General features: G+C 38.5%; 10 protein-coding genes, 2 long non-coding RNA genes, 1 other non-coding gene and 3 pseudogenes across 25 annotated transcripts; 8 read left to right on the top strand and 8 right to left on the bottom strand.

Annotated features, from left to right (window-relative positions):
* Nucleotides 1-18911: 18911 nt before the first annotated feature.
* On the bottom strand, nt 18912-19822 carry LOC132425563 (small ribosomal subunit protein uS5 pseudogene; annotated as a pseudogene).
* A 27457-nt stretch (nt 19823-47279) lies between these two features.
* Nucleotides 47280-141114, bottom strand: EGF (epidermal growth factor). Its single transcript, XM_060012887.1, has 25 exons — nt 140559-141114; nt 118162-118361; nt 115928-116109; nt 115286-115513; nt 113605-113807; nt 99538-99663; nt 98358-98480; nt 93316-93438; nt 91685-91810; nt 90450-90586; nt 87286-87434; nt 83495-83599; nt 82030-82253; nt 78393-78560; nt 77546-77695; nt 74480-74599; nt 70208-70324; nt 69056-69181; nt 65430-65549; nt 64594-64596; nt 63663-63807; nt 57859-58026; nt 54441-54558; nt 51524-51629; nt 47280-49542 (listed from the first exon to the last, which is right to left on the bottom strand). Exons 1-25 carry the CDS (start codon nt 140683-140685, stop codon nt 49292-49294), a joined length of 3645 nt encoding a protein of 1214 aa, XP_059868870.1. The 5' UTR covers nt 140686-141114; the 3' UTR covers nt 47280-49291.
* LOC132425562 (large ribosomal subunit protein eL30-like) lies at nt 96481-97501 on the top strand (annotated as a pseudogene).
* A 29908-nt stretch (nt 141115-171022) lies between the features above and the next one.
* On the bottom strand, nt 171023-195676 carry LRIT3 (leucine rich repeat, Ig-like and transmembrane domains 3). The gene is made up of 4 exons (XM_060011836.1): nt 195561-195676; nt 192350-192822; nt 173618-173923; nt 171023-172205 (listed from the first exon to the last, which is right to left on the bottom strand). Exons 1-4 carry the CDS (start codon nt 195674-195676, stop codon nt 171082-171084), a joined length of 2019 nt encoding a protein of 672 aa, XP_059867819.1. The 3' UTR covers nt 171023-171081.
* A 5442-nt stretch (nt 195677-201118) lies between these two features.
* Nucleotides 201119-216094, bottom strand: RRH (retinal pigment epithelium-derived rhodopsin homolog). Its single transcript, XM_060011835.1, has 7 exons — nt 215828-216094; nt 210618-210808; nt 208946-209045; nt 208254-208407; nt 207160-207328; nt 202968-203146; nt 201119-201668 (listed from the first exon to the last, which is right to left on the bottom strand). The coding sequence occupies exons 1-7, from the start codon at nt 215931-215933 to the stop codon at nt 201554-201556; spliced, it is 1014 nt and encodes a 337-aa protein (XP_059867818.1). The 5' UTR covers nt 215934-216094; the 3' UTR covers nt 201119-201553.
* An 8853-nt stretch (nt 216095-224947) lies between these two features.
* Nucleotides 224948-232307, bottom strand: GAR1 (GAR1 ribonucleoprotein). Of its 2 annotated transcripts, none has more exons than XM_060011834.1 (7): nt 231926-232053; nt 231504-231717; nt 229848-230002; nt 229319-229378; nt 227882-228020; nt 226281-226352; nt 224948-225921 (listed from the first exon to the last, which is right to left on the bottom strand). In XM_060011834.1, the coding sequence occupies exons 2-7, from the start codon at nt 231703-231705 to the stop codon at nt 225908-225910; spliced, it is 642 nt and encodes a 213-aa protein (XP_059867817.1). In that variant the 5' UTR covers nt 231706-231717; nt 231926-232053; the 3' UTR covers nt 224948-225907. The 2 variants fall into 2 exon arrangements, with proteins under 2 accessions (XP_059867817.1, XP_059867816.1); XM_060011833.1 differs by lacking the exon at nt 231926-232053 and adding an exon at nt 232057-232307 and having other exon boundaries at nt 224952-225921.
* Nucleotides 232308-244204: 11897 nt separating this feature from the next.
* Nucleotides 244205-281128, top strand: CFI (complement factor I). 5 transcript variants are annotated; one of them, XR_009519596.1, is made up of 16 exons: nt 244205-244333; nt 256396-256675; nt 258505-258658; nt 261466-261632; nt 262503-262616; nt 262761-262871; nt 264770-264820; nt 265973-266000; nt 266411-266433; nt 266598-266618; nt 269461-269496; nt 271336-271439; nt 271611-271714; nt 274546-274627; nt 279241-279345; nt 280717-280851. XR_009519596.1 is itself a non-coding variant. In XM_060012882.1 (16 exons), exons 1-16 carry the CDS (start codon nt 244277-244279, stop codon nt 280932-280934), a joined length of 1851 nt encoding a protein of 616 aa, XP_059868865.1. In that variant the 5' UTR covers nt 244205-244276; the 3' UTR covers nt 280935-281128. The 5 variants fall into 5 exon arrangements, 4 of the variants coding, with proteins under 4 accessions (XP_059868865.1, XP_059868866.1, XP_059868868.1 ...); XM_060012882.1 differs by having other exon boundaries at nt 274546-274823; nt 280717-281128; XM_060012883.1 differs by lacking the exon at nt 265973-266000 and having other exon boundaries at nt 266410-266433; nt 274546-274823; nt 280717-281128.
* Nucleotides 281129-285079: 3951 nt separating this feature from the next.
* On the top strand, nt 285080-309412 carry PLA2G12A (phospholipase A2 group XIIA). The gene is made up of 4 exons (XM_060012881.1): nt 285080-285533; nt 302681-302757; nt 303989-304154; nt 306207-309412. The coding sequence occupies exons 1-4, from the start codon at nt 285326-285328 to the stop codon at nt 306323-306325; spliced, it is 570 nt and encodes a 189-aa protein (XP_059868864.1). The 5' UTR covers nt 285080-285325; the 3' UTR covers nt 306326-309412.
* A 3396-nt stretch (nt 309413-312808) lies between these two features.
* CASP6 (caspase 6) lies at nt 312809-329758 on the top strand. Of its 3 annotated transcripts, none has more exons than XM_060012879.1 (8): nt 312823-312891; nt 313228-313392; nt 318939-318978; nt 320810-320956; nt 321395-321471; nt 324733-324908; nt 328057-328216; nt 328844-329758. In XM_060012879.1, the coding sequence occupies exons 3-8, from the start codon at nt 318950-318952 to the stop codon at nt 329080-329082; spliced, it is 828 nt and encodes a 275-aa protein (XP_059868862.1). In that variant the 5' UTR covers nt 312823-312891; nt 313228-313392; nt 318939-318949; the 3' UTR covers nt 329083-329758. The 3 variants fall into 3 exon arrangements, with proteins under 3 accessions (XP_059868860.1, XP_059868862.1, XP_059868861.1); XM_060012878.1 differs by having other exon boundaries at nt 313228-313418; XM_060012877.1 differs by lacking the exon at nt 313228-313392 and having other exon boundaries at nt 312809-312891.
* A 2883-nt stretch (nt 329759-332641) lies between these two features.
* MCUB (mitochondrial calcium uniporter dominant negative subunit beta) lies at nt 332642-423904 on the bottom strand. The gene is given in 9 exon segments (XM_060012880.1): nt 332642-332816; nt 332818-332855; nt 334449-334565; nt 335170-335373; nt 337239-337399; nt 348227-348331; nt 352358-352528; nt 353043-353118; nt 423753-423904. Coding segments are annotated over 9 exon segments (1002 nt in total). The 5' UTR covers nt 423849-423904; the 3' UTR covers nt 332642-332782.
* LOC132426108 (uncharacterized) lies at nt 414444-416312 on the top strand. Its single transcript, XR_009519595.1, has 3 exons — nt 414444-414822; nt 415257-415305; nt 416165-416312. It is a non-coding gene; the product is annotated as an uncharacterized lncRNA (long non-coding RNA).
* A 16172-nt stretch (nt 423905-440076) lies between the features above and the next one.
* LOC132426315 (RNA-binding protein with serine-rich domain 1-like) lies at nt 440077-441164 on the bottom strand (annotated as a pseudogene).
* Nucleotides 441165-441783: 619 nt separating this feature from the next.
* On the bottom strand, nt 441784-535740 carry SEC24B (SEC24 homolog B, COPII coat complex component). Of its 6 annotated transcripts, none has more exons than XM_060012870.2 (24): nt 535606-535740; nt 513955-514698; nt 503846-504019; nt 494825-494929; nt 480415-480495; nt 477056-477267; nt 470500-470684; nt 467705-467807; nt 465093-465219; nt 464284-464393; nt 463086-463198; nt 461491-461609; nt 461073-461128; nt 460629-460835; nt 458627-458750; nt 458061-458219; nt 456951-457124; nt 456207-456317; nt 454251-454426; nt 453511-453648; nt 452170-452274; nt 451294-451386; nt 442928-443031; nt 441784-442685 (listed from the first exon to the last, which is right to left on the bottom strand). In XM_060012870.2, exons 1-24 carry the CDS (start codon nt 535730-535732, stop codon nt 442571-442573), a joined length of 3762 nt encoding a protein of 1253 aa, XP_059868853.1. In that variant the 5' UTR covers nt 535733-535740; the 3' UTR covers nt 441784-442570. The 6 variants fall into 6 exon arrangements, with proteins under 6 accessions (XP_059868853.1, XP_059868855.1, XP_059868859.1 ...); XM_060012872.2 differs by having other exon boundaries at nt 470500-470681; XM_060012876.2 differs by having other exon boundaries at nt 514423-514698.
* TRNAE-UUC (transfer RNA glutamic acid (anticodon UUC)) lies at nt 512354-512426 on the top strand. Its single transcript has one exon. It is a non-coding gene; the product is annotated as a tRNA-Glu (tRNA).
* An 867-nt stretch (nt 535741-536607) lies between the features above and the next one.
* LOC138414087 (uncharacterized) lies at nt 536608-629475 on the top strand. Its single transcript, XR_011246491.1, has 4 exons — nt 536608-536706; nt 569074-569197; nt 581429-581501; nt 628633-629475. It is a non-coding gene; the product is annotated as an uncharacterized lncRNA (long non-coding RNA).
* A 7511-nt stretch (nt 629476-636986) lies between these two features.
* On the top strand, nt 636987-1097680 carry COL25A1 (collagen type XXV alpha 1 chain). Its single transcript, XM_069540662.1, has 37 exons — nt 636987-637283; nt 638361-638430; nt 887664-887708; nt 889738-889745; nt 922285-922302; nt 944745-944771; nt 944913-944939; nt 976318-976389; nt 977134-977241; nt 978794-978829; nt 993910-993936; nt 996562-996606; nt 1017127-1017180; nt 1019133-1019159; nt 1021783-1021827; nt 1029127-1029159; nt 1029590-1029625; nt 1034352-1034396; nt 1047774-1047836; nt 1052087-1052155; nt 1052958-1053002; nt 1054498-1054542; nt 1055555-1055632; nt 1061883-1061906; nt 1062525-1062569; nt 1066761-1066805; nt 1069254-1069334; nt 1070188-1070250; nt 1070880-1070930; nt 1072987-1073013; nt 1080764-1080817; nt 1086272-1086325; nt 1087804-1087830; nt 1088797-1088850; nt 1092096-1092173; nt 1093981-1094019; nt 1097663-1097680. Exons 1-37 carry the CDS (start codon nt 636987-636989, stop codon nt 1097663-1097665), a joined length of 1965 nt encoding a protein of 654 aa, XP_069396763.1. The 3' UTR covers nt 1097666-1097680.
* Nucleotides 1097681-1101567: the final 3887 nt, after the last annotated feature.

Raw genomic sequence — 1101567 nt, 5'->3', positions numbered from 1 at the left:
AACAACTGCGCCATCAGGTAGCTTCTGATAGGAACACAGTCTCCTATAATGCAAGCTTCAGAAATGAATACAGCATGCATTAAAACATACAAGCATTTTATATCACTGTCTAGCCAGCAAAAAGGCTGTGCTTATGTCACTTCAAGACCACGAAATATGTTATAGCAGGCTTCCTAGGAATGAAAAAATAAGAATGGGATCAGAACACAATACCTCAGCAACATGACCACTCTTGGCTGTTGTTTCAAAATGAATGAAATTAGTTGGAGCCATAGTGAGTGTCCTAAATCAATGGTCAGCACAGTTAAAATAACTAAAAGGTCTCCCCACTGGTTGGTCTGTAGCAGATGAATCTCCAGCACTGGTAGGTCTGGGGCAAGGTCTCAGTTATTGCCAAACACCTGTCCTGAGACTAAATGGGGAGGCCCTGCTGAGAAGCAGTGGTGGCCATAGGGACTTCCATTGTGGGGGGAGGGGTGGGCTGCACAGAGGGACCCAACCCCCTCCCCCCAAAACTGGACGCTCACACATGTACAGAATTTCGCACCCGCTCTCCGCCTCAGCCCGTGATGCCTGCAAACTTGTGTCACCATAAAGGACTCTAGGCAAGACAAGAAGCTCTGGATCAGATCAGATCAACTTCACTATCCCATTTTACCCTGTAACCTTTTACATTTTCTTCTACTTTTCATTCCTTTTCATCTATAGACTAGTTGAAAGATGTAACCATTGGTAGTCCACCTTATTTATATATGCGTTATAGAATACATATTTATACAGAAAAGATAACATACATACGCTCTCTCGGAAAACAACTTTGCAGCCTAAGGGTTAAATATGTGGGCAGCCCCCTCCTGACACAGCCCTGCGACCTCACCTGAGATCTCACGGGATTCTGCAATCTTTGGTATTTTCAGCCCCTCAGGGCAAAAACCCTGTGTTACAGTCTGGGGTTTCATACACAGCTTCCTTTTCTATCGACTACACTAATTCCTTTCATACTAGAGGGAAAAACTGCCCCCCTGGGTGTTTCTCTGCTATGTTTTATTTATGAAAACCCCAGTGGGCGTTTCTTAAGGCAGCCAATATCTCTCTACAAAGAGAAGGCAAACAGTGTTAGCTATTCCTGCACCCCGCCCAGCTCATAGCTCTATGTGAGTTACTATAAAATACCAGATCATTTTTGCAAAACGAGCACTTTGTCTCCTAATCAGAAGCAGTTCTGATTTTAACTTCGTTTTAGAATAATCAAATCAATACAACATAAATAAACCTACTGAGCTTCCAAATTGACTTAGGCGGCCATGCCAACTCATTTGTTCATTTCCACGTAACCCGAATTTCCCCCGGACCCACCAGCCTGTAGAGGCAAACTGTTTGCTGGTTTGTAGCTCCCACTGATGCAGGACCTCTGACTTCCTGCCAAGTCCCTTGCATCTAATTCTGGAAATTGCCAAGGGGTGTCTCACAGCCTCTATCAGGCATTTCTGTTATGTGGTCACTCCCACCCCACCTCCCTGCCATCCGTACCCGGCCCAGCTGCTATTTCATCTCTCCACTGGGCCTTGAAATCTCTAGGCCTGGCCAGCTTTAGCAGTTCTCAGCAGGCATCCACCACCCCTCAGAGAGGGAGGGTGCCCTCTGCTTTGCAGTGGGGCAAGAATGCCTCTTTCCCTTGGTTAGATGTGCTGTGTGAGAAAATCGGCCCCCTTCTCTACTTAGGAGCCAGACATGCATCCAGGAACCAAGGGATGGATTGGAGAAACGGCCATCACACTGCATCAGAATGTCCATTTCCTCTCCTGCACGGGGCAAAGCTTGCCCCCAGGTTGAGCTCATTGGACCTCGTTTCTCCTTTTACTTGGATAAGTATTGCCCCTGGAAGGTCCTCAGCCCCACTATAAATGGACTCCTGTGACCACCACATCTGCTCCCCAGACTTGCCCTGATATATCTGAGCTTAGCAGAGGACACAGGTGGAGTTGCTTTTCTAGAAGTGCCCCAGGTCTCCTTCTGAAGCCCCATTATCTGTCCCCACCCCAGGTCCAGACATCTCTGAGACACACTTAAATTCAGTCCAGGCAGCCTGCCACACACATAAATAAATAATGAAATGCAAACATACTTAAAACAAGTGCTTTCTTTTCTAGTGAAAATCAGCTTTTGTATTAAACAGGCAAACTGCAGAAAGTCACAATAATTTCTTAGGTTTTCTCTGTTTATGCCTGACTCGTGGCCTTCCCATGTGCCCGTTTCGTCGGCCTGGAAAGTAGAGGTTAGGACACTCATGTTGAGTTCTCATAGCCCTGTGCTTTTCTACCTCGTGGGGTTTATCACCATGGTAAATAAATAATTAGTTATTTGTGGACTGTTGAAAAATCTGTCTTCAACAGATTAAAGCTTTATAGGACAAAGAGTCAAGTTCTCCTGTCCTCCCTGGCAACTTCACGGCCTGGGAGAGGGCTAAATGTTTGTTGAAAGGATGAAAAAAATATGATGTTAGAGCCTGCTTACATCTTCATTTTTCTTTTTGTCACATAAAAATTGTTTATCAAGAAAAATCCTTATTACATCTGAAAAGCTATTTTAGTTCTTATCAAAATGTCCCACATTTACATATATATGTGTATTTTTAAAAAGAATTTTCCGTTTTTTTCTGTATTTTGAACTGCTCCTTAGAGCTTAATTCTTAAGGAATTTTACTGAGCCTAACCACCCATTAAACTTTTTATTAAGAGAACTTTTAAACATATATAAAACAGAGAGAATAATATAATGAGCTCCCATATTCTCAGCACCTAGATTTTTAACATTTATTAACTTCTGCCACATCTACCATATTTGTTTTAAAGCAAATCCTGGGTGTTATGACATTTCATTCTTAAATATTTCAAGAAGCACTGCTTTTTAAAAAAAGGCATTACTCTTACATAACCAGAGCATTGATATTGTGATACTTAGTAAAATTAATAATAATTTCTTATTACCACCTAATATCCCAGCCTTTTTAAAAATTTCCCTGCCTGCCCAAAATGTCTTTGCTCACAGAGCACCTCCTTGCTTTTTTTTTTCATGCTGAGTGATTTATTAAAGAATCAGGGTCAATGGTCCTAGGAAATTGTTAGAGTTCTGTTTGTTAGCTGCGGTATCATTTAACTTATTCATCTGTCCCTTGTATTGCCTATCATTGAGAAGTCAGATCTTAAAGTCTGATTAGATTCAAGCTATTTTTTGGCAAGTATATTTTAGGTGGTACTGTGTATGTCATATTGCTTCTCAAAGGAGGCATGAAACGCCTGTGTGTCCCACTTTTAGGGAGGCTGAGATTGACAAGGGGCTCAAATGGCAATCCACCCTTGATAATGTCCACTTTCCCCCTTATACTATGGGCTAGTACTTTGACATCTTTCAAATATCCAGTTCCCTCTAAACTTTCACCTAATCCTTTTGGCATCCATTTTGATAACAGTTGCCTGAATCATCTATTCCATTGGGGGATAAAAAAATTGAGATTTTATAATTTTGTTATTTTTTCCACATTTATTAACTAAAATTTTTTTGCTTAAAAAAAATCCCTCCTTAAAATTCAACATCCATTCATGATAAAAACTTTTACTAAAGTGGGTATAGAGGGAACATCTTGACATAACAAAAGCTATTTATGACAAACCCACAGCCAACATAATACTCAACAGTGAAAAGCAAAAAGCCTTCCAACTAAAATCTGGAACAAGACAAGGATGCCCACTCTCACCACTTCTATTCAACAGAGTATTGGAAGTCCTAGCCTCAGCAATCAAAGAAGAAAAAGAAATAAAAGGTATCCAAATTGGAAGGGAAGAGAGCTATCAAGATGGCAGAAGAGTAGGATGTAGAGCTCACCTCCTCTCAGAAACACACCTACACGTGGAACGATTCACACAGAACATCTACTGAACACAGGCAGAAGACCTCAGACTTCCGAAAGGGCAAGAAAACCTCCACATAACCAGGCAGGAAAAAAGAAAAAGGAGAGAAAGGAATCAGGACAGGACCTGTGTCCCAGGGACAGAGCTGTAAAGGAGAAAAGGTTCCTGCACCCTGGAATGTACCCTCACTGGCAGGGAGATCAGCCTGGATGGAAAGGGAGCTTTGGAGCCTTGGAGGAGAACACAGCAAACAGTTTGAGAAAGGCAAAACAGAGTGACCTGCACAGATGGTGGGTACTGCCATCCTGTGCTCCCCAGCCTGAGATGCTTGTCCACCAGTGTGGGCAAGGGCTGGGTGCTGAAGCTTAGGCTTCAGGAGTCAGACCTGGGGGGAGGACCAGGGATGGCTGCACAGAGACAGCCTGAAGGGGCTGGAGTATGGCAACTGAGTGTGTCTGTGGAAGAAGACTGGGCCCGCCAGAGAGGCAAGGTGCCACTGTTGGAGCGCATGCGAGGAGAGGGGTGGGCCCACCATAGGACCTTCCTTCCCCCTGAGCATGCTCTCAGAGAACAGGACACTGCCTACAGGAGCTCCAGGGGCGCACATGAGCTGCTGCTGCCATCCTGGGTTCCAGAGGTAGGCACAGGCCACTGCCTTTGAGAGACTCCTGAGCAGGCACCAGTTGCTGCCCTCACCACCTGAGGAGCATGCACAGGCTGCTGCCACCACCACTGAATGACCCATGAAGAGGCACCAATTGCTGACCCCACCCAGCACAGGCCCCCTGAGCACGTGCAGGCCACCACACCTGCACACTCCCTATCAACAGGATAACAGCCAGCACACACTGAGGAAAGAGGCAGCAAGCTTCCAAACGAAAAGCAGGCTTCTCGCCAAAAGTATTAAACCTACACAAGTTATGGAGGGATGCTCACATATATAGTCTTCCAAGACTACAGTAGATAATTATTTCTCTTAAACTCACAGAGTAAGAGAAATACGAGTAAAATGAAGAAGCAGAGGAGCCACTCCCAGTTAAAAGACCAAGAGAATTCCCCTGAAGGAACAAACAATGAAACAGACCTCTTCAGTCTAATAGACAGAGTTCAAAAAGGAGGTAATGAGGCAAGGAACCAGATGGCAGAGTAGAAGGACGTGCTCTCACTCCGTGCGAGAACACCAGAATCACAACTAGCTGCTGGATAATCATCGACAGGAAGACACTGGAACTCACCAAAAAAGATACCCCACAACCAAAGACAAAGGAGAAGCCACAGTGAGATGGTAGGAGGGGTGTAATCACAGTAAAATCAAATCCCATAACTGGTGGGTGGTTGACTCACAAATTGGAGAACACTTATACCACAGAAGTCCACCCACTGGAGTGAAGGTTCTGAGCCCCAAGTCAGGCTTGCCAACCTGGGGGTCTGGCAACGGGAGGAGGAATTCCTAGAGAATCAGCCTTGAAGCCTAGTGTGAATTGATTGCAGGACGTTGACAGGACTGAGGGAAACAGAGATTCCACTCTTGGAGGGCACACACAAAGTAGTGTGCACGTCAGGACCAAGGAGAAGGAGCAGTGACCCCAGGGGAGACTGAACCAGACCTACCTGCTAGTGTTGGAGGGTCTCCTGCAGAGGCAGGGGTTGGCTCTGTTTCACCGTGGGGACAAGGACACTGGCAGCAGAAGTTCTGGGAACTACTCCTTGGCATGAGCCCTCCCAGAGTCTGTCATTAGCCCCACCAAAGAGCCCAGGTAGGCTCCAGTGTTGGGTTACCTCAGGCCAAACAACCAACAGGGAGGGCACCCAGCCCCACCCATCAACAGTCAAGTGGATTAAAGTTTTACTGAGCTCTGCCCACCAGAGCAACAGTCAGCTCTACCCACAACCGTCCCTCCCATCAAGCCTCTTAGATAGTCCCATCCACCAGAGGGCAGACAGCAGAAGCAAGAAGAACTACAATCCTGCAGCCTGTGGAACAAAAGCCACATTCACAGAAAGATACACAAGATGAAAAGGCAGAGGGCTATATACCAGATGAAGGAACAAGATAAAACCACAGAAAAACAAATAAATGAAGTGGGGATAGGCAACCTTCCAGAAAAAGAATTCAGAATAATGATAGTGAAGATGATCTAGGACCTTGGAAAAAGAATGGAGGCAAAGATCGAGAAGATGCAACAAACGTTTAACAAAGACCTAGAAGAATTAAAGAACAAACAAACAGAGAAGAACAATACAATAACTGAAATGAAAACTACACTAGAAGGAATCAATAGCAGAATAACTGAGGCAGAACAGATAAGTGACCTGGAAGACAGAATGGTGGAATTCACTGCTGTGGAACAGACTAAAGAAAAAAGAATGAAAAGAAATGAAGACAAAAAATAAAAAAAAGAAATGAAGACAGCCTAAGAGACCTCTGGGACAACATTAAATGCAGCAACATTCACATTATAGGGGACCCAGAAGGAGAAGAGAGAGAGAAAGTACCAGAGAAAATATTTGAAGAGATTATAGTTGAAAATGTCCCTAACATGGGAAAAGAAACAGCCACCCAAGTGCAGGAAGCACAGTGAGTCCCATACAGGATAAACCCAATGAGAAACACGCCAAGACACATAGTAATCAAATTGGCAAAAATTAAAGACAATGAAAAATTATTGAAATCAGCAAGGGAAAAACGACAAATAACATACAAGGGAACTCCCATAAGGTTAACAGCTGATTTCTCAGCAGAAACTCTACAAGCCAGAAGAGAGTGGCATGATATACTTAAACTGATGAAAGGGAAGAACATACAACCAAGATTACTCTACCCACCAAGGATCACATTCAGATTCGAATGGAGAAATCAAAAGCTTTACAGACAAGCAAAAGCTAAGAGAATTCAGCACCACCAAACCAGCTCTACAAATGCTAAAGGAACTTCTCTAAGTGGGAAACACAAGAGAAGGAAAGGACCTACAAAAACAAACTCAAAACAATTAAGAAATGGTCATAGGAACATACATATCAATAATTACCTTAAACGTGAATGGATTAAATGCTCCAACCAAAAGACACAGGCTTGCTGAATGGATACAAAAACAAGACCCATATATATGTTGTCTACGAGAGACCCACTTCAGACCTCGGAACACATACAGACTGAAAGTGAGGGGATGGAAAAAGATATTCCATGCCAATGGAAATCAAAAGAAATCTGGAGTAACTATACTCATATCAGATAAAATAGACTTTAAAATAAAGAATGTTACAAGGGACAAGGAAGGACACTACATAATGACCAAGGGATCAATCCAAGAAGAAGATACAACAATTATAAATATACATGCACCCAACAAAGGAGCACCTCAATACATAAGGCAACTGCTAACAGCTATAAAAGAGGAAATCAACAGTAACACAATAATAGTGGGAGACATTAACACCTCACTTACACCAAATGACAGATCATCCAAAATGAAAATAATTAAGGAAACAGAAGCTTTAAATGATACAATAGACCAAATAGATTTAATTGATATTTATAGGACATTCCATCCAAAAACAAAAGATTACACTTTCTTCTCAAGTGCACATGGAACATTCTCCAGGATAGATCACATCTTGGGTCACAAATCAAGCCTCAGTAAATTTAAGAAAATTGAAATCATATCAAGCATCTTTTCTGACCACAATGCTATGAGATTAGAAATCAATTACAGGGGAAAAAATGTAAAAAACACAAACACATGGATGCCAAACAATACATTACTAAATAAACAAAAGATCACTGAAGAAATCAAAGAGGAAATCAAAAAATACTTAGAGACAAATGACACTGAAAACACACGATCCAAAACCTATGGTATGCAGCAAAAGCAGTTCAAAGAGGGAAGTTTATAGCTATACAAGCCTACCTCAAGAAACAAGAAAAATCTCAAGTAAACAATCTAACCTTACACCTAAAAGAACTAGAGAAAGAAGAACAAACAAAACCCAAAGTTAGCAGATGGAAAGAAATTATAAAGATCAGAGCAGAAATAAATGAAATAGAAACAAAGAAAACAATACCAAAGATCAATAAAACTAAAATCTGGTTCTTTGAGAAAATAAACAAAATTGATAAACCATTAGCCAGACTCATCAAGAAAAAGAGGGAGAGGACTCAAATCAATAAAATTATAAACGAAAAAGGAGAAGTTACAACACACACTGCAAAAACACAAAGTATCCTAAAACCTACTACAAGCAACTCTATGTCAATAAAATGGACAACCTGGAAGAAATGAATAAATTCTTAGAAAGGTATAACCTTCCAAGACTGAACCAGGAAGATATAGAAAATATGAACAGATCAATCACAAGTAATGAAATTGAAACTGTGATTAAAAATCTTCCAACAAACAAAAGTCCAGGACCAGATGGCTTCACAGGTGAATTCTATCAAACATTTAGAGAAGAGCTAACACCAATACTTCTCAAACTCTTCCAAAAAATTGCAGCAGAAGGAACACTCCCAAAATCATTCTATGAGCCCACCATCACCCTGATAACAAAACGAGACAAAGATACTACAAAAAAAGAAAATTACAGACCAATATCACTGATGAATATAGATGTAAAAATCCTTGACAAAATACTAGCAAACAGAATCCAACAACACATTAAAAGGATCATACACCACGATCAAGTGGGATTTATCCCAGGGATGCAAGGATTCTTCAATATACGCAAATCAATGTGATACACCATATTAACAAACTGAAGAATAAAAACCATATGATCATGTCAATACGTGTAGAAAAAGATTATGACAAAATTCAACACCCACTAATGATAAAAACTCTCCAGAAAGTGGGCATAGAGGGATAATAATAAAGGCCATATACGACAAACCCACAGCAGACATCATTCTCAATGGTGAAAAACTGAAAGCATTTCCTCTAGCATCAGGAACAAGACAAGGATGTCCACTCTCACCACTATTATTCAACATAGTTTTGGAAGTCCTAGCCATGGCAGAGAAGAAAAAGAAATAAAAGGAATACAAATTGGAAAAGAAGAAGTAAAACTCACTATTTGCAGATGACATGATACAATACATAGAAAATCCTAAAAATGCCACCAGAAAACTACTAGAGCTAATCAGTGAATCTGGTAAAGTTGCAGGATACAAAATTAATGCACAGAAATCTCTTGCATTCCTATACACTAATGATGAAAAATCTGAAAGAGAAATTATGGAAACACTCCCATTTACCATTGCAACAAAAAGAATAAAATACCTAGGAATAAACCTACCTAGGGAGACAAAAGACCTGTATTCAGAAAACTAGAAGACACTGATGAAAGAAATTAAAGATGATGCCAACAGATAGAGAGATATACCATGTTCTTGGATTGGAAGAATCAATATTGTGAAAATGACTATACTACTCAAAGCAATCTACAGATTCAATGCAATCTCTATCAAATTACCAATGGCATTTTTCTTTTCTTTTTTTTTCTTTTTTTTTTTTTTGCGGTACGTGGGCCTGTCACTGTCGTAGCCTCTCCCGTTGCGGAGCACAGGCTCCAGACGCGCAGGCTCAGCGGCCATGTCTCACAGGCCTAGTCACTCCACGGCATGTGGGATCTTCCCGGACCAGGGCATGAACCCGTGTCCCCTGCATCGGCAGGTGGACTGTCAACCACTGCACCACCAGGGAAGCCCATCCCAATGGCATTTTTTACGGAACTAGACAAAATCTTCTTAAAATTTGTATAGAGACACAAAGGACCCCGAATAGCCAAAGCAGTCTTGAGGAAAAAAAACGGAGCTGGAGGAATCAGACTCCCTGACTTCAGACTATACTACAAAGCTATGGTAATCAAGACAATATGGTACTGGCACAAAAACAGAAATATAGATCAATGGAACAAGATAGAAAGCCCAGAGATAAACCCACGAACCTACGGTCAACTAAATCTATGACAAAGGAGGCAAAGATATACAATGGAGAAAAAACAGTCTCTTCAATAAGTGGTGCTGGGAAAACTGAACAGCTACATGTAAAAGAATTAAAGTAGAACACTCCCTAACACCACACACCAAAATAAACTCAAAATGGATTCGAGACCTAAATGTAAGACCGGACACTATAAAATTCTTAGAGGAAAACATAGGAAGAACACTCTTTGACATAAATCACAGCAAGATCTTTTTTGATCCACCTCCTAGAGTAATGGAAATAAAAACAAAAATAAACAAATGGGACCTAATGAAACTTCAAAACTTTTGCACAGCAAAGGAAACCATAAACAAGACGAAAAGGCAACCGTCAGAATGGGAGAAAACATTTGCAAACGAATCAACGGATAAAGGATTAATCTCCAAAATATATAAACAGTTCATGCAGCTCGAGATTAAAGAAACAAACAACCCAATCCAAACATGGGCAGAAGACCTAAATAGACATTTCTCCAAAGAAGACATACAGATGGCCAAGAAGCACGTGAAAAGCTGCTCAGCATCACTAATTATTAGAGAAATGCAAATAAAAACTACAATGAGGTATCACCTCACACCAGTTAGAATGGGCATCATCAGAAAATCTACAAACAACAAATTCTGGAGAGGGTGAAGAGAAAAGGGAACCCTCTTGCACGGTTGGTGGGAATATAAATTGATACAGCCACTATGAAGAACAGTATGGAGGTTCCTTAAAAAACTAAAAATATAATTACCATATGATCCAGCAATCCCATTCCTGGGCATAAGCCCAGGGAAAACGATAATTCAAAAAGACACATGCACCCCAATATTCATTGAAGCACTATTTACAATATCCAGGTCATGGAAGCAACCTAAATGCCCATCAACAGACAAATGGATAAAGAAGATGTGGTACATATATACAATGGAATATTAGCCATAAAAAGGAACAAAATCGTGTCATTTGTTGAGACGTGGATGGATCTAGAGACTGTCATACAGAGTGAAGTCAGAAAGATTAAAACAAATATCGTATATTAATGCATGTATGTGGAACCTAGAAAAATGGTACAGATGAACTGGTTTGCAGGGCAGAAGTTGAGACACAGATGTAGTGAACAAACATATGGACACCAAGGGGGGAAAACCACGGTGGGGTGGGGATGATGGTGTGCTGAATTGGGCGATTGGGATTGACATGTATACACTGATGTGTATAAAACTGATGACTAATAAGAACCTGCAGTATAAACAAACAAAAAAACAACAAATACTAATCTTTCTTTGGGTTATTTGTATGGAAATATGTTAATATAAATGTTTCAGACATTACATGAAATTTCTATAAATCTTATATGTTCTGGTATAATGTTATGAGTCATAATTCTAGTTATTAATTTAAAATGTATATCTCAGAAATAACTAAATTTCCTTGTCAATTGCATTATTATGAACTTTCATCAAATCTTTAACCATGGTCATTTTTAAGTCTTTTGTCATTTACAGACAGTTCTGGGTGTACTCTGATGCTTTTGCAAAAATGTTCCTATAAAAGGATTTCATTGACAAGGAATTCATGGAAAAGACTCTGACAAGTACAGGTTTCTGGTAACTGACTATACTGATGAACTGAATAAGCATTTTCAGAACTCTAATGGAAAACTGATGAATTCATAAAAGTGCTAACGAAAGATCAAGATAAAAAAAATTAATTACATGGGAAAAAAAGGAGGTAGTGAAAATACTGAAGGAATTAAGAAAAGCTATCAATATAAATGTAGATTACTGTAAAAAGGAACTAGACACTGTAAGGAGGAACCAAGAAAAATTAGAAAATTTGTTTGTTGAGACGAAAGCTGAGCTAAAGGCAATGAATAACGCAGATCAACTAAGTGATCTGCAAGATAGAATAATGTAAATCACCCAATGAAAAAAATGAAAGCAATATAAGAGGCCTATGGGATAATATAAAGTGTGCCAATCTACACATAATAAGGATTTCAGAAGGATGAAAAAGAGAAAAGGGGATTGAAAATGTATTTGAAGAAATTATGACTGAAAACTTCCCAAACCTAAAGAAGGAGACAGATATCCAGACACAGGAAGCACAGAGTGTCCCAGACAAGATGAACCCAAACAGACCTGCACCAAGACACATTATAATAAAAATGGCAAGTTAAAGATAAAGAGGGTTCTAAAGGCAGCAGAGAAAAACAAAGAGTTAGTTACAGTGGAACCCCCATAAGGGTATCACCTGATTTGTCTACAGAAAAACTGTGGGCCAGAAGGGAGTAGCAAGATATATTCAAAGTCTTGAAAGGGAAAAGTATGCAACCTAGAATACTCTACACAGCAAGATTATCATTTAGAATAGAAGGAGAGATAAAGAATTTCTCAGACCAGCAAAAACTAAAAAATACAGCAATACTAAACCTATCCTAAAAGAAATATTGAAAGGTCTTCTCTAAATAGAAAAGAAGCAAGAAGATATAGAAAACAGGAAATCACAGTTGGAAAGTAAATCACTTAAATAAGCTAGTATACAGATCAAAAAGAAAAAATCTATTTGTGAAAGTGATGATAACAAAAGGAACAGCAAAAGGATAAACATAAAGATGTAAAAGAGGACATCAAAATCATAAAATGTGGAGGAGGAGAGTAAGAAAATGTAGATTTCTTTTTTTTTAAGAAGGTGTTTGAGCCTATATGAGTATCAGTCTAAAGTAAGCAGATATAGGAAGGAGTTAATATACTTGAAAAACAGGGTAACCACAAATCAAAAACATACAATAGATTCACAAAAACCAAAAAGAAGAGAATATAAGCATAAAAGGAAATCATCAAACTGCACCAAAAAAAAAAAAGAAAAAGAAAGGGACAAAAAAGAAAGAGAATCAACTGGAAAACAAGGTTTAAAATGGCAATAATTACCTTAAATGTCAATGGACTAATGTTCCAGTCAAAATACATAGAGGGGCAGACTGGATTAAAAAAACAAGAGCCTACAATATGCTGCCTACAAGAGACCCACTTTAGGGCAAAGGATACACATAGATTAAAAGTGAGGGGATGGAAAAAGATATTTCATGCAAAGGGAAATAACAAGAAAGCAGGGGTTGCAATATTCATATCAGACAAAATAGACATTAAAACAAAGGCTGTAAAGAAATATGAAGGACACTATAAAATGATAAAAGGATCAATACAAGAAGAGGATTTTACACTCATCAACATATATGCACTTAATATAGGAGCAACCAAATACATAAAACGAATACTAACAGACATAAAAGGAGAAATTGTTGAGAATACAATAATAGTAGGAGACTTTAACAATGCACTCACATTAATGGTCAGATCTTCTAGACCAAAAATCAGTAAGGCAACAGAGATCCTAAATGATACAATAGAAAAGTTAGACTTAATTGATATTTTTGGGACATTACATGTTAAAAAAACGGAATACACATTCTTTTCAAGCACACATGGAACATTCTCTAGGATTGACCACATACTAGGGCACAAAACAAACCTGAACAAATTTAAGAGCATAGAAATTATTTCAAGCATCTTCTCTGACCACAACAGCATGAAACTAGAAATCTACCACAGGAAAAGAAAAGAGAAAAAAACAATTACATGGAGACTAAATAATATGCTACTAAAAAACCAATGGGTCAACAAGGAAATCAAAAAGGAAATTAAAAAAAATACCTTCAGGGCTTCCCTGGTGGCACAGTGGTTAAGAACCAGCCTGCCAATGCAGGAGATATGGATTCAAGCCCTGGTCTGGGAAGATCCCACATGCTGTGGAGCAACTAAGCCTGTGCACCACATCTACTGAGCCTGTGTTCTAGAGCCCGCGAGCCACAACTACCAAGCCCATGAGCCACAACTACTAAAGCCCGAATGCCTAGAGCCTGTGCTCTGCAACAAGAGAAGCCACCGCAATGAGAAGCCCACACACTGCAACAAAGAGTAGCCCTCACTCACCGTGACTAGAGAAAGCCTGCATGCAGCAACAGAGACCAAAAATAAATAAATAAATAAATTTATTTTTAAAAAATACCTTGAGACAAATGACAACTGAAACACATCCATACAAAATCTATGGGATGCAGCAAAAGCAGTTCCTAGAGGGAAGTTCATAGTGCTACAAGCCTTCCTGAGAAAACAAGAAAAAATCATAAAAAACCTAACCTACCACCAATAATAATTAGAAAAAGAACAAACAAAATCTAAAGTCAGCAGAAGGAAGGAAATAATAAAGATCAGAGAGGAAATAAACAAAATAGAGATTTAAAAAACAATAGGAGGAACTTCCCTGGTGGTTCAGTGGTTAAGAATCTGCATACCAATGCAGGGGGCACAGGTTTGATCCCTGGTCCAGGAAGATCCCACATGCAGTGGAGCAACTAAGCCAGTGAGCCACAACTACTGAAGTCTGCGCGCCCTATAACCCGTGTGTCACAACTACTGAGCCCGCACACCACAACTACTGAAGCTTGTGTGCCTAGAGCCCATGCTCTGCAACAAGAGAAGCCACCACAATGAGAAGCCTGCATACCACAACAAAGAGTCCCCGCTCTCTGGAACTAGAGAAAGCCTGCACGCAACAACAAAGACCCAACGCAGCCAAAAAAATTAAATAAAATAAATAAAATTTTTAAAAATCTGTTAAAAAAATAGAAAAAAGTCAATAAAACCAAGAGCTGGTTCTTTCGAAGGGTAAACAAAATTAACAAACCTCGGGCTGGGCTCACCAAGAAGAAAAGAGATAGCACCCAAATAAACAAAATAAGAAATGAAAAAGGAGAAATATCAACCAATACCACAGAAATACAAAAAAGAATACTATGAACAATTATATGCCAATAAATTCGACAACCTAGAAGAAATGGACAACTTTCTAGAAACATACAGTGCACCAAAATGAATCAAGAAGAAAGGGATAACTTGAACAGACAGATCACCAAAAGTGAAATACAATCTGTAATTAAACAAAAACAAAAAAACAAACAACGAAAACAAAAACAAACTCCCTATAAGCAAAAGTCCAGGACCAGCTGGCATCACAAGTGAATTCTACCAAACATACAAAGAAGAGTTTTACCAATCCTTCTCGAACTCTTCCAAAAGATTGAAGAGGAGGGAATACTCCCAAAGATATTCTATGAAGCCACCATCACCCTGATACCAAAACCAGACAAAAATACCAGACAAAACCAGACAAAAATAAAAATAAAATTACAGGCCAGTATCTTTGATGAATATAGATACAAAAATTCTCAACAAAATACTAGCAAACTGAATCCAACAACACATAAGAAAGATCACACACCACAACCATGTGGGATTCATCTCAAGTTCACAAGGATGGTTCAACATATGCAAATCAATCAATGTGATACACCACATCAACAAAAGAAACAACAAAACCACATGATCATCTCAACAGGTGCAGAGAAAGCATTTGAGAAAATTCAACATCCATTCATGATAAAAACTCTTTCCAAAGTGTGTATAGAGGAAACATACCTCAACATAATAAAAGCCATTTATGACAAGCCCACAGCCAATATAACACACAATGATGAAAAGCTGAAAGTGCTAAAATCTGGAACAAGACAAGGATGCCCCCTCTCACCACTTCTCTTCCACATACTATATTTAAAATAGATAACGAACAAGGACCTACTGTATATCACAGGGAACTCTGCTCAATATTCTGTAATAACCTAAATGGGAAAAGAATTTGAAAAAAAATAGATACTTCTATATGTATAACTGAATCACTTTACTGTACTGAAACTAACACAACATTGTTAATCAACTATACAGCCACTATGGAGAACGGTATGGAAGTTCCCTAAAAAAGTAAAAATAGAGTTGCCCTATGATCCAACAATCACACTCCTGGGCATATAACCAGACAAAACTAATTCAAAAAGATACATGCACCCTACATTCATAGCAGCACTATTCACAATAGCCAAGATATGGAAACAATCTAAATGTCTATTGACAGATGAAGGGATAAAGAAGATGTGGTATATATATACAATGGAAAATTACTCAGCCATAAAAAAGAATGAAATAATGCCATTTGCATCTACATGGATGGACCTAGAGATGATCATACCAAGTGAAATAAGTCAGAAAGAGAAAGACAAATACCATATGATATCATTTACATGTGGAATCTAAAATATGACACAAATGAACTTATCTATGAAACAGAATCAGACTCACAGACATAGAGAACAGGATTGTGATTGCCAAGGAGGAGTGGGGTTTAGAGAGGAATGGACTGGGAATTTGGGGTTAGTAGATGCAAACTATTACATATTGAATGGATAAACAACAAGGTCCTACTGTATAGCACAGGGAACTATATTCAATATCCTGGGATAAACCATAATGGAAAAGAACATAAAAAAGAATGTGTATATGTGTATTACTGAGTCACTTTGTTCTACAGCAGAAATTAACATAACGTTGTAAATCAACTATACTTCAATAAAAAATAAATAAAAACAAATCGGAAGGGAAGAGGTAAAATTGTCACTACATGCAGATGACATGACACTATACAGAAAAGCCTAAAGACTACACACAAGAGCTACTAGAACTGATAAATGACTTCAGCAAGGTAGCAGGATACAGGATTAACATACAGAAATCTGTTGCACTTCTTTATGCTAACAATGAAACATCAGAAGGGGAAAGTAAAAACAATCCTTTTTTTTTTTTTTTCAGTGCAGAAGCAAAGGAAAGCTTTATTTTTCGATCAAAGAATGGAGTAGTGCAAGCTTGAGCTCTCGAGGACACGCTCTTCCTGACAGGCCATGGGTGGGGCTTCTTTATAGGATTCTGGTCTGCAGGGAGTGGGTGGAGTCCTTGCAGTCCTGCACATGCATAAAAACAATCCGTTTTAAAATCACATCCCCCCCCCCAAAAAAAACAGAATACATAGGAATAAATCTGACCAAGGAGGTGAAAGACTTACATGCTGAGAACTATTAAACATTGATAAAGGAAATTGGAGATGATTCAAAGAAATGGAAAGATATCCCATGCTCTTGGATTGGAAGAATTAATATTGTTAAAATGGCCATATTACCCAAAGCAATCTACAGATTTAATGTGAGCCCTATTAAATTACCCATGACATTTTTCACAGAAATGGAGCAAATAATCCTAAAATGTATATGAAACCACAAAAGACTCAGAATTGTCAAAGCAATCCTTAGGAAAAAGAACAAAGCTAGAGGCATAACCCTTCCAGACTTCAGACAATACCACAAAGCTACAGTAATAAAGACACATTTGTGTATTGGCACAAAAACAGACATATGGACCAATGGAACAGAGTAAGAGCCCAGAAATAAACCCACACACCTCCAATTAATCTTGGACATAGGAGGCAAGAACATACAATGGAGAAAAGACAGTCTCTTCAGCAAGTGGTGTTGGGAAAGCTGGACAGCCACATGTAAATCAATGGAGTTAGAACACATCCTCACACTCTACACAAAGATAAACACAAAATGTCTTAAAGACTTAAATATAGACATGACACCATAAAACTCCTCGAAGAGAACATAGGCAAAACATTCTCTGACATAAATCATACCAATGTTTTCTTAGGTCAATCTCCAAAGGCAATAGAAATTAAAGCAAAAATAAACAAATTGGGCCTAATCAAACTTATAAGCTTTTGCACAGCAAAGGAAATCATAAACAAAATGAAAAGACAACCTGCAGAATGGGAGAAAATATTTGCAAATGATGCAACTGACAAGAGCTTAATTTCCAAAATATACAAACAGCTCATACAACTCAATAACAAAAAATTAAACAGTCCAGTCGAAAAATGGGTAGAAGACCTGAATAGATATTTCTCCAAAGAAAACATCCAGATGGCCAATGGGCACATGAAAAGATGCTCAACATTGCTAATTATTAGAGAAATGCAAATCAAAACTACAATGAGGTACCAACTCACACCGGTCAGAATGGCCATCATTAAGGGATCTACAAGCAGGAATTAACACAACGTTGTAAAGCAATTATACTCCAATAAAGATGTTAAAAAAAAATCTACAAATAACAAATGCTGGAGAGGATGTGGAGAAAAGGGAACCCTCCTACACTGTTGGTGGGAACGTAGATTGGTGCAGCCACTATGGAAAACAGTACGGAGGCTCCTTAAAAAACTAAAAATGGAGTTGCCATATGATCCTGCAATCCCACTCCTGGGCATGTATCCAAAGAAAATGCTAATTTGAAAAGATGCATACACCACAATGTTTACAGCAGCACTATTTACAATAGTCAAGACATGGAAACAGTTTACATATCCATCAGCAGATGAATGGATGAAGAAGATGTGGTATATAGATACAGATATAGATAAAATGGAATATTACTCAGCCATAAAAAAAGAATGAAATAATGCCATTTGCAGCAACATGGATGGACCTAGAGATTATCATACTATGTGAAGGAAGTCAGGCAGAAAAAGACAAATATCATGATATCACTTACATGTGGAATCTTAAAACTGATGTAAATGAACTTATTTCCAAAATGGAAACAGACTCACAGACATAGAAAACAAACTTATGGTTACCAAAGGGGAAAGTGGTTGAGGGGGGAGGAGGATAAATTAGGAGTTTGGGATTAGCAGATACAAACTACTATATCTAAAATAGATCAACAACAAGGTCCTACTGTATAGCACAGGGAACTATATTCAATAACTTGGAATAAACTATAATGGAAAAGAAAAAATAATCACTCTTCATCAATTCAGGCAATTTGGGCACTCTAAAATACAATTTATGTAGGAAACTATACAGGTAAGGTAGGATAAATTCTTAATTCTTTCCTTAAATGATGATTATCAGAGTATCAGCCTGGAACAGCAGTGACTTCCAAAGGTGACAGATGAGTTTTGAGGTTCTTGTTTCCTTTGGCTCTCTTCTTTTTTTCGTTCTTTATGAACTCATGGATTTTTTTTTTTAAACTAGCTTCATTCACTTTATTTTTCCTATAGAAAACTATGTGGTGGCTACAGCTGGAGCCTGAGTCCTCTGCAGGGAAACTCTGGTGTGGGTCTTTACAAGATGGTCAGTGGATTCCTGATATGGAGACTTGGTGAACACCGTCTCTTTCCAGAGATCAGGAGTGAGATAACTGTAGGTCTTGGAAATGGCATCAAAAGTGGCCTTGGCCAAGTTGCCCAGCGTGGCAGTGCAGCCCCTGGCAGAGGTGTAGCAGTCGTCAATTCCAGCCACCATCAGTGGCTTCTTGGGCACAGGGGCTGAGACGATGCCAGTGCCCCTGGGGGCAGGGATGAGGCGCACCAGCACAGAGCCTCAGCGGCCAGTCACCTTGCAGGGGACGGTACGGGGCTTGCCAATCTTGTTCCCCCGGTAGCCTCGTCGCACGGGGACGATGGAGAGCTTGGCCAGAATGATGGCCCCACTGATAGCAATGGCTACCTCCTTAGAGCACGTCACACCCAAACCAACACGTCCGTTGTAATCCCCGATGGCGACAAATGCCTTGAACCTGGTCCGCTGGCCAGCACGGCTCTGCTTTTGCACAGGCATGATCTTCAAAACCTCCCCCATGACGGATGACCCCAAGAAAAAGTCAGTGATCTCAGATTCCTTGATGGGCAAAGAAAAGAGATAGATCTCCTCCAGAACTTGATCTTCACGTCCCTGACCAGGCGGCCCAGCTTGGTGACGGGGAGCCACTCCTTGTCCCCGGCCTTGCCTCCGCGAGCTCCGCAGCCTCGGCCCCGGCCCCGACCGCGGCCCCGGCCCCGACCGCGACCCCGGCCCCGGCCCCCGCTGCAGAAGCCTGCGCGGAAGCCATCGCGGCCTCCCATTCCAGGGCCCCCGGGGCCTCCCGTAGCACCGGCGGCATCTGCCATTTGGTGCTTTTACGGAAAAAAAGCAATGAACTCATGGATTTTTTATATTTTCCACATGTTTCAACAATTGTAGTCATTATTCTTTTTTGGCTGCTCAACGTATCGCGTCTTTAGGCAGTGGGCACCCTTTAGAACGGCTGCTGTGTCCCTTTGGCGTGTCCTCAGACGTCTTTGGGAGCTTCCTCTCCTTTGGGCAGAACAGGAAGTCCCAAGCTCACCTGAGCTTTTCCTGACCCAGACCCAGAATCAAGCATTTCTCCAAGGAGTCATAGTTTCTTTTAGTGGGGGAAATTTCCCATTTTTTCTACTCTAAAATACTTATATTTCAAGATGAAGCTGAATTTAACTACATGATCAAGTTGAAAATCAACTTATTTCAAAGACTAAAAACCCACTTACGTGCCACTCACGAAAGACATTTTGATGAATATTACCAGGCACACACAAGTAAGATTATCAAAGCACTCTGGGCATTTCCTCACTGGTTCTGCAATATTCCTGTTAAGTTGGTACAAGATAGTTTATCCCCATCTAACAAGGTGAGCTGAATAGAAAAGCAGAAACTTAATTGTACAGAATATTAGAGGCATGTAAACCTTAAGGCATCAGTTATGTTCTCACTATTAACAAAAACCTAGTCAAGACTTTAAAGAGATTGTACAAAGCAGTCCAAAAACTATTACGCAAGTGATACTAACCAGCAGTTATTTAATTAAATGTTCGTTGAGTAACTTAAAAGAAGTGTTTTGATCATAATTTAAAATTTTTATTTCACATAAAAATAGATAACGATTAGCCAGGGATGTAATGTACTGGCTAGAGCAAACACTTATTTGGTCAGTAAATATTTATGTGCCTAGAAACATGAGATACTAACATTTAGTCTTTGGGGCTGTGATGTTTTAAATTAATTTTTAGAGATAGGATACTTTTCCTGTGACTTTAAATCAATCACAATTGCACTATTCCACAACTGTCAAAGGTAGTAGGATTACAGTATCATGATCTCTTCAAAAGACTTAGACATATGAAGAGGAGATTGGCCTAATTTCCCAAGATATCAAATCCCTTGAGGTCCTTGGCATTTGAGAGTCCCTTGTTTTGCACTGTGGTTTGGGTCAGGTTTCAAGTTATAAATCTGGGTTATTCTTATTTTGGTTGCCAACTTGTCATTATCACCCTCCTAACCAGCCCCAGCCACCTCATTGTCAGGCATCTATTGTACCAAAGAGTAAACGTGAGCCAAACGTGTTCCTCCCCGAGGGCTCTCTCTGCAGGAATGGCCCAGGAGACTTCTAATAGGACAGTTTCACTATTGGATTCTGCCTCTTTGTCAGCAAATGCCTTGTCACCAGAGCTGTTACTCTTCACTGTTACTTTTCAGCTTCTTCAGGTCACAGAGCACCATTGTGGAAAGAGCTCTGTTCTAGAAAGCGAGCATCCTAGGTTCCCTTGAAGCCCCTCTGTGAACCACTGTGTGTGATTCTGTGCAAGTCTCTGACCCTCAGTGATCCTCAGGTTCCTCATCTCCAGATGATCTCTGAGGGTCATGCTGACTCCAACTTTTTCCCAATTAAAGTTACACACGTGTCTCCAAATTCCACGCTGGCAAAGAGAAATACGCTCAAGGTTAGATCCAGCCTACTTCATTTGCATCACTGCACTTTGGTTCTCTTTAGCTGGTACAAACTCAATCAATACAATGAAGTGGAGAATTTAGGAAACCAGGTGAAAAAAACCCAAACAAACAGTAACTGAGGACTTAGACACCATCATCAACAACTTGACTGTTTCAAAATAGATGGGTTGACAAATAGGATTGACTGGATTCACCAGAAGATAATCCAATTCCTCATTTAACTTCTTTGCTGGGACACTGTCTCGCTTCAAAGTAACCTGAATGATGTAAGCCTATAATGCCTCCTCCTGGTTATGGTTATGCCCTTGGAGGCCGTGTAGCAAAACAGTAAAGAGCATGTGCTCTGGAGTTAAAGTAGCTAGATATAAATCTTACTCTATCGCTAATTAGCTATGTAACTATAGGCAAGTTACTTAACCTCTCTTTGCCTCAATTTCCTTATCTATCAAACATGGTTAGTAAAAGTACCTCCCTCATAAGTAAATACATTTAAGTTCTTAGATACTGCTTGGTACAGCCTGAGCCCTCAGTAAATATTAGCTAGTATACATCAAACCAAGCTACCATTCCTGACCAAAACAAAGAATTTTGATTTCTTTCAGCATATCACCATCACCCTTCATCACCCACCACCGAAAGCTCATGAGCCACTACATTTTTTTACAGATCACACAGCACCTGTGGGGACACAAGTTTTCAAGGCAGTCCAATAGAGAAACCATAACTTCCAAATATTTCTGGAACACTTTCTTCAAGTGAGTACCTATCCAGTTGCAAATCAATCAAACCCCTGCTGGACCAGGATTGCTCTCCTGAGAGCTGTACAAAAATTCTCTCTCCTGGCAAGGGAAGCAATCCACCTCTTCGGCATTTTTTTCCCTGAAAGGTCGTATCTACTTGTGGTCTTAGACTTACGCTGAAATGTGTAAGTCTCCCTTTGAACAAGATTCTTCAGCCCACGCCTCCTATACCACAGACCTCAGCAGCTCTCACTTCTAATACTCACAACCAAAGACTTGAACAAAGATTGAGCACTTCCTGTCCCCATGATTGCTGCAACCGGTATACTATTTTCATAAGAAAAACTTATAAATGAGTTTCATTAAATGCAAGATTTCCCCTAAATTCCTTCACGTATGCCGAATGTGGGAAGAAAATGAAAGTCACCTTCAGAAAAGTACTTTTTTTCCTTTTCTGCCATGAGGACTAGTCAGAGTAGCTTGAAACCCTAAGAACATGCCTGAAACTTATTTGCTTGTCAATTACAAATAGATTCACGTTTATAGTTCCATAGATCACCAGCAGCTTTCAGAAAAACAATTTCTCAGGTGCTTACATGAAATGATTGAGGCAAAATAGATCTTTCTACCCAAAATGTAAATTAATTCTGACTCACATATTGAAGTGTGTATTTTGGTAAATATATAATATGATACTGTATCCTTCTTAGCTAGCTGTAAGCAGGAGACAGTGGATTAATTCACAAACTTAGAAACCTTTGCCTGGATTACAGCTGAGCAAAAAAAAAAAAAACATGTTTTCTTACCTCAGAAACCAGCAGACAAACATGCTTAGGAGAGGAGTGTCAGGGGAATGCGTTAGGAGGCCTGTGGGGAAAGAGAAGAGAAAAATTACTACCATACACCTTTTTATTAACACTCTATTTAATAAATTTCTCTTGCTTTCCCCCTTCAAATTAAAAGGCTTTTCCAGTTAGAACATTCCGGCCTAACATTAAGGAAAACATTGCCTTTAGCAGAAAGAAAAGAGCTACCGTCAGCTTCACATCAACCGTGAAAGGGAAAATTTTTCCAGTTGTAAAACTACAAACTGCTCTTCAATAATATCATCCATCATGATAGTAACGACAGCCGTGAGGGAGGCTGCTGGCGCCCCACCCACTACCACCTGGAGCGCCCCTCCCCCCAGCTGCTGTGTTAAAGGATGATTAAGGAAAACAATGTCAGTGACACAATGTCATGACGCAGCCAGTCTCCACTTGAAGAACTGAAAATTGGGTCAGAAGCCAGGAAGCTTTCAGAGGATAAAAAATAACGAACAAGGAAGAGACAAATAGAAAACATCTGATTGGCAGGGGCCACGTAGTCAACCTGGTCCGGGGTGAGAACAAGGAAATAAGTAGAGTCCAGAGTTGGCTTGGTGTTAGGGGATTGGCTGGCTGGATACACTGCATTTCCGGTCAAGCGAAGCATTTACAAGGACACACAAGTTATCTAAGTGTCTGTTTGCTGATGCGGCACCCCAGGAAGGGGGCGTTCCATCTCGGGCCTAGAAATTCAATTCAACAGCTGATAACAACTCACTGGAGAACTGCCCACTCTCTCTGCGTGTGTACTGGGGCTGTGGGCTTGGGCACGGACAACGCGGACCGCCATCAGTTACCGACTGATGTTGAACCAAAGGCCCACTCACCCCGCGGCGGGGGGGGGGGCGGGGGGGGTCAGTCCCTCAGTGCAATTCCTGCCCCAGATCTTCCACAGGGAAAAGCTGGTCTCTAGCTTACATCACACCCTTGTTTAGTTTTTCCTCTCTGCCCTATCCCTGATTCCTTTACTCCTCTTCTCCAGAAAGCTTTCTTCCAATAAATAACCTGAACAAGAAACTGCACATCAAGCTCCTTCCAGGGAATCCAACCTAAGAGGGGTGGTATAGCATTTGGTCCCAGGAAGCAACGCTGAGGGTGGAACGCTCTGCATCCCTACCTGGCCAGTTGGAAAGGAGGCTCATGTCACTGGTGGGAGGTGGAGGGCTGCTGGTTCCCAGCTTGGTGATTGCTAAGACCTTTACCTGTGGAGAACCGGGTTGGGATTTGGGTGGAAAGCGGCCCATTAACTGGTTCAATGAGATAGGCATTTAGGGTATGTGGGAAAGAGTAACTGTAAGGCCTGGGAAATTTAAACAAGAGAAAGTGACTGGCAGATCTATTGATTAACAGTTTAAAGCAAAATATGAGAGCAAGAAAAGAAGGAACCTCTGGCAGCTTTTTACAATGACCCTCATCTCCTGCAGCTGGAAGACTTAATGGTAAGAACAGCAGAAGTTGAGAGAGGGTTGGATTCCCAGTAAAGACCAAAGTCAGGGCCTTGATGGGGAAGAAGCGGGAGCCTGAGAATTGGCATGGGGATCTCTGGGTAGATGCACTTGAGAACCTGGACAGATCCCCTCCAGATTCCTATAAACTCCCGGGGCTTGCGGTGGAGGCCCCTCCCCAAACACACACATTCTTACTTGAAAAGGTTTCGCTTTCTCAGCTGCCTCACTGCTTGCCCTTGTCGTGATCTGCCCCCCGTATTCCCTCTTGGCCATCACACCTACAATTAGGGTCAAATCTCAGCATAACCAACCAAGGAACTGCTGGGTTTGCCAGGATAGAGGGGGATTGTCTTCCCAAGCACCACAGGGCCAGGCTAACATGAATCAGTAGGCGCCCATGGTTGCTGGTGGGGCAGGGACGTGGATCAGGGAAGACAGGAGGGTGCGGAACAGGACTCACGCCGTGGAAAGGATTCGTTCAGGGTTCCCACTGCTACTTTCCGTTCATTTGAGAGACATCACTTTATTCCTGGGGTAGCAAACTGTTTGGTCAGCATGATTTTTCTTATACATGTAGTTTGTGATTTGAATGCTTTTATGCAGAGCCCACAACTCCCTAGTCTGTTATATGCGGTAGAATTATGTGGTCGTGTTACTTCCCTGGCCCTTGAAGATATTTGTTAGTTGTCCTGCTCTTCTCTCTGCCCCTTTGCTTTCAAGCATCAATTAAAGTTCTCTTCATTGCTTTTTGAATCCCCTGAAAAGGCTTATTGCCTTTCTTTTAACATCTGTTTATTTACCCATTTAAACCTGGCTGTTTGTCTTATTATATTTAAATTCTATCACAATTTAACTGTAATTAATTCCTTATTTATTCATTCTTATCCAAGCTTCTAATCCTTCAGATTGCCTTCCAAAACATCTATATATTATCTACTGTTCGTGTGTGAACTTGGTTTTCTGTCATTTGTCACGTATGAATTTATAAAATGGTATATATTATAATAAACATGAAAATTTTCACAATCTATTACAGTGGGAAAGATAATTTCCCACTAAAATGTTTGTGTTAATTAACAATTGATCATATGCTATTTACCAGACACCTTGCTTAAATGCATTATATCATAATCCTCACAACAACCCTATGAAGTAGTTAATATTGTCTCTGTTTTACAGATAAGAGAAAACAAGAGGAAAGTTAAACAACATATTCAGTCACACATCTAGTGATTGAAAAAAGCTGGGCTTGAAGTTGATTAACCTGAGATCAGAGCTCCTGCTCTTAATCACCACATTGTTCTAAAATTCCAGTAACTACCTTATAAATATCAACTTATTCTAGAAGAGACTCTTAAATCTCAGTCAGTTATAGCCTTAAAAATTTAACAAAGTTTGGAAAGACATCTATTTCGCAAAATAGTTTGACAGCTTTTGTGTGTTATTTTCCAAAACATGCAAATAGAAAAGAAGGAAAAAATACTTCTAAAATGGTATAAGGGAACAAAGGAAATTCCCAACTCCTTTCTTTTAAGTTCTCTGTCCTTGTTGGCTTACTTACTAATTCTTTTGCCTCAGAAATTCCTCTGCCTCCTTTTTCACAGGGATTAAAACTACAGAATGAAAGGAAAAGAATCTCATGTGTATCTAACACTAGATAAGGTCCAATCATAAGAAAACTTACAATTTCCCATTAAGCCTGCCAGCTTTTAGATGAAGTTTAGCCTGCGACACAGGACCAAGAAAGACTCACCGGCTCCAGCTCACAGCTCCAGCCACCATTGCCTTGTTCCCCTTCCTTCAATCATCCTGGTATGTTCTCAGTTCTTCCAAGGAGCCAGCTGCTCCCCATCCAAGGGCCTCCACGTTCACCTGTTCTTGTGGTCAGAAGTGGTCTACCTCTCTCTTCCTCCTGTCAAACTCTCCCTTCTCCTCCTTCCTGTCTCAGCTTCAGTGTCAGATCCTCAGGGACATCTGTCTGGACCCTGGCAGACCAGGTTAGAGTCTAGCATCTCACACTGTAAGCAGGTTCTGTCCTCATCATCACCATTGTAGTCCCCAGATGGTCTAATACTCTGTGAGGGTGGGTCATTTTATACCCAGCATTCTGTGCAGTCCCTGCAACGTAAGTAGAGTCTCAACATTTTTTGAAGGAACGAAGTGAACATAAAAATAAATGAATAGGGCTTCCCTGGTGGCGCAGTGGTTGAGAGTCCGCCTGCCGATGCGGGGGGACACGGGTTCGTGCCCTGCTCCGGGAGGATCCCACATGCCGCGGAGCGGCTGGGCCCGTGAGCCATGGCCGCTGAGCCTGCGCGTCCGGAGCCTGTGCTCCGCAAGGGGAGAGGCTGCAGCTGTGAGACGCCCGCGTACCGCAAAAAAAAAAAAAAAGAAGTATAAACAAAGTGAGGAGAGAGTGGGCCAGAGCTAGAAAATTCTTGTTAATCATCCCAGGTTACTTTTACTGCTTTCTGTCCCCACTCTCTTGAACCCACTTATTCCTCAGCACCACTTCCCTTCATTTCCCCAAGTAGCTGGGGTTCCATAAGTGAGGCCCATGTGGAGTTGCGATGGCGTGTACCATGCAAGAGCTCACACCATGCCTCCTTGAGCTGTGCACGAGCAGGCAGTGTCAGTCCTGGTTAATTAACCCCCATGACACTTTTCAGGCACCCTCCATTCGTCACTCAGTAATAAGCACAATCCTTGGTTCCTAAATTTTCTCATTATCTGTAATTACTCTTTGAGGCACATGAGATGTTAACAGGAATAAGTACAATTTTCCAGCTTTGCAATGAGAAGCCATACTTACCGACACTGTGATTAGGACGTCACTAAATATAGATGTGGTCATCTTAGGCTGAGTGCCAGTTCAACCAAATGACTGAAAGGCACCTTTTCCAGATGGCTGGGCTGATTGAAATCAGATGATTACATCATGTTTTTTACTGCATATTTGTCCAGGAGTATAAGGGAGTATTGTTATCAGAATGTTATCAAAAAGTGTTGAGGACTCCTGGAGGCACAGGTCTAGTAGTCTGAGTAGCAACAACTGAGAGAAGTGGACTGAGAAAAGAGAAGGAAAGGAAAGCAGATCTCTTATCTCCCCATCCCATGGGGAGTGCCAGGGAAATATCTACGGAGGGTAGATTTGCCCAAGAATCCTACCCTACCCCATTCCCCCATCCCACTCTGCTCCACCGAACCCAGATGACCCTGAGAACGAAGGGTCTCCTCCTGGTTTCCACGGCTGCCACACAATAAACCGATTGGCATCATTTCTCTCTACACCTGCCTCCTGATCTGTTGGGGGATTTCATAAACCTCGCTCTGGCAGTGTCTCCACGTAGCCTACACAAACAACCTACAGAAGTTTCAGCGGAGAAAGATATTTACGTAAACACAGCAAAGCCTCCGAAACTCAAAGAAATTATCTTGCAAAAATGTGCCCTTGATTATAAACGATGTATTCACCAGGATCCACAAATAACAGAAACCGAGCTCACGATGGCTTAGGCGAAAAAGGTACTGAGTAGTCCACAGATGGTAAGGTCAGATCAGTATAGCTGGGGCCAGTCGTTAAAATGGCAGTGATCTTTCTCCGTCTCTGTCCCTCTATGTCTCTCTCTTTCTCTCCCTCCCTCTCTCACTCTCACTCTCACTCCCCAGTGTTGCATTTCTCTTTGTGGGATTCTGTCTCTGGCAGGCTCTCCCCAGGGGGTGGCAAAATGACTCCCAGCTGCACCATCATTATGTCTTATCAGCTTCGCATCTCTGGCAAAAAGAGAGGGAGTAACTCTCTCAAGAGCCCCTGCAGAAATCCCAGGATAGAGTATTATTATCCTGATTGAGATCAAGTGTTCATCTCTGGGGCCAGTCAATGTAAACTTAGGGATGAGAAATGCTGATTGGCCAGGCCTGGATCACATGGCCAGGAGATGAGCTCAGCCTCATCTAAGCTGATAACTGGGAAAGGCTGTTGCCCAAAGAAAGAGCAATAAGGAGAAACGAGCCCCAGGCTGATAATAAGATAGTGCCCATTTCCGAAGGCACAGGGCTTTCTGCTTTCTAGAGGTATCTACTCCCCTGCCTCATTCCCCATTTGGCCTACAGGAATCTTTCCCTTCTTTGGGCTGATTGGTTCTCCTACAACAATAAAAATAATAGTCGCTCACCCTGATATGATACTTACTATATGCTATTTACATGTTTTTATTTATGTATTCCTCACAGCTTCATATGAAGTTGTTACTATTACCACCCACATTTTATAGATGAGGAAACTGAAACACAGAGAAGCAAATAAGTTGGCAGCTTTACACAGCTAGTAAGTGGTGGAACCGAGGGGCAAGTCTAGCAGGCTGGCTCCAATGGGTACTAACGTCTACCTTGCTATTTTGCCTTTATAATAGTTTTCTTTTGTTGCCATTTTATACAATTAGACTGCTTAAAGGGTGGTTTCAAAAGCAAGGATGACGCTGAAATCGTTTTCACTCCAGGTTTACATAGAATTCTAATCTCAGAACTCAATGACTCTGTAGTGGGTAAAGGTAATTGAAATGTCTTAAAGATTTTTACATGTTGAGTTTTTGAGTCGATCCAAAAAAAGAAAAGAAAAGCCTTGGAAATAGAGGAAGTCTCAAAAAAGATCCTCTATAACAGTATTTCTTAAGCTTCACTTATTCACAAATTTTCTATATCCATACAACACCTCAACTATTATTTACTTGGTATTTTTATTGAACTTGATCTTAAATTGACTATTTATTGGCCCTGACTCCAGCCTGAAGTACCTGAAATCATGGAGTTGGTGTTCTAATCGTCTTTTTCCTAAAACATATTAAAAATAAGCACCTGGGAAATCAAACTACAATGAGATAACACTCATGTCACCAGAAAGGGTAAAATTAAAAAGACTGACAATAGGACAACCAAACCACTCATGCATTATTGGTGGAAATATAAAATGGTACAAGCGTTTTGTATTTTTTCTAAAGTATAGAAAAAATCTGTTTCTTATAAAACTAAAAGATACACCTAGCCTATGACCTGGCAGTTAGAATCCTACCTGAGAGAAATAAAAATATATTTACACAAAAAGACTGGCGTAAGAATGCTCATAGAGGCTTTATTCATGATGGTAAACTGGAAACAGAGAACGGATAAACAGAGACAAGAGAACGGATAAACAAACTGCGGTCTATTAACAGAATATTATTCAGCAACATAAGGGAATAAACTACCAATGTACACAGAAAAATGAATGAAGAAAAAAATTAAGCTGAGTGAAAGAAATCTTACACAAAAGAATACATATCATATGATTCCAGTTAATTGAGGTTCTAGAATAGGTAAACTTATCTATGGTGAAAAAAACCAGAACAGTGGTTACCTGGGGATGAGATCGGGACAGAGACGAAGGAGGAACAGGCATAAGGGAGCTTTCTGGGGTGACGGTACTATTCTGTATTTTTACAGGAGTTTGGGCTACATAGGTATATGTATTCATTTTGTCAAACTCAGTAAATTTTACTAATATAGAAAAATAAACTAAATAGATAATCAATAAGGACCTACTGGATAGCACAGGGAACTCTGCTCAATATTCTGTAATAACGTATGTGGGAAAGAATCTGAAAAAGAATAGATATGTGTATATGTATAACTGAATCACTTTGTTGTACCCCTGAAACTAATACAACATTGTAAATCAACTATATCCAAATATAAAATAAAAACATTAAAAAATGCAAAAATCCCCCAAAAAAGAAAAAGAAGCTATAAACAAATATTGAACTCATTAATAACCTGCATGCAGAAGGGTTTTAGGGGAAATGCACCAGTGTCTGCAATGCATTGAAAATAAGATGAATCAATGGCTCCATCAAGGGGTGGCTAGAAGGTTAGATATGTGATGAAGCAAGTACAGTGAAATGTTGATGGAGAATCTAGGTGGTAGGCTTACGGCTGTTCGCTGTAAAATTCTTTCCAATTGGCTGCATTTTGAAAATTTCCATAATTAAATGTTGGATGAAAAGTAAATACCTAACCGTTAAAATAAACTGTTCACTTAGCTACCACTTGAAAGCACTTCATCTCCCTCCAGTGGTACGTGTTCAGAGCCTGCAAACACTGCTGGAGCAGAAACTTGCTTTTTCTTGACATCTAGATTTGCAGGAGAACATTTTTCCAGCTCTGTTTAAGCCTATGAAGCTGACTGAAAAAGTTGTGGTTCAGGTTCATATACATCTCTTCACTTTTCAGGTCACAAATTACACATTTTCTCCTATTTGTCTCAATTCCAAGCTTTCCTGAAACAAAGGAACAACTGACTAAAATTTTGTAAATGAGCTCGATTCTCCTTCAGGAAGGTCATTCTTTAGGAAAAGAGAGGGATTTGGCTTTTGGACGTCTTGGTCACTGAACAAATATGTCTCTAATTTAACAGCATGATGGAAAAAAATGAAAGCTGATCATTATGGAACTTTGTAAGTTTTATAGGTGCCGCCACTTAAACCATTGCCTGAGATACTGTTAAAGTTTCAGTTATAGTATGCAGTTATCAAATATTTGAATCCAATAGCAACCCATATCAGTAGTGATTTGGACTAAAATATATTTGTGTGACAAATAAATGACTGTCATTCACAAGGTTTAAACAATAGTCCTTAATCAAAAGAAATTGAGAACGCTAGAGAAGCAGAGCAAGCAGTATAAAACAAATTAGAATAGAAGATTTGGAGCTAGGCAGAATAAACAAAATGATTATTTTTTAAGCCATGACAATTACTATCTTGATCAAGAGAAGAAAAGCACTAACAACAAATATTCAGCAGTCTGAAAGAGTTTGAATAGCTATTAGCATAGATTAAATTTGTGTAGAAAAAAATAGCACATGGGCTTGTTACTTGCTATGGTATCCAAAAAAATTCAATGCCCATAAAATGCAGAAATTGTTCTAATTAGGCAATGATAATGACTCTGTTTATTAGAATTGTAATTCAAATGCAAGCTTCCATTTTACATAATCTAGCACTAAAATGAATAAATTAATTGCTTTTAGGAAAAAAGAAACCCAGATTGCTATTTGCTTTATATCTGTGTATATGTGTATAAACTAATAGAGGGTAGGAATCAGATCAATGTTTCTTCTTCTTATAATATCTACATGAAAGTTATACTTATTAACTACCTAGATGAGATCTACTCTTAGACAAACTAATGATAACAAGTTTATTTGAAATTTAAAAAAAATGACAGTGATGCAAAAAGAAAAATTATTGAGCAAACATTAAGACTATAAGCCTTCAAAACTGCCTTCTAAGGGAAGAGGCAAACCTCTGTGGCTATAGCCAAATATAAATTACAGATCGCTAAAAAAAAAAAAAAAAAAAAAGGACAAGAGAGGATCCTGCCAAGAAAACCAGAGTAAGGAAACTATGGATTCTGTCTTGATCTCTCCCATTTGGTAAAATGGAAAACTCTTGTTGAAACCGTGTGATGAACAGACGAACATGACTGGGATCATGCATAATGCAGTGGTACAGATGCTGACAGATTCACACAAAGACACTTCCATTTATTTTTCATGGGCTTGAAAACTGATCTCTACAATGGTCCCAGGTGAGTGTATTTTGGGCTTAACAAATCTCCCAGAGTACTTTGATTTTCCTTGCATCCTAAATGAAGCTATCCATCATGGCTATGCCTCTTAATTGGCAAAATCGAAGAGATGGAAAGGAAGCCAAGTTTCTGATTAAATTAATGTGCCCATTTGCTGAATTATAGAAGACCTCTTGCCAACCCCAAATGGATCATGTGGTTTTTCTAGGACTAGTTTTTTTAAAACTGAATGAATGATAGGACCAACTCTGACAAGCCAGGATTGAAATGAACAGCTATAGGGTTTCTTCCTAGGCTCCCCAGGTAGAATCACTTCGTTACTCTCCCCAGTCTCCTGCCAGAGAAATTTCTCATTATCCTGTCTCATTATATCCCCATCAACCCCTCTCCATTGCACACTCACTCAAATACTTCAGTCTCCAGAAACTACCTATGTGCTTAAAACTAAAGAAATATTGAAGCTAATTGGACTAGGTATCACTACGATGGAGTAAGCATCTAGATTAGGGAGTAAAAATAATAAAACGCTGACATGGTTCCCAGTATCCGTAACGTGGGGAAGTTGGCATCCTGCAGCAGGTCTGTGGGTTCTGGTGTCGGGCATAGGTTTTAGCTCTGAACCACAATATTTCCCCTCTAGACATCATTTGCACAGTTTGGAAATCACACTCACAGATCCCTGGAAGGGCCATACAGACCCACCTGGGGAAGTTATTGAAAAGGGGCATTTGACCATTTGTAATTGCAAGTCTGCACCTAGTTCAGGGCCTGGTACAAAGATAAAGAATGCAATGTAAATGGTTCCTTTAAGATATCTGATTGAGAACAAGTCTTTCTTTTCTTCCATCTCACTGAAATGACAGACGAATAGAATCTAAAATATAAAAACCTGGGCTTCCCTGGTGGCACAGTGGTTGAGAGTTCGCCTGCTGATGCAGGGGATGCGGGTTCGTGCCCCGGTCCGGGAGGATCCCACATGCTGCGGGGCGGCTGCGCCCGTGGGCCATGGCCGCTGAGCCTGCGCGTCCGCGTCTGGAACTGGTGCTCCGCAACGGGAGAGGCCACAACAATGAGAGGCCCGCGTACCGAAAAAACAAACAAACAAAAAAACTATTTTAAGAAGATAATTCATAATTTTTTTCTTTTCTGGAATATTTTAACTTAACAGACATAAGCCTCAAACATCAGAAGCAAGTTTAACTTAACTCAATCCTGATTGATTTGCTACTCGCAGTGTGATCTGTGGGCCATCATCATCCACATCAGCCAGGAACTTGTTAAAAATGTACATTCCTTCTCCTAGACCTACTGAACCATTCTTTGCATTTTTGACAAGATCTCTGTGTGATTTTATGGACACAAAAATTTGAGAGACGCTGAGCTGGATGCTGGGGAGGTGGGTACTTCAAATGAAAAGTTGTATGGAACTTGGGCTAGGCTGGTTTCAAGGCACACTGGAGCAGAGGAAAGCCAAAGTTATACAGAAACAGAAATGGCTGGAAGAGGCCATGTTGTCAAGGGAAGAGGAAAAGCAGAGTGGAGAGAAGCAGAGACAAGAGACCCTGGGACAAGGGACTGAGAGAACTATACCAGCTCCTTACGGTCCTGCCCAATCCTCAGACCCAGAGATCTCTCACTTCAAATCTTGGATGGATACCCTATGATCTGTGGCAACTTTACATTTAATACTTCGTTAGGGCAAGTCTGATGCTAATCCCTGATTATCTCTATATGATTTTCCTGTGTGATGTAGTTGCTATCGAAACTAACAAGATTTGGGAAGTTGAGTGCAAAAAGGGAAATAAATCACTTAGTTCTCCACAGGATCTGGGCCACATCTGGAGTGTGGAGCTCAGTTTGGACACCTCATGTCAAAAAGGATCCTGGCACCTTTGGACTTCCCTGGTGGTCCAGTGTCTAAGACTCCATGCTCCCAATGCAGGGGGCCCGGGTTCAATCCCTGGTCAGGGAACTAGATCCCACATGCCACAACTAAGAGTTTGCATGACGCAACTAAAGATCCTGTGTGCCGCAATGAAGATCCCGTGTGCTGCAACTAAGACCCAACGCAGCCAAATACATAAATAAATAAATAAATATTTAGGCAGGGGAAGAAAAGGATACTGAGGGTACTGACACCCTGGAGTCAGACCTCCAAGGAGGCATAGTCTGAACTACGTCTGAGAATATAATCAATAGAGGAACGGGCAACAAAAGCAGGGGTATTTGGCTCCTGGAAAAGAAGATTCTCAAGATACATCTTGAAAAAGGAGACACTATTTTCTAATATTTTAAGGATTAGATAAAGAATTGATCTTTCTAGATGTCAGAGCCAGCCCAGTGGGTGGCTGTGAACAGCTCACTGTAAGGAAAAATTTTCTTACGACTCCGACAGCATTACAAGCTGTCTTTTGAAGTACCAAGCTCCCTGTGACCACAAGTCTTAAGTCGAAAGCTGAAGCCAAAAGACCCTCTTCAGAGACTTGGGAGAGAAAATTCTACTTTGAGCATGGAACTAGAAGACCTTTGAGATATGTTGTATCTCTAAGGTTGTCCAGTTACAGGGCTAGAATTATAAAGGCTCTTTTCCCTCGTTCACTCTTGAGCAGGTAGAGTGACTGCTTTAGTGATCCGAGTGATCATCGAAGTCCAGATTTTTCTATTTGCCTTATTTTCTAAGAACGCTGCTGAGTTTTATGACAGATTTTGAATAACAAGATGGTAACAATTGTGAGGGAATAAAAAGTCATTTGGAGTCCAAGAGAGAAATTGAAAGAAAGCTATGAGTTTGGAATGAGAAAGGAACAGAAGCTGGTTCCAAGAGTTCTAATATGGCAGGGGGTTAAAAGAGCTGTTAGAGGCAGAGGACCTTGAAGCTTCTGCTTTCTTGCATTTGTTATCTTTATTTCCTCTCTATTTTAATTGCTTAAAAAATTATCCGTATCAACTATCTCATGAAGGCAGGAAGTACAGATAATTTCATTATCATTTCCAGCGCAGAGCAAACACAAGCAAGTGATGCTGTATGAATCTGTTGAGTAATTTAGCAAACACAGAAAGTTGCACAAGGATTTGAAAAGCAGAAGTTAAAACTTAAAGTTAATGGGAAAACCTAAACGACCAATTGCTAAAGGTCAGATTTGTTAATAGAAGAATGAAGCAAATCAAAGCAGCAGAATTTGAATGACTCTTCTCATCATACTTATGAACATCATTTTTTACCATCCCCAACCAAGTCATTTCTTATGAGACTCCAAATGCCAATTTTCTATTTTTCTCTATATTGCCTCCTAGTTTGTACACAGCCTTTCTTTCCTCATAACCTCTGTTATCTCATTCCTCTTTTTTATACCTCTATTTGCCCAAAGCGTTCAGTATGTGTGGTAAACAGCATTCTCTGCCTCTCTTCAGACTTCCAACCGTGGAGGAAAATTCCCAGCTCAGAAACGTGTTAATCCGGCATACATGCTCCGTGGCTTCAGGGATCCAGAGTTCAGAAGACCCAACCCAGACAAATGCAAGGAATGTGAATAATTCTGCTTTGGAATCCATGAAGTGCTCAGTAAAATTTAGGGACAATATCTTTTGTGTTCTTTTCACCCTTTTTTTTTCTGGCAACTGTGAAACGTACATTTTTTTCACTTTTATATTATGATATATGGGTAGTTTACGGAGAAATAATAACAACAGAAATACCTATGTACCTACTACTAAGACTTAGAGATAGCACATTACCAGGACCTCAGAAGCCTTGGATGCCCATCACTGAAAGGTATCCTCTCTTAGTGCCAAAGAAAACTATCCTTCAGAATTTTTTGTCAATGATTCCCTTGCTTTTCTTTATAAGTTTACCATGTAAGCCTACATACACAAACAATATACTGTTTAGCTTTACCTGCTTATAACTTTATATAATGGAATTATTTTGTACATCCATTTTTCTTCTTTTCTGTTTAAATATTGTTTTTCAGATTAATCCACTTTCATGTGCGTAGCTATAATTCACTTAACTGCGCTACAGTATTCCATAATAAACCTATACACTGATTTCTTATCATGTTACTGTTGATGGATATTTATACGGGCTCCAGATTTTTTGCCATTGTAAACACTCTTGTATGTGCCTTGAGATATATTATTGGTGTAAGAGTTTCTCTAGGATATATACCTCAGATTAGAATTGCTAGGTTGTAAAATATGAACAATGTTCAAATTTGCTTGGTAATGCCAACATGGTGATACCAATTAACACCCCACCAGCATAGAGTACTGGTTATTCCACTTTTTGCCAAAACTTAGGTCTGACTTTAAAATTTTTGCCAATGAGTGTGAAATGATATCTCATTGCGGTTGGATTTCCCAATTACTAATGTGATTAATCATTTCTTCATGTGTTTTTTTTTTGTTTTTTGTATAAATTTATTTACTTATTTTATTTTTGGCTACATTAGGTCTTTGTTGCTGCCCATGGGCTTTCTCTAGTTGCGGCGAGCCTGGGCTACTCTTCATTGTGGTGCACGGGCTTCTCACTGAAGTGGCTTCTCTTGTTGAGGAGCACGGGTTCTAGGTGTGCAGGCTTTAGTAGTTGTGGCACATGGGCTCAGTAGCTGTGGCTCACGGGCTCTAGAGCACAGGCTCAGTAGTTGCAGCGCACGGGCTTAGTTGCTCCACGGCATGTGGGATCTTCCCAGACCAGGGCTCGAACCTGTGTCCTCTGCTTTGGCAGGCAGATTCTTAACCACTGCATCACCAGGGAAGTCCCTCTTCATGTGGTTTTTGGGGGCATATTTGTGTTCCCTCGTCTGCCTTTCTACTGCATTTTCTTTCTTGTTCCCTTTAGGAAGTATGTATATATTCTAGGTTTATATCATCCTTTGTCAGTTATATCTATTGCAAACTTCTTTTCAAAGTTACATCTTGTATTTTTACTCTCTTTGTGGTGTATTTTGAGGAACAGAAAAGTTCTTAATTTTAATGATAATTTATTGATATTTTCCTTTTTGAGGTCTTAAGAAATTTTCCTTTAACCCAAGGTTATTAAAATATGCTCCTATAAATGTTTCTAAAGGCATTCTAGTTTTGCTTTCCACATTTAAGTTTATATTCTACCTTAGATAGATTTTTTTTGTAAATGTGTAAAGTGGGGATCTGTTTCATTATTTTCTGCACAGTTAACTGATTTTCTCAGGTGTACTTGCTGATACTCCATTCTTATCCCACCGATGTGCATTACCTACTCTATCATCTTTCAAGTTTTCATGTATGGGTATTTTATATTCCATTTGTCCATTGTTGTTATATTTCTACAATGACACTACACTTCTTAGTGGCTATAGGTTTATAATAATTTCTGATACCTGCTAGATCAAGTCCTCCTATTTAATTCTTCTTCATGGGTAACTTTTTTTTGTAAATAAGTTTATTTATATCATATTTTAGATTTCACATGTAAGTGATATCATATGGTATTTCTCTTTCTCTCTTTTGTTTTTGGCGGTACGCGGGCCTCTTACTGTTGTGGCCTCTCCTGTTGCGGAGCACAGGCTCCGGACGTGCAGGCTCAGCGGCCATGGCTCACGAGCCTAGCCGCTCCATGGCATGTGGGATCCTCCCGGACCAGGGCACGAACCTGCGTCCCCTGCATCGGCAGGCGGATTCTCAACCACCACGCCACCAGGGAAGCACTATCTTTCTCTTTCTGACTTACTTCCCTTAATATGATAATCTCTAGGTCTATCCATGTTGCTGCAAATGGCATTATATCATTCTTTTATATGGCTGAATAATATTCCAGTGTGTGTGTGTGTGTGTGTGTGTGTGTGTGTGTGTGTGTGTGTGTATACAACATCTTTATCCATTCATCAGTTGATGTGCGTTTAGGTTGTTCATGGATAACTTTTGACTTTTCATAAACAGCCTATATTCATTTAAATTTACCCACGTATTTTCTCTTTCAGTTGGCCGCCTTTTCTTATATTTTCATGATTCGACCTGATATCATTCCACTTCTGTCTGAAAAATTACTAGTATTTCTATTGGTGCATGTCTTCTTGTGTCCAATTTTCTGTTTTTGTTATCTAAAGTTTTAATTTTGCCTTCATTTTTAACAATATTTTTTGCTGTAGAAATCTAGTTATTTTCTTTCAACACTTTAAATATATTATTCTATTTTCTTCTGCCTTACATCATTTCTGTTATGTCTTTTGAAATTATGTTTCTTATTTCTGAATGCTTTAAAAATGTTATTTTCATTGTATTTAAGCTTTTAAATATTTATCTTGTTTAATTTTGTAGCATTTCTTTAATCTGGTTTATTATTTTTCATCTGTTTTGGAATATTCTCAGACATTATATCTTCAAATATTGCTTTTACTCCCATCCTCTCATTTCAACCCTTCTGGAATTAAATATATATATTTGGTGTGTGTTAGAAGTTTTTTTGTGTGTCTCATGTATTGTGCTTTTTGTATTTTTCATTTTTTCTCTTTCTCTTCATGTTTCAGTATAGATATTTTCTATTGACCTAATTTTCTAGTTCACTAATTCTCTCTTCAGCTGTGTCTAATATGTTAAACCCATTTACTAAGTTCTTTATTTCAGTTATTGTAATTTCCAGTTGATTATTTTTAATAGATTCAAATTCTTGCTGAATTCTTTTTTCTCAGCCTTTATATTCTTCAACATGTAAACCTAAGTTAACTTTAAATCCATGTCTAATAACTTCAGTAATTGAATCTCCTATAAATCTGTTCATTTTGCCTGTAGTTCTTTTTTCCTCTTCTCCTGGCTTTTGGTGAGTCGTTTATCTCCTGGGTTACCTAATAATTTTTTATTAAATGCCAGACATAGCATATACAAAATTGAAGAAATAATCAGAGGTTTTCAATGATGTTATGTTCCTATAGATAGGGCTCACTTTTTGCCTGTAGCAAAATTAAAGTTAAGATCACTTTAATCATATTTGGGAATGAGCTAATTTGAATCTGTGTTTCTTTGTGAGAGCTGGACTGTTTCTAGTTAGCTCTTAATCCCATATGGGAATGAGCTAATTTGAATCTGTGTTTCTTTGTAAGCACTGGACTGTTTCTAGTTAGCTCTTTTGCCTAGGGTGTAGCATTCAAAGATCCTTTATGAAAGCTTGCATTGGTTATCAGGGCCACTCCTCTTTGGCAGGCCCTAAACTCTGATTTTTTTCTCCTAGCCTCATAAAACTGTTGAAAGCTCTGTTAAACCTTTCTTCATTTGACTGCTATTCTCCTCTTATCCTTTAGTCTTCTGTTTAGAAGTTGGCAAATGCCTCAAGAAGAAAAGTGACAATAAATGTCAGTTTCATCTCTTTGCATTTTCCATTCCTTCTCTCCAAGATTTAACTCTTCAAATTCTCACTGCCTTAGTAGCTCTCTGATGCCTTCAAATAGATTGTTGTATTTTATGCAATTTTCTAATTATTCACAGCAGGAAATTTCTGATATGCTAGACTTTTATAACTTTCCATTTAAATTTTAGAATCAGTTTGTCAAGTTTTACTTTAAAAACATGAAATTTTTATTAAAATGTTATTGAATCTAAATATCTGTTTGAGGAGATATATTAAGACCTCCTATCCATGAACATGGTATATCTTCTTTAGGGTATCTTTTGTATCTTTTCATCAAGTTTTAAATTTTCTCCAACAGAGCTTGGACCCTGTTAGATTTATTCATGGTTACTTCATATTTATACTACTATTGTAATTAATATGTATTTTAACTATATTTTCTAATTAGTATTACTGAGGTATAATTTTGTATTACTTCTTGCAATTTAACTGTAGATTCTTTTGTGTTCTCTATGAACAACTATTTTAACTATATTTTCTAATTAGTATTACTGAGGTATAATTTTGTATTACTTCTTGCAATTTAACTGTAGATTCTTTTGTGTTCTCTATGAACAACCGTATCATATTAAAATAATGAGAGTTTAAGTTCCTTGTTTTCAATCTTTACATATTTAAAAAATTTAATCGCATTATTTTTGGAATATTATGGTGCTGTCAAATTACTGTCTACAACATCTAGTGCTATGTTGCGTGGAAGTGATGCTAGTAGGGCATCCTTGGTTTGACTCTGATCTTCAAGATTTCACCATTAAATATAATGTTTGCCATGGGATTTTAGCAGATTTTCCTTCACCAAATTAAGGAACTTCACTTTTCTTTGTATTTTGCTAAGATTGTTGCCATACATGGATGTTAAATTTTATTGAAAACCTTTTCTGCATTTATTATTTTTTTCTCTTTTTATTTGTTACTGTTATACTTATTGGTTTAAATACTTAACCAAATTTTCATTTATTATATAATTGCCATTTGGTCATGATATGCTGTCTTTTAAATAAATTGCTGAATTCTTTTGTTAGTATTTTGTTCAGGCTTTTTACATCTATACCCATAATTGACTTTGGCTTGTAATCATTCTTTCTTGTGCTATACTTATCTACTTTAGAAATAAGTGTTATATTAACACCATAAAATGAGGTAGGGAGTGTTTTCCTTAAAAAAAAAGACTTAATTTTTTTAGAGCAGTTTTAGGTTCACAGCAAAATTGAGAGGAAGGTACAGGGATATCTCATATGCCTCTTGCCCCCACACATGCATAGCCTTCCTCATTATTGATATCCCCCACCAGAATGGTACATTTGTTACAATTGATGAAACTACACTGACACATCATATACACCCAAAGTCCACAGCTTACCTTAAGATTCACTCTTGGTGTTGTACATTCTCTCAGTTTGGAAAAATGTATGACATGTATCCCTCATTAGAGTATCATCAGAATATTTTCACTGCTTTAAAAATCCTCTGTGTTCCACCTATTCATGTCTCTCCCTTAACCCCTGATAGCTCATTTCTTTTTAGTGCTAAATAATATTCCATTATCTGGATTATCACAGTTTATTCATTCACCTATGGAAGGACATCTTGATTGCTTCCAAGTTTTGGCAATTATGAATAAAGTTGTTATAAACACCAATGTGCAGGTTTTCGTGTGGACATAAATTTTCAACTCCTTTAAGTAAAAACCAAAAAGTTGATTGCTGGATCTTATGCTAAGAGTATGTTTAGTTTTATAAGAAGTAGTCAAACTGTCTTCCAAAGTGGCTGTACCATTTTGTATTTCCACTAGCAATGAATTAGAGTTTCTGTTGTTCTAAATTCTTGCCAGCATTTGGTGTTGTCCATGTTCCAGATTCTGGCCATTCTAATAGGTGTGTAGCAGTATCTCATTGTTGTTTTAAAATGTAAATTAAAAATTGTGTGGATCATCTTTTTATATGCTTATTTGCCATCAACATATCTTCTCATTTTCCTTTTTTATTCTATGGAAGTATTTGTGTAATATAAGAATTAGCTATATCTTGAATATTTGGTTGAATTTGACTGTTATGTCAGTTAAGATTAAATCAAGGAAGCAAACAACTAGGTATATGGAATAAAGAAGTTATTATAGAAATTATATCTTACCTAATTGCAGGAGGAGCTGGGAAAGTAAGATCCAGAGAAGGGATTTGGACGGTCAGAGAAGTCACTGATCAGCACTCTTGATGCAATGGAATGCATGGATAAGGTGACATTTACAGAGAAATCTGCGCACCAGGCACTCTTACCTTTCAAGTGGTAGCTGAAGCAGAGCTGGTGGGGAGGTCAATGGAAGATGTCTGCATCTGTGTCTAGTGGTGGAACTGGGATCACTGGTGTGCATCAGGGTCAACAGTCAGGAAAAAGAGATTAACACCAAATAAGGGAGAGAGAGAACAATCTGCAACCTGGCAGCAATCACTATGGGGAAGAGTGAGGACTCACTGGCACCTGTGCATCTGTCTTTCACTGCATCTAACCATGATGACCAACTGTATCACAAAAACATACAAGGGGGCTTCCCTGGTGGCGCAGTGGTTGAGAGTCCGCCTGCCGATGCAGGGGACACGGGTTCGTGCCCCGGTCCGGGAAGAGCCCACATGCCGCAGAGTGGCTGGGCCCGTGAGCCATGGCAACTGAGCCTGCGCGTCTGGAGAGGCCACAAGAGTGAGAGGCCCATGTAACGCAAAAAAAAAAAAAAAAACATACAAGGAGGAAATTCTGGGAAACAGTTCCAGTTTACCCAGTTGATACAATGCAAAGCTACCGAATATGTAATGTTTAGTATTTTCCTTGTGGGAAGAATTTTAAATTTTTAAATTTCTTTAATGGGTTTAAAACTCTTTCTCTGAAAGTTTGGTAAGCTGATTTTTTTTTCCCTAGGCAATTGTCCATTTGGCCTAAATTTAAAATTTTATTGTCAAAGTTATTCATACTATTTTCTTATTTTTTTAAATCATGACCATGTCTATAGTTTTATGCTCTTTTCATCCATAACATTATATAGTTGTTCATTATTTTTTCCCGATCAATTTTGTCATAAATTTGTTAAATTTTTTTCAAACAACTAAGTTTTGGCTTTTTAAATTTTCTTATATTTTTTCTTTATTTCATTAATTTCTGCTCTTTGTGATATCTTTGCTTATACTTTCTTTGGATTTATTCTACTTTTAAAAAATTTCTTCAATTGAGTGCTTCTTAACTCACTGACTTTCAGGCTTTTTTCCTATATAAGATATAAAGGTTTAAAATTCCCTCAAAATGTCAGTTTAGTTATACACCATAAATTGTGGTATACAGAATTTTCACAATTGTTCAGTTCCATTATGATTTCCATTATGGTTTCATCTTTCACCTGTAAGTTATTTAGAAGTGTTTTTGTAATTTCCAAGCACTCTCATTATCACTTATCATTTAACTCTAACTCAAGTTCATTATGGTCAGAGAATATGGTTTATACCACCACATTCCTGTGGTCTTGTGAAACTTGCTGAAGATACATTATGGACTAGCAAATACTAACGTTCATGAATTTCTATGTGTACTATATATACCCAATTGGAAAAATTATAAAGTCTTCTATATCCTTACTAATTTGTCTCCTAAGTTTATTAACTACCAAAAGTAGTATGGTAAAATCTCCTACTGTGATAGTGTTTTCTTCAATACTTCTTGTAAGTTGTCAATTTTTTGCTTTATATATTTGAGGCAGGGTATTAAGTGTACATGATTTTAGAATTATATTTCTGGCAAATTGAACATTTTATCATTATGAAGTAATTTTTATCTCTAGTAATGTATTTTATTATTCATCTTCACTTTCCTTCAGTTTTGGACATAATCTATCTTTAAGAATAAGTAAAATGGAAAGAATATCTGCCCCACTAACTTTATAGTTTGGGTGTGAGAATTAATGAGGTTGAGTAAGATAATGAACACAAAAATCCTTATTAAATTACAAAGCACCATGCTACAGCTGAAACTAATGCAACATTGTAAAGCAATTATACTTAAATAAAAAATAAAAAGACCTAAATCATTAAATAAATGAATGAATAAATAAATAAAATAAAATCACAGTGCAAATATATGATAGAACTCTGGAGAAAAATATTTTAATAACACAGATACAAAGGCTTTTTGACCCCAGTGCAAACTATCATATATACCCACATCTATGGGACTAGGTAGCTTAAATGAGATTTGGGTATAAATGGTTTAAAAGCTCAGTCACAGCCCAGTCATTACCATGGTTTTTATTTTTTATTAATTTACTTGTGTGTGTGTGTGTTTTCAGTTTAATTTAGTTCAAAATATTTTCTAATTTCCCTTGAAACTTCCTGTTTGGGCCATAGGTGATTTATAAGTGTATTGTTCAATTTTAAATATTTAGGGATTTTCCTGGTATTTTTCTACCTTTGATTTCAAGTTTAATTTTTTTATAGTCATAGGACATCCTTTGTATGATATATAGTTGACCCTTGAACAACAGCTTTGAGCTGCACAGGCCCACTTATATGAGGATTTTTTTCCAATAAATGCATACTATATTACCACATCATTCATGGTTGGTTGAATTTACAGATACAGAACTTTTGATACAGAGAAATGACTGTGAAGTTGTATGTGGATTTTTGACTGTGTGAGGGGTCAGTGCCCCTAATCTCCATGTTATTTAACGGTTAACTGTATATTTTTAAAAAATTGTTAAGGAAATTTGTGGCCCAGAATATAGTTTATCTCAATGAATGTTCCATGACCACTTGAAAATAAGGTATATTCTACTGTTATTGGGTAGAGTGTTCTATAAATGTCAGGTTGATCAAGTTGGTTAATAGAGTTGTTCAGGTCTTCTATAGCCTTACTGATTTTCTGTGTACTAATTCTGTCGGTTACTGAGTGAGGAGTCTTGAAGTCTCCAACCATAACTGTGGATTCGTCTATTTCTCCTTTTAATTTCGTTGGGGAAATGGTATTTCTTATCATTGAGGCAACAGGTATAAATACTAAAAGCAGGTAATGATAGTGAAAAATTTGGAAAGTTGCTGTTGACAGAGATCAAGTGGTTCTGGAAGTCTAATTATACATTTTCTTACTGATCATTAGAAGCTACCACCTACATCTTTTGTGTTGCTGTCTCCAGCTCTAACAAATTAATAAGTATTTAAAACTAATATCGACATTCTACAGTGTATTTCTGCTTGGCTTAGAAGCTGCCAACAAATATTAGAGAAATATCTCACTATAATATACAAAGGGTTATTCTTACAACACATGCGATATTTAATTACCAGCTGAGATTTTTCAGTAGAAGCCTTATGATATAGTTTCTCAAGGACCTCTTCTGTTTATAAGCTTCCTGCCTTTAAAACATAGATACAAACAAAAAAATGTTTTTCCCAGTTCTATTAAGGCACAGATAAGCTGCACAGTGTTGTCTCATACTAATATAGTCATGAATTAATATTCTCATTAATTTCTTTATCCAGTGCATAAAACTTGATGAATAAATGACCAACATGTCCCAATGTATATGTCTAAGGTAGTGATTTTAATGTAAAAATGAAATTGAATATTTAGTCTGTCTTGATATTTGTGCATAACGCCTCTTAAAATTTTGACCCAAGGGTTTAGGGTTCTGCTCTTTGCCCCATCTTCATGTGCAAATTGCCTGGATTAGAAGCGGAAAAAACAAGGTCACCATAATGAAAATTAATGCTATTAAAACAGTGGTCTCAGGAAAGGGCAAAATAATAACTATAATAATACCATTTAATTTTATGGTAAGCATTATGCTAAGTACTCTACATGCATTATTTCATGTAAAAATCACAACAGTCCTCTGACAACAGTAGTGTTTTTCTCCCCATTCTACAGATGAGGAAATTGAAGCTGAGAGAGATTAAGTAGTTTGAACAAGGTAACAAAGCTAGTTAAGTGACACAATGGGATTTGAATTCAGTTTTATTGACTTCAGAGACCATCTTCATAACCACTACATTCTGTATTGTCATTAAACGTACCCACACCACCTCCTCTATCTGGAATCGATGCATCTGCACTCTGAGAATGCAGCTGAGAAGATTAAGGAAAAAATAAAAGGATGCAACATGTCAAAAGTTTAAGGGCTGTGACTTCCCTGGTGGCGCAGTGGTTAAGAATCCACCTGCCAATGCAGGGGACACAGGTTCGATCCCTGGCCTGGGAAGATCTCACATGCTAAGGAGCAACTAAGCCCGTGCACCACAACTACTGAGCCCTCGTGCCACAACTACTGAAGCCCACGTGCCCTAGAGCCCGTGCGCCACAACTACTGAAGCCCGCACACCGCAACTACTGAAGCCCGCGTGCCTAGAGCCCGTGCTCTGCAATAAGAGAAGCCACTGCTATGAGAAGCCCGCTCGCCACAACTAGAGAAAGCCCGCACACAGCAACGCAGCCAAAAATAAATAAATCTATATTAAAAAAAAGTTTAAGGGCTAAAACTCAAGTACTTTACACAGGAAATGTACTTAAGTTCTCCTTCAGTACTATACATGTACTCTTACTTTACTTACAGTGCTAACTTGCTTGGTAATCTGAACACCAAGTTTACAAAACAGAAGCAAGCGTTAAGGAGCATCTATGGAAGGTAATTGATAGAGTCATGAGAGCTGACAGCTTAAAAGTTCATAAAAGTAATAAAAAAATAACAGGTTAAAGTATTTGGACTCAAGTTCTAAGGATCTCTGTAAGCGGCAAAGAAGCTCTGACTGTCACAAAACTGTAGCATTATATTATGCCTGGTGTGTAATGAAGTTCTTATGTCATCAAGAAAATGTGTAATTATGTGCAGGGTGTTTCATAGAGTGGTAGAAAGAGTGCTACCTTAAATTGATTTTTTTTAAAAAAGAATATTTGGTTTTTAAAGCAGTAAGGCCTTGATTACCTCAATACCTCAGTGGTAGAAATAAAACCTTAGTTTGTGTTGGTGTTGCTGTTACTTTAAGTTGGTTCATACAAAAGATGCCTCATTTTAGAGCTAAAGAAACCACGGTGCAAGCACCTGCCTCACTGTTCAAATGACTCCCTAAAATTCTGAATAATACAGTTTTACTATACTTTATTATTTTGGCAGGTGAGTGGTACAAATGAAAAATAAGAACCCAAATAACTCAGGCATTAATCTGGGATTGACAACTCTTAGTTTAGAATGCGCTCTGAAGGCTTAATTGTTGAGTCAGGCACATCATAATTTTCCTTCTGACCCACCAGAAATGGAAATTGAACTATGTCAGAGGGTCAAATATTCACTGTACAGGAGAAAAAATAGGAAATGACCAGCAGCTAGGAAATTTTCCTGTTTGGTAATTTATGTGCTTCCTACAGTCTCTGGTTCAGATATGTGAGTGATTAACTAAGGATCCACGTCCATCACATTATTTTCCTACTGAGCTACGTTGTTGTAAGCATATGCTACTAGCGACAGAAACCCTGTCAAGTTCCAAACGGGAAAGAACTCTGCTGCAGGCATGTCTGGAGTGAAACAGCTCAGGAGGAAACAATGCAGAGAGGGTTTCTCATTTAAGGATTTAAAAAAAAGAAGAAAGAAAAAGTAAACAACAACAACAAAATCTTGCCTGTCACAGCTGCTTAAATTACCTCGATATTTTCCCTTTCTCCCAGTCTTTTTGTTGGTTTGTTTGTATGTTTTTAAATAATTTATTTAGTGTTTTTAACACATTTTCAGTGATCACACGATAATCATTTATTCACATGAAGAGGATATCAGTTGGAAATCAAGGTTAATAGGTGGAACTGGAACCATACAGTTTCAAAAGAATAGAGTATGCTAAGCCCTCTATTAGGTGCTAGAAAAGAGGGCAGAACGCTCATGTTATGTAGCAGGTGACATTTAGTCCAATAGGATCACAATCAGGCATTGTGCACAAGGAGACCATGAGATTTAGGAAATAAAAATATTTGATTTGCATTTTTTCCAAACTGAATATCTTAGATGAAAATGCTCTTTTAAAAAAAATAGATTCTTAAAGGAGGATATTTCTGGTAGAGACGTGGGAGCCTCAGCAAAGGAAAATACTCTTTCAGGGTGACTTGCTAAGGACACAAAGTGTGTTTTCTCTCTACTTTGACCAGGGAGACAGTGTTAGATCCTGATCAAGGACACAGGGTCCTAGTTTATGAGGTATCAGATTCACTGCACAGCTTGAAGATAACGGTTCAAAGATAATGCTATGTTATGGGCTATTGTGGTCTCATGTTATCACTGGAATCCTAAACGAGGTGCCAAAATACAAAAATGTAATCTGAACACTTAAAGCTTCCAAAATATTCACTTTTGGAAGAAGAAAAAATATTCACACTTACAAATATAATTTTCCCATCATTGGGAGAATTATGACTACATTTTTCCTGAGGTCAGTTCACTCATTAGAAACAAAAGACAGATCTTCTGATCCTCCAGGTTATCAACTACCAATTAAAGCAAAACTGAATACAGAAAAATCTGAATTAACTCCGCCACAAAATCTCTACCAAAACTTCTAAGAATTATCTACTTGAAATGGGCTTCAACGCCTTTTCATGCTCACTTCTGGTGTAACCAAAGTCCAAGGAGTTCAAGAGAAAGGAAAGAAAAGATAAGCAAAAGGACTAGTTAATGCATAAACTGAATAATCCAAAGCCCCAAACAATCCAGTTACAGTAGTAGGTTGTGTAATTTGTAGTAACAATGCCTTGGCTGCAAGAATGATATTTAATTGGAACACTTTGTGAAAATCTACTTTATAACGTTAGAAAGATTTCAAATATGATTTTTTTTGTAAAGTAACAATAGCAAGCTTAGAAAATCACTTTGCTTCAACTCTAACATCCCCTTAAACTATAATTTATTACTTAACCAGGTGTACGATAAAATGTTTATGCTGATTTTATTTAAATAAGTAGAAGAAATTGATTGCTGTCCAAAATTAAAATAAATCAGGCAATTTGCTTACAATCTCATATGTTGAAAATAAGTAAAAATTCTGTGCAAACATACAAAGGGAGAATTTACCATTTTCATTAGAGAAAAAAATATGTGGGGGAAAGAATAGTAATGTCAGAAACACAGAAGTCTCTTGGGTAATGTTTTAAAAATTAAATGTTTTCATTCAAAGATTTTTAAAGAAAAAATAAGCCATCCAATTTGGAAGAAATCAGGTTCTAAGTTAGTACATTTTTCATTAATTTATCAAAATTCATTCTGCAAAATTACCAGCATGGACCACACCAATTATAAGGTAAATGCCTACCAATGTATTATATCAATAACAATAATTTTAATATTCTAACCATTTCATAAAATTTAGCTAAATGTTCTGTCCAGATAAGAGAAATTACTTTATAACTGACCCAACCTGTATGATTGATTGTTTTAACCCCAAATATCTTCTGGGGCTGCAGGAAAAAAAAAATCTGTCTGTATTGAATATTGAAGACAACACAGTTTACAAAGCACTACTTTCCCCATTTTAGTTTCTAATGAGTTACCCAGTGATTCTCCAGGTCACTTTTACTTGAAAATCTGCAGTGAGACTGCTTGAAGGAAGAAGCAAAAGCACAATACGTATTTGTCTCCGACGCTGAGTAGGTGATTAGTTGTAGAGATTGTAGAATGAACATCTGTATTTTTTCCTCTACTTTTTGAAATGAAGTATGACTATCCATCAATACAGTTTGTTCCTCTTGATCTTACTTTTAATTCCAGCTTTCACTGAGTCAGCTCCATTTGGTGTGGTGGATCCGGAGCTCTTTGTTGCCATAATGGGTAAGCTGCTGGGAGAGAATGGGACTTCTCAACTCCCCCAGCAATGGGCCATGCCCCATAGGAGGGGAGATGAAAGCTACACTTCATTCTCTGGTGACTAGAGCCTTTATCACTGGACGATGAAACACAGCATCCTTGTTCTGTGCCCATATACATCTGGGGCTCCTTTCTCCATGATGTTGGTTGCAATGACCCTATACAAGAGAAAAAAGACATTTCAGTATTCACATCACTCACAATGTCCAGCAGGACAGACCCTAATAGTAGTGGCTGGAGAGTAGACCTGAAATATGAGACACAAGTGAACCCATTTTCAAACCATTCTGGACCCAATTTTTAAAAATTTAAAATAGTTTTGGTTAGTAAGATGATTCAAAGGACTGTGCTACCTGACATTGCTACTTAGCTTTCTCTGTGTACCTCCACTGTCCCCATTTGGCCCATAAATGACTTGAGAACAGAGCTCGGGTTTTAAATGCACTTGCATTCCTATCCCCTAGCATGATACTCTGCACTTAACTTGCACCAGTTGATGTTGGCTGAGGTCAATGAATATGGTTCTGTGGGGGCACCACTAGTATAGCCTGTGGCTTAATGGGTTTTCCAGGGTAGACAAAGAATTGGCTCAGAACCAATCTTGATCTTTTATCTCATTTCCCACTCTACCTCCCCACCTCCAATCTCCACATGCACTTTCACAACAGGCATTTATGAGATGGCTGGACATGACTGGGGATATGATCCCTCATATTGGGAGACAGGTATTATGAGTAGCTCATAGAGAATTGGTCAAAAACTGTTTGCAATAGAATGAGTAAAAAGAGAGAGATTCTAATTTATTCCTGAGTATTCAGCTAACTGAGTCCTTAGTTCTTGTCTGAGTTTAACCATACTCTTTTAATTGTGCTACTGAATATCTTACAAAATTACATTATATATACCTCTAAAGGAGATTATTTTCATAACGAAGAATTATTTGCTTTTAGCTCCTCAAGAAAAAGTACTATGTAAAACAAGATATTCCATTACCTTCAAAAAATGCTACTAATAACAACAAAAAACCACGCAACATTTGAAAATGCTAAATGTTTTCATTATCCCGATTAACAACACTTGTAATGATATATATACATATATATAATATTTATTGTAGTTTTAATATTCAATTCTGAAGTATACCTTAATATCCAGAGCCTTCCTCAAATTAGGAAAGAAAGTTATACTGAATCTGGGTTACGTGGCAACACATGTATGAGGGGGATTTGGAATGAGTTTTTCAAAACAAGAAGCCTATGTTCTCTCTACGAGGAAGTCTGAGGAGAAGAGAATGGTAATAAGCATATTTATGAAGGACAATATTTATGAAGGACATAATTTATGGCATATTTATGAAGGACAAATATCAGAAAGTGTAAGTGGGGCTGAAGCACCTCTCATTAGCAGAGGAACTGGTTTTGTCGGCTGAAAGTTTCTCTGAACCTTTCTGAAGGTTTATGATACAAAAAGCACATTCAACCTCATCCTCTGAGTTAGGAAATACAACTACGCTATCTGAGACCCAAGCCCAAGAAATTTATCTTAATACAACTCTTGACAAAAGTATTATGTCGAATCATACGTAACTCCGTTTCTACTGGAAGCAGATTGAGTTCCAAAACAGCCTGAAAACGTGGGTTGATTTTACAGCCCCTGTCGCAGGGGTCTGGCTGGATTTCACAGACGGCCAGGCATCTGGTTGAGGGGTAGCTCCCAAATCCCTAGGAGAACCCCCAGATCAACTTAAATTCACAAGCATCCTTCCTTCCAAAACATGGAACACGTTTTCTTGGAGCCACTTGCAATTTCACTGGAACCATGCCTACAGCTGCCCGTACAGATCCCGAACCCCAAGAATGACCTCAAAACCCAACCTAAATCAAAATAAGGAGTGACTCGTTGTGTGCTTGCTTAAGGGGACCTAGCAGACTGCTATGTGACCAGAGTTTTGAGTGAACGTGGTAACCTCAGGTAAACAGGAATCTAGTCTAAACATATTTCTCTAAAGTTCTATGGCATTCCAATACAGCCAGCTGCTCACACAACTTATACAATTTCACTATTCACTGTTTCTGTGTGTAGATGAGACTTTTCACATTCAGGGAAACATTCACGATCCAGGGAAAGATAATCGTTCACCAGGCTCCAGGGAAGAAAACTGGCCAACATCTGCCACAAGGCCGTCCTTGAGGGCTACAGGTTGACTCCCATTGCCGAAGTTTTGATGTTCCTTTATAACCACAAACTGCAGCAAATAAAAGGGAGAGAGAGGACATTGTTAAAATCCATAAATTATCTCAACATACGTTAAATAAAATCTATGGCTTCATGTCCACCTTATAGAAGGTAGAAGCCAAAAGAAAGGCCCTGTCAAATTTGTCTCTCTGGCTAATGAAAGATTCAGTTTTCAGTTAGAAAGCTTCTGTTACTCTCTATTAAAGCAACTAGCAGTACCCATACATGAATCCACAAGTGCTCTAAGCATTGCCCACAGGCCAGACAAATAATATCTCGCACATGTATGTGCTCCAACTTTTCAAATATGTGTGTGTGCTTAATTAGGAAAATTCACTTAAACATGCTATCAAGTTCTGAATAATTTGGGCTCATTAGTGGGTAATAAGAACTAATAGTGCAACTACTATTTTGCAGGGATCCATGAAATGTCTTTTCATGCTTGAACAGCTTGGGAACCAGAATTCTAAAAGGCAGGCTCAGAAAACAACATTATTTCTCTTCGGTCAACAAAATGATTATTTTTGTCATTGTTTGTACTGTCCACATTCGATTGGGCACTTGCAATGCAGGCTAACCAGAGTTCACTGGCTCACATTCACACCAGATAGATTAGAGATTAAAGCAGATCAAAGATAAAAGGAGAGAAAAGAAGTGACCCCATGCCCCAGGATGAAGGATGCAGTTTGGGGAAGTCCTTCCTTGCCAATCAGTAACCCAGCAGAGAGACTGCCCCAAGGTTCTGAACCAATGCTCTACTGGTTCAGAAACGTACCGTCCACATAAAGAGCCCATAGCTGAGAAATACAATGAGGAAGAGAGAATAGAAAAAAATCTCCTTGGTCATATTTCTCCTTGAGAAAAGTATAGGAATAAAAATGAGTAGAGTCGATTAAGGAGAGAAATGTTGGTGAGAGAATGGTGGATCCCCTGAACATGTTTTCATTTTCTTATTTTCCACAACACTAATCACCCTTCTCCACCTCTTCCTCACTGATGGTCTCCCAAAGTAACTCATTGCAAAACTAATCCATGACCCACTGTTTATGGGCACAGGCCCATTTTTCTGGCTCAAGTTAAAATCCAGCCCACTGCACTGCCAGTTTTCCAACCACATGCCCCTCTGCCAGAAGAACATAGGTTCCAGGATTCTGGCCTGGGTTGGGGAAGGCAGCTGATGGAACCAAATTTGTTTCTGCTGCTTCTCCTCCTAGCTTGGGTGCTCGGCTCTCTCCCACTCGCACCGATATCTGCAGCAGCAGTTGGTGTCAATGACAGATCTGACGGCTGGGAGACTGAGCCTCTCACCACAGCCCTGCGACAGCATGCTGCTCGTGACAGCAGCAAGTGTTTTTGATTTTTTAAGAAATAAGATACAGATTGTGTTTCTCCTTCTCTCCCATGATTTAAATAAGATGAACTAAACTTGCTACCCAAAACCTGAAGGAAGTACCATACAGGCTGACAATGAGATCTGGAAAATTAAAGAGTCCACAAGTCATGAAGTTTCAAAGAACTGAGGACATTCTATAACTAAGTCCACCCAGAACCACACACTTAGGGACTCTCCAGAGACAGGGGGGATCTTAGAGCTCATGTAATCCAAACGCCTTGGAGTCCTGATGAAGAAACAAGGGTTCAGTGACTTGCTGAAAATTAGCCAACTGGTTAGAAGAGTAAAGCCAGAATTCACATTTCTTATTGTATTTCTGTACTCAAGTTCCACCAAAAAATAAGTATACGCTGAATGCCTACAACAAGCAGAGACAGATGGTCACTTGTTAAGTCAAAAGCATAGCCACAGGAAAGCTGTTCTCTGAAATGCACATGAAGTAGAGGCTGGGGAGTGGGAGAAGTGGTGTGGGAAGGACCCCAAATGATGCCTTTGCCCCTTGACAATCTCTCCCTAACAGCCTTTTCCCTATGTGCCCACAGGTTTCAATTCCCCACGGACCTGCCATATAGTCCAGCCTCTTCCACAACATATACCACAAATGATACCAACAACACACACACACACACACACACACACACACACACACACACACACACACACACACACACACACGGAACCAGTCAGATTATCTCAGACGGGATTCTGAAAATGGAAATTCCAGCAATTTCAAGAGAGCCTGTCCCAAGTCTGCCCTCTAGTGTTCTAAGATCAATTACTGAAGTGGATGATCTATGAAGCATTTTGAACTTCGCAGTTACTATGCTTTTTGGAAAATATACAGGGCTGCCAGATAAAATACAGGATACCCAGTAAAATTTGAATTTAAAATTGAACTTTCAGTATTAGCATGAATTTAACTAGGTGTCCTGTATTTTTATTGGCTAAATCTGGCAACTGTTTTGCTGCTGAAGTTTAAGGACTTAATATGTGTGTGAGAAAAGAAATTTTAACAAAATTAGGAGCATAATCTTGCGTTTTTAAGGCATCCATCTGAAAGGGATCGCCGAAAAATGGGGAAAGACTTTCCACAAACACATAAAAAGCTAAGTTATAGCAAGAAAGTACATGCTAGAAAAAAGATCCCATAAATGTCTCGTGCATTACATTATGGCACTAGTTTAGTTTATCTGATTACTTTAATTTAGGACACAGTTCCCCCACCCTCACTGCCCACCCAGGACCTCCCACTTCTTGTGGTGTTAGGTAACATTAACACCAGCTGGAAGCTATAATAGATTCCAGTCTCTCTGAACTCAGTGAAGAATGAGAAAAAAAAATGAACTGGGATTAACGTAAAGCTTTATTGCTTTACATTTCTTGCTTCATGTATTTAATTTCTTGCTTCATGTACTGTGGTCACATTACCCAAGGCTGGGGGTAAGAGGACATCCCAGCCTCCTCATCTGCATGCATGGTACTGCTCGCATCTCTGCTCGACTCTTCATAAGGATTCTTCGGATTTTTCGATAGCAGCTTCTGAGTCCTGCCATAGAGCCAAAATATCAGCCAATCTCAAAACAAAATAAAACAGTAGCCTACTCAGTGACGGTCAAGGACAACTACTTTTGCTACTGAAATTTTGGTACTTAAAATGCATGGGACAGAAGAAGTATTAAGGAAACTAGGAGCCTAACTTTGGGTTTTAAGGTATCCTTACCTGCATTACTTTCCAGATGATGCTTCACTCTTTCCAAGGTACCGTGACGAGGGGTAGGAGGGCATGGGGTGGGCGGGAAGCCATGCATTCATTCATTCATTTATTCATGGACATATCGATTGAGTACTAACTATCTCCTAGGCCCTGTCCTAGTACCGGAGACATAGGAATGGAAAAAAACACAACAAAATCTCTACCTAAATGGACTTAGAATTTGTGAGGAGGGGGTGCCCACAGAAATAGTACCACAGCAATTGTGTGACACACACTATATTAGCTTCATTTTACAAGTGAAGCCAGTGGGATTGGAAGATAGTAGTGATGAACCCAAGGCACACAGCTACCAAGGGCAGCCCAGGAGCTGGGTCACAGTGCTGTGCCAGCTACATATTGGCACCTGCCGTCTACCTCTACAAGGATTATATCACAAGCTGCAGCAGCTGCTGACCTTCAACACCCACTGAAAGGAGTTCAGTGCGGAGATCAGGAATGAGGCGCCCTGTGCTCTGCGAAAAACTGGCAGAACAGGTCTTCAGATAATTAGATATTCTCAGGAAAAGATTTTATGAGCCCAATTCTTCCATCTCCTTGTATCTAGCAAAGCACTAAAATCCTTCACGTTGACGTCTCCCCCTCATGAGTAGCAGTAACCTTCACGAGACTAGCGGCAACCTTCTGCAAAAAATATGTGCTTGATTGCCTGTACTCCTCCTTCACCAAAGTCACATATATACTGACCTCGCCCCCTACCTCTTTGGAGCAGTTTCTCAGAGCTATCTGAAATGCCATCTTCCGGGCTATAGTCCTCATTTTGCCCCAAATAAACTTAACTCATAACTCTCACGTTGTGCTTTTTTTTTTTTTTTTTCAGTTGACGGATGCAAAGCCTAGGCTCCTTCCAGGTCTATGCAAGGCATGGTGTCATGTCCTGGGGGAGGGGGTGAAAGGGAGGGAGATCTAACATGAAAGTGGGATCCCTGTCCTCAAAGCATAGCCTTGAGAGGGAGAGAGACAGGTACATCACATACTGAGCAGCCATTTAAGGGAAACCAATGAAGGAAAGGTGGTGGGGAGACCACCAGCCAGCCTCAAGATTCCAAAATAGTGCTGCTGTCTCGGGGCAGATGGCATCTTAATTCGCTCTAGGAATGTAACCCTCAGTCAAACAGGCCTGTCTGACCATTGGAGGAAGGGCAATAAGGAAGGTAGGGGCTGCTGTGGAAGCCCCATCCCAGGAGCTGTGAATTCCATGAGACAGATGGAACCCCATCAGGAAATAGTGTGGGTTATTATTTTTAATCAAAAGCATCAAGGAAAAAAATTGAAGCGGTTAATATAAACAGTTCCAAAGTTGCAAGTTATAGTTTGTGACATAATACTTCCTGTTGATTTTTTTACAAAGCGGTTCTTCCAAGAAATAGTTTTATTTTTTTATTTTTATTTTTTAAAGTCTTTCTTATTGAATTTGTTACAATATTGCTTCTGTTTTATGTTTTGGTGTTTTGGCCGCAAGGCATGTGGGATCTTAGCTCCCTGACCAGGGATCAAACCCACATCCCCGTTGGAAGGCAAAGTTGGAAGGCAAAGTCTTAACCACTGGACCGCCAGGGAAGTCCCCAACAAGTTTTATGAAGTAATAATAGTACAATACTTTTAAAATTATTTAGTTCCACAAACAATCTTTTCAGAGATACACAGGACAAATAGTGTCGGACAGTCAATCTAGACAAAACAGGTCAGATTGACACGAAGGGAGGAATAACTGATTTTAACTCTTTACAGAAAATTGCTAAACACACCTAACTGATAAACCCAATGCTAGGTCTGTATTTATTGGTGTATATGAGTGACGTGGCAATATTTAAACTGGCAGTTTTAATTTGAACTTAGCAGCATATTACTTACTATGTCATAGTCCATAGAATAAGAAAAAATACCTAGTAATTACAGTACACTTGGACTTGTTTCTTCCTTCCATTTTTTTCTACATTATTTGCCAATCATCTACTTTCCTTTTGGCATTCTGTCCAATGGGATGAAACGCTGATTATTCAATATTCTTCCTACAAATATCCAAGATATTGATTGAACACCAGGCTAAAAAGTACGATGGTTACTGATGAACCACTGAATTAAAATTTCAAGTTTTTGCCTGAGAATCCTGTGTCTCAAGACAGAAAAGGATTTGGAATGTGTGACTCCTTGGGGAAGATTACGGTTCATGGAAAATCATAGCAATAACAAAAAGCATTTATTAAGTCATATATGCCAGACAAACTACAACAGTGCATAAAATGCTCTTCTGTATTGAGGATAGTGGAGGATGCTGGCTTACTTTTTAAGAAAGTGGAAAATGAGCAAACAGTGTGATGCCCATTTCTTCACCCTAATGTAGTGGGGTTTTTTTTTTAAATAAATGTGTAAATATCATCGTTCCACAGTTCTGAACTTTTAACTTGAAATGACTAAAAACATAAACTCCAAGGACCCGAAACTTCCTTCCAAGTTGGGGAAGATAACTGAGTTTCTTGAACAGAAGTTAATACTTTGTGGGAAATCAACTCAATGGATGGCACCCATGAAAATTATAGTTATACAGGCCGGGGATGGCGTGAGAGGAAGCACATGCTGCTAACAGAAAAAAAAATGGAATATAAAAACGTGTGAGGCGGGCTTCCCTGGTGGCGCACTGGTTGAGCGTCTGCCTGCCGATGCGGGGGACGCGTGTTCGTGCCCCGGTCCAGGAGGATCCCACATGCCGCGGAGCGGCTGGGCGCGTGAGCCATGGACGCTGAGCCTGCGCGTCCGGAGCCTGTGCTCCGCAACGGGAGAGGCCACAACAGTGAGAGGCCCGCGTACCGCAAACAAAACAAAACAAAACAAACAAACAAAAAACGTGTGAGGTTAAGTAACAACCCAGTAAACTACATAGGTTTATGGGCAAAGACTGGAATGGAACAATAAATCCACTGATGTTTTAGAGCAATGAAATCCTGGGCCGTTTTTTGTTTTCTTTTACTGTTATTCCAGTTTTTAAATGAAATAAGTGTGTAGAAGCAGCTCATCTCAAGAAGCCCCTGGGAGGAGCTAGAAGGAGGTTGAAAGTTCCAATGGAAGCAAAGTCACCTGTATTTCTGAGCCCCGCACAGCCCCAGGAGCAGTAGCAGAAGCAGCACCACCACGCAGGCAGCCACCGCGGTGACGCTCCGCTGCCGCCCGTGGCCGGCATGGCGCAGTTCCCACCACTTCAAGTCTCGGTGCTGACATCGCTCTCCGACGTAGCCAACGACACAGCTGTGACAACATACAAACAGAGGTCAGCAGTGAGCCAAGGCCGAAAACGCTTATATTTTTGCACTCAATATCCAGCCGTCTCTCAACCTCTGCATTTCAGCTTCAGCTCTTTGGACATATGGAAAATCCATCAGGGGTCAGTTGAAAGCACTCTAATTTACAAGTTAATGCAACACAGACTTCCCCCATTGGTCTGTTGGCCCTGGGATTAATGGGGGATTATTTGCATACCGCCTCTATAAGGCACTGCAGAACATTGATTAAAGATCAATTTCTGTTAGGCTAAAATCCTGTGAAGCTTCCTCTAGACCAACATAAAGCAACCCTGCCCTAAGTGCCAAGGGAGTTTTCGAACAAATGTTCAGCCAGACTGCAATGAGTATAGGTCAGAGGAAGGAAGAAGAATTCAAAGCAGAGTCTTTCACTTGAGACCAGGTTGTAAAAGAATGTTGAGTAGTCTCTGAACTGGAAGCATAGACTAGTCTGCAGAGGAAACCATTTTTCCTTCTTTTTTAAAATCACAGACTCAAAAGGACTCGGTGGTGACACACAAGCATTCGCCTACTTCTTCAAGGGAGAAGAACTAAGTGGAGGAAAAGAGGCATTCACCAACATCCTGCTGTTTCATTAGTGGAATTGTTACTGGAATTACCAGCGGGCAACGCAGCCTGCGAACCTTTAGATGAAAGTAAATGAAACAATGCTGCCATCTACTGGGAATACATGCTTCCAGAAACTCTCAGGATCTTGGGTAGAATTACATTCTATTATTCTTCGCAAGAGCATAAACTTTAAAAATATTCTGTTAGAAATTTTGTGTTGCTCACTTGTTAGGAATTTATTCACCCTGGCTCTGGATCCACTCTCTGTATGTATATCCATGTCCCCATTTTGTTCCAAAAGGAGGTAAAGGAATGAATACACAGAGGACTGATACCAGTCCCCATGGGGGGAAGAGGCAGCAAGAGAAAAGCATTAGATGAAGCATGCATCATGGCTGAAGGCCCAGAAGGTCTCAAGTCTAGTCCTAGTTCTACCTGAGTTGGTTATAGGAGCTTTGGCGAGTCACTTTCAAAGACAGGAGGGAAAGTAACTAGTGATTGTTATGCACCTTATGTTTCCGATATTGTACTAGACACTTTTATTCATTTTATTTTTGATGGTATATTCCCATTTTATAGATGAGGAAAGTGAGATTCAAAGGAGTTAAGTAATTTTTCACACGGCTCGTGAATGGCAGGTTTGATTCAAATGGTTCTCTGATTTCAAAGTCTGTGTTCTTTCTACTACATTGGGCCACTTCCAAAAAGAGTTTTAAGTTCCAGGCACCTCTGAAAAACTATTCTTCTAGAAGTGATCCTACCAGAGAATGCAGGATCTGAGTGTAGGAAGTATAAAGGACCATCAGGTTATTCCCGGCTTTCCTGTATGCTGTTTTAATTCTAGCTGTCCTTGGTTATAGACGTTTACTATCAACGCCTAGCAGCCACTTTTTTTTTTGCGGTACGCGGGCCTCTCACTGTTGTGGCCTCTCCCGTTGCGGAGCACAGGCTACGGACGTGCAGGCTCAATGGCCATGGCTCACAGACCCAGCCACTCCGCGGCATGTGGGATCCTCCTGGACCGGGGCACGAACCCGCATCCCCTGCATCGGCAGGCGGACTCTCAACCACTGCACCACCAGGGAAGCCCCTAGCAGCCACTTTTAAACTGTTGGGTATTAATAGGCCACACCTCCAATCCTCTCATAGATCTTAGGGTCTCAAGGAATATGCCACGCACGTGACAAGAGAACTGGGAGCCAAGGAGGCTGCAATATCAAAGCCTCTCAGCCTTATAAGGTCCAGAGCAATCAGCCAGCATTTCACAAGGGCAGGCCACACTCCACTAGTTCTTCAGGTTTTGTTTTGGTTTTTTTTTACATCTTTATTGGAGTATAATTGCTTTACAATGGTGTGTTAGTTTCTGCTTTATAACAAAGTGAATCAGTTATACATACACATATGTTCCCATATCTCTTCCCTCTTGCGTCTCCCTCCCTCCCACCCTCCCCTATCCCACCCCTCTAGGTGGTCACAAAGCACGGAGCTGATCTCCCTGTGCTATGCAGCTGCTTCCCACTAGCTAGCTATTTTACATTTGGTAGTGTATATATGTCCATGCCACTCTCTCACTTTGTCCCAGCTTACCCTTCCCCCTCCCCTTGTCCTCAAGTCCATTCTCTACATCTGCGTCTTTATTCCTGTCCTGCCTCTAGGTTCTTCAGAACCTTTTTTTTTTTTTTAGATGCCACATATATACGTCAGCATATGGTATTTGTTTTTCTCTTTCTGACTTACTTCACTCTGTTATGACAGACTTGAGGTCCATCCACTTCACTACAAATAACTCAATTTCGTTTCTTTGTATGGCTAATATTCCATTGTATATATGTGCCACATCTTTATCCATTCATCTGTCGATGGACACTTAGGTTGCTTCCATGTCCTGCCTATTGTAAATTGTGCTGCAATAAACAATGTGGTACATGACTTTTTTGAATTATGGTTTTCTCAGGGTATATGCCCAGTAGTGGGATTGCTGGATCATATGGTAATTCTATTTTTAGTTTTTTAAGGAACCTCCATACTGTTCTCCATAGTGGCTGTATCAATTTACATTCCCACCAACAGTGCAAGAGTGTTCCCTTTTTTCCACATCCTCTTCAGCATTTATTGTTTGTAGATTTTTTGATGATGGCCATTCTGACCAGTGTGAGGTGATACCTCACTGTAGTTTTATTTGCATTTCTCTAATGATTAGTGATGTTGAGCATCCTTTCATGTGTTTGTTGGCAATCTGTATATCTTCTTTGGAGAAATGTCTGTTTAGGTCTTCTGCCCATTCACAACCCTTTTTTCATGAAACATTTCACAGCACTGTTGTTGGGAGAACTTGGGCTGAAGAAGACTTGCCCCATAGGGTGTGGGTTGGTTCAAAGACAAACCAGAATGAATGAGGACCTCTTCTGTGCTCAGGAGGTTTGGGGTCCTCTGAGAATCCCCAGAGTGGGGAATCTGTGAGGAGGACCTTGGGTGTGGAGACTTCCAGTTCCCACATCCTCTGCATCCCCGGGGCAGCCAGCGGGTCTTGCATCTGAGGGGAGCTTTCGTTGCCTCCAAACAAGGAAGGAAGTGCATTCCTTTATTAACGTGCTCACAACGTTAAGAACACTCTGTGTGGAATGATGCCTGTGAAGTGTTTCTAATAAAAGCTGGACTGGGAAGCACTCCTTAGAGATGTGTTATTATGGAATTAAAAAACTACAAGGTGAGGTCATTGGGGCGGGGAAGGAGGGAAGGGTTGGACATCTGATTAAACCACACTTTTATTAAATATAGAATTCAAAAACAAAGTAATGATCCAGATTAATGGGAACTCTGGTGATATTTTTAATGCTGCTTTTGATTAAAGGTCCTTAAATTTAAGTGTTAGATCTCGCTTAATTGTCATTTTGGAGCAACTCGTGTTTGAAACATTATTAGGGGAATATGATATATTCATCAGGATTTAATGACAGAAAGGAAAGCAGTGTGCTAAAGAGTTCACAAATCATTTAATGAATTGCTGCTATGAGGGCCAAATGAAATTAATGTGCTGACTGCAATAGGCAGCACATTATAGGCAGCACAAATAGGCAACCCTGCAGTACCCTTCTTCTTATTATAATGTCCTCTTTTTTTTTAACAGCTTTATTGGAGTATAATTGCTTTGCAATGGTGTGTTAGTTTCTGCTTTATAACAAAGTGAATCAGTTATACATATACATATGTTCCCATATCTCTTCCCTCTTGCGTCTCCCTCCCACCCTCCCTATCCCACCCCTCTAGGTGGTCACAAAGCACCGAGCTGATCTCCCTGTGCTATGCAGCTGCTTCCCACTAGCTATCTACTTTACATTTGGTAGTGTATATATGTCCATGCCACCCTCTCACTTCATCCCAGCTTCCCCTTCCCCTTCCCCATGTCCTCAAGTCCATTCTCTACATCTGCGTCTTTATTCCTGTCCTGCCCCAGGTTCATCAGAACCTTTTTTTTTTTTTTAGATTCCATATGTATGTGTTAGCATACGGTATTTGTTTTTCTCTTTCTGACTTACTTCACTTTGTATGACAGACTCTAGGTCTATAATGTCTTTAATAACCCAAAGTTAAAGTATCAGAGAGAAACACAAACCATTGCTAGGACACTTGTTTTCGTAATTCCATTATCTGTAACAACAAGAAGCCAGGAACAGGTAAAAACAATTTGATTCTTATTATCAAAATCAAGGATGATTATCATTAAGTACTAAATTTATCTTAGGTTAGAAAATCACAGCATGAAATATGACTATGAAAGCAGATTTCTATTAGAACTGAGTCATTTTTGCTAATATTCATGAGCATTTTTCACTGTTTGTGTCAGGCTGATGTGATTTATAATGCAAGGCCATTTACTTTGTCACAGAATATAACTTATTTTTCTTATAATTTAGACTATGTTCCCGCTGATTATTAGCGATAAAATAATCAAAGCCTCTAAGCTCATAGCATCTATTCATGAGGATCGAAGTATTTCATCATTCCTTCACTAGGCACAGAGAAAATTATCAATGAGTCAGGAGTCCAGCCATAGGAGACCTATTCATTTTTCAGTATCTATCAATTCCCTCCGATTGCCTTCAAATTATGAAAGTAATTAAAAGTAAGATTTGATACAAAACTAGATCTTCTGGGTGTGGTTTGTACTAAAAACTGAGGGGCATGGTTTCTGAGTGAGTGCGGTGGGAACACCTCATAGTTCCAGGGCTTCCTTGAACCCTCTCTTCAGGTTGACACTTAGCCCACTGAAACCATCACAGGGACAAAAGCAGAGCAAAGGCAGCCATGGCTGCATCCAGCAGTTGTTACCAAACAACAAAAATGTAAATGCCGGGCTTCCCTGGTGGCGCAGTGGTTGAGAGTCCGCCTGCCGATGCAGGGGACACGGGTTCGTGCCCCGGTCCGGGAGGATCCCACATGCCGCGGAGCGGCTGGGCCCGTGAGCCATGGCCGCTGAGCCTGCGCATCCGGAGCCTGTGCTCCGCGACGGGAGAGGCCCGCGTAACGCAAAAAAAAAAAAAAAAAAAAAAAGTAAATGCCAACTATTAGGAAGTAAAGAGGGAAAAAATATGTTAGTTTTGAGCATTGAAGGCAAGAAGTCCAGTGTGAACATATATAACACTTTTTAAAATTCAGAAACATAGCATTGATGCGCTCCATCTATTTGGCAGAAAATAAATCAAAGTTTTAAGCAATTCTCTCAGTTTAATCCCCAGCCTATACCAGTAGTAACATCAAGTTATTTAAATAAGAGGGAAAATAACCAGTTCCTTACATTTAATATTTACCACTAGCACCGGGTTAGGGGCAGGGGGTGGTGAAATATGCAGGAAAGGTGTAATACACACACAGAATTTATATATGTAAATAAAGGGTTACATATATAAATTATCTATTTTTCCCTATGGAAACGCCTAATTATAGAAAAATCGCAGTATAAGTTTTCTGAATCTGCTAAAAGTTATGGGCTGCGATATCATATCTCTGTGCCATCAGAAAAATAGCTTGACTTACTTGCAGGCGTAGCTGTCGACCGCTTCAAGATACATACACACGCCGCCATGGAGGCAGTACCCATCGTGGGACGGGGGACATTCGGGGTAAATATTTCTCCCAGGAGAGCGGCCATCCTCCCTGGGATGAGAGGGTGGAGTTGAGTCTAGAAGAAGCAAAGGCATTTCTTTTACTTTCTGAAGTGATTGGGGTCTTTCAGATATCGATATCAGGAAGTAGTTTCCGTGAACAATTTGTGAGATAGACCAATAGTTGTGATAGAGAACAACGGTTTCACTTTCTTAACCAGACCTCGTGTCCTTCACCATGGAGCCAGCCATTCTTTCCTTAGGTGCAGCATTATTTGACATAAAGCATGTTGGAAGCTGTAAGAGAATGGTCAATCCCAAGACCATATGAATTCCGAGTGCAGATCTCATTATAAAAGCACATCCATCATCCAAAAACAGCAGTTAGCTTAAGAGCGTCTCACTGAACAACAGTATGTCTTGATGACTTATAAACCACCTACCGCTACACAGTCCACTACCACTAGTTTCCTGGGAGTCTCAAAAATTTCTCCCACACGAGACTTTCTTCTAAAAACTATTTAAGTTGTAGGGGAGCCCTCAAAGACAAGATTAGCAACTTTGACAGAAAGGAAATGTTACCATAACAGAGGGGATGCCAAAGTGGGGAAGTCCGTTTTATTGAATGGTTTGCTGCTCTTGAAAAGGAAAACATTAGGGTGTGTAGCTGACTACATAAATATTAGGAGTCTTTCAGTACCTTTAAGAACAGCAAATTATTTGAGAAAATAATATGCTAAAAAAACAGAGACCCGAGCAAGTGCAGAACCTTCCTTTCTCAGGATGTTTTCTGCTTGCAGAGCTGAGACAGGTAAATAGCTGGCGATGACTTAGCTGACCCTGGCTTCTAGGGTCTATGAAGCCAGCTCCCCTTCTGGGTGCTGATGGTAAGAAGATACTGCTGTTATGGGGGAGGGTTCAGGAAGAAGGAAGCGACAATTATTAACATTTTTGAAGTTCTGATTCAGATCAAGAAATACTGACTTAAAAAAAAATTAAATGCAATTTTATTAAGAATTTCAAATGACATATGTCAAATTTCTAGAATGGAATAGGACCATTTTGAAACTGGAGAGATGGCATAGATGAACACTGATATCCCTTGTAACTCCAACTTTATTTAAAAAAACAATTCCTCTGCAAACCATATTCCCCCTTATATAACAAGACGAAATAGTATCTACCTCTTCACTTTGGCAACAGCTATTTCCTAAAGGAATGGGAAAAAAAAAAATAGTGATTCTGCTACTTCTTTAAGTTCATTAAAAATGGGATTCTATCTTTAGATTAAAATTTTTAAGTTCAGAAAAAGCTTATTTTAAAATCCTTGAAAGTGATTCAAAATGCTAAGAGTCCGGACATCCTCCCCAACCTGTCTAGCCCTGCAGAGCTTTCCCAGCAGCCCCCAAAATCAACACTACAAATCAGGACATTAGCTGCATAGTTAAAGAGAACCACCTGTGTTCCCACCTTTATTGAATTGTGAATAATAAAAAAGGATTTATTCCAGATGCTATTAAATTAAGAAAACTTGGGCCATTTCACATTCTCAACCACAGCATCAATCTAATCAGGAAAGTAAACTCACCAGCCTGATTGAACTGAATGATTTCTAGAAGCTCTAATGGAAATACACTTGGGTACTGATTTTTTCAGAATCGAGTCCCTCCCCTTGGATCTGGACCACCCACCAACCTACGGCAAATCCGTCCAGGTTCAGATGAGTTGCCAGCACATGTGCAGGTGTAGTTTCCCTCCGTATTTGTACAGGCGGCATTTTCCCCACAGGTGTGCACACCCAGTTGGCACTCATCAATATCTGTCAGGAAAGGGGAGTAGGAAAGAGAAAAGTAGGGTGCAGAGGAGACAGAGGGTGGTATAATTGGAAACCCCAATATTCTGGAAAGGGAGCATCTTCAACTTCTGTCATGCCACATGTTCTCAGAGCTCTATACATTTTTAGATTCAAAAATTCTATTATAAATGTTGGAGAGAGAGATGGACTGGGCCCCTTGGCTCCTTGCCCATGCAGGTAAACTCCTGACATGAGGCTGGAAGTTTTCCTACTGCTTGGAAAGAAAGGAAATTTCCCAGCACATGTAGCTCAGTGGGAAAGTTGGAGATGGTAAACTATCTCTAGGTAAACATTTAGTAGTTCAGATCATATCAAATTCAACATTTTTGCCTTTTTTACATAAATATGAACAAAGTCATCACTTTTTTCCCAACTACCCATCTTTTATTTTCTCAGTTACCACCACCCTAACCTTTAGGTCCTTCTTCTCTTCAATTTTCCATTGCTGTAAGAGGAGCAGCCTTACAACATTCCCTGCATCCCATCTCTCCTCCACTTCTCTCCTAAACACCAGTGCCACATTAATCTTCCCGAACCACGTCTCCCGTCACTGCACCACTCGACTCAGATGCTGCCAGTAGTTGTCTGTTTCCTAGAGCTGTGCTGCCTCATATGGTAGCCATCGCCATATGTAGGTACTGAGCACCTGAACTGCAGCTAGTCCACACTGAAATGTACTGTAAGTGTAAAACACACGCCAGATTTTGTGGACGTAGTACCAACTATGAAAGAACATAAAATATATCAGTAATTTTTATATTATAGATAGCTAATGAGAACCAACTGTATAGCACAGGGAACTCTACTCAGTGCTCTGTGGTGACCTAAATAGGAAGGAAATCCAAAAAAGAGGGGATATATGTATACGTATAGCTGACTCACTTTGCTGTACAGCAGAAACTAACACAACACTGTAAAGCAACTATACTCCAATTTTAAAAGAATGATGATACTTTTTTATATTGATTATACATTAAGCTGTTAATATTTGGGATATATATTGAATTAAATAAAATATTATTAAAATTAAGTTCACCTGTTTCTTTTTGCTTTTTGTAATGTAGCTACAAAAAATTTAAAATTATATATGTGACTGACATTATATTTCTACTGGATGGTGCTGGTCTAGAGAAGTAAAACCCCAATGCCTGACTTTCAGATTCTAGTTTTCCACAAATATAACTCAACTTACCTGTTATGGACTGAATTGCATCTCCCCAAAATTCATATGTTGAAGCCCTAACCCCCAGAGTGACTATATTTGGAGACAGGACCTATAAGGAAGCAATCAAGCTTATATGAAGTCATAAGAGTGAGGCCCTAATCCAACGGGATTGATGTCCTTCTAAGAAGAGGAAGAGATACCAGAGGTATCTCTCTCTCCCTCTCTCACTCTCTCCACAAGCCACAGAGGAAAGGGCAGGTGAGTGTGGAGTAAGAAGGGGGCCGTCTGTAAGCCAGGAAGAGTCCTCACCAGGAACCAAATCTGCCAGCACCTTAATTTGGGACTCCTGGCCTCCAGAACTCTAAGAAAATAAATGTCTGTTGTTTAGGCCACCCAGTCTACACAGTACTTTTGATGGTAGCCAGAGCAGATGGAGACATCACCTTGCCAGACCCAGTTTCTGTTCTCCTTCACACAAGTATAGACACACAGTCTATACTTAAGGCTCTAGGCTTTTCTCTACCCCCCACCCAAATAAGACCTGTGATATGTTCATGCCTGCAGTGTTCCCCACTCCTTCACATTTCTGCATAATAAAAATGTACTTATGCCCCCAGTTCCATCCAAAACGAAACTTCCTCCATGAAGTCTTTCCCACTACCTCAAACAGATATGTCTACCGGTTTTGAACTTCCACTTAGTTTTTACTTCTCTTATGATGCATACCTTTCTTCACCCCTTATCACAGTTGCATTTCTTTTAGATCATATTCTCCATGCCTTCCTCATCTCGGCATTCCTCACAGATCCCAGTACTGTGTCTTTGCACTAATAGGGGTCAATTAAATATTTGCCACATTGAATCGCTAACCTGAATAGCCCAAAGGGAGTCTTCTTTTTTTTTAAACTGACATCCTACTGCAATCTCTATGAACCATCACCTTGAGAATGAGAGAGAAGCAAAAATGATGTACTGTTGGCCAAGAAACACAGCTACTCTTAAGAATAACAACAACAGTTTTATATAGCACTTATTGTGTGCCGGGCATGGTTCAAAGCACTGCATCTACTACATCTCTATATCTACTGTATATACATGGGGCTGGGGGGCAGTGCGGAGAACAAGAACAAGCTCAGGGCTTCCATGTGGCCCGAGACGCCACGCCAACCAGGCAGGCTGGGCCATGACACTCTGCTACATGGATTGAGATGCGTGAGTAACAGAGTGAGAATCCAGAGTATAATGAGTTTAAACATCCAAGAAAGTATACCTTCCTTTTTCTTCAAAGTAAATTAAATATAAAGCCTGTTTGTCTAAATTATCTAGGAGCCTGCTTAATTAGAGCAGTGACATTTTCCCAATTGACAGCCAAATATGTGCTGAAAAGAGCCTTTACAGATGTCTGTGGACTCCACAAAACTAATCTGATAAACGTCTGATTTAAACCAACCAGGTCCAGAAAATTGGTAGTTACGACTGATATTTCATCTTTAACCTCAACATGTGTGAGAAAGCAATGCCATTTTAGTTTGTTATCAAGGCATCTGCCCCTCACAGCAAAAAGATTTTTATGTTTTCAGAAGGAAAGGAAAATACTGAAAGAGACATGTTAAAGCCCCATAAAACTTGAGATAACTATTTTACCGGGCCAAGATGGCTTCAGGCAGGTCTTCACTTGTACCGTGATATTGTGTTACACCTGGAATGGTACATGACATCCACTAGGTGAACTCCCAACCCAGCAAGCCACACCCAGACCTTGGCAGAGGATGGTGATTATGAAAGAGTCTTAATCATTCCTTGCTTGATTCTAAATGTCAACGGCTTGAACTTATCAAGAGCCAGCTGTGAGCCCTTTCACAGAACCACGCCTCCTTCCCTTTACACACAGCCGTGACCTCCAACAAACCCACATCAGCCCTGCAGTTCACCACGGTTCAATTGCCAAATTCAGTGACAAAGAAAATGCTGCCCAGTTCCCCCCATGATGGCTCGAGGTGTGGAGTTATCGATGAGGCACTGATGTCACTCAACCCCTGGAGAAAGAATTAGAAAGGCAGAGGGGAAAACAGCCTCTGCAGAGTGTAGAAGCTGACTAGTGCGGTCATGGCCAAAGGGCACGAAATTGACTATTTACCCCAAACTGAAATATGTCAGTTTGAACAGATCACACAACTCCTCTTTTAGTCTTAACATGTGTGTCAGCGCAATTCTCTCCTGTCTTTTCTTGGCCCGCCACACCCAGTGTTTGGTGATTCTCCAAGGCCTGCCTTCACCCTTGGCCCTCTGCACACAGCTCTCTTACCGAGGCAGTGGATCCCATCTCCCTGGTAGCCTTCTGAGCACCGGCAGACATGGCCACCTTCAGTATTGATGCACTTGGAGGAGGTGGGAGGGCAAACTGAGATACCCATCTGACATTCATCTATATCTGTGGGCAAAATGATGAGCTAGTGAAATACATAGGCAATCCTGGTATAAAGGAAAAGAGTAGGAAAGGATAGTATAATCTTACATACAATCATCCAGCCATTTACAGGTACTGCTTGCAAATGTGATGCAAACCCTCCATCTTGGACTTAAAGTTCATTTCTGAATCAATTTTTACAGATTTCTCAGTGTTTCATTAGTGTAAGTAAATCACTTTGTGCCAGAGTTTCAGACCATAAGAACATTTACAATAATGGCCATCAATGTAAAATAGTAACCCATCCAGCAAAACCTATTTAATAAACTAAAACTTATGACCTAAGCCTTTGGGTGGGGGGAAGCTGTGTTTTTATTGGAATTGGGGAGTTTATAAATTTGACTTGAACTCAAATTCATGCTTTTAAAGCTAATTATAAATTCTTCTCCTTGGGGCTTCCCTGGTGGCGCAGTGGTTAAGAATCCGCCTGCCAACGCAGGGGACACAGGTTTGAGCCCTGATTCGGGAAGATCCCACATGCCGTGGAGCAACTAAGCCCATGCGCCACAACTACTGAGCCTGTGCTCTATAGCCCACGAGCCACAACTACTGGGCCCGCGTGCCACAACTACTGAAGCCCACGTGCCTAGAGCCTGTGCTCCGCAGCAAGAGAGGCCACTGTGATGAGAAGCCCGTGCACCGCAATGAAGAGTAGCCCCCGCTCGCAAAGACTAGAGAGTCTGCGTGCAGCAACAAAGACCCAACACAGCCAAAAATAAAGTAAATGAAATAAATATTTTTTAAAAATCAATTATATTAAAAAAATTCTTCTCCTTAATGTCAATTGTCTGTATCATGGAATTTTAATATAACTCAATGTAATATAACAATGTTATGTTTCTTATTTTCTATTCATACACCCATTACCTTTTTAGCTAATATCAAATAATGCATTCAATCCTGAGGGAGATTTTGAATCAGTATGATCTGAGAGAATGTTTCTGATTCACTATTTTCCAGATATTGTGTGTATTTGGATTTTGCTCTTACCAGAACACTGTTTTCCATCTCCAGCAAATCCTTTCAAACACCGACACGTGACATTCTCTCCCTCTGAAACACACCAAGCCTGTGTACTGCATCCCAAGGCACTACAGTCATCATCATCTGCAAACAGCGAGAACCCCACAGGATTATTTCCAGACCTCAGAGAAGAAAATGGACTTCAATGTTTTGCATTCTACCAAAAATTCCAGTACTTCCTTTCTCAAGTTCTCGGGCAGGTTAACCTCCAAATAGAAACACTGTGCTGATCTGTAAGCTATATCTATATTAAAGGATCCACAAACCATATGTTTCTGTTTACATGCTCTCAACAAATCTTTAGTCTTAAAGAATTATGTGGTGTTCAAAGACCCCCGTGTGAACTTATTTATAATTTTTTAAAGCATTTGCAAATTTGAACTATACAATTTCTAGGACTAAATGGACTCAAACTTCAAAAATTGTATTGCTTTATTTGAGAATTCCCAACCGTTGTGACATACAAAAGGGGTCAATATATTCTTATCTCTCAAAGATACGCAACTAATATGTAGCAAGTAGATCTGTGTACCAACATGGCAAAGAGATGTAACCGTAAAAAGATTTATTGTCAATTTACTAAAATTATGTTTGATATATAATAGAATGTATATGTCAAAATGTATGTTTATTATCAAGATTTATGCCGTGACTTGCAAACCTCAAGGCACTTTTTTTTTTTTCAAATTTATTATTTTTGGCTGTGTTGGGTCTTTGTTACTGTGTGCGGGCTTTCTCTAGTTGCAGCAAGCGGGGGCTACTCTTCGTTGCAGCGCGCAGGCTTCTCATTGCGGTGGCTTTTCTTGTTGCAGAGCATGGGCTCTAGGTGCGTGGGCTTCAGTAGTTGTGGCTCATGGCCTCTAGAGCACAGGCTCAGTAGTTGTGGCACACAGGCTTGGCTGCTCTGTGGCATGTGGGATCTTCCCGGACCAGGGCTCGAACCCGTGTCCCCTGCATTGGCAAGCGGATTCTTAACCACTGCGCCACCAGGGAAGCCCCACCTCAAAGCACTTTTACAGAGTCATGAACCATACAAACTAAATGCTGTAAAAGGATCATTTCATTTCGTACTCCAATGAAATGCAAATGCCCCAGAAGACAGAGTTGCCTTTTGAGCCATAAACGTGAGCAAGTTTTTTTTTTTTCCTTTAGCTACTTAGGTATATAATCATTCTCCAAATGCCTCCTCTCTGTTGGAGTTGGGGGTACCTGACATACCACAGTAGGACATAAACTATCTTCTGTCTTTTCACTGGTAAATTTGCTCATCTGAGTATAGAAGAGGTCAAGAAACCCTCCAAAGTTGCCCATAAATTAAAGAAAGTTAAATGATCTAAATAGGAGTCAGGTGCCATGTGAATGCAGACATCAGCTAATGGCGTTTGATTTGCTTAGCTATTTGAGTGAGAAGATTGTTCTTGTGGGAACACGGGCCTTTCATGTTTGCTTGGTCACCTCCTGTCACTCATGACTCTTGGAGATGGATAAGTTCAGACTAAATCAATTATCCATTGGATTCAGCATTTATTTGGAAGACTAGCTCCCAAATCACAAGGCTGTTCAGAGTATATGGTGGACAGTATCAAATTACCCAAGACATTTTAAATCATTTGCGGAATTATCTTAAATTAACATATGATTCAGGATTTATTTGGTAACTTGCAAACCCCGAGGCAGCTTTGCATACTGAAAAGCAATGCATGTGCAGTTGCAGGAGGGATGAGCCACAGCCAAAGCTCCTTCTGCCACAAACTAAGCTCCACAAGGAAGGCACTTATGCTTCACGCGCCTCTTCTCTAAAACGCAGATGACAGTTTCTGTCCAGTCGACTTCACATGGTTGTTGTACGCACTTGAAGAAGAAGTGATTTTTAAAAGAATCTTTTGAGAACTATAAAATATTTTATCTACATATCTAGATAAGAATGATAAAGAAGAAGAGTATTGTGACAGCCTGAATCAGAATTAGCCTTATCACGCTAGAAAAGACTCTGGGGTCTGTTTGTAAAATTAACAAAATTAATTCATTTTGAAGTACCTACTATGTGCCAGAGCCTTATGAGGGCTCAAAATACGGTGGTGGAGAACATAGACAAGGGCTCTGTTTTCTTACATGATTATTTATTGAAGTACAGATGTAATAAGCACAATCAAGAAAAAGTACTGGGTTCCAAGAGAGCTGAAACAACTCTCGCCTCACCTGGTCAGGAGACTAGGAAAGGCTTGCTGCGAAAGAGCATATTAAGCTGAGATCTGAAGGATACACAGGACTTGGGGAGGTGGGGTTAGAAAGAGCACTGTAGGCCGAGAAAACAACACCCGCATGTTATAGGCAAGGCCCGTGTAATGGAAGCAGGCCATAGAAAGCTGGGGATAGAAGGGCACAAATTGAGGCTGGTGAGGTGGGTACAGGCTAGTTTCTCCAGGGCTCAACAGGCTACGTTAAGAATTTTACATTTTATTCATGAATTTAGAAGAATTCGTGATTTTAGTGAATTTGACAATGAAACTTTTTAGGATTGAACCTCTTTGCCATGTTGTACACAGATCTGCTTGCTCCATGTGACTCTGTCTTTGGAGAATAAAAAGATATGGACCTAAAATCTAACATAAAGTTTTCAATTTTTTTTTAGTATAGATACTTGTTTGAAATGAAATTTCACAACAAAATATAAATAAGACCCCTTTGCCTAACACAGGTAGAACTAAAACTTTACAGGCTAAGATAAAATAGAACACAATCCAGGGAGGGAAAGACGAGGTGATCTTCACCAAGACATTTATTCCGCACGAGGCAGAGTACCGTCTCCAGGCATGAAGCCAAACACAGCCTGTTATATATGTATTCCAAATCTTTAGCCATTTTGTCACCCCCCCCATGCCACCCACGTGGCCTAATTTACTGTCTGTCATTCACCTTGGTCTTTGAGTCCCCCAAACATTAGCCTTTCAAAATATCCTCTGTGAACCTCTAGGGATTCCTAGTGACTTTGAAAAGGTTCTCTATACTGCTAATATATATTATGTATATTGTTTCATTCTACCACATTGTCTCCACATCTGACTATGACCTTGGAGGCTGGGGCTATATTTAGCTAAGTATGGTATCACCAGCATTTAGCACGGTGTATGGCAAATAAATAGTCACCAAATGAATAATACTCCTAACATGACCATGTTTCCAGTCATTCTTTTCTTGATATGAATTAATTACTTGGTCATAATTTTCAAAATCTTTGGTCGGGTCACTAACTTCACATATCTTAGTTTTCAAATCTGTAAAATGATTGTGATAAGGGTCAAATTAGAGGATATACTTAAAGGACCTGGTAAACTCTAAAGTTCTGTAAAAATTATTATTACTAAAAATATTCACCTCTTTGTATTTTATCAAAAATCACACTGATAAAATCCTCTAAGAAGGGGTAAGAGGTCCCAGGGCCTCGAAAATTGTAGTTTGCTGACCACAAAAGCTGTGGTTAAGTGCATATAATGTCCTAATGTGGAGTTCTCAAATTTATTTTTAGCCACATAGTGTTAAAATTAAGTCTCACTCCGAAATATAAATAAATAAAATGCTTCAAAGCAGAGCTGCACTGATTGAAAGGCAGAGACTTAGCATGAAGAAGAGGTGGGGTTTGCAGAAGCTTTAGGGCTGAGCTAAGCCCAGTTTGAAAACCACCGGCTTCATGAGTGAACACAGACTCTAAAAGAATTAGGTTCCCTAAAGTCGTTACATACTGAATAAATTATTTAGCATTTTGCTGATAAATGGGCAATATATTATAGAAGAAAAAAAAATCTAACATTTGCTGTTTGTGGACTTTCTGGAGCAGCTGAAGCAACCAGCCTATATTTGCTTATCAGCTACCATCTGCTTTTCACACTGACAGAAGTAAAGCTAAATGGGCCAAACACCAAAAATACTAGGCATGGATGGGGATACACCCAAATCTGTCCTGGCCTATTTTTCACTTTTTTTTCCAAGTTAGATTTCTTCAAAAAAGATTCAGTCCAACAACCCTCAATGAGTAAAGTTCATGTCCAGTCTTATATGGGAGCCATCTTCCTCAGATAAACCATTCAGAAGAGAAGGACCGAAGCTTGAGTCCAAAGTTTGTCTTCGCTAGCTTTGTGTAGATTTAGTCAACATTAAGTTAGAGAGTTCATTCAGAATTTCTAATTAGTAGGATGGAAATTATTGGAACCAAAGCTGTATTGGAGAACTCATTATTCATACCTGACACCATGATTTCAGCCACTAGCATATGCTGAGATTCTGTAATATTATCTTCAAGCTCTCTACTGCTGGGTAGGATGTCCAACGGTATTACTCCATTACTCAGATCTGCTCCACTACCTATTGAAGGCCAACGGATACAATTAATTTACCTTTTGTGATTCAAGAAATGTTTGAGTTAATTTATATTTATGACTGTTTGTGTGAGTTCAGACTCTTTCTTAGAGTCGGAGGATTCAGAAAAACTGCCAGGGTCTCGGTGGCGTAGAAAACCTTCTCTGCTACACTACACCCTCTCAGCTTCACTCCATGCACTTATAATTGAGGGTGGCGAGAGCCAGTAGGGAAGAAAGACAGGACTCTTCTCGGTACTGGCAAAAACAGTCAAAGTAGAATACCAAAATCCTCGTGAACATAATCAGCTCATAATCACTGCTCGCCATTACTGAGGACAAATTAGTGAGATGATCTCCCCAACCTGCCTTTCCTATATACCCCTTCTCCTTTAAGCTGCTTATAACATTTATTTTAGCCTGATTTTGCCAGTATTTAGAAATGTGGAAGGGCATAAACAAGCTATAATTTAACATAGGCATGGGACCCATGCAACTCCCCAGAACATGGAAGAAATGGATCCCCTAAAACACTGTGTATCCTCTAAGTGTGGGCCATGGATCCCTGGGGTCTCACTGCATGGCATCCAGAAGGTCAAAACTATTTTCATAAAACGCAAATAACTATTGTTATTTTCACTGTCAACATTGATGAGCGATGGGGCAAAAGCAGACATGGGTGAAAGTGTGGTGCTTTAGCGTGAATCGTCATGATACTAGTAGCATGTTCTCTACTGCAGTCATGTTCTTCACAGCCACCTACACACACACACACACACACACACACACACTCTCGCACTCCAGTTTCACCTTTAAAAGCCCATGATGGAGCAGCAAAATTACTAGTTTTTAAAAATCTTGACCATAGACTACCTGGCTCTTTAATCTTCTGCGTAATGAAATGGGAAGCAACACATAAAACACTGTGCACGCACTGAAGCTGGAGGAAAGGCACCTGTGAACTCTCAGAGATACAAGCTAAAACTAGGCTCTTTTTTTTTTTCATTGAATATGATTTTTACCTGAAAGAATGTTTGACAAACTATGTCATTAACATTTGGGGATTTGATATTTTCTCAACAATGAATGAAGTGATGCTGTCACTTCAAGGAAAATTAGCTCACGGTGCTTGTTGCCAGTAATAAAATTTAAGCTTTCAAGTGGAAAGTAGAATTCTGGAAAATTTTCCACAAAAAAATTTTAACAAAATCCAGACACTCAAAGACTTTGCTGATGAGTTTGATAATAATAATTAGTTAATATTATTGTAGGTATATTAATGTGATATTCAGCAGACTTGTGTAACTCAGTCAATCAATATTTTTAAATGACCAAGACATGATGCAACAAAATCATGCATGGTGAAAGATCCACTCAAAGTACAAAACAGAACACTGGGTTTTAACATAGCAGAGGACAAAATGTTCATTGATATGGCTTCAGATTCAACATTGCAACTAACTCTGAGAAACTACCACCTGTCTAGTTCTGATATATATAATATCAAAAGAAGATATACAAAAAAGTCCTCTGAAAAGGCTATTAAGCAATCTTCCCTTTTCCTGCTCCATGTGTGTCTGATTTTCTTCATAGGCTTCAAACAAAACAACACACCAACAGCTTTAACAGAGGGGCAGATGGGAGAATCTGGCTGCCTTCTATTAAGTCAGATATTAAAGATATACACGTAAAACAACACCATTCTTCTTACTACATAGTTTTGTTTGGAAAAATAGAGTTATTTCATTTATTTTCATAAAAACATGTTCCCATATAATGGAATATTACTGTAACTTTAATAGAGATACTAAAATTTTTAGTCTTAATTTCTAATACCATAAATCTTGATAAATATAACCCACACAAAGACTCGAGTTTTTCAATCATTTTTAAGAGTGTAAAAAGGCTCCAAAACCAAAAAGATTGAGAACTGTTATCCTAAGGCAACCATTGGTAGAAAGTTCAGAAAATCCAAACTATTCAATTCTGGTCCACGGATAAATTAATCCATTTATTTGCTGTCAATGTCACCTAACATATCATGCCTATTGGATAAATATGAATTTTTAAAAAACATCTAAAATAAAATTTAAGTTCTCTTTGGTATAAGGTATCAAGAGATGAATCCAAATACAACTTACCTGTTTGGATGCACATTCAAGGGAAGTAAATCAGTACTACTGTTTACATGTCATATTAGATCTCTTCCCTCAAAGTCACGTTTAGCTTTTTGTTTTGTTTTGCTGTACGCAGGCCTCTCACTGCTGTGCCCTCTCCCGTTGCGGAGCACAGGCTCCGGACGCGCAGGCTCAGCGGCCATGGCTCCCGGGCCCAACCGCTCCGCGGCATGTGGGATCTTCCCGGACCGGGGCACAAACCCGTGTGCCCTGCATCGGCAGGCGGACTCTCAACCACTGCGCCACCAGAGAAGCCCTACGTTTAGTTTTTAAAAACGTGGATCACAAGCCTTGTCGAGCTGGATTCCCTATACCTGTTTGGTATCCTAAACTTATTTATTACAAAGGACTTTGCTTTTCATATAAAGACAGTCATGTGGCAGGGGGTTTATATATGACTACCTCTAAAATCGAGGCCATAAAACTTCTAAACAAAATGTCTTTGAACCTTCCCTGAATTGGTAAAATACTGGCATTTATTTCCAAGGATGGGCTACTCCACCAAAAATGGGGGCCTGGAGCACTGGAACTTAAGACTTGGAATATGATCTTTTGTTCATTAATTTTACAGCTAGAAGAAGTCAATTGAATTTAGTTTGTAATGAGGAGGCCAAATTCATTGGTGGGGTGGGGTGGAAGACAGCTTGGCATCGCTAAAAGCAAGGGAGCTTTTAAGAATACAAAATATTAAAAATTAGCACAAGCATAAAAATCAATGTAGGACAATATTCCTGAGCTAAAGTAAGACAATTTGGCCACATAGTTTATCATATTACCTGCCAATATCTGATGGCCATTCAGAGCCAGACACATTCTTCCATCTGGAGCTTTCACGAAACCTTCACGACACAAACACTGAGCAGTTCCAAACCTCTCTTCGCAAATATGTTCACAGCCTCCGTTTTGATGCAAGCAGGCATCTGCTCCTAGCAGAGAGGAGGTACATTCACAGATGGGCTTGGAGATGAAAAGGTGTAAAATCAGTGTACAGCTTTGGGAGAAAGAAACTATCTAAATGGAGCTGTTTATATCAAGAGCTATTTCAGAAGAGTTCCTATAAAGAGCCACTGGTTCTAAGATAAGCTCAGAATGTGATTACCTTAGGAGTATTGAGTTTAGCCAGTACCTTTGTTCAAGAAGCTACTTGGGAAGATAGCTATTTCCTGACTTATAATCTAGTCAGACTGACAAAGGGTGATTCAGAAAGAAGAGTTATTGTGGGAAACTAAGTGCCTTTTCCATCTGCTTACCTACTCCTGGCTGAAGCTCACACACTTGCATTCTCAGGAGGTGGGGAAAAGCCCAGTGTAGGCAGAAGCTTCCACTGCGGGTTTCTAAATCGCTCCCCCCACCCATCCCTGCCCCTGCCCTTAGTGCCTTTAACCCAAAAGTCTTTGAAAAGAAGCAAATAAGTAAAAGCTACTCAGGAGAAGAAAAGTTGAGGTTGGAGGGATAAAGCCCAAACTTATTACCAGACTATCTTAGTTTAAACGAAATCCAAATCTCAGGAGATCTTAACATCTACCCAAATTAGTGAGAAGTGCAACACACACCCCCTTCCCTGCTGTCAAACAATTAAAATAGTTGCAGATGCCAGTCAAAGAAAGACTGTGTCCAGTGTACCTGGTTTTGCCAATGGATGAACTACAACCAGTGATGAGGGCTTCAGCATGCTGCCTCGGAGACGTACCCTATTTTTGCCAGTCCTCTTGTTCACCCTTATTACCGATGGCATAGCCCAATCAGAGAACCACAAATGATCCTCAAACACAGCCACAGCAAATGGGTGACCTGGAAGCAGTTGAGATCCATTATAAACATCTTGTCTTTGCCATGAATATTTTTAAAAGGACAAGGCCTGAAACATATACCCAATTCCTACACTAAGTCAATTCTTTAATACAGCTGCTAAGCAATGTATGAGCCACTTCCTTGAGCCACCTACATCAAGGAGAGTCCACATGATGAGGGAACCTCTTCTTAGAATGGGAGCCTGGTGGTATGAAGTCCTAGCAAAGCCCATGGTCATCGAGCATTCAGAGAGTGGGAGAATGTGGGTGACTGACATAATACCACCAATAAGAAGAGGACCAGAGCTTCCCTGGTGGCTCAGTGGTTGAGAGTCCACCTGCCGATGCAGGAGACATGGGTTCGTGCCCCGGTCCGGGAGGGTCCCACATGCCGCGGAGCGGCTGGGCCCAGTGAGCCATGGCTGTGGAGCCTGTGCTCCGCAATGGGAGAGGCCACAACAGTGAGAGGCCCGTGTACCGCAAAAAAAAAAAAAAAAAAAGAAGGCGACCAGGGCAGGAATGTTTCCATGTTCAGTGATTCTATCACTATTTATAGACTAAACAACTTGACTGGGTAAGTTGGGTAAGTTATTTTACCCCTCTTTGTCTTAGGTTCCTTGTCTTTTGAATGGCAGTAATAAGTAGTAGACTAAATTTACAGGTTGCTGTAAATTGAGATTTTTACAACATTTTAAAAAATCTAAGGTAATTGAATAACAGCCTCCTCAAATTCCCATCTCCACCAATACATTTCCTTTCCTATCTCTCCTCTTAACTAAAATTAGTCCATTGACTGTGCTCCTGCCTTCTCTAGGACCTTGTTCTGTCAATTACTCCTTTCATTTACATTAATTCTCTTCTAGTCTCTTCATCTTACCAGCTTCTTTCCCTTAGCTGATTAATATGTTCAGGTCTCTCCTATCTTAATTCCCTCATCCCCTTGACCCCTCTAACTTCTTTCTGTCTCTTTCCTTCCCTTCTCAGACAAGTTTTTTGGAAGTTATTTATTATCTGCTGCTTCCATTTTCATGGCTCCAATCAACCCCTAAGTGGCCTCTTCTGATCCTACCTCAACTAAACCCGCCTCTCCATGCCACTGAAACTGCTCTGATAAGATATTCCAGTATTTAGTAAGCTGGGAAATGTTTTAATATACTATCTCAAGTGGTTAGAGGCCAAAGCTAAGGACCCCTAGGTTTGGAAGCTTTTATCACATCCAGTCACATTCCCCAGGCCAGTCTTTTTGCTAATGAAAAATGGATTTGGTGGATTAGGGTGAATGTCTCCCCCTACTGGCAGCAAACTCAAACGATTTTTCCCGGTGTAATGAATCTCCACCCATCATTATTGACCAGGGCCATTAAGATTCATTTGGGTCTCTAGCCTTTGTCCCAAATTAAAGCCATAAAGGCAGGAAGGGAATTTCCTATATAGTTATTGTTTTGTTTTGTTTGTTGTGATAAAAAAACGCATAATACAAAATTTACCATCTAAGCCTAAGACTTAACCCACAGTTTCAGTAATGTTAAATACATTCACATTGTTGTGCAACCAATTTCCAGAAATTTTTTCATCTTGCAAAACTGAAAATCTATACCCATTAAACAACTTCCTGTTTCCCCCTCCCCCTAGGCCCTGGCAAATACTATACTACTTTCTGTTTCCATAAGTGTGCCTGTTGTAGATACCCTAAGTAAGTAGAATCATACAATATTTGTCTTCTGTGACTGGCATATTTCATTTAGCAAAACGTCCTCAGGGTTCATCTATGTTGTAGTATGTGTCAGAATTAGCTATCGTTTTTCAACACAAACCCCACACTAGATATAATCTTCCTCATTTTTTGTTTACAGGAGAGCCACAGTTGAACTACCAGTAGATGGCACTGTAATGGTGGGAACGGTTATTTAGATGTACACATACCAGATAATTTGTATTTGTATCTAATAGTAAGTTGCATTAGTCACAGATTATAGCAATACAAATTATTTACAAAATATCTCCTATGCTTTTTTTGGTTTAGAATATGATGTCTTTACATTCTAGTTAGGAATTTCCAAATCCCTTTATACCTCCAAATATCAAAGCTATAACTTTACATTTATTTGGGAGATGTATTTTTTAACAATGTACGTCTCCCCTACTGACTCCATAACTTCACAGGAACCATAATTGTTTTACTCTCCACTGTATTTCCACTTCCTATAATGGTACATGGATGATGAAAGTCTACAATTGTACACAAGTTTATAATTTATTGTGAAGTATGTCAATTTTTAAAGAAGCTTGGAAGTATGTAAAATTTTTAATTATATTTATCTTGATCTATTTAATGTATAATACAAACCTAGAAGTTCATTACCAAACAGAAAGGGCAAAATAAATACCTTACAGGGATTATTAGTTTGTTAGCTTCTTCCTAAAAAAGAGAGACCATGTTTTTCATCTTCCCAACCAACCAGTTTCTAAATTCCCAAAGCATCTCTAACATCACCCTGGCTTTCATTTCGACATCCAATCTGTTACCAAATCCTCTTGGTTTTTCATTCACAGTGATTTTTGTAATATTCTAATCCTCCATTCTACTTTTTAAATGGTAATCTTCTAGCTCAGGCCTTTATTAACTGTTGACCGAACAATTATCATAACCTCCTAACTCATTTCCTTCTCTCCACATTCCAATCCAACACTTACACTGTTACCTAAGTGGTTATCCTGATATACCAATATTATCAGATACATTTCCTGCTTAAGAATATGCAATGGCTCCCTAGTACGTTCAGAATTCATTTCAGTTAACATATTCTGGCAGTACTAACCTACAAAGACCAATTTTTGCAGCCTTATCTCAAATGATAGTGTTTTATCACCTTCTATTTACCACATGGCCCAGTTCAAATACTGTCTTTGCAGATTCCCTGAGTCAAAATGAATCTCCTACTGCTATATAATGTCATAACAGTTTGTACTTCTCTTTTAACAGTTAGCATAGGCTACAGTGTTTCAAAACTCTTTATGAAAATACATGACACCCCATGCAAAATCTGAAAATATAATAGGAGGGAAAACTGTATTAACCTTTGCACATGAATGGCTAAAGATGATACTGTCACTTGTGAAAATGACATTTGAGAAAACGTAAGAAATGGTAGTAGCTGAATAAGTTCTTATTCTTAAAGAAGTTTTAAAATGGTTAATATTTTCATTCTGATTTTAAGAAATCTTGGCAAAGAGAAATGATTATGCATCACTATTTTTTATCCAATATTCCAATGTTAATCTTTGTAGCTCATAAATCTCTGGAGAAATCTGTTAGTCTGTTTGTCTGTATTCCTTTCTCACCATATGTTTAAGGGTGTGTGTGGGGGGGGTGGTGAGTGAGTGTATGTGTGTGTGTGTAAACACATTTTGTATTTAACACTCATCAACACTCAATCAAGTTGAAGAAATCACCCATTCCAAAGCCTCACCTACATCGTTCTGGGCAAGTCTTTGGCGTTTTGAACCATCCAGATTGGACATTTCAATCACAGACTGCTTGGCATCGCACCAATACAACTTGTCAGTTAAGTAATCAATTGTTATTCCACTGGGCCAGACCAGATCCGAGCTAGCTATAACCAGTCGGCCAATGCCTTGAAGGGAAGAGCTTTCAATTCGTGGATTAATCCCCATCTCAGTCCAGAATAATCTCCTTTAATCAAGAAAGCATACAACAAATAAAACTTGCAAGGAAAAACACTTCTTTCATTCTTTCATTATTAAAAACATCAATGTAAGTCACTTTAGGATAAACTAAAGTGGTACAGCAAGGAATACAGAAGGAGAAAGCAGAGCACTGAATATTGGACACAATTTTCAAAAGCAAAAAATTACCTTCTCTATGTACAGCAACGTGGACAGAAAATGCTGAATTAAGGCTCAGACGATTGGATAAGAAAGGAATTCTTAGTTTAAACACTTGTAGTGTATTACTAATCACAGGTGTTTGAGTGCATATTCTTAAATCAGCGTTTCATGCTACAAAAGGCAATGGAATCTTGCTAGCCTGTCCCTCTGATATGCATATGTAAAACTTGCTGTATATGTAAAATTACAACGTAAAGGGAAGAGCATATTTATCTATTATCCTGTTTTATACTATGTGCTCAGTTAACTTGGTCCATTTTCAGTTCTGTAAAGCAGGTGCTGAGGCACATTTTTTGAACTCAATATGGTTCAGTATCTTTTCACTGGCTTGTTTAGAGATGGTTACATTCTCATGGTTTGAATCATGTGGCTGGCTCCAAATTAATTATCTATTTCTACCAGTTTATTATTTCCCACAGGCCATCATAAAATTTCCATTATAAATAAAATAGGATGAGCTTTTATCCTTGATTTTTAACTAGGAAGGAATTATTCTCCTTAATTCTCTAACTTAAACCCACATTTGTCACTAATTCACAATTAACAACAGAGAGCCTCCTAATATTTCACGATTTCTCTTTCCTCTTCCCTAAATCTAGGAATGACCTATCACTGGAACTCATGATTTTTCTAAATAGAATTCATAAGCCATGCAATCCAAATATCATCCTCTCTCAAGAAACAATATAGTTTTTAAAGAAAGTACATAGTGTAAAGGGCTTATGCATCGTTGATGAATGAATTACAACCCACTTCCTTTCAAAAAGAAATTGAATTTGCTTAAAATGAAAGGGTATCAAAACAATAAAGTTTTCTGTAGGAAAAACAAATCAAAAGACATTAAAAGGACGAGGAAGTTATGCTAGCCATACCATTTCTGAACATTTGAACAAATCTCATGGATTTTCTTGGTTTCTGATTCCACTGACCACCTGAGGTCTTAAGACAAATTTCGGACACTAGCACATCAAACATAAACTGTCCTATGACCTCCACAGAAAGGGCCTTATTTTCACAAATACTTACTTGGCCATTGGATGAACAGCAAGTCCTCGTGGCTGAGAGATGTCCTCCTTAATGATTATTTCACGATACTTCCCATTTAAATCACTCCCTTCAATGAGAGATTTCCTAAAATGCATGTAATATAAAGGGGCTTGTTATATCAACTTTACTTTTTAAACAAAAATACTTGTTTTCCCTGTTGCTTACTGAAAAGCAAAATAGGCATTCTAAACTCCCCTATCCCAGGTGTGCACATGAACACACACGCATCAGGAGTAACACTTACGCAAAGTCTATTGTTTTTTTTTTTAACACAGTGTTTAAATTAGTTTCCCAATATTTATCCCAAGCAATTAAAACACACCGTGAAAGGGTAAGGTAAGAGGGTTCTGTGTCAGTGGCCTGGCAGGGATAAAGCCAGGAAGTACAAATGCCACCATCCCCTTCTCTTCACAACCTCCCAGCTCCTGGTGGAACCAATAAAAGCCTCCGCCTGGTGTTCACAGATCACAGGCAGGAAGGAGAGTAGACCTCGAAGGTCCACAGAGACAACCAACACAAGGACAGTAGGAGAAGACTTACACTGGCTTTAATTTTCTTCCATCTGATTCTAAGACAAATGGGAGTACTGAAATACTCTTTGCTACCCGTTCCATTAAAAAATAATAATAACTCTTTGGAATCTGGCAGGGGAGAAAATTCTTGCTTTCTAATTTTTCCATTTATTTGTCAAACAAATCTTGATGATCAAATAGACACTTCCTCAGCCCCTAAGGGCTGTGTCAGGGATTGACCTAAGCACTGGATGAGCCCCAGCAGGTTCCCTGAGCAGGCAGGACCACAACAGAGGAGATTAAAAAGAACCTTCCTGGGCTTCCCTGGTGGCGCAGTGGTTGAGAGTCCGCCTACCGTTGCAGGGGACACGGGTTCGTGCCCCGGTCCGGGAAGATCCCACATGCCGCGGAGCGGCTGGGCCCGTGAGCCACGGCCGCTGAGCCTGCGCGTGCGGAGCCTGTGCTCCGCAACGGGAGAGGCCACAGCAGTGAGAGGCCCACGTACCGCAAAAAAATAAATAAATAAAATAACCTCCCTTCCCCACCTCGTGCCATCTGCCCAGAAACACAGAGCAAGACCGGTCCCTCCACCCTGTGCTACAAAACACTCAGGAGACCTTCTGCAGGTGGCTTGTTCAAGCGCCCTTTCTAGACGGGGGGCCGGGGCTTGATCTATTCTTCCTCATGGGCCATATGCAGGAGGGAGACAAAGGTAAAATTGGCTCAGGGCCTGGGCTGGGCCCAATACACTTTGCAAACTAGCAACTCAGGGCAGTGGATAATTTGAAATCATTTATACTCCAGCGCCACTTTTTTTTTTTTTTTTGCAGTACGCGGGCCTCTCACTGTTGTGGCCTCTCCCGTTGCGGAGCACAGGCTCCGGACGCGCAGGCTCAGTGGCCATGGCTCACGGGCCCAGCCGCTCCGCGGCACGTGGGATCTTCCCGGACCGGGGCACGAACCCGTGTCCCCTGCATCGGCAGGCGGACTCTCAACCACTGCGCCACCAGGGAAGCCGCCAGCGCCACTTTTAAAAGATAATTTTATTCCCAGATGAAGTGGAAGGTATTTTTGAACTCAATGTGTCAAATTCACTCAGTCACAACTGTCACTGTGCCTGTTCCCTTGAGGGAAGGAATTCTGAAGCCACTTGCTTGTGACCAGGGGAAATAAAACTGTCAGTTCTGATCTCATTGTTACATCATCTCTAAATTCTTACTGTTCTGAGCAGGAGTAAGGTGATGAGAATTGAGACCGACATAAGCTCCTGACTCTGGAGCTGTCTCGGGCAGGATTGCTGGAATTTACTCTGAAAGCTCCCCAAGGGGGTCACCCAATAACACACTTCTATTTGATTCAGCCACAAAGCACACCTTGAACTCCGGTGTTGGTCATGAGACAGCAAAGACAAGGGCGGACATTTGGGTTCACGTGAGTTCAAGCATAACCCTCAATCTAGTGGAGTATCTCTCTCTTCATATTTGTTATCTAATTGGTCTCAGTGCCACCACTGGGATCCTCTAAACCCACCCTATTTCCAGGGCAAGGGTTGTCCATCCAGAACCCCAGAAGAGTGATTTTTTTACCTCATGGTAGTTTTTGTTACCTCAAAAGGATGAGCAAACAGATACACTGTTTCCCTCTTGATTCTTTTTACTAGGCATTTGACTTTGCGAACCAGGATTCCTTAATACTAAATACTAGCACTGCCAGTGGAATGATCAATCTGCTTCCTTCCTACAGTTAGATGTTAATCTGAATCTGTCTTTTCCTAAGCCAACGTAAACTGTAAGCATCCATTCTGGTTCTTTGACTTGGTTAAGAGTTACTATATAATCTAATATCACAAGCTTGGAATCCCAGTTATTCAAATCCAATTTCTAGCTAATATTAAGGTTTTCAAACTAGAAACCTCTCATTTCCAGACAAATTAAGGGTTTTCTCTTAGCAGCTGCCGAGAACATGAGAAGGGCTCGTTATCACTCAAGTCAGTGAGCTAGAGAATTTAAGGTCTGATCCTTCAGGATACGGTGGTGCCTGTCTATCTCCTGAAGGCATTGCCTCAGCATTAGGTACTATGGTGCTATTAATCAAACACGTGAAATTAGAGGGGCCGTGCAAATGTGGGAAATACGAGGAGACCCGGCATGCTTAGAGGGGCCCAAAGTGCCAGACATCTGCTGTCCTAATCAACGTTTCCTAAAACAGCCATGTACAAACTCTGTTATTATGCGCAGCTAAAATTTTAAATGTCCTTTTAAGTAGGTTCAAAAGCAGAGAAGGCCATTATTAATATTTTTAGCATTGTTATGACTGAAGTTGACTTTCATTTGTTACGTGACACTGGGTCGAGGACATTTAACTGACCCTGGTTGTAGAGGGCAGTACGTACTATGATTATGAAAAACACAAGCTTCGGAAATGGTCATCCTTGAGTTCAAATTCCAGATCCAGTACTTGCTGGCTGCTTGACCTCAGGAGACTTCTCTCTGGTCCTGTTGTTGCCCATCAGAGGGAAACAGGCCATCTCTCCCACCCTGAGAGCCAACATATGGGTTCTAGAAAGACTTGTCATTTAAATGTTGTGCAACCTTGAATAAATCACTTAGCCTTTCTGAGCCTTCGTTTCCCCACCTGTAAAATGAAGGGGAAGTTGATCCCTGAAGCCCCTTCCAGAGCCCCCTCTGGGAGTATCCATCCTTCATTTGGCAATTATTTATGCATGACCTTATGATATTTCTTGTACCGAGATTTAGACCAAGCATTTGTATTAGCTTTCCCTGTGTACATGTGTCTTATCTCCCTGGCTAAACCGTAAGGTGACTGGAAACATGGAGTGCTTCTCAGGCTCCTGTGTATCTCCCATGCTACCTAGGAGAGAGCCTGATCCACAGCAGATGCTCAGAGAATGCTTGTTGATTATATCCAGACAGGTTTTTGTGTTTCCCTGAAACACAAAATACATGAAATGCAAAAGCCTGAAATGCAAAAATACATGCTGTTTTCTTGGTCCTCAAAACTTGCCCTTGCCTACAGACCTTGATGAAAGATACAGTCTTGATTAAAAGGAGGAATGTCCTGTTTGGTGGTGGGGAGGGGGTTGAGGGACTGTGGACAGCACTGGGGGCATCTTTCCTCCGATCCCAGTCAGGTGCCCAGCAATATTTTCCTGTGTTCAAAGTGGAGGATGAAGCCAGCTGTATTACCTATCCAATCACCCCTCTCCCATGTGGCTTAAAACTGAAAGAGGAAACCTACCGTCTGTCTGTCCAGTAGAATTTACGGCCAATCCAGTCTACAGCAAGACCTTCTGGCACACCTACTTCTTCCTCAATAAGCCTTTCTCGCTGGGAACCATCCATATTTGCTCTCTCTATCCACTTTAGGGCTGTATGGGCAAAGTATATCTACAAAAGAGAACACAGGCATTTCAGTTTGATTTGTTTAAAAACTTAATGTGGAATATATACAAATGAGGTTAGTAAATCTTTATATTATACAGTACAATAGTTAAGAGCTGGGCTTTGGAGATAGACACACCTGGAACTGAACTCCACCTCGGTTGCTTCCCAGATATGTGTAAACTTAAGCAAGTTTATCAGTGTCTCAGAGGCTCAGTTTCCTCTTTGGTAAAATGGGGATGATACTATGAAGCGCATTAGTTTTATATATATAAGTTCTTAGCCTTGTGCCTGGCACATATTTCTATTGCTATGGATAATTTGCTTATCTTTGATCATTGGTCAATAACAAAGCCATCATACTTGAACTCTAACGGCTTCTACAGCCTGAAAGGGAACAAAGATGAGCAGTTTAATGGGGGCTGCAAGCTGAGCTTTAACTTCTACTGCTTGATCCACAGGATTCCACTTCGCTGCAAGTCAGGAGACACAGCTGCCCCTCCCAGTTTTGACACTTATTTGTTTGATTGCCTTGGTTAAATCATTTTTATTTATTTATTTATTTTAAAATTGAAGTGTAGTTGATGTACAATATTATATAAGTTAAGGTATATAAGGTATATAATATAATGATTCACAATTTTTAAAGCTTATGTTCCATTTATAGTTATTATAAAATACTGGCTATATTCCCTGTGTTGTACAATATATCCTTGTAGCTTATTTTGTACATAATACTTTGTACCTCTTAATCCCCTCCACCTATATTGCCCCTCCCCACTTCCTTCTCCCTACTGGTAATTACTAGTTTGTTCTCTATATCTGTGAGTCTGCTTCTTTCTTTTTATATTCACTAGTTTGTTGTATTTTTTGGATTACACATATAAGTGATAACATACAGTATTTGTCTTCTTCTGTCTGGCTTATTTCACTGAGTATAATACCCTCCAAGTCTATCCATGTTGCTTCAAGTGGCAAAATTTCACTCTTTTTTATGGCTGAGTAGTATTCCATTGTGTGTATATGTGTGTGTGTGTGTGTGTGTGTGTGTGTGTGTAGGTACCACATCTTCTTTATCCATTCATCTGCTGATGGATACTTAGGTTGCTTCCATATCTTGGAGACTGTAGATAATTCTGCTATGAACATGGGGTGCATGTATCTTTTTGAATTAGTGTTTTTGTTTTTTTCTGATATATACCCAGGAGTGGAACTGCTGGGTTATATTGCTGGGTTTATTTTTAGTTTATTGAGAACCCTCCATACTGTTTTCCACAGTGGTTGCACCAATTTACATTCTCAATAACAGTGTACATGGTTAAGTCATTTAATCTCAATTTTCTCAGCTATAAAAATGACAAAGTCAGACTAGGTATTTGCTAAAGTTCCTTTCATCTCTAACTGCAGATAATTTCATTTTAATTAATAGATTTTGTCCAACAGAACATACCTTGAAGATGCAAAGTTCTTTTTCAGTCTAGTATGCAGACTATCGAACAGGTACAAGAATAAAAAATTGCTATGGGTTAGCTGACAATTTAATGACAGCATATGTGGAATATTAACTGTGAGTACATATATGTACATAAACCTATCATCAATAATGAGAATATTCATAAAATGGTAATTAAATAAAGGATTATCATCTCTCTAGAAAAGGTTCTATTCCATAATACAAAAATGGGCACTTCTTATATTAAAAAATACTCTGCTGGTGCACTGCTTCTCAAATTCACATGTGTACCTGAATCACCTGGGAATCTCGTTAAAATGCAGATTCTGATTCAGTGGTCGCAGTGGAGCCTGAGAATCTGCAGTTCTAACACGCTCCAGGCCATGTTGATGTCACTGGTCTAAGGACCACAGTTTGGGAAGCAAGAAAATGAGAACATTGACCAGAGAAATGAAAAACCATGAATAAGCCACATGACTTAAAGTTCATTTTAGGTTTCCTTATTCACCTAGTTGTAAAAAATACTGACTGTGTGGGAAAAAACTAATTTGGTAATAAATGAATCTTGAACTGATTCTATTAATTTTTTCCTGTTAATAGAATTCTTCTATGGAGTCAAATAGATTCAGTTCACAGAAAAAAAAAAGAATTGTTTGCTAGTATTTAATTACAAAACTTCTATTTGCAAAAGTAGTTATATTCGCCTATCAATCCAGACCAATTAAACACAGAATCAATTTGCTTCACTCTATCTCTTTTGGCCATTTACCAGAATGCTTCAAATCAGGAAGAAACAAAAGCACAAGTTTTAAAATTCTAGGAATTAATGCATCATCTAGTAACAACTAAGTCATTATGGAGGGAGATTAATAACTATGTAACTTCATAATTATTGGCTGATTCATCTCCAGAAGTTACTGTAACATATCATTTCAAGCACATTCTAACCTAGCATAAAGATAACAAGAAATTAAAGACCAAATGGTCAGCTGATTGGGTTGATAATTTAGAAATTCTAATATTTATACCAAAAAAACTTCATGTAAAATTATTATGTAAATAATGTTGTGTTAGACTGCCATTCACACATGAGCTGTAAAACTTATGTTTCTTGGTTTTCATGGTTAGGAGGTCACTGAATTTCCTCCCTTAAGGACATGTATTAAATGCAAATTAGTAATCCATACTTCCTATGCTGCACCTCAACCTCCTATTTCTCCCAAAACACAAATAAATAAAAACCTATTTATGGTGCTCTTCCTGTGTGTATGGCACTGTGCTAGCTTCCTATTCTCATTTCCAAAGAGGAAACTAAACTTCAGATTCTGTTCAAATTATCCCCAATAAAATGGCTGAATCACAGCAAGGAACAGGGTAGGGTTATGATAACAGAAACATCCTTAAAACTTTCTCAAGTGATGTTTTAATATCTACATTTAAATTTTTCTTTGCCTAATTGTTCTGAGCTTAGCAGAGGATTTTCAAGTAACCCAGGTCATCTGTTAGGATAAAATCCTCTACTCTGTCCTTAAAGCACAGCCACATCTCTTCAGGCAGCAAAACCGTACCTTATTTTCCACAGGGTCATGATCTAGGGCAAAAACCATTCCTATCTGCTGGCTGAGCAGGGTTCCATAATCTGTTCCGTCAAAATGCATGTGTCGAATATCTTGAGAATTGGCAAACAGCAAAAACGGTGGTGGTCCTAATAACCAAATTTAAATATGGTTGCATTTAAAATATGCCTTGGAACCCAAAAGGCACTTCTGACCCTTCCCGTTCATTGTACCCTCTTCCTTAATTTCTGCAGTACTTGTTTCTTAATTTCCCACCAGTACGGTGTAGGTTAAGAGAGGCAAGAAGACTTCCTTTTCCATGAGGTGATATACGGCCAGAATTTCATCGCTGGTTTCCTCCCTGTCTAGGTGCCTGCTTTTAAAATGCAAATTACTTATAGAAAGAGACAGTATTAAGTAACAAACATCTTAACTAAATGATGTAAGTCTTATGCTGTGTAATCTCCTTGATTCACACATATTGAAACATTAATATTAGCAGACTGTATTAATTCATGTCCAAAAAATACCCTTCTCTGGTCTGGACAGTTTTAAAATGGAGGTATGATTATGTGAGTTAATAACTAGACCCCTGATAATTTTCAGAGCTCAGATTATGCTATATTAACTAAGGCCCTGAGAAGTTAAGAGTACTGGGGTCTAAGGCAAGCTCTGTAGGCTCATCATTATGTTATCCCAGATTACAGGCATAATGAACCTCAGGAGAGATTAAATCAATTTGGCATAAATCTAGGATTTCCAAGGCTGTTGAAGGACATGAGATGTAATATCAGAAGATGAAAAAATAGTTGAAGCATACAACTTCATATTAAATTTTGTCATGAAAAGGACAGAACTTGTCAAAGTATTATGATTATTACATTCACCAGAGAGATAAAAATCAAATCAATCAACAAATATTTATTAAATGCCCCTTAACTATAAAGTGTTTTAAGACTATTCTGGTTATGACTTTCACATATACTGGAATGCCATACCTGATGTTATAGTAAATCTTTGCTTAACGCTAATTAACTTCAAAATGTTCCTCAAACACAGAATTATTATTTATATAATATTAATTTGTTATTCATATTTATAATGTGATTTGTTTTCCATTTCCAAAAATTAAAAAATCAGACTTTCTATGCAGAAGCCAAGAGCAATTTAACACTTTCTAAATAAAATGTTGTTTTTCACATAATCTTTTTTGCAGAGACACACTTTCAAATGTTCACAGCACTAACCTGAGGCTGTACAGCTCTTTTTGTCCAGTTGTAGGTCATAGCCCGGAATGCAGCCACATTCCCAGGATACTGGGCTAAGAGGGATGCAGAGCTGGCTACATCCACCATTATCGGGAGATGAACAACCTACAAAAAACAATTCCTTGGTAATGATGCTATGGTATTAAAAAAATATCATGTTTTCATCAAAATATTAAGGTGAACCAAATATACATTGCTTTTTAAAACCATTTCCACAATCATTCATACTGTCACAATCAAGCTTATTTTTCAGAGATTGGGAGGAAAATGTCACCATACTCTACTTCCCTATAACCTGACAGCTTCAGTGTTAATCCTTCACATCCCAATGACCCTTGTCTTCTTGTTCTATCACTGAATTTGTGAACAAGCACACTGGCAGCTGGCTGGAATAAAAAGTGCATTTTGCTGAGTTTGGCAGCTGGTCTAATTCTTCCTAGTGATTAACATATTTTTTTCTCTCTCACATTTTTGCTCTCTTGACTTCTTTTGCTCTTTTTATTTAAAAAAATGTCACACATAACTCTTTGCTAATTTTGAGTTATAGCCTTCACTCTATATGCTTAAGTCTCTATGAAGATAAAAGTAGGGAGGTATTCATAGGTGCAAGGAACAGGCTAAGCGCTCCACATCCACCACCTTGTTTAATGCTGGTCACAAATCCAGGAGGCAGGTATCATTAACCTCTGCAGATGAGGAAACTGAGACCAAAAGAGGGCAAGTAACTAGTCCAAAACTACACTGCTAGTAACTGGTAATGCTATCTCAGGGCTGTCTAGCTTCAAAGCTCTTGCTCATAACCACTACACTATGCTATCTAAAAACAAAACACAAAAATCTTATTTAAATCTATATGTTAATCCATTATGTAAATATCTTTCAATGTGTAATGTTGGAAAATCTATTCTCCTTTGTCAGTAGATGGATTTTTAGGTGTCAGTTAGAAAATGAATGTTTTCTTTTTTTTAACATCTTTATTGGGGTATAATTGCTTTACAATGGTGTGTTAGTTTCTGCTTTATAACAAAGTGAATCAGTTATACATATACATATGTTCCCATATCTCTTCCCTCTTGCGTCTCCCTCCCTCCCACCCTCCCTATCCCACCCCTCCAGGCGGTCACAAAGCACCGAGCTGATCTCCCTGTGCTATGCGGCTGCTTCCCACTAGCTATCTACCTTACGTTTGGTAGTGTATATGTGTCCATGCCTCTCTCTCGCTTTGTCACAGCTCACCCATCCCCCTCCTCATATCCTCAAGTCCGTTCTCTAGTAGGTCTGTGTCTTTATTCCTGTCTTACCCCTAGGTTCTTCATGACATTTTTTTTTCTTAAATTCCATATATATGTGTTAGTATACGGTATTTGTCTTTCTCTTTCTGACTTACTTCACTCTGTATGACAGACTCTAGGTCTATCCACCTCATTACAAGTAGCTCAATTTCGTTTCCTTTTATGGCTGAGTAATATTCCATTGTATATATGTGCCACATCTTCTTTATCCATTCATCCGATGATGGGCACTTAGGTTGTTTCCATCTCCGGGCTATTGTAAGTAGAGCTGCAATGAACATTTTGGTACTCAAACAAACGATAGGCAGATAAACTTACCACTACAGGTTTTCCCATCTGTCTCAAGCACTGAGCCTTCAGGACAGAAACATATGGGACCGTCTGATGTCAGAACACAATCATGACTGCATTCAGACACATTGCTTGGGCAGGAAATTAATTCTAATTAATGAAAAATAAGGTCAAGATTAGTGTTAAATCAGATTTGTGGAAATTTGGTAAATTCAGTTGCTAACAAAAAAAATGATATCCTGAAAAGAATAAATTAAATAAAGATTGAACATTTATGAATTGCTGTGGTAATAGAGATATAAAAATAAAGAAAAAGTTTCAATTCTAAAACAAATTAAAGAAGGACTTCTAATTTTGGAAAGTGACTCTAGTTTCCTCAAAGTTTCTTCTCTGACAATTAATACTTTTTATGTTATTAGTCATCAAAATTCCAAAATATTTTAAATGGAACTTGGGCAAATGATTCTCAAGTTCATCTGGAAAACAAATTACATGTGTAAGAAAACTAAAAACATTGTGTAACTATGGTTAGGTGTGAGAAGAGAATGAGAGGCTCTAAACAAATATAAAATGTATCACAAAGATGCAATAATTAAAACAGTGGGTAATGAGTACAGGAATAGACCAAGAGGATAATATCAATAGAACCAGACAGAAAGTTCATTTTATTTTTTTGCAATTTGTAAAATTTATTTTGTCACAATTTCAAATGAAATTAACAGTTTTGCACTTAACTAACAAATTTACTTATCTACCAAACAGTTTCTCAATGGTTTGGTTTGTCAGGAACTTTGTAGATATCTGATAACTCATTTGCTTATGATTCTGGACAGCTATAGATAGAATTCAGATTGCCCCAGTCTAAATGTCAAGGTTTATATCAAGCACAACGTTTTACAGTTTCTTTAACTTTTTAAATTAAGATATTATTTTCAAAGAACAAGGCTCCAGTTTACATCATTACCTTAAAAAAATGAAGATTTATTTCAATGGAAGACAGTTATTGTGAAAGCATTTTTTTCACTTGAAAGTTATTTTATGTAAACTTACGTGGATTTTTTTTGCATCAAAATATTCCCTGATAGTAATAAAGCAGGTATTATTATAAGTTTTTCAGAATATACCTTATAAATGAAATACAGTTATAGGAAAGATTGGAAAGCTCATTTTAGAAAAGACTCAAGTACACATAAGAATACAGTATGTGATAAAGGTATTTTAAATCATTGAGCATGTGTCATCCAGTAAATGGTAGAGAAATAAATGAGTAATGCTTTGAGGCAAAAGCTAAATCCCTACCATATACCACACATCAAAATAAGTTCCAAGTAAATCAAATATTAAAATGTAAAATATATACCATAGAAGTTCTAGCAGTTTTGACAATCAAGTGAGATTATGTGTGTCCTACTTGACACATAATGGACTCTAACATATTAACATCATGCACTTGAGTATATCTGCTCACAGATAAACCACATGATATTAGAAGAAGGGCAAATTCCATAAACAGTCACGAAGGTAGTGGGTAATTTCCAAGAACTTCATTACCATCCATCCATTTTTCTGTGCCTTGTTTCACAAGCACATATAACATCCAGACTAACATATTCTCCATCATCTGTGAAGCAGTACTAGACAATATACATGAGATTTTTTTTTTCTTTTTTGGCCGCACTGCGTGGCTTGTGGAATCTTAGTTCACTGACGAGGGATTGAAACCTGGCCCCTGGCAGTAAGAGTGCCAAGTCCTAACCACTAGACTCCAAGGAATTCCCACATGATTTTAAACATTCGTTTCTACTTAGCTATGTTGGTAGATTCAATAAGAAACCTATAAGAAGGTATCTGAGTATGTAATCCTAAATTTGAATTGAGAATATTCATATAAACTCATAATGTATTTCTCTTTTTAAAAAGTGTTTTCCTAACTCTGATGCCCTAAAACACTCAAAACAATAACTGACTTTGAAGCAGGTTATGTTTTCTAAATACAATTTCTCATAAAAAGGAAGCAGTGGCCTTGAGAGATTGCTGATTCTAGGTCTAGAACATGGAATGTACAAGACAAGCCTGGAAAATATGTCCTACCAGGTAAGAGAAAACTATCAAAGACTACTGGGGTCTGGAACCCATTTGAAGATTCTCCCAGCAGCCAAAGAGGAGACAACTTGCTGATCGGTAAGAATAACAACTGCAATGGGTTGAAACATATAAAAAATGTTAAAAATCCAAGGGTTCATAATAATACTTACAAAAAACAAATCTCCCAAAGTCATTGAAGTCACCATCACTCTGATGCCAAAACCAGACAGAGACATTACAGGCCAATATCTTTAATGAATATAGATGCAAAATGCTCAAGAAAATATTAGCAAGCCAGATGCAAAAGCACATAGAAAGGATCATACATCATGATCACGTTGGATTCATTCCAGGGTCACAAGGATGGTTCAACATATGCAAATCGATCGATATGATACACCACATCAACAAAAGGAAGGACAAAAACTACATGATCATCTCGATAGATGCAGAGAAAGCATTTGATAAAATTCAACATCCATTTATGATAAAAACTCTTTCCAAAGTGGGTACAGAAGGAATATATCTCAATATAATAAAAGCCATTTATGACAAACCCACAGCCAATATAATACTCAATGGTGAAAAGCTGAAAGCCTTCCCATTAAAATCTGGAACAAGACAAGGATGCCTACCTTTCACCACTTCTATCTGACATAATATGGAATTAACAGATGCACACTACCATATATAAAATAAACAACAAGCACAGAGAGTTATATTCAATATCTCAATACCCAACAAACTACAATGGAAAAGAATTTTAAAAAAAGAATATAGATATATACATATATATGTGTATAATTGAATCACTTTGCTGTATACTTGAAACTAATGTGATATTACAAATCAACTATACTTCAATAAAAAATAAAATTAAAAAACCCCATTGGCCACCTTTGGAAGGTGTTAAAGAACCAACCCATTATCCTAAATATAAGTAAACAAGGAGAAAATAGTTCATCACTTATACAGCCTTAACTGTAAGAATTGTATCTTGAAGTCACCAAACAGTTAATGAGAGAACATTCTTTTTATAAAGGTATTACAATTCATGATTAAAAAGAAATATTAGAACTAGATATCATCATTCAAATCCCCTGATGAAATAATGAATCTAGGAAATGAGTGTTAATGGCCACTACAACCATTCCCTGAAAGATGACTGGACTCTTTCTTGCTCCCAGCAGTCTTCGCAGCTGCTCTGGGTTGGGGGCAGTCCTACCCTAAGGCAGAAAAATGGTGGCCGAAAAGAAGACGAAAAAGTTGCTGGGCCTGATGAACTCTACGCTGCAACTCATTATAGAAAGTGGAAAGTAAGTGCTGCAGGTACAAGCAGATTCTGGAAATGTTCAGACAAGGCAAAGAGAAACTGGTCATCCTCACCAACAAATGCCCAGCCTTGTGGAAATCTGAAATAGAGTACTACACCCTGTTGGCCCAAACTGGTGGCCACCACTACAGTGGCAATAATATTGAATTGGGCACAGCATGTGGAAAATACTAGAGTATGTATGTCACTGGCAAAGCCCACTAGGGTCCTCGGGAAAAATAAGATGGAATCTAGGTGATAAGGTCTAACCTCTTCTTTGGGCTTAGTCTCGTTTCAGTTGCATGTAGGGGGCCGTGTGCAGAGGCCTTGCGTCTAACACATGGGATCAGAGTTCCCAGCGCAGAACTGCCGCACCTGTTACTGCAGCTCAGTGGGCTGTATGCAGAAGCACTGTGCTCGACACCTCGATTCAACAGGGCAGCGACAGCCGTGTGCAGAGACCCTGCACCCAGCACTGCGATCTGGAGCCTGAGCAGCGCGCTTGTGTGTGCCCAATGGGAACTCCGCCCCCTCCCAGCTGTGGAGAACCCTATAAAGCAGCCCTGCCCACGGCCTGTCAGGGGAGCGGGTACTATGGAGGTGAGCTCATATCTCTCCAATCTCTGGTCCAGTAATAAAGCTTTCCTTTGTTTCTGAACCAAACTCGGTCTCGTCCTATTGGCACTAGTGATGCCAGGCAGGAGGACCCTTGTGAGGACTGACTGGAAAGGGTCGGTAACATGCACACTGGCTAATATTGACCCAGGTGATTCTGACAGCATTAGAAGAATGCCAGAATGGACTGGTGAAAAGTAAATCGTGCATATTTTTTCTTCAGTAAAACTGTCCAGAATTTGTTTTTTTAAAAAAGAAGAAGACCTTTGGGGAACTTTAGAACGGATGACAGAGGGAGAAACAACCAGATGTTATGTGTCTTCTGATGGAAGTATAAGCATACCAATGAAGTATTATTGTCAAAATTTCAAAGCCTAATCTGATCAAGCCTGCAGATCTAACTACAAGTTTGAGAAGGACAGGGACATCTTAGAAGTGTGTTCAGTAAAATCCAGAGTGTGAGAAACTCTGCAGGAAACAGTTTCTTCAGCAACTACTTGCAAGGGGAAAAAAAGAGGAGAGGGAATCTGTAGGATAAGAGAGAGAGGTATCAGCTAATATCAGCATAACACACGGAGCTTGTTTGGACACCTTTCAACTGTTGAAAACTTTTTAAGATAATTTGAAAACTGACTAGATATTTGATGTTATTAGGGAATTATTGTTAATTTTTTTAGTTGTGATAATGGTATCGTGGTTATACCTGAAAACTGACTGGGTATTAGATATTAGGGAATTCGAGCTAGTTTTTTAGATGTAATAGTGTATCATGATCATGTTTTTTACATGCTTACCTTTCAGAGATATATAATGAAATATAATGAAATATGGATAAATAAACAGTAAAGTATATAAATACATGCTTGTTGGAGGTTTTGATCTAACAGGTCTGGGATAGAGTCTGGTCATTCGCATTTTAAAAAACAAACCAAAATAAAACTCCAAGGTACTCCTGATGCATGCTGTTGATCGAGGACCACCAACCCAGATCACAGCCACCTTAGGAACATCAGTGCAAATGGAGGAAATAATGCAATAAATACTTGTTGTGACTTACGGTGACACCGTTTCCCATCAGGAAGCAGAACAAATCCTACAGGGCATGTGCAATAATAGGATCCAGGGATGTTTTCACACCCAAGAGTACAGCCATGATTCCAAAAGGCACACTCGTTGACATCTACACCATAACAACAGTAAAACAGTCAGATGGGTTTTTTGAAAATAAATTGTAGTATCACTAATAAGTCAGCAAAAAGTATGGTATCTCACACCTCGATCTGCTGTAACTGACCACGGCAAGACTGTTTTTGCTACTCTAACAAAGAGTGAAAGAAATGAGTTCAATTATCATGAAAGCCATGGCTTAAACTGTCACAGTTTATACTTTCAAATACAGATTTTCATATTAAAATTACTCCTGGGATAAAGTAGTACTATTTCCCCTGAAAAGGTATAGGCATTTAAGGCAAGGACCCTAGAAAGTTCTTGACAAGGGCAGGACATCCCCCTGCTTTGCTCTTCACTTTCTCAAGGCTGACAGGAGGCCCTCACCTGAATATGGGAGCATTCCCTAGCTTCCAGATCACTGTTCTATGCTATGGCTCTCGCCCACTGGTCCCATGTAAGCAGGGGACTGCAGTTAACAGGCAGATGCCAGGTTTACCTGAAGTCTCACCCCAACTTATTCCACTCAATGTACGTTGCAGCCATTGGATTCTTTTCATCGGTAACTCACTGGACGTCCCAGGAGAAAGGACATGGCATTTCTCCTTGGGTTAAGTACATCGGGCCTGGAGTCTCACAATAGGATGAGCCCAAGATAACCAGACAAGGTGCAGTTTCTCAAGATTCCTACCAAACAGTTATGGGATGAGATGCGGGAGTCACATACCCTTTGAGGATCTTATGAGAGCTACGGAACTACTCCCCTAAAAAATCTGACAATACTGACATTTTGCACACCGTCAAACCCACAGAACTCCGTAGAGTCCACTCAGAGAATCCCTGCCTTATATCCATCCCTGAGTAGCCTCTGAAAGTATCTGATCTGGGAACACAAGATATAAAGGAGACCTGAAAATGTTACAAGGGCTTAAAATTGGGGAAAAAATAAAATTGCGTTTCTGGGGGAAAAAAGGAGGCAACTTGAAATTGGTTCCACATGGAGGTTCTGGATTGCCCACGGAAGACCAGCCACTGGCCCAGGTGAGCTGTGTTCGCTCACCACACGTTACCTTCACAGTTCTTTCCATCTTGGCTTAAAGCGTATCCCTCTGCACACATGCACACATGGGACTTGGGCTCTTGCCCACACATGCTGCTTCTGCAGTCACCTTTCCTCAGTTTGCAGAGTTTCTGATCTAAAAGAGAAGGCGGTTAATTTGGAGTGGATGTGTGTTTTGACCGGGGCAGTGCATGATCCCCTCACGGCTCCTAAGAACTCTAATCTTCCCGTGACATCAGCAGGGGTGTTGCCTCACAGAGGTGGCACTGCTCTAGGGTCGAACGTTAGCCCAAATCACTCGGCATTCCGAAGCCCATTTATTTCTCTAGTTGTATCTCTCCTACAGTAGCTCTCGGGATAGGATGTACTAATTACCTGGAGATGTCGTTCCTTGGGTTACGAACACTAAGCACAACTTGATAGCTTTTTCTTTTTGACCTGCTTTTATCAAAAGTATTTATTTATTTAAAAAATAAATAAGGCAATAAACAGAAATGCTGAAAATGAAATATCTGTTTAAGAAGCAAAAAAGGCTGCAAAATGAAGAACATCTCTTTTTAAGTATAATATTTATAGGTCAGATCTATATATTTATGTTTTTAGGATCATTATGTAAAGAACAACTTCTTTCAGACAGTATATACCACTGCCATATGTCTTATCCCCAAGTTTCTGAGTTTATTGCTGCCAGCATTCCATGTGTGACAAAATAGCCCAGGGCAAATAGTAAAATCTGCTCAGTAGGTAGGTGCTTGGATGAAATTAGCCAAATAATACATTGAACAACAGATGGCCAACTTGGTACCTTTGGTTTTCAAAGCCAGAGTCAAGGGCTAAACTAGTAACACATATATCCCTGTTCGAATTTTGTTCCTTCTCAGTTTTGCCAATTTTAATAATGACTGTGAAATGCTCTGGAAATACAGAGGTAAGCTTGAATTTGAGGGCAGCTCTCAAGGTGCATGTAGTTATGGAGGCCAGAGCTCTGGCAATAGGTGACGGCAGGGGAAGAGGACCGGGGTCAGGCACCAGGAGACCTGGCATAGCTGAGATCAGTGAAAGCCTGTGAGTAAGGGGAGGAGCCCACTAAAAACACAGCCTTGCCGTGAAAGACACAAGAAACAAGCCAGCGAGAGCCTGAGCACAGTAGTGCACGAGGCTGAGACCGTCCCCCATGCAGGTCTGTTTCTCTGGTCTCTGTCTACTTAGAAAGGTGCCCCTCACTCTGACTCTACCCCTTTCCTTCTACTTCAAGTTACTAAACACTTTTCTTGACCGACAAAGCATCACACATTAGAAACATATTCTTGCCCCCTTGAAAATGTTTCTAATGTACCTTGAGACCACCTGGAGGGCATGTCACCCTCTAGACATTCTGATTTGATACATCAAGGGAAAGGCTCACTTTTACCGGATTCTGGAATGATTCTGACGCTGGAGTCGTTACACCACACTTTGAGAGGCACTGACCTAAAGTACTAATGGAATATCCCACTTTCACCTCAGTTATGTATGCCTCCTTTTAGCTAATCTGTGTTATTTCTTCAGTTATTTTAAACTTGTTTATTCAGATCTCTTGATAGAATTACATGCGCAATTATTTAATACTGTTGGAATATTATCAACTAAGTCAGTTAAGATTTACACTGAATAGTTTTTTTTATAATTAAAAATAATTTTTTTAAAGTTATTTATTTTTGGCTGCGTTGGATCTTCGTCGCTGTGCGCGGGCTCTCTCTAGTTGCGGTGAGCAGGGGTTACTCTTCCCCGCGGCGCGCGGGTCCCTCACTGCGGCGGCCCCTCCCGTTGCGGAGCACGGGTTCTAGGGGCACAGCTTCAGTAGTTGTGGCTCGTGGGCTCTAGAGCGCAGGCTCAGTAGTTGTGGTGCACTGGCCTAGCTGCTCCGTGGCATGTGGGATCTTCCCGGACCAGGGAACGAACCCGTATCCCCTGCATTGGCAGGAAGATTCCTATCCGCTCTGCCACCAGGGAAGCCCTACACTGAATAGTTTTTGGATATTGATTCCAAAAATTTTGTTTCTTGTCCATGGTTTTTAGGCCAATTATGCATGTTTAGTAACATTGTTTTTCTACATGCTTCACATGCTTCCTACATGCTTCCTACATGCTTCACATATCAAAATTTTAATTAAGAAAATTAAAAACAAAATGACCCCAATTTTTAAAGGACTAAAGTCAGAAACTCACAAATGTACTGGAGACAAAATGTACCTAATTCAAATTTCTAAAAAAGAACATGTGATTGTTTTAACTGTATTTTTTATAACGTTTACAAATTAACAACAACAAAAATCCAGAAAGGCCTGATTAATAGCACCTTTTAATAGCCTTTTAATAGCACCAAAGTGCTACTACTTTCTTGAGGTAACCAAAAAGTGAGAGATTATGCTTCCTGTAAATATCCCTTATAAAAATCTTTCCAAACCCAGTATGATAGACGACCACTGCATTAAGAATTGGGGAAACTGAGTTCTGCCTTTTACATAAAATCACCTTATCCCTTTGACTTCAGTTTCCGTGAAATAAAAGTGTTGAAGTAGATATTCTCTGAGATCCCTCACTTAAAAATATATGGTTCTATACAGAATCAAATGTTTGTTGTAAATTCCTCTAAATTTATACCTCTAAAGATTCTCAAACCTTAATACCTGCTTATGATATGTTAATGGAGATTCAAACTGACTTATGGAGAAAACAATTAGTGTCTAGGGTACAGGAGATTGCTCTGTTCTTCATCTAGATCCAATGTTATTTATCTTTTTTTGTACTTTTCTACAACCTCTTACCTGTTCTTCTGTGTGTTCTTATTATCAACATCATCATAATTCTATATATACACGTACATTAATCAGCAAGCTTTTGAGGATAAAGCATGCATCCCATTCACATTCATAGTCCCAATAGCACCTAACCTGGTGCCTTTTACAACACAGGGGTGCTACAAACATCTGGAATACATGCACAAAAACCTGTGATCATGAAACCTGCAACTTAACTCCTTTATTTGGTTTCTCCTTGAATTTCCAGTCAACCTCAGAGTTAGAACTCACACAGATGGTCAGTATTCTTTCCACTATCCCATACTGATGATGGCTTTAATGATACTTATTAACAACATACATTACTATTCAATGATGAACATAGGCAGGAAAGCAATCACTATTCGTCTCTGAATGGCTGTGCTGATGATGTGACCCCAATTCAGACACTAAACACTTAAAAGGTCATTTTAGGAAGAGGCAAAACATAGAGGATTGAGGGCTGTATTTTGTTTAATCTCCTTAATCTGCTGTTCTTTAGCTTCAAATGAGGCTGGAAGCTAGCACTCAGAATGCTGCTGCTGACCTCAGATAACCCCCCTCCCAGAGCCCAGCAGTGGAGCCTAATAACCTTTGAGATCAAATTAAAGCCCCTAAATCATGGAGTTGAATGTCCACCACCAACTGCGCCTTCAATAACTGCCCAACTCACAAGCTCTCAGGAGCTTTGCTATAGCCAAGCAAACGATAGATTTCACCCGGGCGCACTTCTGAAACAACACACGTGGGATTCCTGAGCCTGCTTCTTTCCGCTGACCACACCTTTCTCTCTACCTCAAATTCAGTGTCAGACTCACCTCATCAGCAAAGCCTTTCTAGTCTCTTCCATTTGAACCCATTCACTTGAATCATTCTTTTAACTAAATATTTAGCGCCCCCAATAGTTAAAAATTTGAATAACATTTTATAAAGCATTTACGTTATCACATGTAATTTTTATAACAAGCCCTTGAGCTACGCAGAGTAATTGTTGTCTTCCATTTTACAGATTAGGAAATAGTATCTTAAGGATCACATATAGGTAATAAGGGGTAGGGGTGGGACTCCAGCTCAAGTCTTCAATGACAGACCTCACCTCTTTAAGGTATATAATATGTGTGTTTGTGTATACGTATATACTTATGTATATATATAAAATATAATTATGGGTTTTTATAGAAATATATATATTTATATTATTCATATTATATATTAATATAGACCATTGTATACTGATACATAATAAAGTTAATATATTAACATATTAATACGTTATGCTATATACTTTATGTATAATAAAATATATAAATTATATATACAATATATTTTTCTATAAATGTCTATGATTTTTGTTTCATTTATTTATTGTCTTTTTCATTAGTGAGTTCCCTGAATAAATGACTCCCTCACCTTCCCCAAAAAACTTCCCAAACTGTGTAATATAGAAGTTTATTCTTCTTTGTTAATAGAAAATAAGAAGGAAGAAACGAGAATGGTTATTCTGTGCTATTGGAATTCCTAATTATAGTTTAAAAAAAAAATCACTTAGCCAGAACTTAGCTACTTGGTATCCTTATCCATCTAAACCTAAGAATCAGAAAGTAAAGAAATAGAGACTTCCCTGGTGGTCCAGTGGTTAAGACTTCTCCTTCCAATGCAGGGGGTGTGGGTTTGATCCTGGTCAGGGAGCTAAGATCCCACATGCATCAGTGGCCAAAAAGACAACACATAAAACAGAAGCAATATTGTAACAAATTCGGTAAAGATTTTTAAAAATGGACCACTTAAAAAAAATGTTAAAAACAAAAAGAAAGTAAACAAATCAACAGCCTCTGAGCAGTTAAAAAATAAATGCCTTTTGCTCTCAGATGCACCCCTCAGGCCCACTCAGTCTTTCCTTATTTCAGACCTATTTCTGAGGAGCTTGGCCAGTCCACAGCATGAAGATGCAAACACAAGGTGTGGAGGCCTCCGCTCCCATTGTTACCACCCCCATCTGCAGTGCATTCCCCCCTAGCAGGAGTGGCTACATGATTCCGATGTTCTTTCTTGCTGAGCCCAGACACAGCCTCAGCGCAGCATTCCAGACCACCAAGGGTTAGTTACTGGTCATCTTTCCCACAACTAGAAGCCTTATCTCAGGGCTCCTCCTGGAGAAAGACGGCATAATCTGAGTGTGAAAATGATAATAACTTCAATGAATAAAAACATTTCAAATATTTTTTACATCCTTGAATTTATAAAGATGCTTTTTTTAAAAGAAGGTCACCTCTGGAGGATACACTAACCCTTTATTCTGAAAACAGATAAATTAAGGGAAAGATTAAATCAAGCATTTAATTTACCTTTCCTATAAAAGATGCTCCTCAGGGAAATCATAGAGCTGATGTGGAAAAGTTATTCAACTAATAAGCAATGATAGAATTAGAATGTCATTACTTCAAACCTCTAACGAAAAAATGCCTCTAAGCAATGACAATTAATAACTTGTAAAGCCATTACACAAAAGGCTGATAGGAAACACTATAATGGACAGACCAGGCTGGCAACACCTGAACCACTGATGAATCTTGAACATCACAAAAAGAATGGAGACCCAGCCACTACATGCCCTCTGGTGTGGTCACTAGGAAGCATGCGGTACTACCCGCAGTACCACCTATAAAGTACTCTTGCAAAAAATCTGAATCTGATAAGGCTTCTAGGCTAAAACTACCAGTGTATAGGAAAAACAGAATCATGTTAAATGACACCACGGGGATAGAATCTGAAAAATCCAGAATGTGAGAAATTCTAAGGGACAAATGATCTGGGTTCCTCAACAAATGAATGGCAGGAAAAAGTCTCAAACTAAAGAGTCCAGAGCCAGGCATATGGAAACCAGCAAGAAGCAAGAGACAACAGCAAGAAAGATAGAAAATTGATAAAGAGCCATTCCAAGTATTTAAAAGGCACTTCCCATGGCAGCCATTTGGTGTCAGGGCAAACCTGCGTTAAAAACCCAGTTTTGGGCTTCCCTGGTGGCACAGTGGTTAAGAATCCGCCTGCCAATGCAGGGGACACGGGTTCGAGCCCTGGTCCGGGAAGATCCTACATGCCGTGGAGCAACTAAGCCCATGCACCACAACTACTGAGCCTGAGCTCTAGAGCCTGCAAGCCACAACTACTGAGCCCACGAGCCACAACTACTGAAGCCTGCATGCCTAGAGCCCGTGCTCCACAACAAGAGAAGCCACCACAATGAGAAGCCTGCGCACCGCAACGAAGAGTAGCCCCCGCTCAACGCAACTAGAGAAAGCCCACGTGCAGCAACAGACCTAACGCAGCCAAAAATAATTAATTAATTAATTTTAAAAAAAACCCAGCTTTGCCTCAAATCAGTCCTATTCTTGCCCCAATGACGTGTATCTTTGTAAATGTGACCGTCATCATTGAGAAAATGTCAATAACTAGAAATATGTTAGGAAGTACAGAAATCCATAATTTGCTAAGATTTCTGTAATAAACAACAGAGCTTTGGGTGTTTGAACTGATAATTTAAACTAGATGAAAACAGAATATAAGTGTAGATGAGGATATGGAGAGATTGGAATCCTTGTGCACTGTTGGTGTAAATGTAAACTAGTACAGCCGCTGTGGAAAACAGTATAATGGGCCTTCAAAAAATTAAAAGTAAAATTACCGTATGATCCAACAATTCACTTCTGAGTATATGTTCAAAAGAATTAAAAGCAGCATCTCAAAAAGATATTTGCAGACCCATGTTTGTAGCAGCGTTATTCCCAATAGCTAAAACATGGAAGCAACCCAAGTGTTTATCAAAGGAGAAACAGATAAGCAAAATGTGATATACACATGCAGTGGGTTATTATTCAGCCTTAAAAAGAAAAGGAATTCTGACACATGCTACAAAACAGATGTATCTTGAGGACATTATGCTGAGTGAAATAAACCAGTCACAAAAAGAGGAATATTGTATGATTACACTTATATGAGGTCGTTAGAGTAGTAGTCAAAATCACAGAGACAGAAAGGAGAATGGTGGTTGCCAGGGGCTGAGGACAGGCAGAAGTGGGGAGTTCTCATTTAATGGGTGTAGAGTTTCAGTTTTACAAGATGATAAGATTTATGGAGATTAATGGTGGTGATGGTTGCACAAGAACTGGGAATGTACTTAACGCCACCTAACTGTACACTTAAATATGGCTAAGATGATAAATTTTATGTCATGGGTACTTTACCACAATATTTACATTTTAAGAAAAACTTATGTGAAAATAATATTCATATATCTAGGATGATTCTTTTCTAGAAGTATCAAAAAAACCAAGGTTTTACAGTAGAAACCCCAACAATGACGTAATCAAAGTGAATTAGAGTCCCACCTGGGCAGTTTTAGCTACACTAGTCACTTCCAGAAGCAGGTACATTTCTAGGTGGAGACAGTTCTCCTTCAGGAACTCTCAGAATTAAAGAAATTCAGCAACATTTTTCTGCATGAAATGAATGCGAAGTATTTTAAACAGTGTTGATGACAGATGTGCTTCATTTTCCAAAGAAGACGCTTTTGAAATTCTCTTATGAGCTTAAAACTGGAATCTACATTTTAAAGAATCACAGAAGAAAGCAAAATTGTTTGCACCTTTTACAAAAGAACATCTGCGAGCAGTAAAACTATAGTTGCAAATTCTCTAAATGTTGAGCTTGAAATAATGCCATTAACACTGTATACAAAGAAGTTCCCACACCGGCTCTGAGATTCATACACAGTCTGCCTTTTGTATCCATGAGTTGCACATCTGCATATTCAACCAACCGTGGATCAAAAATATTCTTTAAAACAATTCCAGAAAGTTTCAAAAAACAAAATTTGAATTTGCCTTGTGCCAGAGACTGTTTACATAGTATTTACAATTATTTACATAGTATTTATATTGTTTTAGGTATGATAAGTAATCTAGAGATGATTTAAAGTACAAGGAAGGACGTTAGGTAATATGCAAATACTACACTCTTTTATAAGGGACTAGTGCACCCTCGGATTTTGGTATTGGCCAGAGTCCGAACAAATCCCCGTGGATACTGAGGGACAGCTCTAACAGTATAGGCGTCAGGGCAGCCAGGAGAACACTGTTGCCTAATAAGTTAAATCATGACAACAAAAATGTGAGATCAACTCTGTGTCTCTTTTCAGAGCGCCAGAGGAGGAGTGTGTGCGCGTGTGTGTGTGTGTGTGTGTGTGTGTGTGTATGCTTGTGTGTGTGTGACTGAGAGAGACAAAGAGAGAGACGGAGTTTTCTGAGTTCCTGAAGTGGAAAAAAATTTTAAAAGAGAAAAAAAATAAGGTTTGGGCCCCATAATCTGTGCAAACTGAAGCTTTTAACCACCAGCAGGCCATGGATAGACAAGAATATGCCAAATGACAGCTTATCCCAAAACAATTAAGGCAAACCTAATATAGGAAACTATAGACAATAGTGAGAGGGTAGCTGGGGAGGCAGCATGGCGTCAGTCTGCCTGAGTTCAAATCTCAGGTCTACCCCAGTGTGACCTTGAACAAGCGACTGTGACATCTCTGAACCTCAGCTTTGTAATCTATAAAATGGTACTAATAATCACACTTAATTTGTAGGGTTGTTGTGGAGATTAAATGAGATAATGTAGGAGAAGCCCAGACCAGATCATTCTGCACCCAGTCAACGGTCATGACTATTATTTCTAAGAGCAATACAACCTGTGCCATTTTTCTATTTCCTACGCAGCAGCCCATGTGACTCCCAAATCTATTACTTCTAGCCCAGACCTTTTTCCTGAAACCTAGACCACTTAATGAAAAGAAAGAAGAAAAAGACTGAAGCATAAAAGAGTCTAAAAGACTCTGAAAAAGACTCTCCTTAGAGTTAAGCTGCAAAGATCTGCTGCAGAGAAAACTGATTTAAAACACTTGGATTTATTCATAACTATATAAAAGGGAGCAGGCTCGCTGAACACTGTCTGGCCAAGGGCAGGGGCTTACAACATGGAAGAAAGGCAACACGTATTCAGATATTAAATATCTTTGGAACTTGTTCCTCGTGGTATTATTTAGCAGGGAGAGGGTACCAAAGGGTGTTTTTCTCAGTCTTTTTTTTTCCAACTATGGTTTATTAAATGTCCTCTAGGCACTGGGAGTACAATGGAGAGTTGTATTCTGTGTCCTCATAGGACAAAGGAAGTTGAGGAAGACACACGATTATGGCAAAACATGATAAGTGCCCTGTGACAGGGGAAATCTGCTATTTTCTGCAAATAGCTACTGAGGCTCTGAGGTCAGGGAAAGTGTTCCTGAAAAAAGTGATATTGGAGCTGTTTCTCAGAGGATGAAGAGTAAGCCACTGCCGAGAATTAGAAAGAGTGCTTCCAGGGAGTTCCCTGGTGGCCTTGTGGTTAGGATTCAGGGCTTTCACCGCCATGGCCCAGGTTCAATCCCTGGTCGAGGAACTGAGAGCCGCAAGCCGTGCAGCCAAAAAAAAAAAAAAAGAAAGAAAGAGCGTTCCAGAACATGCCGAAAGGCTGGGGTAGAGAGCAAGCGTGCCTCCCTGGAGGAAATCAAACCTTTGAGGATGGCTGCAGCCCAGACTTTAATGCAGAAAATGGTGAGAGTGGAAGCTGAGGAATGAACGGGGTACCCCGTGAACCAGTTAGATACAAAGACTGGGTTTTATTATTGGCAATTGAGAGTTGACAACTGATTTTAACCCAGGAACGACACGATTGGGTTCTTTGTTTTGAAGGGTTATACTCCCTGCAGCATGGCAAAGGGAGGTGGGGGACACGAATGAAGTGGGCACCAGGGATGGAGAGCTCTGAGAGGGGCCCAAGTGGTTAGATGGTAGGTAGTAGAATTGTCAGGAGCTGGAGACTGATTTCATGGTGTTAGAACGAGAAAGAGGGAGGAAAGGGCAACTCCTAGATTTCTGCCTGTCGAGGTGGAGGTAGAATGCTACTCACCAAAGTAGGGACACTGGAGGGAGAGAAGCTGGGGAGAAGGGAGGGGAAAGTGAGTGGGTCAGTTATTTCCTTTGCTCCTGAAGCACTTGCAAGAAATCCAAGTAGAAATGCTCAGAAGGCAGGTGAACATGTGGGCCTTGAGAAGGAAACTTGTGCTGAGCCTGAATGTGTACATCCGACGTGGCCCCAGCAGGACCCTGATCCTGGAGGAAGCAGACTGCAAGAGAAGGCACCAGAGTGACCACTCTCAGGAAATAGGTCAGAATCATCAGAAAACCAGCCTGATGCTGAAACTGTGGCTCTACTACCTCGACTTGGGCTCATCAATCTGCATCGAACTCCTCTATAACCAGCCAATCCCAATGGACAAGCCGTGGACAAACAAGCACTTGTTTAAACTGACACATTACTCTTCCTGGTGGAGCTCTGTGGCTTTGCCTTTGTAAGCCCCACCCTTGCCCTTGGTCTTCATCAGGGCTGCTCCCTTTTGTATATTATGAATAAATCCCCAATGTTTGAAATCACTTTTTTCTGCAGCTTAGCTCTCACTGTGCCTCAGGTTACCGGCCCCCCTTCATTTGTTTATATCTCAAGAAAGAGGTCTGGACTAAAAATAATATATTCAGGAGTCAAACAGCCTACAGCGTAGGAAATAAAATAGAAAAATGCCACAGGTTATACGGCCCTTAGAGATTAACAGTGCACAGAACCGTCTGAGTGGTTCTGAGAAATCACTTGAGGAAAAATCAACCTGCTTAACTTTATTTAACCCAGTCTGTCTGAATCATCTGACCCTAAAATGTTTCTTCCTTCCAAATAACCCTTACAGAACTAGTGTTTGGAGAACGTTTTGATAAATGATAGTTTAGGCATTTTTCATGAGGTAAGTTTGTTGGTCCTCTTATTTGTATAAATACATATATTTTATAATAAAAATAATATCAACCAAGTTACATGATTTTTCTCAGCTATCTCCTCACTGAAGTAGTCTCACTACTAAATGCCTTGCAAACCAAGGTACTACTACTGTTCACTTTGCCAGAAGAGCTACAATTGTAAGCCTATTCTTCAGCAGGAATTAACCAGCCTCCAGAAAAGTACATCTTTTTTTTTTTTTTTGGCCTGATACGCGGGCCTCTCACCACTGTGGCCTCTCCCATCGCGGAGCACAGGCTCCAGACGCGCAGGCTCAGCGGCCATGGCTCACGGGCCCAGCCGCTCCGCGGCATGTGGGATCTTCCCGGACCGGGGCACGAACCCGCGTCCCCTGCACCGGCAGGCAGACTCTCAACCACTGCGCCACCAGGGAAGCCCAGAAGTACATCTTTAAATGTGAAGGCTATCAGGTACTTTGAGAATCTGATGGAAGTTAGGTACCATCTCCCTAGAGGGACAATTGCATATCTTCATCTAACATATACAATCAAGGGCTTCACAACCCTAAATCTCAGGTGAAGAATTTCTGCTGTACATGGCACTAAAACAATTTAAACCTATTTGATGATAGTCAAAGTAACAGTGCTCTTGAAATCAAAAGTCCTTTGCACTTGGACCTCCTATGAAGCCCATCCTTTGATCAATAACTAAAGCCAGTATCTCCAGTGCCAACTGCCTTCTAGATTCCAGGTTTGCCTGTAGCTCTGCCGCTGGCACCGTCTTTCCAATCAAATTCTATTATTTGCCACATTGTTCTATAGTGCATCATTGTAGATTTTCTCCTGAAATTCATGCTTTCAATATCCTATTTGAACTCCCCATCAAAGAGGCCAAGTAATAGTGAAGGACTCTGAAGAGCTTACCTGTTTATGGTAGAAAGAACACTAAACTGACAGACAGGAATTTTTTCCAGAATCCATCATTTACAAGGTGTGTAATCCTGGAAAAGTCACTCTATTTCTCTAGGCTTCATATTTTTCAATTATGAAATGAGTACAATAATTGAGGACCTTTCTGTCTCACAATGTTGCTGTGACAAACCAATATGACAATGCCCAGGAAAATACTTTGGAAATTATGAGGTTACATATAAATGTAAGAGATAGTGATGATGATATCTCTAACTACTGTGAATGAGACCAATAATTATTTATTCATAGTATTATAGTTGTTGGTTCTAATTTTATTGTGAGTCATCACCACTTGGACAATAAGTTGTATCTGACCTTGAGTCGAAATTTCCCATGTAAGGTAACTGGCAGTATATCAGAGGCACTGCCTTTATGTGTGGAATATGGTCACCATCTATTCTCTAGTCTTGCTACTTCGTTGTTGTTCTTTAATGCTGTGCTCAAGCCACAGTTGAATTGTTTACCACAACTCTTGCTTTTTAAATTCAAATAAGTGAGTTAAAAAAAATAACTTGCCTGAACAAATGCTTCATCTCTAAGAACTTGTCCTTGCAGTTTCTCATCTCTTGCATTGAAAGTATAGTCATTACACAAGTGAAATTATAGTTTCTATCTAAGTTTTTTAAAGAAATAGATTAAAAGCATTTGTACTATTAGTTACCTGCCTGAGGATATAAGAAATAACAATGTCAATTCCCCCTAGCTTCTAACCTCCCTTTGACAGTCTCACGCCTGTTCTCTGTTCAGTCCCTTCAGCTCTCTTCAGGAGCTAAGTCGAGGGCAGGTGCAAACCCATTTATATGCTAATTGTGGGAGGGACTTAACAGTCCCTACCATGTCCCACATTATTACCAAATCCTAGTGGCATCGGACAGGTAGAAAGGAGAGAAAACAAACAATTCCATCTTTATTTTGGAAACTCACAAGGCTAGTTGCAGATGAAATTAAATATATTTTAAAGCCCTCTTGAAATAAAATGTTTACATAAAGGCAGATGTTAGTGTAACATAATTTATGTGGTACATAAGCCATATCAAGACAGCCTACCTAAAAGAATGATTATATGTGAAGGGATTTGTATGCCTGTTAGCATAACTGACGTCATCTTGGGCCCTTACAGTTTCTCCTGTCCTTCTGCTGACCCTACCCAGGACTGTGCTGTGCAGTGAATCACTTCTCTGTCATCAAGGGCTTTGTAGGTAATAATCATAAGGACCAGGTAGCCTCTATACTCTTTTAGTCCCCAAACAATGATGAAAACCTTCCCTGACATATTCCTGGCACCCATGAGTCTAGTGACCCATTCATAAACATTGCTTCCAAGCACGTACCCCCATACCCCAGGTTAACTATAAAATTGTCCCAGTGGCCCCTTGGCAGTGCAGAGTACATCTGTGAATGCTTCCAGATCGTTGTCTGCCCAATTCCAATCCCACCCTGTAAGTTACTCTGTAATAAATCAATCCACTGATTATACGGAGCTGCCTGCCTCATTTTTTGGTCTTACGATGCTTCCTCAGTTCAATGGGCACTTTTCGTTCCCTTCGTCCTTCAACAGAATTCAGAGAAGACTGCATTTGAATGTAGAAATTTGGAACTATGACTAGATTCAGTGAATCCATTTATTTTACTAATTCTTTATAAATAAATAAATAACCACTGAATATAGGGTGGTTTACATCAATCTGTCCATCCATCCGTCAGATATAGTCCCTGCATGCATGGCATTTATAATCAAGTGGGAGAGAAAATCAAAAAGAAAGCAAAGTGGTATGTAATTCCACGTTTGATGAGTTCAGTGAATATCTATCGAGAGAAAGATAGGAGGTGAAGGGGCCTACTTTGCTCGGAGGACCAGAGAAGGCCTACCTGAGGACATGACAGTTAAGCTCAGAACTGGAGAGAAGTCTAGGCAGAGAGAAGAGTGACTGCAAAATCCCGAAGATATGAAGGAGCTTGGTATGTCTGAAGAACTCCAGGAAGACTTGTGTTAGAGTCCAGTGAGGGGAGGAGGAAAAGATGCTGGATCAAATTGGTCAAATACTGATAGGCCTGGTTAAATGTTAAATTTCTATCTAAATGCAAAGGAAAGCTTTTGAAAGATTTTAAGCAGGGGGGGTTAACAGATCAGATTTACTATGTAAAGGCAAGAGGAGAAAACAGAAAGATTAATTAAGCAGCTGCTACAATAGGCCAGACGAGATATGCTGGCTGTTTGGACTATGGTGGTGGCAGCTGGGGGGGGGGGGGGGCGGGGGGGGAGTGGACATTTGAGATGTATTTAGGAGGTAGAATGGAAAGGATTTGGCGGTACATTGGAAATTGAGGGTGAGGCAGTGGGAGAAATCAAGGATGACTCCTATGAGCAAGTAGGCAGTTGGGGACCATGCCAGACTCTGTTTGAGGTCAAAGATGACTCACCAGGTGCCCAAGGATCACCCTCTGCCTTGGGCTGTACGAGCGGATGCACTACTTTAATTCCACCAGGTGGTACAAATGATGGACTGAGGTTAATTTTAACCATATTCTTCCCAGTGTACTTGTTAGCTATCCAAATTGTCTTCTTTTTCCATGTTGAATAGAAAATACGATCACCAAAAAGGGACATCGCAACAATATTGTGCCTAAAAACAACAGGAAAAACACATACAGAATGGCAGAACATTTCTTCTGGGCTTATTAGAGTTTCACTTCATTTCAATTTATCGTCTGAATTTTAATCACCTACGTTTTCAATTGTTTCTCATTTAGGGTTAGAAACAGATATTAAGTTTAAATTTTTCTTTATGTAGCCATAATCTGAATTAATAGGATACGATTTTTAGCTCCAGATCCATTCTCATTCTTTTGCCTCTCAGCACCTAAGTGTGGTGAAAATAAAATAGGGAAGAAAACAGAAACGGGATAAGAGTGGACTTCAGGGCTTCCCTGGTGGAGCAGTGGTTGAGAGTCCGCCTGCCGATGCAGGGGACACGGGTTCGTGCCCCGGTCCGGGAAGATCCCACATGCTGCGGAGGGGCTGGGCCCATGAACCATGGCCGCTGAGCCTGCGCGTCCGGAGCCTGTGCTCCGCAACGGGAGCGGCCACAACAGTGAGAGGCCCGCGTACCGCAAAAAAAAAAAAGAGTGGACTTCAGGTTGTGTCAGTTTTGCACAACTAATTGCTGCCTCTTGCCGCAAGCTAGAGTCAGTTGCTGGCAAGATAGCAAGTCAAATGAAAGACAGATGCTTCACAAAACATATGACATAGTAATTCCAAAATGAATACCTATAACCAGCATGTGAAAATTTATTATATGCCAAATACTCTGTTAATTATTTTTATTTGTGTTTCTTTACTTAATCTTCACAATAATCCCAAGAAATAGGTCCTATTATTATCCCCACTGTATGGCTCTCAGCATAACTGATGCCATCTTGGGCCCGTACAATTCCTCCTATCCTTCCGCTGACCCTACCCAGGACCGTACTGTGCAGTAGATAACTTCTCCGTTGTCAAGGGCTTTGTAAATAATAGATATTGATTAATAATCATTAGGATTGGGTGGCCTCTATGCTCTCTTAGTCCCCATAAAATGATGAAGACCTTCACTGCCATATTTCCAGCACCCACAAGACTTAGGAATAAATCTTGACTGAGGAATGCACTTCCTGTTTCCAAGCACATATCCCCATACCCTAAGTTAACTGTAAAATGTCTCAGTGGCCCCTTGGGAGTGTGGAGTGCAGCTACAAATGCTCTGGATCGCTGCCCACCCAATCCCACCCTCTGAGAAAGTTACCCTATAATATACTGATCCATTGCTTATATGGGGCCGCCTGCCTTGTTGTTCAGTCTCAAAATACCATTTCAGTTCAGTGGGCACTTTTTGTTCCCTCCCTACTCCGACACCCACATTAAAGGAAACAGGATGAGAGAAGTTGTGTAACCTGCCCAAGTCACTCACCTAATAAATAGTAAATCTGGGACTTGAGCTCAAGGTTTTGGACTCCAAAATCTGTACTAAACCACTACACCAGTTTAGCTGACAAAAGTAACATTCATTGATCACACAAACTTCAAATGGCAATTGTGTTATTTTATACCAAAAGCAAAACTTACTGTGTGTGATGCTGGCTAAAATGGACGGAACCTCCATCGTAATCACAGGAACAAATACGAGAATTGCTTCTTTCTCTGTGGTACTGAATCCAAAAGAGCCGTTTCTCAAGCACATCCAAGGACACAGCTGTTATTTTCTCTGATGTCTCTAACAGAAGCTTCACTTCCACACCACCGAGATCCGCTCTGTGAAGGCTGCCCGCCACCTCTGAAGACCAAAACATAAACCTGAGGGCAAACACATCACGTAGACACATAATTGAATGTAAGGTCACTGAAACGGCTGACTTCTCTCAGTTTTTCAGTAATCCCCGGATGTCTGCACAGGACGAGTTTGACTATTTTGAATGAAAATTCAATTCAACAAATATTTATTGCCCTGTTATGGCAATTCCGTGTGATTTCAAGTTAGAAGGAGAATTACGCTTCTCTAGCAGGAAACCATGGTAGTCAAGAGTGCTACTGGTAGAGCAAGCCTGCCTCAGTTCAAACCCAGGCAAACGCCCTATTGAAAATGGTGTTTGTGCATTGCAAAAGAGAGTCTTGGTCTCAATCAGGAGGTCTCTTTAAGTCAAAATGTTATGATTCCATGAATTTCAGATTTTGAAATATATTTCAATGTCCAAAACCAGCAGCATTTACCTTTCTACTGGATCAACTGCTATATTTGCAGGATATTTTAAGGCGCTTAAGAGAACACGGGAATTGTTTCCTTTCATATCTGTTACTGTAATGATTCCTTCCTGTTGATTTGACCAAATAAGTTCTTCATTGATCCAATTTATTGCCATTCCTGAAACATTTTTCTCTATCTCGCATATTTTCTGTAAAATCAAATTTTAAAATTGTTATTAATATTTCCCCATTCACAACAAAATTGTTTTTATTGTTATGTATCAAAGTTTATTCTTTTAAGTTCTTGTCATTTTTGCGCATTCCCAAAATTTAAATGATAAACTAGTCATAGATACCGTGCCATTATTCAGATGCAGCAATATTCATCCTCTCATGTGAATACTTCTGGGCATAGTATTTATATCACAGCTTTGAGATGAAAGTTTATTCTATATTTATTGACATTAGGCAATCAGCCATAAAGTATTAATTATTTCAACTATAGTAACAGTGGAATTTCCATGCTACCTTAAGGTTAGTTTATTCAATTCCATTTGCTAACGGAATTTTCCAGGTTCTCACCTGAACCCAATTCCAAGCTTTGCTAAATTCTGGCAAGATTCCCTTGGAGTTTGTGCATAGGGGCATGAAGTAGATTCATTTCTTCTGGTCCCTCTTCCTCCCTTTATAAAGGGACCTTCCAGGTCCCTCCCTTTCTAAAAGTCCTCAGTGCCTTCAGGCTCTGTCCCCAGGATCTGAATAGCAGGGCTTTTCTTTAATGCTCTCTCATGATAAAAACAACTTAACCAAACCTCAGTTATCTCCTAGTTCCAGCATGTGCAGGTAAACCAGTCCTCTAGGTACGCGGAGGGTGAGAGATTGGAGGAAGCCCTGATGTGTACCATGGCAGACTTCCGTGGTGGAAATATTCCCACAATCACTGATTTTCAACTACCGATGTGAAATCAGCAAACACAGAGTTGGGCAGAAATCAGTCTCAGGAGTCTGTGCTATATCTACATCCCATACAAAGTAATCTAGCCAATCCATTTAACTAATTGCTAATATATTAGTTCACCCTGGTAAATTGTTTGCCTTTTAATGGTTGTCCTTTTTAAACAATGTTTTAACCCAAAGCAGGGACTAATACTAGTGGATTTTAGGCTTCAGGCCAATCCTTTCCTAATGACTTGCCACAAATTCCACAACTATTTAATGTTTTTTTCCTGTTCTCTGACAGGAAACCCTCCAAATTCTTAAACTCAAGATTTTGAAACTAGTCTACAGATGGCTGGAGAGTAATGAGTAGCCATCTTTGTTAAAAGTGAGATTAGTAAGCATTAGAGATGTGATAAAACAGATTAGTGCCTAATTGAAGGCTTTAAGAATAATTAGAGGGAGAAAGTTGTGTTTAAAAAAAAAAAAAAAAACCCCAAAAACAAACAGCGGGCACTTTGTGTTGGGAATAAATGCTTAAGGTTTCTCTGGCCACCCGCTCTCTGTAATCCATCTCCCAGGAGAGACCATTCCTGCTGGGACTCATTTAAGGGTTCTACTAATTAAGAAGAAAGATAAAAGATCTTTTGTATGTGATTGAAGCAAAATATTTTATATCTATCACCTGCTTTATTATTTTTTTCCAGACTGCGAACACCTTGAGGATAAAAAGAAGAAAGATTTTCTTCCTAAATATTAGGTGCAAAAACCCATGACAGAGATTTTAAACAGATGAGACAGGGTTTCTCAACCTCAGCACGACTGACATTGGGGGCCTGGTAATTCTTTGTTGTGAGGGACTGTCCTACATATTGTAGGAAGATTAGCAGCATCCCTGGCCTCTAGCACATCTTCTCTTCTCTCCAGTCCAGTTGTGACAATCAAAAATGTTTCTTGACATTGCCAAATGTCCCCTGAGGGGCAAAATTGCCACCAGCTGAGAACCACTGGAGTAGAAAATAATCATGTAAATAATCTGTTTTAACCATAAAATGGTGATCTGGCTTAATAAACTTACATCTTTTCAAAATTACATTGACATCCTCACTTTCTCCTGTTGGGGACTTCCAAATATCAATGCCACATGTATGGGCTTGTTCAGTAACATGATACCACAGATGCAGATTAAATAAATACCTACATATGCCAGACACGTATTTGCAATATAATGTAATTTTTATTTATCTATATGTTATGAATTTGCTATATCATGTTTGACAGCCTGTTCAAAAATCCCTCAAATGCCATGGGAAATGGTACTTTACCTCTTGGCTTGTCCCATTCAGAAAAACTCTTTGCAAAAGTTGTCTTTCTAGATCGACCCAATAGATTCTTTCTTCATTGTAATGAAAATCCATGATCATGGATATGCCAGCATCTGCCACCAATTGCTCATGATTAGTTCCTTCTAAGTCAATCCTAAAGATCCTGTTTCCATGTGAGAAAATTAAGAAGGGTGCAGGACCTGCATGGGAAGAAAGAAACCAAACAGTATATTTTCAATGATATTTTATCTGATTAAGACAAAATACTTCCCCATGACAAATAGCACAAGCAGAATTAGGTTTTTGTTTTGTTTTGTTTTTAAATTTTTTTGGTTGCGCTGCATGGCACGGCATGTAGGATCTTATTTCCCCAACGAGGTATCGAACCCGTGCCCCCTGCTTTGGAAGTTTGGAGTCTTAACCACTGGACGGCCAGAGGAGTCCCCACAGTTAATTTTTTAAGTCCTGCTTTTATATTTTAAATAAATACCATTGTTTAGATAATAAAGACTTCCTGTAGATGTTCACAATTAATTTTGTAAATCATTTTCTCCACAAATTGATTGTAAGAAGTGAACATTGACAAATTATGAAAAAAGAAATATTTGAAGAGAAAGACACTTTCTAGCTTAATAATGTTTTTATGTTCAAAAAGAAACTACCTACTGTATTCTATTGTAAAGAGGGTCTGTATGAATGTCCAATTTCATTACGTAAATTGGAAATAAAATTTCAGATATTACTGTTTTGGAAATGGATCTCCCTCCTCTAGTCTTACCTTATGAACAGAGCATCCAGGTTACTGACAAAGAAGAACATGGTGAAACCTAGAGGTCTTGAGCGAATAAGGAAAAATTGAAACGCTGTCCACGAAAGCTCTGAAACATTTTGTCCCTGTTAACATTGCCCCATAAAATTTACAGCTCCCAGTTAAATTTGAATTGCATGTATATTGCATGGGACATCCTTTACCCTAAAAAATTATTCAGTTTACCTGAAATTCAAAATTCAAGTAACTGAGTGCCCTAAACTTTTATGTGCCAAATCTGAGTATGGACCTCAGTGGATCTCTTGATTCCTACAAGGCCTTGCCCTGTATCCTAACCCTATGCCTGGGGTCCCGTCCTGTTCCAGGTGATGACCATCTACCCACTCAGACTCCCAAGTACTCAACACCTGCTTGGGAACCTGATACCTCTCTTTGGAAATCTCAGCAGAAATTATTGGCCGTCCACACGGAGCTTGCCTACAATGCTCCAAGACGATGTCAGGGCACCGTGTCATACTCTGCAGCCACGGTTAGCAAGGGTTAGTTTCCTTGGTCTTTCCAGACTGAGGATGAAGAGGCTTCTGCCATTCTGCCTTTAGATAACTATCCCAGTTAACACTGGGGTGAGTGGGGAATTGCAGAAGAATTCTAACACATTCTCACTGCCCTGCTGGGCTGACTCCGTTCTAATATTAAACCTTAATAACTTAATATGACATAATAAATGTGTTTACTGTTCTAAGGATTTCAAATGATGATGAATTAACATCCTCTTACTTGGGGATTATGTTCTAGAGTCAGAAACATTAGCTCCACTTTAGAGAATATATTGGAATAGAGATACAAGAGAAGGGAGAAGTGTAAGATCGTGAGAGTTTTGAAACAGATGCCTTCATAAGTGTCTAAAAGAATTGGCTCAAATCACCCTTCCCATATCTTTTCCACAGCACAAGACCCCTGGCAGAGACGTGTAGGACAGCCCGTTCTCCATTGCCATTCTAGCTGTAGAATCAGAGGTATCACAGGAGAAATGGAAAGGGCATTAAACTGAGAGCCAGGAGGCCTGGTTTCCAGCCCTGGCTCACTAGTTTCTCTGGACATCTCACAAGACCTCCCCAGCCCATATCAGAGGACTACTGGGGAAAGAAAATGAAATTATAGATATGAAACTAGTTCATTATTTGGGAAGCACTACACAGATATGATTTGCCATTACTTATTCCCACAACCGAGATCTCCCTACGTAGGGTTGTACCATTGTTCAGGTTTGAACCCGTGGACTGGAATGTCGCTATAACTCATTTCTCTTATAGCAATGTATCACGGAGAAAAGGAAGGCATAGGAAAAGACACCCTAAATAGACAGCTACTAATCTGTGGGCCACAGATTGGGGTGGGCCTGTGGATTTGTTGCCAGGAGTCCTCTCTTTGAAATGTGTATCATGCATCCTGTGTAAACTGAATAGATGTGTCAATACATGCTATTAATTTTCTAATGCATTGATACATTGAGGAGATCAATAAAACATCTGATTCATTCCAAAGTACTACTAAATAGGATTTCGGGTAAAAAAAGGAGAAATGAAAAGCACTAAACATTTTAGACAGAACACAGCATAATGCTTTGCACATAGTAAGTACTCTAAATTTTTTCCTAAATCAATAAATTAATGAAGAAATAATTGTATTTTTTAATTTGTCTGGGCTTTTTACCAATATGAATGAAGACATAGACCCTAGAAGATCTATCAAATTCATAAAAGCAGAATCTATCCTATGGTGGTTATTTTACTAACAACAACAATAATAATAACAAACTTTCACATCCTGGTCTCATTTATCCTTAATACAACACCACGGGCTAGACAGTCCAGATATTACAGTCAATGAATCAAAGAGAAAAAATAAATCTGAAAAACACTTAGATCCATAAAACACAGACCATAGCATTAACTTCAATAGCTTTTCAAAAAACAAATATTTATGAAAATACTAAGTATGAATAATGAATAAATTTTATCTTCAGATTTTTCTCATCCACGGGTGAATCCTAGCATCCAATGTTTTATCATAGCTCTCAGAACTAGAAGACCCTAGACATTACCTAGTTCAGTGTTTCCCAAAACTGTTTGTTCAAAACAATCACACAGGGCTTCCCTGGTGGCGCAGTGGTTGAGAGTCCGCCTGCCGATGCAGGGGGTTCGTGCCCCGGTCCGGGAAGATCCCACATGCCGCGGAGCGGCTGGGCCCGTGAGCCATGGCCGCTGAGCCTGCGCGTCCGGAGCCTGTGCTCCGCAACAGGAGAGGCCACAGCAGTGAGAGGCCCGCGTACCGCAAAAAAAAAAAAATCACACAGGGTGCTCTGTGCGCGCGCACGCGTGTGTGCGTGTGTGTGCGTGTGTGTGTGTGTGTGTGTGTGTGTGTGTGTGTGTGTGTGTGTGTGTGTGTGTCGTTTGCAGATCCCTTCCCTGGAAATTCCATTTCAGTAAGGCCGGGTTGAGGACTACGAATCTGTTTTCTGAACAGACAATCAAGGTGATTCTCATATCTTGGTGAATTTGGAAATTGTAGATCTAGTTCAGATGAGGAAATTCAGCGACGCTTCCCAGAGTCCCACCTACAGTTGATGGTAGAGCTGGAATTAGAACCCATGTACTATCCTCCCCATGCAATACTCTTTCCTGCATTGCTCTGGGTTATGTGTCAAGACATTACGATCTTCATTTTACTTCTGTAACAGATTTTTATTCCACCTCCCTCAAAACACCATTCCTACATTGTCAGCATCATTTTGTGTAAACCAGGGCCTGGGATGAATATTTGTGAAAATGAATTGTAATATGATTTAAAAGAAAGTTAAAGACTTTGAGAATTAGGCCTGGTGAAATAGTCATTAGACTGTAGGACACTGGAAATGATAAATAAGTTAGTGTTTTTTCAAACCTGTCAAAGATTCTATAAACACTGGTGTGTGGTACAATCTGTGGATTTGTCAGCAGGGTGTGCATGTTTGAACAGCTAAACTTTCCCATGTCAAAACCCGCAGCATTTATTTTGGGTGCAGTTCAGTGAGAAGGAAGTGCATAGAAAATCAAACATCATGTCTAAGGAATACAAACCCAAAGACAGCAAACAGGTCACAGCAAATCAATTGGAACCTCTGACTTCTCAACCTGGGGATTAGTAGGGGATCTTCAGCAATTAGAAAGGAGTCCAGAATGTTTGGAGCACATTGAAGACCTGGGGCCTCCATAGCACAGAGATCAATTATAAAAAGCAATTTTTGATTGAAAGGGGTGGGGATATGGGTGGCAGAAACAGAATATTTCACAACCATCACCCCTTCATCTGCTCTGAGTCTGGAGAAGCAGCCCCACCCAGGTAAATGAGAAGAGAAATTGACTGTCATCTTTGGGCCTTGGGGGCAAAAGCTCGTGGGACCTGGTTTACACGTCAAGGATACTGGCAAGCATGTTAGCAAGACACACCTACACTTAGTCTTCTCAGGCCAACACTGCCACCTGCCCTCACTGCCACAGGTTTCCTGCTCTAAATCTGGAGGCAGACTGAAGAAGGCTCACAGGACAAAAGAGAATGTGGAACTCTGGACTTTCAAGATTCAATGACACTATGAGAAAAGAATGTAGATTTAAACTGACGGGCCTGATGTAAGAAAGCCTGACACCTCCTCACCTGCTCCTACCTAAGCCCCTGATAGGAGTCATTTATTCCTACCTCCCAAGGGGCTGACTTGAATAATATCTGGGTGTTATGAAGTGCAGAAAGTTTTATTTCACTCTAAAAGGCTATCCTCATCTTCTTTTTTTCAATTCCTTTTCCTTTCCCTAAACGGGCACACATTTACTTTTTGAGCAATCACGGCTTTCTTCTCAGCGTACTCATTAGGGTCAAAATTCAGGACAGGTGAGATAGAAGCCAGCTGACTCAGAAATAATACACTGAATACAAACAGCTTATACAACTCAATAACAAAAAAACAACCCAATCAAAAAATGGGCAGAAGATCTAAAGAGACATTTCTCCAAAAAAGACATATAGATGGCCAAAAAGCACATGAAAAATGCTCAACATCGCTAATTATTAGAGAAATGCAAATCAAAACTACAATGAGGTATCACCTCACACCAGTCAGAATGGCCATCATCAAAAAATCTACAAACAATAAATGCTGGAGAGGGTGTGGAGAAAAGGGAACCCTCCTGCACTGTTGGTGGGAGTGTAAATTGATACAGCCACTATGCAGAACAGTATGGAGTGTCCTTAAAAAAACTAAAAACAGAACTACCATACGACCCAGCCATCCCACTACTGGGCATATACCCTGAGAAAACCATAATTCAAAAAGAGTCATGTACCACAATGTTCATTGCAGCTCTATTTACAATAGCCAGGACATGGAAGTAACCTAAGTGTCCACCAACAGATGAATGGATAAAGAAGACGTGGCACATATATACAATAGAATATTACTCAGCCATAAAAAAAGAAGTGAACTTTATTTATCTGTAGTGAGGTGGATGGACCTAGAGTCTGTCATACAAAGTGAAGTAAGTCAGAAAGAGAAAAACAAATACTGTATGCTAACACATGTATATGGAATCTAAAAAAAAACCCCAAAAAGGTTCTGAAGAACCTAGGGGCAGGACAGGAATAAAGACACAGATGTAGAGAATGGATTTGAGGGGAAGGGTAAGCTGGGACAAAGTGAGAGAGTGGCATGGACTTATATACACTACCAAATGTAAAATAGATAGCTAGTGGGAAGCAGCCGCATAGCACAGGGAGATCAGCTCGGTGCTTTGTGACCACCTAGAGGGGTGGGATGGGGAGCGTGGGAGGGAGACGCAAGAGGGAGGAGATATGGGGATATATGTATATGTATAGCTAATTCACTTTGTTATAAAGCAGAAACTAAAAAAAAAAAAAGTCTGCAAATAACAAACTCTGGAGAGGGTATGGAGAAAAGGCAACCCTCCTACACTGGTGGTGGGAATGTAAGTTGGTGCAGCCACTATGGAGAACAGTATGGAGGTTCCTCAGAAAACTAAAAATAGAATTACCATATGATCTAGCAATCCCACTCCTGGGCATATATCCACACAAGTCTATAATTCAAAAAGCTACATGCACCCCTATATTCATAGCAGCACTATTCACAATAACCAAGACATGGAAACAACCTAAATGTCTATCAACAGATAAATGGATAAAGAAGATGTGGTACATATATACAATGGAATATTAGCCATAAAAAAAATGAAATCATGCCATTTGCAGCAAAATGGATGAACCCAGAGATTATCATACTAAGCAAAGTAAGTCTGAAAGAGAAAGACAAATACCATATGACATCACTTATATGTGGAATCTCAAATACTACACAAATGAACATATCTGTGAAACAGAAACAGACTCATATAGAGAACAGGCTTGTGGTTGCCAAGGGGCAGGGGGCCAGGGAGGAGGGAACAATTGGGAGTTTGGGATTAACAGATGCAAACTATTATATATAGGATGGATAAACAACAGGGCCCTACTGTATAGCACAGGGAACTATATTCAATATCCTGTGGTAAACCATAATGGAAAAGAATATGAAAAAATATATATATATGTATAAGTGAATCCCTTTGCTGTACAGCAGAAATTAACACAACATTGTAAATCGACTCTACATCAATAATTTTTTTTAAAATAAGAAATAATACATCTAGAAAGGTGAGCCAGGAGATGTGAACTTAAACTGCTACCAAACCAAAATTGGGTCCTCTTGCCCTGTGCACAGTAAAGCCAATCTACAGACACCAGGTTGTGATTTGAAGGAAAGTGCAGCGTTTATTGTAGGGAGTCATACAAGGAGTCCAGGACAGCTAGTGCTCAGAAACCTTGGACTCCCCCATGGGTTACAGCAAAGCATTCTTAAAGGAAGGTGAGGGAATGGCATCCCAGGCTGTGTGATCAGCTCGCGCACAATTCTCTGATTGGTCAATGGCGAGGTAACAGGGCGGCGTCACAGGGGTTAACGATATTCAACCTTAGGCTCCAACAGGTGTGTGTTGGGGGCAGTGCTGTGTGCTCACGGTCATCAAGTAGTTAATTGCTTCCATTTGGTGGGGGTATTAGCATCTGTAAAACAACTCAGGAAATTGCATCCAATACTGTTATCTAGGTCCTACAAAGAGGAGCTGAAGCGGAGGGGAGGGGGGAGGGGTCTGTCATGGGACGGCCCCATAGGGTCCTACTCAGTTACAAAACCTTAATTCTGTAAGGAAAGCTCTGAAAAATGTGAAGATTGCCACCCTAGTCGCTGAGTGGTGGTAGAAATGAGTCATCTGGAGGAAAAAATAGCCCCTTCCTGACCCTCAGCCACATTCTCATTATCAAGCTAAAGAGAATCCATTACCAGGTGCTCAGGGTAGTACCTGAGGCTAGCAAGTTCTAGAAAATCGTTCTTTTCAACAGAGCCACTCAGAGTCTTTAATGTGCTATTACACACTTTGATTCTCCAAGAAGGTGGGTGGTAAATACCATCAGAATAGTAACAGCCAACATCTTGAGTGTTATCTCTGGGGTAGCACATTAAAGGCATTATTTAATTGGGTAACGTTAGGAGGTAGATGCTCCCGGCATCTTCATTTTACAGAAGAAGAAACTGAAGTTTAGAGCCATTAACTTGCTACAAGTCACATGTCCAATAAATAACCAACTGGGGATTTAAAGCCATGTCTTTCGGATCACAGATTTAGCTTTTAAACATCATGCTTATCCCAGACTGAATTCATCAGGAACTCATTGTTTAGCGTCTTGTAGTTCAGCTCCGTCAAGGAACCCACTTCAGGAAGCTGACCAAAAGGCTGGATTCTCTGCATCCATCCATGTTCCAGGAACTAATTAGAAATTGGGTCTCTTTCAGTGGATTCCTATAATTACATCACCTGGATATTTTTCTATCTAATTCTATAATATGTTGCATTCCATATATAATGTATTCCCTGGGCTCCTTGACTCATGGCCCCCTTTTCTCCATCTTCAAAGCCAGCAGTGTATCATCTTCAAATGTCTCTCCGTTTCCATTGTCTTCCTTCTCCTTTGACATTCTGGCCTCCCTCTCTTAAGGACGCTGGTGAGTACATTTAGGATCCACCTAGATTATCCAGGATAATCACCCCATTTCAAGATCACATTTGTGAAGTCTCTTTTGCCATGTAAGGTCACATTCACAAGGTCCAGGAATAAGACATAGATATATTTGGGGGCCATATTCAGCCTAAAACAGTTAACAATAGTGAACATCTTTTCATGGATTTATTTACTATCTTTATATCCTTTTGTTGAATATATCTGTTTAAATCCTTTGCCCATTTTAAACTAGGTTATTTATTTTCTTATTATTGCATTTGAAAGGTTTCTAAAAAATATATGTTGGATACAAGTCCTTTGTCAGATACCTGTTTTGCAAATGTTTTCTTCCAGCACACAGCTTGTGTTTTCATCCTCTTGACATTGTCTATGGCAGAGCAAAAGTTTCAGTTTTGATGAGGTACCAGTTATAATTTTTTTCCTTTGTATATCATGCTTTTGGTGTCATTTCTAAGAACTCAACTCCAGGACATAAAGATTTCTATGTTTTCTCCTAAAAGCTTTAAACTTTTACATCTTAAATTTAGATCTATAATCTATTTTGAGTTAATCTTTGTATAAGGTGTGTGGTTTAGGTTGAGATTATTTTGCTCGTGGATGTCTAATTGATCCAACATCATACGTTGAAAAGACTATCCTTTCTCTATTGAATTGCTTTTGCACCTTTGTCAAAGATCAAATGACCATATTTATGTAAGTCTATTTCTGGACTTTCTAGTCTGTTCCATTAATTTATGTGTCTATCACTCAGCCTATACCACAGCTCACTATTACTTTTTTTTTTTTTTTTTTGGCCGTGCTGTACATGGGATCTTAGTTCCCCGACCAGCCATCGAACCCGTGCCCTCTGCAGTGAAAGTGTACTGCCAGGGAATTCCTCACTACAACTTTTTAAAAACTCATAATAATGCAGTTTTGCAGAACAGTGAATGCTGTCAAAAGGTTCCTGTGCTGTAGGTAATCCTTCATCTTAAGTAAGCATGTTTATCCCTCAGCTTGTCAGCATAAATTATGCTCAATTTTATTTAAAGATTAATGTTACCATACTAAAATGCATTCTCCAACATTAAAAGTTTTTTCCAGATGTTTCTCACAAACACACACACACACACACACACACACACACGGAAATCACTATCTTGACCTGTCCTCTGAGTTTTGCCTCTGTATTTTCTACTTTCTGCTGGACATTTCCAGTTGCAGATGTCACACAGCCCCAAAGGTCCCTCTGCATGTTAAAAATTGAGTTTATGCAGGGGCTTCCCTGGTGGTGCAGTGGTTGAGAGTCCACCTGCCAATGCAGGGGACGCGGGTTCGTGCCCCGGTCTGGGAGGATCCCACATGCCGCGGAGCGGCTGGGCCCGTGAGCCATGGCCGCTAAGCCTGCGCGTCCGGAGCCTGTGCTCCATAACGGGAGAGGCCACAACAGTGAGAGGCCCGCGTACCGCAAAAAAAAAAAAAAAAAAAATTGAGTTTATGCAACATTCATTTGCATCTATTGAAAAGATTGAATTTAATATAGGAGTTCAAAAATTTGGTTTAAAGTTCAATATGTTTTGATATTTAGTCTTTGATAACTGTCATAGACGAAATAGATATTTCACAATTATATCTATATCAAATACAAGAAATGCTTCATTGGCTATATTTACAAAATCACAGAATATGCTTTTTAATTACATCTATCAATTATTCACAAATTTTATTGAATTAGATTAGCAAAATTCTGCCTTCCTGTATTTTAATCAGTAAATGCAAACTAACCAGGTGTTGCATTTTATATTTTTAGCAAGTGGAATTGAAAGGACAAAAATTCTTAATTTAGAAGTTTTTAAAAACAGTTTGGAAAACTCTGTTTACAGGAATTTTTTTTAAGAATGCAGACATGAGAGTTTTTTTGTTTTTTTTTTTTTTGTTTTTTCAGAGTAAATCAGTAAATTGTACTGTGTACCAGAGGTCAGATAGGTGTCACAGAAGAAAAAAAGAAAGAAAAAGAAAAAGAGGGGTGGGCAGTAACAGGATGGGTGGAGCAGGTTAGAACTGTGGTCAGAGAAGGCCTCATGGGGGAAGTGACCCTAAGAAAAGACAGAAGAGCAGGGTGGGCCAAGTAGATATGTGGGGTAAGAGCCTTCCAACCAGAAAGAAGAGCCAGTGCAAAGGCCCTGAGGTAGATGAGAGAGTTTTTAATAAATGACATACTGACATTGATTCAACAACCAAATCACATGACAATAGAAACATTCCCAACATCATCAGTTTTCAAACCACTCTCTTCATCATAAATTTCCTACAATCAGCAAGTCACTTTCTAACTCGTTGTTAGAATGTCACCTTTAACTGGAAGGGATAAAGTTCTGTTGTTTTAGTTACTTTTTGAGTAGCATACCACTGACACCAATTTATCATCACAGAAAAGGTAAAAAAATTTGAAATACTTGTCCCTTTTTAAAAAGAAAAATATCTAACATTTGATCATTGTCATAAGTGCTTTGCTTCCAGATACTCTGCAGGAAGCATGTGGGACAAATATTTTCATGGTTACTCCCCATTCAACACAAAGTATTACAAAGAATCTAGTTTAGTCTTGCTTTTATAGAAATAATGACATCAGCGATGCCCCACTGCACTTTGTGCAAGTCCAGTTTCAGTGACTGTGCTGCCCTGATTCCCTGTGAAACTGTGGAGACTATACTGTAGGGTCTGCTGTCATCTCACCCAAGAACGCTTTTTGCTGATGTTGCAGTAAATGCAGTGGCTCCATTGCCACTGAGTACATGCGTACTATTTTTTTTCACAATATATTTGTTAATATATAAAGAAGTCATTGACTACTGAGAAAATTTCTTCTCTGATTCATCTTTCTTTTATTGGCTTATAAAAAAGTATCTCAGTTCTTTGTGCATTTCATTGTTGAAACAGAGAGGCAAATACAAGAGCGGCTAAGATCACTGGCACTGGAGACAGAATACCCATGGTGACTCTTTACTGGCTCCACTATTAATTATAATAGCTGTGTGACTTTCAGCTCATTACTTAACCTCTCTGTGCATAGGTTCCTTCATCTTGGAAATGGAAATGATAATAGAACTTCATAGGATTATTATGAAGACTAAATAGATTCATGCCAAGACCTTAGAGTTTTCCCTTACATATAGTGAGTTCTCAATAAATGTTCACTCTTAGTCTCTAGAAAATACCATAAGCTGAGATATAGCAGAAACACCTTTACTCTCACTCAAACTGTATAATTTTTCTAATACTTACTTCTTTAAAATTTCAGTAATGCTTTCTGTGAAGTTTTCAGTAGTATTTGCTGACAGAAGAACACATTTAATCTGTCGCCATGTGGTTTTCCATGTATTACTTTAGGCATGTTTTACCACAGCAGGGAAGAGGAAGGCAAGTATTTCACTAATAGTGTGAGGCTTTACCTTTTTTTTTTTCCCTTTGGCAGTCCAGACTTGTGAGGGGAGTTTATTTTTACATTGATGATTATAACTCCTGTTTCCAGAGACCACATTAGGCCTAATGACTGAAAAACTTAGGCAACAGTCACAAAAGTTTTGTTATTGCATATTTCAACGTATAGAGGCTTTACCATTTTTGCTGTAATGTCAGAAACCTCAAGGGAGCCTTCTAACTTTTTATCAGTAAGCTTACGGTATGTAGTCTTGCATATCATAACTTTGAACACAACTGTGAAAATCATAAAGAGTTAATCTTCACATTCTGGATACTAATTCTTTTGTTTGTTTGTTTTCTTGCGGTACGCAGGCCTCTCACTGTTGTGGCCTCTCCCGTTGCGGAACACAGGCTCCACAGCCATGGCTCACGGGCCCAGCCGCTCCGCGGCACGTGGGATCTTCCCAGACTGGGGCACGAACCCGCGTCCCCTGCATCGGCAGGCAGACTCAACCACTGCGCCACCAGGGAAGCCCTGGATACTTACTCTTAAACATCTTGCTTGTCCTGATGGCTTCATTAGCTATAACATTTTGAGGCAAATTTTCGCTTGTTTCGAGATTTATCACTAATCATAGTAGTAAGCATAAATCCATTTCTCAGGCTTCCTTCTTGTTAATTTCTCCTTTTTGTCAAATCTGACTGTTCTTATCCCTTATGCAGCCAACAAACAGCTCATTCTAAGAATAAGGGGTCAGCGCTGTTCTTTCCTCATTATCTTCTTGGGCTTTGCATTATTAGCATTGTCTGCCATCTTTACCTCCTCTGCAGGAGGGTTTTTAAGTCACTTGTTAGATTTTGTAAGAGTTAGCTTTGATAAAACCAACTAATATGGTCCATAAGGCATCAGGTAAACTGCAGCCCACCCACACCTCGCCCTCTAAGCTGAGAACCTCACTGTCCCTCAGGATACCCTGGGCATCTGGACCAGTGATGTCATCACTGTCAGTCCAAACACATAACTGATGTTCAATAAATATTTGTTGAATTGATTTGAATTAACTCATAGGTATAATTGGTGTATTTATAAAAGGAAATCTCAGTCCTACTTTCAAAGCGCTTTCAACATAGAGAGCTAGTAAGAGACTTTCCCCACACTAACTTAACATTATTAATACTTTTCAATCGAAAGAAGTAATAAAATCATTACATTGGTGGGTTTTCAACATCAATTGTGGGAGGTAACATGTGCTTGGTATATATTGTAAAATGAGTTGAGGGTCCTGAATTCCAGTTCTCTTAGGAACCTGGTGAGTTATTTCATCCCTCTGCATTTCAACCTCTCATCTGTAACATGAGGCAGTTGGGCTAGATGATTTTGAAGGTCCTTTCTAACCTAACATTTATCAATTCCTAACCCGCCTGTCTTATAGAATTCAATAGTTTCCTTGTTTGCCGCATTTTTGAAAGAATCTTGAGCTTGTGGTAAATTCATAAATAGATGTTATTCATCTTAACCCCTATTTTCTGTGAAATGTTTCCATCTCTCTGCTTCTCTAAACTTCAAGTACCAAATCAATAATGTGTCATTATGAGCTCTAATAAAGGAAATAAAACAATAACCTAAAGCAAACAACCTGCCCCAAGTGACACCAAAAGCTCAACTCTCTGAAAGAAGTCTACAAAATTAGTCAATTGATTAAATCTGTAAAAATTTTATTAAATGTACAAAATTTGGTGTTGGTCTCATTTATAACTAACACAATTATCTTCTCCTTTTCCTACCTTTACAATCATGTTCCTCATATTGCAAGGCTAAACAAATATTTGCCTACAGATACTGAATTCTGAATGTTTCTAGACGAACAGACAGAAAGAAAAGAAAATGAAGAAGTATTGGAACTCAGATGTTTCCTGAGTCCAATTCCATTGTTCTTATTATACCACCCTGACCAGTGCTAATTTCTGGGCCCTAGCTGTAGGCATTGCTGTATAAATACAGAGAAAAATACTTCATATAAGTTTCTTGGAATGTTGAAGGCAAATGTGACAAACCCTAAGAATAATTACTTAGAAAAATGAATTAATTGGGGATTTTGTACCATACTTTATCATCAAGGACAGTAACAAATCACAGAGAATACCCTAGATGATTGTTAGGACTTGCCTCATGCCAAGAAACCAACTTCAGATTTCTCTAAGGACTGCTGACAATCTGAAGAAACAGGTATTAGAAAAATTACACAAAGCAAAGGTGTTTCTAATATGTCTTAGCTATGGTATTTGGTAGAGCAATAGCTAATATTTACTGAGAACTCACCGTGTGTCAGGCAAGATCCTAAGCACCTCACACGAATTAATTTATTTAGTCTTCATGACAATCCTGTGAGGTAAGTATTAGCAGCTCATATCAGCCGCATAATTGGACCTTGTCCATTTCAGCCTATCAGAACCTGCCATGCATAGTGCACTGACTAGGCATGAGAGGACTCCTTCATGCAAAGCAAGGCAACGAGCAAGTGCGACACTGGAACTACCACCTGTCCAAAACAGCTCCAGTTTTTCCTGGGACAAGATCAGTCCACTCGTGTAAAGCACCAACCACAATTCACTCTGTCTAAAAATATATCCTCTGTTTGAAAAATGGCATTCTATTCTGTCTACTGGAAGGAATAAAACCCGGTCATTTTATATGCATCAACACAGTGTGCATTAAAGACGGATATCCATGCAGAAGGTGCTTCTATTTAGCTTTCTGTTCCAGAAGATAACACATCAATGTTGAAAGACAGTCTCCAATCAACCTCTCATGAGCATTACTGGGTACTTTTCAAATGCATTAAGATTCACGATGGAAAGTTTTCTTCACATACCTTATTTTTTTCCTCTTACATGAAATTTTTGCCATGACTCATTAGAATAGCCAAGAAATATAAAACTTTCAGAAACTTTTTCAAATGTTTCCCCAAACATAATAAGACTTTTGATCCACTTAGAGCTTTTAAAATTCTCAACAACATTGCCTCAATCTAAAAGATATACATTTCCACACACCGGGTAAATTAACATTAATGATAGTAACATTTGCAATTTCCTTGCAAACCAAGGAAAGATTAAATTCCTGTAGTAAACAGAACAATTGCATGCTTCAGGGGGAAGGAAAAAAAACACCAGAAGATCCCTGGTAGCTTCTACCTCTAGGCATGTTTTGAAACCTCATAAGGGAAGGACCCAAAATGAGAGGATTCGTGTCAACAGCCATATATTATGACAGTGTTGAGTTTGATGGGTCTTCCATCTTTGGTCTGTTTATACAAGGATAGTTCATGGAAGAAGAAAGATCCTTCTTCAAGCTTCTGAAATTTTAACCAGAAAAGCATTAAAGTGAACAAAATAAAATACTATTTCTCAACAGACACACCATGTGCTAAAGAACAAGACAGCTGCCATGAAGTTGTTAGGACTGTCTGTGTATCCTAGCAACAAACTACCCACAAAAAGAACCACCCCATGAATGAAATCCACTTACTACACACAAAGCTAGTCCGTAGCACCCTGATAGGTGTCTCGGAATGGAGGAAGAAGGTAGTGCCTTTCTCTGAAAGGCTTTGTCTATCCTATATTGGAGGGTACTTTGCAATTAAATCAGTGCCCACCATGAATCACTGTCATTCTCACACAAACTCCAGTGTACTAAGTATCCTGGGAAATACTTGGGAAATCCAAACACATTAGCATGGCCAGGCTTGGGAGAATATGAAAATCAAGGTCATAAGTGAAAAGAGATGCACACACCAATTCAAACTTCAGACTTAGAAAGGTCAAGAGGTGATGAGAGCAGAAGTTCCTGCCTTGCATTTGGCTAAAATGACTACAGTTCTTATACATTAACTAATTTCCAGCATCAAAGGAAAATTTTGAATGATGACGTTAAGGAAAAGATCTCCTAAAGAAAGACATACGTGTATTTACATGTATTATTCCACAACCGCCCTCAGAGGTTAGTTACATCCGCCATATAAAATACAATGTGTTTTCAGATATGGCTAGATCTTTCAAGAAGTATAAAGGTCTCCTCTGTTTAATGTAATTTTTTCTTCTTCTACACCTGACAAAAACATTACACATCCTTTCAGGCCTGGATCTCAGTCATCTTCTTGTTGTGGGTCCCAGCAAATGGGACAGCTGGGAACATGACTGGAGTGATGGTATGCAAAGCTAATATTTGTATTAACATTATTGTTAATAAAGAATCCCTACAAAATAAATCTGCATTCCTGGTTCACGTAATATCCAGGTAATACTCCCTTCATGGTGAGTAGTATTAGCGTTCTAGATGAAAGTATTCACCTGTAGGCAAGAAGTAAATAGACACTGGGGACAATTATGTTTCAATGCTCAAGGTTTTCTTTGTTGCTGTTGTTGTTTTTGTTCCTGGTTCTTTCTTAAAGTTAATTCTAACATTAGAAACTATAACACAGTGAAACTAACATTTTGTTCCCCTAGCTCTAGGACTGCTCAAATTTGGAGTTACTACTAAAACTTAACTAAACACTAAACTGCTTTGTGGAATTTGAGAATTTCTTGAAAAATACTGAGAAATTCCTTGAAAGAAAGTACATTGTTTAAAACTGACCTGGACATTCTGAAAAAGTTCTCCAGCTATTGCAGCTAGCTACTGAGTCTTTAATTTTTTTCCTCAGAACAGGTTTGCAAAACTATTTCATTAAAGTAATTGCTGAAATATCTTAGATCAGGCAATTGACACATATTGGAAAGTCACTAGTTTCTTTTCTGATTTTTCTCCACTATAATCAAAGTGACTAAAAGGTTAAGAATGTTGAACAGATTTTAGAAGACGAGTTTCCCAGGTAAGGAATTTTTGTTTCCTTTCATCTGAGGTCTAATGTTTGATTTTTTAAGCGTCTGAATTAAGAGACAATATATAAATTAATCTAAATAAATTAGTACAATAGAATCTACGGGTCAATGATAAAAATAAGAGAGGAGACATCGTAATTGCTTCGTAATCCAAACAATTTGATTCTCCTAACAGCAGACCACTGACTGGGGAATATTCTGCCTCTCTCATCTTCACCCACTGGTGGCTCTCATCCGTCCTCCTCCCATTCCGGCCACATCACTGTGGAGTCACGGTGCTTGTGGAAGACAGTCCCTCCTACCCGCCACTCATTCTACCATTTCACCTGAAACACGGGACTGGCCTTTTGCTCATTTTCCTCAGCGCAAGTGAGATCAATCTTTAACTTTTAATCAGATCTTCTTTAATGACTAGTGATTAATAGAAAAGAAGAACAACCCACCTTACAATGGTTGGCCAAGACCAGACTTATGAAGGCCTCTTTTCAAGGCAGTGCCCCACCTCACTTCTGACCTGTGTCCACCGGGCCAGAGAAACGGCTCCCCTAACCCTGGAACTCCGCAGCCCCTTCCTAGCCTGAGAGTTCAGGAAAAGTCTCCGCTTCACGTGGCATTCCCACCACCTGGTCTTCTCTTCTGTCTCAAACATAACACTCCCCCATGGTGGAAGGACAGGCGAAAAGATTGGTTTCACCTGTGGCCAGAATTTCTCTTCTGAGAAACAACTGTTTTGTTTTTACTAAAACACTCCAGTGTACTATTTAGAAATTTTTTAAGGTTTTTAAATTATTATTTATAAAGAGAGGCCTAGGATATGATCAAGCAAACAGAATTGGAGGAGGAATAAATCTACAGTGGTTGCCTGAAACAGATGAAGGAGGCCGAGAAAAAGAGGACTAGGTGTAGATCAAGGTCACTGAGAAACAGGGGTGGCTAAATGTGGCGAGAAGCTGGCGCTCAAGAGAGGATGGTGGGTAAGGCTTTTCCACACAAAACAATTACTTAACTTTTAAGTACAAGAATGAAAAACATTTTGTTCTAGTTGTTTGATGTGCTGGATCAGGATGTGACCATGACTTTTTTTTTTTTTTTTGCGGTACGCGGGCCTCTCACTGTCGCGGCCTTTCCCGTTGCGGCGCACAGGCTCCGGACGCGCAGGCTCAGCGGCCATGGCTCACGGGCCCAGCTGCTCCGCGGCATGTGGGATCTTCCCGGACCGGGGCACGAACCGTGTCCCCTGCGTCGGCAGGCGGACTCTCAACCACTGCGCCATCAGGGAAGCCCTGACCATAACGTTTTTTTTGCACAAGCCTTCAGTTAATGTTTGTACCCTCACAGCCCAAGGCACTGGCTCTTTTGAGAAGTGAAACAGGGTGGTGTGGGTGTGAGGTAATGGAGTGTGGGAAAGGGACAGCGCCTGAGGGAAGCAAGGCACACAGTAGTCAATAATTCAGTGGAAGGACCAAATGGACACAGAGCCTTTCCTTCCACATCACCGTCCCCGCCCAGCAATCCTCCAGGATAGAGGAGGGAGACAATGAGTTTCTCCAGAACATGAGATGGAGACACAGACCATTTTTATTTAAAAATCCTAAGATACTATGACCCCAGCAGGCCATAGAGCTTTAGAATTTATGAAACTCCAACCCATTCTTAGGGATGTGGTCTGTTCTTCTGGCCCTTATGGCAGAATTTCAGCACAACCCTACTTCAGGAGGGATCCTGGGGCGCTAAGTTAACCAACTGGGGAGATCAATTTTTATTTCTACAATTACATATTCTGAAAAAAGTCATTCACTATAAATAATTCCCCTTTACTTTATAAAAAACTTAGCAACCTTTTTGCTTTTCTTTTCATGCTTAAGTGAAAGGAGCTGAGCTAATAAGGAAGAAGGATGAAGCATTTATTCCATCATTTTACTAGTTCTCTGAAACAGTCTCTCCCAAGCAGGATGTGTAACCACTTCGAGATTGTAAGATGGTTCATTATTGTGTGGAAAGAAAATGTTAGAAATGTTATGTGTTGTATAATGTTCACAGTATCAGTATATATATTATGTAAGTAACTGATAAATAAACATGTGTTTTGGGAACGTATGTCCACATTTTAACTTTTTTTTACAGATGGAATGGAGTTTGGAGACTACTGATGTTTAAAAAAAAAGCCCAACCATTTATTCTATACAAGGAATTATTTCAGATGGATTTTTTATGAAGGCAAATTTGTAGATGATAAAGTAAGATTCTGAATTTACTTAAGACAAATTACTAGTCCCTTTACTTTTGATGGGAAAAAATTATTTGCTCTACTCTGAAATAAGCAAATAAGTCTCACCTTCCAACTTCTAAATTGAATGTCAAATAAAATGGACAACCCCCAACTAGCCCAAAAATGTAAATTCATTTGAAGAACTAATTTATCATTCCTTTATATGCCCTCTACGACTTTACAAATCTTAGGGAAATTGGTTCCAAACATAAGGAAAAATACATAAGAAATTTAAATACTTTCAAGTGGCTTGTTTTTGCTGTTGTTAAAATCACTACTGGTGAGAAATCTAACAAGCAGACTTACTTTGCACTCAGTGGAATTTTTTATCAGTTGATGTCACAGAAAGGCAAATATTGGAGCTGCAGTTCCGCAAGGGCACTCACTCAAACCAGTATGATACAGTTTTGTGTTTTTAATAAACATTTCTTTTGAGCACAGAAATACAAGTTATGTATGTTGAAATTATTTTGACTACAAATTGTAATGTTATAAAACTGTCATTGGGTTTTTCAATGTGGCATTTTTCCATGTGTAAAAGAAATTCAATTATTATAGAAGAAACTAAGCCATATTTAGAAGATATTACCACTATTCCCACCAAGAAAATAATGTTAACAACAATAAAAATACTAATAGCAGCTAAGACTTATTGAGTGCTTATTACATGCCAGGCTCTGTTTTGTGCACTTTACATGTATTAACTGAGTGGCCGTAAACCCAGGCTGCCCATTATGCCTGTTGAAATCACCAAGGGAGAGTAACAGAAAAAGATGCCCAGGTTCCACCTCCAGAAGGGACTCTGACTCACTCACACCGACCAGATGCTAACCCCATTGGTGGTTCTAATGTACAGCCAGCATTGAAAACAACTACTTCAACACAATCCTGACAACAATCCTTGGAGGAGAGGGTAGTTATCTTCACTTGATACTGAGGAAAATGACACACAGTTCACAAGCAGCAGAACTGGGATTCGAACCCAGGCAGGCAGTTTCCAAACTTTAAGCTCTTTACCACTGAGCTCTACTACCCCTCAAAGACCACAAACCACTGAGTATTTAGGTGATGCTTTTATTCACATGGTATGCATAAAAGATCATTCCTGTAATTTCTCTGCAGTTAGACTATTTTGAAAAAGCTTTTGCATAACTCTGGCTGAAAAAACAAACAAGATTTTGATCATGGAGTTCCTCTGGTTTGCACTTGACTGGGAAGCTGACCAAGCCTTAACCGGTGCTGAAATCAGTGATTTCACTGTTTGCTGCTAAAAGTGACCTCCCCAGTTGGCTAACTAGTGCCCCAGGATCCAGCCTGCAGCCAGCTCTCTGAAGCTTGACCTGTACTTCTTCTTCACTCTATTTACCAAGAAAGTTCATATAAATAATGCAGGTACAGATATAAAACAGGAACAGTTCCTTTTCAACTGCTATTTCTCCTCCAGGGCAAATAGGCTTGAAAGTTCAGAAGCCACTGGCCAGCAGTTTTCCTTACTGCTCTCCTTATGTACTGTAGTTCAAACAAAAGCTAACAGAATACACAGTTGATTAAAAAAAAAAAAAAAAAAAAAAAGCAGGAGGTGTAGGGGAGGGAAGAAATGAAGAAAACCCAGTTCTGTGTTGTTATCACTTATTTTCTCTGGCTCACAGTCACATGCAAGACGACATTGCATGAAGTACCTGAATCAGACCACAAAGCATTCTTCCTGCTGGGTCAGGCTGGCTACAGGTGGTCTGTCTCAGTGCCAGGGGCAAGGAGAACTTAATTAGAGGAAAAATAGATGATGGTACCATATCTATCTAGAGAGGAGAAATACTGTCCTCTGAAACGCATGGGGCATAGGGTGTGACCCAGGCAGTTAGTAGCTAACAGGAGACCCGGAGTATAAAGTAGGGGCTTTAAACCTGTGACCTGCGAGGAACAAGGGAGCAAAGAGACAGAGTCACAAAGTGGCATCCAGACATTCCACCCTCCGTGGGGTCTGTGCCATGTCACTGCAGTGTTCAAGTAAGGCATTTTGTGATAGGATTTGATCAAAGAGATTTAGCCAAGATATGGAGCCCAGAGGACGTTTATTGAGCACAATCTGCTAGCCTCCGTGGCAGGTGCATTTCCCGTGTTATCTCATGGAATCCACACAACAATTCTGAAAGGGGGCATTATTATTTTTCAGCAATATTCCACTGTAGATCAAGTATTAAGTAGGTAGCATGGATTTGAAATGAGGTATGTTTGCTTCTAAAACCTCTGTTCCTTCCACTCTGTGACACAGTCCCCCTAACTCATTGTCTCTATCCTGGGCTTCAAGTTTATGTCTTCAACCAGCCTCAGTGAAGACACTTCTGAGCCACTGGTGGGGTGGGGGTGGGGGTGCAAGAAGCCTGAGGTGCAGACTCACTTGCTAGCAGGGATCGGGTTGTTCCCTGGGACTCTAAAGCCATGAGTAAAAGTTCATTTTCGTACTATTTTTGCTGTCTCAGGTTCTGCTTCTTGAGTGGCTCCCACTATCTCCCCTCATCCCATGCAGATGGCAGTGCCTGACTCTGGTCACTTGCCAACTACTTCCACCCCAAAGCGGTCCAGTCCACTCGGCATGACTATGTGTAAAGCTATGTCTCCAACAGCTGTGTCACAGGCTCATGAGGTCATTTTTGTCTTTTGTCATTCCCTTTTCATTGCTATTCTTTAGGGCCTTGATTAGCAGACCAGGGAAACACACTCTATTCATTCAGCAAGAATTTATTGAGCATATACTACGAGCGCAGAAATGTTCTAGGTGCTGGGGACATGGAGATAACTAGAACGCAGTCCTTCCTTCCAGTACCCTAGGGCTCTGCTCACCTGTTCCAGTAAATGCTGCCTGGTGACAGGGCCCCGACTTCCTCACTGGTAACTTCCTTTACGGGATGGCCAGGACAGGAGCCCAACAACAGCTGTTTGCCTCAGAAGTGTTCCCTTTATTCCCACTATTTCGTGCTATATTCCAGAGGCTTCTCTTCTGGAAAATTTACTGTATTCCTTCAATCTACCTCTTTTTGGGAACTAGCCCTCTTCTCAGAAGGGCAAAATGCCAAGAAAGGAATATCAGGGCAGTTCATGGTCTGTAATGGATGGAAATGTCTAACTTGTTTGAGCAGCAGGTTGGGAACCCACCGAAGGATTAAATTAAATGAATCGAGGAGGGGGCAGGGGGAAGAGATATTTTTTCAGGCAAAGTCCTTACTCAGGATTGCTATTTTACATTCAGTAGAATTCCCACTCACTCTTGATTAAAAACCCATTTAATATGGGAGGGGTTGTGGCATATTAGCATTTCTTAGCAGTTCCCAAAATTACAATGCACCTGTTACTAAAAACTGGAGCTGCGTCAGAGCTTCAGAAACAGCAGTGAGGGAGGATGGGAAGAGGTTTAACTTGAAACTTAGCTTAACTTTCACAATGATAGAATCACATTTGTGCCCAATTCCCTTCCCATTTTTCACTGGGTGTTAGCAGCCTCTCAGTTCTTAAACAAATTTATCCGAAGGAAGGTATTTTTTTCTTCATGGATTAAGAAACAGTCTCAAAAAAAAAAAAATCCGTTTCCCCAGTTTCCCGTATAAAGCTAATCAACTAAGTATTTAATCACTCCTCATGTCAGAATCAAGACGGAGGTTTCTGTGAAATGTTCAGCTAGTTAAAAATGAGACCTATTCACTCACACACAGAAGAACAATTTGAGAGCCATGAATTTTTATAGTTAGTAGCAGATTAGCTCTAACAGCCAACATTAGAAAACAAAAAGGAAGCAAATATACACGCCCACAGACAAACCAAAAAAAAAAAAAAAAATGCCCAAGTATACAAAACGGAATGAACAGGTATCTGAGGGCAGTTCCCGGGAAGACGCGAACTCCTTTTGATGGGGTTACTTACCCACACAAGTAGAATTCCCATTTCCCGAGGGAGAGCCTTCAGGACAGCTCCAGCGCTGCAGTGCTGAGAGGCTAACAAAACTAAATTTAAAAACTACCGGCAACAGAATGATAAGGAACAGCAGCATAATCTCGACGGGCTTGAACTCTCAATAGAAAATAAGCTGACTCTGCTTGAGCATAGCCCGAGCAAAGTGGGTATGTCTGACCCCCAGCGTGGCCACCCGGGTTGGCCTGCAGCCCTGGGGCATCTTTTCCTCTGCTGCCCTGTTGCCCTCGACAGCGTCGAAATGCAGCCTGAAGGGAACACTCCAAGGAAAGATTTCTTTATCGAAGTTTTTGGGAAGCCGGTAAGAAATACCTGACACCCTTATGACAAATTTCGCGGAGTTTAACAGCCATGCACTGGAGGCCTGCCGCGGACTTCGCTGTGACAGGCAAAGCGGCAGGGCCAAGGCTAGAGAAAGGGAAAAAAAAAGGAAAGAATTGGTGGAAAGTTCCAACCACGACCCTTCATGAGGCTGAAAGAAGAAATATGGACATAGGATTCCTCCCCAAACACGGTTTCTCTTTTTGAAAAGTAGAGTGACTCCCCTTTCCTTTTTAAAGCTTTTCGGCTCCACCCCTCTCCTTTAGCAACACTTGAGTGAGCCTCTGTTTGCAAATGCGAATGTGGGCAATTCCAGCTACAGGAAAGCATGGACGGTTGCCAAGGAGGAGATAGCTGACTATTCACCATAAACATTCCGGGCAGAACCAGGGGGAGAGCAAGGAAGGGGCCGGGGAGTTGCTCGTGATGTCTTGGAGGTACCTGCTGAATATTGGCTACGTTTGAATATCTGGAAGGATGGAGACCAAGTTAAACCACGTTGTATAAATCAGTGGTGAACAGCACGGCTGGTAATGCAGACTTTAGAGCCATTGATCACTCACCTGAGCGGTATTAAAGAAAAATGACCTTCAGCTCATTATCTGAACGAATGTCAACACCCGTGCACATTCCTGGAGCTTAATCTTTCTCCCTCCTGTATATTTTATAGCGGAATTTGAAAGATTATTCTTTCCAAATCAAAGGGAAATCCCTGATGCCAGATGAATCGCTACAGTATGCACAGACACCTTTTCTTTCAGCAGGACCATAATAAAACATCGTGAGGGGCCAGGAGTGCAGGGAAAGGAGGGGATTGTTATCATAGAGCAGTGTTGGAAAAACTAAGCTAATAGCACAAAATCTGGGAAGCACTGGAAATCCAGCATAGCTGAATGCTGTTCCTTCTCAGATAGTTTAAGCTATCTTTTCACATCTCAGTGATAGAAAATAAAAGCTGCAAGTGTGGAATAGCTGTCTCCTCGACCACTTTCTACTTGGAACAGCGGCAGTTATTTCTTCAGGAGTGCACCCAGGACCCAGAAATATCCAGCTCGGGCAAACCATTTACACCAGATTTGATGAACAATGGAAATTTCTGCCGATTTATTTCATCCTGGAAAACAAGTTTTCATTTAAGTTGCCCAGAGGTAGTGTTCCCAGTGCTAGTCAAAATGTAGATAAAGCGATAGTCACAAAAATAACAGTCACGCTGGTGAACACCCCTTATGGAGAATGGGAACGACTCCAAGCCTTTTACTCATGCTTAATTATGTTCTCGTCATTTTCAAATACTGGGTCACTTTTCTGAAACAGCTAAAGTCAGGATTCCTCTGATTTCTGCCGGCCTCTGCCAGGCAGCTCTGACCCCTTACAGGAGAAACAGACCCTAGGGGGCAGCAGAAGTCACAGGGGGTGGGGGTGGGGTTACATGGAATATTCCATTGCTTTCTGGACTCAGACTCAAGACTCAGAATGAATGTCCTACAAATACCCTGCACGGAGTTACTAACCTTGTTAATGAGCTTCCCCTCCAGCAAATGCATTGCCGGTGTCACAGGTGACAGCAGTAGAAGGAGCTTGCTTAGAGGACAGTCTATGTTAGTGGAGAAGAGAGAGGAGAATAACATGAACACAAATATGAAATAACCCACAAATATATTCTATTTGGATTTTGAACCTCTCATATTATTTTTGTTGTAAAAAATCTTGCTTTCCGAATTACGGGTCACTTGGGCTAATGTGGTCATTAATGTTGAGCATAAGCCCCTTAGGAAATGGTGGAGTCAACACGGGTATGGTAGATGCTGAGACTAGTGACTCATGTTAAAGGTCAATCCCAGCTCATCCAGAGACAACCTAGGGTTGCCCAGATGGCAAATACATAGGACAGGGGCTACCACCTAGAAAGGACATCCAGAGATATTTAATAAGTCCATATTCTTATTTCTAAATAAAACTGGACCTCTCCTGGACAAATGAACATCCTCCTTATTTTAAAGTTGCCTAGAAATCTATTGTAGCTTTATGGATTTGAGCTGCCTAATACCTTTTAGTTTCTGGGATTGAGTCAAATTAACTAATTCATTGATTAATTACAGAGCTCTATGTGATAGGACGCTGTAGGGAATACAAGAAATAGAGGTCATGGTCCCTAAATTCAAGACCTTGTTGAGGTTGATGAACCACCACAACAAAGAAGAGTCTATGAGTATGAACTAATGAATGGCCAGTCACCAAGTATTCTGAGGGTGTCAGGAAGAAGGGGAACTGCACAAACTATGTGGACCAGAGCATGCAGCAAAGCTTTCTGGATTAATTAGGAAGCCTCAGACGGGCATGGAGAAGGAGGAATGCCATGCTGACAACAGGATTTGTGACAGGACAAAGAAAAAATTGCTTATTTATTAGATCTGTAGATCCTGAGGTGATGCAGTTGGATGGGAGGATCTGCTGGTAGGTCCATGAGAGAGTTAGATGTTAATGGCAAGGGGACAGCTCTGAATGCTTTTAAACATGAGTGGACATCAATAGGAGAAGGGAGGCTATTGGGAGATATGTTTATGTGTGCTGGTCATCATTCTACCTCTTCAGATAAAATTTCCCTATTGAAGCACAAAGCACTTAATTTGCCTGGCTGTACACACAGCTGTTATTAATCATCACCACCAGCACCCCATCAACAGATTGCTTCCAATATGTCAGGCATACAGGAAATACAGATGCTTTATTCACATTGCTTCCATTCCTCAACACCATCTTTCAAGGTGGGTATTATTGCCCCATTTCACCAGTGAGGACGTTGAAGACCAGAAAGGCTTAGAAGTTTTTCCAATATTACACACATTTATGGAGAATATGAATTCTGAAGTTATGATTCTCTCCTCATTAGATGGCGTTTTAGATCAGAATAAACAGGCTGGGATATCATCAAAAGAAAGATGTATATGATCACAGGAACCAGAGGTGACAAGGCAGTGCGTTTTGGTAGGAGTGACTATTAAATACCCATCCACAGAAAGAGCACACAGATTACTTCACAGTCCACTTCTATCAATAAGTGTCAATTGTATCGGGACAGCTCCTACAAGATTTGAAAACATTTTCTTGTTCTTCAAAAAGAAAGTTGTTGACATCTGTCTGGCATTCTTAGCGATTCATCCATGGCAGAAATGGAAATAGTATTAAGGAAAAGAAATTAGGATCCCAGGCACAGGAGTTAGCTATCAAGGGCAAATTACAATTTATCAAGATATGCATACCAGATATAAAAATTGTATTGAAGAAGAAGAAGGGCAACTGTGCTCCTTGGTTTTTACCAAAATGAGTTGAAAACTTATATCCACAAAAAACCCTACACACAAATATTTACTGCAGCCTTGTTCATAATTTCCAAATTTTGGAAGATGTCCTTCAATAGGTGAATGGATAAACAAAATGTGGTACATCCATACAATGGAATATCACTCAGGAATAAAACAAAATGAACCATCAAGCCGCTAAAGACATGAGGGAATCATAAACGCATATCACTAAGTGAAAGAAGTCAATTTGAAAGGCTACATGCTGTAGGAATTCAACTATATGACATAACGGAAAAGGCAAAACTATGGAGACAATAAAAATATCAGTGATTGCCAGGGTTTGGGCTGGAGGAGAGATGAATAGGGGGAGCACAAAGGGTTTTTAGGGCAGTGAAACTATTCTGTATGATCTGATAATGGTGGATACAGGCCATTATACATTTATCACAACCCACAGAATGTACAACAACAGGAGTGAACCCTAATGTAAACTATGGACTTTAGTTGATAATAATGCATCAATATTGGCTCATCAATTATAGCAAATGGACCACATTAATGCAAGGTATTAATAATAAGGGAAACTGGAGGGGGGGGAGGGAAGGCAAGATATGGGAATTCTCTGTACTCTGCACAATTTTTTTGTAAACCTAAACCTGCTTTTAAGAAAAATAGTTGTTTTTTTTTTTAAAAAGTAATACTATGCTTGATGCACAGATTAAGTAATACCATGCTTCTAATGAAAGAAATCAGATTTTTAAAAGTACTTAGTATAAAAGAAGGAAAAGAGAAGTCCTACCCATGCTCCATCTTTCAGCTAAGTCCACCCAATCACCTAGAAAGGTTCCTCTGACCAAGAGGAAGAAACAAGTCTTCAGGAACTGGGTATTTATTTTTAAAAGAGCATAATAATCCATAATATATAATTCCTAATTCTGTGAAGCAGCAACAAAATTTAAATTAAAAAAAAAAAAAAAAAGTTCGTTTTAGACTGCAATCCCAGCATGCCTATTGGTTTGCAACCTCAGGAGTTCCCTGGGTGAAAATCGAAACAGGCCTCTGAACACAGAGGGCAGAAGAGAACAAAGAAAGAGGCAGACCACTCCCGATTGGTACGTGGCAGGTTTAATAACTAAGGGAACTCATTTACAAGACTTGACTTCGGCACCCACAAAATGAGTAAATCTTCACGCTAACCCCCTAAAATCTTAAAATTTTCTGTAGAGGCCTTAACTGAGTTCAGTCATGTATTCCATCCAGATGATCTCAACAACACATTGTTCTCTCAAGGCCGAGTCCTTGAAACGGCTCCGGCTATGAGAACGGTGGGCAGAACATACATTCCAAGGGCAGGGGAGGGGAGGGGGTGAAGAGCCTCAGGTCAACTGGTGGTCACGTCCTCTTGATGACCTCCTCCTACAATCCCTCCTTCATTGGTCCGTCAGGTATTTTAACTTCTAAAAATATCAAAAGTTAATGGAAAGAACTCTGAGTTTTCTATCATCTGTTGTCCCTTGGTATCTGCAAGGGACTGGTTCCAGGACCCCCTCAGATACCAAAATCCAAGGATGTTCCAGCCCCTTATATAAAATGGCTTCATATTTGCATATGACGTACACACATCCTCTCCTATACTTTAAATCATATCTAGATTACTTATAATACCTAATGCAATGTAACTGCTATGTAAATAGCTGCCATCACGTGGCAAGTTCAAGTTTGGCTTTTTGGAACTTTCTGGAATTTTTTTCCAAAAATTTTCCATGAACGGTTGGTTGAATATGCAGATGTGGAAGCCAGAGATATGGAGGGTCGACTGTACAATCTTTCCCCTGACCTTCAATTCTGCTGAATCTATAGAAAGCATAGTTCCATTAAGTATAGAACATTTGAAGGCTTGACAAGAGTACTACAGATGCTATAAGTTATATATAATTTCATATAATTAAAACTACTTGCTGGAAACTAATGAAAATGCAAACCATATTTTCAGCTCTTCCTTTGCTTTTATTATATTTATTAAACTGTGAAGTAGTATCTTCTCTCCATTCCTCTACCTTCAGACAGAAATGGTGTGAAAATAATCATGGTTTACAACTTAAAATTGGAAAGATGTATAAAATAGATGGTGGAGAGAAAATATTTGAGTAAATGATATATTTTTAAAGTTTCAAATACCAGACAAACAAAATAAATTAAGTTGCTTTCATTTGGTTTCCCAGCCTGACTTCCAGTTGAGATGCATTCACGTTTTATTTTATTAAAGTAAAATTTATACAAAGTGAACAGATTTTAAGTATAAAATCTGATGAATTTTGGTAAATGTGTATATACATTAAGCCAACACCTCAACCAAGACAAAATGTTTCCATTATTGCTGAAATTTCCCTGTGCTCCCTCCAGTCAACCCCACCCACATCCACAGGCAACCATTGTTCTGAATTCTATCGTCATAGGTTAGTTTTGTCTGTTCTTGAACTTTATAGAAATGCAGTCATGCAGTAGGTTTGCTTTTGTGTCTGACTTCTTTTGTTCACCATAATGCTTTTGCTATTATCCATGTTGTTGTGTGTATCAGTACTTCATTCTTTATTATCTCTGGGAAGTATTCTTTTGTATGAATAGATCAAAATTTGTTTATCCATTCTCCTGTTGATGGACATTTGGATTGTTTCCAGGTTTGGCTCAATGAATGTTTTCATTTCTTTTCAGTTAATACCTAATTACTGGTTCATAGGGTAGGTATATGTTTAACTTCATAAGAAGCGGCCAAATATTTTTCCAAAGCGGCTGCTCCAGTTTATATTCTCACAAGCAATGCATGTGAGTTCCAGTTGTTCCACATCCTCACCTACATTTGGTATTGGCAGTCTCTAATTTTAAACATTTTAGTAGGTGTAACATAATATCACATTGCAATTTTAATTTGCCTTTCCCTGATGAATATTGGTGTTGACCATCTTTTCAGATGTTAATTGATCATTCATGTATCTTCTTTTGTGAGATGTCTATTCACATCTTTTGCCCATTTCTTTATTGCATTTTAAATATTTTTATTGATTTGTAGAAGTTCTTTGCATATATTGTGGATACAAATCTGATCTATGTATTACAAATATGTAAATATGTACATCAGATCTATGCATTACAAATATTTTCTCCCAGTCCATGCCTTATCTATTCATTTTCTTAACAATATCTTTTGATGAGCAAAAAATTTTAGCTTTGATGAAGTCCGATTTATCATTTTTTTCTTTACAGTTATATTGTTGTCTATGTTATCTCTAATAAATTATTGCCCACTCCAAGCTTTCAATATATTCTCTTATTTTTTTCTAGGCACTTTTAGAGTTTAAGCTTTTATGTCGGGGTTTGTGATTCATCTTTATTAATATTTGTATATTATACGAGGTTGGAGTTGAAGTTTATTTTTCTCCACATATATATTCACTGAATACATAGTTAAATTGGGGAAGAACTGACATTTTTACAATATTAAGCCTCCGAATCTGAAATATTCTATATTTCTCCATTTATTTAGGTCTTCTTTAATTTCTCTCATCAATGTTTTTGACTTCACAGTGTAGAGCTTTACCCATCTTTTGTTAAATTTATTTGTATTTTACATTTTTTGAATGCTCTTACAAATGAATAGTCCTCCGATTTTATTTTCTAGCTGTTCATCGCTCTTTTATAGAGATAAAATTGAGTTTTATATATGGACTTTGTATCCTGCAACCTTGCTAAACATTTCCCAAATGAGTATTTTTTTCATTGAGCCTAAAGCCTAATGTTTTGCTTACAATACCAGATGTAAACTTAAAAATATGATACAAAATCATGTTTTTTTTTTCTCAAACATCAGCTATCTTTACTTGCCATCAGTCAGGAGCCATCATCAGGAATAAGATGAAGAAGAAAAGCTTCCATTTAGTCCTTATGAAAAGTAGACATTAACTCCATTTTATGGAAGGTAACTATGAGGTTAGAGAAGTTAAGGATCTTGTCTGATGTGTCAGAGCTATTAAGTGATGGAGATGGACACAAACACCATGTCTGTCTGACTCTAGAGTATGTGCCTAAACCACTACTCTCTAGGGCCTCTTTTTTTTCACTAATAATGTGAAGATGTGTGCCCATCCCCCATGCCAGCTCCTGATACCAGGGCATCAACAGGAAAATATGGGTTACCACAGCCACCTTCTGTTCTCTTTTTGTCAGCTTCCTTGGTGTCTCCTCATGTTTAAAATTCTACCCAATAAGGTCACTCTGGCTGCTGGTGAATGCCATAATTTCTGTTGTTTGGAAAATGAAGTCGCCTTTTTCAGTGATCCATAAAGTTGTTCCTGGAGATAATAAGAAAAAGAGGCAGCCATTAAATTAAATAAATAGATGTCCGGATTTGCACGGAAGTTTGAAGCAGTGCTCCAGACAGGGAAGTGAAATGTGATTATAAGAAAACAACCCCAAGAATGAATGCAAGTGAGTATCTTGTTTGTGGAATAACCAATAAGGTGGTGTTATTCCAATTTCTACACAAAGACTTTAAGTACATTGGAGAAAGAAGAGAGGAAGGAATTTAGCCAATTAAATTAGCTGGGGCAATTAAAACACTGAATCTTGGATCCTGTGACAGCTCACCTGAATTAAATCTATGTCAAGGAAAGGATCCATTCTCTCATAGGTCACCTGTGGTTCCAGTTTCCCTGGGTGCATTCATGTGTTCATTTTAACCCTTTCATGAAATGTATCTGCTAAACCAAGAATAACAAAATTATGCAACTCTGACATTGTGCAGATGAAACCTCTTATGTGCAGTATTTTAAAACTATACATCAGAATCTGACTGTCTTTTTTATTCAAAGGAAATTTATGTTGTTTCCACAGAGTTTGAGAACCAGCTATAATCTTCATTCTTCATTCCCTCAAATGAAGGCGATTACCATGTGTATATACAAGTAAACGTTACAGCCTCAGTTCTCCCATGTGTGCTAAGGCAAAAAGAAGAATCGAGATCATCACACCTGGGTCTTAGGCCACAGCTTGTCCAAAATGTAACTTCCAGCAGGGGATCTACTCTACAGTTATGACCAAAATGAACAGAACTGAAGTTTTTAATAACCTAGCCCATTCACAGTATGACAGACTTTGGCATGATTCCTATTATACTCTTGGTGATGTTGAGAAATGATATGCTTAGTTTCCCCCCAGTTGGTAAATGGTCAGTTTAATATTACACATATGTTGATCTGGTATTAAAATAAGTCTGACCTTTAGGAGCCGCCTTGCATTTGGTGCAACCTTGCTGGCAAGCCACTTGGCAACACATTTCAGAGCTGTAAAAATATTCATAGGCGTTGACCATGTAATCTCACTCCTGGCAATTTCTCCCTGAAGGAATAATCTCTCCACTAAAAAAAAAAGAAGTTATAATCATACAAATAGGTATTGTTAGTCATGATAGCAAAAATTAGAAACAGTTTTCATTTACAACAGAAATAGTTAAGAAATTATTACGAGAATGTGATATAGTCATTAAAAGGGAAGTGTTTACCACAAAATTAATAGAAAAAAGACAAACTCTGATCTATCGTACAATTACAGTATTTATTATTTTGTATAACAGGTAAGAAACACAGAAAAATTGAAAATAGTTTATTTGAATAGGCAGTGACATTATGCGGGTAGAACCCCCCATAATCTTAAAGTTAAGATTGTTGTTTAAAGCTGTAATTTTAAAGGCGACTTAGGTAAAACATCCACTGACTTCAGATGAAGAGCATTATGTTCAGTTCTTTTATAACCTAAAAATCCTGCCCTCAGGTCTGCAGCCTCTGACAGTGCTCTCCTTCTGACCGCCTTGTTTATTAAAAGGAAAACCACACTTAGAATGCAATTCCCTTAGAATGTTTCCCTCCCTCCAGCGGGGCCACACTTAAACTACTCCAAATTCCATCTGGAATTCAACACTTCTTAGGTAAGGATCATATATCTAGTCTTGGTAGTTCATGTCAAGAATGTTTGGGAGTCCAAAACATACGCTCTGTTTAAAAATTGAGATTAAATTAAGATATAGTAATTCTCCAAAGGATGCTTAGTGTAAAATTTCAAATCTCCATATTGCCCATTGTTAGAAAATTAATTTCAATCTATCATATTATATATTTCCAGCTTTGGAAGAGAAACACAAAGCCTCAATGCTACAGTTTTTCTCTGACAATTTTTAATAAACTAGATGTTTACTTGACAAAATTATTGAAACAGGCATATGTGGGTAGAAACGTGAGCCTAATCAGTACTGTTTTATATGATGTTTATATTTCTACCTTACTAACCTAGTTTTCCTTCAGTCTATTTTTTTTTTTTTTTTTTTGCGGTACGCGGGCCTCTCGCTGTTGCGGCCTCTCCCGTTGCGTAGCACAGGCCGCGGACGTGCAGGCTCAGCGGCCATGGCGCACGGGCCCAGCCGCTTCGCGGCATGTGGGATCCTCCCGGACCGGGGCACAAACCCGCGTCCCCTGCATCGGCAGGCGGACTCTCAACCACTGCGCCGCCAGGGAAGCCCCTTCAGTCTATTTTTTGATGTAGATGTACAGATTTACTAAAGCATTTCCTTCAAGATTCCTTCTAAGGGTATTTGGAGTTGGCCCTCCACCGTGTTTCTTCAAGATGAGACATTTCATTACTTCCTATCAAGCTTGTCTGTTTAATAGTGTTAAATGATTCTCTTTTCTTCAAATAAATGTTAAAGTAATAATGTAATGTGGTTATGAATTTTTAAAACAAGTTTCCATGTGGAATGTTTCATGTGTAGCAAGTATTACATATACAGTAATCTTTACCCACATCTGAGTCTTCAATGAGAACAGTTGGTCTCATGATTCACCCTTCTTTGAGAAAAACATAAATACTTAGAATAAGAAGCATAGCCCACAGGAGGGTAGTCAAATATGGATTATTTGGGCCTAGGGATTAAAGGACAAAGGCAGGGCTTTGGGCTGTAAATTGAAGATTTTTTTCATTTGTAGGGAAGAGCATAGTTTTTTATTTCCCACATTTACTGAGAGGAGTACCAAAAGCATAGAATCAAATCAAAAGTTAGGAATCATTCTTAATGGATCAATGATAATTCATGTATGAAAGTGTATAGGGTCTTCTGGATTTGCAATATATTTATAATGGGCTTGGCATTTATCTGAAGGGATTGGTGTAGTTTGAGTTGTTCTTGCAGTAATACAGGAATCAGGTTCTACTTCCTAAGCCAACGGACTCCTTTACTCTGAAGAAAACATCAGTGACATTAATTAAGTCAGGATCACATAACTAAGAAAGCTTGAACTAGGAATAGTATCTGGATGTTATAAATTTCCCATTTCCTTTTATGATTCTAAAATTATTACTGCTTGGTGACTGACTTATTTTTATTTAAAGTTATCTCAGAGGGAGCTACTCCAAGTCTCCTACCAGATTCCTAAGTCATATGACCAGCCATACATCTTGTCAATACAGAGATAGTGCCCGGCACAGAGCAGGCGCTCGGTATATCTTTGTCAAGTGAAGAAATAGATGACTAGCAGGTTAAAAAGTAAAAAGAATAGGAAAACATCTTGCTCTGTGTGTCTTTTTTTGAGCGCCTCAAAAATCTACGCATAGGCAAATAGGTTCCAAAAACCCAATAATAGCAAAATCTTCCATGGGCCTGGTAGTTTTGGCTTTCCCTCATGGAAGTCATTCCCAAAATATAGCATCAATCTAAGGTAAAAACCTGCCCGATCACTTGGAAAATTCTGAGGAACACTTAAGGGGAGCGGAGATGTATCACTTCTACCCTAGAAGGAAATGAGGCCAATGGGAAGGGGGAGCAATGCACCCATGTGAGAAGCCCTGTGACCCCGCGCAACCTCCCAGCTGCCCAGGGAGAAAAGCCAGCGTGTGGATCTCCACCTTAAATGCCACGATGAGAGAGAGAATCTAGCGTGTGGCATCTGAGTCCCATAGCCAGAGACACACCCTGTTTTCTATCACAGCTGTCCATGCTGTTCTTGGAGGGTGACAAGGAGGAGGCTGACAGAGAGCAAAGTCGGAGGGCATAGGGGTGACTTTAGTGCCTGGATTCACTTATTATTTGAACAAGTTGATCTTTGGTAGAATTAATCCAGTTAAAAGCGGAACTTCATTTGATGGCTCTGTTCCTATTTTTCCAGCATGCTGCACAGCTTGGAGCAATTCACACTTATTGACTTTGTACCTAACATTCACCTGGAAGTTACTGATAAAAACAATAAACAAATCAAGAGTCTGAGAGCACCGAGCTCACCAAAAGTCAATAATAGGCCTTTTACTTAGTTTCCTGTAAACATGCTATTTATTCTAAAATGAATAAAGGAAAACATTCAGCACCTAGCAATCTATTTCATGCTTTTTTAATGTTACTGAACACCCAGTTAATCGCATTCCAGAGAAGGGTGATATTTCTGGGGCACAGAAAGAATGGTATTCACAGCTATTTCCCCAATCACACTTACTACCTTGAGTCAAGAACATCCAGTTGATTGCTTAAGGGAATGTATCTCACCTGAAATCCCCTTGGGTTGCATGCATTTGTTTTATGCTGATTATGTTGAGTCAAATTCCATCGGACATTTAGTCCAGCAAGTCTTAACCAAATTCTGTTCTCCTAGTTTAATATCTGGCTTCGGGTAATTCACCTGCATGAAAGTGAGGAAACCTGGGTACCAATAGTGGCTCTGACCTTGGATAAAATGCTTATCCTTCTGGGTACTAGCTTCCTTCTCTGTAAATTAAGAGGGTTGTACCAGACGACTTCTAAGGTGTCTTTTGGCTCAAAGATAGTATGTGCTGTGATTGGCAGTGTAAGGGACTACCAGTTACTACCATTGTTCATCCACTGAAAGGAAGAAATCACAGCATTTCATAAGGATCATGGAGAGCCAACTCCAACATCCTCTGTTACCAAAATAAGGAAAATGAGGCCAATAGAAAAAAAAAGGTGTCCCAGCTAGATAGTGGTAGAACAGGCTGAGACCCAAATCTCTTGAGACGTTGTTGGGTACTTCTTCTATAAGACGCGGCCAAGCACAGTTCTTAAATCTCATACTGAAAGTGGAAGTCTGACATCAGCTAAGGAATGGAATCAAATTCCTCTTCTCTGTTCTCATTGCTCTTTGCTAATATCTCTTCCAGCATTTACCACATTGCACTGTAATTAGTTGGGCGTGGGTGTGAACAACAGACACATACATACGCTTACCCCCAAAGGCACTTATGCACACTTTAGACTGTGAGCTCTTTGAGGACTTTGTCAACTCTAAAGAGTTTTACACATAGTGGGCACCCCATAAGTGTTTGCTGGATATCACTGCATGAAATGCTTCTAGAAGAATGTATGAGAGGCTGGGAGTACCAATATTTACCCCTCCTCTGCTCCATCTTCTACTCCCCGTCCAGATTTTGCTCCAGTAGCTCATAAACACAAACCCCTGACACCTACATGGAGATCACAGTGACAGCCTTATTACTGGAGGCTCAGTAAATCTCAGCATACATGATGTCCTGGTGAAGGTAGATTAGCAAACACCAGTTGCACTCAAGCCAGAAAGAGGCTTTATGCTTCCTCCCTTCTAGCCTTGGGAGCCACCCAGACAAATAACTGGATCCACAAAGAAACTGAGCTTGCAGAAGACCACAAGCTGCCTCAGCAGCCAGCCAGGCACCCACAGAGCAGACAAGGAGACCTGTCTTCTGTCCCAGCCTGGGTCTGAGCATCCCATGAGACCAGACACCATGTAAGACATCTGGTCCCGACCAATCCACGAGGTGTGCTGGGCTGGGGGTTGGAGGCGCTCAGGTTTATAAGGCTGCTGTCTGGGTCCAGGACCAACTGATGCCTGACTTTCACCAGTCATGTTAGCAGCTCCTCTTCCTTTGAAGAAAAGGCTTGAAGAAGGGGGGAGAGAAAAAAATACAAAGAAAACAACAACAACAAAAGAGCTCACCAAAATACCTCCTTGCACAAAAATATCAAGATGGAAAAGTAGATTCTCCCCCCTTGAGAAACCATTATTAAGAAGAAAAAGAATTTAAATCAAATAAAATGTTTAAAATAAAATCCTTTTTCAAAGAATGCTACTTAAATGGCTGTATTGGTTTTACAAAATGAAAGTTATTAAGAATATTTGGCTGATTTATATGAGCCTATTATGAATTTTTAATTAGTTTAAATATATATTATTTTTCCTTTATAGAAGTAACACATGATTATTGTAGAAAACTTGGAAAATAGAAAAAAACAGCAAGAGGGAAAAAATTAATTGCCCAAAGTCCCAACCATCATATAACCATACAACCATCTTATATAAGACAACTTATATAACAAATGCATTCTTTCTGAATATTTTTTACAGAGTTGTAATCATATGATATAAATGTAAATTTTATTTTAAAAATAACGTATGTTTTCTGATGATAAAAGTAGTATGTATTCATTGTAAAAAAATTACTTACAAATACAGAAAATAAAAATCACTCTAAAATCCACAAATAGCATATTACTTTATAAAAAGGAAAATGAAAAATGACCACATCTGCGACTTCCCTGGTGGCACAGTGGATAAGACTCCAAGCTCCCAATGCAGGGGGCCGGGGTTTGATCCCTGGTCAGGGAACTAGATCCTACATGCATGCCACAACTAAAGGCCCACCTGTCACAACTAAGGAGCCCACCTGCCATAACTAATGCCCAACCAACACCCAGCGCAACCAAACAAATATTTTTTTAATGACCACATTTGTGCCAAAGTTTTGCTTTACAAAGCTCTCACAAATATCTCTGATTTTGAATCTGCAATGAAATTGTAGTAGAAAGTTATACTTCTAAGGTAAGCTTCTATAGTTACACTTCTAAGGTAAATTGATAATTTCTAAAGTAAATTCCCTCTCTTGTGGGAAATTATTCTGAAAACTTTTTAGCACATCACTTTTTCAGATTTCTAAAATCCATTGTCTACGTGATGCACCTAGAAGGAAATGAAGATTGTATCCAACCCAATGCCAAGTCCTAGTGATTCCTCTGGGCTGTAATCTAAACTGATTGTATAATCTGAACTGATTATAGCCCAGATACGTGAAGCCTTTAGAACTAAACTTTAGAGACATAACTTTACTTGAATCATGGCTAACCTTTTAGCAAATAATATCAGTTAGGCATCATTAAGAAGCTCTAACCGGGCTTCCGTGGTGGTGCAGTGGTTGAGAGTCCGCCTGCCGATTTAGGGGACGCGGGTTCATGCCCCGGTCCGGGAAGATCCCACATCCCGCGGAGTGGCTGGGCCCGTGAGCCATGGCCGCTGAGACTGCGCGTCCGGAGCCTGTGCAACGCGAGAGGCCACAACAGCGAGAGGCCCGCGTACCGCAAAAAAAAAAAAAAAAAAAGACGCTCTAACCTCAGCTGTGCATTGTGTAATCACCTGGGGAGCTTTTAAAATCCCAAATATGTAGGCCCAGACCAGGGAAATCAAAATCTCTGGGGTCTGGTATCAGTGCATTTAAAAGCAGGTGATTCCAATGTGCATTCAAGGTTGGGAACTCTGCTCTAGGGAAAAAGCATCACACGCCCCGCCCCCCCCAACCTCCAATAGTGCTTAGAATGTATAGAATGTCTTTCACCTCAATGGCAAAACATCTCTGGTACACTCGTCCCCCAGTGTAGATTAGAGATAGCCAGAAACAAAGTGTATTTTTTGTTTTCCAATTATATTCTTTTTTCCTAATTTTTATTATAAATATATTTCAAATATATATATAATCTGATTCTCTTATTGTAACGTTTCAAGAAATATTCTTAAAATTTTCAAAACTAAGTTAATTTTAACTCATTGATAGTTTGTATCATATCTGCTCTCCACTTCACTTCATACATACATTAAAATTGCATATAAGTTAAAAACTTCAAAGTAAAATACAACTGTAATAAGTGCAGGAGAACATTTGGAGAATATATATGCAATTTGGGGATGGGAGGGCCTTTTTAAGCAATATGTAAGTGTGAACATGACTGATTTAACTAAACAACAAACCTCTCTATGAAAAACACCATAAATAAAGCTAAAATACATATAAAAAGCAAGGGAAGAATATTTGTGATATATGTAGCAGAGGTACAATTAATATCCTTAATATTTAAATATTCTTACAAATTAAAAAGGCAAAGACCACCAGTCCACATTAGAAAAATGTGAAAAGTCCAAAAATAGGCTATTCACAAAAGAAACATAAACAACCAAAATATAAAAGCAGATATTCAATCTCAGCAAGGAAAAAATTAATTCAAATTGAAATAATAAAGAAATATTTGACCACTTACAGGACTGTAAGGAGACCTTGATTCTCTTGGTGGGAAAATAACTCCAAAATATCCTTTATCCAGATTCACCAGTTGTTAACATTTTGCTGCATGTGCATCATTAATCTCTTGCTCTCTCGAAATACATATTGAAGAATAGGTTGCATACATCATAATATATCATGCCCCTCCTCTCCTCAGTATTATTACATGTGCATATTTTATTAACCTTTCTAAGGATTTTGTTTACTGCCATTGAGTAAAGAGATAATAATCTAGCTCACACTTATTAAATATATTAGTGGATATCAAAATCATAAAACTATTCTCCAGAAGAATTTCCTTGATCATCATAACACATATTAAACACCTGGAAAATGGACTGATATAGTTGTTTCCTTCTCAGAGTTTGGCTCCTAAAACATGACCACAGTGAAGAAACTTGTAGCCATGCATCAAGAACTTTATTTGAATTCCAAGACAGTACCAGAAGGCCAGTTTATCCAGGAGTAGATTGTCACGCGCGCACATAAGCACAAACACACAGATGCACCCGCATGTTTAAAGAAGCCAAGAAGCTGGGATACACCCCTTGAGCAATGCTTTGAAAACTAAAACCCTAGGTGTCCAATTTTACAAATGTGCAAATTGCTAAAGTGAAATAAGATTCTGCTAAGGGTAAAATGATATCAGGATTGGCAGGGGTGTGTGGGGAGGGAGGTGAAGGACTACTAAGGAAAGAGAATTCGATGAATGTTGAGTTTGTATTTCCCTGGGATAAGGAAACTACTCCATGTGTCCAGAAGAAAGAAAATCAGCTGCTGTGTTTGGACCCTGGCTATAGATATGGTGTGTTTGGACATATGGCAAAGATCATGTTTAAACAAATACCAAAAATGCCTGCCCAAAGCAGTCATATTCTAATAATACACATGAACCATTCGATTCTGTCTAGAGATGCATCTTAATTGCATTAATATCAGAGACAATTTTCTTTTTAAAAAATATTTATTTATTTATTTTGGCTGCGCTGGGTCTTAGTTGTGGCACACAGGATCTTCATTGCGGTATGCAGGATCTTCTAGTTGTGGCATGAGGGCTTCTTAGTTGCGGCATACTTGAGGGCTCTAGTTCCCCATCCAGGGATCGAACCCGGGCCCCCTGCATTGGGAGCACGGAGGAGTCTCACCCACTGGACCACCATGGAAGTCCCATCAGAGTCAATTTTCAATTTTCACTACTTCTCCTTAAATGTTAGTCTTTCCTTAACAAGCTGAGGAACCTGATCTAATCACTTATGTTCATTGAAGTTCTGGTGTTTTTTCCAATGCAGGTTGGACATATGAAAAAGGATGATAATCATAAACTCTGTCAAGCTGAAAAAAATAGTTTCATAACAGATTTCTATCTGTAATTCAGAGGTGGGTCTTTAGTTGGGTTTCTATTTCCTACCTTCATTCTAATCTTTGATCTACTGGCCTGTATTTTTTTTTTCTTTTTTTTACTTTGAAACAATGTCAAACTCACAAAAAGGTTGCAAATGAACTCCAAAATGTGCTTTATCCACATTCACCAGTTGCTGACATTTTGCCACATTTGCATTACCAATCTCTTGTTCTCTCCAAGTACATATTGAAGTTTGGGCTGCATGTATCATAATACATCACACCTCTTTACTCTTCAGTAGTATACATGCATCTTCTAAGAACACAAATATTGACTTTATTCTCTTATAAAATCTCAGTACAGCTATTAAACTCAAAGAATTTAATATTATACTTTTACCTTATCAATCATCCTTATCCCAATTTCATCAATTATCTCAATAATGTCCTTTATACTTTTTTTCTCTTCAGAGTCCAGGATCCAGTCCAGGATAACATATTGCATTTAGTTGTTATTTAGTCTTTGTTCTCATTTAATCTGGAACAATTCTTACTCTATCTTTAATGACATACTTTTAAAGAATACAGGCCAGTTATTTTTGAGAATGTTCCTCAGTTTGGGTTTATCTGCTGTTTTCTCATGATTAGATTCATTCTATTGTATCCCCAGCCAGAACACTAAGTAAGGGATATTGTGTCCTTCTCAGGAAATGACATATTGAGGCAGGTTATGTCTGCTGTCTCCCATCAGTGATGTTCATTTTGCTATCCAGTCAAAGGATTGTTCTGCTCATCCACGGTACAGTAACCATTGTTTCCCACTGCAGCAGTGAGCAATCTGTGGGGAGACATTTAGAGACCATGCAAATATCCTGATCCTTCTCAAATTTTTTACCTGGATTTATCATTTATTGATAATTCTCACCCAAACCAATCTTTAATGATTACAAAATGGTGACTCTTGATTTATCAATCAGCTTTCTGCTATAAGGAAGGGCTTTCATTTCATATCTGTCTACCTGTCTGTCTACCTATCTATCTATATATCTATCTACCTACTTACCTACCTACCTACCATCTACTATATATTATCAGTAATGACTCATGGATTTCTATTTTATTCAGTGAGTTATAAACTATTACTGTCTTTATTTATTTTTGTTTAAATTTTCCCAGATTGAGCCAGAAGGAGAACCTTCAAGCTGGATTCATTGCCCTATCATTTTTTTTTTGAGCACTTCCTTATATTCTGGCACAAGAAAATGTTACCTTCCCTATCACAGTCTTGAAATCAGCTATTTCTCCAAGGAAACTTGGGTTCCTCTTAGTGTGGCATGGTATTTAGAAGGTAAGATTTGGGTGCTAGGTGTGCTCATTACTATTGGAGTGTCATTGCTTCTAGCTGTTCAAAAGGTAGAGCTAAGAGAGGAAAAACATATGTACATAGATAGATGATAAAGATAGATAGACAGATGGACAGAGAGACAGATATGAAATAGTTCATACCTTCAATTCCAAATTCCAATCCACCCCACAAAGTTTTTTCCTTGCCTTTCCCTATCCCATATTTGTATCTTCCTGCACAGTAAAAATCCTGGTTTCCAAGAATATCAATCCATTCACTCATTTATTTATTCCTACAACGCATAAGAAATAATTTTAGAATTGCTACACCTATAATACTACAAAAAACAAATCTAGGAAAAAAAAGGGTTCAAGCTTCATTTGTGGGTTAATTTCTCCCCCTAGACTGACAGTATATAGTAAAGGACTGTATTCAAAAGATATTTGAGGAAAACTTCCACTTCTAGTAAGATAGGATAAACATACTTTTCTTTATTTCTTCTGTTCAGTACAACTAAAAACCCTGGACTTTATATATAAAACAAACATAAGAAGACTGAAAGGTGGAGAGAAGGCAGACCAGCCAGGGACCTCAACATCTGAGGAACGACGTGATGGTGAATTCCCTGGGTTTTCTTTTTGCTTCCTGTATCCCACACTTGGAACTGAAGGAGCTAGCAATCCAGAAATTTCAATAGGCATAGATAAACACAAAACAACAAAAGCCTGTTCTCTCTAGCCAAATCGTAGCCTAGCAAGATGGAAATCTTTTGGACGATAACTAACTGCTCTACTCTAACCAAATATCACAGAAAAACCTGGGTCCCAACCCCACCCCATGCCAGCAAAAGCCAACTGGGGATCCTAGACTTTCACCCTTGCTGGGCTGTCATGAGGTATCCCCACCCTTCCCCAATTACAACTGCATGTAAATCTACAATGATCTCAAAATAAAAATTTTAATTAAAAACAAGAACAAATTATTTGGATTACTTCTTCCTTCTCCCCTTCAATGTGGATAGGTTATAAATTAGAAATGGTTGGGATTTGTTTTTGCTTACATTTAGTTTTATTTTCCCATACTTGAGGATTTCATCTTCATTTTTGAATATGTAGAACATTAATATGCTTCCAAAAGGAAAAAAAAAACTATACAAAAAGGCATAGTCGGGCATCACTGGTGGCTCAGTGGTTGAGAATCCGCCGAGCAATGCAGGGGACACCGGTTCGAGCCCTTGTCCGGGAAGATCCCACGTGCCGCAGAGCAACTAAGCCCGTGAGCCACAACTACTGAGCCTGTGCTCTAGAGCCCACGAGCCACCACTACTAAGCCCGCGAGCCACAACTACTGAAGCCCATGTATCTACAGCCCATGCTCTGCAACAGAAGAAGCCACCGCGGTGAGAAGCCCGTGCACTGCAACAGAGTAGCCCCCGCTCACAGCAACTAAAAAGAAAGCCCACGCACAGCAACGAAGATCCAATGCAGCCATAAATAAATAAATAAATTTATTTATTTATTTATTTAAAAAAAAAAAGGCTTACTCAGAGAAGTGTCCTCTTTCCCCTATTTTCTCCACATTAATCTCCTCTTCCCTCTTGCCTTCCACCTCCACACCCCTTTAGGCAATCTATTTCACTGCTTTCTGGTTAAACCTTCCTATGTTTCCTTTTGCAAGAGTAAGCAGATATATGTATGTATGTTTTATTATTTCCCTTTCTTTCTAACTAGGTGTCTAGCTCCAGAAAAAAAAAAAGTTTACTGGCATTTTTATTGGGATTTTTTTTTAATTGAAGTATAGTTGATTTACAACATTGTGTTAGTTTCAGGTATATAGCAAAGTGATTCAATTATACTTATTTATATTCTTTTCCATTATGGTTTACTATAGCATATTGAATATAATTCCCAGTGCTATACAGTAGGACCTTGTTGTTTATCTATTTTTTATATAGTAGTTTGTATCTGCTAATCTTTATTGGGATATTAAATTTATAAATTAACTTTGAGAGAAATTATATTTTGATGATGTTGGAACAATCTAATCAAGATTAAAGACTGTCTTTCTCTCTGTTTGAATTTAGTTTTATATTTTTCAGGAGTGATTTTTTCCTTATATAGATTTTAAATATTTCACATTTCATTTATTTCTAAGTATTTTCGATTTCTTGCTATTGTAAACAGGGTTTTCTTTTCCAAAATATCTTCTAGTAGTTATTATTTGCTTATATGAAAGTTATTAAGTTTGGTGTATTAATTTTATTAACCTTGCCACCTTGCTGATTTCTTTTATTGAGTTGTTTTTATCACTAATTCTCCAGGTTTTCTAGCATTACTATTATGTCACCCTCAAACAGAGTTAGTTTTAATTATTTTTCTGTTCCAGTTTTTATACCTTTGTTTTCTCTTGTCTAATTGAGTTGGTTAATACCTCCCTTTTTTGGGTTTTTTTGCGCAGGTCTCTCACTGTTGTGACCTCTTCCGTTGCCGAGCGCAGGCTCCAGACGCGCAGGCTCAGCAGCCATGGCTCACAGGCCCAGCCGCTCCGCGGCATGTGGGATCTTCCCGGACCGGGGCACGAACCCGTGTTCCCTGCATCGGCAGGCGGATTCTCAACCACTGCGCCACCAGGGAAGCCCGGTCATGATGTTTTCTTAATGTGGTATTGAAGTCTGTTAACTAAAATTTTATTTTGGATTTTTTGCATCAATATTCATAAATGATATTTATCTGGAATTTTCTCCGTTTTAAACTATATCATATTTAGAAATTAGTGTTATACTCCCTTTGTAAGAAGAATTTGGAAGTTTTCCTTCATTTTCTCTGGAGCAATTTAAGTAGCACTAAGACTATCTGGTCTCTTTTGCAGGATTCCGCTATATCATCTGAGCCTAATGACTTTTGCAGGATAGTTTCTTAATAACTTCCTTTAATTCTGTTATAACTGCACTGCTTATGTTTCTATCAACACTTGGGCCCATTGTGGTAAATTGTATTTTCCTATGCATTTCATCTAGGTTTTCTAATTTCTTCACACACATACAGTTATGCAAAGTAGTCCTTCATGGCTTTTTAAAATTTTCTGTGAGCAATAGTTATTTCTCTCTTGTCATTTCATGCTGTATATTTGTGCCTTTTCCCTTTTTAAAATTAGTTAGTGGTTCATCTTTTTGTTGATTAAAAAAACAGGATTTTGGGCTTCCCTGGTGGCGCAGTGGTTGAGCGTCCACCTGCCAATGCAGGGGACACGGGTTCGTGCCCCGGTCCGGGAAGAACCCACGTGCTGCAGAGCAGCTGGGCCCATGAGCCATGGCTGCTGAGCCTGCACGTCCGGAGCCTGTGCTCCGCAATGGGAGAGGCCACAACAGTGAGAGGCCCGAGTACCGCAAAAAACAAACAAACAAAAAAAAAACAGGATTTTGATTTAATCTCCTGTTTTTCTATTTTCTGCCTCATTAATGTCTAATTCTACCTTCATTATTTACTTCCTTGAGACTTCTTTTTATGTACTTTCTTGTTCTTTTTCTAGGTTTATTTTTTTATTTAGATATTTAATTCACTTATTTTTCTTTCTATTCACTTTCATTTTTATGTACTTGCCACTATGAATTTTCTGCTGATCGCTACTTTAAAAGTATCTCATTGGGCTTCCCTGGTGGCGCAGTGGTTGAGAGTCCGCCTGCCGATGCAAGGGACACGGGTTCGGGCCCCGGTCCGGGAAGATCCCACATGCCGCGGAGCAGCTGGGTCCATGAGCCATGGCCGTTGAGCCTGCGCATCTGGAGCCTGTGCTCCACAACGGGAGAGGCTACAACAGTGAGAGGCCCACATACCGCAAAATAAATAAATAAATAAATAAAAATAAAATAAAAGTATCTCATTAATTTTTATCTACAGATTTTAAAATTATCACTATTTTTCAGAAATTCTGAAATTTATGCTTAGATTTTAGCTTTCACACAAGTGTTAACTAATGAAAGATCTTTTAAAAATTTCTTAGTGGGAGGTTCTACTTGGTGGATTGATGATGGCCATACATTTTTTACATACTTCCACTGAGACGTGGGGTCTGTTTACCTTCCTCCTTGATTCTGGACTGGACTATTACTACTTAGATCAACAGAATATGTTGCTCTGGATGTATCTTATGAGAACTGTCAGTTACTGCTTTGGTCTCTTGAATCCCTGTACCACCACATAGGAGTCTGACGATTCAACTAGAGAGACCATGTGCAGAGCCTTGAAACTACAGAGAAGGGAAGGGAATGCAGTTAAACCCAGCCTTCCATGTCCCAGTTCCTGCCAAGGCACTGGATATGTGGGTAGAGAAGTCATCTTGGAAGTGTATCCTCCAACCAAGTCATCCCAGCTGACACCACAGAATCAGAAATAAACTACCCAGCAGAGCTCTTTCCAAATTCCTCACCCACAAAATCATGTGCAAAATATAATGTTTTAAACCACTACATTTCAAGCCACTAAGTTTACACCTCTTAGGAAAAAGAGAAAATAGCTTTTTATCTCTTATAGCCTCAAAATGCAGCATAAATGTATAGAAAACTTTTGGCTTGCATTTTCTTTCCCTGAATTTTCTGAAAATGCACCTCTGCTGTACCTTGTTTTTTATGTGGCTTTTTAGAAGTCTGATGGCAGCCTGATTTCCTTAACCTTATAACTAATTTGATCTTTTTGCCTGGAGGCCCCGAGGATGTTTTTCTTTGTCTTTAAAGAGTAATAGTTTTAATCTTTCTGTATGTGGTGGCTTGCTTTTTTTTTTTTTTAATTTCCCTTGGTTTTTAAGAAAGGCATGCATTTTGTTTTTGTTTTAAAGGGTCTTTCAAAATGCCTTTAAATCTTTTTCTTCCTACTTAACATTTTACTATCTGGTCTATAATTCTTAAATGCTATCCTTTCACTCCCACATATTACTTATACAGCAGGCAATTATCTTTTCTACTCTATTTTTCTCTTCCTTCTCCTCTCATTTTTTAGTTGCATTCTTTCTACTCTGTCGGTATGTACAATGCTCACATACTATCCTTCCACCCATATACCCACTCTTGTCTCAGTCTTTGTCCTACAATTAAATGTATTAAATGATGAACATCAGTGCATTTGCCTTAATTTCCCCCTTCTTGCTTCTTTCCTTTCTCTTATTGCCGTATCTTTGAAGGGTACCACACTTTTCTGACTCCTTCTCCCCTAGAAGCAATGCTTTTCCAAAGCTTCCAATTCTGGTCCCACTCACTTTCAAGGCCCTTCCCTGTAGCTCATGCTATGAACTACCAAGTCCCAAACCTCAGGTCAGTATATTTGCACTAGTTTGTCTTTTATTTTCTGGGTGTGATTTTTGTCTCGGCTTCACATGTATTCTCAGCTCTCCTCTTTCTTTCTTAAGCCTTCCTTCTCTTACTCTCCATACCCCCAGGCTTGCAGCAATGGCAAGACATCTGTTGGAATTTGATGTTTATTTCTCTTACAAGCAATGTGAGGTTCATGGTATTCTCTATCTCCTACGAATGCTAAAAATGTGGTCATGTGTGGTTTTTTAAATTTTTTTGTTAAACTAATAGGTTCTTTGGGAAGGGACGAAGGCATGAAGATAATAGGATACAGGCGGCCACCATTATCCTCCAGACTTGCTATCTTGCTTTTTTGAGATGTTTTCTCTCAAAATTCTTCTGTACTCTTACCCTTCTTTCTTTGCTCCTAGGAACCACAGAGAATATGATAAGGAATTCAGCATCAATGGAAACCTATGTAACTACAATACTTCAAGAATTTAACTCCTTACTACTGTCACAATGTTAAACACTTGGGAAATTCCTTAAGATAAAAACAACTAGCACACTTAATAAATGGTGTATTAAAATAATGGCAATGATAGGAAAATTGCTACTTTTCTGTAAGGACTTAACTGTGTATATAAATTATATCAAAATAATACATAAAAAACATTGGGGTTTTTCTTCCCTGAATAGTTAAGGAATGAGTCATCAGTGTTATACCCTATAGCAAGGAGAAGAAAAATTATAATGACTCCCCCATTCAACCACTTAGTTGAAATTAATTGTATAAAAAGAGGACAACACAAACTTATCCAATAGTTTATAGCCTAATTTTTCCACTATTTAAACAAATCAAGACTCATATGTTTACATACAAAATCAATTTTATTATAATTAAACAAAAAGAGGCTACTTAATACAAATGTTAGCATTCTCTTTCCACTGAAACGAAAAGATACAATTTTATTAATTTTCATTTCTTTCTGCTATAGTCCAAATGATTGAACTTTTAGTCCACAATGTCCTTCACTGTGTCTTTGCATCATTCCTGACTTCTGGAATATCCATGAACATCCTGAGTGATATTATAATAACATGTCTTACTCCACTGTTTTCTAACTCTGGTTGTTGGCAAAAAAAGAAGTTGTTTGTTTTTAACGTGGAGCCATTCTCCTTCTTTGTAATTGCAGTATTGCTTCTGTATCCATTGCATAGAACAGTGTATCTCAAAGTCATTACATCACCTGCATCATTCCCCTGGGTTGAGTGTCAAATTGTGGTTTCCAAGGCCCCAGGCTGCTGAATTTGAATTTCTACCTGTAGAACCCAGTAGCCTCCATTTTAACAACCTAAGCAGCCGCTCCTAAGCATAGTCCTCCAGGGAAAGAGTTAGTGCCTTGTGCTGCACTAAGCTAGCCTGGTCTCCCCACAGCCTGCTCCAGTCCTTAACCCTTTCTTGCATGATAAAATTTCCAGATGCTTGGTGATCTTAGGTACCTTCCTACGGATAGTCCATAGTTGTTATCAAGGTCCATAAGTATTTAAATTTGGCATCCGAAATTAAACCTGATCCTGTAGAAATGGTCTGTTAATGTAGAATACAGCAGAACTCTTACCTTCCTTGATCTATTACTTATATTGAAGTAACTTAACACTAGCATTTTTAGCAATTACTGTACATAACTCTATTGGTTCATAGAATGATTGTAATCAACTGAAGTCACAGATTTTTTTTTACTTAAACGCCCATATTTATTCTAATCCAAACACAAAATTTTCATTTATCCCTGTTAGCTTTAATATGCCATCTTATTAAGATAATTTTCAAGATTTGGTTCCTTCACCTATCATATAAATATGTTCACTGATGGTTTCATACTGCATGAAATAGTCTCTAATAGAAAGCCACAGGTCTCTGTCCTTTACCCTATTTTTTTTAATATAATTCATTTCTTATATGCAAATTCAAATATCCTCAAATATGTCCTTTACCCTATTCTATCTGGTTTTTATAATTGACTTGGGTGAAGATAAGGAGAGTATCTCTGGGGTACTCTGTACCAAGATGTTCAAAGGCACAGAAATGTCAATTTCCCCTAAAGAAATGAGAGAGGGAGAGTTTTGTTTTGTTTTGTTTTGTTTTTGTGGTACGCGGGCCTCTCACTGTTGTGGCCTCTCCCATTGCGGAGCACAGGCTCCGGACGCGCAGGCGCAGCGGCCATGGCTCATGGGCCCAGGCTCTCCACGGCATGTGGGATCTTCCCAGACCGGGGCACGAACCTGTGTCCCCTGCATCGGCAGGCGGACTCTCAACCACTGTGCCACCAGGGAAGCCCGAGAGTTATTTTATATTTAAAAAAAATTATGCCATAGAATGCAAATTCACATGCTTTTTAATTAAGACAGAATAATTCATAGAAATATCTCTCTTCTGCCAGACACTTAGGACAATTGCCCTGGTCTCTCCAGACATACAGTTTTTTTTTATTTGTTTTGTTCTGTTTTGTTTCAGACATACAGTTTTACTTTCCCCTTCAATTAGGAATATTCCAAGGAAAAGTTTGAGAAGCACCAAAATAAGATACCCTGTTTACTTTCATGTCCTCTGCAGAGTCAAGAAGCCTATGTTCATCCAGTCACTTATAAAAATACTGAATTGAATAGGGTAAGGGCATTCTACTAGAGAATTTTTCATAATATATAAAGCCATTTCTAGACATTATTGAGAGGAGGCAACTTATATTACTCCAACAAGTCAAAACAAACACCAGTAACTAGCTGCTATTCGATTTTCAAGCAGTCCTTTATCTATCAACTTAGTAACCTAAAAATAAACCATTTTAGTTTATCAAACCTTTTCCTAGGCTGACATTTGTTGGCTCCTAATGACCATAACATTCATTTCTGCATGCTCAAAAACAAGCCTTTTAACAACCTACTGTCAAATCTGTAAACATGAATCAAGTTGTCTATAATTTCCAGAATCCACCCTAGTCCCCTCTTTAAAAATAAAGATGAAACTTACCCATCTGTGGTCTTGCAGTATTTCTCCTATTTGTCATGACTTTTCAAATACTTTTCAAAAACAGTCGCTCTGAGATTATGGCTGAAAATTCTGTTACCACCCTGGTACCTAATATATCTGGCCTCATTTTAAATACCTTGGAGTTAGTTCACTAATCCCTTATCTATCTTGGGCTGAAATTCCCACTTCTCATAATTTGTTCTCCATATTCAGCTTAAAAACCCATCTAGAAAAGGGAAGGAAAGAGGGAAAGAAAGGGATGGGAAAGAGAGAAGGAAAAATAGGAGTTAAATGATTCTGCTACTTCTCTGATATACCTTCTGCTATCATCTCTAAGCAGTAGACTTATTATTTCCTTGTTATTTTTGACTAAAAAAAAACAAGCCTTATAGTTCCTTCTGGTCAACTTTATCATTTTTTTTGGCCTTGATTTATTTGGGGACTTAATTTATGACACTTTTATAATAAATTTGCTAATTTCTATGCTCATCCTTGGCCACCCCTCCTTCTTTGTACCTTTTATATATATCATTTGAAATTTGAGATTATTAAATAGCCATTCAACTTTCCTAAGCTTTCTTCCATTTTATTAGAATTATTTCATAATTATTCAGCAGTTTGTGTGTGTGTGTGTGTCTGTGTGTGTGTGTGTGTGTGTTTAAATCTCTCTTGGTTAGCCATAATCCCTTTTTGAGACTCAAGTCCCTGGGTCAAAATTTTTTTTCTTTGAACTTTTTGCAAAAGTTTCCCAAGGCACCTGTCTGACTCTATTTAGGGTTTGCTTTTCTGGCCATTATAAACTATTTGCTTGGAGTTCTCAACATCGTTTATGTCATAGCACATCACTGATGATAGCCTCACATGTGACACACCCTCACCATGTATCCTGAGTTTTACAACCTCAAATGTATTTTGTCTGAAAGTAAAATATTGTAATCATATTTAATTACCACGTATATTGCTATCTATCATTTATGAGTGCTCTTCACAATGCATATGGTGACACTGATAAACAGGCTGTTGCTTATGTGGAATTCCATGCCACTTGCTATAACGTCAACCTTTCTCTCCCACTCAAGGAAGCATACTGTAAGAACATAAGAGCAATGATATCATCAGGATAACCTTGACTACGTTCAAACGTATGTATTTTTAGAAAGTAGATGATTTATAATTTAATTTATCTTACTATGAGTAACAAATTACTTGCAACTCACCTCGTGTGCCAAGTCCAAGTTGAGGATGACAAAGGTGCTTTCTCCTGCTGTTCCTATCCCCTTCACACCACCAATTACCTTTTCCTCACTAGGCAAAATTAAGTCCAGGCTTCACTTGACTTTAATTATGAGAGCAGTCAGTAATTTATCTCATTAGGATGGTCCAGGTCTCCTTTCTTGACAAATAACCTGCCTTCGTACAATTTGGATGTCTTGGCTCAGTAGTCTGTAACATTCTCCCACACTATTTCTAATGTGGTAGTATTTTGGCAGTCTGTTTATATGAGCCTTTTAAATATGGCAATGAAATTCCATGCTGTCTTTAGAGTAAAGAAATGCACATTTTTGTAATCATTAAATTTAAAATAAATTAGCTAACATAAGTTGAAGTTAAACACAAAACTGTCATTAAAAGGTATTTTTCGGGCTTCCCTGGTAGCGCAGTGGTTGAGCGTCCGCCTGCCGATGCAGGGGACACGGGTTCGTGCCCCGGTCCAGGAGGGTCCCACGTGCCGCGGAGCGGCTGGGCCCGTGAGGCATGGCCGCTGAGCCTGCGCGTCCGGAGCCTGTGCTCCGCAACGGGAGAGGCCACAACAGTGAGAGGCCCGCGTACCACAAAAAAATAAAAAAAAAATTTTTTTAAAAAGTATTTTTCAAACAAAAAATCCTAACAATGAATACTGAATTAAAAACTTGTTAGATCATTAGACAATGCACATAGTGATAAAAGCACCAAGGACAAAGAGGCTGGAAAGGAAAGGAAAGGACACAAGAAGGGGAAGTTTGGGAGTTCTGAGCAGGTCATCCCTCCATGCTTGTCTTCTTCTAATATGCAGATTATGGCTAAACTAGAATTCTCTTTTTCTTTTAATTAAAATCCATTTGGAATGAGCAGTTTTTCATTCTCCAGCTGCTTGTGTTATAATTTCCACAATGTGGTACAAACAAATTAAAGCCAATTTGTTTCTTATATAAAATATAGAACTTGCTTCTCAGCATATTTCAGGACTCCTGACACACCTGTATAAATCTGTTCTACACTCCAAAATCTTCAATGTAAAGGGAATATAATCTTTAGTAAATATGGTGAAAAAAAACTTCTTTTAAAAAGCTAAATTTTATTTATGAAGCCCCTTTCCTATCTAATCACGTGACCCACTCCAATTCAATTTTCCTGATGTTTTTAACGTAGAGTTTGACTAAATAAATCCACTGAATTTGCTCTTTCAAAATCCTAAAACATCCTTTTGGGATCTAAAAGACTTTCAAAGTTCTTCCCTCTATCCAGGTAATCAAAATATAACATGGCAAAAGACAAACACTTTAGCTGTGGTCCTTTGGCTACCTGAATATCTTCTGACAAAGCAGAAGGAAAAAAAAGAAGGGGAGGGAGGGAGAGAAGAAAAGAGGGAAGGGGAAAAGAAGAGTACATAACAAAATATGAAAGAGATTGTTCTAAAATGAGCACATTTTTTAAAAAGACCCCATACAGTCTGTTAGCAGGTGTATTAGAATGCAACAGTTACTATCTTCAAAATGGCCTTACTATTCCATGATCCTCTTTTTAAACTTATTTTTGCTAGTACCTATATTTCTAAGGAAAAATGTTTTCTTCCTTGCAATATAAATACCACTATACTGTGTTGCAATGCATAATGGTACCAAGAGCTAGAGCTCTCCCTGTCCTTGGGGTTGCATTTAACCTTAGTGAATGCAAACTTCTGTACTATTCCACCCTCACCTACAAGGCAATGGCAGCAAATGTGCACAGCAAATGCCATAAAGCACTATGAACAAGAGTGAACATCAAGGCTTAGCTCATTATACTACACTTTCTTTACTGCCCAAAAAACTATCTTTTTAAAATTCAGAGTTTACTTTTTATGACTACTTTCACATGAATTTATTTTTAAGAACTAAAACATTATCCTAAAATATATTATTAACTTACTTAGCCTACCTTGAAAATTATTTCTGTGGACATTTTCTCCACAACAAAAATCAAAATTATTTGTCTTTTCAGTTCAGAAGTCTCGTGACTTTTTTAAAGCACACTTAAAAGCACTCCATTTGTGATTTTCATGAAGGATATGAAAGTGTCCAAAAGTCATCCAAACAGAGGGGCAACTATATACCCTTAGATCCTTAATTTTGTGAAAGAAATTTTGTGGAGCTCACATTTGCCTGAGCTGTAAACCTTAGCAACAATACTCTGCTCTAGAACCCTCGCTTTTAAAAGTCATGAGATTCCACACTTGACTTAGAGCAAAGCAGCAATTTTTCTGAATCGTCTCTGGGCCTTCGCGTCCAAAGTTCCCCTACACTTTGAGACCTGGGGGACAGCGTTTCAAATTGGATATAAGTCTCTTTCGCCAAATCATCTTCCCAGAGGGAGTCTGACTTACACTGAAGTTTGCAAACTTTGTACAACAGGAAAAAAATCAATGGCAAGACAACAACACAGGCAGCACCACTCACCACCATAAGGAAAGACCCTTGAGAATCACCTTCTTCTTCAACTCTGTCAGTAGAAAAGGTGATACATTGGTCTTTCTGGGGAGGCATTCCTTTTGGACAGACACATGCTATATATTGCCAACCAGGCAACAAGCCACTTATGGTGACTTGGTTCTTGCTGGAGTCTGCATTAAGCAGTAGCAGGTCCTTCTCACCATACTTGGAATACAACACAGTCACTTCCAAATTCTGCGTGGTGTTAATGGTGTTCCACATCAAGATCACGCTTTCTTCAGTTTCGCTGACTACCTGGAGATTTTCTATTGTGGCATTCGTTTCCATCGGCAGGGCTTGATCCAACAATGCCAACTCTTCTCTTTTACTTGCACTAGCTGGGGGAAGCTTACCGCTACCCATCTCCACCTTGACATTTCTTTTCCCATCTGGGTGGAGTGACTGACGGCTGGCCATGGTAGTGCTTGTAGATATTCTAGTGCTTGGAGTTGTGGCTGAAGAAACAACGGAGGAGAAGAAAGGAGATAAGGAGAAGGAAGCAGTGGAGGGAGGCGATGAAGTAGAAGTAGGAAGAAAAGTGGAAGAAGCTGGGAAGGAAGAAGAGGAGGAATAAGGCCAGGGAGACGATGATGAACCAGGTAGAGTTGCAGATGTTCTAGATCCCAGCTGGACCTCTTGCTCAGGGTGATCCCCAGTTCTTCTTTCAGAAGTTTCTGATGATACGGTGGTCATGACAACACCAACCACTGTCACAGTAACCACAGCTTCTGACATCCCAGCCAAATTTTTGGCCTTACATTTGTAATCCCCAGCATCCATGTAAGAAATGCCTGTCAAGCTTATTATGGACCATCTGACTCCCTCCCCTGGAGATTCCTGAATTACTGGAAGAAAGAAAAATGCATAATCTGTGAGATAAAAGGAAGAAAAGATTCACACAACATGCCAACTCAAAAGGCAACAATTTCTGGTTCTACACGCATACCTCTCACATAAACCAAGAGGGAAATGGCACGCTGCAAGTCTCTGATTGCAGTTGATGGTTCTGTAAATGGTTTATATGGAAGTGTAGGACATTCTGGGTGCCATGAAGTTTCTATGGGAAATAGTATTTTTTTTGGGGGGGGGGGAATAGTATTTTAAAAAGACATGGGGCTGAGAATTAAGAAACTTTGGCCTTAGTAAACTTTTGTTTACTAAGTAGTATGTGATTCTAGACAAGCCAATTAGTGTCTTTAGGCCTCTGTTTACACATTTTTAAAATAAGGGGATAAGACAAAGTGATTTCAAATATCCCTTCCAATTTTAACCCACTGTGATTCTGTAAAATGTTTATCACAAGACCTTACTTAAATATTTCTCAAAATACTTTTTCATTGTAATAAAGTGTTAACTATCCACATAGTCAGAAGGCATAGTGGACCATTTTCTGGCATGGAGGAGTCATAATTTCTATTCTTATCTTTCACAGTATATTTAATTTAGATAAACAAGTAAACAATGAGGTTTTTATTTATGGAATAATACATAGTGTTTGCAAAATTGGAATTTTAATTTCCTAAACACTAAAATCTGAACATATTTCCTTTCTGTCTTGATTTCTGAAGCTTTCTGAAGAATAATAATATGCACAGAGTGGTATTTCAGTAGCTCCAAATTTAACTCACTGCCTTAAACTGTGGGCTTAGGCCTTGACTTTTGTTTTTAATTCTATCAGGTTTCATTATTTCAGCCTCAATTTAAATTTAATTTGGAAGAATTTAAAAAATATATCCCGTTACTCATCAGAATATCACTATTGAAACTAAGGCCAAAGCATTGATTTGGTCATAGCAGGATCTAAAAACCTGTGTAATCAATATTTTTAAAAATTACACTTTTTGCCTCATAATAAAGTTCCTATGTAATTTATTATTTGAATAATCATTCGAAAATAAGAAACTTGTTTGAAATTCCCTTAAGGAAATTGTAATTGTTATACATTTTAAAGTGAGCAGTATCCAAGATGATGGAGGAAAGATAAAGACAAAGGCCTTATCTGCAACCATCCATCCACTGAGTCATGTTGTTTTCCATCTAAGAAAGAAATCAGATTGTCTAATTTCATCTACATAGTTAATCAGACAAACTGAGGAAAATATTAATCAATAAAGTATACTTTTCAAATTTCTTCCATTCAACAATCTTAGCATATTTTATTAGAAATAACCAGCCAATCTCAAATCATACAAAAACATAAGATTAAGTTCAGTCATTTGTAAACTCCTTGTTTCAAAGGCCTGAATTAAGAAGATACCTGTATAATTAACTGGCGAGCTGTCTGGTCTGGTCCAGGTGAGCTGCGGGGTAGGGTAGCCAGTGGTATCACACCGCAGCAGAACATTACTGCCCAGAGCAGATGTGATCTGGGTGGCCGAGGTCATCACTGATGGCTTCAGACACTGCTCCAGCTCAGCCCGCTGAAACGAAATTCCTGTGAGGCGTTCCGGTTCACTACAAACCATCAGTGGGTCGAGAAGTACTACCACAGGGTCAGCAACTTTTGACAATGCCATTATTTTGGAAATGTGACAGTCACAGAACCATGGGTTGTCCTGCAGGCCTAGACCAGAAGGGAGGAAAAGGTTGAGAAAGGTTTTCCTGATGACTTCTGTTTACATCACAGCCTCGTGGGATGGCATTTCTACACTGTGGCCCTAAAAACATAAGTGCTTTGAAGGATCAGAGTCACCTCTCTGTCAGTTTTGCTCTGCACTCCAGCCACCTAAATCAATATATCTTGTCAGTTCAGATCATTAATGATTATAGCTAACAGTTATGGAACATTTACTCTGTACTAGGCTCTGTTCTAAGCACTTAACCTGTATTAACTGATTTAATCCCAACAATTCTATGAAAAGAATATTATTTCCCCATTGTAAAGATGAAGAAGCTGAGACACAGAGAAACCAAATAACTTGACCGAAGTCATTTAGCTAAGCAATGTCAGAGTCGAGATTTGAATCCAAGTACCAAAGAATGACATAAATACAGTGATAGATTTCTAGGGTGCCATGAAAGTGTGTGTGTGTGTGTGTGTGTGTGTATATATATATATATATATATATATATATATATATATATATATATATATATATTTTTTTTTTTTTTTTTTTTTTTTTTTTTTTGCGGTACTCGGGCCTCTCACTGTTGTGGCCTCTCCCATTGCGGAGCACAGGTTCCGGACGCGCAGGCTCAGCGGCCATGGCTCACGGGCCCAGCCGCTCCGCGGCATGTGGGATCCTCCCGGACCGGGGCACGAACCCATGTCCCCTGCATCAGCAGGCGGACTCTCAACCATTGCACCACCAGGGAAGCCCGAAAGTATTTATATTATTATAAGTATTATTATAGGGTGCTGTGAGGCACCTAACTCAGCCTGCAATATGTCATGATTTTGTGTGATTTTAAGGCATACTGAGGTAGTACAAGTTGTTGTAGCAAAAGTATAGAGTGAGATGCAGGCAATGTTAGGAGACAAGATTGGAAAAACTGGTAGAACATGGCTTGGCATGAGTGTTACATGTGGTGGCCACGGAGGTGCACTGCTCAAATCCCCTTTCAAGAGAGGATCAGCAGCAGGGAATACAGTTAGCTGACAGCCTCCAGTTGCAAATGCCTTCAGGATCTGCCTCAGCTTTCAGAACTGTTAGCCGAAGTGTTGTGTCCCTCAAAGAGGCTATCAGTGAAAGCTTAAAGAAAAGTGAGAAAAATGTTATTGGAAACTAGAGGAAAAGGCACCATTGTTATGGAGTAGCAGAAGGTTTAGCAACACTATCACCTGCGGTTAACGTGGGAAGTAGAAAACGTACTCAATGAAATGAATGTTCTGACTAAGGATATTTCTACACAGTGTTGAAACTGCTGCTTGGTGTCTTCTTGCTGCTCATAGTAAAATGTAAAGGAGAGACAACAGCTAAAGGAAGAACTGTTAAATGTAAAGAACTAAAACTTGCTAAGCTCAATTATAAAACTGTTTCTTACACCCAACCTCTCCAAAATTCTCAGATTAAGAAAGGGCTTCAGAATAAAAGTCAAATCCATGTGGGTGGTTCTATACAATTAGTTGCTAAGATCTCAGAAGAATCTAAGATGGTGCTTCAGAGCATTCAGTCAGACAAGAATCTCCCTAAGGATCTTAAGGGTGATGTCCCATACCAGCCTTACATAAAAAGCCCAAGGCTGGAAAAGATTCATCTCAAAAAGATTTCTCGTTGTGCAGTGAATTATATATTGATTTGTAAGGAGAAAAGACAGAACAGCAAGTTTAAAAAAATCTAACCCTGGTGGAAGATTTAACTGTCCATTCATAAATTCTAGATTTCTGTTTATGCCTATTTTTATTATAACAGCACTATGTGAGTGGTTCATATTTCTCTGCCAGTATTGGTAAAGTTTGCTGTTTTTATTATCTTCCATATTAGAAACTTCTTTTCTTTCATGGGTGAATTACTTTGACCTTCCTCCTCTTACACTTAGTTCTGTGAATCTATGAGCAGTTCTCTAATACTGACTTAAATTCTACTCAACCTGCCAACAAACATCAAATTCACTCTGTCATATAATAATTAATATGTGTAGGGACTTTCCTCATGGTGCAGTGGTTAAGACTCTGCCTGCCAATGCAGGGGATACGGGTTTGAGCCCTGGTCTGGGAAGATTCCACATGCCGCAGAGCAACTAAGCCTGTGTGCCACAACTACTGAGCCCATGTGCCGCAACTACTGAAGCCCGCGTACTCTAGGGCCCATGTTCTGCAACAAGAGAAGCCACCGCAATAAGAAGCCCACACACAACAAAGAGTAGCCCCCGCTTGCCACAACTAGAGAAAGCCCGCACACGGCAATGAAGACCCAACACAGCCAAAAAATAAATTAATTAAAAAAAATTTTTAATTGCTTAAAACAAAAATAAATAACATGTGTAGAACGCTTCATACTTTCAAAACACTTTGAGTTGGTACGTCAGATTTTTTCTTTATAAAATAATAACAAAAACAGACTTACAGATATAGAGAACAGACTTGTGGTTGCCAAGGGGTAGGGGAGGTGCGGGGGAACGACTGGGAGTTTGGGATTAGCAGATGTAAACAATTACATATAGGATGGATAAATAAGAAGGTCCTATTGTATAGCACAGGGAACTATATTTAATATCCTGTGATAAACCATATGAAAAAGAATATATATATGTATAACTGAATCACTTTGCTGTACAGCAGAAATTAGACACAACATTGTAAATCAACTATACTTCAATAAAATTAAAAAAAAATAAAATAAAATAATAACAACACAAGATGACAGTTATTGGTTGCTTCCTATGTGGCAAATACTGCACTTATCAAGAATTGTAAAGGGTCGACACTTTACCCTACTTTAGGGTGACCAACTCATCCCAGTTTGCCACTGTTTTATGGATATTGGTAGAAGATACAAGACTCCTAGTCAAAGATGAAGAATAATTTCTTAATCACAGATCTGGAAGGAGACATTATCTTTATTATATTGGGTAGTAAGCATATCTACCCTTTGCTCTGGAGGGAGACATAGCTCTGCTTTCCAAAGTGGTAGCTCTTGAAAAGGCAGTTCAGAACAAAAGGCAGTCGCAGTGTCTACCTCTGTTCACAAGAGAAACGTGAGAGACCATGGAAAAGAGAGAGACCATGCTAAAGCGTTTGTCTATCTCAATCCTCACAATAGCATGAGGTGGATAATATTAGTATCATCCTCATTTTAAAGATGAGAAAATGCTCAGGGAAGTAAAGGAATCTGCCCAAGGTCACACAACTGGATGCAGTCAGGATATGAATCTTGATATCCTGATCTTAAAGCTCTCATTCTCAACAACTGTGTATATGTTTTATACTGACCTTGGGAAGCTCATATCATTCTTCCAATTTCATACCAGACATTAAGGCACAAAGAAAGTACTGCCTTGACTTTGTAAGTAGCTGAGAGTCCTAAGTCCCATGTGTTTGAGCCTCCTAGTCTAATACTTCTTCCACCATAACTCATCTCTTTGTCACCTAAAAACATCTAGAGCATGGGTGGCAGCTGTAAGTGCTGTCATCTACAAATAACAAGTGTTCAAGTAGTGATGTCTGGAGCATAAATGTCTATAAAGGGAAAGATCAAGAGCTATAAAGTTAACATTTTCATTTATGCTTTGAAACTATTATAAAAATGTGTTAATGGTGAAACAAAATTCTTTAAAAAACAAATCCAATTGGTTATATCTAAAAGTTATGTAAACCAGGAGTAAATATTTTAAATCCCTCAAAAATAAAATATTTATTCAAGTTATGAAATATCTAAGGTCAAGGGTACAACTTTTAAAGCCTGAATAATAATAGTAATATGAGGGCTGAACACATTCAAGTGTTTTTTCTTCTGGGGACAAAGTACAAGAACTCTCTGAAGTTAAACTATTACTTGTACTGCATTCCTTCAAGGCAAAGCACCAACCACAATCAGCAATTTGCATTAAGTAATTTATTTTATATAACTATTCTTGGATGGGGCAAAAGAACTTTGCTTTGTCCCTTTTCTAAAAGGGTAAAGTTTTTCATGCATCACAGTAGTTGGATGTGCTATTCTTTATGAAAAGTCAGCGATAAATTCTAGTACAAAAGTTATTCTGCAGACTATAAGTTCTTGAAGGCAAAATCCATGCCTCAGTCAGTTTTGTGGAGGCAGTTACGCTTAACAATTCAAAAGGGAAAGTAAAGTCTTTTCAACAAATGGTGCTAGAACTACTGGACATCTGCTTGGGAACAAATAAACCTCAACTTCTACCCCACACTATACTTGAAAACTATTTTGAGCTTACAGTCATAAGTATAAAAGCTAAGAATATAAAGGTAAAAACTGAATATAAAAGTTAAAACTATAAAGAAAGAATATCTCTGTGACCTGTAGGTAAGTAAATATTTCTTAGATGGGACACAGAAATCACTAACTATAAAAGGAAAAACTGATAAATCGGATGTCATCAAAATTTTAAACTTTCTGAAGGGCAGAGTCAAGATGGCGGTGTGGGAAGACACTGAGTTAGTATCTCCCCACAACTAGGGCACCTGCCAGCCGCTGGTGGGGGACCCTGATGTCCAAGGAAACGGGAGGAACCCCCAAGTGCACCGCTGGGGGTTGGGCCAAATCTCCTGCGGTGGGAGGAGTCTGAATCACTGGACCAACAGAGAACCTCAGATCTGAGGGAATATTCACTGAAGTGAGGTCTCATAGAGGTCTTCATCTCAGCACCAAGACCCAGCTCTACCCAACAGCCTACAAACTCCAGTGTTGGAAGCCTCAGGCCAAACAACTAGTAAGACAGGAACACAAACACACTCATAAACAAACAAAAAAATGAGATGGCAAAAAAATATGACACAGGTGAAGGAGCAAGGTAAAAACCTACAAGACCAAATAAATGAAGAGGAAATAGACAATATACCTGAAAAAGAATTCAGAGTAATGATAGTAAAGATGATCCAGAATCTCAGAAATAGAATGGAGGCATGGATTGAGAAAATACAAGAAATGTTTAACAAAGTTCTAGAAGAACTAAAGAATAAACAAACAGAGATGAACAACACAATAACTGAAATGAAAAATACACTAGGTTGAATCAATAACAGAATAGCTGAGGCAGAAGAATGAATACGTGAGCTGGAAGACAAAATGGTGGAAATAACTGCCCAGGAGCAGAATAAAGAAAAAAGAATGAAAGACATAACTGCCCTGGAGCAGAATAAAGAAAAAAGAATGAAAGAATTAAAGACAATCTCAGAGACCTCTGGGACAACACTAAATGTACCAACATTCGAATTATAGGGGTCCCAGAAGAAGAAGAGAAAAAGAAAGGGTCTGAAAAAATATTTGAATAGATTATAGTGGAAAACTTCCCTAACATGGGAAAGGAAATAGTCACCCAAGTCCAGGAAGCACAGAGAGTCCCATACAGAATAAACCCTAGGAAAAACACACCAAGACACATATTAATCAAACTAACAAAAATTAACTTCAAAGAAAAAATATTAAAAGCAGCAACAGAAAAACAAAAAATAACACACAAAGGAATCTATATAAGGTTATCAGCTGATTTTTCAGCAGAAACTCTGCAGGACAGAAGGGAGTGGCAGGATATACTTAAAGTGATGAAAAGGAAAAACCTACAACCAAGATTACTCTATCCAACAAGGATCTCATTCAGATTCGATGGAGAAATCAAAAACTTTTCAGACAAGCAAAAGCTAAGAGAATTCAGCACCACCAAACCAGCTTTACAACAAATGCTAAAGAAACTTCTCTAGGCGGGAAACACAACAGAAGAGAAAGACCCACAAAAACAAACCCAAAACAATTAAGAAAATGGTAATAGGAACATACATATCAATAAAAACCTTGAATGTAAATGGATTAAATGCCCCCCCCCCAAAAGACACAGACAGGCTGAATGGATACAAAAACAAGACCCATATATATGCTGTCTACAAGAGACCCACTTCAGACCTAGGGATACATACAGACTGAAAGTGAGGGGATGGAAAAAGATATTCCATGCAAATGGAAATCAAAAGAAAGCTGGAGTAGCAATACTCGTATCAGATAAAATAGACTTTAAAATAAAGACTGTTACAAGAGATAAGGAGGGATACTACATAATGATCAAAGGATCAATCCAAGAAGAAGATATAACAATTATAAATGTTTATGCACCCAACATAGGAGCACCTCAATACATAAGGCAAATGTTTACAACCATGAAAGGAGAATCAACAGTAACACAATAATAGTAGGGGACTTTAACACCCCACTTACACCAATGGACAGATAATCCAAACAGAAAATAAATAAGGAAACACAAGCTTTAAATGACACAATAGACCAGATAGACTTACTTGATATTTATAGAACATTCCACCCAAAAGTGGCACAATACACTTTCTTCTCAAGTGCACACAGAACATTCTCCAGAATAGATCACATCTCGGGTCACAAATCAAGCCTTGGAAAATTTAAGAAAATTGAAATCAAACCAAGCACCTTTTCTGACCACATGGCTACGAGATTGGAAATCAATTACAGGAAAAAAAAACTGTAAAAAACACAAATACATGGAGGATAACAGTGTACTACTAAATAGCCAAGAGATCACTGAAGAAATAAAAGAAGAAATTTAAAAATCCATAGAAACAAATGACAACGAAAACACGACGACCCAAAATGCAGCAAAAGCATTTGTAAGAGGGAAGTTTATAGCAATTCAATCTCACCTCAAGAAACAAGAAAAGGGCTTCCCTGGTGGTGCAGTGGTTAAGAATCTGCCTGCCAATGCAGGGGACACAGGTTCGACCCCTGGTCCAGGAAGATCCCACATGCCACAAAGCAACTAAGCCTGTGTGCCACAACTACTGAGCCTGCTCTCTAGAGTCCATGAACCACAACTACTGAACCCCATGTGCCACAACTACTGAAGCCCGTGCACCTAGAGCCCATGCTCCACAACAAGAGAAGCTACCGCAATGAGAAGCCCATGCACCGCAAGAAAGAGTAGCCGCCGCTCGCCACAACTAGAGAAAGCCCGTGCACAGCAACGAAGACCCAATGCAGCCACATATAAATAAATTAAATAAATTAGTTGAAAAAAAAAAGAAACAAGAAAAATCTCAAATAAACAATCTAACCCTACACTTAAAACAACTAGAGAAAGAAGAACAAAGAAAACCCAAAGTTAGAAGGACAGAAATCATAAAGATCAGAGCAGAAATAAATGAAATAGAAACAAAGAAAACAATAGCAAAGATCAATAAAACTAAAAGCTGGTTCTTTGAGAAGATAGACAAAATTGATAAACCCTAAGCCAAACTCAACAAGAAAAAAAGGGAGAGGACACAAATCAATACAATTAGAAATGAAAAAGGAGAAATCACAACTGACACTGCAGAAATACAAAGAATTGTAAGAGACTACTACAAACAACTCTATGCCAATAAAATGGACAACCACAAAGAAATGGACAAATTCTTGGAAAGATACGAGTTTCCAAGACTGAGCCAGGAAAAATTAGAAAATATAAACAGACCTATCACAAGTAATGAAATTGAAACTGTAATTAAAAATCTTCCAACAAACAGAAGTCCAGGACCAGATGGCTTCACAGGTGAATTCTATCAAACATTTAGAGAAGAGCTAACACTGATCCTTCTCAAACTCTTTCAAAAAATTGCAGAGGGAGAAACACTCCCAAATTCATTCTACGAAGTCACCATCACCCTGATACCAAAACCAGAAAAAGATATCACAAAAAAAGAAAATTATAGACCAATATCACCGATGAACATAGATGCAAAAATCCTGAACAAAATACTAGCAACGGAATCCAACAGCACATTACAAGGATCATACAGCATGATCAAGAGGGATTTATCCCAGGGTTGCAAGAATTCTTCAATATATGCAAATCAATCAATGTGATACAGCACATTAACAAATTAAGGAATAAAAACCATTATGATCATCTCAATATATGCAGAAAAGGCTTTTGCCAAATTTAACACCAATTTATGATAAAAACTCTCCAGAAAATGGGCATAGAGGGAACCTTCGGCAACAGAATAAAGACCATATATGACAAACCCACAGCAAACATCATTCTCAATGGTGAAAAACTGAAAGCATTTCCACTAAGATCAGGAATAAGACAAGGATGTCCACTTTTGCCACTCTTATTCAACCTAGTTTTTGAAGTCCTAGTCAAGGCAATCAGAGAAGAAAAAGAAATAAAAGGAATACAAATTGGAAAAGAAGTAAAACTATCACTGTTTGCAGATGACATGATGCTATACATAGAAAATCCTAAAGATGCCACCAGAAAACTACTAGAACTAATCAGTGAATTTGGTAAGGTTGCAGGATACAAAATTAATGCACAGAAATCTCTGGCATTCCTATACATCAACAATGAAAAATCAGAAAGAGAAATTAAGGAAACACTCACATTTACCATTGCAACGAAAAGAATAAGATACCTAGGAATAAACCTGCCTAAGGAGGTGAAAGACTTGTACTCAGAAAACTATAAAAAACTGATGAAATAAATCAAAGATGACATAAACAGATGGAGAGATATACCATGTTCTTGGATTGGAAGAATCAATAATGTGAAAATGACTATACTACCCAAAGCAATCTACAGATTCAACCCAATTCCTATTAAACTACCAATGGCATTCTTCACAGAATTAGAGCAAAAAATTTTTACAATTCGTATGGAAACACAAAAGACCCCGAATAGCCAAAGCAATCTTAAGAAAGAAAAACGGAGTTGGAGGAATAAGGTTCCCTGACTTCAAACAATGCCACAAAGCTACAGTAATCAAGACAGTATGATACTGGCACAAAAACAGAAAGATAGATCAATGGAACAGGATAGAAAGCCCAGAGATAAACCCACACACAAATGGGCACCTAATTTATGACAAAGGAGGCAAGAACATACAATGGAGTAAAGACAGTCTCTTCAATAACTGATGCAGAGAAAACTGGACAGCCACATGTAAAAGATTGAAATTAGAACACTCCCTAACACCATACACAAAAATAAACTCCAAATAGATTAAAGACTTAAATGTAAGACAAGACACTATCAAACTCTTAGAGAAAAACATAGGAAAAACACTCTTTGACATAAACCACAGCAAGATCTTTTTTGACCCACCTCCTAGAGTAACGGAAATAAAAACAAAAATAAACAAATGGGACTTAACAGCAAAGGAAACCATAAACAAGACAAAAAAGACAACGCTCAGAATGGGAGAAAATATTTGCAAATGAAACAAGAGACAAAGGATTAATCTCCAAAATATACAAACAGCTCATGGAGCTCAATATCAAAAAAACAAACAATCCAGTTAAAAAATGGGCAGAAAATCTACAAACAATAAATGCTGGAGAGGGTATGGAGAAAAGGCAACCCTCTTGAACTGTTGGTGGGAATGTAAATTGATACAGCCACTATGGAGAACAGTATGGAGGGTCCTTAAAAAACTAAAAATAGAACTACCATTCAATCCAGCAATCCCACTACTGGGCATATACCCTGAGAAAACCATAATTCAAAAAAAAGTCATGTACCACAATGTTCATTGCTGCTCTATTTACAATAGCCAGGACATGGAAGCAACCTAAGTGTCCATCAACCGATGAATGGATAACGAAGATGTGGCACATATATACAATGGAATATTACTCAGCCATAAAAAGAAACGAAATTGAGTTATTTGTAGTGAGGTGGATGGACCTAGAGTCTGTCATACAGAGTGAAGTAAGTCAGAAAGAGGAAAAAAAAATACTGTATACTAACACATATATATGGAATCTAAAAAAAAAAAAAGGCACTGATGAACCTACTTGCAGGGCAGGAATAAAGATGTAGACATAGAGAATGGACTTGAGGACACAGGGTGGGAGGGGGAAGCTGGGGCGAAGTGAGAGTAGCATCGACATATATACACTACCAAATGTAAAATAGATAGCTAGTGGGAAGCAGCAGCATAGCACAGGGAGATCAGCTCAGTGTTTTGCGATGACCTAGAAGGGTGGGATAGGGAGGATGGGAGGCAGGCTCAGGAGGGAGGGGATACGACGACGTATGTATGCATATGGCTGATTCACTTTGGTGTACAACAGAAACGAATACAGTATTGTGAAGCAATTATACTCCAAAAAAGATCTATTTAAAAAAAAAAGAAACTTAAACTTTCTTACCGAAGACACCATGAAGAAAATGAATAGACAAGTCCCAGACTTGAGAAAATATTCATAATGCATACAACTGATAAAAGACTCATATTCAATAATAAAAAGACAAACAACATTAAAAAATTATAAAGAAATATACCAATGGACAATAAGCAAATATAAACTGTCAATACCATGACTTATCAGGGAAATGCAAATTAAAATGATAATGTGATTCCACTCCCTGACGTATCTACTCCCAAGAATGACTGAATGAGAAAGACTGACATCAAGCGTTGGTAAGGATATGGGGCAAGCAGACTGTGTTAGTGGGAGTGTAAAACAGTATAACCTCTTTGGAATACTGGTAGTTTCTTTTTTTTTTTTATAAATGTCTGTTGTTTATTTTATTTATTTATTTATTTTTGGCTTTGTTGGGTCTTCGTTGCTGAGCGTGGGCTTTCTCTAGTTGCGGCGAGCTGGGACTACTCTTCGTTTTGGTGCGCGGGCTTCTCATTGCAGTGGTTTCTCTTGTTGCGGAGCATGGGCTCTAGGCGCACAGGCTTCAGTAGGTGTGGCACGCAGGCTCAGTAATTGTGGCTCACGGGCCCTAGAGCACAGGATCAGTAGTTGTGGCACACAGGCATAGCTGCTCTGCAGCATGTGAGATCTTCCCGGACCAGGAATGAAACCCATGTCCCCTGCATTGGCAGGTGGATTCTTAACGACTGCGCCACCAGGCAAGTCCGTGGCAGTTTCTTAAAACGTTACATATATAGCCATCCTATGACCTAACAACTTCAATCCTAGGAATTTATCCAAGAGAAATGGGAACATATGCTACAAAAAGCTATGCACAAAAATGTTAATAGCAGCTTAATTCATAATAGCTAAAAACTGGAAACAGCTCATGTGTTCAACAACAGGAGAAAAGATGAACAATTGGTACAATCATACAATTGAATATGACTCAGCAATAAGTAACTACCGATACATGCAACAACATGGATGAATCTCAAAAACATAATGCTGAGTGAAAGAAGCCAGGCACAAGAGTGCCTCCTAAATGATTCCATTTACATGAAATTCTAGGGCAGGCAAAATTAACCTGTGGTAATAGAAGTAAAAATAGTAGTTTCCTGGGGTGGGAGGAAATTGACTGAGAAGGGGCACAAAGGAACTTTCCGGGGTGATGAAAATATTCTGTATATCAAGAGTCCCCGGTCTTCCCTGGTGGCGCAGTGGTTGAGAATCTGCCTGCTAATGCAGGAGACACGGGCTCGAGCCCTGGTCTGGGAGGATCCCACATGCCGCAGAGCAACTAGGCCCGTGAGCCACAACTACTGAGCCTGCGCGTCTGGAGCCTGTGCTCCGCAGCAAGAGAGGCTGCGAGAGTGAGAGGCCCGGGCACCGTGATGAAGAGTGGCCCCCGCTTGCCACAACTAGAGAAAGCCCTCGCACAGAAACGAAGACCCAACACAGCAAAAATAAATGAATGAATTAATAAACTCCTACCCCCAACATCTTCTTTAAAAAAAAAAAAAAAAAAAAGAGTCCCCAACCTCCAGGCCACGGACTGATACCAGTCCGCGGCCTGTTAGGAACTGGGCTGCACAACAGGAGGTGAGCAGTGGGCAAGCGAGCAAAGCTTCATCGGCCGCTCCCCATCCCTCTCCATCGCTCTCATTACCTCCTGAACCATCCCCCACCCCCACCCTACATCCATGGGAAAATTGTCTTCCATGAAACTGGTCCCTGCTGCCAAAAAGACTGGGGACCGCTGCTGTATCTTGATGAGGGTATGCATTTTGTGCAGGTATACGTTTATCATCATTTACCAAATTGTACACTTAAAATCCACTGTATGCAAATGATACTTCAGTTGCTCAATTTAAAAGAAATTTAAGGAATTCTCTGGTGGCCTACTGGTTAGGATTCCAGGCTTTCACTGCTGTGGCCTGGGTTCAACTCCTGGTCAGGGAACTGAGATCCCATAAGCTGCATGGCATGGCAAAAAAATAAAATTAAATTAAATGTTTAAAAAAATTTTTTTTAATAAAAGAGTGATGTCTCTGGAGATGGACTGTGACGTTGAAGCTGACTCTGCCTCTTTACCAGCTGGAAAAAGAAGGTTATGACAATTACAGACCCACTTCATGGGGTTGTCCTAAAGGCTGAGATAATGCCAGGCAGTCCTCAGAAGAGTGTCTGGCAAGAAGTAAGCCTTAACTGTGTGAATTTGTTTCCCCCATGCCTAGGAAAGAGCAGGCACACCAACAGACTGAGAAGTATTCGTCGAACTAAAACAATGCCATTTTACAGAATTCTGTGGGAATACTCAGGGCCACCACTGCCCTTCTGGCAAACCCCTTTCTGAACAGAAGAGCTCTTTTACAATGGAGCAAATTTGGGTACCAGTAAAAAGGACCAAAAAAGCATTTTATACTCTCTGCTACTGCAGGTTTTTTCCTCCAAGATAAACAGTGATAGGCCTTGCAGTTTGCCTGTGTAAATATGTCCTTATTCTTGAAAAAGAGGCCATGGAAATTTACCTGTATTGCAAATCAACAATCTAGTTTCATAGTTAATTTAAATGTTCATTTACAGGACACTAGTTTACATTTTTACAGATACATTAAAGGACAGTTTTATTAGGTTGATATTTTTATTCACACAGAAGACAGAGGAAGTAATTGAAAAGCCTCTCCCTAAATTATTTTTTATTAAATAAATATATGATTTAAAGAGATCAGTAAAATAGGATATATGAGGAACATAACTAGTATTATTACATACCTTGCATTACAAAGGAGTGGGGAAGAGCATGGGTTCTAGAACCAAATGGCTTGTATTCAAACCCCAGCTCCATCACTATGCGGTAAGTGACTTTGGGCAAGTGTTTTAACTTGTGCCTCATTTCTTCATCTATAAAATGGGGATGAAATGGTATTTACCATGGAGTGAGACTAGAGAAGTTATATCCATAAACTTTTTGGCCATGAGTAAGCATTCCATCAATATTAGCTATTACTATTTATTATTACAAATAGAATCTGTTAACAGCAATAAACATAGGGCAATAAAAATGAAATGGAAACAGAATGTATCCCATTATAATAGTACAAAGGTAAATTCTACAGGGTACCTGGAAATATATAATTGCTACAGTTAAACACTGAGTTCTAGAAAATCTAGAGCTGGTTCTTATTACCATATTTTAATGATGAAATTGGAAGACTCAAATACAGTTAAAAATAACAAAAAAGCCAAACTAGAAAAATCTTTCTTCATAAGACACTCACATCTCAGTCACAGCTGCTATGGATTGTTGTTGATCTAAAATCATAGCCTCAGAGACTGTCCACTTTATATTCTAAAGAACTATCACATAAACTCAACATTTTATTACATTCCTATTAGCAAGATGGAATAAATCCTGTCATCTCCATTTTCCAGATGTGAAAACTGAGTTTTCTGTGTGTGATTCACACACATGAACTAGTTTTCTTTTGAGAGGGGCAGCACTTCTCTTCCCCTTTTGTTACCTAGTAGTCATGACTTTGCTAAGGTCAGCTGCCACACATGGCTGGACATGTTTCAGAATATCTTTTGTTATTTATTATCATGATTAAAAAAGTAATGCATGATCATTGCACAACACTTTGAAAATACAGAAAAGCAAAAAGATATCAAAGAGAATAGTTAACCAATTACTGTAACTTTTCAGACTTTTTCTTTGCAAATTTTAAAATAGTGATCATGCTTTATATACAACTACATAAATTTAATGTTACACTAAAAGTATTTTCCCATTAGTTTTTAAAGAATCTGAACCCTTCCTGAACAAAATATTAGCAAACCAAATCCAACAATACATTAAAAGGATCGTACAGCATAATCAAGTGGGATTTATTCCAGGGATGCAAGGATGGTTCAACATCCACAAATTAATCAATGATTACATAACACTGTATCCAACAAAATGAAGGATAAAAGTCACATGATCATCTCAAAAGATGCAGAAAAAACTTTTGACAAAATTCAACATCCATTTATGAAAAAAACTCTCAACAAAATGGGTATAGAGGGAAGGTACCTCAACATAATAAAATCCATATATGACAAACCGGCAGTCAACATCATACCCAAGGATGAAAAGCTGAAATATTTTCCTCTAAGATTAGGAACAATTCAAGGATGCTCACTCTCACCACTTTTGTTCAACACCATATTGGAAGTCCTAGCCACAGCAATTAGGGAAAAAAAAGGAAATAAATAAATAAATAAAAGGCATTCAAATCTAAAAAGGAAGAAGCAAAACTATCACTATTTGCAGATGACATGATACTATATATAGAAAACTCTAAAGAATCACCAAAAAAAGAACAAATAATTCAATAAAGTCACATGACACTAAGTCAATATACAGAAATCTGTGTATTTCTATACACTAATAACAAACTATCAGAAAGAAAAATTAAGAAAACAATCCCACTTACAATTGCATCAAGAAGAATAAAATACCTAGAAATAAACTTAACTGAGAAGGTGAAAGACCTGTACACTGAAAACTGTAAGACACTAAAGAAATAAATTAAGGATGATACAAATAAATAGAAAGATATCCTGTGCTCATGGGTTGGAAGAATTAGTATTATTAAAATGTCTATACTACACAAAGCAATCTATAGATTCAATGCAATCTAATCAAAATTCCAATGGCATAGCTCACAGAACTACAACAAATAATTCTAAAATTTGTATGGAAACACAGAAGATCCCAAATAGCCAGAACAATCTTGAGAAAGAACAAAGCTGGAGGTATTATGATCCCTGATTTCAAACAATACTACAAAGCTACAGTAATCAAAAGAGTATAGTACTAGCACAAAAACAGGCATGAAGATCAATGGAACAGAATTGAGAGCCCAGAAATAAACCCACATACATGTGGACAATTAATTTACAACAAAGGAGTAAAGAACATACAAAGAAGAAAGGACAGTCTTCAATAAATGGAGTTGGGAAGACTGGACAGCCGCATGCAAAAGAATGAAACTACTATCTTACACTGGACACAAAAATTAACTCAAAATGGATTAAAGACTTGAATGTAAGACTTGAAACCATAAAATTCCTAGAAGAAAACATAGGTGGTAACTTCACTGACATTGGTCTAAGTGATGTTTTTGTAGATCTGACTCCAAAGGCAACGGAAACAAACAGAAAAATAAACCAACGGAACTAAACTAAAAAGCTTCTGCACAGCAAAAGAAACCATCATCAAAACGAAAAGGCAACCTACTGAATGGGAGAAGATATTTGTAAATCATACATTCGATAAGGAGTTAATCTCCAAAATACATAAAGAAGTCATACAACTCAACAACAAAAACAAATAAACAACCTGATTAAAAAATGAGCAGAGGATCTGAATAGACATTTTTTCCAAAGAAGACACAGAGATAGCTAACAGGCACATGAAAAGATATTCAGTATCACTAATTATTAGGGAAATGCAAACCAAAACCACAATGAGATACCACCTCACACCTATGAGAACGGCTATTATCGAAAAGACAAGAAGTAACAAATGTTGGAGAGGATGTGGAGAAGGGAACCCTCATACCCTGTTGGTGGGACTGTAAATTGGTACAGCCAACATGGAAAACAGTATGAAGATTCCTCAAAAAATTAAGAACAGAACTAGCATGTGACCCAGCTATTCCACTTCTGGGTATTTATCCAAAGAATGCAAAAACACTAATTCAAAAAGATATATGCACTCTATGTTCACTGCAGCATTATTTACAATGGCCAAGATATGGAAACAACCCAATGTCCAACAATGGATGAATGGATAAAGAAGATGTGGTATATAGACATACAATGGAACACTATTTAGCCATAACAAAGAATGAAATCCTGCCATTTTTGACAACATGGATGGACTTTGATGGTATTATGCTAAGTGAAATAAGCCAGACAGAGAGAAATACTGTATCATTTCATATGTGGAATTAAAAAACAAACAAACAAAATAAAAGAAAAATAAACTCATAGATACTGAGATCATATTAGTGGTTACCAACGGGTGAGGGGAACGGGGGGGTGGGTTGGCAAAATGGATGAAGGGGGTCGATTGTACAGTAATGGATGGTAACTAGACCTGTGGTGGTAATCACTTCATAGAGTATACAGATGTCGAATTATAATGCTGTACACCTGAAACATATAATTTTTTAAAAAGAATCTAAACCCTAAATCATAAAGCTGTTTATCTCCATGGACAATGAAATTTCATAACCCTTTCCCATTTGATCCCTAAGTTCTCATTCAGATTTAACTCACAAGTGAAAAATATTAATGTTCTATAAATTATTTATTTATATTAATATTAGGAACTAATCATTAGAGAGCTATTAATAGCAATTTAGTAATTTGATTTTATTTTCTATATGTCTCCATTGGGTAATTTTATTAGAACCAAGAATTGCATCCAAAGAAACTTTTAAAAATATGTAGAGAAATAAAATCTCAATGTTTAAGAAAATTTCTAACCATTAGTCTTACTCATAAGGATTAAATTAGTGACTAGAATAAAGTAAATATATACTTTAGTATGGGTTTGCATAGTTCCTATTAGAGTATATATTTTAAGGACTCCACAACTATTGTTAAATTAAATTAATTTTTTTCTCTAACCCATCCTACAATACCTCTTTTATTTTCTAATCAAAAATGTTTGAAGGACTAGATAGATAGTGGGAAAAAGATGAAATAGCTGTGTAAGAAAAATTTCTTTGACCTTTTCTCTATCTGGTTCTTATTATTCATATTTTTAGTTTCATAAGTACTAAAATGCATATACATTTCAACAAAAGTAATGCTAAAGCAATTTAAGTGTTGTCACAGTACTTTCTCTTTTTTTCAGTTAGAAAATTTTTTATGGAAGTATAGTTAAGGTACAGTATTATATAAGTTACAGGTGTACAATATAATGATTCAAAATTTTTAAAGGTTATACTCCACTTATGGTTATTATAAAATACGTAGTACTTTTCTTTTTATCAAAAACATCTCAAATTTATCTTGTATTTTATTTATTCTTTATTTCAGCAAATATTTGGCAAGTGATATTGGTAGGAATTTCTGGGACAATTTCTTAACATCTAGTTGCTTCTCATTCCAAAGTCTTATAAGTCATGTCACTGGCCAAACACTCAGAACTTCTTTCATCCTTCTGACAACTATAACCTCTTCTGCAGCTATGATGGACATAACTTGTGAAATAACAACACAGCCTTATTGGGTGAACAAAACTTTAGCAAATCAAACTGCTTGGTCAAAGCCTCAGGCTTGTGTCTCATACAAAAGTGGAAAAGGCCTCACTGCCCACAGATACCGCTGAGAAGGGTCTCAGTTCATTGATTTCAATCGGGCAACCACATTTACTGGGCATTCACCATGTGCAGAGCACCGTGCAAAGCACTGTGGGAAGACACACAAAAAAGAGAGAAGGGTTTGCTAGAAGGACCTTACATGTTAAAATTCAAGGCAAATACCCATAGAACCTAAAAGAAGTTAGGATCAAAATACACAAAACTAATCACAGCTAAACTAAGAGACCAGACCCATTAGGATACCCATTTAGGGCCAGTAAAATAACTGGTGTCTAGACTAGTTCTTTTTAAATTAAGAATATTTGGAAGATACACTTCCTAACTAATTAAACCAATTAAACCACTGCTGCCTCATAAAGATGCAGATGCCCTTCTCCCACTCCTGAAGAGCCTGATGAAGGGTTGAAAAGAGACCAGAGCAAAAGGTTGGTTGTGGCAGCATATGGAGCACTGGTGTGCTCATGAGAATCAGTGCAGGTTGGTAGATTTTGTCACTCTTCTCCAGGTTCTCTAAGAGCAGCATTAGTCTCTTAGTTTATGAGGCCAATTCCTTTCCCTCCCCTAACATACACAAACATACACTGCTGCCCTCACTCCACACACATGGATGCATACACGCACACACAAATACATGCGCGCTCGTGCACAGACACAAACAGAGCCATTACACCTTACACAGGGCAGATGGGTAAACTGACCTAGATCAAATGATAAAGTACTATTCCATCAAAAGTGCAAGTATAGAGTAAAACAACAAATTCAATAGACATGAAAATACTGCACAACTGAAGGTATACAGAGCAAATTATCTGGATCTGAGAAGCCCAGAGGCTGTGAGCTTACCAAGAATAATTCTTCTTGCTGAAAGGTCCAGGCTTCTGGATGATGCTGTAACTAAGTGGGACCAGCTGTCCAGGAAATCTGGCGGCAGTGTGGTTAATCTGTTGCTTGATAAATCCAAGTAGGCAAGGTTCTTCAGATACGTGACCGCCTCGTTTGGCACACTGGTTATCCTGTTATTGTGCAAATCCAGGGTCCTCAGACGAGGCATGTCCCTCAGAGATGTCCAAGGGAAAGCAGCCAGAGAATTTCCATCCAAGCGCAACTCATGCAGCTGCTTTAGGTTGTAAAAGCTGCTGGTGTCAAGGCTGGCCACAGAATTATAGGTCAACCAGAGGTACTGGAGCTCCACCAGGTAGTAGAAGGCCTCGGCGGGGATCCTATGGACAACGGTCTTCTCTATGCGAAGCTTCACAGTGTCCACGGGGAAGTTTGTAGGTACCTCGTTCATATCCAGGTCACTACATAGCACAGACCTAGTGTCACAGAGCAATGGAAGAAAACGTGTGTTCTGAGACTCATTTGAAAAAAATAATACTTACTTGAAACAAGCATTGAATTTTTCATTCCCTACTGGTTTGCACAAAATATCTATTCAGCCTGGCTAAACTGTTCATTAATAATTTGCCAATATCATCACCTTCTTCTAGGTTGAACTATATGAAATGGTCATTTTTGTAGGTTAAAAACAATCAAATATCAGCAATTTCATGTGATTCAACCTGAGCTCTTTAGGTGTCAGGCCTGTACAATACACATCACATCTATCCCTGTATTTAATCATCACAACAGCCTAATGAGTTAAATATTGGGTAATAGGTAAAGGCACCAGCTCTAGAGTCAGGCTGATCTTGGTTTGAATCTAAGCTCTATCACCTCCTTTGTGGCCACGGAAAGCCACTTCATCAATCTCTCATTCTCATTCTCTCACTTCACCAATCTCTCATTTTCCCACATGGCGCTGTTATGATGATTAATTGAAATGGATGGAAAATTTTACACCTTCCTGGCACATCATAAGCACCTAATGGGTATTTGCTATTATTATCTTCAATCTCATTTTTACAGATACAATAAATGAGGCCCATCAACATTAGGTAACTTCCCAGGAACACAGAGCTAGTGGTTACACAACAACCTTTCAGACCCACAACTGTCCAGCTCCAACGTGCACACTCTTAACCTCTTCAGGAAATGGCCCATTTTAAAGGAATCCCCTACTGAAGTTATAAATTGATCCTTTTAAAGAGGAGCACAAGAGAAAGGAAGAAAAAATGGAAGGAAGGTAGGAAGGGAAAGGAAACAGCAAGTGTTCATACTAGATGATTAAAATTGAGCCCTATTTTAACAATGTGACCCGTGCATTGCTTTCAGCCTAAGGAATAAACCAGGAACTGCAAGTTTATTTTTTTTTACCACTCACTAATTTAAGTGACCTTGAGCAAGTCACACTGTGGTCTTGTTTAGTGGCACGTGTAAAACAGGCATAGAAACACAAGCCTGTCCCATGTGTGGGTATAAAGTATGAAAAATCAGAAAATTTAGATTCATTTAAACCTGAAAAAAAAGACCTATTTATCTCCCATTATATATTCAGTCCCACTGGATTGCTGAAAATGAACAATAAAAAGTTTTGCAAAGCATCATCTAAATTATAATACATTACACATATAGTAAATAATAATTATAAAACGGCCATTCAGTAAAACACATCACATTAAATCAGTGAATTTTTAAAGCCAGGCTATAATGTAAAGAGAGGGAAGAGGCATAAGCAACGTACTGGTCACATCATCTCTCTTTAACTTTAGGAGAAGAGCCTATAGCATCATTGGAATTCTCTAGGTACACTTCTCACTCTTCATCTCTATTTTGAATCACAAATTTCAGTGCTACTTTATACCAGAATGATCCAGCTTCTCCTCATTAAGTCAGCGTTCCAGTGTGTTGTAATGGAGGAAAGCCTGGATTGGAAGCTAAAAGACCTAGCGTCTTTGTCAGGCAGTCACTGCAGCAACTCAATGCTGTGAACTCGGACAAGCCATTTAGTCTCTATATGATTTAGTTTATTCATTTAAAAATGACAGTGGTCAAACTAGATTATTTCTGGAGTTCTTGTCAGGCATAACATGCTATGATTTTTATAAAATCCATCAATAATGGGGCCACCATGAAGAAGGAAACATTTCTGTGATTGTTTTCTCAAAGGTAGCCTGATCTGAGTCATTAACTGCAGCATACTTTTGCCAAGTAGGTCTTTAAATTGTTACATTCTTCTCACTGTCTTTAACCACCTAGTGACTATCTCAAAGAGATACCAAGAGTTAGTAAATTTTATACAATAACAAGACAAACTACACAAAAATACGCGTTATTATTATTTGTATAAAGTTGTAAGATATAAATTGAGCGATTCTTTTAACAAATTACTTTAAGAGGCTTACTGTTCAACCGAGTCGCACAAAAAAATCTGCTTTTGTTATTAATATCTTCTCCAAAAAAAATCAAGGTTTACTATGTTTAGCCAACAAGAATTCTGTTTTGCATTTAACTTCTATCTAAAAGGATTCATGCATATTGTAAATAAATACTTTTTCTCACTCCACAAGTAGATATTAAAGCAACACAGAGGTTAAGTAACTTCTGTAAGGTCCCACAGTGTCTGCAACACAAAGTGTTGACCCATTTCTTTCAAACTCCAATACCTTAAAATGAGCAATTCTGATTATGAACCTCTCTAATTTCACTCATGTGATCGTCCTTCCTACTTCCTAAGGTCTATCCAGTTGCCATGAATAATCCTCAAAATGAAATGGAAAACACTGGAAGCAAATGACCTGGGCATGTCACACACCTTCTGATCGGCCCTGCCCTCTTGTGCTTTCTATAATCAGGCTGAACTGGCCACACGCATTTCAGTGGTTTGACCTCCTGCAAGGTTCATTTTGTGAATACAAGTGCAATGAATATTTTATTAACACGGAATGTGTCTGAGAGTCTCAAATAATTTGAGGGGCTTTGAAGGAGTTAAACTGCTCAAAATGAAAACATAAAGGAGCAGGCAACCAGGATTAACACAATTACGTTAAAGCTTATCTAGATTAAATCTTCTCTGATTTCTGATCAACAATTTGCTTTCAAAAACAAGGCCATCTGGTTTGAGTCCTTTTCCTCAGAATCATTAGAACACTTAGTAGCAAGGAGAGAAGCATACCTTGATCTCATGCCGTCATTTCTGCCATGATAATCACAGGTGCACTGTGAAGGACACGAACAGCTCACTCTTTCCAAAAAGCCAAGCGCAATGCACAGACTTGCAAAGAGACGCATGGTTCCTTTTAGACGTTATTTGGACAAAAGGTAAAAACCAAATCCTAAGCATTCAGAAACTGGTGTGCCAAGAATGCAAACGGCCATTTAGTAACAGCAGATTACACAGGATTAGATGAGATCTGTAGTTACTTAACCTTCAAGTGTATCTTGCAGGGGATCAATCAACCTAGCCTTTGAATCTGGTTTCAGCAAAGTAACACATTCTAAGGGAAATGAACATCAAACACGTCAGAAAATTTTCAATAGTTGTCCATATCTAGATTTACAAGAAAATGCCTGTTAAATCCCTTTCCTATAGAAGTAATTGTTACTACACCTTGAAGATACACATAATGCTCAAAATAATTCAATGTCTTAGCAGATGTTAGAAAACACTGTAGATTACTTGAATGTTGTAACACGACAAATTTTACTTTTTAACAGTATGAATAATACTTAGTTTTATAAAATTTAGCTTTAGAGACAGAAGCACATGACATAAAATTGATTTAGAGTAATCAATATTGCCACATACTGGTTAGCCCCCAAAACATACTAAACAAACTCCAGTACCTAGAGTTTTTTAGGCAAAATGCTCCAATCCATCACTGTCGTGGTAGCACTAAGACTGTGGTGGCAGCGCATCGTGCAGTTCTCCCAGGTCATTTCTGTGTAGTGCAGGCTCATCCCAACACATTTCGTTTTTTAGTGACGCCATTATCTTTTTTCAAGAATATATTTTATTCCAAGTTAGTTTCCCAAGTTATGGGCAATCAAACCTTACCTGAAGCTTAACTGTCCTGTTTTTAGCATATATTAGGCTCTACCAGAAAATAAAAATTAAATTAAATATTTTAAAAACTACTTCCATACACATAACATAGAGAATCCACAGGGTCAATCAAGGATTTAGGCAATAAATATATAGGGCACTTAACCTTCTTTTGGGGTGGTTCTTTTCATCCCCTTTAAACCAAAATACTTTTTCAAAAGGAAATTAATTCTATCAATGTAAGAATATTATGGAAAATACTATTTAAAACTAATAGGATACATATAGAAACAATAGTGTCAAAAGAATTTTCTCAAAATAAAATACTGTGGATTTTCAGGATATGCACAATTCATTTCTTCATCTGGTATTTACTGAGCATTTACTCTGTACCAAGCACGGAACTAAGTCCTAGGGGTCCAAAGATAAATAAGACATGATCACTACGTAAAAGGAACTCACATGATAAACAGAGGCACAGAGTACACTTGTGAGGAAGCACAAGAGAACACCAGACCAACAGTATTGGTGGGGAAAGGCTTCCTAGGGAGGGTGTACCTGAGCTGCCCCTATAGGATGCATACTAATGTATTAAGTGGAAAATCAGGAAAGAGGCATTGCAAGCAGAATAACAAAAGGAACAAAGGGATGGAAGCAATAAACTGCATGTGGTCCTTAGAGAAACACAAGCATTTCAGGTTGTTCCAGCATATGACTTGAGGCAGGAGGTTTAAAAAGAGGGGAGGAGATAAAGCTGGAGAGGTGGGCAAAGATGAAGTCATGAAAGAAGGTCTCAGATGCCCTGTCAAGGAGCCTGCACTCAGCCGGTAGGCAACAGGCAGCAGTAAACGTTAAGCCAGGGAGTGGCACAGCACACTACCATTTCAGATAGATTTCTCTGGTATCTGTGTGGAGGAAAGGCTTAACTAGAGCAAAGCAAGGAGGGAGGGAGGCTGTGGTTATAGTCTAGGTGAGCAGCCACAAGCCTGCAACCTGGACTGCCCTGTTGGTCACAGCTAAGATAATGCAACCTCCGGAAATGCCTAGGAGGGGGAAATGCCTGATTAGATGAAGGGATGAAGGAGAAGACGGGATTTAAAAGCAACCCCAAGGTTTCCCAGCATGGAGACACAGTTGATTGGTAGTGTCCCTAAGTGCATGTGCAAGCAGGGGAGGAGAAAGGAATGGCAGAGAGGTGGATAGAGCTCTGATCACCAAATGACCAAAATGGTTTCCGAATTATTAATTTCATGAATGTTATGATCTACATAGACGCAAAATATGTTAAAGAGTATTAAAAAACTGCTTAAAGATAAAACATCAGAAATTAATAACTAAGAAGTTAGAGGGAGATACATAACCAAAGCTGGGTCTTCCCAGTCTTTTCATATACGCAAATTAATTGACTAATGTGGTATTAAAATATAATTACGATGTTGAAGTCCTTTATGCTTGAAGCAAAGTTGCCCCTTGATTATTGCTGGAAATGAGTCCAAGGCTTCGCAAATTGGAACTCTGAAACAATTGCTAAACAATATTACATATATTGCCCCTGCCATATACTGGTTCTGTGGCTTTGGGCTCAGACCCTCATTGTGCTTTCTCTGTAAATGGCTCAGCTACAGAGGATAGGACGAGCAAAGAGCTAGTGGCACAAAGGCACGCAGAGCTCTCTGGGAACACTAAACATTTAATTTGGCCAAGGGGAAAGACAAAAGCCTGAAAAGTCTCTGTGGGACCATGTTGAAGAGGGTCATGAAGGTCCAACTGACAGATTTATACTTACTTGGCAGGTGACTGAAGATTTTTTGAGCTGAAGATTTGGAAGATTGGAACTTTATTTTTAAAAAGTTATTCTAGTTATAAACTTGATGCATTGATTGCAGTGGAGAAAGGCAGAGGATGGGGAAATAAATTAAGAGATTATTAGGGCAGTTTACAATTCCAAATATATAGAGACAGTTGTATATATATAGGACTAATGCCCTTATTTTCCTTTATATGCAGCCAAAGGTGCTAAAGAGACAAATTTTTAAAATAAAAGAAAATAAAGATAAGAAAATACAATATGCAAAGATACACAGCCTCACTAGCAGTTAAGGAAATATGAAATAAAATGAATTTGTTATAATATATAGCTTATAGTTTAAAAAAATTGATACAGCACTATTAGCAGGAATATGATGGGGAGAGTGAACTCATTCACTGACAGTGGCAGTGCAAATAAGTTCAATCCTTCCAGAGAGCAAGGTAGCAACAATAATACTGTTTCTATATTTTTATCTAGTAATTCTAGCCTGAGGAAACACTCAAACAGAATAATCCCACCCTCCAAAAAAAAGTATTTGTACTAAAATATTCCCAGTGGTTCATCCATAAACCTAAGAATTGGAAGCAACTTAAATGTCCACTATTGGTCCACGATTAGTACAGAACAGACTGGGTCAGGTGACCTGGGGATACACTGGGTGGCACCTAGTAGAAGTTCTTAGCTTAAATACTTACTTATGACCTTATTAATGTTACTAGCTATATTACTTATATTCAGCCTATTTTTTTACCATCTTTATTGGAGTATAATTGCTTTACATTGTTGTGCTAGTTTCTGCTGTATAACAAAGTGAATCAGCTATACGTATACTTGTATCCCCATATCCCTTCCCTCTTGCATCTCCCTCCCACCCTCCCTATCCCACCCCTCTAGGTGGTCACAAAGCACCGAGCTGATCTCCCTGTGCTATGAGGCTGCTTCCCACTAGCTATCTACCTTACGTTTGGTAGTGGATATATGTCCATGCCACTCTCTCACTTTGTCCCAGCTTACACTTCCCCCTCCCCATGTCCTCAATTCCATTCTCTACGTCTGCATCTTTATTCCTGTCCTGCCCCTACGTTCTTCACAACCTTATTTTTTTTTTTAGATTCCATATATATGTGTTAGCATATGGTATTTGTTTTTCTCTTTCTGACTTACTTCACTCTGTATGACAGACTCTAGGTCCATCCACCTCACTACAAATAACTCAATTTCGTTTCTTTTTATGGCTGAGTAATATTCCATTGTATATATGTGCCACATCTTCTTTATCCATTCATCTGTCGATGGACACTTAGGTTGCTTCCATGTCCTAGCTATTGTAAATAGTGCTGCAATGAACATTGTGGTACATGACTCTTTTTGAATTATGGTTTTCTCAGTGTATATGCCCAGTAGTGGGATGGCTGGGTCGTATGGTAGTTCTATTTCTAGTTTTTGTTTTGAATTTTATTTTTTTATACAGCAGGTTCTTATTAGTTATCCATTTTATACATATTAGTGTATATATGTCAATCCCAATCTCCCAATTCATCACACTATTTTTAGTTTTTTAAGGAACCTCCATACGGTTCTCCATAGTGGCTGTATCAATTAATATTCCCACCAACAGTGCATGAGGGTTCCCTTTTCTCCACACCCTCTCCAGCATTTATTGTTTGTATATATTTTGATGATGGCCATTCTGACTGGTGCGAGGTGATACCTCATTGTAGTTTTGATTTGCATTTCTCTAATGATTACTGATGTTAAGCATCCTTTCATTATTCAGCCTATTTTATAAGATTATTGTTTCTTGCATTACTAAATGTGTGACTGAACCTCTGATAAAAATAATTATGACTAGACAACTTAAAACAATTGACCAAATATATAGTTCTACAATAAGATCAATGACTGTAATAGTGTAACTCTAGATATGGAAAGAGGCAACAAGAAGGAATCAGTTCCTGGACCATAGCAGACTAGTAAGACAGGCGGTCCAGAGACTTTGGTTACTGCTAACAGGGCCTAGTCCAGTAACAGCACACTGAGTGGCCTATCAACAAAATCCTCGCTTGAACTGGGAATGAGCATTCCTAGCACTGTGGGACAAATTGGTCACGAAATGCCTCTCAAACCTTGGTCAAAATCATGACCAAAAAGGAGGGGATTATAAAATAAAGATATTGCCCACTATCCAGTTCTACAAGAATCAAGTCATTAGGCACTGCAGTCACGGACCTACAATACACCCTGAAAGGAATTCAGGGTAAAGATCAGGATGAGGCACTTTGTTCTCTGGGAAAACTAGCTGAACCAGCCCTCATAGTTAGATATTTTCAGGAGAAAATTTTATAAGCCCAGTTTTTTGCATCTTCCCAAACTTAGAAAAGCACTAAAAACATTAACTAAGATATCTATTCCTTGCTATAGCAGTAACCTTCTACCGAGATGTGTACTTGATTGCACTATATACTGGCCTCCCACCTTACCTCTTTGGAACAGTCCTCAGAGCTTTCTTAAAGACTGTTCTTGGAATATAAGCTTGAGGTTGGGTCAAGTAAAATTTTCCATTTCTTTCTTACACTGACTATTAATTTTTTCATCAATAAAACAAAAGATAGGAAAAAAACACAAACATACAAAAACCCTCACTCTGATTAAACTTAATTCTAGTGCCAAATATATGGAAATAATACACATGAAAACAGTAATTAAAAATGCAGAACACATAATAGTATACACAGATTATAAACTGCTATATAAAATATATATGTGCATTGACTGATGTGATTTAAAAGCAATAGTGCTTAATATTCATTTGATCATTTTTATTAAATAGACTTAATAAATAATTGCATTAAATTTTTTAAATTGTGAAGTGCTAAAAATGTTTTCCATTCTAGCTGGGAACATCCAACAACTCATTTCAGTAATTATTTATTAAAGACTATTACTTATTATTAATAATTTATTCTAATATTAAAATAGCAGTTGTTTCTGATCTAACGGAGGGACCAGGCAAGGTACCAGGTACAGCGTAATACATGCCATGATAGGGAGAAAGAGAAGAGGCCTTAATCTCATGTGCCTCTATTCACCAAAGGAGATAAGCAATAAGTTTACATATAAGGAAACAATGAAACATTCCCTACAGTGGCCAGTGCACCAACAGAAGAACTTATAAACTACACGTGAGAAATCTACAGTCTATTAGGACAATCCTCTATGTCTGCATTTGATTGAAATGGGCTCAGATTTTAAGTGAAATTAAATCATTAAAAAAAAAAGCAAATGTTTTGATAATGTGTGCTTTCCTCTTATTTCAGACTTTTCCAGAAGTCAGTGGGTTTTGGGGTACATCCATTGGTAAGATACTCTCCATGGGCATTGCTTGATGAGTCTGACATTTGAACATGGCAAGCATTGCCCTCCGGAACCTACAATAAAAAAGGGAAAATCTGGCATTACCCATGAGGACCTGGCACTTTTAGAGTACTCTCAAACATGGCTATGATGCCACTACTACCAACTGGCATCTCCAGATAAATTTCTGCTTCCAGCTTTAACATCTGCTGTTGAGACCCTTGGTCAATGTATCAAGCGTATGACACAGTTAAAGACCACTTGTGCACCACTGACTATTAACATTGAAGACACTTAATAAAAACCACTAATTATGTCTAAGAGGGTGCATCTAACGTCATTTGCAAGGAATTATTTACTTGAACTAAGGATGTGTATTTCATGCATTTGTTCTTCTGAGCAAAGGCCAGTTTCAATTAAGAGGAGCTTGAGAATGCCTGACCTTTCCTAAAGAACTACCAAGAGACTCTGAATTTAAAATGTGTTCTTTATGCTTCTTATGCAGTCTGCTTCTTAAAAGTTTTTATGTTTCTTCATATATCTGTGGCTAAAGTTGCTTTCCTAACGTGCATAAATACGTAAGTGTAATAGAAGCAGCACTGGCATTCCAGGATCAAATTACTTCACCTCTACTGAGATTTTTCTGGTCAAATATTTAAGCACAGTAGATTGGTTCATCCCAATCTACTGTAGATTGGTTCATCTACTGTTACATCTTTAAGCAGTAACAGGAAATGAAGCAGTGTAAGCTTCACTGATGAGGCAAGAAAGAAATCCTTGCTCAGAGGCTCAACAAAGGGGGGAAGGGGAAGATTCTCAACTATTCTGAGTGACTACACACTCCTGAAGCCCTTTATGTTAGCACTGAATTTTTCCTTGCATTTGAATGATATGTCTTCCTCCTAGTAAATATACAACTATGCTACCCACTTAGGGAGTCCAACTGGCCTTGCTTTGTCCATTTTCCAGTAATAGAACTACTCTCTTCTTTGCAAAACCAATTCCATGTATTTTAAATGGGGTAACCATGTGATCCAAGCTGAGCTCACCATTGACCATCCAGGGCCACTTCTGCCAGAAAGCCATGTGAGACGAAATTCACATTTGGGGATGCTTAGCTTGTGGAACTTGGGTCTTGAGTTACCCGTGATTATCTCGCCTCTGTGTAGGAAGAGCCTGTCACAGAACTGGAGCCCTAGACATTTAAGGTCCTAAATGCTTCTCAAGTTGCATGAACCAAATAACTTTTACATTCATCTGAAGTGAGTTTCTGTCACTTACCTTCCCAAAAGTTTTAGAACATTATCCATTGCCTTTTTAACATTCTTTCTGTATACTTTTTTTAGTTGAGAACCATTTTAGACATAACTTACTTTTTATTAGCAATCACATAAATACAGGGATTGTAGAATGTAGAAGATTTTGCAAACAGTGGAGCTAGGATGGCCACTGAGGGAGGAATCTTCTTCGGGTCACCAAAAGAAGCCCATAAGCACACGATGGAATAAGGGGACCATGCCACCAGAAACATGAGTATCATTATCACAGACATCTGTAAAAGAAATCAATATTCGCCAAACCCAATATCTAAAATATCAAAATAACTAATATACCTTAAACTGCATGAAAAATTATCTGGATTGGAACTTGAATAAATTTATGTTTTTGAAGACACAGAGGAAAAACTGAATTTTTCCCCTCATACTTTGCTAATGTGCCTGAGGTCATCTATAACAAGAGCTTGTGAAATGGACAGACTGGTGCACCAATGTAAAGAATGCCGGCTTTCTTTTGGTGAGCTGGGGAGAATACAAAAGCTGGCCTGGATGACAGGCAGAAGGACCCACTCCTGGCCCACTTGGAGTAACTGTGCTAGGGACTGCTGGTGTTGTGCTTTCTTTTCCTCACTCTCATCTGCTAATCTAAAAAACAACTTTCTAACTCTCTAAACTCAATGTGAAAAAAAAAAAGTCCTCTATTGAGTTCAGGGAATTCTCATACAGGCCATTTGAGCTTGGTATATAATAAATCACATATAATACGTACAGTGCAGATAATTTTGTAAAGGAGCTATCCTTATATTTTGTTTGAATGAAAAATTATAATTACATTGCTCCCTCCTGATTGCCCACTAAAAAGATAGAAAAGGTTTAAAAAGACATAAACACATAAGGTCTGAGAACCACAGATTAGACAGCTCTGTAAAAGTTAAAATTTAATAATCGTTAGACAAGTGGCATATTACTTATCAGACTTGAGAATGATTTAAAAAAAATTTTTTTTTTAATTTTAAAGAGCCAGGAATGAGGGAAAATCAGGTACAGGTGAATCCACTCCACAGAACTACAGAAAGCCTCAGGAATTGGAGATGACAGTTCTGAATGTGGGGCTGCACTTGGAACCTAAAACACAAAAACTCATTAAAATCTGCAAAAAGAAGCAGTTAGACTTCTGAATCCCCTCTCTGTTCAGCTAGGAAACAGCCCCCTCTCCCCAGAAGAACCCCAAGGGTCAGTGTAAGAGAGGGTAAAGCAGGGAAACTTGAGACTGGGGAACACCGGGCTCAGCTGAGAGCTGGCGTACTGTCCTGAAAAGAGGGGGGCTGCACGCTGTCCCTTCCCTGCACTGAGCCATGAGAATGTGGGTACACAGACTTTTATCTCCTACCCAGAAAGGCGAAAGAATCTTCTCGCCTTGGAAACTGACCAGCCCAGAAGAAAATATCCAGAGGTACAGATCATTAGAAACCCCCCTCTCCAAAGACATATCCCAGTGAAAGAGCACAGCAAGAGCTCACAATCAACTTTTTAGCGCATCACTCTTAAATATGCAGGGACAGTCCCTGATCACCAGACATTGAGGAAACACGCAAACTGACAGGCAGAGACCAAAACAGTGCAGGAACTTGGGGGAAAAAAATATGTGATGAACAGAAGGAAAATGTAAATATATACACAATATCATCACAGAAATGAGAGAAGATACACATGCATTAAACAAGAAGAGGACACTATCAAAAAGAAGTACAGAGTATAAAATAATGCTTCCATCTCATCTACAAAAGTGAAAGCAGAATTTTAAAAATGCAACAGGAAGGTTGAAATGTATGGGCAGCCAGGGTAAGGGTGAGGTAAATAAGGTGAACTGTGCAAGTGCAGGGTCAGGTCCTGTCTTTATTTAATATTTTATATTTTGTTCAATGTGGATTTTCTCCATAAATTTTGATCTTTTAAAATACTGCACTAACTACTTGATTTTTTGATTACTGAGCTTTTTGGCACCTGCTTAAATTTTGCACCCCAGGCTTGAGCCTCACTCTCCTCACCCAATCCCAGTCCTGGACATGGTTGCGGAAATCTCTCAGAAAGTAGAAACAGGGACTTCCCTGGCGGTCCAGTGGTTAAGACTTCGCCTTCTAATGCAGGGGGTGTGGGTTCGATCGCTATTTGGTGAGCTAAGATCCCACAGGCCTCCCGGCCAAAAAAGCAAAACATAAAACAGAAGGAATATTGTAACAAATTCAATAAAGACTTCAAAAATGGTCCACATCAAAAAAAAATTTTTTAAAAAGAAGAAAGTAGAAACAAAAACAAACAAACAGGGGACTTCCCTGGTGGTGCAGTGGTTAAGAATCCGCCTGCCAATGCACAGGACATGGGTTCGAGCCCTGCTCTGGGAAGATCCCACATACTGCAGAGCAACTTAGCCCGTGCACCACAACTACTGAAGCCCGCACACCTAGAGCCCGTGCTCCGCAACAAGAGAAGCCACTGCAATGAGAAGCCCGCACACCACAACAAAGAGTAACCCCTGCTCACCGCAACTAGAGAAAGCCCACGCTTAGCAATGAAGACCCAACACAGCCAAAAATAAATAAATAAAAACAAAACAAAAAACAGAAATAATGCAGGAGAGAATATTTAAGAAAATTAAAAGACTAATCCAGGAGATTAAATACTCAAATAAAAAGAGTTCCAGAAAAAGAGAACAGAGAAAACAAAATGGGAGGTGAAACTCACCAGAGAAATAATACAAGGAAACTCCCAGAAGGGAAGACCTGAGTCTCGACATAGAAAGCATTCACCCAGTACCCAGCACGTGGGTGAATGAAGAGCCACACCAAGGCGTATCGGCGTGACATTTCAGAAAACTGGAGACACAGAGAAAATCACAAGCTTCCAGAGAGAACGCAGATCACCGGAATGCTGTCAGCCTTCTCAATAGTGACACCTGAAGCCGAGAGACTACATAGAGTAATGTCTTCGAAATTCTTTGAAAGTCATTTTTCTACTTAGAACTCCGTACCAAGCAAACAATCGGTCAAACATAATCGTAGAATTAAGACATTTTCAGGCATGCAAAATCTTAAACATTTGACTTCCTTGTGACCTTCTCAAGACTCTATTAGAGAATGTGTTACACCAAATGTGAAGGAGTTAACCAAAAAAAAAAAAGGGAAGACATACAATTCAGAAAACGGGTGATCTGACCTATGAGATAGGTCAAAGGCATTCCCAGCTGGTGACAAAGGAGATGTGGGGATGCTGGCTTCCTAGGTAGTCATCCTAAAGAACAGCCAGTGTAGACTAGGGCAAGAGATCTGGCGGGTGTCAGGAGGGTAGCGCCAAGAAAAGGATAAAGTCGACCTAGTCTCTGATGTATCTGAAAATACTAAGAGGAGACTGAAGCCTCTGGTGGAGAGTTTAGAGATGAATTAGTGACAGGTACACAGAAGAGTCAGCAAACAAAGCTACAGAGAGAGAGAGAGAGAGAGGGAGAGAAGAGAAGGGGAGAGAGATGAACAGAGGAAGAGAAAGAGAAAGGAATGAATTGTTAACTCCAAAGGGGAAAAAGTTGTATAAAAAAAGAAATATAAATCAGAGTCTTACAGAGATTTTCAATAAATAAAATTTAGATAATCACAATAATGTAAAATTGGCTCTTCATCTAACCAAATATTAACATTTTACTGATAAGATGAGAGATAAACGCTGGTGGGGAGGAGTAGGAAAGGTTGGTGGTATAAGAAAAATTTTCTTTGTCTATAGTAGGAAATCAAGAAGTAACAGCAAAGAAAAATACCTAAAACAGGGCTCCCCTGGTGGCGCAGTGGTTAAGAATCCGTCTGCCAATGCAGGGGACACGGGTTCGAGCCCTGGTCCGGGAAGATCCCACATGCCATGGAGCAACTAAGCCCGTGCGCCGCAACTACTGAGCCCGCACGCCTAGAGCTCATGCCTCGCAACAAGAGAAGCCACTGCAATAAGGAGCCCGTGCAACGCAATGAAGAGTAGCCCCTGCTCGCCACAACTAGAGAAAGCCCACGTGCAGCAACAAAGACCCAACGCAGCCAAAAATAAATAAATAAATAAATTTATTTAAAAAATAAAAAAATAACCCAAAACAGCAGATAAGCACATCATTTAGAAATACGGAGGCCAACACCAGAAAAAAGAGCCAGAGAGTGAGAATCGGGAGTTGGGGAGAGGTGACTGCAGGGGCCAAGGAACCATGTCCATGTAAAAGCTTGATTACAAAACCTTTTTAAGGATTTTAATGTCTTACCTTTGTTACATCTACCTGATCTGACCAATCTCTGTTGAGATACTCAGTGCAGTTACTAGTAGCATGATGTTTAATGGATCGAGTGACATGGTAATAGCAGTAAAACATCATTATCAAGGGCACAATAAAATTTATTGCAACAACCATCATGGTGTAAGAAACAAAAGATCTGAAAGTAAGAAAAGGAAATAATTAAATCATGACATTAAATCACTACTTATTTAATATACTAAATAGAGTAAGGGAAACAGGATAATTATCAGAAATAATACTGGCACTGTCCAGCAGTCATTATATTATTAAATAGCTTAGGAAGTGCATTTGACTTTGAGTTCATTTGGACTAGGGGTTGGCAAACTATGACCTGTGGGCCAAATCCAGCCTGTCGCCTGTCTTTGTAAATAAAATTTTATTGGAACCACATTCATCACATACAGTCTAGGGCTGCTATCACAGGCAGAGTTGAATAGTTGCAATGGAGACAGTCTTGCCTATAAAGCCTAAAATATTTATTTTTTGACCTTGCACTAAATCTAAAAAGTTTTAGATTTAGTTTGAGAGTTAGAAATTTTCTATTTGCTTTTCTTCATAATCTTTCATTTCCTTTAATAAACTAAATTACCCCCTTTTCCCTGGTAAATATAGGAAAGCATCACTGATGAGCAAGCAAATCCTTGCAGTGACTGTGCTTTTGCTGCATAATTCTCAGGAGATGCTTTATTACCAGATCATCTAGAAAAGAAAGGCTGGACTTTTGCCAGATCTGCACACTGTCTAGCTCCACTAACACTCCTTTTCCCCGTCAGGTCCTACCTCTAAGGTGCGGACATTGGAAGGATTCTCTGTTTTGCCTTTGCTGCCAGAAGATAGAGGAAGGAACAGAGCAGGGGACAAGGGGAGCTGGATGGCCTTTCCTTGAAAATAAGCATAATTCACTTTTCTCAATTCATCTCTGCTGTAATCATATCATCTATACCAAGGAAGTTCTTTGTCATCTCTGCATGAGAAACATTTGATCTGACCTTAAATTTGAAATGGTGAGAAAATGTCTACACTAGAAGCATTTGATTATAAAGTGTAAACATGTCTCTTACACATCATTTTTCCGCCAGTTTATGGTACAGGTGGCCCCAGTAGGATCTGGGGCATAACTAGCCCACCCAACAATAGGCATCAAAGCCCAAAAGAGGCCATTGAACCAGGCCCCCAGAATCATGCTGATGTAAGTGTTGGTGGTCATTCTTCTTCCTATTAACAAACATATGGAACATCAAAGTCATTTCCCAATGATGTGATTCATATCTTCATTTTGTTTTAACTGATTATTCAAAGTTGTCATCAAATAGATTCTTCACAGAGCACTTTAGTTCACACAAAGCCTATCTACATGAATTCACATTCTGAAAAAAAAAATGACATTTAAGCTGAAACCTGAATGATAAAATGATCAGTCAGAGGATAGAAATGGAGAAACACTAGGGAAATAGCATTTACAAAGACCCCAAAGTGGGAAAGGGTTTGGCTAGTACCCCAAAGTGAGAGGACCCCAGAACACACTGGAAAGGTAGCCCAGGGCCAGAATGCATGGGACCTTGGAGGCTGTGTTATGAAATTTGGGTTTTATTCTAGGTATAATAGAAAATCACTGAAACTTTCAGTCAAGGATTATCAGAGAAATATGACTGACCGTGTTGCAAGCCATACATTTACATTTTGAAGTGAATGTGTATCGAGCAGTACTTAGGCAAAAATGGGTTCACTGAGAAAGCTGAGAAAAGTGCTGTACCTGCACCAGGACAGCAGATGGTCAGGTATCGATCCACAGCCACAACTGTGAGCAATCCAATACTTGCCATTCCAAAAAAGATATTCAATCCAGCATAAATCTGAAGATTAAAATTGGAAAGATTGCACCATTCTACACATCCTCCCAAGAGACATTTACACTTTTATCCCATTGCTAAAATATATTTTAAATACACTGAGAGTTTTTTATTTGACTAATTTTAAAATATATCATCTATTGTCAAATTATAAGTGGTTTAATAAAGGCATTTATAGAAAATGTTTTGAGACTTCATTAATTAAAATAAACTTTTTAAAAAATGTTAAGGCTTAAAGTAAAACTTCTATACATACTCTGTGGAGTCAAAAACAAACCATAAATTAAGTGCAATGCATATAACCAACAAAAGACTGCTACTCAGAAGATAGACAATTCAACAGGCTGAAAAGACAAACAGAAAAATGGGCTATTAACACAAGAGGAAACCTGCATGTTTATGACATAAGATGTACAATCACATTAAGTCTTGAAAGAAATGCAAATTATAAGATACTATTTTATATCCATCAAAATGCTACAAATTCCAAGTCTGACAACCCCAAGTGTTGGAGAAAATGTGGAGTAACAGAAGTTCTAGCAACTGGCACAACCATGTTGGAGAGAAATCTGTCCACATCTGATAAAACTGAAGATAAACATTATCTACAACCAAACCATTCCTTTCCTAGTAATGTATCTAAACTCTCACACATTGCAGAAAAAGACATGTATGAGAACAATTTATTGAAGCCTTGTTTGTGGTTTAAAAAAATTGGAAACAGGGAATTCTCTGGCAGTCCAGTGGTTAGGACTCGGTGCTTTCACTGATGGGCCCTGGGTTCCATCCCTGGTCGGGGAACTAAGATCCCACAAGCCAAGCCACACGGGGCAGCCAAAGAAAAAAAGAAAAAAATTTAAAAAACCCCAAACAACCTGAAGCACATATTGCAAAACATTAAGGTTTGACAAAACTGGTTGGTGCACACATGGGTATTCCCTACTCTCTACTCTTTTCATTTTATTCTCTATAGTTTTAGAGCTTAAAATAGCTAACTGAAAAAAAAAAAATAAATAAATAAATAAATAAATAAAATAGCTAACTGTTTTAAAAAATCAGGCCAAAAGTCATTAATGCAAATTAATATTAATTTATTTTCTTGTCAGTAAAAATCACCGTAGATATATTCACCAGCAATTCTCTTGGAGAACTTTCCATAGAAAAAAATCAGCAACATGTTGTTTAACTACATTACTTAGATATTATGACACAGTCATTATTTTATTGTTTCAAATGAAAGCAGAGTATTTCTTTTTGAATTTGTAATATGCAAGTTTTTATTTGAATATGCAAATGTTCACTTTTCTTCTCTAGTTGACTACTAATTTTGTGTTAGTTTAGTTTTTTCCTTTGAGTTGGGGAAATTTTGAAAATATAATGATGGCGACTGATTTCATTTCTCTTATTAAGGAATATATTTCCCAGTCACTCCTGAAGCCATTTTTATTAAGAGCACCATATCTATTATCCTACATAATCTTATTTGATTGAAACCCTTGGGATTTTTTAAAGACATTTAAATGTACATTTTCTTAATCTACTTTATTTTGCTTTGATTCTAAAGATCTCCAATACCTGACATCCTGCATATCCAAACTTCCAACTTCCATGCAGATCTGAAGCAGCAGACATGGGGTAGCCAATGCTACTGACCCCTATATCAGTAACAGCCAAGTTAATGATAATTGCATTTGTGGGTGTCCGAAGCTCCTTGTACTTAATGAAGATGCCCAGAACTATTATGTTGCTGAGAACACTTATCATACCTGAGAACATAAACAAAAAAATCACACATTTTGTTTAATTTGAATGTGTAAAAGTAGAATCAAATTAAATATTTAAGCTCCTTCAAAAATATAGCAAATCCATTTTGGTTCGTTTATTTGAAGAGCTTCAGCTATTCTTCAAGCTAGTTGTAATATCTTCACAGCCCTTTTGTAAAACAGAAATATAAAAATTAAAGCACAAAGAATCTACAAGTTGCCTAAACCAGCACTAAAGACTGGTGTTAATGTCATCACTATTGATCACTCTGTCCTTGATGTTATTCCCTTGCATGTCATGATACCACCACCACTGATTTTTAGGATATACATATGATCATACAATCTCCTTTGGCAGCTTAATTTTCTCATCCTCCTTCCTGAAGCCTGAGGCTCTCCTTTCTCTATAGTTTCTCAAGCCTCAGCTATCATTCTATCCTAACAGTGCTTCTGTCACTTTCCATCCCTGAAATATGCTCCAGTCCCGCATCCCTTTTCATACAATTCATTGCCATTAAACATTTATTAAGCATCTACAGTATGTAAGATCATATGACTGTTTCAGTATCACTTGAAACTCAACATGTTCAAATCTAAATTCTTTATTACACACACACACACACACACCTATAGAAGAATGCACACTGCAAGGTTTGGCTATCCAGAGAGGAAGTCGGACTGGCTTTCAGGTCCACTGAGAAGCCTCACAGGCCATATCACCCTAGTCAAGTCTCCACAGCCTGGGATCTGACTTCTAGACCTGCAGGTCCAGAAACTCAATGTTGTCGGTGCCCCAGAATTGGGGATTCAGGTAGACTGATGACTGAAATTCTTAATCTGAATGCCAGTGTTTTCATTTACAACAAGAAATATTGTTGAGTGGACTGGATGTGCATGTCAGCCTGTTTAACACTCCCTACATGCAACAAAGGATGCACACATTTCCCATAAGCCAGATGTGGGCCATATTAGGTTCTAACAGCTGAGAGAGGCTAGAGCTATTACCAGATTCCTAGGGGGAAAAGGAGGGGTAAGGAACAAAAAGCATAGAGTGGTGTTCACCATCATGAAGAGAACTCTGGTGATCAGCTCCAGCTATTGCCAGAGAGAGGGAAGGTTTCCAAGCACCAACACCCAAATGTATCAGCTAAGGAAGAACTTCTATTATGTCTTGGCACCTTGGTCAAAACTTCCATTCAAAATCCTGTTATACTAATCTTCTAGATTCCTGTTCTTTCCTCCTGCATGCTGCTGGCACAATAAACTTTCTACAACATAGAATTAACCAAGGCTCTTCTCAAAACCTCCAACACACCCCAACGTCTGCGTGATAAAGTCCACATGTCCCAGCCTGGTATTCCAGGCTCTTTGCCTCAATCTGTTTTTACCCTCTCTAAGCAAATTTTCACACTTGTCAAACAAGCCCTCCATCTAATTATTTATCAAATGCACCAGGCTTGTGGTAAATTTCGACTTTCATTTCTCCCACTTGGAACACCCTACTCCTTTCCTCTACCTTTCCAAATGCTACCCTTCAAAATTCTGTTCAAGGCCAATTCTGCCCCAAAGACTTGTCCTCTGCATAGTATCCTCTCTTCTCTAAATTCTCAAAGTACTTGTTTATATTATACTTTACCTTATGTGATGCTATATTACTTAATTCATATATGCCTAGTCTTCCTGTGTAGATTTTAGGCTTCTAATCATTTCTATGTTGTATATATGATATATAGCAGATTTATTTAATAAACGGACAACTAAAACTCATATTGCTTAAGGTCTATTATTCCTGCAAGCATAATTAAGGCACAATGATATCAAATTTGATGATTCTTTGGCTCAATATTTTTGCATCTAGTATTGTAGCTCCAAAAAGTTTAGTGAATTGAAGAGTCTTTCTGGGCTAGTTACAGATTTGATGATTTTTAAGTCAGATAAAAACACAGTGCAGTAAATTGTTGCCTACCAAATATGCAACCAGAATAAAGTAATTGTGCTTTGGGGGCGGTTTTAGATATAACAGGGAGAATGAGGTAAATTTAGCCCTTTTTCTATTTTCTCTGCAGCTGTCTCAAGCACTCTACTTTATTTCCGATCTGTAGGTGTTTTCTAATGAGTAGACAATAGATCATTTAGTAGTTAGGTCTATGTTCAGTTAATTTCCCCTTGGCTTCTGTGGCTCTCCTCCAATCTCTTTGGCAGATCCTTCTTAATCCACTTCCTGGCCTTTCTTTCTTCATCTCTACCTTATTAAATATATGCATTGTCCAAGTTTCTGTCCTGGACCTTCTTTCTTTTCACGTTCAATATACACTCAGTGATTTCACACAGATCCAAGGCTATATGCTGTTACTTTCCAGATCAGTCTCATAAAATTCAAACTCATGTGCGCAGCTTTTTACGGGACTTCTCTCAAACGGAACCCAGAGATTTTCTCTCTTGACCCAAACATGTTCTTCCCCAGATGTGCTCCCATCTTGATGAATAGCTTCACCATCTATCCAGTGGCCCAAAAGAGAAACCTAGATGTCATCTTTGATGCTCCCTCACCTTCTCCCCCAGTCTCCACATCCAACCATCAATTCTAACTTCTAGCTCTTGAATGTGTCTATCTCCAATGCTACTACTTCCTCCTCAGAGTCTTTTAAATCTTAATCACACAGGGGCCACCTACCTGGTCTCTTAGCTACCACTACAGCACATTTCTAAAATACAAATTGGATCATGTCATTCAGTGATTCCCCTATCACCTTTACGGCTTAGGTCTTTCATTAGCTGGTACACAGCCATCCTCTCAGCCTAGTACCTCTCACGCTTCATCCTACAGGTCACCCGTAATGAATCTATTTCAGATCCTTAATTCACCATGCCCTCTTGCTCCCCAGCATTGGAGCAACTGGAGAAAGGGAGAGTGCTCACGTTGGTAACATTTTTAAGAGCTACAATCTGAGAGAAATGTTAAATTAAAAATTAAATTTAAAATGAAAAATCTAAATAGGCTCTTGGTAAAAGTAACAAATGAAATAAATGCTTTGACTAAATTCTTTTCCTCACGGTTTTGGTTTCGATTTGGACATTTAAGTGAGTTTTGTTAAAGGGAAAGATTGGGGGTCCCAAAGAACAATAAACGTTTGAACAAAAGCATAAAGAAGTTAGATATGCTCCCTTCAGTTCATCTACTAAAAACACAAACAAACAACACGTACTCATAGTATTGATAAAACTGATCCTTGTGATTATACCTGACGGTTCTAGAGTCGAAATACCTGAGTTCAAATCCTGGCATAGCTACTTAGTAGATGTGTGTGTTGGGAAAGTTATTTAGACTCTTTATCTGTAAACAGGGAAAATAAAATTTGCTTACTGAATTAGCATAGGATGAATTATTCTGTACATGTAAATATTTAGAACAGTGCTTGGTATATACCAAGTATTCCAATAATAACATTAGTAGTGGTAGCAGTAGTAGTAGTGGTGGTGGTGGTGGTTGGAGTAGTAGTAGCAGTAGTAATAGTAATTCTAGTAGAAGTCATCATTGTCATCATAGTAAGATTACTATTACTATTACTATTACTGTTACAGGGGTAAGAACCAGCAAGAATATTTTCTTAACAGGAAAATTTCTTTGCATGCTTCTTTTGTAACCAGATCAAAAAAGATAGCTTTTCTTGGTCATCTACCAAAAACTAACTAAACCAAAAGTTTGTATACAAAGTACTTCTATGTAATTGTGATAAGGAGCTTATCTCTTTAAGTAGCATATTGTTTTCTCCTTTCTGTAGCAACATCAAAAAAAAATTCAAAAAGAAAACAGAACTTATCCAGTGCTTATCATACAGAGGTATTCAAATGAAAAAGTTGGCTGAGGAACCACATTTTCTACCACAGAAGTAATACTCTGAATTATGGGGAAACTAAGCAATTATAAAGAATAAACTGGGTACAGTAGGATTTGTTATGTTTTTACTCTACTTTTGAATATATTTGAAAATTTTCATAAGTCAATCCAAAAAATAATAAACAGTTACTTCTAAAACTCATTACTAAGCATAAAGTTGAAAATGAAGTGACTGCTAAGCATAAAATTAATACCACAATTCAACCTATACATAAAAAAAGGTAATCAGAGAACTTCTATTGTCAATTTCCCCATTCCTTTTTTTCAGCCAACAAGTCTTTATCTTAATGCAATATATGCATCAATGAGTGTGTGTATGTGGGAAGAAAGAAACATTTGTCCAACATATACTGTATATATCACTTAGGTATATTTGTGCATTATTTAATTTTACTCTTCAAAACCATTGTGACAGTAGCTTATTCTTATCCCCATTTTACAGATATGAAAATGGAAGAACAAAAAACTTGCTCACTGTTACAAAGATACTAAAAAATGAAAACCAAAGCTCAGTTTTCCAATACAGCATTCGAAAATGAGCTCAATTTACAAACTCTGTCCTCAGTGACAATACACTCTGCTCTCTCTTTTTACGACTTTAATTTTCTTTCCAGGATCTTTCGATCTTAACTAGATTCCACCACCAAGGACAAAATTACAGAAAGTATGTATGAGAATAGTAAATGCTATAAAAATACATCTTTGCCATGGTACACACTATTCCCCAATAAAAACTTAATTTGACAATGTAATAACCAAACATATGGATAATTACTCATTTTATAAAAAACTTTTCTCAGCCCCATTTCACGGCTCTCACTGCCTATCAAAATTCAAAATAACTTGTTATATTAACCACCATTAACAATGTTTCCATTTATTTTCACCTACATTCTCTTTTTGATCTTTACAGCCAGGAAGTAGAGCAAGTATTATCAACCTTATTTATCACATGAGCACCCCAACTGAGAAAGGATAAGTGACTTCTCAAGGTTAGCCAACAATATAGAACTTGAAACATTATCTCTGAACCCATGCTTTTTCTACTACCTTATGCTGAAAACCTCTGCTTTTCTTCACTTATTCAAAAACAAAATAACTATTAATGGAATAAACATCCATACCTGCCGTAATCAAGTAAGCTGCAACAATATTGTGTTCAGTCTGTGAAAAGGTCGAGCCGTCTTCATTCTTAGAGTCTGAACTGTTCCCTAAATTATTCCTTAGCATTTTGGAGGGAAGATATCAAGATAGCCTTCATAATGGGCCTTCAATATCTATGAAATGTTTCAAAAGCCACCTAGGGAAGAATTTTCAGAACCAATCATTTCCACTTAAAGACCTCAAAGAAGGGCCTTTTCATAGAGGCCCTCCCTTAACAAATTTAATTGGGCTAAAGAGGAAAGGATTTTTAATTCCCAGAACAAGGGAAAAGCTTATTAGCAAAATAAAGAGAAATAACAAGCAACACACATTTTAACCAATTAGGGCATCAGCTTTATATCCAAGGAGATTATCAAGTGCACACATCCCATTTAAACAATAAACAAACTCAGAAAATCAGATCAGGACCTGACCTAACTGATTTCTGCGGGAAATCAGTTTCAAAATTAAGAGCCAGACTTACTGCTCTAAAACTATTCAGATTAAGGTCCCTGTTTTCTGTTTGACCCTTTCAAGTTTTCCATTTCAATTCCTTTTGTTTTTTCCATAACAATTTAAATCATTAGAGTTAAGTAAAGAAGTAATCTCCCCCATGCTTCCAAATTTTACTCCCCTAATGGTAATAATATTGTTCGGTGTATATTCTGCTTTTCTTTGCTTGCAGAAACATGTATTTATACAACTGTTTGAGGTTTCTTCCACTATTTTTTTCATTCTTTTCAAAAAATGGGGAGCTATGTATATATAAAATCATTCTGTAATTTGTTTTCCCCGAAAGCCATACCATAAATTCCAGGTCAATAAAGCATGAATATAGCATGATCTACTTTACAATTCACCTCAGTTCATTTACCCTACACTTTGATATGCACAAGTAGTTAATCTGGTAATAATCATAGCATGCACCAGCAAAGTATCTAGATTCAATAATTCATCTTGTAAAGTACTGGGCAATTCTAATATTCTGGATTATATTGTTATAACTGCAAAAGTGGGTAACATAAGTGGGTGACAATCTAATATGAACATTTATTGTTAGAATAATATATCCCTATACCTTTTTTCCTCATATTCTTTATGCCATGTAATATAAAAATCTTATTCTTCTCAATACTGAATTTCTAAAAATCATAACTTTACAGAAATGCTAGATGCACCAAAGTTAACAGTGTAAGCATATAACAGAACCACTAGAGGGCTATATTTACCCACTTAATTTAATTTTATAAATCTTAGAATGGCACAGCAAGAAGGGACTGGATAATCCTTTTGCCTCAATTCTCAGTTATACACATATATAAACTGAAGAAGTTGAAATCAGGTTGGTCGATCTGTCCCAGATCCCATAGCTACTAGTACTCAAATTTTTATAAATGTAATGAAATATTTGTAAGTGTATCTATACTAGGAAAGTGAATCTCTTTAGTATTCCAATATCAAAATATTTTCAAATGACCCTAAAGCAATGAACATAGTACGTAAGATGACCTCTCCCTGTTAAAAATCTATGGGTTGTTAGGTTTTAAGTCTCTTTTCTTTTTTTTTTCTTTTTTTGCATTCACCATTCACTCAAAATTTTTTGAGTTTACTTTGGTTCATACTCCCTTCCTCTTCTGTAATGGATTATGCCTAGTTAGTTTTAGTACCCATTTAAACTTTCCAGAAATAATTTTTTCTATTTATAAGAACTGAAGAGGAGAGATTGGTTCAAGATGGCGGAGTAGAAGGATGTGCGCTCACACCCTCTTGTGAGAGCACTGGAATCACAACTAACTGCTGAACGATCATTGACAGGAAGACACTGGAACTCATCAAAAAAGATACCCCACATCCAAATACAAAGGAGAAGCCGCAGTGAGACGGTAGGAGGGGCACAATCACAATCAAATCAAATCCCATAACTGCTGGGTGGGTGACTCACAAACTGGGGAACACTTATACAACAGAAGTCCACCCACTGGAGTGAAGGTTCAGAGCCCCACGTCAGGCTTCCCAACCTGGGGGTCCGGCAACGGGAGGAGAAATTCCAAGAGAATCATGCTCTGAAGGCTACCAGGATTTGATTGCAGGACTTCGACAGGACTGGGGGAAACAGAGACTCCACTCTTGGAAGGGCACACACAAAACAATGTGCACATCGGGACCCAGGGGAAGGAGCAGTGACCCCAGGGGAGACTGAACCAGACTTACCTGCTAGTGTTGGAGGGTTTCCTGCAGAGGCGGGGGTGGCTGTGGCTCACCGTGGGGACAAGGACACTGGCAGCTGAAGTTCTGGAAGTACTCCTTGGCGTGAGCCCTCCCAGAGTCCGCCATTAGCCCCACCAAAGAGCAGGGTAGGTTCCAGTGCTGGGTCGCCTCAGGCCAAACAACCAACAGGGAGCGAACCCAGCCCCACTCATCAGCAGAGGAGCAGATTAAAGTTTTCCTGAGCTCTGCACACCAGAGCAACACCCAGCTCTACCCACCACCAATCCCTACCATCAGGAAACTTGCACAAGCCTCTTAAGTAGCCTCATCCACCAGAGGGCAGAGAGCAGAAGCAAGAAGAACTACAATCCTGCAGCCTGTGGAAGGAAAACCACATTCACAGAAAGACAGACAAAATGAAAAGGCAGAGGAATTTGTACCAGATGAAGGAACAAGATAAAACCCCAGAAAAACAAATAAATGGAGATAGGCAACCTTCCAGAAAAAGAATTCAGAATAATGATAGTGAAGGTGATCCAGGACCTCAGAAAAAGAATGGAGGCAAAGATCAAGAAGATGGAAGAAATGTTTAACAAAGACCTAGAAGATTTAAAGAACAAACACCTAGAAGAATTAAAGAACAAACAAAGATGAACAATACAAAAACTAAAATGAAAAATACACTAGAAGGAATCAATAGCAGAATAACTGAGTAAAAAAACAACAGATAAGTGACCTGGAAGACAGAATAGTGGAATTCACTGCCACAGAACAGAATAAAGAAAAAGGAATGAGAAGAAATGAAGACAGCCTAAGAGACCTCTGGGACAAGATTAACCACAACAACATTCGCATTATAGGGGTCCCAGAAGAAGGAGAGAGAGAAAGGACCTGAGAAAATATTTGAAGAGATTATAGTTGAAAAATTCCCTAACACAGGAGAGGAAATAGCCACCCAAGTCCAGGAAGTGCAGAGTCCCATACAGGAGAAACACACCAAGACACATAGTAATCAAATTGACAAAAACAAAGAAAAACTACTGAAAGCAACAAGGGAAAAACGACAAACAACATACAAGGGAACTCCCATAAGGTTAACAGCTGATTTCTCAGAGGAAACTCTATAAGCCAGAAGGGAGTGGCATGATATATTTAAAATGATGAAAAGGAAGAACCTACAATCAAGATTACTCTACCCATCAAGGATCTCATTCAGATTCAACAGAGAAATCAAAAGTTTTACAGACAAGCAAAAGCTAAGAGAATTCAGCAGCAACAAAGCAGCTCTACAAATGCTAAAGGAAATTCTCTAAGTGGGAAACACAAGAGAAGAAAAGGACCTACAAAACAAACCCATAACAATTAAGAAAACGGTAATAGGAACATACATATTGATAATTACCTTAAACGTGAATGGATTAAATGCTCCAACCAGAAGACACAGGCTTGCTGAATGGATACAAAAACAAGACCCATATATATGCTGTCTTCAAGAGACCCATTTCAGACCTAGAGACACATACAGACTGAAAGTGAGGCAATGCAAAAAGATACTCCATGCAAATGGAAATCAAAAGAGAGCTGCAGTAGCAATACTCATGTCAGCTAAAATAGACTTTAAAATAAAGAATGTTACAAGAGACAAGGAAGGCCACTGCATAATGATCAAGGGATCAATCCAAGAAGAACATATAACAATTATAAATATATATGCACCCAACGTAGGAGCACCTCAATACATAAGGCAACTGCTAACAGCTATAAAAGAGGAAATTGACAGTAACAAAATAATAGTGGGGGACTTTAACACCTCACTTACACCAACAGACAAATCATCCAAAATGAAAATAAATACGGAAACAGAAGCTTTAAATGACACAACAGACCAGAGAGATTTAATTGATATTTATAGGACATTCCATCTGAAAACAGCAGATTACACTTTCTTCTCAGGTGCACACGGAACATTCTCCAGGAGAGATCACAGCTTGGGTCACAAATCAAGCCTCGGTAAATTTAAGAAAACTGAAATCATATCAAGTATCTTTTCCGACCACAATACTATGAGATTAGAAATCAATAACGGGGGAAAAAATGTAAAAAACACTAACACATGGAGGATAAACAATAGGCTACTAAATAACCAAGAGATCACTGAAGAAATCAAAGAGGAAATCAAAAAACACCAAGACACAGATTACAATGAAAACACGACGATCCAAAACCTATGGGATGCAGCAAAAGCTGTTCTAAGAGGGAAGTTTACAGCAATACAAGCCTACCTCAAGAAACAAGAAAAATCTCAAATAAACAATCTAACCTTATGCCTAAAGGAACTAGAGAAAGAAGAAGAAACAAAACCCAAAGTTAGAAGGAAAGAAATCATAAAGATCAGAGCAGAAATAAATGAAATAGAAACAAAGAAAACAATAGCAAAGATCAATAAAACTAAAAGCTGGTTCTTTTAAGAAGATAAACAAAATTGATAAACCATTAGCCAGACTCATCAAGAAAAAGAGGGAAAGGACTCAAATCAATAAAATTAGAAATGGAAAAGAAGAAGTTATCACAGACACCGCAGAAATACAAAGCATCCTAAGAGACTACTACAAGCAACTCTATGCCAATAAAATGGACAATCTGGAAGAAATGGACAAATTCTTAGAAAGGTATAACCTTCCAAGTCTGAACCAGGAAGAAGTAGAAAATATGAACAGACCAGTAACAAGCACTGAAATTGAAATTGTGATTTAAAATCTTCCAACAAACAAAAGTCCAGGACCAGATAGCTTCACAGGCAAATTCTATCAAACATTTAGAGAAGAGCTAACACCCATCCTTCTCAAACTCTTCCAAAAAATTGCAGAGGACGGAACACTCCCAAACTCATTCTATGAGGCCACCATCTCCCTGATACCAAAACCAGACAAAGATACTACTAAAAAGGAAAATTACAGACCAATTATCACTGATGAACACAGATGCAAAAATCCTCAACAAAATACAAGCAAACAGAATCCAACAACACATTAAAAGGATCACACAGGCTTCCCTGGTGGCGCAGCAGTTGAGAGTCCGCCTGCTGATGCAAGGGACACGGGTTCGTGCCCTGGTCCAGGAAGATCCCACATGCCGTGGAGTGGCTGGGCCCATGAGCCATGGCTGCCGAGCCTGCACATCCGGAGCCTGTGCTCCGCAATGGGAGAGGCCACAACACTGAGAGGCCCATGTACCGCAAAAAAAAAAAAAAAAAAAAAAAAAAAGGATCATACACCATGATCAAGTGGGATTTATCCCACGGATGCAAGGATTCTTCAATATATGCAAATCAATATGGTGTATCAATTATACACCATATTAACAAATTGAAGAAAAACCATATGATCATCTCAATAGATACAGAAAAAGCTTTTGACGAAATTCAACACCCAGTTATGATAAAAACTCTCCAGATAGTGGGCATAGAGGGAACCTACCTCAACATAATAAAAGCCATATACAATAAACCCACAGCAAACATCATTCTCAATGGTGAAAAACTGAAAGCATTTCCTCTAAGATCAGGAACAAGACAAGTATGTCTACTCTCGCCACTATTGTTCAACATAGTTTTGGAAGTCCTAGCCATGGCAATCAGAGAAGAAAAAGAAATAAAAGAAATACAAATTGGAAAAGAAGAAGTGAAACTGTCACTGTTTGCAGATGACATGATACTATACATAGAGAATCCTAAAGATTCCACCAGAAAACTACTAGAGCTAATCAATGCATCTGGTAAAGTTGCAAGATACAAAATTAATACACAGAAATCTCTTGCATTCCTATACACTAATGATGAAAAATCTGAAAGAGAAATTATGGAAACACTCCCATCTACCATTGCAACAAAAAGAATAAAATACCTAGGAATAAACCTACCTAGGGAGACAAAATACCTCTATGCAGAAAACTGTAAGACACTGATGAAAGAAATTAGAGATGATACCAACAGATGGAGAGATATACCATGTTCTTGGATTGGAAGAATCAATACTGTGAAGATGACTATACTACTCAAAGCAATCTACAGATTCAATGCAATCCCTATCAAATTACCAACAGTGTGTTTTTTTACAGAACTAGAACAAAAAAATCTTAAAATTTGTATGGAGACACACAAGACCCCAAATAGCCAAAGCAGTCCTGAGGGAAAAAAACAGAGCTGGAGGAATCAGAGTCCCTGACTTCAGACTGTATTACAAAGCTACAGTAATCAAGACAATATGGTAGGGAAGAGATATGAGAACATATAGATATGTATAACTGAGTCACTTTGTTATAAAGCAGAAACTAACACACCACTGTAAAGCAATTATACCCCAATAAAGATGTTAAAAAAAAAAAAAAAGACAATATGGTACCGGCACAAAAACAGAGATATAGATCAACGGAACAGGACAGAAACCTGAGATAAACCCACACACCTATGGTCAACTAATCTATGACAAAGGAGGCAAGGATATACAATGGAGAAAAGACAGTCTCTTCAATAAGTGTTGCTGGGAAAACTGGACAGCTATGTGTAAAAGAATGAAATTAGAACACTCGCCAACACCATACACAAAAATAAACTCAAAATGGATTAGAGACCTACATGTAAGACCGGACACTACAAAACTCTTAGAGGAAAACATAGGAAGAACACTCCGACATAAATCACAGCAAGATTTTTTTTGATCCACCTCCTAGAGTAATGTAAATAAAAACAAAAATAAACAAATGGGATCTAATGAAACTTAAAGGCTTTTGCAAAGCAAAGGAATCTACAAGCAAGACGAAAAGACAACCCACAGAATGGGAGAAAATATTTGCAAACGAATCAACGGACATTAAAGGATTAATCTCCAAAATATATAAACAGCTCATGCAGCTCAATATTAAAGAAACAAACAACCCAATCCAAAAATGGGCAGAAGACCTAAGTAGACATTTCTCCAAAGAAGACATACAGATGGCCAAGAAGCACATGAAAAGCTGCTCAACATCACTAATTATTAGAGAAATGCAAATCAAAACTACAATGAGGTATCATCTCACACCAGTTAGAATGGGCATCATTAGAAAATCACAGACAACAAATGCTGGAGAGGTGTGGAGAAAAGGGAACCCCCTTTCTCGCACTGTTGGTGGGAATGTAAAATGATACAGCCACTATGAGAACAGTACGGAGGTTCCTTAAAAAATTAAAAATATAATTACCATATGACCCAGCAATCCCACTACTGGACATATACCCAGAGAAAACCGTGATTCAAAAAGACACATGCACCCCAATGTTCACTGCAGCACTATTTACAATAGCCAGGTCATGGAAGCAACCTAAATGCCCATCGACAGACAAATGGATAAAGAAGATGTGGTACATATATACAATGGAATATTACTCAGCCATAAAAAGGAACAAAATTGGGTCATTTGTAAAGACGTGGATGGATCTAGAGACTGTCATACAGAGTGAAGTTAGAAAAATAAATATCGTATATTAACGCATATATGTGGAACCTAGAAAAATGGTACAGATCAACTGGTTTGCAGGGCAGAAATAGAGACACAGATGTAGAGAAAAAACATATGGACACCAAGTGGGGAAAGTGGCAGTGGGGGTGGGGGTGGTGGGATGAATTGGGAGATTGGGATTGACATATATACACTAATATGTATGAAATAGATAACTAATAAGAACCTGCTGTATAAAAAATGAATAAAATTCAGAAATAAAAAAAAAGAACTGAAGAAAAAATAATTCCAAAAATGGCCAGCTATTTGCTGTAGCTACAAGTTTTACAGATTATGAGTGTGGTAGATGCATCCAACGTACTTTTTAATGCTTCCTTCACGAGTGACATGGAAAAGCTATATTGGGATGAGGCTTAGAATACTAAGAAATATAAGCATGTCAAATTTACACAGGTCACGATTCTTCAATTTCATAAACTTTAACTGGCTTGAAGTCAGTCCTCCTATCATAACTCCTCCCAAATTTTCAGGAATGCCAGGAAATATTGCTTGTATTCCACTAAATCTTTTCAGTGCTATGGTAACAAGTACATTTTAGCATGATGCAAGCAGTCAGAATGTTATTTGGTTAACAACTCAAAAGATTTAACATCTGAATAATCATCAAATTTTCTTTTACAGTGGAGCTCAGTGATACCACAGTACCAAATGCATTAATGTTAGGCTCCCTAAACATATGAACTCAATTCAAAACCAAATACCCTGGGAACTTCCCTGGCTGTCCAGGGGGCATGGGTTCAATCCCTGGTCAGGGAACTAAGATCCCACATGCCACGCAGTATGGCCAAAAAAAAAAAAACTAAATGCCCCAAAGGAAACCCAGGAAGAACTACTATAAGGAAGAAAAGAGAAAAATAGAGTTTAAAGATAGCTAATGACCAAAAGATATACCTAAGGTAAAAGGTGAAATCTCAAGTGATTTGTCTACCGACCATCAGCCAGTTTAGACTTTTTAAATGTTAAAAAAAGCGTAGGAATTTGCACTATTATTTGTCCTTGGGACAATACCAAGGACAAATAATTGCTTGCTATGTCTTTTACAGACCAAGAGTAAAAGCCCTGGCCCTAACTCTCACTGAAAGTTTCAACCCAAGTATTCTAAATCAAACAGTCTCTTTTCCCAAGTTTTAAAAGCATAACCGCTTCTTCCTGTGAAAAATTTTCAGCATATTTGTTCATCATATATACTTATGGCTTACATATTTATTCATCCTGCTGCAATTCCATTAATCAAAAAAGTTACGTAAAACCCAAAACACTTATTTAGGCAGTATTAGGTAAAACATGCTAGAAAACTTAAAAGATATGGCAACCCCATTCCTTCTGAGAATGGACACATGTGAGGGGAGAAAATCAGTGGCAGGGAAAATTATCCTATATCACAGTATTCTAACTTGCTATCATGGTTATGTCTTGATACTACAATAGCAGTGAGGACCAAAACCAATTTCATTTGTAATGTCCCTACCCAGGAATCTGAACGTGTAGCAGGCAATCAAATATTTATTTATGGTCAGTAACATCTTAAACCTTGAGTCCCTTAAAAAAAGGAAAATAAAAACATTCAGTAAAACTTTCAACATTCCATCTATGTTGAATGAGAAAAATTAAACATTTCTTAAGAAATGTCATCAACTTCTAGTTCTCAACTTGAACAGAGCTGTTCCATCTTTAACAGATTCATAACCAATACTAAAATTTTCTAATCAATTACTAATTACAACTAGAGAAGCTGCCTTACTAACTTTGATTTATGTACTAACACACAAAAGGGAAAATACAATAAAGTGTGTTGATGTTCTCATATACAAAAGGCAAACATTTTGAAAGGGAGTGTTAATTTATAGAGAATGTTGAAGTACTGCTCTACTAGCCTATTTTTTTAAAAGATCAGTTATATATGCAAACACCTTTTTTTCTATCTTAAATCTACTGGGTTGTCCCTTTTAACTCAAAAATAGCTCTGGTTTAATAAACACAGCTCTAAATAACTTAAAGGAATAGAACACTTTATTTTAAAAATTCAAATACGCTTCAGATGAAAGCTGCCCCTTTACTGAACACCCACAAGTTCCAAGCATTGTACAAAACATTAAAACATTTGTTCATACTCTTTTAGAGCAAAACTGCCTCTTCTGCCACACTCGTTTTTGCATGACGTTGACATTTTAGCTCCACTGTCATAAAATGACCAGCTCTTCAAGATTTGATCATGAAACGAGTTTCTGATCCATAGATGTAGATCATGAGGTTAATGCCGAAGTCAACTGGTGAAGTTTCTCTGTCAACTGTTACACTTAACGTCCTCTTCCTGATTAAGAGAAAATGAAAGTATTAAGGGTACAGAAAAATGAATATTTAATAATACTATTACCCAAAACTCAAGTCTAAAATCAGCACTAGTTCTTGTAAGGTTTAGCAAAAGTATTTTACCAAATTTAACTGTCATTTGTATTATACTTTTTTGTTTTTCAAATTAATAATACAGCAAAGTAAAGTAGAAGTAGGTGAAAAAATTCAAAGGGAAAAGTGATATAAAATGAAACTATCCATTAGGCTAAAGCAAAGAACACCATGGTGTTCTATGTACTTGCTGGCAAACAGAAATAAAAGTTGGTAGACATTATCACTCCTAGAAATTCAGTCATTTAAAGTTTTTTTTCCACTCACCTCTAAAACCACCACCCCCTCTTCCTCCTCTGAAACCTCCACCTCCACTTCCTCTTCCACCTCTAAAACCACCTAAAAATAAAGGAAACATTCATTAACTGTAACTTATCATATTTTGATAAGCCTGTAAATATCAATATAATTCTTGTAATAGTAATGAATATATATTCACATATTTTACCTCACAGAAAATTTTAAGATAAAAATGGAGAAACTGTCCAGCAGCAGGCTAAAATCCTAGGTTACAATTTTTAAACAAGCTTTCTGTTTTAATAAATTAGAAAAGCTTGTTACTTTAAAGGTCAATTTAGCCCTACCATTAAATGCATGAGTACCTCAACTTTTGCTTATTATATATACTTTTTATTTAAATTGTTTTTATCCTAAGAACAAAGGGTAGCAGGTATGGGTGGTTTAGCTCTGGGGATACTACCATAAATACAATGTTTAAGGTCAATGGAGCTGCAAACAGATCAACACTGATGGTCACATGCTGATGAGCCTTGAAATTTAAAATTTTTAAAGCATTTTTTTCTATTATCCATCACGTTTGGCTTCCTATTGCAGGCTCTATTTTTACTCATTTTGGGGGCTAACTTTGTAAAGAATGATGAAATATAAAAAGAGAAATTATAAAATGAGGAAACAAACACATACTTCCAAAATACTGATATAAAAAAATTAAGATTTTAAGAAAATATAGTTGTGAATGCTTTAAAATGTCATATACGAGACTGAATATAGAATGGAAATGAGGGGATCTCCATTCATCAAATTCTTAAAGGGGTACTCCCAAAAATACTTAAAGATATATGTTAATATCTCTTTATAGATTATCTCCAAGCTATTTGGACCCAAAAAAGGTACATTTAAGGAGTGAAGTGATAATTACATTGACAGGCAAAAGTGAGAACAGGATTCTCTCTTTTCTGACCCTGTCCCAGAAGCTGTCCAACCCCGCTGTGCAGCTCCTCTTCCTCATCTCTTTGGCTCTGCCCATCACCCAGTCACCCACCCACCACACCATTTGCAGATCTAAGCACAGCCAATGCTGTATCCCACCTCATCCCCAGCCCTGCTCATTATCCAACTGCCCACAATGATGAATGTACCCAAGCTGTGGGGAAATACATACATCAAAATACTGAAATCAAAGCAATGAACTTATGGTAATAGTCTTTGACATGACATCAGAAGATACGGGTTTTATTTCTGAGCTGCCAATTGTGTGATTAGAGCAAATTAACTTTTGTAAGCCTGCATTTCCTCATCCATAAAAAAAGGGTATCACCCACCTTCACAAGGTTTTGCTAAATATTAAAAGAATATACTTGGATGTTAAAAGAATATATGACCAGCTCTTGGCATATAATCACCACTCAATGATGTTAACTAAAAATTTAAAATTCAATTAAGATAATACTATACTTTACAGAAACTAAGCATTACTACTATGGTAATGTGCCAAGATTGGAAGCAGCTTTATTAAAAAAGACAAATAAGCATAAGGGAGGTCCGCTTCTATACAAAACTAAATTGTGCTATACAAGTTGGCTGCGGCTTTGAAATCTCATTAGAAATCTCCCCCGCAGGTAACTTACCACCCCTCGCACCTCTGCCACCTCCGCCTCTTCCTCCTCCTCGACCGCCCCTGCCACCGCCTCTGGGAGGCCCCTTCTCACCCGGAGGTCGAGGTAGAAACCTCTGCAACGGCAGCAGCTTATATGGGTCTATATAAAACTGGAAGTATAACAGAAATAATTAGTGTGATGTACTTCACACTCATTATGTCCAAAACTGAATTCATTATCTTCCCCTAATTCCCTTCTTCTCCAGTAGTGCCCATTTCAGTGAATGGTGACACCATCCACAAAGCTGTTGCAATCAGACATCTGAAAGGTGGTGATATTTTTTACTTCATCTTCAATAGCTAACCAATTACCAAGACCTATCGATTCTACTTCCTGTATCTCTCATTAAACCATCCACTGTTCTCCATTTCCACTCCTTCAGGACTAAAGCAACAGCATCCAACCTGGCCCCTTCACACACAGTACTGACCTCTTTCCAGGGTGCTCTTTTATTTTTCTAACACTCTCTTTTAAGTATAAATTTAACCATATATACCCTGATAGTTAAAAACAAAATGAAGACTAAAGTCTAAATCCTTTCCCATGACCTGAAGGCCTTAAGTAATCTAGCCCCTGCCTACCTTGCTAGTCATTACTTCACAACTTTCCCCACCCCTCCTAAATGTTCTGTGTCCAAGCTCTACCTCTGCCTTTTTCAGATCCTTAAGGTGGCTTTACTGTCAGACTTGCACACGCTGTTTTCCTTACTTGAAATGCACTTCCTCCTCCTCTGTGACTAGAGCAGTGGTTCCCAAGTGCTAGCCTGACCTTCATCAAAGTCATCCAGAAGTTTCCTTTTAAAAACTGAATCCTCGTCCCTACCTAACACCTACTCAGTCAAACTTCTAGGAATGGGACCTAGAAATACATCTTCTTAAAAGCTCCCCCAGGTAATTCTGACGTGCAACCAGGTTTAGGAGTCACCTGTGGTCAACTTTGAGGTCTCTGCTTCAAACTCACATTCTCAGAAAGCCAATGCACTAAATTTGGTCTCACGACTAACATTCTCATACCAACATGTATTACTCCTTTACAGCATATATCATAATGTTATTGAAATATCTGTGAAATCATTTAATATCTGATTTCTCCCAAATAATATAACCTTTATAACTTAACATTATACTTAGAATGAAAGCTTTTCAATAAGATTTGTACATAAAATAAAAAATGTACTCCAGCAGTTACAGAATTGCTAATATGACAACAGATTACTTTCTGAAAACCTGAATTAAACACATTACTTTTAAAGATTAGTAAGTTCAATGTCTAAAATACAGAACATCTCAGTTTAAGAGCTTCACTAGTGATACACTGGAGAAGTCTCAAGTGCCTTAAGTAAAACTGTCCTAAGGTAGATCATTCGTTTATAAAACCAAGGATCCAGGTATCATAAACTTGACTCACCTTCTGCAGTTTTTTAAAGGAAGATGCCTTCATGTTCTCTGACAATTTAACTGAAAAATACTATTAATTTTATTAAGGAATAAGCAATTAATATCAAAGATAATCTTCTGAATTCACGTGTAATTTTTAAAATAACAAGGTTAGAATATATAGAAATATTTAGGAAAAGTAAGAAATGAGTCTCCAAACAGAAGTGAAATTTTAATTTTTGTTTTAAAACTTCCAATTCCACCATCCTATTGCAGTGGCATCATCACACCCAAAGCAAAGTACCTCAACCCTGTGGCACTGATCCAAGTGGCAATCATTTCTAAAACCTTCCAAAAAGGAAGTCACACTTATAAGGCCTATCTTTTCAATATATGTGAAAATACATCCCCCCTCTTGATTCTCCTTTATGGTCCAATCTTAGCAATACTCCATCCACTTTAATGAAGCAGCAAGTTTAGTTTAATCAATACTTAACCCCAGAAAAAACAAACAGTAACCTTTTAATGAGATAGCTACATCTTCCAATTAAAAAGGATACAAAATCTCTAAGTTGTCCAAATATTTCATCCACCTTTCCAATTTGTTCTTTGTTTTCTAAATAAACTGGAGCATTGAAATAAGGCACCTTATTTTCATCTGTGGTACATTTACAAACTATGTCATCCTCACAGGGGTGCAGGAACTCTCCTAATACTGAAATAGGACATGAAAATGTTAAAATATAAAACAATTTCAAATGATACTGACCAACCTCTTCTGGAAGCTTTCCTCTTGGCCGCCTGGGATTTCACCATATCTGTTCTGAGGCAGAAAAGTCTTCCTGGGTTAGTATACCAACTGCACAAAATACTAGCTATGTGACCTGGGGTACGGGTCTCACCTTCTCTGTGCTTCAGTGTCTTCATCTTTAATGTAGGGCTAACAACAGTACTGACACTTAACGTATAGTATTGTGAAGATCAAGTGCAATAATAAATGTCAAGTGCTTAGAAAATGCCTGGCATACTGAGACCACTCAATCTACAATAACAGTTATTTTACTATAATAACTATTATTATTTGATTAAACAACACTACGCCTCATTCTATTGTCTCTTCCTTCTCCCCATCCCTAAGTCTAAGTCAGTCTTTGTTGTTCTCTGGCCCTTTCTTTTTTTCTCCCCTTTCCTAAGTTCCTACTACCACCTCTTCACCAATGACTCTTCGATCTTTTCCAAAGAAGTCTGGAATCTCAAAATAACTACCTATATATCTCACTCACAGTCACCCCAAACTAAAATACTCAGCATATTCCTGCAAAACCGACTCTCAATTCCTATCACCCAAGCTCAAAACCTGGAGCCTTTTATTCCTAGTATTAGCCAAGTTCTACTGAGTCTGTTTCCACTGAAATCTCTCTCCCATCGAACCCTTCTTTTTTCCCTCACTTTCACCATGCTCTGATGTGTCATGCATGGACCGCTGTGGGGCGAGGACCTTTGACTCTAGCCGTTGACCTCTTCAAACCATTCTGCATACTGATCCATCCTACTCTTTATATTAGACTCTGTTCATCCTTTCTCTTCTCTGATGTAGGCTTCTACCGTCAAATCTCTGTCTCACTTTCCATGACTTCCATCCTACCTCTTTGATAATTACTCCAAAACTCCTCTAATTAGGTCTTTTTCTTGACTCCCCCCAGTAGTTTCCCTTCTGAGCAAGTTTTTTTACTCACTTCACTTAGTTATGAGTAGCAATTAAAAGCATGGGCTTTGGGGTCAGGAAACCTGGCTTTGTATCTCAAATACATCACTTACTGATCACTTCTCACTATGACCCTAGCAAAGAAACTTAACGCTGAATCAGTTTTCTTATCTGTAAAATGGGGACAGTAGGGGTAAACGCACAATATTACGTAGTTGTATCTCCCTTTCAGCCCAAACCCAAATTCCATCTCCACGATGCATTCTAACTGTCCTTCAGCTTTCTTATCTCCCCCTTACTTCTACAGCACGATTATACGTCACTTTACAGCCTCTCCAGAGGCTTGACTCCCCGATCAAGCAGCAACCTCCGTAGGAGAGAGAGCTGCTGGATCTATCTTTCAGCACCTGACTCCCAGTCAAACTTACTAATAACACAAACCCACAACCTCCGTCCCCCGACCCCACTCCACCCTCGCCCCGCGGTGGGCCAAGCTTTGAAGACTACTTACAAACTACTTGCTCTGGAGGTCCGTGGTCCTGGCCTCTGTTAAAAGCTCCGCGGCCGCCCCCTCGTCCAAATCCTCCTCTGCCGCCGCCGCCGCCTCTAAAATTGCCGCCGCCTCCACCTCGGAAGTGGTGGTTGCTGCTGCCGCCGCGACCGAAGCCGCCACCTCGACTAAAGCCTCCGCGACCTCCGCCACGAAAAGACATGCTCGCTCCCACCTGGTTAGAAAAACAGGGCGTGCCTTTCAGTCACTGTGGCCTCTGGGAGCACCACCGAACCCCTCTGAGCCTCAGTCAGAAACCATAAAAGTAGACAACAATAATAATAGCAACCCTGCCACCTCACCCATGGCCAGGCGGCCAGCGACGAGCCCGAAGAGTGAGTGTCCCCTCCCCAAAGCCCTGTGAGCGCTGACCACCCACTCACCAGCCCCGTCACCCCCGGTGAGTACTTCCTCCCCCAGCTGGCAGCAAGGTCTTCAGCCGCATTCCCCTCCTCCCTCCGCTGGGTTCCACCTCCAGCATCCTCAGACCGACCGGCCCCCTCCCGCCACTCACCGGCGCCACGTGCACCTCAGGCCCGGAGGCTCACACTCTCCCGCCCGGTACTTCCGCCGCACAAGAGCCTCTTCGGCCACCGTACCGGCACAAAACGGAGGTGGGGAGGGAACCAAATAGAAACTCGAATAACTGGTTCAGAAAGCCAGCCAGTCACCCGCGGAATCAGGGACGCTGTCACCTGCCCGAAAAAGCCTTCAGCGATGGAAGGGTATCAATAATATCTAACGTCAACCGCTACTTTACGACAGTTAGGTCTATTTGCCTACGGCCAGCGGAGGAAGTGACGTACAATAGCGGCGTCCTTTGCAGCGTGACGTTGCAGGAAGTGCCGCCCCGCGGCGTTGCCCTTGGCAATGGCTGGCGTCAGGGACCGCCCCTCTCCCAGCGGATCGGCTTGTACCTGGTGGCAGCTGAGTGGCCGTGCACCCTGTCCTCTCAGGCTACGCTGCAGTCCCCTCGTTCGTCAATTGGTTGCGGCTCCAGCAACTGTGCTGCCCGTGGCTCTGAGGACGTTTGAGCCGCGCTCTGCCGGGAGGTGGATCTGGCCGCGTCGGAACTTAGTGGAAGGGCTTGTCTGCGTTCTTTCGAGTCGCTTGTTTCTTCCGGATCTTTCCAAGTACGCGAGATTGTGGGCAGTACTGTGCCCATCGTTTTGTACTATGGTTTCACGAAAGGAAGAAAAAAAAGTGTGTGTGTGTGTGTGTGTGTGTGTGTGTGTCCTTTTAAAGAAACTGTTACCTGACAGAAAGCCAGACCATGTTTTTGTCTTTTGTACCAGATAGTTTATTCCTTTGTCAAGTACGTTTTCAGCCCCGCAGGACACTGTCTATACCACAAGCCCCTCTCCCCTTCTGTCTTTAAGTCCTTGATATTTGACTTCAACTTCCGCTAAAACTTCTCTCCCAAAGAAGGCTAGCCACCCTCTATTTGTTAAATTTGGTTGGTCTCTTTTCACTCGAATCTTCTGAGACCTTACCTTGATATAGCGCAGTCAACCGCCTCTTTGAAAGAGGGTGGGGATTGGTACCTTCTTTAGAGGGTTATTTTCATATTGGAAGAACTTCATAAACTTAACTATGGAAATATTAGGAATCACAGTATGTCTTCTACACTAAAGTGTAAGCTTCTTGAAAAAGCATCAGTCATATAGATAAAAAAATTTTGGTAAATGAACTTTTATTCAGATTTGATAAATGTACTTTAAATTCTATACATCATACAGAGGTAGAATTATTCATAACTGCCCTGCTCTATTTTACTCTGTTTACGTTCAATGTTTTATCTCCATTTGGTGTCCCAGTATTATCCTCAACTCAGTGTGATGAAACCATTGAACTTTTATGGGACCTTCAAGATTACGTGGTGCCCCTTTATCTTACGTGTAAGGAACTGACAGAGAAGCGAAGTAACTTCCCTAGCTAGTTAGAGGGACAAAGTGGAACCATGGATTCTCACAGCCCTCAGTCCTTTGCTGTACCACCACCCCCAGTCTCACTCCTTGCTCTCTCCAAATTATTCATCATTCCAATTGCCTGTTTGTCCTCATGGTAGCATCATACTCTTGGTTTCTGCGTCTTTGGACTCAAGCCTTTGAGCACTCTCCATCATCTTTGTCACCATCCCCACCCAACCTTAGTTGCAGTCTCTTTTATCTAAAGCGCTCAATTTCTGTTCATTCCATCTAAAGCTTGTACTGTTGTTACAGGCCTTCTGTTGCCACTACCACACTTTCCTCTGTTATTCCTAACCGAAATCGCCCAGTATAATCTACGGCAACTCAAAAGTTGAGAAATAATTACAGTGAACTATAACTTCCTCACGCTCTAAGCATCTTTGTTGTCTCAAATTAAATGCTTCCAGGCTTTTCTTCCTCCCATCTGTACTGCGTGTGATGACATACTGAACTTATTAAAAGTTTCCTCGTACCATAGCCATCCTCAGGATCCCAAATAGTTCTCCATGTCCTTTAACAACAAGTCTAAAGTAAAATCTCTACATTGACTAGGCCTTCTATATAATTAATTTTTTTTCCTTCCAGTGCTGTACACCATTTCTCTGCCCCATCAGGCCAGCATCATTGCCTTGCTTCTTTTTTCCTGCCATTTGCAATCACTTCCTTCTTGGAAAAGCTCCATTTGCCATCCATTAGACCAGCCTTTTTCTATCTTTTTACCCTGGAAGAACCATTGAAGTAATTTTTATGTCTCAGAAAACCCTGCATAATATAAATATATATGTAATATAAACATATATAAACATATATATGTATATATCCATCCTAGTACATTAACATGATCAGCAGCTTATAGACACGTAGACATGGTAGTCCAATAATAATTGTCAATGCTCTTTTTTCAATTGTAGTAAAATACACATAACATAAACTACATTAATCATTTTGAAGTGTATAGTTCAGTGGTTCACATTGTGTAACTTGGTGCTCCTTTGAGTAGAGAATGGTGTTTTTCTATGAATCTGTTTATTTTTGTCCAACTTACTACCCTACTCTGTGTAGTTTCCCCCCTCTCACAAAGGATCTCAATTCTTTTTTTAAATTTTTTTATCGAAGTAGAGTTTCTGTACAATATTATATAAGTTACAGGTGTACAATATAGTTATTCATAATTTTTAAAGGTTATACTCCATTTATAGTTATTTTAAAATAGGATATCAATTCTGATGCAAATTAAGTGGGAGAGGAAACTTCAATTTTTCATTTAATTTACTAGATTGCAAAAATTGATTTTAATGAATATTAATCACTTTATAGGCCTATATGTGCATAAAAGTGTTATTTTTGAAACTAAAGAAAATAATGTGAAATCTTTGCTTGTCTTTTGCTACGTATATGGTCAATTCTGAGTCGATCTTGAGACTCACATAAACAGATCTCATTTTCAGCTGAAATAAGATTATTTCAGTCACTGTTTTTAAGCTCAAAGAAAAAGCTTGCTCACACAAGTAAGAAGTTGGAAAGTACAGTAAAATGTTTATTTCGTATGAATGGCAGGATACTCTTTCACAAAAATCCAGAACTTGTAGAAAGGCAAATCAGTTAAGTTTCATCTTATGTTTATAATCATAATCTTACAAACTCTCCCTCTTCTCTCAAAGTCAGGTGCACAGGTTGAGGAGCAGATTCAGAGAAAGGAACCCTCATTCAGTCATTTACTTGTGTTAAAGGGAGGGAAAATATGGTTCAGTTTTGTTCTGCAATTCCCTCAGGTGGTTTGGTCTTAACTTGAGACCCTCACTCTAAAGTGCAAGCAACAGTAGAAACATTTCAAGATTTTTTTGGCCGTATGATTTTTCCAGAGTTTCAGTTTCCATTTAAAACCGAGAATCTTGTCACCTGAAACCAAGATATTTTCTCCAGACCCTAGTATTCCCACAGTTCACTTTTCAGCTGAAGCATCCTGTTAAGAACCAAAATCAATATTACTTTCTCTTACTGTATAACAAATTACCCCAAAACTTAATGGCTCAATGTAATAAACATTATCTTGAATAATCTCCGTAAGTCAGAAATTCAGGAGCAGCTTAGCTAGGTGGTCTGGCTCTGGGTCTCATGACGTAGCAGTCATGATGTTGACTGGGGCTGCAGTCATCTGAAGGCACGACTGGGAATGGAGGATCAATCTCTGAGGTGCCCTCAGTTCCTTGCCACGTGGGCTTCTTTACAGAGCACTTAAGCATTCTCATGACATGGCAGCTGTCTTCCCCCAGAACAAATGATCTCTTAAGTCATAAGATTTTATGCATGTGGCAGATTTCTGTGGTCTCTGTCCAGATTTTTACACAGTTTTTTAAATGTTCTCAGGTAAACTGGTCTTTGATAAGGTTAATTATTTTTGTATCATTATCCAGAATTTTTTTCATTTCAGCTCCAAAAGTTTCTACCAGCAACTCTCCTGGAGGAAAGAAAGGTGTTGTGAATTCATTAGGATTTTCTCTTTTAAGAAAGTGAACCATCTCAGGGAACAATGCTCAAATCATTGACAGGGCACCGTCGGTCAGTTGCCAACACATTTCTTCCAAGATGTACCTTTTGTTTCCAGTATGAAGACAAAACAGTAAATGTATCTTGGCCTTTGCTTGTTTTGGGCAGCATTTTATAGCAGAAAAATTTTCTCAAGTTTCACTACAATTTACATCGTATAAGTGCTATCATATGACATTTGTTGTTGAAATCTGTTGATCCATCAATCTGGATAAAAGGTTGTTTTTTGGTTTATTATACAAAATCTCTTTAGCATCATGTGACATGTCATCAATTACATCAACTTATCAAACTTTGAGAGTGAAACCTTTCTAGTTTCTCATATAATGTCTTATCCTGACATTTTGCTCTCTCTAAATTTACATACTAGAATTGTGAGGTTCTTCCCAACTCTGGGTTTTTTTTCCTTTTTTAGTCAAAAAGTTCTGCCACTTGATAACTGCCTTTCTAAAAGGCGACTTTTTTAAAACAAGTTTTTCACTGTGGGATTCCAAAGGCCATTTGAAGTTATTTGCTCTCTTACTGTGATTTGAGTGTAAGTTGTGATTCTTTATTACTATCAGAATTACCTAGGCCTAGAATTCTCTTTCATCTCCCACTTTGTCTTCAAAAATCACCACATTGAACTCTAAGTCATGTTTATAAAACAGGTGTTAATAAAGTGTAAAACAAACTAAAAAAGGAAATCAGAAAAGAAAAATGAAATCGTTATAACAATTCACTATTAACATACAAGCTCTATCCACGCATTACATTTGATTGATACATCTCTTAAGTCTCTTTTATTCTTTATCAGTTTTCTCTCCTTATTTTCTTTCATGGCATCTACTTGTTGTAGAAACTGAGTTTTTTATCTTGTAGAATTTCCCATCTTCTTGGTCATATAAACCATGTTTCTCTGTCCTCTGTGTTTCCTGGAAACTGGTAGTTGCCTGGTAGTGAGATCTGGAGAATCGATTATGTTCAGGTTCAATTTTTTTTTTCCAAGAACACTTCTTACAGCATCACACGAGGAGGCACATGACATCTGGTTGTTTCTCTTTGGGTGTTGTTAAGATTGATCAGTGGGATCAGTATATCACCCTGATCCATCTGTGAGAAAGTTCCCTGCAAGCTTTTCACCTGACGGCTTTAGCAGGTATCAATGATCCTCATCTAGATTCGTCTATTCATGAGGGATTGCAAAATGGTGATATGCTAATTTTATCATTCCTTTAGCAATTATTAGCTGACATAAAGAACTTTTCTTCATTATTTTTTAATATTTATTTTTACTTAAATCCTTTGTTATCATTGTCCTTTTTAATGCTTAAATTGTTTCATCTTTGGCTGTGAGAAACCCTTCAAGTTTGGTCCTATGTCTGTTAATACCACTTACTAGCCTCTGATAGCTTCCTTGCTCTCTGACACCAGATGTCTCTATCTAACATATCTTATACATTTCCTGCCCCAGCCCTTTCTTTAGGGAGCGCTTGTTCCTTTTAGTAGGAAAGGGTATGTAAAGAACACAATCTGGCACTAAGGGGTGGTCATTGCTTCTGGATTATCACGACTTCTATGCCTTATCATTGGACAGAGATAGGAGATATCTTTAGTACATATTTTTAGAAAGAAAGAAAAAAAAACATGGTTTGTACTGATATGTCCAAAGTTAAGGCTAAAGGGTCTTTGCTTCTTTTGAATTTAAACATGTGCCTCTCCTACCCTGAAATTATGACATTAACAATTATTTACTTGAGCCTATATACATATGTATGTGTGTGTGCATAAAAAGTTGTCAAGTGTTAATGTTATTATTAACAGACTGATGAATCCTATTTAAGAGTTTGTTTGTATCAGTTTGCTGATATTTTGTTTAGGATTTTTGCACCTATAGTCATAGATGAGGTTGGTCTTCCTTTTCATTGTGCCGTACATATTGGTTGTGTAGCTTCTGACTACAGAGCACTGTGTGGATGATTGTGTAGGAGAAGGTGGGATGGGATGTGAGGCCTTGGGAGATTGCCTATAACTTGCTTTTTAAGTGCAGAGATACCCTGAACCCCATGAAGTTGTACCTGGAATGGTTCTCTGCTTCTCCTGCCCCAGTGTTCACTCCAGGGGAACTAGGTTAGGACATGCACTGCAGAGAGCCTTTTGTAGGCTTTATCCTGAAGCAAATGCTGAAGTAAGTTTCCTGAAGAATGGGGTACTGGCTCAACTGTTCTGCTCTTTGTTTAATTGATTACCTAGTCTATCACTTCTCACAGATTCCACTGTCTTTATTTACTTTGTGGTCTCCCTTATTCTGGATACAATTATTGTCACTTACATCTGTTTAACATTTCAAAACCTCCTTTAAGTTTTGCAGTTAATCTCTTCCTCTCTGTTTTATGTCTTCCAGTAAATCTTCACTGTTTGTATCCTGTTGATGGACTCCCTCTTCATTTTTCAATGGTGCAGTGGAATTATTTTATATTTATTTTTACTGAGATGTTGGAAGGGAAGAGATGTAAACTGTATAGAATGTCAGTCATTGTGAACCATTTATTACATTTTCTATTTGTTAATTGCTGACAAATTAGGAAAAGTCATTTTCTTATGTTGATTGTGTATCCAGTCGCTTTAATAAACTTTGACTTTAGGTCTAATAGTTTTCAATTAATTTTATCTAAGTAGACAGTCATTTCATCTACAAATAATGGCAATTTTGTCTCTTCTACTCCAATATTTATAATTTTTTTCATGTTTATTCCCTCCAATAACAGCAGTATTGAAATATTGCTTCCTTGCTTTTATTCCCAATTCTAATGGGTTTGGCTCTAGTGTTTCACCAGTGTATATGGTGTTTACTGTTGGTTTCTACCCTTTATCAGGTTAATGATATTTGTTCTTTTCCTAGATTGCTCACTTTTTTTAAAATTAAGAATTGGTGTTAAACTCATATCAAATACCTTTTCCATATCTTGTGATATAATTATACAGACTCTCTTATTTAATCTATTATTTTAATTAAAGATTTTAATATACTGAATTACTCTGATATCCTAATGTTGAACACCCCCGTATTTCTGAAATGGTCCCCACTTGGTCATGGCACGTTATTCTTTTACTATATTGTGGTTTATGGTATATGGTTTGCTAACATTTCATTTAGGGTCCTTGCATGTATATTAATAATTAAGAATAGCTTATAGATTTCTTTCAGAGGCTTGTCTTACCCAGTTTTGGATAAGTATATTAGAGTATTGCTAATAAGTTGGAGAGCTCTTTATCTTTTTTCATGTTCTGGAAAAGTTTAAATAACAAGAATGATCTTTCCTAAAAGAGTTGGTAAAACCTAGTATCTTGGGGGGTTTAAATCTTTAACTTTTCCATGTCTTCTTAGCTATTCATTTATTTGAATTTTCTATCTCTTCCTGAGTCAATTCCAATAATTCCATTTTCCTGGAAATTTTCTTCCAGATCTTCAGATTATTTCATAAATTGCACATGATTTTATCACTTAAGGTTCTAAGTGACAAGCCACCAAACCAACTCTGGCTAACTTTAGTAAAAGAAAATTCACTTGGAAGATAATAGGATGTTTACAGTACTGACAGGTGACTAAGCACCTAGGCTTAAGAACTAAAGATACTTAACTAGGCCAAAAGGAATCAAAAGAAGCTTATCTTATAGCTGAAGCAGTCTAACCAGTATGCTGCTGCTGCTTCTGCTGCCTCAATAAATAATTCACAACTGTTTCTTTGTCCTCTTATCACTTAATTCAAGACTCAAACACCAGAGAGAGGGAGAGAGAGAGACTCTTTGATCAGTCCTTGGGCTATAAAAAGGAATGGAAAGAGGCTGGATATGGATTTCTCAACTTCCATTTGGAAAGCAGGTGCCTGGAATTACTCTCCCACCAAAACAACTCGTAATAGAAGATAATTCCACACAGAAAATTGGGAACCTATTATGAAGGATAATGGATGTTGGCAGCCCCCTAAAAATGTCCACTTAAATAGCTTTCCTCTAAAATTGTTTTACTCTCTCTTTTCAAAAATTATTACTCAAAATGACTCGTGTTGGACTTCCCTGGTGGCGCAGTGGTTGGGAGTCTGCCTGCCGATGCAGGGAACATGGGTTCGTGCCGCGGTCCGGGAAGATCCCACATGCCGCGGAGCAGCTGGGCCCGTGACCCATGGCCGCTGGGCCTGTGCGTCCGGAGCCTGTGCTCCTCAACGGGAGAGGCCACAACAGTGAGAGCCCCGCATACCGCAAAAAAAAAAAAAAAAAAATGACTCGTGTTATTTATCAAGTCTACTACTTTTTTACTTTTTGGTTTATTTACTATTGCTTATGTCTTTATTAGTTCCTTTCTATTATTTTAATTCTTTTTGTTATTTTTTAAATGGTATCCTGAGTTGCATGCTTAGTTCATTTTTTTCAGTGCTTTTTTTGATATAAAATTTTTAACATAACTTGGATATATAAATGTCTTTTTATTTTCTTCTTTCTAAGCTTAGAAATTTCACCCCCTACCTAAGGTTTAATATTTGTTTCAATAAAATTTCTTTTAGAGATAAGAACCTTGATTCTAATTTTAGCAATATTATAAAGTATATCAATAAGAATTTGGTCAGGAAAACCAAAACCACTATAAGAATTTTAAGCAGAAAAGAATATTGGAATATTTGCATTCTTGTGGGATGAACAACAGTATACATTTAGAATTTTTTCATAGGTCTTATGTCCCAACTTCTGCCATAATAAAGTCTGAAGAAACCTGGGTATCATCTGGACTTCTTATAAAGCATTACATTGTTTCACTACATTAATGGCATTACCTTAATCAGAGCAGATAAGCAAGAGGTGGCTAACATACTGAATGCCTTGATTAGACACACATGCTCCAGAGGTGATAAATCCTGGCACATCAGTAAAATTTTAGGAAAACAGGGCTCAGAAACCTTCCAGAACATATTCTCTAAATTAAAAGATAAATTATTTTGTCTTGTACTTCATTTCACAAAGAAGGAAGCACAAAATTTAGTGAGCCTTTTTGGGGATATTCCCTTTGGGGAATATTTGACTTCTGGGCAAATATTTCACACTGAAGAATAGTTCATTGGCTACCAGAGCAGGAAAGAGTTCTGCACTAATCCAGAAGACCCTGCAGTGTTGGAGGTATCAATGGTGGGAGAAAACATTGCGGAGTGTTTGAGGAAGACTCTGGGAGAACTACAATACAGGACCCTAGGGTTCTGGAGCAAGGCCATGCCATCTGTAGCAGAGAATTATATTCTTTTTGAGAAACAACCTAGGTACTACTGAACCCTGGTAAATGTGGAACAACTGAACATGACACTGTGTCACCTTATAGCAGAGATGCCCGTTATGAGCTGGGTCCTAACAGACCCATGAAGTACAAAGCTGAGGAGGCCTAGCAAAAACATAAGATGAAAATGTTACATCTAGAACCAAATACAAACAGCAAAAAAGGGCACAAAGTACATGAGCAGGTGGCCCCAATTCCCCCCTTTCCCCCAAATCCAAACCGTTGCACCTGTGTTCCTCCCTCAGCTCACACCTGTGGCTCTGTGGGGACTCTGGTAATGACCAGCTAAAGGAGGAGGGAGAAGTTTGGGTTTGGTTCACAGATGGGCTCAGTATGTAGGTACAACCTGAAAATAGCAGCTGCATTACAGCCATACTTAGTAATGGTTCTGAAAGGCAGTGGTGAAAGAAAGTCATCCCCGTGGGCAGAGCTTCAGGCGGCACACCTGGCTCTCCACTTTGTGTGGAAAAATAAGTGGCCTAAGGTTAGACTATATACGGAATCACAGTTTCTAGAAGGGGAGAAACGTGGATGTACATATAGGAGTAGGGCTAAAGTGTAAAAATCTTTTTATCACATGTTAACGCCCACCAGAGAACATCCACCAGAGAAAAGTAATAAATAATCAACAAAATAACTCAGCCAATTGATAATCAGCCAATCTCAGTCATCACCCACCTCAGTACCAGCACAATGGGCACAAGAATAGAGTGGCCATGGTGGCAGAGATGGAAGATACCCATGAGGCCAATAGCATGGACCCTGAAGGTTTCTTTAGCTACTGCCATCAACCAATGTCCAATCTGACAGCAACAGAGACCAATGCTGAGCCCCCAAGATGGCACACAGTTCATCAAGGATACCAGCTAGCTACTTGCTGGTAAATTGACACATTCGGTTCTTTCAATCTTAAAAGGGCCAGTGGTACATTCTCACAGGAATAGGCATAAATTGTGGGTAAGGATGTACCTTTTCTGTCTGCAGGGCCTCAGGATCATGAGCTAAAGGATTACAGAGTATTTAATCCTCCAACAGGGGATCCCGTATAACATCCTGCCGGACAACGGAACCCACTTTATAGCAAAGGAGATGTGAGCTTGGGCCTATGACCATGCAATCCACTGGTCATATCACATACTGTACCACTGTGAAGCTGGCAGCCTTATGGAGCATTGGAGTAGCCTGGTGAATGCCAAGCTGAGGTGCTACTTAAAGGCAATACTCTGTGAGGACTGGGTGCTATCCTCCAGGAAGCAGTATATGCATTGTATCCCCAACAGAAGACACAGGCCTGGGAGCCACGGAACAGAAGCAGGAATAACCACACTTACCATCACTTCTGATGACCACCTGGAGGCCGTGTGCTCTTGTCTCCACACTTTGTACTCTGAGGTCTGTTCCTCACAGGAAGCACACTTTTGTCCTTTGGCACAACGGGAATCCCACTGAATTATAAGGTGAACCTTCTGCCTGGTGCACACTGAGCTGCTTGTGTCTGGGGACCAGCAGGAAAGAGGAGGCGTCACCATCTTGACAGGAGTAACTGACCCTGATCCTTCAGAGGAAGTTAGGCTGCTGTTATACAATGAGGGTAGGGAGAAATGTGTATGGAACCATATGAGCTGCTCAGGTGTCTCTTGTGACAGTAAAGGGATAGAAACAGCAACAATGGTCTGAGAAGTGAATGGTAATCAGGGGCTGGATAACTCCTGGAAGAGGTTGTGAGTCATCCCACCAGGTAGGTCACTGAGGTCAGCAGAGGTGGAAACTCAGGGTGAAGGAAATCCAGAATGGATAGGAAGGAGGCAGGGGGTGAGTATCAACTGCAGCCCCAAGGTCAACTGCAAGGGCAGGGGCTACAGTTCCCTCCCCTACCCCTCTCCGCAACCTCCCTCTCCTAAATAATCTCTCAGGAAGAAAGGTCCCCTGCAGTTTTGAAGGGGCCGCCCTTGAAGCCTATATGGAAAGTAGGTCTAAAAGGTGCAAATGGTAGACTCTGAAAGACAGGGAGATGAGTTTCCCAGATCCGCCTTCAAGGAAGGTCTGGCTACCTGGCCGTGAAGTGTGTGGTCAGCTGACACTTCCTTCTGACAGCCACTAACTGTCAGATCCTTCAAGGTCTGCCTCAGCGACAGAGACCTGCCTCACCTAAGGGCAAGCATTTCCGGGGCAACCCTCACCAGGTGACTGAGTAAGGCAGGCAGGATCCAGCCATTTCTGCACGACCCAGGGCCGCTGTGACTGGCCACTCTTGCTCCAGAGGCCCCCGTGAGCTGGGCAAGGCTTTGTCGAACCTGCATTGCGGTCTGATTTCTCTTTCTGCTCATTCCTGCTTCTCCTCCCTTCCTTTCCCAGGAGCTGATTCCTGATAAGTATCTCACGCCCCGAACTCTGTCTCACATCTGCTTCAGGAGAATCCAAACTGTTGACAGCATTTCTGCTTAGAGAAAATGATTTGATCACAGAACAACTTGTGAATGAAAGGAAGCGTTTTGGTGAGGATTTCTAATGTATTCAGCATAACCTTCAATATGATGGACTTTTACTCTTACCATTTCCTAGTTTTTGTCCTTAAAGAAAAATATATAATTCTATTTTACCAAAACATAAGAAATTTCTTCTAGTGATTTCTGTCTTCTCTAGAAAACAGAACGAGGCATTGTTCAGTATCAAGGTGGGGCATCAGTTTCCTCTTCAGGAAACACAGTCCCTCAGCCATTTACTGAAGCCTTTTTTGGTTTCAGTTACGGTAAAACTCTGAAATTTTGCCAAAATCTACATGAGTTCAAAAGTACAAAGCTCTTTAGGAGGCGTGCTCTTTTTAAATATTTTTTCAGAGGTTAAAAATTAAATTTCAAAAGAATATCTGAGGTGCAGACGAGTCCACAGTAGAGATAAAGACCCTGATTGTCTCCAACATGAAGCCTGCTCATGCCGTTCTGTTACTTTTGTGCTTCTGCTTAAGTTTTTGTGAGGTAAGTAATTCAATATCTATGCAAACTATTTTAAGTAGATATTTCAAATACTATAAAAATACAGAAAACATCTTAAGGATACTATTTTGACTTAAGGATCACATAGTTCAGTTGCCAACAATGACAGTACCTAGACAGTAACAAAGATTTTATGTTAACATCTTGATGAAAGAACTTTAAGAAATTGCTTTTTTCATATTGCTATTCTCTGTGCATAGAAATTGAACTGAATGAGAATTTTACTAATATAGATCTATATTTACAGTAATTATTAAATCAGTAAACATTTATCAAGCTCCCTCTATCTATGTGCAAGGTAGAATGCTGGGCAAATTGCAAGACTGATCTCTTCCTTCAGTAACCGTTTGGTACAGTTGTAGAAAGATGATACAAGTATGCCAATGAGGAAATAAGCAAAATTTAAACAATATATGAAAACACAAGAGAAGGAACTTTTAAAAGACATATATTTAATTGCCAAAAAATGGTACAAATGCTATCTGCCAAAGGACATTACGAGAGGAAAAGTCCCTTCCTGCTAGGAGGTCAGGGAAAGTTTATGGGTCAAATAGGATTTGAGCTAGGCCCATAATTCTGGATTAGATTTGATCAGTGGAGAGAAAGAAGAAGTGATTTTTCAGCCTGAAAAAGCAGCAAGTGTTATGGCAGAAAGATAGCACAGCACTGGGCTCTTCCAGATGAATAAACCTGTTTGATCAGAGTAGAGACTTTGTAGGCAACTCAAGGAGATAAAACCAAAATGACAGGTTGTAGGCAGTCTGAAAGCTGATCTATTAAAGTTAGAAATGTTTAAGACATTTTAGATACTTATTGATGATTGCCTGCTTTTGTGATCAAAGAGTTTTGAAACAATTCCAAAATTTGTTTTAATGCCTGTTTATAGCAGCAAATATTTAAAGAAAACTACCTAAGAAATCAGAATTATATACTTTGTTTCTTGTAACTTCTAAAATATATATTCAATGTTTTTAGTACAGAACAAATGGAGGTAAAGTAAATGCTTGTTGATTAAAATCGATTAAATTTTTGTAGTCTATAAATGAACTATCATGTAGCCATTAAAATTGTGCTTTTATATTTATTGAAACAAAAAAGCCCTCACTAAAAATCTTATTTTTGTTAAAGAGAAAAATACACACACACACACACAAATACACACATATAACTGCTTATATAAATGGCAATTTAAAAGTTCATGAAGGATGTATATCAGATAAATAACAGTTGGTATCTCTGAGTAATGGGATTGTTGGTGATTTTTATTTTATGTTTTATGCATTTATGAATTTTCAGAGTTCAGAAATTCTGTTTTATTCATTCTTTATTTTTCTTTTTTAAATACCAAATAAATATGTTACATTATAACAAGAAAAATTTGTTTTTTGAAAAAAAAGATATTTCAGCCACATTTTGGATTCCTGGACAAAAAACAGGGGGAAAAAAAAAAAACCAAACCTGAATATAGTAGTTTTCACTTACACAAAGGAAAAGAGCCTCTTTCTTTTACTGAAAAATCATCCAACAATAAAGTTGTCTTCATTCCTTTAAGAAACAGCATTTTGGAAAGAGTTAATATCATATTTGTGAAAATTCCAGAACTTCTTAGAATATTAGTTTATAAAAGAAAATGGAATGACTTTTTATCCCACCTGCTGAGAAATAACCATTTTAAAATGGAGGTTACCATAGAGACAACATAAATGTGTTCAAAGAAGTTTTAAAATATATCTACATTTTCAACATGAAATAAAATATGTACAGCTAGGAGAAACGTTATTTTTGAAAGCTGGGAGCAGATTTCCTTCTAGAGAATAAAAAGCCCCACTCCCTTTTTATATCAAAACATTCTGATGGACTGATTTGGAGTCCATTTTGATGGACTGATAAGCCACCCATCATATATCAATGATGGGTGGATTATGTCATTGAATCAATGATGTCAATGATGGGGTGGGCTGGCAGTGGGTTAGACTTAAGTTGTTCTGAATAGTGAAATGAGAATTCTGGTTTTACGGAACCTACCCAGACAAAGAGGTAAGGGAACTTAGGAAAGGATGGGAGAGAAACTCAGAGCACAGAGGGAGTGGCTGCTGTATCAATAACCAAAGGATATTAAAGAACAGGGAAGCCAGGTATTTCAGTCAATATGGTTACCTACACTGATAGTACTGTGCTGTGACATAATCCCTGACTGAAACCTTAAATTTTTACTTTACCCTACAAGCATATTGCAAACCTTGGTTTATATGGGTAGTATTTTGGAAGGAAAGAAGTAGGGTGATGTTCAGCAGAGTGACAAAATGCTGGAAAGAGGATATGCACAGGAGGCAACACACAATGCAGAGAGTGATGTCAGCAACCATGGCAGAGTAGGCAAATCCAAACACTTGTCCCTCCACAAAAAAATAGAAAAATCAAGCAAACTTTCAGAACCACCTTCGTCAGAACTCCAGTTATCAGAGGCCTACAGCACCCAAGTGAATGCTGAATGAAGGAAAAAGGCAATTTAAAAATGGTAGGAAAACTGTGGCATTTCTACTTGCCCTTACCCCACCCTGTTCCCAACTCAGTGGCAGTCTTAAAGATGGCAGTCCACATTCCCAGCATGGAACTCTAGTCCCTAGCTCTAAAAGGAGGAGAGCAGACTTTATTTAAAAAGAACTGTGTTTGTTCTAACCTACCCGGGGGCTACTTGAAAGACTGACACGATGTACTTGTCTTTGTTTCATCTAACTTGGAACTCAGAGTGGAAAGGCAGCAGACTGTTTCTCAAAAACATTAGAAAGCAAGCAAAAAAACAACCTACAGCCACCTGGGACAAAAGATTACAGTTGAGACATACAATAGGGTGCCAAAGCTTGGAAGGAAAAAGTTTCAATGGGAAATTAGTGCATTCAAAAGTCCCTGTGTATACTGGGGAATTTAGAAAGCAGCACACATACCCAGGGCAGGATGCAGCTCAGAAAACACCTAAGAAGACTCTAAGCCTATACCTCCAGGCTCAGTCCAAGCATGAAGTAAAAGCTAAGACATAATTGTAAATGTCCTGGCTAAGCATTGAAGGAGTGCCCCAGCACAGAGCCAATTTGCAAACCTGGGGGAGTTTTTTTTGCTGTTGTTCTCAATTTGAGAGGTTCCTTTTTCTTTCCTTCCTTCCTTCCTTCCTTCCTTCCTTCCTTCCTTCCTTTCTTTCTTTCTTTTCTTTCTTCTTTCTCTCTTTTTCCCCCTCTCTCTCCCTTTCCCTTTCTCTTTCTCTCTTTCTGGTTCCTTGTTTTCAAGGAAATCTTTGTCTAAACCCTAGCTGAATGCAAGGTAAAGGAACCAAGACTTCAGGGACCACACAAGACAAAAAAACAAACTTTACAAAAACAGTTTAGAAAAGTTAGTAAACAAACAGCTACAATCTACAGAAAGCAAGGGAAGCAAACCCTGAGGAGAAGAAAGAATTTGATTTCAAGAATTACTACATTATAATATTCAAAATATCCAGTCTTCAACCCAAAATTATGAAGCATGTAATGAAACAAGAAAATATGTCCCATTCACATGAAAAATTAACAGAAATTATTTCTGAGGAAGAACAGACTTTGAACTTACCAGACGAAGACTTTAAGTAAACTATCTTAAATATGTTCAAAGAGCTAAAGGAAACCAGGAGGATGATGCATGAACAAATAGAGAATATCCATGAAGAGACAGAAATCATAAAAGGAATTAGACTGAAAAGTATAACAAAGAACTCACTAAAGGGTTTTAATAGCAGATTTGAGCAGGCAGAAGAGTAAATGAATTTGAAGATTGTTCAATTAAATTATCCAATCTGAAGAACAGAAAGAAAAAAGAATAAGAGCCTAAGAGACCTGTATGTTACCATCAATATATACAAAATAGGAATCTCAGAAGGAGAAGAGAGAAAGGGTCAGAGAATATTTGAAGAAATAATAGCCAAAAACTTCTTAAGTTTGATAACAGATAATGAATCTACAGATTCAGGGTGCTTACTGGTCCCCAAAAAGATAATGCTAAGAAATCCACACCAAGACACAAAATAATGAAGTTATTAAAAGCCGAGAAACAAAACAGAAGATCTTGAAAGCAGCAAGAGAAAAGCAACTCATCATGGACAAAGGATCCTCAATAAGATTAGCAGCATCTTTCTCAGCAATAACTATAAAGGCCAGAAGACAATGGGATGACATTTTTTAAGTGCTGAAAGAAAAGAACTATCAGCCAGGAATTCTCTATCCAGCAAAGCTATCCTTTAAGAATGAAGGAGAAATTAAAACATTCTCAGGTAAACAAAAGCTGATGAAGGTGCCAGTATACCTGCTCTATAAGAAACACACTACAAGAAGAAAAAGGAAAGATGGAAGGAAGGAAGGAAGGAAGAAAGAAAAACACTACAAGAAAGGGAGTCCTTTAGGCTAAAGGAAAGGGCATTAGACAGTAACTTGAAGCCATATGAAGAAATAAAGAATTCCAGTAAAGGTAACTACATAGATAAATACAAAAGCCAATGTAATTTTATTTTTGGCTTGTAACTCCTTTTTATTTCCTACACTGTTTAAAAGACAAATGTATTTAAAACTTATTAATTAACAGGCACACAATGTATAAAGATATAACGTATAACAGTAACAACATAAAAGGGGATGGAACCATACAGGAACAGAGTTTGTATATGCTCTTGAAGCTAGGTTGGTATGAATTCAAACTAGACTGCTATAAATTTAAGATGTTAAGTATAATCCCCATGGTAACCACAAAGAAAATATTTTTTTAAATAATCAAAAAGAAGAGAAAAAAATCAAGATTGTTCACTACAAAAAAACCAACTAAACATGAAAGAAGGCAGTATGGAGGAAGGTATAAGCCATACAGAAAACAAATAGCAAAATGTCAAAAGTGAGGCCTTCTTATCAGTAATTAATTTAAATGTAAAAGGATTAAGTTCTCTAATAAATAGGCATAGATTGGTAGAATTTATTTTTTTTAAAAAAAGATGTAATTATATGCTATCTGTAAGACAAATTTGTGATCCAAAGACACAAGTGGGTTGAAAGTGAAAGGATGCAATGGAATAAAGCTAGAAATCAGTAACAGAAGGGAAACTGGAAAATTCACAAATATGTGGAACATAAACAGCATACTCTTAACCAGTAGTCAAAGAAGAAATAATAAAGGAAATTGGAAAATACTTAGAGATGAGTGAAAACAAAATACAACATTCTAAAACATATGGGATTGGCAAAAGCAGTACTTAGAGGGAAAATTGTAGCAGTAAATACCTACATTACAAAGGAACAAAAATCTCAAATCAATAACCTACCTTTACACCTTAAAGAACTAGAAAAGAAGAGCAAGTTAAATCCAAAGCTAGGAGAAAGAAGGAAGTAATAAATATTTGAATAGAAACAAAAAATTTTTAAAATAGTAAGACAATAAAATCAATTAAACCAAAATTTTGTTCTTTGAAAAGATCAACCAAATTGACAAACCTTAGCTAGACTGACAAAAAACAGAGAAGATTCAAATAAATAAAATCAGAAAGTGGAGACATTATTACTGACCTTACATAAATCAAAAGAATGATAAGAGAATACTGTGAACAATTATATGCCAACAAATTAGATAACCTAGATTAATGGACAAATTACTAGAAACATACAAATTACCAAAACCAACTCAAGAAGAAATAGGAAATCTGAACAGACATGTAACAAGAGATTAAATCAGTGATTTAAAAAGAAAGGAAGAAAGAAAGAAAGGAAGAAAGAAAGAAGGAAGGAAGGAAGGAAGGAAAGAAAGAAAGAAAGAAAGAAAGAAAGGAAAGAAAAGAAAGGAAGGAAGGAAGGAAGGAAAGAAGGAAGGGAGGAAGAAAAGAAAGAAAGAAAAAACTTCTATCAAAGAAATGTCCAAAACCAGATGGCTTCACTGGTGAATTCTACCAAATAACAACACCAAATCTTCTCAAACTCTTTTGCCCACCCCACCCCCCAAAAAAGGAGAAAAAACTTACTTCCTAAATCATTCCATGTGGTCAATGTTACTCTGATACCAAAGTCAAAGATACTACAAGAAAAGGTACAAAGCAGAGATAACGGCTACCTCCTCCCCACCCCCATATAAAAAATTCCAGATATTTCCAGTATTCTTCATTCCTGCATGTAGCTACATATTTTCATCTAGGATAATTTCCCTTCTGCTTGAAGGACTTCTTTTTTTTTTTAACATTTCTTGTAGTGCAGATACACTGGTGATTAGTTCTTTCAACTCTTGTATGTCTAAAAAGGTTGTCATTTTGCCTTAATTTTCAAGTGATATTTTTGCTGGGTATAGAATTATAAGTTGACAGGGGTTTTTTTCTGGTATTTTTTAAATGTTGCTTCACTGTCTTCTCACTTGCATGAGACCTCTGTTGTCACCCTTACCTTTGTGCCTTTGCACATGGGTCTTTTTCTTTGGCTGTTTTAAAGATTTTCTCACTGTTGTTATTTGAGCAATTTGAGATGATGTGCCTTGGTGGAGTTTCTTTCATGTTTCTTCTGCTTGGGATTCATTAAGTTTATTGAATCTGTGGATTTATAATTTTTATCAAATTTGGAAAAGTTTCAGCCATTATTTCTTCGAATAACATTTTTGTTCCCATCTCATTCTCATCTCCTGTGGAACTCCAATTACACATATACTACGTATACTACACCACTTGAACCTGTCCCACAGCTCACTCATACCCTGTTCTTTTTAAAAAAATTCTCATTACTTCCACATTTCATTCTGGATAGTTTCTATTAATAAATCTTTAGGTTTGTTAATCTTCTGCAATGTCCTATCTGTTGTTAGTTCCATCCAGTGTATTTTTATCTCAGATATTGTTATTTTCATCCCTCGAAGTTCAATTTGGATCTCTTATATATTTTTCTTGTCTCTACTTTTTGAACATATGGAATACAGTTATAATAAATATTATAATATACTTGCCTGCAAATTCTGACATCTATATTAAGGATTCTGGGTAAATTTCAATCAATTTAATTTTTCTCCTCACTGTGGGTCATATTTTCCTGTATTTTTGCATGCCTGTATTTTTTATTGGATGCCAGCTATTAGGAATATTATCCTGTTAAATACTGGGTATTTTTGTATTCCTATACATATTCTTGAGCTTTGTTCTGAGATGCAGTTAAGTTACTTGAAAACAGTTTGGTCCTTTCAGGTCTTGCTTTTGAGCATTCATAGGTAGGACCAGAACAATGCTCAGTCTAGGACTATTTGTTCCATACTACTGAGGCAAGATCCTTCTTTGTACTCCTTCCAATGCCCCATGAATAATGAAATTTTCCAGTCTGAATGTTGAGAACAAGCACTACTCATGGCACTGTTTGAGCGTGGGCCCTGTTACCTTGATTTCTATTGGGTGGTTCTTTCCCCAGTCTCTGGTAGTTTCTTCACATTTGGATGCTGATAAATACTCAGCTGAACAATTAAAAGGGGATCGTCTACAGAGCTACAGAGTTCTCTCTCTATGCCACTTACTTGTTTCCAGTACTTTATTCTGTGAAGTATAGCTGCCTTGGTCTCCCAAGACTCTCAGCTTTGTCTCCTCAAGAAGTCCCTTGGGCTCAGCTCAAGTTCCTCCTCTCTGCACCACAGTCTGGGAACTCTCTGAAGGAAATCACATGGAACAGCTGTAGGGCTCACCTACCTCATTTGTTTCTTTAGTCTCAGGGATCTCTACTCTTCATTGCCTGATGTCCAGTGTCTTGAAAATCACTGTCGTCTGTATTTTGTCCATTTCTTGATTGGTTTAGGCTGAATAAGAACTAGGGTAGCTTTGGTACCCTTATAAGTCTATCTTGACTAGAAACAGAAGAATTCTCATTTAATTTTAATAATTTTAATTTAAATATCCACTTTTGGTTAGTGGCTATTTTATTAGATGGCACTATTAACAATTGCTGGGGTTGCTGAGGTTGAGTTTTTAAAATACAAATGTAAACTTCAAATGAGCACTTTTTAAAACTTATTCTTTAACAGACATTGTATTAAAAATGGAAGTTAATTCAGCCAACTTTCAGTTCTACCCTGACATAGGCAGTCTCATATGTATTATGCATTGGAATTGTTCAAATTCGTTTCAAGTATAGTTCATCTTCAAACTCTATGTTCTTACGTTTTCCTGAATTTATAATAGATTCAAAATAAAGTGTTGTCACAGTGATTATAAGAATGAAGAAACAAAAAAAGTTGAGTTTTTCAGTTTTGTCATTCTAATGGCCATTTGGAATTTTTGTTTTCAAAATATAAAGTAAAAACAATGCAGCCTGAAAGGTGTAATATTTTTGTTTGCTGAGTGCAAACAGTAGTTCATACAGGAAATATTTTACCTAATATTAGGTAAAATATCAGATTAGGTAAAGATACTGAAAGATACTATTCAGTATCTTTAAAATGAAATTTATTATTTTTATTAATATATTTAATTATTCTTAAACTGTAATATTATTATTCATTACTGCAACAGGTCTATATATAGGTATAGTTTTTCCTTTTTCATTAAGTATATGAATGTAATTTAAAATATTTGTCTAGTACTTTTTTCCTTATTTGTACCATACTATGAATTTTACTTTTTACTTTTTTATTTTTCACAAGCATGATTTTGTATATATTTATATATGAAATTTCAATAAAAGAAAATATTTGTGTTTAAATTTTTCTCTATAATTTATTATTCATTTCTTTCATGATTTTTACTGAAAATAATTTTGTTCTATAGGGGGGTTGTTTAAAAAGTACCTGTTGTTTAAAAATATACTAGGCTTGGGACTTACCTGGTGGTGCAGTGATTAAGAATCCGCCTGCCAATGCAGGTGACATGGGGGTTTGAGTCCTGCTCTGGGAAGATCCCACGTGCCGCGGAGCAACTAAGCCCACGTGCCACAACTACTGAGCCTGTGCTCTAGAGCCCGTGAGCCACAACTACTGAGCCCACATACCACAACTACTGAAACCCACGCGCCCAGAGCCCATACTCCTAAAATCTTCAGCTCCTAAAATGTAAAATTCTCCTCAGTGTTCTCTTTTTGTTTTCGTTTTTGTTTTTCACCATTCATTCAATGAATACCAGGCCCACCATGCCCCTGAAGAAAGTCTGAGCTAGGAGAAAGGACCTTTCAACTGAAATGAAGGTCAGAGTCTAAATGATGACCCAGAACTGGACATTGTAGTATATGACTGTTATATATGACTGTTCCTGGGACCAAAATTCTTTTAATCTTTCATTTTTGCTCTAATCTAAGAGTGACTGAAAACTTGATGGCACTTGCCCAAGTTTCTTTCTAAAGATCAAGGAAAAACGACACCTCAGAAAGGAATAAATTTGGGGGAAAAAATCAAGTTTTCTCTGCTTGCACCCAATTAGAGTATTGCTCTTTCAGCAGAAAGGCGATACGTAAAAGCCGACAGTCCCAGCTGTCAGGGCACTTAAATTTTGTCAGTGGAAGACACAGGAGCTAAGTAATTACAAAACTGTCAACTCTAATAAGTGCTACAAAAGAGGTACATGGAACCATGAAAAGTATGTAATTACTAGATTTTATTCTAGATCAGTGTGTCAAAAACCAGTGTAGTTAATGGCAAATTTGTCAGACTTCCTGGCTATTTGATAAAGTTTACTGAAAAGCATGTTGGATAGAATGACTTTCACAGCTTCTGCAAATTTGTGTGTGGTTTTTAAATGACTGGTTTTTGTATTCATCATAGCCCTTAAAGATCGTTCAATTTGTTTCTGCCCCAGCTTGCTGTTAACTGCAGCTGGAGGGCACTGAGCAAGATCGGGGCGGGGTGGGGGGGGGGGCGGGGAGGGGGGGTTATGGCTGGAGGCTGAGGAGACTGGACCGAAGGATGCCCATCCTCCAAAGGGGGGTGTCTAGGGGACAGAGAGAGAGCCTTGACTTTCCACAACTGGCTTTTGACCCAGTTGACCTATTCCCAGCCTTCATTGTATTTCCTCTGGATTCCTGCAGGTCTAATTGGCCTCCTGCCTGTTTGTCTGATCTGATCTCCAGAAAGATCTCCCTCAAATGCAAATTTGCTCCATTGTTTAGTCTCTCAGTGGCTCCCTGTTCTTGCTGTTCTTGTTCTCACAGTCCTGCCCGGAGCACCTCCCACCACCCTTGCCAGCTGACTCCTCAGTGCTCTCAGTGCTCATCGCAGACATCAGCTCTTCTTGGAGATGTTCTCAAGCCTCCTAGTCAGGCCATGGGACCACTGTCCTAATGGCATCCCCGGCCCACGTCTACCAGGGAAACTGTCAGTCAGGCTTGCCTGTCTCTCTTCTGGTTGGTGTACTCCTTAGGCAGGGATTTTTATCCCTCTGACCCTAGCCTCAGGCTGTTCCCTGGCACAGAGTGGTGCTTACTAAATCATTTAGTGAATTAATTGATGAATGAGAGAATCGTCTGTTTTCCAAGCTTCAGACACACATTTCCCTTTTCTACAAAATATCTCCAAATGCACATCCTTCAGGCATATCAGAATCAACAGGTCCCAAGCCAAACTCATAATTCTCTACCTTAACTTAATATCTATATCGATTAATGGCATTATACATCCTTACTAGCACTCAGCCTCAAAATCTAGTTCTACTGTCAACCCCTACATGCATTAAATTGTCCAGTCCTCTTGCTTTTGCTTGTTCAAGTGTCTTTCCAAATCATTTTCTTGCTCCACTCCTGCTTCCTCTTCCTCCCCAGTTTCCTAACCAATGACTATCCCAGTTGAAGCACACAAGCCCATCCATCACTTGGGACTGCTCACAATTCCCTAAATACATTGTGCACCATTCCTCCTGTGTTTCGCTAGCACCTACCCTCTGCTAACACCTGACCTTCCTCACCTTGCTCAGATGCCCCATGAGGCTGTTTAAAATGCCCCTGGGGGGAATTCCCTGGCGGTCCAGTGGTTAAGACTCTGTGCTTCCCCTGCAGGGAGCACGGGTTCAATCCCTAGTTGGGATACCCGATCCTGCATGCCACAGGGGGCAGCCAAAAGAAAAAAATGCCCCCGGAAATACTTGTTCTCTCGCACTCTGGATCTCCAAGAATACTGTATCTTATTTGTATGACTGTTATATCACTTACCCCAGTTATTATGCATGTTTCTATCTTATTGTCTAGATATCAAGCCCTTGGAAGACAGAGTCCATGTCATGTTCATCTTAGCAGGATTTTGCACAAAATAGGAGTTTAGCAAATGGTTTTGCATTTATTAATAGAATTAATCAATTTCATTCCTCAATTCATTCCATGAGACTATAATTACCACCAAATTTTCTACTCCTTAACCTAACTGTCGAGATTCATTGATTTCTTCAAAGGCAGAATATTATGTTGGCTTTTGAATAATAACAGCTCCCACTGATTTCATGCCTAGTACCTGCCAACCATTATACACATTTTATTTCTAATGCTTACAATAACCTTGCAAAATAGAAGGATACACTTTACAGATGAGGAAACATGTTTCATGAGGGTAAGTAACTTGCTCAAGGCCATATAAGTGCCCAAGTTGAGACTAGAAGCCAGGGTTGTTTGATTCTAAAAACCACCAGACCACATTACCCTCATCTATACTGTGGGGTATATGAGTCTGTTTTGTTCCTTTCCTTCATGTATTCATCTTTTCTTTTTTAATGTGCCATAATATACCTAAATAATGTCCTGATAACATAGGTTTAGACTATTTTTCTATTTTTAATAAATTCCAGGAAGGGGAAGCTTTTGGTACACAGCATCTGAAGAAGGTTATATCAACATTTATTTCCATGATTTGAGTTTAAAAATTATCTGTCACGCTTCCCTTATCAGCACAGAGAATTATCACTGATGAAACATGTCTCATACTGTATGCATTTCTTTGTGACGGTGATACTGATGACTCTGAATACCCATGTATCACTAGTCATTTGTAGCTCATGTATTCATCTTGAAAAAGATTTTAGTTTGTTGCTAAGCTAATGTTTATTTTGTGCTTTATAGTCCACTTCAACATCAGACACATCTCAAGAGGATCTCGTGGAGAAAAAGTGCTTAACTGAAAAACACACATGTCTCTCCTGCAATAAAGTCTTCTGCCAACCATGGCAGAAATGCATCGACGGGACCTGTGTTTGTAAACTTCCTTATCAGTGCCCAAAGAATGGTACCAGGGTGTGTTCAGTTAATGGGAAAAGCTACCCAACTTACTGTCAGCAAAAGAGTTTTGAATGTCTTCGTCCAGAGGCAAAGTTTGTAAAAACAGGAACATGCACAGGTGAAGGTAGGAAAAGCCTAGTTTATTTTGTAAGAAGAAAATTGTCTACTATATTTTCTATTAGAAAATACTTTTCCTATGAAATGTTATGACGACAACTCAAAATTCTTCTCTGGACCCTCACTAGTAACTGGGGTGATAACTAAAGAAATTAGGGGATCATCAGAATCTAGCCAGCCCTTGAGTCTAGAGCATGAGGCCCTGAGGCTGGTCCTTCCCCTCAGTGCCTATGCCACTCTCTGCTGCCCAGCCCTTCAAAATTATCCCCACTCTCACTTCTGCTTGGCTAAAGGGATTATTCCCAGAGCTGTTGAGTTGGTTCAGAACCCAGTGAAAAGGGCTTTGCGTGAGACTGGTACTCATATGGAACCCCTTTGAACCCCAGCCCCAATCATTTCTTCCAGCATCCATCCCACCAGTCCCTACCCCTTTCCCTAGCCCCAACCCATCAGCCCTGATCCAAGGTTTAGCTCAGGCCATTGCTGGCCTAGGATATACTCCAACCTAGCAAACTTGGCACATCAGATCAGAGAGCTTGTCAAGACTTCATCCAGGTGCCTAATGTAGTGAGGAGGTCTGGGACCCTAATATGTAGATTAGCAGAGTGCTTACGATTTAAGGGTCTCACTGTCAGTCAGATTTAGTTGTAAGCCCCTCCAAGCCCCACCTCAATCACTGCAAACTCTGTGGCCTCTCTGGAATGCAGTTTTCACATCTGTAAAATGTGAGTAACAGTAGTTCCTAACTCATAAGACTCTTGTGAAAATTAAATAACATGACGTATGTAAAGCTCTGTGACTAGTACACAGAGAGCGCTCATGAAATCTTAGCTATGACAGCAAAGCTTAAGCTCGTTGTCTTCTGATATGAATTATCACAGACATTTCATGAATTTACAGAAGAATGCTTAAAACGTTCTTTTTAAAGTTACCATGTTGTGTGCCAGCACACAGTAGCCCAAATATTTTTGTATTGCTGAGTTAAGATGTTAAGATACTGTGGAAGAGGAAGAAGAAAGTTCCGTGATTGAGTCCATCTCTCTTACTTGTTGGAGAGGACGAAAGCAACTGTGGAGATTATTTTGTCAGGGTCAGACTTCTGTTCTCTTGAGGCATGAAATGTCTTAAATATATGAGAATACATAAACCTTTCTTACATTTTCATTATTTGCTTGGCTAACTTTTAAGAGCACAGATTTTGGAGTCAGATCAATATAGCAGGTTCAGATTCCTGGCTTCAGTCCTTGAGCAAGTAACTTAATCTCATGTATAAAAATGGATAAATTTAGATTCCTCACGTGTAAAAATGGGGATAAATATCACCCTAATCTTCATAGGGTTGATATGAGGATTTTATAGTACTTTTTTTTACAACTGGGTAGCACAGCCACTGACACATAATAAGCCCTCATAAAATGATTGCTTACCATTTGTTAAAATCTTCATGGTGGGTCTTCCCTGGTGGCGTAGTGGTTAAGAATCCGCCTGCCAATGCAGGGGACACGGGTTCAACCCCTGGTCCGGGAAGATCCCACATGCTGCGGAGCAACTAAGCCCGCGAGCCACAACTACTGAAGCCCGTGCACCTAGAGCCCGTGCTTTGCAACAAGAGAAGCCACCGCAATGAGAAGCCTGCGCACTGCAACGAAGAGTAGCCCCCGCTCACCACAACTAGAGAAAGCCCGTGCCCAGCAACGAAGACCCAACGCAGCCAAAACAAGAAAAAATCTTCATGGTGTTCAAAGTTAATTAGAAATTATGTATTTTATTACTTTAGAGAATCAAGAGGAGGAAGAATGCCTGAATATTGCTCATTCTTTTTTTTTTTAATTTTAGAAGAATTTAGTGTTTCCTTGGAGAGTGAAAAAGGACATTCAGAAGGAATTGTTGAAGTAAAACTTGTAGACCAAGATCAAAAAATGTTTGTGTGTGGAAAAAGCTGGAGCATTACACAGGCCAACGTGGCCTGCCTTGACCTTGGATTTCCACTGTGAGTGCTTCGTGTCACTGAATTTCCCCAGGGCTGATTTGATTATTCCAACTTTTTTAAAATTTTTGATTACCCTATCTTTCTGTGCCTCAACTTCCTCAACTGTAACCTGAGCATATTAACTGCCTGTCATGAGGATGAAGTTTGTTTATGCTCAACTAGCACTTAGAACACTGCTGAGCACCCAAAGTTTGCTCAGGTATCTGGATGCAATCCTTTGCCCGTCTGTAGACTTGCAAATACATTCATCATCATCTCTATTCACCTATGATTACGTCCACTCCTTCATACCTAATGTTGTTTATATATGCCTTCTCTCTTTTTTTTCTCAACCTTGCAGAGATGTGTCTATTTGATTAGTGTTTTTGATTTTTGTATTTGTAAATTTTCTTTTGTTTCTTTATTTTCATTAACTTTTATCTTTGGCTCTCTCTCTTCTTTTCCCTATTGTATTTTTTCTAATTCTTTTAGTTTTTCTTATTTTCTAATGTAAGCATTTAAGGTACAAATTTCCCTCTAGGTAATGCTTCATCTGCATGCCATAACCCTCTATAAGTGGATATTTTATTTATTGTTCAGTTCAAAATATTTTCTCATTTTCAATATAATTTCTTCTTTGACTCATACATAATTTAGAAGTTTCTTTTTTTACATTCGTAATGAGTATATTAGTTCGCTTTTGGTTAACTTTTTTATATAGATTTACCATTTAAGTTTATTGTGGAGAGAGAATGTCTCCATATGATGACAATTGTTTAAATATTTTTTTGAGACTTGCTTTGTACTGAGTATATTTTAAATGCTTCATGTGCAGGGTTCTGCATAATAGATGTGTTATCCATTAGAAAGCTTGTTGATTGCTTTATTCAAATAGTTTCCCATTTATTTACTTACAAGTTTTCTATGCTTTTATCTTTTAAGTGTGTCCCTTATAAACAACACATATCTAGATTTTTAAAAAAAATACAATATGACAATAACTGTCTGAAGAGTTTAGTCCATTTACATTATTGTGATTATTTACACTGTTGAATTTATTTTTCCTGTCTTGTTTTGGGCTTATTAGTTACCCTGCTTTTTCTGTCCTCTTGTTTCTTCCTTTTTAAATTTCTATTAGGTTAATAAAGCTGTTGTTGTTGTTTCTTAATCTTCTCCTTTTTCTTCTTCTAATTTGTTTGAAAATTATATACATCCTATTTCTATTCCTTTAGCGGTTATCTTTACATTTATACTATGAACCCTTAACTTAGAAAGTCCTTGGCCTCTTCAGGAATAATATCAATACAAAGAATGGCATTACCGTGTCAAGTTTCCAGTATTTTGTTCAATCTTATTTTTATATATTCCTGAAGTTAATTGCTATCATTATATAATAAGCAATTATCATTACTTTTGTTCAGTCAGTGCTTACTCAGATGTACTTCATGTTTACCAACTTCCTGGTTTGTTGTTGCTTCTTTCATCTCACTTCTTTGTTCTGGCTTCAATTTTCTTCTTCCTAAACCACATCTGCTAGTAGTTCATTAGTGAGAGTCTCTTATGATTAAATTGAGCCATAGAGTATTTCTTATTTTCGACAGTTTGTGACCTACAACCTGTGATTCAACCTAATGGAAAACTCTCTCACTCTTTGATCTCCCAATTTTTGTTCTTATATTTTGTATAAGCTCATGAACAGACTTCTCTGATTTTAGCCAGTGGGTATTTCCCTTAATTCCTTAAGAGTTCATTGAGGACATTTATCTAGTCCTTTTAGATATTTATAGGTTGAGAGGTTTTACAGATTATTCACATGTCAGATTGCCCCAAATGGCTCCCATCTGTTCTCATATTTCGATGTGGTTTGGCACAGTTTCATGACGACTATATCTTCATTATGGATCTGAACTTCTTTGTTCCATTTAATTGCTCTCTTTTTCCCTTTCATTGTAATTTATCTGATATTTATATTGCCATTACTGCTTAATTTTTGTTTACATTTGCCTGATGCATCTTTGCTCAACCTTTTATTTTTAACCCATTTTCCCCATTAACTTCTAGAGAAAAGCAGGGAGCAGTTGAATATTCTGGAAGAATAGCTCACTGTAACTCATCATCTCTAGGATATCGGGTCACTGAGGTAGCCTCTTAGCTACACAAATTCTGAACAAACTGAGAAGTCCAAGCAATGGCACATAGATGTCAAAATATCACTTAATACTGTCAAGACTGAATTGAGGATGTAGCTTAGCGTAAAAGCAAAATGGACCTGCTAGAATCAAACTAACTGAACCTCCCTGATCCCAGGCAACAATGGGGCCAACCAGGTAAGACTTACAGCATTCGGCAGGTGAAGAGGACCCAAAAGGAAAAAATGGAAGAGCTGGGCTGACCTTTCCTGGTTTACATTTCCAAAATTCCCTGATAAAATTAATCCACTCCCTTCCTGGAGAGAACAGGAGTTAAGCCGTAGAGAGAGGCCAAGAATGACACATCTCAGGTTGGAAAGAAATCAGCAGTGTGGACGAAGAGGCATTCCTCCTTAACAAGAAACAGAGGAGAGGAAACCAATATTTGTGGGTGCTTGCCATGTTTTGAACTTTGGCCAGTCAGTTTAAACTGATTGTTAATCTTTGCAAAACTCAATGAGGTAGTTATATTCCCTGTTACAGGTGAAGATATTGAAGCTCAGAGAATTTAAGCATATTGCCCAATCTATCACCCTTATGTAGAAAATAAGAGGAAATAGTCCTTTACCTCCTACAGTAAAGTTATAAATACAAAGTACTAATTATTCTACCTTACTGTTTCATTTATTTGATTTGCAGAGGTGCTCTTGATACTCAAAGCAGAGATCGTCATATAAATTCCACTGAATGTCTACACGTGCATTGTCGAGGATTTGAGACCACTTTGGCTGAATGTACTTTTACTAAGGGACTAACGAGCAGTTCCAAGGGTTTGGCTGGTGTGGTGTGTTACACAGGGAGTGAAGGTTAGTGGAGAACTGGCCTGATATTTTCCCTTCCTTTAAAGGTGTTTATTTCACGTCAAGTCTGTAGTAAACAAACAAATGACAGATACCCTCTTGCCAGGGAAACACAATGGCAAAATCATATTTTGGGTTTTAGAGCCGAAATGGGTGCTCTTCCCCTATTTTACCTTTTTTGCCATTCAAATATTACTTCTATCCAGGTTCCTATATGGGAAGTAAAGTTGCTTGACTCCCCTTTGATTCCTTGAATATATGGATTAAAGTTGATGCAGCAAACACAAGTTAATAAAACATTAGAAGAAGCTCAGCATCTCCCTCGAGAGGTCCGGCCGATTACACATGCCTTTAAAATGGTTAAGTGACCACATCTGTGCCTCAGGCAATCCTTGCCACTTTTCTCCTTCATGCTGACCTTGGAATATTTTTGCCATATATACAGTATTAAAGACCAAAGCCTTTTTTGGTGCTAAAAAATAAGTACCATCAAAATGTAAACAGCACTGCCAAGTAAGCCTCAGGATGGGGGTGGGGGATAAAGCAGTAGCGTGAAAGGAGTGGATGAGCACCAGAGTTCGCCAGTGTCAGCAAGGGCTCCTGAGTCCCGAAACCCCTGCCCCATCTCGGCGAGCAGAGACCTCCACAATGAACGCTGGTTTTCAGAGATTATAAAAGGGCATCCACAAGCCAGCTTTGGCGTTTCGTTTCCTTATTAATCATATGTACTATGTCAATGCTACCACCCATACATTTTATATCATTTTTTATTTGTGCCTGGTTTTATCTTCAGGTCCCCATTAATCCAAACATGTGATAAAGATGTCACCCACAACTCCACAGATAAATTTCACAAAGATAATTCCTACTTTACAGTTTCTCCAACAAACAACTCCTTTCAGTGTGTGAATGGGAAACACATTCCTCAGAAGAAGGCCTGTGATGGTGTCAATGATTGTGGAGACCAGAGTGATGAGTTGTGCTGTAAAGGTAGAAATGAATCTAGCCTTTAAACTCTCAAAAGCATTCTTCTGACTAAGAAAGTAGAAGCAACTTTACCATTGAATTAAGATTCCATCTCATTCCATTTTAAGAATGAAAAAACACACCCCTCTTGTATTTATGTTTGCACAGAGTGCCGAGGTGAAAGTTTTTTCTGTAAATCGGGTGTTTGTATTCCAAAGCAGTATAAGTGCAATGGTGAGGTGGACTGCATTACTGGAGAAGATGAAATTGGTTGTGAAGGTAATTTAAAGTTTCATGGTTACTTTTTTTCATTATTTGACCCAGGGGTTTTAGCAGGCTTTGTAATTATTGCCTAGAGCCAATTCATCAATAAGGACTATAAAATGGCTATTTCATTTTTAAAATTTTTATTGAAGTATAGTTAATTTACAATGCTGTGTTAGTTTCAGATGTACAGCACAGTGACATATATATATATATATATATATATATATATATATATATATTCTTTTTCAGATTGTTTTCCTTTATAGGTTATTACAAAATATTGAGTAGATTTCCCTTTGCTATACAGTAGGTCCTTGTTGGTTATCCATTTTATATATAGTAGTGTGTACATGTTAACTCCTAATTTATCTCTCCCCCCTTCTCTTTAAAAATGGCAATTTCTAACTCAACATTCCTTCTGCATTTATTAACTGGAATTCTATAGAGAAGAACTATTTTGTTTTCACGAAATTCAGTTCATCGTAGAAAGGCAGAATGATATAATTCTTTCCCTTTACTTACCAAGTTTCAAAGCAGTGAGTAGGCGCTCTTTGCTTTTTGGTGCTCATTGGAAAACCTCCGAAGGTGGAAAATATTTACTAGGTACCTACTGTGTCCCACACAGACTGACTTCCTGCTCCCATTGATGCCTTCTGGAGGAAACATCTCCCTAAGTTAATATATTCATTCATCTACTCAACGGATATTTATTAAGTTCTTACTATGTGTGCCAGGTCCTGTTCCAGATGCTGGGGTTACAATAGTGAATAATATTTCAAAATCCCTGCCTCCTCATGGATCTTATATTCTAGTGGAGGAAGAGAAACAATAGAGAAATAAGTAAAAATATCTAGTAAAATAATAAGTACTAAGAAAAAAAATAAAGCAAGCAAGGAAGATGTCAAATGTCCCAGGGAGGGGGGTAGCAGTAAGTTCTGAAATTTTAGGTAAGGCGGCTTGGGAAGGCTCGCTCACTATCACTTTTAGGCAAAGCGCCGAAGGAAAAGATGGAGCCAGCCATGCAGACGTCTGCGGAAGAGTATTCTAGGCAGAGGCAACAACCAGTGCAGTGTTCCTAAGACAGGACCATTCCAGTATGTTTGAGAGCCAATCAGCAAGGAGGCTAGTGCGGCGGGTATTCCAGGTGGGGTTAGTGGGTTAGAAGACAAGCAGTGGGAGAGGTTGGAGCGGTGCTTGGGTGGAAGATCAGGGCAGATCCAGTGAGGCCTGTTAGTGAGTGAAATTGGGTCTCTAAGCAGAGGAACGGCATGATCTGACTTACATTTTAAATCATGATTACCCTGGCTGCTGGGTGGGGAATAGGCTGTATGAGGGCGAGGGGCGAAGCGGGGCAACCAGGGAGGAAGCTACTGCAATAATCCAGGGAAGAGATGATAGTGACTAGGATAAGTTGGTAGGAATGGAAATGATGAGAAGCAGTCAGATTCTGGATATGTTTTGAAACTAGAGCCAAAAAGATTTGCTGATAGATTGGATGGGGGTGTGAGAACAAATGAGCAGTCAAGGGCGGCTCCAGGGGCTTTGGCCTGAGAATGGAAAGGATGGAGCTGCTTCTTCAAAGATGGGATGGGAAGGCTGCAGGAGGAGTGTGGGTCCTTGAATCCACCTCACTTACGGAACGAATCCAGGGGTGCACTGGTAAATGTTTAACAGTTGGCTTTGAAGAGGGATGGGGACTCCCTGATTTGTAGCTTTTGCTAACTTCTGGGCTGTAAATTACTCCCACCGTGGGTGATTTCAAGCCATTGACATGATGTCACAGAACACAAACCGGGAAGGGACACAACAGCCTCCTGTGTAGTGGTAAAGTCCGTGTCAGGATACCACTGAATTACTGTTAATGGTTTATTGTAGGTCTTTGTACTCATCTTACCTTTCCTTCTCAACAGCAAACACCTTTAAAACAGGATCAAATTATTTTTATGTTCCAAATGTCCCAGGTAAAGTGCCTTCCATATAAGCATTAAATAAATGTTGAAGATATGTATGGATAAGTTAATTGACATTAATTATGTATAATTGCTTGGTATGCCAAGTATTTGACTTTAATGAAATTTTGTTTAATTTTCCATTGATATCAGTTCTTAAAAGACACACTTTTTAGGATTTCAAATCACGTTAATTTATTTGAAGAGTATAAAGCAGTTGAGCAAAATACTTTAATTTGGTTAAATGTAGTGAAATTCTTAGTGAAGAGAGGAAAGAAAGAAATTTCAAAAAATTTTTCAAGGAGGAGGACAGTGCCCTGACTTTTGCCAGTGCAGCTTGATAGCTTCCCTCACCCTCAGTTTTACTGAGATGTAATTGACATACAACACTGTAGAAGTTTAAGGTGTACAGCATGAGCTTGACTCATATACTGCAAAATTATTACCAAAATAAGTTTAGTTGATATCCATCACCTCATATAGTTACAATTCTTTTTCCTTGTGATGAGAACTTTCAGGATTTACTCAAAGCAACTTTCAAGTATACCATACAGCAGTGTTAACTATCGTCGCCATGCTGGTGACATCACTAGGCCCAGTGCTTATTTACCTTATAACTGCAAGTTTGTACCTTTTGACCACCTTCACCCAGTTCCCCACCTTCACCCAATCCCCTAGCCCCCAACCCCTGCCTCTGGTAGCCACAAATCTGACCTCTTTTTCTATGAGTTTGGATTTTTTAGATGCCATATATAAGTGAAACCATACAGTATACAGCTTCTCTCTCTGAAGCTCTACAGTTTGATTTCACCACTTCAGTATAATAATATTTTGGGTTTCCTCTCTACCTCCTCCTCTTCTTCCCATCTCCCTCCCTCTTCTCCTCCTCAGAATTTGTTAGTTTATCAGAAAAAAAAAAAAAAAAAGAATCCTACTGCAAGGGAATAACTACAACATAAAGCTTACTTTTAGTAGTAATTTCTTGAATCCGTATCAAAAATACATTTTGTCCACTGTCATTGTTACTTCAGTTTATCCATCTTTAGAGTGAGCTGTGCTTTGTATTTCAATAATGATTCTAATTTTTCCCTCTCTGAGAAAGGGCAAGTGAGAGCAGAGATGTGAAATAAATATATTAATATATTCATTGATCTCTCCTTTCAGGGAACAGATCAGAATCACTAAACCAAGGGAGGTTTGGAATATACCTTAATTTCATTTATCCTTTATAAACCCACTTTTTATTAATATAAGCTAAAAAGAGTAAATAAATTTTGTTTAACTATATAATAAGTCTGCTGTTGGGTATGTATTCAAATATATCTAAAATACGAATCTTTTTTTAAAACTGAAGTTAAAATGATTTCCTTGCTGTGGTGAAACTGGTGTGTGTTTAAATGTAAGATGAAACATGTGTTAAGCAGTATTAAAAATCAGAGTATTTGGTTGTGCCCACAAAAAATGGCATAATGTGGTTCCCTTTTATCTTTTTGTAAATATTAAAATTGTTATACTATTACTGAAATATTAATGATTAGTGTATATTTAATTCAAGTGAAAATGATCTCTTTGCTACAGTGAGTTTTTTGTTTTGTTTTTAGGAACTGGACATCCTGAAATTAAAGGTAAATCTATTTTTACAATAGATTTAAATAAATAAATTTTGTAAATTTATATTACAAAATTGAGAAGAAGAATAAGGTGTTCTAGCTTGAAATGGTATGCATTTTTTTCCAAATAAAAATTATCCTTTGCTGTGGTAATTTTTTTGTTTTTGTTCTTTTTTCAGGCGATGTACGTATGGCTCAAGGTAAAAAATTTATTAAATTTTGGGGATATTGCAGAATTGAAACAAAATACAAGCAAGCACTGCTGTTATCTTATATTTTAAGGTAACTATTAACTGAGGATGACATAACCGGTTTTAACATTTGTTTAGGCACAATGGCCTTCCCCCCCACCAACCCGGCAGTGTGGTAAACTTTCATTCCCACGCTCCCCGTTCACAGCCTGCTAGCCAAAAACCACCCAAGGTGCATTCCCTGCACATGTCACCTCTGCCAAATACCCTTCTCTTCCTTTGCTTTTTCCCCAAAACCAAGGCAGCTCCTGAAGAAATTGTCACCAGAGGAAAGATAACATCTTTTTATGACAGGTATTTCCTTATTTACTTTTGTAACAGATATCCCGAAATCTTCCAGCTCTTTAGGGTCATCCCTTTCTTCATTATTCATATAAAATGACTACTAAAAGTTTATCGTCCTCCTTAGGGTTCCTGAGTGACTTTTATATGCTCAAGATCAGCCCTGTTCTAAATGGCAATTTCAACTATTTCTTTGTATTCCCTCCCTCTTGTCATTTTGCCCTCCAAGGCTGCTGTCCTTTTTGTTTTGTTTTGTTTTTGTTTGTTTGTTTCCTCTTCTTTATTCCTTTTCCCCTTCCCTCCTTCTTGTCCTTCCTTCCTTCCTAGTTTCAGACCTCAGGGGCAAAGAGATGACTTAATTATATTCCTTAGCTCATTGCACATGATCATCTCTGTCTTTTTGTTTGTATACATTCTTATCCAGTGTGTACTGTTACCTTGTGAGCATACATCTGTAATTCACATAGTATTGTGTTCTAGATCTTATATTTCCTTTTTATCTTTTCACAAAGCGTTACGTTTTTAAGATCTGTCCATGTTGCGATGTTTCCATCTAATCTGTTGCTTCTAACTGCCACATGATAAAACACTGTGGTGTTCATCTTTCACAAGTGACTCCCTACCTTCTCAGTAATGGACTCTCAGCCCGCACTCACAGTGCAGTGAATATCCTCTCCTTAAGGATGTGTGGGAGGATTTCTTGGAGACGTCTAGCTGGGCCAAGAATTGTTGGGTCTTGGGGTATGCCTCTACTTAATCTGACAACCTAGGACCTGCTCATTCTCTGGCAGAGTGGTCCTCACCTCCACCGACAACACCCAAGGGCTTGCCTCAAACCCACTAACATTTAGTACCATGCAGCTTTCTAATTTTGCTAGTCTCATACTCTCCAGTGATATGGCATTGTTTATTAATTTGAATTTTTGTCATAACCAATGATTTTGGGTTTCTCTTCATATGCATACTAGCTTTTTGAGTTTCCTCTTCCTTTCCTTTCTTCTGTCCTTTTTCCAGTTCACATCTTTGGCCTCCTTTCATATTGGGACTGCAGTCTTCTTTCTTGTTGCATTCTAGATATTAATCCATTTTCAGTTTTAGACATGCAAATACCTTCTTCCATTCTGTCACCCATCTATTAACTTTAGCCAAGATTAAAGATTAAATTTAATCTTTAAATGTTTAAATCTTTATTTAATCAAAGTCATTGATTGTTTTTCTTACGGTCTGTGCTTTTGGAGTTTTATGCTGCTCTTCTAATATCCAGTATATCTCAGCTACACTGGACTTTCCCCATCTTCCTTTGTTGAGCATTTAATATGAAGTCTTCTCTTTGGTTCATGTTGTTGCTTTTGTGAAAGCTCTGAGCAGAAAATAACCTAGATGTGTAGCATAACAGATACATGTGTGTCTCTCCCCAAAAGAAGTTGGGAAATCCAGTGATAAAACACAGGATTGCTGCAGCAAAGTAACATTGCCCCTCTAGGCTGCACCCTCATCCAAGACAGAACAACACGTTGTGAGAATTCACCTTAGATCCTCAGGTCAAAGAACTGATGATCCTGTCCATGACTGAAATGTTCTAGGACAGTAGAGTGAAGATGGAATCATCCCATATAACTTCAAGCAAAGGTCTAAGAGAAAAAAAGGAAGAAGAGAGAATGTGTTTCTGTTTTTCTTTTTGTTTAACTTTTGACTTCTGCATCCCAGATGACTAATAATAACTATGCCTAACACTGAAACCAATTAAACATTGCATAACCCCTGTTAAGAGGTGCCTTAATATATACACAAAATGAGAAGACCCTTTTTAATGTCAGCTCAGGACTATTTTGGTCAGTGTCTATAACTGCTCCCTACCTTATATAAAGACCTTGCAGGGCTTCCCTGGTGGCGCAGTGGTTGAGAATCTGCCTGCTAATGCAGGGGACACGGGTTCGAGCCCTGGTCTGGGAAGATCCCACATGCTGCGGAGCAACTGGGCCCGTGAGCCACAACTACTGAGCCTGCGCGTCTGGAGCCTGTGCTCCGCAACAAGAGAGGCCGCGATAGTGAGAGACCCGCGCACCGCAATGAAGAGTGGCCCCCGCTCGCCGCAACTAGAGAAAGCCCTCGCACAGAAACGAAGACCCAACACAGCCAAAAATAAATAAATTAATTAATTAATTTAAAAAAAAAAAGACCTTGCAAATGCAGAGTTGAAAGAGATGCTTTTCTTCTCTGAACTGGGCACTTCGCCTGCTCTAAATGCAGAACTCTGCAGCACCATGAGTCTCACCATTCACTTGTGCCAACAGACACCTGTAGTTTGTGCCTGAAAATTTTCTTACATCGTTCATCTTGAGCCTTCACAATTACCTAGCTATAGAAAGGAAATAAGATTTTGTACTGTCCTTTTTAAAGGTAGGACAAGGTTTAGACAGATAATTATTAACGAAGTTTAAATGATTTTAATGATTTAATTCTTACTATAAACACGATATTAAACATTGGAACTTTTGTTTGATTCTAGAAGAAACAGAAATGTTGACTGCTGATATGGATGCAGGTAAGTTAGCATTCTTCTTTCTTACTGGTCCTTCACGGGTTAAATTTGCATTTTAATGTCATTTGCGTGTGTGTGAGTATGTACGCATATGTGCAATATAATTGATTCAAGCAACAATTACCTTTGATATCAATTTAAATAGAAAAGAATAACATTACTACTTTCCTTATCATTTTTAAGAAAAACAAGCATAAATGCTTCTTGAGAACTGCTTTTAAAATGGGTTGATTCATATGGCTAGTTTTGAAATGAAAACAACACTCTAGTCCTACAAAAGGTTTTTCTGTTTGTTATGAGATTTGTTAGGTCAGTTTTGTCAAAAACAACCAGATTTCAAGTGTGACCCAGGACATACATTTTGAAATAGAAAAATAATAGATGTGAATTGAATGAACCTGCTCTTTTGCAATATTTTAAACCATGATAACAGGAGGTCTGTGAAGATCTGTATGTTGGCCAGTTCTGCACTGAGGGCCAAATTTAATTAAAGTATTAAGTTTCTGGGAAGACAGTAATTGATAAGAGCTTTTGAGTCAGACTGACTCGTATTAAATCCTGACTCAGTTATCTGTTAGTTGTGTGACCTTAGGTGAGTAACAAGCTCAAATGCAAATTAGGAATGAAGTATCTCCCTATTTTAGGAGGTTTAAAAACTGAAGTTCATGTAAGACTCCCTTCCAATTGCCAGGCCCAAAAACTATCAACAATTTTTTAAAAATCAGGCAATGCGTGAAAGATTTAGATCTCAAAGCTACAGATATTAGTTAGAGGGATTTCCAACAAAGGCCCTTTATTTTCTATTCAAGGTAACATTAATTTTCAGATACTACCCAAGCTGGTTTCATAGTCCTCAAATGATGGGGTCCCTCTTCTTTCAAAGGTCCAAGCAGAAATTTAAAATTTATCATCACACTCTTCCCCCAACACAGTTCTTAGGATGGATGGGACTCCCCCCAAATTCTTTTATCCACATTTGTTCACAACTTCTCTCCCTTGAGGACCTACCTCCTTCTTGTATGTTCAAAGTAATTGAGAATGATATTAATTTTCCTTTCTCATTTGGGATGGCAGAAATTTTTGTGACATGATAAAATAGAGCGAGAGAATAAGAAGAGCATCTTGTACTTTTACTTTCTTCCTTTGTCATGAATTCTCTTGCAAATTCATGTCTTAAGCCTTGGTCTACCATGCCTCCCAGTGACAAACGTGCCTTGTCTGAGTGCTCACAGAGGAAGGAAATATCATCACATGTCAAGTGGCTAAAAACACAACCCCCCTCCCAGCCCACTGATCCTGGATTGTCCAGGGGTTCCTGGCACATTACTTCTCAGGGTTAATATGATGATTAAGTGATATAAACTATATACAAAGTACTTAGCATGGGGCCTGACAGAAAGTACTCAACGTTAACATCATTAATGTTAATATTATTGAAAAGAGTCCCATATAAACAACCTCGAGAAAGTAAAAACTATGAAAGTAAGAAGCTGGAGTTCTGCATGTGACCCCCATCCTGAACTGTCATGGTAGTAATGCCTGGGCATGTGGCTTCTCTTATCTTCCAGAGGCTGGTAAATGTTTAACCCCTCAGGCAGCCTCTTTCTGCCACTAGTCCACCTTGGGCAGAACTTCAGAGAATCAAGCCAATTTTAATATTAAGCCAGAATGTTTAAACAAGGTGACTAGCACAGCTTAGCATCTAAAATAACTTACTAATGAATCTGGCCTGTTTCATATTAGTTGTGACTCTGCTGTTTTTATGGCATAGATAATCAAGAAGTTTGCCCAGAAGGTAATGGTTTCAAAATCGTAATGATGCAATCTCTTCCTTTCTTAAAGAAAGAAAATGGATAAAATCGTTTTTCCCTAAACTGTCCTGTGGAGTTAAAAACAGCATGCACATTCGAAGGAAACGAGTCATAGGAGGAAAGTCAGCAAAAGTGGTAAACCCGCACAAAAAGTTACAATATCACTTCCCAGGAGCAGCCCAAGTTTGAAAAAATAGAGGTGGGGGTGGAATGTGGTAATTACAAGAGACTGAGAGTCTTGCCATGGAAATATCTTCGAGCCACGTGTCTGGGAGGATGGCAGTGACCACACAAATGTCTTTACAGGGAGACCTCCCATGGCAGGTGGCAATTAAGGAAGGTGAGAACATCAACTGTGGAGGAATTTATATCGGTGGCTGTTGGATTCTGACTGCTGCACATTGTGTCAGGTAAAAAAACGTCTCCAGTAGATGTTGGATTTCCTGAAACAATGAAGTTAGGTAATAGAGATTGTGGCAGGTGATAAATAAAAGCATATATAAGAAAAATAATTGACAAGTTCCACTCTATTATCTGCTAAACGCCCTCTGATATTCATGATCGGGATCCCAGAGGCCAATTCCCCAGAACCCACTGTGTTCCCCTCACACCAAACTGTTGATCCCAGCTGGCAAGGGCAGATCAAACCTGTAGGTACCAAGTTATTTCACGTGGCTCATTTGCATGGATCAAGGTCAGCCTGGAGAACAGGTTCAGAATTCTGCCCTCAGTTATGACCTTTAGAATGAATGAAGCACCATTTATTGAGCACCTCTTACAGACCAGATACTATGTCCAGCACTTTCATATATGTTATTTTGTTTTAATATTCTTAACGGTCCTAAGAGGTAAGTATTATTCCTCCCATTTTCTAGATAAGCAGACTGAGACTAGAAGTTACATAACTTGGCTAAAGCAACACTACAAGTCAGTTGCAGAGCCAGGGTAAAATCAAGTTCAACGTATCTGACAGTAACTTAGATGAAGGCCTGCTTAGAAAATCCGCAGGTGACCCGCAGTTGAGAGAGATAAGAAATCTGTTGAATGACACCCATAAAAATCCTCATGGATTGGAGCAATGCACCAACTCTAAGTTCTTCCTTCTGAATGACCCTTTTCTCTTGGCTTCTGTTACACAACACTCTCCTGGTTTTCTACCTACCTCTCTGGTCACACCTTCTCTGCCTTCTTTGCAGCTTCCTCCTCCAGTGACTGAGCATTCTTGCTCCCCTGAAATACCTGAGTTCCTCAAGGTGTATCCTGGCTTCCTCTTCTCTTCTTACTTCTTCTTCCTAAAATTTTCTGTCCTTTAAAATACCACCGTATGCTGACACAACGATATTTCCAGCCTAGACCTCTTCTCCAACCCTGACCCTACAGTACACTGACTATCTTGGCTCTATCAGAAGTAAATCAAATTCAAAAGGTCTAAGACCGAGCTCATGATATGCCCCTTCCCCCAGATACGGCCCTGACCCAGTGTTCCCTATCTCAGCAAATGACAGCACCATTCATCTAGCTACACGGGGCAGAAATCTAAAAATCTTCGCACTTCACTCCCTTAACCCTACCATAGCTCAGCCAGTGTATCACCAACTCCAGATGGCTTCTTTAATTTCCAATTATTTAATTCTCAAAACTTCTTTCCACTATTACCCTGCTCCCACCTCTTTCCTGGATTATACCAACCGATTCTGAATTGGCTTACCCACTGTCACTGCCCAGCACTGCCCCCATCTATCCATTGCCTACTGTGCAGCAAGAGTAGTAGTTCCATACCTGGTTTTGACCACTTCCCACTTAAAATTCGACGGCTTTGCATTCCTCTTGGGATAAAAAAACTAAACAAAATGTTTAACACAGCTCATTAGGCCCCGAGTGATGTGACCCCTATTTACCTTTGCCGATCTCGTCTTGCCCCACAGCGCCACTTCTTGCCCCTATTCCACCTGCTCTGGCCTTCTTTCCATTATTCAAGTGTACCTTGCTCCCTGCTGCAAAGAGACCTTCACATATGGTTTCCCATGCCTGAAAGCATCTTTCCTACCTTGTTTCCCTAGTTAGTGCTACTCGTTATTCAGATCTCAGCTCAATCTTCACTTCCTCAGAGAACCTTCCCCCACTCCCTAAAGTCTAAGCCCTCCTGATATGTTCTCAGAACCCATGTGCTGTGAGTTCCTCTCACTTTTTACAGTAGAATACATATCTTCACTGGTGTGATTATCCACTTAATGCTGCATCCTTTCCTAGACCCTGAGTTCCATGAAAGCAGGAACTATTTGCGATTTGCTCATTTCTGCATCCCAGTGGCTAACACAGTGCCTGGTAATAGTAGGTACACACTAAATATTTGTTAAGTAAATTGAATGGATCAACAGTTAAACATTAAACAATATTCAGGACCTCTGATCCTGAAAAACAACCAAAAGTAATATGAAACACAGCATTCTTGGAACTCTACATTTAAATAAAAGCATCTTGAACACTCATTAGTTCCTAGGACATCACTGTTTAACTGTAAGGTGATTCCCTGAGAAAGTGATGGTAGACACCCAATTTGCTGGAAACCACGAGGTGAAAATTGATATGAAAATAGAGTGAGGCATCGGGACAGGCAATATTTAGCTCATTCACCATCTCAACCAAATTCTAAAACAGCTGCTGTGTTCCAGGTATAATACTCAACACAGGCATCTATCTATAGATGATAAGACCCTATCTTTGACTTCAGGTAGCACAAACAGGAAGAAAGGCTTGTGAGCAAATAAATACAACGCAGAGTTAGGATGAAGTCAGTTTTAAAGGTGAGAATGATGACAGCTGTGGTCTTCACCCTGGGAACCTCTGGGGTTCTGTGCTCTGACTCCCTATTTCCTCAAGCACATTTCTTGCTAGACGCCTTCTGGTCTCTGCTTAAACACCTTCAGTGCCGGTGCTCTTACTTCAGAGGCAGCCAACTCATTCTAATTCTGGCATATCTGGTAGTTAGCAAGATCTTTATGTCCCTAATATTGAGCAGTTAGATGAACTATTCCTCTCTTCATTTACCTGCGGACTTTAATTCTGTCCTAAGCAAATTTAATTGCACTGTTTCATGACAGCAAAGATAAAAAAAAAAAAAAATCCGGGAAAATGAAAAACTTCCTTAAAAAGGGAGAATTTAAAGATGAAGCATCAGAAGTCCAATTTATAGTTGTTTTTTTTCTCACTATATTTATTTCCCTTTTCCTTTCTGTTACAGAATCAGCAGAATTCGTCGTTACCAAATATGGACATCATTTACAGACTTGTTAAGACCTGACTCTCAGATAGCTGTTCAGTTGGTAAATCAAATTATTATCCACGATAAGTACAATGGAGCCACCTACCAAAATGACATAGCTTTGATTGAAATGAAAAAACACCCAAGACGAAAAGAATGTGTGTTGCCTCATTCCGTCCCTGCCTGTGTCCCCTGGTCTCCCTATCTATTTCAACCTAATGATAAATGCATCGTTTCTGGCTGGGGTCGAGAAAAAGGTATGTTTTACAGTTTGTTAATCAGAATCCAGGGGCTGAAAAATGAATAGGAATAGAAATGCATAGGAGCTAATCTCCTAGTGTCCAGAGAGAAACATTGCATCAAATCCAGAAAAGTGAATGTCCAGCCAAGGCCAGCTCATGGGCATAGGACCTGTGTGGTTGCCCATGGGCTCTGGGCACCGAAGAGACTTGTGCTCGGTGTACTGCTCTATTGTCACCATCAAGAAATTCTTAATAAATTTTGCAGGGGCCCCACCTCACATTTTCAATTTTCACTTGGTTCTGCAAATTATGTAATTGATCCTGACCTAGAGTTTCAAAGGATACCTATACTCTGTGATATAGAAAAAAATAGAGTGACGGGGGACATATAGCATGGGCCTTCTGGATTTGTTGGAATGATATGGATGAAAGATAAAAAGGTTTTCAAAGGGATAATCATAGTATAGGCTGAGTCAGTGATCCCACAACCCTTCAGCTCTCTCCGCTGCCCTCCCCTATTCTCCATGCCTCACACCTCCACATCCCACAAAGAGAAAGAGAACATGAAGAATTCATTCTTTGAGCTTCTAAGAAGACTTGAGGTGAAAATTCATATGAATAAGAGATGTAGACCCTTAGGGACAAATTATTAGCAAGACATGCTAAATTGGAGATAGATTAGAATTAATTTAGGCCATGCTTTTCCCTTCTTCTCGAAGTCAGCCTAGAAATTTAGCTTCCTTTAGACCTCTTAAACTCTTTGTAAATAACTTCACTGCATTAGTCTAATAGACTCCTATTCCAACACATTCTTTATAATTGCCATATTGAAAAGTATAAAATACGCATGTAAATGAACCTGGATTTGTGGTATGTTTGAATACCCAAGATTTACAAAATACTAAAACTTTATTAGTAATTAATTCACCCAGAAAGTATTATGTCCTTATATTCGTTCTTTTTTTTTAATTAAATTTTTTATTGGCGTATAGTTGATTTACAATGTTGTGTGAATTTCTGCCATACAGCGAAGTGAATCAGTTATACATATACATATCTCCACTCTTTTTTTAGATTCTATTCCTATATAGGTCATTACAGAGTATTGAATAGAATTCTCTGTGTTATATATTAGGTTCTTGTTAGTTATCTATTTTATATATAATAGACTTTGTATGTCTACTATGTCATATGTCAATCCCAATCTCCCAATTTATCCCCTCCCTCCCCTTTCCCCTTGGTAACCATAAGTTTGTTTTCTACATCTGTGACTCAATTTCTGTTTTGTAAATAGGTTCATTTGTACCATTTTTTTACATTCCACATATAAGCAATATCATGTGATATTTGTCTTTGTCTGACTTACTTCACTCAGTATGACAATCTCTAGGTCCATCCATGTTGCTACAAATGACATTATTTCATTCTTTTTATGGCTGAGAAATATTCCGTTGTATATATGTACCACATCTTCTTTATCCATTCCTCTGTCTATGGACATTTAGGTTGCTTCCATGTCCTGGCTATTGTAAATAATGCTACAATGAACACTGGAGTGCTTGTAAAAATTCGAATTATGGTTTTCTTTCTCCACACCCTCTCCAGCATTTGTTGTTTGTAGATTTTTTGATGATGGCCATTCTGACCGGTGTGAGGTGATACCTCATTGTAGTTTCAATTTGCATTTCTCTAATAATTAGTGATATTGAGCATCTTCTCATGTGCCTCTTGGCTGTTTGTTTTTTTAATATCAACATTTTAATATTTTATGTCATTTTATTTTGGCTGCACCTTGAGGCTTGTGGGATCTTAGTTCCCCAACCAGGGATTGAACCCCGGCCTTTGGCAGTGACAGTGCAGAGTCCTAACCACTGGACAGCCAGGGAATTCCATGTTCTGTTTTTTAAAAACTTTTATTATGTATATTCACATGTACTCACAAAAGTAGAGATAAAAGTAAAATAGACCTACCTTTCCTCACGCAGCCTTCACAGTTATCAACATTCCACCATTCTTGTTTTAGCTCCCTGAATTGATCACAATCACAATCGGATAATTAGGAAAGTTTATTCGTAAAGGAGTTAATAACAAAGATGTAGGTGGGAGGTTGGGGAACCACAAGGGCTATGCAGGAACCCAGGACTAACAGTACCAGAACTGAGACCTTTCCTGGATCTGAAGGTATAAGGTGAAGGAGAAGTTACCAGAAGGAGAGTCTTAGGTAAAGCAGGCTACCTTGAGAGAAGTAATGACCTTGGGTTGAAGGTTATAGCCAGCCCCAATCTCACTATCCTCTCTCCTTCCCTCCTTCCCTTCTGCTGGAGTCCTCTGCTGGAAACCAGAGGTGAAGGCATTCCTATCGAGGCAATCCCTCCAGCTCAGGCTCTCAGGGCAGAGGGCAGGGCATTGACGGGTGGAGAAAGGATCCGAAAGAGAAATCAGGAGCTTTTCAACATATTCCCCCACATGCACTTACTTTTTCCTGGAGCATATCAAATCAAATCCCAGCTATCACGTAATTTTACCCATGAATACTCCAGTATACATCTTTACCAGGTAAGGACTTCAAAAACAAAAACAAAACCACAACACCCTTCATACTCAACAAAATAAAAATGATTCCGTAATATCGTCTAATAACCAGCTGTGTTGAACGTGCCTTAATTATTTACAAAAAATTTTTACAATCAGATTATTTCCATTGGGATTCAAACAGTGTCCACACATTGCATTCAGTGGCTATTTTTCTTAAATCTCTTTTAATCTAGAACAGTTACCTCTTCCTTTCATTTAAAACGTATTTATTTTAAATGGAGCTGGGTCATTCTTATTTTAGAATTTCCACACCTTGAGTCTGGATGATTGTATCCTTGATGTGGCATTTAACATGTGCTTCTATTCCATGTCTTTTCTATAAACTAGTAGAGATATTCTTATGCACTGATTTATTTATTAATCAAATGTGATTCAGCACATTTATTGAGCCCTTTCTGTGAGTGCAAGATAGTAAGGCTAAAGTGCTAAGGTCTCACTGCTGAAAAATATGGACCCAGCCAACAAACAGGAGATGCTGAGGCTACAAAGTGGGATGGCAAAGGCCAGCTCTCAAGGGACTTACAGTACAGAGACGCCATCAGACGTGAATGCCCCCACCAGACAGCAGAACGTGACAGAGGCTTCAAGAAACATACAAAACAGGAGTTCAGGGGAGGAAGCAATCTCCCGATTCTTAAAAATCTCTCACATGTTACAAGAGCTCCCAGTTTTTGAAGGCTTATCCTGAGTTAGGGGAAATAATAAATTGCTAATTTTTGAAAAGCTGTTATCCTGAATAAGGTAGTCATATTAAGACTAACTTGAAGTAGGACTTGAGGGAGAAAAAAACTCTTTCCTGATTTGCTACATACATTGGTGGATTTGTTTCTTCCTCTGCTTCCCAGAAGAGAAGAATATTAGTCCTACAGTTAACTACTACATGCTCAATACACTGCTAGGGTCTGTGGCGGTGTCCTCTCAGGATAAGCAAGAGGTCTCTGTCCCCAGGTAGTTTAGAGATTAATTGAGGAGCCACGTCATTTGGCATAAAATATTTAGTGTATAATAGAATTACTGAGTTCCTGCATTAATTACATAAATATTTATTAAGTAACTGATCTGTGCTAGCATGAGGCTGGGTGCTGGTGCAGCAGTGAATGAATCAGGCCTAGCCCCTGCCCTCTTAGAGCACATAAAAGTTGCTGCAGGCTGGGAGAAAGGAAGAGGGGAGACAGGGCAAAAATTTACTCCTTGTACCTGAGACATCTAGGTTGTTGTCATCTTCCCTGGACTGTCAATCAGCAACAGCACCTGGTCCTTGTCTTTCCTTGGACCAAGTTCAAGTCCCAAATCTGTGACTTAAAAGGAAAGGAAATCCTAAATCCTCTTTCAATCACTTTCAGATCGTTTAGGAGATAGAGTTCCTCACAGAAGCAAAAACACATAGATACTGGTAACTTCATATGTATTTCCTTCATCTTAAATTCTTATATTAAAAAGTTGTTTGCACTCTAACAAGCCCTTTCAAGGAAATAAGGGACTATAAGAAGACAGGAGCTATTTACGTAAGCTGATAACAGATTCCTAGCCATCCCCCAGCCCTGCCACTGGACTCAGTGATCAGAGTGGAATAGTCTATCCTATTCATCTCACAGTACCCAGGCCAGACGTTCAATAATGCCCCTTGACTATTTTTAGAAAGACAATTCTAGAAACTGGGGATACCATCAGTTGTATGACTAAGTTTGCTAATCAATTATCCTCAAAAGTTTACATATGTATTAAAGAAAATATATATTCTTATATGTTCCTAATGGTTTACTAAATTATGAAAGTAAATACTTAGAGCTCTCATTTGTAACTTCAAAATGTCTACTTGTTTTCTCTCTTTGTTTAGATAACCAAAAAGTCTATTCACTTAAGTGGGGTGAAGTTCACCTAATAGCAAACTGCTCTAAGTTCTACCCAGATCGCTACTTTGAAAAAGAAATGGAGTGTGCAGGTAAGCACTGACTGGCTTCTCAGAAATGTCTCTACACTCACTAACCTAACATGTTTTTCCTCCCCACTGAGTCACCCCCTTTATCTGGGCCTCCAACTCTTTCCTTTGGTCTCTGGCTCTTGCATCATCAAACTCTTTCAGCCCCTTTCCCTCAGCTCAAGTTCCACAATCTGATACCAAGAGGAAAAATCTTCCTTAAGCCATTATGCAGCAGTCTAGCAAGGTGATTGAGAGCACAGCCTCTGGAACCAGACTGCCTGGGTTTACATTCCGGTTTTTACCAATTACTACATGTGTGACCTTGAGCAAGTTTCCTCACCTGCAACCTTGGTGATCTTAATAGATGAGGAAAGTGAGATGCAGAGCAGCTATATAAGTTGCCCAAGTCTTACAGACGACAAGTGGTATATTCGGGATCAAAACCCAGACTTCTAAGTAAAAATCCAAATGATCTCATTTCAAATGCGTCCAGTTGGAAGTAAATTCTCCCTCCTCGGAAATCCCTTTATACTTCCCACAATACCTTCCACTCTCTCCTTTAAGATCACAGGGATGCTACTGCTACTACCTAACACAACTACAGCAGTCCCTACTTTTGTTGGTGACCCAAAGGCAGGGTACCAGCCAGAGTAGTGCATTTAGGACACTTTATTGAAACCATTTATAAATAGTGGGTTATAGAAAAAGGCAGAGTTATTGACCTCCTATAACTTCTTGGATACAGTGATTTAAAATCTTAGAAAGTCATAAGAGTGAGAAGAAAGTAAACAGGCCATTTCCTGTGCCCTCCCATCTTGAAATGGAGTTCAGGATTACAGAGGACAAAAGGGGCAATAGCACAGTTAAGAGGACAAGCTCCGAGGTCTGGCTGCCTGGGTTCAAGTCCAGGCTCTGCCACTTATTAGCTGTATGACCTTAGACAAGTTAGTTAACTTCTCTGTGTCTTGTCTCATCTTAAAATAGGGATAATAATGATACTTCTCTCATAGGGTTGTGGTGAGATTTAAAACAATGAATGACTAATACATATTAAGCACTCAATGATCACTAGGTACTTCTATTATTTTCCCACTCAGCCTTTGAAGCTACTTTCAGATTGCTATCTCATCATAGTATATGCTTCCACAAAGTAGAGGAAGGAGGGGGAGCCCTTGCTAAACTTGGAGAATGAGTAGAAGACACAGCATTTCCCAACCTGCATCTCTACAAGTCCGTGGGCCCACTCTGTAAGGGAGCGCACGTGTTATTGCCTGTTAGGCAAGTGTAAGAAAGTCAGTGTCAGTACAGTCATTGGTGGAAGAGGCAGGAAGTCGGCATGGCAGCCTTGACAAATGGAAGTAAATGATTTTCTTTTTCCTTGGTCTTTCTCAGGTACAGATGATGGTTCTATTGATGCCTGTAAAGGGGACTCTGGAGGCCCCTTAGTCTGTAAGGATGCCAACAATGTGACCTATGTTTGGGGTGTTGTGAGTTGGGGTGAGAACTGCGGAAGTTCAGAGTTCCCAGGCGTTTACACAAAAGTGGCCAATTATTTTGACTGGATTAGTCTTCATGTAGGAAGGTCTCGTATTTCTCAGCACAATGTATAAAAAACTGTGCTCTCTTCTTTCTACTCTTTTTCTCTCAGGAGTTACATTTTAATTGAAATGATACTGCATAAGTAGTACTTCTTCAAGGAAAAAAAATAAAGGCAATTTTATTGGACATTTTTTTAAAGGTCTCTACAAAGTTTATGCCTTTTTGGAATTCTGTACAATTCTCAAATAAAAATTCTAGTCAAGCATACATATTTTATTTATTAGAAAATGTGATTGGGCTTCCCTGGTGGCGCAGTGGTTGAGAGTCCGCCTGCCGATGCAGGGGACACGGGTTCGTGCCCTGGTCCGGGAAGATCCCACATGCCGCGGAGTGGCTGGGCCTGTGAGCCATGGCCACTGAGCCTGCGCGTCCGGAGCCTGTGTTCCGCAACAGGAGAGGCCACAACAGTGAGAGGCCCACGTACCGCAAAAAAAAAAAAAAAAAAAACTACAAAACACAGCTTAGGGACTTCCCTGGTGGCACAGTGGTTAAGAATCCGCCTGCCAATGCAGGGGACACGGGTTTGAGCCCTGGCCCAGGAAGATCCCACATGCTGCGGAGCAACTAAGCCTGTGCACCACAACTACTGAGCCTGCGCTCTAAAGCCCGCAAGTCACAACTACTGAAGGCTGCGTGCCTAGAGCCCGTGCTCCGCGACAAGAGAAGCCACCGCAATGAGAAGCCCGCGCACCTCAACGAAGAGTAGACCCTGCTCACCACAGTTAGAGAAAGCCCACGTGCAGCAACTAAGACCCAACACAGCCAAAAATAAATTAATTAATTAATTTAAAAAAAACAGAAAAAACACAGCCTAGTTGCAGCCACCCATAAGTTCCCATTCCAAGGCATTTAATCATTCAGACAAGAATCAGCACAAAACAGCATATTTTGTATTTTCATAATTTGTTTTGATAATTTTGACCATAGTTTCTTTCCCTAGTTCCTCTTTCTATTTTTTCTTCCTGCACTACAATTGTGTTTTCTCCCCAGTACTCCATGGACACGTCTCTTGTGAAGTTCACCAATAACCTACATGTTATTAAATCCAGTGATCAATACCCTGTCCTCACCTTCTTGCACACCCGCTGAAGTGATGGTTCTATCTTTCTTAGACACACTGGAATGTAGCGCTCTCCTGCTGCACTTGCCTGTTCCTTCTTAGTCTCCTTTGCTGCTGCTTAGTTACCTGACCCCCTACGGCTTAGACCCTGTTCGCTCCTCTTTACATGCTCACTTTTTAGAGGATCTTATCTAGTCCCATGGCTTAAAAGCCGTTTCTATGCTGACGACTTCCAAGTTTATTTCCAGCTCTTATCTCACTTCTGAACTACAAATTCAGTGCAAGCTTCTCAAACATGGTATGTCTGAAATTGATTTTCTAAATTTTCCCTGAAATCTGCTTCTTCTGGACTCCTCCCCATTTTAGCTGGTAAGAACTCTCTATCTTTCCAACCGTTTAAGCCAAAACCTCAGTGTTATCCTTGAGTCTTCTTTCCCTTTATACCACATTCAGTCCATCAGTAAATCCTGTTGGATCTACCATGACGTTACATCTAGAACGTGACCACTTTTCACACCTCCACTGCTTCCTCCTTGGGCCAAGCCATAATAATATCTTACCTAGTTTATAATGTCCTAACTGGCTTCCTGACTTCCTCTCCTGTCCATCCACAGTCAAAGTATATATAGACAAACTAGCCATTTGCTAGCAGGCAAGACCTGGAAGCTGTGGGTTTGCAACCAAGTGTCTGTCTCGATAATAACAGGTTTTGCTGAGTAGATGAAAGTGCTCTGTAAAGAAGCCTCAAATGCTATTTGGGAGAAAAGATGGAAGTGGGTCATCTAGGAGTTATGTGATATGGTCAGTCAGGGCTGGCTTCACCAGCAAGCATCCTGTGCCAATGCACAAGGCCCTGAACCTAGAAGGGTTCCAGACTTGCTTTTGTATCTCCCGTTATCACCTTGAAGTTCTTAATAATTTTTGAACAAGGGGCCTTGCATTTTTACTTTGTGCTGAGCCCTGCAGATCACGTAGCTGGTCCTGTGGTCAATGCCACACCCTGGTATCTGACAGCAGGAATTCAGAGGAAAAAGTAAATCTTGGAATCGTTGCAGCAGAACAAATATCTAATGATTGATTATGAAAGAATGTGAAAATAAAACTTAGAATCTTGTTTTCTGGAAAGATGGCAGTGATTTCCATGAAGAACACAGTAGAAAAGGAGATCTGTTTGAGAGAAAAAGAGAAGATCTCTATCAGCCAGAGGAAATGGAGTTTGAGAATTTAATCCCTAAGGAAAGATGCGACAACAAAGACTAAATCTGAATCCTCAGAGCTGAGGCTGTATTTAGGGTAAAGAAATTAGATGAGATCACCAAGGAGTAAATGTATACAATAAAGGTAAAAAGGAGAGATTTGGGGTGTCTATAACAGGGCTGGAACCAGGTAACATTACTATACAGTATTCTGTCTTTTTTTCTGAAGACTTATTCCCATACCAGTGAGTTTCTCTGAAAGAGCCGAGCCTGGTTTAAATGTTCCCCTGGTGCAGCTAGGTGGGACCTCAGAGGTAATCTGGTACAACATCCAAACTTCAGAGATGAGAAACCCAAAGCTCCAGAAAGCTTAAAAAAAAAGAATTCTGTTTCTTTTTCCCAACTGTTGAAATGTGCTGTCCAAAAATTAAAGAAAAAAAAAATCTTTGGCATCTGGTGATGGCAGAAAGAGACCTTGGGAAGTCCCTGGAGGTCCAGTGTTAGGACTCGGCGCTCTCACTGCCAGGGTTCCATCCCTGGTGGGGGAACTAAGATGCCGCAAGCCACCTTGATTTGACTGGATACTGTCACACGACTGCTCTGCGGGCCCCTCAACTCCTTTACTGTAAAAAGGATAATACCTCTCAAGCACATTTCTCCTCTTCCTTCCACTGTAGTTCAAGTTGATCACAGCCCAAGGGTGCCTGGCTGAGCATCTGAGGGCAGACTTAAGGCAGGCCGGTCTCCACTAACCTAGCCTGGGGTTGGGCTCATCTGGCGACCACCTTTTTTGTTTCTAATTCGCCCAAAGTTTGTATTCCTGAAAAGCGGTGTTCTGAGTGTAAGAGATCAAGTCCATGAAGTGCCTGGCACAGACTAAGCTCTAAATAGAGAGATAATTCTTATGAGCTCTGCACTGCACATGTATTATAAACTCATGAAGCTTGTAAGAAACACAAAACGGCAAACTAGAATTTATTGGTAATTCTTATAGAAAGGACACATCTTTTCTCAACACTTGCAATACGGCCCTGGATCTTACTGTAAAATTCTTGGAAACTGCCAGGATACTAAGATAACTATTTATAGCTCTGGTAGAAATTACTGCAATTGTTATTTAAGGATTCTGCGCTGCACTGGGAAAAAATACAGGGAAATGTCACTGGAGCCATCAAGTTACAAAATATCTTGAGTAGGAAAACTGTGCTTTCCTTTTCTTTTTTAAACTGCGTTGAAGTATGGAGGACGGCTTCTTCCTTACCAGGGAAGAAAACTCATGGTTTTATTGTCAAACCATTTTCTTCTTCCAAAATTTCTAAACTAGCATCTAGCTCGTCTTTGTCAGCCAGGCACCACCACGGCCTTGGGTTAACATGTTCCAATCCCGTTCCCCCAACGGCGGCCACCGCGGTTAGAGAGGACCGGGTAAGGACCCGAGGAGGTGAGATGCGCGTTCGGCCCACGTATCCCGCAGAATCACGATTTCAAGCAGCGCTCTCTACAGGGGATTACGGGTAGAGAGGGTGGGGGGTGGCTCATTTCTCTGACGTTGTCTACACCCTGAAAAGCTTGTCGCTCGGGGTGACTGGGCTGCACCCCGACAGGTCAGATGAGGTCACAAGGGTTCGCCACCTGACTGCACCCTACAACTACCCAGGGAGCTTTCAAAAAATACCGATGTCCACTGACACCGGGACGAACTAATCTGCCTGTCTGGAGTACGGGGCCCGGCATAGGTATTTCGTTAGTACCACGAACCCCAAAGGTAGTACTAACGAGGGCCAAGTGAGCCGGCCTCAGGGGCGCGCCGCGACCACCACGTGGGTGGGGAGGACGCACCGGCCGCTCTGGCCCGCCTACCCCGCGCCTCTGACGCACCACGCTTGGCGCAGGCGCACAGGAGCCGCGGCCCGCCCAGGTGGGCGCGTGTGCCGCTCCCTGATCTCTGCCGAGGCACTGTGTTCCAGCGGGAGCTCTTTGCAGGCGGTGAGGGCCCGCCTCCCAGCCGGGCAGGAGGCGTGGGCATGGAGCTGGCCGCCGTCGCCATGCCCCGGGCCCGCGCCGCTGCCTAGGGCGACCCGAGGGACGCTGCCGAGGGCGCGGCTCCGGGGACCCGTGCGGCCTATCACGGCCCGGCGCTGCGCGGATGGCCCTGCTCCTGCGGCCCGTGCTCGCCGTCCTTCTTCTCCTCCTGACCGCCGCTTTCAGGTGCCAGGAGCAGGCCCAGACCACCGACTGGAGAGCCTCCCTGAAGACCATCCGGAACGGCGTTCACAAGATAGACACGTACCTGAACGCCGCCTTGGACCTCCTGGGAGGCGAGGACGGGCTCTGCCAGTATAAGTGCAATGACGGTGAGGGGAACCCCAGGCCCTGCGAGGCCCGTGCTATCAGGGCTTTTGAGGGGGACCGAAGTCGTGGAGGTGTGAGATGCCGGCCAGACCTTGACGGTGTCCTCTGGCCCTGGGAAAACTTAACCATCGCTAGATTCGTGCCATTCTTGTGATTGAGAAACCTGCTGACGAGTTCACGCCGCTATTGTTAGAATGTGAGAGATCGCCTGAGAGCGTACTCTCCGTTCTGTTTTCGTTGCGTCTGATTTTTGTTGTTGTTGTTGAAATTGCATGAAAGTTGCCTAAGAACTTAGTGACACAGCGTCATGGGGATGGAGTGAAACAGACTGATTTTATTTAGCGCCTTTAAATTAGTCAGCTGAACACGCAAAACATACCAGGAATTTTAAAGTCATGCTTTTTTAACTTTTTCAAGAATTGGTTTAAATTTTTTTTTCTGTAAAGCTACAGACAATAAATTGCGACCTTTGTACAGACTTTTGGTGTACTTTACTGTTGAGAAAGAGTTCTGATTAACTCTAATAGGAAATGGTTCAAGCAGTACTTAACAGGAATTTTCTTTCCTTAGATACCAGTGACGCTGCCTCCTCATTGTTGGTTGCTATTAATATTATTCTTTTGATTTACTTTTTCATATTTTTAAACTTTAATTCTGTTTGAATCTGAGAACTTGTTTGGTGGCATTGTTGGTGATTAATAACAGTATTTCAGGCAGAGATCTTTCTTTTGAAGCACTTGACTTTTTTGAATGCTTAGATGTAATAGTTCAGACAAAGTACTTGGGCTTCTTTTTTGAATTTCAAAATGCTAAGAAAGTAATTGGGAGATCATGTTTCCGATAAAAGTGGACAAGGTTTGGGCCTAGTTAATTTAATGCTTGGCAGCCCAAAATAATAGGGAACTAAACGACTTTAGAGGTAAAACTGGACTATACGTGGGTGAATTGAAAAGGGACCTCTGTCATGTGAAAACGTGATGCAACATGTGGTCATAATTTCTAGTTTTCTGTTAATGGAGGTAAAGAATGAACTATATCTTGTATGCTATGAACTGCTAAATTTCATTCCTTCTTAAATGTATGCCTAAATGTTACCGCCAGTGTTCAATCGGGAAGGATGTTTTTGTCCTTGTAGAGCTTGTCAGGAGGAATAAGTGAGCAATTTGAAGATTAAATGGTTGCCTTTCCTGAGGCAGATGGCATAGTTTTACTTAGTCATCCCCATTCATTAAACAAATACCTGAGTGCCTGCTGTGTGTCAGGCATTGTACCAATTGGAGATTTGGCAGTGAACAAAACTGACAGAATTTCTGTCCATGGAGCTTACCTTCTGGTGGGGAGAGACAGTAAACTGAAGAATAAGTAAAACAAGCCAAATTTGCAGTGTGTGTAGATCTGAAGTGGGCCATTGCTTCCAGAACAGTACAGCAGGGGAACCATCAGTGGCGGTGTTGGGAGGCGTTAGTTTACTCTTTTAAATAGGTTGGGGGAAGGCCTCACTGATGAGATAATATTTGAGAAGAAATCTGAAATGGGGAAGGTGGCACTGTGATGATCTAGGGAAAGAACAATCCAGGCAGAGGGAACAGCAGGTGTAAAGGACCAGAGCTGAAATGCCAGTCAAGGATGATTCTGAAGGTTTTGGCCTGAGCCAGAGGAAGGATGTAGTTGCCGTTTACTGAGATAGGAAAGACTTGGAAGGATCAGTCCTCATAAATTTATGATGAGTCAAGCGTTCCAGAGTTTATTTAGTTTAGTTTATTACATTTAAAATATCTCTGAAGTTAAATGGATACTATTCTTATTAAAAATATTATTTTAATCTTTCCTTTTTCTTAATCCTCTTCTCTTCCACAAGCCTCACAAAATTTACCATTTGGAGTTTAGAGCAAGGTCTCCAGCATAAAAAACACAAGTGAACTCGAGAATTTAGGAAACGGTATGCTTCAGTGAAAACCTTTTAGTACTTAGTAAGTACTGTCTGCTCATAGGACTATGGTTCCAAGTCACCGTGTTGATGATTCCAACATAATGAAGATTGATCTTTAATTGCTGTTACTTGAGAAGTCTCCCTGGAACACTATCTCAACCTTTCCTATATTTTGGAATGTTAGTGACCAAATCAGAACCAAACAGAAACAGACAAATCTCAAAATTAAAGGAGCGTGGTGATGAAGGGGTGTTTAATAGTCGCAGTAAAGAGGTCAAGGGAGCCTTAAAAAAAAGACTTAACGGAGGGAGAGGTGTCGGATTAAAGGGCACAGATTTGTTGCATCCATTTATCTTTGCTCTAGTGAAGGACCAGCATTATGGAGACTCGCTCCTTCTGGCCATCTTCCCTAGGGTGGGAACAAGGCTTTATGGAGAGTGAAATAAAGTTACGTAGGGGAGCAAATTTAATGATCACTGTTTTTTTCTTTTAACTTTTTTCTCGCTGACAGCAGAAAAAATTGAGGAAGAAAATTTCCCAATCTCCTTGAAAAATAGAAAACAAAATTGGCTTGTAAAATGTTTTTAGGATTATGAATAAGTATTCAATTCATTCAGTAATTGATATCTTAACAGGATCCCTTTGGCTGTTGTGCTCAGAATAAAAAGGGTCGAGAGAGGTGGGGGAGCAAGAATGGAGGCGGAGTGACAGGTGCAAAAATTCAGACCAAACATGGTGGTAGTTTTGTTCAGGGTGGTAGCAATAAAGGTGGTGAGAAGTGGTTGGATTTGGGGTATATTTTGAAGGAAGAGCCTAAAGCATTTGCTAATGGCTTAGAAGGAGGGTGTGAGTAAACTAAAAAAGGATTCCAAAGTTTTCAGCCTGAATAATTGTAAGGATGGAGTTGCCATTTAACTGAAAGCGGGGGTGGGGTGGGGGTGGTGAACATGGAAAAACTAGTTTTCGGTTCATTAGGAAAAATAACAGCATATTTGTATGCTTTTGAGAATGATTCAGCAGAGAGTAAAAACACTAATGAGGGAGAGAGGAAGGAGAATTATTGGAGTCATGTCCTTAGGTGAGAGGAGTGAGTTCTAGTACATAAATAGATTGGCCAAGAGCAGAGAGGATATGGGCACAGATGCCGGTTAGGTGGGTAGTGTTCAAGTTATCCTCTCATTGCCTTGGTTTTCTCAGTGAAGTAGGGATCGAGGTCATCAGCTGAGTGAGAAGGTGGGAATAGAAGTGTTGGAGATTGAGGAAAATAGGAAAGTGAATGTACTAGAAAAATAAAGTAGCATAAGGGCCTTTGGAGATTAATAATCAGGAATTTAAAGTTTCAAGTGTTTGGGAAAGCAGGTTGGAATTCTGTACGGCTTCATACAAAACACAGTGATAAGATCTCTCTGTGACCCAACAGGCTTCCCCTCATGCTTCTCATCCGTTTCAATGTCTTTCAGGTGAAGGAAATTGGTCTGTTGAAGGTATTTATACCAAATTAAGAAAAATATGTAGAAAAGAGCTATCGTTGTCTCAGTCCAGGAGAATCTGTAGATTTCAGCTGCCCATACAGATGATAAAATATAAAGCATCAAGATAAGAGCAGTCGCGTAGTCAGAAAGTGAAATCGATGAATAGTGTTTCCATGTAGTTGTACGTAGTGGATTTGGTTTTTGTTTTGTTCTGTTTTGTTTGGCAGCGCCCTGTGGCATGTAGGATCTTAGCTCCTGACCAGGGATCAAACCTGCGCCCCCTGCAGTGGAAGGGCAGAGTCTTAACCACTGGACCGCCAGGGAAGTCCCTGGTTTGTTTTTAAAACTCTTATTCCTATCTCATTTTTTTTTTCTTAGCTTTCTGTACAGAAAAGCTAAGAGATTGTAATTTGTAATTTCTGCTTACAAACTCTAGGGGACGGTGACCCCAGCACATCATGGATTTTTGGTTTGACTCTGATGTTGTTTCTTCTGCTGTTGAGTTTTTGCTTGCTTTGTGTATTAGTCTGCCCAGGTTGCTATAATAAAATACCACAGACTGCGTGATGTAAACAACAGGAATTTATTTCTTACAGTTCTGAAGGCTAGAAAATCCAAGATCAAGGTTTAGCCAACACTTTTCTGTGGTGAGAGCTCTCTTCCTGGCTTGCAGACAGCTGCCTTGCATGGTAGGGGCAGCAGGTGAAGGGAAAGTAAGTTCTCTGGTGCGTCTTCTTATAAGGGTACTAATCCCGTCATGAGGGCCCTACCCTCGTGACCTCGTCTAACCCTAATTACCCCCCAAAGGCCCTATCACCAAATACATTGAGAGTTAGGGCTTCAGCATATGATTTTGGCGGGGACAGAGTTCGGTTCATAGCACTTAGTAAAAACTGGCACCAGTAGAAATGCTAAATATTTTTAATGATCAGTGGATTATAACACCTTTTATAACAACACTTAAAATGATATGAATGCAGTTGTAATCATGGTATCCATATCAACTGAACCATTTTTTCTTTTTTTAACTCTTTTATTTATTTTTTAATTTTTATTTTACATTGGAGTATAGTTGATTTACAATGTTGTGTCAGTTTTAGGTGTACAGCAAAGTGATTTCATTATGCATATACATACATCTATTCTTAGATTCTTTCCCCATATAAATTATTACAGAGTATTGAGTGGAGTTCCCTGTGCTATACAGTAGGTCCTTGTTATCTGTTTTATATATAGTAGTGTGTATGTGTTAATCCCAACCTCCTAATTTATCCCTCCCCCACCTTTCCCCTTTGGTAACCATAAGTTTGTTTTCTAAGTCTGTGAATCTGTTTCTGTTTTGTAAATAAATTTATTTGTATCATTTTGTCTGACTTTTGTCACTTAGTATGATAATCGCTAGGTCCATCTATATTGCTGCAAATGGCATTATTTCATTCTTTTTTATGGCTGAGTAATATTCCATTGTACATATGTACCACATCTTCTTTATCCACTCATGTCGATGGTCGTTTAGGTTGCTTCCATGTTTTGGCTATTGTAAATAGTGCTGCAATGAGCATTAGGGTGCATGTATCTTTTCAAAGTATGATTTTCTCCGGATATGTGCCCAGAAGTGGGATTGCTGGATCATATGGTAGATCTATTTTTAGTTTTTTTAAGGAACCTCCATACTGTTCTCCATAGTGGCTGTACTGATTTACATTCCTACTAACAGTGTAGGAGGGTTCCCTTTTTTCCACATCCTCTCCAGCATTTATTGTTTGTAGACTTTTTGATGATCACCATTCTGACCACTGTGAGGTGATACCTCATTGTAGTTTTGATTTGCATTTCTTTAATAATTAGTGATGTTGAGCATCTTTTCATGTGCTTTTTGGAGAAATGTCTATTTAGATATTCTGCCCATTTTTTGATTGGGTTGTTTGTTATTTTTGTATTGAGCTGCATGAGCTGTTTGTATATTTTAGAGATTAATCCCTTGTTGGTCACATCATTTGTAAATACTTTCTCCCATTCTGGGGCTTGTCTTTTCATTTTGTGTATGGTTTCCTTTGCTGTGCAAAAGCTTTTGAGTTTAATTAGGTCCCACTTGTTTATTTTTGTTTTTATTTTCATTATTTTGGGAGGTGGATCCAAAAAGATATTGCTGCAATTTATGTCAAAGAGTGTTCTGCCTATGTTTTCCTCTAAGAGTTTTATAGTATCCAGTCTTACATATAGGTCTGTAATCCATTTTGAGTTTATTTTTGTGTATGGTGTTAGAGAATGTTCTAATCTCATTCTTTTACATGTAGCTGTCCAGTTTTCCCGACACCACTTGTTGAAGAAACTGTCTTTTCTCCACTGTATACCCTTGCCTCCTTTGTCATAGATTAATTGACCATAGGGGCATAGGTTTATTTCTGGGCTTTCTGTCCTGTTACATTGATCTATAAGTCTTTGTGTCAGTACCATAGTGTTTTGAATACTGTAGCTTTAGAGTATAGTCTGAACTCAGGAAGCCTGATTCCTCCAGCTCAGTTTTTCTTTCTCAGTATTGTTTTGGCTGTTGAGAGTCTTTTGTGTTTCCATACAAATTTTAGAATTATTTGTTCTAGTTCCATGAAAAATGCCATTGGTAATTTGATAGGGATTGCATTGAATCTGTAGATTATGTTGGATAGTAGAGTCATTTTGACAATATTGATTCTTCCAATCAAGAACAGGGTATGTTTTTCCATCTGTTTGTGTCATCTTCAATTTCTTTCATCAGCATCTCATAGTTTTCAGAGAATAGATCTTTTGCTTCCTTAGGTAGGTTTATTCCTAGGTAATCTTTTTGTTGCAGTGGTAAATGGGATTGTTTCCTTCATTTCTTTTCCTGATCTTTTGTTAGTGTATAGAAATGCAACAGATTTCTGTGTATTAATTTTGTATCTTTCAATTTTACCAGATTCATTGATGAGCTCTAGTAGTTTTCTGGTGTCATCTTTAGGATTTTCTGTGATGTATAGTATTATGTCATCTGCAAACAGTGACAGTTTAACTTCTTCTTTTCCAATTTGGATTCCTTTTATTTCTTTTTCTTCTCTGATTGCCATGGCTACGACTTCCAAAACTATGTTGAATGAAAGTAGTGAGAGTGGACATCCTTCTCTTGTTCCTGATTATAGAGGAAATACTTTCAGCTTTTCACCATTGAGTATGATGTCAGCTGTGGGTTTGTCATATATGGCCTTTATTATGTTGAGGTATGTTCCCTCTATACCCACTTTCTGGAGAGCTTTTATCACAAATGGGTGTTGGACTTTGTCAAAAGCATCTGCATCTGTTGAGATGATCACATGGTGTTTATTCTTCAGTTTGTTAATGGTGGTGTATCACACTGATTGATTTGCAGAATTAAAAAAATCCTTGCATCCCTGGGATAAATCCCACTTGATTATGGTGTATGAGCCTTCGAATGTATTGTTGGATTTGGTTTGCTAGTATTTTGTTGAGGATTCTTATGTCTATGTTCATCAGTGATATTGGCCTGCAATTTTCTTTTTTTGTGGTATCTTTGTCTGGTTTTGGTATCAAGGTGATGGTGGCCTCATAGAATGAGTTTAGAAGTGTTCCTTCCTCTGCAATTTTGGAAATAGTTGCAGGAGGATAGGTGTTAACTCTTCTCTAAATGTTTGATAGAATTCGCCTGTGAAGCCCTCTGGTCCTGGACTTTTGTTTGTTGGGAGATCTTTAATCACAGTTTCAATTTCAGTGCTTGTGATTGGTCTGTTCATATTTTCTGTTTCTTCCTGGTTCAGTTTTGGGAGATTGTACCTTTCTAAGAATTTGTCCATTTTATTGGCATAAAGTTGCTTGTAGTAGTCTCTTATGATCCTTTGTATTTCTGTGGTGTCAGTTGTAACTTCTCCTTTTTCATTTCTCATTTTATTGATTTGAGCCCTCTCCCTTTTTTTCTTGATGAGTCTGGCTAAAGGTTTATCAATTTTGTTTATCTTCTCAAAGAACCAGCCTTTAGTTTCATTGATCTTTTCTATTGTTTTCTTCATTTCTATTTCATTTATTTCTGCTCTGATCTTTATGATTTCTTTCCTTCTGCTAACTTTGGGTTGTTTGTTCTTCTTTCTCTGGTTGCTTTCGGTGTAAGTTTAGGTGGTTTATTTGTGATTTTTCTTGTTTTCTGAGGTAAGATTGTATTGCTATAAACTTCCCTCTTAGAACTGCTTTTGCTGTGTCCCATAGGTTTTGGATCATATTTTTGTTTTCATTTGTCTGTAGGTATTTTTTTTTATTTTAGTGGTCGTAGTCTCCTTTAGTATAAACCAATAGGTATAACTTCATATAATTATATGAATATAATTTCATAATGTCTGTAAGTAGTTTTTGATTTCCTCTTTGATTTTTTCAGTGATCCATTGGTTGTTTAGTAACATATTGCTTACCCTCCACATGTTTGTGTTTTTTACAGTTTTTTTCTTGTAGTTGATTTCTAATCTCATAGTTTGTCAGAGAAGATGCTTGATACGATTTCAGTTTTCTTAAATTTACCAAGGCTTGCTTTAGGGCCCAGCATGTGATCTATCCTGGAGAAGGTTTCTTGTGTACTTGAAAGGAATGTGTATTCTGCTTTTGGATGGAATGCTCTATAAATATCAATTAAGTCCATCTGGTCTAATGTATCATTGAAGACCTGTGTTTCCTTATTGACTTTCTGTCTGGATGATCTGTCCATTGATGTAAGTGGGGTGTCAAAGTCCCCCACTATTACTGTGTTACTGTTGATTTCTTCTTTTATGGCTGTTAGCATTTCCCTTATATATTGGGGTGCTCCTATGTTGCGTGCATATATATTTATAATTGTTATATCTTCTTCTTGGATTGCTCCCTTGATCATTATGTAGTGTCTTTTGTCTCTTGTAACAGTCTTTAAAGACTGTTTTGTCTGATATGAGTATTGCTACTCCCACTTTCTTTTGATTTCCATTTGCATGGAATACCTTTTTCCATCCCCTCACTTTCAGTGTGTGTGTGTCCCTAGATCTGAAGTGGGCCTCAAGACATGGGTCTTGTTTTTGTATTCATTCAACCAGTCTGTGTCTTTTGACTGGAGCATTTAATCCCTCTACATTTAAGGTAATTATCGATATCTATGTTCTTACTGCCGTTTTGTTAATTGTTTTGGATTTGTTTTTATAGGTCTTTTTTCTTCCCTTCCTTTTTTGTTCTCCTGTCTTGTGACTGGATGACTATCTTTAATGTTGTGTTTGGATTCCTATTTTGTCTATGTGTGTCTATCTATTGTAGATTTTTGGTTTGTGGTTATTATGAGGTTTTGCTGTAGCAGTCTATACATATACAAGATTGTTTTAAGTTGGTCTCTTAATTTCAAATGCACTTCCTGTATCCTGCATTTGTACTCTCCTCACAATTGCTGGTTTTTTTGTTTTTTGTTTTGTTTTTGCGGTACGCGGGCCTCTCACTGTTGTGGCCTCTCCCAGTGCGGAGCACAGGCTCTGGATGTGCAGGCTCAGCGGCCATGGCTCACGGGCCCAGCCGCTCTGCGGCATGTGGGATCTTCCCGGACCAGGGCACGAACCCGTGTCCCCTGCATCAGCAGGTGGACTCTCAACCACTGCGCCACCAGGGAAGCCCAGCTGGGTTTCCTTGTTTGTTTTTTTCTTTTAATTTATTTTTGGTTGTGTTGGGTCTTTGTTGCTGCGCACAGGCTTTATTTAGTTGCAGCGAGTGGTGGCCACTCTTCATTGTATTGTGCGGGATTCTCATCGTGGTGGCTTCTCTTGTCGTGGAGCATGGGCTCTAGGCGTGCGGGCTTCAGTAGTTGTGCCACATGGGCTCAGTAGTTGTGGCTCGGGGGCTCTAGAGCACAGGCTCAGTAGCTGTGGTGCACAGGCTTAGTTGCTCTGCGCCACGTGGGATCTTCCTGGACCAGAGCTTGAACCCATGTCCCCTGCATTGGCAGGTGGATTCTTAACCACTGTGCCACCAGGGAAGCCCCACAATTGCTGGTTTTGATATCATATTTGTGTGTGGATGATTTCCTATCTTTACTGTGTGTTTGCCTTTACTGGTGAGCTTTCCCGCTCATAATTTGCTTGATTCTAGTTGTGGCTTTTTCTTTTCCACCTAGAGAAGTTTCTTTAGCATTTCTTGTAAATCTGGTTTGGTGATGCTGAATTCTCTTAGCTTTTGCTGGTCTGTAAAGCTTTTGATTGCTTCCACGAATCTAAATGAGAGCCTTGCTGGGTAGAGTATTCTTGGTTGTAGGTTTTTCCCTTTCATCACTTTAAATATGTTGTGCCATTCCCTTCTGGCATGCAGAATTTCTGTTGAAAAATCATCTGATAACCTTATGGGGATTTCTTTGTATGTTATTTGTTGCTTTTCCTTGGTTGCTCTTAATATTTTCTCTTTGTCTTTAATTTTTGTCAATTTGATTAATATGTGTCTTGGCGTGTTTCTTCTTGGATTTGTCCTGTATGAGACTCTCTGTGCTTCCTGGACTTGATTGACTATTTCCTTTCCCATGTTAGGGAACTTTTCAACTATAATCTCTTCGAATATTTTCTCATACCCTTTCTTTTTCTCTTCTTCTTCTGGGACCCCTATAATTCGAATGTTGATGCTTTTAATGTTGTCCCAGAGGTCTCTGAGACTGTCGTCATTTCTTTTCATTCTTTTTTCTGTTCCATGGCAGTGATTTCCACCATTCTGTCTTCCAGCTCACTTACCCGTTTTTCTGCTTCATTTGTTCTGCTCTTGATTCCTTATAATGTATTTTTTTAATGGGATTTAAAATAAATCCAAATTCTTTTTTTTTTTAATTTATTTATTTTTGGCTGTGTTGAGTCTTCGTTGCTGTGCGCAGGCTTTCTCCAATTGCAGCGAGTGGGGGCTACTCTTCCTTGTGGTGCGCGGGCTTCTCATTGTGGTGGCTTCTCTTGTTGCAGAACACCGGCTCTAGGCTCACGGGCTCAGTAGTTGTGACTTGCAGGCTCTAGAGCGCAGGCTCAGCAGTTGTGGCGCATGGGCTCAGTTGCTCCACGGCATGTGGGATCTTCCCGGACCAGGGCTTGAACCCGTGTCCCCTGCATTGGCAGGCGGATTCTTAACCACTGCGCCACCAGGGAAGTCCCCTAATGTATTTCTTAGTGCATTTATTGTATTGTTGAACTCTGTTTGTACTTTAATTCTTCTAGTTCTTTGTTAAAAATTTCTTGTATATCCTCGATCTGTGCTTCCATTCTTTTTCTGAGATCTTGGATCATCTTTACTATCATCACTCTGAATTGTTTTTCAGGTAGATTGCTTATCTCTACTTCACGTAGTTGTTTTTCAGGGGTTTTATCTTTTCCTTTGTTTGGAACATACTCCTTTGCTATCTCATTTTGTCTCACTCTCTGTGTTTGAGGTCCCACAGGCTGTAGGATTGTAGTTCCTCTTGCTTCTGTGGGTGAGGGTGGTCTAAGAGGCTTGTGCAGGCTTCCTGGTGGGAGGGACTGGTGCCACTGGTGGGTGGAGCTGGGTGTTGTCCCTCTGGTTGGCAGGGCCATGTCAAGCAGTGTGTTTAGAGGCGGCTGTGGGCTCAAGAAGACTTTAAGTAGCCTGTCTACTGATTGGTGGGGCTGTGTTCCTTCCTTGTTGGCTGTATGGCCTGAGGCTTCCCAGCACGGGGAAGGGTGGGGCCAGGTCTTGGCATCAAAATGATGGTCTCCACGACAGCTCATGCCAACGAGTACTTCCAAATAACTCTGCCGCCAGTGTCCTTGTCCCCACAGTGAGCCATAAGTGCCCCGCATCTCCCCAGGAGACCCTCCAAGATCAGCAGGTAGGTCTGGTCTTATGAAGTGACTGCTTCTTCCCCTGGGTCCCAATGCACCCAAGGCCTTGTGTGTGTCCTCCAAGAGAGGCCTTTCTGTTTTCCCCCGTCCTGTTGATTTTCTGCAGTCAAGCCCCCCTGACCTTCAGAGCACAATGCTCTGGGGGTTCCTCCTCCTGATGCCACACCCCCAGACTGGGGAGCCTGACCCAGGGCTCAGAACTCTCGCTCATGTGGGAGAACCTCTGTGATATAATTATTTTGCAGTTTGTCGGTCACCCACCTGGCAGGTATGGGATTTGATTGTATGGTAAATGCACCCTCCTACCACCTTCTTGTGGTTTCTTTGTCTTTGGGAGTAGAATATCGTTTTTGGTAGGTTCTAGTCCTTTTCAATGGTTGTTCAGCAGTTAGTTGTGATTTTGGTGTTTTCATGAGAGGGGGTGAGCTCAGATCCTTCTGCTCTGCCACCTTGTCCTCACTCCTCTCAACCTACTCCATATCAACTTAATCTTAAATAAACAACCTTCTATGTAAGTTGTTCAGAAATAATTATTTCATAAAGATGAATTTAGAATTTAAAACACTGTAAAAAATTTCAGGAAACTAGTTCAATTTTCTGGGTTTTTTTGGGGGGGTTGTTTTGGTTTATGTTTTGCTGTGGATAAAGAATATTTTAATTTCAGCAAGGAATGCTTCTCATTTTTTCATCTGGTGATTTCCTGTGCACCCACTTTGTGCCAGGCATCTTCTAGGTGAGCAAGACAAAATTGCTGTCTCCATAGAAACTAATTATGTTAATTTGGTTAATAAATGTTAGAAAGAAAAATAAAACCAACCATGGATGTATGGAATGGATATAAAAGTGAAGGGGCACTATTCCAAATAGAGTGAATGAGAAAGGCCTCTCTGAGGAACTGATATTAGTAGGTTCCTTCAAAAGAAACAAAAAAGAAATACATGCTCCTTTTTCCACTTACACTGGGAGCCAGTTTTACCAGCACTTATTTCATGGTGTTATTGTCTAGTATTTCACATACTGTAGATCTAGGTTCTTTATTACTCCATTTTAGCAGCTTCTCTCTTAAGACAGTTTTAAGCACTAGCCCTGTTTGAGATGACTACTACTTCCATCCTTGCTTCCATTTTCATTTTTGCCAGCTGATTTTCTCTGTACTGTTTTCCTCTTTATTCTCTTATAATAAGCATATTTTGTTTTGTTTTCTCTGACTTCATTTGCTTCTAATCATTCTCCCATGCAAAGGTAATTATCTTTTACAAAATGAGGTAATGTCTGTACATACTAATACATATGCACACAGGTGTGTATCACTATCATTGTACACATCAGAATGTTCAGAAATGTTTTTATAGACTCAGAATCGAAGGAAAGTGCATGGGTTTATATAAAACACAAAGGGAAGGGAAAATAGAAGTGCTACTGTTGTATAACATTGAGAGAAATAACTTTCTGGTTAAAAAAAAAGAAAAGCAGACACTTGAGAAGAAGAGATTAGACATCCACATGCCTTTAAAACTCTAGGCCTGTATCAGTTGTCTGAGGGTGGTAATCTTTGATCCTCATGGAAAAGAGATAAGTGCCAGAAATCTGGAGACTGGCAGGGGGAATGTATGGGGTACCCACAAAGTTGCAAACAGGATAAACAGTTTGTTGGTTAGATTTTCAAGTAATATGCCTGATATGTGTTGCTTCAGTCTCCAGACACCTTTTAAGGTGATATGCTTCTAAATTTAAAGCAAAAAGTCCAGTTGTTAACCTCAAAAAATTATGTATAGTAAATACACTATTTTTTCTGTTTCCAGACTTTTTGAACACTCTTTGGCATATTTATTGTACTTTTTTCAGACTATAAATGTGACCCACTGCTTAGTATTTCTTGCTACATGAGTTTCTGAACATTTTAGACGGTTGATTGTTAAAACCCTTGACAAGAGAGAACTTCAAGGAGCTAGAATGGCTTCCCCAAGGATGTAATGCTGATCCAGCCTTCCTCCCTTTCAGTGAAGAGGTTTCTAGCATGGTAGGGTAGATCAGATGCCTAGTCTCTCATGATACTTCCATGCAAAGTGTAGGCTGGATAGAACTTGATTTAGGTGAAATCACAGCTGGCTAAGTGGTCTGCCCAAAGGGTTGGGTTAATGACGTCATGGCTTCTTGTAGAGAGGGCTCATCTCCAGCAGGGTGTTGCAGGTCTCTGTCCTGGTTAAATCAGTGTCTCAAGTTTGTGACTATCTGGGTATAACAAGTAACACTGGGTGAATACCTCTACATTTAAAATCTGCTTAACGGTCCTGAATGATGAACTAAACCTAACAAGATAAGAGTTTTATAGTCTAGTATTTTAGGCTCAAAAATTGAATGGCAGAAGTGCTGAGCCTCAGCAGTAGATGTTAAAAAGTTCATTTTAGAAAAAAACTGTTTTTTTCTACTGTTATTGTGCTGTATTATTTTTTTAAATTTATTTATTTATTTTATTGTTTGCCTGCATTGGGTCTTCATTGCTGCGCATGGGCTTTCTCTAGTTATGGCAAGCGGGGGCTGCTCTTCGCTGCGGCGCGCGGGCTTCTCATTGCGGTGGCTTCTTGTTGCGGAGCATGGGCTCTAGGTGCATGGGCTTCAGTAGTTGTGCCATGCGGGCTCAGTAGTTGTGGCTCACAGGCCCTAGAGTGCAGGCTCAGTAGTTGTGGCACATGGGCTTCGTTGCTCTGCGGCATGTGGGATCTTCCCAGACCAGGCCTCAAACCCGTGTCCCCTGCATTGGCAGTCAGATTCTTAGCCACTGTGCCACCAGGGAAGTCCTGTGCTGTATTTTAGCATGGAGACATAGCTGAAACATATGCTGTCTTAGGTTATATTAGTACAAGTAGTTTATCCAGCTCAAAATAGGCCCATCACTCCTAATGGTGTTCAGTTTGGGGTGCCACATTCTGGATGTGACAGACTAGAAGTGATCAGTCCTTGGAGGCTGATGAACGCTCACCAAACTCAAAAGGGACTGAAGGGTAAACAGCAGTACCAGTTTATTTATAATGAGTATTATAACTGCCGTGAATATTAGGCTTCCAAGTCTTCTGCTCATTCATTCATTCATTTATCAACAAATATTTATTGAGAACCTAACTATATGCCAGACATTGTTCTATGCGTTGGGGGTACAAAACAGACAAAAATTCCTGCCCTCAAAGGGTTTCTATTTTAATATGGGGTGACAGATAATAAACAGAATAGGTTAGTGATATGTTAGAAGGCCATATGTGATGCAAATGGTATGGTCAGAAAAGGCCTTGAACATGAAGAAGTATGTAGATGTCAGGAGGACGAGTATCCACATAGAAAAATAGCAGCTTCAGTGGCACTAAGGCAAGAGCAGAGCTGGAGCGTCTGTGGCCCAGCAAAGAGGTCAGATGTGATGGAATGGAGTGAGGAAGGAAGGCAGAGGAGAGAGAACAGTAAGGAGATGAGGTCAGAGATGCCATTATATAGGGCTTATAGGCACTGAAAGGACTTTTGGCCTTTTTTTTTTTTTTTTTCCGGCTGTGCAGCATGGCATACAGGATCTTAGTTCCCCAACCAGGGTTCGAACCCACGCACCCCTCAGTGGAAGTGCAGAGTCTTAACCACTGGACCACCAGGGAAGTGTCAGCTTTTATTCTGAATAAAATGAGAAGCCATTGGAGGGGTTTTGGCAGAGCAAAGACTTAATCTAACATATATTTTAATAGGATCACTCAGGTTCAGTGTTGAGATTGGACCATAGCTGGAGGTGGTGTTGGGTGGGGAAACCAAAGAGACTAGTTAGGTTATGGCAGTAATCCATGGTGACTTGGAGCAGGATGGTAGCAGTGGAGGTAGTGAGAAGTGGTTAGATTCTGAATATTTTGAAGGTAGAGTCAACAGGATATGCTGTTGAATTGGATGTGGGATATAAGAAAATGAGAGAGTTAAAGATGGCCGAGATTTTTTTCCCCTGAGCACCTGGAAGGATGGATATCTATTACCTGAGAAGAGGGAACTGTGGATGGAGCAGGTTTGGGGGTGAATGGCAGGAGGTACACCTTAAGTTTGAGGTGCCCATTAGATATCTAAGTATTGATAGTTAGAATATCCTCTCTGTAGGCCCTTTAAAGTGGAATGCCAAATCATAAAGAGTTTTCTTAAGAGTGAAGGACTAAAAGCAGGAGTTGAAGGATCACAGTGACTCATCTGAGATAGCCTGAGGCATCTACCTTCATCTTCCAAGGGCCCAGGAACAGCCCTCCTCTTGGACAGTGCTAGAGAAACTTCTGTCATTGGCCTCCTCTTTTCTAGATCCATCATAACGATTCCCTTTTGTACACATTGTTCTTCAGACTGGGTGGAACTTTATATCTCCATGAAGTTATGCTCTCTCTTTTTTTTTTTGCGGTACGCGGGCCTCTCACTGTTGTGGCGTCTCCCGATGCGGAGCACAGGCTCCGGATGCGCAGGCTCAGCGGCCATGGCTCACAGGCCCAGCCGCTCCGCGGCATGTGGGATCTTCCCGGACCGGGGCACGAACCCGTGTCCCCTGCATCGGCAGGCGGACTCTCAACCACTGCGCCACCAGGGAAGCCCTGAAGTTATGCTCTCTTGAGGCTCTACTTGGTCACCTCAGTTGAGCATGTGAGTCTTAGCAGCTCACTTAAACCATTTTTAGTTCATTACTTTGAGTGGATTACTTATTTTGATGGCTGATTACTGGAAGGGTTGCTTTTTTTCTTCCTCACTTTACTTTTGGAGGGCAAACTTCAAGTCTCCTAGTAATAAACGTTAATTGAATGAAAGTTGGTGGAATACTTTGTGTCTCTCCTAAGTATCCAGATGTGGGGTGGTATTTGGAATAACTGGGGATATTTTATTTGTGGAAGGTAAATGGTAGCCCCAGGTGTTTGAAAGGATTATCATGTAAAATAGGGAATTGGGTGGCTTTGTGTTCCCCAGAGGTCAGAGGATTGCTTACAGGTAGAATTTACACGAAAAAGAGAAGAAAGAACTCAACTGTTAATGCCAGTCCACAATGGAGTAGGCTGTTTCTTGACACTATAGGATTGTGGGAAACATTCAAAGACTCTTTGGTATATTGAAGTGATTTCTGTATTACATGAGGAGAGATATTTCTGAAGTATCTTCCAACATTTAAGATTGCTTTGATAATGTCATCTTTCTCCTTGTTACTGAACTATTGGTGCTATTAAGGAGAGTATAACTGGAGTAATAGTTTCCCAAGCTATCTTTGTTTCTTGCCTTTTTCCTTGGATGGCAGAGGAGTATATTTGTGAAATGGTTGGTTGGAGTCTGGGCTAGAATGGTCCTGTAATGTCTTAGAATGATATTAAAGTAATTAAATGATCAGGTGACCTTGTCTTCCTTAGCTTTAGGCTCTAGTTAATGGTTATTGAGGTTTGTGTACAATGGAGCGTTGGCTGAGGATGGGAAGATACAGTTCTTGCCTGTAGGTTTTAACCTAAAAATATTAGCATTAGAATGTACAGGAAAATAGGGTGGATTTTATGTTTCATGTATATGGACCCAGTCTGGCATGTAACCTCTGAAATTGACAGCAGTCCAGAATAAGGATTTACATGTTTGTATGGTGTAGGCTTGCAAATATAATTACATTTTATGAACCAGCATAATATTTTATGAACTGCCATCTATGTGTACATGTACACATTTGTACATATTTTGCTTCAGGAGAAGTAAAAATAATTCGGTAGACAAATTAGCATTTTTAATGCCCATCCGAATAAACACATACTCACTTATGTTAGCATCCAAATAGTAAATGTTTCCAGGGCTAGTCTAGCACACTGTAGACCTTTTTGTGTATGTATTCTCTAGCATACTTGAAAATTAATTATGATACCATTTATATTTTATAGGATCTAAGCCTTTTCCACGTTACGGATATAAAGCCTCCCCGCCGAATGGATGTGGCTCCCCACTGTTTGGTGTTCATGTAAATATTATTTTTTATTTGATAAGTTTTTATGATTGGTAGGCTATCTAATACTCTTGATAAACCATCAGTATGTTTTCAGGCTCAGAAGTAATTTTGTTTTTTGTAATAGTGATCAGGTTTGTTATATTCTTTTATAGCTAAAACACATTTAATAAGTCCTAATGAAGCTAAATGGAGTAAAAGTCATGTTTTATTTTTTAATCTTGTAGATGTTAATACCATTTAAGTGATATTTCCTCACGTCACAGATATGATTGAAAAGTTTAGAGTATAGAAGTCACACTACTTAGGATGAAAAAGGACAGGAAAGCATAATATTTTCTATATTAAAACTAGGCTAAGTGGGATAGCTGTGTGTTTGTTGTAAGGGAGGCTGAATCTGAGCCAGTATTATGGGAGAAAAATGTTTTATGAAAGTGATTCCTGGACACAAGCATTTTGCATATAAAGTTATTTAAAATAGTTAAAGATAATTACAGATTCGAAGGAATAATGTCTTTAGGGAATGGATGAACACTTAAAGATTAAACCATAAAAACCAAAAACAAAGTTTGAGTTGTAGGAGCTTAGAAGTTGTTGGTGACATTTCATATAAAGTACATTTTATCGAAGGAGGAGGTGCAAAATACTTCGGAATATCCAAAAATCATGCTTGCATAGCCCCTGCAAAAGTCTTCTAAAGCTCTTAGCTTTATCTTTCTATTCTTTTTTTTTTTTTTGCGGTACGCGGGCCTCTCACTGTTGTGGCCTCTCCTGTTGTGGAGCACAGGCTCCGGACGCGCAGGCCCAGCGGCCATGGATCACAGGCCCAGCAGCTCCGTGGCATGTGGGATCCTCCTGGACTGGGGCACGAACCCGTGTCCCCTGCATCGGCAGGCAGACTCCCAACCACTGCGCCACCAGGGAAGCCCTCTATTCTTAAAATTATGTTTTGTGTTTTGGACAATTGGAAGTTGCGTTTGCTACCGGCAAATGACTGCGAATTCTCTAACATTGCAAAATAGGGAGCTTTGAGGCATGGCTGAGAGGGAGAGGAAGGAGTAACATGGGTGGGTGCAAGTGAGGGTAATGGAGAGATATCTAACCTGGAAAGCATTTGGAGGCAGAAACGAATTTTGGAAATTATCTATATAGCAGTGTTGTCTTTGATTTGTAAGTTTCTTTGATGCGCTACTTCAGAGAAGGTTTGAATTTCATCAGCAGTCATCCATCCAAATGTCTCTTTCAGCTTAACATTGGCATCCCTTCCTTGACAAAGTGCTGCAACCAACACGACAGGTGCTATGAGACCTGCGGCAAAAGCAAAAACGACTGTGATGAGGAGTTTCAATATTGCCTCTCCAAGATTTGCCGAGATGTGCAGAAAACACTAGGGCTAGCTCAGCATGTGCAGGGTAAGGCTGATTCGGTGGGATGGGGATAAGTGCAGTCTGCAAAGTTTTATTAGATGCTTTTGTGTTAGTATAAGATATACCGATAGAAATCTTTCACTATGTATTATCTTATCTGTGGTGAAACAGCCCCTTCAATTTTCTGAGATGAGAAGTCAGTGATTTTGTCATCTAAAATGGTTTACAATCACAGAAGCAAGAAGTGTTAGGAAACCTTGGGAGGAGGGTGTGTGAGCTAGAGAAGAATTCATCCAAAATCTTGTACCTTGTAATATAGTTCTAATTACCCAGAGCCTGAAGTTTGAAATTCTGGATCCAGTGAAGTTCGGAGTATAGCACATTGGATTTGGAGTAGGAAGTTCTGGAGGATTTGAGTCTTAACTCTGTCTCTTCATATGTATCTGTGTCAGGAGGGTCCTCAAAACCACCACCACCACCACCACCACCACCCGCCCAGGTTCAGTGATTTGCCAAGAGAACTCACAGGGCTCAGCATGTAGTCATACTCACAGTGATGATTATTGCAGTGAAGGGATACAAAGCACAGTCAGCAAAGGTAATAGGCATTTCAGTGTCCTCATTTATAAAATGAGAACGGTAATACCCATCTTGTAGAGTTGTCGTAAGGGTAAAATGAAATATTTGTAGAAATACACATTACTGTACAAATACTAGTAGTTAACAAGATTTCTTTAGTTAACAAGTTCTTTACCAAAGAACGTACCATACACTGAAATCAGAAGAGGAGGGGCAGTAAGAAGGGTCAAGAAAGGAAACTACCATTTTTAAGCACTTTCCATAAGATACTGTGCTAGATACTTGAGACATGTTTTCATTGATGTTCACAGAAACCCAAAGTGCTAGTTGGCATTATGCCCCTTTTTAAAGGAAGGAAACTGAGGTTCAGAAAGAAGTAACTTGTCCCAAGTTGCATACTTCGGACTTTAAAACTTGTGTTCTGTCTATTCCATTATTCCCCAAATAGTCTCATATTATAGGTGTTATTCTGAAATTCTAGTAGTAACTAGGAAGTAATAACAAGGAGGAAATCTCTGCTCCAGGTGAAGCTTGAACTCAAAACCTCTGAATCCCTTTGAACGCTTTTGGCTAAGGTAAACTAGTTGTCCAGGTGAAGCACAGATAGATGTGTGTCCTGTTTTCTGACCTAAGGATATGCTAATGTTGTTAGCAATTTCCTTGCAGTCTCCTATTTAGTAATCATAACCTTTACACTTCTGTGGTTGGTTGTATTCCTTAATGGCACAGCCTTTTGGAAAACTTTGAAAATGCCAAGATTTTGTAATGAAAAGTTTCTTTCTTAACATGAATATTGGAAATTAGAAGTATTTGGATAACTAAAAGCCACTCTGTGCCGTATCTCTGTAAGTATAGTATATTAAGATAATCTTACCTGAGTGTTCCAGGTTTCTTAGAATAAGAAAAGTTAAATCTGTTATCTTTTTTATCGTCTTTCAAAAATATTAAGAAACCCCACCAGAGGAAAAACACCTTAGATTCCTGTTTCTCCCCTCCCAAACCAAATTTGGATATTGGTCAAAGAAAGAGACTGGAGTCCATTTAATACTTGAAGCATCTTAAATTATGTGTGATCGTTAAAAGCTGTTGACTATAATTAAATGTTTTGAGGTTTCTCTATTTTTAACCTTAATTTTTTTCTGCACCTAGAAGTCCTTCCTTAAAGTGCAAACTTAAGAGTGTTATCAGGCATCTCTATTAGTGATATTTTTCATATAAAAGGAAAATTAACAGTGATGAACTGATCAGTGCTATTGAGGGAGACTCACTGTCTAGTACAGAAAGTTGGTTTGAATAGTTGCATGCAAAGAAAAAGTAGTTACAGGTAGAGAGGCTGAAAGGGAAAGTCTTTGTATATATATGTTACCAGTTTGCGAGGGTTGGGAAGACTTTCACCTAAAATAGGTGTAAGTGCCCACTAAGGCTGTGCCTGACATTGTGCTGAAACATGTAATATACGTGAAGAGAGAGTGATGCTTTGCAGTTGCCTAACAGTAACGGCACTTTCTTACTTTGCAGCATGTGAATCCACCGTGGAGCTCTTGTTTGACAGTGTTATACATTTAGGCTGTAAGCCGTACCTGGACAGCCAACGAGCCGCATGTACGTGTCGCTACGAAGAAAAAACTGATCTTTAAAGAAGATGCTGACAGGTGGTGACAGCAGATGAGGACAGAAGAGCATAACCTTTGACGAAGAGCTAATGTTTTCACAGCATAAAGCTGCCTTATTTTTGTGAAAGGATTGTTTTAAGACCTTATTTTGACATTAAAACTTCAAACTAAAGAAACAAATGCAGGTTATCTTCCTGGATGTTGCTGCCTTAGTGTGCCATATTGTCTTGACAATCACAGGAAGAGGTGCATGTTAAGGGAGAATTTTTTAAAAGAAAGAGTCTAGCTCAGTTTTCACAACTATATTTATCAAAAAATAAGGTCAAATGTAAAATTTATTATAAGGTATGTTCAGCAGTATCTTATTTGGAAATATGGGGAAATCTTCACTTAAAAGTATGTTTGTCAGGGCTTCCCTGGTGGCACAGTGGTTGAGAGTCTGCCTGCCGATGCACGGGACACGGGTTCGTGCCCCGGTCCGGGAGGATCCCACGTGCCGCGGAGCGGCTGGGCCCGTGAGCCATGGCCGCTGAGCCTGCGCGTGCGGAGCCTGTGCTCCGCCATGGGAGAGGCCACAACAGTGAGAAAAAAAAAAAAAAAAGTATGTTTGTTTACTGTAAAAATTAAAATATACATTTATGCCGAGAAAGATCTGACTTTATTTTTGCTCTTTTAATTAACACATACAGTTTTTTCCATTACCCATTGAGCATATGAATAAGCCACACTTCTGTGAATGACAGGACTAGTTACAAGGACATGTCTGTTTCTCTCGTAAAATTGGAACCATCTCCTGGACCCCTTAGGAAACAAAACTAGGATATCTAGGTATTAATATGTGCCTAGAAGGTGACTTGAACAAAATTCAGAAGCATAGCCATCCCATTTTATGAACCACTCATGACAAATTTCATTTCATTTTGCTATAAACTTTGCCTAAATTGGAGAAAAGATGGATTTAATGAGACAAATGAAAAGTTGTTTAATATACACATCAGAGCATTATATGCGTTACATGCTTTGGTGTTTACTCCCTAGGACTTAACTCTTGGTAGATTCTGGGATATTTTTAAAAGACTGTAAACCTTTTACTAATATTGGCCTTCATAAAAATTGTTCTTGATATTGTTGGGTTTTTTAAGTCTTTAACTGTGGAGTCAAAAGGGATGGAAAAACAGGATCCAAAGAACTATCTTTTATAGAAAATTACTAACAGATGTTTAAGAGCAAAGCCCAGAACTTCAACTGCCTCTGAAAATGTCTGTGAGGATTGAAAGCTTTTCAACCCCTTGGAAAGCTCAGCTGTGTTCCTCTACCATTCTTTGCTTACCACTGGCTGTCGACTTTCCCTAGCCCAAGATCCCAAGCCATGTATATTTTTGGGGTAACCTCTGGCCAAAGTTATTAAGATGAACTGCTTGGAAAGTCAGAGAAAGACAGCACCAGCAGAAGTGGTTCTTTCTAAATCAATACAGGCAGAATTGGGGTGAATGAGAAATATGTTCTGGAAAAAGGGCCACATTCCTAACTTTGAATATATGTTATTGCTGAGAACCTGATGGCTTTCCAAACTGAGATGGTGGCAGCTATTCTGCTAATAGATGTGTCCTCTATTAGACAAGGCAAGTGTATCCCTCAGGGCTAATTAAGCAGACTGGGCTCCAGGTAACTTTAAACTTGTAATAAATTCATGGATTCTCTTGGCAGCATTGGCTTTCTCAAGAGGACAAAGTCAGAATGTCTTTGTCAAATATTTAATTCATGGTCATAAATTATGTACAAAAATCAGTAGAAGCAGTTTTTATGTTCAAATTTAAAAAACTTATCTAGGAATAATTTTAGATTTACAGAAGAGTTGCAGGGATAGTATAGAGGCTTCTTGTTATACTCCTTACCCCTAATGTTAACATTTTACATAAACACGAAACATTTGTTAAGAAACCAACATTTGTAATTACTATTAACGAAACTCTAGACTTTATTAGGATTACACTAGTTTTTCCACTAATGTCGTTTTTCTTTTCTAGGATCCACTTTAGGATACACCATGTCTAATTAGCCTCTAGTCTGTGACGGTCCCTTGTCTTTCCTTGTTTTTCATAACCTTGACAGTTTTGAGGAGTACTGGTCAGGTGTCTTGTAGAATGTCCCTCAGTTTGGGTTAGTCTTAACGTTTTCCTCATGTTTGGATTAGGGTTATGGATTTTTAGGAAGAAAACCAAGAGGTGAGTGGTTCTCCTTATCAAATCATATCGGTAGTTGACTGCTATCAACTTGATGTTGTGTAAACTCTAGACATTTGGTTAAGGTAGTGTCTGTTAGTTTCCTCCACTGTAAAGCTACTGTTTTTCCCATTCCATGCTTTTGTTCTTTGGAAACCAGTCACCAAGTCCAGTCTGTAGGAGGCGAGGGGTGGGCAAGATTATATTCCGCCTCCTGGGAGGGGGGTGTATCTATTGTAGTACTTGAAATTCTTGTCAACATCCGCCCCTCCCCACACCTGTTTATTATTCAGTTATTTGTGTCAGTATGGATTCGTGCCTACTTCTTTTGTACTGTGGGTAATATTTACAAATTGTTCCAGCTTGGCCTTTGGGAGTTACGTCAGGTTGACTCTGTGTGTCTTTGACCTGCACCATCCTTTTGACTTCTGAGCATCTCCATCCTTTCTGGTAAGAAAGTAGGAAAGTTGCTTCAGGCTCATCTTATATATTCGCAGCTCCAGCCCTAGAATCAGCCTCTTTTCAAAGGTTCCTTTTATTGAAGAATGGTATACAGTGGAACTTAGAAACCAAGATCTGGACACTGGATAGCTTGTTTCTACTGGGATATCACTGCTTCTGGACCCTCCCAGCAAACAGAGCTAGAAAATATGTGTATATTAACCCATGTACATGTACATATCTGTAATTATGTGTATATATATTAAGCTGAAGATAAGTTTGTACTGTCTTCACTTGAATTCTGTACGACAGGGCATATATTTAAGCTTTAAGGATGGTATTTTCCTTATCCACAGAATAAATTAAAAAACAAAATCACCCCCAAAAAACTAGCTTTTAGCAGCTGTTTGCAAGACATATATTGATATTTTAAAATAATAAAACTATATTGCCTTCAAATAATGCCTGTCTTTTTAAAGTCTTTTGACACACCTTTTCGAGGAACAGATATAGCTGTATGCATTTCATAGGTGGAGAAACTGAGGCACAAAGAAGTTGTAAGGAAGACAGAATTGAAATATGAGGGCAAACACATTTTTTGAGCAGGATTTCCTTCAGTGACCCCCTAGACTAGTCTAGACTAGTAGTACTAATTAAAAAGTTGTTTTGTTAGCTTATAACTACTTCCCCCTAAAATGAAAAAGTGATATTTCTGCCAGTACTTATAGAAGTACAAGGTTGGCAGGAGGTCAGAATGGTCATTATTTTATCCTGGTACAAAATAGGAATAACATCTAACAAAATGAAGACAATGGAGTCCTTCTGTATAAACAACTCTTTTTAGTACACTGACTTTAGTAACTTTGGGGAGTAGACTGAAACCTATTAGGTAAGGATCCTTCCACGTAGGTTACATTGCATTGGTCAAAATTCACAGATAACTCCTTGCAGTATATTCAAGTCTTGTATAACACCTGGCTCTAATGATTGAAATAGCCCCTTTAGTTTACTGTTTTTCTCACAGAATTGTGTACAACCAGTATATGAAAAATAGCTAAATTAATAGTTATCAATAGGGCTTCCCTGGTGGCGCAGTGGTTGAGAGTCCGCCTGCCAATGCAGGGGACATGGGCTCATGCCCCGGTCTGGGAAGATCCCACATGCCGCGGAGCCTGCGCGTCCGGAGCCTGTGCTCTGCAACGGGAGGCCGCGTACTGCAAAAAAAAAAAAACAACAAAAAACAATAAAAATAAAACCAGATCAGCAGTGTCATATTTGTGTACAGGTCACCGTGATGTTATGCTTTTTTTTGTCTCGGGCTTATTAGGTTTCCAAAACATCCTTCAGAGTCTCCTTGCTGCCTACCTTACAAATGTCTTTGTTGGCTCTCAAGTTTTCTTAAGTGTAGTAATCAGAATTGTAGAAATTTGGTATTCCTATGATTCATATAGGAAAAAAACAAGGTTTAGTGGGTTAACACTGAAAAAAGAGAAAAGGCCAAAATTTAAGTTTTAGAATTATCTCTGAATTTAACTTTATTCCATATATTTCATTCCTGGGATAGGTAACAGTGGCTAAGAGCTTCAGTTTCAGAAAATCCATAAAAGTGACTTCTAAAAGTCACTAAAAATTAAAGTCACTAAAAGTCACTATAATGGCAAGAATCAAGCCATCCTGTTAACTTTTGGTCTTTAGTATATCTTAATTATTTTAATAATATGGAAATGCTTTGGGTTCTTTTCTTCTTTGAGAAGGAAGAGATTCCTTGGTAGGGTTCTAATTAGTCTAGGTATCAAACGTGAGCCTGCAGCAGAATCACTGGAGGGCTTGTTAAAATGAGCTGCTGGACCCCACCGCCAGCTTCTCATCCAGTAGGTCTGATTGTGTAGGTCCCAAGAGTTTTCATTTCTAGTATGTTCCCAGATGATGTTGATCCTGCTGGTTCAGAGACTACGGTTTGAGAACTGGTGTAGGTAATCTTCAGTAGCTAAAAATAACATGTACTGAAAGCTTATTGTGGGCTGGGTACTGTTCTGGGACTTTGGCAGTTACTATCTCAGCTATTGAGTAAATTTGATCCCCATTTTACAGAGAAGAATTTGAAGCTGGGGGAGGTTAAACTGCCTTAAGTACTTGTCCATGGTCTCATAGCCAATAAAATGGTGGAGTCAGGATTAGAACCTAGGCAGCCCATTTCTCAATCCCAGGCACTTACCCTTTTTACTGGGGGGATAGCTATTGCTTTAAAAAGCTGGAATTTAGCATTTATAATTGTGAAATAAGTACCCTAATGCTTTGTATTTATATCTCTTAAGGTAGACAATATATATAACCACATGCTATAAAAGCAATACAATATTCTGAGATAAGACACTTAGGGGGAAAAAATTAATTCCTTTCATCTGCTCCTTTCAGATAAATGGAAGGTCAGCCAGTTGGAGTTCCACTTCTATATAAGGAGTGTTTTCAGGGCTCAAGCAGAGGAGACCCTGAAAACCAGGCAGAAGGACCGGAAAGCTCTGGTGGTCAGATAACTCATTCAAACTGGGTAAAGTCCAGAGTGCATATGCTGAAACCCTGAAGCTCATTCAATGGATAAATATTTATTGAGCACCTCCTACATACTAAGCAACTGCTTCGTAATGGGGAAACCGTAAGAAGGCCAATTTTACTTTCCATAAGCTTCAGGTGGTGGCAGTAAAAATGTATTGAGCTCTTCACAAGCCAGGCACTGTTCTGAATACAGTGATTTAACTCAGTTGTTACAACCACCATGCGAGGGAGATACCGATCCTCCATGTCTTCACCGCAGAATAAGGAACAAAGCTAGGGACTCCTGAAATATGCCTACAAGGAACTGAACAGTAAGTGGCGTGGAGTAAAATCCTTTGATTTCATAATCTATTCAATGACCAAGCATGGTCCACAAGTACATGTAGGAAAAGTTACCAAGTTAGATTTTATTTTTCCCTCCCCAATAAAGGGGTGATGCTTATAGAAGACGGATCCCTTATACTTACTTTAATGTATTAGAAATGGTGCCTTAACACATTTTTCCCCCAGTCTGATGTCGGTTACTTGTTAAATGGCAAGACCCAGAGAAGTTGGGAGAGAGGAAGCCACCTTTTCTTCCGATTCAGAGTTGTTCGTTGAAGCAAATTTACACACTAGCCAACCACCCGAAGAGGAGCTCAATTAAATGTAACAGACATGCTCTGGGTCGTTAAAAGCCATAGTCTACAGACCCCAGAGTCCGGTCTCCTAATTTCTGCATGATTCCTTCCCCGAATTACCTCTACTTATAAAAGCCACATTTGAGAATCCTGGAGTGGCATCTAGTTTACTTTGGCCCGAATCCGCTATACAAACAAAGAGCGTTTTAAAGTATTGTAAATTCTTACAAATCCTATCAATAACTCGTACTGGAGAAAGGACTACTAGGGAAGCAGGAACACAACCGCCTGCACCTTTGAGGGAGTGAGGAGGAGCAAACGCTTGGGGCGGGGCTTGAGCGTGGTGCTTGCCGCGGGTCATCTGCAGTTGGCTGGAGCCTCCCACCCCAGGGCCGCCGCTCGTGCTCGGGACGGAATCTGACGTCTCCCTAACAGCAGGGTTCGGCTCTCCAAGGCGCCAGGCGGAGGAGACCGGGTCCCCTGCCGTGCCCGGGCGCTCTTGCCTCGGCGAACTCCGCGTGACGGAAAGGGGCCTTAACTCTGCGCGGGGCACTGCCACCACCGACCCCGTCCCACCCTCCGGCAGGCGGCGGGCAGGGAGCGAGGGCGCGGGGGTAGCGGAGGCGGGGGCGGGGTGGAGGAAGGGGCGGGGGCTGCAGCCCGGCTTCAGGAAGCGGAGGCCGCCCGGGCGTCGGTGCTGCGCGCTCTGCCGCGATGAGTTCGGTGTCGGGGCTCCGCGGGGCTCGCGGTGCAGGTAGGCGGCGGGTACCGGGGGGGTGCGGGGGCGGGGACGCGGGCTCCTCCGGTTTTGCTCGGCGGCCAGAAGAAGCTGAGGGTCTTGGAGGGAAGCGCTCAGGTCCGGTGGGCGCAGCTTAGTTTCTGGGCTCAGAAAAACAACTCGGGAACCTAGCCGCCTCCTCCTTGCGGTCCCTGGTGGCGGCGCCGAGCGCTGGGGCGTGCCCTGGCCGCTTTTGTCCTCCGGGCGCTGATCTCTCTCTAGCCGTCGGGGCTATTTAAACTTTAACTGCGCTTGGTCATAAGAAAGTTAACTTTTGGAGGTTGGATCTTGTTTTGTTTTCTCACTTCTCAGTTAAAAGAAGTGGTTGCCTGCAGTAACAATGGAGCGTGACCGGCCCGAGGCAGTGCCCGGGCAGAGAGGCCCCCGGGCTTGCCCGCTCTGAACCTGGAGACGAAATCCAGGCGTCGGCGGCTGCACAGCCGCCATGGCTCTCCTGCCTCCAGGAAACCTGCAGTTGTTCGTGAATTTAAGTTAAAGCCACAGTAACTATTCTCTACAAAATGATCTTCTGCAAAACGCATGCTTTAGAACGTTCTTCCCTGTCACTTATTATTTTACTGATAAGGTTTAGAAATTCTGGCCATAGTAAAAAAAAAAAAAAAAGTTGGGGGTGGTTTGAAGCGCTGGCAGTCAGTCGATGCAGAGCGCCTTTATTTCAGAGCTTTTTATTCTTCGCCGCACAAAACAGGCCTTTTGCCCCAGAGGCAAGTTGTAAAAGTCACCATGGTTGTTCGGGAGGAAGTGGTATTACCCTGATGGACAGTGCGAGGTCCAGTGGCCGTTTCCCTTTTGGAACCAGTGGTGAGGGGTGGGAAGCTGGGGCAGGGGTCCAGGATGCTTGAGGGACCGCTAGTCACCGCATGTCGCCCACCACTCCTTCCTTTTCCTACTTGCTCCCTTTTCAATCCCCACCCTACCCCTTTTCCAGTGTGTTCCAGGCCTGACATGAGTCACTCAAAGTAGGATTAATAAACCAATTGTTGATAGGGAATATGGGTAGATTTTCATAGATACTGCAGTGAATGAAGATGACAACAGTAGATGCTGAAGAAGTTGGGAGAAATGAACAAACACTTAGTTTAGAAAGGTTTTTGGTCTCTTTCTGGTGGGAGCGGTTTTAACATGGTGACAGGGAGTGTAGGGACTTTGGAATCTACAGTCAGAACGGTGTCTTCAGTACCAACTCCAGGGCACTGACCTTGGACAAATCTCTTGCACTTTCTCTGTCTCACAGGGCCTGTGGAGCAGAGTGAGATAAAGTTATCTAAAGTGCCACGCCATCAACAAATGGTAGCTGGGGGCATTGACAGGTTAAGGTGTGGAGGAAAAAGGAATGATTGATTGGTTTTGTAAAAATTAAACTTGTTTAAGGAGCAATGAGGTCGTGGTTGCATTATGGTGGAGAGGAAAATTGCTTAAATCAGAGGCAAGGAGAGGGGAGAAGAGGTCAAGAGTCAGGTTTAGTGGCGGAACCTTTTTTTTTTTTTTTTTGGGAACCATTTTTGATGAAAAGATTGCCGATGAACAGGAATTTGTAAATGTTATATAGGGTATCTCCCTCATTAAGATTTATTTTCTCCATGTCAACAGAGCCAGTTTGTTTGTACTCATGCAGTACGATGATACTTGTTAAAGCACACCCTTCCTGAAAGCTGGTCTGCTGGGTACATGCAGTTTAAAGTGACTGCGACAGAGTCGCATTGTATGTTCTCTGGAAGCAGGGTAAAATTGATCAACTCCAGGAAAAGTGTTGGAACCTCAGTTCTAATGTCTGTCTTCATAGCTTTCTGTTCTGATTCAACAAACTGCTAGAACAGAGTGGCAGCTGGACTTGGTCAGTAATTGGTATTGCAGGATACAGGGTGCCTGTTTATAGCAGAGTGAAGGTTAGAGCCTGTGAGGATCAGAACTGAAGTTTTCACAGCCCAGTGTCTTTCTACAACTATCATGTTAACAGTGACAACAAAAAAAAAAAACTTTAAAAAATGCCTCACTGAGATTGTCCTATCTGTTTACTTTGAAATTGAATGTCATTTTAAACAAATTAATCTTGAGCTACTTAAAACTGGCCATCTTTCCTAAGTCTGTAAGCTGAGGGCAGTATTTGAGATGACCCAAATGCACAGCATAAATTACATCCAGCCCAGGAGAATTGGGAAGCTCCTTCCTCAGACTGTGAAAAAGGAACTTTAAAGACCCAGTCGGGTGTACCTCTCCAGTGCTTTCACCCTCAAGGTCTTGAGTTAGTTTGGTGACCGGCCAGTTGGCACAGCTTCCGCCAGGGACACTTCAAGCTGCCTTAGGCTCACTAGCCAACAAGGTGCAAAAGCTGGGAGAGGTGAACTGCCGGGTCTGCTACTGCTCTGGGCATCACAGAAGAGACTCAGGTGCTCTCCAGCCTGTGCATGTTCTTGGCGGGTGAAGGAGGTGATTGGCTTTCAGATAGGGATTTCATGTGTTTAGTTTGAGTGGTTCTATTTCTTTATTGTATAAGTGGTTTAATGATAAGCACGTGAGGTTATTAAAAGGCTCCTGGAACAAAAGCTTTTGAAAATGGAAGGAGAGAAAACCCTGCACTGCTCTGGTAGGGCAGTGTGGGGAGCAGGAAGGTACCCCGGTAGACAGGGTGTGGAGCTCTTCGGGGGAGAGCAATTGTGGGGCAGGAGGAATCCCAGTTAGAACAGTGTGTGAGTAGGATGTAGCCCAGGAAGAGCAGGGTGTAGAAGTATCCCCAATGGAGCACTGTCAGAAGTGGGAGGTGTCCCAGGGGGAGCAGTGTGTGGACTAGAAAGTATGATGTATCAGTGCGTTGTAGGAAATCTTCTGGGTGGAGGAGTTTATGCGCTCAAAGAGCAGTGTGTTCAGAAGGGCAGCATCCCTGAGTAGCGGGGAGTCTTAGTAGGAAGCATGCCATAGAGCCGTGTGGAGTGGGAAGTATCCCAGGAGAACAGCGTGTGGAGTAGGAAGCATTCTGGGTATGGCTGTTTGTGGAGTGGGAAGCGTAGGATGTACATTCAGTGGAGCCGTGCGTGGGGCAGGAAGTGTCCTAGGTGAGCACTGAGTGCAGGAGGGAAGTGTCCCTGGGCACAGCGCTGTTGAGGAGGGGGTATCCCGGTAAAGAGGTCTCTCTATTAAGGAACTCTGCTCCGGTGGAGCCCCGTCCTAGTAAGCAGTATGTCACAGAGAGCAGTGTGTGGAGTAGGAAAGGTAGGATGTATCCTCGGGCGAGCACTGAGTGGAGCCAGAAGTATCGCCGGTGGAAAGTGTGCGGAGAAGGAAGTATCCTCCGTAGAGCAGTGTGTGGAGTGGGGAGAATTCTGGGTAGAGTGATCTGTAGAGTAAGAAGAGTAGGACGTGTCCCGGGGAGAGCGGTGTGTGGGTGCTTCCAGGTAACCTTGGTAGATCAGTGTGTGAAGTAGGAAGTCTCCAGGATAGAGCATGGTGTGGAATAGGTTGTGTCCTAGGTAGGGCAGTACGTGGAGTCGAAGTATCCGTAGCAGAGCAGTGTGTGGACCACGAAGCATCCCGGTTTATCACTGTGTGCAGTCGGAAGTATTCCGAGTAGAGCAATTTCTGTCTCCCGGGTAGAACAGTGTGTGGCACCGGAAGTAACCCTGGTAGAACGGGGTGTGTAGGAGGAGGTATCCTGGGCATAACTGTGGACTCGGAAGTATCCTCCAGAGAGCCGTATGCTCACTGGGTCAGCATCCCAAGTAGAGGGGTGTCTCATTAGGGAGCATCAGCTGTACAGCAGTGTGTGGGGTAGGACGTGTCCCCAGTAGAGCAGTGTGTGGAGAAGGAAGTGCCCTGGTAGTGGAGTAGGGCTGGAGGTTTCATGGTAGACTGGTGTGTGGTACAGGAAGTATTCTGGGTAGAGGAGTTTGTGGATCCCTGGAGAGCACTGTGCGTGGTAGGAAGTATCCCCAGTGTTGAGTGTGCAGAGCAGCAAGTGTTCTAGTAGAGAAGTGTGTGGAGTAAGTACTGTCCCTGGGAGGACAGCGTGTACAGCAGGAAGTATCCCCAGCATCAGTGTGTGGAGGAGGAAGTGTTCTGGTGGAACAGTGTATGAGCTACCATGTAACCTCAGTAGAGCAGTGGGTGGAGTCGGTGGGATCCCTTTTAGAATACTGTGTGGAGTAGGAAATCCCCCAGTAGAGCAGCTGTACAGTAGGGAAGTCCCCCTGGATAGAGGAGTGCTTGGTAGGAAGTATTCCTAGTAAAGCAGGGTGTGGAATATGAAGTATCCACCTTAGAGCAAGATGTGGGGTCGCACAGAAACTTTGGGAGCGTGGGGAGGATGCACTAGAGGCTGCTTTTGACTCATCTTTGGTGTGAGTAAAAATCACCTTGTTAAAAATGCAGATTGTCACCTTTCCCAGGATTCTGATTCTGTAAGTCGGGGTTAGGATCCAGGAATCTGCATTTTATCACCCAGGCCAGGAACTGATGCAAAAGGTTAAGAAAAACTGATTGGGGCCTATGGCACAGGGGAAGGGGAAGGCCGCTGTGGGGTCTTGGCTGGAATGCTGGGTGCATTACGTGAGGAACAGGCTGAGAGTGACTGGTAAAGGGCCCTGGAGTTGAATTCCCCATCTCACCTCATCCTCCCTCCCTGGGCGGATTTTTGTCAGTGAGGAGACGCGAGGTTAGAACAGTCAGGCGTCAGGGAGAAGACTCCAAGGAGAGAGGGGGACCCCACCCTCTTGACTAGGAGATGATGGGTAGGAGTCTACCCTGAGGGTCTGTTGCGCTTCCTTCAAAGACCTCAACTGAGAGGTGCATCTTGCTCTACTGTTGATATTGTATTACCTTCTCTCCCCTCCCCTCTTAAGCTCTTAAGTTTATCAGGTAAAAACAGATTTATGAGCGTATGGGCCCTTCTTGTAGAAGATGCTTAGACTGACTGTGCTGTCCAATACAGAAGCCACGGGCCACACGTTTAAATGAATTTAATTAACTGAGTTCGTCAGTTACACTAGCCACATTTCAAGTGCTCAAGACCACATGTGGCCAGTGGCTGCCCTATGGGACAGCTCTGGTGTAGGGAATTCTGTCATTGCAGAGAGCTGTGTTGCACAGCACTGTTCCCGGGAGTAGAGAGGGATTCAGTGAGAGGCTGTCTCGGGGGTGGGGAAGTCTGTTCGTGGGTCAGGAGCAGAGGGCAGGGTCGTAAGTGCACATGTGTCATTCAGGAGATCAAAGTCTGAGCCTTTGCCCTTTCCCTTCCTCCACCAAACGTCTACCTCTTCCAGGTGGCAGGGTAATCCAGTATTAACCACGCTCTGTTCCGTTCTCTTGCTTGACTTAATCCCTTCTCTGTTTCAGAGAATATTTGCAAAAACATTTTCTGCAATATCAAGCAATTTCATATTTCATTTGAGCTGCATAATCACAGAGCTACATTTGTTACTTTAGACATATTTTGCAACGAATGTGTTTGAGTAATATTTTCTCCATTAAAAAATTTTTTTAAAATTTTCTCCATTTCTAATCTGTTTTATTTTGCATGTAAGAGTTGGGGGTGAGAAAAAATTGAGCTGTTAATTTATAGTTATTTATTTTTTTAACATCTTTATTGGAGTATAGTTGCTTTACAATGGTGTGTTAGTTTCTGCTCTATAACAAAGTAAATCAGCTATACGTATACATATATCCCCATATCCCCTCCCTCTTGCATCTCCCTCCCTCCCACCCTCCCTATCCCACCCCTCTAGGTGGTCACAAAGCACCGAGCTGATCTCCCTGTGCTATGCAGCTGCTTCTCACTTGCTATCTGTTTTACATTTGGTAGTGTATATAAGTCCATGCCACTCTAATTTGTTTATTATTCATAGCACTTTCCCTTCCTTCTCCCTTACTCCTTCTCACGTACTTTGACCTTTAAACTAACCAAGACAGAAGGGGCTTAAGAGTATAGGAGTCAAGGCAGCTGGGAGTTCCTGATGTGTTTTATGACCGTAAGTCAAAAAGTATATTAACAAAACCCAACTTTTTTTTAATAGGTGAGCAAAACATGACAGAAACAGATGCCTTCCCTACGAGGTAAAAATGTGCTCTTTACCAGTAAAGGTCTTTTCCTTTGATCATGATCAGCCTACAGAAATCAAAGCAAGAAAGGGACCTGGGAGCTAGAAAGCAGAACTGAGAATGTCAGGTTTTAGCATTTGGAGGGTTGGTTTGTAGATGTGCAGGGTAGTATAGGTGTGCTGCCCCTGGCTGTGAAGGGACCTAGACTGAGGTTCAAAATACTGAACAATTGGGATGGCATGGGCCCTGGGGCTAGGCCTGGGCCAGGCCGTTGTCCTTGGTCGCTGACTCCTGGAGACCTGGGGGAAAGACACCCATGCAGAGGGATTGGGGTGGGCGTAGGGGTGCTCAGCATGGCTGCTGTTACCCGTTGGTACAGGAATACTGGGTGGGCCAAAAAGCTTGTTCGCTTTTTTCCGTTCGATGGCTCTAGTAGCACTTAGTTGTCTTTAACTTCATTCAAAACAATTTTGTTAGATTGTATTGTGACAGCCGTCATATCAGCATGCATTTGAAAAAAGACTTATCAAACTTGGTGAATTTTTGTGTAGCCATTTTAATATGGAAGATGGAAGGAAAAAAGCAACATTTCCAACATATTATGCTTTATTGTTTCAAGAAAGGTAAAAATGCAACCGAAACGCAAAAAAAGATTTGTGCAGCCTATGGAGAAGGTGCTGTGACTGATCGAACGTGTCAGAAGTGGTTTGCAAAGTTTCGTGCTGCAGATTGCTCGCTGGACGATGCTCCACGGTCAGGTAGACCAGTTGAAGTTGATAGCGATCAAATCGAGACATTAATTGAGCACAGTCAACGTTCTACCACTCGGGAGATAGCCGACATACTCAGAATACCCAAATCAAGCACTGAAAATCATCTGCACCAGCTTGGTTATGTCAGTCACTTTGATGTTTGGGTTCCACATAAGTCAAGTAAAAAAAACCTTCCTGACCGTATTTCCACATGCGATTCTTTACGTAATGAAAACGTTCCATTTTTAAAACAAATTGTGACGGGCGATGAAAAGTGGATACTGTGCAATAACGTGGAATGGAAGAGATCGTGGGGCAAGCGAAATGAACCACCATCAACCACACTAAAGGCTGGTCTTCATTCCAAAGAAGGTGATGTTGTGTCTGTGGTGGGATCGGGAGGGAGTTCTGTATTATGAGCTCCTTCCGGAAAACCAAACGATTCGTTTCAACAAGTACTGCCCCCAGTTAGACCAACTGAAAACAGCACTCGATGAAAGCGTCCAGAATTAGTCAACAGAAAATGCCTAATCTCCCATCAGGATAACGCAAGACTGCATGTTCCTCTGATGACCAGGCAAATACTGTTACAGCTTGGCTGGGAAGTTCTGATTCATCTGCCGTATTCACCAGACATCGCACCTTCAGATCTCCATTTATTTCAGTCTTTACAAAATTCTCTTAATGGAAAAAAATTTCAGTTCCCCGGTAGACTGTAAAAGGCACCTGGAACAGTTCTTTGCTCAAAAAGATAAAAAGTTTTGAGAAGATGGAATTGAAGTTGCCTGAAAAATGGCAGAAGGTAGTGCAACAAAACGGTAAATATGTTGTTCAATAAAGTTCTTGGTGAAGATGGAAAATGTGTCTGTCTTTTACTTAAATTCCGAAGGAACTTTTTGGTCCACCCAATATTTCAGGACTTTCCTTGCCAGTGTGGCTGGGAGGCTTCCCTGGGGCACACCAGTGGTCTGTCCGCCTAGCAGAGGAGGTGGATGCAGCAGACCTCTATCTACTCTATATGTTGACCTTGGGCTTGGAGGAGCTCGTTATTTAATATGACTTAAGTGATTGTTTTTAAAACTTTTCATTAACAGAGAAGTGTTTGATCCGGCAGAAACGTACAAAATGAACCACAAGAGGAGAGGAATTGCTTTAATCTTCAATCATGAGAGGTTCTTCTGGCACTTAACCCTACCAGACAGGCAGGGCACCAGCGCCGACAGAGACAATCTTAAGCGCAGGTAGTATGGTTTGATCTATATGTCGAGATGGTGAGATATTTAAGTGATAACTACTTATCAAAACTTGTCCACACTGATGAAATAACAGAGCAAGAGTATTTGAGGATGAACCTCATTTGGGCACAGCCTCCCTTAAGAACTTGCCTGAATTTCCCCCCAATCCTGTTCTATTAAATGTTAACACTCTTTGCATTGTTGTAAGTCTGTCTGCATAGTAGATGGCAGCATTGTAACTTAAACCAGTTATCATGAACAAATCCCTTCCTACCGAGGGTTATCAAGGACAATGATCATTGTCATATTTGATTTTTCTTTCTCTCTAAAGAAAAGTCAATTTATATGTCATAAAAATGTGTATAGATTCCTTAAATAATTAGGGGTGTGTGACAGCTCTGAATAGCTCATAAGCTAACATCCAATTTAATTTATCATCTCCAGGTTTTCAGATCTAGGATTTGAAGTGAAATGCTTTGATGATCTTAAAGCAGAAGAACTACTGCTCAGAATTCACGAGGGTAGGTATCAATAGTTTTCTTATTCATATTCCTCTGATGGGATTGAGTAGTTTTCAATTATCCTATGTGTAAAGACAGGTCCAAATAATTAACCGTACTGTGAAAAAGCCTTGTCAATTAATTTAGCATGGGTTATAGGTTCTGGTTGTGCCTCTCTGATTGTGCTACCTACCAGATTTAGAGACCTTTGCAAAGTATTGTGCCTCCAAAGATACAGTCTATTACTCTAGAAATGAATAAAATGATCTTTTCATTTGGCAATTAAAAGCCAAAAATGCAAATACTACAGATGCTGGGTAGTCATTTTTTAATTGACTCCTTCCATACCCAAGTTTTTTACTGGTTTCATAATACTGTTGATTTATATACATTATCTCTTTTTTTTTAACATCTTTATTGGAGTATAATTGCTTTACAATGGTTAGTTTCTGCTTTACAACAAAATGAATCAGTTATATATATACATATGTTCCCATATCTCTTCCCTCTTGCGTCTCCCTCCCTCCTGCCCACCCTCCCTATCCCACCCCTCTAGGGGGTCACAAAGCACCGAGCTGATCTCCCTGTGCTATGCAGCTGCTTCCCACTAGCTATCAACCTTACGTTTGGTAGTGTATATATGTCCATGCCTCTCTCTCGCTTTGTCACAGCTTACCCTTCCCCCTCCCCATATCCTCAAGTCCATTCTCTAGTAGGTCTGTGTCTTTATTCCTGTCTTACCCCTAGGTTCTTCATGACATTTTTTTTTTCCCTTAAATTCCATATATATGTGTTAGCATACGGTATTTGTCTCTTTCTGACTTACTTCACTCTGTATGACAAGACTCTAGGTCTATCCACCTCATTACAAATAGCTCAATTTCATTTCTTTTTATGGCTGAGTAATATTCCATTGTATATATGTGCCACATCTTCTTTATCCATTCATCTGATGATGGACACTTAGGTTGTTTCCATCTCTGGGCTATTGTAAATAGAGCTGCAATGAACATTTTGGTACATGACTCTTTTTGAATTATGGTTTTCTCAGGGTATATGCCCAGTAGTGGGATTGCTGGGTCATATGGTAGTTCTATTTGTAGTTTTTAAAGGAACCTCCATACTGTTCTCCACAGTGGCTGTATCAATTTACATTCCCACCAACAGTGTAGGAGGGTTCCCTTTTCTCCACACCCTCTCCAGCATTTACTGTTTGTAGATTTTTTAATGATGGCCATTCTGACCAGTGTGAGGTGGTACCTCATTGTAGTTTTGACTTGCATTTCTCTAATGATTAATGATGTTGAGCATTCTTTCATGTGTTTGTTGGCAGTCTGTATATCTTCTTTGGAGAAATGTCTATTTAGGTCTTCTGCCCATTTTTGGATTGGGTTGTTTGTTTTTTTGATATTGAACTGCACGAGCTGCTTGTAAATTTTGGAGATTAATCCTTTGTCAGTTGCTTCATTTGCAAATATTTTCTCCCATTCTGAGGGTTGTCTTTTGGTATTGTTTATGGTTTCCTTTGCTGTGCAAAAGCTTTCAAGTTTCATTAGGTCCCATTTGTTTGTTTTTATTTCCATTACTCTAGGAGGTGGGTCAAAAAGGATCCTGCTGTGATTTATGTCATAGAGTGTTCTGCCCATGTTTTCCTCTAAGAGTTTGATAGTTTCTGGCCTTACATTTAGGTCTTTCATCCATTTTGAGCCTATTTTTGTGTATGGTGTTAGGGAGTGATCTAATCTCATACTTTTACATGTACCTGTCCAGTTTTCCCAGCACCACTTATTGAAGAGGCTGTCCTTTCTCCACTGTACATTCCTGCTACATTATCTCTTAATTTCTACATCACTATGCAGTAGTAGGTAAATTCACAACTTACGTTTGTAATAATCACTACATGTCATGGATTTTTAAGTAATTTGTCAAAGGACTATTATAACATTTACATAATTAAACTTTCTTCCGAGCTCTTTTTTTTTAAATTGAGGTATAAGTGACATATAACATTAGTTTCAGGTATACAGCATAGTGATTTGGTATTTGCATACACTGGGAAACGGTCACCACAGGAAGTGTGGTGACCGTCTGTCACCGTACGTACTTACAAAGACTGTCCTTTCTTGTGATGAGGACTTCTGAAGCTCTCCTCTCTCGGCAGCTTTCCAGTATGCGATACCGTATTGTTAACTACAGTCACCATGCTGTCCGTTACGTCCCTGGGACTTATGTATTTGTGGAACTGGAAGTTAGTACCTCTGCCCCCTCCCCCATTTGGCCACACCCACCCCACCCCTGCCTCTGCCCCAGCAGCCACCAGTCTTTTCTCTGCATCTTTGAGGTTGGGCCTGCTTGCTGGCTGGCGTTTTGGATTCCACATATAGCAAGACCATGTCTTTCTCTGCCTTCCCTCACTTAGCATAATGCTCTCAGGATTCAGTCATGTTGTTGCAAATGGCGAGATTTCTTTTCTTAATGGCTGAATGGTAAGCCCCTGTATATACACACGTCTTTTTTATCCATTCATCCACTGTTGGACATTTAGGTTGCTTCCATATCTTGGCTATTGTAATAATTGCTGCAATGAATATGAGGGTTCATATATCTTTTCAAATGAGCATTTTTGTTGTCTTTGGATAAATACCCAGAAGTGGAAGTGCAGGATACAGTAGTTCTATTTTTAATTTTTTGAGGAAGAGTTCTTCTTTAACCTGTAAATAATTTCAACTGGCTGCTTACCAGGTTTTCTACTTTGCTTGCTCCTCAGCTTTGGAGGACATCACTCTCCTGTCTTAATACTCTTTCGGAAGCTCTGAGCGCCGCGGATATATAGTGAAGGTGCTGCACACCTTGGAGGTGCAGCGACACGTAGGGAGGTGTTATGTAGTAGTTTTGGGGTCTTTCCAGAAGGTCTCTGCTGATTCAAAGAAACTTATATTGCCAAAATGACTTGGATCTTTTAAGGGCGTTCCCCACAATAATCCCTTTAGGTTTTCCATGCCATTATTCTGTGTTTTAGGAGAGCTAACAAAATCTGTTCACCTCTATTACTTTGAACTGTAATAATTTGGATTTTTAAAAAATCAGATATAGTATGGTATAAATTATTGCTTGATTAAATTCTAAGTTGTTTCATTACAGACATTTTATATTATAACAAATTTTCCCCCTCCCTCAATTGTATGTATGTAACTTTATTCTAATATTAGTAAATTAAATTTTTAGATGTAGATAATAAGCACCTTATTTTCATTTCTGAGTAACTTTTGGGTGCCTTTTTAGCATCAACCGCTAGCCATGTAGACGCCGATTGCTTTTTGTGTGTTTTCCTGAGTCACGGTGAAGGCAACCACATCTATGCATATGATGCCAAGATTGAAATTCAGACACTGACTGGCTTGTTCAAAGGAGACAAGTGTCAGAGCCTGGTTGGAAAACCCAAGATATTTATCATTCAGGTAAGACTGATTATGTTATAGTCTTAATTATCAAGGCCATGGTTCTGTACATGTGACTAGAAAGAACTAAAGCTGATTTCGGAAGTAACTTTCTCCAGTAAATTGGAAAGGCCCTTTTTGAATCCTAGCCAGAGTCGCAGTTTGAGCTGTTAGTAATTCTTTCTTAACATAAAGATTCTCAGTATCTTTATTACTTGGATTGACATTGGAAATGACTCAAAATAACGAATGTGCTGCTCCCTGGCCCAGCCCAGTGTCAAGGCAGAGCCGCTGGACGAGCACCTGCTGGTGGGCAAGTGCAGTGCAGGGCCACCTGTTAAGACCAGGGTTGGTTTGGGGGCTGGAGAGCGTGCTAGCTGGTGGGAAGAATGTGGGCATAAAGACTTCTAGTCCTAGCTTGCTTCGTCCTTTCACATCTTCGTCCTTTCACATTTTCCCTTAGGCCAAGATGCGGTTACCCACTGCCAAACTGGTATTAGGGATAAAAATATTTGGGGGCTTGAATAACATCATTTGGTACCTCAATAAGGATTCTGAACAAAAAAGGGAATTCCTCACGTTCCAGGGCTGCAATCCTCTATTTCCATGAACGGCATGGGGGACACAGCCACGTTTCACACCCTGCCGTACCTTGAGGAAGGGAGTAGGGGGGCTTAAAAAAAAAAAAAGTCAAGGATGACTCCCTGGTTTCATGTTTGGACAGCTGCACTGGGGTGTCTGTGAGACATGTCATTGGAGATACAGGTCTAGAACTTGAGACAGGCAGCCCGGCTTAGAGAAGTAAGTTTGGGAGTAATGAGGGGATGGGTGGGTGGTACTGGAAGGCATGGGAGTAGATGAGTTTCCCCATGTCAAGTATAGCCTGCAAAACGAGTGTAGAGGGAATTCCATGGCAGTCCAGAGGTTAGGACTTAGTGCTCTCACTGCCAGGGCCCCGAGTTCAATCCCTGGTCGGGGAACTAAGATCCTGCAAGTTGCGGAGCAACTAAGCCTGTGTACCACAACTACTGAGCCTGCGCTCTAGAGCCCGCGAGCCACAACTACTGAGCCCACGCACCACAGCTACTGAAGCTCGCGCGCATAGAGCCTGTGCTCCGTGGCAAGAGAAGCCACCGCAATGAGAAGCCTGCACACGGCAACAAAGAGTAGCCCCTGCTCGGCAAAACTAGAGAGAAAAGCCCGCCTGCGCACAGCAACGAAGACCCGTCGCAGCCAAAATATAAATAAATATTAAAAAAAAAAAGAAATGACAAGTGAGACTGCTCATGAAAAAGGGAGTGGCCAGCACTGTCAGACAGGAGAATTGGAAATAACTCATGGGCCACAAAGGAGGAAAATGTTTTGCCAAGTTATTTCATTTCTCTATGCCTCAGGTTCTTCATCTGTGACACAGGGATAAAATAGCACTGGCTCATGGGGTGGCTGAGAGGATAAAATGATCTGGCCTAACATGAAAAACACTTCGAACAGTGCCTGGCACACGGCAGGCCCCCGGTAAAGTCTGGCTCTTATTCTTGCTGCAGTTGATTTGGCAAGTGATGGCACTGAGTTCCATGTGTTCTACATTCCATTTAGGAAGACAGTTGAAAATAAGGTCTGAAAATAAGCCTGGTAATACTATATAAGATCAAAATCTTCCTGTAAAAAATAGGATATTAGGGATCTTCTATTTATATAACTCTGAAATCCATCCGAACTGTTTCTTTTAAAGCTTCTAATTCTTCAACCATTTCAGAACTGATGAATGCATTTATAATACTACAGCAGAATCTTGTTAAGAGCACTGTATTAAGTTTACCGGGGCTCCTAGAACAAAGTACAGGCATACCTCACTTTATTGCACTTTGAAGATAGTGTTTTTTTTTTTAAACAAATTGAAGGTTTGTGGCAACCCTGTGTTGATGCCATTTTTCCAACTGCATTTGCTCACTTCACTTCTGTGTCATATTTTGGTAATTTTCATATTTCAAGCTTTTTCATTATATTTGTTATGACTGTGATTTTGACATTACTATTGCAAAAGGATTATGACTAGCTGAAGACTCAGGTGATGGTTAGCATTTTTTAGCAATAAAGTATTTTTAATTAAGGTCTGTACTTTTAGACATAATGCTATTGCACACTTAATAGACTACAGTATAGTGTAAACATAACTTTTATATGCACTGGGAAACCAAAAATCCATGTGACTCACTTTATTGCAATACTCAACTGTGTTGCTGCAGTCTGGAACCGAATCTGCAATATCTCTGAGGTCTGCCTGTACACAAACTGGGTAGCTTAGACAAGAGAAATGTATTTTCTTACGGTTCTGGAGGTTAGAAGTCTGAGATCAAGGTGTCAGCAGGGTTGATTTCTTCTGAGGCCTCTCTCCTTGCCTGGGAGGTGGCTTCTGTTCACATGGTCTTTCCTCTGTGCATGTCTGTGTCCTGGTCTCTTTTTATAAGGATGCCAGTCATAGTGGGTTAGGGCCCACCAATAGGACCTGATTTTACCTTAACTATCTCTTTAAAGGCCACATCAGCAAATACAGTCACATTTGAAATACTGGGGGTTATATATTTAAGTCCTTAGTGTATAAATCGGGGAGGGACAAAATGCAGCCCATAATAGTTATTTGAGTAGAAATTAATGTTAGCCCTTGTGTGAGTCAGAATTAGTAAGAATTTGAGCCCTCACTTTAAAGTAGGAGCAAAAGGCAGGAGGCACATTAATAGATGTCCTCCCAGGTCATGTGGTGTCATTTTGACCCTTAACAATTTATGGCGGCCTCTTGGCAAGGAAAACCCAATCTGGGAATACATTACCTGATTATATAGAAACACTTAGGCACATACTATAGCTTTTAAAAGAAAGGGTGACTCTTGGTGCCATGGTGTGGGTAATCCCTAAGAAACTGTAAAACACAGATGCTCTCCCTTTTACAGTGTACCATTCAATCAGCATTAACTATAGGAAAACGTAAGTAGGAAAAACACCTGTCAGCTTTGGCCTGCTCTAAAGCTGAATGCATTGTTTCTGAAGCTCCTGTAAAGTGGCTTCTGTTGATGTTGCAGTGGAGGCGAACTGAAGCACACATTCACTGTGAACGTGAAGCACTGGGAAGAACAGGTAGGTAAAGGAAGGGATTTTCCTGCTTGTCTCGTAGGCATGTCGGGGAAACCAGCACGACGTGCCAGTCATCCCTTTGGACGCAGTGGATCATCAGACCAGCAAGCTGGATGTCAACCTAACCCAGGTGGATGCAGCCTCAGTTTACGCACTTCCTGCTGGAGCAGACTTCCTCATGTGTTACTCTGTGGCAGAAGGTGTGTGGGTGTTTGATACAAATGTATAACTGGCTTTCTTGGCTAAGTTCCTGTAAGTTTCACCTGGGCTTGACTTGGCTGAGGTCCTTCTAATGGGGCATGTGATTTGGTCGTGAAGCTCAGAGGCTTAATGGACTTCTTTGTGCCATGTGATCAGAGTGATATCTAAAAGGATAAAATACCTTACAGAAAAATCCTTCCTGAGAACTATGTTAAAGAAAGCTACAAGGCTAATTATATTGAATATGAGCAGCAGAATATGTCAGTTACTGATGGTGACACTGCTTCTGTGGTAACGCTCACGGAAAACGTTGAAAACTATTCTGATGACAGTTGTTCTCTGCTCTTAATCGCTTGTCTCAGAAATCATTGCCTGGTTACTACTATCTTGGGAATTTTTAGGAAATGGAGAAAATTACATAGCATTAACCCTATTTTTATAGAACTGTATGGAATTAATCGTTTTTCCCACATGAGAATAGTCAACAGAGAAAACTTTTAAAACTGTATCACGGCACATCTTAGTCTTCTCCAAGGAGTTTTAAGAACTCAGACTTTCTAAAGGTGTTTTTCTGTCACAGTAAGTGACCAGAAAACTTCAGTGGCTCTCCTGTCTATCTTTTTTAGGTTATTATTCTCATCGGGAAACTGTGAATGGCTCATGGTACATTCAAGATTTGTGCGAGATGCTGGGAAAATTCGGGTCCTCCTTAGAGTTCACAGAACTCCTCACGCTGGTGAACAGGAAAGTTTCTCAGCGCCGAGTGGGCATCTGCAGAGACCCAAGTGCAATTGGAAAGAAGCAGGTGCCCTGCTTTGCCTCAATGCTAACTAAAAAGCTGCATTTCTTTCCAAAATCTAAATGATTGATAGGTGCTATTTTGTTTTATGTATCTGTATTTTTATATAAAGAAGTATCACTCGGTAATGGTACAGCAATTTTAAATGTCTTAAGCTCTAATGAGAGAACTTTACAAAAAAACAGCTCACATTGGACATGGTGAAGGGGTTTGATATGTGTAGAAATGAAATCCTCAGGGAATTCCTATAAATAAAAATCCACAAGCATTTGTAATACTTGACTTTTGTAGTAAATTGCAAGGTTAGTCAAAATACCTGACTGATTTAACTTGTATTCTGTGACTTTTTATAAAACTTTATAATGTTTTTAAAAGTTTTTGAACCTAATAATTTGTTGTTTTCCTTTAATATCTGAAATTCATCCTTTATTAAATTTTTCAAATTCACATTCTTACTCATTTGTGTAATTTATAGATGCTTGTTTTACTTGGTCATATAAATTAATCTACATATGAATTATCACTTTTTATATAAGACTTTAACTCTCACTTAAAAAAAAAAAGAGTCTTCAAGAACTATTACATGGCATTCTGAGGAAGAAATATAAAAACACAGTTAATTCTTAGTCAGTAGAGGCTACACACTTGCAAAGTTTGATTCTGTCAGTATCTTGCATGTTAGTTACTATACACTGTCCGGCAGTCCCACTCACAGACCATCATCATGTTCATGGAATAATAGATGTTACCTTTTTTTTCTTTTGGCTGTGCCACGTGGCATGCGGCATGCAGGATCTTAGTTCCCCGACCAGCGAATGAACCCGTGCCCCCTGCAGTGGAAGCTCGGAGTCTTAACCACTGGACCGCCAGGGAATTCCCAGATGTTACTTTTAAGATTCAGTTCTTACTAATATGATATGTAAATTTTGAGTAATATGTTTTGTTAATAACCTGCCGGAGGCTGAATATGATTAAAAGTTTGGGCTTTGATAACAAACTTGTGAGTTGCTAGTTCAGAAGCAGTAGTTTGCCTGTGCTGTTTCAGTTGTAGTTCAAAACACGTGCCAACTGTACGCTAAGGTCCGTGGGACATTTATACCTTTTTTTTTGTGGTCATGACAGGGACTTCACTGTCGGTTGAACATTGTACCTTTCCTTTAACCCCCGACCCACAGGTGCTGCCGGCTCTTCTTGCAAGAGCAAATGACTACAGAAGCTCTCCTCAGTTCATCCAACGAACACGGGCCTGGCCCTCTAGGCAAAGAATATACAGCTTTGGTTACCTAAGAGACATTAGCTCATGTTATTAAAAAGCTCAACAAACCCCCCTCACACACACACACATTTTTTTTTCCCTTGAATGTGACCAAAGGTTTATCTGAGTAAAATCCTCTTGTACAGATGACACTGGTACCTACCTATCTGGGCGTCAAAATGCCATCAAGTTTGAGCTGTGGAAGCCATAGGGACACAGCTGAATTTCGTTTATAACAATTGTCTCAGGATAAAACAATCCTTTTGTAATAAAACTAACGTGTAATTTGGATTCCTTTAGTTTTAGTTCCAATCTGTTTAACTTACAGCTTGGAACTTGAGTAGAAATTTCGTACTCTCTGTTAATAACTGATCTATAAAGGTTTAACATAAATGACATGTCTCATCTGAGAAACTACAGTTTAAATAGTAAAAAGGTCAGAGAGGCTTGCCTCTGATCACTGAGCTGTCATCCCCTGGGTACTCAGAAATCAGTTTCACGTGTCATAAAGTAAGTACAATGTGACCTACGTGTAGCTCCTTCTCTGAAGAATTAAACTTTATTTTACTTTGTCAAGTGGGAAGATCCAAGTCAAAGGGAGCTGTCTTTACTAAGAATTAATTCATTTTTCGCATGACAACTTTACTGAAGCCCTAAACACACAGCAGTGTTCTTTGAGAACTGTCTTTCACATTCTAGTTCAGGGGTCAGTAAAATTTTTCTGTAAAGAGCCAGAGAGTAACTATGCTGGGCTTTGCAGGCCTGCTGTCTCTGCTGCAGTCAACCCTGCTGCTATAGTGTGAGAACAGCCACAGTCAGTGCATCAGTGGGCAAAGCTGTGTTCCAATAAAACTTTATATACAAAAACAGGCTCTTGTCTACCCCTTTTCCCCAGGTTTTCCTTTAGACAGTTTGAGAATTCAGAAGCCATCCTTTCTACTTTCCTAGTCTCAGCTTTTCCCCAGCACTATACATGAAATTTCCACAGACCTTAAACCTGTCTCTCTTGGGTACCTCATAGGAGCCAGGTATTCTTGGGATGGATGCATCAGTGAATAAAGCAAACACCACTCCCTGTTCTTTCATTATATTGACAGTCTTGTCTTGCTGGGAATAGAGTTTCTCAAACGCAGAACATGTCCTAAGAATTTGTCATAATACTTAACCTGGTGAAATTCATTATAAAGACATTAGTGCATATTCTTAGCTTGTTAATAAAACACACTAATATACTGCTAATTCAGCATCTCCAGGTTTCAGAGATACTGATACAAACCAGCAGGTGATCACAGTGTGTTGCTCTACTTAAGGTGTAGGAAGTTTGAATCTGATTAGGTTGAAAGATATACCCTGAAAACACTGGTATTTTTTTAAGCAAATCTCTTAATATCAGGGTGTCATCATTACCCTTTCTGTCCCATAGTCAAACATGTAAAAGGTGACATCCTGGATGTTGGATTAAATACCATTAGTTGTACATTTATAAAGATTTATGATCTACTATGAGTAGATGCTTAAATCTTTTCTAGGGATTTCCCTGGTGGCACAGTGGTTGGGAGTCCGCCTGCCAATGCAGGGGACACGGGTTCGATCCCTGGTCCGGGGAAGATCCCACATGCCGCGGAGCAACTAAGCCCGTGCACCACAACTACTGAGCCTGCTGCGCTCTAGAGCCCGTGAGCCACAACTACTGAAGCCTGTGCACTTAGAGCCCATGCTCCGCAACAAGGGAAGCCACCACAATGAGAAGCCCGCGCACCGCAATGAAGAGTAGTCCCCGCTCACCCCAACTAGAGGAAACCCGCGCACAGCAATGAAGACCCAACGCAGCCAAAAATAAATAAATTAATTAATTAAAAAAAATCTTTTCTAGCTGTGTGCACTTGGGCAAATTAACCTCTCTGAACCTGTTTCCTTATTATTAAATTGGGATTAAAAACAGCTACCTCCTAGGATTATAGGATTACAAATAATATATATGTGAAGTGCCCAGAACAGTACGTGACAACAAATGATAAACAGTATCTAAGTAAATATTAGTTACGATGAAACATTTCAAATGACATTTTATAATAATTTTAAGTATATTTAATGATAAAAATCTTGCAACTACTGTGAATTTAAAAAGCAATTAATGACCAGATGATTCTAAATGAAGCCTACGAATCAAAGTGAAGCCAAGAACACTGACCGTTTCACCTCCGCACGGGAATGACACAGGACAGGCTGACAAAGCTTCTTAAATGCTGAACTGTAGTAGCAGCAGCTTTGATTCTGACGGACGCATCCAAGCTCCTTCCAGCAGTAAACCTCAACAAGCCGTGAGAATCCACAAACTGAAAATCTCAAATGAGAACATCAAAGAATACCTGTGTTTTGCAAGCATTTTTTTTTTATTAACAAGAGATTGAAACAGTCAAATTCAAATGAACTATGGGACAAAAGTTCCAGTTGCTAAGTTGCAAAATGAACACATAATGGAAAAATTCACTGACATTTAAAAATGTAAGGTTACTTCTTTTCATCGAATTCCTCTACTTGCATCGCAGATAGAGTGGCGCACCTGTCTCAGGGCTTCAGTAGCCTGTCCATGGGAAGAAGAAGAGGCACTGATCAGAGAAGATCAGGAACGTATCAGATTACTGTTCACAAGTAACGTCTCCTTAGGTCAATATATAGATCTAAACTATGAGTGGAAACTGCCTACAATATTTCAATTTATGTGGATCCTTTTGTAAAAGGTGAGTTTAGAGTTTCTCGTTCATCCTTATAGTTCTTGTAATGCTAGTTTCCCCCTTTACAGTGGTTTTTGCCGTTATAAAAAATCAAACAAAAAAAACCCACTACTCTGACCTATCAGTTTCCCTTTTTTCCCTCAACTTTATTACCTTAAAAAAAAAAAAAAAAAAACTTTACAGTTTGCTACTCTAAATCCTCAATGCCCGGTGCTATAAACTAGTTGAAAGAACATTCCTTAGCTTTCACGGATTGGATCATTTAAATGCAAAAGTATCCACTAAATTAAAAAAAAAAAAAAAGATCATTATATTTTTCCTAAGTAATGATTATATGGAATTTAAACATATTTTTTAAAGGCTCTTTATCTCCAAGTTTTGGACTACAAATTCTTGTTACATCCTTCCTTTTTTTAAATTTCAGGGATGGGTAGTTTAGAAGTTACGGGTAACAAAAGACAGGATGATTACTGGCTATTAAATGATCATGCATTGAGCAGTAGAAGGTATTTCTACCAAAACTTTTTTCTTATAAAATTACTAAGAAAAATTTAAAAAGCTAATGAGCCCACTGGGAGGCCAGAGGTAAAAGCTGCCTAGGAAACAGATTATATGGAAGAGCCCCAGAGCACAGGATCCAAACTGAGCTTCATACCTTGCTTTCCCCACTTTCTAACCGTGTATAACCTCTGTTTTCGCATCTGAAAGAAGGAAATGATGAAAGGAGGAATAGCATATTGATTCTGTTTTTTTTTGTTTGTTTTTTTTTTTGGTTTTTTTTTTGCGGTACGTGGGCCTCTCACTGTTGTGGCCTCTCCCGCTGCGGAGCACAGGCTCCGGACGCGCAGGCCCAGCGGCCATGGCTCACGGGCCCAGCTGCTCTGCGGCATGTGGGATCTTCCCAGACTGGGACACGAACCCGTGTCCCCTGCATCGGCAGGCGGACCCTCAACCACTGCACCACCAGGGAAGCCCTTGATTCTGTTTTTAAGGAGAAGAAACTTGTAAAAACCTTTCGAGAGCTTAATAAAATTGTTTATCAGAGTGCTCATCTTCCTAAAATTCTCCTTTCTTTTAGTTCTTCATAGTTACAGAATCTGCAATTGAGCTTGATATTGGACTTTGTTCTTTAAAAACACATATTCACTTGGAGATAGATTTCTATTGAATACTGTTATTTTACTATCTCAAAGTCACTTAAGACATTTTCCATATACATGTAAAGCTATGCCAATGTAGAATACAGATGACAAGAATAAAACTGTAGGAAATTAGTATCAGGACATGTCAGCTATTTCACTGAACAAAACCACAATGCAGAGAAGCCTGTGCAGGACCAAGATTTAACCCACGAGGATGAGCCACCGATTGTATTTCCCTGACACTGAATTCTGGCTCCCAAACAAGACCAGCTATAAGATGTGGTATTTGCAATAAGGTACCTTAGCAAGATCTTCTTTTAACTTGTTGTACTGCACCACATCAAAATGCTGTTGCTTTGATTTCTTGTGGAAGAAGTGAAGAAACTGCCTACTCTTAACAGCTGAGTAAGTATAATCCTGAAAAAAAAAAAAGACAAAAAACCAGAACCGAACATGCTTTAAATGAACATAATACCTCTGCAAGAAACGTGCCTTAGCAACAACAAAGCAAAGGAAGGCAGATGAGTAAAATACGTGCCGTGGCCATCAGAGCAAGCAGAAGGCAACACAAGTAACACATTTAGTCTCATTTGAGATCAGCTGCTCCTTTCAAAAGCAAGCAAGCTGGGCAGAGAAATCACACATACAGGGAAAGAAAAGAGAAACAGGAAAATGCAGATTTTTGGCAAAATAATCGCGAGATAAGCTAAAGTTACTGGGTGGTTTGCAATACAAATTCAATTTTATTTATAAACAGGATACAGGGTACACAAATTTGATGTGTTTATCTCAACGGAGGAATTTGTTAAGTTGTACTATTTATTTCTCTATAGAGGTTATACACAGTTTCTCTAGGGTATATACAAATCTCCATCCTCTGGCAAACAACAAAATTTAACAGCTGATAAAAACCCAGATAGCAGTAATTCAATAGCTAAAAAGGTTTTATTGCTCATGACTTGGATAAGAAATTTTTTATAAAAGATGTTATAACTTACCATTTTCTTAACAAACTACTCACCTGTCGAGTGACTAAAAAGTATGCAAAAAAGACCATGGAATTTGAAAATGTGATGAAGTATGTAACTGGCTCCATGATATCCCAGGAGTACACCCACCAAGTGAGCCAGGCCATTGCCCCGCCCTGAATGGACAGCAATGCTAATCCAGCCCACAGAAGGCCGTTGGTTTTGACTTCTGAGTGAGCTTCAATTCTCGCTTTCATCTGAGGGGAAAAAAAGCGACTGTTAGTTCAGTTTACAGTGCACCAACTTAAAAAAAAAAAGCAGAAAAGGAAGAAAAGTAAAGTAATGCACATCTGTATTACTTTAAAGAGGTCTGATTTATGAAAAAATAGAATGTATAAAACATATACATTCATGAGTGATCACTTATTTCCAAATCAGTTCATTAATAAACCATTTTTTAAATTATAAAGGCAATACCTGCCCATGGAAAAAAATTTAAATAGTATAGAAGGGTATACAATGAAAAATTCAGAAGTCATCCTCTGAAACCTAACTAAAAATTACATGTCTATTTTCTTTGACTCAGCAATTTCACTTCTGGGAATTCATCCTACAGGTACACTTGCACATGTGATTCATCATAGGTTCATTCTTAAAAGTAAAAGACCATAAATTATCCAATTTTTCATCAAGGTATCATGCAGCTATGGTGAGAAGGCTCTCTATGTACCAATACGGAGATCTTTCCAGGATCTACTGTTAGTGAAAAAAGGTGAGAAAAGTGTATAACAGCATATACTGTTTCCTAGAAAAGGGAACAATAATATATTTGCATTTGTTTGCACATAGATAAAGAAAATCTGAAATGATTCACAGGTTCAGGGATATGGTACTGGGAGGACAGTAGGAGGAAAACTTTCCATTGGCCACCTTTTTAGGTTTTCAAATCTTAACACAAGTAAATATCACCAACTTTTTAAAAAGTAAAGAAAAAATTAAAACGTACCATCCAACAAATAAAAAAGTCCCTTTCTCTGGCATCCCCTAAGTATTCTTAGAGGTAATCACTATCAAAAGTTTCTTTTAGGGACTTCCCTGGAGGTCCAGGGGTAAAGAATTAGCCTTCCAATGCAGGGGATGCAGGTTTGATCCCAGGTCGGGGAATTTAGATCCCACATGTTGTGGGCCAACTAAGCACATGCACCACCAACTACTGAGCCCACCTCAACTAGAGAGCACGCACGCCATAACTACAGAGCCCAAGTGCTCTGAAGCCCACGTGCCTCAATGAAGACCCGACACAGCCCTCCGCAAACAAAGTTTCTCTTAACAACAAGGTCCTACTGTATATAGCACAGGGATCTATATTCAATACCCTGTGATAAACCATAATGGAAAAGAATATAAAAAAGAATGTGTGTATATGTATGTATAACTAAATCACTGCTGTACAGAATTTAACACAACTATACTTTCATAAAACAACAACAAAAAAAGTTTCTTCTACCTCTAGAAACTTTTTATTCTTACACAAAGATACACATACACCTACCCATTTTTAAAAATCACAAGTGGGATCAGAGGTTTAAAAAATGCATTTTTCGCTTAAATTAAAACAGACTCCTGCCCCTCCTCCCCAGAAAAGTTTTTTTTTTTTTTTCCTCCACCACTGATTAACTTCAGATGTTAGGAAGCCACTGCTAACTTTCCAGCTGCAATTCTGCTGAGCAGAGTGGGAGCCGTGGGCCTATTCTCTGAAAAACAAACAGTGGTAGTGCTCCAGCTAGTGCATCCCAGCTCATCTTATACTCAGTTACCAAGATACTATGGCCAATCCATGGAAAGGACGCACGGCACAGAGTTTAAGACAGCAGCCTGGAGTCAGACCACCAGAGTTCAAGTTCTGGCTCTAATACGTATTAGCTTATATACCTTTGCTGCCTTAGTTTCCTCAACTGAAGAAGGAGGACGGTAACAATACCAAACTCAGAGGCTCGTTGTGAGGATTAAAGGAGAAGATAAGCCTATGTAAAGCATTCAGAAAAACACTCAAATGGAGCAATAATACCAATAAATATTGGGTATTATTTACAAACAGACTCAACAGGTGACGCTTCCGAACCTGTTCGAGGGGCTGCAGCTGTCCCTTCAGGTGGTCAATTTTCTCCAGCAGATGGTGCTCTCTCTTTTTCTGAAACTCTTCTAAATGCAAGGCTATGAACAGTCTGTGAACCAAGGATTTCATGTTTTCCATCTCAGTAGTGTGCTCACTACTCAGTTTTTCTGAGAAAAGAAGACACAAGGGAAACATAAGGCAGTTAACACATCTTTTCCTCCAGGGTTTGTAAGTCTAGGGAACCAAATCTGAGTTCCCCCGTCTGGCCACTTGGACGCTCCCCACTCCTCGGGGCGGGGGGGGCATTTGGTACCGGCCTTTATTCCTGTCTCAGGTGATTCCACTCATCTCTCTCTGGAATAATAAATAACCAGACAGTAGGTTTAAAATTCATTATGTTTTTGTCTTTTTTCTTTTGTAATATGACTAGTACTCTTTCTTTTTTAAAAAAAGGAAGAATAATACAGGAAAAGGAAGTATCCATCTACCAGAACCCAGGTGAATACCTCACCTGAGTTTGTAACATTAGTTACAGGTTCACTTTTATACCTGTGTTAACCTAAGATCCTTCTTCACCCTCAACTATCTATCCAAAATCATTTTAGGATCCCCTGGGGAGGGAAACTGGTGTACAAACATGTAAACGAAAGTATAATATACACTTGAAAAGTCATTCAAGTGTAAGTTCTTTTCAACAAGGTATAGATCTGAAGGGAGGTTCATACTGACGAAAGGGAATCGGTTTCTGAGCTTTTAACACAGAGTTCTTTTGATTCTGAATTTCTCTCATACTACCACTTCAGTGGATCTATAGATCTACATAAAACTGTGCTGTAGTGATGCTTTTCTGAGGGTTATAACTGCTCCCCACCACTGTAAGAGAATTTGAGATAGGGGGACAAAGTGAGGGGAGAGAAGACAGACCTTCCTGCCAGACAGCAGAAGCAACTGCAGATACGGGAGATTTATGATCCTAGTGTCAGTATTATCCCAGCGGCTTTCCAGTCTGGGACAGCACTCAACCAGTCTGTTACAGACTGAAGTTAATTTTCCTCTATCTCCACCCACTTCTTCAAGACTTTATTGTGGTCTTTAATCCCTTCCACATTCTAGGCTAAAACTCCACAAAGAGGTAGAAACGAGAAGTTCCCTTTTAGCCTTTTGAGATTTGTAGAACAGTCAGAGCCCTTTTGCTGTGATGGAAAAAATGGACGGATACATAAAAGGTCTACATACAGAAAAACGGCAGAGATGGGGCACGATTTTGTCCAAAGCTGTGCAACGTAACAAAGATAAAGAAAGCCAGACACTAGTTCAAGTGGTAAGGATAGATGCTATTCAGTAACTGTTGTACTAGGGAAGGGGATCTGGCATGAACTGAACTCAGCTTCTATTTGTGCAGAGGTGGAGGGGCGTTTTCAGGGAGCGAGGAGAACATCAAGGGGCTTAAGCAGAGTCAGGGAAGTGGAAATTTACAAAAAGTGGGAATGGAAGTTGCTTAATGTGACCAGGCCATTTGGGTCTGTTAACTGGCGCTTGTCCAGAAGAGGAAGATCAAATAGAACAATGAGGTGCCCTGAAAATGTTTATCTCCACTTATTCCCTCAAATGCTAAATGGGAAGTAGAAGACCTCGCAGCGTGCTCGGAACTCACTGGACATGAAATTTCTATCTCAACATGGATTTTCATTTTTCTCAATTTCTTCCATCCTTCTGTCTTTGGGGTTAAATACTGTCCTGATTTTTAAAAAGAATCAAGAATAGAAGAATGTTCATAATTGTTGAAATGATGGATTTGTTTTAATTTCTCTATACTTAATTTGTGTTTGAAAATTAAAAAAAATATTTTTCCTCAAGGGATCTTCAGAGTAATTGCTGATATCAGTGCTGGAGCACGAGATCAGCCTGGATCGTCTAGTTATACCAGAAAGTAAGAAAATGCTTAAAATAAAAACGGGGGCAAGTCATAAGGACATGGGAGCCAATGATCTTCAAATTGATATGGTTAGCAGGAGCCCCTTAAGCTGGCTCCTGTGTCCTTGTGACTTACTCCCATTTTTTGTTAGTATTTCCTTATTTTTTCTTTTGTTGAAGTATAGTTGACTTACAATATTATATTAGTTTCAGGTGTACAGCATAGTAATTGAGTATTTTTACATATTACACTCCATTAAGTTATTACAAAATAATGGCTATAATTTACTGTGCTGTATAATATCTCCTTGTTGTTATTTTATAGTTTGTATCTCTTAATCCCCTACCCCTATCTTGCCTCTCCCCAGCTGGTAACCACTGGCTTGTTTTCTATACCTCTGAGTCTGTTTCTGTTTTGCTATATACATTCATTTTATTTTTTAGATTCTACATATAAGTGATATCATACAGTATTTGTTTTTGTCTGACTAAGCATAATATTTTCTAGGTCCATCCAGCTTGCTGCAAATGGCAGAATTTCATTCTTTTTTATGGCTGAGTAATATTCGTGTGTGTGTGTGTGTGTGTGTGTGTGTGTGTGTGTGTGTACATACCACATCTTCTTAAGCCAATCGTCTGTTGATGGACACTTGGGTTAACTACTGTAAACAGTGTTGCTATGAACACTGGGGTGCATGTATCTTTTCAAATTAGTGTTCTCATTTTTTTCTATATGCATACCAGGAGTGGAATTGCTGGATCATATGGTAGTCCTATTTCTAGTTTTTCTGAGGAACCTCCACACTGTTTTCCATACTGGCTGCACTGATTTACATTCCCACCAACAGTGTACAAGGGTTTCCTTTTCTCCACATCCTCTCCAACATTTGTTATTTGTAGACGTTTCGATGATAGCCATTCTAACAGTTGTGAGGTGATATCTCATTGTTCTGATTTGCATTTCTCTAATAATTAGCGATGCTGAACATCTTTTCACGGGTCTGTTAGCTATCTGTATGTCTTCTTTGGAAAAATGTCTATTCAGGTCTTCCGCCCAGTTTCCATTTGCATGAAATATCTTTTTCCATCCCTTTGTTTTCAGTTTGTGTATGTCTTTAGCTCTGAAGTGAGTCTCTTGTAGGCAGCATACAGAAGGTTCTTGTTTTTTTATCCAATCAGCTGCCCCTATGTCTTTTGAGTGGAGCATTTAGTCCACTGACATTTAAAGTAATTATTGATAGGTATGTACTTATTGCCATTTTATTAACTTTTTCTAGTTGTTTTCGTAGTTCTTCTCTGTTTTATTTTCTGTATCTAAATCACCTCCCCCTACCTCTCCCCATCTCCTTGGCATCTACTGATGATTCTTGTCTGAATTTGGCTGCAATATAATGATTTTTCAACTACAACAGCCCTCCCACATTTACCAGTCAGAACCTGGCATTCCAACTAAAAACATGAACCTTCCCTTATCTACTGATTTATTTATCTCACCATCTATTTATGAAGGCATAGACTCAGTATTACCTTATCCTAACCCCAATAGTCCACAACCACAGCTTACTGAGAACAGAAACCTCTGGAGCCAATACTGATAGGAACACTAAACTATAATGGTTGAACTGCTGAAGGCTCAGTGCTGACTAGTTTGAGAAATAAAAACAGTCACACATTCATGAGTTTTACCTCCAGGAGTCCCACCAGGTTCTCACAGTGAAGGTCAGAGATCAGAGAAAAATACTTCCCTGCTTCCAGCAGAGAAAGGAGAAAAGTAACCATTTTGAAACAGTCCTGAGCATTACTTTCTCCATGCCAAGGAAATTACAGTTGACCCTCAAACAATATGGGGGATAGGGGCACCAACCCCACATGCCGTCAAAAATCCACGTATAACTTTATAGTTGGCCCTGTGTATCCACGATTCCATGGACTACACCAACTGTGGACCACTTAGTACTGCAGTGTTTATTGAAACAAATGTGCATGTAAAGTGGACCCACGCAGTTCAAACCTATGTTGTTCAAGGGTCAACTGTACTTTACCAGAACCTAGTCTGGCCTGGAGAAAGAGCAATTAGCCAACTCCAGGCCCCTCTAGCCTTCCTGTCTCATATAGGGGAGGGAAAAAATGGCTAAGAAACTCTTCTGAAGGTTACAGCACAGTAATCCTGGCCCAATAAAAACCTTGAGATTTAATCATAAAATTATAGAATGTTTCTTCCCCCCCCCCGCCAACACCTTAACACCACATCAACAGGGCTCTAGCTCTGTGCAAGACAAAGACTCTTTTCAAGAAAGAATTTCTAGGGAAACTCAAATACAACAGGGTAGAGAAACAGGGACACTAGAAAAAACTGAAGCCTCTGATACCTACAGCTATAGCAAACAGTAAACAGCTGAGCTCCTGGTCAGATACACATAAAACCTCACACTAAAGACCTACTTGCTTCAGTTTCTATTTTTAATAATCTCATGTCTAGCTTTCAACAAAAAATTACAAGGCAAGAAAAAAACAATCTAAAGAAACAAAGCAAGCATCAGAATCATAATCTGATACGGCAGAGATTTTGGAATTTTCAGACCAGGAAATTAAGACAAATATGATTGACACGGTAAGGGCTGTGATGGAAAAAGTTGACAACATGCAAGAACAGATGAGTAATGTAAACAGAGAGATGAACATTGTAACAAAGAATCAAAAAGAATTTCCAGAAATCAACAACACTTTAATAGAAAGGAAGAATGCCTTTGACAGACTCACCAGTAAACTAGACACGGAGGGGGAAAGAACCAGTGAGGCTGATCATGGTGATACCCACATCCAAAGACAGAGGAGAAGCTGCAATGAGACGGGAGGAGAGGTGCAATCACAGTAAAATCAAATCCCATAACTGCTGGGTGGGTGACGCACAGACTGGAGAACACTTATGCCACAGAAGTCCACCCAATGGAGTGAAGGTTCTGAGCCCCACGTCAGGCTTCCCAACCTGGGGGTCAGGCAATGGGGGGAGGATTCCTAGAGAATCAGACTTTGAAGGCTAGCAGGATTTGATTGCAGGACTTTGACAGGACTGTGGAAAACAAAGACTCCACTCTTGGAGTCCACGGCTGCAGAACAGAATAAAGAAAAAAGAATGAAAAGAAATGAAGACAGCCTAAGAGAACTCTGGGACAGCACTGAACGCAACAACATTCAAATTATAGAGGTCCCAGAAGGAGAAGAGAGAGAGAAACGACCCGAGAAAATATCTGAAGAGATTATAGTTGAAAACTGCCCTAACATGGGAAAGGAAATAGTCACCCAAGTCCAGGAAGTGCAGAAAGTCCCATACAGGATAAACCCAAGGAGAAACATGCCGAGACACACAGTAATCAAATTGGCAAAAATTAAAGACAAAAAAAAATTCTTGAAAGCAGCAAGGGAAAAAAGACAACATACAAGGGAACTCCTAAAAGGTTAACAGCTGATTTCTCAGCAGAAACTCTACAAGCCAGAAGGGAGTGGCATGACATATTTAAAGTGATGAAAGGGGAGAACCTACAACCAAGATTACTCTACCCGGCAAGGATCTCATTCAGATTCAATGGAGAAATCAAAAGCTTTACAGACAAGCAAAAGCTAAGAGAATTCAGCACCACAAAACCAGCACTACAACAAATGCTAAAGGAATTTCTCTAAGTGGGAAACACAAGAGAAGGACCTACAAGACAAACCCAAAACAATTAAGAAAATGGTCATAGGAACATACATATCAATAATTACCTAAAACATGAATGGATTAAATGCTCCAACCAAAAGACACAGGCTCACTGAATACATACAAAAACAAGACCCATACATAGGCTGTTTACAACAGACCCACTTCAGACCGAGGGACACATACAGACTGAAAGTGAGGGGATGGAAAAAGACATTCCATGCAAATGGAAATCTAAAGAAAGCTGGAGTAGCAATACTCATATCGGATAAAATGGACTTTAAAATAAGGAATGTTACAAGAGACAAAGAAGGCCACTACATAATGATCAAGGGATCAATCCAAGAAGAAGATATAACAATTGTAAATATATATGCACCCAACACAGGAGCACCTCAATACATAAGGTAACTGCTAACAGCTATAAAAGAGGATATCGAAAGTAACACAAAAATAGTGGGGGACTTTAACACCTCACTGACACCAATGGGCAGATCATCCAAACAGAAAATTAATAAGGAAACACAAGCTTTAAATGACACAATAGACCAGATAGATTTAACTGAGATTTATAGGACATTCCATCCAGAAACAGCAGATTACACTTTCTTCTCAAGTGCGCATGGAACATTCTCCAGGATAGATCACACCTTGGGTCACAAATCAAGCCTCAGTAAATTTAAGAAAACTGAAATCGTATAAGGCATCTTTTCTGACCACAACACTATGAGATTAGAAATCAATTACAGGGAAAAAAACATAAAAGCACAAACACATGGAGGCTAAACAATATGTTACTAAATAACCAAGAAATCACTGAATAAATCAAAGAGGAAATCAAAAAATACCTAGAGACAAATGACAATGAAAACATGATGATCCAAAACCTGTGGGATGCAGCAAAAGCAGTACTAAGAGGGAAGTTTATAGCTATAGAAGCCTACCTCAAGAAACAAGAAACATCTCAAATAAACAACCTAACTTTAGACCTAAAGGAACTAGAGAAAGAAGAACAAACAAAACCCAAAGTTAGCAGAAGGAAAGAAATCATAAAGATCAGAGCAGAGATAAATGAAATAGAAACAAAGAAGACAATAGCAAAGATCAGTAAAAGTAAAAGCTGGTTCTTTAAGAAGATAAACAAAATTGATAAACCTTTAGCCAGACTCATCAAGAAAAAGAGGGAGAGGACTCAAATCAATAAAATTAGAAATGAAAAAGAAGTTACAACAGACACCACAGAAATACAAAGAATCCTAAGAGACTACTACAAGGAACTCTATGCCAATAAAATGGACAATCTGGAAGAAATGGACAAATTCTTAGAAAGGTATAACCTTCCAAGAATGAACCAGGAAGAAATAGAAAATAAGAACAGACCAATCACAAGTAATGAAATTGAATCTGTGATTAAAAGTCTTCCAGCAAACAAAAGTCCAGGACCAGATGGCTTCACAGGTGAATTCTATCAAACATTTAGAGAAAAGCTAACACCCATCCTTCTCAAACTCTTCCAAAATATGGCAGAGGGAGGAACACTCCCAAACTCATTCTATGAGACCACCATCACCCTGATACCAAAACCAGACAAAGATACTACAAAAAAAGATAATTACAGACCAATATCACTGATGAATATAGATGCAAAAATCCTCAACAAAATAGTAGCAAACAGAATCCAACAACACATTAAAAGGATCACACACCATGATCAAGTGGGATTTATCCCAGGGATGCAAGGATTCTTCAATATATGCAAATCAATCAATGTGATACACCATATTAACAAATTGAAGAATAAAAACCATATGATCATCTCAACAGATGCAGAAAAAGCTTTCGACACAATTCAACACCCATTTATGATAAAAACTCCTCAGAAAGTGGGCAGACAGGGAACCTACCTCAACATAATAAAGGCCATATATGACAAACCCACAGCAAACATCATTCTCAATGGTGAAAAACTGAAAGCATTTCCTCTAAGATCAGGAACAAGACAAGGATGTCCACTCTCACCACTATTATTCAACATAGTTTTGGAAGTCCTAGCCATGGCAATCAGAGAAGAAAAAGAAATAAAAGGAATACAAATTGGAAGAGAAGAAGTAAAACTGTCACTGTCTGCAGATGACATTGTACTATACGTAGAGAATACTAAAGATGCCACCAGAAAACGACTAGAGCTAATCAATGAATCTGGTAAAGTTGCGGGATATAAAATTAATGCACAGAAATCTCTTGCATTCCTATACACTAATGATGAAAAATCTGAAAGAGAAATTAAGGAAACACTCCCATTTACCGCTGCAACAAAAAGAATAAAATACTTAGGAATAAACCTACCTAGGGAGACAAAAGACCTGTACGCAGAAAACTTTAAGACACTGATGAAAGAAATTAAAGATGATACGAACAGATGGAGAGATATACCATGTTCTTGGATTGGAAGAATCAACATTGTGAAAATGACTGTACTGCCCAAAGCAATCTACAGATTCAATGCAATTCCTATCAAATTACCAATGGCATTTTTTTACAGAACTAGAACAAAAAATCTTAAAATTTCTATGGAGACACAAAAGACCCCGAAAGCCAAAGCAGTCTTGAGGGAAAAAAACGGAGCTGGAGGAATCAGAGTTCCTGACTTCAGTCTATACTACAAAGCTACAGTAATCAAGACAATATGGTACTGGCACAAAAACAGAAATACAGATCAATGGAACAAGATAGAAAGCCCACACATAAACCCACACATCTATGGTCAACTAATCTATGACAAAGGAGGCAAGGATATACAATGGAGAAAAGACAGTCTCTTCAATAAGTCGTGCTGCGAAAACTGGACAGCTACATGTAAAAGAATGAAATTAGAACTCTCCCTAACACCATACGCAAAAATAAACTCAAAATGGATTAGAGACCTACATGTAAGATACGACACTATAAAACTCTCAGAGGAAAACATAGGAAGAACACTCTGACATAAATCACAGCAAGATCTTTTTTGATCCACCTCCTAGAGTAACAGAAATAAAAACAAAAATAAACAAATGGGACCTAATGAAACTTAGAAGCTTTTGCAAAGCAAAGGAAACTACAAACAAGATGAAAAGGCAACCCACAGAATGGGAGAAAATATTTGCAAACGAATCAACAGACAAAGGATTAATCTCCAAAGTATATAAACAGCTCATGCAGCTCATTATTAAAAAAACAAACAACCCAATCCAAAAATGGGCAGAAGACCTAAATAGACATTTCTCCAAAGAAGACATACAGATGGCCAAGAGGCACATGAAAAGCTGCACAACACCACTGATTATTAGAGAAATGCAAATCAAAACTACAGTGAGGTATCACCTCACATCAGTTAGAATGGGCATCTTCAGAAAATCTACAAACAACAAATGCTGGAAAGGGTGTGGAGAAAAGGGAACCCTCTTGCACTGTTGGTGGGAATGTAAATTGATACAGCCACTATGCAGAACAGTACGGTGGTTCCTTAAAAAACTAAAAAGAGAATTACCATATGACCCAGCAATCCCACTACTGGGCATATACCCAGAGAAAACCATAATTCAAAAAGACACATGCACCCCAATGTTCACTATTTACAATAGCCAGGTTATGGAAGCAACCTAAATGCCCATCAACAGACGAATGGATAAAGAAGATGTGGTACATATATACCATAGAATATTACTCACCATAAAAAGGAACGATATTGGGTCATTTGTAGAGATGTGGATGAATCTAGAGACCATCATACAGAGTGAAGTAAGTCAGAAAGAGAAAAACAAATATCGTATATTAATGCATATATGTGGAATCTAGAAAAATGGTACAGATGAACCGGTTTTCAGGGCAGAAATTGAGACACAGATGTAGAGAACGAACGTATGGACACCAAGGGGGGAAGCGGCCGGGCAGGGGATGGTGGTGGTGTGATGAATTGGGAGATTGGGACTGACATATATACACTAATATGTATAAAATGGATAAGTAATAAGAACCTGTTGTATAAAAAAATAAAATAAAATTCAAAAATTAAAAAAAAAGATAAAAATGGAATGTTTTCATTACATTTCAGTAGAGAATCACATGTGGAAATATGGTCAAGAAGGTTTTTTTCGCTTAACTTATGTGGAACCCAAACATCAAAGCGATTAACGTAACCAAGATGGTGCAGATTATTTTAAACACTTGATTTGGATATTTTGAGTATGTCGGCTATCTCCCGAGTGGTATAACGTTGACTGTTCTCAATTATTGCTTCAATTTGATCGCTATCAACTTCAACTGGTCTACCCAACCATGGAGCATTGTCCAGAGAGAAATCTCCAGCACGAAACTTCACAAACCACTTTTCACATGTTTGATCAGTCACAGCACTTCTCCATACACTGCACAAATCTTTTTTTTGCGTTTCAGTTGCGTTTTTACCTTTCTTGAAATAATAAAGCATAATATGCTGAAAATGTTGCTTTTTTCCTTCCATCTTCCATATTAAAATGGCTACACAAAAATTCACCAATTTTCCTTTTTTTTTTTTTTTTTTTTTTTGCGGTACGCGGGCCTCTCACTGTTGTGGCCTCTCCCGTTGCGGAGCACAGGCTCCGGACGCGCAGGCTCAGCGGCCATGGTTCACGGGCCCAGCCGCTCCACGGCATGTGGGATCTTCCCGGACCGGGGCACGAACCCGTGTCCCCTGCATCGGCAGGTGGACTCTCAACCACTGCACCACCAGGGAAGCGCAAATTCACCAATTTTGGTAAGTCTTTTTTTAAATGCATGCTGATATGACAGCTGTCACAATACAATCTAACAAAATTGTTTTGAATGAATGAAAGACAGCTATGTGCTACTAGAGCCATCGAACGGAAGAAACCGAACAAATGTTTTGGCCCAGACAACAGAGAATGTTCCACTCCAGCGCTTGATAGTGGGGGAGGCTGTGGGGAAGGGGTGGAGCTCATGGGAACTCTCTGCTCTCTGCTCCACCACGCTGTGAACCTGAAACTGGCTAGAAAAAAGAAAACCTACTTAAAAAAAAAAAAAAAGTGAAGACCTGTACAACGGTATACACTTGAGTTCCTGATTTTCAGGTCCACTTCTTCTTAACCCAATAATGTCAGATTAAGCATTCAAGATCCTAAAATGAAGCCTTAAAAGTCTAAAAAGAGTATATGAGCCTAAAAGCTCTGACAGATGACTTCTACCAATCATTTCTACCCTTGCTAGAAAAGCTTACACATTGGCTCTCCAAAGCCTTCTTGGTCATTTGGTTAACTAAAACAAATTCTTAGGATAAGGCTGCTCCCTGAAAAAGGCCCACAGCGAAAGGGAAGTGTTAAGATACTTGCATAGCTGTGTTTCTTACCTTTCTTAGGGCACTGTACATAGTATGTGATTTTATTAATGACAAGTCTAAAATCATTCATTAGCAAGATTTCCATCAAGGTTGAAGCTGCAATTTCACTGCCATCTGAAAATGCAAAAATAAGTCCTTGTTTTACAACAGTAAGAACCATGTTTCAACATATGGAAAAACACTTGCTAATCCAGGTCTCTACAATACAGTAGTGGACATCTGTCTGTTCTGGGGTGGGGGGTTTTCCCATACCTGATACTGTTCCCACCGGGAGGGAATCCTCTCTTGCTGCTCTACTGCTCATTACAGTGGACCAAGAAGAGCAGGCAGGCACCCCATCTCCCACTCTGTCGGCGGCGCTGGGACCCAGGCTGACGTCCCTCGTGGGACTGTACCTGCGGACGGTCATGCAAGGCCAGAGCAGTGCAGGTGACGGCGGAGGGGCTGAGGGTGTTGGCAGCAAAGCCCATCAGGCCGTTCCCAGCCTAACCTCTCTACTCACGTCCTTCTTCAGCTCCTACCCTCTTCTTTCTTTTTTTTTTTATTTTTTTAAATTTATTTATTTTTGGCTGTGTTGTGTCTCCGTTGCTGCACGCAGGCTTTCTCTAGTTGCGGCGAGAGGGGGCTACTCTTCGTTGCGGGGCGCAGGCTTCTCATTGTCGTGGCTTCTCTTGTTGTGGAGCACGGGCTCTAGTAGTTGTGGCACGTGGGCTCAGTAGTTGTGGCTCACGGGCTCTAGAGTGCGGGCTCAGTAGTTGTGGCGCACGGGCTTAGTTGCTCCATGTGGGATCTTCCCGGACCGGGGCTCGAACCCACGTTCCCTGCATTGGCAGGCAGATTCCTAACCACTGCGCCGCCAGGGAAACCCTCCTGCCCTCTTCTGGGCCTGGCTTTCTTTCAGTTCCAGTCAGAGAGCCTGCTGACACACACCCCTGCTTAGTCAGAGCCCATTTCGGCGGCTTGCAGCCAACGCGCCTAACTGCTCTGTGGAGGCACGTGGGCAGGAATGTTTGTGGAAGCCCGCCTCTCTCTTACTTTTAGCCGCTAAGGGGGAGTGATGTGCGTTGACTGAAACTTGGTAGCACCGCAACCACCGCCACACAGGGCTCCCTCCCTTTCTAGCTGAGCTAAGACCACAAGAGGCAAAACTGCAAGTGGCTGCGGGTGGCAGGGAGAGCGACAAACATAGCTGAACCGAAGGAGTAAATCTGCACTTGTGCGGTGTATTTCCTAGAGGTGGAGAGATTCTAATAGTGATTTCAAATATCCCAGGAACAGTTCAGAAAAAAAAAAAAAAAATCTCTAGGAGAATGTCAGAGTCAGCGTGCTTCGCACAGCCTCTTATATAGCCTAGCTTTTGCTGTTATATTTTTGAACTTTCATGTAACCCAGGTGTTAAGATTCAAACTCACTGAACAGTAAGCAAAAAACTGGCGCTGGTAGGGGTTTCTATCATTCTTCTTTCGGAACGGTCTACATATAATTACGCGATACAGAGTCCAGGATGTATATTTTCGCCTGGCCTGGCATCGCTTGGCTGCATTCAACCGGATATGCGTGACAACAGTAATACTGCTAGTAAAATCAGGGAGAACCTGCTTGCCTGCCTCCTGTCTGGCTCTCAGCAGTTCTTTTGTTCAGAAGGCAGCAAGTCAAGGCTGCACCTGGGGCTGTTCCTAGAATTTGGCTGTTTGGGTTCCTGTTCATCAGCTGCGGTGAGATCATCTTCCCAGGAATTGCCAAATAACTCAGCCCACACTGTGGGCAAAACTGTGACAAGCTTAGAACACTCTTTTCAAGCCCAAATTAAATGCAGGCAAATTCCACCCACAGAGCCTCTTTTTAAAAAGATCAGCAACACACCAAATCCTTGTATCTGACTTTGCAAGTGTCATTTAAAAATTTACATTTAAATGACTTCACACCTGCTCCTTAAAATATTATTATAAAAAGAAATCAACTGAGTATGATTTCTCAGTTGAAGTACTACATTATCCTTTATGCTATTATAGGAACAGCAAGAGATTGATGTGAAACACTTTTAAGGAGGTAACGATACAGTGATGAATTTTTCACTTATTCTTGGGCAAGTACTGATATGAACCCCAACACAGCGTTTTCACTCAGTCCAAAGAGCCCCTTTACTCTATGATTTCTAGGGGTTTTCTCTGTGTTTTATGTTTCAAAGCTACTCAAATTATTTTTTTAGAAACAAGCAGGGTACACATCAATGTTTTAACCTTATTTCAGGCAAGCACTGTGCTCAGAGCCCTTCTGAGTTCTGGGTTTGCACTTCCCTGCTCTGAGGAAGGCAGGCCCTGACCTGCAGGGAAGGCCCAGGGGTTTCGATGTTCCTGTGACTGGGGGGCGGGAATGTCGGTCCAGTCAGGGATGAAGTATTAGGCCACTGTGGTCACGGTACTAAAACCTTTCTTTGATCCTGGTTTTAGCAAGAAGAAACTCCCCTTCCGGTTAAATCCAAATTCCTTACAATAACCTACAACAAGGCTTTCCCTAACCTGCCCATCCCCTCCTACTTGGACCCAGCTCCCTCCCTTTTCAGTTGAGGGTGGAGTTAGCTCCCACCTCAGGACCTCTGCCTGGAGAGCTCTCTTCCCATCTATATCTTCTCTCATCTCTTCCGGGTCTCCATCTACATCTTCTCTCACCTCTTCCAGGTCTTCACCTAAATGTGACCTGAGTGAGCACCTCCCACCAACACACACAACTCCCACCCCCCATCACTCTGCTTTATTTTTGACTGTAACACTAATTATCTAACATATTATATATTTTATTTCTTTACCTTGTTTCTTTCTCCTCTTAAAATGTAAGCTCCCTAAGAACAGGAGTTTTAATCTCTGTTGTTCTTTGCTCTATCTCTAGCATCTAGAACAGTGCCTGGCATATGTTAGTGTAAAAAAATTAATACACAGAAACCTCAATTAAATAGAGTCCAGAGACCAGAAGGGGGAGCTCTCACACCCTGTGAGGACAGCAGAGCCCAACAGGAAGAAGAAAGACTCCTCTTCTTTCCCAGCAAGGACTCAGCCAATGAAAAGCCATGGACTGTTTGTTTACTATAGCCCTACTCACTTCCTTTTCCTCTATAAAAGCGGTCTCCTCCCCTTGTCCTGCAAGTCCTCACATGTGGCTCACCATGGTTGCAGACCCTGAATTGCAATTCTCTGCTGATCTGCAATAAATCCATCTTTGCTGGAGAAATATCTGGCAGTCTCTTTGTTTCAGGTCAACATTTGTTAGGTGCTCAATATTTGTTGAGTAAATAAATTCTTTAATCTCTATTTTTCCAACTTCCATGTCTACCTCTTAATTGGTTCTGAACTTGGATAGGGAAGAAGAATGTTAATTTCCCTTTCAAAACTGCAATATTAATCATTAACTTTTAAATAAGTTTATTCTAAGTATGTAATACTACAATAAAATAACAGTGCAAATTTATTCACTTATTTATATTTATAGTAGCCTCTGTATATTGGACTGGGGTAAAGAATTCTTTATTCTCTTTTAGGGGCAGGAGGACGTCCTTTTATGTCCTCAGACCATGAAAACATAAAAGCTATATCCTAAATTTTAAATGTCTATGTGATTAACCACCTCTGCTGGTATTAAACTATATATATATATATATATATATATATTTATATACACACACACACACACACACACACACACACACATACTTTCCTGAGAACTAATTCGTCAAAAAACACGCTAGACTATAACTGCTTTATAACAAAGGTTAATGAACTATTTGTGTATTTTAGTTATTCACTGGCTATTTCAATCATTGAGCCTGCATTTCATTTTCTAATTATTCAAATTTCTTACAGAAAATTAGACACTAATGACTGTGTCATTAAAATTTTCTCAGAGAAAAATCTGGGGGCTAAGTTTATGAAATAAGTAACCAAAACATGCATAAACTTATTCCATTTCTTTTTTATTCAATAGGGTTAATTTTTTTTATATTACTGATGTTCAAAAGTGACGGACTCAGTAACTGCCAACCATTTATTATATAATGAATTAAAGAATCAAGTTTCTAGAAAAGTAAAGAACCAAAACAAAGGTTCAGAAGAAGAGAAAAAGACAAAGTTGAAGAAAACATATATATACCTGCTGTGAAGATGGCAGCCGTTCTGATACCTTTATCTTCATTTTGTAGGTCCTGAAGGAATGAACCAACCGTTGATAACATTGGTTTGACTACAAACTGACAGCGCTCTTTTCTGGACGGCAAAGTAAGTGTTACCAAGGGAAGGCCATGTTTATAATTAATTGTGATTTCTGTTAAGAAAAAAAAAGATGGTAATAGAGGATGGATAACATTTCCTTTAAAAATAACTGTTAAAATTATTATTAAAAGATTATTAACTACAAAAATTCTAGAAGGGATGCCTATGGAATTCATAACCCTCTGAATGCCTATAATCATTTACATCACGCCTACAGTGCCTGCATTATACTAGTTTACATATTCCCCCCATTCTATAACATTTTATTAAGCATGTATCACACTTTATTATAATTATCTGCTTAGAGTCTTCCTAGGTAAAAACTTATTGAGGGCAGAAACTGCTTCTAAGTCATCTGTAACTCCTTTGATTGCTGGAGTGGGAGTTTGCCAAAAGACATCAGAGATCTTATGGGAGCAGAAAAGGAAGGAACTGAACTCCGAGGGGGGGGTGGGAAGGGCAATACAAGAAAAGTCTGTTTTGCTCAAAACTCACACTTCTCACTTTATTTGGAAGACTGGAAATAAATTAGCATGGGGAATCAAAGAAGTGATAAGAAAACTTACCGTCAGATGGCCCCACTGTACTATAAAGATTTGACTGATACAATTTCAGATTTCCACACAGTTTCTCACACAAAACCTGTAAGAAAAAAATGATTTTTTTTCTTTTAGGAAAAGTGGGAAAGCTGAAATAAGTGTCTGTACTTGAAGACTGTTTTAACGTTGCATGGCAAGCATGACGAAAACTTCAGCGTCCCACACATACCCAGGTAAGCCCTTAGAGAAGCTCACTAGACCTTTCTGACTGTGTTGTCCCATATGCGAGCCACTAGTCACATGCAGCCATTTAAAGTTAAATCAATTAAAATTAAATAACACTAAAAATTCAGTTTCTCACAGTTAGTCACCTTTGCCACATTTCAACTGCTCTATAGCTCTGGGTCTAGTAGCTACCGTATTGGACAGCACAGAAATAGATCATTTCCATCATCACAGAAAGTTCTACTGGACGGCACTGCTGGGCCTAGAACATCTGAATGGCTACCTTACTATAGGATGTATTTTTAGGGTTTGTATTGGTGGGTTTTTTTTAAATTAATTAATTAATTTTTTTTTTTTGGTTGTGTTGGGTCTTTGTTGCTGTGCACGGGCTTTGTCTAGTTGTGGCGAGCCGGGGCTACTCTTCGTTGCAGTGTGCGGGCTTCTTGTTGCGGAGCACGGGCTCTAGGCGCACAGGCTCAGTAGTTGTGGCTCGCGGGCTCTAGAGCGCAGGCTCAGTAGTTGTGGCGCACGGGCTTTAGTTGCTCCATGGCATGTGGGATCTTCCCGGACCAGGGCTCGAACCCATGTCCCCTGCACTGGCAGGCAGATTCTTAACCACTGCTCCACCAGAGAAGCCCTGTATTAATCATGGCAGTGGTGACAAAGACTCCCTCCTCAACCAAACTTTAGTCAGTGTCCTCTAAGCCTGACTAAGCCCCATCCTTGTGCATGTCCTCCAGGAGGCCAGCTTTAGCAAGAATGTTGTTGAGTTAGTTTAGCCAGAACCCCCCAACCTTCAGTGTCTGATCAAATTCCTCATCCTCCACTATTCCCCAGGTATTATCTGATCACCCTAGTCTGTCTTCAACAAGAATCCTGCTAGGTCAGGTGAGCAAAGAATTACTCCATCCTCTTAGTATTCCCATCCACTGCCCCTCCAACTCTGCTCGTTGGATATAAATCCCCACTGTTCCCAGTTGTGAAAGGGATGAGCCCAATCTCTCTCCCCTATTACAAAACCCCACTGTAGCAGCCCCCCAGAATAAAGTCTACCTTACATTCCTTAACAAGTGTCATGAATAACTTCTTCTTTAACAGTGGTTTGGTGTGTATCCTTCCAAACTTTTTTCCATATACTGCCACCTTTACACGTTGAGTTAAAATTTATGCTAGAGTTTATATAATGCTAAAGACAGTTTATAAGTCAAATTCCTAGATGCCAAAGATGATAATTCCTGCTCATAAAGTACTTACCATTTAATGTGCTGATGAAGTTTCTCTACTACAATTATCATTTTAGAGGCAACCGCTTGACAACCAGGAAATGTTGAAAGAAGGCAGAGTGGCCAGGGAAGAATATTAAAGCTTTCTCAAGCTTTTGCATACCTAAGAATCACCTGGCTACTACAATACTGTCCACTGCTAAATAGACAGGGCTTGTTAAAAACACAGCTTCCTGGACTCCACCTTTACTAGATTTTTGATCTAGTAAGTCTGAGGTAGGGGTATGAGAATTTGCATTTTTAATAAGCCCCAGGGTTATACTGAAGTTACAGGTGTGAAGGTCACCCTTTTGAGTAGCTGGGTTCTAGCAGACCCTCTGAGGCCTTCAGGGCACTATTTCTAATCTTCTGCATAGAATCACTTTGAACTCTAAATTTTAGTGCTGGGACAAGGGTTACTGCCTTCAAATGATACTCAGTATCAGGTCAAAAGGTGACTCAGGCTTCTCTTTTATCACATCTTTTTCCTAAATACAATTCTAATCACTTCACACACTGCTTAAAACCCCAGGGACTTCAACAGTTTATATAAAGTAGAAAGAACAGTGACTCCGGAGTTCTAAACTCAGTTTAGCCACTTAATAGCTGGAGATCACAGATAAGTCACAGGACTGTGCTTTTGTTCTCTGATGGGTTAGGTGGGGATAACAACATCTATCTTGCAGAGCAGATATAAAAATTAAACAAAGCGTCAAGCAAGTATAAGGTAGGGTCTACGCGCCCCACATGAGCAGTATAGGCCACCTCCCCTCCACAGCTCCACCACTTACTGTTCTCTTACGGCAGGAGCTTAGGCCCCAGGCAGACGAGCTGTGTGCCACCGACGTATTAAAGTGTTGCCTTCTTTATCCACTTCTGCCTAACAAACCCTGTCATTCCCTCCAGGCCCAGCTCAAAGGCCATTTCCTAAGTCTTCCTGCAGAGTCATGATGGTTGAGTGCGAAGGGCACAGGCTTTGCTATCAGAACTAAGCTGGAATTCCAGCTTCAAGACATACCAGCTGCCATGATCTTTGACAGGCAGAGGGTTCAGGAAGAAACGGGTTGTGAGAAAAAGAAGGGGACGAGTTTGGCAGAAAGGAAAGGGAAAGGGAAAGGAAAGAATGTTCATTCCACATATAAGTGATATCATACGGTATTTGTCTTTCTCTTTCTGACTTACTTCACTTAGTATTATAATCTCTAGCTGCATCCATTGTTTCTGCAAACGGCATTATTTCATTTTTTATGGCAGAGTAGTATTCCACTGTGCATATGTACCACATCTTCTTTATCCATTCATCTGCTGATGGACATTTAGGTTGTTTTCATGTCTTGGCTATTCTAAATAGTGCTGCTATGAACATAGGGGTGCATGTATCTTTTTTTTTATAGAGTTTATTTTATTTTTACTTGTTGACAGTTTTGCTTTATTTATTTTTTATTTATGGCTGTGTTGGGTCTTCATTTTTGTGCGAGGGCTTTCTCTAGTTGTGGCAAGCGGGGGCTGCTCTTCATCGCGGTGCGTGGGCCTCTATCACGGCCTCTCTTGTTGTGGAGCACAGGCTCCAGATGCGCAGGCTCAGTAATTGTGGCTCATGGTCCCAGTTGCTCTGCGGCATGTGGGATCTTCCCAGACCAGGGCTCGAACCCGTGTCCCCTGCATTGGCAGGCAGATTCTCAACCACTGCGCCACCAGGGAAGCCCCATGTATCTTTTTGAATTATAATTTCATCTGGATATATACGCAGGAGTGGGGTTGCTGGATCATATGGTAATTCTATTTTCAGTTTTCTGAGGAACCTCCATACTGTTCTCCACAGTGGCTTTACCAACTTACATTCCCACCACCAGTGTAGGAGGGCTCCCTTTTCACCACACCCTCTCCAGCATTTGTTATTTGTAGACTTTTTTCTTTTCAGGAAAGGCATTTTATTTTAAATACAGCAGTGCGTACATGTCAATCCCAGACTCTCAATCTATCCCTTCCCCCACCCCTTCCCCTGGTAATGATAAATTTGATAATTCATTCTCTAAGTCTGTAAGTCTGTTTCTGTTTTGTAGATAAGTTCATTTGTATCTTTTCTTTATTAGATTCCACATATAAGCGATATCTTATGATATTTGTCTTTCTCTGTCTGACTTATTCACTTAGTATGATAATCTCCAGGTCCATCCATTTTGCTGCAAATGGCATTATTTCATTCTTTTTAATGGCTGAGTAATATTTCATCATATACATGTACCTACTTATCTGTCAGTGGACATTCAGGTTGCTTCCACGTCTTGGCTGTTGTAAACAGTGGCGATGAACATTGAGGTGCATGTATCCTTCCGAACCATGTTTTCCTCTGGACGTATACCCAAGACTGGGATTGCTGGATCATACGCTGGCTCTATTTTCAGTTTTTTAAGGAACCTCCATACTGTTCTCCATAGTGGCTGTACCAATTTACATTCCTACCAGTGTAGGAGGGTTCCCTTTTCTCCATGCCCTCTCCAGCATTTATTGTTTGCAGCTTTTTTGATGATGGCCATTCTGACTGGTGTGAGGTGATATCTCACTGTAGTTTTGACTTGCATTTCTCTAATAACTAGTGATGTTAAGCATCTTTTCATGTGCCTCTTGGCCATCTGTATATCTTCTTTGGAGAAATGTCTGAGTAATACTCCACTGTATATATGCACCACATCTTTATCCATTCCTCTGTCGATGGACGCTCAGGTTGTTTCCATGTCTTGACTGTTGTTCATAGTGCACAGCACACTTTTTCAAGGTATCACGTTCTAGTCCTGTTCACTGGTCTGAAGCCATTTTGGAACTACTTGTGAGCTGTAGGTAACTGACAGGTATGTCACTTTTGTCCAATCTGGCAGTGATGTAATCGACACCCCACACTAACCCAAACACTGGTTTTATCTCTACCTGCATTCATCTTAACATTCTTTTCTCCACATAAATTTGTGCTGTTTTGATTTTTCCTTTTAACTGGATATTACATCTGCCTGGTTTCCTTCATATCGTAAGAGTAAAATAAATTCTTTGATGCATGTTCATTCTTATAACTGTATGAGAGTCGTATTTTTACCTTTTCCCAAAAATTATCTGTTAATAGTCCAGAACAGAAGACGTAACTAAGAGTTTGACTCTTTTTGGGTAGGACAGACTAAAGTAGCCCATGGCAAGATCAAGCCAAGCTTTCCAGTGATTTGATGACTTAATCTGTGATATCACCAGTATCACAGCAACCTCCCCGGACAGGGACCTTAAGGTGGCACTTTAAGAACCAATGCTGAGCTCTGGCCACAAAAGCCCGGTTGGAGGCAATATAAAATTACTAGCCAGAAAGGGGTGAGTACAGAATGAAAAATAAACTCCTACTTAGAGTCTGTAGTCCAGAATTTTACTATATGAGAAATTAAATGCTAAGAAGGAACCAACAAATTTATTTAGACGATTTCCCTTAATTCCACTTAGGGAAAATAAAAATAAGAGAGTCGTCCAAAACTGACTTTAACACAAATTATATTTAGAGTCTTCAAAGAGATAAAAAGGAGAATTAGCCTCCAGAAAATCAATAAGAAATTATGATACTAAACTGGTAGAAATAAAACAAAAATTAGTAACTTGGATCAACTAATTAGGGATTTCTTAGGCAAAAATGGAGAAAATCTATATACATGTAAAAACCCCAGCTTTAATGAACTAAATAAATTCTAGACTAGATAAAGTCCATAGAAAAGAAAACTAGTGAATTAGACAATATTTCACCCAGGTACAACACAGAAAGATACAGAAACTTTAAACCTTTAAAAAGCAGTCAATCTCATACACTGCTGGCAAGAATGTAAAATGGTACAACCTTTCTGGAAAACCTTTAGCAGTATTCTTAGAAAGTTAAACACACACTTCCATGTGACACAGCAATACCACTCCTAGCTGTTTACCCAAGAGAAATGAAAACTTATCTTCATACAACTGTACAAATGCTATTTCATTTTGTCCCTCTAGAGAGCATACTCTCTGGCTGACTACTGTAGTTCCAGCACCTGGAATAGTATAGTACCTGACATACTACAGGGGCTCAATAAATACATGGTAAATGAATGTATGAATATCTTCAAGGTGCTAAGGGAAAATAACTATCAATCTAAAACATTATATTTAGGAACATTACTTAAGGTTGAAGGAAATGAAGAGATTTTCAGATGTACAGAGATCATAGTTTCTTTCCCACACATCTTTGCTAAGGAACCTCCTAGAGAGAAGGGAACTAAACCCAGATAGAGGAGAACACAGTTACGGGCTGAGTTGTGTCCCCAACTCCCCACCAAATTCATATGTCAGAGTCCTCATCCCCAAGACCTCAGAATGTGACTGTATTTTAAAGAGGTAATTAAGTTAAAATGAGGTCATGAGTGTGGGCGCTAATCCAATGTGCCTGGTGTCCTTATAAAAAGAGGAGATTTGGACACAGACACGTGCGCACACAGAGGAAAACCCTGTGAGGACACAATGAGAAGGCAGCCGTCCACAAGCCAAGGAGAGAGGCCTCAGAAGAAAGCAACCCTGCCAACACCTTTACCTCGGACTTCTGGCTTCCAGAATTGTGAGAAAGTCAATCTGTTGTTTAAGCTACTGAATCTGAGGAACTCTTACTATGGAAGCCCTAGGAAACTAATACGAAGCCAAAGCCGTAAAATATGTTGGTAAATAAACTACTTATTGTAAGAAATTTTAAACCATTTTTTGTGTTAAAACAAGTGGAAAGCTAAACAAGATGTGGCATATGCTCTAGTCAGTGGATTCTTAGAACCTGTGAAGACCCTCGTCACGTTCAGAGGAGGGCAAAGATGGTGAGAAACCTAAGACTTTGTTAGGAAAGTTATAATTGAGTATGTGTATATTAAACACTTAAAGGAAGCCATTCGAAGTACAGTTTCTACAGTGGTAGAAAAGGAAAAAGGATAGAACAAGCTTTTTCAAGGAAAGTAGAAAAAAGAAGCAAAAAACCCTATAGAAATCAGAAAGTTTTTCAAAAAGATGAAAAGAAATGCAATAAAAGCTCATTGTGGAAACTTGGAAAATAGAGAAAATGAGCATCCCCAATTCCACCAACCCCTGACTTATGCCAGCCTTTCCACAGATATAGATATGCTCATGTAATCATAGAGTTGAGAGCTGATCATTAATGTTTTATAAGCATTTTCTTACTTCATTAAAAACTTTCATAAACAAAATAATTTAAACTGCTCCATAGCCACTTATCCTACAGAATTTATTATTTATATACCTATTGTTGGACATTTCCATTTTATATACCATTTCTATGAATTTTTTTCCTGTGTCAGAGAGGAATGCATGCTCATTTTAGAAAAATCTATAAATCACAGACTCACAAAAAGAAAAAAATAAAAGTCATCAATAAGGCCATCATCTGGAATTATCAGTTAACACTGACGTATACCTTCTAGTTTATTTTCTATGTATATTGTATTTCACTTTCACCATTACAACTAAAGTGATTCAAAACATCTTTGCACGTAAATCTGTTTGCATTTTTTAATATAAATTTATTTTTTTATTTTTGGATGCATCGGGTCTTCATTGCTGTGCGCAGGCTTTCTCTAGTTGCAGCGAGAGGGGGCTACTCTTCGTTGCAGCGCGCGGGCTCCTCATTGCGGTGGCTTCTCTTGTTGCAGAGCATGGGCTCTAGGCGCATGGGCTTCAGTAGTTGTGGCACGTGTGCTCAGTAGCTGTGGCTTGTGGACTCTAGAGCGCAGGCTCAGTAGTTGTGGCGCACAGGCTTAGTTGCTCTGTGGCATGTGGGATCTTCCCGGACCAGGGCTCGAACCCGTGTCCCCTGTACTGGCAGGTGGATTCTTAACCACTGCGCCACCAGGGAAGTTCTTTGTTTGCATTTTTTTTTCTTTAGGGTGGATTCCAGAATGACTGGATCATAAAGTAGTAATAGTTTTAGGATCCTGATAATGTATTATCAAACTTTGGGGGGAACATTTTCTTTCTTTCATGTTTTACTCAGTGGAACACCCAAATTATTAATCTGAACCCAAAGAGGCAAATCTTCATAAGATTCAGAATCAAACAATAACAGACCCGGTTGAGCATCCCTGGAGCAACAAACTTCCCCCTGGAGGCTCATCCTCAGACAGGCTTACCAGACATCTTCACTGGGACAGCCCGCAGGTACCTCAAGCTCAGTACCTCCTGAACAAAGCTCTTTCTTGTTCCTCCATGGGCCTGATCTTCTCCTTGATGGACTCACACCACTAATTACTAGTCATTAGATTAGAGGCGCAGATAACTAGAGAGTTATCCTAAGCAACTAATATTCCATAAAATAGCTGGTAGACCAGTAGTTACAACTGAACTGTCACTAGGGCCTACTGGTTCTTTTTTTTTTTTTTTTTTGCGGTACGCGGGCCTCTCACTGTTGTGGCCTCTCCCGTTGCGGAGCACAGGCTCCGGATGTGCAGGCTCAGCGGCCATGGCTCATGGGCCCAGCCACTCCACAGCATGTGGGATCTTCCCGGACCGGGGCACGAACCCGCGTCCCCTGCGTCGGCAGGCGGACTCCCAACCACTGCGCCACCAGGGAAACCCTAGTTCTACTTCTTACAGAGCTCTCAAACCCATCCTCTCGCGTCTGTCCCCACCTCCACTGCTCTAGTTTAGATCCTCATCATCTCACCCAGATCACTGTAACAGTTTCCTAACTGGCCTCTCCCAGCAATCTGTTCCAGATTAAGATCTACTCCAATTTTCTAAAATTACATAAAGTCAAACTATTTCTAGATTTAAAAACCTCTATTTGTTCTCTACTGCAAAGGGAAACAACTCCAAAGAAAGCTTTCCACGAGCTGATTCTTGTCCGCTTATCCCGCCTCCCCTTATCATGACCAGCACCGGCCCCCTCCCAACCCTCTAGTTCAGATATGCAGAGCGTATTGCCCTTTCTCGAATATGGCACACTGTTCATGCTTCCTTGCCTTCACACTTATTCCCATCCCTGCCTGGAAAGCCCTGCCCAGTGTACCCACCCTGTGTGGCCAACTCTTACGCTTAGTGCTCTCATCTTCCCACCATAAAACCTACAGAACTCCATCTGTTCCCACCATTGCTTCCTTCCCTCCTACTGCAGTCAAGTGACCTTCATTTTCAAAGGTCAATCCCTCCTCAGGTGTTCTACATCTTATACTTGGCAAAGCTTTCTCAGAATCCTAACTCCCTCTTAATCACTGCCTCTCACACTCTACAGGTTCAATACAATCAGCAAATATGCTATAATACCTCTCATCCTCCTTGGCCAAACTTTTCATTTTGTCTACACTGGTTCATCTTCAACTCCCATTCACTCTTTAAAAAACTGTTTTTCTTCCAGTTTTATTGAGACTTACAACACCGTACAAGTGTAAGGTTCCCATTCAGTCAAACAAAGTACCAACGGGGGTGGGGCAGGCAAGACAGGGGTAACAACCTATCTTAAGATGTACAAACTATTATGTATAAAATAAATAAGTTACAAAGATGTGTTGTACAGCACAGGGAATATAGCCAATATTTTATAATAACTATAACCAGAGTATAACCTTTAAGAATTTTGAATCACTATGTTGTACACCTGAAACTTATATAATATTGTACAACTATACCTCAATAATAATAAAAAAAAAACCCAACATACTACCAACAGGCTTCTATCTCCAGCCCCTCAACCACGTAGCCAGACCCCTCCTGAGGTCCAGACTAGGACATCCAATACTTGACTAACACCTCCCCTCACATAATCACATACATCTGAAAGTGAATTTATCCAGAACAAAACTCTTGATTTCCCCCTGAAACCCCTTCCTCTGGTTCATCTTTCCCTGTAATAACTGACCCGTCACCTCCCTGGCTGTTGAAGTCAAAGCCAGGAGTCATTCTTGAGTCCATCAATTCCATCCACCCATCCATTCTACCTACATAGTTCATCCATTTCTCTCCATTTTTATTGTTAATGCTCCAGTCCAGGCCACCATTATCTACTGCAGCAGTTTCCAAACTTGTTCATTTGCTTCTACCCTTGCTCTCCTCCATGCTACCCTCCTCAACGCATCAAAAGTGATCTTCTTAAGATGTAAATAGTATCACCACATTCTTCTGCTTAAAATTCTTCAATGGATTCCCCTTCACACTTCAACAGAATAAAAGCTTATCACGGCCAATGAGATGCTACATGACCTAGACACTGCTTGTCTTGCCAATCTCATCTCATTCCCCCCTTCTTCCTTGCTTTCCTTACTCTGATCCTACGGTCATCCCTCGATTCCTAGAACACGACAAGTTTCTCAAATCTCAGGGGGCATAACATGCTGTTCTGTGTTTAGGATACTCTTCTCCCCTGTTTTGTATAACTAAATGTTTTACATGCAGTATCTTACTTAATCTTTATAGAAACTGCATGAGCTACATACTATTACTTCCCATCTTTTTTCCATTCAAATGTATTTAGTGCTCACTTATCACTTGACTGAACACTGATATAATACGAAGTCACTGGAGAACTGGAGTTCGCAAACGAGAGCCTGTGGGGCTAATCCCGCATGCCTCTCCCCCACTTTTTTTTTTTTTTAGCTCAGTTTTAGAACAGTAAAATTGAGCAGAGAGTACAGAGTTCTCATATACTCTTGGCCTTTCATCCAGCACCAGAGTGGTACATCTGTTACAATCCGTGAACCTATATTGAACACCTTTATCACCCAAAGTTCGTAGTTTATATTAGGGTTCACTCTTGGTGCTGTACATTCTATGGGTTTTGACACATCCACCATCGTAGTATCACAGGGAGTAGCTTCACTGCCCTAAAAATCCTCTGCTCTTCCTATTCGTCTCACCCCTTGCTCCTCTCTAACCCCCGGCCACGACAGATCCTTTTACTGTCTCCATAGTTTTGCCTTTTCGAGAATGTCACGTAGTTGGAATCATATAGTATGTAGCCTTTTCAGATTGGCTCCTTCCACTTAGTAATACACATTTAAGATTGTTCCATGTCCTTTCATAGCTTGATGGCTCATTTCTTTGTTCTTTATAATTTTTTATTTAAATATATTTGACATACAACATTCTGTAAATTTAAGTGTGCAGCATGTTGATTGGATGCATTTATACACTGTAATATGATTGCCGCTGTAGCGATAGTTAGTATCTCTATCACATCACATAAGTATCATTTCTTTTTTTGTGGAGGGAATAATTAAGATCTAGTCTCCTAGCAAGTTCAGTGATTATAACACATTATTGTCTATATTGCTCATTTCTTTTTAGTGCTTTAATATTCCTTTGTGTGGATGTGCCACAATTTATCTATTGACTAACAACTTGAATGCTTCCAATTATGAATTTGGCAATTATGAATAAAGCTTCTATAAACATTTGTGTGCAGGTTATTTCCCATCTTTCAATTATCAGAATACTGAACACAGGGAGATTAAGTACTCTGTCTAAAGTCACACAGCTGATCAGTGAGCACACTGTCAAGCTGTTAGGAGCCCCGACTCTTTAAACTGCTTCGCTGTATTGTCACCCTGTGGGAAAAAGGATCCTGGCTCAGGTTATCACACACTGTGCCCACACCTGTGGGGAGCCATGGGCTCTATTTCCAGATGAAGAGTAAAAAAGGGATCCTGGGAAGATAGAAACACCTGTTAAAACCAGCTCCACACTGTTGAAACACATGTAAAGAAGGCTCCCAGGTACAAGTGATCTGAACCAGAAGGATAAAATACTAGGTACTTCTATTACAAACAAATCTTAAGAAACTGCATTCATGCAATGATGTTGAAACCAATTTATTAATTGTAAATAATTTATGTTTCAGTCAGTATACTCTACTATTTCAATATGTTTTGTAACAGACTAGAGTAGGACAAGCAAATTAGTCTAGTATCTTCTCTCTGGGTTGTAATCCTTCTTTAGAATTTTGCTCTCAAAAGCATTTCTTTGTTGAATGAAGAAAGGAGGAAAGAAGGAGCGAAGGGAGGGAGGGAGGGATACACATACATATACACACACATACACACACACACACGAATGTAATTTCAGGGGTTCTGCTGAGGTCAGTCCAGAGAACGAAGGATCACTGGCTTAAATGCCAAGTGGTTAGAGTGATATAAATGTGGCCTTGGGCTTCCCTGGTGGCCCAGTGGTTGAGAGTCCACCTGCCTATGCAGGGGACACGGGTTCGTGCCCCAGTCCGGGAAGATCCCACATGCCGTGGAGTGGCTGTGCCCGTGAGCCATGGCCGCTGAGCCTGCGCGTCTGGAGCCTGTGCTCCGCAACGGGAGAGGCCACAACAGCGAGAGGTCCGCGTACCACAAAAAAAAAAAAAAAAAAATGTGGCCTGGCTGAGAATCTACAGTCAGTAAGTGAAAGTTATTATTGGTTGCTAGCCAAGTGCTATATGCTGTTATTTCTGTTTCTTTTGTTTCAATCATGTTGCATATTAACTACTCTTCTCGGTCTGCTCAGATCAAAAAGAAAAATTTATTTTAACAGTGATGATTCATGTAGTACCTGAAAGAGCCTGGAGTATTAATTAAGACAACTGCCTAGTGTGTGCTACAAAATGCAATTTTTGTTGGGCAGATTTAAAATATAAATCTAGAGACAAGTCAGAAGAGAACATCAAAAGAGGGTTGCTATACAGGAGTTTGATTTTTGTTTTCATCCAGAGAAGCAAAAAGAAATCATGAAAGCTTGGAGCTCAGTGTGAGGTTCTACAAAAAATCATGATGCACCACAGGGTGGAAAACTAATGAACCCAAGGATAAGCTTCAAAGCAAAACAATTATGTAACCAAGCAGTTTATCTGCTTGCTTCAAACATTCCACAGAACTCCACTGTAGGTGGTACATAAAATATGGTTTAAAATGACTGAGTTTCATTCTTTTTTTATGCTTGTATTTTACCCATTTCCTTGTTCAACATTTCTTCTGCATTCTTATTCCTTCCATGTTAAATTTTGCTCACTAGAACTTTGATTAGTGTGTTCACTGAGAGCCTATGTATGAGTAGTAAACCCTCAGTCTATGTTATAAATTCAATTTCTGTCCTTTTCCTATTGAGTTTAATCTGTTTACATTTATTGTAGTTCAGATAAATTTGGATATCTGTCACCTTATTTTGTGCTTTCTGTTTACCCTGATTTTCTTTTGCTTCCTTCTTCTTTCTTATCTCCTAATAATTTAACTGTTTCTTTAGACTCCTTTATCTCTCTTTATTGGTTTGGAAGTATATGGGTTTTGTATTTTTCTTCTATCCTTTTAGTGTTTGCCGTTTATATTCTGAGACATTCTTACTTGGCTTAGTGTGTAATTTCTCTACTCTACGGCTGAACAACAACAGGATCTTAGACAGTATCAATCACAATTAAGAATGGATTATTTTGACCTTATTTTTTTAGAACCCCCAAATTAGCATCTCATGTTGTTTTATATAGTGATTGTTTCTTAGATTCATCTGTAAGTTTTCCAAATATTTTGCTCTCCATTTCTTCTTACATCCTGTTTATTGATGTGTTCGATTTCATGCTTCCTGAGAAGAACTTTCAGTAAGAATCTTTTAATCTCTTAAACTTAATGCTGTTGAAAATCACAGTTTACTGGATATAAAGTTCCAAGTTGTTACTTCCCCTCAGAACTTTGAAGACATTCCTTTGCCTTCTGCCCTCTATTATCACATCTTCTGTAAATTTAAGACTTTCTGAAAGATTTTCTTCCATCTTTCTACTTCTGGGGTTCTACAGTTTCCCCAAAGTGTGTCAGGTACAGATCTAATTTCATTTTCCTGCTTGGGATTCAGTCTATTTAATTTAAAGATTCATTCTGAGAAGGGTCCTCAAGGGGAGAGGAGTGGCCCAAAGTGGGGAGTCTGAATCCAAGCGTGGCTAGAGGGCGTCCACGCAGAGCGGCAGCTGGCAGGCGTGTGTCAGAACCTAAGCATGGCAAGGAGGCTGTCCACATAGCGTAAGGGGGATTAGTGGGGGGGGTAGTAGAACCTGAATGGGAGTGAAGAGGGCATCCACGTGGAAGGTAGGCTCAGAAGCAGGTGTTGGAGCGCAAATCGGATAAGGAAGTCATCTATGCAGGAAAGGACTAGTGGCAGAGATGAGAGGCTGTCACATATCGGAAAACTTACCAAATAAGCAAAAATATCAAGAATAATGGAAGCCAGACTTATTCTGTCAAAGAAGGGAGCTAGCTACACTATGGAAGGTGAGAAAGCTGGAATGAACCCTGTAGTACTGGAATGAAATTGGAAGTATTGGTATGAATTCATGGTTTTTAATATGTAAAAATATAAATAAATAAAACCAACAAAATAAATATAGTACTTCAAAAAAGATTGAATGTATATGTGTATATAAATGAAAAAGATTTAAATTTTATATACTTATATTTTTATATTAAAAAAATATATATATAAATTGTTTGAAGGGGACTGTGAACAGTAACTCCCAATAATGAGCATATGTGACATCCCGTTCTTGGCTTCTAAATACAATTCTTATCCAAAGGGAACCAGAACTCCTTGAAGAAATGGCTAATTCCAGGGCTGGGGCATGGAAAGGACAAGATGAGCTTGGAAAGCAAGGAAGTGCTCAATGAATGATGGGAGACATAGCAAAAGGACACACCAGTCAGCTTGAAGGGAGTCTCAATGATCAAATCTGGAACGATTTGGGCAGTAAAACAAATACTGATAGTAACAGATTATAATCCATTGAAGAAAATAGGAAACCATGAGCCCACTCTGATATAATTAAGTAAATAAATGAATTTAAAGTTTGATAAGGAACAAGACATTTACAAGGTTTTAATGTGCCTCCACACAAAAGCATTAATACCGAAGGGAAAACGGTAACTGCAAAGGGAAGAAGTCTGGTAGACACCACCTCAATCAAGTGATCAAAGTGCACACTATCAGTCATGGGGAAAAGTGACATCATGCAGTGAGAAAGAATACATGCAACACTTCTGTGCTATTCCTGACAAAGATGTATAACCTGAATCAAACCCCAAGGGAACACCAGACAAACCCAAACAGAGACATTCTACAAAGTAACTGTAATCTTCGAAAGAGTCAAAATCCTTGAAAGTCAAGGAAAGAATGTGATACAGTTCCAGATTGGAGATAAGACAACTAAATACAACTGTGATTCTGAACTTTTTGCAATAGAGAACATTATTGGGAAAACTGGCAAAGTTTGCACGCGGTCTAAGAATTAAGATAGTGGTAATGTTAGTTTTCTGATTGTGATGGCCTTTTATGGTTAAGTTGGAGAATGTTCTTGCACTTCAGAGGGAATGGCATCATGTCAACAACTTTTTTCTCAAATTGTTCAGAAACAAAGCATTCATACAACTTTTTTACAAGTTTGCAATTGTTTCAAAATAAAACAGTGCAAAAAACAATAGGTTTAGACAAACACCAAGATTACCATTTATAGAGAGAAGTGACCTATTAACAAGGGGTCAAACATTTTTTGCATGCCACTGGGAAACTATGATTACTTAGGGAATTGGCATCCTTCTGACATATGTCAGTAAAGCTTAAAGGAGAAATTATCATATTTATCCTACAACAACCCTTTCTCAGAAGGATATTATTAAAAGACCATTCTGAAAATCTTACACAAACTCACCACACATGCAGAATTAATTTCAAGACTGACTCAACCCAAACCCAGCTCCTCCTTTCAATTTACATCCTGCTTATGACCCATCTTGAGAAGTCTGTCAGCTATTGTACTAACCCAGTCAGGGGCTCACATTTCCAGGACAGCATCAGTTACTTGTAAAATAAACTGACCTATACAGTCAAATTTGAGTAATACTGCTTCTCTTGGATGTTAACAATCAATTATTTTAGTAGAGAGTATATCACAATAACTCTACTACATGCCATTTCACTAAAAATACATCGGGGAGTGTGACTAAAGGAAAAAATCAGTTTAAAAAAAATTCACTGGGCTTCCCTGGCGGCGCAGTGGTTGAGAGTCCGCCTGCCGATGCAGGGGACAGGGTTCGTGCCCCAGTCCGGGAAGATCCCACGTGCCGTGGAGCGGTTGCGCGCGTGAGCCATGGCTGCTGAGCCTGCGCGTCCGGAGCCTGTGCTCCGCAACGGGAGGCCGCAACAGTGAGAGGCCCGCGTACTGCAAAAAAAAAAAAAAAAAAAATTCACTGTTTTCATCCCTTTAAAGTAGCAATAGCAGCTTCTTGTGCTCCAACCTTTCAGTTCAAAAAAAAAAACATTTACTGTTTTCATCTCTTTAAGGTAGCAACAGAAGTTTTTTTGTGCTCCAACCTTATATTCTAGATGCATTAAGAAAATGTCAACTATCAAGAAGTAGAAAATATGGCCTAAAAAGAAGTCTAGCTCATTTGAAAAGGAAAAAGATGCAGCAGCCTGACTTAGAAGAGGAAACAACTTTTTTTTAAGAGTAACCAACACATTTTATTTATTTATTTATTTTTAACATCTGTATTGGAGCATAATTGCTTTACAATGTTGCATTAGTTGCTGCTGTATAACAAAGTGAATCAGCTATATGTATACGTATATCCCCATTTCGCCTCCCTCTTGCGTCTCTCTCCCACCTTCCCTATCCCACCCTTCTAAGTGGACACAAAGCACTGAGCTGATCTCCCTGTGCTATGCAGCTGCTTCCCATTAGCTATATGTTTTACATTTGGTAGTGTATATATGTCCATGCCACTCTCTCACTTCTTCCCAGCTTACCCTTCCCCCTCCCCATATCCTCAAGTCCATTCTCTACATCTGTGTCTTTATTCCTGTCCTGCCCCTAGGTTCTTCAGAACCATTTTTTTTGTTAGATCCCATATATGTGTTAGCATACGGTATTTGTTTTTCTCTTTCTGACTCCCTTCACTCTGTATGACAGACTCTAGGTCCATCCACCTCACCACAAATAACTCAATTTTGTTTCTTTTTATGGCTGAGTAATATTCCATTGTATATATGTGCCACATCTTCTTTATCCATTCATCTATCGATGGACACTTAGGTTGCTTCCATCTCCTGGCTATTGTAAATAGCGCTGCAATGAACATTGTGGTACATGACTCTTTTTGAATTATGGTTTTTCTCAGGCTATATGCCCAGTAGTGGGATTGCTGGGTCATATGGTAGTTCTATTTTTAGTTTTTTAAGGAACCTCCATACTGTTCTCCATAGTAGCTGTATCAATTTACATTCCCACCAACAGTGCAAGAGGGTTCCCTTTTCTCCACACCCTCTCCAGCATTTATTGTTTGTAGATTTTTTAATGATGGCCATTCTGACCGGTGTGAGGTGATACCACATTGTAGTTTTGATTTGCATTTCTCTAATGATTAGTGATGTTGAGCATCCTTTCATGTGTTTGTTGGCAGGCTGTGTGTCTTCTTTGGAGAAATGTCAATTTAGGTCCTCTGCCCATTTTTGGATTGGGTTGCTTCTTTTTGTTTTTTGATGTTGAGCTGCATGAGCTGCTTGTATATTTGGGGGATTAATCCTTTGTCAGTTGATTCATTTACAAATATTTTATCCCATTCTAAGGGTTGTCTTTTCGTCTTGTTTATGGTTTCCTTTGCTGTGCAAAAGTAAGTTTCATTAGGTCACATTTGTTTATTTTTGTTTTTATTTCCATTACTCTAGGAGGTGGGTCAAAAAGGATCTTGCTGTGATGTATGTCATAGAGTGTTCTGCCTATGTTTTCCTCTAAGAGTTTTATAGTGTCTGACCTTAAATTTAGGTTTTTAATCCATTTTGAGTTTATTTTTGTGTATGGTGTCAGGGAGTGTTCTAATTTCATACTTTTACATGTAGCTGTCCAGTTTTCCCAGCACCACTTATTGGAGAGGCTGCCTTTTCTCCATTGTACATTCTTGCCTCCTTTATCAAAGATAAGGTGACCATATGTGTATGGGTTTATCTCTGGGCTTTCTATCCTGTTCCATTGATGTATATTTTTGTTTTTGTGCCAGTACCATACTGTCTTGATTACTGTAGCTTTGTAGTATAGTCTGAAGTCAGGGAGCCTGATTCCTCCCGCTCTGTTTTTCTTTCTCAAGATTGCTTTGGCTATTCGGGGTCTTTTTTGTTTCCATACAAATTGTGAAATTTTTTGTTCTAGTTCTGTGAAAAACGCCATTGGTCGTTTGATAGGGATTGCATTGAATCTGTAGATTGCTTTGGGTAGTATAGTCATTGTCACAATGTTGATTCTTCAATACGCAAATCAATGTGATATACCATATTAACAAACTGAAGGATAAAAACCATATGATCATCCCAATAGATGCAGAAAAAGCCTTTGACAAAATTCAACACCCGTTTATGATAAAAGGAAACAACTTTTTGACGTGGGGTGAAGAAGAGATACTGATGTATAATGGACAACAGCAGGAACTAGTCTAATTTGCACAATGAATATAAATCAGGGAGTAGCAGTTTATATTTAAATTTCTTAGCTGAAAGGCAACCGTGATACGCTGATACAGAAAAACAAAATCAGAGTACTTCCAAATATAAGCATTTTTAGAAGGACTTTAATTACTACAAAAGCACTCCATGTGACACTAGTCTCAGTATGAGGCTTTCAACAATAATGAGGTGCTACAATTTGCCCTTTCCACAGCCACAAGTGTAAACTCCATTATTATTGCTTCTTTTCAGGGATTGTTCAGTTGTATCCCATAGATATCAGTAGATCACACATATTTGTTTATAGTCACAACTTCATATATTGCAAAAGTACTTGAAGATCTCTCTATGACAAAAGTGATAGTTCCATAATGGGAAACAAATGGGCGCTATATAAAGGGAACATAATCAGGATTTCTTTAGCAAGCACAGAATTCCAGTCTGTTACACACTCTGCTGTGGGGGACGTGGAAGTGACTGCTCCCAGGAGTGACAGAAGCTGTGCAGCAGACCTCTTTGCACCGGAGATCTGCATGTTTAGGAAACTGATAAATGAAATCGCAGTACACAATGTCTGAAAGTATGGAGTCTTCCAGTCAACAGTTAATTCAACAAACATTTACTGAGTATCTGCTATGTGCCGAGTGACCAAACTCCTTCAAACTTCTGCACCAATTCAGCCATCCTTCCCTGCCTTCTTAGTGTTACAGGGATGAAGTCTTTCTGTGTCCCCCTAAAGCTAACACATTTCCCCTGAGCTTGGGATTCCATCCCTTCCTGCTACACTAGAGACCTCACTTTTCCCAATTAGACCATCAGCAGGTAAGCCTGCTCAAGCCTCTCCTACCTTCTGACTGTCTTCCCTCCATCTCCATCCGCCTTTTCCCTTCTTAGCTGAGTGAGTCGAAAAGGTTGGTCACATCTGCTGTCTTACACTTCTTCAGCTTTCACTCATTCTCTACCTACTGCAACCTGGCTTTTGTTTCATCGTTTCACTGAAATTATTACAGAAGGCTACTGCTCTCCTTGTCTCTGAAGCAAATGAAAACCCCTTAGTCACTGACTTCACAGAAGCAATCGTCACTCTTGATAACTCCTTGAAACATTCTCTTTTTTGGCTTCCATGATACCATGTTCCCTTAGATCTCCGGTCACATCCTCTCAGTCAGCCTCCTTTAGAGCATCTTTGTCTTCTCATCCTTTAAATGCTGCTGCTTCCCAGAGTTCCACTATATGCTACCCTCTCTCACCTCACTCTATGAATTCTCTTTGGGGAGTCTCGCCTAGTCACATGGCTTCAACTACAATATTTTCCTGATGATTCAAAGCTATATGTATCCCCAATTCAGAGCCTCTCTTCATGCATTTAATTTGTATACATGATGAAATCTTTTAGGATATCTACCTAGCTCATACAATCTCCCATTTTCTAAAAATTGCCTCTCATTCTACCTAGAGTGTAGCAATGATAGGATGCCCCAAACCAGGTCTGTAATATGTGAGCCCCAGTCCCTTCATCACAATTGAATAGACATCTGCTCCAAGCTGGGCCGATCAGATTCCCATGCCAGGAATCTGACTGAGGCTAAATCTGTGTTCAAACTGGAATTCTCAAACACTGCTGGTGAGTGTGTAAACTACAACTTTGAAAACTGGCAGTATCTCCAAATACATACATACCTAATGACCCAGCAATTCCACTCCTAGATATAAACCAAGAGAAATAATCGCATACGTGCTCAAAAGACAAACCTAAGAACATTCATAGAAGCGCTCTCTGTAATAAGCAAACACTGGAAACTACAGAAATCTCCAACATCAGTACAATGAATAAATGGAGGTATATTCATCAGATGGAATATTATAGCAATGCAACAACATGGATGAATCTCACAAATATTCTAAGCAAAACGGTACAAAAGAGTATATGCTCCAAGATTCCCTTTACATAAATTTCAAAAACAGGGAAAAGTAATCTATGGTGTTAGAAGGCAGGATGGTGGTCATAATTCAGGGTTTATGCAGTGACTCAAAGGGAGCATAAGGGGGCTTCTAGGGTGCTGGTAATATTCTGTTTCTTGATCTGGTTTTAATAGCATAGGTATGTTCACTCTGTGAAAATGCATTTAATTTATGCACGATGCACTTCCTATATGCATGTTATTGTTCAAGATTCTCAGCTAAATCTGAACTGGACTCCTGAACTGAGATTTAAATTCTCCTTTGTGATAAGTCTTTACAGTAACAGATTTAGTACAGGAATAATGAGAGTAAGTATAGTAATGGAGAGAACAAATAAAGTATAATAGAGCCCCAGAGAAAGAAATCATTTAGGAAGAAAAACTTTACATGGGAGGTGCCTTTCAGATAAGGACGTATACCAATTTTTTGCTCCTTATCTAGGCTAATTATTGTCAAGAATTCTCTCAAAGGAAGAGAATCAAGACTTGAGAGGTTTAGCCAGATGGAGCTAATCAAGTCGTCTTCCTGGCTTTGATGCCTGGGTGTCTGAAATGATAGAAGGCTGGGGGCCCCATGGGGTAGCACTGCTGGCAACTCCACTCAAGTCCTGCAAACCAACACATAAGATGCTTTCAATCTATTCCACTGCAGGTGTGTTTAATGACACAGTTACAGTTTCTTTTAAAAATTTCTTGTAAAATATTATGTTCTATTCAAATAAATGCAAAACAAAAGACTTCAACTGAAAGCCAGGATGATTTAAACTTTAACAGGTATTTCTTTGCTTCTGTCATTTCTAATGTTATGAATTTATAATTATATATTTCATTTTGGACTCCTTCCTAAAATACAATGTATGCATTTCTATTTTATGTCTGCCTCTTACAGCTCTGCTTTCTAACCTCACATCTTACTGCCTCCATCGTTAGTTTGGAGTATCAGCCTCAGGGCCTGACATTCACTTGGCCACCACACCCTGACACCTATCAAGATGGTGCTAAAACAGAAACTGGCAATGACAGAAGACTCCAAGGGGATCAAAAATGAAAAGCAACTAAAAATATCATCACTACTTAGTGAGTCACCCCTGAAAATAACTATACAGCAGAACACATCTTACGGCAAGATGCTCTTTTAGGTCTACTGGCATCTAGTAATTTATTTTAGGAAAGAAAGAAAATAGAAAGGAAACCAACACAAAAATCTAATTAAATCTAGAAAAGATGATTATTTTTTAAGGTGGTTCAGTGAAACCATAATATGCAATCCAATGACAGTTAGCCCAACACATAATGGCAGAGTGAATATGAGTTTAGGACCACAGGAGGGACAGAACACTGTCTGTGCCCTCAAGAAACCAGCCCTCTGGCTGTGAAGAAAACATAACCTCAGAAGGAAAAAACAGTGTGTAACTGGTTGCTAAGGGGCATGGGGCAGATTACATGTGCAACAGTCTTTCAGAGGAGAAAAACCATTCATTGAATATGCTAGGCCTAGAAGACAGATATAAGTGTAAAGGAGGAAAGGCCTGGGAGAAGGTACCTAACATGGGAAGCAGGCACTCACACAGTGAGGGAATGGAGAACAGAGAACTGATGGGTTTGATGCAGGAAAAGATGAAATAAAGTATTTAATAAAATAGAACTGAGTTTCCTTTTGATCCGTCATAGGTCAAAACAGCATCGTTTTTAACAATAGAGGTTCACTATTTCAGTATATAAAAGCTCGTTAGACTTCTTACATTTTGAATTTAGCAAGATGCAGTTAAAGTTTATTTAAATGCAATATAAGGTTAAGAGGCTTGTAAAGGAAAGAATGGCAAAAAAGAAAAAAAGAATTATCTCAGAAACTGCTTAACCCATTACGGAGACAGAGTGTAGTGAAGCAGGAAGGTAACGCAGAGGCATCAGCTCACTAAGGCTTTTATCTGATTGGTTCTTTCACTGATTCACTCTAGCTATGTCCTCTTGGGCAAATCCCAAAACTTCTTCCAAGACCTGTTCAAGGGTATAATTAATAAGTTAAATAGAGAAGTGGTTTCAATTTTTTTTTTTTTAAATGTGAAACCCTTGAACGTCCAAATCTATTTCTACCCGGGAGGAATATATAAAATAGACACATGAGAAACTGCTCTGGAAGACCACAGCCCCAGTGACCGGACGACCCTGTGACTCTCCCTAACCCATCCCACCACTTTTGCCTCCCGTAACATGTGGCCCCAGAGATATTTTCCAAGCCCGTAGGCCCCTCTGGAACATAAGTTATAAGTCCCCAGACTACACATTTCCAGAGTCCTTTCTAGTTTAAGATGGGGGGGCTGGGGTGTTGTTCCTCTTATCGAGTGAAATCACAAGTAGTAGTTAGTTGGTAGAGAGGAAAGATGTTAAATAATACAAACATACCTTCAACATTTTAATTTTAACCCAAACCAAATAAGTGTTCAATCATTTGCCAAGATTTTGTTGTAAGGTTAAATTCTTTCCTTTGAGAGGGAATCCATTGATTGTATTCTGCAAAAATCATATCCATAAGATACCATCTGACACCTCCAGTTTCTGCTTCTTTAGAGAAAGACCTTTAAGACCCCTCAGAAGCAATCAGAGTTCAGAGTTTTTCTAGATGTTCATGATTTTTGTTCCTAGGCTTTCACTGTTGGCTTGCCAACGTCTAACTCAACAACAGATCTGAGTAACTCATATTCACAAATTGTCCAAAGCATTTCACTTAATTTTCATAGAGAGAACTCTTATAGTCATACTTCTTTGGTTTATATACATTTAAAGTACATAATTACAATAACAAATACAACTAATAAACATGCTTGGGAACCAACAGTTAATTCTTGGTAAGTCAGCAATTCAATTGACGGGAACAGCCTTAAGAATTAAGCATGCCTGTATGTTTTACAGATGGAAGGAATAAGTATAAGTGGGATTTGGTTAAGAGGAATTTGATTAAATGGATAGTAGAGAGCATTTTTACTGTGCATAAGTCTATCAAAATTAAGCATTTTAGAAGCTGCTGTTTATATGTAATTGTGTGTTAATTATACATTATTTCATTAATTGAATTGCTAAATAGAGTTGGGTTTGCAAGATTCTCTACTTATCAACACCATTAACTTAGTAAGCATTACTGAATACACTTAAAAACAATTACATGTAAAAGTCTTGTGGTAGCCAGCTTCCAAAATGGTCCCCCCAAATCCCTACAACCTAGCATTCACACCCTTGTGTAATGCCCTCCTGCACTGAATTAGGGCTGACCTGAGTGGCCAACACAATACCACAGAAGTGATGGTGTGTGAATTCTGAGGCATAAAAGGCACTGTAGCTTCTGCCTAGTCTCTTGGATCACTCTCTCTGGGGGAAGCCAGCAGCACATGATGAGAATGTCCAAGAAACCCAGCGGAGAGGCCAATGTGAAAAGGAACTGAGGCCTCCAGCCAACAGCCAGACACGTGAGCCTTCAGGTGACGGCAGCTCCAGCAGACCTGCAACCTCACGGGAGACACTGAGCTAGAACTGCCCGTCCAAACTGCTCCTCAATTCCTGCCACACAGAAACCAGGAAAGTTAACAAATTATTTTCATTTTAAGCTACTTAGTTTTGGGGTGAATTGTTATGCAAGTCTATGATAAATCTAAAATTCTCACTGTTTTAGGTCTTTTTAGGTTAAACTTATCTAGTTAAAAAAAGTGAGAATCTATTCATCCTCTAAATTTAGGGGTCAGCAAACTATGGCCCCTGAGCCTTTTTTTTTTTTTTTAAAGGTTGTTTTAAAAAAATGAAAAAGAATGTGCAACAGACGCCATATGTGGCCCACAAAGTCTGAAACGTTTACTATTTGGCCTTGTACCAAAAAAGAGTGCTGACCTCTGCTATAAACTCCAATAATGGAGGGAAGTACTGCTTTGAGTGCATCGTCTGCATCCTAGTGGGCTCTAATAGCACTCATCTAGGCTGATGAAGAGTGGAGGGCTCAGGAGGGGCTTCTTTCCCCAAGGCTGAGATTCAGACACCTTCGAAGAGGCTATTGGCTACGTGAGAAACATGCAGCTGCTGGTGGCACAGAAACTTCCAGGAGAGCACCAGCCAGAGCTGGGCTGTGCAAGGGGCCTGCCGTTTGTCAAGACCAGCTCTCTCAGTGGGAAGAATGCAGCCTCGGATACAGCTGAAGCGGCTGAAGAAACAGCTGGCGGGTGAGGAGACAAAGGCTCCAGGGTGTTGCTTAGATTGGTCTGTGAGGACCCCTGAGCTCTTGCACTAAAGAACGGAAATTCAGACCTGGGAAGAGAAGCACAGTTGACCTCTGAACAACGCATGTGGGTTAGGGGACCCCTCTGCACAGAGGAAAATCCACACATAACTTACAGTCAGCCTTCCACACCATCCTCAGGTCCTCCGCATCCACGGGTTCTACCAATTGCAGGTCATATAGCACTGTAGTACTTACTATTGAAAAGCATCCCATATAATTGGACCCACACAGTTCAAACCCCTGTTGTTCAAGGGTCAGCTGTACTTCCTGCTACTCTCACCTTGTATTGGGCTGTACCCTGCAGATCTACAAGGCTCAGCTTTAAGACCGAAGAAAGAGCCCAGAGTCAGCGACAGAGACATCAATGGTTTAATGGATGGGAGAGCTTACACGTCTGAAGCAAGGTCCTGGAGCAACACCCCACTGTGTGTGGCCTACAGTGGGCAGGACACGGTGGCAGTCTTCACTCCCAGGGAAGGGGAGATTGCCAGTCATAGGGGGAACTGGTGTCAGGTTGGCTCATCGGTTAGCAGGGAAACTAGCAAAGGGGCACGTTCCTCACCACCCCTTTGATAAGAACAATCGCTAGCTGGGGCTGGAGCCAGTATGTAGGAAGGTCAGTCATGTGAGTAGGGTGTAGGTAAAACAGGCACTGGTTGAGCAGGGCCAGTACAGAGAGCAAGAGAACAGCCATCTTGAGTGGCCTGACCATGCACCCTGCAGTGTCTCTCCAGTCCCTCTACTGACAAAGCCTAACACTGCACCGGCTGGCAAAAGGGAAAGGTTTACAGGGTCCAATTCCAATATCACAGAGCAAAGAAGGGGAGATTTGAAGCTGAGGGATAATAAATTGATAACGGACACCACACTTCCTCTTTTTTCTCATCTACTTCATCCTGCTTTTTTTTTTTTTTTTAAGGAAAAGCATGTTAGCATATATTGTGAGGTTCAATATTTCTGTTATTTAGTAAAACAAGCCACAGGCACTCAGCTTCATTCTATTATGTAACTTATTTTCAGAGTTAAAAAGACCTCCAGTGAATTGGAGGAGTTTCACATTCCTATCTAGTTATCCAATGTTGGGGGGAAAAAACAAAAAAGCAAGTGTGATAGCTGAAAAACAAATTCCTAAGTCCCAAAGCATAAGAGATTGGGTAATGCTCATAAACTAGAAATGTGTTCTTCATCATCGAAAGCTACAAGCCAGCTGCCCAACTGTGTGTGGCGGGTGTTAAATACTACACTAAACAGAGCTATAGAGACTGGATAGGTACTCAGTTGTTTCCTGAGCAGAAATTATTTATGCAACTTGCTTCCTCTGAAAGAATATCCTCCATGGCAAACTACCCTAGCTTGGTCACATCGGTGATGTCACTGACCTCACCCGGAGATTGCTATTTAGGCAGAAAAGATGAAGATGAGAGCAAACTATTACATAAAGAATTAAAGGGAATTCTAAACGCTCTGAAATCTGTGAAATGGCAAAGCTCAGGAACTCTTCAAATAACAAGTCAGCTCATATAACATGAGAGTCCAGGGAAGGCAGTTCATATAATTCAAGGGAAAAAGAGGACTTTTGCAGCTAAAAATAACCCTTCAGAAGAATTTTAGAGGATTCTTTTTTAATCCAATAAAAGAAAAAGAAAAAAGAAGCCACGTTTCCCAAATCAAATTTCTAGTAAACCATCTAGCCTGGAGAAATGCTCTAGCTTCAGCTCTTAAAAGTTCTCAAGAGGATGGACTGAATTTTAAGATTTTTTTTTTTTTGATGTGGACCATTTTTAACGTCTTTATTGAACTTGCTACAATATTGCTTCTGTTTTATGTTTTGGTTTTTTGGCCGTGAGGCATATGGGATCTTAGCTCCCTGACCAGGGATAGAACCCGCACCCCCTGCATTGGAAGGCGAAGTCTTTACCACTGGACTGCCAGGGAAGTCCCGAGGATGGACTGAATTTTAACTTAGGGAGATCAAGAAGGAAGCTAGATGTAGGTTTCTCTGAGACCCTACCAGCCAGGACCCACAAAGAACTCTTCTCCATCAACAAGTCCCAAATTGCTGCTCCAAGGCTTCACACTTTGTTGCCCACGGTCTCCTCTGCCTTAAGTGCCCTCCTCTCCTCGCCTCTATCCTTAAAACTCTAGCCAAACAAGGGTACAAGGGTGAAAGCCAGACTGTTTGAATTTGAGTCCTGGTTCTAGCTGCAGGACCTATGCCCAGGGTCCTAGCCTTTCTGGTCCTCACTTTCTTCTCCCTCAAGAAAACCCCAACTAAGCAGAAAGGCTAAGTTTTCTCTCCCACATCAGCCACTGCTGACTCTCCCCATCTCAGTAAAGGCTACCACCATCTACTCAGCTGCTCAAAACCAAGGAGTCCTTCTTCACTGCCCTTTCTTTTCACACATACAATCCCTCAGCAAGTGCTATCCGCTCTACTTCCAAAATGAACTCCAAATTGATCAAACTCTTCCTATTTCCACCGTTGCCAACCTTCTCCAAGCCACCAGCACCTCTCCAGAGTTCCTCTAAGTACCTCTTAACTGGTTTCCCAGCTTCTATTCTTGCCCTCTTCAATCTATCCTCCATACGAGAGCCAAAATGATCTTCTAAAAGCATAAATTAAATCTTGTTACTCCCTTGCTAAAAACTCAGTAGCCCACCAATTGCACTTAGAATAAAATTTGAATTCCTCCACTGTCTGGCCTCTGTCTACCTCTCTGTCCCCCTCTATTTCTCCTCCCTTCGCTATGTCCTCTCTAGGCTACTGGCCTCCTCTCTGTTCCTGAAAGTCATCCATTTCATTCTTGCTACGGGACTTTGCGCTTGCCACTTCCTCTGCCTGGAACACCCTTCCATTCAGTCTGTGTACCACTGACCCCTATCATTCAGCTCTCACTCAAATGCTGCCTCAAGTGGAGCTCCCATCGCCCCGTCCAATGCTGTTCCCGCTGCTGGACTCCCTGTCCCTCACCTCGCCCTGTTTTATCTTCTTCCTAATTCTTATCTTGACCTGCAGTCGAATCAGTTACATGTTCACTTTTCACTCGCCTCTCCCCACTAAAACTTCAAGAGAACAGGGATCTTGACGCGTGTTCTCTTGTCAAGGAGCCATATTCTGGGCTCATGTATCCCAAACCTCATCAAAGGTTATTCACTTCCTAAATTACTTCATGGATTCCATTTGAGGAGGCAAAGCCCGGACCCTTTAATTCCCCCAAATCATGCAGCACCTCACCTTATACTCAAATAATTACTGAGATGAATTTAATTCTTCCTGAGTACCCTTAGGCTTTGTCGGTTACTCTAAATATTTCAATAAAAAGTTCAACTTCTTTTGTCATTCCTTCCAAAATGCTTCCAGATACACGCCAGTAAACATCAGTCATCTTCTACTGGTCACAGAAAAACTTGAAGGATTAAGATCTACTTGGGGATAAGCTTAGTATCTTTTGAGGAAATTTTTTTAAATCTCAAGAAACTAAATTTAGAAATAACGATAATGGTCAGAAGATTAGAACTGAAAGCTGTGGTGCATCTTGAGCTATGTTAATTTTATTAGAAATTAAAAAAAAAAAACTAATCTCCCTAGCAAAGGTGCATAATGGAATCATTTATCCATTACTCTAACATGTAATAGTAGCATTATTTTTCACATATTAATCTCCACGATTCTTTTTTTTTTTTTTTTTTTTTGTGGTACGCGGGTCTCTCACTGTTGTGGCCTCTCCCGTTGCGGAGCACAGGCTCCGGGCGTGCAGGCTCAGCGGCCATGGCTCACGGGCCCAGCCGCTCCGTGGCATGAGGGATCTTCCCGGACCGGGGCACGAACCCGTGTCCCCTGCATCGGCAGGCGGACTCTCAACCACTGCGCCACCAGGGAAGTCCCTCCACGATTCTTCCTTTTCTCATCTCTCCCCTTCAATGTTTAACAAATATCCACAAATAAAAAACTGTTGTGTGATGAAGAAAGAAAAAAAAAAGGAGCCTGTTTTAATCATAATATAATAAAACACAGCAAATACGTCTCAACTTATTCAGTTCAATCCTGCAAGGAAGAATGCTATCCAGGCTTCCTTAAAATAGAATTCTTAGAAACACAAACAATTAACAGCAAATTCCTAACACTTCTGCCAGCTCCCATTTATCTTAAAACCCAGCTTTAACTCCCAAAAGCTGTGGACAACAGCATCCAGCCTTTTAAAATTCTAGCTCTTTCTTTGAGCTAGATTACAAATCTAGCTTAACAAAATGAAACCAAATTAGTCAAAACACTCAGACACCACCTTGAGAGCATAATTAAGTCTAAGCAGCTGAACTGGTAGCTAGGCATTTGTTTGGTAAGTAACATAACATCACTTATGTATTACAGTCATGATTTCTTAAAGAAAATATCAGGTATTAAGATCAAAGTTTGCATTAGTTTTAAAAAAAAAAGAGGTGAGCATTTAATGATAATAGGTAAGTATGGTATAAGCATTTTCCCAGAGAAACTTAGTATCTGCTATACCTTCCTATTTCAGAAGGTATAGTCCCATATATCTCTGCTCCATATATCTTTATCCCAAACTACTGCTCCATATATCTTTATCCCAAACTACTCGAAAATTCTCATACATGGAGGAAAGACTGGATTTCTGAAACAGCCTGGACTGAAACGAGTAACAGCCGGAGCACCAATCCTGATTCTGTGACAAGATGCATGACTGACAAGCCACCTAACTTGAGTTTATTCATCTGAAAGAGATGGAATGGGATGAGGTGATTTCTACATTACCATCATCTTTGAAATTCTGTCCTTGTGAAAACTCATAAATAATTACAACAATTAACACTACAAATAGATGCAGAAAACACAAATGTCAATCAATAAAACCATTACTTCCTAAAAAAAGAGATGTAGTGTTCTCGCAAGGAAACGGGGACGGAGGATGGTGGGGGGGAGTGAAGAACAGATTATGTCGGGCGCCTACTGGCGATCAAATTTCAAAGTTACTCTCATTTTGTCTCTGAAGTAAACTGCAGAAAAATCAGACTGCCGCTAACTGCATGTCTTAGGCTAGTCAGAAATAAATCCTTAGTCATTTGTGAAATCAGGCACAGGGACTGGCACATAGTAAGTACTCAAAAAAAATTGTTAAATGAATAAATTTATTCGTTTAAATTTGGACAAATACATACACGGTTTTACTTCTTACCTCAAGAGCCTAAGTTTTACAAATTAAAATGAAAGAAATTCAAAAATACTTCAAATGCTATACAGAGGAGAGGCAGTTGGGCAGCTGGCCCGTCTAGAATGATTTTCCAATGGCCAGACTCTCTTTAGCCTTTTTAGCTGACCAGGGCTACAGACCTGAGCCAGGCCACCACCTTCTCCTGGAAATGTGAAAACCTGAACAAGCAGGCAGTGACCGAGGTTGTTGGAGCATCATATAGAAGTGCCCTGGAGAGACAGATGATTCCCCGATGCAAAGTTCACGGACTTGCTCTGGTTCCCATCCCTGCAGAAAACAGGTATCCAGCTATTCCTCCTAGAAACTACTAAAATGTTCTTCCAATAGATTTCTTGTCATTTAAGAAAGTCAGAGTAGGATTCTGTTGTGTTCACCAAGTTTAACTGTAATTAATATAGGGAAGGTACAGGACAATACAAATGTGCTGTATTGCTTTAACTGTAACACTACTGTTGAGACAGGAGCTACCAGCTACTGAAAATCTATATAGCAGCACTTTGTCCGTGTTACATGATTTAATCCTCAAGTAAACCCCATGAGGTAGGTGTTCTTCTTCCTGTTTCCCTAAGGGGACTCTACGGGTTAAGTAGCTTGCAGGGCCCAAATCACAGGGTCCAAGTTCACATGCAGGCTGGTCTGACTTCAAAGTCACCAGGCCACATTGCCTTTACTATTATTATTTTTATTTTCAAAACCCCCTGGCTTTCAAAGGACTTTTCCTAAATCTGAGTACTCAGAATTATAATTACTTATCCATGTGGCAGCTGATATGATATCACTTATGTACTAGAGACATGATTCTGAACATTAAATTTTTGAATGTTAAATTTACTAAATCTCTTCTATAAAGCCTTTGTATCTTCTTCAGACTAGTTTCTTTTTCAAAGAAAAAGAAAATTGTGACCAAAACTTTTTTCTTGTAAATTTTCTCTGCTAGAAAAATCTTCAAACTTTATCTATTTTCTGTAAGAAACTTCTAGAAGGAATTTGGAATGGGCGAGGACTGTAAAATTAGGAAGGAAGTGAGGAAGAGAGAAACTAGTGCTAAGAGTAAACAGTGCTGACAAGTCAGTATTGGCAGAGTCTCAGACATCTACACTACAGCTGGGGTGCTGCCTCAGAATGTAGGACACTGGCTAACAAGAACCCTAATCTAGGACACTCATTTGTAATTGAAATAACAACAGAAAAGATTAAAACTCAATCCCTTCTGAGCTGTAACACTGAGGACCAATGCATTATGGAAAGATCACGAAGGAAATGACTAGGGCAGATAACCTAAATGAAGATATTTCTGACTATACCCACTGGAAAAATTGTATTCCATTCAGAATGCCGAGGTGCCTTATCTCATCCTGCATCCTCTTTCCCTTTCAGCCAAAACCATTTAGTGAGCACTTAACTGTATCTGCTATATAACGTACCCTGGAAATATACTAGTAAACAAGATATAATCCCTACCCTGTGAGACAAATGAGTAAATAAACAGTTGTAATGCTGTGTGGTAGATCTATGATGGGCTAGGGTGTTCTGAGCCCATCCACAGAGACACCCGTAGGATTCAATCTTGAAGAAATTAGAGCATATTTTAACAAAATTAAATAATTGGTTTTTTAAATGCCCCAGATGGTCCTTGATTTTAAATCATACTGATGTTTCTATTAAAAATAAAACAGCCTTGAAGTCACACAATTACTTTCCAAAACCCTGAAGATCCTTTAAGATCTTTCCTATAGGTTTTAACTTTTTAGTTTCCATCCATTCAAAACTCTTTGCCAATAAATAATTTGGCTATTTTACATATTTCATCCAAAATTTCAGAAACATTAGCTTTTATATTCCTTATTCCATCTTTTTGTTTAAAATAAACAAACATGTATTATTACATGTTACCACTGGGTGTGGGAAGGGAGAGGGAATGTGGAGAATGGATTCTTTAAGTTGCTTACAATAAGCACATACTCCTTTTGTAACTGACAAACATGTACTTATTAATAATGCCACAAAATCCACACACTGTTTGATGTGCATGTTTTCTACGGATCAACTACAGAGGTGCAAGTACACTAAAGTCATTTCATTGTGATTTAATTATTCTTGGGTAATAACTCTGGTAGTGACATTATAATTTTGTGGCTTGGCATTAAGCAGAAACAAGTATAAAACTGCTCTGTTGGGCTTCCCTGGTGGCGCAGTGGTTGAGAGTCCGCCTGCCGATGCTGGGGACACGGGTTCGTGCCCCGGTCCGGGAAGATCCCACATGCCGCGGAGCGGCTGGGCCCGTGAGCCATGGCCGCTGAGCCTGCGCGTCCGGAGCCTGTGCTCTGCAACGGGAGAGCCCACAACAGTGAGAGGCCCGCGCAAAAAACCCCAAAAAAACTGCTCTATTTTATGTGCTCTGTCCCTTACTTTATTATAGTATATTCTATAAGATCTTGAGGGATAAAATTTGCCTCTGTGTGCAGCTACTATAGAACACTGTGTTCCTTTCTCTCAGGGTATCATAATTCAATACTGCCAACTCAGATTCACATGGTTTTTCTTCTAAGCATTTCGAAGGGTTAGCCAGCCTTCATTCCATCTATGGTGCAACATTTCTGCATGGTATATTAGAAATAACTAGGGTAATCACTAACTTCTCTCAAATGTGTAGGAAAAAGTTGGAGAAGGAGTATACAAACTCCTCCTACGACCCAGACTCTGAGCCTGCAGTTGTAAAATTTAGAACCCAAACCGCTCTTTCTAGTCTCTTAATCTTTTCTCTTCAACCCATTTTTTCTTTCTAACCAATCCACTCTATTAATAGTTATGGAAAATCAAAGAAATAAATTCAACCAAACTGGCGAGGTTTACTATAACTTACAGCTAGAAGATGTCGACACTGTGGCTTCTTGAGCTAATTCTCTAGTTCCTCTGAGCCTCAGTCTCATCACCTGTACATGGGGATCAAGTTGCCTCTTTACCACCCGGAGGTGCTTAACAGCACAGAGGAAGGGGGGTCTGTAAATTTATCAAGCATCATAAAGACAATGTGTTGTTAATATAATAAATGCGCTTTACCTTTTTTTGCTTGTTTAAAAATATTTATTATATCAACCTACAATTCGAAGTATGGTATTCTGTATATATGAAAAGTATCCCATAGTAAGGTAAAAATGTTAAAACCAACTCGAAAAACATATCTAGTACAAACATGGCCATAAATATTCTAATGAACATTGTTATTACAACCAAATACAAGAAATAAACTAAACTCACTATGCCATGCACCCGTTCGAGGGCCTGATTTTTGGTTAATTGCTCTTTATGCTTAATCAACTGCCTATCTCTTTATATCAATAACAAAGAGAAAAAACATACAAATTATTGCCATCAATAGAATCAGCTATGATAAAAACTGAACATTAATGCACGCATGTGGGAGATTACAACATCTGGCATTTGGGAGGCTCTCAACAAACAGGCCTTTCCTTAACCTCATATTCTCGTTACATCTAATAAGTTACTTGAAGTTTCCTCATAAAGAGCTATTTAGGGCACATGTACAATAAATTATAGCAGTGAATGGGACCAACTACAATCCCTCTATGGTATAAGTTTGAATAGTAAGGCTAGAAAAGGAAGAGAATTGTGATGCTAGAACTTGGAATTAGTACTGTCCCGTGATGAACTGTTACCTGCACACAATATGCAATAAAGAAAGAAATCAGTAAGAGAGAAGGGCAGGCCTCACTCCTGTCCTGTCACTGGGGTTGGTGAGCCAGAAGGAGTCGCTGTGAACCTCTGCTGTGGGGTTCCAGAATTTAAATCGACCCTGGTGTTAGAGGTTATCAAGGCATCTGCCTGGCATCTGCAGGGCCTGTGCACAGAAAGTGGAAGAACAGAAGGCTTGGCAGGTAATGCCTCTACCCCTGTCTCAGGGACATCATGTCAGTCCCCAAAGGCCTCAGAAACCATCTGATGAGAAAGGATAAAGTATTTAAAGGCAGAGTTAAGTTAGGCAGACAGGAATGAGCATCCAAACGGTCACTCAGCAGCTATGTGGTCTGGGGACATTAACTTCTCTAAATCTAAAGTGTGCTCACACAACGGGGACCACAGTGCTACCTCTGGGAGTTCGCGTAAGTGTCCAAGTTGAGCAGGTGTGTAAAGTACCTTAACAGTGACTCCAACATTACTATTACTCTACTATTATGATTACTGTAATTTCTACGCAGAAGCAACATGACTCCAAAACACAATTACAGACTAACTCCATGGATAACCTAAAAGCTCTGTTAATTTTTTGAAGAACAGCACAACATAGAAAGAGATTCAATATTCAATAATGGAATGAACCAACTGGGATGGTTGGTATAATATATAAGACACCAGTTTGGGGAGGGTAGTAAGCGCATCCTCTAAGAAGCTTATAGTTGAGTTGACAATTTTCTTTGCTGTATGTAAGTCATAAACAAGAAAGAGCCTATGGAAAAAGACCATTACTTAAAGTACACTTTAGACAATGTAACTATTTAAAGACTAATGAGGGCTTCCCTGGTGACGCAGTGGTTGGGAGTCCGCCTGCCGATGCAGGGGACGCGGGTTCGCGCCCCGGTCCGGGAGGATCCCATATGCCGCGGAGCGGCTGGGCCCGTGAGCCATGGCCGCTGAGCCTGCGCGTCCGGAGCCTGTGCTCCGCAACGGGAGAGGCCCGCATACCGCAAAAAAAAAAAAAAAAAAAAAAAAGACTAATGACGTTTACTAGAAAAATCATACCCTCAGTCAGGTCATATGATATTTGATTTCTAGTACGGTTCCTACTTGACTCTGGCGTAGGTGTTCTGTATCTTTGCTAACCATAATTTGTTATTAGGCTGTTTCCTCACTTGCCATTTGGTTAGGTAAAAATGCAATATATTAATTTAATAAGAAATATAGTAACCAAAAAAGTTAATTATTATATGAGTCTTAGTTTGGGTTTCTCCGAAAGTAGAGCGTAAGACAAGCATGTGGGTGCAGTAATCTATTTTGGAGGTGATCCTATGAAACAAGAGTGAGAGATGGGAGGCATGAGACAGGGAAGGAAGAAAAGCTAAATCTACGAGCATTACCGAGGTCACTGCTAGAGACAACAGGGGACGAACTCTGCCAGTACCCACGAGAAGCATTTTAACTATCTCCCAGGATTGTAGATCTGGAAGACAGGAAGCCAGAGTGTTGACTCAGCCTGGTTGAGGACTGCCCCCTGGGGGAGGGGGAGGGGCACTAACTCCACTGCCCTTCCAGGCTGCGCTTGCAGAAAGACAGGGTGTACATGAGTTTGAGGTGGAACACCCGCAGTGGAAGGTGAGTCTGAATTTGCAAGACACCATCCATCACAGCCACAACCGAAATCAGAGGCCGACAAAGTGGATGTGCGCAAGGACCAGGGGCATCTGCTAGACATAAAATACCAAGAAGCTACATGTGAAAACAAGACTTCCCAGGCTCTTTCAAGGAATAAAGGGAAGGTACTCTTATTTTCACCTTCCCCAAATAGTTTTGAGAGCATCATTACCTAAAGTAGGTTTTAAAAGAGATTAAGTAGGAAAATAAAATCTTTGCATATTTCTTATTGTGGGCTTAAGTATCTAATTAGATTTTATCTCCACAAAGAGGTTAACCGCAATATTATTTACAATAGCAAACCAAAACAAAAAAACCGTGAAGCAACCCAACTATCCAATAATAATGGAAGCGTTAAATAAATTATTAATCTATAAAATACAGTTATTATGCATCCATTAAAACTGTTTTCAAGGGCCTCCCTGGTGGCGCAGTGGTTAAGAATCTGCCTGCCAATGCAGGGGACACGGGTTCGTGCCCTGGTCCGGGAAGATCCCACATGCCGTGGAGCAACTAAGTCCGTGCGCCACAACTACCGAGCCCGTGCTCCTAGAGCCCGAGCTCCGCAACAAGAGAAGCCCCTGCTCACCGCAGCTAGAGAAAGCCCGTGCCCAGCAACGAAGACCCAACACAGCCAAAAATAAATAAAAATAAAATAAATTTATTAAAAAAGGAAAACTGTTTTCAAGAAAGTATTTACCACACGAGGAAAGACTCATGATAATGATATCTGAAAGAAGTTAGATCCAAAACTACATATAATGTTAATGCATTTGTATAAAAGTATGAATAAATTTATTTATAAATAAAACTTTTTGTATTTCAAAACCAGCACTTTCATAACTATACATTTTCACTTCCTTTACACCAAATTTGGACTCTAATGCATCAGCTAACCAACTGTGGTTTGTTGCCCCCACCCCCCGGCAGCCCAAGCACACGTGGAAATGTGTGGGGAGCTTTTCTCAGTTGCCATATCGACTGGCGGGTGTTACAAACACGATAGCTAAACAGAGACGCTAAACATTCTGCAATAAACTAAAGAGAACAAAAACCCGCCTTGCCAAAACACCAACAGTAAAAACCATGAGCTAAGGAATAAACACGTAGAATGATCCTATGCCAGACAACAGCTCAGTTTTGCAAGCATCTGTGCCAGAAGGTTGAAGCGAATTTGGACTACAATTTGCATATATCACTACTATTTTATAAAACTGAGTGGAGATGGGTACCTCAAAATGCTAATACTAGTGTTACAAAGCAGAGAGACTACAACAACATGGTTGGGACAAAGAAGGAACTCAAGAGAGGTGCAAAGGGTGGTGACTTTTTAACATGAAATTGCATATTTAGGTTTCTGCCAACTGAACACGCATATATTCAGTTGCAAATCAAAAGAACAAAATTAAACCCCATGTTCCAAATACAGAAATTCATAATCACAAATTGTGTCCAACAGATGAGGTATTGTTTGCAATTTTATAACATGTTCTTACTTTCTTGGAAGATAACAAATCCACATAAAGCATATTATACACCATTTGTACTTTTGACTTCAGTACATGTTTTTAAGAACATGTTATGTACAAACATGACTGTGTACAGAGAAAGGCTGTAAGGAAAATAGCAAAATATTAGTATGGTTATTCCTTAGTGGTGGAATTATCAGAGGTTTCCATTTTCTTCTTTACTGAAATTTTAAATGAAAAACATAAGTCTGCAACGCCCTCAAGAAAATCCAAAGGTCAGCAAAACAGGCTAAGTTACACATGTTTAAGGTTAGTGTCAAGTCCAAATGAAAGCAAAATAAGCTCGGTGAAAGGAAGGATGACAAGATTCAGAGCTGAGCTACGTCCTCATAGTTGGTTATCTGCTGGGCAGTAAGTGGCTCAGACCATGGACAATACAGCCCCACTGTGTATTCTCTACTAGAGGTAAGGTACTATCAAAACTCACTGGCAAGGGACTTCCCTGGTGGCGCAGTGGTTAAGAATCCACCTGCCAATGCAGGGGACACAGGTTTGAGCCCTGGTCCAGGAAGATCCCACATGCCGCGGAGCAACTAAGCCTGTGTGCCACAACTACTGAGCCTGTGCTCTAGAGCCCGTGAGCCACAACTACTGAGCCCACGTGCCACAACTACTGAAGCCCGCGTGCCTAGAGCCTGTGCTCCGCAACAAGAGAAGCCACCGCAATGAGAAGCCTGCACACCGCAATGAAGTGTAGCCCCAGCTTGCTGCAACTAGATAAAGCCCGCGTGCAGCAACGAAGACCCAACACAGCCAAAAATAAAAATTAATTTAAAAAAAAAACCTCACTGGCAAGTCTTTTAAGATTCATACAAGCAAAAGGTACATTAGTCAGGATAGTACACATAATGAAGACCTAAAGTTTGTTCTATTACTAAGATAAAGCAGTAAAAATAGCACATAAAATTCTCTAGCAGGAGGTAGTTACAATTTAAGCTAAGCTGATTACTGGGAAAGGAAATAATTAGAAAGATAATTTAGAAATATGCTCTAAAGGGGAAAAACAAGTATCAAAATATTCAGTCATTTATTCCTTTATCAAGTGTTTGCTGAGTGAGAACCCCAAAGCACCATGCATCTATCACTCCTCATTTTACTTGTATCCTCTTTGAACTTAAACTTTTGGTCTACGCCCTCTGTTTCATAAGTTTCTACTCACCATGTTGGAGGTACTTCCTTTTCTTGCCTAAGTGGACATGATGGTGCATAAGTGATGACACCTGTTGCTCACTGAGCTTGGGAACTGATATGAATGACAGGTGTCACTAGTCAAGAGTGTCCTCTCCCTCAGCACTACATGTAGTGACCCTTCTCAGATGTGCCCTTGGAAGAAAAAAAGAGTCTTTCACAGGGACTTCCCTGGTGGCAGTGGTTGGGAATCCACCTGCCAAAGCAGGGGACACGGGTTCGAGTCCCGGTCCGGGAAGATCCCACATGCCGCAGAGCAGCTAAGCCCATGCACCACAACCACTGAGCCTGCACTCTAGAGCCCGCGAGCCACGACGACTGAGCCTGCACGCCACAACTACTGAAGCCCGTGTGCCTAGAGCCTGTGCTCCGCAACGAGAAACCACCTTCATCCTTGTGGGCTTGTATCTCTTTTGTATTCCTGTAGTCTTCCTTTCTTAGGGTTTCAGAAGGAAACCATTATGTATTTGTTGAACCTGCCATTTTTTACTGGAAGTCACTCTCAAATCTTCTGTTAGGGACAAATTGTTTGTGTCCCCCCCTCCCGCCCCAAATTCATATGCTGAAGTCCCAACCCCAAATGCAATGATATTAGGAGGTGGGGCCTTTGGGAGGTAATTAGGTTTAGACGGGATCTTAAGGGTGGAGTCGCCATGATGGTACCAGTGCCCTTAGAAGAGTAAGAGACACCAGAGCTCTCTCGCCGCCACGTGAGGACAGCTGTCAGCTACCCAAGAAAAGGGTTCTCACCAGAAGCAAATCTGCCAGCACCTTGATCTTGGACTTCCCAGCCTTCAGGACTGTGAGAAATAATGTCTGTTGCTTAGACCACCCAGTCAGCGGTGCTGTGTTATAACAGCCTGAAATGACTAATATACCATGAGACCAACAAAATTAACGAGAAAAACAAATTAACAAGCAGTCTCTTTTAAATGACAGTCATTTTATTCTAAAATTTTCACATCAAGAGTCTAGTCCAGAAGATGAGGAGAATTCTGCTACAAAATGACCCTTTTCATTTTAATCACTTGATCAATGTAGCGTAATCAGAGGGCTTTATTTTCTTATAGCCTTCGCTAGCAATGGAATTTAAAATGCCCCAGTTTGCCATCTGCTTCATTTTCACCAGCATGAGCAATACCAATAAAAAGGAATAGCCTTCAAACGTCAGCCTTTTTTTTTTAACAGAGGAAAAGAAATACATGCCTAGACTATGGGTTCTATTTGAATCACAGTGAGATTTGGCCCTAATTTCCAGAAATCTTGACTCATATGATATAGAAGCAACTGAATTACTCCTTTTACTTCTCTATTAAGTTTCTATTTAAAAAAAAAAAAAAGAATGTCAGAATTGTGTAAGCATCCTTGGTAGACGGGGAAATAAAACTTCCCTGGATTTCTCAGTGCTCCTGTAAAAAGCCCTAGCCCTTTGAGACACGGAAATGTGTATAATATAATGAATGTTTGCTTTCACATCGCTTATACGCATTTTACTTTTCACATACCCTAAGGATTAGATCTATAGCCATCTGTCTAGTTAATTGCTCTGATCTGAAACGGATGATAAAACTTTCTTATCTCCATAAGAAGCCAAATAGTGACAGTCCAGACTAGGCCCATTGGCTGAGTTCCCAAAGTGCCAGGAAGACTGGAGAACTATCTCCAGATAGCTACGTCTACCTCTCTAGGTATTTACAGGAGCCCGGGCCTTGGAGACATCTCCTGGTCATAAGCACCTTCAGGAATGCTTAACCTGCCCTCACAAAGATGCATGTACATTCTAAAAGGTTAGGGTCAGAACCCAGGTCACTTTCCATCTTATCTCAAAGGAGCAAAGGTTTTCCTCCCTCCTTTTGTGAGGGGAGGGGAAGGACTGTCTCTAAGAGAAGAAAATACACTGTTCTCTGTCTCTCACAGTGGGGTGAAACCTGCCACCTCCATAGAAAAATTCCATGAGCTTTCATGTGTTGCCTGTGGGCCCCGGTATAGGGGCCCAACACTGCGATGGTACTCTGGCTGTATGAATAAAGAACTCTATTCCCTGACCCAGATGCCACATCTTTCTACAGTACACACACACACACACACACACACACACACACACACACACATCAATCACATAACTACACCAGTAGGCTAGCATCTCAAACCCTTCAAAGTTCCTAACAAAACAGTCCAGATTAGCAGACCTAAGAGCAAACAAGCAAGCTAGAAGAGGAACATCCGCTAGGAAGCAAACGAGACTCCCTCAATATATTTTGGATTAAGTCTAACAGGAAAACCCTTTGCAGAGGTGAGATTCATAAAGTATCATAGAATTAAAAGATATAATAAAAACATGTCTCAAAACCCCTCAAGATCCCCCATGGAGGGGCCGTGGGCCTCTCAATTCTAGCCCATCCTAAGTAGACTCTGTTCTCCACGCTGAAGTTCAGGAATCAGGGGTTTTCCCAGCCCCCTCTCAGACCTACTCCGACCACTAGCTAGTAGGGCCCCAGGGATGTCTAAATACCTAATGCCATGTTTTAGTCCCAAAGAGCTGATAGCTTTTAAATCAGTGTGGGCTCCCCCAAGCATCAGACGGATGATTGTGTTGGACTCATCTTTAAAATAGCTTTGAATCTATGAGTCGACCGTTTTACTACAACAGCACCAAAAAAGGAGAAGGAGGAAAATGTAGGCTACTCCTGGTATCCGGATGAGTGGTGGAATTTATTACAGGCATTGAACACTAGTAAGGCAAGGCAAATGCTGCATCTGATTGCTAAGGCTCAGACTCTAGGCCACCTAATTCCATCCCTTCCTTTTCAGACAAGGGCACCAGGGCCCCAAGAGGTAAAAGGACTGCTAAGGTCATACAGGTAGTGGCAGAACTTGAACTAGAACCCAGGACTCTTGAATCACGATAAAGTACTTTCGCTATTTAATCACTAAAACTCCGCATTTCCTATAGCGGAAATGGGTTGTTCATCACAGCCTGGACAATACATCCCTTAAGCCTTTGTCCAGTGAGCAACCTTCTAATTGACTGGCATCTCCAAGGTACCCCAATATAAGGAAAACACTGTCCCGCATCTGACATACAATAGTTCTAACTACCAATTCATGTTCACGTGGTTTTAATAAGAGGTCTAAATTTGGCCAGCACAGCTCAGCTCTCACTGGGGCTGGACCAGTCCAGTGAACCCATAAAACCAAGATTTTTGAATCCAAGAGACCACTCAGAGGATCCAGCAGAGAACATTCTAAGGTAGAGCTGCCTCCAAGGACCTTCTAGACAGCCTTCCCTCAACGCTAATGCAGTATAAAGACCCTAGACACTCTAAACGTGTGCTTTGGGGCTAAAATACTTAACTCCAGAAAAAAGAGTAAAGACTGCAAAGTTGTTTCCAGTAGCTCTGATGTTTTCCATAGCTCCCAAGACTTACTCTGTCATATAAGACATAGAGCCAAAAGAGGTCCAAGAGGATCAGACAACCCCGGGAGAGATGGAAAGGGGTCTTGAATGGAAATGAGGTATTATGAGTTTCACCTGATTTGACATTCAATCCTCAGCAAAGCTCAGCACTTAGTTAAGCCTTCAAATTCCACAGCAAGCCATGATATCCAATTCTGTTCTTGGAACACAGGGCTTAATTGAATATCCAGCATTAAAAGTGCCTTCTACCTTCTCCACTTTCACCTTTTTTCTCCAAATGAAGTGATAGCTGGCTGGTGGTTGTTTTTTTTTTTTTTTTTTAACATATTAAATGTCAAGGACAGTCAATGCCTTTTCATCCCAAAGTTAAAATATAAGCATTCTTCAGAGATGATAAATGTCCACCCTATTTATTCTGACACAACACTTCGCTGATGTAGAATGGCTGACTGACTATATTTTGAACAGCTGAATACAGATTGGTCTATTGAAATACGTTCACAATTTATTTCTTTTGATGCCAATTCAGGGAACAAAACAAAATAAACCATTTGACTGCGGAAAGAAAACTGCATGTATGTATTTTAAAAGTAAAAGGAATTCAGTGAGAGAAGTCTTAGTTTTAAGTTCTTAAACAAATCCTTTTATTTTTTTGAGATTTTTTTGATGTGGACCATTTTTAAAGTCTTTATTGAATTTGTTACAATATTGCTTCTGTTTTATGTTTTGGTTTTTTGGCCACGAGGCATGTGGGATCCTAGCTCCCCGACCAGGGATCGAACCCACACCCCCTGCATTGGAAGGCGAAGTCTTAACCACTGGACCGCCAGGGAAGTCCCTGAACAAATCCTTTTTAATCAGGCCTCACTGGCAATATGAAAAATCAAGGGCCCAGATCAAAAGTAAAAGAGAAGTGATCCAATGTTCCTGAGGTCTAAACTCACTCCAGAAGACCCTCGTTCATAGTTACTGCAGTAGCAGGTCCTCCCCACTGTCCCTCTGTCCCAATTTGGGACACTTCTGGTGGTCGCCCCCTTCCATCCGAACTGCAGGCTGAGCTGCCATGTCTTTGTGAGTTCTCTCCAGGGGCTAGTCAGGGGGCTGCCTTTCCTGCCCTCTTTTTTTCTTTTCTTGTTTTAGTTTTTTGGCCACATTGCACGGCATGTGGGATCTTAGTTCCCTGACCAGAGATCAAACGCGCACCTTCTGCATTGGAAGCACAGAGACTTAACCACTGCCAGGTAAGTCCCTCTCTCCCTCTTTTTAATGCCAGTGTCTAGCCCTGACAATATGCCCCCATGCTGCCCCTCACAGTGCTCCTGGAAACCTGAGGAATCTCATGCAAATAGGTCACCGGGTAGACTGCTGCGACATTCCTGAAGGATACATGCAAACTGGACCCCACTGTAACCCTCACAACAGAACCACACTTTTCAGCACCCTGCAGGGAATCTAAGAAGTGATTTTTAAGGCAGATATCTACTGAGTGCCCGAAATCCATACAGATTGTACACCATGGTAAATGCCCTGTTGTAGAAATTCTCAGAGATCTGCTAAATTTAGAAGTGGCAGCCTGCAAGGCAGCAGGTGTCATTAAATGTAAATGGCAGAAGTAAGGTTACACCTCTTCCCCCAGGCTTTTCTGCTCTGGTGAGAGGAGCAACGCCTGGCCAATTACTGTGTCTGCCAATAAGCTGACAAGTACTTCTGGAGGGCTGACACTACCCCTGGACTGGCTACACGGTCAAAAGGCAGAGAGGCAGCACCAGCGAAATTTGCACAAACTTAAATTCTGCCTCCCTGACTGTACCTCTCTGATAAAATGCGAGGGAGTAATTGAGCTAAATGATCTAGAAAGTATACTTACTGTCATGTACTACTGAAGGTGATGATTACAGAAAAATTCAAAATGGCTAAAACTTCTAATGTGGCATCATTAGCTCACTTTATGACTAGATCCAGGGTAGGAGATATAAGTGCATATTGCACTGACAATCTTATAATCAGGTTCTCTCAATTATAGGGGCTGTTTACAAATAAATCTTTTCCATCATTCTGAATAAGAACATGCACTTTGGCGTTCTACATAAATTCTACTAACAATCGTCATCGCATGCTTTGGATGCTTTATCTGATCAGTATCACATGCAGACACAGAAAGGAATGGGATACACGTACTTCTCAGAAGGCCCAGAAGTGACCTCAAATAATCATTCAGTCTCCATCTTACATATACTTGAAAGGCAACAGGGCTGCACCAGGTGGGTCTTCAAGTTCCAATAGTTGCTTTACCCAACTTTGTGACAAAACTGGAAGTAAAGAGTGTTTGGTATCTTTCCCCAAGTTTGCTTTTCAACAGAAGACTGGACTACACTGTTTCTTTCTTTCTTTCTTTCTCTCCCTCTCTCTCTCTCTCCCCTTCCTCTCTCCCTCCCTTCCCTCCCCCTTCCTTCCTCCCTTCCTTCCTCTCTTTCCTTCTTACTTTCCTCCTTCCTTTCTTTTTCTTTTTTTTGATACAGCTTGTGGGATCTTAGTTCCCCAACCAGGAATAGAACCCAGGCCCTCGGCAATGAAAGCATGGAGTCCTAACCACTGGACCTCCAGGGAATTCCTAGGACTACAGCAGTTCTTAACACTCTAGTGATTCCCTATACATTGTCCCCAGTCTTGAGGGAAAGCTCCTGTTTTTCCTCAATTACGTAGAAAACTATTGATTGACATGAAATAAGATGTGCGTGTTTATACCTGCACACACACACATGCTCTAGCCTTGAAGTGAGTACTGGCACTTTCGGCAGTGAAAGAAACATTAGTCTGCTGCCTGGAAAAATGAAGAAAACACTACACCATGAGTGAAGTCTCCCAAGTAAGTGCCTAAAAAGGACTGAATTTATAACACAGAACATATCTTAATGTTTTTTCCTGGCTCTCTTACTTTTCAATATCTCCACACGTACGTTATTACTTTTAAATTCTTCCCGTGACTGATGGAGAAAAAGCATGAGGGAACTTTCTGGTGTGATGGAAATATTCTACAGCTTTATAGAGGGATAGGTTACACAGGTTTATGTCCTGTCAAAACTCATAAGCTGTGCACACAGGATGTGTGTGTTTCATTGTATGTAAACTTTACCTAAAAAAGAACTATAAGCAGATATTGAACTCTAGGGAGTAGCTTTTCTAAGCAGTGGCACAGAATGCTTATTTGAAAACTTCTATTTTATGCATATTCAAGGCTTGACCAAATTAAATAAATTGAAATAATACAGAAAGGTTCCTCACTGTTAGATATGCACCTTTGGTGTTAGATTGGAATTGTTGGTATCATATATGAACTCATGGTATATGTGTGTATGTGTGTGTGTGTGGTGTTACATAAAATATACATACTGTGTTATACAGGAATAGTATACATATATTTATTTATTTTTCTAACTAGCTTGGTCTTCAACTGGTAGCAACAGCTACAACTGGTAGCCAGGAACACACAAAGCCACCAGATCTTGGTTTTTAAATCACCATTAGGCACTAAAAGAAACCTGGATTCTTTGGAGGAAAAGCTAAGTCCAAGGTTATGGCAGCAAAAACACAAAATGAGCCTAGAACATCTTGTTGCACCACAAAGTAAGGGAGCAATCAGAGAATGTGAGAACTCACTAATTAAACAGAAAAATTCCCCGAGCTAAAGGACGCAGTCTCCAGATTCAAACAGCCTACCGACAGCCAGCACAATAAAGATATTTGCCTCGGGCCCATCTTTACGAAACTTCTGAATGTCAAATTTCTCTGTAGGGCAAAAGCCCCGTAAGCTTCCAGAAATTAAAAAGAAAAAATTGCATACGAAGAACCAAGAAGCAGAGTGGCACTGGATTTAACACTGGAAGCTAAAATATAATGGAGAAATGCCTCCAAAACTCCGAGGAAAATGCTTTTCTTTCCAGAGATCAATACACAGCTAATGCAAGCAAACTACTCAATGTAAAGTCTTTAAAATATTTATCATTCGTGGGGCTTCCCTGGTGGCGCAGTGGTTGAGAGTCCCCCTGCTGATGCAGGGGATGGGGGTTCGTGCCCCGGTCTGGGAAGATGCCACATGCCGTGGAGCGGCTGGGCCCGTGAGCCATGGCCGCTGAGCCTGCGCGTCCGGAGCCTGTGCTCCGCAACGGGAGAGGCCACAGCAGTGAGAGGCCCACGTACTGCAAAAATATATGTATATATATATTTATCATTTGTGTATGTAAACCCCCACGACCCGCACCCCCGCCCCCGCCAAATCCACTGGAAGAGCTGCTCTAGCAAAGTGACTGAATAAACCAAGAAAGCTCTCCAGGGATCAGGAACCAACATGTCAGAAGACGATGGCAAAGGGAGGGATCAGAAGGGGCAGCTGCAGGGAGAAGCCTCCAGAAAGAGCTCCTCGGGAAGATACAACTGAAAGCATTTCTAATGACTTTCAACACGTTGAGAGGAGACTTACCCAACCGAAGGGAGGTCTAAGACTGAATTACTGAGTAGCAGGAAGAAAATTCAGTGCAAGTGTGTGTGCACACCTGGATACAGAACAACAGTTTTTAACTTGGGGCAAGACAAATCTTGGACAGAAAAGGAAAAGGAAGCCCTGAACACTGAGCTGAGATGAAAACTTTACAGAGGGAATTGGAGACAGAAGTATGGGGCCAGAGTGAAGACAGCTGAATCCTCATCTTGCGCAGCAGTCAACAGAAAGTACCTAAAACTGAAATGTCAAAGGACAGCAATCAAAGGACAGCAATATAAGCATATCATTTAGAGCCATGGTGGTAAGTCAAGGATGTCAGCTAAAAAGAGGAAGCGCCTGCTTTTAGGAAATGATGTTTTCACAGCAACTGGTATAACCATGTGACCCCTAATGACTGCACGTATAAATCCAATAAAAATAAACTAAATTTTAAAAACTCAATGGGCTTTTTGCCCTTTACTCTCTTTCACAGCCCTTCCAATAAAAAAGAAGTTCAATTTTAAAATTCCATAAAACAGCTAGATTAGATGGAAACTGCATTAGATGTAGTTTTCACTATTTTAATGAAACGATATTTTAAAAACTGGATTAGAAAGGACGTAAACTATAAGCAAACAAAAGCAAAAGGAAGCCAGGTATAGAGCAACGACAACATCGTAAGCACCTTACTGTTCACAAAATACTTCCAAATGTACCCCTAATTCATAAAAATTCCCAAAGGTGGAGAAACTGGGGATCAGAAGGTTACTAACTTACTGTAAGAATTAAGAGAAAACAGACGTATGATATTACTCTTAGCATAATTCTAACAGCCTTCCAGTAGAAAATTTTTAAAGGATATTCCCTCATAAAATGACAAAAACAAAACTGATAAGAATTTGTTGAAGGGAACTTCTCCCTAGTTAAAAAAAAGAAACACCGTAGGGAGCCTACCACCAGATGAATTGTCAATGGTAATTTTTTTGGATCTGTATCAACTAGAGGGAAGAAACACAAAATGTTCCTAACATTCTTATGATAAAGCAGCTCTGAATACAGGCCGTGTCTAAGAAAGAAATAGTAGCATTCCTACCTGCTCAGGCAGATGGACAAAAGTCAGACAGGGAAGTAACATGTATTGAGCACCTATAAGGTGCCCGGTACTATTCCAGGCCCTGGGGATACAAAAGGGACATGATCCCTGCCCTCATAAAACCTACTGATCAGCAGAATTGAAAGAAAGAAAGACACCATGAGAAATGTGATTACAGTTCAACCAGGAGTTAATCTTAAGCAACACCAGTGAAAAGACAATTCCATAAAAGAAAACCTGTCTACATCTTAGTTTCCATATCCCAGAACAGGAGGTAGTGACTGAAATGAAGGTTATTTGTAGAACTTTGGCCAAGATGCCTAAACCGAAAGGCTCTCTCTATTGCTTTGAACTAAAGCAAGCGGGGTGAAAGCTAACGTGTGGAGCACACATCCATGTCTGCAGAGAGAGGGAAAACACTCAAGCTCCAAGTACTTGGATGTTATTCCTACAGAATAACAAGAACCAAGAAGACAGACTGCAGACAGACCGCCTTGAAAGTTACTCCTACAGGGGAGATAAATGTCAGCGTGTAGATAATGAGTCAGACCAAGGAGTCAAACCCCTCCGCCCTGCCTTCTGACAAACAGGGTTCTCTGGAACAGGGGACCCCAACCCCCGGGCCATGGACTGATACCAGTCCGCAGCCTGTAAGGAACCAGGCCGCAGAGCAGGTGAGCGGCGGGCGAGCGAAGCTTCATCTGCCGCTCTCCATCGCTGCCCGTCGCTCGCCTTACCGCCTGAACACCGCCCCCCCACCCCCCGCCCGTCGAAAAACTGTCTTCCATGAAACCAGTCCCTGGTGCCAAAGAAGTTGGGGACCGCTGCTCTGGTATATCAGCCCTACTCATCCACACAAGGCAGGACTTGTTGGGCCAGGCATGGAATTCACCCTGAAGCAAAAGGAGCGGCTAAAGACCATACACTTTAGGCTCCACCTTCCAAAGAAATTTATGAGAGCAACAGTGGCTGTCATTTGGAGGACTTCTAGAGAACGCCAACACAGCTACACAAAAATAACTTCCAAAAGCACAATATATTCGCTTTAAAGAAGACTGGCACTTAAATCCTGGGAACCTCACTAGTCCGTTAGCCTCTTCGCTACACCTTTCTGCTTTTTTTACCCAGGCACTCTTACTGTCAATCAATGGTTTTCAAAGCACGTTTCAAGAAATCTGCAGAGGTGCCCCACAAACATGGAGGGATGACCAGACAGAAAGACCAGACACATCAGAGTCTGGAACCCCAGCGCCATTCACCACAGGTGTCCATTTCATCTCTTTTATATTTGGGGTTTCAGAAACAGACTCACAGACATTGAGAACAGACTTGAGGTTACCAAGGGGGAGAGAGAGGGGCAGGGATGGATTGGGAGTTTGGGATTAGCAGATGCAAACTATTATACGGAGAATGGATAAACAACAAAGTCCTACTGTATAGCACAGGAAACTATATTCATTATGTGTTAAACCAAAATGGAAAAGAATACGAAAAAGAATGTATATATAGTGACTTCCCTGGTGGCGCAGTGGTTAAGAATCCGCCTGCCAATGCAGGGGACATCGGTTCGAGTCCTGGTCCGGGAAGATCCCACATGCCATGGAGCAACTAAGCCCGTGCACCACAACTACTGAGCCTGAGGTCTAGAGACTGCAAGCCACAGCTACTGAAGCCCACGTACCTAGAGCCTGTGCTCTGCAACAAGAGAAGCCACCACAGTGAGAAGCCCGCCCACTGCAACAAAGAGCAGCCCCTGCTCACCGCAGCTAGAGAGAGCCCGTGCGCAGCAACGAAGACCCAACACAACCAAGAAAAAAAAAAAAGAACGTATATATAACTGAATCACTTGCTGTACAGTAGAAATTAACACAACATTGTAAATGAACTATCCGTCAATAAAATAAATTGAAAAAAATATGTATTGGGGGTTTCATCCAAACACAGTCCTTGAAAAAACAAGATTCCAGTACTTAAATTTGAAACTCTTTTAATTCTAGGTTGTTTATACCTTGTTAGATTCCTAATGGTTTACCAGGTAGTCATAAATAAAATAGGGGAACAAATAAATTGTTAAGAATAAAATACGTCTAAAAACTAACTTTAGGGCTTCCCTGGTGGCGCAGTGGTTGAGAGTCTGCCTGCCGATGCAGGGGACACGGGTTCATGCCCTGGTCTGGGAAGATCCCACATGCCGCGGAGCGGCTGGGCCCGTGAGCCATGGCCGCTGAGCCTGCGCGTCCGGAGCCTGTGCTCCGCAACGGGAGAGGCCACAACAGTGAGAGGCCTGCGTACCGCAAAAAAAAACAAAAAAACAAAAAAACAACTAACTAACTTTAAAAGAAAAATGTTAAAATGCAACTTAAAAAGTCACTTTTTAAAAAGAACAGGGACTTCCCTGGGGATCCAATGGTTAGAATTTGACGCTTTTACTGCCAGGGCCTGGGTTCAATCCCTGGTTGGGGAACTAAGATTCTGCAAGCCACACAGCATGGCCAAAAATAATAATAATAATTTTAAAAAATAAATTGAAAAAAATAAAAAGAACAAATGTAAAAGGGCACTTTTTAAGTTAATCAGAAAGTCAAATGTGAAATGTTAAGAAAGAAAGTATCTGGACCAAGAGGTGCTTCTAGTTTAATGTTTTTCCTGGATTATCTGAACCAGTTCAGAGTATCATCTTTTAGAAAACATAAATTCACTCCAGGATGTCAGGAATTTTATATGAGAACTTGAAATGCAACTGAGAACTGTTACGGTACAGCTGCATTAAGGAATATTATGCAGCCTTTAAAAATTATGTTTAAGAGTTTTACTAATATACTAATAACTGCACAAATCTTATTACAAATTTTATTACTTTGGTGTAATTAGTTTAAAATGAAATTTATCAATATTTTCACTTATATCTCATTTTTAAGATTTTAAATATTCTCCTAGATTTCCTTCTAGTACTTCCAAAGTTTCTCATATTGAGTTTTTCAAATCATATGAAGTCTATCTTGTGAATGTATTAAGTACAAACTTACACTTCTTTATTTCTCCAAATGGATAATCAATTATCCCCAGATCACTGACTGAATAATCTACCCTTCTCTTACTGGTCTGAAATGCCACTTTTATAATATACTAAATTCCCATTAGTATATAGTCTGTTTCTTTACTCATTCTTCTATTCCCTCATCCGTTTAGATATTCCTGAACCGATACTACACTTAACTATGATAGTCTTAGATGACATCTGTTAGGACAAGTCCCTCTCATTTTTCTTTTAAAAAATTTTGACTATTCTATTTTTTTCCAATCGAATTTCAAAATTAGTTTATCAGGTTCCATGAAAATCTTACTGCACTGACATTACAGGTTGATTTATCAATCATTATTTATGACCCCATTCAGTTCCCACAAAATATGGAATTACCAAAAATGACAGACATAATTTAAAACAGGTGTTAAAAAATAAAAGCCAAGGGCTTCCCTGGTGGCGCAGTGGTTGAGAGTCCGCCTGCCGATGCAGGGGACGGGTTCGTGCCCCGGTCCGTGAAGATCCCACATGCCGCGGAGCGGCTGGGCCCGTGAGCCATGGCCGCTGAGCCTGCGCGTCTGGAGCCTGTGCTCCGCAACGGGAGAGGCCGCAACAGTGAGAGGCCCGCGCACCGCAAAAAAAATAAATAAATAAATAAAAAAAGCCAAGAATTGGTGATGTTTGGCCAATGAAATCTATCACAGTGAGGCATAAAACTTGACCCTTGTCTATGATAGGCATGGCAGGAAAAAAGGTCAGACTGACTTACTTCACTCTCATCACCCAACAGAAAAGGAAGCAGTTTGTCAGGAAAGGAATTTTTGCTAGTCCTGAACTAGGAAATGTAACCCTTCCTAAGGGATAAAAATAGCAGACGGAATTCTCAATTTGGGGGTGAGGGTAAAACAAGATTTTCTTTCACTTGGCCATTTCCAGCATCAAATGCTGCTAAAAGCTATGATTTCAGCATCAGAGGCAACTACCAAAAACTCAGCAGAAAACAGAAATGTCAGTTCAGCTGCCACGGAGTAAGACGCAACTGAGTTTACTGACTCAAATGCTGAGTTCATTCTCACTGCAGTCACACCCAATGCTGCTGCCCAAGGAAACAGAACAAGTTACCTGACGGCTTGCGTCACAACAGCAAGACAACAACACACGTCTATCGGCTGCAAAATTTCACCCTCCCTTTGATATGTCACCTGTTAGCATGAATATTTTTAAAGATGAGAAATAGGTGATACATTTTTCAAGATGTAGTCTTACCAGTTCCATCACAATTCTACCTGGCCCTTCAGTTGGGGCATTAAGGTGAAGGTTGTGATTTGGCTTCTATGACCACAAGGTGAAGGTAACGGCTCAACTTAGTTTTGAAAAACCAACTTCTTACATTACAAACAAATGAACCTTTTCAGATCTGTCCCTTAGATACTGGATGTAGCTCTTTAAAGTTTCTGTATTTTAGATCATATTATAGCCATTAACCACTTAGGATTTTGCTTCTAACTATTTCAAACGTATCAACTGAAACAGCTTAGAAGTTTTCATTTCTACTGTGTTCATTTTCCAGTACAACAAAGGCAGCAAAATTACTACTTATAATGTCTGGGAAAAGAAATAAATACTTTTGAATTTAATTCATTTATAAAGCTTCCAGCATAGGCTTATATGTGTTTTTATATGTGCCTAAGTCTTAGAAAAAGATTATGATCTCAATAATGATGCAATACTTAAAACACAGCTTTATAATTTAGTCATAAATTTAGTCACTGTTTCCTACTAAAATCTAGAACTCTATCTTTTAAAGGAATAAGCTGAGTTCCACGAACTTTTGTTTCAAGGTTGTTGTGAAAGTAATTTTCAAAAGTTTTTTGTTCTGTTACAGGAATTTGGTTATTTCGCTGCCCATCTAATTGTCATTTTCAGTCAGACTTCAAATATTTTTGTTTTGACTCAATCTCTGGAAAAAGTTTTTTTGTTTGGGGTTGTTTTTTTTTTTTAACAGCTTTACTGAGGCTTAATTTACATGCCATAAAATCCATTAATTTCAAGTATGAAACAATCAATGATTTGCAGTAAATTTATAGAGTTGTGAAACCATAAGTTTGGTAAACTTCAAGTTGACTATAATACATAAATCTCTTCTACATGGCAGTGGTCAGGGCTTTTGCACTGACTCATAGTTGCCTATGAATGAATTTAAAAGTCAGCTCTCCTTCCTCACATACATTTATGGCCATTTATCAGAAAAGCATCATAAACTGACCTATCCACAATGTCTATGATAAAATGTCCCCACTTCGATGTGTGCCCTTGAGTAATACAAAGCCTGCACAACTCTACATGGGGGTCCTGCTTTTCTTTAAATGTGAGGTTTAATCAGAGTCCCAACAATAAAATACGCTATGGAGGAAAAGCAGAAATTAATCTCCACACCTTGAGTTTCTAATCCAGAATTATACACTTTAAAGTACAAAAGAGAAGTCTCACATACGGTCCCTGATCTCAGAGAACGTCTAGGCTAACTGAATTAACAAGTACAAAACATGGGGAAAATCAACCCAGTGTATAATAGAATCAATGACGACACAAACAGTTGGAATCAAGCATCAGTGGCAATCCACCACCCAGAGCTAAGGCGTGTGAAGAGAACAGAAGGTCGGAGGCGGGACTCCAATGGGCGGGACCTGGATATTCAAAAAGATGGAAGTGGATATGAAAGTCAGGGCACCTTCAAACATCAAGTTGCTTTTTCTTGCTACTTTCTTACCCATTTTGATCATCCAGGAATTAAGAGAATTTCCTCTTTAGGGGTAATCTGGGGTTTGCCCAAGTCTAGGTATTATTTTTGTGCCCCAAAAGGGAGAGGAGAAAACTGGGGCAGTGTAGTTTACTGAAAGTCTATGTGGGATTCATCATCAGAGGACCTGGATTTAAGTTCGGCTCCACCAATGACTGTGTGAATAATTTAATTAACCTTTCTGGGCCTCAGTGTTCCCATTTATAAAAGAGTAATACCTGTATGACAAGGCTGTATAGAAATTACATGAGATCTGAGATCACGTGCACAGAAAATATCTTTTAAACTTTTAGGTAGTAAGTTATTCTTAGTGAGTTATCAAATTTTCATCCATCAACTGTCTTGAAATTCAGATTTCAAGAACTACATTACTATGTATTGTTTCATGAGCACTTAAGAGAATAAGTCAAAAATTTAAGACACTGGACTACTTTCTTTGTGGCGGGGGAGAGGGAGAGAGAGAGCGGGAGAGAGAGGGAGAGAGAGGGAGAGAGAGGGAGAGAGCGGGAGAGAGCGGGAGAGAGCGAGAGCGAGCGAGAGAGAGCAAGGCGGGGGAGAAAGAGATTAATTGAATGACTGATTTTAGGCGACATGAGATGGCTATGTACTAGTTTAACTATAATTTTGCTATAATCTTGCTACAAAATATGATGCTGACCCAAATTGTCTTTCGCAGTTCCTTGCCCAATATTCTTGGACTATCTGAATTCACACATGACACTGACTGACTCTGCAAAGAATTCTATTCTAATCAATTCATGTTAATTAATTTTCCCTTTTGAAAGCCAACTGCTTCTTTGGGAGAAAAAGTTTATTTGGAACTTTATTCAACAATTTATTTACTTATTTAGAAACATTTTAAAAAGGTTTTAGGAAACTTTATACTTATACTTTTACATCATAAACAAATTTCCACATGAAACTGGTACAGCGAGGTCATCTTTGTGGTACACTTTAAAATTTAATCCCATGGCTCTTACAGAACTCAAGTATCCATTTCAGACTATGAAACAATCAAGTTTTAGTGGGGTTGAAAGCTCTTCTTCAAATGACCCTGCATACTCAAAGCCTGAAAAGATATCATTAAAAACTTTTTTTTCAAAGTAGGAGAGAAGTTAAGGCCACTGCAAAGCAGACTGGCCACTATAAAGCAGACTAGCTGTTGGGAGTGGAGGCCTGAGAGGGGCCAGCCGAGTTTGTGCCTTAGTTGCTTCCTTAGGTGACGAGGGAATGGGGGGCAATCTGGGAACCCGTCTCCCAGGACTTCAGTGAGGGGGCTGTGAGATAACACAGGGAGAGAGCTGACGTCAGTGTCCAGCCCTGCTCTGTCTGAGCTAGCATCACGTACAGCATGACTCAAACAAAAGCAGTGCTGACTTCAATTGCCGCTGGTGTCAGAGGGAAAACAATACCTAGAGGCCTGACTTTGAAAAAATGAGCTTCTTCATTAAAAAACGATTTAATAAAGCACCTGAAATCTTAAACTGGACCAGTAAGACTGTGAATTTTGTAATTTCAGTTTTAATGAATGTTAATATTTAAAGGAACAATAAGAAAATAATTTCTGAGTGACTATCTGGCCGGGTCCTTCAACTCAGGGCCAGTACTCCCCTCGAGGTGGCCTTGGGTCCGTCTCACCCCAACTCGCCACCACCAGCCCAGGGTTACTGCACCATCCCTGGCAGTTCCCCTGTACCCACAACTCTGTGAATAGTCCTTTGTGTATAAACTCTCCTCTAATTACCCTTATCTGACTGAGCCATCTGTTGGGACCCTGCATCGTACAATGGCTTCACACTCTAACAGTCCAGAGGAGTTCCCACATCATGACATGCTTTATGCTTTGAGTATTATCTTTGGTTTTCTTTGCTATTTGTTGTTTTTCTGACTATCAGTGATGCTTACTATTTTTCATATGCTTATTAGGCGTTTTAAATTTCCTTTTTCTGAAAATCACTTATGCCCTTTGCCCATTTCTCTATAAAATCTTAGATTTTTTTTAAATAAGTTTGAATGATCTTCAAATATATCTTGTCATTTGGATGAAAGGAATAAACATGTACTTGACTTAGCTTAAGCAAGAATGGGAGTTTAAGGACAGAGGGGTATCTCCCATGGAGCCTAAATGAAGGATTCAGCTGAGTGTTGGGAATGGACTAGAACTAGGGACTGGAGGGTCACATTCAGATTGGGAATCCTCTTGATCCATAGCTCATCTCTCCTTTCCTCTGCATGTCAGCGTCATTCTGCTTTATCACTACAAAATGATTTGCACTGCTTCCTGGTCCACGGGGTAGAAAATGATCATCACCCAACAGCTCCAAGTGTATAACTCCACTATTCAACAGGGCAGCCAGCAGAGATGGCAGTCCTATACCCAATTCCAAGTTCCTCGGTCAGGTGACCAGTTGAATGAAAGTCATGTCCTACTAAGATGGCCAATTCTGTTATAACCGTGTATTTAAGAGCAAAGAAGTTTCCAGAGAAACTTACCAATATTTTTTGGATCTGTCTCTTCAAGCAAGGGAAACAAAAGCAAAAATAAACAAATGGGACCTAATCAAACATAAAAGCTTTTGCACAGCAAAGGAAACCATCAGCAAAATGAAAAGACAACCTACTGAATGGGAGAAGATATGTGAAAATGATATTTCTGATAAGGGGTTAATATGCAAACTATACGAAGAGCTCATACAACTCAATATCAAAAAAACAATCTGATTAAAAAATGGGCAGAAGACCTGAATGGACATTTTTCCAAAGAAGACAAACAAATGGCCAACAGGCACATGAAAAGATGTTCAACATCACTAATCATCAGAGAAATGAAAATCAAAAGCACAATGAGCTATCATCTCACGCCCGTCAGAATGGCTATCATCAAAAAGACAACAAATAATAAATGTTGGCAAGGATATGGCAAAAGGGAAACCCTAGTACACTGTTGGTGGGAATGTAAATTGGTACGGCCACTATGGAAAACAGTATGGAGGGTCTTCAAAAAATTAAAAATAGAACTATCACATGATCCAGCAATTCCAATCCTGGGTATAAATCAGAAGAAAATGAAAACACTAATTTGAAAACATATGCACTCCAATGTTCATGCAGCATTATTTACAATTGCCAAGATATGGAAGCAAACTAAGAGTCCATCAACAGATGAATGGATAAAGAAGATTTGGCACATATATACACAATGGAATATTACTCAGCCATAAAAAAAGAATGAAAAATTTCACTTGCAACAGATGGATGGACCTGGAGGGTATTATGCTTAGTGAAGTTATGTCAGACAGAGAATAACAAATACTGTACTTTTTCACTTATATGTGAAATCTAAAAAATAAAACAAACAAATGAATATAACAAAACTGAAACAGACTTGCAGATACAGAGAACAAAGTAGTGGTTATCAGTGGGGAGAGGGGTTGGGAGAGGGGCAAGATAAGGAAAGGGGATTAAGAGGTATAAACTAGTAGGTCTAAAATAAGATACACGGACTCTCCTGGTGGTGCAGTGGCTAAGAATCCACCTGTCAACGCACGGGACACAGGTTCGAGCCCTGGTCCAGGAAGATCCCACATGCCGTGGAGCAACTAAGCCCGTGCGCCACAACTACTGAGCCTGCCCTCTAGAGCCCGTGAGCCACAGCTACTGAGCCCGTGTGCTACAACTACTGAAGCCCGCACACCCTAGAGCCCGCACGCTGCAACTACTGAAGCCCACTCGCCTAGAGCCCATGCTCTGCAACAAGAGAAGCCACCGCAATGAGAAGCCCATGCACTGCAATGAAGAGTAGTCCCCACTCTCCACAACTAGAGAAAGCCCGCGAGCAGCAACGAAGACCCAATGCAGCCAAAAGTAAAATATAAATAAATTATTTAAAAAATAAAACAAGATACAAAGATGTAAACTACAGAACAGGGAATACATTTTATTATTCCCAATATTTTATAATTACTTTAAATGGAGTATAATCTATAAAAATATCAAATCACTATGTTGTAAACCTGAAACTAATATGAGACTGTAAATCAACTATACCTCAATTAAAAAAAAAAAGCAGTCTATGCATTGGTGGACAGGCAGAATATACCTAGTTTCTTAAACTAAGCTGAACTCTGCCCTCCTATTCTGCCCAACCTTAGGGGTAATTTCCTTGCTCTGAAGCAACCCAGAATGACAAATCGTTCACATAATACCTTCTCAGATGTTTGAAAACAGATTTTGCTTCTTCTTTGTCTTCTTTTTCACCAGATTAAAAATATCCACTCCCTGAAATCCTCAACATCTTAACCACCTTCTGGATGCACTTCCCTCCTACCAGCTTGTCAGCGTCCCTTCTAAAGCACTGCCCCAGTAACAAAACATAAGGCCCCGATGCAGTCTGACAAGCCTGGTGCAATGTAATGGGACTATCGCTCCCGGTGATTAAGACTCTGCACCTCCCTTCAATCAGTTAGGAGCCAAACTAGAGTTCTGGAAATTCAACATTCAGAGGTGGCTTGTGGGTAAACTGAAACTCCCAGATCCCATGCACACGACTAACTACCAAGCAGGATTTACTCATCCTATACCTTTTTCCACCATCAAGAGAGACTCTGCCTTTTTCTAGCGCTGCTAAATTGCTTTTTTCCCTACTATTCTTTTTTTGTTGTTGCTGTTTTTGTTTTGTTTTTGCAGTACGCGGGCCTCTCACTGTTGTGGCCTCTCCCGTTGCGGAGCGCAGGCTCCGGACGCACAGGCTCAGCGGCCATGGCTCACGGGCCCAGCTGCTCCGCGGCGTGTGGGATCTTCCCGGACTGGGGCACGAACCCGTGTCCCCTGCATCGGCAGGCGGATTCTCAACCACTGCGCCACCAGGGAAGCCCTTCCCTACTATTCTTAAAGCAATAGCCCAGATTAATCTGCTGCAGTATGGAATGAGAATAAGAAGTCTCCAGTAAAAGACAATTCCATACGGCCTAGGATGATCTTTTATGTTTGGATACTGCCAGGCCAGGCACAGGCCCAGTTCAAAACATTGTAATATGTTCATTTTGGTGATAATATTTCCAATTATATGTATTTATATATATATTATATATATTACATAATATTATATATACACACACACACAGCCCTTTGGACAACTCTTTCATTGAAGCCTCGTTTAATGTTTCATAGACAATATAGTGTCCAAGTTCAAGAAATACATAGGAACCTATGACAATCTAGCCATTTCATTATATAAAACAATAACTATGTTGAAGTGCATGAAAAGCAATGAGAAAGGAAAACATTTCTAATATTCCAAAGTCAAAGTTACATGTTTAAGACTGATCAATAGTGATATCCAAGCCTGACAAATTAAAATTAAAAAGCCTGTGATTAAAAAGATGTGATTAAGTAAATAATGTGGTGAGGAGACAATATACAAGGTCCTACTAATAAATCTTTCTGAATATGCCCTGAACTATAGTAGATTAGTCTCACTATTGTTATATACTAAGATACATTTTATTCAAAGACTCAGCATCTTTCAACCACCCTAAGCATCTACTTAAGATTTCCCTTTTTTTAGACCATATTTATAACAGGCTAGCCTACGAAATGCCCCAAATTCATATACTAGATATGCATGATCTTTCATAACTTTCACTATTGCTCCTTTATCTACTGATCACCACAATTCCTCTAAAGGAAGTCCTTCCCTAAGACTATATTGTCAGCATCTTCTCTCAAGTATATTTCTTTTCCTCCTTATCAGGTGTCATTGCACAAACTTGAATTCTGGCTTCAAATCCTAATTGGACCATTAGAATTTATTTCTCTCTCTTCCTTAGCTTAGAGTGTACAAGTGAGACTACACCCTTTCCTATTAAGTTACAGCCCCAAGGGCAGCTTATAATGAAGCCAACGAAGTGTCAAATGTTCCTGTTCTAACCTAAATTAAAAATGCTGAATTTCCACCATTTCCTTTTTAAGTTTTCCAGGGAGAAATAGTTTCCCCATAAATATCTACTGCTGAAGAACACATACAAACGAAGCACAGTAGAGCCTTGAAAATTCAGTGCTCACAAAAAGCAAAACTGTCCTGTTTCTAGTCAAGGGGAATGCAGCAGAACATCTAAATGTCCACTAAAATCCTATCTCCCTTCTTCCATGGTTACCAAGTGTTCACTGGAATGTGGCTCCCAGCCAGCACTATATCTCTCAGCCCCCTTGCAGCTCAATATGGCCATCTGACCTGTTCAATGAAATATTCAATGCAACATGAACATAAGCGTTATGTGATATCTCCAGGCCTAGCCCGAAACCCCTCACAAGTCTAAAAAACCCTTCCATGCTCTTTTGAGTTTGGAAGCCACGTGCTGAAGACGACAGAGGAACTGGTCAGCTTAGGGTCCCTGAATGACTGTGGCGCAGACCTACTGCTGACCTAAAAAGCTACCTCAGAACCATTTCCTGAGAGACAGAAAACTGACTTAAAGAATACAGAAGTTCAAGTACTGTTGAGTCTTTTGTTTCAGCAGCACAGCTTATGCTAATCAACAGAGATAATAGAAAATTCATTAAAAAAAAAAAGGTTTGGGGAAAGGAAATGGAGGAAAACCATACATAATGACTGTAACCTCTAATGTTGGATTCACATGAAAGACAAATGGTGCCCGTGGTTAAATAATTCCAAAGAGAAATAACCGACTGGAATAAATGCCTGGGCCAACGCACGGCCTCTTGAAGATTACTCGGCCAAGTCTTCACCTCTTCACCCATCACATCACCTCTCCCACAGGAATGAGAACTCACCACAGGACTCTGCCTCTTCCCAATTTCAGACAGCAGCTCATTATCTCAGTCCCAGCTGTCCATCCTCTTCCTTCTCTCACGTGCCAGCACTGTGGCCTCATGGTTAGATGTAAGCCTAATAGTGGAGAACTGCTGGAACTCCTACACGTCTTCACATCCTTCCTCTTGTTTGTCCAGTGTACCAGTTCCTGTTATTTCAGCTCCACGTACAGTGACCATGACTTCGTGACTGGTCCTTGTTAATGTACTCACTTGCCTCATCCCACTATACATACACCGGAGTACTAAATCTAGATTCATCTTCTAAAATAACATTTCTATGACTACTGCCAAAATCTTGGTATAGAGCCTACAGATCAGGGGTTGGCAAACTACAGCTGGCAAACGGGCTGAATCTGGTCTGTTGCCATTTTTGTAAATAAAGTTTATTGGAACACAGCCATGCCCTGCATGGCAGCTTTTACACTGCAACGGCAATACTGCGGAGTTGTGACAGCTCATAGGCTGCAAAGCCTAAAATGTTGACCATCTGGACCTTTATAGGAAACGCTTACCAACACCTGGTATAGACCAACATCATTTCTCAGAAAGACAACGGCAGCTATCTTCTTATACCTCATTCGTTTAGCACCACTACGAGCACCTGTACTAGCAGAATAAGAAAAACCAAGATATATAAATATATATATATGGCTCCAAAAATTTTAAAGATATGGTACTTACTCTTCAGCAATTACTATGTACAGAGAAAAAGAATATTCATGGCGGAGCAGGCATGCTGGTAAGATACAGACACAAAAAGCCCTGATGTAAGGGAGTGTACAAGTACCAAACGAGTAGTAAAATGAGTCAACTAGGCAGACACAGGAAGGAAGGATGGGGAAAAAAATGGGCAGAGGGCCTGAGTATACATTTTTCCAAAGAAGATACACAAATGGCAATATGTACAGGAAAAGGTGCTCAACATCACAAATCATCAGAGAAATGAAAATCAAAACCACAATGAAGTACCTCCTCATACCTGTTAGAGTGGCTCCATTCAAAAAGACAAGAAATAACAAGCGATGGTGAGGAGGTGGGGAAAAGGGAACCCTTCTGCGCTGCTGGTGGGACTGTAAATTGGTGCAGCCACTATGGAGAACAGTATGGAGGTTCCTCAAACAATTAAAAATAGAACTATCATAGGATCCAGCAATTCCATTTCTGGGAAGTGGAAATGAAAACACTAACTGGAAAAGATATCTGCACCCCCATGTTCACTGAAGCATCGTTTATAATAGCTAAAACATGAAGACAACCTTAGTGTCCATCAATGGATGAATGGATAGAGAAAATATGGTGTACATATACACAATGGAATATTATTCAGCCATAAAAAGAAGGAAATCCTGCCACTTGAGGGGTGGGTGAAATGGAATGGATGAAGCAGGTCAAAAGGTACAAACTTGTAGTTATAAAATAAATAAGTCCTGGGGATGTAATACACAGCATGGGGACTATAGTTAATAATACTGCACTGTATATTTGAAAGTTGCTAAGAGTAAATCCTAAAAATTCTTATCACATGAAAAAAAATTGTAACTATGTATGGTGATGGATGTTAACTGGACTTATTGTGATGATCTTTTCATAACACATACAAATATCAATTATTATACTATACACCTAAAACTAATGTAATGTTATATGTCAATTCTATCTCAATTTCAAAAAAAAAGGAGGAAAGATGATTTCCATCTAGTAATCAAGACAGGTTTTATTTATGAAAATGGTGAAGCCAAGGTCAGACTTTTAACCAGGAATAGAACATCGGCATGGCAGGTGGAGAGAGCACAAGGCAAACTGTTATTTATGCTCTATAAAACATATTCCATCCACGAATTGGTTGTTTTTCAACTTCAAGTTTCAACCATCAGCAACCATGCTTTGGGCTTTTGTAGTACTGCTTTCTGTGAGCCTCCAATAGCATCGGTCTCATAATGCCTCTGGCTTTTCTCCTTTTTTTTCTTTTCCTGCTCTTCTGCTTTAATCCTTCCATTCAGAGACTTCTGGTTGGGCTGCTCTTCCACCGGACAAGATAAGGCACAAGCTAAGCTGCTGTAACAAAGAGACCTAGAAGCACGTGGGACTCAAGAGAGATGTTTGTTTTTCTGGTAGGTAGGCAGTTGAGGGTAAGAGGACACTAATGCCATCCAGGGATGCAGGTCACTTCTATCTAGTTGTCCCACCATCAGCTAGAGGGTTATATGCCTCCACAGGGTCCAGGCTGGCTCACCCCTTCCACATCTTCATTGCAGCCCATGGGAGAGAGTAAAAGGTAGAAGAGAGAAATCAGTTTCCTAATTAAGGATGTGAACAGAAATTACACTTCTATGTCACATGAGATATCCAGAACTTGGTCACACGCTAGCTGCAAAGAAGGCTGAAGAACGTAGTATCTAGGAATGGTCCAATACACTAGAGCTGGAGTGGCAAGATTAGTTATACCTGAGGAAATAGGCTCGGAAGTAAGAGGATCGCTTGTGTTTTTCAACATAATCCATCCCCAGTCTAATTTTTTAATGCAGTGCTCTCCAAACTGTATCCTGTAGACCACTCTCCTGGGAGAAGTTACTAGGAATGCTGTGGAGTAACAGACATCTGTGATCAACCTCCTTCCTGCTCTCAGATCGTCCCAATGCCCATTAGCAAAGGTACGTAGTGAAGGAACACATCTAACTTGGTATGGCTTAACCCAGAATTCTTCAAACTTATAAGAAGAGGGAATTTGTTTTTCTGAAACATCTATTAACATCCTAGGAATCAATATCCTACAGGATATCAGTTTGTGATACAGAGTTTAATTTAATAAACATAATTCCTATAAGGTTTTAATATGGTATCTAAAGCTCTAATACAAGTCAAATCAAGGACCATACTTCCCAGAGAATACTTCCTGCTGCCTCATCAGAGTGCTTACTAGACCCCCAACTCCTTTCAGATTCCACCCTCTGTGCTTATGCCCATTCTTCCTACTCCAAATATGTCTGCTAAACCCTTCCTTACCCTGCTCTCAGAGCTTAGTCAAAATCTTACCTCTTTTCATCTCTTCAATTTCTAATGATGTTTCTTCTCTGAATTCTTTTAGTGTTTGTCTCTGATGTTTGACCCTCATGAGCCAACTGGTGAATGAACACGTATGTATCTCTTTTACGTGTCTTGTCTTCCCCATAACTTTTAAGGATCTTCTCTGCAAGCTTTCAGATCTAGCATGAAGCACCACAACTCCTCCACTGAGCTCTCAGGGCTTAGATAAGAGTCAAAACCCACTTTAGACACAAGGGAAATATGAGCAATTAAAATGCGACAGACCAGGGCTTGGCTCTGGAAGACCAAGTGCATGAGAAGTGGCACCTACATCTCAGAGTAGACGAACCTAACACCAGGATGGGGGAAATAGAAGCCAAACTTTCAGCTAAAACATTCTGAGGAATCAAGCCAGAACCAGCTCTTAGAGCTCATGAGGGTGACGGCAGCACAAGTTCAGGTAGCAGCTGGAACCTCCACTGCCATCCTGTTTACCCCCTCTGTCCCCAAAGTCTAGAAATGCTGGGACAGTGGCATGAATCTTCGGGATTTATCAAAAGTCCCGATTCAAAGACCTCAGATTCTAGGCTGTACAGCAAAAGAGATGAATGGCAACCACTATACAGGTTTACCGATCCAATATGTGAACATTCAACAGTATTCAACACATTTTGCTATGTACCCTGAAGGCACTCCCTTAACCAGCCACCAAGTTCTGGAAGGCCAATGGATGATAATCTTACTCATGGCAATTCCATGCTCTAGAGGAATATGCCCCGCTTCTGCAGTGGTAACGGGGGCCTTGTAATAGGTAAAGGTCTGCATGTTTCTTAATGTCAAAAATTATATTCCTTTTTTTTGGGGGGGGGCGGTTTCCAAAAGGTTAATTTTATATTTTGCCCAGGAAAATATAAAATTGTATCTTACAAATAAAAATTTTTATAATTGATTTTAAAATTACCATTCTAGCTCGTGCACTACAACTGCTGAGCCTGTGCTCTGGCGCCCGCGAGCCACAACTACTGAGCTCACGGGCCACAACTACTGAAGCCCGCGCGCCTAGAGCCCGTGCTCCACAACAAGAGAAGCCACCGCAGTGAGAAGCCCGTGCACTGCAACGAAGAGTAGCCCCCGCTAGCTGCAACTGGAGAAGGCCTGCTCACCCAATGCAGCCATAAGTAAATAAATTAAATTACCATTCTAAATTATTTAAGTTTTCATGACTGAGCTTTTAGTACCAATGATCTAACACTCCGAGAATCCCATTTAGGAAAGTCCTCAGTGGAGAAAAGCGCTGCCTTCCCCACATATAAACAATCATCCTAAATCACCACCACACTTTCAGAACAGCAAAGAAAACACTTAGACGCCAGGTTGTCCTTACAGAATTTATGTTTCACTAAACTATGTTGATTATGTCCTTTAAAAATCCTGATGTGAAAGCATATCTACAACAAAGCAATTAACCAAATATAATTGAAGGCTGCTTTCTTTCACTAGAAAATACAACACATACAAAGATTACTTTGATTTACTTTAAAAAATCTTCAATATTCAAGCCTCATATCACAAAAGGTGGATAATAACGACTTAGGTGCCCCCCCTGGCTAGAGTCAGTGGGGAAGAGGAAATTGAGAAGTTCAGACCTGAAGAGAATACACCATTAATGAGTCTATATGATATTGAGTTCTTTATCATCTATCCCTTCATTCCTCTACCCAACAAGCATTTATTATGCACCTACTGTGACGGGGCAGAAGCCATCAGAGATAAGGAGAAATTTGGGATTGACATGTGTACACTGCTATAGTTAAAATAGATAACCAACAAGGACCTACTGTAGAGCACAGGGAACTCTGCTCAATATTCTGTAATAACCTAAATGGGAAAAGAATTTGAAAAAGAATAGATACATGTATATGCATAACTGAATCACTTTGCTGTACACCTGAGACTAACACAACATTGTTAATCAACTATACGCCAATATAAAATAAAAATTAAAAAACAAACAAAGGGCTGAGAGAATCCAGGTGGGAAAATCATATGAACCCAACTAACTATAATACAGGGTAAGATGAAGTACTGCAGTTACCGTGGGAGTGAAAAGGAAGGTGTAATTAATTCTGCCGGCAGACACCTGCACAAACCACATAAAAACTGGGGTGAGGTGGGGGTGGGTGGGTATTGGAACTCAGCCTTGGGGGATGAGAATTCAGGAAGGTGAAGAGGGAGGGTGATGGGGGCGGGGGCAACGCTGCCCAGGGAACATCATAAACGCCACCAGGGACAAGAGGTATTAGTCCATCATGGCCAGATGGAGGCCTTGCAGGGCATGGAGTGGCAGGTGGGACTGGAGGGATGAAGCCACACGATTTCTGGATCATCTGTTGCTTATGTTTTACAGTTGGCTTACCTTGGTTTGGCTAATAACAAACCCACAAAAGCGTATTTACAAGGTCAAAAGAAACCATACTTTCTCCTGAAAAACGAAAATTGCTTCATGATGCGTTATCTGAAACATTCCCAAAGCAGAGTTGCAGAAATGAGTTCTCAGACTATAAAATGTCACAACATATATCCTCTAGCAAGGGCTTCGACAGCCAATGCTATGCTGATCTGTTTGCACACATTTTCTAAAAAAAATTGTTTTTCAGGTTTGTGGCCACATTACTGTCAGTCTCTCTAATAAAAATGCACACTTGTATTCCAGTTGCATTACTGGCGGAAAAAGCAGTTATTCATCAACAGCTTTTAAAATCCCCTCTTCAAATAGCCCACTCCCCTACTAGGGAAACTTATATACCAAAACAACATATTTAACAAGAGACAGCCACACGTGAACACACACACACACCAACACACATGGTCAGAAAAACAACAAGAATTCATCAAGAAGAATGATAACTTCTTTCCTCCAAACAGGTTCAGGGCATTTATTATTTATTGTTATGCCTAAGAGGTTGAAAATAAGCAAATCTATCTTTTGGTCCCAGAAATGAGATTTGAGCAATGCATTCATTATAAAAACACTCCTACTACAACAAAATAATTGAGAGTTCCCAGTGGAGTTAAATATTTTAGGATTACCACCTGTGTCCACAGCACTTTTATAAACCAAACCGCCTACTCAACCTGGTAGATACCGTAAGACCCGCAGACAGAACCCAGATTCATGGTGTGACCCTTGTCAATCCTGAAGACTTTTTCCTCCCTTAAGTCTGCCACAATAAAACCTTGTGTACCTGTCAGTTTCTTAATATGAGGTTCAATGTTTTATGTTACTTCTTGTTTCTGCTCACAGGCTATAACAATTTCAACTCTAGCTCCATCTCTCGCCTCTCTTTTCACTGCTCCCTATTTCTGGCCCTCAAATCAGAGATATTCTCTTCAATGGACTTTGCTGATAGTGCAGGTTTCACATACCATTTCTCACCAGTATTGTGAATCCTACATTGAGCTCTAATTATCCTCAAAAGAGCTGCCTAACAAAAGCCTGGACTGCATGCCCTCCATTCCTGCAAACTAAGGTTAAAGTGATGTAAAAACAAATAACATCGTTTATGAGTTAATTTACATAGGAAACTCAGAATTAAGAGATTTAACAGGACTTAGTAGTTGACCCAAACTCGATTTTTACCCAGGTGAGGAAAGTGGAGGTGGCAAGGAAATAGGAAGATTTAGAACAGGTGAGGGTGGTAAGAAGAAAAAAGGTGAGAGGAGAGTAACCACCACCTTTAAGAGACAACAATATTTGTGAATTAAATCTCAATTAAAACAAAAAGAGAACCGTACCATCAAAAGTAGATTCTTAGAGCAACTCAATTCAGTGCAGTCAGTATGTGTGGAACACTTTCTGTGAGTGAAGCACTAAGCAGGCTTCCGCCATTAACTACGTAGAACATATTTGTTCAAACGCCAAAGAGCTGACTTTTGAAATTTAATAAAATCTTATTTATGCACCACTTTTTCCCATTAAAAGAGATCACAGAAAAATGAGTGAGGATATGCATGGAGGGAAAAATGAAGGCAGAGAGGATGAAACCATAAGGATGGTAAATACATAAAAGGCATGTCACAAGGTTTTAAACATTTGTTAGAAGATGGGTTGAACATCTGACCATAAGCTTTCTGGCAGCCAGTGCGTAGAGAGAACACCTGTGGCTGTATACCTCACTGCATAATAAACCCCAAATCAGTTCAGGAGAAACCCAACTCTAAGACTAAGACTAGACAGCAGTTTCCTTCATGGGTCCTCGTAAAGAGTACCTCTTAACTGACTACCAGGTTTCACAGGCCTGTTTCTTGAAAGGTATGCCAATGAGGAGAGTTTAGTAAAACATTTGGGTGCGGGATCCCATACCACGCAGTCTAAATACCTAGCTCAAAGAACAGAGCTGGTATTTGTTTTAAAAACCAGGAAAATTAATACTGTGGTAAGTTAAATGGGATCAAAAATTAGATACTTCTAGAATATAGCTAAGATAATGCTATTTTATTATCTATTGGTTTATAGCCTGTACGTTAGGCCAAGATGTCTACTCTATAATGGCTTTAGGGTTCTAATGCTAGATTCTCTTGAATAAGCAACAAGTCACAGTTGAAATCACTGGCCATGACAGAATTAAGAATTAGAGCAAGACAATTCTTAATTCCTAAGAGAATACTATTATGCCATGCTCGCCCCGTGTCAAATAAATTCCAATTTCTTTCTAAAGGGGAAAGTTATTACAATCATTAGTTAAAACTGCCACTTTACTGGCTGCCTAAGGTCATAAAAGGATTTTCAACCATTAAGACAAACATTCTGACACTGACAATATTTTATTATTTTATAATATTTACAACCCGCAGTAAAATAACAAAATGGCAATTTTAGAGATGGAAAGGGCTTTTGAGGCCACTTAGACAAACCTTGTTTTGAAAAGGGAGTAAAACAGGCTCAAAGTAGACTGAATGACTTGGCTAACTTCAGGAGCTAAGTGGCAGGGCCGGGTTAGCCCTCAGATGTCCCAGTTGCCTAACACCAAATGAATTAGCTGCTCATTTCTATTCTGTGAAGTAAATACATCTGGTTTTATAAAGCTATTAGATTAACCAAATTGAGCCTCTGGTTTTCTACCGTAGTTTCATAGGGACCTCATTCAACAAATATTTATCTGCCAAGCCACAAAATGATTTCCCAGCTTAGAGCTCGCTGTAAAACAGAATACTGGTAAATTGCAATAAACAGTAAAGTAAACCAAAAATAAGCAAACGAAAAACCCAGCCCTAATACCTAAGTGCCAGGAAGGTAGTAATGTTTAACATTTAATAGACAAACCGGTCTTAAACTACTTTGAGACCAAAGTATCCATGTCTTTTCTACAATGTAAGTACCATCACCAACATACAAATCAACCACTGTCCTCAGGAGAGAGCTCTGAAATGAGGATTATAGTACACAGCGCACCAGTTACAAACACATGAGGTAGAATCATAGGAACGTGTCAAACGAGGATGACACGTTTATTAAATTCAAAAGATAAAAACAACGAAAACAACTTCTAAATTAACATTTGGTGGTGGCATTATAACATGTATATGCTTTGTTTCTATGAGTTAAAAAAAAAAGCACACTCAATACTTAAACTTCTCTGCAAAGTACACCTGATTTTTTAAAAATTTTAAACATAGCCAATGTAGGGACCCAAACACTGTACTGGCGGCTTGAAATCACATCAGGGAGTCCCTCCAACTAAGTAGCAGAAGAACCAAATTAAGAAAGGCACAATCAGGCAAGAGCTTTCTGTTTAGTGATAATTTATCAGGCACCATGATCACTCAAAGCTGTGTCCTGGAGAACAAGACAGGCCAGCAGGAGCTGTGGATTGCTGGGACAACCACTCAGCCACAGCGCTGCAAAGAAGCAGAGATGCTGAGACTGGAACGTAACCATGGACAACAGGCCATGCCTTGGCCAAAGGTAATATGGCGTGCTCTGGCTCTCTTATGCTTCAGACTTATGTCCTTTAAAAAGCAATTCTGGGCTTCCCTGGTGGCGCAGTGGTTGGGAGTCCACCTGCCGATGCAGGGGACACGGGTTCGAGCCCTGGTCTGGGAAGATCCCACATGCCACGGAGCAACTGGACCCATGAGCCACAACTACTGAGCCTGCGCGTCTGGAGTCTGTGCTCTGAAACAAGAGAGGCCACGATAGTGAGAGGCCCACGCACCGCGATGAAGAGTGGCCCCCGCTCGCCGCAACTAGAGAAAGCCCTCGCACAGAAACGAAGACCCAACCCAGCCAAAAATAATAAATAAATAAAATTTTTTTTAAAAAAGCAATTCTGCTATACTAAACATACTCATGTTGACAAACTTTTTTTCTACCCAAAAAAACACTGGCAATTACTCACCTACCATGTGAAGCATAAAAACTGTCTATTTTTCAAAATCACTAAATGCTCCTCTAAGGCACACTCCTTTCAGAAGAGGCCAAATATAACTGGGAATGCTTACTTGAGATACTATTAATGACAAGTCCTTTCAAGCTAGGATTTCATGAGCTGTCAGGTCACATGTATCACTTCTTTTTTTCCTGCTGCTTTCAAAGGCTCTAGGGATCTGAATGTTTACAGCAAAAACGTATGGAAATAACACCTGTCTTTAGCCACAGGACTTTTCATATCAAATGGAGCAATCACAAAACAGTGAGACCTTAGAATGAAAGATGTCCCTACAACCAGTTAATGTGACTTGCAGAAAATGGTTTAGTAGCCCTACCTAAAACTCCTAGGCAGCCAGGATATTTCTGTCAGTTTCTTTATGGTACAATTTCAAAGAGCATATAAAGAAGCACACTCAAAGTTTCTCTTTATTCTTTGGGGGTCTTTAATCAGACAAGTGAAATGATGGAAACATTTCTATTTCTAAGGTTCAGCAAATTGACTTAATAGCATGGACAGTCAAGACCTAAAACAAAAATCTGCAGATTAGACACAGTCAAACATAAGGCTTCTTAAGATGATTCCCCTATGATTAAGCCTAATAAGCCCCACTGTATCACTTTCGACCTCTTTTAAAAGAGTATCCAGTTCCTGCTGGGGCATGCAATGGCACTACCCTGGATAGCATCAGGTGGGAAACATAAAGAGTTTAGAGTTGATAACCTGAGAAACAGCAGCCAGTCTTAGGATCCATAAACATTCTACTCAAAATGTTAAATAGATTTAACAGAAAAGTGAATCAATCATTTAAGTTTAAATGGTGTACAGTGAAGGGGGTTCCTTGTATCGGGTTGTCTTACTGTTTAGTATATCTTTGACTGTAAAGTGCAACATTTATAATAAAAACACAAATTTCACAAAATGAAAAAAGCCTCTCTCTCCCATTAGTCTATTAAGTCTACCCTTTTACATTTTAAGAAGTTTGCCCCTGTCCTAGTTATAAGGAACAAAATGCCCTTCCTCATTCCCTTTCTAACATTCAGGGAAGGCATTTTAAAAATGCACTTAAACATTTCTCCAACCATTCCAAACTCTGAAGCCCTGAGAGAGCTGGAGGGGGAAAAAAAGAGAAAAATTAAAAGGACGTGAAAGTGACAAGATACTGGTAATGACATCGCTTACTTTCTGCTCTTCTTGCAAAGTGCACGCACAACTGGAAGAAAAAATAAATCTTTTCCCGGTTAACAATCTGAAACTGATTTATGAGGGTGGGGAGGCGGTGCTGGGGACTAAAACGCAAACCACGCTCTCCGCAACCGCGCACACCTGGAAGGCTCTAGTTTAAAGGCTGTCTTTCCTCATCAGGCTCAGAGTTTGGGCTCCTGGGCGCCTGTCAGGCTCCATCACAATCCCAGTTACAATCAGTACTTTCCCCCGTCTTCCTGTGTCTTTTTTAGTGCACATCCACTCTCCTCCCTCCTCCCAAGCGACGGCTCTTCACAGACCACAATACAACTGTGTCAGGCCAACCGTTACCCACCAACACACACTCATGATTCCCCCGACTCTCAAGTCTCGGAACAAAACGCGAATTTTTCTTCCCTCTTTGAAAGGGAGGTGCTCGCGGTTTTCAGGATGGAAATTCCACTCTCCTACGACAGTGCACACTCGGGGCACTCACTCTGCTCGCGCTACCGTTTTCTTAGCCCTTTTCGGTCATTTCGGCACCGACGATCGAGCCGACAGCAAAACGGCTCTGAAAACTTATTCAAGACCGTAGTTTGGACGCGGAGAAACTGCCTGCCGAGGTAACTGTGCTGCGCCCCGGGCCGCAGCCCCATGGTCGCCGCACCCCAACTTAACCGAGGTGATGCGCCGACGCACATCCTTTCCTTCCTGGCCTTTCCTTCCCTCGGCCCCTGGGGGTGACCCCGACTTTGGACCCCGGGGCCCACTTCCGCGGCCCGGGCGACCACCTGTCGGGGTCCTCCCGCGCGCGAAACCGGGGAGCCAGCAAAACGCAGTGAACGTCCCGGCCGCCGGGCTTTCGCTCCCGCGGAAGTTGCCCCACGCAAACTTTTCCAGCCACCTCCCCCCAGCTCCCCCCCGCCGCCGGGCTCGGGCTTAACCTGGGGCATCGGCGGTTGCGGATGCGTTCGGCCTTGGGTTCCTGGGGTCTGCAGCAGACGCGCACGCCAGGGCCAGGGGCCCCTCCGAAGCATCATTCCGCCCGGCGCGGCGCTCCCGCCCCAGTCAGCGGGCCATCCTCCGAGCCGGAAGACTGGGAGAGGGCGTTCCCGGTGGGCGCAGCCTCGCCGGGCCCCCGCCTCCCAGCGAAGCGCAGCGCGGGGCGGGCTAAAGGGAGGGTGTGTCACTCTTCTCTCCTCGTCTTCGCACGCAACTGGGCGCTAGACTGTTTTCTTTCCTCCGACCAAAATTTTAAAACGGAACAGGGAGAGAAAGAGAGCGCGGGGGAACCGCCCTTCGCATCTCGGGTTTCCAGGGGCAGCGCGGACGCTGGGACGGCCTCGCTTCTTCCAGCGGAAGCCCCCTCTGAAATGAACGAGAGCGGGCCCCACGCACCTTGCGGGCTGTTGATTTCAAAATTCGCGAGTAATTCTGGGTACTCAGTGCCCTTGGGGCCGTCTGCTGCCTTCCACCCCGCCGGCAGGGAGGCGCGGGCCTGAGTGGCCATCTGGAGAGAGGCAGGGTCTCTCTGAAAGTTTCCCTCCTGGACTGAGAGGAAAGGAGGGAGACAAGCAGGTCCACCAAGGCGCCACCTCTCAGTTGGCTCAGTGCGGGCTGCGGGCTGCGCTGCTCATTGTTGAGCGCTGTGACGGTCACCCCAGACCTACTTCTGCCAGACGTTTGCGGTGACCCACCCAGAGCTCTTTGGGACGAGCTCTCCCACTGTCGAATTGGCTTCTCCTTTGCAGCACGTTTTTAACTGAAGGAGCTAAGGAACAGGAACTGTCTTCTCGACAGCTGGGAAATCTAATGTTTTGTCTTGGAGACTTTTTGTTTGTGAAAACAAACACAAACCATTTAAGAGCAACCTAGTCCAACTTTCAAAGAGCTTACTTACAACAGAGTTGCTAGATAAAATACAGAATGCCCAGTTAAATTTGATTTTCAGATAAACAAAACATAATATTTTTTAGCATAAGTATGTCCCAAATATTGCATGGGTCACACTTATACTTTTCTATGAAATATTTGGGATATACTTACACTAAATTATTTATTGATTATCTGTAATTAAATTTAGCTGGGCATCCCATATTGTTATTTGCTAAATCTGCAAGAGGCTTGAGTTAATGAGTCAAAGCTAGCAAACAGTGCAACAAGTGGCAAATCTCACCTGATGACGATCTCCTTTCTTTATTGAAAAAAAGATGTAAGTTTCTATGATAGCAAAACCTTTGTCACCACTTAAGGCTGATTCATATGTGTTAATGAGCATCTGTGTTTCAAAATACCGTTGCCCTGCACAGATAGTGACGCATTAAACATTAAGTCCACATGGGAAGTAATTTACCTTACCTGAGTCCTTTCCTTCTATCTGCTAGTGCTCCAAATGAAAGAGATTTGTCTACCGTGAATAAAGCTGCAATAAACATGGGGATGCAGGTATCTTTTTGAGATACTTATTTCATTTCTTTTGGATACATATCTAGTAGTGGGATTGCCGGATCTATATGGTAGTTCTCTTTTAATTTTTTGAGGAACCATTATACTGCTTTCCATAATGGCTGCACCAATTTACATTCCCACCAACAGTGTACAAGAGTTCCCTTTTCTCCTGTAGCCATAATATGGAAACAACCCAAGTGTCCATCAAAGGATGAATGGACAAAGAAAATGATATATAGATGTTGTTCATACATATAATGGGATATTATTCACCGATAAAATAGAAGGAAATCCTGCCATTTTGACAATATAGATAAACGTGAAGGACATTATGCTAAGTGAAATAAGTCAGAAAGACAAATACTATATGATCTCTCTTATATGTGGGAGCTAAAAAAGTCAAATCCATAGAACCAGAGAGTAGAACAGTGGTTTCCAGGGGCAGGAAGGTGGGGAAAATGGGGAGATGCTGGTCAAAAAGTACAAACTTTCAGTTATAAGATGAATCAGTTCTAACAACCTAATGTACAGCATGGTGACTATAGTTAATAGTACTGTATTATACACTTGAAATTTGCCAAGAGAGTAGATCTTAACTGGACTAACCACACCGAAAAAAAAAAAGGTAACTCTATGAGGTGATAGATGTGTTTATCAACTTGATTGTGTTCATTCACAATGTATACATATGTCAAACCATTGCATTGTCCATTTGAATATATACACTTTTTATTTGTCAGTTAATTATACCTCAATAGAGCTGGGAGGGGGTTGAAGAAAGAAGTTTTATTTGGAGAGAAATGGAGAAGAGGAGAAAATGTCCATTTTGAGCACAGAATCTGCTGCTATATCACTCTAATACTCTTTTTCCAACAGGTTTTTTGGGGGCTACATTCCCTTCAATTGCCTTTTCATAGGACAACAATTTTGTAATACTTTCTATGGAGAGAATAGAAAAGATTAATGTCTTCTCTCTAGCATGCTGATTTGTTTTTACATATCATTGAGAGTTTAGAAAAGTGTTTTTAAGCGTTAAAACTCACTATTGGTAATGTCATGTTAATTCTTATGGTTGTTCTTAAATTGGCAAAAGTTCTATCAAGTGTTTCTCATACCTGAGCTGTAACATTTGGAAGAATAGTCCACAAGTAGCTTCTGAGTCATTCATTCCAAGCGTCATTTCTTTTTTGTTGTTTTTTGGGGGGGTTGTTTTTGTTTTTGTGTGTTATTTTTGTTTGCTTTTTGGGCATCATTTCTTTTTACTAGCCACAAACTCTGGTCACTTGGCACTGCAGGGCACATTCATACTGCATTGCAATCTCTGGCCCTGCACTTTTGTCACAGCAGTAAGTGAGAGGAGTATTCTTGGAAGTCATTCCTACATGGGCACGGTTAACAATACTTAATAATACATGGAAATCACTGTGAGCCACATACAGTTATCCCACTAAACCCGAAATACATGTATCTCCAACTCAACTTACTTTTTGTTGGATCTTGAAAATGGCCATGGCCACTCAGCCACCTGACACAAGGGGACATGTGTCAGAGGGGTGGTTGGAGAGGAAAGAGACAGTGAGTGGTCTTAATCGATTCCAGTTAAAATATTTTACTTTTAGAAATATTACAAAAACATCTCACCAAGTGAATGCATTGCTAGGGACCAACGCCTCACCAGGTGCCTTGGGAAAGGCTTGTGCAAGTGAAGACCCCTGAAAGCTTAAGCTAAATCAAATTCGCTGACACCTAAGTCATCAATACATGCTATTACTATTACTCCAAACCATTCCGTAACACTTAGTGCCTGCCTATTTTGTAGAACTTATCACACTTTTTATTTACATTCATATCTGGCTCTCCAGCTCAATTATAAATGCAGGGGCAGGTGCTCTGTCAGAATGCCTGGCACAAGACCTGTTTTAAATTAGAGACTCCGTCAACAATGAATAGATGAAACTATGCCAATAGACAGGAAGAGATATTGCAAGAACAACTCAAAACCAATGCGACCGAAGAAAAGTCCGGGAGCTGTGGCTCCAGATAGGAAGGATAACAATATGCAGAGAAGAAAGAGCCCTGCCAGGGCTGTAGGACAAGGATCAGAGATCTCAGGACTAAAGAGATGGAAAACAGGTGCAGGAAGGGCCTTTAAAACAACCAATGTGGGCTTCCCTGGTGGCGCAGTGTTTGAGAGTCCGCCTGCCAATGCCGGGAACGCAGGTTCGTGCCCCGGTCCGGGAAGATCCCACATGCAGCGGAGCGGCTGGGCCCCTGAGCCATGGCCGCTGGGCCTGCGCGTCCGGAGCCTGTGCTCCGCAACGGGAGAGGCCACAACAGTGAGAGGCCCACGTACCCGCAAAACAAACAAACAAACAAAAGAAACCCAATGTGATTCCATTTATATAAGATGTCCAGAAAGGGCAAATCTATAGAGATGGAAAGTAGATTAGTAGTTGCCTGGGGCTGTAAGTTGGGAGTGAGGCAAACAAGCATGAGGAATCTTTTTTGGGGTGATGGAAATGTCCTAAATTGACTGGATTGTGGAGATTATTGCATGTCTGTAAATTTGCTGAAAATCATTTGTACACTTTGAGTGAAATTTGTGGTATATAAATGACACCAATAAAGTTGTTTATGGTTGGTTTTTTTTTTCTGAAAAGGGAAAGCAGAGATTCAAATGTGAAGAGGTTCTAATACGTAAGTATATTAATGAACTAGCTCGGAGTAACTGTCCTGTCTCACCAAGATTCCCACACATTGTGGTGAAGTGTGTTGTGCACCAAAGTGATCCACATGTGCTGAGCCACCATGTGGACAGGGCAGCCCCAGTAGTCTTTCCATCTGCGGTGTCCAGAGCTCTCTCACTTTGCTGACCCCCCAAATTACTAGAGTGTGGGTCTAGTAAAAAGAAGCGACATGTGAAATGAATGCCAAGAAGCCGGTCTGTGGCATATTCTTCCCAATATTACAGCTCACATATGAAAAACACTTGAAGAATTGACAGGACATTGCCAATAGTGAGTTGTAAAGCTGAGACACTGTTCTAAACTATAATGATATGAAACAAAACAACATGCGAGAGAAAATTCTCTTTTCTATTCTCTTTTCTATTCTCTCTATAGAAAGTATTGCAAAATTGCTGCCCTATGAAAAGGCAGTCAAAGGGAATGTAGCCAAAAAACTGTCGGGGGGAAAAAAGTATGACAGTGATGTGAGCGGCAACTAATTTTTTAAAATGTTTTATTTTGGGGGTTTTGTGCTTTAAAAACTTTTGTTATTTATGACTTATTTCCTCACTCTAAATATTCATTACCATGCCAATTTTGCATTCCTAATTTTTTATTATTTTTCTTAAAGACGGTCTCCCAAATTATATAACCTCAGGCTCCACGAAACTTGGACCTGCCTCTGTGGGTCAGGCATAAGCACTTGGTTTAGTTATTATAAAAACCTTACAGGGTCTTCCCTGGTGGCGCAGTGGTTGAGAATCTGCCTGCTAATGCAGGGGACACGGGTTCGAGCCCTGATCTGGGAGGATCCCACATGCCGCGGAGCAACTAGGCCTGTGAGCCACAAGTACTGAGCCTGCGTGTCTGGAGCCTGTGCTCCGCAACAAGAGAGGCTGCGATAGTGAGAGGCCTGTGCACCGCGATGAAGAGTGGCCCCCGCTTGCCACAAGTAGAGAAAGCCCTCGCACAGAAACGAAGACCCAACACAGCAAAAATAAATAAATTAATTAATAAACTCCTACCCCCAACATCTAAAAAAAAAACAAACCTTACAAATTAATGTTATTAGCTCCCTATCACAGACAAAGAAACTAGTAGGTTAAGTAACTTATCTAAGGTCATATAGTCAGAACTCAAGCCTGGAATTGTATAACTATGGTGCCAAGATTTTTCAACTCCAAGACCCCAAGATAACCTTGACCTTACATTGCCTGTCTCTTCTGACATCGCTTAACCACCTGACCTTTTCATAGCCACAGCTGGGATTAGGGTGCAGTGAAGGGAGGGGAATCAATTGCAGGGTCAAATCCTTTCTTTATTTTCAATGTTGATACTCTGTTCATCATAAATTTTTTGCATTAATTTCGATTTTTAAAAATATTACATTTAAATATTATCTCAATGACTGAGTTTTTTGGTGCCCCTTTAAATTTGGTGCCCAAGGCGAGTACCTCAGTTGCCTCACCCTAGTTTTAGCCTGGCATCAGATCCTTAATGAGGACATGAATATCCAGATTTGTGCTTTAACTTCTAATAAAGGTCGTCCCCAAATTTCCCCATTGACGTTCATACAACTGGCCTTTGCAGGCGTTATTCATTTATGTCCTCAAACTATCATTTGAGAACTCAGTTTTTCACAGATAGGCTGACCAGTAACGGTACTGGACTATCTACCATTAGTATCACTTGCCTACCATTGGCAACGGGGCTAGATTCAGTCAAGGTAGAAGGAAAGTTTATTTACGAAAAAAGTTTTATATTTATGTCACCTGGTCTTACTTGTAAAATCATCTGAATCCAGCAACTTCTCATATATCCTCTGCAGATGCCAGTAGCACTGGGTTGCAGAGGCGGACTGGCTGAGGGGTCCCCTCGAGTATCCTACTTGGAGGTCCCTACGCTGACTGAATTCTAGAGATAACTAGAGAAGAATATTCCTAGGCTTTCATTTTTAACAGAGTCATAAAGAACTTAGTACCCAAATGAAAATACATATTATTTTCAAACTCTGTAGGGAAGATTCATAATATAATGACCGTATGTCAGGCCTCAGAGGAAATCTCAAAAATATTTTTTTAACTTCCTAACATATAAGCTTTATTCATGAAATTAGAAGGTAAAGCATCACTACCATTGGAATTTGAATAACACACTTATTAAAAATACTCATGGATTAAGTAGGAAATAAGTGGAATTTGAGAACTATTTTAAAACTGCATAGCAATGAAAGCACTTAATATCAAAAGGTTCACTACTCAGGAAAATGTATAGACTTAAATGCATTTATTAGAAAACAAGGAAGTCTGAAAGTAAACTACGCTTACAATCTAAGAAGCTATAAAAATAGCAAAACTAAGCCTAAAGGATGTAGTGGGAAGAAAATGATAGTGGTAAAAGCAGAAAATGAATCAGACTTCCTCTACCCTTTTTTCTAAAGCAACGTCTCCCCAAAATAGAGTGAGTCAATAAAACCAAAAGTTGTTTTTTTTTTTTAAAGGCACCAAGACTGACAAAACTGACACAAGAATGATGAAGAAAAAAGAAGGAATACATATACATAACAGAAAGGATAGAAAAACTAACCCCCAGTAATTGCTTATACCAATCAATTTAAAACTATAAAAACCAAACTTGGCTCAACAAAGAGACCTGAAGAGACCAGTAGTCATAGATTGAAACAGTGTTTAATGATCTACCTGGAAAAACGTCCCAAGCCCAGAGTTTACTGGGCCAGTTCAACCAAAACTTCCAAAATAGATAATACTTATCTTATATACCTAAACTTTAGCTAACTGATATGAATTGTTCCAAAGCATCAAAACAGATGGGAAGCTATCCAATTCATTTAACAAAACTAGCATAATGCTGATATCAAAATGAAACAAGTAAACATGATAAAAGCAGGTCACAGACCAATCTTACTTATAAAGGAAATAAAACAGATCTTAAATGAAATGTCAGCAAATGGAACCAGTAGTGTAATAAAAGAATGATCAAGTAAAAATTGATCCAAGCTGCCAGGGTCAATTCCTAAATTTCACATTCTCTTAATCCAAACACGTCCCATCTGAACTGTGCTGGGGGCTGCTTTATTCATGAATTGTTCTCTTCCGCCTCCTACAGTAGGCTGGCTGGCCGTCTCCTGTTCACATCACCCCTCTGTTCAAAGCCCTTTGAAGGCATTACACCTTTCAGAATGAAACCCAAAGGCTTCACCATAGCCCGCGAGGCCCTAAAAGATAAGTCTGGCCGCACTACCTCCTACTCATTGCCTGTAGCCCTCACTCTGCTTTATTTTTCTTCTTAGCATTTCATCATCACCTATATTTATTTTTTATCTGTCTCCCCCAACTAGAATGCAAGCTCTATGATGGAAGGGACCTTGTCTGTTTTGTTCACTGCTCTAAACTCATCACCTAACAGAGCCTGTCACAAAGTAGGTTCTTAAATATTTCATGAATGAATGAAAGGATGAAAAATAAAACAGGACTTGTAAGTTTAAAACATCAACCACTTTAAGAACAACAAAATCACACATACTTCTGGTTATACGTGCACAAGGGTGTGTCAGACATTGTTCAAGGCTCTGATGATAGAGTGATGAATGAAAAAGATGAGTTTCTCGCCCACATAGAACATAGTGGGGAAGTTAACAGAACAAGAAATTAAAGCGGAATAAATGGAAAAAGACCAGGGCCCAAGGTCCCAATTAGCGGGGAGGTCCAGGTAGGCTCGGGGTGAGGGTCAGGCTGACATCAGTGCACATGAATAACGGGAGGAGGAATGGCAGCCAGTCAAATGAAGAGGTGAGGATGTGTTTCTAGCAGAGGCTCCCGCATGTTCAAAGGCCCAGCGGCATAAGAATTCATAAGTCTCTCCTAATAAAGAGATTATCAGGTAGAAAGTTAAAACTTGATATCAAAGAAAACTTAGCATAACAATTTAGGCTCTCTGGTGAGCATCACATTTTGAAGTCTGGTGGTAGACGGACGTAATGGACAAAGACCGCTTGCTTCTGTATATCCAGCAGTACTGGGTGGTCTGAAGCAAATATAAGGGTGCTTAACAAATGAATCCTAGGAAAAAGGGAGTTAAGGTGGCAGTAGCCAGCACTAAAACTTTTGGTCCTTAGTCTCAAGCAGGGAAGAATTTCAGTGAAGGTAGAAACTGGTAGGTATGAGGCAAACTGACACTGGTGATACGAGGGCAGAGAGCAGGCTCAACATGGGCAGAGCATTGCTACTATTACTGTTGTGCTGCGATTCTGCCAAGACATTGACCGACATTTACTGAGTACTTACTGTATGTCAGTTGTTAATGGACAACTTTACACATTTGTTCCATATAATTCTCACAAAACCCTTACCACAGAACTATCATGTCTAGTGACTTCCCTGGTGGTCCAGTGGTTAAGATGCCGAGCTCCCAATGCCGGGGGCTCAGGTTCAATCCCTGGTCAGGGAACTAAGATCCCACATACCACAACTAAACCCGTGCACCACAACGAAGACCCAGCACAGCCTAAATAAATAAACATTTTTTAAAAATTAAAAAAAAAATTATCATCTCTAGTAGGACTGTTAAGGCTCAGAAGAGTTTAGGGACTTGGCCCAGGTCACACAGCTAGCAGAGGGACTAGAGCTCAAATTGTGTTCTGTTTGGCTCTCAAACACTTCTTTCTACTGGAGGTGGTCTAATATAACATGACAGATACAGGGCTAGAATCGAGTTCTTCCTTTTCACTCTCAAATTTGCTCACCTTGCACCTCTCAGATCGTGTACCATTTTCTATTTAGCACGGTACAGGATGTTGGTTGGCATTCTTTACCTAGTGGGAGACAGAAATCATTTTTTGAAGAGTTTGAGTCATGTCATCAGTGACCCCTTCTTTTACTGAGTTACTGTAGTATTTCGTTAATTTTTTTTTTAAGCTGACATTCTTTTCTTGTTTTATTTATTTTTTTATCTATGGCCACATGGTGCAGCTTGTGGGATCTTAGTTCCCCAAGCAGGGATCGAACCCGTGCCCCCTGCAGTGGAAGCACGGACTCCTAACCACTGGACCACCAGGGAATTCCCAGTATTCCATTAATTTTGAATGTAGAAGTATTAAGAGGCCCTCTGGAAAATTCTATAGGTTCCAGATATAGTCCTCCCTACCCCATTATATAGCAGCAAATTAATTCCTATTCACAATCAGGATAAATCCCTTTCCAACTTATTGGCATAAGGAGCCCCAAGCAGTCAGCTGGTAGTCATAACTTCCAATTCAGTAGGAACAATATTGTGTCCCTCAGTGGAAGCATGCTCCTTTGGGGAGTAAGACCCTAAAATTCTGTGAATAGGTTAAGATGGAATGCTGATCCCATCTTGATTTTCAGGACTGGCTATGGGAGAAAAATGCTGGTTTCGGAATCAAAGCATATGTTGCATCCTGTAGGACAGTACATCAAAAGTCACTCTAACTGTGTCTTCACCTTTCTATCAGGCCAGCTGCTTTTGGGGGTGACAGGTCGTGGTAAGACCAGTGAATTCCCACTGCCACACTCCTTTTGCCGTGAAATGAGTTACTTGATCAGAAACAATGTGGAAATCACATGGTAATTCTGTAAGCCCATAGATGGTGGTGTTGGCAGAAATGCTACAGGCAGGGTAGGCAAATCCAGTCCCAGACTGTGTGTCTATTCCACTGAGGTCAAACTGCTCCATGGTGGAAGGGTCCAATGTAATTAACCTGCTATCACGTGGTGCCTTGTTTCCCCAAGGAATAATGTCATATCGAGAAATCAAAGTAGGTCTCAGCTGAGGACAGGTTAGGAATACAGTAGTGCAGCCATTTCAGCCTTGGCGAGGGGATGCCCATAGTATTTAGCCCAAGCATAGCTTCTATCCTTGCAAGTAAAGCAAATCTGTACACAGGCCATTGAGCAAATACTGGGGTGACTAAGGAACAAGGCTGACATTCACAGATGGCTCACCTGAATCAGGTGGACAATTTTCACTGCAGATGCCCTGTGGTGTACGTTCACATGGAATACAAATATCTTCACAGTGTCACTCTGTGAAATCCATCCAAATACCTGTTCTCTAAACCTTTGTCACCAGTTTCCAATCCTGTTCCTTCCAAGTCCCTGGTCATTTAACTAGCCATTAGCTACTTGCCTATGAAGCTGTATAGGCCTATATCTCTTGGGTGCCTCATTGTCTAGACAAATGTATGGCTTGAAGTTCTGCCCACAAAGACTTCCCTTCACCACTAGACTAGTCCTACAGCAGTCCAGTTGGTGTCATAATTTTGTCTTAAAAGCAGGCTCTGTTTTTTTCTTCCTTCTTTAACTGATCATAGGGAAATAGCTCATGAGGCCATGGATGTGAACCGAGGGAAGGTGGCCATGCAGCAGGAGTGGCCGTAAGAATCCGAGCCACCTGCTCATGCAACTTGCTTCAGGACAGCTGAGCCTGGTACCTTATATCCTGTTCACATTTAGTGATAGACTGCTTCTGGGCACGCGCAATCTTATTACTCGCTTGGGGCATCCAACGTCTTGCAGTGCACAGCTCAGTAGCAGTCTAGGAGCTGTTCTCAAAGAGATAAAAGGTTTTTTTTTGCAGAAGATATGGCTGTGCTCCCGAACCATAGAGAGGTCTGTAATTTCCAGTTGAGCCCCGCATGGCATTCGCATTTGCCACAGACACTCCAGTTAGACTTGCTGGGTCAAAAGAGCCCTAGGGGCAGAGCGGTTTGCACCACAGCCTTCCTTTACGTAGAGCCTTCTCTTGCTCTGACTGCACTGCAAATTGGCAGCCTTACCAGTTACTTGGTAAATGGGTCACAGTGGCACATTGAAATGGGGCGTATGTAGCTTCTAAGACCCCAAAAAGTCACCAAGCATTGTACAAGGTGTTGTGGAAGGTGACCTGGGGGGAGTGACTTTTTCATTTTGGAGGCTATCTTGCAACATGGTCCAGACGCCTGAAGCTCCAGAAACCTGAGAGATGGTTACACTCCTGAATTTTCATGGGGTTTATATCCACCTTCTGGCACTATTCCCATTGCATCCATCTGGTTTTCTTTCCATTTCCATCCAGCATGGTATAGTATGTTTCTTCTTTCATCCAAAAGAGACTGTTTCTTTACTTCTGTTTCCAGATCTTCAACTCATTTTATCTCTAACTTAGAATCATTTAAAACTGAATCAACAAACATTTGCTGAATGTCTATTATGTGCCAGGCATGGGGGTGGGAGGCACTTGCCTTAGTTTAAGAGAGAACATAGTTCCTGTGTTAAAGGAGAATGTCAATGATAACGCTGACAAGGGCTATGGCAGAGAAAAGTGGAAGGTGTTATGGAAACACACAGGAGGGGGAGTGGTCAGGAAAGGCTGCCAGAAAGAGGTGATCTTTAGGCTGAGTTCTAAGGATGAGTGGGGTTCAGTCAGTGAAGCCAGGAAGGGATCGAACGGGTTTCCAAGTAAGGGGAGAAGGACATGCAAAGCCTTCTTGACTCTGCAAATAATTACCTATCAGTTTCTGATAATAAGAGATAGTCTAGAGGCACAGTATCTTTCATTCTAGTAAAATCACTCAGGTTTCAATAGGACGCACATATTAATAGGTCTTTCCTATTGTTACTATGCAAGTCATAAAACGTTAAGTCCCAAAAGAGCAGGATTTCAAAGAAACTGGAATATAGAAAAAATTCCATAAAAACTTCATTAAAAATGGGACAGGCTTTCCAAACTAGTACAGTGTTTTACAGCTTTCCCAAGGGTCATTCTGAAATGACTCCATGGTAAGAAAGGCTAATAAGTTTTCCATTAAATTAACTTAACGTGTTTCTATTACGTAGCTATATAAGGACAGGAGCTTGGGGATATGTGAGTTGGGAGACAAGAAGTACTAAAAAGACTCAAGGTAAAATCCCTGACCTAAAGTAAATTTCAATGTAATAAAGAACTAAGAGAAACATATACAAATTGCTTTTTATTTATTTCTAAAGAGAATAGGCTTAACCATGATTTAATATTATAAAGCCATAGCCTATTAACTTTAAAAGAACCTAATAATTATATTTACAAATTACTTAAACTAGCACACATGTACCAGCCACATCATCAATAAAGTGTTACAAGCAAGGTAGAGGGGCTTCCTGGCGGCGCAGTGGATAAGACGCCACGCTCCCAGTGCAAGGGGCCCAGGTACGATCCATTGTCGGGTAACTAGATCCCACATGCATGCCACAACTAAGAGTTTGCATGCCACAACTAAGGAGCCCACGTGCTGCAACTAAGATCCGATGAAGCCAAATAAATAAATAATATATATATTTTTAGAAAGTGAGTGTATAAGCAAGGTAGAAGGGTAGGTTATACATATTTCTGTTTTAACAATGAGAGTATAATCATTTTACGTCTACCAAAAAGTATATTTCAGAATCTAGTTTTAGACAATTATAGTGTAAAAATAGCATATACATCACTACACCCTAATCAAATTATCAACAAATTAATTGGCTATTGAGCTAAAATAATAGGTACCTGAAAAACGAGAATAGTCGCTTGACTAAAACCATGAACATGTCTGAGCAGTGATGATGCACTCATAAAAACTGACTGATCACCAGCTGTAGGGTAGTTTCTGTCCGTTGTCTGACAGACTGTCTGTGGCATAGCACCTGTCGCGGGAGGAGGCCATCAAAAAGACGCGACTGCCAGTTGACCCTGGCACCTGGAGGCTCCCCGCCCGCTCCCCTAGCCTTGGATTCTGTATTCTGCTTGCTTTCCCTGCTCCCAGCAGCTGCTCCAAGGACCCAGTCTTGAAACACAAATACAGCGTTGAGGCTCCCGGGACCGTGTACGTGACTGAAGCCAGTTAAGGTCTCTATATAAACTTCTAAGATTCTGGCAGGTAGGTGTGGAGTCCTACTGGTTTTGTGGCCGCCCGAGACAAGCCTTGTAAGTAAGTTCCCTTGCGTATTAAAACTGCCACCTACCACTCTGGAGTGGCTGCCTCTTTCTTCGGCTGCTCCCTGCCCTCTGCATATGTGGAGGCATGTTTCAGATTTCACCCAAGAAGCTCCCGAGGAGGTGGCAACCGAATTATCTGTATACACGCACTTCAGGGAGTTTTTGCAAAATTACAAACTTGCACAGGAACCAGGTTTCTTAGGAGAACAGTAGAGTGTCAAGTAATCTTTAATAAAACAGTGATTTTCATTTGTGACTACCAATTTAGCAATCTGTAACAACTCATTTAGTGGGTTACTGGTAAGCAATGCTTTTTGGCCCCCAAATTGACATGAAAATCTACAAAACTGTGCACTGTTTACTAATGGGAACTAAAGAAAGGGCTTTCATTTTTGGATCAGCTCATGACCCATGAGAAGGCAATGCGTTAACAGCCTCTGTGTCTCCTAACCGAGGCTAACTTCTCTGCTGCTCATAGGTATTACAAGAAGGCAGGAGGAAGAGGATACCCAATTTTCTGGTTGATGCAGATTCCATCTCTGAGTTTAGAGATAAAAGATGAGTGATTCGGGCTTCCCTGGTGGCGCAGTGGTTGAGAGTCCACCTGCTGATGCAGGGGACACAGGTTCGTGCCCCGGTCCGGGAAGATCCCACATGCCGCGGAGCGGCTGGGCCCGTGAGCCATGGCCGCTGAGCCTGCGCGTCCGGAGCCTGTGCTCCGCAACGGGAGAGGCCACAACAGTGAGAGGCCTGCGTACCGCAAAAAAAAAAAAAAAAGATGAGTGATTCATAAAATATCTACCTACCATTTTTATTTTCCAGGAGGTCTCCGTTTCATGTGCCAAAGAATAAGGTTTTTTTTCTTTAAATCTTGAACTGTCTTCTTTCAGTGATTAGCAATTCCACCTAAATAGTATCTTCAGTGTTGTTTTCAGCTTCGTTAGTTTTCATCTTCTTTTGGCCTTTGAAAGTATTTTTAGGGTCTTCAAAAGTTACTTTGAATAGAGGACGCATAGTTTTCTTAACAACACTTTGCTACTATGTGAATTTTATAGCCTCATGGGTTGACTACAACAGATTCAAGCTCTAAATGGCCTTCAAATAGGTTTTAGCACACAAATATACATTAATGTATAAATAAAGAATAGAATTCTTTTTCCATCAATGCTCTTGATTTGTGCTACGGATATATTCTTTAAGAGCAGTATGTAAACTATAAATCAAATTGTATGTTCCTATTAAACAATGGCTCTAGTAAGGGATTAGGAGATTTTCACATCACCTGGGATACTCTTAAAAAACTGCCGACTTTAATGACAGTTTCAATTAGTTGAAAAGGGGCTCAGAGAACTCCTGGTAAGCATGCCCCTTCCTCTTGTCAACTTCCCGCCTCACAAATAAAAAATGGCCAGAGACTTGCTGCACTGGAGGTGATGAGGACGATTATCCCCGTGAGGATCAATCGCCTCAGGCCGATGTTCTCGTTGATGTCAGTCTTCACATTCTCTAACTGAAGTCTGGCCGTCTTCAGAGGACAAAGCCTTTCAAGGTGGCTGTTTCCGATCTCACACCCGAGGTAGGCATTCCTCTGCTCCTCATTTGTAGACATCCAGATTAAACTGCCCTCAAATCTCAATTCCAAGCATCCCATATCCTGACCACCACTTCCTATCTTTCCAGCTCATTCCCTCTGGTATCCATACCCTAACAGCTCTCTGACCTCAACAGGACCTCCAAACTACTAAGCCCATGACCTTTTTCTATCCATCACTCAGTATGTGCCCCTTTCACTTAAATGACACAGTATCTTCCTTGTATACATCCTCAGTTCCCTTGCTCTTCTGTTCCAACTTAAATCCAACTTTCCACCAGGTGGTGAATGTGGCTAGAAGGAAGAGGCATGCTAACTGGGTTCACTTGAAGTTCATGGCTCACATCGAAAGAAGGGCCCTCGGTGCTGCTTGACCTCTCACTCTCCTAGGTGACTATTTCTTGGAATCTCACACTCTTTCCCCTTTCGCAGCTGATAACTCCAATCGCTTCTTTTATAGGGAAAGTCAGAGTGATCAGAAGCTAACTTCCACATTCACTCACTGCAAAGGTCCTCGCTGGGACTGTTTCTTCCAGACAGCCACATGGCTTTAGGGCTCTGCTCAACTGTCACCTTTTCAGAAGGGCCTTCCCTAGTTACTATCAAAAACAGCATTCTTTTTTTTTTTTTTTTAAGACAATCATGTTTAATTACCTCACAACTGAAGCTGCCTTTGGGGCCAAGGGACAGGAAGGAGGCTGTGAACCCAACACTCGAGCTGCACTCTAATCCTAGGTTTATTCAACACAATTCTTTTCTCTACACAACAAGGTACAAACACAATATTATCTAAAATGCTACAAAGTTACAAAACTCCAAACAGAAAATGTATAGTACTGACTGTACAATAAAAGTCAAAAAAACAATGTACACGTTGCCAAGGTAACCTGCACGACCACCATGTATACCAACACAACGTGGCGGGGGGCGGGGGGGTTCTGTGATGACCCGACAGAGTCGACTCTCAACTTACCAGTTTCAGAGAGAAAGGGAGACATGGTGTGTGTGTGTGTGTGTGTGTGTGTGTGTGTGTGTGTGTGTGTGTGTGTGTGTGTGTGTGTGTGTGTGTGTGTGTGTGTGTGTGTACACGACATGAGTACACGTGAAAAGAACCGTTTTGGGTATTTGGCCCTAGAGGTCAGAAAAGGACTCATGCAGGGGAGCACGGCCAGGCTAACAAGGACGGCAGCTGCGTAAAAGCACACCTTTCCCGTGGGACCCTGCAGGCCAACAGGTTAGGGCACGAGCAGGCCACCAGGTGGGACCCAGGTCATCTGTGGAATAGGAAAACATGCTCCCAGGGTGGGGCTGTACCACCTCCTGGAGCCCCCTGCTCATCCCTGCGGGCTCTGCCACTAAACTGCCTGTCAGGAACTAGAAATGCGGAAGCTTTCTAGCCAGAAGACTGGAGGGCATCTTTATAAGCACGCCCCCAAACCAACAACGCTCCTGCAGCCGGAACTCTGCCGCCAGGGGAAACGTGGCAATTACTGCCTTCACCTTCGAGGCCTGCCCGGGTAAGGGATTTCTTTCCTACCGATCCTCCTTCGTCGAGAAAAGTGACAAAAGTGAGTTGGCGGGAATACAAGTCACAGGGCAGAGCTTCGGTGGCCCTGCGCATCGGGAGGAGTTGAAGCTGGAGCAGCTCCTGGGGCTGCGGCGGCCGGGGGACCTGCGCCGAGGGGGACGCGACCTTCTCCTCCTCTGGGGGCGGGGGGGGCCTGCGCCACATGGGTGGCGGTGGCGGCACTCTCCTTCCTGGGAGGGCTGAATCGCCTGGGGGGTGGCCGAGGCCAGGGGGCCAGCACAGCGGTGGCAGTGATCTGCTGGCCATCGATGTGTCCTCCATCCGCGTGCCTCAGCGCCTTCTCGGCTTCATCTGGATTCTCACACTCCGCATATGCGTAGCCTGTAGACAGATGGGGGTGCATCCTTTCTACAGGCACGTCAATCATTTTAATTTTCCCGTAGGTGGAGAGTATCTCCATGTGATCCTCAGTCACATTTCTGGTGAGCCTTCCAACGTGCACTTTGGCGGGTTTAGGGGAAGGGCTCCGCCGTTTCCTTTCCTTTTCGTCTCTTTTGGGTGGTTTGGATTTGGAGCGGGAACGCCGCCTGCTGTCATGCCTGCGCCGAGAAGGGCTCGGAGAGCCATGGGAGCTGCTGGAACTTCCGGAGCGGCTCGAGGCTGAAGAGGAGCTGCAGCCGCAGCGGGAGCCCGTGCTAAAACCAGCATTCTGGATTCCTTATCTGGCTTTCTTTTTCTCCGTTGCATTCACCACACCCGACATATAAACGTACTGTCTTTCCCCCAGTCCTCCACAAGCTCACTCTGCAGTGTAAGCTCTGTGAAAGCAAGGATTAGTACTTACAAATACCTATTAACTGAGGAACAAACTATCCAAAGACAAAACATTTCATCTTTCTTAAAGCAGAAACACGATACTTTGCATTGTAAAATTACAGTACTCGGTTGCCCTTGGAGTACTGCAGTCGATCCTCGCGTCCCACAAGAGTCCCCTCCCGGATGCAGCACGGTGTGGGGACGGCTGGGAGAAGGTGGTGGGTGTGCAGAGCATCTGACGTCTACTATTGGCTCGGCCGCTAATTAGTAACGTCATCCGGGGTGAGTCATTTAACCTCTCATTTCTAGCAGGGAATGCGAGAGAGTACTTTTATTTTTATCCAAAGAAAAGAGGTCCACCAAACACAAACCGGCAGAAATCACTCACCACGCAAATCGAGAGCCTTTTTCCTTCCAAAGTTTATCAATGGGACTTTTACAGTGTTTATAATAAAATTTTATTTACAAGCTAATGGATCATGAACAGTTTTTATAGTAAATAAGCTGTTAGTAAATGAGTTTTTTTTTCCCATCAGAATAAAATCACTCTCAAAGTTCAAGATGGTAATCTTAAAGTCAATTCAACAGGATAGTCACAACATTATAAAAATTTTCTTGCTGTGTGTGTGCAGGAAAAAATGCCTAATTTAACCAAGAAAAACAAATTAAGGTTATGATTAGTCAATAATCATATGTGTTTTGAAAGCAGTGTTGTTTTAGAATACAAACAGAATAAGTACTTGATAATGTCCACAAATTAATGAAAACATATTCACATATATTACCTAGTGAAATGTGGTATCACTGCGTTTCCCCAAGCAGTAAATTCAATACATCCTATAAGTAAAAATACCACCAACACTCCCCGACCACAAACACACAAACACCAAGCCATATTGTCAAGCAAAATATTTTTAATTAGTAGGCTGATCATAAATAAATCCACATAAAAGATTTAACAGAATTACAAAGAGTTTTGTGTTTCTTTTGTGGACTCAATTCGTAATATGCGTTTGTCAACCTCATTCTCTAACTGCCACCAAAAGAGTTGTCATCCAACAATGCAGCACAGTTTAAGCAATTCATATTCTGTAGTTACATTTTTACATTTTCTTTACAAATGTAACATTTATGTACATTATATATATATTGTTTTCTATAGTTCATGTACTGAAACTCTATTGTTTTTACAGGGAAAATACTGAATTCATTTAATGAATATGAATCATTCCTTGTTAAAAAGTAATTCATATAAACAACACGGTACCACTGCCTTTTGGCATCTCTTGTCAGAGTTCAAGTCCAGAAATGTTATATTAATTATAAGAAAAGGGAATTTATCTAATATTACATTATGACATATCATCCCACATAACTACGTAAGTTTGCCGGCTTGCAATGAACAGAGCACTGTACTGCTGCACTACTGGAAATGTGTGGAAACCAATTCAAAATATACTTCGCGAAACAGCATCATCCTTACCATTAGTTTAGGATGAAGAAAATCTGTCAAGTTATTTCTTCGTCTTTACCTTTTGCCAAAGCCTCAGACCAGGTGCTATGCTACACATTGTCTCTTGTAACAACAAATGCCTACATTTCAACTTTCCTATGTGCTTCTCTGACAGATTACACTTTACCTAGGTTATAGACCATTTTCTTCTTATTCAATTTTATTCCACTTCACTTACAAATCTGCTGCTGAACGTGAAGCAAAAATTCATAGTAAGAGAATGCGGCTTCTGTCCGGTCTTCAATCAAATGTTGAAAAAATTCTGTTTTGGCAGGACTCTCATCTCTGAAGAAGAAAAAGGGGTTTTTATCTATAATGCATACTATTAAAAAGAATACTTATACATCAAAAAAATTACTAATTCATAGGAACTTGAAAATGAATAGGGGATGTTAATCAAGTAATAGCATTCTACCACTAGAATGTATTTTGATATTATTATTTAAAATTTGCTTTTGAAGACAAACAATTTCACAAAGACTGGACAGGATAAGACAATTTCATAATTAAGTTACAGAAGTACTTACTTTACCACGTGAAGAATTGGGTTTAATGGTCTGTTGTCTCTAAGCCAGGTTATAAAGGATCTAGCTCTTTCTGATGAAAGGGTGTCGAGCTCTGGAAGATGTGTCTGGTAAAAAATGTAATTAGGAGATTATTTCCTTTCTCAGAGACTTAGGCAGTGTTAGGACTCAATCATGACTGCCACTATCACCAACCAACTGCCAGCACTCGATCCCCAGCCCAAACAGCAGCAACCAAACACATGCAATTTACACTGTCGATACATCTGGTTATGTTTTTCTAAGTCATCGATACACTTAATGATAAGTATGTGACTGACATTTTACCTGAATGTTATACTTTTTTCCAGACAAGTCAATAAAACATACACAATGATTAGTATTTCACGTATATTGTGTTACGCTTTGTATGTTTCTTCTAAAGGAAGTATTCAAGAGAAGGGGGCTATCACTAAGCTCCAATTTCACTTATAAACAACTATACATTATACCTTATTCTAATAATAGGCATTCTTAGGGAATTTTATGTTTTCTTTAGTCCTTAAAACTTAAGGGCAAGGAATTTTAAAGAATAGTGTGAATGTGTAAATATATTTAAACACTATATGCAAGACTATTTTAGATACCTAAAAAGTCTATTCTTTGCGCATTATTCTCTCTTCAGGTTGTATTCTTTTTAACAGATGCATAGATATTATTTATTTAATGCTACAAGTAAATGTGTACATATAAATACTTCCATGAATATACCTATAGGATATATTCTTAGGAGTAAATAATTTACTGTTTTATACACTGTGTGATTTTAATTTGAACAGATATTGTCAAATGACCCTCCAAAAGACTGTGTAAATGTAGAGTCCAATCAATAGTATTTGACAGGCCGGTTGACCTATTCCCTCTGCATTACTGCCTGTTATCAAATTTAAAAAAATTTTACCAGCTGGCAAAAATCTGATAAATGAAAGAAATGCTACGCTGTTATTTTGTTTTCTTAATTACAAATGAAGCTGAACACTGTTTCATATGGCCACTACTATATCTTCTGCCCATGAATTACCTGTTCAAATCATTCCTCATTTTTCTTTTCTTATTTGAGGGAGTACGGGTGTCCTTTTCTTAAAAATTTGTAAGAGAACTTCATATCCTAGAGAAATAAGCCCCTTTCCAGTCATATGAGTTACCGATAATCTTCTGATTTGGTTGTCTTTATTTATTTTACCAGATAGAAATGTTTTATTTTTATGCTCTCAGATTCTTTAACCTTTTCTACCACTGACTTACAAAGGCCTTCCCCATTTTAATATAATAAATATTATTTTTCTAACATTCCATTTTTTCAGTGATTTGAAATGCAATCTTTACCGCATTCTATTTTTCATGAATTAGATCCACTTCTGTACTCTGTTCTGTCCCACTGACATGTTTATGATGCCAGTATCACAGTGCATAGATACAGCTATAAAATAAAGTTTACTATTTTATTTAGCAGGACCTGTTTTTCACATGATTTCCCCGTTGCTGATAGTATTCTCTCTTTTCAAACTTTTCCTTATTATCCTCATTTGTTGAGTCTTAGAAATGAACTCTGGGATTAATGTGTCAAATTAAAAAAAATAAATCAAACAGCAAATCTGGTAAGAATCACATTGACTTTATATTCATTTAGGAGAAAGGATATATTTACAATAAGGTAGGCCTTTTCCATTAAGTATAGAGAACTGCTTTCAGAATCATATTTCTTTGGTATTAACACACATACAGTAAAGGCCTACTGAAGAAATTATGTTTATTACCAGCAAAATAATTTCAATTAGATAAGTTAAAGCTGTTGGAAAACAGTCTGGCAGTTGCTCAAAAAGTTAAACTTAGAGTTTACCATATGACCCGGCAATTCCACTCCTAGTTACATACCCAACAAAGCTTGAAAACAGATGTTCACACAAACACTTCTACATGAACTGTTCATGGCAGCACTATTCACAACAGCCCCAGAGTAGAAATAACGCAAATGCCCATGAACAGATTACTGGATAAACAGAATGTGGTATATTCATACAATGGACTATTATTTAGTCATAAAAAAGAATGAACTACTGATACATACTACAAGATGGATGAGCCTTGAAAACACTGTGAGAAGTAAAAGAAGTCAAACACAAAAGGCTGCATATTGTGTGATTCCATATACTGTATATGAATTGTCCAGAACAGGCAAATCCGTAGAGATAGAAAGTAAACTAGTGGTTGCCAAGGGAAAATAGAAAGGAAGAACTGGGATTAGGAACCAAGATGGTGGAGTAGAAGGATGTGCTCTCACTCCCTCATGCGAGAACACCACAATCACAACTAGCTGCTGCACAATCATCGACAGGAAGACACTGGAACTCACCAAAAAAGATACCCCACATCCAAAGACAAAGGAGAAGCCACAATGAGATGGTAGGAGGGGTGCAATCACAATAAAATCAAAGCCCATAATTGTTGGGTGGGTGACTCACAGACTGGAGAACACTTATACTACAGAAGTCCACCCACTGGAGTGAAGGTTCTGAGCCCCAAGTCAGGCTTTCCAACCTGGGGGTCTGGCAACGGGAGGAGAAATTCCTGGAGAATCAGACTTTGAAGTCTAGTGGGATTTGATTGCAGGACTTCAACAGGACTGGGGGAAACAGACACCACTCTTGGAGGGCACACACAAAGTACTGTGCGCATCAGGACCCAGGGGAACGAGCAGTGACCCCAGGGGAAACTGAACCAGACCTACCTGCTAGTACTGGAAGGTCTCCTGAAGAGGCGGGTGGTGGCTGTGGCTCACCGTGGGGACAAGGACACTGGCAGCAGAAGTTCTGGAAAGTACTCCTTGGTGTGAGCCCTCCCAGAGTCTGCCATTAGCCCCACCAAAGAGCCCAGGTAGGCTCCAGTGTTGGGTTGCCTCAGGCCAAACAACCAACAGGGAGAGAACCGAGCCCCACACATCAGCAGTCAAGCGGATTAAAGTTTTACTGAGCTCTGCCCACCAGAGCAACAGTCAGCTCTACCATCCACCAGTCCCTCCCATCAGGAAACTTCCACAAGCTTCTTAGATAGCCTCATCCACCACAGGCAAAGAGCAGAAGCAAGAAGAACAACAATTTTGCAGCCTGTGAAAGGAAAACCACATTCACAGAAAGACAGACAAGATGAAAAGGCAGAGGGCTATGTACCAGATGAAGGAACAAGAAAAAACCCCAGAAAACAACTAAATGAAGTGGAGATAGGCAACCTTCCAGAAAAAGAATTCAGAATAATGATAGTGAAGATGATCCAGGACCTCAGAAAAAGAATGGAGGCAAAGATCGAGAAGATGCAACAAATGTTTAACAAAGACCTAGAAGAATTAAAGAACAAACAAACGAGTTGAACAATACAATAACTGAAATGAAAACTACACTAGAAGAAATCAATAGCAGAATAACTGAGGCAGAAGAACGGGTAAGTGACCTGGAAGACAGAATGGTGGAATTCACTGCTGTGGAACAGAATAAGAAAAAAGAAATGAAAACAGCCTAAGAGACTTCTGGGACAACATTAAATGCACCAACATTCGCATTATAAGGGTCCCAGAAGGAGAAGAGACAGAGAAAGGATCCGAGAAAATATTTGAAGAGATTATAATCGAAAACTTCACTAACATGGGAAAGGAAACAGCCACCCAAGTCCAGGAAGTGCAGCGAGTCCCATACAGGATAAACCCAAGGAGAAGCACACCGAGACACATAGTAATTAACTTGGCAAAAATTAAAGACACAGAAAAATTATTGAAAGCAGCAAGGGAAAAACAACAAATAACATACAAGGGAACTCCCATAAGGTTAACAGCCAATTTCTCAGCACAAACTCTACAAGCAAGAATGAAGTGGCATGATATACTTAAAGTGATGCAAAGGAAGAAACTACAACCAAGATTACTCTACCCGGCAAGGATCTCATTCAGATTTGATGGGCAAATCAGAAGATTTACAGACAAGCAAAAGCTAAGAGAATTCAGCACCACCAAACCAAGCTCTACAACAAAAGCTAAAGGAACTTCTCTAAGTGGGAAACACAAGAGAAGAAAAGGACCTACAAAAACAAACCTAAAACAATTAAGAAAATGGTCATAGGAACATACATATCGATAATTACCTTAAACATGAATGGATTAAATGCTCCAACCAAAAGACACAGGCTTGCTGAATGGATACAAAAACAAGACCCATCTATATGCTGTCTACAAGAGACCCACTTCAGATCTAGGGACACATACAGACTGAAAGTGAGGGGATGGAAAAAGATATTCCATACAAATGGAAATCAAAAGAAAGCTGGAGTAGCAATACTCATATCAGATAAAATAGACTTTAAAATAAAGAATGTTATAAGAGACAAGGAAGGCCACTACATAATGATCAAGGGATCAATCCAAGAAGAAGATATAACAATTATAAATATACATGCACCCAACATAGGAGCACCTCAATACATAAGGCAACTGCTAACAGTTATAAAACAGGAAACTGACAGTAACACAATAATAGTGGGGGACTTTAACACCTCACTTACACCAATGGACAGATCATGCAAAATGAAAATAAATAAGGAAACAGAAGCTTTAAATGACACAGCAGACCAGATAGATTTAATTGATATTTATAGGACATTCCATCCAAAAAGAGCAGATTACACTTTCTTCTCAAGTGTGCATGGAACATTCTCCAGGATAGATCACATCTTGGGTTACACATCAAGCCACAGTAAATTTAAGAAAATTGAAATCATATGAAGCATCTTTTCTGAGCACAACGCTATGAGACTAGAAGTGAATTACAGGGAAAAAAACGTAAAAAACCAAACACATGGCGGCTAAACAATACGTTACTAAATAACCAGGAGATCACTGAAGAAATCAAAGAGGAAATCAAAAAATACCTAGAGACAAATGACAATGAAAACACGACGATCCAAAACCTATGGGATGCAGCAAAAGCAGTTCTAAGAGGGAAGTTTATAGCTATACAAGCCTACCTCACGAAACAAGAAAAATGTCAAATAAACAATCTAACCTTACACCTAAAGGAACCAGTGAAAGAAGAACAAACAAAACCCGAAGTTAGCAGAAGGAAAGAAATCATAAATATCAGAGCAGAAATAAATGAAATAGAAACAAAGAAAACTATAGCAAAGATCAATAAAACTAAAAGCTGGTTCTTTGAGAAGATAAACAAAATTGATAAACCATTAGCCAGATTCATCAAGAAAAAGAGGGAGAGGACTCAAATCAATAAAATTAGAAATGAAAAAGGAGAAGTTACAACAGACACCGCAGAAATACAAAGCATCCTAAGAGACTACGACAAGCAATTCCATGCCAATAAAATGGACAACCTGGAAGAAATGGACAAATTCTTAGAAAGGTATAACCTTCCAAGAATGAACCAGGAAGAAATAGAAAATATGAAGACACCAATCACAAGTAATGAAATTGAAACTGTGATTAAGAATCTTCTAACAAACAGAAGTCCAGGACCAGATGGCTTCACAGGTGAATTCTATCAAACATTTAGAGAAGAGCTAACACCTATCCTTCTCAAACTGTTCCAAAAAATTCCATAGGAAGGAAGACTCCCAAACTCATTCTATGAGGCCACCATCACCCTGATACCAAAAGTAGACAAAGATACTACAAAAAAAGAAAATTACAGGCCAATATCACTGATGATTATAGATGCAAAAATCCTCGACAAAATACTAGCAAACAGAATCCAACAACACATTAAAAGGACCATACACCATGATCAAGTGGGATTTATTCCAGGGAAGCAAGGATTCTACTATACACATAAATCAATCAATGTGATACACCATATTAACAAATTGAAGAATAAAAACCATATGATCATCTCAACATATGCAGAAAAAGCTTTCGATACAATTCAACACCCATTTATGATAAAAACTCTTCAGAAAGTGGGCAGACAGGGAACCTACCTCAACATAATAAAGTCCATATATGACAAACCCACAGCAAACATCATTCTCAATGGTGAAAAACTGAAAGCATTTCCTCTAAGATCAGGAACAAGACAAGGATGTCCACTCTCACTACTAGTATTCAATATAGTTTTGGAAGTCCTAGCCACTGTGATCAGAGAAGAAAAAAGAAATAAAAGGAATACAAATTGGAAATGAAGAAGTAAAACTGTCACTGTTTGCAGATGACATGATACTATACATAGAGAATCCTAAAGATGCCACCAGAAAACTACTAGAGCTAACCAATGAATTTGGTAAAGTTGCAGGATACAAGATTAATGCACAGAAATCTCTTGCATTCCTATACACTAATGATGAAAAATCTGAAAGAGAAATTAAGGAAATACTCCCATTTACCACTGCAACAAAAAGAATAAAATACCTAGGAATAAAACTACCTAGGGAGACAAAAGACCTGTACGCAGAAAACTTTAAGACACTGATGAAAGAAATTAAAGATGATACGAACAGATGGAGAGATATACCATGTTCTTGGATTGGAAGAATCAATATTGTGAAAATGACTATACTACCCAAAGCAATCTACAGAATCTATGCAATCCCTATCAAAGTACCAGTTGTATTTTATATGGGACTGGAACAAAAAATCTTAAAATTTGGATGGAGACACAAAAGACCCTGAAGAGCCAAAGCAGTCTTGAGGGAAAAAATTGGAGCTGGAGGAATCAGACTCCCTGACTTCAGACTATACTACAAAGCTACAGTAATCAAGACAATATGGTACTGGCACAAAAAAAGAAACACAGATCAATGGAACAAGATAGAAAGCCCAGAGAGAAACCCACGCTCCTATGGACAACTAATCTATGACAAGGAGGCAAGGATATACAATGGAGAAAAGACAGTCTCTTCAATTAGTGGTGCTGGGAAAACTGAACAGCTACACGTAAAAGAATGAAATTAAAACACTCCCTAACACCATACACAAAAATAAACTCAAAATGGATTAGAGACTTAGATGTAAGACCGGACACTATAAAACTCTTAGTGGAAAACATAGGAAGAACACTCTTTGACATAAATCACTGCAAGATCTTTTTTGATCCACCTCCTAGAGTAATGAAAATAAAAACAAAAATAAACAAATGGGACCTAATGAAACTTAAAAGCTTTTGCACAGCAAAGGAAACCATAAACAAGGTGAAAAGACTACCCTCAGAATAGGAGAAAATATTTGCAAGTGAATCAACAGACAAAGGATTAATCCCCAAAATATATAAACAGCTCATGTAGCTCAATATTAAAAAAACAAACAACCTAATCCAAAAATGGGCAGAAGACCTAAACAGACATTTCTCCAAAGAAGACATAGAGATGGCCAAGAAGCACGTGAAATGCTGCTCAAGTTCACTAATTATTAGAGAAATGCAAATCAAAACTACAATGAGGTATCACCTCACACCAGTCAGAATGGGCATCTTCAGAAAATCTACAAACAACAAATACTGGAGAGGGTGTGGAGAAAAGGGAACCCTCTTGCACTGTTGGTGGGAATGTAAATTGATACAGCCAGCCACTCTGGAGAACAGTATGGAGGTTCCTTAAAAAACTAAAAATAGAATTACCATATGCTTCAGCAATCCCACTACTGGGCATATACCCAGAGAAAACCATAATTCAAAAAGACACATGCACTCCAATGTTCATTGCAGCACTATTTACAATAGCCAGGTTATGGAAGAAACCTAAATTCCCATTGACAGACGAATGGATAAAGATGTGGTACATATATACCATGGAATATTAGTCATAAGAAGGAACGAAATTGGGTCACTTGTAGAGACATGGATGGACCTAGAGACCGTCATACAGAGTGAAGTAAGTCAGAAAGAGAAAAACAAATATCGTATATTAACGCATGTAGGTGGAATCTAGAAAAATGGTACAGCTGAACCGGTTTGCAGGGCAGAAGTTGAGACACGGATGTAGAGAACAATCGTATGGACACCAAGCAGGGAAGCGGTGGGGGGATGGTGGTGGTGGTGGTATGAATTGGGCGATTGGGATTGACATTTATACACTGATGTGTATAAAATTGATGACTAATAAGAACCTGCTGTATAAAAAAATAAATAAAATAAAATTCAAAAATTAAAAAAAAAAGAAAGGAATAACTGGGGGATATAGGTTTCTCTTTGAGGTGAATGCTCTGAAATTAGATACTGGAAGTGGTTGTAAACATTGTGAATATACTAAAAACTAATGCACTGTACACTTTAAAATGGTTAAAATGTGACTCATGGGAATTTTATCTCACAAAAAAAATTTTAAACAAGTACACAAAATCCACTGACCATTTTCTGTGGTATTGATGCAAAATTCGGATACCCGAGCACATCCTCTATAAAGTTACTGTCACAGCTTTTTCCAACCCAAATGTAAAAAACCTAAAAATAACAACAAAATTATTAAAACTCCCTAATCAGAAACCCAGTATAGCTACTTTTCTCAAAATTATCAAGCATAAAAGAGGCAAAGTATACTAACTCAAATCAAGTACGAACAAACATGAAAGTAAAAAAGGAAACCTGTAACTGGCACATTTGGAATCTACATTCAGGAATCTAGAGTGGTTCATATCTTCTCTGCTTAAATGTCAAGGCTTCTCATAAAATATATTTTACTGCTTTCCTTACCTTTTTCCCAACACGAATGTAATGCTTCAACCAGGATAACTGACTTCTCTATTTCCTACCCACTAGTTCCATCATTTCAATTACTGTCTCTGTACTTTAACTATGCCTCCCACCCCTACCCTATTCCTGCCCCACCCCGTACTGTGGCTATCAGAATCCCTTTCCTGCTCACAAGGAATCATTTATGAAGCCATCTTGCCCATTCTGACACCCTTCACCACCACCCTGTCCAATGATCTCTCCTGAACTCCTAATTATTAATGGCATTTCAGACAATGGATCAAGTTAAACTAGATAAATTCTTAAGGTCCCTTTGAATTTTATGATTCTTGATGGTAAAATCGTTGAAGACAGGAATTTATCTCTTTACTCCTCTTAAATAAATTGACCACCTGTGCCAGTTACCAATTTACTGCCTTTGAGTTCCTAATCCACCTTTCATTGCCTGATCTGTGATAACAGAGCTGGACCCTGTAAGTGTTTCTCCTTTTGCCAGCTGGAAGTGTTAAGCTTTTGTCAGTAGTGGGTGCTTACAGAGCCACAGTCCATAAGGAAAGCACCATCTCGTGTCAGTTTCTCTGCAGACAATTTTTGAAGAGGTGGCTGAGGTACCACCCTGTCATTAACGTGTATTGCACCCTGAAAAGAAAAAGATGGAATGTGAATGTACTTACATTACTATTATTATAGGCTGGAAGCTAACTGCCACTAGCTCTTTATGAAGTACTGAAAAATGACACTTGAGAATTTTGTAGGATGCAAAAAATTACAGTTGACCTTTGAACAACATGGGTTTGAACTACATGGGTCCACCTATATGCAGTTCTTTTCAATAAGTAAATAAATACTACAGTACTACATGATCTGCAGTTGGTTGAATACAGAACAGAGGACACAGAGGACTGACTATAAAGTTAAACACAGATTTTCAATTGCACAGGGGTTGGTGCCCCTAACTGCCTCGTTGTTCAAGGGCCAACTATATTGATAATACATTACCACCTTGGCTGTAGAATCAAGGTGCTCAGATGTATTTAAATTAAAAGACTCTTGAATGTATTCAAATTTAAAAGATAAAAACATGAATATGTAAAATGACCTGTCCATTTCCTTCCCTTCTGGGATCAGGATATGTTAAAAGTATGACTACTAAATCTGCTGCAAAGGACTTTTTTACATTCCTCTAGTAACAAAATACAGAGATGATTCCAAATAGCAGAATTTTAACACAAGGAAGAAAAATGACATTACATATTTGCATATTAAAAATACTGTTGGGGCTTCCCTGGTGGCGCAGTGGTTGAGAGCCCGCCTGCCGATGCAGGGGACACGGGTTCGTGTCCCGGTCCGGGAGGATCCCACATGCCGCAGAGCGGCTGGGCCCGTGAGCCATGGCCGCTGGGCCTGCGCGTCTGGAGCCTGTGCTCCGCAGCGGGAGAGGCCACAACAGTGAGAGGCCCGCATACCGCAAAAAAAAAAAAAAAAAAAAAAAAATACTGTTGGATACCAGATTTGGTTTACAATAATATAATCAAAGTTTCACTCCGATCACATCAGAAACAGTCAATATCTTCAAAATATAGATGGAACTGCCCACTCTACAGCATACCTATGCAGTAAATGTAAGCAAACCCACAAGGTGAATTACTTCCCATATGAAACTATTTTTGAAAACTCTGTAAATATGACAGTATCTAACAGTCATATTGTCCAATCAAATCCATAGTTAGTGTCCTTATTTAATGTATTATTACCACAGGGGAAAAACAGATGGAAGAAATTGTTAATAATACATTACTACCTTAGCTGTAGAATCAAGACACCCAAATAAATTTAAATTAAAAAGTTTCAAACACATTGAAAAAAAAATCATACCTCATCTGTCAGTCTGTCTATCCTGTATAGGTTGGGATGAATCATTTTCATTAGATGAACAAGTGGCTGACACTTTATCTGACACATGGCATATACACGATCATCCAGGCGTGTGCTTGTACCAGTTCTAAATGCTTTCTACATGGAAAAACGATACACATTTTTCAGTAAAACATAAATATAGTGGACAAATATTAAAACAAATATATACCGTCAGTCATGGAAAAAGCGCAGCCTTCAAAGCAGACAGGCCTGGATTCAATTTTCAGCTCTGACATTCAATAGGTAGGTATGTGAGCAAGTAACTCAGCTTCTCAAAGCTATACTGTCATCATAAGAAAAACAGGGAAAATACTACTCACCTCTCTAGGCTGCTGTAAGGATTAAGTAAGATGATGTATATATAACACCTATTGTGGTGCCTAAGACTTGGGAAGATGTTCCATGAACAGTCAAGTCTCTTTCCAGGAGCACACGCTACGAGTGCGCTATACGCACACCATTATTCAAGCTGCTCCCACGTGTTAGACTGAGAGTATATGGCTGTATGAGACTCATCATGTATTTGTATACCATCATTTCCCACTCACCTTTTCCTGTTGAAAACTTTTCCAATGCTAAGCTGTATAATTGGCTAATCAAATATTTAAAATCCCTCAGAAAACCTAGGTTTCATTTTTCACGTATGTATCAAGAATTTCAAAAGACTTTATAAAATCTAACAGTATATAGAGAACTACCTGCTTGAGAAGGGCCAAAACATAGAGAGGAAACAACTTGAGGGAGCTGGGTGCTATCAACCCAGAGTGCTGTAAATTTGAGACAGTTGAGCCGTATGCAGATAATGAATCCACCACAGCGTTCACTAAGGCATCTCTTGCATCTGATAGACTTGATGAAATTGATCGATCCACAGCTATAAAGCAACCAAAATGAAAAAGAATTTAATCATTAGATGCCAATGAATACTATGAGATACAATTTACATGCAATATTTAAGAAAGCAACAAAAATTCCATTTTTAGGTTAGAAAAATACATTTCACTTGCTCCCTCAATTTAAAAGCATCTGGGCACTTCCCCAGCAGTCCAGTGGTTAAGCCTTCCACTGGAGGGGGTGTGGGTTCAACCTCTGGCTGGGTAGCTAAGATCATGTATATGCCATGCAGTGCAGCCATTTAAAAAAAAAAAATCTGCTCATTAGACAATTTTGGAACTAAATCTGAATAAATCTGACAATCAGAACAAATCTAGATTGTTTTGGACCTTTTTGTTTTAATCTTTTTAAGTCTAAAAACACTTAATTGCTATTGATATTAGAGAAGATGTACCATCCATCTGCTTCTGAGAAAGCTCTGGGTATCTTTTCATTACTCAAACAGAAGTCACGTGTATAAAGCATCGTTCTTTTCTGCATAAACAGTGCAAGTTCTGCAACCTGAATTATCCCTTACGATCCTCTAATATCTTCTCTGTCAAAGCATTCCTTGGTCAACAAAAAAAGAGGGCAAACTAAACACAGGTTCCCTAAATATAGACAATGAAGAGCCAGATATCAGTGTGGAACTTATTTTCCTCCAGGTACATATTTTAGTAAAACAGAGATACAAATGCCCAAATATTAAAAATAAAACAATTATTGAAAAATAGTTACAGTATAATTAATTTGAAATGTAGGATAAAAAATGATAATTAAAATATTGGGATACTTAGTAAATGTTATTAAACTTTTTCCCAAAATGAGTAATAATGTTTATCTCTCTCCAGGAATACGTGGAAAATAACAAGGTTCATTTTACCTCTACATTCATCTAAAAGGTAAATTCATTAAAAACAAAACACTGTGTTATACTAATTCTCCAAAGGAGTTTTTAAACTTACATATAGTAACATTTACTTTTCAGAGTGTCATATATGTATGTCAAATGCATAGCCATGTAATCACTGCCACAATCAAGATCCATCATTCTAAAAGTATCCCCTGTGGCTGCCCCTTTGTAGTGAAATCCTCCCCCTGCTACCAACCCTGATAATCACTATCTATTCTTCATTCCCGTAATTCTCACTTTTCCAGAATGTCATATAAATGGAATCATATGTATGTAGTCTTTTGAGTCTAGCTTCTTTCACTTAGCATAATGCCTTTGAGAGTCACACCCATTCACATATCAGCAGTTAATTCCTTTTTATTGCCGAGTTATAGTCCATCATACGGATGTACCATAATTTGTTCATGCATTCACCATTTGAAAAACATTTGAGTTGTTACCAGTTATTAGTGATTATGAATCCCACACATAATTTTTAAACTAAAGAATTAATAAGAAATATAAGAACAGTCCAATTCACACTGTTGCAAATGAAAATGTAAAACATATACTTTTTTTTTTTTTTTTGCGTTATGCGGGCCTCGCACTGTTGTGGCCTCTCCCGTTGCGGAGCACAGGCTCCGGACACGCAGGCTCAGAGGCCATGGCTCACGGGCCTAGCCACTCTGCGGCATGTGGGATCTTCCCGGACTGGGGCATGAACCCGTGTCCCCTGCAACGGCAGGCGGGCTCTCAACCACTGCGCCACCAGGGAAGCCCAAAACATATACTTTTTAAATAAGGGATTTCTAGGGTAAAAAAAATGCCCAGGTTTCAGTTTTTAGGACAGGAAAATATATTTCACCTGTTGCTTCACTTTTTTACTCACCCATGTTTGCCAGGAGGCAGATGGAAGCTTGTACATCAGCCCCTGCGTATACATCTGCTAGCGAACTGACCACTGGCAAGCAAAGTGTGTGCACTCTAATTCTCCGCTCACCTAATGAAAGGATGGATCCATGTCATTGCAAAATACATTAGACCAAGAAAGAAAGAAAGCAGACAGGTCAAAATATTATTCAAGCTATTGTTTTGACTGTATTAAATAACCATTTAATTTTGATTTTGAAACACAAAAACAAAGTTTTACAATAAAGATGTTTTAAAGAAAATTAAACATTCTCCAAATCTGAACAAAGACTATGAACATATATTTTTTATATAGTCGAACATTAGGTTCTGGTTTTATCTTAATATCACTCACTCTAAATTATACGCAACATAATAAAATATCAGAAAACTTAGACTATGAAATAACAAATGTAGGCCTGAAGTGCCGTGCAGAATTTCTTATGTTATGGGGAAAGAAATAATGCTCAGGATGACACAGGTAGATTTAGTATGAGTTATTATAATAGCATGATCCTGAGAATACGAATCTTCCACAAGTCAAAAAAGATATCTTTAAAGATTCAAAAATGAATATTAAAAAAAGAATGGAACATATATTTGATTAACTAATATAAATTCCATTACTTCCCACTGGTGTTCATTCTTTCTCCCTATTCTCCCAGCACGTGAAAGGAGGGGAGAATTACTGTTGCAGGTTATATTTCATTTCTGTTAACATTACCCTTGCTTGATGTATATAACAGGGCTGTCTGAAAGCACACTAAGGAAGTATCCGTCAAACTTTCTTCAATTGACAGCTGTACTGCAAATCCAGCATCAGGATTGATGTTGGCGAGGGATAACAAATCAGTGGAACGGACAAAGAAGTTTCCATGAAAAGTGTGCATGGAAAGACCTACAGAAGAGAAAACTTGTTATAAAAGAGGAGGTAACATTAGTATCTTTACCTCAGGCTAAAGCTACTTTTTTTTTTTTTTTTTAATTGCGGTATGCGGGCCTCTCACTGTTGTGGTCTCTCCCGATGCGGAGCACAGGCTCCGGACGCGCAGGCTCAGCGGCCATGGCTCACGGGCCCAGCCGCTCCACGGCATGTGGGATCCTCCTGGACCGGGGCACAAACCCGTGTCCCCTGCATCGGCAGGCAGACTCCCAACCACTGTGCCACAAGGGAAGCACTAAAGCTACTTTTTAAAATAAAAAATATCTCTGATTTTGAATCAAAAGGATAACTGGGGAGTAGTATTGGATTGTTGGTGGAGGTTCTAAAATATCAATTCAAAAACACCAATGCAGGTTATATGAAAGGAGGCTACACATTTAACTTGTACTGACGATCTTATAATATTTTCCTATAGGTAATTTGAAGTCAGACAAAAAAGACGTAATGTACAAAATTAAACAAATGAAGGTTACTATACAACTTACTTAAGAATTAAAATAAGGGATGAGAATCCCTCCAGCAAACATTCACATAAAAGAGATAATGTAAATTGAAGACCATTTGAATGATTAGGAAGGCAAAGATTATTAATCTGACGATTTTCACTTAAGATCTTCCCTATTCCTCAAATTCTTCTGAAATCACCTCCAATGTGGACTTTCTCTTGGGTTCTTTCTAATAAAGCAAAACATTACCTTTGCCCACTTATTCAAATTGCTTAAAAAATTGGGCAATTATTTAATAACTATATTTAAAACAGGGTATAGCTAACTGGATCAAGCAGAAAATCCTTTATGATCATTATAGGTAGTCAAAGGTCATCAGTATATGAATGCTTATTAATTTTGACAAAAGTATATAATATAAAGTATAATTTATATAATTTCATACCTTTAGTACACCTTATTCTCATAACAGCTTCAAATCCAATTTTTCTTGTGAGATATCGTTTTAGATCTTTTTGTAACTTTTCTGCTTGTGAAGGATTGTGAGTATAGTGGAAAGATGGGTAATAATAGATGCACCCTGCAGAATACTTGGACATGCAAGCTTTAGAGAGAAATATAAGTATTAGCTACAGAAACAATAATATTCTACTTGTCCAATAGCAGTGCACATTCTGTATTATGAAGAAATCTAACTCGTAGTGAAATAAAACTAAAGTGGTCAAAATGGGGATAATATATATATCTGAGAAACACAAACATTTGTAAAATATATAATGAATTTACTGTTGAGCAGAATGGTAAAGGAATTGTATTTGAAAACAACAACAACAACCCACAATAGCATTTTATATGTGTATAGTGCTTTAAAGTTTACGGGTAATTTTCATAGACATTATCTAATTCACATCTTTCTCCCCAAGCTATTGAGAACTCTTAGTAAAGAGTTTAGATTTAATTATATGCTAAAAATGTTTATGTAAACAGATAAACACAATGATATCTCCTTACCTAGAGAAGCGAGATCAGAGTACTGTGAACTTAAAAGGAACAGATCCACTGCAGTCTGCTGCCCTGAGCAATCTAAAGCAAGTTTCTTATAAAAATCAGTTGCAGGGCCAAGATGCTGTACAACCTAAGTCAACAGGTCATAAAGTAAGAGCTAGAAACCTTGAATTATGCATATATTTCTGTCTGTTAAAATAAGGAAGAGGATATCCTCTGTCCCCCTATCAAACTAAGGAGTTTTTAAAATGTCTGGGTAGTTGGCACAAATTTCCTATGAGGATAATAACAATCGCTAACATTTATAAAGCACTTATGTGCCAGCACAGATGTTTATATAAATTATTTAACCCTCATAATAACATATATCTCATAGAGTTACCAACATTTTACAGATGAGAGAACTGAGGCCAAAAAAATGATTATGTAACTCGACCAATTACATTGTCATTCAGTGGTAGATGCTGGAATATAATAAACCCAAGAAGTCTGGCTCCAGAGTGAGTGCTGTTACCCATTACTGTACATATACTGTTACATAACAACATGAGAGAATAACAGATTAAGGGAAGTTTTTCCTGTTGGTATGAGGACACTTGAGCTGAGGAGGTGGCACCGGAGAAGAGTTAAGAATGCAAGAGCCGGGCTCCAAGTTCTTAATTACTATGCTACATTGCACAACAAAATGTTTCAATCTTCTTAACTATAGTGTATGACTATTATATCAGAGTTTAAAACGGAGGAGATACTTAAGCTTTTGAGTCCCAGGCAGATAGAGAACATTTCTGGAAGTTAAATGAGAAAAAAACCCCTAAAACTGTATCAAAGAATCAGTAAACACTTTGCTCTGTTCAAAACACCTCAGTATTTTGTAATGGATTACAATATAGTGCTATTCTTCTTTAGCAAATTGGTAAAGAATAAAAAAGCAACAATACTTAATGGTGGCTAGAAGATGAGTCCTTAAGAGTACAGGTTGATAAAACCCCCAGTAAGTAGAATACAATAGTAATTTAAATACAGTTTATACTCATTGATCCAATTATTTCACTTCTAGGAATTTATCTTACGGAAAAAACGAATACGTGGCTAAAGATTTATAACACTATTAAACGTGTTTAATTCATACTCATAACTAGTTGTAATGGCATTTTCATACATATATAAGTTGAGGTCAGACAAAACTTATGCACAGAACAAAAATCATTGTCCCAGTTCACTTATTATTTGAAATAGGGATTAAAATACACTGACCAAATCTTCATGTAAAACCCTAGTAATATTCAGCCTCATATTCTTTTTTTTTAATAGTGAAAACACTGGCGACAACTATTCAACAGCTAGCAGGCAATTAATTAAATCAAGTTTTTCACATTTACTAAAAAACATTTTTTTCAGGAGAATTTTTAGGGACCTCAGAAAATGCTATGTACCCTTCAATGAAAAAAGTCATTTAAAAAATATAGAATAATGTATGATACCCAGTTATGCTTATTTGTATTTGTATAACTAAATGCTATTATCCTGACAGTGAGATAATTGACTTATATTTGTTTCCACTTTCCAAGTTTTATACAATGATTTATATTACCTTTATAATAAAAAAGTTTGTTAGTATGTGCATGTTAAATTATAATATCTCAGATTTAGTAAGTATTATCACTTGTGAAATAGAAAAGAGCAGTGGAGTCAGAAAATCAAGTCACATCTTTACCATAAAATACTTAATAACTTTTGGCAAGACCATTTAATCTGTTTCCCCATTTGTAACATGAAAGGGTTAGAGTAGATAATTCTAAATTTCTATGACTTGTAAACAAAGTAATAAAAAGAACACACTGCAACACAAAAACAAAACAATAATTGAATTAAACTCTCTAAAAAGAAAACCAGTTTTCTTTTTTTTTTTTTACTATCAATGAAGTAGAAAAATAGAATAAACAATTACACAGTCTATAGAGGTAGAAGACACAATCTTAAATATGACAGAGAAACTAATATAAAATACCTTTGTGCTTGATCTCTGATTAGGATCTTCTCTGGACTGCAGAAGTCCTGCCCCCAAGGAAGGTAACTGTGTCTGAAATACAGACACACGGCCACCTGTTGGAGACATTAATTTAAAGGCAGCCTGGAGCGCAGGACCCAGGGCACTGTGTGTTTCTCTTGTATTGGTGAACATATTTGGTAATGCATTCAATAAGTCTTTTATAAGCTGGGAAAACAAAGATTAAAAATTGAATTACTGAGAAGGCAAAGCAATATTATTCTTTAAAACATTCCAGAGTATAGTACGTGCCACTGCATTTTGGAGGACTGTAAAGTGAGTAGTCAACAGATATCTACCTACATTGTCTACTGCAATGTTAATATACACCAAGTAAACACATGTTCAGCATTTTAGTAATCAGTTGAAGTAAGAGAAATACTTTAAGAAAAAAATCAATCTCACCTCTTTACTTTCATACAGATTCACAAGTAAGCTATCCGGTGTAGGTAGAAAAACATCTATAGGGAAAACATATATTTTAACCAAATGATAAATAAGCCAAAAGAATTTTGAATTAAAAAATCTTAGTTTTTCTAAGGCCATACATGTTAACGGGTACCATAATATTGCTTTATTAAATATATATATACGCTGTATGTATTATATGTGTGTGTGTGCTCGAGCATGTATAAGTACACACACGGGTATAAAAAACTTAGTATCAAGTATTTTCCAGGAAAACAGTTATTTTAAAACAAATACCAAAGTAGGCTAAATTATCCATATAGCATTACAACAAGATGTACTGTAAAATAAAGTAGGCTTAATTCCAAAATTCTGTTTTATTAATAAACAGAGTTTTATTTTATTCACTGCTTACCATCTATATCAGATACAATCAACATCTGAGGCTGTGATAATCCTTCTTGTAAATTGTAGAAATGAATAGTGCTATCAAAGGTCATGAATCCTATTCTTGTTCGTGAATCTCCAGGAAGCCTAAAGAAAGAAATGATAATTTTAAAAACTATTTTTCATTCCCAATTTTATCTTTTTGGCTTTGCATAGTCCACTGAATTCGCAGTCACTCATCTTTGTTGGACTGGCTCTTATTTCTAGGGCTATATTCTCATATACTTTTCCAGCAAGCTAACTCTTCAGTCTTCAAAACTGTTTCTTGGGGCTTCCCTGGTGGCACAGTGGTTGAGAGTCCGCCTGCCGATGCAGGGGACACGAGTTCGTGACCCGGTCTGGGAGGATCCCACATGCCGCGGAGCGGCCGGGCCCCATGAGCCATGGCCGCTGAGCCTGCGCGTCCGGAGCCTGTGCTCCGCAATGGGAGAGACCACAGCAGTGAGAGGCCCGCGTACCGCAAAAAAAACAAAACTATTTCTTTGCAGAGGGTCTTCCATTGCCACACAATGCTGAAGTTATGTCCGAATTAAGCACTTGAGACTTAAAAAAGGGCAAATGCTTCAATCAAGGATAAAAATATGAGAACTCCAAGTTACTAACAGAATCTAAAAGCAAATCATTTAATGTCTATGGATGTTTTTAATCTTGAATGTCTCAATGTTATCAGTTTATTCACAGGCCAAGATCAGTGATATGCAATTATGGTGGCAACAGCTAGCACTCAGTAGAGCAAGGACTCTCAAACTCAAATGGAAGATGGGGGAAAAGAACCTTTTGGAATAACCTAGTACTTCTGACAAAATATTCATACATAACCACCCCTACACCTCTACACATGTCAAGAATCACTGCAATAGGAAACTACTCTTACTAACGATCTTAAGTCATATTTCTTATGAGTGTTGGAGTAGAAAGAGAAATGTATAAACAACTTTGTTTTCCAGAGATTTGGAAGGTTCATTTTTTAAGTTATTTATGGGTCTCCTTCATGACTAATACTGGTAGACACACAGGTAGGAATTAAAACCAAGTATAAGTACCCTATGCTATACTCTGTTTCCACTTCCACAATAAAGCTCCTTACTAATGCGCCTGTTCAGTTTCTGGTTTCCTGAAATATTCAGCACAAAATCAATTCCCTCCTTCCCTTTATTTGGCTCATTCTCTCATTAGCACATTTTAAACTATCTTATGAAAAACTCCTTGCTCAGGCATAAATTACAGCTAGATTTCTCTCATTTCTCTCTTGATACCCTGGCTAAGTTGAATTTCCCAGTGCTCAGATCTGCTAAGTCAGAGAGATAGTTAGATGAGATCTAAATTCCTTACCAAGTATTAAAACTTTTATGGTTTTAAGAATCAGATATCAAGTCATAAATCATAATAATCTAAGTAGCAGGATCTTTATTCTAAAGTAGCCAGGACGTACTCTTTTAGTGACAAATGAATGAAATCAAACTTAATAAAAACCAACCCCATAAATTGCTAATAAACACTTCATAAACGCACACATACCACACACACACACACACACACAAAATGAGTAAAAAAAATTCTTACTTGTCTAGATTTTCTAACAGTGACTGGCACAAAATTGTCAAATATCCAGCTTCCACTGCATTATGAGACACATCTAAAACAAACAAGTAAACTGCTGGTTGAGGTGGACGAAGCTGAAAGGAATAGAAATAATGTAACGTATTTAGTAGGTATAATTTATTCTTTTTACATCACAACTACTACTGGATATTTACTGAGTGTATTCGGAAAAAAAAAAAGGAAGATATGCCAATCAAGAATCATATAGGTCATATGCTAAAAATTAAAGATTACTTCTTACTTCACCACTTCAATTAGACTGATTCCTAAGGAGCCAGAACAGAGTTGGGAATATAATAAGTTGTGAAGAAGAAGCTGAGAGTAAAAGTGACCATGAGTTAAAATGGAAAATATATTAATATGGAAATAGACGAGAAAACAGTAGTTGGGCAGATGCGAAATTGGACACAAAGGATCATAAAAAAAAATCACAGAAATAAAGAAGGAAATGGGTCAAGCACCAGGAACTTCATACACATTAGCTGTACCTATTCACCTTTTCCCACTAGCAACATTTTACATTTATGCAGACAACAAAGATTGGAAGTGAGGACACAGAAGAAATGCAAGTTATTATACAGATATTTTAAATGAGTAGAAATAATAAAGAAATGAGCAGAACTTAGGCGAAGAATTTGTTTTTGTAAGCGGAAAAGAAGAATGAGATCTGAAGAATCAGTATAATTAAAAAACAGGTAGAATTTTATGATGAAGTGGAAAGAGAAAAGTCAGATGCAAGTTAATATCCATTTATCTTGATATCTGTACTGGGTGAACCAGTAAGATGGTGGTATCTTTAAGAGCGTGAAAATGGCAGTTTTTGGCAAAAACACGAGTTTTTCTGTTTAAGGAAAATGGTAAAAAGAATATTTATATTCATTCCATGCAAGTAATCAAATCAAAATGACAACAAATTGTAGATGCTAGTGCTCATCATGAAACATTACCGATGTTTCTTAGTGATATAACTGCATTCTTCTAGGAGATCAAGTAATCTTTACAAAGAGCTTTCTATTTATTAAGTATAAACTTTCAGCACTATTTCAAAAAATTCATACTATGGACAATTTCAAAATTTAAACAAGAATTCACTTAACAGCAAATTACAAATGACCAATACAATTGCATCCCACGACTAATTTTAACACTGAATAGTTACCATATAATCTGAAGACGCAATGAACTCCACGGTTGAATTCTGAACTTCTGGCCGTTTATGAGGCTCTCCATAAGATCGGGTAAGGGGATTATACATAAATTCTTCAGGAACTAGATAAGATTAGGAATCCAGTACAAATTTAGTAACACATATACATGCCGAGAAATAAACTCCTCTATCATCAATATTTATGAGGTTTACAACAGTTCTGTGAAGATCTAATGATAAAAACTAATGCCTTAAGCCCTCTTTAAAAAAATAAACCGGAAGGATAAAAAACTTATTTACTGAAATCTGATGAGAAAACCAGGATACAAGTAATCTTGCTTCTTAGGCTTGTGTCCTATTTCTTATATCACATGACATGGAAAAGAAATCAGACAGAAACACAGATTCGAAAGCAATTATACGAAGAGGACCTAAGAATGACTAAAGGGGACAACAGATACACATGCACACATGTGTTCACACATACTGGCAGAGATCCACACTGAGCTGAATGAACCAAATGTACAAACAGAAGACAACCTTAACTTGTCAGGGTCAAGCATAATTAGTCTGCATGATCTCATCTGCATGGCCTTCACTGCTGGTTTTACGAATTCTTTTTACTTTCCCCTCCCTGTCACTCTCCTCATTATCAATTATTCCCTTGGCCAGCCAAAACGAAGTGTCCCTAGCCTGTATTCTCTCCATTAAAAGTGGCATGGAAGTTTTTAAAGCAATGAGGAGAGAGAGACCAGATAATGGCAAAAATGTCAAAATGTTTAAAATACAAAACACACTTATTTTAAGAATCTGAAACTCACCATCATTAACTCTATAGCACAAATTGCATTTCCATCTACGTTGATCAATGAAGGATACAAAAGGGTTGATATATGTTCGACAAGATCGGCACCTCACAATGGTATTGGATGTTATCACTGGTAATTGCTAGGAAATAAAATAAAGCTGTTGTAGCAGAAAAAGCACTCCAGAGGAAAATGGACCACACACTGCTCTGCTCCATATACAGAACAGAAACCACACTTGTGTTTTGAAATTGAAACATTTTAATAAAATCCAGTGGTGCACTGAGCAACACAAGCAGCTATCAAGTTTTCTCCCTCTTCTGTCGCAAACTATAAAATAACACTAAAATAAAGTCAAACCAAATGTAATGAAAGTTACTGGCAGACAAGAAAAGCCTGGTTGGCCAAGAAAATAGAATAACCTCAGCTATCAGCTGAATTCAAGGAACAAGAGTGAGAAAGAAACATGCACCATATAAAAATGCCTTTGTCTTTGCTGCTTGCCTGCACCTGGTAACAGACTCTCAAGACACTGCTTGTTAGACAGCCACACAGTCCTGTTGGGGACTGTGGCCACGAGAAACCAAACACAATGTGCCTCAAACACTATACATCTCTTTATGCTTAGTTTGGGAAAGGAACTTTCTATTCAATATAAGAAATTTAGAAAATATGATACATATTATTCTATCTCCCTGAATTAACCCCTGATAACATTTTAGTGTATTTCCTTCTGGCTTTTTTCCTCCCTATCCATACACAAACATTTATTTTTGTACTTAATTTTTTTCACAAAAATAATTTTTTATTATATAACTACATATCATTTGTGAAAAAAATCAGGAAACATGTTTAACTGAAAATAAGAAAATAAAAAATTATCCAGAATTCTACATTCCAGAGGAAGTCACTGCTGCCAATTTAGTGTATATACTTCCAGAAGGTATCACATATGGAATATGTATTTAGACAAAAATTTTCGGGGACTTCCCCGGTGGTGCAGTGGTTAAGAATCTGCCTGCTAATGCAGGGGACATGGATTCGAACCCTGGTCCGGGAAGATCCCACATGCCACGGAGCAACTAAGCCCATGCGCCACAACTACTGAGCCTGCGCTCTAAAGCCCATGTGCCTAGAGACCATGCTCCATAACAAGAGAAGCCACTGCAATGAGAAGAATGAGAAGCCCGCGCACTGCAACGAAAAGTAGCCCCCGGTCGCTGCAACTAGAGAAAGCCCGCGCGCAGCAACAAAGACCCAATGCAGCCAAAAAAAAAAAAAAAAAAAAAAAAAAAAAAAAAAATTTCACCTATGTATATGGGAAATAAACTATATTGGTTTCGCGATAAAGGTTGCAATTTTATTACAGGTGATCAAATAGTATTTACTGAATGAATAAATTCAAGGATGTCTGGGTGCAGAGGAATATCCTATTTTTAGGAGACAGAAGAAAGGAAAGCAGGTAATAACAGAGAACTTTTGGTTTTGGGGGCACTAATGAGATAAGTAACAGAGCTCATCCACCCAGACGATACACCAGGGGTTTGTGGCCACCAGATGGAGGCTGCCAGCTAAACTTCTCCATAAGGTGAGGAAATATTCAATAAAGAAAATCTAAATTCAAGGTACTTACTGCATATTATAATTATTTTATTTTCTATTCACTTTGCTCCTTTCTATACATCCTAGTAGGAAAGAAAGCTCCACGAGGAAGCAATGACCTCTGTATCCTCAGCACCCAGCATGATAGTCAATAAATATTTTTTGGTTGAATGAGAGTAAAAGAAACTCAGTAGCGATGAATGCAGAAAACCACAGTCATAAAAATCTGTGAGGGAGAAATGCAACTTAAAGTATAAATAGAATGTATCTGTAAACGTTATTTCTGAAGTTCAGATATTTTAATTTAAATTCAACATATCTGCAATGAAATACCAGAAGTATGTGTAAAAATCCAGCAAGCTAGGTAAAGTAAACTTTACTGTGGAAACTTTAAAAAGTAATGTTTTAATTCAATAGACTTGAAGCATTTAAACTTTATTATTACAAAGGTTATTTGATTAATACAGTTGGGAACAATCATACGGTTTTCCTCCCTAAATGCATATCATTGCTGGTGTTTCCTTTATGTTTAAAAAAGAACTCCTAAAGTTTATCTATGCTCTACGCCCTTTCCAACTTCTAAAACTACTAACCTTTCAAAATCCAGCTTAGATCTCATTACTTGTAGAAAAGTCTGCTACTGTACCCAGAGGAAATCCCTTCCAATACTATATTCACCACCTAAGTTACTTCATAGAATTTGATTAGTTACATGTATTAGTTTTCCTGCACTGTAATTATTTGCACTGTAATTATTTGGGTTATCTTTGTCCCCTGTTAGATAAGAATTTCTTAGGGGCAACATCAGTGACTTAATTATCTTTGTATTTACCAGTGCTTAGTTTAAGGCCTGTCACAAAGCAGGTGACAGAAAATGTTTGCTGTATTGAAACTGACAGAAATGATTAATTCTAACTTCAAATGACAGAAAATGAAAAAAATTCTAAGAAAATATACAATCTGAATACCTCGCACATAAGTACACAGGTCAGTACCCACTAATATTTTAAAATATGTTACTTTACCGTTAAGTCTCTGAAGGGATGTAACAACAATCCTAAAGGAAGCTTAGCTTTATTCAGTAAAGCCTGTGTCTGTGGGATATTTGTCAAAGTACACCGAAATGAACTGCAAAGATATAAACAACAGAGACTACGTTAGCTATCAGAGATAAAAAACAATATTGATGTAGATAGTTGTAGATAACTAAACATTTAAAGGCATACATGAAAATCATTTGGGTATATTACATAACTATAATTAGGAGGGTCCTGATTACTTTAAATGGGCGTATATGTAATTTATATGTCAAAAGGCCTAAATTAAGGACTCAACATTCTCATGGTGAAAAAGTACAACACATTCAGGAACAAAGAGTAACTCCATCATGACTATCAGGGCATGAACAGGAGGGAGCAGAAAACATGAGTGAAAAGGTACAGCTTTCATGATGCTGTTCTTGCTTTGCTGTCATTCTTCATCTGCTGAACTCCTAATCTTTCTATGAAACTCATCAAAGTTATAGCTTCTTGTGAAACCATCCTCACCCTTGATCGCAAGTCAGGAAGAAAGACTTCTTCCTCTGTGCTCTGAGATCTACTTATGCTTCTGTGTTATCAATTAGTCTGATCTGCTTTAGTTGGCTGTGTACTTTCTTTATCTTCTCCATTTGAGATTAGAGATCATTTTGTCCTTGTGTCACCCTAGCACTATCCTCTCATAGAGTAAGTAACTTAAGGTCAGTAGACACAGAATCAATAAAGGAGCAACCAAAGAGATAAAAAGCATAGGAACTGGAAACCGTGACAGGAATTTTAAGGAGTGCTTGACAGTATGTAGAGATATCCAGTTACGGGTTGACTCCACGCTGGTGAGGTTCCGTGAACATGCCAAGTTGGTTCTGGCTTCAGGACTTCTGCATTTGCTGTTCACGCAGCTTGGCACACTCTTTTTCCAGAGTCACATCCTGCTCTCTCATTTCATTCAGATCTCTATTCAAATGTTAATAACTCCTTGGGAAAACCCATCCCGACTCCTCAATTAAAAATAGTCACCCTGCACCCTTACTACTCCCTACTTCATAGTTATTCTCTGAAATTACATTTACATTATACACCCATTGGTCTGACTGTTCACAATGTGTCTTCCCTAATAGGATATTGGTTGTATGAGATTGAGAACTTTGTTTTGTTTACTGCTTCATTCCCAGCACCTAGAAACAGTGCCTGGCAATTTATTTAGAAGGCATTCAGTAAATATTGAATGATTGAGGTTAACATGTAGGCACAATTATTATTCCTGTTTTACAGTTGACAATACTGAGGTTTGAGAAGTTGAGTAATTGGCAGCTTCACAGCTACTTATCAGTGGAACCATGGTATGAACCTAGGTCTGTCAAACTCTAAAGCCTATACTCTAAAGCCTATTACTCTGCTTTGTTGTTTGGATAAGAGATATTTTCACAGGAAACACATAACTGAGTAGAAACACAGACACCATTCCCTACCTATATGATCTCTTACACATATACATAGACTCTATTTACCTACTTGGGGGATGCCTAACCATTCATATTACAAGGCCATAATCTACATACTTATCGACCTGATGGCAAGTTACATTCAGAAGGACAGGCAGCTACTTTCAATCTAGAATCAATGATTATACATTTTTATAGAAATGATCTTGGCACTGTCTTCGGCACTGATGGGGGTGCTGGTGGTAGGGTGTGGTAGAAGAGGTGGAACCCTTGAAGCACCTCCATTTTCTGTTTCCTGTATTGGAAATCTATATAAGACTTTGGTTGAAAAAAAGAGGAACTTAGTTTTTTTAAAGGCTAGAAAACTACTGCCTTTAAAAAAAGAATATATGTGTGTGTGTGTGTGTGTGTGTGTGTGTGTGTGTGTGTGTGTGTGTGTGTGTGTATATATATATATATATATATATAGTCTCTAAAGAACACTAATCCTAATGCAAGGAAGAAATGTTGTCTGTGATGTTGTTGTGAATCAGAGTTGTTTGTGAATGTTGTCTGTGAATCATAGTTTACTTTTTGAGGAGAGATTCCACAAGCAGGAGGATGTCTGGGTGCAGAGGAATATCCTATTCTTAGGAGACAGAAGAAAGGAAAGCAGGTAATAACGGAGAACTTTTGGTTTTGGGGGCACTATGAGGTAAGTAACAGAGCTCATCCACCCAGACGATACACCAGGGGTTTGTGGCCACCAGATGGAGGCTGCCAGCTAAACTTCTCCATAAGGTGAGGAAATACTCAATAAAGAAAATCCAAATCTAAATTCAGGCTGGATAAATATGCCTGGGGGCAATGGTCTTCTCATTCTACACTGAGTGGGAAAAGAAAATTCAGAGAAAAATTATTTATCTAAACCTGTTCTTGGGATTACACAAATGACGTTTGTATCCTTTTCAAGCAGAGACTGAAGTGCATAAAATTTTAAAGACTTCACCTTATTTAAAAGACATCAGAAGTTACTACTGGTGAAAAGTGAGGAAAAAGAAATTTAAGAAAAAAAATATAGTTAGATTTGGGTTCCTAAAACACTTCACTAAAATACAAAAAAATTTTCCTAGCATTAGATGATAGGGAATGAGATTGGATGGCGACAGAGATGGGGACAGGATCCAATGACCTAAATTGAATTTTACGTCTAGAATTTCTATACAAACTAATTTACAAGAGTTCACATTAACAAAACTTCCAATCAAGGAATTAATACCATAGTACTTTTACTATTTTTGAAAGTCACACAATGTTTTTGACAAGGTTTTACTTACTAAAGGTTATAAATTAAATACTTACTCTGGGCTACAGTTTAATTTTTTGAGGTCTAAATTCAGGTTAGGTACAGGAGCCCAAACAGGAGTCATGGGTAAAATATTTCTCTCCTGAGTAAGGTTTACAGGTCTCAAACTTTCTGGTTGTGAAGAACTCTGAAGACTCAAACCTCCCAGACTGGAGGACAGCTGGTTCATACCAGGATACTGCTGAAAAGGCAATTCAAAGCAAAACAAAAGAACAATGTTAACAAACATGAATAAAATTTATTATCCTATATATAGGATGTTAACATACAGAAAAGCAAGAAGCTAAAAAAAAATTTAAATCTGGCTTTGTAACAGTAAAATAACTTACTAGGACAGCTCAGTTTAAAGCACTCTTGAAAAAACTCAAAGTAAAAATGCTGAATAAATTTAAACCTTATTTGCATGATTCAACTCCACAACAAAATTTAAATAACGCTTTTTTCAACACCAAGAATTTGGTTTCTCTGAATATCTTTCTTACTGGAAAAGCAGGGTAAATGCTTGTTTTTAAAGTTTTTTCAATTTTCAGAATGAGCTGATGCCATAGAAATGACAATGATGTTCAATGAGTTCTGCTTTGCTTATTTTTTGCTTTCCTTTATATTTTTAGTATTATTCTGAATTCATGCCTTTTATTAACTCAAAGTGACTTAACGAATTAGTTACTATTCACTTTGATGGCCAAACTGCCCAATTTTTGGCCAGTGAGATCCCCTTAAAGCTGACTCCAGTGTCCTTTTGATATGAACCCATTGCCTTTGTTAGCTTCCTTGCTTTCTGGCATGACATTTTGTACCATTCCTCCTTCAGACTCCAAATTAATCATTTATCCAAAAAGGATTCTTGGTTCCTTTTAAGTAAGGATGGTATCTAGAGACCATAATCTGGATAATAAGGGTGCTCACTGCTAGTGTTTATTACTTCCAGACTTCTACAATACGTAGAGATAGAAAACATAATACATTTTTAAATAGAAGAAAAAGAATAATCAGTTCACATTGACATTTCCAATTCAAATTTAAGATGATGGTGTTTTAATTTAACTTTTTTGATTTTATGCCTGCATCTCTCTTCTCTTTTGCTGAAAATCTTGATTCCTAATGGTAACAGCCTTACTTATTTGTTTTATCCTACAATATATTAAAATAGTTCCAAAATGACAACACTAATATTATTATAAATGTAAAGTTATTAAATTAAAGATTTCTTTGTAGTTCTTTTTGTCCTTGGATTATTTCCCATTGAGAACATACAAAATACTGAGTTTTAAGATTAGTTAGAACAATACTTTTTTTTCTGTATCAGAATGTATCCAACTTGATAAACTGGTTTGCTTGTTTTTGTTTGATTTTAATTTTTAAGGATTGCTTTTCATCTTTTTTTCCACTTAATAATCTTTTTGAGTAAACAAAATTTACCTAATTCTAATGTCAAAACTTTACAATAATTCAGAGGTATCTTGTTTCACTCTTGATCCCCCCCCAAGTAACTATTTTTATTAATCTTCCATTGTCTGCATCTACAAATATAAACTAATATATACACTGCTCTAAATATGACCCCTTTTTTCACCTAAAAAAAAAAGTCCTGGCAATAACTCTATGTCTGTATATAGAGATTTTTCCACATTCTTTTTTGTAGTTATCGAGCACTCCATTATGTGAATGTACTGCAGAATTCCAGCTAATCAGTGCAAAATGATAAAGTCAGGAAAATCACTATTTTACAATCCATATGGAAATAAATGATACAGGTAATGGTCATATGGAATAGACGATAAACAGATATCAATAGATGATAAAGCCACTGGGTGAAAGCATAATGAGGAACCTCACAATGAAAAGATCAGGTTGTCACCATATGAACCCACTAATCAATCGTAACACCACTAAAAGTGAGACAACCAAGTATTATTATGATGTACACAGAACCAAAATATATTGTATTTTGGCTTAGGGAAATAAATAAATGAAGTAATATACCTGACTATAATTGAGCCATTAGATCTAATTTCTAATACATAGAAAATGGAACAGAGGAACGAGTTAAATGATACCACAAGAAGCAATCAGCCAAATTCAGAATGTGGAACATTCTACAGGACAAGAGACCCAGGTTTTTCAAAGGTTTAAAGGCACAAAAAATGGGGGTGGAGCTTTGTTTTTAAATTAAAAAGAGAATTAAGAGACATAAGCAAATGCAATTAGTAAGTCTTGCTTAGCTCCTGATTTGAACAAACCAACTACAGAAGAGCAATACTGAAACAGTCGGGCAAATCTGAATATGGACTGAATTTTAAACAACATTTAGAAATAATTGTTAATTTTGTTGGATATGATAGTGGTATTGTGGTTTGCAAGAAATTATCTTTTCCATCTCCCTGCCTCCCCTTGACCAGGATTAGCTTTAAAGCCCTCAGTAAGAAAAGGTAGGTGTGTGTGTGTGTGTGTGTGTGTGTCTGTGTGTGTGTGTCTGTGTGTGTGTGTGTGTGTGTGTGTATGTGTGTGTGTGTGTGTGTAGAGGATAGGTCAAACAAGTATAACAAACTATTGACAGTAACTGAAGCTGATGATCCTAAGGGAAAAAAACCAAAACTGGGTAATACTAGAGATTCTTTCAGTTTTCAGTAGAGCTGTAAAGGAGGAGACAAAAATGATTACATGGATCAGTAACAGTGCATAATAGAAAACCTCAAACAGACCCAAGTTTAAGATAAGAATTTAGAATATAAGAATTTAAATTTAAGAATTTAGGATACAAAATAAGGGTGGAATATTTAATCAATGAGGAAAGATAGATTATTTAATAAATGTCAGTGAAATTAGAGCTAACTATTGAATATATATGGGGGGGAGAAATGAGATTTATGATTTACATTATGTACCAAAACAAAACCTTAAAAGATGCAAAAAAGTGAATTCACCAAAGTAAAAAAATATAGAAAGAGGGAATTTTCCCCTAATCTTAAGGTTGAAAAGGCTTTTAAAAGATACAAAGGTAAATGGACTTCCCTAGTGGCGCAGTGGTTGAGAGTCCGCCTGCCGATGCAGGGGACACGGGTTCGTGCCCTGGTCCGGGAAGATCCCACATGCCGCGGAGCGGCTGGGCCCATGAGCCATGGCCGCTGAGCCTGCACGTCTGGAGCCTGTGCTCCGCAACGGGAGAGGCCACAACAGTGAGAGGCCCATGTACCGCAAAAAAAAAAAAAAAAGATACAAAGGTAAAAACAAAAGAAATTATAATATGACTCTATAAATTTAAACATTTCTCCAATTGAGAAAAAAACATTAAAATTAAAAACAAGTGTCAAGCTGGGGGAAAAAACTACAATATATTATTAGACAAAAATGTTACAAACTAGAAGAACCTGAATAGCATAATGGTGAAAGAATATGAACAGGGATTTCAGTAAAGAAACACAAATAACTAATAATTATGAAAATAATTTAATATTTTTGCTTATAAAATACTTGACATATTTAGTAATATGGAAAAGTAGGCAAAGACACTTTTGCTAGGAATATAAATTGGTACATTATTTCTCCATACCTGACCACCAAATGCTGATCAACTGATGTCTACTATACATCTCCACTTGGATGTCTATTAGGCATTCTAACTTAATATGGCCAATTCGATTCCTATTCCCAGAACTATTCCTCTGTCTTTACCATCTAAGTAAATACACTACCCTCTATCCAGATGCCCTGCCAAAAACCTACGTGTTATCCTTGATGCTTCCTTTCTCTCACCCACCACATCCGATCCATCAATAAGTCAAAAGATATCCCTTATCCATCCACTTTTCACTACCTCTGCCAATACCACCTTAGAAGAAAGCACAATCATCTATTTCTGGGATGATGGCAAAGCTTCCATTTGTCTCCCTGCTTCCATTTTTATCTTTTCAAATACTCCCAGCCCTAATCCGTTCTTCACATAGTAGCCAAATGAGTCTCTAAATACGTAAATCAGATTTCATTCCATTACATAAAATCTCCTATGTTTTCCCTTTGCACTTGATGTAAAATCCAAGCTTCTGACTATGGTTCTTCCCTAGCTCTCTGATCTCATTCCTATTATTCTTCCCATTGCTAACTGAGTTCCAGCCACACTGGGACTTTGGTCCTAAAACATGTTAAAGTTGCTCCTGCCTTAACGTTTCTGTATATATGTTTCCTTAGCCTGAAATCCTCTACCCCCAGATTTTTCCATGTCTGGCTTTTCCTGTCATTCAAATATTAACTCAAACATAACTTCTATAATGAGTGCCTTCCTGACTATTTACTGTTTATACCCAACCCCTGCAATTTCTTCCACTCCTCTTGATTCATAGCACTTGTAACTATTTGAAATTAGCTTGTTTTTGTTTTTATTTTTTAAAGTCTTTATTGAATTTGTTACAATATTGCTTCTGTTTTATGTTTTGGTTTTTTGGCCACTAGGCATGGGGATCCTAGCTCCCTGACCAGGGATCGAACCCACACCCACTGCACTAGAAGGCAAAGTCTTAACCACTGGACTGCCAGGGAAGTCCCTGAAACTAGTTTGTTAATTTATTCCTTTACTTACTTACTGTCCCATTGGCCCTGCCTTCCCACCAAGTTGCTCGAGAGAGGGAACTCTGTTTTGTTCACTTAGCTTCCTCTCGTAACCTCAGTGCCTAGAGTAGGGCTGCCACACAGTAGAAACTCAGTTAAGTTTTCACTGAATGAATAAGTAGAGAGAAATTCTAAAGACTGGTGAAATTAGGTGCTATGATTCACTAATTTCACCTGAAGAGATTTCATCTAAGGAAATAATGAGACGAAGGCACAAGGTTTGTGCACAGGTGTATATTTTGATTTTGACACTCAAGTTATGCCCAATAGTGGCAGACTGGGTGATTATAAAATGTTATGCAGTTATCAGATGAAGGATATGTAATAATATAGAAAGGTTTCCTCTTACGCTGTTCAAGGATTTAAAAAAATGCAAAACAATGTCCATATTTATCAGCTTATTTGTTTGTGTAAATAAGTCATTTATATGACCAGCTTCTTTACTGGCTTTCTCCTGCAAATGCATACAGCAAGAAACCCAGAAGGATAGCCTCCAACTGTTACTTTTATATCTTGATGGTGGGTGTATTGATTGATATTTATTTTCTTCTTTTTTGCTTATCTGCATTTTCCTACAGTTGATCATGCACATTTTTTTTTTTTTGGTTAAAAAAAAGCCATACAGTATCTGTATCTGGTTTTTTACATGTTCACTAAAATATTTTTCTATTTTTTATTTTCATTTTTAAACATCAACTTTTTACCTGTTTTTCTACCCTGAAAAACTAATTTTAAGTTTTTTTCTTCCTCAAAGGGCAGCTATTGGGGTTTCCCACTACTTAATAAAGGTCATCATAAATAAATGAACACAAAGAAAGCCCTTAGATTTCAGAACCCTCCCACTGGGGTTATACTAAATGCAACATTTAAAGGCATTTCAATTTTACTATAGAAAGCTGCTAAAAGTTAAATTAAAATATTCTAACTAGGATTCAAAAATAAATGGCTGCTTTTAAAATTAGCTTGTTAATGTTAAGATTAGATTAAAATCTATAACCTTTTTTTTAGTACACAGGTAAGAATTTAAAAGCACATCTTAGCTATGTGCTTAAATCATTATTGCTCAGTTACCCTGAAATAGTGGTGTTCCATCTGGACCAATAAAGTCATAAAGAAAATCTAACAAAATGGAAGGCAGGGAAATCTGTACTAACCAACCACATTTCTCCAGTGCCTCTCCCAGTTTCCTTCTTTTTTCTGTGCTTTAATTCTAAGATTAAATTCCAGGAACAAATGGTTTTCTTATTTCCCCTCTAATTTTCATCAGTTCACCACCAGATGAAATTTCTGTAAGGTGAGTCTACTATGAGCAGATTTTTATTGTAAGTAGAATGCTTTTGCCATTTAAATCGTTTCCTTATGTTTTATTTTTTTCCCAATAAATATAAATGTAAAATACTTATTGTCCTATTATTAAACTGATATGGTATTTAACAGGTAACTCCAAGAAGGGTCATGTCAAAAGAGGTCATAGCAGTAATTATGAACAAATGTATTAATGAGCATGTACGTGTATGGAGGCTTTTACCAATTTCAGTTATATGTCACCGAGAGTTCTTCAAGTTAAGAACTGAGGCCAAAATCCCAAACCACACTTATACCATGTCATTTTTTGAGGAGAAAGGCAGTTTAGTAATACAGAATTTAAAATAACATTTACTTTAATTTCCCGATCATAAAATTAATACCTGTACGTTGCAGAGCCCCTGAAAAATAGAAGTACAATGCAGAAAAGAAAAATCACAGTAATACCTTTTATCTTCTTCTATGTACGCATGCGCGCGCGCGCGCGCGCACACACACACAAACTGGAATCAAATTCTATGTGTGTTTGATCTAGACTTACCTGTATTCATACCTATGATCCATTTGAATCAACAGGGATTTGTCAGAATTGATAATAGTTTCACAATTTTTATATGATTTTTTTTTTTATGACTAAATACATACCTGAGCATACTGCTGGAATCCAGAATACGCTGGGCTACCGGGTGGCACTCCGGAATTAAGTGGTGCTGCAGCATTCTGATATCCAGGCTGCAGAGCTGGATAACCATACCCAAATGGCTTGGCCACTTTTGAAGGCTGAGGAGCAGCTGGAGCTGGAGCAGGGGCAGGAGCGGGGTCAGGAGCAGGGCTGCTTGCCGATGAGGAAAGCATGTCTAGCAAAGGGAAAAGCATGGTGTTGACAACTGAAGGTCGGGACGCCACAAATACTCTTGGCTGAGCCATAGCCTTTGGCATCTCCCTTTTTATTAAAACTTTTTTATTATGAGAAATTTTGAACATACACAAAAGTAGAGAAAATAGAATAATAAACCCCATATATCCATTACTCAGCTTTAATAATCATCAGTATTTCGCTAATCATGTTTCACATGTTCTTACCCCATCTTTTTTTTTTACACATGTATTTACAAGAAAACCCCATTTTGTATCATTTCATTGACAAATACTTCAATTGGTATTTCTAACAGATAAGACCTTTATATTTATGCATATTAAATATATATACCACCACATAGCATATAATATAAATATATATTTATGTATATTAAAAATACAGTTATTTTTCCTTTTATTCTCTCAGCAGAAATGGCGCTAAGAAGCAGAAGACAAAGCAAAGCAATAAAAAGAGTGTCGGGCTTCCCTGGTGGCGCAGTGGTTAAGAATCCGCCTGCCAATGCAGGGGACACGGGTTCGAGCCCTGGTCCGGGAAGATCCCACATGCTGCAGAGCAACTAAGCTCGTTCGCCACAACTACTGAGCCTGCACTCTAGAGCCCACGAGCCACAGCTACTGAGCCTGCATGTCACAACTACTGAAGCCTGCATGCCTAGAGCCCGTGCTCCGCAACAAGAGAAGCCACTGCAATGAGAAGCCCGCGCACCACAACAAAGAGTAGCCTCCGATCTCTGCAACTAGAGAAAGCCCACGCACAGCAACAAAGACCCAACGCAGCCAAAAATAAATAAATAAAATAAATTTAAAAAAACAAAAAGAGTGTCAACTACTCTTTGCTCTAACTTGCCTTTTTATCTGACCCTGACATTTATTTTAAAAAAAAAGGTCCATGGAAGGAGTGGCATATTACCACAATCCCCTAGAAGTCTGCTTTATTTGCAGAGGCAAAAATGAAAGTATGAAAGACAGTCTAGAATAGTGTCCAGCTCCTAAAACAATGTCTGGTACGTAGTAGAGGCCAAATAAAATGTAATGAATGAATGTTCTTCCTTTATTTAAATTTAAAACAGAAACTAAAACTTGATTAAAACTGGGGGAAAAAAACTGTAGAAAATTTTATCACCATATACAAGAATAACAACAACAAAAAGTCAAATCTAAAATACATGTGTATTTTAATCTCTCATGTCACTGTATTTCACTGTATATTTTCATATAAAAATTATATTCTTCACCAGCAATCAGACTCTGCAAAAAGAAAATATGTTCTTAAAAGCATCTGACTTAAGAAATTTATTTTTTCTAAGTTTATTGAGGAATCATCTTTCTACTGACTCTCTTCGCTCTCATTTTGAAGAGACCTTCCTAGACATTCTGCTGTCTATTGTCTTGTGCTAATTAGGCAAGCACTGGCTTACTGGCTTTCTGGTAACTTCCCAGACTTCTTAAAAGGACTAGAGCATCAATGCAGTGTCATATACTTAGATTTCCTGCTTGTCTCTCCTCACTGTGATGGGACTGTAAGTAGAAAGGTCTCTTAACATGACAACAGTTATCAGCTTAAGAAATGAAGAACTGGAGTCCTAAACATGGGGGTCTAAACCTTTTTCCCCCTTTTTTAGGAAAAGGACAGTATTTCATACATTTCTATAGTCCCTAAGATCTACCTAGTACCTGACACATAGACTTAATTCAGTTAATCTTACTGTGATAGATGTTCATAGCTTTCCTTAATTTTGGTGCAGTATAAAATAGCTAGAAAATTTACCTAAGGTTATTCACTTACTGTCAAAGCACAGTTCATAACAAGATTAAGATTTGTTGATTAAATGAATACAGATAAACACAGCAAGGTCTAACTCCAAGGCCATCATCTTTTAACTATACCACATTAGATGTTTTATTTCAGGTTAATTTGAAGCTCATGAAATACGATAGTTGAATAAATAGTATTCATCTTTTAGTGAATGAAGTAACTCTTCTAGAATATTTTGACAATGGTAATTGCTTTTGGAATGGTCCACAACTTTTTACACACACACACACACACACACACACACATACACATTCTCTCTCTCTCTCTCTCTCTCTCACACACACACACACACACTCTCTCTCTCTCTCTCTCTCTCACACACACACACACACACACACACACACACACACACACACACACACACAGATCCCTAGGGAAAGAACCCTTAACCACAAAAGACTGAGTAGCTTATTTAAGTATTCTTGAAATGTTAAAAGGGAACTCTGTACTAAGCTGAGAAGATTAAAGTTTTCTACTGACTCATAGAACAGTGATAGCAAGATGGTGTGTGAAGTCCAGCACACTCCAACTTCAATTAAGCTTCATCCTGGATAATTAACAACATGATAAGAAATAAAGCGAAGGGCAAAATTACTTGTTCTGTTAATCCTAAAGTTTGGAATCATTAGAAAGAAAAGACAAAGAAGGAGGTCAGGTGTGGTTGTCAGGCTGTTGGTGATAGGAGACAGGCAAATAAGGAAGATCACAGCACAAGATGCTATAATGAAATAACTAATCATTATAGAAGTTCAGTTCGTAATTTTTTAAAACACTATCCACCACTCCTGTTCCTACATATGACCAAAGTTACTTCCAGATATGGTTAAAAGTAATGCCTCCAAAACCTACCCCCAAGTTGGTTAATCTATTTACCTGGTGGAGGCAGCCAGGAGCCATAGGGGGAGTAAAGAGTCAAAGACTATTTATATTCAGAGGCTAGTTGGAAGAAATTCAAGGACCTAAGCATGAGAACAGAAATATAAAATTTATTTAAGGAATTATTAGCATAAAAAAGAAGGGAAAAGAAGAGAAAAATTATTCAGTATTAAGTCTTTTAGAAAGAGGAAAAAGATAAAGAGCATGGTAACAAAAATCAGATAATAAATTTCCTTGGCCTCCCAAAAACAGCATCCACAGTTGTTATGTGACAATTACACCATTAAATTAAGGCTGAAAAAAACAGGAAAATGTCCCTTTTTTTCTGTTAAAAATATAGTCTGCTAATTATGTATAGTACATGTTCATGTTTGAAGTAATTGATGGTCAGTAACTTTTCAAATAAACATCAAATATGCACAAAACAAATTACCTGGATAGCTGCCTCCTTCTAGGGCATCATAACTGTTGGGCATTGGAGAAGCACTGCTTGTGGTAGAAGAGCTGTCAACACCTAAAAGGAAAACCAAAATATCTACTAAGTTTAAAATGACAACATATCTTAAAGCAACCTTTGGCAATTTTGAAAAAGATGTTTTGCTGATCTAGGAAAATTCCTGATCCTAAAAACATGAAATGACTGATGTTTAATGACATTTAAAAAACCATATATAAATTTCTGATAATACAGGGGGTGAAAGTGGGAAGAATACGGAGCTGATAAAATTTAAGCAGACACACATGAAGGCATCTTAAAGAAAAGATATACAACTTTCAAAGTAGTCAAACACACAAACGTCAATTTTAGATTGACAGAAATGTTAATAAAATCACATCTCAAAGACCGGATCTACCAAATCACATGCTATTAAATACCCTATATCACTATCATGTTATTTTAAGATAATTAAATTTTAATTACTTTTATAACTCAGCATAGCTGTATGAAACCTTCATAAGAGAGGAATCTATGGCTTGGGTTGCTACCTAGCATGTTACTAAGCTTTTCTATGCCTCGGTTTATTCATCTGCTCAATCAAGATTAAACAGTACCTGCCATATTTAATAAGGTAACAAAAATAAAAGGTACTCTAATAAATATGTGTTAGATTATAAGAATTTTTATTACATGTATTCGTTCAAAACTTGAAAGACTAACGGGAATATTCAGTGGCCATTTAGGATAAAACGTAGTGGTGTCACACAGCTCGTAGAACATATATTTCTCTCATTCATTCACTTAACAAATATTTTATTGAGAGCCTACAGTTAACATAGGTAGATACACTAGAGTATATACTAATGAATAAAACTGAAAACGGGGCTTCCCTGGTGGCGCAGTGGTTGAGAGTACGCCTGCTGATGCAGGGGACACGGGTTCGTGCCCCGGTCCGGGAAGATCCCACATGCCGCGGAGCGGCTGGGCCCATGAGCCATGGCCGCTGAGCCTGCGCGTCCGGAGCCTGTGCTCCGCAACGGGAGAGGCCACAACAGTGAGAGGCCCGCGTACCGCAAAAAAAAAAAAACAAAAAACTGAAAACGCACACAGCCTCTATCTTGTGTTAAAGATCTTGGTCTTTTTCACCAGAAGATAAAATTCTGTGGTACAGAGGTTATCCCTGGCTCTTAACACCAATATTATAACCGGGTTTAAACTACATTTTAGGTTAATTTTCAACTGTGATATAGAAAGAATAGATATGCATAACTATCTTTCATTGAGTAATTTTGGTTAACTACAAGAACTCAGTGTATTGACTCAGGGCATAATAGCTAAAATTTTTTGTGTAGGAACATTTTGTTATCAGTAAAGAACATGATCTGGAGGCAAACGACTGTAGTTACATTAGACTCTGTCATTTCATTGTCATTTAATTGTCATAAATAACTTTGGGTAAGTGACAATCATCATAATACTCTCTCTCGCAAAATAAGAACAATTTTTTAAATGCCCTTTGTGTGCTTTTAACGTTCTTGTGATGCTTAGAGGAGACTGGTTATGAAGCAACTTACAAAACATGAAGACTATAAAATAAATAATAGGTGAAAGACACTAATACATACCAAGTGCTTTCTTTGTGGTAAATAGAATATTGTTGCATATATAGGTCATTACTCTTAACTAAGAATGGGAAGTAATGGCTCTTCATTTTCCTTGTATTTGTGAATTTATAACTAAAGAAGAATGCTGATATACAAGGTCAAAAGTCTTGAAGTAATAGCGTTAAAAAACAATACACCAAAACCCAAATATTCACCAAGAGATGAATGGATGAACAAAATGTGGTATATCTATACAATGGGATATTATTCAGCTATAAAAAGGAATTAAGTACTGATACAGGCTACAATATGAATGACCCTTGAAAACATGCTAAGCAAAAGAAGCCAGACACAAAAGGTCACACACTGAATGATTTGATTTATATGAAATATCCAGAATAGGTAAATCTCTGGAGATAGAAAATAGATCGGTGGTTGCCAGGGGCTTGAGAGGAGGGGGAAATGAGAAGTTACTGCTTAATGGGTATAGAGTTCTTTTTTAGGATGGTGAAAATGTTTAGTTTTATCAAGTTCACTACATTTGCAAAGTTAGAACTAGATAGAAGTGGTGACTGCATGACAACCCAAATGACAGAATCAGATAGAGGTGGTGGTTGCACAACATTGTGAATATACTAAATGCCACTGTATGCTTTAAAATGTTTAATTTTATGTTATGTACAAAACCAAACCAATATGCCAAGACATTGCAATGGGGAAAGAATATTCTCTTCAACAAACTGTGCTGGAACAACTAGATATCCACATGCAGCAGAATGAAGTTAGACCCCTTCCTTACACCTTATGCTAAAATTAACTCAAAATGGATCATAGACCTAAATGTAAGTGCTAAAACTCTTAAAATATGGGAGTAAATCTTCATGACCTTCAGTTAGGCAATGGATTTTTAGATATGACATCAAAGGCACAAGCAACAAAAGAAAGAAAATAGATATACTGGACTTCATCAAATTAAAAACTTTTATGTTCCAAAGATATCATTAAGAAAATAAAGAGATAACCCACAGAATGAGAGAATATATTTGCAAATCATGTATCTAGTTAATAAAGGTCTAATACGCAAAATATTTACAGAACTCTATGACTCAACAATAAAAAGACGAATAACCAAATTAAAATGAGTAAGGGATCTAAACAGACATTTCTACAAAAAAGATAAACCAATGGCCAATAAGCACATGAAAAGATGCTCAACATCACTAGCTATTCTGGAAATAAAAATCAAAACCACAGTGAGATACCATTTTACATCCACTAGCATGTCTGTAATTCAAAAGACAGGTAACAGAAAGTTCTGGCAAGGATGTAGAGAAATGGAAGCCTCCACGAGATTGTAAAATGTTGTAGCCATGTTGAAAAACAGTCTGACAGCTTCTCAAAAGGCGGCAAACAGGTATCACATGACCTGGCAATTCCATTCAAGAGAAATGAAAACATACACCCCCACAAAGAGTTGTGCATGAATGCTCACAGAAGCATTACGCATAACAGCCCAAAAGTGGAAACAACCCAGATGTCCAACAACTTACGAACAGGTAAATAAAATGTGATATATATCCACACAATAAGATATTATTTAGCAATAGAAAGGAACACAGGACTGATACATGCCATAACACTTGAAAACATTATGCTGAGAAAGAAGCCAGTCACAAAAACCAAATAGTATATGATCTATTTATATGAAAGGTTCAAAACAGATAAATCTATAAAAACAAAAAGTAGATTAGTAGATTAGTGCGTGTATGTGCGCATGCGTGCGTGTAGGGGGACAAGAATAGGAAGTGACTGCTAAAACATGGAGTTTCTACTTTGAGGTGAAGAAAATGTTCTAGAATTACACAGTGATGGTTGCAGAACTTTGTTTAAATTTAAATGAGTGAATTTTATGGTATGTGAATTATATCTCAATAAAGTTATTATAAAAATACCATGGAGAACAAACGTATGGACACCAAGGGAGAAAGTGGCGGGGGTGGTGGTGGTGGTGGTGGTGGTGGGATGAACTGGGAGATTGGGATTGACATGTATACACTGACGTGTATAAAACTGATGACTAATAAGAACGTGCTGTATAAAAACATAAATAAAATAAAATTCAAAAATTAAAAAAAAAATACCATAGAAGCAAAAATACACAAATGAGACCTAATCTAACTTAAACGCTTTTGCACAGCAAAGGAAAACACCAACAAAATGAAAAGACAATCTACGGAATGGGAGAAAAAAATTGGCAAACGATGAGACCAACACTAGGTTAAATATCCAAAATACAAAAACAGCTCATATAACTCAGTATCAAAAAAACCAAACAACCCAATCAAAAAAATGGGCAGAAGACCTAAGTAGACATTTCACCAAAGAAGACATACAGATTATCAACAGGCACATGAAAAGATGCTCAACATTATTAATTATTAGAGAAATGCAAATCAAAACCACAATGAGGTATCACCTCACACTGGTCAGAATAGCCATCAATAAAAAGTCTACAAATAAGAAATGCTGGGGAGGGTGTAGAGAAAAGAGAACCCTTATGCACTGTTGGTGGGAATGTAAATTGGTGCAACCACTATGGCGAACAGTATGGGGGTTCCTTAAAAAAGTAAAAATAGAGCTACCATATGATCCAGCAATCCCACTCTTGGGGGTATATATCCAGAAAAAATAAAAACTCTAATTTGAAAAGATATATGCACATCAATGTTCACAGCAGCACTATTTACAATAGCCAAGACATGGAAGCAACACAAGTGCCCATCAACTGACAATTAGCTTAAGGACATGTAGAGAGAGAGAGTGTGTGTGTGTGTGTGTGTGTATTTATATATATACACACACAATAGAATATTAATCAGCCACAAAAAAGAATGAAATATCGCCATTTACAGCAACATGGATGGACCTAGAGAAAATTATACTTAGTGAAGTCAGACAGAGAAAGACAAATACTATAAGATATCACTTATATGTGGAATCTAAAAAGTAATACAAATGAATCTATATATAAAACAAAACAAAGCTTTTGCACAGCAAAAGAAACCATAAACAAGACGAAAAGACAACCCTCAGAATGGGAGAAAATATTTGCAAACAAATCAATGGACAAAGGGTTAATCTCCAAAATATATAAACAGCTCATGCAGCTCAGTATTAAAAAAACAAAAACAACCCAATCCAAAATGGGCAGAAGACCTAAATAGACATTTCTCCAAAGAAGACATACAGATGGCCAAGCAGCACATGAAAAGCTGCTCAACATCACTAATTATTAGAGAAATGCAAATCAAAACTACAATGAGGTATCACCTCACACCAGTCAGAATGGGCATCAGCAGAAAATCTACAAACAAATGCTGGAGAGGGTGTGGAGAAAAGGGAACCCTCTTGCACTGTTGGTGGGAATGTAAACTGATACAGTCAATGTAAATTGATACAGTCACTATGGAGAACAGTATGGAGGTTCCCTACAAAACTAAAAATAGAATTACCATATGATCCAGCAATCCCACTACTGGGCATATACCCAGAGAAAACCGTAATTCAAAAAGACACATGCACCCCAATGTTCCCAATGTTCACTGCAGCACTATTTACAATAACCAGGTCATGGAAGCAACCTAAATGCCCATCGACAGACGAATGGATAAAGAAGATGTGGTACATATATACCATGGAATATTACTCATAAAAAGGAACGAAATTGGGTCATTTGTTGAGACGTGGATGGATCTAGAGACTGTCAAACAGAGTGAAGTAAGTCAGAAAGAGAAAAACAAATATCGTATATTAACACATATATGTGGAACCTAGAAAAATGGTACAGATGAACCGGTTTGCAGGGCAGAAATTGAGACACAGATGTAGAGAACAAACATATGGACACCAAGAGGGGAAGTGGCGGGGGTCTGGGGGTGGTGTGATGAACTGGGTGACTGGGATTGACATGTATACACTGATGTGTATGAAATTAATGAGTAATAAGTAATATACCTACTGTATAAAAAATATATAAAATTAAATTTAAAAATTAAAAAAAAAACAAAACAGACTCACAGACATAGAAAACAAACTTATGGTTACTAAAGGGGAGAAGGGAGTAGGACAAATTAGGAGTATAGGGTTAACAGGTACATAATACATAATACTACTTAATTATGCTGCTTAGCTTCTTCTTTCCATGTCATATCAAATATTAATGCTTAAAAATATTGCCCATTTAGATAATAATGCTATAGTAACAAACTTTAAAGTATTAATTTGATAGAAATATTCTATTTTATTTATTGGATAATTTGAAACCTGCTAGTTTAAAATTCACTTTCAGGGTTTCCCTGATGGCACAGGTTAAGAATCTGCCTGCCAATGCAGAGGACACGGGTTCGAGCCCTGGTCCAGGAAGATCCCACATGCCACAAAGCAACTAAGCCCATGTGCCACAGTACTGAGCCTGCGCTCTAGAGCCCGCGAGCCACAACTACTAAGCCCGGTGCCACAACTACTGTAGCCCACGCACCTAGAGCCCGTGCTCTGCAACAAGAGAAGCCACCCAATAAGAAGCCCGCGCACTGCAACAAAGAGTAGCTCCCGCTCACCGCAACTAGAGAAAAGTCTGCACACAGCAACGAAGACCCAATGCGGCCAAAAGTAAAAATAAATAAATAAACTAAAAATAAATAAATAAAAGAATAAAATAAAATTCACTTTCGGGGACTTCCCTGGTAGTCCAGTGGTTAAGAATCCACCTTCCAGTGCAGGGGACACGGGTTCAAGCCCTGGTCGGGGAACTAAGACTCCCACATGCTGTGGGGAAACCAAGCCCATGCGCTCTAGAGCCTGTGCACCACAACTGGAGAGCCTGCACGCCTCGACTAGAGAGAAGCCTGAGCACAGCAACGAAGAGCCTGTGTGACACAACGAAGAGCCTGCGCGCCACAACGAAGAGCCTGCGCGCTGCAACAAAAGATCCCACCGGCTGCAACTAAGACCCAATGCAGTTGAATAAATAAATTTAAAAAGTTTTTAAAATTCACTTTCAGAAGAAAAGAACAAATGCAAATCTCTATTTTGAACTTGTTAAAATATCAAAGCAACAATAAAAGTTATAAATCCAGATGAAACACTAAACAGACTCAAACTTTGCTAAAACTTATTGTTCAGATTAATTCTAATTAGGTTATGCCATTACTGCCAATACAAATCAAAATGATATTTTTTAAAAAGGTACATTATGAAACATGTCAATATTCTAAACATGCTTAAAAACACCTTCACTAGTTCCCCTACCCTACCATTTTATAGAATAAGGTCTAAATGCTTTTATACTGCCATAAAAAAAAACTTCAAAATTTGTCTTCCACTTTCCTTGTCACCTCCATCTCCCACCTGTTCTTGTACCACCTTCCCTTTTACCTTATGACACAGTCACACCCAACTTCTCACTCTTCATCCCAATACACTATTTTTTGTGTTATGTACCATACATATTGGTCTGTTTGCCTAGATTTTCTTTTTCCACATGGCAAATTCCTACTCAACCTTCAAATTTCAAACCCTTCCTAAAACCTTTCTGACATGCCAATGGAAATCATTTCTTCTCCTATATAGGGACATTTTCTTAACCCCGAATTACTGTACTTTTCAAGCTGTACTGTAATCACATACGATATCTGCTTCCCTGTCATATTATTAGTATACAGAGGCAGCTATGCTACTGTATTGACATTTGGAACCAAGATACCAAGCAAAATACTGCTTTCTAAATACGAGCTAGTTTTAGTCGAATGAGCAGCTTTGGTACTTGTCACCATTCTTAAAACCTCTGATAGGTCCAGTTTGCCTCAGTCACTTCACGCTACAATTAGTGGTAACTAATATTCTGAGCAAACGGAGGGTGAATATGAATGTAATACTTGGGAAACATTTTCCCTCATTCTTTTACTGGCTCTATGTCACAGGTTGAGAGAAGAAAAGGGGAAGTCAGAAAAGAGGGGGAGCTGAATCTGAGGAAGTAAGGAGTAAGGTCAAATGAATAGCTCAGAATCTGTGAAGTTGGGGGAAAAAAACCAGGATGCACTGAAGCCTTCTAAAAAAAACTTAAGCCATTCTCTCTCCATGGGTCAAAAAAGTCTAATATACTTACTAGTATTGGTCAACTTGAAATTAACCAGGTAATTTGAGATTTCACTTCCTCATAACTTGTATAGAACATGGAAAACTGTAAGTCAAATTCCCTCTCTACCACTTACCAGTTGAGAGAAAATGGACCAGAATCCTAACATTTCTGAGCCATTCCTTATTTATAAAAACAGATGTTATAACACCTACTCCACAGGCCTAATGTTAAGATTAAACAGCTATAACAGATATAAATTAAACAGATACTAGCCAGAGACTCAGGAAATGTTCTTTTTTTTCTCTTCCCTCTTCCTATGCTAAAACAGTGCTACAAAAGAGGGGAAAAGAAAGACCAAGACAAGAACCTCCTGATGGATAAGGCTAATCCAGACTTCAACCAAACTTTCCTTAACATTTATCACTGAGAACCAAGTTACTTTTGATTTGTAAAAATGGTTCTCTTCTTTCGGTAATACTCTAATACTCTCCCCCCCACCCCAATCTTCCTTCTACCTTAGTCTAAGAACTCTTATTTCTCACTGGCTTATTCCAAAAGCTTCAAGCTCGAATCAATTTCTTCTGTAAATGCAAAATCAATTTGCATTTCCAAAATGCAAGTTTGGTTATGTTATTTTCCCATGTAAACTCCTTCAGTGACCTCTCACTACCTTCAAGATAAAATCCAAACTCCTTACTAGGAAACGCAAGGTTCTTAAAGATCTTACCCAGCCATCCTACTCACCCTCACTCAATTCTTCTTGCCACTGCTCTCTGCAAACCATAGGTCCCAAACTCACTAAAGTTCCCCAAACATGCTATCTTCTCTCAAGCATTTTGCTTTGTTTCAAAAAGTGTCTCTGACTCTCCCCAGATCCCTCACTTGCCCAATTCCAAGTTCTTTCAGATTCAGTTTAGGTTCCCCTGCCCCCGCTCCAGGAGAATCCTCCCTGTCATCCCACCCTACATCTGGTTCCAAATTCTCCTATGTATTCCTATAAAACACTATGATTAACACAGGACTCACTATCATTTTGTTCTATATTCCAAATCAGACTGTGAGCTTCTTGGGTTTTTAATCAAGCTCACAAATAGGGCATTATTAATCTGTTTATAAATTGGTTGTTCAGAACTCAGAATAAACTTTTTCAAAGAAATAATGAAATAACTGGTATTTATTATCCCAAGTTGTTTCATAAGCACTCTTAAAAAACCCATAATCCATATTATTGATTAAACACTACACATTTATGACAGGCTGGAAAAAATAAAGCATTTGCAAATGTTTAGTATTTCAGTTAATTAGTTTTAGGGCTAGCCTAGACATCCAATCACCATTCAATCACTATTTCTATTTGAAAGTGCCTTCTGAATTCTAACTCTGGACACTGGTACCAAATCTCCTTCTGCTATAGCCCTAATACTCTGCCCTCTTCCGCTGTACAGAGTTGGAGTTGGAGTTTCCAGCTATAGCAATTACATATACATGATGTTTGCAAGCTAGAACAGGTATCATCTGCAAACGTGTGAGCACATTTTGTTTTCAATCTATATGAATACTGAAAACCCTGAAACTAATACTGTTCTTAATGGCATGGATATCTTTTTATATCCTTCACAGACCTAGGACATGTATTCAATTTCTAAAATTTAAAAAGTATACTAAATATGTATTGAATTTAGTTGAAAGATATTTATTTGTTAAAATAATCACATAGTATATCAGTTAAAGAGAAAGATAGATTTGAATCCTTTTAGGGATTTTCTTTGGCGGGGGGTAGGGGAGTGGTGGAAGAAAAGGGAAGATGCTGATCAAAGAGTACAATCTTCCAGCTATACATGTTCGAGGGATCTGGGGATCTAATGTATAGCATAATGATTATAGTTAAAAATACCATATTATATACTTGAATTAAGAAAAAAAAGAAGAATTTTCTGTGGAAGTTAGAGGTAAGGCCAATACTGTGCTGTTATCTACAGGAGTTGACTTAATTTGTTCTGTATCAAAATACAACATTACCTTTTAAAACATCCAAGCAAACCATAAACATATCATTATCTTTGACATACTACCTGGCACTGAATAATTACTATTAGCCTGTGTGAAAGTCAAATAAAAATTGACTAGCACCTTAAAATTCATTATGAAAAAATCAGAAGTTTTTTCCTAACGTCATTTACAAAATATAGCATCAAGCTGTCACATTACTAGAGCCATGGGAGAGAGCTTCCTGTTGTCCTCTGGCCTCTTCCTAATCTGAAAACTCCCGAGAGGAAAGGCACTGGGAGTATGGACAGCAGGTGACAGAACATTAGCTGACAGTGTCTCCCAGGGACTAGGGCTGATACTGATCTCTGATTTTTTACTCTCCCCTTTCACTTTATTTCACTGCTTACTCCCTTTCACTCCCATTTTCAAGTTAGTATTCCTTACTAGTATAGGTATGACAGTACTTGTCTTCAGTACTGAATCTAAAACTAATAAAAGGTCCACTCTAGCACTGACAACTGAAGGAGTGAATACCTGTAACTGAATAAACTTAGTGAGGAATTTAAGATATAACCATTATGGGAACCTGATAGCTTGCTATCTGCTCAAGTTTTCTTTAAGTTTATTCTCCAACAATTCTGAACTTTTAGAAGCTGCCAACAAAACATAAGACTGTCTCTAGTACAAAATCCTATTTTAGTTTCCAAGTGTGCATTTAATGAGGAAACCTTAAAAAGGAAGCCTATTTGTAGCATGTAATTTTAAAAAATATAATTAGATGGTTTAATGTAAAATCAGAACTGAAATCAAAATTTTCTTTTAAAACTGAAAGTTTTAAATAAATATCCGTGTACTTGACTCCTAGATAGACCCGCTGTCAAGGAAACCCTAAGCTTTAATAAATGAAAAGCTAAAATAAGAGGATAGTTACTTTAAATATAACTATAAAGAAGATTATCACTGATTTCCAAACCTGCTTGCTAGTTGATATTTCATTACTGCTTAATAAATTTTTCCAAAATTAGAGAATAATCCACATAAACTAAATACATAAAAATCTCATGATAATAGGGAATGAATACCACTGAAATGCTTAAAAAATAGAGCACTCCAAAATCTCTACTTGACAGATACACTTATATGTAATCTCCGTACCAATTTGAGGCATTCTTTTACCTTTTTACATATGAAAAAAATACTGTAACTGAGCAGGATTTAAAAAATAAAATAAAATTCATTTTAAAGCTAGATTTTCTTTCCATTTTTTCTTTCCCCTCACTTAGAATGTCCCTTTAATTTGCAATCAACAAAAATAGGACTTTTTTTTTTTTACAAACCATGAAGAGACAACACCAGGATCCTAGTAAAAATGTCCATAGTCCAGTCATTATTTTGTTGCATAATAAAAAAGGCAAAGGAGGAAGATAACATGTAAGAAATGCCATGGTGACCACTGCCATGTGCCCTTTAGTTCTCACCTATTCCAGGGCTTTGTGTTCTCACTAGGAGATAAAGACTATCCTCTTCACACCTCTCTGCAGACAGACCTCGGTTTGAATCTCCGCTCTGCTACTTAGGAGTTGTGTGACCAGAGACAAATGTTACTGTACATGTTCAGATCGTAGTCAACTCATCTGAAAAATGGAGCCAATTATCTCTGCCTTGCAGGATTGTTGAGAACAAATTGAGATAAAAACATGTTCTCAATGTTAGTAATGACACCTAATTTTTTTTTTTTTTTTTTTTTTTTTTTATGGTACACGGGCCTCTTACTGTTGTGGCCTCTCCCGTTGCGAAGCACAGGCTCCGGACGCGCAGGCTCAGTGGCCATGGCTCACGGGCTCAGCCGCTCCGCGGCATATGGGATCTTCCCGGACCGAGGCACGAACCCGTGTCCCTTGCATTGGCAGGCGGACTCTCAACCACCGCGCCACCAGGGAAGCCCACACCTAATTTTTTTTTGAGAGATTTTACCATTTGCCAGACACTGTTCTAAGCTCTTTACGAACAATACCTTCAATCCTCAAAACGACCATATGTAATTGTTACTGTTATTATTCCTCATTTACATATGAGTAAATTGAGACTCAATGAGTTTAAGAAACTTGTCTAAGGTCACAAAGCTAATAAGTGACAAAGTCCAGATTTGAATTTAGAAGAAAAGACACAAAACCCCACAGCTTTTAGCTCTTTAGTGCTGCATCTGGCACAGAGTAAGTATTCAAAAATGTTAGGTATTATTAAAATCTAAATGCTGTGAGTTAAGAATTTAGGGATTTTTAATCTGTAATATATTCAAGAAAAAAAGTAGTTAAATAACATAAGGTGATAGGAGAAAAGCCATTAATGCTAAATCTTTTTGATTTTCCAATTTTTTTTTCTGTCTAAGGAAAAGGGGTTTTTAACCACTGCACCTAATTGTAAGCAGAACAAAAACGGGAGTAATTTAGGCTGACAAATATTACGCAAAAAACCACATTTTTGAAATGCGTAAAATAAGGATCATGAGATTAAAAAGTGAGACATATGTAGGATCTGAATAATATATACATTAAATAATAATAATAATTCAGGACCTGGGAGCAATGGCCCATCATTAGCAATGACCCCACATTACAATCACATCTTGGTTTCTAAAACACCCTTCTCTACTATACGCACCAGGACTAAAGGAAATGGTTTGTCCCAGGCTTGCAGCAGCCCAAATACAAGATGAGCTAGGAACATCTTATCGAGGACTTAAGGTACTTAAAATAAGTGCTTAAAGATTCATGGGAACATTTAAAAAAGACAGTTTGAAGGAGCTGCTACTGGCCAGGACAAGTTGCTATCAAAATAACTAATGACAGTAATGGATTATTACCCACTGAATAAAATAAGAATCCATGAGTCAATATGAACCCAAAGCAATCAACAAGGGAGAAGAGAAAGCTCTTCTTCACAATGAAACCTCAACTCATAAATATAGAAGGAATGTCGGAACTAGAAAATCACCAACGAATGTTAAAACTAGTGAGTGACGGTTTAAAAAAAAGAACAGGAAATTTACGTAGTATCATAGAATTTCCCCACAAATCACTTATTAATTTCAATGGAAAAAAGAAGTACCTTTACAGTTGAGAAACCTGGCAGACACCATCTTAATCAAGTAATCAAAGTTAACATCATCAATATGGGGATAAATCAACAACATGTGCCTCGGACACAATGTACTGAGAATACAACATTACTTCAGTGGTAATCTTGCCAAAAAATGCATGATTTGAATCTAATCACAAGTACACACCAGATAACCCCAAACTGAGGGACATTCTACAAAATAACTGGCCTCTATTATTCAAAAATGTCAAAGTCAAGAAAGAGAAAGAAAGGTTAAGGGACTGTTCTAGGTTGAAGGAATCTAAACAGAAATGACGACTAAATTCAGTGCATGAACCTGGGCCATGGAAACAGCTATAAAAGATCTTACTGAGACAACTGTTGAGATTTGACTATGGACTGTGTAACAGATATTATTGCAACAGTGCTCAATTTCTTGACAACTGTATTGTGTTTATGTTATGTAAGGCACTGTCCTTACAATCAGGAAATACATACTGGAGTATTTAGAGGTAAAGGTTCATGATATCTCCACCTTCAAATGACGTAGGAAAAAATGTTTATAGAGAGAAGCAACTGCGGCAAAAATGGTGAAGTGTATACGGTAGTTTCTTTCACTCTTCTATAAGATTGAAATTATATAAAATAAAAAATTACCCCAAATTCAGAAAGATAAATGGGTATGTAGATTTTTAAGGTAAGAAAAATTACTCTCCATCTGGAACCCTCTATTTTCAACCCACCACCTCAAATCATGCATAAGGATTTAAATATTTTAAAAATGCAAAGGAAGTGGAAACTTTTAGTTAAGCGGATTGTTTACAGAGCAAATCCTTCCACTCAATTATAAAGATAACAGAAAGAGAATCATGGTCATGTATAATAACCTTAAAGATCATCACTTATTGGTTCAATCAAACGATTAGAATTAATGGACGAACTGAGTAGCTTAATACTCAACAGTTATACTTATCAAAGGCAGAAAAAGATATTAAACAGCCTGCAACACATAATCGCATGCACAGTTTCTTCACCTAGCATGATGTGAACTAGTACTTCATGAAGCAGGAAGATAACTAAAAATTGGGGGTCTTCTAAATATATGACAGAAAAGGCCACAAGGACTTCAGAGGAACAATGTCCTATTTCTCTTTCACTTTTATGAAGTCCACATGATTCATTTTGATTAGACTAAAGTAGCATGCAAAGCAGAAAATAAAACATTCCTAAAAGGAGTCCTAAAAGGGTGCTACAGCAGTCATCAGCCAAAAGCTTCAGTCGGGACTCATTCTTTTGCATGTGGCACGAGAGAAAATGCGCTTCGGAAAGAAGAAAGCACTCTATCTTCGTGAAAAATGCATTACTTACAAAACGGTAGAGGGGTCCAAAGGAGAAAACACAAAACAAATAAACATGCAAAACTCCTCATTTCGAGTGACCCAACCTTCTATAACTGAAACCAAGCTATTGAGCTAAATCTGCAAAGACACATTTTTTAAGGACCAGTAAGACTGTGGACATAAAAAGAAAACTCGAGCAGGGAAAGGTCAAGAACTGGTGTAAAGCTAAAGCAGACCTGCTTCCTCATCCTCCTCCTCCTCTTCCTCATCATCGGAAGTGGATGACAAGGGAGTTGGTGCGGAGCTAGCTTGATTATTAACATATTCACCATACTGCATGCCTGTAAAGTGGAAAGCACAAACACAAGAGTCAAACCAACAGGAGAGATGAGAAATAAAATTCTGACATTGCATTAAAAGTGAGAAAGAACTCTGACATTCCGAAGAATATCCCAGCATGCATATTAATATCAGCTAACTTATTATCAAAACCGAAACAAACCGTTAGAAAATCTCTGCGAAGCAGTTTAGTAAAAGCAGCTTTAATATGAACTAATTGGTCTAAGTGTAAAAAAATAAAAAGGACCATGTCTGACACTGTTAATATTTAGGAAACTGCACTGATACTCTCTGAACATTTTACTGAGCTCTGTACATGTTTACCTTCTTTGACCTTGGGGCCCTTGTGGTATACTTCCTTTGGGACTGTGTATTCTTGGTGAGCAGTGATCATTTCTACTAAAATGAATTTATACAGCACACAACACACGTACAGATACTTGGTACCTTCCTTCTGCTAATGCCACCCTGCTGGTAACTCAGTTCTCATAACGGAAAAACAATGACAGTTAAAGGAAAGAACTGTATTGAGCATAGTTCTCTGCTCAGAGTAGACGCTCAAAAAAAAAAAAAAGGCTTATTAACTGTGGCCCTACAAGTGAGACAATTACAGAAAAGTAAATTTTCTGAGATGGCCAATCATCTCAGCATCAGACTAATGCCTACATGTGAGTCTGAAGTAGGTGAATGAGACTAGTCCTCAGTGTGAGATACAGCAAGAGAAAGCAGAGTCTGTGGAAAAGGCCCAACAACTGGTAACTGTATAGTACTTTCCTTTAAAAAAAAAAGTTGATTGCATATTATTATTTGATTAATCTAGCAAAATCAAGACAAAAAAATTAACATCCACAAAACTTCTAAGGGGGAAAATTTTTAAGACTTAACAAAATGCAAATGCTTCATAAATAAAAATAAACATCCTTACAAAGAAAAATCTTATAGCTCAATTTGAAAAAACAGTAACATAGTGTGGATTTTCAAGAACATTTCACAATATTGGAAGCACAATGAAGCCGTGCCTCACCGAAAAAATCATGTGGTAGACCTCTGATGTTCTCTTCATTGTTTCTTTCAGATGACCTTTTTTTTTTTTTGCGGTACGCAAGCCTCTCACTGCTGTGGCCTCTCCCGCTGCGGAGCACAGGCTCCGGATGCGCAGGCTCAGCGGCCATGGCTCACAGGCCCAGCCGCTCCGCGGCATGTGGGATCTTCCCAGACCAGGGCACGACCCCGTGTCCCCTCCCGTGTCCCCTGCGTCGGCAGGCGGACTCTCAACCACTGCGCCACCAGGGAAGCCCCAGATGACCTTTTAAATTAGCATGGAGAAACATAACTCATGCCTATAGTAAGAAAAAAGCTATTAAAATCTGAACTTAGAAGAGAGCAAAGGTTAAACTGTATATGAATGAAGCTTTGATCCTCATGACTAAAGAAGTCATGGAAAAATCTGATAGCTTTGCTGAAACATGTTTTAAATACAGATAAAATGGCAGTTATCACAAATTCATCTGAGAAAGTAAAAATCAATGTAAAATAAGTTCAGGCAACACAAAAAATAAACTTGGTACCTTGAAAGACCAAATTCAGAGTGGCATGTTCCTCTAATAAAGGCCTAGTTAAAATGAAAATTTGACTAATATTAGACCTTAGGTTAAATATATTAAGAAGTTTATAACAGACATAAGTTAACAGTAAAGAAGATTTTATAGAAAAGAAATTCTTCAATTTAAGAACTTCTTTAAAAACGAAGTACTTTCCCAAAATGCCAATTAGCATTGCACTTTAAAAAGTACACATGTATGTATGTATATATATAATAAGCAGAAATAAGAGAAAGAAGAAAAAAAAGAAATTACATTTACTGTGCTAAGCTAAGAGAGGCCAAAAAACAGGAAGAAAATCCATTCTTTTCCTGACTGAATCATTCTGTAGACTGCTGACTCTAATCAAAGAAGCCAAAGCATAGGGCAAACCTATATGTATTATAAGACAAATATTTTCCTCTCTTTTTCCAGATTTACTGAATAAAAACAGATACCACATATTATTGGAAAAATATCCAATGCTTAATTGGAAGCAAATGAGATGGCTATCCAATGATTAAAGAAAAATTTATAGAGCAACTACTTAATGCACTGGAACAAAGCTATAAATAAGAACAGAGTAATATTATTTATTACAATATCATTTTAGATTATACAGTGGTTGCCAACTTACTGTATTAACAGAATGTCACACAACATACTTAATTTTACTGTCCTAAAAAAAAGATGCAATCCTTTTTGAGAAGTGCCGGAGATGAAAGTATCAAGATTTAAGCTCTTCCCAACTGCGACTCAATATTTAAGGCTCAGAATTTAGCCTTCCTTTGCTCGTTTAAGTAAACTTTGTTAAAAGCTTGGGAATACTAACAGCAGAAGGACATGATATTTTAGTTCATCCACAGAAGAATGGTAAGAGCTCCAGAATAACAATCAATTGACATTTAAATGCCCTGCTCTAGGTTGTATACAGCACATGTCGAAATGTCCTGGGGTACCTCCCACCCCAGCCATCACCACCAAACAAGGAAGGAATGCCACACCCTCAATTCATTCTGTCTTAAGCAGAGCTTCCAAGGTATGGATCTAGAAAACCAAGAGGCGGGACGCTATTTCACAGACTGAATGACATGATGAAGAGCCTGTTACTGACACGGCCCCAATATTTTTAAAAAGACATTCTGTTTAAACTACCTATCATTAAAGTACCTTCAGGCCAATTTCTCCAGGAGAGTTGGAGTTGCTTAATAAAAGGCATCTTTACTGTTCCACTGGGAATAAATAAAACTAGTCTTAAGAGAAAACAAACCCCTTGTGGAGGTTAGCTTTTTTAAATTCAAGAGTTCAGACTTTTGAGAAACTGTTACCTTTCCTAATCTGGTCTTCTAACTAGGTACACACACTAGAAGACTTTGCAAGGGTTCCCACGAAAGAAGGCTTTTAAGGGAATCACTCTCCACAGTACTCTCTTTCCTACATCTTATCCACCTAAGAAAGTACCTGTGTTAAGAACAGACTTTTTCTCACTTTACAAAGGAAACACATTACCTTAACTTATCCTAAATCTTACTAGGAAAGCTTCCTTCTTCTTTAAATGATTGATCAAGGCACCCTAGATCTACAGACTATCTTTTACCTTGCCATACATGCTGCAGTTAAAAATGAAACATATTAGAAATAGGGTTGGCTTTATTAATTCAGAAATAGTGAAAAGTAGGGTGGCGGCAGTAATGATAAATTTATTTAATGATTCTGCATGTGTGAAGGCCCCAACCACTACTGCCAAAGAATCCATTGCTTTTGAAAGAGTCACATGAGAACAAAGCAAAAACAATAAGAAATACTGAACAGACAAGCAGCAGGACATTATGGATAAAGATGGGGTCTCTGGGTTCTATTCCATGTAATACCACTTACTAGCTGTGTGTCCTTGGGCAAAATTACTAACCTCTCTGTTCTTCATTTATATCATCTGTAAGGTGGGGTAATAACTACCTCAAACAGCTGCTGGGAGGATTAAATGAATTAATATATTTTAAATCTTATTAGAATGGTGCCTGAAATATAGTAAATACTATACAAGTATTCACGACTATTACTTTTATTTATTTATTTATTTATTTTTTGCGGTACGCGGGCCTCTCACTGTTGTGGCCTCTCCTGTTGCGGTGCACAGGCTCCGGACGCGCAGGCTCAGCGGCCATGGCTCATGGGGCCCAGCCACTTTGCGGCATGTGGGATCTTCCCGGACCGGGGCACGAACCGGCGTCCCCTGCATCGGCAGGCGGACTCTCAACCACTGCGCCACCAGAGAAGCCCACTACTGTTACTATTGAACTTTAAAAACATGTTTTTGTATATATTTAATTAAAAACAATTATTTTCAACTATTCTTAACATTTATCCCTAGGACAAGTCATTAGTTAGAAAAAGAACCTTCTACCAACCTGAATAATATTCTTAGTAATACTAGTTCTTTTAAAAATAAGTAGAACATTTCTAGGCCTACCAGTCTTTTTCAAGAGACACTGGATAAAACTCATAGGTAAAAATTCTACATGTTTTTTTCAGAAGCTATGAGATGTTCAATAAAGTACTTTACAACCTATTTTATCATAAAATATTTATAATGGTTATAATCATTTCATATCCCCTTATACTTTATATAGTACTTAATGCTTTCTACCTCCTTTTAACCAAAAACAAAACAAAACAAAAATTTACTAGCAGGTAAACCTATTAGTACTTAGTAGTATATATATATATATATATGTGTGTATATATATATATATATGTATATAATAAAATACGTGGGAACATTTTTATTATGATATATGATGAAATTAAGAGTTATTTCTAATTTTTATGCTTGATTCCTATTTAAATACTAAAAAAAGCCAAATAACAGAGTTTGATACACACTATGCATATATTTACCACAGGAATACAATGCTTTTTAATATAATCCTTGCTTCCCAAATAGCCTAATATTAGGTACATATTACAATGCTTTATTTCAAATTTGGCAATGAGAAGCAGCATACTGACTCACTGCCTAGTTTTTATAACCTATACTATAAAGAAGAATAATCTCTGACATTTAAATTTGATGCTCTTACTAATTTGGCTTAGGAGATGTAGGATGCAATTTACTTCTCAGCGGAATTTATGATACACCTTGAAACTTTAGGAACACGTTTCTCTGAATTAAAAAATTAAATCAGGCTTTTTGACAAAGAATAAAATTTGTGTCACTGGTTTGAAGATGAGGACTGCCTTTGCCAATTAGGTTATATGGAGATGCCATCTGTGAGATAAATGACTTACATCACAGCTTGAAGTTTTTGATAAAAATACATTAAAGTATGTGATATTTTACTGGCAATGATATAATAAAATTCATAATATTTTGAATAATTGCTAACTCAGTAAAACAAACACTGGGTTTGGAAGCAGAAGATCTGCACTGGGTCTTGGTATCCCTTTTGGGAACTTCTATGACTTTGGGCAAAACACCTAACCTCTCTAAACCTCAGTTTCCTCATCTATAAAATAAAGGTGTAATATGATATGTCTGCTTCACATGATGATCAAGTGAGATAATAAAACTTAAAGGTATTTTAAAATTGTAAACTGCTACATGAAATAATAATGCTACCAACTATCTACAGTCTGGAAAATAAAATTCAACCAACAACAATAAAAATTTCTCACATGTAACTCAGAAGGTTAAAAAACTTTATAGAACAATACTGCTTTAATAAAACCCTTCCAATACCATTCCTATCTACTTTACATGAACAAAGTTTCTCAGTAATCATATATATGCAAATAAAAACTATGAATGAAGTTTTTCTAAAGTTTATTATTCTAATAATGAATCATGCAATTCATGTACAGAAAGCTATGGTGGGACGGAGGGAAAGCCATTTATCTCAATGAAAGATGTATTTCCAATAAAAATGTACTTTCCATTAAAAAAATACCAAAATTCACGATGTTTATGTTGTTTTGACCCACTAGATACTAACAATAATTGTATTGATAGAATAATCCAGAAGAAAAAATGTTAATGTTTAGACACTTATGGTTATAGACAATATTTTTAAATTTCAATTATATATAACGTTATTGTAGCAGAAAAGCATGATAGAGTGATAAAAGAGTTTCTAGTTTAAGAATATATTATATTGTTACTACATTCAAGGGAAACATTCAAGGGATGTTAAGAAGAAAAAGGAAAAATGTAAACTTTCTAAATGTTAAAGAAGGGCTAATTTCACTTTCTTTCTTTCTTTTTTTTCTTTTTTTAATCTTTTGGCCTCACTACACGGCATGTGGGATCTTAGTTCCCCGACCAGAGATCAAACCTGCAGCCTCTGCACTGGAAGCACAGAATCTTAACCACTGGACTGCCAGGGAAGTCCCTTCACTATCTTTTAAAGGATGACAGGCTTCATTCCAGTGGATACACAGAAAAACATAACATCTTTTTTTAAAAGTCAACATACGCAGTATGTTGAAAATTATATAACTGCAAGTATTTAAACTTTTGGTGAAAAATTTTAGATGTCAATCTAAAAATGTTCAAGTAGTTACAGTTTTTTCGAAAAATTTTTAGGAGATAGATATGCAAGCAAAAATTTGAAGCCTCTCCTGTAAAAACCAGTAAAAAATGCTGAGAGAATAGCTCAGAAAGGGTGTCTTTGAAGCTGGGAATGTCAACTGAAAAAAAAGCACAACCTAAAAGTTGAGAACTGTGTTATTTGGTGGACTTTCTGAGGACTTCAAGCCTGGAAGACAGCCTCTTAGGCAGCTCTGAGGAATGGCTCCGAAGAGGTAAGGGAGGAGCCGGGACATACAGAGGTTTTGCAAAAAAGACCAGGGAGTCGGAACATCAAAAGATGACCATTAATTAAAGAAAACCAGGTTCTCAAGCCAGTGAACTTAGCACTCTTCTGTGTATGGGAAGCTGCAAGAGCCTGGGATCACTGAAATGATTCCTTTCATAGGTACCATAGCTCTCTAGGGTGGTGTTCTGTTCTTTCCTATCCTGAGTCCCCTCGGGTGCACTGCTGCGGGGTTGGCTGCAGTGGCTCAGAGCTTGGCAGTTTGTCTCCATCCTGAGTTCCCTCAGGGCTCACTGCTGGCGGCAGCTTTGTAGTGGCTTGGTGGCTCAACATTCTTTGCTTTATGGCAGGCAACACTCTTCATACACAGGAGAAAAAGACTAACCTCTTTTATGTATCAATACTTTCGTAGTCTTATCAGACCCACAGCATGCCCTACACAGCTGTACCCTGCACACAAGGGGCATCAGTCCTGTAAACTACAGTTTGCACAACGTACATGGGGCCATAACTCATATGCATCTCTGTGTGTATCCAGATCTACCCAAAGGCAATGAGACCACTAGTGACCAATCTCCTACTTCAGAAAAAGGAACAATAAAAGCTGCAATTCAAAGGTCTCCAGCATTATCTTTCCTGTTACTTATTCAAGGAGTTTACCTTAGGTAAATCAAGAGTTTAACAGCCAACAAAAAATAATTCAGCCTCATTTATAGAAAAAGCACAAAATAGAAAGGTTTGAGTTGAAAATCTTCCACTCTGGTGGCTTCCCCTGCAGTCCAGTGGTTAAGATGCTGTGCTTCCACTGCAGGGGGCACGTGTTCAATCCCTGGGCGGGGAACTAAGATCCCACATGCTGTGTGGTGTGGCCAAAAGAAGAAAGAAAAATCTTTTACTCTGCTATTTACTAATTTATAATCTTGGGCAAGTTACCTAATCTTTGTGAATGTCACTTTTCTCACCTGTAAAACCAAGATAATGTCTACCTAGTAGAATTGGTAAGGGGATTAAATGAGATAATAAATACGAAGTATCTGGCACATTGTAACTGCTCGATAAACGATAGTTCCTTCTCTTTTCAAATCTATCTTATTAGTAAGAAAAAGGAAACATAATAATAATTATTTAGTGGGAAAGTGGTTTACAAAATGATACAGTAAGATGATAGGATGGTATTTAAACTAAAATGGTCAAAAGAAAAATATAATAGGAAAAAATAAATTAGCGGGGGCAATGTAAAGGGCCAAAACAAGCAGCATATATATCTTAACATCTGGAAGGTAATCATCAATGTAGAGGAAAGACATCACTCATTCAGTTAGGGCTCCTATGTACCCCTAAGTTTCTGCTACTCATGATAAGTACAACTTTCCTACCAGCCCCTCACTTTGAAAGTAAATGCTTATAATAACTAGATTCTATTCCTAATACACCCACTGGCTTGTTGGGAATCAGTGGACACTCTCTGGTGCTGCAGTTGGTTTTCCTAAAAAAAAAACAAATAAGGAAATCTATAATGTATAATCTGATCAAAGGATAGAAAAGCCTGTTGACCACAGGAACACTCAGCAGATATAAGCAGTGAGATCAGTCTAAGGATTTATGTTGCTTTTTCCAAGTCTCAGAACATAAGAGAGTTCTTCATACTCAAGGTGAGGGGCCGTCACTACATAGTGAATATAGTCCCTAAAATATTACTAATGATTGTGCTGGAAATACAAACCACATTTTCCTAAAAACAATTATCTCTCATATATGAAAAATACAGTATATTAACCTGAAACATCAATAGATTTGGAATTTTAGCCAGACAGAACAATCAAGAATACAACCAAAAGAAAAGGCAATGTGGGGAAATGGTCAAAACAACACATTTTAGTCACCTGTCACTTATTTAACACACAGAGAATATTAAACAAGCAAACAAATAAACCATATTGTTTGTCAATGATGCAAGAGTGTGGCTTACAATTTCATTTTCATCCTCTCATTCTCAAAATTGGGTCAAAACTTACTTTCCATTAATAATAATGACAAGCAAAGAAATCATCAAATAGGATATGGAAATTCACAAAACAAGGAAATCTTGGGTGTTTCATCCCAAAAGAAACTATAATAACCTTTAAAAAATAGAAAATAAATGGCCCATAATGGAGGGATGGAGTAGTAAATTATAATACAATGACATAATGAATTAGCCATGACTATAAAACTGTGCAGAGATATATGAAGAACTGCATAATTTAATAAATGTAAAAGCAAAATACAAAATGGTATGTAAATATGATTGCAATGATATAAAATATATAACAGATTTAACAAAATTCTATAACATAATTATATAAAATCATAAACAGAGACTGGAATATATTAAAAAATAGTGTTTGAATTGAGATTATAAATTACTTCTTCTCATATTTTCCATAAATTATGCTTAATCAGTTTGACTTTTTAAATTCAGCTATTTGAATTACTGTGTGCGTATTTATATGTGCAATATATACAGTATAACAAATTTTTCTAATACCTTTCTGCTGTAATAGCTCTGACGGCCGTGCAACTGAGGCCAAAGGCTCAACTGGGCGACTTGCAGCAGGAGGCGTTCTTGTTGACGAGGCTCCTGACAAAACTGCGGATACTACTGGGCTGGACTTGGGAGGCTGAACATTTTGCATTACAGAACAGGACAAAGTATCTGCAACTGAAGACAAGAAACTATTTCATCCACAGCAGTAAGCTTGAAATATATTAAAATAGTAACAAAATACAGTTAATCTGAAGTTCTTGTAAGAAACTTCAGCATCCCATTTATCTACTATATCTATATCTAGAAAATAATGGGTCCAAAGAAATGATTTTCAAAAAAACTAACAACTTATTCACTAAATGTTTTTAGAAGTCTTTAATGGCAATTTTCCTAAAACATTTCACAAGCTTCCATACCTTCTTAAACAAAATGAACCCCAAACAGCTGTTCTTTACTAACTAATGATCACTATTATTAATACTAATTATTGTACTGTGCAATGGTACCTTAGATAGATAAGATGAACAGAGGTTATTTGCTTCTGCAGTAATGTGACTCATGAATTATATAGATGTTTCTATTAGCTCAGATCCCATTTTGTATTGTAAACTGCCACTTTTCATTTGCTGTTTCTAATCAGATCCCATATCTCACAGGTAACTAAGTAAGGGCCTGACAGTAACATTAGGTTGGACCTCTGGAATAAAGTACATGTGATTCATAGTTGGCCTTTTTGATAGCTCAAACTGCCTGACCTACAGGATCATCTTCAGCCAACCAAGAGATAACTGAAAAACCTATGATGACAACATAAGTGTCCACTGATGGATGAATGGACTTTAAAAATGTGGTGTATATATTTATATATACATGTATGTATGTATGTGTATGCATATATCAATACATGCATGTGTGTATGTGTATATATACAGACATATATACAATGGATGAATGGATAAAGAAAATGTGGAAATAAAGAAAACACACACACACAATGGAATATCATTCAGCCATAAAAAAGAAGGAAATCCTGCCATGTGACAACGTGAAGGGACTTTCAGGTTATTATGCTAATTGAGACAAATCAGACAAAGACAAATAATGCATGGTGTAATTTACATATGGAATCTAAAAAAGCCGAACTCACAGAAATAGAAAGTTTTGGTTGCCAGAAGCAGGGAAGCAGGGGAAATAGGGAGATACTGGTCAAAGAGTATAAACTCTCAGTTACAAGATGAGTAGGTTCTGGAGCTCTAATGTATAGCACAGTGACTACAGTTAACAATACTGTTATCATATACTTGGAAGCTGTTCAGACAGTAGATATTAAATATTCTCACCATATACACAAAAATGGTAATTATGAGAGATGATGGATGTATTAACTAACCTTACTGTGGTCATCATTTTGCAATAAATATGTGTATCAAATCATCATGTTGCACATCTTAAACTTACACAATAGTATACATACACATACAGACATGTACATATGTGTATATATGTATGACATGTTCATATATATATATGAACAAAGTTAGGTCTAAGACCGAAACAAATGCAAGAATATAGTGACAGAACAAAATGTGATACATTTCCCAATAGTGTACAAATGATATAAATATGAGAATGGAGAAAGAAGGTGGAAGGTAGTCTAAATATGTTAATTGCCACATCATTTTTAGGAAGGACAAACATCATTGTGAGACCGAAAACACAGTCACAATATTTTGCAGTTCCTCTCACTGAGAAGTGGAATCTATTTTCCCACTCCCTGAATTTAGGCTAAACTTTCGACTAGCTTTAATCAACAGAACGTGGCAGAAGTAATGGTGTACAAGTCCAAGACCTCAAGTCTCAAGAGGTACTACAGCTTATGCCTTTCTGCTCTTGAAATGCTGCCCTGAGACCATCACGTAAGGCAACGGTCCCCAACCTTTTGGCACCAGGGGCCAGTTTCGTGGAAGACAATTCTTCCAAGGCCTTGGGTGACGGGGGAATGGTTCAGGTGGTAATGCAAGCAATGGGGAGCGGTGGGGAGCCGCAGATGAAGCTTCGGTCGCTTGCCTGCCGCTCTCCTCCTGCTGTGTGGCCCGGTTCCTAACAGGCCGCGGACCAGTACCAGTAGGCAGCCCGGGGGGTTGGGGACCTCTGACGTAAGGAAGCTAATCTAATCATGTGGAGAAAAACCTAGGTGCCCCCACTGAACAGTGCGCACCAACTGCTAGACATATGAGTGAAGTCTACGATCCTCCAGCCCAGCCAACTCTCCAGCTAAATGAAGTCACATGAGTCCAAGAAAACGGGCAGAGGAACTGTCCAAACAACCCACAGAACTATGAAAAATAATAAATAATTTTTGTTTTAAACCAGCATTAGATAACTGGTGAAATCATTAAAAATGCTAAAGTAACAGAGCGATGAATGTATTTAACAGTACAAAGTAAAAATTAAGATATAATCACCTAAAATTGAGTGATATAAAAAAGGAAAGGGGTGTGGAAGACAGTAAATATATTAACTTTACCTTTGCTCATAATAAGAAACTGAAAGACACTGTCTAAAAATATAGAAGATATTTCTGCCTCTGGTAATGATGATCTAGGTAATTAGGATCAAACCTTCTACTAAAGGTAACTTTAAAAACTATACTTAAAAAGATCTTCTTAAAATAATCAAAGATCTAACATGATATTAATGAATCTCTGGGTGAAAATCTGTAAGAAATTGAAAACTCAGAGAAATAAGCCTAACACTCAGAGCTGCTTTCATCCTGTGGTTATCTGTTGAAAACCTGATCTGTTGTTTTCTGTAGCCTTGCAGAGCATGGGAAGCAAGACATCTCCTACAGCACACCCAAGATGGGGAACCTGATTCAGCACCCCATACCTCCACTTTTAGGATAGTATCTGAAGGGTTATAACCTCGGGCTAAGGATAAACCAGGAAGCTAAGCCTTACAAAAGCCAGCAGCTTTGATTCAGAACATATGCACAGTCCCGTACATCTAGACACTTGGACTTGGATGGATGTGATCACAGGCTGGTAGTACCTGGAGGAAACTGGCAGAAGGAAATATAAATCCTCTCTGGAGAACAATTCCATCACCCTAGGCCTCAAATTATTCCCACAAGTAATTTTTCAAAAACAATTCCAAGCACAAAGTCTAAGATAAGTAGTTCAGGTTTGAACACAGCCCTCTGTGTTCTCCAGTCTCCAGCCTGATACACGGCATCACCCTCCTTACAGTCCTTCAATAGTCTACCAGTGGTTGAGGGTGAAGACAAAACATCTTACCCTGAACACTTCTTAACATGGTCAACGAGGACCTGAATGATCCTGAGTTCCCAGCCTCCTCCTGGCCCATGGTTCTCCTCTAGCTTCACTGGTCTTTCAGTCCCTTGAACTTGCCACGCTCTCTCCCATTAAAGGGGAATACACTTGCTCCCCCTTAGATGTAATAAATTTTTTTCTTTAATAAAATAATTGATACAAATAAAAGGTGATGCGTATATGTGTATGTATTTATAAAATCTTAATAAAGAAACACCCATGAACTCAGCATCCAACTGTGAAAATAAAACATTTCCAATACTGTTGAAGCTCTTGGTGTACTCCTCACGGAAGGTATTCCCTTGCCTCCCTTCTGAACTGTGTTCCTTATTCTCTTGCTTTTGTTATTAGTTTACCACACAAATAAGTATCCCTAAACATTATTTTTGCTTGTTTTTTTAACTTTATAACAATAGCATACTGCATATATTCTTCCATGAATCCTGTTACATTTCTGGGATTCATTTGTGTTAATGAGTATAGCTCTATTTCATCATTTTCACTGCTGGTCAGCAGCCCACTGGAAGGATATACTGATATCCATTCTATCATAAATGGACTTTTGGGTTCCAATTTTATGTTTTCACACACAGTACTACAGGAATATTCATGGACATGTCCCTGGTACACATGTGCTAGTTTCTCTGGGGGTGGAGCTCCTCAACGTGTGTGCCACAGCTCAAAAGTGTGTATGTAGCTGTACAGCAAGGGACGAGGATCCCCTCAGCCCTGGGGGGCCTGTGGGAAGTGAGTCCCTTGGCCTGGGGAACAGACTAGACCCTTTAGCTCAGAATCCCTCCCCGCAAAATGTTATTTTCTACAAGTACTACACATTTAAAACAGGAAGTGGTGCCGTAGGGCCCTCTTATTCAAAGCGTACTCTATGGGCTAGCAACACTTGATACAGAAACTTGATAAAATCCTTAGGCCAGGCACTACTAGACCTGGTGAATCAGAACCTCCATTATAACAAGGCCCCAGGTGATTCATACTCACAAAGTATGAGAAGGACTTCTCTAGAGTACACAGAAGTGGGAGAGCTGTGTTTCAGGGTGTGGTTACCTTCAATCCCACTTATGCCAAATTTCCCTAAAATGCAGAACCAATAGGTCCTTCTCCTAACACTGTCTAAGAGTTTCCTGTTATTCCACATCCTTGCCATGCCTTGGTATAGTCGGTCTTTCAAAGTTTTACCATCCTGCTGCTAGGTGTAAGTAGATATCCCATTCTAGTTTTAAGTTGCTTTTCCCTGATTATTAATGAGACCGAGTATGTTTTCCTTTCATCTGTGAAATGCCTGTTCATGTATTTTTTTCTTGGGTTGCTGGTCTTTTCCTTACTGATCTTATGTGTTATTTGTATATTCTGGATAAAATACTATAAAATATTTTTTTCTCCCGTTTCATGGCTTGTCTTTTTGTTCTCTTTATGTTGCCTTTCAATGAAACAAAGTTCTTAATTAGATGATAGTAAACCTTATCATGCTTATTCTTTATGGCTAGCTAGCACTGTGTGTGGTGTCCTTAAGAAATCTTTCCCAACTCCAAGGTTCTTCCGTATTTTCTCTCAAAAGTTTTAAAGTTTTGCCTTTTTGCATTTAAATATTTATTTCATCTGTAATTTATTTTATACATGGAGAATTCATTCTTCAGATTGCAGCTCACATATCAGAGATCAGGGAAAACTTCCTGAGTACGCTATACCTAGGGTACTCTCACCAAGCACTATACATCTCTGCTTCATGATACTTAAATAATAGTAGCAATTTTACATTTATTTGTGTTTATTTGGATAATGTTTGCCTCCCCAAGAAGATTACAAACTTCATGAAGATAAGGATCAAGTCTTTTTACTTGCTATTTTATCTCCCAGCACTAAAATAAACACCTGTCACATAGCTGGCTTTCCAGTATTTGTCAAATAAATGGAGACAAGTTCCACAAATATGAAGGACCACAGAAAACTGCCAGCCAAAAACAACAACAACAAAACTACCCTTTTCACAAAGAGAATTTGACAGATGAAACATGGTATACTTAGAGACAGAACCTACAATTCAAAAATAAATCATTTGTCTGTTTATCTATTTATTTATTTATTGGCATTAAGGTAGTTCCCCTGTTAGTTTTTAGTAGTTCCTTAGTAACTGTACATAAACTCTTTTGAAACTAGGAAGGTTTAGCAAATTCTCAACTAATAACACCATTACCCATTCAAGTTGTTCAAACTAGAAAATTTAAGTCAACTTTTATTATTCCTTTTCCTTCATAAACCTTATCAATGAATTCTTTTTTTTTTTTTTTTCAATTTTTTTTTTTCAATGAATTCTTGAAATCATCTCTTGCCATCTGTCTTCTGTAATAAATAAATCTCAACCTGTGTCAGCATCCTTCATCTAGATAATTGTAGTAATTCCTTCCTAGCTGGTCTTCCTGTCTCCAAGTTCTTCCTCCTGCAGTCCACCTACCACATTGCTCACAGAAGAAAGATCTGAAACACAAATCTGATAGCGTCGCCCCCTTGTTTAAAAATTTCTGATGGCTGCTGATTACATACAGGACCAAGCTTATGTTTTTCCTTCAAGTCTTTTCCTCTTACTTTTCCAATGCCATAGCCCAGGAGAAAATGGGAAACTGAGATACAGAAAAGGGACAACTGATAAAGTCAACTTTTGAAGGAAGTGGTCACAAAGATGGACATCTCATCTTCTGAGCTTGAAGAAGGAGTAAATATAGAACAATTTACAGGTGGAAGGTATAAAGTTGAGTAAAGATGAAAAGGTTCAAGAGTAGCTTTGGAAAAACTGAAGGAGTACGAGTGTGAGGGAGCATAATTATTACTATCTCACAACTCTGCAATCTCATCACAAGTTTCCAAAGCTGAAAATAATCTCTTAACTGTACTATTTGTACCTCCAGTGTAGTTTTCTAACTTACTTCTAACTCGTATTTCTTTATCCGGATAGTCACCTCCTATAGGGATCTATTTTGCTTTTCCTCAGACACATCACCACCCCGAGATGATAGATGTATATTAACTTACCAGTGGTTATACCTTAGTGTCATGTATGTTGTGGATTTTTATATAAGGATTATATAAGTGTTTATTATTATTATTATTTTTATAAGTAGATTTTTAAGTGTTTTTTAAAAAAATTGTACTCAGTACTATTCTACAATATGCTGTCAAGATGTGATCCTTACTGAAGTTGTATTACTCAGCCAACTTCATCTCAAACTAAGAAAGAGCTTCTGAACCTTGACAAATTTACCTATAGTGCCAGTTTAAAAAATTTTAATGGTATAATGACACCTTTTAAACACCAGCCAAAATTTCACTCTAAGTTAACAACTAAACATAGCCCCCCAAACATACATCACTATGTTTTTAATAAAGTAATCTGAAATTCTAGTGCTGAATTGTACTAACATGCTTTTCTAAAATAAAGAGGCAACTGGACTTCCCTGGCTGTGCAGTGGTTAAGAACCCGCCTGCCAATGCAGCAGACACGGGTTTGAGCCCTGGTCCGGGAAGATCCCACATGCCGCAGAGCAACTAAGCCCATGCGCCACAACTACTGAGGCTGCGCTCTAGAGCTCGCGAGCCACAACTACTGAGCCCGTGTACCCTACAGCCCGTGCACCACAACTACTGAGCCCACGTGCTGCAACTGCTGAAGCCTGTGTGCCTAGAGCCCATGCTCTGCAACAAGAGAAGCCACTGCAGTGAGAAGCCCGCGCGCTACAACGAAGGGTAGCCCCTGCTCGCTGCAACTAGAGAAAGCCCGAGTGCAGCAATGGAGACCCAACGCAGCCAAATAAATAGAATTAAAAAATAATAATAAAATATAGGCAAATGAGAGAACACTTACATGTCTCTTTTATTCTATGTTTCTGAATATGAACTCATCAACTGCCTAAAAGTAACAGCATGTATTAATCACTGTGTTTTTGATAATCACTTAAGTCAGGTTTATGCTTTTGGATCTTAACCCTTCACAAATTGCTTAAGAATTTTTATTATACTACCTGAAAATGAAACTAATATAACCAGGTAATAAAAATGCAATCATTCTTGTCAATTACTCAAAGATTGATTTTCACACAAAACTATGATTAATACCTAAGATTCCCATTTTAATATGACAATATAATTTTAAAATGTCCAAACCAATTAAATTGCTTGTCTTTCTAGAACATTAAAATCAGTATACCCATGGTTCCCAAACCTTGTAATTAGGCACCCAAGTTGCCCTCGCAACAAACTCACAGAGTTCCAAGGGATGTTTTAAATTTTCAAGAGAAACACAGTGACATCTGTCAAAAAACCTTGTGAACTATTAATACTAAGTAGCTTGAGGCACTGGAAAAAATATTGAGAAACATCAGCTGAGAAAGTTTAGGAACTTCTGTAATATTTAAAGTACGTTTTAAAAGTAACCTCTTTATTTCTTTTGAAATGGTGACGAGCATGGGTCATACTAACCTGAGATACACTTAATTTGTCAACTTCTGAACTACAATTAAAAAGTCATTTACCAATCTAAAGGGAAAAAATAAAGAAACCCACTTCTTAACAAATGAACTTCTAAAATTATATTTACTATGGCTTTCACAGTATAGTATCACAATTAAAAGAATGGAAGTATACCCCCTTCTCTCTGCCTAACGGCTTAATTACTACTTATTCAAATAGAAGCTAATTTTGTAATTGTTCTTACTCTTTATTCAACATTTTCTTCAACGATAGGCCCTCCCCCACAGGTATTCTATTCCTTAGCCAAGTGGCCCTACATTTCCCTGATCCTGTATCTCAGCATAAATTAGTTCTATTCAGTCCCATCTCAGAATAAGACAGCAATTAGCTGAATTTCTTCTTTTTTTGTCACGAAAGTCACAAAATCCTTAAGTCAGAGGGACCTTAGGATAAGCTGATGTGTAAAAGGACTGCTGAAAAAAGAAAGAAAGAAAACAGAATTTCTAGGGGACAGAAAGCCCTGGTTCTGAGAAGGGTAGACTGAGAGTCAGAAGAAACTGAGCTTCAGGACAAGCTCTGTTTCTAACATTAATGACTACAGGCTTTCCTCATTTGTTAAACAAAAGGACTACAGTAGAATATGGATCTGCTACCCGACATCACTCATGATCAAGTCAGAAATACAGATTTCCAAGGGAATTCCCTGGTGGTCCAGTGGTTAGGACTCTGCACTTTCACTGCTGAGGGCCCGGGTTCGATCCCTGGTCAGGGAACTAAGATCCCACAAATTGCGTGCCAAGACTACCCTGGAGATTCTATTCTAGCTCAGTAAGTTGGGTTTCAAGATCACAATCTGTGCAAGGGATTCTGGTGCACAGCCAGATTTGGGAATTGTGATAGATGTTTCAAGTTGACTTACCTAAAACCCAGTTAATGCTAAACCCCTTCTTTCTGGCCTGCCTCTACCATGAAGGCTACAAAGCTAAATATTCATTTTCTAGCCTTCCCTTAAATTAGAGATGGTCTTTTAAAACAGCTATGGCAAATGGTATGTAAAATGAAATGGGGTCAATGCCACAACCCCATCTTCTTTCCTCTCCCTTCTTTCTGCTTTTAACTTTGACTTGCTGTCTACAGGTACAGAAGTTATCTTGTTTCTATAAACCAACATACTAAGGATGGCAGAGTGGAAAGGGAAAAAAGACACTGAGGACATCTAGATCTACTGCATCTGCCTAGACTTCTTGTTATGTGAGAAAAATACCACCTTTCTTGTTTAAACCACTATTAGTTGCTTGTAGCCCAAAGTGTTTCTAAACAACATAGCAACGAAAGAATTGATGATCTCAAATGCACACTTCAGATCTAATATTCTAAAGTTCTAACTTTAAATAATCTAACTGTCCAGGGAATGATACTTTTCTACAACATCCTTGACATATGGCTATCTAGACTCTGATATACAATCTAAAGACATCATTCAGAAAACGATCACAGCTTTAACAATTCCCATCCTTTACATACCTTTTCATTCAGTTCAAGAGCAGATTTTGTTAAGTTCAAGTTCACAAGTTGAATTAAAGTGAATATATCCTATGCAAACTCGCCACTAAAAAACTACATACCTTGCATACATAATTTTTAAACAAATAAATTTAACCACATCTTGGTTTAGGAAGGTAAGAAAAACTAATTACAAGGGTATTCTTCATGTATCTTTCTCCATCTTCCCTGTCCTTCATCCTAACTTACCAATCTAGGGCTGAGAAAACATCAACTTTAATGTATAGGAAATATATCTTCTGTGAAAGTCACTAAGAGGGGTTCACCTAGAGAAACCAGTGTGGTATTGCAGGCCATCATTTTTTCTATAGTGAATAGGGCTATGGCTGGAATAGTAACTGTCCCAAGGTTGAACTAATATAAAAAATAAAGTATTAGCTACCAAAGCATATCCCCAAATAGACCCTTCCATTTTGCCTTATTCCTAACTCACATTAAAGACAACTACTGCAGAGGCATGAAAACACAGCAATAAATACCAACTGAGATCCCAATCATGGCAAGGAACCATGCTATACAAGGCAGATGGCTGGGTGGCTAATTGTGAATAGATGAAGGGGAAGGGTTCAAGAAGATGCTGCAAAATTCCACTATAAATAAAGCAAATAAATTGCAAAGGTGAGCTAATTTCCAATTTTTCTAATAGGCAGTATCATCTTTAACCTTCATGCAATAAAAATCAGATTGGAAATGCACTGATTTTCAACCATGCTTTGGTGAGCTTTTCATTCAACCTACCAGGATTTGTTGGGTTGTTGGCTGTAGCCAGGGAGGTGTGGTTTTGGATTAGATTGTCTTGGGTTGACGGAAGGCCTGAAGCTGACCACGCAAAAGTATTGTATCCTGAAAGACTCTGCTGCTGGTGGTACTGTTGTGATGGTGGAGGTGGAAGTGGTGATGGATGGCTGATAGCTGTATTTTGACCAGAAAATGAATTATCTCTAATTGGCCTGACAGTCGGAGCATTCTGTGAGGTAAACATTTGCTGCCCATATGGATCACCAGCAGGTAGAGAGGGATATGAAACACTAGGATACGCAGCATTAGAAACAGTTGACAAAGCGTAGTGACCGCAAGTAGAGGGAAATCCCTGAGCAGCAACAGAAGAATTGTCAGAGTACATGGCTGGACTATTGTAATGATTCACAAAAGAGGAGTATGGCTGGGAGGCACTCGTATGCAAATGTGATGCTGATGACCCGGCACCTTGGAATGATCCCAGAGTGGATCCCACGACGTGAGGGGCAGGAGGAACGCTGCCATACATCTGCTGTGCTCCTGGCTGTGGGCTTGCTGCGTTAGGAGTCACCACATTTTGTGTTGGTACCCTATAGAGACCAGAGTAGTAATCATCACACTGGCTATCCAATGGCAATGAGGTCATTTTCCCAGGTCCTTGAGAGTAATGTCCTGAGGGAGCAGTGTAGCTTTGAGGATGCAATCCATACCCAGATGGAACTTGCATTTGATTCTGTGCCGGACCTGAAAAAAAAAAGAGCAAATATTTACAAGAATTAGTAAGAAGGCAACTAACTTTTAAGCACAGTCCCCATCTAAATGTTGCCCTAATTTACTTCTTCATAATCCCAAATTGTTACAAGAGATTATACTCTGATAGACCCACTGTGATAGCCTCCAAGATGGCCCCCAATGACCCCCACCCCCAGTACTGACCCCCTCCCACAATATACCAGGAGTGGACTGTGTGACCAACAGCATATAGCAGAGGTAATGATATATCATTCCAAAGATCTGCCCAGTCTTGGGCACTGGCACTCTCTTAGATCACTTACTCAGTGTGGAAGAACAAAGCTGTCAAGTTGTGAAGAGCCCTCTGGAGAAACCCATGCAGTGAGGAACTGAACTCTCCTGACCAACAGCTAGAGAGAAACTGAGGTCTGCCAACAATCACAGGAGTGAGCCTGGAAGCAGATCCTTCATACCAAGTAGAGTCTCTCTCTCTTTTTTTAATTGAGGCAAATTTATGTAACATACACTCAACCATTTTAAAAGGTACAATTCAGTGGCATTTAGTACATTCACGCTCTTATGCAACCATCACCTCTAATTTCAAAACACTTTCATCACCCTGAAAGAAAACCCACCCCATTAAGCAGTTGTTCCTCACTCCTCCCTGCCCCCAGGCCCTGGCAGCTACTAATCTGCTTTCCATCTTTGTGGATTTACCTATTTTGAGTATTTCATATAAACAGAATCACCCAGTATATGACCTTTTGCGTTTGGCTTCTTTCACTTGGCATAATGCTCTCAGGGTCATCCACATTGTAGCCTGTATCCAACCTTCATTCCTTTTTATGGCTGAGTCACATTCCATTGTATGGACAGACCACGATTTGTTTCTCCATTTATCAGTTGGTGGGCATTTGGCTGTGATGATAGTGCTGCCAAGGAGTAACTGGATATTAAACTTCCTATGTTACTTTTTTTTTAACATCTTTATTGGAGTATAATTGCTTTACAATGGTGTGTTAGTTTCTGCTGTATAACAAAGTGAATCAGCTATATGCATACCTATATCTCCATATACTCTCTCTCTCTCTTGCGTCTCCCTCCCACCCTCCCTATCTCACCCCTCTAGGTGGTCACAAAGCACCAAGCTGATGTCCCCATGAGATGCAGCTGTTTCCCACTAGCTATCTATTTTACATTTGGTAGTGTATATATGTTCATGCCACTCTCTCACTTCGTCCCAGCTTACCCTTCTCCCTCCCCAGGTCCTCAAGTCCATTCTCTACGTCTGCGTCTTTATTCCTGCCCTGCCCCTAGGTTCTTCATAACCTTTTTTTTTTCCTTTTTAGATTCCATTTATATGTGTTAGCTTACAGTATTTGTTTTTCTCTTTCTGACTTACTTCACTCTGTATGACAGTCTCTAGGTCCGTCCACCTCACTACAAATAACTCAATTTCGTTTCTTTTTATGGCTGAGTAATATTCCATTGTATATATAATCTATTTACATTTAAGGTAATTATCGATATGTATGTTCCTATTACCATTTTCTTAATTATTTTGGGTTTGTTTTTGTAGGTCTTTTCCTCCTCTTGTGTTTCCTGCCTAGAGAAGTTCCTTTAGCATTTGTTGTAAAGCTGGTTTGGTGGTGCTGAATTCTCTTAGTTTTTGCTTGTCTGTAAAGGTTTTAATTTCTCCATCGAATGGGAATGAGATTCTTGCTGGGTAGAGTAATCTTGGTTGTAGGTTTTTCCCTTTCATCACTTTAAGTATGTCCTGCCACTCCCTTCGGGTTTGCAGAGTTTCTGCTGAAAGATCAGCTGTTATCCTTATGGGGATTCCCTTGTATGTTGCTTGTTGCTTTTCCCTTGCTGCTTTTAATATTTTTTCTTTGTATTTTTGATAGTTTGATTAATATGTGTCTTGGTGTGTTTCTCCTTGGATTTGTCCTGTATGGGACTCTCTGTGCTTCCTGGACTTGATTGACTATTTCCTTTCCCATGTTAGGGAACTTTTCAACTATAGTCTCTTCAAATATTTTCTCAGACCCTTTCTTTTTCTCTTCTTCTTCTGGGACACCTATAATTCGAATGCTGGTGAGTTTAATGTTGTCCCAGAGGTCTCTGAGACTGTCCTCAATTCTTTTCATTCTTTTTTCTTCATTCTGCTCTGTGGTAGTTATTTCCACTGTTTTATCTTCCAGGTCACTTATCCATTCTTCTGTCTCAGTTATTCTGCTATTGATTCCTTCTAGAGAATTTTTAATTTCATTTATAGTGTTGTTCATCACTGTTTGTTTACTCTTTAGTTCTAGGTCCTTGTTAAACGTTTCTTATATTTTCTCCATTCTATATCCAAGATTTTGGATCATCTTTACTACCATTACTCTGAATTCTTTTTCAGGTAAACTGCCTATTTCCTCTTCATTTTTTTGGTCTGGTGGGTTTTTACCTTGCTCCTTCATCTGCTGCATATTTCTGTCTTCTCACTTTGTTTAACTGTGTTTGGGGGTCTCCTTTTCGCAGGCTGCAGGTTCGTAGTTCCCGATGTTTTTGGTGTCTGCCCCCAGTGGGTGAGGTTGGTTCAGTGGCTTGTGTAGGCTTCCTGATGGAGGGGACTGGTGCCTGTGGTCTGGTGGTGGGGCTGGATCTTGTCTTTCTGGTGGGCAGGGCTGCATCTGGCAGTGTGTTTTGGGGTGTCTGTGACCTTAGTATGATTTTAGGCAGCTTCTCTGCTAATGGATGGGGTTGTGTTACTGTCTTGCTAGTTGTTTGGCATGGGGCGCCCAGCACTGGAGCTTGCTGGCCATTGGGTGGAGCTGGGCCTTAGCATTGAGACGAAGATCTCTGGGAGAGCTCTCGCCGATTGATATTACATGGGGCCGGGAGGTCTCTGGTGGTCCAGTGTCCTCAACTCGGCTCTCCTACCTCAGAGGCTCAGGCCTGACACCAGACCAGAGCACCAAGACCCTGTCGGTCACACGGCTCAGAAGACAAGGGAGCAAAAAAAAAAGAAATAAAAAAGAAAAAAATAATAAATAATTAAAATGAAAAAAAATAATAAAAAAATAAAAATTATACTAAGATAAACATAAAAATCAGAAACAAATCAGTCGCAGACAGCAAACCCCAAGTCTACAGGTGCTCCCAAAGTCCACCGCCTCAATTTAGGGATGATTCACTGTCTATTCAGGTATTCCACAGATGCAGGGTACATCAAGTTGATTGCAGGGATTTAATCCACTGCTCCTCAGGCTGCACAGAGAGATTTCCTTTTCTCCTCTTTGTTCGCACAGCTCCTGGGGTTCAGCTTTGGTTTTGGCCCCACCTCTGCGTGTAGGTCACCCTCAGGAATCTGTTCCCTCCCAGACAGGACGGGGTTAAAGCAGCGGCTGATTAGGGGGCTCTTGCTCATTCATGCCGGGGGGAGAGAGGGGTACGGTAGTTATAATTGGAATGCGGGGCGAGCCTGTGGTGGCAGAGGCTGGCGAGACGTTGCAACAGCCTGAGGTATGCTATGTGTTCTCCCAGGGAAGTTGTCCCTGGATCACAGGATCCTGGCAGTGGCGGGCTGCAGAGGCTCCTGGGGGCAAGGTGTGGACAGTGACCTGTGACCTGTGCTTGCACACAGGATTCTTGGTGGCTGCAGTAGCAGCCTTAGCATTTCATGCCCGTCTCTGGGGTCTGAGCTGATAGCCGCGGCTCACGCCTGTCTCTGGAGCTCGTTTAGGCGGTGCTCTGCTTTCCGTGGGCAGACAGGGAAGGAATCCCCTCTCCTTGCGCACCCCGAAACAATGGTCTCTTGCCTCTTACGCAGGTCCAGACTTTTTCCCGGACTCCCTCCCGGCTAGCTGTGGCGCACTAGTTCCTTCAGGCTATGTTCACGCAGCCAACCCCAGTCCTCTCCTTGGGATCCGACCAAAGCCCGAGCCTCAGCTCCCAGCCCCCGCCCGCCCCGGCGGGTGAGCAGACAAGCCTCTCGGGCTGGTGAGTGCTGGTCGGCACCGATCCTCTGTGCGGGAATCTCTCCGCTTTGTCCTCCGCACCCCTGTTGCTGCGCTCTCCTCCGTGGCTCCGAAGCTTCCCCCCGACCCACCCCCTGTCTCTGCCAGTGAAGGGGCTTCCTAGTGTGTGGAAACTTTTCCTCCTTCACAGCTCCCTCCCAGAGGTGCAGGTCCCGTCCCTATTCTTTTGTCTCTGTTTTTTCTTTTGCCCTACCCAGGTACGTGGGGATTTTCTTGCCTTTTGGGAAGTCTGAGGTCTTCTGCCAGCATTCAGTAGGTATTCTGTAGGAGTTGTTCCACACGTAGATGTGTTTTTGATGTATTTGTGGGGAGGAAGGTGATCTCCATGGCTTACTCCTTCGCCATCTTGAAGGTCCCCTCCCAAGTAGAATCTAACTAGAGTCCCAGCTGATAGCCTGACTACAATCTCATGAGACCCTAAACCAGAACCACCTAGCTAGGCTGCTTCATGTCCCTCAGAAACTGAGATTAAATATTTGTTGTTTTAAGTTGATAAATTTTGGGGTATTTTGTTATGCAGCAATAGATAACAATATACCTAGCATGGAAGACGTTCAAACCTTTCTTACAGGCTTTTTTTTTTAAGTTATAAAAGTAACAATATATCTACTGTTAAAAAAAATTCAAACAATGAAGAATATAAAGTGAAAAGTACAAGTCCCCTTCTCTCCCTGGTAGCTTATGTCCTATGTCCCAGATGTAGCTACAGTTAATGGTTTCTTGTGTATCCTTTGTACCTATTACATATGTGTATACCTATATACACATATGTAATGTATATATAAGCATATATATTTAAACAGACATAGATCATACTACAGTTCGACAACTTCATTTTTTTACCTGATATATCCTGGATCCCCTTCTGTGTTAGCATATACAAACTTCATTGCTCTTCTAAAAGAATCTATATGGTATTTCATTGTAGAAACATAACATTATTTACCAAATCCCCATTGATGAATATTTATTCCAGGGAGAGAACTAATTTATGAAGTCAACTTCTTTGACGAATCTCCAGGGTAAGTTCCTAGAAGTGAAACTGGAGGTTCAAAGGGTTTTGGGGCTATTAAAATTGACCATTATTGCCAAATAACTCTCCAAAAATGTCTATCAATTTATACTGCTCAGCAGTAATGCTTAAGAATGCCTCATCTTCCCAACACTGAGCACCATTTTAATCTTTGCCAATCTAATAAGAGAGAAACATTTTAGTTTGCAATACTAGACTTTGAGTGATGCTCAGAATCCTTTCGAATGTTTCTTAGCCATTTGGGTATCTTTCTTTGTTATTTGCCCTTTTCCCACAGGATTGTGCTTCCCTTAATAATTTATAAATGTTCTTGTATGTTAAGAAATTTAACCATATGTTATTATTATGTGCTGTCTATATTTTCCCTCAGGTTATTGTTTGTTTTTTAACTTTGTTCATGTTGTCTCTTGCTATAGTTTCTCAATTATTATATAGTAAAATCTTTCATGCTTGATAAATTTTAAAATCATACTTAGTAGAGCCTGCCCCATTCCAATGTTATAAAGCTATATACCAATGTTTTCCTCTAGTGCTTTTAATACTTCCATTTTTATGTATTTATCTTTGATCACTATAGAATGTATTTATTTTATCAATACCATTAAAGTTAACAATAATATTAATATTATTAATAGTCTAAACATTACTAAACACTAGATTTTGTGCCGCTCACTGTTCTAAATGTTTTACATATATTCACTCCTTTAATCCTCACAGCCCCCTGAAGTAAACAGTATCATTATAACCGCTTTATAAATAAAATAAACGAGGCACAAAAGTTAAGTTGTTCAATACAGTCACATACTTAGGGAGTAAGAGGGCTGGGATTTGATTCAAATAATCTGGCTCAAGTCCGTGCTTTCAGACAATGATCTGCTGCCCCTCGCTACACTAAAATCCTGCTAGCTTTCTTTAGCCAAGAAGAAGGTCAATTATCTCAAACAATGGAATTCTAGCTTTGCTTACAAGGTCAAATTTAATTATCCTAGAATCTAATTTTCTTGTCTTGTGGAATGAAATAGATATCTGTATCATACCTCAAATGAAAAGATAATCAAAAAATATATATATATATATATATTTCAAGCTGTTTCAAGTTCACTGACACAAAGTGCCAATGTATTCTGTCATAATAATTGTATAAAAATAGAAAACAGACAATGTGTTTATAAAAGATATATGAATAATTTCCTTATTCTGTTTTCAATTCCTACTAAATAATGCAGTGGAAGCTTAATCTTTGGTCATTTAAATACATACTCCATGGCAGATACAAACATAACTTACACAATCAAGCTGTAAAGAAAAAATAATGGCCACACTTCCAAGAAGCATACAGAGAACCAAAACTCAGGTAACACTGTTTTACTAGGTATATAATTTACTTTTCTTACAGGATATTCTACATGATCACAGTTCATTTAGAAGAATTTAACATGCTTAAAAAAAGTGTAAAATGTTCTCCTCCTTCTCTTCCTTAAATATATTTTAAAAATGGACTTGCTGGATATACATATAACTGATTCACCCTGCTATACACCTGAAACTAATAAAACACTGTAAACCAACTATACTGCAACAAAAATAAAAAAAAAAACAAAACACAGGGTTTGCTACTCTTCATTACAGTCACGGAAAACCCAACACTGGTACAAATTGATCAATCAAGAGAAGAGCCAAGTCAGAGTTAGAGAAATCTGTTTAAATATCTACCCACTTCCTGATTTGATTTGGTTCACCTATGCCACATGATCTGAAAACAGGAAAAGCATCATCATCATGTCCAAGCTACTCAAATGCCATTCTTCTAAAAATAACAGGAACGTTGTATCGGCTGAAATTAATCAGAAGTGAATTACCCACCCAAAAAATCCTATTTGCTTTTTCAGCCCATCAAAGAAAAGGAAGGTACTTACTTTGTGGGAGGAGGGGGGGACGCAAAGGTAGGAACAGCTAATTATATGTTGGTGCTTACCATTCCTTACACTATATCAAGATCTAAATGTTCCAAGTGTACCCCCCAAAATTTCTAATATAATTTAATCAAAATAATAAATGAATCAAAACTTCGTTGAAAGCAAAATGATTGTTTTAAATATTTTAAATCAACTTTTAAAGCCTGCAAGGGGGGAAAACCGCGGGGGCATGGGGATGGTGGTGTGCTGAATTGGGCAACTGGGATTGACATGTATACACTGATGTGTATAAAATTGATGACTAATAAGAACCTGCTGTATAAAAAAATAAAAACTTTTAAAGTCTGCACTGAAAAAACAAAACAAACCATAAAGATCAGTTTAAATTGAAAAAAACTGATATCTAGGACAAGCAAATATTTTTTAAAAATTTGTCTTACTGTGACCTAACAAAGCATGCACTCTCTTTTCTTCAACCTTAAAATATATTAGATAACTCTTAACTTTCTCTTAGGGTATACTAGTATTAAAGTTTTATTTCTTCTGCATAAACTAAAAACTGAGCCTGGCAAATATCACAAATAAATCATTTATATACTCTTTAAAAAAACACACACACACTCTCTGTAAATTATGGGGTTTTTACTAGTAGTAGCAGTTTCATTTGCTTATATTTCCTATAACTGCCTTAGCATCTGTGGCAGTTTTAAAACACAGTTCCCAAACTCTTTGATACTCTGCTGATTAAAGGGTAGGATCTGTCTACTCCCCTTGAATTTGAGCAGGCTTATAACAGCTTCCACTAATAAAGAATGGCAGAAGCAAAGCTGTGTGACTTCACAGGCTTGGTCACAGACAACTCAGCACCTGCACTGTTTGATGGAATATCTGAATATGGATCCCTAAGCAGCTCCATAAGAAATCCATTTACTCCACAGCTGTCATGGTCTGAGGAAGCCAAACCACATAGAGAGGTCACCACTCGGGACTCTGGTTTGAAGTCCGAGTCTCTGAGTTATTCCAGTCTAAGTGCCAGATGTGAGAATAAATAAGCCTTCAAGATCATCCCAATCTCCAGCCATCAAAATCATTTTAAGTCTTCCCCGCTGAGGCCCTAGACATCCCAGAGCAAAGCCATCTATGCCATGCCCTGTTCAAAGTCTTAGTTCAACACAGTCTGTGAGCATAATAAAATGGTTGCTTAACCATTGTTTTGTTGTAATTTACTATGTACTAATAGCAACTAGAGCAGCAATTACTGTTTTTAAAAATTCAGAATTCAGATTCTAAAACCAAAATACTATTTATAATAGCACACACACAAAAGGTAGTACTTAAAATACAAATCTAATGAAATACGTGAAGGATCTATATATAGAACTGATATACAGAACAAAACAAAACTATATATAGAACAAAACACTGATGAAAGAAATCAAGGATATGGAATGATATACCATGTTTGTGGACTGGAAGACTTGACATTAAGATGTAAATTATCTCAATTTTGATCTTTAGATTCAAACAATACCAATAAAAATACATGAAGGCTCTTTTATGGATATCAACAAGCCGATTCTAAAATTTCTAGGAAAAGGCAAGGATACTAAAATAGCAAAAAACAAACAAAAAACTTTGAGGAAGAACAGTTGGAAGATTTGCATTACCCAATTTCAAGACTTTATATACAACAATAATCAAGAAAGTGTGGTCCAGGGCTTCCCTGGTGGCGCAGTGGTTGAGAGTCCGCCTGCCAATGCAGGGGACACGGGTTCATGCCCCGGTCTGGGAAGATCCCACGTGCCGCGGAGCGGCTGGACCCATGAGCCATGGCCGCTGAGCCCGTGCGCCCGGAGCCTGTGCTCCACAACGCGAGAGGTCATAGCAGTGAGAGGCCTGCGTAGCACACACACACACACACACACACACACACACACACACACACACACACAAAAAGAAAGTGTGGTCCAGACAAAAGGCTAGACATAGAGAAAATAATAAAAATAGAGCCACAAAAACACAGTCAACTGATTTTTTGACAATGGTGCCATGGCAATTCAATGGAGGAAAGACAGTCTTTTCAATTGACGGTACTTTTCAATCGATGAATAGTTCATATGCAAAAAAAATGAATCTCAACACATGTCTCAGATCTTAAACAAATATTAAGTCAAAACGAAGCATAGATTTAATGGAAAATTTTAAAACTTATAGGAGAAAATATAGAAGAATATCCAGGTGAATATGGGTTTAGCAATAAGTTCTTACCTATAACACTAAAAGCATGAAATATTGAAAAAATGAATTTAATCAAATTAAAAACTTTTGCTCTGCAAAAACCACTAAGAGGATTAAAAGACAAGTAGCAGACTAGGAGAAAATATTTGCAAATCACATGCTCAGTAAAGAACTTGTATTCAGAATATATTAAGGACTCTTAAAATTCAACAGTGAGAAAACAGACAACCCAACCAAAAACTGGTTAAAGATGTGAAAAGATAATCACCAAAGAAGATATATGGATGGCAAATGTATGCAAATATGCTCATCATTAGTCAGAGAAATGCAAATTAAAACCCCAATGAGATATCTCTATACACTCATTAGAATGACTGAAACAAAAACCCTGAAAATATCAAATGTTGGCAAAGATATAGTTTAACAGAAACTCTAATTTATTGTTGGAGCGAATGCAAAATAGTACACCCACCTTGGAAAATGGTTTGGCTGTTTCTTATAAAAGGTTAAACATACACTTACCATATGACCCAGCAGTCCCACTCCTAAATATTTACCTAAGTGACCTGAAAACTAGTATTCACACAAACCCAGTGCCTGAATGTTTATAGCAGCTTTATTCATGATCACCAGAAGCTGGAAACAACCAAGATATTCAACAACGGAGGAATGGATAAACAATCCTGTTTATACATATACTAGATAGAATACTATGCAGCAATAAAAGGGAACAGAACATTGTTTCATGCAACAGCATAGATGAACATGGTGAAAGAAACCAGACCCAAAAGATGATATATTTTATGGTTCCATTTATACAACACTCTGGAAAAGGTGAAGGAGAACAGCAATGGTTGCCAGGATTTGCAGAAGGGAGAGCTGTTAACTACAAAGGGACTGCATGAAGACATTTTTTTATGGTGATGGAACTGTTCTGAATAGTGTTGTGGTGGTTGATACTTGACTAGTACATGCATTCATCAAAACCCATAGAGCTGTACACTACAAAGAATGAATGAAATTTACTACATGCAAATTTTTGTAAAAAATCAACCAGATGTTGAGAAAATCTAGGATGGAATGCAGACTGTGACAAATCAGTCTAACTTTATTACAAATGTATGATAACCTAACAGAAGGATATTTAGGTAATACACATACAGATAAATAGGCAACAGATATAATTATATAAATAGGTTCACATACTTGGGTTCGTATACATATATATCCCCTAGCTCTGTCTGCTGAGAGAGCCTAGAAACAGTGACACCACAGTAGCAATGAGCACATCCAAGGCCCAGTTTTTGGTTTCTTAACACCATGTCCCAACAAAAGGAACCAGGGCTCCTTGGACGAAGAGCAGGCTCTGGTGCTGCCATAGAGCAAGTAAAAGATGGAGCATCTGCTAATGCCAGAAAGTAAGGAAGTGCTCAAAAAACAAAAGGACGGTGGCCAAAGGACACAACAGCCAAACTGAAAGAGCTCCCAATGGCCAAAGCTGTAACAATTTGAGTAAATATTTTAAATAATGATAGTATTGGCTTATAATCCAAAGAATAAAATAAATATTCTTAAGACCATAATAATATAAATGACTGAATAAGTTTTAAGATGGGAGAGAAAAGGGGGCAAGTCTTCCTTACAGAAAAATTCCGAATATGTAGAAAGAATGAGGGAAAAAGAAAATCACCATTAGAATTCCACAGCAATAATAACCACAGGCAAGAGCGAATGAGGAATGCTAAAATTAGTACATGAAATTTTAAGCGGAGACAGGATAGTAACTTCAAAGTATCTCCCTAAGAATGTTTATTAATTACTGTGGTGATTTTAACATATGCCCACAAATTATTTGATACATCTCGCTCCAGGAGGTAGAACATAATTCCCTTTCTGTTGAATGTAGGCTTGAGTTAAATGAGTTGCTCCCAACAGAGCAGGAAAAAATAAAAAACAGTAATTTTACAGTGGAGGAATCTGGCCTGAACGTGTCCCCCTCCAAATCCGTATGAAGCCCTAACGCCCAATTTGAAGGTATTAAGAGGTGGGGCTTTGGGGAAGTAATTAGGTTTAGATTAGGTCACGAGGGTAGGACCCTTATGAAGAATCAGTATCCTTATAAGAAGAAAACCATTCGAGCAGCGAGAAGACGGAGGTCTACAAGCCACGAAGAGGGTCTTCACCAGAACACAGCTATGCTGGCACCCTGATCTTGAACTGCCAGCCTCTAAAACTGAGAAAATAAATGTCTGTGATTTAAGCCTCCTAGTCTATGGTATTTTGTCATAGTAGCCCAAACTAAGACATCTCTTCAATCAAGTGCCCAAGGTTAACATGACCAGTAATAAAACAAATTGAGATCATGTAACCCCTGATATGACACGATAAGGGCACTTCAACCTCTGGGTATTCTTCCTAAAAAGCTCATAACCCCAGTCTAATCATGGGAAAGCATCAGCAAACCCAAAGTGAGGAACTATCACTTACCAGTCCTGTCAAAGTCCTAAAAAACAAAAAAAAAAGACTAAGAAATTGTCATAGACCAGAGGAGACTAAGGCAACACAACTAAATGCAACATGATATCCTGGATTGGATCCAGGAATGGAAAAAAAAAATAGCGGAAAAACTGGTGAAATGTAAATAAAAATCTGTTGTTTAGTTAACTGTATTTCCCCAATGTTAATTTCCTAGTTTTGATAAAGGTACCATAGTTTTATAAGATGGTAAATCATGAGAGGAAGATGTTAAGACTTTAAAGGAAGCTAAGTGAAGGTTATTGCATTTTCCGTACAGTGTATCACTTCCGCAAATCTAAAATTATTGCAAAATAACAAGTTTTTAAACCATCAATGAAAAAAGTGCTGGAAACGACCTACTAAATTGATTGACAAAATTTTTGAAACAAATGACTACACCAAACATAGCCACCAGAGTGATTTTCCTAAAAAAAAATCTGATTGTTACTTCCTTGTTTAAAGCTTTCTAAGGGTTTTTCTTGCCATCAAGGAAAAATACAAATTCTTTAACATGGCCTGTAAAATAGTGGAAGACAGAATAATCCCTCCTTCATCCCATATGTCCATTTCCTAATCCCTGGAACCTGTGAATATGCTAGGTTACATGGCAAAGGGGAGGTAAGGTTACAGATAGCATTAGGGTTGTTAATCAGCTGACCTTAGAAGAGGGAGAATATCCTAGATAATCCAGGTGAGCTCAGTGTAATCATGAGAGTCCTTAAAAGTGGCAGAGGGGGCTTCCCTGGTGGCGCAGTGGTTGAGAGTCCGCCTGCTGATGCACGGGACACGGGTTCGTGCCCCAGTCCGGGAAGATCCCACATGCCGCGGAGCGGCTGGGCCCGTGAGCCATGGCCGCTGAGCCCGCGCGTCCGGAGCCTGTGCTCCGCAACGGGAGAGGCCACAACAGTGAGAGGCCCGCGTACCGCAAAAAAAAAAAAAAAAAAGGTGGCAGAGGGAAGCAGAAGAGAGTCAGAGGGAGATGTGACTACAGAAGACTCCTCTGAGAGATGCAATGTTGCTGGCTTTGAAGCTGGAAAGAGTGGGCCACAAGCCAAGGAATGTGGGTAGCCTCTAGAAGCTGAAAAAGACCTTTGCCTTTGCCTAGAGCCTCTAGAAGTGAATGCAGCCCTAATGACACCTTGATTTTAGCCCAGTTAGACTTCTAACCTACAGAAGATGAATTCATGTTGTTTTAAGCCACCAGTTTGTGGCAATTTGTTACATCAGCAAAGAGAAAACCAATGCAAAGACCCTTCATGATCTGACTCCTGCTTACCTCTCCCAACTCATTGCTTACCACTCCCCCTTCTCACAATGATTTCCTACAGGTATACCTTAATATACTGCGAGTCCTCACGTGGGTCCGCCAAAGTTTGATCAATAAATAAAATGTAATTCTGTTACAACTCAGCATGCCTACTGTTATGATGAAGTGACACAGAACGCTGACCTGGTAGGAAGAGGTATAACTTGCCACGAGAAAAGCAAAGGAGCCACAGCACAACATCAGGTAAGGTTGTATGCTGGAGCTTTGCCTCAAAAGGCCATCAAAGAGGTTTATTAGGGCAGAATACAACAGTTAAGTTGCCATATAAAGACTTCTGAAGAGGATCAGGTAAATTATGTGATATTTTTCTGAAACTTGCTTTTTAAAAATACAGGTATTCAAAGCTTAATTCCTTCAAGAATGCCACCAAACGCAGTGGTTAAGAATCCGCCTGCCAATGCAGAGGACACGGGTTCGATCCCTGGTCCAGGAAGATCCCACATGCCGGGAAGATCCCACATGCCGCGGAGCAACTAAGTCCGTGCGCCACAACTACTTAGCCTGCTCTCTAGAGCCCACGAGCCACAGCTACTGAGCCCACGTGCCACAACTACTGAAGCCTGCGTGCCTAGAGCCCGTGCTCCGCAACAAAAGAAGCCACCCTAATGAGAAGCCCGTGCACTGTAACAAAGAGCAGCCTCCACTCGCTGCAACTAGAGAAAGCCCATGCGCAGCAACGAAGACCCCACGCAGCCAAATAATAAATAAAAATAAATTTAAAAAAAAGAATGTCACCAAAAACTCTGGCACTAAAGTAGCCATGAGTGTGAAAAGGCTGAAAATCACTATTCCACACTCTTACCATAGAAAATTTTTCTCAAGTCAATTTTTCTCAAGTCATTTTCTCAAGTCATTGTTCACCCCTGACAGTTCACACAGTCTCTTCCCTCTACCTGGAAACTTCAAAAACTCCCTCTACTCCCTTCATCTGACCAACTCCTACTCATTCTTCAGTTCTCAGCTCAGCTCTTCCTCTAGAAGACATTCTCTAACCCTACAAGCAGATGCCTGCTTAATGTTGTACTACAGTATTTTGGACAGCGCTTTCCACATGGAACTCTAAGTGTGCACTCTGTAAGTGAAAAACTTGGGCCTAGTTTGCTCTCAGCTCTACCATATCCTTAAGGCTTAGGGTAGTGACTGGCTCATGGAATCCATTACTATATTTTGAAAAAAATTAAGCCCCATAAATAATCCTCAAATATTTCTGTATCAGGCGTTTACCACATCACAATTATCAACAAGAACTATATGATACTGAAAGAGAAAGAATTCAAAACTTAATAGCTTCCACTATGTAAAGTCATTTATACGCTACTATGAGAACAAACATACAAGTCTGACTTTTTTTTTACCTTGGCATTCTACACTTTTTACTCTGTAGTTCAAGTATAAGAACATTTGAAACAAAAGGAAAGTAAAAACCTACTGTATTTCATTACATCTAAAGTGTTTTGACACTGCCACTTTTTCTTCCCTTCTTACCAGATGTATGAGTTTCCTACTGCAAGTATAACAAATTATACAAATTCAATGGCTTGAAATAACACAAATTTATTCTTTTAGAGTTCTCGAAGTCAGAAATCCAAAGTCAGTTTCACTGGGCTAATATCAAGGTACCATGGGCAAAGCTGGTTCCTTCCGAGGCCTGAGGACAGAATCCATTTCTTTGCCTTTTTCAGCTGCTAGTAACCACCTGCATTCCTGAGCTCATGGCCCCTTCCTCCAACTTCAAAGCACAACATCCTAACCTCTGCTCTATGGTCACATTACTTTCTCTGCAGGCTGACTCCTCCAGTTTCTAATAAGGATGGTAGTAATTATATCAGGCCTGCCCAGATCCAGGATAATCTCCCCAACTCTAATCACAGCTGCAGAGGTTTCAGCTGGTCAGCCTGACTGATATTATCATATACAAGCTAGATACAGCCTGATTTTCTATAAGCATCTATGCCCTCCTTAGCAAGAGTAAATTATCACAAGATCCACCCAAGGGATAGGTCTGCCTCAGTGACATAATCTCCTTTCAGAGATAAGAGTCTCACCAAAGGAAAACTCATTCTATTCCTGCTTTAAGCAAACTCGACATGAAAATCAAAATTTACAAATCAAGTATTTTATGGAAAGTCTAGTCACTATACAAAAAAACCATAGGCTCTTAATGTTTCCTCATCCCCCCACCAATCCCACAGAGAAGCAACATTTTTAATGTATTTTTGTTTCATTAGTCGTTTCCTGAATTGAATTTCCAACTTTTTTAAAAAGTCAGATGAAAAGTTTTCATTATCTTTAAAAGATAATGAAAGGTCATCGGAGTACAGACTCCTCTATCCTATTGAGATACAATTCGTACTAATTGGGAGAAGGAGAATCAGATCTAAGAAGGTAATGCATTCATCACTGAGTAACCAAGAAGTCCGTCAATACTCAGCCAGTATGCACTTTAACAATCATCCTTATCAAACTGTTAAAATGCTCTTGAACCAGCTGGTCAAAAGCCACAGTCCTGACCCTGACTCTCTGCTGCGCCCCACCATGCTGGCCCCTTGCCACACAGCCACTCACGACTTAGCAGCTAAAGGACTAATGCCTGGCACACTGCAGTCTGTCTGAATTCTGCTCTAGGGGCAAGGTTGGTATCCATTCAGTGGTCAGTACATGCAGTACTGATTACTAAATAGTTTGAATATACTACCCCTACCAATAAAGTATCAATAATATTACTAAAATACATTTTTAGTGAGCATAAAATGTATACACACACATACACCTCTAAAGAAATCTGCAATTAGAAACTCCAGTGATTTAAAAACTGGGGCGTCTCAATCACATCTGATTCCCCTGGATTATTCTTCCTGATGGAGGGCTAATAGCCACAAAGGCAACTGTTCAGTCACTGCTGGCAGACACAGCCTATGCAACCATTTGGATGAAATCTCACTGCACTAAGTATAGGTTATTCCTGCCACTACATCAGTTGTCCTCTTTGGATGTCATGATAATGAGTGCTAAGAGTGAAGGGGCCAAAAGAAAATCAATATTGTTTGAAAACCTACTACATGCCAGGTACTTTACTTTCCTATATATAATCTTATATAATTCTCTCAAGTCCTGTGAAGTACCACTATTGTCATTTTACAAACAAACAAACAGGGACACGAAAGGTCACTAATTCATACAATTTCAAATAGTTGGGAAGTAGTGAAGAAGCCAGGTATTGCCGGTTCCAAAGCCCATTTCACAGAAATACTAGGAAAAACAAGCAAGTTAGGACCTGGCCACTGCCTAGGCAAGGCATTTTACTAGTCCCTCCCCCCTCCCTACTTCATCCGCTTTTTCCTCAGTTCCTCTTACAGGTAGCTTTCAGCACACAATTTTAGAAAACTTAAAACCGATGAAACCCCTCGTCCCACAAACCAGCTAGCTGAGGTAGTGGCCTATTAGAGGAAACCTTCCAAGAGCAGATTCGTGGGAGGGAGTGTAAAAAAATAATAGACAAGTTCACTTACTCCATTGAGTGCCTACTGCATGCTGCCATGGAATGTGATGAGGAAAACTCACGCGGTATCTGCCACATGAAGAATTTATATCCTGGTATTTTGAAGGGGACCCTCATTTGCTAAGCGTCTCATTTTGCTAAGCACCAGGTACTTTAAAAAATAGTACCTCATTTAATGTAATCTTCTCAACAACCCTACGAGGGAGGTATTATTATCCCCTGAAGTCCAGAGATATTAAGTAATTTTCTCCACAAAACCCTGGGCTGTAACAGAGCCTACAGCCTTTTCACTAGCCCACACTTTCTGACAATTCTGAGTATGCTTAGCCTACTGGAAATAATAGTGGCTTCCCCAGGGCTGAATATAACATGATCTGCTCTAACACGCAGTGCTGACTGTGAAGATACTCTCATTTCTAGGAAAGTCTGCTGAAGATTGGCTCAAAATCTGTTCTATTTCAACGTCTTTAGCATCTAATAAATACTTCAGGGTTCACAGATGAATCAGAAAGATGGAAGTTAGCTGAAATACTAGGATCAGTAGCAATGAATGTGATTTACAAAAATCAGTACAGATATAACCTCAGAAACTGAGGGGGAGGGAGTGGCATGGGAATGAAAATACAATAAAAATAACCAAAGCAATACAGCAACAACAATAAAAACTAAACCCAGATAAAAGACACTTGTTTATATATTTTTTAAGATCCTTGAGATATCTATTAATCAACCTAGGGGGAAATTATGTGTGCAGAAAGCTATGTTATACCATGGCAGTATCTTCATGAGAGGACCTGATGCTTCTGGTTAGCTAGAAAGGAAGACTAGAAACCTGAGACACAGATACTGCTCTGATCAAAAGAAACTTACTTCAGACACACTAGGGAGATTTGTATCATTTTAAATTTTGCATGTGCTCTCAGAGTTGAAGGGTTTCCTATAACCTACCAGACAGTATTGTTGAGTGAATGGTATATTTATTTATAGCTTCCATAATGAATTCTCGTAATTCCCATTACTATCTCATCTTCCTTGCATTATTAACAATTAAAATGATAAAACTGCCAGTAGTATCATTCTTGGAAAAGGCACATGGAAGGAAGAAAACACATTTTCATTTGAAAATGAGCACCACTTGCTTCCTAAATGTAGAATTAAAAAGCAGTGTTTTACTGGTAAATTTGGGTGACCCACCGCCCCCCAAAATTCTAAAAAGACCTCTTTCAATTTAAGTCGATTGGGGGAAATTATGGGGTTATGCCATCATTACCAGGATATTATTCACTCAGTCTCCCCTTGTTTGAGGACTCAGTTTTGGAAGGACTCTCAAAAGGCAGAGTAAAAGTTGAAAAATGTTCAACTAACACTTCATATGAAAATACAAATAATTCTAAACCGCCCACATGGTGCTCAATGAAAAACTAAAGTACAGAAATATAACTTCAAGGAAGGAAGTTTAAAAAGAAATATTTCAAAGACTCAAAGAAGTCAAATTCTATCTTCAAATAAATGGGGGAAAGCATGTTAACAATTAAACATAGAAAATAAGGAAAAGTAATAATGAAGGCCCGATTTCTGCCTCCCTACCCTTTCCAATATCAAAGTTTCTAATAAGAGACTTCTTAGAGTCTGTTAATAGAAAGAGATTGGACTTGGAACTAGAAGACTGTATTAGACTTCATTTAACAAATGTTTAATGAGACTATAACTTGTTCTAGGCCCTGAATATACAGCAGTGAACAGGAGGCAGGCTGCTACCCTCAAGAAGCTTATACGGGCATTGGTGAAAAACACCCACCCAAAACTTTCTGGATCTGTTCAATTAGAGAAGTGAACTAGGTGTTTTACAGACTGTGTTCCCAAAACACCTGGACCTCCACCTCTATTTTAACCACAACAGCTCTGCTTTTTTCTGATTTCTATAGCAGGGCTCTGCAGGAAAACAAATCTGTTTTTAAAAATGTTTGATAACCGCTAAGCTAAGTGATCTCTAAGTACCATTCCAGTTTTACAACTCTGTCTTCTGTGATGCTTCAAACTCGTACTTCTGACCTATTTCTTTTTCACCGTGCTGGAATTCCACAGAGATATATTAAAAGGCAAACTAGTTTACGTGGGGCTAAAGAATCAACCACAAACCTGAATGACTGCTTAATCGTTATCTATGGGTGCCAAATACCATATAGCAAAAATTACTTTCTTCTAAGATTAACAAACAAAACAAAAACAGATTTTATCTTGTTATTTACCTACTTAAGCTACTTACTTTTACAAAAAACAAACAAAAATTAACTCTAGTTCTTTATCTTAATTTCTAAATTCCTTAGCATTTAAGGCCTTTCTGTAACTTGGCCCCTTTTAGGTATTCTTGGGTTTTCCCTCTCACCCAACACCCTTTCTGCCTCTTAGTTTCTAAATTTTGAGACTTCTGTTCATGTCCTTGAGATGGCCCTCCTCTCCTATCCATCCCTGTCAAATCCCTCAAGGTCATAACCAACTCAAATGTCACCAAAATACAGGTCAATTTACAAGAAAGGCAGGGATTCTGTCTTTTCTACTAGGCTAACCTTGAGCCCCCAACTGGCAAGCATGCAAAAAATGTTGAAATGAATTATGTCAAAGTAACGATTATAAACAGCAGAAATCAAGCATCATCTATTTTTGGCTTCTAAATGTATTTACTGATTTGTTTTTACATATTTAACAGCCTGATCACAACTGATATCCTGCCATTCCTTGAGCGTTCACAAAATTTGTTAAGGCTGAGGTAAATACTTGCCACTCTAAAAACTGTACACTAAGACAATAATGCATACTCAGAAAATCAAGACACAATCCTTGGATCACTATTAATCATGGATTTAAAATATTCTAAAAGACGTGGGATCGCTTCCTAAATTATCATGTTCTAGTTCCTCCACACACAAAGCTATTCTAAAAACAAAACAAAAACAAGAATTTATATCAAGTTTACAAGAACAAAACCTGCTCACAAATAATATCTTCATGTATGTTCAGGACAGAAGTACAAAACCTACTACACTGTTCACATTCAAAACCCATAGAGTAAACAATGACCAGTGAAAGTAAAGCACGTAATACTGACAAGTATGGCTGATCCAAAGGATAAGGCTAAGCCATCACGTTTGACTTATGAAAAAAAATCAACTTCTGGTTCTCAGGATAAACGATAAACTGCAAGCTTGAAAAGTATCAGTTATAAAATTTAGATGCTGGCTGAACTGGTTTATAAAGTCTAGTAAGTTTTCATTTCACAGATTGGATAAAATAGGTCAGTCCAACAACCATTTTTAAAGAGTACCAGCAGACCTTGCTCTCTTTTACAGAGAACCAGACATATTCTTAAGTATTCAGTCCATCACTTTCGAGAGTTCTCATCTAAAATGTTATCGTCTATAAAGGGAGGCCCCCTCTCCCCCGGCCCCAGCCACGAACATTCCAAATCTCAAGATGAGGGAATACTAGAACCGATCATTTTTCAGCTGAAACTCGCGCATCCCCAAAGCCCGCGACCTTAGTATGAAAGCGCTTTCACGGTGCATTGGCTGCTGCCGGTATGAAGGCCTTGCCTCAAACAGGGCCAACTCTGGCACGTTTTTGTGTTTTTGAAAGTGAAGCTGGGGGGGGGGGGGCGGGGAGGGGAACACCCAGATCTAAAAGTATTCGTTTAAATCCGTTTGACACCTGCTCCCTTTCAAACACGACCAGCAAACTCCAAACGCTCGAGTAGCGGCCGCAGCAGCAATGACAGATCTTGAGGCCGAACTGGGTCAGGGTTACAGTTACACTTGTGTTGCATCTTTACACCCTTTGTCTACAAACTTGGGCACTAACTTCAGTTCCCTTCCAGGCAGCGTGCTCGCCGGGCCTCAGAAATCAGAGCAATTTTCCTGAGACAGGAAGGGCACAACCCTCCCAGCTCCATGGCTACACCAGCCTTCCACGGACCACGCACTCTGCGGCCTCGGCTTTTCGGCCGGTATATGGGCGAAGGGGTCGCCCGTGGAAACTCCCCTGCGCCCGGGCTGGATAAAAGGGATTTCACGCGGTGTCTGGTCTCCCCCTTTTCTATGGCCCCTACTCGTCCCCGTGGTTTCGGGCCCGGGGTCACACTACAGAGACAGCCCTGCTCCCTGATTCCCTGGGCCGGCCCCCGCGCCGGGCCGCCCCTCCCCCCAGCCCCCCCAAACCCCCGGGGCCGACCCCCGCCTCGTGCCGCCCCCCACCCCGCCCCGGCAGCCGCCCCCCCTCCCACCGCCCTCCCTCCCGCCCCGCCCGATTCGGCCGCGCAGGCTGCCCCGCCAGCACTAGGCCCCGCGCTCCGCCCCGGCCGCCCTCCTCACCGTTCTGCTGGTGAGGCCCCGGGCCCGGGCCCGCGGGCGCGGCGGCTCCTGAGGCGGCGGCTCCGCCAAGCTTGGGCGGGATCCGGGAGCTGGCGGCCGGATGAGGTGACCCGGCGGGGGCCGACATGACGGCACTGCGGGCGGCGGCCGCGGCTCCGCTTCGGGTAGTTGGGCGGAGGGAAGGGAAGGGAAGGCGGAGCCGGAGCGGCGAGAGGAAGAGGAAGGAACGCGCCCGGCGTCACCGACGGAGTCACCCGGGACCGTGGCTGGAGTGCTCGCGCTCCGCCCTGGAGCCTAGCTCGGCCGCTGCGGGCGCCGGAACCCCTCCCGGCCCTGCCCCGCCGCCGCCTCGAGCCCCGAGACGCGGGACTCCCACCCCGCGGGTCGCTCCCGGCAGGCGCTGACTGTGCGAGCCGCAGCGCCCCCTGCAGGCGGAGCCCGGCGCGCCCAGGCCGGAGGCGGGGCGCGGGGCGGCAGCCTCCCAGCCAGCCCTGCGACCTCGGGCCCGGGCTGACCTGCTGTCGCCTCGGGGCGAAAGGGGTGGACCAGGATAGATGGCGCTGGGCCCGCTCCCACGTGGGGCGGAGGCAGGAGCGCGGCGGGCCTGGGCCGGGCGGTGCGGTGCGGGGACGGGGTTCCAGAGCTGCGGGTGACCTCCAGAGACCAAGGCAGCGCCTGGCCGGACTGACCCCGCTCACCCTTCCTCCGAAGAGGAACCCTGGGTTTGGCTTTTTTTTTAATCTTGAGGTGTTTTCCCCCTTAATATTAAATCCTAAAGGAAATAGACATTCAAGCTCCCTGTCCATAGGGAATTATAATCCTGGGCAAAAGAAAAAGAAATATTTCTCTATGATAAGCACAGTATCTCAATAAGAATTGAGAACTTTTCCCACTGACTTAAATCCTGGGAAAGGAAAGGGGGAAATGGAGTATAAGGGAAGCTGAAAGGCAAACTTTATCGTCCTCATGATTTTTGCCAAGAGTTGGCTCATCCTGTTGATGTTCAGAAGAGAAGCTGTAACACCCAAAGCAAGAACTCAGCGTGGTTTGTCTTCGCTTATGAAATCGTTGAATCTCTGGCCTGTCCCAGCATGTTAACTGGTAAGCAAGCCCTGGGACTGCATTACCCAAGTCGTTTTGCCATCTTGGAATCCTGAGTATGCCACAGTCATTCTGTGTTTGTTAGAAATGAAATTGTTCAAAAGCGTCGAATTCCGAATGGGATGTTGCAAGGTTGTATTTCTGGAGCGATGTCTAATTACTGAATGATTATGCCAAACATAAAGTGTGTTGTAGTCCTAGAATAATGCGAAGCTTCCCTTTAGTTGCTGCCGTGAATTAATGATACTTGGTGCTTTAATGCACCAAATGAATTACAAATAGGATTTCAGTAGTTGGATTTGTACTTTTGTTTTTGGAATTTATCTTTATTCTTATTTCCATAATTCTGATTAATTTTTCCTTTCCATTTTATACACTACACTAATAAGCAACCCAAGCAATACTTTTACATTACAATATCCAGAAGCTAAAATATACTAGTTCCTGCATGTGAAAGATGCATTAAGCCAAATTCTTAGGTTTAAAAGCCAATAATTTTGTTAAATGTAAATTTTCAGAATCTTTAGAGAAAATTACACTGTACAGATATTATAACACAATCCTGTCCTAGAAAGCAATATCCCATTAATAAAACTACTTGAATTTTTTAACATTTTAGGTAGATAATTTCAAAGAAATACAAAGTAAGAGAAAGTAGTATAATGGACCATATATACTCATCAGCCAGCGTCAACATTTGTCAGTTCAGGGCTAATCTTGCTTATCTATACTGGCACCAACATCCACTCTCCCGAGATTAAGTTTTTTTCTTTTTGGCTGCACTGTGCAGCATATGAGATCTTAATTCCCCGACCAGGGATCAGTTCCACTGCCCCCTGCAGTGGAAGTGTGGAGTCTTAACCACTGGACAGCCAGGGAAGTCCCTTCTGAGATTATTTCGAAATGAATTTCAGACATATCATTTTATCAGTAGGTATTCAACATGTATCTCTAAATGTATAACATAAACACAATACCGTTATTATACCTAAAATCATTAAAAATAATTCATTAGTATCATCAAATATACAGCCCACAATTGTCTTTTGTAATAGTTTGTACTTTCTGGGTTTTAGGATTTTCAACAATACATCATCCATCTACACAAAATGGGCAAGCACTTTTCTACAGCATTTCCAGCTTTTCCGCAAAAACCTAAGCCCCCGCATAAACAAAAGACCACACTCTGCTTCATCGAGAATATTACACGATTACAGATTCCAATGCTGCCTTTGAAAAATGGCTCAGAGAAAAGCCCTGTATTAAGGGCTGCTATTATAAGGGTAAGGGAATAACGAGCCAATTGGCTTTCTGTCCTTGGAATGTATCCTCTTGGGCAGGGGTCCCCAACCCCCGGGCCACAGACTGGTACCTGCCGCTCCCCATCGCCCTCATTACTGCCTGAACCATCCCCCCGACCCGCTGCCTCATCTGTGGAAAAATCGTCTTCCACGAAACTGGCCCCTGGTGCCAAAAAGGTTGGGGACCGCTGCTTTGGGGTATAAGAAGCCCGTTTTAATCACAGGTATATGGACTGAAGTTGAGCCCCGTCTCTTTAGGGGAGACTCCTAAAGAAGGACGGGGACTCTGTGTTTTAACCCATCTTCCCCACAGTCTTTATCACCTAAGCTCTTTCCACCTGTCTGCTAATTCACCGTGGTATTTTCTAGCATGCTTGTAAGAATCTTTTGCATGACAGATCCTACAACCTTTATGAAGATATGTTATTTCACTCTACTAAGTCCCATGACTGCTATCGGTGAAGAAAATGAGGAATAGGATGAAGGATTGAATGAATGCTTACCATGTACCAGGCACTGTGCTAGTCACTTTAGATATATTCCCCCCCCATTTAGTCCTCACAATAACTCTATTGGATATTTTTCTTATCCCCATTTTACCAGAGGAAACTAAGGCTTATATAGAGTTCAAGTAATCTTAGTAAAAATCATGAACCTGTAAATGGCAGAACCAGAGCTCAAACCAAAGTCTGTTTAGCTCCAAAGTCTTTGCTCTATTCACTACGTAGTATACTTGATTAATTTACATTTTTCTTCATAAAGCTATGCTAATTATTATGTACTATTTTGCTTGTCAAAGGATTTTCAGTTTTACATATTTAGAATTTGTTCCAGTGACATTTAGAATGGCAAATATCAAAGTGTTTGAAATGCAAGTTCTCAGGTCCCACCACAGACCTACTGAACTCTGGAGATGCGACCCAATAGCAAGCTTTCCTGGTGTTTCTGATGCACAAGAAAATTTGAGGACCACTGCTTTGAATCGCAAAGTTAAGCTGAATTGGTTCATTCTTTTCAACATCAGGAAACGATGGTCCTTTTCTTCAGGACATTTCTCCAATCTTTTGCCAGTCATTAAAAGTGATACTTTGTTCCAGGAGCGTCAAATATGGTAGCGTCAATCTTAATTGTTTCGATGGGCAATGTGGAGATAAATGCTGTTGCCCAGTTTGTGTTCAATGGGAAAAAGTGCTATAATTGAAAGTAAGCCCTGCCACAGGTGCAGGAGGGACATTTTTGCTGAATGTCAAATTCTGACACACGTATCACTATTTGTCACCCCCAATTTAGGACTCACATTCTCTGTAACAGAAGTTGTGGGAGGCTTGGACAACTGAACACCTCTTTTTATCTCAAAAAATGCTAATCCAGGTCCTTCTCTGTTGTACCTGGCTTCCCATCTTCCTCAGCTTTTTTTTTTTTCCCTCTAGTTTTTAAATTACATGTGACCTTTGTAGAATACCTTTCCTCTTTCAGTGGCATTCCCTATTAGATGTACCTCTCCCAATATGAAGACATGATTTTCTTCTTTCCTCTCCTTTTTCTGATCTCTTTACACATTTATTGCATTTTTAGTAGGCCAGGTATTGAGGATACAAAGATTAATAGGATGTAATCTGTCCCTGAAGATCCTATGCAGGATCCTTTACATATAATCCTACTTTCTTATATTTATTTCTTGATTTTTTTTCTATAAACTTGTGTTATTTTTTTCTCACATTCCTTGTGAATCTTTGTTTCTCCTTTTTATTAGGGCCAGCTGTCCCCAACCTTTTTGGCACCAGAGACCAGTTTTGTGGAAGATAGTTTTTCCACAGACAGGGTGGGGGCGATGGGGGATGGTTCAGGCGGTAATGCAAGCAATGGGGAGGGATGGGGAGGGACGGGGAGGGACGGGGAGCGGCAGATGAAGCTTCACTTGCTCACCCGCTGCTCACCGCCTGCTCTGCGGCCCGGTTCCCAGCAGGCCGTGGACCGGTACTGGTCCGTGGCCCGGGAGTTGGGGACCCCAATTAGGGCATTCTAAGTTGAGTTCCAGGACATATTATGATGGGAAGAAATAATTTCTCTGATGTTCATATCTTTTGATCACTTATGTTGATGTAATTTAACTATCATTTAAGTCTCAACTGTCTAAGGCAAACTAAGATCCTAAAAGAAAAAAAGAAAGGTGGGATTTTTAGGCAAATAATTACCACATAGTCAGCCTACGTGCAAAAGTGCACTTACAGAAAATTCTCTCAAGTTCTCACTTAGAATATTTGGCTATTATTTTAGCTATACCGTAATTTCTGTAGTTATCCACTTATCCAGCCCCCAGCAGGTTAGAAACAATGAATCACGAGGCAGGAGAAGGAAACGCTGTTGATATAGGCACAGTGAGAGCAGCAATCACCATCAGAATATTGAAAAAATGGAAGAACTTAAATGCACAGCAGTCTGGGGCAATTAGTTAAATTGAACAACCCTGTATATTACACTGAGAATATGATAAACATAGCCCACAGGTCTCTACCATCTGAGAGTTTCTTACCTGGTATTCTGAAGGGCATTGACAGCAGGGATATACAACCCATTTTTAGAACCTTATAAACTCTTTTACATATGAACAGGTTAGGTTCCCAAAGCTCCTTGTTCATAAGTCCCAATATTCACAAATCCAGGGTAAACTCTCCTAGGCCACAAGTGTATTTCCACCAAACAGAAAAGTGAGCTTTTTTTCCCCCCCTTTTCCTTTTTTTTTTCTGGCTGTGCCACACAGCTTGCAGGATCTTAGTTCCCCGACCAGGGATTGAACCCAGGCCCCCAGCTGTGGAAGCTTAGATTCCTAACCACTGGACTGCCACTTTTGGGAATTCCCAAAAGTGAGCTTCTTTGAAGCTTTAGAACCAAGCTTACTCTTCTCTTTTTGTTTTGCTGATATAAGATGCTTCTCAAAATTTAATGTGCCTATGAATCACTTGAGGATCTTGTTAAAATGCAAATTGTGATTTGGTAGGTTTGGGAAGGCCTGAGATTCTGAAATTCTAGCCAGCTCCCAGGTGATGCTGATGCTTCTGATCCTGGACCACACTTTGAGCAGCAAGGTTCCAAAGGGCATCTTTTCATTTACATTTGAAAGTCCATTGAGGGAAGGAATGCCCCTCTTTGCAATCCTAAGGGAACCTCTTAGTAGCTATAGTGTATTCCCACCGTTCCTGTTGATGTACAGATTAAAATGGGTCTGGAATTTCCCTGGCTTTCTACACCAGCAGTACTTTCTTAGGCCTTTAAGATACTGAAACACCTCCTAATGGGTTAATGGGTGCCCAATGTTGACACTGATCATCTTGCCACCCATTCAACAATGTTTCCATTTTGCCAATTCCTTTTCCTCTTGCTGGTTATTGTTTGTTGTAGAAAGATGGTGTATTAGCTCAGGCGGCCGTAACAAAATACCATAGCCTGGGTAGCTTAAACAACAGAAATTTATTTTCTCACAGTTCTGGAAGCTGGAAGTCTGAGATCAGGGTGCCAGCATGGTCAGGTTCTGGTGAGAGCCCTCTTCCTGGCTTGCAGACCTCCACCTTCTCATTGTGTTCTCACACGGTGAAGGGAGAGCTATCTCTCTGGTGTCTCTTCTGTTTTTTTAAAAAATTTTTATTCATTTATTTATTTATTGTTGGCTGCGTTGGGTCTTCATTGCTGTGCATGGGCTTTCTCTAGTTGCGGCGAGCAGAGGCTACTCTTCGTTGTGGTGCGTGGGCTTCTCATTGCGGTGGCTTCTCTTGTTGCAGAGCACGGGCTCTAGGCACGCGGGCTTCAGTAGCTGTGGCTCACGGGCTCAGTAGTTGTGGCTCACAGGCTCTAGAGCACAGGCCGCGGCTTAGTTGCTCCGCGTCATGTGGGATCTTCCTGGACCAGGGATCAAACCCGTGGCCCCCACGTTGGCAGGCAGATTCTCAATCACTGCGCCACCAGGGACTTCCCTTCCTACAGGGGCACCAGTTCTATCAGATCATGGTTCTACCTTCTGACCTCATTTAACCTTAATCACCTCCTCAAAGACCCTGTTTCCATTACAGGCACATGAGGGATGGTGGTGGTTAGGGCTTCAACATACGAATGTAGAAGCAACACAGTTCAGAACCAGAGGGGGCCTTTAGGTGACCCCCGATGCGCCTCTTCTTCGGCTGCAACACACTGTTTACTTATCCAGGAAAAATACTCTTATTTTCCAGCTCTGCTATGACATGAAAGGGCTGGGAAGCTCTACCCTAGACGAAAATTAGTTTGTACAATCTTTAGTGCCATCTGCTGGAAGCAGGTAAAGTTGATATACTGTTGCTCAGTATTTTAAAAAAAAAAAGGGCTGATTTTTTAAAATGAAACTTTGTAAGTTAAAATATCATAAGGAGTGTTTCTGTTTTACAGAAGATTAAGTTAATTTTTCTGTTACTACTTGAAAGGATAAACTTCAATTACGTGAAAAAAATCTGTTGTGTGAAACACAATTCCCTATTCAAAAAATGCCAGATTAAAAACATGTCGAAGATACCAATTCATTTAGAGAGCCATACTTTTAAAAAACACTATGACGGCAAGATGTCTAAAAAGCTTGCCATATAAAAAATGTCCAGGAATTTGGGGGATTTGGACTAGAGAAGAAAAGACCAGGCAAAATGATAAACTTCCTAAAAGCTTTGAAAGCTTTCTTCTGAAGAGTGGTAAGCCTGTTGCTTCAGATGTCAGAACAAGGACAAATGAGTTGAATTTTGATACATGAAATACTTTCAAGCACAGATCCTGGAGAAGGTATCCCCACACTGGGAGGGAGGTTTAGCTACTTTCTCCTAATTCCAGATTCCATAGCCTGTCATTCTATTTGTCATTTGGATTTCATTTAGTTTGATATTTTCAGTAATTAAGAAACCTTTATTAATATCCTTAAAGTCTTCAAAGGCATATCCAACTCTAATTCCTGTATAATTTAAATCTCTGTCATGGGCTAAATTGCATCCCCTCATAATTCATATGTTGAAGTTCTAACCCCTGATAACTCAGAATGTGACTGTATTTGGAGATAGGACCTTTAAAGAGGTAATTAAGGTAAAATGAGGTCATATGAATGGGCCCTAATCCAATCTGGCTGGTGTCCTTATAAGAAGATGAAAGATCATGTGAGGACACACAGAGAGAAGATACAATCTGCAAACTATCTGCAAACCAGGGAGAGAGGCCTCAAAAGAAACCCACCCTGCTGAAACCTTGATCTTGGACATCTAGTTTCCAGAACTATGAGAAAATACATTTTTATTGTTTTAAGTTACCCGGTCTGTGGTATTTTGTCATGGCAGCCCTAGTAAACTAAACAATGTCCTTCCTGTGAGGTCCTTCCTTTCCTCTATATTATATTCAGGTATTGAAGTAGAATTTCTTTACTTTCTTGGTTCATAATCTCTTTCAAAAAGGTTTTTTTTTTTTCTTCTTATAATAGCCTTCTTCTTCACTAATGAAAAGTAGAAATCAAGTAGATTCCTATGCACAGTTGCTGTGTAATAGACTAAAATAGTCCTTATCACATGCTAGCAAGCATATAATATTATAGGGCTTAAGCTACAGGAAACTTGGTACAAGAGAGAGTTATTTTAAACAAGAATTTCTCCCAGGAAATTTTCTCCTTTTAAATATAACAAGGTAGGGAATGTAGGCAAACATTCAGGAAAAGAGAAATACACATTCCAGGGGATGCCACGTGCTTCTTACCAAGAAGAGAAGAATAACCAGGAGACCTCCAGCCGTCCTCTGGGTGTGGCTGGTACACAGGGACACTGGAACCCATGGCTTCTCACTTTTACATCATGTGGGAAGAAGGTAGTGAACAAAGTGGAAGCAAAGTCCCTCTGAGGGACTGGGGGATTGAAAGAGCAGTAGGAGATTTTAGCTATCATGAGTAAGGAACTTCGGAGAGAGGAAATATATACAGAGGTATTGTAGGAAGCTTTCCTTTCTGCTTTTTCAGTGAAAGGCCTCTGTATTACATCTCTAAGGAAACTTATAATAATAAAGATCTTTATTATTTATCAAAACCAGTGCCATTATCTTCTAATGAGACTCCCCACAGACACTGGATCACATGGTACCCGGTTGTAGATTGAACAAGCTTAATCCAAAAAGGATCTCTAGGCCTAGCTGTTCTTATTTCCTGAGATTTATGATAGATGAGTAAAGTGGGGATTTCCTGTCTAGTTTCCAAGACAAAAAAAATGCTTACTCCAATGAAGCTATAAGTTGCATAACTGAAGCGTATAATCCGTATACTTTGTCCATAACTAAGAGCTGGGGAGCCAGCGGTTCTGAGATCTATTAGTTTCTCCCCCCTCATCTGAAGTTTGGAAAATATGTGCTTTGAGACACACTCTGAGCTGAGGTGGCATTTCTTCTGTGTGTGTACTATGTTGTTGTATTCAGCCTACCAGGCTAAAGAAACCAAAAATTGTAATGGCTGCAAAGACATGAGTTCCTGAGTTCTTTGTAGACATAAAATATGTAAATTTTGATAGTTAACCTGCACACATAAACCATAGGCACAGTTATAATTCTGTTGCAAGAATTCTGTTGCATTTATCATGAGGCAAAAATGATAACACTATACAAATGACTATGGTTAATAAGTCACATGTTCACTTTCAAAATAAGGTAGAAATTGGAGGCAAAAATAATAATTGTTGCTATTGTTTGAGCACCTACCAAGAGCCAGGCATTGTTTTAGGTTCATTAAAATATTATTTCCACAAAATAGTAGACATTTAAAAAATAATTCTCAGGTTGAGAAATATGAAACTCAAAATGATTAAGAAACTCTCCCCAAGCTCACAATTATCCTAATAATTCAGTGAGTGGGATGAGACATGGGGGAAGTCATAGAGGAAGAAGGGATGGTTGCCTGAAAGACTCCAGAATCCAAGTGCAAAAGTAGCTGACCCAGTTTCCAGCAGCTGATGAGGTCTGTGAAGAGGATATTCTCTCATGTGCCTTAGTTGGGTGAGAAAAAGCGTAAGAGATTTCAAGCATGTAGAGGAATGCCACTTTCTACTCCTCCCCCAGCCAAGCACTTCCATGAGCAGATTACTGAGAACTTAAAAAATATATCTTAGCAAACTTTACCCAAGCAGTGATGTTCAGTACCATTTTGTTTCATTGAAAAAAATCACCAGAAAATGTAATCTAGTTAGAGTACTAAAAACACGGTCATTAACATACCTTTCTAAAAGTTTTTTTTTTAATTAGGCTTTTTGAAAAGCCCAATATCTAAGGCTCTAAAATGCAACAACCCTCCTCCATTTAACAATTAGGTTTAAAAAAGATAGAAAGCAACGTCCCCACAGCCCTTTGTCTTGATTAATTTTCTCCTTTGTGGTATAAACTGTTGGTGGGCTTCCATTGCCATCTGGTGGACAATGTGTAGGTGTGCCTAGAGAGATGTGATTAATAAGAAGAGTTTTGTGTTTTGTGCAGTTGATCTGAAAGGAATGCACAGAAATAAAAAAACTAGATGGATAAAAAATGGTTTATTTCTTCGTAGAAAGGGGAACAGTTTTTAGGTGTTGGATTACAAATTAGGATGATACGGAACCAAAGTAATTAAAATATTCTTTAACTAATTTTGCTAGACTCCTTCAGCTCCACACTCCATAGTATAAAACACCGTGGACTAACTTAAATAAAGATATTTATACAGCGATCTCATTTGAAAGGACAGGAAATTCTGTATCTACATCCATTTCTATTTCTACAACCTCACTTCTCCTACACCTAAAATTTCTGATAATTGTTTTATTTCTTTTAGTTTAAAAATGCAGATAATCCTTACAGGTGTAACACATCTGTAAAGGGCTAGGGCAGAGATGTGGTTGGGGAATGTGTGTAGCAGAGGAAAAGCAATGGGTCGTGCTAGTCCTGGAGCAGTTCCAGCTCTGCCTTTAAACAACACATGGTCAGATTTCACTTGGTGGTAGGTTGGCCCTGGGGCCCATTCTGGTCAATGAGTTATGAGTTAAGATTTTTTTAAAAGTCCATATGATTTTAAGAAAGTAGATAACAGTTGATATGAGGCAGCAGAGTTGATGATCAAATCCATAAAATTCAGTGGGTTTTTTTTTTTTTTTGGTTAATTTCCTTTGTCATTTTTCCATTAGTAAAACAAATGAGACATTAAATATACAGCTTGCTCAATGTCATCCTCTCCTATAATAAATATAGGACAAGTGGTATGAGATGTGATAAACTATACATACTTACAAGAACATATTTAGCTACATTGAAAAATGCTGCCTTTCAAAGTGGTCAGTTTGGATAATGATATGCTGCTAGATGCAAAACACACTAGAAATCATAAGCCTCCATTGTCCCCAGCTCCAGTGCCTTCACCTGCAGGCCAGCCTTCACCAATTGGTCAGACATAACTGAGCAAGATGGGAGCTACCGAAGGAGCTGCTGAAGGAGCCTCTGCCCCATAAGTGGCCGTATCTGATGTGACTAGGGATGAGATCTAGGACCTTCGTGTCCACCGAGTCACATCAGACCTGACCCTACACTGCCTACATTGGACTGCTGACTATTAAATCTAGGGCCAACGCTATAGTTGTTTAGGATCCTTCCTCCCCCCGAGACATGGTTTCCTCCTCTTAAACTCTGACCTGGGTGGGTTGTGTAGTGGATAATGTAGTAGGTTCTTTCTGTCTAGTTCTTTAGTTTCCTATCCTTCCTAACCTCTATCCCCTACTGATCCATTGCTGCAGTTACAGGGATAACTCTTAGCCATGCTTTTGCTGCAAGACCCTGCAGTTGAGTGGACCAGGAGTAGGCACTTGACACAAACTGGGTAAATCAAAGTCCCTTCACTCTCAGTGTGGGGCTGGATAAAATAATTCAATCTCAGTTTGGAACCTCTCTTGAATGGAGGATCTGTAAATTCTGGAGCTGTAGGAGGCCATTGCCAACCTTAGGGAAAGGCTTTTGTTTTTTGGTTTTTTTGGCCTCGTGGCTTGTGGGATCTTAGTTTCCCTACCGGGGATCCAACCCTCACCCCCTGCACTGGAAGCTCGGAGTCCTAACAACTGGACCTCCAGGGAAGGAATTCCCAGGAATGCTTTTCAACAGCATTTCCCTCCCTTACCTTGTGATTCCATCATTGTTATCAAGGAAGAAAAGAAAGGAAGAAAAGGATGAAGGAATGAATGAAAGGCCACTGTGAGTGGGAGGATGGAAGCAGAGGATGTGCAGGAGGGTAGGGACAGAGAATGCTCTTGCCTGCAATGAAGGGCCTGATTCCAGCTCACTCCAGAGTTTCCACAGCAGCCCTACTCCTAATAGGAAGAAACTTCCCCCTTTCCATTTAAGCTAATTTGCTTCTTGTAGTCAAATGAGTTTAAAACAGTACTCCCCCAGGTTCTTGCATGCCTCCTGATAAAGTTATAAAAGGAAGTGTCTTCAGACACAGTTCAAAAGCCAATCCTGAAACAGTCTTACTATAGTTTAATCACCTTTTATGAGTTTGGTGACATTTTATACAGCAAATATTTAGAAAATGCTTAGTCTGTGGAATACACAGTGCTTGTCAATCATAGTAGTAGGAGCTAATGGTTTCTTGGGGAGAGGAAATAACATACAAAAATAATAATAGTTAATAAGTGCCTTGATGGAAGTATAACAAAAGTGATTTGGGACAGAGAAAAGAGCAATTTATTAAGATTAAAAAAAAATTTATCAAATGCTGAAATGCTAACAATGTGCTGAGAAGTGTGTTATGATCCGGAGATATGGTGAGGAATAAAACATAATCTCATAGTTTAAGGAGCTTAAATTTTATCACAAGGATAAGTGCAAATGCATTTAGCGACCAAAGGAGCACCTAACCATGTGTTTAAGGGGCAGATTTGAGAAGGCACCCAGAAGAGGAGATATCTAAATTGATATTGAAAGGTATAAATGTTAAGTAGGATTAGATGAAGATGGGTTAGAAGAAAAAACCTCATAGAGGAAACTTGCAAATACAAAAAGCTGGTGTTGAGACAGTTCTCTTAGCAGCATCAGACATTGACTCTCAGATTCCGTTACCCCCCACTTTTCTGTTTTTCCTCTTACCTGTCTGACTCCTTTTTTTTTTTTTTTGAGATATAGTTGATGCACAATATCGTATAAGTTACAGGTGTACAACATAGTGTTTCACAATTTTTAAAGGTTATACTCCATTTATAGTTATTATAAAATATTGGCTATATTTGTGTGTTGTACAATATCCTTGTAGCTTATTTATTTTATACATAGTAGTTTGTACCTCTTAATCCCATACCCCTCTCTTGCCCTTCCCCTCTTCCCTCTCCCCATTGGAAACCACTAGTTTGTTCTCTATACCTGAGTCTATTTCCTTTTTGTTATATTTACGAGTTTATTGTATTTTTTTGGATTCCACATATAAGTGATATCATAGAGTATTTGTCTTTCTCTCTCTGACTTATTTCACTTAGCATAATGCCCTCCATAATACCTTTTCCTCTTACCTGTCTGGCTCCTTCTCAGTCTTCTTGGTCCTGAGTTCCTTTCCCTTCTCTTTCCTCACTCCCTTGCTAGGAGCATTTGACTGACAAGTCCACATCTTGAGACCTGAGCTGTGGTCAGTGAGTCCTGTTGACCAGCTGAGGTCTGTGCCCTCCATCAAGTTCTCTGTCACCCAGTGGTGGGGCTGCTGTGGCTCATGTCCTGTAGCAGTTCCGTTGCCACGAGAAGGTTGAAGGTTCCTGTGACAGCCACACATCTCCTTGGAGTTATGCAAGGCCTCTAAAATTTGAATTTTCCTTCCTTATTCACTTCGCATTAATGTTAAAGGTGGTAGCTGCTATCTGCAGGTGCCATTTCTGTACCTCTTAGAATCCTCTTTTATCTCCTTTAGTAGCTCACTCCATTTTACTACTTTACAGTCGTTTATACTAAACTTTTCCATTTAAATAACTGATATGGTTTTTGTCTCCTGATTGGACCTTGGATGATAGAATGTGGCAGCTCAGGGGTCCCCAACCCCCGGGCCATGGACCAGTACTGGGCTGTGGAACCAGGCCTCACAGCAGAAGATGAGTGGCTGGCCAGTGAGCAAAGCTTCATCTGTATTTATAGCTACTCCCCATCACTCGCATTACCGCCTGAGCTCCACCTCCTGTCAGATCAGCGGTGGTGTTAGATTCTTATAAGAGTGCGAACCCTACTGTGAACTACACATGCAAGGGATCTAGGTTGTGCATTCCTTATGATAATCTAATGCCTGATGATCTGAGGTGGAGCTGAGGCAGTGATGCTAGCATGCTGGGGAGTGGCTGCAAATACAGATTATCATTAGCAGAGAGGGTTAACTGCACAGAGAACATAATAAATCAATCGCTTTCAGACTCATATTAAAACCCTATCAGTGGGGACTTCCCTGGGGGTGCAATGGTTAACAATCCACCTGCCAATGCAAGGGACACGGGTTCAATCCCTGGGAAGATCCCACGTGCCGCGGAGCAACTAAGCCCATGCACCACAACTACTGAGCCTGCGCTCTAGAGCCCCTGTGCCACAACTACTGAGCCCGTGTGCCACAACTACTGAAGCCCATGTGCCTAGAGCCCGTGCTCCGCTACAAGAGAAGCCCCTGCAATGAGAAGCCCTCATACTGCAATGAAGAGTAGCCCCCACTCTCCACAACTAGAGAAAGCCTGTGAGCAGCAATGAAGACCCAACACAGCCATAAATAAATAAATAAATAAATTTATTAAAAAAAATACAAAACCCATCAGTAACTGGAGCTTCAAGATGGCGGAGGAGTAAGACGTGGAGATCACCTTCCTCTCCACAAATACATCAAAAATATATCTACATGAGGTACTGCTACTACAGAACATGTACTGTTGCTGGCAGAAGACCTCAGACTTCCCAAAAGGCAAGAGACTCCCCACGTACCTGGGTAGGGCAAAAGAAAAAAGAAAAAACAGAGACAAAAGAATAGGGATGGGACCTGCACCTCTGGGAGGGAGCTGTGAAGGAGGAAAAGTTCCCACACACTAGGAAGCCCCTTCACTGGTGGAAACAGCGGGTGGGGGGGGGGGGAAGCTTCGGAGCCACAGAGGAGAGCACAGCAACAGGGGTGCAGAGGGCAAAGCGGAGAGATTCCCGCAAAGAGGATCGGTGCCGACCAGCACTCACCAGCCTAAGAGGCTTGTCTGCTCACCTGACAGGGTGGGTGGGGCCTGAGGGCTGAGGCTTGGGCTTTGGAGGTCAGATCCCAGGGAGAGGACTGGGGTTAGATTCATGAACACAGCCTGAAGGGGGCTAGTGCCCCACAGCTAGCTGGGAGGGAGTCCGGGAACAAGTTTGGAACTTCCTAAGAGGCAAGACACCATTGTTTTTGGGTGCGCGAGGAGAGGGGATTCAGAGCACCGTCTAAATGAGCTCCAGAGACAGGCGTGAGCCGCAGCTATCAGCGCGGACCCCAGAGTCAGGCATGAAACGCCAAGGCTGCTGCTACTGCCACCAAGAAGCCCGTGTGCAAACACAGGTCACTATCCACACTTCCCCTCCCAGGAGCCTGTGCAGCCCGCCACTGCCAGGGCCCCATGATCCAGGGACAACTTCCGCGGGAGAACACACGTCGTATCTCAGGCTGTTGCAACATCACGCTGGCCTCTGTCGCTGCAGGCTCTACCTGCATCTCATACCCCTCCCTCCCCGCGGCCTGAATGAGCCAGAGTCACCTAATCAGCTGCTACTTTAACCCCATCCTGCCTGGGCAGGGAACAGACGCCCTCAGGCGACCTACACACAGAGGCAGGACCAAATCCAAAGCTGAACCCGAGGAGCTGTGCGAACAAAGAAGAGAAAGGGAAATCTCCCCCAGCAGCCTCAGGAGCAGCGGATTAAATCTCCACAATCAACTTGATGTACCTTACATCTGTGGAATACCTGAATAGACAACAAATCATCCCAAAATTGAGGCAGTGAACTTTGGGAGCAACTGTAGACTTGGGGTTTGCTTTCTGCATCTAATTTGTTTCTGGTTGTATGTTTATCTTAGTTTAGTATTTAGAGCTTCGTAGATTTATTTATTGATTTAGTTGCTCTCTTCCTTTTTTTTGTATATATATTTTATCTTTTTCTCCTTTTGTGAGTGTGTATGTGTACACCTGTTTGTGTGATTTTGTCTGTACAGCTTTGCTTTTACCATTTGTCCAGTGTTCTGTCTGTCCGTTTTTTTTTTTTTCTTTTTAGTATAGTTTTTAGAGCTTTTTATCATTGGTGGATTTGTTTTTTTGGTTTGGTTGCTCTCTTCCTTCTTTCTTTCTTTCTTTCTTTCTTTTTCCCTCCCTTTTCTTCTGAGCCATGTGGGTGACAGGGCCGTGGTGCTCTGGCTGGGTGTCAGGCCTGAGCCTCGGAGGCGGGACATCTGAGTGCAGGACATTGGTCCACCAGAGGCCTCCCAGCCCCACGTAATATCAAATGGAAAAAGCTCTCTCAGAGATCTCCATCCCAACGCAAAGACCCAGCTCCACTCAACAATCAGCAAGCTACAGTGCTGGACACTCTATGCCAAACAACTAGCAAGACAGGAACACAACCACACCAATTAGAAGAGAAGCTGCCTAAAATCATAGTAAATTCACAGACACCCCAAAACACACCACCGGATGTGGTCCTGCTCACCAGAAAGACAAGATCGAGCTCATCCACCAGAACACAGGCACCAGTCCCCTCCACCAGGAAGCCTACACAACCCACCGAACCAACCTTACCCATGGGGGCAGACACCAAAAACAAGAACTATGAACCTGCAGCTTGGGAAAAGCAGACCCCAAACACAGTAAGTTAAACAAAATAAGAAGACAGAGAAATATGCAGCAGTTGAAGGAGCAAGGTAAAAACCCACCAGACCAAACAAATGAAATAGACAGTCTACCTGAAAAAAAATTCAGAATACTGATAGTAAAGATGATCCAAAATCTTAGAAATAGAATTGAGAAATTACAAGAAACGTTTAACAAACTCCTAGAAGAAAAACAGCAAACAAGCAATGATGAATGACCTAATAAACGAAATTAAAAATTCTCTAGGAGGAATCAATAGCAGAATAACTGAGGCAGAAGAACGGGTAAGTTACCTGGAAGATAAAATGGTGGAAATAACTACCGCAAAGCAGAATAAAGAAAAAAGAGTGAAAAGAGTTGAGGACAGTCTCACAGACCTCTGGAACAACACTGAACGCACCAACATTTGAATTATAGGGGTCCCAGAAGAAGAAGAGAAAAGAAAAGGGACTGAGAAAATACTTGAAGACATTATAGTTGAAAAGTTCCCTGACATGAGAGAGAAAATGGTCAATCAAGTCCAGGAAGCACAGAGAGTCCCATACAGGATATATCCAAGGAGAAACACACCAAGACACATATTGATCAAACTATCAAAAACTAAATACAGGGCTTTCCTGGTGGCGCAGTGGTTGAGAGTCCGCCTGCCGATGCAGGGGACACGGGTTCGTGCCCCGGTCCAGGAAGATCCCATATGCTGCGGAGGGGCTAGGCTCGTGAGCCATGGCCACTGAGCCTGTGCGTCTGGAGCCTGTGCTCCACAATGGGAGAGGCCACAACAGTGAGACGCCTGCATACCACAAAAAAAAAAAAAAAAAAAAAAAAAAAAACAACAAACAAAAACTAAATACAAAGGAAAAATATTAAAATCATCAAGGGAAAAGCAACAAATAACATACAAGGGAATCCCCATAAGGTTAACAGCTGATCTTTTGGCAGAAACTCTGCAAGCCAGAAGGGAGTGGCAGGACATACTTAGAGTGATGAAAGGGAAAAAACAGCAACCAAGATTACTCTACCTAGCAAGGATCTCATTCACATTCGATGGAGAAATTAAAACCTTTACAGACAAACAAAAACTAAGAGAAGTCAGCACCACCAAACCAGCTTTACAACAAATGCTAAAGGAACTTCTCTAGGCAGGAAACACAAGAGGAGGAAAAGACCTACAAAAACAAACCCCAAACAATTAAGAAAACGGTAATAGGAACACACATATTGATAACTACCTTAAATGTAAATGATTGAATGCTCCAATCAAAAGACATAGACTGGCTGAATGGATACAAAAACAAGACCCGTATATATGCTGTCTAGAAGAGACCCACTTCAGACCTAGGGACACATACAGACTGAAAGTGAGGGGATGGAAAAAAGATATTCCATGCAAATGGAAATCAAAAGAAAGCTGGAGTAGCAATTCTCATATCAGACAAAATAGACTTTAAAATAAAGACTATTACAAAAGACAAAGAAGGACACTACATAATGATCAAGGGACCAATCCAAGAAGATATAACAATTGTAAATATTTAGGTACCCAACATAAGAGCACCTCAATACACAAGGCAAATGCTAACAACCATAAAAGGGGAAATTGACAGTAACACATTCATAGTTGGGGACTTTAACACTCCACTTTCACCAATGGACAGATCATCCAAAATGCAAATAAATAAGGAAACACAAGCTTTAAATGACACATTAAACAAGATGGACTTAATTGATAGTTACAGGACATTCCATCCGAAAACAACAGAATACACTTTCTTTGCACGTGCTCATGGAACATTCTCCAGGATAGATCATATCTTGGATCACAAATCAAGCCTTGGTAAATTTAAGAAAATTGAAATCGTATCAACTATCTTTTCCAACCACAACACTATGACACTAGATATCAATTACAGGAAAATATCTAAAAAATACAAACACATGGAGGCTAAACAATACACTATTAAATATCCAAGAGATCACTGAAGAAATCAAAGAGGCAATAAAAAAAATACCTAGAAACAAGTGACAATGAAAACATGACGACCCAAAACTTGTGGGATGCAGCAAAGGCAGTTCTAAGAGGGAAGTTTATAGCAATACAATCCTACCTCAAGAAACAACAAACATCTCAAATAAACAACCTAACGTTACACCTAAAGAAATTACAGAAAGAAGAACAAAAAACCCCAAAGTTAGCAGAAGGAAAGAAATCATAAAGATCAGATCAGAAATAAATGAAAAAGAAATGAAGGAAACAATTGCTCAGATCAATAAAACTAAAAGCTGGTTCTTTGAGATGACAAACAAACTTGATAAACCACTAGCCAGACTCATCAAACAAAAAGGGAGAAGACTCAAATCAATAAAATGAAAAATGAGAAGTAAAAATTGACACTGCAGAAATACAAAGGGTCATGAGAGATTACTACAAGCAACTATATGCCAATAAAATGGACAACTTGGAAGAAATGGACACATTCTTAGAAAAGCACAACCTTCCAAGACTGAACCAGGAAGAAATAGAAAATATAAACTGACCAATCACAAGCACTGAAATTGAAACTGTGATTAAAAATCTTCCAACAAACAAAAGCCCAGGACCAGATGGCTTCACAGGCAAATCCTATCAAACATTTAGAGAAGAGCTAACACCTATCCTTCTCAAACTCTTCCAAATATAGCAGAGGGAGGAACACTCCCAAACTAATTCTATGTGTACACTATCACCCTGATACCAGAACCAGATAAAGATGTCACAAAAAAAACTACAGACCAATATCACTGATGAACATAGATGCAAAAATCCTCAACAAAATATTAGCAAACAGAATCAAATGGAACATTAAAAGGATCATGCACTGTGATCAAGTGGGGTTTATCCCAGGAATGCAAGGATTCTTCAATATATGCCAATCAGTCAATGTGATAAACCATATTAAAAAATTGAAGAAGAAGAACCATATGGTCATCTCAATAGATGCAGAAAAAGCTTTTGACAAAATTCAACACGCATTTATGATAAAAACTCCCCAGAAAGTAGGCATAGGGGGAACTTACCTCAACATAATAAAGGCCATATATGACAGACGCACAGCCAACATCGTTCCCAATGGTGAAACACTGAAACTGTTTCCACTAAGATCACGAGCAAGACAAGGTTACCGACTCTCACCACTATTGTTCAACATCGTTTTGGAAGTCTTAGCCACAGCAATCAGAGAAGAAAAAAAAAAAGGAATCCAAATCAGAAAGGAAGAAGTAAAACTGTCACTGTTTGCAGATGATATGATACTATACATAGAGAATTCCAAAGATGCTACCACAAAACTACTAGAGCTAATTAATGAATTTAGTAAAGTAGCAGGATATAAAATTAATGCACAGAAATCACTTGCATTCCTATACTCTAATGATGAAAAATCTGAAAGAAATTGAGGAAACACTCCCATTTACCATTGCACCAAAAAGAATAAAATACCTAGGAATAAACCTACCTAAGGAGACAAAAGATCTGTATACAGAAAACTATAAGACACTGATGAAAGAAATTAAAGGTGATACAAACAGATGGAGAGATATACCATGTTCTTGGATTGGAAGAATCAACATTGTGAAAATAACTATCCTACCCAAAGCAATCTACAGATTCACTGCAATCCCTATCAAACTACCATTGCATTTTTTCACAGAACTAGAACAAAAATTTTCACAATTTGTATGGAAACACAAAAGACCCTGAATCGTCAAAGCAATCTTGAGAATGAAAAATGGAGCTGGAGAAATCAGGCTCTGTGACTTCAGACTATACTACAAAGCTACAGTAATCAAGACAGTATGGTACTGGCACAAAAATAGAAATGTAGACCAATGGAACAGGATAGAAACCCCAGAGATAAACCCATACATATATGGTCACATTATCTTTGATAAAGGAGGCAAGAATATACAATGGAGAAAAGACAGCCTCTTCAATAAGTGGTGCTGGGATTACTGGACAGCTACATGTAAAAGAATGGAATTAGAACACTCCCTAACACCATACACAAAAATAAACTCAAAATGGATTAAAGACTTAAATATAAGGCCAGACACTATAAAACTCTTAGAGGAAAACATAGGCAAACATTCTATGACATACATCACAGCAAGATCCTTTTGACCCACCTTCTAGAGAAATGGAAATAAAACCAAAAATAAACAAATGGGACCTAATGAAACTTCAAAGCTTTTGCACAGCAAAGGAAACCATAAATAAGATGAAAAGACAACCTTCAGAATGGGAGAAAATACTGGCAAGTGAAGCAACTGACAAAAGGTTAATCTCCAAAATATACAGGCAGCTCATGCAGCTCAACATCAAAAAAACAAACAATCCAATCCAAAAATGGGCAGAAGACCTAAATAGACATTTTTCCAAAGAAGATATACAGACTGCCAACAAACACATGAAAGGATGCTCAACATCACTAATCATTAGAGAAATGCAAATCAAAACTACAATGAGATATCACCTCACACTGGTCAGAATGGCCATCATCAAAAAATCTACAAACAATAAATGCTGGAATGGGTGTGGAGAAAAGGGAACCCTCTTGCATTGTTGGTGGGAATGTAAATTGATACAGTTACTATGGAGAACAGTATGGAGGTTCCTTAAAAAACTAAAAATCGAACTACCATATGACCCAGCAATCCCACTACTGTGCATATACCCTAAGACAACCATAATTCAAAAAGAGTCATGTACCACAATGTTCATTGCAGCTCTATTTACAATAGCCTGGACATGGAAGCAACCTAAGTGTTCACCAACAGATGAATGGATAAAGAAGATGTGGCACATATATACAATGGAATATTAATCAGCCATAAAACGCAACGAAGTTAAGTTATTTCTAGTGAGGTGAATGGACCTGGAGACTGTCATACAGTGACGTAAGTCAGAAAGAGAAAAACAAATACCATATGCTAACACATATATATGGAATCTAAAAAAAAAAAAAAGTTTCTGAAGGACTTAGGGGCAGGACAGGAATAAAGACGCTGATGTAGAGAATGGACTTGAGGACATAGGGAAGGAGAAGGGGAAGCTGGGACGACAAAGTGAGAGAGTGGCTTGGACATATATATAGTACCAAATGTAAAATAGATAGCTAGTGGGAAGTAGCCGCATGGCACAGGGAGATCAGCTTGGTTCTTTGTGACCACCTAGAGGAGTGGGATAGGGAGGGTGGGAGGGAGATGCAAGAGGGAGGAGATATGGAGATGTATGTTTATTTATAGCTGAAACACTTTGTTATACAGCAGAAACTAACATGCCATTGTAAAACAATTATACTCCAATAAAGATGTTAAAAAAAAAAACCCTATCAGTGATTGTCAAGTGACAATTAAGCTGCATCTGGTGGCAGGTTTTATATTGGCAAGTGAGTTGATGTACTTCAATTGTAGAGCTGCATCTGGTGGCGGGCTCTAAGTCAGAATCCGACACTTATTTTAGTCCATGCATGGCCTGCCCATTATTTTGTTTACAACCTCTGTCCATGCCTCTTTCCCACACTGTGCACTTGTCTCAGTCACAGTTTTGGTAAGCTCACAAGCTAACCCTAGCCAAAATGAGTAACAAACAAATGTCTCTGGAGAGCTTCTTTGGAAAGGGGGAAAGACCCAATGATGAGACAGCAGAAGACTCTAAGACTGCCCACAAAGAGAAAGCTGCATTTAAAAGAAAATACCAAGAGTCCTACTGAAAGTACAGTTTAATTGCAACAGGTGATTCACATTCTCCAAGCCCACTTTGTATAATATGTGGCAACTGGCTATCCAAGGAAGCCATGAAACCTTCAAAACTCCTCACGTATCTCAGCTTTCAAAGGAGTTTGAGCATTACTTCCCAACCACAAAAGACCCCTGAACTGGGGAGGAATGGATCCGTGACCCATTTTTGAATAAGCCAGGTGAATCGACTTTGTCCATGCTAGAAGAAGATCAACTGCTTGAGATTGCAAATGACTGTGGCCTTAAAAGTATGTTTGAGACAACCTCAAATCTCCATATGTTCTGGATTAAAGTCAAGGTGGAATATCCTGAGACTGCCACAAAAGCACTGAAAAGCCTGCTTGCATTTCCAACATCCTGTCTTGTGAAGCAGGGTTTTCTGCAGTGACAGGGACCAAAATGAGATCACAGAGTAGACTGGACATAAGCAACACACTTCGGGTGTCACTGTCCCCATCACCCCCAGATGGGACCATCTAGTTGCAGGAAAACAAGCTCAGAGTTCCCACTGATTCTGCATTATGGTGAATTGTATAATTATTTCATTATATATTACAATGTAATAATAATAGAAATAAAGGGCACAATAAATGTAATGCGCTTGAATCATCCTGAAACAATTCCCCCTCCCCTCTGCCCAGCCCTCACCCCCACCCCCCTCCGTGGAAAAATTGTCTTCCACGAAACCAGTCCCTGGTGCCAAAAAGGTTGGGGACTGCTGAGGGAGAGGGAGTAGTTGGGAATTATTGCAAATAGCACAAACCACAACATAAAAGAACTAAATGATTTGACTGCCTGAAAGTTAAAGACTTCTATTCTTTGATAGACATCACTAAAAAAGTGAAATGGCAATTCAATCAAATAGTGAATATTTGTAATATGTATATCTGAGAAGGGATATAAACAGAATATATAAAGTATCTCAAAAATAAGAAGATTGTATTTGTTAGAGCTGCAATAAAAAAATATCACAGCCTTTGTGGCTCAAACAATAGAAATTTATTTTCCCAGAGTTCTAGAGACAAGAAGTCCAAGATCAAGAGGTTGGCAAGTTCGGTGTCTTCTGAGGCCTCTCTCTTCGGCTTACGGACGACTGCCTTCTCTCTGTGTCCTCACAAGGTCTTTTCTCTGTGAGTGCACGTCTGTGTCCAGATCTCCTCTTCTTATAAAGACCATTGCAGATCCTATGGTCAGAGCATTCTCTACAGCAATAGTCCCTTTCCTCCAGTCACAATAATCCTTTTAAATAAGGTCTCTTCTTACCTATGTCCAGATTTGTTTTTCTTGACATTTCCTTCTGGCCTGCTATGTGTTCAGCAGTGGGCCAATCTAGTAGGAATTAAGCATGTAAGTAGCCAATTACAAGCTAGTAATGAAAGTATTATGCAGGGCCTGTTACATAATTTTTGGGACCTAGTGCAAAATGAAAATGCAAGATGCCTTGTTCAAAAGAGTAGGGGAAAAGGGCTGTTAAAGGTATGAAAATATGTTTTCCCTTTTCTTCCATGGTCTCTTTCAACTTGTTCTGGTGTCTTTTATTTTTTATTTAATGCCATTTTAAATAAAGAAAAACTTGAACATTTAGTTATGAGCATGAATTTTACCTTTCCTCTTTATATTGTGGAATACCAGTTTAAATGAAATTATAAGAGCATTAAACTTCTGCAATCACCAAAATTACACAATTCATGCTTCTTAGCTGGTACATGCACATGCATTTTTTTTTAACTTATTTATTTTATTTATTTAATTTTTTTGGCTGTGTTGGGTCTTCAATGTTGTGCGCAGGCTTTCTCTAGTTGTGGCGAGCAGGGGCTACTCTTTGTTGCGGTGCGCAGGCTTCTCATTGCAGTGGCTTCTCATTACGGAGCACGGGCTCTAGGTGCGTGGGCTTCAGTAGTTGTGGCGTGCAGGCTCAGTAGTTGTGGCTCGCAAGCTCTAGAGCACAGGCTCAGTAGTTGTGGCACACGGGCTTAGTTGCCCTGCGGCATATGGGATCTTCCTGGACCAGGGCTCAAACCCGTGTCCCCTGCATTGGCAGGCGGATTCTTCATCACTGCACCACCAGGGAAGCCCTGCATTTTGTTTTTGGTATTGACAGAAGAGCAGAAACGCTGCACAAAACTAACTCTCTTATTTCTCACACTTTTTTTCACTTATTTATACATGCACATCCTACCAATGTGCTCTACAATACTTTAGCTTCCTGATGAATAAGGAGGGACCAAAAGGAAAAGGAACTATGGGTTCCCCTATATTTCCCTCTCCTTCTGTGTCATCCTTTTCAGTGGAAGTGGTTGGCTATTACCAGGAAATTATGTAAATAAGAAAAGATAGGGTAGGGTTCTTTGGTTGTTCGTGTTTTTTAGAATACCACTGCCTTCTTTCTGCATTCTGCATTCAAAGCAAGTTCTTGTTTGAATGAAATGTAGCTTCTTGGGACTGTTGGTGCCTCACCCCACCCAATCATAGCACAATCGCAGACCTGACGTGCTTACCCGCTACCAGCTATGAGTCTCCCTGAAACTCCTGCGCCTCCAACATCAGCAGTGCCCTAGGGCCAGCTACCTTCTTTTATCATCTGGGCTGGGCACTACTGAAATAATCTACTGACTAGGCTGTCTGCATCCATTCTTGTTCCTATAATGCATTGTACACACTGCAGCCAGAGTGATCTTCTTAACACCAAATTTGACGTTATCCCTGTCCCCACAAAAACCCTTTAACGCTTTGAGAATAAAGACAAATATGACCTATAGACTCCTGCAAATTTTGCTCTTATGTTTTCTCCAGTTTCAGTTTGCAGCATGCTCCTTGAGTGCTCTCCATTCCTGAACACAGGCCTTGCAGCTCTTTGATCACTCCATTTCTTCTGACCTTTTCCTGGAGGACTCTTCTCACCTCCATCCCAGCCTCACCTAATTAAACTCCATCCATCCTTCACATTGAAATTCAAGTATCGCTTCCTCAAGGAAGCTCTCTCTCACCTCTGTCAAGTTCAAATCTTCTAATCATTCTCTCATAGGACCCGATACCTCTCCTTGGCTGCACTCATACAGTTGCAATTTTATATTTATTTTTGTGGTTATTTGATTGTTATCTATCTTTCTAGCATATAAATAGAGGAAAGAGAAGAAACCCCTTCCCTACATATCTTTTTTTGTTCTCATAACACTTATTGTAGGTGGTGATTGATCGGTTACCAGAATAATGAGATTACCAGAATAAAGTGTCTTCCACATAGACCACTTCTGTTTTGTTTACTATTATTCCCCCTACCCACCCAGGCCCTGAAGCTTTCCTCAAGCATACTGAGGAGCTTAACCACTAATCATTGAATGATTGATAGCAAAGTTGACCAGACTTTAGCTTTTAAATTCCAAAGAATTGCTGATTTCAAGGAGTGCCTAAGAAGCTTTGCAAATAAACATATTGTCCTGCTGTCTGAGTGCTCCCTCCTTTTCCTTTATCTTGGAATTTTACCTTAGTCTCTTTCAAAATCTCAGTAGCAGCATGGATCTGATCCTCTGGTCCTTTGAGGTGAGGCGGCTGAAGGATTCACTTTATCTTGCTTTCCCGTGCTTCTCAGCTTCTCTTTCTACATGTCCACTCACCTAAGGGCCCCTTCCTTTTCTGTTTGTCACTGATACAATCCTTGCTAACATGCCCCCCTCCTTTTCTTTTTTGACCAGTCTCAGTAGCATTTCCAACATCTGTTATGGTTTAGAGGGGACTCTTTTCTGAAAATAGAAGTTCTTTCCAAGCCATGATATAAATTTCTAGTAAAAGCAAATGAATGAATATATAACAAGAAACAACATTTCACAAGGAAGTTGCCCTGGAAGTAGGATGTTGTAGTAAAAAGAGGTCAGTGCCTGTTACTTAGTCCCCATGGCCTGATCACCCCTGCCCAGTCCGAACTCCATCACGTCCTGCGGTTGGCTGTTGTATCCTCAGCAGACTGTGTGGATTACAGTATGTACGCTGGCACTTGTTATACAGCAAGTGCAAACAGCTGGGCTTCTTGCTGTTCATCCAGTGCCAAGATATTATTCCTCATAAGGCTTTTTAACTGCTTTTGCAGTTAGTAACATCAGTGACTGGGAAATCAAACATTTTATCTAGTGGTTTGTTAACTTAGTGCTATTTTCCAGATGTTTTCTAAGAGCTGTTCCTCAGATGTTGATTTGTGGTGGCGTTGATATTTTCTATCTATAGCCTTTTATTATTTTTGAGCAGTGATATTTAATTTCGTTAGGGGAAATATCTTTTCCAAACTCTTTGTTTCTGATGACACACAGTTATTTTGTGCCTCGTGTTAATCCCACAAACTACAGGACTTGGCCTGATTATAGACAGGACTAGACAATAGAAGCTTTAGAAGAACTGCTGCACCAGACTTTCACTGCTATTGAGGCTACCAGATACATAATAGATTATAGGCCCAGGGAATTTTAGGACCGGGGAGATTATTTACTCAGATCTTCCCTTTATTCACAAAACATAGCTAGATCTCATAGATGCTAAATGGTTTTACCATGGGCCACACAACTAGTTGATAGTAAAATCAGAACTAGAACCCAGGTCTCCTAGAGGAGAGGAAACCTTTTTTCTATGCTTTTCACCTGGAGGCATATGTGTAAATTTGCTTGTCCCTTTCAGCGGCCCAAGGATGCATTCGTTGGCAAAGAAGTCTCTCCACAGCATTTTGGAAAGACAGGACAAATTCTTGCTGCCAGTCTGCAGGAACCATTATTCTTCCCCACTGAGCACCCCTGAGTGTCCCCATTGCCAGAGTGCTCTTCTTACAGGCTGGCATCGAGGTGTCACACAGATGCAATGACTCCCGTGTAAAGCTCTTTTGCCAAGAACGCTTCCTATTTCTCTACTCTCCAATTTGTCCTTTCTCCCCACAAGTTCTCCTCTACCACACAAACCCACCAAGGACCTCTGAAAGCTTTATGATCATCTGTTTCTCCATCCATCATGAGAGAAAGAGGAGAAGGAGTCAAGTTCAGGATGCCATGAGGCAGCAAAGTTTTGAGAGTTTGACAGTAGTTTATAAGTAATGCAGCGTAGATGTTGCCGACAAGGCGAAGTATATATGTGAAACACCATCATTAAAAAATGTCTTCTTTGAAAATGAAGGATGACAGCATACAGTCCAAACCCCCAAAAGCTTAACAGAAATTCTCATAAAACTTTAGGTAGGCTTACATTCTATGACATAAGTTTTAAACTCTGGATCTGGACCAAGAATATCACCTGCTTTAGGTCTTCAAATAGGTACTTAAGAGCTACAGAAAAATAAAACTGACCAGCAAAAACACTTTAAGAGTTGGTTGTAATCTATAGACTGTCAACTTGGGGGTAACTGGTAAAGTAATTTGCCATCTTTTTTGGTCTGTTTTAATTGGTGATATTTCTCTGCGTCTAGCTTTACAGGAGACATTGAAACACAGCTGCTGCATTGTAAACCCACAAAGTGAAATAAGCAGTGTCCAATGAATAACAACAAGCCCCCAGAATCGCTCCTCTAACAACTCTGCTTGCTTCCTTTACTGGAATCCTTCCTTGTGAGCTCAACGATGATTCGTACATACATCGAGGGCAGTGGGACTTGGGATTCAAAGGCACAATCAGGCAAAACAAAGGAGGCCATAACTTGCTGTTGGGAGTTGGACCAGATGAGTCAACAATAGCAAAGAAGGCCTGGAATATGAGCTTCAAAATCTAAGTCAAAACTCACCCCAAAGAGAATAGACCTGAAGAATCTTATTGGATTCTATTAGCTCTTTTACTGTTTGTCATCATTTCAGCCTGTATGTATTTAGATTTGTCCTGTAATGGCCACCAATCCAGAACACATTTATGGTCAGTAGACTATGGCTGTCCAGTCTGGCATCACGTTTAAGGAGCTCCTCTCCCCTGGCAGCCAGCCAGACGCCGCTGCTCTTCTGTACAAGGACCTCCTGTCCACGTGTCTGACCCACGAGCTCCACCCCCTCCACAGGGCTTTCTCTCGCCTCTTGGCTTTCAATGTTGATGCCTCCCTGGGGTTTGTGTCCTCACCCTACTCTTTCAGCTCAATGCTTAATACAGCCTCTCTTGGGGTTTGAGTTTGTTTTCCCTCTCAGCCACATTTTCTTCTTTCTCCTTTGTCTTGAAGCGTTCACAGACCATTGCAGGGTAAGAATGTCCTTCCCTGCTTGGCTTCACCCTTGAGATTTACCAAACCATATCCTGCCCTTGGAGACAGACTCATTCCACTGAGGTCCAGATATGTTTCAGAAGCAGTGGTAGCGATTAGTGTATTTTCAAAGAAGCTTTCTATTCAAGATGGTTAAGTAAAGAGAGTTTGGCTATGGAAAGGGAGAGTGAGAGGGTGGGTAAACCTCACCTGTTCATATTATTCAGTTATTCAAACAAAATTTATTCCTCAAGTGTTTCAAATGAATTTAATTTGATGATATTAACATGCATTTATATTAAAACATTCTGTATTCATTGGACTATTCAATCAATAGTTCATTTACCTATTAAACTCTTAGCTTCTTAAGAGCACACACCAAATTTTCATCTCTCTTATTTCCCTTCCTGAATAACCACCGAATTTTTTTGGGGGATGTGGGATCTTAGTTCCTCGGCCAGGGATCGAACCCATGCCCCTACAGTGGAAGTGCAGAGTCTTTACTACTGGACTGCCAGGGAAGTCCCCCACTTAAGTTTTTAAGTGACTGAACTGACAGATCCAACAAACCAAGGCCTGCATGTCAGGAAGTGTGAGCTGTAGATCTGTGTACAGATGTCACCACCCGTTTGGAGGACAGTTCCTGTGGATTGTGGACCTGGGAAATCACACTGCGTGGGCATTGTTCCCTCCACCTCCCCACTCAGCCCCACAGCATTGACATTTTTATTCAGGTGAAATTCCATTAAAACAAATATCAAGTAATGACTTTATCAAGAGGACCAAAACTGGGACCTTTATTTTTATTTTTTAAGAATTTATTTTTTCGAAGTATATTTGATTTACAATGTGTTAGTTTCTTTCCATTATGATTTATCACAGGATATTGAATATAGTTCCCTGCGCTATACAGTAGGACCTTGTTATCTATCCATCCTATATATAATAGTTTGCATCTGCTCATCCCAAACTCCCAATCCATCCCTCTCCTACCCCCTCCTCCTTGACAACCACAAGTCTGTTCTTTATGTCTAAAACTGGGACCTTTAGTCAGCGAAACAGTCAAACTGGTGTGTGTGTGTGTGTGTGTGTGTGTGTGTGTGTGTGTGTGTGTGTGTGTTGGCACGAGGCTGGGAAAAAACTAGACTGAGGATGTCATGAAAAGGCAATATTTAGCCCGAGGGGCCTGTGGAAGCAAGAGGGGCTTGTGATTGCCAAGCCATTTGCCTTCCCTCTTGCGTGGCTTTGTGACTTTGGAAGGAGTGTAGGTGGAGACTTAACAATACTCTTTACATCTCTCTCTGCCACTCTGTTCGTCTCCCTCTGATTTGGATCGTTGTCATCTCAGATCTGGATTATTGTTAGTAGTCTCCTAAGGTATGTTTCTGCCTCTGTTCTCCTTCCACTACTCCATCCAATATATCCTTCTCAGATTAATCTCCCCAGCGCATCGGGCTGATTGTGCAAATAGTTTAGTCATAAATGTTTAGTCGCATTTATTTCTATTCTGTTTTTCCCCTAGTTCTGCATTCAGCGCCGTCTGGGACCTCCCCCTGATCCAGGTTTTCCACTGGTCTCCCAGTACTCCCTTCTCGTTAAATGGGACTCCCTGTTCCCTCCACACACCAATGCCTCTAGGCTGTCCCGTGGCTTCCTGTCCTTCACCACAGCGTTACAATCCTTCCCATCTTTCAGGACCTTTAAAAGCTGCCTTGTCCCTGAAATCTTCCCTGAACATCCCCTCCGGGAGTGTTAGCTGCCACATCTGTGTTCCCACAGCGTGTTGTGTTCTGCTTCTTGAGATACCTATCGCTTTTTACCTTTTGTCATTCTATTTGTGTACCTGAACTGAGTGGCTATGGGCTCTGGGTCAGACAGCCTAGATTTTAATGCCAGGTCTGGTCATTTATGTGGTCATTATTAACCTTTTTTAGTTTTGGGTTCTTCATTGGTAAGTTAACAATAATCATAACTACCTTATAGGTTCGTTGATGAAGATTAAATGAGATAATGACGTAGTACACCTAACTCGATGCTCAAAAGATAGTAAAAGATCAAAAAATCATGTTACTGTTATGTTATTGTGTTTGTTATTATTGTTGTTTTAATTTCCTTTCTAGACTCGAACTTCATGAGGGTTAAATCTCTCTATATATCAGGCATTAGCAAACTTTTTCTGTAAAAGGTCAGAAAGTCAGTATTTTAGGCTTTGCAGGCAACATATATCTCTGTCACATATTGTTAAATAATAGTAAAAATATGTATATTGGTCTCTGCCCCTAGTTCCCGGCATAATGAAACTAAAACTCTTGTAGTTTCCCAAGTGATAAGAGCACTGCAGGCATCTTTTGTACTAATATTTGGTCTTTGACCCCAGTTGCTGACATAGGGCTCCTGAAACCCATGTAACTTCCTGGTGATGGAAATGTCTTTTGTTCTAATGAGGTGATTCTAGGTGGGCTCCTGGATGGTTCCTGGATGGGGGCAGGTCCCCAAAAATACCAAGCCATGATAAGAAGCTTAGAATTTTCAACCCCCCACTCGCTTCTCCAGAGAGAGGAGAGGGGCTGGAAACAGAGTTAATAATTGATCATGCCTAGGTGAGGAAACGTCCATAAAATCCCAATGGTATGGGGTTAAGATTGCTTTTAGGCTGGTGAACATGTCCTGTTCACCAATGTTCACGTTGGTGAACATACTGGGAGGGTGACACACCCCAACTGCAAGGAGACAGAAGCTCCTGAGCTCGGGACCCTCCCAGACCCCGCCCTGAACTCTTTATCTGGGTCTTTCGCTGTATTCTTTGACATATGCTTTAATAAACTGGTAACCTAAAGTGTTTCGCTGAGTTTTGTGATCCATTCTAGCAAAGTAATTATACCCAAGGAAGGGATTGTGAGAACCTCTGATTTGTAGCCAACTTGGACAGAAGTTGTGGTTAACTTGGGGCCCTACCACTTGTGATTGGCATCTGAAAAGGGGAACGGTCTTATGGGACTGAGCGCTTAACCTGTGGGATCAGATGCTATCTCCAGGTAGGCAGTGTCAAAATTGAGTTGAATCGTAGGACACCCCGCTGGTGTCACAGGATTTCTTGGTGGGGGAAACACCCTCACATCTAATGTCAGAATTGTTGTGAATGCAGGAGTAGTGTGAGAGTAAAGGAGACTCATAGGAGGAAATACCCGAGTTTTTCCCCATACACATATTCTTTTCTTTTTTCGACAACCTTTGAAAATGCAAAATTCATCCCTAGCTCACAGGCTGTGGAAAAACGGGCCCCAGGCTGGCAGTAGCTTGCCGACCCCTGCTATACAGTCCCCAGTCCCCAGATCAGTGCTCTGCGGATATAGAAATTCACTGAGTAATGTCTGATTAATTAAATGAGTGATTACACGACCGAGCTCTCTAGGAGTGCCTCTGTCCTTTTTTACCTTTTGCAAATGACTCCATTTTGCTCCCTCCCACCTTACACCAGAATCTAAGTCCCGAATCTTTCCCGCGTGCCTGATCCTAAGAACAAGCTGGATGAACCCCCAAAACATGGAGCCAAGGATGAGTTTTTTCTTCTACATAACTAGGTCTTTCTGGGTCTCTGATCCAATCTAGCGGGGGAGCTGTGTGCAGAGTTAGTGAGGTTCAGTTATTCTGGGGAGAAAAGTGGTGAGAGTATCAGAGCTATATTAAATACTGTATTATTGCATTTGGATGGCAGCTATATATGTTTCTCCATGAATGTGTAAAATCCTCTCTCCCCCGCTGATTTTAATTGAATTCTGACAAATCCAACTTTACTGTGGCAAGAGAAAATGAGAATGTTGTTATTAGCATAGCTTTTCCCCCTTGTTAACTGCACTTCAAATCATCTCCTCGGATAGCGTACGTTATTTTGCTTTTGTGCATTGATTTTATCACAACGGCATCAATTAGCTCTATTAAGAATCTTTCCACAGATGTACAGGAATGTGAGTGAGAACGAGTGGCTTAACTCTGAGAATTTTTATTACCAACAATTCAGGCATTGGCTCTGCTTCCCTTATAGATCAGTTTTAGAAAATAATTAATATGACATACTAAATTTGAAGCACAGACTGACTATATGTGTATCTTCACACATTTTTAAATACTTCTCTCACCTTTAAATACTCAATAATTGTGAGGATGATTATCATTCTTTATGTTAGGTGAACTCTGTAAATTCACAGGTTTGCTGATCAGAGCAGTGTTAAGAACTATAATCATCAGTAATACCGGTATAAATCGCATTCCTTAGCCAATTTCATACTTTGAATGGTAGTGAGATGATTCTTATCTGAGAAGTACAAAAATGTCCAGTAGGTGTTGCTGTTGTACACTGAATGAGCCAGGAAAGCTTAAAGAAATACAAACTAATAATAATTTCACCCACAAATTCATTATCATAATTGTTTAAGCAACTATTATTGGGAAGACAAATAAGAGAATAAATGGTACATAACTTATTTCTATATAATTTTGAAGACGTTGTCATTTGCAATTTTTGTTTCATATACAGAAAGAAAAATGTCTTGGGAGAAAAGCTAAAAAGTCAATCCTAATTTTTATTTTTTAATAGAATAACCAAAAGGAATATATTAAAAATAGAAATTATAGGGAATGCAAAAATATCAGAAATAAAGTACATGCACAGACTCTAGACAATGCTATACTTTTTTAAAAAAATTTTATTTATTTTTATTTTTGGCTGTGTTGGGTCTTCGTTTCTGTGCGAGGGCTTTCTCTAGTTGCGGCGAGCGGGGGACACTCTTCATCGCGGTGCGCGGGCCTTTCACTGTCGCGGCCTCTCCTGTTGCGGGGCACAGGCTCCAGACACGCAGGCTCAGTAGTTGTGGCTCACGGGCCTAGTTGCTCTGCGGCATGTGGGATCTTCCCAGACCAGGGTTCGAACCCGTGTCCCCTGCATTGGCAGGCAGATTCTCAACCACTGCGCCACCAGGGAAGCCCAACAATGCTATACTTTTAACAATATTGAAATTGCTTTTTGTTAATATAACGGTTATTCATCTGGAAATTTGGTAAAATTCTGTAACAAGCAAGCTAAGTCTTGAAAGAAAGAAAACCTCAATTTTGATTCTGGTTCAAAATTCAAGCCCTATTCATTTTATTTCTAGGCTTATAGAGTAGCAACGGTTGCCAAAATATCAAGTGTAAACTGTACGTTTAATGAATCACACTTTCATTTACCTTTTAGGATTGGGCTGTTGGAAGTTCTGTGATGTGGCTGCTTATGACAATAACCCAGACTGGTTAAAGAAGGCTAGGAGGCAATAAGATCTTCCTTCTGTTAATACAGTCACTACAGCTGTTATAGAAAGGTAAGGCTGAAACTACTTGGACTATTTTTCTTTTAACATTAGTTTCCATTTTATGCAACCTATGGGGAAGGAGAGTTATCCAAACTGCAGACTGTGCACCGTTTCGCTCCTGAGCAGGGACACCCACAATGAGAGTATTAATGCTCTCTGGTACTTCCCTCTCATGGAACAAATTTGCAAGGTCTGAGGCAATGATTCATAGTTCAGGAAAGACACACCTTCCAGAAGCAAAGATGAAGAAAGAAGGATATTATATGTTTAGTCTTTGCTATTTTTATCCTTCTGGTTTTCAGTTAAATTGTGACTTACAATCATTTGGTTATGACGACCCATTAATTCACCACACAGAAGCTCCATTTGAATCAAAGACTCCTTTTTTCAAACTTAAAAGAAAATGAGTCTATATGTTCTTACTCTTTCCCTGTAGTATGTTCTGTCATTTTACTAGTATTCAAAGTCTATCCAATAGGCTTGGACTCATCTTGAATAAAAATTTATAATTTCACATGAATAGTAAGTAGTGGTTAGTATTTTCATTATAATGAACACATATAAAGACCAAATTTGTTTTGTTTTTTTTCCTGGCCCTTGTTTGTAATATGCACTAAAAATTACCATTGTACTTAGTATTTTTTTTAACATCTTTACTGGAGTATAATTCCTTTACAATAGTGTGTTAGTTTCTGCTTCATAACAAAGTGAATCAGCTATACATAGACATATATCCCCATATCTCTTCCCTCTTGAGTCTCTCTCCCTCCCACCCTCCCTATCCCACCCCTCTAGGTGGTCACAAAGCACTGAGCTGACCTCCCTGTGCTATGTGGCTGCTTCCCACGAGCTATCTATTTTACATTTGGTAGTGTATATAAGTCCATGCCACTCTCTCACTTCGTCCCAGCTTACCCTTCCCCCTCCCTGTGTCCTCAAGTCCATTCTCTAGTAGGTCTGTGTCTTTATTCCCATCCTGCCCCTAGGTTCTTCATAAACATTTTTTTTTAAAGATTCCATATATATGTGCTAGCATACTGTATTTGTTTTTCTCTTTCTGACTTACTTCACTCTGTATGACAGTCTCTAGGTCCATCCACCTCACTACAAATAACTCAATTTCATTTCTTTTTATGGCTGAGTAATATTCCATTGTATATGTGTGCCACATCTTCTTTATCCATTTATCTGTTGATGGACACTTAGGTTGCTTCCATATCCTGGCTATTGTAAATAGAGCTGCAGTGAACATTTTGGTACATGACTCTTTTTGAATTATGGTTCTCTCAGCGTATAGGCCCAGTAGTGGGATTGCTGGGTCATATGGTAGTTCTATTTGTAGTTTTTTAAGGACCCTCCATACTGTTCTCCATAGTGGCTATATCAATTTACATTCCCACCAACATTGCAGTAATATTTTTAAGATTGAGGCCGACCTTATTGGTATTGAAATATTTGAACATTCTAGTTGTGTCATATGGCAGGAACCTTGTGCCATATAAAAATACCATCTGTATATTTAATCATGCATAATTTCTCTAGCATATGCCTTTCCATCCAGACTACAAAAGCCCCAAGAACTGTTTTATATAAAGTGTCTATACAAGTGGGTACTTAAAAATTTTTGTAGAATGAACTAGCAAAAGAATAGGTAAAGATAAAGATTGCTGAATTTAACAAATGCAGTATCAGCCAAGGCTAAATTCAATCAGTTCAAAAATAATCTTTGAACTGTGAATCAATCAGAAAACTCCTAAAAATAAGTGCTGCAGTCCAGCAGTAGATGAAGCCTTAGCATCTCGGTTGTTTCCTATTTTCCAGCTCCTTAATACCTCTTCCAGAATACGGTTTTCAGCACCTTGTTTCTTGACTCTGCTGTCTCAAAATGATTAACACTTGAGTAACAGACAGTTGCAGTATACTTTCTGGCTTCATTTCTAGCCTCTAGTAACCCTAGATATGCCAAGTCCATGGAAATACCAAGTGATTTAATTGATGCCAGTGAGTATTTACTGCACACTTTCTGTGCTTGGTTCTGTGCTATATTCCATACACACCAAGATATTTTATTCCTTTGTCCCTTTGTTAATGGCAGTCTTTCTGCTTTGAATGCTTTTCCCTTCCTTCTTCTCTGGGTAACCACTATTCATTCCTTAAGACTCATCTCAGGCATTACATACCCCTTAAAGCCTTTCCTGAGCCAAAAGGCTGGGGTCCCATAAGACTATGCATGGCTCTATAACAGAACTCAGCCATTTTATTTTAGTACATATAAACACTATCTCTTTATGTATCCATATGTCCCACTAGACTATGTGCTCCTCAAAGTAAAGCAATCAGAAGAGAACTGGCTCTTATTTCCATTACCAAATATACCAACCAACCTGTATGTGCACCCGAATACTTCGTCTTACTTCCTAGTAGAGTGAGTGGACCGTCATTGATTCATTAGGGCCAGTCCATCTACTCGGGTGCTTCCTTTGCACTTGATTTATAGGTTGTCTAGTTATAGAATTTGTCTGGAAATTTTTTCAATTATTAGAAATTTTGAAGGCATTGCTCTATTGTCTTTTTGTTTCCAGTATTGCTGAGAAATCCAAACCTTTCCTACCATCCCTTCTAAAACTTCATATTACATAAAATTTTAATATCTACAGTGATACAATGATACAGTGAATCCCTACCTACTATTATTCCGCTTCCACAATTATCCATTCATAGCCAGTCATGTTGGATCTAGTTTTTCCCTCCTCCACAGTTGCCTTTTTTTTCTCTTTACTTATTTTGGTTTCCAGTTTCTGTGGCAGAGCCTTTCTTCTTTGGGCTTGTAATCCCTTGGCTCTCTGCTCATGATCAAGAAAGCGTGAGACTAAAAAAGTGATTCACACCCTGAGCCTGTGGGAAGGACTTTTCAACTCTGAGCTTCACTGAATCGGAATCTGGGTGGGCCATTTATAGGGGAAACTCTGAGGTCAGTGCCTTTAGGTCTTGCTTTTAGGCAGATCAGCGTCTGTGGAAAGGAGCCTCAGTTTCTTTTCTGGAGGGTAAATGTCTGGCTGCCAGCATGTTGGGAGTTGTACTGGGGAAGAAGGCTAGAGGTGTCTGCATTCAGCAATTCACTGGCCATATGGTCTCCTGGCATCCCTCCTCTGTTTTTCCTAGGTTGGAGCAAAGGGACCTGGGATTTTTACTGTTTCTCAAACGGCTTTTGCCTACACCCCCTTATTTAGGAACTCTTCTTCACACTGTGCTTCACATTTTTCTAGCATTGCCAATTTCTGATCGTTTTGAGGCTGTGGTGCAAATTTTGTTGATTTTGAACTCTCCTTGCTGCCAGCTTGGGATCTGAGTTTCTTGGGGGTGCTAAATCAGTTATCACACATCCATCCGCTTTCCACCTTTCAAAATGTTGTCGCTGTCGTTTCCTCTACCGCTTTCCCCACACTTGTAGGTTTAGAACAAAACTCATTTATTATACTTTCACACGGGGTTTGGGGAGGGAAAAAAAATAGATGTCTGTGTTCACATCATCTTAACCTGGAAGGGGCCCCCACCCCTTTCTTTTAAAACTTAAAATCCCACAACCATTGTTTAATATAAAGGTGAGCCCTGTTCCTTGTGGCTGGCTTCTCTGTAAGGCTTCTGGTGGCTGCTGCATGCACCAGGGCCTCTGAACTCTGGCTTTTCAGTGATAGGGGCAGCTGCTAGCAGGGAGGGTCTGGTCCTGCTAGATGAGGGTGTTTTTGATTTCCTTCCCGAAGCCCCATCCATGTATTTCTGGTAACTGGCCACCAGAGCTTTGGAGATGGGCTAGCAGGTTGCAGAAATGTGGGCCACCCTTCACACAAGCACGGATGTCCACGCAGGGGAGCCGCGCTCTCCACAGGAACAGGACAGGTTCCAGGAGCATACATTGCAGAGTAAGCAGCTCAGTCATCTCCAGGGGCCACTGTTCACCTTGGTGAAACAGTTAGCTCTTTGTGCTGTGCCAGGGCTGTGGTCACCTTCCTGCTTCCCGAGACCTGCACAGACTGCAGCGGACCCTTGGGCAGCATGGCTGCTGGCATAGACAAGAGCTCCTCCACATGTGGCTTCACAGCTGGAAGAGGAAGCATCTCTTCTTGAAAATACCTTTTTCGCTGGAATTCTGCAATGCCACACTGGCATGTTTTTGTTTTTTCCTTACTTTAATGGCCACCTAATCGAAAGCAATCATATAGAATGTTTGGAGTTTTGTTTTTGTTCTTTTCTTTTGGAGTGTTTTCTAAATACCAGGACCTAAGATAATGGCAAACAATTAAGGAACAAAACAGACAACTTTCTGTCCTCACAGAGCATGTGTTTCCCTTTTTCTTTGCTGGACTCTTATCCTTTTCCTGACTGCTAAGCTATGTAGGGCCCCAAGGTTTGGTCCTTAGATTTTTTCTGTACTTTCTAAGTTGCACCATTCAGTTCCACTGCTTTAAAAACATCTATAAAATGAGAAGTCCAAATCTCATATAACACTGCCTACTCTACATTCTCAGTTGATATCTGTAGTGGGCTAAATGGTGGCCTTACAAAAGATACGTTTATTTTTAATCCTCAGACTCTATGACTGCTATTTTATTTGGAAAAAGTGTCTTTGTAGGTTTAATTAAAGATGTTGCAATGAGGAGATCATCCTGGATTAACCATATAGAACCTAAATCCAATAACCTAAATCCATCCTGGATTAACCATATAGAACCTAAATCCAACCATATAGAACCTAATCCTATAAGAGAGACACAGATGATAGACACAGAAGAAAAAGCAACGTGAAGATGGAGGCAGAGACTAGCGTGATTTGACTACCCATCAAGGAATGCCAAGGAATGCTGGCCATCACCAGAAGTTGGAAGAGACAAGGAACATCTTTAATTAAATCTAAGTGTATAAATATATAAGTATATAAATATGTGTTTAATTATAATTAAACTACTAAATAATTAATTTGAGGAAGTTTTCAGGATATAAAATCAATATAGAAAAATCAATTATATTTCTATATCCTAGAAATAAATATTCTGAAAATGATACTAAGGAAACAATCCATTTATGATAGCATGAAAAAGAATAAAATACTTGGGTATACTTATTTTTTTAAAGGAGTTGATTTCTTTTTTTAAAAAATTAATTTATTTGTTTTTGGCTGCCTTGGGTCTTCTTTGCTGTGCCCGGGCTTTCTCTAGTTGCGGCGGGCAGGGGCTGCTCTTCGTTGCAGTGCGAAGGCTCCAGTAGTTGTGGCTTGCAGGCTCTAGAGAGCAGGCTCAGTAGTTGTGGCACACGGGCTTAGCTGCTCCGCGGCATGTGGGATCTTCCTGGACCAGGGCTGGAACCCGTGTCCCCTGCATTGGCAGGTGGATTCTTAACCACTGCGCCACCACGGAAGCCCTGGGTATACTTTTAACAGAAGAAGTGCAAGTCATGTACACTGAAAACTACTAAACATTATTGAAAGACAGAAGATTTAAATAAATAGAAACACGTCCCATGTTCATGGGTTGGAAGACAATATTTTTAAGATGTCATTATTCCCAAATTGTTCTTAAATTCATACAGAGTTAAGAGAATTCTAAATCAAATGAGAATCCTAGCTGTTTTTTGGCAAAAACTGACAGGCTGATCTTGAAATTCATATGGAAATGCAAGGGAGCCTGAATAGCCAAAACAAACTTTAAAAGAAGAATGATGCTGGAGGACTCACGTTTCTTGATTTCAAAACTTACTGTGAAGCTACAGTAATCAAGATGGTATGGTACTGGCATAAGGGTAGACTTACACATCAGTGGAATAGAATTGAGGGTCTGGAAATAAACCCTTACCTTTTGCCAAGGTTACAAAGACCATTCAATGGGAAAAGAATATTATTTCCAACAAAAGCTGTTAAGGCAACTAGATATCCACATGGAAAAGAATAAAATTGGACCTCTGTCTCTCACCATAAATAAATGGTAACTAAAAATGGAATACTGAAATGTAACAGCTTAAATGATAAAACTTGTAGAAGAAAACATAGGAATAAATTTTCATGGCCCTGGGTTAAACAACACACAAATGACAAAAAAAAAAGTAGATAAATTGTACTTTATTAAAATTTAAAACTTTTGTGCTTCAAAGGACACCATCAAGAAAGTGAAAAGACAACCCATGGAATGGTAGAAAATATGTGCAAAACATATATCTGATAAGAGATTTGTATTCAGAATATATAAAGAACAACTCAATAATAAAAAGACAAATGACAATTTTAAAATGGGCAATGAATAGACATGGTGCTATGCAAAATGATGGCCCTCCCAAATCTGCCCGTATCCTAATCCCCAGAACCTGTGAATACACTAAAAAAAGTTGAATTGTACACTTTAAAAGGGTAAGTTATACAGTATGTGAATTTGATCTGAGTAAAGCCTTTTTCTTTTTAAAGAAATAGTTCAATGAGTTCCCATTTATTCTTTACCCAATTTCATGAATTGTTTACGTTTTTCTTCATTTACTTTTTCATATTCTTTCTCTCTCTATATATATCTTTCTGAAACCATTTGGAAATCATTTGGGATGATTGTGGAATACTACTCAGCAATAAAAAATTAACATGCATGAATCTCATAATAATTATGCAGAGTGAAAGAAGCCAGACAAAGAAGAGTATGTACTGGATGTTTCCATTTACATAAAACTATGGAAAATGCAAATCAACAGGGGCAGAGAGCAGATCTGTTGTTGTCTGAGGGATGGAGTGGGAGGCTGAGAGGAACAAGAGAGAGGGATTACAAATAATTATCTTGATTGTGGTGATAATTTCAAGAGTGTATAAATAAGTAAAAATTTATCAAACTGTATACTTTAAATATGTACAGTTTATTGCATGTCAACTGTACCTCAATAGAGCTGTTTGAAACTTTTCAAGGTGTACACTTTATAAATATAAGCAGTTTATTGTAAGTCAATCATATCTCAAGAAAGTTGTTAAAAGTGTCAGAAAACAAATGAAAATTGAAAAACTACTTCAAATCATAAGCAAAGGGCTAATTTCCTTGATATAAAGTCTCCACCAAATCAATAAAAAAATAACAAAAAACACAATAGAAAAGTGAGTAAATGATATGATCAGATCATGAAAAACAAAATATAATTGGCTCTTAAACCTAGACGGTACTCAACCTCACTCATAAAAAGAAAAATTCAAATTAAAGCATCACTGACACTGCTTTTCCATTCTTAATGGTGCAGATAGCAACAAATTTCATAAAACACTATGTTGACATGAGTTTGGGGAACCATGTAGTCTCCCACATAGATGGTAAGTGTATGGACTGCTGCAACATCAAAGAAGGATACATTGATAATATGTATTTAACTGCTGTATCCTTCCAGGTGGTAATTCCACTTCTCGGAATTTTTCCTACAGATAAACTTGTGTAAGTGCAAAATGACCTATGTTCAATGTTATTCATTAAAGCCTTATTTGTTGTCAGGAGTTTCCTGGCGGTCCAGTAGTTAGGACTCTGTGCTTTCATTGCAGAGGGCCTTAGTTCCCTGGTCAGGGAACTAAGATCCCACAAGCTGTGTGGCCCAGCCAAAAAAAAAAAAGCTTTATTTGTTGCTGTTAAAGACTGGCAATAAAATAGATGGAGAGATATACATGTTCTTGGATTGGAAGAATCAACATTGTGAAAATGACTCTACTACCCAAAGCAATCTATGGATTCAATGCAATCCCTATTAAACTACCACTGGCATTTTTCACAGAACTAGAACAAAAAATTTCACAATTTGTATGGAAACACAAAAGACCCCAAATAGCCAAAGCAATCTTGAGAATGAAAAATGGAGCTGGAGGAATCAGGCTCCGTGACTTCAGACTATACTACAAAGCTACAGTAATCAAGACAGTATGGTACTGGCACAAAAACAGAAATATAGATCAATGGAACAGGATAGAAAGCCCAGAGATAAACCCACGCACATATAGTCACATTATCTTTGATAAAGGAGGCAAGAATATACAGTGGAGAAAAGACAGCCTCTTCAATAAGTGGTGCTGGGAAAACTGGACAGCTACATGTAAAAGTATGAAATTAGAACACTCCCTAACACCATACACAAAAATAAACTCAAAATGGATTAAAGACCTAAATGTAAGGCCAGACACTGTCAAACTCTTAGAGGAAAACATAGGCAGAACATTCTATGACATATATCACAGCAAGATCCTTTTTGACCCACCTCCTACAGAAATGGAAATAAAAACAAAAATAAACAAATGGGACCTAATGAAACTTCAAAGCTTTTGCACAGCAAAGGAGACCATAAACAAGGCCAAAAGACAACCCTCAGAATGGGAGAAAATATTTGCAAATGAAGCAACTGACAAAGGATTAATCTCCAAAATTTACAAGCAGCTCATGAAGCTCAATGTCAAACAAACAAACAACCCAATCCAAAAATGGGCAGAAGACCTAAATAGACATTTCTCCAAAGAAGATATACATATTGCCAACAAATATTAGTCATTGAAAGAATGCTCAACATCATTAATCATTAGAGAAATGCAAATCAACACTACAATGAGATATCATCTCACACCGGTCAGAATGGCCATCATCAAAAAATCTAGAAAAAATAAATGCTGGAGAGGGTGTGGAGAAAAGGGAACCCTCATGCACTGTTGGTGAGAATGTAAAATGATACAGCCACTATGGAGAACAGTATGGAAGTTCCTTAAAAAACTACAAATAGAACTACCATACGACCCAGCAATCCCACTACTGGGCATATTCTCTGAGAAAACCATAATTCAAAAAGAGTCATGTACCAAAATGTTCACTGCAGCTCTATTTACAATAGTCAGGACATGGAAGCAACCTAAATGCCCATCGACAGATGAATGGATAAAGAAGATGTGGCACATATATACAATGGAGTATTACTCAGCCATAAAAAGCAATGAAATTGAGTTATTTGTAGTGAGGTGGATGGACCTAGAGTCTGTCATACAGAGTGAAGTAAGTCAGAAAGAGAAAAACAAATACTGTATGCTAACACATATATATGGTATCTAAGAAAGAAAAAAAAGGTCATGAAGAACCTAGGGGTAAGATGGGAATAAAGACACAGACCTACTAGAGAATGGACTTGAGGATATAGGGAGGGGGAAGGGTAAGCTGTGACAAAGTGAGAGAGTGGCATGGACATATATACACTACCAAACATAAAATAGATAGCTAGTAGGAAGTAGCCACATAGCACAGGGAGATCAGCTTGGTGCTTTGTGACCACCTAGAGGGGTGGGATAGGGAGGGTGGGAGGGAGGGAGATGCAAGAAGGAGGAGATATGGGAACATATGTATATGTATAACTGATTCACTTTGTTATAAAGCAGAAACTAACACACCATTGTCGAGCAATTATACTCCAATAAAGATGTAAAAAAAATGAATTAAACATGATATTTGTATTTAAAAAATAATATGTATAAATAAAGTAACATTTTGTTATCAATGTAAAAAAAAAAGACTGGCAATAATGTAATTGCCTGTGCATAGGAGATTGGTTAAATAATTATAGTTTAACTGTTGAATGTAGTACTGTGTATTGGTAAAAAAAGAATGAGAAAGCTTTTTTTTTTTTTTTTTTTTTTTTGTGGTACACGGGTCTCTCACTGTTGCGGCCTCTCCTGTTGCGGAGCACAGGCTCCGGACACGCAGGCCCAGCGGCCATGGCTCACGGGCCCAGCCGCTCCGCGGCATGTGGGATCTTCCCGGACCGGGGCACGAACCCGTGTCCCTTGCATCGGCAGGTGGACTCTCAACCACTGCGCCACCAGGGAAGCCCTGAGAAAGCTTTTTATATGTTGGAATGAGAAAATCTTATCTGAAGTGAAAAGAACCAGGTGCAGAACAGTGTATGGTGTGCTGCCATATGGATTTAAAATAAGTCTACAAATGCATATTTGCACAATATACATAAGACTGTACAAGTACATATTTGCCTCTGGGGAGTGGTTTGAAGAAAGGTTTGGGAATAAGTCTTTTCCCTACCTCTCTTTTATGACTTGAATTTTAGATTATTTGAATATATTTCCTTCATTTGAAAAAAAATCTCTTGATTGTTGATACTAATAAGCCCCTCTGGGGCTGCCAAGGTTTTCACTCATAAACAAATTCATTTTGTGTTCTCCCCAGTATTTAAAAAATAAGTTTATTTTTAATCCAACATTTCTGGGTGCGTTGTAGCAGAAACTTATTTCATGTTTTCAGGTTACATAGTTCATGATATTTCTAGATATTGAAGTCCTCATTATTTCTTACCATGTTTCTGGAGGTGGAAGCTGGGTGAAAAAGGTCTGAACATTTTTTTTTTTAACACTTTGGAAGAATGTTGCCAAATTGCTCCTTGAAAGATTATGCCAATTTACATTCTCACCTGTAGTTAATGGATGTGCCCCTTTTCTTGAACTCTCATTGGCACTTGTGCAATCATTTTCTAAATTCCAATTTTATGGGCTACACTCATATCTCATTATTTTAATTTTCATGTTCTAAATTGTAATGAGTTTGAACAGTTTTTCAAAGTTATATTGGTCACTTGAATTCTTTTTTTAAAATCTTTTTTGCTTTTTTAATTAAATAAGTAAGACATTGATTTCATTTTCACAATATATGATTCAAACTATATGGAAATATACAAATATATGTTAGTATATGGTGTTAGGTAAAGAATCTAACTGTATTTTTCCACAGTTAACAAATTTTTTAAGCTGCCATTCATTAAAAATCTACTCCTTCTGTATTGATTACAAAAGTGCTTCACTAATTCTAAATTCTCAGATGTATCACAGAATGTAGAATCTGTTTCATTAACCTATCTGTCTAGTATCAGGCCAGAAGTACATTGTCTAGTTATTTTTGCCTGAGAGTTGTAAATCCATTCTTGACTCTTTTGCTGCCTAATTCTGGAATTGGAAATTGAAATCTAATTACATTAAATTTATAAATGAAATTTAGGAGATTTGAAATTTAACAACATTAATTCATCTTGTCTGAGAACAAGTTATTTTACTCCATTCATTTACCACTACTTTTATATTCCCCAGTAAAATTTTGTATTTTTCTTTATGTCAGCACTGCATATTTCTTGTTAAGCTTACTCCAAGGTATTTGGAATTTATAGCCCCTTACTCACTGATTAGATTACTTTATGGTGCTCTTTCGACTTTGTGTCATATTATATCAGCATCCCTCAGTTCCCCTGCCGTCAGAGTAGTTGATGGGAGGTTCGAATGCCATAGGTCTGATGGATAATATTTATTCTCCTTGGGCGTGAATGGACCACCTCTTAGTCTCCATTTATGGCCTGTAGAGAGTTTACAGTGACCCTCTGCTGGAGCAAGGACCAGGATCTGTAGTAGCTCTCCTTCATTTACATAAACAGCTAACTGGTTGGCTGCCAGCTTTTTAGTGCCACCCCACAGAGAGCTCACCACTTGTGCTCCTGATACTTGCTTGGATATCTCATTCCAGGCACTTCCTTCCTCACAGGGCTTATCCCCACGCAGGGTCCCCTGAACAACCCTAGAAGAAAGTCAATTGCTTGTTTCCATTTGACCCCAGAGAATTGTTCCTATATTGATTAAATAACCATTTGGGATCACAGAACATACAAATGAGCCTGGTTCTCAATCAGAAAATTTTAAAAAGAAAGAGAAAAACAAAGATAATAGCCCTTTTCTATTGAAACTCTCTATACCATGCACTTTCCAAGTGTTTTTTTTAAAGGTAAAATAAAATTTTTTATTAAAAAATTTTTCTTTTCCATTTCTTTCCATTAAAGAATTGTGGTAAAATACACATAACAAAATTTACCATCTTAAACATTTTAAAGTGTACAGTTCAATAGTGCTAAGTACATATACGTTGTTGTGCAGCCAATCCCCAGAACTTTTTCATCTTGCAAAACTGAAACTCTATACCCATTAAAAAACAGCTACCCACTTCCCCCTCCCCCCAGCCCCTGGCAACCACCATTCTGCTTTGTTTCTCTGAGTCTGACTACTCTTGACACCTCATGTAAGTGAAATCAGACAGTATTTGTGTTTTTGGAACTGGGTTATTTCATTTAGCAGAATGTCCTCAAGGTTCATCTGTGTTGTAGCATGTATCAGAATCTCCTTCCTTTTTTTTTTTTTTGCCATGCCGTGGGCGTCCATGATCTTAGTTCCCTGACCAGGGATCGAACCTGTGCTCCCTGCAGTGGTGGAAGCGTGAAGTCTTAACCACTGGATTGCCAGGCAAGTCCCTCTCCTTCCTTTTTAAGACTGAATAATATACCACTGCATATATATATCATATTTTGTTTATCCATTCCACCGTTGATGGACATTTGGATTGCTTCTACTTTTTGGTTATTGTGAACAATGTTGCTATGAACATGGGTGTATATACCAATTTCTCTGTGAGACACGTGCTTTCAATTACTTTCTTTTAAAAAAAATTTATTGAAGTATAGTTGATTTACAATGTTGTGTTAATTTCTGCTGTATAGCAAAGTGACTCAGTTATATGTATATATATATATTTTCCGTATTCTTTTCCATTAAGGTTTATCACAGGATATTGAATATAGTTCCCTGTGCTATACAGTAGGACCTTGTTGTTTATCCAACCTATATTCAATTACTTTCTAAGTGTTTTACTAGATTTATCTCATTTAATCCTTACTACAACTTTATCAATCAGGTATTACTAATATCCCAGTTTTACTGATGTGAATACTGAGGCACGTAGAGGCTAAGTAGATAGCTAAGTAGTGGTAATTCTAGAACTCCCATGTTTAATACCCCACTATACTGTTTTGCAAAAGAGACATCTAGGTATCTTGCACCAAGAAATGGAAAATAGAAATAAATACTATGTTTGCATTGGCTATTTATAAAGTAAGAAGTAGACATTACTTTTTATTATTCATCATATTCCAAGAACAATACAGTACAAATAATATTCAGGTTATTTCTATTCCAACAGAATAACTTAGAAAGTTGAGAGCTATCCAGATAATTCAGGATAACATCCTGATTTTGAGTCATCCATCCGATTACTCAGATAATTACTTTGATATGAATAATCTAATAAGATTATTTCTTTTTTTTAAAATGTATTTATTTTATTTATTTATCTTTGGCTGCGTTGGGTCTTCATTGCTGTGCGCGGGCTTTCTCTGGTTATGGTGAGCGGGAGCTACTCTTCGTTGCAGTGCGTGGGCTCCTCACTGCGGTGGCCTCTCCTGCTGCAGAGCATGGGCTCCAGGAGCATGGGCCTCAGCAGTCGTGGCTTGTGAGCTCTAGAGCACAGGCTCAGCAGTTGTAGCGCGTGGGCTCAGCCGCTCCGCGGCACGTGGGGTCCTCCCGGACCAGGGCTCGAACCTGTGCCCCCTGCATTAGCAGGCGGATTCCCAACCACGCGCCACCAGGGAAGCCCAAGATTATTTCTTACTTTCAAAATTAAACAAGCTCTTAACTTCCTGTCTGTGTAAACACAGCCATAATGAGATAGATATGATGAAAATTAAAGAAGGAAAAGGGATGACTGGTCTGTGAAAATCGCATGAAATGGCTCCTTGTTTAGACTGTAAGGATCGATAAGCATTACTTTTAAGGTATATCTTATACTAAAATATCCTATATAATGATTTGAAATATTACTCTAGAAAGCAAAAATGAGCCTGAACACCAGATTTTTCATAGTTAAACAGCAGTGTGGAGTAGGGAAAAACTGGTGATGGAGTCATCCCATGATCTGCATTCCTGTATCATTGGTTTGATGATGTCTTAACTTACTTACATATATTCCCTATATACTTTTGCAGTATAAATTCCAAAATCTCATGAGAAATGTAAAAATATGTTCTGCGGAAAGTTTTTGAATGAGTTGTCTATAAAGTGTATGTGGGGGTGTATTGCATATATATTAATTTTGTTTTTCTTTTTTTTCAACTTAGCTGAATATTAAAATTATCCACCTTGTTTCATGATCAAAATACTGCTATATTCTCAGGATCAAGAATAAATATGTTTTATTTCCTGCTCTCCAAATTAAATTATTTGAGTTGTTTTTCTAAGCTATACTGTATTTCATTTCCTTTTAGTTTTTTTTTTCCCACCAGACATTTTTTCAATTGCTGTAAAATTTATACCCAACAAACACATTTCTTTAAAAAAAATGTGAAGTCCTTTCTAGAAATAGAAATCACTGAATACTTTTTTCACAAAATCATCTTCAAGATAGATGGAGAATGTTTCACTAAGTCCGATGAGTTTTGGTTGTACAGTGATATATGCCACAGTGGATAAAGAAAATACTTGAGGAAATTTAAAAAATGGCATCAATTTAAAAATAAGTAAAGCGATATCATACTGTGGAGGGAAATACAGAGATTAGAGCTGAAATTTTCATGATTATTACTCTACTTTGGTCATATTTATATGATGGGATTTTAGGGTGAAAGTATTTGTATCTCATCATAGGGATGTAGGTGATAATATTGTAATAAGGTTAGTAGTCAGGCTTCTTCTGGCTACGTGACAGAAACCCAACTCAAATTTGTTGAGATATAAACGTGATTTGAATTCCTCACTGAATCCTAGACAGGGCTGAATAGACAAAACTGGGGCCTAGGCCTTAAAACCAGCTGGAATCAGGGCTTCCACTGCTGCCACTAACTCCGTCTCTTTCTCTGAAAGTCTGCTTCTCTGTCTTTCCCTGTAGACCAGATTCCTCCACATGGCAGGAAGCACAGCCCACTGAAAACTTCCTAAACTTTCCACCATTAACCACTGTAGCAGACGCTGCTGCTGTCCTGGCCATGTCTCCTTGGCCCATCTATGAGGTCATCTACAGTTGGGGAATTGCTCCCCTACCTGTCCCAGGCTTCCTACCTCTAGCATCTGCATCATTCTGCCTGAGGACAGCGGCTGGGGGAGCGCGCTGGGACAGCAGGTAGGGCAGACCAGAAGTGCCAGGTGGTTAATATGCCCAGGAGTAATCTTCAGCCAAAGAGGGGTGGGAATTGGTGCATAAATACCTTACTTTCCTCATTCTTTGGGAGGACAATTCTGAGTTTTGTTTTATAGGCCTCTTAGAGGGTTCCCAGCAGGACTCAACACCTTTTATTATTGCTTTCTTCCTTTCCCTTTCACACTCTCTTACCATGCTTCCTGGGATCATCTCTCAGATAGACTACTTGTACCCAATTCCTTGTTTCAGAATCTTTTTTAGGGGGATCCAGACTGAGACAACCACCAGAGAGTAACTAATTTAGGTTTCCTTTGCGACCCAGTGCAAAAATCATAGATTTAATTCTTAGATTGGCCCATTCTGGGTCAAACGCTTACCCATGAGGCAGTCAGTAGTAGCCATGGGGACAGGGACATGGTAGCTATCACATGGGTAGACTAGGAGATAAAGTGCTCAGAGTCAAGGCTAAAGTGAGTGGAGAGAAAGAGCAGATCTAAGATACAGGAGAATATTATTTATACAAGATAGGATATATGTTGGGATGATACCTTGATTGGGTATATAAAACAATAGGTCTTTACCCACAATGTAGTTAATACCATGTTTTATAAAATGCTTGTTCTAAACCAATTTTGGCAGGGGGTAGCTTTGTTTTAAAATAATTTCAGACTTACAAAAAAGTTATAAGAATAGTATGAGGAACTGTCAAATACCTATTGCCCAGATTTACCAATAGTTTATATTTTTTCCTATTTCTTTTAAATTTTTTCTTTTCTTGTTTAAATTGAGGTATAATTGACATACAACATTATATTAGTTTTCATAATGGTTTTATATTTGTATATGTTCCATTTGTTTTTATAATATTCTCTACTTACGTATACATACATATATAACCACATATATGTTTTTATATGTATAGATACATACACTCTATATATGTATATATGTGTAAAAATATATATTTATATATTTTTTTCTCTGAACCATTTGAGAGTGTGTTAGAGATATCATGCCTCTCTACCCTTAAATACTTCAGTGTGTTTTGCTAAGCACAAAGAATTCTCTTGCATAATTTAAGTGCAGTCATAAACTCAGGAAATTTATTATCGATTTTATACTACTATCTAATCTATAGTCCATATTTGAATTTTAGCAGTTAATTCAATAGTATCCTTTATAGCTATTTTCTCCCTAGTCTAAGATCCAATCAGGGAGCATACACTGTGTTTAATTGTCAAGTCTCTTTACTCTCCTTTAATCTGCAACAGTTTCATCAACATTTCATTTTCATCAACCTTGTTATTTTTGAAGAGTACAATCCAGGTGTTTTAAAGAATGTCCTTCACTTATAAAACCAATATATTTTATTTTATTTATTTTTAAAATTTATATATTTATTTTTGGCTGCGTTAGGTCTTCATTGCTGTGTGGGCTTTCTCTAGTTGCGGCGAGCGGGGGCTACTCTTCATTGTGGTGTGTAGGCTTCTCATTGTGGTGGCTTCTCTTTGTTTTGGAGCACCGGCTCTAGGCGCGTGGGCTTCAGTAGTTGTGGCACATGGACTCGGTTGTTCTGCGGCATGTCGGATCTTCCCAGATCAGGGCTCGAACCCGTGTCCCCTGCATTGGGAGGCGGATTCTTAGCCACTGCACCACCAGGGAAGTCCAAAACCAATATATTTTAAACTAGTGGGTATGTGGGAAATGAAGAGAGAGAGATAGCAGCGAGCCAGGGCTCCTCAGATAGACTTGATAGTCTTCTCGTTATCTCTGAAGTGGTTTCCATTCTAGCTTATATATAGCTCTGGATAGATTAAACATGAGAGAGAATATTCATTGGTTTAAGCTAGACAATGCAGTATTATTGGAACATGTGGATGTAATCAAAGTGTCAGTGATGAATTCTTCAAATCATTCTTTTTTCTTTTTTTTAAATAATACTGTTCAAAGGTGGTCTCTAACCAAAACTTCTACATGGAGAGTGGATATGTGGAACATATCATAGAAATTTATAGCTGAGTGGAGCTAGATATATTACTTAGTGCATTTTACAGAATAAGAACTTCAGGTTTACTGAGCTTAAGCAATTTGACTATGTTGGTCAGTGGAAAGCCAAGATCAGATCCCACATCATCCTGATTCCTTGCCCAGTGCTCTTTTTTACTCTGCCCCAAGTGATAAAAACTATGCTACTCACTGTAGTTGTCATCTTGAATCCCATTTGTGATTTGCTGGTAATCTAATTTTCAGTGTATTCAATTCATCTTTTTATTAAAAACAAAAAACAAATGAAGCTTTACCAGGAAAGTTCTCACTTTAAGGGCTACTACTTAAAAAGCATTTCTAAAATTAGCAGCTATTTTGTACCTCAAAACATTCATTCTGCCAATAGAAATGTTTTTATAACCAAATGAACAACTATTTTGATACATTATGATGTCTAAACTCATATATTTTAGTTTTGTTTTTAAGAAGAAAATGGAGTCTCCATTAAATGTTCTAATTTAAGAACAATGTACTCCAAAGGAATGCAGATCCATTCCTCTCGTTAGTGACAAAAATTGAATATAGAGCTCTCCCTTCAACAGGGAGAAATGGTTGAAAGCCAGTCTGGTGTAGTGGGAAGAGCATGAACGCTAATCAGCCGAATGGAGTTTCAAAGTCTGAGCAGTCAGGGGCTTCCCTGGTGGCGCAGTGGTTGAGAGTCCGCCTGCCGATGCAGGGGACACGGGTTCATGCCCCGGTCCGGGAAGATCCCACATGCCGCGGAGCGGCTGGGCCCGTGAGCCATGGCCACTGAGCCTGCGCGTCCGGAGCCTGTGCTCCGCAACGGGAAAGGCCACAACACTGAGAGGCCCGGGTACCGCAAAAAAAAAAAAAAAAAAAAAAAAAAAAAAAGTCTGAGCAGTCAATACTAGCAGCATGGCTTGGGAAAATTCAGTAATTTTTCTGAGCTTCAGATTCCTCATCTGTGTAACGGGAAAAATAATATCAATTATTTGACTCCCTGGTACTGGAAGTGCATACTCTCCAGGATGACACAAATGTATCTTAAAGTGTTTGACATGGCGGCAGTGCTCAACTGTGATTAGTTTCAACTGGGTAAGTGGCCAAGTGCTGTGCTATGAGTAGGTACTAAGGAGCGTCCTTATAGGGTGAGGAAGCTGATCCTACCAGCTGGTGCTAAAAATAATTCAAGACTGTCATAAACAGTCCATACAGTTCTCCCCTGAACTTGCTTTGCCCCAGGTTTGGGGTTAACAGCACAGTATTATCCTCCTCTGTGCCACTTTTCTGGCGGGTTAGTTGCATTAAAAAACAAAACAAAACTTCTTTCATTCTTTAAAGCTACTCCAGATTTTTATTTTCACCAGGTTTTACCAGCATAGAAATGTTTTGGGGGTCCTTATGGTAGGGCATGTTCTGCATTCTCTTTGAGTGGCCATTGCTGTATTTATGTATTCCTTTCTCAGTTGAAAATATGACCCAGCAATTCCCTGGTGGTCCAGTGGTCTGGACTCGGTGCTTTCACTGCCGTGGCCAGGGCTCAATCCCTGGTCGGGGAGCTAAGATCCTGTGGGGCAGCCAAAAAAAAAAAAAAAAAAAAGTATGTATATATTTTAATATATATATGTATATAAATTTCAAGCATAGAGTTGCTTGAAATTTTAAAGAAACTCTGTGTTTTTTGTTTTTCTATTAGTTTTCTCATCTCTAAAGCAAATTGGTAAAATAAATTTCATTGTCTTTCATAGGAATATTTTAAAATATTGTTTAAAGTCATTCATGCCAGGCTAGGCATGAATTACAAGGTCTGAAAAAGGGACCTATAATGGAAACTGCAACTCAACCATATAATGATGGTATTGCAAATATGAGGCTGAAACAGATTCAGTCACCTCTTGAATGGATTTCTCTCCTTTCAAGTCCCATGGAATTGTTCCTCCCTGCTCTTCTCTTCCTGTTTGAACAGAAAAGATACCAAGAGTATTACCAATTATCTGTATGAATCAGTGCTTTCGAGCTTGACAATTTTCTTGGAAAAACATTTTAAAAGAATTTGCCTAGCACATGAAGATGATAAAATGGCTAATTTGGGAGGAACAGGGGAGGTCACAGGTCCAGTTCCCACCTGTAGCAGGCATTCCCTCTACAGTCTAACAGATGGCCAGCCAGGCTCTTTATCATTCAAAATGATAAAATAAATCATTTTAAGGAAAACGGTGAATTTTTTTATATTGGGTTCCACAATCCTTTCCACCTCATTTTTTATCATTGTCTCCCAGACACAGAAAATACAAAATGAAAGCAAACTAGAATACCGTGTTTAAAAAATCTGTATCTATACAATAGAAAGAAGACATTCTTTTTTATTGCATTAATTTTTATTCTTTATTCTGTTGGTGCATAAACATACATAACTCACGCCAATAAAGAATGTATAATACACGAACACACGCATATTCATATACTTTATTTCAGACCACCTCAGATTATTTTTGTAAACAACATTTAAAATATTACATATATAAAAGTGTGGTGGTGAGAAGGCCGAGCTGAACATTTTACAGATGGCAGGCACGTGCTAGACACAGCAGAGCCTCAGTCCCAGGTGTGATTCGCGTGCTTGTGCAGGCAGCTCTCAATCATGAGCTGCACTGAGCTTCCCTTTCCTGGCATCTCTATTTCAAAAAGAGCCCAGCAGGTGAAGGGAAAGCTGTAACAGCTGAAAACAGAACCAAATATGATAAAAAGTACTCGTAGTAGATTTTTGAGGGCATATTGTAAGCTTTATTTCTTGGTAGTCTTATATAGTAGGGAATTTCCTTTTCTGTCTGCTTTTTTATCTGTGTCTTGGGAGACCCTTCGATGATCAGCCCTGGTCCGACATTGCGCATTCCTGCCAAAGACCACGGCTCAGGATGGGCGGCAGTTTCCGGAAGTGCCTCATGTCACACATGAGCGGCTGGCGCTCGAGGTGGAGGAATGACAACGATGGCCCAGAGCCGGTAGGGCACAGCTGTCTGTCACATAGTAAACAGCGACGGCTGCCGATCAAGGCTGGGCTGGAACACATGGCAGGCTGCAGGGACAGAACAGAGCCGCTGAAAATTGAATCCTTCCTCCCAGCTCCTGACCCTATCAAATCGCAGAGCAGGAGTTTTCTTACGGGATTAGAGTTCCTAATTTTTATTTTACTCCATACATTTGCTTTTGATTTTACTCAGAGGCACCAAAAGAAGGCCTGAAAAGCAAAGGGATTGGTATTTCAGGAGTTTGAGTGCAAAAGTCTCTACTGAAACTTCCCTTATGCGGACAGAATTTAATTATATTTTCCACAGCTTAGTGGCTACCTTCAGAATGAAGGCTCTTATGTCACCTATTACTAAGCATTGGGTCTACCTTATGGTTACTGCTGATTATATACCAGTGGGTCATAAAAATGAAAGATTAAGGTCATTACATATTTAGCACTTGCTTTCACAGATGACTAGAAAAAACCAAACTCAGTGGCTGCAGAAATGAAATGTTTAGTCATTCCTGAGCACCGAAGTGGCCAGAGCAGCCTATTTTCTAGGTGTTAGACACTGACTACTGTCAGGACCCAAGAAATTCTAGCTATTAGTGCTTGCTTAGGGCTGTTCCACCTACGCACAGGGTGATTCTATCCATCAGCCACAGTTTGTTGACGATTCTTTATGTGCCAAGCACTCTGCCAGCTACTGTGAAGAATTACAGAAGAAGCAGAAGACACACATTAAGTCATAAACTCTTGGGGACTTTTAAGATTTAATGAGAGAACCCGAGGAAACACAAATAGAGACCTGTAAACATAACAGACAAAACAAAAACCATCTCTCTTCCCTACAGTGTGCTTGGTGCCTTTAGTAACAGAGGTGTTACTCTTCTACCAAGGGCACTAGTAGTGTTACTAGTGGGTGTTCAGGAAATAAAAGTCTTTTTAGTATTTTTCCTCTCCTCTAAAAGTGGTAAAGGTAGTCCTATAGTTTCAAAGTTCCTAATTCATAAAGTATACAACAGAGCTTTGATGGAGGAGTAGCGATGTTCCCAAGTAGCAGAAATGATGCCTGAATTTGAAAAAGAAGTCAGTTCCCATCACGTAGTGAACATGCTGATCTGGAACTAAATGGCCGGAATCCTATGCATAGGATTCTGAGGCTAGACTTTGTGATTCCATGGATCTAAACGAAGACCGTCAGTTTAGTTAGTTCACTGAAGAAACATTTGAGTGCCAACTACCTGCCCGGTACGCTTTTAGGGGATTTAAGAATGAGTAACAAAGAGGCCTTTTTCTCAATGAGCTCATAGTGTAGGTGTATGTGGATGGCGGGGTCAGGGGCTGGGAGCGAGTCTGGGTGGAGAGCAAGTCAGCAGAAAATTGCATTAGCAAATGGCAATTGCTATAATGACTTTTATTTCCTGTTATTGGATTTAGTAGTGGGGTATGGATGGTTGGTAGCTGTACTTCTACTACAATTTCTGGAGGAAGTGCATTGTGAATTATGGAACTGTTGCTGGATATAAGTGTTGAGGGTCAGAGGATTAAGGAACAAAAAAGAGTTATGCTTACTGATGGAATTCTAGTATTCTGAGGGCAGTGAAATTCTCAGTCATGACCGTAAGGTGGAAGAGAGTCTGTAACGACCACTGTCAGTGGCTAGCCAATTTCACCTCCGCCTTACTATTACAGTAACTACTGTGGCTAAACTCTGACGGCCTGAATGTTTTCTGTGGCAGTGTGGGCAGGCTGGATATTCCAGAGAATTAATGGCCCCTTTCCCAGCCCCCAGTCCCACCAATAACTGATGGGAGTAAGTGCATAAATACACCAGTTCCTTTGCTCCCCCAGTGGGATAATTCTGAAACTTGACCCACAGAGTTCTACGGAGTGATTAATTGGCGGAAGCATTTAGGTGAGCCTAGACAGTTGGTAAGAGTAATTATATTAACCCCTGGCCATCCCCCAACCCTCCTTAACCAATCCAATTTTTCTTTCCTTTGCTGGATCCAAACTGGGTAAGGAACTTCCACAGGTGAACGTCCATAGATGAATATTCATGTTTTGAGGGCTAGTCCACAGACTCCTGATGAGCAAAGCAGATTTTCAAATTTTTTACACGTTAACTGGTCAAGGTTTATACCATGAAACCTTCTTGGCTACAAATACAGATAGATAGGCAGTGGGCTGGTCTATGAGTTAACCTAAATGAGGCACTCATTCATTCAAACAATATTTATTGAGAATCTACAATATGCCAACTACTATGCTAGGCATTGTGTAAAGCTATGAACAAAATAGATCTAGATTCATCCTTTATTAAGCTTTGAATGCAATGCTTATAGAGATGGCAAGTAGGAAAGGGTGGCCAAAGCTAGGAGGTACACAATGAGTATGGTACATAGAAATGCAGGAGCCACAGAAGGGAGAGAGTTATGCCCATGTAGCCGTGGGAGGGGAAAGTAAGAGACACAGAAGTAGAGACAGAGAGTGGCAAACACATGGTAACATTGGGACTCTAGAATGGGCACCCCACAAGCATACTGATGAGATGGTGGCAAGGTAACTGGGTTGGAAAAACTTCATTGGTTTCTGAAGGACCACCCAGTTCCCAAACTCCACTGTTTCTGAAAGCTGGCTCTGCTGTAGGCCCTGTCTGTCTGTCTTTGGGGTCTAAGATCCTGGTTTCTTATTTCCTGGTGTATTATTATGATTTTACGACAATCCTTCATTAAGTAAGGAAACTTGTGATGAATTCTTTTTCATTTTAAAGTTGATTAACACAGAGACTTGAACATGGAATTAAATTCTCACTTTTAACTGGTAAGGAAACTGAGGCCCAATGAAGCAAAATGATTTTCTGGTGAAGAGAAAACCCTGACGCCAAATTCACAACACTTTAGATCTAGCAAGAGCAAACGCTAACAACCTTAATTACTGTGAGGAGGCCTAGAAACAGGGAACAAGGGTATTTTTTGGGTAGCCAGCATCCTAAACTGGCCTTCTATATAGTTTCCAAACATATTAGTCTCATTATGTGCGTTTTACTAAATTTGCACTGGTCTAACCCACATTTATCAGTGCCATTCTAATCTTCGTATTTATTCTTTCGTTTTGTTTTGTACCACTCCATATTTTTTTAAGCCAATAGCATCAACATCACCTGGGAACTTGTTAAAAATGTAAATTATAGGACCCATCCCAAAGCTACCAAATCAGAAGCTCAGGGGTTGGCGCTCAGCAGTTTGTTTCGATAAGCCCTCTGGTTGTTTCTGATGGCATTTTAGTGTTTGGAAATTACTGCTGTAGGCTAAGAAAATGTCAGGATTCACTTGCAGCAAATGTTCAGAGTGTGCCTACAGACTCCCATGGAAAAGTTTTTAAAAGAAGAAACGCTATAACCTTTGAAAAAGTAATCTCTCTGTTTGATGCTTACTAGGCCTATTTTGCTGTTGTTGTTGATAACAATGATGTGCGTTTGTACCTGTGGGTGTGTTTCAGTTCTGAGTACATCAATTCCAGTGGTGTGCTAGGAAATGTTTAACAACTGGCTCTTTGGAAAAAGAAAAGGAAAGACCTCATTTATAGGACTTGCTTATTTCTGTCATGTAAACACTCCCACCATGGCCAGTTTCAAGGTACCACCATGACATCACTGAAAATGGAGCTGGGGAGAGATCTGGAGTCAGGAAGAGATGATCATAGTCAACTCTCAAAAGTACTGGCTCTACCCATCAAATTTTTTTTTTTTTTTCCTGCGGTATGCTGGCCTCTCACTGTCGTGGCCTTTCCCGTTGCACAGCACAGGCTCCGGACGCGCAGGCTCAGCGGCCGTGGCCGATGGGCCCAGCCGCTCCGCGGCATGTGGGATCTTCCTAGACCGGGGCACGAACCTGCGTCCCCTGCATCGGCAGGCGGACTCTCAACCACTGCACCACCAGGGAAGCCCTCGATTTTTTTTTAAATTGAAGTATGGTTGATTTACAATGTTGTGTTAGTTTCAGGTATACAGCAAAGTGATTCAGTTATCTATCTATCTATCTATCTATTCTTTTTCAGATTTTTTTCCCTTACAGATTATTTCAAAATATTGAGTATAGCTCCCTGTGCTATACAGTAGGTCCTTATTGGTTATCTGTTTTATATATAGTAGTGTGTACATGGTAATCCCCAAATCCTAATTTCCCCTTTGTTTCCCATAAGTTTGTTGTCTATGTCTGTCTACAGACATTTTGCTTCTACACATCTAAGCATAAAACCCAGGACATAGCTGTACTTACATGTTTGGTGAATGAATTCTGAGAGGAAACTAAAGACATAGAGCTGGAATTTTATCTTTTAGGTAGGGAAAAATTTAGTGTGATTGAAGCCTTTAATTAGCATCTCAAATAATGCTTCCTTGATTTTAATGACTTTCACAAAAGTAATAACAGAAAGAAAACTGAAATTAAACATGTATTTATTTCAAATATATTCTTTAAATAGCTCTCTTTATTATCCACTGCAACAAATCAGGCAATTTAAATACAGGGAATTTTCAACATAGCCCTTTATGGCAATAAAACACTTTGCAAATCAGCTTGATGGTTCATCTCTGCAACCTCAAGAGGTAATAGCTATGCGCTCCCTATTTTTACAGATGAAGAAAGTAAGGCACGAATAGATCTTCAAACTTTCACATAGTACGTTCATAGAAAAACTGGGATTAGGAGTTGAGGCCTGGAATTTCCCAGCCACAGTTTTTTAGGTTATATTTTCTGAAATGTGAATAATTAAAAATGAGACTTTAGTTGTATTTGGTCTACAGGAGTGGCTAAGATTTCTGTACCAGACTAAGGTTCACTCTGATGCTTGCCATCCCCCACACTTTTTAAAAAAATACTTTATTTATTTGGCTGCATTGGGTCTTAGTTGTGGCACGTGGGATCTTTAGTTGCCTCGTGTGGGATCTAGTTCCCTGACCAAGGATCAAACCTGGGCCCCCTGCATTGGGAGCTTGGAGTCTTAGCTACTGGACCACCAGAGAAGTCCCCTGCCACCCGCTTCTTGCCAGCCCTGAATTCCCATAGTCCCTGCTGAGAAGCACCTTGGAGGACCAGTTTCCTGCAATATTCCTAAACCCATCCATCCTCCAAACCATAGCTGGCTGGATTAGAGCTGGACACCAGATCCACAGGTGGCCAATCAGTGGGTTGGCCTGTGACCTAAACAAAATAAGACAATCATACGCCTTTGCTCCAATAACGAAGGATGAGAAAATTAGCATGGGAACTGAAAGTTAAAACTTACAATGTAAGGTAAAGGTATGCTGGAAAGGCCATGGTGGATTGTGGGTAAACTGAAGTTATGAGATAGCAAAAAGAGTAGAACGTTTTGCTTAGAGAACAGATATAGTGATCAGATTAGGAAGCAAGTAGTTAGAGAAAAGAGAATAAATAAATGTTCAGGAAAAAAATACATAAGAAACAGACCATGTAACAACTGGAGAGGGGGTGAGATGGAGACAGTAGTCCATTCATAGGGCTGCTGCAGTGCCTGACAGCTTTCCAGGTTCTATCCACATATATATGTATAAGTTCTGTTGCACGGAACTGGAGCTCTGCATTAGTGACTTAGCCCAGAGGGGGTTTGCAGTCTTCAGGTAACAAGAAGTCTGGAGGCAGGTGCTCAGGGCTGGAGCGGCGGCTCCACATTATGACATGCTGGGCTCCTCCAGGTTTCCTCTTCACCATTCTTTTTTTAAAAAAAAATAAATTTATTTATTTATTTTTGGCTGCATTGGGTCTTCGTTGTTGGGTCTTCATTGCTGCGCGCGGGCTTTCTCTAGTTGCGGTGAGCGGGGGCTACTCTTTGTTGCAGTGCATGGGCTTCTCATTGTGGTGGCCTCTCTGATTGAGGAGCGTGGGCTCCAGGGCATGCGGGCTTCAGTAGTTGTGGCACGCAGGCTCAGTGGTTGTGGCTCACGGGCTCTAGAGCACAGACTCAGTAGTTGTGGTGCACGAGCTTAGTTGCTCTGTGGCATCTGGGATCTTCCCGGACGAGCGATCAAACCTGTGTCCCCTGCATTGGCAGGCGGATTCTTAACCTCTGAGCCACCAGGGAAGCCCCTTTTCACCATTCTTGACATGCAGCTTTCATCCTGATATCTACCGTCTCATGGCCTCTGGCATCACATCCATTTCCATGCCTGCAGAAGGAAATGATGAAGAGAAATGTGTTTTCCATATGTAAATATCAGGAATTCAAAACTTCTGCTTTTATCTTATTGGTCTGAACAGTAACATGGACTCCTGGCCGCAAAAAGGATAGGAAATAGAGTGTCTCTCTCTCTCTCTTTCTCTCTCCCCGTCCCTCTCTCTCTTTTCCCCCCTCCCTTCCTCCCTCCTTCCCTTCCTTCCTTCCTTCCTTCCATTCTTCTCTTTTTCTAGCTTAACACATTGCTTCCAAGGACAAAATTGGGAGTCCAGTTAACAAGGAAGAAGGGGAGAATAGGGTAAGCAACTAGCAGTGTCTGCCCCAGTATTGTTATACCTAGACCCCTACCATTTGAGTAACTTGAGTAGGTCTTAAACTAAATTAGAACTAGCATGGAGGTAAGAGGTGCTTGGTTGGTCCAGGGGGAGGTATTTTGGCCATCAGCCATCATAAATCTGCTGTCTCCTACTTTAAGCAAATATAGCTGACCTGTCCAGAAGAGTGATATCTTGAAAACCCCAAAACATTAACTGCTAACAGCAATATGGTTTGTTAACAAGTTATGTCAAACTAAATTCATGACTTAAAAAAGTTTTTTGGATTAGATTGAAAAGATGGGGAAATGCTATAGATATAGTATCTTGCTTTCAGTAAGGCATTTAATAAACTCACTTGACGTCATTGCAAAATGATGGAGACATTTAACTTGATGGTGGTAGAGTATCTGAACTTAAAGCTGGTTAAATATATTTATCCATTATGTTGACGAATGGATCAATATTAACCCAACAAGAAGTCTTTAGAGGTGAACCAATAGACTCTGCCCTTGACTTTGTCCTGTTCAGTATTTCTGATGGTGGCTGGAAGAAGAGAGAGACATTCACTGACCCAAACCTGAACGAGAGCTGTTACAATGGGTAATGGAATAAAAATACATGGATAGAGTGGCCTTCGGTTCAAAGGACTCAGTCACACAAATACAGCAGAGAGGGGATCTGGCTTAATAGCAGTTTGTGGGAGAAAACACTTACAAGGACTACATTCAATCCAAGTCAACTGTGATGATACACAGCTTGCTTGCCCCTCTCTCCCTTTATCGACCTCACTTAGCATATCCACAACCCAGGTGAAATCCAATTCTTACTACACTGCACTTGGACTTGTGCATCTGAAAGTGGCTGGAAAAATATACAACCACGTTGGAAGTCCTCATTTCAAATTCATGGCCAAATAGGCCCTCAGTGCTGCCAGTCCTAGAACTATATAAATGCTCAAGGTGCACTAGGACTTTTTACAGTTTTGCTCTGCTGAAGGAACACTTCACACATTCTCCTCTCTCCTCAAATCCTCAGCATCTCCTCCCTTATCCTCCTTTTTAGCTGATGCTCAGGGCTTGTACTGAGATGGGAAAATTGAAGCAATAAGGAGAGAACTTCCACAGATCCCACACCACCGTGTCTACCCACCCACCAGCATCTCCACCAACATACTCTTGCAACAGAATTATCTACAGCGCACGCCTCTATTTGTGCACTGGATCCCACCCTGCTTGCCTCCACAGAGACATTACCCAAGCAATTCTCCTTTCCTCATCTCTATCACCAATTATTCTCTCTCTGTTGGGTAATTCCCATCAGCTTTGAGATGAGCTATTATTCTGTGAACTCTTCTAGCCCATGTGATCTGGGAACTGTTCCCCTTCCTCCTCTTCCATGGTTGTTTCCCTGGCCTTGGAGAGTTTCCTCTTCATAGACACGTGCTGATCAGTCCTCAGCTGAGGCCCCTCTAGAAGGAACACCTGCAGATCTCCAGAGCCTTTTCTCTGTGCATCTTCTCGGCTCAGCTATTCTGCTCTGTGCCTTGCACTGCCTTGGCCTCCCGGAATTCTCACCTCTGTCTTCTCAACTCAGGAGAACCTCTGGGGCCTACCTGGCTTCTCTCTCCACATGCCATGGCCAGGAACTTTTTTTAGGCAATAAACTGGGTCAGGGATCACTGTCCCTTGCTGCTTGTTTTTCAGTGTCTGAAACTGTTATTTCATGTATTTTGTCCAGGTTTTTAAGTGTTTAAGGAGGGAGGGTAAATCCAGTCTCTAATGTCATGGCTGGAAGCAGAGGAAATGGGACTTGTGCCTGGACCACATCCCCTCAGCATCTCTTGTCTGGGTCAGCACTGGTGTCTAGGTGGGTAAATCCAATTCTCAGTCCTTGCTGTACTTGGCCTGGGAGCAGCACTTGTTACATTCGATTGCTCTCTTTCCCTTGACGCATTCTGTCCCTTTGGCTTTCAGGACAGCATATTTCTTTATCTTCCTCTATTGCACTGGCTGTTCCCTCTCAGTCTCCTTTTCTGGTTTCCACTTTCCTCCCTCAACCTCCTAGTCCTTGGGCTCACTCCTTCCCCAATCACTCCGGGCTGATCTCCTCTAGTCCCTGAGATGTGCCCCAGTTTAGGTCTACAGCCCAGACTTTCTCCCCACCTGGAGACATGCACGCTTACCTCCCTGCTCTATGCCTCCGTCCTTAGGTGTAGTTAACAGCTCAAACTCATCACGCTCCATGTCCAACTCCTGCTTTTTCTCTCTAAGCTCGCTCCACTAGCAGCTTCTTCAACTCCTGGATACAACTCTACCTTTTTGATTGTTCCAGCTGAAAACTTGGCAGTAACTGACTCTCCTTCTATCACACCTCATATCTCATCCACCAGAAAACCCTCTTGACCCTACCCTTAAAACATACCCAGCCTCTGACCCCGTCTCATCTTCACTGCTGCCAACGTGGTCTGAGTCACCATCCTCTTTCTCTCACCGTATTGGCAATAATCTCCTAACTCACTTTCTCTTCAGCCTGAGGAGGGGGTAGTCTTTTCTCAAATCAGCATCCAGAATGATCTATTTAAAATATAAGTCGGATGATTGATTGTGTTCAAAATCCTGCAGAGGCTCTAGATTTCCCTCAAAGTCAAGCCCCCTCCCCCCAACCCCGCGCCTGGCTCTAACTGACCTGCCGGTTACCTCCAGGAACTTCCTCTGTAACTGCTCACTCACGTCATTGCAAAATGATGGAGACATTTAACTTGATGGTGGTAGAGTATCTGAACTTAAAGCTGGTTAAATATATTTACCCATTATGTTGACGAATGGATTAATATTAACCCAACAAGAAGTCTTCCTCTGTAACTTCCTCTGTAACTCCCTCACTCCCTGGGCTCCAAGCCACTGTACTCACAAGCCACATTTTGTTTTGGGAACATGCCACGTGCATCTGTACCCTGCACTGCGGGCACACTGTTTTCCTGATATACCTATGTGTAGTTAACTCCCTCACTTTGAGTCTTTGCTCAAACACCACCTTCTCAAAGAGGTCTACCCTGATGAAGCTGTTTAATATAGCACCCTTCCTAACCCTCCCAATAATGGCTGTGAAGAAAGCCAATGCAGTTTTTGGCTACTTTAGTAGAATCACAATTTCCAAGCAAAGGAATGTGTGGTCACACTGTGCTCTGGAGTAATGATAAGAGTTAAAATTTTGGAGCACTTACTATGTGCTTTACATGCATGGTTATACCACATATTCACGGCAACATTATAAAGTAGGTCTCTGTTTTTGCAATGAAGAAAAAGGGACATAGAAAGTTCCAAGCCGGGACTTCCCTGGTGGTCCAGTGGTTAAGACTCCGTGCTTCCATTGCAGAGGGCACGGGTTCAATCCCTGGTCAAAAAAAAAAAAAAGGTTAAGCCAACTTCCCCCATTTACACAGCTAAGAGCTGGTAGAACTAGGATTCCAACTCAAGCAATTGACTCCAGAACCCATATTTTTAACCATTCACTAGAGCCAGAACGTATCTAAAGCAGAGTGACTGGATTCCAGAAACCATGTCGTGTGACAGAAGGCTGAAGGAACTGGTATTTTCCTCAGATAAGAGAATATTTACGAGGGCGTGACGTTTTCCTAGTGTGTGAAGTGGTGAGGTGGAAGGATGAAATTTTCATATTGCTGTAGAAGGGGAAACCTAGAGCTTGTCATAGAGACAACACAGAGAAGCAGATTTTAGATTAATATTAAGAAAGAACTTTGTAACCATAGAGTTGCACTGAATTGATATGCTCTGCTATTCAAAGTGACTACTTCCTTATCACAAAAGTTTATGCAGACTTGGATGACCATCTCTCGGGGGTAAAGTTCTTCAGGTAGAAAGTTGTCTTTCTAACTTGCATATTTTGTGGTTCACCTGTCCTTTACCTGGTGGCTTCCTTAGACACCCAGGGCAGTACCAGGGAAGGACAGTGTGAGACTGCTTCACCAGTGTGGGAAAAAGAGAAGCAATGAATTCCCGTTCACACCCGCCTCCATTCCACAGGCACCCTGGAGATGAGGGAGGGAGCACTGTTGTTTCCTAAAGGTAAAATTGTGTTCCCAATAGGAATGCAGTGGGATTAAACTCACATTCCATTGTCCTTGCCCTTATTTGGCAACGGGCACATGTTAACTGGACTCAGAGGAAAACTCGTCTTTGCTCAGGCTGGAAGGAACATGATTAGACAAATCATCTAGCTTAATTTGAAAGGTGCTCAGGGAGACACTTCTGACTAGATGTGTCAAGAGAGGGCATCTCTGGAGAGTGAATGAGCAGGAAAGGGTTGGAAGGATGGTGTTGAAATAAGAATGGGAAGCTTAGAGAACCAAACCCCAAATGTTCCTACTTCACAAATCTCCTGAGTGCTGGACCTCCTCTGTTCCTTATCCTTAGTCCAGCATGGCATGGGTACTGGCCAGATCTGGGTTCTGACCCTTACTGGTTGTGTGACTGGAGACTAGACATTTCATTAGCCCCCGAGTCTCAGTTTCAGCTTGTTGATCACCACCCACCTCAAAGGGTTGTTTTCAGGATCAAACAGCATAGGGACAAAGCTAAGTGTGGTTTCATTGCTCAAAAATGTTAGTTCCCTTCCCAATTCTGCATCCAGGGAAGGGAATTTTCTAGAATTGTGCTGCTCAAAGGGTAATTCCCAGACTGTTACTAGTCCGTGAACTGTTTGCTACCGGTTAGAGATGAGATTAGCAGCTTGATCTAGGCCATACGTTAGGTGCAATGCTTCTTTCCTCCAGGAAACCTACTGAAAAAAACAAAGTCAGCTGAACTGAGCGGTGTTTAGTTACCTAGTCCTTGTGTTCTGTGCAAGCGCCTCATCTCATTGTGGACCAGTAACAAATACTCCATGGACCAGCACTTGCAGTAGCATTGTATCCAGTGACATAATAAATATTCAGGACATAGTGAGAAGGACCTAGAAGCATAACCGCCTGGGTTCAAATCCTGATTCCACTGCTTAGTGATTCTGGGCAAGTTACTTATCTCCTTGTGCTTCATAACCTCATCTGTCAAGTGGGCATATAAATTGTACCTTAATTTGTGTGTAACCTTTAGAACAGAGACTGGCACAAAGTATATGTAAGATTTTGCTATTATCATTATTGGGGAAACTTTAAAAGTAAGTTTTGGTTTTATAAGAACTAAGGCGGTTTGTTTTCACTCTATTATAAATTACGTACCCTTTTGTGAATCTTTATTTTTTGTCCTTATTCTTCTTTTTCCTCCCTCCCTCCCTCCCTTCCTTCCTTCCTTCCTCCTCTTTTCTCCCTTCCTCCTTTGCCTCCTTCCCCCTCCCCACTCCTCTCTTTCTCCTGTTGAAATAGATGACATCATGACTTTTTCTGCTAGCACTAAAATTATATTGAGCCCTTGGTGAATTCACTCATCAATATTAATAATATTTTGGAAGCTTGGCTTGTAGAGTTTTGCGACTTAAAGTGCTTATCCTGGGAAAGAAGATCTCTACATCATTTTTTTTCAGGGAAGAGTAAGAGGTTTTGTGGTTTGCCTAAGGGAAGCAGATTTACTGACCGCTCTCATTCCCTTTGATTAGGATGGTGATCTCTGTTCTTTTGACGCTGCTCACCTGACACCAGCTCTTCTCCATATACATAAAAACCACCAAGGGGCTTCCCTGGTGGCGCAGTGGTTGAGAGTCCGCCTGCCGATGCAGGGAATACGGGTTCGTGCCCCGCTCTGGGAGGATCCCACATGCCGTGGAGCGGCTGGGCCCGTGAGCCATGACCGCTGAGCCTGCGTGTCCGGAGCCTGTGCTCCGCAACGGGAGAGGCCACAACAGTGAGAGGCCCGTGTAACGCAAAAAAAAAAAAAACCCACCAGGGACAATCTTTTGTGAGTTGGTTCCAAGAATAACAAGTACATTTTCACATTTGTAAAATAATAACACACAAGGAGTTAAACACTTATGCTAAAAAGTAAAGCAATCTGCAGTGTTTTAGGGCAGTCGAGTGCATAGCCTTGTGTATCTGTATACATTTCTGCTAGATACTTCAACTTCCTAATTCCATATTCTTCCCCATGGTCAGCTGTGAATAATACCCATCTCTGCCATTCAGTCAGTCTCTTAGACAACCTATTTTTATATATTGTCATCTTGGAACAAAACTTCAGTTACTTGCTTTGGTTTGCTTTTCCTGTGTATGTGTGCCATTTGGATGACATTGTCCTAAATTTTAATTCTTTCTTGTTTTCGTTCTGTAAATGATTGAAAAATCAGCATTGCATTATTTGGGGACATTATTTGTAGAATAAGAAAAAGGATTCACCAGATGTCCCCACTCCACCTGTATCTTTCCCTATCATGTGAGGCAGAGATTTGAACTCTACTCCAGGGAGTTCTCACCAATAAGTTGATTCTTATAATGACATCACTGGACTTGACAACAGACACCATCAAGCCATCTTAACAATGACTCTGTGTGTATTTTTAGAGGAAATGGCGTTGTCAATGTGCCAGCTGTCACTCTTCCGCTTTACTTTCTTCATTCCCACATCCGATCTATAGGAACTTCTACCTACACTCAAAGACATGGCATTTTATCCTACGAATAAGTGTGCTTTGGGGGTCACTTCCAATCTTTCCCTTCACACCAACCCCTTACTGTTGTTATAGGGCTAATTTGCAAGTTTTAGAAGCTGACAGGAAGTTATTGGAATAGATTTTTGCTGCTTTTTGAAATAGGCTCTGCTGGCTTCTCATGAACTTTAGCTTTAATGATGCTGTGAACATGATCACTAAGAAACTAAATACTTTTTAAGAGTCTGCTCACTGGACTCTCAAAGCCACATATTTCTATGATTCCTGGGAATAATTCAAACTAATGTTAGAATCCAGAGTACGTGAGAAGCAAAACAAGACAATTTTAACGATGAAGGATAATGTTAGAAAACTATACCCATTTGGAAGTTGTGTCTTAATTTCTGTTCACATGCCTTCACAGAAGGTTCAGATGAGGCCAAGGAAAGAAGTAGAAATAATCCTTTTTTATCAAATAAGTTTTTTTCCATGTGCGAAGTGAAGATAGCGCTTGCTCTTGAGTTGAAAGTGCTTTGAGTCTTCCTCACTGTAGGGACCCTAGGAGTATCTGTCTTCCAAATGGAAAACTGCGATCATTGAGGCACGACATTAAAGGACATATTGGCTGTGCTCTGAGTGGAGGATCTGGTTTGACTCTTCAGCACAGTTGCACCCATCAGACAGTTGCTGAGACCTTGATACCTCTCTCCCCTACCCTCCACCCCTGCAGTTCAATCTGTCCCCAGGTCTTGATGACACTAACACATCAATTTCTTTAATGCATTCCCTTTACTCCTCTGCAATTCTGCACCTTAGTCCAGGTCACGGTTATCTCCAACCTGGGTAGTTGCAATGGCTTCTAACTGATCCCCTTGTCTCTAACCCTCGCTCCATACTGAGGCAAGAGTATTCTTGGGAAATGCAGAGCTGTGCCACTGCCTTCATCGGAAAGTCCAGGTGTCTTAATTTGCTTAAAAAAGGCCTTCCAGACCTGGCCATTGTAATTCTTCCAGCATTATCACTAACCACTCTGCTTCTTCCATTGAGCTCTTTTTAATTCTTCAGGCTTACTTTGCATTCTCACTTACTGTTTCCTCTGACAGCACCGTTCTGTCCCCACTTTTCACCTATTGAACTCTCTTTCAGGTCTCAGCTGAAAGGCTACTTTATCACGGAGGCAGACCCTCTCTTAGATGCCTGGCTGACGTTTTTCTTACATGTTATAGTCTCTACTAGACTATAAGCTTCACGAGGACTAGCTCTCACCTACTTCGTACCTAACCCAAGTGCCCAACACATCAGGAGTGTTCAACAAATACTCGTTACATGAATGAGTAAAATGATTTGCACATTGCCCGGCATATAGTTAGCATGGGATGAATGGCAGCTCTCTGCATCTACATCTGTGTCACTACCAATGCACATATACACATGCATGTGGCATGGTCAGTATCAATAAAATAGTCTTGCTGTATATAATAGACTCACAATGAAGACTGTGGTAGGAGGGATACAGTCTATTTATTTACTGAAATTATTGCAAGTGTGTAAATTGGCTCTCCACAGAAACTGGAAAATAATCTTATAAATACACACATTCCAGTGCTGCTAAGACTTAAATTTGAATGAGCTTTCTGTGCAGGAGAGGTGGTAGGAGAGTACATGTGTGGTGAAATTTTAGTAGCCAGTATTATTTGAACACACACAGATGCTATGGTGAGCAAATGTTTAAGTTATTACTATTTAACACATACACTTAGTACTGAGAGCTCACATTGAGGCTGAGTACAGTGTATCACTTTTTTGTTTTTACTTTTTTGAATTTTATTTTTTTTTATACAGCAGGTTCTTATTAGTTATCCATTTTATACATATTAGTGTATATATGTCAATCCCAATCTCCCATTTCATCACATCACCACCCCTACCCCGCCACTGTCCCCCCTTGGTGTCCATACGTTTGTTCTCTACATCTGTGTCTCTATTTCTGCCCTGCAAATCGGTTCCTCTGTGGTACAGTGTATCATTTAAAAGGTGATGTCGTTCTTTGTCAGGTAGAGCTACATGTTCTGATACAGGAAGGGATGGAACGGGTTTACCTTTTGTTAAACCTTAGCTTCACTACAAAGCTCTTCCTGGCTCCCTGGTATATGTTGGAAGTTCATGGCATTAAAGGTGAAGACGATGGTAAAAGTGAGAGGTGAAGAGTGTGAAGTAAGTGAATGGACTGAACCGACTAACCCTCGGCAGCTGGCTTCCAGTTGCTACTTGCTCTCCAAAGGAAACAGTGGTATGCACGAGAAAAAACAAATCAGGGAGTTAGAAAAATGTGATTGTGACGTTTGCATCACTTTCCATGATTGAAATGTTGAGAACTGAAAAGTGACTTTCCCAGCCAATTTCTCATTTTGATAAGCTCTGTTCCAGGAATAGCTAAGCCCAATGGAGTCAGGGAATGTAATCCCCTTCCTTTATTACTTTCTGATCTCAGCGTCAGCGGAACAAAAGGTATACGTTCAGAGGTTCTGTAAGTCCACAGTATGTTTTCTCCAAGGCATACCCGCCTCCCCCCCCACCCCACCTCCCCACACCGCACAGCTTGCGGGACCCTAGTTCTCTGACCAGGGATAGAACCCAGGCTCCCGGCATTGGAAGCTCACTCAGAGTCTTAATCACTGGGCCGTCAGGGAGTTCCCCTGGCATACCCACTTTTACCTCTCAAATAGAGAAATATATGTTTTCTTTTTTAAAAATTAGAATTGGAAAGATTTCCAAAGGTCAATGTATATCCGAATTGGATCAATATCATTATTCAGTCATTCTCTTGAGCTCAATCAAAACCTCTCAACTGGACACCCTCTTTAAAGATTTTACTTTAAAGGAGATGATGAGTGTGCTGTAAGTGTCTGCTCTCCACGGCTCTGCCGTATTAATTCTGTGTTCATAGATGTGATACCTCTTGCTCTAGTCTGTCTGCTGGCTCTTACTGTTCTCCTGTATCGTAATTATTCTAATGGCGTGGTATACTATTCTTATATGTGGCTTCAGCACTGTTAAGAGATGTGAAAAAGATGTCCTTTCAGAAATCCATATACGTATGATCAAAATGAATAAAGTTAGCATACCTGATACCTAACTTGATGACCTAACTCTGGTTCCTAAATAACAACCACATGGTGCTGAGAGGTGTAGAAGTCAACTTTCTTTCTCTTCTCTTCTTGAGTTCTGCACTGAGAGAGTTGAACAGATTACTGTTTTATTTTTAATTAATTAACTAATTAATTTTATTTATTTATTTTTGGCTGCGTTGGGTCTTCCTTGCTGCGCGTAGGCTTTCTCTGGTTGCAGCGAGCGGGCGCCACTCTTCGTGCAGTGCGCGGGCTTCTCATTTCAGTGGCTTCTCTTTTTGCGGAGCAGGGGCTCTAGGTGCACGGGCTTCAGTAGTTGTGGCATGTGGGCTCTAGAGCGCAGGCTCAGTAGTTGTGGCGCACGTGCTTAGTTGCTCTGCAGCATGTGGGATCTTCCTGGACCAGGGCTCGAACCTGTGTCCCCTGCAATGGCAGGCAGATTCTTAACCACTGCGCCACCAGGGAAGCCCCCAGATTACTGTTTTAAAAAGCTGTTTTAAAACACACACACACACACAACAGCATTTGTTTGCAACAGGGGTAATCATGGAACAAGGAAAGTATCCCAAGAAGTATGAATGACTTGCTCACTGTACCCCAACAGGGACCTGATTGGAACTCAGATCACCCTGTTCCCTTCTGCTGCACTGGGGCTTTGCATATGGGTCCACAGCTGGGGCCTGGGTGATTCTCACTCACCAATGACACTTTTTAGACCCTGAAGGAATTTTGCCTCATGAGTTTAGCTAAACCCACTCTTTGACTTTAGACAAAAGGTTTGAGATTATGTAAAATACCTTTATATAGTACTTTTCTTCCAAAGAGTTAAAGTTTTTTTTAACATATGTCATATTCATTTCCTCCTATTAATGATCTGATGAAAAGATAAACATGTTTTAAAATATAATTTAAACATCAAAGCAAAATCCCCTAAGGATTTATATATTTTCAAAATATATTAGGTATTAAAATAAGAGTATGTTAAATTTAAAAAATTTAAAAGGACAAAAAATAATAGTATGTTAATATGCATATTATACAAAAGCATTTTCTTTCCTACTATAGGGGAAAAAAGCATATACTCATGACATATATAGTTATACTTATTTTTTATTTTTGAGTAGTAGACAATTTACTGAAAGGATGTTTATGTAAATTTTAACTGTGAATATCTCTCTTGTTTTATCATTCTTTTTTTGGGGGGGCTTACTTAAAAAATAACATCCAAAAGTAATCAAAAATACAAAACAACAAAAAATAAAAACAAATTAAAAAATGAATAAAGAAAAATTTTAAAAATGGAAAAAAACAACATCCACACCCAATGATTTGAATAAGAAAACAATTCTTAAGAATACGTGTAATGGGCTTCCCTGGTGGAGCAGTGGTTGGGAGTCTGCCTGCCGATGCAGGGGACGGGGGTTCATGCCCCGGTCCAGGAGGATCCCACGTGCCGCAGAGCGGCTGGGCCCGTGAGCCATGGCCCCTGAGCCTGCGCGTCCGGAGCCTGTGCTCCGCAATGGGAGAGGCCACAGCAGTGGGAGGCCCGCGTACCGCAAAAAAAAAAAAAAAAAAAAGAATACGTGTAATGGCTATTCATCATCCAGCACAGCTGTTATTTTATTAAATATCACAATTTTAAAGAGACACCGTCATCCTGGGACATATGATGCACGCGTGCATGCTGTTTAGCTGTTCTAGAAAGAGGCAAATCCCATTTTTATGGCTCCAGTTTTTAAATCCCAGGAAGACTTTACAGAAGGAGACTGACAAGAGGGACAGGTGGATATTGGCTCCAACTTGGTGACAAGTTTTCAACCTCAGCTGCATTCTTACAACAGGGGAGTGAAGAGCAGCTGGCAGCCTGGGAGCCTCTGTTCTACAGATGGAATTCTTGCGGCAGAGAGAAGAATGTTCTCTCTGGCTCCCCATGCTTTATGAACAAAGAGCACAACTTAAAAAGAGATTGAACCTACTGTTTGATCTAAATGGTGCTTTATTCTGCCTTCTCTCTCTCCCATCTTGTGTATTATAGTCTTAGTGATTTGTGTTTAGAAAAGAATATTAAGTTTCCCCATTTATCATTAGTCAATGATTTCTCTGAATGCAGTATGTTCTTCTAAAGACCCACCCCTCACATTTGTGAGGTTTGGGGCAAGAATATAAATAAGGCCCACCCATCATATATCTAAATACTCATCAGTTATAAATCAAATTAACAAACTGTTAAACAGGAGGTGTTCTTTCCGCTAACCTGGACTTTCCTACCAGAGTAGGGACATGTAAAGGAAATCAGCCCCCTTCTCCCATCACTGGCTCTGTTCCATATAGCCGAGGGCTTCATGTGCACATGGTACGGATGCCCCAAATCACATGTCTAGGCTTCATCCACACCTCCTTGCCGAGAGCTGCCCCTTGGTCACCTTAGGCCTAGAAACTCTGGAAGCAGATTGAGGACTATTTGGGCTAGGAATTCTGTGGTCCTAGAATTCAGAAAGTGGTCCAGAGGGTAACCTTAGGCTCTGAGGGGGCACATCCCTTCACCTGCAGTAGTGGGAGGGTAGGTCTGGAAAAGAGCCAGAGAGGGGCCCTCATTAGCCTGAAGCTCGGGACAAGGGCCGTTTTCCCTGGGTCTAAGGACAATACTTTTCTTTGAAACCTCAAAGTCTATAATATTGTTCCCTCTATGTCCAGACGGGGAGGAAGACATTGTGGCTAACTTCTAAGTTCTCCATTTAATTAAGAATGGTTAAAGCCGGTCATTATTTAGCTAGTGTTTAGGGCCCATCTGCTCTCAAACTGGGAACGATTTCAGTAGAGACAAGGCAAACTCTTTACTGCTGCACATAAAATATGAAACCTGGTGGTTCAACATGGAGATCATTCCTCCAGTACATTTCTATAGTCTTCAGAAGGGTGACAGCAAATGTGGACCGTCCTCCTCATAGCTAGTTATATTTGACAGGACTTTGGTCTGAAAGGTAAGTGGCATCCATTATTCTAATCCTATAAATAAGGAAACCTGGAAAAGCCTTTCACTTTATGGTTACTTCAAATACACAATAAACTAGGAAAGCAGCCAGTAGTAGATGCAAGAGTTCTACCGGTGCTTAGAAATCAGTGAAATACAGATTGAGACAGAACACGGAACCAAAAAGATCTGAATGACATTGCCTCTCGGTATATCTAATAGAAATTTAAAAGGAAGAGCAGAGGAAGGAATCCCCATTTGCATTATTCAGAGAATCACCCATAAATTAGTGGTGTGATGTAGGTGAAAAACCCCGCATAGTGTTAGTAGGAAGGCTAATGTTACATAGATTTTTACTGTAAGGTCCAGGGAGATCCAGCCAAGTGGAAAAATAGCTGAGTTATGGTGGAAACCAGTCACCTTGTTAAAACTGAACAACCAGGTGTTTAGGCAAAGAATAGTATGAGAGACTTGTTTCTTTCCTGCTGAACACAATCACCCACTGTGAGCACAGAGAAAAGGAATCTTTGTGACAAGCACAGAGGATGATAAAAATTGGTGGATTTGAATATTTAAACACTAACCTATGTCACAAGTCCATTCTGGGTTTCACGATATAGTCAAGGAGAGCTACATTTTGAGCTACAATTATGCTACATTCCTTGGAACAAACTTAGTTGAGGTGTTTGTTTCAGTACGGAGTCTATAGCAAGTCAGACTAGGATAAGTCTGCATAGATGGAGGATATATTCGCTTTTCCTATATAATTATTTTCCCCTAAATAAGAGTGAATTAAACTAAAAAGAGTGGATACAGATCACTCTCATTCCCAAATAAAAACCTTCGTGAATGTTGTGACAGTGAATAAGAGAGGTTCAGAATAAAAGATCATAGATTTTGACTTTAAAAGAATAGTATTTACCAAAATACTAATAAAATTTGATCTGAAAAATATAAAGAGTATTTACATTCGTAAAAATGAAATAAATACTCATGAGTGGCTTCCTGTTGCTCTGGGAATAAAAACCCTGCATGACCAGGCCCCTCCCTGCCTATCCAGCCTCATCTTCCAAATGTCTCTGCTCTGCGCTGAGCTGATCACATTGTTACCTAACCTTCTCTTTGTCCCTCCAACACCACGCCTTTCTCTCTCACTCACAATTTCTGATTTGCTTCCTTCTCTTACCTAAACCCTTCTCTTTCCAGTCTCAACTTCAGTGTTATTTTCCCAGGGACCTTTCTCCATTTACCAGTCTGGTTAGGGCTTCTATTGGACACTTCAATGAAACACCGTAGCTTTCTTTCTGTGCAGAAATAAAATTTTCTATCATAGAATGATCCTGACCTTTTCCCTCTCAACTGCTAAAGAGTGTGCTGGTTTGTTTTTTCCACTCTCACACCTTGTAGGGGGATTTTGAGATACTGTGGGGGGAAAGTGGAAGTGGGGAAGACACCAGGGAGGTGAGAAATGGGGAACAAAGCAGAAATAAAGGACTGATGTGGCCTCAGGCTGGGGGCTGAGATATTTTGTGGTTTCAAGGAGTGAGGCAAGTGACGAGGAGAGGAAAATTGTGGATGTGTTGCTGAATATAAGTATTTCTTCCCTGGAGTTACCTGTTAGTTCCTGGACTACGTTCTTTGCAACAAGGCTGAGACTGGATCACACGTGTCCTGGTGTGAGCAACATTTCTTGCTGTGTACAGTTGTGTAACTGTTTTATGCTTTTCTCTTCCTCTCTACCCCCAAGACCACAGGGCAGGGCTCATGTCCGTGTTCTTCAGAGCTAAATCCCCAGTGCCTAGGATAGGGTTTGCCCCATGGTAAACACTCAGTAAGTGATAACCGAATGGACAGATGAATACATGAACGTGTCAATCCATTCTGTTTTAGATTTCTAATCTCTAAATTTCACCCTTAGCCTCAGTGACAAAATGATGCTCTCCTCAGCCAAAGTTCTCTAGAAGATATTCTGAGCTGGTTTCCAAATGCCTGTCCTTAGAAACTTTGAAAATAAGCTATTTTTTCCTCACCACATTTCTATGACATTAAAAGGTGCAGGGATTGAATATTAATATGATTCTTGTAATTGAAATGAAACTCACCCAATCCTCATATTCTTTTCAAAGCATTAAAATATTTGCTGAAAGAGTCCTATCTTGGTGCACTTGTTAGCTAAGAGTTTCTCTCTATTGAAGAACAAGATAAAGCCGGTGAACATACATAATGCTGTCACTTACTGAGAACTTACTGTAGGCTCAGCAGTGTCGTATTGCTATACACAGGCTACATCATTTGAGCACATAAACAATATTTTGAGGTAGGTGTTAGTTCCTGATTTTTACCAATGAGGAAACTAAGTTTGAGTGGCTTGCCCAGGCCTCCTAAGTTAGAAAATAGTGGAGCTGGGGTTCAAAGTTCAATGCTGCTGAGCGGCAACATTCATTTTTTAATTTTGAGAAATAAGCTACCTAACTGATTAAGAGTTTAGTTAACTTGTAATTATAACAGCAACTCGGAGTTCACAGTCTCGCTCTGCTTCTCTTTTCCAGAGATCACCTCCCTCATCCTGCCTCCAATCCACACTGTCAATTCTGGAACTTCCCTGCTATTTACTACATGGCTAGATAAAGTCAATGCATAGTTAAGGTACTTCCCAAGGCGTCTTATGTTAGTTGAGTAACTTGACAGAAGTCCAAAGCAGCGCAAAAAATCCACTTTCAGCAAGGAATTTCTGGTTGTCAATTTAGTATACTAACTAGTCCTCTGGCTTCTGCAATTTCATCCTCTGTGTTATTAGTTCTCTGTGTTTATCTAGATCATCTAGAAATTTTTCTCCCCATTGAAAGGATCACCCTATCCTCTTTTTAGACTTATGGAACAAAATATATATATCGAGGCAGCCGAAAATTGGCCCTAGGAAAAGAATTGTTTATTGTTGTATGTACACGTACACACACACCACACACACAGTCAATTCTTGTTATTTGTGGTAGCTGTGTTCAATAAAACTCTGAGTTACTGAATACTGAACCTAAGGGAAATATACGGCCAGGTTCCTGTGAGCCTCTGGTCACATTCTCATCAACCAATCAATACAGAACTTTGTTTTATGTGTGTTTCTGTTTAAAGATGCTTTATTTAATATGAAATTGACTTATTAACTTTGAACAATTTACCTTCACCCAGTAGTCAAGTGTTTGATTTCTTTTCACACTGGTTTTCTTTTGACACGCACAATGAAACAAATGTTAAGAAATCTCAGACAGGCGAGTTTTAATGTTTGGGATAGAAAAGGTAAGCAGATGACTAGGGGAAGTGTGCTGGTAGCATGAGTGGCCTGGAGATTTGGAGGAAAGAGGCCTGAGTAGGAATTTTTCACATGAATGATCACATTTTCCATATTTGACCCTCACCATCACTCAATGGATTCGCTAGAAAATAGATTCTCTCTTTTTAAAAAGGTTTATTTGAAAACAACACAAAACTGTGGCCCAGATAGGGTTAAGTAACTTACTAAGACAAAATGGCTCAGTAGGCTAGGCCAAGAACAGGAAACACTAGATTTTCCCCATAATTATTGTGTGGGTAAGGGTAGACCACTCTGCTATCTGTGGTTCGTTTCCTTTTCCTCCTTGTGGTGTAAAAGAGTCTGAGAGACATACATTGAAAAGTTCTAGAAATCCCTTAAAAAAAACTTTGCATAAAATATTAGTAACTTAGCTTTCTAGTCCTTTGGCTTAAGTCAAGACTCAGCTGGGGCTTATATTTCTTTCTGTCACCCGAGGTAAAAGCAATGAGAAAAGCAGGAGGTGACCTGGGAGAGAGTGATGTTGAGGGGGAGAGTCAGATGGAAGCAGGGCTGGAGTGTGCTCAGACACAGCCTCACCCTCGTCCAAGAATCTCTGTTCCTTCTGATGCTTGAACTCTCCTGGTAGTGTGATCAACCATTCCTGTTTGTCTGGGACTTGGTGGGGGGGATTCCCAGGATATGGGGCTTTTAGCGCTGAAACCAGGGAAGTCCTGAGCAAATCAGGATGAGCCAGTCACCCTTCTCTCTCTCTCTCTTTCTCTCTCTTTTTACACAAGCTTGTTTTCAGTTTTCTCTCCATCTTTAGAAAAGATCACTGTTTCTTCATTAAGAACCGCATTCAATTGTTGACTTGCATTTAGGGGCCATTGTATGAAAAACATGTATCTTAGATAACAGACTCATGCTCAGTAAGGTGAGATGCTCATAGTATAAGAGAGTGTCAAGAACAGAATACGTCCTAGGAAATAGCAGATCTTACTGTAGCTCAAGCTTACATGGAGTTATAAATTCATTGAGAGGAACAGCCATAGAACTGCGGGCATTGTTTAAATTATTTATCTTTTTACCATCCCCACTCCTTACTCCACAAGCATGTATAATTAAATTCACATAATTTAAATCCTTCTACTGAAAGAGGCATCTGGATGTATAAGACTGATCTAGCAGTCAAAGACCTCAGGGAATGCGAAGAGCGGCTTGGAGGTGAGCAGTTGTTAAAAACAAGTGTGACACACGTAAGATAGGAAACTTCCAATCACAGTTTTGGCTGAAGCTCCAAAGCTGAGAATAAAACAGTACATGCCCAGTCACAACCACGCACCAAGGTAGGTACTGAATTGTCCCTTCAGGACATGCTATATGATGGAGGTCAATAAGCTAGGAGAAAAGATATTTGGCGAGAGCCTTGTGGTATGAGTAACCAGTTCTCCTGTGGGCGAAGGGAGCAGGTGTATTTGGGTTGTACACATTCACACTGTAATCTACATGAGAGGGGCTTCCAGGAGCCCACCTGGAAACTTGACTCATGTCCCCTGGAATTGAGGATGCATGTGTGCTGATACTGACACACAGCTGAGAAGACTAAGAGGAAGAACCATGTACGTTCACTGACTGCAGGGAAAGGATGCATGAGTTTTCCTTTGAAGCAAGTGAAACCATTGAGATTGGGGACAGGGGAAAGGGGAACAGACTCAGCCTGGAGCCAACTGAAAAGTCATCTTGCCAAGAGGACTAGCTGGAGGGTTATGGAACCCCAACAGAGAGAGTCTGGAGTGTACTGCCAAATGCTCAGGGGATTAGAGTCGGGGTTATTAGTGACCAGCAGAGAAAAAGGCCCCTTCCTTTTAAAAATGTAGACTTCTGAGAAAACTTCAAAACCACTCTGCTAGAGAAAGTTCCAGCTCGAATCAACTGCCAAGCTCAGAGTGTTCCAACGTCAGATCACAATGGCACCAGCCATCATAACCATCACTGTGGGCTTACCCATAATACCCTCTTCCCTTAGTGCAGACCTTGGAAAGGTCAGGGGTGCTGACAGGATGCTGGGATAGAAGGAAGTGAAATTAGGAGGGAGAATAAAAGCTGACACTTACCATTTTCTCCCACTCTGTCCACCACACAAAGCCTTCCAGGTCTAAAGGGTTTTGAACTGGTAGAGGAAAGTCTCTATGTTAGATAAAAGGTGGAAATTTTGATGCTTTCACACTACTGGATATCTTAACTATTCAAAAATAACTTCTTGGGGCAGACAGTGATTGGAGTCATGAAGAAAATGATGGAAAAGTTATAGGACCAGTTCACAATTTCATCCAAAGGATAGGAGGAAACTAGTTCTTAGATTGGATTTAAAGGGACTGTATATGTGTGTGTGTGTGTGTGTGTCTGTGTGTGTGTGTCGGTGTGTGTGTGTGAGGGTGACAGAAAGAGAGCGAGCGAGCTCTACCGAGTTCGGCCTGTTTAACAACAGTTGGTGTTTACATTGTGCGTATTATGTGCCTGGCGCTGTTCTGTTTCATGGGATAAATCATTTAATGCTCACAGCAACTCTATGAAACAGGTACTATTATTTTTCTGATTTTGCAGATGAGGAACTTGAGACCCAGAGAGGTTAAGGAATTTGCCCAGGTCACACACCCAGTAAGTAGAGAAGTTGGGGTTAAAACCCAGATGTATAGCTTAGGAGTTCATACTCCTAATCACCGAACACTTTGCTTGTTCTCTGAGAAAATGCTTACAAAAAGATGCTGTGATGCTGTGGGACTCACAGGAAAAGGGTTTGTGAATGAGCAAGTTAGAGCAATGGTCTGGAAGCACCTCTTATGAAGTAGGAGGACGCCAATGGCCAGCACCTTGGAACTCCAACTGGGACTTGAGTGCAAGGTTATTGTGGGGCTGCTGTAGGTTTTCACCCCCAGAGGACTCTCAGGAGACCTGGGATGGGGGGCTGCCACTTCTGGCCAACAGGGAAGACTTACTTAGACATGGGTCCATTGAAGGTCTTTCTTTCTGGATATCATCTATTCTATTTTTCCCCCCTTTGAATTATTTTGCTTCCGCTCTGGCCCCCACTGTCTGGGCTCCTTTCTCTCCTGAGTCATCAGAGGGCTAACGTTCAAAGCCATTATTTCATTATGACTCTCCTTCAACTCCAAGACTGAACCTAAAAGCTTTTCTGATTAAGTAAGTACTAAGCACCATATTTCATGCATAATGCTCACCTTTGCATACAAGGACTCCAGACATCACAGTTCCAGAATGTGCCCCAAACTATTTGATCTGATTAATTATTCTAATAAAGATGTATTTCCATAATGAATTAGACATAATAGAGAATATATTAATGAAAAATTCTGTAGATACATTATTGCAGAGTTAAAATTTTCCAACCATGAAAGTCAGTGAATACAAAGTCATAGTTTTCATGAACTCTATTACTCTCTCACACTTTTTATATCACTACAATATAATGAAAATTATTTCATTGCATTCACGCAAAATTTAACGTCAAAATAATGAGGTTGCACTGAGGCTTACTGCAGGAAAACTAAGAAACTTGAATCCTCTTTTCTTTGTCCATTCATTCTGGCCATACACCTAAAGTGCCGTATCCCATCCGGCCAGACAGCTGTGAGAAGAAGGTGTCAGGAAATAGTGAGGAATCAGAGAAAGAAAGGAATATTGGGAAGTCAACTCAAAGTCACCCAGGAGGGGGCTGGGTTCTCCTTCTTTTCTACTCTAATCTCTCATCTTCCAACTTGGAGTTGAGTTCTTAGAAGAGTAAAACTTGGATAGGTTCAATACGAAATTCAAGTATTTCTAAATTAATTTTTATTTTTATCAAACTAACATATGTACAAAGTTAAAATGCAAAGGGTATAAAATCCCACATAACACTCTAAACTGAGTCTAAAATAATTCAGTTGGCTATAATATGGGATGGCAGTATTGTGAAGGTAGTAAAATAATTAGGATGAGTCTAGAACAGAGCATAGGAACAAATCACCAATTCATTCCATTATATTGGAATTCATGTTATTGGGAGGTGTGTCATCAATGGGTTTTCCCATAGTTTAAAAATTCATAAGTACAAGCAGCAATTCCCCCCATGCCCCTTCATACCCCTAGTTCCAGAGTGTAGACCTAATCTTCAACATTTTGAGCTGTTCCTGCTGGTATTGACGTTTACATCCTCAGATAATATTTTGGGGTAAATCAGATCAAATTACTGTGATATCTGAATATTACTCACTGAACAGTTAAGTAATATACCATAATTTTGGTTTCTTTTTGCATAACGTCTTTTATGAACTTTTACTTATTCATTTTATTATATATTTATCCTCAATTCTTTCCACATGTGCCATGATATCTGTCATATATAAATTTCATTTTCCAAATGCACAAATATATCAGAATATCATCTCTTTATATGGTAAAGTTCAGAGTCCAGTCAGTTTTAGAGTCTTATTCCATCAAATGATTGAGAAAACTCTACTGCTTGCTGTATATTTTTACTACCTTAGACGGATTACTCTATATTTTTAATTTTTGAAAACAGAATAAATATTAAATTCTAGACTTGAAAGAGACTTCATTCATTCACTTGCTTTTTTTAAACAGGTGTTTTCATCCGGTATTTTCCAACACTTATTCAACTATTTTTGATCTACCAAAATGGCAATTTCATGTGAGCCAAAGAACTGCTGTACGTCTGGCACGCTGCTAAGTGCGTAGTCAGAATACTCTTATCCAGTCTCTCACTTTACAAATGAGAAGGGAAAACAAAGCTGGCTTGTAAAGTCCATCGATAAAGCTGTTATAAGATCAATAAAGAATAATACATTTCTAAGAGCTAAACAAAAATGTGACTGTTAGCCTGTGCATTGGAGGTGTAGCTTTACTTCCTGTGGATTTACAGTTCCTATGCCACTGTTTATTTTCCTGCTCTAAATTTGAATATGTGGCTGCAGACCTATGTCATAGGTACTTTAAAAAATTTTTAAAAAGCTTCCCTAAAGTGTAAACAAATAAAAACATTATACAGTGGGAGAATCTGAAAACCTGCCTATTTATTTTCATTGTAAGGTGGAAAAATCTTTAGCCTCCTGGGTAAATATTCATTATCTTAATTGACTTCTGTCTAGTTAAGTCTTCAGAAGGATAAAAAAAATAGTCTGTGGGTAAAATACATTTGCTGGAAATTACAGGACTGGAACGAAAGCAACATCTGAATTTCACTCTGAAACCAGAAAATCTAATACGGTAGTAATGATTTCATCATGCTGCTTTTTCCAGGCATGATCAATAAAAGAGGGGAAGTCAAGTCCTGCTTTGAAAACTGGAGTTCCATAAAGAATAAAGTATAAGAGCTGAAAAAGAAATCAGAGCTACATTAATTCAGGAGCACACGCTGGTAAGAGTAAGTCCAAACAGAGGAGTGTGAAGAGGAATGGAAAGAAACAAAACTGTTCCATTATAAAGGTGTTTAAAGGGCTTATTCTCCCTCAGTGCGCATGCATATAAATTCCATTAGTGTTAATAGGACCTAACTGCGTGACTCATGGGGTGAATAGAGTGACTTGTGTATATGTGGTTAAATGAAGTCTAGAAAAAGTCAATTAAAAACCACAGATGATAGTTCAGGAGTCTAACAGACTTACAGATATCTGCAAGAAAGGCATTTAATTTGAATCAATGGAATAATGCGTTTTTCTTTTGCTAAAGACAGAAGTTATAAAAATGGCAAAGGGAAAATAAGCCCAAATTTAGTTCTCAAAATCATTGCTTAAAGTTAAGGGATGTATTCTTGCTCCCCAGATGGTAAAATAGATCCCTTGTGAAGGATTTATAATTTGCCTTCAAATTGGAATACTGAGTTATGTAAGGAATTCAAACCATTGTCCATTTTTCCTAGCCTTCACAGTCAGAAAGAAGAGAGAGAAAGAGGGGATAGAAAGAGAGAGAGAAAGAGAGAGAGACAGAGACTCATTTACACAGAAACAAAACTCTGGCTTTTGATTATTTCCGAAAGGGAGCATAATCAAACCGGATTTTAAAGAAAATGCGTAATGGTACACAAACTAGTAGATGGAAATCTCTTAATCAAGGGAGAAATTATTTCTGGAAGAAAATTTGCAATTACTTTGCTGTAGTTCAAGTGAACAATAAAGTCCTTTATCCAGAAGAGAGAGAAAACTAAAGGTGTTTTTCTTTCTACTGATATATATATCAATAGAAAAAAGTCAGGGGTTACAAATAAAGGTTTCCTTTTTGAGTATCTACTACTTCTGTCTTATAAGCCGTATGTTATGTGAAACCAGGCATGCTTTAATCCTTTACTTTAGTCCTCATACTTCTGCTTGTATTAAATAGGTGCTCAAACATTTAAATAAAGAAGAATAAGTGAACACGAAGGGGGGGATTGGAAAAAAAAAAGTCTTACCTGAAGTGTTTTCTTTGAAGTGTCTTATCTTTCCTTTGCTTTTGGAAAAAGTTGAATTTAGCACTGAGAAATGCTTCAGACAAATTGAATACGTAAGAATTGACGTGATCTCTTTTCTAGTAAAAGGAACTACATTTAAGAAGAAGGATGTGAGTGAAGTTTCTTTTGGTTAAGTTTAATAAGAAGCAGATCTTAGAGGGACTTGATATCATGCACTTGCATTAAGCTTTAATCCTTCACTCTATACCGCCAGTAGTATGGTATTGAAGTCATACTTCTTGTTGTAAAGCAGTAAGTCTGATATTGCTATCTCCTTCCCATCCACTTTATTTTTAATCATTTAAAAGCGTTCTTTATATTTTAGGATCGAACACAGCAATACTTTTGAAATAGAAGGTTTATAAAATTTGCACATTCACAGCACTGGCACCAGATGTACATACATGTCTGTGACTGTTTAATCAACCAGCTCCAAGTTAGGAAAAGTTAAATATGGAAAGTCTAAGAAGATTATGTGGGGTGTGATGTCATTTCTTTACTGATAGTGCATATAAGGTAGTAGTACCAGAAATAGAAGGGTGAATTTAGTTTTAATGTAAATACTAATTAGTACAGTGAAGCTGCTAAGATGGGGCTACTGGGAGTGCAGGGATAGAGGGTGGAATGGGAAGCGGAAAATTGTCTCAGTGGAGTGGGAGGTGGGTGGGTTATGCACCACAAATTAAGAAGGGATTAAGAAGGGCTTTGCAACACCAAGAGTTGGGGAGGAAGCAGAGCACCTGGACCTCCCATACACAGATGGTGGGAGTGTCAGTTGTTGTGACCACATTGAAAATGGTGTAGCAGTATCTTTTTTTTTTTTTTTTTTGAGGTACGCGGGCCTCTCACTGCTGTGGCCTCTCCCGTTGCGGAGCACAGGCTCCGGACGCGCAGGCTCAGCGGCCATGGCTCACGGGCCCAGCCCCTCCGTGGCATGTGGGATCCTCCCGGACCTGGGCACAAACCCGTGTCCCCTGCATCGGCAGGCGGACTCTCAACCACTGCGCCACCAGGGAAGCCCGCAGCAGTATCTTTTAAAGCTGAACACTTGCAAAGCATAGGAACCAGCCATCTCCTAGATACCTGCGCAACAGAAATGTACAGAAATTCACCTAAAGACTCGGGGAAGTATATAATAGAAACTATACCTGTAATAGCCAAAAAACTGGATCCAACCTAAATATGCATCAGTTGGAAAGTGGATAAATAAATTGTGTTACATTCAAGCAAAGAAATACATACGGTAACAGGAATAAATATGGATACCACGTGTAACATATGAATGAATCTGACAAACATAGCATTGAGCAAAGCAGTCGGGGGAAAGACAAGTCTGTACTGTTTGATTCCATTTATAGAAAGTTAAAAAGAAGCAAGGCAGTCTAAACTATTAGGTTGCAGTTCTCTCCTGGGGAACGGCAGAGGGAATTGTGGATGTTTCTTAATCGGGGCACAGGTACCCAGCTGTGTTCACTTTGTGAGCATTTATGGAGATGTACACTTATGATTTGTGCAGTTTTCCATTTTTGGATGCATGTTAACCTTCCATAAGAAATTTACCCTTGTCCTCAGGTAAGTATAGGCCCCATGGAAGCTTGGGAACTCAAGCCCTAAGGGAAGAACTTTAGGAAGGAAGGGTGATGGAGAGCTTCAAACAGAAAGAAAATTGGGGAGAGTGCTGTGGTCAGTGCATCCAGTCTGTCATTACTTAGGGGAATAAATTAGCATTTGGATAAAGCCTGAAGTCATCATATATAATAATATAGACTCACCATTAATATTGAAAAAATCTGAGGAGATCTAAGCTTGAGTCAGAATAGACACAGATATAGGTTTCAAATGAATAAGACCAGAGGCAGGGACAGGATGAGATGCCAGGTTCAAAAAGCCGACTGTCGAGGTATGAACAGAGTATCACACAGTAGCTTGGAATGGCCAGCCGAACCCTGAGTGTGCTTAAAGTTCTCTTGCCCATGCTTGAGGCCTAGCCAACATTTTACAGTTTATGCAGAAGACTGAGAAAGAGAACGACATGACTTACCATTTTATTTATAAATCAGTTATCACATGATCATACCCTATACTTGCAAATTTCCCCGTTTTTCAAACTATGCTCTGACTTCCACATGTAAAGCATGATGTAGCAAGTATACCAGCTTTTATCTGCTCATTTCATTCTTGGTTTCTTATTGATGCAGGGTTATAGTTAAGACTGGCAAAGTCCCCAAATAAAACTCTTACTGGTTTATGGATCCTAGGTAAAGTGAAGCAATAATAAAAGCTAGCAATTATTGAGTGCTTGTTGTATACGAGGCACTGTCCTCAGCAATTTGCATATATATTGTCTTAATTCTCACAGCTCTCCTGAAACTTAAGAGGAAAAGGTACAGAGTGAGGAGGGGCAGAGCCAGGGCTCAAGGCCAGGTTAGTCTGACTTCAGACTGTATGCGGTTTTATTGTGTCAACTATATTTAACCATCAGACATAAAGATGCTTTGAAATCTCAGTGAATGTACCTGCAAGTCTTCCTTAGCTCAGCTCCTACCAAAAAGAGGTCATCCTCACCACCGCCCCGCACATCCACAGAAAGCACTCAGAAGGGAAGGGAGGCAGTGGGAGATCTTTCTCAGGGAAGCCTGGGCCATCAGGTAATGTTGGCAAAGACATCAGCACAATACAGCTCCTTTACACTCGAATGGAGCCCCTTAGGGTAACCCTCCCTCTCTCTGTGCTGCCAGCCTTCAACTCTCCCCACTCCCACATTCAGTGTCCGTTTCCCTTTGATCATTCTCCAGTGCGAGCTGTATTCTCTTCTTTTCTTTCCCCGGTAGTCTATGACAAATAGAGCCTGATGTTCTTCTCTTTGGGGGAGAACAAAGAGTGGTGGACCTTTAAATACACCGTTTCTTCATCTCTGTGGGGACAGGATCAATACAGAGATCATAAACCTACATACCTACAGAAAGGACATTTATTTAAATGACCGAAAGTGGTGGTGGTAAGGCCTTATTGTCTAGATTTTTTATAGAGAAAAATAGGGATAAAGTGTGTGTGTGTGTGTGTGTGTGTGTGTGTGTGTGTGTGTGTATGTAGGGGTGTGGATTTGAAGGCCCAAAATTCACTGATTCCAAGGAGAAGGGCTGAAAGCCGCATTTATAGGCCATTTTTCATTAGATTGAGAAAGTGAAACATGCAGGGTGTGAAGGATGATGGTGGGGGACTGATGGACAAAGTAGCCAAAGGGAGAAATTAAGCTCTCCCCAGGGAGGCGGCGTCTACTTCGCCCCAGCTGATGGTTGCCAGTTGGCAATGAGAACGGTTGCCAGATCTTCTGAGTTTTCAGAAGATGGAAATCCAGATTTTTTTTTTTAAATGGGAAATCTCCTATTTTTAAAACGCTGTGTGAGCCAAACAAAACACGATTGTGGGCTGAATTCAGTCTGTGGCCTACCATTTTGAGACCTTTGATTTATAGTCTTCCCAAAACACGACATTTCTGTTCCAATTTGTCATCTCAAGGCTTGTTCCTTTCAGACTCAGTTCATTTTCCGTACTCTGCCCTCCTCCTTCATTCCTTTATTATTTACACACATGTCTGACGCCCCCTCAAGACGATATTCTGTTGATAGCACGACTTGCATCTTTTTCAGTTTGGTATCTTCTCCATGGTTTTCTATAGTGCTTTAAATAGTGCAACACTCAGTGCTGGTTTAACAAGTGTTTGTTAAAGAATGCATTCTCAAAGCTAGTCCAGGGAAACTTGAAGCTGTACACGGGGTCCCTTTGCTGAAACACGATTTGCCTAAAAAACAAGTATCTGAAAGCCATTTTGGGATTTCCACTGTCAGTGATAGTCGACTGTAATTCAGCCCAAGTTTCTTGTAAAATCAACTAAAACATGTGGACAAAATATAGAAAACATCTTATTAAGAACATCAAAGACCTAATAAGAGAGTGAAGAATTGCTTTGAGAGAACAGGGAGAGTATAAAAGCACACACTGGTGAACGGATACATCTTTTACCCTGAGGGCATTTGCCGTGACTAGGAGGGGACAGCAACGAGGAGGAACAGGTCAATAAGTGGGTTAGGATTGGAGAAAAGATGGAGACCTTGGATTCACCCACTGCCCCTTGGCAGGGACTCTCCCCATGTCCTACCTCCCCTGCACCCAACATTAGCTACGTGACCTTTCTGGGGAAACAGCTGAGCAGTGCTTTAGGCTTTAGAGAGACAAGAGTAGTAACTCAGAAACATCTGGTCAGAAACCCCATGAGACACACACACCCTTTGCCCTGGGAGAGGTTGGTGACTTGACTTTCTAACGCTTGTAACTTCCTTTCCTTGAACGCGCTCGGATAAGGCTAATCTTAAGTGAAATGGTTCTTGAATTTGTGGTTAATGGAACTGTTAAAGCTCTACAAAGTTGGACTTGCCTGGTGGTCCAGTGAGTAAGTCTCTGCGCTCCCAATGCAGGCTGTCTGGGCTCCATCCCTGGTCGGGGAACTAGATCCCGCATGCATGCCACAACTAAGAGTTTGCATGCTGCAACTAAGAGTCCGCACGCCTCAACGAAGAGTCCACATGCTGCAACTAAGACCTGGCACAGCCAGAATAAACAAATAATAAATTAAAAAAAAAAAAAAAGAAAAGCTCTACAAAGTGTGCTGAACATTAGCCTGAGGCAGTACTCTTCTTATCCTCCGGGCCTCACCTTTTGAGAGCCCCTGTTTATATCCTTCTCTAGCTAGTCCCCTCCCCACAGAGTGAAGGTCCACCAGGGCTAGGGCATGTACCACCTAGTGCTGCCTCTGTACTCTCTCCCCGAGCCCCCGAGCCCCCTTCCTCCAACCATGCTCAGGATAGTGAACAGTGGAATTCCCTACCAAATGATGCCAAAGCCCATTTCCCAGGCCTCCACAAGCTGCTTCTTCGGACCCCTTCTCCAAAGGGCCTATCTTGCCATTGGGGTGTGCATTTCCAGGCCCCAGAGAGGGGCCAACGGGTAGGTTGTGTGTACGTGTGTGTGGACAGACTTTGACTGTGAGGTTGGGTCCCCAACAAGACCTTGTGGTGCTCGATTGTAGGACTCAAAGCAGGTTGCTGATCACTAGGGTCACTGAATATTTTGTAGTCTTGAATAGTTCCCTGACTAAGGGGCAGGGTTTAGATGCGCCACATTGAAAGGTGCATATAATTATCAAAATGTGGGGCTTGAGTTTTTTAGCCATTTGAATCAGATTTACTTTTGTAAGTGATACTTTTCTAACTGTTATCTAGATAGGTTTTGTATTCACTATATTCTAGCCTGTAATTTGTATAAATTCACCATCTGTTGTCATTAAAGAAGTATTCGTAAGGTGATAAAAAAAGTTTACTGAAAAGAAACAATCAATCATTCTAGGAACTTCATGAAGCTGAGGTTGTGTAAGGTTCCCTGAATTGTATTTGTTGTTATGATAGCATGAGATAGCCAATTCGTTGACAAAACTGTACTTCACATCAGTCTTGTTGTAAGACCTGGAGTCCCCAATCAGAGAAAGTTCCTATTCAGGTGTGAGATGTGTAATAGAGGCCTATATAATGGGTGGCCTGGAAAACTTAATACATGAGGTGATTAAAATATCCAGCCCACCTGGATCTTTGCCCACAGCCCACTGCCAGACCCCCTCCTGATGCCACACTCTATCCACTTGCAACGATTTTCAGCGAATACTAACTTCTAGGAATTTACTTAAATACGTGTCTTAGATCCAAACATATTAGTGACAAGAGTAAGAGCATGTCCATCATGTTAGCAATGAGCTAAATATCCCTTGTTCATTATAGTAAATGACATCTCAAAAAGTGACACCTCAGATATTCTTTGCAATGTCAACATGCTTGAGGAAAACTTGTTATTGCTTTTCACAAACAAGCACTTTCACTTTTAATAATAATTATTACAGATATTGAAATAACATGTCAAACACCTCATGTTGGGAGATCTGAACAAAATTTGTTAAAAAAATTTTTTTCTCCTAAAAAGCTATAAACTCTAACTGTAATAGTATATTTCAATTTTTATACATGTCTGTGGTAGATATGTTGTATGAATGAGATGCTAAACCCTGATGATTTTAATGTTCTCGTTTTGTTGAATACTTGGTTTAATGGAAAGAGGTTAGTAATCAAGTTTTTTTTCTATTTTTAAAAGTTGAGGTAAAATTCACATAACATACAATTAACCATTTTAAAGTATACAATTCAGTGTCATTTCGTGTATTCACAATGTTGTGCAATGACCACCTCTCTCCAGTTTCAAAACTTTTCCATCGCCCTGGAGAAAAACCCCTATGCCCATTAGTAATCACTGCCCATCTTCCCTCCCCCGCATCTCCTGGTAACTACTAATCTGCTTTTGTTCTCTATGGAGTTGCCTTTTCTGGATATATCATATAAAAGGAGTCATGCAATATGTGACCTTTTGTGTTTGGCTTTTTTCACTTACCGTGATGTTTTTGAGGTTCATCCAAGTTGTAGCATTTATCAGTACTTGGTTCCTTTTCATGGCTGAATAATATTCTACTGTATATATCATGATTTGTCCATCAGCTAATGAGTCTTTGAGTTGTTTCTCCTTTTTGACTATTATAAATATGCAGTAAACATTCATGTACAAGTTTCTGTGTGGATATATGTTTTCATTTTCCTTCAGTATATACCTAGGAGTGGAATTATTGTGTTATATGATAATTCTATATTTAACTTTTTGAGAAACTGCCAAAACATAGCCAAGTTTTATATACTCTGATTACCTTTGAATTTTAAACAATATATTGCGTCTTATTTATTTATTTATGGCTGTGTCGGGTCTTTGTTGCCGTGCACGGGCTTCTCTCTAGTTGTGGTGTGTGGGCTTCTCTCTAGTTGTAGCGTGTGGGTTTTTTCTCTCCGTAGTTGTGGTGTGCGGGCTCCAGAGCACGTGGGCTCTGTAGTTTGTGGCACGCGGGCTCTCTCGAGGCGCGCGAGCTCAGTAGTTGTGGCGTGTGGGCTTAGTTGCCCCGTGGCATGTGGGATCTTAGTTCCCCGACCAGGGATGGAACCCACATCCCCTGCATTGTAAGGTGGATTCTTTACCACTGGACCACCAGGGAAGTCCCTATATTGCATCTTTTTTAATAGCTTTATTGAGATATAGTTCACATATCATAAAGTTCACCCACTTAAAGCATACTATTCAGTGATTTTTAGTATATTCACAGGGTTGTGCAACCATAACTACAATTTTAGAACATTTTTATCACCCTCAGAACAAACTTTGTACCCTTTAGCAGTCATCTCCCATCCCCTCCATTACCCCCAAGCCTAGACAATCACTAATCTAATCTCTCTATATACAGATTTGCCTATTTTGGATATATTGTAAGAATGGAATCATACAATATGTGGTCTTTTGTGACTGGCTTCTTTCACTTAGCATAATGTTTTTAAGGTTCATCCACATTGTAGCACGTATCAAGTACTTCATTCCTTTTATAGCTGAATAATAGTCCACTGTATGGATATACCATATTTTGTTTATTCATCAATCAGTTGATAGGGATTTGTGTTGTTTCCACTTATTGGCCATTCTGAATAATGCTGCTATATACATATGTGTACAAGTTTTGGGGTAGATGTATGTTTTCAGTTCCTTTGCAGATATACCTAGGAGTGGAATCCCTGGGTTATATGGTAACTCTATGTTTAACTTTTTAAAGAACTGCCAGAATCTTCCAAAGTCTGTACTGTTTTGCATTTCCATTAGCAGTGAATGAAGGTTCCAATTTCTCCACATCTTCTTTTTTTTTTTTAAGATTTTTTTTTTGATGTGGACGATTTTTAAAGTCTTTATTGAATTTGTTACAATATTGCTTCTGTTTTGGTTTTGGTTTTGGTTTTTTGGCCGCAAGGCATGTGGGATCTTAGCTCCCCACCCAGGGATCGAACCTGCACCCCCTGCGTTGGAAGGTGAAGTCTTAACCACTGGACCATCAGGGAAGTTCCTCTCCACATCTTTAATAACACTTGTTATTATCAGTCTTTTTATTATAGCCATCCTAGTGAGTGTGAAGTGATATCTTGTTACAGTTTTGATTCATGCTTCCCTGATGGTTAATGATGTTGTGTATTTTTTCATGTACTTATTGGCCACTTGTGTATCTTCTTTGGAAAAATGTCTATTCAGATCCTTTGCCCATTTAAAAATTGGGCTGTCTTTTTATCATTGCCGTGTAAGAGTTCTTCGTATTTTCTAAATGCAAGTCCCTCATCAAATATACGATTTTCAAATATTTTCTACCATTTTGTGGTTTGTTTTCACATTCTTGATCTTTGAAACACAAACGTTTTAAATTTTGATGGAGCCCAATTTACCTATTTTTTTCTTTTGTTGCTTGTGCAGTTGATGTTGTATCTAAGAAATCATTGTCCAAACCAGTCATGAAGATTTACCCCTATGGTCCTTCTAAAGACTTTATAGATTTAAGGCTTTAATTATTTTAGGTTAATTTTTATAATATAATGTGAAGTAGGGTCCAATTTTATTCTTTTGCATGTGGATATCCAATTGTTTAAGTGATACTATATATTATTTTTTCTAAAACTATAAACGTTTTCCATACTAATACTTTCTTTTTTTTTGGCCATATTTCCCCATTTATGCCAGTGTTACCATCCCTCTTCCATAAACTGAAAACCTGGAGTTACTCATCTTCTTTCCTTGAATATTTTATCCCTGGGCTCACCACTCTGTATCACTACTCTTTTGAAATTTTTCTAATTATTTCAATGTCCATGTAGATGATCATTCCAAAAACCAGGTGTCTCAGTTTTTTTTTTTTCAACCTAATTATTTTGTTGTACAGCTTACCTCAGCCACTTGCCTCCAAGGTCATATTCTAGATCAGTAGTCCTCGATTAGAATTAGAATTAGCTCTCAATTAGAACTGGCTGGGGAGCTTTTAAGCAATACCAATGACAGTCCTCCTCCAGCATAATTACATCAAAATCTCCTGGGATATTACCTGAGCATCATTATTTCTAATGTGACACCAGGATTGAGAAACATTGCCCCAGACATTGCCATCACCAATAACTTTAATACTTTCCTTGTGGAAATATCAAGTATTCCACTCTTCATTTGCCACCTGCTAATTTTCCCTCTCACTGTTTTGAATAGACCAATTCCAATAAATCTTCTACTGGGATCTACAGTCCATTCATCTTAGCATCATTTCATTGGCTCTCATAACTCTAGTGTCTATACTTTCCTTATGTGGTAGTCTGTTATACTGATGGCCCCCAAGTGAATCATGCCTCCAGTATTCGTGCCTTTGTGTAGCGCCCCACACCTTGTCCCCTGCTCGAAATAGTGTTGGCTATGTGACTTGCTTTAACCACTAACATGTGGTGGAAATGACACCACTTTTTGAGAAGAAGCCCAGCTACCCTGCTGGAGAGACCATGTGAAAAGACCATACCAAGAGACTACGTGGAGAGGAAGAGGCCCTGAGGGAACACGTAGTAGAGCCATGAAATTCAAATGACAGTGAGAATCAAGGCTCCAGACAGTCCAGGTGATTTCAGTGTGCAAGGTTGAGAACCACTGATTTGTATGCTGATGGCTCCCAAATATGTATCTCTATTGTCCAATACAACTTTCTATGAAGGTCTAGAAGGTCCTTTATGATCGACCCTCCACCCTGTCATCCCTCTAACAGCATCCCTCCTTGCTTCCCCTTGCTTACCTAATTCCTACTGCAGTGACCTCCTTGCTTTTCCTCACACAGCCTGGGTATATACCCTCTTTAGGGCCTTAGCCTGTTCCCACATTTTCTGCAGTACTCTCCCCCCAGATATTTACATTATCCACATGTCTCACTCCATCATCATCTTCTGGTCTTTGCTCAATGCAATGGAATAAATGCTGTAATTGAGTAAATTTTGCTCATCTTGCTAAAATGTCAACTAACATATATCTATGAGAATATGGGAAGATAAGTGAATAATAAAAAGTTTTACAGTGCCCATTTTGGTGAGGATATGGAAAAAGGGAAACTGTTATGTGTTGACGGTGGGTGTTTAAATTGATACAGTAGCTTTGGAGAGTAATTTGGCATTATCTAGCAAAGTTGATCATGTATATATATCCTGTATGAAGTAGGAATATAGCTCTGGTGGTTTTAAAATAGGTTCACAAATTCTTTGATAGGTCTCCCTTTAATAGGTAGGGCTTAATTCTCCTCTCCTTGAGTAGGGGCTGGATTTAGGGATTCATTTCTAATGAATAGATATGATGGAAAGGACAGTGTGTGACTTCCAAGACTAGGTCATAGGAGGCATTAAGTTTTCTTCTTTACCCTTTCTCTTAGATCACTTGCTCTGTGGGGAAGCCAGTTGCCATGTCATAAGAACACTCAAGCAGCCCTTTAGAGAGACCCAAGTGGTAAAAAACTGAGGTCTCCTGACAAGAGGCAGGGAAAAAAAAATTTCTTGCCGACAGGCATGTGAATAAGCCATCTTGGAAGAAGATTCTCCTGCCCCAGTCAGGCTTCAGATGATCACAGCCCCAGCTGACGTCTTGACCACAACTTCATGCAAGAGCCACCCAGCTAAGTCATTCCCAAAGTCCTGTTCCACAGAGACTGTGAAATAATAAAATAGTGTTTGCAAATATCTTTTCCCATTATGCATCTTGTCTTTTCACTCATCTTAAGATGTGTTTTCTTTTTTAATAAACTGAAGTTCTTAACAATGTATTCCAGTTTATCAATCGTTTCTTCTATGGCTAGTGCTATATGTGTCTTATTTAAAAAACCCTGCCTTAACCTAAGGTCATGAAGATATTCTCCTATATTATCTTCTAAATGCTTTATATTATTACCTTTTATACTTAGCTTTTAAGCCATCTCCTTTTAATTTTTATTTATTCTATGAAGAAAGGATTCAATTTTATTTTCTTTCTGTGTGAATACACAATTGTCCCAGCCTAATTGATTGAAAAGCCCATCTTTTCCTCACTGCTCTTTAATGTCATTTCTTTTCCATATTAATGCCTATGTGTGGGTTTGTTTCTATTCTCTTTTTCTGTTTCTTTGGTTTAATTTCTGTCCCTGCTGCAATGCCAAACTGTGTTGATTGTTATACCTTTATAATATATTTCTGTATCTGATATATCCCAGTCCTCCTTTTGTTCTTCTTTTTCGTGAAAAGTATTGTAGCCATCTCTAAGTGAAAAGAGTATTACTTATGGTTTTTGAAATATAAAAAATAAAAAACTTGCATATGAATATTTATAGATGTTTCATGTATATAACAAAAACTGGAAACACTTCAAAGGTCCACCAACATGTGAATAAATGAACAAGTTGTTGTATACAATGCAGTATTACTCTGCAATAAAAATGAACAAATATCATTATATAAACACTATGGATAAATCTCGAAAACATTATGTTGGGCAAAGGAAGCTAGGCACATAAGAATACATACCTTATGCTTCTATTTGTGTGAAGTTCTAGAACATGCAAAACTAATCTAAAATGACATAAAACACATCCATGGTGGCCTGGGGAAAGGAATTCTTCAAATCATTCAATAGCTGAAAGGTTGCCATGTTGGTCTTCTATTCTGACAAACCAGATAGGACTAAAACCATGATTGGGATGTACAGGTGCCCCATGGTATAAGAAGGTACATTTTCTGGCCCTTCAGCATCTGTGGATCAGCAGATTTTGACACTTTTAAAGTAATAATAATAATAGCACCAATAAAATCTAAAACTTATATTGCACATAGTATCTACCAGGCATTGTAATGCTTTACATATCCCATCCCATTTATTCACTGCAAAAGGTTTTATGGGTAAGTATTATTATCTTTGTTCTACTCATGAGAAAACTGAGCTACAGAAGAGTCGAGTAATTTACCCCAAATCGCACAGCTATCAAATGGCCGAGCTGGATTATGAACGGGGGCAGTCTGGCCTTGGAGTTTGTACTTGTAACCGTGATCTGAATCAATGCTACAAACATGTTTTGTCTGCTTAGCATTATAACAAAAAGTTGATTTGAGAAGTTCAATGAAATGTTGTCTCTTGTTAGAATTAGCAATATAACTGGCAAATTTTGGGGAAAAATCCTTTAAGTGAAGTTATAACCCCGCCTAATTTAAGGTTTAAGAAAAAAATTCACCTCCTCCCTCCCGCCAATCAAAACAAAAATGAAACAACAAACCACATAAAACTGACTGCAGAGAGGAATGAGATTTTGGAGGACTTGTATTATCCAGATTATTGGATTCATACAGTTATAAGCCCTTTGCTTAACCAGGCTGTGTCAATGGGATCAGTTCCTTGTTCTGTCAGAAAGGGAATTTTTCAGCCCGTCACTAAGAAGCAAATGCTTCTTTTCTGCTCTTCTGCTCCTAAAGATATTTTAATTTGTTTGTGATTTATTGAAATTTGCCTGGCTCTGGGAGAGCTGCATCTTTTAAGTACACTTTATTGCCTACTCCAATCTATTTGGGAAACTTTGTCTTCTTAAAAGATGTTTCCCTGAGAGCACATTCTCATCTGAAGTCTATGAAGTAGCGTGCTCAATACAGCACACAATTTATTCTACCATTTGCTTCGTTAAGGTACCTAGAGGACATGGTGTGTGGTTATGGGTGTACAAAAATGGCCACAAATCCCCTCATACATTCGCTTCTGTTTGATAACTTTGATGGTGAACTCTGGTTAAAATTGCGGTTTTAGAAAACTAACCTCAAAAATTAATGGTGCTAAAAGATATTTTCTAACCAAACTGAAATATTTTTCTGTCAAGTAATTAATATCTAAAAATAGCATAATGTGATTATCCCAGTGATTTATTTTGGTCAGAGAATCTTTTTAAATACACATAAGACATAAAAATTTGGAGTGTGTGTTAGTTCACCTCTATGCTAAATATCCTCTATTGATGAGACTCTTAGAGGCTTATAGGAGTGGATTATGCCCTCCCTTTAAAAAAATAATTAATGCTTTTACCTGCGTTAAAAGCTCTTGGGGCTTTCCTGGTGGCACAGTGGTTAAGAATCCACCTGCCAATGCAGGGGACATGGGTTCGTGCCCTGGTTCGGGAAGATCCCACATGCCGTGGAGCAACTAAGCCTGTGCGCCACAACTACTGAGCCTGCACTCTAGAGCCCACGAGCCACAACTACTGAAGCCCGCGCACCTAGAGCCCTGCTCCGCAACAAGAGAAGCCACCACAATGAAGAGTAGCCCCTGCTCGCCGCAACTAGAGACAGCCCATGCTCAGCAACGAAGACGCAACGCAGCCAAAAATAAATAAATTAAATAAATTAATTAAAAAAAAAGCTCTTTCTTCTATCTTAATTTTTTCTTGTTATCTTGTTTTTCTCCCACTCACCTTCTTTCTCACTTTAACTTCCTGCCATGTTTCTCTGTCAGAAGTCTTTGTCTGTTTCTTTTTTTCTGGGGCCTGGAGATTGGTAACAGGAATTCTAGAGGAAGTGCTGAGTCCTGGGTCAGGATCCTGGCTAGGCTAGCATTAGTAGGAGGAGAGATGAGAGTGGATGTATCGCTTGACTAGTTTATTGTTTTTGACTTGTACCAATGGGAGGCATCAAAGAAATAGAACATATTTTACTCAGTTTAATCTGTCTCAATAGAGGGCATCCTAATTTCACATGAGATGGGAGAAGGCGTATCTTTCCAATTCTTTCCCAGTGGGCATGTCAGTAAAATAGGAATGCGTAAACATTGGAGAGACAGAGATTGTTATTGCGGGGCCTGCCAGGCATTATGGTGTTTTTCAATACCACTTAGGATGCTGTAGCAGATGAAGACTGATTTTCTTGTGACTGATTCTGTTAGTTTTCTACTGCTATTGTAACAGATTACCACAAACTGAGTGAATTAAACAACACAAACTTATTAATTATAGTTCTGATGATAAAAAGCCCTCAAATAAAAGAACTGGCGAAGCTGAGTTCCTTCTGGATGCTCTAGGGGAGAATTTGTTCCTTAACTTCTTCAGCTTCTAGAAACTGCCCATAGTCTTTGGCTTCCAAGTTCAAAGCTAGTATTCACATCACTCTGACCTCTGCTTCTGGTGTCATACCTCCGCCTACTCTGAAACCCTGCCTTCCTCTTACAAGTGTCACCGAAAGTGGGGTCCGGCTGCTCGCCGCTCAACAGCCAATAAAGAGGCCAGGTTGGTGGGAAGGAAAGTTTGCTTTATTTTGGGTGCCGGCATCCAGAGGGTGGGGAGGGCAGATGCCTGTCCAAATGCTGACTCTCCCCCTCCTACAACCAGTGGGCGAGAGCTTTTATAGGCAGAGGGAGGGGGCGACATGTAGAAACAGTACAGTCAGCTCTGACAGTCATCTTGAATTTGGTCATCAGTGGTCTGACGAGCGTCATCTTGATTGTGGTAGGTGCAGTTGATCTTCAGTTCCAGGGTTGGTTTCTGTTTCTTTGAGGCCAATTCTCGGAATCGTGGCAGCTTGTGTCATGGCTACAGGCTGGTCATCAGGTAGTTAACTTCTTCCACCTGGTGGGGATTTCAGTATCTACAAGACAGCTCACAGGATATGGCTCAGAATATTATCTACAGCCCTTGAGGAGGAGCTAAAGGTCCTTGACCATGCTTCATGACTAAACTATTATTTTTTGATCTCCTTTGACTGTTTTCCCCTGTTTCTGCATTTTCTCACTTCTCTGATTAAAATTATTCTTTGGCTAAAGTTTCTCCACAGACAAAAGGCAGGCAGAGGACATGGTGGTGGTGGGGGCAAGGACCATAGGGTCCTGCTCTGAAATCCTGCCTCCCTTTACATTGGGCCCACCTACATAATCAAAGAAAATCTTCCCATCTCAAGATACATAACTTAATGACATCTGCAAATCCATTTTGTCAAGTAAGGTAACATTCCCCATTAGAGGTTTTGGGGATTAGGATATGGACATCTTTGGGAGTCCATTATTCTTCCAGTCACATACCTGTTCTACAACCAGCTGCCTGCCTTTTACTCCTATTGATATCATTGATATCATCCAATTGATAAACTGGAGTCAGCTAGACTCTACCATTTTTCGTGCTATTTTTACTTTTTTGAATCCTTCTCCACATAGGAACCAAAACAACTGTGCTCTGATGAATCTACAGAACAACATGGGTTCAAATGCCCAGAGCTTTCTTGATCCACACATTCTCTGTGCTTGATGCAGAGAATCTACCAGGTTTGAAATCCTAGCGCTAATGACTGGCACATTTCTGGGGTATTGTGCCCACCTAAGAAAGTAAAACTTATCCTCTGGACAAAGATCCCAAATCCATAAAATTCGAACTCTATCTTTCCACTAAGATCTGGCAGTTCTGAGAGCCTGCAAGAGTTGTTAATGTACCTTCTCATGGCCAATTTCCACAAAGTATGATATAAGAACATTGCATCATCCAAATTAAACGTGTGACCCACTGTCAGCATCAGTCAGCACAGAAAGTGGCCTTTCTATTGAAATTTTAAGAGAATGATGCCTTGCCCCAAAGAAAAGTTCTTCATACTCTTTGTCTCTCTACTTTCATTAGAGAAACTGGCACGGAGAGTGTAAGGGGAAAGATGAGCGAAGAGGTAGGTGAGATGACAGACACCAGGTGGTGACTTGTAAGACATCATTTCTACCCTCAGGACAATATAAAGTACTGAAGGAATTTAGGTAGATGGGGAGGGGAGGATACAGGAGAAGTCAAAGGTTGTTTACTCGGTATTTTGGCTTGGGGATGCCGGATTAACAGTGGCTCCATTTACTGAAATGGAAAATAAACGAGGAAGAATAGAATTTGGAGGTAAGATGCCGGTCAAGTTGGAATTGCTTACAGGACATCCAAGTGGAAATGGTTATATGGCTCAGGAGAGAGGTTTGGGCTTGTAATATGGGTTTATGACTCACCAGTATAAGGACAGTAACTGACAGCGGTACTGGAGATAGTGTACAGCAGTGGTCCCCAACCTTTTCGGCACCAGGGACTGGTTTCCTGGAAGACAATTTTTCCACAGACCGGGGGGGTGGGGTGGGGGGTGGGTGGGCGGGGGTAGGGATGGTTTCGGGATGATTCAAGCTCATTACATTTATTGTGCACTTTATTTCTATTATTATTACATCAGCTCCACCTCAGATCGTCAGGCGTTAGATCCCGGTGGGGGTTGGGGGCCCCGGAAGAGAAAATGGCGTTAAGATAGAGTCCCGAGGAACACCAACATCTAGAGGATAGGCAGAGGAAAAGCCTGCAAAGAAGACTAAGAAATGGTTAGCGAGGTAATTGAAAAATCTGAAAGAGTTGACATGTTAAAAAATTTGTACCCACACCTTGGGTGCTATTATTGGAAACACATTTAATCACAATTAAATGTGACTTGAAAATTGTTTCTTTACATATAAGATGGGGCCAGTAATTCCTTACTTGCATCACAGGATTATGAGGTTCAAATGAAAAAGTGTATTTGAAAATATTTTGTAAAGTGTTACTCCAGTGGTCTCAAACTTTAGTGTGCCTCAAAATCATTAGGCGGATGTGTTAAAATACAGATTGCTGTGTTGCTGATTCATTAGTAATAGTAGTAGTTTCTGAGTCAGTAGATGTTGGGTGGGGTCCTAGAATCTGAATTTTGCATAAATTCTCAGAAGATATGGATCTTGCCGGTCTGGGGCCCCTCTTTGAGAACTACTGTGTAATACAAGTGTACGGAATTAGGCTTCTGATTTTATAGCAAAATTCACTGTTTTCCTCTGATTTGTGTCTGTTTCATTCCCTAATGTTTTCAAGCTTGTATCCTCCATCAACAACGTTGTTCAAACATCCTTACCCTGCTTCATACCTAGCAATACCCGTTTGCATTTATGAAAGATCAGTTTAGTGTAGTATTTTGTTGGTTTACAGTAATGAGCAGCAACCTAAGGTTAACTTGATTAAGAAGGATATGAAAAATATACGATATTTCTCATGAGGAGAAGGAGATAAGGAGGAACTTTTTGGAGTAAGAAGCGGGATTTTTTTTTTTTTCTTCAAAGTCAATTAGAGGTAGAATGCTACTTGTTACCTACTTTCAAAAATCCCCTTAGAGAACTTGTAATTTGATCCAGAGGGAGCAGCATGAGGAGAGTCAGGTAAGAGAGAAAAACTGACATCATTCTTCAGTTCTTTCCGAAATCCTGAGAAACGTGTGTACCTTAACACTCCCTTCTTCAATCCCACAAAACAGGGAATCAGGAAAATGCATTAGCACCCGCGTACGGACTAGTAACACAGGGCGGGAAGGAGTCACAGCCCCGTCAAGACAGAAGGATACTGGGGGAGGGGAGAGAAAACTTCCCCTAGTCGGAGACCGCAGCGCGGCCGTGGGAAGATAAGTGAAGTGGGGAAATGTATTAATACTTCAGGCGTCAGCCAGACACTTGGCCTCTGGGCATGTGGGAAGGTGAGGGAGGAGGGAAGAAGGCTGCACCAGAACGGGAGCGCTAGAGCTCCCGCCGTTGATTTAGAGGGAAGACCTAGAGCGCTAGAGCTTTCTGCTTCCCCTCTTTCCTCCTGGAGGCCATTTCTCCATATTTAACCGGGATAAAGAAGGGGCGCGGAGCCGAGTCAGAAAAAGCCAGAGTTGCCTCCTCCCCCCATAGCAGACCTCTCTTCGGCCCCCGGCCTAGGCGGGAGAACTGGCCTTAGGCGAAGCTGAAGTAACTCCGTAGAGGGGGGAGGGGTCGCCAAGCTCCTCTCCAATCGCCGTGGCCGCTCCAGCTATTTGCATATATTATGGGGGCTCAGCTCCCAACCGAGCTCCCCGCCCGCCCCTCGGGGGTTCTCCCCCGCCCCGCCCGCGGGCTGGGCGAAGGTGAATACATTATGCTAATGAGGCGGGCTTCTGCCCGGGCTTGGGAAGGGGGCGCACTGCAGTAGAAGCCGCGGGCTGGAGGCCCCGCGCCGGGAGGGGGTCGGGGGAGGGACGCCGCTGTCGGAGCGCGCGCGCACTTACACGCTCACACACACACTCACACACGAGCATCCCGAAGGGTATTTAAGGCTCGCAAACGCGAGGCTGCGGAGATACTTCGGGCAGCCGCGACTTCGGCCTCGCGACTCGCATTTTCTCCTTGGGGATTTCGTTTTCCTCTCTCCTCTCCCCCTTGGCCACCCCTTTTGCACTGCACTCTCGTGGTCTCTCTCAGCCCTTTCACCTGGAACTGAATCCAGGTGGGAAGCAGGTCGGCGTGAGGAAAGACACCGAATAGGTAGAAATAAGGCAAACTAACAGAGGCGCAACAGGTCCGGTGCTCTGCGGCGAGGGCGAGCGGCGGCCCCTCGCAGCGCCTTGGCCGCTGTCTCTTGGACCCCGCGCGGCCGCTCTCCTCAGAGGAGGACCCCGTCCTTTGAGGGGCCAGGAGGGACACCCGGGTGGGTTTCATTCCGGATTTTAGCTTATTGCCACCAGTCCCCGGACTGAGGGTGCTTTTCACTCGCAGCTGGGAGGGGAGAAGAAAGCGGAGGATGGTCCACGTCTGCGGGTCTCGGCGCTGATCCATCGCCGCGCCCCGGCTCCGACTCCGCCAACTAGTTGTGCAGCCACCGGGACTGAACTTTGGAGGAAACGTCCTTTTTCTTTCTTTTACGATTATTGGAGGTGGTAGAGGGTGGGAGGCGAAGCCGAGACAGCCGACCCCGCCACGATGCTGGTGAAGAAGCAAGCAGGGAAAGGAGGGGGGCGGGAGCCGGGCTCCGAGGACCGGAGCCCAGCCGGGCAGCGTTGTGCCCGGACCGTGTCCCCGTGCGCCGCCCTGGCCGCCCTCCTGTCAGTAGTGGCCGTGATATCTTGTCTGTACCTGGGGGTGAAAACCAACGACCTCCAGGCGAGGATCGCCGCCCTCGAATCCGCCAAAGGAGACCCTTCCATCCGTCTGCTGCCTGATTGTCTGGATCAGCTCAAAGCAATGGTGCAAGAGAAAGTGGAGCGACTTCTGGCTCAGGTGTGAAAGGCTGGGGTGTTTTGCACGTGGATAACATCTTGCACAGGCGTGATTCTGTGTACACGACCAGCCTCTGCCTTACTGTATGCAGACGTGGTATGGCTGTGTGTACACATATATGCTAGGCCACCATCTCTGCTCACTGTAGCATATATTTGTATATGCAGACACTTCGATATCACCCTCTGTGTCTCTATCACCTTCCCTTACTCTTCTTAATGTTTGCATGCTAAACATATATGGAGGTCTAAAGGGGGGAAGGGTGGCCAGAAGGGCAGGGTGGCATTTCAGCTCTTTTTAGTTTCTGGAGTTGCATGTGGATCTTTTGCAATGTTGTGGAGAATATTCCTTGCGGAGATAACATCTGTTATATCCTTTTTAAGGTATAAGAAGGTTAGGACCATAGGTGTTATTAATATGCAGAAGGGAATCACTCTTAAAAGTGAAATAATTCTACATATGATTTTAGATCAATTATTTCACACATTGAATGTTTTCATATTAAATGTTTAAAAAGAAAAAAATAGTAGCTTGATTTTTTGGTAAAGGATGCAGTGCCATGGGTGTTTGTGAATGCAGAGCCATTGGAGTTGAGAGTTGAAAGGAATCTGTGTTAGGTTTATCAAAACCAGGGGTGTTTTAACTACAGTTAGGGGGTTTTCTGGAACTTGCTCTTCCAACGGAGAGGCTGTTTGGCCGTAGTGGCAGGACAACATGATAAGCAGTTGACCTTTATGTGTAAAATACTGGTTGTTTTAAAACCCCTAGCTTACCTAGAACTGCAACATGTTAATGCTGGTTTTTTGCACTGACTGAATATGCCTGAGCTGAGAGAGAGGGTGATGGTAGTTGAAGAATGGAGAAAGATGTTACACAAATCCAACAGTCTTGATACCATGTGAATGGTCATTTTCTTTTTTTAGGACTTGGGTACTGTTACCTTTTGACTAAAGTCCAAGTACATATGTAAACGTTAGTTATGCAGGCTGGTAAATCAGGCATAGGGCCAGAGTTCCTAAAGAATCCATTTTTCTACAATACTACTGATGATTGTTAATACCTCTTCTTTTCCTACAGAAATCCTATGAACATATGGCTAAAATAAGAATCGCAAGAGAAGCACCTTCAGAGTGCAACTGCCCAGCAGGTAAAATGGAACTTATTTCACAAAGTTTCCTCCATAGCAGAGCATTTTAAAACAAAGGTCCTGTGTCTGTCAAGTCTACCTGTAATAATAGTAAAGAAAGAATGCAGACTCAACTTACTTTAATAAAATCAACATGTCTGGGTAAAAGGATGGCAAATAAAGCCCAGATATTATTTTAAGCAGCATACCAAGGTCTGTTAAGGGAAAGCAAAGAAGGTAGAGATAATCACCAAAGAAAATACAGGCAAGGTGATGTCCAAAGACAAAGTTCTTAGATTCAAAGATGGAAAATTATTCTTTAGTTTTATTCAATTTTAATATCTATGGTGAAAAGGACTGCAGAACACGTTAGATTTGAATTCCTTAGTGGCTAATGTTGCATTAGTACAGGTTTCTGTTTGACAAACGATTATGTTAGTAGACCTTGCCTGCTTTTATTTTCTATCAGAAAGGTTCTCTCGCCTATCCTATAGGAATGAGGACTGAAAGGAAATTAGTTCTTTATCTTGAGCTGTTCATTACAAACTATTGCATTCTCAGTGACTTCTCAGAAAAGGTTCTTATATTTTTACCATTTTTCTGTGTGGCTTTAGGGAACTATATTAATTTAATGACAGCATATTAGTAGAAGGATGAAGAAGAGAGACATTGATGAATAAAACCCCCTGGGTAATCATTAAATCTTCTTTCACAGACCTCTGAGGCTTGGTAGTCAGTCATCTGTAGACCTAAAATTTAGAAGCCCTTGGAATATATCCATTGGAAAATGTCTAGTGGATTCAACTGATAGAAGTCGTGAAAAACTTCCATGAGTCTTGAGATTTTTGTTTCAGATCAATGGTGTTAATGTATTTATGAACATTTTAGTTTCTTTGATCATCATGTATAGAAAAGTGAGTCTCTTACATTGTTTTTCATGTTTAGGAACATGATACTTAGATACTTACACTGTATGGAAAGGCTAGTTCCTGAATTTTTTTCACATTCTGAGGTTTTTTTGCCTCATGCTAATTTGTTTTGACACAGCTAAACCAGGCACAATGTTTAGAAATTTCAAATGTCAACTCCTGATTGAACATCATAAAATTTTTACTATTTATGTTCTGCTATATTGTTGACCATAATGGAGCTGTATTTTTTAAAACTGAAGCCCTTTCAATTGAGAAGACATATACATTAGGTAACAGGAAAACAAAGAGTTAATGTTTTACATTGTAGGTTTCATTCTTAGTTGTTTTAAGTTGGGAAAGACCTCAGAAGTCAGAAATTCAAAGAAGGCACTTTTCTAGTGCAGGAATTAACTCATAACAACCTCACTGGCCTGTAGGGATTATTTAAATTCCCAAGACAGTTGGTACAGGACTTCACTGATCATACCACTCAGAATCCAGTGTTTTCTGTATACAGTACTCTTGCTAGCTGTGTGAAAAATAACTGGTATTTAATTAATTGGATTCTTAGTGAACTTGGTAAAAAGTAGAAAAGTAACAACCACAGCACTGAGGGTTTTTTCTGGGTATTTTAACTGCTTCATGATGTCTGATGTAAGCTGGTGGTTGAGGTCTAATCTGTAATCTGGAAGAAAGCCATTACATTTACAGTTCACCTTATATTATCTTGGAAGATCATTTTGAACCATTTTTCTTCTTAACATTAATTTAACAATAAATGGTGATTTCACCATGGTAACAAATAAATAAATAATACATGGTGATTTCCTTGGCGTTTTTGTTGGCTCTCCCTAATGGCTGCTTTACTTTCTTGCCACCACTAGAGCTCCACATTACACCAGTTTTCACCAGGTTACTTGAGAGGTAAACTTTTGAAGGTGCATATTCCAACACACAGAATTAAACGGGTTTCTTGCTGACGAATCACCGTTACAGAAACACTCTCTTCTGCTTGTGGAATAATTAGACATCATCAAAATAAAGGCATTATGTTGAAAATAGTATCCTGGGGAAAACCAGCTATTTTGAATTATGGTCAGTGAGGTATTGTTTTAGGGGATGAATGGGCTGGCCAAGAGGATTAGAAAGTAGATACAGTACTTCCCACCTGGTTTGGCTTTTACCTTCCTTTACAGTGACTAAGAGTTGTTACCCAGACATCTGTTCATAGGGCAGAGTGAGACAAGTCTGTGACCTCAGCTCAGTTCCTGTGGACAGATGCCCACCCCTTGAAGTTAACACTCTTGTTGACAGTCTCCGTCTCAGAGCCAAGGACTGATAGCAAAGGACTAATGCTGTGTTGTTTACGTTCACTTTTGATAGAATTCAGTCCCAGTGAAGTTTATCCAGGTAGGCTACAAGAAATTATAGAATTGAAAGCTTTTTTTTTTTTTTTTAGCACAAGAAGGAACTTTTGTGGGAGAGGCATGAGAAAGACTGTTACCGAATGGTTTTTCATTGAATGGTTTTTCATTGAATGGTTTTTCATTGAATGGTTTTTCAAGCATTCTCTCATTTAATCTTCACAACAACCCTGAGAGTTAAGTATTAGTGATCTCATTTTGCAGATGGAGAAGCTAAACTCAGAGAAAGTGACTAACTTAACATAGTAAAGGCAAGGTCAGGATTCATGCCCACATCTGACAGAATCAAAACCCAAAGTCTAATGAGGAATTGAGAATGAGTATAGGTTTTGGAGCTGGACAGTTCTGGATTGGAATCTTGCTACCTTCCTCCTAGGTTGATAATTTACCTTAAGTCTGGTGTATTATTGGCCAGTCATTAGATGACAGCAGTTACTATTCTTTTTAATATATTGTGTGTTACTTGACTCTAATGTGTCCATGGGGACATATGATATAGGTGGGAAAACTGAGGCCTGAAGATGTATAACTTGCTCAAAGCCTCATGGCTAGTTAATGGCAGCTTTTGGACTAGAACACCATATGCTTAATTAAACAAATATATCTGTAGATCATTCATTATTCAGATAATCAAATGAGTCAGTATCTCTTGGTGCTATATCAGTGAAGATATCGTATTAGTCTACTAAATTATTTTTACCAAAATTATAGGAAAAACTTTTGACCTTGAGGTAAGCCATGATTGAAGTAGGTAGAACCTGGGCTTAAAAGAGTATGGGGATAAAGAATGTACTTACAGTCTTCGTACCACATGTTTACAAAAAGAAGCACTTTATCTGACTCATTTTCACACTTATTTTTTAACAGCTTTATTGAAATATATTTTATAATATTTAAGTGTATGACTTAAAGATTAAAAAAAAATTATGGAGCTGGGCAGCCATCACCACAGTCCAATTTTAGATCACTTCATCATTCTCCAAAATTCACATTTACTTTTTTCATGTGCTCAGGAGAAGCTCTATTTCTTGAACATTTGCTTTAAAGAAATCTTGAAATAAAAATTTAAAAACCGTACAAATTAGAGTTCTGTTTAGCAGCATATTTGATTTAACAGTAGCTGAACCATGGAAATTCAGCTGTCATCTGTGGCTTGGCCTCTGTAAAACTTGACCTTCATAGGAGAGAATAAATCGGCTCTTTCCTGTGGCTGTACAATTCCATTCGGGGTTCTGTTCTTAGAGTCCTACATAAAGTATGTACAAATCAGGCATATTTATGGGAAGGTTTTAAGTTCCAACTGTTAAAGAACACTGGGAACCAGGCAGCCAACCAAAAGATGTTTCGATCACAAAGTTTTCTGTACCTTACTCATTAGTTGTGTTGCCTGCCCAGGGTGTTAGATGAAAGAACCTCTGGGACATAATGGACAGAGAACGTGAGTGGGCAATAAAGAATCCAGTGTTCTAGTCTGGATGACCGATAGTGGGCTTTCTTCCATGACAACATTTCTGGAGGAGCAATCAGGATCTGCCAGTAGGACTGCTTTAATGATAGACTCTGCTATATTCAGATAAAGAACGTTTCCTGATCAAGGGATTGCTTTAGTGTCATTGGGGTCATGGAATATAGATCTGTAAATTAGTTCAACAAAAAATTCTGAAGATATTATGTCTGACAAATGAGAGAAATTTGGGGGAATCCTAAAGAGTATATTTAGGCTATTCTTAAATCTTATTTTTGAATGAGATATATTGATTTTCTCTCATACCAAATAAAATTTTGATAAAAATATAGCAAAAAAAAAAAAAAAAAAAAAGAATCCAGAGTTCTAACCCTGGCTTTACCATTAACATGTTGTACAATCTTGGGGAAATCACTTCCAAGAATGACTTACAGACTCTGTTTTCATATCTCTGTTTTCATAATAGGAGTGTTGGACTAGAGTGATTTTGAAGGGCATTTGTCAATTCTCCAGGTATGAAGAGACTGTGTGTGCTAAATATATAGATACAGGAAAAATGCTGATGAACAAGGCAGACTTGGTATCTGCCCTCATGGTGCTTACATTTCAATGAGGATGACAGGCATTTAAAAATGACATGAATTTACAGCCATGACAAGTACAACCAAGAAAAAGTACAGTGTGCTTTGGAGCACATGACCAAAGTTTCTTCTGTACTGTTAATACTATGGATTTTTTTTTTTCTTTTCATTGGGGGTGGGATGGGAAAGAGAAATTCACAGTAGGAGAAAATCATAATATGAGAAAATCTGGCTTCTGATTACACATAAGAGCTCTAGCAATGGATAAAAAGCTGGTTGGCATAACCTCACCTGGCTTTTGGCTTTCCAAGAATTTATGGCCAGATGAAGGTGCACTGATAGCTGGTTTACGCTGATAGCCAACTGAAACAGAAGGTGGCTTTAATATATAAAAGGTTGTGATCTGTTTGTCTACATTTCTCCTGAAAGCAGTGAGATTTGGGCTGAATAAGAGTTGAAACTTCCTGCCTGGTGGTACTGAACAGTTCCACTGGACCTGGCTCCTCTATGTTCACAGATAATGATGAAATAATGTAACACGTCTAGTCATCTACTCAGAGAGTTTAGCTAGAAATAAAAAAGATATATTCCATAATTTCCGAGGTTCTTCCACGTCCTCCAAGTCTATGAAAATGGTTGGATACAAAGTAAGATTAAATGTAGGCAAGTAGAAGTACCTCCGATTCACAAATATGAGTGATACAGCCTCTGGTGACTGCTTTTGTGGCATCGTCTCAATTTGGGGAGGAAATAAAGGTTAACTGTAGCTTTAAGGTTGTGCACCCTTTCCCATCATATGAGAAGACCTTTAAATTACCTTGCTAACATAAATCTACTTTATCATATAAAACTGAATTTCCTACTAGCATGGTTTTTCACTCATGCTGTACATTTTTCTTAACCGGCTACAAGATGAATGGAAAGCGTGCATCAAGTAAGGACATAATAATGTATAGATTTTCAATTATGTAAGGTAAAGAAATTATGTAAGGTACAGAAATGGATTTGTAGAAAGAAAGCAAGTTAAAATGCCATAAATAACAGGTATTCCCTTCCTCTCCTAAGGCCAAACAATACAATGTGACATCTGAGTGCCTTAAAGTCTTCATGTTAAATGGTTTCAGTCCTAATGAGTACAGCAGTTTGGGTGTAACATTTTTAGTTGGTCAGTAGTGACAGCTGGCAAAATGCCTCGGTCACCTGAAGGACCGAGGTCAAATTGCCTCTTGAAGCGGTGTTCTTGTTTCTTAGTAGCTTCTCCTCTGTTTCTCTTGTCTAAAAGTCATTAAGAAGCAAATCCTTCAAATATTCTTTTCTCTTTCTTACTTTAGCAATTCTGTTTTTCCATGAGCCGGGAATTATTTAAGAGAAGGATATGCATTCTGCATAAGTGTTAGTTCTTTCTAGCTCAGTTGAAGAATGTGTAGGTACAAATAACCTCTCAGGATCTTAATAACCTGTAGTGCTTCTGATTGGTTTGTAACTATGTAAAGTCAACTACGTGGCGTTTTAAAAAACAGTATTTGAATGTCAAGATTAGGTCTAGGAATGAAGGAGGAGGGCATCCTCTCATTGACAAGATTAGGTGAATGGAGAGCTGGTGGGGAAACGTGTCAGAATCTGGACCGTTTTACAGTTCAGGGAGGCATTGTCTGCTGCGGGGGGAACCTCACTAGACACTCATCAAAATGACATCAATCTATGTTATCCTGAGTGGAAACCATCCAAAACCTATTATGAAAAAGTGTTTTTATTCCATCCTTCCACATTATAGATGCTACTTGGTGGTTTGTTGGAAGCTGAGAATGGGAAAACAATGTATGTGTCAGTCTGGGCTGCAGGCAATAGCCCAGTATGTGACTGCTAAACACAGAAGCATCCCCACCCTCCCTGTTGGCCAATATGGGTGAAGTTCCACACAGTGGTTTAATGCACCATGATATTTAACACTTATCTTTTTAGAATTTGTGTTAAAAATGACTGTGGCACACCTGCATACTGAATTCTTAGACATGCGTAGTTAGTTTCATTTGGGATGTGTTTAGCAACGTTGCAATTAAAAAATGTTTTATGGTCAACTTTTAAAAAGGAAGAGATGCAGAAGAGTGGGAAGCAGAAGTAAGTGGAAACCACTTACAAATTAAAATTGAGCACTTTTCATTGGTATCATATATTCCTTCACCAGAGTATTCTATGCCCTTTAAATGATAGAATTCCTTGAAGAAATGCCACCAGATGGCAGGCACCTTCCTTTCGTGACCACAAGGAGGGAGAACTGAGCTGAATAGTGGGACTTCCTCTGTTCTGTCAGCTCCTTCTCACTTAAATTCCTAGCAGACTTCTGTTTGCTATGGAAAAGTTTAATGGAAGGAGCAAGTAATTTCTTCCATCTATATTTGAAGACTAGACTGTCCTATCAGCTTTAAGATATTTAGAATAACCTAGTAAATTTCACATTTGTATTAGTCAAAACGTTCAGTTGTTTAGTAGATAAATTCACATATATGAACTTGAGACTCGTATTCCAGTAGCTAGAATAAATGAACTAAATGTAATTGAATTTACCAGTTGGAGATTTTGTGCTTATATTTTGTAATTTCTCAGAATCAAGAATCATTTGGAATCACTATCGTGATTTTGACGTCACTTCATCTGGAGTCTCATTTCAGCTTCAGTCACCACATAATGTGATAGTTGGAATGCGTTCTTTATTTTTCTCCTACTGTGTCCCTTCGTCTGATCACTTCGTCTGACTTGCCAGGAATGCCAAAAACTGTCTGTTTATTTGTATATTCATAATTTAGATTTTAGGAGCTCTAGGCTTCTGAATTATGTACACAGAGTTTTTATTCTTATATTTTACATGTAGTCAGCACATATTTAAATACAGTTTAGGCTAAGTGGCTGAGTAAATTGGATGAATCGTAGGCAACGCTAGCTTGTGCATTATGGTAATATCAAGAGTCAGAATATGTCTAACTAGAAGTAGGCCTGGTCGTGTCAAAGGTAAAACCTACTTTCCTTTTTTTTTTTTATCAAAGAGTTCACATGTAACGGAGAGTGAAAAGGGGGAGGAAAAAGCCACCCTTATCTTGTAATCTCTTGGAATCATATCTCTTTACCATCACATTTATCAAGCTTGGTACTTTAGAGTTCCTGTTATAATGTAAATCTGGACAATTGTTAGAGAGTTGGAGCAATTCTCCATTATAGCTCTGTCCCCAGCACCCTCTTTTGCTCTCGTAGCAGCTAATTGCAGGGAGAAATCTCATAGGAGTCTCTCCGTCCAGTCTATTACAGGGCCAGAATCGTAGTATTACTTTTGATCCTTGAGATGCTAGAATTAAATAGGCCTGGAAAATTGGCACAGTTCTTTCCCAATATTCCTGTATCTTAGGTCAATTCTGACAGTTATTAAAGGTAAGTTGTTTGTATTACGCTTCTAGGAATTGTGAAACTCCAATTTCTGTCCCAGGGGATCCAAAATCCTGCTGGCATTTAAAAAATGTACATGATATGATCATAAGATAAAATATTTCCATGAACCATGCATAAAAATCAACCATTTGACTTTAAAGTCATGCTAGAATTGCTGTCAAATTCTAGGGCTTTGCCAGTGAACTTTGGAATACTAAAAGTCGTTTTTCTACTAAAAAAATAGGGCTCAAGGTCAGAGCAGACGAAGTTCGAATGAACACAGGCACCTTAAATAGCTGCCTTTCTGAGGATGGTTATTAACCTGGTTGGGGGTCAAGTGAGTTAAGTGTGTCAAGGACCAGGTGTCCCTGTGGGCAGACCCTGATGCTAACTGCTAAGTGGTCTCACAGCGTAATTGCCTTCCACTTCCTGAGGGAGTGGGTTGTGATTCCATTTCTACCAATCTCATTTATGAGCTCCATGGCTGGGGTTCTGGTTTGTATCTGTGTACCTCTAGGGCTTATTGTAGAGTTCTCTACAGAAAGTTAGCTATAAAAATTCGTAATGATTATAATGAAGATCTGTCAACTTGATTTGGTTGAGAACTTTTATTGTGACTTATCTCTTTACATACACTAATATCCTTATCCCCATGCCTTTTAACATTTTCCCTGAGGTCTTTGTGAGCCAAAACATATTAAAAATAATACAAACCTTAGAGTTCAAGTGGTTCAGGTGTTTTCTAGCATTTCTTAAGGAGGCTGGACCTTTAGAAAATATCTTAGGAGGAAATCCAGTATATGAAATTGGATACAATGTCACCTATACACACAATGATTGACCTTGGAGGTCAGAGGGGACAGAGGCCAAAACCCTATATGGTTTTTCTTTCCGTTGCCCACCCCACTCCCTGCCTGATGGCCCCTGAGGATCTCCAAAGAACCTTAGGAATCCATTGGATACTGTTAGAAAATTACTGGAAGTCCAATCTCCACTGTGATCCCAGCTCCTCTGTCTAGGGATACCATATGTTTGTCAACACATAACTCATCTCCAAATTCTGTAACTACAAACATTACAAGGAATGATGGAAGCAAGATTACTTATTAAAATGAATAGAATCCAGAAATGACTGTTAATATAATACCGTTCTTTAATGGGTTTTAGTAGTATAGCAAAGGAGATGTAATAATAGAGGTAGTGCAGGAAAGCTAGAAAAGTGCATTGTGTAATTGAGCGTGGGACTGTGCATCAGGAAATCAGCATCTCATCTCACCCCTTGTCTTCAAGTCACTTATTTTTTTAAGCTTTCAAGTCATTACATTGTTCTTGTTTTTTATGACAGTTTTTTGTGTGTGTTTTTTTCACATTTCTTCCTTTGTATTTTTGCTTATTCTTTAATTTTGGATATTAACATGGGGCTTTCTCACCAAGTTACAGCAATCTGTTGCCTCTTCTATATATTTATTTAAAGCAATTGATTTTTTTCAACTAATAGTGAATACTTGGTTTGCAAAGTAGTGTACATAAAGTAACTATTCCCAAATTATATTATTTATAGAAAATTTATAGTGTGAGAAAGTTGTTATTAAAGATACTTCTAAGATCTTTGAGACTTATTGATTTGATTCTTATTTGTGTTAAACTGATGATGTTTATGTATTAAAATTTAAATTGACAGTACAATGTGAATATATGAATTGTGCATCTGTGTTTAAATAATAATAGGAAAAATCTTCAGGAATTAACAACATTTTAGCCAATACTGAAGGGATATATGTAGTATATTTCAGAAAGAAAGTGTAGATCTGGGCACAACCATTCTGTAACAAGTACTGCAAAAAGAAGTTTGAAAGACAAAACTCTTCCTCCCATTGAGGTGAACGTCCAGCGTCATCAGCAATGCTGTTTACTGTATGAGTAGCAGCTAGCTGTGGACAGTAGTTTGGTCAAGTGCAACACCTTGATTGTCTTATTGGGCAGATAGTAGAATGACAACTGTACAAGTTATTAAGTTTCGGTGAGCAGTTTATTTTCTCCTTAATACACAGTCTTTTTTTTTTTTAATTAATTAATTAATTTTTGGCTGCATTGGGTCTACGTTGCTGCTCGCAGGCGTTCTCTAGTTGCGGTGAGCAGGGACTACTCTTCGTTGCAGTGCACAGGCTTCTCATTGCGGTGGCTTCTCTCGTTGTGGAGCGCAGGCTCTAGGCGTGAGCTTCAGTAGTTGTGGCTCACAGGCTTCCGTAGTTGTGGCTCGCGGGATCTAGAGCCCAGGCTCAGTAGTTTTGGCGCACGGACTTAGTTGCTTCGCGTTACGTGGGATCTTCCTGGACCTGTGTCCCCTGCATTGGCAGGCGGATTCTTAACCACTGTGCCACCAGGGAAGTCCCACAGCCTTAAACTCTGGACTTCCAGGAATTCTGGAAGAGAAAAATGACTTTTCTTTTTTAAGTTACTTTGCCTTTTGAGAGAAGACAATTATTAGTAAAGCAGCAAAGGTAGACTGACCAAGTACTAACGGCTGGAAAGACCAAGTATACCAGCCAAAGCTATTGTGAGCTGCAAAAAAGAGGTCTAACCAAACAAACTGTATTCCCTAAATTTACTGTCAAAACCCTACGGTTATACTGACAACTTCCCAGGAGTTTAAGCAGCAAGCTTGACAGCGTGGCTTAGTACTACTTTACATGTTATGCATCTGGAAGTTTTTAATAAAAGGAAAGCTCTAGCATTGAGAAACTACATCCGTAAAGAAACCAGGGCCTTTATGTTCTTCTGTATAGTTTCCTTCTCTGCATAGTTATTTAATGCTTTAGATTTCAGCTACCTCTGATACTCTCCTGAATATTACTTTGGTTCTGCAATCAAGTTCTGTATGAGGAATGCTATGTGTTGGTGGTAAACTTTATGTTACCATTTTTGGAATGTTAAAAGGAAAGTTAACTTATTTTTATGGCCAAAAGTATCCTTGAATTGAGAGGTCTGAGGTATACTTTCTGTTTTCTGTGTGTGACCCCATGACACATTAGATTCAGAATGTATTTTATTCTTTTAAGCCTTCATCTATTTGAGTAGAAAACCCTTGCTTCCAGCCCCAATCCTCAAGAAGAAATCCCAGATAGAGGAATTTTGTAATCGGTCACATTTATCCCCTAGATATGTATATCATACATCATTTTTCTCCTCATTTTCAATTTTTTAGTCTCCATTTTTGTTTAACTGTAGTCATATACCACTAGCATTTTGAACATTCACATGGCTTTATAGTTATAGGATGTGATGAGATTAATAATGTTCATTGAACTTCTGAAAACCAAGAATGAACACAACAAACACACCCAGAGACAGAGATGAACAAGCATTGTCCTAAAGTGAGTTGTTGTTGGCAAACAGAGTGGACAAGGTTGTCTTTGGGATGTAGCCATGTACTACCTATGAGACTACAAAAATAGAGGGTCTTCTATACTCTTGAATGAGAACTCCCATTCTAGTCAGGCCTCTCTCCTTTCCACCCTCTCTTCCTCCCCTTCTCTAGCATGAATATAAACTGTATTTTTGTCTCCATTCAATGGATGACACTCTGCCTGGCCTACGGTCCATCTCTAATTTGACCATTCAGGGACTTTGTCACCCTTAGGTCCCCAAACCTCTAGGCTTTTCCTGGGCAATAGCTATACTTGTGATTAAATCCAGCAGTATAACTGAGAAAACATCAATGGTAAATATCAATATTTCTCCCAAATTTCAAAAAGTAACTAATTGTTTCTCCAAAACTACTGTTAAAAAATTTTCAAAAAAGGTAAAACCATGACTTTCCTACAGATAGAAAATGAACGTGTTAATGACTTCACTTAACTCATTAAAGAAGTAGGTGGTGAGATGTGATAACCAGTTCAAAGGAGAATTTAAAGATAGACACATATATAGTTGTAGAATATTGAAATTGATGTCTAAATGGAGGCAAAACTGGACTTTGCCACAGTGAGGGAGGCAAGTCAATTGCACTCAGCCAGAAAGAATTTGCATGTCTATAGACAAGATTTATTTGGCTTTGTTATTAGTTATCTACAACTTATAGAGTTTTAAAATAGCTCCCAAAGAATCAGAATGGCATAAGTAGGAAGGGTGTGCTCTAGACAAGGCATAGTTTTCTGCTGGAGTGCGTATTTCTCCCCTACATTACACTAAAGCAGCTTTACAGGAAAAAATTCTTTAGGTAAGCATTTTTTTTTTCTCTTTAGTAATGGTTATTTATTTTTTGTCTTTATCCGTGTTCTTATCTTGTGGTACTCAATTTTCTTATTGTTGCTAAAATTATTTAAAGGACAGTTCCTTTCAGTTAGGCTTTATGTACTAGACCCATGGGGGGGGAGTGCTGATCGCTATGCCTATATTACTGGCATGATGTATGTAAGTAGTCTTTAAAATGGTAACACTGAAAGTTTGTTTAAGGTAGAGACCACTTTGGAAGACTCAGCTTCCTGTATTTGGGTATCCGTGAGTAGTTTCACTCATGTAGAAGAAGGAATTGCTGACCTTGCTCTTGCGTTTTGGTACACTAGGCCCAGGCAATTACATTTACATAGGCCGTATTTGCCTGGTGTGAGCATGTGGTTGCCTCTGGGATTCTGTGCTGCTATTTTGGGCATCCTGCTTTGACTTCAGTTACCTACTAGTTTGGCTTTCCGTTGGACACTCCATCCAATTCCCTTCGTATTCATTCATGCGTTGCTACTTCAGACAACTTGTCTTTAGTCCATACTCTAAGATTCATTTCCTGTTCTTGGCCAGTCACCTCTCCTGTTGTCCCTGCCTTGTTTGATCTCCCTCCCCTTCTGCCACTACCCGCCCACACTGTTCACTTACCAGCATCCCAACCAGCTCAGCCCTCAGCTGCCCAGGTGTATCGATGCTCTTCTTTGTTCCTACCTGTTTCAGTTGCTGCCGCCTTTTGGCTGAACCCACTGGAATTTTGGCAGAAGAATGGCTGAAGCTAGATAACGGCACTGTGTATACATTCTAGGAAGAAAGTATGTTAGGATAGGGGCTGAGTGAGGGCTGATACATTGAAAGTACACGGTGAGTGGTGGTTTTTTTGGTAGGGAAATATTTAGCTTCGTCAGAAGCAGCTTATGTTCTGGTAGTCCCATATTACTAGATGGAGGAGAGAGTTGATTATAAATATTAAATATTTTGGATATTAGTATGTCAACTTTCTATATTGTGGGTAGTAACTGACCTCTGGTATTACCTCACTCCAATCAACTCTGGCAAAGGTGAAGGGGTCATGTGTATAGTAGTCTTTAAACAATTTTTAATTCAATTAATAAAATATTTATGGCGATTAACTATGAATGAGACCCAGTGCCATATGCTTTACTATTTAAAGAAATAAGTAGGCTGCTAAGCTCTTATGAAGGAACAATGGTGTCAGATATGTAGACTGGACTACAAGAGAAGTAAAAGCTACAAAAGTATAGCCTGTAGCCAACTGTATCCAATTTTAATGGATTTAAAACTATAATGATAATTGGTATTTGAACTCATAATTCCACTTCATTTACTTTTCATAACTTCAAAAAGAACAACATGTTGTTAGAGGAGTTGATATTTGAATTTCTAAAAGACTTTTTTCTAGAAAATGGAAAAGTTCTCTAATGAGTACTGTGATACTTTGCAGAAATGATGGTGACATACCAATTAGATGGTTTTTCTGAATATAAATTATATATTATAATTTAATATACATTTATTATATATTATTATTAATATATATTTATATATATAACTTAATATCTAGTTTCTGAATATAAATGATCTCTGTGAGTTGTTAGGTCAAGTGTAACATTTTTAACCCCTCTCCAGTGTACTTTCCGTGGCAGTTATCTTTAGGGAGACTTGCAGGGTTTCTTAAATGTCAGTTCAGATTCTATGGCCATGTTTTCTAGTGAGGAGAGCATCTCTGGGTCTTGGCTAGCCTCTCTTGGCTTTTCAAGGACAGAGGTCCATGCAGGTGGCCTTAAGTAACAGTGGTGCAGGGCTTCTCAGCTTTGTTCCCGCTGACATCTTGGACTGGATAATTCTTTGTTGTGGGGGGTGGTCCTGTGCATTGTAGAATGTTTAGCAGCATCCCTGGCCTCTCCTGCCTGGATACCAGTTGCACTCAATTTCCATAATGAAACAATGTCTCAACATTACCAGATGTCCCCCAGGGGTCGAAATCACTGCTAGCGATTTCAGGATACCCAGTGAGTAAGGAAGGCAGCAATATCAACTCTGCAGCTGGCTCCTCTAGAACAGGGGTCCCCAACTCCTGGGCCATGGACTGGTACCCGTCCGTGGCCTGTTAGGAACTGGGCCGCACAGCAGGAGGGGAGCAGCCGGTGAGTGAGTGAAGCTTCACCTGTGTTTACAGCCGTTCCCCATCGCCGCTCCCCATCGCTCGCATTACCATCTGAGCTCCACCTCCTGTCAGATAAGCAGGCATTAGATTCTCATAGGAACAGGAACCCTACTGTGAATTGCCAATATGAGGGATCTAGGTTGCATAATCCTTGTGAGAATCTAATGCCTGATGATCTGAGGTGGAGCTGAGGTGGTGATGCTAGTGCTGGGGAGCGGCTGCAAATATAGATTATCATTAGCAGAGAGGTTTGACTGCACAGAGACCATAATAAATCAATTGCTGGCAGACTCATATCAAAACCCTGTCAGTAACTGGCAAGTGAAAACAAGCTCAGGGGTCCCACTGATTCTGCATTATGGTGAGTTGTATAATTATTTTATTATATATTACAATGTAATAATAATAGAAATAAAGTGCACAATAAATGTAATGCACTTGAACCATTCCAAAACCATTCCCCCAGCCCCCCGCCCCCCGATCCATGGAAAAATTGTTTTCCATGAAACTGGTCCCTGGTGCCGAAAAGGTTGGGGACCGCTGTCCTAGAAGAATAGGAGATGGGAGATGGTCAGAACAGTCAGGACGTATTATCATCCCCTCAGCAGGAGGCGTCCAGTGCAGTGTCCTCTGAGCTTAAGAATTTTATCTCTGCTTCTACTGCTTTTGTCAAGGCCACTTCTCTTTTCTCCCTGTGGCTGCTTCTCTCTTTTTACCTGGTGGTCAAAGTATTGCCCAAGGTCGACCTCTTTCTTTGTGTTTGATTACAGCATTGTTGTTATTATTATTAAAATAATACATGCATATGACAAAAAAGCAAACATTTGTATTAAAAATGGTACACTCCTCGCTAGAGGAGTCTACTGTTATTAGTTTGTTGTGTATCTTCCCAACACAAATTGATTTACATCATTCTTTCTAAAGGCTGTAGAGTAATCTGTTGTATAAATGTACCACAGTGTATTCAATAAAAAGGCAGATCACTTTTGAAAGTTCAGATATTGCTTCCTAGTTCTGGTTTTCCTGTTTCCTGAGGAAGATTGCTTTGATTTGTACTTCTATTTCACACAGCCTAAAGCTGTATGTGTGGGAGCTTAATAAATAGTTGTTGATGAAAGGTACTACTGATGTGATGTGCTGATGATAAATATTTAACAACTGATCTCAAAAAAAAAAGCCCCGATTTGTAGCATTTGTAGATTTCCAAGGTGTGACTATCCTACCAGAGTCAGAATTGAATTCCCTCAATTGCAAGTTAACAAAATGGCATTAGAAAGTGATAAGTTTGGGTGTTTATTAGCTTTGTTTTTAATATAATTTACTTCATTGTAAGTTTATATAATTTAACTTTTAACAATGACTGTTTAATGATGGGCTTGCAAAATCCTGCAAAATGACAACTGGATCTCCTGAGTCAGCTTCTGGTACCCGTTGGCACTGGTGTCCTTGATTCCATATAGAGTGTACTGCGTGGTTCTTGGTAATATCTCCAAGTGGTAATGCTGTCTCTGATAGTATTTTAGAATCTCAATGCTGGGAGGGTCTTTAAGGGTTATCCAGACTTACATTTGCACCTGGTACTTGAATTCCCTCCGTGACATTCTGGTTAAATGGTCATTAACTTCTGATTGTCTCTTGAATAGACCATTCAATCTTTAGACTGGTTTATTAAAAAGTTTCTTCTGTTAGGTTAAAATTCATCTTCTTGTGGGCATTCATTTGATTCTGTACACCATCCCCACCCTGCATCATAAAAAATAAATCAAATACCTCTGTCCTATGACAACTCTTCAAATATTTGAAATCACCTGTTGTATTTCTTATTGAGGTTTTTATTTTTGGAATAAATGCCCTTGACTCATTCAGGCATTTCGGGTTGTCTACTTCTTTCTTAAAGTGTTGCACATTGATTTGAATAAAACTCCAGATGGCCTGGCGGGCATATATACCGGAGGGAGAGAGAAGAAAACTTCCCTAGTTCTGGATACTATTACTGCTGATTAATGCAGCCTAATATTACAGTAATTTTCTTGCTGGTTCCATAATTCTATTAACTGTCACTGAGTTTAGCATTGGTGAAAACCCCTAATTATTTTTCATTTATGCTGCTGTTACATCCTGTCTTTCTCACTCTTAATTTTATAGTTTTGGTTTTTTTTGGGGGGAGGGGGAGGAAAATCAAGCCTTTATATTATATTTATTCACTAAATTCTCATCTATTTTTATAGAATCCAACTTCAGCCTTGTCAGAATTTGTTAGGATCATGATTCTTTCAATACATTTCCAACTCATCTTGGCTTCATATGATTTGGAAATTTAATGAACCGACCAACATTGTTTTCTTCGGATTCTGTGATGAAATGCCTGAGCTTAAGAGAGCTCAGGACAGAACCAAGTGGCTTTCTAGTAGTCTTTCCCTTTGGTTGCCATTAATCTATTTATGAGTACCTTTGGAATTGTCTTTCTACCAGTGATCCATGCACTCAGTTGTCTTGTCTTTTGTTTATTGCAATGTGTCCAGCTGTGTTCCTCAGAACACCATTTCCTTTTCTTGTTAACAAACGTTCTGAGGAAGGAAGTTTCAAGACAAATTAGAGATGCACAGGGTTAAACAAATATAAGCAGATTTATGTACTGTAGGATTTGTGTATTGTGAATCTCCAAAATGGGGAATATAATATATCGTGTTTTAACTGTTTATGGTCATGGAACATTTTTTTTTCTGTTTAGATAAAAAATATGTCTAAGAGCAAATTGTTTTGTGGGTTGATAATTGTTTTCATTAAACTAGGGTATCCTATCATCAAATTGGAGCGTAAGACCTACCTAAAAGCATTCACATAGCTTAAAAAAATTTTTTTATTGAAGTATAGTTGCTGTACAATATTACGTAGGTTACAGGTATACAAAATAGTGATTTCTAATAGTGATTTTTAAAGGTTATAGTCCATTTATAGTTGTTATAAAATATTGGCTATATTCCCCGTGTTGTATAATATATCCTTGTAGCTTATTTTATACCTAATAATTTGTACCGCTTACTCCCCTACCCCTATGTTGCCCCTTGCTCCTTCCCTTTCCCCATTAACAATTTCTCTCTTTTTGTGCCTTTTAATTATTTTAATGCTTTTATAAATAACTTCACAGTGAATAATCTGATATATAAGTCTTTGTGTGGATCACTGGTAATTACCTGTAAGTGGAATTGGTGATTCAAATATTGTAAACATTTCTACAGCCCATAATGCATACAAATTGCACATTAGAAAGTGAATAGAAGAGCTGATCTCTTGGCATCCTCCCTGGCATGGTAGGGAACTTTTGAAGGCAGGGGGTAATACAACCATAGTATAAAGAATTAGCAAATGGTATTTAAAAATATTTTAAACTGTTTTGATTCTATAGTTAAGTGAAATATTCTCACAATTCCTTCCAAAGTCTGTTCATTTTTTCACCATTTAGCTCTTGTTTACTTTTCGTGCTATAGAGGGAAAAATATTCTAGTGTTCTAAGTACAAAAGAGTATTCTGATTATAATAATCATTTCTGAAGCACTTGACTGTTCTTGAAGTTTTGTCCTGAAGGCTTTGCAGAAACTTTGGTTTCTTTTGCTCTTATTCAATGGAAAGATGGATTTAAAATGCAGTCAGTAATCTATCAACATTCTACTGTACTTTTGGAGTAGCTGAAGAATTGCTTAATATGAACTTTATTATTCATATAAAAACACGATTTCACGGAGAGGTGAACTAGTTTCTCAAACGTACTTGAAGCAAAAACAGAATGTAACGGCGTGACTCATCAGTTTCCCCATTAAGTTGGTTTTCTGCTGCCTGCAGGATGGCATATTGACATATTCTGTAAACTCAGCAAGAATTCATGATTATATTGACAGTGCATTTGACTATAACTTAGAAAGAACAGTCCCTGTTCTAGGGGTTTTCAAGGAAGGGAAGTGTTTTCAAGGAAGAAAGTTTAGTAGAGTGACTGGCAAATGGGCTTATATAGTCTTAAAAAGGAAAACACCCACTGTTGTTTTCTTTACTTCAGTGTTGCTCCTTATTAAATAGGTGGACAAAATCTTTTAAACCAGTATTTTGGGGAAAAAACAGATTAATAACTGTTACATAACCATGAAGAACTTGGAAGTGGCTTTTCCTATTCTTGAATGCGATTGAGCTTCCTGCATGTAAAAATATGCTTTGAGTAGATTATTAGTTGTTAACCACCATTAAGTTGTCCCTTTAGGTCACAGCCAGCTCATATCCATGTACCTTCCAGAACGGACCATCTGGCCAATTAAGCATTCTAAAGGCAGCTTAAGGGCTTCCTTGGTGGCGCAGTGGTTGAGAGTCCGCCTGCCGATGCAGGGCACACAGGTTCGTGCCCTGGTCCGGGAAGATCTCACATACCGCGGAGTGGCTGGGCCCGTGAGCCATGGCCGCTGAGCCTGCGCGTCCGGAGCCTGTGCTCCGCAACGGGAGAGGCCGCGGCAGTAAGAGGCCCACGTACCGCAAAAACAAGAAAGAAATAAAGGCAGCTTAAGGTGTGGAGTGCTAGTCCTTCCTTGCAAAGTTAGAATCTCTTCTGTTTGATTAAAAAGGAAGCTAAAATGTCAAAATAACTGTTCTTTCCGTCCCTCTAACTTTTTTTTTTTTTTTTTTTTGCGGTACGCGGGCCTCTCACTGCTGTGGCCTCTCCCGTTGCGGAGCACAGGCTCCGGACGCGCAGGCTCAACGGCCATGGCTCACGGGCCCAGCCGCTCCGCGGCATGTGGGATCCTCCCGGACCGGGGCACGAACCCGTGTCCCCTGCATCGGCAGGCGGACTCTCAACCACTGCGCCACCAGGGAAGCCCTTGTCCCTCTAACTTTTAAAAATACCTTATTTATTTGGAATCTACGTTTTCTAATGTTTTTGGAAAAGAGAAGAATTTAAAAAAATATAGTAAGCTGATGTCAGGGATTTGTTCAAGACTGCAATTTTCAGATCATGATATAAAGTCAATTCTTAGCAATCTCACACTCTAGTTGCTTGAGTGCATTCTTAATCACAAAAGAAACATTAAGCAACGTCTTGAAACTTTTTAGGTTTCTTTCAGTAAGTCTGCTGGTGCTTAGCAAAGAGGCCTTCTGACTCTGTTGAGACTTTTGGTAAAGCCGACACAGAACAGATGAGGTAAATAACCATCACTAGCCTTGACATCAACATGAGCTTCAATCATGGTCTACTGTTTTTTTTTTTTTTTGACCCTAGAGTACATTTTTCATAAGTAAGATCCATGCCACGGAAGTTAGTCATGCAGTTTTTTTACCTGAACATCCTCAGTCATTATCTCGAATTTTCTAAATGCAACTTTATCATTCTGTAGATCAGCAAGGCTCATTTCGAAAACATGACCCTTGAGGTCATCAGGTCAACATTGGTTCCTTGAGTTCTTGTGACTAGTGTTTTTCCTATAGTTCTCATAGCTAGTGGTTTTACATCCTACCAATCTTTTTTAGAAAATAGATCAACCACTTTCTTCTTGGCTCCCTTTTTGCTGCCTTGCATAAGGCTCTTGTTCTTGCCGACCACCGTGGTGCTGCTTTGAGAGCCAAAAGGATGTGTTTCCTATAAAATTGATAAAATTCAGGTTAAGCATTTTTGGCAAGAATATTTTATAGGTGATACTGTCTCATCCTTTGTTGCTTTAACGGCTAAATAGGATTCAATTGAATGGATGTGTAATTGAAACAATACTGTCAATGGATAAACATTTGGGTTGTTTCTCATCTTAAAACATCTTTTAAACAGATAGTAATGCACTTTGGTGAAGAGAAGGGAATGCTTAAAATTTGCTCATATTTTCATCTTCTTTGTTCAGGCCTGTTGAAGTGCTTAATATTTTTATGTTTTCTTTGGACCTAAAGCAGACCCAGAGAGTTAGCATTCACTTGTGTGAAAGACACCAGTTTAAGACCGAGGCAAATACTTGAATCTCAGTGTGATTATTCAGGCTGTTAAAAGGATCATCACCAAATAGTGAAGTGTTTCTGCATTGGCTCTGCTCTGAAGGCTTCTGTGAGAATATGCTTGCTCTGAAACTGGGGGTGCAGATCAGTTTTTTGGAAGAGCTCTAGGAACCCTAGCTTCCCCATAAGATGATGTAGATCCTTTGCTAGCTGCTAGACCCTGCCCCATCTTTCAGTACTCTTAGAATCATAGATTGGGATTTCTTTATTAGAGCTGATTATTCATGTTTGTACCCTTAATTGTAGGATTTTCAGAAGTGGTCTGTTCTGCAGAAAACATGTTTTATAAAATGTCTTTTATATTAGATTATTTGCTTTTATACACTGTTTTACTTTTCAAGAACTGGTAGTTTGCTTCTAATTATGAGAGAGGCATATATTTTAAAAAACCATAAAGGTACCTTCTTAATGGCTAAACACTAGATCAGTTGCATTCCTTGGGCCTTGACTAGGAAAGTCTTATAACTACAATTAAAGCAGAATTTGAACTTGAATATTAAACCAGTTGTAACAAATTGGAGGATTAGTTTACTTTCTTAAAAAAATCATTTGTCGAGAGAGTTCTTCAAGGGAGGTGAACCTCTTGTCCAAGTCACCGAATTCTTCGTGAACAGAATTGAAACTGAAAGGTATTCCATGGGGAAAATATTCTTATTTTAACCACATCATTAGCAGAAGGCAATTTCTCACAATTAGCCAGACCTAAGTACTCAGTGGAGCATATTGTAAATTTTCATAAGAACTACATTTCTTATATATATGGTTGTATATTTAATTCTTCAGAATACTGTAAGGATTAGTAAGTGGTCGTTCAGCTCTACAAAGTAACTTTCATAGGAAAAACATAAAAAACATTTCCCAAGGAATTACAGGACTAAATTTAAAAAAAACTTAATAGTTTAAGCCGTCCAGCCTTTTTGTTTGCTGGAGCTGCCAAATGATTTCTTATTTCAGTATACCATTTCAGCATATATGAAATATGAATGCTAGACGGAGGATATAATCATTGTACATTTATAAAGGTCCATAGTTGCATGCTGTCTAACTAGTAGATTATACTGGGTTTGGAATTATATAGATCAAGTTCTGTTACTGTGCTGCAGAGAGGTGGCCTGAACTGATGTGCTGGTTCATCTCAAGTTCATTAATATAATAGCGCATATTGAGTTGAGAAAATATTCACGTGCAAGTCATGGTGTAACAGAATGATAATAAGATACGTTAATTGGCCAGAAAACTCTAATATTGGTCTGTAGAAATACTGTCAGATACATGGAAATAATCTAAGTTCTATGAAAGATTCCCAAGGTATTTACTATTGAGTGAAATTTCTCTGTGAACTGTGTTAATATTTTCAGTAGACTCTTATTTGTCGTTTGAAGTGTAGGAAAACAGATTTTCTTGGGACATTGTTCTGATATTTACTTACAGGAAAAAATCCAAATTAGTTGCTAGTTACTTTGAGAAGAGAAATTTTTAAAAATTTTTGTTTCAAAACTGAAGAAATTAGTAAGATTGTCCCTCCATCCTCTCTTGCGCCACTCCTGCCTCTTGTATTTCAATCAGGCTAATTACTTGAAGCAACTGCTTATAATCTTGGGCTTTTAAGAAAAGTTCTAAATTAGTACGAATGTATGGATGATGATGGACTTTACACAGGGGTTTCCTGTCTGTTTGGTTAAATATATTGTCATTGAGAAAACAGGTCCTAATTCCACTGAAGTTTTCAGTCATCCCTTTCAGAAGCACGGATGGAAGGACACCAAGGAGAAGGCAAAGGGGGACACATAATGTTGTATCAATAACAGTATTGTGCCTGGAGCAAGTAGGTAGTCGTTCTACTGGGTGATATGCAGTTTGAACCATGTACGTAGCGTTTTGTTTAGTTTTAAGGGAAATACTGTCACATTAGAGCAGTTCTAGAGGAAAGCAATGAGGATGAAAAACAGCTAAATTTTTTTTTTTTAAAAACATCTAAAATTTATCTTGTAGGAATAACAGCAGCAGAAAATGGGAACGTTTAGCTTTAAACAGACAAGAGCTAGAGATGGTGGTAGTGATGTTAAGGAAAGCAGGGTGGCTGTCATCAGATGTGTGGTGGACTATGTCTGCTTAGAACTGCAGGGCAGAACTTGGATCCAGGTGGAAGTTAACAGGGAATAAATCTTGCTATGCACCCCCCACCCCCCAACAGCAAGGTTGTTTAAAATGGCTTCCTTTGTAACACAACATTGTAAATCAACTACAATTAAAAAAAAAATCTAAAAAAAAATGTCTTCCTTCTCATGTGCTGGGCTGTCCATCAGATTTCAAGAATTACAGTACAGATAGTTATTAATTGCCTTCTATGTGTCAAGCACTGTCTTAAGGTGTACACAATAATATGACACAATTTTTATCCTTGAGAGCTTATCATCTAGTAAGAAGAGACATGTAATAAACATTATTAAATGTTATCAGTTCTATGAGAGCAGTATATGTGGAGTGAGCCAGGGAAGACTATAGAAGAGATTGTCTTTGAGTTTAACATTGAACGATCTGTCGTGTTTGCCCAGTGGAGGGAGGATGAGAGGAGGAAAACACTCACATGACTTCCTGTCCAAGATTTTGAAGAAAGGCTTCTACCGCTTTGTCCTCAGGGTGGTGGGTAGAGCACCCCTAGGGCCTGTTATAATTCTACAGCTCTACCAAGTGATTGCCTTCTAAAGAAGACTTTACAGAGAGAAACCTAACTTTGCACTATATTCTTAGTTTTGCCTGAGGTTGGATAAAATTGTCATTTCTATTAATATTTCTTATACAAAGAGACAGAATTATTAAAACTCTTTGGGAAGATGCCTGTTGGCCTTAAAGATCACTTGTTTCTAAGTGAAGACAGATTCCCTCTCCAGTCCTCTTTTCTTCTCCCTCAGGCGCCTCTGCATATTCTATAGTTGACTACATCCACTGTTCTCTGTTCTGTGTGGCAAGATGTCACAAAGAGCGTCACTCATATCTCTATCTTGCTTTGTGCCCAGACACACTAATCTTTTTGTTAGGCCATGGTTGGTCACCTCATACTAAACCCTATGAAACCTCTGGGGAAAAGTGGCTTGCGATGAACTTTTGTGGCAGACAGACATCGGTTCAAAGCCTATGCAGTGTTAGGGTTGACGGAAACTATAATGGTCCATGAGAAGAGGCTCACAGGGGGTCCTTTTTCAGGGCAAAAGGACAGATGGTTTTCTCCACTTGAGATCATACACAATGCACAATAACTCCAGTACTTGCCTCCCAGCCATGTTACATGCCCACCTTCTTCATGATGGGAAGGGACAGTTTTTATAGACCCAGAAGGGGGACATTTACTCTTTGCTACTGTTCTTTTCAGCTGTTTTGTTGGTAGACTAAGCCTGCTCTTTTGCAGAGCGACAAAAAGGGACTTAGTAAAACACTGGCTCCATAAAGAGGGCCATTGTATATACATGTACCTTCTGTGTAAAAACTAATTTTGTATTTTAAACACAATCAAAGGAAAGTTCAACAATCAATAACTCTGGGTCTCAATTATTTATGATAAAATATAATCAATGGATTTTACTGTGCTAACACATGCTGAAAATTTTCATAAAGTTAATCATCTGTGTATTATATGATACACAGTATAATGTTTCTAGACAATTTATAAGTATCATAACCATATGTATTGCACCAGGCTACTTAAATATCCATTATACCAGTTTTACTTGCTGAGTTTAGTAATTATTTTCCAGTTATGTATAGAATATGATTTTTCCATTTATATTTTCAAGAATCTTAAGTACTTAACTTTACAAAGAAAGAGGTAGTTTCTCTGAATTCTTAAACTCTTTGTTTTAACAGAATTAATTGGCAAGATATTTTTTAGCATTTTTATGTGATTGCCTCTTTCCCTTAGGGCTTGGCGTATTTCCCATATATTCAACAATATTGACAAATATTAGGTGAAAGATCTTTATATGTATTCACTATATGGAAGATAATACTTTACTTTCCACAGCTGTCAACTAATCTATGAAAAAGATTTGTCCCTCTGTAAATCAGTCTAAAGCTAAAAAGAATAGCTGCTTAATTTATTAGAATCTTATTAAATTATGTATTTTTCTTTTCATCTCTTTTTGCTATACCCAGAATTGGAAATTTGAGATGAAAGTAATCTGTACACAGAAAATTAGGGTATTTTTAATTAGAGAATCAGAAAAGCAGATTTTTGGATTGAGTTTTGATTATCAACTCTTTTAAAATTGAAAAAATAAACAGAACATTTGATTGACAGGAAAATAAAAGATGCTTTGAAAAATTTGGGATTGTGTAATGAATATGCAAAGAAAGATCACATAATACATGATTGATTTTTAAGGTGATTGGCACTGATTGTGTATTCTATTTAGAGGAAAGAGGATTCAGGTCTGTGTCAGGCAGTCCTGCTTTTTGCCATGTAAAGAAGAAATGTCCTTTAAAAATTCTTCATTTTTATAGTCATTTGATCTCTATAGCAACCTGGACAGCAAATATGACAGACATTACTATCACAATTTGCATGGAAGAAAACTGAGACCCAGAGGTAATGCCACTTGCCCAAGATGGAGGTGTCAGCCTTTTCTTTTTCTAACTACTAGGATGGGTCTCTTTCTGATGCACAGAGTGATAATTTCCTTAAAATAGGATTGCTGACACACTGAGAAAGGTGGCCATTGGTACTTTTGACAATATTGGAAACCATTGGGTCAAACATAATTGCTTTCAATCAACTAAATATATCTATTCAGAAGTAATAATCATATGAAAACACTATTTTGAAAACTTGGCATTTTGTTATCTTCTGGCAAGCAAGAAATGCAAAGGTTACATTAATTTTCTGGATATAAATGATTATTCAGCAGCCCAATTTGCTGATGTAGTTCAGTGCCAGTTTGGTTCTTCCACAGGACTATATAAGATTCTGTGTGACACTTGGCTAATTTGAGGCAAATTTAAAATTTCAATTATTAGCATTTAGTTTAATAAAAATCGGGAATTTATTTCTTATACAATCAATTCACTTTTAGTTTAAAAAACTCTCATTGTAAGTCAGAAAGAGCAAAACAAATACCGTATGCTAACACATATATATGGAATATAAGGGGGAAAAAAAAAAGGTCATGAAGAACCTAGGGGTAAGATGGGAATAAAGACACAGACCTACTAGAGAATGGACTTGAGGATATGGGGAGGGGGAAGGGTAAGCTGTGACAAAGTGAGAGAGTGGCATGGACATATATACACTACCAAACGTAAGGTTGATAGCTAGTGGGAAGCAGCCGCATAGCACAGGGAGATCAGCTCGGTGCTCTGTGACCACCTAGAGGGGTGGGATAGGGAGGGTGGGAGGGAGGGAGGGAGATGCGAGAGGGAAGAGATATGGGAACATATGTATATGTATAACTGATTCACTTTGTTATAAAGCAGAAACTAACACACCATTGTAAAGCAATTATACTCCAATAAAGACGTTAAAAAAAAACCCAAAAAAACCCTCTCATTACCTTTTGTTGAAAGACTTCTGCTTAGTAATTCAGACAGTCACAATAATCTTTGTTCTTGTATATATTGAGACTGGCAAGCTTGGAGTATTTTAGTGGGCTGATGGGTGTGAGGGGTTACAAAGGAAGTAATCCAATGTGGCATCTGGTTTCTCTTCCTCCTCTCTGTCACGGACTTAGCTCAGATATCAGCCTCTCCTCTACCATCCTCTCTCCCACAGGTGATTCTCCGCAAGGCCATATAGGGACATTCCCAAAGTGCAAATCTTATGTCATGCTTAAATATCTCCACTCGCTCACCATTGCTTTTAGGATGAAGCCCACTTGATACAGTGCTTAGTACTCCGACATAGGAAGCCTTCATTTCCTCAGGCATGCTGGGTTCCTACTTTGTGTCTTTACTTCCTTATCTTTGCCTGGAATGTTCTCTATTCTCCTTCTCTGCTTGCTCATCCTTCAAGACCCGCTCAAATGTCAGTCCACATGTTATGCCTCCCTGCAAATCTTCCAGGCATAGTTAAAAGCTCTGCTGAGGACTCGACATAATCACTCTCGATTATTTATTTTTGGGCCTGTTTAGCCTACACAGCGCCTCCTTCATACTCGGTGCATACTCAGTGTGCATTTGATGGAAAACCTCTGCTTTCAAAGAGCTTTATGAAGAGTTGGGAAACACAAATATCAGTGAACTCATGTTACAAGAGATTATTTGGCTAATCCTAGGTAATGTTCTCATAATTACCTTTGTTTCTATATCCTTTAAATAATGGAGTTGGATTAAATGATTTCCAAAGTACATTCTTATCTTAAAATTTGGCTATGTAAGGAGAGTAACAATTTGGTGTATTTTAATAATGGGGTGTAGTAAGTGGTGGTTCATTTGCACACTGTTGCACACATTAATAGACAAACTTCAGCCCCCTCCATGATTTTATTGTGACACAACTGGAAAGAAACTTCTTGGTTCTTAACTCAACTTTTCAAAAATTTGTAAATATGCACTGCATGCTGAGTGAGGACTTCCAGAAAAAAGTGTTTAAAATGAAAACACTGATAGAATTTTGAGAGGATATGGGCTTTTTACCCCTGCCAATTCTTTGAAAAAGTTTAGCATGAATGCTGTAAAAATTAGATACTTTCTCCCTCGGTTCTCAGCCCCATCTTAAAAAATTTGAAGTAAAAAGGAACCCATCAGTATGAAAAATAACTATGGTGTCCAGGGTTGAAGTTTTTTATGTAGAGAACTCCCTGGAAAGGTGCTGGTCAGATTTCTCTTCTGTATAGTTCATAGCATGTAACTGGTACTCAATAATATTTAATATAAGGAATTACAGAGGCTTTGAAAATGTAGGCCTCTGAAGACCAAATCCAACATGGTAGATGGGATTTTCACATTACTATGAACACAAGGTAGAAGTTGATATAGTTGGTCTCCTGGGGGTGTTTCATCACACAAGTGAAAGAGCTATATTCACCTAATTTATTTCAGCTAAAGAAAGACTATTCTCTTTAATAGCCACTTATTTAAGGCCATAGAGTAAAGAAGGCCAGAGGAAATAATGTCATTTTCAGCTAGGTAAAATAGAACGAAGTACACTATAAAATTTGTCATTTTCTCTCCCAGCTTCCTTCAGCAGCCAACATTATTTTATCTGCCTTCATTAAATTTACATTTTAGCTTTGCTTTTCTATGTTATTAGGAATTTTGCGTTTAAGTGTTTTTGAGTAAAAATAATAATGACAAAGAAAAATGACACTATATTCTAAATTAATACAAAAAGGAAAGTTGCTTATTTTCCACTGAGGCAGCAGTGGTGTTGGTGTAGCCATCTTAGGTGTAGCAGAGCTTAGGCTTGGGAACCAGAGGGAGCTGGCTCTAATTTTGACCTAGCTACTTACCAACTGTTTGACCTTGGGCAAATGACTGAAATCCATCCAGCCTCAGTTTCCTCATCCATAAAATAGAAATATTAATATCCATTAAAAATTAGGAACAATGTATTGTGGGTATCTAGCATAATGCTGGCATGTAGGAAGGTGTCAAATAAATGGAATATAATAATTGTGCTGGGTAAGTCTTAGATACCTCTGGTTTTTATTTATTTATTTAAAAAGATTATTGTGATGTGGACCATTTTTAAAGGCTTTATTGAACTTGTTACAATACTGCTTCTGTTTTATGTTTTGTTTTTTTGGCCACGAGGCATGTGGGATCTTAGTTCCCAGACCAGGGGTCAAACCCACACCCCCTGCATTGGAAAGCAAAGTCGTAACCACTGGACTGCCAGGGAAGTCCCCTGCCTCTGGTCTTTTTTAAAATTTATTTTATTTTATTTATTTAGTTTTGGCTGTGTTAGGTCTTTGTTGCAGTGCGCGGGCTTCTCATTGCCGTGGCTTCTCTTGTTGAGGAGCATGGGCTCTAGGCGCACGGGCTTCAGTAGTTGTGGTGCACGGGCTTCGTTGCTCCATGGTACATGGGATCTTCCCAGACCAGGGCTCGAACCCATGTCCCCTGCATTGGCAGGCGGATTCTTAACACTGCACCACCAGGGAAGCCCATGGTCTTTAAATTCTAGTTTTTATTGAAAGAATTACATGCCATAAATTTTTCAGTGCCTAACACATGGCCCGACACATGACAGAGTCTTGGTAAATATTTACTGAGTAAATGAACTAGTGTAATTTTGTGCAAAAAGGGCCTGCTCACATATACCATTAGTGTTATATAGTATAAATATTAAATAAGGATAACTGAGAAAAAGCTCAAGAGTGGAGAAGTAGCTCTAAATGCCTGAGCTGTCATGAAGCAGGGCTGGACTGCATCCTCCAGGGGAAGGTTCCAGGAGAGGGTCCTGCCCCTTAAGCCTCTACAGGTTTATGTGGATGGGTGAAGGGGCAGCAACGGTGAGTCACCATGAAGGAGGGAACAAAGAGGGGGGGTTCTCCTTAGCAAGGGGTGCCTTCGGACCTGAGACTGGGTATCCTGTCCTTCTGTTGGGCCAACTCACACCTGTGAGGCCAGCTTTGTGCTGAGACCCGAACATCCGGATTTGTGTCCCCTGAGCAGTGGAAGTAGTCCCATTTAGCAAATACCTTTTATGGTTCATACATATTAGGTTATCATGATTGGCTTGTAATCTTTTCCTGTTTCATAAACAACAGTATTAAATTTGTGCATGTCTTTGGCTCCATTTGTTTCATTTTAGAATATTTTGTTAATTTTGAAGGAGTTACACAGATTCATTGTTCAAGACTATAAAGATAAAAGAAGTCTTTTTCCCTAAAAAACTGCTCCTCTATCCAGAAGAAATCACAGTAACCTACTTTTTGTGTATCTTTCCAGAGGTGGTTTATGCATGCAAGTATATATGTTCCATATGCTTTATTAACTTGGACAACAGTCACCACAGCAGCAGTAGTTAGCAATGTAAAATATATACAAGCATCGTGATTAAATGTGCATAAGTATGTCACCTAATTGCAACAGTCCTTTGAAAAGGAAACAAAACAAAGGGCAAAAAAAGCTCAACTAACTGCAGACAAACATCCTTTGGTCACTGAAATCTCTTAATGTATATGCTATTACCTGTGGCGACAATAATTGAGCTTTTTTTTTTTTTTTGGCTGCTGCAAGGCATGCGGGGTCTTAGTTCCTTGACCAGGGATTGAACCCTTGCTCCCTGCAGTGGAAGCTCAGAGTCCCAACCACTGGAGTGCCAGGGAATTCCCTAATTGAGCCTTGTTAAAACAGGGTTCTCTTTGTAATGTATTGTAGATATTCACACCTTTAAAAAAAAAAATATTCAAAGGTGAGTTTCAATCAGTGTGATGATTTATTTGCAGTCCGGATTTTATGGTAAATTAAATTCAGCATTTGAAAGTTTTAGATTTTCCCCCCAAATAATCTCTCCCACAACGCACGATTTTTCCATACTAACAAAATGATCTTCATGAGTGGGTGTCATAAGTAAGATAAGACAATATGGGCTAAATCCTAACCTCAGATGCAGTCAGATTTGATTAAAGCTCTTTTAGGCTGTTTTATACTGTGTTATCCATAAGGAACATATACAAAGCTGTACTGACTAAATTAAAACAAAAAAACGAAGAGTTAAAATTTCTTGTTTGGTTATTATGCTGAAAACTGGCAAAGGAATTTTGTTCCATTGAATGGGGACATTGAACATTTTTTTAAAAATTGGCTTATTTCCTAGTTTCTTTGTTTTTTTCTTTTTTAGGTCCCTGGATCCTTATAAACAGAGTTGAATAGGAAAGAACATTTAATGTTTTGAATGTGAAAATATTTTTTGTTTATTATGAGTTTGGAAAACTTTCATTCATATAATGGGTAAATATGGGATTTAACCTGGTGTATTAAGCCTTCTTATTTTATCAGTTATAGGAATGAGAATTTGTGCTTGTATTTGCCACCAGTAGGGCTAGATAAATGGGGGTTTCTGATAGTGTATTTGGAAAGGTGACTAAAAGGACAATTTTTACAAACCCATCAAAAACTCTGTAGATTTTTCCCATATGATTTTAAGAGCTATAGCTCAGCATATGGGTGCATTAGCTTCTCCACCATGTGATTTAGGATGATTTCAGATTCAAGTGATGCAGTTTAATCTAATTAAGACATAATGCAGAGTAAGCTTGAAGTACAACAGTGAAGGCTCTCGGAGGACTCCCAAAAGGCTGACACAATGAAAGTCATGGGTTCAGTTTATAACTATAATTGCTACTGGGTTTTTGCTTGAAAGAAACATGTAATTCAACTATACAGAAAAAGTTTTGTGCCCACATTTTTATGTCATTTTTCCTATGGTTAAGAATAATCTTTATCTTCTCTTCTACAGTGACTACCCATTTATTTATTTACTTATTTGTCTATCTTGTTCCCCAGAGAATACCTTTAAAAAAATTTTTTTTAATTAATTTTTTTTACTGGAGTGTAGTTGCTTTACACTGCTGTGTCAGTTTCTGCTGTACAGCAAAGTGAATGGGCCATACGTATACATATATCCCCTCTTTTTTGGATTTCCTTTCCATTTAGGTCACCACAGAGCACCGAGTAGAGTTCCCTGTGCTATATAGTAGGTTCTCATTAGTTATCTATTTTATACATAGTAGTGTATATATGTCAATCCCAATCTCCCAGTTCATCCCCACTCCCCCTTCCACCTTGGTATCCATACGTTTGTTCTCTATCTCTAAGTCTGTGTCTCTATTTCTGCTTTGCAGATAAGATCATCTATACCATTTCTCTAGATCCCACATATATGTGTTAATATATGATACTCGTTTTCTCTTTCTGGCTTACTTCATTCTGTATGACAGTCTCTAGGTCCATCCATGTCTCTGCAAATGACACAGTTTCGCTCCTTTTCATGGCTGAGTAATATTCCATTGTATATATGTACCACATCTTCTTTATCCATTCCTCTGTTGATGGACATTTAGGTTGCATCCATGTCCTGGCTATTGTAAGTAGTGCTGCAATGAACATTGGGGTATCTGTGTCTTTTTGAATTATGGTTTTCTCTGGGTATATGCCTAGGAGTAGGATCACTGTATCATATGGTAGTTCTATGTTTAGTTTTTTAAGGAACCTCCAAACTGTTCTCCATAGTGGCTACACCAATTTACATTCTCACCAACAGTGTAGGAGGGTTCCCTTTTCTCCACACCCTCTCCAGCATTTATTGTTTGTAGATTTTTTATGATGGCCATTCTGACCGGTGTGAGAATGATACCTCATTGTATCATTGATACCTCATTGTAGTTTTGTACAATGTATCGTGATACATTTACACACATGTACACTTACATGCGTGTACATACATGTACATGCATGTACACACATGTATGATACTTTTGTACAGTGATACATGTTTTGTATCACTGATACCTCATTGTAGTTTTGATTTGCATTTCTCTAATAATTAGTGATGTTGAGCATCTTTTCATGTGTTTGTTGGCCATCTGTATATCTTCTTTGGAAAAATGTCTATTTAGGTCTTCCACCCATTTTTTTGGGGGGGTCCATGCTGCGCGGCTGGGCCCATGGCAATGAAAGCGCTGAGTCCTAACCACTGGACCGCCAGGGAATTCCTGAGAATGCCTTTTCATTTATTTATTTAAATTAAAAAAATTTTATTTTTTGCTGCATTGGGTCTTTGTTGCTGTGCGTGGGCTTTCTCTAGTTGTGGAGAGCAGGAGCTACTCTTTGTTGCAGTGCACGGGCTTCTCATTGCGGTGGCTTCTCTTGTTGTGGAGCATGGGCTCTAGGCGTGTGGGCTTCAGTAGTTGTGGTATGTTGGCTCAGTAGTTGTGGCTTGCAGGCTCTAGAGCACAGGCTCAGTAGTTGTGGTGCATGGGCTTAGTTGCTCCGAGGCATGTGGGATCTTCCCGGACCAGGGCTCGAACCCGTGTCCCCTGCATTAGCAGGCAGATTCCCAACCACTGTGCCACCAGGGAAACCCCAGAGCATTCCTTTTTAGATGGTAGTAAATGGGTGTAAACTTTATGGGCTGAGGAGGTCATGCTGACTGGTCAGGAAGCAACCATTTATGAATGTTAGTCCTAGATTATTAATATATTCTCTCCTGGCCTCCTTATCTTGACAGATTTAGTGCCAACAACATTAACAATCTATAAAGTATATTTGGGGGTGTATGGAATGTTTTTAGGATATTGGAAGTTATGTTTAAGGCAAAAGCTTGATATTAGCATTCTTTCTTTGAAATACTCCATTGTCATGTGTGGATTTCTGAAGGTCATTTCTCTTCACCTCTTTATTTCCAGAGAATAATTGTAGCTTGTCCACTTCCTCAGCTAATCTTCCATAGCCTTCCACAAATAATAAAGGTAATAGTTGATACTCATTATACCAAGTACCAAGCATTAAGTCTTTTTCACATAATATCTCAGTTAATCCTTACAATAAACTATTGTCCCAATTTTATTTTTTATTTTTTAAAAAATATTTATTTACTTATTGTTTGGCTGTGTTGGGTCTTAGTCACATCACACAGGCTCTTTGTTGTGGCGTGAGGGCTCAGTTGCCCCGTGGCATGTGGGATCTTAATTCCCCTACCTGGGATCGAACCGGCATCCTTTGCATTGCAAGGCAGATTCCACTGGACCACCAGGGAAGTCCCTATCCCAATTTTCTAGATGGGATAAATGAGCCCCAAAGAGGTTAAATAACTTTCACATATCATATAACTTTTAAAGTGGAAGTTAGTTCTGTCTTATTCTGGAGTGCAAGCTTTTAGCTTTTATCTATTATACGTATTACTCCAAGATAAGAGACTATTAAAAAAAGCTTTATCAAAGGAGATGTTTGGAGGTACTCCTAGTAGCAGGAAGTATGGGTAGGGAACAGAAAAGTACCTGGGAGAAGAGAAGGACTGTGCTGTGGAAAAGCATTATGTTAATGAGAGGAATGCAGAAAAAAGGCTGTATTCAGTGATATGGCTTGTTTGTAGTTTCAAACAAGTATACAAGTAAAATTTGATATACCATTTAATTCTTTAATTTTTTTTAGGTTGACTTTCTGAGTACTTATCTTCTAATGCTGGCTGTTTTTAATAGCCATTTAGTGAGTAGATAATCAGAAAAATCAGATCAGTTATTCTGAAAGTAAAATTTAAGAAGGTCTGGTGGTATGTAGCAAAGGCCACAAAAATGGCTATTCTAGAGAAGAATCCTGACATTCATTCATATTCTGTTGTTGTATCTTTAATTCCTTGTATGGTTCAAATGATTTAAAAACAAACACTTCCTGCTCCTCTTTAGTATATACTGTTATTACATTAAGAAAATACATGTTGGAATAGGTATCTATTGCCCTAATTATAAGTAATTTTAATTAAAAACATTAAAAATTTATTTCACTATTAATTGAAAAGAAATACTAAAGAGAAAGCATAGTTGGTCTAGTTAAAGAAAGTGGTGTCCTTTGGACCTTCAGCTCAGTGTTTTCTGCAGATATGATCATTAGTCCAAAGTTTTAGCCCATGCTGAATACTTTGCAGTGTCTCAGTTCTCTAACTTTAGGTTAATAGATTTGAGCAGGAGGGTTGAACCGGTATTGGTTTGCCCTGAAAACCTGAGGATTTTCTAATTAAATACTGGATGATCAGTCGGTGCTGCTCAGCTTACTAAATCATGAATTTTTCCATCTTAGTGACATGGTTAAAATTGGAAATGTCAAAAATGCCTGAACAAGAATGTGATTCATGGACTTGAACCTGAACTTGCTTTCAATTTTCTTTATTAAAAGAAGACATTATAAATAGATTAACTAGAAATTATGGCATATACCTGTCTTTTACCAGACCGTGTTTCTAAGTTGGAAAACATTTACTTCCTTCAACAAAGGTGATGTTGGTCTCTATAAAATATAATACAATTAATTAATTACTCAACATCAGAGGCAAAAACCATGTGTTGCTGGATTTCATTTGAAATCCCTTAAAGGGACTTGATCAGCCTGATCTCTGATTGGGCATCTCAAACTCAAAGTAGCTCGGACTGAATTTATTATTCCCTAATAAATAACAAATAAATAAAAACCTAATTTGCTCCTCCCTTTGCACCTCTCTCTGTGAATGGTGCGCATTGTGCAAACCAGACACTTGAGAACTATTCTTGGGTCCCCCTACGCTCTTTGTAATTTTTCATTCACTGAGTCCTGTCTGTCCTCCTAAATGTCTCAGGTCTGTCTGTTCCTCTTTGCTCTTTCTGCTACTGCTGTCGTCCCACCTACCGATATCTTTCCTCGGGTGACGGTAATAGCCTATTGCCTCGTTTCCCCTACTCCAGTCTATTTTCCACACCGAATCCAGAGTGCTCTTCTAAAATGAAATCTGGCAAATCCTGAAACAACTCCAAACATGTGAGCATGTTCAACAGGACCTTTGATGGGGCCTCCGTCAGCCTTCCAGCCTCATCTGTCACCCTTCTGGTTGTCCTTGCGCCATATTGCACTATCTTCTGTTCTCTCCTATTGTGTGCTCCTTTTCAACCTCTGCACCTTCACCCATGATGTCATGGGAGACTCTTCACCCTCCTCAGCCTTCAGGTCCGGCTTAAACTTCCCTTTCTTCCTGGAGCTTAAGTTCTCCTGCTTATGTGCTTTTGTCTGGATTCCGTAGAACTCTTAACGTACTTAATTTTTTTGCACTTATAATTCTCTTTTGTTATTGCTTGTTAGATGGTTTGTCTGTTCCATTTGACTCTAAGGTACATGTAGGAAGGGACTGTCTCTTGCCCAGCATTGTATGCCAAGAGTTTCTCATGGTGCCTGGCCCATAGAGGACACTTAGCAAATATTTTATTTAATGAATGAATGATTCAGGTGTGCTATTTTTTTTTTTTATAGAGCACAGTAGCTCTTATGTTACTCTGCAAAGTACATTCTCAAGGTAGCATGAAAGAAGAAAATTTAGAAAATGTAAGTGGTAGAACGCACGGGGCTCAGTGACAGAAAATGAGGCAGGAGTATAATATAAAATTCCAGAGGCAGAGAGAGCTTTGTTTTAAACAGCGTTCAGATTATCAGTCTATCCATCAACCTCGAAACAATTTTCACTGGAACAGAATTTGTAGTTTTCCACAGTAATGGATTGTAGGAACCACCAAATCTCAAATTAGACAAGTCTTTTAATATCTAACCTAAACTTCTTTTTGCTGTAATATAAACTCATTTCTGATCTTTCCTGGGTGAAATTAAGAACTTTATACACCTGCTTATGTTATTACAAAGTTTTTCTGTTTTCCTCCAATAACCAGGATTTCTTTTTTCCTCTTCCTTTCTATTGTATCTTATTTTCTGATCTTTTAATTATTTTTATTGCTAGTATTTGAACCTTTCTGCATATGCCATCCTTTATGTCATAAACCAGGATAATCAAAACCTCATTAGTACTGAATACAGTGAAAGGATTACTACTCTTAAGGCTCATTATTGTGTTCTTTTGAAATATATCTCCAGCACATCTCTGCATGATATATTGTAAAGGAGTTCATAATTTGTGATTAAAAGAAATTATTGCCCTTAGTCTGAAAGGTTTTGATGGACAAATTGCTAGTAAATCATTCCTTCTAATAAAATGCTATTGTGCATAAAGAGCTTAAAAATATATACCTTTCTCAGCATTTTGTCCAGATTGGGCTTAAGTATGACCTTTCTGTCAAAGAAACTCTAAAGAAAGGAATATGCACTTTCTAAGTGGGATGACACTTTTTAAGAAAAATAACTTTTGCTAATGAACTGAGAGGAGTGGCTCTTTCTGGCCCACAGTGGTTATAGGTATATAGAATGATGCTGCATTATATAGTATGATCTTCTTTTTCAATAGGTAAACTTGGTTATGGCTAGGATGGGAGAATTTTAGAGCTTGAATTATATCATGCATTTAAGAATAGAGGAGGTAAATGTATGGGAAAATTGGGGAAATCCTCTGAAAATGAAAATGTACAGGCCAGAAATCCAGATCAGGCTGACCATAAAGGCCTTGCACTGATCAGCAGTGCCTTGTTATAGGAGAACAAAAAGGAAATAACACGGGCCAAAGACATTTAAAATGACCGTACATCAATATATTAGATGACTATATTACTATTACATCAGCGATGATTTGCTATGAGAGCACCTTGATAGATGCTTCAGAGATGCTCAAGTGGACAGTGCCACCTGTCAGAGGGGAACACAGTTAATTTCTTTATACTTAAACGCTGATTTCCATTCAAGAAATATTTGCTTAGCACTTATAATGTGTCTAGCATTAAACTGTGTACTGTGAGGAGAGCTATTAAAAAAAATTTTTTTCTTGTGATGAGAACTTTTAAGATCTATTCTCTTAACAACTTTCAAAAGTACAGTATAGTATTGTTAACTCTAGTCACCATCTAGTTAGCATCTTTAAACTAGTTTGCCCAATGGTTCAATCACAGTTGACCCTCAGATCCTACTTTAACAAACACTGCTTATTTTCCCCTTTCCCACCTCCCGAACGAAGCATTCCTGACAGATCCTATAGCTGTACTGATTTCTCCAACTCTGCTGTGGTATATTGACCTCTGATGTAGCCCTGAATAGTTTATCTTCTTGCATTGTTTATTTCATGTCCTTGTATCATGAGGAACCCCATGTCTTAAACAATGGTATAGTAACCATTAAATGTTATTGGCACTGAGGAATGCTATTTTTGACTTTATGAAGTTAAAGATACTTTGAAATACTATAATTTGGAATAAGGCTGATTAAACATTTTTATGGTTTTTATTACCTCCCAGTTTTCATAGTAAATATCCCTTGGTTGCTTTATTTTTAAAATGATAATAGCTATAACAACAGTTTGTATCATCCTTTATAAATTTAAAGATTCCGTTTAGATATAGAAATGAGCTGGGTTAGCACATTCTGCTTGAACTAAATTTTGAAAATCTTTTTCTTTTAGTGTTGATTTCCCCTCCACCCCAATTTTAAAGGTAATGCTCTAAGCGTGTTGGGGAAAATGTAGAATATAAGAACTCATAGAAAAGATAGTTCTATCAACTGAAGGCAATGACTGTTAATGTTTTAACATTTCTTTTTTTAAAAAATGTTAAATATGTTTTTACATAGTTGAGATCATATGCTGTAGATATTTTATTCTATTTTTCACTTAATATTATTCAATAAACATTTTCCGTGTTCTTTTTTTTCATGTTCTCAAAAATCTTTATCAACATCATTCTCAATATTTACATGGCAAAGATATTGCATGACTTCTATAATATTTCTACCTATTTCATATACATTTTTTCTTATAATCAGACATTAAAAAATAGTATAGTGTCAAGGTAAGACTTTTTGAAGTCTTAAAAGTAAGACTTTTAAGGGGTAAGATATGTTCAAAGCAACACTGGTTATCCATATAAGTAGAAATACTTACTTCCTGTATAAGTTCTAAAAACATTTTTCCTTCTCTATTTTACCTAATTCTTTAAATTGGATTGACTGTTTTCCCTGTTCACTTTGCTATGTATAGTTCTCCAAATTAAGGAATCAACTTGTTATGAAAATTTCTCTTCTCTTGTCCTCTGTTGCCCCACACTCATTGAATAAAAGGATATTTCAAAGAGTTTACAGAATGATATCCAGCAGTTCAAAGAAAACATCTTCAAAATGTTGATGTTGACAATGCAGGAATCTTTGTAAAAGGAACTGGGTTAAATGAAAGAGAGTTTTCTCACCTTTGTTGCTTTGTACTTGATGCAGCTGCACTTTGAGTCATAAATTTAAATTCTACCTCTCCAAGTAAAAATTTCAGAAAGAGTTCATTCATCTCTTGTTAGTCACACACCAAATCTTTTTTTATTTTCAAGACTTTCCTTACAGTGCAAGCAATGCATGAATGATAAGGCAGCCCCTGGCTGTATCACTTGTATCTTTTCCTTTCTGTTTTCTTTTGTCGTTGCTTTGCAACTAGCATGACTTTAATGGGGTTAAATGGAGAAAGATGCTAGAGATAGTTACAAAAAAATGGAAATAGGTAGTAGCTCTCTGCCTGTGCACACATCAAAGATTGTTTATATGAATGTAAACAACTTGGCAGTATAAATATAAATATGTCTTATATTTGAATTGAGGCTTTTTGTAATCCTAACTGCAGTCTTTGGGGAATTGTTCAAAATCATTTGAAAGACCCTTCTTTTGTAATTTAATGTGGCATTCTTACTGCATCAGAACTAGGGCAATGCCTTATGTAGTTGAAATTAATCAACATAACCTTTGGGCTTTATATATTAGGTCAAAATAAAGATGAAGGAAATTAAAATGCCATTAGTTTCAGACATAATTGTAGTTCCTCTCTACAGACTTTTCTTTTAGTCACTATGGCAATGAAGCCTCATTTTTCTGTTAATTAAGAAGCATCAACAGTATATTTGGAAGAAACAGATGACAGTTTGCAGCAATAGACATTTTAAATGAAAATTAATTATTTTGAAATTAGAAAGTTATTTCTTAAAGAAAGACAGGATTTAGTCTCTGAACACCTGGATTGATTTTTCTCATTGTGAAAATTCGTTTTTTTTTTTTTTTTTTTCCGATCATTCTGCTGAAACCGCTTGCACATGGGTAACCACTGACCCCCACACAGATGTCTGCAGGGATGTCCTCTTTGTAAGGCCCTGTACTAGGGAATGCTGAAGTGGATCAGAAGTGTTAAGTCCCCATCCCTGCCCTCGAGGGCCTTAGCCAGGGAAATATAACAGAAGGAGTTGATGTGTTTAAAAGTGATTTATATACTTTCAAGTAATATGAAAATATGGTGTGTTATAATTATAACTTAAAATTTTAGTAACAATGAATCAATGTGTTACAAAAAATAAAGATAAAAGTGCAAATGGAATTCAAAATTGGTAGACCATTACTTTTGGCCGGAAAGCTCAGAGAAGATGTCTGGAAAAACAGTTCTAATTGGACTGGATTTTTGATGATTATATTTAAGAATTTGATAATTTGAGAATGGGAGGATCCTTCAGATAAAGGAAATAGCAAGAACACAGGCTTGGAGGTATGTTTTATCTGATCATTTCTTCATGGCATTGTAGCATAGTGGTTAAAGCATAACTCTAGAGCAAAATTGTATGTGTTCAAATTTTGGTGTCTCCTTTGCTATTATTATTTTCATTACTGTTAATAATATTTATGTTGTGGTGTTGTACAATAGTTGGCTGAAAAGGTAATAAAAACAATAATTTAAAATGACAATAACGATTGTTAATGTTTATTGAGCACTTACTGAGCAGTACAGCCACCGTTTCGTGTTTTACATACATTAATTCATTTTATTCTCAAAATAATTGTATAAGACAAGTACTATAATTTATCCCCATTTTACATATGGTAAACTGAGGCACAGATAGACTAACTTGCCCAAAGTCCAACAGCTAGTATAATGGTCACAGAACTCATAAGGTTGACTAGGGCTATACTGGGGAGCATTTTATATATTTATGTATTTATTTATTTTTTTGACTCTTAAAATTTTTTATTTTTTCCAGTTTTATTGAGATGTAATTGACATGAGTTTAAGATGTACAGTATAATTGGGAGCAGTTAAATAGAACATGCATATGGTTAATGGAAAAGACCATGAGGATGAATGTTGTATGGTTAGTGGAAAACCATTTTGATTTCTACACAGAAGAGTAATATGGTCAGACGGTGTTTTAGGGAGATTAAGCTAGAAAGTATAAAGAACACAGACTGGAAGAGGCATGAGACCAAGCTGCTGCAGTTCTCATCTGAAATGATAAGGGCCTGAGTTGGGTGGGGACAGGAAGAATGGAAAGGAAGTACCAGGAAGGAGGATTCAGCTGGGCTCTGTTACTACTTGGTGAGGGAGAGGAAAGCATCAGTGATGATTTACAGCTGTTTTACTTAGGTTAACGGTGATGTCATTAGGAGGTAGTCTGTCCTCATGGTTAACCAACTTCCGAATGCTTAACATTTCAACCAACCTTCTTTTGAAATTCTCTTTCCTTCTTTATGCTGGTGACTGTTGTTAAATCTTGGTTCTCCTCTTACCTGATTCCTCCTTCAGAGTTCTTTCCTGTAGTGTACAGTCTTCAAAGTCCCAATCTGAAACTCATTTCTTTTTCTTTTATTATACGTGCCCACTTCATGGTAGCGTGTGTATGCTGTCCAATTACCTTTAATCCGGAGGCAGCATAACCTCATGGAGGCAGACAGAGCTGGGCCTGAACCCCAGCTACACATTATTAGCTGTGGAATAACAATGCCTTTGACCTTAATTTGCTCATTTATAAATGGGAACGATACCTACCTTATGAGATTATTATGAGCACTAAATGAGTCTAGGGAAAAGGCCCAAAACACAGTAGTCCCTTCCCAAATTTCATTTGCTCCTTTTGTTCTCCTTACTCCTATTCACATATTTCCCTTCAGTTCCAGTTGTTTTCCTGATGGAGGCTCTTCCTACATTAGGAGGAACAGTCGTGATTTTCTTTTGCTTGCCAGATGTTAAGCTGTACTTTATCATCTTTCATGGATAAATAGCACAGTGGTTGTCTTTCTGTTTTAAAACACGGAGTGAGTTAATACTCTAAAAATATAAGATATGAACTACAAAGAGATGTAATAATAAACTGGTTTTATGTGAAATTGCATTTCAGACTGAGGGTGAAAATTTATCTTCAAATTGGATTCTTAAGTGCAGTCTGAGACAAGCTGTGGAAACATGATATATGAAATATAAAATTTTCCACACCCCTTACATATCTAGAAATTTTATTTGTACAGATGTTATGAATGATACAATGATTGATCTTTTATGTAGCAATTAGAATGGGAATTTCATTTGACTGAAAATGCTATTGTGAAGAGAATGTGTCTCAGCAAGATGCTGACTCAGATTAGTAGGAAGCACTATCTTTGTAGATAGGTGAGCCTGAATAATATTTGCTGTGCGGAAACTAGTCCATGAGGTCAAGTTAGCTAAGGTCTTATTAGGGATTTGGAAATGACCCACAGAAGACTTTTCCCTGGTTCAGTTAACTTTTGTGGAGACTTCAGTGTCTCAAGGGTAAAATATTTAAAAAATCTCAGAACATAGAGTGGGAAGAGGTTTTTGATATGATCTAGTACACACCCTTTGTTTTAGAGAGAAAGAAATGGAGGCCTAGAGATTGAAAGGGACTTGCCTGACTCCTCATAATAATGGCAAGTCAGAGGTCAAACTTAGGTCTCTTAATTCCCAGTTTTCTTGCCACTCTGCCACAAAAACCCCATGAGCATTAACATTATTTCAGGCAAACGCTGGTCTAGAAATGAGGCTTCTGAGAAATCAGAAAAAATTTTTTTTGGCATATTTAGAGACTTGGAACTAAAACTTCAATTGTTGTACTTGATTGCTTTTTCTATTCCGTGTTTCTTTAAAAATAAATCAAAAAACCTAAGATCACAAAAATTCTGCTATTCCTCAAATATTCACATGAAATGGATGCTTCAGGAGTATCCGTCATGTTGGTACCCTGTGCACTGACATCCCACTGGGGGACATGAACTCCAGTTGGAGAAGATGCCTCAAAAGTTGCTTTTAGGGGCTTCCCTGGTGGCGCAGTGGTTGAGGGTCCGCCTGCCGATGCAGGGGACACGGGTTCGTGTCCCGGTCCGGGAGGATCCCACATGCCGTGGAGTGGCTGGGCCCGTGGGCCGTGGCCGCTGAGCCTGCGCGTCCGGAGCCTGTGCTCCGCAACGGGAGAGGCCACAATAGTGAGAGGCCCGCATACCACCAAAAAAAAAAAAAAAAAAAAAAGTTGCTTTTGGTTAAGCTAGTTGCGGTTGTACACATTCACCCAAGGTGAATTTGATCTGCAAAAATTAATTTAAACTGTCTACACATTTTCTGAATGAAAAAATCTTGCAATTTAGCTGTTGATCAAATTTTATTTTATTTTGAAAATTATTGGAAATATAGTGCCAGAAGACCACTTTAAAACAATGTGGTAAAATCATTTGCTTTCCTGCCTAGGTTAAATCCATGTCAGCGTGAGCACACGCAGGCACACACACGACAATGATTAACATGTTCATATCTGTGTGTAGTTTCCCTGTGTGGCTCTTTACCAAAAGGCTTCAGGTTCCTGTGAGAGGACGTGAGATTAACATTGATGAACAGACAGTGTGGGAACTTAATATGCTCTGTTCTAAAGCCAATTTTCTTGCTAACAAATGTTTTGTAGATAGAGGACGGTAGAAATCTTATTGGGCCTGCTTTAATGAACATATAAGACTCAAGTGTAATTAACGTTCTAGAGTACTTAAAAACAGTTCACTTGGAAGTTTTAAGTAGGTCATGCATATTTACTTTGGTAATTTTTTTCTTTTTAATAAGTACTTTATTTAATAGATGCAAAGGTGAAGTTAAATCTTATCTTGACCAAAGTGTGATAGATTCAGTATCATTGGCATTAAAGTTATGATTATTACTGTATTACATATATATATATGAAACCTTTTTTTTGTTTATGTTGCCTCTCTGTCTAGATTTTAAGATAGTTTCTGGCTGTAGCGAATAAGACAATGTTTTCTCCCCAGATATCTAATAATTTGTGTGGGCCAAGGTGGACAGCAGGTAGCTTATTAATATATTCATTGTGCAGGGAACTGCATTATGCCCTGAGGAGTAAGAAGATGGTGACGATGTTAGGATGACATGACTCTTGGCTTCGAGTTACTTATAGTCTATTAGGAGGTGACATGGAGAAATAATTACAATGGGGGATATCATGTCCCATAAAAGAAGTCCAAACAGAGTGCTCTGAGAATTTAAAGAAAAGAGTTGTTACTTTTGCCTGGGAGCCTCAAGGAAACCTTCCTATAGGGGCTGGTATTTGAGCTGGACTCTTAAAGATGAGGCTGGATTTGAACAAAAGGAAGATGTTTCTGAAAGTTTCCACCATGTATATGAATTAGTTAAGGTGGTTAAAATATCTAGTGCTTACTACACTGTTTGACACCCAGTAGGCATTCAGTAATTGAGGCTGAATAAGTGCACGAACCAGGTTAATTGTGTGCCACTAGCTGTCGTCCTTATAGGAATGCTGTCAGAAAAGTAATTGGAAAATTTTTGCCCAGGTGCTGACTTGAGCAGTGCCTCTGTGCTTACCAAGGGCCTTAACTGCTTAGTTGCCCTACATTCATCTTCATTAACCATCATGCTTTGTCCCTGAAACATGATGCAGCTGCCTGGCGGCTATTTCATCCACCCCTCACTAATCAGCTGTTCACCGGAGCGCTGGATTGATGTCTGACAAACAGATGATTGTCTGCAAGGAGGGAGAGGAGTAGCCCAGCAGCTGGGAGGTGGCCGGTGCTCTGATTTGGCTTTATTGTCATCTCATGGGTGGAGATTGATGGGTGCTTATTTTCAAGCCAGTTATGAAGACAGGGAGATGCTGATAATTGTTGCTTGGGACAGCTCTGAAATGCTGCGTTCATGGACGCAAGCAGAGTGTAGAACCTGGTACGATGCAGTTCTAGATTCGTGTGTCTTCACTGCTGCGAATCAGATGGGTAGCTGGGCAGAGGTCTTGTTCAGCACAACCGCCTGGGTAACAGATGCAGATTTCAACCTCCATGTAGGATCACGATCTATTCTGGACACACATGTCAGCAAAATAAACCTTTGCCATAGCTGAATATATACATGTTTATTGATAAAAATGATGAGAGTCTAAAAAAGAGAAATATTAATCACCCTGGACTAATCATAACTCTGAACAAGCTAGACGAAGAATAAAAAGTTTCAAATTACCCTGGATAAGGAATAGAGAATAATAGTAGTTATAATCATAAGAATAAATTTATATAGGGCTGTGTAGAAGGTAAAACATTTTCACATATTATCTTGACTGTGAAACAAGATGGCCCGTTCTCAGTTCTCATCCTTTTGAGCCCTTTTAGCATTTGCTTATATCTCCTTCTGTAAACTTTCTTTCCCTTGGCTTCTGGGACAGACAACTCTTTTGATTCTTTTCTTTCTCTGATCTCTCTGTTCTAGATTCACTTATTTCTTCTGCTGGCTAAAAGTACCTCATGATTTTTTGCTTGGATCTTCTCTCTTATGGCTCTGTATTCTTTCTCATGGCATCATCTGTTCAGGTGAATCCCATACCTTTACTTTCAACTCTGATCTTTTGTGCTGAAGCCCCATGTTCTTACCTACCTGGCGGTTATCCACACAGAACGCCTTAGCTTTACCTCACACTTAGCATATCTAAGATTAACTTAATCTGCTAAATCTGTTCCTGCTGTTATTACCTACTAGTTTTTTATTACTGACAACATCTAGGTCTTCCTTTCTTGTGATTCTCCTATTTATTAGTTTTAAAATCTCTGCAGTTGTATCTAAACAGTATTACATCTGCCCTAATTCATGTTCTTTCAATAGTCTCTTAGTAGGACTTCCCTGGTGGTGCAGTGGTTAAGAATCCACCTGCCAAAGCAGGGGACACGGGTTCGAGCCCTGGTCTGGGAAGATCGCACATGCCGCGGAGCAACTAAGCCCGTGTGCCACAACTACTGAGCCTGTACTCTAGAGCCCATGAGCCACAACTACTGAGCCTGTGTGCTGCAACTACTGAAGCCTGCGAGCCTAGAGCCCGTGTTCCACAACAAGAGAAGCCACCACAATGAGAAGCCTGCTCATTGCAATGAAGAGTAGCCCTCGCTCGCTGCGAGTAGAGAAAAGCCCATGAACAGCAATGAAGACCCAACGCGCCCCCCCGCAAAAAAAAAATCTCTTAGCTGGTTCTGATCATTGTCTGCTTTGCCATACAAAAACATTAACTTCCTTCCCTGCATCATTCCTTCCCTGACATTCGGAGCCTCCCATGATCCAGCTCCTTTCCACCTTTCCCGGCTTATCTCTCTTTACTTCCTTTCCTCTGTACCGTATGCTCCAGCTGTTCTGGTTAGTTAACATTTCTCAAACATACGAACATCAAACCTTCTCATTTTAGGGCTTTGATTATGTTCTCCTTTATTTCCATCTTTTAGAGCCCATTTCATATGCAGGTCTCCTAATTTAGAAATAATTTCTTTATCACCTGAATCTTCAGAGCACCTATTCTGCTTCTTTTCTTAAATTAATTTTTTTAAAATTGAGGTAACATTGGTTTATAACATTATATAACTTTCATTGTATTTTAACTTCTGTATACACTACAGTGTGTTAACTACCAAAAGTTTAGCTTCCATCCGTCACCATACAGTTGATCCCCTTTACCCATTTCGCCCTCACTCTCTCTTCCCCTCTGGTAATCACTACTCTGTTCTCTGTATCTACATGTTTGTTTGGTTTGGTTTGTTCATTTATTTAGGTTTTGTTTCTGTTTCTTTTTAATGGCAGTGATTATAATATGCCTTGCACTCCAGTGCTTATGTGGATTTTTTCGTATAAGCTTCTTCAAGGTAAGACTCATATGTGGTTGCATTTTTGTATCCCTCACAAACTCCAGAACAGAGGCCTCTTCCCAGATGACTTAACAGGTTTGTAAAATGAATAAATACATTAATGAAGAAGTTTAATGAGAGAGAGAGAGAGAGAGAGAAAGAATGAATAGGAGAAAGAGGATAGATTCATACATGGAGAAAAATGAGCACAGTAGAGTCAACTCTATAGAAGAATGAAATGTAATCCTAAATATTTTATCCAATTTAATCCTAAATATTTATAAAACTTTAAGATTTGTTGAGTATTCAGACATATTTTGATTGAGCTCTAACGATACAGATATGAAGATATACTAATTATAATAAATATGTTAAGAAAGTTCACACAGTACGATCTCAAATCACTTCTGAGAAAATGAGTGCCTCGAGATATGATGGGATACTCACTCACTGCCAGTTAGAACACTGTTTACTTTCCTTACATTGTTTGAATATCCAGTGATCAGAATTTCATTCATGTAGAATGTTGCTTCTGAGCGGACTTAGGGAATTCAAAATATCTGCCTGTGATACTGTGTATCTTCCTACTTAAAAGATAATTTCCTGCTACTTTAGATGTCTTTATTGCTCTTAGTATTTTCATTTTGTGTATTGCTAATGCTTTTTCAGCAAACTATTTTTTGTTACTTAATAAAACACAACTAGAGGATCACCTATTAAAAAAAAGAGGCCCCAGTAGCTCGGGCCCAGCCTCTGCTAACCTAACCCCTCCCCGCTTGGGCATAGCTCTTTACATAAGCCTTCTTTATGTTTTTCTTTAAGATTTAATCCTTACTTCATGCTGCGGTTTTGGTAATTATCATCTGCTGTGTTTTTGCCCTATACCCTGTCTTGGTAACCACCACTGTGCTCTAGTCCCTCAGTCAGGATGAATCTAGTCCATGTTCATTTAATATCTGCACAGTGATTGGTTGGATGAATGGATCCAGCCCTTGAATTCCAATCAAACCTGCTGCTTGCTGATTGTGTTCCCTGCTTGTCTTGTGTTTTTTCTGCCTTTTCTTTGCCCATCACTATGCTCTACACATATGGTAGAACATCTCTGTTATTTCAGAGATGTTATTTCACTTCTCTGGAGTGACCTTTCAATAGATGCTTTGACCTTTGAAATAAACTTTCTTTCTACTCCTTCGTACCAGTTAATTATCTCCTGCATACCAGTCCCAACCCAGAAGGCCAAATCCCTGGGGACCTTGCAGCCTTCTGTCTTTGGTTATAACAAACAGGATCATGTTGGTCTAGGAGACGGGTGTCACTATTTCCTGGTTTGCCTAGGACAGTTCTGGTTTTTGCCTGTTTTTCTGGTTTAATTATTAATAGAACCCCCTTTACTCTAAAAAGTAAATTATGTAATATGGTCACCTAACCTCTTCCTAAGATATGACAGTAGCTGAACTTTAAAATTTTGTCTTACCTGTTTCAACTTTAGTCCCATATTGAGAAACTTTGAGGTTTAGTTTTTTAAATCAGATAATGTAAGCTATCTAGTTTATGAAGTGATTTTGAGTTTATAGCTATTTGAAAAGAGATTATAAAATACAAAGACATAAAATGGACAAATCAAGACACAAAAATTTTTTCCTCAAGGCCCACACATTTATTGTGTATTACATTACTGTAGGCTTAAGAATTCCTGGGAAGCCAATTTTAAGAGATTTGTTTCATTCCCCTTATCAAATATTCTGGGAAGCAACACACTGTCCAAGACACTTAATTTTGAGTGCCTATAATTGTATATGTTTAGTTATGTAAGCTCTTTTGGGGACCATATAGCAAGTACTGCAGTTATTGAATCACTTAAGTGAGGAATGATAACAATTCTAAAAATATAGCATCTCGAGATATATTTTTTTTAAGAAGTGATAGCATGCCTTTCATGTGCAGTGTAGCAGAAATGACTAGGCTCTGGTAATTATTCTCAGGGCTGCCGTCTGTGAATTAAGGCTTAAATGCCTTGAATTGCAGATGTTTCAGTTCCTTTTTATTCACTTTGTAAATTCCCCTAAAATTATTGCAAATTACTGCAACAGAAAGGGAACAGTGGGATCTTATGAGTACATTTTAATGAAACAATCATCGGAAGGCCTACAAGGTGACACAGCATTTTCTCTGATAAATTCTGTGAACTTTACAGATGTTATTATCCTGCTTTTCCTAATATTTCAATGGATACTAAGATATTGGAGAAAAAGAAAAAGGTAATCCACAGTATGGACACTATGCTTTTCCATTGCACATGCCTAATTTACCTTGACTTAGAGAGTTCAATGTCTATGTTTGGGCCATTTTTATGATGAGGAAACAAATCTGCTTCTGTTTCTTTTCGTCTTACATCCTTCTGCCTATTCCAGGATAGGTAAAGAGGATAATGTTTTAGTATGATTGTAAAGTCAGAAAAGGGAGTTTACTGTAGTCTGGGGCTACCTTGGGTAAGTTCTGAGAACTCTTTATGTAGGAAAGAGGTTTTGTCTCCCAGACCCCCCCTTTTTTTTTTTTAACATCTTTATTGGAGTATAATTGCTTTACAATGTTGTGTTAGTTTCTGCTGTATAACAAAATGAATCAGCTATACATATACATATATCCCCATATCCCCTCCCTCTTGCGTCTCCCTCCCACCCTTCCTATCCCACCCCTCTAGGTGGTCACAAAGCACCCGAGCTGATCTCCCTGTGCTATGCGGCTACTTCTCACTAGCTATCTGTTTTACATTTGGTAGTGTATATATGTCCATACCACTCTCTCACTTCGTCCCAGCTTACCCTTCCCCCTCCCCACGTCCTCAAGTCCATTCTCTACGTCTGCGTCTTTATTCCTGTCCTGCCCCTAGGTTCATCAGAACCATTTTTTTTTAGATTCCATCTATATGTGTTAGCATACGGTATTTGTCTTTCTCTTTCTGACTTACTTCACTCTGTATGACAGACTCTAGGTCCATCCATCTCACTGCAAATAACTCAATTTCCTTTCTTTTTATGGCTGATCCCAGACCTCTTTTGACTTTGATTTCTAACTTCACCGCCTCCAGTAATTTTTTACATAATTCATTGTGTATTAAAATAGACATAAGAGAATCTGACTCAAAATCACAGGTTTATAGGTATAGAAGGGACACGATAGGATTTATCCTACTAACTTTCCATTAACACCACAACTCCTAACCCAAGAGGGGGTCATCTATGTCAGACCTGAAGACTTTTAGAGGTGATAGCCCATTCCAATATTAAACAACCCCACTCTCTGAGACATCTTTCTTAGATCTGACCTAAGTCCTTCATATTGGAATTTAAGGTTATTTCCTTTGGTTCTGCCCTCATTGTAGATAGAGAACAGCTGGTCACTGGAATAACCGATCAAATACCTTAAGAATGTTTATTAAATCATCCATCAGTCTTCCCTTCACCAGGCGCAATAATCTCTGTTCCTTTAATCTTTCCCCATAGATATTACTTTCCAACCCTTTAATCATCTTTGTGGCTCTTCTCCACTTTAGTATAGAGTTAAATTTGAACCCTACAAATTGGGTACAGGTTTTAAAAAACTGTTCCTTTTAGAATAAACAGCAACTATCTGGTCTTACGAAGCTTTTGGCAGCGTTACAGCTGTACCCAGAGACCCAGAGGCAGAGTTCGTTTCTAGACCTTTTCCTTGCAAGTTCACAGAACAATTTCTTCCATGTGTGTTGATGGCATGAAGACTCATAGGGTCAAAAAGAGATGAAGCCTTTATATTAAGGTGACCCTCCTTCTACTCCTAGTTTCTTCCCCCTCCTACACTGCAAAATTTTATTTAGTTTATGAATATAACCATTAATTGAAGGGATAGTTTAAGTAAGCTAGTTAATATTGAAAACTTAAGGTTTTTAAAGATACCAAAAACTACTTAGAGAAAACTTTTTTTAGTTTAACGAAAGAGATACAAATATATTTGCTAAGTTAACAATGAATAATCGTGTAAAGAATTTCTCAAACTGTGGAAGTAAAAGAGTGAAGAAAGTTTTCATGAAATAAAAAATTCAATGACTTTTGTTTGTTTTTTTTAAATTGTGAGTGTCTAAATGCAAATAATGTCAATATCAAGGGAACTTTTGCATAGAATGTGAGTTTTAAGTAACAAAGGAGAATAATTCAAATAGAGTATGTGACTGCTGGTCTACTGGGTTTATACTATAAGCCTTGTCCAGTTCGAGCTCTATCTTATGAACACTAATATTGGCTAGTCTCCCAGACCATAAAGCTACCATTCTTAATTTGACCTTCAACCCTACCCCCTCACCTCTTGACAAGCTTTGACAAATTGTGTGTTGGTGTGTGTGTTTATTACAGGGAGTGAAGTGGAGTGCATATGGGTTAAGAACATTCAATATTCCAAGGTTAGGGTTTGCCTTTAAAAAATGATGCTAAAGTCTTTCAAGCAGAATAGACTACTAGAAAGATTTTCGGTGGAAAATGACTTGTTACACAAATGATATAAAGCTGAGGAAATGTGGCTGTGAAACAGCAGCTATTGGAGTTTTTGTAGGAAAAGCTGGATGACAAGCATACAAGCATGTGTGAAGCAAGCAGTGTTCCACTTTAGAAAGGCTCAGGACACTGATGTCACATTTAGAGAATGTGGCCTCTCTGAAAGATGAAGCCCATCAGCCATTAATATTCCAGACCCAGGGCTCTCGGCCTTTGTATTCAGCTCCCATTACAAGCTTGACACAACTTAGGGACACAAGATGGAAAAAAGTGAAGACTTGATATGGTGTCTTTATGTCACCTTTGTTTTTTGAGTTTAAGTGTAACAGAACAGAAGTGTATTATACTTGTAATAAAAATGACTTATGAACACATCAGGAATCTGTACAAATGAATTAAAGTCATGGCGGTAGTTGTCTGGGGTAAGATTGGGGTTACTAGGTTCCACTAACTCTACTTCAACAACAAATTCTAAACGTTTCCTGTGTTGTAAATTAGAAACTACTTGTTTTTAATTAAGACCATCTGTGAGCTCAAAAGGACTTGAGGGCTAAAGGAGTGCTAAGGTGAAAACTGGTGGTGTTTATTCCTCAGGACAAATATTTTCTGCTAGGTAAATATTTCATAGATTTGAGTTAGCACATGACCTGTTTCCTCTAAAGATCTCACATTAAGTAGCTAACAGGTGATTTAATGTTGGTGTGTTCAGAAACCATCTAGAAGACAAGACTGCCATCCCTGGTGTATATATGACTTAATACAATTTTTAGCAGTAGATCTTGTTGATTAAAACAAAGTGTCTGTTGTTTTAGGGATTGGACAAAGAAGGTGAAAATGAAGAAACATGGTACTCTAGAAATATCAACCATATAGACAATGTTTTGGAAAGAAAGAGGGCATTTAAGTGGGAAGACAAAGAATGCTGGCAAAGCTAAAAAAGGAGTAACTTCAACGTAGAACAAGAATGATTTGGCTCTAATGGATATTACAGGTTTCTAGAATGTGAGGATTGAAAGGCACCTTAGAGATTGTATAGCTCAATCCTTTAAATTTATAAATTGAAAACAAACAAACAAACACCCTGAGTTGCAGAAAGTTCTTCCTTTCTTTTGTCTCTGTATTCAGCTGAAAGTCTTGTGGGATGAATACTAAGGTAGTTCAGTTATTCAACAAATAAATGTGGGAGGCATTGTGTGGTGTTCTGGAAGAATTAATCTTCATTCACATTAACACATAATAAATTAATTTTAGGAAAAGCAATTAAGTACTCTCAAGGAATTATTTATACTCTGTATTGTTTCAGAAAAGATTTATAATTTTATATGAGATAAGAAGTGCAAGTGATCACAATTCAGTAGCAGTGGTTGAACTCAATGAACTGCCAAACTCCTAGGCAGACAAATGTATTATCTCATTTAATTCTTGCATTGACCTTATAAGGTCAATACTAATATTGTTATCCTACTTATTTTACAGCTTAATAAACTGAACCATAGAGAGGTTAAGCCACTAGCTCAAGTGACAGTCTCAGGATTTGAACTCAAGTCTGTCTTTCTGCAGAGTCTCTTCATAACTGACACTACTGTGCCTTTGACTATACAAGGCACTGCAAGAAAGATGTATATGGACTTATATGTGGAACTGAAAGATTGGAGAAAATCACCTGGACCAAGGTGGAGGGCAGGGTTGGAGGTAGGTTTACAGGAGATGGCGGCCCTTGTAATGGCCTTTGAAAGGTGGTAGATTTTAGATGGATATTAGTGAGAAGTATGTTCCTGAAAGTTTAAGCATGCCATATTTTCTTCTAGCAATGATGGGATGGATTCCAGAATAGTTGGGTCAAAGATTGCCATTAAACCATTCCTTTACCACTGTACATTCTGTGCATTAATATGAGTGGAAATTCACCAATCTTCGCTTTAAATAATCCTTAGGGTAACTCCCTTGTTTACTCATATAATTTTTATTTCTCTTTTTACTGCCTTGGTTGAAGGTTTATACCCTTGTAAACTTGCATTTGAAAAGTTCCATCTTGGTGAAACCTAATTTCCCCCCAAATATGTTGGATTCTGAAAGAGAATTTTTCAAAATGCCTCAGGCATGAGATGTTTTATTCATCTCCATTGACAGATGAATTGCCCTTGCTTTCCATTTTCCTGTTGTACCATTTATTTGAGCAGTCGTGTCTCAGCACTTATTTTTGGTAATGTGTAGATCACATTAGAAATGTTTTTATATTTCCTTTCTGGTTATCCACGAAGGAGAGCGAAGAGCTGCTACTGGGATGCTGGGATAATATTTAGCATTTTAATAAAATTGGGCATATTGTAAATTACATCTCTTGTACATAATTGATTCAGATCACAGTCACTTAGCTTCTTAGCATGTTCAACTGACCAATGTAGTATAGCTGCTAGTCAAAAAATTTCTTGATCTACTTTAATATTACATGTTTCTAACACTTTGAAGCCATTCCTTCATTTTCAGTGATCATTCTACATAATATAAAACTATATAACAATGTTCCTAGAAAATTTTCCTTCTATACTTCAGAAAATTTTTTTGGAGGCGCACAAAAGAGCCCACTGCAGTCTGATTATCTTCCATATCAATTCCTGTTGAGAAACAAATATAATAAAAAGGATTAATATCTAATATGTATAGCTTTTTTTTAAAAAATAAATTTATTTATTTATTTTTGGCTGCATTGGGTCTTCGTTGCTGCCTGCGGGCTTTCTATAGTTACAGCGAGTAGGGGCTACTCTTCGTTGTGGCGCGTGGGCTTCTCATTGCAGTGGCTTCTCTTGTTGCGGAGCATGGGCTCTAGGTGCGTGGACTTCAGTAGTTGTGGCACACGGGCTCTGTAGTTGTGGTGCATGGGCTTAGTTGCTCTGTGGCATGTGTGATCTTCCCGGGCCAGGGCTTGAACCCGTGTCCCCTGCATTGGCAGGCGATTCTTAACCACTGCTCTACCAGGGAAGTCCCTGTATAGCTTTTAACATGGTCTATAAATTGATATTTAGAAAATATAAATCATTAGAGAGAAATATTAAATCAAAGAGTGTTCTCAAAACAAACAAGATCATTTTAAAGTGTTTTAAAACAATAAATAGCGAGGCATTTCTAGAAAATAGTTATTCAGAGGAGACTCAGAGTTAAAAATGCCTTTCTTGGATTAGGATACCTTTTTTAATATAAACAATATTTAGCAATCAACTATATTTGGTGCCAGGCTTATGGACTGAACATGATTTATTCATTTCCTGAAGTATTGAATGGAGGAAGTGGCCATTTATGGTTGTACCCATAAGTTTTATGAGAGCTTTTAAGAATGAACTGGAGAAGTTACAGGTGTTTGGGGAATGGCTTTGGGTTTCCTCCAATTCAGGACTAATATTCTCTGCTAGGTTCTATTGCTTCTGATGCCTGGCAAACGAGAACATTCAAAAGAGCTCTTGTGTACACAAAGTCTACCTTAGTTTCTTAAGTGTATCTTGCTTTATTCAACAGATGTATTCTTGAAAAATTTTGTGTAACAAAGTTTTAGAAATTAGATGTTTTAAACACATACTGTAACTTCTCATTTAACTGATATTACAAAAGTGAAGAAATGTTTGGCAAAATTTCTCCTAAGTTTTATATTCCAAATTTTTGTACCCTGGTGAACTTTTTGAGCTGTTATTATCTTACAATAGGCTATAATGTTTTATCTTCAAGCAATTTTATGAAGAATACAAATGAAATAACCACTAAGTGTAAGCAGTATACAGGAAATCAGTGTTACATATTTAAGCACAAAGAGAACTTTGTGCCAAGTAGCAGGTTATACTTAGACATAACTTTGCCATAAATAAATAATAAATACCCTTGCCATAGAGGATGTTACATCTGTACTCAACTGCAAAACCTGTGCTACACGAGAGGGTGACATGGGACCTAACTGCACAGTCTGAGGCATACATTGAGTTTCACCTATATCTTGTTGTTTGTTTCATGATTTTACTGAATGAATTCTGTGAGGTCTGTACTCTTTGTCAGGTGCTGCCACTGAAGTCTCTGGTCAGTTAGCCTAATTGTCAGACAATGACTGAGCAGAGATTTCCTTAAATGCTTCGAACCAATAAGTCTCTATTTTGGGACAAGTTTCTCTCATGATCTAAGAAGGCTGCTGGCAGCACCTGGGACAGCACGTTCCCTGGGGTGGGAGGGTGGGGAGAGAGAACTAGCTTCTCTGAGCAAATCAAATTGACATAGACTAACTCTTCCCTGAAACTAATGTTCATTGCTGACAAAGGGGAGGAAATGATCATAGTGGGCTCAATTTAAACATTCAGAGGTGGAATGGATGTTGGAGAGCCAACCACACTGCTAGCAGTTACTTCTGGAGAATAACCTTCAGTAGGAGGAAGGCACAGTCTTAAAAGATAAAAACAGCTCAAAAAGGGGAAGACTGCGAACAATGATTGAGAATTCTTGTGCAAGCCTTGTCTTTTGCTCTTGCCTTCATCTTTATTTATACAAAGATGCATTTTGTTGTGGGAAGAATATTTACTTTAGTCACACTCAGGTTAATTTTAAAATCTGTCTGCATAGACTTCTACTCACTTTTTTTTTTTTTTTTTTTTTTTTTTTGCGTTACGCGGGCCTCTCACTGTTGAGGCCTCTCCCGTTGCGGAGCACAGGCTCCGGACGCGAAGGCTCAGCGGCCATGGCTCACGGGCCCAGCCGCTCCGCGGCATGTGGGATCTTCCCGGACCGGGGCACGAACCCGCGTCCCCTGCATCGGCAGGCGGACCCTCAACCACTGCGCCACCAGGGAAGCCCTTCTACTCACTTTTTAATTTTCTGTAATGGAGTAAGATTTGAATGAGGTTGCTTCAAGAAATAGTGTGGGGCAATGGATGGAACATTGAGAAAACGTTTGTAAGGCGTAAATAAGTAGGAAATCAGAAAATATTTGGAGCTGAGAAGTATTCTATTGAATTTCTGTTACTCAAGCCAGGGGCCATTGTTATCTTTGGAAGCAGTAGCTATGATCTTCAGAGCATGGAATTATTCAGTAGCTGGAGAAGGGTGACATAGTTGTACCTATCAAGTGGTATTAAGTATGGTACATTATGTTCTTTGGCCCCTAGAAGCTTCTAATTACCCACTGCAGAACACTGCAGCGAGTAATGGAGCTTCATGTTCTATATAGTAATGTCAGATGGCTCATTTATTAGTCATTCTTCACAATATCTTTGTGAAGTGGATCAGTGTTATTATAATCATTACTTGTCTCCTACATGATGAATACATTGAATCTCAAAAATGTGAATAATATTACTAAAGATCACGCCCATAGCTTATAAGTGTTTCAATTATTTCTTCCAGTGTTTGTTCAATGCTCATTAAATGAACTTCCTTTGATAAATCGCCTTAAATATTATTTCTTCCAATAGTCAGGAAAAGAAAAATATCTGCATACTGTCTTTTAATATTCTCTGATTCCTGATGTTCATGAGGTGAGATAGTTTTGTATTAGTTGAACCAGAATGAACATGGCAGTCAGGGTACTGCAGAAAGAAACCCAGTGTAATTAATATGGAGGGACAAAGAAAGAACAAGAGAAAGAGAATACGGTTTAGCAGCCTCAAAATAAAATTGTAAGTAATACATGTATTAAGTACTTAATTATGAGAGTGATTATATTTTCATTAGACAGCACATTCCTCTGTCTTACTGAATGAATTGGAATGCTATACAGCTGATTAGCATTAAAAAGCTGTGACTGCCTTAAAGAAATAAAAACAGCCGCAAGTCCTTCAATTCATAATATGTAGGTTAATTCCATATTTGGTAGGAAGGAGGGAGGCAAAATTCATTAAGTACCCAAAGATAGTTGTTGCTAATGTTTGGTCTGAGGCCAACATTTTGGACTTCCTCTTTTCCACTGAAGATAGCAATTATCACTTTTTAATGTGGCTTTGAAATTTTAGAACTGAATCCTTGTGAAGTGCATCAAACATTCTTGAACTGTTTTCAGAACATTCTTTTCATGGAGCCATGAAACCAGCTGCACTTCTGCCTTAGTCAGTTAGCGTTTTGTCATTGATGCTTTTAAGAATGCGTGTATAATAAAACAGAATCTGAGACATTGATCCTGCTGCAGCTATTTTAAGGAGGCAATTATAACAGAATGAGACACTGATTTATAATGTATTGTTCTCTGGTCTAGACGAAATTACGTGATTTGTCACAGAGGTTACCTATGCATATCACTCAGGAAAAAAAATGCCATGGATGAAACTGCAGAACAATTGAATGGACTGTTTTCGTGCTAAAGGAGAATGCAGTCTTACTTTAGGGAATTGTTATGGGCTAAGGTTCTTGATGTCTTTCTTGATAGCTTCACAAGGGCATTGAAATGATGACATAACGATTAGGATAATTCAGTGCGAAAATCTTTCTGTTGAAGACAAAGTTTTATTCACTGTGTGTGTGTAAAAAAGTGAATCAAAATTCCAGCCAAAATTACAGGAGTGTTGCTTAGCACCAACATTTTCTGATCCAATATCTAAAGTCAGCTTGTAATTTTTATTGACTGAAACGGTAATATTTAACCGTCTCGCTTCTTTCCATGTGTGCCATGTTAGAAAATCAGTTGGTGTGATGAATTCTGAGTATATTGTGCTAGAGACCCAAAGGGAAAAACTGTCAGCATGGATTATGGTATGTTTTTCTCTTGCTCATGGTGTGGCTTATTGGCAAAGTATTGTTGCTTGTACTTATGAGTTGAAAGTACATTTCTCTTTTTTTATCCACTTACTCTACAAATTGATTGTGTATACAACTGGGTGACTTCTGAAATCAATAGTAATCGTATCTGGATTTTTCATAACATCTGGTTAACCTAAGACATTGAGGTGATGACCTCAGAATTCTTTGACATTAATTATCCTGTGCCAAAGAACTATCATGTGTTGAGTAATTGTATATAACTAAGTTCTATGTTAGATGCTGTTTATACTTTAGCCTGTGTAGTTTTCACAACACAACCATTTGGTGTAAGGATGTAATTTCCTTATTTTGTGCTCGAGGAAACAATCTCAGCAAGTTTCTCACTTGCCTAATTGCACACTTAAGTAACTGGGAGAGCTGAGGTTTGCACCAGATCTGTCTGAATTGCAGGGCCACGTTTTTTCATTCTGTCACGTTGCCTCTCAGCCACAGAGACATTTATTTCAATAAGCACTAATAAAGCGGCTTAGAAAATGCCATTTTGTTTCATTCTTCAGGATACAATTCATGGTATAAAAAAATAAAGTAAGCATAGCCACAGTACCCATCCAGATAGACTTATCACACCTCATGTCATGTAAAAAGAGCCACTGTCTCCCTGCAGTTGTCTTTCCTGGACTTCCCTGTGAAATTTTGCCCTCTTTGATATATAATATCACACACCACAAACAAGAATGTGGTGCAGCTTGGGACTGGCTTAAGCCGAACTGGTAGTTACTAAAGTCTTATCTGTAAAATGAGGAAGTTGAATGAAATAATAGCTATATCTTGAAACTTCTAACTTGTAGAATTCCAAGATGTGTAGATTAGTTTGTCACATAACATGGGACTTGACTATGAGTATTCCGTAGTTTTTGAAGACTGAAATGTAATCCATATGTATTGGGTTGGCCAAAAAGTTTGTTCGTGTTTTCTGTTAAGGTGTTATGGGAAACCTGAAAGAACAAACATTTTGGCCAACCCAATAATAGCAGTTGTTATATCGAGTAACTCTCACTGACCATGAATAATTTTACTAACTTTTAACAAAACTTTTGAGTTTATATTTTTGGTAGTAGAAATGTATTTCTGTTTCTATGTCACCTAACCTCCATTTCTTCTCTGTGCCACTGATTTAAGTAATCTGCTTGAATGTACTTTCCATCTTTTAAATTTTTTTTAAGTGCTTTTGAAATAGAACTTTTGATTGGCAAAGATGCTCCCCTTTCTGACAGTTTAAACAGCCTGTCTGTGGTTATTAACATACCCTTGGTAAACTTTATGGCATCTTCTGGGTCCTTAAACAATGTTAAACACACTTGTAATTAAGACTGTTTTAGAAACTTTTAATTAAATGCCACAACTGTTGATTGTCCTGAGGCAGGAAAGAAAAATCATTGAAAATGTTACAAACAACACCACTTACGGTACAATAATATATTTTGTTACTATATTATATCACTGACAAAGGACTTTAGAAATATTGCTGTGTGTGTACATATCAAACTTAAGATAAGGACTTTCACCTTTAGTGAAAGTACAGTAGATCCTTATTATTCATAGATTCCATATTTACAATTCACCTACTTGCAAAAATTTATTTGTAACCCCCAAATCAATACCTGTGGCACTTTTGCAGTTACTCATGGACGTGCACAGAGTGATGAAAAATTTGAGTCACCCAAAGCTCACTTTTCCAACTGAAGTCCAACAAGGCAATGATTGGCTTTCTTGGTTCAGCTCTCAAACAGCAAACAAGTTTTCTTTTGCACTCTATTTAGTGCCACATGTTTGTGTGTGTTTTTTTGTTGGTTGTTTCACTGTTTAATATGGCTTCCAGGTATAGTGCTGAAGTGCTATCTAGTGTTCCTAAGCACAAGAAGGCTATGATGTACCTTATGGACAAATTATGTGTTAGACAAGCTTTATTTAGTCTTGAGTGCTAGTGGTGTTGCCCATGTGTTCAACATTAATGAATCAAAAATATCTATTAAATAAGGTATCTTTAAATAGAAACACTCATAAAACAAGGTTATATATTGAGCAGTTGACTAACATGATGTGAATCAAAGGCTCACAGGAACCTAACCCTATATTTCCATTAAGAGCAATGGTTCAGAATGTGCTAATTTAACATTTGTACTGACTGTATAAAACTTAACTAGTGTAAATAACAAGAATAGATTATATTTAGAGTCACAATAAAATGCCTCCAAAATTATTAGGAAAAATTTTCAAAGGTAGCTATTTTCAAATCAGTTTTTCTTAGGGGAGGGGGGCAACCCCACAACTTAAAGCTATTTTATGTTTTTGTCAGATGCTTCTCCTGGGATTTCTCTTAAGATATTAGTATTACTCTTGTACAATTTTGTTCATTCTCACTTTCAAATTTTACTACTTCTTTAGATCTATGCTGTAAATTATTGTATAATTGTACAAAAATGACATTTTAGTTAGTTATGCAGTTGGGCTTTTAAAAGAGATTTTGTTTAAAGAATGATGCAAGTCACCCCAAGATAGGCTATTCATAAACAGAGAGATAGAAAACGTCTTCCTTACAACTTATTCAACTACTGAACTATTCCAATGCAGCAAACTTTAGTGGACCCTGCACATGAAGGGATGATGGTCCTACCATTTTTGGTATCTGGTTAAGAAAGGGATCTTTAGAATGCTACAGCAACTTTTCACATTATAGGAGAAGCCTTGGTAGAATTCACTCTGAGGGCCTAAGAAAGGAGAGACATCTTGAGATCTTCCCTTTGGATTGATACGAGATGAGGCTGGATTAATATTGAACCTATTAGTTTAGTATGTTATGTAGGGATTGAATGGTGCTTTTCAAAAATCTCTGCTGTTTTTCTGTGGACAAGTTAATATTTAACATTTATTTTACTGCAAATAGTTCTGTTAGATTAATTAAAACAAGGTGTCTCTGATGCCGTGGGCAGCCTATGAAAACAACCCAAAATCTAAGCCCATAAATGTCTCAAGGTTATGGAATCGAAATGTAAGGACAGCCCATCACAAACAGCTAACTAGGCTTTAAGCTGTAGTCAGTCAATAACTTCCTTTCTTTATTTCTTCCTTTTCTCTGTAAGTCTCTCCTGAGCTCCTGTGGGTGGAATGTTCCTAACCACTTCCAGTTTGGTTCAATTGGAATCGAGTTTTGCTCAAATAAACTCTTAAAAATTTTAATATGCCTTAGCTTATCTTTTAACAGTTCTTTGTGGATTATTTTAGAAACAGTTGTCAGACACCTACTGATACGGTCATATTATTGGAGCATGTAACCTTCCTGAGATCTCATTGCTGTGTTCCTCAAAGTCTGGTTCCAGGGTCACCTGCACCATGATCAACTGAGGGATTATGACGTTTGCAGGTTCCTCAGGGACCCACTCCAGATTGATTAAATCAGATTTTCTGGGAGTATTGCCCATGTATCTGTACTTTTTTTTTTTTTTGCTGTACACGGGCCTCTCACCGCCGTGGCCCCTCCCGTTGCGGAGCACAGGTTCCGGACGTCCAGGCCCAGCGGCCATGGCTCACGGGCCCAGCCGCTCCGCAGCACGTGGGATCCTCCCGGAACGGGGCACGAACCCCCGTCCCCTGGACAGGCAGGCGGACTCTCAACCACTGCGCCACCAGGGAAGTCCTGTATCTGTATTTTTTAACAAACATGCTGGGTACACTACAGTTTGAGAGAATCACTCTTCTACTGACTTGGTAGAAAGCCAGAGTTTCTATTATATTTTATTTAGTCAAGTAATTTACATTCTTTGCCTAAAATAGATTTGGCTTTTTTTAAATCTCTAAGGAGTACGGATATAGCCGAAATTAAGTAAACCTAATATGTGAAAATACAGATAAACTCTAAGGTGATATGTTAAATTAAGGTGACTATTATTTAAATCTATATGTCAAACTTAGAAGTATGAAGTCTTGTCACTTTCAGTGCAGTCACTCAAGGGACCTCCATATATGGGTCTCCCACATGTCCTTCCACACATGTTTTCCCCACATATTTTAGTGGGCAATTCCAATGAGTTTTCTTTTTTTTTTTTTTTGATATTTCAGAGTTTTAGAACCTGATTGATTCTAAAAAAAGTCTGATCACTTTTTTCTCCTCCTCCTCCTTTCTTTTTAAATACAAATGATATTATCCATCAGGTTCATCACTGTTATCACAAGACCTGTCTCAGAATAACTGTGACCTTTCTTAAAGGATAAGAAAACACTGAGGATATTAAAAATTCCAAAACAGGAGTTCAGAATATGTTTAGAAAAATGAAATAAATATCAATATAATGCCTTAAGGAAGAGGATGATATAAATTCTGAGATGTATATTTCAAAATTGGTAGATATAGGTGTACTTCCTAGTTAGGTACTCATATATCCTTATTGATATAAACATCTTATATTCAGCACTAGTCATAGACTAGTTTGTATGCTATGCCTGGCTGTAACAGACATTAGGAATAAATGTGGAGGGCATCATCATTTAATACCTTTACTGAGACCCTACTAGATATAAGACATTTTGTTAAGCAATGGACTGATGAATAAGACTTAACTAGTAAACACGGTAGATAAGACACAGTTTCCTGAGTTCCATGGAGTTTTGAGTCTACTAGGAGCTTACAGTGTTATAGGAAGAGAATCATCATCTTTACTCAAATAAAGATACAATTTAATTTCCCTATTAATTAAGATCAAGGTGGGGATGGGAGAGATGAGCCCCACTCCTTTTCTCTCAGAACTCTTTTCTGACTTGGTTTTGGGTTCCACTAACTCTCACCAGCCAACTCCCCCCACTCCTAAACTTTGGGGATTTAGGGTTTTAAAGTCAGTATTTAGGACACAGAATCATCATTAGTGCAGTTTTGTTGGTGAACTTGTAACAATAATGCCAATGTTTTCATATAAAAATGCACCCCAAATTTCTAAGGGAAAATTTAAGAATAAGATTGAGGCCTGCTTGGTTGCGATTGATGTATTAGAATAGTAATGTTTATTCTGGGGTAAGGTCTGCTATGGTGACCTGATTAATAGGCTGATACAGATTAGAAAGATGCAAATATCTATAACAACATAACATTTACATTTTTATTTCTATAGATATCATAAAATAAAAAATTACAGCATAAGGAGATTGAGGCTGGAAATAAAGAAGCATTTCCTGATCATGTATGGACTTAAAGCATCGTTAAGATACAGAAGTATCACTCCAAGAATCAATCCTTGGTCTGTTTGAGTTGGTTTATGTGTAATATCAACTGAAGACAATAGGACCAGCTTCTGTGGTACCATTTAGTCCTCTGAATACAACATGTTTGTACCTACATGCTCATATACGTGCAACCATTCATTTTTTAATTAGTTTATTAGTGCTAATGATTTTTATTTAATTAATGAAACTAATCACATTTCTTTCCAGTTGTATCCAAGACAGAGTTATTGAACAATAAAGTGGATTTATAGAGACTCTGTTTAGGGAGTTATTTAGAACACTGCGAAACAAAAAACGGAAAGCCACAGTGAGTGCAGTTTTTCCGTTCAGCAATGTAGATTCACTTCATCCTGAGCCCAGGACTGACAGCCTCCTTTGGGAACATGTCTGGTTTATAGCTGTGAAGACAGTATGACCTTTTAAAACTCTCTTGGGTTACTGAGGCAATAGTTGACTAGGTGTGTGAAGTAAGGCTTCTAAATTCTACATTTAGCATTAATCTAAAGGGAGATGGAATTTATAAGTTAACATATTAAGGTGTTTATCTGTGTAGTAATTATTAAATTATTAGATAGCTTACTATTAATTATTGGGACATAAATTCTTTTTTAAATAAATTTTATTTATTTTTGGCTGTGTTGGGTCTTCACTGCTGCAGGTGGGCTTTCTCTAGTTGCAGAGAGCGGGGGCTACTCTTCGTTGTGGTGCGTGGGCTTCTCATTGCGCTGGCTTCCCTTGTTGCGGAGCACGGGCTCTGGTGCGGGCTTCAGTAGTTGTGGCTTGTGGGCTCTAGGGTGCAGGCTCAGAACTTGTGGTACAGGGGCTTAGTTGCTCCTCTGCATGTGGGATCTTCCCGGACCGAGGCTTGAACCCATGTCCCCTGCATTGGTAGGCAGATTCTTAACCACTGCTCTTTCTTAATCATTGTGCCACCAGGGAAGTCCCAAGAAATTAATTCTTATAAGCACTTAGTAGAGGCCCAAAGCTTATAGAGTTCAGTTTATCAAGTTTCTCCGAAAATCAGCTTTTAAAAAATATAATTGTTTCAAATGTTGAGAAGTATTAGAATTGAGGTTAAAGAATAAAAACTTGTTTGGAACACTATGCTTGAATTGTAAACCATGGTAATAAGTATAATTTTGAAAACATAATTTATAGCTGGTTTTATTTTTAGATTTTTTAAGGTTCTCTTGAAGCTTTTATGTCTGTATGCTGACATTTGCACCCACTTTATCCCCCTACCACCTCTTTTAGGGGTTATAACAGCAGCAACATTGGCCCATGACTGTGCCCTTATGAGGGGTTTTTTTTTTTTGACATACAAAATCCTTAAAATTTATACCACTGAAGAAGACTGACATAAAAGGGGTATTAAGATATAGTTATTGAATAATAAAGTCTTTACATTTCAGATATGATCATGAGCCCATACATGTAGTAGGTGATCAGTGAAAGGAAGGCCACGACAGGCAGGTGTGTAGCAACACTGGTGCGGAGCCCTTTATACAGAAGGTATGGGTTGGGTCTCCAAACTGTTAACAGCATTGCAGTACCCGCAATCTGATATTCAAAAACAATATTGCTTAAAATAATAGAAGTTTTAAAGAGAGTTATTTTGTATTTATGTCTCAATTGCCTTTTAACCCCACATTCTTGTTATAACGGGAATGAATATATGTTTTGGGGTATTAAAAATGAAGCACTTATGTAATGTGTTTTAAGGACAGAAGAAGCCTGTTGGGTTTAGATATATTTCTGCAAATTCTGGAAAACATTAGCTGAGATTTCATCCATTACTATTTGAAACAAGTTTAGTAATTTGCTATGATCCCTAGAGGAATGTGACTGTGGCTTCTAAAGACACAAGTAGGTTTTAATTTTGGTTTGGTTGTAAGGAGTCCACTTTCTAGTTCATTGAAAAGAGTAAGAGAAGAAAATGTGCTATCAATTTTTGTCATGTTTTCAAGTGTAGGTTTTCCTTTTACTTGATTACCAGACCTTTCTTGTGTGTGTGTGTAATTCTAAAAGATTGTATAAAATTATTTTAAGGGAGATTTTTTTTAACATCTTTATTGGAGTATAATTACTTTACAATGGTGTGTTAGTTTCTGCTTTATAGCAAAGTGAATCAGCTATACATTTACATATATCCCCATATCTCATCCCTCTTGCGTCTCCCTCCCACCCTCCCTATCCCACGCCTCTAGGTGGTCACAAAGCACCGAGCTGATCTCCCTGTGCTATGCAGCTGCTTCCCACTAGCTATCTATTTTGCATTTGGTAGTGTATATACGTCCATGCCACTCTCTCACTTCGTCCCAGCTTACCCTTCCCCCTCCCCGTGTCCTCAAGTCCATCCTCTACGTCATCTTTATTCCTGTACTTCCCCTAGGTTCTTCAGAACCACTTTTTTTTTTTTTAGGGTTCCATATATATGTGTTAGCCTACGGTATTTGTTTTTCTTTCTGACTTACTTCACTCTGTATGACAGACTCTAAGTCCATCCACCTCACTACAAATAACTCACTTTCGTTCCTTTTTATGGCTGAGTAATATTCCATTGTGTATATGTGCCGCATCTTCTTTATCCATTCATCTGTCGATGGACACTTAGGTTGCTTCCATGTCCTGGTTATTGTAAATAGAGCTGCAATGAACATTGTGGTACATGACTCTTTTTGAATTATGGTTTTCTCAGGGTATGTGCCCAATAGTGGGATGGCTGGGTCATATGGTAGTTCTATTTGTAGTTTATTAAGGAGTTCTCCATAGTGGCTGTTCAATTTACATTCCCACCAACAGTGCAAGAGGGTTCCCTTTTCTCCACACCCTCTTCAGCATTTAGTGTTTGTAGATGTTTTGATGATGGCCATTCTGACTGGTGTGAGGTGATACCACATTGTAGTTTTGATTTGCATTTCTCTAATGATTAGTGATGTTGAGCATCCTTTCATGTGTTTGTTGGCAATCTGTATATCTTCTTTGGAGAAATGTCTATTTAGGCCTTCTGCCCATTTTTGGATTGGGTTGTTTGTTTGATATTGAGCTGCATGAGCTGCTTGTAAATTTTGGAGATTAATCCTTTGTTGCTTCATTTGCAAATATTTTCTCCCATTCTGAGGGTTGATTTTCATCTTGTTTATGGTTTCCTTTGCTGTGCAGAAGCTTTTACGTTTCATTAGGTCCCATTTGTTTATTTTTGTTTTTATTTCCATTTCTCTAGGAGGTGGGTCAAAAGGATCTTGCTGTGATTTATGTGATAGTGTTCTGCCTATGTTTTCCTCTAAGAGTTTTATAGTGTCTGGCCTTATATTTAGGTCTTTAATCCATTTTGAGTTTATTTTTGCATATGGTGTTAGGGAGTGTTCTAATTTCATTCTTTTATATGTGGCTGTTCATTTTTCCCTGCACCACTTATTGAAGAGGCTGTCTCTCCTCCATTGTATATTCTTGCCTCCTTTATCAAAAATAAGGTGACCATATGTGCGTGGGTTTATCTCCGGGCTTTCTATCCTTCTCCATTGATCTATATTTCTGTTTTTGTGCCAGTACCATACTGTCTTGATTACTGTAGCTTTGTAGTATAGTCTGAAGTCAGGGAGCCTGATTCCTCCAGCTCCATTTTTCTTTCTCAAGATTGCTTTGGCTATTCAGGGTCTTTTGTGTTTCCATACAAATTGTGAAATTTTTTATTCTAGTTGTGTGAAAAATGCCATTGGTAGTTTGATAGGGATTGCATTGAATCTGTAGATTGCTTTGGGTAGTATAGTCATTTTCACAATGTTGATTCTTCCAGTCCACCAATGTGGTATATCTCTTCAGCTGTTTGTATCATCTTTAATTTCTTTCCTCAGTGTTCTATAGTTTTCTGCATACAGGTCTTTTGTCTCCTTAGGAAGGTTTATTCCTAGGTATTTTATTCTTTTTGTTGCAATGGTAAATGGGAGTGTTTCCTTAATTTCTCTTTCAGTGTTTTCATCATTAGTGTATAGGAATGCCAGAGATTTCTGTGCATTAATTTTGTATCCTGCTACTTTACCAAATTCACTGATTATCTCTAGTAGTTTTCTGGTAGCATCTTTAGGATTCTCTATGTATAGTATCATGTCATCTGCAAACAGTGACAGTGTTACTTCTTCTTTTCCGATTAGGATTACTTTTATTTCTTTTCCTTCTCTGATTGCTGTGTCTAAAACTTCCAAAACTATGTTGAATAATAGTGGTGAGAGTGGGCAACCTTGTCTTGTTCCTGATCTTAGAGGAAATGGTTTCAGCTTTTCACCATTGAGAATGATATTGGCTGTGGGTTTCTCATATGTGGCCTTTATTATGTTGAGGTACGTTCCCTCTATGCCTACTTTCTGGAGGGTTTTTTTTTTTTTTATCATAAATAGGTGTTGAATTTTGTCGAAAGCTTTTTCTGCATCTATTGAAATGACCATATGGTTTTTCTCCTTCAATTTGTTAATATGGTTTATCACATTGATTGATTTGCAGATATTGAAGAATCCTTGCATTTCTGGAATAAACCCCACTTCATCATGGTGTATGATCCTTTTAATGTGCTGTTGGATTCTGTTTGCTAGTATTTTGTTGAGGATTTTTACATCTATGTTCATCAGTGATATTGGCCTGTAGTTTCCTTTCTTTGTGACATCTTTGTCTGCTTTTGGTATCAGGGTGATGGTGGCCTTGTAGAATGAGTTTGGGAGTGTTCCTCCCTCTGCTATAGTTTGGAAGAGTTGGAGAAGGATAGGTGTTAGCTATTCTCTAAATGTTTGATAGAATTCACCTGTGAAGCCATCTGGTCCTGGGCTTTTGTTTGTTGGAAGATTTTTAATCACAGTCTCAATTTCAATGCTTGTGATTGGTTTGTTTATGTTTTCTGTTTATTTCTGGTTCAGTCCCGGAGGTTGTGCTTTTCTAAGAGTTTGTCCATTTCTTCCAAGTTGTCCATTTTTTTGGCATATAGTTGCTTGTAGTAATCTCTCATGATCCTTTGTATTTATGCAGTGTTAGTTGTTACTTCTCTTTTTTCATTTCTAATTCTATTAGTTTGAATCTTCTCCCTTTTTTTCCTGATGAGTCTGGCTAATGGTTTATCAATTTTGTTTATCTTCTCAAAGAACCAGCTTTTAGTTTTATTGATCTTTGCTATTGTTTCCTTCATTTCTTTTATTTCTGATCTGAGCTTTATGATTTCTTTCCTTCTGCTAACTTTAGGGCATTTTTCTTCTTCTTTCTCTAATTGCTTTAGGTGTAAGTTTAGGTTGTTTATTTGAGATGCTTCTTGAAGTAGGATTGTATTGCTATAAACTTCCTTCTTAGAACTGCTTTTGCTGCATCCCATAGGTTTTTGGTTGTTGTGTTTTCATTGTCATTTGTTTCTAGGTATTTTTTGATTTCCTCTTTGATTTCTTCAGCAATCTCTTGGTTATTTAGTATTGTATCGTTTAGCCTCCATGTGTTTGTATTGTTACTGATTTTTTCCTGTAATTGATATCTAGTCTCATAGCGTTGTGGTCAGAAAAGATACTGGATATGATTTCAGTTTTCCTAAATTTACCAAGGCTTGATTTGTGACCCAAGATATGATCTATCCTAGAGAATGTTCCATGAGCACTTGAGAAGAAAGTATATTCTCTTGTTTTTGTGTGGAACGTCCTGTAACTATCAATTAAGTCCATCTTGTTTAATGTGTCATTTAAAGCTTGTGTTTCCTTATTTATTTTCATTTTGGATGATCTGTCCATTGGAGAAAGTGGGGTGTTAAAGTCCCCTACTATGATTGTGTTACTGTTGATTTCCCCTTTATGGCTGTTAGCTTTTGCCTTATGTATTGAGGTGCACCTATGTTGAGTGCGTAAATATTTACAATTGTTATATCTTCTTCTTGGATTGATCCCTTGATCATTATATAGTGTCCTTCTTTGTCTCTTGTAATAGTCTTTATTTTAAAGTCTATTTTGTCTGATATGAGAATTGCTACTCCAGCTTTCTTTTGATTTCCATTTGCACGGACTGTCTTTTTCCATCCTCTCACTTTCAGTCTGTATGTGTCCCTAGGTCTGAAGTGGGTCTCTTGTAGAAAGCATATATATGGGTCGTGTTTTTGTATCCATTCAGCCAGTCTGTGTCTTTTGGTTGGAGCATGTAATCTATTTACATTTAGGGTAGTTATCGATATGTAAGTTCCTATTACCATTTTCTTAATTGTTTTGGATTTGTTATTGTAGGTTTTTTCCTTCTCTTGTGTTTCCTACCTAGAGAAGTTTCTTTAGCATTTTTTGTAAAGCTGGTTTGGTGGTGTTGAATCCTCTTAGCTTTTGCTTGCTGTAAAGGATTTAATTTCTTTTGCTTGCTGTAAAGGATTTAATTTCATCGGATCTGAATGAGATCTTTTGCTGGGTAGAGTAATCTTGGTTGTAGGTTTTTCCCTTTCATCACTTTAAGTATGTCCTGCCACTCCGTTCTGGCTTGCAGAGTTTCTGCTGAAAGATCAGCTGTTAACCTTATGGGGATCCCTTGTATGTTACTTGTTGTTTTTCCCTTGCAGCTTTTAATATTTTTTCTCTGTATTTAATTTTTGATAGTTTGATTAATATGTGTCTTGGCATGTTTTTCCTTGGATTTATCCTGTCTCGGACTCTCTGTGCTTCCTGGACTTGATTGACTATTTCCTTTCCCATATAGGGAGGTTTTCAACTATAATCTCTTCAGATATTTTCTCAGGCCCTTTCTTTTTCTCTTCTTCTTCTGGGACCCCTGTAATTCGAATGTTGGTGTGTTTAATGTTGTCCCAGAGGTCTCTAAGACTGTCCTCAAGTCTTTTCATTGTTTTTTCTTTATTCTGCTCTGTGATAGTTATTTTATCTTCCAGGTCACTTATCCGTTCTTTTGCCTCAGTTATTCTGCCATTGATTTCCTCTAAAGAATTTTAAATTTCATTTATTGTGTGGTTCATCATTGTTTGTTTGCTCTTTAGTTCTTCTAGGTATTGTTAAATGTTTCTTGTATTTTCTCCATTCTATATCCAAGATTTTGGATCATCTTTACTATCATTACTCTGATTTTTTTTTTTTTTTTTCAGGTAGACTGCCTATTTCCTCTTCTTTTGTTTGGTCGGGTGGGTTTTTACCTTGCTGCTTCATCTGATGTGTGTTTCTCTGTCTTCTCATTTTTCTTAACTTACTGTGTTTGGGGTCTCCTTTTCGCAGGCTGCAGGTTCGTAATTCCCGTTATTTTTGGTGTCTGCCCCCAGTGGCTAAGGTTGGTGCAGTGGGTTGTATAGGCTTCCTGGGGGAGGGGACTGGTGCCTGTGTTCTGGTGGATGAGGCTGGATCTTGTCTTTCTGGTGGGCAGGACCGCATCCGGTGCTGTGTTTTGGGATGTCTGTGACCTTATTATGGTTTTGGGCAGCCTCTCTGCTAATGGGTGGGGTTGTGATCCTGTCTTGCTAGTTGTTTGGCACAGGGTGTGCAGCACTGTAGCTCGCTGGTTGTTTACTGGAGCTGTGTCTTGGCATTGAGATAGAGATCTCTGAGAGAGCTTTTGCCTTTTGATATTACGTGGAGCTGGGAGGTCTCTGGTGGACCAGTGCCCTGAACTCGGCTCTCCCATCTCAGAGGCACATGCCTGACATCTGGCCGGAGCACCAAGACCCTGTGAGCCACAAAGCTCCGAAGAAGAGGGAGAAAAAATGAAAGAAATAGAGAAATAAAATAGTTATTAAAATAAAAAAATTATTAAAAATTAAAAAGTAATAAAAAAAAGAAAAGAAAGAAAGAATAGACCAACCAAACCAAGAAACAAATCCCCCAATGATAACAAGCACTAAAAGCTATACTAAAAAAAAGAAATGGACTGACAGAACCCGAAGACAAACGGTAAACACAAAGCTATACAGACAAAATCACACAAAGAAGCATACACATATACAGTCCCAAAAAGAGAAAAAGGTAAAAAAAATATATGTATATATAGAAAAAAAGGAAGAGAGCAACCAAATCAATAAACAAATCTACCAATGATAATAAACTCTAGATACTAAACTAAGATAAACATAAAACCAGAAACAAATTAGATGCAGAAAGCAAACCGCATGTCTACAGTTGCTCCCAAAGTCCACCGCCTCAGCTTTGGGATGATTCGTTTTCTATTCAGGTATTCCAGAGATGCAGGTACATCAATGTGATTGTGGAGATTTAATCCGCTACTCCTGAGGCTGCTGGGAGAGATTTCCCTTTCTCTTCTCTCTTCGCACAGCTCCCGGATTTCAGCTTTGGATTTGGTCCCGCCTCTGCATGTAGGTCACCTGAGGGCGTCTGTTTTTCGCTCAGACAGGACGGGGTTAAAGGAGCAGCTGATTGGGGGGCTCTGGCTCACTCAGGCTGGGGGGAGGGAGGGGTATGGAGTGCGGGGTGAGCCTGCTGCGGCAGAGGCCGACGTGACGTTGCACCAGCCTGAGGAGCACCGTGTGTTCTCCCGGGGAAGTTGTCCCTGGATCACAGGACCCTGGCAATGGCGGGCTGCACAGGCTCCCGGGAGTTGAGGTGTAGAGAGTGACCTGTGCTTGCACACAGGTTTCTTGGTGGCTACAGCAGCAGCCTTAGCGTTTCATGCCTGTCTCTGGTGTCTGCACTGATAGCCATGGCTCGTGCCCGTTTCTGGAGCTCGTTTAGGTGGTGTTCTGAATCCCCTCTCCTCGTGCCACCCTGAAACAATGGTCTCTTGCTTTTAGGCAGGTGCAGACTTTTTCGCGGACTCCCACCCGGCTAGCTGTGGCGCACTAGTCCCTTCCGGCTGTGTTCACGCAGCCAACCCCAGCCCTTTCCCTGGGATCGGACCTCCGAAGCCTGAGCCTCAGCTCCCAGCCCCCACCCGTCCCAGTGGGTGAGCAGACAAGCCTCTCAGGCTGGTGAGTGCCGCTCGGCATCGGTCCTCTGTGCGGGAATCTCTCCACATTGCCCTCTGCACCCCTGTTGCTGCGCTCTCCTCCCTGGCTCCGAAGCGGCCCCCCCACCCCCCCGCCTCTGCCAGTGAAGGGGCTTCCTAGTGTGTGGAAACTTTTCCTCCTTCACAGCTCCCTCCCAGAGGTGCAGGTCCTGTCCCTATTCTTTTGTCTCTGTTTTTTCTTTTTTCTTTTGCCCTACCCAGGTACGTGGGGAGTTTCTTGCCTTTTGGGAGGTCTGAGGTCTTCTGCCAGCGTTCAGTAGGTGTTCTGTAGGAGTTGTTCCACATGTAGATGTGTTTTTGATGTATTTGTGGGGAGGAAGGTGATCTCCACGTCTTACTCCTCTGCCATCTTGAATGTCTCCTTAAGGGAGATTTAATACTTAAGTTTTTTTTTTTTTTAAAGGTATTGATTTTAAAAGTTGGGTTGATGCTTTCAGAACTCATCAGAGAAATCCGCATCAATTTTCATTCTACTCTGATTTAATGGAGATTAGGCAAACTCGGAAAATTTTAAAACTACCTCAGTTTTCACTGAAAATATATTCACACAAAGGGTAATATGGGTTTTTTCCCCTATAGGGTTTTATCAGTCATTCACCCCAAATTATTTAGTCCTTGATATGGACAAGACACTATGCTAGGTTGGGAAACTCTTGTTTCCTAGGAATTTTGGCTCTAAAGACCTACCCTCACATTCAGTTTGCACATTGCTAAGTCTTGGTTCTATATTTCAGCCATAAAGTTTTCTGGAAAAATATTCACACATTCTAGTAAGATATTTGTCTGTTCTATATTTTTTCAGAAGAATCATAAATGTAGCAACCTCCTAAATTAATGTGACACTGAAAACAGTGAAATAATGATATTACTGGAAATAAATCATATTGTGTTTGGTTACTAAAAAGAAAGAAAATTGTTTCCATGTGCTTAAAGGAATTTGAATTTAGTTTCCAAAATTTAGATTTTAATAATGTACTTTTGAACTTTTTTCTATTATTATAATCTTAGTGATGTTATTCCTGTTAGGTTTGATTTGATCTTAATAGCAAAACACATTTCTATGTACTTATGAAAAAAATTCTACTCATTATAGGCAGTGTATGATAGTATATGATATTAAAAATATTATTACCATACTTGAAACGTGGTACAATGTATTCAATATTCAAATCTTCATTAAAAAATAACATTAAAATTCTCTGCATTTCATTGGAGTAACCACAGGGTGCTTGGTGAAAAACCTTTTCTGTAGTCTTTGTGTCCGGTTTGAGTTGCTTTTGTTCATAAAAATCTGTGATGTAGAGTTACTTCTGAGTATCTCATGAGTTGAGAAAAACCACAAGTACCTAAAGTGAACTAGATGCCTGCTTAATCTCAAGGAATCTTCAGGTTCAGAAATATGGGTTCACTGAAGAGCAAAATCAGTTAATCTTAATAATAAAATATAATGAACCCATAAAAGATCTACAGTTCAAGTCACTGACATCATACTAAATGGCTTCCAGAAAACAGAGATTTTCTCATAGTATGATTTTGATGAATTTTTCCCTTATAGAATATACAAAGACTCAATTGATTGAGAACTCAGAACCATTGATGGCCATGATATGGGTCTATTGCCTTTATTAGATTAGAAGTAAGTCTACAAATGACATATGGCACTTTCTATCCTGCTTTCTAGTTAGAAAACTAATAGATACAGATTTTCTATTGCATGAATGAGCACAGATACAAATCAGCATGACTTGTTTTTCAGGAGATTATAACAGTATAGAAACAATTAACATTCACCATTTTTATTCTAATATGACTTTTTCAAAACAGGGTATCAAAAGAAGTTGATTTATTGGAAGGTAAATTGATATTTTGTAATTTTATAATGTTATATGGAAGATGATCTCAAGAAGAAACTAAATTTATAGCTATAGCTTAGACATCAAGGAAGTATTAGCCTTTTCCTTCAGGCTAAGCTAAAGTAAACTCTCCAAAGTCATGGGTGGCTGCTTATACTAAGATGTACAAGGATTCTCTCAAGCTCATTGAGAATGATAGACAGGAATTGGTGAAAATAAAGGCATGGCATAGGAGAGGTAAAAAGAGTAACTAAAACCTCACACCCAGGTTTATGTTTCCTTTTTGTGGGGATGGCACAGAGGGTGATGTTGCGGGAGGTTAAGGGTGGAGGGAAGGAGAATAGGAGGAAGAGGCAGGTAATATGGAATGGTGATTGAGGTTAAAACCTGGTAATTAGAAGACTTAAATTATTTGTTCTCAGTCTTTCTTGTACCTTAAAACCCCAGAAAACAAAACCTCATTCTTTTTGTGACCATTGATAGAAACTACCTCAAAATACAGGCTTCTGAGAAGTGGGAAGCAGTGTATTTGGTGGGAACCTTTTTGGTGAAGGATGTTATAAAGGAGGAAGAATGATCACTTTGGTCTTATTTTTTAAAAAATTTTTCTTTCTTACTTTTTTTTTTTTTGATGATCACTTTGGTCTTAAATCAAATCTATTTTTAGATTTAAATTGTAGAGATCAGTATAATCTCAGTAGATCAAAAACTCCCATGAAAATGCTACTAATTTGGTCAGTTTAAAAAAAATTTGGTCATTTTTGCCAGATGAATCCAGGGCTTATATATTCAGAATATGTGTTTAAAGGGTAATTTTTTTGAAGTGAAGAAGATGAAAATTAATTTTATATATATATATATATATATATATATATATTAGGTTCAAACCAATAAAAGTTCAAAAACATTTCAATGGGTAAGAATATGTACCCAGCATTTTCCCAAAGTTAGGAGACTTATGTGGTTTCTGGCCTAAGAGCTGAGAGAATACAGACTGCATAATTTGAACAAGGACATGGCAGAATGACAAATTATATCAAAATCTGAAATGAGTGGAGGCAAAATCTAGACAGAGGCTGGATTGTCCTGAGTTTGGATAAAGTTTGGAAACTTCATGGGGCTTCTCTTATTTAGCTGCCATAAAGTGTAAGTTTAGTTCAATAGCCAAAAAAAAAAAAAAAGAGTAGCGATTGATTCTGCAGAACTTTAGTATTTAGTAACACTTTCCACGGTAGTACAATAATAAATCATGTCTCCTAATCTGCAAAGTATTGTGGAGCCTCCAAATCACATCTTGTCAAGCAGAATAACCCATGTTACAGGATTTATCCTAAAGATGAGTGTCATTTTCATCATTATTGCCAACTGAGAAATGATTTTACTGTACAACTTTTCCTTGATCTATGGTACAACTGTCAATTATCTATATGGGTAAGCCAACTTTGGGAAAAACACATATGTCCAGAAAGAATACATGAGCATAGAATAGTGCATAAAGGCATAAGCTCTGGAGCCAGGTCACCTAAGTACAAAGCTGGCTCCACCACTTGCTGGCTGTGGGGAGGTAGACAGATTGCATGTGACTTTCACATGATTAAATTTCTGGCTTGTCAGATCCTACCGATAACCAAGCTGACGTCCTTGAGACCCACTGCATTATACATTTCAAAGCTTCAGTATTTCTATCTGCTAAATTAGGATATTAATTGTATCTTTCTCTTAAGGTTGTTTTTGAGATTTAATAGTTTTCAAGTGTGTCTAAATGCTTAAAAATATTAGTTATTATATTATTATAGTTGTACGTTTTAAAGAACTATTACATTAGCGGTTAGATAGCCAAAGGAACAAACAGAATTAGCCTTAAAATGTGGCCAAACAAAGAAAATCTTACGTCTCATTTCAAAGAAATGTAAATAGGACTGATTGTTACAATTATTTTATGTACAAGCCATACCAAATGTTACTTTTTAAAAAATCATGGTGGAAATTATAGCAAGGAAGGCTGCTTCCAAGCACAAGAGAGAACTCCATATCAACTGTGATTATGTTGCTTGAAAGTAAGCAGAATTCTTTTGGTAGTGAGCATCTTTTCATGTACTTACTGGTTATTTGTATAATGTCTTTGGAGAAATGTCTATTTAAATTCTTTGCCCATTTTTAAATTGGATTATCTTTTTTGGTAAAACTTTGTCTTTTTATTGTTGAGTTCTACAAGTTCTTTATTCTAGGTACAAGTCTCTTATCAGATGCACGATGTGCAAATATTTTCTCCCATTCTGTGGGTTGTCTTTTCATTTTCTTATGATGTTCTTTGAATCACAGGTTTTTCATTTTAATGATGTCTAATTAATCTATTTTTTCTTTTGTCTTTTTTGCTTTTGGTATCATATTTTTAAAAAAATTGTCTAATCTAAGGTCATGAAGATTCACTTCTTTTTTTTTTCTTCTAAGAGTTTTATAGTTATTAGCTCTTACATTTAAGTCTATGAGCCATTTTGAGTTAATTTTTGTATATGGTGTGAGGTAGAAGTTCAATGTCATTATTTTGTTTGTGGATATCCAGTTGTCCCAGCACCATTTATTGAAAAGACTGTCATTTCTCTAGTAAATCGTCTTGGCACCCATGGCAAAAATTAGTTGACTATAAATGTAAGTCCCCTATCCTTTTTTTAATTACAATTTAAAAAATTAATTTTTATTGGAGTATAGTTGCTTTACAATGTTGTGTTTCCACTGTACAGCAAAATGAATCAGCCATACATATACATATATCCCCTCCTTTTTGGACTGCCTTCCCATTCAGGTCACCACAGTGCATTAAGTAGAGTTCCCTGTGCTGTACAGTATGTTCTCATTAGTTATCTATTTTATACATAGTATCAATAGTGTATATGTGTCAATCCCAGTCTCCCAATTCCTCCCCCCCCTTCCCTTCCCCCCGGTATCCATACATTTGTTCTCTACATCTGTGTCTCTATTTCTGCTTCCATATCCTTTTAAAAATCTAAACTTTATCTAATTTGTTCCAGTTAAATGGAAAACTGAGTGTGATTTTTCTTATAAATATTTAATAATGAAGTCTCCTTTCCTTTCATTCAGTTGATAAATCATTTTTATTGGCAGTTTCTTTGTTATTACTATACCAAAATTTTTATGACTCAGCTGAAACTAATTTTCTTTTATTTTAATTAATTTTTATTGGAGTACAGTTGATTTACAATTTTGTGTTAGTTTCTGCTGTACAGCAAAGGAATCAGTGATACAAAGCTAATTTTCTTTTATTTCGGTAAGGCAAATAACCTTGTCTTCCTTGCAATACTTTACTAAATTAACCTTCTATTTAGATGTTACTTATATTCAGAGGAAAAATATTAATCTGAATGGAAGTTGTTTGTGTCTAGCAAAAGAAAGAATTTGAATCACACATCCATTATATTTCTACTTCTTTGATTCAATTGTTGGTAAACCAACTTAAAATTTCCACAAGTATCATATTCATTTGAAGTAGTATAGTTTTTGTTAGTTTAAATTCCTGAATTTTTTCTTTACTTGACATCTTTTCATACAACGTATTTTTCTTTTCTGATTAATATTTTGGTTACATGGGTTACACCATAACCTCACTCTACAAATCCCAAGCTTTTAAAATTGAATAATTAACATAGAAGGGTGAAATATTTGCTTGTAGAGGATTAGACAATTAAGATGTTAAATTTTGTAAGAAACAAAAAAGAACAAATAAACATTCCCGCTCTAACAACCAGCAACAATAAACACCTGGTATATATACTAACATTAAGATAAAAACTAACAGATATCTTTAGTAGCCAAAAACTAACAGATATTCCACATGCATAACTAAAGAGACATGTGGAATAATTCTAATATTAACAAAATTTGAGAGAGATTGGGAGCTTTCATAGCTCTCAGAAGAAAATTTATTTAAAAATCTAGTATAATTTCCAAAAGAAAAGTAAAACTTACATAAAGAAATCCCCCATTGCCCTTTCTATAAACCCCAGTACACTCAAAATACAAATTTACTATTATTTCCCAGAATCTCCTTTTTATGAAACACTGTCTTGTCTGGATCCTGCACAATCTACAAAATAAGCCACATCTATCTGATTAACTCAGTTGCCAAAATTTATGTATCACCTTTGCAGTCTCCCACCTTTTCCCCCTCTGTCTTTTAGGCTTACTAAGATCATAGTGTCAATTACAAACTCTAACTTAACCTCTGATACTTTCATGTCATGACATGCTAATGCTACTGGCAAAATTCCATCAGGCATTCAGATTTTGTGTGGACTTGGAAAACGTGAAAATGGAATGCAAAGGTAAGTTAACATTTTCCTATTAGAAACATCAGTGAAAAATATAAGTAAAACAAAATTTGCACACTCCGGTGTCCCCTTTGTTAGCAATATCTTGGAACTATTAGATTATATGGGATTTTATTAACTAAGTTCATTTCTCCAAACACCCTCAATGGATTTGAAGAAGCTGATGATAAAAGTAAACTCAAGGACCTCATCAGCTAGGGCTAAATGGGCCCAGAAGCCTGGTTCTCTAGTCTCTTATTCAGTCTGATTTTCTCTTCATGAGCTCGTGTTACCTCTTCCATCTGCATAATGGGTCTGGTAAGGGCTAAGCGACTGGCTTGAACATGTGTCCATTTCATGTTTGTACCTTACCACATACAGTAGTGATATTCCTGAAAATTGCAAATTAAATTTTTATAAATAGAATAATTTAAAATACATCAGAGGAGTTTACCACTCAGAGATTACCATTCTAAAATGAATCATCTTTTATAAAGCTAACCACCTCCTGATTTACCTGTTTAAGTTTATATTTTAGCTTTTAAAAAAATTGAAAGTAGAGACCAAATATTTTTACCAGCTAAGTAGTTTGCAAAATGATATTTGAATTTATTGGGTTGGCCAAAAATTCGTTCGGGTTTTTCTGTAAGACGTTATGGAAAAACCCGAATGAACATTTTGGCCAGCCCTATATTAGGCTGGGAAAAGCTTTTTAATGATTTAATTAAAAAGAATTTTAATGAAATATAAAGTATCTCCAAATTAGGGGTATCTTCTTTGAAATATTTATAATAGCAATGTAGTGAAATTAACAAAATAATAAAAGTAGCAATAATTATATATCTGCAGTCTGAAAAGTTACATTTTGCCATCTGAAATAAAATATTGACTCATTGATAAATTCAACTTTCAGACTTTCTATTTCTTAAGATCTTAGGAACCCCACATAAAGCATTTGTGAGGCAAACATTTACAGTAAAAATTAGATTTTTTTAACTAAGAGATTAAGTTGGTAAACCAAGAAAAATAACTAATTTTCTAAAAAGAATAACCTACCCTTTGGTCTCAGAATTGACTTTTTAAAACTCCTAGTACGTATTTTATTAGTTTTGCTTCAGTATAAAGGCAAATGTCTTAGGTAGGCAAAGTTTGTCTTCAGTGTCTTCTACTTCTCTTTAATATACCCAGTTGTATTAGTTTCTCAGGGTTGCTGTATCAACGCACCGCAAACTGTGGCCTTAAAAAAACAGAAATTTATTCTCTCACAGTTCTTTAGGCTAGAAATCAGAGATCAAGATACTGGCAGGACCATGCTCCCCCTGAAGTCTCTAGGGAAGGATACTTCCTTGCCCTTTTCAGCTTTTGGCCCCAGGTGTTCCTTGACATGTGGCAGCATAACCCAGTCAAGTGCCTCTGTCTTTACATGGATGTCTTCCCTCTTTGTGTATCAGTGTCTCTTCTTTCCTTTTTATAAGGACAATAGTCATATTGGATTAGGCCTCACTCTAATCCAGTATGACCTCATCTTCACTTGATTATATTTGTAAATACCCCATCCCCAAATAAGATTACCTGCACAGGTACAAGTGATTAGGACGTGAACATCTCTTTTGGGAGGACACGATTCAACCCATAACATCCATGTATTATCTTTAATTTCCTAAGCTCTTCTATGGAAGCCCACTCAGTTTTTTATTTTCTGTTATCCTTGAATCTTGTTTGTTCCATCCATCCATCCATTCATCCAACAAATGAAATGAGATGTGCTGTGTGCCAGCCATTGTGGTGGACACTGGGAATACAGGGTAGAATGAAATAAAGTCCGTACCCTCATGCACTTACATTCTGTTAGGAGTTGACAGACAATCAAGCCATGAAAAATATAAAACATTTTTCATAATAACTTACAAAGATAAAGCATAGAAAGAGGATCAAGAAATATGGGGGTGATAGGCATGGCATGTGTGTGGCAGCTCCGTCTCAGACAGGATGGTCAGTGCCAGCGATCTTCTCTGCTAAACAAATATATCTGAACCTGTTGCTGTTATCAGTAAACCAATGTGTTGACTTACTCATGTAATATATTAAGAACATCTTCATAGGAATAATTCCTTAAGTTAGAGGAGTGATCGAATATAGATTTGATTCTACAAGGTAGGCAAAATGGCTTTGAGGAGTGTCTCTTGCTGTATTCATTCAACTAATATGTGTATTCTGTGTGGCAAAAACCGTGCCAGGTGCAGGAGAAGCAAAATGGTGAGAAAGAAAACGGCAGCTTCTGCCCTTATGGAACTCTATGTTATAGGGCTGCCCCTCAAAATCCTGATATAATGTGGAAATTCTTGGATAATGAAGAACCAGCTGCTGATTGGTATATGAAGAGGAGTCAATTTGAATCTGATTTTACTTGTGTATTTCCTGCTGATCTCTAAGCAAAAGAATGGAATGTAATTTCATTAGTTGTTTAAAAGACATCTCCTAAATAATCATAGCTTATTGATTAAAGGCCATGTATCAACATTTTCTGGAGTAAGAAAATTTTTAGTATGAGTGCTGATTACTGACCCCAGATAAACTATATTGTTTTCCTTGGTTTAATATGTTTTAGGGTTATTTTTGCAGAAATATTATAGTGGAAAATATTGTTGTGAGCTGCATAGCTCAGCTGTGAAATATGAACGCTGGTAGAGACCAGATTTTATTTGACGATTTGTTTATTGACTTTTAGAATATAAAATAAAAAGAAATCATGTACTTTCATTCAAGAAAACAAATCCTTACAATGAAATATTACTCAGCCATAAAAAGAAATGAAATTGAGCTATTTGTAATGAGGTGGATAGACCTGGAGTCTGTCATACAGAGTGAAGTAAGTCAGAAAGAGAAAGACAAATACTGTATGCTAACACCTATATATGGAATCTAAGAAAAAAAAAATATCATGAAGAACCTAGGGGTAAGACAGGAATAAAGACCCAGACCTACTAGAGAATGGACTTGAGGATATGGGGAGGGGGAAGGGTAAGCTGTGACAAAGCGAGAGAGTGGCATTGACATATATACACTACCAAACGTAAAATAGATAGCTAGTGGGAAGCAGCCGCATAGCACAGGGAGATCAGCTCGGTGCTTTGTGACCACCTAGAGGGGTGGGATAGGGAGGGTGGGAGGGAGGGAGACACAAGAGGGAAGAGATATGGGAACATATGTATATGTATAACTGATTCACTTTGTTATAAAGCAGAAACTAACACACCATTGTAAAGCAATTATACCCCAATAAAGATGTTAAAAAAAAAAAGAAAACAAATCTTCATTTCATAGAGGACAAATCAGAGTTTGCTGAGTAGCTAACCTAAAAAAATGACACAAGTGGTTACCCTGATTTCCTGTAGACTGTGTATATCCGCCAGCTATTGTTTTGCTAAGATGAATGAATCTCTGCCAGAGGATTTAAAAGCTCTTTTAGAACTATAAAATTCCTTAGTGTACAGAAATCAAATTTGCTGAGCTAAATGTTCATCAAAAGGTAACGCGTCAAGGTAAAGGAAAAATCCCAGACACACAGGCAGATTGTACATGTAGATTTCCTTGTATATCGTGTTAAAAATTATAGAATACATCTGTTAGTAGTCTGAAAACTGGGTTAAACCAGAATGGAACCTGACAAGCTCTTTCTCACCGGTGTTATGCCAGCCACGCTAGGATCCAAGGGCAGCCATGGCATTCACTGAGCGCTTAGTAAGGGTCCTATGTGGCATCTTTGATAAACTAACATCGCCAGTTCTGATGCTCTCCAGCTTTAATGAAGCTGAGGGTAGATGTGTCCTTGCCTCCCTTTTATGGTGTGTTTTATCTCAAGTTGATACTTTTTTTTTTTTTCTCCACTTGGCCCTCCTCCAACATGTAAGTTGTTTTACAGATTTTTTTATATCCAAGCTGAGACTGTCGAAGTCCTGTTGTTAGGAAATAAAATATATACATTTTAATAATTATAAAACTACTGTTTTTGGTTTTTTCTAACAAAATTGATAATCCAGGACTTTTCTTGGTCTTAGTGGTTTTATACACAAACAATGTAGATTCATTTCCTTGCTACTCCCAGTTTCCTATAGACTAAGTATATGCATTGTTAATTATAAAGTTAGGGAATAATACTATCTATATTCCCTCTAGAATTTCTTGGTTTACTACAATGGAATCTCATTTTAATGCTATTGTATGAAGCAGTGTAAGCAATATTATGAAATTTACAATATATTTTGCTGTTTTTTTTGGCTTGTGGTTAGGTTGGTTAAAATCCCAAAGAAACAAATTTGGTCCTTCTGAATCTGAAGTTTTATTCTCTTTCATGACCACACACTGTCCCTTTAATCACAGATCAGCAATCTCACCAATATGTGTCTTTGATTGCACAGAGAATCCAGGCAAAAGGGTGAGATGGCTTGAGGCGAATCCATCCTGACTATGAACACCAGCTTCTCGTGTGTGGCAGTAGGGTTACTTTCAGGGTTGAAGGTTATTGTGTAGAGTACACAATCCTATCTATGGGATAGAATGTCATGGTATAGCAGAGTTCTGTTGCATTACTTGTCATAAAATAAGATGGTGGGTTCTCATGTTAGATGAAACTCATTATCTTTAATTTATTGAGGAGCAAAGGCAGTATTAAAGTAAGCTTACACTTTGGACAGCTAAGGTTAGGACATTCTTCTGGTTTTCTATTTTGGTGGAATAAGCCATCCCCAAAATAGCAACAATCATTTAATTTGCTCACAAACATGCAGTTTGGACTGAGCTTGTCTTTGTTCTATGCGGAGTCAACTGGGGTAGCTCAAATGGGGCTTCAGAATCCATTTCAAAGATGACTCATCGCATGGCTCACAAGTTGGTACTGATTGTTGGCTGGGAGTTTAACTGGGGCTGTTGACGGGGGTTCTCAGTTCCTTTCCACATGGGCCTCCGTTCTGGGCTGTTTGGGCTTCCTCAACAGCATGGCCACTGGATTCCCAGAGCAAGCATTCTAAAAGACAGGAAATAGAAGCTGTCAGCAAATCAGGACACGGGTCTAGAAACTGGCTCAGTATCTCTCGTGCTATATTCCATTGGTCAGTTAGTCAGAGAGCCCACTCAGATTTAAGGTGAGGGAACATAGGCCTCACCCCTTGGTGGGAGGAGTATCAGATAATTTGCAGTTGTCTATAATCTATCACGGCATTTCTTATAGCGAGTAGGGAAGACTATCACTGTCTCAGTAAAAATATAGGCACTTGGGCACTTCTGTAATCTTAGATTGGAATCTTTCAGTCACACCCCAAAACAACGGAATGCAATTTGTTTTGCTGATAATTCTATTAGAGGGCTTTCAGCTCTTCCAGTGATTTTTTTTTTTTGAGGCTTCTCTCCTTTATCTTGGCTCCCTCTCTTTTCCCTTCCTGAAATTGGTTCATCACCAAACTATAACAAAATTAATATATAACAAAACACAAATATTACATTTTTATAGTTATTCTTGAAAGTAAGTATTTGTGTTGAAGGATTAGTATTAGTAAAGAGTGGGAACATCATATCTTTTCAGTGAGATAGATACATTATGTAGAAATGCTTGTAGTTTGTGTTGTAAAGATAATTGTGTTTTACTTACCAAAGGTTGTTGAAAGAAAGCAAAGGAAATTTATTAATGTTATTACTGATAACATTTTCTGTTCTATTTTATGGATTTATAAATGAAGTATTTTCCCCAAAGACATTAAAATTTACTGCCACGTATCTGGAAAGAGCTTGTCAGTTAATCTTTTCTGTTTTATTTTACATTTTAATGCTGCCGTTATTTTTATTGTAAAATACTCTTAATGATTTGGATCAGATTTTATCTGTGAAGGAGTTCACTGGGTCATCCAGTCAGATGTGAACATATCAGGACCTCTCATTTTTTTCCGGCATAATCTCCGATCAGCTGTTTGGTATAATCAAAATGAAGTCTTTACCGTTCAGTATTATTATGTGATTAGCTTCACCTGCTTTTGGAACCAGAAATAGATACTAGCTTATTCTGAATATGTGTGGAACAATTCACACTCCTTGCTTTCTGGCCTTTCTGGCATAGAACTCTCACTTAGGTTGTAAAATTTACTTGAAAATATTTATGTCATCTTGCTTTAACCACAGGTATCTAGAGGAAGAGAATCTGCAAAAAGGATGCCTCTATTTAATATTCTTGATCATAAAAATGGAAGACCTATTCACTGAATATGATCAATAGTACAATAATAAAGTATATCATTCAGTTAACTACTGTTTATTGTACACTACCTAGTTTCTCAGGACAGTGCTAAGAGCAGGAAGTAGGAAAGTATAAGAAATAATCTGATTTGTGTTTGTGTGCTTAAATGAGGAGACAGAAGGTGGAGAAGGAAACGATCGTGCTCAGGGCACCTTGTGTTCTGGGTGAGAAGATTTGTCATGCCCATAGCTTCGTATTCAGGAAATCCAACGTGGTCCGATGAAGGAAAGCCATACAGTCTCATGATATATGTGTGCCTCCTTCTCTCCAAAATGGAAGCAAAAATATTTGACTTAACATTTTCCTCCATAATATGATTCTTTGTAGTGTCTTCGATAAAATTAATAGTCTTTTTTACAAAACAGTATATTGGATTAAAAAAACAAACATATTAAAATCACTATGCTGATTACATTTGAGAAAAATTCCTGTTTTTAAACTACCTGAATGAGATCTAAAAATGTCAGTTTTTCTTATTGACTAATATTTTTTTTCTAGGAAAAAAAATTTTTCCTTCTGGGGTCTGCAAGGTCTGCTGGGCAGAATGAAGTAAAAGCTGCAGCTTCAGGGTGTGGAGCAGTGTCTACTAAAAAGAAAGGCCTTGGTAGATGTTTGTTGAATGAATGCAGGTAGTCCACAAGAACACAGTATACTAAGTGATTTTATTATTTTTGGTGTAGTGGGTTGCCTGCGTTCGGAAGCATAAGAGTCAGCTCCAGTCAAAGCAGTTTTTCCCAGACTGATGCATGGTGAATGGAAGGTTCGCTTCAGACTTGTTACTTATATTTTAGCTCTTCCAGTCATATGATGTTCGTGTTATTGCACGTTAAACCCTAACTAGCTGAGGGCACACAGAAAGGGTACACATGTCTGTCTCTATAATGCTCTTTTAAACCACAAGACACCTCGTTTATGATTCCTGGGAAAAGTGGCGATTCCAACGGGCCTGCTTTAGAAAGACTAGGCAAGACCTTTCAGTGATGTTAGGAAATTTAAGAATGTCTTAGCAACGGGGGTCATGGTGTCCCGTTGGAAAGCTGTTCTTTAATAGAGCATGCCTGCTACTGTTCCTTGTAGCTCTGTGTATGTGAGACTGCTCTGCAAAACATAACTCTCCAGGTCTATTTAGATGAATTGTCAATTAAATATTCACTTCCTTTTGTTTCTAAACTTCTTCAACATCCTGAAGATTCTCTTCAATGAACAATAACAAATATGGTTAGTAATCACTAACTCCATGTAAATAAAATTAGGAACATTTCTTGAGTTACGGGGCAATGTTTAGTGCTTATTTCAAAACAACAGTTAGCCTGGTTTTTCTGTTATCTGCCTTATCTAAACAGATAAGCTGCGTTCTCTAAACAGATAAGCTGCTGTTTGCTCACTAACATTTGCTTAAGGAAAAACCATGCACTAGAAAAGTAGCATTCTGAGAAATTTCAGTGAAAAGTGACATTTAGCACCTAAGCTGTATCCTAAGTGTTTTGTCAGTGATGAAAGCCTCAGGGACAAGCCATTAGGAGTGAGAACAGAACTGTACTGAGGACCTTGAATGATTCTCTCACAATTCATTTGGACTCTGATATTAGCTTACATCACTATAACCATGCTCCAGGATGACTGCCAAGATGTCCAAGCTTCCCTCTCCACCCCCCAGAGCTAATTGATGATCTGATCTGGGATGCCTTGACTCAGGCATATCACATATACCCAGAGAGCTCCAGAGGCAGCTGGCATACTCATCGCTGATTTCTTTGTTTGGCAGCTTCCTGAAGCAGCATAGGGCATGCAGAAACACTTGGTACTTCACTGAAAAGCAAAGAGGCCTGTTAGTGAACCCCAGTGTGAGGATAAATGGGGTATTAACTAGGGTCACTAATGTGTTGGATTTCAGGTTAAGGGCTGTAAGTTATGGGTTGTATTGATAAAATACTGGCTTTTTTGTTTGCAGTCATACATTTTATTTCTAAATTCTCTGCAGAAATTAGGTACCTAAAGCAGATTTTTGTACACAGCTAAGGAATTTCAACTAAAAGAACCCCATTTGGTTGAGTTGGAGGCCAAGTTCAGCTGATTGGATGGGTCCTTGGGGGTCACTGATGTATTATACCAGACAGTAGACATGAGGGAGTTGTCAGACTGCCACTGGGGCTTTCCTTTTCCCACTTATCCCCTCGCTGGTTCTTGCCAAATCTGCTTTGCATTTGAAGTTGATTGAAATGGGTCTCACTGTTAACCTGTCAACTGAAACCCCTGTGATTTAGAAGGCTTTTTGTTCATTTCATTGGTGCAAGAAATTGGGGAAATCTGGATCTTTTTAGTGCAATGGAGATGACCAAACAGAACAGCATCTGGACTTACCCCCAATTAATGGAAAAGTGTTGTCAGGTGCAGAGATGAATTTTTTTTTTAGAAAGGTAGTCCTTTGGTTCCAAAAGTTTGTTGTGGGTAATGACCTCTCTGGAGTTGTTCAGAAAATCCCTGGAAAACATTATGAAGAATTATACCATCTTGGATTTAGGTGCATTTATTTTTCCTAAGAGCACAAAAAAATGCTTTCATATATAGGTTATCTCATTTATCTTCATAACATCAGCATGAAATAGTTTGTGGCAGTGTAATTATCCACTCTTATGTAGAGAGAAATAATAGGGTGGCCAGGGAAACCAGAGTCACAGAATGTTTATGTTTTGTAGTGTTTTTCTTTCCAAATAGATGAAAATACTCTAAAATACTCCTTATTACACGAGGAAGCTATTTATTATGGGTGACTTGTGTACAGTAGAAGGATGTTAACCATTTTGTGCCATATGATAACTTTAGGGAAAAGTCATAAGTTGCTACCTATTAAATCACTTTATATATTAAATCTCTTTTTGGTGAATTGGAAGGACTATGAATGAAAATGAATTTGTCTGGAAAATGGGTTAAAATAATCTTGTTCTTCGTCCTTGGAAACTGGAAAGTTAACTTGCCCGGTAGTAATGAAACAGAACCAGATGTTGTCTTCCAGGGTGGAAAGCAGCCTGACATGAACACCTTGGTCATGGAGTCTGGAGGTTGAACCGGATTTAAGCATTGTTTTGTATTACATCAGAGATGCTGTGAAGAAACATGATGTAAAATTATGGCAAGTGAACTGGACTCTTTAGAAAAAATAATGCTGCTTGGTAAATTAAGTATGTTGTCAAGAGCCCCTGAAGTATATTTGAGGAAAGTGTTAGGTGGAACTTTATTAGATAGGATACAAGATTTTCTAAGGCAACAGAGAATCTAAAAATATAGTGAAAATCAAGATAGAAGTTTTTATCTTTTGTAAGTCTGGGTAAGTGGTCGGGGTGGTCTGGCAGCTTGACAGTATCAGGAAGCCAGAATCCCTCTTTTTTTTTTTTTTTTTTTTTTTTTTTTTTTTTTTTTTTTTGCGGTACGCGGGCCTCTCACTGTTGTGGCCTCTCCCGTTGCGGAGCACAGGCTCTGGACGCGCAGGCTCAGCGGCCATGGCTCACGGGCCCAGCCGCTCCGCGGCATGTGGGATCTTCCCGGACCGGGGCACGAACCCGTGTCCCCTGCAACGGCAGATGGACTCTCAACCACTGCGCCACCAGGGAAGCCCCCCTCTGTCTTTTATATTCAATGGGGAGCGTTTCATTTTATGGTCTAAGATGACTTATTTTCCTTACCATGTCAGTATCTCAATCAATAGGGAGGGGTAAAGGGGCAGCGTACAAACCAAAGTCCTACATATCAGTGTTTATCCACTATCCATTGTACGCTTTTGAGCGTACAAACCAGAAGTCCTACGTATCAGAGTCTATCCACAATCCATTGGTCAAAACTTAGTCCTCTGGACACATCTAGCTTCAGGAGAGCCTGGGACGTGCAGTCCTTAGCTAGGCAGCCATATGCTTAGCTAGAATGTGAGGGGCTGATAATAAATCAAGAAATGGAGAATGCGTATTGAGGAAAACCCAGCCGTCTCCAGCACAGAAACATATTGTGGCAAATTTTTAATCTGTTTTAACATACATCAACTCTACAATTATTTTAGAGTTAAATGCTATCCAACGTGCTTTCTAGACAATATTGCTGATGAATACATGTACTCCAATAGATGGTCCTTAACTCAACTGAGACTCATGATGTAGCTAAATCATTAGGATAATGAATTATGTATTTCTTATGTTAAAAGGGCAAATGTAAAGTTGTTATTTTTGCCATGCTCCTTAGTACTTTGCATTGGAGTGACCATAGTTTGGTAAAGAAATTCCTTAACACTCCCCTCCACCTCCAACACACACACTAAGATAGTAAAGTTTGGAAGAAGTACTAACAATTTACTTACTTATCTACTCTATATTACAAAATCAAATTTATCAGTCATGGTAGAGTCAGAAATACCATTTAGCTACAAGAGAAGGTTATGAGCAAAATCCCACTGGGCCAGAGTACTAGGATTAATTTTGTAGGGTGTAGGTATGTATTTTCCTCCTTTGGTCTCTTATAAGTATTGCAACACCTTTAAAAAAACTTTTCTTTCAACATGCCTTAGAAAATGTTTTCATTCACTGAATAGAACTTATGAAAATATCAAGTCTATTTCTGTTTGGTGTTGTCAAAGAAGTAGCCATATTGTGTCTATAAGCAGTCTATCTTTCTATAAAACAAAAGTTCTCTTTGGTTTCAGTTTCCTTAAATTTCATAACCCATTGTATAACCCTAATGCAATATTTATATTATTTTCTAATACTCTGTTGCTTGTGATAGTTGTTTTTGTTTTGTTAATTTCTTTTACTGTGTTTTGCTTTTCTGGCCCTAATAAAAGTATGTTAGGCCATTTTTCCAAATTATTCCTAAGGTGTGAAGGAAAAGACTTTCTGGTTGTGGTATTTCTCTCATTCCTTGGTACAGAATCTTTCAGAGTTATTATGTCAAATTATAATGCAAATATTAACCTTTGTCAAATTCCAACTGGGAAAGATCCAACCACTTTGGGATTTGCTTTGGAATCCTTTGGGATCGAATGTTTTTCTTTAAATTTTTAAATGACACTAATATAGGCATTTAGTTTAAGAAATCTTAATGCTTGTGATAAAATAGTTTTTTTCTGCCCCACTCTCTTTCTACCCTTAATTTCTATTCCACAAAAGCAACAACTTGAAACTATTTAGCTGTTGTTTCTGTTATTTATCTCCCTATTTCTAAATAAAATGCTCGCAGGACTATTTTTTTTAAGTCTCTTTAAAGTAAAAAGCACACATTTCCTATTGATACATAGCTTTTTAAGATGAAGATTTTATTCTATTATGCCTGCAACTGCATATCCCCGGAATACGCACAGATCTTCCTGCCACCTTTTCAATAGAGCTGTTTTATTATTTGTAGTTCAGTCATGATTCCGTGCTTATTATATTATGATCATATAGAAATTGGTCACAACTGAACCATGGAGGATGCTATGATTACATTTTCTTTTGGAATTAAACACTGTTTTGTTTTTGTTTACTTCCTTATTTTTCTATGTTCATCTCACTATTCACTTCACCTTAAAACACTGCCAAAGCTATCAAATTCATCTCACTGTGGTAAAAAAAAAAACAAAAATAAAAACAACTCAGACAGCCTATAGGGTTCTTTTTGTTTGTTTCCTTGGTGACGTTCTTCTTAGAGCTGCCAGTCTTCCTCCCTTCTGGACTGGTGTTTTCTAGGCCTGAGAAGCTGTTGTTCAGCATCATCCTATGAACTTCTTTTTCCTCTTCCTCCTCTCTTGAGCCCATATCCTCTTCCTTGGGTGAGTTTCTGGGTTGAGTGGACTGTAGCAGGCATTAATTCCTGAGAAAGAGTATATGGAAAGTAAATTTTTGAACCCTTTTATGTCTGAAGATGTCTTTATTTGATATTTAGTTAGTAAAGAATTCTAAGTTGGAAATCATTTTAGCTCAAAAATTGGAAGGCGTGGCCCCATTTGTCTTCCAGTTACCATTATTATATTAGAGAATTCTAGTGCCTTCCTGATTTGCTGTCCTTCATATGTGTCCTGTTTTTCTATCTGTATTTTATGAAACTTTTATTTATCTACAATTTTAGTATGATACGCTTTTGTGTGAGTATTTTCAGTCATTAAGATGGATACTCATGGGGAGCATTTCAATCTATAATATCCTTTAGTTCTGGGATTTTAGGAGGAGGGAGTATTATTTCTTTGATAATTTTTGTCCCTCTATTGCCACTGTTCATTCTCATTCTTTCTTTCTCCATCCTCCTCCTCTATCTGTCTCTGTCTCTCACTCCATATATGTATGTGTGTATATATATTTATAATCTATAAAAATATAGATATATATGATATATGTGTAGATATATACTTATATATGTATATCTATCTGTCTGCACACATATGTATAAAGGTGCAGGTATGGATGGATGGATAGATAGATAGACAGATAGACAATGTGTTTTGCAAATGTTTTCTCCCAGTCTGTGACTTGTCTTTTCATTCTCTTAACAATGTCTTTTGCAGATCAAAAGTTTTAAATTTTAGTGGTCTATGTTATCAATTTCTTTTCTTTCATGGATTGTGCTTTTGGTGCTATATCTGAAAAGTCACTGCCAAATCTAAAGTCACATAGATTTTCTCCTCTGTTATCACTAGGAGTTTTATAGTTTTCTTTTTACATTTAGGTCTGCAATCGATTTTGAGTTAATTTTTGTGAAAGGTACAAGGTCTGTGTTTAGATTCTTTTTTGCATGTGGATGTCCAGTTGTACTAGCACCATTTGTTGAAAAAACTGTCTTTTCTCCATTGTATTGCCTTTGCTCCTCGGTCAAAGATCAGTTGACTATATTTGTGTGGGTCTATTTCTGGCATCTCTATTCTGTTTTATTTATCTGTATGTTTTCACCAGTATCGTACTGTCTTGATTACTGTAGCTTTGCAGTAAGTCTTGAAGTTAGGTAGTGTCAGTCCTCCAACTTTGTTCTTCAACACTGTGTTGGCTATTCTGAGTCTTTTGTCTTTTCATTTACACTTTAAAATCAGTTTGTCAATATCCAAAAAAGAACTTGCTGGAATCTTGATCGGTATTGTATTGAATCTATAGATGAAGTTAGGAAGAAGTGACATCCTAACAATATTGAGTCTTCCTATCCATGACTGTGGAATATCTCTTCATTAATTTTGTTCTTTGATTTCTTTCATTAGAGTTTTGTAGTTTTCCTCACATGGATCTTGTACATATTTTGTTAGATTTATACCTATTTTATTTTTTGTTTTGGTAAATGTAAATGGTGTTTGTTTTAAATTTCAAATTCCAATTGCTCATTGCTGGTACATAGGAAAGCAGTTGTGTTTGTTTATTAACCTGGAATCCTGCAATCTTGCTATAATTGCTTATTAGTTCCAGGAGGTTTTTTTTTTTTTCCCCCAATTCTTTGGGATTTTCTACCTTAACAACTTGCCATCTGTGGAAAAGAGAGTTTTATTTATTTTTTCTCCATCTATATATTTTTAATATCCTTTTCTTGTCTTGTTGCATTACTAGAACTTTCAGTATGATTTTGAATGGGAGTGGTAAGAGGGGACATCCTTATGTTGTCCTAGTATTGGTGAGAGCTTCTAGTTTCTCACCATTAAGTATGTTAGTTTGTTCTTAGATGTTCTTTGTCGAGTTGAGGAAGTTCTCCTTTCCTCCTAGTTTTCTGGGAACTTTTATGATGAATATGTTTTGGATTTTGCCAGATGCTTTTTCTGTATCTATTGATATGATCATAGGAATTTTCTTCCTTAGCCTGTTTGTTGTGGTGGATTACATTAATTGATTTTTGAATATTGAACCAGTCTTGCCCAACTGGAATAAATCCTATGTGGTTGTGGCATATAGTTATTTTTTATACATAATAGGATTCAATTTCTCTATAATGTTTACTCTGTTCTTTATGATAAATTACTGAACCAAGTAATACCAGCAGAAAATGTAGCCTTTTTTTCACAGTAGCCTTGTGTTAAATTGTACTAAATACAGATAGGATTTAGAAACTGATTATGGTTGGTGAGGAAGAGGAAATGATTGACGACTATTCTAGACTGTTGAGATTTGTCGAGAATATTAGTGGAGACGGAAAAGACAAGAGGAGAAATATATTCAAAAATACAATACTTTGAAAGATCTTAAAGAATATTTATTTTTGTGGTTCTAGTGGTATGGCCAGAATGAGGTATATATCTAAGTAACTGAATAAGTGGAAAACAAGTTGAAGATAGAGAATTTGGGGAATTATCTATATATTAGTGACAGTTGAAGCTGTATAAGTGGATGATATATTTGAAATGAACACTAGGGAATACTTATACATAGATAAATAGAAGAGTAAAAGAAACAAAAAAAGAGACTGAGAAGATGCATATCAGGGGAGAACCAAAAATAAATAATATCACAGAAGTAAAAGGAGGAATTGCAAGGACAAGGGTTGTAATCAACATTGAATATGAAAGAAAAGTTGAAAAGGTGGGGACCAAGTGAAGAGCCATGTATTTGATAATTATAAGTTCATTGATAGAATTTTTTCCTTTAAAGTGTAAATAAGTTAGAATGCTGTTGACAGTGAAAAGAAGAGAGAAGAGAAGTTAACTCAAAGGCATAGCAAGATTGAAGGAGGTATGTCATCAGCAGTAAGGTTTTAGCATGTCTGATTGCTGTGTCAAAGGAGCCACTGGGGAGAGAGATTGTAGTTTCAAGATGGAAAGGGAATATTAGATAGAATGAGGTTACCATTTAATATATTGCTGCCTCAAAATAAGCCAACATTTATGTGATTGGTTACTGAATGATTTAGATGTCTTTTAGAAAGCTTTATACTTTAATATATAAAGGCGTATATCAGTTAGTTTAGGTGAGGTTGTTCTTCAATAATCCACAACCCCCAAATCTCAGCAGCTTAAAACAACTAAGGTGTATTTCTTGCTGACACTCCATGTGTATCATGTAACAGATCAGCTGGGGATTTTGCTGCAGTTCATTCTTACTCTAGGATCCAGGCTAATAGAGCACCTCTCTTCCTGAGCATTGCTAGTCACTCTGGCACAGGAAAAAAGAGACATAGTAAATTCAACACTGGCTTTTTAAGCTTCCAACTGTAAGTGACTTTTGGTCACTTTCAATCACAGTTCATTGGCCATATCAAGTCATATGGCCATGCTGTCTTCCCAGGAATGGGGAAGTACAATCTTAATATATGCCAGGAAGGAGAGCTAACCGGAGTGTTTGCAAACAGCCCTAATGACTACCACAAGCAGTATACTTATCTGCAGTACTATATGAGTTATAGTTATCCAAAATCTAACATTTATGATCATTTCTATAAAAAGTTGGGCAGTAGACTTTTCTTCAGGAAAATAATCCTATATTACAACTTTGCTCCTAATGGGAAAATACGATTGAATTATACCTCATTTATGGTTACAATGTCATTTTCAGAAATGACATTCCAGCTGTGTCCCAGAAGTGCACAATATAGTGATAGAAACATAAAAGGAATACTTTGGATTTTACCAATTATAACTTTAAAAATTGAAATAATGAACTTTGTTAAATAAAATTAACAAAATTTTTCTTAGAACTTGTTGACTAAAGACCCTTTTCATTCTTTAAAAATTCTAGGTAATTCTTTCAAATAATGTCAAGTCCTATAAAGGAAGAAAATTGAAGATGAAACAAAGATCTGAGCAAATTCTCAGGCTAATAGTTCAGCTCCCTCTAACTATCCTGCTATCCCAACAGGAAACATTTTCTTTGTGCAAGTGATCACGCACATTTGGTTTAGCATAGATTCAGTTCCCAATTGCAACTTATAAATGCTGTACAGGGAAGTATTTGATGTTCAAACAAGAACTATACTTTATTACCTAGTTACGAGTACCTGAATAATCTCATGAATCTGACAGATTCTTCACAAATGTACTTACTAGAAGTCTTCAGGGAAGCATCCTAGACACTTGTAGCATTAATAAGGATTTACATTGTAAACCATTTTAAGTATGGGCATGGCAGGTATAGTAATTTTATGGATTTTGAAACATTTTTCTCATCACAGCTGAAACAGATTTATCTGCAACACTTAGCAGTGTCTGTTAAAAAGTGAGGCTCCAGTGCCAGCATAGAATGCAATCAGGGTGTTTTTACTGTTGAGTGACATCCACTTCCTTGATGTCCTGTACAGTCTTGCAGCAGTCCTGCAGGACTCGATTGTTCGATGAGTTTTACCTGGCTATCAGTGAATTTAAGAGAGTAAAAGGAGGCTCTCTCTACAGTACTAATGAAGTTCCTTTGGAACATTTAAAAAGAGTGAAATCAGATGTCAAGAAGCCTGCCAGGGAGATAGAATGCAATGTGTTTGGAACATTGCTTTTCTCCTGATTAAATGTATAGTGTTAATAGCTACATATCAGTTTTGTGTGTGTGTATGAATAGGTAGAATCTGATGTAGTTAAAAAAAAAGTAGACTTTACTGTTCAGGGAACTGAGAAGAGATGAGTTATTTCTGAAAAGGGCCTTTTTGCGTGTTGTATCGAGTTAAAGAGTCTACAAAAGGAGGAAGCATTGGCTAAGGTCCCATACTCATTTTTGAGACAACTGGAGTAAGAAAAAAATGGAAAAAATTCAAAGTAAAAGCAAAATAGTTAATGTAAAAGTACAAGGAAAAATTAATTTTGAGCCATATACAAGCTAAGAAAAATTTATAAATCTTAGTTTTAAGGATCAGAGCTTGTTTAAAATAGATTTTTATTAATGAGAAAATGTATTGCATGGATATAACACTGGGAACATGTTAAAGTTTCATGTGCATTATGAATAATTTTAGTTAATACTAGAGTGGCCTTCCACTGATACATGTTATTAAATTTAAGGAAATATAAAATATTTTGACAGGATGAGTAACTTATTCATCTGTTGATCCGTCACCTTGAATCTATAATAGTATTCAGCATACTGTCAGGTATTAAGTCAGAACTTATTAGTTGATTTCAAACATTCTGAATTAAGATGTTGGCCTGGAATTTTAAATGGAATCAATATTTAGAAACTTACTGAATAATATCAGTTTTATGAAACTAAGATGTAGTCTTTTGAATTTAGGTGTTTCCTCTGAGTACTTACAAATTTTAATGTGAAATTTAAAAATATTGTCATGTGACTTTTAATATTTGATCATACAGTTTGACTCAATATATGTGTTTGTATGATTTACATATATCTGGTTAATAGGTTTTAAATGGACCGTGAGTAATAAGAAATAGTAGTACTATTCATCTAAAAGTCTTTGCATTTTAACATTACATGATAATTAGATTAAAGACTAGCCTCTTTAAAATAACTCTGGCACCTATCAGTATTTGCACGCTGATAAAATGTCTCAGCAATTGATTGATTTTCTGTGCTGCTCAGGAGCACCGTAGTTTTCTTGTTAAATTCACTACAGAGGTAGTCTAGTAGTTTTGATGTATGAGATTTATAAGATGAAGTACATTTGTCTGTTCTTAGTTCCTCATGCACAGAAGGATGCTTTGAATTAGCTTCACTTTACCCAGGAGCCACACTAAATTTTTAATAGACTCCGTATTTCTGAGGACAAATTTAAAAAAAACCACCTTCTTCTGAAAGATTTGAAGTGGAGAGTGCTGTCGTACTCATTGTATAGAATCCTGGTAGAGATGCAAGTAAGGATACACGGTATGTTCTGTGATTACAGCTGTATTAGGGTAAGCACATTTAACAAATACAAAATGTTTGTACAATAATATGTATATATATGTATACACACACTTACACATACACATATATACATATATTATGGTACATATACTACTTTTATATTTACATATTCCTAACTATGAGAGAAATCTCGTGCTCTTTTTTTTTCTTTGTTTAGATAGCTAAGTTTAAATAGCCATCGAGACTGTGTACCTATCATCAAATGTTACTTTGGACGTAAAGAGGAAAGAAGGCAGTCTGACTGCGTTTCCTTTCAGCACTGTGATAGTGATTTGCCAGAGGTCTCGTCTGCCTGGAATGAAGGTACCTTATCTTCTCTCGAGTGGATCCCAGCAACCTGTGTACAGTACACAGAGAACATCTTTGTATTAGACGTGGAACATGAGTCCAAACCCACTACACTAGGAAAGATACCACATTTACTCCTCGGTGGATTACTTCCTTCACTGCTGTTGCTATTTCAGAGGCAGGACAGAGAGCAACACAGGGCTCTCTGTAAATATGAAATTAAAAAAAAATAGCTGGAAGTCTCTATGCTGGGAGCCAAGTACACTATACCACATTCACTTCCTTTTCAGAATACCAGAAAATGAAAAACATACGGGGTGACTTGTTGAGTTGATTTTGTTCTCTACTCTGTTCTTGTTATGGATTCGTTTTCAGAATCAAACATTCTGAGTGCTTCTTGGTGGATGCATGTGGGTTTGCAAACATCACAGCATGTGGGACCCAGTGAAACGCGAATTTCATTTGTTTTCCTTGGCTTCTGCGTATCATGATCTGTTCAATATGACAGTCTAGGAAACAGTAAATTTTAGCAAGGTCTTAGGGCTGAGTCGTGAACTTCACTTTGGTTAGGATAAGAAATGTGGTAATGAGAAGTGGGCTGATTCTTCCATTTATGCAATTCATATTATTGGATCTTAATTTCTCATTGTTGAGATTGGAACACTTAATTATATGTCCAGGCACATCTTACTAGATGTTTTTACTCTGTGTATGGTTCTTATTCTATCCTATCAGATGAACAGAGTATCAGGATCTACCAAGATAAGTATATATAAATTTGTATCACTCAGTTATTGTTTCAATAATGCTACATAACAAGGAGCCACACTATCTCAATGACATACAACAAAAAGCATTTATTAAGTTTGTATGTCTGTGGAGGCCAGCAGATCTAGACTGGGCTCATCTAGGGCAACTGGCTGGGGCTACTGTGTTTCACATGTTCCTCTTTCTCCTCCTGAGACAGCGGGTTACACCTGACATGTTCTTCTTATAGCAATGGTAGAAGTATAAGAGGGCAAGTTCAATCATGCGTGTGCACATCAGTGTTTTAAAGGGGGAGGTCACATTATACCCACTGGTGTTCTATTGGTCAGAGCATGTCATATGGACAAATCCAAAGTCAAGGAGCAGAGAAATATTTTCATTCTGTCTACTGAAGAAATTAAAAAGTACATGGATATAAGGAGTGGGAAAGTATTGAGACCATTAACACAGCCTACTGCAAGGGCTATTGCTTATTTTCATACTCTTAAGGAGAACAGAGCATAAAGATTGAATGGATTGAAGGAATCAAAGGAAGAAGTTTACAAAGTAATTCATCCCAGTCTATTGCTTGATTAGGTATATAATTGCCTGATTATATACCTTTCTCCTGCCTCTATATGCTTCATGGAATAATGATGACATCTTCTTTATTCATCATTTTATGCCCAGGGTCTAGAATAGTCCTTGGAATGAAAGCTCAGAATATATTATTGCAATGAATTAGTGAACTTTATCTAAAGTTAGGCTTCTCCCAAAATCAATTGGGATAATAGATTGATTGATCTTTTAATTGAAATATAATTGACATATAACATTGTATTAGTTTTAGGCGTACAACGTAATCATATAGATAGATAACAAATTTAGTTAGCACCCATTACTACACGTTGTTCCAAATGTTTTTTCCTGTGATGAAAACTCGTAAGATCTACTCTCTTAGCAACTTTCAAATATACAGTACGGTATTGTTAACTATATCCGCCATGCTGTACATTACATCCCCAGGAATTATTTACAACAGGAAGTTTGTACTTTTTGATGAACTTCACCAATTTCATCCATACTCCGTTTCTGGGAACTACCAATCTGTACTCTGTAGCTATGATTTTTTTTTTTCTTTTTTAAGATTCCACATATAAATGAGATCATAGAGTATTTGTCTTTCCCTGTCTGACTTATTTCACTTAGCATAAGATGCTTTGAAGGTCCGTCCATGTGGTCTCAAATGGCAGAATATCCTTCTTTTTATGGCTGAATAATACTCCATTGTATATGTATGCCACATTTTCTTTATTCATTCATCAATTGATGGACACTTAGGTTGTTTCCATGTCTTGGTTATTGTAAATAATGCTGCAGTGAATATGGGGGTGCAGATATCTTTTGGAGATAGTGCTTTGGTTTCATTTTCACTCTGTTGGACCCAAACATTAAGCTGATAAGGGGCTATTTTACAAGAGGGCCTGCAACACAGATGACACAAAGTTTTTCTTAAGATGTGTCATCCTTTGCCTCTCTATAGTGGTGCCCACAAATTACTATTCCTTGGGCCTTTTTTCATTCTGCATATAATAAATTTATTAACCACTTGTGTCCTCAACGCTATGTAGGCTTCCTGGAATAAACAGATGTATAGAACACAGTGCTTGGTATACAAAGATTTGCATGACAACTAGTTTATTGGAGAGTCACAACTTTATAGGAGTACCACCATGGGACTTTAAAAATGTTTCCAGTCACTGCCTTTAATCTTCAGTTGAATTCTCTTTTTCCATTTCTTAATGATATCTTAAAAGATATAATTTTCTTGTCATTTTTATTTATTGAAAATTCAGCCCAGGTCAGAACTTTAATCTAAAACTTGATTTACTTCCTCTCCTCTGCCTGTGGCTGACTTGACCAGCTGCTCCCAGGACCTGAAGTGGGTGGAGACTGTCATCTGCTTTTCACTTCTCATCCCACTTCTTCATTCTTGGGTGGTGGTGAGAGGGTGTGGTCTAAACCTTACCAGCACCCCCCTTCCCTCTCCTGCGGGCCTGCATAGCTCTCATCCTCAGTTTGTTGGTGTCACTGTTTCTCTGACCAACGCTGACTGACATTTGATGGCTAGGATTCAAATGTTGACTATCTCCTGGGGCAGGTATGAGTTTGTCCCACCACCTCACCTTAAGATGAAGGATACAAGTAAATCAACCTCCTCCTTTCCTTTTTAGTTTTCACTATCACAGCTCCTTGATGTTAAGTCCCCATATTTTTTGTTGGTATTCCCACAATGTCATGACTCCCAATAAACTAGTTGTTCATGCACATCCTTGTATGCCAAACACTGTGTTCTACGTATCTCTTTATTCCAGGAAGTTTGCATAGTGTTGAGGACATAATAAATGGTGAAAAAATTTATATGCAAAATGAAAAAAGGCCCAAGGGATGGATCCCCTCATCCAGTAGGTAGCTCTCTGGGGTGGGAACCAGCAAGGTAGCTCAAGCCCAGCCACCTTCTTCAATGTCCATTAAACCTTAGAAAACACACTTCCTTTCCACCCTAGACGGTGGGTAGTTCAGCTGCCTTACTGGCTGCCACTCTCTGCCCTATATTCTTACTCTAGATCTCTTCAATCCTGCTTGGACAGGCACAGGTGAGGAAAATGGTAAAGTTCACTGCCTGAGTGGCTATCCATGTGGCGAACAGAACACCAGTATCCTTTTCCTATGGCATTCCCAACTTTATCCTATGGTGTACTGAACGGGGTGGGCAGGGAAGTACCTTTTTCCTCTCACCGCAAACACTGCACTCCCTAACAAGGTGGGTGACTCAGCTCTTTCAAACCCCCTGTCTCCCCCTCATCCTCAGTTTTCAATTTTTATAAATAGGAGGCGTGTGTTGGGGGATGTCTGTTGGGTGTAGCAGGGCTGGTTCTACAAATTCTGAGTAACCCCCCAGGGAAGACATTTAGCTCCAATTGTGGCGACTGTGCAGTGTGGCATGCTGAGTGCTTCTGGGGCTCAACAGTGGGTCTCATCAGGAGTGCCTGGAACTCCCACTCAGCATCCTGTTACTCAGCAACATGTGAGCAAAGACACTGCAATATTACAGGTCTCTGATGGAAGTTTACATATCAAGAGAACAAAGTATGAGGTAGAAATGGTGATTGAGTCACTCCTGTATTTTGCAGCTGTAAGACCAGACGACTTCTATGATCTTTGACCACTTCTTTCTGTCATTCTTTGTCTCTTCATTTCGCCTGCAAGATTGAGGTCCTCCTCCAAGTCGTCTTCAGTTTTCTATTCTCATTCTTCATAATCTTATTCAGATGGCTCCAAAATTTAGCACTTTCCTGAGCCCTTTGGTTACATTGGCAATTACTTAATTTACACATTAACATGGATGTCTTGTCAGAATTCACACTTTACACTTTGCAAACTGAATTATCAGTTTTCCTCAAAGCAGCTTCTTCCAGTTTCCTGAATTTCTACTATTTCTTGTACTTCCTGGCTGCCTGAACTCACATCTTGTCAACTTTCAGTCCTCTCCCTTTCCTCCTTCTGGTTTTTCCCACTGCTCTGAATTAGTCCTTCCCTAAATCTCTCTTATCTATTTCTGCCTGTATTAGTTTGCTAAGTCTGTCATAATAAAGTACCTCAGATTTCTTGGCTTAAGCAACAGAAACTTATTTTTTCACAATTCTGAAGTCTAGCAGTCCGAGATCAAGAGGTCGTTAGGATTGCTTCCTCCTGAGGCCTCTTTCCTTTGCTTGTAGATGGCCATCTTCTTCCTGTGTCTTCACATGGTCTTCCCTCTGTACGTCTGTTTCCAAACTTCCTCCTTTTGTGAGGATACCAGTCACAATGGATTAGGGCCCATACTAATGACCTCATTTTAACTGAATTCCCTCTTTAAAGACTCTATCTTCACATACAGTGACATTCTGAGGTATTGGGGGTTATGACATCAACATATGATTTGGGGGAGCCATGTTACTCAACCTGTAACACTGCCCATTCCCACTAATAACCTTTAGTCAACTTATTTTTTCTTGCCTAGGCTTTTGCAAAGTTTATTTTACTACACCCCTTCACCCCCAACATTTCCTGCCTTTATTCTTTTACCACTTTACTACACTTGATCTCTGGGTTAATCTCTCACTAAAGCAAAGATTTTTTTCATCGGGGACATCGTGATCACTCTTAGCCTGACATATATGGTCATCCACCACATGGCCACGTCTGCCTTTCCAGGATTGGGTGCCACTGTTCCTCAACATACCCTCTGTTCTAGCCAAGCTAAATTACTGCTGCGTCCCAAGCAGATTCTGCATTTCCCTTGGCTGTCCCTCTCTAGTTCTCATCCTACACGCCCTTTAAGAATCAGCTTGGGCTTCCCTGGTGGCGCAGTGGTTGAGAGTCTGCCTGCCGATGCAGGGGACACGGGTTCGTGCCCTGGTCCGGGAAGATCCCACATGCCGCGGAGCGGCTGGGCCCATCAGCCATGGCCGCTGAGCCTGCACGTCCGGAGCCTGTGCTCCGCAGCGGGAGAGGCCACAACAGTGAGAGGCCCGCGTACCGCAAAAAAAAAAAAATCAGCTTAAATTGTTACTTAACTTAGGTAGCTCTCCCTGTTTTTGTAACTAACTTCTCTCTGAGCAGTATTCCTGTTGCACTTAATTTTATTTTTCTTAGAAAAGTTGCCACATTCACCTTTGATTATAGTAATTTATATGACTCTCCTCTTTGGTACCAGTGTGTAAATTCCTTTAGCATAGAGACTGAATCTTGTGTTTACCTCAGTGCTTTCATGTAGGTGGTAGAATAGAAACTCACACTTAGGGGGTACTCAGGTGCTTAGTGTGATATCTTAGAGATTCAACAATTTGGGGTATAATCTTTTATTTTTTAAATTAAAAAAATTTTTTATTGGAGTATAGTTGATTTACAATGTTGTGTTAGTTTCAGGTATACAGCAAAGTGAATCAGTTATACATGTACGTATAGCCACTCTTTTTTAGAGTCTTTTCCCATATAGGCCATTACAGAGTATTGAGTAGAGTTTCCTGTGCTATACAGTAGGTCCTTATTAGTTATCAATTTTATATATAGTTAGTGTGTATATGTCAATCCCAATCTTCCAATTTATCTCTCCCCACCGCCCATCCCCTGGTATTCTACATATAAGGTTTGTCTTTCTCTCTCTGACATAGTTCACTCAGTATGACAATTTCTAGGTCCACATTTCTCCAAAGAAGACATACAGTTGGCTAAAAAGCACATGAAAAGATGCTCAACATCACTAATTATTAGAAAAATGCAAATCAAAACCATAATGAAGTATCACCTCACACCGGTCAGAATGATTGTCATAAAAAAAATCTACAAACAGTAAATGCTGGAGAGGGTGTGGAGAAAAGAGAACCCTCCTACACTGTTGGTGGAAATGTAAACTGGTACAGCCACTATGGAGAACAGTATGGACAGTATGGAGAACAGTAAAAAACTGAAAATACAGCTACCATATGATCCAGCAATCCCACTCCTGGACATATATCTGGAGAAAGCCATAATTCAAAAAGATACATGCACCCCAGTGTTCATTGCAGCACTATTTACAATAGCCAAGACATGGAAACAACCTAAATGTCCATCAGTAGAGGGATATAATGTTTTAAAAGTCAGAGTAGTACTGCACGTGTAAGTGCTTTTCATAGTTCATATTGTTACAACACTCAATAAATGATTTAAACTGTAATATCCAGTTTCTGGACGATAAATTTTGGATCTATTAACCCAAAATGTGTGGAGACTCTTAAGGCAGAATGCATTCCTTGTGGAGAGCAGGGGAGCCCTCAAAGCTGAAGGTGGTTTGTCCCAGGGAGTGGCTTTCAGGAACGTGGCTAAATGCAAGCGGCCTACTAACCCCTCGATCTTTCTGAGCAGCTGCTGAGCTTTCTGTGTTTCGTGTGTCCCTTTCTTGTGGGTGACAAGTACCAAATCTCTAAGGCACGCAGGGGATGAAAATGAGAGTTTGGGGTTCATGGCCTCAGCTGTTTGAGTTTGTCAACCTGGTCAAATAGCACAAATTCTCTTCTCCCTTTTGCATTGTCTTTCTTGCTTTCCCACAGGAATGTATTTTCCCCAACATGATGGGCAGATGCATAATTTACTTCATCACTGAATTTACTATGAAACCTATTGTTTTCCTAGTGTGTGGAACCAATGTAAACAAAACCAAGAAGCGTGGTTTGTGGCTTATATAAAACACTGCTTTCTGTATATTATTCCAGCAAACTGTCTGCTTCAGGATATAGTGATCTGGTGTGTATTAGCAACCTTGCAGGAAAATGCTGAAGCAATTTGCCATCCTTTCTTAAAAATAACACTACTATAGCCCAGAGGACGATATGCTTTATGCAACAAATATAATTTCAGAACTCATAAATTAAGGCCTTCTCCAAGTCTTATTTTGTCTCACCATTTTGCTTCCTTATGTGAAACAGCAGATGAAAGACGCCTGTCTGCAGCATTCAATGTCAGTTTTGATGTGTGTACCTGATTTTATTAGTTAGCATTCATATCTATGGGCTACTAAAAAGAACAAGAAATATGGATTATGAAACAGTAATGAAAGGGTGAGGTTTAGAATATTTAGGCTCTCCTAAATAACTCATCAACCCCTATTAAATCCATCTATTTCATATTTTCTTCAAGAAGACACTGAATCAACGGATCAGATAATTTCAGGCCTATAAAAACATTCCTTAAAAAATTTCCATTGTACCCCCTAATATCGTTGTGTTAATATCACACATGACTTTCTCTTAGACACTGACCAACCTACTGTCCTCCTTACAACTTCAGTCTCTCACTGGCATCTGCCAAAGTTGCATTGTTTATGTTCCAGAGAGAATCAGGTGATCTCCACATTGGAATTGCCTAGATTATAAGGGTGTGGATATATATTTGTGCTGCATATATGCATCTTCCTCCCTCCCTCCCTCCCTCCCTCCCTCCCTCCCTCCCTCCCTCCCTTCCTCTCTTCCTCCCTTCCTCTCTATTTGAATGCTTAGTGAATATTTTCCTTATTCTTGTGATTAAAATATTTGTCAATAAGTTTCTTGGCATTGTCTCTTTCCATAGATTTTGCCGGAAGCATGATGAGCCCATTCATTTGAATATCTGTGATTTCTTTCAGTCTAAGAAAGTTTTTCTTTGATTTGTCTTTTATGATTGTTTCCATTCCAGTTGATTTGGTGAAATACCACAACCACAATGGTTGTCTCTCCATTCTTTTGTCTACAAACATGTATGTCATCTTCTCTCGCATTTTTTTATTTGCTTTTCTTCTGCATTAATAGAGAACATCCGAAGTTTTCCTTTCATATCACTGATTGTATTTTATGACGCATAAATTTTGCTCTTTATTGCCTTTATGCTCAATTTATTTTACCCTTGCCTTGTTAGTTTTTTTAAACATGATATTTTGAAACATCATTTATTTTTAGAACATCACAAATAAAGTGAAATGCAAAGGACAAGTATTTGCTGGAAGAAGAAATTCCACCAATATTAAGGTTTATAAACTTAATGCAAAAAAGCTCTTTTAACTGAAAAGAATATCAACACCTGTTTTAAAAAACCTGCAGTTCTTCCGTCCTGTGTTTTTCTCCTGTGTGTCTCCTTTACTATCACACAGAACATTTCATTTCTGACACTTCCGGTCACCAAATGTGTGGAGGTTTTCCTCACACCACCAAGTACTTCTCTGCAACACCAGCTGATGGTCCTGCAGCTTAATTCAATTCTGACACTATCTACCTGAGGCTAAGGGCTCAGTCCCCTGAGGCTGTACCCCACTTCAGATGCCAATCACAAGTCCAGGTTGTCGCCCGTGCTTCTGATCAACTGTAAGTCTGTGGTTCCCACGACCCCCTCCTTAGGTTTCACTAATTTGCTAGAGCAGCTCACAGACTCAGGGAAACACTTATGTTTACCAGTTTATTAAAGGATACGATAAAGTATACAGATGAACAGCCAGATGAAGAAATACATAGGGTGAGGTCTAGGAGGGTCCTGAGCACAGCTCTGTCCTGGTGTCGGCGTGCATTACCCTTCTGGTATATAAATTTACCAACCTGGAATCTCTCTGAACCCCAGGCTATTAGGATTTTTATGGAGGATTGCTCACATAGGCATGATCAGTCATTAACTCCATTTTCAGTCCTCCCTTCTCAAGAGAACAGGGGGCGAGGCTGAGAATTTCAAGCTCCTAATCATGTCTTGTTCTTTCCGGTGACCAGCTCCCAGCCAGGAGCCCACCCAGAGTCGTCTCTTTAGAACAAAAGACACTCCTATCAACCAGGAAATTGCAAGTATTTCAGGAGTCCTGTGTCAGGAACTGGGGTCAAAGACCAAATATGAGAACAAAAGTTGCTTCTAATACCCTTATCACTTAGGATATCACAAAGACTTCAGGGGTCTGTGCCATGAACTGGGGGCAGAGACCAATATATATTTTTTCTATATTTTCACAGCACTCTAAGAGAAAAACTAGCAAAGGCAATTGCAAGCAACTGATGGAAGATGACAAATAGACGAATTCAGGACAAGTACTAAACCTAATTAGTAAAAATTTTTAACCAACATAATACTTTTTAAATATAAAATTTTAAGATTAAAAAGTAGACACAATGCTGAAGTAGATTTGGTAAACGGATAATCACAAACCTTGCTGATAGGAGAGCAAACTTCAATAAACTCATTGAAGCCAATTTGTTGATACGTGGCAAGAAACTTAAAAAGGAAAAAAATCCACTGATCCAGCAATCTTACTTGTGGAAATTTATCTTAAAGAAATAATCAAAGATCTTATGAAAATTATAAGTACAGGGATGCTCATTATGCTTTAAAACTGGAAAATAAAAAAAAAACTAAACATCCAACAGTAAGAGAATCATACATGTTAGAGCACATACATGGTGTAATATTATGCATCTTTTTAAAAACCTGTTTAAAAGAGAATTTATTGATGTGGCAACAACATTCATTTTAATGTTAACTGAAAAAGAAGAAAAATTGTGTATGATATTCATTAAATAACCTCCTCTTTTTCTTTCTACACACACACACACACACACACACACATTCAATCTTCATTTATTTATCATCATTACTATTTAATTCCTCTGTTTTTTTCGATTTGAATTTTATTTTATTTATTTATTTTTATACAGCAGGTTCTTATTAGTTATCTATTTTATACATATTAGTGAATACATGTCAATCCCAATCTCCCAGTTCATCCCACCACCGCTACCAACAACCCCCACCCCCCAGCCCGCTTTCTCCCCTTGGTGTCCACACGTTTGTTCTCTACATCTGTGTTTCCATTTCTGCCTTGCAAACTGGTTCATCAGTACCATTTTTCTAGATTCCACACATATGCGTTAATATACAATACTTGTTTTTCTCTTTCTGACTTACTTCACTCTGTATGGCAGTCTCTAGGTCCCTCCACGTCTCTACAAATGACCCAATTTCATCCTTTTTATGGCTGATTAATATTCCATTGTATATATGTACCACATCTTCTTTATCCATTCATCTGTCGATGGGCATTTAGGTTGCTTCCGTGACCTGGCTATTGTAAATAGAGCTGCAACCAACATTGGGGTGCATGTGTCTTTTTGAATCATGGTTTTCTCAGGGTATGTGCCCAGTAGTGGGATTGCTGGGTCATATGGTAATTCTATTTTTAGCTTTTTAAGGAAACTCCATACTGTTCTCCATAGTGGCTGTATATACCTCATTGTAGTTTTGATTTGCATTTCTCTAATAATTAGTAATGTTGAGCAGCTTTTCATGTGCCTCTTGGCCATCTGTACGTCTTCCTTGGTGAAATGTCTATTTAGGTCTTCCGCCCATTTTTTAACTGGATTTTTGTTTTTTTGTTATTGAGCTCCATGAGCTGTTTATATACTTTGGAGATTAATCCTTTGTCTGTTGTTTCATTTGCAAATATTTTTCCCATTCTGAGGGTTGTCTTTTTGTCTTGTTTATGGTTTCCTTTGCTGTGCAAAAGCTTTTAAGTTTAATTCAGTCCCATTTGTTTATTTTTGTTTTTATTTCTGTAACTCTAGGAGGTGGTTCAAAAAAGGTTTTGCTGTGGATTACGTCAAAGTGTGTTTTTCGTATGTTTTCCTCTAAGAGTTTTATAGTGTCTGGTGTTACATTTAGGTCTTTAATCCATTTGGAGTTTATTTTTGTGTATGGTGTTAGGTAGTGTTCTACTTTCATTGTTTTACATGTAGCTGTCCAGTTTTGCCAACACCACTTATTGAAGAGGCTGTCTTTTCTCCATTGTATGTTCTTGCCTCCTTTGTAATAAATTAGGTGCCCATATGTGTGTGGGGTTATCTCTGTTCTACCCATTTAAAAAAAATTTTTTTTAACATCTTTATTGGAGTATAATTGCTTTACAGTGGTGTGTTAGTTTCTGCTTTATAACACAATGAATCAGCTATACATATACATATATCCCCATATCTCCTCCCTCTTGCGTCTTCCTCCCACCCCTCTGGGACGAAGTGAGAGAGTGGCATGGACATATATACACTACCAAATGTAAAATAGATAGCTAGTGGGAAGCAGCCACAGAGCACAGGGAGACCAGCTCGGTGCTGGTCTAGAGGGGTGGGAGGAAGACGTCCTAGCTATTGTAGATAGTGTTGCAGTGAACATTGTGGTACATGACGCTTTTTGAATTATGGTTTTCTCAGGGTGTATGCCTAGTAGTGGGATTGCTAGGTCGTGTGGTACTTCTATTTGTAGTTTTTAAAGGAACTTCTATACTGTTCTCCATAGAGGCTGTATCAATTTACACTTCCACCAACAGTGCAAGAGGGTACCCTTTTCTCCACACCATCTCCAGCATTTATTGTTTGTAGATATTTTGATGATGGCCATTCTGACTGGTGTGAGGTGATACCTCATTGTAGTTTTGATTTGCATTTCTCTAATGATTAGTGATGTTGAGCATCCTTTCATGTGTTTGTTGGCACTCTGTATATCTTCTTTTGGGAAATGTTAGGTCTTCTACCCATTTTGGGATTGGGTTGTTTGTTTTTTTGATATTGAGCTGCATGAGCTGCTTGTAAATTTTGGAGATTAATCCTTTGTCAGTTGCTTCATTTGCAAATATTTTCTCCCATTCTGAGGGTTGTCTTTTGGTCTTGTTTATGGTTTCCTTTGCTGTGCAGAAGCTTTTAAGTTTCATTAGGTCCCATTGGTTTATTTCTGTCTTTATTTTCACTTCTCTGGAGGTGGGTCAAAAAGGATCTTGCTGTGATTTATGTCATAGAGTGTGCTGCCTATGATTTCCACTAAGAGTTTTATAGTGTCCAGTCTTACATTTAGGTCTCTAATCCATTTTTAGTTTATTTTTGTGTATGATGTTTGGGAGTGTTCTAATTTCATTTTTTACATGTAGTTGGCCTGTTTTCCCCAGGACCACTTATTGAAGAGACTGTCTTTTCTCCATTGTATATCCTTATCCTTCGATTTTTTAATCACACCCTATTCTCTTCTGGATTTCTCTTCTTTCATGGAGGGCATGCCATCTTGCATCCAATGGAGAATTTCCTATGCAGTCTTGAGATGAGAGATCAGCCTATGATTGATGATTGCCAGTGAGTTGCCTTTGGCCCCTTTCTTAGACCACTTGGGTGCAGTCCCATTCTCAAATCCACAACCCACTGGAAGTTTGATACATATATCTTCTTGTTCAATTTTTCACGTCTGATTGACTTTCACCTAGTATAGCTCAGCTGGGTTGAAATGGTGCCTTCTCTTGTGTTTTCTTCTCACTCCACACCTCCCTGACACTGTGAACAAATGGAAACATGAAAGACTACAATATGGAGGGCGTTGCTTTTAGAGACAGTGCACCACCACATTTTCCCAATCTTTTTTTTTTTTTTTTTTTTTGCGGTATGCGGGCCTCTCACTGTCGTGGCCTCTCCTGTTGCGGAGCACAGGCTCCGGATGCGCAGGCTCAGCGGCCATGGCTCACGGGCCCAGCCGCTCCGCGGCATGTGGGATCTTCCCAGACTGGGGCACGAACCCGTGTCCCCTGCATCGGCAGGCGGATTCTCAACCACTGCGCCACCAGGGGAGCCCTTTTCCCAATCTTGATGCCCAATTATTTCTAGCTCAGTCTCTGCGGAAGGAGAGTTAGTAAGGAGAGAACAGGATAGGGCAGTATGCTAGCTGTCTTGAGAAGCAAGCAGGAGAAAGCGGAGCTGGCCAGTTTTGTTTGTCGTAGCCCTTGTGTTTGTGAACCAAAGAAGAGATGGTAGGGGAGGAACATGGAGTCTATAGGCCCATATTAGAGTTGAAACTGCAGCTATGACCTGTTGATTTTGATTCCTGATTTGTTTCATTGGCTTTGTAATTAGTGGCAAATTATTCCAGATTCTTGTCATAGGTTTCCTGTTACTCCCATTTTTGATTATGTTTCTTTTCTCCTTTTGGGAGGCTGTCTTCATACTTATGAAGTTAGAAACTTTATCATGAAGTTGGAAAAGATTGCTTCAGGGGCTCCTTAACAAAATATAATTTTAAATAGGAAGAAGGAAAAAAGATATTTTCAATCCTTAAATTATTTTTCTTCAGTTGATATACTTTACTTGCTATAGTATGAAAGAGAAGACATCATACCTCTGTAGTTGGGGCAAGCGGTATAGCTTATTTTAACAAAATGACCACATTTCTCCATTGCACTTGGCTTTGCCACATTATATCACTATAATCAAATGAAACTGCCAATCACAGAGGGTAGAAAGAAACATAATTATATGGAATTATACAGTGGCTTCATTTTGAAGCTATGCCATGATGTAAATGTATGAATTCATAATGCTAGCTACCGTAGCTCTTATAGTGTGCTATGTACTGTTTTAAATATTTTGTATATATTAACTCATTTAATTCTTCCACAACTCTGAGGTAAGTATTCTTTTCAGAATCTTACAGATAAGGAAACTGAGGCACAGAGAAGTCAAGTAACTTTCCCTAAGTTTTATAGGTGGTAAGTGTCAGTGGTTACATTCTGAACTTTTTAATCCTAAAATTCCAAATTCAGGTTTTTTGAATTTTATTAATAATCGAAATACAAGGAAAAATACCTGGAGAAGTCTTTCACTGAGAAGTCTTTAACTGGATGGAAAAGTTTGGTGAATATCTATAATCTATATCTAATCTATATCTATATCTGGAAGAGAGAATACACATACACACAGAAACACACAACTTTGTATGTTACTATTAAAAAAGGGTAGTATTCCAGTACAATAATTTCTTTCTATAGTTTCTCTTTTCTTTCAAGTAATTTGAAATTAATTTTTATAAATTTGCCTTTTTGGTATATAGAAATAACACCAGTGATTTCCCAGGATCATATGCTTGAGTTTTTCCCAGTAACAATGATAAAATTGCATTGGCTCATTCTTTATTTTCTCATAACACTTTCCATCAATAGTTTGAATTTGTGAGATGGATGGACACAGTTTTGAGTCTAGGTTTTGGCCACAGAAGAGAGCAAATCGTACAGTGATGTTGAATTCATGACTTTGTATCTTTTCAGAAACGTTCTTTAATCAAATCAGCTCCTGAGAGCAGATTATTTACATCTGGAAGTCAAGCATTATGTAAATGCTTCTTCTTCCCACATTTGTTTAGAGGGACTCAGAATTATCCCCAGGTGGGGAAGTCTACATTTTATTGTCTCCTGGGTGTAGTAATCACGTGTCATTTGTCAGACTATGGAGTGAGCTACCCTTCTGGAGAGGACCACTTGAAAAGGCTACCACAGAAGGGCCTCAGTTGTCTTTGGTGAGCTTTTTTGTTTGTTTTGCATTTTCAAGAATTCATGAATCTACTAGAACATTCTTGGGATGCTTTCCAAAAAATTGTTTTGGGTTGTTTTTGTAGACATCATGTAGTAATATAAAAGATGAGGTAAGGCATGCATTCACAAATAAAATTAACTTTAAAGCCAGAGGTCCTTTTCTTCCCCCTGAATATTTCTACCATTTATATCAAGTATTTCTTCAAAATTTTTTACCTTAAAAATCCAAAGACATAAGATGTATTTGAGAAAAGAGGAAATGGAATAAATATGCAAAAATGATCTGGAAATGAACAGAGATTAAAAATTTTTTGCTTTCATACATATAAGATAATGGAGTGTTAGAACTGAGATCTTTGAGTTTACTGAGAAGACTGAATCACAAAGAACTGATTTCTCTAAAGTGACATAGACAGTAAGTGGGCCGTGGGAAGGAGACTTCAATGTAGTTCTCTTTCATTCTACCAGATCACAGTCACTTGAAGGTTGGGAGAAAAACCAAAGTTCTGGTGAGAAAGATGCCTCATTGCTGTTCTTCTCTCATATGTTTGGTAAATTATGGCAAATGGAAGAAAGACCCTGCATTAGTCTGCTTGGGCTGCCATAACTAAATTCTATAGACTGATTGACTTAAACAACAGAAATTAGTTTGCTCACCATTTTGGAGGCTAGAAGTCTCAGATCAAGGTCTCGCAGGGTTGGTTTCTGCCGAGAGCTGTCTTCCTGGCTTGCAGATGGTTCCCTTCTTGCTGTGTCCTCACATGATGACAGAGAGAGAATAAGCTCTCTGGTGTCTCTTCTTATAAGGACACTAATACTATTAGATTAGGGCCCCACCCTTATGACCTCATTTAACCTTAATTACTTCCTTAGAGGTCCTATCCCCAAATAAAGCCACACTGGGGGGTTAGAGCTTCATATGAACTCTGGGGGGACACAAACATTCAATCCATAATAGACGTTTAGTATTTCCTAATCACAGTGGGGAACACTATATAACTTTATCTAAACCATAGGCAAGAGTGAAGAAACTTTGATCTGGTATCAGACAGATCTGGATTTGAACCTGTAGCTCCTTTATGTAGTACCTATGTGACAGTGGATGAATAATTTAATCTTTCTGAGCCTTAGTTTTCTCATTTGTAAAATGGGAATGATATGCTTCAGGACTACTGCATAATGCACTTATCACAGTGTTGTTCATATGGTTAAGTGCTCAATAAGTGAAAATGATTATTATTATTAGCTCACAGATTTAATATACCTCAAGGACTCAATTTGCCTTGTCCAAGGAAAATTATCATAAGCAAGTATTTCCTAGTCTTTAGACTAACTTATGATATGAATAGTCTTATGAGAAGTAAAGCTGTTATTATGAAGTGTGTAATCAGGGAAGAAGCAAAGCTATGTATAACTTTCAAAAGACAGCTTTAAAAATTATTTTCTTTGGCCTTAAGATCTTTGATTGTTTATAACACTTTCTTTTTCTCTACAAATCTTTGAATTTCAAATCAGTTTATACCAGTGAAGATTTTCCATTGACTCACCTTCTTCTGGGGGCCCCAGGGGGCAGAATCAGGACCAAGAGATGGGATTTTGCAGGAGAAAGATTTTTTTTAAACATGTTTATTGGAGTATAATTGCTTTACAATGTTATGTTAGTTTCTGCTGTATAACAAAGTGAATCAGTTATATGTATACATATAACCTCATATCCCCTCCCTCTTGTGCCTCCCTCCCACCCTCCCTATCCTACCCCTCTAGGTGGTCACAAAGCACCCGAGCTGATCTCCCGGTGCTATGTGGCTGTTTCCCACTAGCTATCTATTTTACATTTGGTAGTGTATATATGTCAGTGCTATTCTTTCACTTCATCCCAGCTTACCCTTCCTCCTCCTCGTGTCCTCAAGTCCATTCTCTATGTCTGCATCTTTATCCATGTCCTGTTCCTAGGTTCATCAGAACCATTTTTTTTTTTTTAGATTCCATATATATGTGTTAGCATAAGGTATTTGTTTTTCTCTTTCTGACTTACTTCACTCTGTATGACAGGCTCTAGGTCCATCCACCTCACTACAGATAACTTCATTTCTTTTTATGTCCACCAAGTAGTATTCCATTGTATATATGTACCACATCTTCTTTATCCATTCATCTCTCAGTGGACACTTAGGTTGCTTCCATGTCCTAGCTATTGTAAATAGTGCTGCAATGAACATTGTGGTACATGTCTCTTTTTGAATTATGGTTTTCTCAGGGTATATGCCCAGTAGTGGGATTGCTGGGTCATATGGTAGTTCTATTTTTAGTTTTTTAAGGAAACTCCATACTGTTCTCCATAGTGACTGTATCAATTTACATTCCCACCAACAGTGCAAGAGGGTTCCCTTTTCTCCATGCCGTCTCCAGCATTTATTGTTTGTAGATATTTTGATGATGGCCATTCTGACTGGTGTGAAGTGATACCTCATTGTGGTTTTGATTTGCATTTTTCTAGTGATTAGTGATGTTGAGCATCCTTTCATGTGTTTGTTGGCAACCTGTATATCTTCTGTGGAGAAATGTCTATTTAGGTCTTCTGCCTATTTTTGGGTTGGGTTGTTTGTTTTTTTGATATTGAGCTGCATGAGCTGCTTGTAAATTTTGGAGATTAATCCTTTGTCAGTTGCTTCATTTGCAAATATTTTCTCCCATTCTGAGGGTTGTCTTTTCATCTTGTTTATGGCTTCCTTTGCTGTGCAGAAGCTTTTAAGTTTCATTAGGTCCCATTTGTTTATTTTTGTTTTTATTTCCATTTCTCTAGGAGGTGGGTCAAAAGGATCTTGCTGTGATTTATGTCATAGAGTGTTCTGCGTAGGTTTTCCTCTAAGAGTTTTATAGTGTCTGGCTTTACATTTAGGTCTTTAATCCATTTTGAGTTTATTTTTGTGTATGATTTTAGGTAGTGTTCTAATTTCATTCTTCTGCATGTAGCTGTCCAGTTTTCCCAGCACCATTATTGAAGAGGCAGTCTTTGCTCCATTGTATATTCTTGCCTCCTTTGTCAAAGATAAGTTGACCATAGGTGCGTGGGTTTATCTCTGGGCTTTCTATCCTTCTCTATTGATCTATATTTCTGGTTTTGTGCCAGTACCATATTGTCTTGACTACTGTAGCTTTGTAGTATAGTCTGAAGTCAGGGAGCCTGATTCCTCCAGCTCCTTTTTTCTTTCTCAAGATTGCTTTGGCTCTTCGGGGTCTTTTGTGTTTCCATACAAATTGTAAAATTTTTTGTTCTAGTTCTGTGAAAAACGCCATTGGTAGTTTGATAGGGATTGCACTGAATCTGTAGATTGCTTTGGGTAGTATAGTCATTTTCACAATATTGATTCTTCCAATCCAAGAACATGGTATATCTCTCCATCTGTTTGTATCATCTTTAATTTCTTTCATCAGTGTCTTACAGTTTTCTGCATACAGGTCTTTTCTCTCCTTAGGTAGGTTTATTCCTAGGTATTTTAACCTTTTTGTTGCAATGGTAAATGGGAGTGTTTCCTTAATTTCTCTTTCAGATTTTTCGTCATTAGTGTATAGGGATGCAAGAGATTTCTGTGCATTAATTTTGTGTCCTGCTACTTTACCTAATTCATTGATTAGCTCTAATAGTTTTCTGGTAGCATCTTTAGGATTCTCTATGTACAGTATCATGTCAGCTGCAAACAGTGACAGGTTTACTTCTTCTTTTCCAATGTAGATTCCTTTTATTTCTTTTTCTTCTCTGACTGCTGTGTCTAAAACTTCCAAAACTATGTTGAATAATAGCAGTGAGAGTGGGCAACCTTGTCTTTTTCCCGATCTTAGAGGAAATGGTTTCAGCTTTTCACCATTCAGAATGATTTTGGCTGTGGCTTTGTCATATATGGCCTTTATTATGTTGAGGTAGGTTCCGGGAGAAAGATTTAATCTCCACTAAAGAAAGAACTGCAGAACAGTTTGAGCTGTTTGAATAAGGAATGAGTTTTCTCATGTGGTGGTGAGTTCCTCATCTCTGAACAAGGACCACTTAGTAGGAATATTCTAGGGTTTCAAGAAGAGGACAGGAATCTGCTATATGTGACCTCAGAGACCTCTTCCACTTTGAAATTCTGTGATTACATTCTGATTACAGAATGTCACTTTCAAGAAGTCTCTCACTTTATAAAAGGATGTACAAATGGAAATTACCTCAGTGTCTGGCTTATAACTTAGAAATTAGAACTCTGATTGGCCTGTTCAGGCAGTGCTGGAATTGAAGTTCTTTCAGATTGTGCCTTATGTCTTAGGGCTACTGACCATGACTTTGGAGCTAAATATAGCCTAGAAGGTACCATTGTATCTGCCACTATGAGCCAGTGCAGCATACTTGCTTCTTACCTTGGTGTCTAACACTTCATTAGACTCTGGACACGATCCTTTTGTTAGATGCCAGCACAAGCATTGCATTACAGATTCAGGAAATGATGGAGAGATAAATGTTAAAAAGAATGTTTCCAAGGATGATATTAATGGAGTGTTCATGTATCTCACTGTCTTCCCAGAGTACCATTCTCTAGAGGGTTTTGGGTTTACGAGAGTGAGAGTTAATTCACGCCAATAGAATCCTTAGCTTCATTTAGCAACAAGGTAAATATGAATATTAATTAAAATACCCGCTTTAGCACTTCCTTGTAAGCAAAATTCCTTGAAAACTTCTCTCTGGAACAAAGCCACATGCTTGCTCAGTCGTGGAAACCTAGAGCCAAAAAAACTAATATCTGCTTTTCCTAGCTCTGAAGTGCAAGACAATAACAACATTGTATTCTCCAAGCTGAAGAATTTAGACAGCATTTTCATGAAACGAGCTTCAAAGGAAACTTGTGAAAGAAACTTTGAAAGAGTTTCCGGAGCTTAGTCATTTTTTAAAGCTGCTGTGTGTTTTAAAGGTATTAGTAATATAGGCTTCATGAATACTTTAAGTTTAAAAATCAATTTAGTCTTTACCATTTCAGCTTGGACACTGTAAATCACAAGGTTATTTTGAATGTTCTAGCTGTCTTATTAAAATCCAGGAAGGGAAATGTACGTACAGGCATATGTGTTGTGACCTCCTTGAAATTTTTTGCTTTTAAGTACCGCATTTATTTCTAAAGAATGCTTTAAAGTGCATAGCATTTTTTCACGTTAGAGTTTCAGATGTTTTCGAGATGCCCTAGAGAATCTGAAATGCCTCATATAGTTTGATCAATGTAAAGATGAAAACTTGTGCTTGCTGTATCTCTGAGTTGTCCTTAAAATGACCTGTTATATTTGAAATCACTTGGGGTAGGAGAAAAAGAGAAAAGCATAGAAAAGCGAGGCTTGTAAAATGAAATAAAATTTTTTGCCTTTCTCCCACTAATTACCAAACAAATGCTTGTTCTTTGCTTCTGGGACTTGAGATGAAGTTGATGAATGGAAACCTATGAACTTGATTTTTTTTCACCATTTGCTATGGGTACAAACTTCATCATCAGTTTTTCTCCCTCACTCTTGCTTTACATTCTCTTCTCTTTTTCTCCTTTCTAGATTTGTGGCAGGTGGGTATGGGAGCAAAGGCCTTGATACTGTACAATCACGATGCTCTGGAATGGAGAACAATCTGGTTGTTTTATTTTATTTTATTTTAAAGTCTCCTGTCATATGATAATAGGCATGGGAGGGGTCAGGACCTTTTCTCTCTGTCACCATATTACTTAGGATAATGGTCCTACTGGATTAATACATGGTATTTTTAATAGTTGCATGTAATGAAAGTAACTAGGCCAACCCTTGTTTTAAATATTCCTGACACCAGGTAAAAAGGTTGCAGTATAAAGAACAGTGAAATGGGGACAAAAATGATTTTGATAAAGCTAGGCTGCTTCTGCCTTTTTTTTTTTCTTTTTAATGCTGTGACCTCTATTGTTCTCAAAAAAGCAGCTTGAAGCTTGAAGGGCTAATAGGAAACCTTTTCTATACTGTAGTACAAAAAGTTCTCAGGCTGCAAGTTTGCAATTTATCCTAACACCTGCTGTGGTAGGCCCCAGGGCTCTGAATCTGCCCCTGATTCCAACGGCCTTATGGTGTGTGTGTGACTTTAGTCCCTTGCCCATGAAGTGAGAGAACTTTAAATCTCTATAATCCAAGTTTTGCTTAATAGGAAAGATTTTTATAAATTTTATGTAGGGTTATCTAAATGAATTTTGTTTTCAGCTATTACCTGGGCATTCTTAGTGCTTTAGCACTCTGTTAGAACTGTTGAGAAATGCCAGCAGCACTTATGCACCAGAAAAATTGCCCAAACTTATACCTTGTTTATCAAATGTTTTACTTTCAAACAGTTATATTGTTCTTTTTTAATGAAGACTATCTTATTCAAACACTATTATATATAGCTGTTGGAATCAATATAATTATGCCATAGTTCACCATTTTGGGTTCCTTTTACTTAGTATTGAACAAAACCTACCCTCTTGCCCATACCTTCTGCTCTGTACTTTATACAAACAATTTAAAATAATAACAAACCACCTTGAAGTAGTACAGTATATCCTGTTGGGACAATTAGCAACTGGTCTCTACTTTCAAAAGATAGCAATATCTTTAATATAGATGATAATATAATCTCCTTCCATAGAAATTAAATTTATATTAATTAATTTCATCCATATTTCATTTGGGTAAGTGATGTTTTTATGAATTATTAAATTTATTTAATTTCAGGGTAAAATCAAATAGTCACCACTAGGAGTGGGGAGTTTTACAGACGGAACTCTGGTCTGTGAAGCCCCTGAAATTGAATGTAAAATGATAATGTGTATGTGAACTTTTTGGGGAGAAGGTCCATAATTTTTGTCACATTCTCATGGAGGTTCTGTCCCTTACCCCCACCATCAAACACATACAAAATTCAAGAATCGGAGGATTAATGTAAAGTAGAAGGGGCTAGCAAAAACTTGGTGGGCTGGTGAAAAGATTTGAGGATTTATTTCCAAGATTGCTGTGATTTAATGACCTGGAGCTCAGTGAGGAAGTGCTTCTGGTGTACAGAGCTTGCTACCTTCAATACAGACCTTCCGAAGACCTTCACAGAAACTGCATTGTATAGATGATAGTGTTAGGAGTTAAGATATTATACGTTCAGTTCTCTTTCCTTCTGAAAAAAAACCTCTAGAAGTGTTACAAATGTGTACCAAAGTATTATTTTAGTAGCATATTTTACAAATACTAAAAAAATAATAACCAATTTGTTCACTGAAAATTTAAGTAGTTTACAAAAACTGCTTTTATTTTCTAAAATTGCTGCCCTTTATGACGTTATTTCAAAGGGATCTTTAAACTTCAAAAATACAGATTTGAAGTTAGTTTTACAAACTTCTAAGTGGAAACCTTTTTAATATAAGAGGTTTAAAAAAGAATCTCCGAATTCTGAAAGTCCTATGTATAATCATCACCATTGCCATCTGTTCCAGGCACTGTTCTAAGTACTTTTCATGTATTAATTCATTTAATTATATTGTTATATATATACAATTAATAATTTTGGGTCGACCAAAAAGTTCCTTTGGTTTTAAAGGGAAATTAAAGACACATTTTTCATTTTCACCAAGAACTTTATTGAACAACGTATTTACCCTTTTGTTCCATTACCTTCTGCCATTTTTCAGGCAACTTCCTAATTCCATCTTCCCAGAATTTTTTATCTTTTTGAGCAAAGAACTGTTCCAGGTGCCTTTTACAGGCTTCCAGGGAATTGAAATTTTTTCCATTAAGAGAATTTTGTAAAGACCAAAATAAATGGAAATCCAAAGGCGCAATGTCTGGTGAATACAGCAGATGAATCAGAACTTCCCAGCCAAGCTGTAACAGTTTTTGCCTGGTCATCAAAGAAACATGCAGTCTTGCGTTACCCTGATGGAAGATTATGCGTTTTCTGTTGACTAATTCCAGACGCTTTTTATCAAGTGCCGCTTTCACTTGGTCCAACTGGGAACAGTACTTTTTGGAATGGATCGTTTGGTTTTCTGGAAGGAGCTCATAATAGAGGACTCCCTTCCAATCCCACCATATACACAACATCACCTTCTTTGGACGAAGACCGGCCTTTGGGGTGATTGGTGGTGGTTCATTTCGCTTGCCCCACGATCTCTTCCATTCCACATTATTGTACAGTATCCACTTTTCATCGCCTGTCATAATTTGTTTTTAAAACGGAATGTTTTCATCACGTTTAAGTAGAGAATCGCATGTGGAAATATAGTCAAGAAGTTATTTTTCACTTATGTGGAACCTAACATCAAAGCGATTAGCATAACCAGGCTGTGGCAGATGATTTTCAACACTTGATTTGCATATTATGAGTATGTCGGCTCTCTCCCGCGTGGTATAATGTTGATTGTTCTCAATTACTGTCTCGATTTGGTTGCTATCAACTTCAACTGGTCTACCTGACCATGGAGCATCGTCCAGCGAGAAATCTCCATCACAGAATTTCACAGAGCACTTTTGACATGTTCGATCAGTCACAGCATGTTCTCCATACACTGCACAAATCCTTTTTTGCATTGCAGTTGTGTTTTTACCTTTCTTGAAATAATAAAGCATAATATGATGAAAATGTTGCTTTTTTCCTTCCATCTTCAATATTAAAATGGCTACACAAAAATTCACCAATTTTGATGAGGTTTTCTTTTAAATGCATGCTGATATGACAGCTGTCACAATACAATCTAACAAAATTGTTTTGAATGAAGTTAAAGACAACTAAGTGTTACTAGAGCCATCGAACGGAAAACACCGAATTTGACCTACCCATTAATAATCCTATGCAGTAAGTACTACCCCATTATACAGATAAGAAAACTGAAGGAAAGAGAGGTTAAGGAACTTGCCCAACGTGCTTTCTCCATGTAATTTAAATGTGTGAAAAAAGGTGGTTATATTTCACTATCCTGGTTTTTCTTTATATCTGGTTATCAGAGCCGGAGTGTTAAAAGCCTGAATGCTTATGCATTTGACCCCTTATCTGGGCTTCAAAGTCAAATTTATTTCAGAATTTAGCTTTGTATTTTGAGGCCGCTTTGACAGTGTCGCCAAAGATCTTATATTATGGTCATTTGTGTGTATTTACTAATTAACTTGAGATCTACAAGCAATTTATCTACATTTTAGTCATCCTAAATTTCCCATTCTCTAAATAAATTTTAAGAGCAAGATATTAAACATTTGCACTAAAGTGAAGACCTCACTCTAACCAGGCATATTCCTATCTTAACATATTTATCCTTCTAACAATGTATATTAAGAGCAGAAAGTTCACATTTTACCAAAACCGCATGGTGCTTACCGCATTACAGTATCTGTTTGACAAAAGCCTTAGAACACAGTAATTAAAGTATGCAAATCTCTTCATAATGGGCTGATTTTACAGTCATTGCTCATAGAAAATCCCAATTGATTTCAGATGCTAAGCATTTTGTTTTATTTTAATTGTTGATTAAAAAACAAGAAACATACACAGAACTTTCTAAACCTCTGTTTAAAAATAAAGCAACATTCTGATAAACTTTTCTAGTAAGTCTCCAAGTTTCCAAACTGTAGAAGAGACAGCATTAACAAAAATACAACTTTAAAAACTTAAAATTTGTTTTGCGGAAGATCTGAAAAAATATATATATATGTATATATGTATGTTTATAACTCAGAAAGTAATCAATAGACAAGTGTTGCTTAAGTGCTTTTGTGACTGGTTATCTCAAATAATGAGATTTGTGAAACAAACCGAGATAAGTGATTTCATACTCAACATGGACGCTACCTTTCTCTTCCCTAGCCTGCAAGTTTTCTAACAGGGAGTCTGGTTTCTGAAATTCAGAGAAATTGAAGTGAGGAGCAAATGTTTAGGATCATGAGCACGTATCTGGAGTCTCAGATGACTGTGGTGTCATAGGATGGGATGGACATGCATAGTTGGACAGGACAGGCTTTGAAATCAGCAGCTCTTGCGGGAGCTCCCCAAACAGTTGCTGTGTCAGGTGCAGTGGGGTGGGGGGGAGGTGAGGACCGTCTAGGCAGGTTGCTTGGAAGGCTGTCTGTGACTCAGTAGAGGATGTGTGGCTTTTGCCAGTTCAGAGGCATCTCAGAGATGTTGATTTAATAGAGTGGGACACAGGTGGTGACTGTCACCTTGAAGGTCCTCCTGTCATTAGTGACAGATGATTTGCTGTGCCTTCAGAATAGGAAGCGAGGATATGATTTCCTGAATTCTTGTCCTCGGTGGCAGGCGGAACTTGGAAAAACATTTTCGGATAACTTTTTTTTTCCCTTTTTAAAAATGGAAGTCTAATATTGCTCCAATGAGTGTATTCCTTCATGTTACCCACTTGAGTGATATCCTACTGTCCTATTAAAGCCTCCTGTTACAGAAAAACTGTAAAATATTCCATTAGATTTGAAGCTCAAAAGTTGGCTAGGTATTATGAAATCTATTTTTCAGATGAAGAAACTGAGGCCCAGAGAGATTCGTTCTAGTTATTGTTATTTTTCCCTTAATTCTACAATATTTAGGCTAAAGGACCATGTTTTAAAAAACAACCTGTGGGCCCATAGTTAATAAACTCTTAGCTAACATTGTTAAGAATGTTTTGGAGTTTCCTTTCCTTAGGAGAAAGGTGCTTGACAATTCCCTCTTTTAAGGAATGTTTCACATATTTGAATTTGTTATACTGCATTGGAATCACTGGCCCAGGGTTGTATAAAGGAGGGAAGATAAACTGCCGGAATGGTAAAAAGAAACTTATTTAGATAGATAACTGAATTAGGGCAAGAAATTAAAATCAGTTCCCCAGAAACTGTAAGATTAGTCTATATGAAGCCTACTATATGGGATGAAAATAGATATTTTGCTGGTGTTTCAGTCACTTATCCATTTTAGAGTACTACATTTGAAATACTACTCAGTTCTTCATGAAGCAGCAGTTTATGATAGCTTAGGTCACCTTCACCTACACTGTCTTCCTCACAAGATTAACATGTCTCTGCTCTTTTGCATTATTTATATAGTTAATTTTGATAAAGGGCAGTTTGTAGTCACTGATGTTTGCTGTAGAGGCACCCACAGAAGCAGATTTAACTGAGGCCATAATGACACAATGAATCACATTATCGGGCAGATCATGCTCTAAAGTTTTAAATTATTCAAAACTGTTTTTGTTGTAAGCTCTGGTACATCCTCATTAGCATGGAGCTGGTCAGCCAGGCTGAATCAGTCATGCAGGGAGAATTCGTGTCCTGCCAGGCTTGTCACGTCCTGTTAGCTCAGAAGATCAACTTGGCCTGGGACTCATCTTGGCTGGGAAGAGTGTCAGCTGTATTGATAGCAGATGGTGCCCGCTCCATTTGCCCTAAAGGTTCAGCATCAAGATGAAAGAATAGGGCCTGGAGGTGGGGGAAAGTTCTAGGAGGGAACCTGTGGGAATAAAGTTTTATAACCAATTTTGGTCCCTGGATCCTCCGTTTTATGTTTTGGGTTTACATTTTTACCAGCAATCTCCAAGTGCTGGGATGGGTGGGTGGCTCTCTAGGCTGTTGTTCAAGTTTTATTTGCACTATATTTTTCTGCCTTTAAAATTTCCTTCCTCCATCTCACTCACTCTACAGACAATGAAATTGAAACTCTGAGAGGAATGTGTCCAAGCGACACAGCAAGGCAGTGACAGATGGGGCCCCTGATGCAGGGCAATACAGACTCCTCTCCCTTCCAGCTCTTGTCATTACACAGGAGAAAGTTATTGTCCAATTTAGACACTTAATTTTGTTTGTCTATTTGTTTCTGCTATTTGTCCCCAGACCAGGAAGTCCGTCTACAGATATCCAACTTGTATTAATTTCCTAGGGCTGTTGCAACAAATTACCACAAACTTGGTAGCTGAAAACAGAAATGTATTCTCTCATGGTTCTGGAGGCCAGCAGTCCAAAATCAAGGTGTCAGCAGGGCCATGCTTCCTCTGAATTCTGGGGGAAAATCCCACCTTGACTCTTCCAGCTTCTAGGCATTTCTTGGCTTGTGGCAGCATAACTCCAGTCTCTGCCTCTGTCTTCACGTGGCCTTCTCTGTGTTTCTCCTCCTCTGCCTGCATCTATAAGGACATTTGTCGTTGAATTTAGGGCCCACCTGGTTAATGCAGGATGATCTCAAGACCCTTCATTAATTATAGCTGCAAAAACCCTTTTTCCAAACAACGTCTCATTCATTGGTACTGGGGATAGGACTAGGACATATCTTTTGGGGGGCCACAGTTCAACCCGCTGTGCCATTTGCTTTTTTTTTCCACTTCAAGCTGTATTTATTAACCCTTTTTAGTCTCTGGGAGAAGCACTTTCCCTGGATTCTCTACTCTGATGAGTCAAGTCCCCTCTCTAGATTCTCTGTGAATTCCTTGAGGACAGGGACTATATATTTTATCTTTGTAGCTTCAGTGGATGGCCTTGGTAGGTGTCTAATAAGTGTTGAATAGATGAATGACTGTATGACAATTAATAGAACTTTTCAAATGTTCGTGATCTGTTATTCTCTAATGCAATTCTATCAAACAACATTTTCAACATAGGGATTGACTCTTACTGGAAAAAACACTTGGTAGGTCATGAAATATAAGCTAAAAATAATTTTAAATGAGTTAGAAAATACTGATACCAAGGGGTCTCTACAAGGATGTAGGAAAAACTTACTAGATGCAACTGTACATCTGTATGTCTTCATTAACCTGTATTTGACCTGAATTTTCAGCTCTATACCACGGCATTTTGTGTGAGTTTAGATCTGCCTGTTGAATGACTACAAGTTCAATAGATGTTGAAGCATTTTAGTCTTTTCAATTTTAGAAAAATTGAGACAAATTATTTGTAAAAATTAAGTATCTTAGGATAAATAAAGAAGTAAAATTTGTGTATATTTGGGTGGATTGACTTTATGTACCAGCAGGGAAATATTTAATCTTAAAAAGTAGGAGGAGAAAAAAAGTCACATGTTTTAAAGATATAATCACAATTGTGTATTTTGTATGAAGAACTCTTATTGGAATAATGTATATTCAACAATCTTGTGGTTCAGTTAGAAAAGATTTCCCTAACCTACACTAATATAAACTAGTCAAAGTTGGTTAATAATGATTATTTCATGGAATATTCATTGAGTGGTAAAGATTCATTCTCAGGGTGTCAATTTTCAAATTAAAATGTATTAGCTGCAGAACTGCTGTGGTGGCGCAGTGGTTAAGAATCCGCCTGCCAATGCAGGGTACACAGGTTCAAGCCCTGGTCTGGGAAGACCCCACATGCAGAGGAGAAACTAAGCACATGAGCCACAACTACTGAGCCCGTGTGCCACAACTCTGAAGCCCGTGCACCTAGACCCCATGCTCCGCAACAAGAGAAGCCACCACAGTGAGAAGCCTGCGCACCGCAACGCAGATTAGCCTCCATTCACTGCAACTATAGAAAGCCCGCATGCAGCAACGAAGACGCAACACAGCCAAAAATAAATAAATAAATTAAAAAAAAACAGCTAAAAATAATTTTTAAAAATTGGAAAAATAAAATAGCAACTTTATTGTTTGTTCTAATGCAAAACAACAGACTTGTCTTTTTTTTATACAGACCATCCTTTTAATTGAGTGCTAAGCTTTATTACCAGAAAAGGATATGGAAACTTCCAGGGGCTTCTACTCATGGTCAAGGTCATGCAAAATGACATCAGGTTTCTAGCATTACAAAGCCAATAGTTTGTACCATTTCCAAATCTGGGTTTTTATGCAGCTAATATTTATTTATTTATATTGATTTATTTATTTATATTGATTTATTTTTAACCTGTTTTTGGCCATGTTGGGTCTTCATTGCTGCATGTGGGCTTTCTCTAGTCGCTGCGAGCTGGGGCTACTCTTCATTGCAGTGTGCGGGCTTCTCACTGCAGTGGCTTCTCTTGCTGCGGAGCATGGGCTCTAGGTGTGCAAGCTTCAGTAGTTGTGGCTCGTGGGCTCTTGAGCGCAGGCTCAGTAGTTGTGGTGCATGGGCTTAGATGCTCTGTGGCATGTGGGATCTTCCTGGACCAGGGATCAAACCCTTGTCCCCTTCATTGGCAGGCAGATTTTTAACCACTGCAGCACCAGGGAAGTCCCTAAAGTTGCTATTTTAATTGCCTTCTTTTCACCCTATTGGTGGAGGAAGGATTCCTGCCCAAGAGTTATAGGGATGGCTGAACTCACAACACCTGACATTGGACAGATGAGATGGACAACAGTTTACTGATCACATATTCACATATCTGGAGGAGGAGAACACCACATGACATGCAGGGTCACACAGGGTTTGCATAACAGAAGGCTGTGAGAGGCAGGCTTCATAATATCAAGAGGGTGAGGTGCCCCTGGTTCCCACAGGAGGATGTGATTGGCTTGCTTGAAAAATTCTATAGATTGACAGGGAGCTGAAACTCACTGCTCAGGGATAAGCAGGAACTGTGCCTTTTCCCCTTGATAGAAAGGGTTGTTTGGCTAGAGGACCTGTGGGAGCAGGGTAGGGAGGGGAACTTGCGATTAGGCCATCTGAGGCCCTCCCAGTTTCACCAGATGTCAAGGCAGCACATAATATTGGGCCTTAATTTTTGTCCTTATGCCTCACTTGTTACTTGTGTTTCACAACGTTTTAATATTTTTAGGTACAGAATTGTATTCATTTCTCATAAACAGCACGGACTAGGGGTGGGGGGGTGATAAGTTTTTACTTGTAGTCTATGGACAGAATTTAGAAAGTGGCCTAAGGGTTATGTTTTACAAGTTCTAGCACCTCTCTCAGCATTTAGCTTTTAATTCTTATAAAATTAGAAAATATAGCATATTCAGTACATGCAAGAATTGTATCTGACAATAATTATATTTTGAGTTTATGAATGATTATTTTAGGTATACTGTAATTATTGTTTTTGTAACTAACTGAATTCTTACTCTATGAGAATGTCTATACAGGTGGTCCCTGACTTAATGATGGCTCAACTTATGATTTTTCGACTTTACGATGGTGCGAAAACAATACACATTGAGTAGAAACTAGACTTTGAATTTGATTTTTTTCTGAGCTAGGCTAGTGATACGCAGTATGATATCAAGAGGGTAAACGTTCGATAAACTTAGAACCATTCTATACCCACATAACCATTCTATTTTTCACTTTCAGTACAGAATTCAATAAATTACTTGAGATATTCAACACTTTATTATAAAATAGGCTTTGTGTTAGATGATCTTACCCAACTGTAAATGTTCTGGGCATGTTTAAGGTAGGTGAGGCTAAGCTATGATGTTTGGTCTGTTAGGTGTATTAAATGCGTTTTCAACTTAATGATATTTTCCATTTAACATGATTTTAATAGGATGTAACCCCATCATCATAAGTTGAGGAAGATCTGTAATTGAATTTTTTTACACTAGTATTTTTGCCAGTTCAGGCTTGCCATTTGGCTTATAGAACAGGTTCACAGAGAAACAATCACTTCAGCTTTCTTACTAAAGAAGAGTATAACTTTTCTTTATAAGGACATGTTCTTAAATACAGTAAAATTATATATTTCTCTAATGAACTTTGTTAATACACTCAATATTTCCTGTAATATATCAGTTAGATAGGACTTTAACTGAAGGACACTTATTCTATCAAAAACTAACTATCTCACATCTCACTACATGTTTTTTTTTTTTTTTTTTTTTTCTGTACGCGGGCCTCTCACTGCTGTAGCCTCTCCCATTGCGGAGCACAGGCTCCGGATGCGCAGGCTCAGCGGCCATGGCTGACGGGCCCAGCCGCTCCGCGGCATGTGGGATCTTCCCGGACCGGGGCACGAACCTGTATCCCCTGCATCGGCAGGCGGACTCTCAACCACTGTGCCACCAGGGAAGCCCACACTGCATGGTTTTTACCATGTTCAACTTTTAAGAACCCCAGCAACTTCTAGCAGTGCCTTCTTTTTCTTTTTCTTTTCAATAGTAGAAGACTTTATTTTATTTATTTAATTTTAAACTTTATTTATTTATTTTACTTTTGGCTGCGTTGGGTCTTTGTTGCTGCATGCGGGCTTTCTCTAGTTGCAGTGAACAGGGGCTACTCTTGGGCTTCTCATTACGGTGGCTTCTCTTGTTGTGGAGCACGGGCTCTAGGTGCACAGGCTTCAGTAGTTGTGGCATGCAGGGTCAGTAGTTGCGGCTTGCGGGCTCTAGAAAACAGGCTCAGTAGTTGTGGCTCATGGGCTTAGTTGCCCCGGGGCATGTGGGATCTTCCTGGACCAGGGCTCGAACCCGTGTCCCCTGCATTGGCAGGTGGATTCTTAACCACTGAACCACCAGGGAAGCCCCTAGCTGTGCCTTCTTATGGAATAAGCTTTTCTACATTGAAAGCTACTAGATAGAGTGTTCATTTACTCTTAACACATCTTAAATGTTTAGGTATGACTTTTTATTTTAAGTATTTTCATAATATCTTGTATCTATAGATTGTTGACCAATCATGTTTACTGTTTACCCCTTAATGATCTTTCCATGGTGTAGATTTGATTTATTTTCCTATTCAATGTAGGTACAGTGAGTGCTTGACAGAAGGAGGGGTAACTGGTTTAAAGGCCCACAAAACATTGTAGTGCTACTCTCAGCCTTAAGAGATCCTAGGATGCTGTTTACTCAACTGAATTTGCATTTAAAAAAAACTTTTAAATGTTGGTCTCAGAGAGGGATTCTGGATTTTAGTGTTCTAATAGGACCAAAAGGAGTCCAGTCATTAGTTGGAGAATTGAAAGAGTTTGTGGCAAAGTCGTATAATCAAGATGGATTGTAATCAAGATGGATTACTGTCTTGCAGGCAGGACACTTAGACCCACAGGAGGCAAGAAGGATCAGATTGTGGTCAGGACATGTATTTGTAGAAAGGCTTAAATCAATCAAATTCATCTTCAGGTCCCAACTTAGACATTACTGCCTCAGGGTTGCCTTTCCCACCCTTTCCTCCCACCCCTTGGGGCTGTGTCCTTGCCAAGTGCCTTATTCTTCCTCTATTCTATTTTATAACATTTTATTGCATTTGCTTCCTTAGATATCTGTTTCCCTTGCTAGACTGTGAACTCTGTGATGGCAAAGACTGTAACTATATTGTTTACTGTTTTTATCCCTATCCCTTCGCACATGCCTCACAGAATAAATATGTGCTGAACAGTGAATGGACGGAGAAGCAAAGGGAGGTTTAAGTACCAGAGAATGTTCTCAGCGAACTCAGTAAGCAAATGGCTTAGTCCTGCATAGTCTTAGGCTTCAGCCCTGGTGGTTCAGGTGACGCTGCAGGACATATTAGGCCTGCAAATGCCTGGAGCTATTTTGTCAGGTTCTAACCCCTTGAGGGGAAACTATTTTTATTTTCATTACCTCTATATAGTTATGTGTGTGGCTGTGTTGAGAGGATTTAATTTTAAGATCTATCCTCTTAGCAAATTACAAGTATACAATACAGTATTGTTTACTATTGTCATCATGCTGTACATCAGATCTCCAGAAATTATTCATTTTGTATAACCGAAACTTTGTACCCTTTGACCTACATCACCCCATTTCCCCTTCCCCCAAGTCCCTGGCAACAGCAAAAATTCTCACCAGCAAAAGTTCAATATGGGTATTGAAACACCTAAAAAAGATATGTGAATTGCATAGCCTGCATTAAACTAGTAAATTCAGCTTTCTGCTTGAACTAAACAAAAGAGCTCATAAAAACTGCTTATTACAGAACGTTTTTAGAAGGACCTGCTATGGATTTTTTATTTCAAGAACTACACTTTTTAGCATATAAGTAAAATTTTATCTTTTCTATCATGAAATTGTTTCTTCTCCCTAATGAATAAAAGGTCAGAAAAAAATATATAAGACACTGTTTAATTTCCTCCTTACTTGCATTTTTTCCTATGGAAAATAAAGTATTGATTTAGAAAATGTTATGGAGTACACCCTCTGTTTAGATTAGTTCTATGACATTTATTTTCCTTTGAACTAATGTTCATAGCCGGAAACACCAAACCCTTTATTTTAAAATTTATTTTATTGATTTGTACAATTAATATGGAGGTTAATTCAATTATTATGTAATACACATTTATATAAATTAATATATGAAATTACATTTTCAAATAAGTCATGGAATTTAAAATATTGAATTCTGTAACTCTTGTGGCTAACTTGACTATATCAGTATAACAATATATTGCCAAGAGACATGCTCTGTAGTATGAAAATATAAAATGTTTTGATTTGTCTCTTTTGTTCCTTGCCCTTTTGGAAGGAAAAAATATTCATATGACTTTGGGTAAATTTTTAAATATAAATCCAAACAAATAAGTTGAAGAAAAGCTGCGCTTCATTCTGTTTTTTTGTTTTTTTTTTTGCGGTTCGCGGGCCTCTCTCTGTTGTGGCCTCTCCCGTTGCGGAGCACAGGCTCCGGACGCGCAGGCTCAGCGGCCATGGCTCACGGGCCCAGCCGCTCCGCGGCATGTGGGATCTTCCGGGACCGGGGCACGAACCTGTGTCCCCTGCATCGGCAGGCGGACTCGCAACCACTGCGCCACCAGGGAAGCCCTATACTTCATTTTATTAGGATGGAAATAAGTTGTTAACGTTGATTAATTTGGACTATTTCGTCTTAATTAAAGTCCTAAGAGCTGGAGTAGAATCTGATCAACTTAACCAAAATGATACAACTCAGTCTAAGTATGCATTTAGAAAATTCATTTATTCACCTGTCATTGAGTGCTTATATTAAGCATCAGGTAGGTGATAGTTAGCTATAGATGTATATGTACACACACTAAGATAATCAAGACGTGATCTTTTGCCCTCAAAGAGTATAAAGGCTACAGCAAGTGAATAGAGACAAGTATGAGTAAGTGTCATAACAGAGGTGAACAGATTCCTGTGACAATGTTGCTAATCATTCCTGGTTAAATTAGAGAAGGCCGAGAATGGAGGGAAAGAAAATTTTAAGCAAAGTAAACAGTATGTACAGGACAGGATTTACTGAGGAGGCACACATGGACAGAAGTGAGGTGTTGCATCTAGCTGGACATGCTGAGTGAATGAAGTGGAAGAGTACCTGAGGCCGGAAAGGTAGCATGGGAATAAATGTGAATAAGGACATTCATGCCACATTAAAGAATTGAGATGTATCCTGTAGAGAGTGGGGAGCATGTAGAGGATTTTAAAAAGGAGGATGACATTACCAGATTTTTAGCAAGATGATTTTTAGAGTGGTGTGAGCAGGGAGAATTTGGGGAGGGTAGCCTAAGACACATGCAATAGCACAGGTGAGAGGTGCCGAGAGAGGTGCTAAGCCCCTGGGCATGGGGATGGAGAAGGGCAAACTTGGACCTTCCAATGGATTCTCATCAAGAGACTATAAAGAGATTTAAAGAAATTTAGTTTAAACCTATTTGATTCTCTCTACTATGGTTGATATTTCATCAGTTTTAGAAGCTTGTAATATTTCTGAGTCAAATTTTGGAGTACAGGTTGAATCACAGCTTGGTTTAGTTTCGTCTGGTTCCAGATTAAACCCTTGGCACAGTGCTGAAGCAGCATCCCCCACAAGGAAACTTTAATATGATGTATAACAGCTCCTGAGAGCCATCTATGTCAACAGGAACTGTAACTTCATCCGTATACTTTGAGTTTAGCAAAGGACATACTATAAATAATAATATAAATTTGTGAATCTTTTATGACTGAGCCTTGTTTATGTGTACGTTTGTGTGTAAGATGCATGCAGTAAAATGCGTTGGCATGATATAGTAATTATCTCTTCCTATTTGTAAGAAAGAACCATAACTTACAGAGAAATTGCAAAGCCAGAGAACAATGTTGCATTTGCAAAGTGAACTAGCAAAAAGTTCCAGTCTCTTGCTGGTACTTGCTTTTGATCTTTAATATTTATTTGCTAGTATTTCTTTAGTCCTTGATGGTGAGAGTGCTGTAGTAAATTCACTTAAAATCATCAGCATTTTAAAGCCAGAAGAGAAAGCAAGAATGTGGGGGAAGAGTTCAGAGAGAGATATCACTGAAATATCACGTAACCTTGAACACAATCTTGGTCAAGGGACTGTCATGTTTCATTTAATTTTTCATCAAGATGCAGAGCCACCTTCAGAAGAACTGATGAGCCATTATGGTAGAGTTGGAGTCTCAATTCTTCATTCATCTTTCTTTCTTAGGACCTTTGGAAATGGCAATCTGAAGTCTCAACTAGTTGCTCTTATCCATGTTCTCTCTGCCCAAATTTACTGGATTAAGGATTTTAGGATATATATGAATGGAAGGCAAGATGAACAGTTTTGACTAAATTGTTACTCTAGTTCTAGAAATCATGAATCCATCAACCTTCCACCTCCATCTATCCAAAATTATCGATAAGTTGTGTCACTATAAATAGCTCCTCTGTTATTTGCTCCAGAATATCTTTGACTTCTTTCACTTTTACTCTTTCAGTGATGGTCTTTTCTACTAGACTGTAAGAGCCTGTATCCATGTTGTCTTGGGGTGCCCAGCCCCAAACTAATGCACATTAAATATGTCTCAAAAGAAAGGGAGACGGAGGTTTGGAAGGAGAGAGAAAAGAAGGCAAGCTAGTCTCAGAAAGTAGAGGATAAGGTAAAGTCTCATCACTTTAATTACTGTTGCAAGTGTAATTAATTATACTGACACTTTTCTTAAAATGCTAAAAACATTATGATGATACATTTCAAGAACAGTGCCTGGCACAATAAATATTTGTTTTTCTTGAATGTTCTCAAACTTGTTCTTCATCCATTCAATAAGCTGTAGGCAAAAAGACTTTATTTTGTGCTCCATAGGTGGAATTAGTGCTCGAAAATATATAGGAGTTATGGGGCGTAACTCAGAAAAAACTTGGCTCAACTCTTGCTGTGTCCCTTGCCTCACTTTGCAGCCATATATTGCCTCGGATTTGCACACATGTTATCGTGAATGGGACTCTTGAGAGAGAAAGATGAGTTTTATAAAATGTACTTCTGGTTCAATTTCAAGGATTATTTAAACCTACGAAAGATGTTATACAAATTCCTATAGGGTTTTTTGTTCCCCCTTACATACTTTTGTCTAAAGGACAAAGTTTTCATTTTCCTTCAAGTTTATGAAACTGAAGAAGAGCATACTTGTTAAAAAATTACTGACAAATTTGTTAAAAAATTACTGACAAAATTATTGACAGATTCATTGAGCATATCCATTTTCTAGAAACTTGATTAAAATTCATTTTCCAGGGACTTCCCTGGTGGTGCAGTGGTAAAGAATCTGCCTTCCAATGCAGAGGACGAAGGTTCGATCCCTGGGCAGGGAACTAAGATCCCACATGCCGTGGGGCAGCTAAGCCGGCGTGCCACAACTATTGAGCTCGCACACCTCAATGAGAGAGCCCTTGTGCCGCAAATTACAGAGCCCCCGTGCTCTGGAGCCCACGCACCACAACTAGAGAGAAACCCGAGCACTGCAACAAAGAGACCGCACGCCGCAATGAAAGATCCCACATGCCTCAACAAAGATCCCGCGTGCCGCAACTAAGACCCGACACAGCCAAAAAAAGAAATAAAATAAATAAAATAAGTATTAAAAAAAAATTCATTTTCCAATTTCAGAGGCACATTATTTACATGATTCTTTTCCACTACCTATCAATAACTTTCTTCTTGCAGATTTCCCAAACACTAACTAGAATGAAAAAAAACTGTCAGATATATCAAATTCAGTAGAAATGTCTAATATCACTCAGCAATGAAAAAAGAAAGGAATTCAGAATTCTTGAAAAAGCCATTAGACACAAACTATAATTTACATATTTGATTTATATTAATGAGTGCATTATTTGGCATTCATTTCCAGAGACAAAAACAATGGCATAGTGCAATGAGAACCTTAATATGACTCGTGTTCTCACAGTGCCGGGAAATCCTTTCGTTGGAAACATGCTTCACTGTAACTGACTTGATAAAGATCAACAGAGTGCAGAGCGCATTTCACAAATATTTTGATGTTTAGGCCCCAGGAAGAAATGGCACCTGTTCCAACTCTGAATGCAGAACCCAAATAAACAACAGAGTCAGAGCATCACTGGAAGATGGCTTAATTGTTTTTATTTGTGAGCCAAAAGTAATCGGGAAGATTGGAATTCTACATACCAGATTTGTTGGAAAGCTGATTCAGTTGAATTCCCAGCCAAAATGAAAGCAGGGAAATGACACTTATTTGGTTGAGGACATAAAGAGAAAGAAGGAAAAGTGACAGAATGATAGGTAGATTGGCAGAAAGGAGCTAATGAGTCCCAGCTGTATTTAAAAGAAAAGCTTTAAGGTTTTTAAAGCATAAATAGTCATGGAAGGAAGGAGATTGGGATAATTGATGTAACAGACACGGCAAATGAAATAAATTTGTTGTTCGGTGGAGAATCTGGAATATGCCACTGAATACCTTTAGCTCATAAGTTGTAACTAAAAATACACACACTTTCACATACTCATAGATAACTCACATTGATTTGAACTGCACTGATTTGAAATTCAAGTACTATGTGTAGCACTCTTATTAAATAGAAAATTCGAGCTAATTTCATTCATTTACCAAGTTTTTTAAAAAGTAAAAATGGAAATCTAAACTTAAAATGTCATCTTTTTAAGATAAGGGCTCAAGAAATCAGAGATTTTTTGTTTTGTTTTGTTTTGTTGTTATTGTTGCGGAGCACAGGCTCCGGACGCGCAGGCTCAGCGGCCATGGCTCATGGGCCCAGCCGCTCTGCGACATGTGGGATCCTAGCGGACCGGGGCACGATCCCGTGTACCCTGCATTGGCAGGCGGACTCTCAACCACTGCGCCACCAGGGAAGCCCGAGAAGTCAGAGATTTTTAGTATTGAAATTCCAGGTGCTTTCAGATGCTTCAGCTCAAGAAACATTTATATTGGAACACCTGTTTATGTACAAGCCCTCTTCTGGAAATAAACCCTATATTGCACAATATTTACATTACATTTAATTTATTTTAAAGTCTCTAATGTTATGGAAATAGCACACGCTTACCATGAGTTGTAATTTTTCTCACTAGTTTACACCATCATGACTAATCTTTATTTTTTAGCAATGTAAAGTGTCTGAAATTCCATCTAAAAATCTTTAAAATTAATATGCATGCATTAATTTTAATTTTTCTCCATGTTTTCTTTTTTCATGTTGATGGTTGAAAATTATTAGAGATGACACTGATATCTGATTTGGGGTCTTTACTGTTGTTAGATAGAGTTGACAAGTTTTTTCTGACTCAGCCTAATGCATAGGGACTTTGTGACAACTGTACATACTCTGCTTGAAAGTTATGAAACTTTATTTAAAATTTTTAAAATCGCCATTTCTTATTTATTTATTCAATATTTAACTATTGAAGTTAAGACCTAAACTTAAGCTAATGTATATAGTTGAATTCTTATTTTTGTTAACTCAGAGAATATACAATCTAGTTCTAGGTGCAGATGGTGTTACATGACATACGTTGTTTTTCTACTTGAGGGTAATAGCTTTTGTTGCAGACATTTGAAAGATGCCTCTCTGAGTTCAGGTATGGAGTCTAAATTAAGTGGAGCTAAAGGGTTCAGGGGTCACACTTCTCCAAGTCATCCAACCAGGCTTAGTAAGAAATGAATAATTAAAAAACAGGAAGATACTAGTATGTCAGACTAGACCTAATTGTGATTATTCAGATAGAGACTGGGCTGAAAGTTTCATATTGATAGTATCATAAACCAAGTTGTGAAAATGTTTCGAATATTTAAGAGAACAAAAAGCATCTACATTTGACAGAACTATTTAGAGAAATTGATTTGCATAATTATTCATTAACACATGATTCCTATGGACCTGTTGAATAGATGAACGAATAAGGTGAATAATCCTTGTTAAATAGATGATTAAATGAATGTTGTTAACCTGGTCTGAATCACAAATCTAAAATTGAACTAATCAGAGTAGACTCACTGTTTTAACAATTCCCCCAAATCCAGTCTCTTAACATACAAACGTATTTACATTTCTTGCTCAGGTCTGCTCCAGCGAGCCGGGTGGAGGTGTGTGAGGTTTGTCTCTGCTCTTGCATTCATTGAAGGATCCAGGACCCTTTCACTGTGTCTCTGGGCGTAACAGCCCTTCAGGGCCTGGTCTTCCTTTCTTACACTCAGTGGCTAGACAAAGAGGAAAATCTCAGAGGATTTGCATAGAGGGCTTTTTGCCCAAGCCAGGGCTAAAAGTGGTCCATAGTATTTCTGTTCACATTCTGTTAGGCGCCCAAGCAAAAAAGGAAACAGAGTTTGGTGAATACACAACATTCTCCTCCACAAGCATTTCCTTAGAAAACATCTTGCAATTCATAATTTTCACTAATTAAAACTGAGTCACACCACTCGTAAATCCATATTACTTAGGTTTTACTACTTGGACTAGTTAATTACTTAGCATAAGTGTTGAAGGAATTTGCAATTCTGTGTTCATCAACATAGACTAATTTTACATTGGTTCCAAGCTGAAGAGTCAGGAAATCCCATGAATTATTTATTTTACTTTTATAATTAGAAATGACTCTTTGGTGTATTGCAACAGATCAGAACCAGAAACTGGTAGGATTTGATGAGCAAAGACACAGGTGTCTTCTCATAATGAACCTGATATGAGGAATTTGGAGCATTTCAAGAGATGAGCTGGCTTCCAGGTGTTCCTGTTCCCAAAGTCAGACTTGGGTTACCTGCCAAGGAAGTAAAGTCTATTCATCAGAAAACACCTTTAGCCATTTATGCTGTTCAGGTTTCCAAAGGCTGCCATGCAACACTCGTAGCAGAATTTCCTGCAAAGGGGAAATGGCTGATCTTCTGCAATCAGTCTACGTCAATTTCCCCACTGCTTCCCTTCTGTATATTGTTAGCCCACCTCTCTCTCACCCTCAGTTCTTTCATATCCCATCTTGCATATCCTTTAGTCATATAAACAATACACTCTGGAGTGTTGATTGCTACATGGCTGCAACAAAGGCACCAGTAACTAGTGGAAACAGTTTGGGGCTGATGAGCTGGCAATTTAAAGTCGACGCCACCAATTTAACATTTTCTACATCTCTAAACCTTGCTGGATTTACTCAGATAGATTGGAAATCAATACAGCTAAGTGCTTGGGTTGTATTTCATTTACTAGAGAGGATAGCTTTTGTCTTAGCCTGGGATGCCCAGGAAACAGAGCCTAAGAAGCTTACACGTTAGCACTTTATTGGGAGTGCAGACCCAGGGAAGCAGAAGTGAGGGGAAAAGTAGAACAAGGCAGGGAGGGTGGAAAGTACGAGAGGGTGAGTTTCCAACCTGGCCACAGCTTCTAACAAGCTTCCTGAAGATTGCTCAGTCTCATAGGACATTGTCAGAGAGGACATATGAGCTACTGCATGTCAGAATAGTCCCTTAGGGAGAGGAAGAGAGAAGAATTTATCCACTGGCTCCCTCCTGTTAAAATTAGTTTAAATTCTTATGAGTTAAAATTCACTCTCCTAGAGAGGGGGGTACTAACTGCTCTTCCCTTTCAGGTTGTGTCACTTGCATTTCCAGGCAGTTGCCATGGTACCAGTTCCCTATGATTCTGGCCCAACCAGTCTCTGTCAGACAGGGCTTCCCAGGGCCACTGTACGTGAGCCGGTGCATCTGCTGTGGCAGCAGTCTGGCTCCAAGACCTCAGCAATTGTGGCTGCCTTGGCCAGAAAGCAATGTTCAGATTGGGTGGGTGGGAAGAGAGGATGAGAGCACGTAAACCGAGTGCAGTAAACTGTGATCCTTTCATCTAATTCTTTTTAGCCATGCCTATTCTGATTTCCATAGCTTTCATACTAGTCCAATTCATGTTAAAATGGTCTCCTTGACTCTAGACATTCCTCATTGCAATCCAAACTCTTAGTGCATTGAACTTACATTGTAGTTAGGGAGACCAAGAAAAGTCAGGTAAACAAATAAATATGATAATTTCATAGAGTAATAAGTGCTAAGTAGGAAACAAAACAGGGTGTTATACAGTAATTGCAGGTACCCGGAGAATCCATACAGCTTGGCGCTTAGAGGCTTTTGCCAATTTTTTTTCCTTCTCTCTGTTGCCTTGCTAATCTCAACAAATTCCTCTCTGATTCTTCTCCAACATGGTCTTCGTGATACAGAAACTTAAAACTGTTTGCAGTCCTCCGCATTTGACTTGCTAATTTCTATTTCTGGGCTTTTGCTTGTACCAGTACTTGAATAAAAATGCCCTCCACCTCTTCCTAGTTAATTTTTCTCCTGTTCATCCTTCAAAATCTGATTAAAAACTCACCTTCAACAGGAAGCCTTTCCGGATCGTCTTTTCCCTTGTTATATCTTCAGTTGCCTGTATTTAGGTCAAGTGCACCATATTATGCTAATTTGAACTGAATTCTATAGTATCTTAAACATTTTCTCAAGTCCCTTTCAAAGTTCTTTATTCAACATTGCTTTCCTGGCCCCATGTGCAGAGCCTTGGATGAAAGTGTTGGAATGACTGGCAGACATTCCTCAGGAAACTTAGGGCTCTGTAGAGAGAAGATTCACTACATGGTACCTGTTGCCTGAAGTTTGGTGTGAACTACTTCTTCATACTTTAAACTAGCTCACATAAGACCCCTGGTTATGTCACTAACTGGTTCTGTGATCTCAGGCACTTATCTTAATTTTCACATCTAAAAATGAGTTTTATAAAGGAACTGCAATATCTTTTCTAGCTTCAGTATAACTTTAAAATATTAATGTAGTAACTGGAGTAATACATTTTTTCCTGAATTGTGTAAGAAAACAGACCATAAATTCTGGAATTTAAGTGTGGAAAAGAAACACTTTATTATAGAAAATGAGGCAAATATTTGACTTTAAAATTCAGGAGAAGCAGTAGGGTCTGGGTATAAATGTAAATTCCCTTATCGCTTCCCTAACAACTGAGATTCAATGTCAAGGATTCATGAAGCTTATATTTAAACAATCAATCCAGGTAATTCTATTATAAGTATTATTACTTGATGTAGGTAGCTCAGGGTAAAGAAAAAGGAGTTGATTTACTAGGTTATAAGGCAAATCAGTGACAAGAACTAATGTGATTTTCAATCAACAAGAACAATGTTGACTTTATAGACATTTTGGACCCGGTAATTCTTTGTTTTGGAAGGCTGTCCTGTGCACGGTAAAATGTTTATCAGGAGTCCTTGGTCTTTACCCACTAGAAGCCAGTAATACCCTCCATTCATGATAATCAATGTTTCCAGAGTATGTCAAATGTCCCCTGAGGGCAGAATTGCCCTGGTTGAGAAACACAGAACTAGAACATGTTGAAATCCATATAAAGGAATTGAAATATGTAAAGTATTAAAATATTTCTTGCATTGATTGCATAAAATGTCCAGAGTCTAACAATATTTAAATTTATAAAATATTGTAATGAACGGAAATAAGCCAATTATATAGTATGTAGAATGGTAAAAGGATTTGGGGGTATGCTTATTTTAAAACTTTATTTTTTGAATTTGAAAAACAGTGAATCCTAATGAGAATTTTTAGTTCTTTCCTCACTTACAGGTCAGGCCAACAGGTCACTGGCTGTCCCTTGGGGTCAGTGGTTGGGTCATACAGCTCTTCCTGCTGACCTCTGGCTCACTGACAGTCTGTTGGAGCAACAATAAGCCACTCTTGCAGTAACTAGAGAAAATGTGTTAAGTTGTGCAGATGGACAGAGCCTGGTCACAAGAGAACTTTTGGGTGGTAGTTACTTATCCACAATCAATTGAAGCAAGGCAAGCTTAGTCATAAAAATATAAAATAAGCAAAATCTCCTCTGCTTTTCTTTACCTTCAATTTAAATAAAATTTGGCTTCTACATCCTTAAAATTGAATAACATAAACTCATGATAATACTTATTATTTGGGGTTGATTATGGCCAATTTCCAAGGCAGTTTTATTTTCTTCTAACAGTTTGCTCTATTTATAAAAATAACTTAAAATTTTTGTTTGACTTCATTTTACTAATTCAAACATTTCTAAAAATGAACCAAAGAGCTGTTCTTTTCTTCCCTTTAACTTTTCACATATGCTCAATTTTCAGGAAGCTCTTATATGAGCAATGGAATTATATTTTTACTTAGACCTTTACTTATTCATGGACACATCTTGACCCTAATTTAAGAAAAAAAAGTAAATTTCTGTAATAGAACGTAAGTTAGAAAAAGCAACATGGATTTTGGCGCTTGTGTTTAAACTGCGGTCATGATGTTATTACACTGTTCCTACCCAAGCATGATGCCTTTTTGGTTCTTTTATTTACATATTCTAAGAGAAATTGATTCGGTCAGTTACAATTTTTTGTTATTTTACACTTTGACCTCTTGGAAAGTACATGGTTTTAAATACTTATTTTTTTCTATTTATACTTTGGTAATCAGTTTTATTTCCTGCCTTGCTACCAATCTCTTTGTTCTGATTGCCTTGTTGTTTTATGTAGATTATTCTGTTTGTTTCTAATGCCTTCCTTTCATACTTTTGACCTTCTCAGTTAGTTCACAAATATTTCTTCTGTTCCTGAGGATTCCACTCCTCACTTTCAAAATGCTACACTGGTTCCCAATGTTGATTACACACCAAACCTGTAATCATTCCAACCCCAAATTCAGAGCCCTGTCTTGTGAGTTCGGAGTACCTAAGTTTGGGGCCTTTTCCTGATCCTTTTCTTCACAATTAATGCTCCCCATAGCTCTTTCTCTTTCAGTCATCTATTCTGTACTGCACACCCTGCTTCATACTATCCAGTTATTTAACTGTTAACCATTGTAGTTCTTTGGAAGAAAGGCTGAGGGAAGCTAGTGCAGTGGAGGGAAGAACCCAACAAAGGATGATGGTGCTGATGGTGAGAGAAGTAGAAGAGGGTTCTGCATCATACTTCAGGGGTCTCATGATGTCTCCATTATGAAGAAAGGTGAGAACTGACTCATTGTATAAATTATATTTTTATTTCCTTAAAAAACTGTCACCAGAATCACCACTATTAGCATTGGAGGCATTTGGTTAGATCGTAGTAAGAGCCACTCGAGTATCATATTCAGCTGAACTTGTGACAGTATCTTTAGGTTTAATTAAAGCCTCATGTACTAGAGAATACTTTTTATGACATTCTTGCCATTTTCTTTTTTCATGTAGAATGAATCTTATATTTTCTTTTATTTTGTTTCTGTTCATTAGCTCCTCTATTTTGGAGTACTATAAGAAATTTTAGCATGTAATAAAGCTTTTTACTTGACATTTTATAACATTGGAAGTCTGTTTTTATGGATTGTTCCACTTACTAGAGTTGCTTTTTTTTTCTTTCAGTTTTATTGAGGTATAGTCAACAAATAAAATTGTAAGATATTTAAAGAGTACATTGTGATGATGTGTTATCCATATATATCATTATGAACAGGTTTCCTCCTATCTAGTGAAAACAACTACAGTGCTACTTTTAATCATACAATAAAATGTATATTACATCAATACATAATAAAATGCAATAGACTTATGAGAGTGTTGTTGGTAGCCAAAGTCTTTATCAAGCAGAGAAACAGTATTTGGGTGTTATAAGAAACTCACACGTTAATATTGGATGTTTATAGGGAGAGCAACTAGGTGTGACAAGGAAAGTTTTCACCATTTGTTCCTTTTGAATTTTGAACCAGGTGATGATATTACCTATTAAAAAATCATCTTCAAACTTTAGAACTTAAGGTATTCTCTTTAAAATTCTGAAGCTTGTTCCCTGTAAAGCCTTCCATAAATCACAGAAGCACAACACCATGTACATACCTCTGTGAATCCACTGATTACATTTAATTCCAGTAATTGTCCATCTTTCTGTCTCCTTTATAGATAGTTTTGAGGGTAGGGCCATGACTCATTCTTCTTTTTATCTGGAGCCAGATTTGCTCCTAGAATATTGTACTTACTTAAATAGGTATTTGTTTAATGACTGAGTAAACATCTTGTTTGATGGTCTTTTATGTTTATTCTACGTTGCCCTATTACCATTGTGCTGTATATTCAGCATGTTTTGAATAAAAGACTATACAGTATAGTGTAATGCAGCTTTTGGATAGTATTTCCTAGAAACTTGTAGTGAGAGTGGGGAGAGTTAGAGGTGTCACTGAAAAAACGCTGTATCTGTTTTTATCATTAGCTTTAAAACACTGCCAATCATAGGAAAGCACACAGATTGGTAAATAACAAGGATCGTTCCCCATGCCTCTCCCCCACCTCACCCTGCCAGCTTTAAAACATTTTGATAAGCTGAAACTTTTAAAACTAGTTTTCTCTCTTTCTTTCTTTCTTATTTTAAATGGTCATGACTTTCCATAGGCTAGATACTGCAAAACATTTAAAATACAATATACGCATTGAAAAAAATCAAAGAACAAATTTTATAGGAGCATATAGGGAAAAGTGATGCACAATTTATTTTTTTCTTTAGTCCAACAGGTGGTTTGTCAACATCCATGTAATTTTATATAGGAGTATTCAGGGGCTTTAGCGCTGTAGATGATGGCATGCCAGTTATGTGCATGCCTTTGGTCCTGTGTGTGCTTTGGTGTCGGGCATGGCACGGCACTCCACGCCACTCGGCAGCGGTGGTCGTGGGACTGTGTACTCAATGCCAACAGGCTGGTTTCTTGTGTCAACAACCACTCCTTCTGGGCAGGAACAGGCAGCTGTACTTGAAAAAGGTGTATTTTTTATATACTACATGGTTGTCTTGTTACCAATAGCCTTCAAAATTCTTACAAGACAGGATTGGTGATTTTAAAATAAATATGAAATAAAATTGCAGCAGTGGTTTTATTTTGCTTCATTTGATTGTAACTAATAGTATATATTAGGAGCAGCAAGGGTATTAAAATGCTTTTGAATTTATTGTCATCTTTCTTTAGGGAAGCTAAAACATATTGTATGTACTGTCTTCAATGTTCCCTTGAGGAGTTATGAAATAGTACAGGTGAATATATTGGGGAAACCCCACAGGAAGCACCAGAACTTATTTTGTTGACTAAATTATGGAACAACTTGACTCTCTGCACTAGACTCTGGAGGTCATCTGTCAAGGATAGTTTCCTAAGCTGAGTTAATTGAAAATGGTCATGATCTTAGTGGAGTACACTCTTTGGATTTTAGTTGTCTTAATTCATGTTTTTCAGTTGAGACTTGAGCTTGAAGATATGAGCTTTTAAAAATCCCAGTAATTTTGGTTGAGTCAAAATTCATTTTGTGCACTTTCATCTCAATTTCTTCAAATTCAGGAGCTACACATAAGGCAACTGACTATCAGTTAAAAACTTGAATGTTGGTATAGGATCTCGCACTAGGTCTTGTGCACTTGCCTGCTAGATGCTTTTGCATTCGTCAAGCTTAGGTTGAAAATGAAAGAGGGGCTCCAGATGTTATCCCAGGTAGCTAGAATCCACATGCAAAATCATATAAATTTAGAACAGTGACTCCTGACTTTTACTGGGTTGCAGACTGCTTTGAGAATCTAATGAAAGCTACGGTGCCTGTACACAGAAAAAAGTACATATGCAAAATTTTTTGCTTGTAATCTTAGGAGGATCGAAGACTTGCTGGAGTCGAAGTAAGAACCCTTGATCTGTGGTTCACTGGCAACAAGGACTGGATGAAATAGGGAGAATTTTTGTTTTGTTTCATGCTATTTTCTTGTTTCTGTGTGATTTACAGTTGAAATCCTAAATTATCCTTTTTTTTTTCCTTTACCCCTTATCCTCTTAAGTCCCCAAACAGGCCCTAGTTTTTGTATCTCTACAGATAAGTTTACTGTAGTTGATGTAACACCAACATAGTATAGATTTGAGGCAATTCCAAAAGGAATTGTCATTGATGGCAAATTTAGTTGGGAAGCCAAATCTAAAATCACTTATAGATGAATACTCTTCCTACCTTGCTGCTTGACCATTTAGAATTAAACATTTTTAACTAGCTAATTTTGCTAGAATATGACATATAGCTTGCTGTTGGACTCCTCATTTTTTTTTTTTACAAAGCACACCAGTAGGCATGAAAATAAAAAAAACAAGCCAGCTTTCAGTATTTTAGTTGTCCTCATTCTAGTCCAGGGAGGCCTACTTCAAAAACTGGGTCTCAAAGATCCTTAGCTTTTATCTAGAACAGACAACATGCTTGAGAAAGTTCCTTTAGTTTTTTTGTTTCGGTTGACATTGACACACGGGGTCGGACTTGTCCCAAAGCACCATGTCTAAAATGGCTTCCTTTATGTGTTTCTAATTGGGATTCTTTCTCAGGAGGGTCAAATTAGAGCTCCTGAGATTGGAACTACAGCACCAGCAGTTGACAGCATCAGCTCAATTCTACCTCTTGAGACATGTAAGACAGCCACTTAAGAGTTTGTTCCTACAAACTTTTGACAAATGGCCCTACTCTGACTGTGTACCTAATAGACACTTTTTGTTTTTCTTCTGGAGCAGTGCCAAAACCATGGTTTTTCCTTAAGCATCTTATTTCTGTTCTGTTCTCTTTGCTTTTGCTTTTTGTTTGCCATGGTTCAGTTTGTTCAAAAGCATTTGCAAAGTTTCTTGTTTTTGTATCATTACCTAGCATACTTACGTAATGGTGCCTGGCTTAACCAACCTCCTGGATGTATTAACCTCATGAAAAATCATTCTGCTTGGGTGAACAAAACAGAACTTTGAACACCTAAATTGTTCTGTTGGTCTGTTCATGAAGATAATGCATGATAGATTAGGTGGTAATAATTTATATTCAGCATTATCACAACCAAAATTAATTGATTAGCAAAGACACCTTCAAAAGATTCACTGATTATCTACCAGGTACCAAGACTTTTTTAGAGATATGTTTAGTGCATTAATTTTAGACTTATTTCTGTAGCATTTTGGTACACAGATTTTCTAAGATTCCATTTTGGGTAATTTTGAAACAGGAAGTTTTTATAAAGATTTTAAATTGCCTTATACATCTGAGTTTAGTTACCGGAATTTAAGTACCTTACGGTGTCCTTTTAGAATCCTGTTGTTTTAAAGTCTGAGAAGTAATTTATGCCTGTGAAAATAGAAGTGATATATTGAAGACAGAGGTATGTGTTGCTTTTCCCCAATAGCCTGAGGGATAACAGGGGAGGTCAGACAACTTAAGTCTGTTTCTCTTTCTTGGGTTCTGTAGTGTTCTTGTAGAAGAAGGACAGGAATTATTTCTGAAAAGTGGAAATAAGGGGGCCAAGTGAAAAAAAAATAAAAAAGAGTGCCAAGTGACTCTTTAAGTATTGTAGAGTTTGATTAGCTTTATGCTCCCTTGACCAGAGTTGCTTAAAAAGGGAAACTTTAATGTTATGAGTATACTTAATATCATAAGCATCTTTCCTGCCTTGCTTTAAATACTGAGTGATATCAGAGCTTCCTTTGTGGTCAGCAAGCTCTAAGTATATGGAGAAGGTATCATAGGATCATCTTTTTTCCCCTTGCTAATGATGTATTTGCCAGGCCCTTCTTCTTCCTGTCCACTAAAGAAAGACAGTCTCTAAATGTTAGAAAGGACTTCACCTGATTGAAATCTTGAGAGTAGGGAGGTTAAATTAAACGAGAAACCTTCTGTATGCTTTGCTTCAGTTGACACACTTTGGGATTTTCATTTATCACTTCCTTTTGATTAAAAAGACAAGCTTTCTCTTGAAATTACCTGTTCACATAGAGAACTGGTAAACCTGAAGTTGCTGTTCTTCTAAACACTTATGTTTCATCCAGGAACAGCATTAGGGAATACTGGGCTAGATCTAGTCAAGCATCCAATTAAGCGGAAGTCTAGCACCTAGCGTAGAATTTTCAGCACAGACAATTCATTATAGTGAATACCTTTTTATGCAGGTCAAGTTAACATTATTTACTGGATAATAAGCATTTCTTTAGTCTTAGTTTATATTGCCTGATGTAATCAGATCAGATAAAAGCTTAGTCATATATCCAGAGCATCTTTAGAAACATAAAAGATTTTTCTAAGAATCAGTGAGAGATTAACCAGTTTTGGAGTCATTGAAAGCTCAAATGATGGTGGTTTGTGTATACCAAGAGTGTGAGATTTTATTTCCAATGCTTCTAGGATTCCTAGGGATAACCTGGAGGACTTCTCAGCACCAGCTGATACTGATTAAATAATTTTTGGTGTTGGCTGGATTTTGTTTTTCAGGAAAATTAAGAAATTTTTAAAAATTAGGTTACTGGTGAAAAAATTCTATATCTATCTTACATAAATTACTTCTCCACCAATAAATTTTTGTAAAACAGTAATGCTGAAACTCTAAAGGATATAAAATTTTTTTTCTGTGGTTACTCAGTAGTTAATGTCAGTTATATTATTATGAGAGAGCTGATGAAGTGAATGCCAGCTAAGTCTCGTGTGTCTTAGAAGAGACAAGAAATGGTCAGCAATTCTAGAAGGTTCTTTGTATTTAGGAAGACATCGTTGATTAGAACCTTTATTTATTTGTAGGTAAATTTCAGTGGGATAGATATGACCTCTATTAACAGTCATACTTCTTTTATTGAGGGGAAATACACATAAGAAAAAATTAATCATTTTAATTGCAATCAATTCAGTGGTAATATGTACATTCACAATGTGAGAACAATACATTATTTTTTACTGAGTGCTAAATAAGAATATCTATGACATTCTTAGAAACTACTTATGCCAAGTTAAAAGCCTCTTTAAAATATTTCAAATTTGTCTGTTTGCAGGTCATATCTAATTAATTTTCAACCAACCAAAATAGAAGTCAGGAAAACAGGGATTGATATCTAATAATAACTTTCCCTTGCATTTGCAGAGCTGATACAATTGGAAATATTAAATTAATAAATGAATAGAGAGTATAATTTCCAACTTCAAAGCTTCAGTCAAGGAATATAATCTCAAGGGTAAAACAGTTGCATGATTTCACTTACGTGTGAAATCTAAAAAACAGAACAAGTGAACAAATATAACAAAACAGAAACAGACTCATAGATACAGAGAACAAACTGGTGGTTGCCAGTGGGGGTGGGGATGGGTGAAATGTATAAAGGGGATTGAGAGGTACAAACTTACAGTTATAAAGTAAATAAGTCACGGGGATGTAATGTACAGCGTAGAAAATTTAGTCAAGAATATTGTAATAACTTTGTACGGTGACAGATTGTAACTAGACTTATAGTGATGGAATCTAGTGATTACAAACTAGACATTTGTAATTTATAAAAATATTGAGTCACTATGTTGTATACCTGAAACTAATATAATATTTTAAGTCAATTATACTTCAATTTTAAGAAAAGGGTAAACAGTTTCACAAGGAATTCAGTGACATTTTGATATGTAGATCATTTTCAGATCTAAAATGATTCAGACAGCAGAATGATGAAGAATATGAATGTATATATAATATATTCCAGTATTGAAATTTGTCACTAGACATAAATTGACACTGGTGGTCCCAGTGTCAATTTTAATTCCCATAGAACAGTTGTTTTTCCCACTTTCACTCTAGATGCAGTTTTCCTATCTTACATAACTGTTGATTCTATTAATGATAATAATTATTTTTGAAATATGCTGTTAAAATAAATTAGATAGCTGCAAGAAACTTTTCACCACATCTCTAGATTTCTCCTTTTTTTTACCCCCTAGACTGAAATAGAACTGCTTGCTATGTAACATCCCTGGAGTTTATCCAAAGTATAAATTCCCATTTTCTTGACAGTTTAGAAATTATGACCACAGTTTTTACTCATCTCATAAGTACCCTTAGGAGGAATTACTTGATTAACTAGACAGGAGAGAACTGCCAAAGACCTTAGAAACTTAAGAAGCCTAATAGATTCTCATTTTAAGAATTGCAATGGGGCTAGACAACTTTTAGAAAAATCACAGAAAAATAGATCAGAATGTGATCATTCATAGTATTGCAATGGCCTCTGTATGGCTTTACTTTCTTTATCTCAAAGTAATAGTAACCAATGTTTTGGAAGTAGCTTAGATAAATTAGAGACCGTGTGTGTGTGTGTGTGTGTGTGTGTGTGTGTGTGTTTATGTTACATGTTCATTAGACATTCATATAAAATTATTTCCAGGAAACAATCAATCCAGAAACTTTCATTAAGTGTGAAAACCAGAAATGGCCTCTTGATCATTTATATGTTTCTACATTATCATCTATCTAATCCCATATAGCAGCCAGCTATTATATGCTTCACATCATTTTTCATAAATATATATATTATATCCATTTAAAAAAATCCTAATTATTTAAGAAGGAAGCTGCAAATAAAATAAAATATATGTAGCGCTGAGCCAGGTATTTCACGATGATCTCAAGTCAATGTCCGTATTGATGTCTGCTTTTCTGTGTTTTGTAGACTCATTTATATTCAGCAACTCCCAACCTCAGTGGCATAACATATATTATCCTTATGGCTTACAGTCAGAACTGTGTATGTTGCCAGTGTCATAATTTTTAGATTGTAAATTCCCATGGGCAGAGATTATATTTTATTAATGTTATTTAAAATCACTCAGTGCATAGCACTGCCATGCACTTCAGTAGGCTCAATTAATATTAATTGATGAACATCTAAGAATAGTGTAGTTTTCCATGTATTTACTTAATTGCTGAAATTTAATATATATTAAATTATTGAATAATTTTCAACTTTTCTTTCTTTTTTAAAAAATTAATGAATGAATTAATTTATTTTTGACTGTGTTGGGCCTTCGTTGCTGCGCGCGGGCTTTCTCTAGTTATGGTGAGCAGGGGCTACTCTTCATTGCAGTGTGTGGACTTCTCACTGGGGTAGCTTCTCTTGTTGCAGAGCATGGGCTCTAGGCGCATGGACTTCAGTAGTTGTGGCACGTGGGCTCAGTAGTTGTGGCTCACGGGCTCTAGAGCGCAGGCTCAGTAGTTGTGGTGCACGGGCTTAGTTGCTCCGTGGCATGTGGGATCTTCCCGGACCAGGGCTCGAACCCATGTCCCTCTGCACTGGCAGGCATATTCTTAACCACTGCACCACCAGGGAAGTTCCTCAACTTTTCTTTAATGATGGCAAATGATCCAGTAGGAAATCATTTCTGAAATGACTCTTGACCATTGACAGTTAATGGATTCATTGCCAAAGTGACTAGATTCCACATTTATAGGATGCTTTCTGTATACAAGCACTCTGCTGGAAAGTATGGTTGTAAAACTAAATAGGCAGCTCACAAGTTTGGAGTGTATATGGAAGTTGAGATTAAAGGTATTTCAGAGAGGCAGATACGATGATATAATGTGCTGTGATAAGAAACTGTTGTGGAGGAGTAATCAATTGATTTATTTTGTGTGTTTTTGGAGAAAGATTTCAAAGAGGAGATGAAGTGAAGACGTAAGAAAATGTGCAAGATAGAGGAGGGGGAGAATAAAAGTGGGTGGGCCAAGAGACTGAGAAGCATAAACTAAGACATGGAGGCGTAATCTTGTGCAATGGTGAAGATGGGTGCAGGTCCACTCTAAAATGTGGGTGGAGGAGGGGCTGCAGAGGAAACTGGTCAGAGTGTGAAAAGTCATTGAATACCATGCTACAGGGGGATGATGGGGAGCCACCAGGGCTTGGAAAGCAAGGGAATGACAAGATCAAAACTGTGGAGGAGAAGTAATTATTGCAACAGTATGGAGGATGCATTGGAACTGAGTAAGACTGATGCAGGGAGATAGATGATGAGCTCCTGGGAAGAGCAGGGACCAGTGTGAATGGAGACCAAGTGACAGACTCAGGACACATTTTATTAGTGGTGACAGATGAATGGGCATCGATGAGACTTTCATTTTTTCTGACTTGGGCACCTGGCAAGATGGTAGAATGGATATTTGCTTTGAATAAATTGATTTTTGAAGTTCTTTTATGAAGGTAAGAATAAGCTATTCTTTTCACATGTTAAGTAATACTTGAAATTAATTGCAAAATATGTATAAGTAATATCAACCTCTGCTAGAATTTTAAAATATTGTTATTAAATCTTATTTCTGTAAGTTTAATTCTTTATCTGGAAAATCATGTGGCTTGGGTTAAGAATTAAATGATCATTAATCAATTAATCATTAAGATTTGCTAAAATTCTGTGACTATAAATTTCTGTTGGTCTAGTTTATTTGAACTGAAACATTCCCAGAGTAGGGCAATAATAGTAAGACACTAGTATGAAATTCAAGTTCTTTATATTTCCTGATACCTTATCTCTATAATATTTATTTTCACTTTACACTCCTCAGACTCTTTTCAAACAGCCTAGGAAGTAAGGAAGCTTGTCCTAACAACCAGTGTAAAAAGGATTAATCTCTCCTGACCTCTGTTAAAGAAAAAATTATTCATGACACAGTTAAAGAACAGTAAGGCAGACTTTGTTCAGGGAACAATTGAGATATAGGTATAAGGACCACTACAATGGAGTTTTGCAGTGGGGGAGAGAGATTGGAGTCAACTCTAAATACAACAAGGAAAAGTGGGGACTTGTAGCCAAGGAGTAGGCTGGGGGTCAGCAGATGGAAAGTACTAAGAGGAAACCTCAGGCTTAAGAGGAGTTCTGGCTAAACTGAACTAACAGGATTCTTGCTGAAAGGCGGGCTTGAGTGATCACACATCGCCTGGTGGATCAGACATTGAAGGTGATCGGATACAGAGGACGGGGGATTCTGGCTAAACCAACTTAGCAAGACTCTCACTAAAATTGGACAATGCAGAGAAGAACATGGGAACCCCAAAGTCGAGGGCTAGTTGAAACAGAGATCAGAAGAGCTTGACTTAAGTTTGGTCATGAAGAGAATCTTTGTCAACTCTTAGCTCAGAGATCTGTCACCTCTTAGCTCAGTAGGTCTGCTATCTACTACGATAAAAATAACTTCTCTCAACCTGGGTAATCTTTCAAGTGGTCCATTAATAGAGGCAACACATTCTCATTTTTAAGACTGACTTTTAAATATACAAATGGAAATACCATTGTATTTTCAGTGGGTTATCAGTACAGATACAAAATAGGATGAATTGGGCAGGGGAAGGGGCAGAATCCCTGATTGCAAATACTTTCTGCAAGAAAACATTTGACAAGCAGTTTCTCCTTAACCAGCTTTCCTGGCCCAGGGTTCAGAGGAGTGAGCAGTTCCCTTGGGGTCACTTACAGCCTCACAGTAAGCAAAGTGAAGCCTCTTTTTCTAGTGCTAGTGGGTCTTTGATGGGGAAGCCTTGAGCCTCAAGTCAGGTGTCCTTAGGTTGAAAAAGAGGACTGGATTTCACTGATTTAGTGTTAATCTGTGAGTATGTTTGCAATTTAAAAGTCGGCATCTAAATTCTGTTAATCATTGGGCATTTAAAACTGAGTAACAAGAAGACATGTTGACTCGGATTACTATTAGGAAAATGCAGACAAGAAATGCAAATGTTGCCAAGGATCTCTAAGTTATTTTACCGCTTCTCTTGCCATGGCCTACGCTAATAAGAGAATACTGTGATCCTGTCTAGGGCCACACAGTTTAGGGTTTAACACAACTTTCATGGTCCTCATTCTAATCTGTGTCAGGCCCCTGTGAAGTTCTTTGTTTCCGGTATATACACAGGTTTGGTCTGAAGACATTAACAGATTCCAGAGACACTTTGGCTCAAGCTTCTTAAGCCCAGTAGTTATACAAGTATAAAATTTGGAGGTCATTAATTGAAATGAAATAATGGGAAATGAGAAAAGGAAACTCCATATTCTGCAAGAGTGGAAACCCACTTCTCTGTGTTGAAGGGAAATTGCTGCAGGGGGACATGGACTGCATCAGGGCTGCCTCTTGACAGCTTCACCTTGGAGAGACACAAATTAAATCCTTTCAGTTGCTGTTTTGAAGCTAAAAGTGTTTGACCGGTTCAGCCCCTGAATGGTGTTTAAGGAATAAAGAGAAAAGAGCAGGAAGTTCTAATTGGCAAATTACTCCTTGTTATTTAGTTTGGCTTCCAAGTTGGAAATTCCAATAATGAGGAGCTTTGTGGGACTTGCCCTTGAGCAGAACCAGGGGGCTTTTTGTTCAATTACTATTTAATGTGAAGATACTCAGAAACATATTGTAGCATTTAAGCCAACACTTTCTATTATACAAATATTGTCATATAATGATTTTTAAATCTCTCTCCATGGATGCTATTATGATTCTGAACCATCTATGCGAAGTGTAAATTGCAGATAAGACATAAATGGATTTTTCTCGTTATGTGGTATTTATAGGGGTGTTATTACTTATCTCAAAATGTTAGAAAATATATGTTTACTTAACAGTTGTCTTAACTTCTTCATCATGGTTATTCTAATCCTGATTAGAAAAAAAAACTCAAAAGATTTTTTTAAGCATTCTAAACTGACTCTACAGCAAGGTAAACATAAAAATTTCTGAATATTAGTGAATAATTTATTTTGATTGCTTGCTTAAGTTACAGAAGATTTTTTGACATTAATTTTGACTTACACAATTAAATTTTTTTGAAAAGGGTTTCAATTTGCAGAATTAGCTTACAGACTAATTAGTATTACTGTAGAATGGAGGGCTATTTCATATTTGGAAGTATATCATAGTGGTTTAAAAGAATATTTTTCACTTTCTACCTTGATGGTACCTCTGAACTTCAATATTTGACCTTGTCAAAAGTTATAAAAGAAATGACTAATGATGATTAGAGTTTTGCTCAATGAAAGCAATTTTAAGAATAGATGATTATGTGTAATTTTTCAGTAAACTTCACAGAATATGGCTACATCATTTATATAAATAAAAGCTAAGAGTTTAGTTGAACACTTCTGTTTACTTTTATTGCATAGATAGGGTTGTTGGCTTTTAGAAAAGAAAGAGACCTTTCCTTTCTTGATTATTGGAATTTTCCATATTCACTTCACAGTTTGTAACTTGGCTAAAGGATTTTATGACATCAATATTGCTTGAAACAGCCATACAGTTGAAATGACCACGATTAATTATCAGTTTCCTTTTTACAATTAAATGTCTCACACAGGAACAATTCATATAATGCTTTTGGAAATGCTAATGGTTCCTGAGGTACTAATCTTGCTTTGTTTCTGAATACTTACAAAGTTGTGTCTCCCCGAGTGGGCCATGGACTTATCCTGTGTTGTGAAGTGCTACGCAGAGGTGTCAAGCTGGTAAATGGAATAGTTTTCTGATGAGATGTGAGTCTGAAATTTTTTTCCCAAATGTGTTTGGCTTCACTGATCAAAAAGAATGAAATTGTTTTTTCTTTCCAGTATTTTAATTTCTCTAAATTGGAGCTTATATTTGAAAGCTGTGAGAACAATTGAAAATGCTTCCACATGTGGCTCCATCTTTGAGATTCATGTAGGACAAACTTACCTATTGATTAATGGGTTCAGCTTTTTCAATCTGATGAAAAATTATACTAAGCACTCTACAGATTGTTTTGAGAGCCTGTTAAATTTGGAGTAGTGTAACAACTTGCAATTTGGGAGCTGATGCAGAAGAGGAAGGTGCCATGTCACTGACGTGTACGTATGACTCGCAGAGCAGATCAAATTGTTTCCTATAATCTGATGGAGTAGAATGTGATTAGCCTTCCCTTTTACAGTCCCTTTAGATGACCTGCTTTTTTGGTAGTTGGGAATGGATTGGAAGGGCATCAGACTTTAGGTGGGGAAATGATTAGGAGGGTATTGCCAGTGAGCTAGGTTGGAGATGATAGAGGTCTAAATGAAGACAGTTAGCCAGTGGACCTGAAGAGGAAGGGGGAAGTTCTATAGTTTTTAAGAAATTAATCAGGTTGACTGTTGACATTAATTTGAGTAGTGAGGTGGAAGTTTTATATAGGATACTGAACTTTAGAACTAGAATTTTGTAGCAGAAATTGTTACTTGTTTAAATGTTTATTTTCGTGGATGGTTCTAGGTTATCCTTTCAGCCTTATTGTGACAGCTTACAGAATGTCTAAAATTGCAAATAGGGACATGTTTATTGTTCTTTCCTGCTTAAAACCCTTTGACATATTTTCATTCCATTAGGTTAATGCTCAACCCAATTTTTTTCATGGTATAGTAGCTATCTACTGCTGTGTTAGCGAGTTACTCCAAAACTTTGTGAGAGATCATGAAGTCACTCCTTGACACCTGACCCAGAGAAACTGTGAGATAATAAATGTGTGTTCCTTCTAGCCACAAAGCTGCAGTCAAGGTGTCAGCTAGGGCTGCAGTCATCTCAAGGCGCAACTTGGGGAGAATTTGCTTCCAGACTCACTCATGTGAACCTCAAAGGACACGTGGGCCTCTCCAAAGGACTGCCTCATGACATGGCACTTGGCCTCCCCCAGAGTGAGAGATGGATGAGTGATCCAGAAGGAGAGGCAACACCTAAAACAGAAGCCACAGTGTTTTTATAACCTAGTCTTGGAAGTGACAGCCCATCACTTTTGCTGTTCAGGCATATCTCATTGTATTGTGCTTCAAGATATTTTGTTTTTCACAAACTGAAGGTTTGTGGCAACCCTGCATCAAGCAAGTCTATCAGCACCATTTTTCCAACAGCATTTGCTTACTTTGTGTCTCTGTGTCACATTTTGGTAATGCTTGCAATATTTCAAACCCTCCACCAGCAAAAAGATTACGACTCCCTGAAGGCCCAGATGATGGTTAGTGTTTTTTTTAGAAATAAACTATTTTAAAATTAAGTTATATACATTGTTTTTTTGACGTAATGCTATTGCACACTTAATACACTACAGTATAATGTAAACATAACTTTTACATGTGCTGAGAAACCAAAATTTTGTGTGATTTGCTTTATTGTGTATTCGCTTTATTGAGGTGGTCTGGAACGGAACATGCAGTATCTTTGAGCTATGCCTGTATACTCTTCATTAGGAGTGAGGCAATAATCCAGCCCACGTCCCAGAACTAAAGGTTACACAAGCTGGGGATCTTTCTGGCTTTCTCAGAGGCCGCCTACAACACGTGGCTTACATCATCTGGACCCTAACTACCCAGCTCTCCAGTTTCATGCCTTGCCAGGTTTCCATTCACACGAGACTCCAGCCAAATCAAACTTCCTTCAGCTCCTGAAATGCTCCATGCTCTCTTTTGCCTGCAGACTTTCTTCTCTTCACTTGGCTAACTCACTTGTGTCCTGTAGATTCCAGCACAAGTACACTTCCTCAGGAAACATTTCCTGACTATTTATTCTCACTCCCCCAAATTAAACTAAAAATTCTTGCTCCTTCTTCAATTTTAGCATGTGTCAGACTTTAAGATTACTGCTTTACAAATTTTATTGCCTTTTATGCCAACTGTAAGCTATATCCCTAACACTAGGACTTCTGCCTGGCACAATACTAGATGATTATTAATATTTGTTGAGTGAATAGCTGAATGAATACCAAGATGCATAATGTATGGTCAAGGTAATCAACAAGCTTATGGTGTCATATATATGGATGTCTCAGAGAGCCACTATGTGTAACTTCCTCTGAATATACTTTATTGAGGAATGTCTCAATTTTGTTGCTTAAAAAAAAAGCCAGTTTCTATTTTATATAACTTTATTCTATTTTCTCCTCTCATTTTTATAACCTACTATGTAGACCTATGCTGCAGATTAAATTTGGAGTTTAGAGGATAAGATTAAGGGGGAAAAAGCTTCATTTAAGCAAAACTTCAATTGTTTGGCAGAAACCAGTCCTTGTTTTGATTTAAACTGTCCTCACTTGTTTTCCAAGTTGATAGCCAGGTTATGCCAAGAATCGAGAAGATTTTAGTTGGAGTGTACTTGCTTTCAATCTAGGTGGAGTCTTCTTAAGTGGTTTTAGAATTTTTGCATTGAAAAAGTGGACATAATAGTTTGTATTTCCTGGCTTCACAATTGGGGAAACTTTATGTGATTATGCATTTCTTTTCTAATTAAAAAAATGAGGTGTCTGTGAACTTAGTATGATTTTAGGCAGCCTCTCTGCTAATGGGTGGATTTGTGTTCCCGTCTTGCTAGTTGTTTGGCATGGGGTGTCTAGCACTGGAGCTTGCTTGTCATTGAGTGGAGCTGGGTCGTAGTGTTGAGATGGAGATCTCTGAGAGAGCTCTTGCTGACTGATATTACGTGGGGCCGGAAGGTCTCTGGTGGTCCAGTATCCTAGCTCTGCCACCTCAGAGGCTCAGGTCTGACACCTGGCTGCAGCACCAAGACCCTGTCACCACACGGCTCTGATGATTTTGACAGCCTCAGTACTTCAATGCTTAATTCTTCTTTAAAAAATGACATTGCCTGGAGGATGGGCAAGTCAGAAAGGAATAAGGTTTCTGGCCCTTGGATGGTGGCCGACTGGGGATCGGGGCTCCACAGCTCTGACTCAGTGGTTGGTGTAGCCACCCTGGGAGCTTTGGGGCATTGGTTCTGGAAGGAGAGAGATTTGTGGTCCGCACTTGCACAATTCACTGCGGGAACTATGAACCTGCAGCTTGTGAAAAGGAGACCCAAAACACAGTTAGTTAAGCAAAATGAGAAGACACAGAAATACGCAGCAGATGAAGGAGCAAGGTAAAAACCCACCAGACCAAACAAATGAAGAGGAAATAGGCAGTCTACCTGAAAAAGAATTCAGAGTAATGATAATAAATATGATCCAAAATCTTGGAAATAGAATGGAGAAAATACAAGAAACGTTTAACAAGGACCTAGAAGAACAAAAGAGCAAACAAACAATGATGAATGACACAATAAATGAAATTAAAAATTCTCTAGAAGGAATCAATAGCAGAATAACTGAGGCAGAAGAACGGATAAGTGACCTGGAAGATAAAATAGTGGAAATAACGACCACAGAGCAGAATAAAGATAAAAGAATGAAAAGAATTGAGGACAGTCTCAGAGACCTCTGGGACAACATTAAACGCACTAACATTTGAATTATAGGGGTCCCAGAAAAGAAGGGGAAAAAAAGGGGACTGAGAAAATATTTGAAGATATTATAGTTGAAAACTTCCCTAATATGGGAAAGGAAATAGTCAGTCAAGTCCAGGAAGCACAGAGAGTCCCATACAGGATAAATGCAAGGAGAAACACACCAAGACACATATTAATTGAACTATGGAAAATTAAATATGAAGAAAAAAATATTAAAAGCAGCAAGGGAAAAGCAACAAATGATATACAAGGGAATCCCCATAAGATTAACAGCTGATCTTTTAGCAGAAACTCTGCAAGCCAGAAGAGAGTGGCAAGAAATATTTAAAGTGACAAAAGGGAAAAACCTACAACCAAGATTACTCTACCCAGCAAGGATCTCGTTCAGATTTGATGGAGAAATTAAAACCTTTACAGACAAGCAAAAGCTAAGAGAATTCAGCACCACCAAACCAGATTTGCAACAAATGCTAAAGGAACTTCTCTAGGCAGGAAACACAAGAGAAGGAAAAGACCTGCAAAAACAAACCTAAAACAATAAAGAAAATGGAATAGGAACATACATATCCATAATTACCTTAAGTGTAAATGGATTAAATGCTCCGGCTAAAAGACATAGACTGGCTGAATAGATACAAAAACAAGACCCATATATATGCTGTCACTTCAGACCTAGGGGCACATACAGACTGAAAGTGAGGGGATGGAAAAAGATATTCCATGCACATGGAAATCAGAAGAAAGCTGGAGTAGCAATTCTCATATCAGACAACATAGACTTTAAAATAAAGACTATTACAAGAGACAAAGAAGGACACTACATAATGATCAAGGGATCAATCCAAGAAGAAGATATAACAATTGTAAGTATTTATGGACCCAACATAAGAGCACCTCAATACACAAGGCAAATGCTAACAGCCATAAAAGGAGAAATCGACAGTAACACAATCATAGTAGGGGACTTTAAAAGCCCACTTTCACCAATGGACAGATCATCCAAAATGCAAATAAATAAGGAAACACAAGCTTTAAATGACACATTAAACAAGATGGACTTAATTGATATTTATAAGACATGCCATCCAAATACAACAGAATACACTTTCTTCTCAAGTGCTCATGGAACATTCTCCAGGATAGATCATATCTTGGGTCACAAATCAAGCCTCAGTAAATTTGAGAAAATTGAAATCGTATCAAGTATCTTTTCCAACCACAATGCTATGAGACTAGATATCAGTTGCAGGGAAAAAAATACAAACACATGGAGGCTAAACAATACACTACTAAATAACCAAGGGATCACTGAAGAAATCAAAGAGGAAACCAAAAAAATACCTAGAAACAAATGACAATGAAAACACAATGACCCAAAACCTATGGGATGCAGTAAAAGCAGTTCTAAAGGGGAAGTTTATAGCAATACAATCCTACCTCAAGAAACAAGAAGCGTCTCAAATAAACAATCTAACCTTACACCTAAAGCAATTAGGGAAAGAATAACAAGAAAACCCTCAGAGTTAGCAGAAGTAGAGAAATCATAAAAATCAGATCAGAAATAAAAGAAAAAGAAATGAAGGAAACAATAGCAAAGATCAATAAAACTAAAGCTGGTTCTTTGAGAAGATAAACAAAATTGATAAACCATTATCCAGATTCATCAACCAAAAATGGGAGAAGACTCAAATCAACAGAATTAGAAATGAAAAGGGAGAAGTAACAACTGACACTGTAGAATTACAAAGGATCATGAGAGATTACTGTAAGCAACTCTATGCCAATAAAATGGACAACCTGGAAGAAATGGACAAATTCTTAGAAAATCACAACCTTCTGAGACTGAACCAGGAAGAAACAGAAAATATAAACAGACCAATCACAAACACTGAACTTGAAACTGTGATTAAAAATCTTCCAACAAACAAAAGCCCAGGACCAGATGGCTACACAGGTGAATTCTATCAAACATTTAGAGAAGAGCTAACGCCTATCCTTCGCAAACTCTTCCAAACTATAGCAGAGGGAGGAACACTCCCAAACTCATTCTATGAGGACACAAACTCCCTGATACCAAAACCAAACAAAGATGCCACAAATAAAGAAAACTACAGGCCAATACTGTTGATGAACATAGACGCAAAATTCCTCAACAAAATACTAGCAAACAGAATCCAACAGCACAAGGATCATACACCATGGTCAAGTGGGGATAATCCCAGGAATGCAAGGATTCTTCAATATATGCAAGTCAATGAATGTGATACACCATATTAACAAATTGAAGGATAAAAACCATATGATAATCTCAATAGATGCAGAAAAAGCTTTTAACAAAATTCAACACCGATTTATGATAAAAACCCTCCAGAAAGTAGGCATGGAGGGAACTTACCTCAACATAATAAAGGCCATATATGACAAACCCACAGCCAACATCATTTTCAATGGTGAAAGACTGAAACCATTTCCACTAAAATCAGGAACAAGACAAGGCTGCCCAGTCTCACTACTATTATTCAACATAGTTTTGGAAGTTTTAGCCACAGCAATCAGAGAAGAAAAAGAAATAAGAGGAATCCAAACTGGAAAAGAAAAAGTAAAACTGTCACTGTTTGCAGATGACATGATACTATACATAGAGAATCCTAAAGATGCTACCAGAAAACTACTAGAGCTAAACAATGATTTGGTAAAGTAGCAGGATACAAAATTAATGTACAGAAATCTCTTGCATTCCTATATACTAATGATGAAACACTCCCATTTACCATTGCAACAAAAAGAATAATATACCTGGGAATAAACCTATCTAAGGAGACAAAGACCTGTATGCAGAAAAGTATAAGACACTCATGAAAGAAATTAAAGATGATACAAACAGATGGAGAGATATACCATGCTCTTGGACTGGAAGAATCAACATTGTGAAAATGACTATACTACCCAAAGCAATCTACAGATTCAATGCAATCCCTATCAAACTACGAATGGCATTTTTCACAGAACTAGAACAAGAAATTTTACAATTTGTATGGAAACACAAAGGACCCCAAATAGCCAAAGCAATCTTGAGAAAGAAAAACGGAGCTGGAGGAATCAGGCTGCCTGACTTCAGATTATACTACAAAGCTACAGTAATCAAGACAGTATGGTGCTGGCACAAAAACAGAAATATAGATCAATGGAACAGGATAGAAAGCCCAGAGATAAACCCACGCACATATGGTCACCTTATCTTTGATAAAGGAAGCAAGAATATACAATGGAGAAAAGACAGCATCTTCTCTAAGTGGTGCTGAGAAAACTGGACAGCTACATGTAAAAGTATGAAATTAGAACACTCTCTAACACCATACATAAAAATAAACTCCAAATGGATGAAAGATCTAAATGTAAGGCCAGACACTATAAAACTCTTAGAGGAAAAGACAGGAAGAACACTCTGTGACATAAATCACAGCAAGATCCTTTTTTGACCCACCTCCTAGAGAAGTGGAAATAGAAGCAAAAATAAACAAATGAGACCTAATGAAATTTAAAAGCTTTTGCATAGCAAAGGAGACCATAAACAAGAGAAAAAGACAACCCTCAGAATGGGACAAAATATTTGCAAACAAAGCAACTGACAAAGGATTAATCTCCAAAATATACATGCAGCTCATGCAGCTCAATATCAATCCAAAAATGGGCAGAAGACCTAAACAGACATTTCTCCAAAGAAGATATACAGATTGCCAACAAACGCATGAAAGGATGCTCAACATCACTAATCTTTAGAGAAATGTAAATGAAAACTACAATGAGGTATCACCTCACACTGGTCAGAATGGCCATCATTAAAAAAATCTACAAACAATCAATGCTGGAGATTGTGTTGAGAAAAGGGAACCCTCTTGCACTGGTGGTGGGAATGTAAATTGATACGGCCACTATGGAGAACAACATGGAGGTTCCTTAAAAAACTAAAAGTAGATCTACCATATGACCCAGCAATCCTACTACTGGCACATACCCTGAGAAAACCATAATTCAAAAAGAGTCATTGTACCACAATGCTCATTGCAGCTCTATTTACAGTAGCCAGGACATGGAAGCAACCTAAGTGTCCATTGACGGAAGATGTGGCACATATATACAATGGAATATTACTCAACCATAAAGAGTAATGAAATTTAGTTATTTGTAGTGAGGTGGATGGAACTAGAGGTTGTCATACAGAGTGAAGTAAGTCAGAAAGAGAAAAACAAATATTGTATGCTAACATGTATATATGGAATCTGAAAAAAAAAGTGTTCTGAAGAACCTAGGACCAGGACAGGAGTAAAGATGCAGACGTAGACAATGAACTTGAGGACGTGGGGTGGGGTAAGTTTAAGCTGGGTCAAAGTGAGAGAGTGACATTGACATATATACACTACGAAATTTAAAATAGGTAGCTAGTGGGAAGCAGCTGCATAGCACAGGGAGATCAGCTTGATGCTTTGTGACCATCTAGAGGGGTGGGATAGGGAGGGTGGGAGGGAGATGCAAGAGGGAGGGGATGTGGGGATATATGTATATGTATAGCTGATTCACTTTGTTATACAGCAGAAACTAACAGAACATTGTAAAGCAATTATACTCCAATAAAGATGTGAAAAAAATAAAAACAAAGAAAGAAAATGAGAACAATTTCTTTTTAGTGAGTAAACACAATAATGAAGCAGTGCAGCAAGAAAGAATTAATGTATTCTAACTTCTCAAAGAGTAGGCTCTTTGTGCCTTCGTCATTTCCTCAATGCCTACTCACTCCTCAGTCTCATATAACCTGTCTCTTACCTCTAAGTCTCCATGGAATTTCTTCTGGCAAAGCTCAGGATACCAGCTTACTGCCCAGAGCAGGGGACTCCAGATGCTTACCTAGTTGAACTATTCTACTGCATTGCACTCTTGATCACCACCGTTCTTTTAAAATTAATTAATTAATTTATTATTTTTGGCTGTGTTAGGTCTTAGTTTCTGTGCGAGGACTTTCTCCAGTTGCGGCGAGCGGGGGCCACTCTTCATCGCGGTGCGCGGGCCTCTCACTGTCGAGGCCTCTCGTTGCGGAGCATAGGCTCCAGACGCACAGGCTCAGTAGTTGTGACTCACGGGCCCAGTTGCTCCGCGGCATGTGGGATCCTCCCAGACCAGGGCTCGAACCCGTGTGCCCTGCATTGGCAGACAGACTCTCAACCACTGTGCCACCAGGGAAGCCCCTCACCACTTATTTTTGAAACTCTTCTTACTTGGTGGTTTCAGAAGAGCCCCTCCAGGTGACAGTGGTGGTCCTCTTCCTCCTTCTTTTTTTCCTTTTTCTTCTTCACTTTTTTTTTTCCTTGCAATTTCTTGTTAGCTGTCTTCTGGAGCTCCTCATTGCCCACTCCCTAAGGAGGACTCTACAGGTTCTCTTGGGTCTATTTTGACCCTCCATTTCTTCTTGGTCTACAAGAAATTCCTTTACTTGTATTTTAGCTGTCATTTATATCCTGATGACTTCAAGTCTACAGCTGAGATTTCTTCCCCAGTTCTCAGACTGTTACTTCCAACCTCTGTTGACCTTTCTACCCAAATGTTCTGCAAGCACTTAAGACTAAACTTGCTTCTTCTTTGCACCCTCTTGCTTATCTCAGTTGATGGCTCTGTCATATGCATCCAGTTCACACAATGATTCTAGACTTTAGAGTCCACTCTTCCATGAACTTATTTAATTACTTATTTAATTACTAATTAATTACTACATTTACCTTCTAAATGGTTTATGGTTTTCAACGTTTTTCTTCTCCAAACACCTGAGAACCATGACACATTTATAGATGTCATTAGTAATAGGTCATGATGTCAGTGATTCTCATTGGAAATAGGGGTGCACTCCTTAGGGAAAATCCTTAGAGGGAGTGGAGGGGCCATGGGTAGTTTGAAACAAGCCTCTACATGGTTCTAATAGACTCCAGAGATTGAGAATTGCTGTGCTAAGCATGGTGGGAATGAGATGCTCTCTTGCTAGAAGATGCTACTGTTTTAGTTGAAGCCCTTATCAGCTCTACTTGATGACTGGAATATCATTTCACCTTCAGTCTAATCTATCTTTTACATAGTTGCCAGAGTAATTATCTAATATAAAAACCTATTATCTTCACTTAAGACTTTTAAAGGCTCGCCATTATCCGTAAGAAAAAGTTCAAAAACAAGTTCTACCATCTGGCCTCTGTCTTCCTTTCCAGCTCTCTGCCTTTCATCTAATCCACAGCCCCATGGAACTTGTCCTTTCTGAGCATCGCCTTCTTTTTCTCATCTTCCTGCTTCCCTCTGTCTGAGGTATTCTTCTCTTTCTTTTTTATTTGGTTGACAGTTGTTCATCATTTAATACTCATTTCTTTCAAGAAACATTTCCTGACCCACATCTCTCTCCCCACAGTCCTCACAAGATCAGTGTGTTCCGTGTGTTCAAAGTGTGCACATAGAATTTCGTGAAAATTGAAATCATTGCACATGCATGTGTTTACTATTATTATCAGTTTTTATTTTTTTTCCATTGACTGAGAGTTTTTTCGAGGTTGAGGACCATGTCTTATTCATCTTTATCTCTAGTGTCTATATGGTAAATATTTCTGTATGTTCATAAATGTTTGTTGAAGGAAAAGGTGAATTAATAGATTTAAGCTGTTTATCCATTCTTTCACCTAAAACTTTTTATTGCATACCTACTGTGTGCCAATCATCACTTTGTACACAGATTGCTACAGTAATAATTTTTTAAAAAGGTAAAAAATTCCTATTCCCATAGGTCTTATATTATTTTGCGAATACGGGTTGATATAATAGCCATTGATAGTTACATGAACATTTTGATAAGAAGAGACTTTTTTGATAAACATTAAAGAAGTTAGACTCTTTCTTGGTGAATAATTGAATCTCTGCTTAGTATTTTCTTAATTTGTTCTTAGGGTATTTCTTCCTCCAACATTTCCTCATGGGCAAACATTTATTAGGTAGAGTTATGAAAAAAAAAACCCCTGTAAGTCATAATAGTAAATACTAAAAAGTACTGGACAGTAGTAAAAAGTAATATTAAAATAGGATCTAGTGTTTCAGTTAAATTTTAACCTCTGTTACTTGGGTCACAGGAGCAAACCTTTCTTTAATGTCATATAATTACAAAATGTGTTATTTCTCCAACACCTGCACAAATTAAAATTGTAAAGTTAGTTTCCTTACAGATATTTCATACTAAATATCATGTCAATAAAGAGAGGAATTATATCTTGTCTTTGAAACTGGGAGTGTAGAATAGACCTGTTGATAGGTCCATGGCTCTAGTCTAATGGTAGTAGATGCTTTACTAATTGATATTATAAATGGGCTCTTTATTAAAAGTTGTCATTCTAAACCACAGTGAATATAGTCATTTTCAGGAGGAAGAAGTCAGGTTCACAAATGAAGTATTTAATTAGGACAAATGTAAATGAACATGTAACACTAATGCTCCTATTTTTGTGGCATGGTATATCACCATGAATTAATCCTCACAGCTCTAAATACTACTATGCAGTATTTTCAGCTGTAAAAGTGAAAACAGAATGTATTTCCACAAAGTAATGGCAGACCCTGGAAGGTTTAAATAATTATGTTATTAGAAGAGGATTTGAATGTTATTGTTTCAAATCTTATGTCTCCTAAAAATGAAAAAAACAAAACAAAACTGTACCATTGATTCCTTATTTTCAGAGGATAATGCATAACCCCCCAAAACACACTCCAATATATCAAAACCTTTATTTTGGTTCAATAGGTTTTCCTAATTGCTGAGCAAAATTTCTTCTTTTACTTTAAAAAATAGTTTCTAGGGTTAAATTAATGTTGCGATATAATTTACTTAAAATGTGGTTATTGAATCAAATTACTAAACTTTTTGAGATCTTATTTAAATTAAAACTCTTTTACATATTGTCAAGAATGAAAGTGGGCTGGGAGTTCCCTGAGGGTCCAGTGGTTATGACTCGGCTCTTTCACTGCCAGGGCCCGGGTTCAATCCCTGGTCGGAGGGGGCGGGGGGAAGAATGAAAGTGGGTAATAGCACATCTGAGATAAGACCCTTATTTCATACCTACCCATCATGGCCGATCTGGCAGTATTAGGTTCCAAGAAGTTAGTTCTTCAAAGGGTGTTGCAAGTAGCCTTTTTGAAAACTTTTCTTGAGAATCTGGGAGCAAAATTGCAATAAGAAACTAAAACTATATATAGAGACAGACTGTAGACTATTTAAAGTCTAATGGCTTTTCCTGCCTGATGCACTGCTGCTCAAATAAGCACCAACCACTGTTTATCTCACTACCACTGTTTATTGATGCATTTGTGAACTAGCCATCCCTCTATCCCCGTTCATTTTTCTTTTCAAATCTAATATTTTTAATCTTAAAACCTCACTGACACTCTTCAGCAACCTGAGTCTCCAAATCTAGTTCTGATCAACTTAGCGACCTTTATCTCGTTCAAAGGATACTGCTCCTCCCTATCTGACTCCATGACAGCTTGATAATAGGGGAAGCTGGAGGCCTCACTCTGCCCCTCTGTCTTCCGTTGAATGATGTCATTGGTGAGTGTGCTGACGTTGTCCAGCAGTGACACATGCTCCCCATCTGTCACTGCAGCGTGTCTGGTCTTATACTGGCACTATTCACGTGCACTGGCTGAGCTCCTGGTGAAGGTGGGGATGAGGAGGGCTGGCTTCGGTGATGATTTTGCCTTAGTAGGTACTGTCTTGCCTTTTTCTGTGCACCCTACTCTTCATCTCCCAAATACAGATTATATCTGGATCATGATGTGTAAGAGGAAGGATTTTGCTGTCCTGGTTGGCTGTATCTTTCAACTCCCTGTACCATTCTCATAGACTCCCCTTGTCTCTTTTCCTTGTATATTCCCACTGAATATCCATAGAATTTGTGATATGAAAAAACAAAATATATGCCCAGTGAAAGATAATCTGATTAAATCAGGCAGTGAATACAACAGTATATTTAAAACTTTATTCAGAATAATCTTGCTTTCAATCACCATTCACATTTCAGCCACTTCAGTGTCTAGAGCAGTACAATGAAAATACAATGCTATCCACCTGTGCAATTTAAAATTTTCTAATAGCTACACTTTAAAAAGTAAGAAGAAACAGGTGAAATTAATTGTCATGGTATATTTTATTTAACCTAATGTATCCAAAACATTCTTTCCAACAAACAGCCAACAAAAACATTACTGAGATGTTTTTTGTTCTTTCTTTCTAAGTCTTGAAAAATGGCACAGCTATTTCTTTATCCCCTCTTAAGAGCGCTTTGTCATATAAGGTTAAATGTTAGATGTTAAATTGTTAAATGTTAAAGGTTAAATGTTCAATTGTTAGAAATATGAACTTTCATCACTTCTCAGCCTTCTGGCTAAGATCAAGTGAAATAAGGACTTTTATTTACTACTGTTATGCTGCAATGCACCCCCAGTAGCTACTGTGCCTTGAGATATTAAGTAGTGATAGTATGAAACTGTCATGATTAGCAAGATATTTAAAATTATTTTTATGTTTTTTATATTCTTTTAAAATCTCAACTCTTTGTATATGAATTATAAATTAGTGGTTCACTAATATATAATTTATAAATAAATATAAATATATTATGAATGCAGGTTCAAAATTGAAAGGGGTACATGTTCAAAAATATTTGGTGATTACTGGTATACAGGGTAAAGTTCAAATATTTCAATTAGTTTTTAAGGTCCTTCTTCTTTGCCCACATATTAATATCATTGAAACTACCATGCTTTCCCCTATGGTTCCTCTAAATTAAGGCCACCAATGAAAGCCAGATTTTCCTTCTTAACCTATATGATTGAACCCAACATCTTATTTCTCGTATCTGTAATTTTGCTCAATCTTATTTTCTTGTTTGCTTCTCTCTTCCATCTTTTCAGCTATAAAAATTCATCTTTCAGGATTCGGCACAATTTCGACTTCCTGAAAATCATACTTAAATGAACACTTCATCCTATATTACTGTCTTTCTGGCCTGAATTCTTATATTTTTTTACTATTTATTTTGACATCTATCTATAGACTATCTTTTATTATTATTTACCTTTTTTAGTGTATGCTCTGTTTTCTCAACTAAATTTTAAGTATTTTAAAGCAAGGATGGTGCATGTCTTTTGTGTGACCTTTTAGGGCCTATTACAGTGTACAGTACAACATAATATTATATAAATAAACACTAGGCTGAAACAGAATTAAGATTAAAATGCTCCTGTTTTTAACTTTAATCATCCTCATCATTATGGCCTATCTTAGTCTCTATGATCTAAAGGGATTTTATTTATAAACGTGTATGTTCTATGGAAATACGGGTTTAATAAATAATTGCTTTGTGAAGCCAAGGAATTTTCTGTTATCTCATCTCAGAACTCCACAGTTTTTTATCCTTAAACAACTTTGTCTTTTAAGAGATAAGGATAATTTAGAGACTTTCCCTGAAGGGCTTAGTAAACTTGGCCAACTCTGTAATCTCCCATAACTTGTCATTTTAGTATGACAGACCAGCAGGAATGGAAATATGGTGGGGTTTATTAGCAGAAATGTTGTCACATGATGTAGGTGAGACGATAACATTTGACATCTTTCAAGGGAATGGGACAAATTTCACAAATCAAAACCCAGCTTGGCCCAGATTTCAGTGTCATCAAATCAGATAATCACCATCTAACTCATATTTCACCTATGTTAATCGTAAATTGTCCTCTCTGAACATTTTTGTGTTATCTCTCTAGAACATTTTATTTTTGAAGAAAATGAAAAGTTTTATAATATATGTTAGATTTGATCACAGAAATTGCGATGAGTGAAAATTACACAAAAATTATAGAGATTATTTGACAAAATAAGATACATACCTCTAAATAAAGGAAGGGGAAGTTATTATTTAATGGTTACAGAGTTTCAGTTTTACAAGATGAAAAGAGATCTGGACATGGAGGGTGGTGATGATTGCACAAAAATGTGAACGTATTTAATGCCACTGAACATACACTTAAAAATGGTTAAGATGTTGTATGTATTTCATCACAATTCAAAATAAAACAAAACGGGGGCGGGGGAGATACAACGAAATAAAAACATGCTTTATTTCAGTTATTCCAAAACTTGATTGTACATCAAAATCACCTGAAGAGTTTTCATAAAATGCACATCTCCAAGCCCCCTTAGCCTTGGAATATGTGTATTATATGCTCCCCAGTTTGGGAATCCCCGACTCTCCCTGCTCCCAGTTTCACATGTAGTTATAGCACAGCGTACTTCTTACTATGGCTTTAATGTTCTAAAAGTAGTACTGGTCCTGGGCAGATAAGCTGGAAGGGAACTTGGGTACCAGTTTCTCTGATCCTCTCTTCTCTACAGGAGGCTTTGGTGATTAGATAGCAGACAGTCCCCTGAACTCACCACTGTGAGGTTTCCTCCAGTGTACCGTGGGCCCTTGTTCTAGTCCTACACTAATATAAAGTCCCTGACCTACTCTGAGATGCACAGCAAGATAACAGCTTCATCATGCTCAGTCCCCAGGACTAGGTTAACTCTCAATCTAGAGTAGATGTTTTTTTTTTTTTTTTTACTATTTTTAAAGTCTTTATTGAATTTGTTACAGTATTGCTTCTGTTTTATGTTTTGGTTTTTTGGCCAAGAGGCATGTGGAATCTTAGCTCCCCAACCAGGGATCAAACCCGCACCCCCTGCATTGGAAGGCGAAGTCTTAACCACTGGGCTGCCAGGGAAGTCCCACAAGGCCAAGCTCTTAACCATAGATATTCAAGCATGTTTCAGGCACAGAGAAGCCAAACACCATTTGGCATACAGATGACTGCAAAGCTAAGTCCCTACCATGATTTACTGGCAGAGATATTCCTTGGAGAGGTGGGTGGTACTCAGTTGCTAGAATAGAATACAGCAAATCTTTAGATACCAAAGGAGGCATATAAGGGAGTAATTTTGTCATTTCTCATTATTTTTGACAATGTCAATTCTATTTAAGTTTCTTTTACACAAGATTTAAAATCACTTAAACTGAATAACATTCGGTATGAGTGTTGCCATACCTACCTTTTGTTACACAGGTGCCTGGGAATTGTGTTTAAGTTCGGGGTGTGTACAGGATCAATCTACACTGTTTCCCACTCAAATGCTGATCATGGCCACCACACCATCATCACATTCAATAATATTTCTTTACTAATTACATCCATGTTGTATCAATATATAGGTACATAATATAAATACACAATATCTCAAATAAAAAGAACTAACACTTACTGTTTACTGAGTACTAAGTGACGTTTAATTCATTTAGTCCTCATACCAGCCCTCTGAGGTTGGTTTTACTGTCCTTTTTTTTTTTCTTTTACTCAATGAGGAATCTAAGGCTTAGAGAGTAATTTACCTGAGGTCACCCAACTAATAAATGATGGAGCTGTATTTCTGTGCCACATACTTCTGGATCCAAAATCAATGACTTTTCTACTTTAGCACACTGTTTCAACTATAACTTATTTAGGCACCAATAACTAACCTTCTCTTTGAGTATTGGAAGGAATGGTGGACCAAATATGACTAAGCAATGTTGAGGTTTCATTGTGCCTTATAAATGTTTAATTTGAGCAGCACATACTCAGGAATGAAGAACTGGCCCTAATACTCAAATGTATCAAAGCACTGTAAAATATTTTATGGCTAGGAAATTATATGCTGTAACAGTGAAATGTTCTGACTGATCATGAGTGATTCTCATTCAGTATTTTGAAGCTCTTTCTTTCTCCATTTCTCTCTTTCTCCATTTCTCTTATCATGTTCATCTAATTCTTTAATGAATGAAAACATGACTTCAGAAAGTGAGAATGTAAAGAGAAATGAAGAGAGAAGTATCCTGTGAGGTAGAATCCCATAGCTTTTAAAATGAAAATTATCAGGTTATTTGGAATAAATGCAATAGACTTTGTGTTAGACTGTAGCAGATATCTGGTATAATTTAGTTTCTTTTGTCCTTAAAACAAGAAGAGCTGCTGTACTTTGGAATATTATTAAAACATGCACTAACTTGAGTTTATATTACAATCGAATGTCATTATTGTGTTTTGTTTTTGCTGTCAGTACTGGACATGGTGATATGGTAATGATATATTCTTGAATTCTTTTCTCAAATCAGAGCAGACCAGGTTAGGAAATTTTGTTTTACCTTCTTGTTTCCAGAGATAAATTTAAAATGTGAATTTCACTGTTTGCAAATATGTTCTGATTCCTTGAAAGCCTCAATTTAAAAGAAGGTGTACACAAAATGAAAGAATTTGGCCTCTAATGAGTCAGCTTATCTTGATTTAGAAAGAATGTCAACATTTATCAAGAAAGTATGTTTTTCATTTGTGTGCTTTACTTTCTTGTTTATCACAAGACTTATGAAGAAATTCTGGAGTTTTAAAACTTCTTTTCATTTCAATTAGCAAAATAATGAAACTTTCCCATCTATACATTTTCTTCCTAAAAAAGAATACTACAGCACAACAAAGCACATAGGAATTAATTATAGAGCTTGGTGAATGAGAACAAGGCTTTGTGTTGGAATATGAATTGGAGTTATTATGTGCATCCCTTCCCACCTTTTTGGTTTCCTTCAAAAGAGGAACCGTTAATAGGTAGTGTCGACTGAAGGAAAAAAAATGCACACTAAAAGTTGAGAGTTATGTTTTATTCGGGGACCTTACTGAGGACTATAGGCTGGGATAAAGCCTCTCAGATAACACTGAGGGACTTTTCCAGAGAGATAAGGGAAGAGCCAGGATATAGGAGTTTTTGCTGGGAAAAAACAAACATGTAGTTGAACATCAAAAGATTACTGCTAATCACAAAAAACGGACATCTCAAGTTAATGATTTTAGTGCCTTTCTATGTACGGGAAGATGCAAGAGTCTGGAGTATTGAAATTATTCCTTTGATATTCATCATAACTGTTTAGGGCCAGTATCCTGGTTTTCTCCATCCTGAATTCCCCTCAGGGCAAACTGTCTGGCTGCAGTGGCTGATGGCTTGATAGTGAGCAACATTTTGTTGTCCACAGTAGTATTTTTTTAAATAAATGTATTTATTTATTTATAGCTGCGTTGGGTCTTTGTTGCTGCGCGTGGGCTTTCTCTAGTTGCGGCGAGTGGTGTCTCCTCTTCCTTGCAGTGCATGGGCTTCTCATTGCGGTGGCTTCTCTTGTTGTGGAGCATGGGCTCTAGGCGTGTGGGCTTCAGTAGTTGTAGCACGCGGGCTCAGTCATTGTGGCACGCGGGCTCTAGAGCACAGGCTCGGTAGTTGTGGCGCACGGGCTTAGTTGCTCCGTGGCATGTGGGATCTTCCCAGACCAGGGCTCAAACCCATGTCCCCTGCATTGGCAGGCGGATTCTTAATGACTGCGCCACCAGGGAAGCCCAACAGTATTATTATTATTATTTTTTAATAAATTTATTTATTTATTTATTTTTGACTGCGTTGGGTCTTCATTGCTGCATGAGGGCTTTCTCTAGTTGCAGCGAGCAGGGTCTACTCTTCTTTGTGGTGCACAGGCTTCTCATTGCGGCAGCTTCTCTTGCTGTGGAGCATGGGCTCTAGGCACAGAGGCTTCAGTAGTTGTGGCATGCGGGCTCAGTAGTTGTGGCACACGGGCTCAGTAGTTGTGGGTTGTGGGCTCTAGAGTGCAGGCTCAGTAGTTATGGTGCATGGGCTTAGTTGCTCTGCGGCATGTGGGATTTTCCCGGACCAGAGCTCGAACCCATGTCCCCTGCACTGTCAGGTAGATTCTTAACCACTGAGCCACCAGGGAAGTCCCCACAGTAGTATTTTTTTTTTTTTTTGCGGTATGCGGGCCTCTCACTGTTGTGGCCTCTCCCGTTGCGGAGCACAGGCTCCGGACGCGCAGGTTCAGCGGCCATGGCTCACGGGCCCAGCCGCTCCGCGGCATGTGGGATCTTCCCGGACCAGGGCACGAACCCATGTCCCCTGCATCGGCAGGCGGACTCTCAACCACTGCGCCACCAGGGGAGCACCAGTAGTATTTTTAAAGTCACAAAATATTGCTTACTTAATAATCTTACCAGAAAAATGGCAAAAGTTGTTTTTATATGATACTGAAATCATGTTCAGTTAGTCATTCTTTCTATGTTTATATCTACTATCAATTGCAATTTTCATCTTATCAGCCCTCTGGGGCTTCCAAAGTGGGGCAGCTGTCACCTTTTTCTACCGGAGCTGTTCCATCTCCAGTTAACTCTTTAATGGACATAGATTACTGATTCCAAGTGCTGAAAATTGATAACCATGACAACAATAATAATGATGTTGAAATGCCTGTTCTAACAACTACTAGCCTTCTCAGCCGATGATCATGGGCACAAAACCCATAAGATTAATAATTTCATAGAGAAATGAAGTGAAACATTGAGTTTTATACTCCAGAAACACTTTGTTTAAGATGTATTGAAATTGCCTATTTAGTCTCAATTTTTTGAAGATTCATTCAGGGCAGCTTCAGACTGAGCATGAAAATATACCCATTGAAAGAAATTGGGTGTTCAGCACCCTGCCAGCTGTACTTAGCACAAAGTTCTTGTAATTTAGAAGTGTTACTTCCTGAGGAAGCTCTTTTCCCTTTCACTGTGGATAAATCTGTATATTGAATGGACTACCTAGATTATAGCAACCGCCGTGAAAAAAATCCTTGTAACCGTTAGTGATGTCATATCATCAAGATTTTTTCCCTAAGCGATAGCAGTCTGCTACCTGCCTTCCTTCTACACATTCATGTAGGAATAAAGTTTACGTCTAAACATCCCCTTGATAGCTGTTAAGGAAGCAGTCTCCTGTCTGTTGACATTGGTTCTATTGGAGAGCAGAGTCCTGTTTGGTGGAATTACATGTCAGAATCCTTTTGCTTGATTTGTTGTTGTTGTTATTCTAGGGGGGAAATGGGGGTTTTCTTTGTTTTTAGAAATTCTGTAAGTATTAAGCAAGCACGATAAACAAATAGGCTACTTCAAGCTTTCAGGTCACTCAACCAAGTATCAAACACAGTTAAGTGTATTTATCAAGAAATTCCCAGTTACAGTAAAAGGGGGAATAAAAACAGTATTTTTAATCTTTTGTTATGTTTTTCTATCCAAAGAAGATAATGAATTAGTAGAACTGAATTATCTGGTTATGTAAGTCTGTGTTTTGCTTGTTCTATTTTGGGTAGAATTCTGTCTCTTTAGAAATTAGAGCAATTCAAGTTGAGATGGGCTATGCAGTTACTGTTGTGTCTACAGTAGAAGGAAAACTTTATTACTTTTCAACTGTTAACACACCGGTTTTTTTTTTAAAGTATAATAACTATTCATTCTCCACTAGCAATAAAAGATTAGACTCTGGAAGGAAAATAAAGAAAAATTTTCAATTTTTCAATTTCAATTTTCAAGTCTTTCTTTGTGAATTTATGTGATATTCCTTTAAAAATTGTTTTTAGAACAGGAAAATAAAAAGTTTATGTATCATTAAAGAAAGATTGTAGCCAGAATGGAAAATTTCACAAAATCATATATTTTAGACTTTTATTTTAGTGAATGATTATAGCTAATAATGTCTAGACTCCACTGAGTACATTGCCCACATAATTGCATGGTGTAATTTAACATTACATTTTAGGATGTTAATTAAAACCTTCAATTTAAGTCAGGATAAAATGCTGAGAAATATATGGGGGATGGGAGCAGGAGTGGAAGCTGAGTAACTATCTTCCTGTATGAAATTAAACACTGATTAAATAGGGAGCAGAGATTTAAAAAAGAATACCATTCTTACACAAAGTAAAATACTAATATGATATGTTTTAAAGTTCATGTCAATGCCTGAAACAGCATGATAAAAATGATCATAGAACATAGTGTGTTACCTGTTGTATGTCTAGTTTTGCGTTTTGTGAATTTCTTTTTCTTCTTGAATCGAACATAATCTGAACATTTAGTATAAGGTCATCACTGTAAACTCTGGGGCTGAGGAGAGTGGGTTGAAGGAGCGTGTAGATTTTATACATCCTTCCCTCAACTTGTATAAACTTACCTTCCTGTTTGTTTGCATTTGTGTGTCAGAGGCCATGAACAACGACCAGGAGGTGCAGGGGTTTAAAGATGAAGTTGAAATCCTAGGGAGACAGAAGTAATCCACGGTGGCTTTAGGGCCCAGGCCCAGGTCCAAGAACAACAGCTGGACCCATCAAATGCTTTAGAATAATTATAAATATATCATGGTTCTTTACGCAAATGTGGAAATAATTTCAGTTTTCAATTTCAATGTCATCAATAGAATATTTTTTCTTTGTCATTGTGAGATGCCTTATTTCTTAATCTTTGGCCCCCCAATAAAGGTAGTACTACATACATATTTTGTTAGGGAGAAGTTCAATATATTTAATTGTTTGTATTTCCATTAATTTACCTAAGCCCTATTTTGCCATAATTTAACCATAGCATCTTAATCATTTATTCATCCATTCAACAAACGTTATTAATATAAGCTAGTAAATTATTTGTTGGTTTTATATAGATCAGATTATGAAAATAACAAAAAATGAATTTTCATTTAGAAGGACACAATTAATAGAATGCTATGGTTTTGCTATGTTAAGCAAAGATCTCTAGATTTAAATTTAAGGCAAAAAGTTTGTGGTTTGGGTCAGTAAATCTGGTATCACTAACATTGGTTCCTTATTTTTCTAGCTCCCAATTATTTTTTGTTCCATCCTTATTAAAGTTCTTGTTAACAGAGAAAAGTTAAACACTCCACACATCAGGCATTATACTCTGCCCTACACATGAAAGGTGTCAAATAAATATCATTGGGATCTTTGAGAAGTTTTACAGCCTCTAAATAGTGGGCTTAAGTATAAGAATATTTGATTCCTCTTGCATAGCCTTAGGGGGTCTGCAATGCTCACTGCAGGTAACTAACTTTATCACCTGAGTGTAATGAATATAAGTAGTGATGAACAGCACAATGTGCTATTGTTGGATAAAGTAGACATCCATGGATGTCAATTATATTAAGCTGATTGATGGTGCTGTTAAATTCAACCATTTCCTTACTGATTTTCTCCCTGCTGGATCTGTCCATTTCCGATAGAGGGGTGTTGAAGTCTCCAGTTATAATAGTGGATTCATCTATTTCTCCTTGCAGTGCTATCAGTTTTTGCCTCACATGATTTGATGCTCTTTTGTTAGATGCGTACACCTAAGGGTTGTTATGTCCTCTTGGAGTATTTGCCCCTTTGTCATTGTATAATGCCCCTCCTTGTCTCTGATCACGTTCCTTGCTCTGAAGTCTGCTCTGTCTGAAATAAATATAGGTATTCCCGCTTTTTTTGATTAGTGTTAACAAGGTGTATCTATATCTTTTTCCATCCACTTACTTTTAATCTATGTGTCTTTTTATTAAAAGTGGGTTTCTTACAGATAACATACATTAACATACATTTGAGCCTTGTTTTATTATATGATCATTGGTGTGATTATATCATTGAAATTTAAAGTGGGTATTGATATAGTTGGATTCATATCTATCATATTTGTTACTGGTTTTGATTTTGTCTCCCTTGTTTGTTTTTTTTTTGTCTTCTGTAATTTTTCTGCTCTTTAGATTTGAATTGAGCATTTTATGATTCCATTTTCTCTCCTTTCTTAACATATCAATTATACTTAGTTTTTTCACTTTTTTTTTTTTTTTTTTTAGTGTTTGCTCTAGAGTTCACAATATACATTTACAACTAATCCAAGTCTTTTTTCAAAGAACACTATACCACTTAATGGGTAGTGTGAATATCTTATGTTAACAAAATAATCTTAATTCCTTTCTCCCATCCCTTGTATCTTTGCTGTCATTCAATTCAGTTATACATAAGTGTACATAAGCATACATACTGTACATTTGTACATAATCGTACATCATTGCATATATTATTGTCATTATCAGACCAGCGATCTTTTTTTAAACTACTGTCAATTTCGCCAGTGTGTCTCAGTTTTCTTTCTTATTTTAACTAAGCTGTTATCTGCTAGATCAGTTAAGCATAAGAAAAATAAGTTTTTATTTAATCTGCACTTATTCCTTCTCTGATGCTCTTCCTTTTCCAAACAATTTAATTTTCCTTCTCTCTGTAGAACTTATTTTGCCATTTCTTGCAAGACAGGTCTACTGGTAACAAATTCCCTTAATTTCTTTTTCTGAGATTAGTCTTTATTTCTCTATCACTTTTGAAGGATAATTTCACAAAGTACAGAATTCTAAGTTGGTGAATTCAATTCTGAAGCATAATTTCAAAGGGTACAGACTTTTCAATACTTTAAGTATTTCACTCCACTTTCTTCTTGCATGTTTTCTGAGAAGTTGGATTAATTCTTATCATTGCTCCTCTATAGGTATGGTGTTTTCCTCACTCCCACCCCTTGGCTTTTTCAAGATTTAAAAAAATCTTTGATTTTCTGAAGTTTGAATATGGTATGTCTAAGTTTAGTTTTTTTCGCCATTTATTGTCTGGTGTTCTCTGAGCTTCCTGGACCTGTGCTTTGATGTCTGACATTAATTTGAGGAAATTCTCAGTCCTTATTACTTTAAATATTGCCTCTTTTCCTTTCTCTCTTGCTTCTCCTTTTAGTATTCTCATTAAGCATATGTTACAATTTTTGTAATTGTCACAAAGTTCTTGGATATTTTGATCTTTTTAAAAAGTCTTTTCTTGATTTGCTTTTTAGTTTTGGAAATTTCCATTGTCATATTCTCAAGCTCAGAGATTTTTTTTCCCTCAGCCATGTCCAGTCTACTAATGAGCCCATCAAAGGCATTCTTCACTTCTGTTACAGTGGTTTTGATTTCTAGCATTTCTTTTTGATTCTTTCTTAGAATTTCCATCTCTCTCCTTATATTATCCATCTGTTCTTGCATGTTGTATACTTTTTCTATTAAAGTCCTTAGCATGTTAGTCATAGTTTAAAAAAAGATTGCTGGTCTGATAATGCCAGCATCCCTGCCATTTCTGACTCTGGCTCTGATACTTGCTTATTCTCTTCAAACTGCATTTTTTGCCTTTTAGTATGCCTTGTAATTTTTTGTTGGAAGGTGGACATGATGTATTGGGAAAAGGGAAGTGTGGTATTTAGGCTCTTAGTAATGTGGTAGCAGGGTGTTGGGGGAGAGGAAGTGTTCTATAGCCCTGTGATTAGATCTCAGTCTTTAGTGAGCCTCTGCCCCTGGACTGTCAATTTCACCAGTGTGTCTCAGTTTTCTTTCTCCTCTTAGATGGGACAGGATGGCTAAAGGGGTCCGGAGTTGGGTGTTTTCCTTTCGCTAGTTAGGCTCTGTTGTAACCCCAACAGGTTTTGCTTTGGTAAAATTGTTTCTCCTGAGGGCAGGCCTTATTAAGAAGAACAGAATGCTCTGGTATATGTCAAAATGGTTCCTTTTCCTCTCCCACTGCCAGAAGCATGAGAGGATTTTTCTTCAATATTCACTGTGAGGAACTGGTAGAGCTCCTGGAGATAAAACAGAAATATGTGGGTGTCCATATAACAGATTCCCTGTGGAGTTTTTAACTCTCAGACTTGTCCATACGGAGTCTCCAGCAATTCTTCAATGATACTTTAGATTTCCCTACCCTGGCACTAGTTCTGGGGGTGGTTTCTGCTTGTGGTTTTCTGCTTCAGTAAGTTGTGAAAGTTGTGATTCTCTTTATCTGCCTGTCTCTCTCTCTAATTTGGGGTAGCTGTTTGCCCTGTGACCTGACATCACTGAAAGATTTTTAAAGAGTTGATTTTTCTGTTTGTTTAAAGCTTTTTTACTTGTTGTGAAGACAGAGTGATAACTTTTAAGCTTCTTTATATGCTGTACTGAAAACTTAAAGTTACTTGTGTGCCTTGAAAGAACAGATTATGTCTAAGTCATCTTTTATATATCCCCTTATGTAATTATCATAGTGCCTCCCATGTAGTTGGTTCTTAATAAATACTTTCAAATGAATGACTAGATATGTGTCTACACTTTCATAAATTTTTCTGTGATGTCTTTCTACTGTTGAAATTCTGTGTTGTTTTGTTTTTTTCTTCCTCTTTCTTAACGTGTGGCATCTCCATTGTTGCAAGTCTGGACAATCTACAACAATTGAAATATGTAACTGGAACTTGTCCCAACTTCAGTCAGGGCAACTATCCCTTTTTATATGTAACCCAAAGGTCACCTTCTCTAAGATACATGTTAAGCAGAGGGGGTTTCTGGGGTACTGTTGAGACATCATCTTGGCAGCAGCTTCTCTAGACCTCCTTTTGGAGATCTAAGTACTGCTGGGGCTTCTTCTCACATTGATACATTAGGAGCTGGAATTCCAGAACTACTGATTCCTTGATGCACCTATCTGAGGCTGGCCTCAGCAGAGGGGTTTTGTAAGAAAAGCTACAATTCTTTTTATTACCTAGAATCTTACCCTTCTCCCTGCTGGACCCCCCTCACATCTCCACAGCCTTTCTACAGTTTTCATCAACATCACCCAAGGAACAGGAATGATTAATGGTAGTTAGAACAGAAAAGATAGATATTAAATTGATATTATGACTATCCTCCTACTTCAAATGAAAAGAACTAAAAATGTTAAGCTCCACCCACTTCATTTTCTAGTTTTGGTCTGTGACTTGAAGCCTACTTTTTTTTTTTCTTTTTTTGTGGTCCGCGGGCCCGTCACCGCTGTGGCCTCTCCCGTTGCGAAGCAAAGGCTCCGGACGCGCAGGCTCAGCGGCCATGGCTCACGGGCCCAGCCGCTCCGCGGCATATGGGATCCTCCCGGACCGGGGCACAAACCTGCGTCCCCTGCATCGGCAGGTGGACTCTCAACCACTGCGCCACCAGGGAAGCCCCTTGAAGCCTACTTTTTGACTTTTGACGGAACTCTACGAACACCTACATTTTGACTCTCTGCCTGCCCTCGCCCAATCCCACCCCATGGAGTTTGGTCTCCTTAGGATTTGTCTTTCTTTCTACACAAGAAAGTCTTTGATATCATGAATCCTATAGCAGTTCCCACAGCCTGAAATTCTCAATTTAGTATGGGAGAGGAAATACTATGTGAAGTGGTAAAGCTCCAGCAGAAGGGTCTAGGTGGGCTTTTCTACCTTAATTCGATATCCTTTTTAAGTCTCCCTGATAATACAAAGTATTGCTCTGCTCCTTCATTCTTAATGATTGTCAAGTGGCCAAATATTGGATCAAACACTCTCATGTGCCCGTACACATCCACACGCAGACACCTTTCCCAAATATGAAAGTGCTAAAGAACAGTAGAGATTCATACTAACTAAATACATTTCCCTAAATATAACCTAACCTGCTGATTCCCATGCCTGTAACCCTCCTACTACCATTTCATACTCAGAGGTCAATAGTGCACAAGGAATGGGTCCATTACCATGCTTTTTTCAAAGTAACAGTCTTATGGATTACCTGCCACTTGATGGCTGTCTTGGCATGGTCTTGAAGTTACACTTTCCTGTAGCTTATTCCATCTCTTCGGAGTTTAATCTGTCACCTATGGTAATCTCTGGAAATGGAAAGGAGAAAAATAAAGAGATCTGTTTTGTTTCTGTTCAAGCAAATCCCCCAGAAGTCAGGATGTAGATGTTCTTTCAGTTGCTGTTTAAAATCTACTGGGTAAGATAATTTATAAGAAAGCTTCTGATGTATGATTTTATGTTTCTAAGTGTTACAGAAATGTTATACCTTATTTTGAATCTTATTTAAACATGTGAATTTGATTTTGGACCAAAGCCATTTCAATGCATTTTGTTTCTCTTTTACAAGTATTTCATTGGATGCTATATTCATATATTTTTAATAACTTCTTAGTGTTCTAACAGTTAGTGGTCTAGCTGTCTAATTTGAGTGCAATTTGATTTTACCTGAACAAATACTTTATTGAAGTTGTTCTTTACTATGCTGGTAATTTTCTTATGTCTTAAATATATAGCCACTCCTTCCTTCAAAAGACCAAAAATTAGGTGGTCCTGATGATGTAGTACTGCCAATTTTAGCATTCAGATTGCCACTTTTATTTGCTACCAGTACTGCACATGCCTTGCATAAAGAACAGACCCTGTTACCTAGCATTGGCAACTTCCCACTCTAGTACCTGCCAGAAATGAAATTGCTATGCGTCACACTGATATTCCTTGTAAGTGTGTTTGAATCCTATGCTCCAGCCTTACTGAAGCGCTTTGCATTCCCAGGATACAGACTGCTTTCTTATGACTCCATGACTTTCACACATTGCTTGCTTAGCCTAGATGTCACATTCCACCTCTCAACCCCACTCTCCATCACCTTCTGCACCTGCATAACTCCTTATCCTTCAAAACTCAGCTCAGATGTCATAGCCTTTGGGAAGTTTTTCAATCCTACTCTCTCCTTCAAGTCTGGATTGAATGTCCATCCTGCAATCATACTTACACGTAATTACCTGCCTTTGCATGTTTACAGTTTTGTAAATCTCTCTCCTAATTTGTGAGCCTGATGATCTTAGGCATTAATGCCGTTTATGTCTATATTGCCAGCACATAGTAGATGACCAGTTAAAATTTAATGAACTGATGGGAATATTGCTTGTGGATACTTATCTGAGTATTCATTCTGGTTTTTTTGTCGTATCTGGATGATGTATGCAGAGCTTACTGTTATGCTAAGTTACCCACAAATTCTATAGAAAAGACTTTTTTATTTCTTAAAATATTTGCATCTTATTCTAGAACTATTATCATTGTTGTTATTATTATAAGTGTGCGAGGGATGGACATTGACAATTATTGGTCATCTGTTGTTTGCTAGATATTCTGCTAGGTGCTCAGTATATTTTCTCATTTAACGCTTATGATGATCCTTTAAGATTGGTTTTTATTGTCTTCATTTTATAATCGAGGACCTAGACACTAAAAGATATTAAGTAATTTTTTCAATTTCATATCTGCTAAGTGGCAGAGCCAGGATTTGGATTCTAGGTCTATCAATTATTTAGAGCTCCTACTTTTTTCACTATGCATGTTGTATTTATATAGATGCATGTGAAGTGCTCATGAATACTGTAAGAACATCTTCATGTATGGAAATAGCATTAAAAGAGTGATTCATAGAGTGGTTAGCTCAGTCACCAAGCCTTCTGTACTGCCCAGTTTACCTAAGTAGCTATTTAGTTTTAAATATATTTGGCTTTAAACATGTCCATTAAACAATAACAGAGTGAGCATTTTCAAAAACTATACTGCTATAAAAATAAAGTCTCCTGGGTACTTTGAGAATTACAGCAAATTAATAACAACGCTTAAACTAAAAGTTACATTTGATATCACACACACAAAATCCATACATGTTAAACCATCAAGATAGAGCTTTGCTTTAAAAAAAAAACCCTCTTGTGTTATTAAGGGATCACTTTGGAATTCTCTGAAAATATGATATTACGTCTCTGCACAGTGTCCAAGATACAGGATCTGGTTTGCACATTTGTGACAAATCTCTTCCCAGAGCTGAAAAACAATTTGTTTCTGTCATCAGAGGGTTAAAGAAGCAGTTTTCTTCCTGTGCTGTTGGGAGAATTTTTTTTTTTTTCCTGAGAGATCAGGGAAATGCATCAGAAGAGAAGATTACTCGCATTTACCCCAGTGCTACTAAAACAGTTGTTTGTTTTTTCTCTCTCCAGTGTAGAAGCCTTTCCTATTCTTTACTTATCAAAGAAATTGAAGAAGTGCTTCTATGCCACCACTGCTGACTCAGTTCTCTGGTTTCCCCCATATTAATCAGATTTTAACTTGACTTTATGGGGGCCTTTAGTTCAAAACTCAGCTGAATTTGGTGGTCCTTCCTCAAGTCTTTGTGGACATTTGCCAATTTTGTAAAACTACTACAGAGTTGAACAGACTTTTGCATTCTTGGCAAGATTCCACCTCTAAGAGATCTGGGATAAGAACAAAAATAACACTACATAGAGAATAGAAAAACGTTGGTGGAAATGGGACAGAGTAGTTTATATCATATACTTACTCATTTTTCTCTGCTCTGTAATTATATGAATTTTTCAGGTTATATTAAACATAAAATTTACCTTCTTTGGAACTACTATCATTTTTCTTTTTTTCGAGGGTAAGTATTTTTAATAAGGAGATATTTGTGTATTAGTTTTACTTAAAAATTTAATATAGACTGAGGAGGAATATTCAAGGGATAAAAATTAAATTTGCTTTTTTAATAGATAGCATAGCAAAATAGAAATGTTGGCTTTTATAATTTATTCACCTATTTGGATAACCTTTGAAGGCATCAGGGAAGAAAAATTCTATAGCGTTTCATATTTAAATTCATTAATAGTAACAATGACAAAAATAATTATCATTTTTTGAGCACTTTTTTTAAATATTTGTTTTATTTTATTGATTGATTTTTTTTTTTTTTTGGTTGCTCCGGGTCTTAGTTGCAGCCGGTGGGCTCCTTAGTTGTGGCATGCAAACTCTTAGTTGTGGCATGCGTGTGGGATCTAGTTCCATGATCAGGGAACGAACCCGGGCCCTCTGCATTGGAAGTGCGGAGTCTTTAGCCAGTGCACCACCAGGGAAGTCACCCGGATCCTTTTTTCTGATCCATTTCTTCCAGGGTCATAAACTCCTTTAGGTTGATGCTCTATGAGGCCTATTCTTTTGAGCTATCCTATTTTGTTTCTCTCAGCTGAGTTGTTGAGCACTTATTTAATTTTTTTTTTGTTTTTTTTGTTTTTTTTTGCGATATGCGGGCCTCTCACTGTTGTGGCCTCTCCCATTGCGGAGCACAGGCTCCGGACGCGCAGGCTCAGCGGCCATGGCTCACGGGCCTAGCCGCTCCACGGCATGTGGGATCTTCCCGGACCGGGACACGAACCCGTGTCCCCTGCATCGGTAGGCGTACTCTCAACCACTGTGCCACCAGGGAAGCCCTAATTTTTATAAATGGAAACTTTTTTCAGTGTTTTACATATATCATTTTATTTAATTGTCACAAGAATCCTATGAGGATTAATTAACTTATTTACTTTTTCCAAAAGAGGCAAATGAAGACCAGAGAAGTTAAGAAACTTTCCTAAGGCCACACAGTATTTCAGTTAGTATGCTTCTGATGACAAGAAAACAAAACGATAGGGGTATTTACTATCTTACCTAACTATATGTCCAGAGGTAGAGGTACTCTAGGGTTGATTAAGTCAATGAGATCATCAAAGACCCATTTTCTTTCCATCTGTCTACTTTGCTGTCCTTAGCAAATTGTCTTGCCCTCCTAGACCAGCTGCCCTTTAAGATGGTTGCTATATTTTCCTATATATGGTTGCCTATTTACCATAGGCAGAAAACTTTGTCACCAGACAGAAAGAAAAAGGGAAAAGCCCTTTTCTCCGCTCTCTTTTTAAGAAAGAGGAATCCCTTGCTGCAAACTCTACAGGCAGTCTTGTGCTGATGTCTCATTGGCTGGAATCGCATTATATGCTCAGGCCTAAACCAATCACCAGGAAAAGAGAAAAATCCCACAGGATTGGCCTACTCCAAAGACTCACTCCCTGGGGTGAAATAGAAATAGAAATAGACCCTCAGAGGAAAGTGAACAAAATGGGACTTTGTTAACAAGGAAGATTAACGGGCAGGGGGCTTTGGCCTCTGGAGAGGTGGCCAACAATGTCTGCCATGCGCAGCTAACAATTTGTGGCTTGAAATCCGAGTCCAGGCAGGCTGCTTCTTCTTAGCCTGTGCTCTTAGCCACCTTGCTGTGAAAAGTTTGATGTTAGGTTCTAAAGCAGTTTTCTCTAATCTTCCATAAAAATCACATATTCTCAAAAAGCAAACGAGCATAATTTTCAAACAGAGGAATTTGGGGTAAAGGAAATTTTCACTCCATAATTCACCATATTTGTTATGGTCAGACAAGCTTTAGCTTGAAAAGGACATATGTGCCTTAATGTACCTTAAGAAAAGTAGACTGTGGTCACCATCTTGATTCCCATGAGAAGAAGTAAATCACTAGAGAATGGGTTTGGAGAATAGGGAGGAGTCTCAGGCCTCATTTAAATATCCTGAAGATCTTCCATAAGCTCCAACAGAGATTATTGCCCATGTTTATTCATAAGAAAATGGAAATATAGTGAGATGATTGAATGTTTACTACTAAATCAATGCAGTCATTTATTTACTATTTCTTTAATTCACTCAATAAATATTTATTTAGTGCAAATAAAAACAAGAAGATTAGGTAAAAGGGAGTAAGACAACAACAGGCAAACAGAAACTGGAGAGAATAAACAGAAACCTGGGGAAACCATAATCTTAATCTCAAAGATTAAATATGAGATTCTTCCAGCGTATTGAAACATGAATGTCTTTAGTCTTAAGGGAATATTCACTGTAGAAAAATGACACTGAAAAATATATTTTTTCAATCATTATGTGTTAAGCATTAAGCATCTACTGTATTCCTGACATTATTTGGTATCGATCATGTAAAATAAATGTCAGTAGTACATTCTTCCTTTAAAGAGCTTATAACCTAATGAAGGGGACAAGTAAACACTGTTACAACACTATGAAAGCTATATAACAGAATTTATTTAAAGCCTAAGAGTTACTGACACTGGGAAGATCAGGGATGGCTTCACAAAGGAGTATCATGTTTGAGCTGAGGCTGAAAGAATAATAAGAATTTTGCCAGGAGATCTAGCCATTACCCAACTGGCTGAGGCCAAATCTAGACTGGAAGCACTGGGCTGTACTCACCAAAGTGTATCCATCAGAGAAGTTCCAGAAGAAGGGTTCCAAAGCCAAGACAGAAAGGGCACATTACTGGCTTGTTACTGAGCCAGAAAACAGAAACATAAAGTAGTCAATTCCTGCTGGATGCAGAGAAGTAGAAGGGAGGACATGCCACACAGAATGAACAGTAGGTGCAAAAATATAGCACAGTACATTAAGGAAACACAATTATGGCTGAATAAAGATGCCACATGTAGATGTACAAGGAGAGGTTGGATGAAAATAAGGAACAGCGGCCATGGAAAGATTTTGAAGGGCTTACTGTGACATGCGAAAGTTCTGAACTGATCCTATACATGAGGAATCCTTGAAGGATAAATGTTCTCAGCTTTAAATTTTGGAAGGATCACTCTGGAGATGATTTGGAGGTAAATTTCAGGGAGATGGGATTGTAGTCATGGAGACCAGGTAGGATGCTGTTGCAATAGTGCAGACAAGAGCAGATGAAGGGCCAAGCTGAGACAGTGGTAGTAGATATGGAAGCGGGGAAGAAGAACATATGTTATCCAGTCTTTACAGGTTTGGAAAACCTATTAGATGAGGTGACACTAAGAGTCAAGGGTATATCTCCGATTTCGTGATAGATATTGGTGCCGTTACTCTTGATTGAAATTAGAGGATGAATAGGATAGGAGCAGGATAAGTTGGGGGAGTGTGAGTGTGAGTTTGAGGCGAGGAATGGGGAGGAGTGAAGGAATAATCTGAAAAGTTCAGTTTTGTGCAAATTGTATTTGAGGCATTTGGAGAATTTGGCCCTGTGAAATTGGTGATATTTACCTGGAGATCAGGAATGATATGTGGCTTAAAGCGACAAATTTGGGAGGCATAAATATTTAGGTTGAGCCATAGAGGTAGGTAAACTCCAGCAAGAAAAACAGCAGAGAAGCGTGTAAACGGTATGAACTTTGAGAAACATTAACGTTCCAGGGACAGTGAGAAAAAGTGGAGTGAGTCTATAAATCACAAATGAGATTATGGAAACCAAGAGTTACGAAATTTCAAGGTGATCACAAAAACATAAGCATGACAGAGAGAGTAAGTAAGGTTTCCTGGATGAGCACCAGCTGCATATTAACCCTAGGGGACAGACCACAAATCACTGATCTGGTGCTTTTTAGGAGAACATGGTTTCCTCCAGCCTTGTGATTCAAGAGTGTTAGGAAACACGGCCACTAGTTAATATCAGAAGAAACAATAATGAATACTATTTAATGCTTTATTTAAAATTATCTTAATGAAGGATAGAGGACTGAAGGGGAATTATTTATAAGGTAACAGAAAGGTCCAAAGTGGGATGGTGCTAATAGTTTTTGGTCAACAGAAAGTAAGTAACGAATAGCTATAGGTTGACAAGAATAGAGAAGGGGGAAAATGCAATGGGTGCTTGCTTGAATCTCTGAGCGCTCCTGGAACGAAGCTTGCAGTGCCCCTGTCCTTTGTGGTGGGTGTCCTGAGCATTCTCAATAGCACACGCTCACCACTGAACGGTAGAACCAGGAGTTTCCTCGAATTTGTACCTTAAAGGAAGCAATGTGGTGTGGCTGGAAGGACAAGAAATACAAAAGACATGGACATATGTTGATATCTGACACTTTTGGCCATCAATAGCTACTACTTGATTCCACCCTGAATGATGATGACTCCTTGCAAAACTTTAAAAGAAAAGCCCTTCTCAGCAATTATTTGTTCTTTGAATCTATAGCAGACACTCAATCTCTCTGAATCTTCTCATATTATTCAAGATGTATCTATATCAGAAATAATTATTTGGATTTTTAAAATACTCTGTGCATATATTTAAATGTTTCAATCATTTATGCATATGTATATATTTTGTGGTTTAGAGTCTGCATAGAAATAAATATAACCTAAGCACAGTATTTCGTTCTCTCTCCAAGGAAAAAAGTTGGCAGTTTTTAACCTAAAGTGTAAAGTTAAAAAAAAATGTTTCCTACCAAATGCTATAAATAATTATCTATAGTCTCACATAAGATAGAGATTTTATGAAAATTAGTCATGTACATAAATAGGTTTTTATGGTATGTTGAACATTTATGTTGATACTTTTCAGATTTATATTTTAAAAACAAAAGGATGGAAGAGTTGATCAGGAAGAGTGAAAGTAATTTAAGAAAAAATGTTCTTATACGTTGATCCCTTTCTCTGATCAGTGGTAAGCTATATACCCATGAGAGACCCATAATAAGAAAAAGAACAAGGAGCTTGGATTTATTTTAAAGTATGTCTTTGTTTTAATAAGTCATTAGTAGTCATATTGATGGCCCGGTTTTATGTAAAGGCCATCAGTTTCTGATATTGTTACTATGACTTTAGAGATGTCAGCGTTATTCTCTGAATAAGGACTGGTATCACTCTCTGCTCCGTTTATTTTAGGTGAAGTGGCATGATGAAAGGGGAGGGATACCTGACCTTCATCTCTTCTGTTTTCCTCTCCCCACACCTGACATTTCCATGTTTCACTTGGCAACAGTGGAAAAAAAAATTATCTTGCTATATGAAAAATGGTTTGTTTTCTTCTCTCAGTAGAAATAGATGAAAAATTTTATATTAGCTCAAGGGAACTATAATACATATTACTCACTTCTGAATTGTTATGTTGAGGTATATACTTTAAAATATCTGGTCATCTTTGAGGGTGAAATGGGGGTGAAATCTGTAAATAACAGACTTTGTGGAAAATAACTCTTGGAGTTCTCATTAAGACAAGAAACCTAGAAAAAAAATCTTTCCTTGGGAATTTCATGGAGGCAGGGGGAAAAGTGTTTTTAATAACACCCTCATTTTCTTTAATATCACTTTTTGTCTAAATTGTTTCATTGGGACTTAGGGTAAGTACTGAATCTATCATTAGGTTTTACACTAAACTAAATTAAAAAAAAACTTTTGTTGGAGCACTTATTAAACTCTAAAAGGATATTGAGAATTATACATGCATATAGTCCCAAAATGAAATTTTGCTCCATTTAGGTGAGAACTTTTAACTCCTACTCTTTAATATATTCTGTCCACTGTTGATAAGACATAGGGCCAAATGCTTTTAGTTGTATCCTTCCTGTGTAACATTTTTTATTGATTGATTTTATTTTATTTTTTAAATTTATTTTATTTTTGGCTGCGTTGGGTCTTTGTTGCTGTACGCAGCCTTTCTCTAGTTGCAGCGAGCGGGGGCTACTCTTCGTTGCGGTGCTCAGGTTTCTCATTGCAGTGGCTTCTCCTGTTGTGGAGCACGGGCTCTAGGAGTGTGGGCTTCAGTAGTTGTGACACACGGGCTCAGTAGTTGTGGCTCGTGGGCTCTAGAGCACAGGCTCAGTAGTTGTGATGCACAGGCTTAGCTGCTCCGTGGCATGTGGGATCTTCCTGGACCAGGGCTCGAACCCCTGTCCCCTAAATTGGCAGGCGGATTCTTAACCACTGCGCCACCAGCGAAGTCCTATTATTGATTTTCTATAGTTTCTGAAATAGCTGAATACCTCTTCAAGGTATTCATGTGTCATGAATAATACTATAAAGTAGCGGTGATGAAAAAGCATATCAGTCTTTAAGGCCAGTCTCTCATAAAATATAGTTTCAGAATTTCATAGATTTCCCTTTTTGGGGGACCAATTTTAAGGTAAAGAAAACTCTCAAAGTAAATATAAATGTCAATTTTTAAAATTTTAAGTAGGTGTCGTTTATGCAAAAGATGAGGCATGAAGAATTGAAGTAGAATTTCACTGCCCATCTTTCTCAAAATTTAAAAAATATGTCATATGTCACTGTAACAATAATCTGTAATATGATATTCTGGGATGGGACGGGGGGGCATAGAAGAAAGAAAATATTGTATAATTCACTGCTGTGTTAAAAATTTATGTTTTTTTATATAGAGATTAAGAATGTCCCTTCTCCTGTATTTTCATTGCAATTGCATGAGAGATACCACTCACACTAAAAATGTAGAAGACCCAAGCAGTTCATTCATTAAATGCAATAAGGGATCATGTCTGCCATCCTGGGAAATAAAATATTCTTGAATAAAATTGTTAATTAGAATTGTTATAGAGTAAGGTAGTTTTGACAGAAAATTTCTTCTAGAAATTTCTTCTAGAATTAACCATATTCAATAAATGGAAATAAAATTGATAGGTTTTATGGAGGAAGCTGAAGTGTATTTAAAAGGAAAAGCCGCTGCTTGGTACATTAAAGTTTGCTGAAGAGGTTTTGGGGTTTTACTTAATATCTTTACCTTCTGTTTCCTTGAGAAAACCAGCCTTAAGGACAAGTATCAGAGCTCTTCCTAGGGTCATTTTACACTCTTTAAAACAAGGAAAATGGCATATTTCCAAATAGAGGAGACTTATTTTCAAAGGTCTTCATTTCACCTTTTCATACCTCTCCATTTTTCCTTTTGTTATGTATTGTGAGATTATCACAAAATTATTTGTTTCCTCCAATTTCTTTGTCATTTAGTTTGAATAAAATGAGCAGAATTTTACCTTTTTTTAATAGAATATTTTGTCATAGACAGTTACAAACAAATGCAAAAGTATAGAGACTAGCTTAATGAAATTAATTTCTCCTCAACCAGCCGGAACGATGATCCATATATGGCCTGTATTCCTACCTACTTCCTCCCAATGCCAGGATTATTTTGAAAAAATTCAAGATAAAATATTTCATATGCAGATAGTTCATTATTTATCTCTAAGAGTTTAGGACTCTTTCTCTGCTGTAATCACAATACTGTCATGGCATCCAATAATTAGCAATAATTTCTTAATATCACCGAATACTCAGAAGTATTTTCAATTCCTTGATTTTATATAAATTTTTAGCATTTCTTTTGTTTGAATCAGGATCCAAACTTTTTGCAATTGGTTGCTATGTCTCTTAAATTTTTTTTCATCTGTAGTTTGCCTCTCTATCTCTTGTTTTCTTTGTTCCTGTTGGTGAAGAAATTAGTTAATATCCCTGTAGTTTCCCACAGTCTGGATTTTGTTACTGCATTCCCAAAGGTGTTTGTTAATGTGTCCCTCTGTTCCCAGTATTTCCTTCAACTTGGTAGTTAGAGCTAGAGGCTTGATCAGAATTAAGTTCATGTTTTGGTAAGACTATATCATAATGGGAGTTTCGTGCTTCTGCTGGGAAATAAATAATATCTGATTTTTGCTCCCTCTAATCTGACTTAGATGAACATTCAGTAGAACTGTCAATTCATTAGGGATTGCAAAGTTAAAGTGATTTTCTAATTTTAGTATTCTTTTTTCACTTATTAGTTGGAATATTTCTAGAAAGAAGAACTTCCTATCATCGTCTATTCAAGTTATGCTGAGCTACAATTTCTATAGAAAAGGAAGGATTCATGCCTAATTCTTTCCCTCTATTTATCAGTGTTCAAAATAATGAATTGTTTTCCTAGCATCTGCCCAAAGTGATCAATGTCTGTGTGTGTGTTTTAATATCATTAAAAACTCATAAATTTAATGTGTCAATACTTTGTAGTTATTATCTTTGTTAGTGCTTAATTCACCCCATCTTTTATCCATATTGGCTACTGAGCCCTTTCACAGAACTCTGATAACTTCCTTGCTACACAGTGTGACAAAATTCTACAGGCTCCTCTTGATCATTTCCTATTCCAGACCTAAACTTAGACATTTATCCAAGGAATTCTAGTTCCTTTCAGTGGCAAGTGGTATTTCAATACCAACATTCTTGGGTTTTTGGTGTTTGGGGGAGAACAGTTACTTTGAAATTTGTTTGCTAATTTTAAAAAATGTAGATATGTGGTTATGTATGCAAATAAAATATTGCTGTTTTATAGGCCTCATTGCATGACTTTAGATGTGATCCTAAAAGGTAGGTGACAAATAAATTTTTAGCACAGACTGTGAGTGCATAATGTAAGGTGAGGCAGAAAATAAAAGTATTTGGTAATGTTGCCAAAAGCAGTGTTCCCCAACCTTTTTGGTACCAGGGACCAGTTTCGTGGAAGACAGTTTTTCCATGGACGGGGGTGAGGTGGGGGGATGGTACAAGAGATAATGCGAGTGACGGGGAGCAATGGGGAGCGGCAGATGAAGCTTTGCTCGCTTGCCCGCCGCTCACCTCCTGCTCTGTGGCCCTGTTACTAAGAGGCCGCGGACCAGTACTGGTCTGCGGCCTGGGGGTTGGGGACACCTGGCCAAAAGGAATGTAGGTTGCAAAGTCCTGCTGAATTTGTCTAGAGAGTTAACATTTTGTCATGCAGGTTTGATTGTGAAACCATCATTTAAAAAGTATAATTGTGTGCTAAGAAAAAGAATGAGCTTTTTATGAAAACAAATATTTAGATCATGATCTCTTATTTGTTTTACATAGTTGGTTGAAGTTAATGGAATTAGATCTCTTTGTAGTACCCTCTGGGGACAAGAATGAGAGTTTTAGAACATCAGTTTATTTCTATGGTTCTTTTTAAAATATTTATGTATTTATTTATTTTGGTTGTGCTGGGTATTAGCTGCAGCACACAAGGATATTCGTTGCGCTATGCGGGATCTTTAGTTGTGGAATGTGGGTTCTTCGTTGTGGCACGCATGCGGGGTCTAGTTCCCAGACCAGGGATCTAACCTGGGCCCCCTGCATTGGGAACACAGAGTCTTGCCTGCTGGACCACCAGTGTAGTCCCTCTATGGTTCTTAATTAAAATTCTTTTGTTAAGGAATCTTTTGTTTCTTAAATGGTAGTGCTGTTACCAAGCTAGTGTGAAAGTTCAGTATTTACATGACTTGTAAGTATTTATTTAAATACAGAGCAAAATGACAGATTTAAACCTAAACATAATGATAATTACATTAAATGTTGAATAGTCTAAACACCCCTAATTAAAAGGCAGATATTATCATACTGGATAAATAGCAAGACTCAACCATATATATTTTCAGAAATTCAGTAGAAATATAAAGAAAGCTGGAGTGGCTATTTTAATATTAGACAAAATAGATTTAAAAAAATTGAAGTATAGTTGATTTACAATGTTGTGTTAGTTTCTGGTGTACAGCAAAGTGATTCAGTAATCCATATATATATTCTTTTTCATATTCTTTTCCACTATGGTTTATTACAGGATACTGAATATAGTTCCTTGCGCTATACAGCAGGACCTTGTTGTTTATCTATTTTATATATAGTAGTTTGTATCTGCTAACCCCAAACTCCTAATTTATCCCTTCCCCCCTCCCCTTTCCTCTTTGGCAACCATGCGTTTGTTTTCTGTGTCTGTGGGTCTGTTTCTGTTTTGTAAATAAGCTCATTTGTATCATACTTTAGATTCCACATATAAGTGATATCGTATGGTATTTGTTTCTCTTTCTGGCTTTCTTCACTTAGTATGACAATCTCTAGGTCCATCCACGTTGCTGCAAATGGCATTATTTCATTCTTTTTTATGGCTGAGTAATAATCCATTGTATATATGTACCACATCTTCTTTATCCATTCATCTGTCAATGGACATTTAGGTTGCTTCCATGTCTTGGCTATTGTAAATAGTGCTACTATGAACATAGGGGCGCATGTATATATCTTTTCAAATTAGAGTTTTCTCTGGATATATGCCCAGGAGTGGAATTGCTGGATCCTATGGCAGCTCTGTTTTTAGTTTTTAAAGGAACCTCCATACTGTTCTCCATAGTGGCTGTACCAATTTACATTCCCACCAACAGTGTAGGAGGGCTCCCTTTTCTCCACACGCTCGCCATCATTTGTTATGTGTAGACTTTTTTTTTTAACCTGACTTGTTACTGTTTATTTTTTTTTTTACTTTTTCATTTAATAGATTTACAATGTTGTGTTAGCTTCAGCACAGTACAGCAAATTGAATCAGTTATACATATACTTGCTTTTTTTTTTTTTTCGATTCTTTTCCCATATAGGTCATTACAGAGTATTGAGTAGAGTTCCCTGTGCTATACAGCAGGTTCTTATCATTATAGACTTTTTAATGATGACCATTCTGACCTGTGTGAGGTGATACCTCATTGTAGTTTTGATTTGCTTTTATCTAATAATTAGTGATGTTGAGCATCTTTTCATGTGCCTATGTCTTCTTTGGAGAAATGTCTATTTAGGTCTTCTGCCTATTTTTTGATTGGGTTGTTTGATTTTTTGTTACTGAGTTATATGAGCTGTTGGTATAGTTTGGAAATTAAATCCTTGTTGGCTGCATTGTTTGCAAATATTTTCTCCCATTACATAGGTTATCTTTTTGTTTTGTTGATGATTTCTTTTGCTGTGCAAAAGCATATAAGTTTAATTAGGTCCCATTTGTTTATTTTTACTTTTATTTCTATTGCCTTGGGAGACTGACCTAAGAAAGCATTGATACAATTTATTTCAGAGAATATTTTGCCTATGTTCTCTTCTAGGAGTTTTATGGTGACATGTCTTATATTTAAGTCATTTTGAGTTTATTTTTGTGTATGGTGTGAGGGAGTGCTCTAACTTCATTGATTTACATGCGGCTGTCCAACTTTCCCAACACCATTTGATGAAGAGACTTGTCTTTTCTCCATCGTATATTCTTGCCTCCTTTGTCGAAGATTAATTGACCATAGGTGTGTAGGTTTATTTCTGGGCTCTCTATTCTGTTCCATTGATCCATATAGGCAAAACAGATTTTGAAACAAGGAAGATTATCAGGGTTACAGACATATTTAATAATGATAAAAGTGTCAATTCATCAAAAGGACATAAAAATTCTAAAGTATGTGCAACTAGTAACATAACTTCTAAATATTTGAGGCAAAAATTGATAGAACTGCAAAGAGACAATAGAAAAATTTTACAGTTTCAGTTAAAGATTTTAACACTCCTTTCTCAGAAATTGATAGAACAGTTAGGCAGAAAATCAGTAAGGAAATAGAAGACCTGAAAAACACTCTCAACCAACTTGATTTTATTCATCTTTGTAGAACATTCCACCCAACAGAAGAACATTCACCAGCTAGACTATATTCTGAACCATTTAACAAGGTTCAATAAATATAAGAGGATTGAAACCATACAGAATATATTCTTTGACCATAATGGAATGAAGTCAGAAATTAATAAAAGAGAGATGTCTGAAAATTAGACAACACATTTCTAAATTGTACAGTTTAAGATAAAAATCACAAGATAATTAAATACATGTTTATCCACCTGTGTAAATGACTTTTATGCATTTATAGTTTTATATATCACATTCTACATATAAATACATATGTGCATGCATGCCTTTAAAGTTGAAAGTTTCATACGTGGTTGAGCTTATTTGAAATAAATGGAGTTAGAATAATTAAACGTGACTGATGGATTTCTATAGGGCAAACACAATAATCATGTTGTGATTCTGTATGATGGAAAGTGCTCCCCCTAAAGAAATTAATTCCCAAATGGATCAAAATATCACAAAAATAGAAATGCAGAGCATTTCATGTTACTCTTTAAGCTTTTAATAAAAATGATAGCCTAGATATATGTAATGAGTTGTTATTTATAGAATGAAGTTCACTGAACTCTTGGTTGTGGGTTTTTGCAGGGGATGCGGAAGAACATTTCAGCAGTAGCTCAATCAGTTCAGGGTGTGTAAAGGGGAAACCTAAGAAAAGTATTGAAAGGGTCTCAGCTTTGTGAAAGAGACAGCCAGATGTCAGCCTGAAGAGTAACCTCTGTTTGCTTTCCATGATGGGGAGAGTATGTCGTGAGCGAGATGATAAACATATGGAATAAATTACTGGGAAAGGCAACTGGAGGAGAGCATAGATGAATTCAAGAAACACCTAGACTTGTTTCTAGGGAAAGGGAATTGATGAGTCTGGGAAAGCAGGAGGGTTGTATTGGCTTCTGCAAACAAAGTGGTTACATTGAGAAAGATGTGGTTTTTTCCTTTTGCACAATTTTTACATTTTTATGTACCTTCAATCTCTATTTTAAAGAATATCCTCCCCACCCCCAAGTCACTGTTTTTGACAAACAATTTCTTTTCAACTTTATCTTCCAAGAGGTCAGATTAGCTTAGGTTTGGAGCATCAAAAACTATTTACTTTAACTGTTCTAGCAAACTTTGCTGCTTACTGCGCTTTTATTCACTCACCTGGAATTATTGAGGGGTTGGCTTTACCTGTGCATTCCTCCTCAGCCTCTACCTTTCCAATTGTTATTACGGTTAAGTCACATAGTGTTTGACAAAATATGTTGAATGTGTATGGTTCTTCGTGACTCCCTTTGGATTCTATTTTGAAGTATTTCCAAATTGTGCAGGGCAATTTCATGATGTAAACAACATAGTCTCGTCACACTTTAAAAGGAAATTATGAGTTGTCTCCCATTCCTCTTATAGTCCAGTTAGATCTTCATTAAAGCCCCTCTGAAGTAGTCTAATTTCCCTGCAATGCTGACTCTAGAATTCTGAGACCAGAAATAGCTATACAGGGTATAGCATGCATTGTCATTCTTCAGTGTTACCTCTGAAACTCTGCACCTTATGAAATAAATCTTCCTAGAGTCATTTGTATGGAAGTTCATGATTAGCAGTAATGGTTAGAAGTTAACATTTTTCTCTGGAGAAGATAAGCTTGTTGTTAAAGGTGTCAAAGAGATTTTTATAGACATTTTCATTCTTTAGGTCTAAAAATGCTAGAGGGAAAATAAGCAGCCACCCTCATCTTGCAATATTGTTTTAAAGTTTCCTTAGTCAACTTTAAGGTGCTGCATATAATTTAAATCTAATTTAAACTTAAATTTTGCTGTAAATAGTTTTGCCCTCATAGATGTGATTATATAGGCTGCATCCCTTACCCCTCCCAAAGGTTCCTTTATTATCATGCAAGTTTCTTTTGTTCTCATAATTTCTTGAATTTTTTTCTCACCATTTATTTGTGACCTTATGTATAAATATGCCATTTGTAATATAGCCAAAGCATCACATTCATGGAAGTTAAACAGGACTTTTGGTAAAAATAGAATACTGTATTTTTGCCTTCTCTTTTATATTAAAAAATAGCTGCATGTAACATTAATTATATGTTTGCCTCTTGTCTAGAAATTCAAATACTTCAGATGGAAATCTGCTTAATACTGGCTTTCCCAACATAACCTTTATGTTAACATAGATTTCTAGTTCCGTATTTATTGTTAAATCTTCCTTTCCCAAGCAAAGCAATTATTCTCCTGACTATCTCTCTGTAAGATTCTACAAAAGATACAGGTTAGAAGTTTTGACTAGACTATAGTTTTCCTACTGTATGTAAAACCTCTTAAAGGAAAGCATCTTATTAAAGATATTTAGATCATTAGAAAATAGTGTGAAATAATAATAGAGTTAACATTCATCCTGCATTTGTTGTGATCCCTGTAGACCCTGAATTCTTTATAGGGGCCACCTCCTTTGAAGTAGTTTATGTTATCACACCCATTTTACAGATAAGGAGACTGAGTTTTCATGGGTTGAGTAGCCTAACCAATATCACAAAACTGATAAGTAGTCGAGACAGAAATGACTCAAGACAGTATGATTCCAAAATCCATACTTTTAATCACTAGCTAATATGGCATCTACATTATTTCATTTGCATTTCTAATCTCTCAAATTTTGTGATTAACAGTGATTATATAAATGTCCTGTGCTTGAAGTAGGTTGGGAAGTAGGGGTCCTTTTTTTTTTTTTAATCTTCTTGATGAATTATACTTCTTGCTATCAGTTGAAATCACCTGACCTAGACAATACAGTTATTTAAATTAGTGAAGAAAATGAATATAAATAGAGAAGAGTGATGAAGACGTCAGTGATCAAAGTTTTGTTTTATTTTTCTCTGAGAATAAGAGGGTTTAATTATTACTCAGAAAGTGAAAATGATTCATAATATCAAAGATGTTTGAATTATACTTAAAATAAATTGCATCTACCACACAGGAAAATATTTACTCAAATAAATAGGACGTCATCTTATCCAAAATGTTATAACTGCATGGATTATGGGGCTTCTCACTTGAAGCAAGTGCTGGTATCACAAACAGAAACACCCACTTGTCCAGAGATATGGATTCTTGGTCCCTGGTCTTCCCGTATTTTACAGCACCTCTGCTTAAGCATCAGGTTCTGCATCAGGTTACTGGGGGCCTTCCTCTGGCTCATAGCTGCTTATCTGCAAGACAGCTTGGGTCTTAGAAACTAGGTATCAGCTTAAGCAATTTAACGCTTCCTTGTCTGCTTAAAGAAAAGTAGCGCACCATAAATCTAGGAAGATTTCAGGAGGTATATGATATTGATGAAGGGTCACAAAAGTGCTGTCTAGAGCAACGAAAAGACCTCCGTGTATCTGCATTCAGATAGCAATGGAAACAGTTTACTGAAGCAGAGACTTTCACAAAATTGATACGCCATCTGTGCCTGCTGAATGTTATTGCTTCATCATTCAAATAATTGTTATTTATATCTTAAAAAGTGAAATTTGTTGTTTATCTAAGATAATTTACTTTCAGTGAACATGGTTCTCCTGTCAGCCACTGCTCCCACAATCAGGCAGGGGAAAGAGCTCTTTACTGGGAGCTGTGCAGTTGAGTGTCATTCTGTGACAGGCCTCTTCTTTGGTTGGTGTGTTTACATAAAATTAAAAACAGGAGAAGCTGAACTTAGTTAACTAGTTGGCAAATGGAATTTTAAATCTATAGGACTGTTAGTAATAAAAATAACAATAATAATAAAGCAGGTCTCTTAGTAGTGAACTAGAAGAACAAGTTTTATTCTTTGCTGAGAAAATGATAATAGGGCAAAGTTTGTTTGCAGCCAATACTCTATTTTGCTATGCATGAAAAAAATAGGCATTAAATGTCAAGTGATAATGACAATGTCCATTTGCGATCATGTCACTGATTAATTGTTTTCTATAGCTGTCTAATTCTTCATTCCAATTCCAAACACTTTTACTCCATTTTAATTTCCTAAACCTCTGCTCAATTAATGAATTTATCTTCAACTTCCGGACAAATATAAATCTTTGGGTATGCAAAGAGCTAATGTCTACTTTTTCCTATTGCTATCTTTACATAATTAATTCTGTGCATGTAGACATGCCCATCAGGGGTTGCCAAGAATAATATGATAGCTTGATCTCCTTTCTCATTTTCTAGATAAAAGCCTCAGGTAAGTATGAGGGTTACCTTATTAAGTCCAGCTAGGCCTTGTTTTACAAATATCCTGGCCTCCCACCCCATCATGGTTCATTTTACTGTTGTCTTATCCAGAAACATACTTCAAAGGCCTTTTAGAAGGGCAGCTGATTTTCACAGTCTGGAGAGCTTTGGTTTAGGATCCTCCAAGCTTTCCCAAGAGAAGCTCATGCATTGTCTCTGTATGATCTCTTGGTATGAAGCCTTTGGGTTTGGACATATTGGCTGCACATGTGCTGCAGTCCAGTATTGTGTACTTGAGAAGATAAGTCAAAGAGAATCCACAGTCTCTATCCGTTTCCCAGCATTTTGGTTTTGCATTGTTATGCCCCCTTCCAATGAAGAATAATGGGATGAGTTTCTCTTGTTCCAGAAAGCATGTCTCAGCACCAAATTTTCACTCTTCCTAGGTTTAAAAAAACCCACCAGCATATTTTTAGAAGAGAAATACATTATTCATCTATTTTGTTCTAATGGAAGCTGAGTCTTTAGAAAGTATGTATTTGATGTTCTGACGGACGTAAAATGGAATGGATTCTCAGTGCACGCTAGAATCATTTATGAGTTAGCATCTGTATAGTGATAGTATATCGATTCACTGTCATTTAAAGAATTAGGATTTGCAGAATATCAGAAATTTTAATTCATCACTTTGAGTATTTGAGTAACCTTTTGTTACATGTGCTTGAAATTTCCAGGTCTTACAAAAATATTCAAGCTAAAAATGTTTTTATTTGGGATAATGTTTGGCCGTATCAACAATGAATGGTGGCTGATTATATGGGCTGAGAATAAAGTGAATGGTATTCTTTTAAAAACCTAAAAAACTCAGACAAGAAAGATGGGCTGGTGATTCAAATGCATGATTAGCGTCTATTTAAGCTGACTTGTTCTTGTCTAGTCATTAGAAGTCTCTACCTTCTGTAGTTGTTGAAAAACCTGTTTTCAAATGTAGTCTTTGTAACTCATCAGATGACTTACAGGAAGGCTTATGTTGACTTTCAGGGGAGGATCTGCAAACTAATCATCAACAATCCACATTTCCACTGATGAACATCTGAAATCCTAAAGTTTTCAGGCATGTGGCATGAAGCGTATTGCCAAAATGTGGTATCTTAATGCTGTGTGATGTAAATGATTTGATTAAGTTGACAGTCAACTACCAAACATAAGAACCTTATGTCAAGTACTAGTTATGAATATGAATCAAGCTAAGTCCAAAAGAAAGTTGCAGTGACAAGTAAAAGAACTGAAGATTCTTAACTTACTAAAGCCACACATTATTTTTGAGGAATCATTTTTAAAACTTTTTTTTTACAAAAAGGAAGGAAAGTTAAAAAGAAAATCATGGCACAGAGTGAACTTGAATGTTCAAGAGGATTACGGTGATGTATTTAATGATTCTCTTCTGATGGAGTTCAGTGTCTGTGCCAAGCAAATGTAATGGAAATGAGGAAAATTAAACTCAAGTGTTTGCCTTATGAAACCTCAGTTCTTCTGGCAGGATCTGAATGGGGACTTGTTTGACTAGTCAACCCTAGATATTATCTCTTATCCAGCATGTGCCTGTGGTTTGGATGGATTTCTTTCGTATTTTTATGCAGCTGTCAATGGAGAAAGGAAGAGCTCACTGTCCCCCACTAGAAATCTACATATGTAGAAAGATTTAAAAAACCCTGGAAGACAAACTTCAGTCATCATTCATTTACTCATTCATTATTTCATTCATTTATTGTTTCATTTATTCAAAAACATTTATTGAAGCACTTCAAGGCAGTGTGCTGAATTTGACTAGACACATAATATTAACGAATAGGACTTCTAAAATTATAGCTTCTTTGATTTGTTACAGAAGTTTTCCAACTAAAGTTCCTTAAAAAGTTAAAAACATTTTTGCAGTGAGAAATACTAAAAAAAAATCAGTTAAAAGTTGCTATGGATTTGGTAAAAGCTGAAATCTTTTGATGATAATTTTGAAGTAACCAAAATATTATCATCTAGATTACATGAATAATTAATGCAAAAACATCCTATTAAAAATTTTGGTCTCAGTATGCTTTGCCTCAGATATTATTTAGCAGAATTGTCATTAGTTCTGGAAATTTTTCTTAGAACATAGCTCTCAGAAGACAGCTATGTATTTGTCTACGTATGTGCATGTTTGGCTGTGTATATCTTTTAAGAAGAGGATTAAATTAGTTATGTCAAAAGATTTTTAGCTGCAATCCACAAAAGGGTTGGAAACTCCATTTTACACTAATGGGGGGCATGGGGATGTGATTTTTAGTTTCAGGTTGTCTTTTTCAAAGCATTATTAAAGTTGTGTCTGATAGTTGCCTTTTAATTTATCATCCAAGCTCTGCATGTGCTTGGAAGATCACCTAAGTCCAAAGTTTCTTGTTTTGTTCAGGCCCAGAGTAGGAAATTTGACCAGTGTTCAGTGTAACTTTCCCCGGTAACGACAAAAAAGTGACTGTGGTTTTACATTAGTAGTAGTCAGAGTTAAAATTTCTTTTCTAGTAAAATTTTTTCATTTAACCGACAACTTTCCGAACCTCCTGCGATCATAGTTGCTTGTCATCTCCATTCTGTAGATGAGCAGTCTGGGGCTCATACAGATTGAGTGAGTTGCTCAAGGTCCTCCAACTTCATTTTGGCAGAAACTCAAACTAAATCTTCTCATGCCAAGTTGTATGCTCTTTTTCATTACAACTTAGGTACCTCCAAGAGATCTTTGGGATTAATAAAAAATACTATGCGTGTAGAAGGAACTAGAAACATCATTACTTACCCATGCAGTTATCAAATTCACACCTTTGTTTTTGATTGACAGTAAGGGGAACAGGCTTTAGCAGTTTCGTTTTACCCATCATTTAATACCTTAAAATTCAAGACAGCTTCTAAAAGAGTAAGAGGGTAGGGAATAAATCTTGGGCTTGCCCCAAAGGAAGTCTATTCTTTGCTGAAAGCAATATTTATTCCACTCTGTGTGTGTGGGGTGTGTGTGTGTGTGTGTGTGTGTGTGTGTGTGTGTGTGTTGGCATGTGTTTGCAAGCATACGTGCGTATGTATGTTTTAACTTCCCTTAAGGCTGCGTGCCTTTGTCTCAGATCTCACTGTGGACCAGTGGTAGTGGCCCTTGTCTTACGGTCACTTTCCCTGGGTCACAAATAGCTTTCTTTATTGCATTAGAGGGCTATAAATTTTTCGTGATCCCAAGCTGAGTTTTAACCAGTCACCTCAAGGTGAAGAGCTCAGTATCATATTACTGTTTCCTTGGGCTGTCATCCATTGCCCCTGACCAACATGTCATAAATGTTTTAAGAGTCTGCAGCTCTTTCAGCTTGGTTCTAATCTGAGGTATACAGCTCGGGCTCACAGCTCAATGAATCTTGGAAAACTCGCTCCTGCACTTGTGTGTTCATGCAGAGCAGCCAGACTCTTCAAAATAAATGGTGATGTGTCCTGGCCTATTTCAGATTAAAATGGATTCCCTGTGAGTCTAGAGTTAAGGACAACAGTATTGCACCAGGCTTTTTTCACCCAAAGAGCTATTAGTCAGACATATGAGCCATTTTGCAGGAAAGGGAAGAATTGTCCTGGAAATGCTTTGGCTGACTTCTAAAAGAGCTCTCAGGAAGTGATGTATGCTCTCGAGCACTCTGTTGTGAACTCTGTTAAGTGTTGTGGATGTGTATTAAAGTACCGGACGGACACTCATACACATGCAAAGACCTTTTGGATTAAAATAAGTTCTAAGCAACCATCTAGGACACCTCAGAAAGAAATGCATGAGAATTGTATAGACAATGGCTCTAGGGTTTCGAGGGCGGAGGAAGTACTTTGTACTGAGGAAGACTTCCTTAGTGAAATAAGTTTGAGTTGCATATTAAAGAATGATGGGATTTGGAGGACCAAAAAGAAGACAGAGAGTATTCATGAACAAAATAACAGAGAAAAAAGTGAAAGCCTTTTAGGGGAGTAAGGAAATGAGTCTAACTGTAGTTAAGGGTTTACAGGAAGGAGAATCAAAGCAAAGAGAGTAGAAATTAAGACTGTGGGCCAGATTATCGAAGCCCTTAAGAGGGATCCGACCTTATCCTGAAACATTTCAAAAAATGCTTTCACCTACTTCCTATTCAACTATTTATATAATACTTTGTCTTCCATGGGGTGTTGCCAAATTTGTATTTTGCCCTTTATAAAAGTGGGGAAAAAAGGAAAGAACTCAGCAAATTTAGATTCTATTCCTGTACATAAAAAATAATAGGGTTTGCTGAAGAGAGGACTTTCCTCAGATCATTTCATTCAAAAAAATTATCTCTTTGTTCAATCCCAGCTGTAAATATTAGCAGCCTTGATTTAACTTGGTGATGTGCATTGATCCTTTAAAGAGGTCAGTCTCTAAGGCCGAGTCCAAGAGACAGTTTCCTTCGTTGTTACTCACTACAGTTCTCAATGATATTAATTCAGAAAATAAACTTTCAAGTGGAATTTAAAACTGATATGTTCTACTTGGCATTCTGACCAAGAGTTAACTATATGGAAACTAAGGAGTAAAGAAAGTTTTGTTTTTTAAAAAATAACACTTACTTATAAGTATATTATCTTTAATAATACATTTAGACATAGCATAACTACATTTCAGCACTTGCAAGCAATTTGTTTAGTTCTGGTTGCTATAAATTCTAGAACTGTATATTTTTAATTTACGTTCTAAAAACACTTTCAGGGTTTCCTAACAGCTTCTTGAATTTTTGATAAATGTAATGAAATGACTGGTGATAGATATCTTCCTCTGTGTTTAATTAAGATGCAAAGTCATTTACCAAAGGAAGAAAATTATTATGTGAAGATAGAATGTAGAAGAAAAATAAAGAAAACCTGTTAACGAGGAAATAGTAGTAGATAAAGACTCAGATTAAACTTTCATGGATGAAAAATATCAAAGCCTTGTTACAGAGGAATTATGTAAAATGATCAGCTCCTTATACTTTTTGTAGTTCAAATGTACTAATAGGAACTTAAACTCTACTTAGAGAAAAAGAAATCTGCTTAAAGAATAACTTCACTTTATTCTGAAATAGAAACATTTTATATTTATGTAACTACTTTATTCTGAAATAGAAATGTTTTCTATTTATATATAATGAGTTTTGTAAACTGAAACTTTGTGCAGAATATAGTGCTTCATATTTTTGTCAGTTCAATTGAATCTTTGGGAAAAATTGCCTATTCAGCAATTGAAGTTCTAAAATATATTCAGATAAGTCACATTGTAGATGTAACTGCAGTAAATGCCTCAAGTAGATCTGACCTCATTGTTTATGATCATTCATATAAGAATTGAGGTGAAGTTTACCTTTGCATTTTTTAATAGAGTAAATAAAATCAGTACCATTATATATGAGAAATTACTTCTAAGCACTTCCAAATTCTCTACTTTGTAGAAAGGAAGAGAAGCTAATATTTATTAAAAAGACGTGCTGCCATGTACCTTCCCTACATCCTGTGAGGTAGGCATTCTAATGAATAAACTGAAGATCAGAAATAAAACTGACGTGCTCAAAATGGATTGCAGTTGTTTCATTGGAAGAACATTTATTTCCTGGTTTTTTTATAGGCATGACTCTGTTATCTTTTGTTATTGAAGTTTGCCATGGGGAAGGGTGAAGTCAGTCTGATTTTTTTTTTTTCCCCTCTTAGTAATGACCTGATCTTTCTGTAAGGATGATTAAATGACTCTTTATTTGTAACTTTTGAAGGTTATGTCTCCAATTTGATTGCCCTGTGTCAAATTTTCCTGGGAGGTAATTCAGGCCTTCGTTTGTTTACGATTTCTTTGAACTACTGCTTGCGAGTTTCCCACTGTGCTTGTCCAGCCGTCTTCAGGTGCCAGGCTCAGCTCCCTTTTCAGTCCTCTCTGAAACCTTCTATTAATAAAGAGTTGTTAAGTTTCATGAGACCAAGTTGAATGGAACAAGGTCCCTGCTCTCCAGAAGTTTACAGATTTATGGGGGAGACAGACAGATTAAATCAACCAGTTTAGTACATTATGACACTTGTGATAATAGTGGTACCCACTGGGTTCACTGTAAGAACAAACATCTCAAATCTGTTCCTTGAATATCCTGAGAATTTTTTTTTAACCTGTTGATAGTCACTGCTGTTTTTATAGTAGATTTAATTTTCACGTCTTCAATGCAATTTAGATAAAAGAGAACTAGATTCTAGTCCTGGATCTGACCCCAAATTCTAGTGAGGAATTTATCCAGAAGTATTTACTCATCCTTAGCATGGGGAAAAGATACTTGGTCTGTTCTAATTTGTGGGATTATGGCAAAGTTAAAGTAAGTTACTTTAAAAATTGAGCGGTTCAAAAAAAAAAAAAAAATTGAGCGGTTCTCTTAAAATGTACCTTAATGCTTTCTTATCATTGGATTCATTTTTATTTCTGTTTCTAGTGGATAGGGAAGACTGAGTTGGCATACATTTTGTGACCTCTGTAGATAATGAATATGAAACTTGGCACAGTACTTGGAATATTATGAACAATAAGTATGAGCTATTACAAAATTTACTGAAAATAGCAGTGTTTTCATGAAATGGCAAAATTATTTACCATTGATGCCTTTTATTTTGATCCTCCCGATAGAATCCGACAATGCAAAGTTTTCTCATTTATGCAGTTTGAATGTTTTATTTTTGAATCAATGAAATTGGAAACGCAAACTTTGGTCTTGTTTAATAATTTCTCCATTATGAATGATATTCATGGTGAAATATTTATTAGCAGGCTAGGAATTTTCTTATATTTATGGATTGAAAACAACCCAGTTCTCTTACTATTAGAAAGTTTTAAGAATTTATGGTTTCATGTGGACTTTTAAAATTTGAACTGGTTTTTCCAATGTGCATGTGGTTAAAATCTCAGAATCACTGACTTGAACCTCAGTTCCCTTTGGCCACAGTTGGCATTGGAACCTTAAATTGTGCCTTCATGCCTGACCCTCACTGTGGAGCCATAATTATTCCCATTCTTCACAAATGCAGAATTATTTTTGTCATCTAATAATATTAGAAACGTAGAATCATGAAGCTGAGAAAACAAAAGATGTCTTTCGTTTACTTTTCTTTACATTTAACTCTCATTTGGGACCTTCAACTTAACTTTATACCTAGGCAGATAAGGAAAAAAAAATTTTTTTAACAATGCATCCTGTTGCTTATTTTTGAAACCTAGAGAACGATGAGGTTACAAAATCTAGAAAACAAAATCATAGATATCAGCACTAACTTTGATAATTACGGATTACATAAAACACCTCTGATACTTCAGCTAAATTGCGTGATATATCTCATTGCCCCAAATGCCTTTTAATAGGTGTTTTTACGAATTAGTATCTAAGATAAAAAGTTTTTCTTTTAATGGTATCTTCTCTAGTTTACAAATCATCTTCTCTTTGTATCTGCAGAATGGTGTTTTGGTGAACACCTGTGCAGAGCACGGTGTAAGATACCTTTCAGAAATTAAACTCAACTGAGACAGGCCCTCAACTGTGTTAACTAACATCCTCAAGCATCAGACAAAATTGCTAAGATTAAAACTTACAAAGCACTTATCTAATACTCAGATGAGCAGCGTAAACTATGCCTTTCCATGTGTGTCGATTTTTAAAAATATTATTTCAAATTTTAAATAAGTTTTTCGTAAAAATGTATTTTCAGTTAAAAAAAAAAGGAAACTTAGAGTCTATTCATTACCCCCAGAGGCTTCAGAGTATTAAATAACTCCTGTACTAACTTTTTTGGAGGCCAGTCAAGTTGTGTGTTGTTTTAAAAATATAATGATATGAATTAGTATATAGAATAAGGCTTAAATAATAATCAGAGAACAGTGTATATCTGAGTACACTGCAGCTATTTGACCCAGTGTTTAACTATTATAGGAAGTCTAGTTATTCAAGAAAAAATACAGGTAAGACATACTATGCAGAGAGCAATAAATTTTTGAGGAATATAAATCCTAACGTACATGCTTGAGTACCTGTATTTAATAACAGAGTTTTAAAAATAAAGGCAGGAGAAAAAGTAACATACATTCCTAGAGGTGCAGCAGAAAGCTCAGTCAGTAATGGATTAAATGATCTTAAAGCTGAAGTGGTCAAAAAGAGCAGAGATCCACCGAATGTGAAACAGGGACCTTGAACTTTGAGTCTCTTTCCTGGTGTGCATTAGCGTCCACGTCTATCTTTCAGGCAAGGGTGATACATGAATCACTTCAGACTTCAAGGCATAGGTTAGGCAGTTTTGTGGCCATTTCGGTGTTAAGAGGAAGAGGCTGGGGATGGGGAGTGTGGTTAAATTTATGTTATGGGTGCAGAACCCCTTATTTGCTCTATCCAGTCCAAAGGCTTTATGAAACCTAAGGATCCTAAGATACTTACCATCTACATGATTTATGAGTGTTGATGTTAACCTTAATCATCCTGTATATGCTGTTTCCCTCAAAGAGAGTTTTTGTTTTTACTAAAATAAAAAAAAAATTGTCATAGCACGAATACTAACAGGAGCATTATTAAAGGCTGGGATTAAGCCATGACTCTTGGATTACTTGAATGTTGTGTCTCCACTGGCTTCTTGGAACATTTTGCTCAACTGAGACAGTCCCTCAACTGTGTTAACTAACATCCTCAAGCATCAGACAAAACCACCCACGGTTGTTAGGCAGGTCCATATTCGTCCCTCATTGTACTCGCACTCACGTTCTGGAGAGGAGGGATTCCACACCAGCTAGGTGACAGCAAGATGTCCCATTATTCACTGTCTGTCAGAGCCTTTTCTTGCCCTGCCTCCCCACCTCTTTGCCCTGCTGAACCCTATCATACAGCCCCCCTGTGTCAGAGGTCCTATCAGTGAACTTATTTCTGGTATTTTTGTTTAATTAATCGGCTTTATTTTTTTTAATGGTTTTAGATTACAGAACAGTTAAGCATATAGTACAGAGAGTTTACGTATACCCCATCCTTGCTTCGCAGTTTCCTCTATTGTTAACATCTTGCATGAGCATGGTACATTTGTTACAATTAATGAACAATACTGATACAGTAATATTAACTAAAGTCCATACGTTTCTTACATTTCCTTAGTTTTTACCTAATGTCATTTTCCTATTCCAAGATCTCATCCATGATTACCATGTCACATTTACTCATCATATCTCTTTAGACTCCCTTTGGCTGTGACAGTTTCTCAAACTTTCCTTGTTTTTCATAACCTTGACTGTTTTGAGGATTACTTACTCATCAGTTACTTTGTAGAATGTCCTTCAGTTGGGATTTTTCAGATGTTTTTAATAATTACCTGGGTTATATATTTTGGGGAGGAAGACCACAGAGATAAAGTACTGTTTTCATCACATCTTATCAAGGGTAGTTACTATCTACATGACTTATGACTGCTGTTGACCTTAATCACCTGGCTAAAGCACTGGTTGTTCAGTTTCTCCATATCTGTGGTATTTTGATAATTCTTTGGACACTTGCAAGAGACATTCAACTAACTCCTTTAAATAAGGTGTGTAAAGTGATCCTGATGTTTTGAAAAAGCAACTGTCCTAGGCTCCTATGAGTAAGAGGGGACTCTTCCAAGAAGAGTTAACAAGAATAGTCAGGTGCAGATGATGAATAATTATTAATAGTCCAGAAATAATTCCAATGGTCAAGCATAGGGCAGGATATAACATTGCTTTCTTATTTAGAAATGGTAAGAGCTCTATTAATTATAAAGACAGAATCAAGATTGCTAATTAGGGAGGAGCCCACACAGCTTCTCTATGTATTTTTGAATATTTTCAGTGTTATATGGTTCAAATTCTATTACAAAGATCCCATCCCTAAATGTATCTCAAGGCATAGATAGGAGAGAGGCTATCTGGAAAATAGTCATTTAAAGGCTAATCTACCCCCCCATTTTTCCAACTTTATCATCATTATTAGACAAATTGGCATCTATTCCTTCAGTTTTATGGATGTTGAGAGTCAAACATGCAACATATGTTTTAATTTACCAAGTAAGATTCTTTTTCCCCTTTTGGTACCAGAATGTTTCTGAGTTGAACATTCAGCATCCTTTGGCTAATATGTTAATTATGCATTATTCATAGTGAAAGGTTCAGATTCGTTATGCTGCAACTGTTCAGTCCTTGACAAATAACTCTTATAGGTCACATCCATTTTTAAGTAAATAAAGAACAGCAAGAACTGAATTTCTTCTAAAAAATGTGTAGTACTGGGAGCTTCTTTGGCAAGTTACCATCTACCCTTTTGCTTTAAGTCCGGAAGACTCATGCGCTTTCCAACAAAGCTAATAATATTTTTAGGGGAGGGTCCTCCTGGGGCTTCCTTTTAGCTTCCACATCCATTACCCCTTTGGCTTACTCTACTCTCCGCCATTTAGTAAAGTTTATGGTAGCTTCTACCTCATCCTTTTAAAATATCCTGGATATGTTTTCAGGGTAGAAGACTCTTATGTGTTCTCATTTATTCTCTTAACAATTTTTTATTGAGCACTTTTACGTGCTAAGCAATGTCCTTGGTGCTATCAGTGCAAGGCTGAACATATTCACTTGGCATGAGCAAAGAAGATTTAGTAAGTCGGTTCTGCTGAAACGCTGAATACCTGAAAGGAACAGAGGAAGATAAGGTTGGAAAAGTGGTAGATGTTGCACAGTACCCAGAATGTTAGACTAAAGTTTTTGCATTCTATCCCTGGATGGCATTTTAGGCAATGGAAATATATAATCAGAGATGTCCTTAAAGAAGATTAATTTAAGGGCAAAAGAAGCTAGTTTACTTGGAATTTTACAATTGTACAGGTAGATGGAATTGAAGATCTAAATTGAGGTGAAGTAAGTGGAATCAGAAGAAAGAATTAGTGCAAGATATATTGCAGAATGGACAAGAAAGAGAGTAGTCAAAGTTTATAAGTTTGGATCCTGAGAGAAAGGGATGTAGTATGGCTATTAACAGAAATGAAATCCAAGGAGTACATCTGAGGGGAAGATAAGTTCTGTTTCAAAAATTCTGTATTTGAGGAGTTTGAAAGTTATCTATGTAGACATATAAGACAATTAGAAATGCAGGCTTGTATCTTGTATAGGGCCTAGGGCTGGCCTTTTAAATGCAATAGAGGTGATGGAGCCCAGGATGCAGAGGTTGAGAGAATAGACCAAAATGTAGACAACAGGCAAACAGATATAAAAGATGACTGAAATGCAAAGGTCAGAAAGGAATGGAATGAGAACCAGGATAACTGGTGTCATAGAAGCCAGAAGAAGTATCAAATGCTGTCCGCCTGCCGATGCAGGGGACACGGGTTCGTGCCCCGGTCCAGGAAGATCCCACATGCCGCGGAGCGACTGGGCTCATGAGCCATGGCCGCTGAGCCTGCGCGTCTGGAGCCTGTGCTCTGCAACGGGAGAGGCCACAAGAGTGAGACGCCTGCGTACCGCAAAAAAAAAAAAAAAAAAAAAAAATGGTACTTAGGATTAATATTTGAGAAAACAGAGGAGCACCAAGCAATATGTCCCAGAAAACAAAACAAAACAAAACAAAATGAAACAAAACAATCTGAAAACCAACCAAGTAGCTCACAGATGTGAAAACTGCTGATTTATACAAAGTGAGAGATTGGTATAGCATTATAAATGAGTCATGCTGGGCCTACAGGACATAATAGAATATGGGTTTGGACAATGGGCATAAAAACCCAGTATGTGGTTCTTGGTATAGTGTTGCTTGTATAGTATCATACCAGAACAAATTCTCAAGGAATTCAATTTAATATAAAAAGTAGTTTAGGCTCCCCTGTAGTGTTAGAGAAATTAAGTATGTGATGTGAGAATAAACATGTTTCAACCATCTGAGTCGCCAGGAATGATCATATCTTGAGAATTTTCAGTGGATAATAGTTTTTTTTCTACTTTATATTGCTGATTTTTTTTCTTTTTAAGAGGTAATTTTAAGCAGTTTCCTTCATTACAGTTTTAGTTTTTAAATTTCAACTTTGCAAGAAAAATATTAATACTGCAGCCTATATTTGGGAAAGACATACCTATAATGTATTTCTTTTTTTCTTTCACATATTTTTTCCTTTCAACAAATGTCAATTAAGTCCCTTCCAAACCCTGTACCAGGCACCGAGGAATCAAAGGTGAATAAGATGTGTCCTTTGCCCTCAAGGAACTTGTATTCCTATCATGGAGACAGATGAAACAAATGAATGTTGCAGCGTCTAAGACAATGTACATGATTTCAAGAGGACACAAAGCAAGGGAACTCTGTTCTACTTGGGGGCAGGGTCATTAGGAAAAAGCTTTGGAAATTTTGTGACACTTAAGATGAGTCTTGAAATATGGGTAGGTGGATTGTTCTTGTCTCTTAGAAAAACATACTTGTAGTCTTTCCCCCTTCAATTTAAATTGTTTTTCTGTTGCTGAATTTAAAAGAATGGATGAGAGGGAAAAGAGAAAAGATGGACTTGAAAAACTGGGGAGATGACAGCTAGTTTTTTTGCCCCCTTATTTTATATCTTTCTGGGAGATCATTACAGAAACCTGTCTACTCTTGTAAAAGTCCTACATAAAACTGTTTTACTTTAATATGAAAATTATTGGCATTGCTATGTTTTGGTCATACTGAATATGTAGTTAAAGAAGAAATGGAGTGGTCTGGAGTATATGGAGTATTGCAAATTGTCATACTGCCCTTTAGAAGTTGTTTTTCGTTTTCTAGCTTTTGTCACAATCACATTTTTTACCTTTCAGAAGCGGTAACTAAACAAATTAACCTGTATCAGTAAGTCAAATAGATGTCTATTTTACAGTTAACAATATCAGAAATTCTTAGACTAGTTTTCTTAGGCAAATACTTGGATTTGTTTCTCAAAAGGTCCTGAAACAGATGAATGCCTCTTTGTTTGGAAGTCCTATTAAATTTTCATTACAATATCAGATTTTTTAAACCGCTTGTTTCCTTTAGAAAGTTTTATTTTAGAAATGGTCGTATAAGACTTGTTTTATATACTACTGTTTTCATAAATTTCCTTCTCTCATCGTATTGTATTTCTCATCCAATAATATTCTGGGAGAGATTCTTTTCTTCAGGAAACAACATTGTTTTGTTTAAAATTTCAGTCCTGAAAATGTGGTAGAGTTAGATCTGTTTGGGTTCATTACTAACACTTACTAAATGTTGTAACAGTAATAATTGAAAACAAATGGAATTATTTCTGTCTACCTTTCAAATCTAAAGAGATTTGCTCAAATTTTTCCTTTTTTTCTGAAGAGATAATCCAGAACATATTTATTTGATATGAGGCAAAAAATTCCAGAGGGTGATAGAGTATTGAAAGCTAAGTCATAATGGAATAGTAGATTGGAGGGACTTTGTACATTTTTCCTATTATGCATCAAACTTATGTATTAATCGATTCATACATATGAGGCAGAGGAGCTGCCCAGTAAAATAAGATGGTGTCTTGGGAAAAATGTGGAACATACATGAAATGGTTTTGAATTCTCCCAGCTGTACTACTCACCAGTCGTGTGACCTTGGGCAAGCTACTTAATCTCCATGAAACTTTTCCTCACCTGTTCAGTGTGGATACCACTACTCTGCTCAGAACTTTTATGAGGATCAAATGAGATAAATATATAATGCTTCTAGCACAGTGAATGGCATATAGTTAAGAGCTCAGTAATTTAAGGGAGTTTATTTCCCAAGTGAGAGATGAAACCTAAAAAGAGATCACTTTCATTGACGATGAGAAGGAAGGGATATATTTAGGAAATATTCATATAATTTAAGAGATAAAATCTAATAGTACAGTTGTGAAAGAATAATAATAAATAGGAGGGAATTTTAGATGTCTAAAGCACATAAAACATGTAGGAATCTCATGTGGTACTCACTGGAACTCTGGGTTTAACATCTTTTGATAGTTACATAAAAAATATGACTGTTGGGCTTCCCTGGTGGTGCAGTGGTTGAGAGTCCGCCTGCCGATGCAGGGGACACGGGTTCGTGCCCCGGTCCGGGAAGATCCCACATGCCGCGGAGCGGCTGGGCCCGTGAGCCATGGCTGCTGAGCCTGTGCGTCCGGAGCCTGTGCTCCGCAACGGGAGAGGCCACAACAGTGAGAGGCCCGCGTACTGCTAAAAAAAAAAAAAAAAAAAAAAGACTGTTCATCACTGTCCTTAAGGTAAGTTTACTGAATAACATATTTAAAATTAATTCCCCAAATTGTGTTTAATTAGATGAGAAAAATAGAGGAGCTTTTGGAAAAGAATTGATCATTTTTTTGCAGTGGGATACATTTATGTCAGAGTATCACAGATTTACAGAGTCCCAGAGGTGATTTATCCCTTGCTTCTTGTGTACAAACATACATTTTTTTTCTATTAGGATTAATTCTCTTAGGTAAAATACTATATGACTGTATTTATTTTTATTGTACTTTAAAAATTTCTAAAGAAACAGTTTAGTTTAGTGGTTAAGAGCTAAGGCCCTGGAGCCAGACTGCCTGGGTTCATTTCCCAGCTCTACTACTTACTAAGTAGTTAAGAAGTTACTTAACTTCCCTGTGACTCAGTTTTCTGATCTGTAAAATGGAGATAACAGTAGTACCTATCACACAAAGTTGAGGTGAGGATTAAGTGAGTTAATGTTTGTAATAGAACAGTGCGTAGCAGATTGGCTTGTGCTCTATATGTGTTAGTTGTTAATGTGGTGGTGATGACAACACAATTTTGTGATGATGATGTGCAAGCAGAAGCTGGCACGGTCCAGTTTTCTTGAGTAAAGCAAGCAGGCACCTGCTGTGAGTATAGACAGCTTTATACTGACTGGAAAGAAAGTCATTTGACTCACTTCCCATTTCTATCCCTTTCGTGATCTGAGTTTGAATTCCATATCGTTGATTCCTACTCCACATTGCCCCTGTTGTCTCTAGTTATTTCAGTACCTGTGATATGATCTCAAAACTACCAGCTTTAACTCACGTCAACTCTTGGAAATGTAAAATAAAACTTTTTCAGGAAGATTGGAAGCGTGTGACACAAAAATTGGTGTGTCAGCTCCAAAATGCAGAAAACTGCTCTAAATAAATCAATATCTTTTGTCTTCTTATGTTTTGCAGTGGAACGATATAGACTTTTCCCAGCCGCTGCCACAATAAGACAGAAGTAACTCCTTTTATTGTGTGAACTATTTAGCTCTCTGAACTTGAATTTTTATGGTTTTTATCATCATCTTATCATCTTAGTTGTTTGTGTGTCTCCCTTTACATACTGGAATCCTCCTGTGGATAAGAGAATGTGTTATTTTTCAGCTTTTCATCACCCGTGCTTAGCACAGTACCTAGCCCAGAAAGTGCCAACATGTTTTGCTGTTGTTGAATGAATGTATTAGTCAATCCAAAAGGATTGCCCAAATGATTATAAAATTTTCAGTTTAGTATACTAAACACTATTGTATACAGTTAAAATGGATTAATGGTGAATAATGGGGAATGTTCCCCTATAAAACAATTAGAGCATTCAACTGACTAGCAGGGGAATCTCTTTGGACACCAAGAACAAATGAAAATCTTACGTAGAAGAAAATCCACCTAAAAGATTGTGAGGCTTTGCTTTAATTCAATCTGAGTCTGGAGGTTATTATGAAACTACATTTCAGAATGATCTGTCTTATTTAACACCATTCTTTCATTCACCTCCTAAAAAAAAAAGAAGCACAATAACCTAGATCATCAATCTGTTTCCAAGGGCATCAGCAGAAATTGTAAGGTCCCTCTGACCACGAGGCTCTTGTAAGCTTGCCAGTGAAAACATGCATGTTTTTCTTCTTGCCTTTTGCATTTGGTGCACCATGCAGGAGCAGAAACAAAAATCAGGTTTCAAAAGCTCTGTGGGCTGTTATCCCACCAACACTCACCTTCAGGACTGTCTCTGGGAGCCAGCACGCTGAAGCTGCTGGGCACACCAGGGAGGTGTTCCAGACTTAACGACAGGGCCCATAGGAAGAACACCCTCAGGATTTCAGCACAGGGTTCCACACGAGGTGGCCTGTGATGCTGAGTTGCAGGCACTCTCCAGTGTCGCGCTGCTCCTATCACAACATAGCCCACACTACACACTCCTGCCCTGTGATTCTGCTAGTTAAGTTTTTTCCTCTGTGGATTTTAACACTTCACCCAGAAGTAGCTCTCCTACATGTTATAAGCCCTACTTACACATCTGAATGAGGTTAGGGCTAAAGGGTGTCCTTTTTGCCAGAATCCACTTGAATCTTGATCTACTCTGTCTCAATAAATGTGTACTTTTAACCTGATGCTAGAAAGCTGCGATAAGCAGCTTTATGATAAATACTTAAAAAAAACATTCTTTATTAGTTTTTGTGGTTTTTGAGAAAAGCCTGCTTGACAGTTCTGATGATGCAAATGCTTCATGTCTTATTTTATTCAGTTAAAGAAAAATGCAGATTTGAGAGTGTCTGGCAATATATGATAAGTAGAGAATCTTAAAAAATACATAAAGTATGCTAAAATTCCTCAAACCAGCACGATTGGTTTAATTACACTGCGATAAACACTCCGAAGGGGAATCATAAATATCAAGTTACTTTTCAATAGTACTGCGATCCTTGATTCTTGTTTTAAAAGTAAAACAAAACAAGCATGTTCTAGGAAGCGAGTCATGGGTGATATTATTCTAATGTTTCTTGGAGTTCTGGGGGGTATCGAAAAATTCACAGAAAAATTAGTTTAATAAAGAAACTCAAACATTGCAAAGCGCTTCTTAGGAGACAAGTCAAGAGGCTCTCTGGACAGACCCTGGAAACAGAGGCTCTCTGGACAGACCCAGATCCTGATATTCCAGGATCGCCAAGAAGAAAAGACAAGAAAACACCCCACCCCCATGAGCTACAACCAGACCATGTCCATCCCCTCTCCCTCCCAGAATTGCCCTCTATGGGTGATAGCCAAAGAGTTGAATATATATCTACCAAACTACTCTAAATGTGAACATTTCAGTCACCTAACACACAATGAGTGGGGAGACTACCCTTGTCAGAGTAATAAATGACTTCCTTACGTGGCAGATTTTGCTTTCTCCTCCAATCTTATCCTTCGGCACTTGATCTCAGTGCAGCTTTCAGCACCATCGATTATGATATAGTTTAAAAATGCTTGAGGGAGTTTGCCTTTTTGTCTGTTTCCGTTTTAAAATGGCTTTATTCTTGCCCTTCAGACAGTTGACATCATGGATCAATGGCTGCTCATTGTTCTGGGGCTGAAGTGCTTGAGGCTGGTGTTCAGTGGGGTCCAATACTAATACGGGCCGATGGCTGTTTAAAATCCTCAGGCTGCCGTTAGGCCCAGTGACTGCTAGACACAGAAATGGCTGTCAGCATTAGCTGAGCTGTTTAAAGATAACGCTGCTGCTTTTTCTCCTTGGTGGCCAGTGGGGAAGAGGCAAGAAGTGGAAGGCTAGTTTTGTTTTTTAATGGAATTACAGAAATATAAATCTGGAAAGAAATTCCACAAGCTGATAGTCTATCCCATGCTCTCTAGAGCAGTGGCTTGGCCTTGTGCTGAAGGATTGCTATATATGTCTATTCCACCATCTTTTCTCTCTACTACATTTCTGTTCTAAAAATTTGTTGTTTTAAATTTTTTCCTTTACACGACTTTAATGCTTCCTGATTTGGTTTTCTATTTTCATTTAGCCCTTGTTCACTTATCAAACTGTTCACTAGGTGGTACAGTATGTGGTACTATACCAATTAGCTTATCTTATGATTTACTTTAAACAGCATTAGCATCACTGCATATCCTCTGGCTCTACTTATTAGTGTAATAGATATTCTCATTAGGAATGGTATGCAAATTTGTTGGTCCTTTTCTCAATGAGGAGTCTATAGAACACCAGGGTTAGGCACATAATAAGCACTCAATAAATGCTCGTCAGTTAATAAATGAACAAGTTACTAGGGTCAATGAAAGTGGACAGTGGGACAAGAGAGCACGTTCTACTTAAAGAGAAAGTTATAATTTTACTGTGAAGTATAAAGGAAGTATTGTTTACATGGTTTAAACTCCTGAAAAATCATATCTATGTGACCCTTCCATCTAGGGAATTCTGCTAAATGCTAAGAATATAGACATATTTATTGTGAACGTTTAAACCTTCAGATTTTACATTGTCAGTCAGAACTCCCAGGAAGCACGTGATGTTTTGGCATTTATATGGGCTTTCAAGTGAACACATGAGATAATACAGGTTGTTGATTTGACTGAATCTGAATAGATTATGTGGAAAGTAAAATATACACAGAAAGTGCAATACACACTAAAATTCTTAATATATTTTTATTACATACTGTGTTAACTGTTTTCCCTTTGGGGCTATATATTTTCAATGTTAGTAAAAATTTTTGAGGAAAATATAAATAAGAATGTGTATACTCTCCCACAATTTTATGGAGAAGATCTAATACATTAAAAATGAGCTTTCAGTACTTTTATCTTTTGTCTGTTTTTTTCATTCTGTCTTTTTCAGATCACATAACGCTAGTTCTTATGACTATTTGCTCCTTCAAACATGATTCTGGTCATGTCTTGACTTTACTCCGAAATTTACAGACTAAAAATTTCTTCTTTATTTGTTAGCATGTAAACTAACTCTATGTACATCTAGCATGTGCATCTAAAATGTTTCCCATTTTAACATATATATGGACAGCCAATCTAGTGATTCAGTATTTTATAATAATAGTATAGAAAGTATCTATAAATCACTTGACAATTAAACTTTAAAGAACAAAATAATAAAATAATAATGATATTCTGGTTATTAGGACTGCCATCATAGATACTAGCACTCAGTAAGTGTTGGTGTTTTCTGGATTTTGAATTGATATTTGACTATCATGTTCCCATCATAAAACTGTGAGATAATGTTGCCATGTGGAGAATATTACCAGCCTTTAGAGGATCCATCTGTTACTGAGAAACTCAATCACCTATTTTGGTGGGAAATTACATTTTCCTTGTCTTTTTGCTCTTTTGGTTAGGGATACATATAAGAAAAAGCTCACCTTACTTTACCATTTTGTCTGAGGGGAACTATTTTGGGTAGAAATGTATGAGTTGGGGTCACCAACTTTTTAGTCATGTGCATACTGCATTCAGTCTTACTAAGAAAGAATTTTGTGTTTTACTAGGGCCTGAGGAGCATCCGTGGCATTCTAGTAACTTGATAAAGAATTTATAAAAATAAAACAAACATGGTTTTCTTAAATGAAATATCTGTGATTTTCATTGGACTATAAGGATTGGATATAAGGATTTCCTTGGACTATAAGGTTCCATTGAATGCCTAAATGATGGCAGTATTGTAGTGTAAATCACTTAATCATACTCTCATAATTAATGAGAATAATACACCGAACTCCCTTTGGATCTTATGTTAATTTCATTACTCGAACTAAGTCACGTCATCAGGAATCCATCTGCCTGTAAATTAGGTTTGGATGCAGTTAAAGCAGCTTGGAGAACACCTTGGATTTTATACGTTAGCTAAAACCCTGTTTAACATTTGGCACATCTGTGTTGTATGTTTTGCTCTATGACAGCAATAGAAAATTTTGAGAGTAGCTGTTTAATTCCTCTTCAAAGCAAAGCAAAGAAAAAACAAAAAGCCAGTAGTACTGTGTGTATGGGGGGCGGGCGACTAGAGTTCGGGTGGCTCTCTGGAGCCATTTTGATTCATTTTTCAACTAGTCCAAAGAGCTCTATAAATACTGACTGTTGACCTTGCCTGGATACTCTACATCTTACTTTTTTTGTGAGTCAAATGACTAGTGTCTCAGCAAAGCGGTATTGTTTTGGTTTTTCTTTCTATATATTAAAGTACTGTTTTTAGTTGTGGCTATTGTATCATGCAAAGAACACTAAAAAATTAGTAGAATCCAAAGGTGAACAACAAAGTAATAGAGGCTTGAAGATATGATCTATGAGAAGATATTAAAGAATTGAGTGTTTCCAGCCTTGATGGAAAGCAACCCAGAAAGATATGATAGCATCTTAAAGTATATAAGGTAATGCTAGAACAAACAGAAGAACATTGATTATCAGTAGACCACAAAAACAGGTAAAGCTGCAAGAGTCAAAGCATATATTTTGTTGTGATGCAGACCCAAACCTTAAATATCTAGCAATCAACAATGAAATGCTATGTTATGAAGCTAAAATTCCAGGGGACAATTACTACAGAAGATCTGCTGCAATTGTGTTATTCTTTTTGAATAAATACACACCAGGTGGAGGAGCTAGCCCAAAAGATGAAAATGGGTTTCGTCCTTCTGAAATCTTTGGTCTAATAAGTCTTAATATTCTCATGATGCACGTCACAGAGGTTATCTCTAGGGTCATTTCTAAACCCTAGAGGGATTTTAATAGAAGATTATTTGCAGCAACATGAATGGACCTAGAGATTGTCATACTGACTGAAATAAGTCAGACAAAGAAAGACAAATATCATATGATATTGCTTATATGTGGGATCTAAAAAAAAAAAGATACAAATGAACTCATTTCCAAAACAGAAACAGACTCACAGACCAAAGGGGGGAATGGTGGGGAGGAGGGATAGTTAGGGAGTTCAGAACTGACATGTACACACTACTATATTTAAAATGGATAACCAACAAGGACCTACTGTATAACACAGGGATCGCTGCTCAATATACTTAAAAAAAAATTTTTTTTTGGCTGTGCCACGTGGGATCTAAGTTCCCTGACCAGGGATCGAACCCATGCCCTCTGCAGTGGAAGCATGGAGTCTTAGCCACTGGACCACCAGGGAAGTCCCTGGAAGGAACTCTGCTCAATATTATGTAACAACCTAAATGGGAAAAGAACTTGAAAAAGAATAGGTACATGTATATGTATAACTGAATCACTTTGCTGTACACCTGAAACTAACACAGCATTGTTAATCAGCTATACTCCAATGTAAAATAAAAAGTTAGAAAAACAGAAGATTGGCAGCAGAAATTATGTTCAGGAGTTAAAAGGTGTATAAGGAGTTTGTTTATTCTGAGGTAAGAGGCCCAGACCTTGGTTTCTCTTCTTCCTAAACCACTCCCCACTTCTGCCATGTACCCGACACACACACACACACACACACACACACACACACACACACACGTGCGCGCACACACACTTTATCAGAGGTTCTCTGAGATAGCTCAGATTGTGTGTATAGCAATACAGTAATCCCATCTGGAAATATAGTGAATGATGGTAAATATGTCCTCAGAGAAAAGCCTCAACCTGAAAAAACTGGATTGCAGGTATTAGGCTGAGCCCAGAACACAGTGCAGGAGTGGAATAAACCATTAAACCTTACACTATGTTGCAGAGTCAGGGCTGCTTATGTTGGGGTTGGAATGGGGTGGTGCTGAGGAGTGTAAAGTTTTATGCGGGCCCCCTATAGAGTTATGTAACAGTTATGTAACAGTTATGTGCTATTTAGCAATCTGGGCAAGGAATAACTTGGCAGCTATAGTGCTGATTGCAACATTTATTATTGAGAAATGACATGTTGGTGAGGTTGGGGAGATCTGCAATGGTCATGGTGCCTGTCATTTCAGAGTAATCAGAAGGTTTCAGAAAGAAGACAGAAAACTTGCAGAGGGTTTTGCAAGCTGAGAATGTGGGTGAATCTGTATTACAGACTTCAGGAAGGAGAGAAATGGTGAAATCACTATCAATCACTAGATTTGAGAGACTCATGTTGATCTTACAATTGCAGAAAGAACAAAGTTCCAAAATCTGGGATCCTTCTAATACGACTGGTTATGCTTTAGACTGGAAATAAAACTTCAGTGATAACAATAACAACCTCAAATACCCATTTTGAAAATGACACAAGGAACTCTCATTGTTTCGCTCTCTCTCAAAATTCACACATACAAAAGATGTAAACTGAGTTTATAAAAGAGGAGATATAACTAATAAGTAAGAAATGTTCACCCCAATTAGTAAAGAAAGAAATGTGAAGTAGCATCTTTCATCTATTAACTTAGAAATTGCAAAATTAATGGTATTATTTGGTGCCGGCACAGATATGAAGACCTGAGCTATCATATATTTCTAGTCAATTTCCACAAAAAGGATCTTTGACTACTTAGCTCAGGAGTCATATTTCTTTTTTTTTTTTCTTCTTCTTTATTTTAGGAGTCATATTTCTGAGACTACATCCCAAGGAAATAATCCCTATTGAGGAAAAACAAACAAACAAAACAGCCCGTCTTGGTCTGTTCAGGCTGCCATAACAAAATACCATAGATTGAGTAGTTTATAAACAAAAAAAATTTGTTTTTCACAATTATGGAGACTGAAAGTCCAAGATGATGGCATCAGCATGGGTGCATTCTGGTGAAGGCCCCCTTCCTGATTGCAGACTGCCGACTTCTCACTGTCCCCACATGGTGGAAGGGGCAAGGGATCTCTCTGGAGCCTCTTGTATAAAGGCGCTAATCCTATTCATGAAGGCTCTACCTCCCAAAATACCATCACCTTGCAGGTTAGGATTTCAACATATGAATTATAGCGGGATACAAACTTTCAAACCATCACAAACCATATGCACAAAGGTATCATCATGATATGTTGTTAATAGTAGTCAAAATGTATGGGCAACCAAAATGTTCAAGAGGATAAAAGATTATGTAATTTACTCTAAAATGAGATGTTTACTTAACCAAATATGATTAAAGATTTAATCATATTTATTCATATTAAATTAAATTTCCATATTGTATCAGTACAATATGGAAAATGCTCGTTATGTGAGATTCAGTTAAAAAAGCTTAAAAATGCTGTGTATGTAAAACATACATGGTCATGAAAATACTGAAGTCAAACAGTAGCTGTGTTAGGGAAGTGAGAGTGTTTTTAAACTGCTTTTTAAAATTTTCTAAATTGCCTGTTCTGTAGTTATCTTGCTTTTATTTTTTAAAAAATTACATCTTTTAAAAATTTAGCTATTTAAGGTAAGCAGCATTATGCCTATTTTATAAATGAATAAATAAAATGAGTTTTCAAATGCTTAGAAGCCAGAAGCTTCCACATCTCCTAGACAACCCCAGTTCTCTTGTTTTTCTCCCAGGAAAGAAAACAGAGCCAGAGATAGATATAAGTACTTCATTTTTCATAGAACCCTTAAAGTGTGCTTGTTTTGGTTTACACTGAGTTCTCTGTTCCTCCCTACCTTCCGACCTTCCTTCTTTCCTTCCTTCTTCCCTCCCTCCGTCCCTCCCTTTTCATCTGGCTGTCAAAAGTGATAAATCTGTCACATGTGCACCAGGCCCTTAGACTAAATATCCTATTTACCCATTACTAGTGTTTCTTCATTGCATTTATCTTTTCATTCAAATATAATGATCTAAATGCTGTGTTGAGTTTGGAGAGCCACTAATATGTCATTAGGAAGACCTTGATAAAAGAAGAGGGCAGGTGTCCCACCTGTGAAAAAGCAGTAATAGAGGGGATTAGTTTCCCAAGTCCAGCATGGGGCTTACTGCACTGGCCAGCTTCCAAGCTACCGAAGATATGCACAGCTGGCCTTGGAGGAGCACCGAAAGAAACGGCACGTGCCCCGGTAGACTTCTGGGTATTTCATAGACTAGGACCGAAACTTAAAAGACAGGCTTTCACTTTTGCATAACTGTTGGACTCTTTGACATTCCTTTGGTGCATCAGGCTACAGAATACACAGTAGTGTTTACCTGATGAAGACGCTATCCCAGTGTCTTGGTTTTATTTGAGATCTGACTCGCCTCTCATTTTCCTAAGACGTTCTTTAATTACATTGGATTAGATGGGGAAAATTTTTCACCTCTCTAATCCCTTGGCTTCCATCTTCCATTCTCTTCTGTTTTGCTTCTTTCTCTCTTAAATCATTACCATAATCTTGGCCTCAGAAAGTCAGCCTCAGCCAAAGGCAGTCTCATGAGGGAGATATTACTTTCATGTGTGGCCTAAACATAGCACATAAACTACTCCCTGGAAAAGAAAACAAAAATTGTGCAGCAGGAGATGTAGAATATATTCTTCTCCAAAGAGAGTTTTTTTCCACTGTGCCTCCTAATATTCTAAATGCTCCCCATGTGATGAAGCAAAATGTGTGTTCCTCTCTGGCACTAAAGCATTAAAAAAACATTCTGTGACTCTTATTTTAAAGTGTCGTGAAGGCAAAAAACAATTTTCCGTATTTTTCCTCCGAACGTTAAAGAGTTACGCTGCGTTTAAATGATGAGGCTATCCATGAAAGCAGGGGAAGGGGGGCTTGCCGGGGGGCATGAAGGAGTCACTCAAAAAGTATGGATATTTGAAGAATGCCAGTTCTAAAGATGATTTCTGTATTGAGTTAGATAAAAAAGGTTTTTAAAACTTTTTTATATTTCTGTACTTATAGGATATCTCTTATAAACCTTACTCTATTTCCTGAAAAGTTGCAGAATTAAGATAAAAAGCACAACTAACTCAAAAGAGTTCTCTCGGGATTTTTAATTCATCACTGCTACCTCTCTATGTGAAAGTCAAAGAAAATTTAAAGGCCACAGTGTCTAAAGGAAACTCCTTGAAAGAAATCACAAATACTGTGTAAGAATGAGAATAATTTATCTGTAAATGTTAGTGCCATGATGAAATTTGATTTGGTAGCTCGTTCATTCATAGATTCACCAGACACTTACTAATACTGAATCTTTCTCTAAGGCGCTAGGGCTCAAAGATGAATTAGACTGATTCCCTGTCTTCAAGTACTTGAGAATAGTAGGTGGAAGCTAACTTATACAGGAGTAATCACAGTACAACATAATAAGTGCTGTAAAGGTGATGGAGGTGGGCAAGGTGCTTTTCAAAATTTTCGATCCAGCAGTATGGTACAGGCACCATGAATCAGAACAGATACCAGCCTCAATGCTGGAGCAGAGTTTGAGAGATCTCCTTCTGGGCCAGGTCTTTCCTCCATTATGCATGGAGATTCAGGAGGCTTCAAAGAAGGGGCCAGGATGGCCAGGGCATTAAGAGAAGGGGTACTTGGCAGGGGGTAGGGGGTGACTTCAAAACTGGCTAACTAACAACGCATGTGGTAATGCTGATGTATATCAGCTGCAAATCAGCTCTGGATTTGGAATGTTACAATTCATTTAAAAACGAATGTCCAGATAGTTGCAGCACTATTATTCTGGATTGCTGTCTATTTTAAATTCATTGAGTACATTTCTGCAGCTGTCACTAAGCTTTGCTTCAAATGATGTATGTATCACCCTAGGGCAGGTGGGACATGTAAAGACTTTGATGGGATTCTGCTCAGCTTGAGGTTCTGGATTTAAATGACTGATAGCATGTGTGGGTTCACCAAAGATATTACTATTACAAAAGGGTAGCTATGTACTACCTTTAATCTGACCATATTGCATTTCATCATTGGTTGCTGCAGTGAAATGAAAAACCTTGCCATACAGTGAATACTTTAATCTATCATCATAAAGAAGGGCTTGTCAATCTTAGCTCAAAAAGTCTAGGCTTAATGACCAAACTGGAGATAGTCTTTAAATAAAAATAGAGGTTATTTAGTAGTCCTCTTTGTATGGTTTCTTCTAAATTAATATTAGATTTTTTAGTTATTTCATCCAATAGAATAAAAGCAAGGAATAAAACTGAGAAGAAACATTCTTTAAACACACACACATCTATAAAGCACAAACAAGGTATTACAAGCCTTTTGGCATTATTTGGGTTACTGCATCCGTATTTTACATCACAACAAAATGTTTCTGTCAGGTAACTACAGAGGACGGTTTTCTACAATTCTTATGGAATATAGAACTTTGGGGGTTAGATTATAGTTGACAAAGCCGAAAAAAGACTGGCCCTTGATTTATTACAACTTGTGATGCGATTGACTGGACTTCCGAATATTTCTTCACGAGGGAGCCAGGGTGTGTAGCAAGATCAAACAACTGTGCTTCATGATTGTGTGTACTCAGGCAGAATGGTTAGGACTCCAGGGGGATTTCTGTGCCTGCATCATGCCCTGGGCACTTCCCGTCCTCAATCCCTGTGGAATTTCTCAGCTGCAGCCATCAGTCCTAGGGGATAGATGAGCCTGAAAGAAACGGACCATGTTGCTCTCATTCATTACCACTGCCTTGTTCTTGCCACAGGTCTGAAAAGCCAAAGAATTGTGGGCTCTGGCTGACCTCCCTTCCATTTCATTTGATACAGCCTCACTCTATTTCTACTTCTACCTCCTCAAGGCAGAAAACGATGGCAGTGGCTGCTGTTACGATACCCGCTTAATGATACGCTTGTCTGTTTGACATGAAGTCAATTGACTTGACTGGTATTCTTGTCCTTATTTTGGTGGACCTAGAGTTACCATGTTTGTAGGTACCAGAGAGCAGGTGTGGACATTAGTTAGGAAATGAATTGTTTTCTTTTGTTTTCCATAGAAGCATATTGCTAGAAGGTGCTCTAGGACAATCTTACTGTGTTACAGATAAGAAGTAAGATTCTGCAAAGCTTCATGACAGCAGAGAACAGGAGGTCTCTGGTTCTCAATCCACTTATCCTGCTGTATCCTTATTTCAGGGATGATTCAAGTCAATAGTCACGGATGGAAATCCTGAGTTAACTCACAACTTGGGAGTAGATATATTGGAAAAAATTTCACAGATTCTAAATGCAATCAGTAGAAGGATACAAATAACCCTAATAGGTTTGGCCTCAGTTTTGTGATTTGTTGTTACAGATGATGTAATATCATCATCAAATAATTATCTGTTTTGCTTTGGTGGAATTTCATAATTATGTCTGTGAAACTGACCTTGAATGATATCCATGTCCAAATACAAGAGCAATGTTTTCCAAGTTTGGGGGCTTGCACCTTCAATTGTAAAGGTCTGTGTGTCACATCTTGAAAGAAGATATAGTGACTCTGCAGAGAATCTAATTCATATTAACATGCTAATATTCTGATACTGTTTCCAAGGCCCAAGATTGCATCTGATTATTGTGTTAATTATAGAGGGATGTTTTGTTTTATCTACCCAACATATGTAAGTAATATACCATCAGGTTTTTATTCTGTAAGCCTTAAATCCTAGTAGCCATTTTTGACTTTCAGTCTTTCCTATTTATCCCTTATATCTCGTTCAGCCTCCAAGTTTGATTCTTCTTATCAAATTAATTTTAGTGTCTAATTTTTGGCCCCATTGCCACTCTATAACTTTATGCCACAGCTTTCATGAGAGATTCAAAATTGACTTTGCTAACTCCTGCCAGCCTATCTGGCAGTATCTGGAAGTAAACTTCCCAAAGTATCTACCACTTTCTTCATGTCAGTATCTTACTACTCCATCTGTGATGGCTTCCTACTATCTATTGGAGAATTTCCTAACTTCTTCTCCTGTCATTTGACGCCTTCTATAATCTAGACTCACTTTACTTACCCAACTTTGTCTCAAACAAAAATTAATATTCCCGTGAATGTGGTTTCATGGTTAGTGGCAGTGCACGGGGCTAAGTGTATTTATTCGTGTCTTACTCTAATATCCTGCCTTGTCCTTTTTTTAACTACTCTTTTTGTTTTGTTTTGTTTTTGCTGTACGTGGGCCTCTCATTGTCGTTTGGTTTTTGTTTTAGGTCTTGTATGTCTAACGAGATCATGAGCTCTTTTCAGGAAGAAACCATACGTACACAGTGCTGATAGCATAAGGCATTCTTGCCTATTCTTTGACTTAAAACATTTTAAAAGTCAACAACTGTTTTAGATATGCGCACCTTTATCTCAGAATGAAATATTCAGAGGACAATCAAACTCGATCAAGTATCCAGGGGATTTCTTTTATTTATAGGACTCCTTTTACACCTTGAATAGTAACAACTAACTTTGAAGCTTTCTGGTAGAACTTAAGAATTTTTAATGATGATTGTGTAATGAGGAGGCTGAATATGGAGAATGATTAATGATGTATGAACTGATCAAGTCATACATATTCACAACTATGCACGTGGATGGAATATAGGGAGTGTCAAAACTGGTTAAGATCCTAATTTCCTCATTTTTGTTCACATTCAAATACAGATATGGAGAATCACTATAAATGAAAACTTATTCGATTGAAGATTTTACACAAAGCTCTTTGTGTAAGAAATTATTTTAATCATACTGTACAATTGTCTTATTCAGGACACCTTCTTTTGTGTTTTGAAAGATATCTAATGAGCCCACTTATTGGCACATTAAAAATATGAGTCATTTTACTAAGGAGCGTAAAATAGATTTCATGGTACCAATTCCCTTTCTGAGCATCGTGGTTCCTTCTATATTTACTACAGTCAATATTTTCCTTGAAGGTATCATAATAAAATGCCATATTTTAAAACTGTTCTATTTTATGAAAAGCTCTTGTGAGAGCAAGTTGCAAAAGAAAAGAACTCAAATTCTTCTTTGAAATTACCCTCTTCCTCATAACCTAAACTCTTGAACTTTCACCCTTGATAGTTCCAGAGTTCCTGGTCTGCTTCATCAAGGGTCTCTCATAAGTCCTTTAAGGATATCTGGCACTTGTAGCTAGTCTTAGACATATTATTTATTGGCCTCTGACATACATCCAAACCTTGGTGTGCTTTGAGGTTCCCATCTTGATTAGAACAAAAGATGCTAGAAAGAAAGCCAATAAGATTTTAGTATATGTTTTCTTTGTTATTTAAGGCCCTAAGAGTGTGAGTCTACCAAAATAAAAGCCTTTCTATTTTTTTTAAACTTTATATTAGTTCATATACAGCGTAGAAAAGAAACTCAACTTCCAAAGTTAAAATCGTATGTCTTGGACTGGCCCTTCTGCAGTTTCATTGGAAAATGTTTGCTTGCTGTGTGATGGAAATAGCAGCAGTGAAGTACCAGAATTATTATGAAATCATATGGGGAAACATTTTATTCATAGAAATCTGCTCATAATGCTTTTGTATTCTAGGGAATTTGCCTGTCAGGATGAATCTGAGATTTAACTGTAAGGAAACTACTGTGTTTATTTTGAAGGAGGCAGTGAAACTCTGTGGGGTGGTTGAGAGATTTCAAGTATCTTTTTTAATGGCCAAATGGGACTTGATTTTCTGGTGAAGATTGCACTTCTATGAGAGACCAACCGTTATCCTAACCTGCATTGAGTTTTGTTCCCAGTTAGTTTAACAAGATAATTTGACATTTTGTAGAGCACTTTTCATATGCATGACATCTCAAATACATCATAGCATTGAACAAATTAATTCCTTATATAGGCAAATAGCAGCTCCTCCTTCAACTATGGTGCGAGGTATGAAATGCCATTCCTATTGCTATTTAGGAAACCAAGAATAATGATAAAAGAATTGTGTGCTGTTACTTAACAACTCTGTTAAAATGATTATTAAGCTGGTAGTGATATTGCAAGAAGGCAGAATTTATATCACAACCGAATCAATTCATGGCTATGTTGGAAAAAAAGATTGGAGGAGAACAATGGGCCAAATATATGATAGGGAAAAAGGATAGTCCTATATTATGTCTTCTTGAAATTAAATTTAAGTAAGGAGATAACAAAAGTGATGAAAGACCAGAGATTAGGCAAAGGAGACTCTTATGCATGGATAGAGACTTGGGGTTGAGTAATAGTGGGACTAGGTTTTCCAGTGTTACTGAACAGAACTTGGATCTGCTCACCCACCACATAGCAAAGCTGCTCTGTTGACACCGGGTTGTGGCGAAGGAAAGTATAGCATTTATTGCAGGCTGCCAAGCAAGGAGAACAGGCAGCTCATGCTCAAAAGACCTGAACTTCCAGGTGGCTTTCAGGGAAGGTTTTTTTTGTTTGTTTGTTTTTGTGGTACACGGGCCTCTCACTGTTGTGGCCTCTCCCGTTGTGGAGCACAGGCTCCGGACGTGCAGGCTCAGCGGCCATGGCTCACGGGCCTAGCTGCTCTGCGGCATGTGGGATCTTCTCGGACCAGGGCACGAACCCGTGTCCCCTGCATTGGCAGGCGGACCCTCAACCACTGCACCGCCAGGGAAGGTTTTTAAAGGCAACATTTGGGATGAGAGTTGCAGCTTGTGGGCTTTCTTCTGATTGGTTGGTGGTGAGGTATCAGGGTGAAGTTTCAAGAATCTTAATCATCAACATGGTTCCAAGCAGTCTGGGGTCTAGTGCTTGTGGTCAGCATGCTGTCACCATCCTCTACCTGGGTGGGGGATGGGGGGTATCTTATTTTCTGCAGAACAACTCAAAGATATGTCAGATTGTTATGTATATCCCTTGAGGAGGAACTCAAGACTGTTTTATCACCGAACTATTTTCTTTTCCTTTTTTCTGCATTCCCTTACTTCCCTAATTACTAACTGCTTGAGTCTGCTCTTTGGAAATCAGGGAAGGCCTAGGAGGCTAAAGCCTTTTTTCTACGAACAAGAAGTGGGGGTCATGGAGGGGCTTTTGTACCCAGGAGGGCCCTGCAGGGTCCTGCTCGGTTTCACTGGTGGGAAAACCTGGTCTTTTGGGCCAGTATACTTCCTTCCATATTTATATGGAAGCTTATTGATCAGAAGAATTGCACAATGAAAATATATTAAAATAATTACCCCAGTACTTGTGTGCAGATGGATTTGATAGAGACCAATAAGAATTCAGAGCTGAAGAGCAAAGACCCAAGCTATCCGAGGTAGATATTCTCTACACTTTGTAGATGAAGAAACAGGTTGTATAAGGTTAATCTGTCTAAAGTCACAAAACTAGTGTGTTGCAGAGTCAGGTTCAAACATATGTCCCTATGGCTTATTAAAAAACAAAATCCAACCTAGTACATTTTAAAGATGTTTATTGACTTTATTCAACAATTCATGAATCAGGCAGCATCTCCTCTAGTAGATAGAAAGGAGCTCTGAGCAACTGTACAAAATGAAAGCTTTTATAGGCAGAAGGGAGTGGGAACAAGGAAGTTATACTAGACAAGAAAGTGGGTTGGTTATTGCAAGTTTACTTTCCTTTAGGGGATGGCAGGGGTCTATCAGGCAGATTACCTAACTAGTACTAATTAGACTATTCCTCATTGACTGGTTAAAGATTCCATTTCTGGGAGAGACTGAAACTGTACTTAAGTCTCGATGGGGGTTTAGCATAAGCAACTCCATTTTGGGCCTGTTGTCTTGTTTATAACAAGGCTGATTTTAAAAATTGTACTGTGCTGTTTTTTAACCAGCAGAAATATTACAAAACTGTTATTGTTATTTTATCTTTTAAAAAACATAGTCATCCGTTTAACATTTAAATATGTGCCAGGTGCTGGGAACAAAATAGTGAACAAGACAGACACTATCCCTTATTTCTAAAAGATCAATATTTTTCTTATTTGTCTCATTCTACATACTTATATGTAAAAGACCTGTTACAACTGATGCGCGTGCTATAGTTAACAATACTGTATTGTACATTTAAAATTTTGTTAAGAGGATAGATCTCATGTTAAGTGTTCTTACTGTCAAAAAAAAAAACTGTCTTGCATTGTGTAAGAGTATATTAACTGAGTATATACATAAATATGTGCTATCACATCCCACTAGGTTAACTGTGAATGTTTTCAGTGTATGGAGAGAGAACAGTTCCTTTTTAGTTTTATAAAATAAAAGTTTATCAGCTTTTGGCCAGTGATTTCTCATGGTTACTTTACATTTAAAATGAGAAGCCAAAAATAAGCTTATAAATTGGAATTGTAAACAGAGGCTTTCCGAAACACTCATGACCCTGTTCTTTCTGAGTTTATTTAAAGCTCCTAGTTTCCTTAATGGAAGCTCTCTGTGTTTATATCAGAAAATAGAGTGGTCCATAGTGTGCTTGGTAAATGAGCCTGTCTTTAGTTTTAGAATTCACAATTTAGGAGTCGGACTTTCTGGGTATAAATGGCTAATCCACCACTTACTAGATGTGTGATGTTGAGAAAGTCACTTAACCTCTTTATATCATCACCTTCCAAAATTATATTGCGATCACACAATTAGTATAAATAAATGGAACAATGCATGGGCAGTGCCAGATGAGTGATGAACACTTTTCCTTTTTATTATGTCCAAGTATTCTGTGTTTTCTTTTCCCCCCCATGTGGTCATCAGGTTTGCTGACTTCCGTGGACAGCCTCTTATTCTCTCTCTCTTGTTCTCATTGCTTTAGTACACTGTGCCTTCATGCTTGTTTCATCAGGTCCAGACATCCATGTTGCCCTTTCCCTCTGAAGGACTCCTACTACTTCGGTGGTTTCATCTTGACTTTTTGTTTACTCACTCTCTATCACTAATTTTCAGTGTTAAGCCAGATCTGTTATGATTATTTTTCCTATTGGTGACTAATTTTGGCAATATACATCAATAATTAACTTAGCACCAGCCTGAAGACATGTGGGCCATTTACATGTGTGTATTGGTGTATGTGCTGCTGCTGTGTTTAAGTCATCCATCAGCTATTTGGCAAAAGTTTGCGACATTGCAAAGCCATTAGTGAAAACAGATCCCAGTTTCCATTAGTCCACTTTCTTTTCCAATTCCTGTAAGGAAGATTGTTTCAATCTCTGATAAGTTAAAAATTAACATTATTTAATTTATTGAGCATGTGACAAACAACATGCATCCATTGATCTTGTTATTTTTTTCTGTTAAAAGTTCTCTTTATCTCTTTATCTTTAAAAGATCTGTTTACCGCTCTACATTCCATTAGAAACATGGAATCTAGAGAGCTCATTTAAATTTTTTTGCTAGCTTGGGAACTGAACTTTTTTTTCGTGTTAATATATGACATTGTATATGTAATAATCACTCATAAAATCTCACGAAGAAACAACACATCTTTCCTATTTCCCAACCCCTACTCTCTGACAGCCCCCTCCCCTGCAAGTAGAAATTTTTTTTAAAAGCTGTCATGACAAATCCCCTGTAGGATCATGGGGTAAAACATTCTAGTACCGTAATAATGAAACACGTTATGTGTGGGAGAAGAATGATAGAGATAACAACTGTGCCACATCAGAGCTCATTGAAGTTCAACGAACTGCAACGCTGGTTATTTGTAGTCTTGAACAGTTTCTATTGAATATTCTACTATATTTATTATCTAAATATTGAAAACAACAATAAAGACAATTCCTCATTTGCTGGAATTCTATTTCCGGAAACAAAGCATCTATGCAAAGCTCAGAAAACGTTTCACTGCACTCAGTTTGGAAATCCCTTCCTTTTGTTGTTTAAGTGCAGTCGTTTTCCAGTATGTTCTTGTAAGAGTCTCCGATTATCTCATAAATATGGTCATTTCCCCCTACTTATAAAATTTACAAATATCAGTTAATTCTTGGGTAAATTTGAAATGCTTCATTTAAGCCTAGCCCAAGCAAGAACTGAACTTACAGTGAGATGACTGGGAAGGAGAAAGTTTAGAAGGCAATTTTGGCCCATTGGCCTATCTTCGCAGAGTAGAAACTCAACCATCTGAAAAATAACCCTAATGATCGAGCAATGTCAAGAGTTAGAGTCACCACAATTCTGATGTAAGTTACTTTGATTTATTTAAAATATTTTAATCACAATTGCTAAAATTTCTCTTTATTTAAAATTGGAAAAATATAGAAATAGGTAAAACAAGAGTCCTGCTCTCAATATATTTCATGAGAAAATAAAAACATACTCTGCCAGAAGAGTATGCCTTGCTGCTTAAGGACTTTCCTAATGAGCAGTATATTCTAGAATAACTAGTCCGTTTTCTTCTAAACTAGTGGCTATTAACCATTTTGGCTACTACGCCAAAGAATCACAGGCATACCTCAGAGATACTGTGGGTTCAGTTCCAGATCACCACAATAAAGCAAATATCACATAAAGTTAGTCCCACGAATTTGTTGGTTTCCCAGTGCGTATAGAAGTTATGTTTATACCATACTATAGTCTATTAAGTGTGCAACAACATTATATCTAAAAAAAAGCATATACCTTAATTTAAAAACATCTTATTGCTAAAAATTGCTAACCATTATCTGAGCCTTCAAGGAATAAGTCATAGTAGTAATGTTAAAAATCACTGACCACAGATCGCCACAGCAAAGACAATAATAATGAGAAAGTTTGAAATGTTGCAAGAATTACCAAAATGTGACACAGAGACGAAGTGAGCAAATGCTTTTGAAAAAAATAGCGCTGATAGACTTGCTTGACACAGGGTTGCCACAAAATTTTAATTTGTAAAAAATGTAGTATTTGTGAAGAACAATAAAATGGAGCACAATAAAACAAGGTATGCACATTTTGTATTTTACGTTTAAAGCAGTGCACACATACCTATCCACCCATTTGGCTTTAGGTGGCCTAACATGTACGCTGTTATTGTACCCAAACTTAGTAGCCACTTTTTCTCTTTTTGTGCCTTCCATGAGTCACATTGTTTTATCCTCAGCTGAACACATTTTCTGCATATACTTTATGTTTTACAAGTTTTACTTGGAATTGTCAAAAAGTTCCTGGTATGAAAGCTAGAAAATAAACATGTTTATGAAAAGAATATTCATAGAGTTACCTTAAAGATTTGGTATCTTTATTTGATTTTTTAAAATCCCCTATAGAATTTGACAAAACAAATTTAATTACTAATCTTAGGGTGCCAGTACATTATAGATATTCATAGCCTATTAAAATTATGATATGGCCTGGTTAGGGTATGAAAATAAAAATTTTGCAACTTCATATTTGTTGTTTGTAACTAAGATACTAGTGAACTATTTTTGCTAACGAACTATTCATTGTTATATTTTTTATTACTCTGATAACTTGTAAGAATAGAATCCCTGAAAGATTTGTTAGTATGTCTCTTATGTTGTTTAAAAAAAAGGGAAATACTTTTACAGCTTTTCAGTTGAACTCATTGGCTTTAAAATAAGTACTGTATATCTGGAAAATACTCTGTAGTGATAGTTATGGAGCTTGTCTATTGTAAACTTAAATTATTACCTATTATTTATTACGATCAACTTTCTTTTATAAACTGATATTGCACAGAGATTAAAAACTTGAGGAAATTTGAAACAAAAACACACATAAAAGATATTTAAAACAAACAAGTCCGTGTTATGTATAGTGGAATACCTGCTGATTTAAAGTATCTTGGGAAATGAAACTCCTGAATAAGAAAAATTATTTCTCTGAAAAATTAATGTGGTATGAAATAACGTTGGCATGCATCAAATAGCCCATAGGCCAAATTTCTTTAAAGGTTCAAGTGATAAGCCCTGTGCCAGTTGCTAGAGACTTAAGGATGAACAAGGGAATCCCTACCTTCCAGAGCTTACAGTCTAGTGGGAGACTGTAACAAGTAATAACATATCTGTCTAAGTAGCCGTGTTATAAGAATATGAGGCAGGCCATTGGTAAAATGAAGCAGTTTGGGAAGTTTGCACTGGCTGTGTCCAGTCTCTCAGGAACTCACATGCAGTGTGAGTTCAAAAAGGAGGGGCAATGTAGTGAGTCAAAGAGCACTGAGCTTGGAATCAGGAAGCTGGTGTCTGCTGTGTGGGACCTTCCGCAGGTTGTTTTCACCTCTCTTGGCTTTCATTTTACGTTTGCAAGAATATGATTTATAAACTCGTTTCAGCCAACAAACTTTCACTGCAAATGGTTGCAATTCAATATGGCAAATTGGAGCTGCTCTGGTAGTCACTATGAAGTACAGAGTGAAAACCTTTGGGCTGTATCACCTCCTGGGGATGTTTTAGTGCAGACATTTTATGAGTATGGAGAATATAAATTTTAGCTAATATTCTACTTCTACAAGGCATCTGCTGTTTAAACCTTTTACTTCTAGCTGTGGAATGCAAAGCTTTGGTCTATGCTGAAAGAATTTCAGGCATTAAGCAAGTAAGCAGGTGGGAGGACTTTGGGGAAGGCTCTGAAATTCAACTGTGCCTCCTTGGAAGGTTAATCCGGAAGATCTGAAGGTAAACCTGGCTTAGTCTTCTGAAGTAACTGGATGATGGGGGACGATGGATGGTTCAGAAAGGATGATCCGCAGTCTCCTCTGTGTCCAGACAGGTTCCTCCCTCCCCAGGGCCATCTGCAGCTGTTGGAGGCCTATTCCTGGGGTTGGTTGGGGTGGAGGGGCATCCTAGCTTTGTACACATTTCTCCTTTAGGCCTCCGTACCCCAGCATTTATTTTCCCCTGGGGTTTCTCTATCTGCTCATCGCTTCTTACTCGCTCTTTCCCTGCCTGACCACAAGCTCAGCCACTTGCTCTTTCTTTGCCTTAACATTTCCATTTTTCTGACTCCAGAATTGTGGATAAGAGTACGGTTGGCTCTTTGTATCCACAGGTTCTGTGGATTCAACCAATCACAGATGGAAAAGATTAGGAAAAAAATTCCAGAAACTCCCAAAAAGCAAAACTTGAAGTTGCTGCACACTGGCGACTATTTACATAGCATTTACATTGCATTACGTAGTGAAAGTGATCTAGAGCTGATTTATTGAGTTGTTTTTTTTTTTTTGCTGTATGCGGGCCTCTCGCTGTTGTGGCCTCTCCCGTTGCGGAGCACAGGCTCCGGACGCGTAGGCTCAGCGGCCATGGCTCACAGGCGCAGCCACTCCGCGGCATGTGGGATCTTCCCAGACCGGGGCACGAACCCGTGTCCCCTGCAGCGGCAGGCGGACGCTCAACCACTGCGCCACCAGGGAAGCCCAATCTGGAGCTGATTTAAAGTATGCAGGAGGATGTGCGTGGGTTATATGCAAATACTATACCATTTCATGTAGGGAGATTGAGAATTCAAAGATTTGGTATCCAAGCAGGGTCCTGGAACCAATTCCCCCGTGGGTACCAAGGGATGACTGTATTTGCTTTTTGTAATATTTACTGTTGTTTGAGGTATTTTATAGTATTTTCTCTGATGTCCTTAAAGAATCTCTCTGCTTCTGGAGATGAAACTTCTGATAAGAAGTTTTAGCCTTTTATTAAGGTATGTAGAATTGTTTAGAAGTCTTACTATTTTTATTGACAGTATGACAGTAATATAGCATAGAAATAGTTTATAAGCCTTGTTGCAATAATGAAAAATAAAGGAAATAGTCAGTTAACGTAATGTATAAAGCACTTTACCGTTTTCACCCTCAAGATAATCATATAAACGTGGTAGAGTTAGTACTATTTATCAGATTTTTTGGCACACAAAATCAAAGAGGTTAATTGGAAGTTAGCTCAATTTACACATTGGTGAGAACCTATATTTTAACTCTTTGTTCCATATTCTTTTTATTATACTAAATTGCCTCTTTGAATATGACAATTGGAAGGTAATGTTAATCTCCCACAGTTTTTTCACATACATATTCAGCGTTTCTTATCAGATACTCAAATATATTATGATCACTTAATGACTAAATATAAAAAGAGAATCTAAATAAAACAAAAGAGGGAGCTAATATTTATTTTGCCCTTAGTTTGTGCGTTTACATGTGTTCATACCTTCTTCATGGAAATTCAGTCAGGAATTAATTCCCCAATGACTTGTGTCATTAGTGACCATTAGGTCATTTGTGTAACAAGATGGCTACATTTCTCTCTGTTCTCAGGTTTTTATGACGATAGACCTAAGCACAATCACCCAAGGCATGAGCCTTTCCTTTGTCTCTTTTTTTTTTAAACTGTTGTACTGAAGTATGATTGACATGTAAAATAGTTGTATATGTATATATATATATATATATATATATATATATATATATATATAAAACGTATACAACATGATGAGCTTGGGATAAGTATACATCCATGAAACCATCACCATCATCAAGGCATAGACAATCCATCATCTCCCAAAGTTTCTCCCACCCCCTCCATTATTATTATCATTTTGTGGTAAGAATACAACATAAGATGTACCCTTTTAGCAAATTTTAGCCATGTATTATTAGCTATAGGCATTATGCTGTATGGTGGATCTCCAGAATTTATTTATCTTGCATCATTAAAACTTTGTACTCCTTGACCATAACCTCTCCATTTGCCCCCAGTCCCTGGCAACAACCATTCTACTCTCTGCTTCTATGAGTTCGACTGTTTTAGATTCCACACATAAATGCAGCTGTACAGTATTTGTCTTTCTGTTTCTGGCTTATTTCACTTAGCATAATACCCTTCAGGTCCATGCATGTTGTTGCAAATGGCAGGATTTCCTTCTTTTTTAAGGATAAATAATTTTCCATTGCATGTGTGTATATACCATCATTTATCCATCATTCATCTGTTGATGGACATTTAAGTTGTTTCCATGTCTCAGTTATTGTGAAAAATGCTGCAGTGAACCTGGGACTGCAGGTATCTCTTTTAGATCCTGATTTCAATTCTTTTGGATAAATACCCAAAAGTGGGATTTCTGGATCATATGGTAGTTCTAGTTTTAATTTTTTGAGGAACTTCCATACTGTTTTCCATAGTGGCTGGCTGCACCAATCTATGTTCTCACCAACAGTGTAAGAGGGTTCTCTTTTCTCTAACCCTCACAAACACTTATCCTTTTTTTTTTTTTAAACTAATAGCCATCCTAACAGGTGTAAAGTGATACTTCACTGTGGTTTTGATTTGCATTTTTCTGATGATTAGTGATATTGAGCACCCTTTCACATATCTGTTGGCCGTGTGTACATCTTTTTTGGAAAAATGTCTATTCAGGTCTTTTGCCCATTTTTTAATTGGATTATTTGTTTTTCTGCTATTGAGTTGTAGGGGTTCCTTATATATTTCAGAACGTAGGTTGAGATTTTTTAGTTTGATGTAATCCCACTTGTTTATTTTTGCTTTCGGTGTCATATGGAAAAAATCGTTGTAAGGCCAATGTCAAGGAAATTTTCCCCTATGTTTTCTTCTAGGAGCTTTATGGTTTCAGCATTTATGTTTAAGTTTGTAATCCATTTTTAGTTGATTTCTTCCCTTTGTTTCTATCCATCTTATTTCTTCTCTCCAAAAAAGCAGACATAGCAGAAATGTGCATTGAAATAGAAAGCATAAGGTAAAACCAAAACAAAATACCCAGCCAATTATGAATCCTGAAACTTTTCTTGAATGCCTCCTCTGTGTTTAATTGCAAATGTTTTTAAGAGGTAAAAATATTTTTAAATACAAATAGAATTCCAGTAAAAAAAATCTCTTCTCAGAGTACCTAGAAAATTTATATTTAAGCTCAGCTTAAAATTCTACTAGGAGTGGAGAGGAATAAACAGACCCAAGTCATAGGGGAAATGACAGAATTTGGTAATTGGTCTGATAAACCAGAAAAGGGTATTCTAGGTACCTGCAATAACTACCCACCCCCAAGACCATGGGAAGACCCGTATATAGGCATGTGTTTATTTCTAGGCACATTTCTAACCTTAGAGAATAGCCTTATCACAGGTAGGTACACCATTAGTGAGAAGTAGAGTGTTCCAACATAATTACTTGTGGGTCAAAAGAACTGGCTTGGCTTAAGACACCTTGCTATGATGTGATTTGATGACCTTGATCTGTCTGCAATTGAGGTTGTTGACCCTGGTCTTTAAAGCATTGCCATTATGGCTCATTTTTACTAATTTCTATCTCAGGATGACAGTTTGCACCATCTTGCAAGCAAAAACTCTTTCTGAAGCTGCACAGTATCAGTTGTCGTGAATTCTCTTATCATGAAGATCAATCTGGTTTTATAGCCTCCCTCTGTTTTCTATAATTCTTTTTTTTTAAACATCTTTATTGGAGTATAATTGCTTTGCAATGGTATGTTAGTTTCTGCTTTATAACAAAGTGAATCAGTTATACATATACATATGTTCCCATATCTCTTCCCTCTTATATCTCCCTCCCTCCCTCCCTCCCTATCCCACCCCTCTAGGTGGTCACAAAGCACCGAGCTGATCTCCCTGTGCTATACGGCTGCTTCCCACTAGCTAGCTATTTTATGTTTGGTAGTGTATATATGTCCATTGCCACTCTCTCCCTTTGTCACAGCTTACCCTTCCCCCTCCCCATATCCTCAAGTCCATTCTCTAGTAGGTCTGTGTCTTTATTCCTGTCTTGCCCCTAGGTTCTTCATGACATTTTTTTCCCTTAAATTCCATGTATATGTGTCAGCATACGGTATTTGTCTTTCTCTTTCTGACTTACTTCACTCTGTATGACAGACTCTAGGTCCATCCACCTCACTACAAATAACTCAATTTAGTTTCTTTTTATGGCTGAGTAATATTCCGTTGTATATATGTGCCACATCTTCTTTATCCATTCATCTGTTGATGGACACTTAGGTTGCTTCCATGTCCTGGCTATTGTAAATAGAGCTGCAATGAACATTTTGGTCCATGACTCTTTATGAATTATGGTTTTCTCAGGGTATATGCCCAGTAGTGGGATTGCTGGGTGGTATGGTAGTTCTATTTTTAGTTTTTTAAGGAACCTCCATACTATTCTCCATAGTGGCTGTATCAATTTACATTCCCACCAACAGAGCAAGAGGGTTCCCTTTTCACCACACCATCTCCAGCATTTATTGTTTCTAGATTTTTTGATGATGGACATTCTGATGGGTGTGAGATGATATCTCATTGTAGTTTTGATTTGCATTTCTCTAATGATTAATGATGTTGAGCATTCTTTCATGTGTTTGTAGGCAATCTGTATATCTTCTTTGGAGAAATGTCTATTTAGGTCTTCTGCCCATTTTTGGATTGGGTTGTTCGTTTTTTTGAATTGAGCTGCATGAGCTGCTTGTAAATTTTGGAGATTAATCTTTTGTCAGTTGCTTCATTTGCAAATATTTTCTCCTATTCTGACGGTTGTCTTGGTTATGGTTTCCTTTGCTGTGCAAAAGCTTTTAAGTTTCATTAGGTCCCATTTGTTTATTTTTGTTTTTATTTCCATTCCTCTAGGAGGTGGGTCAAAAAGGATCTTGCTGTGATTTATGTCATAGAGTGTTCTGCCTATGTTTTCCTCTAAGAGTTTGATAGTGTCTGGCCTTACATTTAGGTCTTTAATTCGTTTTGAGTTTATTTTTGTGTATGGTGCTCGGGAGTGTTCTAATTTCATACTTTTACATGTACCTGTCCAGTTATCCCAGCACCACTTATTGGAGAGGCTGTCTTTTCTCTACTGTATATTCTTGCCTCCTTTATCAAAGATAAGGTGACCATATGTGCGTGGGTTTATCTCTGGGCTTTCCATCCTCTTCCACTGAGCTATATTTCTATTTTTGTGCCAGTACCATACTGTATTGATTACTGTAGCTTTGTAGTATGGGCTGAAGTCAGAGAGCCTGATTCCTCCAGCTCTGTATTTCTTTCTCAAGATTGCTTTGGCTATCCGGTGTCTTTTGCATTTCCATACAAATTGTGAAATTTTTTGTTCTAGTTCTGTGAAAAATGCCAGTGGTAGTTTGCTAGGGATTCCATTGAATCTGTACATTGCTTTGGGTAGTTGAGTCAATTTCACAATGTTGATTCTTCCAATCCAAGAACATGGTATATCTCTCCATCTATTTGTATCATCTTTAATTTCTTTCATCAGTGTCTTAGAGTTTTCTGCATACAGGTCTTTTGTCTCCTTAGGTAGGTTTATTCCTAAATATTTTATTCTTTTTGTTGCAGTGGTAAATGGGAGTGTTTTCTTAATTTCACTTTCAGATTTTTCATCATTAGTTTATAGGAATGCTAGAGATTTCTGTGCATTAATTTTGTATCCTGCTACTTTACTAAATTCATTGATTAGGTCTAGTACTTTTCTAGTAGCATCTTTAGGATTCTCTATGTGTAGTACCATGTTATCTGCAAACAATGAAAGCTTTAATTCTTCTTTTCCAATTAGGATTACTTTTATTTCTTTTCCTTCTCTGATTGCTGTGGCTAAAACTTCCAGAACTATGTTGAATAATAGTGGTGAGAGTGGGCAATCTTGTCTTGTTCCTGATCTTAGTGGAAATGGTATCAGTTTTTCACCATTGAGACGATGTTGGCTGTGGGTTTGTCATATATGGCCTTTATTATGTTGAGGAAAGTTCCCTCTATGCCTACTTTTTGGAGGGTTTTTATCATAAATGGGTGTTGAATTTTGTCGAAAGCTTTCTCTGCATCGATTGAGATGATCATATGGTTTTTCTCCTTCAATTTGTTAATATGGTGTATCACATTGATTGATTTGCATATATTGAAGAATCCTTGCATTCCTGGGATAAACCCCACTTGATCATGGTGTATGATCCTTTTAATGTGCTGTTGGATTCTGTTTGCTAGTAGTTTGTTGAGGATTTTTGCATCTATGTTCATCAGTGATATTGGCCTGTAGTTTTCTTTCTTTGTGACATCTTTGTTTGGTTTTGGTATCAGGGTGATGGTGGCCTCGTAGAATGAGTTTGGGAGTGTTCCTCCCTCTGCTATATTTTGGAAGAGGTTGAGAAGGATAGGTCTTAGCTCTTCTCTAAATGTTTTAGAGAATTCGCCTGTGAAACCATCCGGTCCTGGGCTTTGGTTTGTTGGAAGATTTTTTCTTTTTCTTTTTGCGGTACGCGGGCCTCTCACTGTTGTGGCCTCTCCCGTTGCGGAGCACAGGCTCTGGACGTGCAGGCTCAGCAGCCATGGCTCATGGGCCCCGCCGCTCCACAGCATGTGGGATCTTCCCGGACCGGGGCCTGAACCCGTGTCCCCTGCATCGGCAGGCGGGCTCCCAACCACTGCGCCACCAGGGAAGCCCTGTTGGAAGACTTTTAATCACAGTTTCAATTTCAGTGTTTGTGATTGGTTTGTTTATATTTTCTATTTCTTCCTGGTTCAATCTCAGAAGGTTGTGCATTTCTAAGAATTCGTTGGGCTTTCCTTGTGGCGCAGTGGTTGAGAGTCTGCCTGCTGATGCAGGGGACATGAGTTCATGCCCCGGTCCGGGAAGAACCCATTAGCTGCGGAGTGGCTAGGCCCGGGAGCCATGGCCACGGAGCCTGTGCGTCCGGAGCCTGTGCTCTGCAACGGGAGAGGCCACAACAGTGAGAGGCCCGCATACCGCAAAAAAAAAAAAAAAAAAAAGAATTTGTCCATTTCTTCCAGGTTGTCCATTTTATTGGCATAAAGTTGCTTGTAGTAATCTCTCAGGATCCTTTGTAATTCTGCAGTGTCAGTTGTTGATTCTCCTTTTTCATTTCTACTTCTGTTGATTTGAGTCTTCTCCCTTTTTTTCTTGATGAATCTGGATAATGGTTTATCAATTTTATCTTCTCAAAGAACCAGCTTTTAATTTTATTGATCTTTGCTATTGTTTCCTTCATTTCTTTTTCATTTATATCTGATCTGATCTTTATGACTTCTTTCCTTCTGCTAACCTCCGGGTTTTTTTGTTCTTCTTTCTCTAATTGCTTTAGGTGCAAGGTTAGGTTGTTTATTTGAGATGTTTGTTGTTTCTTGAGGTAAGATTGTATTGCTATAAACTTCCCTCTTAGAACCGCTTTTGCTGCATCCCATAGGTTTTGGATCATCGTGTTTTCATTGTCATTTCATTTCTAGGTATTTTCTGATTTACTCTTTGATTTCTTCAGTGATCTCTTGGTTATTAAATAGTGTATTTTTTAGCCTCCATTTGCTTGTATTTTTTACAGATTTTTTCCTGTAATTGATATTTAGTTTCACAGTGTTGTGGTTGGAAAAGATACTTGATATGATTTCAATTTTCTTAAATTTACCAAAGCTTGATTTGTGACCCAAGATATGATCCACCCTGGAAAATGTTCCATGAGCACTTGAGAAGAATGTGTATTCTGTTGTTTTTGGATGGAACAGCCTATAAATATCAGTTAAGTCCATCTTGTTTAATGTATCATTTAAAGCTTGTGTTTCCTTATTTATTTTCATTTTGGATGTTCTGTCCATTGGTGAAAGTGGGCTTTTAAAGTCCCCTACTATGATTGTGTTACTGTCGATTTCCCCTTTAATGGCTGTTAGTATTTGCCTCATTTATTGAGGTGCTCCTATGTTGGGTGCATAAATCTTTACAATTGTTATATCTTCTTCTTGCATTGATCCCTTGATCATTATGTAGTGTCCTTCTTTGTCTCTTGTACTAGTCTTTATTTTAAAGTCTATTTTGTCTGATATGAGAATTGCTACTCCAGCTTTCTTTTGATTTCCATTTGCATGGAATATCTTTTTCCATCCCCTCACTTTCAGTCTGTATGTGTCCCTAGGTCTGAAGTGGGTCTCTTGTAGACAGCACATATATGGGTCTTGTTTTTGTCTCCATTCAGCCAGTCTATGTCGTTTGGTTGGAGCATTTACATTTCAGGTAATTATCGATATGTATGTTCCTGTTTCCGTTTTCTGAATTGTTTTGGGTTTGTTATTGTAGGTCTTTTCCTTCTTTTGTGTTTCCTGCCTAGACAATTTCCTTTAGCATTTGTTGTAAAGCTGTAAAGGTGTAAAGCTGAATTCTCTTAGCTTTTGCTTGTCTGTAAAGGTTTTAATTTCTCCATCAAATCTGAATGAGATCCTTGCTGGGTAGAGTAATCTTGGTTGTAGGTTTTTCTCCTTCATCACTTTAAATATGTCCTGCCAGTCCCTTCTGGCTTGCAGAGTTTCTGCTGAAAGATCAGCTGTTAACCTTTCGGGGATTCCCTTGTGTGTTATTTGTTGTTTTTCCCTCACTGCTTTGAATATTTTTTCTTTGTATTTAATTTTTGATAGTTTGATTAATATGTGTCTGGGCATGTTTCTCCTTGGATTTATGCTGTATGGGACTCTCTGTGCTTCCTGGACTTGATTAACTATTTCCTTTCCCATATTAGGGAAGTTTTCAACTATAATCTCTTCTAATATTTTCTCAGTCCCTTTCTTTTTCTGTTCTTCTTCTGGGACCCCTATAATTCGAATGTTGGTGCATTTAATATTGTCCCAGAGGTCTCTGAGATTGTCCTCAGTTCTTTTCATTTTTTCTTCATTCTGCTCTGCAGTAGTTATTTCCACTACTTTATCTTCCAGGTCATTTATCCATTCTTCTGCCTCAGTTATTCTGCTATTGATCCATTCTAGAGAATTTTTAATTTCATTTATTGTGTTGTTCATCATTGTTTGTTTGCTCTTTAGTTCTTCTAGGTCCTTGTTAAACACTTCTTGTATTTTCTCTATTCTATTTCCAAGATTTTGGATTATTTTTACTATCATTACTCTGAATTCTTTTTCAGGTAGTCTACCTATTTCCTCTTCATTTGTTAGGTCTGGTGGGTTTTTACCTTGCTCCTTCATCTGCTGTGTGTTTTTCTGTCTTCTCATTTTGCTTAACTTACTGTGTTTGGGGTCTCCTTATTGCAGGCTGCAGGTTCATAGTTCCCGTTGTTTTTGGTGTCTGTCCCCAGTGGCTAAGGTTGGTTCAGTGGGTTGTGTAGGCTTCCTGGTGGAGGGGACTAGTGCCTGTGTTCTGGTGGATGAGGCTAGATCTTGTCTTTCTGGTGGTCAGGTCCACGTCTGGTGTTGTGTTTTGGTGTGTCTGTGGCCTTATTATGATTTTAGGCAGCCTCTCTGCTAATGGATGGGGTTGTGTTCCTGTCTTGCTAATTGTTTGGCATAAGGTGTCCAGCACTGTAGCTTGCTGGTCATTGAGTGAAGCTGGGTCTTGGTGTTGAGATGGAGGTCTCTGGGAAATTTTCGCTGTTTGATATTATGTGGAGCTGGGAGGTCTCTTGTAGACCACTGTCCTGAATTTGGCTCTCCCACCTCAGAGGCACAGCCCTGATGCCTGGCTGGAGCACCAAGAGCCTTTCACCCATGTGGGTCAGAATAAAAGAGAGAAAGGAAGGAAGGGAGGGAGGAAAGAAAGAAAAGAAAGAAGATAAAATGAAATAAAATAAAGTAAAATAAAATAAAATCAAGTTATTAAAATAAAGAATAATTATTAAGGAAAAAAATTTAAAAAGTAAAAAAAAAAAAAAAACAAAAACAGATGGACAGAACCCTAGGGCAAATGGTCAAAGCAAAGCTATACAGACAGAATCAGACACAGAAGCATACACATACACACTCACAAAAAGAGAAAAAGGGAAAAAAATATATATCTTTGCTCCCAAAGTCCACCTCCTCAATTTGGGATGATTCGTTGTCTATTCAGGTATTCCACAGATGCAGGATACATCACGTTGATTGTGGAGATTTAATCCGCTGCTCCTGAGGCTGCTGGGAGAGATTTCCCTTTCTCTTCTTTCTTCGCACAGCTCCCAGGTTCAGCTTTGGATTTGGACCCGCCTCTGCGTGTAGGTCGCCAGAGGGCGTCTGTTCTTCGCTCAGAAGAACGAAGGGGGCTCTGGCTCACTCAAGCCGGGGGGAGGGAGGAGTACGGATGCTGGCGAGCCTGCGACGGCAGAGGCTGGTGTGATGTTGCACCAGCCTGAGGTGAGCCGTGCGTTCTCCCAGGGAAGTTGTCCCTGGATCCTGGGACCCTGGCAGTGGTGGGCTGCACAGGCTCCCAGGAGGGGAGGTGTGGATAGTGACCTGTGCTCGCACACAGGCTTCTTGATGGCAGCAGCAGCAGCCTTAGCATTTCATGCCCTTCTCTGCTGTCCACGCTGATAGCCACGGCTCGCGCCTGTCTCTAGAGGTCGTTTAGGCGGTGCTCTGAATCCCCTCAACTCGCTCACCCCGAAACAAATGGTCTTTTGCCTCTTTGGCAGCTCCAGACTTTTCCCCGGACTCCCTCCTGGCTAGCCGTGGTGCACTAGTCCCTTCAGGCTGTGTTCTCGCAGCCAACCCCATCCGACCGAAGCCCGAGCCTCAGCTCCCAGCCCCCCGCCCTGCCCGGCAGGTGAGCAGACAAGCCTCTTGGGCTGGTGAGTGCTGGTCGGCCCTGATCCTCTGTGGGGGAATCTCTCCGCTTTGCCCTCCGCACCCCTGTTGCTGTGCTCTCCTTCGCCGCGCCGAAGCTCCCCTCTCTGCCACCCGCAGTCTCCGCCCGCGAAGGGGCTTCCTAGTGTGTGGAAACCTTTCCTCCTTCACAGCTCCCTCCCAGAGGTGCAGGTCCTGTCCCTATTCTTTTGTCTCTGTTTTTTCTTGTTTCTTTTGCCCTACCCAGGTACGTGGGGAGTTTCTTGCCTTTTGGGAGGTCTGAGGTCTTCTGCCAGCGTTCAGTAGGTGTTCTGTAGGAGTTGTTCCACATGTAGATGTATTTCTGATGTATTTGTGGAGAGGAAGGTGATCTCCGTGTCTTACTCTTCCGCCATCTTGAAGCTCCTCTATAATTTATTCTTTATTTCATAAATTCTCTGTTAGTTTTCACTTCCTCTGTTGCTGATAGCTTCTGCTTTTTCTCTTCCCATTCATATTCTTGAACGAGTTTCTTTTGCAGAGGCATGTCTTTCTGCTGAGAAAATTCACTTAGAATTTCTGCTGCACGGACCTGGCCAAATTCAGTGAATAAGAGTTAGGTTCCACCTTCTATATTTGTTCTTACAGCTCATGCCTGACTGACACTTCATCACTCAGTTTGGAATAGAAATGAGCACTATCTTTTTCTTTTACTTTCTTTTTTTTTTTTTAAATAGATCTTTATTGGAGTATAATTGCTTCACAATACTGTGTTAGTTTGTGTTGTACAGCAAAGTGAATCAGCCACATGCATACATATGTCCCCATATCCCCTCCCTCCCATCCTCCCTATCCCACCCCTCTAGGTCATCACAAAGCACTGAGTTGCTCTCCCTGTGCTATGCTGCTGCTTCCCACTAGCTATTTTACATTCGGTAGTGTATATATGTCGATGCTACTCTCACTTCACCCCAGCTTCCCCCTCCCACCCTGTTTCCTCAAGTCCATTCTCTATGTCTACATCTTTACTCCTACCCTGCAACTAGGTTCATCAGTACCTTTTTTTTTTTTGATTCCATATATATGCGTTAGTATACGGTATTTGTTTTTCTCTTTCTGACTTACTTCACTCTGTATGACAGACTCTAGGTCCATCCACCTCACTTCAGGTAACTCAATTTCCTTTCTTTTTATGGCTGAGTAATATTCCATTGTATATATGGGAATATTTTTTTCAACTACTGTTAGCTATTGTTAACATCGGTTTTGTCTGGGAAATATCTATCATTTGTCTTTTCTTCTTTTTCACTCTGGTGATCTGCCAGCTGCCCGTTGTCAAATTCATCCCATGTATATAAGTTTTAAATTATTTTTGCCTTTAAATTCAGGAGTGATATCAAATTATCTCATCTGCAAAGTAGACTTTTTCAAAACTTCTATTTATTTTCTTTGTAAGCAAGATCTTTATGTGTTACTGCGAGTTTTGTATAATTTATTAGTTCACAAGTTCAATATAATGCTCACTTCAGTCTTCTGTTTCTTATAGCAATTATAACATGCTCTTCTCAAATCAAGTATTTTCTTTGTAAATCCAATAGGATTTGGATTCCCATCCTCTCATAACTTAGTTTAGCTTAATTTTTTCTCTCAAATATTATGAAATTCTTTGGAAAACCTTGTCATATTCAATAGATATCTGTCTTACCAAGTATCTTTTCAGTTTCCTTCGATTTTATTTTTTCTCAACTCTCAATATAACGAGCAAATTTCCCACAGCATTTGATTCATTTCTTAAATTGAATATTTAAGGCAGACATGTTCCTTTTTTTTTTTTGACGTGGCTTACGGGATCTTAGTTCCCTAACCAGGATCGAACCTGGGCCAATGGCAGTGGAAGGGCTGAGTCCTAACCACTGGACCACCAGGGAATCCCTTTAACTTTGTTTCTTGGTTTCTTCAAAAATATCATTGCTTCTCTGATCATTTTTTATAATCTGATATCTTTTAAATTTTTAAAAAGTTTATTTTAAATCATTTTTAAACATTTATGTAATCTATTGTTTTTACTTGATAGATTCTACTATTTAAAAGGAATATTCCTCAGAGGAAAGTGACAAACTAATTCCAATAAACAAACATAATTATAGGTTTCTAAGGCTTTTCCTAAAAATCAGTTCTGGGCCCTCTGGCACCTTTGTTGTGGATGAGACAGCAGTCAGTTAGGTATCTTCCATTGTAATCTTCCCACTGGTAGTTCTTAACATTTTCTCTTTATCCATGAATATTTCTAAATTTCTCCTTTGTGTTTAAGTGTGATTTATTTTTACTTGCCACTTGGAGTATAAGTTCAATCTTAGGTCTCCTAAGTTCAATTCTAGAATATTCTCATCTATTATCTCTTAAACAAAGTCTTCTCTATCATTTCTTTTGAGTTCTTTTATAAGTAAAAATTTTCTTCTTAACATAGATGGATAGATAGATACATAGATACATAGACAGACAGATAGATGATAGATAGATAGATAGATAGATAGATAGATAGATAGATAGTAGATAGAGTCATTCTGTTTGGGCTGCTAATACAAAATACCACAGGCTGGGTGGCTTATAAACAACAAAAATTCATTTCTCACAGTTCAGGAGGCTGGGACCTCTAAGATCAAGGTTTCGGCATGGTCACCTTCAGGTAAGGGCCCTCTTCCTGGTTCATAGCTGGAGTCTTTTCACTGTGTCCTCACATAGTGGAAGGGGCTAGGGGTCTCTGTGGGGTCTTTTTTATAAGCCCCATTCTTGAGGTCTCCAGCTTCATGATTTAAGCAACTCCCAAAGACCCCACTCCCCAAATTATCATCTTCGGGAGTTAGAATTTCAACCTGTGAATTTGCGGGACATGTACATTCAGACTACAGTGGATAGTCAGATACATAGAGAGATACTCAATCTGTCTCTCTGGGCTGCATTCTACATCTTCCATGACTGTTCCTTCTTCAACCATATCCAGGCTAGCATTTAACTGATTTATCTTTTTTTTAAATTTCAATGACATTTTCAAGATTTCTAAAGGGTTTTCTTTCATATCCACTTGTTCTTTTTTTTCCTTGTTTACATTCAAAACCCCTTGCTCTTTAATGGGTATTACTTCTTCATTTATCTCTTAAAGCATAATTAACATACTAATCTTCGTCTGATGATTTCTTAAAATTAATTAATTTTACCTAGGAAGAATTCATGATCTTATTATTTAGTGCTACCTTTCTTAGCATTAGATTTCTTCATATGTTTTGGAACTTTGACTTCTATACTCATTGTGAGTAGGAGGTTTTTAGTGTGTGTGTGTGTGTGTGTGTGTGTGTGTGTGTGTGTGTGTGTGTAGTTTTCTCTCTGTGTGTGTCTGCCTTTCTTTCCTCTATACTCACCTTTTCTTACCTAATCATTTTATGTCTGTCTTTACCTGACCTCCCAGCTTTCTAGACCAGAGTTGCCTTAAAATGATATTTCAGGACTCCTGTCGCAGATTTATGTTTGGAATATCACAGAATCAGGCATCAAACCAGCAGATGCTTACTTCATTTTCTGATTGAGAGTTTATATCTATATTCTCCGGCCTTTAAGCCAGAGATCCAGATTTTTTTAAAGCTTCTCTTTAGCATTTATAAGCCCCCAGCTTTAAGAAGTGAGTCTGAATCTGATTAGAGAATTTTTGAGTATTTACTCTTCAGGGATAGAACCCATAGCCACCATTTCTACTTCTAGAACCAGAGCCAGGCAAGCTCATAGTTTATCGCTGCTCTCCACTTTCCAGTTCTGGTACATTTCTGGCCTGTGGACATGCCCATGTCTTTTTTGAATGCAAATACTTTTAAATGTTTTTCTCTTTTTATAACTGACCATGTGTTTAGAGTAGAAGGAACAAATCAGAGCACAAACTCATTGTGCCACCTTCACAACATATACTACTAACGAATTTTTCATGTGTGTTATTTTAGTCTTTTCAACTTCTTTGCTTCTTCAGAGCAGATATACATCTTATACATGACCTATAGTCCCTACTGTGCAGACCACAGACATCATAAGTATCTAGTTGTTGCTAAACACTTCTTAAAGTAATTTTGTAATATAAAAAAATCTGATTCCTAATCCAAAGGACATTGTATATTATATATCAGAATTTGTCAATATATACCTGTGTCTGTGTATGTTTGAGCATGTGTATAAATGTATATTTTTCATACCTATTAGGATTCCACTGGGTTTATTTACCTATTTATATGATTCTCCTTCTGCTCTCAGTCTGGCCAAGGATAACTTGAGTGTGATGAAAATCTCCCTTTATTTCAGAACACAGAAGGAAACCTGAAATTTCGAATGACAATTTTGGATTCTGCTACAAAGCCGCTTCTCCTAATATTTTCAATTGATTCTATTGCTTGATTGTTTTTAACCTCTTACAAAACACAGATGGCCAGACTTACTCTGTGTAAGGGCTTGCAGGGAAACTAACCTGGCCCACTGATGTTTCTATTTCTCGTGATAGTGTTTCCATATGGAAGTCAGTAGCTCAGGATCACATTAAGAGTCAACTGGGTGCCAACGCCTGTGCCTTGAACTTTCTAGAGTTTAGAAGTCATCAGTCCAACTTTGCAACTCATTCTTCAAAACCAAGCAGTTCTGTATTTTCCTTGGCCTCTTTCTCCCAGCAAATATTTTAAGACCTCAATTCTCACTGTGGGCTAATTATTCTCTTCTATTTGCTGGGATCATAGTTCAGCGGGAGCTATTCCTAACCAAGGAAATGAGGGCAGAAATTATATAGTTGAGAATAATGGCTTGAAAACCATGAACGTCTAGAAACTTGTGCAAGTCTGACACATATTGGCTTGGTGGTCTTCATAGGGAACTCACTGAAAAAAAAAGCTTATTTCTTCACTTTTAAAATGAGATCACCGTAAAGACTCAACATTTATTGAATGACAATAATGAGCTAGCCCCTTAGAAAAATGAGACCAATACTTACTACATAAACACTTTCCAATTAAAAGCGTTGTGATTTTAACTCAGCTGGTTCTTAATTAGAGAAATTCCAATAGATGAAAATTCACATTTAATAAAATAGAAATATTTGTAAAGATTATTTACATTATTAATATATATGTTTAATTAACTGCCAACTAAATATTTTCAAGGGAAGCATGAGGAACCTGACTAAAGAGAAACTGTAATCATTTGTACTTAGTACTTTTAATTATTAATATGCTGAAACCTTCAGAAAAGAAATTTTCCTAAGAAACATGAAATCTCAACACCACCAGTTTGCTTAGCGAACCCTTTCTTATTGATGATACCCGGGCAGGATGAACAAAAATTCTGAATCTTTAGTGTTTCTAAGTAACACTAGTTGGTTAGAGATCTAGGACAGCTTTTATAATTAAATGAAGCTTAACAGTTATGCTGAAATGTCAGAGGCAGAGTTGGCCTTTACAAATCTCTGGTCCTTTTCATGTTAGTTAAAAACAGTGACAAGATATATAGAAATCATTTACTAGCCATTTTGGAACCAAAAATTCCAAAAACTGTTCTTTTTATTTCAGGGCCTCCGGGGAAACGAGGTAAAAGGGGCCGAAGAGGAGAATCTGGTAAGTCTCTCTTTCAGCTGTTCTGTGTCATTCATGTTCTGGCTAGGTTCCCACATCTGTTCCTCCTAATTAGTAATTATATTGTTCTGTTGGCTGTTGTGTGCATGTGCGCATGCGTGTGTGTATGTGTGTTTGTGAGATGTTTATATCTTCTCTGCTACACATAGAATTTTTTTTTATCTTCTTATTTCCATCAAACAGTAGGAAGGAGAAGTTTGCAAAATATTATTAATTACAGTTTACTAACCCCTGGCACCCAATTTTGGCTTATTTACTGTGTCACGTTAAATCTGCCCTTTCAGTGTACAGCAGAGGGTTTCTTAGCCACATGCAGTATGACAGCATCACCCATCTTTCCACCGACATAGGTGGTCAGTCAATGCACACTCTCTGCGGAAACATCTGCCTTGGGACACTGGGGCACATGTCCTGGAAACCTGATTATGATTTTATCCAACTGGTAAAATTTTGTCATGCTTTAACTCTCCTTCTTTTCACAATTTAAGAATTTTTATTCCTCTTGTATAACCATAGAATTTTAGTGATGACAGGAACTTTAGTAATCAATCCAGAGTTTTCATTCTATAGTTGAGGAAATGGCGACCCAGAGCAGTCAGGTGGTTCAACCAAAGCCATGCAATTTTTTATGAGCAGAACTAGAAGCACAACCAGTTGTCCTGACACCCATTTTAGTGATTTTTGTTTTGTTTTGTTTTTTGCTTTCAGGCCAAATCCCTATATGCAAATTCAAATAAAACCTTTTTTTTTCTGAAATCAAGATATTCAAATGAGTGTGTTCACTTATGGTTTTACTAGTTTTATAAAGTCTAAGGCTCCAAAAATGTAAATGTAAATTTGAAGTCTTAACAGGACATCAATTCTTCCTTGCAAGATAAGAGGAAGGTAATTTAAGGTTTGATTTTAGTGTACTAAGAAATGCTCTTTTCCAGCATTTTCTACAAGTGTTTATTAATATTAAAAACAATCTACTAAGGGTTAAAAAATAGAAATACTAACCTATCAAAAAGAGCAGACGGCAGATTGATTTTTTTTGTCTCATTTCCTCTCCCTTTTGGAAATATGATGTCAAAGTAAAAAGGGTTTTATGAAAACATAGCTGCTTAATTCCTTTAAGAGAATTATCAAAAGTTATCTTTAAACCTCATTCACTCTAAGGAACTGGAAAATTGTATAGGTATCCCTTTCATTGAGTGCAAAGTTTTATAATAGAGGATGCTTTAGAAATGTTTTTGAGGAAAAAGAAATGATAAAACATTGGTGGACCCAAATAATCACTGAATTGATCTTTGTGTCGAAAGAAAGAAAGAGGATTAGGAAAAAATAGTGAAAATTTTGTACTTATGCAGTTTTACAGAAAATATAAAAATCAATTCCCAACTTCTGGGCTACTGAGAACTGGTGCTTTCATTGAACATATGGTGTGCGAGATATTGAAATTTTCTTAGACTTTGCCTGTGTTTTGATGAGAATACATAGTTTTTAAAGAAACTTACATAAACATCAGGACTTAGTCTTTTATATACTGACAATACTACTGAAAGATAAACATTCTTAGAACAAATAGCAGGTATCTTTCTGATTTAGCCATTTTACCAAACTCAAGAAATTTATATATCAATTGTCTACAACTGGTCTATCATAAATGACTAACGCTCTTCCTAATTCATATTTTATCTAAATTTTTAGGTGTATAAATTAGACAGTCTTTTCTTAAAATATATGAACTTCTGAGTAATTCATAAACAGTCCTCAGGGAATATTCTGTGAAATTTTACATAAAATTTTGTGTGTACATAGATGTAAATGCATTTTTCTGATATGGTCTCATAATAGGTTCATGATCTAAAAAATGACTGAGAGACACTAAATTCTTAAGTGATTTCTATGTCTCTTGTATTGTGCTGATGATTATTATGATGTTCTAATCTTTTATTAAATCTTACTATTTGTATATTCACTAATTTGTCTCTCTCTTTTTCTTATTCTGTCTACTCTCCCCCCACCATAGGTCCTCCTGTAAGTATATTTGCTGCATTCTGGCTCCTCTACGTTAATCAAATCACGTATGTTAAAACTGTTAAAACATCAAAATATACTCTATATTTCGATTAGAAAAATATTGCTGACCTTTTTAAGAGTATTTAACTGTGGGACATTAGTTTTTAAGTATACTGTTTTGTGATCATGTGATATGTAGGAGTGCAATATGTGTCAATTAAAAAAAAAACTTTTATTTCTAATACGATCACAAACCAATTACTGTCTTGGGAATTTTGGAATAACTTATGAAGCTCCTGATATTAAATGCTTTTCCTGAAATACTGAGGTTTCTTTGCGAGCAAACCCTCAAGCTCTTTCACACTTCTTTTTTCATTCGTTTAAGCTTGTATCTGAAATATTTGCATTTGCCAGTTCACGAAATGTAGATGGCAACATGATCGTGGAAGTGATACCCCCGGTGGGCTTGGTTCAGCGCTCTTTCCATAAGCAACACTCCCTTTGAAGTGCCTTGGAGTTTTGCCTGCATAAAGAGCTTGAGTTGGAGCCCTTGGAGAGTTGCACTTTCTTTTTTCTTTCCTTGTGTAGGTCATGGCTGCAGCATTCCAGCCTGCTTTGTACTCACAGGAACAGATTATCTTGTCAGCTTTGAGCTAGATGTGTTTTTGAGTAATATCCTGGATATCTGTCGTCTGACCCCGGTGCCGTACTGTGCTCTGTACGTTTACGGTAGCAATGATCATTGCCCTGGAGATATTTTCTCATCCCGAATAGTCGGTTTGCTCCAGGGTTCATAGACTCTGCATTGGCAACTTCTCTAACAGGCCAGCATGGTCCAGGGAGAGGGGCTTAGCATATACTCATTTACTTTATTCACAGGAAGCATTGGCTTCCAAATATCTTTTGCAGTCTTCCTGCCACGTTCAAGGACGGAACATAAATCATGTTAGAAATGACTTTGCTTCTGTAACTGACTTCAGCTCTTGCTTAATGCTAGGCAGATGGCATGCCCCAGGTCTAGGAGCCTTATTCTTTGGCTTCATATTTGACTGTCTTTAAAACTAGAAACAAACCACTGCTACCCGAAGGAAACTCTGCAGATTACATCCAGAATAGAGCGTTCAAGGCTTCTTTTTGTGGAGGTAAGTATTAGGCAGGCCAAGAGGCAGTTAAATCTCATTTCTGCCTTATGAGATTGAGGATTCTAGTATTTCCTGTTTGGTCCTTCACAAGTTTAGACACCCATATTGGGCTCTTGCTTTCAGGGGGCCATCTATTAGTTCAGGTTCTCCACCTAGAATATTTCAATTGTTTTTTCCTTTTCTTATTATATACTAAAAAAGAGGACTAATATGTTTTAAGCCCCTGTGTATGGCAGGCAGTATTCTAGGACTTTACATACATTTATTTTGTCTCTGATGCTACCATCCCCATTCATGTCTCTAAACATTACCATTGTCAACAAGGAAACTGAGGCTCATAGAGGTTAATTATCAATGGCTGTACAGCTAAAGAGGGTTTGCAAAGTTGGAATTCAGTTAGATATGTCTGACTGTAAATGCTTTCTGCTTACCACGTTATCCTTCTTCCTTGAAATTGTAAGTATATTATAATATGGCTCATTGTTACACAGGTTTGGCTAGCCATGGGTCAAATTGTATTTCTTGTTGAAATATAGTTGATTTACAATATTATATTAGTTTCAGGGGTACAACATAGTGATTCGATATCAAATTATATTTCTTGATATAAATAATTACATATAATAAAAGCATAACCAAAAAATGTAAAATGGCTAATCTATACAATAAGCATTAATACTATGGCATCTCAGATGGATTTTAAAGAAGTTATAATGTGTTTAGCAAATTGCATCAGATCCAAGAAATAAGGTATATGTAATTATGAGGTTTTCTTTTGTGTGTTATTTTCGTTTTGTTTTTAAATTTTTATTGGCGTATAGTTGATTTACAATGTTGTGTTAGTTTCTGCTGTACAGCAAAGTGAATCAGTTATACATATACATATATCCACACTTTTTTTATACTGACTAAAAGATAACTCGAGTTAAGTTGCTCACATTTGATAAGATAAAAAACCATTGAATATGAAAAAGAGAAAAAATATATATATTCATTGTGCTACCTTTGCTAATACAATGGAGTCTTACTGTAAGTACTTGGGACTCCGTATCATGGGAGCCCTTAGGGGTGAAATACCTTGTAATGAAATCCTCTTAAGCCTCCAATTTCTAAACCCCCATATATGATTTTCAAGGTATTGTATTTGCTTTTCATCAAATTTTCCTTTAGAGTAGGTGGCTTGATAAAATATTTCCATTATATTTCTTTTGTTGTTGTTGTTATACAGCAGGTTCTTATTAGTTATCCATTTTATACATATTAATGTATATATGTCAATCCCAATCTCTCAATTCATCACACCACCACCCGTACTCCCCACTGTCCCCCCTTGGTATCCATACGTTTGTTCTCTACCTCTGTGTCTCTATTTCTTCCCTGCAAACTGGTTCATCTGTACCGTTCTTCTAGGTTCCACATGTATGCATTCATATACGATATATGTTTTTCTCTTTCTGACTTACTTCACTCTGTGTGACAGTCTCTAGATCCATCCAAGTCTCTACAAATGACCCAATTTCATTCTTTTTATGGCTGAGTAATATTCCCTTGTATATATGTACCACATCTTCTTTATCCATTCATCTGTCGATGGGCATTTAGGTTGCTTCCATGACCTGGTTATTGTAAATAGGGCTGCAGTGAACATTGGGGTGCCTGTGTCTTTTTGAATTATGGTTTTATCTGGGTATATGCCAGTAGTGGGATTGCTGGGTCATATGGTAACTCTATTTTTAGTTTTTTAAGAAATCTCCATACTGTTCTGCATAGTGGCTGTATCAATTTACGTTCCCACCAACAGCGGAAGAGGGTTCCCTTTTCTCCACACCCTCTCCAGCACTGTTTGTAGATTTTCTGATGATGCCCATTCTAACTAGTGTGAGGTGATACCTCATGTAGTTTTGATTTGCATTTCTCTAATAATTAGTGATGTTGAGCAGCTTTTCATGTGCTTCTTGGCCATCTGTATGTCTTCTTTGGAGAAATGTCTATTTAGGTCTTCTGCCCATTTTTGGATTGGGTTGTTTGTTTTTTTAATATTGAGCTACATGAGCTGTTTATATATTTTGGAGATTAATCCTTTGTTGATTTGTTTGCAAATATTTTCTCCCATTCTGAGGGTTGTCTTTTTGTCTTGTTTATGGTTTCCTTTGCTGTGCAAAAGGTTTTAAGTTTCATTAGGACCCATTTGTTTACTTTTGTTTTTATTTCCATTATTATAGGAGGTGGATCAAAAAAGATCTTGCTGTGATTTATGTCAAAGAATGTTCCTCCTATGTTTTCCTCTAAGAGTTTTATAGTGCCCAGTCTTACATTTAGGTCTCTAATCCATTTTGAGTTTATTTTTGTGTATGGTGTTAAGGAGTGTTCTAACTTCATTCTTTTACATGTAGCTGTCCAGTTTTCCCAGCACCACTTATTGCATAAACTGTCTTATCTCCATTGTATATCCTTGCCTCTTTTGTCATAGATTAGTTGACCATAGGTGCATGAGTTTATCTCTGGGATTTCTATCCTGTTCCATTGATCTATATTTCTGTTTTTGTGCCAGTACCATATTGTCTTAATTACTGTAGCTTTGTATTATAGTCTGAAGTCACGGAGTCTGATTCCTCCAGCTCCATTTTTTTCCCTCAAGACTGCTTTGGCTATTTGGGGTCTTTGTGTCTCCATACAAATTTTAAGATTTTTTGTTCTAGTTCTGTAAAAAACGCGATTGGTAATTTGATAGATATTGCATTGGATCTGTAGATGGCTTTCGGCAATATAGTCATTTTCACAATATTGATTCTCCCAATACAAGAACATGGTATATCTCTCCATCTGTCTGTATCATCTTTAATTTCTTTCACCAGTGTCTTACAGTTTTCTGCATACAGGTATTTTGTCTCCCTAGGTAGGTTTATTCCTAGGTATTTTATTCTTTTTGCTGCAGTTATAAATGAGAGTGTTTCCTTAATTTCTGTTTCCTTGTTAATTTTCTGTTTGGATGATCTGTCCATTGGTGTAAGTGAGGTGTTAAAGTCCCCCACTATTATTGTGTTACTGTCAATTTCCTCTTTTATAGCTGTTAGCAGTTGCCTTATGTATTGAGGTGCTCCTATGTTGGGTGCATGTATATATATAATTGTTGTCTCTTCTTCTTGGATTGATCCCTTGATCATTATGTAGTGTCCTTCCTTGTCTCTTGTAACATACTTCATTTTAAGGTCTATTTTATCTGATATGAGTATTGCTACTCCAGCTTTCTTTTGATTTCCTTTTGCATGGAGTATCTTTTTCCATCCCCTCACTTTCAGTCTGTATGTGTCCCTAGGTCTGAAATGAGTCTCTTGTAGACAGCATATATGTGAGTCTTGTTTTTGTGTCCATTCAACGAGCCTGTGTCTTTTGGTTGGAGCATTGAATCCATTCACGTTTAAGGTAATTATCGATATTTTTGTTCCTATTACCATTTTCTTAATTGTTTTGGGTTTGTTTTTGTAGATCCTTTTCTTCTCTTGTGTTTCCCACTTAGAGAGGTTCCTTTAGCATTTGTTGTAAAGGTGGTTTGGTGGTGCTGAATTCTCTTAGCTTTCACTTGTCTGTAAAGCTTTTGATTTCTCTGTCAAATCTGAATGAGATCCTTTCTGGGTAGAGTAATCTTGGTTGTAGGTTCTTCCCTTTCATCACTTTAAATATCTGATGCCACTCCCTTCTGGCTTGTAGAGTTTCTGCTGAGAAATCAGCTGTTAACCTTATGGCAGTTCCCTTGTATGTTATTTGTTGTTTTTCCCTTGTCTTCAATAATTTTTCTTTGTCTTTAATTTTTGTCAATTGGATTACTATGTGTCTCAGCATGTTTCTCCTTTGGTTTATCCTGCCTGGGACTCTCTATGCTTCCTGGACTTGGGTGGCTATTTTCTTTCCCATGTTAGGGAAGTTTTTGACTATAATCTCTTCAGATATTTTCTTGGGTGCTTTCTCTCTCTCTTCTCCTTCTGGGACCCCTATAATGTGAATGTTGTTGTGTTTAATGTTGTCCCAGAGGTCTCTTAGGCTGTCTTCATTTCTCTTCATTCTTTTTCCTTTATTCTGTTCCGTGGCAATGAATTCCACCATTCTGTCTTCCAGATCACTTATCCATTTTTCTGCCTCAGTTATTCTGCTATTGATTCCTTCCAGTGTATTTTTCATTTCAGTTATTGTATTGTTCATCTCTCTCTTTTTTTTTCTCTCTCTTTTTTTGTTCTTTAATTCTTATAGGTGTTTGTTCTTTAATTCTTCTAGGTCTTTGTTAAACATTTCTTGCAACTTCTCTATCTTTTCCTACATTCTTTTTCTGAGGTCCTGGATCACCCTCACTATGATTATTCTGAGTTCTTTTTCTGGAAGGTTTCCTATCTCCACTTCATTTAGTTGATTTTCTGGGGTTTTATCCTATTCCTTCACCTGGTACATAGCCCTCTGCCTTTTCCTCTTGTCTATCTTTCTGTGAATGTGGTTTTTGTTCCACAAGCTGCAGGATTGTAGTTCTTCTTGCTTCTGCTGTCTGTCCTCTGGTGGATGAGGCTACCTCTATCTTTCTTGCATCTGAAGAAAATGGATGAACAGTGGCATTATTATGATTAAATGGATTGATCAATTTTATATTTATTTAGATACAGTATCCAATGATTGACAATTGTAACTTGCAGTGACCATACTCCTCCTATTTTTAGCATCATTTAATGTTTTGCATATTTTTCCTTCCATTTCTTTTCCATAAACTGAAATCTGAATGTTTCTATAAAGTTATTTTTAGAACATTTTATTTCACAAATTCTGTGTTCAATGAAAAATATTTATCTCAACAAATAAGAAATTGGATAAAATATCAAGACTTACGTGGCGAGTTTAATGGTAATTGCCCATGCCTCCATTCCGTAAATTTAATGTAAATCACAAAGGTAGTCAGAGAAGGTAAATCGCCTTGCTACTGATGAGCAATCCATGGCATAGAATCTATATGAAGTAAATCCCTCCAGCTTCCTTCTACCATGAGCCTCTGTGGTCCTGTGGTTTCACAAGTACAGGAAGATTGTGATGTGTAACCTTGTGTCCTGAAGTGTATTTTCTTTATTTTTTTAACATCTTTATTGGAGTATAATTGCTTTCCAATGGTGTGTTAGTTTCTGCTGTATAACAAAGTGAATCAGCTATACATATACATATATCCCCATATCTCCTCCCTGTTGCATCTCCTCCCCACCTTCCCTATGCCACCCATCTAGGTGGTCACAAAGCACCAAGCTGATCTCCCTGTGCTATGCGGCTGCTTCCCACTAGCTATCTATTTTACATTTGGTAGTGTATATATGTCCATGCCACTCTCTCACTTCATCCCAGCTTACCCTTCCCCCTCCCTGTGTCCTCAAGTCCATTCTCTATGTCTGCATCTTTATTCCTATCTTGCCCCTAGGTTCTTCAGAACCTTTTTTTTTTTTTTAGATTATATATATATGTTTTACTATACGGTATCTATTTTTCTCTTTCTGATGTACTTCACTCTGTATGACAGTCTCTAGGTCCATCCACCTCACTACAAATAACTCAATTTCGTTCATTTTTATGGCTGAATAATATTCCACTGTGTATATGTGCCACATCTTCTTTATCCATTCATCTGTTGATGGACACTTAGGTTGCTTCCATGTCCTGGCTATTGTAAATAGTGTTGCAATGAACATTGTGGTACATGACTCTTTTTGAATTATGGTTTTCTCAGGGTATATGCCCAGTAGTGGGATTGCTGAGTCATATGGTAGCTCTACTTTTAGTTTTTTAAGGAACCTCCATACTGTTGTTCACCATAGTGGCTCTATCAATTTACATTCCCACCAACAGAGCAAGAGGGTTCCCTTTTCTCCACACCCTCTCCAGCATTTACTGTAGACTTTTTGATGATGGCCATACTGACTGGTGTGAGGTGACACCTCACTGTAGTTTTGATTTTCATTTCTCTAATGATTAGTGATGTTGAGCATCCTTTCATGTGTTTGTTGGCAATCTGAATATCTTCTTTGGAGAAATATCTATTTAGGTCTTCTGCCCATTTTGGAATTGGGTTGTTGGTTTTTTTGATATTGAACTGCATGTGTTGCTTATAAATGTTGGAGATTAATTCTTTGTCAGTTGCTTCATTTGCAAGTATTTTCTCCCGTTCTGCAGATTGACTTTTTGCCTTGTTTATCTTTTCATTTTCTGTGCAAAAGCTTTTAAGTTCCGTTAGGTCCCATTTGTTTATTTTTGTTTTTATTTCCATTTCTCTAGGAGGTGGGTAAAAATGGATCTTGCTGTGATTTATGTCATGGAGTGTTCTGCCTATGCTTTCCTCTAAGAGTTTTATAGTTTCTGGCCTTACATTTAGGTCTTTAGTCCATTTTGCATTAATTTTTGTGTATGGTGTTAGGGAGTGTTCTAATTTCATTCTTTCACGTGTAGCTGTCCAGTTTTCCCAGCACCACTTATTGAAGATGCTGTCTTTTCTCCATTATATATTCTTGCCTCCTTTATCAAAAATAAGATGACCATATGTGCATGGGTTTATGTGTGGGCTTTCTATCTTGTTCCATTGATCTATATTTCTGTTTTTTGTGCCACTACCATACTGTCTTGATTAGTGTAGCTTTGAGTTATAGTCTGAAGTTCGGGAGCCTGATTCCTCCACCTCCTTATTTCTTTCTCAAGATTGCTTTGGCTATTTGGGGTCTTTTGTGTTTCCATACAAATTGTGAGATTTTTTGTTCTAGTTCTGTGAAAAATGCCAGTGGTAGTTTGATAGGGATTGCATTGAATCTGTAGATTGCTTTGGGTAGTAGAGTCATTTTCACAATGTTGATTCTTCCAATCCAAGAACATGGTATATCTCTCCATCTATTTGTATCATCTTTAATTTCCTTCATCAGTGTCTTATCGTTTTCTGCATACAGGTCTTTTGTCTCCTTATGTAGGTTTATTCCTAGATATTTCTATTGTTTACATTGCAACAGCAATGGTAAATTGGAACGTTTTCTTCATTTCTCTTTCAGATTTTTAATCATTAGTGTATAGGAATGCAAGAGATTTCTGTGCATTAATTTTGTATCCTGCTACTTTATCAAATTCATTGATTAGCTCTAGTAGTTTTCTGGTAGCATCTTTAGGATTCTCTATGTATAGCATCATGTCATCTGCAAACAGTGACAGCTTTACTTGTTTTTTTCCAATTTGGATTCCTTTATTTGTTTTTCTTCTCTGATTGCTGTGGCTAAAACTTCCAAAACAATGTTGAATAATAGTGGTGAGAGTGGGCAACCTTGTCTTGTTCCTGATCTTAGTGGAAATGGCTTCAGTTTTTCACCATTGACGGTGATGTTGGCTGTGGGTTTGTTATATATGGTCTTTATTATGTTGAGATAAGTTCCCTCTATGTCTACTTTCTGGAGGTTTTATTTGTTGTTGTTTGTTTGTTTGTTTTTTCTTTTTTCTGGAGGGTTTTTTCATAAATCAGTGTTGAGTTTTGTTGAAAGCTTTTTCTGCATCTATTGAGATGATCATATGGTTTTTATTCTTCAATTTGTTAATATGATGTATCACATTGATTAGTTTGCATATATTAAAGAATCCTTGCATTCCTGGGATAAAGCCCACTTGATCATGGTGTATAATCCTTTAAATGTGCTGTTGGATTCTATTTGCTAGTATTTTGTTGAGGAGTTTTTCATCTATGTTCATCAATGATATTGGCTTGTAGTTTTTTTCTTTGTGACATCTTTGTTTGGTTTTGGCATCAGGGTGATGGTGGCCTCCTAGAATGAGTTTGGGAGTGTTCTTCCCTCTGCTATATTTTGGAAGAGTTTGAGAAGGATAGATGTTAGCTCTTCTCTAAATGTTTGATAGTATTCACCTGTGAAGGCATCTGGTCCTGGACTTTTGTTTGTTGGAAGATTTTTAATCACAGTCTCAATTTCAGTGCTTGTGATTGGTCTGTTTATATTTTCTATTTCTTCCTGGTTCAGTCTCAGAAGGTCATGCTTTTCTAAGAGTTTGCCCATTTCTTCCAAGTTGTCCATTTTATTGGTATACAGTTGCTTGTAGTAATCTCTCATGATCCTTTGTATTTCTGCAGTGTCAGTTGTTACTTCTCCTTTTTCATTTCTAATTCTATTGATTTGAGTCCTCTCCCTTTTTTTCTTGATGAGTGTTGCTAATGGCTTATCAAATTAGTTTATTTTCTAGAAGAACCAGCTTTTAGTTTTATTGATCTTTGCTATCATTTCCTTTATTTCTTTTGCATTTATTTCTGATCTGTTGTTTCTGATTTCTTCTGCTAAGTTTGGGTTTTTTTTGTTCTTCTTTCTCTAATTGCTTTACGTGTAAGGTTAGGTTGTTTATTTCAGATGTTTCTTGAGGTAGGCTTGTATTGCTATAAACTTCCGTCTTTGAACTGCTTTTGCAGCATCCCATAAGTTTTGGGTCATCGTGTTTTCATTGTCATTTGTTTCTAGGTATTTTTTAACTTCCTGTTTGATTGCTCCAGTGATCTCTTGGTTATTAAGTAGTGTATTGTTTAGCCTCTATGTGTTTGTATTTTTTACAGATTTTTTCCTGTAATTGATACTTAGTCTCATAGCATTGTGGTCGGAAAAGATACTTGATTCAATTTCAATTTTCTTAAGTTTACCAACGCTTGATTTCTGACCCAAGATATGATCTATTCTGGAGAATGTTCCATGAACACTTGCTCAAGGGCTGATGTGTATTTTCTTGCCACTCACTTTGACTTTGTTGTGAAATGTGCTCATTGGTGCAAAGACAGGATTAGGGCACTCATCACAACAAACAAACAAATGAAAGATTGGTTTTCCTGGAGGGACATTGGCAGATCTCTTTTGTCACTAAGAGTAACGTTTTTTCATTGCCCTTCTTCAGTAGCACTCTCAAGTAACATTAAAGGGGTGGGGGGGGAGAAACACTTCATAATAAAATTTAATTAGACGCCTTACATTTACATCTTCATTTGATATATTTTGGAAAACTTGGCGGTATCACACTAGAATTATTTGTGGCTAGAGTGTTACTTTTGTCAGTTTCTGTATCTTGCATATTGAGATCATGTATAATTTAAAACTTGAAATACTACTTGAATTAGATCCCACATATCGATTTACTCTTTAGGAAGCTGTTCAGCTTGTTTCTCAGCCTTATCCATTTTGACAAAAAGATATTGCTACCACAGGATTCTTTGCTATAAACAGCCACAATGTAGCAATTTTATGATAATGTATGTAGTTTATTTTGATGTGAATATCAGGTGCTTTTTTCTATTTTCTTTCTCATGAAAGTGATATGTATTAAAACACTGCTCTAAAGAAATCCATGCAAGTGCTTTGAGCGCCTAGCTTGGATTTTACAAATGTATTTGCTTGAGTGATTTGCCTGACCATTGTGTTACCTGATTCCAGATGGCGTGAAATTGTACCTTCTATTTTGGATATCTCAAAAACACATTCGTGTTTCAATAGGAAGCAAATAGTATGATCAACATTTACAAAATAACTTCAGCATTTTTAGTTGTAGCAAATTGTGCACTCGTTTTGACCTTTTCTTAGAGTCAATAGGGGATGGCCTCTCTTTGTCCTTTCGTCCCCAAGGTAGGTGCCATTCTACTATTCACAGGTTACAGAATCAAACAAGTCCCGTAACCATATCCAGAACAGACTCAGGAGATCTGTTTTAACTGGCTTTTTTATTTGTATCAGTCTATCGAACCCTATAATTGTGCTTGACTGACAGAGATATGATGTTATTGTTGGTAGCATAGAACCCTCTGAGGTGTGAAATACAACGCCATGGTGCAGCCTGTTCTGTTCTGTCCACCTTCAACAATTGTCAGCTCGATTTGAAGCCCAGAATCTTGTTGACAGATGAATGAAGCAGACTTAGCCAAGTTAAGCTTACAATGCTATTTCTGCCAATGTGGTAGATGAATTAGGAAAAGAAATCTCTATAGAACTTTTAGATGAGAAACTCTGATATCTTCACTTTATACGGAAAAAAGACAATATGACTTTTAAGCCAATAGTAAATCTTTTCCAGATACTTTCATAACTACAATTTATAATAACTACCTAATATGCGTCACTTTACATACCAATTCTCATTCTAGCCCTGTGAACTAGAGATATATTATACCCATTTACAGAGGAAGAAACCGAGGGTTAGGCAGATCAAGTAAATTAGCCCACCCAAGGATTCACATTTAGTAGGAGGCAGAATTGGAACTTGAACACAGTTCTGTCTCTCTTCAAAACCCATTTTCCCCCCATATTTCTACAAGTTGTTTTTTAGGCAGGTAAGCTTGAAGTGTTACCAACTTCTTTGCAAGTATCTTCTTTGTTGTATCTTATCCTACCTATTATCTAAGGTTCATTTTAGGCTTTACTTAGCTAGCTGTGGACCTTACATCTTGTATGTGATCTTTCATATTGCTCTTTACTCAAAACACACTTATAAATCATCTAATTTTCATCTAACAGAAGTAAATTGTGTGGAGATACGAGCTTTGGCTCTTGAGTTGAGAAAACTGAACATAAAATTGTAATGGAGTTTTTCAGCAAATGTTCCTTTAATTGCTTTTGCTATATTCTTGCTTAATTATAAAAGTATTTTGATTTCTGTTTGGGCTCAAAGAGTGTGCTTTTGAATGTGTGGTTACTGTTCTTTTTTTCTGTAATAATAAGATATCATTTTTGATGGAGGGAGAAAACCACTCATCTTGCAGGAAACGGTATCACTGTAAAATACCAAGATGGCTCGATAATTTCAGATGTAGTCACCATAACAAAACAGATAAACAAACAAAACAAACCTGGAGAATTAATTTGTGTCTAATGGCTGTTTGGGAACAGAGTTATAATAGAATGACCATAGGTTGTCACAGGTGGGTAGTTCATTTTGGAACCCTTCATACAGCTTTGTGTCCTGGAACAAAAGGTAGAAAAAGGGCCATAACTATAATTCTTACATAGAACAGATTCCCCAGTGTCTTTTCACATCTTCTGTTTTGAGTGGTTCAGTGGTTCAGGCCGTGTTTGAACATTGCCGTGTTCAGTGGCAATTTGTTTCAGTGCTTCTTTTGATATTGTTTACGTAGATTTAGTGCCAGATTAAACAGAATTTTGGAATTCTTGAAGGGGCAGAGATAAAGGAAAAATACCCCGCAAACTGAGATAAGTAAAGGTGTTAAAGTAAAAAAAGAAAAAAAAAGGAGGAGCAGAAGGAGGAGGAAATAGACATACCAAAATATTGACAAGTTTTTGCAAGACTATTCTTTCCTGTGGTCTATTTCTGGATACCATCTGTTTTAGAATGACTGTAGCTGTTTTAACAGACAAACTCTGAGATGTTACTGGCTTACCACAGTAGACACTGATTTCTTGTACATGATGAAGGGCAAGACTCTGGGGACTCTGCCATCTTCCATCTGTGTGTTCTGAGGTTACCCTGGGCATAGGCATACAGCCACTGGATAAGATAAAGAAAGAAAGAGAATGGACAGTCAAGTGGGAGGATTCTTTCGGCCAGCACTAGAAGTACAAGAGTTTATGGTTTATATCACTGCTGACCACATTTCTTTGGCAAGTGTCAAGTCACATTTTCACACATAACTGCAAAGGAGAGAGTGAAGTATAGCTGTGGGCTTAGAAGAAAAAGTAAACAAAATTGGTGAACAGCCAATCTCTGCTATTCTGTTTGGATATAATTCCTTAAGGAATTGAGAGAACCAGAAATCTCCAACGAGATGTGTACAGGTATGTCACTTGGGGAGTAATGTGACCTCTGACTTTGTAAAATGTTAGAAAAGAAAAATTTCATCAAAACTGTTATCACTAGAAACTTTGAACGAAAAAGAAAAGGGAAAAGAATTTTTTTGAAAAAGTGCAACATAGAAGTTAGGGAGTGGTTTGTAAGAAGAATAAAGTATGAGTACCAGGCTAGGAGCCTCAGGCCTTCCAGGTTACTTCATAACTTCATTGATAATGAAGGCTTTTTGTCTTTAAGCACTTACAAAATCTTCAAGCATCAACAGACACTGCTATGGCTTTCTCTTTCTTCTTACTAGTTCTCATGCCACTGAGTGATTTCAATACCTTGTATTGGATCCAGGGTGATCATCTCAATTGGAACAGCTCTGGTTATCTTGTTTCATATTCCCAATTGTCTCATGTGAAAGTTTAATTTTTAATAATGCTTCTGTGAAAAAATGACATATTTTTAGGGTCACTTTCATAAGGTTTGAAGAGGGAGCAACTGACATTCTTATAGTGGGAAACATGATTAAAACAAAAAAGTGAGTTTAGGGATGAATCCTCTCTTCCAAAGAGCTAAAAGAGCGTTTCATTTTACACTAAAAAATAAAAAAAGCAAAACAGGTAGCACAAGGCAGTCAGAATTATTAAAAATGAATCTCTCAGTTTTAAAGTCTTTGCTTTTGGTTGCTGACTGGACACCTGCATATTTTTCTAATATCCAGTCTGTGAACAAATGGAGTGTCATGTCGCTTCTTCCTGTTTGACTTTCTTGTGACCAAATACTTAGTTGTGTGGCTGAATTCCTAGGGCGATCTGCTTATGCAGGCCTGTAATGCCTTATGGGACAAATTAGGGAAGTCATAATTATATGACTTCTGTGGATTTGTGAGGCAATAACTAGCCGTAGTCAAGAAAGCCACACTAAAATAAAGTGCTATGAAAGAGCAGTTTGGACACATTTTTGAATGTAAATATTTTGAACAAAGTCGAATGAGTGACTTAAGGGTATATTATTGTTTCCTCATGAATGGCCAAGCATCTAGTAATCTTCGGCAGCATGTGATTGCAGAGAAGACCTCAATGTCCCCATCCTTCCAAACTAGTTATGTAAAATGCTATGGTTTCCTCTTACTCAAAGAGTGGCTCCTGCTTAATTTCTGCTCATTTAGACACCGTGATGTTGGCCTACATTTGGCCTAAATTAACTAAGTATGAGTTGTTTGCTCTGAATTGAGTCCTGAACCATAATATAGAAAGAATTTCCTCCTTTAGTTATTAAATGAACTTTAGTTCTTGCTTTGGTGGAATTAAAAAGACATCAAGCCTTGGAATCTGAAGTGGCCCGGGTTACCTAAATGTTCTTATGGTTTTTTTTTTTAGTCATCATGAATGATATTTTTAATGCACTTTTTATCTTCACAGTCCCCATGCTTTCTTAAGATTTACTTAGGATTAAAAAAAATAAAGCTTTTTCTTGTTTCCTTACTTGCTAAGGAAATACACATATACATCTCTAGTTTGTATTTCTGCAGAATGTCTTATTAACAAGTATTTCTATATGCTCAAAGAAATGAATAAAGGATGGAATCATGGGATAAAGAGGCAGGAGGGACTTAAAGTGTTATTAATAATTAGTTCATACAGTTATCTAAAATACAGTGCCCACTTATTCAATGATTCATTCATCAGACTCATATGGAATGCCTAATCTGTGCCATGCCCTCTGCTATACATGATGGGGATACAATAGCAAATAAACATAGCCCCTGTCTTCAAAGACCTTAGCGTCTACTAGGAGCAAAACAAAACAAAAACATAGCAATATCATGTGAGAAATATGCTCAGGATATGTCGAGGTACAACGGAAGAACTACAGCGGGGTTAATCACCCAAATTTTGGTGGGGAGGGGATCGGGTTGCCTCTGGATCTAAGTCACAGTGTTGTCAATGTGAAAAGTCTAAGTTGTGCAGTGTTTTCATGGAGGCTAGTTGTTCAAAACCTTTGAGATACACGAAAGAATAGCATTTAAGAAAACTGCTTATTAAGGTTGAAATGTAAAGTTCAAGGAGGGGATGAGGAAGTAAATAGAAAGCAGGGATTGGGGTAGGATGTGGTGAAGGACCTTACATGCCATGCTAAGTAATTATCCTAAAAGTATACAATCTGAAGGATTTAAGAAGTGGGGTAGCATGGTCAGACAAACATTTTAGGAAGATCACTCTTGCTAAAGGATAGGAGGAAGACAAAGGGGAAGAGAGAGATGGTTAATATATTGTTGCAGTTACTTGGGTGAGAAATAAAATGACCTGGAGAGATATAGAGAATGGGATAGATTCAGGGTGTATTAATGAGGTAGAAATGGCAGAATGTGTGACTAGATGTAAGGATGGGGAGGATGGAGAAGTGGGGGTGATTCTCAGGCCTTGCTCTGGGGAATAATAGTGCAGACCATGGGATAGAGACTAAAGAAGGAAGAGCAGATTTGGGGAGGAGATGATGCTGAGGTTTGATTGGAGCCCACATCCAGACTGAGGAAAAGGACAAAACGGACTGTCCAGGGACTGAGGTGATCAGGAGTCAGGAGGTCCAGGGGGAGGGAGCCTGGGCTGCAGACCAAACCAGAGAGGCAAGGGGCTTGCTTTTCCTAATCCCAGCCCCCCTGCGCTCTCCCCTCCTCCTAGCTTTGAACCGGTTACATTTTACAGTGCTCTGTGGAAGGAGAGTAGAAATAGGAAAACTGAGGCATCTGTACAAAGCGTCTGAGTCACCACTTCCTTCCATTAATGAACAAATGAAATCCATATTTGTGTAGCTAACCCGCAGAAAAAGGGGGAGAAGGTTTGGCACGCACAGCAGAAATCCAATCTGGAAACTACAAATTTAAAAACAATTATTTTAAATTTTATATCACAAACTTCCTTTTGGAGGCTTCTGTTAGCTACATCTATGTTAGGATATTCTTCTGGGAGTAGAAATATAAGGGCTCCAGAGCTTTGCTGCCCAGAGCCATGGAGTTTAGAGGACACATGAAAGCATATTTTCGTCCTGTACTGCAGACACCATCTTCTGTTCTGATATATCATTTCACTCAACAGGAATAGACACACACAGTTTGTCTCTTGATTTGCAGTTTGGGGAACAATTTCAACTCGCTCCCTCCCAGGGCACATTATTAACAACCAACTGGCATACAGTTTCAGACTTTTTCGCAGGTGAGAGTGAAAACTGAAAGAGTGGATTAAAGGGTTCTCTGCAGGCACCCTGGATAATTTATCGCCCTTTTGCTGTAATGGCTGGATGGATATATCTTTCTCCATATGTAGCCTTTCATTTAGACTTCTAATCAGTGGTAAAGAATAAGAACTGGTTTTTAAAAACCATCCCTTGGAGTGGAACTAATCAGCTTGTGGTTTCCCTTCAGATAGTCTCACCATTATCCAATATACCCTCTATATCCTCACATAGGAAATGACCTAAACTTCCACTTCCAGTTGTGCGGATTATTTATCCTGTTGCCCCCCTCCATCTCCATCCAGCCCTCTACTTTGCATGTTAAAGTTAAGCCTCTAATCATTGAATCTTCATGTCTGGAAAGTTGATCTGGCATCGCCATTACATACAAACTTACTTTGTATCTTATACGGCGTGACTTGAAAAGAAACTATTTTGAACTCTTGTATTGTTTACCGGTTTGAAAGTTGTGTGAAAGATGAGGATTTATTCCTTTGCCTGACTGGATCCCCTGGGCTTTATTTGTTAAGAATGTTATTTTCCCATAGGCATTAACTCCCCTATTTAGAGGAAAAAAAAAATCCTTATTTAGCTTCAGTTTGGTAATGTTAATAGAGTTTAGAAGGAGAGACTTTGAAGGGTGTAACCAAACTGAAGGCGATTTCAGATCGTTACAACATTTTAAACAAAATGAAAAATTGCTTGACCTTGTACCAAATATTATAATCCATAAGAAACTCATACAGAAATTATATATTTCCTATAATATGAGGTTTCCTATATGCATATATTTAATCAAAACCACAAGGCAAATGAATTTGGATTGGGAAACCTCCTGCTATTCATCATTGTGAGGAGAAGAAGCTTTTATTTTGTTATTAAAAAGTATCATTAAAGGGTAGACAATTTCTTTCACTCCTATTCATTTCTGTAACTTCCAGTACTTTGTAAATACTCTAATAACTAGAGCACCCAGATCATTTTCTAGGCTTGTGTTCTGTTCAAAGTAAATTAAATAGGAAGCTTTCATTTTTTGTAAATTATTATTGGAAATTGACCCGAATCATCTCTCTATCGCAGTAGGAACTCAATCTATTGCCCTAAAGTACAGTGATTACCAAGATGTGACCTACTTTAGTACTTTCAGTGATTTATAATATCCTTTTATATTGTCAGTAAATTAGACTCCATAGACAATGTAAGAATTTCTTTTGGGAAGAGTTTTGATAACAGTCAAAGGGGATGGTTTATATTAGAATGTTTCTTATTTGGGGACTTGAAGTCAGCATCATTTCAGGTGTGAAATGTTTCCTTGCTATATCCTGCTTTGCTCGTTGACAGTAGCTACAGCAGGTGGCTTACTATTAAAATCAGCATGATAAACCTCTTAGAAAATGACATCTCTTTTGTTACATATTTGTTCCCACCTTGTCTCACTCTGTGCTGGCTAGCCTTTTAAATACCTTTGCATACCAAGAATGGTATTTAAAAAGCATCCTAGATGACAGATCTTCAAACTTCTTACTTTTAAAACTATAACCAAAGCTAGTGGAATGTTTGGCTTTATCCACCAAGGGCATCATATGAAGCCCAGTAAATGAATGTGTGTACTTACGTAAAACTAGCTCCTTGTCTAACGTCCAAATATATATGTGATGGGATACTAAAATAATAGTGAATTATTAAAGTTCTTATATTTGGCATTTATAGGCTTTTAATTTATTTCTAACAAATTTAGAAATAGTTCATCTGTAACAATTAACCAGGATATTGACTCTTCATTCAGAATGTTTTGTAGCTCAAATTTTTCTAAGTAAAAAAAATATATATTTTTAGAAGAAGGATCTTTTCCTGAGATTTTTATCTTCAAATTATGGAAAGTTTCAGAGTGCATAAAATATGAAAGTTATAGAATTTTAGTTGGTGGGAACCTCAGAGATAGAGTCCAGATTTTCTCTTTACTTTTTAAATTAATTAACTAAAAGTGGATCCCAAACATGAATTTTAAGGAAGATGTTGTCACACTGACATAGCTGTTCTGCAGTGATGAAAATGGGCTTATGAATAATGGCATACAGTATGTTCTATCTAAATTAGTTCATTTCCAGGAGGATGTCTTTTTTTTTTTTTTTTTTTTGCGGTACGCGGGCCTCTCACTGTTGTGGCCTCTCCCGTTGTGGAGCACAGGCTCTGGACACGCAGGCTCAGCGGCCATGGCTCACGGGCCCAGCCGCTCTGCGGCATGTGGGATCTTCCCGGACCGGGGCACGAACCCTCATCCCCTGCATCGGCAGGCGGACTCCCAACCACTGCGCCACCAGGGAAGCCCTGAGGATGTCTTTTAAAATACTCCATGTTTTAAAAAGTTCAACTTATCAAAGTCATGTCACATCTGTTACAAAGATTTGTCTGTTGCTGATCTACAGCTAACTAATTTTCCAGAAATGACACTTCTCATAGTTTATTGTGTTCTTATTATTATGGCACAAAACAACATCAAATGTGTTTCCTGAGTGACGCTTAAGATGAAGTAGCCATGTGCTTTCTGTTTTTGCACATGGAGGTTTCAGTTTCTTAAGAGGAATAAGAACTTTTAGGTAAAGATATCTTTCAGGTTTCAATCAGCCATAAACTTTTACGTTTTTGTTTTTTAAATATTTGTGTGGTTAAGAAATAGAATAACACCATGAAGGCAATCTATTTCCTACTTTTAAATAATATTGTCTTCTAATGACTTGAATTAAACCTCAAAACTTTGTTAATCTTTAATTACTTGTGTTTTTACTTTAATTTAAATTAAAATAGAGTTAAGAGAAAGTTTGAGAATCTGCTTAGTATCAAGTTGAAGTATTTGAATTATTGGCATTATTTATAAACTTTTTTTTTGCTTTTTTGGATTCAGATCTTATTTAGATAAGATTAATGTTTATGCAAGTGAAAGAATAAAAACTTATTATGGAATGACATGAGACGGAATGAGATGTATGTTTGTTATAAAGGATATTGCTGCAAAAACAAATTCGTTTTCTTCCCTACAAAAGTTAGAAGAAAACATGATTCTACCCCATTGTTAAATGGGTTTGATATTTCTCATGATTCTTTATTACTGTGGGCTCTTCATGAAAGGGAGATGATGAAAAGAATTTAGAACTCTGGGAAATGTCTACACCAGGAAATAGGCAGGTGAAAACTGTATTCTCTAGGATCACAAAGCAAAGAGGTTTCAACCGTATTGTTTCCTTCAAAAATTTGAAAATGAATCATGGTTTGGTTGAACTGCTTGAGCTCTCTCTTCTGATTGGCACTGCCTTTAACTGTGCCTGCCTTCAGTCACAACATGACTGTACAAATAAGGGGGGCAGATTCCGTTGTAGTACAGATCGTGCATGTGGGAATAGACCCAGGAGCTAAAGGAACCCCAAACTGCACTACACCTGCCCTCTAACATCAGAGAAAAATCCTCCCTTTGGCTTAATGGCAGAACCAGGTCCCTCGACTTCCTTTGTGAATAAGGACAGTGCTGCCTAACTCTCATGTCCTAGTTCATGCTTCATATACCTATACTGTGCATGTGCGTGTGCGTTTGTGTGAACTCAAACTTCTCCCTGAGCTCTCCTTTCAGTGAGAAAACAATACATGGCTAGGGTTTGCAGTTTGTCAAAAGCTTTGAAGAGGTGGTTTTAGCAGACTTTATTTCTGCAGGTTTGTACCACCTCTCTACCCCTTTAGGAAGGACCTGGTGGGTTAGCCTAATTTACTTCATTCACACCAATTATTAATGCAAGCGTCTACCTGGGCCTACTTCCTTTCATTTATACAATTTCAAGGATGGCCAGTCAGCATGATCCAAGGAGGACATAGAACCATTCATGCATGGGAACTTGTGCTTTATTCTCTCCCCAGTAGGCTCCTAGCATGCTGCGGCTACAGCCCATGGAACACCATCTTCTACCTGTCAGCAGTTATTTAGAATCATTCAGAAAGAACCTGCTAAGCCTCATCAATGGAGGTAATTTAGCCAGTGGCTCTAAAAATGCTGTTACATTCCCTGGCTCAACTGAGAACATTCATATTATAGAAGAGCTGAATGTATTCAGTATACGCTTGGTAACATTACAGTCTCTAAGTTCGTCCCAGCATCACTAACTGTATAACGTTATCTGTTAAATTAAGGTAGTTTATTTTTCAATACAATCATTTTTATCACAGTGAGAAGAGAGAATTTTAACTAGTTTGCACAATTTAAGCCTTTGTCAGAAGGTCTTCCAGTTGCTTGGGAAGATAAAGCCCAATAAAATGTGGGAATCTGAAAATGTATGAATTTCTCTGTGTCACTTGTGACTGTGAGTTCCCCCGTTGAAGGGTCCATGCCTTATTTTTCCTTGTTCCTCTGTCACCACCACAGTGCCTGGCATTTAGTAGGTTGATTGAATAAAAATTCATATAAAGAAGAACTTTTAAAAATCAAATATTTAGTATATGCCTGCCACTGTCCAAGATGCAGTATAGCATAATAGTTAAAAAAGTATAGGCTCTGGAATCTGACAGACCTGAATTCATATCTCAGTATTTCCCCTTACTAGCTGTGTGATCTTGGGCAAGTCACTCACCCTCTCTGTCTCAGTTTCCACAACTGTATAATGGGGCTGATAATGGTACCTAGTGATGTCTGCAAAACAAAAGGCACAGGGCCTGGCTTATTGTATCAGCACCATAAGTGTTAGCTGTTCAAGGAGCATACCATTTAATAGGAGAGGTAAGATACCAATAGCCATAATTTAAGGCAGAATATAATGTCATAAAAGAATTAAGAAAATGATCTGTGGCTATTCAGAAGAAATAAAGTTCCTATCTGCTGTGGGAAAGCAGGCAGATCTTCTTTTTTTTTTGCGGTACGCGGGCCTCTCACTGTTGTGGCCTCTCCCGTTGCGGAGCACAGGCTCCGGACACGCAAGCTCAGCGGCCATGGCTCACGGGCCCAGCCGCTCCGCGGCACGTGGGATCCTCGCGGACCGGGGCACGAACCCGCGTCCCCTGCATCGGCAGGCAGACTCTCAACCACTGCGCCACCAGGAAGCCCTCAGGCAGATCTTTGAAAGAGATGAAAGCCCTAAAGCCTGGATGGGATTTTGACAAGCGGAATGGACGGGAGGGCACGCAGGCTGGGTGGATAGCAGGAACAAGGTGTTTGAGGGGCCAGGAGCCTGGAGCAATCGGGGGCCATGGGTCTCTCCAGAGGCTGAGCTGAGAGCTTTGACTGCCAGGTCTAACTAAGCCTTGATTTGGTCAGAATGAGATGTCATTACCTTTGATGGAGCAGAAGTGAAGCTTCTGAAGCTTCTTGAAGCTGGGTCAGTTCCTGCTGGGACTGCCTGAGTCCTCCAAGTGCCATATTTCTCCCTCTGACATTTCAGCAGCACTTTGTTTACGTAGCCACTGTAACCCTTAAAGTTTTGTGACTTGTTTGGTAAAGTTTCTTTGGCCTTGTTACAGAAAATGTAGGAATGGGTGAGTCATGGAAATTCTATGGTAGCTCATCATGAACAATGTCTAGAAACAAGAATTATAGGTTAATTCAGTCTTTTAAGCAACATATTTTGCATAATTTCTCTATACTTCCAAAGATTTTTGAGTCCTTATTGAATAAATATAGATAATATTATCTTTATTATTGTTGGAGTGTATGTTATTGAAATTGTATTCCTGCAATTAAGCCTAAAGAGATAGGAACATAGCTAAAATAAATTAAAAGTATGGCTTAAAAAATTATTAAAACATCACTGGTTAAAAACTATAATAAAAGATTACACCAGACATTCTACTAATTGAACTTATTAAAGATAACCTACTGGGTATATCACAAACATAATATGGAATTCATCTGACACAAAAAAATGGAAAACACTCTTCCACAGACCTCCTATATCCCCACTTGCCTCCTTAACAGATTAGGTGTCTCATTCCATCATTATACTCATGCTCTTGTATATATACACCTGTAACTCCTCTCCCTCTGTCCTGGCCTGGGGAGACCTCAAACCTACTTAAATCCAACTCACCCTCTGCTCTGCACCTGCATCCGCATAGCTGAATACAGATGGAGAAAAACAACTCTGCTAACTGGTCTCATTTTCAGCTCACAACCACTAATCTCAAGAGGATGTGTGGTGCTGTCCATGTCTGTAATCCAGTCCCTCTCTAACTTTCTTAGCTATTTCAAACATTTTTCTTGCTCCTGAATCCTCCAGCATCTCCTTCCCATTTAACTTTGTTGAAAGTATTGTTTGTTATTTCTCTGAGAAAATAGAAACCATCAGAATATAATTCTATACACTCCCACCACCAAATCTGATAATTTACTTAGATCTGTACCCGCCTTTCCTCCTGCCACAAGGGACGAACTGTCCCTGACCATTAATCTCTACCACTCTGCTGAAACGTTCTTGTTAGGGTCACTGATTACATTCACCATGACAAATTCAGGGATCAGGGTTCCTTTTAAATTTTACTGGACCATATTCAGCACAGCCGATTGCCCCCTGCTTGTTGAAACCCTTTTCTTGCCTATCTCCTTGCTGGGTATCACTCTTTCAAGGTACTCCTCCTACCTCTCTCCTTCTCAGCCTTGCGAGTTCTTTTACTTCTTCATGGTCTCTAAATGTCGCGCTGGAAGGTTCGGTCCTTGAACCTTTTTTCCTCCTTATTTACATTCACTTGTTGCTAGGTGATTGCATATAATCGCATGGTTTTAAATATTATCTATATGTCAAAGGCTCCCAGATTTATATCTCCAAGCTGGACTTCTCCTACGAACTCTAGACTTGTATATCCAAGCATCTACTCAACATGCCCACATGGGTCTTTCACTCATCTCCCAAACATGTCCAAAACCAAATTCTCCAAAGCCGCTCCTGTTAGCCTTCAGCACAGCAGTAAATGACCTCTCCTTCCTTTAGTTGCTCCAGTCAAATCTTGGAGTCACTCCTGACTCCTTTTTTCTCACACCCGGCGTTCAGTCTATCTTCAAATCTGACACCACTTTCTTCACGATATATGCAGGATCTAACGATTTTGTCCTCTGCCGCTACTATCCTGGCCCATCCCATCATTTACATTTTACTTGGATTATTACAAAGCCTCTTAACTTCCCTCCATACTTACACTCTTGCCTTCTTACACTCTTTCCCCCACAGTGAACACTATCCTTTTCAAATATAATTCAGATTATGTCACTTCTCTGTACAAAAGCTCCTCTCGAAGGCTTTCTATCTCACCCCAATTAAAAGCCAAGTTCTCATCATGACTTACAAAGTTCCACATGACCTGGATCTTCCACCTCTATGACTGCACACCTTGCCCCGTTCCCATCGCTCCCTCCACTCCAGACCCACTGTCAGTGACTGGAAGACTCTATCTCCTTATAGGGCATTCCTCTTGCTATTCCTTTTCCCTCTTTTCCTCTGTTCCTTCCATGACCACCCTATAAAATGGTACCCTCCTACTCTACTCTCCTTATCTTCATATATTTTTCTTCTTAGCCATTATGGCCACCTGCAGCATTATTTATAAACATTCTCTTACAGTCTGTTTCCCCGCACAAGCAGGTGGGACTTTGTTGGCAGGGACTCTCTTTTGTTTATTACATTTACCATATTCCTAGTACTTGAAGAATGGCTGGCACACTGGAGTGGCTTAACAAATATTGATTGAATGAATAAATAAATAATCAACCTTATTTTTCCCACCTCCAGCCCACACTCAGAAGACTTCTACTTGAGAGTGTCTTGAGGTTTAGGGCTAGGAATACTTCCATTTTCTGCCCCTATACATCCAAATGAATCTGCATCTGTCTTCACTTTCTTTCTCCTCTTCTTAGACAAAAGGATACCCTTTCTCCTCACCCTGATTCTCTGACACCACTTCTTTTTGTGTTCCCTTGTATATTGATTTTGCTCTACAAGCCATTTCTTTCCTCTCAGCTAATAGTTTTCTGTCAGTCTGCAAACATTTTCAAATCCTTCCCACCTACTGTGAAAACAAATAAACAAAAAACTTTTCTCCAACTCTATATCCCTTTTAGCTACTATCCTGTTTCTGTTCTTCCCTTTATACACAGATACTCAAAAGAACTGTCTACTGAGATTGGCAAAGAGTTGGTACACATGCTTTCCAATTTTTGCCTTCTGTAGACATTGCTGATTAATCCCAGTGCCATTTCCCAAACTCTATAACCCAACCTCAGAATCTTCTTTTAACACATTATTCCAGGTGGCCATTCGCAACCAGAGTTGCCACTTGGTATGACACCTGCTTGCCACCTCTGGAGCTTATTCTTGTCTTAATTTTCTCACCTCCCTGTTCAAACAATTATAATAAATATTCTGACTTCCTAATGGTTAAATGCAATAGACTCTTTCCAATCCTCATTTTAATTTCTCTTTTTGAAATTCTCTCCAGTATTGGCTTTATAAACTTGTGTTTGTTGTTATTGTTTTTAATTCTTTTCCTCCTCAGTGTCCTTTGGAGATGCTCTTCGTCTCTTTCCCCTAAAATGTTTATCTTTGTCTACCCAGGGATTCTTGACCTGGGATGAAGGATTTGCTAGAGAATCCATGGATGGACTTAAGGGGTTTGTTGTGTGTATACAAAATTAAGTTTTTCTTGTATGGATATTTCTAGCTAGAGCAGCTATAGCTCTTATCCAATTCAAAAGAGGATTAAGGATGACTGCTACCTGTTCCTCTGGGTAATCTTGCCCAAGCTCATGGCTTCAGCCGCCAGCATGATACAAGTGAGAGCACGAAAGGGTTCAAGTCAGAAAAACCCATGTCCATATTCCAGTTTCCCCTTTTTGAAGCTGTGTGACTGGGAATATTACCCAACCTCTCTGAAACTTGGTTTGTTCAACTATAAAATGATGGAAATGAGCCCTAATTTGTAGAGTTATTGTAACCGAGATGTCATTTGTAAAGCCCCTGGTGTCTTGTGGTAGTCAGTAAGTGATAGCTTCATGAGGCAGTCCTAAACACCTTGGTCTCTAAAGCACACAAGCTTCTCAGCTTGCAGAGCCGCTCTGCCCCAATTTCGTGGTAGGTTTCCATTTTTAGGGTTCTGTTTCACTGGAGCAATAAGCATTATGCAACTCACACGTTATCAACTTGCTCTGCTTTTATTAATGCATTTATTAACACAAACATCTAAGACAGCCGCAGAGAGCACTAAATCCATTTTTTTTTTTTTTGCGCAAAATTTAGAAAATTGAAATTGGGCACTTATATAAATTTTAATCAGACTGAGAGATATTTATAAATTGGCTTCCAGTATTTATCTGGTGCAATCAAAATAACACACTTTCAAAGATGTTAATAAACATGGCAGAAAACAAATTATTCATTATATACAATTTAAGAAAAATTGGTTGGGCAATAAAAATGGATTTTGCATACTTTAAAATATGTGTGTTTTCAAAACAGTGGAAGCTGAGCAGGTGTCTCTACTCATGTGTATTCCATGTATTTATTGTATCCTATTAAACATATGTTTTTAAACTTATTTATTTACACCTTCCTGATTCCATGCCACTTGGTGAAAAGGCTTGGAGATGTAGTATGTTTTAGAAGTTTGATACACATTTATATCCAAAAGCATAAGTCCTTTAAATCAGGGTCCCCCGGATCGGTACCGGTCCGTGGCCTGTTAGGAACCAGGCTGCACAGCAGGAGGTGAGCGGCGGGAGAGCGAGAGAAGCTTCATCTGTATTTACAGCCGCTCCCCATCGCTCGCATTACTGCCTGAGCTCCGCCTCCTGTCAGATCAGTGGTGGTATTAGATTCTCTTAGGAGTGCGAACCCTACTGATTAACTGTGCATGTAAGGGATCTAGGTTGCACGCTCCTTATGAGAATCTAATGCCTGATGATCTGAGGTGGAGCTGAGGCGGTGATGGTAGCGCTGGGGAGCGGCTGCAAATACAGATTATCATTAGCAGAGAGGTTTGACTGCAAAGAAACCATAATAAATCAATTGCTTGCAGACTTATGTCAGAACCCTATCAGTGAGTGACAAGTGAAAACAAGCTCAGGGCTCCCACTGATTCTGCATTATGGTGAGTTGTATAATTACTTCATTATATATTACAATGTAATAATAATAGAAATAAAGTGCACAATAAATGTAAGGCACTTGAGTCATCCCAAACCCATCCCCCCACCCCGGTCTGTGGAAAAATTGTCTTCCACGAAACCAGTCCCTGGTGCCAAAAAGGTTGGGGACCACTGCTTTAAATGGCTTTATAAAATAATACAGCTAAATCCCAAAACCCAAATATTTTGCCCTGCAAAATTGCAAAGATTCCCAGCAAACTCAATTGAGCAGGGATCCCCAGTGTACATGGGGGATGCTTGACTCTAAAACTATAGGTGGTGCTTGACTCTAAAACTCTCCTGCCCCTGTCTCTACCCCAACCCTACTCCTAGAAATGATGTGGGGCATACACAGAAGGTGAATTTAAAAACCTTACTTATTGAATTTTAAAGAACAGTTTAAGAATTTTTCAGATTCTTCCAAGTAACTAAAAACACCCTGAATTGGGAGAAAGTTTGAAAATGGAATTCAAAATCACTGACCTAGATCTTTGAGTGAATGAATCTAGTATGGAAAAAATTTGACTTAAGGTTCTGTTTAAAAGTTTTCTGCAGTGGATTAGGTATCGTGCTAATAAATATTTTTATAATCAAGACATGAGGCTAGTAAAATTTTGTGAAGTCTAGAAAACTCTAAAGATAGAAATAATTACTCATAATTCCACCACCCAGAGATAACCACTATTTTCATATATTTTTTATCTCTTCCTCCCTCTCTCCCTTTCTGTTTCCTTTCTCCCTTCCTTCCTTCCCTCTCTTTCTTCCTTCTTTCTTTCTCTTTCTCTCTTCATATACATAGATTTACAAATATATGTCTGAATAAATACATATGTGTACACATGTAGAATTATATCCTAGAAAATATATATAATCTGTATTTTATATACTACAATATCAATAAATAAAATGTATGAAGTTTATAATTGGAATAACAGTGCATTACCCATGTTGTATCATAAGGAATAATCATAATAGTCAAATATTTATATAGAAATATGTAAAAACTCTTTATAATACCAAAAATCAACCTCAGTGGAATATTAGGCATCCAGTACAATTTAATATTGTAAATTAATGCATAAATGGAGTCTTTATCTTTCGTATGCTCTGTATGTGAAATTTTTAATGACAAAAAATGCACATGATAAAATTCTTTACTTTTCTTATGTTCCCATTATGAACATTTAATCATAAGAAAGCTAAAAATAGTATGGTGTTAGAAAATATAATAATGTTTTAAAATTATTGTGGGAAGGACTTAATTGGCTTAAATATGAGTAAATCTTTAAATAAGTCATGTTATTTATTTACAAAAGGCAAATATCATGGAAGAAATCTTCCAAGTTTTGAATGAATTTTTGTTTTCTTTACATTGAACCCCACAAAACCATCTCCACGTTTGCTCTCGCTCTCTTTCTCTTTCAAATTAAAAAAAAGACATCCACCAGGCTTGCGACTATAGCTATTTATTTTCCTCTTGAGTAGAATATGACTTTTCCTTCCCAGAATTAAAACCGCCAAGGATTAAGTATTTCTCGAAAGAAAACCTTAAATTGAAATAGTCTAAGTCATATTATGTGACCGTGGCTAAGGTCACATAATTCTTATTATATTAATAATAAGAATTATTAATATCTATCCTGTAGGGTAACAACAGGCGATATAAATTATGAACGTTTGTCTCAGTCAAACGCGTAGGAGTCTTTGGAAGCATGAGCAGCTTATAGACGTTGGGAGATTATGCAGTCTTTGCAAAGCCTTTTTTTTTTTTTTTTTTTTTTTTTGCGGTACGCTGGCCTCTCACTGTTGTGGCCACTCCCGTTGCGGAGCACAGCCTCCGGACGCGCAGGCTCAGCGGCCATTCACGGGCCCAGCCGCTCCGCGGCATGTGGGATCTTCCCGGACCGGGGCACGAACCCGTGTCCCCTGCATCGGCAGGCAGACTCTCAACCACTGCGCCACCAGGGTAGCCCCTGCAAAGCCATTTTTTAATTAACACACATAAACTGTAATGCTTTATTTCTTCAATTGCTTTCCTCTGTAGTTTAGCATTTGCATATTAATTTGTTTTTAAAATTAATAGACACTTCTTATCTAAATTTGCGTTAGTTGAATGACTTGTTGGTGTTGGTTTTATAGCCTACTTTAAATTGCCATGCTATAATTGTGGAGCATTTTATAATTTACAAAGTAATTTGATATAACATTCTCAGTTAGATGTGGAGGTTTAATCAAACTAGGGAGTGATTTTTCTTCAAGATAGCACTCTCATGCTTTTTGTTCTGAGGCACATATGTAGGTATCTAAATCCTCCTCTGATGCCTCTGCAGGCTTCTGCCTTAGTTCCATCTCTATTATCTGAAGAAGATTCCACTGAGGGAGGAGACTTCCTCTTTGACATAGAAGTGTTTATTCTGCAGTGAGCAGAAGCCAAGAGATTAAGAAGCTACATTTTGGAAATACAACCCTGTAATGTAAGGATGGTCAGCTTTCTAATGGTTCTCTAAAAATATTGTAAATCATTTTTGGATCAGTCAAAATATTCTCACCTTTCAGTAATTCAGTGATTGTTTCTGAAGCACCTTATAACTTGGGCACTGGGGTATTGGGAATTAAATGTGAAGCGAGGATGAGCAAAATTCCTGCTTCCTGGCTGCAAGTGTAGAGTACATCTGTTCTATTTACTGGCACAGACTTTAGGTCAAACTGCGACTCTTGAAAGGTTAAGTGATCCCATTGAGATGGTTCCATGGTAGGATTCCTGTTGGTCCTCAGAACCGCTGCCACCAGAATAATCCCGTTGCCACTCAAAGTTCCTGTGATGTCATTCTAAAGCTTTACCTGGGTGCTTACTTCAGGTGTTATTTTCTTCTGAAAAGATAAATAAGCTTGACATCTGAATATGTGAATTTGAGAATTTCAAGAGATAATAAAGTTATGGTAATCATTGTCAAATGATCTTTTTAGACAGGCAGGGTTCCAAAATGCAAAATCATAGACATTATTATTTTGAAGTATTTTTTCTTTCGATTCAAGACAATGAAATAAATCTGAATCTGAGGGTACTAAAAGCGGTAGTAAAGGTTGAGTTTCTTAACGGTGAGTTTCTAAGTTATTGAAGTGATTTCTTTCTAATTACCTTGAAGCAGAGGTAGCACCTTTTAGAGTTGCACGAACAAGACTAATCAAGTTTCTGTAAGTGAAGGCAATTTTATTTAAAATGTATCACAGTAAAGTAAATGTATCACAGCCCTCAGTCACCAGGGAGTTGCTGAGATGCTCTTCTTGGGCTCTTGTCTACTCTCCCTCTATGCTCTGCTCTCCTGCGGGGGAAGCTAACACTTCTACACCCACTGAAACCACTCCTCCATCACTTCACTCATTTGGCCAGATGGCTCTACTACCATGACTACAAGACTCCAGCTGCTAGACTGTTTTCTTACAGGTATTCTGGGTGTCTCCTAGTGAATAGTTTGTTATATCACATGCAGTGAGAAGACTTGGTGTAGGCAGTCCTGGAATCCAGTGTACGATTTGTAAGTCTTACATTGTGTAATCCACATTTTAGGGAGCGTTGCCAGATTTGCCATGTTGTATGCATCGTTTTTCTGCAAAGCCTCTCTACCAACCCACTTCCATCTCTCTTTTTCACGTTCTCCACCCTGCACATACACACATACATGTACACACACCAAACACACCTGAAATTCATATCACATGTTAAGGTAATCTGAGTTCCCTGGTGCTACACACTTTCCAATGCCTATGTAAAAGTCAACTTTTTAATCTCACTGTCATTTACTATTTGTTCTCACTATCATTAACATAAAATTCATAATACAATGTATATTTGTATATAATAACATACAAATTTATACACACATTGTGCTAAAATCATTTGTTCAATGTAACGGCAGAAATGCCACTTTTTAAAGGCAGACAGGAAAAGCCTATAATTTGTAAAACAACCATAGGAGTAAAAAAATCTCAGCAATGATGCTAAAATATATTCCTTTGAAGAAATTCTTTCTGATTTTAGAGAATCCTGTTTTAGTTTTTACAAAAAAACCCAAAAAGCAAAAAATACCTAAGACACGTAATGTATTCTGAGGTTCTTAAAAAGATGCATGTTCACATTTCTGAGTTTGCATTAGTTTCAAAGTTTGGAAAGATCAGAGGCTTAAAGTATCCAGAGAGAGAGTGAGAATGCAAGTGCGAGTGAGCACATACTATAATTTCATCCATTACATGGATCTGGGAAGATCCATATTTACATGGAGGTGAACAGCCCTGCACTTGTAGGTTCTCCATGTTTAGAGCTGATGTTAGGGCTGTCTGTTGCCCTCAAGAAGCTTTTTTTTTTTTTTTTTTAATTTATTGTTGGCTCATTGGGTCTTTGTTGCTGCACATGGGCTTTCTCTACTTGCAGTGAGCGGGGGCTACTCTTTGTTGCGGTGCGCGGGCTTCTCACTGCTGTAGCTTCTCTTGTTGCGGAGTACGGACTCTAGGTGCACAGGCTCAGTAGTTGTGGCTCATGGGCTCTAGAGCGCAGGCTCAGTAGTTGTGGTGCACGGGCTTAGTTGCTCTGCAGCATGTGGGATCTTCCCGGACCAGGGCTTGAAACCTGTGTCCCCTTCATTGGCAGGCGGATTCTTAACCACTGCGCCACCAGGGAAGCCCCCTCAAGAAGCTTTGCTGGCCTGGTTTCTGTACAGGTGTCAGTTGAGTGGCTGGATGCCTGCTGGTCCTAGGTCTGCATCTGGAAGCAGAGATTCACACTGTGGCAGCCCGGGAGTGGCTGGGAAATTTAGTATCCACTCACGCAAAGAGTGCCCTGGGGCCACTGTTGATCTTAGCAAATCTGCATATAGCTGTGAGTTTAAACTTCCAGGGTGAAAGGCAAAATGGCCTGGCATGAACTTTGGAATCAGCTTTGGGTTTAAATTCTGGCTTTTCCAACTACAGGCTGTGTGATTTTTAGCTTATTTCTATGAGCTTCAGTTTCTTCATTTATAAAATGCAAGGCAGTCATAAGGAATAAACGGAGTAACATATCCAGAGTTGCCTGGGACTCAGTAAGGAGTGAATGAATGGTATTTTCTTTCTCCGTCTCCATCACTAAAGAGTCAGGAGTGGGGTGAGTAATATCCACAGTAACTTGGTGTAGCTCCCCTTCCTGGTTTGATCAGATAAAATCTAGCCAACCACATTTTCAGACAAAGCTCTTGGAAATCATCTGTTTTATCCCCAGTCAGTAAGAAGGCAAGTACCTAGAGAAATTCCAAGCCTGGAGAGGGACTGAGAGAGAAAGAGAGTCTTCTCTGGGAGTTGGATTAGGTCCGTGCTTTTTTGTGTAATACCCAGTGGCATACAGCTGATAGAATGAGATTATGCATCATTTTTTTTTTAAGATTCCCTAACTTGGTGTGAACTTTTTCTTTCATCTCATCTTACACAAAACCCAACTGCAGATTTTAAGAAGGTGATATGTAATCAATACTTTTATTCACAGGTGATTTTCCTTTAGTGAAAAGCATTTGCAGTTATGCTGCTTGGAAATTTTTATCAGCTTAAGCAACGAAAAAGTAACATTCAAAGTAAATCCGATTGACCAGAGGTTACATAATCTATTGATTGTATGAGGAGTTATGATGCACTTTAATTGAGCCAAAGACCTCTCATATCTGCTTAAAAATGCCCTTAGGCTAGGTTATGCAGAGCAAAAGATAGATGTTTACTTTTTTTAATTGACGTAAAATATTATTGAAACAATGAGATATTTAAAGTGTCAGTGAATTCTAAAACTAAAATATCTGCCTCTTTTTTCTTCACTTTGTGCCATCTCTGAACATGCAGCTCATAAAAATAGTCTGTGCTAGAGGACCTTCCCTTTATGTAACCCACTCATTATTATAATGTGAAATGTATTTCACCTTTTGCCTTCTCTTTCTCTATTTTAATTCTAGAGCATACGAAAACTCTTGAGTCATTTTGGAATTACACAAAACGACCATAATATCAAGATTTTAGATAAATAGCATAGAGTGAAAATATTAAGATATGACATAACTTTTTAAAAATCACAAATGAGATTTGTCAGTAGTTAGGTATTATCTTCAGAAATATTTTGAAAAGATATTCAGAACTAGTTTAAATTTTGGTACTGAAACTATTCACTTAAGAAACAATTTTGTAATTCTTTTTCTTTTTTTCTTCTTTTCAATTTCAGGGTCAGCCTGGTCCTGAGGTAAGTGAACTCTTTTTCTTCTAACAAATCAATTTTAATTAGGATTTTCCCAGCGTGGAGGTTTTTCTGCAATTCTTTTCAAAGGATATAAAAAAGTTATGAACCAGTAATCATGACACCACACAGTAGACCAAATATTTCCCAGGAGTAAAGCTTCAGGGCCTCTTAAGGGTTGTATGAGCCACATCAGCTGTTGGACCAGATGGCAAGTTTAACAATGTACTATCATATAAAGCAAAACTCTTAACTGATCTGAGACAGTGCCACAGGACTTTCATGTAAGATAAAATGATTTCGTAGTAGATGTCGGGTATGAACTTGTTTGCGTGAAGTACTGATTAATCATTACTATTAATGTTGTAAATACAAACAGACTGATTATTTAGATTGTGATCCTACCAGCTACTTTTGATTCATTATAGACAGATATTGAATTCGTTCTACATTTCAATATAAACTAACTGCTGAAGATATGGTTTATAATTAAATGTGAATGCACTCGACAGACAGTCTTTCGGCCCTAAATCATAATGAAGAAAATGAGGAAATATCAGGGAGGGGGGGAATGTGTAAAAAGATGAAAGTACAAAAGAAGGGAGTTGTCAGAAATGAAGAGTCAGTAAAAAACAACAATCTCACTTATTGCGCTCAGTAGGGATCTAGAGAGAAGGAAATGCCATTATTAATGTTTCACCTTTAACACTATAATACCTGTAAATAACATAGTTATTTATTGAGTTCCCTTTACGTCTCTTTCCCCTCGATATACTAAATGTTATTTCTGTCCTAGATTATTTCGTAAATAAATGATTTTCATGATATCTTTGTTAATCAATATCATAAATTGTCTATCGTGTGCTAATTCTCATACTAGACCATGATAATATTATTTATAGTTTTTGTGAGCTCTGAATTTAAGGATGTCCAACGAAATAAACAAAAATGCCTTCAGGAGAACAGTCCTTTTCACACTACTCATGAGAAATATCTTGAAAAGTAATTAATTTATATTCACATCAGAGAATACTCTATTTATAATTTTCACTCTTATATTCTAAGTTATCTCAAGCTAATTATTGGAGGGAAAAAAACCCACAAAAGAAAGTTGTAGTTTATTCCCTAAATTTGAAACTGCTGCATGACAATGAGATGAAGACAACGTAAAAGGGGCTTTGCATGCTTTATTTTATTTAATGCTACAATAGCCCTGAAAGTATTATTATCCTAGATCTAGATCTAAGAGATATGTATTTTTAATCCCTTCTTATTTTGTATATATACATATCTATATATATCTGTGTGTGTGAACCTATAAGAATATATATATATATATATATATATATATATATATATAAAAAATATACTCATATATAAAACATATGAGGAACCTGGGAGAGACAGTGTAGAGCTTGCCTCAGAATCTCCCCACTGAGGGTAGGGAAATTGATGCATTTATGCACTGATCTCCCATCCTTCATTGGTAAGAGTTGTGCCTGGGTGTTAACTCCCTGGAACTTCTGGCCTGCCCCAGAAGGTACAGCACACTCCAGCTACTCGAGGATGCGGGAAGCAGTAGGAACATACGGGACCTTTATTCTAGCACCGTCTTGGAGGGAGGCAGTGGTGTGTGTTGGCACCTACATCTGCTACAACATCCAAGTGCAAGTGTCCTATAGACAAAACAGAATGGAAAACTCAGATATGGATATAAAGAGGGAAAACTGGACAAAAAACAGCATTAAGAGCATATTAAGTAATGAGACTTTAAAGAGGATAACTGTAAAAGGAAGGACATGGTCATAATAAATCTTGACTACACAGCCACAGTGAATGAGCGGAAGAAAGATGATAAACCAGCACAGAAAGCCAAGAATGGTCAGAACCAGGAACACCTATGGATGGATCACTGTAGCTAAGATTTGAAAGTACATCATGGCACTTCAGAATACCTTCACAGCAAGCCTTTTTTTTTTTTTTTGTGATACGCGGGCCTCTCACTGTTGTGGCCTCTCCCATTGCGGAGCACAGCCTCCGGATGCGCAGGCTCAGCGGCCATGGCCCACGGGCCCAGCCGCTCCGCGGCATGTGGGATCTTCCCAGACCGGGGCACGAACCCGTGTCCCCTGCATCGGCGGGCGGACTCTCAACCACTGCGCCACCAGGGAAGCCCTCAAGTCTTATATTTACTGTGGCTCTTCAGAAAAATAGTCTACCTAACTGCCTATAATTGAAAATTTTGGAAATTTTGAAGGAGGATAGGACTGGCATTTTCAAAAGGTGATCTGCTCTGGTTTTCCTTCATTTTGGCTACAATTTTGCTTTTAGTGGACACTCAAGTCACATGATCATTTCTTCCAAAATGCCTTCCTTGTGTCACAGCAAAAGGAAAGCAATGGATTCAGGAAGGATAGGTATGAAGGGAAATGAGAAGACAAGAGATACCCTCACACTGTCTTTCTATGCCATGAAAAATAGGCAGAGTTTTGTTGTTATGTCCCCAAGGAAAAGTCTGACCTACCTCTTATCCCTACATCATTATAGTATTTTTCAGAAGAAACTTCCAATTTTAGATTTTAAACTAGAGAATTCTTAATGAAGTTCTCATTTAGTACCAGATGATTGGTTAACTTTGTTCTGCTTGTTATTCGTATGCAAATGTTTATGTCAATGAGTGTTTTCTTGCATAGGTTGAACATCACCACCTCATCTTATTCACATTGTTATATGATGCAAAACTCTTAGACAGTGAAACTCAATTCTGCTTCTTCGATATCACACATCATTTAGTAAGGACTTCCAGAGTAATAGGGTTTTATTTTGCAGACCAGTGGGAAAAAGGGAATATGTCTTATAATCAAAGAGTTCTGATCATCTTCCTAAAATTGAAGACAGCTTGGCTGGACTTAGCTTAAATTGCTAAAAAATTGCAAAGACTAGAAAGCTGAATAGCAGTGAACACTGTTACAGTGACAGTATGAAATTGAATACGAAAATAGGCCCTAAGGAAGAGAGGTAAATCTATGTGTTTACCTAAATGGGTGAGAAAATGGTTCTTGATGAGGGAAATGAGATGGTGAAAGGATATTAGAAAGAAAAAAAGACAGTTCTAGCAGCTGTGGTTAAGATGGGAAAAGAGGCAGGGGAATGAATGGGGAGAATATTGCTGTGAACCCACTGAATCAGAGGAAATCAAATTCTTGGAGAGGAAAAGGGATGGGTTAGAGTAAATAATGTCACAGAGACTTGAAAAAATGATTGGGTAGAAAGAGAAAAAAGAACAAATGGCAACAGAGAGTAAGGAAGGGAAGAAAGAAGGGAAAGAAATTAGAAAAAAAGACAGATGAACATTTGTATTTCAACCTAGAGGTAATGGGAATTATTCAGGGGGTGGGGCAAAATTAATCTATTGACATGAAAGTCACCCTGATACTTTTTTCATAAATTCGTATTAACATAATTCATTTCAATAACTCAAGTATCTATTTTGCCTCTATTAGGTACGAGGCACAAATGGTAAGGCTGTGAAATTGTGAACAAGACAGACTCAGTCTCTGTTCTTTTAATATTAATAGTCAAGTAGAGTGTCAAAGTTCTGTCAATTCTGCAGACCCACCATTCCAGGGATGACTTTAACCACATGTGCAAGACCTGCTCTGTGTCTGTACATCTGGTTAATCCCCAGGTTTCCTTGGGACCTTGGACATGAGGCATTTAAGGAGGCCTTTTTCCAACATGCAGGTGACCCAGCGTCAATGCCATTGCTCTAAGTGTAGTCCTGGTGCCATGCCTGTGTTCTAATAATGGGGTTTCTGCCCAGATCTAGGCACCCCTCTTCTGATGACTGAGTCCTTTCCTGGTTCCTCGTGCCTACACTCCCTTTCTCCGTTACCGTCTTCATCCCAGGTCCTCCTTTTCCTTTCCTCTCTACTGCCGGGTATTACAGTCATGGTGTGCACGCTCTGTGCAGCCTTGTTAATGGCTGACCGAACAGTTAGCTGCCTCTAGCTCACTGCCTACCTGACAGGGACTCTCCATTTCTATTTCTCTTGACCATGACTTCTCCATTGCCATTCTGCCCACTGTGAACACATGCCTGTTGCCTGGCCAATCACTGCTGCAAGGGAGCTGAGTCAAGAAAGTGAACGTTTAGCTTTTTCCTGTCTGTATAGTGGAGACATCAAGGGTTGGGACTGAGTGTAGCATCAACCAATATCAACCTATGTATGTCTTTTTCTATCACGGTTCTGATTATGTCATTCTTCTGACTCCCAAACTTTGAATCTCAATATGACTACCATTTAGTTCCTTACCTGACATTCAAATCCTTTGATTTGTCCTGTTTTTCCAGCACTATCTCCCACTGATTTTTCATTAAATTTCTTTCTGGATGTCAGTTTGCACAATGCTTCATCCAAACTGAATCAAAACATTTACTTTTTTCCCTTCAAATATGTTTTCCTTCATTTGTCTTTTCTTAAACCAGTCTTTTCTCCAGAACTGCTTCTCTCCTAGCCCCTAGATACACTTAGTTTCCACACATCCAAATATGATAACCCTTCATACTTACATGTTACTTCTTCCATCAGGATGTCGTTACCCTACCTTAGCTGAATGTAATTTCTTCCTTTTGCTGAATCCCCACAGCATTTTATCTGTACACCTTTTTATATTACTTTACACTTAAAACAGAGGGGGCATAGACAGCAAAGCCAGACAACTCATAAGTCAAACCCTGGCTCTTCCACTTAGGAGCTCTGTGATCTTGGACAAGTTACTCAATCACTCTGAGTCTCATTTCCCCCATCTATAAAGCAGAGGTGATCATGTCTTATCCCAACAAAGGGTGTGAGGATTGAAATAACACATGTATAACTTCTAATACAGTTTAGTACATGACAGGCACTTTCCTCTTTCTATTGTATCATAGTTATTTATAAACATCTTTTCTCTATTTATTACTAGCTTTTATGATCTTCAAGAGTGGGATCTATGTTTTCTTCAATCTTTACTATCCTCCACAACACCATAGTTCCTTGTATGTAGTAGAAGTTCAAGAAATCTTATTGAGTTTCAAATGGTATATACAAGAGCTTAAGGAAAAGGAAGCTGAGGAGGAGAGAAAACTATCAGCTTTTCATAATTCTAAATGCCCAGTCAATAATACCATGAGTCATCAATAATACCATGTAAAACTGGCCTGAGGTTTCTAAGTTCTGAGATTTTTCTGAACAGGTATTAATGTTAATATCTCACACCCACATGGTTTGGATGCCTTCGTTTCCTTTCATGATAGTAGTTTATTCATGTTGATATTTAATCTTTGGTGAAAATAAACAAATAGCATTAGCCCAGGACTATACTTATGATGTATTACTTTATTTTGTAATAATTTATCTGTAGAGTTCAAAGCTTGGATTTGATTTTTAACAATCAAGACAGCTATAGAAAGTAGTTCATGGTGGTTGTAACACCACATTGCTTAAGCAATAATATTCTCCCACTAATAATTTAATACAAATTGTAGGAACTAGTTGTATTTTAAAAAAAACCTGCTCAGGATTCTATCTTGCACACTTTATAAAATATATTGGCCTTCTCTTCACCCCAAATAACTCCATCAGTATATTCAATAGTGAAACCATTATATTAATGACTGATACCATTATATTAATGATTGGTACTCCTTCTATACCAAGGGCGCTTCTTTTGCATAAAATTTTTAGAATTTTAAAGCCCTCCTCATAACTCCCCTTTGGAGTTGCATGTGAACATAAAGGAGATATAGTTCCCTTAGGAATTTGGAGGACTAAAGTTGCTTGCATGGTGTAATTCTGTATTACTCAGTGAGAAAAAAATGCAAGAGAAAACCACAAGCAAATACCACCAGACAACTGCACATGGAGGCGTGTGCCTCCCATTTGTACTTGTTCAGATGCACTTGAAAAGAAATGGAAGATGTCACTTTGCCTTTTTTCCCCAAATCCCTTTTTACTTTTTGTTGTTGTTCTGATGTTGTCATTGCCATTTCACAGCGTTTTACTCAAATTTACAAAATAAAGCTGTGTGTGCCTTGTAAGGAATTATTCCTGAAAAAAAAATACTATATTTAGGGACAGTATTTAGCTTTCCATTCATATGTTTTTAATTATATATTATGCTCCTTCTAACCTAACACTTTAGCAATTCCCATATTTCATGTTTGTGTTCCAGCCTTTGTCAGATCCATATAACCTGACTTGGGAGCAGGGGGAGGACATATACATTCTCCAAGAAATTTGAAATGCATGTGTCTGTGACTGTATGCATGCGTGCGTGCATGTGCATGTGCGTGTGCTCGTGTGTGTGTGTACAGAGAGTCTTTTACTCACTACGTAATAGAACTGTCATATTAAATTAGTAATGTAGTCTATTCTGGATAAATCATGTTAGACCTGATAAAGTATTATCATGCCCCATTATCTGTACTTTATGTGGGGGTTATGTGATAAAGAGAATGATTATAAAAGTCTTAATGTTTTAGTTTTTGTGGTATTTTGTCAAGTAAATGGTTAACGTGATATGAAAGGCTCCATTGTACTCCAAATAGCTTATACCATTAAGAGTACATACAATACAACAGCTTATTTATTTTACTATAACCATATCTCTTTATTTTTACATGGTCATTTGTGTATTGAATTGGTGTAACATTATCCCAAAGTTTAATTTTACCTTAGAATTCTTTCCTACTGAAATTAATTGAAGAACTTCTCTTGCCAACTTTATGCTTTGTTCTCTACCAAATATATTCCTTTTAATTCTATCTGAATAAAGGTGAGTAACACAAAGCCTTTCATGAATAATTAATCTGACATTGATTTGCATACATAGAAGCTGTTATCATTCCCCAAACTTACTCATTTTTATATCTCAATTTTTTAATACAGTGTTGATATATAGAAAAAGCACAATAATGTTTTGTTGACTAAATGTATATATTTAATAATTTAGATTTAAAGCTAAAATTTTATATTCATTTGATGATGAAATGACTGAAAGAACTGAAAATATCAGCTTTAACAGTCCACTTTTTAAATTTTATTTTATTTTTTTTTATTTTGGCTGGCTGGGTCTTCGCTGCAGCACGTGGGCTTCTCTAGTTGTGATGCTCAGGCTTAGTTGCCCTGCGGCATGTGGGAATCTTAGTTCCCCAACCAGGGATCGAACCCACGTCCCCTGCCCTGGAAGGCAGATTCTTAACCACTGAAACACCAGGGAAGTCCCAGCAATCCACTTTATAAGGAGCATATGGAATACATTGGATACGGTTAAGGAGATGGGCTCCATGGACAGACACCTGGGTTTACAGCCTGGTCTGCAACTTACAAGCTGCCTGACTTTGGACAAGTTATTTTTTTCCTTCAGTTTTTCAGTGTAAAATAAGGATGGTTGGTTTGACTTAATACATGATTTAATGAAGCACTTGGAACAGGGTATGGCACATATAAGTGTTATTATTAAATCTAAACACCTACATACATACCTTCTCACATAAGCGTTCACACTGAGACAGAGCCATGAAGATGTATTACCCTTATAGTGATACTTCTTCTGGATAAACATCCAACAGAATAATGGCCTCAAAAGATAGAGGTTTAGGATAAGTAGTTTAATCTTAAAATTAAGAAATTCATGAAAAATGATTATCACTGTTAGATATACTTTTTGTATATATTCTGTATCTAAAACAAACATTTATGTGTCTAATTCTTTCTAAAGGTATCGAAAAGTTTTAGTTAGAAATATTGTTCTTCATAGTATTTTATGATATTAATTTTCCCCATCCAAGGGCAAGGCGTATGCAAATGTAAGAATATCAGTTGTATCTCATAATACTATATAAATTTAATTCAATCCAAATCCAAAACCCAAGAGGACTTTTTAAAGGAATTTAGTAAGCTGGCTTTACAATTCATATGAAAGAGTAAGGGAGCCAAGTGGCCAAGAATGTTTTGAAATAAAAAGAAAAATGAGGGAAGACTTTCCCTACTAGATATTGGAACATTGAATCTACAGTATAAACTTAGTTTACTAACATACTGTAAGACTTCTGCTCCTAGAAAAAAATATGTAAAACAATAGTGTTAAGGCATTGGGCAACAGGCAGCACAGAGAAGGAAAACAAACAAGGTGAACCCTAAGATTACCCAAACCTACTGTCTGGAGAGAATTTCTCAGCTGTAGCACAGCAAGGAGCACCTAAACAGAGTGGTCTCTGACCCTTGAGGAGGTCAAGGCAGCTGGAATTTGTGAGGCAGATGAGAGAGCAAAGAGCCACATGGAGAGAGCTCAGAAGGTCCGCAGAGAGTCCCCCTTGATAGCTCAGCACAGTACTCATCAGTACATGTGTGTCTTAGCTCAGGATGCTACAACCAAGTGCCATAGACTGGGTGGCTTAAACTACAAACCTTTATTTCTCTATAGCCATTATTTTGTAATAACTTTAAATGGAGTATAATCTATAAACATATCGAATTTATATGTTGTACACCTGAAACTAATATAATATTGTAAATTAACTACAATAAAAAGTTTTTTTTTTTTTTTTTAATAAAAAGTTTTTTAAAAAAAGAAATATTTTCTTCAGTGAATTAAAAGTAATTCAGTTTGAAGTGTTTCAAACTTTAAAAATTTATAAATTTTCTCAAGTTTATTATATATGCACATGTAATTTCTCACATATGTTTTTATGGATTTCTTTGATAATTTTGATATCCTATGAGAATTCTTAATAGGCTAAAGTTATTTTCTCTCTAAATATCTCCAGTCATATTTCAATTGATATGATATTTTTCATACAAAATATATTCTTTGGATCGTGTAGAGATTACAATGGAAGAATGCTATTAGATAATAGGTAGAAAGATAGCTCCAGAAACGTTTTATTCTATCTTCTTTCTTTTGGATAGACCTCATTTAAACCTAGTTTAAACAATGGCTGAAGTGACTCAGTATTGAAAGTATGGGGAGAGAGAAAATATATACTCTTTCTAAAAGCTTGGAGTCACAGGCAGGAGGGAGAAGACAGCCAAAACTATCTGCCCATGTTTGAGATGTGAGAAAAAAAGAAAATCTTTCATTGAACAGAGTTCATTTCGTCTTCAAGAGACTGTGCAAAGTTGTTTATTCCTTTTGCTGTTAACTCTTCTGGAACTAGTCATGAGTCCACAAATGAGAAATGGTAGTGACCTTGAAAGGCACAATTTCTAGCTGAAGTCAAACATATCCTCATAAGCATTCATTGGAAGCGTGTTGGACATACAGTTATCTGTGACTTTCTGATTGTCAACAGGCTATTCAGAGAATATTACTTTTGGCCCTGATGTCCTGTTAGAAACCTCTGTTGCAAGAAATCTGCTAATATATTTATTGGATACTTACCACGTATAAGGTACAAAACTACACATTTGAATTAGTAAGAGACGAGGGGAAGGGAAATACTATTTACAGAAGACCGTATGTTCTTTTAATTACTTCCTACTACTCCCGTATGAGCTAACTATTGTTTGTTCCATCTTACAGATGCAGAAACTGAGGCTCAGAGAGGTTAGGTGACCTGCCAAAGGTCCTATGTTTGTATACATTGAAGCCTCCAAAGTTAGCATTTGTTACATTTCCCTCTCTTACATATTGATCTCTTCCTGCCCTCAAGGACCCTGGTAGTTTAGCATGAAGCATACGTCTTATACCTAGTGAGCACGAGCTAAGTTTTCTAAAAGAGTTACAAGTGCTTTAGGAGTTCAAAACTAGGGAAGGAACATATCCAAAAGAGGGTCAGGTAAAGCTCAGGGAAGAGAGGTCACTGAGATGAGCCATCAATGACTGGCAATAATGATAGTGGGATTGTAGAGGAGGCAAAGATGAGACTTTTACTGCAAGGACTAATGTTTCTTTCAGAAACTCAGATTCCTACTGTGTTTTTTTCCAAGTAGCTCCATAGCTCAGACTGCCAGGTAAGAAGTTTCAAGAAAGTTGTGCTATCGTTATTCTAAGCAAAATGATAACTGATGACGTTTATTCAGCAGAAAGAATGGCATAAGCAAAGGTACAGAAAGTGAGGAGAGTGAGGGGCATTCTGACAACAGCTGGTATTCAAGGCTGACTGGCGGAGAGGATCCTTAAGGGAATAGAGGGAGAGGTGGCATGGGGGATAAAGCAGAAAAGGAAAGTTAGAAGCAGATAATAGAGGACTTTGGAATAAATATGCAGACGTAGAGAATGGACTTGAGGACACGGGGAGGGGGAAGAGTAAGCTGGGACGAAGTGAGAGAGTGGCATGGACATATATACACTACCAAATGTAAAGTAGATAGCTAGTGGGAAGCAGCCACATAGCACAGGGAGATCAGCTCGGTGCTTTGTGTCCACCTAGAGGGGTGGGATAGGGAGGGTGGGAGGGAGACCCAAGAGGGAGGAGATATGGGGATGTATGTATATGTATAGCTGATTCACTTTGTTATAAAGCAGAAACTAACACACCATTGTAAAGCAATTGTACTCCAATAAAGAGTTTTTAAAAAAATAAAAAATAAATAAATAAAATAAAATGAGACAATAGAGGACTTTGGACACAAGCAGAAGCTAACACTTTATTTGGTAGGGATCAGAAGGGTGATCTAAACTAAATTTTTAATTATATAACTACTTCTTTGGGGAATTCTCAAGCTTATTTAAAAGGAAGAGAAAGTAGTGTCATAAACTGCCCTAGACCCCTCAACCAGCTTCAAGAATTATCCAAGACTAATCTTGTTTCATGAATCCCTTCCTCTCGTTTATTTTGTTTTGCTTTGTTTTTTTGATGATGTATATAAAAGCAAAACCTAGATATCATGTCATTGCATCTGCAAATACTGAAATATGAATCTCTAACTGATAAGACCTTTCTGTAACATACCCATCACTTCATTATTGATTCTAATAAAATTAATAATAACTCTTTAAATATCATCATACCCAGTCTGTATTCAAATTTCCCCAATTATCTCAAAAATGTCTCTATAGATGGTTTGAATCAAGATGTAAAGCCCACACTTGGAATTTAATTACTATAACTCTTCAGTCTCTTTTATTCTATAGTCATCTTCCTCCTCTTTTTATGTTTTCATGTCATCAGTTTTTTCAGGGCATTCATCCTATTTATAGAATGCCCCGCATTCTGGATTGGTCTGACTTCCTTATGGTGCTTTTGAACTTTCTCTTATCTTCTGTTTTTCTTGTAAATATCTTTTGCAAGTTCTATTTAGAGGTTTGATTAGGTTCTGGTTCAATGTTCAGAAAGAGTCTCTTATAAAGGTGTAATATGCTTCTTATTTCATCATACCAAGAGGCATAAAATATTTGGTTGATTGGCAGGTCAGTGGTATTGGCCTGCTTTCCCAAAACCTGTCACCTAATAGCTTTTGCATCCATGGAGGCTCATGGCCTATATCAGCTTTCTCAGGGTGGATTACAAATGAGCCATTGATGTGTTTTGAGCTGAGGAATGATATGTTTAGAAATGCACTTTAGAAAATATAGCCTGCCAAAAGAATGTAAGAGGAAGTAGAGTAAAGGAAGACCAAAGATGCTTATAGACTATTCTTGTTTTCCAGGCACAAGGGAACTAGCAACAAACATGGAAAGTTATATTCAAGGGATTTTGGGGAGAATGAATATAGGACTTGTCAATAGATCCTATTTACTGAATCAAACGTAACACTGAGCTTTTAGACTTGCAAGAGTAGCAGTGTGTTAAACAAAAATAGGGAAGTCAGAAGTCATGATTGGCTTGCAGTAGAAACTGAGAAGTTTGGTTGGAAAATGTTGAGTTTGAGCTGATGATGGCCTCTCTTGGCTTAGACATCTGGTGAGCAGTTGAGAATGCAGGATTGCAGCTTGGAAAAGAATTTAGGACATAATTCAGGTAATAGGTAAAGCCAAATAGTATATTTGATAGCTGATGAAGGGAGTAAAGTGAAAAGACAAAAGGTTTAGAAACAAATCTGGGCAATCTTGACATTTATGGGCTTTGTCAACCCTCCCTCCTCAAAGCTGTGGTTTATTTAGTTTTAGTTTAGCCCAGGGTGACTCCCTTCCAGGGCCCCAGTGACTGGCTCAGCAGTTTCCCTTCCCATAGCTCAGCTTTCTTCTTCTTAATGGAAAGAAATGCCCTCAAGATCAATATGTATTTCAACTCATGTTACTTTATTTTTCCCAAACCTAGAATGTAAAAATATGCCTTCTACTCTGCTACTTACTTTCTCTTCCCTCAAGTTCAATTTCCTTTCTTTTTGTGACCAGTCTATTACTTAGGGAAGTTCAATGGAGATGGTAAGAAGAAGTCACGACCTTAGAATGGGGGAATGGAGGGCAAAGGCAACTTTTCTTTCCTTTGACTTTAGGAGAGGGGGAATGAACATGTTTGGAGACCAAGGAGAAGAATCCAAGGGAACCGTAATGGGGTTTATTTTGTTTTATTTTATTACTCTTTATTGAAGTATACTTTATTTACAATGTTGTATTAATTTCTGCTGTACCGCAAAGCGATTCAGTTATACATATATATACAATTCTTTTATATATATATATATTTTTTTCTTTTCCATTATGGTTTATCATAGGATACTGAATATAGTTCTCTGGGCTATACAGTAGGGCCTTGTTGTTTATGCATTCGATATATAATAGCTGACATCTGCTAACCCCAAACTCTCACTCCATCCCTCCCCCAACCCCCTCCCCGCTGGCAAACACAAGTCTGTACTCTATGTCCGTAAGTCTGTTTCTGTTTCATAGACAGGTTCATTTGTATCATATTTTAGATTCCACATACAAGTGATATCATATGGTATTTGTCTTTCTCTTTCTGACTTACTTCACTTAGTATGATAATCTCTAGTTGCAACCATGTTGCTGCAAATGGCATTATTTTGTTCTTTTTTATGGCTGAATAGTATTCCATTGTATATATGTACCACGTCTTCTTTGTCCATTCACCTGTCGATGGACATTTATGTTGTTTCCATGTCTTGGCTATTGTGAATAATGCTGCTATGACCATAGGGGTGCTTGTATCTTTTTGGATTAGAGTTTTGTCCGGATTTTTGCCTAGGAGTGGGATTGATGGATCATTATGGTAATTCTATTTTTAGTTTTCTGAGGAACCTCCATACTGTTTTCCATGATGACTGTACCAACTTACATTCCCACCAACAGTGTAGGAGGGTTCCCTTTTCTCTACATCCTCTCCAGCATTTGTTATTTGCAGAATTTTTAATGATGGCCGTTCTGACCAGTGTGAGGTGACACCTCATTGTAGTTTTGATCTGCATTTCTCTAATAATTAGTGATGTTGAGCAGCTTTTCATGTGCCTCTTGGCCATTTGTATTTCTTCTTTGGGGAAATGTTTGTTTAGGTCTTCTTCTGCCCATTTTTTGATTTTTTTTTTTTTTTTAACTGTTGAGTTGTATGAGCTACTTGTATATTTTGGAAATTAAGCCAAGAGAACTTGTTGAAGAGACAAGTGAGAACAGCAATGAAGAGCAGGGCGAGGGTGGGGAGAATAGGTATGATAGTCCCTTCACTCCCAGGAGAGAGGAGGTGAAGATACAAGAAAATCTGGAGACGGAGAGTGTGGTACATGTGGAAGCTTACATTAAAGCTTTTGCTCTGTTTAGTCATCAGCTGAGAATGAGGGAGGTTGAGCTTCTAATTTACATAGGCAGCTCAGGAACCACAGAGGAACCCTGAGATTCAGGATCTCCCAGACTCATCTGACCGTTGTTTTTTCCATCCCTTCTGTGTATCTCGTTAGACTCAAAGGGGACATCCTACCCTCATCCCTGGATTGTATTCAGTTGCCCTGCACAAAATCAATATTGCTCTATGAGATACTACAAGTGAAGTCAAGAATCAAAGTGACCTTCAAACCAGGCTTTCTTAAATAGTCTGGGGGAAATTACTTGGGGACAGTATAGTAGGCAACATGAAGAAATAAATGATTGTAAATTAAACTCCAGGTTTACAGATGGATGTTACCTCTGAATACCTTTGAATTATATTGAGGACACTAAGAGTATTATAGGATAGTTTACACCATTAGCTGCAAAATCACAGGGGCTACTATGGGCATTTAGAGAGCAAGTTGATACTTTCTTTCCACAGAAGGAATGTTTAGGATTCCAAGTCTTTCACCATGGAGTTCATTTTATTTGACCTCTTAAAAATAAGTTTAAAAAAAAAAGCAAAGTTAAACAAATAAAAAGTTTTAGCAATCTTTTAAAATATTTAGATGTAAGGAATGTTTCTAGAAAGAAGGGACCTCTTGGTTATGATTGGCAGAAGAAGTAATTTGGCTGTCTTTGATTTGTATTGTGTTAGAAAAGAAAGCCAGAGTGAGCTTCCCTGATGCCTGCTGTTTTATAAGCCCTTAAGTCCATTGAGCTACATCAGCCTAACTTTCAAGAGTCCTTTTTTAATGTTTGGTTTTTCTAAATTTTCTTTTAGTGCTAGACCTCACTAATTGTTTCCTTATGACAGCTGCTTATGATTTAAGACTGATCTTGGGTACGTATAGTCCCTCGTTCAAGGCTCAGCTGACATCACGAAAGAACATATAGTTACCATCTTACTACAGAAAATGCCCAGAAAATAAGAGCTGTAAAAAGTACCTTCTCAATAAGTGGGGCTGGTTTTGATATTTTAAATTTCTGTTTATACCGACCCCCTTTTCTGCTTGGTTTCTTTTAATCTTCAATGCAAAACAAAAGGTGTAAAGTCTGAAGCTATAAACCTGTTTATAGCTGTAATTCCCTTCCCTGGCTTAGCAGAGTTTGACACTATAATGAACACGGTTCTTCTGCAGCAACATTGAATCTGGTTCTTGTATATTTCTTTTATATGTTGCTGCTTTGAACACAGGAGAGTTTTATTGCATTCTTGTCTTTCTGGGTGTTTTGATTCAGCGAGAATTGATTATCTACTGTATGCTAGGGGTGACTAGGTAGTTCCAGGGCCTAAAGTTTTTAGTCATTAAAGTATGGTTAAAACAACAATTAAGTGTTTTTGTTTTGCTTTGTTTCGTTTGGTAATATTTCCTGTACATTGAAGTAAACTATATTAAACCCACATATTCTTGAAATGTTTTCAACCTTCCACCTAATACATTTCTCACCGCATTGCCTTTTGATTTTAGGAAATCAATATGTTTACTTTCTTCATCCTCAGGTCAAGTATCTGAAAAAGAAATTTAATTTTATGTTTAGCATGGTTAAAATATTTAAAATATTGAGTGTGTGCTTCAAAATCATTACCATTAGTAGATCAGGCATTCTACAAGTTGCTTTGTGGACAGTGTTTCATTTAAGCAAAGAGTAAGATAGTTTTCCCCATTTTTCAGATGAAGGAACTGAGGCTCAAAGAGATTAATTAATCTGCTAAAGATCACACAGGTGATCACAACCAGGATTTCAGTCTGGATCTGTTTGATTCTAAACCTTGAGCTCTTAATCACCAAGATAATTTATGTATTTTATTTTAAAATAATTCCCCCAAATTATACTTTCCTTTTTATTTTTTACTCTTTTCTGTAGCATTTGAAAAGAAATTATACGGAAGCACACACACACACACACACACACACACACACACACACACACTGATCTATACTTATGTATAGGAACTCGTACATTTTCACGTTACGTTTTCCATAAAAAGCTTTAAATTTACACATTACTAGCTGAAGTTATTTGCAAAGTTGGAAGTCTGTGAAACAAACAAACAAAAAAATTGGTGATTTGAGAAAGAAATGTCCCTAAAAATATATTATGCCAGTAAAGCGGAAAATGATATATATGAGTTCAAGGTTGAGGCATACACTTGGAAGAACACATGTTCACATTTTAGTCAGAGGTGAACCTATGCTAACTGCAATTTATTCAGAAGCGAGGTAGATTTATCCACATGTAAATAGCTAGGGTCCCTATTTTTCCACTAAGTAGCAGATTTTTCCATTGCTAATACTATTTGCAGTATGATTTTGTGCAATTTCAGATACATGCTAAGAACCAAGGTACCAAATTCAGGTTCTTCGTGCCTATATGATTTGAGTATCTATCTCATTGGCACAATGGGCCAAGTTAATGATACAGTCAGGGACGTATCTTGCCATCAGTAGAACTGAGGCTTCTATCCTACTGTTCAGGGGAACATTGGATACTTTGCGTTTCCTTCCTCCCTGGGAGACTGTGAATATTGATAAAGTAATGTTTGCAAGGGTGCCTGAGCACACAGACATCAGACATGCAGTGGCTACTGAGGTTGTGCTGTGCTTCTAGAGAACGGCCATGCAGCAGAACCTGTCTTCTTTATCCTTAAAAGATTAAGGAAATTATGGCTTTTAAAATATAGTAATTCCATGTTAAGTTTACAGTTTAAAAAGTAGAGGAAAGGAATGTACTTTGTTCATAAATTAACATTAGAAGAAGGATGGCTTCTGCATGGTGGCAGCACAGTATGGCCGCCATATTATATTATCACCCATGCTCCTTTTACCTAACAGTGATGATAGAGAATTCTCTCTCTCTCTCTCAGCTATTTCTGATTAGGTCAGCCAAATCTGCTAATACTCTGCTTGGATTTGAAAAACATCCCTAAAACTAGATTTCACACTTTATATGGTTCACTTGGCTCTGGAGCTGCTGTGTTTATCAGGATTGAATCAGCTTAGGGCAGCACTTTTCTTCAAATGCACTAAATTGTGAACTTCAAGTGAACAGAACTTCTTCAACCATGTTGATGATCTGTCAATGGCCCCCATGTCCAATCAGTTAACTTTGCTGTTGGTTCTGCCTCAGAAATTTCTCGTAAATCTATAACTTTTCCTGTGTCCTGATTGTCGTGATTAATTCAGATCTTTGCCATCTCTCCCTTGGACCAAGGCAACAACTTCCTAAGAAGAATAGCATTCCATACTCTCTGAGTTCCATAAGGCACACTTGATCTCGGCATCCCCTTGTAAAATCGATGACGGAATCCAGCCCAGGGACCTGGGTATTGTTAGCCGGTCTTCCCAAATCTCTTTCCTGCTATTCCCCATCTCCACTCTCCACACCACATATGTTCTTACCACTCTGAACTCCTCATCCGATGGCAGGATGTCCTCTCACACGTCTGCACATTCATCCCTTCTGCCTGAACAGCCTCACTCCTCCCCAGTTCCCCTTATCCCGGCCAACTTTCGAGAGCCAGTTCCAATGTTATCTTTTTAATTCCTGCTCTCCTACCTTCATTCCTCTCTGTACTCCTACAACACAGCATTTATTCCACTAGTTATAATTATATTTACACGTCCATCCTCCAGACTCAGAGCACATTGTCTGGCTGATAGTTGGCTATAAATGCTTAGAATATGAAACTTGCATTTCCTCATAATTCTACAGGAATGCAGAGATTCATCAGAACAAGAATTGTTATATTTCAAAAATACAAATGACCTACACTTCTCTGGGATAGAAACCGTAACTTCATTCATATTTCAGCAGCTCTGGCTGTCAGGAATTTCCAGGGTTTACTCCCTTTCCATTTTTCTGCCTTTAGCGGAATTTAATTTTGTTTTCATGATTGCCGTCTTGTAAAAATCATTCCCTTTTTAGCTGTTGCCAGTTCAAAGTAGACAAAATTTACAGTTCTAGTGAGTAAAAGTCCTTTATTGGGCCATCCAACCCCTATGACTATATCTGTCTTTTCCAGCTGTATTTCAATTACTTTTATGTCGATTGAAATCCAGTATTTTCCTGAATCTCATTTATTGTTCCTCTTATTCCTGTGCTTTTAATTTGGTTTTTATCATTTAATTGAAATAGAGAATAGTGCATGGAAAAAGAGCTAAAACCTTAGTTGTTTGGATAGAAATAGAATTCAGGAGACTAAAATTATTATAGGCCCACATTAAAGTCTTGATACAAATAGGTTGCTACTAAGTTCTGTATTTGAAGTCACTTGAATAGGAGCTAATTTGAAGTTTGCCACTGAAATTTATAAATACTTTGGTAGTAAATTAATAACACTTTAACAACTCTCTAAAAGAAACTCTCCAACTGCTAACAACACTAATAATAAAGATGTTGTTAGCACCTTTGAAATTTATGTAATTAGAGCTAATTATGTAAAACTAATTAGAAAGATCATTTCAAGTATTCTTATTTATTTATTAAAGTGGACATTATAAAAGATCTGACTCCAACATACCAGACCAGACCAGACCAGAAGGACAGGAGTCCGAAAAGAAGCCTCATATGAGGCTGTGACTCACTATTCAGTTAATTGTGACCAGTCATTTTACCATATTTCCTTCCCATTGACCTCAACCTTGTTTTAGCAACAGGCTTTTACCTTCAAATAGTTAACAACCAGCCACTGATACTGATACCTGGACAACATATATGTCCACTGAATATTAGATCGTTAACTTGGTGTAGTTGGAAGCAGCAAAATGCCAGTGTAAAATACTCCCTGATTCAAATAATTCATTCATTTGTATTGCTGCCTATCCTGTAGTTAATACCAGAGAGTTTTGTTTGGCTTTACTCTAAAGACAAAAGAAAAATAACTTCAATCATGCCCCAGCTTTAATTTTAAAAGTTAATAATCAAAGAAACCTTTCTTTCGATTGTAATGTTTTGACTTTAAAAAGAATCATGGCTCCAAAATTTTGAAATACTATCTTTGCTTAGTAAGGTAGCTCACGTTTTTCTACATATTTAACCCATGTTTGCAGTGAAAGGGTCCAGCCTAGAAATAAGAGTGGGATTTTACTCAGAGCTGAAGAAAACACCTGCCATTAAACCCGAGAGCACAAGTGGGGCCTGGAGTGTCCGAAGCAGCCGCCACAGCTGTGGATGGAGGTTGACCTCTGCTTCGGTTCTGCATTGAGCTGGCAGGTGCCAGGACGCCATTCTGTCTACTCAAAAATACCCCCTTTTAAAGCAGCAGTATTCATTACTCAATTGTAAATGCAAATTTTCATGTGTTCATGAATTAAGCATCCTTGCTTATGGCAAGCTGTCTAAAGAGCTCTAGAGGACACATGTGGCTTTAGCATTAGTCATTGGACTTTGGGGAAAAGACTCATCTCTGTTCCCCACTGTAAAATAATTTCACAAAAGTTTTGACCTCAAACATGCCGTATCACCTAACAAGGTCCCTTTGGGGGACTGGTACAATGAGAGCCTTGGCCTCTGAAATCTCACAAGCAAAAGCAAACTAAACTTTAAAGAGGAGAAGCTTTTGATGGGCGTAGGGGAGAGGGGCTGGGGACAAGTCCACAGTAATTGTAAGTGACCTTACAGTAGCTGGATTTTCTAGGGGTCATTTTTCTTAACACCAGTATAGCAGAAGTGTTTGACTTTGGCAACAGGCTATTTAGCTTTTCTAGAACAGCATGTCACAGCATATCCTCTACCAGTGCTTAGAACATTGCCAAACTCTTCATAGGCATCCACCAAATGTATATAAAGATCTAATTAGAGTTAAACATGCTACTTAATTAAATCAAGACCAGAATCTCCACTGCATTTCTTAACTTGATGGTAGGTGTCCTCTCATTCTTTTCTTTGGGTTGACTCTGCCCCCCCCAAAAATAAAATCCTACTTGTAGAGCATTAGTGAGCATTTTGTGCGTGTCAAGAATGACCAATAAATTTCTTAAACTTAATTTTACAGAGGTACACAGACAGACTGTAATCATGACTCACTACTTGATTCGCTGAAAACATTAAGAAAAATGTTCTTAAAATAGCTCCCCTTTTTAGTGGCAAAATTATTTGGGGAGTTAAGAAAGAAAAGGATTTGTTTAGTTGATTCCATTATCTTGGCCCCCTCTCCCTCTCCCAGATGCTCTACAATTCCTCTTTCCTGCATTTTGAACTTGAGATGTTGAGGCCGCTGTCCATGACACTATGAAAAAGGCAATCGGGGAAATTCCCTGGTGGTCCAGTGGTTAGAACTCCGTGCTTCCGCAGCAGGGGGCATGTTTGATCCCTGGTTGGGGAAATAAGATCCTGCAAGCTGTGTGGCTCGGCCAAAAGAAAAAAAAAGAAAAGAAAGAAAGAAAAAAAAGAAAAAGGCAATTGGGAGGCATTCAAGAGGGCACCTGTTGAAAGCAGGCACCAGATACATGGCTGTCAGTCTTCCTGAGAATCTAGTTCTAGAGCTGTGCCCTAACACTTAGCATCACGATGCACTGCATTTAAAGTCACACAGACTAGCTTAAAGTCCTGGCTAACTCACTTACAAGAGGCATAACCTTGATAATCTTTGAGTTTTATTTCTGACATCTGTAAAAGAAATATCATAAAACTTTGCTCATTAGGTTGGGAGAAGATTAAATGCAGTAAGAGGTCAAAGTTCTTTGTTGATGGTAAAATATACAAAATATAAGACATGATGTTCCTGTTATTGTTAATGTCATGATAACCTCACAGCTGTTAAAATTGCTGCAACTGAGAATGGGAATTTGGTACAGCTCCTCTGCAACTGGTGTTTAGCAGCAGGTATCTTGGTAGGTGGAGCATTCTTACATTCCCACCTGAATTGAGATAGCAGTCCCCACTGGGACCTCAGAAGGGGTACTTTGTTAGGACCTTGGCTTTACTCCTGTCTAGACTTGTCCTTGTCTCCCAACCCTGCTAAAAAGGAAGGTGAGAGATTGAAGGTAACTATGAAATGCTCCACTTCTGCAGGTGGGCTGAGCCCTGAGACATGACTTCATCTTTAAGAGCTAGGAAAAAAAACTACTGATGCCTCTAGAATTCATGTTTCCTGCTAGTATTTTTGTTCAAAAGTAAAGAAAATCTCAGTGTGGCTTAAGAATAGACAACTGTCCAACAAAACAGAAATTTCCCAAAAGACCCACATATATATGGTCATCTGATTTATGACAAAGGTAACACTGTACTGTGATGGGGAAAAGAGGCATTTTCAATAAATGGTATTGGGTTAATTTGATATCCACATGGGGAAAAAAAGCATCTTGACTTTAACCTCACGTCATTCACAAAATCAGTTCTCCATGAATTCAGATCTAGATATGAAGATAAAATAATAAAGCTTTTAGCTTTTAGAACAAACATAGAAGAACCTCTTTATGACCTTGAAGGAGGCAAAGATTTCTTAAGTGGAACAATAAAAGAGATAATCATAAAGAGAAAAAATGTTAAATTGAGTTTAAGAACTTCTATTCATCAAAAACATCTTTAAGAGAATGTAAACACAATATGCAGCGTGGGAGAATATGTTTGCAATAAATATATCCTTTTCTGACAAAAGACTCAAATTCAGAGTGTGTAAAGAACTCCTATGTGTCTATCTATCTGTCTATCTGTCAATACAATGTATAATATGTAAAGAACTCTAGCAAATAATAGGAGAACTCAATAGAAAATGATGTGAACAGACACTTTATGGGCTAGGATGCAAAATGGCCAATACATTTATTAAAAGGAGTTCAACTTAATTACTGGAGAAGTACAAATTAAAACACTGTGTGAAACTACCACACCTCCCACCAGAATGTCTAAAATGAAAAAGATGGAAAATACCAAGTATTGGTGATGATATAGAGGAACTGAAAATTCTCATACATTGCTGATGGAAGTATAATTGTTAACCACATTGAAAAACTATTTGGCAATATCTACTAACTAATAATCCAAATGTATGTATTGTCTAGAATGTAACAATTCCACTCCTAGATATACACCCAACAGAAATGTATTCAATTTTTCACCGAAAGACATATACTAGGATGTTTATTGCAGCACTATTTGTAATAACCAAGACCCAAAAACTCCTGGAAGCAAATGGACATTAACAGTAGGATAAATAAATAAATAATTGTTTATTCACACAGTGGAATATTATAAATCAGTAAAAACAATCTACAACTACACACAAAATTTTGCATGAATTTCACACACACTAAGAGGCTAAACACATAATGGATGATTCTATTTATATAAGTACATTTATATAAAGTACAAAAGCAGGTAAACTAATCTATTCTGCCAGAGGTCAGAATAGTGATTACTGTTGGTGGCAAGCAGTAACAAGGAACATCACAACAGGGGCTTCTGGGTTCCTTCAGCTGGGTTCTACTTTCAGCAGGTGTGTTTAGTTTATGAAAATTTACTCAGCATATTATATACTTATGATATGTATACTTTCCTGTTTATGTATATAATACCATTTTCACATTCTAACCATATTACAAGTATAGTTTGGAACCTAAAATTCCTTGAGAAACCTCACTGACAGGTACAACTCTGTGCCCTTTGCATGAATCTTGTGACTAACCCTAGCCTATCTATTTAAGCTACAATATATTTTGAAATTTATTTAAAGTATGGTTTTTTTCTCTTTATTTCAGGGCCCTCCTGGTCCAAAAGGTGATAAGGTAAGAAAATGTGTAGCAGGAACAAATTAACTTAGTGGAAATCCATACAGGCGTGACTTATACTATGTTACATTTAGATCTTTTTAATGAGCATCTACAGACTTTGTTCTAAAACTATCTTCTCATTTTCCTACTCTACAGGGAGAACAGGGTGATCAGGGACCTCGGGTAAGTTATACTCTTCCAATCCTGGGCAGAAAATTATTAACAGTTTTCAGCTCCAAACTCATTGAATTAAAGTAGCCCTGGCTTCGTAACTGCCTTGGTGTCATGTGGTTTAGTAACGGCTGACAAAAATACCACACCACTTATAATTGAAATAGCCTTAATTGTAACTAATGTTTGTATCTTGTTGCATTATCTTAACTTGATACCTGTAAACAGGACACTCTACAGTAATGATTCCTACTGATTAAGGGCCAGAATCACTACTGAAAGTCTGCAGCCACCACCCTTCCATTGACCATTGGGTCCTTCAGATTTGTATACGTTGTTTTGTAATATAGAGGCCATGTGGATTCCTATTGAATTTGGCCTTTTCTGCAGTTAAACTTTATGTAATATTGCATAAATATGTTGTATTAGAGATGAAAATATTAATGCATTTTCTGTTTTTGTTCATCATAAGTTTGAATAATACTTATTTGAATTTCTTATTCTTTATAGATTTTTAAGCAGATAAAAGGTGTAATATAAGTTAACATTCCAGGGAGGAGGGGCATTCTTTTATTCTTCTCAAATGTGGCTCCTTTAACCATTATAAGACAATGGTGATTGCTTTGTTGTTACCTTGGTAGTGCCAAGTCCTCTGCTTCACATCTGTGCCTTATTACCCAAATGTTCATACATGCTGTTCCAATGATGTAGTGGCTCCGTGCAGACATACCTCTCGATTTTCTCGTGTCACTATGCACAAAAGCGAGTACTTGGTTGAAGAGAGTCATTTCTTACAGTGGAAAAGCACATTTCAAACTTTCAGGTTGAAAACAGACACTGTGTAGGTTTTTTGTAAAATGCAGTCTGTGAAGTTAATTATTGAATTCGTTTTCACCACAGTAGAGGTTTTATTGCAAAAGATGTTAGTCAATGCAAACTTGAAAGGTTTGTAGTCTTGTCCCTCCTGTTTATTAAACTAGATGAAAATTATGCCATGATTTACTTTCCTTCCTATTCTTCTGCCATTTCTTCATATAGAGATAATGACTATGTCTCAGCATAGTCACCATGGCAGTTATTCTATCTGATGACCAGTTCAAAGTTTATCTTAATGGTCAAGGAGATTAAACATCATGATATCTGTCATGGATGTGAATGGAATAAAATTCTCATAACCCTAAACGATTAGAATGTAGCCACTTGCTCCGTATGTGGTGATTATTTCACATGGCATGTCTCCATGTATTGTGTATTATTTCTTTCTACATGCAATATCAAAATCACTCAACTTGCCCTTTCCAGGTAAGAGGGAAACTGTTTCTATTCTGAGAAATCTTCTTTTGGCAAAGGAAGTGAAAGGGTGGTTCACAGCTTAGCTGTCATCAGTGTGCACACAGCCCTCAGTTTCAAAAAGGTGTGTTGGCTTTCATCGTTTCAAAAAGTGATGATTGATTATAAAGCTAGGCCAAATTTTCAGGAGGAAACCCGAAACCATGTGAAATTCACCTTGTTTCATGTTGCATTACAAACTAAGACTTGGACCAGGTTCCTTGCAAGTGTGGCCAAAGTTCATGAACTACTTTGACAACCCAGACTGCCTTTCATACAGATTGCAGCCAGTTTTCACACTGACTGGGGCCAAGTTTCACAGGATTCAGGGGCCACTTAGCATTTTAGCTGGAAAGTGGTAAAAATTGATCCCATTTTCATCTGGATTTTGCTTTCTATTGAAGGAATTTGGATTGAATTCATAATGTAGGATGAATCTTTATGGATAAAAATTTAAATGTCCTAGGAAGTATACATGAATGTGAGCATGAGAACTTACCGAATTGCCTGTCTTTTCTCAGATTCCTAATTTAGAAACAAGGCAGGTCACATTCAGTGATCTTAGAATTTTAATATAAGTAGTGTCAGCTACCTATTAGGAAATTCACATATCAAGATGGCAAAATGAAGATTTTACATTTCCAGAAAAATCAAAAGTTAGTTAGAACTGGAAAAGTCTTCAATTTTAATGAAAATTAATTTTACCCACATCCTCTCTTGGCACACTGTTCCAGCTGATGCTGACAGAGGCTCTCTTTTTTAAAATGTAGATCTTTGTATTTGAATACCATTTCCATTTTCATCCTATCATAGATTTTTGAAATCCACGTTTTACCATTTTTTCCAAGTAATTTATTTCTTTACATAATTAACTTAACAATATGAACTTACATCACTTTAGTTCTTTGTTAACTGACTTTCCACTGGGATCTATGCTGTTTTCTTGAACGTGAGGTCCTTTTCTTTTCGTTTCTTTTTTGTTTTGTTTTTGGCTCACCAAGTGCCAGACAGGAATATATTAAGCCATATTATGTGAATCAAAGCAGGAAAAATTTGAAGATAAAATGCAAATTAAGAAGGTGAAACTATCTTGAAACACTTGCGCATACATTTATCAACATATATTGAGCGTCTACTGTGTTCAAGGTACCCTACTTAATACTATAGAGACTATAAATGGGTCCACTTGCGTCTCTCCTCTACTATCAGCAAATTCAACCTATTCTCATCTCATGTTCTTGATCACTGCAGTAGTCTTCCAATTAATCTTGCTTCCACTCTTACCGTGTACAATCCATTGCCTAAACAGCAACCAGAGACCGTTTTATGCTGTAAATTAGATTATGTTTCTCCCTGTTTTAAACGTTAAGATGAAATCCAAATCACTTTGCTTGGCCTCCAAGATCTGGCCCTTGCTTACCTCTATAACCTCATCTCGAACTAGTCTTCCCCTCCACCCACTGTGCTCCAGCCACTCTGTCATCCACGTGTTCTTTAAACACAGCACACTCCCGACTTGATGACTTTCTACTTGCTCTTTTCTGGTCTTGTGATTGGGTTCTTCTTATCATTGAGATTTTTCTCTCAAATACCTCTTTGGGGAGAACTTCCCTAACTACCCAATCTAAATCTGAGATTATCCTATTTTGTTTATTTACTTAGATGCTTCTTATCTGTAAAACATGCCTCTCCTTAAAACAAAAACTCCATGAGAGCAAGGACTTCTATCTGTCTTGTTCATACCTCCGTCACCAGAACAGTAAGGACTTAATGAATATTTGTTCAATGTTAGAATAAAATATTATCTCATCATTACTGCCCTCAAGCAGCTGATAATCTCATGGGTGCCTGAATAAGAAAACGATGTGGTTTTATGTTATGTGCCTTAAATAGCCGTACTAAGAGATGCTAGATAATTGAACATTCTTCCATTTTAAAAAATAACTGCAGAAGGTGACACTTGAGCTAGGACTTGATACATGGGTAATCTTTAAAAGATTAGATGAAGAGCAAGGCATTAAATATTCCAGGAAGAAGAAATAGTTCATACAATATTATACAAGCAGGAAATGACAGGATTCATTTGAGGAAAAACAATATTCCATTTGCCAAGGGAATAGGTTAAATATGGAAAGATTGTATCATATAAGGCTGAAATTTTTTTTATTGAAATTACATCATGGAGCATTTTGAATGTCTAGTGTGGTGGGCAATAAGGAACCACTGAAGAGTTTTGAGTATATCATTTGCTGTATATTACCACTAGACTATTTAGTGTAATTACCAATTCTTTGTTCTTCTTTTCCTGAATCCCAGAGAAGGGAGGAGCCTGGGATTCTGTTGGATTTTTTTTTTTTTTTTTGGTTCTTTTTGCCTGCGCCCGTGTGGCATGTGGGATCTTAGTTCCCCGACCATGGATTGAACCTGTGTCCCCTGCACTGGGAGTGCAGAGTCTTAACCACTGGACTACCAAGGAAGTCCACCAGATGTTCTTTATGAAAATGTGTAAGGTAATAGTGTCCAGTATGGAAAGAAATTGGAAGAGACTGAAAGCATGGAGACCAAGTAGACCAGGGAACTATGTCAATTATCTAGACGAGATCATAAAAGTCTGGACTATGAGAATAATGTCCAGTCCTCAGTGGAGAGATGAGCAGAGGGGATGGTCTGGCTCAGTCTGGAACATCAGGTATCATTGGAGGTACAGGGCCACACTGAGCAGAAAGTTCAGTATCAGAATGAGAAGCTCAGTAGTGGAGAGGGGCTAAGTTGGTAAGGCAAAGCCAAAATTCCAAAGGGGTCACCAGAATATTGGAGAAAGCTGTATGTTTGCAATGGGATTCAAAAGGAAAGTTGCATCATGTCATCAATAGGGTTTGCCACAAGCACCAAGCAAAAACCTGGGCAGACAAAGAGAGAAAACCAGGGTTGATACTAGTAGAGGAGAAATGGATAAAAGTGAAGTCTTGAAGCAGAAGGTGAGAGATGAATTTGATCTATATTGGGTTTACATCCAAAATCTGTGATCATGGCTAAAGTTGTGATCGTGTTAAACTTTTAACAAAAGAAGAAGAGAAGCAGTCAGGTAGTCAAATTAAAAGGTACTGAGGGGGCTTCCCTGGTGGCGCAGTGGTTGAGAGTCCGCCTGCCGATGCAGGGGACACGGGTTTGTGCCCTGGTCCGGGAAGATCCCACATGCCGCGGAGCGGTTAGGCCCATGAGCCATGGCCGCTGAGCCTGCGCGTCCGGGGCCTGTGCTCCGCAACGGGAGAGGCCACAACAGTGAGAGGCCCACATACCGCAAAACAAAACAAAACAAAACAAAACAAAAAGGTACTGAGGTGAAAATTTAATACAGGTCTTATAGCTAATTGGATGTAAGGGCTGAAGTTGAAAGAGAAGGTAAAGCTAGAGGTGAGGTTTCTGGCTTGACTCCTTGATAACGTTGGCCAGAAAAGAGTCAGTAGGATAAATGATAAGTTGAATCGTAGTTATGCTGAATTTGCGATCTTGATGAATTATTCCATTGGAATAATGTAGCAAGCAGTTGGAAATATGAGACTAGAATTCTGAGGTGGTGTTGCAGCTGGAGGTAACAGCTACGTAGCCGAACACCCCCAGAGCAAGAATTGAGACCCCAGGGAGCAAAGTGGAGGGTGAAAGACTGAACATAGAGCCACTTTAGAAATATCCACACTGGGGCTTCCCTGGTGGTACAGTGGTTGAGAATCCGACTGCCGATGCAGGGGATACGGGTTCAAGCCCTGGTCCGGGAAGATCCCACATGCCACAGAGCAACTAAGCCCGTGTGCCACAACTACTGAGCCTGTGCTCTAGAGCCCACGAGCCACAACTACTGAGCCCTCGAGGCACAACTACTGAAGCCCACACACCAAGAGCCCATGCTCCACACCAAGAGAATCCACCCCAGTGAGAAGCACACGCTCCACAAGGAAGAGTAGCCCCCGCTTGCTGCAACTAGAGAAAGCCTTTGAGCAGCAACGAAGACCCAGTGCAGCCAAAAATAAATAAATCAAATAAATCAGTTTTTTAAAAAATCTTTGGAAAAAAAAAGGAAATATCCACCCTGAGGGAGTGGGCTGAAAAGGAGCATTGGAAGAAGAGAGTGAGCACTCAAAAGAAAAACCAGGACATGCAATGTTTGAACAGTAGGCAGAACTACTTTATTTATTTATTCATTTATTTTTGGCTGCATTGGGTCTTCATTGCTGCGTGCGGGCTTTCTCTAATTGCGATGAGCGGGGGCTACTCTTCCTTGCGGTGCGCGGGCTTCTGATTTTGGTGGCTTCTCTTGTTGCGGAGCACGGGCTCTAGGTGCGTGGGCTTCAGTAGTTGTGGCACGCAGGCTCAGTAGTTGTGGAGCCCGGGCTTGGTTGCTCCGCGGCATGTGGGATCCTCCCGGACCAGGGCTTGAACCCGTGTCCCCTGCACTGGCAGGCAGATTCCCAACCACTGCGCCACCAGGGAAGTCCCCTAGAACTACTTAAAAAAAAAAAAGTGAGGGTGGCCCACAAAACATTCTTAATTAACAGAAAGCCACAGGGATGAGATCTATAAAAAAAACTTTTGGATTTTGTGTTCTGGAATCTTGGGATTGTAAGAGGATGCATTTTGTTCAGTAGTGAGAGGGAAAGTCAGATTGCAAGAAGTTAAAAGTAAATAGTAGGAAAGTTGACTACCTTTGAATGCTGTTGATGGTATATGATTTAATGCAGAAGAAACGGTTAACTTTTTTGGCATGAGCTTTATGTCAGGATACATTGAACTAATTTCAAGCCTACAATTTTAGGTATAATACAATAACCATCGATATCATTTGGTTTTCTTCTACAAGACACTGAGGGTTAGATTTCCACAGATGGATGCATCCCGACATTAGAATTGCACTTCCCTCCTTGATTCTTGGGGAGACGTCATTACAGATTTGCTCTTAATCTTCAATTCATTTTTACAGTCAAACATTGCACCTCAGCAGTTAGGCCTTTTGGCTATATGGTTAGGAGGGTGCTTTTTCTGTGCTGTCAGCTACCATGCCCATGCTCAGTTTTCTTCATTTCATCCTCATAGGTTTGTATTACAGAGTTTTGAGGCTAAGCCTTTACTCTGTATTCAAGCAGAGATTGAAGACCCGCCGTAAGGGAGTTGTAGGGGGATTCCTAGACTGAACGAAAGTTGGACTGAGAAATGATACCTCATGAAATAATTACAGTTGCTCATTACTTAGAGTCGTACAGCTTGCAGGACACCTTTCTAGGCAAGATACACATATCCTCTCTAAGCCTTACTACAGTTCAGCAAAGTAGATTATCAGGGAAAAAAGTATAGGAAAAGTGAACACAATAGAGTGAGATGATTATATCCACATGGGCTGGAGTCAGGCTGGATAAGGATCAATTCTAACTGCCACTGTCTCCATGATTATGAGAAGGATTAAATAAAATAATGTATGAAAAATCTATAATAAGCCCTCAACAGATCATAGTTGATTATTCTCCTCAAGTTTCACATGAAGAATCTGGGGTAAAGTAAATTGCCCAGTTCACATGATTTGTTAAGTGGTAGGAATGGGATTCAAACCCAGCTCTCTCAGCCTCTGGTTTGTGCTCCTCCCACTGGGTCACGCTGCTTCCCTATCAATAAAGTAGTTGGTATAGCCATCAACCTCAATGTGAAACAATAGAGTTTACCAAAATATCCATGGCTCAATTTATAACATCAATAATAATGATAAATAATTTTTATTGAGTTCTTAAAATATGCCAACCACTCTGTGAAGATATGTATTATTTCAACAACTCTATAAAATAGTTACTTTTATTATTTCCTTTTAATAGATGAGGAAACCAAGATTCAGAAAGTTTAAATATTTCATCTAAGCAAACAGAGCCAGCCAGTGGCAGAGCCAGGATTTAAGCCTCAGTACTCACAAACTACATTTTCCATGTATCCTCAAAAATAACTCAAAAGTGATTTAATAGCACAAATTTTAATATGACCTTTTTTTTTTTTCTGATGAGGATTGAGCTCACACAGATTAAGTGACTTGATCTAGTTCTTTCACACACATCTACCAAAAGACAGTGCTGGGACTCAAACACAAATGTCAAGTTCTGCCCTCTTTCCACAATGCCAAGCTGCCTTCAAATGGTTGCTAGGACTCTTTTCAGCTTTAAGAGTCCATGCCTTTGTGAATCAGCTTGAAAATGTTGGGGAGCACAAATGAAAACAGGTGCATCTTTTTCCTTTGCAAGCATGACAGTCACAGTCTTTACAATTCATGCACTCACAACCTTCCAAAAACCAAAGGAATGGACGAATGCCACTTAGCAACAGCCTAGAATCTCTCCTCATGGAGCATAGGGAGGCAGGGCAATGCTGACCCTTGTCCAAGGCACGTCAGGATACCCAGTAAGCTTGCTGTGATACAATTTCACTTCTCAGCTCAAGGGCACCATTTTGAAAATTGTATAATAGCAAGATCCCTGTGTATTTGCTCTTAGTGCCTTTTTTCTTCAGGATAACCAAATGAATGAAGTCTGTGTTCCTCAATTCATAATGCAGTGCTTACATGTTCTACAAGCTATTTTGTTGATTCTGGTTTTATTCTGAGCTTCTCTTTGCAAAAGAGATTGAGTTATATTTCTTGATCAGTAGCCGAACCTGAATGTCAAGTGTAAAAGACTCAGGACTCTCCAGGACTTTCCCATTGTCGTCTGCACACCCTACTACTACCCCTCTCTCCTTCATTATTAAAGAGGGCTTGTTGCCCAGTTCATTAGGGCCTCTGCCCTCATCATGAACCACAGCCCTGGGCTTTGATGTTAATGACTCATTTCTTTTCTCTATCTTAGTGACTTAAAAACATAGCCTTAAACATAAGCAAAGCTATTTTAATGTTTAATACTGTCTTTTTAAATTAAAGTATTATGTTGTTATGAAATTGTGGTAAATTTGTTAGTCCAACTTAGGCAATAAAATGAACAAGCATCATGAAGTTATCTTTTGACTATAAATTAATCTTCTAATCAGTTGGCTACCATCACCTTGCCAAATAGCACAGAGGCCTGATAACTAAAAGATTTAGTGGTTATTGGTCTCAATATCATCAGCCAGCAGCTGGTTTTAAATGATCCTGAGCTCTCACAGTTTCAATAAGCCACCCAGGAGCTCTGCTTAACTATTTTCATAAAATTCTTTTCTCTTCCCAGTGTATTGAAGTAAATTTTCATAACAGCTGGGACTATGCAAAACTGATAGCATCTTAAAAACATCTTCAGCAAGACAGATTAAGTTCCAGAAAAGGAAAGCATTTAGAAGTTTATTTTATTATCTTAACCTTTGTTGACTTGAATGATTAAACAGATTCTCTGGCTCTGCTAAAGCGTTTAGGCCTGGATATTAATTTGATGTTCTTATTTACTTAACCCTTGCCTTTCTCTTTAGCCCTAATGAATATACTACTCATTTGGTACTGAATGTATTGCCTGTGAAAAAGGAATGGATATAACACAATGGAAAGAAATAAATTGTGAGAAAATTATTTTAATGATTTCCAGATTTGGGAGAAGTTGGCATGGAAACAGCAAGCTCGTTAAAATTTGCAAACGTTCTTGTTATATTTTATAATCAGAGTTCTCTTTTAAGTGTTCTGTCATACTTCAAAGTGCTGAGAGCCCAGGAGCATTTGTAAATTTGTCCTAATGTGGGTTAATTTAAGGGATAAATTATTTTTGCAAACAACTGTTGATATGTAGACAATATTTCCCTTGGAATTCAGTGTTGCAAATTATATCTCAGTTATTGATTGTATAGCTGAGCCCATTAAGGAAAAAAAATAGATATTATGAAAAGTTGAGGAAGTGACTTTACCTATTTTATATCACTTTAAATCTTAAAATTTTTGTCTAATGTAAAGTATTATACAAAGAAATCTATATATATAGTAATCCAGTGGGATAAGTTTTTATACAGAATTTTGGAAGTTAAAGCAAGTATTTCACAAAACCCTTATAATTACACACACACACACACACACACACACACACACACACACACGCACGCACACTAGTCGAAAGCCTGAGGTTTGAGCCCTTAACTGAAAATCCTATTAATGACCATACATGTATTACAGTAAAACCAAAATCTATTCCTAAGTATCTCCTCTGACAAGGAATTCTGGAGAATGATGCCAGCCAGTTTAAATAGCTGTTGGATTTCCATTTAGTCACTTTTAGCGCAGTGACCTTCATATTAAAATAGCTACTCATTATATTTCATGAAGTAAAGATTTCATTTGTCCACACTTGTACTCATTGCTCATATCAAATGCAATATTCTTCTTTGTACTTATCTTACTTTTTTTTCATGGTTTATGTATATGGACATATACCTTACAGTCTTTTCAGGCTAATGTGCACCATTTCATATTTTTCTTGAAAATTAGTGGAATGAAAGATTTTAGATGAAAAATATATGTATGTATATTTAATATTATTACATTTATATTTCTTTTGTTTGAATTTTGCAAGTGCTGCTTTCTGTGAAATGTTTTCTAAATAATTCAAGGAATTCCTTGATAAAAAAATGATCTTTTCTGAAACTCAAAACTATACAGATGATTTTATTCTCTTTGTCTTATATTTAAGCAAGATAGTTTTCACATGAATTCAAACAAAAGAGTATTAGGTTTATTAATCCATATACTATGGAGTTATGATTTGCATTAATGCCTGCAACTGAAGCATATAATAAAATGTGGAGGGAAAGACAGATTAGTGGTTGGTGACTTTCAATATTATAGAAGAAAGAGAAAGTAAGCCTCTAGGTAAATATATTAAAATCTGTATTTGAAATGGACAAAAAAACCTCAACATACTATAATTGGTAATATCTATAAATAAAAAGCATATTGCAAATAGGAAATACAGCAATTTATAAGCAATTTATACCAGCAAAATCCAACACAATTACCACTATTCCTTTTCTAGTACTCCCAAATGCAGAATTATAATTGCAACAGAATGTTAGAGGTGGATTAACTAAGTAGAAATCAAGAAAGTATGAAACAGCAGATTTTTAATGGTGCATCAGGATTCGCAGAAGGAACTAGAATGCAAGACTGTATTTTTGATTCATCCCTTCAGAATGGGTGGAATAATGGCTTATGCGTTGACAGATCATGTTCAGGGAGAACAGTTCCTGTAGGTCTGAATGAGATGGGTCTCTGGAAAGTCATTTAGTGCCAGACAGCAGCATCCTTTCATAAGCATACATGCACTAATGTGTCCAGCAGCTCCTTGTAGCAGACACAGCCTGTAAATCACAAGTGGCAAACAGGACTGGCTTTGTAGGAAAAAGATGTCAGTTGCAAGGTCCTACTTCACATACAATTCTAAAGCGACTTTGGAGGGAGTCAGGAAGCTTTGATTTTCATTGCTTGGAAGTCAGTTAAATTTTATTTGAAAAGTGTTGTTATTCAGAGGAAACTTTACTGACCACTATTATTTTTATTAGCACAAGTGAACTTTTGAATATTTTACACACAAATAATAATAATAATGACAACAATGCAACGCTATTTGTTTTTATATTCCACATACCAAAGAAACTTCCGGGCCTTCTTATCATACTTTATTACCTTGTAAGTTCAGCATGAATCTGTTCATAAAGAAGCCTAAGTGACAGGTAAGGTGGCATCCAAATCCTCCAATGTAGCATTAGAATACCAAAGAACTAGGAACATCTGACTCTCTTTCCAGGACAGGAACTATAGTTAGCTCCAGGCCTAAAGGAATTCATTAGAATTAAGAATTAAGATAGGGAAATGGTGGTGAGTAAACAAGAGAAATTGGCATGGCAGAGTGTCACTGCTTTTCTGGCTTGAAGCCTGTGTGATGTGATGTGAGACAGAAGGAACTAACTATAACCCTAGGAAGTACAAGGGGACAACAGGTGGTAATTCCTGCCTCATTCACCATGTCTTCAAAAGGACATGTCAGCCTGAACATTCCAAGTTTATTGGCAGGTGAGGAAAAAAGCTATAGGAGACACCACCAGATTTTTAATTAAGAATAATTCGATTGTTTTTAAAAATAGCTTTATTCCTTGGGCCTTTCATCAGCTTATTTTTAGAAGCTGAGTTAATCTAGTTATCTAGATTATTAAAATTGTGACCCAACTTTGAAATATCGCACCCAACTCTTGATCCCATCATGTCTTAGAGGAGGCCATCACCATGTGAGATTTCCGGGATTGCTGAAGAGAGATTCTTCCACTGGTGAAGTAGGAAGTACGGAATGAAGGATGTGACTGAGAAGGCTGTGCCCAAACACAGAACACACCAGAGACTCTTCTAAAACACACTTAGTTCTAAGTTACATATGCTGTGTTATTTTGCCTTTTTCAAGGTGTACAACTTGTTTCTCATATCAAACACTTGCTTTTTGCACCAACAATGGTTTAAAATATTATAGTGCATATCATTCTGTATGTAGGTGTTAGTACATGTATCATTCTCATTAACAGGAATTATTCTATCTATAGAGATAGATAGATACACATATGTGTGTGTGGATATTTACTTACAATTGCACTGCCTATACTGTCTTAATGAAACAGAGTTCTCCATAAGCATAGATTATTATTCATGTATACAAGATCTAAACACATACAAATGTGAACCAACCTACTCTTGTTTATACTCTGATTCCAATTAAGAAAAGTAAGATAAATGTTCAAAGCAGTTTGTTAACTTTTTTTGGAAAAAATTGATACATCTTCCTTAACTGTCTTTTTAAAGAGTATTCTTGTGTTCAGTATGGCAATTCAGAATTGTCTAAAGAATTGTGTAAAGTTAATATAAATTAACTTTTAATAATTTCAAGCTTAATTTTTCTTTGTGCATGTCCTAGCCTGCAAGGAACACCATTCTCAATGTTCATTTGCAAAGTTAGATGGAAAGATCTCAGTGATGGTCCTTTGCCTATGACATCAGTTTGGCTCTGACCTCACAGTAGAGTCTATGACTGAGCTTTTTCATGATCATCTTTGAGGAACAAATACTTGCCTTGACTTCAATATTAGAGAAAAGTTTGAGAACTAATTCAGAACTCAGTTGCTATTTCTTAGCTACCTTATTTCTTTATATTTCTTAATGGTTGAGGAAGTCAGAAGTTTCTAGAATGCCAGCACCAGAATTTTCTTTTAGATTATAAACTTTTTCATATGGAAGGGACTCTTAACATGTTCCTTGAATTTAGTATAAGTTATAGCAGCACCTTGTAATTTTCCAGCCTTGATTCCTCCTTACTTTTAATTTTTTTTTTATCCTACTGAACTGTTCTTTGAGAAGTTAAACATTTGAAAGATTGTAAATCGTTAGTATAGTTTTATCAGATGTTTTGAAAATCGGAAACTATTCTGTCTTCATTAGCATGGCTGATGATTAACATGGCATATGATACATCATATGGGAAAAAGCCCCTAGCTACAATGTAACCATTTTTATTAATTTTTTAACATTTCTTTAATATTATGCCTTGTTGTTTAAAGAATTTACTATCTATATGACAATAATTTTGATAATGAAAACAATAGTAAGGAATTTTTTTAATTTAATTTTTATTTTATATTGAAGTATAGTTGATTTACAATGTTGTGTTGGTTTCAAGTGTACAGCAAAGTGATTCAGTTATACATATACATATCTCCACTCTTTTTCAGATTATTTTCCCATATAGGCCATTACAGAGTATTGAATATAGTTCCCTGTGCTATACAATGAGTCCTTGGGTTTTTTTTTTTTCTCAATTTTTTTTTTTTAATCGGGGTAGAGTTGTTTTACAATGCTGTGTTAGTTTCTACTGTACAGCTAAGTGAAGCAAAGTTCCCTGTGCTATACAGCAGGTTCTCATTATTTATCTATTTTATACATGTTATTGTATATATACTTGTCCCAATCTTCCAATTCATCCCACCCCCCTTCTCCCCCCTTGTTATCCATATGTTTGTTCTCTACATCGGTGTCTCTATTTCTGCCTTGCAAACCGGTTCATCTGTACCATTTTGCTAGATTCCACAAATATTCATTAATATACAATATTTGTTTTTCTCTTTCTGACTTAATAGTAAGGAATATTCTACCTTTTCTATTATGTTATTTTTTTCTCTGCCAAGCAGATAACTGCTATGTTTAAATTAAGAACTTCACCCCTTACACACACCACTTTTATTTTTTGGCATAGATAAACATAAATTACTTCTACTTTGACAAAGTAAAGTTTCTAAAGAATCATCAGTGTTAGGAAATTCTAGAGTATAACATTATAAAGCCATTCTTTATAAAGCCTTTTTTGTTGCCTTTTTTGCTCACTACAAAATTACTTTTGAGCCTTACAACTTTTTGTTTAATAGTCATTCACAATTATTCAATAATATTGTAAAAGGAAATGAATTTTGAGGAGTAACAGGAAGAAGGGAATATTTGGAGATGTGTTAGACATTTTGGATTTGTTCAGAAAATTAATGTAGAGATTTACAACTTCATCTTTCATTTTACACTTTTAGGCAGAAAAGTCAAACAAAATAGAAATAGAAAAAGCTTTCTATGTCACCAGTATAACGTTGAATGTTAATGCTGTAACTCTATACCGGTCTTTGGTATTACTTCCACTTTGGAGCCCTGTAGTTCTAATAAAATGTGTCAGAGAAGAATGCAAGGTTTGAGTCACAGTATCTACCAGGAATTTTATATAGTAACTGTTATAATCATTCAGGATTTTCAGAATGTGTCAAATGAAATGGCATGTGCCGACTGAGAAACTGTCACAATTTATATGGGATTTCCTTTTAGGGTGGAGAGTAACATCCTTGGTTGCAGTGGGGGAAAGGAATGCAATGTCTTTATTTTTCCTTATTTTTGAAATGTGATATACCATTTTGTACAATCTTCCCTCTATGTTTTATTTTGAATCAATAATTCTCATGAGGCAGATTAGAGGCTACAAGCTGGTAGCCTGTGGACAGATTCCAAGAGTAGATGCATTTTATTTGCCTTACCCAAATTACTTGCTAATATTTTAATATTGGGCAATTTCATACAAAATCTTGTTTTAAACTTCCTCTTGGAAAAGTAGAAGATCTGACACCATTGGGTACATGTTCTTTTATAATTTCAGTTGACTGTAGCTGGATGGAATCTCTCTGCTTTAGATGCATTCCGTGTTACACTCAGCCCACTTCAGTAATTTACATATGTGCACAGCCCCTGTTGGCACTGGAGTTTGTAATACCTGAATTAGAGATTAAGATAATTTTGCGTTTGATATTATGATGACAAAGTCCATCAAAATATACAGACGCAGGTAACAAAACAACAAATGACAAATCGTTTATCTTCTAGGAAGAAGGCTACATTATTGCCTTTAATTGAATTTACATATAATTTGTTTTTAAATTACATAGAATTCTCCTTACCTTGGTGGTTGTCAATCTATGGTAGTGTAGACTTTTTTTATTAGTATACCAAGTCTGCTCAAAGGTCAAAATTAGGACTAGTTCAAACTTGGTAGTTTTATACCAAGATGTCAATATAATTTATGCCATCTTTCAAAATTTTGTGGAAATATGAATTGTAAATAACAGAATTTTTATTAAGTTACCTTTGTTGTATATAGAATAGTAATTAAATAACATGCAAATACTATTTAAAAGATATATTTTAGTCCTTTAATTATATATTTTTAAAATTAGAAACTATAGATGTTGAAGGCTTGCTCTTCAGAGTCACTCCTTTGAGGGAAAATGTAGCCCCTAATTACAGAATTTCCTCTAGCTTTTTCTTAGCCGTATATAGGATGTTTGTTTATTACTTAAAATGATCTAGCTTAGACATCTATGTAGGTTGTAGCCAAAGTTCATAGATATTTAAAATCATAATATAAATTTAGCTCCATATGTTTTTTACTGGACCCAAATAATTTCCTTTATAATACTAATCCGTATATTTCTAGAAGCATTCATACTTTAAGGCACTATATATTTCTTCTGGGTTTTTGATGTTCTTGTTGTATAGTTAGATTAATGGAAACATCCCCCCTTGTAAACATTTCTAATGAAATTGCCCTTACAGGGCACCAATAAAAATTAAGTTAATAAATTGTTTAGAATTGCCCTTTATAGCTATGCTGACAAATCTTAAGAAAAAGAACTAATTTGAGTCAGTATCATTTGATCCTTTTTTCTTTGTATTCTTCTTGATGTAAAAATAAATTGAAACCTGATTTCTCTGAGTACAACAAATACAGAATTTGAGGGTGTGGTTCAAATGATTTAAAAAAGATAGCATAAAAAGGATCCTATGAAGTAGATCATATTTCCCTTTATGGGGAAAGGGAAAAGAGTTGTATACATTTGAAACATTTTTTTCTTATAGTGTTTTTAACTGTAGGATAATATAGGAACTAAAAATTTACTTTTTATTAGGATTATAAAATCTTTTGGTAATGTCAGAAAGCGTTTCTAGATAAATCTTGATTATCTTATTCTAAAAGGGTGCCGAGGGTAGGAGATAATGTGGGTAAGAGAAATTCACTTTCTGCTATGTCAAAGTTTCTCTTATAACTGCAAAATAAACCCATTTCTCAGCCAGCCAATTGACTAAAAGTTCATATAGGGTATCCTAACCTTATGGTTCCTGAGTTTTATTCAAACACCTTTGGTGGCAAGGAGCTCACTCTGTTGAAAAGCAAGCTATTCTAATTATAGAAAGTTCTAAATATTACAGAGTAATTTAATCATTCATTCATTCGACAGATATTTATGGTTCCTTCTTTTGAATTAACATCTGTTGTTCTCTACTTCCTATCATTTAGTTTTAGTCCTGCCTTCTGAACTAATTCCTCTTCCACATGACAGCCCTTCAGGGATTTTATAGAAACACTGAATGAAGTTCAGGGTTGCAATGAACCCTAAAGCCTTGCTTGTCCAAACCCAACTTTCCTCAATAAGCAATGGCATAGCATAAAACTGACTACTTCCTGTGATGGTGACGGTGATGCTCCCAAGGCAGTTCTAAGCTTATTCAAAATAGCTCTCATATCCCAGCTCACTTTCTTCTGCTCCAGCTCCTTCATCCATTCCTCGTGTGACACCTCTGTATCTTCTTTCTCTCCTGGCTGTTCTCTATACGTGTTTCTGTCTGCCCTTAAAGGGTAACACCCAAAAATTAAACACATTAATTCAGGTGGAGTCTGGCCTAAGTGGGACAGAACCTACCTGCTTATGCCTCTGTTTATGTTAATATTGCAGGGAATTAGATTAGCTTTAAGCCACATTGACAATCATATCATATATTGATATATACATTTATTATCAACGTAAATTCTAAAGTCTTTTTCTCACTGCTACTAGCCCTTAGATCCTCAACTGTGTATCATTATGGCTTTTTTATTGGATCCAAACACTGTTCTTTACTTTTATTCCCACACTATTAGTATGCTCTGCCCTGTTGAGATCCTCTCTTGGAGTCTGATTCTGCCATCCAGCAAATATTACATCTCTCTTCTGCCCCATTTTCTGGAGATCTGAGATATAGGTATAGAAACAGATATACAAACTGAGAGAGACCCAAATTTTAAGAAGACTAATCTAATCCATGACACAAATGTTGACTGGAGTTCAAACTGAGAACAGGAACTGTGGGACAATTTAAGCAGTATTACCGAGGTAAATTGTTCAACCAGTTATAAATCTACTTGTTTATTTGCTTTCAGTTCATATTTCTCAATTTAGTCTATAAGGATAATATGACATACCTCTTGCTGTAATCCAATTATATATGTACATCCATCTACTAATAAGCTTTTTTAAAAAGATCATATTTTTAAACTGCACTTCTTTTTCAGATTTTCACTAACAATGCTTTTAATCTATTCTAATCTTTAGTCAATAAAATTCTACCAATCTGTCTATATTTTGCACGATTTACCTTCTTCCTTGTTTTTTCTTCTATGACTTCTCTTACTTTCTACAGTTCCTGAAAAATAATTTGAATGGTTTGGTAATTTTTTTGGCAAATGCCTTGTATTTTAAAAGTCATTTCTTCAGACTAATTTAGACTCCCAAGGTTTTCGTTTATAGTCTCTTTACTTTTCTTGGCATTTTATACTACCAATGTTTGTGCCTTTTTTTTTTTTTTTTTTTTTGCGGTACGCGGGCCTCTCACTGCTGTGGCCTCTCCCATTGTGAAGCACAGGCTCCGGACGCGCAGGCTCAGAGGCCATGGCTCACGGGCCCAGCCGCTCCGCGACATGTGGGATCCTCCCGGACCGGGGCACGAACCCGCGTCCCCTGCATCGGCAGGCGGACCCCCAACCACTGCGCCACCAGGGAAGCCCTGTTTGTGCCATTTTTTAATCCGAGTATCTGTATTTGTCTTGTTTAACAGAGAATTAGAAACTAAATAGGAACTGGGTGCTGTTGATTTCTTCTGTCAGTTATTAACAATTTACTCCCAGTTGGCCAAAGGGGGAAAAAAAGGCCTATCCTCTGATTCTCCTTCTCTTTCCGATTCTAACGGCAGATGTTCTTCTTGCTCTCAGTATTTTCCCCCAGATTCAGTGGGCCTTAGTGCTCCTGACCCAGACTTCACTGTTCCATGCCACTCTTCTATATTAATCCTTAGTTTGACTTTCACTTCCTTTTTCCTTTCCTTCCTTACATCTAATTATGATAGTCATAACAAAGGAAATCCAACAAAGAATAAGAGAGTGGAAGGGAAATTAAAGGCCTAATAATTCACAAATTGGTTAATGATTCCTTGTACAAAAGTTGACTCTAGCAATTCCTTTGAAAATAATTTTTTTCTCAATCATATTTGTTTCACGCCATTTCCCCAACATTTAATAATTTTCCCAAACATTTCACAAGTCGAGAAACATGGAGAATTGTACAAATGGACAAATGTTTATGAAGCTTCAGCTCAACTGTAGGTAATGTAAGGAGCTGGAAAATGGTAAATTATTCTCCCTTACTTTGTGTTCCGTAATTGCTAATATTACACATCACCCAAGGAGAATAGTTGACAGTGCCTTATGTGTAAATAAGTAAGTAATTCAATTTCAATAATGATATGATAGGCATACATCTTGTAATTCTTTAGCCACATATGGGAATCATGAAAGTTGTAGCTGATGAGGTGGCAGAACTGGTAACTTATCTGAGTATACCAGATGCCACCTAGTTTTTAAAATGTAAACTCTGGTCCTTATGGGTACTGAAACTGTAGACTCATTGAATTAAAATAAGACCTATGAAATATGTTTTTATTTGGGAAACTGGGCTATTACTTTCATCTTTTAAGACACCAGAGAAATATTTTCCTTGGTTTTACTTATGTTTAATACCATCATTTCATGTGTTCAAACACAGAATACAGTTATTCACTGTTCATTCTTTTTTATTTTTATTTACCGGTAAATAAGGCAAACATTTCATTTAATGTTTACTAAGTTAAAAGGCGATGTTACACTTTGAAATAATTCTTGTAGTCATAGGGAAAACAATCTTGCTTCTGTTATATGTGGCAAGTTCCTTTGATACATGACATATTAAGTACTTTTAAATAAAGAGACAATCGACCCCATCAGAAACTGCAGCTACAGCTTATTTTGAGCAGGCATTTTCAGTAACTCTCCAAGACAAGTTGATCTTTACTCTTAACATTTTTGGCTGGCTTATTATCATCTAAATATTTGAAATTAGAAGGTGTAAAAGGAAATTTGGGGTAAAAAAAAGAGTTTGAATATTATCAGTGTAGTTATTTCAAGTAAATTATAGGTGCACATAAATATCACTTTTAAAGAGTAGATGTAATAGGGCTTCCCTGGTGGCACAGTGATTGAGAGTCCGCCTGCCGATGCAGGGGACACGGGTTCGTGCCCCGGTCTGGGAGGATCCCACGTGCCGCGGAGAGGCTGGGCCCGAGGGCCATGGCCGCTGAGCCTGCGCGTCCGGAGCCTGTGCTCCGCGGCGGGAGAGGCCACAGCAGTGAGAGGCCCACGTGTAGATATAATAAACCTCATAGTATATCACAACTTAATGTTAAAAATGTATCGCATTTCATTAAATAACATCATCACCAACCACAGCCAGGAAATGAAAACTAAAAAGGAGAAAGTTCATATTATGATTTCTAATATCCATATCATTAAAAAGTTTAGACTTAATTTCACAGAAGTCGGGAAATTCTGAGATTCCCAAAGAAACCATAACTATCGCATAGATTACAACAGCCTCTTTCATGAGGAGCTCAAATCATGGGACTCCTCCCAAACGGATCCATCGCTGTGGGGTGTTATATCACTACAACAGTGTATCCATCACTTCCTTTTCAAAAAGGAATTACACCTTGTTCTCTTCTTCCTCCTAGAGGTCCTGTATATTTTGAAAGTTTTTTGATTTAAGAACCAGTGGTCTGAATTACAACATGTGATTGATACAATGAGAACATATAGCCCTTTCTTCAAATGTTAATACAACAAAATAAAGTTCCTGCAAGGGACTAACTGAATTACTTCCTTTCTGAAGCAAAGACCTTCCACACTTGGCTCGTTTCTAATTCAACATTCAGAAACACTAGATCAGAGATCTTTAACTAGTACTCTGTGGCCCGGATCCTCCCCCCAAATGTATTTTTGTTTGGACTATAAAATGTTTTAAAGTAAATTTGAATTGGTAGCAAATGTTTAAAATCTGAAGCATTTGTTAAAAAAAAAAAAAGAAAAACCTCAGATTTCTGGCTTCTCTTGGAGCATGTGAAGATGTAGCAGTACTAGGTAGGCCTTCCCCCATGGCAAAATCAGTTAAGTCCTCCTTATTTCCTTTTAGCCCCAGCGTGACTCCTATTCAGCCAAGCATCCCCACTTCCTTTTGTCTTAAACCTGCTCCCTTATTTATGTTATCTGCCTGGTCCTTAGAGCCATTTGCATTTACTCCGTGTTCAACAAGTAACATCAAATATAAATATAATTATAGAGCATTCAGATGTCCTAAATCGCATTCAGTATTTTAGGTCCATATGGAAACATGCAAATTTCAGGGATGCTTTCAAGACACAGACTATTTTAGTTTTGAGTAGTTGAACAGACCCTGGGGAAACACTAAAATTTAGGATGTAGACTAAAGGGGGATATTAGAGAATAGGACTAGTTAACTAGTAGAGGAACGTACCTCGAGTGATACTACTACAAGTAACAATACTCTCTGGTGAACTCCTCCAGCTACTCCATTATCCTTTTGTTGCTAAGGTCATTTATGAATAGTTCCATTATCCCAGAGGGCTATCAAGTGTTAGCTGTGGGCTCAAATTTATTTGTGGGGGAGGGTGAACTTCAGAGGTGGATTAGGAAATACAAGGATAGCTGTCCACTTGTTATAGCTGAGCCCCATGGGACTCTCACCAGCTCTTTTATACGCTGGTTTCTAGCCATCTACCTCTTCTGAGGGAAGAAGGAAAGAGGCTGCCATCCAGGAAGCATGCCCAAGGAATTTTAGAGTCAACTCAATTTAATATCATACAAAGGACGTTTAGCAAATACCCATTAAGCCAGACACTAAATAGAGTCTCTAGGGAATAACAGAACACTTTTCCTTTTCTCCCAGAATGAAGAATGCAAAAAAAGTTGAATTTTTCTCATAGGACAAATGCCGATTTTTCCTTCAGTGTAAGATGCCCTGTCAGCAAATGAACCTTCTATTTGCTTGGCACTGTTCTTTCCTGATCCTACTGTGCCTCCTCTCTCAAATGTAGACTGTTTTCTTCCAGAAAGTGGATAGGGTATATGCAAGTTGAGGTGAGCCCTTGACCTGGCAACCTCAGCTAGAAAGCACCCCTTGGTTTCAACAGAAGTATAGGTGCAGAATATTATTGTCTTGTACGTTATCATGATACTGTACCATCTTTGAGGGAAAATTCCTGGAGAATTAAAAGATTATTAATATTTTATTAAATAATTCAGAATTTTCATGCAAATTGCATGAAAATCAGATGGGTGGAATTAAAGCTTTTGCATGATTTATTTTTTAAAGGGGTGGGATTGTTAAGCAAATTATTATGCAGTGTTTGGTAATCAAATTGATGTTCTAAACAAGATCTCTGTATTTTTTTTTTTTAATTTCCTAAAAGATCAAAAATTTTCACGGGTCTGTTTTTGCATTTACTTGCAAAACCTATATGCTAACTATAATGTGCTTATTTATTCATTAAAGCAATTAATTAAAGATACTAGATAACAATTGATCAGGCTAGTTCTGATTAATATATAAAATTGAAATCATAGATGGAAATTTATTTTTAATTACTGTAAACTGGTATAAATTATAATATATAATTCAGATTACCATATATTTAGACAGGCTATTTGCCAATCTAGACTATATTAACAAGTTGTATTTTTCAAAACTAAATTCATTGCCTTAACTTCAAAACTTACTACTCTTCTTACAATCTTTAATTCTGTTAAATGGGTCTTTGTCATCAATTTTGGAACAAGCTTACAATCCTTCCTTGAAACCCTCAGAGTCAAATGTGTTTCAGAATTTAGAGTTTTTAGGTATTAGAAAGTTCATATTGTTGATACACCAGGCATTGTCTGACACCCTTAAAGAGGCCTGAGGCACTCTGTAATTAAACCATTAATTTCTGCTGTGAAATACATGCATGTTCACACTAAGCAGGATTATTCATGAGCAGAAATAGCCTCACATCTGTTCAAATAAATGTTTGCCACCAAATGGGTTTGCTGCAAAGTTAGAAAAATCTTTAGTTAAACTTATGAAGAATTGTTTTGTTTTCAGGGACTTTCGATTTTGGCATTGCAGATAAAGGATCATGGACTACATCTTGATTTTTAATCTGTTCATCATAATTTGGCCAGGGTTGTCTTCCTCAAATGCACGTATGGCATGGCACGTTCATTTTATAAACACCTTCGTGGTTTCCCACAACTTCCCCCTTTAAAGCCTTTTTGAAGACTTCCCATATATATATATACCCTATCAACTTTTCTAGGCTCTTACCTAAAAACTGCTTCACCCCAACTAAACTCAACTTACCAGCAGTTTCCAAGTATACCTTCCTCCTTTTTGCTCAGTATACTTCAGACTGGAATACCTTCTTCCAGAGGCCCCAAGTCCACACTGCACCTCAAATAGCATCGTCCTTTTCATCCTTCTTCACCCATCTCAAATCCCACCTCTACAGAGGCACAACTCCATTCCCCAGTCAGAATGTGCTTCAGAAGCATACTGCCTGCTCCCCTAACTAGCACTAATTTAGTATATTTTCCATTTGAATTGAAAATCATGTGATAACCTCCCTTCCCTACTAGATTTAAACACTTACAGCTTCTTTCACTATATTTGGCATATTTAAGTCACTTGTTAGATGAAGGAATGGATGTTTTAGTATAATCTCTCTTGATCTCATCCATCTAACCTCCTACAGGAATCCCACACCCATAGTCCTTGCCATTGCCCTTATCCTAACCTTCTCAAGTGGAGAACAGGGTCTAGATCTCAAGGGAACACCTAGAACACGACCTAATCTTTGTATTCTAAGTGTAGATTCAGCATATCTTTGGAAAAGAAAAATATACTTTCTCTTTGGTTCCAATATTCATCTTGCTGATACTGTCAGGAAGGAAGGCAGCAGAGCCCTTGGAAAGTGGCCAGGCACTACAGGGTACTTCATTATGCAGGTCTCAACTTCAACATCACTTCCCTGGGAAGTCCTCCCTGACCAGCTGACCTCAGTTAGGTCCCCTTTCTTTGCGTTCTCATAGCTTTTGTTTTGCTAACAGTCATCATATTCACTTCGAGGGTATGATTCTCATCCAAAACCTCAGATGATTAAGAAATATTAATTTCTTAGTCATCTTAATGACTTAATTTTCTATAACAATTTGATTTCTGAACCTACATCTCCTCCACTTGTTGGCTAAACAACAAACATCAGTCTTCTTGAGATTTCCACACTTTCTTCCTCCTTTCGGACAGACTCACTTTTCTGCGGTCTTATGGCATCAGAAGGTCTGGGGGTGAGAATTGAGAGGCACCTTGTCTTCTCCTGTCGGTCCACACAGTTTGCTGCTGAGAAGGCAGCGTGGCCCAGCTAACCTGCAAGGCCCTTCAGAAACAGCGTGTCAGTGCTGCATCACTGGGGCATGGGGGACTCTGCTGTTTCTGTGCCATGCTTCAGACAGGGAAATCTTTTGCAAGGCTGCCCCTGGTCCTGTGCATCTAGATAAGTCACATAGCCATTTCTTCTTTGAGGTATTGTTGCCTTCCTGGAAGTGCTGTGGGGAAGCAGGGCTTAGGCCCCCTCTGCTCTTGAGGACCACAGTTCTCCTTCCTCTCTTCCAGTTTGGGGGAATATCTTCCTAGATATTTTTGATTTCTAGCAATGTTGGCAAACAAGTTTTCTTTTCCATCCTGCCTCTTCGTACCTCTCCTGACGCAATAGCAGATGGCCAACCAAGAGCTTGATTGAGGGACAAAGGAAATGGAGAACTATAAGGGAAAAAGAGCATAGACACTTATATGAAAAGAGATCCCAGCCATATTCATAATTGCCCGTTTAATGTCTGCATGACTTCATTGTACTCTAAGCTCCATGAAGCCTGGGGAAAGGCTTTCTAATCTCAGTGTCCAAATATTGCCTTTTTTATAGTAAGCATAATTCTTATAGTAGTATAAATTCTTCTTGAATAAATGAATGAATAAATGGGAATGCAATTCAGAGACTGTGAAGGATTTATGGGACGTATAGTGGCTAAGAGGGTAGACTCTGCAGCAGATGGCTGGGGTGTGAATCTTGGCTCTGCTCCTATACTTAGGTGGGAAAACCCATAACCTCTTTGTGCCTCCAATTCCTCATCTGTCAAATGGTTGTTGTGAGGAGTAAAAGAGCTAAAGCTCTTAGAACTAATACCCGGCACATAGTAAGTATCATATGAGTATCCACTACTATCATTACCATCATCATCATTATTTATTATCTTATTATTATTAAGAAACCCTAACACAGGATTGATTCAATGATAGCAAAGTTTATATAAATAAAATTGACATAATTTTAATTTTGCACTGTTTTCCAGACTGTGAGGCTCTTTTGTTTTCTTCCCTGTTTCCCACATCTACACTGCACTCTCTGGTTCCCTTGGGCTGGGGCAGTCCTTCTTCGGGAACCCTACCTCTTTTCATGACGTCTTATCTTTTGTTGGTGTTTCTTAGCCGTATGCCCTCGGGAAACACAACACCCCCTGGAATCCCTTCTTAGATCATAGCAAGGAGATCCTGTCTCAGTCTGTGTACTTCAGGTGGTTTTGCTTATTCTTCACCTCTACCAGTGTTGAAGCTTTTCTGCCATCTTTCTGCTTGTTTATAGATCCTTTGCAGTTTGTCTTTGCTTACATAGCATTTCAGTGGCTATAGTATTTAATGACATGACTTTGTCAATGTAGAGATTGCACTGTTCTCTTTCTCTTCTAAGTAATTTGGAAATTCACATTTATCATATACATATAAAAGATAATTCCTGGAGTGACTAGGGTTAACATTTATGATAGAACACAATAGCATGGAACTTGGAGTATCTATAAAAAGGAAAAATTAACTTTTTGAGCCAAATATTTAATTTAACTACAGAAAGCTAGTTCTTTCCATAATTATCATAAGACAGTCTTTTTCAGCCAGCTATAAATACTGATTTTCACAGGCTCCAGGGCTCATATTATTTGGTTGTTCAAAGGATTCTTTTAGCTGTTTAGCTTCATGTGGTTGATTTTTCTATTCAGACAGATTATGCCGTCTACTGCAATATGGAATGATTTAGCAGCAAATTTCTTTCTTTTAATTTTTTTCCTTAGTTAGCCTTCTAAGAGTTCCTGCTGTTAAACTAAAGTTATTCTTTTACCTAAATATTTTTGCTATCTATTATAATATTTCCCCATCTGGTCTCTCTTAGCTAGAAATCATTTTATCAACTTCTAGGAATATTTGTCTTTATTTATGCTGCACACATACCCACTATAATGGTTGTGTCGCAATGCGTGATATGTTTTGGGTAAACAGAATTATGATGCTGTTTACATTATGGAGAAACTCAGGGATTCTCATTTCTCAGCATAACACATATCTTTTCTTCCAATATGATTTGCTATGGGGGCCCCTTGACCACCTTTATAATTAAAATAATTGTTTATTTTTTCCTCCAGACCTCTACAACCTCACGGACACTCCCTTGTGCTTACTAGTAAGCATCCGTCATCAGTGATATTGGCCATTGTTAGCCTGTTCTTACTATGGGTCATTTATGTGCATTTATTCAGCGTAATTAATGATGCAGTAAACAGTGAAGTCAAGTGTGTCTACCACTTTGAGTCATTTGCCTGTACAGAATCTTTGTTAAGAGAGTTCACATTCCTCCTGTTTCTACAACCACTTTTTATTAATCCTATTTGTAGTTACCTCTTCCTCTGCTCATCCCTTAAATCAAAGTCTTTCCAAGGGTTCCTTCCTAGGTCTGTTCTCTCTACAGCCTCCCGAGGTGACCCCACATAGCCCTATGACTTGTGATTCCCACCTCTCTCCTGACTATTTTATATGCACGTATAAAATAGTGTCTGCCCCTTGGCTGGCCATATACACCTCAAATTCAGCAAGCTACCTGAACTCATCATCTGAAACCACCTGCATGCCCCAGAAAACCCTCTTCCTTCTAGTGTTCCCTCTACCATGCTTCAGTTGCTCAACCTAGAGACCTAGGACCATCCTCTGCTCCCCTTTCTCCCTTATGTTCCCAGCCAAGCTACAAGTCCTATGGATTCTACTTCCTTAATATCACACGAAACTATCAGTTTTTCCTCTAGTTCTAGGACACAGTCCCTCAACTAGACTACTGTGACATCTTCCTAAATGGTCATTCTGTCTTTGATTTTACTATTGCCTTGCCAACCCCTATCCCCTCTTTCACCTGGCTGGGGAGTCTTCCATGGCTGCCCAAACCTTGCATTAGGTGCACGCTTTATTTCTTTTGCAGCCCCTCCATTCCTCCATTGTAATGATTATTACTTCCTATCATTACTGGCTGCTTATTTTTTCCTATTTCCCCGCCACACATTAAACCCAGTGAGCTTAGGGTCCTTTCCATTCAATCCCCAGGGCCTAGCACAGTGAAGACTGCACAGAAGGGACTCAGTAAATACTTCTTAAATATTGTTGTATATTCGTCAATTTTTAAGCTTTCTAATACTTAAACTATAAAACAAGCAGAGAGAAATTATAAACACAAAACTTCATGATGACAAAGTCTGGAATCAGAATTCCTGGATTAAGTTTCTGGCTCTATCATTGCCTTATTGAATATTCTTGACAAAACCCAAAATTTTCTCACTATAATGTAATCATGTAACACTCATCATTTCTGAGTACACAATAAAAATGACAATAGTATCTTGAATTTATGGCTTCCAAGTAGTTAGCAGCATTTCTTATGAATTACTTATTTGTTCACCATCCCTTTGGGGTAGGCCAGCGTCTTTCCTTCTAGAAGGCAATGAAGGGAGATAGAGTTCCTCCTGTAATGGTGTCAAAACACCGGTCCTGGTTGGTTACCTACTTCACAGAATGTGGGGAAGATTCATGAAGTTATCTGAGTCTTTATGCTCAGGAAAATGTGTTCTGTAAAGTAGTTTTACACGCTTGTATATCCAATTTCTTAAGAGCTCAAAATATTTGGGGGTGAAAATGTGTACAAATTATTTCAGTACTTCAGCTTATTCCTGGGCTCTTTCTCCATGTTTTTCTGGAGACAGTTTTTTTTTTTCCACACCCACTCAAACCATCTGTGTACCAGGCAAGTTTTCCAAGATGTAAAACCAAGTGAAATATGTCCATTCCAGTTATTTAGAAAGGACTGTGACTAATGATACTGTGGAAGAATGGCACGGGTGATGAAAAAGTACGCTGTCTGTGTGAACAGCTAGGGCAGCCTAGCAGTTAGAGTCACGCAAAGCCTAGCCATACAGACAAGCAGTCAGCACCAGTGCTTTTCCAACTTACCCTCCAAAGACCTTCTGCAGGAAGCAGAATCAGCTGAGTGTCTCTGTGACCTGGAGATATCCCCTGTGAGATGAGGTTCTCTACCACCGTCAAATGGTAACATTTTTAAAAATTTGTGCAAGTTTTACATTCTATCCCAAATATGTCAACGTTTGCTTTATATAAAAATGTCTCAAATTACTTACCATTGGGGATTCCCTGGCAGTGCAGTGGTTAGGACTCCGCCCTTCCACTGCAGGGGCACGGGTTCAATCCCTGGTTGGGAAACTAAGATCCTGCATACCACATGATGCGGCCCAATATACATATATATATATATATATACACACCATTCATTGAAATGGACTCTTCAGGAAGAGGTACCATATTTATTATTGCCTTTAAACTCTCCCCAGGACACTGGCATGTGCTTTTTTTCAAACATTACCCCAGTTTGAAAAGCACAGAGTCCTAGGATATTGCAGCCTAGGCCATGGTTTTTTGTTAGAACTTAAGAGAATTTGCCCACCTGTCCCCTTTCTACTTTGCTACATGTAAACTCCTGAAGTCCTTTTGCCTAACTCGCTGATTAAATCTTTTACATGTTGCTCTAAGCACCTGAGTGGTAGCATGTCCACTGTTAAGATGATGGAGGAATATAAAATCAGCTTCCTCAGCAACCTAAGTGTCCATCAACAGATGAATGGATAAAGAAGATGTGGCACATATATACAGTGGAATATTACTCAGCCATAAAAAGAAACGAAATTGAGTTATTTGTAGTGAGGTGGATGGACCTAGAGTCTGTCATACAGAGTGAAGTAAGTCAGAAAGAGAAAAACAAATACCGTATGGTAACACATATATATATGGAATCTAAGAACGAAAAAAAAAAAGGTCATGAAGAATCTAGGGGTAAGACAGGAATAAAGACACAGACCTACTAGAGAATAGACTTGAGGATATGGGGAGGGGGAAGGGTAAGCTGTGACAAAGTGAGAGAGTGGCATGGACATATATACACTACCAAATGTAAAATAGCTAGCTAGTGGGAAGCAGCCGCATAGCACAGGGAGACCAGCTTGGTGCTTTGTGACCACCTAGAGGGGTGGGACAGGGAGGGTGGGAGGGAGGGAGATATAAGAGGGAAGAGATATGGGAACATATGTATATGTATAACTGATTCACTTTGTTATAAAGCAGAAACTAACACACCAGTGTAAAGCAATTATACTCCAATAAAGATGTTAAAAAAAAAATCAGCTTCCTCAAATAGAGATTTTCTGTTGGAGAAAATGTATCTGTCTGAGATGGGAATTATCTAACTACTTCTCTCTTTAGATCTCATTAACACTGGAAACCAAACTAAGTTCTAAAACTGAATGCTTTTTTGTAAGCATTTAGAAAATATGATCAAACAGCAAACTGGTCATGCTCAGATATGAGTGCAAGAAGTGACTTATTTATACATGCAAATTTCAAAACATTTGTAAGGTCTACCATGTGTGCTGTTAAAAGAGTTTTAATTTTAAATTATTTTTGTTAGATAATCCCATTTAAAGTAACGCTATGATTTATCGCCACTAATCAAGATGCTGATCCCTCATAGACTTCTTGTTTGTATCTGTTTTTGTTCTTTGTTACATAAATACGAGGTTTATATATAAAATTCTGACTGTGTAACATAGGGCTAATGAGTCTCAGATGGAAAGATGCTGGCGCATTACCATCTAATAACATTTTAAACTCATATTCCATAGTAAAACAAAAGCAAACTGTACACATCTGTTTTCCAACTTGTAGCATTTCTGAATTTGTGGAGAGTCTCTGTTTAAAGGACTTTTACTTGAGGAGAAGAAAAAGAGGATATAGGTCACCTCAAAACTACCCAGCCACTTAATAACCTTATCAGATAGGACTTGGCAAAAGGGATAAGATTTCCTCGGCCTTGCTTCCTGAGAAGTCCCAGCTCTAAAGAAGAAGGATCAGAGGCATTAGGGCTGAAGAGATGTCTCAGACTACAAACACAATTTTATTGTCTCTCTTAAGAAAAATATATCCCTAATAAGGAGGAAAGAAGGGGGAAAATATACCAAAACTAATAAAATTTAAAAACTAGAAAATGTCTGGCTTTTTCTAGAAATATCCTCGAAGTAGATTTGGGTGGGAAGAGGGGAAAGGCAGTGGGGAGGAGAAAACATAGGGAGGAATCCTGCAGACACTCGAGACCATATATTATCATGGTTGTTGTTTACTTTTTTGTATGGTAAAAGTATTCTTTATGGGAAAAAAAATTGGAATACAAGGCTCTGATATCACATGTTGTCGGAAAAAGAACACAGGCAAAATTTCTCTCTCAGACCTACCCAATTGATAACGCCTGTGAACACAAGTTAGTACAAGCTAGTAAAGTACAGGCTTTTAAAATATCCTTTGCCCATTTTCCTTGGTTAAGGAATTCAAAACCACTTTTCTGCTTCAAGGGGGTGTGTGAACTGTCAAGTTCTTTTGGAAAAGTTACGTGACAGAAGTGATTACTGCAGAGTGTGACCATAAATCCCCCTGACATGAAATACACATGTTATAAGAGACAGATTTCCATCCACCACCTCTGCAGGAATTCCTGAAACAGGAAAGACCTGAGAATCATCATATGATTGGAGACAGAAATTTTGATATGTGGGTGGTAAGACTATATTTTTTGACGCGTACTGCATTTATTCTGAGGAATACATCTGATCTGACTGCAAAATTCTGTTCACTGTTGTCCAAAAAAGATTTGATACATGTATTGTATGTCCTGAGTTGTAAACAGAATATCAGTAGAGGGAAATTACAGTGTTGTGTTCATAACGGAGTCTGTAGTTATCTCCATTCTGTACTAACATTGTGTACGTAAGAGTCCAGAAATCTTAAGTGTATGTACACAAATCCCAGTGTACCTGAGTTCTCAAGCTGACCGTTCCCTTTAAGAAATGGTTGGCTTGGGGGCCTCACGTGTCTGATTTTGTTCACTGTGTCAAACAAGGCAAGACTTAGAGCCAGGACGGGGTGGCATTAGGTACATGCTTGTTGTGTTTGTCCACCAGTGGAATGTCTGTGTGACGTTTTGTGTCGTGTTGTTTTGGTGCTGTGCCCTGTCCATAGGGTCTGCCAGGCTTCTCCACAGTTGCCGCTCTGCACAGTAATCAGATCCTCACCGTCAAGGTTCGTGGTTGGCACCCATGCCCGCGCAGTCAGAGCCCTCAATCAGCATAAGAGCGAGCTACAACAGCTCAACTGGCTTTCCGAGTCCAGTCCTTTCCTCACACACACAGGTTATTGGGCACTTGGAACCTCACCTCCATCAGTGAGGTCAAACGTCCATTAAGAAGGAGAATCTTGAGCCTATAAGAGAAGAGCGTATTGAAGTCGAAGAGAGGCAGGCAAGCTCTGGGAGGCTGTGCCACGCCTCGGTGGTTTGATTGGCATGCGTCGCAATGCTCTGTGACAGTTTTCAGTGGATTGAACAATCCTAAGTACTCTGGACTTCGGGCATCCGTAAAATGACAGTCGAGTTCGTGCCGCGTTATGCTGGTTGAGGAGTCTGACAGAAATTGAACTGGCGCTTCGTCTCTGGACTTTCCGCTCAGCGTGCAGGATGCAGGTGGCCCCAGGTTACCTGCTTCTTGAGTATACAACATTGAAAGAGGTCCAACGCCCACAGCAGAAAAAGATTCATTTCTAACTAAAAATCTGGTTTCCCTATCCCGTTTCAGGGTTCTGTTTCTTTCAAGAAGAGCCAGAGGGTCCGATGTCAGACACAAGCGCCAGTTCTGTTTTGTTTGATGGTTATTATGAGTCTAATGTGTGTATCTTTATTTCTTTCTTGGGGCCTTCTGATGCCTATTCTTCAACTCTCTCATCTCTGAACTCCAACCTTTGACCTCACCTGACTGATCAGATGGTGTTTCCTAAAATCAATCATGGGTTTCTCTCTGCTGATCAGCAGCTCATTAAACGCCGCCTGATTAAGGTAGTGCTCATTCTTGCTCAAGTCTGATTTCTCCTTTACATTCGATTTTTACTCTGTATACTGTTGCTTTACCATTTATCTCTCATAGGCAGAGTGTGGGTGGTGGGTATTTATTTTAAAATATCCTAGAGCAAAATTATGTTTAGTGAGCTGCCTTTGTTTGAAATGTATGTGAAAATACCAAAACCAAAAGGTATAGAAAGCCAATCTAAGTTCTTCTTAAATTAAAAAAAAAAAGGAAGCTTAAAAATTACATGCAGTGATAGATCCAGTTTCTAAGCTCTCTAGCTTTGGTAATTTATAAATTATTACACAGCATGACAAGAGCCTTGTATGTTTAATTTTATAGCTTATGAAACAGTAAATATTTGTCCAACTATAAATGCAGCCATTTTATTAAGCCAGGTGAATATAACTGATGCAGCATTGTCATGGATAAAGTTATGCAAAAGTTTTCTGCCAGCTCTGAGTATCATGATAACATATACACTATTTCCAAGAGCTGAGAGTGCTGGTTTCTGAGCTGCTTTGATTTCAACAACGTCTACTCAGCTCGCCCAGCATGAATATTTATTTGCTTCCTACTGGCAGGCAAATTGCCTACAGGCTTTACCATTTGTGGTTGTTCTGGGTCTTTTCACAGTATAAATGTGAATTAGATAATAGAAATTTAAAGTGTTGAAAAGAAGACCTGGGTCTTTATCTTTCACGGTTATTGTTGGTCTGTCCCCTTCTCCATTGTAGGGTGACCAAGGACAGGCTGGGCCTCCAGGCCCTCCAGGACCTCCAGGCCCACGAGGGCCTCCTGGGGACACAGGGAAAGATGGCCCCCGCGGAATGCCAGGAGTGCCTGTGAGTTGCTTTTTGGATCAGTTGTTCTCACAGGTTTTGTTTCCTTTAAAGGGCTGAGAATTGGGTTGGAGTTGGGGACGGGGGTGGCAGAGGTCAAGTGAGCGGAGTGGGTTGAAGGAAGTGGGATGATAGGAAAGTCCCCGAGCAGAGAGGGCACTGCCAGCTGGAATCTGCTTTACCACTCAACCCTCGGGACACCCATGCAAACCACAGCGAGATGCCTGGAGACAGCAACTGACCTGGTCTTCAGGTAAGCCTCAAGAAGTCTGCGACTGGAGATGCCCGATCTCACTTGTGTCCTGACTGCCACAGAGTACCTCAATGCCTTTGGTTGAAACGGAAGACTAGCTTGAAAAACTAGGTGGAAGATTGATAACATTTTACAAAGGATCAAAATAGAGACAATAAAGTCCTATGCAATTTATGGAAAGTAAAAGAGGTAAATCTTCCTAATATTTATCCCTTGCAAGTAACTTGACCCCCCCAATCACTAATAAAATAATAAAATTAATGGTTAAAACATCAGTGGTTATGGTTTGAATATCATTTGTCCTTTGTATGTGAAGCTTATTAATAGAAATGACTTAACAGCGATCTCAACATTTAGATCTAAGTACTAATTTACTTAGTACTTAGCTACTAAGATTGGTCAAGTGTCAATAATAGAGTAGTAGCACAGGACACTAGATAAATGGTTTGGTTGGGTAGAGGCAACTCAGCAATTTAAAGAAATACATGGAAAAGGTCAAAAATTTGTACACTTATGACTTTAGGACCTGAAATTCAGGTTTATTGCTGAATTATTTATTTAATGTATTGCTTTAACTTAAATTATTTTCATCGGTGTTTTTGTAGTACAAAAGGAATAATAAAATATTTATCCACAAAGTAGAAAAATTTGAAAATAAAGACAACCAAAAAAGAAAAAACAAATCGGCCATAGTCATTAATGTTTTGTAGATTTCATTTTTATATGTATATATTTATGTAATTTTTGAGTGACTTTTTTTTTTTTGAGTGACTCTTTCTTTAAGACTATAGGACAACCTTCTTATAAGCCTCATACCCCTCACCAAAAGTTGCTATAAATTTGTCATATGAAATAAGGAATTGACGTTCAGCATAATATGCTGGTTGTTAGGACTGCTTTCACTGGACCATCAGAGGTAGTGGTTTCATCCTAAAAGTGTCTAGATTCTAATGTCTCACCTTCTCTTGGGATGAAACCCTAAAAGATAGAGAACCCAGAGCTGCTTTACAGTATAATCACTCCTACTCTTTTTATTTAGAATACCTTCTTGGCATAATTCTTAAATCTCTGCTGTAATATAAATTCGTTGTATTAAATCCTAAAATGTTTATAAAATGCATTTGAAGAAAGAACGTCAGCACTCTTTAAATGACATTGTGTTTGCATTCCTTTCTTTAGCCTAAAAAGTATATATTTGACATTCAAGATCCCTAGTGGATATTGTGAAAAAGAAAAAAAGAAGATTGAAATTGGTTTTTACTGTCTACAGCATTAATAAAATTATCACTATTCTTTTTTAAGGGTGAACCAGGGAAACCGGGAGAGCAAGGCTTGATGGCAAGTATCTGAATTTATCTTTTTCGATACTGAAAAGAATGAAAAGACAAGTTACTCAAAACTGTGGTCCAGACTGTTTGTAACAAGTGTGCCTGTTTTGTGATCTGTAACAAAGAGTGAGAATTCGTAAAAGTTAAAAAGTGATAGGGTTAACTGAATCACTGTGCTGTACCCCTGAAGCTAACACAACATTGTAAATGAACTATACTTCAATTTTTTTTAATGGTAAAAAAAAAAAAATGTATTCCTTTAAAACGAACAACCAAAAAAGAAGTGATAGGGCCTGTCCATCACATGCTAAGGATCACATGACAACACATCTGCAGAACTGATACAGGAGGAAAAAAGAGGGAGATTCCAGGTGAAGCAAGTGACAGAGGATGCTGAGGAAGACTCTGTTATAAGAGATTAAATTCAGGGATATGCCTATTAGCTTAAACAGAAATGAGATTTCAGAGGAACCAGGTGTCACTACCTGTGAACTAGTAGAGCAAACCTTCGACAGTGATTCCAGAGGTTTTTCTTTTGCCGAAGGGAGAGAACGGTTGTGCCTTCTTGATCCCTGAAACTGTTAATAAAACGGTAAGTTGGTGGTTAAAATGTCAGCAGTTATGGTTTGAATATCATTTGTCCTTCCACCCAGAGAGAAACAGTGGTGCGTTCCTGATCTCTGTCATTAAAAAAGATCATGAAATGATTCCTCTTGGACTTGCCCGTAAACACGCAGGTCCCAGCTCCTCAAGTTTGTTTATGCTTTGCCAGTGAAAGAGAAGTTAGGGCAGCTTACTGAGCCCCAAAGAGTAGAATTCCTTCAACCTACCTCTCCCTGTCACTTCCTCCCTGTCTCTGGAGCTACCTTTCTGACCTACTTTGTGACACGAACAATATTGGGGAACACAGGATGACGCTCTAATAACTCAAATTCCAGAGGACAGCTACGTCTCACACTTGCCCTGGATGCAGTGATGACGATCCCCTTGATCATGTCCATTTCACACGATGTGTGGCACGCAGCCTGCAGGTGCTCAGGATAGAAAATGTATTTAAAAAAAAATAGAAGCTAGGTCCTAGTGAAACGAATGCACAGGAACACGCTAGTTGGTCAAGAATTAAAACAAATGTGTGCATGGGCTAAAGGTCAAAGGCTTCTCCCTGCACAGGATGCCTTCAACAGCCCTCCTGGGGAGACATTCAGCAAGCTGTAGTCCTAGCTGTCATGTAGCTGCCTTCAAAACATCACTGGTGAAATGGAAGCATCCTGGGACCACACCTGACCCACTGCCTGGAAATTCTCTGTTTCTGACCTACAGTATCAAGATAGATATTTGATACACACAATCAGGCCGGGAGTACTATAATGGATTCTTTTTAAAAAGAATAAAATGAAAGAAAAACAACGACAACAAAAGACCATATGTGAAAATTAAATAAAACATCTGTCATCCGTGGTAACTTTGCATACAAGGGAAGCATTAGCTCTCCAGGTTATAGGATCAGAGGGGGTGAAGAATTTTTGGAAAACTACCATATAAATTTTGAAATTGCTTTATGCAATTGAATGCACCTGTAATTTCTATCGTGGATAACGGTCAAAACATATTCCTCCCATACACTCTTACATCCAAGCCTTCTTAGGATTCTTAAGAGCCCTTGTTTGTCCCCAGGTGTGCAGAGCATATGATTTTTATCATTGCCGCAGCCTTTCTACCCTGATGCCCAGTGCAGCACCGTAATATACAAAGTTCTAAAATAAAAATGGATGTTTAAAAAATTATAATCTTATCTTCCTTAAATTCATATACATGTTCTAGAATACACGGTGTGAATAACAAATGAGTCCCATTTCCCTACCACCCCTAGCTTAATGTCATTAAATATAAATGTTCCACCTAGTCCTAAATGAATTATGTCATTGTCTTAGTTTGCTCTGGTTTCCCATTTCATATAGCAACTTTTCAGATAAAGATGATCCTGGGTATTTTTCTCTGAACCTCTCTTCTCTCTTTAAACTCTTCAGATACAGTTCATATTCTCATTTCAAAAAATGAAGCTGAGAAACTCAGTTGAAATCACAAATGTTCAAAGGATATGTCTAATGTAGTGATCTTCTAAAGTACAGCATTGTACTGTTCTTAAAGATGTAAAATTCTTTTCTAAAAGAAAACTTGTATAATATATATTTAATAAGTAGACAAATAAGTATATATCTCAGTGAATTTTCACAGTGAACATAGCTGTGCAGCCACAAACCAGATCAAGAACTAGAAGGTTATCATATCCTAGAAACCCCCTTTACCCACCCCCCGATCACCATCTCCCTCTTCTGCCAACACAGATTAATTTTGCCTGTGTTTGAATTTCATATTACTAGAATCATACAATATGTAACTTCTGTGTCTGGCTTCTTTCATCCAACAGTATATTTGTGAGATCATCCACCTCTGTTTTAATAGCCTTCACAGCTGGTTAAAAAAAAAAAAAGAGGAAGAACCTTACTTCCTTGACTACCCTGTTAAAACTACATCACTCAAATAGCAGTAAATGAATGGTCTGTCTATCTGACCTTGGACAAGTCACTTAACCTCTCAATTTTTCATCTGTAAAGAAAGGAAAATCATGCCCTCTCTGCCTCCCCATAAGGTTGCCAAAGACAAGTGCAATAAATTAGGAGAAAGCCCTTTAAAATATATAATGAAGAATTGTATGAGTATGTTATTATTATTATCACTCAGTTGTTACCTCTACAGTAAATTACAGGTGAGCATGGATTTATATAACAGATGTATTCCTATAAAGTTCTATATGAATCAGATTTTCATAAATCAACATAGCTTAAATGTGCTGGGAAATTTTGCTATTGAAAGCAATCCCATTCAGAGTCTTTTCATAAAGCAATACAATCCCCTAATTCCTCTTCCCAGCAAACTGAATTTTTACATATTTGCTTAAAGTGAAATATTTCTATTATTTTTAAAAGTATCATTTAAAAAAATCACTATGTTTACTAACTTAAATAGCACCTGTGTATTTTAACCCATCTCAAAGAGAGAAGATACCGGAAATATAATAGCAGCTTTCATGCGGAGAAAAATTTCCTTAGAAATTTTCTTTTTCCTTTCAAATATTATACGTATGTGTGCGTATGTGGGTGTGTGTGTTTCGACTCAAAGTCTGGTAGAAAGAAAAGTACATATTACTAGTAATTCTGGCCTCAGAACAACTTAGGAGTGTATGACTATCGTCTGTGATCCTTTTTACTGATCTATAAAATGTAGGCAATAATTCCTATTCCACCTATATCACTGGAATATGGTGAGAAGCAAGTGAAATAATAAAAATATGAAAATGCTTTATGGAACACAGACTTACATAAATGAGAAGTATTGCTGTTAAGACAAAAATGTCAAATGACATAACGTGGCATACAGAAAGACCACTCTATGAGACATAAGGGCTAACGACAGTGTGACTATAGCTGTCAATTAAATTAGAGTGTGTCAAATACTGTGATTGATAATGCAACTTATTCCTTTTGTCCTGTTGGTTGCCATCATTGTGTTTGGCCTTCTCCTATATATCACCTCATCTTACCTCATCACCTTTTCATAACACACCCCTTCTCTTCCACCAGCTCAGACAAGGGAAGATAATATATACCACCGCTCTCATCTTTTCCACAGTACGCAAAACCCACTACCTCTGTTGGTTTGCGCCACGGAGAAGTGTTTGCTTACATGAGGATCGTGAGAGGCACTAGAGAACTTTTTAAAATGTACAATGTCTCTAATGATGAAATGAAAAAACTAGGAATGGTCTAAAATTAGCTCTTTCAAAACTGTTTATGAGTGTGTCCGGTGGGGAATTAGTTTTCATAATCCACGCTATATATTTTATATCGCAAAAATAATCATCTGAAGATTAACAGCATCTCTAATAGAATAAAAAAGAAGTCCTGCCTCTCACGCAGTTCCACATTTATTTAACCCTGCTGTGCACCTATTCCATAAACAAGACCTTCAGGTTTTGTGAGAAGTTCTAGAGGAGATTTTAAAAGGTAGAATCATGAGCTAAAACAAACTGGACTCCATCTAAATAAGGAGAGAATCTCTCTGACTTATAAAATTAGACTCAAGAATCAAACCAAGAACTGACCACAGCTGGAAATGCTAAAGCTCTGAACCCCGGCACAAATGGTCTTTATTTTTCTGTTCTTCAAGAGTTTAAATAGTTGTTAGAATAGTATTTTTGAAGGTGTCTTTCCTTTTGATATCCTTACTGTGTCTTTCTTTGACAAATATAGTAGTTCTCAAAAACATAAAAGGCAAATGATGTATATTCAATATACCAACTAGTCCCAGTTTCCTGCAAATTATTTTTTTGTCCAAAGTGTCTATAACCCAGGTTTCATAGACCATATCACTTTCCCTCACTGAAACCCTTCTTTCCTCTCCTGCCCCCCAAATATATGCAAACTCCATAGCGTATCCATTCATCTCCTTCTGAATTATAAGAGTACTTAAAATGTCATTCGTTGGGCCCTGGTGGTGTCTGAGAGTTCAAAACTCAGAAAAGTTTTTCTGTTATTGTTCCTTAAAGTGAAATTTGGATTGTATCCAAAGAAGTTATAGATACTTTTTAGTTTATTTTGATTTTGCCTGCAAACACATTTAATACATTTGTGTCGAGTGAATATAATGTATTTTATGGTAGCTAATAACATAAGCATAGATAATTGCTTCTGCTTCATTTAAAATAAAATTGAATTAACCAATATGTGAAGATTTACTTTAAACATATTTAGTTATAATGCACTTCTATCCCACAGATTTGATAAAACTTATCATTTTACTTAATTGTACTTTGCTGTCTCAACCATATTGATCAGCAGGGTGGCAGACATCGGACACAGTAGCAGGCTTCTCTTCATGATTTTTATCTGGTGAGGCAAACAAACCTTCAAATCACAAATAACCAAAATGACCAAAATCATCTTAGGATATTTAGTTGTTAGACTAGACATTAACGATGACATCTTTTTTGGTAAAACTGCATTACTTCAGTTGTGCACACTACGCTGCCTGCCGGGGTGCCTTAGCAACTGTTCTAATGCTTTATTATTCTCACTTAATCTGATTGTCCATGAAGTACCTGTAAATGCCACACCGACAGCGTCCTTCCAACCCACCAGAGCCTGTAATACTTGGTTTTCCAAATGGGCCGAGGCCTGCTCCCCGGCTCTCCCACGGGTACCTAATATCCGCATCTCTATGAGACTGAGGCTCTCATATGTAGACATTTGGGTGCTCACAGGATCAAACTCCATCCACATGCCTCAAAATACCCACCTCTTTGCCCCATCCTCCAGTTTACTGTAGTGCACACCAGTGGTGTGGTTCACCTGCAGAAGAACAGACCTGGGAGAGAGACAATTCACAGTCCTTGACAGGAGCTCCAGTCATTGGGGCAGAGAATCCCAAGGTCCCAGGAACCCAAAGTACAGTCTAAGTTCAGGAGGTGGGCTACCACAGGAGGAGGTGTGCAGCCAGAAGAGATCTCTAAAGTGTGGATCCTAACACAGGAGCCCTCTTGCCCAGGGCTAAGGGCAGTACTGGGGCCATGTGTCTGAATGGACTCAAAAAAATAGACTTCTGCTCCGGTCATCTCCTTCGAGAAAACTTCACACACACTTCCTCATTCACAGACATTCACACTCCCCCAGGCTGTTAGAAGCTGCCTTCTCCCCTCCTCCACAGCATTTATCACATCACAAAATAATTGTGTCGGTGCTTAGTGTATTCAATAACCTGAATGACTGAATAATATGAATCAATGAATCGATAAATCAGGTGCTAATGCAAGGAAATCCTGTTTATATTTTTCTCTCATCCAGTATCATCGCATGCCAGGAGTAGGATTAAGCAGGCTAAGTCCAACAGGAAACTACTTTTTCTTTTGCATCTTCATATATTCATTCATGTATTATAGATAATTTGAAGTATATGTGTGTTCATGAATACGCATGGTGTAACTAAAGGACTGATTTTCATGAGGGAAAGTAACTGCAGCGATTTTTAGTCACACTCTATGACAGTTTTTTAACTAGAGTGTAAATGATCTAGAAGAAATCTTAGGAATCATCTAGTTAATCACTTCACAGATAAAGAAACAGCATCAGAGTGAACAAATAACTTGACCAAGCTCATAGAGTAGTCTGTGGCAGAACTAGGGTAGAATCCAGTTCACCCGATTGTCGTCTTACGCATTTTACAGTGTAGATCTGCTAGGTCTACACTTTCCAATGTAGTAGCCGCTAGCCACATGTGGCCATTTAAACTGAAATTAAAAATCCAGTTTCTAAAAGTGGCGCTAGTCACATTTCAGGTGCCCAGTAGTCACATGTGGTTACTGGCTACCTACTGGATTGAGCAATGGAGACTATTTCCACTGTTCCAGAAAGTTCTGTTGGGTAAGGCTGGTCTAGATAGAAAACAGATCTGGACAGTAGATGAGTACATATTAGAGTTCTAAATTTAAGTCTTCCTTCTGCTGGTCATAGGATATTTAAATTTTAACAGTTAGTGTTTCTTAGCATTGTTGATTTAAAATAGCAAAAGCACTTGCACTTTACTCAGTAGAAATATTTTTTACTGAGCATAGTATAGGGTGATAGGCCTTCATGAACCATAAATTTGTTTCCTTTATGGTACACTAGGGAAGTATGCTTAATCACAGAGGGCAGAGGAAGCCTGTTAATTTTTCTTTCTTTACGGGTCATTTCCATTTTGGATGCAGCAAGGAGAAACAGTTTATTAAATATTTAGAAGGGATGGAATGAGCTAATTTAGGCCTTGGATATTTGGTAAGAGGTGATAGAATCTCTGTTTGGGAACCTAATCAGAGCATAGATTCTCTAATACCTAGATCTGTCTTTCATCTGCTGGTGGTAGTTAATGTCCAATATTTAGTCTTGGGTCCTGGTTTCCTCAAGTGGTGAGAAAAATGTATGGCTTCTTTAATTTCCTGAGCGTTTAAGAGACCTCCAATAAAGAGGTCAGAGCTTCATGATTTGGGGAAACACCAACAAATGAATCATCCAGGTTTAATATTTTCCCCAAAAAAGTCAGCACATGAGGTAGAGAAGTCAAAAAGAATGTATTCTTTTAAAAAATTAATGACTGCATTTAAAACTTTTCATCAAATATTCATGAATTAATATAATAACATGTCATCGTATTGATAGGCTCTGAAGGAGACCTGTTTTAGAGGAACTTCTTCAAATAATAGAAATTATGGAATGATATTATTGAAACAGAAGAAAATCCCAGATACTTAAACAGAAACAACTGCCTCAAACCTGAGAACTTTAAGGAGAAAAATAGAATGATGTCTAACTTCCCATAAGAAGAGCTTGTCTGTGTATCTTCTAAATAGATGATGTTGGATGATTCACCCTAGTATTTTGATTCCATTAGGTACTACTGTGATGTAACCATTTTATTTCAAAATATCATTATTTGTATGGACTAGAAAAGTTTTGCTTTATATCTTTTTCAATTTGATTAAAAGTTTTAGATGGCCATCTTAAAAAAAACCAAAAAACAGAAAACTGAGAACTCTTTCCAGTGATTAGAAGTAAGATAGCTAGAGTTGCAAAACAATGGAGGAAATTCGGTAAATGGAATTTAATAATTTTCATATTTATGAATCATTGTTTCAATGTAGTCAATAATGATTTATTTGCTAGGCACTGCTATGTAGGTGCTGAGGATGTAAACTATATGGCCCGAAGAATTTGCTGCCTAGTCAAGTAGATTTGATAAATATGTAAATATATTAAAATACAGCCAGTTAAAATGTGCTAGAGAAACACAGAGGACAAAAACAAGCTCTGTCTGGGTGCATTGGAGAAGGTTCACAAAGGAAGTGAGTTATGACTGCTGAGCCTCGAAGAATGATTAAGACCTTTACATGAAGGCTAATGGGAAACTGCTTGGGAAAGATGATTCAATGTGACTGAAGACAGAGTCCATGGAGGACTTGAAACAAGAGATGAGGCTCTCCCATCTCAGCTCTGTCCTGCTCTTTTCTTGTTTATGCTACGTTCCTTCATACCCAGTTCAGCTAAATCATTGGCCTTTACGCTGAAAACATATCAGCACACTCTCTTACATTCTAAACATTTCCCCAAAGTTTCTCGTTTGGCATTTCCACACACTTAAGCTATGGAGTCTGAATCTTGTAAAACATCATTTGAATTATACTCCAGACTCACGTATAATAGTGGCTAGAGTTTATGTTTCTTGACCCTCCCTCATCAAACATCCAAGGAAAATGTGGAATTTTATATAAGTACATCTTAAATGAATCCTTCTTAAGTAAGACAAATTTCCATTATTTATTTCAAATTTCCTCTTACCCTTTATAAACCAAGTTGTATTTTCTGATCTTGTGACCAGGTTAGTAGCTTTCAAAAGGTTATAATTAAAGTCTGCTGCACCAAACCCTTGAGAAAGTCTGATACTAACATTTTATGACTCCAATAAGTTAGATTATACGTGTTATCATTTTTCCCCGTGGGAACAGACTTTAAAAAGTATTTTCTTCATTTTACCTAACTTTTATTAAATCTTGGAAAAATTCTTAACTCAAAAAGGAAATAATTTTAAATGGCTTAATAGATTGGGGCTTTTATTCTCCCCTTCTCAGAGGGACCACCTTTTTTTTGTTCCCTGCGTTTTTTATTACAGAAGCTGGTTGTATATTCTTGCATCCAGAAATGACCAGCAGCTTTTAGAGCTTGGAATTTTACTGTTAGCCATCAGGGACAGAACAGGAACTATGTCCGCCCCCTGCTCACACAGAACATCATTTCCTAATAGCAGGCAACCAGAACTTGCCTTAAAACACGTCCCAAGAGACATCCTAGAGCACATCATTTAGAAACTCTGCATTCTGTTTAAGTAATTAATACCTCAATCAAATTTGTGCTAACATCAGTAGTCAGAAAAATTCATTAATTTTTTTTCCATTCCATGATCTATCAAACAAAAGACTTTTTAATTAAAAATGTTATTTTTACAAGCTGGAAAGTGCAGCCAATGCATAATGGTTATAGAAACATCCATTTCTTAACTGCCTGCTTTGAAGATTAACATGGGTTGATAATTCTACTTACTGTTTGCATGATGGCTTTTGATATGCATTAGAGACCTTAGACCTACATCCACATCCATGACACTCTCCGTGTCAATGAGACCATGTAATCAAGATGATTTTTGCTTTGCGGTTTTAATATAAAAGGCATGAATTGAATTCCTCCACTCACTCTTGCACTTAGAGGTAATCTAGAGGCTGTAAGAATAGGGCAGGGACTTCCCTGGTGGTGCAGTGGTTAAGAATCCGCCTGCCAATGCAGGGGACACAGGTTTGATCCCTGGTCTGGAAGATCCCACATGCCGTGGAGCAACCAAGCCCGCGTGCCACAACTACTGAAGCCCATGTGCCATAACTACTGAAGCCCGCATGCCTAGAGTCGGTGCTCCGCAACAAGAGAAGCCACCGCAATGAGAAGCCCGTGCACCACAACAAAGAGGAGCCCCCGCTCGCCGCAACTAGAGAAAGCCCGCACGCAGCAACAAAGACCCAATGCAGCCAAAAATTTTTAAAAATTAAAAAAAAATAGGCCAGTAGCATTAGAATGACTTGGGTGAACGTGAATGAAAAATCTTGTCATTCTTATCTTGAGATACTATTGTCTAAGGTATAAGGGAAAACTTGGTTTACTCTGTGTTCATCATTCATTGCTATAATTTTTTTTTTTTTGCGGTACGCGGGCCTCTCACTGTTGTGACCTCTCCCATTGCGGAGCACAGGCTCCGGTCGTGCCGGCTCAGTGGCCATGGCTCACGGGCCCAGCCGCTCCGCGGCATGTGGGAGTTTCCTGGACCGGGACACGAACCCGTGTCCCCTGCATCGACCGGCGGACTCTCAACCACTGCGCCACCAGGGAAGCCCATTCCTATAATTTTTATCAACTCAAAGTAAGCACCATTGTGCTTACAAGCACCTACAAGGCCATACACATGTGATCTCCCTCCTCCCCAGAGCCCCATCTTCTACCATCTACCTATTGCCTCCTCCGTGTTCTTTGAACACACTGAGCATATGCCCACCTCTTGGCCCTGTACTTGCTATTCCCTTGCCTGGAACATTCTTCCTCCTTCTACGTGCATGACTGTCTTGCCTGACCTCTTTCAGGGCTCTATCCAAGAGTCACTTTATCCTAGGCCTTCACTGACCCCCAAGTTAAATGCCTCCACATCCACTCCCCCCAATCGCTACCCCCTATTTGCTTTAACACTTACCCCCTGACACAACTTTATATTTTACTTGTTTATGTTTTTACTGTCTTTCTCCATTCACTAGACTACGCAGTCCAGGAGGGCATGCATTTTTATTAATTTTGTTCACTACTGTATCCCCAGTGCCTAGAACATTGCCTCGCACTCAATGGGCATTCAAAAAACTGCTAAGTGGATGAATTCATGAATGAACCCAAAAGGATTCACTGAGCAATTACTGTGCCAGCTTCTGTGTATGATAAAAGACATGTAGAGTGAAGAAAGAAGTAACCTGACAATCACAACATTGTTGGTAAATTCTGGGAAAGAAGTGCTGTCATAGGGGTGCTTTGGAAAACAAAAGAAGGCGACCTAGCCCCAAGGGTGGAGGCACTGAGCCCTGAATTATGGAATGAGCGGAAGAGACAGGACCAGAGAGAAGAAGCCCATTAAAGGACCAGACAACCAGAGGTGCAGAGGTGTAGAGATGAGGAAGCATGGCTTATGTGGCAAACTACAACTGTTACAAAAGCTTGAACTTTTCTCTCAAAATCCATGGAAAGCCATGGAAGGATTTTTCAGCTGAGGCAAGGTAGAAACCTGTAAGCCTTTTAGAAAGCTCCCTCGGGCAGCACTGTGTAGAAAGGGTTGAAGAAGACTGAAAACACAGTGGCTTTTAGATGCGTGTCACAGTAGCTTAGGTGAGAGAGAAGCGGGTTGAATAAGAGCATGGTAATGCAGCTGAAGAAGAGGACAGACTGGAGAATGTTCCTGAGTAAGTATAGTATCTGGTGCACCCGGAGGCGGAGGAATAAACGATCACTCTCAGGCCCGAGTAACGCGGCTTTAGTAAAGGCAATCACCAAATGGGAACTATGGTATTTCTTTAACTTACTTGACTGCCATATTCTACATAATATTTTCCACAATCTTTAAAAATGGAATCTAGTGGGAGTGGGGAAAACAGGAAAGAAAATCAGTGCACTGTGTAATTTCCTACCTGTTTAGAACTTTTAAGTTTTCATAGCTCTCCATAGTGTTTTCTGAAAGACCATGAAAATTAGGTGTAAACATTTATCTGCAGATAAGTGATGTCGTTACTCCACACTTAGAACTTGTCGGTGGCTCATTTGGTTCTTATCTGCTGAATAAGGTTATGTCCATTGTGCAAAATCCTTTAATGAAAAAAGTTAATACATTCTACATCACCCAGAGCCTATACTGAAATGAGTACATTTTAAGGTTTAAATTATAGTTTAATGCTTCTGGAGTTAAACTTAAAGAAATATAGTTTAACATGTTAAGATTCTGTATATTACACAGTTTCCAATCTTGAGACATATACAAAGAAATGATTACAGAAAATAAAAGAGACCAGATTATTCTCATCTTAATTGGTCATCTGCAAAGTATATGCAAATATAAAAGTGCCCGCCAAGAAAATACCTAAGAAAGGAGCAATTCGTTGATTGATAAAAATGGACTAAAAAGATTGACTCTTTGGTTTGGAAGACTATTTGATTCAAACTTTTTAAGACATGGGGATAACAATAATGGAATTATGTTAGAAATCTTAGAATACTAGAACAACTAGTTTTAATTTTAGGAATAATAAGATACACTAGCTTGACAAGTGAATAATGAATATATGACATTCTTCATCCAAGTCATTATTCAGGCTGAGAATATAAGTAAGTTTAAGAAAGATTAGATAAGTCAGTCAGTGGTTCTATGACATTTACCCATTCCTTTATAAATTTGTATTTGTACTAGAAACTACAAAAGTACTCAAATGTAGACATCTTAACCAACTGGTAGTAGCATACCCTAACTTCAAAATCAATTTTTGATCAGTGAAGCTTTCATTTGTAAGCTTAAATTTATGACCACAATGTCACAGATATATAATGGGATTATTAATCAGAGAATGCTCAAAAAATATATACATGAGCAAAATATTGATCAAAATAGCTATTTGTGTGTGTGTGTGCTTACTCGAATGTATGTCTGTGCCTTATATTCAACATTGCCTTTTCCCAGTTCCTCTCTAAAACAATGACACTATCTTTGGCTTGTTACCATGTTTCCTGCCAGCGAGATCAAAGGAGTATATGCACATTTTTGGTAGCTGAGGATATATCCTTGGCAACATAGTTATGGAAATTTATAAGATATGTATTCACAATTCAAAATTAATATTGTCTTTAAAACTGCTTTTATTTTTGGAGTTTAGCAAAAATGGCCGTAGTTTTCTAACAGTGAGAAAAATAATATATTTATTTTTTATAGCCATCCTTTGACTTTTATTAACTATTGTGTTAAAATATACAACTAATATAATTTCATAGATTTCAGAGTTGTGAGTAATCTTTCTAAATCTCTGACTTACTGTGATCATGCAGCAAAGACCAGATTAGAAAATACCAGATATGTTCATCTCTAGTTAAAACATTTGGTTTAAAATTTGCTCTTATTTTAATCTGAAATATTCCCTTCCAGGGTTATATATCAATGTAATGAAACGCCCAATTTTAGTGAACAATATTTTTTCAAGTGGCAGTTAGGTTTATAGTGGGAAACAAACCTGTTTGCATTGAACATATACATTCTCAGTCTAAACATTGAATTAATGTACTTTTTGTTATATGATTTCCTCTCTAACATCAACATTTTAAAAAGTGGAATACTCTGGAGACACTAGGAAAAATGGAATCATAGGCAATGATAAAACCCAAGTCTTTTCTTCACTCTCAGATCTCCTATCACTACAGCTTCCAAATTCTGCCTTTACTTAGCATTAACATTCACTTCCCAAACAATTTACCCAAGTAAGGAAATGATTACACATGTTTATGTGCTAAGGGGAAGGAACCGGTGCAGAGTGGGAGGCTCTGGTACAGATGCAGGGATAATTGATTGAGAAAGAGCCCTGAGGGCGAAGGCAAGGATGGATTCCAGAGTCTACTGGATGCATTTGCCCAGTGGGAGGAGAGCATCTTCCTCCTCTGATATAGTAAGGAGGGCCACATGGGTTTGAGTTGATGAGAGACATGATGTTGGGGGAATTTATGCCTGACAGCCTCTGTGTTCTCTGCAAAATCTAAGACGGGAGAATTTTAAATTGAAGGAGTGAGATAAGCGGAGAAAAGGTCAGACCACACAGATAGATGAGATAACAAGCTCATTAAGAAGGTTGAGTAAATTGAAAAGGAATATATATGGCAAAATTAACAATTGTTACATATAAGTGATGGATACATGGGTGTACATTATATTACTCTCCCTACCCTTTATTATGTTTTAAATTTTTTGTAATAAAAAGGGAAAAAGAAAAGAATTCACTTTCTTGCAGTTCCTAGGCTTGTAGGCCAGTATTAATTTTTTCATATGTCTAACATTCGATGTCCTTGCCTTCAGTGTCACCGAGTCAATAAAACTACATCCTACATTTTAAAAAAGGAATCTATAAAGGTGATATTGCACAGTGCACTTTCAGTAACCTAAAGCTGATTATATGAGGAAATTGTTAGTCTTCCTGTGAGGATTACAAAATAATTTATGAGGAACAGATTCTCTGAATGTTCCTAAACGTGGTGTATTTTTAATTAAAAAATTATGCGTGACCAATTCTTTCTCTGATTACCACTCTAGTCCTTTTTTTATGTTATAGTCTGAATGTAAGATGCTGATTAACTGAAATGTCACACATTAAAAATAAGCTAGCTGTTAGTTTAATGTAATGAAATAAAGAGCTTTTTACATGGAATGATAGAGTACCTATAACTTTGTTAAAATATACTGAAATTAAAAGTATTTTTGAAAGAATTGGAAGAAAAGTGCTTAATATTTTTATTTAAAAAGAGACATCAAAAGTCAGAATTACAGCTCTCTTTGTGCTCTTTTCTACCATCCCAAAGCATGCCTCGCTCTAAATAAAGCCAACAGAATTCCAGCACTGACTTTGTGGTCCAAAAATTGCTAAATCTCAGAACTGCCACATTTCCATTTTAAATGTAAATATTCCCATTCGTCTTCCTAAATATTATATTTCTTCTCCTCTCCTCCCCTGCCCCAGTGTCACAGTTTATGCAACAGCTGACAGCATCTTTTGTTCCCTTTTCTGGTGCACACTACATGCCACAACTGACCTTGGCATCGCCTAGTTTGTAAACAAGTTTTTGGGCAGGTCAGTTGGCCACATTTCATAAGAGGAAGAATAGAGCAAAACATGTTTCTTTGTAATGCCATTCAATGATTTCCTTTGCAAATCTGCTTCCTGAAGTTTTGCAGATGCAGAAGTCATAGAACGTGTCAGTGTGCTGAGAACTGCGTTGTATTTTAAGTGCTTCTAGTAGTAACATCTCCAGCCTTCTATATGAGACTGATGTGATAGATTTGCAGGTATCTGAAGAAACAGATGCGCTGGAATGGCAATGATTCTTTCTGTTTCGTTTTAGTTGAAATATAGTTGATTTACAATGTTGTGACCCTTTTTTTTAAAGGAAAAAATCAGAATCCTACTGCATATGCTTAATGTTCTTCAAAAGAGAACAAGAGAGAAGAAAAGACCCATTGTGCACTTCCAACCGAAAATTTTCATTTTCCTTGATGTACAAAACATCACCATATTTCAGCATGACAAATATCAATAGAACCTTACAGAATAGGACAGTTTTAATCAGTCATTTAAGTTTAAATGGTTGCGATATTATGTTTATTGAATTGTTTTTCTTTTCCTAGGGTCCTCTGGGGTCTCCAGGACAAAAGGTAGAGTATAAAAAATACTGTGAAGGTAATTATACTCCCATCGCCTAATGGCTAGTCAGAGAAGTGAATGGAATTAGCTACTGTAAGTCATGCCAAAGCAGTCTGGTTTGTGCATTCTGCTTTCTAAAAATACAGTCATGTAATGTTAGCCATTCGATTTCTAATCGACTCTATTATAGAAAAGTCAATAAATCCAGAGCAGACTCTTTTTAAGCTGTTTGCCAAACTTGTAGGTTATTGAGGTTTTAATTCAAATCCTTGTAAAACATCATGAGAAAACTTAGAATGTGAAGGGTCATAAGGCATTGCAAATTAATTGCGTGGTCTTGCACAAATATGTGATTGTTAAATGACTGTTAGACCAGAACAAAGGATATTCTTGTTGCTTGGTGGCTATATTTAAGTGGTCCACTAGTGTCTTCCTTTGCTGAGGTAGCCCAAAAACTGGCTTCCTGACTGTCATTTCAACGTTATCCAGAGCCGTCAGAATTGACCCTTTACATTCTGATGGAGAAAGTCTAGCACTTCTAAAATTACATCAATACATCAGTAGCAGGTAGATGGCCCTTTGCCAATAAAATATCACTAAGTCCCCTTCCCCATCACACCTCCCACCCCATAAAGATGACAAAAAAGGATATTTAACCTGCAGAAAACTAAAGAAAATAATTGTATTACAACAGGTGGAAAAGTGATTATTCTTTATCTTTGGAATCCATCAAAGTTAGAGATGTTTTATCCCCCAAGCTTGGGCATGTGGCATCTGTTGAAACATAATCCCACAAACCAAGTAAAAGCCAATGCATTGTGAGACAACTTGTGTATAGGAACAATTTGTCCTTAGCAATAATGTCTCTATTAAGTATGGTGTGAAATTGTAAAGCTACCCTAATCCACATGCGACCAGGATGAAATTACTGCCTCAGGCTTCGGGAAGTCCTTTAATGAGCCACTCAGTATAATCACCAAGAAAGCACTAAGGAACTTGCTATCTCAATTTGTTTTGCATGTAATGACTATATTTTTAATAAACTTTATTTTTTAGAGCAGTTTTAGATTTATAATTACTATTTTAATTTTTTTCCATTATTCTTAAAGAAATTTAATATTATACAGCTACTAAGAAAAATCTGTTTTCTAGTGCTAAACAAAAAATAAGCACATCCTATTTAAAAATGGTTCCTACAGAGCCTCAAAGGAAGGTGTGTGAAGGGAAATCACTATTTGAAAACATTTGTTAATGTTTCTGTATCCAGTTAAATGTCAGATTTTCTCAGGTAGTAATTCGCTTTCTGATTCTCAGTTCAACCACCTATGTCCAATCATTGTAATCACCCCAGTGCGTGTGTGCACACTTCCAAGTGTGCATGCACATACACACACACACACACACACACACACACACACACACACACACACTTAAGATAATATTTTATGTGTAGAAGTTGTGTTGTTCCTAGCTGGTGTTTACCATTTGCAGCATCCTTTCTAGTCTACTTTGGAAGATGTATTCACACTCATGTGGTTTAAACACACTCCCTGAGAGTCTCAGGGAAATGCTTTCAAATACAACAAATTTGGGTTTACAACATGGGTCCCTTATTTGTCTAACTGTGGAGCAAGTGGGTGTTATTTTAATTACCTTTCATTTTATGTTATTTAATTTCATGAAATTCAGGAGTTACTGCTACTGCTAGGCTTTTTCCAGATGAAACTAAGCATATTTAATTCTTTTTTAAAAAATATTTATTTATTTGGTTGCGCTAGGTCTTAGCTGCAGCAGGTGGGCTCCTTAGTTGTGGCTGCAGGGCTCCTTGGTTGTGAAAGGCAGGCTCCTTAGTTGCAGCATGCAAACTCATAGTTGCAGCATGCATATGGGATCTAGTTCCCTGACCTGGGATCAAAGCCGGTCTCCCTGCATTGGAAGCGCAGAGTCTTATCCACTGCGCCACCAGTGAAGCCCCGGGCAAGTTTAATTCTTTTGTGTGTGTGTGTGCGTGTGTGTGTGTGTGTGTGTGTGTGTGTTTACATATTTATTTATTTATTTATAACATCTTTATTGGCGTATAATTGCTTTACAATGGTGTGTTAGTTTATGCTGTATAGCAAAGTGAATCAGCTATATGCATACATATATCCCCATATCCCCTCCCTCTTGTGTCTCCCTCCCTCCCACCCTCCCTATCCCACCCCTCTAGGTGGTCACAAAGCACCAAGCTGATCTCCCTGTGCTATGCAGCTGCTTCCCACTAGCTATCTATTTTACATTTGGTAGTGTATATATGTCCATGCCATGTTTATTAAAAGCACCCAAATTTAGAGCTACGTGGCCTTCTGATAGCTCTAAAACTCAATTTATGATGTGAATTTCTTTAAAATCTTATTAGCATTAAGTAGATATTTACAAACGTGGTTAAATTTAACTTAATGGTTTTTGGAAAAGCTTGATGAATCTGTTTACATTATTGTATATTTGAACACAGTAGATAAGATCTGAAAAACAGCCTCCCAGACATGTTTTTATCAAGGTAAAGTTATGGCTGAAATATCTAATACAATATAAATTTAGAATTGAAATACTTTGTGATTATGATATCGATTTATTTCAATCATGTGTCTCCTTAGGGTTCTGTTGGAGCGCCCGGAATTCCAGGGATGAATGGGCAAAAGGTGAGTTCTATAGAATATACTACTTTTGATCATTTGGGGAGGATTAAAATCACAAAGTTTTTCTAGTCAGTAATGTTGGTAATAAGTTTATGTGCTCATAAAAAGATTACATATACTTTTGAAATATAGGAATATTATGGGGCAAATGATCAAATTAGTTTAATTTTTAAACTAGTGCACTAAATAGCCAGAAACTCTTTTATTTTTATTTTATTTTATTTTGATATGTATGAGACACAACTATATGTTTCTCATAAATATATTTGGAGTACAAAACATGCTGTGTTTAACATTAATTGTGATAAAATGCACTCTGGTTTATTCTTGTTATAGCAGGCTAATATACATTATTTCTTTCATTAACAAAAGTTATTCCTACAGAGGGACCCTATTGGAATCTTGTGAATTCAGAAGCAAGCTGTTTTTACTGTTAAGCAAAATTAGGAGTTAGACTTGCTAAGCTCTTTATTGTACTGTTAATAATGAAAGGAAAAAATGTAAGGAAAAAAGAACCCACAGCTCTACATAGACATATCTATGTGCCTGTGTACATTTATTCCTGCAACATACTTGCAGCTGGACAAAGCATCTAGCTGTATCCCACAGGTGGACCTGATATCCTGTGCTCCTCAACACTGCTGAGTTTCTCTTCAATCTGGAACCTCTACAGAGACCAGGAAAGCCATTGTGGTGGCTACCAAAGCCGCTATCTGGGCCCATCTACCAGGAGCCAAAGAGCTGAGCTAGGGACTTCCCTGTCTCCCTCAGAGCTTTGGGACTGGCCCTTTGAAATCCTGGGACTCATCAGCTTGTCTTCCCAGAGGACTTTAAATCCATGCACTCTGAATTGAGTTCTGAAATCATAAGGAGCCCAACCCTTACAGACTTCCTTGTGACCTCTCCCATGTTGTCCACATTTTCTTCTCCAATGAGACATAAATAATAACAATTTAAAACCTACTGAGTGGCTAAGAACATGGGTCTGCCACTTAGAGACTGTGTGAATTTTGGCAAAGTCCTTGAATTCTCTGGCCTCAGTTTCCTCATTTGTAAAAGGGAGACAGTAGCAATTCCTACCTAATAAGGTTAATGTGAGGCTTAATGAGGAAATAGACATAAAGCCCGTATGACCATGTTTGATATTACTATTAAACTTCTCCTTCACCTCATTTTAGTGAAATTCTGGAAATTTGATTGACCTACGTTTTCGGGTTTTTTAATTTTTATTTATTTTTGGCTGCATTGGGTCTTCGTTGCTGCGCACAGTCTTTCTCTAGTTGCAGCGAGCGGCGGCTACTCTTCGTTGCGGTGCACGGGCTTCTCATTGCGGTGACTTCTCTTGTGGTGGAGCACGGGCTCTAGGCGCGTGGGCTCAGTAGTTGTGGCTCGCGGGCTCTAGAGCACAGGCTTAGTAGTTGTGGCACACAGGCTTTGTTGTTCTGCGGCGTGTGGGATCTTTCTAGACCAGGGCTCGAACCCGTGTCCCCTGCATTGGCAGGTGGATTCTTAACCACTGCGCCACCAGGGAAGTCCCTTGACCTATGTTTTAAGAGACTCTCTTTTTCCAGAATTTCTCGATTCCCAAGTGAAATTAGTGCTGTCAACCAAATCTTATGGTAGCCTGTGGTCCCCAAATCAAATATGGGCTCTCATCAGTAGTTAAATGCCCATGTCACAGCCCTATTTTCCACTTGGTAAAATGTATATCCATTTGCTTCACAAATCCTGGTAAAGACAGATTAACTTTCTATTTAGAATATTGCAGCTTACGGAGGGAAACATAAGCAAAAATTTGAAAGTGTATTCATTCTATGAAGAATTTAAAAATTGTGTAACTCAAGATAATATTTAGAAAGGACAAAATATGCATATAACATGAATGCTGTTTTTAACATTTGGTGAAAAACAAAACTTGTATGCCTAAGGTTAATGTTTTGCTTTCTCTTTGTTTCTTTTCTTTTTCCAACTTTGAGACAATCGTGAAAATTCATAGAAACCTTTAGCCTGAAACAAAACAACTTTAAAACTGTCACATATATGCTTATGAAGACTGCATATTCTTTATTTTTGCAAAGGAAATATGCAATTTCCTTAGCAAGAGAAAGGAATGTGACATTTTCTTGTCCTACTCACCAAGTTTAACTTATATTTCAAGGAAATACACAGTTAATATTTGCAGTTTTATGTCTTGTTATACATCTTTATAGCATTTTTAAAGTGTTTTCTGTAAAACCTAGGGAAGCTAAATGATTTCATACTTTTATGAATCAGCAAAGTGTAGTTCAAGATTTTTTTTCCTACTCCATAGAACTTAACTAAAACTTTGTGTTAATCCTAGCCATTATCTAACATTTGTAATACTTGTTACATCATCTTTAGGACAATAAGGTGCAAAAACATGAGTCCACTGAAAAAGCAGATCATTTAGACAGTAAAAACAAAGTTGAAAGTGGAGTAATAATTCTATACTTAAAGCTATGAAATGTATCTTGGTTCTCTAGAATTTATTTCCCAGAAAGAGAGCTTACAATGACATTAATCATTTTTTAAAGCACCTCGATGTCCTTAAACTGTCTTAAGAAAAAAAATTTTTTGCACATCCCAATTTCACTTTTTCCAAAGAAGTACTTTTGATGCTTAGAAGATCATTTTCAAGTAATGGTTAAGGATCAATATGATTTCTAAGCCATCAGGAACATGGCACATAACAACTAGAAAATCAAAAGATTTCTCTCTTGTAAAAACAAAGAAACTGGTTTAAGCAAATATTTTGTTAGTCTACCCCTAAAATATTTCCCATCCATTCAGATTGACAAAATTGGTGATTGGCTTTGGCCAATAACTTGATGATGACATTTTTTTTTTACATTATTTTTCTTTAAATTTTGGTCAACTTGATTGCTAATCTGAATATTTCTTATTTGTGTAATGGTCCTCCAGTTCTTCAGATAGTACTGGGAAAAAAGACTTACATGAGCAGTAACGTGGCATTCAACTCCAATCTAGCCCCTTCTGGCATCACAATCTATCAAGAGCTACTAAGCACCCTTCTCTGAAAAGTGGGAGGTGGTGTGGTATGTGGTCCTTGCAGTCCGAGAGAGAAGGCTTCAAGTCCTTGTCCTTCTTTGGGCAGGTTACTTAAATGTTTCTAAGGCTCCAGTGTAACATATTAATATAGACTTTGCAGTATTAACTAGATAATGTATCTAAGTGAACATAATGTAGTTGGGGCTCAATAAATATTATCAAGTATCTGTAGTAGTATCACACTTCAAGAATTTCAACAAATGAGCCCTAGGCTTACCCTCAAGAAGGAAGTGAAGCCAGTTGAATTTATGATGGGAAGAAAATGAAGATGCAAAGTCACACATGAAGATAAAATATTTCTGTCTCCCCTGACTCTTTCTCCATTGATGCACCCCATTCCCAGTAGTTGGAATACAAATACTATAGATAAGGGAAAGAGAAAGAGGAAGACACATCTCACATTATTTCGAAAGCTCAGTCACCGGTGTGGGATCGTGTAGGAGCGCTGACCTGGAGTTGAGATATTCTGTGCTCTTCCACTTTGAAAGTTCCTCTTCCTCTCTAGGCTCCAGGCGGCTCCATTTGCAGAATGAGAGAAGGGGCTGTACTAATTTATTTCTAAGTCTCTAAGAGATCATGTGCATCCACAAAAAGTCACCCAAGTCTCTTTTCCAATTCAACCAGCTTCTAGCATCGTCTGTCTCCAGTTCTGAAAGCAGTTGTTTCCATAATTTGGACTTCCTCCCAATAGCCAAAGCAGTTAGGGTAAATGTAATGCTAGGTCTCACCTAAAAAAGTAAACTGTTGCCTTCTTTGCTTCTGGCTAATTGCACTGGGCACAAAAATTTCTGTAATTCTCATGAACAGATCTTGTTGGTTCGGAGATATTATAAACATTTTATTTGTGCCCCTTCATTCATTCTCTCTCTCTCTCTCTCTCTCTCTCTCTCTCACACACACACACACACACACACACACATGCATATATGAAGAGATGTATATCTGAATATTTGTCAATTAAACCCTACTTAGATACTGGAGAAGTGGGCTTTAAAATTTTTTTGTGGTAGAAGCATTTTTTTAGACTAAAGAACCTTTGACAAAATAAATTGCTGTCTGTAATTTTTGTTTCTCTATATATTTATATATGTATTATGTATATAATTTGTGTTTGTATATATATTTATATATTATATATATTTAAATATACATAGGTATATCTATATATCTATATATCAACTCTTAATAGGTGTTATTAGAACACTGCTTTTTTTCTACTCTTTTCACATTTTCACTTTAATTGGCATACATAAGAATAAATCATCATTATGACAATATATTTGAATAGCAAGCGGTGCCCAGCACTGTGCAAATGCCATAGGAGAAAAGATCTGGGGGTAATGATAGGGCACATTAAAGGTCTACTTTGTGCAGCTCTCACATCCTTGTCTCTGTTACCATAAAATTAATGTTAAAGAGTTTCAGGATTAAAAGCAAATTATTTTGTCTAAGCAAGCTAGAATTTTTCTGAGGATCCAGAGTCATAGTTTTGCTTCCAAAGCAAAAGATAAATATCACATGATCTTGTTTCCTGTATTTTTCAAATACTTTCTATAGTTTATTATATTTAAAACTTCAAAATACAATATAAATAAAATATTGATATTAGTGTATCATCTTGAATCTATCCCAGATAGCTGTATGATTTTTAACTAACATTAAAATTTAATTAGTTTATAGCTATGGTATTAAGAGTTCCTTTTCATCTCTTATCCATGAGTCTCACAGTTCTCCACTGACATTAATCCTCACAGCATACTTCTAATGGCATTTTTATTGTAAGTATATTTAGAGAACAGATAAATGGAAACTCTCAGACTTCCAAAGGTCAAACTGTTGATTCAAGTCTATACAGTGAGCTATATACAATGAACTCAATATTTTTTATCCCTTATTCACTTTCTGTAACCACTAAATGAACTCTTTTCTTTTGCTACCTTTGACTTTATCATTAAAATGTCTGAATTAAATTCCTGAAGGATTTAAGTATGTTGTAGTTCTGATTATATCCTGACTAGGTAGCATAAATTTACCCAGTGATCTATTACCCAATATATTTATAACTTTCCAATTTTAGACTTTAAGAAAAGATATAGCGAGTAAATGAAGGGATTGATGTTTGATTCCAGATTAATTAATAGTTTAGGGAAATTGTCTTACAGCAATTTAATACTTTGCAGATTAAAGTTGAGAGTTAAATTATTTTTATTAATTTTTCTGCCTTTTGAAGTTAGTGACTATGTGCATTAGAATTCTAAGAATACATGACTGTGTTTTCTCTGGTAACTATGATAATAGGATGCTTTCTATCTTCTTGAAGAAACATCATCACTTTCCTATTACAGGATATTTCTCTTTTTTCCAGTTTTATTGAAATATAATTGGCATATATCACTGTATGATTTTTAGGTATATAGCATAAAGGTTTGACTTACACATATAGTGATATGACTACCACAATAAGTTTAGTTAACATTCACCATCTCATATAGATAACAATAAAAAGAAATGGAAGAAAAAGAAAAAAGTTTCTCCTTATAATGAGAACTCTTAGGATTACTCTCTTAACTTTCATATACATCATACAACAATGGTAACTATAGTTATCATGTTGTACATTACATCTTTAGCATCTTATAATCCGAAGTTTGTACCTTTGGGGAAGGTCACCTTCCTGAAGTGGTCACCTTCTGTCAATTCCTACTCTACCCAAAACCTCCAAGCCCCAACCTCTGGGAACTACAAATCTGATCTTTTTCTGTGAGTTTGTTTTTTTGTTGTTTGTGTTTGTTTGTTTTTTTAGATTCCACATAGAGTTGAGATCAGAAAGTATTTTTGTCTTTCTCTGTCTGACTTATTTCACTTAACATAATGCCCTAAAGGTCCATCCATGTTGTCACAAATGGCAGTATTTCCTCATTTATTATGGCTGAACAATATTCCATTGTGTATGTATATACACCATAACTTCTTTATCCATTCATCTGTGGATGGACACTAGGGTTGTTTCCATGTTTGGGCTATTGTAAGTAATGTTGCTGTGAACATGGGGTGCAGGTATCTTTTTAATTTAGTGTTTTCATTTCCTTTGTATATATTCCCTGCAGTGAAATTGCTGAATCATGTGGTAGTTCTGTTTTTAATTCTTTGAGGATCCTCCATACTGTTTTCCATAGTGGATGCACCAATTTACAGTCCCACCAACAGTGCACAAGTGTTCTCTTTTCTCCACATCCTCATGAGCTTTTGTTATCTCGTGTCTTTTTTGAAGATGGCCATTCTGACGGGTGTGATGCGATATCTCATTGTGGTTTTGATTTGCATTTCCCTGATGATTGGTGATGTTGAGCATCTTTTCATGTGCCTGTTGGCAATTCGTATACAGGATCTTTCATATAGTAAAATCACATCATCCTTGAGTTCTATACATGTATTCTCGGGCATTTTTTTATACGAGCTTACTCTTAAAGGGACTTTTCACTCAATTTTACTTGTTAAGTGAAACAAAAGCTATTTCTATTCTTTATATAATTAATTTTAAGTTCTTTTACAAGGGGATAAAAAGTTGGTTGAAAGAAGTACTGTAATGCTGGCTTGAAATAAAGCAATTATAGTAATTTTTTTTAAAAAAAACACTTTCCCCCTGACTTCATTTAGGCATGTTACTATAAAAGTTAATACTAGTTATCATTCTGCTAAAGGGTAATATTGGGAGAGGGAAGACTAAATAGTTGAGGAAATGGTATTGGTGGGGGAAGGGGTGTGAGAGGAAGGAAAGCTGATCACAGACTATTGCAAAACAAAGCAACAACAAGGGAAATGTGTTTGAATGAATTATGACATCATCAAGTCCACTTATTTTCCGTTTTAGCTGAAAAGACACTATATTTTATAGATGAGATCACCAAAATATTATTTACCAGATCTGATTAAACTGCATATATAATCTGGTGATTTTTTTAAAAAACTTACCTTAAACGTTTTCATTGATTTATTTACCAATTCCTTCAATCTTCCATTCAACAAATCTTTTTCAGCCTTTACTACTAAGTACAAGGCAGCGTCTGAGCACGGACATTAATGCTGTCTCTGCCTCATGGAATTTCAGCCTATGGTGAATAAGGACATTATATGAAGTTATACTAAAGATCTGGTAAATGACAATGCTGTTAAGTACTACAGCGGAGGAGCACAGGACAGCCTGGCTTGGTGCAAAAGGGTCAAGTAGTGCTTCCCTGAATAGGCGACTTTAGGTGCAACTCAAACAGTGAACAGCAGTTGGTAAAGGGAAGAGAAAATATCACTACGTTGCAGTACTTACAGTTCAAGTTAGACAACCTTGGTCTTAGAATTTTGTTCCTAAAACACCATATTATTAACCACTTTAGGGTTTTTGTATTCATCTTGGACTGCTTTTTTTCCAAGTTTCTTACCCCTAAAATAGTAAGTCAGTATAAATCACAGAGCCTGTTCTTGTATCATTAGATCTGATCTCTGAATGACATTCTTGATTTTGAAATTTGCATTAAAAATAAGGCTGCAATGAAATAACTTATTGTGACAATCATAACAGCTTAACATTTACCCAATTCCATCTCTTTGATACTAGGCCACATTGCCAAGGGCATAGGAACCATTACCCAATTATGAAACAGCATCAGTGGGGTTAATTTAGGAGAAATTGAATTTCTTTCAGGATCTTCTTCTCTGTCTTCTCTGCCCAATGCAGACAATAGAAGAATGCAGTATGTAATACTAACATGTATTTAGCATTTACTAACTGCCGGGCACTGTCCTAAGTTTACCTCACTTATTCCTCACAGCAATTCTATGAAGTGAATACTATTATTATCTCCATTTTATTAATGAGGAAACCAAGGTGCAGAAAGGATATCTTTCCCAGGGTCACTGAGGTGTTTGTGGTAGAGTTCAACTTCAAAGCCAGTTTGTTGGCTCCAGCTGTTAAGAGTGTGGATTTTAAATTCAGAAAATTCCATCTTTGCTGTTCAGTATATGTATGATCTTGGACAAGTTACTTTCCTCCTCTGAGCTTTAGTTTCTTCATTTGTCAAATGAAGATTGTCATGTTCACCTCAAAGTTTGTTTTTTTTTGTTTGTTTTTTCATCTCAAAATTTAATCGGACAAAATGAAGGAAGTATAGAATGTTAACTGTTTATTTTAAAACATTATTAAATAAGAGCAGACTATTTTCCACTTTGAATTGGGGGCATTAAGAACTCCATGACTCAGAAACCTCCTGGGTGTATAAGTGAATGTTAGTAGGAACTATTATCTCTTTCTACTACTTTTCACTGATCTTTAGAGTTTTTTCCATTAAGACATAACCACTTACCACTTCTATGAATAATTAGGCACATGTCTTCCAAGTGAAAAGAATAATTTATCATTCAGACTATACATAGATTTATTATTAGGAACTATACTTTAGGAAAGAAGAAATTACCTGGGTTTTTAAACTTTAAAAAAGGGTATATTATCAAGGGCACGTTATGTTGCAAGTCATAGAATACTTAACAGAACTAGTTTTTAAAATAAAGGTATTTATTGGTCATGTAGCTTGGAGATCCAGCACTCATGCAGGCTTCAGCGTTGCTTTGTCCTGGCACCTAAACCTCATCACTAAAAACCCATTTCTTCCATCTTGTCACTCTTTCTTTCACGTTGCTGCCTTCACTCTAATTCCTGCTCTCCTCTTGTTTGGAAGGTGGCTGCCAGTCATGCCAAGGGCTTCATTCTTTCCTATCTACATCCAGAGAGTGAATGAGAGTCTTTCCCCAAACATCCAACAACACTTTTGAGTTTCTTTGTCATTGGATACACAGAAGTCCCCGCCTCTTCCTCATTCCTGCACTAGGGGAATATCAGATGCTGATTAGCTATTGCTACTGCAGTTCCTTTTCTAGCAGCCCTAGTCATGCACAAAGTTGCAATAAACACTAATTATCTAATTTAGAAGAGATTCGTGTAAGACACGAGAGCTGAACAAAGTGTGTTGTATCTGACTTATCCCAGTCCTAACAACCTCTTCCAGGTCACATACCCCCTTCATCCATTTTGATATTTTGTCTTCCTAAAACATGTCATTATTCTTAACCTTTCTTTTCCATAAGAGTACACGCAGAGAACAATGTCTCTGATACACGTAAAAGAGACCCCCACCCCACACTGTGACATCATGTTCCCAGGCTGGTTTTTGGTGACTTTTGCACCAAAGTTATTTAAAAGGGAATACTGCACAATGTTTCCCTTAGACCCAGGCAGTGTTTCTCTTCACCCTCCTTTGTCCCTCTTATGTTGGGTCCGTCCCCACGGGGTGAAAAGTCCACAGGGCCAAGGAGACATGTCCACTCAAAGCCCAGATCCCTGCTTCTAGATCACAGCCCAGGTACCCAGGACTCAAGAATTCCTGCTTCTATTGTGCTGAGTCTGCTTCCGTTGCCCATAGTGGCCTCTTCCCCAGGTCCATTTTCCCAAGGGTGAACCACACAGCTGGCGTGTGCGCCTGTACACCTGTGAGGGGCCTAGAGCAGCTATTGGTGGGGAGCTTTGGGCAGAGCTTGCAGGCTGTGGTGTCCACACGCAGCCCCAAAGTCCCTTCTTGATGAATAAGAGAACTGGGGTTGAGAAGAGAAGGGAAGACATTAGCAGGGAGCGTTGAGATGGGGGGTCACCCATGTGTACTTCTCCCTAGACCTTCACATTTTAGGGGTGTGCTCAAGGCAGATCATTCTTCTCCCCCTGTAAATTTCATCAGATAAACTCAACTTAGCTATTTTCTGTGACCCCTAAATTCTTAGCTATCTCTTTGCATTTGAATTTCTTTGTTCAAATTATATCTTGTACATTTCTGTCTACGTTAGCTGTACAAAAAACGCGAATAAAAGTGTTAACCACAAACTTATTTCTGAAATAGTTCATACTGTAGCACTATTGATACAACTATCATGTTTTCTTATTTTAGACATTTGTACTTTTTTTAAAAGCATAATGAAGGTTTGGTTATTAGGTTTAGTATAGGTATTACTTTAATCAGTTTAGGACCCATTTCAGTAAATTATCTGAAATAGAATATTTTCATTAAGTTTCTGGCTGATAGAAGGGTCTACTTTTTTACTATTATTCATATTACCAAGTTGGACAAAGAGATTTTAATTTTAGGGAGGGACTTTGCTGACTGGATAAACGAGACAAAACTCCCCTACAGGGATGCCGGTTCTTTGGTGCACAACCAACTCAACAGAAAGCTCAAAGAATTTTCTGTTTCTCTTTCACCAAGTAACAAAGCCTCTGCCTCCGGGAAAGAAACAGAAGAAGCATTAGGCATTGAGTACGCAAGTAGGAGCTAAAAACTACTGAATTGCTCCACATAAGAGAGGGTGAAGCTGAATTCCCAGGATGGTTGAGGAAGGAGGGAAGGAAGGAGGAAGGTGAGGTGGAAGGGGGAGAGAGGAGAAGGCAGAGAGATGAGGAAAGTCTGAGTGCTCTGTGATGGGACACCTTTCAGGAACCCCAGGTATTCAATCCTGAGCTCCCAAAAGACCTGAGGAGATGCAGACCTACTAGAGAATGGACTTGAGGACACGGGGAGGGGGAAGGGTAAGCTGGGACGAAGTGAGAGAGTGGCATGGACATATATATACACTACCAAACGTAAGGTAGATAGCTAGTGGGAAGCAGCCGCATAGCACAGGGAGATCAGCTCGGTGCTTTGTGACCACCTAGAGGGGTGGGATAGGGAGGACGGGAGGGAGGGAGACACAAGAGGGAGGAGATATGGGGACATACGTATATGTATAACTGATTCACTTTTTTATACAGCAGAAACTAACACACCATTGTAAAGCAATTATACTCCAATAAAGATGTTAAAAAATTTTTAATAAATAAATAAATAAAATAAAATGAGTCATGTCAAAAAAAAAAGACCTGAGGAGAGTGAATTTCTTGAGGCAACTGGTGAAGAACCAACTGACCCATCTGAATTGGTCTGGGGCAAAACAGAGATGACACATACAGATGTAAGAACTCAAGCAGAGTAGTGGGAAAGCAAATCCTAGACTTCCATAGCTGGTGAAATCGGAACTTGAGGCAAGTTTAATCAGATGTCTGAGGAATCTTTCTTTATGCCACCACTGACATGTTTAGTCCAACAACAACTAATAATAATAATAAAATAAAGTTTAATCCTTTAGATCTGGGAGAGGGTAAGCATTTAATCTCCCTCCACACAGTGCATAGAACAAAAGCTGAGCCCCACAGAAGCTCAAGCAATTAGCTCTGTGTCCCAGGACCAGAAGTAGAAAACGTGGGATGAGACTGGAGGCTTCCTGAAGCAGCTTTCTCATTTTTTGCAAAAATTAAAGACAAAAGAAACATAATAAATCTGAATGAGTTCTTTAGACACAAGTTACTCAGATAGAGGAAACACAAGATGGGGAATCGGAAGACCTGGGTTCTAATGTCACATATGCCTCTTTGCAGCTCTTTGCTTCTGGAAAAGGTACTTCCCCTTTCTGAATGTGTTTCTTCATCTATTAAGAATGGCTGGCTTGGTTCCTTTCAACTAAAATATTGCCCTTGGGACTTCCCTGGCAGTCCAGTGATTAAGACTCTGCACTTCCACTGCGGGGGGCATGGGTTCAGTCCCTGGTCGGGGAACTAAGATCCTGCGTACCATGCAGTGCAGCCAAAAAAAGAGAAAAAATATATATATATTGCCCTATTTTGTGAGTGCTTCTGCTTAAGGAGAAGCATTTTGTTAGAATTTTGTTAGAATGAGTTCATGAGGTAAATGATGACACGTGTAAGTTTTCTGGGAAAGTTGAGATGACGTGATAATTTATACAACCAGCATTGCCCCAGCTACTACGTGCCCTTCACTGAGACACATGGGGCGAGGGAAGGAGCAGATGCAAGAGGGGAGATAACCGAATAGATAGAAATGTTTCTAATGGCCTGGTCTCTGTACCCACAGGCACAACTGTTGGAGCCTTCAGTCCTCTAGGCGACCACTCTTGCCCTGACAGAGTCCTGGGGGGGCTCAGGGCTTTTCCTTGGCAACAATGAAAGTTCTGCTTATTCCCGGCATCCTGCCGTTTACGGGACTCCTCCCCTCCACTAACTCCCGCTCTTCACTGACCCCAGGCTAGTCCTCTACTTTTCAATTCTGTTTCAGACTGACCTGCGGGACATGGACATGTCACTGCTGGGTTAACATCTCTCCCATCTTTTTCCTGGGTCCCTGTCTCTTTTCTCACCGCTGTCTTTCGCCATAGTCCAGACAAAGAGCCATCTCTTGCCACCAGATTTATAGGTCTTTTCCAGTTTCCCAGCAGAAAAGTCTTGCTGTCTTCACCTCTTACTAGGCCTGTAAGGGCTTCACATTTTCATATAGGCTTAATGTATTCGCGTCTCCTGAGTTCATCCATTCCTCCAACATGGATGTACTGAACAATTATTATGTGTTAAGGTACAGTTTCTAGGCAGTGTGGAAAGTTCGTATTCTAGTGGTGGAGAGCGGGTGGGAAATCCGGTCGCCAAGTAAAATACAGAAGGCTCAATCAAATTCGAATTTCAGATAAACAACCCATCATTTTTCATGTGATATGTCCATTCAATGTTTGGGATATACTTAATTAAAAATTATTTGTTGTTTATCCGAAATTAAATTTTAGCTGGGTGTCTTGTATTTTTGTTTGCCAAATCTGGCAATCCTGATGGGGGTGACAGAAGAGGAACCAAAAAATTCTCCCTTAGGTGGAAATTAGTGCAGTGGAGAAAGCAAAGTAAGATAATGGGTGGGCATAGGGAGTGGTGGTGTGTGGTGGTGGGTATTCCAGGCAACCCCTGTAATAAGGGGACAGTTGCTCCAAGGCTGAGAAGATGAGAGAGTAAATCCCTGGATATCAGAGGGAAGGTGGTCCACGGGAGAGAAGCCCAAATGCAAAGACCGTGGGCCAACTCCTGCCTAGCATCTTGAAACAAAGAGTTCAATGTGGCTGGAGTGGCAGAAGGTGAGGTCAGAGAAGCAAGGGCCAGACCTTGCAGGGGCCCTTATTCCGAGTGCGATGGGACAGCCTTGGAGAGAACTGAGTGAAGGAATTATAAGTTGACTTGTTGTTAGGAGAATGTTGGAGGCCGGTGGGTGGCATGGAGGTGGGTTAGGAGGTCCCTAGGGTCAGCCTCTACCCCCCGCACCAACTGTGGCTCCCCGGCCCCTCAGCAGCCTCTGCTCCACAGCAGTCCTCCGCTCTCAACCCCACACACACTACCTTCCTTGCAGAGTCCAGTGGTGGATTTTAACTCCACAATGGCGTCTCCATTCTGAAGTCTCGCCGTACGTTGACTTGATTGAATACTGATGTGCTCCTTCCCTGCTTTTAAAGGTTTCTGGTTCATCGCGTCTTCTAATAATTATATAATTTTATGGTTTAAACTAATGCTGTTTGATAGAAACATAAAGCAACTCCAAATACAAGTCACATATGTAAATGTGAATTTTCTAGTAACCACATTTTTTAGGTGTTTAAAAAGCAGGTAATACTAATTTTACTAATATGTTTTATTTAACTGAATATATCTAAAACTACCATTTCAATGTCATATAAATTAATATTTTAAGGTTAATAGTATTCACATTATTAATGAGATATTTTACATTTTTTTTTTTACAACTGAGTCTTCAAAATCGTATTTTATGCTTACATCACATCTCAAAAACTAGCCTTATTTCCAGTGCTAGTGGTACCATATTGGACAACACGGGTTTAAACTCTGCTCATTTTCAAGGTTCATCCCATACCACAGTCTTTATGGCAGGGAAACAGGGCAGGGGCGGTCAGAGAGAAGTGGGACAATTGCCTAGGGAGCAAATGGGATCCAATAATGTGGGATTGAGAACATTTTTCCATTGAAATTCTAAATACATTGGTGCTAGACATCTGTAAACAACAACAACAAATAAATTACCCAATTATGGTTGAGCTAGTATAAAAATCTAATACGGACTACTCTGATTTCATTATGGCTGTGTGGCTTCATTTTTGATGTTTGATTCCAACTTGTCCTTCTACTTTGTGCTATTTAATGCCAGGTTGTACAGTTCTAAATGTATTGAACTATAACATCATCAAAGATTTGCTTCTTGTTGGATGCAGTGATTGATCAACAGTGATCCAACTGTTGGATGCAGTTGGATGCAATCTCCAATATACAAGTGGGTTGTGTTTTAGATTTTACATATATATATATATATATATATATATATATATGTAGAGAGAGAGAGAGAGAGAGAGAGAGACAACATATATAGAAAAAAACTGATGCATTTGTTCAAGTGGGTCAACCCACACAAACTTACAGCTAAACTGTAATATTATTAGAGTAAACTGGATCTCCCTTAAGTCAAATTTCTTAAACTAGGGGTGTGTACCCCTGGGAGTTCATGGAATTGGGCTGGAGTACAAAAAGGCAAAGGATTTATTTAGAGCATTAATAACACTTGAGGTTTGGGGCAAGGATTCTTGTTTTATAGTTTTGTGTGGTAAAATGCTACATTTCTAGAAATTTCAAGGTAAAATATGTTGGTCATTTTCTACCTCCTACCTTCGTCCAAGTTTCTATTCATCCTCACTGGCATTAGGGGACTAGGGTGGAAGACTAAACTAAACTGAACTAGAGAGGGAGAAAATAAATATGAATGGAGAGCAGAAACTCCATTTTCCTGACTCTTCCCCAGATAGTTCTAACCGGAAGTCCCTGTGGGCCCCTCACTGCCTTCAGAGAATCTTCCTCTACCAAGGGTTATCTACCCAATAGCTACCGAAGCCTCTGCAGCTCTGAAGCCTCGTACAGGGTCACCCGACATCCCGCCATGGCTACCTGCAGGAGAGAAATGACTGGCGGCTGGTCCTGCTCACCACTTAGGCCACTGAGATCCTTCTATGCGCTGTCACTGTCAGGAAGAAAGGCCCAGTCCACCCAATGGTTTAGAGAGGTATCAGTGACCAATGCTGCCCGTTTTTAGTCTTTATTTTATTACACACAGGCACCAACCCCACCAACTCCAGTGGTAGGAGAACAACCTTAAGACTGATACCATGTTATGTTCAATATCATTCATTTCATCTGCTGCTGTTTCATGTTTCTTGTACAGTAGTCCCCAGCCCCATCCGCAGGGAATACGTTCTAAGGCCCCCAGTGGATGCCTGAAACCGAGGAGGGTACTAAGCCCTATATATACTATGCTTTTTCCTATATGTACATACTTACGATGAAGTTTAATTTAGAAATTAGGGACAGCAAGAGAATGTCTGAATTGCCCATATTTGGGGCCATTATTAAATAAAATAAGAATTACATAAACACAAGCACTGTGATACCATGACAGTCGATGAGATAACTTAGTGGCTACTAAAGGACTAACGGGCAGGATACGCTAGACAAAGGGATGATTCACGTCCTGGGTGGGATGCAGCAGAATGCACCAGATTTCATCACGCTACTTAAAACAGCACACAGTGTAGAACTTATGAATTGTTTGTTTCTGTAATTTTCCATTGATATTTTCAGACCTTGGTTGACCATGGGTAACTGAAACCAAGGAAAGCAAAACAGAGGATAAGGGGGGACAATTGTAGTTCTTCTGTTTAGATGAGTTCTTCCTGAAAATGGAGTGCTTAAAGGAAACAAATCTATATTGACAAGGTGAATGTAAAATTATACTATGCTAAAAATTTAAAGCTGTAACCCTTTGTGATTGAAGTGACAGGGAGCAGTATTACTGCTAAATGGCCTGTTTCTCTTTAGCACTCAATTTTGTAGGAAAATGACATTCCTTTCTATTGTTAAGTATTCGTTCAAGTTGCCCCTGAATAGCAGTAACTAAACTAACTGTAAAAGCCTTGGGTGATGTTTTACATTAGAGTTCTAAAGAGCGTTTGGTTTAAAAAAAAAAAAAAGAAAGAAAGAAAGAAAGTAAGCAGCATTATCCTTCTTAAAAGTCAGTTCAACTTATTTTTAGCTTAAATACACTAGGAATAGCCCTAGAATTTAAAGCGTAAGAGAGGAAACTCTATCAGTCTACCTGTAGTTAAGATGTTAGCTGCTCTTTTGCTTCATTACTATCTTTGGAATGTCCTTAGTAGTTGTGAATATGAGATGCATTCAGAACTAGATGAATAGATTATCCAGTAAACATGAGACTAGTTCTCACACGCACAAAACCCAATTCCCATTTTTTTGGTCTATACTTCTCTGATATATTTCTCTGTATATGTACTTTTTTACTATATTAGGTAGTAAAGTAATATCATTGTAACTTTATTTGAAGAGACCTCATGATATTTTGTCCTCATATAGCAGAAAATATTAATATGACATATGCTTCATTCTTCATTAAGACTTCCCTTTGATTTCTATTTATTATGCCTCTTTATGAAGTGCAAGAAAACTTTGCTCAGAGAAAAAAGTTCCATCTCAATTAGATGTCCTCTTAAGTTGTTTATGTAGATATCTCTTTTCTCACTCAAAGACAAGCTCTCTGGGCACAGGTACCTGTCATGTCTATTTCATCTTTATATCTCATGCAACACTCTGCTCAGAGTAAAACATATAGTAAATTTTCACTAAATGTTAGTTGAATGAATTAATGCCTTCCAGAATCCCACTGCTTGGTCTTGGTACTCAAAGTTGTACAACATTTCATCTGTAACGTTCCTTTAACACAACCTGGGAAACTAAATTTGAATAATAACAATGTTCCATAACCTCCTAATCTGAGTTTGAATATATTTCTCTGGTTATAACTTTTTACAAAGGTAAAATGCTACGAGCCATTTTTCCTTTTTATTTTCCCTTGATTCATTCAGAAAACAGCCTTATTCACTTTTTAGCTTTTTGTGTGTGTGTGGGGGGGCGGTGGTGGTACGCGGGCCTTTCACTTTTGTGGACTCTTTCGTTGCGGAGCACAGGCTCCAGACGCGCAGGCTCAGCGGCCATGGCTCATGGGCCCAGCCGCTCCGCGGCACGTGGGGTCTTCCCGGACCGGGGCACGAACCCGTGTCCCCTGCATCGGCAGGCGGACTCTCAACCACTGCGCCACTAGGGAAGCCCCACTTTTTAGCTTTAAGATCTCGCTACATACCTATTTAACCTTACAAGTGATAAACGTAAAACGGCCCCAGTAAATTCTCATTTGTGCTTATTAAAATGGCCACAGACACTTCCCTGTGGAAGTACCACAACTACTAAGCCCATGTACCACAACTACTGAGCCCATGTACCACAACTACTGAGCCTGCGCGCCTAGAGCCCATGCTCTGCAACAAGCAAAGCCACTGCAAAGAGAAGCCACTGCAATGAGAAGCCCGCGCACCGCAACAAAGAGTAGCCCCCGCTCACCGCAACTAGAGACAGCCCGCGCGCAGCAACGAAGACCCAATGCAGCCAAAAATAAATAAATTTAAAAAAACAAAAATAGCCACAAAAGTAATTAAAATTGTGATATCCAATGCTGATGAAGTTGTGAAAAAGTAACAGAGTGGGTGCCTAGAAAAGCAGATAAATCTCAGATCCCTTTTGGAAAGCAACTTAGAAATATTTACATAGATGTTTATTTTAATTTACCTTTAACAGCAAAAATTGGAAACAACCTAAGTATTCAGCAATTTGGGACAGCTTAAACAAATGATCACACCTGACTTTGATAGATGATAAACTATTCACAAGACAATCACAAATACTGTGTAAAAACAAACGTGTGGTATAAAATAATAAAAAATCGGAACGTCAAACTATGTAATAAGCTTACAATTGCTTGAAATATGTAAGCGTAAATTTAAATGACTAGAAGGAAACAGGACAAAATGAAAACAGTTATGATAGAGTGATGGGATTATGGGTGCAATTTTTTGTTTCCTTTTACATTAAAAGATTATTTTAACAAAATATAAAATCAAAGGGAAAAAAAGGATCAAGTTTTAGTCCCTCGATGTTCATATTTTAAGAAAGATGTTGTGCAGACACCTAAGCAACATTTGTCTTCCTTGCTTCAAAATCTCAGCATGTATTTTGTCTGGTTCCAGGGGCTTAACCATTTTTTAAAAAAAATAATTCTGGCTACCATAGTTATTCTTTGAAAGTCTAAACAAAGTTTGTATTGTTCCCTGGCAGCATCTCGTTTGCATTAAACCATGAGTTACGATATTAGTGCCTCCTGGTGTAAGTTTTTTGAAGAAAGCAGACTCGATAACTCTTTTTCTGGTTGCATAGTAAATGACAATCCTCTTTCAGGGTGTATTCAATTTCCGTTGGAGTTCTTACCCTTGGTTATGTACAAATGGCTTATCAAAATTTTCTTATAATAGCCATCGTTATTGTAAGCCAACATTTTTGCTATTTTATCGAGGAAAGAGCAAATGATTATAGTGTAACTTTATATAGGAAGCAGAATTTCTTCCATGAGTTAAGACTTTAACAATTACAATAATCCAGTATAAGAGAAAAACATTTTTTGCTCTTCTAGAAAGACACTGTTAACTTCACATTGCTTAGTTTATCTGGTAGGTGAACAAAAATCATCTTTATAGAAGTTACATTGAATTCAGGTCTGTATACATTCTGGAAGGTCATTTATAAACGGGGAGTATAAACCAAATGATAATAAGGATAGAAATATTCTTCATCAACTCTCCCAGTTTCGAGATGCATTCATTCATTCAGCAATGCATCATTGTACTAAAAATACCACGTCTTAAGGCAGAGTTGTGTAAATCTGGAAAAATTACTTTACCTCTCTGTGCCTTAGTTTCTCCATCTATTAAATATAGATAAAGATAGTACTTACCTTATAGAAATTTGTGAGAATTAAGTGAGTTAATGAATATAAAGCTACTGGAACTTAAGAAATATTGCTGTTTTACTAATGTAAGTGTTCTTGAAGGTGAGACCACAAATACTAAAATGGCACAATTTCTGCCCTCCAGACCACCTAGAAAACATTCTTAAAAAATCAACTTGGTTTGCCGTTAGCCTAAAACTGCTCTAAAAAATAAAGTCAATTTTTTTTAATCAACTAAGTAGCAACTTTTTTTTTTTTTTTTTTTTTTTTGCGGTACGCGGGCCTCTCACTGCCGTGTCCCCTCCCGCCATGGAGCACAGGCTCCGGACGTGCAGGCCCAGCGGCCACGGCCCACGAATCCTCCCGGACCGGGGCATGAACCCGCATCCCCTGCATTGGCAGGCGGACTCTCAACCACTACGCCACCAGGGAAGCCGCCAAGCAGCAACTTTTTAACCCTCAGGGGAAAGAAACTTGCCGAGAAGTTGAAGCGCATAATAAATGGCTTTGGGAATGTTTTTAAATGAAAATGAAATTCTAGTTGCTCTACGTTTGAGCTACAGGGAAGTATTAAAAGCTACACTTTCTTTCTTCTCCCAGTTTTACTGAGATACATTGGACACATGACATAGAATTCGTTTTAGGTGTACAACATAATGGTTTGATACATGTATATACTGTGAAATGATTACCACAATAAGTTTGGTTAACATCCATCATCTCACATAGTTACACTTTTTTTTTTTCCTTGTGATAAGAACTTTTAAGATCTACTCTCTTAACAACTTTCAAATATACCATACAGTATTGTTAACTACAGTCGTCATGCAGAATATCTTTCCTTTGCTTCTGAGCGCAAGAGACTTCCGCTTTGGAAAACAATTGCTGGTTCAGAGTCTAGAAAGATTGATATACATCATCATCTTTCTGAAATGGAAAATCCTTCTAGCTAATAGCCATCATCTTTTTCTCAAATGCCTATCACTCAATATGACAATGAAAACCACAACTCCTAATGTTTATTTTAATTATATTTACAGTGAAACTGGAAAGAGAAATCAAAGCCATTTTTACTTTTGTGTCAAATGTGTCTAAATGAGTTAAGTAGATGTTCAAAGGTGTGTATATTCTTCAAGATTTAGGTTTGAAGATGCTCATTTGCTTAAGTCTAATAAACAGAATGATTTAGTCTCTATTTTCCTGAGCTGATGAAGCACTTGAAAGTTCTCCATCAAGAAAGTCTTAAATTTTCAGATGTCTTTTACTCATTCAACAAATATTGTACCTAGCATATACCTAGCTATATGTACCTAGCATCATGCTAGATATTCATTTCCATTGGTAATTTGCTTTAACTTTCTCAGTGGAGAAAAGACTCAACACAAGGAAATTAGCCCTCTTGTATCCTCGGTCCCTAGCACATAGAATTTTGGACCAAACAAGCTAACTTGTGTAACTAGTCTAACATACTATGTACTTCTTGAGCATTATTGGATGGTTATATCCTCTAATGAGCTATATAATGTGCTGATTTTGTCTGTTTTACTTAGTAGTATCTATTTTATATTTTGAGGGTGAAGCCGGGTTGCCTGGAGCAGTAGGACAGAATGGAATACCAGGGCCAAAGGTTAGTACAAAGAAAACCAAGCAGAATCACTTGAGGCATGAGTTTTCATGAGATTGTAAGCTGTTACACTTTTTTTATAGCCCACTGGTTTTACTTGGATGGAATTTTTTGTCAATAATATAATACACTATAGTATAAAACTTTGTGACTAAAGAATAAGTGATGTTTGTGATTAGCATTAAAAATGCAGAGAAACAGTGTACGATACGTCTAAATTTTTATTTCTGGGATACTTAAATAACATGAGAAAGCCTGTGTTTCAAATGTGAGTTTGTCATTCTACCACTTAATGAACATATTACAACATAGGCCATGTCCATACTGCCAACATTTGCATAATTTTTACAAGATGTACTAAAGATGTTCACAGTGCCACTGTGACTTTTCCTCAAGATTTGGCCACCTCCAAGGCTTACACAACCTAACCAGTTAATCAAATGAAGAGCATAATAAAAATGTGGCATGTTTGAAATTTAAAAATGGATGTAGTCTGAATTACTAAGTAGGGAAAAAATGTAATAGAGTTTTTTGGGGGGTTCCAAATTTCCTTTGTTTTTGAAGAACAAATTAATCTTAAATATAAAAAGATTGGTGACAGTTTAGTTTAAACCAAATAGGCAGACAAATCCCAAGTCCTTTGATGAGTGACCATCCCTTGAAGTACAAAACTAATGTCTAATCCCATCAGCTGTGCTGGTGTGTATCCATTGCCACAGATGCTTGTCAGCTGATTTTACAGATCACGTTGCTATTGACAGGAGCCTAGGACAGACCTAAAATTTATAGACCTGTCTTTTGTCCTGCAGGAGAGGAAAGAAAATATTCCTTCTGGGACGACAGCCATTTTCCTGTCTTCTTCCCTCTCTTGCTCCATGCTAAAAAGCCAAATGATAGGAGTTAATGCTTAATGTATGTTCTCGGTACTATTCTTCTGTTGCCTAGCGACCATCAGGATGGCTGCTGAGCAGTGAAAGGTAACCAGAAATTCAGAAAGCCAAAGGGTCAGGCGGAGTTTCAGGGAGTGAAAAGAGTGTTGCCTTCAAACAGACTTCTTGAGTGAATTATAATTTTAAAAAACACAATAACCACCTTAAAAATCATTTTTAAAGTAGTCTGATCTTATTGCAACACTTTCTCAAGCTTTTCTTAAGAGGAATATTATCATAATGTGTGTGATTTGCTTTAGATTTACTCTCTGACTCTGTCCCCTGTCCCTTCCTGGGTAAAGTGAAAATGAGATTCTTTTCAGAACACAATTTTGCATTTTAGTCCTTGTACTGTCATGGTCATCATTTTGAGTAAAGACATCTCTCCTAAACTCACTTAGAGTCTGCCCCAGTATAGTATCTTTTCTGAAAAAAACTAATGCCTCCTAAAGTACACCTAACTTGGAACATCGTGGTTAACAACAGATTGAAGAGAATCCATGACACTGTGAAGGGGTCCAAGTTCAGGCCTTAGTCACATCAGGGGAAGGCAGATTAGAGAACTACACTGGTACTCTGACCCCTGAAATAATCCGTGCACCAGGGGCTGCTTTGAATGGAAGATTTCATTGAAGGATGTAAGTAAATAAACTCACCTTACTGAGTCTGAGTTTGAGCAGAATAAAGTGTCATAATCTCAGGAGCCTCTTGAGACGTTGAATTGCCACAACATTTTTCTCCTTAGTGCCCTAAAAGCCGGGTTTTGGCTGGTCATCTTAAATATCTTTCTTTAGTCCTCGAAAGCAAAGAACTAAAATTACATTTGCTATTGATATCCATACTCAGTGCTCCAGGAAACTTGTCTTAACCTTTTGTTTTTATATAACAACTATATATTGCCAAAATAGAACATGTCATGTATAATTTATCTATTAATAGTATGTTCAATATCTGATTTTGTTTAGTGTTGATTGATTAGGTGTTTTATAATTTAATATGTCACTCAATCTTCGTTCTTTTGCCCAGGGACAACCTGGAGAACAAGGAGAAAAGGTAAGAATGATTCTGCTGATTTTTATTTTTTTTCCCCAAAGAGGTACCAAACTGAACTGTATTTATGTGTGGTTGGATAGACAGATACAGGTATACAAGCATACCTTGGAGATATTGCAGGCTCCGTTCCAGATCACTGCAATAAAGTGAATATTGCAATAAAATGAATCACACGAATTTTTCAGTTTCCCAGTGCATATAAAAGTTACGTTTACGCTATACTGTAGTCAGTTAAGTGTTCAATAGCATTATGTCTAAAACACAACGTGCCTGCCTTAATTGAAAAATGATGCTGGTTGCCACAAATCTTCAATCTGTAAAGAATGCAGTAGTATCTTTGAAGTACAATAAAGCAAAGCACAATAAGACAAGGTATGCTTAGTTATATAGATGTAGATAGATATAATGACCACTGTTTTTTCAAACTGCTAATTAGTGGAAGGAGAAAATAGTGTAATTCTTATATATGTATAGAAGTTTGGGTAAAAAAGATTTAAAGAAATGGAGAAGGGTGCAAATTTAAACATTCTATGTCAGGCTTTTAAATGACTTTCAAAAAATCCCTAGGCCTGCAAAATTTCTGTTCTACCTATTTGCTAATGCCACTCCAGTACTTTTCTAAGCATCCGTCTCTCTCTCTCTACTACTTCTTAGGTCAGTAGGTTAAAGGGATACAGATGTTTACCTACAGCAAATACACTGAAAGTTGTCCCAAAAAGAATTCCCATAAAACCCAAAAAGAGAAGCAAAAGGAGAAGCGGAGTGCATATGTTAAATTTCTCTTAGACAAACATCCTTCCTTACTGCTTTGGGGGAGTTCTCATGCTATGTCCTTTACCAGTGTTTGAGAAGTATGCCATCTCTGCAGGCAGCTACCAAGATACCACATAATGCCCTTCATAAGTGATACGATCTTTCTGACAAATCAGTATCATCACCGCTAATCCCCAAAGAGGTACATCTACAGGTCCAGCAAGCTTCATGAACATAACTGTATTTTTGAGCTGTATTTTACAACTGTATTCTGGTAAAACAAAAATAAAAAGACATTTATTTAAATGGAAGGAGAGCAGAGCAGAGAGGCAACTCAGTCAAACCCTTCACTTCATGGCCACTCTGAACCAGTTTTCCTAATAAGAAAGTTTGTTTTGTTATTTAATAAAGGGATTTCCAAGCAATTTTTAAAAGTGTGCTAATGAGCTGCCTATCAAAGATCCCCCATAACTTATGATCAGTATATTTATTTGGCTTCCACCCAGCTCATGGTAATTAACCTGAAATGAATTAGTCATCAGATGACTCTTTTGTGTAGAAATTAAGGAGGGAAAAGGAGCAGTGCCAGCACCATTCCAGGGACTCATCAGATAAAACTGCTCAGGCTCCCAGGCTGCTGTGCTGTCCCCGTCACCATAAAAGAATGCCTGAGCAGGATAGCCTCATGCTTATTTGAAACAAGAAAAGAAAGTGAAGAGAAAAGGTTAAACTCTCCCTCCTTCGCCACCCCTCCTTCTCCCAGGGAAACCATCATCAGTAGCTTCTCTCTTATTTTACGGAAAATTTTAAATGATAGAAGAGTGACCTCTTACGCAGCTGGACAGAAGGGTATTCCAGCTTACGGCATGTATGAACAATAATGCATTGTTATTGCTAATGATTATCATTAACAACTTATGATGTGTCAGATACTGTCCCAGTTGCTTTAGACACAGTAATTGTTTATTTCTTATAACCCCATAAAATATTCTTGCCCTTACGTTGCACATGAGAAATTTGATGTAAAGAGAACTTCATTTGCCCAGTAGGGCCTGGACCTGGGCTCCAACTCTCTGGCTCCAGAATTCATGACGTTTCCACTAGAGCATTCTATAAGACTTAAAGAATTTAGAATTTAAGAAAGCAAAGCATGGATAATAAACAAATGACTTTTTTCCTAAAGCACTGCTTGTGGGTAGAAAGATATCAGTGAGGGAATAGGCATAGGAGCTCTCACAAATAACAAAGGAAGCATAAACTCCCCAATTTATTTTACTATAATTTTTTAAAATTTTCTAATAAGATATAAAACATTTATTTCTCAAATGCAAAACACTTAGGCCCAGATAACTCAATGCTCAGTGCAGCAGTTTTGAGGGCTGGGTCATGCACTTGGAGGGCCTGGAGATTTGAGATGCGTAGGATTCAGATTGAAGGGAAAGGAGAAGGCAGGACTCCAGGTGGCAGGAGTGGGACAAGGAAGGAGACAGAAAGGGTAAGGCACACGGCATATTGAGGGAGTCAGGAGAAAGCCTTTGTTAGAGTGACTCTTTGAGCAGAGAAAAGAGAAAGAGTTAAGGTGGCCAGAATAGGCTATTAGTGCCAGAATAAGCTATTAGAAGTCAGAGAAATTACCTTCTGTTATTATCGTGGAGTAGTTTAAAACTATTTAGCCATGTTCATTGTAATAACATTTATTTGGACTAGTTGATATCAGGCAGCTGGTCACGTAAAGTACATTAGCTCTGTAGAACATTTACAACAGATTTTAATAGATAGTGCCTATGAAAGGAAACTTAAAATAATGAAAAGTACTCTTTGCTGAATGTCACCAATATATTTTACATGTATTGCTTTTTTCCCCTCCTAGGGAGATGCTGGAGAGAATGGCCCCAAAGGTGATACAGGTGAAAAGGTACAGTGTTGCAAAATATGAAAGAGTATGTGTATGAGCAAGAATATTATTTCATGTACGTGAAAATGGAAGATCAGAGATAATTCTACACAATTAGAAAACTTTTAAATATTTAATGTATAAAAGGTGGTTATTCCACCAGCTCCTAGCTACAAATTTAAATATTTTAAAAGTAAAATGCTATGTCAAAAATTCTAGAAAATGCGTAATTGGGTTTCTAGTAATATGACTTTCAAGACAAAAAGAAACACACCACTATTTCTGTGTAAATGGAACACTCCCTTTATACACAGAGATATAAAAATAGAGTTCCTAAAGTGATTCCATTTGTCCCGATTTCAGGATAGAAGATTGCAGAGGATTCGGAGGGGATGTAAGAGTTTGATAATCAGCTAAAGTCAGTTGATTAGAGCCTCTCATGCGGCCTTGAAAATTTGCTTCAACTTGAAATCTACTAGATCCAGATATTTTGTCAGCCTTTGTATTCTCTCTCTTTTTTTTTTTTTTTCTTTTTTGGCCTTTAAACCATTATTAGCACTTATATTGCGGTGGTCTTTTGTTCATCTTCCTACCTCCTGTCTTTTTTTCCTCAGTCTATTGAAGTTTTTGCTTGGATTCTTACTTCACACACATCTCTGACATAGGAAGGACATTTTTATTTCATTTGTGCTATATGTTAAGAATTAAGAAAAAGATCTTTTAAGAAACTAAAAATGGAATAGTCAGATTTAATTTAAATCAGGCTAATTGATGAAACAAAGAAAGACTCATTTAGGCTTGTAGTTGAGAATAAGAATACTCTACTTTGAAAGTTATTATGGTACAGATGGACAGTTGTTAGTCATAAAAACATACCCATAAAGTAAAGAGAAATTTGTCTTCCTCATTCTTATAAATATTAATATAAATATGGCATGGGTGGTAGGGAGAAATTAATGGTAGGAATAAATGAATGTCACCGAGTAGCAACTGTGTTTGTATTCAAGAGGTAGTCTAGAAATTAGAGTGGACTCTCAGTTTCTTGTAGACCAGGGTTTCTCAGCCTCTGCACTACTGACATTTTGGGCTGGATAATCCTTCTTGAGGGAGATGTCAGATGTCTAGCCTCGTTCCTGGCCTCTGCCCAGCGGATGCCAGTAGCATCTCCGAGTTGTGACAACCAGCACTCTCTCCAGAGGTTGCCAATTGTCCACTGGGGAACAAAATCATCCCTCACTGAGAACCACTGCTGTAAACCCATTTTATTTATCTGTCAGATTTAAGTATCATGCTGCAATCCACCATGACATGAGTATGTTTAATACTAATGGGACCAGTGATATACCTCTATGACTTCTTGAAGTCAAAATTAAAAACCCTAGGTATATAAACATAGATATTTTATTTACCTTTGTTGTGTTTGCTTAAAAGCAGGAGTCAGCAAACTTTTCCTGTAAAGGGCCAGAAAATAAATATTTTAGGTTTTGTGGGCCATATGGCGTCTGTCACAACTACTCAACTCTGTCATTGTAGCATGACAGCAGCCATAGACAATATGTATACATATGAGAGTGGCTCTATTCCAATAAAACTTTATTTCTGGACACTGAAATTTTAATTTCATGTGGTTTTCAAATGTCATGAAATATTATTCTTTTTATAATTTTGTTAACCGTTAAAAATGTGAAAACCACTCTTAGCTCTTGGGCCACACAAAAACAGGTGGCTAGCTGGATTTGGCCCTCGGGCCATAGTTGCCAACCTCTGTTTAAAGAAAGGAAATCTTCTAAACAGAGAGCAGTTTCTCCAAGTGAAAACCATTTATGCCAAGTCTGAGCTACGCCTGTGTGGATTTATGTAGAGAATTTTAATCTTTAGAATATGTATTTTTAGAGCTTAATTTTTGAATGTAGGCCAATAGTTTCTTTAATCACACGTTTTTAAAATTTAATATTGCAATAGTAAAGCAACTTTTTTTTCTTTGTAAAAGCTAAATTCATCTCAAAGGAATACGGTTCTTATTTTTTATATTAACACAAATCATTTACCATGCTGACTCACACATAGTAAACTCTCAATAAATGTTAGCTTTCTTACCACATGGAAATGGAAATCAACCAGATTGGTTATTTTTCTTTTTTATCAAAAAGTTTTATTAGTCAACTGAAATTAAGTTTGAGAAATGCTTCAGTTAAAACAGAAATCATTTCTATAAATTTTCAGTGAGTCTAAACAGGGGATTGTAAATAGGAATCTGTAACATATAATACGTAATCTGACCTGTAGCATTCATCCCCAAGAACGCTGTAATTGGAATATAATTTTTGATGTGTTTTTTAAACATTTCCTGCTTCTGTCACATAATTTGTTTCCAGCATGTTAGAAACACTCTTCTCATGGCCTTTGGGTTCAGTATGTGAAGCTCATTCATCATTTACCAAGTCTGAGATGTAAAATCAAAAAAATGCTTCTTTTCTGCCATTGATGTAGTAAATTACGTCATTGGCGATTCACTTTAATAGGATTTTTTTCCTTGTGATCCAACTAGGTGCTTTTGCATGGTAAAGCAATCTAAGCCTTTCCAGACTGGTCATCTGGAAATGCTGTGGGACTGTAAAAACCTCTGGGCTGGGTTTTCTCTGTGGCCAGAAGCTACGATGAACTCTAGAATTAAGAATGACCTGCCAAAGACTGATTTTAATCATGTGTGGAGTTACTACGGGAAGGTTATGTTCTGCTCTTTGGAGTGTTAATCCCACCAACTAATGTAGAAATGCATTTCTTATCTATTATCCCAGCACTTGAAAGTAAGTGTTGGTGCAGACCACTGAATGGTTCCATCATGCCACTCTATTATTCACAACCTTATCTGTTCGTTTAGAAATTTCACATTCTTTCTTTTTTTTTCCTGAGCATTTTTTTAAAACTTTTTTATTTTATATTGCAGTATAACCAATTAACAATGTTGTGATAGTTTCGGGTACACAGCAAAGTGACTCAGCCATACTTATACATGTATCCATTCTCCCCCAGACTCCCCTCCCATCCAGGCTGCCACATAACATTGAACAGAGTTCCCTGTGCTTTACAGTAGGTCCTCGTTGGTTATCCGTTTTCAATATAGCAGGAAGCTTCACTTTCTTGGTATTGCCTGTCTGTGTCTTCATTTTTCTTTTCTCCCCCAATCTCCATTTCTATAAATAACCTGCCTTCTTACTTTACACCTGCAGAGCATCTTTGATTTGCATCCTCAGAGCGTTTTCAGAAGCGACACCCATATTTGGAGCCACCCACCAAATTGCCTTTTCTTAAGATCACATAGGAAGGCTTTTCTTTTGGGCATAGGGCCTTCTCCAATTTAGCACATATGATGCTTCCCTTAGCTTAGAATACTCTTCTCTGTCCACCTCCACCTCCTCATGTTCTCATCCTATTCCTGTCTACTGAGACCTGGATTCATTAAGTCATTTCCCTGGGGCAGCCTTTCAGTCTCCCTGGACTGTCTCTATTACCCTCTATTTGCTCCCAGAGCACTCTCTATGATCCCTTTCATAACCCTTATCACAATTTATTGTAATTCCTTGTTTAATTGGTCATCCAGCTCACTGGAAAAGAAAAAACAAACAAATAAACAAACAAAAAACTATAAGTTACCAAACTGTTCTATTCCCAACACCAATCCAATTTCCTGGCATGTAATAGGAAGATAATAAATATTTATTGAATGAAAAACCTTAAAAAAATTTTTTTTTTTTTTACTTTCATCTGCTTCTTATTTTCGTTGAATGGTAGAACTTTTTCCTGTACCATGCATTTGTTTATCATGTCTTCTGTGGTGACACAAAATTTCCCAACATGACAATTTCTTCCTATCCCAGACTTTTTTGTACGTGGAAAGAAAGAAAAGGAAAGTAGCTTTTATGCATTCAATCAATAATATTTTTGAATACATATATTTGTGTACATATATACTATATACATATATACAAATGATTACAGTAGTCCTTCGGTATCTCCAGGAGATTGGTTCCAGGATCCCTGCAAATACCAAAATCCTAGCATGTCCCTTATATAAAACGGGCTAGTATTTGCATATAACCTATGCGCATGCTCCCATATTCAACTGACCCTTAAATAATGCGGGGCTTAGGAGTGCTGAGACTCTGCCAGTTGAAATCAGGGTATAATTTACAAACGGCCCTCCTTATACATGGTTCCTTCACATCCCTGTTTTCTCCATATCATGGTTCCCCATCCGCCGAATTCAACCAACTGCAGATCATCTGGTACTGTAATATTTACTGTTGAAAAAAAATCCACATATAAGTGGACCTTTGCAGTTCAAGCCTGTGTTGTTTAAGGGTCAGCTGTACTACAAAGCTTCTCTAGATTACTTATGATACCGAATACTATGTAAACAGTTGCCAGGCACACAGAAATTTAAGTTTTGCTCTTTGGAATTTTCAGGAATTTTTTTCTCAAAAGATTTTTAGTCCAAGGTTGGGTGAATCCGCAGATGCAGAACCCAGGGATACGGAAGGGTGACTCTATCATAAGCACAGGACAAGGGCAGGGTTTGAAACAGCATTGTTCGCTTTATCGCCCTAGCTCCTAGTATCCCTGCATCCAGAACGTGGTTGGCACATAATCGATGCTCAATAAATATTTATTGAATGAATTAATGACTGATAGAAATATCACCACATTCACTTTATTTCACATAGACTTTAGTAACACATACATATAATTACATACCAAATGTTGTGCTTGAAAATAATCACAGCCAAAACCAAAAACTCTGTACTTGAATGGTCAATAGCAAAGTCAAATTCATTTACCTCAAGTATCTTCTCAAAGTATTTTTTGCTTTACGATTTACCCTGTGGAAACTTTTATTTTCAAACCAACTGATTTGTGAAGCTAAGGGTATACTTAGAGAGACACAGTTGGGGTTTTTTTTCCTACTTTAATCCTGTATTCATTTTCACTTTTAGAGGAATGAGGATTATAAACACTGACTTTTATTTTCACTACTTGCAGCATTATCCTTTAAAATGTTTAACTTAGGAATGTCTTCCAGCAATTGCCTTGCCACTTAAAAGTTATAAAAATTCCTTGAGATTTCACAGTTCTAATTTTTGAAAAGAAAGTTGATATATCAGTCATAGTTGTCCATCAAATGAAACTGCTCCAGTTTCCACAAATAAATCAGGCTTCCTGGAAACTGTCCTTTCCTTCCCATCCACTTTCTCTGAGAACTAAATCTAGTCCTTTTTCTCGTTAGTGGATTATCCAGTCACTTTTCATTAAAACACTGGAAAAAAAAGTGTTTAAACTACAGTTAATACAAGCAACTTCCTTTTATTTATAAGTTTACTAGAACCATTGTGCCCTGTTGCCAGAATGAGATAAACCAATAATTCTTTTCTTATTCCAATAAAAAGAACATGGCAATAGAATTCAGGAAGTCCAAAATTCACTTAGGCTCAAGTTGCTTCAATTTCCTCATCTATTGAGTAAAAATAGTAATATCTGCCCTATCTCTTGGGAGTCTTGTGAGGTATAAATAAGATGAAAAAGGGGGCTTAGAAAAGTCAAAATTGCTTTTATAAATACAAAGGTCTCATTGTGCAAAATACTGATTCATTGGTGTTGATGGCTTTCAGACAGACTTGATTTAGTGGAAACAGAAATAAGTATTATTTTGTTAGCCACATTGATTTCGCTGCCCACTCGGAACTCAATTGATTATTAGTGATGGGGAAAAGAAACCAGTATCATTTTACAATAAGACAGTGTTTGGTATCCTGTTCTCTATGTTTTGTCACGTTTTAATTTTTCCTTGAGTAGTAGCCATTACAGATGTCAAAGAAACTCGTATGTTTCCTCAAATGAGTTAATTTATTATTTCCTCCTCCTTCTTAAGCTTTGTTTTTCTTCCCAAAGGTTTTTTTTTTTTTGATTCTTGACTGCTTGCTGAAAATATTCTTTCTGAGATTTGTTCATTTATTCACCATATACGTATCCAGCATATTTTATTCAGACACTGAATAAAAATAGACCCTGAACCTGCCCACAGGTGGCTGATCATCTAATGGAGGGACAAGAAAAGAATAGGCAGAAAACATATATACATAATCCATATGCAGTGAGCTTGCAGGACTTGAACAGATGCTGCAGAGTGAGACGTGGATGTGAGGGGCATGTGTCTAGGTTGTTCAGTGAGGGGTTGAGGCAAAGCCACTTAAGACCTGAACAAAGAGAACTGCCAGCTGTGGGGAGAAGAGAGAGGAACTGAGGGAGAGGGGCAAGTACCTCATGTGTAGAGGCCTGAGGTGTATCTCCATCTCTAAATGAGATTGATGAGCAGCTCTCTAAACCTAGAACGAGGAAGCAGACTCCTAGAGCTCTGTGAGCCCTTGCACAGATAGGACAGCTGAGGAAACCTCAGTATGTGCTGTCCTCCTTGTGACTGTTTCTGTTTTCTCAAATGACTACGTTTTCTCCCTTTTATTTTCCTTGTAGCATGTTTATGGGACAGAGGACTAGAAGGAACTGGAAAATCTAGGCCCTTGTCTGGCCTCGTATCAGAAATAAGCAGCCACCTGTGTATTTAGAGCACATTTGCCTTAAGAATGTAGTCACACTCGGTGAAATCCGGATGGAATACAATGCCTTTCAGAAAACCAGATTCTGTCTCAGGATTTTCTCTCAGATCTTCCTTGTGTCCCTGTCACCCACAAGTCATCCATCATCCTGTAACTTTCCGGTGACTGCCTTACAATGAAATAAGTGTAGAGCTAGAAAAAAACGTGCTGGTCATAAGGGTGACGGTGCTTCATGAGGAAAACAAACTGACCGGCGGCGTGGCTTTTTCCAACTCAACACCATTAACCCTTTGACTTCATCTGTTGAACCCTGACTTTCTGAAGACTGAAAGGGTCAGGGAACTCCTAGTAAATGATAGCCAGTGACATTAATAAATTCCTGAAATAGAGAAAACTGAAATTCCAGATCCACTAATATATTGCTTTAGAATACAATTTTAGCACTGTATCAAGGGAAGAGATCCATATTTATATTTATTTCAAGGAATGTAGTCCTTATGTATTTTGCAAAGTTTTATTTTTAGAAAGTATATTGTTTATCTTGGAAATTACTGACATCTTAGCCATATTGATACAAAATCTTAGGGAGCATAGTTCAGCCCATTAGTCATGGGATTTCCTTAGGCGCTTCTGTAGATAACAGCTCTCTATGTGTTTGTGTGTTTCCTATTCCCATCACTTGTAGAATAATCTCTCATGGGTTTCATTTCAGGGTGACCCTGGATCATCCGCTGCAGGAATTAAGGTAACTATAGCCTTGCAAGTGTTTGTACCCCAGGAGTTACAGCTTTGACTTTTATAAGTCTCTTGTTTCCCCTTCCCTTTCACCAACTTTGATGGTTCTAACTCTGTTCCTATATTACTGCAATAATCAGCTTCTAGACACAACACGGAGTATCTGCTAGAAATCTCTGATAAAGGCTTAAACAAGAGGTCTTGCCTTTTCTTCCCTTTCTGATTAGTTTTTATGGAAATGTGGATTTGTATGTGAGCTTTAGGTATATTTACAACAACAACAAAAAAAAAATGTTCATATGTCTGGTAGGATGTAGAACAACAGAATAAAGTGAATGAAATGCATGTGTCATTGGGGAGGCTGAAAGTGTCCAAGGGCCTAAGGCTTTTGGAAAATTCTTATAAGACTGCCCTTTTCATCTTTGATTTTCTTTGGCCAGGGAGAGCCCGGAGAATCTGGTCGTCCAGGGCAAAAGGTAAATCCCTATTCTGGTGTGTTCTTTCTACTGTCTTATAGTCACCATTTGACTGTGTTTGCTATCACTGTGTAGTATGAGAACAATTACTGAAAATGATGCCGTTTTCATGCCTTACACGCAGAGTGTTTTTGAGTGTTTTTCATTTTAAAAGGGTTGATGCTGACCCTAGTAAAAGTACAAACATAATCTGGACGTGTAAAAGGATAAAGTCAGCATATACTGAGCTGCTTGAGACTAACAAAGATCTGCTGGGTTGGAATGCCAACAACCTATCTTGCATGTTTAAAGATACTCTGCATGTTTCTATCTTTTATGAGAAGAAATGAATATTTACTAAACTGTCTCAATAGGGCATGATGGACAGTTCTTTTAAAATTATATTCCTTTCCTCTCATGTCAAATACTTCCCTGCTGATAATTTTTTTATGTGAATAATATCTACCTAAGCAGTGAATGTTATGTTGTAAAAGAGGTTTGTTCATGAACTAAATTTTAATTGGAGACAGTAACCAAACCACTTTAACCAATCTAACGTTAATTTTTTTTATCATTTGTGCTTCACTTCAGTGATAAATTAGAGGACATGCAATGAATATGTTTATTCTCATTTGAGTCTGAAGCAGGAAACGACTGTTTGTAGTTTATCGTCTGAGCATCTGGATATCAATGCCCAGTGCAGATTTTAGATTTTTAGATAACAGATGTGGCTAACAAGTAAACGTGAATTCCACATTATGATAAATCTCTGAGATCATGACTCTGCCTTTGTCTAGCAGCAGTTAATGTTATAGAAAAAATAATATGAATAGAAACATAGAATATACCTCATTAGTATAAAGAGAAAGACAGAATAAATTCCATTGTAGTAGTGTGGAACCTTAGAACATAACATAAAAATATATTCCCACATTCTTGAAGTTATTGAGAGGATCACTGCTTTGTTTAAACACTTCAGATTAAAGTGTTTTTTGAGAAGGTCTTTCACATTCTTTTAACATTTCCCTAATTGAAAAATAGATTTTCTTGAAATTAAGAATCTAAGAGTAATGATTCATTAGACCCAATTTCAGGTAAAGTTGAGACTTTTCCAAAGAGCCCAGCATAGCTCTGCAAATTTTGCTCTTCAGTGCCTAAGATTTCCTAATGATTCTTTATGTAAGAAATTGGAAGTTAGTGATATCACAGAGATCCGTGGTCTGCTTTGGTTTGGAAGAGCATCTAATTTTCTCAGATGATCTCATTTTAAGTCCCTCAGTCTTTAAAAATTAAAAGCTAAATTTAAACTGCTCTCCAAAACTGTGATAAGTTAAAAGAATTGTCTGCAAAACTGTTATGTCTTTTTAAAAAACAAAACAAGTCTGCTATAATTTCATATAGGTTCCACTGCTTTCAGAGTGGAAGACGATTGGTTAATAAAATATTGCTTTATCATGATTATTTAAAAATACATTTTAGATTCATTTCTGGAAGTTTATAGGTTTACATATGGAAACATTGGCTTTTCTTTGTATTTCATTAAAAACCTGTTTTAAATTATATTGAGAGAAGTGGATTCTACCTGAACAAATACGTGCCTGAATGAATATGTGTATGAATATTACGACCCATCTGAATGAAAATGTGCCCTGAAAAGAACAGTATCTTTTTCATTAATATTTAGGCCAGATCCTACTCGTTGACGCAATCTCACTTTCCCACAATATTTATGACTTCCTTGTCTAATATCTGGATTTGGCAATACTTACCCCAACACTGATTTAAAAGTAGAGTGTTTCCATTCTTGCTGGTTGCTTAGATTGGAAAATGACAAACAGAACTGAGTGCAGAATCCATTCAAGGAATCTTCCACGACATTTTTCTCACCATTGCAGAACTTTGTTGTGGGTTCGTGGGTACTTAAGCTCCTGCATTAGGGACATTCCCAGAAAAGTAGAGGATATCCTGCTAGAATTAAAGTGCATTGATTAGCTCTCCACTGTCTGGTATTTTGCGGTATGAAAGTTTGTTATTTAGAGTAACATTCATAATAGGGAATGATTTAATTATAGTTTTTTTCTTTTATAGACTCAGCAGGAGAGTGTGTGATTGATATGTGAGTTAGGGTATATATGTTTGTAAAGTGAGTGTGTGTTTCATCACATAACTTTTTCCTTCCTAACTTCACATTCAATGGCATTGGTGGTATAGTGGTGAGCATAGCTGCCTTCCTAACTTCTCCACATCTTTTTAAAATATAGTTTTTAGTTTTAATGGGGTAAAAATACATTTTTGCCCATTGTAAGGGACTGGCACAGTTGAACTGTATCTAGAAACACAAGGCACTGTCACAGGGACATGGGGTGAAAGCAGAGAACTGACTTTAACAGTAGACAAGGGTCTCCGATAATGGAGAATAAAGAGTGAAAGGTAAAGAAAAAAGAAAACCAGAAGCATAACGTATCAGTGTAAAGTGTAATCTACTTGGGCAAGAAGTCTTTGAATGGAATAACAAACCGATTCTTAATTATGACCTAGATCTGAACTTGGGCTGTGCGTGACCAAGAACTCAGCTCAGAGAAGCTCTGAGTCAAGAAATAGGCAAGAATGGAGAAATTAACTGAAAACTGTCTCTTAATTAAAAGATAAACATTCATGGTATAAGGACAGAGAATTTATATAGGAAGAAATATCTTCCTAAAAGTGCTGAGATGTTGCACAAAGGGTAACATTAAATGTTTTATAATCCTTCATTTTGTCAACTTTTAAGTAAACATAAATTTGGAAAGGTCAAAACCCAAGAGTATGAAATATGAATTCCTGAAAGGTTTGTTCATTAAAAAGTACATTTATAACCTATATACTTACATATATATGCATATGATGTAGGGAAGAGCTAAGCGCTCAAACTCTCTGTAAGTATCCAATCTATGTTATAAAGTAATCCATAATGTTTTATACATCTTTCTCATTGTGAGAAACATGAATGTGTCTATGTAGGCATGTGTATATAAATATCTTACTTTAAAGTAGTCATCAGATCCTTTTAATTTGACCCTTCCCCTTGGGGAAGGGTCTAGTAAAAACTCCTTTGAGGAAACAGTGTTACAACCTATATGTTTCCACACATGTCTTAAATAGGATGTCTTGAGTTTTGGGGGCTTTTCTGAAACAATACAAAACTATCAATATGTCACCAATATGTTTACTTTTATTGGTTGTATATTCTACTGCAACTTACTGTGTTTTCAAGGGCCTTATACTTTTTTCTTAGTAAAAGAGAATCTTCACTGAAATATGGATAAGCTCTTTTTACTAGAGCTTCCTAAAGTTATTGATTAAAGGGAAATGGGGGGGAGAAAAAGAAAATCAAATGTATAATGTTGTATCTATGTAAAGTTTACTCTACTTGGACAAGTTTCTTTGAATGAAATATCAAATTCTTAATAATCATTCTTTCTTCTCTGGCTTAATCTCATCTTAGTCTTTTTGTTCACAATGCAAACTTTCACTCAGGTAGTTTCAGAAAGAATAGCTTTTCTTTTGCATTCCTGAAGCACCTTTGACCTAAACCATCAGGAAAGTCATTTTCCTTTCTATGTCTAACCATACAGCTTAATATAAACAGTATCTGAAGTCATTTTGTGATAATACCAGAGCAAATTATAGCCCTCCATAATTTGAAAGTAATAATATTAAAGATGAAATGTCTGGTTGTTCTTAGCAGATTTTCCTTGGAATAAGGGCTGTTCAAGCATTTAGATGAAAGTAGTGCCTTCTACCACTTTTATCTTTAGTTTGATGCTTCTGTCTCTTTTGGTATAGTTGTCATAACACTGACTCGCCATCATGAAATGATGTGACACTTTTACCTTCAAATGTTATTTTCCACAATATTTAGTCACCTCAGTCCAACACAGGATGGACTTTCGTTTTCTCTAGCAATTCCTTTATGCTTCTTTAGTGGAATTCAGGAGATTTTCTAAGCAATATAACTTCTTGTCACTATACTTTGTGCTTAAAGTAATGTAAACAATTATGTGAAAATGAGAAGATTTAGCTTGACTCCAGTGTGCTCACCCAAAATGTACCACTTAATCTCAAACCTGTATTCAGAAGCAGCTGCATGGTACCATTAGCCCTCCATTGCTAAGCAGGGTTACCCAGACTCAACAATTGTCTGATATACGGGCTGGAGTTAAATATAATCTTAACCATGCATTTATCTTCTCATCATTCAGGAATGGAAAAGAAACCTTGTTATACTTTTAGGTGAATGAGACTTTTAATGTATATTGTTTTGATATGACCATCTGTTCATACAGCCAACTCTTGATTATCTGAGGTAAGAGAGCCCTGGAATAGGATGCGTTATTTAAATGCACGTAATCCTCATTTCAGCAGATAGATTCAGCCTCCTCAACAAATCATTGACCAGGGAGTAATAAAACACAGGAATTCCTTCTCCTTTTATTTCTCTTTCTCACCTTCTGGTAGTGATGACAATGAGCAGTGAACTGGCAGCAACAGGGAAAATCCTGAAAAATCTGCAAAATAGTCAACAGTCCCTGAATCAAGAGTTGACTGAACTGTATAATCTCACCAAATATCTTGAAACTAGACAGTATATATATTAGACATATATATACATACAGCAAGAATTCAGCTGGAGCATTTGCCATGTTTTTCTCAGATACTGTGCCTGAGTGAATACTGTTCTATAATGCTGTGTGATTTTCCTATGTAGGGTGAACCAGGGCTTCCTGGGCTTCCTGGACTTCCGGGGATAAAGGTAAATACTGCACTGACAGTCTTGGCTTCGTAGAAATGTAATTGTGAGAGTCACAAAAATGAAAAAATGGAAGCTAAAAATATAGTGCTGTTCTTTAAATACTCACCAGCCATTTCAACCAATTAAATTTTTTAATTAAAAATGAAGCACAGGTAACAGAAATAGACTTACAGGCATAGAAAACAAACTTAAGGTTACCAATGGGGAAAGGGGGGGGAAGGATAGATTAGGAGTTTGAGACTAACAGATACACACTACTACATATAAAATAGATAATCAACAGGGTCCTACTGTATAGCACAGGGAACTATACTCAATATCCTGTAATAAGCTATAATGGAAAAGAATCTGAAAAAGAATATATATATATATATATATATATACATATATATGTATAATATATACATAAATATATATATATATGAAACTGAATCACTCTGCTGTACACCTGAAACTAACACAACATTGTAAATCAACTATACTTCAATAAAAAAAAAATGAAGCATGGGTATTTCTAAAGTTTGCCATGGCTCTCTGGACTGTATATTCCACTATATAACCTACTATGCCCCTTAAATAAATGTAAAAGTCATTTCATTTGAAGTCATAGGAATTCTTTAAAGTCTACAATGTCTCCCTTCACATTTAAATTTTACTCTTAAGATCCTATCAGATTTTGACCAGAATTAAAATCTTAACATCCCCTTAAATCTAATATCCAGGCAGCTGTTTTTGTGATTCACCCATTATAATAATCTTTCCAAAGTTTTTTTTTTTTTTAATTAATTTATTTATTTGTGGCTGTGTTGCATCTTCGTTGCTGTGTGCAGGCTTTCTCTAGTTGCGGAGAGCAGAGGCTACTCTTCGTTGCGGTGTGCAGGCTTCTCACTGCAGTGGCTTCTCTTGTTGTGGAGCACAGGCTCTAGGCACGCAGGCTTCAGTAGTTGTGGCACATGGGCTCAGTAGTTGTGGCTTGCGGGCTCTAGAGCTTAGGCTCAGTAGTTGTGGTGCACGGGCGCAGTTGCTCTGCGGCATGTGGGATCTTCCCAGACTAGAGCTCGAACCTGTGTCCCCTGCATTGGCAGGTGGATTCCCAACCACTGCACCACCAGGGAAGTCCTTCCAATGTGTTTTGTGCTTCTACTTCCTGTTAATAATTCTCACTGCAAAGTACAAATATTACTAAGCTTTATTGACCTACATACTATTCCCATAAAATTTGTATGTCTTTTGAAATAACTGCTTAAAGCTTAGCTTGAAAACATTGTTTTACATGTTTTTAAATTGTCTAAAAATATTAACAAACATTTTTTTTAGTTGTTTAAAATTTTTTACATGGCAACTGTCAAGGCTTAAAAGTTCTAGTGTCTTAGCTGTAGTGCTCCCTTAAAATCAGCTTCTTATTTTAAAGTTTTTTCTTTTAATTCTAGAACTGTTTGATAAAATAACATAATGCAAGTAGATTTTCCTTTACATTGTTCTCATCTTATAGAATTTTGAATTAATCTCTAGAGTACATTAGATGATTCCAAAATTAATATTCCTAGTTTCAGTAAGAGGGTTGTATATGCTGCTTTATGAAGATTGTGTTTGAAATGTGTTACATGAATAATATGATTTTAGAATTAATATATTAAATTACTGAGTTCCCAGACATCATATGGTATCATATGTAACATTTTATGAGTATATTTGTTATAATTAACAGCCATGAAAGCTATGAATTCCAGGTTGACACTCAGAAATTTTGGTTCTGCTTTTTGTTTGATGTTTCCAGATTAGTATCACAGATGTCCAGATATGTCCTTTTAATATATTTTTAGTCTTTGACTTCTTCACTGAAAAGTACACTCCATGACAACAGTTTACTAAAGAGTCAAAGTCATTTCCTTATCATTTGATATTTAGCAAAAATAGCTTAATAAATTATATGTGATTTCATACTGCAGAGTTAATTTATGGCCGTTCCTTAATAATCCCACACATTTAAAAGAAGCTTTTTACTGATATTTGGAAAATCACAGATTTTTAAAACAAATTTAAGAACACTAAATTCAGCACTAAGTTAAAGAAGCCGGTAACATTATAAGTAAGGGGGGAGGCATTTAAAACGAGGGGCATTTTGGAAGGACTGGGGCAGGGTTTCCTGCAGCGCTTGCTTGTAGGTTAGCTGGGCTGTGCTGCCAGCACCAGATCCTGAGGCAGGAATCTCAGTGCTGTGTAGAAATCCAGTTGTCCCTTCTCCTGAGGGTGAGCTTTCTTGTTGAGAGAGAGTATATAAGGGGGAAGGTATTGGGGTTTTTCCCTCCAAAACAAACAAACAAAACAATTACAGTTACTACTATTTGTTCTCATTACCTTTCATTTATGTCCTCCACTGTGAAAAATACCCCAGCTCATTTCCCTAGTCCTCGGTGGACCAGTTTGAAGGTTTTGAACTTTTTCAAATTGGGAAAGATGTTGGTGATTTGCCACCTCCAGTAAACGTTTTTATTTCTAGGGTCATGGGATGTTGCCAGACAAATTTTGTCAAGATCTTATAGCTGATACTTTCCTTTGTTTTTCTAACCTGACTAGTGACTATGGTGAGAAAAAGCCATCAACTGACAAAAATCTTTCTATCATTAACTAGAGATACTTTTCTATGTAATTATCGAGTGTCGTTGGGTAACTATCCAGTATTCAGTTTAAATCACAGATTCTATTTTTGGATTAATAAGCTCTGTCTTCTCTCTCTCGTCCAGAATGTAAGTGATATGCTTGCCCTATAATGTAGTAGGTGCTCAGTGTAATTGAGTAATTTTGTAAAGGAGGCAATTTAAAAACACGTCATAGTCATGAGTAGTTATTGGATATTTTTAAATGTACAGTTAAAAGTTTATCAATTTATGATAGAGCTTCATTAACTTGGGATATTCTTTACTCCTTTAATATACCTTGCTTCTGTTAGGTAGTTAACCACAGGACAGTTAACCTTGATTTCATAGTTTGAATGAGTAATAATATTTAAAAGATGAAACCACCATATATGGATTTAGAATGTGTGGTAGCAAGAGCATTAGTCATAACTTTCCTAGACCTGTGTGTGTGTTTATGCTTTGGAAATACTTCCTTGCTATCCATCTCCTTATCTGCTGGTACTACAGAGAGCGTGCACATGCCATCCGTTATTTCCAAGATGTTGAGGAAACCAGCCATGACATACCAGGGAAGCTTTGATTTGCCACCTGTTGCTCTCGGGGAACGGTTGGAAGCTTAATGAGCATCCACATGCCTTCCACACTGCTCTCAGGAAATGAGCAAAGTGCCTAAATACAGGCAGCAGACTCATCTATCTATCACCTCAGGGTCCCACTCAGAGATAAGTACTAATACCTTCGGCATACATAAAAGTCACTTAGAAGAGGCATCACTTAATTTCAAACTACTCTTAAGCTTCCCGAACAAGTATTGGAAAGTGCTCTGACCATGTGGAAGACATTTGGAATTCCTATTTCATGCATCCATGGTTCATATAGTGTTAAGATGTTCAGCTGGGAAGATTAAATTATTGTACGTTGTACATTGCACAGTGTGCCATGCAAACATTGGTCTTCTGGAATAAGGATTGAGCTCAGAAAAGTTCTTTGATTAACAAGCCTTTAAATATATGTTTCATGGGTAAAACTTTATTGTGACTAGCTTTTCCAATATCACATAAAAGGGTGAGATTCAAAGTTCCTAGTTTTAAACATGTTTTTCTTTCCATACATGTTGAAAATTGCTTACCCCTTTCATGGTTACATCACCCTAGTAATTAAGTCATGAAGAGCAGTGATCTTTAGGACCAGATCACCAGTGTGTAGATCCCGGTTCTACCCCTTACCAGTTTATGAAGCTATATCGTGATACTGGGCAAGTTACATAATCTCTCTGTGCTGGGTTTCCTTATCAAATGGGAATTATTATTATACATAACTCAGAGGGTTGTTGTGAGGATTAAATGAATTAATATACATGCAGCTCCTAAAATATTGCCAAACATATAGTAAACGCTATATAAATTTTAGCTATTGTTATTTCTTTCTCTTGGAGCAGCTCAGAATGTTGGAAACATTGTTTATGCACCTGTTCTATAGAGTCTTTCCTCCTGTGAGTCATTTCAACCTAGAGATCATAAAGCCATTTACACCCTCCAGGTTCATAGATCTAAATTCTGAAAACTCCTTTGCGGTGATGGTTGAATGTTACCTTTAAGAGCAGTAAGATAACATATTTTCTCTTGAAACATGACATCACACTATTCCCCTTTTCCTATAACCCAATGTATTCCAGGGATAAAGGATGAGGAAACACAGTGTTCTGCGCATAAGACATGATACTGTCTTAGTTCTCCTTCCCGACACTCTTCACAGGAAAAGCAAAAGGAAAGCTTGACATGTAATAATGGAAATCTCTAGGCCCCATTCATCGTGTTGCCCAGCCCAAGACATTTTTTACAAATATGAATTTTCAATGCTTGTTTTTCTCCTTTCAGTGTTGACTACCAGTGTATCTCATCATATTTAGAAAGTAAATTGGGAAAAATGTACCTGATACATTAAAACGAGTACAATAGGGAGACATAATACAGTGAAAATTACATCAAATCAGAAAAACAAATCATTTAGGTGGCAAAGAAATTTTTACAATATTTTCCCTCAAAGCTTGATATTTTTGTTCTGGCTTCCACATTAGTGACCATTTGAGATTCAGATCAAGAACCTGAGGATCAGGAGACAGTAACTAACTGTTTACACTTCGTTATATAAAATCATCCTTGACACTAGATCATATAAGCACTAACTTTTACAGGTGGCAGAAACATTATTTTGTCATTCTTAGGATTAAGTATAGTGCCCAGTCATCTATAGAAACTTATCTTCTAAATACACTGGAGATGAGGTTTCTTCCTTAGAAACATCAAGTCACATTTTTAAAATAACAGAAGAAAGTTTTTGGAAGTGACATAGGATGTGAAATGAATCTGTAAAAGAAAAAAGAAAAAGAATACTGGTTAAAAGGATAGCAGTGTGTTATTGTTACTTATAATTACTTCCCGCTTGCACAAAGTGCGTCTGAGCAGTTGAATAGTTTAAGAGTCCAATTAGGAAACTCATACAACCAGAAATCAGAGACTTTTTAGCAGCCATAACGAAACCTTGACTAAATACACCAATTGTGCTTTCGTGATGTAATCCTGTTTAAAAAAAAAAAAACCAGAAACTTATGTTTTCTGGATTTTAAATAAACTTGCTGTTGTAGTTCATTTTCATCATAGCCACCAAGATGTTTTAATTTATGCTCAAATGTGATCCTTCAGGGAAATAAGTGTTTGGGGGACAGACTCTACTTTCTCATCCTTTTTTTCCCCCTCAATAATTTTACAAATCAATCATTACCAAAACTGGCTGCCTGAAGGTTCTTATTACAACAAATGTTCTTGCTGTAATCCTCAAAAGTAGGTATCATGCTGACTTGAATTCTAATTAGCCCTTCAGCAAGAAGAATATTGTATGGTTAATGCATTCGGTGTCAAGATACATTAATCAAAATTATTGGTGATGCTTTTAGCACCCAGGCAAGTCAGCACATATTTTTCAAGCCCCGTTGTACTATTTTTTGGGCAATGAAAATTGGATCTGCTCGGGGTAATAAATATCATGGAAAGCATGACTTGATTTACACTGGTATATTAGAGGTTTTTTAGACAGGTTAAAAAAATAATATCTTTTACTCCTTTAATTGATAATGACTTATGAAACTAAAACAAATGGTAGTAAATGAAAAACCAGAGATTTTTCTGTGGACAAGAGATAATCAGTTAGGACTTTCTGTTCACTATTCCATTTAACAGATGGTAGGTTCTGGAAGTTTATAGGGAAACACCTGGTGAGCCATTTCTGTATGAATGAAGCTGCCTCTTCATTCTTACCTTGACTAGTAATTCCATCTACATATTTGATGACTCTTCTCACCCCTATGAAAGACATCCTTTATGTAGATTTGACAACAGAGTATTAAGTGAACTGTCCCGATGGCCATTTAAAAGATAAAGTAAGATCATCTAAAATACTTTCTTGCCATATATTAAATGTGAGTTTGAAGAAAAATCAGTCCAGATTTTATTATGGAATTCCAAGACTTAATGACTTAATGGTCATTGTTAGATTTCAGAAAGATCATGTTTTTAAAGAACTTCCTGGTTTTTCCTTGTGTTTTTATAATATAGAAGGCCAGGTTTTGTTGCCTTCTTTGTTGGTGAAGATAGTAATTGTTTGAGTTATTTGGAGGGTTTTTGTTTTGTTTTTTGGGGTTTGGGGCCAGAATACACAGAATTTAAACTATCTCAATAGACTGTTTAAATTTTTTAAAAGTAATAGCAAATCAGTTGAGCAAAAGTGGCTTCAGTCAAAAATCTTACCTTTGCAGCATCTTCCTTTTATCCTTCCCACCTTCCCATAGCTAAATCTTCTTGTAGTTTACTTCATTTCTCTGTGTACATATTGCCAATTTATGAAAGAAAACAGAGAAGGAGAGAGAGGGATAAACTCTAATACTGACACTCTAATCATCAAGGGAACTTTTTGTTTGGTGCAAAAAACAGGATCATTTTTCAAATATAGCCCGTATTAGTTACTATGACTTATTTTAATTGAGCTTTATACTACAAGATCAAAGTTGTGGCTGCTGAAAGCGTTAACTATAGCTGGAAAGATCAGTGTGAGACCATTAGGCCTTCCTGAATTGGTCATGTGTAAGTACACGTTTGATTTCAGCTATAGCTATTCTTTGTAGATTTGTTTCTGCATCTTTATGTGCCCTGGCTGTTTAAAGCTTTCATTCAAATTAGCAAAACCTGTGTCAGATTTTCAACTAGATCTGTTTGCTGCTGTTTCTCCCAACAGTTTATTACTAGACCTACTAATTATGCTTTATCCTGAATTAATAGCATTTATTCTTCCCAACGTGAATCCCAGTTTAGCTGCCAGAACCACAAACACTTCATTATTCATCTTTTCTACCAGCTCAACACAGGAAGATATGTTACTGTCTTGGAACTGAGACCTAGTTTTTTAACTCATGGGTGGTGAGCTAATTAATTGATGTTGAGAAGAAACAAAGGACATAACTCATGAAACAACTCAGGAAGAAATCAGATGTAATATTTAAGATAAGACCAGAAAGTTAAACCAAATTTTTATTTTCATTTTGAAATTTGAAGCTGCATCAATGCCGTATTGCAGTAGCATGAACAGAGCTGAGATTTCTGTTTCTCTGACAACCATCTGATCGCTGGTAGGCATGTGGTTTGGGTAGCAGAATTTGGTGCCAGCCATTACTTGTGTTTTAGTGATTAAAACGTTGGATTGTTTTAAAGGTTCTGATAAAGAGTGTTGTATATTTTTTATTTCCAGGCTTTGGTTAAATCACAGCTCTGTATTTATTTTAAGAGTTAGATATTTCATTGTTTATATTTTTCCATTTGTCATAAGGGTAGATCTAGTTGGACATTGCCAGGACCGGTGAAGACAAAACAACAACAAAAATAGCAGATTATCCTAGGTTTAATTGTTCTGGTCATGGTAGAGGAACAGAACATTTTAAGATGCTTATCCCTCTCCATTCTTCCTCTCCTCTTGTCTTGTCTCCCTGCTAGCTGGTTGCTTTCACACTTTTGCTTTCCTTCCACACAGGATCAACAACTCCAGTATGAATGGAATCCCAATTAACTTTGTAATCTTGTTCTCAATGATAAGAAAAGTAAAAACCTAAAATACTATCTCACTTGAGATAGTGAGTGAATACGTAGAGAGGTGAAGGAAAATTTAGAATACATATATATATGAAATTATATATATATATATATATATATATATATATATATGAGAAAAACAGATTAAAGTGGCTGTGAAGTAATTAGTGCTCTTAACTTATTCTTATGCTATTGATTGGTGCCTTGGTATTCATGGCAAACCAATGTTTAATGCCTGTGCCTTTCCTTCATTTATCTTAGCCATTTTTTGGTTGTCACTTTTTAAAAAAGCACTAACACATCATACTGAAAAGATGAATATTGTTTCAGAAAAGGTCATATTTTAGTGTTTTCACTTTAATGGTAGAGCTATTTTACTTGCAGTTTACCTGTATAAATCCACGTTTCCCTAATTATGACAGCGAGCATCTGCCCTTTTCAAAGGATCCCTGCCTTACGTTCCCATGTTATTCCAACAGGGGCTCACTCAAATTATAATTGGGTTTTCTAATTTGGGTAATTGCCTTGTAAATAAGAAAAAGAAAAAAAACTCTACATTTAATTGTTCCTTCATTAAAAGTCTTATAAGAGCTTAGTTCCATTATAGTTCCAATTTCCTCGAGTGCATCTCTCCCCCACCTTGTCTATTCAGAAAATACGTGTGAATAACTTCCAATTTAGCAATCTCCTATTTCCCATTGATTATATGAGACTAGATACGTAAAAACGGCTCTGAGAAGCATCATACAGTCCAATAAAAATAGTTACTTCTCCTGTGTATTGTCCTGAAAAATTAGGTAACCTCATTTTGGTGTGGTTTGATTTACTTCAAAAAATGATTTTGCAAAAATGTCTTGTGTTTGAATCATATTTCAGCTGCTTTCCCCTACCTTCCTTTGACTCAGTCTCTTTCCTCTCTCCTGGTTAACTAGAACTGTGACTAAAGTGGTTTAACCACTTGCTTATTCTTTCAATCACATTAAAGTATTTGTAGAATCATAGGTTGTCATAGCCTTTCTCCTAGACATTTTAGGAAATTCTAGGACCTTTAAACTCTACATCAATCCTTGCCAAAGAGGCAAGTTTTTTTTTTTTTAAGGATTACATTTATTTAGGGAAATTTAATAGGTATGACCATTTTTTCTCCTTTCCCTTTCTTACAGGAAGAAACTCATTCTTAGTAAACCTGTCATTTCTCTACCTTACACACGTTTCGTTTTGCAATCCTAAATGATCTGGCAGTTGGATATCGTCTCATAAAACGATGATATAGTCACATGAGAAAATTTAGGGTTACTTCTTGAAAGGAGTTGAAGAGGTATTGAGTATAACCCCATACAGTTGTAAAGAATCAAGAAGTCACCATGTATATCACTAATTAGCTGCAGAGGTGTTATAATACTACTACCACTAATAAAATAACGATAGCTAGCATTTTTGAGGCTATAATATAAGAACAACAATAACATTTATTGTTTACTTACTTTGTTCTAGAGGTGGTGCTAAGTGCTTTGCTTGAATTATCCAATAAGTCTTGACTAAGTCACCCCTTAATGACACCAGAACCTTTCATTATTTGGCAACTCAGGATCACAGCCTGCAAAGCCAGGCTTTAACTCCATTCTGTACCTTTGTACCAACAGTTCTCAAAGACTTAGCCTCAAAACCCTTTTACACACTTAAAAATTAGGATTGAAGGAGTTTTTATTTATGTAGGTTATACCTATTGATATGTCTGTATTAGATATTAAAACAGAAATTTAAACAACCCATTATATGTTAATTAAATAACATTTTTATGAAACACAACTGAATTTTACAAAACAAACAATCAGCAGGAAGAATGACATTGTTGTCTTCTTTTTTTTTTTCCAAATATCTTCGATGTCTGGCTTAATAGAAGGCAGCTGGATTCTCATATCTGCTTCTGCATTCAATCTGTTGCAATTTGTTGTCTTGGTTAAAGCATATGAAGAAAAACCAGCCTCATACAGATATGTAATTGGACATGGGAAGATTATTTTAATAGCCTTTCCATGAAATTGTGTTATTCTTTTCTTTGATACTACCCCAAACTCTACAAGTAGTAGTTTCAACTTAAAGTTTAGGTGCAATGTGAAATCTGAAACCATCTCAATGAATCAATCTTTCCTACTCTGTACACTAAAAATGGTAAGTGAAAAGGCACTCTGAGAACCTCTGGTATAAGTCTAGGAAGGTAAGAAACAGTCCAACCAGCTCAAGACCATGCGTAGACATATTTATGCCTTATTTCAATAATTGTCTTTCAAGCCTGAGACAGAAAAGAGACAAATGATTATTTCCTCCCAACCCTGCCAAGATATAGACAGGATGGAGACAATGTCTCTAAAGTAATTGAGAGCTCTGGCATTAAATAAACATGAAGCTGTGATCCTAAAATTAAGTATGCTATTGTTCCCCTTGAATAAATTGAAATAAGAAACGAATCGAGATGGTAGATGCTTTCTTAGAGTGGCATGATAAAGTACCACTAATCATACTCAAAGCCTTTAAAATAAGCCAGTATTAATAATGCTAAAATTGTTGAGTGTCCAATGCATTGCTAATTTTATATCTTGAAATAAAAGTTTTCACCCTGAACATTCTGTATAAAGGAAATTGCTATCCATTTAACTCAGGAGGACTTAAATACATTAATGTTTTTAAAAAGGAAGAAACAACACTTTGGTCACTTAGATCACAAAGCCTTATTTATTTATGTGTGACTTATGAAACTGCATGCTTCAACTTTTTATAAACTAAGCACTAACCTAAATAAGAAATACATTTTTGCAACATTTACTCTTTTTTCTTCTCTTTTATTAGTATGCTTTAATGGTGCTTCTATTTGCTTTGCAACAGTGAAATCATTTTATTTCTACTTGAAGATTTGCAAGAGTCTTGTCTACCTGTAAACTTTCCACCTATTAACTTGCATTATATTTTCATTACAGTAAGTTGTTACTAATGATACACATGAACTTTAATACAGCTTTTTTCTTGAGGGTGGAGAGGGAATATTTATGTATTTATATAAATCATTTTATTGGGAGAAATGTCTTACTTGTAAGTAAGTATATTTCTTATGTTTTTTGTTTAAAATAACAAGTTAAATTTTTTTTATAAGAAATAGAATGGTCATCATTGAGTTTTCTGAATATAGTTGATTGTCATTTTAGACGATTAAGAGATTGATCCAAAATTATTTGTTCAGATTTTCCTCTCCATTAGATGTAAAGATATAGAGACAGGTAGAACAGAGTTATAGAAATTTCACAAACAATAAACCTAAAGCATTCATTCCCCTACACTTTTTATTTTCTTAAAGCAGTACCATGAGCATAAGAACTAGAGATAATCCATTTCAGTTATTTATCACTGTTCAGCAAATTTTGTGGTGCTGATATCCTTTGGTTCCCTGCCCAACACCAAGGTTTTATACAGCATATTTAAAAAAATCATTATTGCAGAAATATTTCATGACACTCTAACACTTCTTATCAAACATCCTCTCTGTATCTTCCTGCTCAGCTCCGAAAAACAAATGTTGAAATATAGCTACCTTAGAAAAAAATCAAATATGTCAAACAACATTAGCTACTGCTCCAGAAATAATCCAATGGGGGGAAACAAATGAACAAACAAATCCCAGAAAACATGGGAACAGAGGCATTATGTTTTTGTTTTGTTTTTCTTTGCTTTAAAACTTCGTTATAGATTTCAGGAAGTTAGACTTTTACATTTGAGCTCACGTTGTTAAGAAGAAAATAAAACTTTATAGTTTATATGTGAACACTGGTGTCAGGTGTTTTCTGATGCCAAATACCTGGTGTCTTTTCCAACACCAGTTCTCCAACTCTGATTCTCTGACACCAACTGCATGTCCTACAATTCAATCCTATTGTGACACTAACTACTCAAAGTTAGCATCAGATTCCATAGGTTTAAGGGTTCAGTCCCATAAGACTGCCCTCACTTCAGACCACAATTACAGGTACCACCCACCTCACCCTCTCCGCCTTACCTGGACTTATGTCTGACTTGGCTACAGATTCCAGGGTACTCACAGCCACCCTCTGCCACTCCCACTCAAGTTTGATAATTTGCTACAGTGACTCACAGAACTCAGGAAAATACCATACTTACCATCACAGTTTGTTATGAAAGATTAAAATGAGCAGCCAAATGGAGAGGTACAAAGGGTGAAGTCAAAAGTGTCCTGAGGGCAGGAGCCTCTGTCCCCGTGGAGTTGGGGGTGCCACCCTACCAGCACATGGATGTGTTCATCAGCTCAGAAGCTCTCTAGTTCCCACTGCTTTGGAAGTTTTATGAAAGTTCCATTATGTAGGCGTGATTGATTAAAGCATTGGTCATTGGTGGTTAAACTCAATCTCCATCTCCCTCTCTGGAGGTGGTGAGAGGAGGGGAAAGGTTGAAAGTTCCAACCTTCTTATCACAGCCCCAACCCTGAAGCTGTCTAGGGGCCCACCATAGTCACCCCATTAGCATAAACTCAGATATGTTTGAAAGGGGCTCGTTAAGATAACAAAACATGCTCCTGTTACTCTTATTACTCAGGAAATTCCAAAGGTTTTAGGAACCAGGAACAAGACCAAATATATATTTTTTATTATACCACAACTGGGTTTCCTCCAGGTGGTAGAGAAGAGATTTTGAGGCTGGGCAAGAAGAGATATTTTGCTTTCTATCTAAACATTACCAAATCTCTTCCCTAGCCACACCCACTGTATCAGTTATCAATTGCTGCCTACCATACAAGCCCCCCAAATGGGAGTGGCTTAAAACAACAGTCCTCTCACACTTCTGGAGGAACAAGAATTTGAGCATGGCTCAGCTGGGTACCTCTGTCTCAATGTCTCCCATGAGGATGCAGTGAAGCTGTCAGCCAGGGCTGTGATCTCATCTGAAGACTCTACTGGGGTGGAGCATCTGCTCCCAAGTTCACAGATGCGGCTCTTGGCAGACCTTAGTCCTCACCATGGGGACCTCTCCATAGGGCTGCTCATGGCAGCTTGTTTTCCAGAAAGCAAGTTGATTCAAGTGAGAGAGAACAAGGAAGAGTCCCCAGGATGGAAGCCACTGTCTTTTTATAACTTAGTCTCAGAAGTGATATCCCATTACTTCTGCTATATTCTCTTCATTAGATATGAGTCAGTAAATCCAGTGCACACTCAAGCAGAGGGGTTACGCAAAGGCATTGAATACCAGGAGGTGGGATCATTGAGGCCCATCTTAGACGCTACCTACCACATCCACCCTAACATAATGGATCTTGATTTGGTAAATGATAAGAAGCACTGGACAACAGATGAGAAAGGAAATTGTAAAGACATTTGTCTTGTTTCTTTGTCACTTTTACTTTCTCAAGGTCCTCCAAAGCTTTGCTCAAAGTACTGTGGCTGATCAAAACCAGTTCTGATTAATTTTAGAGTTAGTAGCTGGATCTCAGCAAGAAGGCTATATATAATCAAAGGAGTAAAATCCCAGTAGAAGGAAATCAGTCTAACTTTACATATTTACTGTCAAATATGTAATAATCTCATATGCCCATTTTTTTAAAGGGAGAACCAGGTTTCATTGGTCCTCAAGGAGAACCAGGCTTACCAGGGTTACCAGGAACAAAGGTAAACGTAGTGTTTTTCCCTTCCTTCCTTTCTGAAATTTTTGATCGTATATTTTTAGTCCATTATGTTCCTTAGGTGACCAGATATTTTTGCCTAATGGAGAACTAAAGCAGCTTAGCACCTATTCCTAACACTTCTAATGGGAATACCATGTTAAATAGAATAATAGGAAGTTAATTCCAGAAAGCCTTAGGCAAAACAACAGGATGGTGGAATACATTCATTGTTCCCGTTGTCCCCCAAATTGTACCTAAATTGATATGATGCTATTAGTCTCCTGGCCATATGGAAAAGTGAGGGAATTCTGAGGAGGAGAGGTAGAACTCATTCACTCCTGCCCCTCGTTACCCATTTTAAGACATACGCATAAATCAAACATTATTACTATTCCCCCATCACTCCCTAGATTGCAAAGGCAAGTACTGACGTCATATAGATTCCTAAGTGTCTCATCCCAAAAGGATCCATCCTGAATAACGTCTGCAGAAAGATTCTGTAATGAAAACCATCTCGTGATCTTCCACTTGGCAACCTGAGAGAAGGCCCTAAAAGCAAAATCTATATGCTGCCATATAAAAAACTAGGTTGCTGTGGACACAGTCAGAGCCATAGTTCCCTTTTTATCTACCCAGTAAGACATAAAAAGGTACAGCTCTGAGGATGGAACTTTATTCATGACAGACTCATGAATCAAAGAAGGAGCAAAATTAGATCAAACTACTTTCTTTTATTTTTAAACCATAGCAGTTTTGCCTCAATGTGTATTGCATTCAGCAGAAATAAGCCAGGATGATTTCCAAGAGCTCGAGAAATATGTTCATGGTTTGTTCTGACAGAGGAGTCCTCATTCCGCTGGTCAAGAGAAAATAACTCTAATCCTAGTCAATGGAAACTATGTGTGGCCTAAAGGGAGACTAAAACTCTGTCGAATTTATGTAAAATTACTGCTTGCTCAGCAATTTCTTTTTCACATAATGAGCTGTCAAGCTTATTAACAAAATATGAGGAAAGCCTGTTTTAGCCTGAACAGATGTACACACGAAATGCACTTTCTGGAATAAAAAGAGCTAGAACAAAAGAATAATGAGCATTCTGTGTTCATGTCAGAACTCTCGTATTTATTCAGGCTTGCAGCCTCAGAACCAGGTAGAGAAAGAGGATTGCTTTGTGGATAAGCACAAAGAAACGGGAAACCTGGTCAGTGCTGGAGAGGACCGGGCGTGAACATGATCTCTAAATGTTTGTGGCATTTTGTTTGCTAAACAGGGGAAAATAGGAGAAACACAGACTGTGGAGTGTAGAGTTCAGTCCTAAATATATTTTCTTTTGTTCACTTATTTTAAACTCTTCCACAGTCAAAAAAATCCAGATGTAGAGCCGTAAAATCAACATTAATTACTGTTCATGAAGAACCCAGCCTGATTTTACAGAACAGATACTTTTATAACAGATACTACTCTGAACTCCCAATAAAAGTAAAGACTGTACTGTAACTGTTTTGTATTTCCACAAGAGGGATATGAATAAGAAATTCATTTAACAATATTCTGAAGTTAATTTTCAGCTGAATTACCTATCTAACATGAAATTGGTATCATAATGGAAAAGTCATGATTATTTAAAAATCTCTTTCAGCCAAACACTAGTCTTTTACCGGTTGCGTAGGCAGTCTGGATTTGTACCAGTAAATTCAGATTTTAAAAATAAACTAAGTCTTCATATTTTATCCCCAACACAGTGAAGAGAGATCATAATGAAGAAATACGTATAATTGCATCTAAAAATCTGTTTTATGTACTGCTGTATTCTCAGCATCTGTATAGCGCCTGAGAGAAACCTCCATCAGTCTAAAGAAATAGGACTTTATTATGAATAATTTAGAATACTTTGTATAATATTGTTTAGTCATTAATTCAACACATTTTTTTCCAGACATTTTTCTAGTATTTGAGAATGGGGAATAAACGCAAGAAAAACAGTGTCTACTCTACTGAAGCTTCCACTGTAATATGTGTAAGAAAGGGGTGGAAGAAAAGAAAAAAGTACACAAATATGTAATGTAATTCCAGAGAGAGACTAATAAGCAACTGATTACGGGCATGATGATAATAAGTGATTCTAGGTAAACGTATATAGACTCCACTACTCTGGTAAATACTACAGAGAAATGATTTTCTAAAATTTTTGTTTTTCTCTAAAATAAGATTATAGTTACCATTTTAGAATTCTTCTGTAAAATATTAAGAGCAACACCAAACATGGTATATACATATTTAAATAAAAATTCCATATACCAGCAAAAGTGCTTCAGTCTCTAATCCCTGGAAAATCCCTTCTGGAGCACCTTTTCCATCTCCTGCATCCAATCAAGTCCCTTGTCTTTCTCTCAACCTCTCCATTGTCCCACCCCCTTTTGGTTCATGCTGAGAAACCTACTGAGTCTTCTTCATCCTGGCCCTAATCTATCCCACCTCCCCTGCAAAACCACAAAGGTTTCCCACAGTGGGCATGATACAGACAAAGATCTTGGAATTTAAATCCCTACATCACCCATAACAGATCGAAATCCTACTTTCTTTTCCTTTCCAAGACGAATCAGTCCTTCAGTGAGAAGGGTGCCTCCCTCATCCATAAACATACCATCACCAGAAATCAAAACTTGTTTGATTATTGAAATTCTACCCATCGTGCAGGAAGCTGAACGCTCTCAAGTCTGTGTTCAGGGAGTGTAAAACAGCACCGTCTTCCTGCAGGGCGGTTAGCTAGCTTTTAAAATGTTTATACTTTTTGACACAGCCATTTGTCTAGCAGGAATTTATCCTAAGAATATGACCAGAGATGTGCAAAAGATTTACATACAAAAACATGTATGCAAAAATTGGAGACTGACTACAGTCAGTTCTGTATTACAGCTCTCCCACGTTAAAGGCTTTGGGCAAGTTATTTAACCTCTCTGAGCTTCAGTTTCCTCATCTGTAGACTATGGATACTAACACCTTTCTCATTTGTCCTGCGGATTAGATAGGATAATGCATGTAAAGTGTTGTGTGCAGTTCCTGCACTCATCAATAGCACAGTTATAAACAGTGATAATTATAATATACACCCTACCTCATCCTTCAGGATATGACCCAAGTCTCACCAAAAGGAAGTCAATCTGGACCATTGAAAACCCTGTGGAGTTTCTTCTTCTCTCACATATGGCCTTACATTACTCCTTAACTCTTTTTTGTTCATGTGGATCTTTTCTAACTAGAGCACTAGCTCCCTGTGGGCAGTGACCATGCTCATCCTTCCCAGAGCTATAAACCTAGTAAAAGCTGTAACACCTCTGGATCTTGCACAATGCCAAGCACATTCCGTTTCTAGGTTATGAAACCAGTACTCTAATTTTCTCCATTTTACAGAGGAAACTGAGGCTTTCAGAACTTAACTAACTTTCCCCAAAACACAAAACTGGTAAGTATTCCAGAGCCAGGAGTAAAGCCCAGAAAATCAAATTACAAAACTTGGCACTTAGCCATTTTGCCCTGCTTCGGAAGATCTTAAAAAGTTGCTGCAGACTGAAAACTATGTCCATGCCTGTTGTGAGGTATTAATGATGGCCCTTATCAATTCCCTTTAAAGGTCTTTCTGGGACTTCCCTAGCAGTCCAGTGGTTAAGACTCCGAGCTTCTAATGCAGGGAGCACTGGTTCGATCCCTGGTCAGGGAACTATGATCCCACATAGGGCGCGGCCAAAAAAAAAAAAAAAGTCTTTCCATTTACCAACATAGGCATCTGACAGGCATTTACCAAACCATTTCTTTGTCTATAAAACGGGAATGAAAATGCAAACGTTGAATTTTTTTTTTTTTTTTTTTTTTTTTTTTTTTTGCGGTACACGGGCCTCTCACTGCTGTGACCTCTCCCGTTGCGGAGCACAGGCTCTGGACGCGCAGGCCCAGCGGCCATGGCTCACGGGCCCAGCCGCTCCGCGGCATGTGGGATCTTCCCGGACCGGGGCACGAACCCGTGTCCCCTGCATTGGCAGGCGGACTCTCAACCACTGCGCCACCAGGGAAGCCCTGAATAATTATTTTGATTATTAAATGAGATAATCCATGTTGAGGTTAATACAATGCCGAGTATGTGCTAAATAAATAGTAACTTTCTGCTTTCTTTGATTTTATTCAACTCACTCATTAACCTACAGGGACTAGCTGGGGGTGATAGGGGGCGCCATTTACCTATTTTGCGATTTGTGACAGGGCGACCGTGGGGAGGCAGGGCATCCTGGAAGAGGGGATCGAGGGGAGCCTGGAGCCCCTGGACCAAAGGTCAGTTATTCTCACACTGGAAAACAACATTCTCTGGTTTGGAAATGTGTGCCACTTACTTTAGAACACGCAACTAAAATAAAATTATTCAAGGGGTATTAAAACAGCCAAAATCACAAATAATTCATTGAAATTCACACCAATTCGTTATTTTCTAAAAAGGGTTTTACAATTCAACTTTTCCAGTTTACTCTTTTCTGTTCAGTCAACAAATTAATAACACATCCAAATATAAATCGGGAGGTACTGTCACACTAACACCTTACCACTCGATGGATATTAAAACCTACTGAGGAAGATGTGGAACCGTGTTGTGTTAGTTTCTATGGTAATTTGATGGTGTGTAACACCTTGAAAGTATGAGAGCTAAGGATTTATTTGACTGTTCAATCTATTCCTCTCAACTTCCTGCAAACTAGTATGGTAACACTTTATTTTAATAACCCATCCTAGAGACACAGGAAATGATTTACTCTTTGATGAAAAGGAAATTTATGCAAACACTGTTGAGACTAATGAGAATTAGTCACAGAACGCTTCCCATCCGCTGATGGGTGGGCAGTCTTCAGAATTATAATGGCATGAAGGTTGGTGGAGAGACCAGGGAGTGAACTAATGATACGGTGATAATACCTATGTTCAGTGTTGTAACAGCCTACATTATATGGAGTATATTGAGGCAGTTAAAATAAAGTGTTTCCATTTTTCTGTATTATCCTGAGTCACTGCTAATTTCTTTTTTTTCTGTTCTTATCTCCCTCTGTCATGTTCTCTTTTTCATCTTCATATTCTTCTATAATAGGGGAAACAAGGTGAATCAGGAACTAGAGGCCCAAAGGGGTCAAAGGTCAGTAACTGGGCAACCATTTTAATGTAACATGAGGCCGTCATGTAACATGTGTCTCTTCTACAGAGAATCATGTTTTAGATTAAACTCTTTCACACACTGGGGTTGCAGTAATTTCATCCCTATGATGACATCTCAGAACAGTTGGTTTGTTTCATCTTGTTTGTTTTTGTGTTCTGTGCTTCAGACCATTCTTTATGAGAAATTGTATTTCCTGTTTCATATGTATAGCTTATTTGGAAAAAATTAAGTACTTTACTTAAATTATATACAGTATAATCTTATTTTTTATTTCCGGGCTATCTTTGTGATAAATGTTCAGATTATACTTTGCTTTCAAGTCAGTTGACTCCCTTCATTCCATTAAAATTTCACCACTAATTGAAATTCTCTCCTTTATCATGCTCTTTATATAGTACCTGCAATAATCTATATACTACTAGCAGAATCATGTTATTAATCATGTTATTAATCATGCTAATAATGTGGAAAATGGGGAAAACAGCAGAAATTAATAATTCCCCATTCATAGCAAAATTTTATTATTATGGTCAATGTTATTAGCATAATGTGGATAGAAAAATTATAACCCCTTTTCCTGCTCATCTTCGTTGGTCCTTATCCAGTTTATAAGAAAGACATATAGAAATGCTTTGAATTCTATTTAGGAAAAAGGCCCTGTAAGTTTTAGGCTGTTTTAAAGAACCTTCAAATCTACCCAGGTTCAAATCTCTTCTCCAAAATTTCTGTTTAGACTTCTGAAAATTTTGAGTGTTCTCAGTGATGCATTTGCAGTTTGAGGTTTAGATGATTCCTGGTGTCTCTTGGCGGGGATGGGAGGTAGTCATCACACCATAAATGGACATTTAGAGACTTTTCATGTTGCATTGAAAAAAAGAGAAAGCTGTGTTTGCCCAGATCTTGACCTTCAGCCCCGCCAACCTGGTCCAGCTAGCTGCTGTCCACTTCAGCACTTTCTGAGGGCTAAGAGACCTATACCTCTAGAAAACTTTTCCTTAGATCTTCATCATCAGAGGGAGGCCCAGCTGGTGACCTTTCCCTCCTAAATCTCCCTGGAATGACTTCTCAGAAAACAGACAACCCAATTAATTGGTTGCCTCTTTTCCCCCTTGCCCCAAATCTCTTCATATACAGGCAGGAACATAGCTCAGTCTGAGAGGTAAAATCTTGCTCTGGGTGTCATAGAAACCACTTGCTTTGCTTTTCAAGATCCCTAGGAAGCAAGTTACCATATGTATTGTTGTTTCAAAATACTCTGTCATCTGAAGGGGGAAGTTTAATTCACTTCGGGGGGCATCTTAAAGAAGCATTTGCCATGTCAGTGGTTATTGTATTTCTAGTTGTTATTTTCCACTTCAGAAGTTCATATTAAAAGTGTTGCTGTATGGTGTTAAATACATCCTTAGATTTGAGATATTTCTGGACTGTTGGCCTCACTACTAACTCGGTTTTCTTCTCTTTTCACTGGGGAAAGGGTGACCGTGGAGACAAAGGGGACTCTGGAGCCCTGGGACCAAGGGTGAGTGTGTCTCATCTACTCTTTTGGCCTCCAACAAGCCTAGATTTGAAGTGTGTGTCTATGTGGCTTTTCACAAGGCACTTGGACTAATAATACCCAACAGTAGCGCTGGACGTAGACTACTGTGACTATTCCTGCTACTCCCCCCTTTCTTCTTATTTTTTATTGTAGTCACCAGGAGCACTGCGTATATAGACTGGAACACGTAAGATAAGCCCATAAGGAGAAGGTCTAAAGAACTCTTTCTATCTACTTCCCCTCTGCCAAATGAGCAATAGCAAGCCCATAGCCATCCACCTAATAAAACTTTCCACTTTTCAATTAACTCAATTAAAAAGAAAGCAATAGTCCATATTTTCAGAACCTTTTTAAAACACAGGCAGGGAATTAGGACATGACTAATGGAAATTCAGTGGCAGAGCTACTGAGTAGGATAGACATCTTAAAAATATTTGTTCCCTCCTTATAGGTACTGTTCATATATATATATATATATATATATATATATATATATATATATATATATATATATGTTCCCTATTTGCTTCCATTTTAATGGAATTCTATTCCTGTTAGGAAAGCCAAGCATTTTCTACAGTACAGTGTTCCATCTTCTTAAAAAATGAAGAAGCAATCTATGAGGTGTAGATGAGGAGAGAGAGGTCAGGAGTTGCTTTAATAAATGTGGATAAAGCCAACAAAATTTTGCAAGTCAAATCAGATTAGCCTACACATTATAATTTTTAGGAAACAGCTTTTGAGATTGAATTGTATTTCTTTTTTATCCAATTTAATATATGTAACCTACCACAGACAGGAAGTTAGAAGTAGTTTGCCTCCTTTGAAATAAGGACAAACTTTGAACATGATTATTTATTCTAAAGTACATTTGGGCCTTAGTCGGGAATCGATGGTCAGAGAGAGCTGTTCGCTGCTATTTCTGTTTTCGCCACAGTCCCTTCTTCATCCTGGCCTAACCCCCGTGATGTTCTCTTGGCTGATTTTTTCATAGGGTCCACCTGGTCAAAAGGGAGATCAGGGAGCCACCGAGATCATAGACTACAACGGCAACCTCCACGAAGCCTTGCAGGCAAGTGACTGCTCCCTGCCTTGATACAGACAATGACGCTGATGAGACCCTTGTAATGTGTGTAACTATCAGCTTCCACCCCACCCGCACCAGATCTCAGAGGGCTCCACCGCTCAAAGCACACCTTCTCCCTGATCTCCTGAACCCATCTTCTTCTCCCTGCCCCAGTTTATCCTCTTTATTTCCTAGCATTTTTCAATCTTTCCTTCTCTTTCCCTTCTACCTTCAGATGTGCTTTAGTCAGTCTCATCTTAAATCTTGTACTGGTTTTGCCAAGCTTTGTCTCCTTGCTTGATACATGAACCTAGCAAAGCCATTAAGAGCCCTGTGGCTCTGGAGTTTGAGCTGCCTGGGTTCACATCTCTTGCTTACTAAGTGCATGAGCCTAGGGTTGTCGTGAGTAGATGACTAAGTACATATTATACACTTAGAACAGTGCCTAGCACATAATAAGTCTCTTATAGACTCTTATAAGTCTCTTATAGTCTCTTGTTACCACTCCTGTTCAATTCTTTTTCTTCTGTTAACAAAAGCCATAGACTGTGTGGCTTGTCTCCATCACCTTTGCTTCCTATTTATCCTCTTCATACTTAGACTCCGCGTTGTAGCTTGTACCATTATCTTGTTGAAATTTCTCTTATAAAGGTCAACAATAACCTCTAGGTCAAGCCCATTGTACTCATCACTCTTGACTTGTACGTGACATTATACTAAACCACCTTCCTTTTGCAACTCTTTCTTTCTGGTTTCTCCAACCTTCTACTCTCATTTCTTCCAGTTTTCTTCTTGGATGGATCCACTCTATTTTAGTATTTCCAATTTCTCTGTCCACCCCCTAATTCTGGGTATTCTCAAGTCTCTGATCTTTTCTTGGTATAATCACTCCCTTTGTGTTCTTTCCCATGATGCCTTCCAAGTCTTTCACCTCCAGGTCTGATCTGCATATACCTCTAGCTTCCCAGGAATATTTCCACGGTGGATGCAACACTGCCTTGTCAACTCTCACCAATACATACAATTATACTGGTTACCTTTCACACCTACCAAATGATTCCCTTTCCTAACTAACCAGTTTCTGTTCATGAATCCACAAGTTTTCTAATTTCTTGAGATGGAAACTTTAGTGTCATTTAAAAACTATTCTTTGTCCTTCATCCTTTATATCTCATCAGAAGCTACTGTTTCCTTTTTCAAAGTATCTCTTGAGGCTGCCCCACTCTCTCCGTTCCCGGCTAGGTCTACATGTTGTTTATATCAGATCTAACACCGCAATGAGCCCTTAACCAATTCCTCTACCCCTAGTGCCTCCTTGCTCTTCTAATCTTTTCCTATATATCACTCCAAGGTTAATTTTCCTAAACTATCACTATTTTGATGACTCTAATCTGTTCGGAAACCGAAGTGACCCTCTTGCCTACTCTATCAAGCCCAAACTCCTCCATCTGACTTTTAAGGCCCTATAACCCTGCCTTTCCTGTACAGAATTTTTTATTTCTCCACAACATATTTATCATATCTATAAAAATAACGATCTTTTTATCTGGTTCATCCATTTTCTTTCATTCATCCATCTAAATCCTATCCAACAATTCACTGCTGCCACCCAGGTGAATTTCTCCTCTGAATCCTTTTAAATATTAGCAGTCAGGACCCAGTAGTTTAACATTTAATTATTCTGAAATTCCACAATTTACTTTAGTTTTGCCTCTTACCAGATTGTAAATTACTTGTTGACAGGAAACTCATCTTATGCTTATTTTATCTCCCCCAATGTGTCTGACCCAGGTCTAGGCATGTAAATATTAAATAAATTTATTGGTTGAATTCGTAAGTATACTTCATTCATATGCACAATCCATGTTTTTGCTTGAAAGCCAAATTAGTTGTTTTAAATATTTTCCATTTTGTACTTGTTTGATTTTTTTTCCACCCATATGATTTCACTAACATTATCTAATTATGGTAGATCTTCATTTCTATGGGTCCTTTGTTACAACTATCATTTTTAAATAGTAAAGCATTTATTAAATAGTTTTTACAGAATCCATCTTCAGCCTTGTATTTTTCTGTTCTTTTTATTCTTTTTCTTCTGGTAAAGCACATAGAGACACATACTTACTGCTTAGAGAAACATTACTTGGGCAGTGTGTTCGATCAACAGCTTGAATTAGGGTTCCTCAGTGCAAGTGGACTAGACTCAAGCAGTAGCCTCTGGGCTGTTGTCAAACTCTAGTTTGACAGTTTTTCTAAATTGTTCCCTTTTTCCCACAAGTTGATAACTGCATGTATAAAGAAAGAAAGAACAGGAAGTTTTTGTTACTTACTATGTTGTCAGAGTTCTTACTTCTAAAATATAGGGTCACATTTTTCATCTTTATTAGCAAGATTGTGTATTTCCCTTAAACTGCTTCCAGTGGCACCATAATTCTTACAACTGCCTTTAAGAGGTATCCACTCTCTTATCTTTCAAGATATGCTCCTATGTTATTGGCCATGGCCATTTTCTGGAAAGACTGTGGAAGAGTTTTAAAGCCTTTACATGAACAGAGCCTGGCATGAAGCAAGCTACCCTCAGTCTAAAACTGAAATCTGCTTTGATTTCCCCTCTGTTACTAACTAGCTGAGTCACTTTGGGGAAATCACATAATGTATCTATATTTCATTGATCTGATCTGTAAAATGAGGATGATTTGGAATGGATTTTTTTCTAAGAGTCCATAAAAATCTAATATTATGCTTAGGGTTATTTTTTTAGGAGCTCCTGAATACTCTTTGTTGATGTGCCAAAACGCACTGTACTTTTTAAAAAAATCTAACACCTACATCTTGATACGAAAGAATAGATGTGCTCAGTTTCTTTTTTCACCTCGAGTTCTATATGACTGTAAACCAGTCAGTATCCATCACAGCCAACTAGTTCATGTTTATACCTCAACCTAAAGGTTTATTATTCTTAGGGGGGTTGTTTAGGCAACTATGTGTTGTGCTTGTAAATAGCTTATAGGTTTTTTTTTTTCACTTCAAAACTATTTGTTTTTCCAATATAGTACTCTAGTGAATTAAGAGTCGCTAATAAATAAACTAAATAGCCATTAGATTGAGAGGAAGGAATAGACATTTGTTCTTCTAGTTCTCTAACCAGTGATGGATATTCAGTTTTGCAAATTCCATTTCACTATTGCCTCCTCTAGAAAAAATCTGCCCCAAAATCTGGATACTTAGATAAATAAGTGCATATTACAATTATAAAAATATCACTTAGAAATATAAAATTTTACTGTTGACGCTATTGAAAATTGTTACAGGTATACCTCCTTTTATTGCACTTCACTTTATTGCAATTCGAAGATACTGCATTTTATTTACAAATGGAAAGTTTATGGCAACCCTGTGCCAAGCAAATCTATTGGTTCCACTTTTCCAACCGCATTTGCTCACTTCATGTCTCTTTGCCGCATTTTGGTAATTCTCACAACATTTCAAATTTGTTAATTTTGATTATATTTGTTATGATGATCTGTGATCTTTTTTTTTTTCCTGGCTGTGCCGCATGGCTTGCAGGATCTTAGTTCCCCAACTGGGGATCAAACCTGGGCCCATGGCAGTGAAAGGGCTGAGTCCTAACCACTGGACCACCAGGGAATTCCCTGTGATCAGCGTTCTTTGATGTTACTATTGCAAAAAGACTATGACTCTCTGAAGGCTCAGATGATGGTTAGCATTTTTTTAGCAATAAAGTTTTTTTTATTGAAGTATAGTTGATGTACAATATTATGTAAGTTCCAGGTGAGCAATACATAAAGTGATTTACTGTTTTTAAAGGTTATACTTCATTTATAGTTATTATAAAATATTGGCTATTTCCCTGTGTTGTACAATATATCCTTGAGCAATAAAGTATTTTTCGATTAGGGTATGTACACTTTTTTTAGACATAATGCTATTGCACACTTAATAGACTACAGTACAGTTTAAACAAAACTTTTATATGCACTGGGAAACCAAAATTTGTGTGACTTGCTTTATTACGACATTCACTTTATTTCGGTGGTCTGAAACCCTAACCCGCAATATCTGAGGTATGCCCGTATTTACATGAGCATTTGTCGTAAGCCGTTTATTTTGATTTTTATTTAAGGTGGTTATGTTTCCACAATTAGCAGTAAAACCTTTCATTTCCTACCTCAAGCTTTTAAAATTTCTCAACACCATATAAACTAAACCTCTTCTCTAGTGTAAATCAGGGGTGATTTTAAGCTTGCATCATTATGAGACGTGAAAGAAAATAATTTTTAATTCTACAGAGATTCACATCAGCATCTCAGAGAATAAATCACAAAGCATCCTGCTAGCCTTCAACCAATTTACAGCTTCTTTAACTCATGCCTCCCATTTCACATCATGCCTCAGTAGAGAATGACATGTCTTTCTCCATCACTACCAAAAATTCTGGTTTTCAAGTCATTACTGAAGTTCAACAGAGAACCCTGCTGAGTTTATGTAGTTTTAACTTAGAGGAACGAGATACGAGAAATCCAAAGTGAGCCAACATGTATAGGATGTCTCTGAGTGTCTGCCCACTGGTTCTTCAAGATGGCAGTTAAAACTATGTTTTTGAGTAGTTAGCTTAGTTTTCTATCATTTGTTCTTCTGTTAACTGGGTGGAACCTGCCGTGTATAATTTTTAGGTCTCACAAATATAGTTATTTAACAAGCTTATTTAAACCCCTTCTGTTATAGTTCAGTTTCCAATAATAGTTGCTCTTTTATTTAGGCAACTCATTTTAAAACATGTTGTTATCCTTGAACTTTAAAAAAGACAAACTAGTTTTGTGCTTAGGTGGAAAATGAATCATACATGGCTCAGGTTGGAAAACCTCTGAGACTTTAAATTTTAAACTCCTTCCCTCTCCAAGGTTTTATGTTTTTGCTGTCTAGTTAAAAATGTTATTTATAATTGGAAAGTAATGATAAAGAAATTATTTCTACTCTATACTTTTCTAATAGCCTTTTTTAAATGACTCATCTACCCATATAGGAGCAAAGAAGTAGCTTTCTCATAATCGTAAATTCAACTCTTGGTTTAGGTGAATCCCTTAAGAATAAAATAAGTAGTGCCTTATGTTACATAGATATGATGTTATAAAAATCTGGGCCTTAACTTTTTTATAACCTTGCCCCAGTTTGTGGCCGTTTTGCCTTCTATCTTAGAAGCACTGGTTATTTTTTCCTACCCTGTCTTCTCTGAAGCTGTAATGACCGTGATTGATCTTATCATGGAATACAAACTTGAACCATCTGTACACGGGCATAAATGTATTGTTTTCTAAGGAATGATGCACCATATCACTAAAAACTCAAGTGTTTGAAGTGAGATGGGTGGATGATGTTAAGATTATTTTTTACAACAATGACAATAAAAAACAGCACCAACACCTTGAATTAGAAATTGGAAGGGAGCAGTGGAAGACAAAAAGATGGAGCTAAACCGATAGTCACAAGTTTACATGTAATTGGACAGTGTTTGTGTAGGACCAGAGCTCCTAATGGAAAATGTTCTCTCCCCTAAAATCGCATAAAGTGGTACAGGCGTTACAGAACTTTTTGTACAGCACTTAGACTAGAAGATCTTAAAACAAAAATGGTTTGTGGATTGGGGATTGGTTGTTTTAGAAATTCATACTTTGAGAGAATATATTTTGGTACAGTATTCAAGCCCTTTACATTAAGAAACAAGGCGAATCCCATGTCAATTCCTGTCTTAGTCATGGCACACACACACAGACACACACAAACACACAGACACACACACGCTAATTATAATGCACCAATTGAGATACAAACTAAAAGAAAAAAATATTACTTATACAATGAGATATTTCCGTTTTCTCTAATCAAAGTACTCTCGAAATAGAGTTTTTATGAATAGGAAAGTTTCTCAGCTCCCAATTCTGCTGACAAGCCACCAGTGTACACCATTTTACTTCATAATTTAAATCAGTGAATTAAAGTGTTGACATTTCTTTTTTCTTTTTCCATAGATTTTAAAATAAAATTCTAAAAAGAATTTTTAAAAGAATTTTTACAATCTATGGTATTCGTTTGAAGATATGTTTTCAGGATCTTGTCAATTCCTTATAAGACGTCAGTCTTGCCAAAATATATTCAAAATCTTATTTCAGAAATGTATTACTGTACTTTGGCACACAAATTAGGTAACTCTGTCTTTATCAATACATTTTCCCAACAGAGGATTACCACCTTAACAGTCACGGTAACTCCTATTGCATGATTTCTGTGGTTTGTGACTTTGTATTCGGTGTTGATGCATGCCGGTCATAATGGTACTAATGTAGCCATTGTTTTTATCTGATAGTTAATGTTATGTTTTCTTATATTAGTAACCTTTTACAACATTTGCCCCAGTTGAATCACTTTGTCTGCTTAGTAAAAAAGTCAAAAAAAAATTTTATTGTTATTTTTCTTAAAAGTCTTTGGCTTTATCTTAATCATATGGCTTTGTTCTTTAGTGTTTGGGAAATCAAAGCCTTTGTGGGGGGGCGAGGAGAGAAGTGTTTCTAGAAACACAGGATATATTAGGAAGTTAATTCAACCCCAAAAGATGTATGTGGGACATGGCAGCAATTTTACATTGTCTTACAAATCAACTCTAGAGCATTATTTTAACCTAAATGTGTTGATTTTTTTCTGCATATAAGTAGGTAGTTTTTATAATTCCGTAACCAGTGAAATGTTTCCTCTTTGCATATCAATACTGGAGGATATTTGATTATGATAGAAATTAGGGAGGTGTGGAGTGTACTTAGTATTTAAAGCATACAATTTATTACAATCTTTTAAAACTTTAAAACTTTGTCTTTTCTGGATTTAGGGTCCCCCTGGACCACCTGGACCTCAAGGACTACAAGGGCCAAAGGTTATTCTTTATTTTACTTGTTTCCGTTTACTACATATGGTGCAGAGAATCCCATATTAAGTATACGTATCTCTGAAAATCAATCTTACAAAATACTGGAGGAGCTGAGATCAACAATATTGCTTAAGAGAGCTGAGAATAGAAATAGAGCTGAGAATAGAAATTGAGGTCTGGGACTTCCCTGGTGGCGCAGTGGTTGAGAGTCCGCCTGCCGATGCAGGGGACACGGGTTCATGCCCCGGTCCGGGAAGATCCCACATGCCACGGAGCGGCTGGGCCCGTGAGCCATGGCCGCTGAGACTGCGCGTCCGGAGCCTGTGCTCCGCAACGGGAGAGGCCACAACAGTGAGAGGCCCGTGTACCGCAAAAAAAAAAACAAAAACAGAAATTGAGGTCTGGGCTGAAGGAAGAGGGATCAGAAAAAAGAAAAATTAGGAAAGAAGGGAGAGAAATAGAAATGGCATTAAATTTAGAAGGAGGATATTCAGATAAACAGAATATTAAACAAAGGAAAAACAAGTTTTACAGAAATTGTAAGTGTAAAGAAACACTAAATGTGGTGTATGGAAAAAGGCAAATATTTAAATTGAAGGAAAATTTACTCTGACACCAAAAAAGTTCCTTTCCTTAAATCCTTTCATAATAAAAAGAACAAGAAAAGCTTCAGCATGACGCATTCACAAATGACAATTTTAGGAATCACTTTCAGTCATTTTATAACACATCCTGCTATATATTCAAACATTCTGCCATTTAAATTTCATCTAATAGAACATACCAACTATGAACAGTAGAAAGCAAATTACTTGACTTATCTAAAATTTACTGGTAATGTTAGCTTTTTCCCTCCAAACTTAAGCTTATGAAACCACGTTCGATCAATTAATACATGGCCAGCGATTCTGGCTTTTCAGAACTGAGCTACGCGTGTTGAAATACGACTTTCATCATTGGGTTTTTTGTAGGAGATTCAAGTGGTGTCAAAATCCATCTTTTGTTTATGCCTTTAGGCAGTTTATTTGCTAAATCTACCTCATACACACACATGCACACACACCACATACACACATATCAGCTTTTGTACTTTTTCAAGATACTTAAAAACTGAAAGCTAGCACATAGAAACAATTATTTTTCTATTATTAAAAGGAATATGCAGTAAAATATTACTGAGGTCCTTGGCTATGTGAGATATATTTAGAACATAGAGGCTAATTTCAAACAGATTTCATGTATAACATTACTGTAAGTTTGGGGATTTTTTATTTTCTATTTCTCCACCACATTCTGCTCCCTAAGAGATATAACACAAAAAATGCTCCAATCATATGCAGTCTTTATCCCTGGTAAGCAAGTTGGCCTGGATCCCTATTCTTTACTATCTTGGTGAGCTGGACTAGAAAACCTAGAAGGAAATCTGTAGATTCCTTTTTCCTCTGTGTAGTGTCAACCAAGGTCTAAGTTCCTTGCTTTATGCCCCCACTTGACTAAATCTCCGGAAGCAAAATTGTCCTCAATGCTAAGTCTGTACCTTATTCCATACAAACCTCAAAGCCTTCTGGGACTTGACTCTTCTTTATAGCCCAAAGGCCTACAGAAGCCCCAAAAGCACTTGACCCAAAGAAAGCTACCTAGCTACCTAGCCAAGAAAGCTATATCATTAAAACCTACATCCCCTGTGTTTTATAATCCAATTGCTATTCATTTATTAATTACATTAATCAACAATTAATTTGGGGCCTCTATTCCATGGTAAATACTGATATCTAGTAAAGATACTAGGATATAGCAAGGGGTTTTATTTTATTTATTTATTTTTGGCTACGTTGGTTCTATTGTTACTGCACGCAGGCTTTCTTTAGTTGCGGCGTGCAGGGGCTACTCTTCGTTGCAGTGCACAGGCTTCTCATTGCGGTGGCTTCTCTTGTTGTGGAGCACGGGCTCTAGGCGCACGGGCTCCAGTAGTTGTGGCTCACGGGCTCTAGAGCACAGGCTCAGTAGTTGTGGCACACGGGCTTAGTTGCTCCGCGGCATGTGGGATCTTCCCGGACCAGGGCTCGAACCCGTGTCCCATGCATTGGCAGGTGGATTCTTAACCACTGCGCCACCAGCGAAGCCCAGCAAGGGGTTTTAACAAGGAGCTTTTAGCCCAGGGATGGAGAAAGGCAAGTAAAGGCACAATTATTAATAAACAGAGTAAGTGCATTGGTTAAGATGTGTACAGGAAGGCTCCTCTCTGCCTTGGGGTCAAGGATGACTTCGAGCTGAAACTGAAAGGCAGGAAGAAATTGGCCAAGTGAATGTCTAGACAAGTAGGGTGGGGGAGGGTTGTTAGTCATACTCCCTTACCTCTTACCATGCCACCCTTCCCACTATGCCAGCACTCTGGCCCACCTCGTACATGCCACAATGATCTTGTAATTGAGATCTTGGCTTAGTTGATACAATCCTTCATGCTTTCCATTATCTCCCCTTGAGAAGGTTGGGATAATTGCCGGGAGTGGTGCCTATGACCAGGAGTCAACAAATTCAGCACGAGACAAACATAAAACCCATTCTCACTCAGGACACACAGCCTCAGACTGAATGGAAACGTATTCAAATTAGCATTCCTCCTTCCTTTATCAAACAAGGACTGTTTGACTTCTTACACATCAAACAACTCTTTACAAACTACTTTTGGTGGGTGCAGGATAAATGAATAACTCATGAATTATATTTTCCTTTAAACATTTGTGGGTCACATTTTGAAGGGGAAAGCATAGCAACCATTACTGGACCCAGAGTGCTGACAAGTATTCAGACTGCATGAAACTAGGGCTTAGCCAGTTGCATCCAACCTTAACAGACTTGTTGGTGGCAAAATAACTGTTGCCGCTACCACAAAGAGCAGGAAATCTGGAATTTTTTAAAAAAGGATTTTTTTCTTTTTTTTTTTCATGTGTTTGTCATGCCTTCCTTTAACATTTGGAAGGCTCAGATTTCACACTATGACCAATAGCTCTTAAAGTTCTAACCAGGGAAAGCAGCTCTAACCATTTCAATATTGTGGTTTATAACATCACCAAACAAGCCTTTCTAGAAAAATACAGCCTCAAGTCAGTTCCCTTGGAAATCTGTCTGCGAGGCAGGCTACTCACACACTCCAAGGAATTGTTTTTACAAAGTTTCCGAGGTGTGGGCATCAGAGAGATTTATAATGGGGTCTACATAAATGACCCATTGATATAAAATAATACCTTGCCTTTCAAAGAATTTGTTCAGTACCTTTCCGATTGAAAAGTAACTGGACATTTGTTGTTTGAATAAATCTCTAGCACATTGTTTAAATTTGTCTTTAATGGAACATCTTCAGTTAAGAAAAAATAAATCCATCTATTTTGGGTTTGTCAAGGATTCTAATAAATCACAATATGAATAGTAAATTCAGTTCGTTCCTAGCATAGTATAGGAAATTGAATTGATCCAAAAGTAATTTTCTGTGGATTAAGATATTATCTGATATATTATATCCTTCAGTGAGGCTTATCTGGAAATAGCACATTCACAGTCATTATGAATTTGTATTCACGGTTCAAACAATGCCAGGTTAAATATTATAAACATATGGGGCCTTTCATTTTACTCTTTCTTGAGTTAACTACCGTGTTTTTGCTTTTTTCTCAAATTGGAAAATAAGAGAAATCATACAGAATTTTAAGGAGGAAAAAATTAACTAGCTGAGGCGTATAGGTTGTTCCTGGAGGATATGGTCAGCCATCAGATGATTTCAGTTTTCTTTCACCAAATTCTTATAGTCTGAATCTCACATGAGGGGAAAAAATAAAAACACTGACTCTTAGTGATATGTAAGTATTATTATACATAATATTCAAAAAAATGTTATTTTGGAATTCCCCAGCAGTCCAGTGGTTAAGACTCTGGGCTTCCACTGCAGGGGGTCCGGGTTCGATCCCTGGTGGGGGAACTAAGATCCTGCATGCCACACAGTGTGGCCAAAAGAAAAAAAAACATTATTTCACTTTGTATAGTCATGTGGTATGATGTAATAACGTACTTGAATTATGATGCATTTGCTGAAAGTTAAATTGTACTGTTACCAACTAGCATCATTTTTTACCTCATTTTTACTTAGTGTAGTATGCTACCAATAATAAATAAGAAGCTAGCCATCAATTTTTATCTTAACAGGGAGAGCCAGGATCTCCAGGAGTCCCAGGAGTTGATGGAGAGCAGGTAATTTTCAAAGACATATACTGTCATTTAAAGAATCATTATTGATGACCTTTTGTTATAGGTTTGAAGACCAAAAGGCATGAGTGTTGATTTATGATATTCTCTTTTTTTTTCTTACCTTCTGTTCTAGAGACTACATTAACTTTAAAAAGCAATTGGTTTTAAATTAGGCATTAGTTTTCTTTGTACAAACATGCAAGTTATATGATGCTTTAGATTTGCCTTAATAATCCCTATCAATCTACCAATGACATCTCTGTGAATTTTTATTAGACTTGTAAGATAATTACCAATTTAGTAAGAATTGCCTAATTCTTGTCAGTGAATACAAGTAATTCAAGATTTAAAGCTGTGACGGTAGTTTCCACAAAATTAGATATTGCTTACATGTGTAATTTTGACATTGTTGTCTTTTCCCAAATAAAGATTGTACCTAATTTTCTAGATCATTAGAAAAGACAGAAACAAGCAGGACACTTGTAGCTTTGTAGAATATGGCAGTATCTCCGAGGGTTTCCCCTAAAACAGAGGTTGACAAACATTTTCTATAAAGGGCCAGATAGTAAATGTTTTAGTCTTTTCAGACCATAGACATTCTCTATCAGATTTTTTGAATGCCACTTAAATTTTGTTTTAAACATTCAACCTGTACAAAAACAATTCCTGGGCTGGATTTGGCCTGTAAGCCATGGTTTGCCAACCCCTGGTAGAAATGAATCTGACTAGGAGAGTGTGGACAGTATTCAAAATTCAGAATCTAATCACAAGGATGAGTTTCAAGATTTTTGATGTTTTCTGGGCTTCCATTATTTACCTAAGAAATGGCTAAAATCAAGAAGATCATAAGAAATCAAAGACATTCTTGATACAGTTTGTGAAATATCCCTCTCAGGAGATGGTATTAGATAAGAAAATTACGAGAAGCGTTATTTTAATATCAGAGTTGTATATTGAAATCATATAACATCACACTAAATTAACATGTGGTAGTTATAAAAGAGACTTTAGATGATCTGCTATATCCATCAGAGATCACATTAGCATTTAAAAATCTGATGGTATTACCTCCCCCAGTTAGTCATTATAAATAATTTGACATACATAATGACATACTGCATGTTATGTCATCCCTACATATACAATAGCTGAATTTTTTTTCTATAGGCTTCACAAGGTCTTCTTCTACTACTAGGTCCAGTGGGTTGGCTCTCCTGCTGCTCTCTTTTACTAGATTCCTGAAACCAACCAGGATCTGATTAACTATAAGATCCATCTATCTATTTAGGTACCTACCCACCCACCCACCCACCTAGTGGGTGACTCTGAAGTAGGTGCTATGAAACAGATATACGTAACAAGAAAAGACAAGTTCCTGTCCTTAAGTAGTTTTTGTTTTTTGTTTTTTTGCGGTACGCGGGCCTCTCACTGTTGTGGCCTCTCCCGTTGCGGAGCACAGGCCCCAGACGCGCAGGCTCAGCGGCCATGGCTCACGAGCCCAGCCGCTCCGCGGCATGTGGGATCTTCCCGGACCGGGGCACGAACCCGTGTCCCCTGCATCGGCAGGCGGACTCTCAACCACTGCGCCACCAGGGAAGCCCACTTAAGTAGTTTTTAGTATAGAAAATATGAACAGGTTAGTGCAACCAGGGATCCCTATAACCATAACTAAAATAACTATGAGCATCTCTGCTGAAGGATGGGCCATCTGGTCATACTGCAGTGAACCTCCTTAGATGAAAATGCTTAACGGTATACATTAATTTCAGTATTAGTATCACAAAATTCCTATTTTTTTGCATTCAAAATACACATATATCTGTTTCCTCACTGTAAAAAGGGAATAAAAATCACATCTTGGATCACTTCATAGAGATGTCACGAGAACAAAATAATAACACTGGAAAAGTGGAAGTATTTCTAAGCATTAATTGAGCATTAGTATATACTGAATGATCTACCTGTCTGTAGATGGGACCATTGAAAACTGTTGGTGATTGGAACCTCTGCCTGCATTTAATGGGAATAGAGGGATATAATGAGTGGAGATGTGAAAAATTTATTTGGACCTTTGTTACTATAACACTAGGTCCTGCTTCAAAATGTATATTGTGCATTAAACCCATTAATTTGTTTTCAGGACTGGTGATATAGAATTAGCTGCCAGGTAAAAATGTGGAATCAGGAGAAATGATGTCAACACTTACATTCCTGCTTTTCATACTTAAATGGCCTAAGTAATAGAATTTAGTCTCTTCCATTACAAGAGGAAATAGTATTGATTCAATGTAGAAGTTTGCTATAAGAGATAACTCTACCTAAAAATGAAAATCAGAATCATCTCAGCCTGAGGCCCATCTATTGGCAAAAGTAATCTGGAATTCTATTTTCCCTATTATGTAACCATCCATGGTCAGTATGATTCTTAAGTGCAAACCATATCATTTGTAGGGACTCAAAGGTTCAAAGGGAGACATGGGGGACCCAGGTATGCCAGGTGAAAAAGGAGGAATTGGACTTCCTGGATTACCGGTATGTTTATATTTTTAAAGATGTATTCATATTAAGATAAATTAAATAATCAGAAAATAGTTGTATTATTAGCTGCAGTCTCATCTAATGGTTCATTTAATATTTTTATTATTAAATATTTGAGGTGTTTTTGGTTAATTACTACAACTAAGGCTCTAGAAGAAATTTTAAAGCATCTAACCAAATGAATTATAAAGTAAACCTTTATGCTTTCCTGAATTATTTTCACTAGAAGATAGTAAATTAAATAGAGTTGGTCATTAATGTAGGATGTAACTGATCATTTTAAAATAAACAATAATAAAAAAACCTAAAAAATACAAAATAATTAAAAAAACAAATTACGCTGGAAGTGTTCTCCTTATGTTACAATATTATGGGATGGTGTTTTTATGGTTTCCCCCATAATTTTTACTGAGAATTTGGAGAGGGAAATGTAGAAAAATGTAGGGAAAAAAATATAGAAAACCTCACCACCCTAGATCATTTTTTAAAACAAGGAAATGTGTAAATAAGGGTCAGTGAAAACGAAGTTAAAGGACTGCTATTTAAAGTCAGCACCACCATTAAAAATATAACAGTTATAATTGGATATATTTAGCAATGTATAAGTTTAACCAATCAAGCATAACTTAGTTTCATTTACTTTATAATTTATTTCACATACCATGCACAATCCTAGGGATTTGAGGAAGCTTGATGTTTAGCTTGAGGCTAAAATGCAAGGGGATAAATCCTTCTCTTACATTATCATGTACATGATATTATAAAAATTTCAAGAGGATGATGGATTTGGGGAGAAAATTCAGCTGTTCCTTACTTGACCAGCTCAACTCTTAATGGTTATTTGTAGGGTGCCAATGGAGTGAAAGGAGAAAAAGGAGACTCGGGATTGCCAGGTCCTCAGGGTCCTTCCGTAAGTGCATGGGGGCTGAACTTCCATGGTTCCCGAAAAACTCTGAAATGGGCCAATTATTCACCGACTTCAACCTGTGCCAGATGGCTTATCAGCAGTAGAAAGGCCATGAACCTCTTGGTCTGTCAAACTGTAGAAGAAATATCCGTCAGCCTTGTACAGCGAGAGACAAAAGTGTCTCAGAGGTCTGAGTTAGAAGCGATTTTTCAGAGGACTATCTAATCCCGGGAGAAAATCAATGGTTTTCCCACAATGCTTTTGGATAGAGCTCTGTGAATGTAGAACCTATGTTCTTTTTTTCTCCAGAGCCCTGTTGTTGCTTAGTGAAATATTTGAGAGTTTAATAGTAGTTGTAGCATTATAGCATTTCTTGGTAATCAGTTGCTTCCTTTTCTTTTAATGTACTTTTGATTTATTCTGGCTTTTGTAGAACAACTGTATTTTTTTTAAGTTTTTTTATTCTCACGAAGGAATTTCCAAATGTAGAGAATCAAATGCATCACTTCTTCCAGTATCCTTCTTCCTCTGCAACCATTAATGGCCTTAGCAGAAGCCCAGCATGAGATTCAAGCCCAACTGCCTTATCTAAATGAAGTAACCAAATTCATGTTTATTTTTCGGACATGCAGATCATAGGCCCACCAGGCCCACCAGGTCCCCATGGCCCACCAGGCCCCATGGTAAGTTTCCCTTCTCTCCAAAATATAATCATTTGTTTAAGAGCATGCTACCAGAGGAAACATGAACACACCCCTCAAAACAGCCAGCTTGTATGTTGTACTACTCTCTGTGGAATGGACAAAAAATAGGGGGTGCTTTTCTGATTGTAAAAGTGTTGTCTTTCACTCTCCCAGGCACATCTGTTGGAAAGAGATGGGGTAGTTTTGTGATAGGAAAGTTGAATAAACAGATTTGGCAAGCTTTACTCCACTCTTAGGGTATGAACATTGGAAAATCATTTTAACCAACCACTGTTCTAGGCCATTAATAGCATAACAAGATTAATAATTGTAGCCATTAATGAATGTTTCTAACCAACTTTGAGGATTGAGACCCTTTAATGAAATGTTCAGTAAGAACATTTAGAAAATAATATGATAAAAATTGTCTCACTTCCACAGATGATATATATTGTTGGATCTTTTTCTTTTCACTTTTAAATACTTCTGTAAATACAGTGTTTACTGCAAGTATCCCTCAGTGACCAGTGGAGGCAATGACTGTGTCCTCATAGAACTTATGTTCAATGAGGAAGGTAGCCATTAAACCAGCATAATTCTCCAAATGTCTACCTAATGACAGTTTTGTTAAGGCTAGAACTAGAAAGCAGAATGCTTCAAATGCTTTTGACTAGGATGGGTTGGTAACAAGTCAGGCAGTCTCTAAGGTCACATTTGTCTCGACAGTGTCCCGATAAACCATATGTCTTCAATCACAGAGATTAAATAAACTGTCGGTCACTCTTTCCTCCTGTTGTGCTCCAAGAAAGAACATCGTTGGAATGATCTAAACCACAGAGCGTAGCCTCAGACCCAATCATCTATTTCTTACTAAGTGGCGTTTCTATTTCATACCACAAAACAATTATAATTAACCTGATTTTCTTAAAACTAAATAGTGCTTTAAGAATCAAGCAAGTGGCATACTTTTGGCATTTTTATACTCCTGCCACTTTAAGTTAGAAAATTAAATTTTAAAATGCTATATCCATTCATATCATAAAATTAATTAGTTTAAAGGAATTTAAAACCATTTCTAAAATGAAATAAGAATACTTGATAAAATGGCCATTTCCTGAAAATGTTTATCCATAACATATCCAAAGGGAAAATATTATTCCAGTGTAGACATATGTAACAAATATCTATGTATTGCTTGCTTAAAAAAAAAAATCAAAACTTTTTCCTACTGTTGTATGATTTTGCTGATGAGTATTCAAATACTCCTGTCTCCAAATAGTTCATTTAAATGACTTGAAAGTTTAAAGCAATCCACAGTAATCTTTAGTTAATTTAGGCTGATTAATTCATCTCTATACTTAGATTTTCCACAAAATACAGGGGAAAAGCCCTGATTCATGAATGTGTTGTGACTTCCTTCCACTGGTAAATAATTGTTACAAGAGCCTTGAATAATTCATCTTTGGAAAAATGAATGCATTCTAAATAATAATGTTTAGCACTCCTGTACTAGAATCCTTTTCTTAGCCTTGAAGAAATAATGCAACAGGGTTCCAAACTTGACTGTCATCTCCTCATTTTCTTGCTCCTTTAGATTTCTTAAAACCTTGGGTCTAGAGCAGTTAGTAATTGAAAAGGTCTCCTCGTCACTGGTACTTAAAGTTCAAAATTTTTTTAGCAAATTTTAAACTCATAAGCTATCTCACATATTCCACCTAGATTTTTTTAAATAGGGATTTGAGAAAGAGAAGTAGTGTGGGTCCACAAACACTTTTTTTTTTTTTCTTCCGTATAACCCTGGCAGATTCCCCCCTCCCTCTCACAGGTATTTAGCAGAAAGAATTGCTGTTAATGAATTTCCTATTACAGAGGAATCCAAGAGCTAGAAGGAACTTTCACTAGGTATTAACATCCGCCGGCCTGCCTCTAGCTATAGCTCAAACAAAAAGATTCTTGTTATACATCTCTTTTGTTACTTTATATAATAGTTAATAGTCACTTCTGCTGGGAAAAAGTGAATCAATTCTTAATTCAAAGCTGTGTTTTCCATTTTCAGGGACCCCATGGACTTCCTGGACCAAAGGTAATCCAACAAATCCCTTGATTATTTGATGGCTGTTTCATTGTTAGTCGTGGGGAAGCATGACAGAAGCATGTCTGTCCTGTCTTATTTATTTGTCAAGTAATGTTGATAATCTTTAAGCCTTTAAGTATCCAGATGTTTAAATTTCACAACAACGAATGACTTATAACAAATTTAAGTGATATTACCTAGAGATGAATTAGTCCTCATTTTGCCTTTTTCCTTGTCACTATGTAAGTTTCTTAAGTTACTAATCATAATATACTCAAAATCAACATTCTAAAAGGAAAAAAAAAAGTGAATCTGATGACATTCTCAGACTAGTCCAGATGCTCTTTCTTAGTATGGTATCTTTAGTTGTATATTCAGATGTTATTAGTTGATACTTCTTGCTTGTCATATAGCAGTACTGCATCTAAATGCTTTAATTATCCAGCATCTTAATGTTGTACTCCCCCAGAGGTCACTGGTCTAGAATGAGGTGAGGTATATCAAGTATGCTATACTGAGGAGAAGGTTACATCACATACACATATTCTGTACTCTGAATTAACAAGAGAACAATGGAGAATATCCCTTCCTTTTGAGAATTATTGCAGTTTGTATTGTGAAGATGGATGAAGGTGCATTCTTTGCCTTTGTGTAGACCGAGAAGACACCTTGGAGGATTAAAATGAGCCCTGAAAGACATGCTTCTTCTTTCAGTGAGCATATGTGATGAGGACGTGTGTTCTGATCTCAGCTTTGCCACTGACAGGCTGTGTCACCTTGGGGAGATTATATACCCTCTCTAATCCTTCATTTACTCAACTAGGTAACTTACCTCAGAGTGTTGTGATGATTTAATGAGATATGATTATAGAACACTTCACAGAATATCCAGTGCAGCTGTTAATAAAGACCCAATTAACGTCAGTTGTTATTGTAATCTTGTGTTTTGATGCTTTGTTCTGAACAGAAGAATTGATCTAGTCCTCAAGGCTGCTTGGGAAAAGGTTCCATGACTCTTGCAACCTCCTCAGTAGTGAGTTGATGCCTTGAAATGGAGAGGGGGTGAGGGGACACATAAATGCAGTGTTGGCACTAAGAATCAGAAAGCCTAGAGGCGGCCCACCCTCTCCTCTGAGCACTCCCGCTGACCCCCCAGCTTTAGGGGTGACAGAGGGATTGGTCTGACTCCAGAAACCTGAGTTTCCTTTTCGAGATGAAGCAGGTGACTGAGCCGAGAAAGGAAAGAGTTCGTGCCTCTTCATTCTTCTTAGAATGCCTTCCCTTCTGATAAGGCCAGTGACTGACAGTGTCTCAGTGGCGTGGATTATAGTTTAGGGTAAGAACATTTTTGTTGGGGTCGAAAGAGAGCTTATCTATCAGCTCTGTGGTCTAGGTACTTATCTAGCCTTCCTGGGCCTCCTTCCCCACACTGGACTAAATAATATTTCCTCTGTTGACTTCTGTTTGGATTTTAAGGTACCACTAAAAACCAGATTAATTGTAATGACTCAGGCCAAAGCCACCAAGATTGAGTTTCTAATTCTATGAGTGATTCAGTTACCCCATCACCATTACATTAATAGATGCCCAAGATCCTTCTGATATCTACAGGGCAATGGTTCACTTTGCCTACACTTAACTTCCATTGTTATTTAAATCATAGATTTCAGAGAATTATAAAGTTGAAAACATCTCATAGCTTACCTGTGCTAGTTCCTTGATTTTATAGATAATAAACTATAGGATCAGGAGATTTAGGTTATTTGCTCTAAATTACTGTGCCAATTAAATGACAGATCTGGGACTAGAATTTAGGTTCAGAGCTGAAATTTGAAATTTTTGCCCCAGAATTTGATTGTTTAAACTTACCTTCTCAGTTAACGCCCATTCCTATCAATGCATGATTCCTCACCAAAGAACTTCATAGCTTACCAAGGCTGCCCTGCCTGTTCATCATCTTAAGATCACTTGCTGAATGAAAGTCCACACACATGCAAAGCCCCGAATCTCAAGCTTAGACCAGTTAACTGCCGTTGACCACTGAGCCTTGGCTTTAATCTCACATTGACTCTAGCTCTGGGACATTCCCAGGATCACACTTTACCAACCATAGAATATTTGGCTTTCCTACAGTGGCAGCATTACAAACTCCCTCTCCTCAGAGCTGCCAAACTCCATTAGGTCATGCCAATGTGTTTATTATTTTGTGACCCCTTTGAAAGTTCAAATATATAGCATGGTTCCATGGATGACTCTAGCTCACTGTTTCCTAGAATTTCCTGATGAGAAGAATCACCTGGGAGACATTAAAAATACCATTCCTGTGCTGCTATGGTCCAGGTGGTGCCCTGGACTCTTTAACAAGTACTGCACTGATTTGCACCATCAAGCAAACGGGGGAAATACTGCCCAGATTAATAATCCCTCCTGCCATGTAAGCATAACCTCTCCCCTCTCCCACCTCTACCACTCAGGACTCTATAGGGCATTTAAAACTGAAATCATCTTCCTTCCACAAGTCTTTCAAGATTTTCTTGATGAAATTAATATCTGTACTTAAAAGCTGAAAAGGGAACAGGTCAGAATTCTATTTCTAACATGCTGCTGCCGATAGAAAATAGTGTATTACATTCTTAGGTTTTTAAAAACAGAGTCAAGAGAATTTATCACTTATCCTGGCTTTTGTATCGTCACCTTAAGTTAAATTCAAACCTACTTTATTCTGAGATTGGACAGATAGACAGTTAGTAAAGCCACATGTAAGTTCTGTGATCTTCACATTCTCTCCTAGGATTGGCTCTTTGTTGTCTGTTCTATTGATTAATCCTTGTAGGGACCTGACTTGCAATGTCAGTGAATGAGGATTCACCAAATGGCATTACTTCAAAAGTCAGTTGCTACATTTTTAGCTCATTCCCCTGGGCAAAATGCTTAAAGGCTTAAAATATTCATATATATAACACTGTCCTGCATATTCCAGTTTTCCATTCCAGCAGAGTGAGTCTTTCCTGCTCAGCCTCCTTCAGTATCCTCCACTCTGATTGTCTTTGATTTACTTGGTCAGAACAATGTAGCATAACACCAATTTCCTTGAGGTAAAACTGAAAAATTCGAAGCTCAGACATATACATTTTGCTTGTAAGGAGCACACTTTCTCAGGAGTTCTGCTTCCTAGAATATTATTTAATTGTCAATTTCAGTTTGTTAATTCTTAAAATTTTTTAGATTATTTTTGAACTGATGCAAGACAAATCTAGCCTGACTCTGCTGTTACCTAAAACTGGAATCTGCAACCATTTCAGAGACTGGCTCTCTTCTCTCGAAGTTGAAACACCCATGATAGCAACCAAAATCGGCATTTGCTTTTGCATTTAGGGTGAACCAGGGTTAAATGGTGTTAAAGGATTGAAGGGTGAACCAGGTCAAAAGGGTGACAGAGGACCCCTTGGTCTTCCAGTAAGTAAAGAAAACTTTCCATTTCAGTGCAAATCTCAGACTTTTCTTTCTACCCTAAGTAAGAACTCTGGTTTACTCAGTGACCATCTTATGGTTGAGATTTCTGTAACTGGAAAACATACTGTGTTCGCACAGAGCTCGGCCCAGTTTTGTTTTCTCTGATGTCTGCTCTTGTGTCAGAGGAAGACCCCGTAACAAACAATGCCATAAATGTTCTGTCGTTCAATTACATACATGCCAACCTTCCTCTTTTAACGCTGACAATTCTTCTCCCATCACCCTCCCCTTTAAAAAATTATTATGCAGATTATTTCATAATATCTCCCAAATGTTTTTATTATTTAGTGTAGTGTCAAATCCTCCCTCAATTTTGATTTTTTCTTCTTCAATGCCAAAAACCATAGCCTCCTGTTAGTGGAAGGTGTGCAATTGGCCATTGTTGAAGGCGTGGGGTCAGTGCCGTGGTTCCTTACATTAATCAATCATATTGTGGTCTAAATGTTATATGTCGTTTGTGCTGGAAATGCCCTCTTACGAGGTTCTTGCGGCAATAATGGATAGTACGGAAGAAGTATTTTGCAGTTATTTAGAGATTTTGATTTTTAATGAAAAGGAGATTTCCAACTTTCATGCACTTTATGCTAGTCTTCTTACCACAACCACTAAAAAGATATTTTTAAATGATTATTAAATATGAGGGGTTTTTCTGTTTGTTTGGTTTTTTTTGGCTGCACCGTGCAGCATGCAGGATCTTAGCTCCCTGACCAGGGATCGAACTTGTGTCCCCTGCAGTGGAAGCACAGAGTCCTAACCACTGGACCGCCAGGGAATTCCTAAATATAAGTTTTAGTTTCAAGCTTTTCATATGCTGTTTATTCAGTGAATGCAGATAAAAGTCAGTAAAGAACATTATAGATTACATTATTAAAATATGACATAAAATTGGTAATAGAAAATAGTTTATACACGTCTCCATAAAAAAATTGGTGACTACTTATTTTATTTTTCCCACAAGTACTGTATTCTAAGTACTAAAGTATTCCTCTTGATAGCCGATGCCTTACATAGATCAGGCACTCAGTAGATGCTTAATATGTATTCATTTATTGAATGATGTAAGCCTTATATTAGAGTATAGGTTAAATCACACCAATTAGATCATGCCACAGGTATAAAACCTAAAACCTGTATAATATGTGTGAGTCATTAATTCACATAAATATAATGTTATATAATCAGTGCAAAAATTTTATCATCCCCCTATTTATTTTTAAATTTTAATAATGGTGACTCTGAAGAAAGTATCAAAAAGCAAAAGAAAATTTGAATTTCTATTTTATTTAAACCCTCAATCTGATTTCTTTAAAGTTTGCCCTAATTTCAAATCTAGGACTAGTGGTCATTTTTATGTAACATTTAGCCGAAAGCTCTACATATGCTAGCATTAAGCGAATGATAACACACGTATTTTTTTTAATTTTAATCATTGCTAAGTAAATGGAATTTTGCAGTTGTAATCTGACTCACAATAGGATTGTACAGAAGGAATTGTAAAATAAAAAATGAAAAGTAACCCCCAAAATGTATGGTATAGCATCATTTGTAGCGTTTGCAGCTGGAATACATTTTTTTTCTTCCATTTTGTATTATTAACTACATCTGAAGCATAAAATGGGGAAATAGTTCTGCAACCTTGCCAAGAGATGTATAGAACTAGTGCATTGTCTTTCTTAAATACTCCTTGATCAAATCAACATTTTTAAAGGACTATAAATAAACATTTGAGTTTTGAGATACAAAAGCCATACCAAAAAAGTAATTGCGCTTATAATTGAAAAAACAAGCATCGAAAATGTCATCTTTTGGTCATACGTTATGCATAGCCTAGAGTTGAAGGGAAAGAAAAGCATGCATTGCCTGAGAACAACATTCCATTTTTAAAGCATTTCCCATTCAGACTTTGATGCTTGATTACTTGAAGTGAGCTGAGGGACAATGTTGTTTGGGACAGTTATTTCTTTTTGGACTCATGAAGTTTTTCTGGCTTTTTCCCGTTCCTAGAAGTCCCTCTAGTGGTGACTAATGTGAACACAGTGAGAACAATCCAGAAAACAATGAGTATCGTCTGTGTAAAATCCAGAGTCACCCTGACATGTTAAAAGTCTGCATTTGTTATTCACAAATGCTATTTTAACAAGTAAAACGAGAGCTGTTTTCTTCTCCTCTGAAATTCTAACTTGATTGATTATTATAATAAGCCCTTTCCTAGAAGATCGGCCATTATTTTTTTTTCAGAACCAAAAGATATATATTGTGAATGGCACAGTCTTTAGAAAATTAATTTCATACGGAAATTAGCAACCCAGACTGTTACTGGTAACTATTTTAAAGCCCACTCTATAAACCTCATTCACTTGATTTCTAAGTAAGATTTTATCAAATGGAAATGTCATAAAAATGCCATCATCTGTGGGGTGTTTATTGTCACATGGTTTTTTTTTTTTTAACTAACAATTTGTAGCAATGTGATATTCATCCCAGAACCCTGTGACTGCGTATTATGTTGTTTGAAGTGTTACATTTGTTCATCAGTACCTCATACTAATCTCTGTTCTTGTCATTCGTGTTACACCCACCAACCCTGCTACCAACCAAATCACACAGGGAGCATCTGGCTTAGACGGAAAGCCAGGATCCCGGGTGAGTCAGCACCTCAACTTGCTCCAACAGGTTTTGTGGCTAGGAGTTTTATGCTTCAGGACAGACTCCCATCAAATGATGAGGGGTACATAGGACTGGAGCAGAAGAAAGTAGACAAAGATAGGGCAGAAAAGGGAAAGGCAGACAAAGCCTGGGTTGCAGCCTTGTTTGTCATACAGCCTAAACTGCAGAACATCTTTCTGAAGCCGGGGTTCAAGTCTGGATAACTTGTGACGTGGGAAGAATGACCAATCTAATTGGCTTCATTGTCGTAGAATCCCAGACAGATTTTTCCATAACCAATGAACACTTCCTGCAATTCCATGGGAGGGGCCCTCTGAAGGAATCAAAATCATGTGAATTTATTTTAACTTGCTTTTCCATTTACGTTTATGTCCATTATTAGAAATGTAACTTCTTCTTTGGAACTAACTTTCAAATCTCTGTTCATTGAAATGACTTGTCTGTCTTCTGTCATTTTGTCTCTTTTCTATGGTTCTTAACAGCTCCATCTCTTAAATTTCAGCTACAGGTCCTCAATATTTAGAAGTCTTCTGAAGATGAACTTTGAGTTCAGGCAGTAAGAAAAAGATCAAACTGATGTTGATAATTCAGCAACATTAGAATGAGTTTAAAACCCTGAATTATTTCATATCACAAGACTCATAGAATAAACAAGAATAGTAAAACAGAAATAGGAATACTAAAAAAATTGTGCTAGCATAGTTTCTGTCTGCAAATATCATAATAAATTCATTGCAAATCTAAGCATAGTCTTCCTGAAAATGAGCAAATTATACCTGAAGTCCTTGCTACATTTTTAAGAATCAAAAAGAATTCCAAGCTCTTCAATTCTAAAAGCCTGTTTCAGGCAGTCATTATTTTCACTGGACCTCAGTGTTCCTATATTCATCCAAATATTATCTCATATGCCACAGAAATCCTAATCCTGAACCAGGAGGCCAGAGGGCAATTATGCCATTAAATCATCCAGCTGCCTGGTTTGTGCCTTATAAGCCTAGTGACTTGAGCCACTGCAGCAGAACCTATAAGAATAATTCCTTCCTTCTAAGCCCCCTGCTGCTTCCAACAGAACTGAAGAAAGCTTGAAAAGTTAAACACTGTTCTCATTTATTTAAGTTTTTTTTTTTCCTTGTATAACTATTCGAGCCTCTTAAACAGCTGAAGACAAGACTTCAGAGCATTTGTGGCCAAGAGGAGTAGGGGTAACTGTAGGAGCAGAGAATGGATGTGAAGAAGAGGTGATGTGAAGCAAAAGCAATTATTTTTTCTTAAGATTTTGGGGGCAAAGTGAAGATTTTCCATTTAGTCAGGGAGGAAATATATAATTAAATATGATATACAGTATTTTGTGTGAGCCTTTCATTGAAATAAGCAGTTATATAATTCATCCCTTTTGCATGAGTTTCTGGAAAACTAGTGGCCTGAAAGAATCAAGCATAAAGCAGTTTGAAAGGAGACGTGTTGTCTTACTGACATTCTAAGGCATCATTCACCCAGGAAAAGTCCAGATAAATTATAACTGCTTTTCTTACAGCCCTTGGGATATGTCTCATATTATATTATTTTTATCTTTTTTTAGGGTACAGATGGCCCTATGGGACCCCATGGCCCTGCAGGTCCCAAAGGAGAAAGAGTAAGTTGCTCCTGAGGTTATTAAGCTGTGACCTAAGGAAAACACAGAGTGTGGCTTTTCCATTTTAGTTGATCTGAGCTGTTCATTTCCCAGAAGAAATAAAGGGCCATCCAATAGTAAATGGAAATAGATGCCATCTTAAGTTCTATTCAGAGTCGTCATGCTGAGAGAATGACAGAGTATTAGAATATGCCTGCCTTAACAACAACAAAACCAATGCATACATTTTCATAGCTAAAGTAAATAGCTCAGACCATTCCTCCTTAACCCCTAAGGAAGATGTTTTCATTTGGCCTTAATCCAGAAAGTTGATGTCAATAGGTCTAAAATTTCCAGGACTATATATTTCGGTCGATAATCTTTTATATAAAGCTACTGTATTCATTCAGAATAAGTTATAACTTTTCTAAAGGGAACTTACAAAACCTAAGTATTCTCTGCACAGTTACACATGCTCCTCTTTTTAAGCAAAAGAATAGCCTTTCTTTAACCATAAGGAAATAATTTTAGTGCATTATAAAACAAAAACCTTCCACTAACCTCTCTATTGCTAAGCCATGTTTCCATATCTTTGGGGGGAAAAAAGACACTCAGAGCGGAAGATAAACATCTGATACAAAAAAATGTACTGCAGCATCAGCAGCTGGTCATCTGTCTGGAACTTCTCTCCCTCTTTCTCTGTTTTTCTTCTGCTTTTTCTTTTCCTCACCCTGAAAAACTTAGAAGGTTTTTTTTGTATCTGAATAGAATTGTGTCATCAATTTCCCCACCATCCAGGATAGGATGTAAAGAAAGTATCGTAATGGTGAAGACTTCAAAATGTTGGAATGATTCATTGTGCAACTTTGTGGTCTTTTAAAACTAGATAGAGTTTCATCAGTCTGGGATAATTTGCTTTAAAATAGAGGGCCATATAGTGATTTCTTTGGCATACATCCCCATCCCATAATTCCATGTCCTATAAAGTGAATTCACTTATTCAGTAAGTAGATGTACAAAACACAATGTACTCCTAGTGTGGAATGAAAACGCTCTCCTCCCATTTATGAAGTCTATTTTGCTAATTGTTCTAATGAATTGCATAATAATCATTGATTCATCATCCTATAACCTTTTATTAATACACTGTATATACTTACTCAGTACTGTGAAGGAAGCAGCTATTTTCCATGATCTCGAAGAGTTTACAATCTAATTGCAGAGGAAAAAAATATCTGCAAGGAATAACTAGATGATGAGGCCTAAGTGAGTACAAATAGTACATGCCGTGCATTCAGCAATGAGGAAGGCTGGCTTTACCCAAGAATTCTTCTAGGAAGAGGTGAGTCCTAAAGGAAATAAGTCATCTGAATTTATTTCTAAGGTCAAACAAGAGACTTACGAAGATCATCTTAATTAAAAAGATTTAAAAGCTAAGAGCCTCATGCTGCTGGTGCCTTCAAGCATTGTATCAAGAAATCCAGTCCATGAACTAAAAATGGAGCAGCAAGTCTCAAGTAGTCTAGTGGCAGGAGGCCCTGGAACTCAAGAGGGTTTACCGTTTGGTAAATCAGCTGTTACTTCCGAGAGCTCCACAGTGTCATAAGAGTATCAGGTCTCAGCGCCGGGGTAGAATTCGCCAGGAGAGCAAATGAAATGGCTAAGAATTTGTGAAGGCATAGTTTCAGTCAAATGGTGTGCAGTGTGAAGTGTTACACTTGTATTTACTCAGCATGTTAACTGTCTTAACTGGATCAGATATCAGTACTCTCTCCAAGTGCCCCTCTCCCTAAGTGCTAAACTGGAGTGTGATTCTCCAAGAGAATGGATGGAGGTGCCGTCTGGACTCTCTTGAAAAAGTTTCAAATTTTAAAGAGGCAGGAATCAAGAAAGGCGTTCATTCTAGAATAATTCCTCAGTGTAGGCATGCAAATTAAAGATCCTGAATGAAATGAGACCAGCCTAAAAGAAACCAGGCATTTGACAGACAGCGTTATTCAAGAATTGTCAAATACATGACTGGCAGCATGAGTAGTCAGCTTTTCAGAGCACCTATCGTCCTACCTGCAGCTGATTTCTTCATCTTGGCCTTGTAACCACTAAGGAACTCCATAGAGTGTGTTCAATTTGAGAGGTTCAAAGTTCTTTTGGAATGAATTGATCCCGGAAAAGAAGTTGCACATTCAAGGCCCTGTGGTAATATTTCATTCCTAAAAGTTTTCAAGCTGAAACCATTAAGCTGCTTTTGGCTCCAAGTGACAGAACCCCAACTCAAAATGGCTTAAACAATAAAGAAATTTATAGTTCTGTGTGGCACAATAGTCAAAGGAGGAACTCTAGGCTTTGCTTCTGTGCCCTTTCCAAGAGCTGGCTTTGTCTTCTGACCACAGGCAAGCTGGTTGCAGCGGTTCCAGACCCCACCTCTGGCGAGGCATCAGCAGAGAGCAAACATAGGGACTGTCTTCTCCTGTATCCTCCTTAGCTGTGAGGAAACTGTCCCCAAAGCTTCCCAGCCACTTCCCCTGACACTTCATTGACCAGGATTGGGTCATATGTCCACTTCTGAAGCAGTCACTGGGAGTGAGGTGGAATTGTCATGATTAGCTTAAAGTAAGTATTTGGGGTGAGCAATTCTGCAAGAGGATCTCCACAGCTTTAGTGACAGCTGAATTCAAATCAGCCACAGTATATTCATTTTAAAAACAAAATAAACCTGAAGTCCTCAATCAGAGGAGGAAGAAGGGAGTAGGTACATCAAAATAATCTGTGGAGATGTTTCAAACCACAGCTACTCTAATCCATTGAGTTTTTACGAATTAGACCAACTCCAGGTTACATGAACCTTCCTTCTAAATCCCCACCTCCCATTTACACACACACGCACGCACACACACACACACACACACACCATTACCAACAGCACCACCACCACTTAAAAAATCATAAATAACACTGACAGATCAAACTGAAAGAACTTTATTTTGAATTTGTGCTCTTCGGGTTTTCAAGCCCTTTTCATTAAAAACAAGACCTCTAACTGTACGATAATAATGAGAGCTTCTTTTTATGGACATATTATTTGCCAACATATAATTTCATATTTTATAATCACACTTAATCTTCAGAAAAATTCTTGCAGAATATGTATTACTCTCTTATTTTACAGCCAATGAAACACAGGCACAGAAAGGTTAAGAAAGTTACCCAAGGCCACACAACCAGTCAGTCCCAGAACTGGAATTCAAATTTAAATCTGTTTCATTTCAAAGCCTGGCCACTTTACTGAATGCAATTCCTGACCTTTCAGTAATAAACATAAAGTAATAATGAGTAAAAGTGCAATAAATTTTTATCATATTTATTCCTCAAAATCTCCCTATACTATACGTGCCTCTAAGTGACAGTGCTAATTAGCACCAACAACCCCTAAGTTTAAGTTAAAGAAGACTGTTGACAGTGACTTGAAATTTGCTCACATGGGAATTTGGAGTGTGGAGAAACACAGAATAATACTTAGGTCTGCATGCACAGTTATCAGCTGAACTTGACATTTTGCCCTTGGAAGAGATTTGCTACCGTTAAACTTCTTCAGAGGTGTGATAAAAGAAGGTAACATTTTCTTTTGGCCCCTCACATAAACATCATCATTCTCCTGATGTTTCCATATTATATACTGACAGTTTAATTTTGGAGATGGCAGCAGAAGAAAACACTACTTGAAATGCAGACATCTCTTTTTTTATTATCACAATTTCATATTCCTGGGGCCACCTCCAATTACACTTATTTTTTATAAGCATTCAAGATGATCGTTTAACGAATCAACCAACAAAGGATTAATCTCCAAAATATATAAACAGCTCATGCAGCTCAATATTAAAAACCAAACAACCCAATCCAAAAATGGGCAGAAGACCTAAATAGACCTTTCTCCAAAGAAGACATACAGATGGCCAAGAAGCACATGAAAAGCTGCTCAACATCACTAATTATGAGAGAAATGCAAATCAAAACTCCAATGAGGTATCACCTCACACCAGTTAGAATGGGCATCATCAGAAAATCTACAAACAACAAATGCTGGAGAGGGTGCAGAGAAAAGGGAACCCTCTTGCACTGTTGGTGGGAATGTAAATTGATACAGCCAGCCACTATGGAGAACAGTATGGAGGTTCCTTAAAAAACTAAAAATAAAATTACCATATGATCCAGCAATCCCGCTACTGGGCATATACCCAGAGAAAACCATAGTTCAAAAAGACACGTGCACCCCAATGTTCATTGCAGCATTATTTACAATAGCCAGGTCTCAGAAGCAACCTAGATGCCCATCGACAGATGAATGGATAAAGAAGATGTGGTACATATATACCATGGAATATTACTCAGCCATAAAAAGGAACAAAATTGGGTCATTTGTAGAGACGTGGATGGATCTAGAGACTGTCATACAGAGTGAAGTAAGTCAGAAAGAGAAAAACAAATATCGTATATTAATGCATATATGTGGAACCTAGAAAAATGGTACAGATGAACCAGTTTGCAGGGCAGAAATAGAGACACAGATGTAGAGAACAAATGTATGGACACCAAGGGGGGACAGTGGCGGGGGTGGTGGTGGTGGTGGTGTGATGAATTAGGCGATTGGGATTGACATATATACACTAATATGTATAAAATAGATAACTAATAAGAACATGTTGTATAATAAAATAAGTTAAAAAAAAAAGATTATCATTTAAGCTGAGACAAGCTCTGCTACTTAAATAGGTACATGGAGAGAGAGTGATGAGGTAGTAAATTCCTACCTTATCAGGCACTGAGTAGAAAGCATAAATGTTTTTAAACCCTCTTTTCCCGAAAGGAAGCAAAACATACATGATTGTATTGATGTGACTTGATTCATGAATTATGCAAATATTTACTGAATTGCCGGACACTATTATAAGCCGTGGGCATGCAGTAGGGAAAAAAGCCAGGGCCCTGGCACCCTAATGTGCAGATTCTAGTGAGGGGCTCTGCAGAGAATAGACAAGTTATAACGTGGGTATGTCTCCTGGTGTATGAGCACCGTGAAGCTCATTTAAGGGCAGGGGCAGTCAAGGAAGAAGGGCTTGCTGAAGAGACATTTAGGGGAAAAAGAATTTTCTTATTACATTTTTGAAAAAGTAGTAACTTAAAATAATTAGTAACAAACATTTCACAGTAAGGCCAAAGAAACCCAAGCACCACACCCTAGACATGCAAGTCCTTTTGCACCGCTGGGCAGACAGTCCTTATTTCAAAGGTGATTCTGTAAGATATGCTAACGTGGATTTCTTTTGCTCTATCACTGGCAGCGGCCCTGAAAGAGCCTGACTCTTTGGAATTTTGATAGAATGATACTTCAAATAGAGGCTTTAGCCACAGGCCATCAGGGAAAGTGTGTGAATATAGGTGTTTGTTTATGATTTGCACTTTCACCTTTCATTATAGGGTGAAAAAGGAGCTATGGGAGAGCCGGGACCCCGAGGACCATATGGTCTTCCCGTGAGTTCTCTTGTCTCGCGATGGTGTTTCCCTTCAGCATGTATAGATGACCTGTCCCTGGCGTGGTTAACCCTCCCCTCGTGGGGAGACTAATCCCATTAGAGGAGCAAAGAACAATCCACTAAGTCTCTTCAACGCCAATGTAACTGTGTACTTCAGAGATAGGTCATATTTGTGTCGTATTCTTACACTCACATACAGACACCCACACACTTCACCAGTTTGAGAGGATCAGAGGTTGTCCATGAGATGGACAGTGCTAACCTGAAACGGGGCTTTTGACTGTCAGATAACCCCTCCTTGGGCCATCTGACCAGACCCATAATTGGCCCTTCCTTGGGAGGTCATTGTACCAGAAGTGGGTGTGGAAGCTTAATTTTAAAAACTCTCTTCAGACTTTATCTGTTCTCATATATCACTTACAAAAACTGCTCTTGCTAATAAAAGGTATTTCTCAGATTGATGTTTCTGATGACTTTGATGTTTCTGACCTTTCTAAATTACCGTGATGACAAGTGATCTTCAGAACAGAGAAGGTTGATAGTGTTCTATCTTCTGAAAATTCTCAATGACACCCACTTCAAATTGAGAGCCTCGGGTTTGCTTCAGAATATTATCTTTGGGATAATTGTAAATGATTTGATGGGGTAGGGTAGAACTACAGTAGAAGCATATACTGTTGTCTCAAGGTTTATAACCCCTATGTATTTTCCACGTACCTTGTACTTCCTAGTTTTTATGAATTGAAATAATAAGCTCAAACCATGATTACTTGAGTGCTAAAAGAGATGCTGATTTTGAAATAGATTTCGAAATCTAACTGGTGGAATCAAAGCAACTTCTCAGCAACTTTTGGGTGGATTTGTTGTGTGATTTTCAATGCCCTGAAAATCTGCTCCACGGGGCTCAATGGATCATCCTTGCACAGCAGTATTATATTCCTTCTATCATAGGGGGTCATTAATTTACTAACAGTTTTTAATCTGTGATCTTCACACCCACAGTATTTATAGACAAGGTGTACATCTAGCCACATTAAAATTGTATTTAACAATAAACAGTTTTCACATTCTTTACACACTTATGAGCTAACTACTAAGTTGTCAAACTAAAGTAGCATAGATTTGCTTATAATGTTAGTGCTGGTGTGTTTTTAAATCAACTAATCAGTATTTTTGCTTTTGACTTACTCTTAGATTGATAACTTGAATACCAAGCATTAAACTTCAGCAAAATATCAGACTATTTAACCTGATATAGAATAAAAACATTTTCATGACACTTACCTGCAACATTAACAGTCACTTCACTTGATTTACTGAAAGAAATTTGTGTTACCAATCAATAGAGAATCTTTTTCACATTTCTGAATTAGTTGTTTTTATACTAGTGTTGCATGTCCAGGCAGCCTTAAATAGAATAATAACCTATTCGTGAAACTTAGGAACACTAATGTAGCTACTGTGATTCTTTGGCAGGGGAAAGATGGAGAGCCTGGTCTTGATGTAAGTAATACCTACAATGAACATCTTCCCATTATAATAGATGCTGATGGTCTCCATCATCAATAACAGCAAGAATACTTCTAATATTTTTCTGTGCACATAGTTATGTGGACAGCATATATTGCTGTGTGTGTAGACAGCAATATGAAATAAACCACTAGGTTTGGCATGAGGTAGACATAAAAGCAAAAAGCATAATTATCTAGTATGAAGTTAATAACTGACAGTTGATAGAGGCACTTCAAAATACTTTCCCAAATCAGACACTCAACATGAGTGGTTAAATTACTTATTTTAAAATATGCATAAAATCGAAGTATCTTTCACATGCCACCCTTAGGGAATGGTATGTTTATTCTCAAAGCTATTATGCAGTATTTTTCTTTTTAGCATAAAGTCTCTATATATCTTATAGCAACATAATTCTATAAAAATAGAGAATGTCGAAAGTCAATCCCTCCTAAAATGATTACTGCTCATCCTGTATATATGTGAATAATAGCAGTAGCAAAAAGTAATAGTAGTTACTCTTTATTGGGCACCATTTGTATGCAGACATCATTCTGGTACTTTATATATATCATCAAATTTAATGCTCACACCAGCAGATGTGTAGTATTAATAGGTATTCACCTCGTTTTATGGTCAAAGGACTAAAATGGTGAAGTAAGTTCGCCCGCAGTCCCACAAATCAGAGAACTTGCCAGGATTCAAACTAGGATCCTGATATTCTCTCCACTATACATTTCTTTGGAGAAAAAGCAAGAAACCTTTTGTTTACAGATATTTGAGATGTTAGGAAACTGTTATTTCTAAGTGCCACTTTACCCATCTAAGTTTTGAGACTTGAGGGCATGCCATGTTTCTTTATTTGCGTTCAGAAACATGAATTCTTAAGGTTTTTTTCAATATGGTGTTGCCACAGTTATACCAATAGATCTTTTTGGTTTGCTTTTTATCCTATAGGGTTTCCCTGGTCCACGAGGCGAGAAGGGTGATCTAGGAGAAAAGGGGGAAAAGGTGACCTCTCCAGCCTAGCATGTGCCTGTTTGATTTTTCTGCTTCTGTCTGCTTTGCTGTTCAACCTGTGTAATTCTTTCATACGTCTAATCTTTCTCCATCCTGTGCTCCAAAAACGCTCTGATGTCTGATCTGAGGAACCACATCTTCACAGAGGAATAAAGGCTACACTGCAAGAAATAAGGGCACTGAAGAAAAGAATTATAATCCCCAGATATCTGGGCTACAATCTTTGGACTACCTGACACCAATTAATTGAAAGATGAAGTTTTCAGGGGTTTTTGAAAATGGGGATGGGGGAGGCATTTATGACATTAAGTAAAATTAAATAGCACAAATCTGCAACAGTCTTCTGGCAGAGCTCAGCTAACCCTGTAAGTTCAGCATCTCATTCATCTTCACAACATTCCCAGTAGAGACAGAAGATATGTCCTGTATCTTGATTTTTTTTTTTTTTTTTTTTGATTGGAAAGTGGAAGGCAAGCAGTATGCCCGATAAACCCAGTGAATCCATTACGCAGGGACCAGGACTTGTTGCCTTCGGACGCTGTAGATACTCTTTTTTCTTTATTCTTTTTTTTTTTTTTTTTTTGCGGTACGCGGGCCTCTCACTGTTGTGGCCTCTCCCATTGTGGAGCACAGGCTCCGGACGCACAGGCTCAGCGGCCATGGCTCACGGGCCCAGCCGCTCCGCGGCATATGGGATCTTCCCGGACCAGGGCACGAACCCGCGTGCCCTGCATCGGCAGGCGCTCTCAACCACTGCGCCACCAGGGAAGCCCGTGAATACTTTTTGTATATCATTCTTTGACATGGGAGACAAAAATTAGCAAGAGCCTTTATGTGTTCATACCCACAAAGACAGATAGTTACAAAACTATGCTGATTAATAATAACACTGAGACATTATCCTCTGTAAAAGTGTCTGTTTTCCATAAAGCCTGAGGTTCACTAGAATATTACTGAAAAACGATTCCCAGAGCCTGTTAAAGTCAACATTCATATGACAACACTTTCCGTTGAGTGATTATTCTGAGTTGATTAACCAATCAAAAAATGAATTGAGTCCAAAATTAATAATACCCAACACATCTGGTGTCAGTCACACCTATGTGAAGAAGAGTCCACTCCCTCCCAATGAAGTTTAAATCAATTTTACTTCACGGCAATGATGTTACTTGCTGAGGAAGAATGTCGATTCATCTTGCACGAGTGAGCAATTTACTCCCGAAAGCTCCTCCCATCTTACTTCTTATCACACCTGCTCTCATTTCATTTCACCCTGGCATCTCGGGTCTTTGTTTTTGGTCATGATCAACTAAACCACACAGAAGTTCTCTCTTTCCCCGATATTAGAGAAACCCAAATGGCTTTGATTCTGAGCCTTCTGATGCAATGTTTTTGGCACACAGGAGATAAATGTGGAGCTTTCACTCACACAGAAAGGATGCATTAATTTGAGTGCATATCTCATCTATATCTGTTATGTATATGTCTTTGAATATTCATGTTGTTTCGCTTCTGAAATTATTCAGACTTATTGTATCTGCCATCCTGATTGCAGAATGAATACACTAATTTAAATATGTATTGCATAGTATTTTGTATTCTGTACTGCACCAGCTTCTTGTCTATAAATATGCAGAGATATTTGTTAATGTGAAACAGCTGAGGTGCATTCCTTACTTCTCCTCCTTTTGCCTCCTTTCCTTAATTCCTCCATCCCTATGAGCCATGCAGCTTTCCACAACCTTTACCTTGATTCCTAAATACTAATTTCCATGGCTACATTCCCACCATGTAATTATCCTGCCTACCTCATTTTTAGTATTAGCTCAACTGAATCCAAACTGCTTTTCCTCTCTTGAACAGAATTTTTTTGTTTTGTTTTTTTTGCTTTTGTTACCTTGTGAGCAAGCTGGAAACCCATTTACCATTGTGAACACCTGGCATGAGACCAATAACAGTGAATTAAAGAACATCTTTGAGTTTATAAACAAGTCTGTTTCTCCAAGTGGCATTGCTGAGAAATCTTAGCACTTTTAAAATTTGTTTATCTGACTTACTAAGGAAAGTATTTGCTTTTAGTTTCCTTAAAAAGAATGTTAAAAGAAAGAGTATATTTTTAACACACTGAATATGTTTAAATGAGAACTAACTACAAAAAATAATGTCAGAAAGTTGGATTCATTTCAAAAAGATAGAAGCTGCCAAGATTTTTTCCTTTTCCTCTGGCTCAATGTAGCTTTCATCTGTTATAGGATTAGAAAAAAAGCAAGTTGGCAGGTACTGAAAATTGGGTGAAGTCTCCATTATTCCTCTGAACTTCACTGCCACTGGCTGGATTCACCAAAGTGGTGGCGGGAACACCTCATTCACAAGGACCACGGCACTGGGGTCTAAGTCAGCACTGATCCTCCTTTCTGATGTGTCAGCCTTCAGGTTCTTTCATCTTGTTGAATCTTTTTAATAAAATCCCGTACATCACTGCCCAGAATCCATTGCCACTCTGGAAGTCTGTTATTTTTCATAATATCATGCCTTACCTAAACCAGAAAACAGTGGTAAATGCCCTTCCAGACTTTCATTGGCTAAACCATCTTTTGAATCACCGTTACTTCCCCCCGCCCCCCCCCAAATAAAACCTGTCTTATTTAAACCCTTGTATCCACAGGGGGAAAAGGGAAAGAAAGGCAAAAAGGGGCCTAAAGGGGAGAAAGGAGAACAGGGTGCTCCTGGATTAGATGCACCCTGCCCGTTGGTATGTCTGACTCATGCAACCGTCTCCAGATGTCACATGCGGAGGCGAAGCTGGGAGAGGAGCAAACTGGAGGGACCGCACCAGCGGGGGTTCTGATTGGCATCTTTTAATGTAGACTTTAAGGTCCCAGAAACATCGATAGCAGGCTGTCAGTGTGTTCCACCCCTTGTCTCTGGCCACCAGCTATGCCTGGTTTCTCAACACTCAAGTATTGATGTGCATCCGGGGCATGAATGTGGGATCGGAGGAGGAACACGTGCTCCTCAGTCCTGCTCCGGAGAGCAGGTCCCCATTCCCAGAGAAGCGCTAGTTGTAGGACCACATCGAGCTCTGTTTTGTTTTGTCCAGCATCACTGGATGTTACCTTTCCCTTCAGAGTTGCTCCTCTCCCAGCCTTTTGTTATTGTGGTTATTTCATTAGCAGAAATTGTGCTTAAGTGATTTCTTCTGTTTAGTAACATTATGAGTTAATCTTTACAAACAGGGATTCCGTGGCGTTAAGGGGGAAAAAGGGGAGCCAGGCCAGCCTGGCCTGGATGGGCTGGATGCCCCTTGCCAATTGGTACAGTATTTCTCTTTCCTACCACCCTGCATGCAATTCCTTTGTTTATTACATATTCATCTCTCTCAGTGTAAAGTGGTACTTCTGGAGCAAGCTTTACATGATAAACACACTACATGCATGTGCATGAGTAGCTCCTTCAGTGACTGCAGAGTGAAAAGAGCATGCACGCATTTCAATCAGTGACTGCAAATTAATCTCCTGACGTTGTTCTCACAACTGACACAGCTGCCACATCTGTGTTCTGGGGAATGTCAATTTATCTAATAACCATTTCAAGATGACATTAAAAGTGCATAAAAATCTTCTATGTAAAGGCACAACTAGGCTATAACTTTGGGTTTTACCCCTAAAGTTATGTTTTTTTTTTCCTTAAAAGAAATAAAGGCATTTCTGCCTTTCACTAAATTTCTGTCAGGCTGTAAATAAGACCAAATCTACATAGTTGAGCTTCTGTGGTCAAGACTTAACCAATTCAAAGGAATGCTGTTAAGAGACCGTAGGGGAGAAAACCAAACTTCTCTGAGCTTCTAAAGATAATAGTCTGCAGCCCAAACCCTCTTCTTTGTCACATAACCTTTTCAGTTTAATGGTCCCTCCTTTTGAAACTCACTTTCCTAAAGTAGACAGATCTCCCCTACCTCCATTGGCATGTCAAAACCCTTATACTAAAATCTAAAATTCTACCGGGTGACCCTTCTCCTTGTACCAATCTGGCATTACCGATTTTTTCCCCAAATATCTTATAAAGTTAGTTCAAGGTGTTTTTTTTTTTTTACATTTAAAAAGAAAGTGTATGCAAATTTTCTGAGGTGTAAAGGAAAACTTTTTATGACTGTGTTGATGGTTATACTTGGTCTGCATGTTCTTATATTATTCTTAAATACTAAGCATGATTCTTTAAAGATAAATTTGTTTCTCAAGTCTTTTAAGAGATTGTATTGTAGAAGAAAATTTTTTTCAGTCAATAATTGCAACTAGAAAATGTCAATATGATATGCCCAGTCTTTTATTTTGTTTGCTTGGTATTGACAATAAATAATATTTTACAATCATTTTGTTGGGGGAAAACACAAGCATGCTTCATAATATATCAACTCTTCCTGCCTTATTTATATCATTTGTATCTGAAGAGTGCTTACCCTTTAAGTGAAAATAAATTTTGTGACATTTAAGAATCCCTTGTTTATTCAGAATTTGTTAATTGGCTTCTGAAGAATTTTAATTTAAAAATTGAGAAAGGCTGTGGATAACATTTTACTGTAAAGATATAGACTGGCTGCCTCTCTTTTAATTCAATCAATTTAATGTTTTACTTTATCTGCTTTCAATATAGAAAAGTTGAAAGATGCTCCATGGGAAGAGCTATAAACTTCAGATAGAAATGGTTCATCACTGATTACTCATCATTATCATGCATTCAGCCATAGAACATTGTGACCAGGAAGAGAAGTTATTTCCATTTATTGAATAAAGATAATTATAGAATGCGTTTAATGAAATTAAGAGAAATAGTACAGACTTATTATCTAAAGATATAACTAAGTAGACCACTAGGTTTTACAAATTATTACCCAAAGTTAAGTATAAATCTTTCTATATTTTATTTATTTGAAAAATATGTACTCACTTTGGAAAACATTCGAATGTTGGGTAATATCTTGGGAGTTGATTATTAGTAAAAGATGCCTATGACTAATGCCACCTAACAGGTAGATATTCATTTTTAAGCCTCTGGGCATATTAATTATGAAGTATGATCACTTTCGTGGAACCTGAGGAATTCTTATTCTTCTTTTTAAAATAGGGGCCAGATGGATTACCCATGCCCGGCTGTTGGCAAAAGGTAGGCTTTACAGAATTATTTCTAAAAGAAGCACTGTCCCTTTCTCTGTACCTGGCCTAGGCTTTTCCATTTAGAAGAGATTTTTTGAATTTGACATTGCTGAAAGGTGTTTGGGTATTAAGAAGCAAAAGATCCCGTCTCTAGAATATCTTCTAATGGTGTTTGCTGCTGATCTCTTCCTAAACTGATGAGTAAAAATAATTCCTGGCAAACACTGTAATTTGGAACCTTCCCTATTTAATCTTTTCTTCAGAATGGAAAGGGGCAGTGCATCTTGACAATGGTTTGCTTGTCTCAAACTCCTTTTCCTCCTACTGTTTAAAATGATTCTTAATTGTGATTTTTTCTGTTTATACTCAGTTACTTAGGCAAATATGCAAATACATGGTAGAACCCTGTCAATATTAGTCACAAAGCTGAGAAAGCAGAAAATGTAAGCATAATTTTCTTTTCTTCGATGATGTCTTGATTTATTTAGGAGAATCTGATTATATTTACGTTGGTGTCCTTGATGATATCAGTTTGCTCTAGCCTCTACGTGTGGCCACCCATAGTCACTGTGTATGTATTCAGCAGAGAAGGGAGATTATTCTTCATAGAGAACCTTCTTGTACAAAAGCTGTGTGATAAGCCCTTTCATATAGGCGACATCACTTTATTTAATCCTCATAATAACCCTATAGTGTATTATTATCGTGAATGATGCCAGTGAGGAAAGTAAAATTCAGAGAAGTTAAGTAACTTCCAAGGACACAGAGATAGTATGCAACAGAACTAGAAGTAGACAATGGAAAGCAATGGCAGAACTTTGAGGAGGGAAGAGATCTGTATGTGCTGTGCCTTTCAGAGAATACCCAACCTTTACACAGTAACGGTGCGCGCCTAATTATAAAGGACTGTGCATATGCTACCTAAGGTTAAAGGAATTCTACTGATGTGAAAATGAGCCAGAGGGAAGTATACATACTCTTTCATCATTTTGAAATTTTTTTCTCTAACACCTGTGGCTTCTTTGGTCATTTTTGGTAGGCTTTGCTTCGTTGGCAAACCTACAGCAAAACTATGTAGGATTGCAAAAAGATGAGGAGAGACTTATTTTCCTCTCATCTCATCAACTCCGTTTGTGAGGAGATCCTGTGAAACTCACTCTCTTGCTTAACTACTTTTACCCCACTTGGTGAGGGAAAGAAAATCCTTCTCTCCCAGTAGCGTCATTTATTTAGTAGCTTCCCATACTCCACCTTCAGCCTGTCAGATCATTAGCTCCATCACAGCTGAGGTCAAGTGGTTCTTGGGAAGATGAGGCTATCATCATATTCTTCACCTGAGAAAACTATCCTTTTACCGTCATAACCCCTGTTCTCAGAATTTTTAATACCTTCTTGAGCTGGAATCACCATTTGCTCTTTAACCTTTGCCCTGTAATCTAATACTATAATGATCTTTTAATGCAGTCATTGGCACACTTTACATGGAGAGAGATGTGAAAGGCTTACTTTATCCACCCTCTGACACTACTCAGCACTTGGGTTCACATCATTTTTGACCGCTTCTAAATCACTTCCTTTTTTGTGAAGGCATAAAAATAAGGGCAGCAAGCAAAGGATTCATCATCTTTTTGGTTCATAAAATGGCCAAACCTAGTAATACGAGTAGCTCAGAAAATCAGAAATTTCCCTTTTAAGTACTTATTTTTCCGCAGAATATACACTATGCTCTACATAAGATTAAGGCTGTCTTAAATCCAGCCTCTTTTTATATAAAGACTAATGCACAACGTTGTAAATCAACTATACTTCAATAAAATTTTTTTAAATGGTAAAAAAAAGAATCATAACTCAATGATAAAGCTTCAGTATCGCTTACCACACTCCCCAACACAATCAAATGCAAACAGTAGTGATTATCCTCCCCCAACACCCCCTCCCCCCAAAAAAGAAGAAAGGAACAATTAGAAAAATGAAATGTTCTATTGAATATAATCTCTTATGTGGTCAACTTAGCTATCTCAAATACATTGTTGGTCAAATCAAATTAATTTTTAAATGATATTTTTAAAAGAAAGCCAGTAGATTACTCAGTCCTGTTTTAGTGGACGACTTTTTTAAACATTACGTTTAGTAGTCTCTAGAGCACAGTGGTAAAAGTTTGACTGAAAATTCAGATTGTAGCCACAGTAGAAATCACTGTGAACAAGTCCTGTTAGTCATACTACTCTCAATAATAGTTTTTTCATGTAAAACTATTTGATCTTTGTTTAAATTACTTTTCTTTCTAGATATAGTTCAGTTTTCTAAATTTCGAAGAATAATGATATACTAATTCACATTGTAATTTGTACAGTGAGTAAATGGCAGAATTTATGGTTAAGAAAATACTTACAAGCTATTAAAGTTATCATCTGTCCTTATCCAGAGATTAAAAACTATTTAATAGGAAAAATACATATGACCTTCATATTTTTTAATGTTTCATGAAATTTCATTTTTCCAGATAGGGCTGACAGGTTTGCAACAGAATCTTCCTAAAGTAAGGTGACAGGTTTTTTAAATTAAGTTTTAAAGTCTGGGGAAAAAAAAGAATCTTTAAAATTCTGGAGATTATTTACAAAACATTGGTTTGTCAAAAAAAATGCATCTGTTTGAAATTTGAGATAAGTGGGAGTTTGGAGAAAGGAATATTTCCTGTAGACACACTCTCTGGCCTTGGCATGACGTGTGTAACATTGAGTGAACTTCATTTCTAAAGATCAGAAAGTACCCAGCCTCTTAAGCACACTTAATATAGCATCTATTTCTACTGGAGAGAGAAAAGCAAATATTTTTAATTATTGAACTGAAATATGACTCTGAGGACGAGTCACCATTGTGGTGGGGAGATGAAGAGATCTTTGTCATTCTCCTTCTCTGGACATTCTACTTTTCTCACTGATTTTTCTTTGAGTCAAAGTAAAGATTGTCACCAACATCTGCTCTATAAGTTATACCTCAAAGACCATTGTGCCTCTGTTCTCTCAGACTTAACTTCAGTTCTAGGAAAACCTTAGTAATTATGGCTGCTGAAAGCAAGGAACCAGACATTTCCAGATCCTTAGATCACAATAGAACCTGTAACACAGCTTGAAGACCTGACAGCAGAGAGGTCTGCCCTGCACGCCCTTCACAGCAGGGCAGGACCAGATAAAGGAAAGGGGAAACCAGAACCTGAAGAGAGTAGAGTGTTATGGTTGGGCATTGATGAAGTGAACAATGCCACTGAGGTCAGAACCCTCAACAGTTTCCACAGTTGTGTTTTAATGCTTGGAGAAGATTACATAAGCCATATATAGGACATGTTTTTAATTAGGGCACATCTGTGATAAAATCTTAATTTTCTGCTTTCCCAGAATAGTTACTGAGACAAACACTTCCCACGGACTTCTCAGTGGCAAAACAAAATGTGGGTTGAACCTAGGATAAAAATTTTGATGACTTTTAGAAAAGTAATGTATAGGACATATCAATTGGCTCATTGATTAAAAAAAAAACAACAACCCTCTATTCAGGGTTCTACCAGTTTTCTTAAAATAAATGTTAATTTGGAATTTTTATCCTAAACTACTAATTCTATACATTTGTCTTTTTTGTTGTTTGTTTTTCTGCAGTGATGAATCTAACCTTCCGAGCATGAAGTTGTGTATATAATGGTCCACTTTTTATATTTATAGTTGAAAATTGGATTGCAGATTTTACAAGTCTGAGATATGTTTACATATAGCTGCTTCTTCCCGTTTGCAGTAGTACACATATCCATTTTTTCTTCCCTTACATCTGAAATTGGGCAATATGTGAAACCAGTGAGAAGCCTGCAAAAAATATAGATCAGTATCTCTTTATCTTATGTGAAGATATGTATTTATATGGACATAGCGATAGAGATTGATTGTTCTTGCTATTTTCTTACTCTGGGCTTGTTAATTGCATGGACAAAAAGTGCCATGAGATAGTTTACATGAAATTGTGACCAAATATGAACTCGAAGCTATGAAAATGTACTATACTGACTGATTTTAGAGTTTATCGTCACATCCCTACTCACCTTTGCTATTCGTGGCCACACCACCCATTGAAACTGACTAAAAAAGCATGATGGTGTGCCAAGCCTGCTTGCTGTGCGAACTCAGATGCTAGCATGCTGCATTATGAGTCCTTTGATCACATCTGAACTTTTATTTCTTTTGTCATCTCAAGGGGGTTACACCATGGCTCATTGCCAAAAAGTGATAAGGTGGCGGAGAGCATACACACACAAATGGTCTTGTATTTTGAAAGGAGTTGCGGTCCCAACTGCAGATCTTCAGCTTCCACTATTGTGGGCTCACGTGGCCTCTTTGGTTGAAATGTCCAGGGGCTGAGCTGGTTGCTGACACTAGTTTTCCTTGGGCTGCCCTTGGCAGTGAAGACGAAGAGAAAGGATTGGTTCAGCCTCCTGCGCTGTGTCTCTCATGTGACCAAGTAAGAAAGAGGTTTACAAAGGCAGGCACCCAGAATAGAGGACTTTTAAAAAAAAATAAACTGAATTCCAGCAAGTGTTAACATGGGTGCTTATGGAAAATGACAGAAGCATACTGCACTTCTTTTGGGCAGGAGATTCTTGGAATGGCAGCCCCTGTTCCTGAGGGCAAAAGGTGTGTACATCTCACCAAAACTCGGGTTGCTGAAGATACAACATGTCCCAAGAAGTGGTTGGCCGAAATAACCTTTCCTGAGGATGTAGGAGAGCTCATCCTACGATCTCTACTGAAGCTGATGAGAGCTTCCCTTCCTTCCAAGATCCAACCCATGTTAAACATTTTCTACAAACTTCTAGAAACAGAAAGATATTTTCCATTCTTTTAAATATTTTTTCTTTTCTTTTTTAGTCCCAGGAATATTCAGGAAAGATTTGTTTTCCAGCTTTTGTCACATTTATTTTGAACAATTTTTTAAAGGAAAGTCTTCAAATCCTAATAAGTTGGTACCAACAGTCAAGTTGACCATTTGCTAACTTCTCTCCTGTTCTGAATAACTGCAGAGAATATAACAGAAGCTCCACTTTCAGTTCAGTCATTGTAAAGCATCAAAGTTAAACAATTTTTCAGTACTTTTGACTTTTTTTTGTATGATGAATATAACATATATAGTGATTATCAGTTAAGATAAAGTCAAGATTTGGTCACATTTGATCGTATTAACTCATTTCTATTTCTTGTAGTTTTATTTAGTTCTAAGTTGTGTCTATATTTAGATTTCTTTATCTTTTTTACATTTCTCAATGTTTGTCTTATGCACAGACCAAATCTGAGATCTCAGAAAGCTGTGAAATATAGTTGCCATAAAGAGTATTTTTCAACTACTTGCTCAAAAGTTACCTAACTGTATTAGACTGAGCATTTCTTTGCACAGTAAAGAGTTGATAGCATGTTTTGAAACGACTTGTTCTAAGTGGAAGGGTTACATTAGGAGAAACGTCATCAATGAGGAGTAGTCACTCTTTCAGCCCATTGGACAATATAATTTCTCATTTCATGCCATTTTGTGGGAAAATTTCTGGTCTCATATACAGGTTTTCACCAGCAGAGGGGAAATTATCTCATCATTGGCTTATGGTGACAACAGTTAACGTACGATTATAAGACAAGGATCCCAAGATCCTTATGATCTCTTTCATAATATATAACCAAATGCTCAGTTATACAAAATGCCTTCTTTTTGTTTCCATTACGTTTTCAAGAATGGAAAGATGTTTGAACTAATCTATCAATCAAATTGGTAACACCTCTAGTAACATTCCACACTCCGAAACCAGTTTCGCATTTTTAAAATAACAGAGGGCATTTTCTACCCATCTCTTGTATGATCTGGTTAGGATAAAGTATTTTATTCAGTGTCTGAAACAATTTGTCTTAAATGCTTTGGAAAAATGAACTAAAGCGAGTAAAACCACAGTCTCTTAGGAAAACAAACAGTAGTGTCTTGAGAAAAATCTGGTGACTATATTTCTTCCTATCTATCTTTCTTTCTACTTCTCTAGTAGAAAGAGGAATTAAGATGGATCACTATTTAAAAGTTGCACAGCTTCAAAAGAGAATACCTTAACATCAAAAGAGAAACATTTCACGTACAAAAAATATATGTATTTTTTAAATACAGCCCTTTAAGAATACTGTTCTGTATTCTGTCCTATGTGTATTCTGTATTCTGTCCTATGTGTACATACTGTCTGTCCTATGTGTATATTGAGGTTTTACTCTATAACTGATTTGACAATATTGCCTTTTATTCCATGATTAAAGGAAGCTGTAAACTTTCAATACATTTCCTTGGGGAAAACAAAAGGACCATGGTCCTCCTCTTTGTTCCATGGAACTGCTAGGTCTTAACCAACATGCATAATCTTCAACTTTTGTTACTAAAATATTTTAAATCATCCATTTTTTTTACCAATATAGAGAATCCTCAAATAATTGCCTGATGAACTAATGAATGTGTCTGCCGATATAGGTGTTGGCAGCTACATATTTTTCTTTAAGTTTGCTTTCTTTTAATTTCTATTATTGGATAGAAGATTAAGAAAAAATACATGAAAGACATTTGAAATAAGTCAAGATCAGATTCCATTTCTGATAAGCATCTTTTAAGGATGCCAAACTGGTACGTGTTTTAGCTTTAAACTTGTTTTCCGTTTATGTTGGTGCTGATGTATTTCTTTTCTTTTTCTTTATGGACAATGCAACTCTACTATGGATAATTTCATTTCTCTGTTTAATAGCATTCCTAAACTGTTAGTGCGTGATTTTATTTTTCAAGTTTATGGATTTACTAGAATTATGGTTCAATGACCAGTCTTTCTTAATGTAAAAGAAAACAAAACAGTGTACCTATAGATGGTATGTGTGTACTTGGATTGTGGATCCTTTTATTTCATGTTCATTTCATATACCATATGCCTTTCTCAACTTTTACTCTCATCTTTTAGCTTATAGAATTTGATTAAGCATGACAAAACCAACATTAGACAAGTCTGCACACATTCATAGAGTACCTGACCCATAAATATGCCAAAATTTTTCTTCTAGTTTTCATTTTCATTATGAAAAGCAGTCTTGAAAGGTTTTCTTTCTTATTTGATTTCATAGGAAACATGAGAATATCTTGAATTTCTACCAAAAAAAAAGTCTGTTCTTGAATCCTGTGCATGATGTTCTGGTGGAATAGTAAGAACTCTTATGCATCCAGTAGTTCATTCTATATGTCCTTTGTCTACTATATATTATATATATACACCTCTCTACTAGTTTAGAAATGGTCAAATCAGCATGTCAGCATCTGTGGAAAAATTAACTGGTATTATATTTTTATCACTTAGAAAACATGCTTAATTTTCCAACGTTTTATTTTTAATGTTACTATTATAGCATAAAAAGTTAACACCACTTTTCATCTTTTTTTTTTCTTTTTTGGCCACTATATATAATCTTGCCCAGAAATAAGCTATGCTTGTTAAGGTGGGTGATGTTTTCATATCTTC

The sequence above is a fragment of the Delphinus delphis genome, chromosome 5, assembly GCF_949987515.2.
Source record: "Delphinus delphis chromosome 5, mDelDel1.2, whole genome shotgun sequence".
In the NCBI taxonomy this organism is placed as follows: domain Eukaryota; kingdom Metazoa; phylum Chordata; class Mammalia; order Artiodactyla; family Delphinidae; genus Delphinus; species Delphinus delphis.
Note: the sequence above shows the minus strand (reverse complement) of the source record. Positions and strands in the feature narration are given on the sequence as shown.

Bases quoted from the DNA above. Each gene is read 5' to 3' on its own strand.
- EGF (XM_060012887.1), bottom strand. From the start codon at position 140,685: ATGCTGCTGTTCCTTATCATTCTGTTGCCGGTAGTTTTTAAATTTAGT. The intron at 83,600-87,285 runs GTAGGTTTCCTC...CATGCATTTTAG, and splicing joins TTCTACTGGACAGACAGACG to GAAATCTCTCATTGAAGGGA. The intron at 74,600-77,545 runs GTAATATGATAA...GGCCTTCAATAG, and splicing joins TGGCCATCAGATATTGGCAG to GTAGTGGAGCAGATCTGAGT.
- LRIT3 (XM_060011836.1), bottom strand. From the start codon at position 195,676: ATGCGTCTCTTTGCAAGTCTGTGCATTGCGCTTGGCTTTTTGGAAAGA. The intron at 192,823-195,560 runs GTATGCTTCTCT...CTGTGACACTAG, and splicing joins AATGACGGCATGAGATCAAG to GTCTGTGCTATGTAGTGACC. The intron at 172,206-173,617 runs GTATCTTCTTAA...TCTTTCTTCCAG, and splicing joins CTCGCCAGTTAATTATACAG to TAATTCAGGAATCTCCAGGG.
- RRH (XM_060011835.1), bottom strand. From the start codon at position 215,933: ATGCTAAGGAATAATTTAGGGAACAGTTCAGACTCTAAGAATGAAGAC. The intron at 203,147-207,159 runs GTAAGACATTAA...TTTCTTTTACAG, and splicing joins ATCAGGTAGATGTAACAAAG to ATGTCTGTGATAATGATACT. The intron at 201,669-202,967 runs GTAAGTTATGTC...TTTTTATTGTAG, and splicing joins TATGTGATTGCTAATAAAAA to GTTCCGGAGGGCAATGCTTG.
- GAR1 (XM_060011833.1), bottom strand. From the start codon at position 231,705: ATGTCTTTTCGTGGCGGAGGTCGCGGAGGCTTTAGTCGAGGTGGCGGC. The intron at 229,379-229,847 runs GTATCCTTTTTA...TAAAATTAATAG, and splicing joins TTGGACAACTTAGAGATTTT to TATTTTTCAGTTAAATTGTC. The intron at 228,021-229,318 runs GTGAGTCAAGTT...TTATACTTCCAG, and splicing joins CCTTTAAAAAACTGCAGAAG to TTTTATATAGACCCATATAA.
- CFI (XM_060012882.1), top strand. From the start codon at position 244,277: ATGAAGCCTGCTCATGCCGTTCTGTTACTTTTGTGCTTCTGCTTAAGT. The intron at 244,334-256,395 runs GTAAGTAATTCA...TGTGCTTTATAG, and splicing joins TCTGCTTAAGTTTTTGTGAG to TCCACTTCAACATCAGACAC. The intron at 274,824-279,240 runs GTATGTTTTACA...CTCTTTGTTTAG, and splicing joins TGGCTGGGGTCGAGAAAAAG to ATAACCAAAAAGTCTATTCA.
- PLA2G12A (XM_060012881.1), top strand. From the start codon at position 285,326: ATGGCCCTGCTCCTGCGGCCCGTGCTCGCCGTCCTTCTTCTCCTCCTG. The intron at 285,534-302,680 runs GTGAGGGGAACC...TATATTTTATAG, and splicing joins CCAGTATAAGTGCAATGACG to GATCTAAGCCTTTTCCACGT. The intron at 302,758-303,988 runs GTAAATATTATT...TGTCTCTTTCAG, and splicing joins CCCCACTGTTTGGTGTTCAT to CTTAACATTGGCATCCCTTC.
- CASP6 (XM_060012877.1), top strand. From the start codon at position 312,852: ATGAGTTCGGTGTCGGGGCTCCGCGGGGCTCGCGGTGCAG. The intron at 318,979-320,809 runs GTAAAAATGTGC...TTTCATTAACAG, and splicing joins ACAGATGCCTTCCCTACGAG to AGAAGTGTTTGATCCGGCAG. The intron at 324,909-328,056 runs GTAAGACTGATT...CTTGTCTCGTAG, and splicing joins CCAAGATATTTATCATTCAG to GCATGTCGGGGAAACCAGCA.
- SEC24B (XM_060012870.2), bottom strand. From the start codon at position 535,732: ATGTCGGCCCCCGCCGGGTCACCTCATCCGGCCGCCAGCTCCCGGATC. The intron at 456,318-456,950 runs GTAATGTTAACA...TCCTTTCATTAG, and splicing joins GTTATATACATCAAGCAAGG to GTGAGCGGAGAATTAGAGTG. The intron at 452,275-453,510 runs GTATGATTTTTT...TTTTCTTTTCAG, and splicing joins TAGACAGACTGACAGATGAG to GGTGCAATACACGTTAATGA.
- COL25A1 (XM_069540662.1), top strand. From the start codon at position 636,987: ATGCTGGTGAAGAAGCAAGCAGGGAAAGGAGGGGGGCGGGAGCCGGGC. The intron at 1,061,907-1,062,524 runs GTAACTCCTATT...TTCTGGATTTAG, and splicing joins TTACCACCTTAACAGTCACG to GGTCCCCCTGGACCACCTGG. The intron at 1,088,851-1,092,095 runs GTGACCTCTCCA...CTTTACAAACAG, and splicing joins TAGGAGAAAAGGGGGAAAAG to GGATTCCGTGGCGTTAAGGG.